Source organism: Macaca fascicularis, chromosome 8 (assembly GCF_037993035.2).
Source record: "Macaca fascicularis isolate 582-1 chromosome 8, T2T-MFA8v1.1".
Taxonomy (NCBI): Eukaryota; Metazoa; Chordata; class Mammalia; order Primates; family Cercopithecidae; genus Macaca; species Macaca fascicularis.
The window spans coordinates 106,111,690-107,265,122 of record NC_088382.1 but is presented as its reverse complement, the minus strand read 5'-3'; the positions used below and the strand labels follow the sequence as shown (position 1 = coordinate 107,265,122).

Genomic DNA, 1,153,433 nt, shown 5'->3' with positions numbered 1-1,153,433 from the left:
GTCATGTTAATGCCCATCAATTTTAGTAAAGTTACCATCTCTCTTTGTACAGAAATTTGTATAATTTTTTGAATGTTTTATTGCTCCTTGCCTTAAATACTCTGTAACAATTAGTGAAAATGAAATAGCAATTAGTAACAAAAACATGAATTCTAAATGTGACATTGAAATTGCAAGATATTTCAATTAGGATACAGATTTAGCTGTTTTAACAAAGACAGCAAAAATTTAAATAGGATAGAATATTATTTCTCTAATCTGTCACTCAGGGGTAGAGTAAAAATAATAAAAAATGATTTTATTTCTCATTTAATAGTCTGATTCCTTTCTCAAATAATGCTGATATGTTGGCTCTTCCATGCTGCCATTCAAGCGTCCGTAAAATATTAGCCTCATCTGCTTGGTCCTAGATGGTTTGTTGCCATGTCCAAGTTCCAGGCAGCAAGATGGGAGAAGACAAAGTAGAATAAAAAGATACGTTATCCATTTAAGGGGGCACAACCCAGAAGTTGCATGTCACTTCTGCTTTCTTCTTCTTCTTCTCCTCCTCCTCCTCCACCTCCTCTTCCTCCTCCTCCTCCTTCTTCTTCTTCTCTTCTTCTTCTTCTTCTTCTTCTTCTTCTTCTTCTTCTTCTTCTTCTTCTTCTTCTTCTTCTTCTCTCCTCCTCCCCCTTCTTCTTCTGCTGCTGCTGCTGCTTCTGCTTCTTCTTCTCTTCTTCTTCTTCTTCTTCTCTTCTTCTTCTTCTTCTTCTTCTTCTTCTTCTTCTTCTTCTTCTTCTTCTTCTTCTTCTTCTTCTTCTTCTTCTTCTCCTCCTCCTCCTTATTCCTCCTCCTCCTCCATCTCCTCCTCCTCCTTCTTCTTCTCCTTCTCCCTCTTCTCCTTCTTCTCTTTCCTTCTTCTTCTTCTCCTTCTCCCTCTTCTCCTTCCTCCTTCCTCCTCTTCTTCTTCTTCTACTTCTCCCTCTTCTCCTTCTTCTCTCTCCTTCTTCCTCTTCTTCTTCTCCTTCTCCCTCTTCTCCTTCTTCCTTCCTCCTCCTCCTCCTCCTCTTCTTCTTCTTCTTCCTTCTTCTTCTTCTTTCTTCTTTCCTCCTCCTCCTTCTCCTCCTTCTTTTCTTCTTCTTCTGCCTGACAACAGTGACTTCCCTGCGCTCAACGTACTTTCTAAGGCTCGACAGAGATACCCTATTTAGAAAGTATTGAAATCCACTACATTCTACACTTAACTGAAACGCTGGCCACTCAAAGCCTCTAGCTTTCTCAGAAATGCTGATTCAACCATAAAATTTCAGAACAACAAATAAGCCAGAAATTTCCATACAAATAGGTTGTTCATTACTTTCATGTAAAGTTATGTGACTCTTAAGTGAATTCAAAGGCCAAATCTTTGAAAGTCAAGATCCATAAAATAAATAAAAGAGTTAATTATACTTCATCGTTTACACTTAGTTTTTGACAAAATATTTTCAGCATTTGCTGATGATGCATAAGGTTGCTTTTGTTTTCTTCTTCACAATTGAACATGCAGTCGAGCAGCTTAGTTTTAAATAACTAGCTTCTTCTTCTTCTTCTTTTTGAGACAGGGTCTCACTCTGTCATATAGACTGGAGTGCAGTGGTACAATCATAACTCACTGCAACCTCCAATTCCTGGGCTCAAAGGATCCTCTTGTCTCAGCCCCCCAGGTAGCTGAGGCTACAGGCACTCCCCAGTGGGCCCAGCTAATTATTATTATTTTTTTTTGTAGAGACCAGGTCTTGCTTTGTTGCCCAGGCTAGTTCTTGAACCCCTGGCCTCAAGCAGTCCTCCTGCCTTGACCTCCCAAAGTGTTGGGATTACAGGTGTGAGCCACCACACCCAGCCTGGCTCTGTTTATTTATTTTATTTTATTTATTTATATTTTTGAGACAGGGTCTTGCTCTGTTGCCCAGGCTGGAGTGCAGTGGCAGGATCGTGGCTCACTGCAGCCTCAACCTCTTGGGTTCAAGCCATCTTCCCACCTCAGCCTCTTGAGTAGCTGGGACTATAGGTGCACACCACCATGCCTGGCTATGAATTATATTTCTTAAGGGAATACGTGAACTATGAATTTGGCATGCCAAAAGTTATGACTCTTTAGTCTCAAATTACTGCTTGTTTGACTAAGCTGCTCGACTGCATGTTCAATTGTGAAGAAGAAAACAAAAGCAACCTTATGCATCATCAGCAAATGCTGAAAATATTTTGTCAAAAACTAAGTGTAAGCGATGAAGTATAATTAACTCTTTTATTTATTTTATGGATCTTGACTTTCAAAGATTTGGCCTTTGAATTCACTTAAGAGTCACATAACTTTACATGAAAGTAATGAACAACCTATTTGTGTGGAAATTTCTGGCTTATTTGTTGTTCTGAAATTTTATGGTTGAATCAGCATTTCTGAGAAAGCTAGAGGCTTTGAGTGGCCAGCGTTTCAGTTAAGTGTAGAATGTAGTGGATTTCAATACTTTCTAAATAGGGTATCTCTGTCGAGCCTTAGAAAGTACGTTGAGCTCAGGGAAGTCACTGTTGTCAGGCAGTGCCAATGCTCACCTTAGTCAGAGCATTCTCCAGTCTCCTGGTCAATGCTCAGTTGCAGCATTGTCACCCCTGACTGGAAAGGGGAAGAAGAGTGCAGCCTGTGAGCAAGTGAAGGGCCAAGAAGCATGGAGTCCCAGCCTGGGTCCAAGTGGCCCAGAGAAAAGGATGATCAGAAAGGTCAGGGGTCCTAGCATAGCAGGAAAATGAAATCACATAATACTTCTCTGCTGTAGTCCATTTGGGAGCAGCAGAACCTCAGCAGGCGGTAAGGGAGTACCTGCGGGTGGCCATCTCCTGCAATACTAGAGGTACTGTGGCTTTGGATGTTTGATGACAGACCAGGACTAAGTAACCATATGTTTGGGCTTCTTTGAGGAGTACTCCAAATTTCACCCAGACATATTCTATATATATATATATGTGTGTGTATATATATATATATTTTTTTTTTGAAACAGGGTCTCACTTTGTCACCCAGGCTGGAGTGCAGTGGTGCTGTCACAGATCACTGCAACCTCGACCTCCTAGGCTTAAGCAATCCTCCCACCTCAGCCTCCCGAGTAACTGGGACCGCAGATGCGTGCCACCATACCTGGCTAATTTTTTAATTTTGTAGAGACAAGGTCTCACCATGTTGCCCAGAATGGTCTTGAACTCCTGGCCTCAAGGGTACCTCCCACCATGGCCTCTCAAAGTGCTGGGGTTACAGACATGAGCCACCATGCCCTGCCCATGTTTATTGTAGTAGTCTACTATAGCCCTCAGTTACCTCTAACAAATATGAGATGCCATGGCTTTCTTCTGCCTCCTGTAGCAAGAATTTTTTTTTTTTCTTAACCACTGAAGGCATTTCTTTAGGTTAAGCAATAAAGGTGAAGACACCATATCTGAAAGCGTCAGTCTTACTCATATATATTTCCAGAGAGGGGAAGGGAGTGGGATGTTGTATGTCTAGTCTCCTTTATCTGTCTCTCTCTCTCTTTTTTTTTTTTTTTAGATGAAGTTTCACTCTTGTCACCCAGGCTGGAGTACGAATGGTGTGATCTTGGCTCACCACAACCTCCGCCTCCTGGGTTCAAGTGATTCTCCTGCCCCAGCCTCCTGAGTAGCTGGGATTACAGGCACCCGCCACCACACCCAGCTAATTTTTATATTTTTAGTAGAGATGGGGTTTCGCCATGTTGGCCAGGCTGGCCTTGAACTCCTGACTCAGGGGATCCACCTGCCTCAGCCTCCCAAAGTGTTGGGATTACAGGTGTGAGCCATCGCACCTGGCCTTAGTTTCCTTTATCTCTTAACCATTTAAAGCTGACCTGTTTATCTGGTTAACTGGTTGTCACATTAGGAGTAAGACAAATTTGAATTAATGGCATCTATATTTCATGCTGGAATAGTGAGACAAGAATATCAGCAACAATACAATCTGAACAACCAGGGGCCATTTTTAGGGTGTGAGCTGAGGAGGGCAGGGTCTGAGTGTCGTGTTGCACGAAGAAGAGCACCTGGTGGCTGTGCGCCAAAGAGGCTTGAGTGGCACAGGAGCTTTATGTAGTGAAATGTATTCCCCAAGGCTGCTCCTTCTCTGACATCTTTTAGGCTAAGAACATCTGGGTTGGAGGTAATGTACATTATTAGGATGGTGCAAGTCACCGTGGTCTAATATATTAAATATTTTTTTCCTCTAAGGATTCATTACTTTTTTTGAGCTAATTACATTACATTTTTAGTTCTGTGACCTTTAAATGAATATCTTATGATGAATTATAAATTTGTGTTAAAACTTTTATACTAGTGGGTATGGACAAAGGTAAGACTTTCATTAGCTTAGTGTATCTTTATATATCTATATCTATATCTATATCTATATCTATATCTTTTCCTTCTTTTTAGTAGCTAAGCCTTCACAAGCTTAGTGTATCTCTGTGAGAGTCCTGTATCTTTTGAATAGTTTGGATATTTAATGATATGTCTCCTTATCCACTTTAACATACTTTTAAAAACCCCAATAAAATTTCTTTATTTCTTTTTATAAAAATTATTTATTTATTTATTTATTTATTTTTGAGGCAGGGTATTTGCTCTGTTGCCCAGGCTGGAGGGCATCAGCATGATCTCTGCTCACTGCAACCTCTGCCTCCCCGGCTTAGGCATGTTTCTGCCGGGGCACCACCACGCTCAGCTAAGTTTTGTTTTTAAGGTGTTTTTTTGTTTGTTTGTTTTTTTAGTGATGACAAGATCTTGCTGTATTATCCAGGCTGGTCTTGAACACCCAGGCTCAAGCAGTCCTCCTGGGCTCAAGCAGTCCTCCCACCTCAGCCTTCCAAACTGCTGGGATTACAGGTAATGAGCCACTGTACCTGGCTATTTATTTATTTATTTAAGACTGGGTCTCGCTCTGTTGCCCAGGCTAGAGTGCAGTGGCACGATCTCGTCTCACTACAACCTCCGTTTCCCAGGTTTAAACAATTCTCTTGCCTCAGCCTCCTGAGTAGCTGGGACTACAGGCACACGCGACCATGCCTGGTTAATTTTTGTATTTTTAGTAGAGATGGGGTTTCACCATGTTGGCCAGGCTGGTCTCGAACTCCTGACCTCAGGTGATCTGCCTGCCTCAGCCTCCCAAAATGCTGAGATTACAGACGTGAGCCACTGCACCTGGCCTAATTCTTTATTTTTAAAATTTTACACTTCTTTATATAAATATTTTTGTCATCCTTCATGGGATTGAAGATAGTTCCTTTAATAATATAAGTGAAGCTGTCAATTAGTGGAGAGTACACTGGACCTAGATTCAGAGGTCTCAGGTTGTTGTCACAGGTCCTGTTGAAATGATTTGGTTGTGTTTTTAATAAATTGGACATCTAGTTAATAATTTACAACGAGAAACGCCCCTTCACAAGGATCAGAATGTTCATGTCCATTGATCAAGAATCTAATTCCAGTGTCACGGTATTGAGGAGTAGGTATAATATATCTGATGCAATTTCTCATGATCTTAATTCTTTTTTTGTGATGTGAGAGGCTTGGATAAGATAACCTTTAAGGTTCCTTTAATTCAAAACATTTCTTTTCCATGGCCTGCGTCACGGAAAGGGGAAGCAGCATGCAAAACCTAGAAAATAGGTGGGTTCCGTGCCAGGCACCGTGGCAAGCATTTAGTGTGCATTATTTCATTTAATCCTCACAACTGATGAGGTAGGTATTATTATCATCCCCTTTTTAATATTAGGTTGGTGCAAAAGTAATTGTGGCTTTGCCATTAAAAGTAACTGAGCATTAGGTAACTTGGTCAGTTATCCCACAACTAGCAAGTGGCAGAATTGGGATCTTAAACACAGGTCCGTCAGGGTCCGGAGTTTGGGGGCTGAGGTCTATGCTGGCTCTTTAACTGTCACACAGTAGCAGTTCTGAGGAACGTTTATTTAAGAGCAATAAACAGAATGGAGATTTTTTGCTTTTAAAAAAGTTATGTATTGGTAATAGTTCTCTAGGTATTTTGTATCCTTACATTATGTAAGTATATAAAATTTGACAGTATAAAAAGCAAAGAAATCTCTGAATGCAAGTGGCAAAATAAAGTCAGATTAAATCATCTGCCTCCAAATTTAATGAAATAAACAGAAGTAGTGAAAAAACAAAAAACAAAGGAGAACAACTTTACACCATAAACTCCAAAAAGTGAGAGCCAAGGAAAGTGATATTGTTGGGGTAGCTTTTTTTTCACACCCACCCCTCAGGAATAATGCTGAGAACTCTGATAATTTTTATGAATGTCTTCCAATTTAGAAAGAAACAGTTGGAAGGAGTGAGTAGGTGGCCCTGGGAAAAGTAAAGGAAATGCCTCAAGTGTGGCAGACCCTGCTTACCCCTCCGGGCCTGACAGAGGCAGGAAGGGCCTCCCTGGCTTCCCATCTTTCCAGGTCTCTGTGATGAGTTAGAAGAACAAGACGGATATACCCACAGCTAGCTGGGCGGGGGCGGGGGGGGGGGGGCGGGGGGCGGCAGGGGGCACTGGTACAGGATGTTTAACTGGACTTGAGAAATCAGAGCTCCTCTTGACCTACTGTGGGTCTCCCTTCACATGACCCTCACCATGTCCTCAGGCTAAAGATAAGTGGATTGAAAGCAACACCAACAACTTAAATAGCTCCAAATGAAGCAGACAGACTGGCTCTGAATATTAATGTGGAAACATTATATCAGACCCAATGAGAAGTCAAATCAGTACAGAGCTATGCAATTTTTCTTTTTTTTTTTTTTTCCATGTGAGACAGAGTCTCATTCTGTCACCCAGGCTGGAGTGCAGTGGCACAATCTCGGCTCGCTGCAACTGACACCTCCCAGGTGTAAGCAATTCTCCTGCCTCAGCCTCCTGAGTAGATGGGATTACAGGAGTGTGCCACCATGCCCAGCTAATTTTTGTAGTTTTAGTAGAGACGGAGTTTCACCATGTTGGCCAAGCTGGTCTTGAACTCTGGACATCAGGTGATCCACCTGCCTTGGCCTCCCACAGTGCTGGGATTACAGGTGTGAGCCACTGAGCCCGGCCAGAGCTATGTAATTTAAAAGAAGAATGGAAGAAATAAAGGCAAGGCAAGTAAGCAAACACATTAGAGCAGGAAGAAAAAGAAGGAGAAGGAAAAGAAGAAGAATGAGAAAAATAAAAAGAGGAAGAAAAGAAGAAAGAAAGAAGACAAAACATGGTGTAAAAAGACAAGTGTTTAAAGGTGAAAAATAGCTTTTAAAATAATGAAAATACACCTCCTCCAAACAAACAGAAAAGATCCTCTGGAAGTACTTTAAGATATAGGATAACGACGGGGCACGGTGGCTCACGTCCGTAATCCCAGCACTTTGGGAAGCTGAGGTGGGCGGATCACCTGAGGTCGGGAGTTTGAGACCAGCCTGACCCACACGGAGAAACCCCATCTCTACTAAAAACACAAAATTAGCTGGGCTTGGTGGCACATGCCTATAATCCCAGCTACTTGGGAAGGCTGAGGCAGGAGAATCGCTTGAACCTGGGAGGTGGAGGTTGCGGTGAGTCGAGATCATGCCATTGCGCTCCAGCCTGGGCAACAAGAGCAAAACTCCATCTCAAAACAAACAAACAAACAAAAAAGATATAGGATAATTTTATGGTACTATTATTCTAGAAAACTAAGGCCCCAAAATGAGGTAATAAAATAACAGAATGAAAAGAATGGAGAAATTTTCAGAGCTAAGGAAACTAATTGAGACCCCAAAGACAGCCACCATAGATCTAATAAATAATTTAGGAAGAGCAGGGAACAGGATAGACATGACTGAAAATAGAATTAGTGTCATGGAGGAAATGCTGACAATAATCAGCGAATGCAGGGCCAGGCACAGTGGCTCATGCCTGTAATCCCAGCACTTTGGGAGACCGAGGTGGGAGGATCACTTGAGCCCCGGAGTTTGAGACCAGCCTGGCCAACATAGTGAGACCCTGCCTCTGCAAAACATTAGCTCGGTGGGGTGGCGCATGCCTGTAGTTCTAGCTACTCTGGAGGCTGAGGCAGGAGGATTGCTTGAGCCCAGGGGTTTGAGGTTGCAGTGAATTATGATCACACCACTGCACTCCAGCCTGAGTGACAGAGTGAGACCACACTGTCTCTGGAAAAAAAAAAAAAGATAAAAACAACAACAATAATAATCAGTAAATGCAGAGAAAATGGACAAGGAGATTAAAATAAGTGGAAGGCAATCAATATGGAGGTCATAGACTGTAAAATAATAAGAAATATGTATATTATATAGAGTCTCATAAATATATATATTATATATAGAATACTCATATATTATGCATGTTAATACACTTATTCCTATAAGGAGGGAAAGTGGGCTGGGCTTGTAGTACAGAAGGGAATGGAGCAATATCCACTAACTTCTGAGGACAAGAAAGTGTAGCCCGCTTCTTCTCCGAGAAAACACCAAATGGTAGATGGCTCGGGGGCAGCGGAGAGAGAAAGGGGCCCTGGGATGGGGAACCGCGGCGTCTTCTGCGGAGGCTGCGGCAGTGGCATCCTCGGCCGGGGTTGCTGCCATGATTGGGGATGGATGTGGCCGAGGCCGCAGAGCTTGCGGAGGCAAGGCCAAGGCCAAGGAGTAGATGCCCATCACCAAGCTGGGCCAGCCTGGTCAAGGGCATGAAGATCAAGTCCCTGGAGGAGATCTATTTCTTCTCCCTGCCCATCGAGGAGTCTGAGATCATTGACTTTTTCCTGGGGGCCTCTCTCAAGCATGAGGTTTTGAAGATTATGCTGGTGCCAAAGCAGATCCATGCTGGCCAGCACAACAGGTTCAAGGCGCTGGTGGCCATAGGGGATTACAATGGCCACGTTGGTCTGGGTGTTAAGTGCTCCAAGGAGGTAGCCACTGCCACCTGAGGGGCCATTATCCTGGCCAACCTCTCCATTGTCCCCGTGCGCAGAGGCTACTGGGGACACAAGTTGGGCAAGCCCCACACCGTCCCTTGCAAGTTGACAGGCCGCTGCGGCTCTGTGCTGGTGCACCTCATCCCTGCGCCCGGGACACTGGCATCGTCTCGACCCTGGTAGCTAAGAAGCTGCTGATGATGGCCAGTATCCATGACTGCACGCCTCAGCTGAGGGCTGCACTGCCACCCTGGGCAACTTTGCCAAGGCCACCTTTGATGCCATCTCCAAGACCTACAGCTACTTGACCCCTGACCTCTGGAAGGAGACTGGATTCAACAAGTCTCCCTATCCTGAATTCACTGACCACCTTGTCAAGACCCACCCCAGAGTCTACGTGCAGAGGACCCAGGCTCCAGCTGTGGCTACAACATAAGGTTTTTATACAAGTAAAATAAAATGAATTAAGCCGGTTAAAAAAAAAAGTGTAGTCCAACAAAACTGTTCAGTTATAAAGTCAACAAGCAGGCATTCTCAAATATGAAAAGACAGAGGGAAAGTATTACTTAGAATCTAGTGTGTAAAAGATATAGAAGTAAGCCTCTAACGAACAAAACCATTGGACGTTGAAATCCAGCCAAAGAAATGAATCAAAATCAAGAATGTAGGAGTGGTAAAAGAACTGGAAATGAGCATTAGACCCTTTTAAAAATGGAACAAAAACTAAGTAACTAGGGGTATCATAATTACAGAACATGATGTGATGGTTTATAACCTGGCAAAGTAAAATATATTATAATTAATGAGAAGAGAAATGGAGAAAAATGTAGGTAGGAGAAATTGTTTTGAGTGTAATCACCTCATCTTTCACAGCAGGGAGTCAACCCGTGCTGTCTAAAATTAAACCACGTAGTTAAGAAAGAAACAAAAATGTTTCCAGATCTTTGATTATTTTAATAATCTCTTTGCTTAACCTGAGAGCCAGAGAGGAAAGCCGGCATCTGTGTGCCAGATTTGCATACAGCTATGTTTTGGTTTTGTATGACCAGATCAATGTTTTCAAATATCTTAAAATCTGAATGCCTTTAGGTGGGGGTGCACTCACCTGTTAACTTCTATTTTACACATTTGTACTTCACACATTTAAGGCCTGCCTGGCCTTATCTTCAGAGGACTCTTTGGCAACAAATATCTTCCACGATGAAGAATCATTTATCTGAAGTTCAGTAATTCCTGGAGTAAGATGAAATAACTGACCAATAGATCCATTCCTCTTATTTGTTGTGTGAAATATCTTTTTCTCTGGCATAACAAATGGAATGTTTCCCATACATTATAACGACAGTAATCTGTCTCCCAGCAAAGCCAGACACTGCTGCCTCCACTGTTTTCCTAAACTGGCTGCGCCCTGGCCTTTGACTCCCGTGCACGCGTGAATGATGCACAGACAGTGACTTTCCTGAGATCCCTTTCATCGGGTAGGCTCCTCCAGGGAGGCTTCTCCTTACACGGCTCACTCTATTTAAAGCCGTGGGGACTTAGCTGTTGTCACCTTCTAGCTATTTCTTTGGCTCAAATTTAACTTTCAGTCCTTTAAACAGACTACAGATTGGGACTGAAAGGGAGCCAGAAGAAACAGCTGATTGGCTGTGAAGGTCTTGTTGGGGTGTTCTGACCCTGGCTGGAGAGGCTGAGCTGGTCATTCTGAGAGCAACTGTGAGGGCAGCCTGAGTCTTCTGCTCTGACGCTTTAGAAGGGACAGTGGATGGACATTGGAAGGACCGGTGTCCCAGCAGGAGACCAAAGATTGGGCGTTGCAAAGAGAACTGCAGAACTCTTAAGATAGTGTTTCCACATACAGGTACTGTATTAGTTCTTTAGGGATCTGCTGAAGACAAAATAGATAACGCCTTAAAAAAGCAAAACAAACCTTTTATTTAAATTAAATTTTGTAATAATCGAGAGAGATGCCCGTCACACTTAGATTTTGAACTTTTAAATGTTTCCATAATTAGAAGGCATTTCATAGGAAGGAATAAAGGCTGGATTGTGTCATGGTGGCTGTGAGAATGGGGTGGGAAGGGTAGAGACAAGCTCTGTGAAACAAAGAACCAAAATTTGGCTGTTGATTGGATATGAGAACAGAGAAGGACTCAAGCTTGATAACCTGTATGGCAGGTAATATTATCATTATTATTATTATTGAGACAGAGTTTCGCTCTTGTTGTCCAGGCTAGAGTGCAATGGTGCAATCTTGGCTCACTGCAACCTCTATCTCCTGGGTTCAAGCGATTCTCCTGCTTCAGCCTCCCAAGTAGCTGGGATTACAGGTATGCACCACCACGCCTGGCTAATTTTGTATTTCTAGTAGAGACAGGATTTCACCATGTTGATCAGGCTGGTTTTGAACTCCTGAACTGAAGTTATCCACCCGCCTCAGTCTCACAAAGTGCTGGGATTACAGGTGTGAGCCACTGTGCTCGGCCCCGGTAATATTATTAACTACAGGCAAGCCAAGGGGTTCACACCAAGGTGTTCTCATTGGCTTGCTTCTTGCTTTTGTAGGTAATACCATTACAGTCAGAGAATTTCCTCTAGTAAGGTGATTTTCTTCTGTCTTTGTAGTGCTTACAATGAGTGTTCCCCTAGGATAACCTTTGTAAACTCACCACATATTATCCAGGGCAGTTGGACTCCTTGTATATAACATTTTTGTTATGGAAAAAAAGTCCAAAAGTTTGTGTAAGGCCTATATATATATTATATATACACACACACACACACACACACACACACACACACACACACACACACACATTTTTAAAGACAGGGGCTTTCTCTATTGCCCAGACTGGAGTGCAATGGCACAATCGTAGCTCACTTGAACTTCTGGGCTCAAGTGATCCTTCTGCCTCAGCCTCCTGAGTAGCTGGGATTACTGGTGTGCCTTACCACACCCAGCTAATTTATTATTACTATTTTTGAGATGGAGTCGCACTCCATCGCCCAGGCTGGAGTGCAGTGGCATGATCTCAGCTCACTGCAACCTTTACCTCCTGGGTTCAAGTGATCCTCCCACCTCAGCCTCCCCAGTAGCTGGGATTACAAACATGTGCCACCACACCCAGCTAACTTTTGTATTTTTGGTAGAGATGAGGTTTCACCATGTTGGCCAGGCTGGGCTCGAACTCCTGACCTCAAGTGATCCGCCCACCTTGGCTTCCCAAAGTGCTGGGATTACAGACATGAGCCATGGCACCCAGCCAATAATATATTTCTTAACCCATTGGTACTAAGAACTCTCAATGCAGATTGTTACCCCATTCTGCATGCCATTCTATGACATCTTTTGAGTTTTTAGCTGAGGGTGAAATTATGCATGGAAAGGGCTGCCTATATTTGCTTATATTTAATGAATGTCCAATTAATTAGAATTATAAATTGGAGACTTTTGTTTCTCTTATGCCTCTTAGTTAAATTTACAACTTGTTATTTTATTAATAAATGTTACACATTTTTGTAAAAATTAAGAAAAATTGCTTTCATTAAAAAATCCATGTTTCATCAATTTATAAATTTAACAAGTTAAAGTTCCCTAAATAAAAGTAGTTTATTGAGTTTTCTTAAACATTTTAAACTACTTTTACAAGTTTCATACTATAGCATCAAATCTAAACTGCCACTAGTTGTAAAATGCACCATTATTTTATGTACTACCAGAAAGGGAAACTGCCACCAGTACAATCGTATATTGATTGTAAGACATGCAGATCCATTTTGCACATTTGCTAAAATGAGGAAGAAATGTGCATCTAGAATTGATAAAACACTATGTATCTGATATCTCAAATAGTGCAAATGTTAGGTTTGAAACAAGCAAAATCTTTGTAAGCATTTACACAGCTCTTGTGAATCTAAACACATTTAAATTAATATACAGATTTCTAAATGTAGTATATATTAAATATTTAAGTACTGTTTATAAATGTAACCAAACTCTGTTACACATTCTGCAATAAGTTAAAAAAAGGGAAAATTTCTATAATATGTCAGATTCTCTTGAACATTCCAAACACCTTCAATTGCAAACTCACGAGGATATTCTTGATGTTTATGAAACTTATTACTAAGCACAAAATAATTAATGCATGGGTTTGGTTACTTCACCATCCTTTCACCATTCTTCTTCTTCTTTTTTTTTTTTTTAGATGGAGTCTCGTGCTGTCGCTCAAGGTTGGAGTGGCGCAACTGCAGCCTTGGCTCCCTATAGTCTCTGCCTCCCAGTTCAAATGATTCTCACACTTCAGCCTCCCAAGTAGCTGGGATTACAGGTGGCTGTCACCAATCCCGGCTAATTCCTGTATTTTTATATAGTAGAGATGGGGTTTCACCATGTTGGCCAGGCTGGTCTCGAACTCCTTATCTCAGGTGATCCTGTGCCTCAGCCTTCCAAAGTGCTGGGATTAGAGGTGTGAGCCACTGCACCTGGCCTTCACCATCCTTATTCTTATTTTAATGTTGTAGAGTCACTTACCCAATAAGTAGATTTACCGTCTTAGGCCGGCATTACTAGTTCTCAAAATCCCCCTTTGGATTCTGAATTAGATTAGTGGTTCTCAAAATTTTGGGCATCAGGACCCCATTTACCCTAAAAAATTATTGAGAACCCTAAAGAGCTTTTATTTATATGGATTATAACTATTGATATTTACTACAATAGAAATTAAATCTGAGAAAATTTTTAAAATTTTTTATTGATTCATTTAAAAATAACATTAATAGGCCTGTGGCAGTGGCTCACACCTAAAATCACAGTGCTTTGGGTGGCCAAGGTGAGAGCATTGCTTGAGCCCAGGAGTTTGAGAGTAGGCTGGGCAACATAGTGAGACCCCATCTTCAAAAAACTAAGAAAATTAGTTGGGTGTGGTGGCACATGCCTGTAGTCCCAGCTACAGGAGAGGCTGACCTGGGAGGATTGCTTGAGCCTGGGAGGTGAAGGCTGCAGTGAGCTGTGATTGCACCACTGCACTTCAGCCTGAGTAACAGAGCAAGGCCTTGTCTCAGGAAAAAAACCAAAAACACATCAATGTTAGTATTAATGATACAGTTTTATGGAACAAACAATTAAAAATTTTGGGGGGAAGTTTTTTTTTTAGCAATGAATTGAGTAAGGATAAAAATCTGAAAGATGTAGAGGAGACGTATGACAAAAGGGATGGACTTGCCCCCATTGACACAATAGAAAAATGTGACCCGAACACTTTGACCCTAAATCCTGTTCTCCTGCATATAATAGCCAAGCATCCAGACATTGCCACTTTATCTGTATTCAGCAGAAGCTGGGTGATCATTGTTAGAGAAGTTGAAGGAGTAATTCCTTCATTAGGCAAGAAATTGGACTAGACCAATGATCACAAAGTTCCATTTTCATCCTATGATTCTATGCTCCTTTGAACCCTGAAAAACTCCAGGCTTTTCTGAGTATCTATGCAAGGGTATGCCCTGTTGCTTGCTTTTCCTGTATGTGGTCTCCATTTCCCTTTGTAACAGAGTCTCAATTGTGCTTAGAGAATTAGAGTGTCCAGTTAAGGAGACATAATTTTCTCTGGGTCCCCTGCAACTAGGAGCGGCTTTGTGACCTAGTTCCAGCCCATGAGATATAAGCAAGATCCACAAGATGAAAATTCTGGGAGATTGATGATTTCCCTTATTAAAAAAAAAAGGATATTTAGGAATAGATGTGTTTTTCCTTCTTTGTGCCTGGAACATGGATGTAATACCTGGAGATGGGGTAGCTCTCTATGACCATGAAGAAGAAAGCCACACACAAACAATGGATGATCAGGAAGTGAAAGGAGCCTCCTTCTGGACTTCTTGTTACATAAGAAGAATTTTCCTTAAGACACTGTAATTGAATTTCTGTTACATGCAGGCTAACTCAAACTTAACTAGAATAATGGGCAAAAATGCTTCAATTTAATCTGGACTTAATTGTCCAAGACCTTCGCTAGCCTGGCCAGTATGGCAGGCAGCCAGTGCATTCTTCAATTGCTTTAGCCTGTCATCTCACCACCTGGGTATTCTTACTGAGGTTAGTGCCATGGCACACTGCCAAGAGTGTCTTTGGGATCAGCCAGAAGAGTCCTGGGTTTCTATCACCAGCTGTGTGACCTCAGGCAAGTGACTTAATTTCTTTGAGCTTTAGTTTTCTCATCCATAGAAATGAGACAAATATTTAATATCTCCTGGTTGTTATGAGGATTACCTGAGATAACAGGGAAAATCTCTAGCACAAGGCCTTGTGGGCCACAAAGTAGGTACTCAACAAATGGCAGGCTCTGTTTCTCTCTTCCTGTTACAGAAGTAAATTAGTCTCATTCATGGTCAGTGGCAAATATTCCAGACCTATGTCCTACTAGTTTAAAGTTGAGTAACAAAAATAAAACAGGATTTTTGGGCGCTAATGTTTATGCAAATATTATACAATAAACCAGATGAAGTATGGATGCCTGTGACCCCTAGCAAGCCATGCAGATGAGCAGGTGATATCTATGGATCTGAGTAAGCGCTGAATGGTGACCTCAGAGGGTAGGGGTTAATAAAGATGACGATGACGATGATAGTAGTTAATATTTCTTTTTTTAAAATCTGCCTTCTGAACATGAAATAGCTAATATTTCTTAAGCACCTACTATGTGCTAGCCACTGTGGTAAGCACTTGATATGCCTTCTCTCATTTAATACTTATGAACTAAGGTAGCTATTATTATCTCCAGTTTATGAATAAGGAAATGGATGCTTGGAGACATTAAACAAGTTGCCCAGCATCACACAGTAGTAGAGTTGGGACTAGATTTTAGCTTTGTCCAACTTCAAGGTCATGCTGGTAACCACTGTCTATTGATACGATGAAAATCAATGGTGAGCTAAAGTAGGGTTGTGAGAGTCTGTTATGTTCATCTCTTCTCAAATATGCATTTAATGAAGTCACACTAGTAGCTTGAAATCAGCCCTCATTAAAGCATATCTATGCCACTGAAACTGGCAAGTGCTACCTACCAATCGGGTCTCTCGCCCATGCCACTGCCTAAGAGCTGGTTGTTAAACATTTACCAGCATACCACTGGATGGGATATAGCTGTGTTAGAGAAGGTATCAATCAAGAAACAGTGAATCTAGCTGACAGGGGAGATTAATGAATAAGTGAGGACAGAAAGCCTCTTAAACATTTGTCCTGAGTTATTTGCTAGGTGAGATAGATTCCTGTGAACGGTGGAAAAGGATAATTTTTCTTGGTGCTATGGACAGAAGGGAATCAAGCTAGACTGAGGGTCTGAGGATCTTAAACACAAAGAACAGATACAAATATATATTGCCTCACTTATTTCAAGGTCCTCTTTGTGAGTTCCTTCTCTGTGCCGGGTGCTTCTATGTGTCACATCTAGAAACATACATAGCATAGAATCCCTCTGGATTAGTCAGCCTCAGCTGCTATAACAAAATACCATAGACTAGGGGGCTTAAACAATAGAAACCTATTTCTCACAGTTCTGGGGCCTGAGAAGTCCAGATCAGGGTGTGGGCTGATTTGGGTCCTGGAGAGGGCCCTCTTCCTGGCTTGCAGACAGCTGCCTTCTCAATTTTGTAGCATGCTGGAGAGAGATCGAGCGAGCCCTCTGGTTTCTCCTATCAAATTAGGGCCCCACTCTTATGACCTCATTTAACCTTAATTATTTCTTTACTCCAAATACAACCAACATATTAGGGGTTAGGGCTTCAACATACAAATTTTTGGGAGACACAATTTATTATTATTTATTTATTTATTTTGAGACAGAGTTTTCCTCTTGTTGCCCAGGCTGGAGTGCAATGGCGTGATCTTGGCTCACTGCAACCTCCACCTCCCAGGTTCAAGTGATTCTCCTGCCTCAGCCTCCAGAGTAACTGGTATTACAGGCGCTGGCCACCATACCCAGTTAATTTTCTGTATTTTTAGTAGAGATGAGGTTGCACCATTTTGGCAAGGCTGGTCTTGAATTCCTGACCTCAGGTGATCTGCCTTCCTTGGCCTCCCAAAGTACTGGGGTTACAGGCATGAGCCACCGTGCCCGGCCCAAGACACAATTTAGAAGAGAAGTTTACTTCTCTTTGGGGAAGGCAAACATATACACAAATAATTACAACGTAATGTTTTAAAAAGTAATTTAAACATTACATACTTTTTTAGTAAGATGAAAGTTTGTCTTAACTACTGCAGGGAGTCCTTTTAGTGATTCATGAACTTTTTTTCTCTCTTTTTTTTTTTTTTTTTGGAGATGGGTCTCACTCTTTCTTCCGGGATAAAATGCAGTGGCATGATCATAGCAGCTCACTGCAGCCTTGAACTCCTGGGCTCAACTGATCCTCATCCTCAGCTTCCCGAATAGCTGGGACTACAGGCGTGAGCTACCACTCCCAGCAGAGAAGGAGACTCCTTTATTTTGCTGGATTATGTTAAAACACAAAGTGCTGGGTTATGGAGATGTTGCTGTGTTGTCTCAAGCCATGATATTGATTGATTGATTGATTGGGACGAGCCTCACTCTGTTGCCCAGGCTGGAGTGCAGTGCAGCAATCTTGGCTCGCTACAACCTCTGCCTCTTGGGCTCAAGTGATTCTCCTGCGTCAGCCTCCCAAGTAACTGGGACTATAGGTGCATGTCACCACGCCCAGCTATTTTTTGTATTTTTAGTAGAGGCGGGGTTTCGCTTTGTCAGCCAGGCTGTTCTCAAACTCCTGACCTCAGGTGATCCACCGGCCTTGGCCTTCCAAAGTGTTGGGATTACAGATGTGAGCTACTGAGCCCGGCCACAAGCGACGATATTTAAAGGTATCCCCATTAACATCTTCTGTTTGGTCCAAGTAAGTTGGTAAACAGTAGCAACTTTAGCTCTCTGAGTTGGCTTCCTACCCTACTCAGTAGTCTTTGTATTTCCCAGTATTCTCATCAGGCTATCAAACAGGAAAGGATCTCATGCATCACTATTTACTGATGGACTGTGAGCCTATCCCTTACTATGGACTATTCGCATGACTGTGTTACTTAAAAACACATTTTTTAGTCTTTTAAATTCAATTTTATTTTAATTAATTAATTAATTAATTAATTATTTTGAGATAGGGTCTTGCTCTGTTGCCCGGGTTGGAGTGCAATGGTGCCATATTGGCTCACTGCAACTTCTACCTCCCAGATTCAAGCGATTCTCATGCTTCAGCCTCCCTGAGTAGTCACCACACCTGGCACATGCATTTTTGTATTTTTAGTAGAGATAGGATTTTGCCATGTTGGCCAGGCTGGTCTCCAACTTCTGACCTCAAGTGATCCACCTGCCTTGGCCTCCCAAAGTGCTGGGCTTACAGGTGTGAGCCACCGTGCCCAGCCTATTTATTTATTTATTTATTGAGACAGGATCTTGCTCTGTTGCCCAGGCTGGAGTGCAGTGGCATGATCATAGCTCACTGAAGCCTTGACTTCCTGGCCTCACGCAATCCTCCCTGCTCAGCCTCCTGAGTAGCTGGGACCACAGGTGTGTGCCACCATGCCTGGCTAGTGTTTTTATTTTTTGCAAAGATATGGTCTCACTCTGTAGCCCAGGCTGGTCTCAAACTCCTAGGCTCAGGTGACCCTCCTGCCTCAGCCTCCAAAAGTGCTGGGATTACAGGTGTGAGCCACTATGCCCACCCACCCAGCCTAAATTAAACTTTGGAATAAAATAATTTTTGTGCTGTTAAAGGGATTTCAACAAGCTGATAGAGAGATGTTGGAGGTAAGAGAAGTAAAATCTGAAATATACTCCATGTTAAAAAATCCAGCAGCCGTTTTAAGGAGAATAAAGAGATAATGAGAAGGGACTAAAGAGGGAATGATTTTATTTATGTATCTATTTATTTATTTTTGAGACAAGCTGTCTGTCTGTCACCTGGGCTGGAGTGCAGTGGCATGATCATGGCTCACTGCAGCTTCGACCTCCCAGGCTCAGGTGATTTTCTTGCCTCAGCCTCCCGGGTAGCTATGACTACAGGCCTGCCACCATGCCTGACTAATTTTTCCATTTTTTATAGAGATGGGATTTCACCATGTTCCCAGACTGGTCTCAAACTCCTGGGCTCAAGCAGCTTGGCCTCCCAAAGTGTTGGGACTACAGGCATGAGCCACTGTGGCTGGCCAGGAATGATTTTAGAAATATTTTGTTGTTCTGGTGAGGTTTGGGCTTCTGGTAAGAAAAAAAAAAAAAAAAAGAAAGAAAAGAAAAAGAAGTATTTTTTTTGTTTGCCTGCATAGCCTGTTCTCTGCTCTGGAGGATTTTCTCTACTCTGGAGGAGAAGCCAGAGAGAAGTTCACTTGGCTATTGGTATTGATGGAGAATAATTTCTGGGAGCTACACTTGGCATCAGTGGGCTTGGGTCCCACTGTCACCAATGTCTTCCATGATATCCAGCCCTCCCTGTCCTAGGACACATAAGAGCAGCGCTTCTCCCTAAAGATCCTCCCCCATTTTCAGTTTACTCTTTCTCAAATCTTGTGGGGTTTAGGCAGGGTGTGTTCTAAAGAACCTATTGTTAAAATTTCAAGAATTTTGTAGGGCAGTTGTCAAACGCAACCATAATTAAGAATTAAATTATATACCCCTTCCCAGTTTGGGCAACATGGCAAAACTCTGTCTTTACAAAAAAATTAGCTGGGTGTGGTGGCACACACCTGTAGTCCCAGCTACTTAGGAGGATCACTTGAACCCGGGAGGTCGAGGCTGCAGTGAGCAAAGATCACACTACTCCACTCCAGCCTGGGCAACAGAGTGAGATCCCTGTCTCCACAAATAAATAATAAATAAATACATAATAAATAAATTATATACACCTTACAATCAAATAAGTTATATTCAAAACAAAGATCAATACTAAAAGTTCTTCATGCCCCAATTATTTTACAATGTGTTACTATTATTTGAGATCTTGAGGTTATTTGTATTTATTCCATCTGTATGATGGAAACATTATGTAATGATGTGCTACTGCAAAGAAAGCTCTTCCCAACCCTGTGTTCCCGTGTCCTGTGATGCCACCTTGGTGGCTGAAATCAGCTACTGTGTTCCCATGGACATTTCCACCAGAGAAATCTGCAAATGTCGCAGGAATGTGATTTGTTGTTTTACTGGTTGTTTATACTTAAAAAACTGATAGAGAAAATGTTAGTAATGCAGATTAAACTTAAAAGTGTTTCATGGCTAAAACAGTTCCTTTGTGACTAGCACAAAAATTGAGAAATTGAGAAAATATTCTTCAAGTATTTGAAGCTATTAATCTGATTCTGCAAAGTCACTCACTTAATTGACAATTGAGTCAAGTTCTGACAGAAATATTGTTTCTCTTTCATCTTACTCTTCAACATAAATGAAAGTATCCACCAACACTTATGTTAGAATGAAATCTTTCCTTAGTTGCAACCATATATTGGCTACAGATAAAAGAATTCATAAAAAACCTGTGAAAACATTCCATGAGAATCAATGGTGTACACTGAATTTAAAATAGAGTATTGTATGTTTTATTGTTATTTTAAAATTGTGTACTATATATCCTTTATGTCAGTAAAATTTATAACAAACACATGTATCTAGATATGCGAAAAGTTTTTTTCTTGGAGCTCCGGTTGTCAATCATTTACTAGCACACTGCTGCATTTGAGGTCTTCTTCTCTTCCTTACACTCACTACAATCATAGCTCAATAACTAAACGTGTATTAAAAAAATCTCATGTCTGTCTTCCTTGCTTAGAATATAAGCTCCATAAGGGCAGAACACATTTCTGTTTTATACATAGCCATTTTCTCAGACCCTGGCTCAGTATTTGGCACCTGGCAGATGCTCAATAAATGTTTTTTTTTGGATGAATGGATGGATGAATGAGTGAATCCAAATCCTGACTTTTGTTTTCCTGCTGCCAATGATTCATTTAATGTTTTCTTATAAATATATATATATATTTAATTAAAAAAAAATAAAGACAGGGTTTTGCCATGTTGCTCAGGCTGGTCTCGAACTCCTGAGCTCAGGCAATTCACCTGCCTTGGCCTCCCAAAGTGCTGGGATTACAGGTGTGAGCCACCATGCCTGGCCACTTAACATTTTCTTACATTTAATATCAATTATGAAACATTTAACTTTAATTTTACACATTTAACTTTAATTATGTAATAACATTTTTTGGTGACATCTTAGAATGAATCTATAATTATGCTGTACTATGTTTTCCCCGATAACAAAGCTTCTTGTAAAATGGTATAAAAACAATGCATTCACTTCATAAATACTATTTTCTTTTCTTTTTCTTTTTTTCTAGGACAGAGGCTCACTTTGTCTCCCAGGCTGGAGTGTAGTGGCACGATCTTAGCTCACTACAACCTCCACCTCCTGGGTTCAAACGATTCTCCTGCCTCAGGCTCCTGAGTAGCTGGAACTACAGGCACCCACCACCATGTCAGGCTAATTTTTGTATTTTTAGTAGAGAGGGAGCTTCGCCATGTTGGCAGGCTGGTCTCAAACTCCTGCCCTTAAGTGATCCTTCCGCCTCGGCCTCCCAAAATGCTGGGATTACAGACGTGAGCCACTGTGCCCAGCCACTTCATTAATATTCTTATACTGCTTCATCTAAATGGCTCTCATTAAACAATTATTGTGCAGTCTAATGTAATATTTTTCAAATCTATTTGTCCATGACACAGTAAGAAATGCATTTTACATGACAGGTCTCTGATGCATACATATGTGTATGTATGTGTAATGTAATAAAATGTTTATATGTATATATGTTTTTTTTTTTTTTTTTTTTTTTTTTTTTTTTTTTTTTGAGACGGAGTCTGGCTCTGTCGCCCGGGCTGGAGTGCAGTGGCCGGATCTCAGCTCACTGCAAGCTCCGCCCCCTGGGTTTACGCCATTCTCCTGCCTCAGCCTCCCGAGTAGCTGGGACTACAGGCGCCCGCCGCCTCGCCCGGCTAGTTTTTTGTATTTTTTAGTAGAGACGGGGTTTCACTGTGTTAGCCAGGATGGTCTCGATCTCCTGACCTCGTGATCCGCCCGTCTCGGCCTCCCAAAGTGCTGGGATTACAGGCTTGAGCCACCGCGCCCGGCCGTATATATGTTTTTAACAAAAGTTTCCTAAAGCAAAACACTTAATGGAGTGCACCTTGGTGTTTTTTACCCAAGGTTAGTGTGTCCTAATTTATTTTTTAAAAACTTCTGATGGTGAACTTAAATAAATCAACAAGAAAAAACAAAATAACTCCATTAAAAAGTGGGCAAAGGACATGAACAGACATTCCTCAAAAGAAGGCATACAAGCAGCCAACAAACACATGAAAAAATCCTCAATATCACTAATCATCAAAGGGATGCAAATTAAAACCAAAATGAGATACCATCTCATACCAGACAGAATGGCTATGGTTTTTTTTTGTTGTTGTTGTTCTGAGACAGAGTCTCACTCTGGGGTGCAGTGGCACAGTCTTGGCTCACTGCAACCTCCACCTCCTGGTTCAAGTGATTCTCCTGCCTCAGCTTCTGGAGTAGCTGGGATTACAGGTATGCGCCACCATGCCTACCTAATTTTTGTATTTTTAGTAGAGACAGAGTTTCACCATACTGGCCAGGCTGGTCTCGAACTCCTGAACTCAAGTGATTCACTTGCCTGGGTCTCCCAAAGTGCTGGGATTACAGGCATGAGCCACTGCTCCCGACCTGAATGGCTATGATTAAAAAGTAAAAAATAACAGATGCTAGGGAGGATTCGGAGAAAAGGCAATGGTTACACACTGTTGGTGGGAATGTAAGTTAGTTCAACCACTGTGGAAAACAGTATGGACATTTCTCAAAGAACTAAAAATAGAATTACCATTTAACTCAGCAATCACACTGCTGGGTATCTACCCAAAGGAAAATAAATTATTTTATCAAAAAGATACCTGCACTTGTATGTTTATCACTGTTCATAATAGTAAGGTCATGAAATCAACCTAAGCACCCATCAACAGTTGTTTGGATAAAGAAAATGTGGTACACATATACCTGGGAATACTATGCAGCCATAAAAAAGAATGAAATTATGTCCCTTACATCAACATGGGTAAAGCTGGAGGTTATTATCTTAAGTGAAGTAACTCAGAAGTAGAAAATTAAGAACTACTCATTCTCCCTTGTAAGTGGAAGCTAAACGATAGGTACACATGGGCACAAAGATGGAAAAAATAGACACTGGGGACTCCAAAATGGGGGAGGAAGGGAAGAGGTATAAGGCTGAAAAATGACCTATTGGGTACTGTGTTCGCTATTCAAGTGATGAGTTCACTAGAAGCCCAAGCCTCAGCCTTACACAATATAACCAAGTAACAGACCTGCACATGTACCCCCTGAACCTAAATTAATAATAAAAATATCCACAAAACCCCTGTGGAATAGCAAACATAAATAAATAAAATAAAAATTCCTAACTGTGACTTAAATTGATTGATTTTAAAGTTAGTATGTCTCCATCTGGTTTCGAAAAATACTGATCTTTTGACTACAGCTCTTACGTGGAAGGCAGGATGTTGTATTTCACTACTGACTAATTTTAGGCAACTCTCTAAATGTTTCTGTCTTCATTTCTGCATTGGCAAAATGGAGAGATGTCATAAGAATGAATGTGACTCCTTTGAGAGTATGGGCAAGGAAGAATAGGCCATGTTGTGGTAATAACTTCTAAATCTCAGTGGTTTGGCACAACAAAGTTGTGGACATTTGATGAATGTCAGCAACTTTCCAGGGTACCTGTCCTTGTTGTGACCTAGCAACGTAGGCTACCTCCATCTTTTGAAACTTCATCTCAATACGTGGCCTCCATGACTGTAGTGGCTGGAGAGGAAAGAGCTAGAGAGTAGCTCTGTCTCTTAAATGGTGCCTGCTTGGCAAGGTGCAGTGGCTCACCCCTGTAATCCCAGCATTTTAGGAGGCCGAGGCAGGTGGATCACTTGAGGTGAGGAATTCGAGACCAGCCTCGCCAACATGGCGAAACTCCATCTCTACAAAAAAATACAAAAATTAGCTGGTGTGCGCCTGTAGTCCCAGCTACTCGGGATGCTGAGGCAGGAGAATTACTTGTACCCAAGAGGCAGATGTTGCAGTGAGCCAAGATCGCACCACTGCAGTCTAGCCTGGGAGACAGAGTGAGACTCTGTCTCAAAAAAAAAAGGAAAAAAAATGCTTCCTCCTAGAAATGATACACTTCTCCACCCAACCCATTGGCCAAAACTAATCACATGACTGCCTATTTGGAAGGAAGTTTGGGAAATTTGAGGGATCATAAGGATATTCTAACAACATTAAGTATTTCTGAGGTTCCTGGTACAATAAACATTCAAATTTAGACTCCACTTATATTCTCTCATAGCACGCTGTATTTCCCTTTCTAGTCATCACCATAGTTGAGATTACATTAATTCCTAATATCTTCTTACTCTCTATTGTAATGATCTGTTCAGTTATTTGTCCCTCCCAGAGCTTCATATAGGCAGGGACCATGTCTGTTTTATTCAGAGTTGTATTCCGAGTTCTGAGCACAGTGTCTGGCATATAATACAGTAGTTTGTCAAACTTACTGCTGCATTTGTTAAATGAATGAATATGTATACAATCTATATTGCTTTGACCTATAGAAGGGAAGAGAGTTACGTAAGTGAATGATAAATAAGTGCTTTCCAAAACTGAAAATGAGGATGACAGCATCTACATTATCAGTAATCTGAGTGTGATGGTGGACTTGATTTGCAGTTATGTCTTTTCAACAATTGGGCACCTATTATTTCTCTGATTGCATACAAAATGTTGACATATTCTCTTCAGTGGAAAAAACTGATAAAATAGGAAATCTATAATATTTTAGATTTTTCTAATTATAGTGATTGATTCTGCATTTTCTCTACTTTTTTTTTTTTTTTTTTTTTTTAACAGACAGGGTCTTGTTCTGTCACTCAGGCTGGAGTGCAGTAGTGTGATCAAAGCTCACTGTGATCTCAAACTCCTGGGTTCAAGCGATCCTCCTGCCTCAGCCTTCAGAGTAGCTAGGACTACAGGTATACACCACCACAGTCAGTTAATTTTTAAATTTTTTGTAGAGACAGAGTCTGGCTATGTTACCCAGGCTGGTCTCGAATTCCTGGCCTCAAGCAATCCTCCTGACTCAGCCTTCCAAAGTGCTGGGATTACAGGCATAAACCACCATGCCTGCCTCTACTCTTTCTTTTAATTTCTCACCTCTTATTACCATGTGAAAGCCTTTAGAATCATAAATTTGTGGTGAAACAACTCTGGTTGTATATGGTTCAAATTCATCTTGTTTTACTTATGAATCTAGTAAAATTTTTTAAAAATCACGTTTTTATGATCCAGTATTTTATCTCTGGTGTTTGAAGAATCCTTGTGAATATTTATCTCTGTTTCTTAGAAAAGAATAAAGAATTAGTCTGGTCTCTTATGACATAAAAAGCATTCTCCTCCCACAACAGAATGTGTTGGGTAGATAACAGTTTTCAACCTCAAAGCTATATATTAAAGTCAGAGACTTAATGTCTGGGTCGTTAGATACAAGCAGAATAATGAAGATAGCTATCCTGACTTATATTTAGGAGAAAAGATAATAGTGGTCTTAATTAGACCGGGGATGAACTCCAGACCAATTTTTTAAAAACTTGGTATTAAGTTATTCTAAGCTTGTTCATTACGTTTCTGAAAAGTCTTCTTTATTTATTTATATTTTTCTTTTCTTTTCTTTTCTTTTTGGAGACAGGGTCTCTGTCACCCTGGCTGAAGTGCAGTGGCGTGCATGGCTCACTGCAGGCTTGACCTCTCAGGCTCAAGTCATCTTCCCACCTTGGCTTCCTGAGTAGCTGGGACTACAGGTGTGTGCCACCATGCCTAGCTAGTTTTTGTATTTTTGTAGAGAGGAGATCTCCCTATATGCCTGGGCTGATCTAAAACTCTTGGGTTCAAGTAATCCTTCTGCCTCGGCCTCCCAAAGTGCTGGGATTACGGGCATGAGCCACCTCACATGACCCTTTTAGTTTTTTTTTTTAAATTTTATTAAAAAAAAAATTGAGACAAGGTCTTGCTATGTTGCCCAGGCTGGTCTCAAATTCATGGGCTCAAGCAATCCTCCTGCCTCGGCCTTCCGAAGTGCTGGGATTGCAGGTCTGAGCCACCGTGCCTGACCAAAAGTCCCCTTTAATATCTTGATCAGACAAGTTAATTTCTTTGGAGTTGTGAATGGTTTAGAGTTGATGTCACTCCTCCAACCTTACATAGCAGCTCCGCAGGCACTGCAGGAATGAACAAACAGTTCAGTGCTGGTGTCAGCCTGACCAGTGTGTGGCAGACACTTCCCTTTCTCCCAGATGGTCTTACAGGCAGGCCAGCTGGGCCACTGCCAGAAGCTTCTGATTGCTATTGGAAATGGACCAAACTTCATACATCAGGGGATGTAAGAGGCAGGCTGTTCTCCATTGTTCAAATTTTTCCATTCAAATTCATATTCCCTTGAGGACCATATGTCTCTTTGCCTGTCTACAAGTATTATGCCTGCTTTTTCATTCCTTGAAAGGCTCGGTAATACTTTTTTTGATAACGTGTTGGTCTAAATAGGCTTTTTACTATGATTAGAAGTAGTGATACATTTTCCTTGGCACGGCTTGGACATGCCATTGTTTTCCCAATTATTTTTGTTATGTATTTTGGAGAGTTATTTATTTATTTATTTATTTATTTTTTTTTTTTTTTGAGAGAGAGTTTTGCTCTGTCCACTGCCCAGGCTGGAGTGCAGTGGCATGATCTTGGCTCACTGCAACCTCCACCTCCCGGCTTCAAGCGATTCTCCTGTGTCAGTCTCCTGAGTAGCTGGGATTAAGGTGTGCACCACCACGTAAGGCTAATTTTTTGTATTTTTAGTAGAGATAGGGTTTTACCATGTCGGCCAGGCTGGTTGCGAACTCCTGACCTCAGGTAATCCGTCCGCCTTGGCCTCTCAAAGTGCTGGGATTACACGCGTGAGCCACTGTGCCCAGCCAAAGTTTTTGAATGGCTGAAACCCAGATGCCAACTGTCCCCAAGGACAGCTTCTGTTCTCATTTCATGCAAACCTAGACACATGGCTTGGCATCATTATGCAGTCTCCAGAAAACCCACTGATGAGACAACGGTTACTTAGTACGTGGATTTGAGTCTTTTGCTATGTGATCTTTGATACATTAATTAACCTCTGCAAGCCTCAGTTTCCTTACCTCTAAAATGGAGATTATGGTAATAGTACCTACCTCACAGTAGGTACTACTGTGTTGCTAAGATTTAAAAAATGATGATTTATGTTAATTGTTCAATACATTGTAGCTGTTTTTTAATTGGTAATATAGATTTTAAAAAATATTTGATTAAGGAAAGTTTCTAGTGTATATAAAAGTAAAGAGAAAAGTACAATAAACTCCCATGTACTGGTCTTCCAGCCTCAATGATAATTAGTTCATGGACTATCTTATTTCATCTTATTTCTCACTCTTTACCCATCTGAAGCAAATTTCAGATTTCATATAATTTTACTCATAAATATTTCAGTATTTATTTATTTATTTATCTATTATTTATTTATTTATTTTTTGAGACTGAGTCTCACTCTGTCACTCAGGCTGGAGTGCAATGGTGCGCTCTCGGCTCACTGCAACCTCTGCCTCCTGGCTTCAAGCCGTTCTCCTGCCTCAGCCTCCTGAGTAGCTGAGATTACAGGTGCCCGCCACCATGCCCGGCTAATTTTTGTGCTTTTAGTAGAGACAGGGTTTCACTCTGTTCGTCAGGCTCGTCTTGAACTCCTGACCTCAACAATATGTCCACCTCGGCCTCCCAAAGTGCTGGGATTACAGGAGTGAGCCTCTGAGCCCAGCCCTAGTATATGTTTTTGAAAGATAAAAAAGCCTCATGTTGTAAAATAACCATAATGCCATTATCACATATTAACATTAATAAAAATTCCTACAGGCCAGGCACCGTGGCTCACACCTGTAATCCCAGCACTTTGGGAGGCCAACGTGGACAGATTACTTGAGCTCAGGAGTTTGAGACCAGCCTGGGCAACATGATGAAACCCTGTCTCTAACAAAAATACAAAAAAAATTAGCTGGTATTGGTGATGCACACTTGCATTCCCAGCTACTTGGGAGGCTGAGTTGGGAGGACCGCTTGAGTCTGGGATGTGGAGGTTGCAGTAAGCTGAGGTCTCACCATTGCACTTTGGCCCGAGTGACAGAGACAGACCCTGTCTCGAGAAAAAAAATTAAAAATTTTTTTAAAGCCACTGTTCAAATTTCTAATTGAAAGATCATAATTAAAAAAAAAATTGATTTACTTATTTGACTCAGGAGGCAATTAATGTCCACATATTGTGACTGTTGATATGTCTCCTAAGTCTGGCTTAATCCATAGTTGTTCTCACCCTTTCTTTGTTTTTTCCCCTTGCAATTTAATTGTCGAAGATAGTAGGTCATGTGGATTTTGCTAATTGCACCCCCATAGTGTGTAGCATGTTCCTTTGTCTGCTAAGGTTCTTATGACCTGGTAGTTAGATCTTGAAGCTTTGTCAGCTTCAAGTTTGAGTTTTCAGCGAGACCACTTCATAGGTTATATAGTCCTTCCATCTGTAGGTCTGATTGTCTCTGTGATACTAGCAGCCATTGATGGTTAATGCCTACGTCCATTAATTCATTAGTGATTGCAGAATGGTGACATTCTAATTCTGTCACTCATTCTTCATTTTCCAGCTGAATACAATTTGGTTACACAATGGCATAGTTTGTATAGGAAAGACAGGATAAATGCTTGATTCTTTCTCTATCAGCTTTCAAAATAATAAGCTGGCTCATGAGTATCCTGCAACAGTGACCAATTAGGCTATATTTTGCTTTACTGCCTTTGCAAACTCATAAACACGTTGGATGGATTTCAAGCCCTTGCTATTATGATTCATATTTACGCTTGAATTGTTTCATCTCTTGCCAGTAGGAGTCTCTTTAGGTTGGCACCTGAGCCCTTTTGACATGATACTGTGGTCTGCGGTAGCCGCTTCGTTGTCTGACATGACAAGATGTTCCAAGGTCATGTATTTCTCTGGCCCCTAGAATTAGTTCTTTCTAAAGAATCTTGTTTCTTTAGTGGAAATAGTATTTAAGGTCACAACTGGGGCACTAGAGTGCTCATTGCTACCTTTTTTGTTATTATTTCTAGGACTTCTTGTCAAATGGAACTAGGAAATATTTTTGGTTTGGTTTTAAAGATAAAATGCCGCATTTGTTCATATTGGTACTCCATATTGCAATTCATGACTACAGGATTTTTAGTTAACCTCGTCCACCTAAGTTATTTATTTCCTTCCTCCCATGCCAAGAATCTGGTCTCAGTAACACTGGGTATGAGAGAATGAACATCAGATAATTACTCATTTGCTTTGTCCCAAGTTATATATATGTCAGTCTCTGATACCAACATCACAAACTCTAAAAATTTTACGATTTTTTAAATTATTATTTTTTTTTACAGTTCATTTTATCCTTACAGTATATACCATTGGGAATGCCCATGAAATTACTGTGTTTTTAAGTCATTTAAAGTGGTTCCTCTTTGGTGTTATGCCACCAACTGGTTGTACATGTTCATTTGCTTCCTTTTATTTTTTGATTTTGAGGATTGCTTTTTCATAATTTAATGATACATTATTTAAATAATTACATGATCCCAAAGTTATATCTACCCAATGAGGCACATTTTAAGAAGTCTAGCCAGGCATGGCGGTGTACACCTGTTCTCCCAGCACTTTGGGAGCCCAAGGTGGGTGGATTGCTTGAGCCCAGGAGTTTGAGACCAGCCTGGGCAACACGGCAAAACCCCTTCCCTATAAAAAATACAAAAATTAGCCAGGCATCGTGGCGTGCGCCTGTGGTCCCAGCTACTCAAGAGGCTGAGGTGGGAGGATCACTTGAGCCCAGGGAGGTCCAGGCTGCAGTGGGCTGATATTGCACTACTGCACTCCAGGCTTAGCTATAGAGCAAGATTGTCTCACCAAAAAAAAAAAAAAAAAGTCCTCCCTCCCTCCCTCCCTCCCTCCCTTCCTTCCTCCCTCCCTCCCTTCCTTCCTCCCTCCCTCCCTCCCTTTCTTTCTTTCTATTTGACAGAGTCTTGCTCTGTCACCTAGGCTGGAGTGTAGTGGCACAATCTTGGCTCACTGCAACCTCTGCCTCCCAGGTTCAAGTGATTCTCCTGCCTCAGCCTCCTGAGTAGCTGGGATTACAGGCACCTGCCACCACGCCTGGCTAATTCTGGTATTTTTAGCAGAGGTGGCGTTTCACCATGTTGCTCAGGCTGGTCTCGAACTCCTGACCTCAGGTGATCTTCCCACCTTGGTCTCCCAAAGTACTGGGATTACAGGCATAAGCCACCATGCCCAGCCTTCTGTCTCTTTTTTCTCTACCCTATTTCCCCCCTCCCCCAGAGGTAGGCATTAGGATTTTTTGTTTTATAATTATCCTTTAGTTTTGTTTTAAAAATATAATCATATAAATGTGTGAAATATAAACAAATCTGTAGACTCAGTTCTTTTTTTTTTCTTTTTATGAGATGGAGTTTCTCTCTTGTCACCCAGGCTGGAGTGTAATGGCATGATCTCTGCTCACTGCAACCTCCACCTCATTGTTCAAGTGATTCTCCTGCATCAGCCTCCTGAGTAGCTGGGATTACAGGTGCCCACCACAATGCCCAGCTAATTTTTGTGTTTTTAGTAGAGATGGGGTTTCACCACATTGGCCAGGCTGGTTTTGAACTCCTGACCTCAGGTCATCTGCCTGCCTTGGCCTCCCAAAGTGCTGGGATTATAGGTGTGACCCACTGCACCCGGCCTAGACTCAGTCCTTATATGTAGCTAGAGCATGCTATACACAGTCCTAGATCTGGCTTTCTTCACTTAACAATGTATCCTCTCCCCCTTTTTTTTCCTTTCTCCCCGCCCCCTCCTCTCCCTTTGACAGCTGTGAAGTCCTCCACTGTTTGGATGCCCTATGTTTTACTCACCTGGTCCCTCATTTATGGACATCTAGGTTTTTCCCAGTTTGTTGTTGCAAATAGTGCTACAATGAGTAGCTTTGTGCATATATCTAATTTTAATTTTGCCAGCGTATGTTTTTGATCAATTTCTAGAAACAGGGCTATTAGACATGGAAAATTTGAAAGCAGAAGGACAAAAAGTTTAATTTCATTATTTCTGTAATTATTTCACTTCTCCCAAGAACCTTTCTCTACACCATCAGGAACAATCTTCAGACTACAAGCTCCTCCCTCTCATGCTTGCTCTTTTCATTGTACAGAGCTTGTAAGGTCTTACTCTTTCTCTTCCCTCCAACCCTGCTGAGCACCATGCCACAAAGACCTGCCAGATACCAGAAACCTACTGTTGGAAGCCACTTGGAATAGCCCTCTCTGTCTCTTTCTCTGAAAGACTTTTTTTTTCTTTCCCAGAGGTACCCATCTCAAAGACATTTTTGATCTTTAAGATGTGTACCTCCAAAACTCAAGTTCTAATGCCCATGTACATACCTTAGAGATAAATGCCTCTACACTTTATTTATTTTTTTGAGACAGAGCCTTGCTCTGTTGCCCAGGCTGGAATGCAGTGGCATGATCTCAGCTCACTACAACCTCCACCTCCTGGGTTCAAGCTATTCTCCGCCTCAGCCTCCTGAGTAGTTGGGATTACAGGCACGCAACACCACACCTGGCTAATTTTGTGTGTGGGTGTGTATATATATGTGTGTGTGTGTGTATATATATATACATATATATATACACACACATATATATATATATATATATATATATATTTTTTTTTTTTTTGTAGAGACAGGGTTTTACCATGTTGGCCAGGCTGGTCTCGACCTCCTGACCTCAGGTGATCTGCCCACCTCGGCCTCCCAAAGTGTTGGGATTACAGGCGTGAACCACCACACCCAGCCCCTCTACACTTTAAATCCTGTGAGTCCAAACCATTAAAGCTTGTGGTCCTTGCTTATATGGAGGAAATAGTGAAGAATAAGTTATCATTGATTGGAAAATAGCTATATTAGCCTTTAAACAAACTCCACAGAAATAAATCCAGTGATGACTGATCACTCCCATTGCTGGTTTTCAGTTCTTTTGTCCATCTGTCTCCCTCCAGCAAAGCTGATCCAGTTGTTGTCCTGGCCAGGAATTACTTGCTCATCTCGGTTTCAGAGCCATTGACATGCATTGGCCACATGTGGAATGTCTTCTGTTTCCAGCCACTGCTTTCCTCAGCAGTTGGCTGAAAACTCACATTCTCCAGGAAGCTCATTTGATGAACTCCACTCTGTCAAGATCCTTTTTGTAACCCACATGCCTCAAATTTAGAGCTGCTGAATTTAGCAAAGAATAATACAAGATGTCCAGTTAAACTGGAATTTCAGATACATGATGAATGCTTTTTTTTTTTTTAGCCTGAGGCATGCTATACATAACCTAAAAATTATTTGTTGTTTATGAAATTCAAGTTTAACTGGGGGTTCTATATTTCACCTGACAACTCAAGTCGTAAAGGTCATGAAAAACACATAATCCCCATTGTTATACTTGTTTATTATGTTATTTTCAAAATTTTCTTTTCTTTTCTTTTTTTTTTCTTGTTTTTGTTTCTGGTAGAGATGGGGTTTCACCATGTTGGCCAGGCTGGTCTCGAACTCCTGAGCTCAAGCGATCTGCCTACCTCAGCATCCCGAAGTGCTGGGATTACAGGCGTGAGCCAGCAGGCCTGGCCTCAAAATTTTCTTTAAAACATTTTTTTTCTTTTTTATTTATCTTATTTTGTTTTTCTCCCCCTGTCTTATGGTGGTGATCAAAATTTCCTATGAGTGATTTTATGTATATGCTTTGTTCTCTAAGTAGATCATAAACTTGAAAGTGGAAACTGTCTTTTGCTTTTTGTAACCCCTCCCCCACCACACTCCCAACAGTATGCTAGTTATCAATTCCAAGCTATTGTTTGATGAATGAATAAATCCTCAAAATAAGCTTTGTTTTTCATTAACGAGAAAACAACCTCTATCCTTGTGAGAACTTTGTGATTTAAATATAAAACAATATAAAGCTAATTAAAATTTTTTTTTTTAATTTATATTTTTTGAGACAGGGTCTCGCTTTGTCACCAAGGCTCACTGAGGCCTCAAACTCCTGGGCTCAAACGATCCTCCTGCCTTAGCCTCCCCAGTGGCTGGGACCACAGGTGTACACCACCACACCAGGCTAATTTTTAGAAGTTTTAGTAAAGATGAGGTCTCGCTATATTGCCCAGGCTGGTCTGGAACTCCTGGGCTCAAGTGATCCTTTTGCCTTGGCCTATCGAAGTGCTGGGATTATAGGTGTGAGCCACACCCGAGTTAAAAATTACTTTTGAACCAATCTAAATGTGTAAGACTGATGGGAGTAAAATCAGAAGTTACTTTCATTTACTGTATTTTATCCTTACAAAATCATACCATTATCCTACCTGCAGTATACATTTACATTAATAAAATGTAGTAGCTACTTCTTGCTTCAATTAAAAAATAAGATAAAATTGTAGTAGCAGTTGCTTCTAATTGCATTAATCGCTAAATGCAAAAAAATTGTGTTATGCCAGAGTCAGTTATCTGTGAATTCCAGTGTCAGCAGAGCTCCAGCCCTTTTAAATCGGCAGAGGGGGTCAACTTCAGTTTTGGTTTCTTTTTACTACTGAGAATTAATTTGCTGGCTTCTACTTCCAAAGTTTCAAAAGTAGAGGCTAATATTTGAAGGCCATTCATTAGGTGAAATAGTTAATGGAGAAAACTCAATAACCAGCATCAAGTTTGCGTTAGCAATTGAGTGGAGCGCAATTAAGGCAGACACCATGAATTGCAGTGATAGAAGCAGTTTAAATAGCTGTTAATTTTCTAAACAAAACGTTCTGGTGTAGGTCGGGATTTTGAAACTTTCATCTTGGTTTCTGAAGGAACTGGCAAGGTTGAAAAGGGAAGCAGCTGGAGGGTGTTTCATCGCTGGGACGTTGTACACAAGGCGACTAGACAATGAAAAAGGAAGGGGGTTGGACAGGGTGGGTGGAGTGCGCGCAGTAGGCGAGGAGCTGTTGTCTGTTTAAAGGGAAGAAAAAGGGAAACGGTGGTTCAGAGGCTGAGACGAGGTCTGACTGGAGGGAACTTAACTGGAGGAATTAGTTTTTCTTAAACAGGGAATGGTTTGGGGTCCCTGTGGTAGGAAGAAAGGAAGTAGGAGTAGAATGGGAGGATCCCATTTTAGCCCGCCAGGGCTCTGGGAAGGGGACCCGCGCTGCGGGGCTGGGGCAGTTCTGGGTTGGGCGGAGGGCCCCGCTCCAAGCTCCAATTAGGGTGCGGTGTAAAGAAGCTTTCCAAACAGGCTCTGCTGAGATGAGAGATGGAATCAAACATTGTTTTAAAAAGGAAAATTATTAGAAGGGAGAAACACTAGAACTTATTTTAAAACTGATTTTTTTTTGTTATTAAATAAAATTTTTCTGAATAAAAATCTTTAATTTGGGGCTGGGTGTGGATGGCTCATGCCTGTAATCTCAGCGCTTTGGAAGGTTGAGGTGGGAGGATATCTTGAGCCTGGGAGATCAAGGCTGTAGTGAGTCATGATTGCGCAACTGCACTACAGCCTGGGTAAGAGTGAGACCATCTCTTAAAAAAAAAAAAGAAAAAAAAATATATATATATATTACAGATGCATACATATTTAATTTTTTTAGAAAGATGGTATGGAAGTCATAGTTACAGATCTCTGTATTTGAGTATATAGAGCCATCGTCAGAATTTTTTTCACCAAATTATTAAGAGCTTTAATCAAAATATTATCTGCAATCTCGCCACTGGGATATAACAATTATAACATTTTGATATGTGTCTTTCTAGAAAATGCATGTGTCTAAATATAGATATAGTGGATGTTTAAGAAGACAATGAGATCGCACGTTACATTATAATGGTAGCTATAGTTGCTGAGAGCTTATTGTATGTCAGACGCTATTCTTGGAGCTTTACCTGTAATACTCGGTTTAATTTCCACAACAATGTGGTGAGGCAGTGTATCACTTTCATTTCATAGTAATATCATTTTCATTTAACCTAGAGAGGTTAAGAAAATTCCCCAAGGTCACAGCTAATAGTAGGACTATGAACCCAGACCATTTGGCTCTAGATTGTGTACTTTTAGCTCTTATAGCAAATTACCTTCTATATTAGTGTTCTGTAATCTGCTTTCTATTCACTTAACAACAGTGTATAATGGACATCTTCCCATGTCAATATAGAGCTTGGTCATTAGTTAGGTATCATATTGTATGTATTCAATCCACCATTGATGGGCATTTAAGTTGTTTTACATTTTTTGCTATTGTATACTGTGATGGTTAATTTTATGTGTCAACTTGATTGGGCCATGGGGTGTACAGATATTTGGTTAAACATTATTCTGGGGAGGCTGAGGCGGGCAGATCACCCAAGGTCAGTTCAAGACCAGCCCGGCCAACATGGTTAAACCCTGTCTCTGCTAAAAATACAAAGGTTAGCCAGGCGTGGTGGCATGCTCTTGTAATCCCAGCTACTCGGGAGGCTGAAGTAGGAGAATCGCTTGAATTCGGGAGGTGGAGGTTGCAGTGAGCTGAGATTGTGCCACTGCACTCCAGCCTGGGCAACAGAGCAAGACTCTGTCAGAAGAAGGAGAAGGAGAAGGAGAAGAACCATTATTCTGAAAAAAAAGTTTTAAAGAGTAAAAAGATAAATAAAGGGCTGGGGGTGATGGCTCACGCCAGTAATCCTAGCACTTTGAAGGCTGAGGTGGGAAGATCACTTGAGTCCAGGAGTTTGAGAACAGCCTGGGCAACGTTGTGAAACCCCATCTCTACAAAAAACAAGAATAAAATTTTAAAAATAACAACAAAAACATTCTGGGAGTGTGGTGAGTGCTTTTGGATGAGATGAACATTTGAACTGGTAGGCTGAGTAAAGCCAATTGCCTTCCCCAGTGTAGGTGGGCATCCTCCAACCTGTCATAGGCCCAAATAGAACAAAAAGGCTTCATGAGGAAGAATTTGCTCTTTCTGTGTTTGAGCCAGGACATCGGTCTTCTGCCTTCAGACTCAGGCTGGAGCATAACTTCAGCTCTCCTAGTTCTTGGGCCTTTGGACTTGGACTGGAACTACACCATTTGCTCTCCTGGGCACTTCTCAGCCTCTGTAATCATGTGAGCTGACACTTTATGGTAAGTCTGTTTGTAGCTATCTATCTATCTATCTGTATATCATATTGGTTCTGTTTTTGCAGACTAATACACATACATACATCTTGTTCACTTAGTGTTGTTATTTTCTGTAGTTTATCTCTAACAATCTGGTTTCTTGGTTAAAGGTTAACCAAGGTTAAAGGTTTGTGGTTCTTTTGGGTAACATTTTGAGATCACTTTGATAAAGATTTTCAATGAATTTTCCATCAGGCTGGGCTCTGAAAAGTTTGCAAGCTAACCTTGAAGTTGGACTCTCATGGCAGAGACTCTCTATTGCCACCTAGTGGCACCATCTCCAAATTGTAGTAGCAACATTTTGAGGTCATTCAAAAACAATTCAGGGAATTGCCTTGAGCAAAATGGTCTCAATTTTCCATTATTATAAATAATCCTACAATCATCAAATACATTTATGTTTCAAATTATTTCCTTAGGGGAGAGATTCTTAGAAATGCTATCACGTTGTCAAAAGGTATAAACATTTAAAATTATTGTCTCGTAAGTATAATACATATAACAAATGTGATACAGAATAAAATTACATTAACGTACAAGAAAAATAAAATGAATTATAATTTCATTAGCCAGAAAAACTATGTTTAAAGGTACAATTTAAGTACATTTATTTTAATTTTTTTAAAAAATAAAATTTTGAGACGGAGTCTCAAAAAAGAATCCATTGAGTCCAGTAGGTTGAGGCTGCAGTGAGCCGTGTTCATGTCACTGCACTCCAGTCTAAGTGAGAAAGTGAGACCCTGTCTCAAAAAAAAAAAAAAAAAAAAAAAAAGGTTAGTAAATTGATCTCTTTAGCAAGAGGAGTTCGATTTCATAAATAATAGTTTAATTAAAAATAGCTTACGTTTGAGCCCAGGAGTTCCAGGTTGCAGTGAGCCCTAACTGCACCATTGCACTCCAGCCTGGGTGACAGAGAGTGACTCTAAAAAAGAAAAAACCAACAAAAACAATAAGAAAAAACCCATAGCTTATGGCAGACATTTCTAAATCATTTTTCTATTATCTGTGGAAGATTTAGCTGTGTACACCCAAATAGGCTTATACCAGAGACTGTTCATAGGGATACTGAGGAAATAAGGGAAAGAAATGAAGAAGTTTTTACCAGAGGCCCAGAGCTGCAAAGATCCTCATTTTTTATTTCTAGCCACCAAAAGATCAGCCAACAAATATCATAGCACCTGGTGTAACACTTTCGGCAGATGATCAACTCTTAATTATTTCCTGGATGAATGAATGAGCAAGTTTGAGGACTAAGTTAGACACAGATGTAAATATGTTTTACAAACAAAAAAACTAAGTGACACTATACAATTTAAGAGCAGGTTGCTTTTTTCTCCAAGTTCTTTCACTTATATTACATCCTTCGATCCTGACACCTATTTAGTGAGTGGCCGAATGAATATCGTCATTTTATAGAAGAGGCAATTGAAACTCAGTCATATCTCAGGATGGTGAGTCTCCTGACCCCTAGTGTAATGTCCTTCCCACCACCACAGAGCTGATTTGTGAAAACCGGACACCAACACTTGGATTCTGAAATTCCAACCTCACTTGAACGAAGTTTACAAAGCGTTTGGTGGTCTATCTTCCTGAGATCAGGTGTGGCCCATGTCTTTTTCTCTTTCTGCCATAAGCCCTTTACCCCCCTTCACCCCTTTCCCAGTATCTTGGCCTCTCTGCCTACCCTGAGCCTGATCCTCACCTGGCAAGTATGGACAAGAACTCAGCATCAAGTCATCTTGCTGCTGAATATTCCCTCACCTTGGTGGCCCAGTGTTTGAGAGCAGGTTTCTGTCCTAAGTAATCGAGTCTTAAATGCTTCCTTGGAACACAGCTTTTTAGCAACCCAGCTAATGGGTTCATCTCCCATTAGTGACCCACCTGCTTTGTGGCTGGTTTCTGATCTCGATTTATTGGTCTGTCTGGGTTTCGGCATTGCCTGTGCTTCCCACTGCCTTGCTTTCCAGAGCAGTTGCTCAGGGTCTCTGGGGTCTGTGGACACCTCACATCTGCTTCACAAATGCGTGCGACCCCTGACACTAACCATGGCTCCTCCACTGCTCTGCACTTTGTGGCTCAGCCTGTTCAAACAACAGGCTGCTCACAGTCTTGGGAAACCCTCCTCACCTCTCTGAGGCCAGGCTGGTTCTCCCTGGGCCCTTTATCACTCTGGCACACAGAGATTTGGGCTAAAGTTAGGACATCTGAGCTTGGTCAGATGTCCTAACTTGCATAGGGAAACCTGAGGCAAAAAGAGAAATGTGGACCTCTATGTACATTTATCAAAATTTCCTCCAATATTTTGAACAGTCTGTAAACATAACTGTATATAAAGCCCTGTGTTGCTCAATCTGTCCACGTGCCACTGTCAACTCTTAAGGGATGCAACAGTCTGGAAGGGCTAGACCTGAGAACAGTGGGCTGACTGGAAATGACGGTTCCCATTGTACAATAACACCAGGTAGTAAGACACACAGCTTGTCTTTGTTTAAAATTTTGATATTTGGTTCATCACGAATTTTTTTTGGCGTTACTTTTGATTCTTAAATATTTATGTTAAACTATACATATATATACATATTTTTTATATATATATATATATATTTTTTTTTTTTGAGACAGAGTTTTGCTCTTTTGCCCAGGCTGGAGTGCAGTGGAGTGATCTCAGCTCACTGCAACCTCCGCCCCCCAGGTTCAAGCGATTCTCCTGCCTCAGTCTCTCGAGTAACTGGGATTACAGGCACGTTCCAGCCAGGCTGGTCCCGAACTCTTGACCTGAGGTGATCCACCTGCCTAGGCCTCCCAAAGTGCTAGGATTACAGGCGTGAGTCACTGCACCCGGCCCTATGTTAAACTATTTATTTTGGTTAATGAGTTTTTTTTTTTTTTTTGGCGCTTTTAAATTTTGTGCCCCAGGTAAGTGCCTCCCTTGTCTCATCCTAATCCCAGCTCTGTCAGTCACTTCCAACCGGTCCTCTCCTTTCTGTGATCACTGGAAAAGCCAAGTCCACCCCCAAACCCCCGCCCCGGTTTCTGCTCCCTCGTCCTCTCTGTACTTTTCCTATCTTCCTGGTCTGCACTTTCTCAGCCTCCTTCCCCTGCACAGCCTGCAGCATTTATTCCATTGTTAGCAAACTCCTCCACATCTCCTGTACTTTCAGACTCCTATCTCCCGCTCCTGGCCTGAACTAAAACCTGGCTCAATCCCCAAAAACATTCTTCTGTAGCTCTTTTATTCTTCCCCTCCAAGGACCGTTGGTGGACGAAAGGAAGGAGGAGGTGTTGGCTTCCTCCTGGCTCGTCTCAGCCTCTTCTTGGCTGTGGATCATTAGTTCTCATGTCCAAGAACATCCTCCTTTGAGGGCCTGGTGTTCAGGTAGATTTTCCCCACGTTCTGCTGGGGGTCACCCACTAGCAAGTTGGAGCTTATCCCCCTCATTCACTGAAAACCTGGGGGTTGAGCTTATTCTTCCTGTTGAAGAAGTCTGCCACAAACTAGGATATTTTGACGGCCTGTAAGTCTCCCAACCCAGAACTTGGCCTTGCAGTTCTTGACCTTCCCATGAGTTTCACTTCTAATCCTTGGTAACTACCTGCTTCCTGGGCCTCATCAATTGTGTTAAAATTGGAAGCAACTACCAAAAGTCTGGCTGGATGCGGTGGCTCACGCCTGTAATCCCAGCACTTTGGGAGGCTGAGGTGGGTGGATCACGAGGTCAGGAGTTTGAGACCAGCCAGCCGTCTCTACTGAAAATACAAAAATTGCTGGGCATGGTGGTGCATGCCTGTAGTCCCTACTTGGGAGGCTGAGGCAGGAGAATTGGTTGAACTGGGGAGGCGGAGGTTGTGGTGAGCCAAGATTGTGCCACTGCACTCTAGCCTGGGCAACAGAGCAAGACTCATCTCAAAAAAAAAAAAAAAAAAAAAAAAAAAAATTAGCTGGGCAGAGTGGTGCATGCCTGTGGTCCCAGCTACTTGGGAGGCTGAGGTGGGAGGATCGTTTGAACCTGGGAGGGAGAGGTTGCAGTGAGCTGAGATTGTGCCACTGCACTCCAGCCTGGGCAACAGAGTGAGACTCTGTCTCAAAAAAAAAGAAAAAAAAAAAAAGAAAAAAAGTTTCACCTTAATTTTCTATTTTTCTCCACCAATCAGCTGTCTTTCTGTCTTTCCTATGGCCTAACTCCCACCTTACCTTCCTCTTAACCTCCTTTCCACCATCTCTAATGCTAAATCCCTCAGTTTTCTTCCCGTCTTTTCAGCCTCCTAGGCTTTCTTCATTTTCTACCCGGCCATTTCATGGTTATTCACATAATCTACCACTTCCTTTGCACCTTTACCCTTCTGTCACACTCATCCATATAATTCAAAACCTAAATAAATCTGTTTTCTCTTTTCCTATAGACATAAGGTTAGGCATTACTGGAGAAAGACCAGATGCAGTCTTTTGCCCCATCATTAGCTGGTCCTCTGCTGGGATTGTTTTTCTCACAGTATAATCACAGCCTCCCCTGGGTCCCAGGGCAGTGAAATGAGATCAGGCAGAAGTTTGCCTTGCAGACCTCCAGGCCGCATCACTGACCATGTGGGGTCCACTGGAAATGTGCCCATGGGGAATGTGCTGTCTCAAAGCTGGCTCAGGGTAGTAAATGCTGACAGGACCTATACTGTAAATTGCATGTTACAAATCTTTCAAAAAGCACCTCCCACTTCAGCCTACTCCCCATCACCATAACAATCCACAACTCACAAACACAGCAGAGGGGAAGGAGTGTCTGGGTGGACTCAGAGGGCTTGTGAATGGTGCGTTTGCCACCATTCACAAGGTCTTGTCATCCGTGGGACGCTTAGTGATCTTCTCTTCTTTATGCTTCTGTATGTCTTGTGGTATAATTTTTTCAGAGGGATCTTGTGACCAAAAACATCACTTTGAACTTTACGAATGTTGTTTAAGTTAAAAAATCAGGAAATTTCATGTCTTAAGCCTCTTACCTGGGAATACCTAATTATATGCCAAATAAAAAAGGAGGACTATAGCACCTTTTAGGCTAAAAAGATGTGTTGAACATTATGAAATAGTGAATTACCATCACAAAACTGCCATGCAAAAACAAAAACAAAAACAAACAAAAAATCCAGGCCAAGTGTGAAATAACTACTCACTGAATGTAAGCCTCTTGAGCTGAGGGCTCAGTATTAGTCCCTTCTGTTCCCCTTTGTAGCCCCATCTTCACATTGTCTGCTGAAGCGAGAGCCAGGAGTTTCCCTGGAGCCTGCCACAGCAAAATGCAAGGGGACCCTGAATCCTGGGCCCAGAGTCATTGGGGAGATGTAGGGAAGACTCAGAGGGATCTGCAGGACAAGTGAAGGCCAAGACCAGGCTGAAGCAGCCAAGGAGTCTCACCTGAGAGGCCAGCCTAGCTACTGTATCGTGGAAGTGGGAATTGGTGATGTGCTGGTAAATTAGCCCTCCAGGAAAAACAAAACCAAAACAGCCCAGTATAAAAGATTCATGGTTTTTGCTAATGTCTGTGGTGTAACTACTCCTAATGTAGTTGATTTCAAGCTATCAACATGTTATCGGACACAGAGGTGAGAAAAGATGTATACAGTTAGCTCTTGATGGCTGGGATGAACTCCTCTAGAATCATTATCAGGAGGCAAGCAGTGACGAGGGATCCCATCCCCACAGAGGCCAGGGAGAATCCAAAAGTAGCAAAGAGATCTAGATGTCGCTCTGACACCTTCTTTCCCTGCCACTGTGACATTACATAAGTCATGGTTAAAAGAAGCCTACGTTTTCTTTGCATTCTGAGTTGAACTGAGAGTTAATCTGGGGCCCTCCTACATATGGGATGAAACCTAAACTCATTTACATGGCATATAAGCCTGAATGATCTACTTCTGCCTGAATTTCTAGATTCACTTTTTATTCTTTGTCATGTTCATTTTCTCTTTTTGGACTAATATTCATCCCACTTTTTTTTTTTTTGCTTTTTGCTTGCCTAAATTCTATGCATTTAAAAAAAAATGGATGAACCCTAGTCTCACAGTTATGTAGTTGAAGGAAGTAGGAGTATTTTAAGAGTCTTTTAAAGTAATTGGGGGATATTCTTTGCTATTATGATAAAACAAATGGTAGCTTCTTAAAAGTTAGTTGCAATATAAAATGTGAAACCATAATAAACAGAGTAACAAGCTCTATTACATAAAACCCATTGGCCTGTCTTGTACTTTGAATTTGTCTTTTACCTATGTGTGATTTAGTGACATCTTGCACTGGTTCACATGTATTTAAAAAATTATTATTTTTTTTCCGTAGAAATGGGTCTTGTCATGTTGCCCAGGCTGGTCTTGAACTCTTGGGCTCAAGCAGTCCTCCCATTTTGGCCTTCTAAAGTGCTCAGATTACAGACATGAGCCATGATAAGCATTTTTTAGAGTCAATTTAGGCATTAGAAAGCCTTCTCTGAATTCACTAGAATTGAAGTGCTGTCTAATACAACTTTTTGCCATAACAAAATATTCTATATCTGTGTTGTTCTATATGGCAGCCATTAGGCACATGTGATTTTGAGAACTTCCAATGTGACTAGCATGACTAAGGAACTGAATTTTTAATTTTAATTAATTTAAATAGCCACACGTGGTTAATGGCTAGCATAATGGATAGTGCAGCTCTAGAATGAGGTGGGTTCTCCTTTTCATGCTCATAAAATACGTTTTGCATTACTCTAATTTTTTGTTTCTCTTAACATTTGCTCTTGTCTTTGCCTGTTTCCCCACCAGATGGCGCCCACTTTGAGGGAAAGGAATGGGTTTGCAATTTGGTCGCCCTCCGTAAATGTCAACTGAATGAATGATTAGTACTGGGCCTTCCAACACTGGCAACTGCCTCATATACCAGTGGAGCCTCTGCTGACAGACTAGGCCTTTACTTTTAGGCCACCGACTAGACCTGACTCTCCGCTAGACTAGCTTCATTCCTAGAAAAGTTGAGTAAAATACAAAAATCATCTATTTGAAGGCATCAGAAAGCCACCCAAACAGCTAGGAATTGAGAAGGCACACATTTCTGGGAATGCACTTTCCACCTGCTCCATCTCTACTTAGACTGACATTTAAGGGTTTACTTGGATCATGACTTAAGGTATCCATCTCTCCATTTCTGGACCCATATGTTGGTTTCCTTCATCTGCTAGACTGAAGCTTCTATGTGCTGGTCCCTACAATCATAGCTATACTATAAATTACCTGTATATTTGGCCTGGGTCTTGCCCTCTCTAAGTCTTTTCCAATGTGTCACCTCTTGAGAATTGGTTTTAATTCACTGGTTCATAAGATATACACATTTTCTTTTATTGTCATTGTCATTATTCTTAATGTAGATCTGCCCATTCAAGAAGTCCCCCCCCCAAGTCTTTTATTTATTTATTTATTTTGAGACAGGATCTCGCTCTGTCATCCAGGCTGGAGTGCAGTGGCATGATCTTGGCTCACTGCAGCCTTGACCTCCCTGGGCTCAAATGATCTCCCACCTCAGGCTCCCGAGTAGCTGGGATTACAGGTACCCACCATGATGCCTGGATAATTTTTGTATTTTTTGTAAAGATGAGGTTTTCCATGTTGCCCAGGCTGGTCTTGAACTCCTGAGCTTACAGGTTTGTGTGAGCCACCACACCTGGCCACCCAAGCCCCTTAAGACTTGATTTTATAATTAATGTATGTTACTTATGTACCCTGGTCATTTTACCTATTATATTTAAAATAAGCCATGCAATTAGCTGAGTGGGAATGAACATGTATTGTTCTTTTAAAAAATAAAAATAACTAGGTGTGGTGGCATGTGCCCGTAGTCCCAGCTGTTCAGGAGGCTGAAACGGGAGGATCTCTTGAGCCTGAAGGGTCCTGGCTGCAATGAGCCGAGATCACACCACTGTACCCCAGCCTGGGTGACAGAGTGAGACCCTGTCTCAAAAGAAGAGAGAAATATTTAATAAATATCCAAACCAAATATTAAATACCATCTTATGTAGATGATCATATAATTTTCTTCTTTATTTTAGTCATATGGTAAAATCACATTGATTGATTTTCAGTATAAATTAGCCTTTTGCTCTGCTTTTGTTTCTTTAAAAATATTTTTTTAAATTAAATTTTACTTTATTTTAGTTTTTGAGACAGAGTCTCGCTCTGTTGCCCAGACTGGAGTGCAGTGGTGCAATCTCGGCTCACTGCAGCCTGTGCTTCCCGGGCTCAAACCATCCTCCTACCTTAGCATCCTGAGTAGCTGGGACTACAGGCACGTACCACCACGCCTGCCTGATTTTTGTATTATTTGTAGAGACAGAGTATCGCTATGTTGCCCAGGCTAGTCTTGAACTCCTGGGCTCAAGTGATCCACCCACCTCGGCCTCTCAAATTGTTGGGATTACAGGCATCAGCCACCTCGCCTGGTCAGTCTTGTATTCTTGGAATAAGCCCAATCTGAATGGGATATATAGCATATAGCCACATTTGATTGGCTCATATTTTGTTTCAGATTTTTGCATCTATGTTCATAAGAGAGAATGGCCTACAGGTTTTCTTTTTTGTAGTATCATTATCTAGTTTTGCTCTCATGGTCAAGAAGACCCAATAAAATGCAGTTGGATCGTAAATGCTGCAGATCCCCTTGCCCTTTGGGTGAGATAACTCTGAAGAAAGAGGTCTCGATTTCCCCAGTGGACTCAAGCTCCAGTTACCCACAGTGTCAGTTTGTTTAACAACCAGCTCTTTTTGGCTGTCTTCCCTTTCTTGTTTCTCTTCCTCACTTCCCTACTAATGCTTCCTGAAATCTCCTCCTTATGTTCAAATCCTTCCTTTGGGATCTGCTTCAGGGGAAACTCAAAGTCAGGATCTTGAGCTCTTAATTCCTGGCTAGTTTGGTAGTTTTCTGATGCTTTTAAACAAATGACTTCTGTATTTTATCCAACTTTTCTAGTTGTTCCTGGTGGAAGAATTGGTTGGGTGTAATCTAGTCTATCATGGCTGAAAGCAGAAATTTAAACATACATCTAGCATAAAAAAAAAGAAACACCGTAGTATAATTTGGTAACTTTCCTAATAGTTGGATTCAGCCTTTAATATTTTATCAGTTCTGATGTAAAGTAACCCTGGTAAAATAGCTAGTCCTATTCTTTATTTATTTATTATTATTTTTTTGAGACAGAGTCTCACTCTATCACCCAGGCTGGAGTGCAATGGCACAATCTCGGCTCACTGCAACCTCTGCCTCCGGGGTTCAAGCCATCTTCCCATCTCAGCCTCCTGAGTAGCTGGGACTACAGGCACATACCACCGTGCCTGGCTAATTTTTGTATTTTTTGTAGAGACGGGGTATTGCCATGTTGCCCAGACCGGTGTTGAACTCTTGAGTTCAGGTGATTTGCCCATCTTGGCTTCCCAAAGTTCTGGGATTACAGGCATGAGCCACCATACCCAGCCTACCAGTCCTAATCTTTATAATTCACTCCAAAGGCTTATCTTGGAGTCAGGACTCTCCTGAAGAAGGAACACACTTTGGGACTTCAGGCCAGTTTGGGGCCCCTCCACTTCTCCCAGCGGCCTGGATGCCTCATTTGCATGTGGCGTTAGCCAAGCTAATCAAAGGTAAGCCTAAGTGTATCCTCCTAGCCTCCTTACTGTCTTGGGAGGCTGCCACCTCCCCTGATTCCCGTGTATTCTCTTCAAAGCAGAAAGAGAGACTGCAGATGATCAACCCCACGTTCTCTCTGATGACAACAAAACCTCCTTTCTCCTGAACAAAAAGAATCCAATTTCTACATAACTTAAAAAAGGAAACATTTCTGTTCTCTATTGCATTTTGAGTTTCTTACATATTGCTTCCGTGTTCCTAAATTTAAATGATAGCATTTCATTTGTTTGAGTTGTCCCTAAATAATACGCAACTTTTATAAACAGCTTTACTTAAAAGGGACATACCACTTTTTACAGAATATTTTTCAAAAACAGCTTTGAAATCATAGTTAGCATTTAAAGAAGAATGTTGTCCTATTCTTTTTTCTTATCTGTCCTCCCTTCTGTTTCCTTCCAGAACAATCCATTTCTAAAGCCATTAGATGGGGTTGGGCAGGTCAGTGACGAAAGGTAGGGTATCAGTGTCTGAACAAGTTCAGGTGGAGAGGCATGCAGGGAGGAAGACCAGGGTGGGTGTTGGAGGGCATGCAGCGTGAGGAGGGCATGCACATGAGGGGGTGATGGGGGCCTGGCATGGATATCAGATACCAAGTAAGGTGGGGTGCACGTTCCTATGGTAGCCCAGCATGTGCTGTCAGAGGCCAGGTGGGGTGAGGAGGGCCTTAGGTGAGGGGAATCAGTAGCCTGGTGCTGGGTGTGGGAGTCCGAATAGGGTGAGAGGGACCTGCCTAGGGGAGGGCAACCTGGCAGGTGGTGTGAGGGCCTAGCAGGTGGGATGTTACATATAGCAGTGCTCCAATATGTCAAGGTATGGAGGAGAGTAAGAGCAAAGTTTCTGACTGTCAGAGAAGGGAGTTAAAATATGGAAAGGGAGAAAACTGATGAGCTCTCTGCTGTTAGAGTTTGGAATTGGAGAGATTACTGTGAGTTCATAGTTTTCAATATACACAGATGGGTAGATATGGGAATCAATACAGATGAGTGCATGTGTGTGTGAGTACATGTGTGTGTATGCACGTGTGTGTGTATGCACGTGTGTGTGTATGCACGTGTGTGTGTATGCACGTGTGTGTGTATGCATGTGCGTGTGCATACGCATACGTACGCTCCCTAGCTTTGCCCCTTTTGAGGGCCTGGACGTAGTACACATCAATAGCAATGAGCAAATCTAGCACTGAGGTCTTGATTTTTAAGTACCATTCTCCACTAAAAGGATCCAGGGCCCCTTGGAGAAGTGGCTGATACAGGGTTGGGGTAGGGAAGCACAGGATGAGCCTGAAATATCTTGTGCCAAAGGATGCAGAATCCAGCTTGATAGGAATGGATTAAAATCCATTGAATAAAATAGAACCATGATTCAATATGACGTAAAGAAGTAAATGACTAACTTGAAAGATTGATGAGGAACAGGATGTCTATATGTTCTCAAAGTACTTCCCTACAAAATATATATTAATTACAGAGGGGAGAAGTGTAAATTTACATGGGAGAAGTCTGGTAGATACCACCTTAATCAAGTGATAGAAGTTAACATCACCAATAATAGATTCTGACAGAATGCATTGAGAAGAACGCAGCATCACTTCCATGATATTCCTGACAAAGATGACACAGAACCTGGATTTAATCACAGGGGAACATCAGACACACATGTTCTCTGTCTCTTTCTCTCTCTCTCACTCAGGCACACATTGGGAAACTTGTTGTAATTGACTTCTTCTGATGTGCTAAAACTTTCAAATTCTAGAATCCAATCTTAGAGGAGGTTTGAAAAGATGAGGCTCCAAATATCTGTTATAATTATCCAGGAAGGTTACTTATAGAATGTGATTTCAAAAAAATTTGCTGAGTGTAAAATGCATTCATGAAAGAAATGTTCAGACATTTAGTTTTTCAAAAGTGAGACAAATTACAAAAATATTGACTCCACTTGTAAGAAACTGAAGAGTCATGAGGAAAGGAAGTCAGTATCTGCCCAATATAAATGTTCATGATACATATTAAAATAATATGCAACGCAATAAAGTGGCCCTAAAAATGCCAAATGATTTATTCATACTCTGCACTGTCTGAACAAAACTCTCCAACTGGTTAGGATCTGTTGTGGAGAAGTGTGTACCTTTTCCTTTTTTAAGCTTAGTAGACTCTAACTCTCCGACCTCTTTCACTAATCAGACATCATGAATCTGAATCGGTGACTGAAAATAAGTTCTTCGTTTTGTAGAATTCCTTGATAGACAATTTTCACCTGAAAACTTTTTTTTTATTTCCTCTGGGCTTCTGAGACACCCACTCTCCTGACTTCCTTCCTTCTTCATTGGTCACTAGGTCTCCATTTATTTTGCTGACGTCTCCTCCCCGAGCTGACCATTAAAAGCAAAAATGGTCTAGGGCTCCATCCTCCTTCTGCTCTGTCCGTGCCCTCCTGCTAGGTGAGTTCTCCAGTCCTCGGCTTTCTATTCCATTGATGTGCTCGTGGCATTCACATTTTGTTTGCCAGCCTAGGTCTCGCCTCTTGTCTCTAAACTCGTATATCCACATTTTGAAGTAATGTCTCCACTGGGGTGTCTAATAGGAATAGCAAAATTAGCACGACAAATACAGAATTATTGATTTCCCTTTCACCGCATACCCATATTCTTCCTCCACAAAGCCTTCCTCATTTGGGTTAGAAGTACCAACATCTATTATTTCTAGTTTGGTAGCTCTGGCTAAAAACCTTGGAGTCCTTTTTGATTTTTCTTTTTTTTTCCCCTTAAAATCCACAATCATCAGTAAAGTGTTCTCATCTTTGCCTTTAAGAAAGAGCCTAAAGCCGACCATTTTTCTCTCTTTCCACTGCTGCAAACCTGGCTCAAGACACCTGGATGATTGCAACAGCCTCCTGACTGGTCTTCTGGCCTCTACCCTTTCTTCTACACAATACCAAGTAATCTTTTTGAAGCATGGGTTTGGGAAAGGTCATACCTCTCCTTAAAACACCCTGTGGCTTCTTTCCCATAGCAACCAGAATAAAACCTTTTTCAAATTCTTTTTAAAAATTGCATTTATTTATTCTTTTTAGAGACAGGATCTCACTCTGTTGCCCAATCTAGAGTGCAGCTATAATAGCTCACTGCAGCTTTGAACTCTCGAGTTCAAGTGATCTTCCTGTCTCAGCCTTCTGGGACTACAGGTGTGTGCCGTGACACCTAGCCCAAACTATCACAGCCTACAAGGGCAACATAATCTGGCCATTAACAGCTTCTTGAATCTCATCTTTTCTACTCTCTTCTTTATTTGTGTGTGTGTGTGTGTATATATATGTTTTTTTTTTTTTTTTTTTTTTTTTTAGATAGTGTCTTACTTTCTTGCACAGGCTAGAGTGCAGCAACATGATCACAGCTCACTGCAGCCTCAACCTCCCCAGACTCAGGTGAGCCTCCCACTCCAGCTTTTGTATTTTTTTGTGGAGACAGGGTTTCACCGTGTCGCCCAGGCTGGTCTTGAACTCCTGGGCTCAAGTGATCTGCCTGCCTTGGCCTCCCAATGTTCTTGGATTACACGTGTGAGCCACCACATCTGGCTTTCCACTCTCTTCTTGTTCACTTGGCTTGTATTAGTTTTTTGTTTGTTTGTTTGTTTGGTTTTTTTGTTTTTTTGAGACGGAGTCTTGCTCTGTAGCCCAGGCTGGAGTGCAGTGGCATGATCTTGGCTCACTGCAAGCTCCGCTTCCCGGGTTCACGCCATTCTCCTGCCTCAGCTTCCTGAGTAACTGGGACTACAAACAATATAAATCTATTCTCTTGCAGTTCCGGAAGTGAGAAGTCCCAAAATTAAGGTGCTGTTAGGTTTCTATTCTTGCTGGAGGCTCTAGATGGGAATCTGTTTCTTTGCCTTTTCCAGCTTTCAAAGGCCATCTGTAGTTTGTGGCTTGTGATCTCATCTTCCATCTTCAAAGCCAGCAGGGGTGACATCTTCCGTTCTCTCTCTCTGACTCTCCTGCCTCCCTCTTATAAGGACCCCTGTGATTAATTATATTGGGTCTAGCAGATAATTCAGGATAATTTTCTCATCTCAAGATGCTTAATCACGTCTGCAAAGTTCCTTTTGCCATAAAAGTAACATGTTCACAATTCTCAGGGATTAGGATATGGACATATTTGGGGCAGGACATTATTCAGCCTACTGCGCTGCTGTACCCCCACTGGCCTTCTTTCTGTTCTCAGTGACATCAGATTTATTCCCACCTCAGAACCTTTGCCCTAAGCATTCATTATGCTTAGAATGGCCTTCTCCTAAGGCACTGGGGAGCTGACTCCAGCTCGAATACCTCTCCTCTGAGAGGCCTTCCATGAACATCCCAGTCAAGGAAGATTCTCCCCCTACCCCACATTCTCATACTACTTTATATTATGTTCTTCATAGCTCTATTTATTCCTAAAATATCTGATTCTTTGTTAGAGGGGAACATTTTCTCCCCACTCCCCTAATTTCCATGAGGAGGGCATTTTCCTCAACACTTTTGATATTTTGTTCTACTTAATTCTCCTCCCTACAGCGGGTTATCTGAGTAGTGAGTTTGAGGAGTGTCTTAGTCTGTTTTATGTTGCTATAACAGAATACCACAAACTGGGTAGTTTATATTTAAAAAAAGTAATTTATTTCTCACAGTTCTGGGGACTGGGAAGTCCAGTGTCAAGGTGCCAGCATCTGATGAAGACCTTCTTGCTGCATCATCCCATGGTGGAAAAGTGGAAAGGCAAGAGAGCATAAGAGCATAAGAGATCAAACTTGCAGCTTCTAGACTTTATAATTGGCATTAATCCATTCATTAGGGTGGAACTCTCATGACCTAAACCCCTCCCATTAGGCCCTACTTCCCAACACTGTTACTTTAAGTTTCCAACACATGCTTTTTGGAGAATACATTGAAGCCATAGCAAGAAGGAACTGGATATGAGTAGCAAAGTTCTTTTTGCTGCCTTCTCTTTCAGGATCTGCCTGCCTGCAGAGAACACTCATTCCCAATTGTTTTCAGTCATATATATAAGTGGGAGAGGTCTAGTCCTGTGGGGAGAACTGCCTGTGGTGATTCAGAATCTTCTACGGCTGGGTTGATGGGTCTGCCCAATTTAGGGGAACTGGGAGTTGAATGCTCACATGGCTCCCACACCTAAAGCCAGATTGCCAGATTGTCCATATCAGCCTTGTCAGTTATGAGGGTAATATTTTGGTCTCCTATGCTGACTCTTTTGTCTTAATTCCTAATTGGTTCAGAACTTGGGCAGGGAAATGTGAATCTATTTGTTGGTGTTTCCCTCAAGTCCTCCAACATTTATGTATTTGAATTTTTGATGTTTCCTTTGCCTTTTGAATGTGAGTCCTTGAAGGAAGAAAGAGCATTGGCCGTTTTCTCTGCCTAGGCTATTCATACAGCCAAGGATAATGTTTGGCACAAGAATGTATGCAATAAATATTTATTTAATAAATAAATTTTATGTCAAAATACAATAGCTGCTGAAGTTTTGGTTGTGAATTCATTGGAGACTTACTGTTCTATAGGTCAAATTAACCATAAGGGCAAAGGCAATCTTTTGTCTGAAATTGCCCCCATTAACCTATAACTTATTTAAAGGAATATTACTGATATGGTTTGGCTGTGTCCCCACCAAATCTCATCTTGAATTTTAGTTCCCATGATTATGTCACGGAAGAGACCTGGTGGGAGGTAATAAAATCCTGGGGTTGGTTATCCCCATGCTGTTCTCATGCTAGTGAGTGAGTTCTCAGGAGATCTGCTGGTTTTCTAAGGAGCTTTTCCCCCTTTGTCTCAGCACTTCTCCTTGCTGCCGCCATGTAAAGAAAGATGTGTTTGCTTCCCTTCCTGTCATGATTGTAAGTTTCCTGAGGCCTTCCCAGCCATGCTGAACTGTGAGTCAGTTAAACCTCTTTCTTTTATAAATTATCCATTCCAGGGTATCTCTATTATTAGCAGTGTGAGAATGAACTAATACAGTTACTTATTTTTTTTATTTTTTTGAGATGGAATCTCGCTCTGACACCCAGGCTGGAGAGCGGTGGCATGATCTCGGCTCACTACAACCTCTGCCTCCCGGGTTCAAGCGATTCTCCTGCTTCAGCCTCCTGAGTAGCTGGGACTACAGGCATGTGCCACCACGCCTGGCTAGTTTTTTATTTTTAGTAGAGACAGGGTTTCGCCATGTTGGCCAGGCTGGTCTCGAACTCCTGACCTCAAGTGACCCACCCACCTTGGCCTACCAAAGTGCTGACATTACAGGCATAAGCCACTGTGCCTGGCCCCAGGAATATTACTTTTTATGGAGTATAGTTTAAAAACAAGCCTTTGGACATTATTAAATCTTTTTTTTTTAAAGCAGGATATAAAATGATTTTCTTTCCCACACAACTCATGTTAACTTGACAGCTTTCACAATTAGCATTAACATTGTAATTTACTTGTTAAGCCTAAAATGAGTCAGTATTTAAGATTTCTATCACTAAAGCACTTAGAGTAACCTAGAATGTAAAATAGCACATGTGATATTTCAAAATCTTCAGATATTTGACAAACAACTATTTAGTGAACATTTATCATGCAACTACTTTGTGCAATACATTGTTTGGACATGAGCTTATGAGATGGATAACACACAACCTCAAGCAACAAGTTATTGGGAGACAGTCATCAAATCATATCAGGGCTTACTATTTGCCTAACACTATTCTAAAGATTTTCATTTATTAACTCATTTAATACTCACAACCTGGTGAGTTAGCTACTATATAATTTTCCTCATTTTATTGTGCATTTTGTGAGCTAGGCACTGATTGTCCTTTGTTCCAGTCTATCATTTCAAGACATCTGTGTAGCAAAACAGCCTTGAAAAATAGATTGTCTCCCTTTGGGCAAACAGCAGTTCCTCTAAGCTCAGGATTTCTTTCCAGTAACCACACTGCATGTGTGGGTGCCATCTGGCCCTTTTTGCATTATCCTGTGGAAGTTAGGGTGCAGGGAACCACAGCAAAATGTATCGATACTCTGGTTACTGCAGTTGTTGTCAGTAACAAACCGTTCTTTGCTTCTAACCCAGGAGTTTTGTGTCTTCTGCCAGCATCCATGAAACAGTGGCAGACTACCTTCTAGTTAGTAAGATAGCATTGCAAACACTTTGCAGTGCTTGATGCTCACCAAAGAGGAAATTGAAACACAAAAAGTTTCCCAACTTTTTCACAGTCACTTGGCCTATAAGTGCTAGAGATGGGATCCAAACTGTGATAGCTTGGGGAAATCGATGAGTTCAATTTCAGGCATATGAAGTTTTAAGGGTCTTGGGCCATTGACTTGGTGATGTATCCAGTATGGGTTTGATCACATAGTGAGGAATCCAGGACAGAGATTTGATTTATATTTAGAAACCATTTAGATAGAGGTTGATGCTGAGATAATAAAGTGAGGATAGAAAGTATAGATTTTCCTTTCTGGAACTTGGCTATGGTGAGACACAGATAAGTTGGATGCTAGAGAAAGACTTAGGAAAGCAGCCATTTTTTTTGAGATGGGATCTCACTCTGTTGCCCAGTCTGGACTGCAATGGTGCAATCACTACAGCCTAAACCTCCTGGGCTCAAGTGAGCCTCCCACCTCGCAAGTAGCTGGGACTAGAGGTGCACTCCACCATGCCTAGCTAATTTTTAAATTTTTTTGTAGAGATGAGGTCTCACTACATTGTCATACAATCACGTGAGCCCAGTGGTCTCGAACTTCCAGGCTTAAGTGATCCTCCTCCCTTGGCCTCCCAAAGTGTTTGGATCACAGGCATGAGCCACCACGCCTAGCCACAGAAACCATTTATTTATGAGTTTCTAATTTGGGATAGACCTGAACATTTAAATATTGCTGGGAGAGAACAATTAACAAGAAAGGTTGAGGGTAGAGAAGAGAGAGGGGGGAAATTAATGGAGTGAAACCCCTGAGAAAATAAGTGATGGGACCCAAGTCATACCTTTTCCATGGAAGTGAGGCAAGAGGAATAAAGTGCTGATATGTGTGTAGGTGTGAGGATGGTATAAAAGATTGAGGGAGTCAGTGGGCACGGTGGTTCATGCCTGTAATCCCAGCAATTTGGGAGGCCGAGGCAGGCGGATCATGAGGTCAGGAGATCGAGACTATCCTGGCTAACATGGTGAAACCCCATCTCTACTAAAAATACAACACCAAAAAATTAGCCGGGTATGGTGGTGGGTGCCTGTCGTCCCAGCTACTCGGGAGGCTGAGGTGGGAGAATGGCATGAACCCAGGAGGCAGAGCTTGCAGTGAGCTGAGCTCATGCCACCGGACCACTCCAGCCTGGGAAACAGAGTGAGACTCCGTCTCAAACAAACAAACAAAAAAGGGGGTTGAAGGAGTCTTTCTCTAAAATAGGCTAGGTCATTGTTAAGAGAAATAAAGGAGGTGTTGGAGTTGGGGGCTTCAGAACAGCTGGGTTAGAAACAGGTGTAGGAGGAATAGGAGATGGAGCTATTTGCAGACCATGAACCCTCTATGTCTGACACAATGCCTTACATGGAGTAGCTGCTCAGTAAAATGAATTGAATTAATTAGTAGTGTATTAGTCCATTTTCATGCTGCTATGAGAAATACCTGAGACTGGGTGATTTATAAGGAAAGAGAGGTTTAATGGAATCACAGTTTCACATGACTGGGGAGGCCTCACAATCATAGTGGAAGGTGAAGGAGGAGCAAAAGCATGTCTTACATGGCAACAGGCAAGAGAGCATGTGCAGGCTTTATAAAACCATCAGATCTTGTGAGACTTAGTTACTATCCCAAGAACAGCATGGGAAAAACCAACCCCCATGATTCAATTACCTCCCACTGGGTCCTTCCCATGACACCTGGGGATTATGGGAGCTACAGTTCAAGATGAGATTTGGGTGGGGACACAGCCAAACCATATCAAGTAGGGACATGTGGAAGGATTCGTGGGTAGCACTAAGATGTCATTGAAGGTTGGAGACTACCTTTCTGCAAAGACCAGTTTCTGAGATGTTGAGTTAGATGGTGTCATGGGCAGGAAGCAGTATCATACTTGGTCATTACTTGTTATCCAGTCCAACTGCAGAGAGATGGCAGGACAATCTATCCTAGAAAACAGGTAGGGCCAAAGCAGCAATCAGCTGGGATGGGGGAAGGAGTAGTACAGCTTAAGAGCTCTACTTTGACCACTATGGAAACCAAGAGTTTGAAGCTTGGCCACACTTGAATTCTAATCATATCATAGAGTGAACAAGAATTGTTTCAATCATGATGTAATCTAAGAATAAATTAACCAACATGACCTCATTGCAAATGGGGTCAGTTTTTATTTTTAACATGTTTATGAAATTGAGGTTCAGGCTTCCAACAGAATGAGATAAAGGGACAGAGGTCAATAAAGAGGGTGAGAAAAATAGCTCAAAATGAGCCATAGGCCATTCCATTTTAAAAGAAATGTGTTTGTGGCCAGCCAGAAAATGGTCATTTAAAATGTAAATAGGGAACAGTTATAAGAGAAAGGTTTAAATAACTTTCCATTACTTGGCAGTGTTTTTAATTTGGCTACATCTGACATAACAGGCGAGGGAGAAAGCCAGCCCATAATTCTAAAACCAAATTAAAACAGCTCTTGAGGCATCTGAAGATTTTGATCTTAGAGAGTAATTGGTTTTTGTTTCAGCTTACCAAGTCAGCAGGCAGGGTAAAAAGAAAAAAAAAGAAATCACTGACAGCAGCAAAGCATTAGCCCTTCAAGTGGTGCGTCTTGGTTTCCGTAAGTGTGGTTTAGGAAAAAACTCTTCCAACCTTCTGCCTCTAAACTGAATGGCGCTGTACAATTTAAATGTACACAATCCCCCACCCATGTGCATTTGGCTGGTGTCCAGGGATACCATGGCTCATAGTCCTGACATACAGTGAAGGGCACAGCATGATAGGACATCCCAAGAGAGCTATGTATAGGACACTAGTGCATGCCATTTTCCTTAACTATCCTCTAATTGGTCTTGATGTTTTTGAACTCTGCCATTTATTTCAACATTAAATTATAGGTTTTTAAAATCAAACCATTATGTCTGGTGAACCAGCAGTTTCCTATTCCTCACCTGCCACTGCTTGGGAAAGTCATCTGAGGAAATGTAATGGGATCACTGGGGAAACCCCTTTTCAAGGCTAATTATTCAGGTACACTCTGTATTGCATTGTTATTTTTAACCTACTAATGTTAGCTTTTTTCTTTCCAAGGCGACTTTGTTCCACTCAATTTCTTTGACTGTCAAAAACGCAAATTGCAATTTACTTTTTTTTTTTCCTTTTTTCCTTGGAAACTGTAACCGTTATGTCTAGCCCCATTTTCTCTTTTCTATTTTTTTATTTTCTTGCAGAGCAGGGATTAAATATGATCGCTGTGAGATGACATTGCAAGAGCAGGCTGGATACATTTTCAAGTGGCCCAACCTTTGGAGGTGAATGCTGTTGGGAGAGGTGGCTTCTACTCCTGGAGGGCAACAAAAGCTTCCTGACTCATCTTCCTGCCTGGCCCCTCTCTAGTCTATTCTCAGTCCAGTGGGTTAGATGGTTCTGCTAAGATACCAATGGATCATGTAAGTCCTTTACCCCAAACCCTCCATGGCTTCCGTCTCAGTACAATAACTTGCAGGCACCACCCAATCTGTCCTCCCCTACCTCTCTGACCTCATCTCTTAGCACGCCCTCCCCTCTTTCCACTTCCACTCAGGAATTCCTTATTACGTTCCTTAAACACACCAGGCTTGCTCCTGCCCCCAACATGGTCCTTGCTGATTCTGTAACAGTGAAACAGCCAAAGAACTAACTAACAAAGCCTTTTATTTTTTTCGTTTTTATTTTTGAGACAGTCCCACTCTATCACCCAGGATGGAGTGCAGTGGCACGATCTCGGCTCACTGCAGCCTTGCCTCCTGGGTTTAAGCGATTCTCCTGCCTCAGCCTCCTAAGTAGCTAGGATTACAGGTGCCCACCACCACGCCCAGCTAATTTTTGTAGTTTTAGTACAGATGGGGTTTCACCATGTTGGCCACGTTGGTCTTAAACTCCTGACCTCCAGTGATCTGCCTGCCTTGGCCTCCCAAAGTGCTGGGATTACATGCATGAGCCACCATGCCTGGCAATGAGGGACTTTAGTTAGCTGCACGGTTTAGTTTGAGGAGCTATTCCTGCATATACGCTAGGATAATTTTAGAGCACTGAGGTAATATGCTAAAACAGTAATCATGTAGTTTTAAAAACTAATTCTGGGATGAAGGGGGAAGTATGTAAACAACTATGTTTTGTTAAAGATTTATAGGAGCATTGTGACCTGACTAAGGACAAGGAGGTTCTCAGACGCATGCTGGTGCCCAGATGTCTGCGGCTGTGGATCAGCCCTGCGGTCATTGATCCCAGCCTCTCTCTCTTCTCCCTGCCCTGAACATAAAAAGAACCTGAAATTTGTACTGACTTAAGATGGTACCTTGGGATGCTAATCTACCATCTTCTTTGTTTGTTATTATTTAAGAAACCTTAAGTTATTTGAGGGAAGAGATAGGATTTCCAAACTCTCATACAACTTAGTTCTGGTTACACAGCAGGCACTTAAAAATACATGAAATAATGATGTAAATTTATTTGAAAAATGTAAAAAAAGCTGTAAGTGATAGGAATCCTATGGTGAACTACCTTATCAAGTGATAATTATTTTCTGTTTGGATTTTGGTCCAGGTCTAGGTGGTCTACACCGGTGGTTTGTAAACTTGGGTGTGGGTCAGAATCACTCCAGGAATTTGGTAAATAGACAGAGGCCAGGGCCCTATCCTACTTGAATGAGCCCTGGGGTCTGTGTTCTTTATTGGTGCTCCAGGTGGTTCTGATACAGGGGCCCATACATTAGGCATTCTTAAAATGTGTTCACCTGTAGGTAATTCTTTGCGTGTTCCAGAGATGAAGAGATACAGGCATGAAAACTGGGGAAGAGCCCCATGACTGTGAGGAAGGAAGGGATTTCTTGGGACCCTCTTAGTTGAGTTTGTTTTTCTCCCCATTTCTTTGGCTTATCTGTGGGAACTTCATCACATAACTGCTTTCTCACTTTTTCTTCATTCTCCTTGCCCCACCCTACCCTAGGTGTTCTCACTGTTACCCTTTCCACAAATGGATACAGAAATAGCCAGAACCACCCTAAAAGAGAAACAGAGAAGAGTAAAATGGGTTTTTAAACTATGCCTCCATTTTTGAACACTTGAAAAACAGGCCATTCATAGTCTTTCTTGTATGATTAAGAACTCCATTAGTACCATTAGCACGTTATAAGTAGTGACTTGGAACAAAGTAGGTGTATCATAATCCTTCCTCGAATAAGGAAATAACTTTAACAGCCCCGAAAGATGCCTTCGATTGAATAGGATCAACTTGGTTTTATTCTTTGCAGAAGTGATTTCTCTATATTGGGAGGCACTTTGTTGATTCATTCAATATTTATTAAGCACTTTCTGTATTCCAAGCAACAATAAATAAAACAAATTATTTCATTGATTAAGTTCTAGTATTAGCAGTCTATTAGCAATCTTGTGTTTGGGTACTTGGTTCTTATTGGCTCACACCTATGGTAAATGTGTTAATTATTTTCTCTTGTAAGAATTCCCTGTTTTTGTAGTGGGAAGTGAAAAAAAATTCCCGGGAGGTTACACCCTTTGAAGGACACACAGTTTCCCCTCCTAGGGGCTGCCTGGCTCTTTGGTAAGTCCCAATCTTGGTCTTCAAGGTCTGTCTCGCTTCCTGTCTAACTCTCAAAGCAACCAGCAGACAGGAAGCTTCTGCTGTTCTGTGCCTTTGTGGGGAGTTAATGTATAGATAAATCTCCCTTCCCCTTCCCCTTTCCTCTTCCTCTTCCCTTCCCTTCCTTTCTTTTTGACAGAGTCTTGCCGTGTTACCCAGGCTGCAGTGCAGTGGCTTGATAACGGTTCACTGCAGCCTCCATATCCTGGATTCAAGTGATTCTTGAGCCTCAGCCTCTCGAGTAGCTGGTGCCACAGGAGTGCACCACCACACCCAGCCAATTTTTAAATTTTTTATAGAGATGGAGTTTCACCATGTTGCCCAGGCTAATCTCAAACTCCTGGCTTCAAGTGATCCACCTATCTCGGCCTCCCAAAGTGCTGAAATTACAGGCATGGATAAACAATTATTTTTTGCACAATTTACTCATAACTTTTTAGAGACTGGTGGGTTTCAGTTGTGGTTTGCACTCCCTTCTTAGACATGATCAACACATATTTTCTGATTCAACACTCATCCATTCATTCATTGTAGTACAGTGGTTAAGCATGTGGGTTTTAGTGTGCCAAATAAAACATTTAAAACGTTAAAAATATACTGCTGTCAGCTGGGCATGGTGGCTCATGCCTGTAACCCCAGCACTTTGGGTAGCTAAGATGGATGTATCACTTGAGCTCAGGAGTTTGAGACCAGCTGGGCAACAAAGTGAGACTCTTGTCTCTACAAACAATAAAATAATTAGCCTGGCATGGTGACATGGGCCCATAGTCCCAGCTACTTGGGAGGCTGAGGCAGCAAGATCACTTGAGCATGGAGATCGAGGCTGCAGTCAGGTGTGATTGTGCCACTGCACTCCAACCTGGACCACAGAGTGAGAACCTGTATCTAAAAAACAAAACAAAACAACAAAACAAAGCAAAACAAAAGATTGTTCCGGCAGCTGGTTAGTCTGGGAAGCCCACAGAAGTGTGGCAGTGGAGCTTATGAATACGTTAGGAGAGCTATAGGGATTGGTGAGTGTGACGGGTTGAATTGTGTCCCCCAAGAGTTTCTTTTTTCATTTATTTCATTTCATTTTATTTATTTATTTTTCTTTTTTCTTTTACAAACCCTTGTGTCAAGGGCTGACTTTCTACACATCTCAGCAGGGAGCTTCTCTGCTATGTACGAACCCCCCACCCAGAAGCAGGTGGGCTACGAATGGTTTAGCGCCAGGTTCCCCATATGAGGGTCGAGGGTGCGGCTGCCTTTCCAGTGGCACCCAGTTTCCCAGGATGCGGGGCTCTCTGCGCCGCACCTCTGTCCCAGCCATGTGAGGACAGAATAACGGCATGTGAGGACAGAGGCAAACATTCTGCTGCCACAAGCCAAGGAAGGCCAGAGGCTGCCAGAAACTGGAAGAGGCTAGGAAGGGCTTTCCATGAGAGGCTCTGGAGGGAGCATGACCCTGCTGACGCCTTGGATGAGGGCTGGGAAAGAGCCTGGTGGCTGTAGCCAGACTTCTAGCCCCAAGAACTGGGGCAGAAGAAATTTCTGTTGTTCTAAGCCAAGTTTGTGGTACTTTGTTATGGCAGCCACAAGAAACTAGGGGATTTAGTTCTTTAGAACCTGAGATGTAAAGGTAGCTTTTCTTGAAAGGGATATTATTTATACTTATTTCAAAGTTTGTATTAAAAACATTTGCAGTCTGGGCACAGTGGCTCAAACCTATAATTCCAGCACTTTGGGAGGCTGAGGCAGGCAGATTGCTTGAGTGCCGGAGTTCAAGACCAGCCTGGGAAACGTGGCGAAACCCCGTCTCTAAAAATTACAAAAATTCACAGGGTGTGGTGGCAGGCACCTGTAGTCTCAGGTACTCAGGAGGTTTAGGTGGGAGGGTCACCTGAGCCCAGGAGGTTGAGGCTGCAGTGAGCTGTGACTGTGCCACTGCACTCTAGCCTTGGTGACAAAGTGGGATCCTGTCTCAAAAACCATTTTGCAGAATAGGGAAACACTGATAGAAGATTTACAAAGCAGAGTGGACAGTGGACATGGTTCAATTCTGGAATGGTCTGGTCAAAGAGGAAGACCTATGAGGCCACGTGAGGAAAGAACACTGGGTAACATTCACTGAAGGCTGAAGCGAATATTCAGGAGATGGTCTACACTATCCCAAGTGATTTCTATGAAAGAATGTATTTAACCCTTTTAAACAATCCTTAGTTATGTATTATTATTCTCTCCATGTTACAGATGAAGAAATGAGCTATGGACAGGTTAAGCAACTTGCCCAAGGTTACTGTTAATAAGTAATAGGATGGGGATTTAAAATCAGGCAGTCTGGTTCCAGAGCTTCTGCTCCAAACCATGCCAGTGCTGGAGTCCTTTACCTGCACTTCAGCGTGGGGAGAGGGGCAGAACGTCTCCCGCAGCGTCCTCCCCTTCCACTACACTTGTACCTGCAGTCGCTCTTTCCACAGCCACGGCCCCCAAACACTCTCTCTGCAAACATTCCCTGGTGCCATCTCTGTTTCTTTTTGCTCAACTGATTTTTAAAAAATTGAGATCAAATTCACAAAACCTAAAATTAACCATTTTAAAGTGAAAAATTCAGTGTCATTTAATACATTCTTAGTATTGTACAACCATCACCTTTATCTAGTTCTAAAACATTTTATTCTCCCCAAATACAACCCCATGCCCACTAAGCAGTTACACCTCATTCTCCCCTCCCCGAGCCCTTGGCAACCGCCAATTTGCTGCCTGTCTCTTTGGATTTAACTGTTCTGGACATTTCCTATAAATGGAACCATACGATATGTGGCCTTTCGTGTCTTGTTTCTTTCAAGCAGTTTAATGTTTTTGAGGCTCATCCAGCATGTATCAGTATTTCCTTCCTTTTGATGACTGAATAATATTCCACGGTATGTAAAATATCACAATTCGTTTATCCACTCATCCGTCGGTGGGCTTTTGGGTTGTTTCTTGTTTTTGGCTATCATGGATAGCGCTGCTATAAACATGTGTGTACAAGTGTTTGTTTGAGTCTCTGTTTCCTGTTCTTTTTGGTGTTTATGTGGGTATGGAATTGCTAAGTCACGCATTATTTTTCTGCTTAATTTTTGAGCTGGTGACTCTTGTGTTTCTCATCTTTCCACACTGATTCCTTATCACACACACAGAAAACCCTGCTTGGAGGGTGGGGAAGCTGAAGGGCTTGAAGTAGCCCTGATAGTAGGATCAGGGTCAAAAAAAGGCTGCAACACACCCACATTAATCATCATTAACTTCACCTGTCACACTTTGTATGCGTGACTGTTCTCGAGTCCGGGAATTAGGCCGTGTTTGCTCCTTAACACTGAATTGTAGAACTTTCAAGCTAGAAGAGACCGCAGAGATTTCCCAGTTTGGTGAGTTTTCAAACTTTCCTTGGCAGACTTCTCTCAGGCCTCTGGGGGAGGACCCTGGGGTCCTCTCATCTCCCATTCTTTCCACCCCTTAACCATACTCTGGTTTTTATGTTTTACATTTTGGGTTTCTGGGTAATATTTCACATGAAGAGCAGAGGAATGATACTTTAAAATCTCTTTTTCTCTTTTTTCTTTTCTTTTTCTAGGCAGGGTCTCACCCTGTTGCCTAGGCTGGAGTGCAGAGGTGTGATCACAGCTCACTGCAGCCTCAACCTCCCCAGGCTCAGGTGATCATCCTACATCAGCTCCTGAGTGACTGTCACTACTGGTGTGTGCCACCACGCCTGGCTAATTTTTGTATTTTTTTGTAGAGATGTGGTTTCACTATGTTGCCCAGGGTGGTCTTGAACTCCTGGGCTCAGGTGATCTGCTTGCCTCGGCCTCCCAAAGTGCTAGGATTACAGGTGAGAGCCATCAAGCTGCCACTGGCCTAAATCTAATTTGTTGTTGTTGTTGATCCTGTAACTTCCTTATACCTCTGGTTCCTTTATGCATTCAGTGAGCATGGCATTCTGTGTTCATTGCCTTAGAGAAAGGTGACAGAGAAAACAGAGGGACAAAGAAAGAAGGGTATTCTTGGGTTCTATGTTTCAGAAGCTCAGACTTCAGAAAGCAGATTCCTGTGCGCAGACTAGAGGTTTGGGAAGTGAGGAAGGGCAAAGGACTCTCAGAGCTGGAGGAGAGGCCAAGATGGAGAGGAAGAGAATAGGGAGGGAGGTGAGAGGGGCTGGGATGAGGGACCAGACTCCAGCAGTGCAGAATTGGCACCTAGAGGGTGCAACGCTCCGCTGGCTCAGCAGCCATTGATGAATGGCTCACCAATGCAGGCTGTCAAAGGAAGTCAAGACTCCCTTGCAGTGAGTGCTGCGTCCACCATAAGGAGGAGGTTGGTTAGCAGATTTCTTGTTGCTGTCTGGTGAGGACTTCCTCGTAGACAGCCATCTGCTGCATGCCCTAGCATGAGGACCTCCGAATCTGCGTCCTAATACTTTTCTCCTTCTTTTGACATATGCAGCCAGTGGCCTTGTCAATTTCCATTCGCCTCGTTTCCCTTGCTTGTTATAGCTCCAATTTGCTTCAGGATGGCGTTGGGCCCATCAGCAATTCAAGGTCATGTGGATAGTCTGGCCAATGACATGTGAATGAAAGATGTATCTTCCACTTCATGAGGCTCCAGGAAAGCTACTGTTTTCCTAGGAAAATTGGGCAGACTCAGCTGGCGTGAACCCTTTGCCTTCCCCTTTCTCCTCCTTCCTGCCTGAAATGGTGACATGATGCCTAAGGATGCCCCAGCCGTCTTGTGACCACTTGCAAAGATGACAGGAGGTAGCAGGAGCCTGTTCCGTGAGCAGTCCCATTAGGGCTGGCTTATCCAGTACTTGGTTTCCTGGTTACATGAGAGAAATAAACCCCTCACTTAATCCAATATTTTTGCTTCTGAAACATGTACCTGAGCACAATTATGTAGGCCCCATGTCTCCTTTATTTTTTTGGTACAGGGTCTTGCTCTTGTCTCCCAGGCTGGAGGGCAGTGGCACGATCTTGACTTGCTGCAACCTCTGCCTCCTGGGTTCAAGCGATTCTCCTGCCTCAGCCTCTCAGGTAGCCACACCATACCCAGCTAATTTTTGTATATATATATATATATTTTTTTTAATAAAAATAAAAATAAAAAATATATTTTTAGAAGAGACAGGGTTTCACCCCGTTGCCCAGGTGGTCTTCAGCTCTTGACCTCAGGTGATCCGCCTGCCTTGACCTCCCAAAGTGCTGGGATTATAGGCGTGAACCACCACGCCCAACTCCATGACTCTTACTTTGTGTAGACAACCCGCATTGGGATGTCTGTCCTGCACTTATGAGCCCCGTCCATGTGATTTTGGGAGCTAGCCTCTAGAGACCTGGAGAGGTGGTGTAGAATGAAAGGCAAAACATTAGAAACTTGAGTGAAGCCAAATGTAACCTGTTTACCATCTCTTTAGAGCCAGGACATTGGTGGAATATACCCCTTCCATTACAGAAGAAGGGGTTCACTTGAAAAGGTAAAAGCCTCTGCTCTAGTCCAACCCTCTCTCTGAGGTCGAGAAGTACAGAGTGCCTGTGACCTCATGGTCCCACAGGTAATTGGTGGCTAATGTGATGGGAGAGCAGGTATCTCTCCACCCACGCCCCCTTCGCTTTCTTCATGACCACATTGATTCAAGTGTTGAGCTTATGCGTATTTTGTTTTCTGCTAAGATGATTAGCTGAGTATCTGGTATGTCAAATTAGTGAAATCTGAGGGCTTTTCAATGAGAATAAACAAGGCTTAAACAAATCAAATAATCGACAAGAAATCCAGATGGCATTTAAGAGGATGAATCCTGGTGTTCCTAAATGACAAATAGGTCTCTTAATCTTAGTTATTAATTATGAAATTAAATGTAACAGTCTCATAGGTTCTCATATTGTCCTGATTTATTAATCACCAGTGTACTTAAGGGAAGTGGCAGACATAAATTAACCATATGTAAATTACTATATTCATGAGCAGATGCAAGAATAGAAAAGGGACTGTTAGTGTAAGGGCTGTAGGTGATAGAGCTGGGTTGTAGGTGATAGAGCTCTCCCAGTGAGGGCAGTGTTGGTCCCATGTGGCTCTGCTTCTAAGAAGGGGTGTTCTGCTCTGGAAGTCTAGAGCAGAAGTCAGGGTGCTTTTCCAGGAAGCACAGTTTATGGAGAACTGATTGGGAAAACACCAGGAAAGCTTTGAGACTGGCCCATGGTAGGTCTTCAACATGCGAGCACTCTGTAAGGGATTTGCAGGAACTCCATTGGATTTTGGTACAGCACCCTCTGGTGGCCAATTTTTTTCATGCATGTTTTTCCCAAGGAAAATTGAAACAAGCCCTTCAGAATAAAGCAATTTTGGAACCGCAGTGTGTGCCATTTTTGTGGTGATTCCATATCTCTTAGGAAAGCATTTTCCTGCTTCATATATTTTATGTTCAACACAGTTTTCCCGAGGCTTAACCTGGATTCCTTTCAATGCTGTTTAACTTCTCTACTTCTTGGTTTTCCTACAGTTGAAGAAGGTAGTCATGTTTCTCCTGGCATTTGAAATGCATATTTTCAAATCTTGCCATTAAAGGATTTGAATGAAGGAAGAACCCATTGAAAGGAAAAAGACAACTCCTCCTAACTTCATTCAGTGTAAAAGGAATACTTGCTACCACTCCCATGGTCGAGGCATATTTTCTAGGTTAATTTATTTTTAAATTATTAAAAAATGTATGTGAAAAGCTCTTAGAAAATTTTGAAGTCCTGCACACACAAAAGCGTCATCCTCATCTCTGTCATCTGTCTCAAGAGAACAGGAAACAGTCACTAAGCTCAGTTTTAAAGGCAGGGAGTCCTCAACCAGAAGGTTGAAAGATCATTCTTTTATTCCCTCATGGAACATTTATTAAGTGCCTGCAGTTAGCAAACACAAAGTTCTTAAGGAGTTATAGTCTATTTATTGGAGGAGAGAAACATAAACAAATATAACAATGGATGGGTGCTTTTATAAGATGTAAATTCCCTTTACATTAGTAACGTACAAAACAACTTTAAGCCATACCACTTGGGAAGAGATACCATTCAAAGACATATACTACTTGCTAACAGTTACATATGTGTGCCATGTAAAGGAAAGTCAACTCACATAATTAATCATGGAATAATTGAATGGTTTAGATGATACTCTTCTATCCCACTGTTTTCTGAAATGACAACAACAACAAAAAGACACATCAAAAGAAAAAAAAAGAAAAAGAAAAAAAGAAAGAGAGGGTTGCAGTGGCAAGCACAGTGTCTGGAACACAGGAGAGGCTCACAAATATTTGAAAAATGAACAAAAACATTAATAGTGAGACAGGGAAGAGGTTTTCCATTTTTTTCTGGTGAGCCTTGTTCACAATGTTCATTTTGGAACTCAATTAGAGGATCTCATATCCTAGCTATGAGCATGCTAGCATCTACACGCGCTTCTGTGGTTCTGTGGGAAAAAAATGGGAAGGGTTTATGAGCAGGGTGCTGTGGAAGACTAAATCTCCATTTTCCCCGTAGGTAGGGGTGGCCAATGAGTTGGAAATGGAGGTTTTAGAGTGGGAGTTCCAGGTCATGTTCTTAAAGAGAATTGACTTGGATAAAAGGTAGATTTTTTTTTGCTTCCTTTTTCACTGTTTATCTGGAACACAGATGTAATTACGGGAGCTCCAGCAGCTATACTGGGCCATGAGACAAACTGGAGGAAGGAAAACTCCTGCTAAGAATGACAGGGAGCAGAAAGATAAAAGGAATTTGGGTCCCTGGTGACCACGAAGCCACCAAACCCAAACTTAGGCTGTCCACCTCTTGACCTCTTTCACGTAGGAGACATAAAACCTTTATTTTGTTTAAGCCTAGAATTGAGTTTTCTGTTACGCACAGCTGAGCCAAATGCCAACTTATACACTGTCATTTTATCGTTCTTCCAGGGGGCTCAACTGTCAGGAATTTCTTTCCTTTTACCTTCTTTCATAGCTTTCCCTGCCACCAGCCCTCTACCTATCCTTCAGTCCGGGAGTCGACAAATTTTTCCATACAGGAACTATTTTAGGCTTTGGGAGCTGTATGATCTCTATTGCGTACTCAGAGCAAACCCGACTCGCTACTGTAGTACAAAAGCAGCTACATATTGTAGTGCAAAAGCAGCTACAGACAATACATAAACAAATGTGTGTGGTTATGTTCCAGCAAAACCTTATTTATAAGAACATGCAGCCGGGCACGGTGACTTATGCCTGTAATTCCAGCACTTTGGGAGCCCGAAGTGGGCAGATCACGAGGTCAGGAGTTCGAGACCATCCTGGCCAACATAGTGAAACCCCATCTCTACTAAAAATACAAAAATTAGCCCCATGTGGTGGCGCATACCTATAATCCCAGATACTCAGTTGGCTGAGGCAGAAGAATCACTTGAACCTGGGAGGCAGAGGTTGCAGTGAGCCAAGACCATGCCATGCCACTGGACTCCAACCTGGGTGACAGAGTAAGACTCTGTCCAAAAAAAAAAAAAAGAACATCCAGCTGGCTTGCAGGCCCGTTTGCTGACCTTTGTTTTTTTTTTTTTTTTGACAGAGTCTTGCTCTGTTGTCCAGGCTGGAGTGTGGTGACGTGATCTCCATTCACTGCAACCTCCGCCTCTTGGGTTCAAGTGATTCTCCTGCCTCAGCCTCCCAAGTAGCTGGGATTACAGGCACGAGCCACCACACCTGGCTAATTTTTTTGAAGTTTTAGTAGAGACGGGGTTTCGTCATGTTGGCCAGGCCAGTCTTGAACTCCTGGACTCAAGTAATCCACCTGCCTCGGTGTTCCAAAATGCTGCGATTACAGGTGTGAGCCACTGCACCCTGCCCTGACCTCTGCTTTTAGCCACAAACTTAGTGTAAAAGAAAAGTAGCTTTTGCTCATAAAGTGATTGGAGACAGCCTCTTGTCCAACAGTGTCTCCCTTATTGGACCATGACTTTTCCCAGGCAGGGGCCATGTCTTATTCGTGTGTATATTTCCATCACCCAGCAAAGCATTTGGCATGTGATACAGGTTCAGTATATACTTTCAAACAAATAAACTGAAGTGAAGAATTGAGTCAGGGAGACAACAAGACCTTTAAAGGCCAAAAGATTGAAGTTGGTGGTAATGAGAGATTGAGCTCTGGTTTGAGCTAAAATCCTTTGAAGTGAAATCCTCTTGAGTGGTTGTGAAACTCGAACTTACCATAAATATCTCTTCTTATTTTTTTGGGCCGATTAATCCATGGCTCCTGTAAAATCTTCTGCATATTAAACAACAGGGCAAGAGCACCACCCCTTCCTCTCCCTCCACTGCCAACTTGGCGGAGACCTAGACCCAAGGATGCAGGAGCTGTTCTTCTCCGTCTGAGCCTGCTGGGCTGAATGGGCATTAAGAAAGTTGGAGAACAGAACAGGCAAACTGGGTGAGCTGAAGTGGGTCCCTGCTCGCTGGAACTGGAGAGAAGTGTCATTTCCAGCAGGAGGGCTGCTTCCGGTACCTGGGGCTACAGAGGGGCCACATCTGTGATTAAGTTTTGCTCCTTTCCTTTCTGGGAGATGGATGTGAACAGTAACTGGTTTCTTTGGACAGAGGCTACCTGTGCTGTTGAAGGACAAAATCCACATGCCCTACATGCAAACTCACACTCCCATCTTTCCCTATTTACCTCGTGAGCTCACGGTTTGCTGGGCACGGTACAAGATGCAAATGAGGAATAATGAATACTTATAGTGTGAAGGTGTTAGCTCCAGTTTTGCTCAGTTCCCTGAGATTTTACATATTCTGGTCCACGATACCTTATCCAAAACCCTCAGGGCCATATATGTTTTGGAATTCAGATTATTTTGGGTTTCAGAAAGGCAAAACAGGGCACATGTTATATATTATGTAACACCCCCAGCACAGTCTGAGCAAGCACCCTTTGACCAAACACATTCATATTTGTTAGAAAAGCAGGAATATTCACACTCAGCAGGACCAATGAAGTAATGAAGACTGTCAGTGGTGTCATTCACTTCAGGTCAGGTTTTGCCACCAAATAAATTTTGATGGCAAATACATGAAAAGAAAAAAGGTTTTCAGAATTTTTTGGATTTCAGAAATGTGAATGAGAGGTTCTGGGCCTGTATTCACTCTTCCTTTCTGTTTTTTTGAAGACAGAGTTTTGTTCCGTCACCTAGGCTGGAGTGCAGTGGCCCTCATAGCTCACTGCAACCTTGACCTTCTGGGCTCAAGTGATCCTTTCACCTCAGCCTCCCAAAGTGCTGGGATTACCGGTGTGAGCCACTGTACCTGGTCAATATTGTCTTTCTTAAAGTGCTATCTTCCAATGATTCATTATTAATTTTCCTATAGAAGCACGTCTGTATAGTGCATCAGGCTCTGCGTAGTCATATTTTCAAACTTGAAACTGTTCCTCATGGAATCATCAGCACACTGCCTTACACATAGTAGGTGCTTAGTAAGTGTTTGTTAACTAAACACAGAACAGTCTTTCAAAATAAAAGTAATGATATATATATATATAGGTATACATATTTGAAGTTGATGAAACCAAGGCCAGGAGGCTCCGGGATGTGGCACAGGGAAACACAGGGTCTTTAACTTCTTTTTTTGGGGGGGAGACGGAGTTTCGTTCTTGTCACCCAGGTTGGAGTGCAATGGTGCCATCTCGGCTCACTGCAACCTTTACCTCCTGGGTTCAAGCGATTCTCTTTCCTCAGCCTCCCAAGTAGCTGGGATTACAGGCGTGCGCCACCATGCCCGTCTAAGTTTTGTATATTTAGTAGAGACTGGGTTTCACCATGTTGGTCAGGCTGGTCTCAAACTACTGACCTCAGGTGATCTGCCCACCTCAGTCTCCTAAAGTGCTGGGATTACAGGTGTGAGCCACCATGCCCGGTCAGGGTCTTTAATGTCTAGTTATTTGTCCTTGTCATTGCTGCTTGTTTACATACAATGAGAGTGATAGTTTGTATATATGCCAGGGCTTAAAAGGAAGAGAAGCTGGATCTCAAGAAGTGATTCTCAGCGGGGGGGCCATTCCCCCTACCCAGCTTTCCCCATCCTCCCTCCAGGTAGGAAGGAGGGGAAGTTGACAATGTCTCGAGATATTTTTGGTTGTCACAACCGAGGGCAGGGTGCCATGGCATGTAGTGGGTAGAAGCCAGGGATGCTGCCAAACATCCTCTAATGCACAGGACAGCCCCCACTGTCCTCTATGTAATAACCAAGAATGAGCCTGTCCTGCAAGTCAATAGTGTTGAGGCTGAGAATGTAGCCTAATTCAGAAAAAACCCCACTCAAAGGTGTTGAGTTAGGAGAAACAGCTGATTCCTTTCTGCATCGTGACTGTCCGTGTCACTTTAGGCAGACCCTCCAGCCAACCCCAAGCACTGGGGTACTGAGCCCAACCCCTACCCCTACCCCCTACCCCCTACAAACCAGAGAATACCTGCCCTCTGCCAACTGAAACCATGTGCCTCTGACTCAGATGGTGGTCTGGAGTCCCAGACAAGGGTGGGCTGTGCTACCGGCCTCTGAGGGAACGAGAACAAAGGGCTTTCCTCTCTGATGTGGGAGTATGCTTATAGAAATGGGAAACCTGGTCAAAGTAATAAAACGAATGCCGTCAAGATTAGAATGGTGATTTTACCTTTCTTGTCTCTTGATCACTTTGTCTTGCCACATGGGAAAGGCAAAGTGTTGTCTTTGGTAACTTTTAAATGCCCAGCAGAGGGCAGACATTGCTTACCTAAAGGAAAACATCCAAGTTCTACTCTGCCTTCAAGTGGAGGCTAAAATGCCTGTATGTGCAGGAACCAGCTGATTGATCAGCTAGCTCTCATGGCCGTTTCCTTCCTCTGTGTCATAATGGACATGATGATAGTTGTCTCACTCAGTAAACATTCTGTGTCTGGAAAGATTCAATTTGTCCTTTTTTTGAGTCAAAAATTTTGAGATGATTTGAAAAATCTGTCTTGAAAAATTAAAAAAATTTTCTAATTAAAAATAAAGCAAGCTCATTAGAAAAAATTTGAAAAATAAATAAAAGCACAATTTTTCCTAACCACTCAAAGATGACCATTGTTAGTTTTTTTTTTTTTTTTGGTGCTTTTTTTCCCCTTCCAATCTCTTTTCTATTAAAACTTCTGAAATGAAATGTGTTTGTAGCAATGACGCATAAGGGGCCCTTGACACATTGAGAAATTTATAAATACACTGGTTTCTCATCTCTATGCTTTTGCTCCCAGCTTAACTGGGAACTCTTTTTCTCTATCTCTGAAACTCCAAATCCTAGATAATTCTTCAAGGTCAAGCTCCAATGTCTTGCTGGATTCTTCTCAGCAGGAATTGATCTATTTCTCTGTATTTTTGTGCCACAGTATCTGGGACTCTCTTATGCCAACTACCACCTTCTGCCTTATATTATGACTTTTGAATCTTCTAACAAAGTCTCTTTTTTTTTTCAGATGAGGTCTCTCTGTGTTGCCCAGGTTGGAGTGGCTATTCACAGGTACCTTCATAGCGCACTGCAGCTTCAAACTCCCGGGCTCAAGCGATCTTCCTGCCTCCACCTCCCAAGTAGCTGGGACTAGGGCTACTGTCACCGCACCCAGCCCTAATTCTGAATTTTCAATGTGGGACTGTCACTTCATCTTTCTATCTTCCAAAGCAGAAATACTGGGTTATCTTATAGTAAATACAAGTATTTGTGAAAAGGAAGGAAAGAAAGGAAGAAGAAAGGAAGGAAAAGAAGAAGGAGAGAGGAAAAGGAGGAAATAAAGGAAGGAAAGAGTGAAGGAAAGAAGGAGGAAGGAAGGAAATTGTTTCATTATAACTTGTGACAAACTTTTGAAGAAGATGAGAAGGATTATTCCAGTTTCTCAGAGAAGGCCCAGAAAGTCCAAGTGCTACGTCATGTTTATAATGCTATTTGGTGGAATTTTCTCAGATTAGAAGGCTCACAGTTTGGGCATTGTCATGAGTTGAACTGTGTCCTCCTAAATAAGCTGAAGTCCTAAGCCCTGGTACCTGTGAATGTGACCTTATTTGGAAACAGGTTCTTTGCAGACGCAATCCAGTTAAGATGAGGTCGTAGTGGATTAAAATGGGTCCTAAAGCCAGTGACTGATGTCTGTATAAGAAGAGGGAGATTTGGGCCGGGCGCGGTGGCTCAAGCCTGTAATCCCAGCACTTTGGGAGGCCGAGGCGGGTGGATCACGAGGTCAGGAGATCGAGACTATCCTGGCTAACATGGTGAAACCCCGTCTCTACTAAAAATACAAAAAACTAGCCGGGCGTGGTGGCGGGCGCCTGTAGTCTCAGCTACTTGGGAGGCTGAGGCGGGAGAATGGCGTGAACCCGGGAGGCGGAGCTTGCAGTGAGCCGAGATCATGCCACTGCACTCCAGCCTGGGAGACACAGCGAGACTCCGTCTCAAAAACAAAAAAAAAAAAAAAAAAAAGAAGAGGGAGATTTGGACAGAAAGACACATACAGGGCTGGGCGTGGTGGCTTATGCTTGGAATCCCAGCACTTCGGGAGGCCGAGGCGGGCAGATCACTTGAGCCCGAGTTTGAGACCAGCCTGGGGCAACATAGTGAAACCCCATCTCTTCAAAAAATACAAAAATTAGCGGGGTGTGGTGGTGCACTGGAGTCTCAGCTACTCGGTGGGGCTGAGGCAGGAGGATCGCTTGAGCCCAGGAAGTCAAGGCTGCAGTGATCTGTGATTGTGCCACTTGCCCTCCAGTCTGGGTGACAGAGCGAGACCCTGTTTCAAAAGAAAAAACAAATAAAGACACACATAGGGGGAGGATGGCCATGTGAAGACAGATGCAGAAATTGAAGTGATGCAGTTACAAACCAGGAAATGCCAAAGATTGCTCTGGCAACCTGGAATGGAAGAAGCCGGAAAAGGCAAGGAAGGTTTTTTTCCTGGAGCCTTCAGAGAGAGGATGGCCCTGCTGACACCTTGATTTCATACTTCTAGACTTTGGAACTGTAAGAGAATAAATTTCTGCTGGTTTAAGCCACCCAGTTTGGGGTAATTTGTTACAGCAGCCCAAAAAGATTAATGCATCATGTTAAAAACTCTTAGTGACAACAGGCCCACCGGGGGAATGCAGAGAAGTCCTATCTATATTGGAAGGAAGTCAATATTCCAAGGAGATAAAGAGAGCTCTTGGTAAGGGTCAGACAGAAGAGGATTGTTTGATGGGTTCGAAGATAGGTTTCTGTTGTTTCTTTGCCAAAATTTTAGGACAGGCAAATCTTTCTCTCCCCTAATTCATATTTCAAGGTATTAAGCCTTACTGGAGGTCTTTGAAAAATGTTGCAGAAGTTTAACCATCTGATTTCTCTTCTGGTCAACTGACCATTTCTAAATGCACGCGACAGCAGTTAGCATCTTACTTGCTTCTAAATAGTTTCTGTTGTATCATGATATGTTGCAATAGATGATTGAAGAGCTGAAAAATGGTAACCACCAAGATCAAGCTCTTAGGATGAAAATAAGGATTTAATGTACTGCAGCCATTCATTTATTCATTACCATCCTAAGGGTCTTACAGGATTCTGAGGATTAAATTACTACTGGGAAAATATTGTCAAAGTAGGGGAACGGAATTTCGCTTCTGAAATAAGATCAAACGCTTCTCCTCATCCTTACGACTCAGGTAACTTAGATAATATGGTCCCAAGATAGAGACATAAGTTCTTAGGATACAACAACTTGTTGGTGAGACTGCTTGATAAATGTCATCATCACTCCCCACGGTAGGAAAAATAAGTAAAGGACACCAAGATGCCTTTCTTTAGTTTCCCGTGGTAACCTTTATATGCCTCCAGCTGTGCATGAATAAGATGATGGTGGCAGAGATAAGACTGCAACAAAAACAATAGCAAACACTATTCCAGATAGGATTTTAGTCTTTGCACCTAGTTGTGTTACACACATAGTATCCACTCAATGAAAGTTTGCTGAATGAATAGAATAAATGAATATATAAGTTAGTGGAATTGGATCCTTCACAGCAGTGTCCTTTATTGCTTTGTAACTGAGTTTGTTTCTATAATTTCCTGGCAGGATGTCTAGAAGTGAGAAAGGCTCAGTGGATATTGACAATATATGGCCAAAGTCATTAATTTAGGGTAGTAGTAAGTTTTGATTTTGCCATATTACCTCCTGTCGTATCAGTGTCACTTGCTTCTGAGCATATTAATAGGCTGGTATTTGATCCTAGACACAGATTTCAGAGGTACTGTGACTGTCATTGTCTTTTAAAATTTATTTTAGATGGAGTCTCAGTCTGTCACCCAGGCTGGCATGCAGTGGCCCGATCTTGGCTCACTGCAACCCCCACCTCCTGGGTTCAAACAATTCTCTGCCTCAGCCTCCCAAGTAGCTGGGATTACAGGCGTGTGCCATTATGCCCAGGTGACTTTTGTATTTTTAGTAAAGACCGGGTTTCACTATGTTGGCCAGGCTGGTCTTGAACCCCTGACCTCAATTGATCCACTTGCCTCGGCCTCCCAAAGTGCTGGGATTACAGGTGTGAGCCACTACGCCCGGGCTCATTGTTTTTAAAATCAAAGGCAACTACATGGCCTATAGCAATGACTGTGACATTTCTGCTTTCAGTTTCTGGTAAGTCCCTACATTAAGTTCCCATTTAACTAAAAATAATATTGCCATAAGTGTTTCCTGACCACAGGATTTAATACTAATGGATTCATTCAACATATATTTTTTGGGCGCCTACTATGTGCCAGCCACTTTTAAAGCAGTGAAGAGTTTTCTCCGAACAAAATGGCACCATGGTTACATTTCGGTGGTTAAGGAGCAATAAATAAGCAGATAAAAATCTAAAACAACATCAGATATTGGTAAATGCTATGATGGTGAGAGAGAGAGCCATCAAGAAAGGTTTCTGGGTGTGGGTGAGTGTACCCTTTATAGTTATAGGGGAGGTGAGGAGAGATCTATTTTCAGGAACAACATCAAGAGATCTGTTTTAGCTATGTTAAATTGGAGATGCCTATTAAACTACTGAACATCAGTTTCTCCTGATATTAGATTTATACGTGTGTGTGTGTGTGTGTGTGTGTGTGTAAAATCATGTGAAGAAATGTGAATGAGTTAAAAAGAGTTCTGGACAAGAAGCAGTGAGCCAGAAAGCCAGGACCCAATCATAGCAAAAAAAAAAAAAAACAAAAAACAAACAAAAAAAACCCTTGAGCAAATAGTTTAATATTACTGGAGCTTCTTTTATCTTTAAGAAGATTCATCAAGATTATCTCTTCTTATGATTTTTGAATCCTGTGATTATCGGTTTGGGACTTCCTGACCTATAACCCTAGAACCATAGAGTAGCTACTAAGCAATATGCCCTAAGAAATTCATCAATAACCTAAGCTTTTCATGAAGGCAAAGTTGTTTGCTTGGGAAGAAGAAATGGTTCTTTCTCTGACCCATTCATGCTCCATCTGCAATAGACAGCGCATAATAGACCCATGATAAAAGGAGTTTTCCATTGCTGTATGGACTAGTTCTTACATCATGGGTGGGCTGTGGTTGTTCTGTACTCAAGGTGTTATACTGTGGGCCTGTTTTGAGGGAAGCCACCTCTATTGCATGAAAGGAAGAGTTTAATCTCAACGGTGAAATTATGAATTTAGGTGAGCAATACCATCCCACCTCCACTGAGATACTTACATATGGCCACCCACTGTATCTCTAAAATCCAGTGGGCTTGTCTCAGTTTTCACATTGCTTGACTGCTTTATGTCATGTGACATTGCTGCTGAAACTCACAGAACTGTCCACCATAGTCTCTCGATCCAGACAATACCCATCCTCTGATTACTTCCCTGAGTCCTGCTGCCCTGTGCCATTTACTGACTTTTCCTCTTTCCCCCTTTCCTTAAAAATATACGAATCTCTTCATAAGGATCCATTCCTGGTGTTTTGTTTCGTTTCTTCCCTCTTTTTTCTGTATACACTTCCTGGGCCATATTATTTTCTGCCTTTGATCCTCCCACCACTTAGATAATATTAATTCCTAAGTTATCAGCCCTCTCTTAGGAGCTGCTTATTTAACAATTAGGCATCTCTGTTTGCATGTCTTCAAGGCTCCTCCCCATGGCAGTTCCAAAATAGAACTAATGATCTGCTGTCTCCCTTCCCAAACTGGTCCTCCCACCCCCTTTCTGTATCTTGCTTAATCTCACCATTGAATCGTTTAAGCTAGAAGTCTCAGAGTCAGCTTCTTTATTTCCACCTTGTGCATTGTGGTAGTCAGGCTTCAAGCTGGCCCTTCATGATCCTCACCTCGTATATTCACCTCTTTTTAGGGACCCTTCGTACAGTGCATCATGTTTGGTCAGTGTGGCCAAAGCATACGCAAGCAGTCATGTTATGTGACTTCTAAGGCTAAGCCATAAGAGAAATTGCCACTGCACCATATTCTCTTTTGGGTCACTCACTCTGGGGAAAGCCAGCTGCCACATCATGAGGACATTTAAGCAACCTTATGGAAAGATCCATATGATAAGAAACAGAAGCCTCTTGCCAACAGTTAGCATCAACTTCCCAGCTATAGAAGTGAACCATTTTGGAAATGGATCCTCCAGCCCCAGTCAAACCTTCAGATGACTGCAGCCCTGGCCAACATCTTGACTGCAACCTCATGAGAAATCCTGAGCCAGGACCACCAGCTAAGCTGTTCTTGAACTTTCTGACCCACAGAAACTGTGAGATAATATACATTTATCATTGTTTTAAGTTGATAAGTTTTGGGGTAATTTGTTACATAGGAATAGATGACAAAAAACATCTATAAAGCACATTTTGAGAATCACTATAGTCTTTGATATTGCAATGTAATATTGTTGATATTGCAATGTAAATATTTCTTAAGTATAACTCATTTTCTTCACCTCCATTGTCATGGCTCTCATTTTAGGCCTCTATAATCTCTTTTCTGGACTATTGCAATATCTCTGTATTGGTTTTGTGCCTGTAATTAACTTCCTCTCCTACTTCTAATCCATCCTCCATGTTGTTGTCAATTATGTTTTAAAAATATAAATCTCATCATGCTGCTCTCCTGCTCTATCAGTCAAGATAGCCTGCAGTTTTTGTGCAGTAATAAGAAAGCTCCTGCAAGTCAAAGTGGCTAAGACAACAAAGTCTTAATTCTTACTCCCACTACAAATCCACTGTCATTCAGCAGGAAGGCTGTGCTCACTGCAGTGCAGGGCCAGTGAGCCCTAACACTGGGGCTTAGCCCAGGACAGTTCTTGGCTTTGCTCAGGAAAGAATTCAAGAGCAAGCTGGTGGTAGAAGAAAACAGCTTTATTGAGGAGGTGGTGTTACAGCTTGGTCACTGCTCCTGCAGAGCAGGGCTACCTCATAGGCGGTGTGCTGTGAGTAGCAACTCAGGGAAGTTCTGCAGTCATATTTATACCAACTTTTAATTACATGCAAATTAAGCAGTAGGTTATTCAGAAATTTCCCGAGAAAGGGTGACAAATTCCTGCTAGTTGCCATGGGAAGAGGTGGTAACTTCTGGGTGTGGCCATGGTGATTGTAAACTGTCATGGTGCTGGTGCGCACATCTTATGGAGAGGTGCTTTCAGTGCCACTTCCCTGTTTCAGTCCATCTTCAATCTGGTCTGGAGTTGAGTCCTGCCTCCTACCTCAATTGTAATCACTCTGGAACCCAGGCAGACAGAAAAGTCACTATCTTAAAATTGTTGGTCACTGGCTAGAAAAAAAAAGAATGTGGCATGACTTTTTTTTTTTTTTTTCCTGAGACGGAGTTTTGCTCTTGTTGCCCAGGCTGCAGTGTAATGGCATGATCTCAGCTCACTGCAACTTCTGCCTCATGGGTTCAAGCGCTTCTCCTGCCTCAGCCTCCTGAGTAGCTGGGAATACAGGTGTGCACCACCACGCCTGGCTAATTTTGTATTTTTAGTAGAGATGGGGTTTCACTATGTTGGCCAGGCTGGTCTTGAACTCCTGAACTCAGGTGATCCACCCACGTTGGCCTCCCAAAGTGCTGAAATTACAGGTGTGAGCCACTGTGCCCGGCCAGAATGTGGCATCATGTCTATTCACATTTCATTGGCCCAAATAAGTCACATGATCACTTCTGGCTTCCTGTGGGCAAAGAAATTCTCTCCTATCATGTATCTGCTTAGAACTTTGGGATGGATCCACCTTGACTTTAGGCTAAAGTCCAAATCCCTGTGCAGAGCATTGTAAGGTCCTTTGTGATTTGGACTTAGTCTGCTTTTTCAATATCATCTCCTGCTACTCTCCACTTTTCATGCAGTGCTGTGCTCCACTTACACTGCATTACTCTCCTTTCTAGAACATTCTATATGTATTTTCTTTCCTCTGTCTTTGCACATGTTATTAAACCTACTGATCTGTCAAGGTCTTATTTTCTCTTCCTTTATGAAGCTATCCTGAAACTTCCTAAACTGTCCCTCCTTCCTCTTTGAACTCATTCCTCTTTGCAAATATCTCCCTTATAGCATAGCTTTCATCACATCATAAGGTAGGAAGCTGTTTATTTTTCATGCCTGTTTGTTCTCAAGTCTAGAGCTCCTTTAGGATAGGAATGATGTCTTACATTTGTGTGGCTTCTGCCAAGCACAGAGCCTGGCACATAGCAGTTTAAGAAATATTTTTTGAACGAGTGTGTAAATATCCTCCCCCACAATCCCTGAAGATTAGTCATAAATGCTCTGCTCTCTGATCCATGGACTTTAAGGGACTTTTGCCATTTTATTTCTTTCCCATTATGTCATTTTGTTTTTTCCACTTTCTAATAAAATACTGACTCTTTGATTTAAAAACCCAAGAACTCCATTAGTCATTCCTCATGAATATCTTTTCCTTGCTGGGTAACCTTAACTAGCTCTGATGGAACTCTCACTTGTGTTTCTCAACTAGCTTTAATGACATATAATACCAAAATTTATTGTGCTCTCTTCATGCCAGACACAGTGCTTGGCACTGGGGACATGAAGACAGATGATAATTTCTGTATTCAGTGAGTCCTGGACCAAAATACTATATTTCACCCACATCTTTGGGTGTGCCAGGGACATTCTGAAGTGCCTTCATTGAAGTTCTTAGTCACATTTTTTTCCAATATAGGATATGTATAAAGCCTTTAATGGGAAGAAAGTGTCTTCCTTCCTAAAACATGTTAAAAACCAGACTGTTACTTGGGAATATTAGCTACTTAAACTGATTGGCACTTAATAACACCAAACTAAGTGGCATTTTAGGGCAGGAATCTGGGAGATGGGATGCTACATTTTGTAAGTCAGGGTGAATTAGGAGTGTTTTTAACCTGGATAGTTAAGTGGCTAGTCGGGAAGAGCTGGACACCTTTAAGTAGGTGGAGCTCCAGTTGGGGAAGGCAGGGCTTCTGAAATGGAAAAGACACTGAGAAGGTATGTAGAGTCTAGAGCTGCACTGTTCAGTATGGAAGCCTCTGGCCCCATGTGGCTGTCAAATACTTAAAGTATGTTCAGTCCAAATTGAGATGTTCAATGAGTGTAAAATATACAGCAGATTTGGAAGACTTAATACAAAAATTTTAAAATCTCACAATAATTTTTTATATTGATTACACATTGATATGATAATATTTTGGATACATTTTGTAAGGTAAAATATATTATTAAATATTAATCTAATTAGTTTATTTTTACTTTTTAATATGGCTATTAGAAAATATAAAATTACACACATGGTTCACACTTAGGGTTTGCATTACATTTATACCAGACAGCAATGGTCTAGAAGCTAAGCATTGCCCATTCTGTTGTTTGTTGCCTCCATCTTCCTTCTTTCCATTCCTTTCTCCCTTCCTTGCTGAGCATCTTCTATGTTCAGGTTCTGTGTGAGGCTCTTGGTTACAGAAAGGAATTCCCTCTAGCAATTTCCAGTCTAGTAGTAAAGAATGTCATATAAATGTCTACACTATCGTGTTGTTATGGGATCTTTGGGGTGTCAATTTTCTTCCTGGAAACCTCTGTAGCTGGTGGTGTCTTTGCTGAGTTCTTGTCCTGTGTCCAGGAAGGACGAAGTATGCAGGCAAGTAAAAGGTGAAGAAGAGGAAGATAAACTTTATTTAGCGTTAGAACAGCTCAGAGGAGACCCGCAATGGGTAGCTCCTCTCTGTGGGCAGGCCATCCCGTCAAGTGTGCAGCTCTCAGCAGAGAGGGTAGCTCCTCTCTGCAGCTGGTCCACCTGTTGTCTCTCTGTCCTCTGCCCTCTGCCCTGCTCTGGCTGAGCCTGGGGCTTTTATGGACCTCAGAGGGGAGGAAGTGCCTGCTGAATGGTCGATGGGCAGCTATGGGTGGGCCCAGAGGAGACCCAGAAGTCCTCACTCCTCTTGACAGGACTGACAGCCTGGCCCCCAGCCTTCAGGCCTTCCCTGGCCTGAAGGTGGGGCCTTTCTGGGGGACCCACTGTTTATGCCCAGGGCTCTGCCTCCCACTGTCATTCAAGGCCCTGGGCTTGGCCCCAGCCCTACTCTGAGGCCAGGCAGCGGGAGCAGACACCCCCAAGCCAGCAGGGACTGTGGGGAGGGGCTTCCTGGCCCCCCTAGGATGCAGGCTGCAGAGATGCCCAGCTCCTGGGCCTGGGAGTGTGGGCTGTAGCTGTACCCAGGGAGCTCCTGCCCTGCCAACTTGGAAGGGATGGGGTTCCTGCTTGTCCCCGGCTCCTGCCTGCTCCGTGGAGCTAGAGGCCAAGGTCTGCAGCCATGGATCCTGCAGCTGTAGCTGCACCCAGGAGGTCAGATTTTGCCTGCTCCTGTTCCCCTCCATGAGTACAGGCTTGGATCCACAGCCGCAGTTTGGGTGGCTGTCGACCCACCCAGAAGGGCTGAGACTCCCACCAGCTCCATGGAGTGTGCAGCCCGTCACGCCTCCCTCCTGTAGCCAGTTTGATGGAATAAGTACTTTATTAGGCCATACAATGGTAATTCTTTGGGGGAACACTTGACTTGACTCTGAGTCAAATGAGCTGGTGAGACTGGAGCTGAATTGCAATTCTGCCTATGGTCATCTGTGGGAAGTGGCTGAGTCCAGGAGGCAGCCCCAAATCAAATAGCTCTCTATCCTTATGCCTGTAATTACTCATTAGAAGGCAGACTTCACATATACTCCAAGGGAGCAATGACCCTTTCAGTTGTGTCAGGAGTGGGAGGACAAAGGAAAGGGAACTTAAATATTTGAGACCTTACAGTGTATAAAACACTTGCTCAGTGCTTCACATATATCATCTTTTTCATTCTCTTCACAGACCTTTGAATTAGGTATTGTCTCTAATTACAGGTAAGGTACCTGAAACTTAGAGACAATAAAAAACTTGCACATCTCTCTTTGGTCAACTATCTTCAAAGAGGCACTGGATAATTAGGTGAAGCTGGCTCAGTGCCAATCCTCTGCCATACTGAAAGAGTAGCTTGAAAAATCATCTTGATGATTATGATGCAATAATATCATCTCATACACAAAGGACAGCTCATGGCTTTTAATATCCATGATCAGTGAATGCTTATAGTAATTTTTGTCCAATTTTCTTATTTGTACAATTCTACCATTTGGTCAAATGTTAATGACAGCTACATGTGCTATTCTTTGGATTTCAGTTGGTTCTATCATGTCTGCTATCCATCTTTCTTATGCAAGTTTACTTCTGTTCCGCCACTAGGGTTTTTCCATTGTAGTGTATGTTTCCAATGACAGAATTCTCCTACTAATGAGAGAGAAGAACTCTCAAAGTTCTTTACTTGTTGTACTTCTCCTTTTCACTGTTAGCTCCTATTTTCCTTTTGTCTTTATCAATGATATTATTACTTCCTTTCCCATTTTTCCTTTTAAATATCTTATTACTACCAATAATGAATATTGTCTAAGAATATCAGAATAAACCATGACTTTAGCTGCTGCAAATTAGTGAAAATAATTTTTGGATTAGTACTAAATTAGTTAAGTGGAATTAGTTCCAAGAAATAAGTCTAGGGCATTTCCTCACTACCTGCAACACCCAAAACTCATCCTTCAGGAAAGTGTCTAGGAGGAGTATTGTAGGATAAAAGCCCTCATCAGAAGCTTGTGATCTGCTATCTGGTTCTTTCTGCCTCTGTTCTGTCATCCTCAGTGTTGACTACATCTGGCTGGCAGCAACATGCCTGCAACAATTTCAGGCAGGGTTAACATCTATAAAGACAACCCATCTGGTCTTCCAGTGGCTTTTCATTAAGAAGGAGAGAAGCTCCAGCCTCTTGCATCTCATTGGCCATCCCTGGGTTATATCCCTGTGCCTGAGCCGATCACTCCACAGGAGTAGTATCACCCTTAGAAGGGTTGCCTTTAGCTGGAATGAGTCATCTTCCCTTGAGGCACTTGGCTGTGTGGCACCTGAACAATACTGTGGTTCTGTTAGGGAAGAAGAAGGGGGAATAGGATTTTGTAGGCAACCAACAATGTCCCCTATGCAAAGCCAGCACAGTTCAGTGTGGTGCAAATGATGGGGAAATATTTTGGAATCTGGTGACACAAAGAAACACAAGTGGAAGTTCCTTGGTTATCAGGGTAGTCAAGGAAGCTATAGTGAGTAGAAGGCCTTGACATACACATTGAAGTATCATAGCCAAGAATACTGTTATATATAGGACTGCTGTGTTGTTCTGCTGATGAACTCTTGCTTCCACAGGGGAAAACAGATGTTTACAGTGAAGAGTTAGAAAAGAAGAGAGACAAAATGAATCCAAGTTCTGCTGCATAACAGTCAGGTGTTTCATCAACTTAGCTGCTTGAGTCCCTGGAGAGAAGGCGAGATGCTCTGAGTCAGATGTTTATACATCAGTGGTAGATCAAAAATAAATTAGCCCTTTGCTATATCAAGCAGCCCATGGTGGTGTTTGGTCACATCAGATTGCTTATTTATTCACATTAACAGTAGGAATGAACAGGATGAGTGTGATAGATAGGACCAGATCCAGACCACACTCACCCTTGGGAATAGTGGGAAGTTCTGCAAATTTCTGATTATTTCCGGCAAAGGATGAGAGTCAGAGCACAGCTCATCTAAACTGGCATTCAAAAGGGTTTCTTTTCAGCAGCTATTACTTGTACATTAACACAAGCGTATCTGCTATTTTGTTACTGAAACATCTGTCTTCAAAATTAGAAATCTCTTGATTTCCTCTCTTCAGCCCTCCTGATGTTCTTTGGACTTCTGTTTCACTCGGTCAGAATAACCTCCATACCTTTGCAGATGCTGTTCCTTCTTAGAGTGCCATTTCCTGCTTGTTCACTGCCAGATTTTTGTGAATTTATGTAAGGCTCTGGAAATTCTCCTCCATAATAATTTCCTGCCATTGAGGTGACTGAAGTGTCCCATTGTTTCCAGAGTTTATCCAGCTGGAAAAGAAGCTGTTTACCAGAAGGGTGACGAGCCTTTCTAGTTTGCCAGGATTGGGCTGGGGAGGAAAAGTATCCAGGGATGTGGATTTTCAATGCTAAAACCACAAACATTCTGGAAAGTTAGGAAGAGCTAGTAATTCTAGAACGCCAGCCACTTAAGAATGAGGAGGAAGGGGAGTCAGAGGGGGTTGAGGAGCAAGAGGCAATGGATGAAGAAAAGAGTAAAATGGTGGCAAGGCTCTCATCACACATTCCAGGCTTTGAAAAACAAGCGATGAGGACAGTTAGGAGATGGAGACAATTAGTAAAGTGTTTATCTTTTCTCTTAAAACACGTATGTTAAAAGCATCACTTTTTTTTGTTTTGTTTTAAGAGATGGGATCTCTCTCTGTCACCCAGGCCAGAGTGCAGTGGCATGATCATAGCTCACTGCAGCCTCTAACTCCTGGGCTCAGGTAATTCTCCCACCTTAGCCTCTTGACTAACTGGGACTACAGGTGTGTGCCACCGTATCTAGCTAATTTTTAAATGTTTTGTAGAGACAGGGTCTCCCCATGTTGCCCAAGCTTTCCTCAAAACTCCTGGGCTCAAGCTTGTCTCAAAACTCCTGTCTTGGCCTCCCAAAGTGCTGAGATTACAGGTGTGAGCCACTGTGCCTGGCCAAAGTGTCACTCTGAAATGGAAGCAGTGACTATTGAATTGTTGTGATCACTGAGTCAAGTATTTGTGAGGCACTCACTGAGAGCATCATCTTAAAAACTGTCACTGTCACTTATTACCATTCATTCCTCCATTCATGTATTCATTCAACAGATTTTCACTGACTGCTTGTGGTGCTAGGCTCCATGCTGGAGCCATCAGCCTGGCGAGGCCCGGTCCCCCTGGAGCCAACTGTCAGCGCTTGCTGCGTATCTTCTTCATAGCTGTTGGGTTTACCATGCGGGGGGATCTTAGCAGACCTCCAGAGCAGTCGTGGGAGTCAAATGCTCAGCAGAACCTTGGCAAGCTTGAATATAGCTTGTGACCACGAGTACTCTAAGATACCCAGGAATGAAAAGAGCCAACTACAGTTCATTCTCAGCTTAGATGCAACTGTGAGATGGAAAAAGCAGTTCATTCTTCGGCTTAACACCACAGCTTCTTTCTCATCACTTCGCTCTGTCCACCCCCAAGGAACTCCTTGTAGCTCCCTGAACTTGCCTGCTTCTCTTTGGCTTCTAGGCCTTTCTGTAGGCTGTTTACTGTGCTTGTACCTTCCCCATACCACACCTGTCCCCACCCCTATTAACGTGACTTATGTAGGCTTGCCCCTGAAGTTTCATGTTTGCCGTCGCTTCCTCCTGTAAACCTGCATAAGGCCTCTCCTCTGAGCTATCATAGCACACTATACCTGCTTCCTTGTAGCCTTCTCACACAGGATTGAAATTTACTTAGTTACCTCTCTTTGTTACTGGATTGTAAGCATCCAGGACTGTGGCCTGCTCACCACCGAGCGGGTGCCTAATAAATATTTGTTGAAAAATTGAAGGTGAGAATAAAATAACACTCCACTAAAACTATAGTAAACTCGTATTCCATGATTTTTTTTGAGGCTAGCTGACACAAGAGTCCCATTCAAGAAGATATTCAAAATATTTATTACTCCTCAACTAGATCATCAATCAAAATGGACCCTGACCCAGCGCTGCTAGATTAAGGAGCTAGAGGCTCCTTCTGTGCCAGATGCTAACTCTTTACCAGTTGCTGGATCATGGGGAGGTAGGGGTCTAGGGAGGGGTCTAGGGAGGGGCCTGATGTCCGGGGCCAGGTATGCTGGAAACAGTTATTGGTACTGTAAGCAGACAGTACCAATCAGTAAATATTTCAATATTTTAACAACAACCATGGTTATCCAGGTACATTTGGGTCAAATTTTAGCCCTGATCAGGTTCATTTTCTCAATAAAATGAATGCTGTGGAGTTTACAGCAGGACGAGAAAGGCTGCATTTTAAATAGCTTCAATCTCCCCCAGTGGAATGATCTATGTAATCTTATGAGATATGTTTATTCATGGGGGAAGTCTCTTTATGCAGGTTCATAGCAGGGCAGAGAAGCATTGATTTTGTCTAAAACTCTGCTGAACAGGGTTCATAGCAGGGCAGAGAAGCATTGATTTTGTCTAAAACTCTGCTGAACAGGGTTCATAGCAGGGCAGAGAAACATTGATTTTGTCTAAAACTCTGCTGAATGCCAGGCTGATGGGACTGATTGGGGACCACGCTGGACCTCTGTCCCTGTAGTGGCATTTACTAAGCCCTCTTGCAGAATGGATGGGGAAGCTGTGATGGAAATGGTGGCAGCCATGTAGTGTTGGGGGCTGAATGCCCCCTGGAGCTTTCTAACGAACACTGACCCTTAAATCACAGCGTTTTAAAACAAGCAAACGACCTTTGAACTTTTTTATTTTCAGATCCTGAAAATGCCAAAGTGTGAAAGAAATGAAATCCCTTGGATATGTTTGAAATCTTTTTGTGTTTTCAAACACTTTAAAATTTGGCTTCATTTAATGTAGCCATAGGGAGATAGCTGGTATAGATCTGTGGGCCTGTTTTGCTCAAGCCCTGAATATAGAAAGGTGTTTAACTACAACTTGGATGCGAATAAGTGCACATTTCAGTAACTCTGCTATGTTTCCCAGTGAAACTCTGATCTAAAAGAATTATACAAGGTTGTATTTTCTCTCTAAGCATAAGGTATTTCCCATGGACAAAGACTTCAGAAAGTGCAGGTTTGTGTTATAAAGGCTGTTTTCTACCCATTTTAATATATGCTTTAAAAAGGCAAGGGTATTAGAAGAAGAGGAAAATGTAAGATCCAAGTTATGTATTGAAAGATCCTGGGGAATGACTTGTAAAGTATAATAGGATATAAGATAATAAGAGATTGCATCAGCTCCAAGAGAATGCTGTTCTCGACTAAGAGCTCAAATCAAACGGCCAGGACAACTGAAATGACTCAGTGAAAATAGAATCCCCAGAAGAATCTTTCAAAATAAGGTAAGACAGAAGCCCAAAAGCATATTGAGAAATTGCTAAAGTCACCCAGTAAAAAAAGGTCACAAAGAATGAAAGGACATGGAATGTCAAAAAAAGGGGGAGAATAGAAAGGGGTATCTCATTAAAACATGGTGTGAAAAACTGTATTATTGTACTTTTTCTTACTTATCCAAATAAAATAATCTCATGGGCAGGCCAAGATTTATGCTCAAAAGTGTTCATCACATTGTTATTTATCATAACTCAAATGTGGAAACAATCTTTTTTAAAAATTATATTTTAAGTTCTGGGATACATGTGCAGAATGTGCAGGTTTGTTACATAGGTATACATGTGCCATGGTGGTTTGCTGCACCCATCAACCTGTCATCTACATTAGGTATTTCTCCCAATGCTATCTCTCCCCTTTCCCCCTACTCCCCAACAGGTTCTGGTGTGTGATGTTCCCCTCCCTGTGCCCATATGTTCTCATTGTTCAACTCCCACTTGTGAGTGAGAATATGCGGTGTTTGGTTTTCTGTTCCTGTGTTAGTTTGCTGAGAATGATGGTTTCCAGCTTCATCCATGTCCCTGCAAAGGACATGGACTCATTGTTTTTTATGGCTGCATAGTTTTCTATGGTGTATATTTGCCACATTTTCTTTATCCAGTCTAACATTCATGGGCATTTGGGTTGGTTCCAACTCTTTGCTATTGTGAATAGTGCTGCAATAAACATACGTGTGCAAGTGTCTTTATAATAGAATGATTTATAATCCTTTGGGCATATACCCAGTAATGCGATTGCTGGGTCAAATGGTATTTCTAGTTCTAGATCCTTGAGGAATCGCCACACTGTCTTGCACAATGGTTGAACTAATTTACACTCCCACCAACAGTGTAAAAGCACTCCTATTTCTCCACATCCTCTCCAGTATCTGTGGCTTCCTGACTTTTTAACGATTGCCATTGTAACTGGCGTGAGGTGGTATCTCATTGTGGTTTTGATTTGCATTTCTCTAACGACCAGTGATGATGAGCTTTTCTTCATATGTTTGTTGACCACATAAATGTCTTCTTTTAAGAAGTGTTTGTTTATATCCTTTGCCCACTTTTTGATAGGGTTGTTTGTTTTCTTCTCATACATTTTTTAAAGTTCTTTGTAGATTCTGGATATTAGCCCTTTGTCAGATGGAAAGATTGCAAAAATTTTCTCCCATTCTGTAGGTTGCCTGTTCACTTTGATGATAGTTTCTTTTGCTGTGCAGAAGCTCTTTAATTTAATTAGATCCCATTTGTCAATTTTGGCTTTTGTTGCAATTGCTTTTGGTGTTTTAGTCATGAAGTCTTTGCCCATGCCTATGTCCTGAATGGTATTGCCTAGGTTTTCTTCTAGGATTTTTATGGTTTTAGGTCTTACATTTAAATCTTTAATCCATCTTAAGTTAACTTTTGTATAAGGTGTAAGGAAGGGGTCCAGTTTAAGTTTTCTGCATGTGGCTAGCCAGTTTTCCCAGCACCATTTATTAAATAGGGAATCCCTTCCCCATTTCTTGTTTTTGTCGGGTTTGTCAAAGATCAGATGGTTGTAGATGTGTGGTATTATTTCTGAGGTCTGTGTTCTGTTCCATTGGTCTATATCTCTGTTTTGGTACCAGTACCATGTTGTTTTGGTTACTGTAGCCTTGTAGTATAGTTTGAAGTCAGGTAGTGTGATGCCTCTAGCTTTGTTCTTTTTGCTTAGGATTGTCTTGGCTATACGAGCTCTTTTTTTTGTTCCATATGAAATCTAAAGTAGTTTTTTCTAATTCTGTGAAGAAAGTCAATGGTATCTTGATGGGGATAGCATTGAATCTATAAATTACTTTGGGCGGTATGGCCATTTTCACTATATTGATGCTTCGTATTCATGAGCATGGAATGTTTTTCCATTTGTTTGTGTCGTCTCTTATTTCCTTGAGCAGTGGCTTGTAGTTCTGCCTGAAGAGGTCCTTCACATGCCTTGTAAGTTGTATTCCTAGGTATTTTATTCTTTTTGTAGCAATTGTGAATGGGTTTGCTCATGATTTGGCTCTCTCTTTGTCTATTATTGATGTATGGAATGCTTGTGATTTTTGCACATTGATTTTGTATCCTGAGACTTTGCTGAAGTTGCTTGTCAGCTTAAGGAGTTTTTGGGCTGAGATGATGGGGTTTTCTTTTCTTTTCTTTCTTTTTTTTTGAGACAGAATCTTGCACTGTCACTTGGGCTGGAGTGCAATGGTGCGATCTCGGCTCACTGCGACCTCTGCTTCCTGGGTTCAAGCAATTCTCCTGCCTCAGCCTCCCAGGTAGCTGGGACTACTGGTGTCTGCCACCACACCCAGCTAAACTTTTTGTATTCTTAGTAGAGATAGGGTTTCACTATGTTGGCCAGGCTGGTCTTGAATTCTTGACCTCGTGATCCGCCCACGTTGGCCTCCCAAAGTACTGGGGTTACAGGCGTGAGCCACTGTGCCCAGTCTGACGATGGGGTTTTCTACATATGTAACAAACCTGCACGTTGTGCACATGTACCCTAGAACTTAAAGTATAATTTTAAAATAAGATTAAAAAAAAAAAAAGATTATGGCCTGTTGCCTCATCCATGTTGCTGCAAAGGCCATGATCTCATTTCTTAAAACAGCTGCATAGTATTCCATAGTGTATATGTACCACATTTTCTTTCTCCAGTCCACTATTTATAGGCATCTAGGTTGATTCCATGTCTTTGCTATTGTGAATAGTACAGTGATGAACATATGTGTGCATGTGTCTTTATGATAGAATGAGTGATATTCCTTTGGGTGTACACCCAATAATTGAATTGCTGGGTCAAATGGTAGTTCTATTTTAAGTTCTGTGAGAAATCTCCAGATGACTTTCCAAAATGGTTGAACTAATTTACACTCCCAGCAGCAGTGTATGAGCATTCCCTTTTCTTTGCAACTTTGCCAGCATCTGTTGTTTTTTGCTTTTTTTAAATAATAGCCATTGTGACTGGCATGAGATGGTATCTCATTGTGGTTTTGATTTGCATTTCCCTAATGATTAGTGATATTGGACATTTTTTCATATGCTTGTTGGCCATGTGTACGTCTTCTTTGGAGAAGTGTCTATTCATGTTCTTTGCCTATTTTTTAAATGGGGTTGTTTGTTTTTGGCTTGTTGATTTGTTGAGTTTCTTAAAGATTCTGGATATTAGACCTTTTAACCAATTAAAAAAATATATTTTTTTGTAGAAGCAGAGTCTCACTATGCTGCCCAGGCTGGTCTGGAACTCTTGGGCTCAAGCGATCCTCCCCACTCAGCCTCTCAGCCTCCCAAAGTGGTGCAATTATAGGCATGAGCCACTGTACCCCAGCCTCTCCTTGTTTTTTTTTTTTTTTTTTTTTGAGACAGGGTCTCACTCCCGTTGCCCAGGCTGGAGTGCAGTGGTGTGATCTTGGCTTGCAGCCTTGACCTCCCAGACCTAGGTGATTCTCCCACTTCAGTCTCCGGAGTAGCTGGAACTACAGGCACACACCACCACACCCAGCTAATTTTTTGTATTGTTAATAGAGACAGGGTTTGGCTGTGTTGCCCAGGTTCATCTTGACCTCCTGGACTCAAGTAATCGGCCTGCCCGGGCCTACCAGAGTGCTGGAATTATAGGCGTGAGCCACTGTGCCTGGCCTCCCTATTTTAAATAAGAAGGCAGGCCTTATAATTCTTGGCCTCAGAGATCTGAGCAGCAAGCAGAAGAGAATGAAGGCAGTTACCTATCACAATATTACTTTTGTAATCAGAAAATGACAGAGACGTTATTGTTACTTTTTATCTTTTATTTTAGGTTGGAGGGTACATGTGCAGGTTGTTACATAGGTAAACTTGTGTCATGGGGATTGTTGTACAGATTATTTTGTCACCCAGGTACTAAGCCGCTTACCCAGTAACTTTTTTCTGCTCCTCTTTCTCCTCCCACTCTGCACCCTCAGGTAGGTCCCAGTGTCTGTTGTTTCCTTCTTTATGTTCATGAGTTCTCATAATTTAGCTCCCACTTATAAGTGAGAATGTGCAGTATTTGGTTTTCTGTTCCTGTGTTAGTTTGCTAAGGATGATAGCCTCCAGTTCCATTCATGTTCCTGCAAAAGACATGGTCTTGTTCTTTTTTTATGGCTGTACAGTATTCCATGGTGCATATGTACCTTTTCTTTATCCAATCTGTCATTGATGGGCATTTAGGTTGATTCCATGTCTTTGCTATTGTGAATAGTGCTGCAATGAACATACATGTGCATATGTCTTTATGGTAAAATAATTTATTTTCCTCTGGGTATATACCCAGTAATGGGATTGCTAGGTTGATGGTAGTTCTATTTTTAGCTCTTTGAGGAATCTCTATACTACTTTCCACAACACAATGGTTGAACTAATTGACACTCCCACCAACATTGTATAAGTGTTCCCTTTTGTCTACAACCTCGCCAGCATCTGTTATTTTTTGACTTTAAAAATGATAGCCATTCTGACTGGTGCGAGATGGTATCTCTTTGTGGTTTTGATTTGCGTTTCTCTAATGATCAGTGATATTGAGCTTTTTCTCACATGCTTGTTAGCTGTATGTATGTCTTCTTTAGAAAAGGGTCTGTTCATGTCTTTTGCCCACTTTTTAATGGGGTTGTTTGATTTTTGCTTGTAAATTTGTTTAAGTTTATTATAGATGCTGGATATTAGACCTTTGTCACATGCATGGTTTGCAAATATTTTCTCACATTCTGTAGGCTGTCTGTTTACCCTGTTGATAGTTTCTTTTGCTGGGCAGAAGCTCTTAAGTTTAATTAGATCCCATTTGTAAATTTTTGCTTTTGTTCAATTGCTTTTGGCATCTTTGTGATGAAATCTTTGCCCGTTCCTACGTCCAGGATGGTATTGCCTAGGTTGTCTTCCAGGGTTTTTATAGTTTTGGGTTTTACATTAAAAAATACAATTAAAATCCCCACTTTAAACGTCATTGAAAAAAATTCTGCAATGCCATTTGGCAAAACCATGCTACTGACTCCAAAGAGCTGTGGCTTGTGCTGCTGCTGCTGCTGCTACTGCTGCTGCTTCTGTAGAGGATGGGGAGGCTGGACAAGATTTCTGCACACTGTGGAGAGATTAGGAGACATCCATCCTTTCCGACGGGTCTGTAAGCCGCTCCTTAACATCTACTAAGAGCAATTTTGAGGGTTTATTTTGTGTACATATGATATATTGGGAGAGCCAAACATGGCATGTGCTGTTACCATCATTCTACTAATCAGAACATCTTATTAACCACTACTTTTATAGTAAGATCTTGAGGTGCTTTCTGAATCATCCGGATTGGCTCAGTACAAGTTAAGGATTAAGAGCTTTTTATTGTGATTCTATTCTTTGAAAATTAGTAATTCATGTAGGGTCTGAATCACAACTTACTAACTAGAACTGTGGTTTCCAAACATTTGCTTTTCACCAGAGGAGCAGCCCATTCTTAAAACTGAAACTTACGTGATGTTTACGAGGTTAAGGGAACGAATAAAAGCTGAGTGGCTCTGGGGTAGCGCGGTCGCCTCCAGCAGCCCAACTCAGTCCAACTTCCTCTCCTCCATGGGGGACACCCCTGGAACCCTCAGGGCTCTGCCAGCACCATTAGAAAACCGCAGAACTTACCCGTTTTCATAAGAATGAGCTCTGTTCTAAATAAACACAGAAGGCAGAGATTCTATTGCTTGTGGATGGTCTAAGCTTATTACACATATTGCTGTGACTTGCAGGAAGGTGGAGAAGGGGGAAAGAAACGGGTGTCTCTCTTAGCTGGGAAAGATTTGGAAGTCCCCAATCCCTTTCCCTCCACTAAACCTCATCATTTATGCTTTCATGTGGACTATGAAATCTGAGAGCGAGATAACGCTGCTTTATGGAATGCAATATAAAATTGAATTTAACCTCAAATTTTAATATATTCCAGGGTCAGTCAGACATTTGAAATATAAGAGAGAAAAATGCTCTAACCATGCTGGCTCAGAAGGCTTTTGAGTTTTAAGATTCATTTTGCATGACAAATTTCTTCACCTTCCCTCTTTTTCTCAATTACAATCAGATTTCTCAGTGTTCCTCCATATTCATTTACCGGTGATGTGGCTTCAAGTGTCCTGGTTGGACACAGTCGAGTCCAAATCCTTACCCCATCATTTAGTAGCTGTGTGTCAGGAAGTAAGGTATCTAAGCTCTGTGAACCTCAGTTTCTCTCTGCAAAGGGGGAGAAAAAAGGCACTTAGTTCAATGGGTGGCTGTGAGGATCAAATAATGTATTTAAATATTTATCATAGTGCCTGGTACATTGTAAATGTCCAAGAAAAATTTATTATTATTGCGATTTTAGTTTGTAAGCTTCAAAACAGTGATTTTTTTTTTTTTTTTTTGGGATGGAGTCTTGCTCTGTTGTCCAGGATGGAGTGCAATGATGTGATCTCAGCTCACTGCAATCTCTGCTGCCCAGGTTCAAGCAATTCTGCTATCTTGGCCTCCCGAGTAGCTGGGACTGCAGGTGCATGCCACCATGCCTGGCTAATTTTTGTATTGAAAACTGTGATATTTAAAAAAAAGAAAAACCAGCCACTCATGGCCCACAAGAATCACTAGGAGTGCTTTAAAAATTGTGAATTACTGATAGCCCAGACCAATTGAATGAAATATTTTGGGCTGGGGCCCAGGCACTCGTAATTTAAAAAATTACCTCTAATGGCCAGGTGCGGTGGCTCACGCCTGTAATCCCAGCACTTTGGGAGGCCAAGGCGGGCGGATCACCTGAGATCGGAGTTTGAAACCAGCCTGACCAACATGGTAAAACCCCGTCTCTACCGAAAATACAAAAATCAGTTAAGTGTGGTGGTGCATGCCTGTAATGTCAGCCACGAGGGAGGCTGAGGCAGGAGAATCACTTGAATCTGGGAAGTGGAGGTTGCGGTGAACCGAGATTGCACCACTGTACTCCAGCCTGGGCAACAAGAGCGAAACCCTGTCTCAAAAAAAAAAAAAAAAAAAAAAGAAATTGCCTGTAATATACAGCCAGGTTGACAGCCATTGGGATGAAATATGCAGCTGTGGGCAAGAATGCCTGAGAGGGAGTGGGGGGCACCCACGGGGATGCTTTGCCTATGACTGGGCAACTAGAGGAGCACAGAGTGATGGTGACAGTGAGGAGTGAGGACAGAGAGGAACTGATTTTAGAGAGAGGCTTGGAGATAAGGGAATTGATCATCAGACCTCTAATATTCTTTTTTTTTTTTTTTAAATTCTAGAGACAGGGTCTCACTCTGTTGCCCAGGCTGGAGTGCAGCTGTGTGATCATGGCTCACTGTAACCTCAAACTCCTCGGTTCAAGGGATCCTCCCACCTTGGCCTCCTACAGTGCTAAGATTACAGACATGAGCCACCGCACCTGGGCTCATGGCCCTTTATCGTTTTCAAAGTGTTTTCCCATAATTAACTCATTCAGTCCTCTCGATGACCCTGTGAGGTATATGGGTCACATGGTATGCCCAATTAAAGAAAGGGGCAGTGAGCTGCAAACAAATCATTTGCTCCAGCCAAATAGTACCTTGTAGGCAGGATCACATTGAAATCCACATCTGATTCCAGATGTTTTTCCAGGATACCATTAAGCCTCTTACATAGCTCCTCTACCTGGTAGCTGTTCCCTACTGGCTTCTTAACTAGTGAGGGGCAGTTCTGGAGAAACTTTCTGCTTAGTATGCAAGGAGCCAGAAGTGGCTTTTTTGCCTTTTTCACAAATGATACGAGTAGGATAAGAGAAGGTTTGAGTGGAAGTAAATGGCATAATGTGACTCTGTGTATTGCATTAGCCAGGCTTGCTCTGAGAACTTTGAACTACAAGCAAGCTGACAGAGTCAGGAGGAATTTGGTTTTGAATTTTCATATCAGCAACAGGCCTTGATGTTGCTGCTTTGGTGCCCAGGTTCATGGATGTTGAATAAAGTTTGTGAATGGCAGACAAATATATTACATGATGAATTTCAAGCTACTTGTGTTGTATGCCAGGAAAAGCTGACCTGAGAATACGTGATGTTCTCAGTGTCCCATGTAACTTCTTAGAAGAACCTGTTCCAAAGTAAACTGTGGTCTGGATAACAGCAAAATGTGTACACACATACGCACCCACCTCACTCTCCCAAGGGACAGTAGCCAAAAATTGGATCCAACTCTTAGGTACTCTGTGGTCCACTGTTTCTTTGACCCTAGCACTGTTGGGTTAGTCCAGCATGAAGTATCTCGTTTCCCTACCCTGTGGGATCTGTTGCAACTTTAAATGTTGGAAGCAGATGAAGGGTTTACAGGAATTGTCTAACTAGGCATTGCATCTTGATTTGTGGTCTCACAACTGGTTATGGTGTTGATCTGAATTCAAAGAAGCAAATGACCACAGCATCAGGATGTGGGTTGGTTTTGAAAACAAGGGTGGATGCTCATTCAGATGCAACCTTCTGGGAACTAAACTTGTTTTGTACCATGAAAGAGACCATCAAGGTGTTTTTCTTTGTTTTTGTTTTTAATGAGGCTTGGTTTGTAATTTATTCAGAGACTTCAGACTACATGCAGAATCCCCCAGGATCTGAAGGAGTGAAGGACAAACTATTTTAAATCATATTGCAGTCATGGTTACTAAGAGACATAATGTCCAGGAAAGCTCTGTGTTCCATCTTTAGGGATTTACCCATGAGGATGTCAGAAACAGAGTCAGAGAAATGGTAGGCTCATGGCGTTCTTTCTGATTCTGATCAAGGTAACTATATGAAGATAGTTTTGGCTGGGTGTGGTGGCTCACGTCTGTAATCCTAGCACTTTGGGAGGCTGAAATGGGCAGATCACTTGATGTCAGTAGTTGGAGACTAGCCTGGCGAACATGGTGAAACAACTCTCTACTAAAAATACAAAAATTAGCTGGGCATGGTGGTGCATGCCTGTAATCCCAGCTACTTGGGAGGCTGAGGCATGAGAATCGCTTGAACCCAGAAGGCAGAGGTTGCAGTGAGCCGAGATCATGCCATTGCATTCCAGCCTGGAGGACAAGAGTGAAACTCTGTCTTTAAAAAAAAAAAAAAAAGATAGTTTTGATAAATTGTCATGAGGAAAGATAGGCACAACAGGATAAACTGAGAAGAAGCAAGATCACAGATTGCCAGTCACCCTGCCTTGCCTCTGTTCCTCAAATGTGCCATGCTCCTGCCTACCACAGGGCCTTGCTGGGGCCTTCCCTCTGCCCCACCTGTCTTTTCCAAATTAGCTCCTAACCCTCTGTTATGGTTTGAATTGTGCCCCCCTAAAATATATGTTGAAGTCCTGATCCCTAGTACCTCAGAATATCACCTTGTTTGGAAATAGGGTTGGTGCAGATGTTATTAGTTAAGACGAAGCCATTCTGGAGTAGGGTGAGCCCTTAATCTAACATGACTGGTGTCCCTATAAGAAGGCCATGAAAGACTCCCAGGGAGAATACTGTCTGGCAGGAGTCAGACCTTGGAGGGATGTAGCTGCAAGCCAAGGAAGGCCTAGGATTGACGACCACCACCAGAAGCAAGGAAGAGGCAAGGAAAGATTCTGTTCAGGGTCTCAGGGGGAACATCACCCTGCTGACAGCTTAATTTTGGACTTCCAGCCTCCAGAATGGTGAGAGAATGAACGTTGGCTTTAAGTCACCTAGTTTGTGATGGTTTCTTATGACAGCCCTTGGAAACTCATGTACCATTCCTCTGCTCTGAGTTCAGATGTCATCTTTTGGAGAAGCCTTCCAGATCCTCCCACAGCCTAGGGTATATCCTCCTGTTATATAATCACCTACCACCTCAATGTTTCCTTCATCGCCCTTATGACATTTAGCACTTACTGCTGAGTTCCCTATTAGATTGGAAACTCTCTGAAATGAGAGACTATGTTTCTAGGACTCATCATTGCATTCCCAGCAATCAGGGTGGTTTCTGCCAACAGCATCCACTCTTTAAATATTTGTTCAAAGTACCAATGAATAATAAGTAAATAATATTTTAAAACTTTATTTCTAGCATTTCACAATTATCTGGGGGCTAACAATTCATGAACAGAAATTTTCTCATTAAAGCTTATTTTACTTGAAAGAAGGGATTACTTTCTTGAAGCTTAAAATCCAGCATTTTCATACTTAGTCATAATATTTTTCTTCAAAGTAATGAAAAAATATTTAGGCTTTCTTTTATAGAAATAGATTTCAAGATGGAAACAGTAAGAAAAGAAATATTGCTTAAATTGTTTGAAGTCTCCCTCTCCTCTTTCCTCCCTAAAATGCAATTTAGAATATATTTTGAATATCATTTTCTTGATAGAGTCATCACTTAAGGGAATAACAGGACTATTCATTGAATATGAAATGAGTCAACAAGTTGTTGAAAGTATCTTCCTGACCTTTTACTTGGTGCCTTGAGCCTTTCTTTGAAGCTGCTGGTGTGGATTGTGAAGTGTCTTTCCAAAGCTTCCTATTCCCTTTTGGCCAGGCATAATAGTTAAAGGGAACACTCAGAAGATGGGAAATGTACCAAGTAATGCACTGAAATAAGTATTTATCTTCACCTTTAGGTATTTATTCCAAAGTTATTAGAAACATTGTTGTACCTCTTATTTTGGAAGAATTTCTAAAGCTTGGGAGAAAATCAGTTTTATTACTATATTCTCATGCCTGGTTTTGGAGAAAAGAAATAGATGTGTTCTTTGTTCATCTGTATGATCTCCATATGATTTCTGACCTTTCTGAAGGATGAAAATTTGTTCATGATGGGGATATTTGAAGGGTTGGGCTCTGAAAGAGGGGGACAAGAGGGCTCAGCAATGTCTGCTGTAGTGCAATAGGAAATGCTGTGCATGTGGGTGAATTTCAGCCCCACTAGTGATGTTGAGCTAGTCTTTAACTTACCTGAGTCTCAGTTTCTTCACTTGTAAAATGAAAATAGTATTTCCTAATGTTGCTAAGAGGATGACTTTTGACAGTATGTCAGATGCTTATGAAAATGCTTTACCACACGTTAAGTGCTCTGTGGCTATGAATCAAATTTGAAGTTAATTAGCTATAATTATACTGTATGCTTCAGAAACACATTACCACTTACAAAATACTTTGTATACATTCTATTATTTGAGATTTAAAATAACTAAGCAAACTGGGCTAGGCACTAATCTGTTCAGATGAACAAGATATGGTTCCTATTATCAAGGTACTTATGGTCTAGTGGAAGAGACAGGCACATAAACAGATAATTTCAATGGTAAGTACAGTAATAAAGGCATATATGAAGAATAATCAAAGCAGACAGACATTCAGTGACTGTGTCATGTACTCTGCATTGTACTTTATGTGTGTTATCCCATTAAATGCTTATAAACAACCACGAAACAGTAATAATTACCTGGCGGACTTGTCTGCAGTCATACAGCTGGTAAAGGATGAAATTAAGACTGAAATCTAGATGTGTCTCCAGAGTCTGAGGTTTGAGTTCTGCCCTTGACAGATACTTCATAGGTGTTCAGTTTTTATAACTGAGTAATAAGCCACCTCAAACTTAGTGACATAATACAATAATAATTTTATTATACTCATGGGTTTTGGTGGGCTATGTATCCATAAAATGGAACATCTTGTTCCATGATGTCTGGATCTCAGCTGGGCACACTGAAAGGCTGGGGTGACTCAACAGCTGAGGACTGGAGGGCTAACTTACTCACATGTCTGATGGTGATAATGGCTGTCAGCTGGGACCTTAGTTTGGGCCATTAAACAAAACACCCACATGTGGCCTCTCCATGTGACTTATTGAATTTCCTTACTGCATGGTGTCTGAGTTTTTTTTTTTTTTTTTTCTCTTTTGACTGAGTTTTAAGAGTGAGAATCCCAAAATGAACCAGGCAGAAGCTGTATAGCTTTTGAAAATCTAATCACACAGGTTGGAAGTCAAACAGTATCATTGCTGCCAGAATTCCAAGCCAGACTTCCACCCCAGACTCAAGGGGAGGGGATGTAAACCCTACTTCTCATGTGATGAGTCCCAAAGTCATATTATAAGAAGATCATATGGGATTAGAAAATACAATCTGCCACAGTCTACCCTTTGGCCACAATAATTCACATACCTCTCACATGCAAAATACACACATCCCCTTCTCCAAGAGCCCCAAGACTCATCTCAAAATGGCATCAGTTTGAAATCCAGGATCTTATCACTTACATCAAGTTCAATGTGATGAAACTCTTTTCACGTAGCTCCTCTGATGCAGTTTCTTTAAAGACCAGTGAACTAAAGAGACAAGTTATCTGCCTTCCCCCTTCCCCATCAAATATACAACTGTGGGACAGGCATTGACTAACTGTAATAGTGCTCCCATTTAGAAAGAGAAAAAATAGGAAACACACTGATTTCCCAGCTATTATCACTGGTCCATAGCAATTTTGAAATTGAGCTGGACATATGTTGTCAGTTCCTTAATTAGGGCTCAGTCCTACTTCCTGGGAGTTTTCTCTTGGCTTTTGCTTCTATTCTCTCAGTTATCTTTCTTTTTCTATAAGAAGATGCTAGTATTTGCCACTGAGTAGTTTTCTCAGCCTGTTTCTTTACTTGTAGTACTTTGAAGATCAAAGAACTCCTGTCTCTGTTCTGCTCTTTGTCTTTTAAAATCAAGGCTGATACAATTTAAACATATCTTTGCAGATTTCCTATGTATCTATTTATAAACCCCTCCATTGCTTAAAACCCATGCCACAAAACTCTTAGCAGTAAGTCTTTTCTACCTCAGGCTCTCTGTGAGACTACTGTGGGACAATGCCTTTATAGTTGTTAGAAACCACATTGTTTAATGGAGAATGTCTGTGAAGTATGCCCTTCAGATCTTCAGAACTTTTGCTCATTGGAAAGGTGCTATAAGGTTTAAACAAAGGTTATTAGTGTCCCAGCCTAGATTTGACTTTTGGCCTGAAATCCTTTGTTAATTTAGTAGTTGTTTGCCACTCAAGAGTCTGAGAATGGAAAACAGTTTCATGTTTGAACCCACTAAGTGCTGTCTTCTTTATATTCAGCATTCCATTCCTTAATTTCTTTCCTCACTTTTTTATAGGATACAAGAAGAAGCCAGCTGTCATTTTCAATATTGTGACTAGAAATCTCCTAATCTAGCTTATCGAGTTTATGAGATACAACCCTACTTTCTACGTTACTGCAAGTGACAGTGTTGCTAAACTTTCTGCCTGTACTAGCAAGGGTGTCCTCTTCTCCAGCTTTCAACAACATTAAAAAAAATATATTCCTTTAATCCTTCACCAACAGCCTTCTCAAAGCCTTATAGGTTTCCACCAATCAACCAATACCAAGTCAATGCTAAATGTTTTAGGTTTTATTATGACAGCTCACTTCCAGGTATCAAAACTTATTTCAGATACTATTGATGTACCACAAACCACCCCAAACTTAGTGGCATATGAGAGCAAATATTTTGTTAGCTTATGGATTCTGTGCATCAGGAATTCCAGACATGCCAGTAGAGATGTCTTGTTTTGGTTCCATGATGTCTGGGACCTCAGTTGGGGATACTTGAAGACTGAGGATGAATTGATGTCTCAGGTATAGACTCATCTGAAGACATGTTTACTTGTATGTCTGGTAGTTGATGCTGGCTGCTGTCTGGGACCTTAGCTGGGAATGTCAGTCTGACCACTTACATGCAGCCTCTTCCTTTGGCTGCTTGGGCTTTGTGGCTGGGTTCCAAGAATAAACTCCAAAGAGAATCAGGGAGAAACTATAACACCTGTTAAGATATAACTCTACAAATAATGGAGCCATAACATATCTCTGATATGGTCACAAACTTGCCCATATTTAAGGAGAGGGAATATAGACCTTCTCTTGTTGGAAGAAGTATCAAAGTTATTGAAGAATAGCCTGTGGATGGGAGATGCTATTGTAGCCATTTTGGAAAAGATAATCTGCCGTGATCAGAAACTATTGGATCATAAAGAATGAATATCTGAAGATTTCAGAAAGGCTGTCAGAGGGAGAGGATCCCTAATCTGAGTCTTAAAGGATGAACTTGGCAAGAGTAAGTGTTAGCATGTTTTTCAGTTAATGGCAAGGAAACAGTTATGATTCCCCTAAATTGTTAGGGGAATAACATCCTGAAGTGACTACTTTGGAATGAAAACACTCATTTATATATGCAAGTTATATTGTATTAGAAATGTTCACTTTATTTTGTAGTCAAACCTCACACTAAATAAATGCTTAACAATGATCTGTAAATGGTAAAAACAGTCACTGATTCAAGAGATATAATTCAAATGGAATTGGTAACAGGGAACCTGTAAGTAGTAGAAACTGATAAATAATAATGAAGACAATTCAAGCAGTGACATCCAGTAAAAAGAATTTCATGGTAGGGAGAAAAGGATTTTAGGATCTGTCACATTGAGATACAAAGGGATTGCAGGCAGCAAATCACATAGTAGCACAACATGGGACTAAATGCAGCCAGGACTGATTAACATCTAGTACAGAGGAATAACTGTTTTTCCCATTAATAGCTCTGAGTCACTGTCCTGGTAGCACTATTCTGGATGAGACCGTCTTTGCCAATACCTTTTCCTGTTCAGATAATAGTCTGGTAGTGTATAGATGGACACTGGATCTCTAAATCCCACCTTCCCCTACAAACCGCTGCTCTTTTTAATGGAGCTTTGTAGATACTAAACTCCTCAAAGCCTTAGCTCATTTCTCTGTCCTACCCTAGTTTGGTCCAGTATTAATTTATTTATCTTTACATTTAATTCTATGGATAGCTCTATCATTCACATTGTTAAAAAAATCAGGAAGTATCAATAGATACGCCATGATATTCTCCCTCCTATCCTTGTCCTCATTCCACTTCCTCATATGTAATCACGGTCCTTAGTTTCTTATGTACTGTTCTAGAGTTTCTTCATGCATAGACAAGCAAAGACAAACACAAATTTTAATTTTCTTCCTGCCTATCCTTGCCCCCGGCTTTTTAAACCCCAAAGATAGTATATTATACTAAATGTTCTTTATCTTGCTTTTGTTATTTTACTACATCTCTTGCATATTTTGTGTGTGTATGTACATATTACAGGCATCAAGAGGATTCTTAAACCTTATTTCATGGGAGGTATTGGAGAGAATATAGATACTGCGATTAGGACAAACATGGGTTTGAAACTTACCTTTTGCATTTAAAAATCATGTAATATTGGGCAGGTGTCTTAATCTTTTAGAGCCTATTTCCTCCTTTGAAAGTAGTGATAATAATACCTTGCAGGTTTGTAGTGAGATTATCAATAAAAGAGTATATATCAGTGTCCTAGAACATATTAGATACTCAGTAAAAACTGCCTATCATTATTACTTCATCACCTGAGTTTAAAATGACACTAGTTACTTTTTAGTGCTTCCACCGTCATCCTGATCTGGTTCTGGAGGGGTTTAAAGCTTCTTTCTTAAACAGGCTCTATCTCTATTCTGCTAGGGAAATCGGGTTCTAGAAGCCCTTCAAGGACTCACAATCTCTGGTGAGCATCAGCAATACTGCTAAAAATACCAATAATGTAGCTATGGTACTTAAAGAGAACAATGAAAAATACCATGTCTTAGAAAGATGCTTGTGTGATGGTTCACATGCATTGGCTACTATGGTAGATTGCATTTCTAGCCCCAGCTCTTCACTATGTCCTGTATCCATGCCACTTGCCATGTGACTTTGTAGTTCCCCCTATGAAAGGGATGGAAGTATACTTCCCCGTCCCTTGATTTGGGTTGGGTCATGTGATTTGAATTGGCCAATAGAAAGAGTTGGAAGTAATAGTGCATCATTTTTGAGCCTCGTTTTTAAGAGGGCTGTATGTTTCCATTTTCCTTTTTATATTCTGCCATTGCTATGAGGAGAACACATCTAGGCCTCTGATGCTAGGAGGGCGACAAGAGGTACATAGAACAGACCCAGCCCAGTTGAACCCTTCCAGTCAGACCACCCTACCTGAGCCCAGCCTAGATCAGCTGACTCCCAGCCAACCCACAGATATAAATGTTAAATGCTTACCTTTAAACACTAAGATATTGTGCTTGTTTGTTACACAGAAATAGCAAACCAATGCAAGTACATTTCACCAAGTGCTAGGAAACTGTTGAAAAATACTAGAATATTTAGGAAAAGCCACAACTAGTTATGTCTAATGTATCAGGGGAAGAGCAGGAGTCAGGACAAATAAGAAATGAGATGGTTAGATGTGTTTAACAATACAGCCAACCAGGGTTGAGGAGGGAGTATCCAAATCATCTGCAAGTACCTGAAGCATGAATGTTAGGGATGGAGTAAATAGCTTACTGGGCTCCAAGAGGAAACACATAGGAAAAAAAATGCATCAATGCTGAAGGCAAAAATAACTTCTTAAGTTGGTACAAGAAAATGTCTTCATGAAAAGATATGCCTCATTCTTGCTCCTGAGGAAGCAATGGGGGTCCCTCGCTCCAATACTTTTAAATTTGACTGAACAAGAAAATAGAAACACACTGTGGAAGTAACCTCTGGCCAACTGGATGGCAGCTAGAATCAACAGGCCGGTAAAATAGAGCATCCAAATCTCATTAGACAGATGGGCATCTATTCTATCCCCAGTGATCTTCCTGGTGTCTAACTATATCAGCCTGTGAATTTTAGACAATTTAAAAGAGGATTGGAAATAATCTCTTGACCCAGAACACACTCCTTTAAAATTAGACATAAAGCACGAATGGGCTTCACCGGGAGTCTAGGTTAATGGGCTTTGGGTCAGAAAGCAATTGGGGTAAAGTCGGGTTGGTCTTTTTAAAGATGGCTCACAGCCTGAGACTATCGTCGGATTATGGATGGCCATTCTGGGGAGAGGCCTCATTACTGTCATCACTAAATGCTCAGGAAGGCTGGCAAATACTGGTCTGGCTGAGAGCTGTTGTTTTTCATGTAACAGCAAGACAACATTTCAGGGCAAAGTAACTCCAAAAGAAGTTCCTGTTCCCTGGATAAATACAGGCTTTCAGTGCTCCAAACAGCCATTCCAATTTCTTCTTCAGGAAACACATTTTATTCTAAAAGACCCATTTAGAAGTCTTTCTTGCAATTTGGAGAGTTGAATAGTCTGTTGGTTATAAAGGAATGAATTTTATGGTAGCATTGCCAGGGTTCTCTTGGTGGGAAGGAATTCACAAGGGGACAGAGCAACACAATGTACCTTCTTGCTCTTAGCAGAGAAGGAAATGTTCTGCCTTTGGTTTTAACAGGGGCTTGGGCTGTGCGAGTAGTTTTTCCTGGTATTAGTAATAATCTACCTCACCTCATAATGCTTTTAAAATAATTTGAATTGGCTTTTGCTGATTTCTTACAGATGAATTTCTTCCAGTGTCTGGAAATAGACACTTATGAAGCTTGCCACAGACTCTTTCCTAAGGTTGATTTAATAAGAGCAGGTGATTTCTGCTTTGTGTGATCTTGTTCTGGCTCATAATGTCTTGACTTCCATGGGTTAATACAAACAAATAGAACTCATAGAAAGTAGATAGGGCACTATCATTCTTAGGGGTAAATATTTCAGTAACAGCATGGAAAGATCAGGTTCTAGGCCAATTGGTGATGATTCTGGAATGTAGATTTACATGCATGTGAAAGCTTTTCCTATTTAAGTGATAGAACTCTCTCCTATATTTGTATATAGAGGAAATACTTTAACCTTCCATTTACATTTTTAATAAATAGTTGGATACACTCTCTAAATTTTTTAAATGACTAATTCACAGTCACATAGTAGCTAGAAGAATTGGAAAGTTCTGGGATTAGGTAAAATATTCTTATCACAAAAGGGGTATGCTTTCATGATATAAATTGTAGAATCCGAGAAGCAAAAGAAAATCAAAATTGTCTATAATCTCCCCATCCAATGAATGATGAAAAGCTCCAGAAATCTACACGTGGCAGGTCAGCCCTCTCTCCCTGCATCTTCATCTGCTGGCAGGAAAGCAGAGGGACCCTGCAAACTTGTCTTCTACTGCCCCCCTCTGCAACATGGATGGCGTTAAAACCATTGCTGACTTGAAACAGTAAGCATGAATCATCCAGGAGTCAGTGTACCTCCATCTTCCTGGTCACCCTTATTCCCCAGGATGCTAGTGCCCATAAGGCTCTGTGCATCCCCTTTTCTGACCTATTCTCCCTGCCCCTCACACCCAGAATTCTTAAATTTGTTATACTGTGCCCTCTTGAACCACAGTCAGCTATTGACCTTGTATCTCCAGCCTCTTCTCAGAAATTCTTCTTCACCTTCTTGCTCTAACAACTGAACCCTGGGCCGCCTCTGCCTCCCTTTGATACAGTGGCTGCTTTCTCTCCTATATTCCTTCATGAAGCCTAGAGATGGGTTTGGTGTCCTCCTTACTCTTCATTGACACTTTCAGATCATTCTCCTTGTCTTCTTCCTGAAAACCCTAGCTTTGAACTTCAATTAGATGGTAGCTCCTACGATTTCTTCTGTTGCAAATGTCTTCCAACCTCTACCTTCCCCTACCTCTCATTCCTCGAAGGGTGGTGCTCTGTGTCATGCTTTCTATAGGGATAAAACCTCTCTTGATATGAGTCTGGGAGGTTTTTAATATCCACATACATGACTGTGCTAGCACCCTTGCTTCTCAGTTCTTTTACTTTCTCTCTTCCAATGTTCTTTTGCTCCACCATATCTCAGCCTCCACTTCAAGGTCATACCCTAGACCTCACCATCACTGATAACCATGACATGTCCACAATATCAGCTGGAAGCATACCACTCTTTGCAGCTTACTCCCTCTAGTCTCCTAATGATGAAACTTTAGCACCACTGACAGGTACAATCCATCAAGCCCTTCCTCTTTTGCTTTACTTGGATTCCATGGTCCAAATTCTATCACTCCCTCGTGTATACTCTTAATTTCCTTTCTTTTTTCTCCCTTTATTATATTCTCTTGGCAAATTCCTGTTTAAATCCAACTGTGCTGATTCTGTGTCTGTTCAATGAGTAAAGCTGGAGAAAAACTCTCATGGTCATGCTGACTGGAGCCCTTTTAAATTCATGGCCATTAACCTCAAGTGGGCCTTTATTGCTCCCAGGCAACCTCATTACATTTTCCTAGTCCACTTACACTCCTGCCACTCTGGTTAACTATTCCACATCTTTTTCTCTCTTCTCAAGCCCCCTCCACCATCCTTACTATGAGATAGGCTTGCTGCCTATGTCACTGAGAAAATAGAAGCCGTTAGAAAACATCCACATGGCCGAGCGCAGTGGCTCACGCCTGTAATCCCAGCACTTTGGGAGGCCGAGGTGGGCGGATCACGAGGTCAGGAGATGGAGACCATCCTGGCTAACGCAGTGAAACCCTGTCTCTACTAAAAATGCAAAAAATTAGCTGGGTGTGGTGGTGGGTGACTGTAGTCCCAGCTACTTGGGAGGCTGAGGCAGGAGAATGGTGTAAACCTGGGAGGCGGAGCTTGCAGTGAGCTGAGATAGCACCACTGCGCTGCAGCCTGGGAGACAGAGTGAGACTGTGTCTAAATAAAAACAAAAAAAACCAAACAAAACAGAAAACATCCACATGTGACCATCACCACATCTACCCAACTAACTGCATCTGGGTCTTTATACTCAGCCTGCTGTCCTTTATAGATGAATTGTCTATGCTCCGTTTATGGGCAGCACCTCCAGGTTTTCACAAGTTCCCCTTCTCTCTCATCTACTCAGGAACATTACAAATTTTGCATGTATGTGTGTGGGTCCTGTCCATATACAGTTTTTGATTAAAAGATGTATTGCAAAATTCATGTGAAGTCTAATGATTTACTGATGAAGACTTAATAATGGAAGGAGAGGAAGTTCTATGTATTTAGTTATTATCCCATCAGTGGAAGTGAAGATTCATCATTGTGTCCAGGCAACAACTCTCTTTTCCTGTTCAGATCCAGGGACAATGCCTTTGTGTTCCTTATTGCCCAATGTGACGTTTCCAACTAATTTCACATTTCCGATCACAAGAAAAGGTAGTGAGGCTACAATTACTTTGCAGTGGTGCTTCAGAACCTGTTTGTATTAAAACAATATTGATCTTCTTGCCTCTGCATTTCCCTGATATCATTATTTAATGCTAGTTATCTTATCATTCATTGTGCTGCATCATTTATTATGCTGCTTGTGAATGCCAGCTTCCAATGACTCTCTCAAATAAACTTTGAGCTTCATTGCTCACTACCACAAATGGAGTTCTCACCTAGAGCATGCAGGAAAATGTGAAAAATGCTTAATTTTCTGGTCATGTTAGATGAACCATTCAGAAGTTTATTGTATGAGTGTAGAACAACAGTGTCTAGGCTGTAATCTCTGCATTCCTAGTTCTAACTTGCACACACTGCCACCAAGAAGGAAGGATAAGACAGGGAACCATGAATGGAATGAAGAGAGTGGTTCCATTCACCCCAGGAACACTCATTGTCCTTTGAACATGATTTAAGATCAACTTGGGAGAGCATGACATCACCACATCAAGTGGACACAAGAGAGGACATCAGTTGGAAGGGCCCAGGGTATTGCAGAACGATGGTCTTAAAAAGTTCTTAGAGGAGATAGGCATGCCCCTTCTGGAGTACTACCTGACACATGGAATGGAGCCTGTAGAGGGGGTGGGTGACTGCCTTGGGTGCTAGGAGCAGGGGCACACAGGATAAAGGATTCTTGGCACCACCTTCTACTGTGGACCAGAGGTGGTATTGTAGTCAAAATACAGCTGAGTGAGAATTGTCATACAGGTGCATTCACACCTAAGAGATGGTGGCAGACTATTGGTCACCCCAATCCCTGAATTCATCCAATGTCCTATGAATCACCAAAAATCAGTAGGTCAGCACCATTCTAGTGGCCTGGTCTTGTACAGTCCTACAAAAGAAATACTGTTCTGGTGGTGAGCGGGAAGGATACATTGACTAGGATGCCCTCTTGGAACTCCAGCCAGGCAGCCTCAAAATTCCTCCATACACATGGGTTCTGGAGCATCTTGGGGCAGCTGGTTGACCCCACATATGGGATAGAGTGATGGAGAGTGTCTTGGAGGGCAGAAATGGATCCCAGAGTCTATGCTTGTAACTGTCTAGGCTTGTGACTTCCCACTCAGATGGTATTGCTGTTCCCAGCCAGTCCCAGGCATTGAAAGGAGACTTAGACAATTTCAAGGGAGGTACTTCTGGTGACTACCAGGGTACCAGGAACAGACTTGAGTCACCTTTCCTAGATGGCCTTAATGGCTGTGTCTGGACTCAAGCACTGGAAGGGGGTTTAGAAAAAGTTGAGGAAAGCACTCCAAAGCAAGGGGTCTGGGGCGGGGACTATACTTACTCGCATCTAATAGAAGTAATTGCAAGGAACAATTTCTGCCTTCACCTTCTTTGACCTTTCAGAAGAATTTGCTAAAATTGATTAGTTCCTTTTTCCGGAAACATTTTCTTCATGTACCTTCTGGGACCCCACAGTCTGCTGGTTCCCCTTCTACCTTAATAACTACTTTCTCTTAGACTTTGCTAATTCCAACTTACCTCTTTGGTTTCTAAATATTGGAGACTCTTAAAGCTTAGTCACTTTCTAGGTGATTTTATCTAGGGCCATCACTTAAGGAATCATTGTATGTTCACCATGTATGCTTACTGTCTCATTCCAGGGGACAGTATTCGTAAAAACTACAATACAGGCCAAACTGTATCCTGTGAAACCTGAGCAATTGAATGCAGTGGTTCTGATCTAATCTTGCAGCTTTAAATATTTTTCATACTTCATGGCAATGGACTCCTCTGAACTTCAGACTCATATTCAACGGCCTTTTCAACATCTCCACTTGGATGTTAAATCTAACATCTAACACCACATTCTACCAATCAGATTCTCCCCTAGATCTGTTCCTCTTCTAATCTCCTCACCTCACTCAATGGCCACTCTCTCATTCTAGTCCAGTCTAAAAACTTGTGATTTATCCTTGACTCTTCTTTTCTTCTTACCCCTATTCCCATTTGTCAGCAAATCCTATTAGTTCTACCTTCAAAATATACCTAGAATCTGACTATTTCTCACTACTCTATTACCACCACCTTCTAACTTACTATGATCTCTGTCTTGTAGTACTGCAATATTTTTCTAACTGGTATCAATACGTCTATCTTTTTGCTTCATTCAGGCTATTCTTAACACAGAAACCAGTATGAATGAGTTTAAATATGTCAGCTCATACCACTACTCCGCCCAGAACATCCAGTGGCTTATGATATCACCTGGAGTTAAATCCAAAGCTATCAATATGGCTCCCAAGGCCCTACATGATCTGACCTCTGCTACCTCTCCCACCCCTTCTCCCACTTCTCACCCTTTGTTCATGCCACTTCATCCATAATTATTTGGTTGCTGGTCCTTGAACATGGCAAGCCTGCTCCCAGTCCACAGCCTTAGCACTTGTTTTCTTAATCTGGTCTGCTCTTCTCTCAAGGGTCTTCTGGCTTGCCCCCTCCCCATCTTGGTGTCACCAATCAGCTGCCATCTTGTCACTGAAGACTTCCCTGATCACCTTAATTGAAATAGTAAACATCTTCCCTCCAACAACTGATACTCTCTACCCTCCTGTTTCTTGCTTATTTTACCCACAGCACCATTACCTTCAGATACGCTATATACAATCATATGTTTCATAATGACTGTTTGGTCAATGACAATGGTCCCAAAAGATTATAGTGGAGCTGAAAAATTTCTGTCAACTGGTTACCATAATGTCATAGCACAACAGATTACTCATGTATTTGTGGTGATGCTGGTGTAAACACACCCACCACACTGTTAGTCACATAAAAGTATAGCACATACAACTGTGTATAGTATGTAATACTTGATAATGATAATAATAACTATGTTACTGGTTTATGTATTTACTATATCATATTTTTATCATTATTTTAGATTGTACTTCTCCTTATTAAAAAAAGTTAACTGTAACAAAGATAAATAGATGGGACTTAATTAAAGTAAAAAGCTTCTGTACAGCAAAAGAAATAATCAGCAGAGTAAACAGAAAACCCAAAGAGTAGGGGAAAATCTTTGCAATGTATACGTCCAACAAAGGACTAATCTCCAGAATCTACAGTGAACTCAAACAAATCAGCAAGAACAAAACAAATAATCCCATCAAAAAGTGGGCTAAGGACATGAAGAGACAATTCTCAAAAGAAGATACACAAATGGCCAACAAACATGAAAAAATGCTCAACATCGCTAATGATCAGGGAAATGCAGATCAAAACCACAATGTGATATCACCTCACTTCTGCACGAATGGCCATAATCAAAAAAGTTTTAAAAAATAGATGTTGGCATGGATGTGGTGAAAAGGGAACACTTTTACTCTGTTGGTGGGAATGTAAACTAGTACAACCACTATGAAAAACATATGATATGTGGAGAGTCCTTAAAGAAATAAATCAAAGAGTAAAACTAAAAGTAGACCTACTGTTTTGTCCTGCAACTCCACTACTAGGTATCTACCCAGAGGAAAAGGAGTCATTATACAAAAAAGATACCAGCACACACATGTTTACAGCAGCACAACTTGGAATTGCAAAAATATAGAACCAGCCCAAATGCCCGTCAATAAATGAGTGAATAACAGAAGTGTGGTATATGTATATATATACACACACCCCCCCCCATGGAATGCTACTCAGCCATAAAAAGGAATAAAATAATGGCATTTGCAGAAACCTGGATGGAATTGGAGACCATTATTCTAGATGAAGTAACTCAGGAATGGAAAACCAAACATTGTATGTTATTCATAAGTGGGAGCTAAGCTATGAAGACACAAAGGCATAAGAATGATACAATGGACTTTGGGGACTCAGGGGGAAGGATGGGGGTGGCAAAGGATAAAAGACTGTGCATTGGGTACAGTGCACACTGCTCAGCTGATGGGTGCACCAAAATCTCAGAAATCACCACTAAAGAACTTATTCATGTAACCAAATACCACGTGTTCCCCCAAAACCTATTGAAACAAACAAACCAAAACATTTAAAAAAGAGAGAGAAAAAAGTTAACCATAAAACAGCCTCGGGCAGTCCTTCAGGAGGTGTTCCAGAACATTGTTATCAGAGGAGGTGACAGCTCCATGTGTGTCACTGCCTCTGAAGACCTTCCGCTGGGACAAGATGCGGAGGTGGAAGACAGTGACATTGATGATCCTGATCCTTTATAGCCCTAGGCTGATGTGTGTGTTTGTGTCTTAGTTTTTAACAAAAAAGTTTTAAAAGCAAGAAATAATAATAAATTTTAAAAATAGGAAAAAACTTACAGAATAAGGACATAAAGAAAATATTTTTCGGCTGGGTGCAGTGGCTCACGCCTGTAATCCCAGCACTTTGGGAGGCTGAGGTGGGCGGATCACGAGGTCAAGAGATCGAGACCAGTCTGGCCAACATGGCGAAACCCCGTTTCTACTAAAAATTCAAAAATTAGCTGGGCGTGGTGGTGCGAGCCTGTAATCCCAGGACTTGGGAAGCTGAGGCAGGAGAATTACTTGAGGCTGAGGTTGCAGTGAGCTGAGATCACGCCACTGCACTCCAGCCCAGGGACAATGCGAGACTCCGACTCAAAAAAAAAAAAAAAAAAAAAATTTTCTATAGTTGTACAACGCATTTGTGTTTTAAGCTAAGTGTTATTACAACAGAATCAAAAAGTTAAAAAATTAAAGTTTATAGAGTAAAAAAGTTACAGTAGCTAAGTTTAATTTATTGAAAAAAGAAAACTTTTTTTGAAGAAAGAAACTTAAAAACTATATTTAGTGTAGGCTTAGGGTACAGTGTTTATAAGGTCTACAGTTGTGCACAGTAATGGCCTCAGTCTTCACATTCACCCACTGCTTACTCACTGACTCACCCAGAGCAACTTCCAGCCCTGCAAGCTCCATTCACGGTAAGTGCCCTATAGAAGTGTATCATTTTAGGCTGGGCAGGGTGGCTCACGCTTGTAATCCCAGCACTTTGGGAGGCCGAGGCGGGCGGATCACGAGGTCAGGAGATGGAGACCATCCTGGCTAAAACCCCATCTCTACTGAAAAATACAAAAAATTAGCCAGACGTGGTGGCGGGCGCCTCTAGTCCCAACTACTTGGGAGGCTGAGGCAGGAGAACGGCGTGAACCCGGGAGGCGGAGCTTGCAGTGAGCCGAGATCGCGCCACTGCACTCCAGCCTGGGCGACAGAGCCAGACTCCGTCTCAAAAAAAAAAAAAAAAAAAAAAGTGACATTTTAAATCTTTCATATCCTATTTTTACTGTACCTTTTCTGTGTTTAGATATACAAGTACCACTGTGTTACAATTGCCTGCAGTATTCAGGACAGTAACATGTTGTACAGGTTTGTAGCTTAGGAGCAATAGGCTATACCATCTACCCTAGGTGTGTAGTAGGCTGTACCATCTAGGTTTGTGTAAGTTCACTCTGTGATGTTTGAGTAATGAAGAAACTGCCTAACACCACATTTCTCAGAATGTATCCCCATCATTAAGTGAAGCATAATTGTATTTTCTTTAGTGTAAGTTGTGGGCAAAGAACTTTACATATGTTATCTCAATCTTCTTAACAGGCCAATGGGGTAGGTATTGGAGGCAGGAATTAGTAGAAACAACGTTAAGTAATTTGCTTAGGGTCACACAGGTAGAATGTGGCAGAGCTAGGTTTTAAATCCAGGTCTCATTCTAGAACCCACATTCCATATCGATATGCTTTACTACCTCTGCAGAATAATTTTCTAGAAATGGAATTGCTGCTTGATGCCCAATTCTTCTTCTTTTTTTTAATAGGGAGCAATGGGAGTGTTATGAACGGAGGTGTGACATAGACATTAGTGTTTATTATCAGGGTGAAAGATCACCTTAGTTTTATAATTACAGTGAAGTGAAGTGGGAGCAGGGATGGAAATAGAAGGCAGGGTTTGGTCAGGAGGCTTGTACAGTCTTGATGCTCAATTCTTAAATAGTCATGGGTTTTTGAAGGATTTGATTCATATATTTTTAGCTTAGGAGAAAATGCTAGTGATAGTACATTCTGTCATAGGACCACAGAAAGAAGAACACATAAAAATTTGTTAATATTATTTGTGATATAAAAATAGTACACACATATGATAAAAATTCAAAGCATATCAGGATATTTAAGGAAAAATGGGTCTTTTTTCTACCTTGTATCTTTAAATTCCACTACCATTAATAGTTACTTACATCTTACCATCAATTAGAGAATTTCTTAACTCAAATATGTTTGATAGAAATTGTGTTGTGATGTGGAAGAGTCCACTGGAGGCTACTGAAAGAAAGTTAAAAAAGGGAAGATCTTTGAGCTCCCTAAGGAGATAAGCAAGCATCATATTTGAAGAAAAGGCAAGCCATCCCCCAAATTTGTCTTCTTCTCTCCAGGACCTCTTGCTGCTCAAGGTGTCTACCTTGAGCCATGATTCCATTGGTTTTTCTCTTTTAAAATTAAATTATTATTATCATTATTCATTAGGGCAGGAATTTTGTCTGTTTTGTCATTGTTTCTCTGATTGCTGGCATACAGTCAGCACTCAATAAATGTCTAGCCAAATATCTAAAATTATGCTAAGAACAGCATTGATTGCTCAGCCTCCAGGCACTCCTCTTTGAGGGAACTGAGAAGCCCAGGGAACTGTGAAGACACTGTGTTTACCTCAATGAAGCCAGGGAGGAAGGTCTCCCCTTGACCTTGCAGGTGCTGGAAGAGAGGAGGCTAGATCCTGGGAGTGGAGATGGGACAAGAGAGAAGAGATTTCCAGGAATCCATTCAACATGGGCCCCATAGGGCCCAAAAGGTGACTCAGTGGGATAAATCATACTGTGTGTTTTCTCATCGTCTGACCTCTAGGTGCGTATATCATTGATTTCTGTTATTTTTGCAAAACTCTCAGATAACCAACTTTCCCAGCCTTTCCCAAGGATCAATGGGTGGGAATATTTCATAGTTTGTTTAATCATTTAGTAAAAAACATTTTGTTTCCAGGTTGAGGCTATTATAAACAGACCATTATAAATATTTGCAACTAAGTTCTTGGGTGAACATAAGTTTTAATTTCTCTTGGGTAAATACCTAGAAGCAGGATCCTTGAGTCATATAGTATGTAATTTATCAGAAACTGCCAACTGTTTTCCCAAATCACTATCATTTTGTATTCCCACCAGCAATGCATGAGAGATGCAGCTGCCTCACATTCTCAAACCAGCACTTGGTATTGCTAGTTTTTTTTTTTTTTTAATTTTAACTATTCTAATAGGTATGTAGTGGTATCTCATTGTGGTTTTAATGTTTATTTCCTTAATGATTGATCATGTTAAGTATCTTTTCATTGGCTTCTTTTGACACATCTTTAATGAGTATCTGTTCAAATATTTTGCTCACATTTTTAATTGAATTTCCTCTAGACTATTTAGGTGAGTATCAGAGCAATGGAATGGTCTGTGAATCAAATTAGAAAAGAAATGCAAAATACTAGGAGAAATATTTAGCACTATTGATTTATACAAGCTGTCATTTTGAAGAAATATAAATATAGATTAGTCATTAATCTTTCCCTTTTTCTGTTTTACTCTAAGTATTGTATATTAAATATTTAAATATTTCTTTACTAGGCCAGGTGCAGTGGCTCATGCCTGTAATCCCAGCACTGTGGGAGGCCAAGGTGGGTGGATCACTTGAGGCCAGGAGTTCAAGACCAGCCTGGCCAACATGGTGAAACCCAATCTTTACTAAAAATACAAAAATTAGCCAGGTGTTGTGGGGCATGCCTGTAATCCCAGGTACTCAGGAGGCTGAGGCATGAGAATCACTTGAATCCAGGAGGCAGAGGTTGCAGTGAGCCGAGATTATGCCACTGCACTCCAGCCTGGAAGACACAGCAAGACTCTGTCTTAAAAAAAATATTTCTGGGCCAGGTGCGGTGGTTCACGCCTGTAATCCCGGCACTTTGGGAGGCTGAGGTGGGCAGATCACGAGGTCAGGAGATCGAGACCATCCTGGCTAACATGGTGAAACCCCACCTCTACTAAAAATACAAAAAATTAGCTAGACCTGGTGGCAGGCAGCTGTAGTCTCAGCTACTTGGGAGGCTGAGGCAGGAGAACAGTGTGAACCTGGGAGGCGGAGCTTGCAGTGAGCTGAGATCGCGCCACTGCACTCCAGCCTGGGCAACAGAGTGAGACTCCATTTCAAAAAAAAAAAAAAAAAATTTCTGGATCGTTGGCAAGATGGCAGAATAGGAACAGCTCCAGTATGCAGCTCGCGGCAAACTGACGCAGAAGATGGGTGATTTCTGCACTTCCAACTAAGGTACATGGTTCATCTCATTGGGACTGGTTGGACAGTGGGTGCAGCCCATGGAGGGTGAGCTGAAGCAAGGCAGGACATCGCCTCACCTGGGAAGTACAAAGGGTCAGGGGATTTCCCTTTCCTAGCCAAGGGAAGCCATGACAGACTGTACTGGGAAAATCGGGACACTGCCAGATAAATACCGTGTTTGTCCAATGGTCTGAGCAAACGGCACACCAGGAGATTATATCCCGCGCCTGGCTCAGTGGGTCCCATGCCCACGGAACCTTGCTCACTGCAAGCGCAGCAGTCCGAGATCGAACTGCGAGGCAGCAGCCTGGCTGGGGGAGGGGTGTCCGCCATTGCTGAGGCTTGAGTAGGTAAACAAAGTGACTGGGAAGTTCAAACTGGGTGGAGCCCACCACAGCTCAGCGAGGCCTGCCTGCCTCTGTAGACTCCACCTTGAATCCAGGAGAATCAAGGGCGGGGCATAGCTGAACAAAAGGCAGCAGAAACTTCTGCAGACTTAAACGCCCCTGTCTGACAGCTCTGAAGAGAGCAGTGGTTCTCCCAGCATGATGTTTGAGCTCTGAGAATGGACAGACTGCCTCTTCAAATGGGTCCCTGACCCCTGTGTAGCCCAACTGGGAGACACCTCCCAGTAGGGGCCGACTGACACCTCACACAGCCAGGTGCCCCTCTGAGACAAAGCTTCCAGAAGAAGGATCAGGCAGCAATATTTGTTGTTCTGCAATATTTGCTGTTCTGCAACCTCCACTATTAATACCCAAGCAAATAGGGTCTGGAGTAGACCTCCAACAAACTCCAACATACCTTCAGCTGAGGGACTTGACTGTTAGAAGGAAAACTAACAAACAGAAAGGAATAGCATCAACATCAACAAAAAGGACATCCACACCAAAACCTCATCTGTAGGTTACCAACATCAAAGACCAAAGGTAGATAAAACCACAAAGATGGGGAGAAAGCAGAGCAGAAAAGCTGAAAATTCTAAAAACCAGAGTGCCTCTTCTCCTCCAAAGGATCACAGCTCCTCACCAGCAATGGAACAAAGCTGGACAGAGAATGACTTTGACAAGTTGACAGAAGTAGGCTTCAGAAGGTCGATAATAACAAACTTCTCCAAGCTAAAGGAGGATGTTCGAACCCATTGCAAGGAAGCTAAAAACCTTGAAAAAAGATTAAATGAATGGCTGACTGGAATAAACAGTGTGGACAACACCTTAAATGACCTGATGGAGCTGAAAACCATGGCACGAGAACTGCATGACACATGCACAAGCTTCAGTAGCTGATTTGATGAAGTGGAGGAAAGGGTATCAGTGATTGAAGAACAAATGAATGAAATGAAGTGAGAAGAGAAATGTAGAGAAAAAAGAGTAAAAAGTAAAAAGAAACGAACAAAGCCTCCAAAAAATATGGGACTATGTGAAAAGACCAAATCTACGTCTGATTGGTGTACCTGAAAGTGACGGGGAGAATATTTCCAACCAAGTTGGAAAACACTCTTCAGGATATTATCCAGGAGAACTTCCCCAACCTAGTAAGGCAGGCCAACATTCAAATTCCGGAAATATGGAGCATAATAAAGATACTCCTCAAGAAGAGCAACCCCAAGACACATAATTGTCAGATTCACCAAGGTTGAAATGAAGGAAAAAATGTTAAGGGCAGCCAGAGAGAAAGGTCAGGTTACCCACAAAGGGAAGCCCATCAGACTAACAGTCGATCTCTCAGCAGAAACTCTAGAAGCCAGAAGAGAGTGGGGGCCAATATTCAACATTCTTAAAGAAAAGAATTTTTCAACCCAGAATTCCATATCCAGCAATATATGAATGAGACATAAAATCTTTTACAGACAAGCAAATGCTGAGAGATTTTGTTGCTACCAGGCCTGCCTTACAAGACCTCCTGAAGGAAGTAGTAAACATGGAAAGGAACAATCAGTACCAGCCACTGCAAAAACATGCCAAATTGTAAAAACCATCGATGCTAGGAAGAAACTGCATCAACTAATGGGCAAAATAACCAGCTAACATCATAATGACAAGATCAAATTCATACATAACAATATTAACCTTAAATGTAAATGGGCTAAATGTCCCATTTAAAAGACACACACTGGCAAATTGGATAAAGAGCCAAGACCCATCAGTGTGCTGTGTTCAGGAGACCCATCTCATGTGCAGAGACACATATAGGCTCAAAATAAAGGGATGGAAGAAGATTTACCAAGCAAATGGAAAGCAAAAAAAAAAAAAAAAAAAGAAAAAAAACAAAACAACAAAACAAAAACAAAAAACAGGAGTTGCAGTCCTAGTCTCTGAAAAAACAGACTTTAAATCAACAAAGATCAAAAGAGACAAAGAAGACCCAATAAATTCAGTATTGATGGAACGTATCTCAAAATAATAAGAACTATTTAGGACAAACTCACAGCCAATATCATACTGAATGGGAAAAAACTGAAAGGATTTCCTTTGAAAACTGGCACAAGACAGGGATACTCTCTCTTACCACTCGTATTTAACATAGTGTTGGAAGTTCTGGCCAGGGCAATCAGGCAGGAGAAAGAAAGAAAGGTTATTCGGTTAGGAAAACAGGAAGTCAAATTGTCCCTGTTTACAGATAACATGATTGTATATTTAGAAAACCCCATCATCTCAGTCCAAAATCTCCTTAAGCTGATAAGCAACTTCAGCAAAGTCTCAGGATACAAAATCAATGCGAAAATCACAAGCATTCCTATACACCAATAACAGACAAACACAGAGTCAAATCATGAGTGAACTCCCATTCACAATTGCTACAAAGAGAATAAAATACCTAGGAATACAACTTAAAAGGATGTGAAGGACCTCTTCAAGGAGAACTACAAACAACTGCTCAATGCAATAAAAGAGCACATAAACAAATGGAAGAACATTCCATACTCATGGATAGGAAGAATCAATATCGTGAAGATGGTCATACTGCCTAAGGTAATTTATAGATTCAATGCCATCCCCATCAAGCTCCCAATGACTTTCTTCTCAGAATTGGAAAAAACTATTTTAAAGTTCATATGGAATCAGAAAGAACCCCCATTTCTAAGACAATCCTAAGCAAAAAGAACAAAGCTGGAGGCATCATGCTACCTGACTTCGAACTATACTACAAGGCTACAGTAACTGAAACAGCATGGTATTGGTACCAAAACAGAGATATAGACCGATGGAACAGAACAGAGGTCTCAGAAATATCACCATACATCTACAACCATCTGATCTTGGACAAACCCGACAAAAACAAGAAATGGGGAAAGGATTCCCTATTTAATAAATGGTGCTGGGAAAACTGGCTAGCCATTTGTAGAAAGTTGAAACTGGATCCCTTCCTTACACCTTATACAAAAATTAATTCAAGATGGATTAAAGACTTAAACGTTAGACCTAAAACCATAAAAACCCTAGAAGAAAATCTAGGCAATACCATTCAGGACATAGGCATGGGCAAGGACTTCATGACTAAAACACCAAAAGCAACGGCAACAAAAGCCAAAATAGACAAATGGGATCTAATTAAACTAAAGAGCTTCTGCACAGCGAAAGAAACTATCATCAGAGTGAATAGGCAACCTACAGAAAATTTTTGCAATCTACTCATCTGACAAAGGGCTAATATCCAGAATCTACAAAGAACTTAAAGAAATTTACAAGAAAAAATCAACCCCATCAAAAAGGGGGCAAAGGATATGAATGGACACTTTTCAAAAGAAGACATTTATGCAGCCAACAGACACATGAAAAAATGCTCATCATCATTGGTCATCAGAGACATGCAAGTCAAAACCACAATGAGATACCATCTCACACCAGTTAGAATGGCAATCATTAGGGCTGGGCATGGTGGCTCAAGCCTGTAATCCCAGCACTTTGGGAGGCCGAGACGGGCAGATCACAAGGTCATGAGATCGAGACTATCCTGGCTAACACAGTGAAACCCCATCTCTACTAAAAAATACAAAAAACTAGCCGGGCGAGGTGGTGGGCACCTGTAGTCCCAGCTACTCGGGAGGCTGAGGCGGGAGAATGGCATAAACCCAGGAGGCAGAGCTTGCAGTGAGCTGAGATCTGGCCACTGCACTCCAGCCTGGATGACAGGGCAAGACTCCGTCTCAAAAAAAAAAAAAAAAAAAAAGAATGGCGATCATTAAAAAGTCAGGAAGCAAAAGTGCTGGAGAGGATGTGGAGAAATAGGAATGCTTTTACACTATTGGTGGGAGTGTAAACTAGTCCAACCATTGTGGAAGACAGTGTGGCGATTCCTCAAGGATCTAGAACTAGAAATACCATTTGACCCAGCCATCCTATTACTGGGTATATACCCAAAGGATTATAAATTATGCTACTATAAAGACACATGCACACGTACATTTATTGTGGCAGTATTCACAATAGTGAAGACTTGGAACCAACCCAAATGTCCATCAATGATAGACCAGATTAAGAAAATGTGGCACATATGGAATACTATGCAGCTATAAAAAAGGATGAGTTCCTGTCCTTTGTAGGGACATGGATGAAGCTGGAAACCATCATTCTGAGCAAACTGTTGCAAGGACAGAAAACCAAACATTGCATGTTCTCACTTATAGGTGGGAACTGAACAATGAGAACACTTGGACACAGGGCAGGGGAACATCACACACTGGGGCCTATTGTGAGATAGGGGGTTGGGGAAGGGATAGCATTAGGAGAAATACCTAATGTAAATGACGAGTTAATAGGTGCAGCACACCAACATGGCACATGTATACGTATGTAACAAACCTGCACGTTGCACACATATACCCTAGAACTGAAAGTATAATACATAAAAAAAAAATTTCTTTGCTTAATAGAATTTGGTTGGTAGGTTTGTTATTATTGATTCAATTTCAAAACTCAATATTGGTCTGTTCAGTGTTTCAACTTCTTCCTGATTCAGTGTTGGAAGATTGTATGTATCCACACATTTATCCATATTCTCTGGATTTTCTAGTTTGTGTGCATAGAGGTGTTCATAGTAGTCTCTGAGGATCTTTTGTATTTCTGTGGGACTAACTGTGATCTTTGTCATTTCGATTGTGCTTATTTGGCTCCTCTCCTTTTCTTTGCTAATCTAGATAGTGGTCTATTTATCTTGATTATTATTTCAAATAATCATCTTTTGGTTTCGTTGATTCTTTGTATGAATTTTTGGGTCTCAATTTCATTCAGTTCTGCTTTGATTTTAATTATTTCTTCTGCTAACTTTAGGGTTAGTTTATTCTTGTTTTTCTAGTTTCTCTAGGTGTGATGTTAGGTCATGAATTTGAGATTTTTCTAACTTTTTTGAGGTAGGCATTTAGCATTATAAACTTTCCTTTTAACACTGCTTTTGCTGCATCCCAGAGATTTGTTATATTGTGTCTCTGTTTTCATTTATTTCAAAGAATTTTTTGATTTCCACCTTGATTTCATTATTTATTCAAGTCATTTAGGAGCAAGTTGTTTAATTTTTATGTACTTGCATAGTTTTGGGAGATCTTCTTGGTATTAATTCCTATTTTTATTTCACTGTGGCCTGAGAGTATGGTTGGTATGATTTCAATTTTTAAAAATGTATTGAGACTTGCTTTATGGCCAAGCATGTGGTCAGTCTTGGAGTATGTTTCCTGCGCAGATGAAAAGAGTATGGTTGGTATGATTTTGATTTTTAAAAATTTACTGAGACTTGCTTATGGCCAAGCATGTGGTCAATCTTGGAGTATGTTTTGTGTGCAGACAAAAAGAATGTATATTCTGTGGTTGATGGGTGGAATGATCTGTAGATGTCTATTAGGTTCAATTGGTCAAGGGCTGAGTTTAAGTCCAAAATTTATTTGTTAGTTTTCTACCTTGATGATCTATCTAACGCTGTCAGTGGGGTGTTGAAGTCCCTCACTATTATTGTGTGGCTAAGTCTTTTTGTAGGCTTGGAAGTACTTGTTTTATTAGCATATATATTTAAAATTGTTAAGTATTCTTATTGAATTGAGCCCTTTATTGTTATGTAATGTCTTCTTTGTCCTTTTTTTCTTTAAACTATTGTTGGTTTAAAGTCTGTTTTATCTGATATAATAATAGTGACCCCTGCTGTTTTTTGTTTTCCATTTGCATAGTAGAACTTTCTCCAACTCTTTACTTTGAGCTTTTGGGTATCACTTTGTGTGAGAGGGATCTCTTGAAGACAACAGATGGATAGGTTTTGTTTTTTTATTCAACTTGCACTCTGCCTTTTAAGTGGGGGCATCTGGACCCCTTACATTTGAATGTAAGTTAATATTGCTATGTGAGGTTTTGATCGTGTCATAAAGTTGTCAGCTGGTTGCTTTGTAGTTTTTGTTGTTTTTGCTTTATAGGGTCTGAGGGCTATGTACTTAAATGTGTTTTTGTGATGGCAGGTATTATTCTTTTGTTCCATGTTTAGAACTTCCTTAAGGATCTCTTGTAAAGCTAATCTAGTGCTAACAACTTCCCATAGTGCTTGCTTGTCTGGAAAATTTTTATTTTTCTTTTGCTTATGAGGCTTAGCTCAGCAGGATATAAAATCTTGGTTGGAAGTTCTTTCCTTTAAGGATGCTGAAAATAGGCCCCTACCATCTCCTGGCTTGTAAGGTTTCTACTGAGAAGTCCACTGTTAGCCTGCTGGGGTTCCCTTTGTATGTGATCTGTCCTTTTTCTGTAGCTTCCTTTAAGATTTTTTCTTTAGCATTGATTTTGGACAGTCGGATGACTCTATGCATTGGTGATGTTTGTTTTGTACATTATCTTGCAGGTGTCCTCTGGATTTTTTATATCTGGATGTCTACCTCTCCAGCAAGATTAGGAAAGTTTTCTTGAATTATTCCCTAAAATATACTTTCCAGGTTGTTTGCCTTTTCTCTTTTTCTCTCAGGAATGCCAATAATTTGTATGTTTGGTTGCTTTATATAATCCCATATTTCTCAAAGGCTTTATTCATTTTCTAAAATTAATTTTTATTTTTGTTAGACTGGGTTAGTTCAAAGGACTGGTCTTCAAGCTCTGAAAATCTTTCTTTTGCATGGTCTGGTTTAGTGATAAAGCTTTTAATTGTATTTTGAAATTCCTTAAGTGAGTTTTTCAATTCCAGAAGCTCTGATTGATTTCTTTTTAAGATGTTTATCTCTTCGTTCATTTCCTGGATTGCTTTAGAGGTTTCTTTGTGTTGATTTTCAACCTTGTCTTCAATTTCATTGAGTTTCCTTGCAATTCATACTTTGAATTATTTATGTGTCATTTCTGAGTTTCCATTTTGGTTAGAGACCATTGCTGGAGAGCTAGTGCAATTGTTTGGTGGAGTCACTACCTTCAGATTTTTCAGGTTGCCAGTATTCTTGCTCTGGGTCCTTCTCATCTCTGGAGATACTGGCACTTCTAATTTTTGTAATTATTTTTATGCAGATATGATTTTTTTTCCTTTTCTTTTTTCCCCCAAAATTTTGTTATTTAAAAAATAATTTTTTTCTTTCCCCTGTCCCTTTCCCTCCCCCTTCTTAGGGGATGTGACTGTAGAGAATGCTGGGAAGGGTCTTTTGGTTCTTTCTATAGCTCTATGCACTTCTTTTGGCAGGTTTTATGTGGGCCTATGCAGTTCATCCTACAAGCCTGGCAGTTTTAGGTAAGAGCCAGATGCAGCCAATGTGGCTGGGTATATACTTGATTCTTTTTTTTTTTTTTTTTTGAGACGGAGTCTCGCTCTGTCGCCCAGGCTGGAGTGCAGTGGCGCGATCTCGGCTCACTGCAAGCTCCACCTCCCGGGTTCACGCCATTCTCCTGCCTCAGCCTCCCGAGTAGCTGGGACTACAGGCGCCCACAACCGCGCCCGGCTAATTTTTTGTATTTTTAGTAGAGACGGGGTTTCACCGTGGTCTCGATCTCCTGACCTTGTGATCCGCCCGCCTCGGCCTCCCAAAGTGCTGGGATTACAGGCGTGAGCCACCGCGCCCGGCTATACTTGATTCTTGTTACTGGCAGAAGCTGTCTGTTGCCTCAAGTCGTGGGCTGATTCATAGAATGCATAGTTATCTGAGCTCCCTGTACATCCCAGGGCAAGGAGAGACACAAAGGGTGAGGCTGGACTGGGCAGGTCCATGTGCAGGTCCCCTGACGGCAGGCACAAGCTCCACTACCAAGGGAGAATCCAGTGGGTAGCCATCAGTTGCCCAGAGGTGTGCCTAGGCATGGAGCTGAAAAACTTCCCTGGCTCTGAGTTCTCTGCACGGAGATCTGGGGCAGCCTAAGCTTTTAATCCAGGAGAGTCAGGGCTTCAGATACCTGGAGATCTGCCTGTGTGTGAAGCATAGAGGGTCTTACTGCACTATGATCTATGTCCAGGAAGACTGGGGCAGCTCCAGTTGCTGAACCGGATGACTGGGTGCTCTGAATGCCTAATGATCTATCTGTCTCGGTGTGAAGCAGCGAGGATCTTTCTGTAACAGGACCTCTAAACAAGAAGGGTAGGGTGTCTCAGACTGCTAATCTAATGAGTGATGCTCTGATTGCCTAGAGATCTGCTTAGGTGTGGAGCAGAGAAGGTCACCACCTGCACCAAAATCTCTGCTCAGGAGGAGTGGGGTGACTCAGGCTGCTGGACCAAGCAAGCAGGTGCTCTGAATGTCTGGAGATCTACCTGGGTAGCAGAGAGGGTCTCCCTACACCCAGATCTCTGCACAGGAAGGGTGGGGTGGGCCAGGCTGCTGATCCAGATGAGCAGGTTCTCTCAATGCCTGGAGATTTACATGAGCATGGAGCAAAGAGAGCCCTACTGCACCAAGATTTATGTCCAGAAGGGGTGGGGTGGCTCAGGCTGCTGGTCCAGGCAAGTGAGTGCTCCAAATGTCTGGATTTCTGCCTGGGGTGGGGACGATAGGTCCCCACTGCACTAAAATCTCAGGGAAGCAGGGTGGGGCAACCAGCACTGGCACATGCAGATCAGTTCCAGGTTGCCAGGCTGGCCCTGACTTCAAGTCTCACTGCCCAGGAAAAACCGCAGCTGTAGCCTGTGAATCCCAGCACTTACTGCTGAGGTGCTTTCCACAGTTCCTGCTGTGGAGGCCCCTACTCCACTCCCCAGCAGGCACTCCAGTCTTTGGCCTGAGATTAAATTGCCTATGCAGCCGTGCTGCTGGGTTACCAAAGAATGACTGACTTTGTATGTGCCCCCATTACAAATGGTGTCCTGCTTCGAGTCCTGGATCTGGGAAAATGCCTGCAGGTTTTCCCGGTATCTTTCCTTCATGGTGTCTCCAAGTATGTCCCCAAATTAACTCCAGGGCTCAGGAGAAACAAAGTGCTCTCCCTTGGCCTGGGTTGCTCAGATCCCCAGTGGAAAGGTGAGTCACAGAGAATGGCTCTCTGCCTCTCTCATGTACTAGGGCCTCATTCACTTTTATTAGCTGAACGCCATCATGGGGGCTGTTTGCCAATGTTCTCCTCTCTGGGATCTGGGGTATCCTTCATGATTCCCATGAATTCCCATTTTCTTTCTTGAATAAATCTCACAGAGTTGATCTTTATGTACTATCTTGCTATTTCCAAGTGGCTGAGGTATGCTGAAAGCCTCTAATCTGCCATCTTTGAAAATGGGTTTAAAATTTTTTTTAATTAAAAAAAATTTTTTTAAATTATTTTATTTTCTTGAAACAGGGTCTTTCCCTGTTACCCAGGCTGGAATGCAGTGGCACAATTTTGGCTCACTGCAGCCTCCACCTCCTAGGCTCAAGCAATCCTCCTGCCTCAGCCTCCCAAGCAGCTGGGACTACAGGCATGTGCCACCACACCTGGCTAACTTTTTGTTTTTTGTAAAGATGGAGTCCCCTACATTGCCCAGGCTGGTCTTGAACTCCTGGGCTCAAGTAATCCTCCCATGTTTGCCTCTCAAGGAGTTGAGATTACATTTGTGAGTCACTGTGCCTAGCTGGAACTCTTCATTATTATTATTTTTTTAGCACAGATGAAATTGTGCTTAACTTTGTAGCATGTTTTAGTCACTTTAAATGTTTTGGAGCTCATACCTGATTGCATACAGGGTGGTTGTATGTCTTTGAAAAGTTCATTCTGATTATGAAATTCTTGAATCTATCCCCTTTCCTCTGGTGATTCCTCAGTGAAACCTGAGGTCACTTGTCACCCAGGCACTGGGGAGAAGTAGAAAAGTCTAGACTCCTCTTTCCCTTTGGGTAATAAATTGTATTTCAGTATTTGAAAATTCCCATTAAAAAAGCATGAGGTTTATTTCAGTTCCAAATCACATCTTGGTATAATTTATAGTTTAATATCTAAGCTATTTCACTATTTTCTTTTTTTGTTGTTGTTGAGACAGAGTCTCGCTTTGTCGCCCAGACTGGAGTGCAGTGGCCGGATCTCAGCTCACTGCAAGCTCCGCCTCCTGGGTTCACGCCATTCTCCTGCCTCAGCCTCCCGAGTAGCTGGGACTACAGGTGTCCGCCACCTTGCCCGGCTAGTTTTTGTATTGTTTAGTAGAGACGGGGTTTCACCGTGTTAGCCAGGATGGTCTCGATCTCCTGACCTTGTGATCCGCCCGTCTCGGCCTCCCAAAGTGCTGGGATTACAGGCTTGAGCCACCGCGCCCGGCCTATTTCACTATTTTCTTCAAAAAAACATAAAAAGGAGGAGGGTGGCACCAAAAGCTAGTAGATGGTAACAAGAAAACTAGCATGCAAAATGTCATTTTCAATGCCTCTATCATTCAGGAGAACTTTAAAAGGAGGAAGGATATCAATGCAATATAAAAGCAGAGAAATGGATTTGTTTCTGATTTAAAAAACAGTTTCCTGGGACAATGCATCATCTCTATGTGGCAGTTTTCTGCCTGAGGTGACACATTGAATCCTAAAAGGTTTATACCAAAAAAAAAAAAAATCTAATAACTCCAAGTCACATGTTAGCAGTGGGATTGTAACATACCAGTGAAACATAATCATTGCAGGGAGTGAAAAGAACTTAAGCTTTAAATCTGACAGACCTGAGTTTGAATTTACTAGTTGTGGTATCATAAGAAAGTATTTTAAACCCTTAAGGTTTCAGTTTTCTCATCTGTGAAAGGGAATTAAAATTTGTCATGTAGAGTTGTTGCAGGAGTTGAATTAGATAATATATGGAAATTAGCTGTGTGTCTGGCACATAGCAAGTGCTCAGTTAAAAATAATTTAAGAATTGTATCTAATGAAGTTCTGGGAATTTGGGCAATTCTTTGACTTCATCATATGACTTCTGTCATATCATCAACTTCCAAGGCACATGTGATTAAAGAAAAATATAAATTGGAGTTCCACTGCTAAAGCTTCTGCATTTTATTCTTAGATGATAGTCTAGATATAATGTTGTGTGTGACTGCTCCCCATTTCTTGGTTTGTCTACAACCATCAACCCATGAAGAGTGTGGGCACAGGATAAACGTATGTCATAAGTGAAGAGTAAGAGAGGGCAGGGAAGATTGGGGTGCAAATAGCTCTTGGACTGTAACTTGTAAAATGCTGCACCTGTGAAGGCTGCTTGATATAGAGGAAGGGGCATGGGCTTGGTGTTTGACGAGTGTGATTTCAAATCCTGACCCTGACACATATAACCAGTTGTGCAAACTGAACAAATTTCATTACTCTGAGCAGCAATAAAACATTAAGTATAAACATTAAATATAGGGTTGTCGTGAAGATTAAATGAATTACTCTGTATAAGTTCCTGGTGTATTGCATGTTCACAGTAAACAGCATAGAAATTAGCAACTCTTGAAAACAGCTTGGAATACTGTTGGGTCTGTACATTTAGGCCACGATTAACTGGCCTAAGGCAGAGAACAATGAAAAAGAATACAAAGGAGGGAGAATAAAAGCAGATGGATAAGGAGAGGGAAAGAAGTGGAGGAAAAAAATGAGAACTATAAAGGAAAAAGATAAAGAAATTATTAAGGAAAGCTTTCTATTGGAGGGGAATAGAGAAATAGAACTTTGAGCTATCGATGTCAAAATGTAAGCACTATGATTTATATGTACAAAAAAATTAGCTGAGCTCATTGTTTCAACTGTTGTAGGAAAGAAGTCACCTTAAATTTGCTTAAATCGAGTAACTGGGGTTTTCGGTATAATATAGTCCTTTGTGAGTAAATACGTAGTTAACTGAAAGCACAAGCTTCCCAGAGGGCCTCTTTCAGCTTCTCAAGGTGTTTCCCCTTTTTCCTTCTCAAGATGGTGAGGCTGATGTCTCATGGGCTGCAAGAACCGGGCCCCCTGGCTCCTGAGACCCTCGCCTTCTAGTGTCGAGAATCCTCCTGGCCCTGTTGGATCATAGGACATCTGATACTGATGCTGCTGAAAGGTGGCTCCTGCCTGTTGGTGGAAGTAGATGGTCCCTGCCCAAGCCTCTGGGGGATTAGCACCACAGTCTGCAGTCTTCCTGCCTTGCTTCCACGCCGATTCCAGCTCTTTGAGTTACCACTTCCGCCGGACCCCACTGGGCTTCTGAATCCCTTCACACCAAGCGCAGCCATGGGTAACCGTAAGTGGAACTGCATACCCAGGCCCTTCTATCCTTGCCGCCGCCTACTGTACTGCTCCGGAGCTTGTTAATGGTGGTGCCAGGGTGAGTGTGGAACTTCTCCCGGAGGCTTCGTCCGGCAAACCGGATATTCTTTAATCCTTTCCAGCCCATCTTCTGCTGAGGTTCTGACTCCTTTCTCAGGGACTTCAGTAACGTAGTTATCTTAGTCTCATCTCTTGTGACTGGTCCTCAAGATTTTTGGTTTGAAGGTCTCTTTATACTCTTAAAAATTATTGAAACTGCAAAGAATTTCTGCTTAAATGGGTTATTTCTATTAATATTAACCACATTAGAAATTAAAACAAAAGTTATTGATTTATTTAAAAATAAAAATCTCACTACTTATTAACATAAATTGCACTTTTAATGAACAACCGTATTTCTGAAATGAAACAATTAGTAGGAAAAGTAGCATCATTTTACATTTTTTGGAAACCTCTTTTATGTTTGGCTTCCTAGAAGACAGTGTCTATTTCAGCATATATCTAATGGAAGATACATGCTTTAGCATTTAAACTGTTCATGATAATCATATGTTATGCAGCCTCTGGAAAACTCCACTGTACCTTCCTGAAATAGTGAAAGTGTAAAAAGCAAACAACGTCTTAGTAGAATCATGAAAATAGTTTTGGCCTTTTGCAGCCCCTGAAAGGATCTTGAAACCCACAGGAGAATCCAGACCACTTTGAGAGCTGCTGCCCTAACACTTTCTCCCTGCCCTACCAAAAGGGTTTTCCATATTCCTTTCCTGTCTGACAAAAACTGCTCTTTAGTCATATCCCCCTTCTTCCCTGCTGGCATGCTCCGTTGCCTTCCCTGGGCTGTAGGGAAGGAAGTTGGTGAGGAAGATTAATTGAAAGGAGAGGATGGCTGAAAGTGAAATGTTTTTAGGGCAGGGAATAGCAGAATGTTCCCCATTAATTAATGGGTGGGGCATCTGAATGTTCCACTATGCCTAGCCTGCCCAGCGAATACTATGTTCTTTCAGCCACACTTATCATGTCTCTTTAATTCATGAGACCAGCTCACTTTCTTGTTGGTCAGTTCACTAGTTTGTCGTCATCTTGCTTTGGGGAACCAAGGCAGAAAAAGGTCTGTGTTTCCTTTTGCATAATAATACACATGTGTCACATACTGTGTCTAATAACCAAGATCTATAAACTCAGTCCAGGGTGATAAAGCTATATGATTTTTTTTCAGTGTCTTTCATGCCAGTCCTCTTTCCCCACAACATCATTAATCAATCAAATTGCTCTTGTAGTTTGTTATGTTGCCATGGCAACATCTTCCTGCACAGTTAAAAATAAAACTTCTGTGCTCCTGCTGAAATTTGGAGAGAGCAAGAATCTAATTGCCTGGCAGGCCTCACCATGGGAAAACTGATACCTTGGCAAAGACTATCCAGCCACTTTGTACTGGAGAGTGGAGATGAAAAGCAGCCACTGAGTTCTGTCTCTGTCTCTTGGGATAGTACCCATGAAAAAGTGAGGCTACCTTTTGCAGAGCTGCGTTGGTATTTTTCATCACAGACCAACTAGAGGCTTCCCAGTTCTTAGGCTCGGCATCTTGACAGACATCTCTGCAGTTTGGCAAATCTATGGGGAAGAAAGCAAAAAAAAAAAAAAAAAAAAAAAAAAAATCAATGCAGAAGGCTGTTTGGGAGTTTTAACTGCTCTCATGGACACTTTAGATTGCTTAATAAGAAAAAGACGTCTGCAGAGATTTGAGTTGTCTCACAGACAGACCCTGAGACAAAGATTCAAGGCCAGTAGTTTATTTAAGAGGTGCAGGGAACATTAGGGGTGGGAGTGGAAAAGTAATATTGAGAAGAGAAGACAGCCAGTAAGGGTATATTATTAACTCAGCAACTACTGTGGGTGACTAGGGCTTAATTCTGCAGGAAATCTCCGAGAAGTCGGGTAAAATACTTGTGTTTGAATTCTATATGAAGAGTGAGGGAGCTGGGGTATTTATACACTGACTCCCAAAAGTCTTTGGTTGAAGACTATTCCCAAGGGTATTTCTTCCTAGCACTTTTGTTCTGCCACTTGGCAGGGAGCAGCACTTTGATTCTATAAAAAACCTGCAGGAACAGAGATGCAGATACCTGCAATGAGAAGGCCGTGGATAAAGAATAAGGGTGGGACATTGATAGTGTCAACTACAGGTGCTCAGATTGGGGATTTTATTTTGGGAAGGTAAAGAAATTGTGTTGACACAAGCTTTTAAGAACCTACCAGCAACAATAGTGAGTGTGAAAATAATAAAAGAACAGAAGGTGTTTAAAAATAGTTTTATTGTTATTTTAGTTAATTTGTATTTGTATTTATTTATTTTAAGACATGGTCTCACTCTGTTGCCCAGGCTAGAGTGCAGTGGCATGATCATGGCTCACTGCACCCTCAACCTTCCGGGCTCAAGTGATCCTCCCACCTCAGTTTCCCTAGTAGTTGGGGCTACAAGTGTGTGCCACCATGCCCAGCTAATTTTTATGTTTCTTTTGTAGAGATGGAGTCTTGCCATGTTGTCCAGGCTGGTCTCAAATTCCTGGGCTCAGGTGATCCTCCTGTCTCGGCCTCCCGAAGTGCTGGGATTACAGGTGTGAGCCACCGTGCCCACCCAATTTGTATTTTTAAAATAGGTATTTTCCTCCAGGATACTAGATCTTTGAATGGATGTTTACATCTTCACTATCATAAAGTGGCTTCTTCATCCTCCACTGAGTCCTTGGAACTCTAGTTCTTCAAATCCATGCACTTCATTCCCAAATAGCTTCATGTTACCATATTAATGCAAACTACCTTCTGTATGTTTTGCTTTTTGATTTTGCTTCTTTAAAACTCTTCTAAAGATGACTCCTGAGTACAGTGTCTTTGAATAAAGTAACTGGAGTAACTGAAAGAAGATTACCCAGAAGGAGTGCTGGTAATAACTCACAGTTATTGAGTGTCTGCTATATGCTAGGCACTGTACTAACTGATCTCCATAAATCATTTTGTTTGAAACTCATAATCACTCACTGAGAAAGGTACTGTAACCACCCCCATTTTACAGATGAAGAAGTGAAGATGCAGAAACTTGTTCAAGATTTCACATCTAGCAGATTCAGGAGCCAGGATTTAAATCCAGGCTGTCTGTTCCCAGAAAATGTCTTCAGTCAACTTTATTATCTTTTATTTTTCATTCATTAGTACTTTGAAATCAACATTTTAACTTGGGATTGACATTTTTCAATATTTAGATGGACTATAACACAAAATATGTTGGATAATCTAGGACTAACCCATCTGCAGTTAACCAACCCTGGTCCTGGCCAGGAAGCAATACTGCTTAAAATCAGGTATTCAAGAGACATATACTATCATTCTTTTTCCCCATAAAGACAGAAAACTGGTAATATTTGTCCTTAAATATTTGTCTCAGGTTAAAGCTGTTTTGTACTTCATGATAAAAACTCAGGGGCTTCAATTGATTTCAGTTTTTCCAGGCTCCTAAGAGGATGCTGCTGGAGAACAATTTTGCCTCTGGCTAAACAGGGCCCCAAAAGATTGGTTTAGCTAATCTCTGGTAAAGGCGAAAGGCTCTTTCCATAGATAAAATAATATATTTTAATTTATCCGCTTTGGGTGCAAAAAAAAGTGACTTAGACAAATTACTTTAGGTAATCCACCGTTTACTTGCAGGGTACATACACACAGGAAGCCAGGAAACACTGAAGAACCAGACAGGAAAGAGCAGGACCCATAGAGTAGAGATAAGCAGAATGATCTGAATTCTAGAGCTTGGAAATGGACATGGCTCAGCCTCCTCTGGAAACCACCCTTGGATCCTTTCTGCTCAGATTTCTCATCTTTATCTCCATGCACTCCTCTGCCTCCAATCTTCTACTTCTCATAGCTTTCTCTTGTTTCTAGCTTTGTTTTACACATGGAGCAACACGAATCCTGACTTTCATCTATCTCACAATGTTTCAGCTGTTGTTCGCACAGTTAACTGTCCCAATCTCAGTGTTTTTTGTTTGTTTGTTTAAATGATGAAGAGAGCCAATCAGAATGGACAAGTTTATGTTTTCAAGTCAAGCCCTGTGATGGAACTCAAGACAAGTTACCCCAAAATATGGCAGCTTGTCATTTGAGGAACAAAAGAAGCAGGGAGGTCACTCTCACTTTCTCCTTGTTCCTCTTCCCCTGAATCAGGCCTTAAAACCCAGTCAACCTTTCCCTGAAAGAGGTCATAAAACTATCACTCCAGAGTTGCCTGTCCTATACCTAGAGGAAAGCAATATCCTTATCTCCGAAGACACAGACACAGAGAAGTATCTGAACAGCCTTGATAAGTTTCCCCCAGTTTATTCCTATTAGATCATATCCTATTATCCTTCGATCTTACTTCTCCGCAACCATCTACTCTTCATCAAATGTAAGCATACAAATACACATTTCCATATTTCTTTGGGTCTTCATTTCTGAAGGTGCTGGAGTAACATAAAACATATATTAGATAAATGTGTGTGCTTTTCTCTTGTTAGTCTGTCTTTTATGATAGGAGCCTCAGCCATGAACCTTGTAATGGATGAGTAAAAGATGCTACTTTTTCTCCCCTACACATATCATGGGCCTAATTGGCCTATGGCTTATTGGTCTTTAAGTTAGGTGACTGCCCCTGTCCAGTTTTCTTTGGCCAGGTACATGTGGTAAGCAAAGATGTCTGCAAGGGCTCTGGGCAGGGCAGGTATCATGACTGATATCTACTGTGCTGCTTTTTGATTATCTTAACCAAGTGGCATCTTCCTCTTTGCACTTCTGTTATCAAAAGCATGCGGGTCTGATTTTAGGCATCGACCAGACATAATAGACACACCCTGGGGAGCTCAGTCTTTAATTGTCTGTTAAAGACACAGCCACAGTGTTTCATACTTGACTAAGGTTATCTAACAGAACTTCTAATAATCTAATCTTTTAGATTTTCCGGGCTATATCTCCTCATCAAATTACAGCTCTAGAAAAATCACATACCTGGACTACATTGGTTTATTTCTCTGGAGAACAACCTTCATAAAATGATGATTTAATATTATCCCCTTGAGGTTATATGAAATGTTCATAAATGTTCATGAAAAAAATGTTTGCTTCTTTAAAATTGCTTTAAAAGTTGCCTATTATTGTTTAGTGTTCTTTATATAAGGATTCATACAATAATTTTCTCTTAGATTTTAGTACAAAGGAAAAAGGTTTGTTTCTATTTTAATCAGTGAGAGTTATAATGTTCACCAAGTTTCCTGTTTGCCACTGAAAAATATAAAACAAAATTTAAGACTCAGTTATAATAACTCCCCTTAGCCTGGGTTTCTAGTATAATAATCTTCTTCCTCTCAAGTACATACTTATGATATTTTATTCTTATTTTATTTATTTATTTGTGAGACAGGATCTTGCTGTGTTGTCCAGGCTGGAGTACAGTAGGGCAAACACGGCTTACCACAGCCTCTACTTCGTGGACTCAAGCGATCTTCCTGCCTCAGTCTCCTGAGTAGCTGGGAGTATAGGCTGGCACCACTATGCCTGGCTAATTTTTAATTTTTTGCTGCCCAGGCTGATCTTGAACTCCTGGGCTCTAGTGATCCTCCCTCCTCAGCCTTCCAAAGTGTTGGGATTACAGGCATGAGCCACCAAGCCTGGCTGATATTTTATCCTTATTTTAATGATTGAGAAGTATATATGTTTATTGTCTCAACTACCTCAGGTACTTTTTTGGAGTATCTAGAATACAAATCACAAATATGGTTCAATATATAATATTGTCATTTCATAGGGAAAATGCTAGTGATTTTAGAAAAATATTTGGTGTTTTAGGGGGCCTCCAGGCCAGTGACTTTTTATACTCTAGTAAGTGAGATATTAGTTACCACTGTGCTTGTGCTACTGAGAAAATGTCTGCAAGGGCCCTTGGAGCAATCTGTTGATGTATTTATGTTGTAGAAAATTTGAATTCAATAGAGTTTGCACAGAGATTTTTGTTGAAAGGGGAAGGGCTGAGGTTGGTAGCCACTAGTGAAGAATTATTCATTTTGATAAAGAAATCAAAGAAAACTTGGCTTTTTATAATTGATGTTTTAGGATGCTAGAGGCTTTTGCTAGTTACTTTAAAGTATTTTTCTTGTTTTGTAATTCTTTTTTTTTTTTTTTTTTTTTTTTGAGACAGAGTCTCGCTCTGTCGCCCAGGCTGGAGTGCAGTGGCGCAATCTCGGCTCACTGCAAGCTCCGCCTCCCGGGTTCACGCCATTCTCCTGCCTCAGCCTCCCGAGTAGCTGGGACTACAGGCGCCCGCCCCTGCGCCCGGCTAATTTTTTCTATTTTTAGTAGAGACGGGGTTTCACCATGGTCTTGATCTCCTGACCTTGTGATCCGCCCACCTCGGCCTCCCAAAGTGCTGGGATTACAGGCGTGAGCCACCACGCCCGGCCTGTAATTCTTATGTTTGTTCTGCAGTGGGTCTTTTTTTCCTCTTTTTCATCTTTATTGAGGTTTCATTGACAAATAAAATGGTATATATTTAAGGTGTACAACGTTTTGACATATGTATACATTGTGAAATAATCGCCGCATCAAGCTAATTAATATTCATTACCTCACACAGTTACCATTTCCTTTCTCTTTCTTTCTCACTTTCTTTTGAAGTGGTGTCTTCATTCTAGGTGCTTTAGGCAGCCAGTTAAACCTTTAGCGAATCAACTGTTTTTCTACACAATTTTAATAATGGGTTGACAGGTTATTTTTTCTATCTAAAATAATCACACAGGCTGGTTATTTTTTTGGCATTGTTTGACATGGCTTCAGCAGTCAATTTTGAATAATCATATGGAAACATTAGCTTCCAGAAAGTAAGTCTCTTTTCTGGAAGTCGGCAAGCCATGTTGTCTACCAGGGTTACAAACCTGTTTTCTACTAAGTGTCTTTTGAGGTTTGCATTAAAAAATTGAGGTTTAGCTGTAGCACAAATGAAAGTGGTTGTTAGATTGACTTGCATTTTTGTGGAGTGATATTTTCTGGGTCATGGCATTTTCTGCTATTGGATTTAGTAGTATGTCATTGAATTTTTATTTTGAAAATTGCCAACTTAAAAAATCTGCAGACGTTTTAGCCCCTCTCCAGACCTCCAGTGGGCTTGAATGGTCCTTGGTCAACCTCTGCTGTAGAGCGAATTTTTTTTTTCTTGTTTTCCTTGAGGCTGGAGTGCAATGGCGTGGTCTCGGCTCACTGCAAGCTCCACCTCCTGGGTTCAAGTGATTCTCTCATGTCAGCCTCTGGAGTAACTGGGATTACAGGTGTGCTACCACACCCGGCTAATTTTTGTATTTTTAGTAGGGACGAGGTTTCACCAAGTTGGCCAGGCCGGTCTCGAACTCCTGACCTCAGGTGATCTGCCTGCCTCGGACTCCCAAAGTGCTGGCATTACAGGCGTGAGCCACCGCATGCGACCAACCTCTGCTGTAGAGTGAATTTGGTTTGTTACCTTGGAACGTTTTCCTACAGACGTTTTTTCTTTGCTCTCACTCTGGAAGAGCTGTGCAGTTGCTTTTGGCACCTGAGTTTGTAACCTTTCCTGAATTTCTCCTTCACAACCTCTCGCCACAGACCCAAATCCCAAAGGCACATGCTAGCTCAGCCCAGATGCTAGGAAGCTCTGTCCCCAGCTGGGCCATCTGACCCTAATGAGTGAGCAGCCATATGTACAGTTAATTAAAACTGAAGTCAAAATAATAAAATGAGTTTTCAGGGTGCACTTAGCAATGGCAAGATTTCCTTTTATAAAATCTGAAAACCACTGTACAGCCACCAGGAAAAAGGGACAAGCTACTTACGTTAATTCTGTGTCCTTCAGAATCTCAGTTTAATGGTTATACTGTGTATCTATGTCATACACTGAAAAATCCCCTGAAAGACATTACCAGAAAGATATAGTAAGAAAGAAACTGCAGTCTCTGTCCTCCCTCAGCTCACAGTCTTGTGGGGCACTGTAAAAATGCATTTCTCTCCTTCAATGGCTGGAGATCATGATCTCTCTCTCTTCTGTTTCCCTTGACTCTCTGTAGATAGACTTTGTCTCTTACCTTCGTGGTTCCATAGCCCTTGCCTGCCTCTGTATTCTGATGGCTACCCCCTCTTCCTTGCTTGACTATGTTTGTACTGATAGCAGCACTATCAGCGGGGGAGAGTTGATTGTTACACATTCTGGAGTGATGTGAGCCAGTTGCTAAACTGTGGGTAACTTGAGATGGGCCATAGTGAGGATATTTACACCATGGCATCTGGCAAATGCTCCAAACCTGCAGTTTTAAAAAAATTATTAAGACTTTTTTTTTTCAATTTTTAATTTTAATTTTTTATTTTAGGTTCAGGGGTACCTTTGCAGATTTGCTATATAAATTAGTGTCATGGAGTTTGTTGTACAGATTATTTCATCACCCAGGTGTTAAGCCTAGTCCTCATCAGTTATTTTTCCTGATCCTCTCCTTCCTGTGACCCTCCACCCTGAGGTAGGCCCCAGTGTCTTTTGTTTGCCTCTGTGTGTCCATGTGTTCTCATCACTTAGCTCCCACTTCTAAGTGAGAATATGCAGTATTTGCTTTTTTGTTCCTGTGTTAGCTTGCTAAGGACAATGGCCTCCAGCTCCATCCATGTTCCTGCAAAGGACATGATTTCATTCTTTTTTATGGCTGCATAGTATTCCATGTTGTATATGTACCACAGTTTCTTTGTCCAGTCTACTGTTGATGGACATTTAGGTTGATTCTATGGCTTTGTTATTTTGAATAGTGCTGCAGTGAACATATGTGTGCAAATGTCTTTATGGTAGAACAATTTATTTTCCTTTGGTGTATACCCAGTAGTGGGATTCTTGGGTCAAATGGTAGTTCTGTTTTTAGTTCTTTGAGGAATCGCCACACTGCTTTCCACAATGGTTGAACTAATTTACACTCCCACCAGCAGTGTATAAGCATTCCTTTTCCTCTGCAACCTCTTTATTTTCTGACTTTTTAGTAATAAACCATTTTGACTGGCTCAAGATGGTATGTCATTGTGGCTTTTTGACTTGTGTTTCTCTAATGATCAGTGATGTTGAGCTTTTTTTGGGTGGGGGGAGCTGGTTGGCCAGCACATGAGTTTCCTGAAGTCAGGAATAGGGCTTTCATTTTGGATTTCTGGAGCCTAACAGTGCCTGGCATATGGTGGGTACTCAGTACGTGTTTGATGAAGGAATGAATGAAGAGACTGTAGCTAGGCTCTATAGGATACAAATGGAATAAAACCATCCAACCCCGTTTTATGTATAATGAAACAAACTGTCACAAAAATGTAGTGATTTGAGAGGCCTGTTGAAAAGTCCTTACCTCCCACCAAATTGTGCCCCTTGCTGTTTGGTCGCAGTACCTTATTCCCGTATTGATGTGATTTTTAAAGTAAAGTGCACATTCTGATTGGTTCCAGGCAGAAGTTTTCTGGGTAGAGCAGAAGGAGAAGCTGATGAGAGAAGCAAGACAGTGGGAGGTAACACATTAGCAGATGACACAGTGAAAGGAGGGTTAGTTTTTCCAATTATTATTCCGCTTCAGATCCACCACTGCTGGAGCCGAGCAGAACCAGAAGCAGGTGAGATTTATTCCCAATTCTTTTTAACCTTCCTTTTTTTTTTTTTTGGCCCCTTCTCTGTAACCCAGGGCCTTTATGCCATGCCTTGTTTACCCAACGACCTTACCTATTCCTTTTTTTTTTTTTTGAGATGGAGTCTTGCTCTGTCACCCAGGCTGGAGTGCAGTGGCACAATCTCAGTTCACTGCAACCTCTGCGTCCCAGGTTCAAGTGAGTCTTCTGCCTCAGCCTCCCGAGTAGCTGGGACTACAGGTGCGCGCCACCAAGCCTAGCTAATTTTTGTACTTGTAGTAGAGACAGGGTTTCACCATGTGGCCAGGATAGTCTCGATCTCCTGACTTCATGATCTGCCCACCTCAGCCTCCTAGAGTGCTGGGATTACAGGAGTGAGCTACCACACCCAGCTGATCTTATCTATTCTTTCTAAATAAAATAATCCCTATGTTCTAGACTGACTTTTCCCTCCCTACTTTTCTATCACAACTGCCTTGTCTTTTGTTTCCTCTTGCATGAACTCTGTATTCCTGGTTATGACTTCATGTGTTGTTCTAACCCATGTGCTATTGTAATTCAACAGAGGACTTGTGGGAACAGTAAAGTTTGAACCCAAAGCAGAAAAACTCCTAAGGATGGTATCCAAGGCACTGTGGGAGAGGGATGGGGAAAATATTAGTATGGGAGCAGAGAATATTCTAGGTGGTGTGCTTTAAATCATATCATATAAGCAATTGCCTTTCCTGCCTTCATGTAAGGTAAGTTAAACTCATTTTCAGTAGAAGAGAGCAGAGACCTGCTGACTTAGGATTTGGCATGGGAAAATTTGATGAAGGAAGGGAAGAGAACCAGGCCTAGGATAGGGCAGATGTTCACTACCATAGGTCCTGGACATTTGGAGGGTATTAGGGATATGGAGTGTGGGTCTATGCTGGGGGTTGGAGGCTGAGGGCTGGGGTGTGGTGGGAGGTGAGGTCTCCGAAAGGCACTGGGGGAGAGTGACAGAAGAGCAGAGGGAATCAGAGACAAATGTGGCCTCAAGCTGGCTGTGTTATGAGTTTGGTCTTTTGAAACATTTCTACTTTTTGTCATTGCTGCAAACTTGTAACAAGACAAGCTGCTCAGACCAGACTTGAGGTTCTGCACTGATGGCTAGGTTCATCAGATTCACTTTTTTGGAAGCTTATCTAGCCCCTGCCCTGACCTCCAAGCCTTCATGGAGAAGCCAGCTCCAACTGAAAGGGAATCCCAAAGAAGGCTTCTTTACAGCCTGCTAGAGGGTTCTGGAAAAGAATTTTTGTTTATGTCAAAAAACAAAAGAGACAGAATCATTGTATTAAAAATCTTTCATTTACCTAACTGTATGTCTTTGTTTCTAAGACAAGCTGTGAGGAGCTGGCAGGTGGGAAAAAGCCAAATCCTCAAAAATATTTTACAGTGTCGATAAGGTTTAAATGAAGATGTTATCAAGGCTTTGGGAAATTACATCTCTTCTCTTGACTACAGGTTTCTGTCTGGGGAAGAGCATGAGCTAAAGTACAGTTTGAGAAGGTGACTTTATGTTTTTCGCCACTGGAATTGCATTCTAAAAATGCAAGCAGCATTTTTAGAAATCATTTGAATAGGGAGATGGTGCCAAGGTGGGAGTGAGTTGCACAGAGGAGCTTGTGTCAGTGTGTTGGTTTGTAACATATTGTACGAAGCTCAAATGGAAGCGACTTCCTCTTTAAAGGTGTCAGTCAGAAGTAATAACAGTAATAATAACGCTGCATGCAAACTTATCTAGCACTTACTGTATGTTAGGTGCTCTATGCTAAGCACTTTCCATGGATTGTCCTATTTCGTCTTTTCGTACCTTGTGGGTAGTTACTCTTATAATCACCCCTATTTTACAGGCAAGAAAACTGAGGCACAGAGAAGTTGAATAGCTTGCCATTGAGTAGCAGTGGAGATAGGGTTACAAACCGAGGCAGTCTGAAGCCTTAACTCATGCTTCTAACCATTATGCTGCCCTGCCTCTTAGCAGTAGAAGACAGGACAAAAACTGCAGCAGCAACAACAGCAAACATTTACTGAGCATCTATTATATGCTATGCACTGTGCTATGTTTCCTAAATGCATTATTCACTTATTTTCTTAACCACACAATGAGTTTGGTACCATTGTATTCCCTTTTGACAGCAGAAGCAATTGAGGCGTATGTCACATAATTCGTGGAATGGATCTGGGGGTGGTGCTGAAGCATCGGCTTGCCCTGAGCTGCTATAACTGACTACCAGAGTGAGTAAAAACACTAGCAGGGGACACATGCAAGTTTTCATACAGGCCAACCCTGGGGTCTCACATAACTGGTTACGAGCATGTCCAGACTGTGCAAAAACATGTGATTTCTCTTAGCCATAGTGCCACCCAGAGATAACACTGAGGTTGGGACTTGCCTTCCATAGCAACTGATACCCATGTTACCTTTGGCAAGGTCCTGCCTGTTGCTGCTCTGGGCACCTCACTGCCCAGAGCCCAGCCCTCCAGGGCTATGGAGCGGAAAGCCTTTTGGTTGTTGGTGTGGGTAAAGGTGGATGGACAGACAGTGTCATTGGTTGGTTGGTTTGTTGCAATAAAGACATAGCAGAAGGCAATTTCAGATTTTTCTGTGTCATTCAGTTTCTGCTGCCAATATAATTCTTCATCTTTTTCAGGTAAGAAAAGAGGAGCAACAACCAATAGAATATAGAAGTTGCTAAAAGTAGAGTTTCAAGGCTACAGAGATGCTCATACCTTGGACTCAGGCCTGGACTCATACATGTGGCCAGGTTCAGGCTGAGAAGTTTATGGAACATGTCTTTGGCTTAGCAAGGAAGAATGAGGGCAGATTTTGATTTATCCCTTATTGGACTTCTCTTGAAAGCTCCCCAAGTTTGATGCTATAGATATTGAGAGGATGGTTCCTCCCTACTTCCCCTATTTAAAAATTCCTATATAATACTTAGCTATTGTGCTTTGGGATTGGCCACCTCACTGACTTATGAAATGAGAGAGGTCTGTGACCTTACTACCCGAAGATTTACTATCTATGTTGGAGTTACTTTCCTGGTCATAGAGATAGACTTGCAACGACTCATCCTTGTTTCATTGCCCTAAGCCCCCAATGACTAGAGAGAAGTGTAATCCAAATTTCCTTAAGCCTCCTGTGTTTATATGCATGGGGAAGTCAAGTTTCTCTGCTCACTCCTGCAGCTGTGTAACGAGTGATCTCCAGCCCCATTCAGATCTCCAAGTTATTGCTGGGAGTCTCTGGGACTGCCTCTGTTTCTGTTTTGGATTCTTGTCAATGTCTGTGGTTTGAGAGCAGCACCTCGTTGCTGCTACTGTATAGTCTCCCGATGCTTCCCACATTGCAAACCCTAACGGTGGCGTTGGTCTTGGCCCCTCTGCATTTTTTCCAGTTCCTAAGCCAGCTACGCTCAATGGCTCTCCTCTGCATGGGTCTCTGAGTCTCCCAGAGTCCCAACTGCGCACAGCTCTTCCAGCTTGTCTGTACTCTTCCTTCTCCGAAGGCCTCAGACATGAGTCCATGGGGCTGGCTCGTTTCAGAATCAGATGTGGGCTCTCAATCACCCCTCCATCATGCCCAGACAATGGTGAATTCCAGGAGGGGTACAAATTAGTGGGATCCAAGACTCTTGTGTAATATCCAGATTGTTATTCCGACAAAGCCAGCTCAAGGATTGGAGTGAAGCTCTTGTTTCCAGTCAGGCCTGGAACATGCTGCTTTGGTCTTTTAAGCTCTATCCGCTGGCTACTCAGGGTGTTGTTCCTGACAGCAGCAGTGTCACCAGGGGGTTTGTTAGCAATGCAGAGGCTCAGGCTCCCCGCTACCCCACCTACTGAATGCAGATCTGCACTTTATCCAGATCGCCAGGTGATTTCCACGCACAGCAGAGCCTGAGAAGCGCTGCTTCATACCGTAGCTGACAGATCAGAGTGTACTTAGGAAATGGTGCTGGGGAGGTTTTTCAGATCTGGGGAGCCATGCAGCAGAGCATGTTTGAAGTAAATCCAATGATTGCTTGCTATTAAACCTACAGAGATTTTTTTTTTCCTGGTTTTACTTATCACTTTCATTTAGATTTGGATTTTATTTTGGGATTTTTGATTTTCATGTTAGTCCATAATGGATCTTGATATTGTATATTAGCTTGAATTTTCTTTCCCCTTCATTCTTCTTGAGTTAAGAACTCTGATAATAGAAAGAATCTATAGAGCTGACATTCAAGGAAAATCCAGAAAATGAATTCCTTTTTATCTTTGGGCAGAGCAGCTCCAATGAATAGAGCACCGTAATAAAGCCTTTTTATATGCCTGTCATAGAAAGACAAACCTTTTCCAAAGGAAATAGATTTGAGTATTTGTAAGATATGATAAACAGCCTGACAAAACCCCCAAATTTCCCTTTTAAATGTTCAGTAGGGGGAGGTTTTAACTTCCCGTGTCAGGTAAAAAAAGAAATCATTATGAAAGCCATTCCAGCTGAAACTCAGAAATGAAAACTAGACAGGATCAGAGTGGAAAGCAATGATTTAGAAATGTGTTAAAGGGAGTAGTTTAATGAATAAAGTGTCAACTTTCTATAGGAGTGAAAATAAATCACACATGGGCTTAACCAGTTTTGTCACCTTGAATTAGCTGGGTGTAGCCAGCACCGGCGCTCAGTGTAAGGAAACATTAAAATCTAATTCTCTCTGAGATTTGTATAAGTGAGTTGTTAATAATGATGTTAATAATGGCATTGTATTCACTTTCTCACTTCTCTATTCCAGCCTAATGCTAAAGGGAAAAAAGAAAATGAGGAGCATTTGAATGAAAATAGCCCTCATTTTCAAAGTTTCTGCATTCAGCAGATGGCCTCGAGCCCTAGAATCCATCCATCAAGAAACGACCTGAAGTCCTGCTGCAAGCTGTCTAGACTCTTTGTGTTGCTGTCCTGGCTCTTGCTATCCAGATATATTAGTTTGCCAGGGCTGTTTTAACAAAGCACCACAAACTGGGTGACTTTTTAAAGAGTAGAAGGTTATTCACTCACAGTTTCTGGAGGCTGGAAGTTCAAGATCAAGGTGTCAGCAGCACTGGTTCCTCCCAAGGGCTGTGAGAGAGAATCTGTGTCGTACCTCTCTCATAGCTTCTGGTGGGTTTGTGTTCTTTGGCTTGTAAACGTATCATCCTGATCTCTGCCTTCATCTTCAAATGACATTCTTCCTGTGTGCATGCTAGTGTCAAAGTTTCCCCTTTGCTTTTTTTCAGTTTGCGTTTTATTTTTTATTTCAATAGTTTTTGGGGAGCAGGTGGTGTTCGGTTACATGTAGAGGTTCTTTAATAGTGATTTCTGAGATTTTGGTGCATCCATCACCTGAGCAGTGTACATTGTACCCAATGTATATTCTTTTATCCCTTATCCGCTCTCACCCTTCCCCTTGAATCCCCAGAGTCCATTATATCATTCTTGTGCCTTTGCGTCCTCATAGCTTAGCTCCCATATACAAGTGAGAACATACGATGTTTGATTTTTCATTCCTGAGTTATTTCACTTAGAATAATGGTCTCCAACTCCATCCAGGTTGCTGCAAATGCCATTATTTCATTTCTTTTTATGGTTGGGTAGTGTTCCATGATATGTGTGTGTGTGTGTGTGTGTGTGTATGTGTATGTGTGTGTGTATATATGTGTGTGTGTGTGTGTGTATATATATATATATATATATATAGCATTTTCTTTATCCACTCATTGATTGATGGGCATTTAGGCTGCTTCCATATTTTTGCAATTGCAAATTGTGCTGCTATAAACATGGATGTGCAAGTATCTTTTTCGTATAATGACTTCTTTTCCTCTGGGTAGATACCCAGTAGTGGGATCACTGAATCCAATGGTCATTCCCCTTTTAGTCCTTTAAGAAATCTTCATACTGTTTTCCATAGTGGTTGTACTAGTTTACATTCCCACCAGCAGTGTAAAAGTGTTCCCTTTTCACCACATCCATACCAACATCTATTCTTTTGTGATTTTTAAATTATGTCCATTCTTGCAGGAGTAAGATGCTATCACATTGTGGGTTTGATTTGCATTTCCCTGATAATTAGTAATGTTGAGTTTTTTTTATATGTTTGTTGGCCATTTGTATATCTTCTTTTGAGAATTGTCTATGCATGTCCTTAGCCCAAAAGTTTCCTCTGATCATAAGGACACCTGTTATATTGGACTACGGTCTGCCCTAATGACCTTATCTTAACTTGACTACATCTGCAAAGGCCCTATTTCTAAGTACGATCCTATTCTGAGGTGCCTGGGATTGAGGCTTCAACAGATCTTTTCTGGGAGATACAATTCAATCCCTAACACCAGGGGAGGCTGCTTCATAACAAGATTGTTTAATTTGTTAATAACTAAACTCCATGGTCCTGGAACACTCCTGGGCATGGGGTCAGAATTTAGCAAATCATAGCTGAAGAAGTAAAGTAATTCCTTACCTAGGTATAGACACTTAAAAGCACCCTCACATGCCTTTGAGGTATAGATTATACAATAATAGTTTTATAAGTGAGAAAATGGAGGCTATGATGGTTAATACTGAGTGTCAACTTGACTGGATTGAAGGATACAAAATATTGATCCTGGGTGTGTCTGTGAGGATGTTACCAAAGGAGATTACCATTTGAGTCAGGGTGGAATTCTGTCTTGGACTCCACTGAGTAGGGGAAATACACTTAAGGGTTAAGGGTGGGAAAGGCAGACCCACACTTAATCTGGGTGGGCACCATGTAATCAACTGCCAGCCCAGCTAGAATATAAGCAGGCAGAAAAATGTGAAAAGAGATACTAGCCTAGCCTCCCCATCTACACCTTTCTCCTGTGCTGGATGCTTCCTGCCCTTGAACATCAGACCTCAAGTTCTTCAGTTTTGGGACTCCAACTGGCTCTCTTTGCTCCTCAGCCTACAGGCAGCCTATTGTGGGACCTTGTGATCATGTGAGTTAGTACTTAATAAACTCCCCTTTGTATCCGTATCCGTATCCGTATCTGTATGTGTATCTGTATCTGTATCTGTATCTGTATCTGTATCTGTATCTGTATCTGTATGTCTGTGTCTGTATCTCTACCTCTATCTATCTCTATCTCTATCTCTATATCATCTCTATATCTATTCCATTAGTTCTGTCCTTCTAGAGAACCCTGACTAATACAGAGGCCCTAAGAGGTGAACAGAATATGCCCCTCATAATCTGTAGTTATCTGGTTTGTTTCCTTGTTTGTTGTTTGTCTCTCCAAAGAAAAGCGAGGTCAGGGACCTTGACTATTTGCTGAATGCTTTATCTCCAGCATCCAGCATGGTGACTAACACATGGTGGGTACTCAATACGTATTTGTGAAGGGGATGAATATATGAAGTAGCCTAACAGCAGGGGTCTGAATCCAGGTTTTCCAACTCCATATCTAGTTCTGGTTTGTTATGAATCAGTAGATGAATAAAGGAACATATTTCCCCCACTCAGTGCTGTCCAAGACAGAATCTCACCCTCTAGTGAATAATGCATAGTGTTAGTTTGTTGTTCAATGAGACATATTGTAATAGTAGGCTGAGGGAAGAAAAAACTCCCACATTTTTCTGGGATTTTTTAATTTTTATTTTTCCTAGATTTTTAAATAACAAACTTAAGAAGAGATGGAGACTAAGTGATCTGTCCCCACCCAAATCTCATCTTGAATTGCACCTTCCACAATCCCCACGTGTTGTGGGAGGAACCCAGTGGGAGGTGATTGATTGATGGGGGTGGGTCGTTCCTGTGCTGTTCTCATGATAGTGAATGAGTCTCACAAGATCTGATGGTTTTAAACAGGAGAGTTTCCCTTCACAAGCTCTCTTCTCTTGTCTGCTGCCGTGTGTGACGTGTCTTTCACCTTCCACCATGATTGTGAGACCTCCCCAGCCACGTGGAACTGTAAGTCCAATAAACCTCTTTTTTTTCTTTTGTAAATTGCCCAGTCTCAGGTATGTCTTTATCGGCAGTGTGAAAATGGATTAATACATTACATTAAGCAAGTGGCATTCAAACATTTCTGACTGTGACCCACAGGAGGAAATTCATTTTGCCTTATAACTTATTAACACACACAAAACTGATACACACATTTCATTAAATAGTACTTACCCATACACATGCGATACTCTCTGATCCCTCCCCGCTCAGGCCCTCGCTGTCTTATCCTTCTGTTCCTCCCCTTCCATCCTCCCCATTCCATTCAGTTCTGTTCTCTTCCCTTCTCTGCTCTTTTCCACTCCATCTTAAAAGTGCTAATTCTACTTCCTGGATTGATTTTATGATGCACTGAGTTGTGACCTGTAATTGAAAAATGCTGTGGTAAATACCACTAGGCATTCATTCATCAAAATTCATTTGCCCTTTCTCTGGTCACAGTGAAATTACGTTTCCTAGCCTTCTATACATTGAGATTTAACCAGGTGCCGAAGTGCTGTCTAGCAGAATGTGAGTGGAAGTAATACATACAGCTGTCAGGCCTGGCCCGTAAAAACCTCCCTGGTGAGTTCCTTTATGCTCCTTTCCTCTCATGGCTAACTGGATGGCAATTCCCAGAGAGGCCTTGGCAGCAGCTTTCTGAAGATGGCAGCGCCATTGTCAGCCTAGGTACCTGGACTGTTACAGGAAAAAGGATAAACTCCTTGTTCTTTAGACACCTGAATCTTTGTGGCAATCTGTAAGGACAACTTAGCTTTACTTATTCAATGACCGAGTAGAGGTTTGACTTTTTATTAATACTTTAAGTTCTGGGATACATGTGCAGAACGTCCAGGTTTGTTCCATAGGTATACACGTGCCATGGTGGTTTGCTGACCCATCAACCCCTCGTCTACATTAGGTGTTTCTCCTAATGCTATCCCTCCCCTAGCCTAGAGGTTTGACTTTTGAGAGGCAACAGATCTCTGCTTAACACTGTCCTTTGTAGCTGTGGGCCACATTTAGGTATACAGTGCTGGTGTAAATACGTCTAAGAAGACAGGAGCTTGCCCCAACACCTTATGAACACAAAAGTCCTGAAAGATGACCTCATCACCAAGTCTCCATTGAACAACTTTTGGTACTTGTAAGATGGCCAGATTCACACAATTACTACTGCCTTTTTATGTGTGATGTGAGACAGCACATGTAGAATGAAAGTACAAATCTGTAAGAACGAGAAGACCAGAGCTTTAATGAGAAAAGATACATCAGATCTAAGTTACTGTGAGAAATCCAATCTAAGGCTCGCATACATTCAGAGGCCTCCCCAGCAGACAGCAAGGAAGGCTGGTCATTATGTGCCAGCTCTCCTCACGTGCCAAGGACAGGACAGCAAATCATGGGCATGTCAAACAAGGCTTACATTTCCTTCTTCTCCTTTTCCTTTTATTTTTTAAATGTATTTATTTATTTTGAGATGGAGTCTCACTCTGTTGGCCCAGGCTGGAGTGCAGTGGTGTGATCTTGGTTCATTGCAGCCTCCGTCTCCAGGTTTGAAACAATTCTCCTGCCTTAGCCTCCCTATTTAGCTGGGATTACAGGTGTGCACCACCACACCCAGCTAATTTTGTATTTTCAGTAGAGACAGAATTTCACCATGTTGTCCAGGCTGGTCTTGAACTCCTGACCTCAAGTCATCCACCTGCCTTGGCCTCCCAAAGTGCTGGGATTACAGGCATGAGCCACTGCACCCGGCCTTCCTTTTCCTCTTTGATGTATTAAGTCCCCACTGGTACCTACTGGCATATTGTTGCTCAATATTTGCTCTTTACCAAGTAAGGAAAATGAAATGATTGCATTTTAGCTCCTTCTCTCTCTCTCTCTTTTTTTTTCCTGCTGTTCATCTTATAGTAACTTCACTGAACACAATGACGGCTACAAGTAGCAGAATCAGAAAAGGAGAAAGCAGAGGTCTGCATAATTTCTAATCTGAGTTCTTTTGCATCAATAATTTAGAAATGACTAGAGACTTATATAAAGTCATTTCTTACAAGAAACCAAATTGATTTTAGGTAGTCATTTTCCCCTAATTATCTTCATCATTGACTAGAAGGAAGGATTGCGGAACTGGAAGGGGCCTTTTGATTTTCTAGTCCAATACTGTCATTTTACAGGAGGCCACTGAAGCCCAGAGATGATATGGGACTTGTCCAAGGTCATAAACATTAGTTTTTGCCAGAGTCTGCACTGAATTCTGCTTTCATCATACTTGAATCTATTATTTTCAGTATACTGTATTTCCTCCCAGAAGTGAATCCTGTTTTCTTCCTTCTCTTCCTCGTTCCCTCTATCCCTTCCTCCTCCTCCTCTTCCTTCTCCTTCTTCTTTCTTCTTCCTTCTTCTTTCCAATGCTGCTGAGAGCTGTATTCTTTGTGGAGCAAACTGCTTGCCTGGACACCCCACTCTGGACTCTGGGATGATGACTATATCAGTCTAGTGGGGCATATCCAGATTAGGTCTATATTTATATTAATACCTGGAAGGGTATTACTATGCCATGCCACACCATGCCATGCCATGCCATGTAAAGGTAACAAACAGTACCTGCTGGGTATGATGTAACTCCCACCATGGGATTAGAACATTATGTAGATTGCTCTAGGGGTTACCCAAGCTTGATTATTTACAACAATCACGAATACTATCCAGTGGTGTTGTGAGATTCATTTCCACTTCCTAACCTCCTGGGGAAACCCTCAGCAAACTGTAGCCAAGAAATCATCTCAGTCCTGGTCTGATCCAGGCATCTTTTCTTACGCCATCCTCATCCTGCTGCCCATTTCCATGTGGGCAGCACTGTTTTTGTCCCCAACCACTCTGAGGGGCCATTGATTGGTTGTATCTGGCCCTTATTAGCATTTGTAGAGAATTCTAAATCCCTCTCTGCCACTGGTCCAAGTTCATTTGCAGCATGAATCTATGTGAATAGTATTTAAAGGAGACTGATGTTTCTCAACATGCTCTGCAAAAACATCTGCATAGTTGTCAGAAGTGTCCTTTTCCCAAGGCTGCAGGGCTTGCTCATCTCTGTTCTGAGCAGTTGCCCTGTGTGCCACTACCCCTGGGTTCTGCCTCCACGTTTTCTGCTACACCGCGGCATTGGGAAGGGATTTCTGCTTTGACTTAATTTGGTAAAAAGAGTGACTTCTGTATTGGAGCCAAGCAGAGGGTGGGCTCTGTTTTGGCTTAAAACACAGGCCATTGTATGTCCCAGCCAATGGAGCTCTACCAAGCATTCCCCCTGGCTGCTAAAAATCTTGATGTGACTGCTTATCGTTCCATGTCTTTCCTCTCAGCATGGAGTATGCAGGTGTATCGAAGTACCAGCTATCCCCAAAGCAATGGTCCTTATTTGGTAGGGAGATAAATTGATCCTATATGGTCATATAATTTGATATTGATTCATCAGGGTCCCTCAACTGAGTTGGGGAGATGAGAATACCTCCCAGTGTTTTGCTTTTGATTTGATCTCAATTTCAGAAAAAGTGATTTGGCGGTCACTGACATTGTGCTTTTAAAAAACCACAAACCCAAATCAAAACACTGGTGAAGTGGTGTGTCCAGGGTGGAAGATGGGGCAGAGGGTGGCACTTGTATTCCCAGGTGAGCAACGGCACCAGATGGAGTGAGGGGCCAAGTGACATTGACTTTCCAACTGCTGTGGTTCTCTCCTCTTCTGTCTCTCTACTCCTAACCCTTACCTCCTTTCTCCTTTCTGATTTCTGCTTCTGTTTAGCCCCTCTCATATGCTCACCACTTTATCAAGATATTCAGGTGTCCACCAAAAATGTGTACTCTCCCTTCTGTGTTGTGGGAAGGTTACCAGGAGAGGGCAGTCCAAGCAGAGACTACCTTTTCTGTCCCTGCTTGCATACACATTTGCCGTGATGGAATGTGAGCAGAGTAACATCTCATCTCTGGGTCAGGGCTTTAGAGAGTGGGGTGCCTTCTCTGCTGCCTCTCTCCTCTTCCACCAGCCCAGTGTGAAGGACTCTGGGGCTTTGGCATGGTGGTTGCAACCTTGGCAGTCATTGGAATCACCTGGGGATCCTTAAAGTCCTAGTGCTCAGAGTCCACCCCTAGGGATGCTAATTAATTGGGCTGGGCTGTAGTCCCAGCAGCAGGAAAAGCTCCCTAGGTGATTCTAGGAGACAGCTAAGTAGGAGGACTATTGCTGTAGAGGAGGGTTTGTAGCCGTGACATGGAAAGCATCACGGGGAAGAACGCTGCCCATAGACCAGGAGCACTCACATTGGAAAATTACTTAAGTGAGAAACCTTTATTTTATTAAGGCCCTGGAAAGTTGGGATTTATTTGTGATAGCAACTCAGTTGCCCCGATTATTATATCTTTTTAATGAGCACAGAGAGAATGCGTCCTGAGCATGCTGAGATTTCATCCCGACACCTGCCATCTGCTTTGTTCTGTCGGATTAAACTGTCCTACTGGTGGGCAACTAAGGTGCTGGTGGGATGCAGAGACGCCCCTCCGCCCTGGCACGCCCACGTGCTAGTCCTGCCACAGTAAGATCCTTGAATCAGGTAGCAGCTCCCCTGTCAGCGAAAAGCTCACACGTGGAGATAATCGTTTTATTTTAAAGATGGTGATTCCCTCAGGTTTGCATTTGTTCTGTGATTCTATTAGGCTTTGCAATTCTGTTTACTGATATCAGTGCTCAGGATGACATTTTCTACTTGTGGGTTAGTGATGATACCATATTTAATTTTTTCTAAGCTTTCTGATACCACTCAGTGAGAGAAATAATTGTTGGTGTTCGATTGCAGAATGTTTCTCACCTAATTGTCTCAAAACTGCGGGGTATGTATTTGATTTCTTTGATTGATCTGTTTTGTGTATGTATTTTTCCAACATCTTGAATAATTTAGGAGCAATCCTAAATTTTGGTTTGTGGCTAATTTGTTGCGTGGCAATTATACATGCTCCTGAAGCAGCATATTTCACTAAGTGTCTGAAAGCAGAAAAGAATTGCTTTATAAGAAAACATTGCTCTGTGAATTTGGGCACGCCGTGTAGCCCGTCAGGTTCCTGGAAACCTGGTGCTTCTCTGAAAGTAAAGTTGCATTTTGAAAGGCAGAGGTCAGTCCTACCTCTTGACATTAGCCTTGATGGGTTGGTAAGTTTTCTGTTTGTTCTAAGCTCTTTCCCTTGTGTTAGTTGAAAGCAATCATGAAAGGGAAAATGTCTGTCGGAGCTCCTGCACCAAGCTTGAAAACCTAGCCGCAGGGAGGAAGAAGGAGCATGCTTGTTCACCTGTTTTTGTCCCATTTTCTTGCACCTATGATCCAGCTCTGTGGGAAGGGAGGTCAGTTCTGGAGTGGAAGTGACTGTGGCAGGGAGGTAAGCAGCAATAATTCCAGGTGCCCTGGAACTATTTAAGGACATAGAGAGAGCTGCCCAAGTGGGCAATAATCCACCCTCAAGCAGGGCAGACAAAAGGATTCATCTTTACCAAACTGTGTACTTTTCTCCTGGTGCCTTAACGGGCTCCCCAGGTAAGAGGCTGGGATTTCACCTGCTAGAACTAAGAGCCATCATGTTCTTCTTCTTGTCACTGGAGACTGCCCTGTTTGTCATGCTCCTTTCTTGGAAGTTTTTCAGGATCAAAACTCCAGAAGAGGGAGAAGGTGGGGAATGGGTCCCCCTTTTCTTTTCCTCACAGGGGAACTTAATTAGCTGTCCTCATTGAAGGCTCAGGTCCTCCTTGCCACAAATCCCCTCCTCAAAGGGATCTTAAGCCTTTGGGCAGGGTATGAATTCATATTTCCTCAATGACCTTGCAGCCAAAGACCACTGGGCACACACCTGTGGTTGAACAAGTTGAGTTTATTGTTGGTTGCTATGAGGGAGACCATACCACAGGGAACTGTGGGGAGCCTCAGCACACATATATACCATGGAATACTACACAGCTGTAAAAAGTAATGAAATCATGTCCTTTGCAGCAACGTGGGTGGAGCTGGAGGCCATCATCCTAAGCAAATTAACACAGGAACAGAAAACCAAATACCCCATGTTCTCACAAATAAGTAAGAGCTAATAATTGTCCATGACATATGGGCATAAAGATGGTAACAATGAACACTGGGGATTTCAAATAGGAAGGGAAGGAAGGATTAAAAACTACCTATCAGGTACTGTGTTCCTACTTGGCGATGGGATCATTAGAGGCTCAAACCTCTGCATCACACAACATACCCAAATAATAACCTGCAGATGTATCCCCTGAATCTAAAATGAAATTTTTTAAAAAAGGAAAAAAATCAGGATTAGATGCGTTTAAGACCTGGATGCTTTCAGGAAGCAGGGGGATTTTATTGTTGGGTATCTTAAACAGGCCTCTATGAGGTAGGAGTAAGGAATCAGACCAGAGCTCTGATTGGTAAAGAAGCAGCTGTCTGGCCAGGCGCGATGGCTCATGCCTGTAATCCCAGCACTTTGGGAGCCCGAGACAGGCGGATCACCTGAGGTCGGGAGTTCGAGACCAGCCTGACCAACATGGAGAAACCCTGTCTCTACTAAAAATACAAAATTAGCTGGGCTTGGTGGCACATGCCTGTAATCCCAGCTACTCGGGGGATGAGGCAGGAGAATCGCTTGAACCCGGGAGGCGGAGGTTGTGGTAAGCCGAGATCATGCCATTGCACTCTAGGCAACAAGAGCAAAACTCCATCTCAAAAAAAAAAAAAAAAAAAAAAAAAAAAATTCAAAAAAGAAAAAGCAGCAGTTGTCACTTATTAGCATAACAGGGGAATGTTTGGTCATTTTTGTGCATTCAACAATGTTTCTAGTTTTGTCCATGCTCAGGCATGTTTATGGAGTGTTCTTGTTTTGCTTTGATTTGTTACAGTTGTGGAGTGGACTGGTGTGATATTGGGGTTCTGTGAAATTGTCTGTGTTCAACAAGACTATGAGTGCCAACACCAGCTCCTAGCAGCACCGAGTCCTGGCTGACAGAACCAGGCTTTTTCTGGGATGTTGGGACCTGTTTTTCTTGTACTCAATTTGGTACACTCTTGTACAGCTGTATTGACTGTTAAAAGATAGAAATACTTCTGTACTGTGTAGTAATTAGCCATGGCCATGAGGCTTCTGAGGGCTTTCTCATCTCCCTGCCTCGTGCCTGCTTCCGCTAGACCTCCCCACAACCCACTGGTTAGTGGTAGAGCAGGAAACCTTCTAGACCTTGCTGCACCTCAGCCGCTAGTGTCTGTTCTGATGAGTCAGTGCAGTGTGGTCCCTTTTGGTAACATTTTCAACATCACCTGGTTTTGAGTTTGTAGCTTCTCTCTACATTAAGATTGAGAAGGGACAAGAAGACAGAAGAAAGTTAGAAGAGAGAAACAAAAGGCAAAAGAGAGTGAAGTGTAAATAAGTGAGGGTGAAGATAGGAAAGGGTGAAAGACATCTAGAAAATGAAGAAGAAGGCTGGACATGGTGGCTCATATCTGTAATCCCAGCACTTTGGGAGGCCAAGACGGGTGGATCACCGGAGGTCAGGAGTTCGAGACCAGCCTGGCCAATGTGGTGAAGCGCCTTCTCTACTAAAAATACAAAACTCAGCTGGGCATGGTGGCACACACATGTAATCCCAGCTACTCAGGAGGCTGAGGCAGGAGATTTGCTTGAACCTGGGAGGCAGAGGTTGCAGTGAGCCGAGATTGTGCCACTGCACTACACCCTGGGTGACAGGGTGAGACTCCATCTCAAAAAAAAAGAAAAAAAAAAAAAAAAGAAAATGAAGCAGAAATGAGGCCTGAAAAGTGAACTTAACAAAGGGTTAAAAAAAAAAAACCTGAAAAGAAATCGGTGAGAATGAAGGGAGGAAGAGAAGAAGGGGATTGAGAACCAGAGGAAGGAGAGGAAAATTCAGGCCAAGGCACCCCCTTATGTTACACTGCAGTTCAGTTATATTGAATATGTCTCAAAATGAGTTTGCTACCAGCTGGAGCTTAGAAAACAATCATTTCGTTCAACAGAAGTTTGGGTTGGAGTTGGATCAAATCTGACAGAGTTTAACCTATAAAGAAAAGAAGGAAATGGAACTCTACAGTCTGACGGCCACTTGTGGCCCAGCATTCTGGAAGCTGTTAGAATCCGCAGCTTGGCGCCTTCACCGCTTTTCTTTCTGTTTGCATCCCATGATGCTCTTTTCAATCACAACTTGCATGGTTCCTGTGCAGGTATGAAGAATCTCACTGTCTTTGAGTTAGGATGAAAAACAGTGAGTGTTTCCCTGCCAAGTCTCCGAGAGAAGGAAGTGTGAACAGATGGTGGAGGAAACTGCACAGAGAACCTTGGTTCACCCCACCGTGAGGTGAGCAGGTAATCACACACGAATGCTCTTTCTCTTCCTCCTGTGAGTAACTTTTACAAATAGCCAGTGGGAACCGGGGAGTGGGGGGGTGGGGGCACGCGTGAGGTTCCTTCCCTCTGAAGCCTTGGTTCTTTAAATTGGCAGCATAACCACTTTTCCCGTGCACACACAGGGATATTTGAAGGCATCAGTGAAAAGGATGCAGAAGGGAAACAGGAAGCAGAGGACACGGTGGGTTGGCAGATGTGGGCTGGGTCCTGGAAACCCACATGGACCTGGAAGTTTACTCCATCCTGAGTTCTCGTCGTGGCTCTGTGTGTTCTGCTTCTCTGGGAATCTCGGGCAGTTGGAGTCTTTCTGGACACTTCTCAGTGCCTGGCTGTGTGGGGTAGAAGCAAGTATTTGTGAAACTCGGGCCAGGGTAAAGTAGGATACTCATGGTGGGAATTTTCCATTAAAGTTTTCTTTAGAGATTGTTTTTCCTGAGAGAGAAATTCATGCGCTGTTACACATAGGACTTTAAAAAGCCCGCACCAGGCCGGGCGCGGTGGCTCACGCCGGTACTCCCAGCACTTTGGGAGGCTGAGGCGGGCGGATCACGAGCTCAGGAGTTTGAGAATGGCCTGACCAATATGATGAAACCTCATCTGTACTAAAAATACAAAAATTAGCCGGAGGTGGTGGCGGGTGCCTAAAGTCCCAGCTACTCTGGAGACTGAGGTAGAAGAATGGCTTGAACCTGGGAGGTGGACGTTGCAGTGAACGGAGATCGCGCCACTGCACTCGAGCTTGGGTAACAGAGCGAGACTCAAAAAAAAAAAAAAAAAAAAAAAAAAAAAAAAAAAGCCCCCACCAGCTCTGGGTCTTCTTTGTGTGTGCGCTATGTTTTGTGTTAAGAAAATCACGGTTGAAGTTGAAGTTGTTCTTCCAGGGCTTGCGCGGGTCGGGGTTGGGGGAGGTCTTTTATCTAGGCACTAGATGTGTAGTGTGTCTACATTTCTTTTTCTCTGCTTTACAATTTTGGCTGGATGAATATTCCTGGAGAGATGGATTTCCTGTCTGGTCATGTAGGATTCGGACATTTTCATAGAAGAGAGTTGCTTTGAGACCCCCAATACCTTATGTCTACTTCCATGGGAACACCTCATATGTATTGGAGATAACAGTGTGTATCATATGAAGTGGCAACATTTTATCCAGCAGTCCCAAACCTGATCGTATTTTTTCATTCCTAATCCCTTCAACAGGCCCCAGAACCTCATGAGAAAGCCCAGATCCCTGTAGGATTTGCTTCCTCCGCACTTCTCTTGCCTCATGTCTCCCCACTCCCCCTGCAAGTTGCCTCCATCCTCTCTCACAAAAATCCTGGACATCGCTCAGAATCAGCCCTTCTGGGTCTTGCTTTTCTGCTAATGCATGGGCTGTTTCTCTGTTCCATAAGAGAGCACTTATGGAACATGGGCGTTCACACTGGGGAAAAGGGAACCAGGCTGGTGGAATAAGGGGAAAGCAAAAAGAGAAAGGAGGTGAGCAACAAGTCCACCTTTCTGCATGGTCCAGGACACACAGCCCTCCTGTGAAAGTAACTCACAATTCTCCTGCGCCCAACTCTCACCAGACACCTGCATGTCAGCTTGCTGCAGCCCAACCTTGGCGTTACCAGTGCTGCACAAAGCCTCCTTCAACAGACAGCGTAAACACCATCCCATAAACTCTCCAGCCAGCCTTTGTTTCTTCGCAGTAAGCTTCTGCTGACTTGCCTGTTGTCTCTCTGGCCATGTATTTTCCTACTTTCTCAAATAAATCTGCCTTCCTTTACCTACAACTGTCTTGGTAAATTCTTTCACCCCCACACCACTGGCCATCATTCCCCCACGACAGAACACACTTAATCGAGCAGAAAGAACACGTGGCAAGGAGAAGGGATGTGCTCAGGGAGTTTTGGGGTTTATTATGAGGATGCTCATGAAATCATGAGAAACAGAAAATTGTCTTAGTCAGTGGCACTGCCCGAACTCACAAAAAACAGGAATGATAGGAATGATCTTTGGGAATGAGGCCGCAGTTCAGTGTATACCATGGCTTATCTCGTTCTGGGATCCCTCGGCCAGTGTTCTGCCTCACAGAGTCTTAGCGGCTTCTGCCCATGCTGTCACTGTTCTGACATGACTGGCTCGCTCTGTTCACCACCTCTAGGCTCAGCTTGTCATGGCTTCTGCTTACTGCTTTCTTCCAAGTGAGTTTTTCCACCTCTGTTGCCCCTGTGTCTGTTTTCCTCTCTGTGTCTCACATTGAAGTTCCCCGAGAGAGGTACTCTGTCTAGGCAGTCAGCATGCAGGATAGAATGGCATCAATGAGTTGGGCTTTGTTCTGGCCACCTCCTGTAGGGCACTGGCCAACCACAGGGTAGCTGCCCTTAGGTCAGATGCCAATCCCTGGTCCAGTCACCTGTGACCAAGGTAGCAGAGTTACTTGGTAGGAAACATGTCAACCTGGGATAAGAAGCCTCAGAGAGGGGCTGCTGGTGGGTTGGTATAGTAAAGCTTTTCAGAAATAATAATAGAAGGTAGCAACTAAGAGTGGCATTAGTAAAATATGCAATTAGTGCTCTAGATGAGGCCAGAAGAGGCTGAGATCATGATGGTCTGGGGTGGGCTTTCCTCTGCTTACAGTCTCAGGGACAACCTTCTCTGAAAGACATAAGGTTCTTTATGAGATCAGGCTCCTGCTTGCCTTGCCAGCTTCACTTCCAGCCCCACAAATGCCATGTTCCAGTCACTGGGGCTCCTGGCAACCTCTGGATGATACCTCTGGAGGATAGTGACATGTCCATGCTGGGACACTAGGAAGAACTCCAACTGTTCTTTAATTTTGAGATGACACTTTTTTTTTTTTTTTCTGAAACCTTACCTACTCCAGACACTTAATATCTCTTCTGTTCCCTGAAGCCCTCTGTACCTGCGTTTATTACAGCATGTAGAGCACTGGGCTATGATTATTGGTTGACATGTCCACTTTGCTCACTAGATGGCTAGGAAAGGGACTGATTGTGATTATTATTATTTTTATTCAGGCAGAGCCTTGCTGTGTCATCCAGGCTGGAGTGCAGTGGCATGATCTTGGCTCACTGCAACCTCTGCCTCCCAGGCTCAAGTAATTCTCCTGCCTCAGCCTCCTAAGTAGCTGGGATTACGGGTGCATGCCACTACCGCCTGGCTAATTTTTGTATTTTTAGTAGAGATGGGATTTTGTCATCTTGGCCAGGTGAGCCACTGCGCTTGGCTGGGACTGACTGATTTACTCATCTCTGGATCCCAGCAATGAGGCCAGTGCTTGGTACCTACCACTACTGCTAGGACTAGCTCATGGTTTTGGAGCTATTAGTCTGCTCCTTGCACAATTCCAAAAGTGTTGTATGTATTAACTACTTTAATCCTTCCAAGAACCTCATAAATAGGAGCTGTAAATATTGTCGTTTTATGTTTTGGGAAGTTGAAGCACGGACAGGTTGAGAAACTTGCCCAAGGTCGCATGGTTAACAAGTGGTGGAATCAGGATTCAAATCTGGCAAATTGTTCTGGAGTCTGTGGCTTGCCCACTGAGCAATACTGCCTCTTGGCAATGAATGTTGTAGAAGAGTTAGTAGGTATTCCGTTAGTATTGAGGAAATAAAGAAGCCGCTACTGGGACTTTGAGGGAGAAGGAAAAGGCAGGAGAAAACATCCTAGGGGAGGGAAACGAGGCATCCGAGAACATCCAAAGGACAATGTGTGAGCCTTGGGAGGCAGAGCAGAGCTTGTCAGTCAGAGCACATCAAAGGACAAGACAAGGGGCTGGGCTTTTGAGGAAGGTAGTGTCACGATTAAAAGGAAATTTAAAAAAGGTCAATCTGGCTTCAGGATACAAGGTAGTTTAAAATGGGAAGGGAATGAACACAATTAGGAGGCCATGGACATAGTCTCCTGAGGCAATAGAGTGATGGGTTATTAACGTGGACCTGGGCTCAGATGAATGAGGGGTCTGAGTCTAGATTCTGTCACTTGTCATTGTGTAGCCTCTCTCAATCTCCAAGCTCCTGTTCCTTCATCTACAAAACAGGAATTATTACTCACCTCTTAGGTTGTGGTAAGGATTAAAGGCATGTTTGCCAAGGGCTTAGCACAGAACCCTGACCTTATTCTCCTTTTGTCTTGGTCAAGATGATAAGGGCTTGTGCTTGTGTAGTAGCACTGGCAAGAAAATGGATGGGAAAATGAGACTCACTAGAACTTGCTGATTGATGGCTGCTGAAAAGTTGAGGCAAGGAAGGGTCAGTGAGTGAATGGTCAGTGCAGGGGGTGAACTCAGAGGGCCTGGGTTCTGGGTCTGGTTTTGTCACTGCTTTAGCCGCATCATTCATCTACGTTGCTGGATCTCAGTTCCTCCTCTAGAATGTAAAAATGGTAGACTGACAGTTGCTCATTTTTCTTCCCACTTGGAATGCTATGACAACATGGCTGGGGGGTTGGAGTCTGGACAACTGGGAGAATATAAAAGATGCCGAGCTCTGCCTTCCTCTTTAAAGAGGTCCCCAACCCCCTTTTATTAATCCTGTCTTTGTACTGTCTTTGATTTGGAAATATTATTGTTTTGTTCTGGGAAAATGACTCTGAAATCTCAGCCACTGATATGAGACTTGGTTATTGCAGCAGAAGGTGGATCAGAGAGAAGTTTTTTTTTTTTTTTTACCTGGAGTCCTCTGGTCTCCCGATCCAGACTTGAGCTTCCTTATTTCTCTGAGGGGTGGAAGAAGCTGACTTCTCTAGTAATTTACCCTGTGCTTTCCTCCCTGCAGGCAGGACCCATGATCTTCTTGGTCAACCTCACAGCGGGTTTGTGGCGATGCTTTTTGGATGTCTTTCCCCTTGGACATTCAAGCTCAGCATCCTCAAAGAGAAAAAAAGTGGGGCCTGTACCCAGCAAGGTACACATGCAGTCCCCTGCTAATCAGTGTTTTCATATTGTGAGCACTTCTCGGCCTGGATTACATTCACTGTGGGTGAAATTAAATATTGGAGCAGTTGCTGAAGCCTTTAGTGAGCTTGTTTCCATGGCAGCTTCAGAGGCCTTCTCCAAAAAAAGGAGTAGTTTATTTTCAATTAACAAAGGGCAAAGAGGTCTTTACTGCAGTTTTGCTTATGGGAATTTCAGATAAAATTTCCCAGCCCTACAGGTGCCATACAATCTCTCACCCACTTATCTTTATGGAGCCGTGAGGAGGATTGTTGATTTCTGTAACAGTGCAGCACCCCAGACACAGCATGTTGTGATATGGACCAACAAAAGAATGTTAGTTCTTAATAAAAAAGGAAACATTTTGAAATTGAGCTACTGGGCATTCATAAAGTACCTACTGATAATTCCACCTGCTAAAGGTGACAAATTTTCATTCTTTCTGACTTCTGGGTTGGGTATCAAGGCTGGATGTCTACTTCATAGAAGAGTGAATTGTGGCATTCTTTGAGCTGCTGACGAAAGGCATAAGTCCAATCAACCACCACATTAGACATTCCAAGAATCACAGCCTCTCTGAGGAAGAAAAAGTAATTATTACCCAGGTATGCTCCATGAAAGAGCAGCTCACCATGTGGAAATTTACCAAAATGCAAATAAGAGAATAGGAAATCATTTTGCCCTAGAGCCTCAGACAGTGAGGCTTATGATCTGAGGGGATTTGGCTTACCTTTCTGGTTATGGGTTTTCATCCAAAAATTAGCCTGGGAAGTTCCTCTTGTCTTTTCAGCTCTTCAGCATTTTAAGTTGCACGCTTCCTGTTTTTGGTAGAGATGGGCTCTTGCTATGTTGTCCAGGCTGGTCTTGAACTCCTGGCCTCAAACAATCCTCCCTTCCTTGGCCTCCCAAAGTGCTGGGATGACAGGTGTAAGCCACTACACCTGGCCTGAAGTTGTTATTTCTACAACATTTCATTTTTCTTTGATTTCAGCTGGAAGATTGATCTTGAGTAACCTAGCTGTTTTTTTCCAGACACTGGAAGTCTTGAGTGGTCTTTCAAAATGCAAGTCTGTGCAGGTTTCTTATAGTCGCTTAGCAGCCAGTTTGGTTATCAGATTCACTGTGACGATACCACAGTGTTTGTGTTCAAGTGACCCTTAGTTTACTTAATAATGGCCCCGAAGCACAAGAGTAGTGATGTTGGCAATGTTGTTATAATTGTTCTATTTTATTATCAGTTATTGCTGTTAATCTGTTATTGTGCCTACGTTATAAATTAAACTTTATCACAGGCATATATGTATGTATGTATAGGAAGAAACACAGTGTATACAGGGGTTGGTCCTATCCGTGGTTTCAGGCATCCATTGGGAGTCTTGGGATATGTCCTCCAAGGATAAGGAGGGATGACTGTACCTGAATACAGTGCACCTTTTCACACCACTGTGCCTTTGAACATGCAATCCCTGCTGAATATAATGCCCCTTCTCTTTGCCCATGAGGCAAATGCTTATTCATCTTTCAAAAGCCAGCTCAGAGGCCACCTTTTTTGGGAAGTCCCCTGGAGTGCCCTCTCCCCACACCTTATAATTGATCTTCACTTTGACTCTAGCAAACTTCACACACAATTCTGTGAATATTTACGATACTGTTGTAATTTCCTTTTGTACAAGATTTCAAACTGTTTGAGGGCAGGGATTAGAATTATCTTATCTATGTTTTATCCAACTCTGAATTTAGTACCTAGCACGTTGGTTGATGCTCAATATAGGTTTGCTAGGTGATTGAATGAATGAAGCAGATAATTAGGTAATCCAGATACTCAGCCCCAGCAGGAAGAACGCTGCCATGACTTCTGACACTACCCAGAGTGAAGCCAAACAGCAGATTAGAGGCTCAGCCCTCCATAAGACGACTCTCACTTCAGATACTGGCTGCAAATCTGGAGGTCTCTAGGCTACATTTACACCTGACAAACTGGCTACAAATTTGGAAGTTTATACCCCTCAGTTTTGGTAATTTGCTAGAAGGAATCATAGAACTCAGGAAATTCCACAGTTATGACTATGGGTTTTATTATAGCAAAAAGGACACAATTTAGAACCAGCCCAGAGAAGATACACATAGGTGAGGTCTGAGGGAAGCCTCCCTGTCCTCTCCCTGTGGAGTCAGGAAGTATTATCTTGCTATTATAAACTGTCTAGGGGGTCTACCGTGAGTCACCTCGTTAGCCTAAACAACTATCAGGGGACCCACCATGAATAACAAAGGCACTCTTATCATTTGGGAAATTTTAAGGATTTAGACACTGCCTTCCAGGACCTGGAGACAGAGGCCACGTTCTGTATTACATGGGAAATGCTTTCAGCAATGATTTGGATAGAGTTGGCGCCCAGGGATATAATCTGGTGGGTAGGGCCCATAGCAGGGAGTCCAGATGGACACCTGACTTTAGAGAGATAGGTGAGTTGCATGTAACAGCTGACATTTAGAAATAGCTGCCCTTAGATTATAGGCAGAAATCATTCAGTGTTGGACACATAGTAGGTGCTAAATATTAAAGAGTTTGTTGAATTAGTGAAAAGAGTGTGAATTGGATGTCGATGGATGTGTAAACTTGGACAGACGAAAAACAGGCAAGGAGGATAGGAGGATGTTCCCAGAACCAACTTGTCAAAGGCCAGAGCAAGGACGCAGGTGGTAAGTTCAGGAGCATGACTGTGGGTTCCTGCAGGACTAGAAGGGGAAGTAGGATGACTAGGAGCAGAACTCACAGATCCTTGAGTACTGGTATTACTACATCGGTTTGGTCACTTTAATAGAAACCAAGGTAGAAGATTTAGTTCTAAGTCCTGAAAATGTCCAAGCTTGTAGGTGACCCAGTAAGGTGATTTGTTCTGCTTCACAGAGGTATCCAGGGTCCCACATGCCTTCATTTTATTGTGCTTCTGTCCCCTGAGGTAGCTTCTGCTTGGTTGAATCTGGTTCACCCCTCCCCATCTCTCTTCTAGTGCATGGAAAGGAAGAAAGAGGACATAGGTCAAGCACAGCAGCTCATACCTGTAATCCCAGCACTTTGGGAGGCTGAGGAGGGAGGATTGCTTGAGGTCAGGAGTTTGAAATCAGTCTGGGAAACATATTGAGACCCTGTCTCTATAAATATTATGTATAAAAAATTAGCTGGGTGTGATGGCTCGTGTCTGTAGTCCCAGCCACTCGGGAGACTGAGACTGTAGTCCCTCCACCTTGGGAGGTGGGAGGATCTCTTGAGTCCAGGAATTTAAGGCTGCAGTGAATTATGATCATGCTACTGCACTCCAGCCTGGGTGACAGAGCAAGACCCAGTTACTGTTTAAAAAAAAAACAACAAAAAAGAAAAACACATAGAGGGCTAGCAATTTTCTTTTAAGAAGATCATCTAGACATTGCTCACAGTATTTTTCCTCACGTCTCATTAGCTAGAAAGTAGTCATGTGGAAACGTAGAAAATGTAGACTCTAGCTGAAAAGCCTTGTGCCCAGTTAAAACATAGGTGTGTGGGGGGGGAGGGCAAGGGTGGTATTTAAAAAAGTAAGGAGAGAGTGGATATTGGGGAAAAGTTAGCAGACTATGTCATTCCAGCCTAAAGTGTTTAGACTTCAAATCACAGGATATTGAGACCTGGAGAGAGTTTGGAGAAGAAATGATCGTGCTGAGTTCTAAATGCCTTCTAGAGCCACCTTACAATTTCGATTGTAATATGATAATGTAAATAAGATACTCATATTATGAAAGCAAGCAACGTATATGATTGTGTGTGTGGTTGACAAAGTCAGAGACATAAGGGAAGTATTCTCGAAGGAACTGATCATTTATTTTCTTTCTCTTTTCTTTTCTTTTTTGAGACAGGGTCTCACTCTGTCACTCAGGCTGGAGTGCAGTGGTGCAATCATTGTTCATGCAGCCTCAATCTCCTGGGCTCAAGTGATCCTCCACCTCAGACTCCCGAGTAGCTGGGACCACAGGCGTGTGCTACCACGCCCAGCTAATTTTTAATCTTTCTCTCTCTCTCTCTTTTTTTTTTTTTTGTAGGAACAGGGTCTTGCCATGATACCAAGGCTGGTCTTGAACTCATGGGCTCAAGCAATTCTCCTGCCTTGGCATCCCAAAGTGCTGAGATTACAGGCATGGGGCATTGTGCCCAGCCGACAGTGCACTTTAGATCTAAACTCTGATAATATTAAATAAGCAAGAGGAGAGGGAACAGTGTTTCATGCAAAAGGACCTGTATGTACAAGTGCCCTGAGGCAGAATAGAACATCGTGACTAAGAATAATTAAGCCTAGTGTAAGTGAAATGGGGTGAGCACTAAGTAATATGGTACAAAATGATTATCGAAGGCCGGGTGTGGTGGCTCGTGCCTGTAATCCCAGCACTTTGGGAGGCTAAGGCAAACAGATCACTTGAGGTCAAGAGTTTGAGACCAGCCTGGCCAACATGGCAAAACCCCATCTGTACCAAAAATACAAAAACTACCTGGGCATGGTGGTGTGTACCTGTATTCCCAGCCACTTGGGAGGCTGAGTCAGGAGAATCACTTGAACCCAGGAGGTGGAGGTTGCAGTGAGCTGAGACTGTGCCACTGCACTCCAGCTTGGGTGACAGAGACTCCATCTCAAAAAATAAAATAAAATAAAATAAAACAAAACAAAATGATTATCGAAAGGCAATAAAGGGTCTTTTAAGGATGTCAGTCTTAGATCTAAGGCTAGTGGGAATCCTTTGAAGTATTTTAAACAGGTAAGTATTTCAAATATATTCATCTTGTTGAGTGTAGAGAAACACTGGAAGGGAGCAAAGGTAGATGAGGTGTCAGTAAGCACTGTAATCTACTTTAATTGAGTGATGGGTACCCTAACAGTCCTGACTTGACCACTAAGCAGTCTATGCATGTAACAAAATTGAATGTGTACCACATACATTTGTATCAAAAATTGAAAATTTATTCTTATGAGTAGGCCTATAGTACAAAATTATACCCAATTGTTACTATTATTGTATTTTTAAAAACATGTCAGTTAAAAATTGTAAAAGTTTATGTCCTTTCTTATGAGTACTACATAAATAATGGCCTTGATTTTGGCTTGTGAAGCCTAAAATATTTATGGTCTGACCCCACTCTCAATGGTTCCTTCTGTGTGGAGGATCCTTTCTAGAGAAACACTCTGCTCTCCCTCTGCTCCCGCGTCATGTGTGACTCTTCTCCAGACTAGGAGTGTTTGACCTGATTGATGAGTGTGGGAGAAGGAACTAACTCTACCTGCCTTTAGTAGAGATGACATTTCTTTTGTCCTTTGTTATGAGGAAAGCCCCACAGGGTTGGTCTCCAAGGAGGAGCCTGTCATTTTCCAACTGCACCTGTCATTGGTGAGTAATGAGAACTAAGTCATGGCCTCCGATAGAGCTTTTCATCTGTATTGAGAGTGCTATCTCCACCTTCAGCCTCCAGGTTCCCATGTCTACCTCTGAACTGTTTCAGAACTCCAGTGGGGAATAGGGATGTTGTTTATCAGCCCCTCCAAAGTCAACAGGGTGCACACAGGCTGCTCCTGGAGGGGCATCTGAGCAGTGGTGCTCACCTTTCCTGCCACTGAGATGCAGAGAATCTGACATAAGAGGGGAGTATACAATTGGCTCATCAGCAAATACTTGAAAACTAATTGAGTCCATAAACCAAGGCTCTCCCAGAGAAATCAAACTGATACAAGAGAGCAGGAAGGAAGGGGAAAGCAGGAGAGAAGAGGGTCTTAGAAGCAGGGGAGCTGGCCAGGCTTGGTGGCTCATGGCTGTAATCCCAGCACTCTGGGAGGCTGAGGCAGGTGGATCATGAGATCCTGTTGCAGAAAGTTAGGGACCCCAAATGGAGGGACCGGCTGGAACCATGGTGGAAGAACATAAATTGTGAAGATTTCATGGACATTTATCAGTTCCCCAAATTAATACTTTTATAGTTTCTTACGCCTGTCTTTACTGCAATCTCTGAACATAAATTGTGACAATTTCATGGGCATTTATCACTTCCCTAATAATACTCTTATAATTTCTTATGCCTGTCTTTACTTAAATCTCTTATTACCATTGTCTTCATAAGCTGAGAATGTACAGCACCTCAGGACCTCTATTGTACAAATTGATTGTAAAATGTGTGTTTGAACAATATGAAATCAGTGCACCTTGAAACAGAACAGAATAACAGCGATTTTTAGGGAACAAGGGAAGATAACCATAGGTCTGACTACCTGTGGGGTCACGCAGAATAGAGCCATAGTTTTCTTCTTGTAGAGAGCCTATAAACAGATGTGCAAGTAAGAGAATGTTGCTGAATTCTTTTCTCAGCAAGGAATACCCTGGGGAAGGAATGCATTCCTGGGGAGAGGTCTATAAATGGCCACTCTGGGAGTGTCTGTCTTATGTGGTTGAGATAAGGACTAAAATACGCCTTGGTCTCCTGCAGTACCCTCAGGCTTACTAGGATTGGCAAATGCCAGCCTGGTAAATTTTGGTCAGACTGGTTCTCTGCTCTTGAACCCTGTTTTCTGTTAAGATGTTTATCAAGACAATATGTGCACAGTGGAATATAGACCGTCGTTGGGAATTCTAGTTTTGCTTTTGCCTTGTGATCTTTATTGCCCTTTGAAGCCTGTGATCTTTGTGACCTACTCCCTTTTCATACACCCCCTTCCCTTTTAGAATCCCTAATAAAAACTTGCTGGTTTTGCAGCTCAGGGGACATCATGGACCTACCAATATGTGATGTCACCCCCAGAGGCCCAGCTGTAAAATTCCTCTCTTTGTACTCTTTCTCTTTATTTCTCAGACCAGCTGACACTTAGGGAAAATAGAAAGAACCTATGTTGAAATATTGGGGGCTTGTTACTCCGATAAGGTCTGGAGATCGAGACCATCCTGGCTAACACGGTGAAACCCTGTGTTGACTAAAAATACAAAAAATGAGCCGGGCATGGTGACATGCGACCGAGGCAGGAGAATTGCTTGTACCCAGGAGGCAGAGGTTGCAGTGAGCCAAGATCGTGCCACTGCACTCCAGCCTGGGTGACAAAGTGAGACTCCATTAAAAAAAAAAAAAAAAAAAAAAAAAGAGGGGAGCTGAATTAGGGAACCAGGGTAGGCTTAGTGGAATAGCTAAGGGTGTGGTAGGTTTTATGTTCTCCTTTAACAAATTTTCCTTGCTTTCAGCTTCCAGGTTTATGTTTTCCCTCTTCTGCGAGCCCAGACTTTTCCACAACATATACTGGTCAGTTTCATAAACTTTCTTTAAAAGGGGTGACTGTGAGTGTAATTTTCCATTCTGCTTTCCAGTGCACTCGGCTGCCTTTAGGAGGTTTGACAGGCTGTGGCAGCGTCCAGCTGCAGGGCGTCCTGCATCTCTGATGGCGAGTGATGACTCACTTCCTGCTGCCTGACTCGAGAAGCTCCTAAATACACTCCTGGGTCAAGCCCCTGCAGTGTAGCCTTAATCTGCTGCTGACCCAGGATCCAACCCAGCTGTTAGGTGGAGGACCCACATTTCCAATTCTGCAGCAGTGGGAGGCTTTCTGGGTAGCTGTCCAGCTCAGATGCTTTGAAGGAGGGATGAGAGGAAAGCTGTGAGTGAGAGGGCAGGAATGTGCAGGCAGGGCCAGCATCCCAGAGGGTTTTGTTTATTATACTGGGAACATCTCATAGGCCTTGGGATAATGACTGCTCAAGATTCAGGAATGATTTAGCTTTCCATGCCCTATTCAGGTCAGACTGATTATACTTTAATAGACACAATAAGATAATTCTTAATCCTGGCTGCACATAATAGCAATCTCCATTCGATGACTAATAGGTACCTTGAAATTTAAACATTCAAAATAGGACTCTTGATCTTACCCCTCTTCCACCAAACATGCCCTTTTCCAACCTTCCCCTCTTGTTGAGTGACACCCTTTGCCACATATGCAGCCTCAATTCTCATCCTCTGAATGGCTGATATGGTTTGGATGCCTTGTTCCCTCCAAATCTCATGTTGAAATGTGACCTCCAATGTTGAAGGTGAGCCTCCTGGGAGGTGTTTGGGTGATGAAGAAGAGCCCTCATGAATGTCTTGTGGTAAGAGTGAGTTCTCACTCTGAGTTCACTCAAGATCTGGTTTGAAAGAGCCTGCCACCTCCTCCCTTTCTCTCTTGCTCCCACTCTTGCTATGTAATACACCTGCTCCCTCTTTGTCTTTTGCTCTGATTACATGACTCCTGGGGACCTCACCAGAAGCAGATGCTGGCACCACACTTCTTGTACAGTCTGCAGAATGGTGAGTCAAATAAACTTCCTTTCTTCTTCTTCTTCTTCTTTTTTTTTTTTTTGAGATGGAGTTTTGCTCTTATTGCCCAGGCTGGAATGCAATAGCATGATCTTGGCTCACTGCAACCTCCACCTCCTAGGTTCAAGCGATTCTCCTGCCTCAGCCTCCTGAGCAGCTGGGATTACAGGCACTTGATACCACATCCAGCTGTTTTTTTTTTTTTTTTTTTTTTTTTTTTTTTTGTACTTTTAGTTGAGCCACGGTTTCACCGTGTTGGCCAGGCTGGTCTCAAACTCCTGACCTCAGGTATTCCTCTCGCCTTGGCCTCCCAAAGTGCTAGGATTACAGGCATGAGCCACCGCGCCCAGCCAATAAACTTATTTTCTTTATAAATTACTCAGTCCCAGGAATTCCTTTATAGCAACATATAAGGGATTAATGCAACATCCTATGCGCATGAGCTATCCATCACCAAGCCCTGTAATCCTCCTCTGAAAATCTACCCCCAGTTCTATCACTCCTCACCATCTCTATGGCTTTTACCTAGTCAAGTTCCCTCCATCCATCGTTTGGACTATTGTAGAACCTCCTAACTCATCTTCCTGCTTCTCCTTTTGTCATTAAGGGTAAATCATGTCAAACATCTCTCCTAGTGACTAGACTCACTCAATGGCTTAAATTGCAGTCAGAATAAAATCCAAATTTCTTATGAGAACTTGCAAGACCCCAAATGCATGGGCCTTTCCTTACCTACCTCTCTGATGATTTTTCTACTATTTCCCCCACACCATGATCCTCCAGCCACAATGTCCTTTCCTCTGTTTCTTGAACTTCCAAACTCATTCCCACCTCAAGTATGATGCTCCCTATATTTGGAAGTCTCTTCCCCAGATCTTTGCTTAGCTCCCTTACATCCTTCTGGAATCAGCAAAAATGTCATCTCCTTAGAACAACATTCCTTTATCAGCAAACTTCCCCATGCCCTGTTATTCTCCATCCCACTTAATGTGTTCTGTTTTCCTCATCACTCTATCTGAAATAATTTTTATTTGTTTCTGTGTTTATTCTATGTCTCCTTTTGCTAGAATGAAAGGCAAAGATTTTGTCATTTTTATTACATGGTGTCTGGAACAGTGAGCCTGGATATAGTAGATGCTCACTAAAGTTTTATGGCATGGCCAGATGCAGTGGCTCACACCTGTAATCCCAGCACATTGTGGGACCAAGATGGGAAGACCGCTTGAGGCCAGGAGTTAGAGACCAGTCTAGTCAACATAGTGAGACCCCATCTCATTAAAAACAATGTATGGAATGGATAAATGACTATTAGCAGTTGTCTAACAAGCACCTGTTATGCACCTGGCACTGAGCTAGGTGTGCATCTCCACTACTGGCCAAGCATCAGGGGATCCAGACCCACCTAGAGGTATCTCCAGCTACATGAGTTCCCTGAATGGACAAGATGTTTGAACTCACCATGAGGCCGGTGTCACTTTGAAGGCAAAGGGCACTTAGAGAAAAGATTTGAATCTGTACAATTATAACACAGCTTCCTCAACTGTTGATGACACCCCATTGTTGACAAAATAAAAGTAGATTTCTCCACCAGATTGCCATCACTCTCTGCAGACTGGCCACAGTCTCTTCTGCAACCACTCCCTCCTTGTCCCTGCACCCCATCTCTAGCCACGCTGGACTTCCCCGAACGTACCATCAATCTGCCTCCACTTATGCTGTTTCCCTGGCCTCAAGGATTCCTTCTCCATTTCCCCACCTCATGAAACCATAGACTCATCCTTTCAGAGCTGCCTCAAATGTCACCTGCCTTATAAAAACTCCTTTGCTTTTTTCCCTCTGTAGTCAAAATAAATCACTTTTGTAAGCTATTCCTACACTTTGTTCATCCTGCTGGTGTAACAGGACAGTATATTACAACCCGTTAGAGCTCTTATTTTGCATCTATCTCCCATAGTGCCTAGCAGAGAACTTGGCATGGAGTATTGTGTTAGTTTGCTAGGTCTGTGATAACTATGTGGCTTAAACAACAGAAATTTGTATCTCACTGTTTCTGGAGGCTAGAAGGCTGAGATGAAGGTGTCGGCAGGGTTGGTTCCTCTGGAGGACTATTAGACGGAACCTGTCCTGCTCCCCTTTCCTGGCTTCTGGTGGTTTACTGCAACCTTTGGCATCCTTGGCTTCTGGAAATATCACCTCAATTTCCGCCTTCCTCTCCACTTGGTGCTTTCCCTGTGTGTGTGTCTGTCTCTGTTCAAATGTTTCCTTTTTATAAGGACCAGGCCGGGTGCAGTGGCTCACGCCTGTATTCTTAGCACTTTGTGGGGCCAAGGCAGGTGGATCACCTGAGGTCAGGAGTTGGAGACCAGTCTGGCCAACATGGTGAAAACCTGTCTCTACTAAAAATACAAAAAAATTAGCCGAGTGTGGTGGTGCACATCTATAATCCCAGCTACTTGGGAGGCTGAGGCAGGAGAATCACTTGAACCCAGGGGGCAGAGGTTGCAGTGAGCCGAGATCACACCATTCCATTGCAATTCAGCCTGGACAACAAGAGCGAAACTCTGACTCAAATATATATATATATATATATATATATAGACACCAGTCATGGATTAGGGCCTGCCATAATGACTCCATTTTAACTCGATTACCTCCATAAAGACCTTATCTCCAAATAAGGGCACATTCTGAGGGTATTGGGAGGTTAACACACCAATATATCATTTGTTTGGGGGCACAGTTCAAATGATAATGAATATTTTCCCAAAAGGGATTCATTAATGAGTTAATATGAACTGGAGTCCTTTCGGGAAGAAAAGCATCCATCTGTCTTCTGTCTTCTCTGGGTCACATTTTCTGAGGCAAGACTTGTGTCTCCTGAAGAAAAGTGGAACAGCCTGTAGTTGCTCAGCAAGTGAACAATTGACTGTAAATACTTATTCAGATACCACTTTTCTTCAAGAGAAACCTGGCATGGCAGGGAAGCTCCAAAGGCTCTATAAGGATGGAATTCACATGGTTGTAAGTAAGTTCATGCAAAGCAATCTCATGTTTTGTGTCACATTTTTCAGCATGGTGACAGTAAGATAAATTTTGTTTTGAATCCAATGAAACACCTACATCAGTCAGGTATTGGGGTAAGGCAAAGGTAATAATAGCTAACATACATTCTCTCAGTTAATTCTCATGAGAGCCCTCTGAAGTAGTTACAGGTATCAGTCCCATTTTATTGGGTAAAGAAGCAAGATAGGTACAAGAGAGATAGATATTGGGTGGCCCAAGGTCAGACAGCTGGTAGGTGGTGGAGCCAGGATTTGGCTCAGTTCTGATACCAAAGCCAATCTTCTTTTTATTATTATTATTATTATACTTTAAGTTCTAGGGTACATATGTACAACGTGCAGGTTTGTTACATATGTATACATGTGCCATGTTGGTGTGCTGCACCCATTAACTCATCATTTACATTAGGTATATCTCCTAATGCTATTCCTCCCCACTCCTCCCATCCCACCACAGGCCCTGGTGTGTGATGTTCCCCATCCTGTGTCCAAGTGTTCTCATTGTTCAATTCCCCCCTATGTGTGAGAACATGCAGTGTTTGGTTTTCTGTCCTTGTGATAGTTTGCTCAGAATGATGGTTTCCAGCTTCATCCATGTCCCTACAAAGGACATGAACTCATCCTTTTCTATGGTTGCATAGTATTCCATGGTGTATATGTGCCACATTTTTTTAATCCAGTCTATCGTTGATGGACATTTGGGTTGCTTCCAAGTCTTTGCTTTTGTGAATAGTGCTGCAATAAACATACGTGTGCATGTGTCTTTATAGCAGCATGATTTATAATCCTTTGGGTATATACCCAGTAATGGGATGGCTGGGTCAAATGTTATTTCTGGTTCTAGATCCTTGAGGAATCGCCACACTGTCTTCCACAATGGTTGAACTAGTTTATAGTCCCACCAGCAGTGTAAAAGCATTCCTATTTCTCCACATCCTCTCTAGCACCTGTTGTTTCCTGACTTTTTAATGATTGCCATTCTAACTGGTGTGAGATGGTATCTCACTGTGGTTTTGATTTGCATTTCTCTGATGGCCAGTGATGATGAACATTTTTTCATGTGTCTGTTGGCTGCATAAATGTCTTCTTTTGAGAGGTGTCTGTTCATATCCTTTGCCCACTTTTTGATGGGATTGTTTGATTTTTTCTTGTAAATTTCTTTAAGTTCTTTGTAGATTCTGGATATTAGCCCTTTGTCAGATGGGTAGATTGTGAAAATTTTCTCCCATTCTGTAGGTTGCCTGTTTACTCTGATGGTAGTTTCTTTTGCTGTGCAAGAGTTCTTTAGTTTAATTAGATCCCATTTGTCAATTTTAAGCCAATGTTCTTAGTCCCCATTATACTCTGCCTTTCTGCTTGTATTATGAGCTAGGTTTTGGGAACCTGGGCTTACAAGCTGGAATAGGCTTTGAAGGTCATCTCAATACCCTCTTCAATGCAGGAGACCCTACTCTAACCTCCAGAACAAATGGTGTGCCTGCAGTATTTTCAGGCTTAAATTTTACTTCCTAAAAAATGAAGAAATTGGGCTCTATAGCTCCTACCTACTTAATAACTCTGTGATCATGCAAAAATCCCAGGAAATGCATTCCTCCAAGAGGTGTGGTTGCAAATTCTAATTATAAGAAAAAGTCTTTCTTATAATGGATCAATATGTACCCCCCTGCAGCTTCTATCCTTTTCTCCTTGTTCGGCCCCTCTGAAGCAACAGAGAGAATAGTCTACTCCATTCACATGATAGCTCTTTATAGACAACAACCTTTCTTCTTTTGACACCATCTCCAAGCATTTTCCCACATTGGTTTTCTTCCTCTGGGCAAACTCCATGTTGTCAAATAAATTTATCTTAAAAAAATGAACTAGAAGGTCTGAAACAATTGAGTAGCTTAGTGTCTGCTACATGCAAGATCAAAGCAGTGGATTCCATTCTTTCTCCTGTTTGGATGCTGTTTCTTCTGCAGAGCATCATGGAGGGAAATGAAGCCAGCCAGCTATACTAGGGCTGTGAGAAGAGTGAGTCAACCACAGGTGTTTTGGCATGCAGGAACTCTGCCACTTTTCAGGTGCCTGCTAGAGCTCAGCCCACCAGAACTCTTTAAACCCACTGCAATGGACTGAATGTACGTGTCCTGCTGCCAAATCCTATGTTGAGATCCTAATCCCCAGTGTGATGGTTTTAGGAGATGGGGCCTTTGGGAAGTAATTAGATCATGAGGGTGAAGCACTCATGAATGGGATTAGCACCCTTATGAGGGCCTCTTCTTATAAAAGAGACCATTTGCAAGCTGGAAAAGATCCTCACCAGATCCCTGCCATGCTGGCACCCTGATCTCAGACTTCTAGCCTCCAGAACTGTGAGAAATACATTTATGTTGTTTATAAGCTACCCAGTCTATGGCACTTTGTTATAGCAGCTGGAACAGACCAAGACACCCGCCCACTTCCTCATCCATTTCTAGCATTGACTCAAGCTTGCTCATAGGTTCACCTGTATCTCATCACTTACCTAGTTAAGTCCCAATCATTATATTTATTTAGAATGTCTGGGGTCGGGGAGGTGTTTACCTTCCTACTGCCACTTCTCCTGGCCCGTCCCTGACACAGAGGTGCCTGGCTTTCCACTGCAGGACCCATCCTCTCCCATTCCTATCCGCCCCATTTACTGTTGCCACAGTAACTCTTCTGCAACACAGCCTCCTCTTGCAACTCCTTAATCACCTGCCACATTCTTTCTCTGCCCGTTGGCCTATGGCCAAGGCCTCTGTCCAACAGAGCCACCTTCCCAGTGGACTCCACACTTACAGGTCTCATCTCAGTCTCTGTCATGATGAGAATGACGCCTTTTTCTTAGTTTATATCTAAAGAACCGACACAGAGAATTTCCTAAAAAAAAGTTTGTTATTAAATTGATATGAACTCTTCCTTTTGTGAGCAGTAAATACCCATCTGGTTCCTGACACTGAGGGAAGGAGTTATTTGTGTTCTTCTCCAGAAGTCAAAAGGACCAAGTCTGGCTGGACTGCTCTGGTTTTGAACACAATTCCCTTGCTCATTAAAACATTTTGAGAAGTTTGAGTTTGTAATTAAAGAAAGCACCTCCTCCCAAATTAATCCCAAAGAAATTCATCCAATTTTAGCGACTCAGAGGAAGATATTATGGATCCTAACATCTGACAAATACCAATTCCAGATGGTAAGAATGAAAGAATATTAAAAGTAAAAAAGCCTGGTAATTAAATGGACAAGTGGCTGACATGATGGCTGTGGGTTTCTGGATGAGTCCCAGATGGAGGATAAGGATCTACTCCAGCTGTGTAGCAGGGCGAGGCATCCCCAGGAATGACACTTACAGTTTCCACTTATCTGCAAGTCAGTTCTGTGAGAAAGATATTAGATTCACTTCTCTTTCCAAGAGCAGATGTAGTTTTAAAATGACATTGGTTGGATCCAGTTCCTTATTTCCTCACTGAGAATTTATTCCACAATGATATCCCATGACTGCCAGGAGCATCGGAGATTAGGACTCCCAAAAGCATACTCCTGAATTACTTCCTGCCATTGCAAGCCATTCTCAAGGCCTGGGCCCCGGGTCCCCTTTTCGGGGCCCAGCTTGGAAAGGAATGAAGGCTTATAGCTGGGGACTGTGGACAACAACTTAGTCCATAAGGCCATGGATTTCCTGGAAGTAAGAGCGTTGGCTTGTGCTTCTCAGCACTTCAGGCAGCACTGCACCCTCCCTTTTCCTTCTGTGGATGACACACATTCCCATCTCTTGCAAAAACTTTAGCAAGCTCTTGAGGGTAAGGGTGAAGCTTGGCGTGGATGGATGACATAGAGAAACTGCTACAGGAAGCACCATCTCATCTGAATGGTATTTTGGGCTTGAACAAAGCCTAACTGTTAAGACTTTTAATTAGCAAAACAAAGTCTTAAATACAGATACTGAATAAGTGGGATCATAGGGTCGTGCAAGGACCATTACAGAGTGTGATTTCAGTGGAGTATTTATAATTCATAGATTCATCTGATGAGTCATATGTGCCAGGCATGTGGCTGAGTGCTGGAAATATGCAAATGGAAAGAATTCAGTAATTGTTGAATTGCACGGGTGCGTGCATACACACACACACACACACACACACACACACACACACACACACAAGCATTCCCATTCACATAATCTTCTTTCAATACCTGGAGATTGTTGGTTTGAAGCACCAGCTGTAGCTGCTTGCATTTGCTTTGGATACCTGATTTCCTCATTTACTTTTTACCCCTGTTTAATTTGATGTAGCCACTATGTAAGAGAAGCTTAGATATTGGGAGAGAGGTGGAAAGAGAAATATGTATTTGGTGTAAGACGTTTGTGTGCACATCTGAGCTGTTGATTTAATGAGATGACATCCAGGTCTGCAAATTGAATGAGAAAGGGGAGAGAAGGGATTTACACACTGGCTGGATAATTACAGATTTGTTTAACTGTCACTAGGATTCCATTTCATGGTTTTGTTTTTATAATTGAAATTATTTCACCACTGGGTTAAAACCTTATATCTTAAGTGTCACCCAGCAGCATAGTTTTGTGATTGAGCTGCTCTGGAAAGCTTTTGAAACATAAGGTTTACCAAGGAAATAATAAAATACAGGCACAATACATATGGGGTGCAAAGTCAAGGTGGTTGATTAACATGTAAAGATTATTGAAGTGTGCAGTGAAATATGGGGTAATCTGTTACACATGGTTTATTGGTAAAAATTTTAAAACACAGGGTATTTGAAAATAAATAAAACCCAACTTTGATTAGTGTGTGCACTTTCAGTAATAGAATACATAATCTTGAAAAAACATTGGAATCCCTTTTGAGGTACAATGGTTTAGCACCGATTTTTCATTTGAAATTAGTGTTTACTCTTAGCCAGGGAAAACTCCCAGATGTGTTTTTCATTAGACCATGTATTTAATTAGAAGCCGTAATTATAGAGCACTTTGCAATGTGCAATGTGTTATTCCTCATAGATGAACCTATACCAATATTAAGAACTATCATTCATTAAGGGTTTGTCTTGTCCCTGGCCCTGTGGTAAGTACTTCACAAACTCATTTAATTCTCAGAAAAACCCTGTGGCTATTTTTATGTGCATTTTACAGAGTAGAAGCCTGCTACCAAGTGAAGTTAATAAGTACCTTGCCCAGGGTTATGGAGAGGCAGAGCTGGAATCTTTGCCTCTTGGTCTGTTCTGTCTGACTCCAAAGCCTAAGCCCTTAATCACTACACTGACCCTGGATGTCTTTGAGTGGGGAAGTATTTGTACAGGGCTCCATCTACTTAGCTTTGTCCTGCATATTAACAGGGTGTGTGGTTGGAAAGAATACCTGGTCACTTTGTCTTCTCTAGCAACCAGCACCTCAGTTTCGTGCTCTGTAAAATGGGGATCATAATTCTTATTACTTACGGGGTTGTTGTGAGTTTTCAATGAGATAACACGTAAGAAAAATGTTATAACTTGCTAGGAGTCATGTAAATATAAATACCCATTATGTTAATTTTACTATGACAATGTTTATCTGTCAATCCTCACAAATTCTGTGGATATAGTTACTCCCATATTGGAGGCAGAGTGTCTAGCTGGCTTTTTAAAGTTTACAAAACGGAAATGTGCTGAGGAGTAAAATCCTTTTGCTAATCCTCCACTTTCCCCTGCAGATCAAATGGGAACACCCGTGTCTCCCTGGAGATGGAGAGTTTTGTTTCACTGACAAATGACTTGGCTTCTGAAAAGCGTTCTTTCCTTCTCCATAAATATTTAAAAGCTCTATTGCCATTGGAAGAACTTTCTTTGCACGTTCACCACTGCATCCACTCCCATATTTTTCCTTTCCTTTCTTCTTCCCTCCTAGTAACCCCAAAGCTTTTAAAGAGAAACTTTGGGATTTTTTCTTTCCTAAAAGGGATATTTATTTTATTCCGAAATGTCAGATGAGTCACTGCAGTTGGAAGAGGACCATTTAAGATAGTGTATGCTGAACTGCTAAATAAATAATAGTTGACATGCCCAGAGCAATTTCTCTTAGCATGTGTAGACCTAAGAAGAGCCTTCATTCAAAGAGAGAGTTGCTCAGGCTTTCATGGTTCAGAAGCAGCAGATAAGGTATAAAGTACATATACTAGGATCCAATCCACTACATGAAAGAACCATCTGGAGAAGTTTCTGAAAATTCATTTCCACTTAGTAAATATTTGCTGAGGGCCAAACACACAGAAGGAGCTATGTTAGGGACTAAAGGGGTACCAACATGAGTAAGATGCGCAGCTTGTTTGCAAGATGTTTTTATATTATTGGGAAGGAAAGACTGGAACACAAGTAAGCGCAACATAAACAGAATAACACACATGTCTAACAAAGACACAACATGTTGGATTAAGAAGGGGGGCTAGATCACCTCCTGTTGGGGAAAAGAAAAGAGACTTCATGAAGAAGTTGGGACACTGGGAACAAACAGTGGTCCAACTTGGCTAGAGTGGTGGGTGACTGTAGGAAAATAATGCGAAATAGGATGAAAAGGTGAGTCATTCAGGTGACATTGCAGGCGGTCTTCGATATTAGGCCCATGAAGGAGACTCAAGGAGGAGCTGGTCCCTGGAATTATCCCATTTTTCACATCTACTGCAGGTCCTTTTGTAGGGTTATAATAAACCTACGTCTTTTGTGGGAGACCTTGGGTGGATTTCTTGTACAAAATGAACATGACCAAAGCTAACCTCCTTCCTTTGTTATTTTTCTCTTCATTTATTATATCTGCTCTTCCCCAGGGCTTGATATCAGAGCTGTGGGTGTGTGATAATTGGCTACAGCTACTGATGGCAAAGGGATTCCTTGCTCAACCCATTTGAAATCTTTTAATCTTGATTGCAAAATCCTGTAATGATTGGAATGGATCAGGGCAGGGAGGAGGGTCCTTTAGTTGTTGGTTCTCAACCCTGGCTGCATATTAGAATCACTTAGGAAGGTTTTAAAAATTCTGACCCTTTGGCCCCCATCTCAGGATAACTGAATTAGAATCCTTGAAGTTGGGATTAGATATTAGCTTTGATTAGTTTTTAATTTTTAGGAAATTCCTCTGGTGATTCTAATGTACTATGAGAGTTAAGAACCACTGCTTTGATAATTTCTTTCAGGAAACACAGAAAGTCCAGCTGTCAGGTAGCCTAACATTTCCCTTTTTGATATCTTTTTCCTGAAGTCAGGGTGAAACTCAAAGTGTGATTTCTCAGTGTAGGTTCCCATTCAAGCATTTTATCTATAAGTAACAGCCAGGACCCTTGCTAGAGAGAATGACAGAGATTGCATATTTCCCTAACATAGGAGCCAAGGCTGGCTAATATCGGGATTGTGATTTTTCACAAATTGACCACTGCCTTTTGTTCTGCAACATTGTCTTACGAGACAATGACTTCAGAATCCACAGTGTAACCAGCACTTCCTTCTCCCGACACATAATGTTGATATGGCAAGTGGGATTGCTGATCCCACCTGTTACAGGAAAGGGGTCCTGATCCACACACTACGAGAGGGTTCCTGGATCTTACACAAGAAAGAATTCAGGGAGAGTCTGCAGTGCAAAGCAAAAGCAAGTTTATTAAGAAAGTAAAGTGGTGAAAGAACAGCTACTCCATAGACAGAGTACGGTGTTCCTGAAAGTAAGAGGAAGAACACGTCCACCCTAGGTACAATGCTTGTGTATATAGGATAAAAAAAGATCATGGGGAGATGTACTCTGCTACAAGGGTTTGTGATAAAAGATTCGTTTTCTTAATTACTATATTTTGCAAGAATCAATATTATCTTTACAGGAAAATTAGGAATGCCTTTGCTTGGGTCTGTTTAGTAAACATTATCAATTTGTTCCTTTAACCGTAAACATCTAGAGGCTAAGAATACCTTTCTGGGAATGCAACCCAGCCAGCCCCAGCCTCATTTTCCTAACCCTCACTCAAGATGGAGTCACTTTGTTTCGAACACCTCTGACACAGCTACTTGAAATATATTTTTCTGCCAAAGAGACTTTTACTTAGCACCCTTCAAGATAATGTCAGACTCCTTGCATAGGGTCCTTCTGGTTCAAGTCCCTCAAAACAAGAAGTCTGGTTTCTAAGAGCTTTATTTTTTGCCTTGAATTATCTGGATAATTCCTTCAAGCACTTCATTCCGTATATAGACTTTTCCCTGGTTTAAGAAATCCAGATTCAAAAATATGGAGCACCGTATTTTATGTCTATGCTGCTCCCCAGAGTTGTAAATTGAAGGGAGTAACCTTCATGAATACCAGCCCAAAGTCAATACCAATCTGGTCCAAAGTCACAGATTGTTTTGACTTCACAGTTGTCATGTGGGAAATTACCTTGATAAACTAGTAGCCTGAAAGTAATTTATCAGCCAAGCGATAGTAGCCTGAAAAGTACATTATCAGGCAAGCTAGAGTAAAAACTACATTTCCCAGACGTCCTTGCAGCTGGGTCTGGCTATGTCACTAAGTATTGGCCAATGGGATATAAGTAGAAATGAAATGTAACGTTTCACCAATCTCAGAAGGAAGGAATATATTTTCTCTTTCCCCTTCCTGCTGGCTGGAATAAGGACTTCATGAAAAGTCATCTGGGGCTATGTGGTTGAGGGCAACTCTCATGTGAGAGAGAAATATATTTCTCTCTTGTTTATACCAGTGTTATTTTGGGTTGCTGTCACATACAACTGAACTCATATTGAACTCATACACCATCCCTCAGAGTCTTAAGTATCATTACAAAAATATTCGGTAGGCACTTGTCCCCAGGAAGGGAAGTTGGGAATAAAACTTAATTTGCAACACAATGATTTAATCAACAACATTTTGTTGAAAGTAGCCTGATTTGAGTTTATCATATGGCCAAGGAGAAATGGATCACACGAAAACCAAATATTCCAGAGGGGTCACTGAACCATAGGTGTACCCTATGTCCAGCCTCTGACATATTGGAAAACTCGGCTAAGTGGAAGAAAGAAACAGCAGAAACAAACTCCATTCCAATGAGAAGAACAAAATGTTAATCACACTCTAAAAGGAGACATCCCCATGTTTCATGCACAATTCACTGGGCATCATTTATTTAAAATAAGTCTACATGTTCACCCTGTCTACCAGGACAAAAAAAAAAAGGTTGAATTTCTGAATTACGTGCATCAGTTGCTTTGCTAAAGTCATAAATTCAAAGGAAAGAGCAAAATGTGAAAGATGTTAAAATCTAGGGAGCAGTTTTGGCTGAGACAGTGAGCCCCATACCATTCCTTATCGAGTCTGGCCACCATTTGTCTCTGTATGAGCTCCCTAAGCAATGATACTTCTGGATATCTGTGGAGAGGAGGGCTCAGCTCTATATTTCATAAGGTTCACTTCATTTTTCCTCAGCCCCAGAGAAGGCAGTCTAGCATATAGCATGCTTAGGAAAGAAAGTAATGAGCTGTCAGGAAGGGCAGATTAGAAGCAATTCACTGAGTAGTCAGTATCTTAAGCCATGCTCTTGTCAAGTTGGCGAACTTTTCTCCCTCTCAGTTCTTCCTAGGAACTCATGTATTACCCTCAGGGCATTGCATCCTGTCAACCCACTTGGGTCATCTAATCCATTCACACTGGTTCCAGTTTTCTTGGCACATAAGAACTGTAGACACACTTGATGTGTGTACATATTTCTTCCTACTGAGTCACCCTTCTTGCCTCAGTTCCAGTGCAGATGCAGACATTTCAAGAGCACAAGGTGTAACAAAACATATGGCACCAAGTTACATGAAATGTGGTGTTTAATTCCACCCATAACTGTTTTTGGTGATATAGTGTGCAGTTTTAAAACAATATTTTAGCACAAAAAATGTAAATGTTCTTGTAAATGTCACATCTTTCCCAAGTGCTTTGGTTGATTCATCGTTAAGTGAAAAGGCTTAATTATATTGCTGTTACTCATTAATAGCTGAAGTGCAGGATAAGTGGGGATATACAGTCTCAGAGCTTTCTGAGTGCTGACTTGATGAGACGACTCATAGACATCAGGGAAAAACATGTCCCACAAGGAGATAGGATGATGGATTTGCTGATTTATTTGGTGCTATAACCAATATTCAGGAAAGGATGTAGCACATTTTAGGGAAAATAATTGCTGAGGTTGAAGTGTCGTGTTCTTACAGGTCACTGAGTTTCTTTCAGATCTGCCAGGATTCTCTAGGCATTCTCATAGGCTTCTGATATCAGCTTCTCCCTGAAACTGTGAACCTCTATCCAGGATATATTGTTATGGTCCTTTCCTCTGAATACCATAAGGAAAGAGGGGGCTGCAGGTTCTGAGAGGGAAAAATGAGAACCAGTTGGCTGTGAAGGCAAGGAGGACAAGGTCTGAGGGCCAAAGGAAGAATGAATCAAGAGAAAAAGCAACTTAACATATGGGTACACAGTAGGCTGGTGGAGGTGAGAGCAATTTGTAGCTTAAAAGCCAGACAAATCACCCCAAGGCAATTGTGGGTACCAGGGCCTACAAGGGAAGGACCCTAATGGGCAGAGGCAAAAAGCTGAGTTTTGTCCCTTTAGCTAATTTAGTCTCCCTGGGATGGCCTGCTTAGAGTGGGTAGGGAGAAGTGGTCTAAAAAGTTAACATTGATTGACAAAGCTAACATTGCCTCATTCAATCCTCACAAATTAGTTTTCAAGGTAGATATTATTATCTGTACTCTTCCCAGAAAAACTGGAAAGTTAAGTAACTTGACAGAAGTTTCTCAGTCAGAAGTGATAAGATATGGATTCATTTCTTCATTCATTCATTCATTCATTCATTCATTCATTCATTCATCCTGTAGTTAGGGTCTATAAGTTTACAAGCGATTACTTGTATGTGCAGAGGAATATGTAGGTTCTTTGTTTTCTATAATTCAGGCCCCCTCACTGATGTCCTGTGGCACAGGGGGGCAATTGAGTTGCAGGGGTGCAGAGACTTTGATGTCCTCTGCCTCTCGGAACCTAGGCAGGGTTGGGAGTCCCTAGCCAGTTGTCTTGACTGCTTTCCTTTATGTTCTATGCAGGTATTATCATTTTCCATCTGTGCTACCATGTGAAAAATGTTGGGAAACTCTACTGGAAACTGACCTCGCTCTTGGGACCCACCCTGCCAGGCAAAAGAGGTATGTACATCTGCTTCCAAGTTGATGAGGTGACGACTTCTCAGTCTTTTCCAGTTTAAACTGCCTTTTTCAAGTTAGCTCATTGCCTTCCACAAAAATGCTTGAATTTTCAAAATTTCTTTCCTTCCCCCTTTTTCATTCCAGGCTGGCTCCCAGTGTATGGGCGTGTAGTTCTTTGGCTTGTGTTTTCTAGATCCTTGCTGGCTTTGATGTGATGGAAGGGTCACATCAAAGCCTGCTTGACTGAGTGTACTAGCTCTGTCCTTCTTGAATTCATTGCTGGTGTCACTGGTCCTGTCTGGCTTTGGGTCCCATGCTGGGATCAGCAGTCGCTGACCTTGGACCTTGCTTTTGTCTCCAGTCTCAATGTTCCTGCTCTTGATGGGCTTGCCTTCCTCACCTCAGGCCTCCTTAGTCCTTCATTCCTTCCTCCACTTCTGTGTCCCCCACCAGGGCACATGGGAACTTCTGGACTATCTGAATATAGTGCACCCGTCATGAGAAACCGCCAGTGCAAGCTCAGGCTGTCTGTCTAGACTTTTCTCTGTATTGCCCCGAGGCCCAGCCAACTGAGTGCAGCCCTGGGCCCTGCACATTGGAGGCCATCCCTTATCTGTTCCTCTGGCTGCACCCCTTCCTTCTAGTGAGGAGTCCACGAGGCCAAGAGGTTTTGGTCTTTTCTTAGACCACACTTCGGGTATGCAGGATTCTGAAAATCCTGTGTAAGCATCCCTGAGGCTGTGTCCAGGACCTTGCATGCCACCTCCCAGGCCACTACTGTATATATATCTGGGCCCAAGGATGGCCAGGGAGCAACAGTTTGGGGGGTCTGTGGACATTTGGGTGGCCCCCATTGTGGTGCAGAATGGAACCAAGAGTGGGAAGAAAACTGGAGTTAGGGCCAGGCACGGTGACTCATGCCTGTAATCCCAGCACTCTGGGAGGCTGAGGTGGTGGATCACTTGAGACCAGGAGTTCGAAACCAGCCTGGCCAACATGGTGAAACCCTGTCTCTGCTAAAAATACAAAAATTAGCTGGGCGTAGTGGTGTGCGCCTGTAATCCCAGCTACTCAGATGGCTGAGGTAGGAGAATCCCTTGAACACAGGAGGCAGAGGTTGCAGTAAGCCGAGATTGCGCCACTGCACTCCAGCCTGGGCAACAGAGTGAGATTCTGTGTCAAAAAAGAAAACAAAACCAAAACAAAACTGGAGTCAGGTCAGAAGGTCAGAGAAGTTGACCTCTTTTCCAGGCGCCACACCTGCTCCTCCCTCTGCCAAGGTGCACCTCTGCAAGTGTGCCAAGCTGGCTGTGATGCTGTGCAGGGCCTGGGGCTTCTGGAGAAGCTTGTAGCAGCCCCCACCCAACTGTGTCATGAAATCTGGCCTCTGGTCCTGGTGCCCTCTGGTTTTTCTACGTGTGTCTGGATGTTTCTACTACAGTCAGCCAGGCCCTCTCCCTGCCCTGAGATTTTGGCCTGGTGGTTTTGGGTGTGGTGATGATAGGGGTGCTGGGAGTGGGGAAGTGACTAAGATGTGTCTGACTTCTTGTTTCTCCTTGTTCTTTTTTTCTCTCTGCACACTAAAAACCTCCCTAACAGAGCTAGAAATTCTTCTCAGAGTGATTTCTAGCTTCCTGTGGCTCGAAGTGAAACTCCCCAGAGTTCAAAATTTCATTTCTGGTATCTAAAGGAAGTTGTGTGGAATCTTGCTTTCTTCAAAACCTGACATCTAGCAGTTCTGCTGTAGCAATTTGGCAAAGATACAATATCCAAGTACATGATTAGCTGGTTCATTTTATTGAACAAGGTATAGATTTGTTTGGTTGCCTTCAAATTCATGTGTTAAATCACCTGTAAGGCTGGGAGCAGGGGCTCATACCTGTAATCCCAGCATTTTGGGAGGCCAAGGTGGGCAAATTGCTTGACTTCAGGAGTTCGAGACCAGCCTGGACAACTGGCGAAACCCAGTCTGTACAAAAAATACAAAAATCAGCTCGGTGTGGCAGTGAGTGCCTGTAGTCCCAGTTACTTGGGAGGCTGACGTGGGAGGATCACTTGATCCTGGGAGGTGGAGCCTGCAGTGAGCTGAGATCAAGCCACTGCACTCCAGGCTGGGCGACAGAGCAAGACCCTATCTCAAAAAAAAAAAAAAAAAAAAAATCACCTGTAGATCCTCATCATGTGCAGTGGATTCACATGTGGATTTAGAATGATAGGAAACAACAGCAACAAAAGAAACCCCACAGGTCCTCCTCCATAGATAGTTTGAGGAGCATTGATCAAGAGGACCCATAGCTTAGAGCCCAAAAGCTTATCAAAGACCCTCTTTTCTAGATGGTATCTACTACCTCCCTAAAGGGTAGGTACATTGTTCTCCCAAGGCCACTGAATTCATAAGATATGAAAATACTTTCATATACCAATTAATCCAACAACCATCACTGTGCACTAACTATATTCTAGTTACTTCTGCTATTTAAACTCAGATCTATGCTATTTCAAAGGCTATGCTTATTCTCCTAAACTGTATCCCCTCTGCATATCAGGTCTTCTGAAATTCCCACCATTTGTCTCACAACTTTGGCTTTATTGGTATTTCCTTCTAATCTTCCACTTTTTATTTCCCTTGACCAATTTCTCCCCCGATTGCCTCATCTGTTCTTGATCTAATTGCTGGTTTATTCCCTGGCTTGGTGGTCAGGTTCTGTATGGACCACGGGCCCTTGGGATGCTGGAGGGCACAAAACACCCATGAGTAGCTCAATCTCCTTTGTTGTTTCTGGGGCCTGTCATGGCACAATCAGCATTGGACTTCAGCTTTCTTAAAGGCTGGTGAAGCATGCACTCCAATATTCCAAGTCATTCTAATGATAATGATCCCTATGCCCAGACCACTTGACTGAACACCTGGCCCAAAAGCCACTCCGGGCTTGCCTAATCCGTACGTATCCTTTAGGATCCTGTGCAGGTTTGTGTACTCCAGGAAATATTCTCTAGCCCCTGAATAATTTGGGTGTGGACCCACAGTCCTGTAGAGGTAAAAATCTGTAGCACCGTAGACTCCCAGACATTCTGTGCTTGCTCGGAGCACAGTGAAGCAGCAGGTCTGACTGTGGTTTTCATCCCAACAACATCACCCTTTCCTGGAAGCTGTCAGAAATGCAAATTCTCCGCACCAAGACCTGCTGAATCAGAAAGGGTGAGGCTGGAGCCCTGCAATCTGTAACTTAACAAGACCTCCGGGGGATTCTGGTTTTCATTAACATTTGAGAACCACTCTGCAGAGAAATAATCTTCCCTGTTAGACTATCAGCTCCCCAAAGTCAGGGATGATGAGTCTGATTTGTCTTTGTGCCCCCAGTATCTGAAAGAGTTCCTGTGTGTGTGCCTAGCTCATGACAGATAAAGGTGTGGATTTGCTGCTTTATTGATAATTTTATGACCAGATTCCCATGAAGGCCCCCATTCTGGCTCCCAGTAACAACACTTTTCCTGTCATCTGGAGAGTGTCTGGGAAAACAATAGCAGAATGAGAATAAAGGACCTCTTTATAATAAGTGTGCCAGCCAAAGCCCAGCAGGAAACTGGTAAAATCTGGGTTAGATCATGCAGTTTTGGCTTACAGTCTACATGGGGGGTATCTCTTAGTGACCCCCATTTTAGACTGTGGATCACACTACCCTCTGCCTGCGGTGTGGAGGAAGGACATTTAGGAGAGAAAGAGGCTGCCAGTTGGTCTGCAAACAGGCCCTGATTTAACCTGTCACCAGGTGAAATCTGCATGTAAGACTGCTATAGAAAAGGAAGGTGGGGGATGCTGCTCTTCTGGGGCCCTGAGCCAACTTTCCTGCCCAGCCACATGGGCTCAAAAAGAATGATAGGAGGCTGGGTGCAGTGACTCATGCCTGTAATCCCAGCACTTTGGGAGGCTGAGGTGGGGGATCACTTGAGGCCAGAAGTTCAAGACCAGCCTGGGCAATAGAGTGAGAGCCCATCTTTTCTTCCCTTCCCTTCCCTTCCCTTCCCTTCCCTTCCCTCCCCTCCCCTCCCCTCCCCTCCCCTCCCCTCCCCTCCCCTCCCCTCCCCTCCCCTCCCCTCCCCTCCCCTCCCCTCCCCTCCCCTCCCCTCCCTCCCTTCCCTTCCCTTCCCTTCCCTTCCTATGATAGGAGTGGTGCTGATGAGAATAGGAGCTAACATGGACTATTATGTGCCAGACATTGTTCTAAATGGAACAGAAATAATGACCCAGGTGTCAGTTTTCCAGATGAGAAAACCGAGGCACAAGGAATATATTGCCAAGGTCATAAAACTGATAAGTGGTAGAGCCAGAAGCAGGAGTCTCATTATGTTGCTCAGGCTGGTCTCAAACTCCTGGGTTTAAGTGGTCCACCCATCTTGGCCTCCCAAAATGCTGGGATTACAGGCATGAGTCAAGTCAAGTCCCAGCCCAAAGCCTGATCTCAAACTACTTTGCTAATCTGCTTCTCCATAGACAGAGAAGTGCAGAAGGGCCCTAGGGGATGTTTAGGGGCGAGTAGGTGGGAGTGTGGCAGGGACAGAGAAGGACAGGTGGGGACACACACAGTGAGAGAATAACTCCTGGGCCTTGTTGGGCCCCAGAGCCTCCTTGTCTACCCAGCCTCTTGGTCTCTAAGAGAGTGAGGCTGGCTAGTGTGTCCTGCAGGGCCAGGCCCTCCTAGGCTTCATGGGCACATGAAGGCCAGAAGTAGGATGTAACAGAGAAGGGAACAAGGGAGGCTAAGGGCTCCTGCTTTCAAGGCATTGAATGCCCCCTTCCCTCATCCAAATAATAAACATGGTCCAATGAATTTCTTCTGGCCAAACTAATCAGGCTAGAAAATCCACCTTCCCTTTGGAGTGTGGTGAGGGGAGCTGGGAGGGAGGAGGTGGGCAGAGGTGGGCATGGCTTGATGGAGCTGTGTTGCATGGCACCCTAGCCCTCCCTAAACCACAGAGAGGTGGGGAAGGAGAGGGCAGGAGAGAAGGAAGGCTCTTGGCATAAGAGGTATTTCAGCAGTGGGAGTGGGCTGGGAAGTGAGGCCCATGCCTGAGTCAATTGGGAAGTAAATTGAGAAGAAAAGATAGAAAAGGGGTTGTTTACCCAATTCACATTTGGGCAGCCTCAGAACTTCCTTTAAAAAGGGAGATGACAGTGAATTGGGTAGAGATGCTAAGTCAACAAACAAGAAAGTTAAGCCATCATCACTGTTTTCTTGCAAAGGTTTTTCAATATCGTAAAAAAGTTTGTTTTCCTTTTCAATAAAACCACCAGCTTTGGTGTTTCTTTTTGCATTAAAGGTACATCATTTTTCCCAGAGTGATTAATTGGAAAAGAATTAATTTAGTTCACTTACTGATGTCCCATCTGAAATGTGGGAGGTTATAGAAAACAGAGTTGGCTTATGATATATTTATTTCCCCCCACATCAAGCATCTCAAAGACACTGAAATTGACAGAGATTCTTCTTATGTTACAAATGAAGAAACAGACTCAAGGAGACTGAGCGCCTGCCCATAGGTGATCAGTCAGCTGTCAGAGGCAGGATTAGGTCTCAGTTCTCTTCTTGCTGTTCTGGCCAGTGTGCATGCTCTTGGGTATTCCAGTGCAGCACAGTTCTCACCCGTGCTTTTGAGGCAAGTGACCTGTTTCTAAGTAGGCTCTTCACAGAGATGCTTTTAATGGATTTACCTCATTTTTAAAGGGAAGAGTTCATTTCTTCTCCTCCCAAGATACATGTGATGGATGAAATTATTATCTCATCAGCTTAATTATCTTTTCACTTTGGAGTGCAGGGAACTAGCCACACAGGATTTTACTGAAAAAACAACAACAACAACAAAAAACCTTGCAGTGGTGAGGACCTCTCACTATCCCTGGAGAGGGCGCAATGGAGCCCTGCAGAAGTGGCATTTACAGGTTGCCAATTTCCATTGTAACTCTGGGAGTCCAGACTGTACACTCATAGAAACATTCCGTAGATATTAGGCAGCTGTATTAATTCAGGGAGTCTATTTTCTTCATCACTTCCTTCACAAACTGTATAAAGCACAGGAAAGCCCATTCTGGGTTTAGTGACTGAATGGCAATCAGGACAAGGTAAACCAGATTAAATGGGACTTATCTGAAGGGAGAGAAAATGGAGGCAGGAATTCCTGTTCAGTCATAGAAGTAAATGATGAAAAATCAGTAGTAGTCCTCTTGTTAGATGGGCGGCCCTAGACTGAGAACAGAGCTAGATTTAGGGAGTGGCTGGGTAGGAAGCTTCCTAGATGTCAATTTGTAAACTAGAACCTCTTAGAAATATAGTACAGACTAACTCAGGTTTCCATGTGATGCCTTCCATACTGGCCAAATGTAAATCGATTCTGCTCCCACTAAAGTAGGCCATGCTCTACAGTAGAAATTAAAGATTTACCCTTGACTGCCATCTTTGAGTATCTTTCAACATGCATGTACGTACAAGTTACATGTTCTGTCTGTCCCATTAACCCTGAGACCAGCTCCTGCTGACAGTTGTGAGAAGCTGGTGTTTGCAACTTATTTTGAAACTCAGTAATATATGACATGTTACTGTTCAGTGGGTCTCAGTAATTTATTTTAGAGTGATTTATTGTCTACATCTTTACATGGTTCAATTTGCTTACAAAACATACAAAACATTGTTTTTCATTCTGAAGACCTTAGTAATGAATCCCACATTATTGAAAATAGAAAAGAATACAATTTTATTAATATAAAATCAGTTTCTCTTTGCTTTCATGAAATAAATGTTGAGCAAATCTTTAAAGATTTGAAGGGTCTGAAGGGTCACCCAATTATTGCTCAGGCCTCTCGCATGTCTAGGTAAGTACAGGTCTACCTACCTTACCAGCTGGAGCTGGAGCTGTACAATGGAATGTGGAAACAAGGACAGATTTTACTGGTGTTACAAAGGAAGAAATGACAAAAACCAAACAGGTGAAAGCAATGAAAGTGATGCTGCGTTGGTCTGCATTCGGCTACACCAGATTGCCTGAGAGATGGGGCCATTTAGAGTAAATGAAAGAATTGGCACTTTGGGGACCTAATGGCTCTCAGAATCTTAAAGGGGTCAGAATCAGGCCTAACAATGAGATCTTTGGCTCATTTCTGGTTCCAAAGTCACTGTATGAATTCAATCAGAGATTATTCTGAGATTTTCACTGACAGTAATGACAGTCAATGCATATTTGCTACATGAAAGAAATAAATTAGGGAAAGAAAGTGGAAATAAAACAATGCCATCCTTGCCAAATTTAGCTGGCATTGGGGCCTAACAGCCAATGTCTAGAAAAATAGGAAAAGAGAAAAGTGAGCAAACAGTCGGAGGAGGGGTGTGTAAGCATACACAGAGAAATCCCCCACCTCTCCCACATTTTTTTTTTTTTTTTTTTTTTTTGAGACGGAGTCTCGCTCTGTAGCCCAGGCTGGAGTGCAGTGGCCACATTTGCTCAGAGTTAACTTAGAGAGCCACTGTGTTTTCCACATGCTTCTCTACTTTGTTGCAGATTCATACACCCTCCTTGGAGAGAATCTAGATAAACACAAAGCCTAATGATTACCAATACATTGTTACTTCCCCATGTTGAACACGGGAATTATTATTTGCAGTGGTTTTCTGCATTTTTCTCCTGCCCTTTGTAGATTGTTAAATGCATTTTGAAATCAAGAGAGTTCTCGAAGGTCTTCATAAGCTGGGATTGTTTACCGAGCAAAACTCAGCTCTCAACAAATATTTGCAACTTAATGATACATATGTATAAAGCCCCAGAATTTTTGTATGAAGCAGGTGTGAGTCAGTGTATATTTCACTGCTCTGTTAAGCATCTACCTTTGCCTTGAAATTACTCCCCATCTTACATGCGCAAAGATACTGAAGTGGTCATTTATTTTAAATTAACTTAGTGCTGGACTGGAAAACATGGAAAAGATAATGGCAAAATTATTTCAACAAGGTCACCTGGAGCTTGCAGTGAGCTGAGATCATGCCACTGCACTCCAGCCTGGGCGACAGAGCGAGACTCCGTCTCGGGGGAAAAAAAAAGTCATCTTTATAGGCCAATGTTTTTCTTTTTCTTTTTCTTTTTTTTTTTTTTTGAGACGGAGTCTCGCTCTGCCGCCCAGGCTGGAGTGCAGTGGCCGGATCTCAGCTCACTGCAAGCTCCGCCTCCCGGGTTCACGCCATTCTCCTGCCTCAGCCTCCCGAGTAGCTGGGACTACAGGCGCCCGCCACCTCACCCGGCTAGTTTTTTGTATTTTTTAGTAGAGACGGGGTTTCACCGTGTCAGCCAGGATGGTCTCGATCTCCTGACCTCGTGATCCGCCCGTCTCGGCCTCCCAAAGTGCTGGGATTACAGGCTTGAGCCACCGCGCCTGGCCTCTAGGCCAATGTTTTTCATGCCAAACTGCTATGACTACATGAAAGGTAAATGTCTGGCACCAGGCAAAGGGGATGTTTGACCAATAGGCTTTGTGGCCCAAAAAAAACCCTCCATTTTGTTTTTTCTTTTTCCCTTTATTCACTATTGGGACATGTGGAAAACAGACGCTCTGAGCAGAGGAGACATTCAAAGGTCTCCCTGTTCCAGGGGCAAAATACAAACAAACACGCTGGTCATCAGTTTCCAGAATTTCCCATTTATTGCTTTCATTGCAACCGCCTGATCTCACTACAGGAATCCATTCTGTCTCCCATGTGGGCTCCTCTGGAGCAGAGTGAGCAAGCCGATGAGCAGAGTTCTTGCCCTTTAAGGGCTTCTGACCCTCCTGAATCCATACATTGCATCCCCGGGAGCTTAGTTCCCAGGCCCTCTAATTGAGCACCTTTGCTTCCTGCCAGGGCAGTCCCAACAAAGTGCTGGCCTCTGGGCTGTGGTGCTGGCTCTTCTGGCTTTGGTTCATTGTTTCTGGATTTGTTCCTTGTTTATCGATTTCACTTCCAGACTTTCCTACCTCCTTGTTCCCCTTAGTTCAGCCAAAAAGCAGTGGGCATGAATAGCTAGTGACACGGGATGAATTGTACGTCTTTGTTTATGTAGCTCTCCCCTTGGCTTCATGTGGATGGTGTTTTCTGAGGCCGTGGTGCTTGACTTTAGGAGCACAGCAGGGTTGGTGGTGGAGTCTTTAAAACTCTTGATGCCCAGGCTGCCCTCAAGACCAACTACACAGAATCTCTAGGGTGGGACCTGAGCATCAGGGATTCTCAGAGTTTCTCCAATAACTCTGAGGTGCAGCCAAAGTTAAGAACCACTGTCTTAAAACTATTGGCGTGATTTTAAACCTTCCCTAGTGTACGCTGCTGGGAAGGTATTGACTAATTCTGTTTTTATTTCCCTGAAATAAATCAAACCTGGAAAATACTGGGTCTAAAGTTACTACCTAAGGTGTTTCTGATGCCTGGACATTGAGCATCTCTGCTCTTGAAGAAACTTTCTGTCTTAGAAAGACTGCAGACTTTTTGAATGAGAGATCCAACAGTTTTTCATCATCCGATTAACAATTTAAAGCTGTAGTTATAGGTTATAGGGTATTGCTTAGAAATTGCTTCAGTAAGTACCATTTATTAACTAACTTGTATACATGGAATTATATTGTTTATTATAATTTATTGTTATGGGTGTACTTTCTTCATATTTATACCCTGGGAATGGTGAAAGATAAAGTGTGATGCTGAAACTGAAGGTAAAACCTTTTCCCTATTCATTTGCTTAGTTGTAAATTCGTTTACAATCCATAGCCCTCCCCACCAAAAACAAAATAAGGAAAGTAAAAAAATTCCAGGAAATGGTATTGCAAGTTTAGAAAGTTTGTATTAGGTACTTCAAATGTATTTAGATGCAGCCATGTTGTTAATTACTAATTTCTTCTGTTGTGATTGGATTAGATTTTTCACCATTCAGATAGCCAATTTCTGTATTATTACTGTAAGAGGCTTGTAATAGATTTAATCACAATGGATGAAGATGGCGGATAGGAGGTAGGACTAGCTTGCAGCTCCTACTTGGATGGACAGAGCAGCATGTGAAGACTCACATCATAGACTTTTGCTTGAAGAACTACTGCAGGAACATACCAGGAAAGCCGAGATAATCCACAGACCCTTTGAAGGAACTGGATCACCACTGCAGGCTCCCTGAGATGTGAAAAACTGTGAGTCTGCTTGCTTTCTCAATGTGGAGGTTCATGGTCCAGAGCAAGTTCTTAGCCCTGTTCACTGGCTGCCTGGAAATGGACTCAGTACTGTTGTGGGGGCATGGTGGGAGTGAGACCTGGCCTTTGGGACTGTAGGCTGTATGAGAGTGTGGTGAGGTATGTGACTGCCATCTTTCCCCTACTTCCCTGGTGACCTGTATGACTCAGCACAGGCAGCCATAATCACCCTGGGAATATAACTCCATTGGCCTGGGAACCACAACCCTATGCCCGACAGCAGCCTCAGCAAACCCCACCCAAGGAGAGGCTGAACTATATATAGACCAATAACAAGCAGTGAGATTAAAACAGTAATAAAACAATCACACACACAAAAAATCTAGGACCAGACAGATTCACAGCTGAATTCTATCAGACATTCAAAGAAGAATTGGTACCAATCCTACTGACACTATTCCAAAAGATAGAGAAAGAGGAAAGCCTCCCTAAATCATTCAATGAAGCCAGTATCACCTTAATACCAAAACCAGGGAAGGACACAACAAAAAATGAAAACTGCAATATCCCTGATGGACACAGATGCAAAAATACTCAAACAAAATACTAGTGAACTGAATCCAACAGCATATCCAAAAGATAATTCAACATGATCAAGTGGGTTTCATGCCAAGGATGCAGGAATGGTTTAACATACACAAGTCAATAAATGTGTTACACCACATAAACAGAATTAAAAACAAAAATCACATGATCATCTCAAGAGATGCAGAAAAAGCATTTGACAAAATCCAGCATCAGTTTATTATTAAAACCCTCAGCAAAATTGGCATAGAAGAGACATACCTTAAGGTAATAAAAGCCATCTGTGATAGACCCATAGCCAACATTATACTGAATGGGGAAAAGTTGAAAACATTCCCCTGAGAACTGGAACAACAAAAAGACGCCCACTTTCACCACTTCTATTCAACATGGTACTGGAAGTCCTAGCAGAGCAATCAGACGAGAGAAAGAAATTAAAAGCATCCAAATCTGTAAAGAGGAAGTCAAGTTGCTGCTGTTTGCTGATGATATGATTGTATACCTAGAAAACCATAAAGACTCATCCAAAAAGCTCCTTGAACTGATAAGTGAATTCAGTAAAGTTTCGGGATACAAAATTAATGTACACAAATCAGTAGCTCTGCTATATACAGTGACCAAGCTGAGAATCAAATCAAGGACTCATCCCCTTTCACAATAGCTACAACAAAACAAAACAAAAAACTTAGGAATATACCTAACCAAGGACATGAAAAACCTCTACGAGGAAAACTACAAAAGACTGCTGAAAGAAATCATAGATGACACAAACAAATGGAAACACATTCCATGCTGATGGATGGGTAGAATCAATGTTGTGAAAATGACCATACTGCCCAAAACAATCTAAAATTCAATGCAATTCCCATAAAAATACTACCATCATTCTTCACAGAACTAGAAAAAACTCCCTAAAATTCATATGGAACCAAAAAAGAGCCCACATAGCCAAAGCAAGAGTAAGCAAAAATAACAAATCTGGAGGCATCATATCACCTGACTTCAAACTATACTGTAAGGCCAGAGTCACCAAAAAAGCATGATACTGGTAGAAAAATTGGCACATAGACCAATGGAACAGAATGGAGAACCCAGAAATAAACCCAAATACTTAACAGCCAACTGATCTTCAACAAAGTAAACAAAAACATAAAGGGAAAGGACACCCTATTCAACAAATGATGCTGGGAGAATTGGCGAGCCACATGTAGAAGAATGAAACCAGATCCTTGTTTTTTGTTGCAATTGCAACAAAAACAAAGACAAATAGTTCTGCACAGTAAAAGAGATAATCAGCAGAGTAAACAGACAACTCACAGAGTGGGAGAAAATCTTCACAATCTATACACCTGACAAAGGACTACTATCCAGAATTTACAAAGAACCCAAACAAATCAGCAAGAACAAAACAATCCCCTCAAAAAGTGGGCAAAGGACATGAATAAACAATTCTCAAAAGAAGATATACAAATGGCCAACAAACATATGAAAAAATGCTCAACATCACTAATTATCAGGGAAATGCAAATCAAAACCGTAATGTGATACCACCTAACTCCTGCAAGAATGGCCATATTCAAAAAATCAAAAAATAATAGATGTTGGTGTGGGTGCGGTGAAAAGAGAATACTTTAACACTGTTGGTGGGAATGTAAACTAGTACAACCACCATGGAAAACAGTGTGGAGATTCATTCCTTAAAGACCTGAAAGTAGACCTACCATTTGATCCAGCGATCCCACTTCTGGTTATCTGCCCAGAGGAAAAGGAGCCATTATATGAAAAAGATACTAACACAATTTGCAATTGCAAAAATATGAAACCAGCCCAAATGCCCATCAGTCAATGAGTGGATAAAAAAATGTGGTATATATGTATACAATGGAATACTATTCAGCCATAAAAAGGAATGAAATAATGGCATTCACAGCAACCTGGATGGAATTAGAAACTATTATTCTAAGTGAAATAACTCAGAAATAAAACGAAACATTGTGTGTTCTTACTTGTAGGTGGGAGCTAAGCTATGAGGATGCAAGGGGAATAAGAATGATACATTGGACTCTGGGAACTTGGAGGAAAGGGTTGGGATGGGGAGGGATAAAATTGAGTACAATGTACACTGCTAGGGTGGGGGGTGCATCACAAGCTCACAAATCACCACCAATGAGCTTATTCATGTAACAAAACACCACCTGTTCTCCAAAAACCTATTGAAATAAAACAAACAAACAAACAAAAGATTTAATTACAGTGTTTGAGACCTTGATGTCCAGAATATAGAACACAATGTTTTGGCCAAGTGTCTGGAGAAGTACATACTGGTTATCTCTCTGTGGGTTAACTCAGCACTCGTCAGCATTATCACTGCAGAATGTGTGAGCATCAGCAAGGAAATAGGAAAAAAAAATAGCTCTGAGTCGCATCAAATATTTCATGAGTTAACCTGTGAACTTCATTATCATTTCTCACTTCTCAGTACTAGAGGAAATCTCAGACTCAGAATTTTAGAGATGGATCCCAAGACTTATCTAGTCCTGGAATGGCAACATGATCTCATTCCTTGTGCCAGTGTTGAACTATTGGTAGCTGTTGGGTAGGTTCTTGTGTTGAGAAGGATAGCGAAACAATATCTATCTGAGCTCAGCAGATTGGGCACTGCTATCAATAGTGATGTCCACAATGGGTGTGTGAGAAGAGGGCTAGGGCAGAAGATGGGTCAGTAATTGTGTCTTATCTAGTCCCTTATAACAGTGGTTGTCAACATGGGTGTATACTGCAACCATCTGGGGGAGCATAAAAAATCCCAATGTCAGGCCACACTCAGAACAATTAAACCAGAATATCTGGGTGTAGGACCAAAGTGATTCCCACGTGCACTCAGAGGTGAGAATCCTACAGAAAAGAAAACAAAGGCTTTGAGAGATAATGCAAATCACCAAATGTTATATAGTTATAGGCATAGAATGTTTACCAGCTCTCATGATTCTCATCTACTCTTTTCCAGCCAGATTGTTTCCATCATGACTGTATGAAAACACAAGAATAATGACACATTATTGATGACTTGGTTCATTGATTTTTAGACCAGTGGTTCCTAGCCTAAGAGCAATTATCACCTCTCTCAACTAAATGAATTATAAATATTCATATTTTAAAATGACTGACTGAAAATATATGTAGAGCTTGTTTTAATGAGTAAAACACAAATTTATTTAGAAGTGTTATTGGATTCAGAATACTTTTTGACTCTTGTGTTTTCTCAGTGGATTATGCCCTCTCAGTTGCTATGACGTTGGAGTTGGGCACCACTGATTGAGACCTCAGGGGTTCAGGAAGCAGTGCAACTGCGAAGAGCCCAGACTTTCACCAGGACTAATTCAAAGGCTCAGTGATTGCTTGCAGACAAACTTTGACACCAGCGTGGCTGGCCTGTCTGCTGTTGTTGATGTACATAGGAATGAGAAGGTTCTTTCAGGACACATGTGGCTCAATATAACCTGGCTGGCTGGATACTAGAAAATGTCACTTCTGAGCCTGATTGAGTGAGGATGCCAGTGGTACTTCAGCCTGGAGGTATTTTAGCCTCTTTCAGGTCAGCAGCAAGCCACCCAATAGAAAAGTGTGGCAGAGTTTGTGATTATGTGGGTTGCCATCATATTTCTTGTGTTTGTATAAATGCTCATTTAGACAACTCCATGTGATTCTAACTAGAAAATCCGTGTCAGTCACTTTCCCTCTCTGTGCCCCAATTTTCTAATAGCTAAAAAGGAGAGCAGTCCTGTCATTTGCAACAACATGGATGGAACTGGAGGTCATGATGTTAAGTGAAATAAGCCAGGCACAGAAAGACAAACTTCATATATTCTCGTGTACTTGTGGGAGCTAAAATTTAAAACAATTGAACTCATGGAGATAGAGGGTAGAATGATGACTGCCAGAGGCTGCAAATGGTAGTGGGGTGGGGATGGGATGGAAGAGGGGATGGTTAATGGGTACACAAAATATAGTTAGAAAGAATAAATAAAATCTAGGATTGGATAGCACAACAGGGTGACTATAGTCAATAATAAAAGGTTTCTTTTTTAAACTAGCTATGTGAAATCTACTACAAAAGCCAATAATTTATAATTATACATTTAAAAATAACTAAAAGAGTATAATTGAATTGCTGGTAACACAAAGGATTAACGGCCTGAGGTGATGGATACCTCATTTACTCCGATCAAAATACCCATATACCCCATACATATATACCCCTACTATATACCCACAAAAACTAAAAAGTAAAAAATGGCGAATAAAAACTTAGAAGGAGAGATGAATGTTTATTCCAATTCTAAGAAACTATTTTCATAGTTGAATGGTTATTACTTTGCAGGTGAGGACACTGGGGCAAAGAGGTGTGTGAAGCAACTTTCTTAAGGCCATACTTACTTATGAGAAAATATTGGGCTAAAATTAGGGCCCTTGACTTAGATACCTGTGTTCTTTCTATTAACAAGGTTAAATAATGATCCTTGGGCTGCACTAAAATTTCTAAGTCTCCCCTTTAATTTCTCACACCCTTTGTCCTTCCGTCCACACCAGGATTTCTAGAGGATGCTCTGAAGCCTGAATATGAGTCTGGAAGCCTACACACTATCGACAGTCCTAGATATGACTTCTTCTCATGGCCAGCAGGGCTGCAGACTGGGTACAGCGCCATCCAGAAGACATTATAATTTCTTCCCTAAGGTTCAGCATTGGAGCAGGACCTGGGGAATGGAGCATTAATTCTGTAGAACATCTACGTATTAAACTCTCACTAAGTGCCAAGAACTTTGGAGATGCAAACATGAGTAAGAAGGGATTTCTACCTTTGCCTGATATGTGAGGGAGACAGACACATGCGCAGACAATGACTGCAAGACAGACTGATCATCTAGGTGGTTGTGGTAGATGTGACTGATTGGCTAATTTAGTGCTCATACTCAGACCCGTCGCCTGCCACCCCCATACAGGTTCAAAAAGCTAAATACTTCGTCTCCTGGTTTCCTGTGCAGGAAGGTGATTGTACGAACAGTCTTGCCAATGAGATGTAAAAGGAAGATAATATGGTTTCTTAGAAAGCTTTTATTTGTTTATTTTGATGGAAAGAGAAGGAAGGCAAGCACTAATGCAATTTTTCCCCATTCTTCTTGACTTGAAATGGGTGTGGTATCTAGAGGGTCAACTGCCATTTTGTAACCTGAAGCAATAAACATGTGGTAAAGGCCAAGACATTTGCAGAGATGCTAGACATAACATAATCCATCCACTGAACCAATACCAGTGGCAGGCTACCCCCACATATTTTATAATATGAGAAAGTTAAATCTTGACTTGTTTGAGCCACTGTAAGTTGGAATGCCTGTTACTTACAGCTGGATGCATTCCCAATGGACATAAAAGTATATGCAAAGTATTCTGACAGGAAGTTGCTATCTTCAAATATGGGCAGTGTAAGATAGTGTTTAAAGGCATGGACTTGGGAATCAGAGATTTGCTGCTCATGAGCTGTATGGCCTCAGGCAAGTCACTAACCTTTCTGAGCTTCATCTTCTGCATTTATAAAATGGGGTGCTATGATTTGAATGTATCTCCTCAAAAGCATGTATTGGAAACTTACACTTCAGTGCAACAGTGATGGGAGGTGGGGCCTAACGAGAGGTGATTAGGCCATGAAGGTAGAATGAATGCATTAATGCCATTATTGTTAGAGTGGCTTCTTTTATAAAAGGGGGAGTTTAGTCCCATTTTACTCTCTCTGTCTCTTGCCCTTCCACATTTTGCCATGGTATGACATAACAAGAAGGCTTTCACCGGATGCTGGCCCTTTGGTCTTGTATTTTCCAGCCTCCAGAACCATGATTCAATAAAGTTCATTATGAGTTACCCAGTCTGTAGTATTCTGTTGCAGAAGCACAAAATGGACTAAGACATGGGGATAGTAATATCAATCTCAGACTGATGCAAGGATTAAATGAGCCTGCAAAGTACTTACTATAGTGCCTGGCACATGAAAAGTGTTGACCTGGTAGCTGTTATTATTAATATCCTTCTTAAACCTTCTAGTGACACATTTTTGGAAAATCTATATATTTCTTTCAGACATTACAAAACTCAGTGCTTGCTATATTAAAGGTGCTCAAGGAAATCTTCTTGGATAAGTGACCTAACATTTAATGAATAAGATCTCTAAGCAGAGACCATGACCATGTATGACTCAGGAAGCAGGTGACAAATGGGTGCTTGTAATGGATGCTATTGTCCACCACCCAGATCCCCCTTCCTCTCCCAGGGCTGAGACACTCATTCCCCAGCTGCTGGGAGTGTTGGCAGCTCTCAGCTGAATCCTTCTCTGAGAATTGTCCTCAGAATAAGAGAGACACCTCACTCAAGATCATAGCTCCTTCCCAAGAGAAGCCTGCTTCCAGTGACTCGTCAATACAGTGGGGCTACAAAGGCCAGACCCCCTGACTTGGCTCAAAAAATCTCTGAAAGGCTGTTCAGCTTCAGAGCTTGCATCGGTTCCACCAAGGCCTTTCTTAGGACTTTCAGTTGCTCTCTATGCTGAGTCCTGCTTCTTTCACTTCCCCAGGGGTGTTGATCCTAAGAGCATTCCCCAACAATCTTTCTGTAGGCAAGTATTCACCTCCGAGGCTATTTCCCAGGGAAAGACTGCAACTTTCTCTCTGGTCCCATTCATGCATGCAGAAATGTGTAGTTCTGTCTGTGGAATCTCTGGCTTGTGTGTGTGTGTGTGTGTGTGTGAATGTATGTTGTTAATTCTCTTCAAAATATATTTATTCATTCATGCATTCCATTCAGTGAGTATCAAATGCCTACTATGTGTCAAGAACTGTGCCAGCCTGTGCCCTCATGAAGCTTATGGGCTAGTAGGGAAGATAGACATTATTTAATCAATCACATACACCTAATAAGATTTCAACCGCGACGAGTTCTATGAATGAGAGAGACACAGCAGACTGATCTTGGGTGGGAATGGAGGGGGGCTGGAAAGTCTTTCCAAATAACATGATGTTGCAGCTGAGAGCTGAGGGATCAGAAGTTAACTGGGCCTGAGGGGAGGGAAGCACATTCCAGCAGAGGAACACTATGTTCAGTGACCCTGTGGTGGAAGGAGGTGATTATGAGGAGCTGAGAGGAGGCAATGTGGCCAGAGTGAAGAAGTGAGGGAGGGCTGTGTAAGGGCCCTTATTCCCCTCTCCTGAGTTTTCTCCCATGTGGAGGTAACTTCATTAGCGCATTCTTGGCCTCTTTCCACCCCTCACTGACTCACCTCTCTTGGGGTGTAGTAGGAATGATGTCTGTAGTGGACAGAAGCAGCTCAGTGCCTTCCTTTCTTCTCAGAGAGGGAGCTTGAGATCCCTTTGGTCCTCCAGGGAGGGGCTCTGCCCATAGGAGGGTGGCCAGCCTTGGATCAGTACTATCTTGCCCATGGGCATCCTAATTTTGAGGTTCTGAGTGTGATGTACACCAGTGCACAGATTCAAGCTACATTCCTCCAACCTGCCTTTATCACTGACAAAGATGCTTACCCCTTTGTCCTATTTCTCTGATGGTCAGAACTTGGGTGGGAAAAAAGGGTGCTAATTATGGGACCCTCAAAGACCCCAGGAGGTTGATGTTGATGCCATAGAGATGATCAAGACTCAAATCCTTCAGAGTTTCACAGGTCGGTCAAGAGGTTTAGATTTCATCCTATGAGCACTGGATGTCTTTGAAGGGGTTTATAGGCAGAAGTAGGATCTGATCAGATTGTCCCTTTGAGAAGATCATTCTGGCTGCTCCATAGAGTTCCAAATGGGGGAATTTAAATTCTGATTGAAACTCTTCTTCCCTCCTCTGACTCCAAACAAATCTCAGATCTTGGCTTTAGGAGGTCCCAGATCAAGCAGAGCTGCCACCAGTGGTCCTGGCCCAGAGAGGGAGAGAGGAGAAGCAGCTCTTTCTTCTCCAGCCTCTGCTCTGGCTGAAGTAGGAAGCCGTGGTTCCCTCCACCCACCCAATCTCCATTGTGTGCTAAGTTATCTTAAGCAACACAGGGCTTACTTTGAACAGTGAGGAATTACCTGATGTTTTTAGTTGTTGATGATGAAAAGAGAAAAGGTAAAACTCAGTTCCATGTTAGGAAAAAATGCAGTTAAGGTGACATAAGATAGGTTGGCAACGATTGTTTTCATTTCTAGGTGCTGTCTATTGCTAGATTTAATGGAGAAACATTTGCAGAAGATGGGGAGGGAAGCGGGAGATGGCTGCAGCTGGATTATGTGCTTGTCTGGAAGAGGGAGCTGGAAACAATGGCCAATTGTGATTAGAGCCTGAAGTACACAAACAGTGGACTGAGAAAAAATAACAGGAAGGACCTACCCCTAAAAAAAGGGGTCAGGGAAGCCTCTTCAAATAAATGAAGCAAAACTGGAGGATAAGAAGACATGAACCATTGAGCAGAGAGTGGTGATGAGTGGAAGAGGTGAAGGATGAGGTGACTCTTAGCCCCAGGAAGGAGCTGGAGTGTTGCAAGATGAGTTGGACCCAAAGGGACAAATTATAACAAACTAACATGGGAATAGAGTGAAGGAACATAGCTAGAGAAGTGAGAAGCTGATCTAGGAATTTGAAGGAGAGATAGCATTTGAACTGGGTCTTGAAGACTGAGTAGGAATTCTACATGTAGACAAAGGCAAGAAGCACGACCAAGGGGCAAGAATAGCTTGTTTAAGGACAGAGAGGTGTGAAAAGACATGACCTGGGATTGTCACATTCTACAGGAAGAAAATAAAAAGATAATTAATACCATGGTCTCTGGCTGCAGTTATATTCGTTCATTTCATGCTTTCTCTCCCATGTGTTTGTCTACCAGGAAGGGGCGTCTGAGTGTTTTCACTGAAAACAAAACTCAGTTAGTTTTATTTACTGTTCGTGTTATGAAAAGCCCTTAGTGTTGGGCCAGGTTAGACAGAATGCAACCAGAGCAGTCCCCAAATATTTACTTTCATAGCCTATTTATTGAAGGTGGAATTAAAGAAACATATTCACTAGTGCAGAGATGAGCTCAGGTTTAGATGCTGATGCAAGTAGCAGAATGCTCAAAGGCTTGCACGGGCTTAATCGGGCCAGGAAATCAGGACCCAGCCAGCAAAGAGAAATCAGGAATAAGGAAACCTGAATAAGTTAGATCGGAAGTAAAACGCTTTGGTGTCCATTAGTGCTTCTGAAATGACCCTCAATTTCTCTCTCTCAACACTCAGCACTCCCAGGCTAGTCCCTAAAGAGGCAGCATCTAGCAATAATCACCCACTAGGTCTCATTTCCCATTGTGCCCTACCCAAGAATGGCCCTTTCACCTGGAAACTGTGAGTGACCCAGCGTCTAAGGCCAACCCCTGTTGTTCTCTCTCTTGCTGCCTTTACAGCCCCTTCTCTGACTCAAGCTTTGACTCTTCCCAGTCCCCAAACCTGTCCACTAAACTTTCTGGGCTCCCAGACTGTCGTCAGCAAAATCCCTGTTAGTCTCTAATTGTTTTCTGAACACTTTCTTCATCTTTTTGCAGCCCACTCAAGGGGTATTTCCTTCCTTTTCTTTTCTCTCCTGCCCTCTTCACATCTTAAGCCTGGAGACAGGTGAGACATCCCTGATTCTCCCTGCTGTTCCCAGGCCTCTGTTGCCCCTACTCTAAAGAATTGCAGCGCATCCGAAGCACATGCCACGGGCCTCTGCCACATCCCACACCCTCCTTTTTTGTCACCTACCCTCCTCCGCATGTCCCTCATTTATTGAGAATTTTAGCACCTGGATTTCAGTCTTTCCACTGCCACTTATGTCATTATTTTCAGTATTCTGAATATCCACATAGATAATTCATCCAACACTTGGCCTCTCGTTTGCAAGGATTTTATCCTTGGACCATGTCAGTCTTTTATTCCAGGGCCATACCCTGGCCTTTGTATTACCCATTCCCTCACCACCTCAAAGTCTCCACTTCACTTCATGTGCTCTCTGATCATCCTCTCTTTCTATTCTAGCCTGTTCCCTTTGGTATCCCAATGCCAGCAATTCTTTGGGACCTCTGAGACCGCCAATCCACCTTATTCCTTTTCTCTGTCAATCTCTTTCCCCATTATCCAGCTGATATTTCATAAACTGGCTTGCATACATTTTCTTGTGTGCCACTCAACTCTCTCGTTCATCTTGTCTTTCTTTGTACTTATTGGCAAAGCTTCAATCCTGGTTAAATCCAACTTGGACTATTCTCCTCCCTCACCCAAGCAGCTCCCTATAGCTTGTGAAGAGCACACACCCTTGTCAACTGGCCTCACTTTAAACTGTTGACCTTGGATTGAAGTAGGCACTCAGCCCTTCCCGGCAGAGGGGCTTCACTCACCTTGTCAATCCAGCCCCACTCTCCCAAAGAGTGATTTCACTCCTGTCTCCTCTTTCCTCAGACCACCAATGCTCTCTCTGTTCCACTCATAACCTTGCTTCTTATGTCACTGATAAAATGAAAGCAATTGGAAGAGAACTTTTGTAGGCTTCAACTACAAGATCTATGATCCTTCCTGCATCCTACTTCTGTTGCTTGAATGAGAAGTTCTTGTTCTTACCTAGGGCTGACTTTCCACCCGCATGCTGGATCCCTTCTGTTCTCGCCTACTCAAGCACTTTATTCTTGCTTTTCTTGCTTCCTTCTGCATCACCTGTCTCACTCTACTGTGTCATTCCAGTGAAATTTAAACACACTGCAGTATCACTTACCTTTAACCTCACATCCTGCTTGGCCCAATTTCCCCCGTTTATTTCTAATATTATTCTAAACTATGGGAGTTGTCTCTGGTAGCTGCCTCCGTTTCCTCACTTTTTGTTCTCTCTTTAATCCACTCCATCAGATTTGGGTCCTCACTACTCCACCTAAACTCCAGGTCTGCAATGACCATCTATCTATTGGAAACCTCTGAGTTTTTATCTCAACTGATGAGTAGCATCCCACCCATCTCCTTCCTTTTTGAGGCGTCCTTCACTTGGCTTGTAGGATACCACACTCTCCTGATTCCCTCCCTGCCCATTCTGTCCCGGTTTCGCTAGCTGGATTCTTCTCTTCTGGACTATGCCTGGGTTCTTTCTTGAGTTTTTCTTCTTTTTCTGTGCACAATGGCAGGGGCACAATGCCGGGCAGTTTTCTGGCAGTTGAAATAAGGTGTTTAGGGAAAGCAATATCTTTTTCAAGTTTTCACAGAGTCATCTTGTGGGCTATTGAACAGGGCTGCAGCTTGACAACTCTTTCCCTCCATCAGGCTGAACTCCGGCCATCCCCTTCTTGGCTGCTCTTTAGGGGAGCCTCGTACACACCTGCCTGTGCCGGTGCACCACCCTCCCGCTGCCTCCCACTGCCATCCAGGCATGTGCTTGGCTTTCCTTCCTGCACATGTCATCCTGGGCTCTGCTCGAATATGAGCACCCTAGATAGAGTAATAACCCTCATTTCCCTCCTACTTCACTATTTTTAATAACACGTATTTTTCCCTTGCATTATACCGTAAATATATTTTCGTATCTGTTTTTCTGCCTTCTCCACTAGTCTTAAAACTCCATGTGGGCAGAGATTGTCTTGGTCATTGTTCAATTCCTGGAACCCAGAACAGTATTTGGAATTTAGCAGGTGCTCAGTAAATAAATACTTGTTGAATGGATGAATGAGTAGGTAGCTTGGTTATGTTTCTTCATACCACTGAGCTGTCCTGGTACTCCATACGTAGTAGGTACTCACCAAAGGGGATGACAGTAACTCTAAACTCATGGGGCTGTTGTTAGGCTTGAATCAGGTAACGGATGTGCATGTGCTTGGTGAGCTATATACAAAAACCTTTACTGTTGCTCCTGTTGCTAAGAAATTAATGGTTAGAGGTAGCCAGGTGGGGTAGCTCCCGCCTGTAATCCCAGCACTTTGGGAGGCCGAGGTGGGCGGATCATGAGGTCAGGAGGTTGAGACCATCCTGGCTAACATGGTGAAACTCCGTCTCTACTAAAAATACAAAAAAATTAGCCAGGTATGGTGGCGGGCGCCTGTAGTCCCAGCTACTCGGGAGGCTGAGGCAGAAGAATGGCATGAACTTGGGAGCTGGAGTTTGCAGTGAGCCAAGATCGCACCACTGCACTCCAGCCTGGGCGACAGAGCGAGACTCTGTCTCAAAAAAAAAAAAAAAAAAAAAAAAAAAAAAGAAAAGAAATTAATGATAGAGATAGAATTTGAATTTGAAACTCCATTCATTTATTTACTCTGAAATTAATTCTGAGCCACTCATCTATTCTGTGTTCAGTGGTCAGAGTTCTGGGGATACAGCACTATATTAGTCCACTCTTGAAATGCTATAAAGAAATGCCTGAGACTGAGTAATTTGTAAAGAAAAAAGATTTAAGTGGCTCATGGTTCCACAGGCCATACGGAAGCAGAGTGGCTTCTACTTCTAGGGAGGCCTCGGGGAGCTTTCAATCATGGTAGAAGGTGAAGGGGGAGCCAGGCATCTTCACATAGTCAGCACAGGAGGAAGAGAGTGGGGAGGTGCTACACACTTTTAAACAAGCAGATCTCATGAGAACTCATTATCATGAGAACAGCGACGAGGAGAATGGTGTGAAACCATTCATGAGAAACTGCTCCCATGATTCAATCACCTCCCACCAGGCCCCACCTCCTACATTGGGGATAAGATTTGGTTGGGGACACAGATCCAAATCATATCAAGCAGTGAGCAAACAAAGCCCTTCCTTCCTGTAGTTCAGGAATTCTCAGAAGATAAGGCGTCCTTTTCTGCTTTTCCCTGCTTTGCTCTAATTTCATTAGAGTGTGGTCTGAGTGCACAAAGTGATTTTTAACACAGGAGAGAGGTGGATGGAGTAGTGAGCCTAGGCTGTCACACCAGGGTGGTGGTATTTTCAAATCCCAGCTGCCCCACTTAATGCTGAATGAATGGGAAAATTACCTTTTCTCTGTAAACCTCAGTTGTCTCTCCAATAAAATGCAGGAACTAACTGAATCTACCAAGCTGGGCTGCTGTGGGGATAATTTATGCAAAGCACTCTGCATAGTACCCAGGAGAGTTAAGTGCTCAGGAAGTGTTACTTGCAGAGCCATTCTGGGAGAGGCCGAGGAAGGAACAACTCCCACACGAGAATTTCAGATCTCAGCGGGCGAAGGAAAGAGATCACTCAGAATGGTCCTGGCTGTAGACAGATTTTTTTCACAAGAGACTGACAATTACAAAAGGAAGTTGTGGCAGGGGCTGGAGCAAGAAAGATGAGTCAGGGAGGCCTGAGAATACTGGAAGAGGTGGTCTCAAGAAGATTTATGTTTGAGGAGAGACTTTCTGAATCCTAAGGGTGAAGGAAGGTGGGATGGGTAGATAGGTTTGGGGCCTGAGAAGGTAAAGGAGGAGAGGTCTGCTAGAGGGAAATGGGCCTAAGTTTATTTAGTGGACACTTTGAGTGGCTTTGGATAGGTGGACGTGAAGCTGGCTGAGGAGAGTTGAAATATTGTGTTTAATAGAGTGAAACAAACTTGGAATTTCTTGGGGGACCTGGGGAGGTGGGTTTTGGGGTGGTGAGAGGAAGGGGTAGAAAACAGAAGAGAGGAGCCAGCACACAGCAGGAGGCTGAGGTCCCAAAGGGATCCATGATGGCTGACATGACTTAAGAACAAGGACAACTGAATTGTAATTTTGGCTGGGTAATCCCAGCACTTTAGGAAGCTGAAGAGGAATGATTGCTTAAGCCCAGGAGGTTTAGACCATAGGGAGCCATGATCGCACCACTGCGTTCTAGCCTGGGCAACAGAGCAAGATCCTATCTCCAATAAATAAATAAATAAATAAAATTTAAAACATAAACTGCAACTTTAAGTTGATAGCTACATGTTATGGCCATGTAATCCCTCTGTTATGCAGACCCTGGGCCTGTTTGGATGTTGGCAACATCCTTGTTTTCATGAGTTTTAGGGTAAGGTGGAGAGGACTGATTCAGGTAATCTTGTTGGGATGAATTTTCATTAAACCCAGAATGAGTATATGCACACCTGTACACACATACGCACACACACACATGTCCACAAAACAATTCTTGTCCCTATTTTGTGTGATAAAGTAAACACATAAGTTAAATATCAAATATGGTATTATTAATCCCTAAATGCAACATAGACGTAGTTCAAATAAATAAGAACTGTATGATTTCAAATAAATAAAGATGATATGATGAGATAGTTGTGCTTGCCTGTTCATAATTTCATCCTTTCTAAGTCACATGTGGACAAGGCTTCTAGCACATCTGGTGAATTGTTGATGACATTTTTTCTTTGTTTTTAAAGCAGTCGTAGTTGAAGATTTAGTTAACCTAAATGGGCTTCTGTGAATGATAATAGCAATATACTTTTTCTATTTAATTATATAAATTCTTATTCAATCTTAATAAAAAATGATGGACATAAAAAGTCTTGTGATCACTGTGATCATTCTTCAGCATGAATGACTTAACTGCAATAATTTGTTCTGTTCTTTGGACAACACCGATGAAGCTCAATTATTGAATCAGGGTTTGGAAAAGGAAATGGATTTGTAATCCAAGCGTTTTTCTTTAATGTTTCAATTTCTCTTTTGGAAAGTTAAAGATGAAAAATTTGGTTAGGAAGGAAGTTGTAACAATATCTCTAATTCTATTTCAATTGGGCGATGTTCATTAGTAATGTTCTCTTTGATATGTTGTAACAATACTGGGAACACTTAATAGATAGAGTGATTACTAAAGTTTTAGTAGGCAAATAAATCTTTTGAAATCCCTATGTTGAGTATCTTGTGGATTTTTCTCTGTGGTTTCAAATTTAGTTCATTAAGAATGCTGAAAATATCAGCTGAATATGCCAATTTTATTAACAAACACCATTTTTGAAACAATTGCCAAATGATACTGCAGCTTAACTAGAAAAATCATTCCAGAATTCGTATACAAGGTTCAACACTCTCCCTGTAACAACCAATATACTTCGGGATGATATAGTAAGTAGATATGATTAACTCTAGTCTCTCAATAAAATATTCCAAAAAGTTAGCTATTCAGTGAGATTCCTTCAGTAAAATTAACAATCTAGAATGAAGTTTTCTATTTGTCCATGAAATTTGGTAGAATATCTTTAGATGCCCATATCAAGACACATAAAATGTTCCAAATGCACTGTTATTAGCAGCATTTAACTCCACCAAATTTTCCAGGTGTATTTACTCTCCTATGCTTTTTAATTGTCCTCTAGTTTAATTCATACTGATCAATAATGTACTCTTCTCATTTTGTAACTGTATGTAATACAGTTATGTGAGATTAACTTTAAATTATGGCCAGGCACGGTGGCTCACGCCTGTAATCCCAGCACTTTGGGAGGCCAAGGTGGGTGGATCACTTGAGGTCGGGAGTTCGAGACCAGCCTGACCAACATGGAGAAACCCCATTTCTAGTAAAAATACAAAAATTAGCTGGGCGTGGTGGTGTACACCTGTAATCCTAGCTACTCGGGAGGCTGAGACAGGATAATTGCTTGAACCTGGGAGGTGGAGGTTGCAGTGAGCCGAGATCATGCCATTGCAACCCAGCCTGGGCAACAAGAGTGAAACTCCATCTCAAAATAAATAAATAAATAAAATAAAATACATTTAAATTATATAGCAAATTCTCCATGAATTATCTAACCACACATATCTGACATAAAAATATTGCTTCTCTTAGAAAACTAGTGCCCTCAAGTCAGATCTTGAAATCTATAGTAGCCTGTGCATTCTGTACAGTGGTATTGTGTTTTCACTAAGACGAAGAGATTGAATTTGATCTGCTGGTTTATTATTTAAAATTACACCCATATATTCATATGTACTAAAAGAATAATACATTTTAGGAGCCATGTGTTGCATTTTCTCTTTTACCACCCAAGATACAACTATGTATTAGAATAAGGCTTTCTTCTTAGCCACTGTAACATGACTAAAACTACAAACAGCAAACACCTGTATACAGTAGTATAGGTAGCATAAATCCTCAACCTGTTTGGCACCAGGGACCAGTTTCATGGAAGACAATTTTTCCATGGACTGGAGGCTGTGATCAAGGGGGATGGTTTTGGGATGAAACTGTTCCACTGCAGATCATCAGACATTACAAGCATTAGATTTTTGAAATTTCTTCTGCCAGACATAAGGAACGCACAACCTAGATCCCTTCCACGCACAGTTCGCTATAGGGTTCGCACTCCTGTGGGAATCTAATGGCACTGCTGATCTGGCAGGAGGTGGAGCTCAGGTGATAATGCTTGCTGGCCTGCTGCTCACCTCATGCTGTGTGGCCTGGTTCCTAACAGGCCACGGGCCAGTATCAATCCATGGCCTGGGGTTTGGAGACCCCAGAATAGCAGTCCCTATCTGCAAGTTCTTTTCTATGGGCTTTGCATGTATTATTATTTTTTTTTTTACAATGCCCTAAACTGATTACCATTGTTATTTTTGTTTTATATTAACGGAGCCATGGAGAGTAACTTGCCCAAGAGGGCAAGAGGAAGTTCTGGAATCCAAACCCAAGCAACTAACTTCGAAGTCTGGTACTTAACCAATATATTGAATTCCTCTCAAATTAGAAATTATGTCAGTAATTCATGTCTTTTCTTTTCCTTACTTGAAAAGTCTTGAAGAACTTAGTGAAAATATATACTTAACAAAGATGCATTGGTTTCTGTCATTTTCAAAGAAGTTTGCATATAAGATAAAATGCATTTAAAAATAATCTTCATTATAAAAGCTTACATTGACTTTTTACTTTTTAAAAATAAAACTCAATTAAGTCCACGTTTATTGATTAGAGTGAACATTTTGCTCAATATCATTAGTTTTGAACTTCCAGATTCAGCTGTTGAAGCTGCACACATGCCTCTGGGTTTTCCCCTGTTCAATCTTTTGTCTTCCAATAATAAAGTAATACAGTTGAAAGACAAGTTACACTGTTTCAATAAAAAGATAACAATTATTGAGAAACTAAAAGAAGTCCTGCTTGAAAGTATCCTTTCTGAAAACGACCTTGCAAATTGGTCACCAAACCTCAGTAGAAAGCCTCTATAATTTTGCTGACAGAGGAAATGCAAATTATGATAATAGAAAATAAAAGTGCACCAAATTAACTCTACCATTATAGTCATAAGCCAAGGAATAGAATAAAATGTCATTGAGTGAAAGAATAAATGATCCATTCCTAGCCACTGTGTGTATTCATTATATACCTACCACGGTTTCTCTCACATGTGAGGAGCAGTTGGCCACAATATTTGTGTCAGCATTTACATTGCCACAATTCCTCCTATGAACTTTTATGTTTCTAGTTAATTAAAAAAAATTCTGGTTCGACTTTCTACATCGATTATATGATCCACCAAAGGGTGGGACCTGCAGTTTGAAAAACATTCAATTAAGGGAAGACATGGAATTTCCCCATTGGGTCAATGCCAGGGTAGAGATAAATTAACACTCGTGAGGTGTAGACTTAAGAATGGGAATCATGAGACGTTTAGTGGAGCTACACAATTGGTGCCAGAGGTGACCATGAGACCCTTGACCCCTCGAGATGTCTCAAGAACCTTTAGCAGGGGACTGGCATTTCCCCAGGATGTGAATGGAAGTTTGAGCTGAGCTGATCTTAAGAAACCCAGTGATCCTGATTGCCACTCACTTGAGCACAGCAACAGTGAAGGGAAGTGGTCAAATGTAGGAGCTTTGGGTCATAATTGCTGGGTTTGAATCTTGGCTCTACCTCTTACCAGCTTTGTGCAGGTTACTTAACCTTTTTCTGGCTCAGGTTTTTCATTTGTAAAATGGGGATGATACTAGTATTTGTAAAATGGGGATGATAATAGTACTGGGCTCAGGGGATTATTGTGAGGATTAAATGAATTACTATATACTATACATGTGATAACACTTAGAATAGTGTTTGAAGTGTGATATGCAGTTACTGAAAATCAGCTTTAAAATATTGTCAAGGGAAGTTGTGCCCAGAGACTATAGAAATTGAAGGAGTTTCTTAGGGTCATTGCAATCTCTATCCAAAAGTGGTCTCTGTGGATGAATGGTGCTTCCTAGCATTAGGTTACTTGGAAACACTATAATTCCCCATCAGGCCTATCCCTGGAGTCTACCCACTGCTGTAGAAATCTGTGTTCAGGGACTGCACATCAATATCCAGGAGTTGGGGTAGTACCATTTTATCAAAGAGCTTGCTTGGGTCAAACCAGAGAATGTCAATCAGCACTCCTTCATGAGTAGCAGGTGGAATCATTGGAGGGTCTTTATGAACTTGGTCTGCATTAAGGAAAAGCAAATTGTTTTTCTCTATATTCAATATTACCCTCAATACTTCACTTCTGACACCAGATGTGCTGGTGTGGGTCTGGTTTCCCACCCTGACCAATTCTCTGACACCAGCTGGGTGTCCTACAATTCAATTCAATTCTGATACCATCTACCTGGAGTTAGTGTCAGATCCCACAAGTTAAGAACTCAGTCCCACAAGACTGCCCCCCAATTCAGATGTTGATAGAGTTTGGATATTTGTCTCCACCCATATCTCATACAGAATTGTAATCCCCAGTGCTGGAGGTGGAGCCTGGTGGGAGGTGTCTGGATCATGGGGGTGAATCCCTCATGATTTGCTCTTTGTGATAGTGAGTTCTTACAAGATCTATTCATTTAAAAGTTTGTGGCACTTCCCCTTCTCCCCAACGTTTTTTGGCTCTTGCTTTCACCACGTGATGTGCCTGCTCCTGCTTCACTTTTCACCATCCATAAAAGCTTCCTGAGGCTTCCTCAGAAGCAGATGCCAGCCTATACAGACTGTGGAACCATAAGCCAATTAAATCCCTTTTCTTATAAATTACCTAGTCTTGGGTATTTCTTTATAGCTATGCGAGAATGGCCTAACACAGAAAATTGGTGCCAGAAGTGGGATATTACTATAAAGATACCTGGAAATGTAAAAGTAACTTTGAAACTGGGTAACGGGCAGATTTTGGAAGAGTTTGGAAGCCTTGGAAGAAGACAGAAAGATGATGGAAAGTTTGAAACTTCTTATAGACTGGTTAAATGGTTGTTACCAAACTGCTAATATGGACAGTAAAGTCCCAGCTGCCAAAGCCTCAGAGGAAATGAGGAACTTATTGGGAACTGGAGCAAAGGTCATGCATTTTATACCTCAGCAAAGAGCTTGGCTGCATCCTGTTCATGTCCTGGGGATCTATGGAAGATTGAATTTGAGAGTGATGATGTAGGGGTATCTGGCAGAAGAAATTTCTAAGCAGTAAAGCATTCAAGATGTTGCCTGGTTGCTTCTAATAGCCTATGCACAGATGTGGGGGCAAACAAATAACTTAAAGTTGGAATTTATATTTAAAAAGGAAGCAGAGCATAAAAGTTTGGAAAATTTGCAGCCTGGCCATGTGGCAGAGAAAGAAGAAAGTGTTTTCAAGAAAAGAATTCAAGCAGGTTGTGGGGCAACCACTTGCCAGACATATTTGCATAATTAAAAAGGAGCCAAGTGCTAATAACCAAGACAATGGGGAGAAGACCTCAGAAACATTTTGGGGACCTTTGTGGCAGCCCCTCCCATCATAGGCCTGGAGGCCTAAAAGAACAAAATGGTTTTGTAGGAAAGGCCCAGGGTGCTGCCCTGCACACCCTTGGGATACTTCTTCCAGCTCCAGCTGTGGCTCAAAGGGGCCAAGGTATACTTTGGGCTGCCATTTTGAAGAATGAAAGCCATAAGCCTTGGCAGCTTTCATGTAGTGTTAAGCCTGTAGGTGCACAGAATGCAAGACTGAAGAATACCTGGCAGCCTCCACCTAGATTTCAGAGGATGTATGAGAAGGCCTGGGTGCTCAGGCAGAAGCCTGCTGCAGGGGCAGAAGTCCCACAGAAAACCTCTAATAGAGCAGTACAAAGGGGAAATATGAAGTTGGAGCTCCCACACAGAATTCGCAGTGGGGCACTGCTTCATGGAGCTGTGGGAAGGGGGCAGCTACCCTCCAAACTCCGGAATAATAGATCAACCAGCAGCTTGCACCCTGCATTTGGAAAAACCTCAGGCACTGAACAACCTGTGAGAGCAGCTGTAGAGGCTGAACCCCATAAAGTCAGAGAGGCGGAGCTGTCCAAGGCCTTGGGAGTCCACCCCTTGCACCTGTGTGCTCTGGATGCAGGATACCGAGTCAAATGAGATTATTTTGGAGTTTTAAGAATTAATGACTTCCCTGTTGGCTTTCAGACTTGCATGAGGCGTGTAGCCTCTTTCTTTTGGCTAATTTCTCCCTTTTGAAATGGCAATGCTTACCCAATGCCTATACAGATATAGGAGGTGAGAGGGTGGTGGGGGTGGGGGTGGGTGAAGTTTAAAGTACTAACCCTCTAGTAATCACCTGTCTAGTTTCCATGGCAATCAGTCCCCATCCTGAGGCTATCCAGGATCCCAGCCACCAGCCACCACATTAGCATACAAAAGACAACATCACTTGGGAGATTTTAAGGATTTTAGAAGCTGTGTCCAGAAAATGAGCAGTGGGGTGGGTGTAGGGACCAAATATATATAATTCTTATGCTATAGTCTTCTGAAGGGTAGCTAGATGCCTGGAATTTCCCTTGAAGGAACTCAAGGTTTTCTTTTATTTCCATGCTTGGGGGCCTGCAGGCTCTTAAAAAGGACTGATTGCCATGGAAACCAGACAGGTGATTACTAGAGGGTTAGTACTTTAAACTTCACCCACCCCCACCCCCATCTTATGGGGGCACCTATCGATACTGGACATCAGTGGGAGGAAGCCACACATCACTGACTTAGACTAGTAGGGTAATTGCAAAGTTGGGAGTATTTACAGAAGAAAGGGAGTTAATCTAAAATAAATCAAAGGATTGACAGCAGTACCAAAGGGCTAGCTGAGAACTACACATTGTAGTAACCCTGGAACTGGCCCAGTTGTTTCACAGAACTGATATTCATGGGTTTTTCTGAATACAAACAGAAGTTGACCCTCCCATCTTAAAACCTGAAACTTACATTTGTCTCATCTGAGTTCTTTCCTCAGGAAACCAACCCTCAGGCAAGGGAGTGAAACTCACCAGATCATGGCACCAAGAAAATGAGCCACCAGACCCCTCATCCATCATGATTGCTTCCATACTTCTCCCTAGTTCCTGTTTTCCCACCTCTCCCACTATATAAGCCCTCAATTTTAGCCGGTCAGGAAGACAGATCTGAGATTTCTCTCCCATTCTCCTTGGCTGCAGTACCCAATTAAAACCTTCTTCCCTGGAAATACGCATTGTCTCAGTGATTGGCATTTTGTGTGAGGAGCTATGGGACCTAGACCAAAATCCTGGCATTTTGGTAACACCCCCAGCCAGAGAAGTTGTGAGATATTCTGCAGCTGCACCAAGTTGTTTTAGTATCAGAGTGGGTAGAAGGCTGATTGTTGGGTTGATCCAGGGTTGAGTCTGTAGGCTGGGTGAGGTGGAAGGACAGGGGATATGAGTGTTGCAAGTGCACATAAGGTTAATGTTTAAGGAGGCTCAGTGGAAAGAGGAGAGAAGCAAGACCAGGGAAAGTCTTTATTCATTGACAGAAAAAAGAAAAGGGAGTGCAACAGAGCTGAGGTACAAGGAGGTTAAGGATGGAGTTAAAAATATTTGCAGGAAAGACTTTCAGATTGTAAATGCTGGGGTTTCAGATAGAAGAGAATTGGCTAGGTGCAGTGGCTCACACCTGTAATCGCAGCATTTTGGGAGGCCGAGGCGGGTGGATTACCTGAGGTCAGGAGTTTGAGACCAGCCTGGCAAACATGGCAAAACCCCGTCTCTACTAAAAGTACAAAAATTAGCCCGGTGTGGGGGCGTGTGTCTATAATCCCAGCTACTCGGGAGGCTGAGGCAGGAGAATCACTTGAACCCAGGAGGCGGATATTGCAGTTAGCTGAGATTGTGCCACTTCTCTCCAGACTGGGTGACAAGAGCGAGACTCAGTATCAAAAAAAAAAAAAAAAGGTAGAGAATTGACTATGGGTAGAGTCAGGGTATGCTCAGAGGTGGAGGTAGTTGAAATCGAGGTAACTGAGGAAGGTGAGGCTTGGAACTCAGAAGTATTGTTTCAGGAAGCTGAGGTCACTAGGAGAGATGGACAGGCTATGGATGGAGAGTGAAGATGCTACACCAGATGCCAGAGTAAGTGACTGAGGGGAGAAAGTGACAGGTGAGTGAAGGGGGAAAGTACAGATGAACAAGGCTTAGAAGCAACATGGGGAATACTGTGTCCCTCCTGGCCTGGGGATGTCCTGGGCTAAGGGGAAAAGAGCCACACTTATTTGAGAAGGTACATAGGGAATTGATGTGTGTTGGAGGGCTGGGCCTTGCTGAGGCATCCTGTGGAGGGATGAATTCTGTTAATAAGAGAGGGCAGGTTCAAAAGGAGGGGAAGAAAAGGTAGAGGGAGGCAGTAGAGAGCACATGTGATGGTGAGAGGACAGGCACCTGGGGTGATAAGGGCCGCAATTTAGGAGGTGCCAAGAATGACAGAAATTGGGGACAATACCAATGTGACCCAAGGAAACCAACTCTGGTGGGGACATGCCTAGCACCATGCCTACCATGGCGGAGCCTTTAAATAAACCCGATTCCCTTCTTCTGTTTCTCTTTTCCTTTCACCAAGTCTCAGTTTCCTACCTTGTATACTGGATAGGTGACTGATTTTTGTACATTACCGACAAGCACAAAAAGGGGCGGTGGACTTCGTGTCATTCTTTTCCTCGGTACCTACCCCCTTCAAGGACCCTCCTTTGTGATATTCCCTGGAGATGAGCCCCAAATGGTTTTTCATTCCAGTCATGGGAGCCTGATGAATTGTGTTTACTGGGCACGGTGAGGGGGCTCCTCACTGGCTGGGGTTGCGGCTTTTGCTTTTACACCACTGTGGCTCCCCCAGGGCGAAGGCCATCACCTTCTATTTCAGGGACATTAGAGCATTTTGGGCCATTGATAAGGGAGGGGTCCATAAGAGGAAGCTCTGATGGGGGTTTGGCAAAGTCCTGTAGCCCAGGTAGCCAGATGAGCTGGGAGATGTGCAGGCTGCTGCCAAAGACCCTGCAGCACAGCCTCCGCAAGGGAGCTGCTCCCTCCAAGGATTGGGATGATCCACAGGCACTAGACTGACTCATTAGGAGGGGCTACGATGCCTCTCCACTCAGACTTACCTCCCTCTCTGAGAGTAGTTTCTGCACTCCATGCCATGTCTAGTCTTCTTGTCAACAGAACTCCCAAGGTCATGACCCCACCACGCTAGTGCCCTCACCCATCCTGGTGCCCTTTGTTTTGTCTTCCAGGGAGGGTTGCTCCGTTGCCCCCTCTCACTCCATTTTCTTTCTAGTCTTGATTCCATCATAAACTCTGTCTGTGTTCTCTTCCACTCAGGGCTTTCTCTTTGGATTTCCAAAAGTCTAGTTTGGAGGTAAAAAGAGTTTGACTATTACCTGTTTCCTTTCTTCAGTGTCCGTGTGGCTTGAGGACCTGTAGATGCCCAGGACCGATTAGGGAAAGGGGTGCAATCTGATCTTGTGGTACAGACTGCAAGTTCTGCTCCACTCAGGGACTTCTGCTCCTGCGCAGTTGGCAAGTGAGGCAAGAAAGAGGAAGCTTCAATATTCATATTTCAGGATCTTATTTCAATATATGTACTGTCTTTCAAGAACCGACTTCAAAGGGCTGCACTGGAGTAGGCCGTCATCAGTCACAGACCCTCTGCGTGATGGGACCTTACTGGTCAGCTGCTATCTTAATTAAGATTCTTCTAATCACTGGTGTCAAAGTTTCCCTGGGGAATATTTAGAAAATGATACAAGGGTATCTTCCTCTACTCAGGGGCAGAGGAGCTGCCCTCAGATAGGGCCTAGTCCAAGGAATTGGAAGGTTCTTATTGTGTGTCCTTTTTGTTCTGCAGACTGCTTCCTTTGCTCCTGTGGCTACTTGGCAGAGCATAGCTACCATAAAGCCCTCAAATTGACATACTACGGGGTCAGCCACTTGGAGCCGCTCACTCCTATCCATTCCCAAGTCCCAATTCCCAGGGTGAAGTATCTGATGGCTTTGTTTGGATCAGGCATCTGTCCCTGCTTGATCATCTGTGACTGGGGCAGGAATGAGGGGTGAGAGAGGGTTTGGACAATACAGAATGGTTTTAAAACCATGCCCCAAAGAGTTAAAAAGCCAATGACTCCGTTCTTGGGTTTACAGGAGAGCATATAAGAAAATAAACAACTTGCTGAAACTCTGAAACTCCCTCCACTTGTGAGGTTAAAAAATGGGCTTAATAAAGAAACAATAGAGGTTGGTGAGGCTGCAGAGAAATAGGAACACTTTTATTCTGTCGGTGGGAGTGTAAATGAGTTTAACCATTGTGGAAGATAGTGTGGTGATTCCTGAAAGATCTGGAACCAGAAATACCATTTGACCCAGCAATCGCATTACTGAGTATATACCCAAAGGAATATAAATCATTCTATCATAAAGATGCATGCATGTGTATGTTCATTGCAGCACTATTCATAATAGTAAAGACATGGAATCAACCCAAATGCCCGTCGATGATAGACTGGATAAAGCAAATGTGGTACGTACACACCATGGAATACTATGCAACCATAAAAAGAAATGAGTTCATGTCCTTTGCAGGGACATGGATGGAGCTGGAAGCTATTATCCTCAGCAAATTAACATGGGAACAGAAAACCAAACACTGCTTGTTCTCACTCATAAGTGAGAACTGAACAATGATAACTCATAGACACAGGGAGGGGAAGAACACACTAGGGCCTGTCCGGGGGTGCAGAGCTGTGGGGAGGGAGAACATCAGGAAAAATAGCTAATGCATGCTGGGCTTAAAACCTAGGTAATGGGTTGGTAGGTGCAGCAAACCACCACGGCACATGTTTACCTGTGTAACAAACCTGTACATCCTACACATGTACCCTAAACTTAAAATTTTAAAAAATTGGCTTAAATTGGTTGGAACCAATATGGCTAACTGGAGTCAGCACAGAAGGAGCTTGCTGATGTCACAGACTGGATTTCCACCATATGCTTCATACTAGCTCCTTCCAAATTTACACATGGGGCCCATGAGACAGCATGAGAAGGTAACTGTGCATGGCTGAGGACTTCCCAGACCCCCTTTCCTTCCACCAATCAATTGCTAATCCCAGAATCCATTCCCTATGCCTTTTCTAATAAAATTACTGCTTTAAAGCCCGCACAGGGAGATGGATTTGAGCTGTACTCCTGTCTTCTTGGGAGTTGACTTACAACAAAAAGCTTTTCTTTTCTCAGAAACCTGGTGTCTTAGTATTGACTTCTAGCAGGAGCCCCTTTGTTTGGTAACAGTTACAGGCAGGGTGTCTCTGCGAGTTGAGAGGTGTTGGGCAGAGCATCCTCAAAGATGGGAGAATCATTGCGCACACGGTCTGCTACTGTCATCTTGCCAGCTACATGCTGCTGCTTGGAGCCCCCATGACAACACTGCCATGTGGTGGCCTGGCTTGTGAAAGCCAGTGAAGGGCCATCTCTGTCCCTCCCATGTTTGCCAGTGCTGCTAGACTGCTGAGTGGAAGGCTGTCTCCTTGTTACTTCCAACCTCTGGTCCTAGCTCCACTCCTAAGGCCATCTAAAATAAATACAGTCCCTTTCGCACCAGCAAGCCTTCCCAGTGTACTGAAAGAATTTGAAGAAGTATCTTCTTCAAGGAAGTATGGTCAATTCCTTTAACTTTCCTTGTGGGATGTAGTTCAGGCTCCTTTGCTGTCCTGAATGCTTCAGACTTGATCATCTTTATTTAAAGCATGGCTTCCCGGGTTGGATGCAGCGATACCCTATCTGTGGCTTGGTGTGGCACGGGGAAGTGTGGAATGCACTTCTCTCATTCTAGAAACTGCAGCGCATGCAGTCTATGATGGCACCAGGTTGTTGAGTGGAACTGCGTACAGCTCAGAGGGTACCAGAGCATAATTTTAAATCTGAATGCATGGGTTCTAATCCTGACTCCAGTATTTACTGATGAGGGACTGTGGGAAATCATTTTAAGAACTTTTGGAATCTCGGTTTCCTCCTCTGTAAATGAGGAATACAAAAGACCCTACCATTATAAGGTTATATATTTGTTTTAAGTGGGGATCAAGTTACTAATTCAAGGAAAGCACATCGCACAGTGCTGGTATTATAATTATTAGTAATGTTTCAAGTACCGGTGTTGTCTAAACCCTTTCATGTTTCTCACATGATGTTCTGCCAGGCATCTGGATTTACCCATGTGGAGTCCAGGGTAGGACTCTTTCCTTGTTCAATTCTATCTTGTTGGAGTCTTTCTCTTATCCTAACCCTATCCTACTAATTTTAGTCTCTGGCTCATTGAGGCAGTCTATTCTATGTCTTTCCAAAATTCTCACCCTGCCCAAAGTTCAGGGAATTTCAGCACCTATAGTTGGGTAGCTTATGTTTTCCCCTTTCCTCTCTGAGAGTTGGTGAGTGGAATGGAGAATCTGAATGGAGAAACACACAGCTCCACAAACTCAGATGTGTAGAGTGGCAATTACGAGGTCCAGGGCTGGAGTCAGCAGTCCTGGGCTCAAGCTGCTGCTTTCCAGTTGTGCAATGTTGCCCAGCTAATGTATCTCTCTAAGCCTCAGTTTCCTCATCTATAGCATGTGAATGCTAGGGAAATTGACCTTGGGGGTTGTGGTGAGGATGACGTAAGAAGACACATGTGTGGCACATACACAGGAAGCGTTCGGTCAATAGGAGCTGTTATATTTCCATTGCTACTGTTGTTGCTGTTCTTGGTGGCCCTGGGTATGATCAAGCAGCCCTGACACTGAGAACCGCAGGGGTCTGGAAGAGGCAGTCATTTCTGGAGCAACATTAAAGCAGTCCCAAGGAAGAAAAGAGAAGGGGATGGAACAAGAGCTGGAGGATCTGATGGCTGGGGGAGCCAGGTCACAGTAACAGCAGCAGACCCCGTCCAGCTCATACAAGTGATCCTTTGTTCAGCCCTCTGCTGCCTGGCGTGTTCTCCTTAGACACTGAGGCTATTATGACACAGGCTTCCCTAGCAGCCCACACCATCCCCAGCTGCCAGGGTGAGGCATATGGAGTCAAGCTCCCCAGCTGTGCTCTGGCCAGCTCCCTGCTCATCTGGGGGTTCGGTGCTCAGCAGAGGGAGGGCCAGAGGGCCAGGTTGTGGGGGATTATGGAGTGAATCTTGGTGTGGCAAGAAATAGAAAACAGTCACTTACTTTTAAAATGTTGGTGTTTGGGAGGCCCCCAAAGTGAGTGGTTATAAAATGATGGTGGTGAATCGCAAAGGTAGTGGCAGGCTGTTCAGGCTTCTGAAAAGTATTTTTGCTCCATGGAAATAAAGTTTGTTGTAGCCTTCTATGCACATTAAAAATTAATCAAGTTGATTGAGATCTTTGTATAATTAAAGTCGTTTATAGGGATCAAAGAAGCCTCAACCGGGAAGGCTTTAAAATAGAAAGGATTTTGGCAGCACATTCTAGAGATCTTGGAGATAATTAAATGAAGCTTGCTTCCTCCAGACTTAACAACAATGAAACTGAAGAAACATCAGGGAGGAACAAACCAGGTTGTTTGTGTCTGTCTGGTCCCTGATTATCCCAGTGTGGCTGGCCTCGGTCCTTCCCCTTGCTCCGATGTGGCTCTGGAGGAGAGGCTCACCCCCAAACCCCACTGTGCCCCTGCTTCAGGTCGTGCTCATGCCCCCTGTCTAGGAAGCAGGAGCCTGACAGACCAACTGAGGCCTTGGGGGACAGATGAGAAACCCCATCCCAGGGCCACAGCACCAGAGTCCCTCTGTTTAAAAAGGAAAAGAATTACAAGCAGGATCTATTCCGCTCCTGGGGTCCAGGACCACTTTGCAGCTTCCCTGAGGTTTCACTTTGCTCTGTGGTGACATCTTTTCAGCCTGTTCCAGAAACTGGGTTTCCTGTTGGCTGCTGGGTTCCTGGCACTGCCTCCTGCTCTTGGGTGGCCAGCCTGCACCTGGAGAGGGCTCTCTTCCTTCCTTCCCCTCAAAGTCTCTTGCTGGAGCCTGAAACAGTTCTCTTTCCCCACATCTAACATGTTTCATGAAGTCTGCCTTTGCTCTTACTTTCCTTTATGTTTAACGGTGCGAATGCTTGCAGCTCAGACCCTTTGTGTCACTTCCAGGGACCAGTATTGCAGTAAATTCCTAACTGGATGCTCTCTCTTTTTTTCTCCAATCCATTCTTCACACCAGAATTATTTTTCTAGAGCACAGATCTTATCGTGTCATGCCATACACAAAAATCCACAATGGTTTCTCACTGCCTACAGCATAACATTAAATTCTTGAGCCCAATGTTCATCAGCTTCCTTCATCTAACTGTATTCCCCCTTTCCCATTTTCTCTTCCTCTCTGGCCCTCTTCCATTCTAATGTGTCTCAACTGCGGCATGCAATTCAGAGTTCTACAAACTCAGAATGTGTAGAATTTTGCTTTGTGCTTTTGCTTGACTATTCTTTCTGCCCTTGTTTCATGATTACAATTTCACTCATTCTTCTAGTGATCTCAGATGCCTTCTCTTTTTTGATGTCTGCTCGGATTCTCCCAAAGTAGAATTAACTGACCAGTCTCTTTGTTCCCCCAGAGCTTTGATTTTCCCTCTATTTGAGCATTTGTTTTCCTTCTGCTCTGCATAGAGTTTGTGGTTTGCTTCCTTCCACCTTTCCCCACTGTAATGTCGTCTAAGGTTGGGCTTTGTCTTTTTCATCGACTATCTATCAAAAGCAGTGCTTTGCTTGCAATATAGCAGGTAATTAATATCTCTGTGTTGAACTGAATGGAATCTAAGACAAATTGTTTCTTTTCAATACTAATAACTTTGGTTTTCTATATTTTGAAATCATACTATGGGTGCAGACTCTCCAAGTTAGTACATAAGTACCTTTTCATTGCTGGAGTTTTGAAGTGGCCAATTATTCCTATCAATCTCTGGTTCAATTGCTGAACTTACTGAGAAAAAGACAGAGAAGTTAGATTGAAATCAAAATATGAAATTTGTCTCTGACAGAACAGGATTAGAAAATGCTATTTAGACCCAAGGCCAAAATAGGCAACATGCTTCTTCCCCATCTTGAATTGAACTTGTCCATCCAGGCGGGAATGGAGCAGCTGGGCACTGGCAGGCTCATGGCCCTGTGCCCTGTGCAAAGTAGAGTCTATCCTGGTGCTTGTTGCCTGGAGGAGGGAAGAACAAATGTGTCCTGCAGATAGCTTGATCTAAACTTGACAGCAAAAAAGAGCCCAGCATGAGCCACATATGTTCCTTTCTCATTTTCATGTCTCAGTAATCAGATAAATTGCTTCCCCTCAAAGGTAATCATTGTTTACTATTTAATGGATCTTTCCAGGTGGTTTCCTTTCATATATTTATAGAACATAGGCCCATATGTGTAATCGATATTTTGCACACATTGAGTTATACTGTATTTTCTGCAATATATTTTCCCCCATGATTATATATCTTAGAAATTGTTTCCTTTTCAGCACATGTAGATCTACCCCATTCTTTTAGATATCACCTGCTATATGCAAGCAAGGCACTACTTTTGATAGATACTTGATGAATAAGACAAAGTCCATCCTTAAAGAACGTTACAGTGGGGAAAAGGGAAATGCAGCAAACAACAAACTCTAATGCAAAGCAGAAGAAAAACATAATCCACGGTGTGAATTTATCAGATGCTATTGTGATTTTTTTTCTGGGTATAAAATTTTGGAATGATGATTATTTTTTCTCATTTTGTTGATGATATCATTAAACTGACTTCTGGTTTCCATTGTGGTTGTTGGGATTTTAGCTGTTAGTCCACTGATAGAAAGTAATCTATCTTTTCTCTCTCTCTCTTTTTTTTTTTAAGACAGAGTCTCGCTCTGTCACCCAGGCTGGAGTGTGCAGTGGTGTGATCTCAGCTCACTGCAACCTCTGCTTCCCGCATTCAAGTGATTCTCCTGCCTCAGCCTCCCGAGTAGCTGGGATTACAGGTGTAGGCCACCATGCCAGGCTAATTTTTATATTTTTAGTAGAGACAGGGTTTCTCCATGTTGGCCAGGTTGGTCTTAAACTCTTGACCTCAAGTGATTTGCCCACCTTGGCCTCCAAAAGTGCTGGGCTTTCAGGCGTGAGCCCTCTCTCTCTATTTTTAACATAGCTTTTCTTTGTGTTCCACTGTGTGCCTTGGTATAGATAGGTATGAATCTATTTTTATTCATGCTGCTTTAGAAACTTTGTGTATCTTGAATCTATGAATTAGTGTCTTTCAATATTATTGGGAAATTCTTAGCCATTATCTTTTCAAATATTTCTCCTGACATCTTTTCTCTCTTCTCTTGAAATACCAATTAGATATATGTTAAATCTGTTCTCCAGCTTTAATTTGTTCATATTTTCTATATGTTTTTTCTTTAATTCTTCGTTCTGGATAATTTTGGGGGGAATCTATCTTCTAATTCATTAATTGTCTCTTTTGTTGAATCCATTTTGCTGTTAAATCTATCTATTGAGCTTAAATGCTAATTATAATGTTTTTCATGCTTAGAAATTTTGTTTGTGTCTGTACAGATTTTCTTGATCTTTTAATAGTTTCTTGTTTATTACACATATTTTTCAAGCTTGTATTTTCTTTTTTGGTATGGTAAGCATAGCTATTTTATACTTTTTGACTGATAATTCCTATGTCTAAATTCTTTTGGGGTCTGTTTTTGCTGTCTATTGTTTCAGCTACTTCTCATCTTGCTGACAGATTTTCTTGTGGCTCAGTGAATTTCTATTGAGAAAAGCTTAGATACCTCAATTTGAGTGTGTGTCTCTGTGTGTGTACAGTTTCTTGAGGCAGAAATGAAAGTGAATTCTTCCAGTGAATTTTGCCATTGCAATGCATCTGAGGTATTGTCAGTTTGGAAACTTTTAAAATTAAAAACTTGTCTTAGGATTTCTTTTAAAAGTTATGTATTTTTATTTATGTATTTTTAATTGATAAAAATTGTATATATTTATCATGCACATCATGTTATTTTGAAATATGTATACATGGAGCAATGGTTGATAGTTTTTAAAGACCACATCAGACTGTGAATCTTGGCAATAAATTACTGTGAGGCTTGTGGGTATAACTTACAAGTTCTTTTCCTCCTTCTGAGAATATAGTCCTCTGGGGCCTTAGCTTTATGGGATGACAATTTTCTATTAGTCTGCCCACTCTTGGTGGGTCTTGGCATTCCTCAGACTGTCAGAATGAAATACAAGTGCTCTAGGTTTGGCAGATGCCCTCGGAGGGAGAGCCCGCTTCTGCACTCTGCTGCCCAGTCTAGATTCTCACCTTCATTCGTCATCTTTCCTTAGTATTTCTTAATTATTTTGCAGCTCTTTCTGCCTCCAAGATGTTTTCGATATTTTTTTCTGGCATTTTAGTAGTTATAGCAGAAGAGCTTCTTTAGAATCCTAGCCATCTATATTATTCTTCTACAAAAGATTCAACCATTTCCTTTCTACAGGAAATTTAGTTTTATCCCCTAATGGTTTACTATTGCAAATCATGCTGTGGTGAGTATGTGTCTTTAAGTGCACATATGAGCACGTCTCTCAGGTAGATACCTATAATTGGAAGTGCTGGGTGAAAGGGTACATGTATTTTAATTTTGGTACAAAGAGGCATTACTAATTTGTCACCCAAAAGCAGTGTACGAGCATGCTCTTTTTCATAACCTATCACCAGTACCATATTTTCTTTTAAAATTTTAATAGGTTTTGGGATACAGGTTTTGGGTTACATGGATAAGTTCTTTAGTGCTGATTTCTGAGACTTTGGTGCAACTGTCACCCAAACAGTATATAGTGTACCCAATATGTAGACGTTTATCCCTCACTCCCTTCCCCACCTTCTTCCCCTACTGAGTCCCCAAACTCCATTATGCCTTTGCATCCTCATAGCTTAGGTCCCACTTACCACTGAGAAAATACAACATTTGGTTTTCCATTCCTGAGTGAGTTGACTTAGAATAATGGCCTCCAGCTCCATCCAAGTTGCTGCAAAATACATTATTTCATTCCTTTTTATGGCTAAGTAGTATTCCATGGTGTATGTATACCACTTTTTCTTTATCCACTTGTTGATTGATGGACACTTAGGTTGGTTCCATATCTTTGCAATCAGCACTACATTTTCGAACTTAAGAATGTATGCCAATGTGATGGATAAGAGTATATCTCATAGTTGTTTTAATTTGGTAGTTTCTGTTCATTAGTGAGTTTTATCATCTTTTAGTATATTTATTGGCCATTTGTATTTTTTCTTCTGTGAAATACTTATTTATATCCCCTGTACTATTTTTTAAAGAACCAGATTGTTGTTATCTTACTGATTTGCACCATCTCTTTGCATAGTCTGGATATCAATCCTTTGTCTCCATATTTGTTGCATTTTTTTTTCTCCAAAATTTCACATTAGGTTTTAACTTAAGAAAAATTCCAATAGACCCATTTTAATCTTTTTATAACATCTTTTACCCCACAGCAATTCAAAAGTTTTATGTACTTAATATTTCAATTTCTTACTTTATGGCTTTTGAGTTTTCTACTATTTTTCTCTAATAATTTTATGGTTGTATTTTTTATGTTTAACTCTTTAGTATATCTAGATTGAATTTGTATGTATAGTGTGACATAAGGGTAAAGGTTTTTTGCTGAATTGTTATGTAGAATTTTTATTTTACTGAAGATAAGAAAAAACAACAGCCCTTTATTGTATACTAAATGTCCATGTGTACATTAGATAGTGTCTGGACCCTCTCTTCTCTTTATTTGATCTATTTGTCTATTCTTGTTCCAACACCCTATTTTATATTATTTTATCTTTACATCATGTTTAGAAAGCTCTCAGAGTATGTCTCCCTTCATAGGTCTTCTTCAAAATTTATTTGGTCATTCTAATGTGTTCTTTATTCGAGAGGAAATTTTAGAATCAGCTTGTAAAATAGCATAAAAATCCTTTCATAATTTTGATTGCAATTACATTAATTTATATTTACTTTAGAGGGAATTGGGGTTTCTATAATAATAAACATATCAATTCAGGAATATAGATATCTCTTTATTTCGTCTAATCTTTAAAAATTTCCCATAACTTTTAAAAAACCTTTCTCTATATTGCTTTATGCATATTTCCTGTTACGTTTTTCCCTAGATATTTTATATACTGCCTTAGTGAATGGAAATTTTATGAAGTTTTAAAATTGATTAGTTCCAGAAAAAGATTGATTGTATTGATCATGTATCTAGCTCCTTTGATTAATCCATTATTAGTTTTCATTAAAAAATTATTTTGGTTGCTTCACATTTTCCTATAAAAATAAAAAAACTGGCCGGGTGTGGTGGCTCACGCCTGTAATCCCAGCACTTTAGGAGGCTGAAGTGGGAAGATTACCTGAGGTTAGGAGTTCGAGACCAGCCCGGCCAACATGGTGAAACCCCGTCTCTACCAAAAATACAAAAATTATCTAGGTGTGGTGGCACACGCCTGTAATCCCAGCTACTCAGGAGGCTGAGGCAGGAGAATTGCTTGAGCCTGGGAGACGGGAGTTGCAGTGAGCCGAGATCATGCCACTCCACTCCAGCCTGGCCGACAGAGCAAGACTCTGTCTTAAAAAAAAAGAAAAAAATATTTTGCGATTTCTTAGAAGATACATCCACTGTAAATAATGACATTTTTGTGTATATGAATAAGTTTGCATGCATGATAAATGTTCTCCCAAACCCCACACTTGGATTATATAAACAGGTAAAAGAAGGTGGACAACCTAAGACTCTGATACACTAATTTGCCTGATCTAGAAACAACTAACCTGACCTTATCTAGCATCCCCCAAATAAGCCTGAAACTTCATGTCTTGACCTGTTTCTGGCTCTTCGCCTTATCTTCTGCCTATTTCTTTGTAAGCTTTCCATAGATGCGAGGTCGAATGCAGATCCTTTGGTCTTTTAACTTTTTCAAATTATGCTTGTTGGTTTCCTTTTCTTGTCTTACTACATTGGTTAGAATCTGCAATACAATAATGTTAGTAGACATCTTTGTCTTCTATCAGATTTTAATGAGAATGCTTTTAATATAAGGTTTGTTAGAGATTTCTGATAGTTTATCATGTTAAATAAGTTTGTTTGTTTCCGGTTCTAGCTTGCTATGATGTCCCCTGCCCCCCCAACTCAAATCAGAATAGGAGGTTGTTTTATCCAATATTCTTTGGAATCTGTTGGTTTGTGTGGCTTTTCTTCTTTAACCTGATTATGTGTTGAATTAAATTAATAGACATCTTAATACTTACTACAAAGATGTCTATCTTTGAATAATTAGCATAAACTCAATTTATCATGATGTATATTTAAAACATTTGCTACCATATTCTATTTGCTGTTATTGTATGACTTTTACATTTATTTTCCTAAGTGAGGTTCGTAGTTTTCTTTCTTTATTATTTTTTTCATCTTGGTGTCAAGGGTATGCCAGCCTCACATAATGAGATGAACAGCTCACCTATTCCACCCTGCTATGCTCTGTATTACTTTAAATAACACAGAGCTTGTGCGCTTAGCAGAACTTGTCATTAAAATTATCTGAGCTTACTATAATTTTCAGGATAACTCTCTGACAATCTAAACAATTTATTAAGTGATTATGGGTTCATTAAGTTTTTCCTACTTCTTCGTAAGTCATACACATTCATAGAAAAGCATACAATTCATGTGAACTTTCACATTTATTAATGTGAAGTTGTACAAAATATTTCTCATATTTTAAAAGGTATTATGATGCATACATTTTAAAAATTTTCATGAAGTTCAATTTATTGTTTTCTTTTGTTGCTTGTGCCTTTGATGTCATGTCCAAGAAATCATTGCCAGATCTGTCATGAAGATTTGTCCTATGTTTTCTTCTAAGAGTTTTATTATTTTAGATTTTACATTTAGGTCTTTGATCCATTTTAAGCTAATTTTTGTATATGGTGTTAAGTAAGGGTCTAACTTCATTCTTTTGCATGTGGATATGCAATTTTCCCAGTATCATTTGTTGAAAAAATTGTCTTTTAACCATTGAATGATCTTGATACCCTTGGCACCCTATATTCATGAGGGCTTATTTCTGGGCTCTATTTTATTCTATTCATCTATTTGTCTGTCTTTATGCCAGTATCACAGTGTTTTGATTACTGTGGCTTTGTAATAAGTTTTGAAATTGGGAGATGTGAGCCATCCAGCTTTGTTATTCCTTTTCAAGATTGTTTTGGCTATTCAGGGTTGTTTGAGACTCTATATGGATATTAGGATGGGGTTTTCTATTCCCGTTGAAGACATCATTGGAATTTTAATAGGGATTGCATTGAATTTGTAGATTGCTTTGAGTAGTATTGACATCTTAACAATATTAAGTCTTCCAATCCATGAACATGAGATGTGTTTTCATTTACTTTGTCTTTTAAAATTTCTTTAGCAATTTTTTAATAGTTTTCATTGTACAAGTCTTTCATTTCCTTGGTCAAGTTAATTTCTAAGCATTTTATTCTTTTTGATGCTATTGTAAATAAAATTGCTTTTTAAATTTCCTCTCAGATTGTTCATTGTTGCTATATAGAAATGCAACTGATTTGTGTGTGTTGGCTTTGCATCCTGCTACTTTGCTAAATTAATTTACTAGTTCTAACAGTTTTTGTGTGTGAAATATTTAGGGCTTTCTACATAAGATCAAATCATATGTGAACAGAGATAATTCTACTTCTTCCTTTATAATTTGGTTGTCTTTTATTTCTTTTACTAGACTAATTGCTCTGCCTAGAACTTCTGGTTCTAAACCGAACAGAAGTGGTGAAAGTGGGCATTGTTGCCTTGTTCTTCATCTTAAAGAAAAAGCTTTCAGTATTTCACTGTTAATTATAATCTTCCTTGTGAGTTTTTCATATATGGTTTTATTAGTGAGGTAGTTTCCTTCTTTTCCTAGTTTGCTAATTGTTCTTATTATGAGAAGGTGTTCAATTTTGTCTAATGCCTTTTCAGTATCAATTGAGGTGATTATGTAAATTTTTACCTTCTGTTAATGTGATGTGTTACACTGATTGATTTTTGTATGTTGAACCATCCTCAAATTCCAGGAATAAATCCTACTCGGTGATGGTGTATTATCCTTTTAATGTGCTGTCAGATTTGGTTTGCTAGTATTTTGTTGAGGATTTTTGTATCTGGGTTCATCAAGGATATTGACCTGCAGTTTTCTTTTTTTCTTGTGATGTCTTTGTTTGGCTTTGGTATCAGGGTAATGCTGACCTCATAGAGTGAGTTAGAAAGTGTTCTTTCCTCGACAACTTTTTGGAAAAGTTTGAGAAGGATTGGTAATAATTCTCTACAAATATTTGATAGAATTCACCCATGAAGCCACAAGGTCCAGGGCTTTTCTTTTTTTGGGAGTTTTTTTCTTTTAAATTTCAATAGGTTTTTGGGGAACAAGGGGTGTTTGATTATGTGAATAAGTTCTTTAGTGGAGACTCCTGAGGTTTTGGTGTACCCATCACCCCAGTAGTGTAAACTGTACCCAGTGTGTAGTCTTTTAACCCTTGCTACACCCACTATTTTCCCTGAGTCCCCAAAGTCCAATGTATTATTCTTATGCCTTTGCATCCTCATAGCTGAGCTCCCACATATGAATGAGAACATATGATGTTTGGTTTTCCATTCCTGAGTTACTTCATTTAGAATAATGGTCTCCAGTTCCAACCCGGTTGCTACAAATGCCATTATTTTGTTCCTTTTTATGGCTGAGTAGTATTCCATTGTGTGTGTGTGTGTGTGTGTATGTATATGTGTATATATACATATATATACACATTTATCACATTTGCTTTATCCACTCATTGATGGACATTTGGGCTGGTTCCATATTTTTGCAATTGCAAATTGTGCTGCTATAAACATACATGTGCAAGTATCTTTTTTGTATAATGACTTATTTTCCTCTGGGTAGAAACCCAGTAGTGGGATTGCTGAATCAAATGGTAGATCTACTTTTAGTTCTTTAAGGAATCTCCATAGTTTTCCATAGTGGTTGTACCAGTTTACATTCCCACCAAGAATGTAAAAGTGTTCCCTTTTCACCACATCCACACCAACATCTATTATTTTTTGATTTTTTGATTATGGCCATTTTTGAAGGAGTGAGGTGTCATTGCATTGTGGTTTTGATTTGCATTTCCCAGATAATTAGTGATGTTGAACATTTTTCCATGTGCTTGTTGGTCATTTGTGTATCTTCTTTTGAGAACTGTCTATTCAATGTCCTTAGCCCACTTTTTTTTTTTTTTATATGACTGTTGGTAACACACTTTATTAATTTAAAAACGCCCTTCCCCATAGTGCATGGAGTATGTGCACATTTTCCTACAAAGACAGAAATAGTGATGTGGAAGTACGGTGGAGGTCATGCATCTATAGGTTCATTCAAGGAGGAACAGATTTGAGCTTTTGGATGATCAGTGTTTTGTAAATAGCAGCAACATTAGATCTAAGACAACACTGGACCTAACAGGACCTTTTCTTTGGGTGGCATTAATTATTCCAGATTCAGACCAGGCCTTCCTCTCTGGGCCCAGGCTCTGCCTCTCCCTGCTCTGTCCCCACACTTAGACATGAAAGCCATAATCCTTGGGCACCTCAGAGGAAAAAAAGGGTGTTGGGCGAGATAGGAGGCATTGTTGAGCAGCCCTCCCACCGCTGGGAGCCTCTGTTGTTTCCAGTTAACTGCCTTTCTGGAAAGCAATTCTGTTCTGTGATGGAGGCAGCGGAATGAAACATCAAATTACATGGCACAGGAACCAAACTTGTTGTTCTCATCCCCAGGGCATCAGAGTTTAAGAAGTTTAGCTTGAGGCTGCTTCTTTTAAAAGCAAGATGTAGGTTGTGCCATTAAAAAAAAAAGATGGCTGAAAACATGAAAGCAGAAAGTTCAGACATCCTAAAACTTGAAGCAAAGATAGTGCTGGTCAAATCTTCTCCCTCAGCCCTCCTAGGTGTCTAAACCCGCTTTTTAACCGAATGCTTCCCGCAGCAAGGCTCTGCCCTGGCTTTGCCTTCTTGCCTCCTCAAAGCAGACTGCAGTTTCTTTCTACCCACCAGAGGTGCGAAACACCACGTTCCTCATTTGTTGTAAGGAATCCACAGGCATGCAACAATTTCAGTATTCAGTGGACGTTTTCCCAGGCACACTCCACTAGCAGAGGACAAGGAAGACTGCATATCCTGATGTGACGTGGATGACATGGATGGGGTAAGGCCACAATTACCATGATGATGTGGCTGGCCCTGGGCTTAGCCGACTTTTTAATGGGATTTTTGTTTGTTTTTCTTGCTGATTTGTTTGAGTTTTCCCTGAGCACGGCTTGCTTTCCCCATATCCTATAAATTTTGGTGTGGTTTTTTTTTTTCTGTTTGTTCGCTTTTTTGTTTTTAATTTTTGTTTTCTTTCATCTCTGAATATTTTCTAATTTCCTACATGACTTCTTCTTTGATTCATTAGTTGTTTAAGAGTGTGTTGTTTAATTTGCACAATTTTGCAAATTTTCCAGTTTTACTTGTTATTGATTTCTAACTCCATCCATTGTGGTAAAAAAATAAACTTCGTATGATGTCTACGTTTTAAAATTAATTGAGATTTAATCTGTGGCCTAACGTATAGTTTATCCTTAAAAAGTCCTGTGTGCACTTGAGGAGAATGTATATCCTGTTGTCCTGTTGTTCTTGGGTAAAGTGTTCTGTACATGCTTGTTAGATGTAGTTGGTTTACATCTACATCTGTTTACATCTGTGTTGTGTAAGTCCTCTACTTACTAATCTTCTGTCTGGTTGTTCTATCCATTGAGAGGGGAGTATTGAGGTTTCAACTATTTTTAAACAACTGTTGATTTCTCCCTTAATTTCTATTAGTTTTTGCTTTGTGTATTTTGATGGTGTGTCATTATATGTGTAAATGTTTATAATTATTATATATTATTGTTTATAATTATTATATATAATATATTCTTTAATTAATACATAATGTTTTTCTTTGTCTCTCATAAACTTTTTTGACTTAAAATCTGTTATGCCTGATATTAGTATAGCCACCCATGATCTCTTTTGGTTACTATGTGCATTGATTATCTTTTTCCATCGTTTTACTTTCAATCTGTGTCTTTAGATTTAATGTGAGTCTTTCATAGATGGCATATAGCTGGGTCATATGGTTTAATACATTCTGCAATCTCTGTCCTTTGATTGGAAAATGTAATCAATTTACTTTTTTTATTTTGAAATGGAGCCTCACTCATTCTGTCACCCAGGCAGGAGGGCAGTGGCACAATCTTGGCTCACTGAAACCTCTGCCTCCTGGGTTCAAGCAATTCCCCTGCCTCAGCCTCCCAAGTAGCTGGAATTACAGGCATGCAGCACCACTCCTGGCTAATTTCTTTTGTATTTTTAGTAGAGATGAGGTTTCACCACATTGGCCAGGCTGGTATTGAACCCCTGACGTCAAGTGATCTGCCCACCTCGGCCTCCCAAAATAGTAGGATTACAGGCGTGAAGTAACGCACTAAGTCCCACTTACATTTAAAGTAATTATTGATAAGGAGACATCTTTGTCATTTTACTATTTGTTTTGTATATGTCTTATAGCTTTTTAATCCCTTATATTCTTCCTTATTGTCTCTTGTGTTTTGTCAGTTTTTTGTAGTTAAAATATTTAAATTTTTCTCTTGTTTCTTTTTGTGTATATTCTGTAACTATTTTGTGGTTAACATGGGTATTACATTTAACATTATAAAGTTATAACACTCTTGGCTGGGTCTGTAGTCCCAGCACTTTGGGAGGGCAACACAGGCAGATCACTTGAGACCAGGAGTTTGAGACCAGCCTGGCCAACATGGCAAAACCCCATCTCTACTAAAAATACAAAAATTATCTAGGTGCAGTGGCACACGTTGGCGGTCCCAGCTACTTTGGAGGCTAAGGCACAAGAATTGTTTGAACTGGGAGGTGTCGGCTATAGTGAGCTGAGATTGTGTCATTGCACTCTAGCCTGGGTAACAGAGTGAGACTCTATCTCAAAGAAAAAAAAGTTGTAACACTCTACTTTGAACTCATTCCAGCTTAACTTCAATAACATACAAAGACTGTTCCGTTGCTTTACAGTCCTTTCATTTGTTGAGATCACAAAATTATATCTTTATACATTGTGTGCCCCAAGAAATAAACTATTAGTCTCTTAAATCATGGAGAAAGCAAAATGTGAAGTTACAAATCAAAGTTATTATTATACTGGCTTTAAGACTAATCTTTTAGAAAATGTATTAGTCACAAATCAGGTAGAAAACAAAAGGTATAGTTACACTTTTGTAGAAAATAAAAACTATTATTACAAAATACTAGCTTTTATAATTGTCCAACTATTTTTTACCTTTATTAAGATCTTTATTTCTTCATATGGCTTCAAGTTACTGTCTAGTGTCCTTTTATTTCACCTTGCAGGACTCCCTCATGATTTTCTTTTAGGGAAGTTGTAGTGGTAATAAACTCCCATAACTTCTGTTTATCTGGGAATGTCTTAATTTCTCCCTCGTTTTCGAAGAACAGTTATGCCTGATATAGAATTCTTTTTTTTTTAATTTTTTTAAATTTTTTTTATTATTTATTATTATTATACTTTAAGTTCTAGGGTACATGTCCATAACGTGCAGGTTTGTTACATATGTATACTTGTGCCATGTTGGTGTGCTGCACCCATCAACTCGTCAGCACCCATCAACTCGTCATTTACATCAGGTATAACTCCCAGTGCAATCCCTCACCCCTCCCCGCTCCCCATGATAGGCCCCGGTGTGTGATGTTCCCCTTCCTGAGTCCAAGTGATCTCATTGTTCAGTTCCCACCTATGAGTGAGAACATGCGGTGTTTGGTTTTCTGTTCTTGTGATAGTTTGCTAAGAATGATGGTTTCCAGCTGCATCCATGTCCCTACAAAGGAAACAAACTCATCCTTTTTTATGGCTGCATAGTATTCCATGGTGTATATGTGCCACATTTTCTGAATCCAATCTGTCACTGATGGACATTTGGGTTGGTTCCAAGTCTTTGCTATTGTGAATAGTGCTGCAATAAACGTACGTGTGCATGTGTCTTTATAGCAGCATAATTTATAATCCTTTGGGTATATACCCAGTAATGGGATGGCTGGGTCATATGGTACATCTAGTTCTAGATCCTTGAGGAATCGCCATACTGTTTTCCATAATGGTTGAACTAGTTTACAATCCCACCAACAGTGTAAAAGTGTTCCTATTTCTCCACATCCTCTCCAGCACCTGTTGTTTCCTGACTTTTTAATGTTCGCCATTCTAACTGGTGTGAGATGGTATCTCATTGTGGTTTTGATTTGCATTTCTCTGATGGCCAGTGATGATGAGCATTTTTTCATGTGTCTGTTGGCTGTATGAATGTCTTCTTTTGAGAAATGTCTGTTCATATCCTTTGCCCACTTTTTGATGGGGTTGTTTGTTTTTTTCTTGTAAATTTGTTTGAGTTCTTTGTAGGTTCTGGATATTAGTCCTTTGTCAGCTGAGTAGATTGCAAAAATTTTCTCCCATTCTGTAGGTTGCCTGTTCACTCTGATGGTAGTTTCTTTTGCTGTGCAGAAGCTCTTTAGTTTAATGAGATCCCATTTGTCAATTTTGGCTTTTGCTGCCGTTGCTTTTGGTGTTTTAGACATGAAGTCTTTGCCCATGCCTATGTCCTGAATGGTACTACCTAGGTTTTCCTCTAGGATTTTTATGGTATTAGGTCTAACATTTAAGTCTCTAATCCATCTTGAATTAATTTTCGTATAAGGAGTAAGGAAAGGATCCAGTTTCAGCTTTCTACTTATGGCTAGCCAATTTTCCCAGCACCATTTATTAAATAGGGAATCCTTTCCCCATTTCTTGTTTCTCTCAGGTTTGTCAAAGATCAGATGGCTGTAGATGTGTGGTATTATTTCTGAGGCCTCTGTTCTGTTCCATTGGTCTATATCTCTGTTTTCGTACCAGTACCATGCTGTTTTGGTTACTGTAGCCTTGTAGTATAGTTTGAAGTCAGGTAGCGTGATGCCTCCAGTTTTGTTCTTTTGACTTAGAATTGTCTTGGAGATGCGGGCTCTTTTTTGGTTCCATATGAATTTTAAAGCAGTTTTTTCCAATTCTGTGAAGAAACTCATTGGTAGCTTGATGGGGATGGCATTGAATCTGTAAATTACCTTGGGCAGTATGGCCATTTTCACGATATTGATTCTTCCTATCCATGAGCATGGTATGTTCTTCCATTTGTTTGTGTCCTCTTTTATTTCACTGAGCAGTGGTTTGTAGTTCTCCTTGAAGAGGTCCTTTACATCCCTTGTAAGTTGGATTCCTAGGTATTTTATTCTCTTTGAAGCAATTGTGAATGGAAGTTCATTCATGATTTGGCTCTGTGTTTGTCTGTTACTGGTGTATAAGAATGCTTGTGATTTTTGCACCTTAATTTTGTATCCTGAGACTTTGCTGAAGTTGCTTATCAGCTTAAGGAGATTTTGGGCTGAGACAATGGGGTTTTCTAAATATACAATCATGTCATCTGCAAACAGGGACAATTTGACTTCTTCTTTTCCTAACTGAATACCCTTGATTTCTTTCTCTTGCCTGATTGCCCTAGCCAGAACTTCCAACACTATGTTGAATAGGAGTGGTGAGAGAGGGCATCCCTGTCTTGTGCCAGTTTTCAAAGGGAATTTTTCCAGTTTTTGCCCATTCAGTATGATATTGGCTGTGGGTTTGTCATAAATAGCTGTTATTATTTTGAGGTACGTTCCATCAATACCGAATTTATTGAGCGTTTTTAGCATGAAGGGCTGTTGAATTTTGTCAAAAGCCTTTTCTGCATCTATTGAGATAATCATGTGGTTCTTGTCTTTGGTTCTGTTTATATGCTGGATTATGTTTATTGATTTGCGAATGTTGAACCAGCCTTGCATCCCAGGGATGAAGCCCACTTGATCATGGTGGATAAGCTTTTTGATGTGTTGCTGAATCCGGTTTGCCAGTATTTTATTGAGGATTTTTGCATCGATGTTCATCAGGGATATTGGTCTAAAATTCTCTTTTTTTGTTGTGTCTCTGCCAGGCTTTGGTATCAGGATGATGTTGGCCTCATAAAATGAGTTAGGGAGGATTCCCTCTTTTTCTATTGATTGGAATAGTTTCAGAAGGAATGGTACCAACTCCTCCTTGTACCTCTGGTAGAATTCAGCTGTGAATCCATCTGGTCCTGGACTTTTTTTGGTTGGTAGGCTATTAATTATTGCCTCAATTTCAGAGCCTGCTATTCGTCTATTCAGGGATTCAACTTCTTCCTGGTTTAGTCTTGGAAGAGTGTAAGTGTCCAGGAAATTATCCATTTCTTCTAGATTTTCCAGTTTATTTGCGTAGAGGTGTTTATAGTATTCTCTGATGGTAGTTTGTATTTCTGTGGGGTCGGTGGTGATATCCCCTTGATCATTTTTAATTGCGTCGATTTGATTCTTCTCTCTTTTCTTCTTTATTAGTCTTGCTAGCGGTCTGTCAATTTTGTTGATCTTTTCAAAAAACCAACTCCTGGATTCATTGATTTTTTGGAGGGTTTTTTGTGTCTCTATCTCCTTCAGTTCTGCTCTGATCTTAGTTATTTCTTGCCTTCTGCTAGCTTTCGAATGTGTTTGCTCTTGCTTCTCTAGTTCTTTTAATTGCGATGTTAGCGTGTCAATTTTAGATCTTTCCTGCTTTCTCTTGTGGGCATTTAGTGCTATATATTTCCCTCTACACACTGCTTTAAATGTGTCCCAGAGATTCTGGTATGTTGTATCTTTGTTCTCATTGGTTTCAAAGAACATCTTTATTTCTGCCTTCATTTCGTTATGTACCTAGTAGTCATTCAGGAGCAGGTTGTTCAGTTTCCATGTAGTTGAGCGGTTTTGATTGAGTTTCTTAGTCCTGAGTTCTAGTTTGATTGCACTGTGGTCTGAGAGTTTCTTATAATTTCTGTTCTTTTCCATTTGCTGAGGAGTGCTTTACTTCCAACTCTGTGGAATAATTCAATTTTGGAATAAGTGCAATGTGGTGCTGAGAAGAATGTATATTCTGTTGATTTGGGGTGGAGAGTTCTTTAGATGTCTATTAGGTCCACTTGGTGCAGAGTTGAGTTCAATTCCTGGATATCTTTGTTGACTTTCTGTCTTGCTGATCTGTCTAATGTTGACAATGGGGTGTTAAAGTCTCCCATTATTTTTGTATGGAAGTCTAAGTCTCTTTGTAAGTCTCTAAGGACTTGCTTTATGAATCTGGGTGCTCCTGTATTGGGTGCATATATATTTAGGATAGTTAGCTCTTCCTGTTGAATTGATCCCTTTACCATTATGTAATGGCCTTCTTTGTCTCTTTTGATCTTTGATGGTTTAAAGTCTGTTTTATCAGAGACTAGTATTGCAACCCCTGCTTTTTTTTGTTCTCTATTTGCTTAGTAAATCTTCCTCCATCCCTTTATTTTGAGCCTATGTATGTCTCTGCGTGTGAGATGGGTCTCCTGAATACAGCAGACTGATGGGTCTTGACTCTTTATCCAGTTTGCCAGTCTGTGTCTTTTAATTGGAGCATTTAGTCCATTTACATTTAAGGTTAATATTGTTATGTGTGAACTTGATCCTGCCATTATGATATTAAGTGGTTATTTTGCTCGTTAGTTGATGCAGTTTCTTCCTAGCCTCAATGGTCTTTACATTTTGGCATGTTTTTGCAATGGCTGGTACCGGTTGTTCCTTTCCATGTTTAGTGCTTCCTTGAGGGTCTCTTGTAAGGCAGGCCTAGTGGTGACAAAATCTCTAAGCATTTGCTTATCTGTAAAGGATTTTATTTCTCCTTCACTTATGAAACTTAGTTTGGCTGGATATGAAATTCTGGGTTTAAAATTGTTTTCTTTAAGAATGTTGAATATTGGCCCCCACTCTCTTCTGGCTTGTAGAGTTTCTGCCGAGAGATCTGCTGTTAGTCTGATGGGCTTCCCTTTGTGGGTAACCCGACCTTTCTCTCTGGCTGCCTTTAACATTTTTTCCTTCATTTCAACTTTGGTGAATCTGGCAATTATGTGTCTTGGAGTTGCTCTTCTCGAGGAGTATCTTTGTGGCGTTCTCTGTATTTCCTGGATTTGAATGTTGGCCTGCCCTACTAGGTTGGGGAAGTTCTCCTGGATGATATCCTGAAGAGTGTTTTCCAACTTGGTTCCATTTTCCCCCTCACTTTCAGGCACCCCAATCAGACGTAGGGATTTTACATAATCCCATACTTCTTGCAGGCTTTGTTCATTTCTTTTTCTTCTTTATTCTTTTGGTTTCTCTTCTCACTTCATTTCATTCATTTGATCCTCAATTGCTGATACTCTTTCTTCCAGTTGATCGAGTCGGTTACTGAAGCTTGTGCATTTGTCACGTATTTCTCGTGTCATGGTTTTCATCTCTTTCATTTCGTTTATGACCTTCTCTGCATTAATTACTCTAGCCATCAATTCTTCCACTTTTTTTTCAAGATTTTTAGTTTCTTTGCGCTGGGTACATAATTCCTCCTTTAGCTCTGAGAAGTTTGATGGACTGAAGCCTTCTTCTCTCATCTCGTCAAAGTCATTCTCCGTCCAGCTTTGATCCATTGCTGGCGATGAGCTGCGCTCCTTTGCCAGGGGAGATGCGCTCTTATTTTTTGAATTTCCAGCTTTTCTGCCCTGCTTTTTCCCCATCTTTTGGTTTTATCTGCCTCTGGTCTTTGATGATGGTGATGTACTGATGGGGTTTTGGTGTAGGTGTCCTTCCTGTTTGATAGTTTTCCTTCTAACAGTCAGGACCCTCAGCTGTAGGTCTGTTGGAGATTGCTTGAGGTCCACTCCAGTCCCTGTTTGCCTGGGTATCAGCAGCAGAGGCTGCAGAAGATAGAATATTTCTGAACAGCGAGTGTACCTGTCTGATTCTTGCTTTGGAAGCTTCCTCTCAGGGGTGTACTCCACCCTGTGAGGTGTGGGGTGTCAGACTGCCCCTAGTGGGGGATGTCTCCCAGTTAGGCTACTCAGGGGTCAGGGACCCACTTGAGCAGGGAGTCTGTCCCTTCTCAGATCTCAACCTCCGTGTTGGGAGATCCACTGCTCTCTTCAAAGCTGTCAGACAGAGTCGTTTGCGTCTGCAGAGGTTTCTGCTGCTTTTTTGTTGTTGTTGTTGTTGTTGTTGTTGTTTAGCTGTGCCCTGTCCCCAGAGGTGGAGTCTACCGAGACAGGCAGGTTTCCTTGAGCTGCTATGAGCTCCACCCAGTTCGAGCTTCCCAGCGGCTTTGTTTACCTACTTAAGCCTCAGCAATGGCAGGCGCCCCTCCCCCAGCCTCGCTGCTGCCTTGCTGGTAGATCGCAGACTGCTGTGCTAGCAATGAGGGAGGCTCCGTGGGCGTGGGACCCTCCTGGCCAGGTGTGGGATATAATCTCCTGGTGTGCCCGTTTCCTTAAAGCGCAGTATTGGGGTGGGAGTTACCCGATTTTCCAGGTGTTGTGTGTCTCAGTTCCCCTGGCTAGGAAAAGGGATTCCCTTTCCCCTTGCGCTTCCCAGGTGAGGCGATGCCTCGCCCTGCTTCAGCTCTCGCTGGTCGGGCTGCAGCAGCTGACCAGCACCAATCGTCCGGCACTCCCCAGTGAGATGAACCCAGTACCTCAGTTGAAAATGCAGAAATCACTGGTTTTCTGTGTCGCTCGCGCTGGGAGTTGGAGACTGGAGCTGTTCCTATTCGTGATATAGAATTCTTGGTTGGCTTTTTTTTTTTTTTTAATTTTAGCACTTTGAATATACTAGCCCATTACCTTTCATCCTCCAAAATTTCTAATGAGAAATTGGCTGATAATCCTACTGAGGATTTCTTGTATGTGACTAGGTGCTTCTCTCTTGCTGCTCTCCGGAGCTCTCCTGCTGCTCTCTTTTTGTCTTTTCAAAGTTTGATCATACCTTGGTGTTGGTCTCTGAGTTCATTTTACTTGGAGTTTATTGAGCTTCTGGGATATTTATGTTCATGTCTTTCATCAAATTTTCAAAGTTTTCAACCATTATTTATTCAAACATTCTCTGTGTCCTTATGTCTTTCTCTTCTACTGAGATTCCCACAATGCATGTGTTGGTCCACTTGATGGTATCCCAGAAGTGTCTTATATTCTGTTCACTTTCTTGTAATCTTTTTCTTTCAGCTCCTCAGACTCAATAATGTCCATTGTCCTATCTTCAAGTTTTTGCAGATTCTTTCTTCTGCCTATTCAAATCTGACTTGAAATCCCTCTAGTAAATTCTTCATTTCAGTTATTGTATTTTTCAGCACCAGCATTTCTTTTTGATTTCACTTCAGGTTTTTCTCTTTATTGATATTTCCATTTTGTTCATACATCATTTTCTTGACTTTCTTCACATCTTCCTTTAGTTCTTTGGGCATCTTTAAAAGAGTGGTTTTAAAGTCTTTGATGAGAAGATCTGCCATCAGATCTTGTTGAGGGGCAGTTCTGTTTTTTTTTTTTTTCTCCCTTTGAATGGGCCTTTCTTTGCTGTTCATTTGAGTTTTGTGAATTTTTGTTAAAAATTAGACATTTAAATCTAATAATGTGGTAACTTTGGAAATCAAATTCTCCCCTTCTCCCAGGGTTTGCTGGGTTTTGTTATTTTTAATTGTTTTGGATTTGATTGTTATGGGTTGTCTCTGTGCCAAGGATCAGCCTGAAGTGTAAACTCAACATCTTCTCAAGTTTTTTCTGAGCCTGTGCCTTTCCCTGGGCATGTTTGGTCACTTTCTAATTCTCCCTGCATATGCAGTTATTTTTAAATATTCCAGTGTCTAATATCTGGCTCCAAAAAGTGAAAAAATAGAAAAAAGAAGGTGGAAAGGGCACTTTAAATTCCTTGGAGTCAAGCGCAGTGGCTCATGCCTGTAATCGCAGCACTTTGGGAGGCCAAGGCAGGGTGGTCACGAGGTCAGGAGTTTGAGACCAGCCTGGCCAACATTAGTGAAGCCCTGTCTCTACTAAAAGTACAAAAAAAAATTAGTTGGGCGTGGTGGCACCTGTTGTGCCTGTAATCCCAGTTATTTGGGAGGCTGAGGCGGGAGAATCGCTTGAACTCAGGAGGCGGAGGTTGCAGTGAGCCAAGATCATGCCACTGCACTCCAGCCTGGGTGACAGAGTGAGACTCCATCTCCAAATAAATAAATAAATAAATAAATAAATCACTTGGACATCATTTCAGGCAGAGAAGGAAGAGCTTGCCAACACTTTTTTGCACCTCTTTGGTCAGAAGCAGAAATTAGCAATCAAAGCACAGAGCACAGATCTCTGATATCTGGAGGACAGAATGTTTTTTGCTCACTTTGGTTCCTGCAAGTTGTGTGCGGATTGCTCTAGGAACCCATGCACAACCACCTGCCATGGGGCTGAGGGGTGGGGGATGGGTAGCTGCTACTGGGCTAAGAGCTGAAATTGATCAAAATTAATGCAATTTACCATTCATGCCTTTCCCTGGAAGTTGCAAACCTTAATAGACTCCAGTGTTTGAAAATAGTTAAATCAGACAGATCCTGCCAGTGCAATTTTTGTCTAGATAGGGGGACATATTACTGGTGCTTCCTACTCTGCTGTCTTCTCAGAATCTTCTCTACATTTTTTTTTCTTACTACAGCGGCCAAATTCCTTAACCTCCAATAGGTAGTACACCCTTTCCTTTCTAAATAGTTTGTAATTACTCTTTAATTAACTAGTTTTTTTGAAAAGCGTTTTTGAATTTCCAAATAAATTAGGTGGTTGTGTGTGTGTGTGTGTGTGTGGGTGGTTATATTAGTTTCCTACTGAAGCTATGATAAACTACCACAAATTCAGTGATGTAAAACAACACATTTTTTTTTTCTCCTATAGTTCCAAAGGTCATAAGTATGGAATCAGTTCTCACTGGGCTAAAGTCAAGGTATTGGCAAGTCTAGTTTATTTTGAAGGCTCTGAGGGGAGAATCTGTTTCTTTGCCTTTTTCCCCTTCTAGTGGCTGCCCGACTCCTTGGCTTGTGGACCCTTTTTTCACCTTCAAAGCACGCCATTCCAATCTCTGCTTTTGTCGCCACGTTGCCCTTTCTTCCATAGTAGTATTTTCTTCTGCTTTCCTCTTATAAGAACACTTGTGATTTCATCGTTCATCCTACCTAGATAATCCAGCATACTCTCCCCATCTCAAGATCATTAACTTAATTACATCTGCAAAGTTCTTCTATCCATAGAGTAACATATTCACAGGTTGTGGTAACTAGGATGTGGACACTTTATGGGGCCATTATTCAGCCTACCTCAGAGGTGCCCTTCTCTAGTTGTGAGTTTTTGTTTTTGTTTTTTTTTTCTGAAATGGAGTCTTGCTCATTGCCCAGGCTGGAGTGCAGTGGCGCGATCTTGGCTCACTGCAACCTTCGCCTCCCGGGTTCACGCCATTCTCCTGTCTCAGCCTCCCAAGTAGCTGGGACTACAGGTGCTGACACCACACCCGGCTAATTTTTTGTATGTTTAGCAGAGACGGGGTTTCACCGTGTTAGCCAAGATGGTATCGATCTCCTGACCTTGTGATCCGCCTGCCTAGGCCTCCCAAAGTGCTGAGATTACAGGCATGAGCCACTGAGTTGTGAGTTTTTAATGTGTTTTATTTCTGCCTCAGTGAATTTGTTGTTTTTTTTTTGTGGAAAAATTAAGATTTTTAAAGTTTTGAAGAATATTATAATTTAAACACCTGGTGACAACATATAGTAAGAGTGTATTAAAATTGCTAAGAACAATTATACAGAAAACAGGAGAAAAGGTGGTCTCTTGGAAAAAAATGAATCAGTAAATGATTACATAAAATCAGACAAGAAAAGATAAAATTAGAGTTAAATTGAAATATCATATGAGTTTATAATATTAAAATAGCTTCCACTGTGTCACTAATGTAGCATAGAAAGGTTTTGGTGTAACTATTCTTATAGCCAGTAACAAAACAAAATCCTGGAATAAACAGTGGATGCTAATGGTGACCATTGTTTTTCAGCAGCGTGTCCAAGGGCTCTACAACCCTATCCTGCAAGATCTGGGAAATGGAGAAAAACTATCTGCGAGGCCCCACTTGAAGTCTTTTGTTTGGGACTCTTGATTGCTTGCTCTTTCATTATGTGCCTTTGTATCAGAAGGAAGTTGTAATGGAATTTTGCCATGGCTGGAGTTCACAGTGGATTTCGCCCTGGGTGGTGGTTTTAAGTAAATTTAACCACAGGTCTATAATTGGCTTGCTGGAATTATAACCTGAAAGTTCCCTGCAGGGCTTGGCATCAGACTCCTGGCATTCTTTGTATACTCTACCCTTAAGCACTATGCAAGCAACCCCAGCTCTGGATCCTGGGACTCTTTACATAATTGGTGTTTCCAATGTTTGGGCAGAGGGCTGAAATCAATATGGGCAATATCTAAATATTATTTAAGCATTGCATGTGATAGTGAATAAAGGGTGGTGAAACCCTTTGATCAGCCTGTCTTTTGGTGTTCTGAAATTCATCCCATTGTGATTCAAAGAATCAAAGTATAATCTATCCCAGAGATAGCAGAATTCTAAAATCTAGTCAGCTGCAAAACATGCACGAACTTATTTAGATTTAACTATAAGTGATCCTGGTTTCTTTGCTTACAAGTCATGGTAAAATAACATTTTTAATTTTGCTCTAATCTGTCAGAGGTGACTTGACTTTCTAGAATTGTATGAGGCTAATTAAAATACTGGCATAGTTTATGCCGTAGACAATTCGTTTAGAGAGGTGGGTTTTATGTATATTTGAAAATATTTTCTTTTTGCCTTCTATTAGTCAGTTTGGATGAAAATGGGATTCTAGATTTAAAATTGTTTTCTGTTAGTAGATTCAATATATTTCTCCCTGGTGTTTAGGCATCTGATGAGAAATTTTATTAGGATATGCCTGAGCATGGGTCTTTTTTTGTTAATAGTCTAGGGCACTTGGAAATTCCTTTCTAGAACTTTGGAATATTTTCTTATGTTAAAAATTACTTCCCAGTCCCACATTTGAAAAATCATAGGTGATACTGGGCCTCATGAAGTAATCCTCCACGTCTCTTACTTTTTCCTTCATCTTTTTTTTTTTTTTTTTTTAATCTTTTTGCCCTAGTTATGGATGATTTTCTTGGCTTCACTCTTCAGAAAGGTAACGTGGTCTCTAGTCATATTACTCTATTCTATTCCCCTCAAGGAGAGTGATTTTTTATCTTAGGAGTGATATTTTGACTGCAGCTGGGAGAATGAACTGGAGGATGTACCACTGGAGAGAAGGAGACCAGTAAGGAGCTTTTGCAGTAACGTGGATGAGAGATGATGGTGACTTGTGCTGCAGAAATTGAGGGAAGTAGAAGGATTAGAGGAAATTAGGAGTTGGAATGGATAGTATGTGGGGATTTGATTTAGCATCGAAGAAGAGGAAGAAGCCAGGATGAGGCTCTGGTTTAGACTTTGGCAGCTGGATAACTATTACACCATAGAGGTCTCAGGAGTAAGAGCAGCTATAGGGGTAGATAATGAGTTCAAGTTTGGATATGTTGAGTTTTAGGTGCCTCTGAGTCATATGGATGGAGACATCTATCGGACAGCTGGATTTATTGGTTTGGAACTCAGCAAAGATATCTGATAAAGAGTTATGGCTTATGGATTTAGTAGCATATAGATAGAAATGGAAGCATAGAGCTAATAATATTACTCAGTGAGAATTAGTAGAACGGAAAATGATGTTTAAGGGACAGATAGAGGAAGAGAGGTCTACAAAGAGGCAGAGAGGGAGCAGATAGAGAATGTATTAGTTTTTGAAAGTGGCCATAACAAATGAACACAAATTCATCATTTAAAAATAATATCCGTTTGTTATCTCAGTTCTGTAGGTCAGGAGTCTAGGCACAGCATGACTCAGCTGGTTTTTAGTTTGTTCTTAGCTTAGAGTTTCAGCAGGCTGAAATCAAAGAGTTAGCAGAGCTGCAGTCCTTGCTGGAAGTCCCAGCAGGGAGCATCCATTTCCAGGCGCTCTCAGGTTATTGGCAAAGTTCCTTGCTGAATGGAAGATGTCCTCAGCTTCTAGAGGCTACTCACACTCCCTGGCTCATGACTCCCTTCAAAGCTGGCAATGGCAGCACAGTCCTTTTCACATTTTGACTCTCTATTGCCACATCTCTCTGACCGACTCTTCTGCCTTCCTCTTCCGCTTTTCAGGGCAGATGTGGTTACATTGGTCCCACTTGAATAATCCAGGTCACTCTCCCTATTGAAAGGTCAGCTGATTAGTAACCAGAGCTCCATCTGTAAAGTCTCCTCACAGCAAAAACTAGATTAGTGTTTAATTGAATAATTGGGCGATGAGAATTTTGAGAGGACATATTTAGAATTCTGCTTATCACAGAGAGACAGAAGACAAACCAGAAGAGTGTAGTGTTATGGAAACTAAAGGAGTAGTGTTTCAAAAAGTGGGGAGTAATCAACAGTGTCAAATCCTATACAGATGTCAGGAAAGATGGAGCCTGGGAGCGGAGCATATGCCAAATTATAGTGGGTGTTTGGGGGACTGGGAAGCAAGAAGCAGAGAATAGGGATGCAGACAACTCTTTAAAGGAGTTCACCTGTAAATAGGAGAAAAATAAGACAGCAGCTTGGGAGAGTAATTATATATATATTTTTAGATGGAAAAGACCTAAGGCCTTTTAAACACTGGTGGTGAAAAGACATTGGAAAGAGAAAGAAAGGGCAGCAATTCAAGATAGAGGGATAACTTAGAGAACAAGGAGTTCAGGGAGTGGGGATGTGAGGGACCTTGGAGCATTGGCCAAGAGACTGGTTGTTGACAAGAGAAACATGATTTTCTTTGTACAAAAAAGGAGGATAGAAGGAAGGTGTAATGACATGAGTCTGGGGACAGGAAGGTGGAAATAATCCTCAGATAGCTTCTGTGTCCCCTCTCACAGAAAGGTGGTCTGCTGAGAGAGTATTTTCTGGTAGCTTGTTAAGTCCTGTTAGAGCAGCGGCAATGTCTGTCTTTTCACTGTGTTTTGCTTATGCTTAGTGCAGTGTCTGGCACATGGTTGACACCCAACCAATATTTGTTGAAAGAAACAATGAATGAATAAATAAATGCACAAGGCTGAGAGTGTAAAGAAGTCATAGGGGCTTTGGTAAGAGTGGAGAAGGTTTGATATAGCCACTGCGGAGAAAGCTAACTAGAAAAATGCAAAGACTGTCTTAAGGATCCAGGTAAGGCCAGAGACCATGATTAGCTAGAGTTTTGATGGATATTTTGATTTTCTTCACCACTGCTCAGAAGCTTAGGTAGAGACGAGGGATGCCAGAAGCCCAGGTAGAGATGAGGAAGGCCAGATGTTTACATTGGTTTGGGTGTGGGATTTTGCCAGGCAGTTGCAACAGGAGGACAGATGGAGTAAGGGAGTTGAAGATATTGGCAAAGGAGCGGCTGAAGTAATGAGCTGTGGGATCTGGACCGTGTGGGCAAGGAAGTGAAGAGAGGAGGGATTGATCCATAGAAGGGATGGATGGCTTGGGGTTCTCAATGTGATAGGCAAAACCCAGATGGAGTGAGAGCAGTAAAGCCCTGGGGAAAAGATTGAAGATATAGCAAGGTGCTTTAAATTGGGTAGCATTCCTGAATGGCCTGGTGGAAGGTTTGGAACCAGTGGGAGTTCAGGACTAAGGAGATAAAATCCAAGGAGGTACAGGGATGAGAATGAAGGTGAGGATAGCATCCATTAGAACTTACATTTAATAATAAAGAGAAGCCCGTGATTGTGGTGGGTTTAACTGGCTGGAAAGCCACACAGAGTTATTTTTTGCAGGACTTTGGTGGATAGTGGAGTGGTCATTTTAGAAATAATCATCCTCCATCTGAACTGATAGAATGTCCAAAGAAGCATGGGTTCTTGGTGGTGGGGGATAGCCTGGTTTCCCTGGAATGTGGTAGCCAAGGTTTTGAGCTGTTTAGGACTGGAGAGGTGCTGAGTACTGTGCCTAAATTATTACTTGTCGTTTGTGTCATTCACTTCTATCTCCTTGCACTAAAGTTCTTACTAGTGTATTAATTCTTGATAGCTGCTCTAACAAATTACCACAAATTGGAAGTCTGAAATCAGTATCACTGGGCTGAAACCAGAGTCAGCAGGGCCATACTCCCTCCAAAGGCTCTAGAGGAGCATAGGTTCTTTGCCTCTTCCATCTCCTGGTGGCTCCCAGCATTCCTTGGCTTGTGGCCACTTTCCTCCAGTCTTGGGCCCTGTGGTTACATTGCTTCCTCTTCTGTGTCAAATATCCCTCTGCCTCTCCCTTATCAGGATACATATGATGGCATTTAGGCCCCATCCAGATAACCCAGGAGAATTTTCTTATCTCAAGATCTTTGACTTAGTCAACATCTGCAAGGAATTTACTACAATCATGTCACTTAGTGATCAGATACATTCTCAGAAGGCCCAAGACATTACTGTACATTACTATATACTTTATAAACACTGTGCCTTGAACTACACTAACTTTATAAAAATATTTTTCTTTCTTCAATAATAAATTAACCTTAGATTATTGTAACTTTTTAACTTTATGAACTTTTAAATTTTCTTAACTTTTTGACCCTTTTGTAATAATACTTAATTCAAAATACAAACACACTGTATAGTTATACAAAATATTTTATTCTTTATATCCTTATATAATAAACTGTTTTCTATTTTCAAAATTATCAATTATTTTAAACATCCCCCCATGTCCTCAGGCATGTTCCAGCATCTGGATGGCCACCTGGACCTCTGTCATCTTTCAGGAGATGTTGCCAGCACTCTTGCTTATGATAGACAGTTTTCAAGGGTAGCCTGCAGCTTATTAAAAATTATCTTTTAGGAGATAGCAAGAGGTGGTGGTCTCTTCCACCTTTCTCAGTTTCCTGTCCATATTTTTTGAATGTAGTGTTGGCAAGCCAATAGGTACAAAAGCTCTAGAGATGGAGACAGCACTGTGAATCGACATTTCTTTGCAATCATTCTTCCTATAGGGTTCAATTTAACATTTATAAACATACTTTTGATATGTAGGTACTGGCTACCAGAGAATTGAGTGAAACGTATTTTCTTGTCTTCAGTTACCTCACAGAGCATTGAAGGAAAGAGGTATTGAAGTTGCTATTTAAGCCAAGGCAAAATGACTAAAGCTAAAGTGAAGTGAAAGTAACAAGTAATGAGAAGAATAGATCCACTTGCATGGCAAAACAAAGAATATGGGATCTACAGCAGACAAACATGGGTTGGAACCATCCCTACTGTTTGCTAACTAAGTGACATTAGGCAAGCTACTTCACCTTTCCAAGGCTTTGTTTTCTTAGTTCCAATCTAAAGATGATAACATATATTCACGGGGCTAGTTGAAGATGTCATAAGAGAATATATATAGAGTGCAGTTTCTGTCATGGGAAGCCAAGGCATGAAGGAAAACTTAGTGCGCTGGAAAGAACATGGCCACTGGGATGTTATGAGTTCAAATTCTGCTCCTATCAGTCACTAGGTGTATGGGTTAATTACACAATATCCAAGAGACTTTTCTTTTTCTTTTTTAAAACGGGAATCACTCAGACTGCATCCTGTACCCTCTTACTCTCTCAGAGGAAGAGAAGAACGATCATCAATGGCAAATGGCAGTTGCAGAGAAGGAACACCAAGGGCTCACTTCATGCTGAGAGGAGAACACAGCTCCTCCTCTTGGTTACCGGTGCTCTACACATTCAGAGAAATTTCTCTAGTAAAAAACTATAGAAATGATTCCTGAGAGTATAGTCTTTCTGACTAGAAAAGAACCTTTTCTGATCTGCAAATACTTAATAATACTTTGCAGGGATATTGGGAAGATTAGAAAGGATAATTTTGGTTAATATTATGGAAGAAAGCGATTCATTCTATTTGAGAAGGGATCTAGGTTAATTATAGGGTAGAGCTAGAATCTGAACTGGGTCTTGAAAGTTGAAAATTTTGATAGCTGGAGAAAGAAGGAAAGGCATTTGGTATGAAGGAACGACATGAACAAAAAAATGCAGAGTACATTGTGCGTGCAGGAAATGGTGTGTATGCTGTCATGGTGGATAGTGGAGTATGGGTGGAGAGCACCAGCAGGGACAGCTGGGGAGATGGGCTGGGGCTGGATGATGAAAAGCTTGCTGGAAGTGCCAAGAGGTGGTTTAGAGGAGGCCCAGCTTCTTAAATTAAGACAGCATTCTCTAAAGAGTAGTGTGCAGGATGATACAAAGAACTGTGGTAAGAAAATAGTAGAACTTCCAGAGAACTTCTCTCTGTATTCATTTTATATTTCATTCCTCCCAATCTTTATTTTAATGAATGTTTTGTATTGCTTATAAAATACTGTACAGTAACTGATACTTATAATCTACTATATATATGTATGTGTAAAATGGTTACTGATGGAGTGTAGGATCAAAAGTTAAGAGACCACACAGTCCTTTAAGGCACAGCAGCACAGCCTGCCCCACACTCCCACTAAGAGTGTAGTCATATGGTTCAGCTCTGTGTCCCCACCCAAATCTCATTTTGAATTGTAATCCCCGTAATCCCCATGCGTTGAGGGAGGGACCTGGTGGGAGGTGATTGAATCATGGGGGTCATTTCCCCCATGCTGTTCTCGTGATAGTGAGGGAATTCTCATGAGATCTGATGTTTTTATAAGTGTTTGACAGTTCTTCCTTCACATCTGCTCTCTCCTGCCGCCATGTAAGACATGCCTGCTTCCCCTTCTGCCATGATTGTAAGTTTCCTGAGGCTTTCCCAGCCATGTGGAACTGTGAGTCAATTAAACCTCTTTCCTTTGTTTACAAATTACCCAGTCTCATGTAGTATCTTTACAGCAGTGTGAAAATGGACTAATACATGTAGGCAGACTCCTGGTTGGGCCCAGGGATGATGATGTACTGTTTAGGTGGACAAATTGGTTCTATGGCTCTAGGATACCATGTCTGGACTCTGGCAGTTGCCTTTAAAGCAGGTGCGAAGAAACAGTTGTTCCAGATGCTGAGGCTGAGTCCCATTGGCCATATCGACAACATCTTCCAACATCTAACTTGTCCTAACAACCCTCTACAAGTCCATGTATTTTGTTACTGGTTTACCTTGGAGGCCCCCACAGGATGTGACACTGCTTAGTGTTATATATTCAAAATACACTTTAATCCATGTATCGATCGATTGATTGATTTTTACATGACTGTGCCTAGAGTTTAGTAACAACTGACTAAACATTTTGCCAGGTTGAAATGATTGTAGCCATGCTCTATGGAGTAAGGTTTTGAGAATGCATCACCCACATCACCCTGTGCCACCAGAATCCTCTTCTGAGGGGATCTGAGCCCTGCCAGTGTCTGGGTCTGCATAAAGGTGGGGCTGAGGCACAGACATCAGATGCTTGTCCTCTATGAGTTCCTTGCTCTTCACTGGAAGGTGTCAATACCTGTACACTTTATGGAAGGACATAGGCCTGCCTCTGGCTGGTGCTGTGGAATTCCTGCACCCCAGACTGGTGTCAGGAAATCACCAGACTTGGTGTAAGAAAATGTGTTTTTGGAGCTCTGCTTCTTGGGATTCAGCCAAGCCATTGGAAAGCCGTAAAATCTGAGGTTTGCCCTTTTAACCTAGGCTTTGATGTTTCACTACACTGAGATGTGTTATAAATGGATCTGTGAAACAATCTCACAGAATGGTTGCTGACTTTGCTGTAGGGATGCTCTAAAGTTCAACAGTTTATTCTTATGTTACACAGTAATTTTTAAGAGGCTCAAGTGAGAAGTTTTCTGTAAGTCTCAGTATCAAGATAGACAGTTTTTTCCCTTGAGCACCTAGTTTGTTTTCGATTTTATGAATATGGTACAACATGTAAATGAATACATTTCTCTCTTTGAAAAATATAGAATCAAATTTGCTGCGTTATTCTACAAAGTGCACAGGACTCTGTGGGTATATATGTAGTACATTAAGTCTAACTTCATCTTATTTGTTCCTACCTGAAGTTTCCTCTTTATCTGTTTGCTTCACTGATTTGTCTTCTTGTGTACTGAATGTGTTTTTGTAAGCCACCTCATATTTCTGGAATTAAGGGAATTGAGAAGAGTGCAGTGGTTAAAAATGTGAATTCTCATGTTAGGCTGTCCTGAGGTCAAATTCCTGTGCTACCACTTAATCCTTGTGTGACCCTGGGTGACTTACCTGACCTTGTCAAATCTCAGCATCCTCATCATTATCTATGAAATGGGGATAACAAGAGTACTGACTTTTTTTTTTAAGGCTGTTTTGGGTAATAAATGGAAAACATTTAATGTGGTGGCTAGCATACAGTACTGAGTATGATACAGTACTGAGTCAATGCTACATAATTATGACTATTATAAATATTAGAACTAGTGAGAGAATAAATAAATACACGAATAAATAAATGTACCTATTTATTTGTAGGTACATTTAATAACATAAATATTTGTCTTGGAGGAGAAAAAACTCAGGTTCATCCTGCTGGAGTGTTCCTCTCCTCTCATTGACTAGAGCAGCCTGGAGTATGAACTGTGCAGACTCTAATGATGATGGCTTCAAATCCTATAGAAGCTTACAACCCCCTAAGCCTCTCAGAAGGATTTTTATTTTTTAACTAGAAAGGAATGAAGAAAGGGCTATAAAATGTTAAAGTATATGGTTGACTATATTGCTGACCTATATTGCTTTTCACCAGTAACTCCTAAAATAATTACTGTCTCAGAAACAATTCCAAACAATAAAGCTTCATCTGGTGTGTGTGCTGTCATCAATGCAGAGAAGGTCTGAGCCCTGCCACATTGCTAGCCACTGGCCGCATAACCCCAAAACTTAAAAAGTGAAACAAAAATATAACAGTGGACAGAATAGGCTGAACATGAGCAGAATAGGCTGATAATGATACAGTGAGTAAAAATCAGACATATTTGAGAGAGGATGGTAATACCAAGGTAGTGTCTTTATTAGGTACTTTATAAAGATGAGCCTATGATTTCTCTGAGGAACTCTGAAATTACATAAGCTCCAGACACCAGACTAAGAACTCATTTTGGACTGGACTCTTATGTTTCTTATTCATCTTCAACTCTATTTCAGTACCCAGCACATGCCTGGCACAAATGTTTGCTGACAAAACAAATGTATGAATAGGTTGCCGCAAGCTCTGGGGGCCCCCACCAATGACTGGACAACCCCACTGGAGTCATCAGGACTAAAGGAAGTTCGGTGACCCGTGGGTGGGTGAGTAAGCAAATGGAAGCCTTTAATCCCAGGAACATGGGGATGGAGATTGCTTTCATTCACTCATTCGTTCAACAAGTTTGCTAAGTTACTCCCATGGCCCTGATACTATCCGGCCATGGTGGATATCACTGACAAGGCAAACTCAGGCTCGCTCCTTCTGGTGCTGATCATACAATAACAACACAGTGTGACAGGCACAACAAGGCATTCTATGGGATGACAAAGAAAAGATGCTAAATATAGATGAGGAATTAGTTGGAGGTCTTGATCAGGTTAAGAATAACAGGGGTTGGGAGGCAGCAGGGACAGCCAGAAAATGAGAAAGAGGAGGGCACATGGGAGACACTGGCCATGCCAGGTCAGTGTGTCTGAAGTAGAAGTGATCATGGGAGAATGATGAGAGCAAAGGCTGGCAGAGAAAGGAGGGGGCCAGATGGGCAGGGCCTTGGCACTGTGATAAGGAATATCAGCCTTATGCTGGGAGCAATGAGGAGCCACCGAAGGTTTTAAGTAGGAGAGTTCCAAGATCAGATCAAAGTTTGGAAAGCTCACTCTGGGTGCCGTGGAGATTGGATTTCAGGGTGGAGACTAGAGGCATGAAAACGACTCAGTAAGGAGGCTGCTGCATGAGTAGGCAGCAGAGGGTGAGTGTAAAGGAGATTTGGGAGTTCTCAGTGATTGGTTGTGACTGGAGAGAGAAGAAGAGTTGCCAGAGCTACCTGCAAAAGAATGAAAGTACGATTGATGCTTTTTGAGTACTGGATGACACATTTTCCCACTTCTAACTCTGTAAAAGTCACCTTGTGATCCCCAGGAAGGGAAGTGAGATCTGTCTTCAACACGCAGGGGACAATCCCAAAATTCTCAGAGCTCCTCTTTTCGCTTGATTCCCAATCTGCTCGTCATGGTGACTTCAGAGCTGCAGTCACACTGGAAAGTCATGGGAGCCCGAGGTGCCCTCTGATGGGCTTTAGGTGGCTTTAGGATCTGACACTGCTACCTACAGACAGATGGGGGTTAGGAGCTGTATGGAAGGGCTTTGTGGAAAATAGGTGGAAGTCAATGGAAGATACAGTTGCAGCATTGAACTTCTTGGAATTTGGAGGCAGAAAACCTGCGTCCAGGCTCCATCTGGTGTGAACTTGGGCATATCATTTAGGTTCCAAAACTAAAAAGTCATTTAACTTCAACACTAAAAATTACCATGACCTACAGAAGTCCATGAGTCATTTACACTCCATGAGTTTCAGGATTTTTCCTTTATAAAATGAGAATTAAGATATCTACCCATGTGTACCTTGAATGAAACAAATCACACATGTAATAATGCCTTGGAAATGTAATACAATTAACTCTGCAAATATTGGAGACCTGTGAGACTGTCATTTGGTGGACGTGGCACAGCTACTGTAAGTCAGACAGACTTGGATTTGGGTTTTGAATACACTACCAATTAGCTGTTGGCAAGAGTGGCAGGATGGCTTCCAGTGATCCCACCTCCTGATGTTTGCTCCCTGCATGACCCTCTCCTTCTGTGTGTATGTGGACTGGGCCTAGTGATTCCAATTAATAGACTATGGCAGAAGTGATGTTCTGTCATTTTGGAGATCAGCTTGTAAAAGACTACCTTGTTTGCATTCTGTCTCTGTGACTCTGATGTGATGAGTTGCCCTAAGGAGAGGCCCATGTGACAAGGGACTGAGGATGGCCTCCACTAAGCGGTATGGCACTGAGCCCCCAGTCCAACAGCCCCAAGGAAATGAATCCTGCCAGCTCCCACTTGAGTGAGACTGAAAGTGGATCCTTCTGAGGCTGAGCCTTGACATGACTGTTATTACTATTATATAAAAGGCTGCAAAGCCCAGGGACAGTTGAATGCTATAGACAATGGGTACATTGAGTTTAGGCCAGTGACTACTGTGACTGCCCTGTCATAGTACAACCACACTCCATTATTATTGCTTGCTTCATTGTGTGTCTTCTCCAGCTAACTATGAACTGGAGAAGGATGGGGGTACCTACATTCTGCCACCATGGTGTCTCCTGTGCCTATCAACACTCAGTGAGGGCTTGTTAAATGAATGAATACGTATTTGAATTAATAAGAGGGTGAGGAAACTCCTTGTCCTTTTGGGATGTCTGGCACTTAAAGCAGCTGGCACCTGTCCCAGGAGAGAACACAGGGGAGTGGAAGGACCACTCTGGGGTGAGAGTGTCAGGGCCAAGTCTGATGCTCATTACACTCTCTCGGGCAGATGTTACCCAAGCCTCAGTTTTCTCATGTGTGAAATGGGTGCAAGCGTTGTCCTAACTTCCTAACAGGATTGCTGTGAACATTATTTGAGATCACAGACACAAGAGTACTTTGTAAATTGCAAACACAGAAGAACTATTAGCCACTAGGAATGTTGGTGGAATCTGGTCCCAAGATGGTCATTCTTCTCAAGTGGCCTGTTACTCATCAGGCAGGTTTTGAATTTTATGAATTCTGTTTACAAAATGTGTTAGGATTATACACAAAATTCATGAACTCATTTCATAGAAAAAACAATATTCTGACAAACTTTACTTTTTATTTTCTGAAGCGTATTCTCTTTTCAATGGGTACAATGCTTTGTGTTTTTTAAATTCATCTTTGTAATTAGCATGTTTTGGGTTTGCAAATGGTAAACATCATTTTACAGATGTGCAAATAGGGGTACTCTGGTTTTGCCTTTACAATGTGTTGTTGGTTCATTTAATTTTAGCTCTGAACATTTGTTTTGTGCCCATTGACTGGGGGTAAACATGCTGAGTGACTAGAGGAAGCAAAGGCTCTGGAGAGGGGCCCTCACTATGTCTTCAGGCTAGATTCATCCGGAGGAACAAGTTCCGCCTCAAGTGAAACACACCAGCATGTGAAACTGACTGGACAACCATTCTGGCCTCAGAGAAACACAAATGCAGCAAAGAAGGCTGAGCCAGTTTCCTCTGAGCAGGAAATTTTGAGGCCTCTTTCCATCACACCCCAACCTCGCTTTCCAAACACATATTCCTCTGCACAATAGATGCCTTTCTCCAGCATTTTCCAAATTGAGTTCAGTGAGAGGGTCACCAGTTTGCCATAAATGAAGGCATCCTGTGCCATGAACATGAGTTTGGGAAACAAGACGTCCTTTATCTTCTTCTTGGAAATCATAATGCCCCATTAGACAACTAACTTTAACATGACTGAAATGAAAATAAACATTATCTACTCAGAGCAAATTGCCTCCTCTGTTCTTTCTTATGTCTCTTTCATAACATGATAACCTTCTCTTCTGACTTTTAATTTTTTATTTACTTGTATATATCCATCGTTACTCTAATGTCATTGACAGTACAGAATAACTTTTTCATCTTTGTATTTCTTCTGGGCCCAGCACAGTGCTATGAATGGAATAGGTGCTCAATAGATGTTTTTGGGATAAACTGGTTGAACAATGAGTGTTGAACCATCCAGAGTGGGCCAAAAAAGCAGAACTTAGAAGATGAGGGAACAAGGAGGCAAAACAAGTCAGTTTTTTTTTTTTTTTCTTTTGAGACAGAGTCTCACTTTGCCATCCAGGCTGGAGTGCAGTGGCACGATCTCAGCTCACTGCAACCTCCACCTCCCGAGTTCAAGCTACTCTCCTGCCTCAGCCTCCCAAGTAGCTGGGATTACAGGCACCCACCCTGACACTCGGCTAATTTTTTTGTGTTTTTAGTAGAGACAGGGTTTTACCATGTTGGCCAGGCTGGTCTCGAACTCCTGACTTCAGGTGATCCGCCCGCCTCAGCCTCCCAAAGTGCTGGGATTACAGATGTGAGCCACCATGCCTGGCCCCAAGTCAGCTTTTTAATGGATTGTAATCAAACAGTTACTGGTGAAAATCCTACTTCGTTTAGCTGCATCAGGCAGCTCTGACTATTTAGTCATTGCTCTGAACCATTTATTCTAACCATTATTCAGTGTCATATAAGCATGGTCTGTTTGTACTTCCCTGCCCGGGGGACATTTCTTCACCCACAAACATCCTCTTCCTTTTTTTTTTTTTTTTTTTTTTTTTTTCCTGGAGACAGAGCTTTTTTTTACCAGGGAAAGCAATTTTGAAACTGCCCATCTTGATTTGGAGTTAATGGAACCAAATAACCTTGATAGCCTCTGGACAGATACCAACTTAGGCCATGCTTAAATATCTGTGTCACCAGTCACCTGTCATGTGATGGGTGGAAAGTAATTATTGGAAGCTTTGAATATACTCTCAGATTCTACATGACTCATCAGGCCTTCTTTTGCTTTAAGGACAAATTTAAGTGGAAGAAAGAACTTAGACTGGCTAAAGAGTCAGAAGAATGTGTGATGGTATCTCATGCTAATTCTCCTGTATAAATTTTATCAATAAAGATTTTGTCTTTCAGTTAGCCCAGCTATGTGTTTCTGGGGGTCTGAGTGTAAGAGAAAAAAATAACTTTTCAGACAATAATTCTGATGCCCAACACATGACAATTGCTAAAGGAAAGGAGGCAGGACTGTGTTGGGGTGTTTTCATGGCTAGCAAGATGAAACGCCAGAGTGAGCTCAGGCTAAAGGTCTGCATTCTGTAGTGCGAGCCCCAGTGAAAGTGGAAGTAGTCGGGGGAATCCTTCCTGCTGTTTCCTAGGACCTGAGCAGCTCCGGGCCACATCTGGTCTGTTTCATCATTCATGACTGAGTAAAGAAAAGAAGTCCCCAAGAGGAACAACATGGTCTTGCACGCATTTATCAAGGGCCATTCAAGGAACCCAGCTGGGGGAAGCGGAATTGGCCAACAATACCTTCACTAAAAGTAACACCTGTTAAATTTCTAGTTATTGACAGGGATTTGCAAGACATGCCAAAGACAGAGGAATCAGACTTTCTTTTTATTATTGCCAGTCTTTTTTGACTCCAGGGTAGAGGGGCAAGTGGAGCAGCAACATGGGCAGGGCTGGAGGCCAGGAGACTCAGAAATAGTAACTGTCAGAGAAGAAGAGAGGGAAACTGTAGCTAAGGACAAAGGGAGGTTTCAGTGGGCCAAACAGATAAACGAGGCAGTGAATTCCTTAGGAAGCAAGGGAAGTGCTGAATCATTTAATGCTGAAATTGTGGTTGGAGTTACTGAAAGGAGTCTAGGAGACAAGGCAGAAAATCATTAGCAGAAATTAATTATCTACTGCTTTTAACACTAAGGATTATGCTGATCTATGCAAACCAAAAAAGCCAGAAAACCTGAGGGGTCTTGACAGGAGACTGCTGTTCTGGCAGGTAGAAGGGGGCAGCAACTGGGGTGGGGGTTGTTCTGTGACGCCCTGGAGGAAATAGTATCACAGACCTTGGTGCAGTTGAGAGAGGGGAGGATTCCTATAGACAAACGGAAAGAGAAGGCCAACACAGATGGGGGCCTAGCAGCCGCTTGTGAAGGAAGTTAACTGCTGATGAGCTCAGCTTCTGGCTAAGGGAGCTGTTTGGTTTGGTTCTCCTGCAGAACCCCGTGCATAGAGAGAAGGCACATACTGTACAGTATGGGAGATAGGCTGACTGTGCCAGACGGCACCATGACCCCAGGAGGTGGACAGGACATGACGACACTGTCTCAACTAGGTTGGAGCCTGAAGCTGCCTTGCCCTCTCCAGTGTATGCAACCCCAGATTTCTGGATGTAGCTTTTCCAGTGGGTGTCTAGGCAGTACCCCTGCCATAAAGAACTGTCCAATAAACCCTCTTTCTCTTCCAGGGGCTGGGGAGGTGGGGTGGGAGGCTGATTGGGATCCTGGCTGTCGTCCTGGACATGGTCATGATTGGGATTAGGGCCAGTACGAAGGTAAATTGAGTGAGGTACTTAACGTGCAAAATGGAAGGAAGCAATACTCTCAGGGTCACCTGAGTGCACCGTCGGCACCTCCTTCCATTCTGCACCCTAGGCATCTCACTCACCTTACCCTACTGCTGGCCCCGGTTGGGGTCAAGTATTCTTGCACTTCATTTCACAGTAACCAAGGCAGTCTGGAGCCTCTGTTTCTTTCTGGTGTCTAGAGAGCCTGTGGCCAAATCTGGAATGCATCAGGGCAGGAGAAAGGTGTTTTGTTCTCTGCAGCTCTCAGATTCCTAGGAAGCGCGGCTACCTTTAAAGGGCGGCTGTGGGTGCTTGCAAACTACATAACTGTTCCTTCTTTGGGCAGGGAGAGGCAAGAAATAGAAAGAGAGCTTTCACCAGTGTAAGATAAAGGGAATCCCACAAGGACACTGGTCAACTTTTAAAAATAACTTATCTTTTATTTTCTGATTAGAAAAGCAAATAAATGTTCATATTAATTAGAGTTAGAAAATAAAAATGACCTGTAATTCCAGCCTCCAAAGTTATGTCTTTGCTGGTGGTCCATTTAGATTTTCATCTTTAATCACATGGTCCTGGCGATGACAGTAACAAAAATGAGGGTGGTGACCATACAACAAACTTGTATTGAATGCTAATTTCTCCATGTCAGTCACTGTGCTAATTGCTTTATTTGCATTGTTCAACATGACCGAATTTATTTCTCAACAGTACCATGAGGCCAGCAATATTATTCCTATTTTGAAGATGAAGATCTGGTGCTTAGAGAGGTAAAGCAACTTGCTAAGGTTAAACAACTGGTATGGGGCACAGTTGGGATTCAATCCCAGGTCTACCTGACCCTGCAGCTTGAGAGCAAGAAGACGGATTAGAAAGGGTTTTGCCTTTCATTCTGTCTCAGCTCCCCACTCCAGTTCCTTCCCTATCCTCTCACAAAGGAAGCACAGAGTGAAAGCCGAACAGCAGATCTCGTTTTGAAGGTTTTCCACCCTCGTAAAAGGAATCAAATAGGAGTCCTCCAAACAAGAGGTGGAATGTTGGTCTCTTCTGCCCATTCCACTCTGATTTAGTTTTGTCCCCTCTAAATCTCATGTTGAAATGTGATCCCCAATTTTGGAGGTGGGGCCTGGTAGGAGGTGATTGGGTCATGGGGGCAGATCCTTCATGAATGGCTTAGTGCCATTCCCTTGGTGATGACTGAGTTCTCACTCTGAGTTCATGTGAGAGCTGGTGGTTTAAAAGGAGCCTGGGTCAGGCACGGTGGCCCATGGCTATAATCCCAGCACTTTGGGACCCCAAGGTGGGTGGATCACCTGAGGTTAGGAGTTTGAGACCAGCCTGACCAACTTGGCGAAACCCCATCTCTATTAAAAATACAAAAATTAGCCGGGCGCAGTGGCTCACGCCTGTAATCCCAGCACTTTGGGAGGCCGAGGCTGGCGGATCACAAGGTAAGGAGATAGAGACCATCCTGGCTAACATGGTGAAACCCTGTCTCTACTAAAAATACAAAAAATTAGCTGAGCGTGGTGGCGGGTGCCTGTAGTCCCAGCTACTTGGGAGGCTGAGGCAGGAGAATGGCATGAACCCTGGAGGCGGAGCTTGCAGTGGGCCAAGATCGTGCCATTGCACTCCAGCCTGGGCAACAAGTGAAACTCCATCTCAAAAAAATAAAAAACAAAAAAACCCCCATACATATATTTAAATTTATATATTTATTACATATTTATATATTTATTCTATATAAAAATATTTATATATAATGTTTATTATATATATATACATAAAATAAATAAAAGGAGCCTGGATCCTCCTCCTTCTCCCTCTCTTGCTCCAACTCTTGCCATGTGACACCATCTTTTCCCCCTTTACCTTCCACTATGATTATAAGCTTCCTGAGGCCTCCCCAAAAGCAGATACTGATATCATGCTTCTTGTACAGCCTGCAGAACCCATGAGCCAAAAGAAACTTCTCTTCCTTATAAACTACCCAGTCTCGGGTATTTCTTTACAGCAATGCAAGAATGAACTAACACATACTCCCACTTCTGCAAATGTTTATTGAGCTTACTCACATTATATAATTCACAGCTTTGAAAGAAAACACTTTCTTTTTTGTATTTGTACTTAGATTTTCTAGATTGTCTTGAATCTTTCTGATGCTTGTGTGAGGTTTGGAGCAGTGGAAAAGGTAGGGTGCATTAGAGAGGATGTGTCCCACTCCGATCCAATGCTTCTCCATGTCAGATGAAAACTGAATCCAAGATGATATTAATACCTGAATGATACTAACACCTGAATAGAAAACACAGAAGAAAAGATTAGTGAACTTGAAGCCATAGCAATAGAGAATATACAAAATGAAACACACAAAGAAAAAAGAATGTAAAAAACAAAAGAATATTGCATCTGAGCTGTGGGACAACTTTAGGTGGCTGAATGTATGTGTAATTGCAGTTCCTGATGGAGGAACAGGGGAACAGAAAGATTATTTAAGAAATAATAACTTAAAAATTCCCAAATTTATTGAAAACTATAAACCCAAGGATCAAAGAATCTCAACAAACCTCAAGTACAGGAAGCATAAACGACACCAAAGGACATTATTATCAAACTTCTGAAAACTAGTGATAAAAAGAAAATTATAAAAGCAGCCAGAGAAAAAGACATATTTTGTGCAAAAATAAGAATGACAACAGATTAATTGTCACAAGCAATGCATGTAAGTAGACAGTTGGGTAACATATTTAAAGTATAGTACTGAAAAAACCCAGCCTGTCCACCTGGAATTCTATACCAATGAAAATTATTTTTTAGATAATGATGGTGAAACAAAGATGTTTTCAGATATACAAAAGCTAAAAGATTTCATCATTATCAATTATCTTCCACTCTGTGCAAAGCACTGTACTAGGGACACAAACAGATATAAGTAATTTCCTTACCTCAAGAACCCTGTTGTATAAACAGGGAATGTAAGAAAGATGTGACTGAAACCCTCATGTCAGGAGTGGCTACCAATGAAGGCCAGCAGCACAGCTGGGTGGGCTAACCACCATGTGCCCAATAACCTTTTAAAAAAAGACTAACCAAGGCAAGAATGAAAAACTGAGGGGTTAGTATCTGGGAGAAGTTTAAGGTTATTTTCTCCTCTTGGGAAGTTTGGACGAATTGGCCTCCTCTTTTTCTCTTTCTGTCTCCTTGGCAAGGTCTTAAGACCAGGATACATACCCAGGAAAAGAAGTTTTGACCTGCTTTGGTGAGATTTGAGAAAAAACTAATTGAGTGAAATCTATAGGAGGTTGAGATTCTTATTTCTGCTCAATGTTTTAAAAAATGGAATTACGTCCCAATAGCCAAACATTGGAAGATTTTACATAAAACTACATTTTTGGCATATCTTGAAATATCAGACCCAGTAACACTGAGCCTGCAACCCTTTTCCTGGAAATGGGCTGGAACTGTGTGGTGGCTGCCATCTTTTAAGCAGCAGGCAGGCCCAGATTTGCTGCAATGTAATTTATTCAATTATACCATCCTGCTGGCACCCATGGGCATTTGAGTTTGTATGCTGTGCTACAAGGCCAGTGCACGTGATGTGGCCCTGTTGAGATATTCTCTTGCTAGGGTTGACAGATTTAGCAAAGAAACATACAGGATGCCCAGTTACATTTGAATATCAGATAAACAATGAGTAATTTTTTTTAGCATAAGTATATCCCATGCAATATTTGAGACATACTTACACTAACAAATTATTTATTGTTATGTGAAATTCAAATTTATCCAGTGATCTTATCCCTTGGAACCACAATAGGCTCAGACTGCTCCCTTGGGAGAAGGCCTATTGCCTCTTCTCTTCCCCTGTGGAAGTGCTGTTCTCTACTTTGACACCAAACCAAGGTCCCTCTGGGATGACAGCCTAGGTCAGCTTCATTCTTGATTTTGGAAGGCATTTGCTGTCTCCCTTTCTCTTTAGTATCTTTTCCTTGGTGGTGTAGCTTGAATCAATTTTTCCTTGCACTGCAATGGTAACATGAGAATCTCAAATATGAGCTTTGGGGAAAATAGTCAAGGACATGCATTTGTTCAACGTAGGAACAGACTCCTCCCTATAACCTCATTTGTTCATCTAAGTTCTTCACTCAGTTTTGGACTCAAATTTTCAGCCAAGAGTGAAGTGCTATTTAGCCTTATTTTGCTTTTTGTCATCTGGAGGCTTAGATTTCCCCTGGGGACCTTAAGAAAATTATGCAAAACCTGGAAACAAAGCAAAAGGATTACTGTATGACTTTTCAATGTCATCTAAGGCCATGTTACTGCAAGTGTGGCTTGCTGACTAATGATGTCACCTGAGAACTTGTTAAAATGCAAATTCCCAGGCCCTGCCCAAGACCTTCTGAATCAGAATTTCTGGGGGCAGGGCCCAGGAGTCTGTATTTTCAGTTTGAAAAGCACTGATCTTGAGAAGCTTGCCTAAGGGTCTTCTCACTCTCCAGGGGAATACAACATAGTTTGTACATTGATTTGGGCTTGGTTGTTTATAATTGTAGAAAGGTGGTGATAATTTTAATTTTCTGTCCTGTAGAGAAGACAACTGCAAATATTATGGCTTTACTACTCTCTTGGACATTAACTAATTTTGTGTCTGACTTTGCAATTTTACTTTGGAATCCTTTTCTTCCCTCTGACCACAGAAGTCCTATTTTCTCATCTTCTCTTTTGCACCGGCTTTGTCATCCTACTGCCTCTCTCATTAATGTGCTGAATAAAACTTTGACATGTGCTCACTTATCTATCTACATGAAAATTTAGGTTTTTAATATTTTGAAAATTGTACTTTGACAGAAGGATAACTGAGAGAAGACAGGATTCATGTCTTCTTTAGACTCCTGGCTAAATACTGTCATAACACTGTCTGCCTCAATCAGGGTCTATTTTGTTACGAACGACAAAAGTAAACTCAAATTAGCTCAAGGGGAAAGGGGCTTATTGGAAGCTTACAGGGAAGTCTGATGGGATCCATGTTCAGGAAGTATAGCCAAGCCTCAAAGTGAGGCAGAAAACTGCTAGGTGGTCTCTCTCATTCTTTCTCTCCAAATGCTTGGATGCTCCTGCTTTTCTCCAGACAGGAGCACTACTCTCTGGCTTCTCTTTGTAGACTGGTTTCCTTGCTTTCTTATTGGTATGAATGTGGCTTAAAATGGGTATGAATGACTTTCCAGTCCCAGAAGAAAGACCCTTTTTTGTTTGGTGAACCCATAAGTCACTGGTTTTGGGTCACACCCCACCTGGCTGTGGGGTGGGAGAGGATCACATGATCATCTGCCCGGAAGCTAAGGATTAGAGCAGATATTCTAAAGGACCAGTAGGCAAAGGAGGCAGATTTGTCTCTGATACTCTGCCCTTTAATAAAACTGTATAAGAGATTAAGGAAAGAAAGATGATGAAAGTGGTGTTCCTCCCAGGGTTTCTTCCCTTGGTCATGAGAATGGGCTTGGGACCAATTTGGCTCAACTTATCCTTGAAACTGAACAAATAGGAAAGCCTCTTGGCTTGTGGAAATGAGTAGAGTGAAAGCTGAAGAAAAAGACTGATTTTTAATTAAAACTCTTTAAAATGAAATCTAATAAAAGCCTCATTTGAGGGGCTAAACAAATAATTGATCTCTGAGAAAATAATGTCATATTGGATTGCATTTTTAGCTAAAACATTTGTGATTTTAATAGATGTATGTAGTCTAACACCACATGTAACAAATAAATCCCTAGATTTCACTAGCTTAGCACAATTGAAGTTTATTTTCTACTCACAGAAATATAAAGTGGTATTCTTGGCCAGTGAATGCAATCCTTTTGTTTGCTTAGGTCTTTTGAAATTGCAAGCAGCAATATTTGATGTTCTGCAGCCTCTGCTGGTGATACCCCAGAAAACAGGGTGTGGAGTGGACCTCCAGCAAACTCCAGCAGACCTGCAGAAGAGGGGCCTGACTGTTAGAGGGAAAACTAACAGTCAGAAAGCAATAGCATCAACATCAACAAAAAGGGCAACCACACAAAAACCCCATCCCAAGATCACCAACATCAAAGATCAAAGGTATATAAATCCATGAAGATGAGGAAAAACCAGCGCAAAAAGGCTGAAAATTCCAAAAACCAGAATGCCTCTTATCCTCCAATGGATCACAACTCCTTGCCAGCAAGGAAACAAAACGGGACAGAAAATGAGTTTGACAAATTGACGGAAGTAGACTTCAGAATGTGGTTAATAACAAACTCCTCTGAGCTAGAGGAGCATGTTCTAACCCAATGCAAGGAAGCTAAGAATCTTGATAAAAGGTTACAGAAAGTGCTATCTAGAATAAACAGTTTAGAGAAGACCTGATGGAGCTGAAAAACACAGCATGAGAACTTCATGAAGCATACACAAGTATCAGTAGCCGAATTAATCAAGTGGAAGCAAGGATATCAGAGATTGAAGATCAACTTAATGAAACAAAGCATGAAGAAAAGATTACAGAGAAAAGAATGAAAAGGAATGAACAAAGCCTCCAAGAAATATGGGACTATGTGAAAAGACCAAACCTACATTTGACTGGTGTACCTGAAAGTGATGGAGAGAATGGAACCAAGTTGGAAAACACACTTCAGGATATTATCTGGGAGAACTTCCCCAATCTAGCAAGATAGGCTGACATTCAAATTCAGGAAATACAGAGAACACCAAAAAGATACTCCTCGAGAAGAGTAACCCTAAGACACATAACTGTCAGATTCACTAAGGTTGAAATGAAGGAAAAAATGTTAAGGGCAGCCAGAGAGAAAGATCCGGATACCCACAAAGGGAAGTCCATCAGACTAACAGTGGATCTCTGTGCAGAAACCCTACAAGCCAGAAGAGAGTGGGGGCCAATATTCAACATTCTTAAAGAAAAGAATTTCAACTCAGAATTTCATATTCAGCCAAACTAAGCTTCATAAGTGAAGGAGAAATAAAATCCTTTACAGACAAGCAAATGCTGAGAGATTTTGTGATCACCAGGCCTGCCTTACAAGAGCTCCTGAAGGAAGCACTAAATATGGAAAGGAAAAACTGGTACCAGCCACTGCAAAAACATACCAAAATGTAAAGACCATTGACACTATGAAGAAACTGCATCAACTAATAGGCAAAATAACCAACAAGCATCATAATGACAGGATCAAATTCACACATAACAATATTAACCTTAAATGTAAACGGGCTAACACCCCAATATAAAGACCCAGACTGGCAAATTGAATAAAGAGTAAAGACCCATCAGTGTGCTGTATTCAAGAGACCCATCTCACATGCAAAGACACACATAGGCTCAAAATAAAGTGATAGAGAAATATTTACCAAGCAAATGGAAAGCCAAAAAAAGGCAGGAGTTGCAATCTTAGTCTCTGATAAACCGACTTTAAACCAACAAAGATGAAAAAAGACAAAGAAAAGCATTACATAATGGTAAAGGGATCAATGCAACAAGAAGAGCTAACTATCCTAAATATATACGGACCTAATACAGATTCATAAAGCACATTCTTAGAGAATTACAAAGAGACTTAGACTCCCGCACAATAATAGTGGGAGACTTTAACACCCCACTGTCAATATTAGACAGATCAATAAGACAGAAAATTAACAAGGATATTCAGGAATTGAGCTCAGCTCTGGACCAAGGGGACCTAATAGACATCTACAGAACTCTCCTGCCCAAATCAACAGAATATACATTCCTCTCAGCACGACTTTGAACTTATTCTAAAATTGACCACATAATTGGAAGTAAAACACTCCTTAGCAAATGCAAAAGAACAGAAATCATAACAGTCTCTCAGACCACAGTACAATCAAATTAGAACTCAGGGCTTAAGAAACTCACTCAAAACTGCACAACTACATAAAAACTGAACAACCTGCTCCTGAATGACTACTGGGTACAAAATGAAATTAAGGCAGAAATAAATAAGTTATTTTCAACCAATGACAACAAAGACACAACGTACCAGAATCTCTGGGACACAGCTATAGCAGCATTTAGAGGGAAATTTATAGCACTGAATGCCCACAAGAGAAAGCAGGAAAGATCTAAAATTGACACCCTAACTTCAAAATTAAAAGAACTAGAGAAGCAAGAGCAAACACATTCAAAAGCTAGCAGAAGGCAAGACATAACTAAGATCAGAGCAGAACTGAAGGAGAGAGAGACATGAAAAACCCTTCAAAAAAGTCAATGAATCCAGGAGCTGGTTTTTTGAAAAGATTAACAGAATAGATAGACTGCTAGCCAGACTAATAAAGAAGAAAAGAGAAAATCAAATAGATGCAATACAAAATGACAAATGGGAGATCACCACTGATCCCACAGAAATACAAACTACCATCAGATAATACTATAAACACCTCTATGCAAATAAACTAGGAAATCTAGAAGAAATTGATAAATTCCTGGACACATACACCCTCCCAAGACTAAACCAGGAAGAAGTTGAATCCCTGAATAGACCAATAACAAGTTCTGAAATTGAAGCAGTAATTAATAGCCTACCAATGAAAAAAAGCCCAGGACCAGACGGATTCACAGCTGAATTCTACCAGAGGTACAAAGAGGAGCTGGTACCATTCTTTCTGAAACTATTCCAAACAATAGAAAAAGAGGGACTCCTCCCTAACTCATTTTATGAGGCCAGCATCATCATGATACCAAAATCTGGCAGAGACACAATAAAAAAAGGAAAATTTCAGGCCAATGTCCCTGGTGAACGTTGATGTGAAAATCCTCAATAAAATACTAGCAAACTGAATCTGGCAGCACATTAAAAAGCTTATTGACCATGGCCAAGTTGGCTTCATCCTTGGGATTCAAGGCTGGTTCAACATACACAAATCAATAAACGCAATCCATCACATAAACAGAACTAATAACAAAAACCACATGATTATCTCAATAGATGCAGAAAAGGCCTCCAATAAAATTCAACATCCCTTCATGCTAAAAACACTCAATAAACTAGGTATTGATGGAACACATCTCAAAAAAATAAGAGCTATTTATGACAAACCCACAGCCAATATCACACTGAATGGGCAAAAGCTGGAAGAATTCCCTTTGAAAACTGGCACCAGACAAGGATGCCCTTTCTCACCACTCCTATTCAAATTAGTATTAGAAGTTCTGGCCAGGGCAATCAGGCAAGAGAAAGAAATAAAAGGTGTTCAAATAGGAAGAGAGGAAGTCAAATTAACTCTGTTTGCAGATGACATGATTGTATATTTAGAAAACCCCACCATCTCAGCCCCAAAACTACTTAAATTGATAAGCAACTCCAGCAAAGTCTCAGGATACAAAATCAATGTGCAAAAATCACAAGCATTCCTATACACCAATAATAGACAGAGAGCCTAATCATGAGTAAACTCCCATTCACAATTTCTACAAAGAAAATAAAATACCCAGGAATACAATTTACAAGGGATGTGAAGGACCTCTTCAAGGAGAACTACAAACCACTGCTCGGGGAAATAAGAGAGGACACAAACAAATGGAAAAACATTCCATGCTCATGGATAGAAAGAATCAACATCGTGTAAATGGCCATACTGCCCAAAGTAATGTATAGATTCAGTGCTATCCCCATCAAGCTGTCATTGACTTCCTTCACAGAATTGGAAAAAAACTACTTTAAGTTTCATCTGGTACCAAAAAAGAGCCTGTATAGCCAAGACAATCCTAAGTAAAAAGAACAAAGCTGGAAGCATCGTGCTACCTGACTTCAAACTATACTACAAGGCAACAATAACCAAAACAGCATGGTACTGGTCCCAAAACAGATACATAGACCAATGGAACAGAACAGAGGCCTCAGAGATAACATGACACATCTGCAACTGTCTGATCTTTGACAAACCTGAGAAAAACAAGCAATGGGGAAAGGATTCCCTATTTAATAAATAGTGTTGGGAAAACTGGCTAGCCATATGTGGAAAACTGAAACTGGACTCCTTCCTTACACCTTATACAAAAATTAACTCAAGAAGGATTAAAGATTTAAATGTAAGACCTAAAACCATAAAAACCCTAGAAGAAAACCTAGGCAATACCATTCAGGACATAGGTGTGGGCAAAACTTTATGACTAAAATACCAAAAGCAATGGCAACAAAAGCCAGCATTGACAAATGTAATTTAATTAAACTAAAGAGCTTCTGTACAGTAAAAGAAACTATCATCAGAGTGAACAAGCAACCTACAGAATGGGAGAAAATTTTTGCAATCTGTCCATCTGACAAAGGGTTAATATCCAGACTCTACAAGGAACTTAAACAAATTTACTAGAAAAAAACAAACAACCCCATTAAAAAGTGGGCAAAGGATAAGAACAGACACTTCTCAAAAGAAGACATTCAAGTGGCCAACAGACATATGAAAAAAAGCTCATCATCACTGGTCATTAGAGAAATACAAATCAAAACCACATTAAGATACCATCTCACACCAGTTAGAACGACGATCATTAAAAAGTTAGGAAAGCACCAATGCTGGAGACAATGTAGAGAAATAGGAACTCTTTTACACTGTTGGTGGGAGTGTAAATTAGTTCAACCATTGCGGAAGACAGTGTGGTGATTTCTCGAGGATCTAAAAGTAGAAATACCACTTGACTCAGGAATCCCATTACTGGGTATATACCCAAAGGATTATAAATCCTTCTATTATAAAGTCATATGCACATATTCACAATAGCGAAGACTTGGAATCAACCCAAATGCCCATCAATGATAGACTGGATAAAGAAAATGTGGCACATATACACCATGGAACACTGTGCTATGTAGTCATAAAGAAGAATGAGTTCATGTCCTTTGCAGGGACATGGATGAAGCTGGAAACCATCATTCTCAGCAAACTAACACAGGAACAGAAAACCAAATGCCGCATGTTCTCACTCATAAGTGGAAGTTGAACAACGAGAACATATGGGCACAGGGAGGGGAACATCACACACCAGGGCCTGTCAGGGGATGGGGAGCAAGGGGAGGAATAGCACTAAGAGAAATACCTAATGTAGATGACAGGTTGATGGGTGCAGCAAACCACCATGGCACGTATATACCTATGTAACAAACCTGCACGTTCTGTACATGTATCCCAGAACTTCAAGTATAATAAAAAATAAAATAAAACCACTAATTAAAAAGAAATTTAAAAAAAGATGTCACTAAAACAACAATAACAAAAAAAGAGCAGGCAAGCAAATCTGAAATAGAATAAAACAGAATTGCATAAAATGATAAGTATTACAATTGAATTAATATATGAATTGCTTTTAACAATTTATTAGTTACTGCTAAACAGAATTAACTGGAAGATAAGAGAAGAAATTATTCAGAATGTAGAAACAGAAAAAGAGATGGAAAAGATAAAAGAGAGGTTAAGAGGTATGGTAGATAGATTTAAAATGACTAGAAATAAATCCAAATATATCAGTAGTTATAATCCATGAGAATGAACTAAACATTCCAATGAAAAGGCAAATATGGCCATTTCGGATAGGAAACAAAATGTAGTTTATTCATTTACTGCTTAGGTAAAAGGAACAATGAGCAAATGCTAACTAAAAGATAACTGGTTTCATTTTATTAATATCAAAATAAACCATAAGGGAAAAATATTTCTAGTGGAAGAATATCTTCATTTTAAGATGGTTAAGTTCAATAGAAAGATATAATAATAAAGTTTATATGGACCTTAAAAATGCTGCCTCAAAATAAAGTAAAAATTTACAGAACTTCAATGAAAAAGAGGCAAATCCACCATCACAGTGAGAGGTTTTTTAAATTTTTAAACATTTTTTGTAGAGATGGGGTTTCGTTTTGGCATACCAGGTTGGTCTCAAACTCCTGGCCTTAAGCTATCCTCTGCCTCAGCCTCCCAAAGTTCTGGGATTAGAGGTGTGAGCCACTGTGCCCAGCTGAGATTTTAACATATCTCCTCAGTAAGAAGACAAGCGGGCTAAGAAAATAACCGCTAAGGATAGATAAAATTTGCATAACACAATTAACAAGTTTCATATAATCATAGATCAGTTCCATACTGCAATCAGTTTCAAGAAACCCATGCTTCAGAGGCACACAAGAAACATTTATGAAAATCAACCACATATGACACCACAAGGCAAGGCTCAACACATTAAAAGATTTTAATCATATGGGTCATATTCTCTAATCATAGTTTAATTAAGCTAAAAATAAAAAAGGAAAATATGACAAAAATTTTATTTATTTAGAAACCTGAAAACATAATTCTAAACATTCCAAGGCCAAAGGAGAAATAACAAGGAGAATTACAGCCTATTTAGAATGAAATAGAATTGAAAATACTACTTATGAAAAGTTTTAGGTTTTCACTGAAGCTATATTTGGGGAAAAATTTATAGTCTAAGGAATAGTCAGATGAGAATTATGGTGGAAAATTAATGAACTAGGTATTCTTCTTAAGAAGTTAGAAAAAGAATAGTAAAATAAACCCAAAGGAAGTAGAAGGAATTAAATAACAAAGATAGAAGCAGAAAATGAACATGTAATAAAGATCAGCAAAGCCAAAGTGTTTTTAAAAGACTAATAAAATTGACACACTGAAAACTTAATGACAGAGAGAGGAGGTACAAATTAATATTATAAATGTGAAGATATGAATACAGATGCTGCAATTATTAGGATGGAAATAATGTCTTTGGAACAACTTAATGCCAATCAATTTAAAACTTTAGATGAAACTGACAATTTCTAGGAAAATATAACTCAACAAACTGATTCAAGAAAAAATAGAAACTATGAATAATTTTATAATCAATAAAGATATTCAATGAGTAATATGAAGTATTCCCATCAAAACTAATCAGGTCCAGACAATTTTACTGTTAAATGCTATTAAACATTCAATGAACAAATAATCTCAATTTTATAAAATTTTTTGTAGAATATATGAGTCTAGCATACTCTTAATACCAAAACTTGACAAAGACAGTACAAAAAATACAAATGACAGTTCAATGGCATTTACGAACGTAGAGGCAATCATTCTACACAAAATATCAGCAAGCTGAATTGAGCAATGCATGAAAAGAATAATACCCCATGCATGAGTTGGATTTATCCCAAAGACGTAAGATTAGTTTAACATTAGGAAGTCAATTAATAAATTAAAGGGGAAAACTACAAAGTCATCTCAGAAGTAACAGAAAAATGTATTGCTAAAATTCACCATATAAACACTGAGCAACTAGACATAGGAAGAAACTTTATTAACCTCAAAAATCAAGCTAAAGTACCCCAACAGCAAACATGATAAGCAATGGAGAGCTATTGGCTGGGTGTGGTGGCTCATGCCTGTAATCCCAGCACTTTGGGAGGCCAAAGTGGTGGATCACCTGAGGTTAGGAGTTTGAGACCAGCCTGGCCAACATGGTGAAACACCATCTCTACCAAAAACACAAAAAATTAGCTGGGTATGGTGGCACATGCCTGTAATCCAGCCACTCAGGAGGCTGAGACAGAAAAATTACTTGAACCGGGATCGGGAGGTTGCATTAGCCAAGATCGTGCCACTACACCCCAGCCTGGGTGACAGCGTGAGACTGTCTCAACAACAACAGCAACAACAACAACAAAAACAAAAAAGGAGAACTATTGAAAATTTTTTAAAATATCAGAATAAGACTAAAGTGTTTATTATCTTTACTTCTACTTCATATACTTCTATTTCATGTGATCCTGACCTGTTCAGTAAGGGAAAAAATAAGATGGAAAAGGAAGGATCTTAAGAGTTATTAGTAACAGAATATAAAATTGTCTACATAGGAAATCTAAAAGAATCTACAGACAAATTATTAAGATTAATAAGAAAGTTTAGCAAATGGTTGGATAAACAACCAATAAAAACAAGAATAACAGCAAAAAATACATTTTTATATACCGGCAATCATTTTAATAATGAAGTAAAATATCAAAATAGCATTCAAAAATAAGAGGTACCTAGTAAAACATTTTAAAAATACAAAAATTAGGTGGAAAATATAATGAAAATGTACTGAAAGAATTAAGACTTAAAAATGAACATGGATATGAATACACACACACACACACACACACACACACACACAAGCTTCGGTGTGGGTGTCATACTGGCAATGATGGGTGATAGGATCCCTAACCATTGCCACCACATGCATTAAAAGGTTGCTGTTAGGTTCAAGTTCAGGTTCCAGCTCATGCTGAGGTCCAAAAGGAGTGGGTGGATGAATGGCAGATAGCTGAAAGAACACTTGATGGAGGGGCCGTAGGTAGCTGAAATACAGCTATATTCAGCAGCTTTCTTAGCAGCAGCTCTCTTACACTGTCTGCTCTGTCTCCGCTGCTTGAGCTGGCCACTCCCATGCACAGCTGCATGGTCAGCTCTCCCTTGCCTTCAGGGTCAGTAGCTTAACTCTTTCTCTCTCTGGGCATGAGCACACCTGTACAGTGCCAGCAGGGCAATTATATATTTTACAGACAATAGTGGCTTAGGGCCAAATGATAAGAGTTCCCATGTTATGGCTACACGGCTGTGATAACAAGTGGAGTTATACACCTGCGCTCTAAACTCGCTGAGTCATTTTGGATGTTTACCTTGGCCTATCCTTGACCAAAGCACAGCCATGTTCCTTACAGTTACAAGTGACTCTGAAGACTGGTAGGAAAGACCACTGAGTTCCTGACTTTCTACTAAGGAGAGACTTGCACAGCAGCGAGGTTCAGTGGCTTTTGAGGGGATACCTGAAGAAGTTAAGCACTTAATGTACATTGTGTTTCAGCCTGTGAACTCTTCAAATTCCAAGGCTTTACAGAATATTAGGCAGCATCCAGGCTTTAGATCTGGCTGCAGTAAAGTGGATCTCTTGAAGCTTGGTCTTGGACAAACAGAAAATGATTTTGCAAGAGACACTTTGTGATGAAAGGAGACATATCAGATTTATGGCTTGCTGGAACAAGGCTGAATTACATGTGGCGAGCTTCAAACCTTGAGGACTTAGCCTTTATCTTTGATTACTGTCAGACGAGGCTTCATCAGGCTCTAGGTACTTTGCTTTAAGGCATCCCATGGAAAGAAATCATGCTGCTGGAATGAAAAGGGGACTTGCACAAGTACCAATTTAGTGAGATGCAGCCATTGTCAGGGTAAACACAAGCCTGGTTAAGGTGGGCGTGGAAGTCCTCTCGTGCCCTTGTGTCCTCTTCCTATGTGGAAGTTATCACCGTATTATTACCCATTGAAAATCATCAGGAAAAAACCAGGAGCCCAAAGCCCATTCAGACCCATTCAGACTAATCATCTCAGTGTATTTAATCACGCAACTGTCAGCTTTTGTGTAATCACAGTCAGCTCAGGCGGTAAATGGAATTTCAGAAATGTTACTGTCAGGTCCTGCCTTTTCCCAGCCTGTGTGGCTCACTTCCTCCCACAGCTGAGATAATTTGACCCCCACCAGCAGGGTCAGCCCCACAATAGTTTCTAGGAAAATAATTGCAAATGTGCCTGTGACACTTTCTACTTTCCTACTCAAGGTAGGCATCATTAATAGATCACCATTCTCATTTCTGCTAAGCCCGGATAAATGCAATCTTAGAATCCCCCTCAATTCGGTGCTCCATGCAGCTGTATCCAACAGCCTAGGATTAGCATGCAGGAGAGAACCTATTTGGCTTTTTTTGCTCTTGGATGAATTAGATGTAGGAAAACCATAAAGAGAGCCAGTCTAGGACTATAGCTCCCACATAAGGTCACCCATGCTGCCCAAAAGGTACAGTATTCACATTCTAATGAAACATATTCTAATGGAAAATACAGGTTATAAACAAACAAACAAATAAATCAGGTAGTAATAAATGCTAAGAAGAAAATTAAATCAGGGCAAGATATGCACCCATGGAAAAACTAATTAAATTCACGGTTTGAATATGTGCATTTTACTGTATTCCAATTATATGTCAATAAAATCGAGAGGGAGATAAATTTAGAAGAAAAATGATGGTGGATGCTGCAAGAGAAGAGTGGTGTTTTAGAGAGAATGGCCAAAGAATTCCTTTCTCAAATAGCAGCAATGTAAGAACAGAGCCTGCATGAAGTAAAGTAATGGAACAGGAAACTATCTGGGAAAGAGAATCCTAGGTTGCTGAAGAATGATAGGAAATCATTTGATTAATATTCCTCTCAATTTTCAGATGAGCTTTAGCAAGGTTATGTAACTTGTCTAAGTTATTGTATGAGTTAAGGTAATAGTAACTACAGTAACAGTAACCCCCCAAATCTCAGTTCCAACACAATAGAAATGCATTTATTTTTCACCTGAAATCCAGAGCAAGTGCTTCTGAGTGGCCAGGGCTTTCCTCCAAGCAGTGATTATTCAGAGGCCAAGCCCCATCTATCTTATAGTTTTACCTCTCAACTCCAAGGTCAACCCAATGGTGCAGCAGAATGAAGAATTGAGTGGAGGACCAGCCCCAATTGCTTCCACTTACAATGCATTGGCTAAAATGCAGCCATGTGTAGTTAATGGCCACAACTAACAGCAAGGGATGTGTGCTCATGAAGAAGAGGATTCAGGTGTGAAATCTGCCAGTGGGGCGGCATCATACTACCTAACTTCAAACTATACTACAAGGCTACAGTAACCAAAACTGCATGGTACTGGTTCCAAAACAGAGATATAGACAAATGGAACAGAATAGAGGCCTCAGAAATAACACCACACATCTACAACCGTCTGATCTTTGACAAACCTGACAAAAACAAGACATGGGGAAAGGATTCCCTATGTAATAAATGGTGCTGGGAAAACTGGCTAGCCATATGTAGAAAGCTGAAACTGGATCCCTTCCTTACACCTTATACAAAAATTAATTCAAGATGGATTAAAGACTTAAACATTAGACCTAAAACCATAAAAACCCTAGAAGAAAACCTAGACAATACCATTCAGGACATAGGCATGGGCAAGGACTTCATGACTAAAACACCAAAAGCAATGGCAACAAAAGTCAAAATACACAAATGGGATCTAATTAAACTAAAGAGCTTCTGCACAGCAAAAGAAACTACCATCAGAGTGAACAGGCAACCTACAGAATGGGAGAAAATTTTTGCAATCTATCCATCTGACAAAGGGCTAATATCCAGAATCTACAAAGAACTTAAACAAATTTACAAGAAAAAAAAACAACCCCATCAAAAACTGGGCAAAGGATGTGAACAGACACTTCTCAAAAGATGACATTTATGCAGCCAACAGACACATGAAAAAATGCTCATCATCACTGGTCATTAGAGAAATGCAAATCAAAACCACAATGAGATACCATCTCACACCAGTTAGAATGGCGATCATTAAAAAGTCAGGAAACAACAGGTGCTGGAGAGGATGTGGAGAAATAGGAACGCTTTTACACTGTTGGTGGGAGTGTAAACTAGTTCAACCATTGTGGAAGACAGTGTGGTGATTTGTCAATGATCTAGAACTAGAAATGCCATTTGACCCAGTGATCCCATTACTGAGTATATACACAAAGGATTATAAACCATGCTACTATAGACACATGCACACATATGTTTATTGAGGCACTATTCACAATAGCAAAGACTTGGAACCAACCCAAATGTCTATCAATGATAGTCTGGGTTAAGAAAATGTGGCACATATATACCATGGAATACTATGCAGCCATAAAAAAGGATGAGTTCATGTCCTTTGCAGGGACATGGATGAAGCTAGAAATCATCATTCTGAGCAAACTATCACAAGCATAGAAAACCAAACACCGCATTTTCTCACTCATAGGTGGGAATTGAACAATGAAAACACTTGGACACAGGGCAGGGAACATCACACACGGAGGCCTGTCATGGGGTGGGGAGGGGGGAGGGATAGCATTAGGAGATATATTTAATGTAAATGAGGAATTAATGGGTGCAACAAACCAACAATGTGGCACATGTGTACCTGTATAACAAACCTGCATGTTGTGCACATGTACCCTGGAACTTAAAGTATAATTAAAAAAAAAAAAGAAGAAGAAATCTGCCAGTGGTTTCCTCCATAGTTACACAGTAGCTGGACCAGGATTCACACCTACGTCTGTCTGCCTCTGGAGTCAACTCTATCATTGCCCTCTTCTGTCTTCCTGAGGGGAGCTTCTTTTGTACTCATCTGATGCCTGCCCCCTGCCACAGCAGCTGAGCCCGGTCTCTGTGTCTGCTGACACACGTTGCTTGGCCTTGCTGCCTGCCCGTGTGTTTCTGAGTACTGTCTGTTTCTAAACTCCCTTTCCCTGTATTTTGGTCATGCATCAGCATGCTGGCTCCCCTGTTGTATGGGGTTAGTCCTTCATGTGCCGAGAGTCTGCCTGCCGCAATGAACTTGCAGCCAGAGCTCATCTCTCTGCCCCAGCATCAGCTCCACCTCAATGGGCAGGCTTCTCTCAATCTTGTTTGGCTTTGTAGCAACTAAGAGGAATTTACTGTCATTGCTAAATGCAGGCACTATATTTGGAGAATCAATGGTTTTAGCACACACAACCAATTTGACCATTGTGGTTAAAGGAAAGGTAGTTTAGGTACTTTTTGTAGGATAAAAGCAGATATCCCTAACTTTTAAATGAGTTGAGAATCTTCAGCACCTCTGTATGTGGAGACCCAGGTCTGGAGTGTATGAGTAAATGGAGTCTCAGAATACAACCATTGCACATATCTAGGATCACAAAGGGCCTGGGGTATGCAAGGGATGGTTTAGGGCACCCCATGCTATGACCAGCTAAGATAGAAGTCCTGCTGATGGCAGACTGTAGGGATAATCTTTGCACATCAAAGAGAAAACAGTCATACATAACACTTTTATATAGGGCATAAGCATCTCAATGAATTTCTCACTATATTCACATTTTTAATCATTTTATGGTATGGTTTTATCCTCATAACTTAGCATAGCACATAGTAGTTTCTTAATACACATTTGTAAAATGAAGAACGACTGATGGATGCATGCATGAATGAAAAAGTAGGGTGGAACATAAAGTTCCTCAATCCTTAACATGTGTGAGTAAATGTATCGATAAGCAACAAATGTAAATGGCTGAGGATTTGTGAAGTTAATTTATTATCACAATTTAATAAACCTTTTAATAGAGTTAATCTGATGCAAGCAATGGTGTGCCTATGAGAATATAAAATTAATATAGTATATATGTTAAGCAATTCACCTACATGGCATTTCTGGAGGTGGGATCAGGGGAAGACCCACTGCATTCCCTGAGGGCTTCTCTGCCTTATGAGGCCTGAGGAGCCTGACTTTTCATGCTCAAGCTCTGGTGTCTGGGAAGATACTCACAAGTAATACAAATGATCTCATAAAGATAAATTTATGCTAACAATTTCTTTAGTCCTCCGTCACATTTGTTTTTACTTTAAAATACCAAACATGGGGCATGGGATCACACCTCTAATCCCAGCACTTTGGGAAGCTGAGGTGGGAGGATTGCTCGAAGCTAGGAGTTCAAAACCAGCCTGGGTAACATAGCAAGACTTCATCTCTACAAAAAAATTTAACAATTAGCCAAGCATGAGTGGGCACACCTGTAGTCTCAGCTACTCATGAGGCTGAGTTGGGAGGATCGCTTGAGCCCAGGAGTTCGAGGCTGCAGTGAGTTGTGATTACACCACTGCCCTCCAAAGTGGGTGGCAGAGAGAGACTCTGTCTCTGTGAAAACAAAACAAACAAAAAATAAAGTACCAAACATAAGTTGAGTGAATCTATAAATGTCTAAATATTAAGCAGGTTAATATTTATACTGGATTAGATTTAACAAGGAACTCAGAATCAACCACCACTACACTTAAACTCCATATATAGAGAGAGCTGGGAAATAGAAGTAGGGAAGAATTTAACAACAAAAGAAAACAAAAAAAAAAAAAAAACCACCACCTCTGTCATCTTGCCCTTATATAAGCTAAATCACATTAAAGTGGCAGAGATAAGACTACAAAAGTTAAAGCAAGCATTGTAGTTATTTTTAAGGTAGTGGGATAAATTTGAAGAGCAATATGTCAACCAAATAAGAGATTTCATGGAATAATTGTGTTTGTTTTTTGCAAGGGGTTCGAGTCTTTTAGAGATACCCCAGAAAGGAATAGATCCAAGAAAGGAAAAGAGAAGCATGGAAAAGAAAATGAAGACAAGGAAAAGACAAGAAAAGAAATAGAAAGAAAGGCAGGGAAAAATAAAAACACAAGAAAAACCAAGAGAAAAAAGAAGCCTTGGCTCTACCCTGGCTCACATGTGGATACACACACACACACACACACACACACACACACACACACACACACACACATATGCTGTCTCTCTCTCTCTGTCGCACGCGTGTGCACAAACACACACACACACACATCCTCCACACACTTTCTTGTGTCTGAGGCACTAGATCAATTCCTGCCCTTATTCTCCCTCCCCGAAATCCTGAAATTTTCCTTTTCCCTGGCTGATCCCTGGGATGATTTTAGCTTTATTACAGTGTGAAGACTCCAGAAAAAGAGGCCAAAGTGACAAAAACAAAGCTCTTTTCCGTGGCAATGCTCAGGCGACCCTGTGCGTTTCATCCCCTCAAGGTGTTCTGTCATAGTGGTCATCACTCGACCTGAGGCTGTGGGAATATTAATGAGGCCTGTTTTCCCCACATGACAGATGAAGAAACAGGCCCAATGAGGCCATCTCTCTTGCCCTCCATACCTCCATGGATGGGAATTTAGTCTGAGCATTCTTTGCGTCCATCCTCTCCTCCTTATCATGCTGCTTCTTGCCTTAGGTCAGGCTCCGATGGCCTCTTCCATGGACTACTGCCATGCCTTGAGCTAATCGACTGAGTAGCCAATAGCTGGCTGATTATGAACTGTGGGTATTTTCCCCTACTCCGTGCCCCAGTTCTCACAGCTTTCAAGTGTATCTGAAAGGGTCGTTGAAGAGGTTAAAGAAGACAACCTGTGTGAACCTGCCTAGCCCTATGAGGGTGTCAGAGAGAGAGACCATTTTGCTCTCCTTTTCCATCTCATCCACCTTTCACGCTGATGCCACAGCAATCTTTCTGAAATGCAAACCCAGTCAAGTTATTTTCCTTTTGGTACCCATCCCCCTTATTAGATAACGACCAGACTTCTTATCATGGTTTATAAGCTCTTCGTCACCTGAGTCCCCCTATTTTTCTGGCCTAATCTGCCATGTCAAATGCCACTTCACTTCCAATCACACAAAATAACACAAAATCTCCTCAAATGCATAATTTTCCATTAATCCAAGCCTTTTCATGCATTATTACTCCCATCTGGAATTTTCTGCCTTCCATTGTCTATTTGGTGAACATCTAGTCATTCTTAAAGACTCTGTTCAAATAGACCACGTTTTGCAGAGCCCCTCAAACCCTCATGCTCGCAGGCTCTGTTCTTAGTGGGCCTGTCTCACTGTATGCACATGCCTCCAATTTAGCAACCACCACTCTGCATTGCATTGCTAGTTTCCTTGTCTCTCTCCCAGGCTGGGAGCTCTCTAAGAGTGGCTGCCTGATCATACTCTTCTCCGTATCCCCAGCACACACTTAGTGCTAACTGATGTTTGTTGAATGACAAATTTGAGCTGCTTAGGATCATACAGATGACCAATGCATAGTGAAGACAACATTGTTTCCTTTCTGTTATCAGATGAATTGTGTCACTCAAAAAAGATATGTTGAAATCCTAACTCCAATATCTCAGAATGTCACCTTATTTGAAAATAGAGTTTTTGTAGATGTAATTAGTTAAGATGAGGTCATATTGGATTAGAGTGGGCCCCCAAGCTAGTATTACTAGTGTCCTTATGGGAAGAGGAGAAGGGACACAGACTCACTCAGACAGGACCATGTAACGATGGAGGCAGAAACTGGAGCCAAGGAATTGCATGTACAAGACAAGGAATGCCAGGGATTGTTAGGAACCACCAGAAGGTGGAAGAGGCAAGGAAGCATGCTTCCCTAGAGCCTTCAGAGAGAACGTGGCTCTGCCAACACCTTGATTTCAGACTTCTAGCCTTCAGAGCTATGAGGCAACCCATTGTCGTTGCCTTAAGTCAGTTAGTTCATGGTACTTTGTAATGGCAGCCCTACAAAAGGAACACATGTTCCAGCAGTCTGTATGCTCAGTCCTTCACATTTAAATATGATACTGCTGATTGTCTTCCTGTCTTTGCTCAGGAGTCATAGAAAGGCCATTACATAGGAACAGAAGGACCACAAACCTCATGAAGCAAAAGCTGCAGGGCCCCTCACTGAGGAGGCCCATTCCAAGGACTTGGGCGGGTTTCCAGCTGTATGTCCACTTGATGATACATTTTTGTAAAATTTGCAAAGTGGTATTTTAACGATGATCAGTTCAGAGCACTATCTTTCTCTTGGGTCAGGTGACTATCATGACCAGGAACTTTCTGGGATCCTGCCAAGGGAATGTAAAGCTGGAGAGACAATTTAACTTAGTGGGAGATATTTACATAGTTTGCAGTTACTTGCATGTATTGTTCCATGACTGCTGGCTCTCCTGGTGCAGATGACTTTCTGAAATCCTTCTCCCACTCACTGTACTGACTCCCTGGGTGAAGTGACACAACAGTGCGAGGCTGGAGACAATACCACAGTATGACCATAGTGTGCTCGTATCCTTCAGTGCCCAGTCCCAAAATAGTGGGGGACAAACAAGGTTTGAAGTATATTCGCACTAACCTGTGAAAATTTCTTTTAATCACCAGATGTGTAAAATTATAATTAGAAAATTGGGTGCTCATCAACTCGTAGTCAAAATGAAGTTCTCTTCTGTTAGAAATGTACTTTAGGCCAGGCACTGTGGCTCACATCTTTAATCCCAGCACTTTGAGAGGCCGAGGTGGGAGGATGGCTTGAGGCCGGGGTATTAGACCAGCCTGGGCAACATAGTGAGACCCCATTTCTACAAAAAAAATATATATTTTTAAAAATTAGCAACCAAGGGTGGTGCATGCCTGTAGTCCCAGCTACTTGGGAGGCCGAGGTGGGAGGATTGCTTGAGCCCAGAAATTTGAGGCTGCAGTGAGCTATGATTGTGCCACTGCACTCCAGTCTGGGAGACACAGCAAGACACTGTTTCTTCAATAAGTAAATAAATAAATAAACTTTAGTAATGTAGTGTGTACACTGATCATACATCTTATAGTTTTTCCTATTATAATGGGAGTCTCATAAGATATAATTTATCTGAATTCTTGTATCTGTAGGATACAAACCTGTGACAGTACTTTAAGCAGTGACTCCATTCAAAATATAAAGTTGCATGTTTTTGCATGCATATCACATTATAATTTTGTGAATCTAATATATCTTGCCCTGATGAAATCTGGTGGTTCCAGATGAAACAGCATGCAAGAAACAGCCTGAAAAACAAATGTTCTACTGAACGAAACTCCTACACGCACTCATCTTTGAATCATTGTGTACCATAAGAGTAATTTGTTGTACAAATTAGGTAGCACATTATAATATAGTGGACTTTTAAATTACATTTTCTCTGGTGAATGTGTGTCATGAATTCTAAAAACACCTAAAATTGCCCAAGAAATGCTCTGAAATCCTACAGCTCATTAAAAAAGCAACCAGATACAAGTTTCCCCAAATTTGATAACCACCCCAAAAATTTATGTAAGATCATCAATGACAAATTGTGAAGTAGAAAGTAACTTTTCTGTGCGATTAATAATACAAAATAACCTTTTATTTTTGCTAGAAAACTGAACTCTCTGTTTTCACTCTAGAAAAGATTATACAGTTGTTCTGATATGAAGAGTGAAGCCAAGAACTGAAGGAAGGAAGCATTGTAGAGGCATATCAGCAGTTATTCAATAGATATATTATGTTTCTGGATTTTGTGATACTTAATAGTCAACTTTGTTATATTTCTAATTTGTTATGCTTTCTTCTCACAGTCTAAATAAATATTCACTTTTCTACCTACTTTTATTTTATTTATTTATATACTTTATTTTGAGACAAGGTCTCGCTCTGCCACCCAGGCTAGAGTACAGTGGCATGATCTTGGCTTGCTGCAACTTCTGTCTCCCAGGTTCAAGCGATTCTCCAACCTCATCCTCCCAGGTAGATGGAACTACAGGTGTTACCATGCCTGGCTAATTTTTGTATTTGTAGTAGAGACGGGGATTCACCATGTTGGCCAGGCTGGTCTTGAACTCCTGACCTGAAGTGATCCGCCCACCTCAGCCTCCCAGAGTGCTGGAATTATAGGCATGAGCCACTGCGTTCAGTCTGCATCCTTTTTCTTAAAGAAGGCCATCCCCCTGAATTATAGGCCCCATATAACCGGGATCTGACCATGCTCATACATAATGAAGATTGACATGATTTATTCATCAAGTTGTATTGAAAGCCAGCTGCAGGCAGGGCAATGTGGTAGGGACTTTATGGCATAAAGTGGGAAGAGCCCTGGGTAGGAGTCAGGGGCCCAGGGGTCCAGTCTTAACTGGACCTCAGAGAGGTCCACATGAGATTGGTCGTGTCCCTTTCCCTCTTTAAAACTTGATTTCTTCTTCAGTTAGAAGAGGAATTTGGATTAACTATGTTCTAAAGCTCATCTTCACTCAACAATTTTATGAACGTGCATTTCAGAGTCAGCTCAAGCCTTATTATTTACAAATAATATCATCATCTAGCTGTTTCTGTCCTCTAGGAGTTTATGACTGGGTGAGCCAAGATTGGCCTTTGGTTTGTAGCGATGGGCAATGCTTGCTGGCAGTTCTGTTCCCTTGTTTCGTGGATTGGTTTACATCTTGGGCCAAATGAGTCGTGTTTCCTGATTGCTGAGTTGTAGCTGTGCTTCTGTGCCACCAGGGTTCGCCAATCCTGATGACCAGGCTGCCACTTCCATCTCCACTGATCCTCTGACAAGTCCTGCTTGGGGGAGCTGCACCAAGAGGTATTCCTATCTGGCTGTCTGGGGCAGGATTCTATTACTTTGTTTTCACGGACCTTAATTTCTAATAGAACATTCTATTTGACGTTTCTCCTGTGCTGAGGGGATCCTCGAGGATCCTGGCTGTGATTTCTGCCATGGGATAGTCCTCACTGTCACACAGGATATTGCCATGACAGTACTCTGGAGTGCTTTGGTTTGCTAAGGAGACATCTTCTGTATAAATGTCAAAAACAAATTTTTAATTAACCAGCTAATGTTTATCTTGTAATAGAAAATTAGCAGAGGGTGCTTCAGTTGACACTTCTATTTTTATTTTCATGACTAAGTTAATCATCGACTGTTCTATTTATTATTCATTTATTGATTCAATTTACATTCCTCTTTTTCCAACAAGGATTTGCATTGGATTTCTGAATTCAATAGGGAATTCTGGTCACATCAAAATGGCAGTCTTTCAAACTGGCAAGATCATAAATTGTATTTGGGTTTGATTTTGATGTCCAAAGATAACTTAAGAAGGGGACAACAGCCCTTAATAAGGTCAGTTATATAAGCAGATAATTAGTTTGAGGACAGAATGCCAACATTGATAAAAGCTGCTGGTTTGGTTATTTTGAAAGGTGTTTTAGCTGAGGCACATACCTTTTAAATGAGAACTCTTGTCTGCTTATGCCTGTTTTTGCAGATTACACACAAGTCAGTCAAATGATCCATTCAGTAATTCCCTCAATAAATATTTGTTAAGGCACTGACTGGATGAGAAGCTTGTAACCACTTTGCAGAGCTTATACAGTTATACAAACTGAGAGTTAGTATGAGGAAGATGGAAGTTACAGGTCAACTTGACCCAGGAAAAGAAACCCTGCCTTTGAAGTTCTACCCTAAAGATGGAAGGATGGTAGATGATGTTGATCCAGGCTGGCTTGGCAGAGCACTGATGGACCAAGAGAAAAAAAAAAAGATGTCTCAATAACCCCGGGATGGTCATTTGCAGGACCAGAAAACATTGAGTCTGTTTAAAAAAGAACATGGTCCTTTGGTTGCTGCTGCAGTGGGTAACAAATCACAGGACTGAGTCACAAAAGCAGTAAGACAATAGAAATTGCATGGAGCAAATAGCACAAAGTGGCCATATATCAATTGGGTCAAATTACTAGCATTAATGCACTACAATTCCAGACTATGTGGAAAGTGTCCTGGACAATTTACTAATTAATTAGTTCAGCAATACAATCATTCAATCAATGCTTTTTATGGATTGATTTTTATTGAGCACCTGTTACACACTAGGCCTTAGGCCTTAGCTAGGTCTCAAGCCTTAGGTCTTCCAAGGAATGGTGATGTGTAAAACAGTACCCACCTTTGCAGAGGTTAGTGTAAGGAAGTAGATAAGTAAATCAATAACTAAACTATACTTTGGAAAGCACAATAACAGAGTACTTGAAAAGCATCTAACTCACTCTGGTAAGGGAGCCATGAGCAAGGGACACTGGGTGAAGAAGCCGTGGCCAAAACTGTTGGTAGCCTCCCCCCACAATCACTGTCTCTGCCTCTGTCTTTGCCAAAAGAACACTAATTTTATTCTATATGAGGCAGAGTGTACTCAAAGAAGGTACCTTTCTTCCCGCAGTCACAGATAAGCCACAACAACTCTTCTCCCTTTGTCAGTGGTCTGAATATGGTAAACGGGAGACCCAGATCTTAAGGGAACCAGACTCAAAGTCTGCTGGGAAAGTTTTTCTCTCTGATAAAAAGGAGAGGTGTCTAAGGGGAATTCCTCACTTCTTTTCTTGTTTTGAGCATGGCTTTGTGTGGATCTGATGTTTAGAGTTAAGGTATGTATTTTGAGTCCATACGGGGAAAACCAAGACCAAAAAAAGGCAGCCCAGAGTTCAGACATCCTCTAGCTGCTAAATTAACCAGCTGTGAAAATGCTGCTGCATATCTTTCTGGGGAGATAATAAACCTCTTCGTTATACTATTAAATATCTAGTTGGATATTTTGTTAGCTGAGCTGAAAACATCCAAACTGATACAGAAGTCTCCCTGAAGGAAGTTCTGAGCTGAGGCTTGAACAGTACGTAAGACTTAGCCAGACAAAGATATGGATAAAGGACCTTCCTGGAAGACAGGTACATAGGCACCGAGCCTGGAGAGAGGAGCACCTTTGGGAACCACAAGTACTTCAGCGTGGTTATAGCAAGAGGTGGGGCTTGAGAGAAATGCAGGACCTTGTGTGCTTAGAAGAACTTTAGAGTTTATCCTAAAATAATCTGTAGTCATCGAAGGCTTCTCTTGGATTTGCACTTTTTAGACACGACTCTGGTGGCCATAGAGAGGACAGAGCAGGGGGTCTGGGATAAAAACAGAGAGCATAGGTAGGAGAATCCCGATATGAACAGACAAGGGTGGTGGTGAAGGGGATGCAGAGGATGCAGGTTTGGGAGATATTCAGGAGGCAGAATACACAGGACTTGAAGTCCTATTGAATATCGCGGGGAAGACATAGGGAGGTGGAAGAGCCAACTCTAGGATTTCTGTTTGGGTATCTAGGGGGATAGCAGTTCTCTCACTGAGACAGAAAATTAACAAGGAAGGGCAGGTTGAAGTGGTTCAAAGTGGGAGACATTGCTGGTAAGCATATGATAGTTCAGGAGACATGGGGGTGATAAATTCAACTTGAACATATTGTTTAGGAATCCTGAGGGACAAATTGAGGGTTTCCAGGAAGAGTTAGATAAGTAGGATTGAAACCAAGTGCTACAAAGGGGCCTTATTAGGAGAGACAAAAGATCCAGAGATGCTGTTGAACTCTTGCGATTGGATACATACTGCAGAGACTGAGATGAGAAGCCTGACTCTGGAAATACTCAAACTTTAGAAGCAAAAGGGAGGAGAAAGTAAAAAAAAGAAGGCGTTTCGGAGGAGGTTCTTCTTGAGTAGGTAGAAGGGAGGACATACAGGTTGGCAGGCATGGATGATCAGGGAAAGAGATAAGCATGGTGCTGGTGTGAGGGGAGGCATATAGGCACAAAGATCATGAACCTTGTAAAACAGGTGACTTGAGGACGTGTGGGTGCATTCAGGGCTGGAATGTCTGTACAGCATGGTAAATAAATCAGTGATTGATTATAACCAGAACCTGGCACTCAGACTTAACTATGGCCGCTGAAGGTAGACAGAGTAGAGTGCTTTCTTTCTCTTGCCTGGAGGGATCTCAGTCCCAGGGCACAGGGACTGAGGTCCCAATAAATAAGATCTCCACAGTTAAGCTTGGGCTCTATTTTCTCCATTCTTTGCAATTAATTACTGTGGTCATTACAATCTCATCTTTCTCCACTCTAAATCCTGCATTTGGTGTCTGATACTGATCTATGTGATTACACTCTTCTCTTAATATTGACCTGGTTTTATGGCATGAGATATACTTTCGAATGATGAAGCTTGTTTTCTTTGAGATGAAAAGGGTTGGAAAAGAAATTGACTACAGTGTCTGCAGAAGGAGAAAGGAAATAAACATTTTGGGATAAACATGGATGTTTTAAGCCTCAAACTGTGATCTATTAGGAACATTTATATCCAAAAGGCAGCCCTGTAGACAGCCATGAGCAGAAAATGTTTGGGTTGCAAATACTAAATACTTCAGGGAAAACATTCCTCTTTTAAAATAATCCAATTCAAAAGAAAGAGAATTGAAACTAAATCCCATCTTTAATTTGTGCTAAAAACCATGAGGTCAAAGTATACAATTTATGAACGAAATTATCCTTGGCTTCTTGAACTGGTGCGATTACCTTCCTCAATGAAAGGAGAAAAGAGACAAAATAACCATTCTCTCAGAACATATTTCCTCTCTGAGTGGGGCTCTTGTTTAATTGGTTTTGCTCTGAGCAGAAATGGGAAGAAAATGTTGTAGGGTGAACCCATCAAGGCACAGCTCCCAGACACCTGTGTCTTCATATGGATGAGACAGAATAGAAGATATATTGACATTTTGTTTTATTTCTCTAACTTGGCTCAAGTCACTTACTTTTCTTCTCTGTCTGCACCAGAGAAAGAGATATCCCACAATTCTTGTCAGGGACCCAAACCCCCGAAAAACCAAAAGCCTACAACTGCTTGACAATGCAGTGGGCTGGAAGCATGTAGACACACGTGGTATGAATTGAAGGGCTCCATGAAACTTTCTTTATAACCCATAATACAAACAGATTTCCTAATTCCTCCATGGTGCCTAGAATTCCTGTTTGATTCATTCCTTTATGGGAGGATATGTCAGTGTTTTGGATTACTCTAATTAAGTGAGGACACCCTGCCAGCTTATTAGCTGCTGGATGGCAGGGGCTGTCCTGTCTTCCTTGGTGTGCCCCCTTGACAGCAAGTACAATCCATAAACATGGTAGGTGTTCAAAAGTACAAGTGGAGAGACAAAAGTAAGCATAGCCAACCATTACGATCATGGTGTGATGGTTCATTTATTAAATAATTCTCCAACTAAGAACACCAAACTTTTATGCTCATACAGAAGAAGGAAAGTTAGGTTGGTTTGGGTGCCTCAGCACACCAGGAGTAGGGGAGGATGGAGTGAGATGGCTGGGGCCTGGGGCACCAGACTCATAATAGAAATATAGTGTGAACATCCGGGTGTGGTGGCTCACGCTTGTAATCCCAGCACTTGGAGGCTGAGATGGGTGGATCACTTGAGGTCAGGAGTTTGAGACCAGCCTAGCCAACATGGCGAAACCCTATCTCTAACAAAAATACAAAAATTAGCTCGGCATGGTGGCACACGCCTGTAATCCCAGTTACTTAGGAGAGTGATGTATGAGCATCACTTGAACCCAGGAAGCGGAGGTTGCAGTGAGCTGAGATAGTGCCACTGCACTCTAGCTTGGGCAACAGAATAAAACTGTGTCCAAAAAAAAAAGAATAAAAAAAAAAAAAAAGGAAAGGAAGGAAGGAAGGAAATGTGAACCACATAGGTAATTTTAAATTTTTTAACTTAGAAAAGGTATTATGTTGGTACAAAAGTTATTGCAGCCTTTGGCATTACTTTCAGCAGCAAAAACTGCAATTATTTTTGCACCAACTTAATAAAAGAGAAACAATGGTAAAAGAAATAAATAAAATTAATTTTAGTATGTTATGTTTAGCCCCCAAAATTATCATTTAAGCAGCTAATTACTACAAAAACTATTAATGAGATATTTTATTTCTTTTCATACCAAGTCCTCAAAATCCAGCATGTATTTTAATCTTACAGCACATTTGAATTTTGAAGAGCTGCATTTCAAGAGTGGCTATCATAGAAGACAGCATGGATCTAGAAGGCTAATTGTCAGAGAGGGAACAAGAGGGAGGGAGCGGGGCATGGCAGTTGGGGAGATGGGAGTCAGGGGCAGGAGAAGGAGATGCTGGAAGACAGCTGGGGTGAGAAAGGCATCAAGGATGTGATTTGTAAGTTTGCTGGGGCATCTTTGGTCTGATGGTTGGAACCATTCTCAGGCATGTTTGGCTCAGGCTGGACCAGGAGGATTCTCAGGGCCTGAGTGTACAGTTCCTTTGAGTGGAAAATGTGTGTTTCCTTTGGTGCCTTTGAAGTGAATTAATTCAGCACAAAGTCTCTTACTTTAATAAGTCCAAATAATTAATAGGATACCCAAAATTATCAATTACTTTCTTCTAGAACAAATTACCACTTCCTAGAAGACTATAAGCAAATTATCGTCTTCTAGTGCAGCGGTCCCCAACCTTTTTGGCACCAGGGACTGGTTTCATGGAAGACAATTTTTCCACGGATGGTGGTGGTGGGGAATGGTTTCAAGGGAAACTGTTCACCTTAGATCAAGCATTAGATTATCATAAGGAGTGCGCAACCTAGATCCCTCACATGCACAGTTCACAATAGAGTTCACACTCCTATGACAATCTAATGCCACCACTGATCTGACAGGAGGCGGAGCTCAGTCAGTAATACTCACCAAACCATCATGCCACTCACCTCTGCTCTGCAGCCAGGTTACTCACAGGCCAGCACCATGGGGTTGGGGACCCCTATACTAGAGCAGGTATATCTGGCCAAACTATATCCCCATAAGTCTAGATTTAATGCCATGGAGACCGTAGTAATGAGAAAGAGGAATTTTCAGTTTCATCTTTATCAAAATGCCAACCATTCTACCTAAGGTACTTGTCCATAGCCTATAACCTTTTAATTTAAACTCAGCTGGGAGACATCTTCCATAAAGAGGTGACTTATGGCACTGGTTAACCATATTGGAGGTGGGTGTGGAAAACACACGTGGAAACCATTTTCTTCATTAGGGACTGAATGTTGATATGTTCCTGCTTTCTTGCCAAGTTTAGAAATTCACAGCCGGGTGTGCGATGGCTCACGCCTGTAATCCCATCACTTTGGGAGGCCAAGGGGGGCGGATCACCTGAGGTTGGGAGTTCAAGACCAGCCTAACCAACATGGAAAAACCCCATCTCTACTAAAAATACAAAAATTAGCTGGGCGTGGTGGTGCATGCCTGTAATCCCAGCTACTCAGGAGGCTGAGGCAGGAGAATTACTTGAACCTAGGAGGCAGAGTTTGCGGTGAGCCAAGATCGCACCACTGTACTCCAGCCTGGACAACGAGAGCAAAACTCCGACTCAAAAAAAAGGAAGAAAGAAATTCACAACAGTGGCAGCTCTAGTCACCAAGCCTAATTCAGGGTCTTATTTTTCTCCTGTAAAGCAAACCAAATCTTTAAAATGTTATTTTATTTTACTTTTTTTAGGCAGAGTCTTGCTCTGTAGCCCAGGCTGGAGTGCAGTGGTGCAATCACAGCGCATTATAACCTCGACCTCCCAGACTAAAACGATCCTCTCACCTCAGCCTCCCAGTTAGCTGGGACTACAGATATGCACCACCACACCCAGCTATTTTTTTTTTTTTCCTTTTAGAGACAGGGTCTCACTATGTTGCCCATGCTGGTCTCAGACTCCTAAGCTCGAGTAATCCTCCTGCTTTGGCCTCCCAAAGTGCTGGGATTACAGGCTTGAGCCACCATTCCCTGGCCATAACTTTGAAATTTTAGGATTGTGTTTGTCTTTTTTTACCCCTCTAGATTTTTGTCTTTGGGGTTCTTCATGCTGAGAGCTAAGGAGTCAAAGATTTCTGGATCTTCCCAGCATTCATTGTTCAAACACGAGTTTTCCACCTTCACTTCCATATATGGGATACTCCAGCCTAGGAGGTATAGTCCCATCAGACCAATATGTAAGCTGAGGCCTGCAACTGTTTTCTTCCTGCTTTGCTTCCTTTCAGAAGGTCTCATCTTCATTGGGGTTTTCTTTGTCCAAATTTCATGGATTTCTTGGTATCTTCCTTTAGATCAGAGACAATACTTCACCTTTACTTATAATAATGGTTCTACCTTGAAACTCACCCAGTAATTCTTTTGAATATTTTAGTTGGATCTTTCCCTCTTCAATCTGTCTAAAACTTCTGTGATCACCTGGCAGAGCAGTGCAGTCTCCCGTGTGTGATTTCTGCAATTGCTCTCATGATGAACTCTCTTCCTATAGCTGCAAGAGCATGCCTCCCCATGGGGTCCAGAACTGGAGATGCCTTGAGGGTGAGGGCAGAGGAGGGGTTGTTGCAGCTGGCTGTGTTAGATTCGTGGCTGTTCTTCTTAATCTTCTCTTTATGAGCAGTTAGAGCTGGGTGTGCCTCTTTATCCCCTCTATACCCATTTATCTTGTCTTTAAAAGTCCAATCTTTCTTCTAAGGAATTTTTTTCTCTTCCCCTGGCTTACTCAGCCCATCTGCTTTTATTTGTCTTTAATTTTCTCTCTGCCCTTGTTTAGATAGTGAGACAGAAGCATATTTGGACAATCATTCCAGTTCCTCCCTGAATTTCCGAACAGATCTGCTTTCAGAAACTCGTTCAGGATCATACCGCCTAAATTGCTCTCTTCACTTTTGAGTTTGTACTAATTTCACTGAGCTTTTTGAGGGTATTTTTTCTGTGGTCTATTTTTCTTTATTTAAACCAAAAGAATTGGAATATTCTCTATAAATTGATTGCCTGCTCCTATTGATACATTTGTTGGTGAAATCTATCACCCTTTTGGAATGTCACCAAAGTCAGGGACCCTGGAATGTAAAGTGAGGGCCAGAGTGTATGTAGTTAGCAAGTTCAGAATGAATTGGAGACTGAAGCTTGTGGGTGATTTGAGTCTGTAGATCTGCCACCTATTTCCACATTTTCCTCCGCTTGTGCCTGAACACAGTTCTAAACAACAGAGGGAGAACTGCGTGCTGCGTAGCTGACTTAGCACTGTCTACGAATGACTGGCATAAAATGAACGTTTGTGCTCTGCATCCAGGAATAACGTAGCTGCCTTTGTAGTTTAAACGCCTTGCATCTAGAAATGTCTAGGAAACATAACACAAGCAGAAAGCAATTGTTTCATACCCTAGTGTCCAAAAATCTTGTATACTATAGCTCTGCTGATTTTAGGATTACTTAAATCCAAAAGTTTCTATTTTCCGTAAAATCAAATTCTTGCTGCAGCCATGCCTGCTCAGGTGTGAAGTGCTCTCACAAGGTCACATCAAGGACAACCTCAAAGGACATCACAGTCATTATTTATTGTGGTAGGCAGAATTCTAAGATTCTGGCCCCCAAATTCCTGCCCCCTAGTATACAGGTCCCTCCCTGAAGTGTGGGAGGGACCTGTGAATGAGATGTCATGTCATATCTGTGACTGGGTTCTCGCTCAGTTGACTTTGAACTAAGCAAAAAGGAGATGATCCTGGATGGGCTTGACTTAATCAAGTGAAAGCTTTAAAAGCAAGAGTCTCCTGTTAGTCTAGGAAAAGCAAACAGCCCTGCTATGTACTGCCTATAGAAACGGGCAGCCTCTAGGAGCATGGGCCTCAGTCCTATGCCTACAAGGAACTGAATATTGCCAGCAACCATGTGAGCATGGAAGAGGACTCTAAGCCTCTGATGAGACCATAGCCCTGGCCAATGCTTTGATTGTGGTTCTGTGAGGCCTTGAACAAAAGACCAAGTATAGCTATGACAGGACTTCTGAACCACGGGAAGGGTGAGATAATAAACGTTTGCTGTTTTAAGCCACTAAGTTTGTGTTAATTTTTTATGCAGCAATAGAAAGTGAATATACTTACATGAGGCAGTCCCCTAGCTACAGCAAAGGCTGCTGTTAACTTCCAAGTTAAAAAACTTGCACGTTCTCTTTTTACTTGAACACTTACAAAGCTGCTATGGTCTGAATGTTTGTGACCCTCCAAATTCATTGGTTGAAATCCTGATCCCAAGGTGACAGTATTAGAAGGTGGAGCCATCATGAATGGGATTAGTGCCCTTGTAAAATAGGCCCCAGAGAGCTCTCTCATTCTTCATGATGTAAAGATGCAGCAAGAAGATGGCTATCTGTGAACAATACACCGAGCTCTCACCAGACACTGAATCTGTCAGCACCTTGATCTAGGACTTCCCATCTCTAGAACTGTGAGAAATAAATTTCTGTTGTTTATAAGCCACCCAGTTTATGGTATCTTATTATAGCAGCCTGAATGGACTAAGTCAAAAACCCCAAAGCTTCCAGTCTTGAATCAAGACTTCTTGGCTTCAGTAAGTGAATTATTTTCTACCCAAGCAGCAATTCTTGTCAACCAAAGTAGCAATCCTCATCAATATAGCAGGGAAGACCCTGGGACCAGACTCTCTGGGGTTAAGTCACAGTTCTCACAGGTCCAGACTACAAAACCTCAGACAAGTTTTTAAATCTTTCCCTGCTAAAGTTTCCTCATCTGTAAAAAGTCATGATAATAACAGGGTGTTTCTCAGAGAATTGTGGGGACACATTGAATCACTACATGGAGAAGGCTTAGAAAATAGGCATATAGCAAACCATGTTAACTGTTATTATTTCTCCCGGGTTTTTTTATTCAGACAACAATACGTTGGGGTTTTAGAGATTTGATAAAGAGCATCCTTTTTCACCTTCCAAATTTGGGATCCTCTGAGAAATAACACACAGGAAACAAACAGATGGAGATCACATATCAGCTTTATCATGGATAATGTTCCCTGGAGAAGTGAACATTATCCACAGTGGGTCTCCTGACACTTTTCTTAGAATTAAACTTCTACACCCTGTCTCAGGTACAGTTGGACAGACACAGGCCTCCCCTACTGGGGCAGACCACCTCCACTATGACTGGAAGCAAGCAGAGTGGATCCTCCCTGGAGAAAGGAAGATCAGAATCAGAGATACCAGGAGGTGCCAAACTTAGAACGTCTAATTTCTCCTTGCACACTCAGCAATTAGACATAGATCTTCTCTTTATGGTGGGGAAAAATTATCAGGAGGGTTGCTTAGCTGAAATTCCTCCATCAGGAAACCCAAGTTGAGGGCAATAGTTCTCTAACTTGATCAGCAGGAGGGCTTGTTAAAACACAGAGGGCTGGCCTGGCGCGGTGGCTCACGCCTGTAATCCCAGCACTTTGGGAGGCCGAGGCGGGCGGATCACGAGGTCAGGAGATCGAGACCATCCCATCCTGGCTCACACAGTGAAACCCTGTCTCTACTAAAAATACAAAAAACTAGCCGGGCGTGGTGGCGGGCGCCTGTAGTCCCAGCTACTCGGGAGGCTGAGGCGGGAGAATGGCGTGAACCCGGGAGGTGGAGCTTGCAGTGAGCCGAGATCGCGCCACTGCACTCCAGCCTGGGCGGCAAAGCGAGACCCCGTCTCAAAAAAAAAAAAAAAAAAAAAAAAAATTGCTGGGCCCATCCTGGAATCACTGATCCAATAGGGCTGAAGTTCAGGCAGAGAATTTGCATTTCTCCCAAGTCCCCAGGTAATGCTAATGTTGCTGGTGCAGGACCTCACTTTGAGAACCTCTGATCTGGGAAAATGAGAGTCCCTGAGGTGGATCAGTCACTCTGTGCCTGAACAAGCAAACCGTTTGTGATTTGAGTGACTTAGAGAAGTGTGAGTGACAGAGAACAGGTGATGCAGCCCCAGTGACTTTGTTTCCACATCAGACCAGGGAGAGGAAGAAGAGTTGACTGAGAAAAGGACTTTAGGCATTTGGACACTCGGTCCTTCTCTACAAGGGGCATTAGGTTAACCTGTCAGTGCTACCAGAGAACCACAGTGACAGATTTTTATTTTTAATTGACCCATTATTTTATTGAACTGAAAAATTCATCTGAAATTGTTAAATTGTGTAGCAAAACCCAAACCAAGGTAGATAAACTTAGGGTTGTTATTCTCTACCCGCAAACAAAAACCAAGCATTTAAAATCTTCTGGGCACGTTTTCAATAATTTAATTTCTCTCCATTTTTTGATTGTCAGCAGTTGACATCAGCATTGTCAGAAAGCAATTATTAAGCATGTTAACTATATTGAACACTATACTAGGAGTTGTACAGGACAGGATATGGGCAACTGTCCTAAATCAGAACATGGACTATCAGAGCTTGTATTAGTCGATGGTTTGGCTTCCTTGGAACGCAAGTGCACCCCATGGACCAGCAGCATTGATTAGAAGTGCAGCATTCCAGGCTCTCCCACAAGCCTACTGCAAATGAGGATTTGCATTTTTACAGTGACTGGATGCATGTTAATGTTCCATCAGCACTGAGATAGATGAGCCCTCCCTCTCTACTCTTTATACACCCCCAGAATGATCTTTTGAGGATCTAAGTCTAAATGCTCTTTGCTTAAAATTCTTCAGTGATATCTATTCACCTGAGGAATTAAATTTGAATTTCATAGATATAGGAGAGGAAGGAGTAGAAAACAAAAACAATTCCAATAGAGGAGTTGTAAGCAGATAGGAAAATTGGAAGGATTAACTGCTAGGTCGTTTTATGGGCTAAATGGTGTTTTTCTGGGCTTTCATGATTCAGAAAGGCATCAGAGAAGTACGGCTCAGCCTAACCCTTCACCCCAAAAACAATGACTTTAAAAGGAGATTAAAAGGGAAAAACCTTATGTGCCTATGACACTGCCCTTTTTCATAACAGTGGGTTTGTAGAACTGAGGTCTGTTTGAGACAGGAAAATGTAACCAAAAGTGATTAGCAAATCTAAACAACAAAAGAGGAAAATTCTGTCTGTTCCTACGTGTTGCAACCATGCAATGGAAGGTAGAAGGTGTGCTGAATCTGAAGGAATTAAGAGGGAGGGAAGCCACCAAGAGACTCACTGTTAGAGACTAGATACCATTTATTGAGGGCCCACTGTGTTACCCACTGTGCTAAGAGCTTTATGCTATTACTTCATTTACTTTCCACAACAGCCATTGAGGTAGGTATTAATAGAGAAGAAGGTTAAGCAACTGGCCCATGTTACACAGCTAACATAAGGCAGAAGATTCAGATTTGATTCTAAAGTCAATGCTGTCAGCCAGTATGCTGATCATCTGCCCATCCGAAGGTGGGTCACTGTCCATCCCTGCCTTTTCATTTAAACCTATATTCCCTGGACGTGAATCTCAGGGAGTTACTGCCTGCCTGTTCCCACCATGCTTCCAGAATGCATTTCCTTGCAAATGATGAAGTGGAAATAGCACCAATGAATAAGAATGAATGGATGGATGGGGAGTTCCATATGGAGGTGGGAAATGCTGAAATGATGGGCTGTGCCCATAAATCTGCAGATGTACCACAGCTTTTGGTAACAGACACCCATTTGCCCCATGGCCAAACGATGTGCCTTGGCTTCGCTGAGCTGTAGTGGAAGCCAAACCATCTACTGCTGAATCAGTGACCCAGCAAGAAGGGCTGCAATGATGAAATCAAGCAAAACAAAAATTAAACCCTGTGCTGCAGTGGAAGGAGAGATGTCACATGCTTGTTCTAAATATTTCAGAGCTTGCCGTTGCCTGAGAATGGATTTCCAATGACTAGAAAGGCAGAGGGATGATTGCCTTAATGTGTCCACTGTAAACTCTGTCCTTTTGCTAAGGAATGAATGAAGCCATGGTGGAAGGAATCGTTATTGGACAACCTTACATCTACTGTTTAAGCTAAATTAAGTAAAGTGGAAAAGGAAAGCCCAAAGTCATAAATGAGAATAGTTTAAGCCAGAAAGGAAAATCTAAGGCAGGTTCTTGTAAACAATTTTCTACTGTTACTGATAGAGATGGGCATGGGGATCTGTTGAAATTAATGCTTTTTCATGCAAATTTCACTATGCAAATTTGAAACCCTGTAATATGAAAATAATAATAAAGCCTTCTTTTAGGTCCAAAACTTAAAATAATGTGAAATCCCCTGTATCTTTCATGGCTCCAGCAGGAAATGGATGGCACACTTTAATTGGACAAAATGACTGCTTATAAAGGTGTGAGGAGGATGTAGGGAAACTACAGGGAATAGTACTTGTACCCCCTTTGGTTCTGAAAGGACAAGGGAAATGAGTCATTAATGAGCCCCTGGGAGAGTGGTTGTGAAGAGGGCCACCTGACAGAAGCTGGGGACTTTGGGAGAAGATGCAACTGACCCACAGTGACTTGGCAGAGAGGGAGCCCTGGGCTTAGATAGACTGACCTCTCTCCTCCATCTCCCTGATTTCTTACAAGTGCCAGCCATTGGTGAAATGTGCCTGGAAGCCAGAAGGCTAAAGAACCTGTTGATGCAGTCCATATAGATGGACTTCCTGGCAATACAGGGCAGAGTAGAGATGGATCTGGAGGAACAAACAGAAAAATCCAGCTTACCCCCAAACTTACCAAACAATTGAGCCCCAAGTCATATAAATTAAAACAGACAGGCAGGATCTATTATAAATGGTGTTTATGCTCTAGCCACATGACAATGCCATTTTAGCTGGTAAACAGCACCTAAACTATCTCACCTTGGTCAGAATTGCTCTTGAATTGTGTGGATTTTGAATATGGAGATACTTTTAGAAGACATTATATTCAACCATTATTTTCAACCTCCCCAATTCTTCCACAAAATATCACTTTGGTTGGAGTCTCCTGCAGCAGATTTTAAGGTGCAAATTAATAACCAGGCTACAGAAATAATTTTGGCTTATCTCTCTTTATGTAGTTTCTGTGCTCTTGAAATGCCACAAAATTAAGATTTTCTAAATATAGTTCTATTTTTATTTTGAGGATGGAATATTTGCAGATCTATGCAGCCTTCTTTTGCCCTCGAATTCACTGGTGCTCCAGAAAATTAACTTGAACAGAATTAACAGCTGTGTTTTCACCGTTACGATGGTTGCAGAAACTCTGGTGGCCAGATTACAAGCTCCTTGAGAGCAGGGGCTCTGTCTCATTCAGCAGTGTACCCATCAGCTTCCAGCATAATGCCAGGCTCTTAGAAGACTCAGTCAATATTTCCTGAATGAACAAAGCTTTTAAAATTATGCACAGATCTAAAACTGAATCATACCAAGTTCTAATCATATTCCCTAATTACGTTTTATTAAAAGATTTCAGAGTCACAAGGCATATGACATTGGGAAGATTGACTGGTTTCTCCCCTCCACTAGAATGCTGAGAACCTACAAACTAAGGATTAGTGTTTGAGACTAGTGTTATGGTTTGATCATTTTGAGGGTTCTTTAAAGTACAATCACCACCAATTGGAAACTGTTTCTAACCAAGACCCAAAGAAAGCCATTTATTCTTTTAGATTCCCTGCACAAGTAGAAAACCTGGAATCTCAGTGTAAAAGTTGCCATGGTGGTAGGTCCATTTTGTTGAGTCATCTGCTTTTATTTAAACAATGATAAGCTTACATTTTACCACCATCAAAGTTCAGTCCCAAGTCAGTTGGAGCCTCTCTTACGAGCCAGCCTGTATTACCTGTCACGAAATGCAGACTCAGTGAAAGGGGGCTGGAAGAAATGCCCTGTGCTGCTGTGTTTTGCTTGGAAAGCCTGCATTCTGGCTTCTCTTAATGACGGCTTAATTTGGAATATTTTTATGCCAGGAGATTAAATCAGGCCATCCATTAAGAAGGTAATCCATACACTTGAATTCCATTGAGAGGGAAAGAAAAGGATATTTTTTTCTCTCTTCTTTTTGTCCTAATTTCCTCTTTACTTAGACTTCTGTCCTCTGTGTGGTGATGTCACTGTAGCTTTCAGTTGCTTGCTGGGGGCATGGGTATGAGCAGTTCCCTCTGCAGCCATTCCTGATTCATCTAGGTGAATCATCTGCTTGGGTCTCTGGCTGGGAGGAAGTGGTGTCACTGCACATCCCCCTCCTCCCAGGCCTCCTCTTTAATGCTCTGTATATTCACAACAGGCATGTTAAGCGGAGGCTGCCCAGGAACCTGGGAACTCATTAAGCCTCCCAAGTGCTGGGTGATCCTGGGCAGGGAGGCCTAGGATTCTCATCCACACAGGGCTGAACTCCTTCACCCTGCTCACCGTGAAGCCATTTATAGATTCAAATAGCTAGGGGGGAACCATCCCTTCTAGCTACATCCCAAGCAATCAGACGTCCAGGATTCCAGCTGCTTGGTCCTGCTCAGCCTCTCTGCATTGAGGTCAATTATTATAAACTATCATTTTTATAGGAATGCTCTTAATTCAGCTGTTATATAAACCATGGTTCTGTTTCTTAGCAATTTTAATTCAGATCCTTCCGGACAACAGTAATTCCTAGTTTGATCTTTCCCCCCAACCTTTCTTCTCTCTTTTTCTACTACATCCTACTCCCTGCTTACTCCTAACTTAACTGTTTCCAGATGTGTATCCTTTGGCTCTGTTTCCACCCAGCTTCTTCTATAATATGCAGTTGGACCCCGTCCACATCCCAGATGTGTTATTTATTTATGCTGAGGCATCTGGGCCTCAACACAGTCCTGTCACTGCAACGTGGCAAACTTGTGAAAAATCCAACTGGTAGCCAGCTAACAGGCTGCCCCAAACTGGCAAGCAGGAGAGGCCTTTCAAAGGTCCATAAGAGGAGGCCAAGAGAACAGATGTGATGAGACAATGGGAACCCAGGTGAAGCCAGGAGGTCACATTCTCCTGTGCTGTGGCTCTTATGGGTACAGATGAGCCCAGTAACTCTGGGAGATGAGGGTTTGGTTGCTTTCAAAGCCGAGTGGTGCTGCTGCAGAATCCAAATAAATAACTCATCCTGCCTGCACAAGTTACCCAGGGAAAGCAAAGGGTTGCCACCTGTCACTTAGTAGGCTGTGGGCACCAACAACGGGAACCCAGGAGCTGAGGGATATATGACTGTAGGGGAGGGAGCACTGGACTGGGAGCCCCAAGTCTTGGTTGTGGCTTCAACTTTCTACCCATTTTTTTCCTGACCTTAGATTAGTCTTTTAATCTGGGCTCCCATTTCCTTTTCCATGAGATAAGCACACTGGATTAAATTGTGGCATTTCACGCTTTTGTTTTTAAACATTCAAAAAAATCTTAAGTGGAAGCCTTTTATGTTTGTGCACTCAATGCTTTTGTGACAGAAAGAAAATATAGTAAGTGTTTTTAACTAGCCTTGTTGGTGGCCATTTCAGCTCACACGTCCATCCCAAGGAATTCAAAAGGAGGTAGGGGCATCAGAGGTGTGAGTTTCCTCCATGCAACCTTCTGCACGGAGCTCACCCACAGAGCCCTTCTCGGAGTCACAGAGAACAAACCTCCCCTTTTGACCCTCTCTCTTCCTCGTTTCTCCCCTGGAACCAGGCCTTGAGCTTCCTTCACCACCCTGCCTCCCCATCCCCGCCATCCCCCTGCCCTTTATGATCACCCTCTTCTTCTTTGCTTCCTGCCTGATAGGGTTTGGCTGTGTCCCCACCCAAATCTCATCTTGAATTGTAGCTCCCATAATCCCCATGTGCCATGGGAGGGACCCAGTGGGAGGTAATTGTATTATGGGGGTGGTTTTTCCCCCATGCTGTTCTCATGATAGCGAATAAGTCTCACGAGATCTGATGTTTTTATAAAGGGTAGTTCCCCTGCACATGGTCTCTTGCCTGCCACCATGTAAGATAAGCCTTTGTTCCTCCTTCACTTTCTGCCATGATTGTGAGACCTCCCCAGCCACATGGAACTGTGAGTACATTAAACCGCTTTTTCTTTATAAATTACCCAGTCTGGGGTGTGTCTTTATTAGCAGTGGGAGGACAGACTAATACACTGCCAGATGGTCATTCAGCTCCATCCTCTATGGGTGGGCCATGCAGAGCCATTAGAACCACAGGTATCTACTTGACAGACAGATCTTCTAGACCCCAAGATGGAGCCACTCTTAGCAGACAGTCTTGTGTTTTTATAACAAAAGGAATACTTCTCTCTGTTAATCTACTTTAAATCTCAGTCCTGAAAGCTCCATTTCTTGTTTTTTAAAAAATAAATTTTATTGTGTATATTTGAGGTTTGCAACATGATGATACGAGATACGTGTAGATAGTAAAATGGTTACAATAGTGAAGCAGATTAATGTCTATCCTCTCACATGTTACTTTTTTGGCAATAAGAGCAGCTAAAATCTACTCGTTTAACAAAAATCCCTAATACAATACAATTTTATTAATTTCAGTCCTCATGTTGTACATCAGATCTGTATACTTGTTCATCCTACGTGTTTGCCATATTGTATCCGTTGACCTACATTACCCCATTTCCTCTCCCCACTCCCACCTATGATAACTACTGTTTCATTTTCTCTGTGTCTTAGAGCTTTTAAAAAAATAGATTCCACAATATGTAAAATCATGCAATATTTATTTTTCTATGTCTGACTAATTTCACTTAGCAAGCATAATATCCTCCAAGTCCATCCATGTTGTGGCAAATGGCAGGGTCTCTTTTTCCAAGACTGAATAATATTTCATTGTGTACATATACCACATTTTCTTTATCCATTTGTTTGCTGATGGACTGAAAGCCCCCTTTCTTATCCTAGCCCTAGCTTCTGTGTATGTCAAGTCCCCAGGGCATAAGGGCGTGTAGTGGTTATGTGTATCTCTCTTGCTATTTCTGAGACACGTTTATAGCACACCAAGGGCTCTTTGAATCACAGTTTCAGAAACACTGGACAAGATGTAATCATCATTCCCAATCTTTGAGTCCTAAGAACTGTCCTCAGACAAGAGTGTTCTTCATCTGGATTAGAATTCTACAAAGCCTTCAGACTAAAGAGGACCTTAGAATGCCCTTACTCTTTCTCATCTGCTGCTTTGAGGGAGCTCCATAACAAGAGTCCTACCAGCTGGGAGAAAGCCTCCTTGAAGAACACGTCATAACTGCTAGTAGCACACAGCTATCCTCAGGCAGCACAACTTTATCTCTACTGGAGGAGTGTCAGACACTTTGGGTATCTGGATGAAGGAAAATTTCAGGTTCTCAGAATCTCCCTTTATACAGGTGGCCTCTTCTACATAGACCCAGGAGTCCATCTGGCCTGGAGGTGAGTGCTGTGCCACTAAGGAAAGTCCAAAGTCATCTTGACTCTCTGTGATAATAATAGTTTATTGTTTTTCCTCTCATCTCAGTGAGCACAGAGCTAAGAGTCATAGCAGAGTGTATTATCATTTCCAAATATTTGCTGCCCTGCATGGTGACAGAATGATTCATCCCAGCTACATGGATATCAGGCTTGGTCACTGAGTTTGTTTTGGCCAATGAGATGTGAACAGAAATGGGGCACATCACTTCCAAATTAACACCCTAAAAGCCTCCAAGAAGTCCCACTCCATCCCTGTCTTTCCCCACTGCTAACGAAGAGCAGCATCTGAGAAGGACAATCTCCCAGGCAGGGGCTGCCTCTTCAGTCAGAGTCTCAGAATGATCATGATGCGCAGGCTGCAGCAGGCCCCAGATGAACACGTAGTGTCCAATATGGAGCACGAGCAAGAAGAGACCTTTGTTTGTTGTAAGCCTCAATATATTCTGTTTTTTTTTTCTTATTGTTTATGAGCCCTAGCTCAATTCAAACAGACCTAGGTTTGAATTTCAGCTGTAAAATCTCAGACAAATGACTTACCTTCTGTAAGCCTCAGTTTTCCCATTCACAACACGGGGATGAGGATGGCACTTACCTCATTGGATTGTTGAGACAATTAAATATGAAAATACAAGTAAGTTGCCTAGCACAGTAGCTGACACTTACAAACACCCAACAAATTCTAGCCATTTCTAATATAAAATAGAGATAGGGCACAGGAATAAAAAGGTTTGGGGGTGTATGAGAGGGAGATGAACAATTATAAAACATGACAATTGATCATTCATTTTCTTCTGACACTTCTCTGTTAGAAATGAAACTCAATAGTTTATGGCCTTGTATTAGGCAGAATAATGACCTCCAAACATCCCCAAATCCGAATCCCCAGAAACCTGTCAATGTGTTACCTTATATAGAGAAAGGAACTTTCCAGATGTGAGTTAAGTTTCTTGTGATGGTGAGATGATACTGGGTTACAAGAGTGGGCCCAGTGTTATCATGAGGGTCCTTATTAGTGAAAATGGGAGGCAGGAGGGTCTGAGTGAGAGAAGGAATTGTGATGATGGAAGCAGAAGTAGGAGCGAAGTAACTGCTGGCTGGAAGAGCCAAGGAAGGCGGACAGCCTCTAGAAGAGAGAGGAGCCAAGGGAACAGATTCTCCTCTAGAGCTTCCATCAGGAACAGAGCTGCCGACAACTTGATTTTAGTCCAGTGTGACCATTTTGGACTTCTTACCTCCAGAACTGTAAAATAATAAGTTTATGTTGTTGTAAGCCACAAAATTTGTAGTGATTTGTTAAACCAGCAATAGGAAACAAATTCAGGCCCCAATTCCCTTTTCTCTTATTTCAGCATTGTTGCTTCTTGTCAGCAGGTAGCTGCGTTTTTCTGAGTTCAAAAATTATAAAAACCTGGATTAGATTTCTTTAGATCCTCATGCACACTGACTCATAAATTAGCACCCTGCCTGTGGCCACTCTTTCCTGCTAACCCCCTCCTCCATCCCACATGGTCCCACCTATCCCATTCAGCAAATATCATCTCAAAAAATCAACAAATTTTCTATCTTAATTTTAAAATGACATTTTACTTTGTTAATTGTGTGTAATTTTGGGGGTGGTTTGTCATGCATAATATTTTCCAGTTACTATTGAATAGTAAAATCAAGGCCAGAAGGCCAGACTGAATTATGCTTGCAGGATTTTTTTTTTTAAGTTTTAATTTTTTAAAATTTCCAACTTTTATTTTAAGTTCAGGGGTACATGTGCCAGATGTGCAGGTTTGTTACATAGGTAATCTTTGTGTGCCATAGTGGTTTGCTGCACAGATCAACACGTTACCTAGGTATTGAGCCCTGAATCCATTAGCTATTCTCCACCTGCAGGATTCTTAACATGACTTTTTCCAGAATTCTCTTCTCATAAGTGAATCCTTTCATCATCAAGAGAATATCATATAAACTCTCTTGATGATGAATGAGTTTATTTACTATAGAAATATGCAAGGCCTATGGTAATAATTTTTTTTTTGCAACATTCTTGGTTGCTGAAATCTCTTTTGATTATAAACTGGGAGAAGTGATTGTTGTCATTGGCTATGTTTGTTTTACTTTTTAATTGGTATGAGTGATGGAAGGCAAGACACAGGAGGAATATTTGCTATCTCCTTCCCAGAGGCACTTCTGTTATTTTTCAGTTCTCCTCTGTGTGGCGGGTAGGGTGCCCAGGTATTTCGGAGTCGCTCTCATGTTTATAAATCTTCTGCAGCAGCCTGCTTGGTGTTCAGTGTCATTTCTAGGATGATCCCTGCTACAGTGGGGTCCCTCCACTACAGCCGAGTCCCTCTACTACTCTTGCAATGGAACACCGGGGCTTGGAGTTAAGAGAACATGTCACAGAGGGAAGCATAAATCCCCTGGCCTCTTGAAATACAAGTCCTATGTTTAGCTACAGAACGGTAAATATTCTTTGGTTCTGAATAAAATGACCATTCCCTGTTCAAACTGCGACTTGTTTTGCATATTCTTTCCTATTGAAATAGCATGTGGCATGGGAGGAGTACCCTCTGTAAGTCTAGGTTCCAGAAATAGATCTTTAATCTTTCCTTACACCTCGCCTTGTGTTTCTAGGTCTTTTTGTTCCCCCCAGTCATTTCAGAGCTCATAGCTGTGTGGCTCCCCCGGTCTCAGAGCTCTTCGTCTCTCTGAGATTTGGTCCTAGAGAAGGGAGTCTAGTTACTTTTCACAATCAGCCTCTTTCTCTTAGAGTGTCTGCAAAATGTTGGTACACACAGTGTTCTCAGTATTCTATTAGGTTTTTACTATGATATTTCTATCCAGATTCTGTGGTGGGAGCTCTTACAAACTTACTGACACATAATTCCCTTTTATATCGTATTTTGTCTAAATATGGTTGTACCAATTTTTAGCTAGATAGCGTATGAATTAGTACTGATTCATGTCCAAGACCAGCTGGAGCTTGCCTTTTTCCGAGGAAGATAAAGTGTTAGGTTTTTCTTGTCTTAGTTATGAAAAATGTCAGCTTGAACACCTGTCTGGTGTCCTAATTGTCTTAATCTGTGAAGCGGAAGGGCCATCTGGTTCACCTGATCAGTTATGTAGGTATTGATTAAGATGGGGGAAAAAATCATCCAAAGAGGCAGAGTTAGTCACTCAGTCTGCCGTTCCCATCAGGAGTGTGTTAGTTGCTCAGTAAAGATCTGCAGATCCCACTGCTGAGGGCCGCAAGCAGCAAGAATGTGTCTGAGTTGGTCTTGAAAAGCCTTTGTATTGTACGGAGAAGAACATGTTTGGGGAGTCTAAACTACATATTTAAGAAAACAGGCCAGGTGTGGTGGCTCACGCCTGTAATCCCAGCACTTTGGGAGGCCAAGGCAGGCGGATTACCTGAGGTCAGGTGTTTAAGACCAGCCTGGCCAACATGGTGAAACCCTCTCTCTACAAAAAAATACAAAAAATTAGCTGGGCATGTTGGTGGGCGCATGTAATCCCAGTTACTCAGGAGGCTGAGACACAAAGATCGCTTGAACTTGGGAAGCAGAGGTCGCAGTGAGCCAAGATCGTGCCATCACACTCCAGCCTGGGCGACAGCAAGACCCCATCTCACAAAAAAAAAAAAAAAAAAAAAAAAAGCAAGCAAGAAAAAGAAAACAGAGGTAGCATAATCACGGGTAAGCATGGGCTCATTTCTGCAATCTCTGCAGTTTGGGAGGATGAGGCAGGAGGATTGCTTGAACCTGGGAGTTAGAGACCAGCCTGGGCAACAAAGCAAGACTCTGTCTCTATAAAAGTAAAAAATAAGGCCAGACACGGTGGCTCACGCCTGTAATCCCAGCACTCTGAGAGGCCAAGGCAGGTGGATCACTTGAGGTCAGGAGTTCAAGACCAGCCTGGCCAACATAGTGAAACTCTATGTCTACTGAAAACACACACACAAAAAATTAGCAGGGCGTGGTGGGGGGGCACCTGTAATCCCAGCTACTTGGGAGGCTGAGGCAGGAGAATCGCTTGAACCTGGGAGGCAGAGGTTGCAGTGAACTGACATCATGCCACTGCACTCCAGCCTGGGCAACAGAACAAAACCTCATCTCAAAAAAAAAAAAAAAAAAAAAAGGAAAAAATAAAAATAAAAAACCCCACACAATCATCATCTTTGATGTTTAAAATGAAAACGAATAAAAATCTTGCTTGACAAAAATATCCCTTACTTGTAAAAGCTGTCTTTCAGTTGCCATCAATTCCTTCCTTGCTTTAACAACACAAGGCGGAGTCCTACCTTGAATCATATTACCGCTATTTATTTTCAAAAGCTTCTCTGGAGTGACAGGAACAAAAATCTCTGTTCTTTAGGGGAATTCAAATAATTTCCAGACATTTGTTCATGTTTTCACTGAAAAACTTAGTTTTTAAAGAATGTGAGAATGGAACAGGCGTTGCACCGTGGAGCCCACAAGCAGAATTGTTTCATTTGGCTCTCATGGGATTTTAAAAAGTAAGAAATTTCACATAAAAATGCAGAGTTCTTCATGGCAACAATCAGTTGGAGTTGAGTGGCAACTGTCAGCCTAAGATGAGGCATAACCCGCACTCCCTCCCACCCCCCGTGACTTCCCGAGGACTGCACTGGGGGGTCACTTTATTTATTCCACCACCTGCATGACCCTGTACCTGAACCCTGACCTGAACAACCACCTCTGACATTATGGAGAAACCAAGGGGCAGAGTCACTCTGAGAGGAAAAACGTTCTACTCCACTGAGACCTAGCTTAGTCTGAATGTGAGATGGGGAGGACTTGAAGTGGGAAAACATTTGTAAAAGCAACGGACGGCATGGCTCTCAGGAGAACTCTGTACCCATTTGGTGCAGGAAACAGACTGAAATTCAGCACAGTTCATTCCTCATGTGATGTTGTCTACCACAGACAATACCCAGGCTCCAGGCACTTGTCAGGGAGAGTAATGTCAATCGAAGAAGGCAGTGTTTGCAGAGGCTGACTTTGAGATATATGTCCACTGTCTCCTCTAAATTATACAAACTATTTCCTTGGATTGAGTCATTTTAGTTTTGGACCTAAACCACCATGGAACTGCTTTTATGAAGTGGCTCTCGGTCCTGCTCACCAGCCTAAGGCAAGTGCCACAGGACGGGCCCACGGTGCTGGATGCAGTGTCAGGATTCTACTGGGACTTTCAATCTTGACATTCCTCTCTGGGTTAAGCATTGTAAATAAATGTGTTTTCCCTGAGAATCTGTCTTTTCCTTTCTTTCTTAATATTACAAACATTATAAATGTTATACCACATCTGATTTCTGTCTTTGCACTGCTGGATAAAAGGTCAAAGTCCAATCTGTGGCCTGCTTTTAGCAAGTATATCAAACACAATAGAATTGAATGCATTTGGCACTTTACTTTGTTTTGTTCTTTTCTGGATTTCCCAGCCCTTAATTTTCCTTTGTCCTTCTTCTTGAATATTCATTTTTAAGTGCTTTTAAAAATGTCTTATTGCTACCAAGTGTTATACAAATACAGAATAAATAACTAAAGTGGGCATTCCAGAAACCAAGGGGTATCTTCAATTAAATTAGCCCAGGTAAAATAAATTGGAACCATGAAACCCCATATGTATGGACACTAATTGATTACACATATGATTGAACACAATGCTTGCCCATTCATTTTAAATTCAACTTTATTTTATCTTTGTTCATTTCTCTTATGTCCTAGGTACAAACTCCTAGCTCCATGGAAACGATGACTTGTTTGATAAAGTCGGGGGAGGGTCTTCTAATTGGTTTCTCTCGCCACCGAAGCTGCTTGGCTGGTGTCTGGGATGTCGCAGGTTATCTAACTCCCCGACCTTACCCCAGGACCCTAACTCCATGCAGGTCCTGGCCATTCTCTGAAGCAGTTTGCCTTCATCACTCTCAAAACCATCCAGGACCTTAGAGTACATGAGGTGGGTATGATTCCAGTTTGTGTTTTCCATCTTGCTGTTTCTCAACGACATCTGGCGTATTCAGGTCCTGTCGGGATCTTTACCCCTCAATTAATCTTCCAAGTGAAAAATTTGCAACTTCACTTTTTTCTTTAGTATATTTCTACACTAGTAATTGATGTGTTGTATTTGGAGAAAAAAAGAGGGGTAAGAGTGTATCTGTATGTATGTATAACAGTAAAGATATAAACAAATATGGTATCAGCATTATTGAGTGGCATAAAAAGAGATGGTAGGGAAGAGAAAGACCTTGCATCCCTGCTGTTTTCTGCACTAGAAAACACGTGGTGGTGTTGACTGGGAACAACTTGTTTTTGGTTTGGAAATTGATGAGGTTTGTTTGGTGCAGGAATGGCTTTGGAGTAATTCAGGAAGAAGGCACTGTGCAGCTTACATATAAAGCAAGTTCAGTTTCTGCAACCTGAAGCTTCTGGTCTGGTTGGAGGTAAAAGGCTTGCATATGTAACCCAATTGGAGAAGAATGTAAGTGTATGATAAATTACTAAATTATGTACTAAAAGTAGTAACTGCAATAAATGGAGTGTACCCACAGTTCTAAATTTAACTCATAAGCAATGAAAGAAAGACTTTCTTGGAGAGCACTCAGTTTTGCTTTTGAAGTTACTCTTAACTGTAGTAAAAAATGCTCATATTTCGAGTATCATGGATTTCTTGATTTTTTGCAATCATATTCTATGAAGTCTTCTTTTAATACATTTTGCTATTCTCTAAAATTATTAATATGACTTATTTTCTAGGGAGTTTTAAAGTCACTTGTTTCTTGAGTTTCTTTAGCTTTAGTGTTATATGGTTACATCCATCAGATACTGGGTCTGGTCCAGAAAATACTATTGTAGTGAATATAATTTTTTATAGTTATCACAATTTATAACATCCAGATGAATTTAACCATGGCAATTCAGGTAACTTGGTAACTTACTACTTGAAATTCTAGTTTCTTTGAGGCAAATATATACTCATTTAGGGTGTTCCCCATTTCTTTTCTCCATCTTCTTAGGGGCCAAGGGTTATCCATCTCATAACTGGTGAAAAGGTTTCTGGTGTGCATCTCATCTTCTGTCTTTGCTGACCTCTGCTGAAGCTTAGCTGGTCTTGCCTAATCTTTGGGATCTGCCTCTACTTTTATTGTGTCTGTTGATGTGGCACATCACCATGGTATCTGATGACCAAGACTTTTACTCTGCAACTTCTGTACCTACCTTGCAAGACCCAGTTGAACTCCATCTGCTCTTAGCCAACCTCTGGACCTCTCTTAGCAAGCCTGAGGAACATATGGCTGCCCTTCCACTTCATTCTGGTACTGCAAAAGATTGGGAGTGGGGTGCTTAGAGGATGAGAGAGGCCATTTCAGAACTTTGTTACCCTGTACATACTTTTATACTGCCTTGGCTGCCCTTTGATGGTGTGGAGCCCTCTGAGAAAAGCCCTTTCTTGTCTGAGTTTCAATTGTCAAGCTGGGAACTAATTCTCCCTATTCTCATACCTCTGTCTTGTCCAGAGAAGGTGGTCTTTACTGATGCTCCAAGGGTATTGACCCATGTGGCGGTCACTGTGGTCACTGTGAGAAGCATTTCTCAAGACTCTACACCAACTATTCACTCTCTGAATCTTTTCCAAGTTCCTTGACTCCAGACCCGAAAAGGTTCTTATCTCTTCTTTGTGTAGCAGAGAAATGGCTTGTATATCATCACGTTTTTCCTCTTCTATGGTTAATGTTATAAACTCTATGCTGTTAGTGCTCCAGGACTTACTTATCTTTGGAGAGCTAAATACACACACACACACACACACACACACACACACACACACTCACACACAGCGACAGTAGAGGCAGTGTGTGTGTGTGTGCATGCGCACATTTAGCTCTTCAAATATATATCAAATATATATTTTTCTCTTTCCATGCTATCGTGTCTTACCCTGTCAAGAGCCAATTTTGAAATTCAAAGTGAAGAATCTGACTTGCTGAAATTCTGCTTGCTGGGTTCTTTGTCTTTTTTCCCTTTTCTAGAACAAAAGCCTTAACCTAAGATCTTTTTTAATGGTTAAGATGTTGCAGGATAAAAACGAAATGCTAAGAAGAAAGAATACATCAGGAAATATTTTAAAATATTTTATAGCTACATACAGGATATGAACTGAAATAACTTAGGTGGTCTACCATAAAATTTTGCTCTTTGGCGAGGAACTGGGAAGAAGCTAGGCAAATTTCTCAAGACGTTAAGCTCAAATAGTCTTGAAATTTATCATAAGAGGCAGATTTTTCTCTCCCTCCCTCCTTGACTATGAAAATATTTCTTAGGACACTGCCTTCTTTTCCATGCCCTTTAGTGACCTGGGAGGGTTGGTTGGCAAAATCCCACACAGTAAGCAATACTCACTGCTATCTAATAGACTTAAACTATCTCCTTGGGGAAGAATAGAAAAGTCCTGTGGCTAAAAATGTCAAGTCTGGATCCTAAAGCTCTACAAGAGAAATGATGGGGAATGTTTTTCCCTTCGCTGGGGAATAGGCTGGATGACGAATGTCTTTTTCCCAGCTTGTAAATTTCTATGATTCAAAGAAAACAGATATCAAAAGGAATGGAGAAAGCACAATATGCAGAGAACAAAAGTGAAGACTCTTTGTTCTAATACTTTGAATTACATACACACAAACACATATGCATATACATACATATAGACATAATACACATAAATGTTTGAAAAATATTTCACAAATTTCTAATAAATATTTGCTAATAAAGAAATATTACACTAGAAATAATCAACTAAATGCTTATATTACCATGAACTTAAGCCTGCAGATATTGGAAGAAGTTCACAACACTCCCGGATCTCTGAGTTCGTGACAGTAAACTTGCATTTCTTTCATAATATTAACAGGATGCTTATGATAAATGCAGTGCAAATAGAGATGCTTCGTTCTCATCATGGGCTGTTGAAACTAAATTTATGTTGAGTATTGCTATGCCAGGTATATTGTATACCCCATAAATAAATGACTCATAACCAATTGATGTATGTATTATGTGTATATGTATATCTACATATGTGTGTGTATATATATTTAATATACATAATTTTTTAACATTAAAAGGTATTTTTACCCACTAGAGAGAGAGTTTTAATCTATTAAGCCATAATTTTACGTCATGTATTATTAATTAAGAGCATGGTGCTGAAGTCAGATCGCTTTGGCAAAAAACATTTATTAGCTGTGTGACCTTGGGCAAGTTACTGAACCATTTTGTGTGGCAGTAACTTCCTCTCCAAGACGAGAACAATAATTGCACCTGCCCTATGGGGTGACTGCAGAGATTAAATGAGTTAAGGCATAGCACTATATAAAGTATGAAATAAATGTAAACTTTCATTATAATTACTGGTATGTGCAAGGCCCCATGCTAGGTGCTCTGAGAGATAAAAGTAAAAAGAGACACGGTCTCCACACTTACATAGTTTACTATCCAATTAGGAACACAAACTACAGTTCCACATAGTTAAATATTAATACCCAAGAAGAAAACACACAGTCCAGTTCAGCAGCACAGACGAAACTTTCAAATACAAAAGCCATGGGGAACTGGTGACTTAGAGCAGAGGGGCATTTTTATAAAAAGTGTCGGTCTCACATTTATTTCCCTTCATCTGATGCTTATCTCTTTGACATGATGAAAAAAGGTTCAAGGCAGATTGTATAATAAACACATTGCAATGGCCCAGCCCTGTGTTAATCCTGCAGTGGTTTAGCCATTGGTGACTGCCACATGACGCAGATGCTGACGCTGGATTAAGACTCTTGACAACAGAGATGGGGTGATCTGTGAGTGTTCTAAGAAGTGGGCCAACCCATCAATGTCAAGTCTACAGAGGGATGGCAAATGCATCAGCTGATTTTTTAATTTTTTTCTGAGATTTATGGAGAGTTTCAGGCTGTGATTATCCAGCTTTAAAAGTAATTTTATAAAATAACTGGTACAAAACAGGGTGTGCCCCACTGCCAAATGAATACTACAGTTAACAAGTGCTCTGTGAGATCAAGGACAAGGCTGCTTATTGTGGTCTGGGGTGATTACAGAAGGCCTTGGGAAGAAATTATTATGAAAAGGCTTTCAATAAGAATTTAAGATAATCCTTAAACTAATTAATCCCTTTTAAGTCAAATATTAATTCTCCCAACTTAATTTTTAAATTTATCACTCTAAATTTTTACTTACAGACTGTCCCCGAATGGTGCTCTGTAACAAAATATTATTTTTTGGCTAAATTATGAGTTTAGTAGGTTTCCATGAGTTCATCTGAGACTACAGCATCCATAGCATTGCTTCTGTGGGAAAACGGGAGCTATTCTAAACTTCAGACAATCATTGACAAATCCATTTTTGATAACTCTGCTGATTGGTTCTTTCTTTCAACAGGTATTTATTAAGTGCTCTTCATATGTCAGACACTGTTGCAGGCACCGAGGATACATCAGTGAACAAAACAAAAATCTCTTCCCTTATGGAGCTGACATTCTAGAGAGAAGAGAGAGTTAAGAAGCATAATAAATAATTGGTATAGTGTGTTGGAATAAAGAAAAAGTAGAGAAGGGTAAAAGGGATGGGGAGGGTGGCAATTCTAAATAGGATGGTCATTGAGAAGGTGACATTTAAGCAAAGTGTGAAGGCAGCAGGCCAAGGCCACCGACCACATTAGGAAAGAGCATTTAAGGCAGAAGGAAGAGCCCGTGCGAAGGCTCTGAGGCCGGAGTTTACCTAGTGAGTTTAAGAACAGCAAGGCCGCTGTAGCTAGAGGTGGGAGAGAGGAGAGAGAAGATGAGGTCAGAGAGGTAACTCATGTAGTGGCAGGTAGGGGACTTGCCAGATCATACAGCGCCTTGCAGGCTATTCTGGAGCTTTTGAGAAAATGAGAGATCACTTGTATTAGGCTGGATTAAAATAGGGCCATCTGTATAAAAATAATTCCTCTTTAAATTGTCTCCTTAAACTTAGGGGTATATACAAATAACCCAGGATCTTGTTAAATTCAAATTCTGACTTAGTAGGTCCGGGGAAAGACCTGAGATTCTGCATCTTTAACAAGCTTTCAGGTTATATCAGGCTGCTGGTCCACAACCACACTTTGAGTAATGAAGTCCCAGGGGCTTTTTGGCTTATCTCTCCACCAGCTGGTTACAAGGGCCTTTTTGTTCCCTTTGAGCCTGAAAAGACCACCTCAAAAGGTTTTTCTTTATATTTTTACATTAGCCATGCGTCCCCTCACTATTCATGGTCCTATTACCTCGCTAGTAAGAGCGTGGTCCAGAGCTGCCTCCGGGACTATGAGGGAGGTTGTCTGGCTGTTTCCATGCACAGTGTAAGAAGTTCCTAGGGCTTCTGCAGTGCCACGTGGAGGCTCTGCTTCTGAACCTCGATCTGCTCCCTGAATAATAATTTCACCTCTGACCACATTCTTGTCTTACTCCAATGACAGGAGCTCTAATACAGGTCTTCACTCCTGATCCTATACCTAGTGATAGGTACCTATACCTCAGTTCTGTAAACTGAGGCAGCTGGGGGACTTGGGTGATGTTCCCAGGCAGAAGAGGTGGTCAGGTGGTCCATGGAAGCCTGTCTGTTAAGGAGCAAGGCTGACTTCTTAAGATCCAGCCCAGTAACTGACAGTGGAACAAATCTGGAAGGACTTGCCATTTCCTAGTATAAAGCATAGGATACAGAGTCCCATGGGCTTGAGTTTGAATTGTGCTTCCATCCCTTACTGTGTAACCTGGGGAATGCGCCTGGGTGTCTCTGAGCTGCAGTTTTCTTATCTGGAAAATGGGAATGATACCAACACCTCCTTTGTAAATTGAGATAATGCATTTAAAGCACCTAGTAAAGTGCCTGGCACAAATGATACAAAATACTAGTTGCTATTATTTTTGTAATTTCTACTACCATCCCACTACCTACCAAATCGCTTTGACGCCCGGCATTAGAGCATCCACCTTTACGTTCTCTGGAGTTAAGGTACCAGAGCAAATCCCTCAGCAAAGGTGTTCAAAGAGAGACACACAGGCCTGAGCACTTTCTTCATGACAGATGTCACAAGAGATAACTGGAGGAGCTGAAGATGTTTAGTTTAGAAAACAGGTGATGGGGGACAGGTGGTGATGGCTCTTAGCGTTGCCTTGTTCAGCGAGACCCTGAGGGCACGATGAGACCGCGGGGAAGAAATGAAAGGGCAGCATCCCCCGGACGCGTATCAGAGAAACTCGCTAAGACCGAAAGCGAGTCCGCGCGAGATGGGGGTGGGAGCGCCCGCGGGGGTCGTCTCCTGCGCAGCCGCAGCGGCGGCGCCAATCACGGGGCGCATCCCGTCCTCTCGCGACGGTACAGTTGTACGGTCGTGACGTCGGCAGTTGCCGTGGAGAGACCCGCTCCGACCGTGAGCTGGCGTTAGGAGCCGCAGGGTCACAGCGTGGCTTTGAAGCCGCCTCTGCCACCACCATGAGCGGCCGAAGTCGGGGTCGAAAGTCCTCCCGCGCGAAAAACCGGGGCAAAGGCCGCGCCAAAGCCCGAGTCCGCCCTGCTCCGGACGACGCCCCGCGCGACCCGGACCCTTCACAGTACCAGAGTCTCGGGGAAGACACCCAGGCGGCACAGGTGCAGGCTGGCGCGGGGTGGGGTGGCCTGGAAACCGCTGCGTCCGCGCAGCTCCTCCGGCTGGGGGAGGAGGCCGCCTGCCGGCTCCCCCTGGACTGTGGCCTCGCGCTGCGGGCCCGAGCTGCGGGGGACCGCGGGCAGGCCGCGGCCAGGCCCGGCCCGGGAAAGGCCGCATCTCTCTCGGAGCGCCTGGCCGCAGACACTGTCTTCGTGGGAACAGCGGGAACCGTGGGAAGGCCGAAAAATGCCCCCCGCGTTGGAAACCGGCGTGGCCCTGCCGGGAAGAAGGCCCCAGAAACCTGTAGCACCGCGGGGAGGGGGCCTCAGGTCATAGCTGGTGGCAGGCAGAAGAAAGGGTCGGCAGGGGAGAATACCTCGGTCTCAGCTGGGGAGGAAAAGAAGGAAGAGAGGGATGCAGGGTCGGGGCCCCCAGCGACGGAAGGCAGCATGGATACGCTGGAGAACGTGCAGCTGAAGCTGGAGAACATGAACGCCCAGGCGGACAGGGCCTACCTTCGGCTCTCCAGGAAGTTTGGGCAGTTGCGACTGCAGCACTTGGAGCGCAGGAACCACCTCATCCAAAATATCCCGGGCTTCTGGGGGCAAGCATTTCAGAACCACCCCCAGCTAGCATCGTTTCTGAACAGCCAAGAGAAAGAGGTACTGAGCTACTTAAACAGCTTGGAAGTGGAAGAGCTCGGCCTTGCCAGATTGGGCTACAAAATCAAGTTCTACTTCGATCGCAACCCATATTTCCAAAATAAGGTGCTCATCAAGGAATATGGCTGTGGTCCTTCTGGCCAGGTGGTGTCTCGTTCTACTCCAATCCAGTGGCTCCCAGGGCATGATCTCCAGTCCGTAAGCCAGGGAAACCCAGAAAACAACCGTAGCTTCTTTGGTTGGTTTTCAAACCACAGCTCCATTGAGTCTGACAAGATTGTGGAGATAATCAACGAAGAATTGTGGCCCAATCCCCTGCAGTTCTACCTTTTGAGTGAAGGGGCTCGTGTAGAGAAAGGAAAGGAAAAAGAAGGCAGGCAAGGTCCAGGAAAGCAGCCAGTGGAGACTACTCAGCCTGGGGTGAGCCAGTCCAACTGATCCTGCACAAGTGTCCCTGCTACCTCCTGCTGGGCTGTTCCTGGTTGACTACATATTTGGCGCTCTGCCTTCTCTTCATGTTGGTCTCTGTGTACTATAGACCCTTTGGACTTTAGTTACAAGAATATGGCGTTTATGATCATGTTCTTTTGCCTCCCATAGCCTCTTGCTTTTCTACGTTAGTGTCACATGTTATGTGATCGCACCTGGACTGTTCATATGTTAAGCACGCGTACTTTAGATGTGTGCTGCCTTTTATCTACATTGCCTGGACCTTGTTCTTGGCTCTGGCCTTTCCTACTTGTCTTTAACATGGACACTCATGAGTCATCCTCCAGGACCACCAGTGCATCCTCAAGCTCTGCTCCTTCAGGGCCGGTGACTTGCTGGGCTTCGTGTTCATGCTGGCCGTGCATGTCATCTATGCAAGCGTTTCCATTGCCACTGCAGAATGAAGCCAGTGCACATGGTATTAGTCATCACCTAGAACTTACTGTTCTGTGGGTCTGGGGTCACCAGCTAAGATGTCACCTACTTTATTTCTGGCTTTGGCCTGTGGTCCGTGAGACCCATCCTGCTTGATGTTCTGCAGAATGGCACTTAACTGCTGGGCATGCATGAAGTTAAGGGCAAGAAGCAGTATGCCATGTATTCTGTACCATCATGTGTCTCTTCTTGCTTCTGGGCCCTTCTACTGGTGAACTTTAATCTCATCAGGATCTTCCCATGCCGTGTCACTATCAAGCCATTAAGTTTTGTCTGGGTTGCTGTCAGCCCCAGTTGGCTTCCTGGTCAACAAGGACCTCAAGAACTGCCTGTGGACTGAGGCCCCCTACCAGTGCATGAGACACACACCTACCCTCCCCAGCTTTCCAGGAACCCTACTGGCTGCCAGACTGATGGGCGGGCTGGTATGTGTGGACATGTGTTCACCGTCATTATGCTGTGGCTGCAGGTGAGGGTGAGGACTGGGCCTATATAGAATCCAGATACCGCTGTCAACTTCCCTTATTCCCTTCTAAGACATGAGCAGAGTGCTATAGTAGGGGTTCTGGGGAAGAGGTATTTCTGATTTGTGGGCCTCTGCTTGCTTGACTTCAGGTCACTCACACTTCTTACTTCACTTGCCTGCCTTCCTCCATCCCTCATTTCCTCCCTCATTATTCTTTCCTCCCTCCCTTTCTTGGTAGCCTGCTTTCCTCTCCTTGCACCTTCCCCTTACTTTTTTCCTTATTCCTTTTTATTTTGTTTAAATAGTACCACAGAGAGAACAACTGAAAAACCACATTTTTCTACATACAGCTAGGGAGATATCTGAGAACTTGGCACTGCGCACATATACTAGATTGAAAGAGAGTTGAGGAAACCAGAAGGCCAAATGGATCTGCTGGCAGACCCTGAACCTGTCTCCCGGGCTTGCTCTACAGTTCTGAAGTTGAAAAACTGTTTCATGCCTAGCGTCTGCTCGAGTGATAAACCCCAAGGCAGCCATATCATAGACTAGTGTTTACTCTTGTTTTGACTTTGTTTTAATACTCCCTAAGACTCAAGTGCCTCCTGCTGTTTCCTCCTTTGTGGTAGCCTCTGGCCATCTGGACCTCAACCCCCAGCTTTCCCACTTTCAGCAGGCCTTTGCTCTCTTTGCTTCTACCTCAAATAGCCCCGGGAGTGGGTTTTAGTCTCCATTATGGAGTATCTCAAGCTTCTCCTGGGGGATGGGGATGGGGATGGGCAGAATCTGTTTTGGATCTCCAGATTATTTCCAGTGGGTTTAAAAGCGGAGCTGGGCCTTTCCCTCTCTTATCCCTGAGGGTGGGGAAGAAGGACTGTATCTACGCCCGTTCTTCCCTACCTTCTCTTTTGTTAGGGAGACCTCATTCTAAGTTCCTCAGGAGAGACCTTGACTTAAAGTTGTAGCAAGGGTGTGCTAGGCTGGGGATTTGGAGCAAAACCATCGAGTAGGCATGATACTGGTACGGTGTGGGCCTGGCAAATCAGACAGAAATGGCTTGAAAAGCTGCAGGGGGAGCATGCCTGTCTGTCAGTGATAGAGTATGGGAGGGACCTCCTTAGCTTGGAAAAGGAGAGTTGAAGAGGTTATGGACAAATAGGATGCCTAGTTGAGGGTGTTTCCAAGGTGTTGTCCAATCTTATCATCAGTAGATTTTATAAGCCACAGAGACAAACCAGGAACAGAATGATGTTACTTTGGTTACTTTCTTTTTTGTTCTAGGTGTGGCTTTGTACATGCAGAAGAGTGCTATATGCTGTACATCTTACCTTTAAAGTCTTACCACTTTCCCCATTTTAGTCTAATGGGAAGATAGAGCTGTGCAAGTCTGCTTTTTTTTTTTGTTGTTGTTAATTTTTTTTTCTCTTTGTTACGGACATTTTCAGACATGCATAGAAGTGGAGAGGATGGTCCTTGGACCCCATGTGTCCATCACCTAGCTGCATCATTTATCAGTTATGGTCAACCTGGTTTCATCTGTATCTGCCTCTTTTTCATCTGTATTGTTTATTGAAAATCCAAGACACTAAGCCAATGCAACCGTGACTACTTTGGGAGATTGGTAGTCTCTTTTGATGGTGATAGTGATGGGGTGCACTATCATAATCACATCAGGTCTGCTTTTCGCTTCTAATGTTAACTAACGAAGTTCCAGAGATGGGCCTTAGAAATGTGTTTTAAGAATTAACAAGGAGTCTCAAAAAGAAATGAGAGGGATGCTTCCTTTCCCTTTGTATCCACAAAACAAGAGAGAGACTGTTCTGTTGTAAAACTCTTTCAAAAATTCTGATATGATAAGGTACTTGAGACCCTTCAGCAGAATGTCAATCTTTTTTTTCTGTGTAACATGGAAACTTGTGTGACCGTTAGCATTGTTACCAGCTTGTACTGGTCTCATAACTCTGGTTTTGGAAGAATAATTTAGAAATTGTTGCTGTGTTCTGTGAAAATAACCTCCCCCAAAATAATTAGTAACTGGTTGTTGTACTTGGTAATTTGACACCCTGTTAATAACGCAATTATTTCTGTGTTCCTAAACAGTATAAATAGTTGTAAGTTTGCATGCGTGGTGGAAAAATAAAAACCTGTATCTCTGTTATATTTCTGATTTTCAAAAAAGAATTGGAAAGTTGTTAAACAGAGGCTGGGCAGTTGAAAGGGTATATACATTGCCCTAGGTAAGTGATTCCCAAGCCGCAGACCCTTGTGTGGCTAGCTACACAAAAACACATAAAATTTTGATTTCTAGGCCTTTTTCCCAAAGATTGAGATTCTATGATTCTGAGAGGAAGCCAGGTAGCTTAGTTTTTAACATGCGTTCTAGTCGATTCAGAAGCAGTGAACTCCCATTAGAATAATCTAGATTCTGTGAATCATCTAGATTCTAGTAGGAATACGTTGCTTCTTAAATTTTAGGGTGCATCTGAATTGTGTGGGGAGTCCTGTTAAAATATATATTCCGATATAGTAGTTTGGGGTGGAACCTGAGATTCTGCATTTCTAAGGAGCTTCCAGATGATGACAGTGCTGGTGATTTGTGAACTGCACTTTGAATTGAAAGGGGGGGTGACCTTGAAGGCCCTTTTAAACTTGAGTAATGGTGCTCAACTTTTGTTGCACACTAGAATTGTCTGGGAAGCTTACAGAAACACTGCCAGAGCTCCACACAAAGAGCAACTAAATCAGAACGGGGTAAGGGTAGGTCTGGGTGTGGATATTTTTATAACTTCCCAGGTGATTCTAGTGTTTAGCCAGAGTTGAGAACTACATCCTCTGATGCTGTTCATTTCAGATCCATAACAAGGATCATTTCCCATTAATCAGGAGAAGCAGTGGCAGACAACCAAGTGGCACACTAAGCTGCCCAGCAGAAAATGGACAAAATTAGAAGTGGGTTGTTACAAGAAAATAAAATGGGCTTATATGATGAAGGGTTTTAATAAATAAACATGCAGTGTTCAGGGCATAGTAGGTGCTCCAGTGTTGAATGAATGAATGAATTTAAAGCACCGTTTATATTCAGATGCCTCAGGGCATTTGAATTTGGTAATTTTTAAAGTGGGCCACATTTGTTTCATAAGAAAATCTGTATCAGTTTTCTGGGGCTGCCATAACAAAGTACCACAGACTGAGTAGCTTAAACAACAGAAATTTATTTTCTCAGTTCTGGAGGCTAGAAATTCAAGATCAGGGTATCAGCAGGGTTGATTTCTTCTGAGGACCTCACTCAGCTTATATATAGCTTTCTTCTCTGTCTTCACATGGGGGTGTGTGTGTGTGTGTGTGTGTGTCCGTGTCCTAGTATCTTATAAGGATACTAGTCATCTTGAACTGGGGCCCCTCTAATGACCTCATTTAACTTTACCCTTTAAAGACCCTGTCTCTAAATTCAGCTACATTATGAAGTATTGGGGATTACAATTTCAACATACGAATTTGGTGTGAGGGCAGGGGCAATTTAACCCCTAACAACATCTTAACTTGTATTCTTTTGACACATACGTGCCTCATGTTATGGTAGTTAATTGTATTGAGGCATATCATGTGCCAGGCACCATTGCAGGTGTTATACAAGGATTAATATATTGAGTCTTTATGACAAGTGATAATTATCTCTTAATTATCTCTTAATTATCTCTTAATGGGTTGAGGAAATGGAGTAAAAAGAGGTTGAGTAAATTGTTCAGGATCATGCTGGTAATGAATGAGCCAGGCTTTAAATTCAGGCAGTCTGGTTCAAGAATGCACACACATAGCACTTGACTCAAGTAGGAATAATCTTCAGTTTATCAATAGTATCTTTATGTAGAATCTCCTAATTTTTCATGTTAAACAAAATTTAAACCCCTGGAGTTTTTCTGATATGTGGAATGCAGAAGGGATGGAGAGCAGCCTCTCTAGGCCTGATCTTCCTCTCAGGATTCACTCAGTCTGCTTTGATTATGAATTGGGAGGGGCTGTCTGCCCAGTTCAATTCCGTTTACGCACTTGCTTCCCTGTGGGTGCAGAGCCTCTGTTGTCCAGGCCCTCTTTCAAACACCTCTCTTCAGTTCCTTGGACAACCCATTCAATCTGGGATTTACTACTTCTCCATCAGCTCATTCATTCATTGCCTCTTATATGAACTAATCCTTGGTGTAGACATTGGAAATATAGCTGTGGACAAACACAACTTTGAATTTTTCTTCCCCCACCTGCACCCCACCCCGCCACCCACCCACCATAGGTTTCAATCTCTTCTTAGCTTTCACCTTTTCACCGTCAAGAGATTGATAGTCAATCTCCTTTTTTCCATTTTCCTGCATGGGGCTGGTGAATGCTTTAGGTCCATGTGGGTTGAAGAGGGGGCTAAAGGAAGCCTCCCTCACCTTTGGCCTTTAGGTAAGACTTCACAAGGGACTCAGGCCTTCCATAACCTGGAGAGGGAGGGCCTCTTGGGTCATTCTAGTTATCTTAAGAACCCTTGGACCCCTTTTAGCGTTGACTTTTATTATAAAAAGGCCTCTTCTGATTTTTTAACTGTTACCTCCTGGGCTTTTTTTGAAATGTGGTAGGTTTGTGCTAGGCCATAGGTGAGCGGGGAGAGAAAAATAAAATGGTCCTGCCGCCCTGAGCTTACCAAAGATCTCTACCAGCTTTGGACTGTCTATTCTTGCACTTTGGGCTTCTTTATTCTAGTCTACTATAGTGGTTTGCAACAGAGGAAAGAGACACACTGCCCTAGGGAGGCATGTTAGAACCACCTAGGGTGGGAAATTTGGCAAATTTGCTTGCCCCTCTGAAGATTCAGAGAAGTCCTTAGTCACGGGGAGCCACTGTAACTGATGAGTAGGGTCATATCCGTCAGGTGTTGGGACAATAAAAAAGTGGAGTGTAGGCTATCCAGTCCATGGTTTCTATCTTTATTTGCCCTTAGCGTCTTCACTTCTGCTTTTGGAATCTTCTCCAACTATATTTCACTGTTCAGGATCACAACTCACTACTGCTCATTCACTTTCACCTGAAACTCTGGACTTAGACCCTCCTGTCAGGTGTTCAGCTACTGGTCATCCAGGGCTCGAGCCTTGAATTCCTTCTCTCCCTCCGTCCTGTCAACCTGGTCCTCAGCTGAGGTTTGACAAATCTAAGACAAAGTAACTACCATCTGTGTGACACTTCATGGTTAATAAAGCACATTTACTTATATTATCTTGATTATAACAACTATCCCATAAGAAGGCTCAAAGAGGTTAAATGACCAAAATCACAAAAGTAGTAGAGCCAGGACTTATAAACTTGGGTCTTCTGATTCCAAATTCCATCCATCCATGGGACGGTAAGCATGTGGCCCAGGGCAGATGTCTGACACTATGAATCTAGACACTTTCCACAGAACCTGTATTTAACTTTCTGCACAGCAGATTATCCAGTTGTTGCCAATTAATCTGAGTTGGCATATGAATGTGAAACTTCTTTACCATCCCTAACTACAGCGTGCGTGTGGTCATAACTAGGGGCAGGACCGACTTGACTCGGTGGGTGAGTCTTCCTTCAACTGCATTGTTCAAAGGTTAGGATTGGCTGTAGACATAGTATGCTTGCTGATGAGGACTGAGTGCGGTTTTGGGCCGTATATATCAACAACTGCATATAAATGAGTTGGAAAGGGGGAAATTTTGCTTCTTTAAGAAGAAGTCTGGTAACGGGAGGTTGTCAGGTTGTAGGCTTCAGAGGCTTAATGATATTAGGGATCTGAGTCTGCCATCTTTTCTTTCTTTCCCTTGGCTTTCCCCTCACGATTCTCCAGCTGCAAGCATCGCAACCTCACCCAACTGCACTCAGAGGTGGGAAGAAAGGAGGAGGAGGAGGGGGCCTTCTTACATGTCTGTTTTTATCAGGAAAGAAGATCTTTGTCAGTAGTCCCTGGTAGATTTCAGGAGACCTAAGTCAGGTCCCTTGGGTCAGAAATGGGTCACATTCCTACACCCTACCTCAAGGAAAACTTGCATTTTCCAGTATCTCTCATGGGGTTAGAGTTCTGCCATCTAGAAATAAGGAAAGTTCAAGGGGCTAGAGCTGACAGGTGATTTTCAGTCACTTGTAGTTTTATGCTTTCTGAGATAATTTTGTGGACGTTGAATACCAGATAACACCTGGAGGCGCCGTGCATCTGCCTTTTCCCCCCAGGTCTCCCAGTTACCCCTTGTGACAAGAAAGCTATACTTTGTGCTTAGTGTTTTGTGTCTCATTTCCTCTATTACATGGTAAATGCTTTTCTGCCAGATGATGCCTTTTTGGTTTTCGTATCTCCCACAGCACTTACCTCAGGGTTCACTCAACATTTGATATGGGTGATCAATAAATACTGGTTGAGTAAATGCAATACATCAATAAGCTTTCTAAAATGTAAATTTGATCATATCAACCACTGGTTGAAACCTTCAGCAGTAGGATCCAGAATCCCAAGGAGCTCATAACAAGCCCTCCATTATGTGCCCTTTCCTTTTGTTTCTTTCAAACTTCCTTATTATGAAAACTTTCAAATATTCAGAAAAGTACAATGACCACCTGTATACCTACAACTTAAGTTCAGTTATTGTGAACTTTCAGACATATTTAGTTTGTCTATTTATGTGTGTGTATATATATTTTGCTGGACCATTTGAATTAGTTGCATGATGCTTCATCCCTAAATACTCAGCGTGCATCTCATTAAAAATAAGGATACTAGCTGGGCATGGTGGCAGACGCCTGTAATCCCAGCTACTTGGGAGGCTGAGGCAGGAGAATCACTTGAACCTGAGAGGCAGAGGTTGCAGTGGGCTGAGATCGTGCCACTGCACTCCAGCCTGGGTGACAGAGTGGGACTCTGTCTCAAAAAAAAAAAAAAAAAAGATACTTTCCCACATAATCACAAGATCATTATAAGACTAGAAATTGGTTCCCAAATACCATCTAGTATCCAGTCCATATTTAAATATCTTTAAATGTCTCTATTGTTCCCAAGGTTATCTTATCGTGTTAGTTTCACAATCAGGATTTAATAATATTCAGGCATTCCATTTGACCGTTACATCTCTTTAGTCTTTTTAAAATCAAGATAATCCCCCCCCACCTTTTAAAATTTTCCCACTCGTGACATTGACTTTCTGAAGAAGTTAGGGCAGTTGTCTTGTAGGATGCCCCATACTCTAGATTTGTCCAATTGCTGCTTCTTGGTTTTAACTTTTTCCTCTATCTCCTTTTTTTCTTTTTTTAAACTAAAGATGCCGTTGAAACTACCTAAGATACTACCTAATGAAGCTGTGTACTTCATATGTGTCACATCAGAAGGTGCACAGTGAGAGGCTGTCCCACGTTTGTACCATTAGTTTGATCTTTTGGTTAAGATGGTGATCACCATGTCTCTCTTTTGTAAAGATGCATTTTCCCTTTCCAGTTAGCAGGTAATTTCTAGATGGTTCTCTGTTACTGGGAGAATATTATGTTTCCTAAAACTTTTCATCCCAAGGTTTTAGCAGCCATTGATGGTTTTTGCCCACGTCAGATATTTCACTGTCAGTTGCAAAATGGTGATTTTATAATCCTGTCATTCTTACTACGTGCTTTAGCTGGTATTCTGGTATAAGGGAGGTCTTTCCCTCATCGTCTGGCAAGGAACTACATTTTCTCCTAAAAAGGCAGTGTAAAGACTTAATTCCTTCCCTTTAATCACCAATTTTCAGCATCGGAAGTTGGTATAATAATAACCTCCAGTGGTCTCAAAAAGGGCATGATTTCTTTACTGTCACTACAAGCGTGTGGATTTTCATTTATTTAATATTTATAGTCAGTTACAGTCAACTGTTCAGTTGACCTGTATTTTGGCCCTAACCAACCTTTACCAAACTCCTCTCATCTTTGTCTCTAACTATCTCCCCTTGCCACCCTGTACTGTGCTCTAGCCAGTATGAACCATATCTCATTCTCTGAACACTCATATTTACACAAGCTGTTTGCTCAGCAAGAAAGCCCTTTCACATACAGCTCAGATATGCTTGTTCTGTGATGTTATTTTTAATCTTTCAAGGCTGAATTAATCCTTCCCTTTTCTTTATTTCCACAATATTCTGTCCACTCTTCAATCTGCGGTAACTAATGTAGCGACTTGTACTTACCTGTTTACCTGCCTGCTCCCACCAGAGACTATGTGATCCTTAGATCACAGAAGAATAACAAACAGTAGGTGGTAATCATTTTTGTATTCCCACAGCCCAGTGGCCTGCACATAGTAGGTGCTCATTAAGCACTGAATGAATGCAAATGAATGGTTCTTAGAAATTGATGAAGGCATCAGTGACCAACTACAAAGAGGTTAGAAGAGCCCAGGAGCAGAGATTGGGAATAACTTCAAGTGAAGGAGAAGCATGAACCTAATAGAAATGGATTTAAAGAGATGGGGGAGGGAAGCTATTACCTGCACAAAGCTTTGGGCAAAAAACACAGTGGCACCACATCACTCTCACATTGGAAATCAAGTAGGGAAATGGAAGACAGCAGGAAAGCAAATGAAAAATGTTGGAAATGTGCCATGCACACTGTGCTTTAGTAATGTTCCACAGCACATGAGTCTGTAATTGAAAACAAGGAAAAGCAAAGCCAATGTGATTCTGGACAATGACTTTCACAGGGATCTTTCTCTGTCTTTATACGTAGGTATGTATATATAATCTGCGATCTTCTAAGAGGTCCCTTGAATTTAAATGACTCCAGAAAATTGGGGTGGAACAAAAACAATCTCTAAAAGTGGTTTCACTGAAAAGCAACCTGGACAGGAGTTTAACCTGCAGAGTGGAACAGTGTGAGTAAATCTAGCGGAAAATTATTTTGAGCTTCAATACTAAGTAGCCTGAATTCCAAGACTACGTGGAAAATACGGTCATCAAACCCCAGTGCTACTTTGCCAAGTGCTGTGGGACTAGATGATTTATGAGACAATTCAGGGCACTTAGAGGGGGACAAGGGTGCAAGGTGAGGCATTTGAGCCCAGGCACATTCTGGAGGTGGTTATAATTTCAGGGCATATTGTCCCTAAGGAAGCAAGGTTGGTGGGGCCCCACCATACCAGGAGATCTCTTCATCTTGTGCTTTGAGAACCTGTCTTGCTACTAGTGCCACCTCTGGCCCGAGGACAATATATTTTCCTTCTAGCATTTATGTGAGGGACACTGAGTCCCTACAAGTTACATGCCATTCTCTCAGCAGGAGGTCTTATCTGACTTTCAGTAAAATGATACTCCCACTCCTGCTGCTCACTTTGTACTCCTTCTCACAGCTCCCTCTTTTTCTTGATGGGATTTACAATTCATGACTATGATTTTGTCTCTGAGTTTGTTTCTTTCCTTAGACTGTAACCTCTCAAAGATCCTTGCTGCTGGATCCCAAATGCCCACACATAGGAAATATCTGACAAATATTTTGGACTAGTGTAAATGTTGATCTTATGAGCCATAGCCAATTAAGATGGCAGGTTGGGTGGGCCATGCCTTAGGATTGTCCTTCGGCAGGAGGAGATGATCCCTTCCTAATATACAAGTGGCCTGGGAGAGTCCATTTTATTGATTGGGTACCACATGCTAAGGACAGTGCTAAGCACATTATACACATTATCACAACAAATCTATTTTCATACTCATTTTCCAGATGAGATAAAAGAGCCCAAGAGGGTTTAGGTGACTTGCCAAGGTTACATAAGTTGTAATTCCTGGAGCTATGGGTAGAGGCTCTTAACCATTATTCTGCACTGCCTCTGTGGTGGGGGTTTACAGTATGAGTTTGTGAGTTAGGCTAACATCGTCCTCATGCCTTCAGGAAGGAGGAAGGACAGTGTGTGACTATAGATAGGTTCTCAGCTCTCCAGGGGTTGACGATCACTGTGCCTAATCACCAGGGAGGAAAGTGTGTCACACATGTGTGTGGGGGCCATATCTAGGTGTGTGTCCAGAAAGGCCATGAGAGTGGCCAGCAAGCCAGCTTTGACTGCCTGCTGCTTGTCCTCAGGCCCACACCATCCTGAAGCTGCCAGGGCAGATGCACACTCACTCAGGGATCACTGCCCACTGAGGTAGTTGGGTCCACATTTTAAAGGCTTCTAGCTGTGGGCAGGTTGTGGGAAATAGAGACCCTCCTGGCTCAAAGAAGCCCAGCACGTGGGGGCCTTTCTGAATAGAGGTATTAAGCAGATGGTTTGATCAGGCTGAGTCAAAGATAGCATCAGGCTCAACAAAAGGCAAGAACAGCTCCTAAATGAGGGATTTGTCTGTATACAGGCCACGCAGGCAGGCCTGCTGATTAGAAGCTGTTCTTTGAGCTCCAGCCTCCCACATGGACAGCAATCCCTATCATTTGTCTTGTCTTGGAATAAGAAAGATGATGAAAAATCAAATCAAGGTTTCTTGATACTACCATGGGAGTGTGCTTTCCCCTTCACACAATTTGACCCTTCTACTCCACACAGGGATTATATGGAAAGTAAAAAAGTAAGGAGTTAACATTGAGCACCTACTGCATGCGTAAGTGACTTATATACAGTCATTATTTTATTTTTTTACGATAGCAAGCTTATGAAGTCTTCATTGTTACCTACATTTTATAGTTAATTACACTGAAGCTTTGAAAATTAAGAAACTTGCTCAGGGTTACTCAGCCAGAACTCTGTCTGACTGGCATCTGTTTGGCTCCTGAACCTCTGTTCTCTCAATTATAACGTACCTAGAAGAGATGAGATACAACGCCCTCCTAGAAGAGGGGAGACACAATTACTCCTGTTTTTAACATGGGTGATATGAATCAGTTAGAATGCTTTCAGTTGCAAGTAACAGAAACCCTCACTTAGGCCCAGAAATAAGGACAGACGCTATTTTTGTAGTAAGGAATCTGGAGGTAGGTGATCCTATGCTTAGTTTTAGCTGCTAACTTATCAAGCTCCCAGATTCTTTCCATCCTTCTGGTCCTTCCCCTCCAGCATCTTTGGATTTGGCAAAGACTTTTTGTCTTCAAATCTGTCCCATGGACCTGAGATGACTGCTTCTGTTCCAGGCATCATATCCACAAATACAGTGTTTAAAACAGGAAAGTTAGGAAAGGAAGCAAACAAGGACTTTTCCCCTAGAACCCCGTCTCTTTTACTGGGGAGGAAAATATTTCCTGAAGCCTCCCAATGGACTTTCTATCTTTTTGGGCAGAAATGAGTCTTCACCCTTAGACAAATTGCTGGCAAAGGAAACTGTTACTGCCATGACTGGCTTGGGCTGACCAGGACTATTTCCCTGGGAACTGCAAGGAAGAAGGAGCATCGCTGTTAGATAGGCACTCGCCACACAATTCTAAGGCCAGGGACTCATCAGACTCCATGACCACCATTGCTAGAATACCTTGGAGAAGGGAGAATAGTCAACATTTTTTCATCGATTCAGACAGCTTGCTTGTGTTTAGTACCTTCTGTGATCTCAGGCATGAGTTAGGCACCATAGGGTCAAAGGACCTGTAGAATACAGGCTTGCGCTTTCTGTTTCATCTAAATAGGAAGAGTAAAGATAGATAGATTAAAATATAGATATGTATATATATGTGTGTGTGTATATATATGAACAGTTCAATGAAAACATGAAACAAAAATTTAACAAAAGCCAGCATATGACCAAGTGGTCATAGGGCAATACAGCAAATTCTTGGAAGATTTTGGGAGTTTCTTTGTCCTACTCATGATTCAGTGGAGGCACTTTAAATTCTTTTTAATCAATGGGATTAATTTTATATTTTCTGTTATTTCTTTCCAAATAAAATACATACATTAATATTTCTCAATGATTTAGAGGCTACTTTTGGTCAAGGAAATTATTTTTAGGTGTTAAATCTATATTGTTGGCCTCCTAGAAAAAGTATTTGGTGCTTTGGCAAGAGATGTGAACCAGCTATGAATTTAAGTATCAGCCCTGGTAGCTTTACCATATATGGTTGACTTTTTTGATGGATTTCCTGTGGATCTAAGCAGCATGAAAATCAAGTGGTGTCACCTTGCATTCCAATTAAGCATGAACATTTATTTCAACAGTTACATTTGAGGCATCTGAATAATGCAAAATGCTACAGCAGCAGCCAAAACTTTAGTTTGGCCTCTGATTAAAGACAGTTTTCTCAATCTGGCCCCAGTTTCTAGAGTAATCCTGTGAGCAGATTAAACATAAGCCCGTACTTTGCTGATGATTGTGTGTTGATTCTATAACAATTTGGCTAGGAGTAGTTATCATTTGAAACCCAAAATCCCCCAAATAATGATTGCTCTAGACCTCCAGATGGAGAACTTTCCCCATAGCCCAGTAACTTTGCTAAAGATCACCATTTGGGGGGCCATTCTTTTTGTTGTTGGACTTTTGTTATATTATCCTTCCAGAAAAGCTTATCTTATTTATCTCAGCCTCTTCTTAGTTGCGGGCTAGGGGAAAACAGGGAGAGTCATTCCCAACATGGTATGGCCCGCGCATTTCTCAGGCTCTCTTTTCATGGGATTGTTCTAATTGGAGTTGGATGTAAGGGTTTTGAAGTCTCACCTCACCTTGTTCAGTAATTTTAAATGCTCCTCAGCCCTAGTTGAGCTGGAACCATGGTGCCCCAAGCCAGCTTTGAAAGAGACAGTTCTGCCAAACAGTCATCCATGGGTAGTTCTTATTGTCTGAGTGCTCCAGTAGCTTCTGGGTCAACATGCAATTGGTGGAAAATGATGTGAATTTCTTGGCTAAAGAAAAATGGTAAAATGCAGTTTGCAGAACATGCTTACCTTGTAGCTGGCTTGAAGTCTGTGTTTGAAAGCCCTGGCCTTCACAACCCAAACTGAAACTCCAGTTGGAACCAAGAAAGCGCAGTGGATATGGACGGTGGTACAAGTAAGCCTGGCTGGAGTCACTGGCTTTGGGTACCTGATGGCAACACCACATGTTCCAGAATGGTTGTCTGTTAAATGTTTACTAGAGTTAGGTCTGGAGCATAGAGTGAAGGGAAGGAATATAATGGAAGGTTGTAGAGTATGACAACTAAGACTTGGAATCAGGCCGGGTGTGGTGGTTCACACCTGTAATCCCAGCATTCTGGGAGACCGAGGTGGGCAAATCATGAGGTCAGAAGTTTGAGACCAGCCTGGCTAACACGGTGAAACCCCGTCTGTACTGAAAATACAAAAATATTTAGCTGGGTGTAGTGGCAGGTGCCTGTAATCCCAGCTACTCAGGAGGCTGAGTCAGGAGAATTGCTTGAACCCAGGAGGCGGAGGGTGCAATGAGCCGAGATTGCACCACTGCACTCCAGCCGGGGCGACAGAGTGAGACTCCATCTCAAAAAAAAAAAAAAAAAAAAAAGGGTTGGACTGTGTTCATATCAAAACTCTGAGAGCTACTAGCTAGCGTACCTGGAAGGTACCTGGAACCTGGAAGGTTACTTACCTTCTCTAAGTGATTTTTTTTTTAATCTGTAAAAGAGGAATAAAAGTTTGGAGTTAGATGGAAGTTATAAAAAAAAACAAGGCTCAAATTATGTATAGAACTGAAAAGTCCAGGGGCAGTCTGGGTTTCAGATATGACTTGATCCAGGGGCAGACACTTTCCTCCCTGTGGCAAGATGGCTTCTCGATGCTCTAGGCCTGCAAAGCTTACCCTTTCAGTAACCCTAATAAAGCATGAAAGTATTTCTTCCTTGCCAGTACCAAAGGAAAAAAAAAAAATAAATCCTGAGATTGACTCTTAGCTTATTAGGTCATTATAAACACTTGAGTCAATTGCTAAGAACTGGGTCACTGCCCAGCCCTGGAGCCAGGAAAGGGGTCAGCCCCACCCGAGCTACAAGAACGGACAATAGGAAAGGGGTGATTTTTTTTCCAAATGAAAATAAATCATGGTGCTAATACCAGAGGAATGGGGGATGGATGCTGGGCAGGCCAAAACAATAGATGCCCACTGAAGAAGCACTCCATTCCCGGGTCATCCTTGTTAATAAGGAAGTGGGAGGGACAGGAATCAAAAACACTGATTTATGAGGATCCGGGCCAGGGTCAGGCATCGAGCATCAGCAACTCCCTACACTGCCTTTCTACACAGTAGCACAGTCTTTATATGATAGAAATTTGGTTGCTGCTTTAGTGTGACATACATATGCTTTCAACTCTCAAGGCATCAAACCTTGTTTAATTACTATTATACTTTTCTTAAGGTTTTGGTATTTTCCCTCTGTATTTCTGATGTGCCTCTTGGCTACAGATAATCCAGATAGTGGTTGCTGTCTGTGGGCATGTGAGGCTGCGAAGTCCAAAAAGTGAGGCTAACGGCCACTACTGACAGATGAAGGGGCTTCCTCAGGGGCAGACGCACAGGGTCCAGTGATACAGGCTGGCACCTTGAGAATCAGGGATAGGATTTTCTTGGGAACCAAGGGTTCATATTTGAGGGAGGCTTGGGAGTTTTTCACTCTCTGCATAATGGCTCTGTTCCCCTGGGGATAACCCATCACAGGATATGCCTCGTGAACGTGGGTGGCAGAGGGACACACAGGTGCAGGGGTGTCTTCCAGCCCTGGACGGTGCCATATGAGGGATGGATGTAAGACTGGCCGTATAGGTAAAGTGTCCGAGGCTCAGAGAGATGGCAGGGTTCACCTCTGGACAGAGCAGGACAGAACTAGAATGAATGTGTAACACCGGGGAAAAGATTGTTAGTGAGAAATGCTCCACACAAACGCATTCCAAGAACATGAGTCAGAGAAAGACATGGACTGTGCTTGTGGTGGTGGTTCGGTGCACATCCCTCTGGGTTGGGCTGGACTGTGGTGACAGAGGAGATGGGTACAAGGGAATTAAGAGAATTTTAGATGCATTGCTCAAAATGTAGGGGCTTGGGGTGTCCAGACTTTGATGTGGGATAACAGAAAAGGAAAGCCGTCATGGCAGGACATAAATGGGTTAATCAGGTTGGGAGAAGTGGGTGTCCAGATGATTCCATCCCCAAGTCCAAGTGGGGAGCCTGGGTCCAAGCAGAAAAGACAGTTTCCTCCTTTAGCAATCAAAGGAGTCCAGAGTGGGTGCCCAGCCTTGGGGCAAAGGGAGAAAGGAAGAGGGAAAGCTTTGCTCTGAGGATGAGGTGAAGAGCAGAAGGAAACAGAGACCCCCCAGAAAAGGGAGACTTTTCCTGTGCCAAGGCAGAGCCCAGGGGACTGTGCACAGTTATCTCAGCCCTTTGAGTGCCTCAGTTTCCCTCGTCTGTGGTCAAGCCTAGCTCTGTATTCCAGCCAGCTGTGGGAGGACAGGGTGAAGAAGTGATGCTCAAAGAGAATGTGAGGCCAGCCGGGGCAGCCCAGGACTTTGGGCCGACACCTTCAACAGGGGAGTCTCCCTCTCCCCCTCCTCCTCCTCCCCTCCTTTTCCTCCTCCTCCTACTGCTGGGAGTTAGCTGGAGAACCAACAAGCAGCATTACAGGAAACTCCTATAGGCCCCTTCACCTGTAAACAATGGAGAACTCCAGTCTCCAGCCCTACCTAGAGGAGCGATTTGTTCTCTGATTTCCATAGCAGGAAAAGAAAAAGAAAAAAAAAAATCCAAAACAAAAAGTAAAACCACTTTAAACAACTAGGAGTTTTGTTTGGTTATTTGGCGAAGGGTGTGTGCTGGGGGAGTGGGTAGTGAGGAAGTTCTTTATCCCTGGAGAATCTAAATGAAGGAAAAGTCAGTTTGAAACCGGCTCCCAAGATGATGCAGGGGTCTCAACCCAGACTAAACTCCGAAAGCTGTATTTTCAGCACAGAAAAGGGGGGCTTCCTAATGGAAACTTTGGCAGCCCTTGTGCTGTGGCCCTGGCCCTGGGCAGTGCTGCGCTGCTGTTTATTTGAGAGGAAGTGGTGGAGAGTGGTCCCTCTTGTGGCGTGTGGTCTTGGCAGCGCCTGGGCTGTCCGTCTTCTGTTTGGGAGTCTGGCCCACCATGGAGCCCTTGCTCTTGGTTCCATTGTTAAAGGGTTCCTGCTGCAGTGCATCCCGGGTGCCCACCATGAGCTCCCTTTGCCTGTGAAAGACGGTGCCACCCTTTCCACCTGCCTCTTTTCCCGGGGGATTTCCTGCCTGCTTGCGTGGGAGAGGCATGTGGCTGTAGGTGGGGAGGGCAAGAGGCTGGCTAGAAGTGGAGGTGAATGGTGAAGCCACAGGAGGTGCCGTGGCACTTGCCTTCTTGGCCTTCCTGTCTCCGTACCCCAGTGACGGTCTCTTGCGGGCTGGTGGCTCCACCTTTTGGTCTGTGCTGGGACCTGGCAGGAAAACCATGCTTGGCTGTGTGAGAATGGCAGAGTATGATGGGCTTGGGGCAGAGTGGTGGTGGTGGCAGAGAAACGAAAATGATGGTTTTGGGGTAGCCATGGGAACACCAGCTTTGTAACAAGACAGATACGGGTTTGAATCTTGGCCCCAGCACTGACCGCTGATGACTTTGGGTAAATAGCTTGACCTTTCTGAGGGCCAGTTTCTTGATCTTTAATACAGCCATAATCATACCTACCCCAGACAAAGGCTCAGGACCTCTTGTGCCACACAAAATATTGTGTGATTTTGAAAGCAATGCCTCGGACTCAGACTTACAGGCCATAGTTTAGGGAAACCCAAATCCTTCTCCAGAAATAGGGCTTATGCCCATGTGGAGTCCTCTGTCCCGGCTATCAATCGGTGCTGTGGCCTGTTTTGCCTCCATCAGCCCATACTCAAAACTCAGCTCCTGCCTCGGTTTCCACAAAACCCACTCATAGCAAGCACTTTGCAAGCTTAATATACCTTATAGACAATCTGGAGATACTGAACAAGCAGCTTATTATCTCATTCACGGTTCTTTCACCTCATCTTTCTTTACTCCTGTCCTCCTAGATTTCTCAGCATGCCAAATTCTTCTCCCTCTATGCACAGTGCAATTCAGCTCTCCCCATGTCCTACTCCCAGTATTGCAAACCCAAACTTCTAGAATTGCTTAACAGATTTCACCAGATCTAAATGTCTCTAAAAACAGTGGAATAGAAAAATAACAAATCTACCACCAATAGTGGCTATTTCATAGCATTTTTATGAGTAATACTATCACCACAGTGACTAGCGCACGGTAATACTATCACCACAGTGACTAGCGCACGGTAATACTATCACCGCCACGGTGACTAGCGCACGGTAATACTATCACCGCCACGGTGACTAGCGCACGGTAATACTGTCACCGCCACGGTGACTAGCGCACGGTAATACTGTCACCGCCACGGTGACTAGCGCACGGTAATACTGTCACCGCCACGGTGACTAGCGCACGGTAATACTGTCACCGCCACGGTGACTAGCGCACGGTAATACTGTCACCGCCACGGTGACTAGCGCACGGTAATACTATCACCACAGTGACTAGCGCACGGTAATACTATCACCACCACGGCGACTGGCGCACGGTAATACTATCACCACCACGGCGACTGGTAATACTGTCACCACCACGGTGACTGGCGCACGGTAATACTGTCACCACCACGGTGACTGGCGCACGGTAATACTGTCACCACCACGGTGACGGGCGCACGGTAATACTGTCACCACCACGGTGACGGGCGCACGGTAATACTGTCACCACAGTGACTGGTGCACGGTAATGCTATCATCACAGTGAATAGCTATCACCATTTGAAGAAACCAGGGGTGAGCGTATCCAAGAATCCAAGAAAGGATATTGACATGTTGGTGGATCAAAGAGCAGATATTGCGGTCAGCATATTTTGCGTTAATCTCACCACCATTTCTACATCTTGTTGACACTTTGTGAAGTGGGCAGGACAGCCTCCACCACACCCTTTATACAGGAAGACAAAGCAACTTGCCCAGATTCACTTACTGGCAAGTGGCAAGTGTTTGTTATGGATCAACATGTGTGAACTGTAGGGGGAGGGGCTAGAATGGGGCAGAGTCTATTGGGAGCTCCGGAGAATATGCAGCCCACAGAGGTGTCCTGTCATGGGTCTTTGTACCCCTGCCACTGTTAGCTATTGCACTTGGGCTACCCGGAAAGGAAAGAGATGCCCTTGGGCAAAGCAGCTCTCTACAGCAAGCATACCCTGAAGGAGCTGACAGCTGGAGGCAAGTCCTTCCCTCCAGAAAGTGCATTTGGGGAGTGCATCTCCTGTCCTACCACGTTTTTCATCTGCAAAATGGGGACCATGATAGTACCAACTCGCAGGTTTAAAGTAAGGTAGTGGGTGCGGCTGTCTTTCATAAACAACAGTTATCTTTAAGGGCATTGTAGGTACTCTGTCTACCAGGCAGCCCTGGCTGTGGAAGCCCCTCCCAATAGAGCTGCCACCAGCCCTTTCTGATAGGACTGACTCCCCAGGAATGTCAGGGTGGTGACTCCGGAGCACTTACAGTTGGACACTGTGAAGATGGTCATCGTGTTGCATCGCCACTGCCCTTCATTCAGCTGTTTCACATTAAATTGATCATAACAAGAGGTCTCTGATCAAAAACATTGAACTTAAATACAGGGGGATCTCTGGAAAAAAAGGAATGCTGAAAGAAGCTGAGTTTCCTTTCATTCTGAGGATTCTGAATACATTTGAGACTTGCATCTTACTCTTCTAAAGCCATGCAGCCCAAGCTTTCTTTTCTGTGTTAGGATGTAAGAGTCATTTCAGACCAAGTCAAGTTGGGGTAGATGATTAGAATGATGCTTATAGAGATTATCACAATAATGGCCCCCAGTGAATCATACTTCCTGATATCATGCCCTTGTGTAGTCTTCTCCCACATTGACTCTGGGCTTAGCTATGTGTCCTGTTTTGGTCAATGTGACATCAGCTAATGTGACCCAAGCAGAGACTTGGTAAGTGGTTGCTCATGGAGATTTGCTTGAAGCTCCAACTGGCCTCCTTTTGGATGAGAGACCAGGTGAAAGAGAGAACCCGCCCTCCCTGTCAACCGTCCTGCTGAATGGAGCCTAGGTGAAGCCAGCAGAGCCTCCCAGCTATGCTACAGAGTCACGAGAAATAATAAATTGCTGTTATGATGATTTTAAAAATTGAGATGAAATACATCATAACAGAAAATTCATGATTTTAAGGTATACAATTCATGGCATTTAGTATCTTTATAATGTTGTGCAACCACCACCTCTTTCTAGTTCTAAAACATTTTCATCACTCCAGAAGCAAACCCTGTACCCATTAAGCAGTCACTTCTCATTCCCCGCCCCCTCTAACTCCTGGCAACCACCCATCTGCTTCCTGTCTCTATGGAGACACTTTTGTGACTGGCTTCCTTCACTTAGCATAATGTCTTCAATGTTCATCCATGTTGTAGCATATATCACTACTACATTTTTTTTTGCACTCAAATATGTGTATGCAATGGTCATAGAAGCACTATTCACTATAGCCAAAAGGTAAAAACAATCTAAATGTCCATTAACTGATGAATGGATAAGCAAAATGTGTTGTACCCATACAATTAAATATTACTGAGTGATAAATTGCTGTTATTTTAAGCCATCAGGTTTTGGGCTGGTTTGTTAACTGTAGTAATAGATAACAGAGAATTTTTAAGGTGGTTGGAGTAATAAGAGCTATCACATCTTACATTGTGTCTCCATGCAGTGTACTATGTGAAGCACTTCGTGTGAATTCTGCTTTAATCCTCACAAGAACCTTGTGGTTTAGGTACTAATAATGACCCCAGTTCACAAATGGGAAAACTGAGAAATTAAATATTTGCCCCGTTTAACCCAGACAGTTCAACTCCAGAGCTCATGCCTTATTCACTCACTGTACTGCCATCCAGCCATAAAGGAAAGGCCCGCTCTGGAAGATCTGACTAAGGACATGAGTGTGTGGCTTTGCTGGGAAAGAGACACCATTCTCAGCTTTTTTATATGGTTCATAATGAATATCACTGGTAGAAATGATCAACAGAATTTAAAGCCTTTAGTGGTTAAAATCTAATCTGTGCAGTCTGACTCGGGAATATTGAACTTTGTATAACAATGTCTATATAGTAAGTTTTCAAGGGCAAAAGTTACAACCATAATATTTGATATAAACAAACCAATTGAGTAATGGGTCAAAGCTTTATATAAAGTTGACATAGGAAAAAATTAAAATCCCAATCAAATAACTTCTGTGAAATAAAATTTGAATGAAAATGGGAAACATTAAAGAGGATTTAACTAGGCTATTTTAAGAAGGTTGATCAAGGAGTCAAATGGATTTAATGGAGTTTTCTCCAGAAAATCCTTTCAGTACAAAAATGTGTCCATGATGACATAATTTTGGTTTTAATGGTATTATTCTTAGGAGTCAAAATATCCTTAGGAGAGAACATCTTTCTGAGTCGAAGGTCTTTTATCTTGCATAAAGATTCTTTGGAGGGTGTAAAGTGTTATCAGAAGGTGAGTATGGGGTCACTCTGGGATGCCAAGACAGATTTGTAAGATTCCAGACTCTTTGGAGAATAAGTGCATTGGTATTTAGAGTCAGACCACGAGATGCCGGGCTTGACTTATGATGCAAGATGAGGAGGTGAAGGCTGCATGAGGGAGTCAGGAATTAACCCCAATGTAGGGGAGAGTCAGGTTCTGGCATCCCTTTTGAGACACATGTTCTATGGCAAGGGGTAAAATGGCACATGGAGAAGCCACAAGAGTAATCTTGTGGCCTAATGGTTAGGAAACCCGATAGAAACTCCTTAAGAGGGAGCCTTACTCCTTAAGAGAATAAAGAGCTCACTGGGAGGTGTGGTCATCTCAGGTAACCATGGAACCCAGTGCAACAGAAATAGGAACCCAGTAGCAATGTCTAGCTAGTTGCAAGGATATGGGAGCAGGAAGTTTTTGGGATCCATTACAAAGGGAATTTGGGACTGGCTGAGGTAGTGCTGGGAGTAGAGGGAGAAGAACAGAGTTGTTTATTTGTAGGTGAACATATCAGACACCTATAAACCTTTCAGGTATTGTAAAAATATTTATTAACTATTAATACATAAAGAAAATTTCAAAGCCAAAATTAATAAATGAATAATTAGGTGTTTTCAAAATGTAACATTAGGCCATTCATGTAATAATGGATTACGTATAGGTCTCATATACTATAGGTAAATATGAAATGTTTGGATCATAAAAATAAAATAATTTATTCTTAACAAACTCAAATGTATAAAAATTGAACATCCTTTCAAAAATTTATAGCAAAACAATGTAGAATAATATATAATATAGATAACTATGTATAGAACTCTGTGACTCTCTCCATCTGCCTATGTGTCTTTAAATGAAGGCTGTGGGCGTATTTAAATATGGTTGACATGATATAGGAGTGGTTTAGGGCCTACAGAGGTTTTCGTGTGACACAAAGTAGATGTGGGGTATGTAACATGAATGTGAGGTAAGGGGTAGTTAACCTGTTAACAAAATTGGGTGGAGTCCAAAGCCAGCAACTTATTAATTATCCCAGAGCTTTATTTTTCTTGAGGCTTGTGTGGCCTAGGAAACAAGACTGCATAAGATATCAGAATTAGAGCAGAAAAAATGCTAAGGAGTACACAGATAAAAGAGATATAGGCTTTAAAATTAAGAATGCAGATTGTGGCTTCGTGATATGCTAGGTGCCAAATTAGGTTAAAAATAAGATCCCTAAACCACACCCTGGGACCTTTGTGTGAATGGATGTTGTTAGGGGCCCCGTTGTCCTTAGGGTCCCACCACTCAAGGACAGGGACTGGTCACTGAGCCCTCTATTTCCCAGACAAAATACAGCACCTGGTTCACAATAGGTACACAAATTCAGTGCAATTGGAACATCACATACAATTGGAACATCCATGGTGCCCAGGCCACATCCCTTGTAATCATAGAAACATGGAAAACAGGGCAGAATCATAGGCATAGTCCATCCAACATTCCATTCAGTGGGATCCAACTCAAGATAGAATAAGTGTGGTAAGAGAGACGTGGGAGAAAGGTGTAGAAATACACAGTGACTTGAAGCTGGAATTCTTTGATGCTCAAGTCAAGAGCCTTCTTGGCAAGAGTTCTGATCAAGCTTTCACTCTGCAAGGAAATGTCTTCCCAGCTTTCTGCCAGCACTTTTTCTGAAGGTGAACTCAGGCCTTCATATCCCTCCCTTTGGCTCCCACAATGCCAGTAACCCTGACAGGTGGCACCTGGCCATGGCAACAGTCTAATTTTCTAGAAAAGCCAATCTGGAAAGCTTACCATGCTTAAAGGAGCACTGACAGATAAGCAGCCTTCAGGATGCCACTTCCTAAAATCCATCTCTAACGAGGCGTAGCTAACAAAATGTGTATGGTGATTATTTATTCTGCCAGTGTCCCAGGGTGATGGAATCAGTTGCATGTGAAATTTGCTTTGACAAACCATCCCTGGTTAGGTAAGTCCTCTGCTGTGCTCCAGACTGGCAGATTCTGCTATCAACTGAAGCTTCTCATCAACTATTCCTGAAAATGGCAGGAAATAGATTGAAGACCTTGTCAGGCTTTCAGTCATGCACTGTTTCCTGGGACTGCAGTTAGAAAAGTCACTGAATAGTGGGACACTTAAAGGGCTGCAAGATACAGAGCAAAATGCCATTGCTTCCCAGGTGAGAAGCCAGGCGCAGCTCCTATGAGGAATGTGTGGGAGGCATGTATGTCAAAGTGCCAGTGGTAGTAATTCCAGGGTCTCAGAGAACACTGTCAGATCAGGGCTTTGTCTCTCAGCATATGTCCAAGTTTCTTCAGTTTCAAAAGGTAAGAAATCATACCTGCCCTGGAAATTCTGAAACCCCAGACCACTCACAGTTTATTATTGTTATTATCTGTTGATGTTTACAAAGCAACATGTTGGGACTTTATGGGTTCAATTTTGTAGCATGGAGATACATCAACATGTTTCCAGGACAGCGGGCCTGGGGCAAGTGGGTAATTTACTTTGATTCAAGATAGTAAAGTCCTTAAAGGAGATCATAAATATCATGTGATCTGTGTCTGTTAGGATTAGGTCCAGCTGCTAGAAACAGAAACCGGAAATAACAGCAGCTTAAGTAATATAAAGGTGTGTTTTCTTTCATATAAATAAGTCTTAGATAAATTCAGAGCTCATCCATAGGTCTGTAGCTTCCATGGCCCATGATGGCTTTTGGTGCACCAGCCATCACATCTGTCTTCTAAGCAGGAGAAGGATGGGGAAGAACAAAAAGAATGCCTCCTGATGGAATCCATTTTATTTAAAGGAGCCCCACCAGATGACTTTACTTTCTTTTATTGGCCATCCTTAATTGCAAGGGAAGCTGATGTGTGTGTTATTGGAGCTAGGCACATTGCTGTTCAGAATATGCTGGGCAGGGAACAGCAGGCTGTGCCATATCATCTTTTAGGGGCAGCCTCTGAAGCTTATGTGGAAGGACTCTTGCTTTAGAACCTAGACATAACTGCATTTGAATCCTGGCTCTATTGCTTTTTAGCTGTGTGACAATGGGCAATTTATTTTGATTTTCTGGATGAGTTTCTTTAGCTATAAAAATAAAAATAATTCCATCTTATGGGGCTGTTATAAGGATTAGGTAAGACAGCTTTTGTAAAGTGCTCAGCACAGTGCCTGACATTTGAACAGTAAGTGTTCAATAAATGTTAGTGCCCCTTCTTTGCTGTCCATTAGAGTGTGCGATCTACCCACGTGGAGGCTTTCAATGCTAATTCCCTGGCTGCGGCCCATAGTACAGATTCCCTGATGCAGAGGGCCTAGAAGGATGCCGATCATATTGTTAATAATTCCAGCAGCAATAAGAGCTGGCATGGCTCACGTGCCATGCCTCCTCCTCACTAGGCACTGTGCTGGGTGGTTTACCATTATGTCATTTAACCAGTGCTGTAGCAGACACTATTTCTGCTCTGCCCAGATCCTTGGGTCTTTTTTACCATAATAATGCTCCTAATGGTTCACACCTGTGATTCTGCCTGAGCGCTTCTTGGGCCTCTTTGCCCACCGTGCAGACAGCCAGAGTATCTGGGTGCACCTAGCCCTCGGCCAATAAGTGACCAGTGCAGGAGTTTGGAAGCCCAGCTCACTCACATAAGTCAGGACAAACTCTGAGGAATAACATCCTCCAGAGTGCCCCGTGGCATCAGGCTGGGAAGCTGTATTGTGCTTGGTTTCACTTGTTCCCTGCCCACTTCCCTGACTCCCTTAGTGGGAGCATGTCCTAAATAAACCCCATGCATTTGAATCCTCATCTCAGGATCTTCTTCTGAGGTATCGGACCTAGGACACACCCCAAGCTCCATGAGGTAGACCTATAGTGAACCCTTTTCCATTTTATAAAAGGGAAAACAAGCTTAGACAGTTTGGGTAACTTACCTGAGGTTGCACAACAAGTAAGGTGGCAAAATTATGATTTGAACCCAGGTCTGCCTAGCAGCCCCCTGCAATCTTATCTTCCAGCCGCACATTTTCTCTGGATGGTGGCCCAGGTCCTGGAGGGACAGAGTACAAAGGACTTTGGCATGTTGAATTCCTCGAGCAACCTGCTGGTAAGGTGGGCCCTATTGTTTCTAAGGGCAATGACAACAGTGTCTGTGTTCTCTGTGAAGGTTCTATCAAGGGCATCCTGAAACTTCAACTCTTTTGATTAAGGTTTGATCCCCCTCAGTTTTGGGGAGGGAGAAATGGAGCCATTGGAGAGGATGGGGATGTGCGTTGTGCCTGGCAAGTCGGAGCGGCCTAGTCCAGCCTGTGGTCGGTGGGGTACAGAGGCCCTGGCAGTCCAGTCTCTGCCACGCTCCTCTCCCAGAACACCCTGCACTGGCCTGGCATGCCAACGTCAGACATTTCTAGAAAATTAGGCTCATTTTTCACTGTATGGTTTCCAAGCCATGTTGGCTTTCTCTCTGAAAGAGCAGCTCTTGGACCTTCGCATTTCCAAAAGGCTTGGGAGTTCATTCCTTTCCCTCTCTTGGGCTTAAGGAGACTGTCAACACCATTTCCACTGAAGAGTACTGGGAAATAATAAAATCAGCAATAATACTTAAATAACTATAAAGGTTCCTTATTATCTGAGACTAGTTCATGTCATAAGAAATAAAAGTCACTTGAAAGTGACTCCACCTAAAACACTGACCAAAAAGATTGTGGGAAATAGCAAAAACAACAACAACAAAACCCAAAAGCAAAAAATAAACAAACAAAAAAGCACAACAAATGTTTTGTTTATGATTTTGCCTAGAAAATAAAACTAAAAGCTATAAAATAAGCTTATTTTATGTTGAACAAAATTTAAGTTGTAATATCAACTATCAGCTAATTCTTAAAGAATGAATACAATAAACTTTATATGTGAAAATTTTCCAACAAAACTATGATTGTCTATACCAAATTCTTCACATTTAACTTTTGTAGCACAATCCCCAAAAGAAAATTTTTTATAAAATTCAAGTATTTTGAATTTTTATTATTTTCTGCAAGAGCTTCTTTTAAGTCTTTGATATTAAAATCTTATTTTGAAGCATCACTAACCTTACTATTTTTCTTTCATTATTTGGGAATTGGCTACCTCTGCCCATACTTCTTGGTCAGTGGCTTAGCTGCCTGAATTAACGCAGCCTCCAACATCACTTTCACTGACCTCATGAAATCCCTCCATTTATTACCATATTTGCAATTTCATTTTGCCATATATTTGCACAGCATTTGCAAATAAGGTCAGATATTGTGGGTATCAGACCATCGGGAAGGAACAGACCTGTGCTTCTGGCAAGAATGAGTGCTTGTGTTAATTGTAAGGAGGTCTGGAGTAGGGACAGATCTGTGAGTATTTTTGAGATATGAAACCTTTCACCATCTTGTGCCATACCGTATTTCAGGTGCTTGCATAATGAACGCTCCAGTGACAGGGCCCTCCTTTTATATTTATACAGTGTTTCTAAGTTTACAAAGGACTTTGACATTTCATTTGATTCTTTCCGCTGCCTATTGAGGAACCACCATTTTCTGAATGACTTTTCTGAGAGCCAGGAAGGTTAAGTGACTTGCCCAGGGTCCCAGAGCTGCTTGAGATGCAGAACCAGCGTTGGAACTCAGGCGTGTTGGTTATTGGTCCTGCCTCTTTCTCTGACTCATCACCGTTTACCCAAGAGGAGCCCTGAAATATGCTTAAGATGTGCCCCAGACCTTTAAAAGAAAGAATTAGATATTTCTAAAAAACACATCAAAGTCCTCATGGTGGAAAAAAATCAGTACGTCTTAGCATTCCTTGAATTAATTTTGAGGTTTGCTACTATATTTTAAATTATGTATTGTGGGCAGGTTATATTTTTTTATGCAAACTTTCTCTGAAAGTCTCCACCTGGCCCTGTTCACCCGGACCCTCAGAAGAGCAACTGCAGACCCTGAGTGGAGGCCTGGGATGGGCAGGCACCTGGATTCTATCTTGGTCCCTTCCTCTTAGCCAGGAGGCTTATATAAGGTAGAATCTGGCACTTGGCACTCGTCAGATCTAGCTCCGTATCCAGGTTTAAAAGCCCCCTTAACAAAGCTCATTTCTTAACGTTACCAGAATCAAAGTTAGCTGCTCTGCTTGTAGAAGAGTCTGCCCTGGGCAGAAAACTCCCTCTCTGGTCCAGAAGTGCTATTTGACTTACCTTGGCAACATCATTTCAATTAGGGTCAACAGTCCTCTTAATTATGCACTATTCCTTAAGCAACAAGGTATTACTTCATTCATCAGAATTTTATCTCCTAGTTATACTGCTGAGAGTCCCTATGGCCTACTCCACTGAAATTATCAACAAGAATAAATCTGAGTGTTCACTGTTACTGCAGTGCCATCCATTCGTTAGGGCTTGTTTTATTAGTCTCCTGCAGTTTGGAGCTGCCAGGAAGTGGGCAGTCAGCTGCCAGCGAAGACTGAAATGTTACTACCAGCTAGGCAGGCTCAGTGGCTGGGCCTGCTCTGAGGCCAGGGAGGGAGGGCCCTGGGGGAGGCCCGGGAGGAAATCTGTTGTTCTTCATGCAATCACTTCTAGCAGGTGAAGCATTCTGTCCCCCATTCCTTTCCAAGGATGTAACCAGAGAGGCCAAGGACTCCTAACAATCACCTGGTTTATTCCTGTTCCTCTAACACACTGCCTCCCATGTGCTGGCCTTGGACCCTGGGAGGGCTGAAGGGTTACTGCAGTAGGTCTAGGAAGCCACAAGCACATCCAGCACCACAATTTTTCAAATGTTTCCAGATGCTTCTGGGATGAATAAAATAAAAATCCAAGAGCTATTGATTCACGGTCGTTGTATCAACAGCTTTGTGGGAGGCTTCTCTTCAACTTTCAAAGACTTCTTTTCTGTAAGAACTAAGCTCCTTCCCCCAATAGAAACTGGCCCCTGGTTTCCGGCCCGTGTTTGTGCCACATGAGCCCCTTCTCCCCAGTCTCAGTGAATTGGATCCAGGGCAGACACCTTGCCTAAGCTCAGCCAACTTCAAGTTTCTCCCTTTTAGAAACTTGAAATTGGAATTCAAAGATAGCTTTTTGGTGCAGGTGAGTGGCCCTGTGATAATATGTAACCAGGAACTGCGGGATGGTACCACCTCCTCTTCACCCCAATTTCAGCATGGGAAGCAGGGATGCAGGGGGGAAAGAGTGTTGCGAGTACATGAAATAGAAACTGAGGCAATGCACAGTCAGACCCTGACTGCTCTCCGGCTCTGGCTTTTACCTCCCAGCATTGCCTCTGAGTATCCTAGAAGTCTTTCCAATACGTTAAAAATTGATCATGGTAGCTCATGCTGGTTTCCATAATTTCAAAAAAAGAAAACTTTGACAAAAGTCACTTCTTGATATTATATATTTTCTGAATAATGGATATTAAAATAAAATGGTTATTATGGGAGATCTTGATTTTTATACATGATAAGGGTGTCAATGCTTAATAAGAATGATTTAGAAGGTTGAGAGTCCCTGCTTTAGCTAAAAATCCTCCAGAGAAAGAAATGCATCAGTTACAGAAGATAATTCATGCAAAGCACTCAGCTCAGCATCCTTCACAGATTAAGTACTCAATAAGGATTAGCAACTATTTTCTTCACCACTTACAGACTCATGACCAATACTCACAATGACCAAGTCTGAAAAGACCTTCCTAAAATCTTGTTTAGACTGAACTGCCATGATTAGAGCATACCCTCCTCACCCCGAAGATCTTTGCAGCCACAGTGTACCTGCCCTGCTTTTAGGAGTAGAAGGAGCACGCACTGGAATTGGTTGTGGATGGGACTGGTCTCATAAGCATCACCTAGAGAATGTTTCGAATTAAAAATTTCCCAGGCCCTCTCCGAGACCCATCGAATAGAAGCTCCACGGGAGGAACCTAAGAAGCTATGGCTTTAACAAATGCTCCAAGTGATTCTCATCATCAGGGAAGGGTGGGAAACACTGACATATGAGGATTATAAAACCCATCTCTAAGTGGACAAGCCACAGGTCTGGGGAGATGTCTTACATGCAAAACAAATCATACCATGCTTTTCAACCTTAGGTGCATTTCTGTTTGCACAACTACCAAGTATTCAATTGTCCATCTTACCCATCCCCTTTGCAACAGTACCAAGATTTCAATTCCTTTTCGTCTTCTTTCCCACTAAGCCCAAGTGCTGCTGGAAAGCTGACCCCCTATTACCAGGTCCGGGGTGAACCCTGATTAAATCAAACCGGTCAAGTATATTACATTTCCTGGGTCAAATGTGGATACATACCCCAAGCAAGTCTGATTGGGGAAAGTTTAGAACCTGTTGCTTAGAAGGTGTCTTAGTTCATTTGTGTTGTGATAACAGAATATTTGAGGCTAGGTAATTTATACAGAAAAAAAAAAAAAAAAGGTTTATTTGGCTCATGATTCTGATGGCTGAAAAGTTAAAGATTGGGCATGGGCATATGATGAGGACCTCAGGCTGCTTCTACTCATGGCGGAAGGCAAAGGGGACCTGGCCTGTGCAGAGATCTCATAATGAGAGAGGAAATAAGAGAAAATATGGGGAAGTGCTGGGTCCTTTTTAAACAACCAGCTCTTGAGGGAACGAATAGAGTAAGAACACACTCGCCCTTGAGGGAGGGCATTCATCTATTCATGAGGGATCTGCCCCCATGATTGCAACACCTCCTATTAGCCCCCACCTCTAGCATTGTGGATCAAATGTCAACATGAGGCTTGGAGGGGACAAACATCCAAACTATAGCAGAAGGGAAGGTGTGGTATAAGCCTGTGAGGTGCGGAACTACTGCAGCTATTTTGCCACCATGAGGGAAATAGTTTCAGGATGACTCTGACACTGTGGTAAGCAGAGCAGATAATAGGAAATAAACCAGGCCCTTATTGACATTATTAATATGCCAAGACTCAGCTTACTTCTGTACTTTTCACTTATGGGGATCAAGTAATTTCTTTTATGGTTTTAGTTACTGTAAGTTGGGTATTTATTTGCAACCAAGAGTTCTAATAGGTGTACTTTACACATCTTAAAAAACCAATAAGTTTATTGCATGTATTGACGCAAATTGATCAAGGCATTAAATGCTTGGCTGATCCTCAAACAAGAAAGAATGGATTTGAATTTCAGCAAGAAGGATTTGGGTTAGAAAGAAGGAAAACTTTTCTTCCCATAAAGATTGTGAGGTATTTAAAAGGCTCATCCAGGAAAGTTTTAAGAAATTCCTATTCTAGAGATTTTTTAAAAGATAGTAAATTTTCTAGGATGATTTCAGTCTTGTCCTGAAGAGCAGGGGAGGGACAGAATAATTGTCTTCATGTAGGATCTCATCTACTTCACAATTTTATAAAATTGTCCAAACTTTATTCTGGACCTGATTCCTGATTTTAGTTATGAAATTCACCATCCTCGCTCTGCTAGAGTTTCTCAAATGACACTTCACAAACATTCTCATGGGCAGACCCACCCAGATGTCTTCTCCTGAGCTGCTGAGAAATGAAAGACTTTGTTCTCTTCCTCGTCCTTGACTAACCAGATGTGTCACTTGGCTAGCCAGGAATATTTTTACTGCAAACTATGCTGTTTCCACTGACCACAATTCCAAAACCGTTAAGACAAAAACAGAAAAAGAAGACTATATTCTGGTTTGTTTGATTTTCTGATGTGGACTTGATGAGGCAGATATTATTCCAGGGCCTTAAATCTTTCCCACTAAAATGCCCCACAGCACCTAAAGCCTGCTCCTTTATTCAAGGAACACAACAATGGTACAGTGGGGATGACTGTGTCAAAAAATGATTTTTTTTTTTTCTGTACAGAGTGCCACAAGGACTAGAGTATTCTTCTTATGTTGGCGTGACAGCAGTAAGGGTCTAGCCCCGAGTTCATTCCTTCATTTGACATTCATGGTGGTAGGCATGTGGTAGTTGGAGTTGAATCAGACATTGTCCCTGCCATTGACAGACTCACAGCCTAGGAACAGTCACATCCACAGCCGCCTAGAATGGAAGAGGTGTGAGCGAAGCACTGGGGGAGTGAAGGAAAGGGGACCGAGCATCTGCTAGCGGGAGGCTTCTGAGAAGAGGCCAACCTGCTTGGCTCTCCACAGACACATTCGCTGAAGAGAACTGAAAATAACTCTTGTCTTGGAGTGAGAGCTATGACCTGTTAGTCCCAGCTCTGCTTTCTCATTTTTTGTAAATCTTATACAAGCCACTAAATTTTCCTGAGCTCGTTTCCTCAGCAGGCATGCAGAGGTCATAAACCTACCTGGCGGAGCACGTGAAAGGGGTTTGTGAGCCATCACGTCTGCGAATCACTGCACATGATTTCCCTCTGTGAGGCTGGAGGGGACTGGATCAGGAGCCTCCTCCAAGAAGAGACTGTGGGCAGAGGGGAAACCCCATGTGTGAGGGGGGGGAATGTCATGGAGGAGCCAAACAGATTCTTTAGGAATATGGACCATTGCTGGTCTCTCTTTTCAGCTTGAAAGAGCAGAAAGCTCAGGCTATCCTAGATGATGAGGTCAACCATTTCTAACAGTTGGGGGCGGGGGCAAGAAAATAAAAATTCCAATTCTGCCTCCCTGGTCTAGCAGAAAGGCTCAAATTTTCTGCTTGGCTGTTTTTTCCACCCTTTGAAAGCTCAGTAATATTTGACAGAATGGGCTGCATCACCATGGAGACATGCACCTGCCAGGTGCTTTGCTGGGCAGGACAAGCAGACATGTGGATGCCGACTGCACGGCCACTTCAGAGACACCAGGAAGGCCCCAGCTTCTTACTGTCTCCAAAGCCCTCAAGTCTTGCTTTTCACCCTCCCTCCCCATTCTTTTTTTTGTTTGTTTTTTCTTTGAGATGGAGTCTCACTCTGTCACCCAGGCTGGAGTGCAGTGGCATGATCTTGGTTCACTGCAACCTCCACCTCCTGGGTTCAAGCAATTCTCCTGCCTCAGCCTCCTGAGTAGCTGGGACTACAGGCGCCTGTCATCACGCCCGGCTAATTTTTTGTATTTTTAATAGAGATGGGGTTTCACCATGTTGGCCAGGATGGTCTCGATCTCTTGACCTTGTGATCTGCCCGTCTCAGCCTCCCAAAGTGCTGGGATTACAGGCTTGAGCCACCGCGCCTAGCCCCTCCCCCTTCTCCAAACCTATTCAACAGTGTATACAGTTCCTCTAATGGGGATGAAGCCCTTCACTTCCTAATTTGCTATAAGGGCTAAGATGCCATTCCCCCTGGGGGAGAAAAGAGTGACATCCACACAAAGCTATAATGAATGCCTGTGACATCCTTTGAGAAGAGGGTTGGTAGCTAGAAGTGGGTGAAAAGAGGGCCCAGAAGTACTCAGTGTTCGGGAACCCAGAGCAAAGCCCCACTTGCACAAGAGATGGCGCTGTCAAAACGCTGCTCCCTCCACAGTTTTCTCTAGGATTGGTCCTATTAATGGTACCTGAAATTTGTGACTGCTACATGCTTTCTGTCAGAAGACTAGAATGATGGGGCTAATATATTGGTTTTTTAAACAGGAAAGAATGTAAATTTTGGAAAATATTGGGTTTACTGTTGATCTTCATCTAATTCTGGAAGAAGTTATTTGGTAGAGATTTGTAGGGCCATTTCAAAAGAAAATAGTTTTCATGAGTTATAAGCAAAGGCTCAGTTAGGAATTTATAGCTTGCAGCTTACCTTCTTTCAGGCAAGTATGGTATGCAAAGGAGGCAATGAATAAGCATTTGTGAAATAAATGAAGGCAGATTTGAAATAGTCAGTTATAATAAAAATGTATCTTAAAATGGAAACGTAGAGACAAGAAAAAAAACTGTTGGAGAAAAAGAAAAAATGGATTTTAAAAAAGAAAAAAATCAGAAATAAATATTTTAGTATCTGGAATGATTGAATGACCACAAATAAACATGAGATTTAACTCCAAGATTCCTAGAAACCAAAGCAAAAAAGTAACTGTTAAGCTCTCTTATTCTCTTGATATTTGACAAAAATGAAAACAAACAAACAAAGAATTATGCCTGAATAGATATTGAAAAATTTTTTTTTCTGGCATTAAATTCAGTGTGAAATTTATTGCATGAAAATTCTCTTTTACAAGGAACAACGAACAACCCAGTAAGTTTGAAAAGCTATAGACAAATAGACCTTTTCATACTGATGCTCTATAAAAGTGAGCGCTTCATACTGAATCATAACTCACTTAAGACATTTTTGCAGGGAACTAATACAGACTAGAAACATTTCTTTAGCAACCCCAAAGGAAACGAGTAAATAAATAATGTGTGGTTTGGTGCAGATCTCTCAAATATCAGATCTAGGGATGGAGTTTTAGATCCTATAACATTGACAGCAGAAATGTCTCGTTCTGTACTTTTGGTGAGGGAGAAGGCTAAATGCTTTAGATAGCAGACATGCAGAAGCAAATTTAATATTATACTACGAAACCTTAGGAATTTGATAAAAAGGATTACCCAGAGAAGTAATGTAGTGTAGAAAAATAAGAGCCCAGGATACCATTCGCATAGACTGGGTTTCAAAATCTGACTCAGTGATTACTATGTGACCACCTTGACCAAGTGCTCCTCTCAGCTTCAGGATTCTATTTGCCAAAATGTGAATAATGTGCCTTTCAAGGTTAACTGAGAATTAGAAGATGTCGTGTAGTAGGTACTATTAGCTGCAGCTGCAAGTAGCAGAAAAAAACAAAAATAACAGTGACTTCAATAAGGTAGAAGTTTATTTTTCACTCATCTTCTAGACCAGGGACCAGACTCCTTCTAGCGTGTTGTTGTACCACGAATGGCTTCCATTCCCAAGATCCCTTCATGGTCCAAAATGGCTGCTGGAGTTCCCGAATTACCTTCACATCGCAGCATGCAGGCAGGAAGAAGAAAGGGAGAGGGCATATTATTTTCTTTTAAGAACACTTCTATCTACATCCCTTTGGCCAGAATTTTGTCACAAGGTCTCACCTAGCCTCAGGGAAAGGTGAGAAATGTCATCTTTGTTCAGTACAACCCAGTTAAATATGGGACACCCAGTTACATCAGAATTTTAGATAAACAATAATTTTTTGAGCATAGGTATGTCTCATGCAATATTTGAAACATACATTTTTTTCATTGTTCATTTGGGATTCAAATTTAACTGGATGTCCTATATTTTATCTGGCAACTCTAGTTAAAAATCAAGGATCCTATTACTAATTGAGGGTGAAGGGGCACAGGGAGGAAGGGTGAACACTGAAGGACAATCAGAAGTCTCTGCCACAAAGTGAGACCCCTCAAAGTGGGTGGCAATAAATGGTTGGTCCTCTCTTCCCTTTCCCTGTGAGGCAAGGTAAAACCAGAGGGTGGCTGCAGGGATAACTGCTGGTAGAGCCAACATCTGTTTTTGAAATAGAATCAGTGTTCTATTTCAATGGCTAGTTTTATCACACAAAACATGTATATTTGGTTAAGACCTCAGAGATATCTGCTCTATGCATGAAATAGACAACTGTGGCCTGAAAAGCAACATTAATAAAAGCACTGCTTCTTTTTAATCACAAAAATGCTCAGTCTCATCTCTGCAGAAAGTCTATTTCTGGACTCATCCGTAAGCTAATGGACCCATCAACTGAGTTGGTTGCAAGGAAACCTTCATGTCATGAAAGAAAGGCCTGCGGGGCATGGCTGGGGGTGCAATGGACTATTTGTGTTCCTCCAAAATTCATGTATTGAAACCCTAATCCCAATATGATTATATTAGGAGGTGGAACCTCTGGGAGGTAATTAAGTCTTGAGGATGGAGCCCTCATGAATGAGATTAATGCCCTTATAAGAAGAGTCCAGGGAACTAGCTTGCTGTCTTTCCTCCATGTGAGAATACAAAAGGAAGACGGCCATCTGCAACCCAGAATAGGGCCGTCACCAGAGCCCAACCATGTTGGCACCCTGATCTATCTCAGACCTCCAGCCTCCAAAACTGTAAAAAATAAGTTTATGTTCTTGATGAGTCACGCAATCTACAGTACTTTGTTATGGCACCTGACCAGCCTGAGACAGGAAGGATTCAGTCTATTACTTACCCACTTGCTCCCTGCTGCCAATATTTTCACTTTTGTGTGGCTCACCTGAGATTGTTCTTTCTGATTGTTGTTACCAAATGTTTTAGCTTCTTCTCAAGGCCACTCTGAGTTCCTGACTCTTAAAACCATGTCATCAGTATAATGGAGGAAGTCCCCAAATGCTGTGGAAAACAGAGCATGAATTCATTTTAGTTAATAGCAGAAGTAAATTATTTGGATTAAAGGTAAAATAAAGTGGGGCCAGGACATAGACCTGTTTTGTAGGATTTAGAATGAGAAGTTGCTTTATCAAAAAAATTGTTCTTATGAGCAATATTGTGTTGCAAGCTTTGATGAAGGATTATTTGGCTGTAATCTACATGGAGAATATCAGATCTGCCCATACTCAAGTTTTCAGATTGGCAATGGCCTGTGAACTGGTCTTTCTACTTCTACTCTCCCTCCAAATCCGTTCTTCACAAAGCAGCAAGAGTGATCAGTGATCATCATAAGACATATCTCAGTATAGGCTGGGCACAGTGGTTCACACCCGTAATCCCAGGACTTTGAGATGCCAAGGCAGGAGGATTACTTGAGGCCGGCAGTTTGAGACCAGCCTGGACAACATATAGAGACACCGATTCTATTAAAAATGTAAAAATTAGCTATCAGTGGTGTGTGCTTGTAGTTTCAGGTACAGGAGGATTGCTTGAACCCAGGGTTTCAAGGTTACAGTGAGCTAGGATTGCACCACTGCACTCCAGCCTGGGTTACAGAGCAAGATGCTGCCTCTAAAAGAAAAAATTAAAAAAAACCACACACACACACACACACACACACACACACACACACACACACACATCTCAGTATAAACTGCCTGAGATCTCTAATGACTTCTCGTTGCTAGTAATACTGTACCCCTTACCAGGCTGAAAAGGCCCCATCCAGTCTGATTTTCTTTTTATATTTTGACCACACTGCAGTGGGTTGAATGGTGGCCCCCAAAATATATGTCCACCTACAAATCCCTGGAACCTGTGAATATTACCCTACATAGCAAAAATATGTGATTCAACTAAGAATCTTGACAAGAGGCACTTATCCTGGATTATTCAGGTAGGCTCTAAATGCAATCACATGCATCCTTGTAAGACAGACACACAGAGAAGAAGACACACAGAGAAGAAGACACACAGAGAAGAGGACACACAGGGAAGAGGACACACAGGGAAGAAGACACACAGGGAAGAAGACACACAGGGAAGAAGACACACAGAGAAGAGGACACACAGGGAAGAGGACACACAGGGAAGAGGACACACAGAGAAGAGGACACACAGGGAAGAAGACACACAGGGAAGAGGACACACAGGGAAGAGGACACACAGGGAAGAGGACACACAGGGAAGAAGACACACAGAGAAGAGGACACACAGGGAAGAGGACACACAGGGAAGAAGACACACAGGGAAGAGGACACACAGGGAAGAGGACACACAGAGAAGAAGACACACAGGGAAGAAGACACACAGGGAAGAAGACACACAGGGAAGAGGACACACAGGGAAGAAGACACACAGGGAAGAAGACACACAGGGAAGAAGACACACAGGGAAGAAGACACACAGGGAAGAGGACACACAGGGAAGAGGACACACAGGGAAGAGGACACACAGGGAAGAAGACACACAGGGAAGAAGACACACAGGGAAGAGGACACACAGGGAAGAGGACACACAGGGAAGAGGACACACAGGGAAGAAGACACACAGGGAAGAAGACACACAGGGAAGAGGACACACAGGGAAGAGGACACACAGGGAAGAAGACACACAGGGAAGAAGACACACAGGGAAGAAGACACACAGGGAAGAGGACACACAGGGAAGAGGACACACAGGGAAGAGGACACACAGGGAAGAAGACACACAGGGAAGAAGACACACAGGGAAGAGGACACACAGGGAAGAGGACACACAGGGAAGAAGACACACAGGGAAGAAGACACACAGGGAAGAGGACACACAGGGAAGAGGACACACAGGGAAGAGGACACACAGGGAAGAGGACACACAGAGAAGAGGACACACAGGGAAGAGGACACACAGGGAAGAGGACACACAGGGAAGAGGACACACAGGGAAGAGGACACACAGAGAAGAGGACACACAGGGAAGAGGACACACAGGGAAGAGGACACACAGGGAAGAGGACACACAGGGAAGAGGACACACAGGGAAGAGGACACACAGGGAAGAGGACACACAGGGAAGAGGAGGAGGCAATGTGACCACAGAGGTAGAGACTGGAGAGATGTGGTCACAGCTAAAAAACTTCTGAGCCACCAGAAGAGGCAAGGAACAGGTTCTCCCCTGGAACCTTTGGAGGGAGGGCAGCCTTGTCACCTTAATTTCAGATTTCTGGCTTCCGAATCTATGGGCGAATACATTTCTGTTGTTTTAAGCTGCCCAGTTTGTGGTAATTTGTTACAGCAGCTGCAGGAAACTAATATACCTGCCATGACTGTTACAAGTCTGCTGGGTTATTCTTGTCATTCAAGGCTCAGGTTAAATGCCACCTCCTCAGACGTGCTCACCTGATTGCCCAGTGTTAAGTCAGCTCTCCCTGACTCTTCAGTCACTCTGGGTGTTTTCAGAAGGAGGGAGTGATTGGGTAATTACATGCGACTAACAGGAGAAACGGGATGAGTATTGAGAACTGAGGAAATAAGGCACAAAGAGGCTTAGCTTAATAACTTGTCCATTGTTGCACCTTAAATGGAAGGGCCAGGAACCAGATACAAGCTCCCTGACTCCAGAGCTCGTGCCCATTCTCTCCAAGCTATACTGGCTCTTGGCAAGGTGAGAGATACTGCCAAATGATCATTTGAGCAGGGGCGTGTATATTCTCTGTCATAGTTATAAAATTGCAGAGGCCCTTGGTGCATTCCATTCCTCCTCTCCTCTTCCCTAACAGCCTCCTCCCGCCTGTCATGCTTGTTGACAGAGGTAGAGGAAGCACAAGTGGAGAATGACCACTCACTTTCACCCACATCAGATAGCCATTCTGAAGGATGAAGATAGCAAAAGGGGGCTGACGGCTTATTACACGAACAAAAGCAATGGCCCATAAGGTGTGTAATTGGACATAGACTTACACTTTGGTCTGCCACTTAGCAGTGGTAATTAATTGAAGGTTATAAACATGTTTGATCCGGGTGTTTTCTTTTTTTTTTTTTTTTTTTACATTTATTTATTATTATTATACTTTAAGTTGTAGGGTACATGTGCATAACGTGCCGGGTGTTTTCTTCTTTGTTTCAGGCAGCTAATTGCTCATGAAGAAACTGTCTAAAGAGAGTCTTTTTTTTTTTTTTTGGTTTTCAGCCAAGCTTTTAATGAAAAGATTATAAAATAACAGTTTCTCATCACTGTACATGAAGACTGCATCCTTCCAAATGGAGAGAGCAGTCATCCGTGAATTACTTTTCTATGACACTGGACGGCTGTGTAGCTGCAGCTCTGACCTGAATTTATACAAACTCTCGAGGGACATCCACTCAATGTGATGAGTGGCAGTGGTGGTGGCCAGTGCAGAAGTGAGATCCTGATATCCTTTCCCGTTTCTGTCCTAAAATAGGACATGATCCCTGTTCTAGTTCCAGTTAAACAAAACAGCAATGACCTCCTCCATTTCCACTCCCCCTTAAAGTATTTGTGAGAGTGAGCCAGTGCCCAGTTTAGGGGCCCCCCCAGGGGGCAGGGGGAAGCTAGTGATGGGTGGGGTACAGAGAGGGGAGTCCCCTCAGTACCTGGCCCCATGGGGCCCCATCAAGTGGAGTGAGAGAGCTCTGGGGATTGAGAGGCAATATTCTTGATCTAGGTTCTCCATGGATGGCTGTTTGACAGAGCCATTGTCAATTTTAGCTTTCATGTGTCCTAAGGAGAAGAGAAGGCTGGGCGTGGTGGCTCATGCCTGTAATCCCAGCACTTTGGGAGGCTGAGGTGGGAGGATCACTAAAAGTTAACATATTTTCAAATATAAAGCTCAGAAGAATATCAGATTAAGTCTATATATTTGTAGGATATGTGCATTTTTTTTTTTTATGGTAAGAGACAAGATGGCCTTGGGAGCAGGATCAGCATCAATATTTAAAGGAAGGAGTTACCAGATATGCAGAGCTGACCCATAATTTGTGTAGAATAGTATGAAAGGAGAGGACACCGACTTGCTTCTCGTTAAGAGATGGATTCTTAACGAGAGGCAAGTCTCTATGTCTTCTCCTTTCCTTAATTCCTCCCTTTTTGAATCTAAGCTGGCCATAGTGACTTGCTTGACTAATAAAATACAGTGAAAATGATGTTCTGGGACTTCTGTGGTTAGGTCATAGGAAGTGTTGTAGTTTCTGCCTGGGTCTCCTGGAACGTTCCCTCTCAGAGCGGTCCCTCTTGGAACCAGGTGGCATACTGTAAGAAGCCCAGGCCACATGGAGAGGCCCGAAGTAGGTGCTCCAACTGAGCTTCCCTCCCACAGCCAGTATCAGCTGCCAGCTATCTGAGTGTGCCATCATAGACACGGATCCCAATCAAGCCTTCAGCTGAGCGCAGTCCCAGCTAACATCTGACTGCAACTGTAAGAGAAAGCCCAAATAAGAATCATCCAGCTGAACCAAGTCAACCCATAAAATCATGATAAATAATAAATTGCAGTTTTAAACAACTATGTTTTGGGTGGCATTCTATGGAACGATGGATACTTAGAACAGAATTTGGTACCTGGAGTGCTGCCATAATGAAAACTTAAAATGTGGGACGTTGGCTTTGGGAACGTCCAAGCATCAGGAAGAAGCTGTGAGGTCCCTGAGGAAACTATTAATGAGAACTAGAGGGAAAATGAGGACATTGTTATGGAAGCTGGAAAAAGGCATCCTTTGTTTTGTAATGATGGGTAATTTGGTATACCGTTGCTTTTGGTAACATGAAAAACAGAAAATATATCTAGGAAATGGCAGATTTGGCTAAGGAGACTTCCAGGCAGAATGCTAAACATGCTTAATGGTTTCTCTTAGGCAAGTATGGTAAGGTATGAATATAGGGAAGTGAACTCCCTGCTACCATAATGAACTATTCAGTTTCAAGCAAAACTTAGAATATAAGAAGCCAGACTTACTGGGTTTAGAAAGAAAGCTATTTTCCATTCTAAGCCTCTCCAGCTGGAAAAAAAATTCTCAAAGTAAGACATGATATAAGGTAATGATCATCTCAGAGATATGGCTCTAAGACGCTCGCTAAGATTTTAAAAACCTTGAAGGTGACATACCGTAAGAAGCCCAGGCCACACGGAGAGGCGAAAGTCTATTTCACAGACTTTGAAGGATTCTGAAGGGCATTGTTCCATAGCACCTGTTAGCCCAAGCAGAAAGTGGCATATCTTGAAGAGATTTGTAGGTATGTATTTTGACTAATGGAGTGAACCTGAAAGAGTCTTTAGGAAACTTACAAAAAATTTAAGAGAATTGTACATGCAAAAGCACCATCAGCCTGAACTAAATAGGAAAGAGACAGTTCAAACTGTAGAGAGCCTTCTATGGGTAGGAAGCAGGACAAGTAGGCTACTAAGCTGCAAACATGGCCATTTCTTATGGAAAAGGAAGAATGATTCAGAGAGCAGAATCAAAATCCCAGTAGGAGTGGGGAGCCAAGAGCTACAATCATTCCCAGGGAGGCACGACTGGGAACTCACTAATCAAGGATCTGGCAACATGCACCTGGCTGGAGTTTAGAATTGCTATGGATCAGTGACTGTGATGTGCCTCCCATTTCTTTCCCTGTTGAATAAAAGCTTTAGTGAAGTTATCCTATCTCTGTATCACCACTGTATTTATGTGTGTGGGACAGATAACTTGTCTCTTCATCTCACAGGTCTTCAGACTGAGAAGAGCTGTACTCAGGGACCTGCACCCCAAGGAGGCTCATCTGCATCAAGATCTGACTTAGGTGATAAAATCCTGGACCTCAAGCTTGAGTGGATGCCATAATGGGATGAGACTTTTGGGTCTTAGGAGGAGATACGTGTATTTACCATGTGGGAGGAATGAAAATAATATGCAATCAGCGAGCAGACTGTGACAAAGATGACTGCAAATTCTTTGACCCTCTTACTGTTAAGAGTTATTGTCTTATCTCCCTTCTCTTGAATCCAAGCTGGCCCTGGGAAATTGCTTGACCAATAGAATACACAAGAAGTGAAGTTTGGGACTTGTGAATGTAGGGCATTAGAAGCCTTGCAGTTCCTGCCTGGATCTCTTGAAAAGCTTTCTCATAGAATACTCCTTTTTAGAATCCCACCATTCTGTGGATTCTAAATTCTGTGAGAAGCCCAAATCACACAAACTACATATAGATGCTCAATCAGTAACCCCAGAAGAACTCCCAGTCCTCAGTGAACATTGACTGGTGGCCATAGGAGTTGTCATCTTGGACATCCAGCCCAGTTCAGCGTTCAGATGACTGCAGCCCCAGCTGCCATCTGACTGCATCTGCGTGAGACTATAGGTGAAAACTTCCCACCTGACCCAGTCAACCCACAGAACCATGAGAGATCATAGTAAATTGTTTTAAGCCATTAAATTTTGATGATGGTTTGTTATGTAACAAGAGAAAACCAGATGAGGTTAAATATTAGAGGTCAACAGTCATGGTTTCAAATCTTAAGTTCATCGTTTATCAACTATGTGATTGTGGGCAAGTCGCCTAAAATATCTAAGCTTCATTTTCCTCATCTATAAAATGGGAATCAAAACAGAATCCACCTAATGGGTTTGTTATGGGAATTAAAAGAGAGAATGTATGAAAAGCAACAGTACAGTGACAGAGAGAAAGTGGGTCAGTAGGTAGTTACTATGGTTAGTAAATCAGTGTGAGTCATCTGTTTTTGTTGAAAGGTAGATGAGATGCTTGTGGCCATGTGGGAAGAATTAATTTAAGAACCTGGTCATTTTACTAAGGACCTGAGAGTAAGGCTAGGTCATTAGCATCTTTGTATTTGCTGTCCATTTTTCTATAATGGACTATAGGGGATTTTGATTCATGGGGGAAGTGTTCTGAAAAAAATCCCGGGCTCAAAAGAAATAGAAACACTTGGCCTTTTAAAATGGGGCTGTTAGGGTTCCATAGACAGCACTTACCACCTCCACATGTGCTGAGCAGGCCTAGCTCATTAAGGTCACAGTGAGCAGCTGAGCAGACCCAGTCCTTGTTACAGTGAAACCAGAGGCACTAGCCTAGAGAGAAGGAGATGGGGCTCTAAAGCCCCCTGGAGGCCTAGGATGCTGCTGCTGTCCACTGTGTGTGCATGTGGATGGGTGAGTGGGTGCTAGGATTCCACATGGGGTGAGGGCAAACTTAAAGAGGCTGGACCCAAGCCGAGAGGTTTAAAGGAATGTCTTGATGTTCAGCACATCACCGTACTGATGTGTTCAGTGAGCTTTGCCACCCATTCATTTATTTATATAGGCATTCACTCATTCAACAACCATTTATGGCATACCTCTATGCACCAGGCCCTGTGCTATGCTCTGGGGATGCACGACACATAAAAGACAATTTCTCCCCTGTGATCATGAGGGGCTCATGAACCAGCAGAGGAGACAGACAGGTGAACAGGAAGTATGGCCAGGGGGTAAGTACCACAGTAGAGGGCAACATGGGAGTGCAGAGGAGGGGCTCCAATTCTGGCATCAACCTACTCCACCTTGGGATAAAGTTCTAAACGGGGAAGCAAGTGAGGCATGAGCTGCGTCTGGAAAAAGGGACAGGCTTGGGATTGACTGAGTGAGCTGTAGGCAGAAGCCACAGACCAGAGACACTGAAGGACAGGGCCACACTGGCCTCTAGGGGCCATAGACTGGCGCGCTCTAAGGCAGCCCTGGAATCTGGTGGGACTGTTCCACAACTCCCGTGGGGCCTGCAGAGAGCAAGTGTCTCTCACAGGCACAGATTAAAGCAAAGCATCTCAACTATGTCTTGGTTTTGGCTCCACAGATGACTTCTGTGTGGGCGAATCTTCTTAACGCGTTCTCTTACTTTTTATTGTCCATGCTGTAAAACATTTTTTTTTTTTTAAAAAGCTAAAATAAACTTCCAGAGTTCAAAATGGCAGACTGTGACTAGAGCCAATGTCCTTTTCCTTTCAATATTGGTTTGTCTGCCAAGTGATCTCATACTTACTTGGTGAGCCTCTGCCTCCTCGACTCCTGTCTTTTCTTTCCTCCACCTCCCCATTCCTGGCCACATGAGGTTCTCATCAGCATCATTGTGGTCAAAGGACTAGGCCCTGGGGTGCAGTCTGCCCTGACTCTGTTTGGGGTTTGGCTGAGGGAATTTACTTGTATCCCTATTTAGAAGCTGAATTGCCTACAGAGGATTGGGACTCAACATGACATTTTCTGTTAGTGACAGTGTAGAGCTCTCTATTTCCTTACCCAACTGATTGTCTAGGACTAAGTTAGGAATTGCTTTCTCCCTGGAGTAATTGTACAACATGGGCCAGCCATGGTCAAGTACAATCTGAGTGTAATGTTCATCAGCATCAGTCGGTGAGGACCCTAATTCTACACTGAGAACTCCTTCAGGGCAGGAAGCCAATTTCCCAACACTGGCCAGCTCTGTGACATCTGGAAGGGGCTCTGTAGTATTTGTTGAATTTAATCTGGATACCACCCAGGCAGGCAACAGCTCTCCGGTTCACCTTGTTATGAGAGAGGCCGTCTCTTCAAATACTAATAATGATAATGGTAACAAAACACTGTTACTGTTTATTGAGCCTTGATGCTTTGTCAGGTACTAGGATAAGGACTTTATATCCTTTACCTGCTTTGAGAGTCAGAATCTCTGGGTGCATAGGTTTCACCGTCCTCATTTTACTGATGAAGAAATGAAATCTCAGAGAGTAGGCAGCTTGCAACAGCCTGGTTGTTGGGGCTCAGAATCTTGGACAGTCCATTATGAAGACCCTGACTCTTTTTTATTTTTGTTTTTTTGAGACAGAATTTTACTCTTGTTGCCCAGGTTGGAGTGCAATGGCACGATCTTGGCTCACTGCAACCTCCGCCTCCCGGGTTCAAGTGATTCACCTGCTTCAACCTTCCGAGTAGCTGGGATTACAGGCATGCGCCACCACACCTGGCTAATTTTGTATTTTTACTAGAGATGGGGTTTCTCCAGGTTGGTCAGGCTGGTCTCAAACTCCAGACCTCAGGTGATCCACCCGCCTCAGCCTCCCAAAGTGCTGGGATTACGGGACCTTGACTCTTATGTGTGATGTTTTCCGAATGACTGCTCTAACACTGGTGGAGACCTAACCCTACAGAATTCCCCAGGTACCAGGAAGCTGGGGGACAGATTTATACTCAGTGTTCCTCTTAGGCATCACCTTTGTCTAGAGCAGACATCTAACTCTCTTTCCTTATGGAGGACTGAGGGAGAAGCAGGAATCAAGCTTACACAGTCGAAGGCTCAGTTTTAGCGCCCAAGCAGCAAAGAGATAAATGCCATCCTAATTCCCACATAAAGTAAGCAAACCAGCCCCGGGGCTCACATGGACAGGAAGAACCTGAGGGATTCTGTAGGTCTGTTTATTTTGCTTTGTATTTGACCTTGCATTACATTCACCAAGCAACTCCCAGTGAATGCAGAAACCTTTCCTCTGCCTTGGGAACATTTTCATACAAACAGAAACACAGCACAGATGACAAAAATTAAGATGTACTCTCCAGCTTGCCTTGCTGTATTATTTAAAACAATTACTGTATGATTTTCCTTTCACATAGCCATGGAAACCCTGCTGAAAGGATTTAATACAATTTATTGTGTGAAGCTTAAGAAGAAATCTGTTTCCCCAGTGCTGAAAAACAAAGCAAGCCAATTTCTCCCCACTTCCTACAAGGTGTGATGGATGCAAATTGTGAACTGGTGACCTCACCCAGCAGGGACTGAGCTTTCTGGGAAAGCATTCTGGAGATAAGTGGACCTGTTTCTTTTAGAGGCAGCAGAAAACAAAGCTGGTGCCAGAGGAATGATAATCTCCTTTGATGTGCCCGGAACTGCTTGACTGTTTCAGAAAGGGAAGCACAGCTCTGAGTGGCAGTACTACAATGCCTTTCAGTAAACACAATAGACAAATTTCCCTGCCAGGTTACCCCAGGAGCCTCTCCACTCACAGGATCCTCTTATAGGTATCTTGGTGTCAGCCATGGGATCCTAGGAAGGAGAGTTGCTTGACACCACGCTCTGAATAGAGGGTGGCCTCACTTTGGAGCCTATTAGTACCAATGGCACAGGTCAACCCTATCTGCCTGTTAGAAACTCCTAAGGAGCTTCAGAAGACATGGAAGCTTAACTCCCAGAACTAATAGATTATATGAGAACCTATATTTTAAACAGCTCTCCAGATGATGATTATGTGCAACTAGGGCTGAGATCCACTGCTCTGGGACTTGAACTTCTTTAGGTTGAACTCTTTTGTCTTCTTACTTTCTGATTCTCAGCTAGAGACCCAGGGCCTGATGATCTGTAAACCTAAAAAGGCTGCTATAGCACAAAACTCATCCCTGCAGCTCAGCTCTTCATCCCTAAATTCAGTGGGTGAAGGGAAGAATATTAAATTGCAGAAGAATTCCCAAAAATTGGGGAAACTGGGTAAAGGGTTCACTGGACCTCTCTGCATTGTTTTTGCAACTTCCTGTAAGTCTATAAAAATTTCTAAACAAAACATTTTTTAAAATTGCAGCTGAAGACTTGAATTCAAATTCTGGATTTTTAAATTATTAGGTATGGGACTTAGGGAAATAAAAGACCCTCTGGGACTTTTCCTTTGGAAGATAGGACAATTATTTTTATTTATTACATGATCAAATGAGAAAATAAAATTCTAGGCCTAGATTTAGCTGGGGTCTCTTTGCCCCTTAAGGGGTAAAAGAGATTGTTCAAACCCTCTGAGTCCATTTTCTGCTGCTATAACAGAATTCCTGAGAATGGGTAATTTGTAAAGAAAAGAAATTCAGTTCCCACAGTTCTGGAAGCGGAGAAGTCCAAAATCAAGGGACCGGTAGGGTTGGTATCTGCTAAGGACCTGGTCTCCATTTCCAACATGGTGCCTGGAATTCTGCATCCTTCAGGAGGGACAAACGCTCTTCCTCACGTGGTAGAAGAGTGGAAGAGAGCCAACCCACTTTCTCAACTCCCTCAAGACCTCCTGGCCACTGCCTTTTTAAAATGGTAGCTATGATTTATTGAGTGCTGATTACATGGCAGCAGCTGTGTTAGGTTCCTTACATGTATCATATTAATCTTGCAAGGAAGAAAGTGTTAGATCCGTGATGGAAACTGAGGCTCAGAGAGGTTGAGGAATTTTCCCAAATTAACACAGCAAGTGTCAGAGGTAGGCTCCAAAACCTATGTTCTTTCCGTACTTCAGGCTACAGATGGCAGAACTCATAAACAGGTTTTGTTATCAGAAGAACAGACTACCCAAAAGGTAAGTTTATGAGAATTGTTGAGTGATCTCTATATATGGTTATGTCTGCTCTCTAAGCACCCATGTGTTCATGTAAGAATAACTACCTCAAAGTAGTGGATATCTGCATATTGCCTGGAATGGTGCTGGGTACACAACACAGTTGGTGCTTGGCGAATGGAGGTGTTGGTTGTAGTGCTGGCAGTCTTTGTTTTGTATGGTGGGAGTGGTGGTAAGCTAGTCCCATTATGTGATGTGGACATATTGTGCAAACCCTTTTTATGGTGGGATTAATCCATCCACAAAGACAGAGCTTTCATGGCCTAAACATCTCCCAAAAGGCCTCACCTCCCAACACTATTCCGTTGGGGATGAAGTTTCAACATGAGTTTGGGAGGGGACAAAAACATTCAAACTATTGCACCCTTGAACTACAGATTATGGAACTTCTAGTTACTTCCTCCAGAGTCACAGGAGTTTTGGGGTAAATTACATGTTTGTGGTTGGTCACCTTGGGTTTTGAGCTCCTCCTTCCACTAAATTAATCAATTAGGTATTGTCTCACCCAAATATGGTGCCCAAGCAGCAAAGAGATAAATGCCATCCTAATTCCCACTTAAAGTAAACAAACCAGCCCTGGGGCTCACATGGACAGAGGAGGAGACTGAGGGATTCGGTAGGTCTGTTTATTTCAGTCTGTGTTTGACCTTGTACTGCATTCGCCAAGTAAGTCAATTGCTAACTTTCCCCAAACAAACCTCTTCCATAGGCATTTTTTTTTGTGTGTAGGTGACCTTACTGAAGGCTTGGAAAGATGAAAGGAATTATACCACAGCCTTAGAAACTGACTCAAACACAGGGTCATCCAATTCTGCTTCCAAAAGTTCCTTGGACCCCTTCATGTTTCCTGGTCCTCACCTCTTCTGTTCCCATCTTCCCTCCTGTCTTTTCCTTTCACTCCCCTGCCCCCAGGTTTCTGCCCATTTATTTCTTTCTATTTTTTTAATGTTGGCTTTTATTTTAGATATAGGGGGTACATGTGCAGGTTTGTTATATAGGTATAATGCACCCAGGTAGGGAGCATAGTACTCAATAAGTAGTTTTTCAACCTATACCCCCGTCCCTCCCTCCCATCTCTACTAGTCTGCAGTGTCTATTGTTCCCACGTTTATGTCTATGTGTGCTCAGTGTTTAGCTCCCACTTATAAGTGAGAACATGCAGTATTTTGTTTTCTGCTCCTGCATTAATTAGCTTAGGATTATGGCCTCCAGCTTCATCCATGTTGCTGAAAGGACATGATTTCATCCTTTTTTTATGGCTGCATAGTATTTCATGGTATACATGTACCACATTTTCTTTATCCAGTCCACCACTGATGGGCACCTAGGTTGATTTCATGTCTTTGCTATTGTGAATAGCTAGGTGATAGACATAAGAGTGCATGTGTCTTTTGGTAGAATTATCTATTTTGGGGGGTATGTCTACCCAGAAATGTGATTGCTCAATCAAATAGTAGCTCTGTTTTAAGTTTTTTTGAGAAATTTCTAAACTGTTTTCCATAGTGACTGAACTAGTTTACATTTCCACCAACAGTGTGTAAGTGTTCCTTCTTCTCCATAGCCTCGCCAGCATCTGTTGTTTTTTGACTTTGTAGTAATAGCCATTCTAACTGGTGTGAGATGGTATCTCATTGTGGTTTTGATTTGCATTTCTCTGATTAGTGATGATGAGCATTTTAAAATATGTTTATTAGTCACTTATGTTTCTGATGTGGGCAACTTTAGCTATTCCCTTTGTTTCCTTGACTCTCATCTTTCCTCCAGGAAACCTATCAAAATATTTTCTGATCTATCCTACCCTTCTAAAGCTCCATGGAACTTCAGTTGGTCAACAAAAGCCAGCCCCCAACTCCAACCTAGATGTGATGGTCACAGCCAGCTCAAGCTTGCTGTCCACTGAACTTAATGCCCTATACCGTGTCACCACTAGCCCTGTGGAAGTCCCAAAGAGTCAGAGATGGGAGCGCTTGTAACTCAAACTTCCACTGACTTTCCAGGCTTAAATCAGGAGACTACATTCTGGACTTTGGGAATTTAAAAATTTAACATTTTTGGAAAGAAAGGATGTGTAGAGGCTTCTTACACCTTGAATAAAAAATGGCATTTTGGAATGTAAGCAAGTGAGACTACTAAGAATTAAATTTCATCAGAAATACATAAATTTACAAAAAGAAGAAGAAAAAGAAGAAGGAGGAGGAGGAGGAGGAGAATGCACTAGGCAGAGTGCCCTCTGCCAAACCTCATTCAAGAGGAATTTGGAGTGATGTTGTTGCCCACAAACCTCCTGCCAACAAGCCTACCTGGAGAGGACCGGGGCTGGTATTCTGCAAACAGTTCCTTGTTTGTTCTCCTTCCTGTGGGTCTGTGTGCACTCAGATGATGCGAATCAGATGATGGGGAGTCTTGAAATGGATAACTAGAAGTTGGAAGGAATCTGATTGGTTCTTTCTGTCCAGGAGTAGCTCCATGATAGGGTTTGCTGTGTTCCCACCCAAATCTCATCTTGAATTATAGCTGCCATAATTCCCACATGTTGTGGGAAAGACCTGGTGTGAGACAATTGAATCATGGGGGTGGTTTCCCCCATACTGTTCTCATGGTAGTGAATAAGTCTGAGGAGATATGATGGTTCTATAAGGGGTTTTCCCTTTCAGTTAGCTCTCATTCTCTCTTGACTGCTGCCATGTAAGACGTACCTTTTGCTTTCTGCCGTGATTGTGGGGCCTTCCCAGCCACATGGAACTGTGAGTTCATTAAACCTCTTTTTCTTTATAAACTACCCAGTCTCAGGTATGTCTTTATCAGCAGCCTGAAAATGGACTAATACACTCCAAAAAGCCTTCCCACCTTCTTCTCCCTTGAGTATCTGCATGAGACCTAGAGTAGCTTTGTCTAAGATGGTGTCCTTGAGAATTGTCTTCTCGCCCAGGCAGAGTTGATTAGCTTCCCTGCTGTGCTGCTGTGAGATGCTGTCCATACCTCCATCAGAACAGACTGGACCTTCTACTTGCAACTGTTTGCTTGCACGTTGGGTCACTCTTTCCCCTCACCCCCTGCACTAGCTGGTGAGGTTCTTAAAGCAGGAAACACATATTTTCCAACACATAACACAACCCCTGGTGCAGAGAAGACATTTGATAAATGTTTGCTCTAAGAATCAATGAATGAGGTCTCACCAAAAAAGAGTACTGAGTTTGCTAGGGTTATTTATTTTAATATTATGCAAAACACAGAGCAGGCATCACCTTCTGTTTCTAAATCCTTTGTGATTGATTAATCAACAAGTTATTACTGAAGCTAGACACAGCTAAGACCCAGGTGAGAGGGAAGCAATGGCAACCACATACTTTGAGAGGTTTATTAATCGACTGTAAAATAACAATGCTGCATCACATTATTAGAGTCATTCTGCCTTAGAGCTCAGGCTTCTACTTACAAAGTGCCTTGTTTAATTAAAAAATATCCTAGCAAGGATAAAGGATAGAACATTTTATAATTACTTGCCAATAATCATCAGCTCACCCATTATAGGGCAAGATTAAAATTCAGATCTACAGAACTTGAGAGTCTGCTCTTACACATTTTTCCTTGGAGTAGTTCATTTCTGGAGAGAGACACTAAATACTTCTAGTGGGCAGGGATGTGTCTCTTAGCAGCAGAAGGCAGGACTCAGTTCCCAGTGACCCCTTGTCCTTCTTCCTCTGAGGTCCTCTACACCTGGCCTGTGGTATATGAGGACTTCTTAGCTTCCAGGTCAATGCTAGCTCTGAGAATGGAGACAGACAACGGGAAGCTGCTGAGATACTTGCCAAGCCTCAATGCTTATGCCTATTTTGTGACATTGTGTTGAGACAGCATGATATGTACTCATCTTTACTTCATGGAAAGTCAGTCCATACACATTTACTGAGTACCTTCTGTTGTAGGTGCTGAGGATTCTAGGTGAACAGGGAAGTCATGATCCCTACCCTGATGGACTAGTGGAGAAGATAGACATTTAACAAATAAATGATTATGAATGTGTAAATTGCTGTGAAGGAGAAGTGTGTAAGTCAAGAGTATAGCAGGGGCCGGGCGCGGTGGCTCACGCCTGTAATCCCAGCACTTTGGGAGGCCGAGACGGGCGGATCACGAGGTCAGGAGATCGAGACCATCCTGGCTAACACGGTGAAACCCCGTCTCTACTAAAAAAAAAAAAATACAAAAAACTAGCCGGGCGAAGTGGCGGGCGCCTATAGTCCCAGCTACTCGGGAGGCTGAGGCAGGAGAATGGCGTGAACCCGGGAGGCGGAGCTTGCAGTGAGCTGAGATCCGGCCACCGCACTCCAGCCTGGGTGACAGAGCGAGACTCCGTCTCAAAAAAAAAAAAAAAAAAAAAAAGAGTATAGCAGGAGTGGTGGTGGAGGCTGAGAACAGGGCCACCATTTGCTGTTGTGCAGACTGTAGTCTATGTGAATGGCACCCCCTGGAAATGTATATTACATAACAGGTCTGGCCAATATGGCAGTTCTGACTGAGAGGGAGCAAATGACATGCAAATTGCAAAGGAGGAAGAGGTTCGGCCGGGTTAAGGCATATGCAAAGGCCCCAAAACAGAAAGAAATTGAGCATGGCCCAATAACCAGAAGAACCAGTATGACCAAGTAGAGAAGCAGGCACTGGGGAGAGAGGAGGCAGTCAGGTAGAGTCTCATAAATCCATGGCAAGGAGCTTGGATACTATTATAATTGCAATGGGAGACAGGAGGATTTTAGAGCTGAAAATGATTTCTGTCATTTTGGCTGACATTAGGGGATGGATTGGGGTGAGCATGGTAAGACTGGAGATATGGAGAGGGCTTAGGAGGCTATTGCGAGAGTCAGTTTGCAAAAGACTTGGTACACATTGGGTGCACAATAAACCGTGACTTCATTTTCCTTCCCTCTCTTATAATTGTGATGTGCTTTGTACTTCCCAAAGCACTTTCAATTTGTTATTTTATTTGATCTGCATTATAGCACTTTCAATTCATTATTTCATTTGATCTTCATAATAGCTGAAGGGGGTCAGGTGGGTATATCACCCCCCTTCACACCTGTGGTAACTGAGGCTTTGAAGGGAAAAGTGGCTTTCAGGAGATCCATCAGCCAGTAACTCCTGGAACTGGTTCTCAAATCAAATCAAGGAACTTGACCAATCCCTAATTCTACCATATTATGCAATGTCCAAATGAAATCATCTAATTAGTTAATTCGTTAAGCACAAAGAAGTAATTTAAAATTTCCAGGGGTTATGATTTGCAAGCAGAAAAAGAAAAACAGAAAAAGAAAAATACCGGTGAAGGAGCTGATGTTTCCCTAGGAACAGCCTGGATCCAAACTTCAGAGTAGTTGCGTGAAGAACACTGCATTTCACTGGAGTCACAATGATGCTTTTCTTTCCATCTTTACTGACCCCAGTGTGGCCCACTAAAAAGGATCCAGTGTGCTCCATGTCTGAGAAGATACATTTTTGCTCATTAAACACCAAACAGAGGTTAAGACATCCACAAATCAACATTATTTAGACTGAAGGAGGCAAACATTCCTTTCAAAGACTTTCATTTCCTCTGGAAACATGTGCTACCTGAGCCGTAGCCACCAAAATATGTATTTTCTTTTCCTTTTAAGGAAATGACACCTCATTCCAAAACCTCACATGCAACACCCCAAATGGAAGGAGAGGTTTCTCAGGTACGGCAGGGAGAAAACTGAGATTCAAAAGCCGCTGTGTTCTTGTTAGCTAGGGACTGCATCTGAAACCGTCTGTGGATAGTGTTTAATGTTCTGCAAATCTACTGAAAAGAGATTTTCGTTACAATTGCATTATAATGTTTTTCCCCAAGATCGCTCCTTGTTTAGGAGCCAACAGCTCAAACCTTGAACAAATTGTTCCCAGACGTTCCTTATTTCCAATGTCCTCGTGAAGAAAGAGGCAGGCATGAGGGAGGATCAGTCCTATCTCGCCTTTGTCCTTGACACCAGGGAACACCAGATAAGTTGCCGTAACCCCTCGTTTTGACTTTGAGGACTATAATAAGCAATTGGCCCTCTTTTCTTTTTTTTGTTTTTTCTTTGGCAGAGTTTTGTCAGAATTAATTCACTTGGATTTGCTGTTTTGCTTGAATCTCTGTGGAAATGACTAATGCAGAGCATTATAAGCATAGTCTCCACGCTTATGGAGCATGGGCCATTATGGCCCAGTGGGAAATGCAGAATTGTAAACACGAAGAGGGAACTTATCCAGTAAGCTAGGGGAGGGAGCGGCAGAGAGGGGGAGAAGTTACTAGAACACAATGCTGCAGTGGCCCCCAGGTGTGCTCAGAGGAAGCTCTGGGCTTGGGCATTCAGGAAAGACACTTATGAGGATGCAAGGTTGCCACAGATGCCTCCTTGGCTTGGCTTTGTTGTCACCACTGAGAAACCCCAGCCCCTTTCCCCTTGGCCCCTGCCCAGAGGTGGAAGGAAGGGGTGGGTGCCAGTGTTTGTGTGGCTGCATTTGCATCTCAGTTCTGGGGAGAAGGTGCAGTGGGGGGGACCCAGCTGTGGCTGTCCTGCAGAAGCAGCAGCAGAGGGGGCACCTGGGACATGCTCTGCTTTCTCCTCTCCCTGCAGCTGCTCCATCTGTGCACAAGCGTCCCTGTCGGCACTTACCTAAGTGTTTAGGCCACTTCCTGACCCTGTAGGGGATCTTTCTAATCCCTAGACATCTCCTCCTTTTCGAAGGCTTCCTGGATTTCTTCCCCTGCCATTCCCACTTCTCCCCAAACATTTTCCTCTTTCTGGCACTTGGTGAGAGTTTAAGTATTTACTACATCTGATGAGGATTATCAGTGCACAAATTTTGTATCCTTAGGGTTCTTTGATTGCAAGCAACACAAAGTGACTCTGGTTGGCCAGGGGAATGGGGTTATGGGGAGGTAGATCAGGTGCTTACAGAATCAGAGGGAATGTTGGAAAACTAGGCTAGGAGACAAGCAAGAGGTGAGAAAGCCCTAGAGTATGAGGCAGCAAAGCCCCAGGAGTGGAATTCTAGCAGGACTGCATGCCCAGGGTGCCACCACAGGGATGTAGGACTCTGGACATATCACCATTCCTAGGGACACCCACTCAAGATGCAGAGATGGGAAAGCCCCTGCTACTGAGTGTGGTCCCATACCTGTCCCCTGTGACACTGGGGTACTGAGGGAGGCTCTGGGGGAAGGAGATTTTGATTGCTTTATTTGGAGGGCAGGTGCCTGGGTTTACCATCCCACTACAATTCAAACCAGGAGGAAATCAGGGATCGGGGTGCTCTTCGAGAAGGTGAATGGACGCTGAGTGGGGTGTGAAGGGGAGAACAAAGCCATCACACTTTCTCTCTTCCCCTTCTGTCCCTGATGCTGTGTCCCCTGGAGGACTGAGTCGGCAGGTGTGGGAGGTGCTCAGCTGGGCTTGCTGCTGCAGGTTTAACACAGGGAAGAGAGATGCCCTCAGAGAGGAGGCCGGGTGCCTGTCTCTCCTTGGAATTGTTAGCCATAAATGTTCAGGAAACTGGGGCGGAATCTCCCGGGGAACCTGAGGAGGATTCCTTCCCAGATCCCCTGTGGTTGCCTGGAAGTGAGCAAAACGTGGGAATAAGTGCAGCTGAGAACTGGAGGAGACAAATCACACCTGCATCACCCACAGCGAGGTCTAGGGCTGTTAGGAAACCTAAGATAGTTGCGCACAGGGCTGAGAGTTTTAAATAGAGGGGTATTGTTGGCTGGGGGAGTGAAGTAGGGGGGATGTTGTTGGTGATAAGGAATCCTGTGATTATGCTGCCTATTGTGAGGCGTTTAATTGGGTTTAGTAGAGCGGGGTTATTTTCGTTAATGTTTGTTAGAGCTGGGAAGCGAGGTTGTCCTGTTAGGGTGAGGAGAATAGTTCGAGTACTGTAGGCGCTTGTTAGGGAGGTAGCGATGAGAGTAATAAATAGGGCTCAGGCGTTGGTATACGACGTGTTTGTGGCTTCGATAATGAGGTCTTTGGAATAGAAGCCTGTGAGGAAGGGTATTCCTGTGAGTGCTAGGTTGCCAATGATTAGGGAAGTTGAGGTGAGGGGTATTGTTTTAAATAGGCCTCCTATTTTTCGAATATCTTGTTCGTTGTTTAGGTTGTGGATAATGGATCCGGAGCATATAAAGAGTATGGCTTTAAAGAAGGCATGGGTACAGATGTGTAGGAATGCTAGGTATGGTTGGTTGATGCCAATGGTGACTATTATTAGACCTAGTTGGCTTGAGGTAGAGAAGGCTACAATTTTTTTAATGTCGTTTTGTGTGAGGGCGCAGATGGCTATGAATAGGGTAGTAATAGCTCCCAGGCATAGTGTAAGATTTTGAATTAATGTATTGTTTTCTATTAAAGGGTGGAAGCAAATGAGTAAGAATACCCCGGCAACGACTATGGTGCTAGAGTGAAGTAGGGCTGAGACCGGAGTTGGGCCTTCTATAGCAGAGGGTAGTCAGGGGTGAAGGCCAAATTGAGCTGATTTTCCTGTTGCTGCTAGGAGAAGGCCTATCAGTGGAAGGAGGTTTAAGTTGGAATTTAGGGCTAATATTTGTTGAAAGTCTCATGAGTTGTAGTGTAGGAGAAATCATGCTATGGCTAGGATAAGACCAATGTCACCAATGCGGTTGTATAGGATTGCCTGGATGGCTGCTGTATTGGCATCCGTTCGAGCGTGTCATCAGCTAATTAGGAGGAAGGATATAATTCCAACGCCTTCCCAGCCGATGAAGAGTTGAAAAAGGTTGTTAGCAGTAACTAGAATTAGTATGGCAGTGAGGAAAATAAGGAGGTATTTGAAGAATTGATTGATGTTTGGGTCTGAGCTTATGTACCATAGCGAGAATTCTATAATAGACCAGGTAATGAATAGTGCGATTGGAATAAATATTACGGAGAAGTAATCTAGTTTAAAGCTTAATGTCAGATCTAATGTTTGGGTTATTACTCAATGTCAACTCCAAATAGTTGTTTCTTGATTTAAGAAGATGTATAAAGTTGTTGAAGGAAGACTAAGATACCAAATGCATGGAGAGGTCCCGTGACTGGTTAATAGGGTGATAGACCCGTGATCCATCGAGATGTCTTATTTAAGGGGAGTGTGGGCGACCTTAGTTGTTATGGCCCTGAGGTAAGAACCAGATGCCGGATACAGTTCAGGTATAGCTACCCCCACGAGTTATGGGCCCGGAGCGAGGAGAGTAGCACTCTTGTGCGGGATATTGATTTCACGGAGGATGGTGAACAAGGGATTCCTAAGTGAGGGGGGGCATAGGGGGAGGGATCGGGATTAGTTTGGGGCGATACTATTGGTGCGGGTGCCTTGTATGATTATGGGCGTTGATTAGTAGTGGTTGCTGGTTGAACGTTATTTGTTGGTGTATACATCGTGATTGAGATTGCTCGGGGCAATAGATTATACCATTAGAAGTAGGGTTAGGATGAAGGGAATAAGGAAGGAGAGGGAGTAGAGTTTAATTATGCCTTTTTGAGTGGTTATAGTTATGGAAGCGGTGATATGTGTTGGGAGAGGAAAAGTGGTAAAATGGCTGAGTAAGTATTAGGCTGTAAACCTAAAGATGGGGGTCTAGTCCTCCTTTTACCAGCCCCGAGGTGATTTTCATGTTGAATTGCAAATTCAAAGGAGCAGCTTTAGAGTTTCTGCCGGGGCTTCTCCCGCCTTTTTTTCCTGCGGCGGGAGAAGTGGATCAAAGCCAGTCGATTAGGGTGTTTAGCTGTTAACTAAGTTTTTGTGGGTTCGAATCCCATTGATCTAGTAAGGGCTTAGCTTAATTAAAGTGGTTGATTTGCGTTCAATTGATGCAGAGCAGGTATTTGCAGTCCTTATGTGTTTCAGAAACTAAGTATTTTTACTTACTAAGAGCTTTGAAGGCTCTTGGTCTTGTTTAACCTAAATTTCTAGTGGATACCTGAGATTAGGGGGGAGATTGGTAGTAAGAGGGTAGAGGTGATGATGAGTGGGGGGATGAGGAGTATGGGTTTTGTATTTTCGAACTGTCATGTTATTTTTATGTTGTTGGATGTGGGGAATAGTGTTAGTGAGACGGTGTAGATTAGACGTATGTAGAAGTATAGATTGAGTAGGGTCATGGTAATTATAATAGAGGGAATGAGAAAGTTATTGTTCATTGTGAGTTCTTGAATGATAATTCATTTGGGTAGGAAGCCAGTTAAAGGGGGTATGCCCCCTAGAGATATGAGGGTAGATGCTATTAGTGGTACCAGGTGGGTTGATTTGTTTCAGGTACGGGATAGTATGAGAGTTGTGGTGCTTGAGCTCAGGTTGAGAGTCAGGAATATGGTAGTTGTTAGGGTAATATATATAGTTAAATAAAGAATTGTAGTAGTTGGGCTGTACACCAGTGTTATTATTATTCAGCCCATGTGAGTGATCGAAGAGTATCCTATGATTTTGCGTAATTGTGTTTGGTTGAGACCTCCTCAACTACCCACTACAATGGATAGAGTGGAGAGAGTTAGGAGGATGTAGATGTTGATTGATGGGTGAATTTGGTATATGATTGAGATAGGAGCTAGTTTTTGCCATGTGAGGAGGAGTAGGCCGGAAGTTAGGGGTGTTCCTTGGGTGTTCCTAGGAATCTCTTGCTATCCTAATGGCTAACGATGGCTTTCTTTGTCTTCTGGCCTTCCCACTATGCCCACACTAGGACCCCAGACTGCATATATTTATTTCTGGAGCAAGTTTTAAAAATGCAGCACCTCATACAGGTTGGTGGTTGAGTTACAGTTTTAACCGGTTGAGAGTTACATTTGACAAGACAAGCATTGGCTCTGTGATGCTGTGGAAGCCGTGTCACTTCTTTGGGCTCCACTTTCTTCCTCTCTAACATACTGGAGGCTCAAAGTGTTTCCGTTCTCAACAGTCCCCATGTTCAAGGAGCATTCCGCTCAGCTAGCACATCGGAGTCTCATTTATTTGGGGCTGCACTCCGAATTAAGAGGCACAGCTGGTCTCCTAGTGACTGCCACGCAACACTGTGGTACTCTATTTCCTCTGCCTATTTTCCCCCTTAAAGCGCTCTGGCAAAAGAGCCCAGAGGCGCTGTGGACTGGGAAGAAGCCAAAGATTTTAATATACGTGTGGTGACATTTAGGGCCATGTCAACATCTCCAAACTGAGCAGGTAGACTTACAGCTCACAAGAGGATGACTTTGGCTCATATTCTGCTTAAAAACAAAACAGAAATTCACTAGAAATCCAAATATCCATCAGCAGAAAAGAAGGGACACCTGGTGCAAGTCAGGTGTTATGCAGAGGAAGAATGATTCCTATTGATACTCATCTTGGAGAGTTGCATATTAGCATATTGAAGACCCCTCTAGGTCCCATAGTAAAGACAGAGGTTTAACTCTTTATGACATAGCCCTCCCAAAACTTATTTGCACATGCAATATTCTCTTTTTGTGGAATACTTGTTAACTGCTGGTAACTCTGCCTGATCTCTTTGCACATATTGTCTTTCATGGGTGGGAACTTCCCATGTGAACTGACCCTGGGGCCCTTCCAGTCTCTCTCCATAGGGCTGAGGCATGTTACACAGCTTGTAAAGAAATGACTCAATCGATAACGTCATTCAGTATTCTTGAGAGCTCACCATGGATCAGGTATTGTGCTGGGTATAAAAAAGAAAGATTTGTAAAAGTAAGTGGTCTCTTTCCTCAAGGAGCTTATAGTCTAGTGGGAAGAGATTCATGAAAATGATGTGGACTTGCCTCTAGTGTAATAAATGTTTGGGTCTAGGAGCTGCAGAGATCCCCCAGGGTCAGCTCATGAGATGACTTGGAGAGTCCAGTGGCTGTACTTGGCAGCAGGGATGGGTCAGGCTCAGGCTCAGGCAGGTGTTGAGTCAGATCCCCAGAGCTGACTCTAGCTGGGTCCTGGGTGGGCAGACAGTTTGCAAACTGGATGATCAGGGAGAGGGGACTGAGGGCGGCTTGGGTAGGGGATGAGAAGAAGGGTCTGGTTAGGCAAAGAACTGAGGGTCTGAAGTCAAATGCAGGCAACAAGGAAGTGTCAGAAACTACAACCAGAGTAAATGGTCCCTGTTTCCCCAAGTATACCTTCCTTATCTACAGGACTTGCCATGAATCCTCTGGGTACTTTGGGAATCCGTGTCACATCTCTGGGCCTCAGCTTTCTCGTTTGATGATGGAGATGGTTCTAATGTTCTGTAATTATTTGGCCCTGTGTTCATTTCCTAGGGATGCTGTAATAAATCACTACAAACTTGGTGACTTAAAAAAAACAGTAATGTTCTCATCATTCTGGAAATCAAAGTATCAGCAGGGCCACGTTGCCTCTGAGACTCCAGAAAGAATCCTTCCTCATCTTTCCTGGCTTTTATTGGTTGCCAGCAATCCTTGGAATTCTTTGACTTATAGCTGCATCTTTACAATGTCCGCTTCTCTCCTCACACAGCCTTCTTCATTGTGTGTCTTCAAACCTCCCCTGTCCTTAAAAGGACACCAGTCACTGGATTTAGGGCCCACCCTAATCCATCATGACCTTAATTTCAATACATCTGCAAATACCTTATTTTCAACTATGGTCACAGGCACAGGTACCAGGGGTTAGGATTTCAGTATACCTCTGAGGGGGATGTAATTCAACCCACTACAGCCTTCCATAGACAGAAAGGACCGACTCACCCAAGTCATGTTGAATCACCTTCTAAATTATGTCATAAGCAAAAAGAGTGATCATGATTGGCCATGTTTGCAGAAAATATGCAAGTGGAAAAGCATGGCATTTGGCCCCTTATTAGTCTCCCTGCTGCTAGTCTCATATTCTCCTGTCCATTCTCTACTGTGTTCTAAGAAGGATTGTAATAAAATACACATCTAATCATATCACTCCCTTGTTCAAAATTCTTTGGTGGCTCCAGCTGGCTTAAAGCATAAATGCTTCACTCCATTACCAGCCCTTCATGGCCTGGTCCCTGCCCAATCCAGCCTGGGTTCATGATTTGCTCCTCCAACTCATCAGAGGACTGGGAAAAGAAGTCAGAGGGCACAGTCATGTGGAAAGGGAAACCCCAGTCACCCTGCAGAGGATTGATGGGATGAGGCTGCTTCACTGTGGAGTCTGCTCCAGAATGGGCCAAAAAGATTTATGCATTAGAGGAAGGCAGTGAGAGTTCTGCCAAAAAAAAGAAAAAAGGAAAAAAAGGAAAGTGACCATTGAGGAATAAGGAGTCACATGAGATGAAGGCCTGTCAGTAGAGTGTGTGAGACCACCATCATTACTTCCCAAGTCTGGAGACCATGAGTTGGATTGGAGTTGGATGAACATTAAAATAGGACAACAACCTCAGCGTGGGCACTCACATAAGAAGGTGCCTTGCCCCTTTCTTCTCCCTGCCCAACACCAGAAGGTAAATCCCTGGAAGAGACAGCAGAGGGGAGGTGGTAAAAATACAAATCCTAACCCACCCCTGCCCATGACCTGGGACTAGAGGAGCTATAAATCCAGTCAGTGCAGGATGGTCGGAGGAGAACCTTGAAACAAATAGAAGCTTGCAGTTTTAAAATAGATGGCACAGAGTCCTGAGTGAGAAGACAAACACTCTCTAATAGCTAAAATGACAGAGTATAGCCACTTGCAGGTCCTAAAAAAATAAAATCATGTTAGATTCATGCCTGTCAACTTGAGACTCTTCCACAGTCTTTGAGAAGAGAAACTAAGGCAAAAAGATGTTAAATAGCTATTCTGTTCAGTTAAGGAAAAATAAATTGTACATGGTTGTTGACATATTACTAAGTGCTCTTTAGATCTTAGCTATTATAATTTCAAACAAGGAGAATAACGTGTACAAAAACACTGGCATGAAAGAGCAGATACTCTACTTAACCTTGTATTGTCTCCATTTCGGCAGTTTTTCAGTTGCTTTACATCTCTGCTTCCCTGCTTGACCATGTATACTGAGCTTCGTACAGAAATGAATGAGTGAATGAATAAATGAAGAATGGAGTTAATACATTGAATGGTATCTCTTTTTTCCACATTGCAGAATTTAAGAGAGGGCATGGTGGGTAGCTTTAGCTACAATTGTTGGGAGGCTGAATAAAGATAGTGATAAACTCAGGATATGGAATACTTCCTCTGAGATGTGGGCTGTAATAAACTCAGATTTGTGAAAGAATGAATGAGAATGGTCTGACACCTTGAACTCAAGTTTTGACCAGTGGTGGGGGGTGCAATGGGTTGATGTTTCCAAGGTTTCTGGTTTCCAAGGAGGCTTAGGCAGCCTGGATGAGATGACCAGTGACAGCAGGAATGCAAAGCTCTCCATTTATTTTCTGTGCTTCTCCTGTGGTCATTATGTCAAGTGGTTGCACATTAGATTCGGTCTTTAAGAGATCAATGTTACATGGAAGAAAGTGCTCCATGTGAACCAGTTCTGCTGCAATAATGAAAAAGAACCAGCAGGAATCCAGCTTAGTAAGGCAAAATCCTCACTAAAAAGGCAGTACAGGCTCCATTTGCTGAAATTCAGCAAAGCATGGTGCTTACTTGGAATTTTAGAGAGACAGTCTCCCAGTCCAAAACAACAACTTATTCCCAAGAAATTATTCTTGGGAGAAAAACACTGTTCTTACTGCTAGAACCCAGGTTTCTCAGTCCTCACCAATATGAAAGGGGAGGAATGTGGGTAGCTGTTCTGTCCCCAGCACTGCAGAATCTGGCACATGGTAGCTGCTCAATAAGTATGTGAGGATTAGAATGAAGTTGGATTTGTGGTTCTGAGGGAGAACATAACTGACGTTCACAGGGCAGAGCTCATGGCGCAGTCTTCTTAAATGGCTAAATGAGGGGCAGTCTTCTTAAATGGCTAAATGAGGGGCAGACTGAGATTATGACTGAGAGAGTTGAGAGGAGACATTTCCCTCTGTAGGAGATGCAGGCCACAGGACTCAAGATCAGCTTGGTTTTAGGAGATTTTAACAATCAGTCCTTTCTTTTTTTTTTTTTTTTTTTTTAAATTTATTTATTATTATTATACTTTATTTTTTTTTTATTTTTTTTTATTTTTTTTTTTTTTGGAAGTATATTTTTCTTTTACTCTGAAGTAAACAGTTGAAATCCATACATTCATAGCCTGCTACAAAATACTTCTCAACTTCAGTGAGTTGGTGGTCTCTGTTGGATCCCACTAGACTAGTGTCCATTAGAGCAATTAGTTCTTTTTTTTTTTTTTTTTTTTTTTTTTTTTTAATTTATTTATTATTATTATACTTTAAGTTGTAGGGTACATGTGCATAACGTGCAGTTTTGTTACATATGTATACTTGTGCCATGTTGCTGTGCTGCACCCATCAACTCGTCATTTACATCAGGTATAACTCCCAATGCAATCCCTCCCCCCTCCCCCCTCCCCATGATAGGCCCCGGTGTGTGATGTTCCCCTTCCTGAGTCCGAGTGATCTCATTGTTCAGTTCCCACCTATGAGTGAGAACATGCGGTGTTTGGTTTTCTGTTCTTGTGATAGTTTGCTAAGAATGATGGATTCCAGCTGCATCCAAGTCCCTACAAAGGAGTCAAACTCATCCTTTTTTATGGCTGCATAGTATTCCATGGTGTATATGTGCCACATTTTCTTAATCCAATCTGTCACTGATGGACATTTGGGTTGATTCCAAGTCTTTGCTATTGTGAATAGTGCTGCAATAAACATACGTGTGCATGTGTCTTTATAGCAGCATAATTTATAATCCTTTGGGTATATACCCAGTAATGGGATGGCTGGGTCATATGGTACATCTAGTTCTAGATCCTTGAGGAATCGCCATACTGTTTTCCATAATGGTTGAACTAGCTTACAATCCCACCAACAGTGTAAAAGTGTTCCTATTTCTCCACATCCTCTCCAGCACCTGTTGTTTCCTGACTTTTTAATGATTGCCATTCTAACTGGTGTGAGATGGTATCTCATTGTGGTTTTGATTTGCATTTCTCTGATGGCCAGTGATGATGAGCATTTTTTCATGTGTCTGTTGGCTGTATGAATGTCTTCTTTTGAGAAATATCTGTTCATGTCCTTTGCCCACTTTTTGATGGGGTTGTTTGTTTTTTTCTTGTAAATTTGTTTGAGTTCTTTGTAGGTTCTGGATATTAGCCCTTTGTCAGATGAGTAGATTGCAAAAATTTTCTCCCATTCTGTAGGTTGCCTGTTCACTCTGATGGTAGTGTCTTTTGCTGTGCAGAAGCTCTTTAGTTTAATGAGATCCCATTTGTCAATTTTGGCTTTTGCTGCCGTTGCTTTTGGTGTTTTAGACATGAAATCTTTGCCCATGCCTATGTCCTGAATGGTACTACCTAGGTTTTCCTCTAGGATTTTTATGGTATTAGGTCTAACATTTAAGTCTCTAATCCATCTTGAATTAATTTTCGTATAAGGAGTAAGGAAAGGATCCAGTTTCAGCTTTCTACTTATGGCTAGCCAATTTTCCCAGCACCATTTATTAAATAGGGAATCCTTTCCCCATTTCTTGTTTCTCTCAGGTTTGTCAAAGATCAGATGGCTGTAGATGTGTGGTATTATTTCTGAGGACTCTGTTCTGTTCCATTGGTCTATATCTCTGTTTTGGTACCAGTACCATGCTGTTTTGGTTACTGTAGCCTTGTAGTATAGTTTGAAGTCAGGTAGCGTGATGCCTCCAGCTTTGTTCTTTTGACTTAGGATTGTCTTGGAGATGCGGGCTCTTTTTTGGTTCCATATGAACTTTAAAGCAGTTTTTTCCAATTCTGTGAAGAAACTCATTGGTAGCTTGATGGGGATGGCATTGAATCTATAAATTACCTTGGGCAGTATGGCCATTTTCACGATATTGATTCTTCCTATCCATGAGCATGGTATGTTCTTCCATTTGTTTGTGTCCTCTTTGATTTCACTGAGCAGTGGTTTGTAGTTCTCCTTGAAGAGGTCCTTTACATCCCTTGTAAGTTGGATTCCTAGGTATTTTATTCTCTTTGAAGCAATTGTGAATGGAAGTTCATTCCTGATTTGGCTCTCTGTTTGTCTGTTACTGGTGTATAAGAATGCTTGTGATTTTTGCACATTAATTTTGTATCCTGAGACTTTGCTGAAGTTGCTTATCAGCTTAAGGAGATTTTGGGCTGAGACAATGGGGTTTTCTAAATATACAATCATGTCATCTGCAAACAGGGACAATTTGACTTCTTCTTTTCCTAACTGAATACCCTTGATTTCTTTATCTTGCCTGATTGCCCCAGCCAGAACTTCCAACACTATGTTGAATAGGAGTGGTGAGAGAGGGCATCCCTGTCTTGTGCCAGTTTTCAAAGGGAATTTTTCCAGTTTTTGCCCATTCAGTATGATATTGGCTGTGGGTTTGTCATAAATAGCTCTTATTATTTTGAGGTACGTTCCATCAATACCAAATTTATTGAGCGTTTTTAGCATGAAGGGCTGTTGAATTTTGTCAAAAGCCTTTTCTGCATCTATTGAGATAATCATGTGGTTCTTGTCTTTGGTTCTGTTTATATGCTGGATTATGTTTATTGATTTGCGAATGTTGAACCAGCCTTGCATCCCAGGGATGAAGCCCACTTGATCATGGTGGATAAGCTTTTTGATGTGTTGCTGAATCCGGTTTGCCAGTATTTTATTGAGGATTTTTGCATCGATGTTCATCAGAGATATTGGTCTAAAATTCTCTTTTTTTGTTGTGTCCTTGCCAGGCTTTGGTATCAGGATGATATTGGCCTCATAAAAAGAGTTAGGGAGGATTCCCTCTTTTTCTATTGATTGGAATAGTTTCAGAAGGAATGGTACCAACTCCTCCTTGTACCTCTGGTAGAATTCAGCTGTGAATCCATCTGGTCCTGGACTTTTTTTGGTTGGTAGGCTATTAATTGTTGCCTCAATTTCAGAGCCTGCTATTGGTCTATTCAGGGATTCAACTTCTTCCTGGTTTAGTCTTGGAAGAGTGTAAGTGTCCAGGAAATTATCCATTTCTTCTAGATTTTCCAGTTTATTTGCGTAGAGGTGTTTATAGTATTCTCTGATGGTAGTTTGTATTTCTGTGGGGTCAGTGGTGATATCCCCTTTATCATTTTTAATTGCGTCGATTTGATTCTTCTCTCTTTTCTTCTTTATTAGTCTGGCTAGTGGTCTGTCAATTTTGTTGATCTTTTCAAAAAACCAACTCCTGGATTCATTGATTTTTTGGAGGGTTTTTTGTGTCTCTATCTCCTTCAGTTCTGCTCTGATCTTAGTTATTTCTTGCCTTCTGCTAGCTTTCGAATGTGTTTGCTCTTGCTTCTCTAGTTCTTTTAATTGCGATGTTAGAGTGTCAATTTTGCATCTTTCCTGCTTTCTCTTGTGGGCATTTAGTGCTATAAATTTCCCTCTACACACTGCTTTAAATGTGTCCCAGAGATTCTGGTATGTTGTATCTTTGTTCTCATTGGTTTCAAAGAACATCTTTATTTCTGCCTTCATTTCGTTATGTACCCAGTAGTCATTCAGGAGCAGGTTGTTCAGTTTCCATGTAGTTGAGCGGTTTTGAGTGAGTTTCTTAGTCCTGAGTTCTAGTTTGATTGCACTGTGGTCTGAGAGACAGTTTGTTATAATTTCTGTTCTTGTACATTTGCTGAGGAGTGCTTTACTTCCAATTACATGGTCAATTTTGGAGTAAGTATGATGTGGTGCTGAGAAGAATGTATATTCTGTTGATTTGGGGTGGAGAGTTCTATAGATGTCTATTAGGTCTGCTTGCTGCAGAGATGAGTTCAATTCCTGGATATCCTTGTTAACTTTCTGTCTCGTTGATCTGTCTAATGTTGACAGTGGAGTGTTGAAGTCTCCCATTATTATTGTATGGGAGTCTAAGTCTCTTTGTAAGTCTCTAAGGACTTGCTTTATGAATCTGGGTGCTCCTGTATTGGGTGCATATATATTTAGGATAGTTAGCTCTTCCTGTTGAATTGATCCCTTTACCATTATGTAATGGCCTTCTTTGTCTCTTTTGATCTTTGATGGTTTAAAGTCTGTTTTATCAGAGACTAGTATTGCAACCCCTGCTTTTTTTTGTTCTCCATTTGCTTGGTAAATCTTCCTCCATCCCTTTATTTTGAGCCTATGTATGTCTCTGCGTGTGAGATGGGTCTCCTGAATACAGCAGACTGATGGGTCTTGACTCTTTATCCAGTTTGCCAGTCTGTGTCTTTTAATTGGAGCATTTAGTCCATTTACATTTAAGGTTAATATTGTTATGTGTGAACTTGATCCTGCCATTATGATATTAACTGGTTATTTTGCTCATTAGTTGATGCAGTTTCTTCCTAGCCTCGATGGTCTTTACATTTTGGCATGTTTTTGCAATGGCTGGTACCGGTTGTTCCTTTCCATGTTTAGTGCTTCCTTCAGGGTCTCTTGTAAGGCAGGCCTAGTGGTGACAAAATCTCTAAGCATTTGCTTATCTGTAAAGGATTTTATTTCTCCTTCACTTATGAAACTTAGTTTGGCTGGATATGAAATTCTGGGTTTAAAATTCTTTTCTTTAAGAATGTTGAATATTGGCCCCCACTCTCTTCTGGCTTGTAGAGTTTCTGCTGAGAGATCTGCTGTTAGTCTGATGGGCTTCCCTTTGTGGGTAACCCGACCTTTCTCTCTGGCTGCCCTTAAGATTTTTTCCTTCATTTCAACTTTGGTGAATCTGGCAATTATATGTCTTGGAGTTGCTCTTCTCGAGGAGTATCTTTGTGGCGTTCTCTGTATTTCCTGGATTTGAATGTTGGCCTGCCCTACTAGGTTGGGGAAGTTCTCCTGGATGATATCCTGAAGAGTGTTTTCCAACTTGGTTCCATTTTCCCCCTCACTTTCAGGCACCCCAATCAGACGTAGATTTGGTCTTTTTACATAATCCCATACTTCTTGCAGGCTTTGTTCATTTCTTTTTCTTCTTTTTTCTTTTGGTTTCTCTTCTCGCTTCATTTCATTCATTTGATCCTCAATCGCTGATACTCTTTCTTCCAGTTGATCGAGTCGGTTACTGAAGCTTGTGCATTTGTCACGTATTTCTCGTGTCATGGTTTTCATCTCTTTCATTTCGTTTAGGACCTTCTCTGCATTAATTACTCTAGCCATCAATTCTTCCACTTTTTTTTCAAGATTTTTAGTTTCTTTGCGCTGGGTACGTAATTCCTCCTTCAGCTCTGAGAAATTTGATGGACTGAAGCCTTCTTCTCTCATCTCGTCAAAGTCATTCTCCGTCCAGCTTTGATCCGTTGCTGGCGATGAGCTGCGCTCCTTTGCCGGGGGAGATGCGCTCTTATTTTTGGAATTTCCAGCTTTTCTGCCCTGCTTTTTCCCCATCTTTGTGGTTTTATCTGCCTCTGGTCTTTGATGATGGTGATGTACTGATGGGGTTTTGGTGTAGGTGTCCTTCCTGTTTGATAGTTTTCCTTCTAACAGTCAGGACCCTCAGCTGTAGGTCTGTTGGAGATTGCTTGAGGTCCACTCCAGACCCTGTTTGCCTGGGTATCAGCAGCAGAGGCTGCAGAAGATAGAATATTTCTGAACAGCGAGTGTACCTGTCTGATTCTTGCTTTGGAAGCTTCCTCTCAGGGGTATACTCCTCCCTGTGAGGTGTGGGGTGTCAGACTGCCCCTAGTGGGGGATGTCTCCCAGTTAGGCTACTCAGGGGTCAGGGACCCACTTGAGCAGGGAGTCTGTCCCTTCTCAGATCTCAACCTCCGTGTTGGGAGATCCACTGCTCTCTTCAAAGCTGTCAGACAGAGTCGTTTGCGTCTGTGCAGAGGTGTCTGTGTGTCTTAGTTTACTGTGCCCTGTCCCCAGAGGTGGAGTCTACAGAGACAGGCAGGTTTCCTTGAGCTGCTGTGAGCTCCACCCAGTTCGAGCTTCCCAGCAGCTTTGTTTACCTACTTAAGCCTCAGCAATGGCGGGCGCCCCTCCCCCAGCCTCGCTGCTGCCTTGCCGGTAGATCACAGACTGCTGTGCTAGCAATGAGGGAGGCTCCGTGGGTGTGGGACCCTCCCGGCCAGGTGTGGGATATGATCTCCTGGTGTGCCTGTTTCCTAAAGCGCAGTATTGGGGTGGGAGTTACCCGATTTTCCAGGTGTTGTGTGTCTCAGTTCCCCTGGCTGGGAAAAGGGACTCCCTTCCCCCTTGCGCTTCCCAGGTGAGGCAATGCCTCGCCCTGCTTCAGCTCTCGCTGGTCGGGCTGCAGCAGCTAGCTGACCAGCACCGATCGTCCGGCACTCCCCAGTGAGATGAACCCAGTACCTCAGTTGAAAATGCAGAAATCACGGGTCTTCTGTGTCGCTCGCGCTGGGAGTTGGAGACTGGAGCTGCTCCTATTCGGCCATCTTGCTCCGCCCCTCTATTATTATACTTTAAGTTGTAGGGTACATGTGCATAACGTGCAGGTTTGTTACATATGTATACTTGTGCCATGTTGGTGTGCTGCACCCATCAACTCGTCATTTACATCAGGTATAACTCCCAATGCAATCCCTCCCCCCTCCCCCCTCCCCATGATAGGCCCCTGTGTGTGATGTTCCCCTTCCTGAGTCCAAGTGATCTCATTGTTCAGTTCCCACCTGTGAGTGAGAACATGCAGTGTTTGGTTTTCTGTTCTTGTGATAGTTTGCTAAGAATGATGGTTTCCAGCTGCATCCATGTCCCTACAAAGTACACAAACTCATCCTTTTTGATGGCTGCATAGTATTCCATGGTGTATATGTGCCAAGTTTTCTTAATCCAATCTGTCACTGATGGACATTTGGGTTGATTCCAAGTCTTTGCTATTGTGAATAGTGCCGCAATAAACATACGTGTGCATGTGTCTTTATAGCAGCATAATTTATAATCCTTTGGGTATATACCCAGTAATGGGATGGCTGGGTCATATGGTACATCTAGTTCTAGATCCTTGAGGAATCGCCATACTGTTTTCCATAATGGTTGAACTAGTTTACAATCCCACCAACAGTGTAAAAGTGTTCCTATTTCTCCACATCCTCTCCAGCACCTGTTGTTTCCTGACTTTTTAATGATCGCCATTCTAACTGGTGTGAGATGGTATCTCATTGTGGTTTTGATTTGCATTTCTCTGATGGCCAGTGATGATGAGCATTTTTTCATGTGTCTGTTGGCTGTATGAATGTCTTCTTTTGAGAAATGTCTGTTCATATCCTTTGCCCACTTTTTGATGGGGTTGTTTGTTTTTTTCTTGTAAATTTGTTTGAGTTCTTTGTAGGTTCTGGATATTAGCCCTTTGTCAGATGAGTAGATTGCAAAAATTTTCTCCCATTCTGTAGGTTGCCTGTTCACTCTGATGGTAGTTTCTTTTGCTGTGCAGAAGCTCTTTAGTTTAATGAGATCCCATTTGTCAATTTTGGCTTTTGCTGCCGTTGCTTTTGGTGTTTTAGACATGAAGTCTTTGCCCATGCCTATGTCCTGAATGGTACTACCTAGGTTTTCCTCTAGGATTTTTATGGTATTAGGTCTAACATTTAAGTCTCTAATCCATCTTGAATTAATTTTCGTATAAGGAGTAAGGAAAGGATCCAGTTTCAGCTTTCTACTTATGGCTAGCCAATTTTCCCAGCACCATTTATTAAATAGGGAATCCTTTCCCCATTTCTTGTTTCTCTCAGGTTTGTCAAAGATCAGATGGCTGTAGATGTGTGGTATTATTTCTGAGGCCTCTGTTCTGTTCCATTGGTCTATATCTCTGTTTTGGTACCAGTACCATGCTGTTTTGGTTACTGTAGCCTTGTAGTATAGTTTGAAGTTGGTAGCGTGATGCCTCCAGCTTTGTTCTTTTGAATAGGATTGTCTTGGAGATGCGGGCTCTTTTTTGGTTCCATATGAACTTTAAAGCAGTTTTTTCCAATTCTGTGAAGAAACTCATTGGTAGCTTGATGGGGATGGCATTGAATCTATAAATTACCTTGGGCAGTATGGCCATTTTCACGATATTGATTCTTCCTATCCATGAGCATGGTATGTTCTTCCATTTGTTTGTGTCCTCTTTTATTTCACTGAGCAGTGGTTTGTAGTTCTCCTTGAAGAGGTCCTTTACATCCCTTGTAAGTTGGATTCCTAGGTATTTTATTCTCTTTGAAGCAATTGTGAATGGAAGTTCATTCCTGATTTGGTTCTCTGTTTGTCTGTTACTGATGTATAAGAATGCTTGTGATTTTTGCACATTAATTTTGTATCCTGAGACTTTGCTGAAGTTGCTTATCAGCTTAAGGAGATTTTGGGCTGAGACAATGGGGTTTTCTAAATATACAATCATGTCATCTGCAAACAGGGACAATTTGACTTCTTCTTTTCCTAACTGAATACCCTTGATTTCTTTCTCTTGCCTAATTGCCCTAGCCAGAACTTCCAGCACTATGTTGAATAGGAGTGGTGAGAGAGGGCATCCCTGTCTTTTGCCAGTTTTCAAAGGGAATTTTTCCAGTTTTTGCCCATTCAGTATGATATTGGCTGTGGGTTTGTCATAAATAGCTCTTATTATTTTGAGGTACGTTCCATCAATACCGAATTTATTGAGCGTTTTTAGCATGAAGGGCTGTTGAATTTTGTCAAAAGCCTTTTCTGCATCTATTGAGATAATCATGTGGTTCTTGTCTTTGGTTCTGTTTATATGCTGGATTATGTTTATTGATTTGCGAATGTTGAACCAGCCTTGCATCCCAGGGATGAAGCCCACTTGATCATGGTGGATAAGCTTTTTACAATCAGTCCTTTCTTAAGGTGAAGGCCTACATCTGGCGATCTCTCTGCCTCTTCAGAAGTTATCATTTTATTTTGATTTCAAAAAGCACCAAATATATTTATGTAGTAACTCCATATACCAGGCTTTGTGGTAGGTACTGTGCAGAGCACGGTTCCTGTGTTTGTTGAGCTTGCTTTCTAGCCTACGAGACAGATACATAAACAAAAATGGGGCGATAAAGGATGCACAAAGAACTGTGGCTGTTTTCCTTTTTAACATCCAGGGACAAGAGCCTCGGCCGCTCAGAACACTGACAGCATCCCTGCAGTGATGCTTTCCTCCTGCCCACTTCAACACTTTACTCCATGGCCATGCTGCTGTGTATGATACTGTATAAAACAACTGCATGAAAGTGGAAATCTTGTTTGCAAGTGTCTTACTTTCTCCTGATGGTCCTCAATAACGCTTTGGCTCCATGGAGACTGCTGACCCATGGACCTGGCCAAGAGCATTTAAAGCACTGACCCTGACTGAAATCATCCAGGCGGTGACTATAGTACAGAGAAGAGTTTTGATCACTAAACCCTGGGACACTCTAACAGAATTCAGGGAGATGAAGAGGAACCAGCAAAGGATACCAAGAATAAGTAGCTCATAAAGGAAGGAAGACCCAAGAGTGGGACGTTCTGGAAGTCACACTCTCAGGTTTTCCTTCCCAAGAAATGGAAGAAAACAAAAGTGCTTTAGAGGAGACCATGATCAACTGGGTGAGGTGCTGTTGAAAGAGTCAAGCAGGATGAGGATTGAAATTGACCTTGGATTTAGTGACTTGGGTGTCATTGGGAAACAGTTTCAATGGGATGGTGGGAGAGAAATTATGACCAGAATGGGTTCAGGAATGGATGAGAAGAGAGGAATTGGAGATAGCTAGTAAAGACAACCCTTTTAACAAATTTTGATTTAAAAGAGAGAATACAGACATGGGGCAATAGAGAGGGATGTGGGGTAAATATATTTTTTTTTAAGTGGGAGAAATACTGTATTATTTTGCTAGTAGGAAATTTTCAGTAAAGAGTGAAACACGAATGATGCAGGAGAGAGTGAAGGGGCAAGTGGAGAATGTAGGAGCCAGTGGGATGCCCAGCAGGGCAGGTGGCAGGAGCAGGAGAGTTCACTCCTGGTAACAGAGTGGTGAGGGAGGGAAGCCAGAGCATCTGACAGTAGATGCACTAGGGTAGACTGGGTGAGGGGTGAAGGTACAGGTTCTTCTTGGATTGTTTCCATTTTCCCCATGGATGAGGAAGCTGTGAGTGAGGCCAGGGAAGAGGCGTTTGAGGAGGACAGTGTGAGGAATTCATCTATGAGATGAATGGTGTGAGTGTATCAGAGGAATGATTTTGAACCCCAGCTCTGGGAAGCTTCTAACAACACATCAATGCCTGAGCAGGAAAGAGGGAGGGGGACTGGAGGAGGCAGTGGGAACATGAAGAACCCTTTCCCCAGCACCAGGGCTGGTTGTGCTGTGAGGGGCATGGGAGGGAAACTGCCGTCATATGAGAGGCCCTCTGATATGGTTTGGATTTGTGTCCCCGTCTAAATTCCATGTGGAATTGTAGTCCCCAGTGTTGCAGGAGGGGCCTGGTGGGAGGTGATTGGATCACGAGGGTGGACTTCTCTCTTACTATTCTTGTGATAGTGAGTTTTCATGAGTTCTGGTTGCTTAAAAGTGTGTGGCATCTCCCCTTTTGCTCTTCCTCCTGCTCCAGCCATGTAGGACGTGCCTGCTTCCCCTTCACCTTCCACCATGACTGTAAGTCTCCTGAGGCCTCCCCACCCATGCTTCCTGTATAGCCTGCAGAACTGTGAGCCAATTAAATCTCTTTTTAGCAGTGTGAGAACGGACTAATATGCCCTCAGAGGATGGATGCCCTTGGGGACTGTGGCATTCAGTGAAAGCAAGAGAAGAGGTGTGGGACCAGGGCTTTGCTACCTGCAAGCAAAGACAGCAAGGTGAGCCTGACTCACTGCTCTTCACCCATTACCCTGCTCTTTGCTGTTCACTGTTTATTTATGGACCTAGAATGAGGGCCCCCACAGGGCAGGGACTGACTGAGGCCTGTTCGCTGCTTTACTAGAATGAGAGACCCCACAGGGCAGGGACTGACTGAGGCCTGTTCACTGCTTTACTCCTAGTGTCCTGGACAGTACCCAGTATGTACTATACCTGTGGCTCTCAAACTTTTTGTTTCAGAAACCCTTTTTACACTCTTCAATTTTTTTATTGGTGGATTATATCTATCAAGATTTTCATATTAGAAATTAAAGCATAATGTCTAAAAATACTTATTTAAAAATACATAAACATTTATTATACTCTCAAATAGTTCATTAAAATAACCACACCAATTACATGTTAACATAAAGAACCTGTTTTTATGAAAAAATGACTATATTTTTGAAAACCAAAAACATGTATTAAGAAGAGTGGCCTTGTTTTACATTTTTGCAAATCTCTTTAACTGTTTGACTTAAAATAAAAGGCTAGGGATTCTTCTATCTGCTCCTGCCTTCAATATGTTCTTTTATTTGTGGTTGTGCAGCCTCTGGGAATCTCCACAGGACACTTGTGAGAGAATGAGAGTAACAGAGGCAGATAATGTCTTAGTAGTATTGGAACATAGTTTTGACCTCTTTGATACCCCTGAAAGGGTCTTCAGGACTCCGAAGGGTCCCCATGTCATAATTTGAGAATTGCTGTAAGACAATCTTCAAATATTTGCCTATTACCTGGCTAATAGACTGCATGAATGAATGAATGAATGAATGAATGAAGCTCTCATTGAATTATGTCAATACTTCTTTAATTGAGCTTCCAGCTGCCACCCAGGTCTCCCGCTGTGACCACCTTCCATCTTGTTGCATGTTGTTGCAGAGTGATCTTTCCACTGCCCCGCTGTCACCTTTGGTCAGATGTAACCTGGTAGCACAACATTCATGGTCTCTTGACCTGTGGCCTGTCCGCCTTTTTGGCCTCTTCTTTTTATGCCCCCTGCCCAGCCCTGAGATAGGCTCCAGCCATATCTAATTGCTTCTACTCATGTCATTTCCATGCCTACAGTATCCTTTCTTGTGTCCTCTCTTCTCTGTTCTCTACAACACATTGTCTGGCAAACTCATACAGCTCCTTCGAAATCTTATTTAAGGTCACCTCCTTGATGCTTTCCTTGCCTGCCCACCTATCACCAGAACTACAGCTAGATGCAGAATCATGTGTCCAGACTTCTATAGAAAACACAAAGACCTTCAAGTTCATGGCTAGATGACTAGAGTGGGTGACAACACCTCACATGCATTTTGCCTTTAGTCCTCACTGCAACCTGTGCTATGGCTGCTAAGTGACCAGGCTAGGATCAAACCCAGGCCCCTTTAGATCGTAGCTCTGGAGCCAAATAGCTCTAAACCAAAGCCTGAGGAGCTTGGTTTTAAATGCCCCAGCTATAGATGCTAGGCAAGTTATTTAATATTGCTAAGGCTTGATACCCTCATCTGTAAAATGGGATGATAATTGAATCTGTCCTAAAGGGTTTGTAAATTTTCAACACATTAGTACACAGCGAAGGTTTAGTAAGCCTCTGATGTATAGTAGGTGCTCAATAACTACTAGCTCTTGTTATTTATTGCCATGCCACCATTAGTTCTTATATTCCTCATTCTAAGTGTAGACAGACATTTGTGTCATTTTTTTATTTGACTTTGAAATCATAAAAGGCATATCTATCTATGTATCCACAGCATCTACCATAGTGCATGGCATCTACCCAGTAGATGTTCAGTAAATATCCCATAGGTGAAAGGATGAATTAAGGGCAGGGTGCGGTCTGAATCAAGGAGGCATAGTCCCTGTTTACTGCAATCTATTTTGGCTAACTTGCATTTTTCATGTTGTCAGCTGAGCTACACATTCAAGTCAGCATTTTGTGAAGGACCTTTATGGAACTTCCCTTTTCAGGGTGACCAGAGGCTTTTTCTCAGACATTATCTCCTCTGAGGGAACCTGCAAGGAAATATAATTTGAAGAAAAATGTTTGGTGATGGCAGGCACTGAAACCTCCTTTGAGATGTGCCCTTTGAAAGCATACACATTTTCAGATGCAAAAGCAAACCCATGGAACCTGGTAGCTTCCAGGCGTAGACCTTTCTAGATCACATCTGTGTGTAGCATGTCTGTGTATAGCCCTCCCATCGTGGACTCCCCTGCCAGCCCCCTCTGTCGGTGCTCTGTAGGAAGAGAGGCTGGGGTGTGAGGGTCTTTTACCAGCCTCCTTCCACGTCTCTTGAATAGCATCTCACACTGAACCTCTCACACCTTCCCTGTAAAGAATGGTGGAGAACTGACTTCTAGTCCTTCCACACACTCACTTAGTGGCCTTGCACATACCATTGTTTGTTATTGCTGTTATAATTGTTCCTTTGAGGAGGAGGAGTGTCATTAAAAGTCCATCCTCAACTGGGGAAGAAAATAACCTCTGGTCTAGGATTGTGCATCTCATACCAGAAGACTGCCAATCACAATGATTAAAGGTGCCAGTTTGGGGTTCAAACAAACCCAGACATAAATCCCGGCTCTGCTTCTTTCTGGCTGGGTGAGATTTCACACAATCTCCTCAAGCCTCCGCTTCCTCATTGGCAAAATACAGATAATGCTATTTTCCTCATAGTATAATCATGAGAGTTAAGTGAGTTAGGATAGGTAAAGCTCTTAGGATGTTCCCAAGTGTTTAATAAGTGCTCCAGAAATTCTAGCTATTATAAGTACATAAGATCACAGGATAAATAGGGTACATTTTGGGAAATCATTTTGATTTGGGGAAGAGTTTTGAAGTTTGATTATCTTAATAAAGCGAGAACATTATGCATTTTAAAAAATACAATTTAAAAACAAAACGAGAGCTTTCAGAGAAAATAAAATTGTGCTTTTAATGTCTGCTTTGCCCTTTCTGAACATGGCTGAAAGCCCGCTCTCCTCTAATTGCGGGGGGAGGGAGGGCTTTATGTCTGCACGCCGGGCCCCAGTACCAGGGAGCTTTAACACATACAGATTCCTAGGTCCGTAATCTCAAGTTACCAGAGGAAGGCAGCCACTCAGAAGGCTGTCCTCAGGGAAGGCTTAGAAAAAGGGAGGGGGCAGGGGCTTGTCCTCTCTGGAACTCCTACACCTGTACAGATGAGTCAGCAATTAATCTACTGCCTCAGGCCAGACCAGGGTTGATAGGGCAGGGGAGGATGTGGGCAGTCACAGACATTACTCTGAAGTCTGTTAGTGCTCTGAAGTATTTCCACCCCAGAGTCCATGCGCTTACCATTTCCTCCACACTGCCCTGGCTGTCGGAAGGGTGGACAGAACCCCTGAGAATGTGACCATGGCCTCACCGGCCCCATGGCTTTTTTGCTTGCATTTGTGGCAAGGCTTGAACCTATGGTTTTTGGTAGAACTTTCAGGGTAATTAGGTACTAAAAGGCAAGTCAAATCTGTGGGTGCTGGCTGGATGGCTGCTCCGTCACACCCTCTGCAGGGCCGCGTGGGCAGCATGTCCCTTTAATGTCTAGGGCATATGATGGCTCTTGGTCTCTAGTCGCCTGGGTCAGCATAGGTCTATTTAAGGTCAATTAGGACAAGGTCTGAACAAAGGATTAATATAAATCTGACAAATCAGGTTAGAAAACGTATTTATATTGTCAGATTTCTTGAGTAGTAGCCTTTCTCAGTTCAGGCTGAATGATGGCATTCAATGTGCGTACTTACTCATTTTGACAGCTAACAAGATAAATATGTCAGCATGTGATTTGCTAAATACTTTCCCATGAATTTCAGTTAGAAGTTGCCAATGAGGTGCACACTTTGGAAAAGGGATGTGTGTTGGATTCAAGGTAGTGACTGTAAAGCAATTTGTTTCTGCCTGCTCTGCCCAGGCACTTGCCTCTGATGGCTAGGTGATCATGTCTGCGCCTGCTGGCGAACTCAGGATGAAGCATTGTAGTGTTAGAGGGCCACTGGCAGGGTCTGGGCCTGGTCAAAGGTGCTCTGTGGGTACAGGCAAAAGGCACAGCTTATCTGCACCTTGGGCTTTGCTTTGGGTATGGCATTTATGCAGCCATAGGAGCGCCAGGAGCCGTAGCACAGGCAGGGGACTGGCACTGTCAGACTGCCTGAGGATTGTCAGAATCTGGCCCTGGAGGGAACCTCATGCACCTCAGAGGAACCTAGAGGATGGCTAGGGGCTGGCAATATGGCAGATGGGACCCCATGGTGGGTGGCTCCCTGTGATTCCTTGCCTTGTCTGCCACACATTGGCTTATTGAGGGCCCCTGCATGAACATTCTCCATGTCTTTGGGGGCCACGTTGGTAATAGAGGACACTTCAGGGTTAATGTTCTCCTTTTGCCTGGGCCGTAGCTCCTGTGGACAAGTATCTAGGTACATGGGATGCTTCCACGTTCGTGACACAGTGGACCTGCGTTTGGAGCACGTGCTTTCACAAATGGGTCATGCCGGTTCTACAGGGGATTCCCATCCCCACCCCACACTGTGTCCTGTTCTCTGATCCTTTCCCTGACTCTGTCCTGTCTCCCCCGCGAGAGGGCAAACTCTTGGACAGGGAGGCCTCTGTTTTCCCTTTAGTAGCACCCACAATACTCAGGTAGGCACTCAACACATTCTTGTTGGTTGACCAAGTGACTAAAGAGACTTCTCATCTTGCCGAAATAGGAGACAAGCTAGAAGTTAAGGCAGTCTTCATTTCCTCAATAAGATTTTTCCCAAAGTGTTTTTTTTTCCTTGTCAATCTGATTGTACAAAGTCTAGCATATGCGAGTGGCTTTCAAAAAGTTCATGGAAAATGTATCTTATGAAAAAAATTTTGCACCAAGATAAACTTGTACTACCATGTTATAACATATCTGAGGAGGATCTAGTTTGAGGCACTAAGAAGGATAAGACATCAGTTTAAAAAGAGATCCTATCAAAGCAACATGAATTCTACTAAAATTGAAACAAGAACAAACATTAAGTTTATGGTGAAGTTTGATGGAATCACTGATACTTTATGAAAAGTTTATGGGGACAAGGCCCCCAAAGAAATCAGCAGTTTACAAGTGGATAACTTGTTTTAAGAAGGGAGAAGATGGTGGTGAAGATAAAGCCTGCAGGAGCAGATCATCCTGTTTGTGTCCTAATTGAGAAGGACTGACAATTAACAGTAGGAACAATAGCCAACACCACAGACACCTCAATTGGTTCAGCTTACACAATTCTGACTGAAAAGTTGAAGTTGAGCAAACTTTCCACTTGATGGGTGCCAAACCATTGCACCCAGATCAGCTACAGACCAGAGGAAAGATTTCAATGGAAAATTTAAACAAGTGGAATCAAGAGTCTGAAGCATTTCTTTGAAGAATTGTAATAGGAGATGAAACATGGCTTTACCAATACGATCCTGAAGACAAAGTACAATCAAAGCAATGACTACAAAGAGGTTGAAGGAGTCCAGTCAATGCAAAAGCAGACTGGTCAAGAGCAAAGTCACGGCAACAGTTTTGTGGGATGCTCAAGGCATTTTGTTTATTGACCTTCTGGAGGACCAAAGAACAATAACATCTACTTATTATAAAAGTGTCTTAAGAAAGCTAGCCAAAGCTCTAGCAGAAAAACACCCAGGACATCTTCAACAGAGGGTTCTTCTTCACCATGACAATGTTTCTGCTCATTACTCTCATCAAACAAGGGCAACTTTCTAAGAGTTTAGATGAGAAGTCATTGGGCAACCACTTTACAGTCCTGAGTTGGCTCCTCTGACTTCTTTTAGTTTTCTAATCTTAAAAACATCTGTAAAGGGCATCCATTTCTCTTCAGTTAAAATGTAAGAAAGTCTGCATGGACATGGGTAAATTCCAGGACCCTAAGTTCTCTAGGGATGGAATAAATGACTGGCATCATTGCTTACAAAAGTGTCTTAAACTTCCTGACTTTTTAATGATCGCCATTCTAACTGGTGTGAGATGGTATCTCATTGTGGTTTTGATTTGCATTTCTCTGATGGCCAGTGATGATGAGCATTTTTTCATGTGTCTGTTGGCTGTATGAATGTCTTCTTTTGAGAAATGTCTGTTCATATCCTTTGCCCACTTTTTGATGGGGTTGTTTGTTTTTTTCTTGTAAATTTGTTTGAGTTCTTTGTAGGTTCTGGATATTAGCCCTTTGTCAGATGAGTAGATTGCAAAATTTTTCTCCCATTCTGTAGGTTGCCTGTTCACTCTGATGGTAGTTTCTTTTGCTGTGCAGAAGCTCTTTAGTTTAATGAGATCCCATTTGTCAATTTTGGCTTTTGCTGCCATTGCTTTTGGTGTTTTAGACATGAAGTCTTTGCCCATGCCTATGTCCTGAATGGTACTACCTAGGTTTTCTTTTAGGATTTCTATGGTATCAGGAAACAACAGGTGCTGGAGAGGATGTGGAGAAATAGGAACACTTTTACACTGTTGGTGGGATTGTAAACTAGTTCAACCATTATGGAAAACAGTATGGTGATTCCTCAAGGATCTAGAACTAGATGTACCATATGACCCAGCCATCCCATTACTGGGTATATACCCAAAGGATTATAAATTATGCTGCTATAAAGACACATGCACACGTATGTTTATTGTGGCACTATTCACAATAGCAAAGACTTGGAATCAACCCAAATGTCCATCAGTGACAGACTGGATTAAGAAAATGTGGCACATATACACCATGGAATACTATGCAGCCATCAAAAAGGATGAGTTTGTGTCCTTTGTAGGGACATGGATGCAGCTGGAAACCATCATTCTTAGCAAACTATCGCAAGAACAGAAAACCAAACACCGCATGTTCTCACTCATAGGTGGGAACTGAACAATGAGATCACGTGGACTCGGGAAGGGGAACATCACCCACCGGGGCCTATCATGGGGAGGGAGGAGGGGGGAGGGGGGAGGGATTGCATTGGGAGTTATACCTGATGTAAATGACGAGTTGATGGGTGCTGACGAGTTGATGGGTGCAGCACACCAACATGGCACAAGTATACATATGTAACAAACCTGCACGTTATGCACATGTACCCTAGAACTTAAAGTATAATAATAATAATAATAAATTTAAAAAAAACAAACAAAAACAAAAACAAACAAACAAACAAAAAGACAGAATTAAAAATGTCAATTAAAAAAAAAAGTGCCTTAAACTTGATGGAGCGTATGTTGAGAAACAAAGTTTACGTTTTTAATTCCATTTTCCCATGCACTTTTTGAAGTCTCTTCGTAGGTCGACTAGTCAAATGTCTACTTAAGTACTTAATCTATTAATTTAGGAATACACATGTATTTAAAAATCACATAGTACATAAAGCATTTTATTTTGGAGTACACTTTACTAAAATACTTCATTACACTGCAGGTGTCTTTGACATCACTGTCTTTTTCTTAGCAGAGCTGCATTTGCAGTGGTTTTTCAGAGCACTGTTGAGCTAGAGCCCTTTTTGAATCCATATATGACACTGATAGCAAACTACCATTGCATATGCTATGGTCTGAATGTTTGTGTTCACCCTCAAATTCACAGGTTGAAATTGCAGCCCCCAAGGTGATGGTATTAGGAGGTGGGGTCTTTGGGAGGTGATTAGGTCATGAGGATGGAGTCTGCATGAATGGGATTAGTGCCATTATAAAATAAGAGGACTGAAAGAGCTTGTTTACCTCTTCTACCGTGTGAGGACAAGCAAGAAGGTACCATTTATGAACCAGAAAGCCCTTAACAGACACTGAGTCTGCCAGCACCTTGACTTTGGACTTCCAAGCCTTTAAAACTACGAGGACCAAGTTTCTGCTCTCTATAAGCTACTCAGCCTGTGATGTTTCGTTATAGCAGCCCCAAAAGACGAAGACAGCATGCATGAAAATATTTCAAGGAAATCACTTATCACTATATCATAAGTGTCTTTGTCATGCTTGCTCACAATATCTAACATAACTGTGAAGGCACAGCTGCAAGAATAATCACTACAGTTGTGTTATGCTCTTTTGCCTTCTTTATTTGTAGCCAAATTTCTATGGTCATCTGTATAAACATCCCAAACTAATATCGACTGAGGTCATGTAGCCTAACACACCTCCTCCTACTAGAACTTTGTTAGTGTAGGTAAAATCTTAGAGAGACGTTCTTTGCTATGAAAAATGTGACTATAAAAACTCAGATAAAGGCAACTCCTCTCTCCTTTTTCTTTAAAAAGATAATTTTTTGGGAAAAAAAGAGCTCACTTTATTTGGGGGTATATATAGTATTTCATATTTAAGAATGAGGGAATATTATAATCACTAAGCATAATGGAAGTGCCTCTTCCTCCAGGAAGCCTCTCTGGCTCAGCCTAGGTAAGCTGCCCTGCTGTGTTCCCATGGCACCTGCTTTTGCTCCATTATAGCATTCATCATGCTTTACTGTACTTGTTCATTTAGTTGGGCCTCTCCTAACAGATTGTAAATTCCAAGGGGCTTTTTATTTTCACTCTGTCTGGTACAGGAGCTGGCATAGGTAGTAATTTAGTAATTATTTTTGAATGGACAAATAAAGGCGTGAGTAAGAAATAAGTGATTTGGATGGTGTGACAATTTTCCCTGCTTCCATACCTCAGCAGATGGGAGTGACTGATTCCTTCAGCCATGTGATCAGGGCTGTGGCAAAGGTCCCCAGAACCCCCTGGGGTCAGGACCACAGAGTAGCCCAGAATCTCAGCTAAAGCAGTGATGTCTCCCATGGCACCTTAGTCTAGTTCACTTCCTGAGCCAGCCTGACCCAACCTGGGTGTAGGGCCCTGCTGAGCTTCACGGTGCATGGTGCACCAGCAGGGGTCTGGAATGAGTCTGGTGTTGAGGAATGAGGACCGGGAGGCACATCAACCAACAACAGGTTTCCCTGTTTCCCTCTTCGGACTGAAGCCCTGACATGCATATCAAAGGACAGGGCCTGGCTCGCTAACTTCCATCCCCTCACTGAGAGGGAGTTGGGGGAAACTGGATCTTCTCCTGTTCACTAGAACATAACCTGGGCACCTAACAGGAATGGACTAATGGCCCAGAACTATAGCAGGCCACTTCTGAGTCTCACCCACCATTCGAATTCATGCCCTTTGTCCCCTTGTATGATTCAGATCTCTAGGATCAGAGGCAAGTCACAACTTTGGACAGTATAATGGTTATCTATTGAGTACTTACTAGGAGCCAAATACTGCCTATACACACACACACACACACACACACACACACACACACACACGTGTATACATACATATATATATATCTCACATATAAATCACACACACACACGTATATCCTCCACAATAATCCTATGAAGAATACGAAGAAGGTCATTTTATTATCGCCATTCATCTATCAATTTATAGAGTGTCTCCTATGTGCTGGCACCTCTCCACAGATAAGGAAGCTGAAGCTCAGAGCTGTTAAGTAATGCGTGCATGGCAAACGAGCTAATTAATGGCAGAGCATGCTATGAACTGGGCTGCCTGACTCAGGCATCTGATGCTTAACCACTGTGCCTAGTCACCTTTTATGCCTAGGAATCAGCTCCAGAACCCCTGAAGTGGATATAACTCAAAGGCCTGTGACCAGGGGTGCTCTGGTCTGCACCCCCCCGGAATTGCTGGGTATAGTTGGATTATTCATAGAGTCTCAAGAACCATGTGGAGGAGAGGAAAAAAAGCACACATAGCCCTTTAACCTGGATTTATTTATTTATTATTATTATTTTTGAGACAGAGTTTTGCTCTTGTCACCCAGGCTGGAGTGCAATGGCGCGATCTTGGCTCACCGCAACCTCCGCCTTCCTGGTTCAAGTGATTCTCCTGCTTCAGCCTTCAGAGTAACTGGGATTACAGGCATGCACCACCACGCCTGGCTCATGTTTTGTATTTTTACTAGAGATGGGGTTTCTCCATGTTGGTCAGGCTGGTCTCGAACTTCCGACCTCAGGTGATCCTCCCACCTCGGCCTCCCAAAGTGCTGGCATTACAGGTGTGAGCCACCATGCCCGGCCCAAGGCCTGGATTATTTAGACAAAGCTTCATAGTCCCCTTCTCTAGCCCGTACTGGCTACATTTCAGAACCATCACAATTCATTATTTGGAGTTAAGTTTTGAAGGCATGAGTAACCCTGAGTAACTCTGGGTGTGGTGGGCAGCAGTCATCATCAACCTTGGTTGGTTGAGTTGATGTGTTTCATTCATCAATGTTCTTTGTTTCAGATGGAAGTGAAGGCAGAAACACGAAGAGCATGTGTATTGAACAATGGAGGTGGGAAGAAGACAATGGGGAATACACATGTTTGGGCAAGGGGATCACCCAACAAAGAGAGGTGCTCTGTTCATTTTGGGGGAGAAACACTGAATGCCAAGCAGGAGACAACCAAAAATAAACTTCACTGCCTTCTCAGTTTTACCAAAGACTAATAAGGCTTCTGGGAATCTTCAGAGATATTGGGGAAAAGATCCCTCTGGATTATATTCAATCCCCCGAGTATGAATCCCCACTCATACTTCCTTGCTGGGCTGCTTTGTGCTAGTTACTTAACGTCTCTGAGCCTTAATTCTCATTTGTAGATGGAGATGGTCATATCTCACAGGATCCCTACGTGGATGAAGTGGTGTGGTCCTGGATAAGCTCTCAGTGAACAGCAGTTCTTATTTCACATGGTGGGAGAAGAGGGTCTATATGCTGCACCCTCCTGAAGCGACCCTGGGCTTGGCTGCTGCTTTTGAAGGACACGAATGGTTACTTGTCATTTGATAGCCACATGGAGCTCCCCACAACTGTGCTTATGTTAGTTAGGACACAACGCTGGCCTGCTGGCCTTGGAAATGGGTGTGTCAGTGAGTGTCTGCCACCTCCCCATAGTGTCAGAGGTGGGAAGGGAGTTGGCAGGTGAAGGGTTACATAAGCAAAAGTGGGCAGTGCCCAACTACGTGTGTTGGCACCGGCATCGGTTCTCTTGGAGGTGGTTCCCTCTGCCCTAGAATGACCCTGTTGGAGTCAGATCAACTGATAATCAAAGCCCTTTACAAAAACAAGATCAGCCCCCTGCAAAGAAAGCTCCATTTCCAGTGGGGTCAAGGTCCTGTTTATTTCATCTGTGCCTTTCTCAGTTTAGAAGGATGCCTTTGATAAGCTGCAGGCAGCACCCCCGGTGACCCTTAATGACAGCCTGACTCAGCCAGATGCTTCTGGTCTCAGGTTAGGGATGAATACTCACTGAGCTCTGGACACAGATCTCTGAGGCTGTGCAGATTTCACATCACTCTTGAAAAATGAAGTGACAAAGTCCCTGTTTAATTCGGGCCCTTGCCGCTTCCCCGTGTCATACATTCTAGTCTTCAATTATGGCTTTTGGAGAAATGCTTCCACAATGATGGTTCTGGTGCTTGCTAATAAATTTCCATGATCTGTTCATCTTCTTAAGAGGCTCAGTTGAGTCAGGCTCGGCTAACCAGGGGAGCTGGGATAAGCCCTCTCTACATTCTCAGACATGGTAGAGGAAAGCTGTGCCCTCCAAGAAAGTTGTTAATTGATGGTCATCCTCTTAGCTTCTTTCAGAATTCTTTCATTAGATCTGGTCCACATGAAAAGTATTATTTCTGTATCTCAAACTGGAAGCAGGAGAATAGCTTTGGCTAATGTTTGCATGTTTTTTCAAAGTCAGGTGCTGGTCTAAGTACTTCTCATGAATGAATTCACTAATCCTCATCTACCCAGAGGTAGCTGATATGATTATATTTGCTTTGCAGATGGAGGAATGAGGCACAGAGCAGCTGAGTGACATGACTTGTAAATGGTGCCACCAGGTCCCAAAGCCAGGTGCTCAAACACCAGAACTCACGCTTTTACCTGGAGCACTGAGCTGCCAATCATTATTGCTTGGGATTTAACAATGACCAAGCAATATAAAGCCCTCCCTGTCAGGAGTAGGGCCAGAATTTCCACTTAAGCAGAGCTAAAGGCAACTGTGGGGTAAAGAGGATGACTAAGAGGCTTGCCCTAAAGCTGCTTTTTCACAATTTACATAAAACTCAGAACATGTTCATGACCCACATTGCTATGGTTTGAATGTGTTCCTCAAAGCTCATATGTTGGACACTTGATCCCTAGTGCAAAAGTATTGAGAGCTGGGGCCTTTAAAAGGAAGGTGATTAGGTCATAAGGGTTCTGCCTCCATGAATGAATTGATGCTGTTGTTACATGAGTAGGTTAGCTATTGTGAGAGGGTTCCTGATAAAAGGATGAGATTGACCTCATTTTATCTCATGTGGACACATGCTCTCTAGCCCTTCTGCCTTTGCCATGGGCTGACACAGCAAGAAGGCCCTCACCAAATGCAGCCCCTCTATCTTGGACTTCCCAGCCTCCAGAACCATGAGCCAAATAAATTTCTTTTCTTTAACGTATTATCCAATCTCAGGTAGTCTGTTACAGCAGCAGAAAACAGATTAAGACACATTTCAATGAATGGGGGTACGTGTCTGATGTGCTAAAGCCCTTCCAATCCATGTTTTTATAATACCACCATTTTCCCTCCTAATGTGAAAGAAAATGAAGCATGGGGTCAGGAGGCTTTGAGGGTAACAGTGAAGTTAGGGTTAAGGGTCTGGAGGTCTCAGTATATCAGTGAGATATTGCTAAGGTGATATGAAAAGAAATCCTAGTTCACGTCCTTGGCAGAGGAAGTCCATGTTGGGAAATTGTCCAGCAAGGATGAAGTCAGTCATGACTAGGTGGTAGGGAAGGTGCAGAGGATGCTTGAGAGGACACACCCTGCATTGCTTTTCTCTTCTGGGAGTGGCTATGAGGGAAATATACACTCGTATGGTAGGAATTTCCCATGCTTTAGGCATTGACCTCTGCTTTCCAAGGGATATTTTCATTAGGCAACCAACTGGGAGAAGGGTAAGGGTATGGATGTGGGTGAAGGACACTACCTAGAAGTAATAAACTGACCATTGAGTAAATTAATTATCAGTCTTAACAGCCAGCCTTCCCTGTATATACTCCCAATCTTCACATGAGTATCTGTGTTAGTTAGCCTGCTCATTGCAAATGCATTTCAAGTTCACTGCAAAGAGAAATCTCAAATCTTGCAAAAGATGTATTGTTTTGTGAAGCTCATTAAAGTGAGTTGGAGAACTGCAGAAAACACATACCAAGTCATCAACAAACATTGTTTGGCGGGGTTGCGACAGTTAACAATGAAGAGAAACAGCACAGCACGGAAGATGGTTTAAAAGAGTTGAATATTAAAGGATGCAAAAGGCCTTTGGGAAAACTGATGAAGATTTCTATGCAACGCTTTTGCAGAGGTCCTCAGTATGATCATGCTGTGATTCAAATGAGAATGCTATGATGTCATGCTATCGTGTCAGTCACCCACCTCTGATGGCCAGATTCATGTGCTCGTGCTCTTTGCTCTCATCACAGCCAAGGCTGCAGGATGGGAGGCAGTTCGCTGTGGGCTTCCACACTCAGGTCTCCTGCTCTTCACTTCCCTCCTGGGCTTCTCTATGCTGTAGACACCAGCACTGCTTCCCAAACAGACACAAGTAGCCCAGAAGTGCTGGGAGCAATAATGGCCTCGGGAACAACCCATAAGCAACGTGGACAAAGAGCTGATGCAGAAATAGTCCTCCAGTCAGTCACCAGGTGGATAACTCTGAGACGCATTCTATGCCCTCCTCAGAGGTTACTGGGGAGGCTACACCCTAGCTGTCAACAGGAGTGACCTTGATAATAATGCACCCTGCATTGCATTTCTTCCTCTCCTCCCTCTCCTTGGTTCCTCAGCCATGCTACTTGGATCTCCTGCTGAGTCAACCAGCAGCACACAAGTCCTTGACTCAGGATTCACTTTGTGGGGTACTCAGGTCACTATATAGTTTCTCAGAAAGCTCAAATCTAAGCCTCCTTTCAGTCTGGGTTCCAAGAATTAGCTCAAAGTTTTAATAGTAATCTATATAGTGTTAAATGTAAGACAAAATAAAAATTTTCATAATTTTAGCTTAATTTTAAAGACATAACCCTAATCAAATCTTTTCTTGCTTATTCATTATAACACTTTTTTATATTTTAAGTGGATTTACTTTAAGTGATCTTTTCCTATCAGAAAATGGGAGCCTTATATATATATATTCCCATCTGGAATTTTTCTTTTTTTTTTTTTGAGATGGAGTTTTGTTCTCATGGCCCAGGCTGGAGTGCAATGTCAAGATCTTGGCTCACCACAAACTCTGCCTCCCGGGTTCAAGTGATTCTCCTGCCTCTGCCTGCTGAAGGCTGAAATTACAGCTGAAATTACAGGCATGCACCACTACGCCTGGCTAATTTTGTATTTTCAGTAGAATGGGGTTTCTCCATGTTGGTCAGGCTGGTCTCAAACTCCTGACCTCAGCTGATCCGCCTGCCTTGGCATCCCAAAGTGCTGAAATCTCGGCTCACTGTAGCCTCTGCCTCTCAGGTTCAAGCGATTCTCCTTGCCTCAGCCTCCCAAGTAGCTGGGATTACAGGCACCCACCACCATGCCCGGCTAATTTTTTTTGTATTTAGTAGAGATGGGTTTTCACTATGTTGGCCAGGCTGGTCTTGAACTTCTGACCTCGTGATCTGCCTGCCTTGGCCTCCCAAAGTGCTGGGATTACAGGTGTGAGCCATCGCAACCAGCCACCCCCACCTGGAATTCTATAACTCACCTTTTAACTTATGGTCTATGTCTTTCTCCATTTATTAAATGTTCTTCTAAAACATGCACTCCATCATGTGACTGGGCCACCATTTATATAATCAATATACTACTGTGGTATTTTGAAGTTGTTTCCATTTTCAACAATATCATAAACAAAGGTGAAGAGAATAATGCCAATGTATGAACGTTGGGCAAGTTTTTAATTCTTGTGTCTCGGTTTCCTTATCTGTCAGGTGGGGACAAGAATGGACCAACCTCATAGGGCTACTGTGAGAACTGAACACATGAATACATTTATTTATTTATTTATTTATTTATTTATTTATTTATTTATTTTTGAGACGGAGTCTTGCTCTGTCACCCAGGCTGGAGTGCAGTGGCCGGATCTCAGCTCACTGCAAGCTCCGCCTCCCGGGTTTACGCCGTTCTCCTGCCTCAGCCTCCCGAGTAGCTGGGACTACAGGCGCCCGCCACCTCGCCCGGCTAGTTTTTTTTTTTTTGTATTTTTTTAGTAGAGACGGGGTTTCACCGTGTTAGCCGGGATCGTCTCTCGATCTCCTGGCCTCGTGATCCGCCCGTCTCGGCCTCCCAAAGTGCTGGGATTACAGGCTTGAGCCACCGCGCCCGGCCATGAATACATTTATTTATGTATTTTTAGTTTACTTTAAGTTCCAGGATACATGTGCAGGATGTGCAGGTTTGTTACATAGGTATACAAGTGCCATGGTGGTTTGCTGCACCTATCAACTTGTCATCTAGGTTTTAAGCCCTGCATGCATTAGGTATTTGCCCTACACATTAATACTTTTAAAGTGTTCAAAACAGTGCTTCCCCCTACTCAGCAGTCTATAAAGATTTGCACTGATGGTTATGGTGGTGATGATGTCTCCTCTTTCAGTGAATGGCCATTGTCCACCCAGGTACTCAATCCAATCAATTCCCAAGACTTGTGAGTTATACTTCTTGATTTTGTTCACGTCCTTCGTCCCTCTGCCACTGCCCTATTCAGGCTACCCTCCCCTCTGCTTTTGTCCTATCTTCTAAGTGGTCTCCTTGCCTTGAGTTTTGAGCCCTTCCAATCCATTCTCCACCCTTTAGTCAAAGTGCTTTTTCTGAAACAAAACTCTAAATAGTTCAACCAAAGTATATTCTTACCAGCATTGTATGAGAATGCCTATTTCCCAAAACTTCACTAATATTATCTATAATTATTTTAAAAACATTTTTGAAAAATGATATTATTTTATATTTTGCTTCTTTGCAAATATTCAGCTTTAAAACACATACATTTGCCATTTTTATCATTCCTTTTGTATAGTGTCTGTTTGCATCTTTTGCCCTAAAAGGCCTTTAATATTCTGACGTAGTAAATGCTATCTATGTCGTGGAGCGTACATTTGAAGTTGGGTGAAATTCGCCCTGGCCAGCCTTGGTTCTGGCCCTAGGACCCTGCAGATAAGCCCTTTTTGTGGTTGCTTCTGAATGTCATGTGCCCATCTGTTTTAATTTGGCACAGTCCATGAAGACTTGAGAACAGGACTCCTTGAAGCACATAATAATCATTGCCTCAAAGTGGCCCGTTCTTCATGCCTGGATGGCTTCCCATAATCCAGCTCCTTCCGGATGGCCATTTTTAGCTGAGACAACCATGCCATTTCGAAGCCTGCTGCTTTTGGAGGCTAAATATAATTTCTCTGGGAAAGGGGCCAACTGCGACAGTTTATTTCCATTTGGCCTGTGTCTTGAGGCAAGACTGAATGTGAGAGGAAACCTGGAGCCAGTGCGAAAAACAGCATGGCAGCACCAGGCACCAGCCACCACTGTCCACACACAGCCTGGCGTGGGGGATCCAGAGTCCAGCCACACCCCCATGTTGGAACCCCCAGAGGGGATAGGCACCTTAGTCACAGCACGCTGCAGGACAGGTTCTTTCAGGTTGAAATGATAGGGCTGGCTGAGTGTGTGCCTACCCAAATCTGACAGGAAGGTTTTGCCTAAATTCAATTTCTCCTCATCCAGTGAATAACCATAGTCCACCCAATCCAATCAATTGAGTTGCTAGTTCTTAAAAAATGAAATCATTCATGTAAAAATGAGCAGCATATTTTAATGTTATAAAACTCATCAAACATTAAAAGGTGAAGTATATATTCAGATATTAACGATGGGCTTAATCATTTATTTACTTATTTATTTATTTTGAGACAGAGTTTTGCTTTTGTTGCCCAGGCTGGAGTGCAATGGCGCGATCTTGGCTCACCGCAACCTCCGCCTCCTGGGTTCAAGTGATTCTTCTGCTTCAGCCTCCTGAGTAGCTGGGATTACAGGCATGCACCACCATGCCCAGATAATTTTGTATTTTTAGTAGAGACAGGGTTTATCCATGTTGGTCAGGCTGGTCTCGAAATCCTGACCTCAGGTGATCCTCCCACCTCGGACTCCCAAAGTGCTGGGATTACAGGCATGAGCCACGGCGACCGGCCAATCTGTTTTTTAAAGTAGCATGAAATATATGTTAAACACAAATACTAAAAAAGATGCCAAAAACCCTATAAAACAAATAACTAAAGTGAATGGTCACAGGATGCTGATGTATGCATCCCATACAGGATGGTATTTCATACTTCTTGGGATAACACGTCAAGCCTTCTATGATTCAATTCCTGACCTTTTCAGTCGTGATCCTCCCCTCATCCCGAGTACTATACTTACCTCTCCAGCCATATTGAACAGCTCCAGCTCCCCAAGTGTGTCATACTTTTGCATATTCTATTTTATACTTTTGCATATACTAGCCTCTGTACTTTTGCATATAGTATTTTCTCTGCCTGGGTTGCAACTGGAAAACTTCTATTCTTCTTTCAAAACCCAGACTCAGTCCTCTTTGACCCACCCAAATAGAAGTAATTAGTCACCCCTGTGTTCTGGTATGGTTTCCAGTTCACACCTTTGTTGTTTTAGCACTACATTTTCCATGCTTGTGTCTATTCTATTGGAATGTGAAAACTTTGAGAGCAGAGACTGTCTTTAGTTATTCATTCATTCATTATCCATTCAACAAATATTTGCTAAGTGCCTGTTAATGTGCTGTGTGACTTGTCTTTGCTTTCATTATATGTACTCTGCTGAGCACAGTGCTGGGAAATGGCAAGTGCTAAAGCATGGGTGATGGGTGGGATGGAGTTATTGAAGATGGCTACATGGCCTGTCCTTAGCATTGGAGACTCGCCCTCTGCTGCTGCAGTGTTACTGAATCATCCTGGGCTTTCTCTCACTACTCACAGGTGGTATTCCTTCATGCCATGTCACTGCTTGGAAGAGAGGTGATAGCTTCCCGTTCTACCCCACCTCAGAACTCCTCATCACTTCCTGGCCTCCCAGCCTCACTCTGGGTCCTGAGATTCCAGATGCAGTCAGAACGATCAGCTGAATAGTCAACTTCTTCCCCCACAACTGACTTGCTTTCCCAGTAAAGATGATGTCTTGTCACACCCAGAGGGCCAAAGTGTGCCCACTTCCTGGCACCACTATGGACAGAATCCTGGGAACTGTGCTAGGACAGCATGTCACCAAGAAACGGCAGATCATAGGAAGTGGGGGTTGGCAATATCTCTTTTTAAATCAAAGAGAGAGGATTGTAAGAACAAGATCCACAAAATGGTTTTGGTGACTCAAATCCTGATACTATTTGGAGAAGTTGTTACTGGGGACAGGGGAAGGGGACAGGGAGGGAATGGGAGGGGAGAACAGAGAAATGCATGATTCAGTCTGCCACCTACCATTGACAGGAGGATGGGAGGTGCTTTTTCTTCTCTGCCATTTATGCTTTCATTCTTGATTTTCCAGACTCTAGATCCCCAGGGCCTTCCTTCCATAGAGTCGTTTGCCCTCTGTCAGCTTGATCTGTTTCCCAGACACCCAAAGCAGCCTCACTGACATAAACTGTTTGTCCCCAACCTGATCTGTGATTGCACCTCACATTAGCCCCTGGGCATAGATCAGCATCCCGTAACCGTTTGTGCTAGTTACTTAGTTATTTTAGAGGGTTTTGGAGGGTCTATTTCTGATACTTGTGTTTGACATATATTGTATTCTACTTTAAAAAATAGATTAGGCCGATTGCTAATACTGGTCATATACTTCATCTTTTTTATGTTTGATGAGTTTTATAACGTTAATATAAATGAGCATACATATGCCACTCATATTTTACACTTGAAACTTAAAAAAATATTGGTTGGAGAATGTCTGCCAAAAGACGGCTTTTAGGATTTTAAGACAGAATCCTTATCAGGATCTCCAAGGGATGCAAAATTAAGTTTTAGTCGCTACCTGAAAACAATCGTTATTTATAAAACTCAATGTCTCCTTTCAGGTCTTTTGAGGGATGTTGGGAAGATCCCTCTGCCCTCTCCCTGGGGCCCATCATATGTTCTGCAACAGGCTAAGTTCCTGAGTTCTCAGGGAGGCTGCACAGGAGTCTGCACCAAGTGGACATCCAGGACACCCCTGCATCCTAGACTGTGTTTCTTACACAACCCAAATGGGCTGTATTCCCACATGGAGATTGAGTCTTACTGATGCTTTTCACAATGGTGGTGGCATCTCCAGGGGAAAAGTCACATCATAGTCCAGTTTGGAGGGTTGCCGAGCCACTCACTCTCACATTTAAGTTTCCAAATCCCAAGTGTGTGAGAAATTAATCACTGGACATCTTGGGAGATAGGGTGCACACTGGTGGTTATGAAATGAAGCTTCACTTAAGCAAGTTATTACACCTTTCAGGTGTAATCAACCAACTGCATCTGGGATCCCACAGTGATGGATTTGTACCCCACTCCACAGCCCTAATAAAGTGAAAAACAGATAAGAGTTCAGACTTTATTTTAAAATGTATACGCTTTTGCTTTCCATTTCTTAGAAAAAAAATCATAGATGAGGTAGTAGAGTAAAATGAGTAGAACCAGGGCTCTTGAAGTCAGAAAAATCCAGTTTAAAACCTCAAATCCACACCTTGTAGGTGGGTGACCTTGGGCATTGTCTTAGTTTGTTTAGTGTTGCCGTAATAGAACACTTGAGACTAGGTAGTTTATACAGAAAAGATTTATTTGGCTTATAATTTTGGTGGCTGGAAGGTTCAAGATTGGGCAGCTGCATCTGCTGAGGGCCTTAGGCTGCTTCAACTCATGGAGGAAAGTGGAAGGGGAGTGGGTCTGTGCAGAGATCACATGGAGAGAGACGAAGCAAGAGCGCTGACTGAAGAAGCCAGATTCTTTTTAGCAACCTGCTCCATTCCTGAGAGCGAGAACTCACTCAGCCCAGAAGAAGGGCCCTAATCTATTCATGAGAAATCAGCCCCCATGATCCAAACATCTCCACTAGCCCCCACCGCCCAGTACTGCCACACTGAGGATCAAACTTCAACACGAGTTTTGGAGGGGACAAACCAAAGCAGACATATTGTTTAATTTCTCTCAGTCTCAGATTATTCAGCCATCAAATGGAGATAATCACACTGACCTCACAGAGCTCTTAAGAAGAGTCAAGGACACAATGGATGTAAGTGTTCAGCACAGCACCTGGTAGCTAGAACTCAGTCAACAGTAGGAAGATAAGGAAATGAAAACTGACTTGGCTTTTGAAAGGTTTGAAATATCGAAGAGAGATTTTCCCAGTCTAACTGAGATCTCCAGATTTCTTCTCTTGCCTGGTGCCTGTACAGGTTGCTGTCTCTAAGTCAGTGGCTGGAGCAACTGCAGCATGGCTGGAACTCCATCGCTGTCAGTGAGGCCTCCGCTCAAGGACGACAGCCTACTGCATGCCAGCACCTTGCTCTAGGATTGTCCCAGCTCTTTCTGTGGAAACCTGGAGCCTGATGATAAATCCCCCTTACTCGAGGTAACTTGGAGGCAGTTTTTTAGAGCTAAAACAGTTTAAATAAACCATTGATCTAGAATCTAGATCAGAAGCTGGAAAACTTTTTATATAAAGGGCCAGGTAGAAAATATTTTAGGCTTTGTGGCCCATATGGTCTCTGCTGCAACTATTCGATTCTCGTAGTGTGAAGGCAGTCAAAGATAATACATAAATGAATAGATGTGGCTGAGTTCCCATAAAACTTTATTTATGGCACAGAAATGTGAATTTCGTATCATTTTCATGTGTTGTAAAATATTATTCTTCTTTTAATTTTTCTAAAAGGACATTTTAAAATGTAAAATATGGACCATACAAAAATAGGCAGTAGACTAGATTTAGCCCACGGGCCATATAGTTTGCTGACCCTGATCTAGAATGATGTTTTGTTAAAAATGAAATTTATTTTTCACAGCTCTAATGATTTACTGAGAATAGTGACAAAGTAGAGATATGTTGCCATTTTATTTCAGAGAAATTCTGACCTAAGCCTGAAGGAAACTGCTTTCTAACAAAATAAAATACATTTATTGAATCTTAGGAGATAAGGTTCACATCTTTTATATGTGGCTTAATCCCCACCTGGGGCATTACTACACAGGACAGTGAGAACTTTAGATTTTACCTTTTTGTTAACTAAGCATGGTCTCAGGCTTTGCCATATTTTATTTGTTTTTAATTGGGAAGTTTAACATTAGAAGACATGGGGCAAAATCATAACAAAGCAACAACAAATGACAAACACATTTTGCCCTAATCGATTATACTGAGTCCACACTATTAACTACCTCAAATTTGAAGTAGTTGAAAAGAAATACAGGAAAAATAGGAAATACTGAATGCCCATCATATAGCTAGAATTGTTACTGCCATTCTACAAATGAAGAACTAGTACTCATTTAAGGTTTTTTGTTTTTTCAAAGCTCACACAGCTAATAGATGCATAAGCTGGAATTCAAACATAGCACATATGGCTTTTTTTCAGCTTTTATTTTAGATTCACAAGGTACATGTGCTGGTTTGTTACATGGGTGTATTGCATGATGCTGAGGTTTGAAGTACAAATGATCTATCACCTTGGTACTGAGCATAGTACCCTGCAGTTAGTTTTTCTGCCTTTCCCTCCTTCCACCTCTTCCCCCTAGTAGTCTGCACTGTCTACTGTTGCCAACTTTATGTCCACGAGTACCCAGCGTTGAGCTCCCACTTATAAGTGAGAATATGCAATATTTGGTTTTCTGTTCCTGTGTTAATTCGCTTAGGATAATGGCCTCCAGCTGCATCCATGTTTCTGCAAAGGACATGATTTCATTCTTTTTTATGGCTGCGAAAAATAAAATATTGTATCTATCACCCTACTTTAGCTTTCTGCCTGTTAAATGTGTGTGTTTATTTAGTGCCGACCATGCCTGCCCTGTGCTAAGTTCTCTGTGTACATTATCAGAACTTCAAGAAGAAATCAACTAATCCACAATCATAGTGAAATATTTCAACACTCCTCTCCATAATTGACCCATGAATTAGATACACTGTGTCTCTTTTAATGTGCAGGTAGATTTTATCATTCCTATTTTACACTTGAGGAAACTGAGGCTTAGAGTGGTGGTTAATTGGTTTAGAAGCCACATGCCAAGCAAATGGTAGAACTGAGATATAACCCGGGATGTCAGGATTTCAAAGCCCAGGAGCTTTGCATTGACCTTCATGGCTTCCCTGCACCCACCAACCTCACAGTCATTTAGAAACTTATGGGATAGGCAGAAAGGAAGACCTGGAGAGGTAGGGACAGAGTTGAACACTGACCTCTCTCTCTTCCAAATCCCAATCAAGGGTTTCTCCAGAGAGTTGGGTTCTGTTAGGGATAACATTGAGGAAGTTTGATCCAATTACCAGCAACAGGAATAGTTATTTGTATTAGGTTTTGTTTCTTAAATCACACTGAACAAGCATTACTATCAGCCAGGAATTAATGGCCACACACAGCGAGAGACACCCAGGAATGGAGCAATAATTACCGAGGTCATTGACCTCACTTTGGGGCAAAGCTGACTTAGGGGTCTTGTCACTGCTGGAAATGACAGGATGCGAGTCAATGGATGCCGAGCCACCCTGGGTATAGTTCAAGCCTGTCTGCACTAAAATGATGTCAATTAGATTGAGGGAATTCGGAGACCAGAAAGATAAATAATAACAGCTTTGAAAGGGCTGATTCAGGAAGGTCAGTTTCTGATTTGACAGAGTTGCAATGAGGACAAGTGATGACTGAAGATGCCTTAGGAGAGCCATTTGCCTGCACTTGGCTTGGGAGAAGAAGGAGGTCATGTGATGAGTTTGAATTGTTCCAGAGGTCGTGAACCAATCTCTTTTAAAAAGAGAGAGAGAGAGAGAGAGAGAGAGAGAGAAAGAGAGGTTAAAAAATGAAAAACAAGCAAAATACCAAGAAAAACTTGAGGCTTACCATAAGCCAACCTTGGAATATCTTCTAGAAGGAAGCCTGTGTGTGTTTATTGTGGGAGAAGCTAAAGTAAGGTGTAAAAATGAGATAATAAGCAAACAGGAGCGAACAATCTCGGCTGACAACAAACAGCAAGGAAATGCTGGGCCCTATCTGCTTTCTCCCACTATTACCAAAGTGAGCAGATTTCAGGATATGAAGCCATAACAGTAGATAGGAAAGTTTGCTCCAAGGCTCATGCCCATGGGTGTGTGGGGAATACAGGCAGTACCAGAGATGACAGGAGGATGTTCCAGCTCACATTTCTCCCAGAAGCAGACCCCGAGGCAAGAATTCAAGTGCAAATATGGTAGCCCCCTTATCTAGGGGGGGATACTTTCCCCGGTGGATGCCTGAAACCTGCAGAGAGTACAGAATCCTATACATATATATCATTTTTTTCTATACATACCTATATATGATAAAGGTTAATTTATAAATTAGGCACAGTAAGAGATTAACAATAATAACATAATAAAATAGAACAAGTAAAAAAATATACTATAATAAAAGGTCATGTGAATATGGTCTTTCTCTCTCTTAAATATCTTATTGCACAGTATTCACCTTTCTTATGATGATGTGAGGTGATAAAATGCCTACGTGATGAGATGAAGTGAAGTGAGTGATGTAGGCATTGTGATGTAAATGTCAAATTCCAGAAACAGACAATGCATACGTTTTGAATAGGGCTCAGTTCTGAGTACTGTGACAAAATATCGCACCATCCCACCCAGGACATGAATCCTCCATGTGTCCAGCATCTCCACATTGTGGCACTGCCCACCTTGAGTCACCTAGTAGCCCTCTGATATGGTTAGGCTTTATGTGTCCCCACCCAAATCTCATCTTGAATTGTAACCTCCATAATCCCCCACATGTCAAGGGAGAGACCAGGCAGAGGTAACTGGATCATGAGGGCAGTTTCCCCCATGCTGTTCTCCTCATAGTGAGTGAGTTCTCATGAGATCTGATGGTTTTCTAAGGGGGCTCTTACCCCTTCACTTGGTGCTTCTCCTCCTTGCTGCCTTATGAAGGTGTCTTGCTTCCCCTTTGCCTTCTGCCATGATTGTAAGTTTCCTGAGGCCTCCCCTGGCATGCTGAACTGTGAGTCAATTAAACCTCTTTCCTTTATAAATTACCCAGCCACAAGCAGTTCTTTATAGCAGTGTGAAAACAGACTAATACACCCTCTCAGTTATCAGACTGTCATGGTATTGCTTGTGTCCAAGTCCCCCTTATTTTACTTCAGAATGGCCCCAAAGCAAAAGAATAGTGACGTGATAGTTTTGGACTGGGTTGACTGTGGGTAACTGAAACTCTGGTAAGCAAAACTGTGGATACAAGGGGACTACTGTAGTTTTCGGGAGGTGATTGCAGGAAGCACTGGTGAGGAGTGGGGCAGTAAGACTGAGATGGGAAGGCAGCCAAGTAAAGTCCCTCATCAGGCAAGTTGTCGCTGTGGACACTGAGGAACGCTGGGAGTCAGCGTAAAGCACAGGCCTTGGAGTCATCCTATCTGAGGGCAGAGGAAGCTGGGTGGGCCCCAGTGGGCACCGTGGGTAGAGGGGGCTCTAACAGAGCGAGGCTGTGGGCAAAGCGCAAAGGATCATGGGTGCTGATTGGCAGGTGAGAGTTGGGCTACATTTACAGTGATGGTAAATGCAGAGGGGATAGAGTTGGGCATTGCCAGCATCTGTGCAGGGCACCTCTCAGAAGAATCACCAGGGAAGTAAAGATTGAAGAGTAATGGTTTTATATCTGCACACACTGGGCTAAATAAGCAGGGACTGTGGGAGAAAAGGAGAGACTAAAGCTGTAGACCAAGAGTAGAGCAGCTACAGAGAAGAAAGCAGGTTCGGTGAGGGGCCAATTATGTCAGAGTGAGGACCAGAGAGCGAGAGAGCTAAAGTTGAGAATTTTCCTGCCTACTGCCCCCGTTCCCCATGCAAAAGGAAAACTGGACTTGCCTGTCAGGCTCAATCATTTCAGTCCTCCATATTTTCATACTGCGCAGCCTGCTAGCACAGATGAAGATAGATGGTTTTCTCCTCCTTGAGAGTGGAGCTGGACATGGGAGAAAAAGTTTGCTATGTCAAAAAAATTAAGCTGCTTTTCTTGGCACAGAAAGTTCCACAGATTAGGGAAAAAAGGATCTGTGAGTCCTCCTTTTAATTGGTCTATTAGTCAGACTGTTTTTCCCAAATGAATTCCTGGGCCAGTATAAACTTCTGCTGGGGCTGACTCTGCCATTCCTCCCCCTACCCATTCCCCCCAGAAGAATGAGCCCAGCCAAGGCCTCTTCTGATTTAAGCTAAGTTTCTGGAAGGCAGCCAAGGAGTCAGTCTTTGGAAAGATTACGGGGTCCCCCCTTCAGCAAACAAGCCTCATTCATTTCTTGGGTCTGGAAGTGGGCTGTGTCAGGAGCTCATGGTATGACCTCTCTTCCTGTCAGTGAGGCTTTGATTTTTGCTGTTACTCAGGGCATAGTGTAAATGCCTGTGAACTCAGGGCATCAGCCCAGCCCAGGGAACCAAGTTGTAGGAGGTTGAGTAACGGCCTCGGAAGTTATCAGGCTTCCATGTTTGGTAATATAGGAATGATTACTCCTTATAGTAGTTCTTCAGGGAGGGGAGAGAGGAAGAGAGAAAGAAAGAGAGAGAGAGAAAGAGAGAGAGAGAGAGAGAGAGATTAATTTAGATTAATTTCAAGAATTGGAATTGGCTTCTGCAATTGGAGGAGGCCTGGTAAGTTCAAAGTCCGCAGGACAGGCTGGAAACCCAAGGAAGAATTGATGAAGCCACTCAAGTCTGAAGGCTAAGAACTCCCTCTTCCTCAAGAGAGGTCAGTCTTTTTCTCAAGGCCTTCAATTGCTTGGATGAGACTCACCATTTTATGGAGATAAACTGCTTTATTCAAAATCTACTGATTTAAACATTAACCTCAAATGAAAAATAATTACCTTCATAGCAACATCCAGATGTGTTTGGCCAAACATTTAGATGCCATGGTCCAGCTAAATTGATACCTAAAATTGACCATCACGTTCCCCCCATTCTACTATTTTTTTGTTAAACAGATGAAAAAACTGAGGCTCAGAAAAATATAACAACCTGCTCAAAATCATGTAGCTAGTGTGTGATTTGACACACAAGCCATGCCTTAACCACCATGTTTGAGAGAGTTTGCAGATATAAATCCAGCTTTAGACTGAAATTGGCTGTGCAGAAATATCCCAATTCCCTGAACAGACTGGGAGCTCATTCCTCCTTTATGACACCCAGTCTGGCCAACAGGCTGAGGTGGCCTTGACCAACTTGAATTCTGCTTCTTCCTACTTCCTGCTCACTCTTAACCTACTGAGTCCTCTCTGTAGGCTGCCTTCTGTCATTCGCATTTCTCTGTTCCCTGGCTAAGTTTCCTTCAGCACATGCTTTCCACTGGTTTCTATTTTCTCCAGTTACTTCCAGCAATTCACAAAGCTTTGGGGTACCTACATTTAGTGAGAGAAAGCTCTTAGTCCCAGCAACGAGTCAAGCTAGGACACATTTAGTTGGGGATAGTGAAGGGGTTTCTCTTCTTTACCCCATCGCTCTCAGAGAAGTGAGAAGAGAACTCAAATGTTACTGCTGGGAAGGCCGAGGGCTTGTCCTCAGCAGAGCATGAAGGCAGGGCCACCTCTTACACATCTTTGCACCCTGTGTCTGTCAGTGTCCAGTCAGGAAAACTGAAACATGCCAGAGATTTCAATCAGAGAGAAATCTATTTGGGGAATTGACTGAAAAATCTAGATGGCATAAGGAGAAGAGTAAGGGAAACCACAGATTAGTAACTGCACAGGGTTGATACTGCTCCTCAGGCCATGGAGACAAAGGCAAAATGATGCACCCAGGGAGTTCAGTTCACCACAGAGGCTGCTGCCATTAGAACCACATTGCTGCTGCTGTAGCACCAGAGTCTTCTTGCTGTGAGTCCTGCCTTGACCACCATGATGGACCCAACCACCACTGCTGCCAGCACTGCTTCTAGGAGCTGAAAAACATGGCTTATCCCTAGACTTGGGAGTGCATTTTTAGGGAAATGCCTGAAATTGATGCAGAGAGGGAGTGATGCTAAGGGTGCAGCTACGGCTACAAAGCTCTGTGGATATTCACACATCAGTGAGTGCGTGTGAACTTTCACCACATAGTACCCAGACCTGGTTGGTCCTCATGTGGAGCTCCCATTGCCCACTGTCCTCCCTCACAGCACTTGACACTTAGCCATTTTTTCATTTGTTATTGGTAGTTATTTATTTCAGTCGTCTTTCCATCTAAACTGCTAGGACCATGAAATAAGACCCATGCCCTCCCCACCCCTTGTATTCACTTGCATCCCCTGAGCCTGGCACTCAGTGGCCACTCCATGCATTTACTTGACTGACTACCCAGCTGGATACCTCAGGAGATACCATTTTCTCTTCTCACAGAGAATCAAAGAACCTCATGGGAGTGCCCAGTTTTGAGAAGAAAGCTAGATTTGCTGGCTGTGTTTTCACTCAGCTATGGTTGTATCATTCAACTTTTAACAAACAGAAGTTGGCAGGAACAGGAAAGCAAAGTGCAGCAGAAATAAAATCCAGGAGGACACACACTCCCTTCGGGAAGTGTCTCTGAGTTGGGCGTGTTGGTAACTGAAGCAGGCGGACCTGGAATGCAGCAGCAGCCAGGAGCCTGCCCAGATGCTCTCGTCCTCCATTTGTCCCTGCAACCATTATTTACAGCTTGTTGCTATGATCCCACAAGCTCATCTTCACTCCCAAAGGAGAGAGAAGTAAACTAGATTGATAGGGTACTTTCATCTGTATAATGTTTTGTCTGTGAGCCCTGTGGGAGCCAGCATGCTGAGTGAGACTAGCTACTGTCTTCCCAGAGAGGGAGCCCCATGGTCTGCAGTGTGGACTCTCCCCGAGAAGCTTCTCTTTCTCTCCTGGCTGAAAGTGGATACATCAGTTTCTATCCCAGAGGTGTTAGGCTGTAATACTGAGAGTTTATGAATGTCACTGTCAAAGCCAACCAATGACCACAGCTTGGACTGTGGTCATTAGACTACCTCATTTCCAGATGCATTTTAACCTTGTCCTTGGCAACTGCATTTAGCAGGCCTTGCACTTGTCCAACGGGCTGTTACCCATTCACCATTTGACCACTACACTATAACCGTGAGATGTCTGTAAGGCATATGCTTTTTTAAAACCAAGATATACTTTAGTAGGAAGGATATAAAACGCATTTTATCTTGCAAGCCCACTTTGATCATTTATTGGTGGCTGCCTGGGGCCCTGTGTTGAGAAGGATTCTGAAGTACAGAAATCACTTACTTATGGGCACCAGAGGTCTTTTAAAACTTTTATAAGAAATATACTAACAACAAAAAGGCCTAATAGGATGCATTTTAAGAGTCCCCTGGGAGGAATTCTGCTGCTTCTCTGGAATTCAGAAGTAGCTATGTTTATTCCTGTCTTCCTTTCTTTTTTTTTTTTTTTTTAATAGCAAAATTTCCCTTCCCAACACACTTGCCTATTACCATACATGATATATTTTATGGTATCATCAAATGTTAGAGCTGAATGATGCTTTAGAGAGCATTCAGTCTAAGCGTCTCGTTTTGCAGAAGACAAGGCTGGGGGTATACTGATTTTCCAAAGGGCAAATGGCTAGTTAGTATAGGTTCTCTTTCATTTGTCTTCTTTTGGACCCCTTGCTACAAGGCAGAAAGTTTGTCATACCTTAGCTCTGCTAGTAAAGAACATGAAGTTGTGTAGGACTGAACTAGAAGCGTATCTTGAGCCACGAGGATACCACCTTTAAACCACACAGCCTGGCTCTCTCATTTGCTAGTTGAGTAACCATCATAAATTGCTTAACATTGTTAAGCCTCAGTTTCCTGACCAGCAAACTGGGGGTGAGGATTAAATGAGATAATGAATGTAAAATGTGTAGCACTGGGTCTGGCTTAACAAATGTTGGCTATTGTTATCATCTGTAGAATGATCCAGCTGGACTCAATGAGTCGCTCTTGTTCTGAGAGCCGATGCTTCGGGACATCCGTTGATAATGCATGGGATTGTTTCTGAACTGCCTGTGATGAGCTCCACATTTTCATCAGGACTGTTCTATCAAATGAGATAATACATGGAGAGTGAGTTCTTGGCTAACAATAAAGTATTAGTCATTGTTTATTTCAGATAACATATTTATCATCATTATTGTTACTACTACTATTCATAACTATATCTATCATAAGGTATATCTATCAATATGGCAATATTTATAATTCCAATGGCAAGTTTCAAATCCATGAAGGACTCTGGAATTTTTAATTCACTAAGGACAAGGTGCCAGCCTTTGTATTCTGACTTGTATCTTTAAACAGACTCTTCTCAACAAGGTGATATTTTCAGGGTGAACTTTATATCTTGCTATAGTTTTAATTAGTATCATATTTATATTTGTTTTTTACTGGTATATAATTTCTAGGCTTTCATCCATAGTCATTTCCTAAAGGGTACAGTTTTAAAACACCCAATAAATAAATTATAAATGTGTGTGTGTGTGTGTGTGTGTCTAGGCTGAAGTCAGCACTGGCTTCTCAACAGTGAGCATTAGGTATTGGTGAAGGGGAAATGGTGTCTTGTACCTTGGGATGTTGTCTGGGCACAAGTTCTAAAATATGTCATTTATCTGCTGAACTCTACCAGGATGGATTTCCATCACACTCTTGTGTTTCAGTCCACACCATCTGTACCAGGAAATGGGCTGCAAAGATGTCACTGACATGAACTCAACTAATCACTCATCATAAAGTATCTGGAAGCTCCAGCAAGCACCCATGGCCCGAGTATCATCCTGTTGGAGACTTGCTCCATTTACAAAATCCAACAGTGGGACGCAGAAACATTCCTGCAAGGTCCAGGGAATCTCAAGTGTTCTTTATGGCTTGAGTCTATAAATTCATTAGGGAAAACTCACTGGATCTTAGGTCTATTCTTTTTCTCTTGAGAAGGAGACATAAAGGCAAAATGAAAAAGCAAAGGCTATGTGATTAGAGGGCCTGGGTGAGAATCCAGGTCAGACCCTGCTGCATACGAGTCATCTGACCCCAGGACTGGAGCCTTTATCTCCTCGAGTGTCCATTTTCTCATCAATGAACTGGACGAGGATTACATGTCCACTGCTGATTTATGGGTCCTTGAAAGGATCAAATGAGGTAATAAATACAAAACGATTTGCAAATTCTTAAGTCATTTCAAAAATAAGTTTCTTACAATAATCATAACAATCATAGCCATGCCTTGAAAGCCCTGCCCTATATTAAAGACCCCCAAAAGCAGGAGGTTGGAAAAGGAGAGATACAGGAAACACGAAAAGGCATCAAGTCTGCTCTGAAAAAGCTGTCACCCAGCCTGAGTGTGTGATCCTGACAGGGAAGCACCGTGAAGCCTGGCAGGTCTCAGTGAGCGATGGAGACCCCAGTCAGTACAGCTTCAGCAGAAAGGAATTTATTGCCTCTCATCCCCAAGGAAATCACAGCAGGCTCCAGAAGTTTAGTGTCATTGGGTCCATCTTTCTCACTCAATCTCTTGGCTCCATTTTTCTCTCTGTTGACTTTATTCTCAGGCAAAAATCACCCCGCTGTTTTTTTAATCCATGCCAGCAATAAAAGAATGGCTCTCATTCCCAACAAGAGCCCTCGAACTGGGTCTTCTTCTGTCATACTGATTGTGTGGTCAAGTGAATGTAATATGTGAATTCACTCATTTATTCAGTACATAATTATTGAGCATCTACCATGCTCAATACTTTTCTAGGAGCTTAAGATATAGCAGTGAACAAAACAGATAAACAAGTAAGTACATAAATAAATAAATGTTAGACACTGATTCAAAGTCAGAAGTTTTGGGTGGAGGCCAGGACCCTGCTTCTTTAGCAAGCTCTCTGTGAGTCATGCCTGCAATTAATCTATGGTCCATGCTGTGGAGAAGCACAGTGTAAAGAACCCGCTCCAAAGAGCCAGGGAGCAGTGTCCAGCTGCAAGTCCCCCTTTCTTCTGTCATGGAAGTTTGCAGAAGTGAACACAGTGGGTAGACACCCCAGTGATAGCTTCAGGGTGGATGGGAAGGCAGTCTGCTTGGATGAAGGGCAGGAGCAGGCACCTTAATTGTTCAAGACATTTCCCACCCTAGAGCACCCCATTGCCTCCCAAGCTGAAACATATATTTCCTACAAATATCAAAATGAGGATTTGTTTCTTTTCTCTCTTTCCAACTTAAATATTTGTAAAGACTAAGTCTATGTGGGAACTAATTGTTTTGTGCTCTAAATGCAGGTCTGAATCTTTAGGGCTCAATGTTAGTTTATGATGATTGGTTATTATTCCACTAGCTGTCCCCCTCTTTCCTGCTACCCTTTCCTTCCAAATGGCCTATTGTATTTCATTTCTCTTCTGAACCCCAAAAAGCAAAGCCTTGTGGAAAGTGTTTCCGTGTATGGAGGACTAGAGGCTTGTTTCTTGGAGGAAGGGAGAGAGATATGCTTTGAAATCTGGTTTTACAAGCCTCTCACTTTTACCAGAGTTACCTATTATGAAACCAAAGCTGGAACTGAGCAGCACAGATAGGCTGCGAGAGCCTTTCATGTGCAAATGTCCTGAGGCTATTTCTGTCAGCTTCCTTTCCTCCTGCTTCTGTTTGTTTCCCCAGGAAATCTTTGCTGTGTGACCTCCTTTTCCTCTGAACTTTCTATCTTGCATTTCCGCCTTTGGTCACTAACTTTCCCTTCTCTGATGGTCAGAAACTGGGGCCTTGTTGTTCTTTGTACCTAGAGGTGCTCTAGGGACATCTACCCAGCAAATGGCAATTGCTACAATTGGGTGTGGGGGCTGGGAGGAAAAGATAATTGTAATGGAAGGCACAAGAGGAAGGTAGGGAAGGAAACATGCAAGTAAGCAAACACTTCCTACTTAAAAGAGGCAACTGGTGTGATACCTTCAGGAGAACAGGGCAGGGCAGGGTTAGAACCACTCCTTTAGAATGTTGCTTCTGAATCACTCACAGATCACTCACTTAATTGGAAACGTAGATTCAAAGTGGAGACTTAGAACTATGAGGAGGCAGATAGAAATGCCTCAGAGATCATACTGTCTGGGCTCATGGTACAAAAGAGGCAAAGTGAGGCCAGCAAGGTGGGTGACTTGACCAAGGTTAGCCAGGACCTTTCAATGACAAAGCATAACAAGTCACAGGCAGAAACCAGGGTGGCCAAGGGAGCTAAGTTGCATCCAAGATCACAGTTCTTAGCCTAAGTCATATCATAAAGAAACAGTTGATATCCTCTGGTCATTTATGGAGAAAGAATGTTATAAACTGAATTTTGACTTTTCTCACAAATTCTTCCTTGTGTGGCAAGACCAATGAGTACGCTGGTATTGTGTGGGTAGTTCCACTTGTAGAGGAGAATATTTGAAAATAATATGGCAGCTCCTGACTGGTGATTTCTGGTTCTCTCGGGTCTTGCATTTTTTCTTTTTAAAATAGCATCCTAAATAGAATTTGAATCCTAACTTTATAAATATAAAATAAAATAAAATAAAAAGAGGAAGTATTAATTCAAATCATATCATTTCCTGCTTTCAACCCTCCAATCCAAAGTGCTTAGCAAGGCTTATAAAGGCCTACCTGGTCTGCCCTGCCCACTTCTGACTTCCTCTCACTATTACTGGCTTTATTCTTTCTAAGACGAAGTTATGCATTTAAATTCATCAAATCTGGGGAAGTGGGTTATCTGTTTCTGTATGTAAGAAATTATCTCTCTTTTTTGTTAAACAGTCAGATGAATTGTCAGTATTAATGCCTGGACTATGAGATTTGAATCCAAATGAAGAGTCTGGGGAAGGCAGGGAAAGAAATACAGTGAGGCATTCATTTAAAAAATATTCATTTGACCTTATGTACTAAGGTGAATGGGGGTAGAAGTTCCTGAAGCCAAGTTCAGATGTGACTTCCTTTCCTAAAGCGGCCCAATTAAGATCATATGTCAGGTTGGCTCCCTCATTTGCATGTGAAAAGGCACAGTTACGGATGTAGCGAATTGTTTGCATGGCAAATTATAAGGAAATGTTTCTTCCTTCTGCCATCAAGACACTGTTTCAGCCATTTCCATATTAATTTTGTAGGCTGGAAAGCTCTTGTTGCCATTATATCTGGGCAAAACTGGATTGAGTGAAGATAGGCTGGTAATAAAATAGGATGAGGCAGAAAATCTTACAGAGTATCTCACCAGTTGAAAGAGCAGGGAAAGGACAAGTTTGAAATTATCTGTACAATGAATCCAGCTCCTTGCCGAATCTCCACTTTCTCCACGTCTTGCAGGTGATGTGTGGTTCCTAAAGGACTTCTGTCACTGTGCCTGCCCGAGGTGCAGTTAGAAAACCAGCTCTCTTGCTTTGTGCTTCATTTAGCCCAGCCAGGTTGGCAAAAGTTGGTAAAAGCGACCACATTTTGTTCTCTCTCCCTTCAGATTTCAGTTTTGGCATAATTTTTGGTTGGCAAATTGCATTCTACAATAAAAACGTTTTCTTACATTTAACCCTAAGTTGGCCTAAGATGGGCATCACCAGTCCTGATGCAGAAGGAAATAGGATATTAGGTCCCAGATTGCAAGCAAACTCAGTCCCACATCAGAGCCCAAGGAATGAAGCATCATACCTCAAAAGGCGCCCTAGACTTGAGCCCTCTGGCCTAGCAGAGCAGATGCTCATGACTCTTGGAAACTTCTGTGTTGAAAAAGAAAATTCCAATTCTTGGAAGCAACCCTCCCCCTGCTTTCTCACAACAAATCCCTGACATAAACACAAAAGACATAAACATCTACTTAGCTATAGAAGAGTGGAGTTGTTATATAAGAGTAGCTGTATGAGTTAAAAAATACAAGATCAGCTAATAAATTTGAAGGACAAAATTGAAGTCAGATGAACTAGAAAGATGCAGATTACATTTTTTTCTGAAATGTAGCATAGGGTAAAAAACAAAATAAGACAAGGGTTTTGGACTGAAATATGCTAAGGACTTGCTGAACCCAAGCTCTGCATAAAAGCAGTTCAAGATGCTTATGTATGTGAATGTGTACATCGCTCTTTTTTTCTTTCTCTAAACCTGCTGCTGGAATCCATCGTCCTGTCCTTTTTCATAACCTTCTCAGCAGGACAGATAATCTCTCCCAACTGAGGCTCTATTTGCCTTGCCAAATCCCATTCTGAAAATTCAGCTTTCCAAACAGCAGCTTTACGGGGACACAAACAAGGCTGAAAACTAGAGAGCAACCTAAAAGAACAGTTTGAGTTAGGAAGTTAAAGAGAATCTGAGAAGCCCTGTGGAGTGAGTTCATATTTCCTGAGGATCCTGCTGGTTTGTGCCAGTTGAGGTGACCGGTCTCTCCAGATGGGACGTGTGACTTTGCACACTGGGCTGTAATTGCCCATGACAACTGCAGCCTAGTTACTGCACCAAGAAAAAGAGATATACCAACAATAGCAGCACCCAGAAACTCACACTGCTCGAAGCAGATGTCCTATTAAAACTGTAATTGTCTCCATTAGAGAAATTCCACCTCACGTTCTCATTCTTTGTTTCATATACCTTTTTTCAATGGCCTTTCTCTACCATTTCCCCCAAATATCCTGGTGTCTCTTTTTGTGGAAGAGAAGCAAAGTTTCTTTAACCTTGACTGACTTAACCTAACCTTGACTCCTCTTACTGTTTGGATGCATAAGAAGTATTTTTCTTATGCATTTCTCATCACAAAGACCCTTGTCTTGGGCATTACATTTTGCATTCATTTACCCATATACCCTTCTGTCTATCCATCCATCCATCCATCCATCCATCCATCCATCCACTCTCCCACCCATCCATCCATCCATTCATCCATCTTCCAATATTCATATATTTTCTGAACCCAATAAGAGCATTGATTATTTTTGCCTGCCTGGAGCTGTTTCCTCTTCCTTTGGGGCAATGCTCTCTTTTATGTTTAATCCATGTGGTTCAAGTGGGATCACAGCACCCAACACCAAGAATGGACACATCACCCACACCAGGCCACTGCTCTACTCCAGTGACTGGAGTGATTAGGGAAACCAAAGCCACTCCAACTCCTTGGTTTGTGGTTAGAATTCTTGAGGAAAAGAATGTCTCTCATACAGCTGGGATTGCCAAACTTTGGGAATGTCAGCCTTAAGTTGCCAACAGCCATGAGAGAAAAGTGAGACCAACAGAGAAGAAACAGAACTGAGAGATGGCAAGAGGGCAGTCAAATCCTAACTTCCTAATCGAGCTCCTGGATCCAACTGCTTCAGTTCTAGTTCTGGAAATTTTCAAGCTTGTGGAGTAAGTATTCCTTTTCAATTAAGTCATTTTGAGTTGAGTTTCTGCCACTCATAGTTAAAAGAGTTATGTCTACTCTATGCCAGGTAGCTGAGACAAACCAATGAGAGAGCCCAAACAACCTAGCAGAGTGGTTAAGAGTGTGAACTCTATTGCCAGCCTTTGAATTCTGGCTCCACTATTGACAAAGCACACAAGCTCAAAGTTCCTTTGTGCCTCCATTTACCCATCTATAAAATGGCGAAGATACAAATAATACCTACTTCATAGGTTTTTGTGAGGATAAGCTAATTCATCTATAGTGGTTAGCATGGTGCCTGGTCTGTAGTGAGCACTCACTAAATGTGACTTGTAGGCAAATAGTGGTCAGCAGTGCCCAGAAGCAATGAACAAGACCACACCTATAATAATACTCTCACAAATCTGCTTTTTTATCTTTCTCCTCCTCTCTATCCCACTGTAGTAGGTTGTATAGATTCCTAATTTATAACCATAGTCACTGTAAGCATTGGTATTGTTTGCCTCCATGGCATAGCTCAGGAAAAGCACACTAATATACCACCTCTCTTTACCCACCTAATGATGTGTGGGTAAAGCAAATGATGAAGGCTGGACATGTCTGGTGAGAAGTTAGCTCCAAGTACATGAAATGATAAGTCTGAAATGATAGTCTACAAATACACCATCAAACAAGCTACCCCAGAAAGGCTCATTAAAAGGCAAATTAAAATTTGCAAATAACAAGGTTATTAAGTCAATTTAAAACACTTAAGTAAGACGCAAGAGGCGAGAGACGGCGTAAGTTAATGCAGTTAGGATCAGACACAAGTAGAGTGGAAGGACCCCACTGTACAGAAAAGGGTTAACTCAGTGGGTCTGGGGTGTTCAAACCTGTACATCCCAAAGAAAGGACTGGCCCTTGGACTAGTTCAGGGAGATAATTCCTGAGCCTTTGGAATATCCTTACTGATAATGAGAGGTGACAACATGCTAGCAGCCCTCGCTCTCAGTTCCTCCTCGGCTTTAGCATCCACTCTGGCAGCGCTTGAGGAGCCCTTCAGCCCGCCACGGCACTGTGGGAGCTCCTCTCTGGGCTGGCCGAGGCCGGAGTCAGCTCCCTCTGCTTGCGGGGAGGTGTGGAGGGAGAAGCACAGGCGGGAACCAGGGCTGTGCGTGGCGCTCACGGGCCAGGGAGAGTTCGGGTCTGGGCGCGGGCTCGGTAGGCCTTGCACTCTGAGCAGCCGGCCGGGGCGCAGGCCGGGGGCGGGTAGGGAGGGACTTAGCACCCAGGCCAGCAGCTGCAGAGGGTGCACTGGCAGCAGTGCTGCCCGCTGGTGCTGCCCTCGAATTCTCACACCGCCTCAGCTGCCTCCCCGCCGGGCAGGGCCGGGGACCTGCAGCCAGCCATGCCCAAGCTTTCCCCCACACCGGCCCTGCTCTGGGCTCCTGCGGGGCCTCAACGAGCACCGTCCCCTCTGCCACCGGCGACCGGTCCCATTTACCACCCAAGGGCTGAGGAGTGCGGGTGTGCGGGTACATGGCGCCAGACAGGTGGGCAGCTCCGCCTGCCTCCCTGGTGCGGGATCCAGAAGGTGAAGCCAGCTGGGCTTCTGGATCTGGTGGGGACTTGGAGAACTTTTCTGTCTAGCACTCCGTGTCTAGCTAAGGGATTGTAAACGCACCAATCAGCACTCTGTGTCTAGCTCAGTTTGTAAATACACCAATCAGTATTTTGTATCTAGCTAACCTAGTGGGGACTTGGAGAACTTTTCTGTCTAGCACTCTGTGTCTAGCTAAAGGATCCTAAATACCAGTCAGCACTCTGTCAAAATAGACCAATCAGCTCTCTGTAAAACGGACCAATCCGCAGGATGTGAGTGGGGCCAGATAAGGGAATAAAAGCAGGCTGCTGGAGCCAGCCAGGGACAGCTCGCTGGGGTCCACTTCCACATTGTGGAAGCTTTGTTCTTTCGCTCTTTACAATCAGTCTTGCTGCTGCTCGGTCTCTGGGTCCACGCTGCCTTCATGAGCTGTAACACTCATCTCGAAGGTCTGCAGCTTCACTCTTGAATCAGCCAGCGACACCACGAACCCACCAGAAGGAATGACTAACTCTGGACAGGAGGAACGAACAACTCCAGAGGCGCCGCCTTCAGAGCTGTAACACTCACCTAGAAGGTCTGCAGCTTCACTCCTGAAGCCAGCGAGACCACGAACCCACCAGAAGGAAGAAACTCCCAACACATGTGAACATTTGAAGGAACAGACTCCGGACACACCATCTTTAAGAACTGTAACACTCACCACGAGGGTCCACGGCTTCATTCTTGAAGACAGTGAGACCGAGAACCCACCAATTCTGGACACAGTAAGAGTGCTATTGTTTGCCCAGAGCCCTGGGCCATACCAGATAGTTTATGCTAAAAATGTGATTTAGGTGGTAGACTTGGGCCATATGCTATCAGTTTGACCTCTAGGGGGCGGCAGGGGGCTAGGGTTTGAGCGGCTAAGATAAGTTACATGGGCACTCCATGCCTACGTGGTTAAACTCCAGTAAGAACCCAGGACACCAACTTTAAAGCACGGTTAAACTTCCCGGTTGGCAGTACTTCGCATGTAGTATCACACATCATTTCTGGGAGAATTAAGTGTTGTTCATACAACCCCATTAGGAGAAGACAGCTAGGAGCTTGGACCTCCTCTCTCCTGGACTCCACCCTTTGCATATTTTTCCTTTGCCAAGTTTCATCCATAGCCTTTGCTATAATAAGCTGTAACCATGAGTATAACTGCTTTTCTGATTTTTGTGAGTCCTTCCAGAAAATCATTGAACATGAGGGTGGTCTTGGGAATCCCTGATATAGATAGGGCCCACAGATGGATTATGCTGGATTGATGTCACATACCTGTTCTACTAGAGATATAAGGACAAGTATGCCTGATGACAGCTATGGCTTGCCAATTAGCCAGATGAGCAGCTATAAGTTCTATTTGTTTTTGGGGGCAGAGGACACATGGGACCAGAAAGATATAGCCAATAGGTTGCCAAATTAGGAGATCATGTATCTAAAATGCTCGTGTCTATTTGGTACCTCTTAGTGTTTAGCTTTATGTCTAAATGTCTATGTAGTACATTACAAATATTTAATACTCAGCTGCATCATAAATATTAGCTATTTCTCAGTCCTTTCGTCCTACTCTATCTGGGTATAACACACACGTTCTGCTTGCTGTTTATCTTAAGCTTAACACATCCCATAAATTCTGCCTATGAGAATCATACTTTTTGCTAAGTGGCTACTTATTTATACTTTCACATCTTAAGATTGTTTGCCTATATTTTGTGAACTACGAGCTGATTTATTGAATAGACTGAATGTTCTCAAAAAAGCATGAACATTACAGGCCTGAGAGGTGAGTTGGGGGAGAAGAGTCATGACTATATTACTGCTATGGTTTGAATGGTTGTGTCCCCTCCAAAATTCGTATGTTGAAACTTCATCAATGTGACAGTGTTAAGAGGGGGTCTTTAGGAGGTGATTAAGTCATGAGGGTGGAGATCTAATGAATGAGATTAGGGTCCTTGTAAAAGAGGCTTCATACAGTGTTCAGCCCTCTTGCCCTTCCATCTGCTATGTGAAGACACAGCAACAAGGCACTGCCTTGAAAGCAGAGGGCAGCCCTCACTAGACGCCAATGCCAGGAAGCTTGGTTTTGGATTCGCTAGCCTCCAGAACTGCAAGAAATAAAGTTGTGTTCTTGATCAGTTACCCGGTCTGTGGCATTCTGTGATAGCAGCACAGATGGACTAAGATAATCATTAAGTGCTTTAGTACTGCAAGATCTTCAGTTCTGGAAGGTCGTGGTGGTGAGGCCCAGCATACACAAGTCCTGATTCCTGATGTCCTGGTAGCTGCCTTCCAAATTTTTTAGGTCCTATTCATTGTTTTTCCTACGTAATGATAAAAGCAGTAATTAGTTATATAGAGTTACTCTATTCCAGGCATCGTTCTAAACACTTTCCATAAATAATGGTTTTGCAGGAACCAAACGGGGCAGGGGCATGTTTAATCTTATTTTTACAGAGAACATAAGATGGAGCTGGGTGCAGTAACTTGCCCAAGATCAACAGCAGAAGTGTTGGTATACCAGGAACCAAACTCAGGCAAGCTGGCTCCAGAAACCAGACTGTTAGCCACCGCATTCTGCTGACTTACAGAACAGTGTCAGCTCCTCATTTGCATTCTGCCTTGGCTGAACTCAAGTGGAAATGTCTTATAGACATTGCCATATGTACAATATTTAAAAGCTAAAAATGCTTCAGCTGAATGCTGATAAGAAACTAAAGAGTGAAGAATAGAAATACATTAATTTTTATTAACCTGTGACAAGATCATCATTCAGTAAGAATGTTATATAATTACCTTAATTGTCACATGGACATGAAGAGCAGAAGTTCAAAATGGTAGAATTTCATCCAGTGCCAGCACAGCGAAGTAGATATTCTTAAAATATAATTCAATTTGAAGATATAAGAAAAATTTACTTATTGAAAATTTTCACAGATATGGAAAACATGTAAAAATGAAACATCAACATAAACAGCCACTTCAGATTTACCTGATATTTGTCACACGGTTTATCTGCATACTTATTCACTCAAAAGTTGGGAAGACAAACAACAACACACAACAGGGCTCCTGGCCCCAACATGTAGAGGGTGGGTGAGGTCAGGGGGTGTCACACTCAGTAACCCACAGGGAGAGACATTTTAACGTTTCTTCCCTTAAGCTAAATACTTGTTACAATGGTTCTAATCTCCATTACCGGTTACTATTTAGGTTATTCTGTTGAGGCAGGGCAGAAGACGGAAAAATGACAAAAGTTAAAGAACTGGAAGACAGAGGCTGGCTCTGCCCTCATTGTGTGGCCTTTTGTGAGTCTGGGAACCTCAGTGTCACCATCTGCAGAGCTGATGATCATATCCCTGTCCTGTGGAGTAATAAGCATTGTGGGAATCGTGGAGCAAAGCAAAGTGCTCTGCACAGTGTCAAGCATATAGTAGGTGCTCAGTTAGTAACTGTGAAATCTGATGCTTATATACATTTTGCCAAAATATCTCTCGGAGAAAAGTTCCTAAATTTTGCACATCCTGGATTTCTATTTGCCCTCAGAATGTTGGTGGAGGGTTGTGAATGGGTTGGAAATTGTGTTGCTGGCTCTAAACAAACTTTTCTTAACAAAATACAAACTTTGTTTTCAAGGGCTTCTAAAGTAAATCTCATGCAGTTTCTTGGAAATCAAGAGTAGCTTTCATGAGCATGTTTTAAGGCACAGCTGATTGCAGAATCATCTGGAATAGATGACATGGGGTATAAGATCCTGTAAAACGTTGTCTATACCTATTTGCCAATCCAGATAGACCAAGGAGCCAGTAGTGGACAAAGTCTGGGGTTTCATTGAGGTCTTAATTTTATAGAATAAGAGGTCTTGCTGAATCTCTCAAGCTCATCTTGCCTCTTCCCCCCTTCCCCTGCTACTTGTTAGTGAATCCCCAGAGGCAATAATCTCTGAAGCTAATGAACCCAAACACAACAGGACTCCTGGTCCCCACATAAACCCAAACACTGCAAATGGTATTAGACACTCCCATTAAGCCCTTGCCCAGGACAGGGCTGTTGCCACCCAACGTGGCCTCCTGATTAGCCTCTCACTGGGAATCACTGTAACTGCCTCCGCTTAGGCCAGGGAGTTCTCCTCATAATTAACCTCTCTTTAGAACTAATGGTTTTCACTGCTAGGCCTCTAATGTAGGGCAGCCAGCAATTCACCCCGAGGGCTTCTTTCCATGTATGAAACCAAAGCATTTTAAAAAAGTCTTTCTGCGGCACAGCAGCAGCCTAAAAGTTGCTTAGAAAGCTAATGGGAAAGGCTCTTATTACACTGAGGATGGTCCCACTGGACCCGTATTTGATTTCCTTGTCCTTCTTCCCTTTTATTTACTTTAACCAAAACAACAAACCATTTGAGTTTATCTCCATGTATATGTGTTCCGTGACTGTGAACAAAGCCCTCTCATATCCCTAGGAATACCTAACTGGGTTGCTGGAAGCTGGGATTTCATAGAATTTCCAACCTGAGAGTGATGTTGTCCTTAGGAAGGCTTCGAAGATTGAGAAGCTATATTGCTCCCCTCTGCATACAGGGACACACTTATGAGGCTAGTGAAGAAGCCTTGCACCTTCCAACAAAAATCCTGCTAACAAATTATCTCCACCAGAACTCTAAATAAATAAATAAAGACAAAAACAAATGCATAAATGGACAAACAGAAATTCCCAAGATCCTGAAACAAGAATGAAAATGACATGGTGTCTATCCACTCTGTTTGTAAAAAAAAAAAAAAAAAAAAAAAAGTGGCTTTGGTGATCATCACACCAAGAGAAGCTGATATTTCTTGCCGGTTGAGTACATGTCAGACACTGTTCTAAGCTTTTGAAAACTGTTTCCTCACAAAGTCCTAACATCAGCCTTGTGAGGTAGATGCCATTAGTCCTGTTTTACAGACGAGGACACTAAGGCAAACACACAGAAGACCAGAAAGTGGTGGCATGTGGCCATGGGCTGGCTCCTGGCCATGCTCTGAGCCGAGCTCACCTGTCGGTGTGAGGATGTCCTCCTGGGTCTGCCACAGGTGACCTGCTGACCCACCTAGTTGTATAAGGAAGTTGATGCTGTATATTTCTATTGCATGGCATTAAAGCTTCAGGAAATCTCTCCTTTCTAAGCCTACATCTCCAATCTGTCCCTATTTGAGTCTGTCCTCAACCCAGTCAGTTTCCATATGCAAATCCTGCAGCCATGTCAAACCAGAGGGTAAGTGGGAAACAGCATCATCCAATGACCATGCTCTGGGCACTTGCAAGGTGTGGGGCTCTGGGATGAAAATGCCAAGGTCCTTAGACTTGAGGATGTCTTAGTCTGATGGTGGAGACACACAAGTAAACACAATTTCATTACATACAACGAACGTTATTTTTATAGGCACAAATAGAATTTGATGGCAGGTACTATTATTAGCACTTCTCATAGATTTTTCTTATTGAACCCTCACACCAATCCACTGAGTAGTTGTGGTTAATAATACTTTGCAGGCAAGGAAGTGGGGGCCCCGAGAGGTTATGTGACTCATCTGTAAATGGCAGAGCCAGAGTTGTGAGTCCAGACAGTCTGGTCCCAGAGACTATACATTTAACCAAGGTGTCTTGTGGCCTCTGTTCTGATAAAGGCAGGCACTGAGGACCTCGGGAGCACAAAGGAGCAACAACCAGCCCAGCCTGGAGGCAACAGGCAGGGAAGGGCCTTTCCAGACAAGAGGGCACCCAAGCTGCGTGAAATGGAGGAGAAACACTTGACCGTGTGATGCAATGCTGTGAGTAGAGGGGGAAGCTACATGAAAAGGAAGATCTTTTCAGTTCTGCCAGCCCATAGACCACACTAGTACATGACTTAACAGGACATGGGTTGGATAAAGCAAAACGTGTTGCTGGCACATCATAGAGTCCATGCTGTGGTCAGAAGCAATGGGCTGGACATGCACACAGCAACATGGATAGATTTTATGAACATAACACTGGGTGACAAAAGGAAGACACACAGCAGGACCTGTAGCCCAATGTCATGTATGTAAATGAATAATGCATGCACACAAAACAATATATATTGACACATTATGTAAGAACACATAAAAAGAAAATGATTCCTATGAAACAAAGTAGGATGATTGCCTTTGGGGTTGGGAGGAGAATGGGAGTGGAGAACAGAAATAGGATGAAATAAAGCAAGAGATGCAATGGAATGACAGCTTGCTGTGAACAGAAAGAATGATTAAGTCAACCTTAGTCCCTGAGGGACTCAGGGAGGGAGAGAAGGAAGAGGATCCTTATGAGTGACTGTTGAGCACTCTTTTGCTAGGACTTGCCCCTACCCACTTCCACAGGGCTTAGCAGGAGCACCTAGTTGCTGTCTACAGTGTGAGTCCATCCCCTTCTCATGGCTGATTGGTCAAGGAGTGGGCACCTAACTCAAGCTCAGCCAGTCAATTCCCTCCTTGTTATAGAAAGCTTTACTACCTTCCAACGTTGGGGCACTGAAACTGAGGGTTAAGGGGAAACAGGAGCCAAACTGATTCAAACTCAGTCTCCATCACTAGTCCCACGACCTTGGGCACATTGCTTAGCTCCTAAGTAATGAAGTTTCTTATCTATAAAATGGGAAAATATAATAGCTGACTTAAAGGATTGTGTGAGGATTTGATGAGTGATGAAATGCAGGTATAGTGCTTAGAATAGTCCTTGCCACACAACAGGGTCTCCATAAATATCTGCCATGGCTTTCCTGAGAGCTTGGGAACTGGGAGAGTAAAGGGCTTTATCTGGAATCTGGATGGCTGATCAGTATGACAAAGAGTAAGTCACTTTCGATTGCATTGGAGCAGTCTCATTATTTTATCCCCATGGGCCATAGACATATCATCATTTTATGTAATATTTGTGAGGTGAAGGTTGAAAAGCACTGCTTAGCAGGCAGCAGTCTCCCGTTCAATTCCTGAAGCCTCAACCTCACTATATCTGAGACCTTGAGTTCACGTGATACCTCAGTATCTCCTCTTTTTCTATGCAGTTAGTTTAAATGTATTTTGTCTCTTATCTATAGAGTCCTGATTATGAGGGTCATAACGACAGAGAAAACCCTGAAGTATCAGCCTCTTAGCTCATCTCTGCACATGGTAATTTTCATGGTGTTTTCTACCTGGTGAGAGTCATCCTCAAGAGCTGATTACTTAGTTAACAATTGTTGAAAAACAAGTACAAACCACATAGTCTTCCTACTGCCAGGACCATGACCAAGGCCCGGTTCACATAGATGGTGACATAACAACCTCAGCACACTGGAGTGTACACAGAATATTCTGGTGAAATGACAGTAACACATTTGTCATTTCATGAGCTTTAAATATGTTGGTAAAACAATCAGTTTCTCCTCTTAATTATTTACCTCCATGCTGATAAGTTCTGTTTAGATTTCCTAATAGAATGTTTGTACAACTGTTTTGAAAATAATCATGTTCAGTCTTTAGAAAAAACAGCCAAGTCTTCATGTGGAATTTAAAGTTGTATATCAAACAGATCAGTTATGGATTTAAATTTCCCAGAACAAAGGTACCTAGAAGAGAATGTGAACGTGTCTTTGGAAAGATGAACAAACGGAAAGCCTTCCTGACCTTTGGAAGTCAAAGAATAGTCAACAGACTGATTAGGCAATTTCACCGCTTTGAAGGGTTTCAAAGAAGACTGATTTCTGTTTGTTCAGCCACCATCTGGAGGTGCAAAGATCAGGGACATCAAAGATTTATCTGAGCATTCGAATGTGTTTGTGAAATCACTGATGTGTCATGGAGGCACTTCTCAGAGATCTGCTTTGTGGCAGGTTTTATCTATGTCAGTTTGGCAGGTGCCATCTGATCGAATAGCCCTCCCGGCATGGCAAACACCTTCCAAATGCATTCTGGAGAGAAAGAGAACCCAGCCATTTCCTGTGATTGGGAGTCAGAGGCAACTGTAATGACTTTCTGAGGATGTTTAATTTATCACTACTGTGAGTGAAAGCTTGTGCATGATGCTTATTCCCTACATTTCACAAGTGGCAGCGTTAAATCTTCAGAAGGATGAAGAAGTCCAGTCGTCTTGCAGTAGGAAGCACTCTTTTAATAAAGTTTATCTGAGGTAGTCAGTCCAGAGCTGGTGTGGTATTTCAGAGTATCAGGGACCTACACGTCTTTCTGTTTGTTTCTGCTATGTGTGACTCCCATTCCCAAGTTCACTTCATGGTCTAAATCTGCTGCTGATGCTACAACTTTCTAGCAAGAAGGAAGATGGGGAGGAGGAGAGCACTCCCATTCCCTTAGCTCTTCTTAAGGAAACCTCCTGGAAGTTTTTCATACCACTTCCAGGAATGACCCACATCGCTACACCTGATTACAAAGTGGGGCAGCAAAATATAGTATCTTTACTCCAGCTAAAATTTAGGGCCTCTATTTCCATAAAAGGGTAATTTTTTGAAAAACAATCATCTCTCTCTACCTCATCATCCTTGAGGACTCAGCTCAAATGACCCCTATTTAGAGAGACCACCTGAATCTTTTCTGTCAATAGTAAGTTTCCCCTACTTACTCTCTATCACAGAACCTGTCCAGTTGCACCATGGGAATATCTTGTCTGTTTATTTGCTTATTTTTACTTTTTGTGGTCTTTCTTCCCCCACTAGAACAAAGTTCCTTGAGTGCAGGGACCTTATCTACTTTGCTGCTCAACACCACACTCCCAGTGCCTCAGAGTGCCTGCACATGGTAGAAACTTAATGAACATTTGGGATGAATGGCCAAATTATGAATGAGGACCCTTGCTAGAGAAAACCAATATGGCACTGTGACTAAGTATATAAACTCGGGAGTTAGACAGTCTTAGTTAAAATCTTGGCCCCACCTCTAATTAACAATGTGACCCTGGGCAAGTGACCTAACTTAGGTCTAAGTCTTAACTTACTTATTTATAAAATTGGAGGGGAGACTCTTGCGAGAATTAAAAGAGTTAATACACATGAAGTGCTTACTACTTCATTGTACAGCAAACAGTCAGTGTTAGCTTTTACACATGACCAGCATAATAATTATTTTTGCTATAATTGATATCTATCTAGTTGAAAGATTCAAAGGAGGCCTCCCAGAGGGAGAGACCTTGGAGCTGAGTTCCATGGATAGGCAGGAGTAGGCTAGGCAAAGGAAGGGGTAAAGGGACAGCATTATGGGGAGAGGGAACCACATGGTCAAAGGTCTTGGTACAGAAGGGGTAATGATGGAAGAACTGGTAAAAAGCCAACATGGCCTGAGTTGGCTGAAGAGAGGAGGAGCAGTACAAAGTGAGTCTAGGAAGGAAAAAGCTGATATCATGAACTCATCCCAAGTGGGAAGGGGAGCTACCAAAGGGCTCCAAGTAGGGGAGTGCATGGACAGATTTGTAACACATAAACACCATCCTGGCTGCAATGTTGAAGGGCAGTTATCCCATCAGAATAACTTCTGTAAATGAGAAACCTACTGTAAGAGTGTACTTCCAAACCCAAGTCCTTAATGTTGGTGGGACTCTGGCAAGGAGAGCATTGAGCTACAGATCAGCCCAAACTGGCTATTTCTGGGATTCATGCCTGTGACAGAAAAACTTTTAAATATACTTAAATATTTAAAAGTTATACATGAAGACTAACAAACTGTTAAACTAAGTACTTTGACAAATATACACTCATAATGACTAAAAGTCAAAAAAATACCAAAGATAGTTGAATTTAATCATTATTGCCCATGTCTGATATGCTATTGATGGGCTAGTAATATTTGGATGAATAATAAAGACACACATAATTCACAAATTATTACATATGTATTCTATAAAATTTATTTTTCTTGCCTTCTTTTCAGCAAAATCATGGATTGTGTTCTTATAATCCAGAACACAATTATAATCTATGTGATTACAAATTTGTAATTATATAGTTGTAGTCTGTTTAAAATAATGTTCTAAAAGATTAAAAAGTATTTGAATTCTAATGTAGAAAAATTTGAATGCATTTAACAGAAATATAAATTAAAGTGAATGTAAACAATTAAAAACATTTTTGTTCATTTTTTATGTTTTCCAAAGTTTATTTTTCTTCTAAAATATTCAGAATTATTGAAACCAGATGAATTAGTCAAGAAAAGGAAATAAAAGGCATCCAAATTAGATAGGAAGAAGTAAAATGATCTCTATTTACAGATGACGTGGGTCTTACATGTAGAAAAGTTTGAAGATTCCACCAAAAAACTATTAGAACTAATAAACAAATTTAGCAAAGTTGAAGGATTCAAAACCAACATACAAAAAAAAGTTGCATTTATATATACTAACAGTTAATATCTGAAAAGGAAATTAAGAAAGCAATTACATTTACAATAGCATAAAAAAAATACTTAGGGATAAATTAACCAAGGAGGAAAAAGACTACTTATACACTGAAAACTATGAAACATTAATGAAAGAAACTAAAGAAGACACAAATAAATAAAAAGATCCCTTATTCATGGATTGAAGGCTTAACAGTAATTAAGATGTCAATGCTACTCAAAGTGATCTGCAGAGTCAATGCAATTCCTATCAAAACTGAAAGAGAAAAATTCATCCTGAAATTCATATGAAATCTCAAGAAACTCCAAACATCCAAAAGAATCTTGAAAAAGAACAGATATCTGACATTTCCTGTTTTCAAAACTTCTTACAAAGCCCCAGTAATCAAACAGTATAGTACTGGCATAAAGACATACAGACCAATGGAATAGAATACAGAACCCAGAATAAAATAAACCCTTGCATATATGGTCAAATGATTTTTGACAAGGGTGTCAAGACCATTCAATGGGAAAAGAACAATCTTTTCAATAAATATTATTAGGCAAACTGGATATCCACATGCAAAAGAATGAAGTTGGACCCTAACCTTATGCCATATACAAAAATTAACTCAAAATGTATCAAAGACCTAATGTAAGAGTTAAAACTATAAAACCCTTAGAAGAAAATATATGGGAAAAGCTTCATGACATTAGAGTTGTCAAAGATTTCTTAGATATGACATCAAAAGCATAGTCAAAAAAAAAAAAACTAAATTTGACTAGACCAAGATTACAAATATCTGTGAATCAAAGGACACAATCAACATAATAAAAAGGCAACTTATGAAATGGGAGGATATATTTACAAAGCATATCTCTGATAAGGGGTTAGTATCCAGAATCTGTAAAAACTCCTACAGCTCAATAACATAACTACCAAACTCAATTAAAAATTGGGCAAAGGACTTGAACAGACATTTCTCCAAAGAAGATATACAACTAGCCAATAAGCACACCTGAAAGATGCTCAGCATCACTAATCATTAGGGAAATGTACATCAAAACCACAATGAGACACCACTTCACACACCTCATACCCATTAGGATGGCGACTATGAAAAAAACAACGACAACAGAAAATAAGTGTTGGCTAGGAGGTGTAGAAATTAGAAGCTTTGTGCACTATTGGTGGGAGTGTAAAATGGTGAATCTGCTATGAAAAACAGTATAAAAGTTCCTCAGAGAATTAACAATAGAATTATGATGTGATCCAGAAATCCTACTTGTGAGTATACACCCAAAGGAATTGAAAGCAGGGTCTCAAAAAGAAGCTTGTACACCCATATACCAGCATTGTACCAGAATAATAACCAAAAGCTAAAAAGTGAAAGCAACCCAGGTGTCCGTCAGTAGATGAATGGATAAGCACACGTGGTATATATAGACAATAGAATATTATTAAGCCTTAAAAAGAAGGAAACTCTGACACATGCTATTACATGGTTGCAACTTGAGGACATTATGCTAAGTGAAATAAGTCAGTTGGAAAAAAGACAAATACTGTATGATTCTACTTATATGAAGTACCTAGAAGAGTCAAATTCATAGAGACATAAGGTAGAATGGTAGTTGTTAGGAGCTGGGTGGAGTCAGGAATGAGGAGTTATGTTGAAGGAGTAGAATTTCGATTTTGCAAGATGAAAAGAGTTTTAGAGATGGATGGTGGTGATGGCTGCATAACAATGTGAATGTACAATGTGATGCACCCCTGAACTGTACATTGAAAATGGTTAAGATAGTAAATTTTGTGTTATACTAAATTTTATGTAAGCTTTTTAATTGCAAAAATATAATAATTTGACCATATATGTAAGGGTTTATATCTGGGTTCTTTGTTCTACTCCATTGGTCTATATGTCTATGTTTATATCAGTACTATATTGTTTTGATTACTGTAACTTTGTAATAAAAAGCTTACATAAATTTAACACAAAATTTTTAACACAATAATTTAAAGTTAACTATTGAATGAAGGGGAATTATTATTATTATTGTTATTATCATTTTCTTTTTGTTTTTGAGATGGAGTCTCGTTCTGTCGCCCAGGCTGGAGTGCAGTGGCGCGATCTTGGCTCACTGCAACCTCCGCCCCTCCTGGTTTAAGCAATTCTCTGCCTCAGCCTCCGGAGTGGCTGGGATTACAGGCGTGTGCCACCACACCAGGCTAATTGTTTTATATTTTTAGTAGAGACAGGGTTTCACCATCTTGGCCAGGCTGATCTTGAACTCCTGACCTCGTGATCCACCTGCCTCAGCCTCCCAAAGTGCTGGGATTACAGGCATGAGCCACCGTGCCCGGCCATGAAGGGGAATTATTAACTATAATTAACACAGATCAAATTTTTAAATTAAGATATTTAAATAAAGCAACCCTTTTCTACTTGGATTTTAAAATGTTTGCTGAATATTATTAATTTCACAAAGTAAAACTTTGCAATTCCAGTGGGAAAATGCCCATCTTGTTGCCAGTGTAAATTATGGATATCGCATTTCAGAAGTGTTACACCTAGCCGAACACATCAAATTTATAAGTAAAAATTATTTAACATTGCAAATATTAAACAATGCAAAATGCCACCGTGTACAACTATTGCAAATGCCATGCTAATTCACGAGTTCCCTTGGAACCACAAATTGGAGCATAACAAGAATCCAAAGAATAGATGCTCTTCACTTCTGGGACACAATACTCCCTTATGTGAGAACCTATTGATTTTGTGCTCTCTGAGAGGAAAGATTTGACAAGTTGATGAATTTGTCTATTCTTCTTGAATACTTTTGTTCCTCAAATATTCATGCTCTAAAGCAGTGTCTGTCTTCACAGCATTCAGACAGTCTTCTCTCCAAGGCAGGACCTGAGAGCCACCTTTCTTTGGAGCCTAAATGGCATTAGCCTGGAGGTGAACACTTTGATTCATGCAGAGTCATGCTGTGCCAGCCCTGAGTGTCAGATCCCTGGTGATAGAAGCATCCTTGTATCCTTCAGTAAATTTACTGTTGGTGTGTTTTTCTGATACATGGGACCGTCTAAAGCACAGGGCTCAGGGCAGGGTCCCCTCTTTCCTGGACTGAAGTGTGGCACTGCTGAAACCCCACTTTCTATTCCTTAAAATGAAAATGCACCAGTTAGATTGGATATATTCACACTGGGAATATTAGAAAGCTCACTATGCAGAGAAGTATGTTTGAGGAAGATATTCAGTTTTGAATTGTCTAGAGTTTAGTCAAATTTGGTTAGTTCTGTGATCTTACTTACAAACTCTGTACCCAGGATTTTTCATCTCTAAAATGGGGATTAAAATAGGACTTACCTCACTGCATTGGGTCAGGATTAACTGAGAAAATGTGCATTAAGTTTTTAGCAGCATAATTGGCCCAGGATAAGTATTAGTGATAATGATGATGATGATTTGGATGGCAAGGCAGAATCTCAGAGACAAGCTTAGCTTGGGGAAAATTCATGTTCCATTGCAATCTCTGGGATAGACTGGCTGGTACTTAGAATTAAGATAACTATTGGACCAGGGCGTGACTTTATTGTCAAAATCTAAGTCACAGCTCAATGTTCTTTAAATCTGGAAAATAAAGCAAGGCTTTCTGAGGTACCATCCAACTCCTAGATAGTTGCGTGGCTGCTTGAGCAGGCCCAGGATGATCACCAATAATATAAAGACCGTCAGGTTCTCTGAAGAACCTGGAGACTCTTAGGATATGCTGCAAACATAAGAATATTTATCAGTCAAGTTTCAAGGCTACAGGGAGGCTCTCATATCCAGGGAAAGAGTCACTGCCTGCAGTTGAATAGCTGAGTCATGGATTGATAGCAAGACTTGATTTGATAAGGGCTGAGTACATCTGTCTCATTTATGCATGGAACTTCATTAGCCATTGCCTTCCACAATTCCTTTGGTTAACTGTGGATCATCTAAGGGAGAGGAAGAAACCCCACAAAACTTCAAAGGTAATTTCTTTCTTCTCCAAAAACAGTCTTGAGTTTTCTAGTTTAACAGAGAATTGAGAAGTAAGCATGCATCATTAATTTCTATGCAGAAAACATTCTTCACTTCAAACAGCAATTAGTGATAACATTTCTATCTCATGTTGTGATGAGATTTTTATGCTAATCATCACATAGCTGTAAGTTAATCATTTGGGCACAGTTAGAGAGGATGTATATTTCATGAGACAGATATAGATATCAAAATCTGTTTGATATTTACTCAAGGTAAATGGGAAGCATCTCAAATTTTTATGAAAGGAGCACACTGAGCAAATAGGACTGCGTGCGGCAATGTAATGTATGCAGTGTAGATGCGTGAGAATTTTTAAGACACTCTTGGTGTCATTACTGTAATTATTGTGAGGAGGGTGGAATACTCTGGGGAACGTAAACTCCAAATTATCCACAGACACAGCAGAACCCTCAAAACACATCTTCACAATGTCAAGGGCAAAATCAGCAATCGACCTTCTTTCCCTCTAGCTTCCTCCTTTTTTTTCGGTGACAGATTTCACCCTTCTCACATTATACAATATTTAAATGGGTTTCTCTTCTCAATTTGCACTTAAGTCTACTCAGCTAAATGAATCAGAAAAGCAACTTGACCCTAAAGTCAAATTGGAAAGCGGCTGCATGCATAGAAAATAGGCCACCACGCAAATGATACACCATTTCTCAGCAGATAAACAGTTCTTTTTAAATTTATGGAAAAGAAGAGAATCATACTTAAAAATGCCTATAGCTATAGTTAGTGAGTAGCTTGTTCCAGACTCCAAGATTGCCTGGTACACCTTAGCAATTAAGATGTGCAGGTGGAGTTTTCATGAGAGGAAAATAACTCTAGAGACCACTCTTGTATTAGGCTTTTTGTGTTGCTACAAAGGAATACCTAGGACTGGGTAATTTATAAAGAAAAGAGGTTTAATTGGCTCATGGTTCTGCAGACTGTACAAGAAGCTTGGCACTAGAATCTGCTTCTAGTGAGGACCTCAGGAAGCTTATAATCATGGTGGGAGGGGAAAGGGGAGCAGATGTCTCACATGGCAAGTGTGGGAGCAGGAGAGAGATGGGATAACTGCTGCACACCTTTAAACAACCAGATATTGTGAGAACTCATTATTGTGAGGATAGCACCAAGCCATTCATGAGGGCTCTGCTGCCATGACCTGAATACCTCGTGCCAGACCCCACCTCCAGCATTGGGGATTACATCTCGACATGAGGTCTGGAGGGGACGAACATCCAAACTGTATCATGTTTCTTCCACCCTCTCTTCTTCTAACTCCCACGTACTTCTTCATACCTCCCCTACTCTTATTGCTATTAATAACCACACTCATCAGCATGCTCCCCTACCTGCACACAGTCACATTGTCGCCCTTACCCAGACCCTCCATACTCCTGTAATAAGGCAGCAGTAAAGGGGCCTAGCTAGCAAATGGACCATTATGTTATCATTTGGCCCCATATAATTTTGTTTTGTTGCTAAGGAAACAGACTATTTTACGGAGAGAATGAATAAGATCCATTTCTTCAGAGCCACTTGTAGGATAAGGCAATGGGGGTACAATCCCTAACCCTATGCCAAAGGTGGAGGTGGAGAAAGGGTCTAGCTCCCCGGAGGAACTAGAAGGGTACAGTGACTCAGGAGGCAGTGGGTGAGGAAATGACGATCTTGCCAGCTGGTGGAACTATGAGACTATAATACAACTTTGTGAATTTCTCTCTTCTAAAGTTGCTCTGAAACCTAAAATTCTGGAGTGACTGGGGTAGGTGGTGGTAGCAGTGAGTGGAGAATACAGAATTTAACTTACTCTGGGCTCCACCGTCTATGGGGATAATCTAATATGTTGCTCAGAGCTGATAAGCAGAAAGCACAGCAGCCCCAAGTCAAAGGGAGGTGGAGCTCGTTGGTGTGGCAGTGTTCCTATAGAAGTTACTCTTTGCTACTCCTGAAGGAAAGGGAAGAAATGTAGTCCAATAGGATATAAATGTCCATCTTAGAAAGCAAAAAAGAGGCAATCAGTCAGCCTGTGAATTTTTAATGCTAATTATAAAACTGGATATAACTTTTCTAGAAAATAACCCTTGAAATCCAATAATGATGACCAGATGAACCACAGATTATCCTTGAACTGTGGTAATTCATAGATACCAAGAACATCCAAGTACTATCAAATAGAAGTAGTTACTGTGAACACCCTTAGCTTTTTTCTTACCTTAAAAGAAATGTTTTCAGAATTTCATGTTAATTATTGTATTTCTTTAGTTTTTTTTTTTTTTTTGTAGATGCTTTTTATCTGTTAAGGATGTCTTCTTTAATTTTGGCCATAAATGGATTTTAGGTTTTATGTGACTCTTTTTCTTCATCTAGAGATGATTGGGTAATTTTGCCCTTTTAAATTTCTTAATGTGATGGATTAAATTAACTCATATTCTAATGATAAACCAGTTTGGCATATTTGAGCATTTCAGCTCAGACTTTGGACAGTTCACAAAATTTCTGTGAATCTGCATACCCAGATTGGAATCAAGTTGTGAAGAAAATGAATCAAAATGCATTAAATGTAAAAGGAATATAAGTACATTCGTCAGACAAAAATTAGTGGTCTGACACCCACTTCCAACCAAGTAGGAGTAACAGGGACCAGACTTACCTTTATGCATGAAACAATAAAAAAATTCCAAATACAATGTTTTAAATAACAGTGTTGAAGACATCAGACATCAGGAAATGAGGAGCAATGATGCCCAAGAGACAGAAAATGAATGAGGTGAGCACTATGATGACCCTAGCTTACTTCCTTATAGAGTTTCCAGTTGCAATGTGGGGAAGGGAAACCCAGGCAGAGCCCAGGAACCATCATGAGTTGAAGAGAGGAATGTGAATGTCCAGAGAGGCTGAGGCAGCTAGAATTCACAGGACATAGTGTCACAGAGGACAGTTCCACATGCAGAGAGAATGCCAGAGAGCTGCAGAGAGTCCCACCTTTCCACAACTTCAGCTGAGTACTGATCAGTGCATGCATTTGTGGAAATGATCAGAGACTAGGGAAAGACCCATCTGGAAGGAATACAGAAAATAATACTAGGAGCTCCTGTTCCTTCAGTCATAGAGAAACAACATAATTCATGGAGCATCAAGAGTACTTAGAAGGGTTGAGCTTTAGTAGTGGGGCAAGATTAGCCCTCATCTTGCTCTGATTTCACCTCATTGAGCTTGGTTAAAGAATCAGGACATGCTACATTTCTGAATCCAGCATGAACCTGGGAGTGACTGACTGTGTTTTGGATTGAGTTGGAAGACACCATCTTGTAAGCTACATGACCAATATTAATCACTCAAAATATATGCTTGTATCATCAAGGGCCACCGCGGTAGAAATTATTACTCATGTGAGTTACTGAGTGGTGTCTCCAATACAAGTTTCCGTTTCTGACCACTTGTTTTCCTTTCATGAAGATAGGATATGAATGATACCACCTAAAGTATAATTGTGATAATGACCTGCCTCTTTGGTAGTTTCCATATTTCCTTCCTAAGCCTTTCTCCTCACTTAAGAGAATTCCAGGACTTTCCTGGAAAGGCACTCAGCCTACCTCTCTCTTGACAGGGCTTCTTGATGGGAATTTTCACTTTGTTTCCATCATTACTTCAAAAATGGGAATGAAGGAGGAATGGAACTGAGAAATGAATTTGCCGTAAAATAGAAGCAGCTAACATTCCTCAATCAGGGGACGTATATTGTGGACTGACTATGTACTGGGCACTGTTCTTGGTGCCCTTCAATTAGGTAAACAACCAATTGTTTTCCACCTGTTCTTAACAAAAAGACTGCAGAGGAGATATGAGGTAGCAGTCCAATTTAATCGTTTACTTATAGATAACTGTTGTAACATTTATTGAAAAGTCCACCTTTTTTTTTTTTTTTTTAACAGATCATCTGTACCAACCTGTCATAAATCAAGTTTTTGCACACGTGGTTCTGGATCTGAACTCTACTCTGTCCCACTGGTCTACTCATTTATCCTTGTGCCAATGCTATGCCGTCTTAAAGACATTAAGTTGTTAAGTCTTGATATCTGGCAAGACAAGATAAAAAATCAGAATAGGCTACATTATGTTGTGGCAACAAAACCTCCACAAAATGAGACTAGTACAATCTTAACACCAAAATCTAATTAAGGACAGTTTGGAAAAATCACAAGCCAATTTCACTAATGATTATAAATGAAAAAAATTGAGCAAAATATTAACAACCTCATCTATTAGTGAAAGAAAAAGAGAATAAATGATGACAAAGTTGAGTTTCTGCCAGATATGCAAGATTGGTTTCTTGCACAACAGAAATTTATTTCTTAGTCATGCTTCACTTCCATTGTGAGTAAACTGGAAGCTCTGTCATTCCTTATTATTGCTCTGGATCCAAGCTTGTGGAGCAGGCATTATCTGAAACATTGCCATTTGCCTTGGAGAAAGAGACAATATGGCAAATCATACAGGGAATTTTACAATTTCCACTCAGATGTGTATGATCTGTTTGAAACATGAGTTTTAGTTGCTTAATATTTGGGCTTTGCTCTTTTTCTGTAAGTCTTGTGTAGAAGCTCTTCTCATTGAACACCAAATAGTTAAGTCCAAAACAAAACAAAACACCTGCAGATTTCTGTTTATATTAATTTGCCAAAAGTACATAGTAATACCAAATTACAAGAAATCAGGAAAGTACAATCTTGCCTTGAATGAAAGTGGAATTAAGGGGCTACAATCCCCTACTTTTTCTTTTTCAGAAATAGTTGGCTATTAATTGTCCTTAGTAGTCCAACTACACTTTAGATTCTGCTTGACACATTAAATAAATGAACAAACCAACAAACCAAAATCAAGAACTCAAAGCCACAACACTCCATTGTAAAATTTTGATAGAGACTGTGTTGATTCCATAGATAAATTTGGGGAGAATGAACATCTTTACTACTGAGTCTTCAAAAACATGAATGGCATATGTCTCCAATTATTTAGCTCTACTTTAATATATTTTAATAAAGTTTGATAATTTTATCCATAAAAGAATCTCACATCTTATCATAAAAATTTTTTCTAGACTCTTTACATTATTATTATGTTTAGAGACAGGGGTCTTCCTATGTTGCACAGCCTGGCCTCGAACTCTTAGACTCAAGTGATTGTCTTGCTTCATCCCTCCCTAGTAGCTGGAACTACAGGAATGTTTGTGTGTGCCAATGAGCCCAGCTAACATTTTATATTTGATGCCAACGTAAATGATATCTTTTTGGTTGCATTTTCTAAGTATTTGTCTAGAAATAGTTTTCATTTTTTAAAATTTCTTTTCTTGAGCAAACTTCTTAATCCTCATTTTTAATTATGATACTTTTTTTGTAGATTCTTTTGAATTTTCAATGTAGGCAATCATATTTGTCTACAAATAGAAACAGTTTTCTTTCCTTTTTTCCTTTGCTTATACATTTTCTCTTCTGTCTGTGGAAGCTAGAATAGCCAAGTACTACCAAATAGAAGTAGTTACTTTGAACACCATTAGTTTATTTCCTACCTTAAAAGAAATATTTTCAGCATTTCATGTTAATTATGATATTTCTTTAGCTTGTTTTGTAGATGCTTTTTATCTGGTTAAGGATGTCTTCTTTTATCTTTACCATAAATGGATTTTAGGTTTTATGTGACTCTTTTTCTGCATCTAGAGATGATTGGATAACTTTTCCCTTTTAAACTTGTTAATGTGATGAATTAAATTAACTGATATTCTAATGAGAAACCAATCTTGCATATCTGGCAGAAACTCAACTTTGTCATCATTTATTCTCTTTTTCTTCCACTAATAGATGCGGTTGTTAATATTTTGTTCAATTTTTTTCATTTATAATCATTAGTGAAATTGGCTTGTGATTTTTCCAAACTGTCCTTAATTAGATTTTGGTGTTAAGATTATACTAGTCTCATAAAATGAGCTTAGAATTAATTAGTCCCTCTTCTGTACTCTAAAATAATTTTGTAAAACTGAAATTATTTAAAGTTTGGGAGAACTTACTTATAAAACTAAAGAATTTGTGGTGGAAGGTACATTTTAAAATAGTGATTCAATTTATTTAATGTTTCTAGAGCTATTAAAATACTAAGTTTATTCATCAACTCATTTAAGTAATCACATTTTTTTTTTCTAAAAAATGGTGCATTTATTCAAGGTTCCAAATTATTGGCATAAAGCTTTTAATCAGTAATTTTCAGTATTTTCAAAGAGCCAACTCTTTGGCTTTGTTGATCCTTTCTACTGAAGGCTTGTGATCTATTTCATGCACTTCTACTCATATTTATTGTTTATTCCTTAATTGTTTATTTGGGTTTATTCTGCTATTTCTTAATTGGAGGAAAAAAGGATAGCAGAATAAACCCAAATAATTAGGGAGTAAATAGTAATCCCTAATTATTTCTTTGGGTTTATTAGCTTATTTTAAAATTTTTATCATTTTGAACTGTAACTTTGCCTCTAAGAAACTGCCTACCTACATCCTACAAGTTTTGATATGAAAGTGTTGTCTGTGTGTGTGCTATTATTCAGTTGTACATATGTTTTAATTTTAATTATAATTCTTTCTGTGACTCCGTATTAGTCTGTTCTCACACTGCAAATAAACACACACCCAAGATTGGGTAATTTATAAAGGAAAGAGGTTTAATTGACTCACAGTTTCACATGGCTGGGGAGGCCTCACAATCAGGGCTGAAGGTGAATGAGGAGCAAAGTCATGTCTTGCATGGTGGCAGGCAAGAGAGCTTGTGCAAGGGAACTCCCCTTTATAAAACCATCAGCTCTCATGAGCCTTATTCACTATCATGAGAGCAGCACGGGAAAGACCTGTCCCCATGATTCAATTACCTTCCACTGGGTCCCTCCCATGACATGTGGGAATTACGGGAGCTACAGTTCAAGGTGAGATTTGGGTAGGAACATAGCCAAACCATATCAGACTCATAAACCACTAAATAATTTATTTATTTACTAAGTCATTTATTTATTTCATTGAGTTATATTTCTAATTTTCCAAACTTATATATGTTTTTAGTTGATTAGTGGCATTGTGGTCACAGAATATGATATCAAATTTGTTAAGCCTTTTTTTCTCATTCCATTTGGTAGGGGAGGTTGTTTTGTTGTTATGCACTTTACCTCTGTTTTTTGTGGTTACCTTAGAAAATTTAACTTTCTTTCTTTCGTTTCTTTCTTTTGAGATGGAGTCTCCCACTGTCACCCAGGCTGGAGTGCAGTGGCACGATCTCAGCTCACTGCAACCTTCACCTCCTGGGTTCAAATGATTTGCGTGCTTCAGACTCCTGAGTAGCTGGGACTACCGGTGCACACCACCATGCCTGAATAATGTTTTAAATTTAACTTTCAAATTTAACTTAGCAAAGCCTAAATTTAGACAATATCTTTATCCTCTTGTACAGCAATACAAGTGAACCCACAGAGAAAGGCTAACTGGAACCCACAAAAGGGGCCAACTAGGTCAGGAGAAGGAAGGAGATGTTGGTTGCACTTAGAATACTCACCAGACCAGTTTAAAGATGACTTCCAGAAACTTTCTACATGACAGTTAGGCCTGGGCAGGAAGGGTCGACAGTGCCTCACTGGCAGGACAGTTGCAAGGGGACATTGGCAGAGACCCTCAGTTCCAGAGAAATAAGTGGCTGTCAGAGCTCACCTCCAGGTCAGTCGGACCTATGGGGGACCAATGAACTGCAAGCAGGCACCCAGAAGGGCGGATCCCATATGAGCTCCTAAATTTATTCTTTCTGCCCACTGCACAAAATCAATTGCCTGAGACTGTGGCATTGCAGTAAAGAAAGAGTTTAACTGACATGAGGCCAGCTATGCAGAAGAACTGGAGTTATCACTCAAATCAGTCTCCCTGAAGGGTTGGAGGTTAGGGTTTTTATGGACAGTTTGATGAGCAGGGGACTAGGGAATGGGTGCAGCTGATTGGTTGGGGATGCCATCACAGGGGTGTTGGAAGATGGTCCTTGTGCAGTGAGGCCACCTCTGGGCAGAGCCACAGGACCAGCTGAGTCATGAGTCCAGGTGGGATCAGTCTGAAAAACATCTTAAAAAACCTCCCCAGTCTTAAGTGTTACAGTAGTGATACCTATAGAAGCAATTGGGGAAGTTTTAAATCTTGGGACTGCTGGCTATATGACTCCTAAGCAGTAAGGAATTATAGAAACTATGCCTACATTTTAGCAGAACTTGGGTCTCTCCTATAATCCTAATCTTGCAGTCTTTCATTAGTCTTACAAAGGCAGTTTCATCTCTTGAACAGGGAGAGAGTTGGTTTCAGGAAGGGACTATTATAATTCTTGCTTCTAAGTTAAACTATAAACTAAATTCCTCTCAAACTTATCTTGGCCTATGTCCAGGAATGACCAAGGACAGCTTGGAGGTTAGAAGCAAGATGGAGTCAATTAGGTCAGGTTTTTCTTACTGTTATAATTTTGCAAAGGCAGTTTCACAAGGACCTTAGAACACTAATTCCAGTAACTTCACTTATTCACATGCTATTCCAGTGAAATATATTCTTTCCATCTTGTTTTCTTTTCAAATACCACCTTATTATTGTGGTTTTTATTTATTCCATGTTTGTTTAAAATGGTTATCACTTTCTTTGCTCTTAATTTCTGTCCAGCGGCCAGGGTTAGGTGGTTAGTCAGAACAATGAGCCAAACTGAAAGTAACAATCAAGCCTTAATCACTTACAGAGATAGTGTAAACAAGAGGCAAAAATAAGCACCAGCTTCCCAACGTTCCATTTTTTCCCCCAGGGAATGGCAGTAGGCAAGGGTCAGATGAATCGGTTCAGACAGGGAAAATCATCTCACTAACAAAGAGCCCTAACCAAATGACTCCTAACATTTTATGGTCCAGGGAACTGACAGAAGGGAGCAGGGGAAGTCTAGAACTAGAAAAGTACTGGGTCAGAGTGGATGAAAGTATCTTGGTCATAAGATAAGGAGACCTTGAATGGAGGTGTTTGAGTGAGGAATGGGTGGCTGCCCTAGGGGGCCTGAGTTCTTGACTGCAACTCCTTCTGGAAAACTGTAGCCCACTGGCAGAGCACTAAATCTGCTGTGGGGAGGTGTATTAGTCTGTTTTCATGCTGCTGATAAAGACGTACCTGAGACTGGGTAATGTATAAGGAAAAACAGGTTTAACACACTCACAGTTCCATGTAGCTGGGGAGGCCTCACAATCATGGCAGAAGGTGAAAGGCGCATCTCACACATGGTGGCAGACAAATGAGAGCTTGTGCAGGGAAGCTCCCCTTTATAAAACCATCAGATCTCATGAGACTTATTCACTATCATGAGAACAGTACAGGAAAGACCTGCCCCCATGACTCAGCTACCTCCCACTGGGTCCCTCCCATAACACACGGGAATTAAGGATGACATTTGGGTGGGGACACAATCAAACCACATCAAGAGGGCAGCTTTCTCCCAGTAGGCCTGCCAGGTAAAGCCTTTGTAATGCTTAAAGTCAGGCCTGGAAAGTCACACATAGATTTTGATTTGGCCTGGAGCCCATCTCTTCACTTCTTGTATGTGTCTGTTCTACAATCATTTAATTTTGCTTAGAGGACACTTTTTCTAATTTCCTTTAGCGAAGACCTGCTGGTAGTAAACTAGTTCACTTTTTTTTTTTTTTTTTGAGACAGAGTCTCACTCTGTTGCCCAGGCTGGAGTGCAGTGGCACAATCCTGGCTCACTGCAACCTCCGCTTCCCAGGTTCAAGTGATTCTCCTGCCTCAGCCCCCCAGTATCTGGGATTACAGGCATGCGCCACTATGCCTGGCTAATTTTTGTATTTTTTAAGTAGAGACAGGGTTTTGTCATGTTGGCCTGGCTGGTCTCGAATTCCTGACCTCAGGTGATCCAACCGCCTCACCCTCCAAAGTGCTGGGATTACAGGCATGAGCCACCATGCCTGGCCAACTCTTTCACTTTTTAGTCTGAAAAATATCCTTACTTTGTCCTTGTTTTCAAAAGATATTTTCCCTGAGCACAGAGTTGTTAGGTTGATAATTATTCTCTCTCAGCATGTGGAAGATCTTATTCCATTGTCTTCTGGCTTGCATTATTGCTGTTAAGAAGTTAGCTAAAAGTCCAATTGTTGGTTTTTTTAAGATAGCCATCTCTTCTCTCTTACTTCAAAGAGCTTCTTTTGTCTCTTATGGTCTGTAGTTTCTCTAAAATATGTCTTTTTGTTTATTCTGTTTGGGATTCACTGGGTTTCTTAATTTTGTGTATCTCATTATTTCTGGAAAATTTTGATTTATTATATCTTCAGATAATTCTTTGTCCCATTTTCTTTTTTCGGAAACCCTGATTAAACACATTAGACAATATAACTCTATCTTTCATATTTCTTAACCTTTCATTTATATTTTACATTCTTTGTCGTTCTGTGCTAAATTCTCATAAATTCCATCACTATTGTCTTGCAGTTTATAAACTCTCTCATTAAATTAGTTAAATTTGTCCCCTAATTTTAAAATTTTACTTAGTATAATTTATATTCCCTAAAGTTCTATTTGGTTCTTTCTACAGTATGCTTGGTCACTTTTTTTTTAATGGTACCATGCTCTCTATTTTACTTTCAAACTCTTCTTTGACTTCCTTGAAATAATGGACATAGCTTAAATACTTTTAACCTAAAAATTCCAATATCAGAGGACACTATGGGTTAATTCTTTATATTTTTGTTTGTTCTCGCTCAGAATGCTATGATTTTCCCCACTTTTGGTTGTGAGTTAATATTTTCTGTAACTTTATAAGTGGGAATTTCTTCACACTCTCTACTTAGCTTTTACTCAATCATGGTAACTTTCCTTGCAGACCTGAGAGTTATTTTTGTTCACCACTGTATTGAGGTATAATATTTTGGGGTCTCATTTTTGTTGGAGTTCTATAGTATCCTTAATGTGGCAGAATCTGGAATTTGTCTACAATCTCCTGATCTCTGAATGGAATTTAAGTTTACCACATTCTTTAAACTTTCTCAAAGAGAAAGCTTGTTCAATGTTCTATGTATCTCCAAATGACCAACAAACTTATTAAAAAATGCTCAACATCACTAACCATCAAGGAAATGCAAATTGAAACCACAGTGAAATACCACCTTACTCCAGTCAGAATGGCCATTATTATTATTTTTGAGACAGGGTCTTGCTGTCACTGAGGCTGGAATGCGGTGGCATGATCACAGGTCACTGCAACCTTGACCTCCTGGGCTCAAGAGATCCTCCCACCTCAGCTTCCCAAGTCGCTGGGACCACAGATGCATGCCACCATGCCAGCTAATTTATTCTTTATGTTTATTTTTTGTACAAAAAAAGATCTCACAATATTGTCCAGGCTGGTCTTGAACTCCTGAACTGAAGCAATCCTCCTGCCTTGCCTTCCGAAAGTTCTGGGATTATAGGCACGAGCTACCATCCCTGGCCCCAGAATGCCCATTATTATAAAGTCAAAAAACAACAGACATTGACTGGATGTGGTAAGAAGGGACTGCTTATACACTACTGGTGAGAATGTAAATTAGTACAACCTCTATGGAAAACAGTATAGGGATTTCCCAAAGAACCAAAAGTATATCTACCATTTTATCCAACAACCCCATTACTGGGTATCTACCCCAAGGAAAATAAGTCATTATATCAAAAGACACTGGCATGCATATGTTTATTGCAGCACAATTCACAGTTGAATAGGTATAGAACCAACCTAACTGCCCATCAACTGATGAGTGGATGATGAAAATGTGGTATATATACACCATGGAACACTGCTGAGTAAGCTACAAACAAGAATGAAATGTTTTTTGCAGCAACTTGGATGGCGCTGGAGGCCATTATTCTAAGTGAAATAACTCAGGAATGGAAAACTGAATACTGTATATTCTCACTTATAAGTGGGAGCTAAGCTATGGGTATACAAAGGTATACAGAGTGGTGTAATGGACATTGGAGACTCAGAAGCGGGGAGGGTAAGAGGGAGGTGAGGGATAAAAAACTACATATTGGATACAATGCACACTAGTTGGGTGAGGGGCGCACTAAAATCTCAGGCATTACGACTATACAATTCATCTGTGTAACAAAAACCATTTGTACCTCAAAAGCTACTGGAATTAAAATATATATATATATATTTAAAGCTGAGCACAGTGGCTCATGCATGTAATCCCAGCACTTTGGGAGGCTGAGGCAGGCTGATCACTTGAGTCCAGGAGTTCAAGACCAGCCTGGGCAATGTGGCGAAACCCTGTCTCTACAAACAAACTAAACAAAACACACACACACAAATTAGCACCCTTTAGTTCAACTACTCAGGAGGCTGAAGTGGGAGGATCACCTGAGCCTAGGAGGTGGAGGTTGCAGTGAACCGAGATTGCACCACTGCACTCCAGCCTGGGCAACAGAGTTAGATACTGTCTCAAACAAAACAAAACAAAAACAACACGCATGCACACACACATATGTATATATATATTTTAAAGTTTCAAAACCCTTAAAAAGCAAAAAATATTCTATGTATCTCTTGGTATATAGTCTTTTGATACTTAGTCTTTTGTCTAATATTCTTGTTAATCAGTTCATTCATATATTTAATAAGGTGTTTCTCAAATATTATCTAGCATTTTTAGTCATCTTCAGTGTAAGGGCCAGTTAGAGTACTGGTGTGCTACTTCATCAGAAACGAAAGATCCTACTCTGTCTTTCAATCGTTTTATTATCATTAATACAACTGATGCTTTGTACTCTCCTTCTGAAAATCCAATTACACACATACTAGAACAACTTGATATTGTATCACAATTCTTGGATGATTCACTCTGGCTTTTTTTTTTTTTTCTGGATGATTCACTCTGGCATTTTTTTTTTCTTTTCTCTTTTTGGATAATTTCTATTGGCATATATTCAAGTCCACTGATGCTCTCTGCAGCCTTGTGCAGTTGGCTGATGAGTCTGACAAAAAAATTTTATATCTCTGACATTGCATTTTTTAACATATTTGACTCCATTTTATGATTTCCAACACTGCTGAAATTCCCCTTCTGTTCATGTGTGCGGTTTATTTTTCTTACTAGATCTTTAACATAATTATCATAGTTAGGTTAAACTCCTCTGATCATTCAAACTTCTAGGTCATCTCTTAGTCTTGTTCTCTTAATTGCTTTATCTCTTGACAATAAGTTCATTTTTTCTTGTTTTTCTTTTTTTTGGTGTGTCTTGTAATTTTTTATTGAATATTGGATGTTGTGTGAGGAAAAATAGTAGAAATTGGCTCCAGAGAGGATGGGGATTACTGTGTTTGCTCTAGACGGCTCTGAAAATATTATTGAGCCTCTCTGAGCTTCAATCATGTCATCAGCAAATTGTGAATAAGCACCAACTTCATGGAAATGTTGTGTAAAATATACAAAACATAAATGCAAAATTGCATTGCTATTTATCTAGTGACGGACCCTAGTACTTATCTTTAATAAGGCAATTGAATTATATATTCTTGATTTTTTCCCCAAATGATAATATCCTTTTTTCCTGCAAATTAAAAAATTCCTAAGTTCATTTTTAAAATTCACATAATATGAAAATATACAAATTAGAAAGTCAAATGCCTCCATATATTCAATTAAGATCATACTAAAATTGAGTAATTCTTCTACTCCTTCAATAAATAATATAAACCATATTTTCATATTTAATGTTTATGTTCATAAATGAACACATAAAAATCAGAGATCTTCCAAAAATTTATTGTGTTTAGTTTTAAAGTGGAAACGATGTTTTTAAGAGGTGATATAAAGAAATGCCCTCGCTGTGATCCCTATCATATGTTGATTCTATGTGGTGGAAGGGAGGGGAGAATGATTCCTTTTTCTAGAATCAGAGAATTTGGAAAGTATCAAGAAAGATAATAACAGAAAACATGAAATAGAGTTGCGCTTTGAAGATGAATTAGATGAAATTGTTATGTGAAGAGGGGTTTTCCAAAGTTGCAGAGCCAGGATTCCTGGCCAGAAGCATGAAAATGTTTCTTTCTTGCTGTTTCTAGGACCTAGGCAGCATTTCTTCCATGTCTGCAACAACATAGGAAACAACAGCCCAAACAGCAGCAGCAACATTCATCTGCTTTGGATCCATGACAGTCATGGTGTCTCCGTGGGAGTGATGGAAGAAGAAATACTTGTATAAGTCATCAAGTAGACTGGCTCCTGCAGATAAAAGAGGAAGAATTCTTAGTGGAGTATTTTGACAGACACTGCTGAATACACACACCTCTCCCTCTTCACTTTTGCCTGCTCCTATTGTACACTCTGCAATAGCAAAATAATTACTTTTCCAGGCTCTCTTGCAGCAAGAAATGTCCATGTGTCACCATTCTGATGACTATAATGTGAGTACCCAGCTGTGGGTGAGTTCTAGAAAAATCTTTAACTTCGTTGACGAAGAGTTGGGAAAATACCCCTAATGCTGCATTAAAGGCAGATGAGAACTTTGGAGCTTCATGGGGCAAAAAACCCCTAAACTGAAAATGGCAGAGTGGAAGTAGCCTGCATTTAGAAAATATTGCTAACTCTCTCAAGAAGCTCTGCACCGCCTTCTTCTGGATTTCCAGTGATATAAGGGAAAATAAACTTTTATTTGTATAAGTAACTGAGACAAATGCCTCATATTTATAAAAAGACAGTATCTTCTTTGTATCTGCATGTTTGCAAATCATGTACCTTCCTGGATACAAAAGAAAGTCAATACCCCTTTGTTCAAGTTTTCCTTCTCAAATCATCCATTTACTACCTAGAGTCATAATGTCCCCAGCAACCTCCAAGGGCACCAGCAGGAGTCTCTGCCCCACTTCAAAGCTTCCTTCTCATTCAAGTGGGAAGCCTTTTGCTAGTTTCAGTCATGGATCATAGCCTCAGGGAAACTTCACTGTCTCTTATATATCCTTGAAAACCTACTAGGCTCATCTTACGGATTCTAGTTGCAGTTCTTTAGCCTCTAGCTAGCTTGATTGATTGGTTGGTTGACTGTTTTATTGTGAAATATACCAAACACACATAAGATTGTAGAGAACATAAATGTATATTATAAAGGGTGACAATAATAAGTATATATATGTGTCCATAATTCAATTCAAGAATGATATTACTAGTATCTTGGAAACCCATTTATGACACCCCTGCCCATTGCGGATCTTTTCCTCCCTCCAGAGGTACCCACTAGCCTGCCTTGCCTCTTAATCACTCCTTGCTTTTCTACAGTTTTACCACTTCATACTTTACCACATATATGTATTTGACTATATATAACAAATATACATGTACAGATAACACAGTTAATATTGCTTACTTTTGAACCATATCCTCCAGATATATTTCTTCAGCTTGCTTTTTCCATCCAAACATAGATAAGATTTATCTATGCTGTTGTGTATAGCTGTAGTATTTGCATGTTTTATTGCAGTACATTACCTCTTTGTATTTATTTTTTATCCATTTTACCAACAATGGTCATTTAGGTTGTTTCCAGTTTTCTGTTACGTGTTGCTACCAACACTCTCAAGGCTTTGAATGTAGGAGTGGTTTGCTGGGCTATAGAGTATGTGTGTGTTCAATTTTACCATGCAATTCCAAAATGTTTTCCTTTTCAATTTACACTTACACTGTTAGTGTATGAGTCATTCTCTTGCTTCACATAGTCTACAGCACTTGATATTGTCAAACTAATTTTTGTAAATTTGGTGAGTGTGAAATGTTAGCTCATTCTCAGTTTTAAAAGTGAGACTAATTGTGAGATTAAGTATGTTTTTAACTATGGATTTTTTTTGTCATTTATGTGTGTTTTCTCTTTTGTGAAGTTCTTGTTCATGCATTTTGTCCATTTTTCAATGGATTTGTCTTTTTCTTATTGACTTGTAAGAGTTCTTGGCATAATTTAGACACTACTCTTCTGTTAGTAAGTTTGTATATATCATTTCCCAGTTTGTGGCTCATCTTTTTACCCTGTTTAGTGTGTGTTTTGATGAGTAAGTGTTCTTACTTGCAACGTAGTTGGATTTATGAATCTTTTCCTGTAAGATTTGTACTGTTTATGTCTTAAGAAGTCCTTCCTTACCCTAATGTTATAAAGATATTCTCTGATATTCCAATCTGAATTTTAAAAAGATTTTATTTTTGTTTTTAAGTTCTCACCCACCCAGAATAGGAAATGATTTTTGTGTTGGGTGTGAGGTAGGATTCTATTTTCAGTTTTCCATTGTCTAGAAATATTTATTGATTAGTAGTACATCCTCTTTCCCCACTGATCTGTGGTACCGATTGTGCCATATTAAGTTTCCTTATATGTTTATTTTTGTGCTAATTGTTTCAATGATCTATTTGTCTATCTCTGCAACAATGCCACACTATCTTAATTGCTATTACTTTAGAATCCTTGATATCCCTTAGGACAAATTCCCTCACTTTCTCTTCCTGCTTCTTCAGGAGTGTTTTGATTATTCAGAACCATTTGCTCTTTCAGATAAATTTTAGAACCATCTAAATATACTCCAAAAGTATTTTTGGATTTTGATCAGAATTGTGGTAATATCTATTTTAAACTGGGGGAAAACCTAACATCTTTTTTTTAGAATATTGTGTTCTTATCCATGAAAATGGTGTGTTGATATATGTTTCTATTTGTCTTCTGTAATGTCTTTAAAGTTTTATAACAGTTTTACATATCTTTTGTTAGTTTTCTTTCTTTGATGGCTTATATATTTTGTTGCTATTGTAAATTTTCATTTTGAAAAACCTACATTTTCTATTTGTGACTCTCCAGTTTTAGTATCAAGGATGTGTCTGATTCATAACATGGTTTTCGTTCTTTTTTATATACATTCTGGGATAGTTTGTGTAAGATTAGAATTATTTATTTCCTGGTTATTTTGTAGAACTTTTAACAAAGCCGTCAAAGTCTGATGTTTTCTTTATGATAACAATTTTAATGATTCAATTTCTTTCATGGTTATTGGGCTATTCAGGTTTTCTACTTATTCTTGAATTAACTATGGAAATTACATTTGTCTAGGAATTTGTGAGTTTTGCCCAAATGCTCAAAATAATTGGCATGAAGTTGTCAGTAATATCCTATTTTTAATTTTCGTTGATGTCTGCAGCACCTATAGTGATGCCCTCTTTTTCATTCTTGATGTTGATTATCAGTGTTTTCTCGTTTTTTTTTTAAATCTTGCTTGCAGTTTGTCAGTTTTATTAGTATTTTGAAGAAAAAGAAAAGATGATGACTTTCATTTTTTGGATACTTTCTATTATTTAGTAGTTATTCTTCCATTGATTCCTGCTCCTAAGTTTATATTATGCTTATATTATTTTACTTCTCCTTTCTTTGAATTTACTTGCTTTTTTCCCCTAATTTTTGGAGTTAAACACTCACTATTACTCTGCAGACGTACTTTGTCTCTAGTATCTGCAGTAAGGCTATAATCTTCCCTCGATACTGCTTTAGCTGTATCTTACCAGTTCCCATTAGTAGTTTCATGACAATTCAGTTCTAAATATTTATTAATTTGTAGTTTGACTTTTTTCCTTGACTCATGAGTTAGAATGCATTTTTTAATTTTCAAAAGTATGAAGTTTTCTAAGTTATTTTTTCATTATTGATTTCTAATTTAACTGTTAGAGGACATTGACTATATGATACAGATTCTTTGAATTTTGTTGATGTTTGCTCTATAGCCTATTATATGATACATTTTTGTAAATGTTCCACATGTATTTGAAGAGAATGTGCTTTCAGTGCTCATGTAAGTCCATTAGATCAAGCTTCTTAATTGTGTTCTTCAAACCTTTTAACTCCTTACTGATTTATTGTGTATTCGACCCATCAGTTTTGAGAGAGATGTGTGAAAATGTCCCTTCGTGATTTTGAATATATTGTAGTTCCAGTAATTTTAAAAATATATTTCAAAGTTATGTTGTTAGGGGTATACAAATTTAAAATTAGGTATCCCTGGAAAATTGAAAATTCATCTGTAGCATTGCTTTTTGTTCTGGAAGTCTAGTTTTTCCTAATATTTAAGATAGACACACCTGCTTCTTTTTGCAGAGTATTACCCTGGTATGTCCTTTCCTATCGTTTTACTGGCAGCCTTTCTCTGTCTCATACTTTTAGGAGTTTCTCTTATGAATAGTTTAGAATTGAATTTGTTTTTGCTTCTATCTGTTTATTGTGTTTTCTAGGTTTCTTTTTTCTTTCTTTCTTTCTTGCCTTCGTTTGGGTTGATTTTTTTCCCTCCTCTCATTCATTTTCTCCCCAACTCTATAGTTTGGAAGTTACATGCTTTATTTCAATTCTGGCAGTGGGGACCTTGGAAATTATAGGTTACATATTCATCTTAATAAGTCTAAAGTTAATCAATATCTTATAAAGCACATTAGTGGCCCCAAGTTTTGTACTTGTCCTAGAGGCACTCACTGCTCAGTAAAACCCAATGATCTAGGCAAACAGGGATTAGCAGACAAATGCCAGGCCCCAGGGTTTTCCTACTTCTATAGATTTTCGTTATTTCTATTATTTCTCACCTCTGAGGAATTCGCTTATTTTGCCTCCTGCTAAGTCATGTATTATAAAAAGACAATTATTATTATATCCAATAACTATATTAGGGAAGGGGACGGATGTTTCTATGTTTCTGGTAACCACATTGCTAGGATTTCCCTCTTTGAATCCCCTACTTCCTGTCTTGTGGACTGGACATTGCTATTGTTCTTGAGCCATCCATTGCCCCAGGATGCCATCTAGGTTTTCTCCAAGCCCAACCCAAGTTCTTACAACTTGGTACCAGAGTTTTCCCCTATCTACTCCCATAAACCCCTTGTTCTGGGGTGGAATACTTAGGATGTCAACACACAGATATAGGCACAGGTTTCCAGATGAACAGAACATGTGAGCATTCCAGTTTGGTTGATATTGGGGGGTAACTTGGGCTAATTATTGGCAGATAAAGTTGGCAACCACTTGTGAAGGTCCTAAATGTAAGGCTGAAAATAGACTGAATGTAGTTCACAAATGTGGAGCCATGGTGGCCGGGAGATGAATAGGAAGGTGGGGTGACTAGAGCTGCACCTTAGGGAGATGCTCCAAAAAACTTGAAGGAGAAATTGTGTGAACAACCACGAAGGTGAGTATACAGCTGGAGAAGAGGTCCAGTCTGGGGAGAAGTGAGAGGGACCAGGGCCATGTGATGACATCTTGACCTCCAGAAGGCACAGATAACCACACTTCCCAGCAGAAAAGCTCAAAGTCTTTTTTTTTTTTTTTTGAGACAGAGTCTTGCTCTGTCGCCCAGGCTGGAGTGCAGTGGCACGATCTTGGCTCACTGCAAGCTCGGCCTCCTGGGACTACAGGCACCTGCCGCCATGCCCGTGGCTAATTTTTTGTGTTTTTAGTAGAGACAGGGTTTCACCGCATTAGCCAGGGTGGTCTCGATCTCCTGACCTCGTGATCCACCCACCTTGGCCTCCCAAAGTGCTGGGATTACAGGCCAGAAGTCCATTTTAAAACCGGAAAATACTTTATGCCATGAACTCACAGCACACCCAGGGGAGACAAATCTGTATGTTTATTCTGGTAGTAGCTAGAAAGCACTTTAACAGAAACTGTGACATTTTAGAATTAGTTGAAGCTGGTGGGGAGTACATGCTCTCTGGACCCCACAGAGCATCAGGTGAATGTCAAATTCATATACAAGGACAGAGTAAAAACCTTCAAAGAAAAGAAGTCACTGAGGGTGAATGGAGGATGAATTAGGATTGTGGATATCAGGAAACAGGAAGGGACATTTTATTACAGCAGACAGCTTGGAACACTTGGGGCTGTTTCCTTCCCAGTCAGGGCTTCTTAAAGATACTGCATGGTGGTTGACAGACAAAGGCTCCAAATTCCGTATTTCAAAAAGAGAGGCAAGAAATATTTGTCCATGCCCTCTTCAGAGCTCCAAAATTCTCAGACTGAAGGAATTTGGCTGCCTTCCTTTAGAACTAGTGACTTGAAGAAGGCATTTCCTCAGATATCATCTAAGTTCCCATGAACGTTCTACAAAACTAAAACAACTCCAAAACATCTTCTATCACTAGTGAGAATGCTGGTAACTGCAGGATATCCCAGGGTGGGCCCACCGGCTGGCTTGCAACTTTGTCTCTTTAGTTCCAAGGACATTTTATCAGTGACAGCTACTGATCTAAAAGACAGGCACTGAGGGAGATCCTGCACTTCCATTTCTGAGAGCACCTGACATCGCAAGGTGGGTGGGTCGGGGGGAATGTTAACTATCCCCAGGGATAAATTGCACAGGATCTTCTGACAGGTATATGAGCTCTGAAGAGGGAGTCATAAAATGCATTTATGAAATAGAAAGCTGGTAGAAGGAGCTTGCTCTGAAGGCAAATATTCTCCCTTGGAAACAAACTACAGCATTATTAGGGCAGTTTCACCATTAGGAAATTATTTCCAAGGGAGGTCTGGAGTTTAAGAATGTGAAGACATATCCTTCTGCATGTCAGCCAAGGAGCCGTTGCACCTAGGCAGGGAGATACAGCTGAGAGAATATGGGGTTTAGAGGCAGGTAGGGCTGGGTTCAAATTCAAATTCTTCTGCTTAAAAACTGAGTGACTTTGAAAGAATGATGTAAAGCCATTCAACTTAGTTTCCTCAATTATGAAATAGGGCTAATGATATCCAGCTTCCAAGAAGCTTGTGAGGATTAGTAGGTGCTCAATTAATTCTTTATTATAGTTGTTATACAGCCACAAAGATGAACCAGTCCATATCAACAGCATCATGATCAATTCATTACAACTTGGAGGATTTAAATTCCAATTTAATAAATCAAGGTTGTGACGATCGCTGTTAAAGATGGAACAGCTGGTCTGTGATTCTAGTCTGTATCACAGACCTGACCCTGGTTTGGATTATTTTCCCTCTTCCCCCTTCCCTTGCTCCTTCTTATTCTCTATGAATCTTTCTTTTTTTTTTCTGTAAACATTCATCTCACAGAAAATATTTTCCAGCTACGTGACTGGGTGAAGACCATCTGATGAATATTATAAAAAATACCCGAGGTGCCCCACACTGTTCACAGCAGATTCCAGCCTTCACAGGGTGCTCTCACTAATGACTGCGGCTTGTGCAGAATGTTGGAACAAGACTGAATACCTGCTAATTCCTGAAGAGATGGGTGGGCACATACACAAAGATTCTCAAAGTCCCCATTATTGTAGGTTGACTCTCATTCATATGTAATCAGTGAGTTTTCATGTACACAAATTAAGCAATTTGTGTTATGAGAAGTTTTTGAAAGACATTCGAAAGCACTGAAAGTTTAAATTCAAGTCTGTTATTTTAGTGCATACACTGGCTACTGTGGTTCTGTGTGAAGGATGCATTCACAGGCGAGCAGCTGTGGGAAATCCATTTCTCCTTTTATAAACACATCTTGAACAGTCTGGGGTATGCAATTTAATTGCCATGGAATGTATTATAGACATTCCCTGATCATAATAATTATGGGTTAGGGAAGAATGTTATGGTCTTAACATATTCCCTGCAAGAAAACTTAGTCCCTCTAGAATCCTTAAAATACTAAAAATACATTTAAAATTTAATCAAAACTATTATTATTTTCAGCAACATTAGCAAATGAAAAAAAACACACATTATTACCAAAACAATTAGAAAATCAATTCATGGGATTTGCAGACACTTAATCTCTCTTTTCAAGGGGGCAGTTTAATCCCTACTGTATTAAATCTTACTGAAAATTAGACTCAAAAGCAGTTCATTAACAGTTTCCTAACACATAGCTCCCTAGAAGAAAAAGCAACTCAACTCATAAGAGGGGGCAAAAAGGAAAGGAAAACAAAGGACAAGACAGGACCAGAAAGTAAAAAAAAAAAAAAAAAAAAAGGAATCCTCAAAAATCCATTAAAAGTGTTCTAGTTTTAGTTTCTAAACTCTCAAGCTACCCAAGAATCTGCAAACTTGGGTGAAAAAGTTTTAGGTGTGCCACTAAGCCTATGTACCTTCGGTCTCTTTGGAAACCTTGGCTTGGCTATGGGGATAATTTTGACCACATAGTTTAGGTCAACACCAACACCTCTGGTGGACTTGCAGGTCCCAGGGTATCCGAACTGTGTGATAATGAGTCATCTTTCTGTAAGGTTGTAAAACTGTGTGGCAGCAGTAACTAGGACTAGTTAATCAGTACTACATGAGGATGATACTACAGACTCCCCATATAGGGGAATTGCAAGAATAATAGTCACTACTTGTTGAGTGCTTTCTGTGTACTGAGGACTTTCTGGAGATGATTTCATTGAATTGGCCCCATGAGGGAGGGATCTTCATGTGTCTTTAACAGATGGAAAATAGATCTCTGTAACTTGTCTAATGTCATACAGTAATAAGTGGTAGAAATAGGATTCAAACCCATGTGTCTCTGATCTGAAATCCATGCTCTGTACCTTCTCTCACTGCCCTATCCCAGTAAATGTGTCTTTTCTGCAGTGGGAAACCATTTGTATGAATTGCTTTGTTTGCAGCTCTGATCTTCCACCCCTATTCTACTTGATGACAAGGAGATGGAAACTTGGGTTGGAGGTATCCTGGACCATGAAATACAGTAAAGACTTGAATTACATTCACACAGTGGGCAGAAGATGAATGGCAGCCCTACTTGATGTTGAGCCCGTCGCTCTGGCCAGGCCACACTCTGCAGGCCTGAAAGTCCTCCTGGGACTTCCTGACCATTCAATCTAAAGTCCACCCCTCCATGTGGTCACTCATTTTCTCCCTTACCTTGATGCTGCTTCTTGTTTTCTTTTTCATAGCACTATTTAGCAGCTGAAACAATATTATCATGGTTTTTTTATTTGTTGTCTGTCTTTTCTGCTAGAATGTAAGCTCCTTAAGAGCAGGGGCTTTTTCATCCCAATCCTCAATGCCTGGCACATAGTGGGTGCTTAACAAATATTTGTTGAATCACTAAATGGGTAAATGAAAAAAATTATTAACGTGTAATGGGACAAAAGCAGAAATAAAGATTGACTCCATCCTTCTTTTCTGCAGCAACTTACGGTAAGTCAGTCCCACTTTCTGGGGCTTCTACTCTCAGCTTCTGCCTTGGAGAATGACAAGCCAGTACTCCTTACCAAAACCATGTAAACATATAGCAGTATACAAGTTGAGATCCAAACACTATTATGTACTACTCAGAATGTTCTTATACCTTTCTCCACTCTTACAAAAATTATTCATGACTTAAAAATAAAGCAAAAAGGTAGGCAGTACATTCTTTCAATGTCATTCCAGGGCCAAGTTCACTCAAAGATTATTTATTAGAATCTACTTATTTTGACTCACTGCTTACTGTTGATTAAAGGCTCCAGATTTAGTGAAGTTACATGTTAACTTACAGATGTCTAAAAGAGATGAAAATGAATTTTGTCCCATAGAACAGATATCTCAAAAGTTACTGTTTATTGGCTTCTAAGACATTAACCAGTTTTTATCTAACCCAGCAATTTTATCCTAATATATATTTATTAAGTTGCATAGACTTGGTTTTTCAAATGCTCTTTAAATTTGTTTAACATCTTACTGATATTCTCATTAATTAATGATTGAATAAAATTTTTGAAATGTATGAGATTCATGATTTTATCATCTAGAAAACTGTATTACTTTACCACCACCCACCTAACAAACTCTAAAAGAACAATCACATTCATATGTTTCTTGCAAAAGTTAAATGGCTCACAAAGTTCCCATCCGTGATTTTATACACATACTCTAATGATCAAGAGCACTGAACAAACTGATCACCAATGTAAGCGCTGGCCTTCAGGTAGAAAGTGTGCCTTCCCTCTGTATGTAGTTCATGGTCTCTAGGTATGAGGAGTATTGGGGGAAAATAAATATACATTACATATATGTATTTACATGTGCAAAAATATAAATATATATGTATATATGGAGAGACAGAAAGAGTATATATAGGTATATATGTGTGCATGTGTCTGTATGTGTATAAAATGCAGCTCTTCTTCAATACCTACCTATACTCCTTAATATCCTCTATTTCTCTTTTGACCCACCTCACACCCTCCACATGACTCTAGGTTCATTATCTTTGAGTTTATAATTTTCTGTGTGTGCAGGTGTGTCAAAAACATTTATAGTGATAAAGAAACATCCACACCTCCTTACCATTCTATTTTGAATTGTACTCATGTTTATATATCAGGCTCAGTTGATTGTTTTCACCTTTGTCTATATAGAATTTACTGCCCACTCTCTTTTCATGGTCTGACGTCAATAAAGTTCTTCCTTCACCTATCTGAGCCAGCGTGACTCCTTGTAAATGCCTTTCTGCAGTTCTCTCCACACCTGGGGAATGATGCTCACTGAGAAAACATCATTAAAAATTGTTTCTGACAGAGCACACCATGAGAACATTCAGTGCATATGGGTTTTCAAACCTGAAAACACTCTAAAGATTATTTCCAGTGTAGAGTTTATAATGAAAGCTTTAAAATAATCATGCTTTAGTATAATCATGTTCAAATGGACAGATTTTTGATAGCTGGCTACAAACACAAGGAGGTTATAAAGCCACAGTGCAGTGGAAGTCAGGTTTTAGCAGAGACGACATTTGAACTTAAACATCTTCCCCACCTCTTCATGCCCACCGCTCATTATGTTGGCAAAGCAGAAACAAGGGAATTAGACAAGTGGGAAGCATTACATGAAAATGCTGTTTCTGATCAAATTCCCATCTGAAATTGGAATAGTTTAGCAGGACTGTTTGGCAGGACTGCTGCACGGATGCCCAGGTGACACAATGGAGCTGGAGTCCCAATTTTGTCAGCCATTGTTAATGCTTATGGTATTGGAGGCCAACTGGTTCACAGTAATATGAGAGAGGTCACAAGGGAGAATCCACACACCCCTGACCAGTGGTTTTCACTTCCACATGGCCAAGCTGAGGAATTTATAACATCTACATGTTATCATAGAGCACTTAAGCACGAAGAGTCTAGGAAAAAAGAAACCCTGGCTTTATAAGAAGTCTTGACTACCTAATTCTTTACAACCTTTAAAAAGGTTTAAAAATTATAGGCAAGAAAAAGAGGATATTTTACCTATTCAAACTTGGATGAAACTATACTAATAATCAAAAAGGTTGAGTTTCCTTGAGATTGAAGGGAATGTTTTGCTGTGAATGGGAAACTAACTGGATATGAGACAAAAAACAGAAGCAACAGGTGTTTCTCTATAAGCAGGTCCACTTGTGGACTGGTATTATTATTTGGAATTGGAATCAGTCTTGGGAACCTATAAAGGTCCTTCCAGTTATAAGATGCTGTTAATTTCCCCTCTTCTTCCCAACAAGTAGGGCAGGCTAAAATTGTTCTTTTAAAGGACTCTAGTATAAATTCATAGTGATTAAGTGATATTGAGAAATAAAATTATTTTAGAGAGGGTGTGCCCAACAATTTTAGGGGTGATGTCAAAGTGGCAGCGGCCCTCCACAAAATGCCTCTAGGGGCCGCTGTCAGCAGTAGAATTATAGCTAGAGGGACCAAGAATCTGAACCAAAATGGGCTTTTTTCATTTCCAGATATCATAGTGTCAAGGGCACAAGAAACTCTACCATGGATAATAGTAGGTAAACATATAAAAAAGTCTCACTACTAGAAAAATCCTATCTGAAAATGTGTATTAAATATAAGCTTAAATGCTAATGAATAATATGTATCATGTTCAGAAAAATGAAGACGGTGTCAAATGAATTTCTTTAGAGGCAGCTCTGGCCAATGAAGAAAATTGATCTGAGTGTGAGAGCCTTTGGATTCCTTTATATTTTCCATATTTGCTTATTTGTCAGACAGTATGGATTTATCCAAAATAAGTGTGCCTATGCTTTTGTGTAAGGCAATTGGTTACAAAAAAGATGACAACTACTTGGCTGATGCTACAAAATATTAGTGAGGTTTTTCCCAAACCAGGTTCTAAGGGAAGAACCACAAGGAAGACAAAAACAAGGCGAATTATCCTTGCTTCAAACCATAATCCTTGAAGATGAAACACAGTTAGAAGTTGACAACAGTGAAAAATCAGGTGAATGTTACCTAAATGTTCTAATATGCTTTCATTTTATTTATGCAAGTAGGCTTTTCTTTCCTGGTCACCTGGCAGTGTCCCATTTGGCAGCTCAATACAGCCTCTTTAACTGACTACCTGATGAAGAGATGCAAATATTTTTTTTTTTTTGACACAAAACCGTCTAAAATATAACCTACTGAAAATCATTATGCAGTAAGGGAATGAATGAGCAAACCATGAAAAGCTTTGTGAATTCCAAAACAAAGGGAAACAAATGTGTAAGCAGCAGCCTGGGAAATGAATATGCTCTTCATGCAAATACACTTCACTTAAAGTACAAGGTTGATTCAAGGAATATCCACTAAATGCCAACGCTCAGGGAAACATCCTGACCCAAAGAAATTCATTTATAGGGAATCTACAAAGCTGAGGGGCAAATTTAGCATTTAAAGTTAGCTAAATTCCCACTGCTGTTTGTGGTTGACCCTCATTAATGTAATTTTTTAGGACACTCCTTATGATGAAGAAACAGTGATTATTCTCAGTAGCCACACAAAATATAATTAAAGTACATTTGACCAATGCTTCTCTGGTGAGATAAACTGCAATTTACACATTTTTGTGAAAAAAACAGCTGATGATGATAAAGGAAGCTAATGCTACTTTGTGGGGTAACATGCCATTAGCTGTTTCATCATTTATACTCAAACTCCAGAATTATGGGCAAGGTAAACGATGCTTGAGATTTGCTGCTGCAGATCCTGAAATAGTTTCCAGTGACAAGTTTATAAATCACACCAGGAGTCCTGCTGTTTCACCTCCTGAGTCATTTTTCTCTAAAGCCTTTAGAATTCTTGACAAAAGGTGGGGAGGAAAGTGTGCTGTCCTTTACTAATTAAACCGGTAAAAAGGCCTCATGATGGAGGACATGGAACATGAAACATGAATTATTTCTTATTTAATAATTTCATATAGCTGAGAAATAGTCACCCAGCTGCTGTAAAGAGGTTAAATGACTACTCGATGATCACAGTTAGGTTTACAGTGTATCAACCTTTCACTCATTTTTGTATACATAGCAGGGCAGAGGCTAATGTAGTGAGACTTGCGTAGAAGGATTTTGGAAAGGGCATCATATTCATTCATCTTATATCTACTCAGCTCCCACAAAGTGCCAAGTATCTTGCTAGGCCCTGGAGAAACAGTGGTGGGCATAATTTCCGTGCCTGCTTTCACAGAACTTTCAATCTAGGGGAGTACATCTGTGGAAATGAGGTTGACTGGAATATAAAAGAGCACAGCTAAAAACTACTTGAGATTCTGCAGATAAAGCTTAACAAGAAAAAAGCCTCATTTTCCCTAAGTTCCTGATTGGAATGCAGTGGAGATTGTTTATGGATATGTTAGTGGATGGCACAGGCTGTTTCGCTGTGAGCATGGTACAGAGATTGGGAAATAGCATTCCTACTTTTTGTCTCTGGAGGAAATGATATATGGTTTAATGATGAAACATGTAACAAAATCATAACCACAATCATAGCCAGGATTTACTAAGTACTTTCTATGAGCCTGTACTAAACACTTACAGGTATGATCTTATCAGAGCCTCACAATGATTCTATAATTATTATTATCCTCATTTTACAGATGAGTAAACTTTGGCTTTAAGGTAATGATGATGATTATAAGCAAAAGAGTCTGGTGAGAGGATGTGTAGGCCGTTTTACTTGGTTCTGAATTCGTATTTACTCATCTTAGGGAGAAGACCACAGGAGTGGGGAGTCGTGGCCCCAGAGTGGAGTGAGAGGGCAATTCCGTGAAGCTGCCATCCTCAGATGGCCCCTGCCCGCACCAGCACCCATCTCTTCTTTCCAGGGAACTTCTCATATGAATATGTGCTTTTTGAAATCCCTTTTATTAGATTTCCTGTCTCATTTGTAAATTTCCAAAATGATATCTTTCTCTTTCTTCTGATTCAGCCCCACGTGCCTGGTGACAGACATCTAACCACTCTGCTGGTTTAGTAGTGAATCCCACTCTGTCTGTGGTGGGTAGGTTGTCAGAATAGCTACTGACCTTCCTAATATTTAGACTCACGTCCCCCTGGAGAAATGTCTCCTCCCCTTGGAAGTTTTCTTTTCGCATAATCAGGACTGGGAGAGAACTTCTCTAGTCCAACCATCATCTAATGTTTAAATCACTTCATAATATCCCTAATATGTGGCTGTTGAGCCTTTTCTTGAATATCTCTACTAATAGGAAAAGCAGCGCTTTCCACAGTCGTCCATCTCAATTGCTCTCCAGGCATGCATTCATTCAACTTATAACTACGTTCGTAAAAGGAGCTAAGGAGAAAGTTTTAAGCAAAGGACTGTGATAGTTGGGCTAAGCACCCAACCTTAAGGAGGCCCAAATAGGACAGCTAGGACTTACACACCAGGAACAAATCATGAGATCCAAAGTGAGAGCTCAGAAGACAGAGAGGTCAGCTCCTATTGTGATGCCCAATCAGATCAAAACAACCCATGCCAATTTCCTAATTCTCTGAGTGACTGAAGGAATTCATAGTGCTGCAACACCTTGGAAAAGAGCTGGATAACAGTAAGTGCTAATATTGCTTCTATCATGAACAACAAAATACTTAGCTGCTTTTTATGCAAAATTTGAATAGAATAGAAAATACTCATTCTAAGTGTACATTTGACAAGTTTTGACAAACGAACACACTTGTGTAACTACCACAGCAATAAGATGCGAAACATTTCCATCACTCCTAAAAGTTCACTCATGGCCCTTTTCAGTCCATTCTTTCCCATCCCCGTCTCAGGCAACCGTTGGTTTGATTCCTGTCACTATGGATTAGGCTTGCCTTTCCTGTACTTTTACATGAGAGGAATCATACAGTGTGATCTCTTGTGTCTAGCTTCCTTTGCTCAGCATAATGATTTGGGAATTCATCCACATTGTTGCATAGTTTGTTTATTTTGGACATTTTAGTGAGTGTTAGCAATGTCTTGTCTTGGTTTTAATTTGTATTTCTTTTTCTTTTCTTTTTTTTTTTTTGGGACGGAGTCTCGCTCTGTCATCCAGGCTGGAGTGCAGTGGCGCAATCTCGGCTCACTGCAGCCTTCACTTCCCAGGTTCAAGTGATTCCTGTGCCTCAGCCTCCTGAGTAGCTGGGACTACAGGTGCGTGCCACCACGCCTGGCTAATTTTTGTATTTTTTGTAGAGTGCCACCACACCTGGCTAATTTTTGTATTTTTTGTAGGGTTGGGGTTTCACCATGTTGGCCAGGCTGGTCTCAAACTCCTGACCTCAAGTGATCTGCTGGCCTTGGCCTCCCAAAGTGCTGGGATTACAGGTGTGAGCCACCACACCTAGACTTAATTTGTATTTCAGTGATGACTAATGATCTCAAACACCTTTTCATGTACTTATTGGGGATTGGTGTATCTTCTTTGTGAAATGTTTGTTAAAATATTTTGCTCATTTTTTCTTAAGTTGTTAGTCTCCTTTTAATTGAGTTGTAATAATTACAAGTTCTTTGTCAGATGTATGCACTGTATTTTCTCCTCTGTGGTTTGCCTTTCATTTTCTTAATGGTGTCTTCCAAAGAGTGGAAATTTTACTTTTGACGCTGTCCAATTTATCAATTTCTTTAAGTGGTTAGTTCCTTTAGTAATCTAAGAAATGTTTGTCTAACCTGAGGTCAAAAGATTTTTCTCCTATATTTTCTTCTATAATTATCATAGTTTAAGATTTTACATTTAGGTTTATGATCCATTTTGAGTTAATTTTTGTGCAGGGTATGAAGTAAGGGCTAAGGTTCATTTTTTTCCCCTTAAGGATATCTGTTTTAACACTATTTGTTGTAAAGACTATCCTTTTCCCATTGAATAACCTTGTACTTTTGTAAAAAATTAGGTGACCATATATGCACATACCTATGCTATTCCACTGATCTGTCTATTCTTATGCCAATATGCCAATACCACATGACTTTGATTATTGTAGGTGAATGGAAAGTTTTTGAAATCAGAGTAAGCCCTCAAACTTTTTTTCTCCTTTTTCAAAATTTGTCTTTCATTTATTTAAGTCTGCTTAAAAATCTCCTAATTTTACTTTACTTTAATTTTACTTTACTCCTAAGTGTACTTTACTAAAATTATTATTGAGTAGTTCATGTTCTTTGATGTTATTTTAAAAATATTATTTGCTAGTTGTTATTATACATACATAAACTTTAGTTTTATATATTGTGAAGTTTGCCAAGTTTACTTCTTACTTCTAGTAGCATATGTTTGTAGTTTTCTTAGGATTTTCTATGTACTGTGAAAGTTATCAGAATAAAAATGAAGCCATAAATGTTATGAAAACCCTAACAAATACAGCTAGGGAAGGTCATGAAGAGAAGGTTCTCATGCTTGCATGCCTGATAACAAAAAAGACTGCTAAAACCACAACTTTGCACAAGGACCATCGACTTTGCATAAAACTTACTTCTGTAAGTACACCTGCCCAGCAGCTACCTGTCCAACCTCAGAAGGTGTCACTCTTGTTATTTTTTCTTAATTTTTTTTTAAATTATAGGTTTAGTGGGTACAAGTGCAGAAGATGTGTATATATTGTGCAGTTATGAGGTCTGGGCTTTTAGTGCACCCATCACACCCTTCTTATTTATCTCTGTAGTCAAGGGTAATTATTGCAAAACAATTATGTAATCTTCCTCATTTTTTCCTTGAAAAAGCTTTGTCTTCTTTATCTCCCTGAATACACACATAGTTTACTATGGCATACATATTTCCATTGTAATGCTCTATTCCCAGATAAACATCTTTGTTTCACAGAGCCTCTCTCTTTTAGTTATTTAGGTTGACAGTATACAATCCTGTTGTTTATTCATAATAATAATTTCACTACTTCCTTTGCAATCTGTAATCTTTCATTTCTTTGTCTTGTCTAATTATACTAGTTGGGACTTGCAATATGATATTTAAATAGAAGTGGTGAGAATGAGAATCTTTGTCTTATTCCTCATCGTAGGAGGAAAGCATTCAATCTTTCATAATTAAGCTGAAGATTTGGCATCACTGCCTTTTAACAGTTTGAGGAAGCTGTTACTATTCCTAATTTTCCAAAAGTCATTATTATGAATGGCTGTTGAATTTTGTGCAATGCTTTTTATGCACCTCCTGAAATGATCATATGCTTTCCTTTATTATGTTAATGTGGTAAATTATATTGATTGATTTAAAAATATTAAACCAACCTTAAATTCCTAAGATAAATGCCACTCGAACATAGTATATTATCCAGTTTACATATTGCTGAATTTAATTTGCTTATATTTTGTTAAGAATTTTTGTGTCTACATTCATGAAGGATATTGGTCTACAGTTTTCTTACAAATATCTTTGGTTTTGATATCAGTGTCATATACAGCTTATACAATGAGTTGGGAAGTATTTACCTCTTTGTTTTCTTAAAGTTTGTATAGTCGTGTTATTATTTATCCTTTAAATGTTTGACAGAATTAATTAGGGAACTACATGGGCCTGGGGTTTTCTTTGAGTAAAGGCTTTTGCTTATGAATTCAATTCATTTAATGTATAGGGGTATTTAGGTTTTTTATTTCTTCTTGAATCAGTATTAGTAATTAGTCTTTTAAGGAATTTATGCATGTCATCTGCGTTGTTGAATTTTTTGGTATATGTTTGTTCATTAGAGTCCTTTTGTGTCCTTTTAACAACGTGTATGTAGTCATGTGTCCTGTTTCACACCTGAGATTGCCAATTTGCATCTTCTCTTTTTTCTTGACCAGTCTGATAGTTCATCAGTTTTATAGTTTTGTTTCATAAAGTCAGTTTTAAAATTCATTGATTTTTCTTTATTATTTATTATTTTCTATTTCATTGATTTCTAGTTTTTTCTACTTAAGGTTAATATTTTTGTTGTTGTTAGCTTCTTAATGTGGAAGCTAGATCACTGATTTTAGAACTTTCTTCTTTTCTAACATAAGCATTTAGTCTACACATTTCCATCTAAGCATTGCTTTAGCTTCATCCCATACACTTGGATATATTGTGTTTTTATTATCAATAAGGTTCAAATAACTTCTAGTTTCCTGGTGATTTCTTCTTTGATCTATGGCTTATTTAGAAGTGTGATATTTAATTTCCAAGTATTTGGGAATTTTCTTGATATCTTAATGCTTTTGACTTCTTACCCAATTCCATGGTGGTCAACAAACAGACCTCATATAATTTTAATCCTTTTAAATTTGTTGAGATGCTTTTATGACCCAGCATATAGTCTATCATGGTGAATATCCCATGTGAAAAGAATGTACACCATGTTGTTGTTGAATGCAGTATTCTGTAATATCAATTTGATCAATTTAATTGATAGTATTGTTTGAATCTTCCATATCCAGACTTTCCAGCTACTTGTTCTAACAACTGCTGAGAAGTGTTGAAATTTCCAGCCACAACTATAGATGTGTGTATTCTTTGAATTCTGTCAGTTTTTTCTTCATGTAGTTTTCAAAGCTTGTAATTGAGTGGATTTACTTTGTATTTATTTATTTATTTATTTATTTATTTATTTATTTATTTGAGACAGAGTCTTGCTCTGTCGCCCAGGCTGGAGTGCAATGGTGCAATCTTGGCTCCCTACAACCTCCACCTCCCCGGCTCAAACGATTCTCCTGCCTCAGTCTCCAGAGCACCTGGGATTACAAGTACCTGCCACCACGCCCAGCTAATTTTTGTTTTTTTGGTAGAGATGGGGTTTCACCATGTTGGCCAGCTGGTCTTAAACTCCTGACCTTGTGATCCGCCCACTTTGGCAAGTGAATTTACTTTTAAGATCACTGTGTCTTATTGATGAATAGATTATTTTACCATTATAAAATGTCTCTCCTCCTCTCTAATAATGTTCTCTATTTTGAGCCAACTTTTTCAGATAGTACAATTATGATAGCCTTCACGTATACAGAATTTGCTGTATCTCTTTTTCTATCCATTTATATCTAACCTAGCTATTTTTATATTTAAAATGTGTTTTTTTGTGAATAGCATATAACTGAATCTTGCTTTTTAAATTCAGTTTGATGATTTCTGTCTTTTAATGGGGTGTGGTTAGTCTATTTATGCCTAATGTAATTACTGGTACATTGAGTTTGTCTATTATATCATCTTGATTTTTTTGTACTTTATTCTTTATTCCTTTGTTCTTTCACTGTTCCTTTCTTCCTTTCATTTCATATGAGGTTTTTCATTTCAAATTCCATCTCATCTTTTCTATGGCTTATTGGCTATACCATTTTTAAAAAATGGTTGCTCTAGCATTTACAATATGCATTTTAATTTATCACAGTCTTCATTCGATATGTATTTCATATATTTAAGGATTCTACAATAGTATACTTCCACTTACTCTCTTTTTTCTTTTATGGTGTTATCGTACATTTTTTCCTAATATATCATTGTATCTTTATTATTTTTTATTTGAACAGTCCATTTACTTTTAAAGATATTTTAAAAACAAAAATGCCTTTTATATTTACTCACTATGCTATGTTATGTTATGTCATGTTATGTTACGTTACGTTATGTTATTGAGACAGAGTTTCACTCTGTTGCCCAGGCTGGAGTGCAGTGGCAAGTGCAGTGGCTTGATATCGGCTCACTGAAACTTCTGCCTCCTGGGTTCAAGGGATTCTCCTGCCTCAGGCTCTTGAGAAGCTGGGATTACAGGGGCACACCACCATGCCCAGCTAATTTATGTATCTTTAGTAGAGATGGGGTTTCAGCACGTTGGTCAGGTTGTTCTCAAACTCCTGACCTCAATGATCTGCCTGCCTTGGCCTCCCAAAGTGCTGGGATTACAGGCATAAGCCACCACGTCCAACTTACTTATTTATTAATTTAGAAACTTTCTCTTTTGTGCAAATCTGAGTTCTCATTATTTTATTTTGACTTGATAAATTCCTTTTGACATTTCTTATAGTGGTGAAAAATTTGCTCATCAAATTTTGTCTAAAAAATTCTTAATTTCATCCTCATTTTTGAGGAATATTTTTGTTGATTATAGAATTCTAGGTAGGCAGATTTTTGTTTATGCACTTTAAAGATGTCACCCATTGTCTTCTACAAGACATTGCATTTTCTCACAAAAACATCAGTAATTATTCTTTTTTTTTTTTTTTTTTGAGACAGAGTCTCGCTCAGTCGCCCAGGCTGGAGTGCAGTGGCCGGATCTCGGCTCACTGCAAGCTCCGCCTCCCGGGTTTACGCCATTTTCCTGCCTCAGCCTCCCGAGTAGCTGGGACTACAGGCGCCCGCCACCTTGCCCGGATAGTTTTTTTTTTTGTATTTTTTAGTAGAGACGGGGTTTCACCGTGTTAGCCAGGATGGTCTCGATCTCCTGACCTCATGATCCACCCGTCTCGGCCTCCCAAAGTGCTGGGATTACAGGCTTGAGCCACCGCGCCCGGCCAGTAATTATTCTTATCTTTTTCTTTTTTATATAATGTGTTTCGACTCTCTGGAGGCTTTAAATTTTTTTGTATTGCTGCTTTCTGCCTAGTTGATTGTAATGATTTTTTTGTCATTTATCATGCCTGAGTTTTATTGAATTTCTTGGATATGTCAGTTTATAGTTGTTATTACATTTGGAAAAATTGTAGTCATTAATTCCTCAGGTTTTTTTTGCCATTACCCTGACATTTTCTGGGACTTTATTTACATATATGTTAGTCTGCTTGATGTCCCACAGGTCATGGAGACTCTGTTCATTTTTATTTAAAAATGAGACTATTCTTAATTTTATAAGAGCCTTTTTATCTTCAGCCTCATTTTATCTTCAGTTTGAATTGCTTCTATTACTATCTTTTTGAGTTCATGTATCTTTTATTTGGCAGTATCTAATCTACTATGAGCCCATAAGGTGAATTTTTTATTTCATATATTGTATTTTTCAGTTATAGAATTACATTTGATTCCTTTTCTACAGTTTCCATTTCTCTTTTCATTATGTTTTTGATTTCTCTTAAATCTTTGAATATGTGTATAATAGTTGCTTATAGTCCCTGTCTACAAATGTCATCATCACCATCATTTCTGGGTCTGCTTCTCTCCAGTGGGTATTTTAGTTGTGGGTCATATTTTCTTGCTTCTTCACATGTCTAGTAATTGTTGATTGAATGGTAGATATAATAAATTTTACATGTTGAGTGTCTAGATTTTCTTGTTTTCCTTTAAACAGTGTTGGCTATTATTTTGGCAGCTCTAGAGGTACTTGATCCTTATCACGTTTTGTTTTTAAGTTTTACCAGAGTGTGTCTAAAGTAATTTTGATTCTAGGGCTAGTTTCACCTTACTATTAAACCAAGGCCTTTCTAGGGTCTCTGTTGAATTTACTACATACCCAACAAGTTCTTTCCACTTTGGCTCATCAGAACTGAAATTTTTCCCAGCCCTGTGGGCTCCGGGAGGTGTTAAGCCTCCAGCTCCCAGATAGCTGAGTCTTGTGAAATTTTACCAAGTGCATGCTCAGTGTGATATCTGGCTAAGGACTGAAGGGGAGCCTTATGCAGATATTTGGAGTTATTTTTCTGTTTAATTCCTTCCTCTCTGGCTCTCTATCTATTATACAAAACACAGCTGCCTCAGACTCTCTGAACTCTAATCTTGTCTCTGAAATTTAATGAGACCACTATGCTATGATGGGTTTCTCCATCCTGTTCCATGGCCCCCAATATGCCTCCAGACAGAAAACTGATAGTAGGGGTCATATTTTGTTTTCTTTATCTCAGGGATCACAGCCCTCACCTTCCTGTTGTCCAAGGTATGAAATTAGTTGTTTGATATATTTTGTCCGGATTTCCTTTTTTCTTTCATTTTATGGCAAAGGACAAGTCCCAAACCAGTTTTTCTTTAATGGCCTGAGGCAGAAATTCTTATTAGTTTCTTGAAGGTAGAACACATGTTATGTATTGCTCTTGCTCCTACATTTCAGCACCTGACAGTTGCTTTACTTGTCAATATGGCACTGTGACTAGTAGCAAATTTGTAAAGCCAGTGTCACTGAGTTTGACTATTGACTCTGAATATAGCAGCTTGTGACATGGAGTAGGATATTTTACTTCTCTGTGCCTTAATCTTTTCATCTGTAATACAGAAATGAAAATAATTGTACCTGCCTTTTAGGTTTTAGCTTCAATGAGTTAGTGCCTGAGATGGTAATGCTCAATATGGTACATACTGTCAATATCATTATTACTCATCATCAAAAGGCCAGTTAGCTTATTTCTGTATGACTGATCCTTTTATTAAAAATCTCATGCAGATAATTAGAGCAAGTTAGTTAATAAAATCTCATATTGTTTCATTGTTATTTTAAAGAATCTTGTATCCTGTCTTTCCCTGTCAATCATAAGTACCAAGGAACATTAAGCTCCTAAACTGAGAACAGAAGACTTTGACCAAAGCCACATCGTAAGATCTAAGGGGATTATAAGCGCACTCTATTCTTCATCTTTCCATCCAGGTTAGCAGTGAAAAAGTATATGTGTACTGGATTTCTAACAATGAGATTTTACTGGAACTGTATTGTGGCAATAGATCAGTAAAGGAATGTGGCAGTGAATAAGCTTGTAAAGTGAAGAATCATTTTATAGAGCAAATGATTGCCCACTAATTTATCTACGCCATAAATCTGGAGTTGGGTATAGAGGGTCTACAAATGGACTGCACCTGGGCCGAGGTAACTTTCAGAGGCCGGCCTTAGCCTCCTTATGTGGCTGCTTTCAGCCACGTGAAGAGCTGCTCCTTTAGGGAGATCCTCCCTGGAGGTTTGAGGGGATTCTTGGGGAAAAAGGAGGTCCCATTATTTATACGTGTTAGACAAAGTTTTGTTGATTACTTGTATATGTGCTTAATCAGCCTGGATATCAGTCATGTGTCCAAGAATCAAATATAAATTCAAGTTTTAATGAAAACAAGTATCTTTGGTATTTGCTCTGTAAACCAGCTCATGTGCTACCACCACGACTGTTCTGTCTCGTCCCTCCTCATGTGCCCAGAAGGCCCCTCTGTCTTGATCATGGACTAAAATGGCCAGCTGCCAGGTGACCTCAGCAGAGATGTTGGCATGATCTGAAGTTCATGTCTTGTAAATGTTAATGACAGTCTTCAGAGGATAAAGGGATAAAGAAACAATTAAAACTCACTCCTGACTGGGTACTGTGATTAAATTAGATTCTGGTGCAGTATCCTAGCTTTTGATGTAGTGTCACGACGTAGGGGTCTGCATGCTATCACTGATCTAAGTAATCCCCCACTGATGTACATGAGGGAACTAATTTCAGAGAATAATAATAACACATCAGTCATCATTTCTGAGTCATCTAACAGTATCCACTTTATGAGTAATACTTTGAATTTAAATCATCTTTCCTCTAGAAGAGATCAATGCTTTTGTTTTCTTATCTATCTTAACGACATTTCTGTGAGGAAAGAAGGGGCTGGATTTGTTTCTCTATTTTTTTTTTTTTCAGTGTGAGAAACAGAATCAGAAACAGTAAATCCTTAACCTGAGATCACATAGTGACACAGAACCTAAAAGAATCGTGGATCTTGGATTATAATTTTTTTTTTTTTGAGATGGAGTCTCACTCTTGTCATCCATTCTGGAGTGCAGTGGCGCCATCTCAGCTCACTGTAAACTCCGTCTCCTGGGTTCAAGTGATTCTCCTGTCTCAGCCTCCAGAGTAGCTGGGATTACAGACACCTATCACCATGCCCAGCTAATTTCTGTATTTTTAGTAGAATCAGGGTTTCACCATGTTGGTCAGGCTGGTCTTTAACTCCTGACCTCAGGTGATCCACCCTCCTTGGCCTGCCAAAGTGCTGAGATTACAGGTGTGAGCTACCACGTCTGGTCTGGGGCTACCAATCTTACATTTCAGGGTCAGAGACTAAATATTTTAGGTTTAGTGAACCATACAGTCTCTGTTGCAAAACAATCACTCAACTCTGCATTGTTGCATGAAAGCAATCATAGAGTATGCAAATGTAAATGAACAAGCATGGCTGGTCATGAGGACTGGAGATATTATACACATATATATTATGTTATATATGTACATGTTGTTATGTGTGTATATATGCTATATATAGCACATATGTATGTGTACCTATATATAACATATATACACACATGTACAATTTTTTTCCTTGAAAAACAGGCAATGAGCCAGATTTAATCCAAAAGCAACAGTTTGCCAACCCTTGTACTAAATCAGACACATGCTAAATGCTACCTCAAGCTGTGAGGTCCATTACATGACAGCAGGATGTGACATTTGTACATGCTTCCTACATTATCACTTGATCTTCACAAGAACCCTGCTATGTAGGTTTTTAATGACTTTCCATTTTATATATAAGGAAGCTAAAGGGTTAACTCACTTGTCCTAAACAACATTGTTGTAATGAAGTATGAAAACTATAGCATGAGTCTCTTGGCTTTTAATATTTCTCCTCTGCTAGCTGTTCCATGGGAAATTCCTACCTATGCTTTCATTTTCACAGAAAGAAATCCAAGGACCTAGGGAGGCTGAATTGATTTCTCTGGGGTTAGTGACCTATTACGGACTGAGCCAGGACTAGAATCACCATCTGGTGGCTGCCAGGCTGGTCTTAGATCCTTTCACATCATTGTGAACATTTTCCAGAAAAAAAGGCATAAGTAGATAAAATAATAGTATTCCACTGTAGTTCATTCTTTCAACTTCCTTACATTATACTATTTTATAAATGATCTCTTTGATGGTACCAAAAAGGTACCTCAATACTAAATAAATGATTTGTGATTCACTTTATCTTTTTGACTCCCTAATTTTCAAATTCCAACCTGGCTTATAAAATTCTTATTGGCATACTGCATGACCTTTTCTGTAATTTTATTCTTTAATGCAGTCTGAAGATAACAACTTCAACCATAGAACTGAATTATCTTTTCCAATCCAGGGAATGTGTGAATCAGAAGGAAAACAAATTGATAAAGAGGTCTCCTTGGCTTTAACTGGCACTTTAAAATGAGTATACAGAAATCATCATGGGCTGGGCACGGTGGCTCATGCCTGTAATCCTAGCACTTTGGGAAGCTAGGTTTCTTTGAATTTAAATCATCAAGACAGGATAATTGCTTGAGACTGGAAGTTTGAGACCAGCCTGGGCAACATGACGAGACCTCGTCTCTACAAAAAATAAAAATAAAACATTAGCCAGGTGTGATGTTGCATGCCAGTAGTCCAAGATACTTAGGAGGCTGAGGCAGGGGTATTGCTTAAGCCTGGGAGGTGGAGGCTTCAATGAGCTGTGGTTGCACCACTGTACTCAAGTGTGGGTACAGGGCAAGATCCTATCAAAAAAAAAAAAAAAAAAGAAGCATATTAAAAAGTAATAATAATGATTTCTAGGGTCTCTTCTAGCTCTACTTGAACGTGGTAGATGATAAGGTAACTAACTGTCTTGGCTGGCCTGAGATTGAGGAGTTCCCTAGAATACAGAACTTTTCAGTGCTGAGCCAGAAAAGTCTCAGGGAAACTGAGATGAGATAGTCACTGTAACTGCTGAATAAATGTTTGTTGAATGAATTGACAACTAACTCCGCATTCCCTCATCTGGAATAGGGACTGGGGAACTGGGGAGAAGAATAGGAGGGCTGTCCAACTTCTTGGCAGCACTGGAGCATAAAGAGAATCTCATGATTTAAAAAAAATCAGATCCAACTATGTTAAAATATCTAAAAGTACATATGAAAAACCAGCCCAAAGACAAATGTAAATCAGTCTGAATAATTATCACTACATTTCCCACTCATCGGTGAAAATCTTGTAATCCATCATTTAGCCTGAAACACACATAAACAAAGGGCATTCAGCTCCAACCATAACAAAAGGCAACTGAAAGCGCTTAGCTGAAGGCAGTGCTCAACATGGAGACCTACCGACAAACTACTAGTTATCATCAATTCCTGGACTCAACAGAGCGTTCAGTTGCCAGCAGAGGATTTACAGCAAGCCCAAAGGCCACAGGCTGAAGGACACCTGAGATTTCTCTTAGGCCTCCTATCATATCTACCTTTCTGTGATGATTCTGGTTTTGCAAATTTGGACTGGTTGAGAAGACCTGCTCTGGATTTCCCAACTTTGGGAGAAGGAGCTTCTATTATTTTCATTAGAATCCAAATCTCTACATGTTCCTTTGTTGTAGATGGACATAATATTCCTGCCAAGGGGTTTCATTTACATCACAGGTCAGCCACTCTCTCCACCTTGCAGAAAGTTAAAAGAAAATACTAGAGGGATCCACACAGTCCTGCACTGGAGCAGTAGATAACATACTAAGCATCCTTGAGAACCACACATTTCTAAAAATTTGGAAAAAACAATGTTAATGGTTTTCAGACTCTCCCTGTAGAAACAGTAACCACTGAAAGTCTTATTCTAATGTTCAGTTATAGCTGGTGTCTGTTTATTTAAGACCTTGGTTAGAAAAATTCAGTTTAATATGCATCAGTGAATTCTGTTGCCATTACAAGCTGGCCAACTACAGTAATGAATCTGGCTGGCTCTTATTTCAGAGTCTGAATTAGCATATTCAGGGGACATTCTCCCTGACTGTCACATTGTCCTGAGGAATTCAGACATCTAACTTCATGAGGGATATGGCTAGCCCCTCTTCACTACCTTCCGGGTCACCAATAACCTGTAATTCTTGAAACCTGGATGTCTTTGACTTTTTTCTCCATAACTCTTACTTTGGCCTTCACTTTTCCTATTTCCTTTTCTGAGTCCATTACTCAAGGCCATATCATTTCTTTTTCTGTCTCTTTTCTTTCTGTCTGCATTTTCCTTGACCTCTTCTCTCATTTCAATTTATAGCCTGTCAGTCTCACCCATGTTGCTTTGTTATTTTACTCTCTCCTTATAAGGGTCCTTGTCTTTGTTACCAAACGTTTCTTACTCTTTTGCAGCTTATTTCTTGTTTTCCACTTGGAATTTCTTTAAATTTTTTAAAAAGCAATTATAACCATTTTTTCTTCTTAATAAATCTGATTTTTAAAGTAGAAACTCCATTTCTTTAGTGTGTGAGGCACAGAGGTAAAGACATAAATTAACCAGAGCTGGCTGAGATGGGAAACAGAAAGCCAATGTGTAACCTTGTGCCAGAATGCATAAGAAGCAGGGGGTGAGGGTATGAACACACCTACATCCAGCTTAGCACACGCTGTACCCGTCAAATACATACAGCCATGCCCAAAGGAAATCAGTTTCTCCTTCACTGAATGCCAAATGAAGGCTAAGTCAGGTACTGATCAACTATTTCGACAACAGATTTAAAAATGGTACAGATGTTTTCAAATTGCCACGAAGTCCGGTTTCAACAACATGAATATTAGAGTCAGCTGAGGATATTCCTACCTGGTGACTAATGTCTATGCGTTGGCTGAAGTGCTCTGGGGTATTCTTCTGATACCCAAACATTCTGCTAACTGAGCAACACAGGCCCACTAACTAGAGTAAAATTGCTTTGGGTCGATAAGCCTTCAACAGCTTCCCTGAGTTTTCAGCAGGCTCACACTCACCCCCTGCCAATATACCTTTTGATTACAAAACACAACAGTTGGGCAGTGCAGGTAACAATAATTATCTTGGTAATCAGATTCTGTCATGCACTGTATACTCTGGACCTTGAGCGTTGTGCAATAGAAGAGGCACCCAGGGCATCTTTAGGGCACTTGGTCTCTTCTAGGGAGCAGGACACGAACAAGCTCTTGCTGAAACAATGAGAAGGCATATTGCTTCTCCTTTCACACCTCCTTCCTCCCCTTTCTGATTCAGCAAATTTCAGTTGTGTTGTAGGAAAGAAAAGAAGGGAAAAAACTGGAAATGAGGATTGTGGAAGGAAACTGTACAGGAGGAAATTCAGTTTCTGCCTCGTGCTCTGTACATTTCAAAATGGAAATGCTATATTCATTAAACTGCCCATTAAGCAAACAATTCAGGGAAACAAGATGGATTTTAGGAAAGCAGGAGGGAGGAGAAGAGGCTGGCCAGAGAGAGGAGACAAAATGAGGGCATTGTTTTTAAAGGAGACTATAAAATGTTTAACCAGAGAAAGGAAAATGCCTGTACAGATTTCACTGAAGAATGGAGTGCATCATTTCAATACTGACAACTGGCAGTAACATCTCTATTGCAGCCACACAAAACTCTGTTGGTGTCTGACAAGAGAGTAGTGAGTCTAGGTAATGGTACAACTTCCAGGCAGTGAGTTTAATGCATTAGGATGAGGGATGAAATGCTTGCTATATACTTGATGTGAAGAAATATGTCAGATCTCTGAGGGTAAACATAGTTAACTGGTAGTCAAAAAAAGGACACAGAGAATGGAAAATAAAAAAATACTGAATACCTACTGTGTGCCAGGCACTGCCACATATTGTCTCACTTAATTCTGAAAACATGCCAGTGCGATGGTATCAGGCTTCATTCACAGAGGAGCAAAAAAGTTCAAGAAGATATGCAAATAGCTCAAGTTCATACAGCTGCCAACAGCAGAGCTGAAATTTGAGGGCAAATCCCATATGGCTTTCACCCTGCCATGCTGCCTTATGAGAACACAGTCCTGGTACCTTCCGGAAAGGAAACTGGGACTAGGGATCACCAACCATGTGCCAACTGCTTTGAAACATACCCTTGCGTTCCTCATCTCCTACAATTTCAACTGCACCAACATGCAGACAATTTGCCAAACAGTATGGGGCCTCTTCAAAGGACAATTAAATCTCCACCACTGCAATTACACAAATCTGGTGCCTGGGGTTGGAAGCATTATGAAATCCCCAGCATTTGGCATCCCTCCTTCACAGGGAAATCTCATTTCAAATCCAGAGGGATGGCTCTGGAAAGAAACAGGTAGGAACCCAAAAGAGTTTTCTTGGCTGTGCACGCATGGCCTTCATGATGGACACTCTGCTGCCCATGTTGCAGCCAAACAATACAAACACTAAGTGTTTCCACAGTTGGAACAGGCCCAGCTCTTGAGGACTGGTCTGAGTTTCAGCAGTTTAGACATCAACAGCACGTGAACATGTTTTTCTGTACCTTTAGCAGACTGGGTGAGTACCCACCGGATACGTTTTCTTCCCTTAATGTTAGCTTTCAGTAGCAGATTAGAGACGACATTTGTTGAGCTCTAACTGAGCTCAGTTGTTGTTGCCTGAGAGATGGGTGTGATTATCTCCATTTCCCGTAGAGAGATTAGGTCACTTGCCCTTAGCCACCCTCAGCTGGGAATGGACCACAGAGGTTTGCTCCAGAACCTGCCCACTATGCTGCCTCCACCACGTGGAACTGAATTCTCTAATCCTTTTGCAAACTGAGGATTCAGTCCACTATCATAGAATTTTGTTGCTATTAAGTGTTTAAGTCAGTAAATACTGTGCCTATATTCTAATAATTTGCTTTATATCCTATAATTGCTTCTCATCAAACATTCATTCATTCATCCTCTTACTTCATTCTAAAACACATCAAAGTCCTGTTTATGTTCCTCCTGTCTTAAAGAAACCCAGTCTTTTACCCCACACCCCTCTCCTGCTACTGCTCTCTGTCTCCTCCTTCAGAGCCAAGCCTCTTGAGGTTCCAGCCTGGGTGACAGTGCAGGACTTGTCTCAAAAACAAAAAAAGGTCTTTCTGGGACACTGGACCTGCTTGATCATCTGCCTTCCTTGCCAAACTCTTCCCTGTGCCCTGTCATGGTAGCCTCTCTCCTGGTTGCCCCCACTCGCTAACTGCCCCTCAGTCTTCTCCATGGGCTTCTCTTTACCTGCCTGCTCCTTAGAGTCCCCCCTCTTCTCCTGGGCTGCCTAACCCACTCCGTGGGCAGCATGACCAGCAAAGTTTTGATGATTTGTGACCCCAGTGGTCCAGGCCTCTCCTGAGGCCCAGATACACAGCAAACTTCCCCGAAATGGCTTCCCTCTGTCCCTAGATCTGCAGCTTCTAGTCTTCCCAACTTCTGTGTGGGCTACGATTATCCCAGAGGCCCAAGCCTGAAACCGGAGCCCCATCCTTTACTCCTTGCTCTCCATGATATCGCTAGTGCCTCCATCTATGCCATCAGCACTGCCCTTCCCCTCGTGGAGGCCATCATCATCTCTCGTCTGTCTTCCCGTCTGTCCAGTGTTGCCCTCTGATCCATGCTGTCAGTGCTACTGCAGCACAGCCTTTGCAAACACAAAAGCGATGCCCTCATTTCCCTGTGTGAGCTTTTAAATGGCTTCCCTTTGTTATGAGAAGTCCCTACTCTTTCTCAGAATGTACAGGAAAGGCCTGTGATGGGAATACCTTTGCTGCCCTTTTCAGCTTTGTCCTCACCACTCCCTCTCGTCCCCGCCACTGCTTCCTTGTTGTGCCATGCTCTCAGTTGCTGGATGCTGCCACCCATGTCCTTTGCGCTACGCCACCCTCATGGCTTCCAGCTGACTTCTGGGTAACTCTCACCAGCTTATGGGTCAGTTCTTCTTTGAGGCCTTCCCAGATGTCCCAAGCTTGGCCTCGGTGCCCCTCTCATATACCCACAGTCCTTGTACTTTTACTAAGATGGCAGTCAGGGCACTCTTTTGTAGATGACTTGTTGGGCGTCTGTATCTCCTAGTAAAATATAAGCCCCAGAAGTAGACACTGTTTTCATCTTGTCTGTTGTTGGACTTCTAATTCTTACCACAGTGTCTTAAAAAATAATAATAAAAAAATAAGGCATTAAATACTTTTTAATGAATAAATATATTTTACAGGAAATGGGAGATGAGGACAGAGTGGAGTACCAAAACTGGAAAGGGAAAATAAGGAAGCCTGGGAGGGTGGTATTCCTTGGTTCTCCAGCTGCCATTTTCCAGGGTTAAAGATGAAGGATTTCCTGGAGTCCAGTGTGGACAATGGCAAGAGAAGACTCTGCTTTTCAGGCTGTTCTTCAGGAAGATATCCCAGAGCATATGAAGAAACAGACCAGGCGCTGGTTTGTTTTGAGAGAGAGTGAGAGAGAACAAAAGAAAAGAAAACCTGGAGGGTTGTTAGACTCCTCTTGTTTTGTTCAAGATATTTACCAAATGTAAGCTGAATGTTTCTTGTCCCCCTTGGAAATCAGCATCCTGCACTGACGACATGAGGCAGGGCCATGTTGCTCTGTGCCTTCCCATACACTCAGCAGACAGAATGCTCTAACATGTGCTCTTGAATGCAACCCAAGCTTTGACTGACTGGTAAGTGATGAAACACGGTCTGAAGCAATTTATTGCTTCAAGATGGTAGTAGGAGGCAGATAGTCCTGACTAGAAGTGGAATGGCTCGTTGTGAGCAAGGGACATCAAAAGAGAGTTCCTGCATTACAGCTGGCCCTCTGGGACATGGCCACAGACATCTGGGGTACACTTGTCATTTAGGGAGCTCTCTTCTGTCCTCAGATGCCTCTTTCTATTTAGAAGTCCTGGAAGCTATGATGGATGCCATCATCTCATCCTGGGAAGGTTGTAATAATTCATGGGAGAGAAGAGTTACTACAGGATGATGCAGCTGGGAAGGCTTCATAGACATACTGGCATTTGTGCCAGGTCTTGAAGATAGCTTCTAGGAGACGAAAAAGGGAGGACATTTCCACTAAGAATGTTCCCTACACTGTGGGAAAAGGTATGGAGGAGGATACAGATGAGGCACACCCAGGGAATAATAATTAGACCAGCCTGGCTGGAGGGGTGGGCTCCTGTCATAGAATATTGGAAGTTAGGACGGACAAAAATACCCTGTGGTGTTCCACAGGTAAGATCAATGGCTCATTTATGCAGCTTCAAAAGGCTGCAAATAGCTATTTTTTATGTTGGAAAAGAAATCCAATAATTTGTATCACTTGCCGCTATGAATGTGATAAAAAGCCTTTCCTGAAGACTGTGACAAATGGCCGCGGGAGCCCCACATTCAAGCTGCAATACTGTAATACACTGCTGGGTGAGTGGGATCATATTGATTTGGTTGGGCCACTTGGCTGTCTGTACAGAACTCCCAAATCCCTGGCTCCTTCGCTGGGTTCCATATTATCCTATTCTGTACAGATTTAGAGCTTTAAGGAAGGCTAGAATGTGGGGGTGCAGAGATAATGAAGGCACAACTGCAGTCCCTCAGAAGCTCAAGTAGAGGGGAGATAAGATAAGATGCTCTAAGAATACAGGCAATGATGCCAAAAACAGCCAAGAAGGAGGACACAGAAGTAGGGGATGGACGTGGAGTAACCAGACTCCATGCACACTGCTGGTGGGATGTGAAGAATGAAAAGGGGTAAAAACCACTTTGGAAAATAGTTTGACAGCTTCTTAGAAAGTTAAACATATATTTAACCTGTGACCCAGCAATCCCACTCCTAGATATTTTCCAAAGAAAGAAAATAAAACTTGTACACTTGGATAAGTATGTACATAGTAGCTCTACTTATAAATGCCAAAAACTGAAAAAAAAGTTAAATGTGCATTTAACAGGAAAATGGATAAACAAACTGGTGTATCTATATATTGGAATAGTACTCAGCAATCAAAAAGAATAAATTACTGATAAATCCAACAGCATGGGTGAAACTCAGAAACAGTATGCAGTGCTAAATATGATACAATACCGGCGTGTGAGTCCATTTATATGCAGTTCAAGCACAGGAAAAACTAATCTCTGGTGATAGAAATCAGAATAGTGTTGTCTCTTGGTGAAGTTGGCATTTGACTGGAAAGTAGAATCGGGAAATGTCTGGGGTGCTGGAAATGTTCTTTCTTGATTTGGGTGGTGGTCACCCGGGTTACATAATTATCCAAACTCATCAAGCTGGGTGCATTTTACCATACGTCAACTGTATCTCAGTAAAAATAGAAAAAAAAATAAGAAAGACAGCATGGCTTTGTAGAAGTTCTGCCTCAAGAAGACTCCATGGAGAATGATCCTTAAAGAATTGTTGGGGGGAAAGGCAAAGGAGGAGGAAGAAATGGAGATAGAAGGTAGGGAGCTGGGGACGTGTACTGGCCTGAGGACGCGTCATGTGGGGAATGGAGGTAAAGTCAGAAAGGGAGGCAGAGGTCATAAAACAGTGAGTAAGGCAGTAGGAGCCAAAAGCACTGACTACATATTCCATAGGATTCACTAAGAAAGAGAAGGGGAATAATCATTCAAGGAGTCTGAAAAGCCTAGGTAACTGAAAAAAAAAAAAAATCATTTGTGTGTAGCATGTTTGTAGGCCAAAGGGGGAATCACTGAGGAAGAGACATTGAAGAGAGATCATTCACAGAGCACGGTTCTGGTAGACCTGGATGGCTCACTCTTAGAAAGAGGGGAACCTTCTGGGTCAGGAAGGAAGATGGAGGGCTGGGAAAAGCTGTGAAGGGTGAGGGGAAGAAAAGAATGAGAGCCCCTGACAGATGTCCTCCAATGTCAGCATAGTGGAGAAAGGATCTTCAGTGAAAGTGACATGGAGGTAGAACTGTGGTCTGAAGAGCATGTTAAGGGTTCAGAACACAGCACTATAGAGAATCTGAAACGGGGTGTGCCTGAGATGAATGAAAAAATTCTGAGTTGTATGGCATAGACCAATAGTAGAGATCATTGCCAATGCTGGAAACTAGCAGAGCATGGAGAATGAAAGTGCACTGTAGCTATTAAGAACACCTTTGATATGGATCATGGCTAGAAGCAGGAACGGGATGGAGCAGGGCCAGTGAAGGGTAGGGAAGGATCAAGGGTCTGGAAGTCAGGAAGAAGAGAAGTAGGTTCAGGAGGTACAAGAAAGTTGGTAAGTATGAGGCAATGTGGATCAGCTGAGGTAATTTTAATGCTCAAGATGTTTGAAGGAGAGCATGTCTGAATGCTGATGAGTTACAAGCTACGCTGATGGATAAGCTGAACGATGATGACATTTGGTGTTGGAAGCTGGAGTCACTAAGGATCATGGCAGAATATGGGTATGGAGGAAGAGTGAGCCAAAGGTTGAAATCCTTGAGAAAATGTGGAGAATCCCTACTCAACAAGCTTCTCCTTCTCTTATGTTATTGGCTATAATTAACCACTTTAATTCTATGAAGCTGAAAATTCTTCAAAATATGTTTTAAAGTTGATTTCAATTCAGTCTCTATGAGTAACACAAAAGTGGTTTTCATTCACATTTTACAAACGAGGAGCTTTACTTTAGTGCCTCATCTCACCATCCCCTCCCCGGTGCTTTCCTTCCAACCAGGCAGGATTTGGGTGCTCAGAGGTAATCGTTGAAATCGCTTGACTATTCAGAAAGCGATTGCAGTAGGCAAAGGGCACAAAATATCATAGGTTTCACTATCTGAAAAGAAATTGTGTGTTTCGACACTTAAAAAATAAAATTTATGAGAAGAAAGGAGTTGTATTCTTCTTATTCATCTTTCTAGTTCTTTTATTGATTTTTAAAATTGACATAATCCCATCAAGCCTTTAAAAATAAAATTTCTTATTTGGAACCCCCCAGACTCCTAAATCAAGAAAAAACATTCAAAAGGCCAGTGGGAGCTGCCTGTTATATCATGAGTCAGAAGAAAATGGCAGCAGCGTTGTTATGCGTCCCTTGACAGATGATTGTCTCTCTGTGCCTCAGTTTCCTCATGGAGAAACTGTGCAGGTGAAAGAGCTATATAACGTGGAGTATTATTACTTAATATACTTAAAAACAGTGCGTTATTAATGAGACTTACATAGAAATTAAGTTAACAAAAATAGTCAACTTTGACCTGAAACAGCATGGGCAAGGCACTCTTAATCAGAAATCTTCCGGAAACACGTGCTGATTAATCAGAAGGGAACTTCTACATCATCCCACCAACACATCCACTTCCTCACCTGCATCAGCACCCACATGCTCTGCCTTCTCGTTTGCTGCTGTAGAGGAACTGTTCAAGCTTCTATCCAAAGCCCATTTCCACACCTGCACACCACAGCCTCTTCCCTTTGGCTGCACAAATAATGGCTTTGGCTATCCTTTTCTTCTCCACACCATCTATTTCCCACTCTACTGGATTGTTCTCATGAGCAAACGTGTTATTTCTCTTATCTTAAAAATCTTTTTCTTTGCCCCACTTCCCCACCAACTCAGAGGGCTGCCCTTGGCTCTGTGCCTTAAAGGTCTCTGTGCCTTCTCCAGCCATACATCTCTCTCTGGGTGAGCAATTGCTAGGCCAAGGAGAAGTGCTTAGTCAGAGCTGATGCTTCCTGCCATCTAGATCGTGGGTACTCTGCACCTCAGAATTCTCTGCCCACATGGTCCTTAGCCCTTTACAGGGTGTTCATAGTCCTCTTCTCTGGGTCTGTCTTCCTTAGGGTGGACCTGCTAATTTACACACTCCTAGACTCAAGAGATACTCAGGGGATCATTGTTTGAAGAAGTGTGGACAGGGCTGGGATATGCAGGCCAGGGCACGCAGGCCCCTCACAAGTACACCCTTCAGAGTATGGGATGGAGCTGGGGTTTGAAAGCCAAGGCATGTAGGCCACAGGCTCTTTCCCTGTGCCACCAAGTTATAGAACAGAACTCCAAAGTCCAAGAATTCTAAATTGGAATCTGCTTTTCCAGATTCTTACGAAGTTATATTTGTCAATATAATGCAAAGCACATATTTGTATAATAGTTAGTTAGCTTGAAAAATAACTTTTACCTATTTACAAATATTGCATGTAGGCCTCCATTTGGCTTGGATCCCATAAATGTTAGGGGTACACTACCTATTAAGCCTTTTTGAAAAAAGATCCTTTGTAGCAAATTTCTGCTACTAGAGTCAGTAGCTCCCATTCCTCCCCTTCTGTTATTTCCTGTTTGGCTTTTGCTCTTCACCTTCTAAAAGAATTGTTCTTGTCAAGGTCACCAAAATACTAAACCCAATGATTGGTTTTCTATCCTCATTTTAGTTTATATTCCTGCAGCATGTGACACGAGAATCACTCCCTCTATCTCAATACACTTTTTCACTGGCTTCTAGTATTCCACACTCTTTCATTTTCTTCCTATACTGGCTTCTCTTTCTCAGCTCTTTGCTGATTCTCTCTTTTTTATCCCCAAGCTCTTCATGATGGAACTGCCAGGAACTTTTTTATCCCCAAGCTCTTCATGATGGAACTGCCAGGAACTTTTTTATCCCCAAGCTCTTCATGATGGAACTCAGTCCTTGTACATCTTCTCTTCTGTATGCTCACTCACTTGTGATCCATCTGGCCCAAGGTCTCCTGCTGATGATTCGCAAATGATTTCTGCAGCCTTCTTCTCTTTCTTAGCATCATACTCTCTACCCGACATCTCCATTTGGATGTCTAGTCCTTGAAATGTGGCTAGTGCAACTGAAGAATTTAATTTTAAGTTTTACCTAATTTTCATTCATCTAAACTTAAACATATTTTAATTTAGACAGTCACATGTGGCTATTGGCTCCCAAGGAGCAGCTCTAGACTCAATGCTGCAAGAACAGGGAACACTGTTTCCTCAGAGTACCTGACACATAGTAGGTGCTCAATAAAAATGTGTTAATAGATGTATGATCAAGGTCCAAGGTCAACTTACCCAAGAATTGCAGTCTATCACTTGCAGAGATAGGGTCAGAACCCAGGAACTCATCACTCAGGAAACACACTTCTTTCCTAGCATGTTAAGGAAAGATCTAGAAGTCTGGGCAGGGGCTTTCTGACAGCATACTTGTAGGTAAGAACAGTGCCTGGTCCTGGGTTTTCCTGATTTTACAAACACATTCATTCACACATATAAATTAAGGAAATAAACAATCCACCCTGCACAAAATCCAAACCCTCCAATCTCTACTGATATGTAATCCACCTGATTCATTTGTGTCCATCATCAGGATTCAGAGCAGACGCTATCCACTTTCATGGTCTTACAGAGGGAAGTTATTAAAATTCTGTCAAGTATTGGGACCTCCCAATGGAGAGGAAGATGAAGGCCCATTTCAGTGTTCACAGATGAAGAGGTTGAGGTCACAGAATATAATGTTTTATGCAACTGCATCCTAGAAACCAAGCAGAATTACCAAATAGCTGTAGAAATTTAACTGATTTTTGCAGAATGAAAATACTATATAGGAAATTAAATGACTATAAGGTCAATAATATTTTTAAAAGCTATTTGGGGAATGAAATATGAAATCAGGCTTATGATAACAAATAAAGAGTTTCAAATTGTTTCCTGATAAAATCTTATTTTGAAGATCCACGTGGCCATTGCTTTTAGATATACTAAGGTACTAAGAAGCTACAAGTGTTTTACTGGACTGCAATAATACTAAGGATTAAGCAACATTTTGCATATTCCTTAGTTTCCTAGTAAAAGGAGCAGATTGTTATATCTGTAATGTATGTACTTTTGGCATTTATTTGTATATCAATGTTTATAGCAACATTATTCACAAAAACCAAAAGGTAGAAACAATTCAAATGTCCACTGATGAATAAAAAAACCAGACAAAACGTGGTATACACATACAATGGAATATTATTTAGCCTTAAAAAAGAAATGAAATTCTGACACATGCTACAACCTGGATAAACCCTGAAGACATTATGCTAAGTGAAATAAGCCAGTCACAAAAGGACACATATTGTACGATTCCACTTAGATGAGGTATCCAGAGTTGTCATATTCAGAGGCAGAAAGTAGAATGGTGGTTGTCAAGGGCTGGGTGGAATTTTATGTCTATTTTACTATAATCTAAAAAATCCCCAAACTTCAGCATGTGCTGTGTGATACCATGTGGCCATTACTTAGGTTAAGCTATAACCTGAGAGCTGTCTGCATGCTAATCAAGAAAGCACAGTGGGGGGATGGTCTTTTCAATTAGTTACCACAAGTTTTTGTTACCTGTATCTCAACCCACAAGCAATGCTTTGCTAATTAACATACTGAAAGTCAGAAACGGGTTTTCTGTTGATGAAATTGGTAGTTTGTTATGTAGACTGGTGAATGTTAGAAAAAGGCTCTCATTAGTGAAATTAAAAGTATTCATTACATGTGGATTGGCAGAAATATTTTAGAAACACTCCCCACACCTGCTTCGCAAGGGCACAAGAATCCAATTAGTCCTGTAGCCTTTACCCTTAGGGATGATGGCCTAGGCTAAATCTCTAAAAAGTCCTATGCCCAGCCAGGAACACTGAGGGATTCTAGATCCCTGATGCTAGCCAAAGAGTGATGAATCCCTGACCCTGGAATCTTTGTGACGGCCTTCAGGGAATATTTTGTGCAAGATGGGGGTCAGAGCACCTAAAAATACATAGCTGACACATGCTCAGGTTTACAAAACAAGTCATATAAATTGTGTGTGTGTAACTCAGTGTTTACTTGCTAATAAATGTTTACTTGATGGATGTTTTATATGTGACAGTATTTGTCTGGGATTTCTGTTCATTATAATCTAGTAGTGAAGTTGTCAGTTGAGTAGGCAACTCTTACCTCGAAACTTCATCAGGGGCTACTATGATTTACCAAAAAGATCCTAATAGTCACACATGACCAAATCAGCTGAGGTCAGTTCACAATCATCAGCATAGAAGCCAGAGGGAAATTATAGTGCCAGAGGACATGAGAAACTAAGCCATGACGACTCAGATTATTAGTCCTAAGAATATGCTTTGGGATGGTTTAGTTTACTCTCCTCCCTGATTTTAGAGATTAAAAAATGACTGGGGCACAAAAATGTCAAGTGATCTTCTCATATGCAAACTAATTTCATAAGCAGAAACCAAAGGGAAACCTTTGATATGATCATTATTTAGAAGCTACCAGTTATTGAGCGATTATTATGTGCCATGCATACTAGTAGGTGCTTTAGTACGTGATCACTAATTCTCAGAAAATCCCTGCAAGTTGAGTCCTATCATCCTTGAAGTTCAGAGAGGCCTTTCTAGTAACCCATTTGCAACCAATGTAGCACTCAGCGTTTCTCACAAATCTAGGCCATCCTATGCAGTCTTCCCAGAGCTTCCTCAGCTTGCTTCAGGAGCAGCCTGGAAGTGCCGAAGATAATGTGCCAGCGATCAGTCCTCAGCCAATGGTGAAAGCTTCTTTTCCATAGGTAAGATACCTCTGATGTTCTACACTGTCTCCCTGTGACCTCCCACAGGTCACTCAGTGGTCCACAGGAGTAACCTGCTTGATAATATACTGTTTATTAGCTTCTTTCCATTCTCTGACTCATTTCCTCACTTTCCATCCATCTTTCCTCGGGTCATCTTTCAGATAAACTCCTGTCTCAAATCTTTGTCTCAGGGAATGCTTTTGAGGAATGCACCCAATACAATCATGTAATTTTCCCACGGTAACCCAGCCAGCCATCAGGTTGCAGAGTTGGAATATGAACTCAGGTCTATCTGAGTTTTAGGATTATGCTCTTTTATTCTGCTTTATCAAATTTCATCTTTCTTCCTGAGCAAGTAGAGATAAGATAGGAGTGGAAGGAAAGATGGGTGTTACAGAAATAACCCTAGAGTTTAAAAAATGCTAGTTTTCTAAAGTGATTTGTTGGATTAGCATCTGAAACCCTCATGGCCTCAAGGTTCGCAGTCACCACTCTGTGTTATAGCACTATGAAGCAGATTGTCTCAATGATGTTGAATCCTCTGATTATTCAATGTGGTAAGCTGAATAATGTTCCTCAAAGATGGCCGGCCACATCCTAATTCCTAGGGCCCATGAGTGTTAGCTTTTCCTCATATGGCAAAAAGGAACTTTGCAGGTGTGCTTAAATTAAGGATTTTAAGATGGGTGATTATCCGGAGTTATCTGGGTGGGTCCAATGTAATCATAATGGTCCTTACAAAAGGAACCTAGGAGGCAGCTGGAGAAGAAGACAATGCAATGATGGAAGCAGAGATGATTGGAGTGATACACTTTGAAGATGGAAGAAGGGGCCACAAGGCACTAGAAGGCAAGGAAATAGATTCTCCCCTAAGACACTCCATAAGGAACCATCTCTACTAACACCTTAACTTTAGCCCAGTGAAGCAGATTTCTGACTTTTGACCTCTAGAACATAAAAAAGACACATTTTTTTGTTGTTGTTGTTTTAAGTCATCAACTTTGTGGTGATTTCTTACAGTGGCAAAAGGAAACTAATAGTCAACTAAGCATCACCAGTGATAATACTAGACAATATTTTTTCAGCCCACCTATGCAAAGTCTGGGCATAGTGCTGGATGCTTTAGTGCACCATAATTCCCGCAGTGACACTGTTTTTAATCTCTTCATTTTACAGATGAGAAATGTCAGTAATGTCATTTTACTGACATGTAGATAGGTTAAGAACTTGGCTAAAATTACACAGCTAATACCTGAACTCAGGGCTTTTGGACCATGTTGCTAATCAAAACACCAGATCTGAATCCTTGAAACCGTGAGTAAAAGAAGCTAAGTGAAAAGGCACTATTGCCAAAGTTGCAAATCAGCCGCCTTCAATTGCCTGTTGAATAGCGAGAAACAGCAACATATACAATCACTCTGATCCTCACTCTTTTCCCATCACAGATCCTCTCCCCTATTCCTCTCTCTACTTCTGGAAAAGGGCAGTGTAACCCAAACAGTAGTGATGGTTGGATGAGGGTGACTTAGTAATTAGGTACTTTGGTTTCTAAGAGCTTCTTTCAGAATTGAGCCCATAAGAAATTACTGAGCAGCTTTCTTTGAAATGAGAAGTGACTTTGCAAACCCAGGAAGAAATACATCCATTTTCCTTTTTTTCAGTTTGAGTGCATTTTTATTTCCAAAACAAACAAAAAACTAAGTAATCACATTCATTTTAAAAAGAAGCAGGATTTGACTGGTTCTCACAGCTAGATCTTATCTCCCTAACTGTACCATATTGCATGCTCTTTCAAAGCAGCAGGCAGGTTTTATATATTTTCTCTTTAGCACTTAACATAAGGTGAGCTATCAGGAGAGAGAGAGAGAGAGAGAGAGATAGACATAGAGATAGAGAGAGAGAGAGAGAGAGAGAGAGAGAGAGAGAGCCACCAATCTAAAGAATAAAAACGAAGGGCCAAATAAATGAAGAAAGCAACACGTGGGAAGGGAGACTGAGACATTATTGTCATTTAAGTCCTGCATTTTTGTATTGTTAATTATATGCACTTATATATTTGCAGTCATTAATGATAAGGGAGGCTCTTTGAAACTTTCGTAGAACCATCCTTGATTCTAGGATAGTAAGTAGGTTCCATTTTGCCTATGCCAACTCTGATCTACTGGTATTGGCTACTTACAGCCCTATATCTCAAAGAGACATAATGGCCAAATCAAAACTCAGTTGGATTCCTTTTCCTGGTCAAAAGGCAAAAAAAAAAAAAAAAAAAAAAGAAAGAAAGAAAGAAAGAAAGAAAAAGACTCAGTTGGAAAGAATGTGTGATTGATTAGTGATGTCTGTTTTAAACTCAGAGTAGGAAAGCTATCAGGAAAGAGAGAGAGGGAGAGAGAGAGAGTATATCTTCTACATATATAGTATATCTTCTCTTTAGATATATATATAGTACTGTAGAAGTACTATATATTTGCTGAATCTGTCTGTACAATTGACCATAATTTGATCAATCGTGGGCAGAACATACTACCGAATTTGTTTTAAGTCGACACCATCATCTCCCAAACTATCATTACTCTATGAATATGCAGTTTCCACTTCTGCTTCTTCAACAGTTTTTTTTAAATATGAGAACCAGCAAATGTTACTTTATCTTTCATGGCATGCTCAGAAACAATGACTTTAGTTTTGGAATATATTTGAAAAGAGGTTTAAATCAATGTTTGTCAAGTTCTTTAAGGATGAGTAGGATATATGCCAAGAGTCATTAACAACAATAAAGCTTTCTCTAACATTTCCTGACAATACAAACGTGGTTGAATATTATTCTAATCAAGTGCCTTTGCTAACTCAGTGACTGAATAGATCTTTACTTCCCACATAACAATTTTGTGAAACGACTGTATATAATATATAATAATTTAAATTAATCATACAAATTTAACTGTAAAATCATTTCTAATACTTAGGAATACTAAAATAATTTTTTCACTAGTACCATTTTGAAATTATCCAATAAACAATCAATCACTAGATTTCATTTTTTAACCTATTTCTTCCCAGGCATACATGTGGGGGCCATTATATCAGCTATTTTCCCACGAAGAACACCACACTCAAAAGGCCAACCAGAACACTGTTGTCATAAATAATAACAATGATAATACCATTTTTAAAAAAGTTCCTCAAGTTTACCATTTTAACCTATAATTTCTTCTTGAATTTTAAAAAAAATATATGTTCTATGTATTATTCTCAAATTTAGATGTTAAATGAGACTAAAAGAGATGATTTATTCAGCTATTGAATAAATGACGAAGCTAGGACACACACCCAGATGGATATCTAAGTCCTTACCCCTATCCCTGACCTGCCTGGATTCTATTAATCCACTGCATGATTCCTCTGACCAGAGCCAAGCCCACTTTCCCACTGCAACATGTTCATAACCTCCTCTGTTACTTCTCTCATCCCTCTTTGCCTGGTTTGCCCACTCCTCTCTCCTCCACCTATTGGAAGTCTACAGTTCCATGGCTCTGCTCAACTCCACTGTCTTCATAAAGTCTTCCCTTTTCTCAGTGAACTCCTGCCATGCTTACAGTTTTAATACTTGGTATATTGCTCTATGCTGTTGGATCTCCATTCATTTAACAAATAATTCTGGAGAACTGTATCATATTCCAGATACTACTCAAGGCACTAGAGATTCAGCAGTGAATAAGGCTGCCTCTCATGGAAATTTATCTCCAGTTGGGGTTCCCACTTTTAGTGTTCGCATCTAGATTTTAATCTCCTTGACAACAGTAGCTATGCTTCTGCTTTCTCTGTGTCTATGAAGAAACAATGTGATTTCACTGCTGTACAGCTTATCATTAAATCAATAACGTGGTTGCCTTGGTGTTAGAGGTACATAACTAGTTAATGTCAGGGGACTAGACAAGTAAACACACTTGAGATAGCTGTTTACTCTATTTCCCATAATTTTCTAACTCTAGAAAAATCTATGTTACTGTTGAGGAAGGTACGTTAGGAATTTTTAAAGAGGAAATTATATGTATAAAGAAATTATATGGAAGAACTCCCTGGAGATTGGTTTCCTGTGTATGCTAAAAGCAAGATCCAAAATATCCATTTCTCAGAGACATGCCCAGAAAGTCCCAGCACACTTAGGAACAGCATTTTCAGAAGTTTTGAATTATTGTGCTCATCAATATATTTTCCCTTCTTTGATCCTTTTCTTGAGCATAACTAGAGCTGCTTTGCTCTACAACATTCCGAGCATGGTGAGAATTTAGCACTAGGAGAAACCACGTAGTCAGAAAAAAACAAAAAACAAAAAACAAAAACGTGTTTTAAGAATTTTTACTATGATCAAAATAAACAAAGATGGAGTTGAACCCACCAAAAGAAAATACCTGCCCCTTCTAAGCCTGATAGGATGTGATCAGAAAGGGAGTTTTGGGGCCATGATTATATCACGCCTGTAATCTCAGCATTTTGGGAGGCCAAGGTAGATGGATCACCTGAGGTTAGGAGTTCGAGACCAGCCTGGCCAACATGGTGAAACCCTGTTTCTACTAAAAATACAAAAATTAGCCAGGTTTGGTGGTGTGCACCTGCAGTTCCAGCTACTCAGGAGGCTGAGGCAAGAGAATCCCTTGAACCTGGGAGGCGGAGGTTGCAGTGAGCTGAGATCGCGCCACTGCACTCCAGCCTGGGTGGTGGGTGACAGAGTGAGACTTCATGCACCCCCCTCTTCAAAAAAAGAGAGAAAGGAGTTTGGGACTTCTTCCAGAAAATTCATCTTGGAAAATTTAGCATCTTGAATGCTTTAAAAACTTGGTTAAAAAAATACCGGGTTGCTCTGTTAAATTAAACTTTTATTTTACAGGCCTAAATCAGTCTCTTCCACAAAATGGCTTTCTAAATTTAATTTTATACACATGTCTGTGTATATATGTGTGTGTGGGGGGGTGTGTGTGTGAACACACACACATACAATGTCAGGTTATTATAGAATTCCATTTGCATGTCTCTCTTGGAGAATCATGGGATACCAATGGCTGTTTCCAGGACCCAATTGAATAAATTCCCCTGTGAAGGGGAATTTGATCCTACTACTAATTTTTCTCATTGCTGGAGAACAGACTTCCTCCAGAGGTGTATAATGACCTGCACTGTGACCCTTAAGACAACCAATCCACTTGGAGAGGATGAGAGTTCACCTTGCACCACAGAACATCAGTGAATTTGTGCCATGCCTGAGGACATAATCTAAAGAGGACCTTAATAATAAGCAGAAATATGGCCCTGGGTTATGTTTTCTAGACTTATCCCTCAAAATTAATTCTAGGGTGTTCAAAGAAGGTTTTTGGAAAGACAGAGTATTCCTGTAAGGACCAGTAGGGCTTCTGCTGAGAGTTGCTGTCTGGAGTTGGTGTGGAAAGGGGAATATGATCTCTCTCTCTGAAGAACCCGGGAGAAATTTGGGAGGGAGAAAAGCACTGGAGAAAGCCTTTAGGAGTCAATGAAAGAACATGCCACAGTAGGAGAGGACCCCACTAGACTCAGCAACTTGAGGGCAGAGACTGTCTTGTGCATCATTGACTCCCCAGATCCTACAACAGTGCTTGGTTCATGGTAGGACTTCAATCAATGTTTTTGAACTGAACTAAATGAGAAGCAGCTGCAGAAAGCCATGATCCAGGAAAAAGAGGGTAGTGTAAAGTTGGGAAGACCACATTATTTATGTATCCCCAACTCTCTCCATCAATCTACTAGGAGGCCCTCTTGACATCTGAGGGTTGGGGGAGACCTTGAAACTTTCAAAATACTAGAAATAAGTGGAATAATGAAGGGGATAAAGGCTGTGATAGAGACAATGCTGTACGTTCAACAAATCATTTTATTTTTCTCCTGGATACATAGGAAAGCAATATTTCCTGGCTCCCCTTGCACTTAGTTAGGGCCACATAACACGTAACTTGTTCTAGCCAATGGAATTTGGACAGAAGTCTTGTGTGGTACTTTCAGAAACCTCTCTTGTATACTTCCATGTTTTCTCTGTTTCTCTCTCTCTCTCTCTCTCACTCTGCTTGTCTGGCCAACCAGTTGCAGAGGTTGCATTGGAGAACTTCAAGGCTCTGAGACCTTGAGCACAGCCATGTCAGTAGATAGAAGTCTGGATACCTGAATACCTGGGCAGCACACAATATTCCTCCCCAAACCCCTCCCACAAACTGTTCCCCACAGGCCTATAAAATGAGCAAGAACTAAATGTTTATTTTGTTAAGCCACTGAGATGGGATTGCTTGTTGTAGCTGCTAGCATTCCTTACACTATACAGGCCATTGAATTTTGTGTTAGTTATAGGGGCCTTTAAGCTTCTTATTCTTGATAGAGAGTAGGACTAAAAAATGGGGGTTACAATCACATACATATTTGCATTGTATATACTGAATCACATATACTAAATCACAAATGTAATTTATTAAGCGTATTCCATATAGAAGGCATCAAAAACTAGCAAGTCAGGCATTTCAAAATGGTTTTTGTGTACTCATAAACAAAAAGAAGAGAGCCTAAGGTTGATATATTTATCAAGTAGCAATGTCACAGAGTTGGCCACTACCAACTTCATGTTGTCTATTGTCATTAGGAATTTGCCCTAAGAAAATATATCCACAAAATAGTTACCCACTTGACTGAACAAAAAAAGGGGGAATAGACTCATGGAATAAAAGTATCTGCAATCTTCTGAGAAGTTCATACAGCAGAGGGGTCAAGGTCAAGTTCACTGAGATGCTTTCTAGACAGGAGCAGCACAACTCCATAGTTTTGGAAAAGGACACTGGCAACCTTTTCAAGAATAGAACCATACTGTGTTCATATATGAAGCCTCAGTATACCTCAGTTCTCTCCCGGGCTGTTAAGCTACCACTCAAAAGACTCAACACATTGCACACAGAAATGGGTATGGACAGAAGGCACCGACTAATATGGAAATAGACTGAATTCTGGGAGGGAAGCATATGTTAGTTTAAAGTTTCCTGGGCCTCACTTTTGTGATTCCATAGATGCCTGCATGGCAGCAACCAAGGGATTCTGAGTCATGAGGGACTATACTCTTCCCCTCTGTGTAGGGAGAAAGCACTATCAAGGCCTCTTGCCTTCGACTTACTCCTTTGCCATAAAGCAGAGTAATAAGAGGTGGTTGTTCCATTCCTTACAAGTACCCTTCAAATCTCATGTACTCTTCAATCCCTCTAGCATCTTCATGCATTGGTACTCAACTGTTCAGGCACATATCAAATGCTGCCTCCTCCAAGATGACTTTCCTGAGTTTTCCTCAACCAGTTTAAACTTTCTCTTTTTCCATTTTTATAGAAGTTGTACATTTTAGCATTTATAATATTTTGCCTAGCTATTTAGGGATGTTCACATCTTATTTCCCTTTGTAGGAGATAAAGTTCAGAGAAGAGCTATGTTTTATTCAAAGACCTAATTCAATCCAACATAAAGTAGATATGTAACAAATATTTTGAATTGACTTTCCAGGCTCTCTATCTCACAGAGTAATAGGAATAAGGTTAGTATCAGGACATAGATAATAATTTCTCTATTTTTTGGTCTCTGGAATACTACTCTATGTGCTTAAATCCTGGCTCCACCACTCATAACTTATAGGAATTGGCCAAGGTACTTACCTCTCTCAGTGTTAGTTTCCTTACCCATTAAATGAGATCAGTAATAAGATTATAATGGAAAATATTTAAAAATATTTAGCAAGTGCCTAGGACATAGAATTCAATAAATGTAGCTATCATCATCATCATCATCATCATCCCCACCACAACTGTAGTTTCATTGGAAATTTGTTGATGGTCTTTGTTATTTTAAACAGAAATAGCAAACCTGAATGCTTTTAGGGTCCAGGAAGGTAATGTAAGTGAGAAAAGTAAAATGCAGAATTTGGTGACGAGAAAAACAAGTAGCCAACTATGATATAGTATGATTAAGGCTATGTTACAAGTTTACTATGAAAACAGAGGAGGAGTACCAAACAGCCTTAGACCCTGAAGGGAGACATGACAACAAAAATAACAATAGTGATTGCTAACATTTCCTGAGTAATATGTGTTAGGAAGCTCTCTGTGCTAAGCCTTAAAAGATAAGTAGCAAAGGGAATAGCATATGAAATAAGGAACTGTGAAATAATTTGGTGTTTTTAAGGAACTTCTAGCAGGATGCTATGACCACAGTTAAGTCCACATGGAAAACCCATGAGAGACCAGGCTGGAGAGTTTGGCAAGTGTCAAATCATGTAGGCCTTTATATACCAATATGCCATGCTCAAGAGTTGGCCTTGAAATAATGGGAAGCTAGATTTTGGGAAAACAACTGGGAGCAATGCAGTAATGAGGAATTTTGAGTGCCTTAACTAAGGCAGCAGTACAATGAATAAAGGAGAGGCCACATTTAAAGGGTAGAAATGGCATTATCTTAAGGATTGACTGAATGAGGGAGAGTGAATGAGGAAAATAAGTCTAAGTCAATGCCAAGTTTTCAGGTTTAAGTGACTTGGACCATAATTTCTATTCCTAGAGATGGGTTGTGGTAAGGGTGAGATAGAAGTTTGGCTTTGGACATGTTGAATTTAAATACCTACAGGATATCCAAGTGGTAACATCAGCCACATGGCTTCCAAAATCTATAGATATAGATTTGAGAATCTATAGAGTTATCTTCCAGGAGCAGTGACCTGAATAAATAGAGTCCAAGGATGAGATCCTAGCATATACTAACAATTAAAGGACTGGCACAAGGAAGGGAAGCATAAAAGGAATGAGGGTAGAGAAGCTAAGGACATACAGAGTTTCAAGATGTAGGTGGTGGTTAACTGTATCAATGCTTCAGAAAAATCAAACAAGAAAAGGACTAGAATGTGCCAGTTCAATTTGGCCAAAAGGAGGACCTTTGTGTCCTTGGGAAGGTAGTCCTGGTGGACAGTTCCAAGTGGAATTCAGGATGCACCGGAAGGAGGAATGAGTGAAAGGACAAAAAGCCTGGCTGCAAAGAAAAGAAAAAGCTGGAGGTTCATAAAGTTGGGTAAAGCTGTGTGTGTGTGTGTGTGTGTGTGTGTGTGTGTGTGTGTGTGTGTGTGTATAAATATATATAAATAATGGAGAAGACTTGAAATATTTATATTCTGATGGGAAAACTTTAGAGAAGAGAGAGAATTGAAGCAATAGGATATAAATAGGATATAAATAATTGCCGGTTTGAGGTGCTTGAGGGCATAGAGGGGGACCAAATTCTAAACATAGCCCTGGATAAGAAGAGGAACACATCCTACAGGATCAGAAAATGAAGAATGAAAATGGATGGAGAGTGGGCTGCTTTGCTGAGCAGGGAAGGACATGGGGGTAGGAGAATAACCTCAGTGGTGACAGGTGTGTGTGACTTTCTCAAGCAGCCCTGGGCTGTCTGGCATGGATGGGGCAATGAAGGTAGAGGAGTGAATTGATCTAAGACATCCAGACCTCAGAGGGAAAAACTCATACCATGAACTGTTTAGTGATTTCCTCAGCCTGAAATTTCATTATGAGTTTGAACAATTTGCAAACCTGCAAATCATCTGAGATTTTCCCAAAGCTATGCTGAATACTAATTCATCCAGATAGACAGTGTAACCTGCAAGGGAATTGGAGCCTTTAAACTCAATTCTCTCTTGACACTTGAGAAATGAATGGAGAATTGTGTGCCCAATTCTTAGCTGTTGGAGAATCAAGCACAAAAGCATTTTATAAGAGTTGTCAGAAAAGAGTTTTGTTCTTTCTCAGAACACTCATTCTGCAAAGAGAAAAAAAGAAAAGAAAAAATGTGCAAGGAGGTTTTCGCATCCCCTTGACAGGAGAAGGAGGAACTTATTTGCCCTTACGAATAAAGGGCATTCCCTACCTTTATTTGTAAAGACTCACACCTTATGGGAGTCCTACAATAAATACTAATTCAGTGAATTTAGGATACCACAAAACAGATTCTAGTATCTCCATTCTGATCCCAGTGATGTCAGAGACTCTAAATATTGACTGTGACAAAACTTTAGATTTAAAGTAGAAGGCAAATGAATAGCAGATTTCAAATCCTGATTGGTGGTTTAACCTCTCACAAGGCCTACTCCCTTTATAAAGAATACAGAAAGGAAGAGGGGCCATTGTCCTCCTTGTCTAGGTAATAAGCATCAACTGTGAGTGAATCTCCACTGTTATCTAGGCCACGTATGTGTCACAATGGGGTCTTTTCCCACACCTCTTTCTTTTTCCTATCCAACTTCTATTTTTGGTTTAGGGGGTACATGTGCAAGTTTGTTACATGGGCAAATTGTGTGTCATTGGAGTTTTGTGTACAGATTATTTTGTCATCCAGGTAATGAACGTATTTTCTTTATTTACTCTACCATTGAAGGGCATTTGGGTTAATTCCATGTTTTTGCTATTGTGAATAGTGCTGTGATGAAAATACATAAGCATGTGTCTTTATGGTAGAACAATTTACATTCCTCTGAGTATACATACAGCATTTGCTGGGTCAAATGGTGGGTCCTGTTTTAAGTTCTTTGAAAAATCTCCAAAATTACTTTCCACAGTGGTTGAACTAATTTACATTCCCACCAACAGTGTGTAAGTGTTCTTTTTCCTCTGCAACTTCGCCAGCATCTGTTATTTTTTGACATTTTGATAGTAGCCACTCTGACTGGTATGAGATGGTATTTCATTGTGGTTTTGATTTGCATTTCTCTGATGATTAATGATGTTGAGCATTTTTTCATATGTTTATTGGCTGCTTGTCTGTCTTCGTTTGAGAAGTGTCTGTTCATGTCTTTTGCCCACTTTTTAATGGGATTGTTTGTTTTTTGCTTGTTGAATTGCTTAAGTTCCTTATAGATTCTAGATATTAGACCTTTGTCAGATGCATAGTTTGCAAATATTCTCTCCCATTCTGTAGGTTGTCTATTTACTCTGTTGATAGTTTCTTTTGCTGTGCAGAAATTCTTTAATTAGGTCCCACTTGTCGATTTTTATTTTTGTTGCGATTGCTTTTGGAGTCTTTATCATGAAGTCTTTGCCAGGGCCAATGTCCAGAATGTTATTTCCAAGGTTTTCTTGTAGGATTTTTATAATTTTAGGTTTTACACTTAAGTCTTTAATCAATCTTGGGTTGATTTTTATGGATGGTGAAAGGAAGGAGTCCAGTTTCAATCTTCCACGTATGGCTAGTCAGTTATTCCAGCAGCATTTATTGAATTGGGAGTCCTTTCTCCATTGTTTTTTATTGTTGGCTTTGCCAAAGATCAGATGGTTGTAGGTGTGTGGCTTTATTTCTGGGTTCTCTGACCTGTGCCATTGGCCTATGTGTCTGTTTTTATACCAGTAACATGCCATTTTGGTTACTGTAGCCTTGTGGTATAAATTTCCCACACCTCTTGTGAAAGGATCCTTCTCTACTGGGTAGTTATGCAGAAGTACCTATTGGAAAAGGAATGCATCACCTCAAATCCTGAATCCATTCTATGTTTATATGAAAATTAACATTTTATAGCCTTTAAACCTTATGATTCTGAGGCTAACCACAGCTGACAATGGATTTTTGACAGATTTCAAAGGTAGTGGGTGTTAAAACTAAATGCTACACACAGTTATCTACTGGAGTTTTCATCCCATATATTTTCCCCTTAGCTATGAAGCAAGAAAAGCCTACTGGAACATTAGCTGCTCTTTACCATAATTTTAGCAGTCTACAATTTCAGTATTATGTGTCAAACAGATGCAATGCCTATGTACATATGCACATACATACAAACAGACAAATAACTAAATAGTAGGAATCATGTGTTTTGTCAGTTATTGGTACCAGAGGCATTCAGGATAACTGCAGTTTCCCTGGGGTGATAAGAATGAGGTTCAGATGAGCATGACATTTCCATCCTTTCTCTCTCTCTCTCTCTCTCTCTCATCCATCCATCCATCCAACCATGTTTGTATCTCTCACATCAGTACACTTTGGTAACCATTTCATTCTCTTTGGTCTTCCTTATAATTTGCCTACTGACCCACTGCTTCATGGGAGAAACTTTTCTTTACTCTTCCCATTTTTCCTAAATCCTAAATGTTCCCAATGTATAAGTTCCTAAATGCTAGGGACATGCATTTTGAGATCAGATCAACTGATCATAAATGGACAATGGCAAAACTAAAGATTAATTTAAAAACCAGCACCTACAAAGAGAACCTAAAATGTTCACCATGAAAAATCATACTGCCCTAAAACTGATTTTATGCTACAAAGGTATCTGATATAAAAAAGAAGCAGCCTCTGACATCTGGGAACTGGCCTGACATTTACAAGTAGGTGTCAGTACTGTTAAAGAAACCATGCCATCTGGTCTCCTCATGAACAAATAACTAATCTCATGGAACACCAGCAACAGACAAGGTCACTCTGTGACTGTGCTGAAGTAAGTCAAAACTAGCCAGTTCATAATTTCAGTGAAGCCCAGAAAAAACAAAGTCACTGGCAAACCACAAAATACCAGACATCCCCTTTTCTGAGAAATATAAGTGATGACTGCATCTTTGCTAATTAAAGCTTTAGTCTCCTTCTGGTCTTCTCACCCTACAGACACAGTTTATTAAGATACACAGTCATAGGATTGTCCCCACTTCCCAATAGCGCCCAATCTAGAGCAAACTCCACTTTCTTGGACTCTTACCAAACCCTCCTCTACACCAAATCTCACTCCTCATCCAAGCCCTTTCTAACACCCTTTTACTGAGATGCATCATGGTCCCCACGACATGAGTTCTCCCCCACTGCAATAAATGATAAACCCAACTTGTTCAGCCATAGATGTGTTCTTGGTTTTAGACAAAGCAGAAGTTAAAGGGGCATGGACTCTTGCAGCATCCTGTCCTGACGTGAAGTTGCATCATAATGTTTGCAGAGGATGAGGTAGGTAAAACAATGAGAGCGGTTTCTCCAGTGGGGGTGGGTAAGAAAGCTTCCTTGCAAAAATGCTAATTCCAAAGAACCGCTTGAGAACTGTCCCCCACTCCGCTCCTGCTGCACTTCAATGAGGTCTTACACAGAGGCACTCACACACTGACTCATTATTGGGAAGAGTTTTGTGGTTTAACCTGATTTTTTTCCCATGCCATATCCCAGACTGGTTATTATTTTCAGCAAGTCAAATATGGTTGATCTCCTAGGTTTGGAGTGTGGGAAATACGGGGGTTTCCAAGGACACCAGTTAAAGAGTGGTTTAGAAACGTGACATGTAATCCGGTATCTCAATGTCTTTACAGAAATGAATTAGGATAGGATGAAGGTAAAGTAGAAAGTTACGGGGAAAGTCTCTGAGGAAGTAGTTTTACAAGCTATCATCTAAAATGGGGGGAAATTATAAAACATTAAAAAATGCTAGGTTTTCAATTGGTGTTTTGTTCTGGAAAACTTTTACTTACATAACTACACCATCATGTAGAAATTAGATTATTTTTACAAGTAGTGCCTCGACATTTGTCAGAGCATTGGAATTATGTGGGTAGGAAGCAAAGATGATTATCTCCACTCACACACTAGAAAACTGAGTCATATAAGTTGCACAATGCCAGAGCATCAGCATCAGGGCCCTGGAACTCACCCAGGTCTTCCTACTCCAGAGAACTCTCAGAATCCATCAAACATCCGTTCGTGTGAAGTGACCTCAGTGTTATCCTTTTGCTTCTGCAACTGTTAACATTAGTAAACCTGGGAAAACACTGCCTAGATAACATAATTCTTAGGTGGTTACAATAGGTAGTTTCTGTGTAAACAGATAAACAAGGACTCAGAGACCATCTTGCTCCTCAAAGGATGGTTCCCAGATGCCCTTCATGTTAGCCAGCAGGGGAACTTAAGAAAAACGAAGATTCTGAGTCTCACCCCACACTTACTACATTAGTATTTTGGGGTACTGGGCTCAGGAGTCTTTGCACTTGTAATAAGCTGTACAGGAGATTCTTAACCACATTGAGTACTACTGGTCCAGGGGTAAGTGTTTCCAAAAGGCCACTGAACATTAAAGAAAGGATCAGCACTCCCTACCCCATCCTAGGTTGAGTTCAATACACATAAAGGGTAAAAAGGAAAAAATGGTAAATTTTTCCTTTATCATTGGTAAGGGTAAAAGGGTAAATTTCCTTAAAAAGGAAAAAATGACAAATGTTTAAATTATGAGTTACCAAGCAAAATTTTCAGAAGGGGTCCTGTAAGTTTGTATTGACTGCAAAATAAACATATCTCCAGCAGAAAGGGACCTCAAGAGTAAGTTTTTAAAAAAGATCCTCTTGTAACAAAGCTGCTGCTTTTAAGCCCATGGAGGGATTCCTGTTCTAATAGCAAATGAAGAAGAACTAGCAGACTATTCTGATGTTAGCAAAATCTGCAGCTGTAGCTCTGGTCTCGAAGGGGAGACTATGGACTACCCCCTGGATCATTAGAAATGCTTCTGGGCCTGTGCTTTTAGGAAAGATGCAAACACATTGTAAGGTAAATAGAGGCAATGCAGCTTTCTTAGTAACAATGGCTGCCTAGACATTTTAGAGATAGTAATATTTAATTTTCTTTTCTTTTTCTTTCTTTCTTTTTTTTTGAGATGGAGTTTTGCTCTTGTTGCCCAGGCTGGAGTGCAATGGCACGATCTAGGCTCACCACAACCTCCGCCTCCCACGTTCAAGTGATTCTCCTGCCTCAGCCTCCCAAGTAGCTGGCATTACAGGCATGTGCTACCACGCCTGGCTAATTTTGTATTTTTGGTAGAGACGGGGTTTCTCCATGTTGGTCAGGTTCGTCTCGAACTCGTGACCTCAGGTGATCCGCCCACCTCGGCCTTCCGAAGTGCTGGGATTACAGGTGTGAGCCACCGCACCCAGCCTATAATTGTCTTAAAAATAGAAGGGACACCTGTAAAAGTTATTTTGAGTATAGATTGAACTTCCTATTTTAGAGCTAAGCTACAGGCAATCTATTTCTTTTCTTACTGTATATGTGGTGGTTTTAACTGAGCTGTTCTTTTGAGCTACCTATGTTTAAAATTAATCAAGTTTGATGGAAAATAATGCAACACTCCAGTCTATGACCTTAAAGTAGCATTTCTTAAAAGCCAGGCTATAGGTTCTAAGTACAAAAATCTCCTAGAAACTAATAAAGAGAACATAGAGAGTGAGGGTCCTTTGGTAACAGAGCTTCTAAGAGAAACATTAGCCTCAGCTACTGTAGCATTTAAATGTCAATTATTCTCATTTTCACTGTTGAAACAGATACATTTTCATTCTTCAACAATTGTATAACCTTTGAAAACTCATGGTGAAATCACCCATGCTGGTTTTTAAAAAGCCATTTTAGGTTATGCAGTCTGTAATAAACTAAGCAATTTGTGTAAAATTTCTTTTTAGAAAAGTCTCATTTAGGACTTGAATGTAGTGTATAGAACCAAACAACATGAACTAAGTGAAGTCAATGAATCTTTTCCCAAATGGTCATCTTGAACACAGATGTTTAAAATGTGCTACAGATGTATACATCAAGGCACACAGCTATTCACAACATTAAAATTCCATTGATCAAAGATGAACATTTACATTTTTACCCACTACCAGCTTGGCAACTAGTTTGGTGAAAATTAACGATGCTTTCATGAAATTTACGACACTGCTTTCATCACTACCATTTCTATTTCACCATTAATATTTTCAGGGCAAACACAAAGGATGAAATATTCAAAACAAGTCCTTTCTTTTTTGACATCATACTATGAAGTAAAAGGGTGAAAAAGCCCATTCTCTTTCTTGTTTCTCTTTATTTTTAACTTCTCTTTGGATATAATAATTGAAAGTCAAATATCTTTTGATAAAAAAGCATTTCCAATATTATCATATAACATTGGATATCTACACTTCTCTATCATCAAAACAATATACCTAGAAATATTCCAATTTGATCAAGTACTCTAAATGTATCATTTCTTTTTAAACCAGATAACTGTAAATAGGCATTTTAAAACTAGGTACAGACTGATTATAAAATATTCCGTGTTAGCAATAACCTTTTGTGTTTTTTAGTGAGATCTTTTCAAATTAATCTTTCAACATTCATATTGCGAAATCCCAGTTCTTGTCAGTTCTCAAATCTAATGACAGCCTTTTGCATTTGTGATGCTGAGGATTAGAACGAGGTAATGAATGCACAAACTTGGCTAATTTAGCTTACCTTCCGTCCACAAAATTAATGCAACTGGATTCCTAACAGAAAAGCTTTTTAAATTTAAAATTCTGTTTTGGGTTTCTTAATTTACTATTCAAGATGTAATGCTAATTACCATTATAACAAAAAATTCAAATACAGATAAGAGCCCACCACTCTGTGGTGGTGATGACTTGCTGTGGAAGAACTGCTCATTAGGCAGAGGGGAAAGCCCTTGACCCCCCAGGTCGGCACCTGGGAGAGGTATACTGGGCAAGGCTGCCTGCCTGAGCTGGGAGCCACAGGCTGTATTGATTCCCCTTCGGTTTTTCACAGTGCAAGGCCATTCCTTCTGTCCCGCGTAATTTGTATCCATTATCATAGATATTAGATGTGGAAAGATTTGGCAGGTCACCTAATTCCCCAGCCTTTTGCACAGAATGCTCCTGTTGAATATTTATGAGGCGGTTGTTAGCAGGCACCTGTGGAAGCCAGCCTATTAGCCATCATGGTCATTTACCACCACTGGAGGGGCGAACAACATCAAAGGAGCCTGAAAGCATAAGCACAAGTGGAAAAATAAAGAAAGAAGGAATGCCAGACACTTGACTAATTGTCAAATAATGAGGTTTATTAAAAACTTCCATTGAAACTGGATTCCTCTGTTTGGGGATCAGCTGAAAGGACTCTAAAGGGTACCTGGAGGTGGCTTTCTTTTCTTTTGTGTGTGAAAACCTCAAAATTGGCTCTTCCCATGGCAGAGATAGAGCACACTTCAAAAGCCAATCTGAAGGATTCTTGATTTAGGTACCATAAATTTAATTAAGATGAGACAGCACAGTACATACTTAATTAACATAAGATGACATTCTTGGTATTCCTCTGGGACAATGTGAGTTTTGAGATATTTTAAGCTAACTACAAAGCAGAAACTGAAGAGGAGATCTAGTATTATTTCATATATGGGATAATTTAGACACAAATCCAGATAAGTCAGCCCCCAAGTGGTTTTCTGTGTGTGAGGCTGGGTGCGTAGCTTTGGTGAATCAGGCTGCACTGACTGTAAAGCCTATATGAGCTAATAAGCTGGCACTCTTTGCTGTTTTCAACATCATCCTGAGAATGTAAAGACAACAGAGAAGGAAAACAGACTCTGCAATCAAACAGCAGATTTCAGATCTGCCCTGCACCTCATACCATTTAGGTAACCCCCTCAGCTGGTTTTAGCCCCAATTCTTATTCATAAAACAGAAACAGTAATATCCATTCATATGAATGTTAACAAGAGCAAATAAAATAGTGAATGTACTGTATTTGGCACGTTGTAGGTCTTCAATAAGTATTAGCTTCCTTTTCCCCTCTGAGCATTCTATAGTTCATTTAAATGTTCATTTCTAGAAGACATTATTTAAGCGTGCAGCAAAAATTTTATTACAGGTAAATTTGTGTGGCTCTAAATGCAATCAAATTTTCAAAATATTTCTAACTCATTGAACAGTGGAGGAGGCTTTTTAAGTGCCAAGCAATTAAAATTGCTCCCTTCACATATCCTTGAGTTTAATAGGAAACTGATGCAAAATTTAATGCTGGAGAAGAGACATGCTCAGGCATTTTGCTTTTCCCATTTGAAGGACACGGTAGCCTAGAATTTAACAGCTTCCTCTCTTCTGTAGAATTGTCAAAGCCTCCAAATATGCTACTTTTCAATAAACAGTAAAGAATTTGTAGGTCACTTCCTTTACGTATTAAGGATAATTAAGCATTACAACACATTTGATATTTAAGGATTAAGAAACACCACTAACCACCATGGATGAAACCACAATTGGCTTTAGCCTCAGTCTCAACTTCTGTTTCACCTAATTCTTCTTTCAGTCGTTAAACAACTCCTCTAGGTGGCTTCTATACTAGAATTTATTTAACTATTCATAGTATTCACAAGAGATGCTCACAATGTCCAAAGGCAGTATCTCTCTTTTAAATGAAAAAAATTAATGTTACTATGGTTATGTATACCCAATATTAAATATTTGGATGAAACTAGGAAAAATGGCCAATATTCTGGATATTGCCAAATATCTGAGGTGTTAAGATGAGCGAGGTGAAGTTCCTGGATAGATGACGTGTAGACTCAGCTTCCGTTTTCTAGGTACTAGATACTTCCTGGAGAATATGGCTTGCTTATGGGTCTGGAAGAGATCCAAAAGAAAGAGGGCAGAGCTCCAGAGAGGGTCCGGGGACTTGTTTTTGCTTTTGCTTTTGTTTTAGAGCCAGGGTTTCACTTTTTCACCCAGGCTGGAGTGCAGTGGCATGATCATGGCTCACTGTAGCCTTCACCTCCTGGGCTCAAGTAATCCTCCTCCCTCAGCCTCTCAAGTAGGTAGAACTACAGGAGTGCACCACTGCACCTCGCTAATTTTTAAATTTTATGTAGAGACAGGGTCTTGCTATGTTGCCCAGGCTGGTCTTGAACTCCTAGGCTCAGGCAGTCTTCCCACATCAGCCTCTCAAATTGCTGGTATTACAGGTGTGGGCCAGCACATCCGGCCCCAGTGCCTTTTATTATAACAATTACACATATCATATAAAGAAGGCTGACCCCAATCTTGACTGAAGAACATGAGGATATGAAATCAGAACTAAATAGTGTTTAGAAACAGAAAAAAAAAGATCCAGCAGAAGCCAAGAAATATACTATTAACAAAAGAATAAATAAAAAATAAAAGCAGCAACTTACAAGAAAGGTTTATAGATGGGTAACAGAAAGCCTTTATGCCCAATTCCTGGTGTGGTTCTTCTTTGGTGTATGTATACACACAGAGACACACACACACATGGACACAGACACACACAGACACAGTGTACACATGTCATAATAAAGGAAGGCAAAAGGGAACGACTAGCTCCTTTACAAGGCACATAAACACATTCTCAGGCAAAATTAAACTCCTTAGTTCTAGGGCAGTTAAAAAAGCACACACTTTTAAATGTCCCCAAGGGCCTGTGAACCAAGGCATAGGGAGACACATGCCATTCTATGAATGGCAATGTATGTGCCTCTATAATTGTCAACAGATGTGGCATGCCAAAAGACGGGAAGCAACTTCCACTTAACACATGCTTTCTAGCGACTGACAGGATTGAAGTCTTACAAAAATGAAGATTTGATGAATGTGGCATTCTGCTTAATTATGCTAAACTGTTTAGTTCTAATTTTCATAAATAGATTCAACGGTTGAGAAATAGGACACTTTTTCCTGATTCCCTCAAGAAAAAGATAGGGGAGGGGTAGGAAGAAAATAAAAGAGAGAAGCAAAAGATCACGTTGCCATGGGATATATAAACTGTATAAATCAGATATTTACACATTTATATTAGAAAAAAATGAAATAAAACTGGTTCCAAGACTACGTGTTGAAAATTAAGAAAATATGTTCCCTCACTTCCAAGATACTCTCATCAGTTTGTCTCGAGTATTTTAGTAGGTTGAAGTACCAATCTTTTGAACAACTTAAAACCCACATCTGAACTTTATTCATGTTTATTCGATATAGGCAGTTTTGTGCTATTTCATCTCTTGCTCCTAAAAGTTTATGAGTAGACTGCTCCTTCATTCAAAATGTTCCTCGTTTACATAGTAAGCTATTTTCACTTCTGGAAAAATGTGGGGTTTGGGTTCTAGAGTTTTAATGCTAAAAGAGACTTACATCATGGCAGTGTGAGAAAAATAAAATAAAAGAGGCTTACAGAGGTACTTGTCCCATTTCCAGGTCACAGAAAATGCATACCCTATGTGTATTTTGGGATACATACTATCTTAACATCACTGTTAGGGATGAGGCTCCTTGACGGTGAATAATATCCAGTCAGTCCATAGCAGACAAGCTAGAACGTGATGTTGCCTGTGAGAGTCAGTCCAAGCACTATTCTGTGCCTTGGCCGGGTGCTTTTATACCTTCACTCATATAATCTTCCACTGACTCTTACCAACCTATAATCAATTTACTTTGGCTGAATAGGAACTATAAAGAGACCTCAAAATCCCTAGAGGCATTCTTTGAAATAGAAGAGCTAGTAATGTTATTAATATTTGACATTTTTCTTCTTGGCATCATGCTCTGCAGTGTTGTACCATGTTACAGCAAAATGAATCAGGCTGCTTTCCTAAATCAGGACACTGAACCAGTATAGTAGCAGGGAGGTTATAGTGTATGCTAGCAGCTCCATCACTCTTTTTTGTAACCACAAAGTAAGTATGCTAAGAACCCAATGGCTGGTGAGTGCCAATAGTACTTGTGCCTCTTTCGCAATGTTTCTTAGGATAGTCGAGTACATGCCCAGTCATCCTCTCTACTGCGTCCAAATACATGAGGACATGTTCATAGCAAAGCTTTTTCAATAATGCTTTAAATATAAAATTATCCAACCCCCCCTAAAAAACCACTTCCTTAATATCAACTGTACAGAGTGTAACTGACATTCAAATACATTATCACTTATCAAATACATTCAATTCTCCCCATAGTCCTTTGAAATATTATTGCCTTCATTTTATAGATCAGGAAATTGAAGTTCCAAGAAGTTAAGTAACTTGTCAAAAGCACACTGCTGTAAAGTGATGAATTTTGTTCCTCTTTCATGACACTTGCTGCCTCTCCATCTCAAGTGTCAGATAAGTGGTTAGAACAATCCAAATGTTAAAGGATGTTTCTGGGCCTTTTGTGGTTGTTTTACCTCACTACCTTATTCTTGGATAACATACACGTTAGAGTAGCTGTAGAGAGTGTTCCTATAAATAACACTTACATAAATAAACAACTCTGCCTAGTATTCTCACTTGTATGGGTAAGGAAATACTGTGGGGTGGGAGTGGGAGGACAGAACACTTCAGGTATTCAATAATGCAGATTGCTGGGAGCTTGGTATGAAGTGATTCAACTCCTCATTTGCCTGTCAGTCTGAGCGTCTCAAGTAAACTGGACCAGAGGGGATAAGGCATACTTCTGTGATCTTAAATTCACCTTAAGGGGCGATTATTGTGCACAGGTCATGGAGAGTGGAGAGACTAGGTGTTTTAATTTCAGGGAAGTTCCTGCTCCTGGGATCTTACTGCTGTCTTTCCTTGTCGGCCAATAGATCCTAGAATGGCAAGGGTTTTGTGTATTTTATTTATTTTGAATCAGGTCTCAACAATGAAACAAAGCTGGTTATTGTATTTATCTTCACAGCTCTCCTTCTCCACCATTTTAATGACTACAGCTCTTGACCACAGGGATGGAGCCAGGCTGGGTCACTGTAACTTTTTCAACTGGGTCGGATAGGAGGAATTTTTTGCCTGTTCTGTGCTGAAGAGGCTGTAAAGATATGTCTTGAGCTGCCCATAGTCATGGTTTAGCCCAAGGGGGAAGTTGGGCTGAGAGAATGAAAGTACCATGAAAAGAGAAGCTGGAATAAGCTCCAGAGAGAGAGAGAGGTATGTGTCCTAATAGCATTCAAATGCCAAAATCTGAGGCCAGATCAAACTCTACCCTTCCGTGGCTTGCTTAATTTCCCCATTTTTGTTTCAGATCATTTGAGATAGACCTCTATAACTTAGTACTGAGGAATCTAGACTAATATAGAAATCTCGCTTCAATAGCTAAAATAATAAAAGTGGCTTATTAAGTGTTAACTTTGTGCCAAGCATTTCACTTTGAACATCTTATTTTTTCTTTTATATAATCTCATGAGATAGGTATTAGTATCACTCTTTTATTTAGGAAGAAATTGAGGTTCCAAGGAGTGAAGTGACTTTCCTAAGTTCACACAGCTAAAAAGTAGTAGAACTGCATCTTGAATCTATTTCTACACAGCTCCTTAATCCATACACCTAATGTCTAAGTTACATTACATGCCAGTGGTTCTCAATTCTGGCTGCATATTAGAACACCTGGGGGTCTTCTGAAAACATGGGTGCTCAGGCACTATCGCTAGGGCTTCCAAGTTTGCACAAGTACAGTGGTGCCATTCACATGGAATACAGTGGAGCTGTGCTCCAGGAAGTTGAGGGCCAGGGAGATGACGAGGTTGTCGGTAAGCAGTACCCCCTGCACTTGTGCAGCTGTTGTGGCCTTGCAGCCAGACCAATTAACTCTGACTCTCTGGGAGTGGGGCCCCAGCGCTGAGACAACTTTAAAAGCTCCCCAGGTGATTTTAAAGTACAGTCAAGAATGTGAAGCACAACTCTAACCTTAACATATATCTTGGGTTTATGTGGGTTTTTACTTGGTCTACACTAGCACAAAACGAAAAATTTAAGCATATTGTGGGGGCAAGTGAAGCTCACAAGCCAAGTGACTACAATGGTCAGGGTATCTTAGATAAAATCTTGTATGAGGAGTAGTGAGTCTGGAATCACTGACCCATCTAAATAAACAATGGCTTTATTTCTGCATTGCACTTTGCAGTTTAGTGCTAAAGGTATTAAACAGTATCTGTGTGTAACTTCATTTTTAAAACAATTTCAAACATGATATTTATAATAATCAATGAACTATTTCTGTAAAAATGTAGATTTTATAAAGATGTATCCAGCAATCATTTTTCTCTTAGGTTTAAACTTCCAAAAATGGGATAGTTTTGGGTATTGGTGAAGTCCATGCCATGTTTCTTATGTAGATACTACATAAGATACTATTCACTTACATGACAGTAAACTAGTCAAGCTATTACAAAAAATACATGTGTAGAAGGAAGGAAGAAAGGAAGGAAGAAAGGAAGGAAGGAAGAAAGGAAGGAAGGAAGGAAGGAAGGAAGGAAGGAAGGAAAGAAGGCAGGAAAGGTGGATACTAAGAATACTGAGGACACACTTCATATCTAGTCCTATGATAGGCAACAGATCACTCAGGTCTCAAAAGATGCATAACTAATAGATTTTACAGAGCTCAATCGTATTTGATTTACAGATTATGAACTGGAAATAATTAAGACAGCAAATGTCATATTTTAAAAGTAAGTTTAGTTACCATGAATTATGCAATCTCATACATTCTTATAAAAAATAGAATAAAGGGGACATTTAATTCACTGTGTTAAAAATCCCCATGAGGGGGATATGTAAGAATGTTAGGTTAGATGGTCACTTCTGAATTTTAATACTGAGCAAAGGAAGAGTTTAAGCTAATGAAATTATCCAAACTAGGCAGTTTATTGTATAACGTTTAGATATAACCCATTTTTATAGTAAAAGGTATAGTATAGAAAAAGTCCTATGCAATTTGAACTTAATTTTACCAAAATCTTTTAATCGTGATTTTTTTCCTGTGATTTCTATAATTTTGTAATTATTGATTAGATTGATAAGTATATTTTTCAGCAAAGCTCTTATAAGAAATCAGTGAAATGTCACACTACTCTAAGACTTATTTGACTCTAAGGTTCACTGAGCAGATTAAGTATGTCTAATTAGAGTCAGACTTTATTTCTGAGACTTCAGAAAACCACTGCCAATCGCAGTGCAATGCTTTGTGGGACTACTCCATCTCTCTCCAACTGAAAGCCTTAATTTGGCAAAACTTCCAGAAGCAAAACATCAAAGAAAATGCAACTTTTCCAGGAAATTGCTAGAAGACATGCAGTCAATCAGCAAGACTTGTGGAACTATGAAGGTGGGTTTTGTCTGAGTCCCTCCAAGGAGAAGGATCTGGGTTAGCTGGAGCCTGCCCGGTGGCTAGGATTGTGCTCTATCATATTTCACTCCTGCTCAAACCTTCAAAAGTTTCTAGCTGTACTGAATCCTCAGAATGACCTTCTGATCCCAACTGAGGTTCCAGGCAACCCGTTTAGTTCTCTCTCTATTTCCCTATATTAACCTAAACTTTGGTCCAACTAGACTGCTTATCGTTTTAAGTACCCCTTACACTTTCTTACCTACCGAATGTTGCTCATCTCCAATTTTTGACATGGAATGCACTCCCTCTACATCCAGCACATTTTATCGTTTCCTGAAAATCAGGTGAAATGCCACCTCTTTGTGATGCCACCTCTTTGTGATGCATTTCTTTTGGCCTGAACTCCTATTGTACTCTGTTCTTCCTGGGTCTCAACCCTCCATTAACTCCTTAAGGACGGAGACTGCATCTTATATATGACATTGGAGTAAAACAGACTGTATGTGTTAATTCTAGCTTGTCTACTTAATATCTTTGTGACTTTGGGCAAAGGAAACTCCCTGAGTCCCAACTGTCTCATCCAAAAATTGGTTACATAATAATAATTTATACTTCAAAATGTTCTTATGAAATTATGAGATAAGTAAAGCACCTATCATAATTTTGACACATAGTAGACAACCAATATATGTTAAATTCTCTCCTTAAGCCTCTTTTCTAATTGCTTCATAGCATTTACTTGGGTTTCTTAAATGAATGAGTGAATGAAATTGTGAAATTGAGTCAGGTCTAAGAAGAAAGAACAAGCAATGGTATCCTGAGGATCTAACTATGACACTCCATGGTAATTCATAAACCATATAATGACTCCTACTCATAATCTCTTTCCCACACTATAAAGAAAAATTAGAAAATAAGCACTTAAACATTTTAGAAATCAATAGTGGAGGTTTTAAAAAAAAATAAGAAAAATGGCCAGGTGCAGTGGCTCCTGCCTATAATCTCAGCACTTTGGGCAGCCGAGGTGGGAGGACTGCTTGAGCCCAGGAATTCAAGATCAGCCTAAGCAGCATAGTGAGACCTCATCTCTAAAAATAAAAATTTTCAAAAATTAGCTGGGCACGATGGCGCCAGCCTGTAGTCCTAGCTACTCGGGAGGCTGAGGTGGGAAGATTGCTTGAGCACAGGAGTTTCAGGTTGCAGTGAGCTATGAATGTACTATTGCACTCCAGCCTGGGTGAGATCCCATCTCTAAAAAAGGAGAGGGAGGGAGGGGGAGAGAGAGAGAGAGAGAGAGAAATGGAAATGATATCATATTGAGAGTAATATGCATCATAGGTTAACAGAAATTTGTACATCTCTAGTAGAATATACATACTAAAAACAAAAAGAATTACAGAAAACTCTTTTCAATAGTTATACTGTTGGTGATTGTGTTGATACTGTTTTTCTGAGACCACTGGGTGTGTGGTCTTGTGGGATATTGTGTATTGTGGGATAAAGCAAATGAGTGATTATGTCGTTCCACTGAGAGCCAGGATTGTAGGCAGGGGAAAAGAAGATGCAGATATAACATCAGCGAGGTTAAGTGCAACTTTATAGTCCTGAACTTAAATTGGAAATATCATATAATTAGTAATATAATTTCTCTTTGGAGAAAAAAAGTGTTTCCTAATCCTGTCTGCTGAAAAGACCTAGAAACAATGAACAATCCAGTAGCAACTCAGATACTTACTGCTTAGACTGTGGCCTCTAAATACTATGACCTAGGAAAATAAATTGGATTCTTTGAAGAGATAGCTGATTTCAGATCTAGGGCAGGACATGTACAAGATGGTCTGAAACAATTTGTCCTATCCAAAAACCAGGATGCTGTCAACAACTAGGAGGGTCATGTCAAAAGGACTCAGAACCCGCTTAAAGAGGTTTCAATTGGCCAAAGGTGGGACAATTTGAGCATCAATAAAATAGCTACTACAATGGAATGAAACACATCAAATATTTTTAAATCCATCAGTTAATAATGACACTAAAAATAAATCAATTGTCTTTGGGTGATACTAGTAAACAAACTGATTGGTTTAAAAATAGGTAAATAGAAAGAATGAGGCATTTATCCTACCTTCTTATACAAAAGTATCTCAGAGTAACTGAATAGCTGATAAGGGGAAAGTTCTGTTTGTATAGATTTATTTAAATTAATAAAGAAGGAATGATATGATTAGACTATACCATTCAGAATATACTGAAATTAAATCTAGTTGGCCCTTGAACAACATGAGTTTTAATTGTGTGGATCCACTTTTACAAATATTTTTTTCCATAAATTTTTTGGAGATTTGTGACAATTTAAAAAAATTCTACAATGAACCACATAGTCTGGAAATATCAAAATAATTAAGAAAAAGTTAGGTATGTTATGAATGCATAAATATATGTGGATGCTAGTTTATTTTAGCATTTACTACCATAAAGTATACACAGATCTATTGTAAAAAGTTAAAATGTGTCAAAACATATGCACGTAAACACAGATTGTACATGGCTCCCTTTGCAGATGAGAGAAATGTAAACAAATATAAAGATGCAGTATTAAATCATAACTGCAGAACATTATCTGTAGTACATACTGTACTATTGCAGTAATTTCACAGCTACCTCCCGTTGCTATTGTGGTGAGCTCAAGTGTTGCCAGTATCTGGAAAAATGCTGCGGATGCTAATCACCTCTATGTGAGCAGTTTATCTCTCCAGTAAATTGCATATCGCAGGAAAAAGTGATATCTCATGGCTCTCACATAACTTTTCATCACATTTAGTGTAATACTGTAGACTTTGACTAACACCATAGGACTCATACAATGCGCAACTAGTGATGTTGGAAGTGCTCCCAAGAAGCAGAGAAAAGTCGTGACTTTACAAGAAAAAGTGGAATTACTTGATACGTACCACAGATTGAGGTGTGCCACTGTGGTTGCCATTTCAGAAAATTCATCTTGTAAACAGATGGTATTGACAAATAGAGTACAGTACTATAAATGTATCTCTTCCTTATGCTTTTCTTAATAGTTTTCTCTTCTCTAGCTTACTTTATTAGAAGAATACAGTATATAATACATTTACAAAATATGTGTTAATTGACCATGTTATCATAAAGACTTCTGATCAACAGTAGGTCATTAGTAGTTAAGTTTTTGGGGAGTCAAAAGTTATATGCAGATTTTTGTGTGCAGGGCTCAGTACCCCTAAACTCCCTGTTGTTCAAGGGTCAACTTAATGTATCTAGGCTGCTAATGTCATAAAAAGGGAGATAATTAGACATTATTCCTAATGAAAACAAGCAGCAACATCTATAAAGCATTTTAGCCCACTCCCTGTCCCCTGCCTAAAAAAAAAAAATCAAACTTAAATCAGGGAAAGCCTCTAGATTTAACTCAATTCACAGGATATACAAGGGATAGGGGAACATGACAAATGATGCCGTGGAAATGGAGTCAGGACAAATACTTGGCATCTGTAACATATAAGTGATAAGAAGCAAAAAGATGTAAGTAGAACCTATGGATTACAAGAAACTTGGGATATATCAGCCAACTGCATTGTTTGAACCTTATTGGAATCCTGGTTTATATTACAAAACTATTTTTAAAGAAGTATGAAGACAATTGGGAATATTTGAAAACTGGCCATATATTAGATATTATATTAAGAAATCACTGTGAAATATTTTAGGTAGAATAATAGTATTATAGTTATATAAATAAAAATGAGTCCTTGGCTGGGCTCAGTGGCTTATGCCTATAATCCCAGCACTTTGGGAGACTGAGGCAGGTGGATCACTTGAGGTCAGGAGTTCAAGACCAGCCTGACCAACATGGTAAAAACCCATCTCTACTAAAAATATAAAAATTAGCTTGGCACGGTGGCACGCACCTGTAATCCCAGGTACTCAGGAGGCTGAGGCAGGAGGATCACTTGAACCTGGGAGGCAGAGGTTGCAGTGAGCCGAGATTGCACCACTGCACTCCAGCCTGGGTGACAGAGCAACTCTCCATCTCAAAAAAACAAAACAAAACAAAACAACAAAAACAAAAACAAAACCCAAACAAACAAAAACAAAACGAGTCCTTACCTTTTAGAAATACAAATTAAAATATTTATAAATGAAATGATGTGATTTTGGAGATCTGCTTCAAAATAAACTGGGTGTAGGAGAGTAGCTGGGGTGTAGCCAAAATAGGACTGACTATGAGTGAAAAACTTCTTAAGCTGAGTGGTGGGTGTATGGGGGTTCATTATATTATTTTACTTTTGTATATGTTTGGAAGTTTTGGTAATAGCATTTTTAAAAATCACATTTTAAAATCACTTGATATATTAAAACATGTCAAAATAAATTCTACATTCCCTAATTATTTAAAGCAGGGAGAGAAAAACCTTACATGGCTGACAAGGAGAAAACATATTTTGAAATCCTTGTTCCTTATACTCCACTGACTTTCAAGTAATTTTAGATATTTTTCTTAGAAATTTTAATGTAGCTTTATTTAGTTTTCTATGATGAAGTCTTTATTCTTATATTCATGAGTATTAAGCTAACCAAAATCAGTTTTCAATTGTGAGCTTCAGGAGAGAAGGGGCCATATCTCATTTTTGTATGCTCCATAATTTACATACACTATAGCTACCCATTGATCAAAGTGTAATGTAAGAAACAAATTTGAGAACTGGTAAAGCGAAACTGATGGAAAGTCCAATGAATAAGAAGGGGAACTCAGAAGAGCTCATCTTGAGATCCTAAAAGGGGAAGATAGAGAAGGAAAACTTCTAGGCTGTGTCATTAGAAGGCATGGGAAATGGTACAGAGACTTAAGTAATAGTGTTTTATGGGTCATTATCGTACATAAAATGGAGCAATATCACTATCTGATTTTCTAAAGCAATTGTTTTGAACCCTATGCTACCTCCTCAAGCTCCTGGGTTCCCTTTAAGGGTTCTCACTTTGAGCCTTCTACTTGAGTGTGACCTGGATGCTCCAGGCACGAGCTTTAGGGATTTACATCCTAAAACACTACTTTTATTAATCCCTCTCCTTATAAGGCGTTCTGGTAACTTTGCATCAGCTATGAGACTTTTCACCTGATATTTATGACTCTTTTTCATCTGGCCCAGAGGTACTCACCTATTCTCATCGCCCACTGCCCTGCAAGATGAATTAGAAAGTGGCGTCACTTTCCTTTCTGGCCCCACAGGGACACCTGCCTTGTTCATATTATTATCTCATCAGGAATGGTTTTCTCTACCCTCTTCTGTCCTTTTTTTTTTTTTTTTGAGACAGAGTCTCACTCTCACTCTTGTCGCCCAGGCTGGAGTGCAGTGGTGCAATCTTGGCTCACTGCAACCTCTGCCTCCCGGGTTCAAGCGATTCTCCTGCTTCAGCCTCCTGAGTAGCTGGGATTACAGGCACCCACCACTACATCTGGCTAATTTTGTATTTTTAGTAGAGAGGGGGTTTCACCTTGTTGGTCATGCTGGTCTTGAACTCCTGACCTCAGGTGATCTGCCCACCTTGACGTCCCAAAGTCCTGGGATTACAGGCATGGGCTACCGTGCCTGGCCTGTCCATTCTGACACTACATATCTTTCAATGTCCAGCTCAAGCTCCTCTCTTCCAGGTCTTTCCTGTCTTCTGACCTGTGAGCCCCTGCAGTTATTCTGCATGTGTTATTTATCTTGGTACTATACCAAAAACTTCCTTTGATTGTTCCTTTGCTTATTTTCATCTTTAAATCAATACATCTAATCAGTAAACATTTACTGGATACATTTTATGTGCCAAGTAATAATGGTTGTCGTGGGTATATAAACAAGAAGAAAATAGTCTCTTCATCCTCAATCCAGTTAAGGAGATAAAGTACAAAGCATATTAACTTTAAAGTTAAAGTGTGTGCTTTAAAAAACAGTTCAAGGCACAATAGAAGAGACTTCATAAAGTAGTGCGTGACTGACTGCCCAATGGTGTAACAATTTGCTCTTCTCCTACTTGGTAATTATCCTAGAAGGCATGAGCCAGGTCTGCTTTGGGCAAGATACCCAGTGGTTTTTGTTTGAGCGGGAGCAGATCTACTGCAAGGGGGAAGAGCAGAAGAAGCTTATAAGCCGTTCTGATGAACAATTTCCAGGAACTCAATATTGATGAGGATGTCATACACAGCTGTCTAACAAATAGCAGTCAGTGAATAGCAAGAGCTCTGACTCACCTGAATTAAGGAGGTAAGAGGTAACTACCTACTATAATTCTCTGCATAGCCATTATCAATGTCTAATGTTTTTCTCTATTCTTAATCTATTTCTTTGTTATAGTCTGTATCCTCCCAATGTCCCACCCCTCCATCACAATGTAAACTCCACAAGAGCAGAGACCTGGTGAGTCTTTTTCGTCCTCTATCCTCCGTGTCTAAACAGCACTTGGTTTAGAGTAGGCACTCAGCACATGCTTGCCGATTGAATGAAACTGCCCTGGCTATTTAAATGAAGGCTTGAGGGCTACAGCCACAAATCAGAGAAGTTCCTTTTCATGTTCCCCGTAGGGCGAAGTCTGCTTACCATGGAGCATCAATGCCTTCAAACATCACTGCACAGAGTGTTTTCACCATAAGGGAGGCACCCTTTAATTAGGGACAACAGGGGACATAGAACTGCTGGGCTGCACTATTCCACCTGGTGACTGGAAAACGCAGGAGTCCTGGATCCAGAGGCTGAACCTTCAGTTTACTTTACAGTACCATTCCTACTTGTGTTCTGATGTCTCCTTTCATAGAACATTTTAGAGGAAAGGCCTTTGGAAATGTAGAAATGGAAAGTTTTAATTTAGTTCTGCTTAATGCCATATGAGGTATTGGGCAGAAATAAGCAAGATGGAAAATACATTAAATTCTGAGTAATCTGTGTATTTGGTACTTCAACGTGGAGTCTGAACTATTATAGAAAATATGAAATAAATTAAAATATGATTTTTAAAACAACACAATATGCAAAGAAAGAGGACAGCTCAATGAGTGACGTTATTACCAAAGTAATCATAACTTACAATTGTGTCTTGCATTACAGTTAATAAACCTCATTGGCATTATCTTACTCTTCCTACAAACATGGATCCCACTTATTCAGCATTTGAGTCATGGACATTTTGTTGAGGGCCAGGCAGTTGTAGGCACTGAGAATTCTGAGGAATTCACAACTGATCACAATTAGGAGAACAAGGTAAGTACTAAGAGGAGAGGTGAACACAGGGCATTGCAGGAGCATACCCAGGGGACATTTACTCAGACTGGAGCACATTGCAGAAGGCTTGAGAAGGAGGAGAACAAGGAGCTGCATCATGAGTGAGTGGAAATTAACTGGTGAAAAAAGACAGAATAGGGCAGGTCCAGTGGCAAGGAAGTATGAGAGCAGCAGGTGTGCCCGGAATTTCAATTAGACTTGTATGACTGAGAGACGGATAGAAAGGACTGGAGGAGTCTTTAGGGTTTTCTAGGTATATGGTCATATCATCAGCAAATAGCGACAGTTTGACTTCCTCTTTACTGATTTGGATGCCCTTGATTTCTTTTTTTTAAAATTACCATTTTCATTTGTTTGTTTCCATAGGTTATTGAGGAACAGGTGGTGTTTGACTACGTAAGTTATTTAGAGGCGATTTCTGAGATTTTGGGCCTCGAGTGCAATACTTGTGAGCACTTTAGTCATACATAACACTCTGGAGACAGCAGGGAGACGCTGGAGGATTGGAAGCAAGGAGCAGAGACGATCAGATATTGCAGCTACTTTTAATTATTTACCCAATAGACATCATCGGCTTTTCCCTGAAGAATCCCAATTTTTCTCAAACAGCTTCTCAGGAAGTTGTTTTTCAGTGAATACTGGGCCCCACCCTATGCCTAGGAAGTAAAATTTGATCAGTATAAGCCAATCTAGGTAATTCCACTTTCTATCGCCACTGCATGATTTAGCCACAGACATACGTCACAATTTTGGCCAATAATATGGAGTTTAAGAAACTTGTTTTAGGGCTTCTAGAAAACATTTCCTCACTCTTCAAAAGGGATATCTGTTACAGACATTCTCTCTTCCACTACTGCACAACGTATGAGAGTGTGCTGCTTAGAGCAACTGCAGTCATCCTGGGACCACAAAGGGACAGGCCTGACAAAACTCTACATGCTGAGAATGTCAACATGGAAAGATGCAAAGAACCAAGGTCCCCGATGTGGTGGAATGGCCAAATTATGCACTCTGTAACACCTGCTGCAAAGTTCTTTTTAAGCGAGTTTAAAACCATTATCCCCTTACTGCCATTCTGACTGGGTCTTCTGTTTTATTTTGCAGCCAAAAGCATCCAGGTTGATATACTGATTTTCACTTTAGAAAGTTCACTCTGGAAGCAGTGAGCCAATTAGGTGAAAGAGGATTAAAAATACAGGTTGGGACATTACTAAGAGGCTGCTGTAGGAATCAGTGAGTTTTGGTGAGACAAGTTCTGTGGGGGTGGGGAGGAGGGAATGGGTTTAAGAAATAGGAGGGATTTGGAGTAAACAGGACTTGTGAATGTTTGGCTTTATGTTCTGGATGCTTTTGAGGTTTCTGGATTATGGTGCCTGCTAATGAGATAGGGGACAAAGGAGGAGGAGAACACAAGTGGAGGCTTGGTAGAAATAATGACTCATAGGTTACCAGACCTATTTTGCAGATGAAATAACCAAGTATCATTACTAGTCTGTGTTGTCTGTGAGGGTATGTATGAATCTTATCTGTATTTTTTTTTTTAACTACTGATTCTCCAGTACCATACAATAGTTGATTAATAAGGATGCTTAATAACAAATAAATGAGGCTTAGAAAAATTACATCGTTTGCCTATATAGTTAGAAGTTTTGAAGCCAGAATACATACTCAAGTCCTCTAACTCCTTCCAATATACCATCTACCACAAGCCACCACACTAAAAACAACAACAACAAAAAGCTGAATTTCAGGTTCTGAAGCAGAGGAGTAAATTCTTCTTGGAAGATATAGAGTAAGAGTGGGCTCATTCTCTCAGGTCACAGTAAGAGGGTATTTAATTTTTTTCATTAATGTATATTTTGTGAATACGTTTCTAAAGAAGAAATATATTCAAGAAGGATGCACTTAGAGACATCTAAGAACCATGGATTATACCTCATTGGTGACATACTCAGAATGAAATAGACTCCTTTCATTCTAACCTGGAGCTCAGAATTGGAGAATCAGGCAAAAACTTAAGATTTAAAGCCTCTCTATTATCTGGAGTGAATAGAGACTAGCTAAAATCCCTCTTGGGTCACTTTAAGTCATTTCTTGTATTGTCTTTCAAATTGTCAGGGAATAGCAGTTCACCATTTTATGTGTGCGAATCACTAACGTTTGAAAGATATATCTTCTCTTAGTCTTTGCTCCTTTAAGAGAAATAATCCTTATTGCTCTAGGCTTCCCAATTTGTATCATTCTCCCAATATTTTTTATACTTTTTTGGCTCTTTTCTTAGTATTCTTTATTTTCTTCACATTCTTAAACTGAAGTATCTAAAAGCTTGTCTAGACAATAATTATTTCAATGTTTTTGTTTCTGCTAAGTCAGATTTATAAGAATTTAAATGTTTCCCAAAATTAAACCGACAGCTATGGAATAGGCAAAGAATTAGAAATTATTGACCTTAACCTCAAAGGACTGATCACTGCGTATAGGCAGCAGGATGCACATAAACCCCTAATGTTCCAAGAATAATATCACAGTTTGTAATTCACACTCCAGGTTGTGGGACGGAGTCTTGAAGCACATTAGAAATTTGGGAAAGCAATAGAGCACTACAGACTCAGGAGGGACTCACGAACACTAATGAATACAGAATGAGCCTTAAAGAGGACTGAGGATTTGGAGGGAAAGAATAGGAATATGGAAGGAGGCGGACATGGGAGAAGGCTGGAATCTGAAGATCTAGAACAAAGGTTTATGCAGAAAGTATATCCAAGATGCTTTTTAAAGAAAATCTTTTTCCCCCCAAAGCCTTATATTTATGTTGACAGTTATTCCGTCCATCATAGATATCATCTAGATGGGTAAAAGATACCATCTTTTCTCTCCCAAAGATGACCATATTATAAATTGATCCTTTTGTCTTCTATAATTAATGAAAACAATGTTGAATTTTAATTCTATTTGTGTGATAGATATTTAATTCTATCAGTATTTTGGTAAATAGTATACATGGGACATTGGGGCCTAGTCATCATACAGTCACCTCAAATTATAGAAATTTAATAGGCCTAGAACATGGTAGGGACTCAATAAATGTTTATTGAATCAATGAAAGAAAAAAAGAAAGAAAAAAGGATGGAGTTTAGAAATATTATTTATCATTAATTTTTTAGAAGTTAGGTGAGCAGTTATTTAAATGATAACTTAATTAGTATTTAGAATCCTACCCTGAGCTTTAAGTTATAATTTATCAGGCCTTCACAAATATAGGGTACACAACTGATATATTTTTACTTTCTTTTTTCTTTTTCAGACGAATTCATCTTCATCTTTTAGAAAAAACATGAAGAACCCAAGTATGGTTCTTCATCTTTTTCTTTCTTTTTTTTTTAGAATCAGAGTTGTTTTTTTTTTTTTTTTCACAGATAGGGGTCTTGCTGTGTTGCCCAGGCTGGTCTTAAACTCCTGGCCTCAAGCAGTTCTCCCACCTTGCAGCCTCTCAAAGTGCTAGGATTACAGGGGTAAGCCACTGCGCACAGTGAAGTTCCTGAAATTTTCAATAGGTAACAGGAGTTATAAGTAGTACCATTGTTTCTTCCAGGAATAGCCCAAATTTGAAATATCAAAGGATAACTCAAAAGTAATAAAAGGAAGACAGCAGTAATTTGGTTCTCTCTTATAATGCTCTAAAGGAAATAAAACAGAATTCCAGGAAACATTTATAATCATCTAAATGAGCTACTGACTTTATGCAAACCTTTCTGATCTTTCAGAGGTAAAGAAGGGAGTAGAACAAAGAATGTGAGAAGATATAAGTAGTTATTTACAATAACAAACTCCTTTCTCTCAGTGGTAAATCACTGTGGAGCAGGAATGGACTGAAATCCTTTGCATAAGCAAGAGCTGGGTAAGATAAACATTTTAGACACTGCCAGAGATTTGGAGACTTCTCAGCATTCCAGACTCCTCAGTGTTGTTGCATATTGTGAGAAAAGGGCCACCAGCCTTGAAGCCAAAATGGCCTGTTCTCAGGGTGACTCCTGCCCTAAGGGCGGTATAGTCTTGGGCGAGTCACTTAACCCTTATGAGTCTTTCTTCATCTGCAAAATAGGAATAATGATAATTGTATCTCCTTCATAGGATGGTTGTATGGATAAAACAGTATCTGCAAAAAGCCTGAGTACTTCCTACATATTAGTAGTTCAATACATTTTAACTCTTATTAATTCTTTTTTGTTTGTTTGTTTTGAGATGGAGTTTCACTCTTGTTGCCCAGGCTGGAGTGCAGTGGCATGATCTCAGCTCACTGCAACCTCCGCCTCCTGGGTTCAAGTGATTCTCCTGCCTCCGCCTCCCAGTTAGCTGGGATTATAGGCTTGCACCACCACACCCGGCTAATTTTGTATTGTTTTAGTAGAGACGGGGTTTCACCATGTTGGTCAGGCTGGTCTCGAACCCCTGACCTCAAGTGATTTACCCACCTCAGCCTCCCAAAGTGCTGGGATTACAGGCATGAGCCACCGCACCCGGCCTCTTATTAATTCTTATGCAACTATAATGGGCTCAGTCTCCCCACTCCATTCTGTTAGGTAGAAATCAAATCTGACCTCACCTTACCATGGCAGAGACAGAAAACGCTTTCTTATTTTAGGTGAAAAGAATCAAATTAGTCTGATCACTCCAAACAGAACCATTCTTATGTAACATGTACATGTGAAGGAATTAAGCTAGAGCCAAGTCTCAGTGATCAAATACAACAAAATAAGAAATCCCTGGGATGGGGAGGGACAAGTTTTTGTTCCCAATTCTGTCTTAGGTTTCAGCTCCTCACCTCACCTTTGGGCACCCCCAGTCTGCACTCTCATTCTCCCACAGTCTACCAGTCTTTTCTTCACAGCTACCACACAGCAGCTTATTCAGGGTTTCTCAGTTTTTAAGAAGTTCCTGTTGAAATATTTCAGAATCAGGAAATATCTAGAATTTCATACAAATGATTCTATATAACTTAAAGGGCAGACTCTCTCCCCTACACTTAGATCATGTCTATCAATGACACATATGTAGATAGTATTGGATCTGTCCGGAGAAGTACAGCATTGTAAATGGAAATGTTGCTTTAAGAAATTTCAAAATACGTTAACATATACACAGAACAAAGAACAAAGGGAAAGAATTTTGGTCTTTGTGTTAGAATAAGAAAAGCTCCTTTTATTTTTAGTTATGAAAGATTATTATAAACCTTAAAACTTAAAATATGCCTTAAAAATCTGCAGTATTGCAAGAATAAGCTTTTTAAAAATCTTAAATCTATGTAGTATGTAACTATTGGTAAAATCTACTTTGCAGCCTGGAAAAAAAAAATCTGGAGTGGAGTAAGTCCAGAGACACTGTTTTAGTACCTCTGAAATGTTTGTAGCCACAGAAATAGTTCTGAATACAGCAATGTTAAAACTGTTCAAAGGTTGGGCTTCCTATTTGTATAGTACAAATACAGAACAATTTGCAGATGGATCCTTTAACTTTTTTGGATTGTGGATGTAATGGTATTGAGGGAGAAACCTTGAGTCACAAACACTTAAAATCAATAACCTTTTTCAATGGCCAGGCTTAGGTAACTTAGTGAAGTAGTATAAATTTGTCTCTTTAAGACTGTTCTAGAGGCCAGGCATGGTGGCTTATGCCTGTAATCCCAGCACTTTGGGAGGCCAAGGCAGGCAGATCACTTGAACCCAGGAGTTGGGAGACCAGCCTGGGCAACATGGCGAAACTCTGTCTCTATAAAAAATACAAAAGTTAGCCAGGCATAGTGGTGCACACTCATAGTCCCAGCTACTTGGGAGGCTGAGACAGGAAGATTGCTTGAGGCCGGGCGGTGGAGGTCACAGCGAGCTGTGATCGTGTCACTGGACCCCAGGCCAGGCGACAGAGTGAGACCCTGTCTCAAAAAAAACCCAAAAAAACAAAAAACAAAAAACAAAAACCAGTTCCAGCTTGTATTCCTGTAAGTAACCTCCTCATGTCCACTCCCATTTCGTAATTTTATCCCTGACCCCAGGGACTTACGACTTCTCTTCGGGATATTCACATGATAAATCACTGACCAGGGTAAATTAGCTTGTGCTCAACCTCTTGCACAGGAGTCTTTGCATTAAGATAAAATATGATTAAAAGGAAGTACCCCACCCTCAAGAAATCCATCTCTAATGGTAAAATTTCAGATACCACAGTGTTTTAATAGGGAATTATTTGGATCAGGGAAGTTTTTCTAGTACAGGACTAGAACTAGAAGGATATTAGTAGTAATATTTGCCTTCTACTCTATTTCTCAAATTTTGGTTATGAGATCATTTGTGCTATAATCACCAAAGATACCTCCTTAAAAAACAAAACAAAACAATGGATTTTTAGGCCCAATTCCAGAATGACTAAATCAGCATCTCTGGGAGTGAGGAGCTTATAATTTAGAAAGAGTAGGGGGATACAGATGGGTAAACAAATACAAGGTGAGGACTATTATCCCAGTTTTGGAAATCATCAGATTATACCTTGAACAAAAGCTTAAGGTTTCCATGCACAACCTGGCCTACCAGTATTCCTTGTGCTCTATTAAAGTAGAAATTTTATTTTAAATTGTTGGTAACATATAAGGAACATAACTTCATCTTTTGGTCTTACCAGGCACTCCAGCTTGGATCCAAAAGTTGATGTCTGTCCCTTCTCCATGGCTCAGGACCTGAGTGATATTGAGGGGCTGCAGCAGGCTCATAACCTCCTCCATGATGGCCCTGGCCTTTTCACTGCCAGTGAATTGCAGCCCAGTGGGTAAGAAGGTTCCCGTGTCAGACTCCATCACTAGGCTGTAGTTGGAAATATTTACCTAAACACAAGAGAAAGTTGTTTGATTTTTATCTGTTGCTTCTGTGTTTTCTCCTTGGGAACTATCTAACAACAATTACCAAATACTTTACCTCCTCACGGCTGTGCCAAAACACATGTTGCTGTGCCTGACTTAGGGTCTGGTCTGCATATTATCTAACCATTCTGAGATGCACAATTACTCAGCCTAGGATTTGCCAAACTCAAGAGTTGGCTGGAAAGGATTAAAAAAATATAATGAAGGGAAATATAAAGTCCCATATCAAAGATGTTCAGTTATTTCTACTAGCAATAATATTCTTTCAACTAATTTTCTTAAGTATTCACTGTGTTCTGGTATACAATTCCTCCTATGTGGCAGGGATCTCCAGATAGTATTAGCCATGCTCAGAAAAAAGAAGGTATGCTCTGTGAACTTATTTCTTTGCACCTCTTCCCTCTAAATAGATATTCTATCTTATCTTAATTGTGAGTTCTGCCAAAGCTTAAAGACATCAAGCTGACAGGTTTGTCTTGGGGTTCTGATTTTGTTGTTGTTCCATATGTTAAATCCCCAGGGAGGGAGGCAATAGAACAAGGCATGAAACACTGCTATCCCTGGTGTAAAACCGCAGTACTCTAATTCCAGGCAACTCTGCCAGGCCACTAGTTCATAAACTCTTTCCAAATAAAGTCTGGTAAGAAAGCACACAGTTATTTCATGTAGCCAATATTGTCACAGCATGAACTTAGAATATAATAGGCTCTTGACAGGTTGCACAGTTAAATTGCTACCCAGCCCTAAAACTTGGAACTTTAAAATCCTTCAAACTGGCCAGCTCATCTATTTCTCAGGAGCCATCCACATCTTTAAGACTTACCAACTGCCACCTTGGTTGACTTATTCCCAAGCTATCCTTGGACAAACACTGCTACTCATTCCTCATTACTCACCTAGTAAAAAATCAATAACAACATTTGTACATTGCGTCCAGAGAGCTTTCACATTTGCAGTCTCCTTTGGTGTTCTTTGGCCACTCATAAAATAGACAAAGCAGTATTATTAATGTTGCTGTTTTATAGGAAAGGATCTGACAATCAGAGAGGTCAAGTGATTTGCTCAATGTTATACAGCTGGCAAATGGAAGCGCTGGCTCTGAAACTCCCTGCTTTCTAAGACTCCACACTACCTAGCATGGCACTGAAGGGTAAGCAATACTTATTCTGCATTTAGAATGATTTTCCACTTACATAACAATTTGGGGATTGCGTAGCATTTTTTTTCTAAAACAGATTCCATTTTACAATGATTGCCTAACCTTTTGCTCTTGAAGTGTATTGTAGTTACAAGGGCAAGAGCAGTGACAGGTTCTAGAGAAAGATGTTGCTGGCATTTACAGCCCTGAGACACCAACAGTTTTTGTTATTGTTAATGATGAGAAGGTTAATGATGCAGAAGTCTGTTCATATTTCTGTATATGAACAAGTCTAAGGGACTTGTCTTCATGGTGATTTTTAGTGAAAGACCCAAAGCATTTATAATAAAAAGTGCCACCTCAGCTTTCAGCTGAGGTTACTGCATTATGGTAGCATCATTAGAGTTAATGATATGCAAAATATTTGCATTAATGTCTTACATTCAGGGCTCGTTTAACTAGTATATTGATGCTAAGTCAGCAGGTTGACATGTAATTTGGCAGTCCTAAGCCTCTTCCCTTGTATGCCCTGCCATACCCACAACCCTAAACTGTTTCCCTCTCCTGCAAAAAGGAGAAAAGAAAGTTCATAATATATCTTGCAAATGAAAACAGAATTGAGCAATCTTGTTTGTAAGAGTTTCCCTATTGCAGGCAGATCCCATTTTTCCAACAAGAAAATCAGGCAAAGTGCTTCTAATCATGTACTATGTATGTTAAAATTGGAGCTACATGATAGGAAGAATCAATATCCTTAAAATGGCCATACTGCCCAAAACAATTTACAGATTCAATGCTGTTCCTATCAAACTACCTATGACATTCTTCATGGAACTAGAAAAAACTATTTTAAATTCATATGGAATCCCAAAATAGCCCAAATAGCCAAGGCAATCATAAGCAAAAAGAACAAAGCTGGAGGCAACTTCAAATTATACTACAGGATTATGGTAACCAAAACAGCATGGTACTGGTACAAAAAATAGACACAAAGACCAATGGAACAGAGTAGAGAGCCCAGAAATAAGGCTGAACACCTACAAGTATTTGATCTTTGACAAAGCTGACAATAAAAGCAATGGGGAAATGGTTCTCCATTTAATAAAGAATGCTGGGATAACTGACTAGCCATACGCAGAAGTTGAAACTGGACCCCTTCTCTACACCATATACAAAAATCAACTAAAGATTGATTAAAGACTTAAATGTAAAGCCCAAAACTATAGAAACCCAGAAGACAACCTAGGCATACCATTCTGGACATAGGAACTAGCAAAGATTTCATGACAAAGATGCCAAAAGCAATCGCAACGAAAGCAAAAATTGACAGATGGAACCTAATTAAGAGTTTCTGTACTGCAAAAAAAACTATCAACAGAGTAAACAGACAACCTACAGAACGGGAGAAAAGTTTTGCAAACTATGCATCTGACAAAGGTCTAATATCCAGCATCTGTAAGGAACTTAACAATTTACAAGAGAAAAACAACCCCATTAAAAAGTGACATGAACAGAGGCTTCTCAGTAGAAGACATACAAGCGGCCAATAAGCATATGAAAAAAAGCTCAATATCACTGACCATTAGAGAAATGCAAATCAAAACCACAATGAGATACCATCTCACACCAGTCGGAATGGCTATTATTAAAAACTAAAAAAATACACGCTGGTGAGGCTGAGGAGAAGAGGGAACACTTATACAATGTTGATGGGAGCGTAGATTAGTTCAACCATTGTGGAAAGTAGTGTGGCGACTCCTCAAAGACCTAGAGACAGAATTACCACTCAACCCAGCAACCCCATTACTGTGTATATACCAGTAAAGGGGGAATAGAAATCATTCTGTATTATAAAGACACATGCATGTGTATGTTCACTGAAGCACTATTCACAATAGCAAAGACATGGAATCAACCTAAATGCCCATCAATGATAGACTGGGTAAAGGAAATGTGGTATATACACACCATGGAATACTATGCAACCACAAAAATAATGAGATCATCTCCTTTGCGGGGACGTGGATGGAGATGGAGGCCATTATCCTTAGCAAACTAACACAGAAATGGAAAACCGAACACTGCATGTTCTCACTTATAAGTGGGAGTTAAATGGTGAGAACACATGGACAGACAGAGGGAAACAACACACACTTGGACCTACCAGAGGGTGGACAGTGGAAGGAGGGAGAGGATCAGGAAAAATAACTAATGGGTACTAGGTTTAATACCTGGGAGAGAAAATAATCTGTACAACAAACTCTCATGACGCAAGTTTCCCTGTGTAACAAACCTGCACATGTACCCCTGAACTTAAAATAAAAGTTTGTAAACAGTGGAGCTAGTTAGCAGTTTGGCTATTAGACCCAACATTAATGAGCAGCCTGGTGAGTTGGACACCACCCTGGGCTCAGTCTATTGTATTCCTGACTCAGCAACTGATACACTGGGCTTCCAAGGCGGGTGAATGTCCCCAAGTCATGTTACCTTGGTCCTTGGCTTCTGCATCTGTAGGTTGGGACAAAAGCTTGAATAATGAGCCTGTCCATATGAAGCTTCAAGCACCTTTAAAGAAAGGCCTTTAAAGCAAAGAGAAAGTGGATGCATGAATGGAAAACTAGGGCTTCTAATAATGTGTTCATTAAGTGCTTCCTGGTCCTCTTTAACTACAAATGTACAGATGTCCTAGGGACAGGGGGCTTCACAGTTTGTGAATGCCATTGTGCAGTGTCACAGGTTGTTGACAGGAACGTAGAGAATAGTGTAAATAAAGAAGGTTTCAAAGGTGCCCTCGGCTATATATGTGGCAGCCATTTTAGCGGAGAGATCAAGAGTGTAAGCTTCTGAATGATCCAGACTAGGTTTGACCCTCACATCAACCCATTTTTAGCTGTAATGGGGATGATAATGGTACCCAGCTCATGGAATTGTCAAAACAGTACATTGTAAAGGTTAGGGCATAACTAGCACTTGGTAAACAGTAGCATTACTGTTGTTACTGTTCTTGGCACTGAGCATCAACACTTCTCAGATTTTCAAGGATGGTCCCAATATAAGCCCTTTTGTTAGCTGATTACAACAATGGTAGACAGCATTTCTGCGATGTTTCCTATGAGCCAGACACTATGTGTAACGTCTTACAGCTCATCCCATGAGTGTGCACAATCATTCCATCAGTGCTCTCATATTTCTCATCTCACAGATGAAGGAACAGGTTTAGTCAGGTTGACTAACTTTCCCACGGTTACCTTGCTAGTTAAGTGGTGCAGCCAGAATTCCAACCCAGAGGAATTCCTTCCACCTCCTCAGCAGTGCTCACAACCTCTCTACTGCTGGGTCTCCTGAAAGACACTTCTGTCAGGCCACAAGTCCTCATTTTTAATTCAGAAATACAAAGACTTAGTTAAATGCATAGATTAAAAACTTTTTTTTCATGATTGTAACACAAGGTATACTTGGACAGAAGTTATTCCTGCTAACAAAGTAATTTGTTTAAGCCAAGAAAGAAATGAAAACAGAAACAAAAATCTCCTGCTCCACAATTTGCTTCCAACTAGAAATAAAAAGAGTAAAATAATAAAACACCTTTTCAAGCCAAATAAGACAGGATGTGTAGATATCAGTAAACCAGAATTCTGGCATAGGTATAGAAATGTTTGATTTCTATTCGTGTAGAACGTTTTTAGTTGCTGCTTACATGACGGCAGCGTTCTATTGTTTTCTATTTATATATAAACATCTCCATATGTTTTCAATAAAGAACTAAGAAAACAAACCACCCACCATCCATGACACTGCTTTTTCTCTACATTTATGTAGTCATTATCTAATTGTTAGCACATGGTGAAGGAGTTGGGACAATGTCTCTGCACAAAGAAACTGGAATGAATAGCTGTGTCACTGGGCTGTTAGAACTGCTGCTTCTCAGGAATATGTTGTCACAAACATCTTTCTTCCTTAGTGTGCTATGTGTGGGGACATACTCAATGTAGATTTGAAAAGCTGATTATAGCTAGTGACAGGGAGCACAGTAATGCTCATTTCACCCAACCCATTTTAGCACACGTAACAAGATATTCATCCTCTTGTTTATAGGGTGTAGGAAGAAACCAACTTCTAGAGGCTGAATGCTTTATTGCTGAGATAACCAGCACTGATTGAGACAAGCTGAGGCACATAGATGAGGAGGCTGAGCAGCTCAGTGATAAACTCAGATATTATCTGTAAACCCCCGACTTTGTTCTCTAAATAAAGAGAAGCAGCTCTTTATTAGGAGCCATGAAAACTGTCATTCATTACCATGTAATATACATAATGTAATGTAGAGGAATACTTCAAGGTAACCTCTTAAGGTCAGATCATAGGATTAGTTAATATCTGCTCAGGGTTGAGGATTCATAATTTTGTCCTGTGCTATAATCACATGCTATAATACTTCTGTTCCTTTTTTTAAGGGTCAGGCTACTCTGCCAAAGAACAATTTGGTAACCAGTAGCATTCTTTGGGTGCAACGCAAGATTCAAAACAAGAGAAGTGTTTAAAATATATATTGCATGTTTTAAAATACTTACTTCCTGATATAAACACAAGGATAATGTTTGTGTTTTTTGCTTTTATAAAATTCTAGGCTACTTTTCAGAAATATAGACCCAAGTCCAATAATATCTCCTCTTTCTCCAAATTTGGCTTCTTCTTTGTTTAAAAGTTTTTTATTTTCTCATAACCTAGAAAAAATAACCTATGAGACCACCATGAAAAAATAAAAAAAATAAACATATTTTCTCATGTTTCTCAACATGTCTTTGATTTTGACTTAAAGTGACATTGAAGTCTCAAGATCAAGTGAAAAGAAAAGAGACTCCTATTTGAATTAATCATGTAGCCTCCTCGATTTATTCTTCAAAGAAGTAAACTCCACACTGACACAGGGCAATTTTAGTACCTCTTTCTTGCCCTGTAAAAGTAAATATTTTATAGATAACGGTGGTGATGCGTTTGGTCAGGTGGTAGCTCAAAACAAGCTCTCAGAAGCAAATCATCTTACAATGTGTGTGCTGAGTTGCTGCAATCCTGTTTTGCAGTTCTGCCAGTGACCCTGAATTCCTAGTTTTGGTGGATGAAGGTGATTTCTTTACAGAGCTTCAGCTCAAACAATTAACATGATTGGATGATATGTAAAGAAGGTTCTCCTGCCGTGCAAAGTAAAAAGATAGCCTTAACTTTCTGGTCAGATCTACCTGAAGTTCAGACTTTTCCTTTTGACCGTGACTTTCAGTCTCCAGCACTCAGTTTTGAACAGCTTTGGGCAACCAAGGGAGAGCCAGGAAAGGGATGATAACATAAATTATTTTATTTGATGGCTCAACTGGCTGCAGCTTGGGGAAATGGGCAGTCTTGGCTAAGTTACATTAGTACCAAAATTGCAGACAGAGTGGGAAACCTAACAGGTGCAGGAGCCTCTGAGGATCTAACCATCTTCTCACTCCACTTGTATTGTGGTTTAGCCACCATCGTACCTGGAGACAGGAACAGAATGAGTAGCTACTAGAGATCCCTTTCCAGACCTATCATTCTGTGTGTATGCACAGAGGTATTCTGTTCTGAGACACACCTCTGTTTTCAGGCAGTCCAATGTTTACAATGTCATTTGAAGCACTCTAGATCTTAGTGAATTCACCTCTTGTGCTTGTTAAGGTCCGTGGATAACCCTTAAACTTACCAAAAACACACGATCCCTGCATAAATGACACTATGGTAATAACAGTGAGCCAGAAGGCTAAAAATGTGGCATAAACATTAGCTAAAAAGAGTAATTTTATTTGTATTATATAGCAAATCTGACTGCATTTGATGTATTTTTTTTAAAAAATGCAATATCCAGGATATTCGGTAGATAGACTTAAAAAAAGGCTTACATAGCAAATTAATATCTATCTCAGCTTCTAATTTTATTCTTTCATGTTGAAGCAATATAATAATAATAGAAGTAGTGGGACTCAAGAGCTCACAATTAAATTGCGATTCATTTAATGCTATATATTGGTCAAGTGTTTCATGCTACTGGTTTCATATTCATTTCAGTATGCTGTTGTAGAAGAGAAAGTGCCAACACAGCTGGTTTTGTAGGAGCAGACTTCCCTGCCTTTTTCATTCTCTATCCTTCTCAGTCCCCTCTTCTAACAGGTTATCTGTCAGTCTTTCCTGTTATACCCACCACACTACAATTCTTCTCCAGGTTCAAAAGGCAACAACTAAATTGCTTGCATGAAGAACCTTTCCTTCATTTGACCATTTTCCTTCAACACTGTGACATGCTAAATAAGCTCACACATAAAGATGTGTTTCTTGTTTTTGATGACATTGTTGTACCAGCCAAGATAGTGCTTTCTGGTTGACCTCTAATGCCCTTCTCTTGGCTGGGAAGACTACAGCAGCTTGTTCAAGTCCCTTTCTAAGGTTATAACTGACAGCTAAGTTCATCTATCTATAAGTAGACAGGTTCTTTTAAAAAATATAGTACTCATCATTTTCTTGTCCTGCAAAAATAGACTATACTATACTCTAGAAACCAAATATTTACTCAATCCTAGGGTGTATTAGGGTGTATCATATTAAAACCCAATTTGTGAGTTTTTCTTTCTCTGTAGCCTAGAGACAAGTACTTTCAGCATTTCTGGATTTTGACAATATCCCCTATGCCTTATTTGATCAAGTACTCTTTACCAATATTAGTAAAGATGATAAATACAGCTTTAGAAATAATTATGTTTTCTTAGGCGGGCCTTTCCTTCTTTTTCAAAAGAAAATTAGCAGGTTTGAAACCTTATGAAAAACAAAAGTACCAAAATAGGAACTTCAGGGCTCTTGGTCTGCTCAAATGACTTCATGCCCTACTTCTGCCCAAGCCTTTTGTGACTACCATCCATACCCCTCTCTAATTTGTTGGCCTATTGCACTTCATTCAATTTTTCTTAATATCTGCCTTGCTCCTACAAAAATGTAAGGCTTTCTACAAGAAAATATCCTAATGCTGTACTAAAAGAGTAGGTAAATGCACTAGAACTAAGAAAATGCCATGAACACAGGAATCACATGTGTGTGGATCTCTGCCATCTCTCTAGATTAAATAACAGAACTAAGCACATAGTAGGTGCACAATAAATGTTTAAGGCAAAGGAAAAGTCAAAATTTGGAACATTTTGACACAGCGTCAATTGCAACTTGAGGATGTAATTTAGCTCTAGCTTGTGGCTGCCAATATAAGAGGGTGATTGATGTATTACTGAGCTCTCATTATCTAGGAAGAGAAAGTGCACCACCAGCTCCTTGAAAAAAGCAATATTTTTTTCTAGCACTCAATTCTAAGAGTAATTACATGGTTCTTTATATGAGGAACACTGGACAAAATAATGGACACAGTCTCCAATAACAGTTTTACAAAAGATGCAGAAACACTTTTCCTAACACTATTTCCTACATATTGATCCTCGATTAAAGCCAAAAGCAAAATATTAAGTCACATTTCAGAAAATGTGTTTTTTCAGGAAGCAAAATGTATTTATTCAACAGTTATTTTGACATAAACTGAGTGATAGGGTGACTATACATTTTTGTTTGTCCTAGGAAGTCCCAGTTTACATCCCCTGTCTTGGTGTCAATTGAGCCTCCTTTCTCTTGCAAACATTTCCTGGTTTTAATAATAAATCATATTTCCAACCTACATATGAGGGTATCTGTATATGAAGATGACTAAGATAGGGTTGTTTTCCTAAAGGAGGGGAGGGTTTACTAGCAGAGGCAATAACTGGCTAATATATTAAATGTGATGAGTTCTATGAATATGTACAAAGAAGGAAAAACAACTACTGAAAAGTGTTGGCAAAAGCTTGGTAAAAGAGGTGATGTTTGGCCTCAGCAAGTACCCTAGATTGAAAGTTTTCCCATGAGAGCAGGGATCTTGTTAGTTCATCAGCATGTTCTCAGAACCTAGCTAACAGGCACTCGAAAATACTTGTCAAATGAACAAATGACTTTATTTTAAGCATCCAACTAATGTTGTCCAGAAGGTAGCTTTCCAAGAGAGGATCAGAGCTTAGGCAATCTCTAAAAGGATAAATATAAGCATGTTCTGTAGAGCATCTCACTCTCAAACATTAGTTGCCCCTCCTAGAATTTTTGTAGCATTAGTGAAAAATGTAAAGTGGAAACCATTAGTGAGCATCAAATTTCAAATCTGTGATGGAGCTGCACTTGACATTTGTTTACTCCTGGAAATGCTTTCTTCCCTTGGCTTCTGGAACCTCAGACTCTTGGCTCTTTTTATGCTTTACTGGATGATCCTTCCCATTTTTCTTGGAAAATGAATGGAAAATAATAGTTACCCTCTCACAACACCCCTGTCTCCTGTCCAGTGGAAGTTCAGCTTCTGTATTTTCAATGCTGTGATCGTTGGTTTTGCTCTCCAGGGAATATAGTGCCTTAGAGGCCCTGTCTCTTCACCTTGAAGATCCCCTGGTCCTAGGGTCTGTATTATCCACAAGCCTCCTTTATTACATCGTCATGACCCTCACTGGAATCAGTCTCTCTGAACTGTTTTCTTCCTCCTCCCGATGTCTCAATCCCCTCTCTATATAATAGAATAATAAAAATAATAATAAGAAAATTATTATTTTCTTTCTCATTTTTCTCATCATTCTGACCAATAGACATTGGGGTGCTCAGAAACAGACTAAAGGCCTCTTCTTTTCTCTATCACACTTTCTCTGTTGGAACCCTTATTTAGGCTCATGGTTTTAAATAAATCTGTATGGTGATGAGTTCCAAATTCATATTTTCATGTATCTCCTGAATTCTAGACTCATGTCCAACAGCTACTCAGTATCTCTACTTAGATGTCTAATTGCGTATTAGTTTCCTATTGCTGCTGTCACAAATTACCACAAAGTCACGGACTTGTAACAACACAATTTGTGTGTGTGTATGTGTTTGTGTGTTTTGAGACAGGGTCTCAGTCTGTCACCAAGCCTGGAGTGCACTGGCATGATCTTGGCTCCCGGCAGCTTTGGCCTTCCAGGCTCCAGAAATCCTCCCCACCTCAGTCTCCTGAGTAGCTGTGACTACAGGTGCACCACCACGCCCAGCTAATTTTTTTGTGTTTTTGTAGAGACAAAGTCTCGCCATGTTGCCCAGGCTGGTCTCGAACTTTTGGGCTCAGGCGATCTGCCCACTTTAGCCTCCTAAAGTGCTAGGATTATAGGCATGAGCCACTGTGCCTGGCATAAAAATTTATTCTCTAATAGTTCTGGAGGCTGTAAGTCCGAAATAAGCCTTGTAGGGCTAAAATCAAGGTGCTGGTAGAGCTGGTTCCTTCTGGAACTCCTCTCTTGCTTATACACCCAAAATACAATCTATCAACAAATCTTGTTGGCTCTGTTTTCAACATAGACCTACTCTCTGACAACTTCCCATCAGTTCCACTGTTCTGACTCAGTCCAAGCGACCACCAGCTTTCACCTGGAGCACTGCAGTAGCATCCTGTCTCCCTATTTCAGCCCTTGCCATCCTTCAGCCTATTTAAAAAAATGGGAGAAATGATTTTGGTCAGGTAGAATCTGAGGGCAAGAGTTGAGTTATTATTTATTTGGCTTTATGACTAAAGAAGCCTCAAATTGTCTACAGAAAATGGAATTGAACCTCAAAAAAGGCTGAACAAGTTAGCCACAAAACTGTCTCTATCCAATTACATCAGCTGACTTATTGAAGGAAAGGTGGTGCATTCAATGGCTTTAGGAACTGGTGGCAACAATAGCCCTGGAGAAAGGAGAGAGGGGATTGAGACATCGGGAGGAGGAAGAAAACAGTTCAGAGAGACTGATTCCAGTGAGGGTCATGACGATGTGATAAAGGAGGCTTGTGGATAACACAGACCCTAGGACCAGGGGATCTTCAAGATGAAGAGACAGAGCCTCTATGGGCACTATATTCCCTGGAGAGCAAAACCAACAATCACAGCACTGAAAGCATAGAAGCTGAACTTCCACTGGACAGGAGACAGGGGTGTTGTGAGAGGGTAACTATTATTTTCCATTCAGATGGAGCATTTATATGAAGAAAACTCCATGCCTATGGCTGTCTGTAGACTTCTCCCCTGAACTCTACACTTAAAACATTTTGTTATTTCAATAAATTTAGGGGTACAGTGTTTTTTTGGTTACATGGATGCATTGTATAGCAGTGAAGCCTGGGATTTTGGTGCACCCATAACCTGAGTAGTATACATTATACCCAATAGGTAGTTTTTCATCCTTCATTCACCTGCCACTCTCCCCCTTTCTAAGTCTCCAATATCCATTATACCACCCTGCATATCTTTGCATACCCATGACTTAGCTCCAACTTATAAGTGAGGACAGGTGGTATTTGGTTTTCCATTCCTGAATTACTTCACTTAGAATAATGGCATCCAGTTCCATCCAAGTTGCTGCAGAAGATATGATTTCACTCTTTTATGGCTGAGTAGTATTCCATGGTGTATATGTACCACATTTTCTTTATCCACTCATCTATTGATAGACATTTAGGTTTATTCCATATCTTTGCAATTGTGAAACATGCTGTGATAAATGTACATGTGCAGGTGTCTTTTTGATATAATGACTTCTTTTCCTTTGGGCAGATACCTAGTAGTGGGATTGCTGGATAGAATGGTAGATATGCTTTTAGTTCTTGGAGAAATCTCCACACTGTTTTCCATAGAGGCTATACTAATTTACATTCCCACCAGCAGTGTATGAGTTCCCTTTTTACCACATCCATGACAACATCTATTGTTTTTTGATTTTTTAATAATGGCCATTCTCGCAGGGGTAAGGTGGTATCTCACTGTGGTTTTTATTTGCATTTCTCTGATGACTAGTGATGTTGGACATTTTTTCATATGTTTGTTGTTGGCCATTTGTATATCTTCTTTTGAGAAATGTCAATTCATTGAACTCTATACTTTTTGCCAAGCTGCCTACTAGACCTCGCCACATGAAAGTCTGATATCTTAAACTTAACATGTTCAAACCTGTACTCCTTACCTCCCCCTTTCCCCCCTGCCTAACTCCCCTCATTTCAGTTGTTTGGGCCCCAAACTGTCAGGTTACACTTGACTCCTCTATTTCTCTCATACTCCATATGCAATCCACCATCAGATCCCGTTGGCTCCTTCCTTAAAATATTATCTGCAGCCTGACAACGTGCTACGTCTTCCACAGCTATCATCTTGTTCCAAACTACCCTCTTGTCTTGCCTAGACTATTATTTTTCTTCCATTCTGGTTCCCCTTTAGTCTATTCTCAACGAAACAGCCAGAATGATTATTTTAGAAAGTTAATTCAGCTCATGTTTCTCCTATGCTCAAAAGCCTCCCATAGTTCCAATCTCACTCAGAGAAAATGGTCCACGGGGCTTGACTCTGCCTGGGCTTCTTTACATTGACTTCTTGTCCTACTGCTTTCCTTTCACTGCTCCATTTCAAGCACATTGGCTTCCTCCCTATCCCCTGAACGTCAAGCATGGTCTCCAGCAGCACCTTTGGAACAACTCTCCACCTTCCCTAGAATGCCCTCCTCCAGATATCCTCTCCTCTTCATCCTTTCTGGTCTTAACCAAATATTACCACCTCCATAAAGTCTGTCTCGTTCCTCTCTATCAAAAATTAAAACAGCCCCCTCCTCATGTACCCTGTCTCTGCTCTGTCTTATTTTTCTCCTTAGCAGTTATTTTCATCTAACATACAATTTTACTTATTTATCCAATTTATTATCAGTCTTGATTCACTAGAATGAAAGCAAGATGTGGGCAGACCTCAAAACACTGCCTGACACTTAGTAGGCTCTCAGTAAACATGTGCTGAGTGAATGAATAAATATATGCATGTATGTGTGTGTTTAAACACATATGTGTGTATATTTGTATATGTGAACCCATGCGAGCATGTAACTAGATGCCATTTTGGATGATGGTGGTGGTGGTGAAGATAATGATGATGTTGATGATGATGCTGCTCGTGTTGGTGATAAAATAACATCAGTTTTTCAGAATCTGTTTTCCTGTTTTGCTTTTTAAAAAAATTTTCTCAAGAAAACCTACCGTTCCACAATTAAAGTTATTAGCTGAATCTTTACTGTGTATGTTATGAAGCACTTAATAATATACAAAAGTTTACAACATCCATTATAAGTGCTAAAAACAAATACTTTCCAGAAGGATACATAGAGTGATAGTGATTTCTTTTTAAGTGGCCATAAATTATCAAAATACAAGTGAAACTTCAAAGGTCCCTTCAATAATGGAATGAGATGCTCTTATTTTGGAAGCGAGGTGGTAAAAGTCTGCTCCTTCTTAGGTGAAAACAGGGCTGAATATATTCATCATAATTTCGCTATCAAAGATGAGACTCTGCCATATGTCAGATTCACCAAAATAACATGGCCATCACTCAGGAGGAAAAGGGGATGAGCAACAGTAACTGAACTGACAACATAGAATTTTAAAAATATTAAATATATAATATTTAAAACTGTATCTTTGTTGTGCTAAAGTTAGCACATCATGAGGCTTACAATGCATGTGTAATCAGTAAGACTCAATTACAGTAACTAATAAATGTGTCCTGGGACTACTTAGACCTTTAACAATTGCTTCACATACTTTGTAAGTTTTAAAGTATTCAGGCAAGATGAGGAAAATAATAAACAGATGAGGCAATTTAGCCTTGAGAAGAGTTAACATAATTTAATGGGTATAGTTTAGATAAAAAGAGGCTAAGGAATTACAGCAATTACTGAAAAAATCCAAATAGGTACCTGTATTGAACTAAGGGAGGCGAAGAAAAACAATTTCCTTCATCTGAGAATAGTAATAAGTAGCAGCAATAATCACCCAAAGGTAGAAGAGGAAAATAGCTATGGTAGAAAATAGCATCAAATATGTCGGGAATAATGATCATTCTGAGGAGCCATGTAAGGACCACTGATGGGATACTGAACACTAGAAATCCTCAAGATGTGTTGAATAAAAAGCATTAATAAGGCACTCAGACCTCTCCTCCAGTTTCTCTTTGGATATCTGTGTTCTCCTTCAAGGGCATTATTGGTGTTTAAAGGATGTGCAAGTGACTAGGGTAACCATGCTGAAAAGGTCGCCAGTCTCAGAGCGGGGTGGACACTACGATCCCCACCTCTATCGTGATTGCCACTGGGGAGCAAAAGGAGGTGATGTACAAGTGCCAATGCCATTTGATGCACTTCTCAGCCATAAGGTAAATAATATTAGGCAAATTACTTAATTACTCTGAGCCTCAGTTTACTCATTTGTAAAATGGGAATAATAGTTGTTTTGCAGGTTTATTCTAAGGCAGGAAGTCCTACTCTGGGGTCCTCTGAGGGTTGATACACTTGGAGGAGTTCTGTAAATTTGAATGGGAAAAAATTACATCTTTATTTTTTACTAACCTCTAAGTAAAATTTAGAATTTCCTTTAATTATGAATGTAAGCGACAAACTTCAGTCGTATTAGCAGAACCTGTCACTTTGTTGCCGGTAGAAATCATTGATCTTTTCATGTCACATTAGACTTGTGGCAGAAATCTCAAAGTATTCTTTATGTTCATCATTGCTTTGATATCATAGTCATAATTAAATAATCCTTCAAGATCTTGTTTAATTCATTTGGAAAACCACATATATAACTATATCATGAATTTAGCTTAAAATTTTTGCTAACTATATTTTAATAAAATTCATATCCTTGTAGTACTATGCATTTTATTTTATGCATTCAAAAATATTATTTGAAAAGAGGTCCATAGGTTTTACCAGATTGCCAAAATAGTCCGTGGCACAGCAATGGTCAAGAACCTCTGTTGGGCAAATGGTAGCTTTATTATTAAGGTAATAATGGTGATGATGATCATCATTCATAGTGTTATTATTGTTAAACTCAATGAAATTAATTTGCCCTGGACATGTGGGTTGGAGTACTGGTTCTGTCACATAATAGCTAAATGACCCTGGCAACCATTAATCTCACTGAGCTTCATATCCTCATCAAAAAGAAAGACCTATTTAATAGGGTTGTTCTGAGGATTATATAAATTTAATATATTTATTCAAAGGGCTATAATATACCAAGCTATTCTGTTCTCTTGAGACATTGTTATTACCAACAAAAGTGACTAATAAGTAGAGTAACCATTACTTAAGTTGCTATGTAGGCCAGGACATGTTTAAGAGTGAAAGGGGATTCTATTAATGATTATGTCAGGACAACGGGTAGAAGCTGGACTCTCAAGCAAATCAGGAAGAAAAGCCTACTTAAGCACAATTTTTCTGATGTTTTTGAAATGGGGCCTTGCTATGTTGCTCAGGCCGATCACAAATCCTGGGCTCATGCAATCCTTCTTCCTCAGCCTCCCAGGTAGCTGGGATTACAGGTGTGCGCCACCACGTCTGGCTTATTTTTCTGATTTTTTGCATCTCCTATTTCTGCCACTATAAAATTCAAAAGATAAACTACCATACTTCCCTAAATGTAAGAATCACAGTCTTCTCCTTTATTAACATTTTGGAAATTGGAATGTATCTTGTTATTGATGCATTCTATAAGAAACTTTCCAAATTCTAGGCAAAGAAACAAACATATTCATTGTATTGTATTCATATATTCATTGTCATTGTTTGTCCACATGCAAACTTCATCACACAGAAAGGGCCCTGGATAATGTATTTTATACTTCACTTATTTACACTGGTATCAACACAGATCATTAAATTTTAAATTACAGTACATAATTATTGATTAAAATTCTTCATTATATTTTGATGTACACAGAAAATTGATTTTCATGTGTGAGGCAAAACAATGAAAAACAATAGAAATCGTCCAGTCTTCAGAACAGACTCTAGAGTGTTCAAGGACTGGTGTAGCCAGCCATGAATCATGGAGACCTCCCACTCAGGTACTGAGCAATTTGCCAAAAGCTCCCTTAGAGTTTCAGGAGAAGCTATATGGCTTATAGAAATATTAAAATTAAAAATAAAGTGTAAAAAACTTAGCCAAATTGAAAGTACAGAGGACACATGTGTCCAATATGCCTTGTAATAGGCTGTCAACCACAAGGTACGGGTGACACAGAGTGGCCTGGCACCCTAATGCCAATGCTTCACTGCTAATGACCAAAGGGTTCAGAGACATCTGCAGACTCTGGATTGAAGGTATTTTAGACATAGATTGATTCTAAAAACAAAAGTGTTGGGCATTATATGATAATGTCAGTTTAAAAAACACTGTGTATTTAATGTAGTTTTATTTTTCCCAAAAATTTGTTTTAGCTTTAATCGCACTGCTAACAGTTGACGATCCTGAAATTGAAATGGAGAAATGAATACCTTCTAACACATCTCAATGTGTCACTATTGAGTTTCCACTCCTCTTCCTCAAGTTCTACTATTTTCTAGTTTAAATTTGAGAATACAATTATTTGACATTCGGTTGTCCTAACTGGGGAGCTGTCAATGGTGGTGGTATTTTAAAAACAAAAGTAAGTTTATTTCACTGTTATTCATACTCTGATTGCTTTGAACCACGTTTGAGAAGAGCAGTACAAGCCAGACTGTCGCAGCTGCTGGCAGCTCTGCCCTTTGACATCCTTTGAGTCTCCTTGTCAGTAATAATATACTCACATAAATATCGCTGTCCTATTTTAATGGTAAAATATCTGCTAAAAGAAGGAGGTGTATTATACACACAAATTTAAAAGGCATTTTTCACCTAATCAGAGTAGTCATAAGAAAAAAGCACTTCACTCCACTTGAAAATTTCAATATTAAAGTCCAGAATTGCTGGTTCTTATAGAGACGATGCTAATTTACGACTTCACACATGTCACTTCCATATAATGAAATAATTAGCTGGGAAATTATATTTGCATTCTCAACACTTTTGTACAATAGGAATGTCAGTATAATTAGGCATTAACTACAATTTCAGAGAACTGAAGGTAGCAGCTTTGTGTACAAGTGAATATCTTTTTCCTTTCATTTGCTCCATTCTTATCTTGGTGATTCAGAAAAAGATGTTTAAACAGAGCCTTTCAATGAAAGCCATCACAAAAGTGTGCCATATTAAGGTAATTGCCTACAAGATGAGAAGACAGACATCTTTCTGCCAAATTCTTTGGAAACCAATGGGCTTCATGCCTTAGGCACCAACAATTTGTTAAATTCTGAATATGCCCTTCATTCTAATTTTCCGTTCCACCTCTGCTGTATTAGGCTTTGGCGGCTTGAGCTCTCTAAGGGCAGCTCCTGATCACAGCCACCTTTCATTGAAGAAGAACAAACACCAATCCGTTCTGGCAGGTGCGGTTTTCCAATACACTCAGAAAACAGTTTGGGAAAGAAAGTATTAACAAACTGAGCTCTCAACTGTGAAGAAAAGAACATGCTAAAGGTTACAAATAATTTTATCTCCTGAATAAGGGCAGAATGAATTAGAGTCCACTTTTTTAGAAACTAAAACATAAAGCGTTAAATTATTTGTGCTTTGAGTTTAGTTTGCAAGTAATATTTAAATTTCTCTTTTGCAATTCAGAACTCTTCCCATCTCCCAATCATTTATCCTTCTTTAGTGCTTTATGCAAGAACTACCAAGGCAAGTGGGATTAAGGGACTTTAACGTTTGGAGACCTACAGCTACTTTCTTTTATAATTGCTCCCCCAATCTTCTAAATTGTATCCTTCAATGAAGAAATCACTAAGTGGACCCGGCCAGGGATATTCTCATTGTCTGATAGTGTTAAAAAATACTGACACACGTAAAATCTCTATCCTTGGAGATCTTTAAATATAGCACAGGTAGGGGTCCATTCTGCTGTATCCCTGTCCTTGGTTCGTTGGGAATGGGTATCCTGAAAGAAGAAAGCCAGACTTGATTTTTGGAGGGTCTTCACATACAGAGCGTCTAAGCTCTATACACACGGGAAAGATACATGAACAGACATATATACACATTATTTCCATCTCTCAAAGGTTACGGTTCTATTCTCACTTTTATTTGAAGATGAAGGCAGTGGGAAATGTCCTAGGGTGGTATCTTTGGGTGCCTCTGCTCTGAATGCAGTCTTTCAAATAGTGAAATGATTTTAACATTTATTATTATTAGAAAGAGGTTTTCGTATCATTAAAAGATCTCTTTGAACTTTTTAATTTTTCTGTATTGTTTTAGCTAAAACTTTACCTAGAAAATGCCCCAAACTAAAGGAAAATTACACGGATGACTGAAGTGTTGTTGGTTATTTTTTTAAAACTCATGGTAGCAGGATTTATAGTTAACTTCATGAACAAATACAAATATTTATTTTTATACCAAGAAAGTATGAATACAAACCATTGAGAATTACTAGTGACAACTGATGTCTGCATGGTTACACAATATCCTTTGGCCATTGTATAGAATTGATACCATGCTATATGTGTTTTAAACTAAGCACCTTGAAGCAACTTCTCCTTTCATCTATTTATATGTTACTGATTATCCAGTATTCCTAAATATACTGCTGTGTATGTCCTTCATTTTATGACAAGTTAGTAGGTATCTACATTTACGAAGATGACAGAGAAGTACGTGGTTATAGAAGTCATGGCTGAAGTCCAAGTTCAGACTCTGTGCCTTATGGGCTATGCTATGCAACCTTGGGTACATTCTTCACTTCTTTGAGCTTCTGTTTCTTCATGTGTGAAATAAGGAAAACAGTACATGGTCTGGCAACCACCAGGGTCATTACTGTCATCAATGACTTGATGTCCATGAAAGCGTAATTTATAAATGATCACATAGATGCAAGAGATTATAATGCCATCTTTTAAATGCTAAGAACTTGTTACATATTTATTTGGGAAATGGGACCTTTCAAAATTCTTGACGCTTTCTTTTCTCTCTGTAAATCTATCTAAAAAAGTCTCTAGTACTGAATTTTCAGATCTAATAAAAGGAACGAATTACTTTCCCTTATGTGAAAAAAACGGGCAATTTTCACAAAGCACTTTTCTGTCTGTCTACTATTATGTTCCTTTCCCTTTGACCTTTCCTAATTCAAATGACAAAACAGTTTGATTGCCTCTCATTTGGCTCTGTGAGGTATAATAAAGTATTTTCCAGAGCTTTGGAGGGGAAAAAACGTCCAGCTATGGCAGTGAGGGCGAACGGATGCCGTACATTCTTCCAGTCCTCAGTTACTACCTGGAGAGTTGCCTGAAACACATCTATAAATACGGCACTGCCTCTGATTTCATGGGGGAGGGAGTGCATCTGATTGGATGAGTTTTATTAAATGAAACTATAGGAATCTGTAAAAGCAAGTTACACTCCCGTTTTAACTAGTAACAGAAATTCTGTTTAATCTTAAATAAATCATGTGATGAAACCACTTTAAACCTTTGTTGAAAGGCCTTGTTAAGCTCCCTAAATTTGAATTGTTGTTTATACATGTTTTGCTGTGTAGGGTATAAAACTCTTTAGAAATGGATTTTGAGAAACTCTCCTTTAAGACAACCCTGAAACCAAAACAGTTTAGACAAACTGCTGGTTGCTAGGGGCAACCTCAGCTTCTAGAATGAATAATTACAAATGTAGGACAAGCATTTGATGAGAGAACACAAGAGAGAGGTCTTCTGAAAATAAAAAAACAAGTTCTGATCTTCTGCTTAGGAAATAATAAAGTATATCTTTGTGTTTTTTACACACATAAGTGAGTCAGCAGGAAATATGGATGTGACCCAATTGGATAAGTAAATCAGAAAGCTAGACCAAGACCAGCCTCTCAGGGCACACATGGTATCTTTCAGACACCACAGGATTTGGTTAAAACACTCAGGAATGATCAAGTAAGATAAGTAGCAGAAAGAAAGACAAAAGCACACAGTTTGCACTCACAACTATGTCTAACAATTCTGGGGCTCAGTTCCCTGCCTGATCTTCAGCCCTTAAAGTAACATAGTTTGGGTACCACCCACCCTGGCTTCTGGACACTGCTTCTCAAAGTACAAAGTGGATGCACCAGCCAGGAGCTGCTTTCCGGCATTGGCCTTGCAAACAGCCCTGCCAGTGTTTCTGCCCATGCACTCCTCAAGCTGTCTTAGAGAGACCATTCTTTGATGTTTACGTGTTATTGTCATGGAAGCACAGAAAACCACAGTAACCAGAAGTAGAAGATGAACTTTCAGAAGGACTACTGAATACCCAAAGACCTAATGATCTTTGGGTCACTTGGGAAGAGCCTCTCTCCCAGAAAATAATTCAGGTTTAAAAAAGAAATAACTGTAAGCAAACCAATGGACAAAACTAGGATGTGGTTAAACTGAAATTCCCAAAACGTATTGGAATGTTCATTTCTCTAAAAGACCCTTCTATATGTGTAAACATTTAAAATAGATACCCTTTAAAATATATTTTCCAGTACACATTTAGCTATCTTTATAAAGGGTTCTGTTCTTGCTTTTAGAAATACTGGGGAAGTATGTTAACCTCTTCCTCCAACAAGGTAATTATGCCTGTTGTGTGGCTGAGTGGGATATAACTAAGGCACCAGACTGATCTGGTGATGGTGTGTTCTGTTGGCCAAATACCTACAGGGAAACAACTGCAACCTCGTAAATGCTAAGCTTTCAAACAGTCCTATTATTAGCCTTCCAAGACACAATCTCTAAACATTAGAATTCCACTATGTGCTACAAATCTCTTTCACTAAAAGCTGCGATCATGATATAAGAAAAGGCTTCAGAAGAAAGTTTTCTAAACTTCTGCCTTGTAATAGTGTAGAACAGGTGTCAGTAAACTATCTGACCTGCCTTCATTCTTTTTTTTTTTTTTTGTAAATACGGCTTCGTTGGAACACAGCCATGCTCATTTGTCTAGTATTGCTCATGACTGCCTACAATGACAGAGTTGAGTAGAGAAACCATATGACCTGCAGTCCTAAAATCTTTACTATCCGGACCTTAAAAAGAAAAAGTTTGCCAACCCCTGATTTAGAAAACAAAAGGGCAGAAGACAACTTCCAGCAAATTAAAATAGTGCTGGTGATTGAAAAGTGGTCTGCTGACTCTGTAACTTAGTAAGGCTCCAGTACATGTAATGAGGTAATTTAGTCCCAAAGACTCTGACCCATGCAGTTCACTTGTGAGCCCAAGGCATGCTGCCTCAGTTCAGATTTGTGCATCCTGTGTGCCAAGTTGATTTCCTCAGGAAGTTCATGCACTAGATATGCTATGGGTCCTTCTGGGTCAGGTCATGACCTAGTTAGGAGTAGGGAGGCACTGAGGCAGAAACTATTTCTGCCAGAAGGCACTCTCCTGTAAGCTGGTAAAACAGAATGGACACAAGCTGAAGCCATTCTTCACGGTTTCAGGAGGTGAGAATAAATGCCGGCCAAATAATTGACAAGAAACCTTAGCGTTCTGGCACAACATTCTTAGGAGTAACTTTAAAAGGCAATTGTTTTACTTGAGTTACTAATGGGAGCAGAGAAGTTGGGATATTTTTCTTTTCTTTAGAGGTACTGGGCTAAAACCAACACTCAAGTCAAACTTTACTATAATCTGAAACCGTAAGGCATTAAATTAAAAAAAATTATCTCAGAATGGTAGACAAGGTCTTGCTCTCCCAGAAACATGAAAAAATTCCATTCTAGTTCTCATAGTCTTTTTACTTTAAACTATTTTCTCTTATATAGAAAAATATAATAAAAGGCAGTTAAGAAGGACTCCTTCTAAACAGGGATAAAGGAGAGATGAGTTGAAACCTACTCATGTTTATTCTCAAGGTGGTATATGATTCTCCTAGTATCAAAGGGGATATTTTGATAGCTATGCCTAGACTGGCATACACTGATACATAATTACCATATGTATATAAGATTCAGAAGTCCCATAGTCATAATGGAATTCTACACAGGAGAAAGCAAACTCAAAAGACAATCCTTTCCTTTTTTTTCAAAAATAAAATCCACAAATTCTAATAAGACCCTTAAGAGCTCCCAGGTGTGCAGTATAAATTATGTGAATATAGGAATTATAAGGGCTCCAGACCAAGAATACACTGAGACAAATGAAATTTAAACCAATTTTTTGATGTGCTTGACAGACTAATGCAATATCTAGGCACTGAAAGAAAAACACAGAATGCATAAAGGCCCAGCAGTAATGATTGAGACAATAACCTCTGATTAGTAGGTCTATACTGCACGGAATATTAAAGATATAAGAAAGGCTGTGCTGGAGACATAGTCCAGACACAATTATGCTGAATGAGTACATCAGCTCTATTATTTTTATAACCAGAGCTCAACATAAGTACAATACCCTTACTCTAGCAGTGGCACTCTATCTAAATTAGCATCATATAGAGGAAATAGAGTTGGTAAAATAAAAATGCCAAAGAAATGCATTTGCCCAGATAGCACGAAGAAGTCTCAAAAGCATTTCTAACATATTCTTTTATTTTAGAGTGAAACATGAAACCTAATGCAGGTTGGGAAGCTGGCAAGAACTTCACTGCTAAAAGAAGCTAACACTTTTGTATATTTCTATACATAAAGAGGAATTTTTGTTCCTCAGTATGACAAAACAGGAAATTCTGAGGAAGTATTCAATTTTGCTTTTTCTATTTTAGAGTTGGCTAGAGTTCAGATAAATTCATGTATTTAGAATGACCATATATCCCATCCCTCATTTAATAAAGCCTATTTAAAATATTGCCCTTATTAATGACTACCAGAACACAACAGTGTTCCTATCCCTGTAATTCAATTGCCAGAAGTTTGTGCAATAAATCAGGAAAAGGTTAAAATATTTTTCATGCCAGAATAAGACATATCAATCTATTTTATTTGATTACCTTGTGTAATGAGGCTTTCTCAAGGCCAGATTACCTTACTCATTATAATTATGCCAGATCATATTTTTGCTTAAAATGGAAAAGATTAAAAAATGCCAGAAATCCAGTTGAAGCTAGGTATGTTTTTTCTCTTTTGTCCATTTCAGGATATGAGAAATGACATCCTGTTCTCTTTCCAAGAGAAGAGAAGAGAAGAGAAAAGAGAAGAGGAGCAACATTACTCTCATGAAGAGCAGATTAGGCAAATGGTATCTGGACAACCCTCACTTTATTCACTGATTTGAAAATTCAGTAAAATCATCTATAATATTTTCAAATTTCAAAGTCAAATTCCACTCCCATAAAGAAACTCTTATTCACTAGAGTGCAATAATATGCTTCCCTATGTGGTAAAGTTTCCTTTTAAGTGAATACCAGCTGAATTTAACCAATAGAGTTCGTATTTTTTAAAAATATAATTTATCAATAAAGAATAACATAAAGGCATTTTCTGGACTTTTCCCCTCTCCCTAGAATAACCTCTTTTCTGGGCATAAAAGACAAATCTTCCTCCTCATGCCCTTTGAGGGAATTGTCCTCCCCTTTGGGCTCCAGTTGAGTTTCAACAGCCCCCATGTGTTCCCGGGAGTCGGCAGTGGTTACGAGCAGGACAGTATTTCTATGTCCTCCTCTTGCCAAGATGTTTCTCTAAATTGAAATAAGGTCCCTCCAACCATTAACAGCCCCACAAACCTCATGCGGGGTAAAAAGGCCTTTGGTCTCCCTTAAATCATAAAGCAGAACACCGGAACGAAGATAATCTTAAGAGGCCACGCGGTGGCTCACGCCTGTAATCTCAGCACTTTGGGAGGCTGAGGCGGGCGGATAATGAGGTCGGGAGATCGAGACCATCCTAGCTAACACAGTGAAATCCCGTCTCTACTAAAAATACAAAAAATTAGCTGGGCGTGGTGGTGGGCGCCTGTAGTCCCAGCTACTCGGGAGGCTGAGTCAGGAGAATGGTGTGAACCCGGGAGGCGGAGCTTGCAGTGGGCGGCGATCCCGCCACTGTACTCCAGCCTGGGCGACAGAGCAAGAGTCCATCTCAAAAACAAAACAAATCAAATAAACAAACAAACAAAAGTCTTAAAGCAAGAAGAAGCAGGGAGGGCAAAAGAATAGTGGCCATGAGAAGTGGAGTCAGGACTTTTCTTGTAACTCTTCAGAACTGTACTTTGAAAAATATAAACACATGACACCTATAAGAATGGCTAAAAATATAAAGGCTAATGATACCACAAACTGGGAAAGATGGGGAGCAACTAGGACTCCCACATGTTGTTGGTGGAAATGAAAAATGGTACAACTTCCCACCTCTTCAGCAGTTTCTGGTAAAGTTAAACATCACCTATCATATGACCCAGCAATTATACTCCTAGAAAATAAAATAAATGCATAGGTCCACTGAGAGATTTGTACATAAATGTTCATGGTAACTTTATAATAGCTAAAACTGGAAACAACTCAAATGTCCATCAACAGAATATTCTTGCTTTATTCGTGCTGGATAATAAAGAGACTGTGGTATATTCACACAATAGAAAACTACTCAGTAATAGAAAGGGATGGCTGGGGGCGGTGGGTCACACCTGGAATCCCAGCACTTTGGGAGGCCGAGGCAGGTGAATCACGAGGTCAAGAGATCGAGACCATCTTGACCAACATGGTGAAACCTTGTCTCTACTAAAAATTAGCTGGGCATGGTGGCACATGCCTGTAGTCTCAGCTACTTGGGAGGCTGAAGCAGGAGAATTGCTTGAACCCGGGAAGTGGAGGTTGCAGTGAGCCGAGATCGTGCCACTGCACTACTCGAGCCTGGGGGACACAGCAAGACTCCATCTCAAAAAAAAAAAAAAAAAAAAAGGGACAAACTACTGTTAATGCAACAACATGGATAAACTGCAAAACCATACTGTTTAGTGAAAGATATCAGCCTCAGGATTACATACTGTGTGGTGTGGTTCCATTTATATGAAGTTTAAGAATAGACATAACCAATCTGGAGTTACAAAGGAGCCTAGTAGTTGTCTTTGGTAGCGTCGGAGGTTGATTTGAAGGGGATATAAGGAAACTTACTAGGATAATAGCAGTGCTATGTACCTTGATCTGGGGGATGATTCCATAGGGGTATACATTTTCCAAATATATTTTGCTGTGTACTTAAGATATATGCATTTACCAAATGCTAATTAAACTTCAATAAAACAGCAAGAAAAATGAGTTACTTCTAAAAGAAGCTTCTAATAAAGCACAAACAATATACAGTCCATATAAGTAATTTTCAAGCTTATGTGCTAATATCAAGACAATCAAAGAGATGGTGAAAGGATTTTAAAACAAGGAGAGAAAATTTAACAACGTATTGAAACATGTGAACTTGCATTTTCTTAGGAAGAGAAATCTTTTATGGGACTTTCCGCTATGACTGTTAGAGGCATATGCTGAATGGATCTCAGGAATGATTTCTATTCTAGTGAATAGTACTATAGTGAAATATTCAACACTTCCTGTTTGAGTTATTTACTTAGTAACTGCTACTAAAATGCTTATAGACCATTTTTGAGCCAAAGTTTGTTTCCTTGAAGTGTTTTAGACATTATAATAAAGTTGTATATGAATTTCAAAATGTATACACGAGCTACAAATAGCCTCACATATTTTATAATTTAATAAATTGTTTAGTAAATTCTAGTGCTTATTATAATAATTGAGCTGATATGTCATAAGAAAGCATAATTATGAAGTAAAGGTAGCTATTAATTCAAATACAACTTTGAAAATTAGTTCTACAATAAATTTTACTACATAACTTAAAATAACTATTTTATATTTTCTGCATATATTAATTAAAGTACAGTGTAAACAAAGATATATTTACTAAGGAAAGGATAATGAATATTAATAATTCATTATTCCACAAACTGATTTATTATTAAAATAGCCTTTGTAGAACTTTCGCTGTTGAAAAGATTTTGTGAGAGGGAAGAAAGAATACATTCAGAAAAACAAAAAGAAGAAATAATAATCTACATATTGTTTTTCTCCATAGCTAGTGCCATGTAGGTTTAGCCAACTTTATTATTAAAGACTGCCAGATAAGAATGCCAAAAAAAAAAAAAGATTGTGCACGCAAGCTTCTATCATTACAATAATATCTTTCTACAATATACTTACATTGGATAATATTAGGCTCCAAACAAAATTTACAGAATTATATTTTAGGTCATACAAACAATAAAGAGATTATTGCATACAAATAATGTGAAGATATTTTATGACTTTTGTTATTATAGACCAGAAGTAGGTAAACTTTTTCTGTAAAGACCCAGACAGTTAAGTTTTGTGGGCCACAATTTCTGTAGTATAATCAGCTAACCATATGAAAAAACTTCTTAGCTTGAAGTCTGTACATAAACAAGTGACAGGCTGGATTTGGTCCATCAGTCATAATTTTCTGATTCCTGACATAGATCACTAATAACCATAATTGTATCATAAAAATGCTAGCAGAGTCATTTAAAAAGTTCACACCGTTTATTTCGACAATCACTAAAATAGATCTCCCCACCCCACCCCCCCAATAAAAGTTCCATTCCTATTTGGTATCACCCACACCAATGCCAAAGGCAGACCTCGAGACTCCATTATCATCCAACTGAAGGGGAGCAGCTGTCCCTTCTCTCCCTTCTTGATCACTGGCTGAAATCCACTTGCTCTGCAAGGATTAGGTGTTGCCTCCTTCCTCACGACTAACATGCCATAGTGATTTTTCCCTCTTCTAAATCCTTTCCATTTACTCTGTTCAGACTTTACACCATTTGGCACTTTGTCAATGATAGCATCCTCCATAAAAATAATATGCTTTTAGCACGTTATTTAAAACTTCATTATATATGGTTTGTAATACTAACTTTCTTATGTGTGTGTTTAAAGTTATTTTTGAAGTAAAATGTAAGGTCCTTCTGGTCAAAGACTGTGACTCCTTTTCTTTTTGTGTGTTGCTAGACAAAGGCATTCTGGTAGTGGTGAAGATGAGTACTTTTAGGCAGCTCACAGAGCTGATCTCACTTTGAGCACCATGGGAGGTAAAGACCTCAGGGTAGCTGCCCTCTTGTGCAGCTAAAGTGTTTGGAAAGCCAGAACAAAGTGAAAGGAAGACCCTAGAGTGGGTCAGTTTTCTGCCAAAGATAGAGAACATAGCTATAGAATGCTCCTACCCTACAGTGTAGAGCTGTTGTTGGGAAGTGGCTGCTCAGCCAGTGCCTGTATGCCCTAGTCTCTCATGCAGTTGGACTACATGACTAGTTCTTGCCAATGGAGTGTGAGTAGAAATGATGTCAGCCACTTCCATAACTATCCCATAAAAACTTCCTACTATCCCCCTGCCTGCCAGCTGGATGTCAATACTCGAAGGCATATTAAAAGCCATGTTGTTAAAGGGTGTGTCAGCTTGGATCCCTGAATACCTATATAAAGCAGAGCCCTACTATAGATTGGATATTAAGCGAGCAAGGAATATGTTTCTGGGTTATGTTAGGTCATTGAAATTTAACCAAGTATTTGTTTCACCAGTTAGCATAACCTTATTTGGAACAGATGACCTCTCTATTGTGACTGGAGTGAACTGGATATTATTGGACTGTTTGCTGGCATTCAGTAATGCCACAGAGAAAGAAGTCTAAGGACAATCTAATTTACCCCTGTGGTATGTGACTTGCTTATTATATTAACTTTTAAGTTAAACTCAGCCACCTTTGAAATGATGATAGTCTTGATAATGTCAATATCAATATGGTAATCATAAGAATCCAGAATAAGTCCTTTGAAATTGGCTGTATCATGTAAAGCATGCACAATGTCTTTTTAAAGGTGAGATAAAGAGTTACTGTAAAACAAAATGCCAGAATAGGAACAGCTCCGGCCTCCAGTTCCCAGCATGAGTGACACAGAAGACGGGCGATTTCTGCATTTTCAACTGAGGTACCAGGTTCATCTCACTGGGGTGTGTCAGACAGTTGGCGCTGGTCTGTGGGTGCAGCCCGATCAGCCAGAGCTGAAGCAGGGCGAGGCATCACCTCACCTGGGAAGCACAAGGGGGAAGGGAATTCCATTTCCTAGCCAAAGGAAATTGAGACACACAACACCTGGAAAATTCGGTAACTCCCACCCTAATACTGCGCTTTACCAAGGGTCTTAGCAAATGGCACACCAGGAGATTATATCCCACACCTGGCCCAGAGGGTCCCATGCCCATGGAGCCTCCCTCATTGGCAGCACAGCAGTCTGACATCTAACTGTAAGGCGGCAGTGAGGCTGGGGGAGGGGCGCCTGCCATTGCTGAGGCTTAAGTAGGTAAACAAAGCCTCCATGAAGCTTGAATTGGGTGGAAACCACCACAGCTCAAGGAGGCTGGCCTGCCTCTGTAGACTCCTCCTCTGGGGACAGGGCATAGCTAAACAAAAAGCAGCAGAAACCTTGGCAGAGGTAAATGCCCCTGTCTGACAGCTTTGAAGACAGCAGTGGATCTCCCAGCACAGAGGCTAAGATTTGAGAACAGACAGACTGCCTGCTCAAGTGGGTCCCTGACTCCTGAGTAGCCTAACTGGGAGACATCCCCCACTAGGTGCAGACTGACACTTCACACCTCACACAGCAGGGTACACTCCTGAGATGAAGCTTCCAGAGCAATAATCAGACAGCAACACTCGCTGTTCAGCAATATTCTATCTTCTGCAGCCTCCACTGCTGATACCCAGGCAAACAGGGTCTGGAGTGGACCTCAAGCAAACTCCAACAGACCTGCAGCTGAGGGTCCTGACTGTTAGAAGGAAAACTAACAAACAGAAAGGACATCCACACCAAAACCCCATCAGTAAGTCACCATCATCAAAGACCAAAGGCAGATAAAACCACAAAGATGGTGAAAAAGCAGTGCAGAAAAGCTGGAAATTCAAAAAATCAGAGTGCATCTCCCACTCCAAAGGAATGCAGCTCATCGCCAGCAACGGAACAAAGCTGGACGGAAAATGACTTTGATGAGTTGAGAGAAAAAGGCTTCAGTCAATCAAACTTAACAGAGCTAAAGGAGGAACTACGTAACCAGCGCAAAGAAACTAAAAACCTTAAAAAAAGAATGGATGAATGGATAACTAGAATAATCAATGAAGAGAAGACCTTAAAAGAACTGATAGAGATGAAAACCATAACACGAGAACTACATGACAAACGCACAAGCTTCAGTAACCGACTCAATCAACTGGAAGAAAGAGTATCAGCGATTGAAGATCAAATGAATGAAATGAAGCGAGAAGAGAAGCGTAGAGAAAAAAGAGTAAAAAGAAATGAACAAAGCCTCCAAGAAATATGGGATTATGTGAAAAGACCAAATCTATGTCTGATTGATGTGCCTGAAAGTGATGGGGAAAATGGAACCAAGTTAGAAAACACTCTGCAGGATATCATCCAGGAGAACTTCCCCAACCTAGTAAGGCAGGCCAACATTCAAATTCAGGAAATACAGAGAATGCCACAAAGATACTCCTTGAGAAGAGCAACTCCAAGACACATAATTGTCAGATTCACCAAAGTTGAAATGAAGGAAAACATGTTAAAGGCAGCCAGAGAGAAAGGTCAGGTTATACACAAAGGGAAGCCCATCAGACTAACAGCAGATCTCTCAGCAGAAATTCTCCAAGCCAGAAGAGAGTGGGGGCCAATATTCAACATTCTTAAAGAAAAGAATTTTAAACCCAGAATTTCATATCCAGCCAAACTAAGTTTCATAAGTGAAAGAGAAATAAAATCCTTTACAGACAAGCAAATGCTTAGAGATTTTGTCACCACCAGGCCTGCCCTACAAGAGATCCTGAAGGAAGCACTAAACATGGAAAGGAACAACAGGTACTAGCCATTGCAAAAACATGTCAAAATGTAAAGTCTATCGATGCTAGGAAGAAACTGCATCAACTAGCGAGCAACATAACCAGCTAAGATCATAATGACAGGATCAAGTTCACACATAACAATATTAACCTTAAATGTAAATGGACTAAAAGGTCCAATTAAAAGACACAGACTGGCAAATTGGATAAAGAGTCAAGACCCATCAGTTTGCTGTATTCAGGAAACCCATCTCACATGCAGAGACACATATACGCTCAAAATAAAGGGATGGAGGAAGATCTACCAAGCAAATGGAAAACAAAAAAAAAAGCAGAGGTTGCAATCCTAGTCTCTGATAAAACAGACTTTAAACCATCAAAGATCAAAAGAGACAAAGAAGGTCATTACATAATGGTAAAGGGATCAATTCATCAGGAAGAGCTAACTATCCTAAATACATATGCACCTAATAGAGGAGCACCCAGATTCATAAAGCAAGTCCTTAGAGACTTACAAAGAGACTTAGATTCCCATACAATAATAATGGGAGACTTTAACACCCCGCTGTCAACATTAGACAGATCAATGAGACAGAAAGTTAACAAGGATATCCAGGAGTTGAACTCAACTCTGCACCAAGCGGACCTAATAGACGTCTACAGAACTCTCCACCCCAAATCAACAGAATATACATTCTTCTCAGCATCACATCGCACTTATTCCAAAATTGACCACATAATTGGAAGTAAAGCACTCCTCAGCAAATGTAAAAGAATAGAAATTACAACAAACTGTCTCTCAGACCACAGTGCAATCAAACCAGAGCTCAGGACTAAGAAACTCAATCAAACTGCTCAACTACATGGAAACTGAACAACCTGCTCCTGAATGACTACTGGATACATAACGAAATGAAGGCAGAAATAAAGATGTTCTTTGAAACCAATGAGAACAAAGATACAGCATACCAGAATCTCTGGGACACATTTAAAGCAGGGTGTTGAGGGAAATTTATAGCACTAAATAAATGCCCACAAGAGAAAGGAGGAAAGATCTAAAATTGACACCCTAACATCAAAATTAAAAGAACTAGAGAAGCAAGAGCAAACACATTCAAAAGCTAGTAGAAGGCAAGAAATAACTAAGATCAGAGCAGAACTGAAGGAGATAGAGACACAAAAAACCCTCCAAAAAATCAGTGAATCCTGGAGCTGGTTTTTTGAAAAGATCAACAAAATTGATAGACTGCTAGCAAGACTAATAAAGAAGAAAAGAGAGAAGAATCAAATAGATGCAATAAAAAATGATAAAGGGGATATCATCACTGACCCTACAGCAATACAAACTACCATCAGAGAATACTATAAACATCTCTATGCAAATAAACTAGAAAACCTAGAAGAAATGGATAATTTCCTGGACACTTACACTTTCCCAAGACTAAACCAGGAAGAAGTTGAATCCCTGAATAGACCAATAGCAGGCTCTGAAATTGAGGCAATAATTAACAGCCTACCAACCAAAAAAGTCCAGGACCAGACGGATTCACAGTCGAATTCTACCAGAGGTACAAGGAGGAGTTTATACCATTCCTTCTGAAACTATTCCAATCAATAGAAAAAGAGGGAATCCTCCCTAACTTGTTTTATGAGGCCAACATCATCCTGATACCAAAGCCTGACAGAGATACAACAAAAAAAGAGAATTTTAGACCAACATCCCTGATGAACATCAATGCAAAAGTCCTCAATAAAATACTGGCAAACCAAATCCAGTAGCACATCAAAAAACTTATCCACCATGATCAAGTGGGCTTCATCTATGGGATGCAAGGCTGGTTCAACATACGCAAATCAATAAATGTAATCCAGCATATAAACAGAACCAAAGACAAAAACCACATGATTATCTCAATAGATGCAGAAAAGGCCTTTGACAAAATTCAACAGCCCTTCATGCTAAAAACTCTCAATAAATTTGGTATTGATGGAACGTATCTCAAAATAATAAGAGCTATTTATGACAAACCCACAGCCAATATCATACTGAATGGGCAAAAACTGGAAGCATTCCCTTTGAAAACTGGCACAAGACAGAGATGCCCTCTCTCACCACTCCTATTCAACATAGTGTTGGAAGTTCTGGCTAGGGCAATCAGGCAAGAGAAAGAAATCAAGGGTATTCAGTTAGGAAAAGAAGTCAAATTGTCCCTGTTTGCAGATGACATGATTGTGTATTTAGAAAACCCCACTGACTCAGCCAAAAATCTCCTTAAGCTGATAAGCAACTTCAGCAAAATCTCAGGATACAAAATCAATGTGCAAAAATCACAAGCATTCTTATACACCAGTAACAGACAAACAGAGAGCCAAATCATGAATGAACTCCCATTCACAATAGCTTCAAAGAGAATAAAATATCTAGGAATCCAACTTACAAGGGATTTAAAGGACCTCTTCAAGGAGAACTACAAACCACTGCTCAGTGAAATAAAAGAGGACACAAACAAATGGAAGAACATACCATGCTCATGGATAGGAAGAATCAATATCGTGAAAATGGCCATACTGCCCAAGGTAATTTATAGATTCAACGCCATCTCCATTAAGCTACCAATGACTTTCTTCATAGAAGTGGAAAAAACTTCTTTAAAGTTCATATGGAACCAAAAAAGACCCCGCATTGCCAAGACAATCCTAAGTCAAAAGAACAAAGCTGGAGGCATCATGCTACCTGACTTCAAACTATACTACAAGGCTACAATAACCAAAACAGCATGGTACTGGTACCAAAACAGAGATATAGACCAATGGAACAGAACAGAGTCCTCAGAAATAATACCACACATCTACAGCCATCTGATCTTTGACAAACCTGAGAGAAGCAAGAAATGGGGAAAGGATTCCCTATTTAATAAATGGTGCTGGGAAAATTGGCTAGCCATAAGTAGAAAGCTGAAACTGGATCCTTTCCTTACTCCTTGTACGAAAATTAATTCAAGATGGATTAGAGACTTAAATGTTAGACCTAATACCATAAAAACCCTAGAAGAAAACCTAGGTAATACCATTCAGGACATAGGCATGGGCAAGGACTTCATGTCTAAAACACCAAAGTGGGAGCTAAGCTATGAGGATGCAAAGGCATAAGAATGATACATTGAACTTTGGGGACTTAGGAGAAAGGATGGGAGGTTAGTGAGCAATAAAAGATTACTCACTGGGTACAGTGTATACTGCTCAGGTGATGGGTGCACCAAAATCTCACAAATCACCACTAAAGAACTTACTCATGTAACAAAATGCCACCTCTGCCCTAAAAACCTACGAAAATAAAATAAAATAATATCACTATCAGAAAAAAAAAAAAAAAGCCAATGTTTTCCCTTTCTGGAATTTCTTCTTTTTATTTCTGAAAATGCAATGCAGACTAGCCACCAACATGAAGCTACATTTGTATGGAGGCAGCCTGGATGCTGTCAAGATAAACTAGTTCTGTTTATATGATTGCATGTCCTTTGAGTGTGTGTATTTCTGCCAACCTCAGAATTTTAGGTATTTCTGATTTCATCCATGTGCTTTAACAGGCTACAGTGAAACTCACATTATAGAGAAATAAACCGTCTTTTTTCACATTCTAGGAATTTCAGTGATGATAAAAATTTTTAGCCAGATCAATTGCAATTTAAATCCAATTTTTTTCTTGGAGTAGAGTGTATTATAGAGAATAAAAGAGAGCGTGGTGGCTCACACCTGTAATCCCAGCACTTTGGGAGGCTGAGGCGGGCAGATCACAAAGTCAGGAGATCGAGACCGTCTTGGCTAACACGGTGAAACCCCGACTCCACTAAAAATACAAAAAATTAGCCAGGTGTGGTGGCACATGCCTGTAGTCCCAGCTACTTCGGAGGATAAGGAAGGAGAATTGCTTGAACCCGGAGGCAGAAGTTGCAGTAAGCCAAGATCGTGCCACTGCACTCCAGCCTGGGCAACAGAGTGAGACTCCGTTTCCAAAAAAAAAAAAAAAAAAAAAAAGAACAGTTCTTTTAACTATTCTGTTTTTTTTTTTTTTTTAAATAAAGTCCAATATGTATAGAATTTTAAATCTCCTTCTTAAAAATAAGTTACTTTCTTGCCTTGAGGATGAAGTCTGCACTTCTAAACATGATTCATATGTTCTTCTTGTCCAGGCTCTTGTTTACCTCAGTGTTCCACCCTCCTACCACTGTGCATCTTGCATTCTATGCAGCAGCCACTCTGAATTCCTTTCCATTTCTCCGGTGTGCTTTGCTTTGTCTCATCTCCTGCCTTTGCACACACAGGTCCCTCTGCCAAGGTGCAGTACCCACCTCCTCCCTACCTCTCCATTCTCCTTAGCTTACTTCCACTCAGTCTTCAGGTCCCAGCTTAGATGTAATTTCTTTCCCAGAAAGAAATTATAAGGTGTTAAGTCTTGAAAGACTTAAGTTAATGATGAGTTATTAAGTTAATGATTAAGTTAATGATCAATTTAAGTTAATGATCAGTGTCCTTTAAAATGTAGGCTTTGTAAGGTCATGGTAGATCTTTTTGATGCTAACATTAATGCATATCATAGTGTACAGAACACAGTACATGCTCAGAAAATATTAATTGAATGTTGCTGAATCTAGAACAATCCTCATATGATGTTGTGGTCTACAACATCACATAGAAAATGATGTTACTGACCTACTAACTAAAGGACACTTGTCTTGAATTATGTTATCCCCAGGATCACCTGAGGCCAAAAGAACTAAAGTATTGAAAGAGTAGGGCATAGGACATAAGTTGTCCTTTGTATAGTAAATAATTGTATTCAGTGACCAAATTCATGACTTTAAACTCATTATACACTAACTGACTGAAATAGGGCAATACAGACTGACTTTGAAAAAAAAAAAAGGTCAAAAATAACATACACACAATTTACAAAAGAAACCCTTCTCTGATTTGGATAATTTAAGCTTGCAAGATTTGCTTCTTCTAGTCTAGACGTTCAGGGGAAACCATCCGGCAGCAGCAGACCAGATGCTCTTCTCTGGGCAACCATCACTGCTTGCCAGCATATGCTCATTGATTTTGGAGTTCTTCTTTGAACTAACATTTGACTTGATCTAGAGTACTTCTGAGCTTGTATATTTTGCTGTCTCAAAATTTGCTCTTGATATTAATCTCTCCATCCTCCCTCTTCCATGTGGCCTTGTATTTCTAATCACAACCATCCACAACAATCTTCCTGCTTCAAGCTTCACACTTGTATAATGACAGCTGGTGTCAAACCAAGCTGTCCTCCACATTCCCGGGACAGAGGCCTGTGGCTGCTGCCATTTCCACCACCATCATGGCAATGCTCTTGGCAGACTCAAGGCCTCGGAACCTGGCACTCAAATGCCAAGGCTTCTGGGAGTATGGCAGGCATTGAGGTATGGGGATAGGCCCGGTGGGGAGAGGGAATGTTTGCCTATAACTATTTCTCTGACATACATAAAATACAGCAGAGCTAGGGAGACTTTAAAAAAATGGCAGCATGGCAATCAGAATTTTTCTTTGGCCACAGACTGTGATGTAGAAGAAGAAAAGCTCTCAGCTCTACACCACAGCATCATCGGTTTACCAGTGCATTCTCATTCACAGGGCTGGAGGGAGAAGGCTCATACAAGGGTGTTTGCTAGGGCCAGTTGACCAGAAAGTATTATTGAAAGTCTTAAATGGATAATGAGAGATATTTTTGTATATTACATGTACAAATGCTTAGCAATCCATGGCTGGGTTTTTACCTTGTGTAACTGATAATACTGGAAGGCACCAACTCCACCTTGTTCTTCTGCAGTCCAGAGCACCAGCCGCAGAGTCCTCTTTGGACGCAGCCCTGGGAAAATAATAAAATAAAAAAAGCGATACTTTAGTTGATTTTGAATTTTATAAAAAAATGGCAGGGTCCCTCATCTGCCACGTGGAGACAGGAGGAAATCAGAGGCACTCATCTCTCACTGGTGTGGTTACCTCCTTCAGGGTATGGCTGGCACAACAAAAGAGCAACTTCAGGGCTGATCTCCAGCCCAGGTTAATGGAGAAAGGGGTTGTGACAAATGTAGTTTGCAGGCCAGAAAGTGAGAGCCTCTCATCACATCCTTAACTGGATATCCTGCCCAGAAGAACCCAATGGATGGCCAAGATCAGTGAGATATTAGATCATATCTGGAAGATGCAGTTAGGACGACCCCAAGCTGATTGTGGGGTCTTTCAATGATCTTAATTGAAATTAAATCGTTTGGGTCTACTTAAGGATAAGCCGTATAGGGCATGACTTTTTAGTCTAAACATACAAGCATAGCTAGATGCCCATGCTATCTTCAGTAATGTAATAACTGAAAAGCAGATTCAATAGTTATGCTTCCCCATGGCCAATTTCTTCTCCTACTTGGAAATAGAAGGTCATTCCCTTAAGGTCAATGAAAATTAATTGAATGAAGATGATATTTATTGACCTTATTACTGCACAAACAGCTTGGTGGCAATTTTATTGACTTGTGATACACAAATTTGTATCCTGGACTTGTTAAAGTTTATGGCAGATGTGGTGGATCCAGAACTATTTTTGGCTGACAATGTCTGCTCAGTGAAAGTTACCTACAAGGAATCTGTTTCTGAAGTTTAAAAAAACGGCAAAAGAGTGTGCTAAAAGTGCTACTTTGTGACCAAGAATTAACACCTGTTCTGATTCAGACTGATAATGGCATTTCTGAGAAATAACAAAGGCAGAAAAATGTGAAGCTGTGCTTAAATCTTATTAAGAGCATTTTCCCACCTCCTCATGGGGAACCATAGGAAGGGTTAAAATGGACTTTGAGTGGCTCTGAGATGGACACACCACATATCTCAAGTATAACCACATATGCGCTGCCACCCAGGTACATGGCCCTTGAAGGAGCCAGCTGGCTAGCTGCAGCCTGGATGACAAATGCTCCTGGGACACAGAGCTCTCTCCTGTCTCTTACAGGCTTCAAAAGGCATTCTCCTTTCCTAAGCCTAGTGCTAAGGAGCTGAAAAGGAGGAGCTACACTTTTTTATGAAATTGAATATAGTTGTGAAATCACTTTATACTTCAGCATGTTAACATAATTTAAAAAGCATAGGTTTAGGATGCAGGTTGACCATAGTTGCAGTTAAAACATGGACAAGCAATTTCTACATTCAGTTCCTCAGCAATCCTATTGGTGTTTCCATCGAAGTCCATATAGAATCCAACTTCTCATCTTGGCCACTACTGTGGTCTAAACCCCCACCCTCTGTTGTCTGGATTGCTGCAGTGGCCTCCTAACTGGGCTTGTTGCTGAAGCCCTCACCTCTCTTCAGGTGATGCTCCACACTGTAACCAGGAGCGTGTTGGCAAAACCTAAGCCAGATAATGTCATTTCTTGGCTCGAAACCTCCAATAACCAGAAGTAAGCTTCTGGAAGACAGGGATCTATGCTTTTTATTCATTGTAATGTCGCCAATTCCTAGATTGTTTGACACACATTAGGTGCCCAATAAATGGTACTGAAGGAACAAATAAATGCAAACCTTAGTGTCTTGATTAGAATGAAATTTGAAGCCACTTATCCAGTCTCATCTTCTAAAAGTCTTCTGCTAGCTCATTCCCAGGCAAGGTGTTATATTTGAAAAAGGCAGACAGATCTGGTGAATCTTGCTATCATTCGGCACTAGCTGTGTAACTACTGGGAAATTTATCTACCTGAAATTATGCCTCTTTATCTGAAAGATGAAGATAACATTATGTGCCTATGCCATAACCCCTTTTCAAATTGAATGAGATGTGATAACACATTAAGACAAACCTGGGGCTGGCATGTAATTGGCATTCAAGAAGTGAACAATAAAACCACATAACACACTTTCACCTCACAGAGTAGAAGGAATATCTAAATGCCCAGAGAGGAAATTCTTCCAAAGGACTTTGAATACTTGGAGAACAAGAATTCTAGAGTGCCCACTGTTTGCTCTACCGAGTCAAACCACCTACCCACATTCCTAGCATAAACTTATTAAACTGTTGTCTGAGGAAGAAATCTAATCAGGATTGCTAAAAATAACAATCTATGGTTTCTTTCAAAGGAATGTGCTTAAAGTCAATTTAAATGAAATAACTTGCTTGTAACAGGTAAAAATAAGAAAGGATAAAGTACTATTATTGTTTATATGCTGCAAATAAAAATTCTAAACACTTTTTAAATCCACAAGAAAAGGAAAAAATACACTTTCTTTTTACATATCTGTGCACCTACCAGTAAAATACTACCAAATTATTAAAATGACAAAATTCTCTAAATAAGAATAAACAGGCAGCACAGGCTGTAGAATATTCATTTTTAAAAAGCAAACGCTCTGAATATCCCCATAGATTTTGTGTGCCACATGAAAGTTATTATCCTATAGGGTTAGTCTCCTTTACATTCCAAATCAGTCACATGGCCAGTGATGTATTAAGGTAATAAAGAGGTAATTGATTTGAAGTGAGGAATGCTAAGGCCTCAGCACAACAACAGCATAGTTGGTGCATAGCTCGCCCTGAAAAGACTAACAAGCCTGCTCAAGCCCTTGAGAAGTTTAGCATCCATTAGCAGGGAACCCTAGCACCTACTTGACAGCGTGAAGGCCTTAGGAAGAAGTTAGGAAGCCAGTAGATTAGCAAATATTGAGTCCAAAGTCTCTTTCTACTCTGACAGTCTGATTGTCCCTGAACCTGAGAGAAATGCGTGAGGCTTCATTCAAGAACTAGACCTTAAACCTAGTGGGGAGTTCAGGTCCCCCGTCTACCCAAATCCATGATGGACAGTGTGGGGTACAGAAAGGCATTGGCTGTGGAGTCTGAATGAGCCGTGTTTCACTCCTGGCTCTGCTGCTTCTGGCTCTGTGAGATTAGATTAATTATAATACCTAATCTCTTCATCTATATAATAAGGAAAATGGTAATTGCCTGATGGGATTGTTATGAAAGTTAAATGAAACAAGGCAAATGTATATCAAGCATAGTCCCTTGCACATAGTAGGTTTTCAAGAATTGTGTATTAGCTTTTCTCTCCATCACTCTAGACCTTTCTGGTCAGTGCCAACAGTCACCAGGGAGAGCGTGTGGTAGAACTAGGTGAGATGCATGGTCCTCAGGCCGCTTCTTTAGGAGCCCCAGAACACTTTTGTTTATACAGAATGCATAAGCCCAGTCAAGGGAAAAAACAGATTTCATCTAACCTGTAGGAAAACACATAACTTCTTTCAGTACAGAAAGCTCCCTCATCCCAATATAGAGCATATCCAAATCTAAATAAATAGAAACAAGTTCTTCCCTTTTAAAATGAGGGCCAATCAGAATGTTTAGTTTTTGGATAAAGTCAAAAGGCTAAATATATCTGAAATCTGAAGACAACTGATATAAGGACATCTATATTTATCATTTTCAAATGATAGAATTTATTGTGTATCTTAAATCCAAACTAGTTTGAAAAACCATAAGTCTTAAATATATACAAGAAAGCAACAACAACAACAATAATAAAGCAATAACAATGGTAGCAACAAAACAAGTGATATGAGGTCAAATGTATGGAATTAATTCTGTGGCAGATTTGGGGTAAGTGGAAGCTCTGTTGTAAGCCTGGCCCCTATTCTGTCATGGCTTGGTAGCATGCAGCTCCATTTCCAAGGCAAGCACGTGAGAGAAAGTCCTAGAATTAGAAGAGGCAGGGAGGACCCTGCTGAGTCTTAGCTGGTTAGGAGTCAGGTCTCATTGAGGTTTTGTTAGGGGAGAGGCAATCAGTTCTCCTATAAATGTATAGAAGGTACCAGAGATGCCTTGACCTCCTGGAATCTACAGTACGACTTCCAGATAATACAACAGTTTATAGCCATCATGGTTTTCCTTTAAAACAACATCAACTACCAATAATGTGTCAGAACTTGGTTTTGGTTTATGAAATAGGATATACATGCATTTCATTTTCATTTCATTGAGGAGAATACTAATACTAGGGGGAAGAGAAATTATGAAAAAAATTTCTTTGGACTTTTTTTTTCATTATTCTTAAATTTAAAGAATTCTGAGAGAAAAATTATGATTAAGCTGATAATTTGAAAGGTCAGTTGACTGTCTTACACTTGCACAAAGAGAGGGGCAGAGCAAAGTAAACTTGACTCTCAGCAGGAAAAGATTAATCCAGCCTTGTAGACAACTTTCCTAAATCATGAAATCTACAGAACACTGTTAACAATATGTGTTGACCCCAACACTAATTTACTATTCGGTTTCAACCCTCCAGAACTATAGATAAGTATTGTTCTCCCTTCTGTGATCTAACTTTGCAGAGAAAACACAACTTCCTTCTGCAGTAAATATACTCATTTTCTACTAGTTCACAAATACAACTGTTGTCCCACTCTGTTTCAGCAACAGCTCAGAAGAGAGTGCCTACACTTATATTCCTGCAATAAACTTAACTAATAAGAGTACAGTATCTGAGACACAAAAGTAAATAATGATATGGTAGCATGTGAATTGAATGACAATAGGTAGTAAAGCAGAGTGGTTAAATGCATGGGTTTGGGGGTTGAGACCTCTTTCTGCTTTGGGCAAATTACATAATCTGTCGTATAATTTATGAGCACATTATCACTGATAAAATAGGGGCATGGTTAGACAAAGATAAATTATTTTAGTGAAGTAAACTGCAACTACTTCTCTTTAAAGGCAGGAACAGAAGATCACCTTGAAGATCTTTGTTCTTGGAAGAATCCCTTGGTGTCTCTCTTAGTTATGTAAATATAAAGCAATTAGGCACTTTGGGGAAGCATTAGGGCAGGGCAAAAAAATGTTTTTTAAACTCCATCTTGCAAACTGCTACCTTTTCAGCCACCCCAAGAAACAATCTGCACACTTGTCAGGAGGAGAATCAGTGTAGGAAAAGGAGCCCAGGGCCTTCTGGGGGGAAGCCCTAGTGTCCTCATCCCGTTTCTGTGACTGGAGGCCAGGAATGAGAGACCTATTGGCTCACGGTGACACTGACTAAGGTCCCAGAGCAGGGAAGTTCCTGGAAGCCATGGAAATAAAGTGATCCTAATGAAAGGAGGAATCTGGGCTGTTGATCTGGGCTCAACAAAATGGCCTCAGGTTCTAGCGGAAGGACTAACTTCAGACTAGCATGAGGCCAACTCCAGAAGCGCCTCCAGACCAGCCAGCCTGGCACAGTGGTTACAATTTAGGGAACAATGGCTGAGGATGGAAATGTAAACAAAGGGAGTTGTAACCCTGTCACCCAAAATGGTTACCCTGTGACATGGATGTGCAAATGGTGCCATATAGCAGACACCAGGGACGGCAGAAGTCACAGACAGATACAGCTACGGGCTTCTGCAGGAGGACTGACCCATTTGGCCCGAGTAAAGTCAGGATTCATGGACAATTCGGGGGCAGTGGGAGGGATCTCAAGAGGAGATAATAGACTTCCTGCTAATAAGCCCTGTGGAGACTTGGGTGATTAACTGTAAAGAAGATTAAAGAGATGTGATAATATTTATAACCTGTGTTTGTGGAACAGGTCTTAACAGCTATAATTTCCATGATTCAAAGGCAACAGTCCTACCTCATTATAATGATTAAGATTCTATTAGCCAGGAAAATCACTATTAATCACTGGTGAAGCAGAAACATTATGACTCCAAGTGCATAAAGGCCATTTCTGGCCTAGCCCAGTTTTCTACTCTCATCCTCTGCTTCTGCTTATTTTTTAAAAATTATTTTTATTTCCACAGGTTATTGGGGAACAGGTGGTGTTTGGTTACATGAGTAAGTTCTTTAGTGATGATTTGTGAGATTTTGGTGCACCCATCACCTGAACAGTATACACTGCACTCAATTTGTGGTCTTTTATCCCTCAACCCCTTCCTACCTTTCCCCGAGTCCCCAAAGTCCATCGTGTCTTTCTTATGCCTTTGCATCATCATGGTTTGGCTCCCACATATAAGCGAGAACATACAACGTTTGTTTTTCCATTCCTGAATTACTTCACTTAGAATAATAGTCTCTAATCTCATCCAGGTCACTGCGAATGCCATTAATTAATTCCTTTATATGGTTGAGTAGTATATATACACTATATATATAGTATATATACACACACACTACAGTTTCTATATATATAGTAGTATATATATGTGTGTATATATGTGTGTGTGTATATATATGTGTGTATACATATATACATAGATATACATAGTGGTTGGTTCCACGCTTTTGGAATTGCAAATTGTGCTGCTATAAACATGTGTGTGCAAGTATCTTCTTCATTTAATGACTTCTTTTCCTCTGGGTAGATATACCCAGTAGTGGGATTGCTGGATCAAATGGTAGTTCTACTTTTAGTTCTTTAAGGAATCTCCCCCACTGTTTTCCATAGTGGTTGTACTAGTTTATATTCCCACCAGCAGTGTAGAAGTGTTCCCTATTCACTGCATCGAAGCCAACATCAATTATTTTTTGATTTTTTGATTATGGCCATTCTTGCAGGAATAAGGTAGTATCGCATTGTGGTTTTGATCTGCATTTCCCTAATCATTAGCGATGTTGAACATTTTTTCCCATGTTTGTTGGCCATTTGTATATCTTCTTTTGAGAATTGTCTATTTGTGTCCTTAGCCCACTTTTTGATGGGATTGTTATTTTCTTGCTGATTTGTTTGAGTTCACTGTAGATTCTGGATATTAGTCCTTTGTCAGATGTATAGATGGTGAAGATTTTCTCCCACTCTGGGTTGCCTGTTAACTCTGCTGACTGTTCCTTTTGCCATGCAAAAGCTCTTAAGTTTAATTAGATCCCAGTATTTATCTTTGTTTTTATTGCATTTGCTTTTGGGTTGTTGATCATGAAATCTTTGCCTAAGCCAATGTCTAGAAGAGTTTTTCCAATGTTATCTCCTGGAATTTTTATAGTTTCAGGTCTTAGATTTAAATCCTTGATCCATCTTGAGTTGATTTTTGTATAAGGTGAGAGATGAGGATCCAGTTTCATTCTCCTACGTGTGGCTTGCCAATTATCCCAGCACCATTTGTTGAATAGGGTGTCCTTTCCCAACTTTATGTTTTTGTTTGCTTTGTCAAAGATCGATTGGCTGTAAGTATTTGGGTTTATTTCTGGGTTCTCTATTCTGTTCCATTGGTCTATGTGCCTATTTTTATGCCAGTACCATGCTGTTTTGGTGACTATGGCCTTATAGTATGGTTTGAAATCAGGTAATGTGACACTTTCAGATTTGTTCTTCTTGCTTAGTCTCACTTTAGCTATGTGGGCTTTTTTTTGGTTCTGTATGAATTTTAGGACTTTTTTTTTTTAAATTCTGTGAAGAATGATGGTGGTATTTTGATAGGAATTGCACTGAATTTTTAGATTGCTTTTGGGAGTATGGTCATTTTCACAATATTGATTCTACCTATCCATGAGCATGGGATGTGTTTCCATTTGTTTGTGTTGTCTATGATTTCTTTCAGCAGTGTTTTGTATCCTTGTAGAGGTCTTTGACATCCTTAGTTAGGTATAATCCGAAGTATTTTATTATTATTATTATTATTATTTGCTGCTATTTTAAAAGGGATTGAGTTCTTGATTTTATTCTCAGCTTGGTTGCTGTTGGTGTATAGAAGATCTACTGATTTCTATGTATTAATTTTGTATCCAGAAACTTTTCTGAATTTTTTTTTATCAGTCTAGGAGCTTTCTGGAGGAGTCTTTAGGGTTTTCTAGGTAAACAATCATATCATAAGGAGACAGTGACAGTTTGACTTTCTCTTTACCAATTTGGATGCCCTTTATTTCTTTCTCTTGTCTGACTGGTCTGGCTAGGACTTCCAGTTCTGTGTTGAAGAGGAGTGGTGAGAGTGGGCATCCTTGCCTTGTCTCAGTTCTTGGAGGGAATGCTTTCAACTTTTCTCCATTCAGTATTATGTTGGCTGTGGGTTTGTCATAGATGGCTTTTATTACATTGAGGTATGCCCCATATATGCCGATTTTGCTGAGAGTTTTAATCATAAAGGGAAGCTGGATTTTGTCAAATGCTTTTTCTGCATCGATTGAGATGATTATCTAATTTTTGTTTTTGATTCTGCTTATGTGGTGTATCACACTTATTGACTTGTGTATGTTAAACCATTCCTGCATCCCTGGTATGAAACCCACTTGATCATGGTGGATTATCTTCTTGATACGTTGTTGGATTTGTTTACCTAGTATTTTATTAAGGATTTTAGCATCTATGTTCACCAGGGATATTGGTCTGTAGTTTTCTTTTTTAGCTATGTCCTTTCCTGGTTTTGGTATTAGGGTGATATTGGATTCATAGAATGATTTAGGGACTGTTCCCTCTTTCTCTATCTTGTGGAATAGTGTCAATAGAATTGGTACCAATTCTTCTTTGAATGTCTGGTAGAATTCTGGGTGAATCCATCTGGTCCTGGGCTTTTATTGTTGGTAATTTTTTAAATTATCATTTCAATCTTGCTGCTTGTTACTGGTCTGTTCAGAGTATCTAATTCTTTCTGATCTAAGCTAGGAAGGTTGTATGTTTTCTTGAATTTATCTATCTCCTCTAGGTTTTCTAGTTTATGCACATAAAGGTGTTCATAGTACCCTTGAATGACTTTTTGTATTTCTGTGGTGTCACTTGTAGTATCTCCCCTTTCATTTCTAATTGAGCTTATGTCGATTTTCTCTCTTCTTTCCTTGTTTAAACTTGCTAATAGTCTATCAATTTTATTTATCTTTCCAAAAAACCAGCTTTTTGTTTCATTTATCTTTTGTATTTTGTTTCAATTTCACTTAATTCTGCTCTGATTTTAGTTATTTCCTTTCTTCTTCTGGGTTTGGGTTTGGTTTGTTTTTGTTTCTCTAGTTCCTTGAGATGGGACCTTAGAATGTCAATTTGTGCTCTTTCAGACTTTTTGATGTAGGCATTTAATGCTATGAACTTTCTTCCTAGCACCGCCTTTGTTGTATACCAGAGGTTTTGATAGGTTATGTTACTATTGTCATTCAGTTCAAAGAATTTTTTAATTTTCATCTTGATTTCAGTTTTGACCCAATGATCATTCAGGAACAGTTTATTTAATTTCCATGTATTTGCCTGGTTTTGAAGGCTCTTTTTGGAGTTGATTTCCAGTTTTATTCCACTGTGGTCTGAGAGAGTACTTAATATAATTTCAATTTTCTTGAATTTATCAAGACTTGTTTTGTGGCCTATCATATGGTCTATCTTGGAGAAAGTTCCATGTGCTGTTGAATAGAATGCCTATTCTATGGTTGTTGGGTAGAATGTTCTGTAAATATCTGTTAAGTCCATTTGTTCCAGGGTATAGTTTAAATCCATTGTTTCTTTGTTGACTTTCTGTCTTGATGAACTGTCTAGTGCTGTCAGTAGAGTACTGAAGTCCCCCACTATTATTGTGGTGTTGTCTATCTTACTTCTCAGGTCGATTACTAATTGTTTTATAAATTTGGGAGCTCCAGTGTTAGGTGCATATATATTTAGAATTGTGATATTTTCCTGTTGGACAAGGCCTTTTATCATTATATAATGATCCTCTGTCTTTTTTTAACTGCTATGGCTTTAGAGTTTATTTTGTCTGACATAGGAATAGCTACTCCTGCTCACTTTGGTATCTATTTGCATGGAATCTCCTTTTCTATCCCTTTACCTTAAGTTTATGTGAGCCCTTGTGTGTTAGGTGTGTCTCTGAAGGCAGCAGATAGTTGGTTGGTGAATTCTTATTCATTTTGCAATTCTGTATCTTTTAAGTGGAGCATTTAAGCCATTTACATTGAACATTAGTATTGAGGTGTGAGGTACCATCCCATTCATCATGCTATTTGTTGCCTGTATACCTTGGTTTTTTGTTTTTTGTTTTTAAATTGTATTTTTGTTTTATAGGTCCTGTGTGATTTATGCTTTAAAGAGGTTCTGTTTTGATGTGTTTCCAGAATTAGTTTCAAGATTTAGAGCTCCTTTTAGTGGTTCTTGTAGTGGTGGCTTGGTAGTGGCAAATTCTCTCAGCATTTGTTTGTCTGAAAAAGGCTGTGTCTTTCCTTCATTTATGAAGCTTAATTTCTCTAGGTACAAAATTCTTGGCTGATAATTGTTTTGAGGAGGCTGAAGATAGGGCCCCAATCCCTTCTAGCTTATAGGGTTTCTGCTCAGAAATCTGCTGTTAATCTGATAGGTTTTCCTTTATAATTTACCTGGTGATTTGCCTCACAGCTGTTAAGATTCTTTCCTTCATCTTAACTTTAGATAACCTGAGGACAACGTGCCTAGGTGGTGATCTTTTTGTGATGAATTTCCCAGGTGTTCTTTGAGTTTCTTGTATTTGGATGACTAGTTCTCTACCAAGGCTGGGGAAGTTTTCCTCGATTATTCCTCTAAATATATTTTCCAAACTTTTAGATTTCTCTTCTTCCTCAGCAATGCCAATTATTCTTAGGTTTTGTAGTTTAACATAATCCCAGACTTCTTGGAGGTTTTGTTTATATTTTCTTATTCTTTTTTCTTTGTCTTTGATTAATTGGAAAACTTTGTCTTCAAGCTCTGAAGTTCTTTCTTCCGCTTGTTCAATTCTATTGCTGGGACTTTCCAGAGCATTTGCATTTCTCTAAGTGTGTCCATTGTTTCCTGAAGTTTTGATTGTTTTTTATTTATGCTATCTGTTTCATTGAATATTTCTCCCTTCACTTCTTGTATCTTTTTTTTTTTTTTTTGAATTTCCTTACATTGGGCTTTGTTTCTCTCTGGTGCCTCCCTGATTAGCTTAATAACTAACCTGAATTCTTTCTCAGGTAGATTAGGGATTTCCTCTTGGTTTGGATCCATTGTTGGTGAACTAGTGTGATTTTGCGGGGGGCTGTTAAAGAACCCTGTTTTGTCGTATTACCAGAGTTGGTTTTCTGGTTCCTTCTCATTTGGGTCAGCTCTGTCAGAGGGAAGGTCTAAGGCTCAAGGCTGGTGTTCAGTTTCTTTTGTCCCATGGGATGTTTCCTTGGTGTAGTACTCTCCCCCTTTTCCTAGGGATGTCGCTTCCTAAGAACTGAGCTGTAGTGATTGTTATCTCTCTTCTGGATCTAGCCTCCCAGCGAAGTCTACCAGGCTCTGGGCTGCTACTGGGATCGTCTGCAAAGAGTCCTGTGATGAACTGTCTGTGGGTCTCTCAGTCACGGATATCAGCTCCTGCTCCGGTGGAGGCGGCAAGTAGGTGAAATGGACTCTGTGAGGATTCCTTAGCTTTGATTGACTAGTGCACTATTTTTGTGCCGGTTATCCTCCTGCTGGGAGGTGGCACATTCAAGAGAGCATCATCTGTGGTAATATGGGGAGGAACAGGTGGTGGGTGGGGCCCTAGAACTGCCAAGAGTGTATGCCCTTTGTCTTCGGCCACCAGGATATGTAGGGAAGGACCATCAGGTGGGGGCAGGGCTAGGCATATCAGATTCTTCTTGGGCAGGTCTTGCTGTGGCTGCTGTGGAGGATGGGGTTGAAGTTTCTAGGTCAATGGAGTTATATTCCTAGGAGGATTATGGCTCCCTCTGCTGTGTTAATGCAGGTTGTCAAGGAAGTAGGGGAAAGCCAGCAGTCACAGGCCTCATCCAGGTCCCAGGCAACCCAAAGGGCTGATCTCACTCCCACCGTGCCCCTCCCAACAGCACCAACTCTGTTTCCATGCAGTGGGTAAGCAGGGCTGAGAACTTGCCCTAGGCTACTCGCCTCCCAGCTGCGAAAGTAAGTAGCGCTTTCCTTCTTCCCCTGCCTGTGGAGTCAGCACACAGGATTCATGCCCTCCCCCCAGTTCTGGCCAGGAGACTTTTTGATCAGCTGAAATTGTTACGAAGTTCAGCTGGAGGTTTCCTTATCCCTGTGGCCTTTTCCCAGTGCCTCTGGCAGTCCTCCTCAAGGACCCCTGTGAGGCAAGGCAGAAATGGCTTGTTACGGGAGCCAGCGAGCCCACAGGAATTTTCCTGCTGCTTCCTCTAACCCCATATTTCGCTTGGTCCTCTACATTGACTCAGCTGCGTGTAAGGTCAGAATCTTCTCCTGTACTCTAGAACTTCAGGTTCCCTCTCCAGTGGGGATATGTGTTCAGGGGCAGAGGATCTCCCTTTCCCACTTCTACAGTTTGGGTACTCACAGTATTTGGGGTGTCTCCCGGGTCCTGCAGGAGTAATCTGCTTCCTTCAGAGGATCTATGGGTTCTCTTGACGTTCCTAATGTATTCCTGCAGTCATTCTTGAGTAAAAGTTCACAATGCAAGTCTCCACACACTGTTCTGTCTGTCTGAGTGGGAGCTGCAATCTAGTCTTGCTTCCTGTCTGCCATCATGATCTGCTTCTGCTTTTCATCCTAAGCTCTAGTTATACCATATTTCCTACCGGTTCCTGAACAGGCTACGTTTTCTTAGAGTTTTGGCATTTTGTATATGCTCTTCTTCCTATCTAGAATACCTGTTCACCTTTTCCATCTAGGAAACTCCTATTCATTGAACAAGCCTATCTCTATAATACCTTCTCTGGGAAGGCTCCCCTAACTCAAAGGCAGAGTTGGTTGCCCCTTTCGCGATGTTCCTCTAGAACTTCATACGTAACTCTATTTTCATTTTCAACCACCCTTAAATGTTGATCTTCCCATTAGACCATTAATTTTCTGATACTCATTTCCCTTTTTCATAATCTGGCCCAGTACCTGACATTTAACAATTGCTGAATAAATGTTTGTTTTATTGACTGAATGAATATGTTTGTATAAATGTAAATAAAAGGGACCACCCCTTCATTTAATCTAAAGCATGCATTCCCTACTCAGGTCAGAAAGTTGGTAAAAGATGCTATTTTTGTGAGATCAAAGCACAAGTAACACAAGTTAAAACACCCCAGTAGCCAAGATAATTAAATGTGCTTCAGCTTTGACATTTGCTTTAGTTGCCATTACATTACCTACTTTTGTAGCACAGCTGGGTCTAGTCAAAATTTAATACATCAACAGCTCTTGTTGATCAAGTCATTAAATAAATATCTAATGGTCACCAAAATTTTCCATCAGCTAACCGAATTAAATGATAGGTATTTACATTTTAAACTCTGGGAGCTCTCTTTAATTATTTTTAAAATTATTTTGATAATTTTTCTGAATATAAACACAATATATAGCAACATATCTTTTTTAAAATTTAAAATTGAGAGAAACAAAAATTAGAAACCAAAACAACTTGTAAGAATATTGTTATACTTCTTTACAATTGTTTGTAAATAAATGTATGTATACAAATATGTATGTATAAAAATTATAAATGTATGTAAACAATAGTAGTTTTCTACTGCCCTTTCCACTTAAAATCATGCCACATATGGTCCTTATTATAATCAATAATCTTAAAAAAATGGTTCTTCACTTGTTTTAGCTACTCCCTTATTATTGGGCATTTAAGGATTTTATTCTTGGGACAAGTTCTTAAAAATAGAAATACAGAACTGAGTCTAAACAGTATAAACATTCTTACGGCTCTTGACACATGCCACCAATGCCCTAAAGAAAGGTTACCAATTTATATTCCTACCAGCAATGCCTGAGAATATTTACTTTTGCTTGATGTAGAACTTTTAAATCTTATCTTTTTAAGTGTCATGTTATATCTATTTTTCTATACTATATTCTGTTTATTTTCACACACATGCACAATCTATAGTGTATTTTACCTTGATTGAGATAAATGTTAAGTTTACATCCGATGCCTGACAAGAGTTAAAATATATGAATTTGTTTTTTTTCAATTAAATTGCCTGATAGTAGGGCTCTTTTATCGATATATTTCTAAGACAATGCTAGTATCATGTAGGAATCACAAGCCTGATCTAGTTGGCATTTTAACACATGCTATTTCTTTTTCTCTATGATTATTTATAGTGTTTTTATGTGCAATGAGAAATTGTGAAGCCTGGATAATAATAGATTTGAACTCTGAATCACACTTTTGTTAAGAGTTCTACCTTACAAAAACATCAACTGGTGAGAAGTTAAACAACAGTACAATTTTAAAGAAAATGATGGTAAATCAAGTACAAGTACCAAAACCTCCTTTTACAAATTTATATTTACAAAAATGGTTTTTCAAATTTTATATTTTTGTGAAGATCAAACTGTGTGAGGAAAAACAACTGTTTGTACTTGAATCATGTATTATAAAAAAGTAATGCATCTCCAACAAGCAACTGAGATGAGAAAATTTCTGGGATCCCTTTTCAATACCAAACAGCAAATATGAAGCATAAGTTTTTCTTTTTTTAATATAATGCAGGAACCATCATTAAGCTACTTCTGTTAACCCTTTTAAATGCTCCTTTTATGATTATGGTGGAGAAGATGTTATTTACATTTTCAAAGATTTTCCTTTTGTATAAAATTAGTTATGAAGTTATCTGTACTCAATTAAAGGATTAATCCTTTATTGTTTTTGACCAGTAATTAATGTAATTTTAAATTCTTGGTCCCATTTAAGTTTAGGTTTTCAGACCATAGTACATTTGGGGTAGTATTAATCCTTTTTTTTTTTTTTTTGAGATGGAGTCTCCCTCTGCCACCCAGGTTGGAGTATAGTGGTGCAATCTCAGCTCACTGCAACCTCCGACTCCTGGGTTCAAGTGATTTTCATGCCTCTGCTTCCAGAGATTACAGGCATTTGTCACCATGCCCAGCTAGTTTTCCATTTTTAGTAGAGATGGGGTTTTGCCATGTTGGGCAGGCTGGTCTTGAACTCTTGACCTCAAGTGATCTGCCTGCCTCAGCCTCCCAAAGTGCTGGGATTACAGGTGTGAGCCACCGCAACTGGCTACTAATCCATTTTTGAAATCAATCTTGAACAAAAACTCAACCTTCTTGAACACTGCTGTATTCTCAGGCCCTAAAGTGACTGCTGAATACTCTTGCTAAAGGAAAATCTCACCATGCAAATATTAAGATCATCTGAACGTCCCTGGAACTCTCCCCTTCCTTTACATTCCTACTGTGGCTATCATAATTTAAGCCCTTTGAATTGTTGCAATCGCCAACTAACTGCTTCCACCAATCCTCTCTGTATAACTCTGCCAGATTCATCTTCTTATAATACTGCTTTGAACATGTCACTGGCTGCATGAAAATCTTTTATCATCCTTTATCATCTGTAGCAGTCATCTGCCTCCAACCTCTTTTGAACATGTATCTCTATCAATAAAACAATTTTGAGTGTGGATCACCACATATGCATATTTACATATAAATGACACATATACAACATTGTCAATACAAGAAATTATTAGTAAAATTTATTTCTTTTTCTATATAAAGAATACATCTTTTTCTGTATACAAATGTATTTTCCTACACACTCCCTAACTTTGGAGGCCACTGATTTATGGGATAGACCATCCTCTTTAGTATAGCGTTCAAGGCTCTATATAGATAGATAGATTCTGATCTGCCTCCCAGATTTACTCCAACTACTCCTTTTCCAAAAGCCTCATTTCCATGTAAATTGGCCTCCTCACTTTCTTTCCATTTCTGTGCTTTTCCTCACACCATTTATGCCGTCTGGTTTGTCCTTTCTTTTTCTCTCAAGTTATGCATATCTCAACTATCTTACAAGATCCAGCTCCAGTTCCTCCTGCTCCACTCTCTCCTTCCTCTAGACTTCAAAGCTGTTATTTTCTATTCTAACCATTTGGCAGTTAATTATGATTAATGTAGTTTTTACATACAGCCCCTGGTAAATCAAAGCACCCTATACATATTTGTTAATGTATGTATTACCACATGCAATAGAATTTTAAGCTGCAACAATAATGATATGGATCAGATTTATAAAAAGAACTTTTGGACATAGGATATTTTTGAACATTAAATCATTATAATAATAATAATTATTATTATTATTGAGACAGAGTCTTGCTCTGTTGCCCAGCCTGGAGTGCTGTGGCACAGTCTCAGCTCGCTGCAACCTCTGCCCCACCCCGGGTTCAAGTGATTCTCCTGCCTCAGCCTCCTGAGTAGCTGGGATTACAGGTGACTGCCACCACATTTGCCTAAGGGAGAGTACAGCCTGGAAATAAAGTCTTGGGCAGGTGGGCTAGGTGGAAATAGGCTGTAATTCTTGAGTTCCTATTAGATCTGGGCTCTTATAATTGGCGACTCAACAAATACTGAACCCTACCCACAGGGACATACATAGGACTGGCATTTCTTCAAGGAAAGTATTTGGCCTCTCAGGGGAAGGGCTATTTATCTCAAACATTTTCATTCTTCATTTATGGGAAGCATGAGACACATTTGCATCCTTGAGATAAAAGAACATTTAGAGCAAACTGCGAGGTGTTTACATAAAATTCCAATGCTTCACATTTTATGCACCTTACATTGCTAAGGTAATGGATTAGCTGACCTTATGAGCTTTTGCTTTTTGGGGTCATTTTGATGTATCTTCTAAGTAAAAACTGTTAAGGTAAGGGAGAAATTTTATATAGACTCTTAAAAGTATTTCTAGGAGCTTGTAAAAATTTACTTAAAACCTCAGGGGAATATCGTCTCAAAAAGACTCCCCAAGTTTATCTGCTGCCCTCCTAGGGTCAAGTGTACAGAGGTGTATTCAGGCTGTGAACACTCCACTTTTGAAATGAAACCAAATCCATGCAGAGTTATGTGCTGAGTGTGGGAAGGAATGCTATGCCTCCATTCTCAGCACTTTCCCAGGACCCCCGTCCTCAAACCTTAAAACCAATCTATTAGATTGTTTTCCCCTGTGTAGACACCATTTCAAGAACATGCCCCAACACTTAAATTTCAACATTTAACACACTGAAACACATCATCACTGTCCCTCTTGGATGCACAAGCACGCATTTAAGAATTCTATTTCATAAAAGAAGAAACTAAAATTTTGCAATAGAAGTAGTAAATACACAAATCAATAAATACTCATTTGGACTAACTGTGCAGAAATAAAAAAGATTAAATGTCACAATCATTGCGACTCCAAATATCAGACTCATCCATTCACCAACTATTCCTGGTCCAGGAACCAAGGAATTTGGTGCTGAAGAAATCATTATCTTTGAACTCATGAAACTTAAAATCCAGAGGACAAAAAGGGTAAGAAGTTCCCACATTGTTCTTATCATCATCACCATCACCAGCATCATTGTAGTAGGTGTTTTGCATTCATGTGAAGAATGATTTTTTAAAAATTAAGTTATTGTTCTGGACAGAGAGTAAGGTTATGCCAGAGAGAGAGAGAGAGAGAGAGAGAGAGAGAGCAAGAGAGCGAGTCGAGCACACTGGGTTCAAAAGAAGAAGTGAGGGCTAGGGAAGAAAGTTAATAAAGGAAAGGATGGAAGGAGAGTAATAGCATAGTGGGGAAAACATCTGCAGCAAAGGTGGCCAACATTCAGGGCAAGATTGGGGAGAAGGGACCAAGATTGGGCACTCTATACTGTGCCAGTCACTGTGCTAAGATGTTTTTAGACAATAGCTCATATAATTTTCAAAAGATTACCTCATTTAATTCTGCAAAGCAAGTAATATTGTCTTCCTATTTCACAAATAACAAAACTGAGAGGTAGAGAAATTAAGTCACTTGCCCAGTATTATACAGCTAACAAGTGTCAGAGCTAGGATTCAAACCTAGGACTACCTAATGCCCAATTAATGCTCTTAACTGCTTTATACTGTTGCCCTTCCATATGATAAACTACATGGAAAGATCTGACCAGTACTGTGCAACCTCTATCTTCTGTCTTTTTTCAGGTGAAAATCTCAACTTAGAGAATGTAATCTAACAATGCTACTGTATCTATCCCTGTTACCCAGTGGTCCATGTTAGCACCTGCAAATTCCACCTAAAACTATCTAACTTTAAAGAGATAAAGTGGCAAGAATGTGACCTATAGACATTAGATTGCACATATGTGTTTGGTTGGTGTAGGTGAGAGATGGGACCAATGCAAAGGGCATTTTCTTGACTGATAGAGATAAGCAATCAGTCCCTAAGACAGTCAGAAGTTGAACAACATTGGAATGTCCAGATTTATATCAACAGGAATGTCAAAATCTTAAACTGCTGGATCTAAAAGTTATCACTAACTTTGAACAGTAGGAGACAGGAAAGAAGAATAATTTATCTTCTGGATGAGCTGCTCAAGACTCATTTGCATTTTAGGGGACTGAGCTCCAGAAAAATAAAAAATCAACCTAAAACATTAGAAGCCTAGCAGCCACTTAGACAAATTAACAAAATGCATTCTCTGCACAGAAAAATCGTGGGGTTTTTCAAATATCAGAAAAATATTACTGTCAAGATGATTGTAAAAGATAAGCTCCAAATATTAAATATAAATATATTAATTTTGTTGTCGAAAATAAACCCTGCTGGAAGACAAACACTCAAAATAATGTTTTAGGGCCTTTAAGTTCTAAGAAGAAATGATTTTTTTAAACATTAAGGTCTTATTGTTCTCTGCAGAGAGAGGGAGACTATACCAGAGGGAGACTCAAAATTGAGTTTAGGAACAGATCTGGAGGGAGGGCAGAAAGGTAATCGAAGAGTGAATTGGTGGAGAGCCATTACATAACTGTGAAAGTATTTACAGTTCCACTGATGCTGTGTTTACAGACAGCTGGCCAGCTGGTGAGGCAGTGAGGCTGGGGGAGAGAAAGAATCAGGATTTACTGGGTACTTAACACTATGCCAGACGCTGTGCTAAGTTCTTTCCAGACATTATCTCATTTAATTTTCACAATAATTCTATAATACCTGACAGTATTATTATATCTGGATCCCCAAGTAACAGATAAGGAAACAAAAGTTAAAAGAATGGAAGCGATTTGCACAATGTCACAGAACTAGTCAGTGCTAGAGGCTGGATATGAATCCAGATTTTTTATTTTTTTACTGCAATGCCCATGCCTTTTCAACTAGATCACCCTGACTCAGACTTTCTTACATTGAGACTATTCTCTGACATATGAAAGCAAAAATAACCTAGGACAAATACTAATGGCATAGGTAGACCACAGAGGCTGGACTTCAGTAACAATCTGGAAGTAACTGAATTGCTTTCTAATATAAGTTTCACTAAATCTTCCATGTAAGGTCATCAGTATTAAGTGACAAGGCATCACCACAGCAGGGGACAGGGTCTGTTCTGAATTCTTCCCACTGGTATCTGCCAGGGCCCCACCTTCTAACCCCTCCTCTAGTTTTCCGGTGCGATCTTCTCAAGGAAAACAGGGAATGAGATAAAGGCAGCGTGGGAGGGAAAAAACGAGACAGTACAAAGGTAGATACAAACCACAACACAGCAAATCCAACACTGTCAGCCTGTCACTTGTACAAATCCCAGAAAATGTACAAATCACACTGTGAGCTGAGGCCATGAGGCATCACCGTCTCCATTCTTCCGCTGTACCCTATGCACAGACCTCGGATACAATTGTCACCTTCTAATTTACCACTCCTTATTCCCTCACTAGACTGTCTGACTGAATACAAATTACTTGAGAATTAAGAAAATCCACTGAGCAAAGTGACTCAAGATGTGGATGATATAGCTATACTATATGTATAAGTATATAGTATAGCTTAAGACCCATTTCCAGAGGGCAACCTGCATGTCTTTTTAAAGGATATAGAGAATACAAAACATATTTTTTTTGCATAAATGGATAATTCCTCAAATAAAAACTGGTGACCATAAAGAGCACTGTCGCAAACTCAAGAAAAGATGTAGAAATCTTATTCTATCAGTTCCTGCACCTCCTGCCAATGCTGCCCCATTTGGGGCAGCTGACAGCAAACCACACTCTTTAGGCCTCGCACCCACCTTCTACAATAAGGACAAATCAGATGTGACATGCAGGAGATGAGGGGGAAAGTGTCTGGGACCAAGAAGAAAGAATGCCGAAACTGGTCAAGCATAGAATTAAAGAATACAGAGAGGAAAATGTCAGTCTGGCCTGGCTCTCTGAGGCATCAGCAGGTGCACTATATTTGCTAGAGGCCAGCACAGAGCTAGTTCAGATGGAGAACAAGTGCTCAGCGCCTGACAGGCTGAAGACCAAGCAGCTGGCTGTGGAGATGCTGCTGTGCAGAGTGTCTGGCCGGATTCTGACATGCACGTAAAGAAACGGCTTTGCCCCTGACATTGTGGTTAGGACAATGGGATCCAAAGCCAGGGGGCACAGACAGGGTGGCGCATGGCCAAAACCTCAGCCAACCAGGTCAGCAAGTGAAGCAACAGTTATGTGAGCAGCAGACACAAATACAAGCTAGACAGACTTCCATGGTGTCATGCTGACCTTGACATGGACAGGAGAACATTAACTAAAGGGCAAAGACGTTTTTCTTTGTATAAAGAAAGCTGGCATTTATGGAGTCCCTATCCTGTGCCAGGCAGTATGCTAAATACTTCATATGCATTAGTTCCTTTTCTTTTCCTCAACTGAACCTCACAGTAACACAGGATGCAGGTACTAGTACTTTTCCTATTTAATGGATCAGGAAGCTGAGGCTTAGAGAGGTTAAGCAACTCACTTATGGTCACATATATAATAACTGGCAGAAACAGGACTTGAAGCCAGGTTCTCCTGATAGCAAAGCTCATGGCTTAAGCCTCCATTGTACATGTGAGCCCCTTCAGTGTGCCCAGTAGACTGGGGATGACTTCCTTGGGGATTAGTCCTATGAGAACCTGGCACGGATGAAGGTGAGAACAATTTATTGCATGTACACAAGGCTCCAATAAGGAAAATACATCCTAGGCCAGTCACAAAACTGAAAAAATGAGAAACCCAGTCTGAGAGAAGAGCTATTATTTTGGCACTGGGTTCACCCTGGCTACAAGTCAAAGGTACATTTGTTCACATTTGTATAAATAGACATCCTAAAATGTCCAGGCATAAATTGACACATTATTACAGAGAATACTGAGCTGTCGATTCCGGCTTCCCAGCTCTCCTTGGCTTGACTCACCACCATGTTGCTTAAATCTATTTCTGTGTACTGGGGGATTAATAGCACAAAGCATCAAATTGTTCCGAGCAAATAATTCTGTCTTTAAGTTCTTCAAGTGATAACTGATATTAAAGAGATTTTTTTTTTTTTAAATAAAGAGGTCAGGTCATGTCCTCAATCCTTGACTTCACAAGAGACCCAAACAGGAGAGGATGGTTCAGTAAACCACCATCCCAGCACACATATGTTCAAGGGCTCTGAACAGTAACAATGTTGATTTATTCATTTTTGAGCCTTGAACCTGGAGTACTTTGAGTCAACTACTTAATCTAATCTTAGCAGATGATTTTCTGTGCAGTATTAAATAATTGTACCACAGTGAGTTTGTTTGTTTCCTAATAGACTATGGCATTAAATGCTAAATAAATAAGATTTATCCCAGTGTTCCACAGTCTGCTTCCTTACTTCATCCCCCTGAAGTTCCCAAATAAGAAAAACATTTCGTCCTTTATTATGAGCAATAATAACAGTTTCTCCTCTCATCTAGATATGCATGCTATAGACCAGAATAAAGTTTTATTTCAAGAATTAGATCACCATATACACTAAAGCATAACTGTGTTCTGGCTGCCTGTGTTTTTTTGGGTGAAATCACAATCCACTTTGAAAATTTACACACATTTGTCATTTTAGAAATAGTTCTTTGCTTTGGCTTTTGAGTAAGTAAGGGATTTTTCTAAGGACAGTGTCAAATAGCCCTGTGATTACTCCCATTTTGGTGTGCTAATCATTATCTTCCATTACCAGCCTACAGACACTGTCAGTTTTGAAAACAGACACTTCATAGAAACTAAAATATGAGTCAGGAGGCAAGCACGTTCTCAGTGGCATTTGCAGGTTATTTTATTCTAGGCATTTCTGCAGGGTGGGCCTGCTTTGATAGCTCCTAGGGGCATCGTGGGAGGACGCTAGAACTCAAAGATAAAGATCTAACTGAAAAGCGCAGCTTCTGTTAAAACAGTTTGATGCCAAAAATTAAGCCACACAGAAAACTGTTGTGTAAAATTCCACATGAAATAGAGGAGTATGTCTCTCTTAATAGATGCTCCTCTCATTCCAGAATGCTGTTAAAGACGTTGGTGTATTTGAGACCTGTTTAGACTTCTGTAGAAGAAACTTCAAACAAACAAACTTTTGAAGAAGGCAAGACTGGGAACAGTAGTACGCTTTTTAATAACTGAGGCTGAATATGCTTTCCTCTGATTTTCTTTTATGTTTCTTCATAAAGCATTTTTCATGCTTTCCTGCTATTTTGCAGTGCCCATTTTTTCCTAATATACTTGGGTTGCCAAACTAAAAAAGAATCTCTGCCCTCATGTACTCCATTTAGTTGAAAGACAAGTTTCAACTCTTCCATGTAGGAGAATGAGCCAGCAACCTGCCACAGAAGTCAAGTAACAAAAGGCCCCCTTCAGAGGCTGTCAGTTTCCAGCCCCCGATATTCTGTGACCAGATAAGTCGGTTCCCGGTGCACCTGGGTCCTCCTGGGTTGCCAGCAAGGGTTGTCAGCATAACGCCTCAGGGAACCAGCCACTGCTTTTACATTTTAATAAGTATTTTGTTTTCCTTACTTTTTCTTGTTTGTTCCCAGGGGTTCTAAGAAAGGAAAAGACAGTAATAACCAACTCATATAGGATAGAATCAGCTACGTTTGGCTGATTTGCAATTTGGACTAAGAAATCAAAGCTGGAATTTTTCATATAGGTCAAATATTTAGAAGGCTACAAATGTGATTTGCATAGCTTTTATTTTCTTTGCACTTCTTTGTATCCTGAGTAATTCCCCGTGTCCTGTCTACTGACTATAAAAGGTGGAGTGGTGTAACAGACCTGTATGACAGTGCCTGCTGGATTCAAGCCCCTGACACCCTTTTTTGGGTCGAGTTTGTATACATCTAAGAAATGGCAGGACATAGACATGGGAAGAGACTCTTAAAAAAAGCAACTCAACTTTCAGATTCTTTCGCCACATCGCAATCACACTTCTATTCCTCTTAGGCAGTGTTAACAGTCTTCTCAGTTTCAAAACTGTTTTCACTCTTGTATTGAAATTCTGAGAACCTTCTACAAGAGCAAATAAGCCCTCAAAAAAACCACAGGTCCAAGGACTTCAGTTCAGTCAGCAGACTCGCTGGCTGAAACTGTATGGTCTCTGTTAGCAGCACTGTCCAGCTTGCTTAAATTGCTTCCCTCATCAGACATTTCTGGGGAAAATATTCAGGATTCTAAACTGCAGAGGATACCTGGGATGTTGGTGGTTAATGTCAGTGAATTTTATGGAGTATATAAAATAGGCAATGATCTTTTTTATTTTAGGTTCCCATTATTCAGTGCAGCAATGTATGCATTTATGAGAAAAAAATTCCTCTGGAGTGGGAAGATTAGCCCTGAATGACCACAAACTGATATTATCACAACTATATATACTCACACTCACATAGTCAGATTTCACTGCATTAAACTGATAACGTTTTCAGTGAATAAATGAGGTTTATTTGTAATTAGTGTTACGTATATGCTGTTAACATGTTAGAACCCATCAAAAACCTACGTAGCACAGTTTAGGATCTAAGCTATGATAGAACTTTTCTTGCCACCTTTCACACTCTTAAATGTTACTGTAGAAGAAGCTGTTTTTGCTGGCTATTCAAAACAGATTTTATTTTATTTTTTACAGAAACAGAATTTCCCTATGTTGTCCTAGGTGGTCTTGAACTCCTGGGTTCAAGCAATTATCTCACCTCAGTCTCCCAAAGTGCTGGGATTACAGGCATGAGCCACTGCACCTGGCTTCAAAACAGATTTTAAATCAGTCCATATAAAATGATCGTAGGCTAGGAGCAGTGGCTCACGCCTGTAATCCCAACATTTTGGGAGGCTGAGGTGGGTGGATCACGAAGTCAGGAGATTGAGACCATCCTGGCCAATATGGCGAAACCCTGTCTCTACTAAAAGTACAAAAATTAGCCATGTGTGGTGGCGCACACCTGTAGTCCCAGCTACTTGGGAGGCTGAGGCAGAAGAACCACTTGAACCCGGGAGGCAGAGGTTGCAGTGAGCCGAGATCACACCACTGCACTCCAGCCTAGACAATAGGGTGAGACTCCATCTCAAAAAAAAAAAAAAATCATAAATATTCAATTGCTACAGAAAAAATTCACAAGCTTCCCAATCAAGTCACATTTATAGAGGCCCTTTCTTCAGTCCCATAAAAATTTATTTTAATTCATTTTTTCTTTATAATAAAACAAATGTTCTTTCCCTCTTAAAACAGAATAAATCACATTCATCATTAAAAATTTGGAAAACACAGAAAAGAAATAGTCAAAACCCAATTAACAAGAGATAGTCTTTGTTAATATTTTGGTATTTTTGTTTAATCTTTATTTTTTCATCATATTTTTAAGTTTCTTATCGTTGATCCATTTCACATGTATATTTTTCATCTCACATTAAAGCTTAGACATTTATCTGTGCTATTTAAAAGTCTCTCTAAATTTCTATTTGTATTCTCTGTGAAATATTCCATTTAAGGATGAAGTGAACTTCAACTGCTTTTCAACTGTTGTACTTTTCATTTATTTCTGATATTTAACATTACAAATAACTTTGTAATGATTAGCTTTGAACTGAAGCTTTTTCAGATATTTGAATTTTTTCAGGATAATTTATGAGAAGTAAAATAAGTCAAAGGGTAATTTTGTAGCTCTTCATGTATATACAGTATTGCCAAATTGCTTTTTAAATAGTTGGTACCAAATTATTTTCCCACAGTGTATGAAAATGCATTTTTTGTTGCTCTCATACCAATATTCTGTTTTTTGTTTTGTTTTGTTCTTTTTAAATCACTAATTTAAAAGACTACAAGTGTCATTTCAGTGTTTTGAACTGAATTATATGTATTTGATTGCTACTGGGATTTAACATTTTAAACTTTTTTTTTTCTTTTTTTTTTTTTTTTTACAAATTATGTATTTTGGACCTTTACTTATTTATTTATTGCAGTCATGGGGATTCTTTATTATTGATTAGTATGAATATTTTATGTATTACGGATATTATTGGTTATAATTTCATTGGAATTCTTTCATGTCCTTTAAGTTAAATTCTGTGAATTTTCTATCTAAGCTTTTCAATCCTCAGTCTCCCACTAACATTTCAAAGGATGGCCTTGGATTTCAACATAATGGAAATCAATTAGGAGAGTTAAAGAAAAAGATGTCAGGATAGTTAAATCCAAAATGTAATTCCATCTCTAAGGTTATATGTTTAATATTACTGTTTCTCAACACATACCAAAATGTCTGACTGGTTAGTAAAGACAGATGATATATCCTAGATGTCAGTGATAATGATAGTCAACAAGATAACTAATAATAGTACTTAGCAGAATTATGAGGTTCAAAGTAGATGCTGTAACCATCCTGCCTCACCTATCACAAGCAATGACAATTATCCCTGCTTCCTTGGTGTAGCATAGTGAGGAATGGTGTCATTTTAAAGGCCCCTTCCAAGCAGAGGATACCAATATGCACCTATGCTTATCTTAGACCCTTATGGTACTCTTCAGTCATCAAATTCACTTGGCAAAGCATGCATACTACTCCAGATTGAGTCAGATAGCACCAGGCCACTGGAGAAATGTAGCATAGGTAACCTCACAGTGCAAACCTAGTGATGGGTCCCCAAAGTACATCACAGCTGATTACAGCTGAAGAATAAGTCAAGACTTTCAGGCTTCAAGAGAAATATAGCATGTGGGGTCCTAGGAAATAAAGTTTTTGTTTTTTCCACTAAAAAAAATATAGAATAGTCATTAGGAATTTGGGTTTACAAAACCAAAAACTACAAAAACTACAAAGTTTACAAAACTACAAAAACACACTGATGTACACAGACCAGTGACACTATAAAGCAACCACATAAACAAGTCTGCAAAATAATCAGCTAACATGATGACAGGATCAAATCCACAGATATCAATACTAAGCTTAAATGTAAATGGGTTAAATGCCCCAAATAGAAGACACAGAGTGACAAGCTGGATAAAGAACCAAGACCCATTGTTATGCTGTCTTTAAGAGACCAATGTCACATGCAATGACACGCATAGGCTCAGAATAAAGGGATGGAGGAAAATCTACCAAATGGAAACAGAGAAAAGCAGAGGTTGCAATTCTAGCTTCTGACAAAAGAGACTTTAAACCAACAAAGATAAAAAAAAAAAAAAAAAAAAGACACAGAAGGCCATTATATAATAGTACAGGGTTCAGTACAACAAGAAAATATATCCTAAATATACATGCACCCAACACAGGAGTACCCAGATTCATAAGGCAAGTTCCTAGAGAACTTCAAGGAGATTTAGCCCCACAATAATAGCTGGAGACTTTAACACCCCACTGACAATATTAGACAGATCACTAAGACATAAAATTAACAAAGATATTCAGGACCTGAACTCAGCCCTGGATCAAATAGACCTGGATCAAATAGATATCTACAGAACTCTCCAACCAAAAATAACAGAATATACATTTCTTTTCATCTCCATATGGCACTTTCTTTAAAATAAATCACATAAAGTAAAACACTCCTCAGCAAATGTAAAAGAGCGGAAATAATAACAAACAGACTCTTGGACCACAACACAATCAAAATTGAAATAAAGACTATGAAATTCACTCAAAACCATACAATTACATGGAAATTGAATAACCTTCTCCTGAATGACCTTTGGGTAACAATGAAATTAAGGCAGAAATCAAGCGTTCTTTGAAACTAATATGAACAAAGATGCAATGTACCAGAATCTCTGGTACACAGATAAGGCAGTGTTAAGAGGGAAATCTATCGCACTAAATGCCCACATCCAAAAGATAGAAAGATCTCAAGTTAACAACCTAACATTACCACTAAAACAACTAGGGAACCAAGAGCAAGCAAATCCCAAACGTAGCAGAAGACAAGAAATAACCAAAAGCTGAGCTGAATTGAAGGAGATAGAGACACAAAAAGCCATTAAAAAAGATCAACAAGTGCAAGAGTTGATGCTTTGAAGAAATTAATAAAATAGATCATTAGCTAGACTAACAAAGGAGAAAAGAGAGAAGATTCAAATAAACATAATCAAAAATGATAAGGGGGATATTACCCTGACTCCACAGAAATATAAACCACCATCAGAGAATATTATGAACACTTCTATGCACATAAACTAAAAAATCTAGAAGAAATGGATAAATTCCTGGATACATACACCCTCCCAAGACTGAACCAGGAAGAAACTGGATCCGTGAATAGACCAATAATGAGTTCTGAAATTGAGGTAGTAATAAATAGCCTACCAACCAAAAAAAGCTCAAGGCCAGATGGATTCACAGCTGAATTCTACCAGATTTACAAAGAGCTGGTACCATTCTTACTGAAGCTATTCCAAAAAACTGAAGAGGGACCGCTCCCTAACTCATTCTATAGGCCAGCATTATCCGGATACCATAGCCTGGCAGAAATATAAAAAAGAAAACAGAAAACTTCAGGCCAATATCCTTGATAAACATTAATGCAAAAATATCAGCAAAAGACTATCAAACTGAATCCACTAGCACATCAAAAAGTTTATCCACCACAATCAAGTAGGCTTCAACTCCAAGATGCAAGTTTGGTTCAGCATATGCAAATCAAGAAATGTGATTCATCACATAAACAGAACTAATGTCAAAAACCACATGATAATCTCAACAGACGCAGAAAGGGCTTTCAATAAAATTCAACAACCATTCATGTTAAAAACTCTCAATAAACTAGATATTGAAGGAACATACCTCAAAATAATAAGAGCCATATATGACAAACCCACAGCCAACATCATACTGAATAAGCAAAAGCTGGAAGCCTTCCCCTTGAAAATCATCACTGGACAAGGATTCCCTCTCTCACCACTTCTATTCAACATAATATTGGAAGTTCAGGCCAGGGCAATCAGGCAATAGAAAGAAATAAAGTGTATACAGTAGAAAGAGAGGAAGACAAATTATCTTTGTTTGCAGATAACATGATCCTACGTCTAGAAAACCCCATTGTCTCAGCCCAAAATCTTCTTAAGCTGATAAGCAACTTCAGCAAAGTCTCAGGATACAAAATCAATGTGTAAAAATCACTAACCTTCCTATACACCACCAACAAGCAAGCAGAGAACCAAATCATAAATAAACTTCCATTCACAATTGCCACAAAAAGAATAAAATACCTAGGAATACAGCTAGCTAGGGAAGTGAAATATCTCTACAAGGAGAACTACAAACCACTGCTCAAAGAGATCAGAGATGATACAAACAAATGAAAAAACATTCCATGCTCATGGATAGAAATAATTAATATCTTTAAAATGGCCATACTGCCCAAAGTAATTTTTAGATTCAATACTATGCCTATTAAACTACCATTGACATTCTTCACAGAACTAAAACAATTTATTTTAAAATTCACATGGAACCAAAAAAGAGCCCAAATAGCCAAGGCAATCCTAAGTGAAAAGAACAAAGCTGGAGGCATCGTGCTACCTGACTTCAAGCTACACTACAGGCTACAGTAACCAAAATAGCATGGTACTGGTACAAAAACAGACACATAGACCAATGGAACAGAATAGAGAGTCCAGAAATAAGGCCATGCACCTACAATTATCTGATCTTCAACAAAGCTGACAAAAACAAGCAATGGGGAAAGGTTTCCCTATTTAATAATTGGTGCTGGAATAACTGGCTAGCCATATGCAGAAGACTGAAACTGGACCCCTTCCTTATACCATATATGAAAATTAACTCAAGATGGATAAAACTTCAATGTAAAACCCAAAACTATAAAAACCTTGGAAGACAACCTGGGCAATACCAGGTTGTAGTAGGGCAATAGGCATGGGCAAAGATTTCATGATGAAGATTCATGAAAAGCAACTGCCACAGAAGCAAAATTTGACAAATGGGATCTAATTAAGCTTAAGAGCTTCTGCACAGCCAAAGAAACTATCAACAGAGTAAACAGATAACCTGCAGAATGGGAGAAAGCTTTTGCAAACTTGGATCTGACAAAGGTCTAATATCCAGCATCTATAAGGAACTTAAATTTACCAGAAAGAAAACAAAAAACCCTATTAAAAAGTGGGCAAAGGACATGAACAGATACTTCTTAAAAGAAGACATACATGAGACGAACAATCAAACCTCAGCAGCACTGATCATTAGAGAAATGCAAATCAAAACCACAATGAGATACCATCTCACACCAGTCAGAATAGCTATCATTAAAAAGTCAAAAAATAACAGATGCTTGTTGGGTTGTGGAGAAATAGGAACACTTATACACCGTTGGTGGGCGTGTAAATTAGTTCAGCCATTGTGGAAGACAGCATGGCAATTCCTCAAAGACCTAAAGACAAAAATATCATTCAACCAAGCAATGTCATTACTGGGTATACAGCCAAAAGGATATACACACATATGTTCACTGCAGCACTATTCACAATAGCAAAGACATGGAATCAACTTAAATGCCCATCAGTGATAGGCTCGATAAAGAAAATGTGGTACATATCCACCATGGAATACTATGCAGCCATAAAAAAGAATGAGATCATGTTCTTTGCAGGGACATGGATGGAGCTGAAGGCCATTATCCTTAGCAAATTAGCACAGGAACAGAAAAACAAATACCACATCTTTTCACTTATAAGTGGGAGCTAAATGATGATAACACATGAACACATAGAGGGGAACAAAATGCACTAGGGATTTTCGGAGGATGAGGGTTGGGAAGAGGAAAAATAACTAATGGGTTCTAGGCTTAATAGCTGTGTGATGAAATAATCTGTACAACAAACCCCATGACAGAGGTTTACCTATGTAACAAACCTGCACTTGTACCACTGACCTTAAAATAAAAGTTAAAAAAAACAAAAAGGTAAGAAAAAGGAGTATTTAAAAATTTTGGGCTTAGAATTTGACTTTGTTAAAATCTAGGAGGCACCACTTAACAAACTTGCTAAAGCCACATGATCTTGGGCAACTGAATCAGTTTCTCTAACTAAGCCTCAGGTTCCTCATCTGTAAAATGGGGCTAATAGAGAAATACCAGCCTCATGGGGACATCGTGGGGGTTAAGTGAGAAAATCTTGTAAAAATGTCTAGTAGATAGTAAACACCTGATAAATGTTGGCTTTTGCTACGCTAGTATCATGTACCTTCTTTAAAGCCAATTCTTTGTTTAATAAGCTATTCTTGTTTATTATGAGTCTTTTAACAAAGGCAGTTTTTTGGTTTGTCCAGAAAATAGCACAGAACGGCAGTAAACAAAAGTGAGCTGGAGGCCAGTACATTGACTGCATGAGAAGTTACAGCAGGCAACTAACTAAATCAACACAGAAGAAAATGTTATCACAACAGAATGCAGGAATAAACCTCTAGTAATCAAGGAAAGCTTCAATGATATTTCATATCTCCCCACTCAAAAAGGCAAACATTTTGCCCTTGATATTCTTTAGCTTCATTATAATGTAAATATAGAAAGAGGTTTTAAAAATTTCATCTTGCTTGGCATGATTTGTCCTTTTTGGAATATGAATACTCACATCTTGCCTTAATTCTAGAAACTGTTCAGCAATTTTCTCTGTTTTCTCCCACTGGAACTATTTACTGATATAGAATAGAACTTCTTACATTACAAAATCTTTTACATTTTCAGTTCTCTTTTCTCTGTTTTGCACAGTTTGGTAATGTCTAATTTCTGTGATCCAATTTATAAAGTCTCCCTTTGATAGCATTCTCTTTATTTATTCCTTCTATTTAGATTTTTTCTAGAAAATCTAAATGACTACACATTTTTATTTCTAATCTTTAAAATCAGTTGTCTTTTGCATCTGCATGTTCTAATTTGATTACCACTTAGTTGTTATTTCATAAATTCCTGTTTTTATTTTTTAATGGATGCTATTCACTTTTTATTTTCTGAAGATTTTAAGCATACTTATTTTCAAGTCTTTTCTGTGGAAATCATGCCACCGTATGATGATGAGAGTAGCATGGCATGGTATGACAGCTAGAAACTCAGGTTGCTGTACAGTGTAGAGAAATGTGAGACCGAGGAGACAGGATAAGCAGAAGAATAAAGGTGATTAAAATTATCTTAATTATTAAAAGTTGAAAAAGCCACCGGGTGATTTTAATTTTTCTCAAGTTAGATTTCAAACTATTTAGAGAAAAATGCTGAATCTTTTAAAAGGTTAAGACATACAACAAATGGCTCATTTTACAAATTCAGATGCTAACTATCACCAGGTAGTCTTCATTGTCCGTTGCTTAGCAAAAGAGCTTAAGACTTAACATTGTTCTCAATAACTATGAGCTGAGTGGATAAATAAAGATTAGATGGATGCATATGAAGTAATGATGAATTCCACACATGGGAAGCCTCAAGTCAAGTGAAATGACCATTAATGCCATATCTTTTCAATTCCAAAAGTATGCTTTTTCACATTTAATGTTTCTAGAATTAGAATGGTCTTATGATCAATGTATACACACTCATTGACAAACTTTTACAAGAAGTTTTTCTCTTGAAAATTTTTTTTATGTCAAAGGTGCATCTCTCAACTAATGTTATTTGGAATTTAAAAACAGAATATTTAAATATCATAATTATAAAAGGCTTTAAATACATATATGAAAACACATAAAATGATAGCAATAATTTGTTAATTTCTAATTAAATGGAAACAAAAGAGAACAATTTATAGCTGAAATGAATAGGCTATGTTACACAGTAAAGTCAGCAAAAATCTGAACTTGGCCAAAATCAGATGAAAATTAAATAATAGGACTTGAATTCTTTGGAGAAAAATAAGCTTTTCCTAGCTCTCTAGGGTCTGTCTATATCAAAACTTTGACTCTTCTAGCTAAAGTGAGTTTTCTAATAAACCAGTGGAACCAATTTTATGAGCTTTAATCTACCAAGCTAAGAGGACTTTAATTGGTAGAAAAAAAACTAAAAGTGGACTTGTGAATGCTTTTGATCAAAATTGAGGTATCTCTGGGAGAAATTTTTCCCTTGAGGCTAAGAAAACATTTGAAGAGACTTTCCAAACAGAAGATCCCAGATGAAAGGCCGTAGTACAGAATTATGATGCAGTTATAAATTCTAATTCTTTCATGCCCTAGCAAGACTGGAGGGAGTGATGGGAGACCTGGGACTTTTCAAAAACAAGGCCACTGGCTCCTCCTGGTAGAACATTTCCAGATGCTTTGCCTACCTTATTCCACTAATAGCAAACTAACTGCTTTGCTCTAGTCGGTTAACCAACCAAGGCTCTAGGGGGAAATGGTAAAGTCTTTGAAAAGAATGATCATTCAGTAAACCTCCCCCAATGTTAGGACCTAATGATAATTCTTTGAGAGAGGCTGAAAACAGATATGAAAAAAATATATACAAATTGCATATATAAGCACAAGCAACTGGTTGAAAAGAGGAACCAATTATAAAATAATTTGTAAAGGTACTGAATTAAAAATTAAGAACACTATTCATAGATATACTATGTACAGATTCACATTTTGAGCCCTAAAATATATTTCCCTAAAGACTTGTAAGATCAAACTAAATTCTAACTTAAATTTGTTATGATAAAACAGATTTTGTACCCTCTTAACAACCTGTGAAAATAAAAGCTGAACCTTGGTACATATTAAGTAGAGAATCATGAAATAATAAACACTTTGAAATGGGAAAGACTTTGACGGTCAGGTAACCCAAACCTTTCCTGGTCTGCAAATCCTTTGTGCAACTCTAGGACCAAAGGATCTTGTAGGCTCTGCTTTTAAAAAGTCTCTAGCCACTAGCTGACCCTTTCCTTTCCTTCACAGCCAAGCACCCTGAACATTAATAGTTCATGATCTATATGTCCTCTCTTCTCATTTTCACCTCTACCCTTGGTGATCTGAGACTTCCATCTTCCCTACTCAACTGAATCTATTCTTACTAAAACCACAAAAAGCCCCCAGTTGCTGAATCTGTGGAAATAATTTCTGTTCTCATCTTCTTGATTTGTGCTTGGCACTTCACACCATTGTCCACCCTGTTCTTTCTGGCTTTCTCTCCTTCCTCGCCTTCCTTCACATCACTTGCCTGCTTCTCTTCTATTTTTCCAGCAATTCCTTCTTATCTTTCTCATGTGCTTCTTTTCCTCTGCCCTTTAAATTCTGGTCTACTCTGAATACCTTCTCTGATTAATCTCCCAAATGTCCTTGGCTTCAACTACCATCTAGAAAATCACAAATCTTTTGACTTTTTAGTAATGGCCATTCTGACTGGTGTGAGATGGTGGAAAGAGGGAGAGGATCCGGAAATATAACTAACGGGTACTAGGCTTAATATCTGGGTGATGAAATAATCTGTTTAATAAACCTCCATGACATAAGTTTACCTATGTAACAAACCTGTACTTGTACCCCTAAACTTAAAATAGAAGTTTTTTTTTTTTTTAAAAAGCCTCACAAGTCTAAATTGCAGCTCAGATCTTTATTTGAGCCCCAAATCTAACTATTCAGCTGCTATCAGACATTGCCATTTGGATTTCTCACCAGTCCCTCAAATTCAGCATAATCAAACCAAATGCATTATTTCCCCCACTTAAATTAGAATGCCAATTCCTCTGTTTACTCTTCTAGCAATCCATTCAAAGTGTATGCATGATTTTGCCCCACATAAATCAGCTTCTTCTGCATTTGTTATTTTATGTAACCATCCATCAAGATATTCAAGTCAGAAACCTAGGATTTTCTTAACAGTTCTCTCATATTCAGCCATTATAAAACATTATAAAACTTCATTTTAATGATAAATATTTGTTGAGCATTTACTATATTTTAGGCCCTCTTATAAACTTTATAAATTTTATCTCATTTAATTTTCACAACAATCTTATAAGTATTATTATAATTCCCATTTAACAGAGTCATAAGTTGAGGCAGATATTAGTTGGTAAATTCCCAAGTTAAAATACCCAACAAGTGGTGGAGCTGGCGTTCAAACCTAGATAGTCTGACTTAAGAGCCTACGGGTCTTAACCAGTATGCTAGTTATCAAGACCCATATGATTTAATTCTTCAACCTCTCTCAAGTATGCCCCCTCTGCTCCATCCTCATAGCTATTGCCTTGTTTAGGTTCCCATCGTTCACTAGATTCAACTCAAAGTTTCATGAATGCCAAGATCACAAGTGCCTTTGTTGACCAATGTCCCACACAATGATTAGCACTTAGCATATCCTGAATAAGTGTTTTTTGATGAAATAAAGTATTTTTATCATGTTAATAATAGGTCGACGGACATATAATGTAGTGTCCAAGCAGGGAACATGTTGAGATTGAAACGGGGTACTATAAAAAATTACTCTAGGTCAACAGGAATAAATTGGGACTGTCCCAGACAAACTGGGACATGTCATCACCTTAATAATTGGGCTACTTTCATATGCCAGGTTCTTTTTTTGGCAATTTGATACCATTTTCTCCTTCTATGCTCTCTCTAGTATTATAGGGATTGGAAGCATGAGAACTACATTTCTTAGAATCTCTGCCAGCAGGGTTATGGTTTAAATTAAGACAATTAGACTCATTCATGTAAAGTTTCAAAGACAAAAGATAAATAGAACTATTATTACTCTTTTGAGACGGGCAGTCACATGGACTTGAGTAGACCCCAGATGTGAGCTTTTGCTAACAGCTTCCAAGTATCTTCCTATTAACCACTCACTTTGGTGCTGTAGACAGCTGAGATCATTGGTGACAGTTTCCTGTAGTTCCTATGCTTCATGATTTTCTGCATACTAGTAGTTGCAACCTGATCTTCCCTCTCTGAAGCCTTCCAACATTTTTCCAGGCCCTGGTATTTTTACAGTAATTAACCCTAGCTGTCTGAATAGACAAAATGCTGAAATCTCTGTGGCTTATCCCAGTAAAAGGCGACTTTTTGCTCATGCAAAATCCAATGCAGATTGGCAAGAGATCTCCTCTATCTGGTGACTCAGATGACCAGGATTCATCCATATTTTTATTTTCTATTTCAACATATAGCTCCAAGGTTTCTTCCAGGGAAAGTGAGAATTGAAAGAGGCACACAAGCTCTTAACCAGTTAGGCCCTGGAATATTAAAACTTCCCTCCCCTTCACAGTCCTTCGGCCAAGACTATCACAGGGTCCCAACTAACAGCAAGGGAGAATGGGAGAACAATAGTGTTTGGTAAACATTAATTCTTTCTGTTACAGAATCTATTTCCTAAATTAAATTACTTCCTGCTTGAAATAACTAGTTTCTCTTTTCCTTGTTGATACACTATGAAATAATACATAATTATAAAACCTGAATATATTAACTTGATGAAGAAGCACTAATCATTTTTATACACCAATATATTGTTTCTATACCAATGTATTGTAAATATTGGTTTTGCTATGTATGCATCTAAGCATAATATTGTGTATAAAATTTGACATACAGGCTTAGTGTTTAGCTCATCTACCTACTGATAGATATTATTTGAATTAGCAGATTCAATAGTAAAGACATTAGGATTCATATTCTTAACAAAGAAAATAAAACAAAACTTTCTGATATGAAGCCTATTCATACATATATCTAATCACTTTAAAATGATCCATATTTTAGTGAGTAATAATGCTTTTAAAATTTACAGAAATATGGAACTATCACCCATTAGACTTATAAAGACCAGGATACATATTATTTTTGTATACAACATGTCTGATGATGCATAAGCTTGTACTAAAAGTGAGCAAGAGTGAATGTGAAACAGGACATTGACTCTTGAATTTGGTAATCATTATATTTTATATAAAGCTATTAGCTTCTGTTCAGCTCTTATTCAAGAAGCAAATAATGCATACACAAACCCATTCATGTAACACAATAACTTAAAAACAGTTTCCAAGTGGCAGAGTTAGACTAATGCAAATTAAACATGATTATAGATATTAATGCACCATATATACTGTGCTAGACCTTCATCCTTTCTGTTTGAAGGTGTTTTCAACGAACACAAGCACTTCTTTCCATTTCAATGGCTATGGTGAAGATGGGTTAATTTCCAGGGATGATGTATTGTCAGTGCAGGTGGCAGAGCCAGCCTACCCCACAGGCAACATTCAATTCCTGTCTGAATTGAGACATTCATCATCGTGTTCTGCCCATTTGTGTCTCTGTCAACAAATGAAAATAATGATACTCCCTCCAATTTGTGTTAACAGAAAATATGGGTACAACCAGCAACCTGAAAGATGGATATGAATTGAGAGGAAGCATTTCAGGTGCACCATTACAGGACTGAAGCCTAATTCCCCCACTTTTATCTCTGGTTAATTTATGGAAAAGAGAGTGAAAGGAAAGAAAGTGGGTGGAGACTCTCCTTTATTGAATATTTATTAATAGTATTACTACTAATTAATACTATGGCCAGACTCTTTGCTAATTAACTTCACATACATTTTCTTACTGATTCATCACAACATCCCTTGAAGATGGCTTTATTATTGTCCCTATTATACAATAAGGAGAGACACCTCCACTGTGTCACTGTCTCAAAAACTTGGAGCAAAGCTTCTTGCTTCTCTCAGATTTGGTTTTTCTCATGTTAAATGAGAATAATAATATCTTCCCTACATCTAGGCATTCTTCACACATATAATTATTTCTTTAACATTTTATTCCCTGTAGCTATATTGTCCCACGTAGCTAGATTATCAACTACATGGGTTTCCAAAAGTAGACCTGTCTGATGCCAAAGACCCTGCTTTTTCCTCATTCCTTCAGAGCCAACGTGTAAGAGGGGTTTTAAAATAAAAGCTGCCTTGGACAGTCTAGATCCTCCTCAGACACAAGTGCATCCTCAGGCAGAAGCCACATTTAGTACAGTATCGTTGGAAGCTTATCTTTGTCACTAAAAATACTCATACATCAAAAACCAAAGAGGAACATTATAAAAGAAAAGGGGCCAGTCTTGATAAGCAGAGAAGGTCACCTTGCTGTTGATGATTGCTGCCACACACCCATCAAGGGATATAGAATCGATCTGTGTAAGATCAAAGCCATCCACTTTGTTTGCCAAGTACCGAGACTAGGGAAGAATCTACAGAGAGATACCATGAACTCTGAAATTACTTATGATCATGGTGAGTGGTTGGTCTCTGCTGATCCACTACGGGTCTTTTGATTCAGTTCCTTCTCAATGATGGAGAGTGGAAAATGGAAATCCAAACCAGAACACAGCAAACTCTAGGGAGCCATAACAGCAACATCAAACATAATAAGGACCATAATAATAGCTTGCACTTGCTCTAAACTTCTCCCTATTGCTCAGTCAACCAACCAGTTAATACAGCACATGTCCTTCTAGGGTTCTGGAAATACAGTGGTAAACAAGATACACCTAGACCCTGCCCTTATGCAGCTGACAATGTAGCAGGGAAGGAAATGTTAAAGAAATGATTATAGCTAGACGTAAGGAAAGCATTATTATTATTATTATTATTATGAGACAGAAACTTGTTCTGTTGCCCAGGGTGTAGTGCAGTGGTGCATTCTCGGCTTACTGCAAGCTCTGCCTCCCAGATTCAGGTAACTCTTGTGCCTCTGCCTCCCGAGTAGCCAGGACTACAGGCACCTGCCACCATGCCCAGCTAATTTGTGTATGTTTAGTAGGATGGGGTTTCGCCATGTTGGCCACGCTAGTCTTGAACTCCTGGCCTCAAGTGATTGGCCCATCTCAGTCTCCTAAAGTAGGGGGGATTAGGGGCGTGAGCCACAGTGACCGGCAGGGAAGGCATTATTATTATTCGCATTTAACAAAGGAGTAGACTGAAGCTAGAATTGGTAAGAGACTTTATATTATTGCAGTTTTTGAGACAGCAGGTGGCAGAGTCAGGCCTCAAACCTGGGTCTTTACACTTCTAGTCTAGGGCTCTTTCTACATTGCTACATTGCCTGGTTGCCTGTCTCTAAGAACCACTTTCTACCAGGGCACTCTGCCTCAAGTCAGCTGAGGGTTGAATATGGTGCATACAAACTAGGATGGGAAAAGACTGAATGCATTCTAACTGATTCCAGAGGTGACCTTGAGTCCTTTCCTTTCTTGGCTGTTGTTTCAGGAAGGGTTTAAAAAAGGAGCTAACAAGCATATCTATGGATTACACTATGACTCACAGAAGCTCCTTTGCTTAGAATAACTGGCCCTTATTAGGACCTTATAGGATATGTGAGGCTTTCCTAGGGGCCACCTGCCACCCAGTCCATAGATATCTATGCTGAGCATTTACCAGAATGCCCATCCTGTGGTTTCTGTCCCTCCTAAAGGGCAAGTTTCAGAGGAAACTGTGAACCTCAAAACTATAATATTGGTAAGGGCTTTGAGAGACTTCTGTCCCAACAATGATAGGAATTATCTCTTGTTTGTACTGTCTCCAGGGAGAAGGGATAAATGGAAATGGCTGCTGGTGCAGGTGCTAAAAACATTTGACCAGTGGAGGCTAATTTAGAAGAAGACCCAAATAGCTGCATTTGAGTTCTGTGTGCCTAGGCATCCCTCTCCCTTCTTTTCCCGCCCAAAAGCTCAAAATTCCAGAACATAAGACTATTCAACATGCCCATCAACAAGCTGGGGGTCCACTAGGCTTAGATTTAGAGCAGGTATTATTATTCACATTTAACAGATGAGAAGACTGAAATGGAGAAAAACACTCGATCTGGCAGTAGGTGCTGGAAGGACTGCTGTGAAGAAGACAAAAACACAGGCTTGGGAGAGTATCATTTGGTTGAGAAGTTAAAATCAAACATGAAACAGGGAACGAAAAAGGACCTGAAGGGGTCTAGGGAGAGGAGACATCAATTTGGGCTGGAAGAGTAGCAGAGCCTTAACTCTGGAAATGAGATCGGGCTGAGCATTAGGGGATGTGATGTGCTGAGCAGAGGAGCTGGAGGAGAAGGGCACTCTGTGCAGGGCATGAACATCAGCAAAGGTTCAGAGGTGGAAGTGAGGGTGGTTTGAGGAGGACACAGCAAGGAGGCCCATTTGGTGCAAGAGAAGATGTGCCTGGAGAGAAACAGGATTTTGCTGGCCTGGAATACTACAGAGAGCCCTGGGCCACAAGTCAGAAAACCTGGATTCTGACAGTCTATGGGCCAGGTCCTTGCATAGACCACATTCTCTCTGGGTTTCAGTTTATTCACATGAACAATCAAATTGTTCCACTAGGCAATCTTTGAGATTCCCCTTCCAGCTCTGGCAACTAAGTTTCTTTGATCCTCAAAGCTACTGAAGAAGAAAGAGTGCATCTCTATTTCTGGCTAAACGTTCAGTGGGAGACAGAGAACCAATAACACAAAGAACAAATAGGAATATGTCCTTTTAATTTTATCACAGCTGAGAGCCTTTGGAATTTCTTAAACCAGAAGGAAGTCTGGGTGTTTGATGTTAGATGCTGAGGCTTGCCATTATTTTGATCCCAGGACTCACTGTCCAGGTTGTTGGGGTTTGAAGAAATCCAGCTCACATGCCCCTTTCTCTCCTCTCCTCTCCTTTCTGCTCCCCTCCTCTCCCCTTCCCTCCTGTCCCCTCTCCTTCCTTTCATTCTTTCTTCCATTATTCAGAACTGACCTGAAACATGCCCATTTCTTTTCCCTTTTCTGTACAAGCCTTTGATGGAAAGGCAAGCTCCACCAGTCTTATGACATCACATCCTGTAGAACTGGTCATGCATATTTCTGTCTGTAGAATAATTTCCTCTTAAAGATGCTTCCTCACAATTAAGGAACTTAATGTTCACTGTGGTGGCCTTCATTTAGTTCCTCAGTTCTAGAGACTGCAGAAGGCCTGCCTTCTATAGGAAGCTCTCAGAATGATAGGAATCACCTCTGCCTCCTGGCAGATGAGTGGAATCAATGTGCAGAAGGCATGGTGAGAGGCCACTCTTGCAGACATCACTCACTCCGCAGACAATCTTGTCAGAGTCTCAACATAGCCACAGCAAATATGACATTTTAAGCTGGCTTTAATATACAACAAGTATTTGGCAAAAAATATTTTGGTCAATATGTATTTCCTTCGAAGAGAATAAATACATAAGAAAAGTCATCTTTGAAGACTAAATAAAAATAAGCACATATACACACTAAACAAGGGAAAGCTTCTAAGAGTCTGATTTTATTACTACTATGCAGCATGCTCACTTAACTAAAGGAGGAGGCATTTCTGTTTGAACTTCTTTATCTCCTTCCCCCTTAGCAAGTGTCTGCTTTTTAAATTGCCAGCTGTTCTTAACAAGAAGCAGAATGACCAAAGTTTCCTTTTCCTGATTGTGTCTTAGAAAATTTTAACTGCTAATATTATTACTTCCACCATTGAATCACAGGAGATAAATCTTTCTAAGTTTGTGAGGTCAACAAGCAATGTTTTGTCAGAGCTGGAAAACAGCATCTGCACTTGGATGTTTCTCATGGTTTCCAAGCAATAAATCAAAGGGAGAGAGAAATAAAAAGACATTTATTGAAATTAAATCATCTGCTTGCAAATAGTACATTTTTTCCCAGTCTGGAATATACGAAAAGAAAACAAAATAAAAACCCTGGATATGTATGTAGTAGAAAGGGGAAGATGTTGATCAGTCTTAAGTCATATATATTACATTTTTTAGAAATAAGGTTTCTGTAAATTAGTAGGCATATGATTTATTAAAAAATTAGATGCAAGGAAGTTAATATAACTGAGGAAAGATAAAAGGTTATTTTTCTTCTATAACCCTCCTTCATTAAGTTAAGGGAAAGAAAAAAGAGCATGTAAAAACTCCCTCTGAATATAAAATTTCAGGACAGATAAACATAAGAAAACTACCCCACAACTGAACTAGAGGACAGTGACCAGATCCAAAAACAACAAAAAGTGTCTGAATTCCTTGGATATAGATCAACTAATCTCACACATTTTTGAATCTAAAACAAACCCCACATAGTTGCTGACAGACAGTGTGGAAAGATATATCACTTCAAAGATGTTCACAGCAATTCACAGTGACAGGATGACTCTCATCATGGGAATTCACTTTATGCCATCAAGTTACTTTTTATAGTGCTTGGAGAACTATGAAAAATTTTCTACTGTGACCACAACTAATCTCTTGAAAAAATTATTAAATAAAATCTATCTTCCATAAGAGGAAATAACTGTCACTTTAAATACGGGTATATCAAAAGGAACTGAAAGGAGCTCACATGAAGATTGCCTAGGTTAAAAGTTCTCTGAGTTATCAGTAATGTGATGTGTAAGATGGAGTCAAGGAAGGACAAAAGAAAAATGATTCCATATTTAAACTAAGACTGTATGATTAACAAAGGTTGAAACTCAGAGACAGTATAATTATGGTGACCAGACAAAACAGACAAATGTGGACTTTCCATCTGATTTTCTGATGTGCACCCCAATGGCCCTCCTTAAACCCATCTATGCTTTTCTGAGCAGCCTCTGCTTCTACTTGGCTGTTTCTTAACTTTCTCTCTCTCTTCTTTCCTTTCTCTCTAGTCACAGTTATACTTCCTTATCATTTCTGTGTTCCTGTGGGAGACCAAGGGCCTCTGTAGATTGGTTCTTTTACTCCCAAAGCGAAGCTTCCCTCTGGCCCTCTCACTTTCCTGTCCTAAAGTACTTGACTGTGGTGAGTTCTAAATCTGAAAGACACTATTGGTTTCACCTTGCACTGGGTGTGGGCATGCACAGATTAAAAATCATGCTTCAAGAGCTTAAATCTGACAATAGAAGTATACATAACATATGGACATATGTTGAATGAGGAGAGGTGAAAGTATAGCATATTTAGGCATCTTCAAGTAGATGCAACATAAAATGTCTTTTAATACAAGCAGTAGGCAGCAGCCCCATGGAGGGATTTGAAGGATGCACATGTGCCAGTTTCCCATATGATTCCTACCTATGCCCATTCAGGAACCTACTCCCTGCTCCACTAACCAATAATGATCAACATCACTCCCCATTTTGGTCTCTGTATCCATATTCCCCAGATTTCAATGTAGTAACTCTAAGTATATTCATTAATATACTTATCCTTTACTTAATGCCCTTTTTTCCTTATGGAAAAAGAAGAGTACATAGGGGTATATCAGATAAGTTAAAGAGCTAGATGTGTGATTCAAAAGTCCAAATAATAGAACTGTATTGTTTATCCTCCTAGCAAAGTCCATTCTAAAAATATGCTCTCTCACTAACTACATAAAGCAGCAAGAGGGCTGCATCTCCTGATGCCTTCCTGATTCACCCTCCCACTGTCTCCCCAGGACCTCCAGTGACTAGTGTTCTGCCCACTGTCCTTCAATGGCAGTCCAATTTCAGAGTAAGCCCAGCCGGGTGTGTCATGAGTGGCTTAGATTTAGAAAGAGATTTGTTTCTTCTTCATGCTGAGCATTGGGGTTTGAGAGAGTGGGAATAGGGGAGAATGCTTAATAATTGCCAAAAAGAAAAATCCATAAAAAATTTTCTAAGGCACTATTCTACAAGAATAAATAAAAACTCATAGTGAAAATCTTTGAGAGCTAATTATATAAATTGCATTTACCAAACCTGGGAAGAATCACTAATAAACCATAAAAGAACACATCTGCTTTGATGGTCCAATTGAATTTTCTAATCTGATATGAAAATTAGGGTCATTTGTCAAGGGTGGCAACAAGAGTTTTGTATGATACTCCTTGTGCTAGTCCAAGCAACATCCTCTAAAAGCTAATCAACACTCACTCCTGGACCACTTACGAACTGCATCTCCATCTTCTGTAGATGCTGCAACTTGCATCAGGAAGGGAATGAACAGTGGCTGTAGATGCAATTCTGGATCAGCCAGCAGTAGCTAAATGCTGAATAAAAGGTGGTAGGAAGGAATGACTTCCCGCTTTCTAGAGCTTCAATCAGTAATATTATGCCAGTGTTTACAAACAAACCTATGATCATGAAAGGGACTCTATGAACCCGTTTCAAGTATTCTAAAAAACATAGAAAAATTATATCTTTATGGGTGAGATGGTACCCCAAGTAAACTAAATGGGCAAATTTAATTTCTTTTCTCTTAGTTGAAAGAATACCAATTTGATACAGTAACACTGGTCATTTAAATTAAAGTATGGTTGTTATAAATTTTTATGATAAGCAAAATCTGGAGATATATCATTATTATTTAACAAATTTATATGTTGTTTTGTTTTTTACAACACCTTTGAAAACACACACAAAAGGTTAAAATACAAAGAAAACTTGATGGTAAACTGATTGAGGATCACTGAACATGTCATTCATGCTTTTCATAGTTCTCCTCACCCCCTTCCTCATTATTTCATGCCAATGGGTGCCACAGTCAGGTCACTGTCCTGATTTTCCAATTCTTGTCTTCTCCAGATGTCAAGCACCAGGCTAAAAAAAACTAAATTGAAAGATTAAATAGAATTAAAAACACAACTGAAGAGAAATAAACTGAAAGGATGAATCCTGAGAAAATCACCCAGAAAGTTGTTAAGCAAGTTGAAGAGATGGAAAACCTGAGAGTGAGATTGAGAGATGTGAGAGAAAAAATAATAGATTTATCCTGCACGGATTACAGAAAGACAGAATAGAATGCAGGAAGGCAATATTTGAGGCAATAATAGCTTATGACATTACTGAATAAAAAAAACCAAAAACATAAGAGCTCCCAGTTCTCAGATTGAAGAAGAAAAAAAAGTAAGAGCAAAGAAATATATATATTTTTTAAGTGTCCCCAAACAAATCGTGGTGAAAATGCAGATCATCACTGATACAATTAGATGCCTCAAGAACAACTATAGGAGCCAGAAAAAAATAAAATAATATCTTTCAAATTCTAGGAAAAAAATAACTGCTATCTACAATTTCACATTCAACTAACATCATTCAAAGATGGAACAAAGTAAAGGTGTTTTCAAATAAAACTGAGGGTTTATTACTCAGAACTCTATTAAAGGAACTACTATGAGTCCTACTTCAGGAAGAAGGTAATTGAAGCAGGAGAAAGAAATAATAGTTCATAAACATATCAGTGAACATGTTGACAATCTAATAAGTACTAACTAAATCATAACAGCTAAAATTCACTGAGCAGTTATGTGCCAGGAACTGATGTAGCTCATCTAATTATCACAATAAACCTATAATTAGATGCTATTATGATCCTCAGTATATACATGAGGAAACTAGGCATCACACATCTAAAAAACTCAGAAGGTAATACAGCTAGTAAGTGGCAAAACCAAACAAAAAATGTCTTAGTCCATTTTGTGTTACCATAACATAATTCCTGAGACTGGGTAATTTATAAAGAATAGGAATTTATTTTCTCACAGTTCTGAAGGCTGACACGTTCAAGATCAAGGCACTGTAAGTTAAGGACCAGTCTCTGCTTCCAAAATGGCACATTGAACAATTCATCTTCCAGACGGGAGAAACTGTCCTCACATGGCAGAAGGCAGAAGGGAAAAATGGGGTGAACTCCCTCCTTCCAGCCCTTTTATAATGGCATCAATCCATTCATGTGGGCAGATCCATCATGACCTAAACAGCTCCCAGAAGCTTCACCTCCCCACACTGTTGCATTGAGGATTACATTTCCAACATAGAAACTTGGGGGACACATTCACACCACAGCAGATAATAATGACCATGTTATAACAAATCTGGGGACAGTTTATAAACGAGGCATAACTAAAACACTAATCAACAATAGTATATATCATGGAAGAGGATATATTGAAGCAATCTATGGTTACTATATTATTCAATTAAGACAAATATTCATGTGATATTTAATAGTAACCACTAAAAAAAAGAAAGGGAATGTATAAGTTTCTAAATAGTGGAGAGAAAATGAGGAGAGAGGGTAAGAAAAACCACTGAATCCAATAGAAACCAAACAAGGAGAAAAAAAAGGAACAAAATAGCAACTTTAATAGAAAATGTTAGAAAATCACAAACTGTAAGTAATCACAATGAAGATAAACATGACAAACTTCCCTGTTAACTGCTATTGCCAGATTGGATATTTAAACTTATACCAGAATCAACTAAAACACAACAACCGTGGTAAGTCAGAAAAGGAATAGTAAAAAAAAAAAAAAAAAAAGTAACCAAAAAAGAATTGGTTCTATGATATTAATATTTGATAAAATAGACTTGCAGAGAAAATTCATTATTAAGGATAAAGAAGGTCTTTTGGCTAAACAGTATAAAGCAATAAAACCCCAAACTACATAGAGCTAAGCTGATAGAAATTCAAGGAGAAATTTATAAAATCACAATCCTAGTGGGGCCTTTTAACAGACTTCTTTCAAAAACTGACAGATGAAGCAGATTAAAATGCTGGTAATCACACAGTACTTTTGAATAGTTAATGAGTTTGCTCTAATGAACTATGTAGAACTCTGTTCCCAGCAAAGGGAGGCTATATCTTCTTTTCAAGTCAACATGATCATTTAAAAAATATTGACCAGGTAATGAGCCAAAGTTAACTCTCAATAAATAACAAAAAGTTGATATTCTATGGACCGCACTACAATTCATATGCAACAAAACTGGAGCTCAGTAACTCAATAATAACTCTCTATTTTGGAAACTTGAAGGCACTATTTCAAACTTGCAAAATGCGGCTAAAGTAGTACTTAGAGGGTGACGCATGGCCTTAAGTGTAGACATTAGAAAATAAGAAAGACTGAGAATAGACTAAACATTTACCTCAAAAAGATAGAAGAAATAAACAAAAGGATAAACTTGAATATGGAAGAAAATAATACCACTTATGTAAATTCAAAATCAAAAATGATATGATACCATTTTTTATATACATACTCTAGAGTAAGTTTAAAACAATCTCAGAACACTGGTTACATCTGCAGAGGGAGAAGGAAATGGATTGTGGAGCGGTAGAAAACAGGTTTCAACTGTATTGGTCACTTTTAATTTCTTTTAAACTAAGGATCTGAAACAAATATCCAAATTCGTTAACATTTATGAAATCTAGGTGGAGGATATTCTATGTTATTTTTCAAAATTTGAAATATTTCTCAGTTTAAAAAAAAAGGCAAAGAAAAAATAAACAACCTTATGACAATTATGAGATTTTCTAGTTTTGCAAGTTGTGAGTGCATCAATCTTAGTCCCTTCATCTGTCAAAGGAGTAATAGTGGTTCCTACCTCCTGGACTCAATGAGAATCACATATCCAGCATTTAGCTCAGAACTAGGTACAGCCTGTTCCAGCATGCTAACTGCTATTATTAGTTCATCCTAAAATTGGAAACAATCTACTCCCATCTTCACATCAATTTAAGAAGACTGGGATGAGGCCAGGTACAGTAGCTCACACCTGTAATCCCAGCACTTTGGGAGGTCAAGGCAGGAGGGTTGCTTGAGTCCAGGAGTTTGAGGCCAGCCTGGGCAATACAGTGAGACCCTGTCTCTATAAAAAAGAATTTAAAAAATTAGCCAGGTATGGTGCTGCGTGCCTGTAGTAGTACCAGCTACTCAGGAGGCTGAAGTGGGAGGATCACCTGAGCCAAGGAATTTGAGGCAGCAGTGAGCTGACTGTGCCCTTGCACTATAGCTTGGGAGACAAGACTGTATATCAAATAAAAACATAAAAGACGTGGATGAGAAATCTTATTTGACTCTACTTCATTTAAGTCCTAAAGCAAGAGTATTCACTGCCAATTCTTTTATTTAAAAAAATCAGGAAATGTTATATATTTATGATTAGTAAAATGATGCTTCTGTTATAAAATGCTGTAGGACATTATTGAAGTTCTTCCTTATTACAACCACTATGAACATTGCTTTGTCACTCTATATCCCACATCACTGCTCCACGAAAGTGCTCTGTTTCAATTCATGCCATGAGATGATCACCATTAGTAGCAGCACTGCCAGTACAGTTTTCTTTAACATTATATGCCATGTATTTTCCATCTCTGCAACTCTAATAGGGATGTGTTTTGCCTAGATTATGTTTGATCTATATAACAGTCCTGCAAGCATGTTACCATCTAGTTTACTGATAAGAAACTGAGTCCCAGATAGGTCCAATGACCTGCCAGTGGTAATAATACATGCCTTACAGGGTGGCTTTGAGGATTTAAAAAGATCATAGTAAGTAACTGTCACATAGGAGATAAACATTGGTTCTCTCCTCCATTCTCCCAGGTGTTCAATTAATGTTTATAGATCATAAAAATGAAAATACAGGACATGGGGCTTTCTTAGGTAGATGTTTTGCATCTTCACCAAAAATCTCTGCTTTATAAGTTTAACCATTGTTTTTTGCAACAACATATTGTAAGGTTTCAGAAAGGTAATTAGTTCAAAGATTCCTCTACCAAACTCTTCATTTATGACCAAAAATGACATTGAAATGACTCACATAAAATTATTTTACTATAAAAGATAAATTTAAACTTCCCTCTTTCAGAAAAGGAGTAATTCTAGTATGAAGCACTTCATAAAATATTTCTTTATTCTAACATACTGCCTAAGACAAGTGAATATGGGATGGCTAAATGGATCTAGGGTCTATGGTGATTGCTGATGAGAACAGAAATATAGCCTTTGAAAACTTCCTGACTTATATTTTCCCACATATATCAATCAGAGCAACAACTCAATAATTTCAATGATATTTTAAATATATTCCTTTTATTTTATTTATTTATTTATTTTTATGAATGAGACCCATTCCCACCCACCAAGGGCTCATCTGCTTGGTGAGAAGAGGCAAGAACTTGTAGGCATTTTGTTGCTGTAGCCCACATGACAGTAGCAAAAAGGATTGGTTATGCCTGGGATTGTCCCTGTTTGCAGATGACATGATTTTATATTTAGAAAACCCCATCATCTCAGCCCAAAATCTCCTTAAGCTGATAAGCAACTTCAGCAAAGTCTCAGTATATAAAATTAACGTGCAAAAATCACAAGCATTCTTATACACCAGTAACAGACAAACAGAGAGCCAAATCATGAATGAACTTCCATTCACAATTGCTTCAAAGAGAATCAAATACCTAGGAATCCAACTTAGAAGGGATGTAAAGGACCTCTTCAAGGAGAACTACAAACCACTGCTCAGTGAAATAAAAGAGGACACAAACAAATGGAAGAACATACCATGCTCATGGATAGGAAGAATCAATATCGTGAAAATGGCCATACTGCCCAAGGTAATTTATAGATTCAATGCCATCCCCATCAAGCTACCAATGAGTTTCTTCACAGAATTGGAATATATTCCTTTTAAAAGATGCAATTATTTCAGAGAAAAGACAATAATACAAGCATCAGTGGTCACCATTCTTGGTTTTTTATGCATGAGGATCTTCTGAAAATGCTTGAAAATTGTGGGGTTTTGAATATATTAAAAAACAGAAAGATTTCTTGAGAATTCAGGCACCAGGGTAAATTGTAAATAGCAAGCACTAGATTTGATTCTGTGTTTTCTCTGCCTTGATTTTTTTCTGTATCTCCGGCAACTTATTTTGTAGTTATATTGACCTTAACAGTTATTTACTGTTTCTACTATTCTTCTCCTCAGGAATATTATAAATTTTTCTCTGTACACTGTTACTTAGGTTAAGGACATCACACAGAGATCAAAAGGGACGGGAAAAATGATCTGTGCATCCCCACGTCCTCAGAGTGTTAAGTCTGCATAATATTTATGACACATCTATTAAGTGCTCTTCACTACAACAGTGAGGAGAGAATCAGCCTTATACACTAGCCTCATGTATACTCATGGATGGTGGCTACACTGGTGTGAAGGTTTGTGAGTTTAGCTTACCCAGGCCAAACTCACATTTGGGCTTTATTATGAGGGCCTCCTCACTGTGGGGATTCCCCTGACCAAGCTGAACTTTGCAATGGGATACAGACATGAAGACTCGAGAGCTGAGAGTTGATACTGGGATTATAACCTCTCCTGGAACATCCAACCTGCTGTTTTGGCAATTAGAATCTGATAATAATGGTTACTATTATTGATGGCTTAGCAGGGACCAGCTACTATCTATATTATTTCAAATTATCCTATCAAGCACTCAAGGTAAATTGTTTCCATTGTAAAGAAGAGAAAACTGAGATTTAAAATGTTAAATAATTCAGGCTGGGCACAGTGGCTCATGCCTGTAATCCCAGCACTTTGGGAGGCCGAGGTGGGCGGATCACTTGAGACCAGGAGTTTGAGACCAGCCCGGCCAACATGGTGAAACCTCGTCTCTACCAAAAATACAAAAATTAGTTGGGCATGGTGGTGTGTGCCTGAAATCCCAGCTATTCCGGAGGCTGAGGTACAAGAATCACTTGAGCCCAGGAGGCAGAGGTGGCAATGAGCCAAGATTGTGCCACTGCACTCCAGCCTGAGCAACAGAGCAAGACTCTGTTTCAAAATACATATATAAAATAATGATAAAATGTTAAATAATTTGTCCAGGAAAATACAACTACTAGATAGCATAGAAGGATTGGAATCCAAGATGTTCTAACATACAGCATATACTTATTCTACTATTCACGCTGCCTCTCACTTACCTAGAGATTTTGAATTATTTAAGGATTAAGAAACGAGGACTTAAAGGTTGAAAAATCAGTGAGATCTGGGTCACATGTACTCTGAAAATGCTAGTGTCATGCAAGAACATGAGCCAAGCATCAGCTCATCAATAATGATTATCTAATATGAGGAGGGCACTGGCAGGATTACAAATAAGTACTCTTACAATAGTCAACTTCCTTCAATACTTTCTTTATCCTGTCACATACCCAGTAGAAACATTCTTTTCCTAGTGCTTATTTTTGAGAATGTTTGCAGGAGTTGAGGAGCCTAAGAATAGACTGAACTAAACCCTTATGTTCCATGGCAATTAAAAAAAACCCAGTTAACCATAAAGGTCTGATCAGATGTTCATAGCATATTTTCTCATTTTTTGCAGACTTCTGTTTTTAGGCAAGTTTACTGGAACAAAATTCATTCAGAGCTGGGTAAACCACAGCTTTTACAAAATGCAGCATTAGCATGATGCAGAGAAGTGTGTAGGCAAAGAACACAGCATCCCTGGAAACCCCATCACTTCCTCTTTGGTATATTTAACATAGAGAGGTAGAAGCTGGCTCATCCACCACAGCAAATAAGATTTGCTAAGCAACTCCAAAGCTGTAGTTCTCCAGGCTCATTATAATTGAGATCTCCCTACTCTGTTTTTCTATATCTCTATTCTATTTATCACAGTACTTTAGCAATTAAAATAGTCAACACGATATCTCTATTTTAGAAAGAAGTCCTATCACGCTTAAAATCATTAACGGTGCCTGCTGCCTACAGCACCAACTCCAATCTTTAGCTTTGCATCCAGTTCCCTTCACAAACTCTTGCCCTTCACTTGACTCATTTCCCACCCCTCCTCACTCACCCATTGCTCTAGATTTATGAAGACATCTTCTACTCCTCAAACTATGTACTTTCATGAATTCTAATTTGTTCTTTCTTTTCCCAATTCCTAGCTTTTCAAGGCATAGTTTAAATGCCTCTATCCATGTGAAGCCATTGTCACCTGACTATGAGCTCCTTGATGCAAGGAACTGTGTCCTGTCCACATTATTTGCTTGACATGAAGTGGGCAGTCAAAGCTTCTTACTGAAATAAGACATCTCCTTGTAAGCCAAGTGTGTGTAACAGCGATGATGCCATTGCAATAAGGTAGCTGAGGTTTTCCAGACAGCCCTACCATGGACTTGTATGTATTCCATTCTTGGGTGGGAGGAAATCCACTGGGGCACTAAGGATACTATTAGTAAGATTTTCCATGGCCCTTATTCTCCAGGATAAATGATACCAATTTCTTAAGCTTCCGTTTCCTTTACAACCACATGTCTTCACTTTCTAAGGCCAAATCAAAGCATATGTCGGGGAGGAAGCTGAGTATGCTGTAGAAAAGGGGGCCCTCTCATAGCATTAATCTGCCACCCCTCTAGACTCTCTATCAGACAGAAAAGAACTGGTCATCATGTTGTATACCCTGGGTGGTATCTACTTTTGCACAGAAATTATATATTCTAAATAAATGATACAATAACAACAGCAATATTCATGCAGGCTAAGGCTCTACAATGACTATGGAACCTCTCATACCAAATCCAGACTAAAAGGTAGACCACATTCTAAGTGACTCATTGTAAACAAATCTTTATCTCACAGATGTATTTTGCAAATCAATTTACACACAATTTGTCTTTTTACATATGCTAGTAGAAATGTCTGTGTAAGCTGAATGAGACATAAGGTTGTTGAGTGTGTTAGTGAAGCTTGTAAATGTGTTCAAACCTCAGGAAAAGCTCTCAGCAATTCCCAGCAGAAAAAAAAATATGTATCTGCCATGGGTCTTACGAAAAAGCCAGACACTAACATAAGTTGCCTCTAGAGGAAATAACATATCTGAATAAAAAATGAGAAGATCATCCTCTAAAGAAAATGAGGAGGAGTCACAGATGCCCCATGGCCATAAACCTAGTTTTACACATAATTAAAAAAAGGAAAGGAACAAATTGTTAAAAAATTTTTTTTTTATTTCAATAGGTTTTTGGGGAACAGTTGGTGTTTGGTTACATGAATAAGTTCTTTAGTGGTGATTTCTGAGATTCTGGTGCACCCATCAACCGAGAAATATATACACTGTATCCAATGTGCAGTCTTTTATTCTTTGCCACCCCCCATCCTTTCCCTTGAGTCCCCAAAGTCCAATGTATCATTTTTATGCATTTGCGTCCTCATAGCTTAGCTCCCACATGTGGATGAGAACATACGATGTTTGGTTTTCCATTCCTGAGTTAATTCATTTAGAATGATGGTCTGCAATTACATCCAGGTTGCTTTGAATGCCATTATTTGTTCCTTTTTGTGGCTAAGTAATATTCCATTTTTTATATATATATATAAAAATATATATATATATGTAAATCACACTTTCTTTATCCATCATTGATTGACAGGCATTTGGACTGGTTCCACAGTTTTGCAATTGCAAATCATGCTGCTATAAACATGAGTGTGCAAGTATCTTTTTCATATAATGACTTCTTTTCCTCTGGGTAGATACCTAGTAGTGAGATTGCTGGATTAAATGGTAGATCTGCTTTTAGTTCTTTAAAGATTCTCCACACTGTTTTCTGCAGTGCTTGTATTAGTTTACATTCCCACCAACAGTGTAAAAGTGTTCCCTTTTACTGCATCCCTGCCAACATCTTTTTTTTTTTTTTTTTTTGAGTATAGCCATTCTTGCAGGCATGAGGTGGTACCACATTGTGCTTTTTATTTGCATTTCCCTCGTTATTAGTGATGTTGAGCATTTTTCCATACGCTTGTTGGCCATCTGTATATCTTCTTTTGAAAATTGTCTATTCATTTCCTTAGCCCCCTTTTTGATGGGACTGTTTGTAATTTTCTTGCTGATTTATTTGAGTTCTTAGAGTCTGGATATTAGTCCTTTGTCAGATGTATAGATTGTAAAGATTTTCTCCCACTCTGTGGGTTGTCTGTTAACTCTGCTGATGATTTCTTTTGTTGTGCAGAAGCTTTTTAGTTTAATTAAGTCCCATCTGTTTATCTTTGTTTTTGTTGCATTTGCTTTTGGGTTCTTGGTCATGAAGTCTTTGCCTAAGCCAATGTCTAGAAGACTTTTTCCAATTTTATCTTCTAGAATCTGTGTGGTTTCAGCTCTTAAAGTTTTTGTTCCATCTTGAGTTAATTTTTATGTAAGGTAAGAGATGAGGATCCAGTTTCATTCTATATGTGACTTGCCAATTATCCCAGCACCATTTATTGAAATTACCACTTATTGAATGGGCGTCTTTTCTCCACTTTATGTTTTTGTTTGCTTTGTCAAAGATCAGTTTGTAAGTATTTGGGTTTATTTCTGGGTTATCTCTTCTGTTCCATTGGTCTATATGCCTATTTTTATACCAGTACCATGCTGTTTTGGTGTCTAAGGCCTTATAGTGTAGTTTGAAGTAGGGTAATGTGATGCTTCCAGATTTGTTCTTTTTGCTTGGTCTTGCTTTGGCTATGTGGGCTCTTTTTTAGTATGATATGAATTTTAGGATTTTTTTTTCTACTTCTGTGAAGAATGATGGTGATATTTTGATAGGAATTGCAATGAATTTATAGATTGTTTTTGGCAGTATGGTCATTTTCACAATATTGATGCTACCTATCCATGAGCATGGGATGTGTCTCCATTTGCTGGTGTCGTCTATGATTTCTTTCAGCCGTGCTTTTTAGTTTTACTTGTAGAGGTCTTTTACATCCTTGGTTAGGTATAATCCTAAGTTTTTTTCTTTTCCTTTTTTTTTGGCAGCTATTGTGAAAGGGGTTGAGTTCTTAATTTGATTCTCAGCTTGGTTGCTGTTGGTATATAGAAGATCTACTGATTTGTGTACATTAATTTTGTATCCTGAACCTTTGCTGAATTCATTTAACAGTTCTAGAAGCTTTTTGGATGAGTCTTTAGGATTTTCTATGTATAAAATCATATCATCAGCAAACAGTGACAACAGTGACAGTTTAATTTCCTCTTTACTGACTGGGATGCCCTTGATATCTTTTTCTTGTCTGATGACTCTGGCTAGGACTTCCAATTCTATGTTGAATAGAAGTGGTGAAAATGGGAATCCTTGTCTTGTTCCAGTTCTCAGGGGGAATGCTTTCAACTTTCCCTATTCAGTATAATGTTGGCTATTGGTTTGTTGTAGATGGCTATTATTACCTTAAGGTATGTCCCTTCTATTCCAATTTTGCTGAGGGTTTTAATCAAAGATGCTGGATTTTGTCAAATGCTTCTTCTGCATCTATTGAGATGATCATGTGATTTTTGTTTTTAATTCTGTTTATGTGATGTATCATATTTATTGACTTACATCTCTTAAATCATCCCTTCATCCATAGTATGAAACCCACCTGATCATGGTGAAGTATCTTTTTGATATGCTGTTGGATTCAGTTTGCCAGTATTTTGTTGAGGATTTTAGCATCTATATTCATCAGGGATATTGGTCTGTAGTTTTCTCTCTCTCTCTCTCTCTTTTTTTGTTATGTCCTCCCTTGGTTTTGGTATTAGGGTGATACTGGCTTCATAGAATGATTTAGGGATGATTCTCTATTTCTTTATCCTTTGATAGTAGAATTGGTACCAATTCTTTTTTGAATGTCTGATAGAATTCAGCCATGAATCTGTCTGGTCTTGGACTTTTTTTTGTTTGGAATTTTTTTTTTATTACCATTTCAATCTCACTGCCTGTTACTGGTCTGTTCAGAGATTCTATATCTTCTTGGTTTAATCTAGGAGGGTTGTATACTTCCATCTATATATTATCCATCTCCTCTAGGTTTTCTAGTTTATGTATGTAAAGGTGTTCACAGTATCCTTGAATAATCTTTTGTATTTCTGTGGTACCAGTTGTAATATCTCCCATTTCATTTCTAATTGAGCTTATTTGGATCTTCTCTTTTCTTTTCTTGGTTAATCTCATTAATGGTCTATCTGTTTTATTTATCTTTTCAAAGAACCAGCTTTTGTTTCATTTATTTTTTTCTTTTTTAATTTCATTTAATTCTGCTCTGATCTTCGTCATTTCTTTTCTTCTGCTGCGTTTAGGTTTCGATTGTTCTTGTTTCTCCAGTTCCATGAGGCATGACCTTAGGTTGTCTATTGGTTCTCTTTCGGATTTTTGGTTTAGGCATTTAATGCTATGACCTTTCCTCTTAGCACCCCTTTTGCTGTATCCCAGAGGTTTTGATAGGCTGTGTCACTATTATTATTCAGTTCAAAAAATTTTTAAATTTCCATCTTGATTTCATTGTTGACCCAATGATCATTCAAGAACAGGCTAATTAATTTCCATGTATTTGCATGGGTTTAAGGGTTCCTGTTGGAGTTGATTATCAATTTTATTCCACTGTGGTCTGAGAGAATACTTGATATAATTTTGATTTTCTTAAATTTACTGAGACTTGTTTTGTGGCCTATCATATGGTCTGTCTCAGAGAATGTTCCATGTGCTGATGAATAGAATGTATATTCTGCAGTTGTTGGGTAGAATGTCATGTAAATATCTGTTAAGTTCACTTGTAGGGTATCATTTAGGTCCAGTTTTATTTTGTTGACTTTCTATCTTGATGATCTGTTTAGTGCTATCGGTGGTGTATTCAAGTCCCCCATATCATTGTGTTGCTGTCTATCTCACTATTTAGGTCTAATAGTAATTGTTTTATAAATTTGGGATCTCCAGTGTTAGGTGCATATATATTTAGAATTGTGATATTTTCCTGTTGGACTAGTCCTTTTATTATTATATAATGTCCCTCTTCATCTTTTAAAACTGCTATTGCTTTAAAGTTTGTTTTTTCTGATATAAGAATAGCTATGCCTGCTCACTTTTGGTATCCATTTGTATGGAGTATCTTTTTCTACTCCTTTGTCTTAAGTTTATGTGAGTCCTTATGTGTGAGGGTAGTCTCCTGAAGACATCAGACACTTGGTTGCATTCTTATCCATTCTGTCATTCTGTATCTTTTAAGTGGAGCATTTAAGCCATTTACAATCAATGTTAGTATTGACATGTGAGGTACTATTTTATTCATCATGCTATTTGTTGCCTGATTACCTTTTTTAAAATTGTGTTATTGTTATGTGGGTTCTGTAAGATTTATGCTTTAAGGATATTCTATTTTGGTATAGTTCAAGGATTTTTTTCAAGACTTAGAGCTCCTTTTAGCAGTTTTTGTAGTACTGGCTCAGTAGTGGTGAATTCTCTCAGCATTTGTTTGTCTGGAAAAGACTGTATCTTTCCTTCATTTATGAAGCTTAGTTTTGCTGGATACAAAATTCTTGGCTGATAATTGTTTTATTTAAAGAGGCTAAAAATAGGATTCCAATCCCATCTAGCTTGTAGGGTTTCTGCTGAGAAATCTGCTGTTAATCTGATGGGTTTTTCCTTTATAGGTTACCTGATGCTTTTGCCCCAGAGCTCTTAAGATTCTTTCCTTTATCTTGACTTTAGTTAACCTGATGACTATGTGCCTAGGTGATGATCTTTTGGCAATGAATTTCCCAGGAGTTCTTTGAGTTTCTTGTATCTGGATGTCTAGATCTCTAGGAAGGCCAGGGAAATTTTCCTTGATTATTCTATCAAATATGTTTTTTAGACATTTAGATTTCTCTTCTTCCTTGAGAACACCACTTGTTTTTAGGTTTGGATGTTTAACATAGTCCCAAATTTCTTGGAGGCTTTGTTCAATTTTTTCATTCTTCTTTTTTTGTCTTTGACAGATTGGGTTAATTTGAAATCTTTGTCTTTGAACTCTGAAGTTCTCTCTTCTGCTTGTTCCATTCCATTGCTGAGACTTTCCAGTGCAGTTTGCATTTCTTGCCTTCCAGAAGTTGTGATTGTTTTATATTTATGCTGTTTATTTCACTGAAGATTTTTTGTTTCATATCCCATATCATATTTTTTATTTCTTTTAGTTGGACTTCACCTTTCCCTGGTGCCTCCTTGATTAACTTAATAATCAACCTTCTGAATTCTATTTCTAGCAATTTGGAGATTTCATCTTGGTTTGGATCCATTGCTGGTGAACTGGTATCATCTTTTGGGGGTGTAAAAGAATCTTGTTTTCTCATATTACCCAGATGTTTTTCTGGTTCCGTCTCATTTGGGTAGACTATGTCAGAGGGAAGGTCTGGGATTCAGGGCTGCTAATCAGATTCTTTTGTCCCACAGGGTGCTCCCTTGATGTGATGTTCTCCCTCTTCCCCTAGAAATGGGGCTTCCTGAGAGCTGAAATGTAGTGATTGCTTTTGCTCTTCTGGGTCTAGCCACCCAGAGGAGCTGCTGGGCTTCATGCTGATACTGGGGAGTGTCTGCAAAGAGTCCTGTGATGTGATCTGTCTTCAGGTCTTGCAGCCATGGATGCCAAGCACCTGCTCTGATAGAATTAGCAGGGGAGTGAAGTGGTCTGTGTGAGGATCCTTGGTTGGGTTTTTGTTTAGAGTGTTGGTTGGCCTCCAGCCAGGAGGTGGCACTGACAAGAGTGTATCAGCTGTGTTCCTAGTTGCCCTAGGGACACTTGGTTAAGTGGTTTCTCAGGTAATGGGCAGGGCCATAGAGCTCCCAAAAGATTATGACCTTTGTCTTTGGCTACCAGGGCAGGTAGAGAAAGACTACCAGGTGGGGGCAGAGGTAGGCATGTCTGAGTTCAGCCTCTGCTTGGGCAGGGTTTGCTGCTGCTGCTGTGGGCTGTGAGGGTGTGGATCCCAGTCCAATGGAGTTATATTCCCAGGGGGATTATGGCCCTCTCTGCTGAGTCATACAAGTTGCCAGGGAGGTGGAGGAAAGCTGGCAGTCACAGGCCTTACCCTGCTCCCATGCAGCCTGCAATCCTGAAGGCCGGTCTCACTCCCATAGTGCCCCCATAACAGCACCAAATCTATTTCCATGCAGCAGGTGACTAGGGCTGAGAACTTGCCCCAGACCATGAACCTCTCCTTTGAGAAAGCAAACAGACTCAGTTTTTTTGGCATCTCAGGGAGCCTGCAGCAGTGATCCAGTTCCTTCAAAGGGTGTGAGGATTCTCCTGGCTTTCCTGGTATGTTCCTGAGGTAGTTCTTGGAGCAAAAGTTCACTATGTGACTCTCCACACACTGCTCTCTCTGTTAGAATGGGAGCTGCAAGCTAGTCCTGCCTCCTATCTGCCACTTTAATCCTTCTTCACAATTTCTTCAAGTTTCTAATTCTTCTACTGTTTTAGGTATTTTCCTCAATAAGTACAATTATAAAACATCAAGACCAAAATTCAGAACCAAAGAAGCAAGCAGCATCTACACATTAACATTTAAATTAATAAAAATAAAATTTAATGTTGGGGAAAATATTTAAGATTTAGAACAAGTTAATTTCCTGGACAGTTTCACAAGCAGATGTATTTTTTGCCAAACATATTGAGGACCAGTGATTTTAACAGGATATCTTTCCAGGGGCCATTAGTCTCCCTTCCTTTGTTCCCAAATAATTGTGCAGAAAGACTATCCAACATGGCAATAGGGAGAGTTCATGGAATGTTTTAAAATAAAAATTCCTTTTAGAAAATAAAAAAAACTTACCAAATTCAGGTTCATCTGGGGCCATAGAAAAACCTGGTAGAAAGAGTCCTTAGCATATTTCAAATGTTTCCAATAATACTACATTCATTTTGAATAAAATAGACTCAGATAAAAAGTTAGTTGTCAGCTAGAATTTGCACTTGGGTGGATACAAGTGTTCTTCAGGGAGAAACACAAGAATAGGCTCTATCATGCCAATTAAGGAATCATCATATGGTTCTAGTTTGTCAATATTCTGGTAATCTCAAGCTCCCAATGTAGCCTAGAAAATCTAGAATGAAAACAAATCCAAGGGTATTTGTACTCACTTCCAGAAGCACATCCGTGTAAGGATTCTTGTATTCTTACTCAGTTCTGCCACCTCAAAAAATACCGCAGGGTACTGTGTTCCAAAGTACACTATACCCACGGAATACTCTCCCAACAAATGTTATTTACTAATACAGAAATTACCAAGAGGGATTTCCCAAACTTATTTGACCATAGGACACTGTCCCCCCCTTTCTTTATATCTCTTGTTATCCTGAGGATAAGTGTTCCTAGAAACAGACTGGGAAAGTTGTTCCATTAAAACAATATTATAAAGTACTTAAGAGTATTGGGCATGGCATCAGGCTGCCTAGATTTAAATTTTTCACGTAACAGCTGCTGACCTTGGGCAAGGTACTTAGCTTTTCTCTGCTTTGGTGTCCTCTTCTGTAAAATGAATATAACACAATTTACCTACTGCTTGGGTTTATTTTCAGGAATAAAGGAGAATATGTATTTAGTGGAGTGCTTAGCACAATGCTTACAATAGTAATCTTCAGTCAGTGCTAGATCTCAACACTTTTATTATACCCAGCAGTATGGCTAAACCCAGTGGGGAGGTCCTTTCCAAAGGAGATATCTTTTGTAGGTCTGGGCTAGTCCCAGATTCGTTTCAGGACTCCAGCCATCTCTAGTTCTACCCTTTAGGCTTCCATTTCACTGGAGGCTGTTCATTTTCTTCTCTGTTACTCTGAATTGCATTTCCTGGGGCTTTTCCAAGAAAGACTTGACCAGAGCCTTAGGGAAGAAAACCTTCTTCCCAGATGGGTCCCCACTTCTAAAAGAGAACCCACTGCATTGGAAATGGCTGCATAAAGCTCTAGCTACAGTGGAACTTGAATCAAAGCCCTGGCAAGCCTTTGGCTGTCTTCATGGTTGTATTCTGGGCCAGAGAGGCTTGGTGACTCCTGGACAACTCTTCCAACTCCTTACCTCTGCCCTGTTGTTTCTGTTAACAGGGTGTTTATGATAATGACAATACCAAAACTCTTTTCTTTTTCATTTCTTTTTTGGAACTGGGGGTAGGGGAGTATTTGATGGCTTTTGCTTGATTATTGAAGTAACACACACTTATTACACAAAAATATAACATTATATAAATATATCAGGTAAAAAGTGAATCTCTCCTGTAATTCCACAACCCCTGCCTCCCCTCATAATCCCAAGACTGCTACTGTCAACAATTTTCTTCTCATTTTTAATGACGGGCAGAACTAGAAGCTCTGTACTCTGCTGGGAATACTTCATTCTGCACCGTTCGCCTCAGGAATTTCTATTTATCTTTATAAAAGAAAGTTCAAATAACATCTTAGTGAAGTTGCTCTGACCCAGTCAAGCCATGTTGGTCCGTCTCTTTACCAAGTGTCCAAAGTAATTCGTACATGCTACATTCAGAGAACTTAACCACAATTTCACTGCAATTTTTGAATTAAATGTCTCTCCTGCTTCAAGGACTGAAAGGGCCATTTCTCTTTCCTCTTGGGTGCAAGGCATCTGATACATGAACAAGCAGTCAATGCACAAGTATTTGTTGAGTGAATGAATGAAGAAACATACCAATAAAATATTTTTCTAAAACATAGACTTTCAAGCTCTATAGTAATCATGGTCAGGAGGCTCAACATTTACATTTTTTCTGGAAAAATGTTTCTTATATGTCCCACATTCCAACAACCAGGTAATACTGTTAATTCTCATATCTTTCATTTCTTTAGACCTGAAAACTCAAAATTCTAACTTCACAGCAAATGATACAGTTGGAAGAATTTGGGATGGATGGTAGTTTATTTTCTAAGTGCCAAATGCGGATTTTGGAGCATCATTGGCCATAGGCTTTGGGCACTGACACCAGAACATTCCAGGAAATAACATTTCAAATAAACAGTTTCAAGTCCAGTAAACCACAAACACAGAAAAGTACTCAACAACACTTCACAGCAAATAGCCTTCTGTAGACGGTTACTCGGGAATGGCTGATTATATTTACAAAGCACAAATAACTCTTCTGTTAGATTAATTGAATATAATTTAAGCTGAAGGCTTGAGTGAAAAAGTGAATCTATAAGAGTGATGAGAGGGGAAGACAAAGAAGAAGATACCAGAAGGATGAATCTTAGAAAAATATTTCCAAATATCAGAGATCTCCACTGGACCAACTCTTCAAATTAACAAGCTCCACTGAGGGACTCTGACATGCTGCATGACACATCATCCAAGGAATAACATCCAAAAGGAGTCTCATTTTTCTTGGAAAAAGAGATTGCCACAGAGCTTTCACATTTTACCAATTAAACAGATTGGATTCCATGTAATTAAGTAATATAATTATGAACTTATTTCTTGGCCTCAAGCCCAAAGCTGTATTTCTAGTTCAAGTATATCAGCAATTTTCATCCAGAATTCATACATCACATGCTGAACCTAGCTCTTCATATTAAAATACGTAGGCAACCTACAAATAGAAATCCACAATTTCAAAATTAAAGAGTAAGACTCAATGGGCGCAATCACAGAAAGTGAGGTGCAGAGGTAGATACTGGGCATTAAACATAAGCAGGATATAGAAGTGACCAGGAGAAATTTAAGACTTCTAAAAATTTAGTATGAAATGAAAAAAAGTGGAGAGGTCAGTAGGTTTCTATCGTACAAGGGATGGTGACTTAAGTAGAAAAGGGAAAGGATATTTTAGGGATACATAGGAACTGGCCCTAAAGTTACATTAATATAGCAAATATACAAAGTTAGGAGGCAAAGTAATCACTAATCGGGAGGGAGGTAAACTAAATTATAATCTTCTCTTACATTAAAAAAATGGTACTGTCAGAATCATGCTTATTAAGTTATAAAAGTTAACATTTATTGATAACTTGGGTTGGCCCAGCCCACGTTCTAAGTATATTCTGTGAATAGCTTATTTAATTTTCAAAGCAACTGTATGAGATAGGAACCATTATTATCCCATTACACAGATGAGAAAATTGAGGCACAGAGAGGTAAAGTAACTTGCCTAAGGCCACACACCTAAGAAATTGTAGAGCTGAGATTTAAACCCTGGCAGTCTGGCTCCAGAATCCTATGTTTTTAACAATATACTATGGTGCCTCATAACGCCTACTCAAAAGAAATATTACTCTTTATTTTAGAGGTCTATTCACATCTTTATATAGACGTTCAGAAATCTTTTGGAGATTTAAGTCCTGAATTAAAGAGACTGGTCACTAGCTATCAAAAGCAACTGAAGTCAATGTACTTTGAGAACCAGTAAAAGATGCTCAATTCACTTTTGCGCGGTATTTGACACTTGTCCATGCAATTGAATTCAATTCAATTAACAGTGATTTAGGGTCCCATGCTGAATACCAAAGAAGTAAGATTCAAAGCTTAAAGAAGATACAATTTTTATTCCAATCTAGTGCAAATGAAATACTCTGAAGCTTACAGTTAAAGAGAAATGAGGAAAATGAATCCAGAGCATTCAAATGACTTGCTTAAGGCCTAAAATGTAGTTTGTAGCACAAAGTGACCTAAAGTCCAATTCAAATGGGTCTAAAGAAAGTTTTTCTTTTTACTCCACCACTGTGCTTCCAATCAAGCTGGTCGAACATACTGAAATAAAATTAATGTCCAAAATCATTATCGGTGCTTTTTGAAGAGGAAAAATGTTTGACTTTCTCCTGCTTTCCTCTAGAACTCACTTCATTCTGGACTGATATGAGAAACAGAAAGAAGAGATAGCCAAGGGAATATTTTTAAGAGAAGAGGAGGAGAGAATTAACACAGCATCTCCCAGAGCTTCTCTGAAGGAATGTGTGATTTTCAGGTTTATTTGCTGGATAACTTCTCTCTCAAACCTTCCCCAATTCTAAAATTAGATATTGAAATTACGTCTATATTGATAACTATGTGTATATGTATGTGTGAAGGTTACCCACTCCATTCTAAGAGCCTTAAGAACAAAGGAGATGCTTTAAACCTACATGCCCAGGTTTTACAAAATGCTTTATAAAAAACAAAGTAGGTGGTCAAAATCTTTTCTGTCATAGTGTATATACAGTGTAAGATTTCCAATTAGTTTGTTTTCTTTAACAAAATGACCCTGTATTCAGGTTACCTAGATAATTTTATTAGTTTATATTAGTGGTTCTCAAACTGGGGCAACTGCTTCCCCTGGCCCCCCAGGGGACATCTGGCAATGTCTGGAGTCATTTTTGGTTATCATAACTTGAGGTTAGGGGAGGGTGCTACTGGCTTCTAGTGGGAAGAGGTCAGGGATGCTGCAAAACATCCTGTCATGCATGGGACAGACCTTGCAACAAAGAATTATCTGTCTGGATTCCTTATTGTGGCAATGGAAATCATTCTTTCTATCCTAGGTTACTCTTTTATTTCTATGATGGAAAAATGCCTGGCCTTTATCCATTGTCCTAATAGTCTGATAATGTGTTAAGATGAATAAGGGCAAGGAAGTAGGAGGTGCTGCTGATTTTTCTTTGCATTTTGTCATATTCTCCTTGCATATTTTTAGCTGGTGTGGTTATGTTTGCTTCAGTTTTATTTGCTTGTTCATTTTCCCCAGTGGCAGATAACAACATTTGACACTTTAGATGTCTGGAGTACACATGAATAAAAATTTCTTTAAGCAGATAAGTTGTTTCTTTTCTGGGAATCAACTGACCTCAAGAGGATCTTTGAACATACCATGGTAACTAATCTGTTAAGCATTTTGTGTTTTGAGTTAAATATGTCACTACTGAGATTCTCACACGTTAGTTAACAATTTTCTAAATATTTACCAAGATCTTTAATAAGTGAGAGTGCTTCCCATGATATAAAGGCTCCACCGCCATCATCCATGGCACCCTGCCCAACATCCCAGCTGTCCAGATGTCCACTGACCAGTACAACCTAGAACAAATAATAAAAAGACAAAAAATAAAACTAAGCAAAAATGACATCAAAGAGCAAACATTTATAGGTATTCAAAATATAAAAATGGAACTTTTATATTTTCTTTTCTATTTTTATGTCTTTAAAGATATGTGTCATTATTAGTGGAAAACTTGGTAAGGAGGAATTATATAAGGGGTCTAAGGCTATCCTAATAGTAATAAAAATCCTCACTTTGTACCTTTATTTATTAATATAATTTGACTACTAAAGAAATTGGCTTATTACTGACAGATATTTGATAAATTTATTATATGGCTTAAAACCTAAATGACACAAAAATGAAGCTCGAAACTTCAACCACATTCTTAACTGTCCTAAATTCTAGAAGAAACATAATAAACATGTATTGAATTGATTTAAATGAGAAAATGAGAACAATATTTTTTAAAAATTGTTTTATGCATTATAGATTGATGTTGAATAAATAAATAGCTGGATTTCAAAACTAGATCCAATTGAACAGGAGAACTTTTAAGGGAAATTTCAACTGACATTAGTATTAAATAAATCTAGAAATTATATTACACATTTTAAATCATCACAGGTTTGAAATTTTTGTCAGGAAGTATTAGTAATTCTAAGACAATATAAAAAAAATTCACTGAAACTAAATTTTGTGGACACATTTCAAACAAGTTAAAAACCAAGCATAGTGATGCTGGGGTATATAGAATATTGGTTTGAAAAACAACGTATCTTGATCATTATAAAACATACAAATATGGAGTCAGATGAATTACATATCTAAAGAGATTTTAGAGGAAGGCATAGAATAACTTTGCCAATTTAGAGTAGGCAAAGATATCTTAAACTGGATACAAAAAGTATAAACCATAAAAGAAAAAATAATAAATTATAGTTTGAGTTAAACATGTCACTACTGAGATCCTCACACATTGGTTAACAATTTTATAAATATTTACTAAGATCTTTAATATGTGAGAGTGTTTTTTTAAAATTAGGAATCTCTAGTCATCAAAAGACTGCATTAAGAGAGTGAAAAGGTAACCCACAGAAAAACAGAAAATATTCAGCATATATATACATATGAACAGACAGTTCACACAGAAAGATATGCAAATTACTAATAATCATATAAAAAGATACTCAGTTTCATTATCATCAGGGAAATATCAATTAAACCACATTCCATACATATCGACCAGAATGGCTAAAATGAAAAAGACAAAATATGCCAAATATTTGTGAGGCGGTAGAGCAACTGGAATTCTTGTACATTGCTAGTGTAAGTACATTCAACCACGCTGGCAAACCTGGCTTATCTATTAAATCTGAACATACACAAAACTATGACCCAGTAATTCTACTCCTCATTACATATTCAACAGGACTTGTGTGTGTGTGTGTGTGTGTATACTTTAACCAAAAAAGATGTATTGGAATGTTCATAACAGAGTATTCATAATAGGCCTAACCCTCCTAAAAAAAAAAAGAAAAAGAAAACTCATCAAATGTCTGCTGACAACAGAATGAACACTGAATACATTGTGTTGTATTTATCAACGGGACACTCCATAGCAATAAGGTAGAAATGGAAAATGAACAAACACAACTCATGAAAAAATTTATATGAGTCTCATAAACATAATGAAGAATGAAAGAAGCCAAGTAACACATGATGTATAATTCCATTTATATAAAGTATAAAAACACACAAAACAGGAGAGTGATTACCCTTGGTGAGGAGGGTTAGTGACAAAAATGGGGTATGGGAAACCTTTTGGGGTGCTGGTCATGTTGTGCTTTCTGATCTGGGTAGCAGTTACACAGGTGTACTCAGTTTGTGAAAGTTCACCATATACACTTAGGATTCATGCACTTTCTCTGAGAATATTATACTTCAATAGAATTTTTAAAAAAGTTTTACAGATTGATGTGTATGCACAACATGTACTAAGTAAACCAAAGTTGAACCAATCTTCTTGATGATTAAAATAAAAATTGCCCATTACTTTGGGAAAGCAGGACTTTGGGGTTAAAATATTAGGGTGACCCTTTGCACTGAATGATTCACTGAGCAGCTGCGGGATCTCCCATTGACTTACATACAGACCCAGTCTAGTATGACTTCATTGTAGTTACAAACAAGCACAATCCCCCAAACTAACAAATGGCTATGTAATGAACCCAAATGGATTGTTTCTAAGGGGGAAAAATAAAGAATAAAGAAAAATTCATGTTGCAATAGCAGGAACTTCTGATTCAGAAAGAAGTGGTGTAATCCCATGTGGGACAAACAGCCCAATTAGTCAACATTCTCATGACTCTCAGAACATTTTCCTAATGACGTTCCAGTGGATTAAAAGTGTCAAAATGTGCTTCAATAAACTTTTTCTCAGATAATACATAGGAGCAACTAAGTTAAGGAAGCTATTATTTTATCCTTCAGATTTCTTTCAGAATAACTGAGATTGTTTACAATCATACTTCTTTATGTTTTCTCCATTCTGTAATCTACTTAATGTTACTTAAACTAGTAGTTAAAAAATTGGAAAGATGGTTTTTGAATGATAGGAAACTAAACAATATTCCATAGGATAAGGTCTTTGGTATAGTGCTATAGAAGAATGATTACATATTCTTTGGATTATCAGAGCTTATTTCAGTATATATTTTTTAATCAGAAAAAAAAACAGGGGCAACAATGAAATAGTAGTAGTAATTTTAATATCTAGTGATTTAAAACTAGGTAATAATAATAAGCTATTGCTAATTCAGTAGCAATGTGAATGAACTTGAATTTTCCAAATATAAGAGCTTCTGCATACACTTAGAAAATAGCAGTACAGGAGGTTTCACTCAAAATGGAATGTGGCTAGCATTCCTTAATGTTGCCTCACAAAAGATAACCCAGAAAAATATACCAACGCGCAAGGCTACTGAAAATCTCCCTTATGTCAGGGTCAGGCGTGTTATAATAAACTTGGATCTGATTTAGACAAACAAAACAAAACCAGACTACCCAGAAATGCTGTAAACTGCAGTTTCATGAAAAATATCACCTGATAAATGCTAGGAAAATCATAGTCCCTTCACTGCCTCTGTTGCCAGATCCGGATTCCTTTGAGCAAAAACATGGCCTAGAATCAACAGAGAAGTGGGCACTTGCCCATCTGCCCCTTGTGTTGTGAGTCCTGAGGCACTCAAGGTACTGACCAATTCTTTTACCCCAACTTCCTTTTCACTACCATCTCTTCCAAATGCAGTAAAGAGTAAAAAACTACTCTGAAAACAGCAATAGCAGCCGAAACAAAACAACTAGAAAGGCAGAATGGGAACTCTAGTTCTTTGAAAGGTAGGGTTTGTTATTTGTGAGGTAGGCATTAGCCCTGACTACCTTGGGAAGAGGGCCTTGGGAATAGGGGAAGAATACACCACAGTCGAACAGAAATGCACTGGATGAAAGCCTGCTAGCAGAAGGAACCAGAATGGCAACAGCATACATCCACCCACAGGCCAGCTGTAGGTCTGAGAGTGGAGAAGGACGAAATCAAAGATGTGCAGAGAGCAGCCTGAGGACAAGCCCCTCTGTTACTGGTACATATGAAGACACCGAGTCCAAATGGATCCACCTGATTATGAGATGAAAATGAGACATATGAAAAATATGGCAGTACTAGGGAGAGGAAACAGCCTCAGAGGACTTGCATTCTTATGAAAATGAGCTAATGCAAGATACTGAAGAACATTTCACGCTCTCTGGCATTCAGTCATGGTTTCCTTCAACAATTTTTATTGAGTTCCCACTATGTGCTAGAGATACCGAAATAAATAAAACAAGCAAATATTCTGCCTTAATTGAATTTAGATTCTAGTGGGAAGATGGAAAATAAATAAATACAATATAATGATAGTTTTAAGTGCAATAGAGAAAAATATCTTTATATCTACAGTGTGGAGTAGATTTTTAAAAGAGAATAAAAATTCAAAGCATGAATAGTAGATGTATAAATTTAACTATCATAAAATGAAGCCTTTATGTTCATCAAGAGAAATCACAGAATGAAAGGAGTTGCTAGAAATTGGAAGACATTTCCAATATATATAACTCAAAATGATTTATATTCAAAATGGATAAAGAATTCTTATAAATCAATAAGAAAAAGATAAGCGACCCAAAAAGCAAATAAGCAAAACACATAAAGAGGTATTTCACAGAAAGAAATTATGAATGGACAGCAAACATTTGAAAAGATGACCAATTTCATTACCGATCAGGGAAATGTAAATTAAATCCTTAATAAGATACCACTTTGCAACTATCTGGCAAAAAATTTAAAATCACACAAATGAGATCTTGGCAAGGAGGCCGAGCAATAGGAATTCTTATCCACTCCTGGTAGGAGCAGGAAATTGTTAAAATCATTAAGGGAAAACAATTGGACATATCCTTATAAAGTTGAACATATGTACATTCCACAATCCAACAATTCCACTTTTGGTGTAAACATTAGAGGACTTCTCATAGCAGGAGACATGGACCAAAATGGTCATATAGACACATTCAGAAGTTCTCAAACTGAAAAAACGCAAATGTCCATCATCAGTAGAATAGATAAATAAATTGTGGAATAGTCATACAATGGACTATTACAAAGTAGTAAAGTGAACGGAAAATGACCTAGTGATGCATTATTAAATATAAATGAATCTCAAAACAAAAATAGGCAAAAAAACAAAAAAAGACAAAAGAAATAGAAGAGTACAATTCTATAATATAAATTTCAACTAAACTAAATAATATAATCTTCAGTAATACATACAAAGATAAAGATAGTATAACTATGAAAAAAAGCAAAGCAATAGCATACTGAAGTTAGGATTGTGTTTATGTCTAACGGGGGTTAGGGCAGACAGGAGGAGGTGATCAGGTACGGGAACACAGTGACCTTCAAAGACACTGATAGTGTTCTGTTTCTGCAACTCAGTGGTGAGAACATGTGTAATCCTTCCATTACTATTCTCTAGATTGAACATAGATAAATAAAGTCTTCCATATGTGTGATATGTTAAACTATAGCAAGAATTATCAGAGACCTACCTTTGAAAGTCAAGGGGCTCAGATAGTTTTAGAAGTGAGTTCAACCATACATTAGATGTCAGATTGATCTTATTCTATTTCAACTGTTCTAAAGCAAACAGAAAGCATAGAAAATGTCTATATTTACTTACAAAGCTATCACAATCTTGATATTAAAACCTGACAAAGATAGTGTCCCCTTATAAACTAACTAGAGATCAAATATAATTGTAAAAATCTGCAATAATTGAATCCAGAAGCATATTAAAAAGTATTGCAATAATGGCCCAGTCATCTTCAAAGGCCGTTGGTAACTAGAAGCTGTAATACTTCTAATATACTAAGAAAGCGCCACTTTTGAGTCATACTTATTTTCTTGGCATGCTTAGCTTTTAACTTTCTTCATTAAAAATTACGTGAGTTGTACAGATATTCATCTAAACCTGACCACATTCATGTTGATCAATTGTCAGTAGACAACAGGCCTATCTGACAATAACGTATGTTTCATTTCACAAATGTCTTCTTAATCAAAAACCAGAAAGACAGCTACTCGGTGGGTTTTTTTTTGGGGGGGGGCTTCTGTGATTTTTTTAAAAAAATTGCAGCAGCTTTCTTCTCCTAGTCTTAATTTTATTTGGTGTATTTTAAAAGGTAGCAGGAAAAGTCTTAGGGCTACAAAGTTTGAGGCTTAATGCATTTCCAGACACAGGAAGTCCCCAAATTTTCAACAACAAAAATGATTAAATGTTTGAAAAAATATGACGTACTGAAAAAGGAGAAAAAAAAATAACTCATTATTTAGCCTTAGAGAAGAGGCCAAGGAATGACCTAATAATGGGCTTCAGCTAAGACAGGTCTCACTGTGAAGAATATGAACAGCAGAAGAAAGTGCAAGGGAAGCCAGGCTTGGACTGCAGCAGTGAGCATTAGGGTCATATAAGCAAGCAAGAATCTTCTGATGCAGACTTTTGTTGAAGTTAAAAAAAATGACTAACAGGGTAAAGGTTACGAAAAATTTCCTTCCTTAGAGAGTTTCTAAAATAGACTACATTCTGAGGCCTTAGACAGAAAGCTAAAAGAGAAGAGATAAATAAAACCTTTCAAGGTTCCATCCAATACAATATTCCATGACAGTTTTCAAGAATTCCTCTTCTATTCTAATAATTTTGAAGGAGGAAATGGTCTTTTAAAAAGTCTCTATAACCTCAACAGACTTTTCCCTGAGCATCTCTTTTCTGGCTGTCAAGCATCTTCCCACAATTTAAAATCTAAACACAGGTGGGCAGGCACTTCTCAAGAAATCCATGTTTTCATAATCCCCACTGGAGACAAAGACTTGACTTTCAGAGGGCAGTTGCTGAATGTATTGTGCTATTGCCCAGCACAGACAAAAGGGACTATGTTTGAACAAATATTTTCCTCCCCAATGATTCAGACTAGGTGGTCTACAGAATAAAGCTAAGCTCTTGACATACAGGGTGTGTTCAGAGGCAACACAGCAAACACGTGAGCTCCTCTTGAATTGATTTCTTATCTTCAAGTTTTTTTTTTTTTTTTTTTCCCCAGTGAAGCTATTGGGTGTTAGTTTGTAGGATACAGAATCCTTTCACACAAAAATGGGCCATCTGTTCAAATGCTCATGGATCACCCAGCTGGTCCTGAAAAGAGCTGTTTCCACTCCCAGACTATCCCCTCTTACTTGTAAAGGACACTCAGATTAGATTCACAAAAAGGAGATCATGCCTAGTCCTGGTTGCATGCTGTGAGCATGTTACTAGACTGATAGCTCAGGATAAAATAAGAAAGACCTAATTTATCTGTGGCACATGAAAACCAAGCACTTGGTAGATTTATAAAATGTGATTGCAGTGTATTTGCAAGAAATGGCTGGAATTGACTAAACATTGACTTGACAGTAGGAGAACAGCAGAGAATGTCTATGGAAGGAAATCATTCTCATGAAATGGAGGCAACTGGGTTTCATGATTAGATGCAACTGGAGATGATCTTCTCTTAAGTAGAAGAATCATGTATTTGAATTCCTCCTCTATTTAGCCTCAGCAACCACAGTATAAGTTGTCTCATTTGAGAGGACAGGAAGAGTAGAAGAGCTGAATTACAACACTGTATTTGAACTTCCTGAGGTAAGGGAAGAGACATAGAGAATTTAAGTAACTTCTGTGTTAATATTGATCATCTTTCCCATAATCAAATCCAAGCATGGTACAGCACACAGTTAGAACTTCTCATTCCTTACAACTATTCACTTACCATTACGTCCTAGGCCTTTGTCATGCCAAGTGGGTAGGATTTAAAAAAAGAAGAAGGCCGAGCATAGTGGCTCACACATGTAATCTGAGCACTTTGGGAGGCCAAGGAGAGAGGATCGTTTGAGGCCAGGTTCAAGACCAGCCTGTGCAATGTAGTGAGACCTCATCTCTATGGAAAAAAAAAAAAATTAGCTGGGTGTAGTGGTACATGCCTATAGTCCCAGCTACTGGAGAGGGGAAAGTGGACTGAGGTAGGATGATTGCTTGAGTCCAGAAGACTGTGGCTACAGTGAGCCATGAACATACCAGTATATACCACAGAGCCAGATCCTGTCTCCAGAAAAAAAAAGCATTTGGTACCCTACGGACTTTTTTTTTTTGACAGTGTCACCCAGGCTGCAGTGCAGAGGTGTGATCTTGGCTCACAGCAACCTCTGCCTCCCAGATTCAAGTGATTCTCATGCCTCATCCTCCTGAGTAGCTGGGATTACAGGCACGTGCCACCACACCAGGCTAATTTTTGTACTTTTAGTAGAGACAGGTTTTTGCCATGTTGGCCTAGTCTCAAACTCCCAACCTCAAGTGATCCACCCACCTCAGCCTCCCAGAGTGCTGAGATTAAAGGCATGAGCCACTGCACCTGGTCTCCTACAGACTCTTCTATGGTTCAATTTAAACAAGCTAATAGATATATCATCAATTTTTCATTATAAAAAAATGGGAGTCAAGGTGCTTCCTACCAAAAGAAACAGGCTTTAACTTAAATTTTGAACATTTAGATCTATAAGCTGACCGATTCTTCTTGGCCCCTAATAGTTTCTAAAATTCCAGAACCCTACGTAGCTTTGAAAAATACCCAGCCATGATAGCCTGTGCAGTTCAAATGAAACTTACTCAAAGCATTTCTACCTTAAGCAGTTGGCTCCTGCCTGCCGTATCTCTGGACCACACTGACAATGGGAAGTCAGAAGTCAATCATCTCAAGTTCCAGGACTTTTTAGTGAACTTTAGGGTAGCTGGATGGCTTCCTATGATGATGATGACACCTGAGAACAACTTTTATTTGGATGCTTAAATTCTAGCTTAAAAATAAGGCAGTCAAGGAATGTTACAGACATCCCTAAAAGAAGACTTCTCAATGACCTGATTTTTAATGATGTTAAAAATCAGCACAAGCTTCAGGACAGAGTGTCAAGGAGCCAACTTTACTTTGAAAGGCTCCATGCCTGCACAGGCATCCAGCTTGCTATCCAAGCACAGTATCTGCTAGCTTTTAATCCTTTTATCATACTCCACCTCATAGTATTAGCCCAGTTATTGCAGTTAATAACCCCTGTGTTCAGACTCTAGGAAACAAGCCAAATTTCCATCAGTATATTCTGTTTTACAAAGGAGATGTAACAAAAATTAAACATTTCATTTTCTTGCATCCTGGTTTAAAAGAATACTATTATCCCCATTCCACCAATCTGGTCTTATTTTTTATTAGAATTTACATATCTTGGAGGAAAAACGCCAGAATAGACATGTTAACTAGTTTTGTACCTAATATAAACATAATGAGAGCCAAGGAAAAGAATACATGTATTATGTACATATACCTAAAATGAAAAACTCTTCTTTTCCATTTACAATATAATGGATTGAAGCTTAACTTCAATATTCATAGTCAAATATCACATCTGCAGAAAAAAGAGAAGTAATTATCTTAGTTTCGTAAGAATCAAGGGCCACTAATAAGCTAAAATGCTGATTAACCTTACAATGTTTGTGTATCACAACTCAAAAATAATGGTCCAAAAATTATTTCTTCTAATTCCAAAGCTAACATGAAGCATCATCATGCTTCGCAAAGCATAGAAAACTCATCTTTTGTCCCCATAAACGTGAACTCCAAAGATAAGGAGTAGGGGGAGCTCAAATGTTATAAAGATAGACCTGTTGGAGAGAACAAATAAAAATTAGCTTAGACTGAGAATCCGTAAGGAATAATTATTTTAAAAAGAACATAACAGAAAGACAAGGTAATTTTTAAACGTAATAGATACCACAAAGGAGAATAAATAGTTTAATTGTCCTCTCTCTAAATGCAATTAACTGAAATAAAAGAACATCATTAAAAAAAGACTGTTCACTTTCTTCATCAATGGACATTGTGACATTATTGTCATGTTGTGGATTTAGATTCTTAAAGTCAACCCTCATGAGGTTGTCCCTATCCCCCTAATTATTTTGACTTGTCATTAGATTATATTCTCATACATTAAATCAGTTAAATCTCATCAGTCGATTGTAGCCATGTGTTGAATAATCACAACCTGTGGAAAACCTTAAAAAAAAAGAAAAGTGGGCTTTTTTCCCTCAATTGTGCATTTTTTGAAAAACAACAATACAAACAAAAACACGTGTTTTAAAATTTAAGTTGTATTTATTAGCATAAACAGTACATTTCAATAGGCTATAAATTAGAGCAAGATTAAAGGAAATACAAGCATCAAAGTACCATTCTTATTAAATTATATTTCTCATTAAATTTTGAATGTTCGTATTGCTTAATTCAGCCCTTGATATAGTCTTGTTTAACATTTCCATCAATACCTTGGAGATATTCTTATGAATTTTAAGATGATAAAAACATAAGATGAATCATTCATATGTTGGACCAAATAATCAAGATTGTAAAATATCCTGAAGCAGAAATAATAGCTTAAAACTGACAAGATAATTCAGTGGGGATAAATCTGAAGTGCACACTGCACTTTGAGAGGGTGAGTTGATAGCAGTCTGTCTGGCAACAATCAGGAAACTCAGGTGGTGGCCACAAGCATACAAGCATATTGAGCTAACAGTATCTCAGTCATGGGAAAATGTTTTTAAAGATTTTAAGGTTCATTGATAAAAATAAAATAAAGCTGTTGATTATGTGAAGTAATACTCGCTTTTTACTCTAAATAAATCAAATGCTTTTTCACTCCCTTTTGTTTCCTTCCAGGACACTTGAGGAAAGAGTTTGGAAAAGAGACGGTGGTCAGAAAAGAGCTGTCAGGATTTTCCAGTGTCTAGAAGTGCATTGCTTGAAGAGCAGCAGAATATGTTACACTGGAGAAGAGAAGACTGTAAGGGGCTAGATGCTTCATCTGCAAGAAGAGTAGACTTGCCCTGAAGGTATAATCAGGCCAGTGAGAAGACAGCATATGCACATAGATTTGAGCTCAGTAAAGAATAAACCTGAGCAGTCTCACAAGGGAACAGTACTCCCCAGAAGATAAGCTGCCAAATATTGGCATTGTTCAAACAGAGGTGCAAGGAACACCTGCCAGGTAAAGAATGGACACCTGCCCTGAGGGGGCCATGAGATAGATCATCTCCAAACCCACTGTCAACCTCTGTGATTCTAAAAGGAAGGGTGGGCTCATTGTGATCACTATTCAGAAAGAAGAAACTCTTAATGTTTTCCTATGATATTAGTATTTTTTTTTTCTAGTAAAAATTCCTATAATCATGCTGCTCTTCAACTGGAACCAAAACAAAAATTTAACATTATATTATACTACTAGTAAAATTAATGATTAAGGAAATCTGCCATCCTAAACAGAACCTTTTATAACTTAAAATTTGCCTTCCTGAATTGGAGCTATGCTGTATTGATAACTTCCATTGGAACCCTGGGACATACGGTAGAAGGGCATAATAACTATGATCCCTGGCAATACCAACTTTTAGGGGAGAACTCCATACTTTACAGTGTCCTTTGATAGTCTATGATGGACTGTTATTTCTACATTTGACTGTTTTCACATTTATTTTTTACTTTTTGATTCTACAGATGGAAAGTTCCACAAAATTATCATCCACTGTGTAAAACAGTACTTCATTTTATCTGAGCTAAAATTACTTTCTCAAGTATGAAATACATAACAATCATAATTTTGCAGACATTTCTAAATAAGACTTTTTTCTCTATTTGCAGGCTGAAGATTGCTATACCCCTTATAATAGTCTCATCACGCCATTTTGGTGGTTCCTTCTGAAACTTTCTTGAATTTCACTAGATTTTGGAGATGTAGCAACCAAAACTATGATGTATCCTATAATTTTTTTTGTATGTTATATATAAACTGTAAGAACCTTCTTGACAGCTCCTAAGATTTACTTAATCTTTTTAATTGCCTAGAGCTACATACATTAGGAAACCTACAATGACTCTAGATACCTTTGCAGGCTCCTACAATCACACCCTATCAAAGCTAGAATGACTTTAGGAGATTGTGGCCAACATTGTACTTTTACACAGAGAAGGAATATTTGCCCAAGTGGCAGGGCCTGAAAATAGAAGCCAGAGCTTTTGACCCAGAGCCGAGGGTTATTTCAGTCATATCCCTCTGTCTGCTTCACTAAAGATGGGGCAGTACCTATTTTGACTGCTTTTCTCTAATGCATGACCTTTTATTTGAGTATGCTAAAAATTAATCTGCCAGTTTTTGCTTGCACACATGGCATAATGAGTGCTTTCAATAATTTCTCCCTACCACCTTGACGTGAGCAAGTTACTTAATCTCTCTAACCTTTGTTTCCCTATCTGTAAAGTGGGAATAATAATACAAACCTACCCTTAAAAAGTGTGTTGTGAGAAATAAATGAGATGACATGTTTATCACTATCATATTCCTGGCACATATTGTAAACTCTTTAAATTGTTGCCATTACTGATTGTGTCATAATTATTGTAAGATGACCTCAAACATTCAATAAAAAACAATTCTCTCTAGGAAAGATTCACTTGGGAAGCTGAAAAGCATAAGCATGTTTTATACAGACTGCTTATGCAGGCCCTGATTTAGGGTATTATGCACTGCCAGTTTGAATTAGAGGGAGTATCAATCAAAAGCACTTTATTTAGAAAGGTGAAAATATTCTAGAAATGTTGTTTGGTGAACCTAATTTAAAACAGCATGAACTTATTCCACTTAAAAACATCCATATGCCTGTGAAATAGCTAAGTTACATTTTTATTTCAATAATAGGTTGCAAAGGGGGAAGAAGCTGTAGCTTAAGCAATCATATACAAAACCTCTCTAAATAACTCTGGAGTTACAAGCTAACCAGGTAGCGCTGGGTGAAAATGAATTCAGGTGTTTGAACTGAAGCTTCCCAAAATGCACCAGGGGCTAGTTTTGACCTGGTGATAGCGAATTTTAAGAATGATTCCACTGTCAATTGCATTTACCGAGCTGCCAAGACTGGCCATAGACTGGCTCTCTCCCTAAAAGGGCCTTGAACGCAAGGAGAACATCCAGAGCAGGACCTTAGAGAAAGCATCAAAAGTCTGCCATATTTCACATAGAAATGAAGCTTAAGCTGGGGACTAAAAGCATTTCTTGATATCACATTTGAGCATAATCTCTGCAACGATTGACAAGCATGGGGAATGGAGAAGAAAAGGCAAATATCAGTTTTTTTTGTTTTGTTTTGTTTTGTTTTGTTTTTGAGACGGAGTCTCACTCTGTCGCCCAGGCTGGAGTGCAGTGGCCGGAACTCAGCTCACTGCAAGCTCCGCCTCCCGGGTTTACGCCATTCTCCTGCCTCAGCCTCCCGAGTAGCTGGGACTACAGGCGCCCACCACCTTGCCCGGCTAGTTTTTTGTATATTTTTTTAGTAGAGACGGGTTTCACCGGGTTAGCCAGGATGGTCTCGATCTCCTGACCTCGTGATCCGCCCGTCTCGACCTCCCAAAGTGCTGGGATTACAGGCTTGAGCCACTGCGCCCGGCCCAAATATCAGTTTTTTTATGCCATTACAGACAAATTTTAGTGCGGCATTGCTTAAAGATGAAAGAAAAAACTAAATGGTGTGTCCAAGAAGCATTATTTCATCTGTTTTAACTCTATAACAATTTACGAATTTTAATCTCCATAAGTTCCTTCAGGAAACAGCAATACAGTAGGACATATTTTAACCTTGCCTTTGGCCCTCTTATTACAACACAGTCATTAAGACCTGCGTTTCAGAGGCAAGCAGGCCGGGATTTGAAGTCCACCTCTGCCACTTACTAGGAATCTCAGCAAGCTGCTTGAGCTCTCTGTGCTCCCTCTTTTGTGTATCTAAAAATGGATGTTAACATCTGTCCACAGAGTTGATGTAACAGCAATTGCAAGGAAGGTCCTAATGCATTGCCTAGTATCCAGGGTATGCTCAATCCATCTAGCGTCCTAATCCATTTTAGAATTTATTTACATATTTTATTGTTTTCATAATGCCCAATTGCTATGGTGTATGTTCTTGGTAAAAGTGGCTCTGATAGTAGTTCTGAAGCAGTTGAGAGGCAAGAGACACACTCCCCTGGTGGTAGGGGGCTGGGAAATGGAGATGGGGTACATAGTTTGAAAATAAAAAAGCCTCCCATTTCAGATTCTCACAGATTTCTACTGGGGAGAGGGGAAGAGGAGACCCTCCAACTTCAGCCTTCAGCTGAGAAACACTGGCCTTTCTAATGGCAGAGACCTTTTTATTTCCTTCCCATGTATTCCTCACAAGGCCTGGCATACAGCAGAGTCAATAAATCAATCTGAGTTTGTTTCTGTTTCATAATAAAATATGATTCAGAATCCAGTTAGTTCAGTTCCTTAAAGAAAACAATATTATGTTTTGTGATCAATGCATAATTAAAACAAATTTCCCATTAGTTCCCCTGACCTTTACAATTTTAGTCACATAAACCCATTAAAGAAGTTTATTCTCGACTACTGTGTAATGTAATGTATTTTCTCTCAGTGATAAGTATAAACAATAAGTACATTAAAAAATGATGAACCTTTATTATAGTCTTCAAAGGTCAGAATCATACAGAGGTATGGACAAGAAATTAGGATATAAATATGCTTAAAATGCTTCAAAAGTAATGGTGAGACTTCTGGTCAACATGAAGCAGCAAATTCACACCATTATAAGCCTCCCCCTGTTCCAAACATGTGATAATTAGAGATGAAACATAAAAAGTCAACACAGAAAGGTTATAGTTTGTCTCCAAGAACCAGATAAACATATCTGTGGACTAGAAATGCATTAGAATCACAAGCAGTGAGTAAGTCTGAAGCTAGGGAACCTGCAAGGCTCCAGATTTAGAAGCCAGCACTGACCGCTGGGCATTCTGCTCCTACAGGATAAGAGAATCTAAAACTGGCTCACTGGAGATAAGGAGACCTAAGCCAGGTTAACTGTAAAGCCAAACAAGGAGGTTGGGCTAATAAGAAGCAGCTAAAAACAAAACTGCAACAACAACAACAAAAAACATGACACACTAAGAGGAAGAGTTTTATAAAAATTTGAGTCTGTGGGGGAAAAGTTGACAAAGATGTTATTCAGAACCAGGCACAGAATCAAACCACCTGCTGGCTTGGTAACAGAGTATGTGATATCCCCAATATCACCATTGGCAAGGATGGCTGATAGAACATAATAAAACCTGGGTCTGTCCTTGAAGTCTTTCAGACCAGACAAAAGTGATCACAAAACCTCAAGGAAAACAAGAGTAAGCCCAGAGAAAGGGGAAAAAAAGGTAATAAAAAGTGAATGTAAAATCATCCCACTCAAAATGAGTCAGCAAACAAAAATTCCAAAACCCCTGAAAAGGTGTAATACTAAAAATGTCAACAAGAATTAAAGCATATGAATACCAAAAAAAAAAAAAAAAAAAATCAAGAAAACACAAAGGAAGACAGTAAGACAGGAAAAGACAGACAAAAGAACTATAGGACTAAAAGAAAACAACTAATGAAATGGCAATAATAAATCCTCCCCTTCCCAATCATTACACTAAATTTTAATGAATTGATTTCCAATCAAAAGACATAGAGTAGCTCAATGGAAAACAATTACAAAATACCCAACTACATGCACTCCACCAGGAAATTCACTTTAGACTTAGTGACACATACAGGGTGAAAGTGAAGGGCTAGTAAAAAGTATTCTAAGCAAATGGTAACCAAAAGAATGCATGGGTGGCTATCCTTAGACAAAACATACTTTGAGTCAAAAACTATCACAAGAGACAAAGAAGGACATATATAAAGATTAAAAAGGTCAATCCATCAGGAAGATATAGGAATTATAAATATATATGCATGCAACATCAGAGCACCTAGATATGTAAAGCAAACACTGACAGAACTGAAGGAAGAAACAGATAGCAATACAATAATAGTAGGAAACTTCAATACCACACTTTCAGTAATGGAGAGGACATCAATACGGAAGATAAGTAAGAAAACAGAGGACGTGAATAATACTATAGATCAAACAGACCTAACAGATACATATGGAACATTTCACCCAGCAGTAGCAGAATACACATTCTTCTTAAGTGCCCCCAATCTTTCTCCAAGGTAGGTAACTTGCTAGGTTACAAAAAAAGTCCTAACCAACTTAAGAAGATAGAAATCATACTAAGTATTTTTTTCTGACCACAATGGAATGACACTAGAAATTAACAGCAAAAGAAAAACTGAAAAATCTACAGATATATGGAAATTAAAGAACAGACTTTTAAATAGCCATTGTGTCAAAAAAGAAATCAAAAAGGAAATTAGACAATATCTCAATATAAACAAATGGAAACACAATATATCAAAACTTATGGGCTGCAGTTCACAAATTGGAAAAATTAATACTGTTAAAATGTTCATACTATCCAAAGCAACCTAAAGATTCAGTGTCATCTTGTAACTGAACACAGGTCTGGCCACTCACTGCTTGCAGACTCCAATTAACAAGGAAGAGGTCCAGTAGAAAGAAAGTTACTTTATTAACCAGAACTAGTAATGGGGAAGTGGCCAGATTCCCTATCTAAAGTAACCACTTTGAGTTTCCAGGAAGAAGGTAAGTATTTAAAAAGGGGGGACTTGATGTGGAAGGCAAGCAGGAGTTGTGCTAAGTACTAGATCTGCGTATCTTTTTTTTGGTGGCTATATTGGGTCTTGGTCCACCTGGAGCATGGGCTGGCATCATCTCAACAATGGCCAGGTTGTTGACTAGCTACCTGAGGTTATCTGAAATTTCGCAGCAGGGTTTCCGGGTTTGGTCTGCCTGTCTCAAGATTAAGTCCCAGAACTTTAAGTAAGCACATAATTAGATACTAGCATACAGTTAGATAATGATGGGAAAGAAAGGGACATGAAGTCTTATTTTAAGGTTAAGGGGAAAAGCTTCTGCAGTTGGCTTCAAGGTTACATCTTGTGATTAGGGAGAAAAGAGAAAGGAGAAAAAAAGTTTTAAAATGCATTTTTGAAGCCAAGCTGCTTGGTTACAATCCCTATCAAAATCCCAATGGCAGTTTTGTTGTTGTTGTTGTTGTTGTTTTTACAGGCATAGAAAACACAATTCTAAAATGTATATGGAACCACAAAAGGCCACGAATAGCCAAATCAATTATAAGAAAAAACAACAAAGCTGGAAACATCACACTTCCTGATTTCAACATATATTACAAAGCTACAGTAATCAAAACAATGTGGTACTGACATAACAACAGTCATATAGACCAATGGGAGGAGACAATGGGGATACATTTGAAAAATGTGTCATTTAGGCAATTTCGTTGTTGTGCAAGCACCATAGAGTGTACTTAACAAACCTAGATGATATAGCCCACTCCATTATAATTTTGTGAGACCACTTTCACACATGTGGCCTGTCATTGATCAAAACAGCATTATGTGGCACATGGCATATATACATGTTCTTAGTCAAATATATTTGGAAAATGCTGTACCGATATATCTCATTGTAGAGAAACCGTTGAATGATATTTTATGCAGCATTTCTCAAATGTTATATCCATGCATTCACCAAGAATTTACCAAACCACTGTGTGCTGGCCACCATACTATGTACTGGGGATACAGCAATTAACTGACAGACAATGGCTCTGTTCTTCTCAGTTTCTAATTGGAGGACCGTCAATGTACAAGTTAACAAAAATAATTCCAGAGACTGACACATGCTGTGAAAAAATAAAATCAAGTGATATGACAGATAGTGGCAGAGAAATCAGTGGCCAGAAAAAGGCCTTTCCAAGAAAGTAAGGTTTGAGTTGAGACTTGATTGATAAGAGTTGGCCACATGAAGCTCTGAGAAAGAGATCTACAGCCAAAGGGAGCAGCTGAAGCAAAGTCCACAGGGTCAGAATGAATTTGAGTGCTGACATCTTTCTTCACAAGTTAGATTAAGTGGCATAGTGACCCAGAAAGCTCCATTTAGGGAATCTTGAGGTACCAGAAATACTAGTTTAATTTGGATTTCAGAATTATGGATAGGCATGTTAATTTAGAAAAATCAAAGAAATAAGAAAACACTACCAAACAGATTCATCTTGCTGATAATAATTTTCTTTCAATTAGTGAAATGTGATATATTAAATTCAGAAGTCCCAAGAAATATTCAATATAGCAAACTAAAATGACAATTATTTTCTAGAATTATTTTTCTAATTATCAAATAATTTTGCTTAGGAAATGAAAGCAATGCAAGTATCTGTTATAGAAGTCCTCTGGAATGGAACTAAAAGGGAAGAGTCGTTTTTGAAAAAAGTCTTTCTGCTATGAAAAACTGGCAGACGAGTGCTGAAGATGAAATCAAATGGAATAGGAGCTGGATAACCAGGGAGACATAAGCAGGGATATATCTTTTCACAAAGTTAATTGGAAAACCAGCATCATAGAAAGCGGGCCTGATATGTGCAGTCTGTGGTGCTGGTATCATCAACAGGTCAGCATGACCCAGGGATTCTGCAGTGCATGAAATGAGCAGCCACTGCTGAAGGCAAGTCACCTGGAAGTCACTTGAGCTGACTACAATTCACAGCATCACCCGTGTTGAACAGAGAGCAAACACAGGCGAACCTGAAAGCAAGCTAATAGTGTGGAGAACTTGCTTAAGAAAGAGGACATGGTTTAGGAGCAAGAAGAAACCAGTTAATGGAGACTTCGCCCTAGGCATATAGGATAAAATGGGGACAAGAGAACAAGTTAATAGGAAGGGTTTTATTTTAGTGAGAAATGAAACATCGTATCATTAAACAGATTATCTTACAGAAATATATTGTAATACTTCCAACTTCAAACCTAACTTGAAAGAGGTGCCAAATTGGATATAGGTGCAAACATAACCAGGCTCCTAGGCACTCTTTCATCTTGGAAAAAAAAAAAATCAAGCTCAATCAAATCTTGTATGGAATGGAATGCTTTGTTTAAATCAATTTCCTGATTAGATAGATTAGATTTTTAAAATACAGTTGTCAATCCTTCTTAAAGATATCAGCTAAGATCAATGGAACACAACAGACAGCGCTGAAGCACATCTGTGTATGTGTATACAAAATAATTAAGTTTGTTGTAAAAGATGTACCATAATACCAACATACCATCTGCATTATGAAACATCCACAACAATGGAAATTCAAAATGAGATAACCCTCAGTTTTATATTTGCTCCCAACATCCTCATGGATCTCCCCATACCCACTTTTGAGACTACTGTGCTCTCTGCCCCCGCTGACCCTGGCTGAACAGCAACCATGATCTCTAGGAGAGCAGGGCCCATGGCCATCCTGCTTATCATCCAATCTCTGGTTCCTTAGAGCACTCAACAAGCATTAGTTCCCCCAGAGGTCTTTTCTTCCTAGGGGGCTGACACTGGACATAGGAGATACAAGCTTTTCGATGAGCTTTAAGCAGTCCAATTCTGCAGTCTAATTCTACAACTTCTGGGAACACTGAACAAAACTTCACCCGGAGACATGATGACGAGTGCTGGGGTGTAAAATGAGTCCTGTAGCTTCAGCTACTGCTAAAAGTGAAGGGAAGTTTTTTTTTTTTATATACCCTCTAGGAACTATAATCCATAAAAAAAAAAAAAAAAAAAAAAAGGAATTCGAGGTATTTTCCCACTACTTAGGCCACTGGAAGAATTTTTTAGATTGAAAGGAATAAATATGCAAACACTGTAACCTTTTAGAAGTACAACTGTTTAAAAAGAGTATACTAGCAAGCTGCTCAAATATTCTAAAACAATGAGCAGCTTGACATTTTTCAATCCAATATTTTAAAACTCAGATCCACATGTGCACTGGAAATTAATGCCATTTGTTCAACAATGATAGACTTGATTCATATCCACGCTCGTACAGTGGATTATATTTGCTGATTTCATTAAACCTTCAAAAGGTTACAGCTGGTTGACATATGAAAAACTCCACACCTCCAGAACAGGAAATTTTGTATGAGTCCTTTTTTTAGATTATTTTTTTAAATAACAAAACTACACTTCAGAAAGAAATGGTAAAGCATAGGACTCTGTTCCTTACTAGCATTGATTATATTTTCAAATTTTTATTATATCAGGATATACTAACAAGATGACAGAAGCAGGGGGTCATGAACAAATGGACTGAGCACACTAGAGACACCTCAGAACTCCCAGAACTGCCTGGAGGGGACTTTGGAGGGAGGCTGCAGCTCTTGACCCAAGGCTGTAGGATGCAAAACTAGGTATGAACCATAATGAGACTACTTTTGGAATCTTGGTTGGTGGGCCAGAGGATATTTTGATCATAGACAGGACTCAGGTTTCAGTACTAAATAATATCAATTGTCATACTGTGTTTTTGATAACACTAAAAAAAGAAAAATTCTCAAGAGGAATTGTAGCAGGACTAACAGAAGGCTGTATAACTCCAGAGAGATCGAAGCCAGCCTTTAAATATGCTTTTTAAAGTACTTGAATCAGGAAAAAAGAACTTCTTGACCATGCCAGAGACATATTATGATCAATGTGGGTTAAATTAGGGCTTCCAAAATCATGACAGTAATTTCTGCAGTAAGATCTTTAACATCTATTAATGTACAAAACCTTCCAGCCTAAAAGGTTTAGTAACACAAATAACTATTACATTGTCAAACCCTGAGTGACAGTAAGAGTCCTGGAATTAACCCCAATACGCATTAGAAGCTTCAACTACTGTACCTAGAAACATTTTTGAAAAATTTCACAAACATACAAAAAGCTACAACACTTCTCACAGTGGTTATGTTATGACCCTACAATGCCCTTCAGGTATCTATTTTTCTACTCTTTTGAAAATGGAGGTTTCTTCAGATTCCTAATTTCCTCAATTATTTCATTTTAACTTAAATAAACCAAGAGGGCCAGCCTGCTACTTTCTTGCTGTGCAACATTATACCCGTTACTTAGCATCCCTGTGCCTTGGTTTCTTAACTATAAAAGGAGAAGAGTAATAATACTTAAAGTGCTGGTTATTATGAGTATTAGCAGGATATGCAGAAATCGTGTGGAACAAGGCCTGACCCATGGTAGTCAGTTATCAATGATTTGTATTATTTCAACTGTATCTATGGATTGTAAGGAAATAGGTCCCACCGTGATATACAGAGAAAATAATACATAGGATCTTTATAACAAACTTAATTATTGTGTACACACATCCATGGATGCACCTCAGGGCTGTCTGTTCTGTTCCACCGATCTTAGCTGATATTCAAATTGTTAATAATTTACTTCCAGGTCATTCAGCTTTTCTAATTAAAATTCTGGCCTGGGATTATCTGTTATTTTACAGTGAAGTGCTAGAGGTTTTCCAAAGAAAGAGGATTTGCATAGGTTTGGAAGGCCAGCTGCTGACTCCAGCTTTCTATCATTCAAGCCACTGGACATTACCAGGATCCAATGGGAGCCTTCTAGAAAGCCAGGTCTCTAGTAAATAATATATCTAGAGTCCTCTCAAATGGAGCTCAACTAGATTAGCTATACGTACATCATAGGAAGGTCTGGATGCAGCTCCAAGAGGTGACATTAAGAGTCATATTCAAAGTTATTTCCTGAAGTAAAGGCAAAGAGCCAAAGGGAAGAATGACAAAGAGGCACTAGACTGAATTTTTCCCAGTGTGGCTCTTAGAGCACCAGCATTGGAATTGTTGTGGCATCTGCATCAGTGCAGACTCCTGGGTCCCACCCCGGATCTAGTGAATCAGAATCTGAGCCTGGGTCCCAGGAATCTACATGTTTTTGTTGTTGTTGTTTGTTTGTGTTTAAAGGAATATACATTTTAATCAAGCACTCAGATTATTGTAATAGATGCTGCATTTCCAGAACTGCTCCAGATATTCCATCCAGGTCATGGGACTGAGCCATAAACATATGTTGTTGGTGACGGATCTTCTGTATCAGCTAGAGGAGCCATAGGTTGTTTGGCCTATGTGTCACCTCTTTTATACCCCAAGGGTCTCTTTATTCATTTGCTTGGTCCCTGAACCCAACCCAGCCTCAAACAGAGAAACGAACACTACAAATCTCGCTGGGACCAAAGAAGGCAACCGGGCAGAGCGGGCCACTCTGAAAACTTCGCTCCAAGTACCCTGCCTCTATAGGATTCCTTCCTTAACATGCATCTGGCAAGATGATCAAATTCCCATTTAAAAAACAATTGTAGGGGCTTAGGCTAAGACAGTAAAGTTTGCAAATCCAAACTCAGCCCCCTGCTTTATGGGGATGAAAGAAGGGAATGGGATATGGTAAAATATCAAATAATTGCATTTTATGGTTTACTTGTGAAATCAAGTTAAACAGTCTTTGGAAGGGCAATGCTATTTGAGATTCTGCCAACAAAAGTAGCCAAATTGTTTCTCTAAATTATGAATGAGGAATATACCATTTTCAGTTATTTAGATATTGCCAAATAAATTAATATTCTTCAGAGGAAAGGATAAGGTTAACATTCCAGCTCATATATCACCATTAAAAAGATTCAGTATTTCAGCAGTAGCTTAAATGGCTAAACACCTTCCTCTTTGGCTTATTTGCCTTATTATCACTCTTTATCAGTTCAGTTTTCTTGCATTTCTATATTTAAAAATATAAAAATGATTAAATTTAATTCATGGGTATGAGAATAGGACTTAGAAATGCATTATGTATGTAAAGATACAAAAAATGAGGTGCTTACCTCATCGAATAAAATTACAAGGTTTCATTCTAATTGTTTTAGAATCATGGTTCTCAGTTATATTCATGACATCCCTAGCAGGAAAGAAAAACATAATCTCTGGCAGGATGGACTAGGAGACCTAGAGGGGCCTGGCAAATTTTCCAGGGTTCCACAGCATGTTAGCTGGGAAACCCTCAGTTCTAAGCCGCCTTGGTTGCTCCATCTACCCAACCTCATACTGACACTCAATAACAACTCATTACTACTAATAGTAACCATATTGTACAGTTTTAAGACACACTGCCATGCTTTGGACAGGAGCCTACAAAGAAAGAACTCTTTATAGAGTGCAAACTAGGGCAATATATGGGCAGCTGAAAGTCTCAAGCTGATTTACATGCAAGCCAGTCAGGACGAAAGATTAAAAGAAACTAGGAACCCAGGCAAATTCAGCTGAGCTCTGGCATGCAAATAAAGTTTACAAATGAGAAAGACATCAAGTTTATAATAGTAAGAGTGCAAGGCCAGCACAAGTTCAGCCAATCCCAGCAGCTTGTTAAAAGCAGTTCTCCCCTGCCCTACTGAAACTGTTTTCTGATTTCAAAGTTACATAAGCCTATCAGCAGCAGCAGCAGCAGCACCAGGGCACTCCATGTATTACCCACATTCCATCCAGCTAATTACCAAGTGCCAGACAGGCTTCTATGGGAGAGGGCTGAAAGCAATTTTGTAAGTCCCTGTGTTTTCATTTATGTGAATTTCTCAGCTTTTCTAGGTCAGAGAAACACTGGGTGATTACAAGCTCTTACTTATATGGAAGGGTGAAAAAGCATGCTGGCTCATTTTAAGGAGCTGACACCACTTCCCAAGATATGGGGAAAGAAGATGAAGTGTTTGAATGAATCCAAAAGGTATTCTTTTTAAGTAGAATTAATTGATAGGAGATTTAATGTCTCCTGAAGGAATCAATAAAGAGATCATATGAGGTACTCTGAGTATTAAATTACCAAAGAAGACCAACTGTAGTAATAAAAGATGGGCTAGTTGATAGAAATTCAACTCCATGTAGCTCTTCCTACACTACAATGAGTAAAGAGCTGAAAACATTTTATAGTATTGATTTTTTCATTCATTTAGCAAATACTCAGTAGAGCCTACTTTATCTTAGGAAGTGAAGTGAACTCAAGAAATACAGAAGTCAAGCTTCCTTCTCTCACTCCAGAAGCCATCTGTCCATTCTTCATCATCCCATTTGCAGGCTACACAGTAATAATTCATTTGTCTTCTCCACTAGGTTTTAGCTAATCAGTGAATGAATACATAAAAGAAGCAAAGAAAGAACAAAACTAAGGAGGTCTTGAAAGACTTCAAGACAAATTGTGTGAAGAAAAGAGAGGGAGAGCAAGATGGAGCACTATTCCTTTCAAGAGGACACACCATCCGGTTTGCTGTGAAAGTCAAATTTGTAAAAAGAAATATTTGGAGAACTGATGGTTTTCTCTTTCTGTGTGTGAGCTAACTTCTCCATATGGCGCCAATGCTAACCATCAGTTTTATGAAGCATGATTTGCATGTGGATTTCTATTAGAATCACATTTATTTTAGAGTTGGAAAGAATTGAAAGGTCCATTTAGCAGACTTGTTATAATGTCTTAACTATTTTTAAATACGATTTATTAGTAGACAACATAAACTTACGGAACAATGAGGCAAAAAAAATAGGGCAAGAGAGGTCATTTTTACAGAGAAAAGTAGAAAAATATTTATTATGATAACAGAGTCAGACTCTCATTAAGTTTTTGCTTGGTATCCCTGAAAAGAGTATTGGTGGCAAAAAGTTAAGACTTCTGCAAATACCATGCACTAAGGAGGAAAAGGAAGAACCAGAATTCTTATATACTTCTAATAGGAATGTAGATTGGCATAATCTCATTAAAAACAATTTGACATTACCCAGCAAAGCCAAGTATGTGTAAACCTCGTGACCCAGAAATTCCACTCCTAGGTATATATCCTAGAGCAACTCTTGTATGTATGTGCCAAGATATATGGACAAAAATGTTCATAAGCAGCACTGTTTGAAACAACAAAAACTGGAAATGACCCAAAAGTCCATCAACAGTAGTATGGCGAGGTGAGTTGTGGCATATTCACACAATGGAGTGTTATAAGCTGTGAAAATAAATGAAGCACAGCTGCACGCTGCAATATGAATGCTGTTAAAAAAAAGCAAACTGTAAAAGACTATGTACAACTAAAACAGCAACTTTATAAAGCTTTATAAAAAGTAACTATACAATACACCATTTCAACATACTCATAGTATGGAAAAACTAATTTTAAAAAATATAAGAGAATTAACACAAAAAAATTCAGACTAGCATTGGCAGGGTGAAGGGACACAGGAAGACCATATAGCAGGGGACCCCAACCCCCAGCTAGCATACTGGTACCAGTCTGTGGCCTGTTAGGAATATAGCCGCACAACAAGAAGTGAGCATTACCGCCTGAGCTCCGCCTCCTGCCACTCAGATTAGTGGCAGCATTAGATTCTCATAGAAACCCAAACCCTATTGTGAACTGCACATGTGTGCTCCTTAGGTAATTCTAACTAATGCCTGATTGCCTGATGATCTGAGGTCGAATAGTTTCATCGACTAAGGTCAATGGTATTAGTGATCTTAGGTTGAGAGATAAATTTACAGATGACTGTTTTATTGCTAGGCTTCGTAACTTACATAGATGGTACATATTCTGTTGTATATACCAACTATTACATATAAAGAATTTTTAAAAGTTCAGATACCTTGTATGATGAAATACTAAGCAGCCAATAAATAGAATAATTAAATTAGATCCACACATACTAATGCAAAAAGACTTCAAGACAAATTGTGTGAAGAAAAAGTCCCAGAATAGTACTATAGCACAATCTCATTTCTGTAACAAGGAAGCACAGAAAGTAAAAGCTCCTAAAACTATATGCTATGTATGTATCTGTACAGGAGACCTTCTGTTTGTCCCTCCAATCCACTCTCCAGCCTTCTCCACTCAGCTCTCTGGCTAAGGGGGCTGACCTGTATGGACTACATCAATAGGTTTTCGTGTTCCCTTGGCTTCCTATAGGGTTCAGTCAATGGGGGCGCTTAGAAGCAGAGAGTGCATTTATTCCCAGCCCCTTTCCTGTGGTTGATAAGAACTGGCTGCATCTCTCCATCAAAGGTCTCAGTGCCCATTAGAGGGTCCTTTCTGCAGGACCCTTTCTGTGTGCGGGTTTCCATGACCACTTCCTCTCTGTGCCCCTTCAGATTTAGCGTTGATAAACACGATCCCCGGTGCTTTCCCTATACCCTCTCTATGTCATATAAATACTCCCTTTATTAAATTAAACCTCAATTATCCTAATCTGGTTTTGTTGTTGTTGTTGTTTAGAGACCAAGGTCCTGCTCTGTCACCTAGGCTGGAGTGTAATGGCACCATGCTACTTCATTGCAGCCTCAAACTCCTAGCCTCAAGCAATTCTCCCATCTTGGCCTTCCAAAGTGCTGGAATTACAGGCATAAGCCACCACACCGGTCTAAATTATTCTAATTTGAATGTACCGTCTGTTTCCTACTGGAATCTCAACTGATACAATCATATATGGATATGCAAGCATAGAAAATGGACTAAAAAGATACACAAGAAAAGGTTATCAGTTGTTAACGCTGGTGAAAGAAGCTAGAATTTAAAGAAGAAGGAAAACATTAATGTTTTGGCCTTTGCATTTCTGTATTGTATAACTAACTTATTTCTAAGAGGAAAGTGTCATGTAGTTTTTTGGGCAAAACAAAATTTTAAGAGTTCAAAAAAATAATGATTTTTAAAAATGCACAAGCTGGGTAGTTTAAACAACAAACTGGGTTCATCTCAACATTCCCTGTAACTAGCACAGTGCCTGACTAGCACAGCATGACAGGAGCTTCTAAGGAATGCAGACACTGTAATCCTGTGAATATTAAACCTAAAAGATATCTTAGAAGCAAGCTTAGCTTCTGTAAGGTTTAGTAATAAGAGGGAAGGGAGAAACACCTCTAGAGTCGCTCAACAGAGGCTTCCTAGAAAATGTGGCAATTGACTACAGGTATAGGCAACAACTGGACTGTTGGCTGGATCCTGGACTGCACTGTGTATACAAAGCTGAGGTCCCAAGCCCTGTGCAGGCTGAACTGTGTCATGGTCCCTGGACATTAGAATTTTACTTGACCATATTCATACAAGTGTCTCTTCTAAGGTCTAAGGTCTGGCAGACTTCTAGTACTACTATCTCCTCTCTTGCTCCCCAGGGCTTGGAGGCATCTCTTGATTATGAACTCCAAGGCAAAATCCTTTGGCCACCATGCTATGACTACTGGACTGGACTCTTTCTGAGCACCTGAAGCTGGGGGTGGCCACCAACACCTGCCTTACCCCAGCAGGGAGATTAAATTCAGGTCCAGGCTCCTCCCATCTGGCCCACTCGGCCATAGAAAACTAGCTCTGGCTAACTTGACCTGTCCTTCAAAACTCAGATTAGATGGCACTCCCCCTGACAAGCCTTTTCTGATTCCCTGAGTTTAAGTGCTCTCCTTAAATGACCCAAAGGCACTGCATACTTCCTCTATCATAATATTTATTATACTATATTGAAATTGCCCATTTACTTGTGCGTAACCTCTCAAAAAACTGTAAACTTTTTGAGGGCAAGACTAAGCCTTATGCATCTCTCAGTCATAAGAGACAATGACATAAAGTAGGAGTCATTAAATACTGGAAAGAAAAAGGGAGGAAGGAAAGGAGGGAATGCCCAGAGAGGGAGGAGAGAGGGAGGAAGGAAGGAAGGAAAGATACCACATGCTGCTAGATCCACACATATGACAATACAAAATAAATGACCCTGCTTTATCTGCTCTAATGACCTTTAAAGCTTTGGGTATGGAGAAATCAAAGTAAAGATAAACTAATACATACATCATATGCTTACTGAGAACCTTCTCTCCACCAATAACTGCCAGGGTGATATAATTGTGAGAAGAAAACAGACCATACTCCCTTCCCCAGTCTCATTCATACATGTGGGAAAACTTTGTTTTTCAAACTTCTTAGGTTTCTAAATGTTTTCAGATATTTTCCAAATATCTCCCCAATATCTTTGGGATACTTAGATATTTCTGTATGTTTCTACTAATGTTGACAGGCAAGAGGTTTTGTGAGGCTGAGTTAATCAGCACTTGGTACAACTATCAGAGACCTGTACTGGTTCCTCTGTGCTGAATTATCTCAAGAATTCTTTGCCAAAGTAATACAAATTAAATTAATGTTTAATGTTTAATGTTGGCCTCTCTGTCTCTCTGATGGCCTTACTGAATTCTGTGGTATTTAAAGCATCACGGAAAGTAAATAATGAAGGTTTGGTGTTGCTTTTTTAAACACAAATTAAACCATTAAGCAAATGAGTCAGAAATTATATAAAAGAACATTAGGAATTGAAATGGACCTAAAAATGATTTCTAAAAGATGTTAGGCAAAACTTCCATCCCATTCAGTCCAGAAATACTGCATTAGACCCATAGTAAATAGAGCTACCTTTTAACTACCTGCCGCCACCCTTACCTCCTTCCAATGTGGGCCCACTGTACCCCATTGCCGCACTGCATCTGGGTGAGGGAATGCAGCACTTCATTCTTAACACACAAACCCTAAGTGTTCTCCAGGCACAAGAGATCTACACAAAAAGGCCACAAAAATGGGAGAAAGAATATACACAGAATTACAATTTCCTATCTGATGTTCACTACTTGGGCTCATAACACATTGGTTATGTTCATGAGAAAGATAGGCAATGCATTGTTTAAAAAAAAAAAAAAAAAGAGGTAGACAAATTTGGAAAGCCCAGATGGGAGGATAATGAATTCGCATCAACTTTCAATTGTCTACATGTGGTTCACTAATGGAAACCTTTTCATCTCAGGCTTAGTTCCTGGCCATCATCAGGACAGAACTTACAAGTAAAGTACCTTTAAGCTATGCCACAAAGTAGATAACTATTTTGTGCTATAATTTGAGGGGGCCTAAAAAATCCTGAAATGCAAAATCTCTACCTTATCTAACCCCCTTACTGGCCTTTCCATGATACCTCAAATTTCCATGTTATACTCAACTAAAACACGTACAGTCCTTCACAAAAGGCTAATGCTATCAGGAATACAATACCTTAAACTGTTATCAGCTTGTGGTGGGTTGTGTGAGGGTGATATGTGGGTTAGTGAACACATACTAGCTTAACATCCATTTCCCTCTCTTTTGGAAACAGAACCTGTTAACCTCTTGGGAACCTCCTCTTCCCCACTCTCATCCATGGTTTGGGTGAGACTGACCTTGAGTTCTGGTTTCAGTGGTGGGTATGTGACCTAGTTGAAGACTATCACAGTTCTATAACCCCATCACAATGAAAAAAGGCACATCTCAAGCCAAACTAATGAAAGCCCTATCTAGGACCTATGTCAGAGACATTTCTCTATTTTTCTTGGGATGCCAAGATGGTAGGATATAAGCCTGTTGCCATTAAGGCCTTTTGGACACTATGTGTAGGATATAAGCCTGTTGCCATTAAGGCCTTTTGGACACTGTGTAGGCAGCTTGCCTGAGAATGAAGCCACACTGAGAAAAGTTAAGCCTTGTGAAGGAGAGGCAAACACCTGCCATCTTCTGGAAACCTGGATTCAGCCCTAACAAAACTCTTCAGTTACACAAGCCAATAACTTCCCTGCTTGTCAAACAAGTTTCTCTAGGTGTTTGACGTTTAAAATCCCAAGAGTCCTGATTAATACATAGGTATTGATGCCCTAGGTTAAGGAATCAAAATGTATGGTAGAGAGAAATGTAGGCTGCATAGTGGAAGAAAGAACACAACTGGAAGATCGCGATGATCTGTCTCTGTTCCTTTTCTGCCCATAAGTGCTTATCCTTGGGTATGGTCCTTCATAATAAAATAAGGGGGCTTAAAATAATGAACTCCAAGCTCTCTCTAAGCTTTGACATACTGTGCTTCTAGGTATGCTTTGGAGGGTGGAAAGAAGAATCAAAAAGGAGCTGCTCTACAGGGCATATTTTGTAGGCTTGCAAAGTAGGTTGGGAGTCGGGGGCTTGTTTAGCCCAGCTGGCAGCAATGTTCAGGCAAGAAAGGTGGGTTGCTCACAATAAGATGAATGGTCACACAGATTAACTTCAATGACTTGACAATTTTGCCAGAACCAGTCCTGACTATCAAAGAAACAAACTTCTGAGCTGAAGTCAAGACCTTCCTATTATCCATTCTTCTCCATGAGTAAGGCTGCCCCAGAGGTGAGGAGATGAGGGAAGCGACTGACATACCTAATGTATGACTTGGCCCCTTTTGCTCAATCATGCCCCTGCCTGGAATGCCCTCTTCACTTAGGTCCCCGTGTCTAACACCTACTTAGCCTTCAGCATCGAGCCAGAGGGCTTTCTCCTCCACAAAGCCTTCCCATGCCATAGCACCACACAGTAATCTCTCTACCGTCTTTAATCCTAGGTTGCTTGTTGTGTGTTCCTCTCACTTAAAAATTACCTGATTCATTCATGGGCCTCACTGCACTGATGGGAGACTTCAGAGAATGCCAGACATGACGTGCCCAAGGGCACCCAGCTTCTCAGGGATAGTCAAATGAGAATCTAGGTCCCTAGACTCCACACGCAGAGCTCTTCCCTCCATATCCACTGATGGCTCCTACTACTACCTTCTCTTCATGCTCCTGTTGCATTTTCACTTCTTATGGAATGCCGTCCAGGTGCTAGGCACTGTTAGGTTCCTTATGAACATTTTCTGCAACCATTACAGTTGCGGTAGAGGTACATATCACTATTCCCATTTTATAGATGAGGCACAGAGAAGCCAAGTTATTTGCTTGAGACCACAGAGCTAAGGACAGGAAAAGCTAGGATTTGAAACCAGGGCTATGTGGTTGTGAAGCCATTTTATTTTTCTTCTCTATCACCATTATCACCATCAATACCACATGGTCATCAGTGCTATTACTAAGCAAGCAGCAGGAAACTTAAAGACATTACCTTACATTGGCTCCACCTTGCAACACAGGTGTTAATCCCATTTCATTTTACAGATAAGGTCACTTCCCCCAGGAAGCCTTTGCTGACCACCACACCCTGGAATAGGATGGTGCTCCTCCTAAGTGTTCCTCTGCCCTGTGTGCTTCCTCTCCCGATTTTAGAATTAATTTAGTGCCTCGGAAATACCAGTGTTTAGTCTCCTCCTGTGAATTAAACACAACTTGTGGGTGTTAGCATGTCTTGTCAATTACTTGTTCGGTAAACAATTGTTGAATGAATGAGGTTGACAAAGTCCACGAGAAGCTACTGCTGATGATATAGGACCACTTTCCATTTCACCCTGGACCTTCCAACCATTTACTACAGGAGGGAGCATCCACTTCCACACAGAGCAAGAACAAATGGGCCTGGGCTGCTGAGAAGAGCAGCATAAGGGAAAAGCTGTCTGCCTTTGACTGGAGCTACACACTTGGCATTTTCTCACCAAATCTGGTATTCATGACCTTGCTGGGGCCTACTGAAAGCCAAACCGAAGCTACTTTCAAGAGACAGATGGCAAAAGAGCATAACATCTGCCAGGCCTTTCAAATCACCAATTCCCCAGGTGAGGGCTTGTGGTAGCTCTTTGCAAACATTCAGTGGTCCTATCTGAGGCACGCAAGGATTCTACCATCTGAAAGAGTTGACAAACACCATCTCTTTAATCTATTTTGGCAATTCTTAGAGAATAAATCAACTAGCGAGAAGCCAATGGTTGCTAGAGTGTGGTGTGAGTATTTTAGGAAAGAACTTAATTCCTTATTACATGCATTGGAATCACAGCATTAAACCCAATTCCACAGCTGTCTACTCACTCATGCAGACATTTGTCCAACAAATATTTATTGCACACCTATTAAGAATCAAGCACTCTCCTAGATGCTGGAAAGATATTGGTGAACAAACAAAATCTGATATCTCAAACAAACTCTCTTACCTGAAAGAGGCTGTTCATGAAGCTATTTGTACTCACTGGGGTCAAAGCACAGACAATTCATAACATAACGTAGCACATCTTTTGAAAGGCAGGAGGACCAAGGGGGAAAGGGTCCAAGAACATGTAATTCATGATGACTGGAAAGGCAGGTTAGGGCTGGGTTGTTATGAGTAGGGAAGAAACATAATCAGCTTTGTGTAGTAAAGTGGCATTTGGAGCAACGATGCCATTTAACGAACTCCAGTTCATATAATTAGAATGGATGAACTAGAGCTAGCTATATCAATGCGGGTGAATCTTTAAAAATGTAATAATAATACTGTTGAATAAAAATCAAGTTGAAAATGGATACACACTTTATGATGCTGCTTGTTTAAAGTTATAATACTAAAAATCAATAACTATGTGGTTTATGAGAACATGCATATATAATAAAAATAATCAAAATATATATGGGACTAATATATACAAAGTTTTAATAAATTCTATAGGGAAGAAAGGGAAGAGACCAGGAAATACTGGGTAAAATTCCAACTATACTTGCACTATTTCCCTTCCTTCCTTCCTTCCTTCCTTCCTTCCTTCCTTCCTTCCTTCCTTCCTTCCTTCCTTCCTTCCTCCCTCCCTCCCTTCCTTCCTTTCTTCCTTCCTTCCTTCCCAAGTTATCTGATGAAAACATAGCAAAGTGTTAACCATTCACTCTGGGTAGTGAATGTATACATGCTGGCCTTTTTCTGATTTTCTGTATTTAAAAAAAATATGTTTGAAAAAATTTTAAATTAAAAACCAAAAATTATTTTAAAAAGAAAGGAACATGGAACAAGCTAGGGATCCAGAAATCTAGAATAAAAGATCTCAAATTTCTCCCTGGGGAAGTTGCTGATTGGCTAAAGGGAAATAGTCCAGAGGGATCTGTAACTATGATTCAAGGCAACAGGGCTAAACTAGCACCAGATAGATCTTTGTCTGTTCAAATCTTTCACCAAATCAAGATGCTATGTGATGCCTCTTTTCCCAGCCCTACCAAATGAAGTACCTTCTTTTTGGGCAATTATTCTCATAGAACTCTTTTTGGAGATTGGGACAGAGAAGAAAGCAATAGTCTCAAAGTTTGAGATACTCAGGCCACTGTCGTGTTAGTCCCTGGGCTCCACTATGCAAAGTCACAGGATGGCTGCAGGTGTTTAGGGAAGGGACTCCAGCTGAAGAAAGGGAAGTCATACTAAAGGAAGCTAAGACTGTAGTGGCATCCTTCCTGCTCTGTCTACTCTGAAGGCAAAGCTTCACCCAGCCTAGGTGATCCTAGAAGTGTATCAGGCCGAGGAGAGTTAGCATTCCAAGTTAGCAAATGAAACAGGAGCAAGAGGAAGTGTGGGACTATAAAAAAACAAACAAACAAACAAACAAACAAGCAATAGTGTTGTGGAAATAGTAAGGCAATTTTTTCTGGGGCCACTATAAACTATAGGACCAAAACTTCATTTTTTGCCAAAACTTCTTTTTATAAGGAAAACACATACTTGTCCTTTGTGGCATAATAGAAAAGTTAAAGGGAAGTAAACAGAAAGAAAATTGAAAGCAAAACCATTTTACCTATTTCATGTTTGAACCTAGCATGGCTGTAAGGCAAAAAGGCTTTCATCCCTAGGATACTCTGTAAGTGGAGGCTTGTTACCTAGTATCTAATAGCATGATCTTTGCTTCAACCAGTCCCTTATGGGGAAGAAGGAAGGGCAGCCTGAATCCTGTATGTATGTTTGATGAAAGGTCAATGTGGCCTTCAGTGTGTCGTAGCCATCGACAGAAGAGGGGTGAAGAACACTCTTGGGTCTCCTCCCATCCTTCTGTTTTGGATGTTCAGCACACTCCTGGAGACCATCTGTCAAGGTGGATGATGCAAAGGAATTTTATAAGACTTAGCACACTGATGTCTGTCTTTGCCCTATAAATGTCTCTCTGTGGGAAAAAACATCTTCATTCTCATGGCAGTGTTCACAGACCTAAGTTCAAGGAGATAAAATCTGCTGACATTCCAATTGCCCATCAAAAGTTTTTCCTTATCTTGGAGTCCAACCAGATGATACATCTCCATTCCTATCCTTTTCCCAGGCATTCAAATGACAGGTGTCTGTATGATCCTGTGAAGGGAGTTGTCATTGTCCTCTGAATTCTGCAGTGACTGAAAAGTCATTACTGGGAGAACCAGAAGAAGAACGAAGTCTTTCCATCTAACCACTGGGAAACGGGTGCATGCAAATTATTATCTCCAATAACATATGTGGCTTAAAATTAAACATCTCCAAAAAAATCATCCCCACTGCCAGATATATATTTATTTATTACTTTTGGTAATCATGTTTGTGAAGGACTGACTTATACTCTGGAAACAGCTAACCAAAGAATGAAACTTCTGAGACAGCAAATCTGTGGAGTTCAATTCCACTGGGGGAGCTATCAAGTGAGACAAATGCTCTATCTCAACCAACTCTTTACAAATAAATGGATTAACTTTTCAATCTTTCCAAAAAATCACCTAGAAAAAAGGAAATTCAACAGTTCTCTCAGTTCCTCAACCAGTGAAGGTCTTCTAAGGAGTTCTTGTTGCTAGCCATCTGCTGGGCTAAAAGAAACATGGCTCCCTCTTTGCTCTGTGACTTTCTCTGTATTTGACTCCTTGATCTTGGGCTCATGTGAAACTGAGGGATCTTAACAAGAGAAGATGAGATTGTATTTTCATTTTTCATTTCTGTTGCCATAGAAACCCCTATAGTTTCTGAATATGTCTCAGGGAACCTATATCTCCCTCTTAATCTTCTAACTGAGAAGTTCAGAAAGGAGAAAATTCTCGCCTCTTGGTTTTTTCACTGCTCCAGCTGGGAGTCTTACCTCACCCAAGCTTTGACCTGAACACAGCTCTCCCTTGAGTTCTCAGTACACAGAAAATGCTGTTTCCAAAGCATAGCAATTACTGTTAAGGAAACTTTTGCCTACTGAGATGCTCTAACACTCAGAGCTACCGAATTCTCTATCCACATTTTTCAGTGGATGCTTTCAGTTGGAAGCATACATGGGTAATTGTATCTCAGAGTATAATTCATTTGGGTGCTTATGTACACATTTCTGAAAATAAGACACTACAGTAAAATTACATTTGCAACCTAAACTCTGCAGTGTAAGGATAGATATAGAAAAATATTAAGCATGTTTCAGAGAGACAGTCAGAATTGGTGAGAAGCCATGTTTTGAGCTATGCTGAACAAAACTGTGAGAATATCTAAATGGATTTCTGAAATTCAGCCAAATGGGAGTAACAGGAGGAGGGAATCACACTCCAGCATGCAGCATTGGAGCTGAGAGACTTGCATTGAGGAAAGCATATTAGAAAGCCTAGAAAGATGAGCATCTTTGTTTAATCTGATAAAGCAAGTCAAAAGATCATGGGCAATAACTTCTTTACAATAGGACACAGCTAAAAATACACATTCAAACAGAGCAAAACATCTTATCTTCCAACATTCCTCCTCACCAATACAATGGATCACATCTGTTCACAGAGTCTTAAATAAGACCTTCCTTATGCTGACAAAATGCAATGTTATACATTCTATTCCTTTGCCTTTGAAAGGGCCTTTGTAGGCAGTTTTAGTCCTTCCCCTGTCCCACCCCAATAACCAGAAATAAAGCACCTGGAATTTTAAACTATCACTCATGTAAATCAGAATCATCTTCCATCATTCAAAAGCCTGAGCAAGCTCTTAATATAAATGCTTGTTAACAGTTCATTACAAAGTCATGTGCAAAATTGAGGTTGGCTGGGGAGAGGATCCTCTCATTGGGAATAAATTATAATTTTTTAAAAATATAGGTTTTAAATAATTTACAATTCCTTAAAAGCAACCTGAGTTGAGAAGTTTGGGGTTTGTGTTCAGACTCAGCAGAAAGCTTTCAGGCCCCAGACTCCTGAAATTAAAATCAGACCCAAATCCAAACAAATTGTTTCTTCTTATTTGCCACCCTCAGACTCAGAGTATAATTTTCCTTCATCAGGGTCTGAACTTCGGAAGTCAATCCTGCAATCATCTTTCAGTCTGTGAACAAAGTGAAGAGGAAACCTCTGCTTTTCACTGGGAGAATCAGTGATGTGGAGAAATCTGGCGGCTCTACAGAGCACAGCCCAGTGGCTGCAGCCTAAACACACAAGGCTGTTTACTTTCAGTTCTGGAACTGTTGAGTACAGAGGTAAACTGCTTAACTGTGTTTGCCTGCTTAGCATACCATGGGAAGAAGAACCTGATTAAGAGGCAAAGAGACAAGCATCTGATAAACATATTTTGCCCACAAATCACAAGTCTGCCTATCTGCTGCTAAACACAAGGTCAGCATCTCTCTCTGTCTCTCTCTCATGCAGTCCCCTCTTTTATATCAGGACCAAATTTTTGGCTTATTCTTACTTCGGAGTAGGCAGATACTAGATAGCTCATAAGAAAGGAACGATAACCCCTTAATAATGAATTTCCTGACATTTGATTTATGCTACCATGCCAGTGTTAACTCCATTTAATTTAATTGCTTTGGTTTACATTCTTTGGAGAAGCACAAAGGAGGAAGGTTATTAGTGCATAAATGCCCCAGGGTTTGGAACCGAAAGAGCACTTTTCCCTCGCTCTCTGTCTTATGATATTAGAAAATGCTTCTTGAGAGCAAAAGATGGGCACAGTCAACCCATAAAATGAATTGAGTAATTGGTTGGTTGTAAAACACCACGATGAACTTCAGCTGTACGGGACCTGCTGGTCTGGCCCTGCATATTTTCAGTGCTTGTGTCTGCTTTAACGTTGATGCAACTGGGGAGGTCACAACTGCGTTGTGGCATCACATATGCCACAGTAGATAAAGCAGGGCAAGGTGGAGGAATAAATCAGAATTAAATCCCAGAGAGAAAATTTCACACTCTGAGATTAGAAGGAACCCAGGTCATCTCTGGGCTGGGTATATTAGAAAGAAAAAAGGATCTGAAATCTAAGCAGGCAAGAAACGGTGGCGGAAACATCTTACTTAGCTTGGTTCCTGGAGTATAAAATTCCTCACTGGTGGGTTTCTAGGTTGGAGTAAGTGGAACCATGTTCTAATTCCTAGGAGAGAGTCCCCGAGACCCCTTACCTTCCCTCCAATGAGACAGCATAGAGTTTTCAACACTTCTCTAGCACCAATTGTTTCACAAGGTGCCTATCTCCACTGTGCTATACACCCAGGACTACCTCATTAAATGACTGAGGGAGGTATCATTTCCCGTGACATCGATGAAGTCTAGGAGCACAACCCCTCAGGAGCACAATAATGTGAATGGAGCCCCTGGAGCTTGGCCTTTCCTTGCCTTGGAAAGGTATGAAGTCCAGAGTGACCTAGACCCACCCTTAATGTGCTTTGTTTCCCAGCAAAGCTTTCAGCATCAGGGAACTGGCACAGCCAAGCATTGCTGGACCAAGATTTTCCTTGGAGACCTCATCTGGATGCATGCACGATGGGGGAACGCCAGCCAGCAGGGGAAGCAACCTTGTTTATCTTTCCCCTAAAAACATCATCAGGAAGTATCTTAATCATTCACTCTTGCTTCCTCAGGGCTACCTCATCTAGAGACTTAGAATGACTCAGAAGGAACCCTCAGAAGGAACACAGGGCATTGCCCTCTGCACTCAAGGCAGTATATAAATAGAGTCACATGAAAGCATGTCATATTTAAAGCATCAAGGAAAGATTTCACAACGTTAATCAGAAAACTGTTCTCAAAATTTAATAATCATTGCTCTGCTACCTAAATTTCTCATGTTGTAGCTTAAGCCCATTTGCTCTTTTACTATTGCAGCCAAAGATGTTCTTTTATGTCAGAAACGTGGTAACTTAATAACAAAATAACAAACAGAATGCATGTTCTCACTCATAAGTGGGAGTTGAACAATGAGAACACATGGACACAGGGAGGGGAACATCACACAATGGGGCCTCTCAGGGGGTTAGGGGCTAGGGGAGGGAGAGCATTAGGAGAAACACCTAATGTAGATGACGGGTTGATGGGTGCAACGAACCACCATGGCATGTGTATACCTATGTAACAAACCTGGATGTTCTGCACATGTACCCCAGAACTTAAAGTACAAAAGAAGAAGAAGAAGAAGGAGAAGAAGAAGGAGAAGGAGGAGAGGAAGAAGAAGAAGAAGAAGAAGAAGAAGAAGAAGAAGAAGAAGAAGAAGAAGAAGAAGGAGGAGGAGGAGGAGGAGGAGGAGGAGGAGGAGGAGGAGGAGGAGGAGGAGGAGGAGGAGGAGGAGGAGGAGGAGGAGGAAGAAGAAGAAGAAGAAGAAGAAGAAGAAGAAGAAGAAGAAGAAGAAGAAGAAGAAGAAGAAGAAGAAGAAGAAGAAGAAGAAGGAGAAAGGAGGATTGGCTTGCAAATCCTCCTAGGAATCTGTACATTGCTTTTCAATGAGGTAGCCCAGTGTCTAATACATAGGAGGCATTACATAAACATTTATTGAACAAACAGATTGTTTGGACATTTAAAACACTTGTTAGAAAGATTCCCTCACTCCCAGCCCCATCCCAAAGTGATAGAGACAGAAAGAATAGCTTGAAGCTACAAAGAGACAGACTTATATCTGGACTGGTCAGAGCTGCCCAAACATGGGCAAGGCTGCAATGGGAATAAGTTCCATGTCAGTGTTAAGTATTTGAACTGGACAACCAGAAGGCTGTCAGAGGTATCTGGGAGTTGGAAGGGTGGTTAGGCTAGTTGACCTTCAGAGTAACTTAAGCCAGAATACTAGGCCAATTACAACCGTCTTGAAGAGGTGGCTATTTAATATCGAGGTTTCCTAGGTTTTCAAAGAAGACAGCAATCACATCCAGGTATAGTGGTGTTCTCAACCTTGGCTGCACATCGTAATCACTTGAGCTTTTAAAAATGCAGAGGCCAGCCAGGCGCGGTGGCTCACGCCTCTAATACCAGCACTTTGGGAGGCCGAGGTGGGCAGATCACGAAGTCAGGAGATCGAGACCATCCTGGCTAACATGGTGAAACCCCGTCTCTACTAAAACACAAAAAGTTAGTTGTGCGTGGTGGTGCACACCTGTAGTCCCAGCTACTCAGGAGGCTGAAGCAGGGGAATCATTTGAACCCGAGAGGCGGAGGTTGCAGTGAGCTGAGATCGTGCTACTGCACTCCAGTCAGGTGACAGAGCAAGACTCCATCAAAAAAAAAAAAAAAAAAAAAAAAAAATTGCAGAGGCCTTGCCAGGCACAGTGGTTCATGCCTGAAATCCTAGCACTTTGGGAAGCCAAGGCAGGCAGATCACTTGAGGTCAGGAGTTTGAAACCAGCCTGGCTAAACTGGCAAAACCCTGTTTCTACTAAAAATACAAGTATTAGCTGGGTGTGGTGGCAGGCACCTGTAATCCCAGCTACTCAGGAGGCTGAGACAGGAGAATTGCTTGAGCCCAGCAGGTTGCAGTGAGCCGAGATCACACCACTGTACTCCAGCCTGAGGGATGGAGTGAGATTGTGTCTCAAAAAAAAAAAAAAAAAAAAAGGCAGAGGCCTGAATTCCACACCCAAAGGCTCTGGTTTAAATCATCTAGGGTTCTAGGGTGTAGCCTAGTCAAAAGGATTTTTTTACAGCTCCCCAACTGCAGCCAAGTATATGAAGCACTGAACTGGAAGAAACTGAAGCAGCTTCATTAAAGAAGGAGAAATTATGCCAAGGCCTTAAATGACAGATTTGGATAAATGGAGAGAAAAGAGAGGCATCATTGTCATAACCTGATATGTGTTTGATAAACACATAGAAAGCATCTACATATGAACCTCAAAAGAAGGATACTTTACTAAATTTTATTACAACTTAAGAGCATTTGTTATTGGGTATAAATCCCAAGTGGATTTCTTTCACTCATTCAATAAATATTTCCCAGATATTAGTCACTCACAGTTACTTTTGGCCCCAGCCCAGTGATATGTACAGCAGAAGGGGTTACACAAAAGGGTAGATTGCTTGTTAAAACAAAACAGAACAAAAAATTAAAAAGTCAATTAAATTATAAATCAATTAAATTATAAAGGGTTAGTGAAAATATTTTTAACGGATCCAAATGTCAAAGACATTTAAACTTTGACACTTGAAAGTATTAATATCCACAGAAGTTTATTTTTCAATTAATTTAATGGTAGCTGGTAAATTAAGCCCACCAAGCCAAGTACTCAACAATCAGTTACAGTATCTAGCCTGGTTTAAATCCATCTCCTTTTCTCTGAAAGATGGGTGAATCAAATATTTCTCTCCCAACTTTCCAGGGATAGTGTCTGCTTTCGAAAACACCACAATTAGGGAGTGAATGGGTGATAAAGCAAATTGCATTAGCCATTAGAAGAGTTATGCTGCATGGATGTAATCATTCTTGGTAAAAAAAAAAAAAATTCAATGCACAAGAGTTGCAAAATATTCTTTTCAAATGATAGATAATAAATCAAATGGGCATGATTAATTTCAGCACAGTGAAATTTGCAGTGGCGCTTTGGGTTACAATATTTTCTTGTCTGCATAAATCTGCTGAAAAGAGGTTGTAGAGAAAGAGAAGCTATATATATATTCAGGAAATGAGTAAGTCCAATTCTAAACACAGTGCTGTGTTTCTGCACATTAAATAGAGTGAATGTCCACCCTGGTACTCTTTACCAGAAAATGAAAAACTCTGACATACTTCCATTTAAGATATTTGGGGGTGGTCACACAGAGGTTGAAGCAGATGCTATGGAATCACTACCACCGCCCCCACCCCCACCCCCAACCAAAAACTCTGCGTCCACCATTGAGTTCACCTGCAGCCTAGGTGAACAGAAACTATGCATGCCCTTGCCTTCCACTTTTCTGCCTGAAGGCTCTCTCCAGTACTAAGGCTTGCAAAGCCGACTGGGAGGGCATCCTGAAAATGCCAGAGATTTAATGCCCCCAAGATAACTCTTAGTCAGTGAGGACTGAAGTAAATGATGCCTCAGCTTTCCCATCCTTCAGTGGGACAATTCTGAGGCATGTTCTACAAAGTTTCTCAAAAAACCCTCAGCAGGACTAAAGCCAGTTACCTATAAGCAGTTTCCCACATCTTAACGCACCTTTCATTATTTTATTGTTTTTTTCCCCCTTTCCCCTCCTTCTTTACCTCACTGTTGCTTCCTGGAATCACCTATCAAATAAACCACTTGCTCCCAATTCCTTATTATAGGGTCTGCTTTGAATAACCAAACTGAAACAGAGCATCCTATCTCTCATTATCATCCTAGCTTGGCCAGGGAAATGGTGCTTTGAGAATATGCTTCACATGCATGTAATTGGGGCTCAATAATAGTTGATTGGATGAATAGATAGGTGGACTGATGGATGACTAGATGGACAAAGAAGAGGGTGTTATTGGGGACAATGGATAAAATAAGAGGAGAATTGAGACTGGAGCCATGGGAAAAAATGACATTTCAGAGGGAAAAAAGATAAAAAGAAGTCAAAGAAGGTGACTAAATTATTCCCAATGGATGGGTTCTAGAATCTGGTTAAAGGCTTCTGGTGAAAGATATGCCAGTGTAGGAATGGAAAGGAGGCATTTCATCAGCTAATGGGGGTTGAACACATTTTTAAAAGGCACTGTCTTTGAATACCCAGACTATATGTTTAACTATCTATCCACTGACAATTCAATGTCATATTTTATACTGTTTCTTTATACTCCTTTTCTACATCCAGTGGCAAGAGATCATAGAGGTATAGTCAAATGGTTTGTAGCCTACTATCTTCTACTGACTCCTGACTCAAGGGAAGATGAGGCTTTTCTGGCAGAGGCAGCTCCTACAACTCTTCTATGCCTGCAGGAAATTAATTCCCAATGGAACATACGGAATTGGACTGAGGGGATGGGTCAATGTTGAGGAGTCGTCTCCATTGCACAGTCCTCCTATTACTTTTATTTTAAAAGTCAGCTGATCTTATGGGCTATGCCACCCAATCAAGCCCCAGAGGACTATTCTGACACAGCTGTGGACACAGGAAGCCCACTGCACACCACCGTGGTCAAATCAAAACCAATCATGTATGTACTCATATTAAAGAAACTGGCTCATCAAGTATATTATAACCTGTGTATGTATTCACTTGAGCGGAGTTTCTGCATTGGAAATGGAGGTAACTAGAAGGAATTTGTTTAAAATTGCTACAGATACATAGCATCATTCCATTCTATTGGAAAAGGGTACAATATTGAAATGCTTTTAGGTTGTGGGAGACATTGGTTTGAAAACTGTAATATATATTTACTTCTTTTAAACAAAACAAAACTTATTATATGGGGTTGTGAAGAGCAGGAAAATGATGAATGGTCCCTGCCTCACGTTTTGGCCACCAGTCAGTCAAATAGTTTTCAATCATGTTTGGCAGCTCAGGCTGAGTACATGGAATTCACAGCAGTCTGTCCTCTTCCAAAAGAGAGAAACAAATTAGGGGGTTAATCCTTGCTGTCTGATGAACTCCCACTGTCTGAATCACATGCTGCTGAACAAACAGCTTTATAGGCTCTGTTTGCAAAAAGCGTTTATCATCCAAATATTTTTTTTCTTTTTTCCAAACCCTCTACTTATGTCATCTTGCAAAACAGACAGTTGGGAAAGTATGAGGGGTTGAGCATGGTTGGGAGGAATGGGTTGTCATAGTTACTGTTTATAAATATGGGTCTGAACCAATTCCAATGCTGGTCATACTTTGGAAACATCTTTTTAATTAGACGGTCAGTAACTTAAAGCTGCATACTCTTTATTGTCACACAAGAACAACACAGGTCTCTGGAATTAAGTAATTTAATCCAATTTAAAGGATAATTTAAAAAATTATTGCTACTCTTGGGGGGAAATGGAACATTCTCCATATCTTAAAGTAACATTTTTGGTGAAATAATGTAATACACATGAACTTATTTAAATTATAATCTAAAAATAATAGAGCAGACATCCAAAATCAAAGTTATTACTAAAATGTCCCCCCACCTCATCTATTCACTTTCTCCTCCACATAGTCAGAGTTATAACTTTAATTATGAATAAGAGAGTGCACTAAGATTATATAAAACCAGTAATATTAGGTTGTTTACTATATTATTTTGGGACACACATCTTAGAATTTTTATAAATGTTTTTCACAGAAGGAAGAAGAACACTGAAAGCTTAATTAGGGAATGTGGGAAAGGTGTACTGTATTTTCATTCAGCAAACAAGCTGCAATATAGTATCATGGGAAGACCTCCCTGGCGCATGAAGCAGCAGTTTTCTGTGCAGCCGCATCTCTTCCTGCTGAGCACATTAACTCCTGCCTCAAAAACATGACATCCAAATACAGGGCTCAAAACAGGTGCTCAGTAAATATTTGTGGAATGAATGAACACCTAAAAGGTGATCTAACCACATGGAGTGGCATAAAAACAGAAAAAAAAAAAAAAGAGGTATATCAACATTCCATTTTTCACTTTCAGTGGAACAATGACAGAAAATTGAAAGGCATTAGGTTCTGGAAGCTGAGCAATAAATAAAAATGCTCTCTTTTCAGATTGGCAAATTTGTTGTTTTCTTCAGCTCAGTATTAGGCAGCAATCCACAGTCACCAGTGGTAACCTGTCAGTTGCACAAATGGATGAGTTGCAGTAGAAAAGAACAGGTGCATGTTCTACACTCACAGTAAAGGGAGAGAGAAACGAGAAACATAAAAAGAAAGGGGGATTGAAATCAAGTAGCCTGGGTTCAATTTCCACTTGCCCCCTGATCAGCTATGTGTTTGTATAGACTCTCGGAGCCTCAATGGCTTCATCTGTAAAATGGGAGTTAATAATAACACTTACTTTATAGGATTGGGTGAAGTTCAAATGGCGTGTGTGATAAGTGCTTTGTAAGCCATACAGAATAAAATAAATCAGAAATTCCAGTCTAAATTTTGCTCCTCAATGCCAACTGCATTAGTTTGCTTAGCTGCTGTAACAAAATCCCACAGACAGGCTGGCTTAAACAACAGAAATATATTTCTCACAGTTTGGAGGCTTCAAGTTGAAGATCAAAGCGCTGGCAGGGTTGGTTTCTTCTGAGGTCTCTCTCTGTGGCTTGCAGGTGGCCGCCTGTTCTCTGTCTTTCCACAAGGTGGTCTCTCTCTGCATGCCCCTAGTGTCCCTTTGTGTGTCCAAATTTCTTCTTCTGATAAGTCACACTGAAGCAGACCCCACCCTAATAGCTTAATGGCCTAATTTTAATCTTTTCAAGATGAAATATCTCTAAATATGATCACCTTCTGAGGTACTAGGGGTTAGGGTATGTGTGAATTTGGGGGGAACAGAATTCAGCCCACACCACCAATTAAGTACTAGCTTTAATATAAAAACGTGGTGGGTGGGATATTGAAACAATGCTGAAGGCTGATCGGCTGACTAATTAGCAGAATGGCAGAATTAAATTATAGCATTTGGAAAGAACAATATATTATAATTGTTAAGAAAACAAGTCCATTACCAAATAACACATTTATTTCCACCAATGGCCTCACAACATTAACAGCTAAATGGAGTAGCTAATGGAGTTTAGATCATAAGAAATGATTCGTATAGCTACTCTTCCTTGGTGCTAGAACACAATCTTTCAATTTAATAGGGCTCAGTGAAGAAAGTACCACTGCTTCCTTAGATTGCTGAATTTTCTATGCCCAGTTCCCAACCCCTCCATCCCCCAATTTTTGCACTAAACTTTTTCAAGTTATTTCAGACAATCATCAAATATTAGCTCAGCATTATATTAACTGTCATGATATATAATAACAAATGAAGGTAACATTTATTGAAAGCTTACCACATACCAGGCATTATGCTGTATTATATACATTATATTGTTTAATCTTCATACAGACCAATAATGTTTGTATTGTTATTATCCCAATTTTAACGTAGATGGATTGAGGCTGAAAGAAGTTAATGACTTATCGATTTGGTAAGTGAAGGAGCTAAAGTTCAAACTCAGATCTGTATAACTCCAGAGTACATATTCTTGTTTGTTACCTTTTTATCTTAACCCTAATTGGACTTCTAAGTTAAATTTCACTGCTAAAGTGATTACTTCTAAAGATTAGGCCACACCAAAGTCACAGCAAATCTGCACGGAAATAAAATTTTAAATATGAAAGATGTCTCTATCTAATTAGAAAAATCAAGTTGTTTGGGGAACCTCCCAAATTGAAGTATCCTCAATTTCCTCCAATCTTTTCTAGGTCACACAAGAACACTTTTAGGGGCCGCATAGCTATGGGACATAAAACCGGGTTAATACTTTAAAATGTGAAATTCTAGTTTCAGTCCAACATTGACACTTAACTTCTCAGATGGTACTTGAGCAACATAATATATCTCAGAGGTTTTAGTTTACAATTAGTAAACTAAATTAGTAGTAAATTCTTAGATTTCAGTAAGCACATACTGAGGACATATAGTAGAGTCAGCCAGCACAGAGTTCACAGTACACATGCGTTAGTGAGTTAGATATGATCCCTGCCCTAGATGGGTTTATTGTTTAGTGAGGAAAATGACAAGAGTGTGGCCTGTGCCACAGATTGAATGCTGTGGATGCCAAGGACAAAGAAACTTACTTTGGAAGATTCAGGAGTACCTTCTCCAAAGAGGTAACATGAGCTGAGTTTAGTGTGGTCATAGAAGTGTAGACTAGGTATGGGACTTCAGGTTTAAGTTGGCACACCCTTTTCTCTCCACAGTCACCTCTCACAACAACCAACAGCACAAAAAACATGAAAGACATCTGTAACACTGAACCACACAAAGTGAAGATGTCAAGCAGATATAGGAATTCTTACTGACAGCACAGTAAAGCCAGAGTAACTTATGTACCCATGGGGTAATCTTAGGGTATACCTAAGAGAAACAAATGCATTACTGCAAAGAACCTAAGGAAGGTGCAGGAATTAGAGGTACCAGGTACCACTAAAGCAGAGTAAGTCATAGGGTTGAAAGCAGAAAGTTTTTTAGAAAGCATGTATGAAAACCTTATATACCCTTAGGTCTCTAAGTCCTTCATGTCCAAAGAGGCAACTGCAACCCACATCCTTCCAATGTCAGGAGATAGTATAAGTCTCATAGTAAGTGACTCAGAAAGGCTTGGGACTTAGTGACCTGGGCACAGTGGAAGGTGAGATGAGGTGAGACACCAATCTAAGAACAAGGAGGTGAAGTGAAAGCCTACATAGAAGACAATGAGAGCCGCCCCCGCAGACCCCCCAGTCTCCTTCCCCATTCAGTTTCCAGACACCAGCAGCCCAATTCCTAGCTATGCATAAATACAGCCCATGAAGTAGCCTGAGTAAACAGAGGGTCCTGGGAAGTAAGAATCAGGAGCAAGAAGAAACTGGATACCATCTGGTAAATTTGATCATGTGGGGAAAAGTCTTATAGGGTGAGAAATGGGTACAAATAAAGAGTCAATTATTGGTCCCAGGATTTAAAAAAATAAATAGGAAAGCAATGTAAACACTAAATGTCGATTTAACAAAAAATGTGAATAACTATGTTGCAAAGAAATGGATCAGGGAAAGGAGGTGCAATAAAGCTAAATCCGTATCCACAATAATAGGAAATCATTGTATAATGTTTAAAATTGATATCTCAAGCTGTAAAGTACATTATTTAGATTTTAGACAAATTGACATGAACAGCTACCAGAGTTGAAAGTGTTATTCTTGGGGAACAGGTAAGGGTGGAGAAGGAGTGAGAGAAACGGGCTGCTAGTTTTTATTATAAGCCTGTCAGCACGAATTGTCATCTTTAGCTATGCATTATCCCCTGGATAAATTTAAAACATAATTTTAAAGAGAATAGTATGAAACAATGTCACTGCAGGGGGTTGGAATAAGGTGCACTAAGAGTATACTCTATAAGGCTAAAGGTAACAGTAACTGCACTGTAAGCACTGTACTCTAGTTGATAAAGCTGTTCTCCACAGGAGTATGAGTTAACAATTCTGAAACAATACATCTATGCTGGAACTGGACAATGAATGGTGGGTGAAGGGAACCAGGTTCTTCACTGTTGGGATCTGAGCTTACAGAAAAGCAAGAGGACAAAGTTAGAATGTATTGAAAGATTAGAGTTGGAGATATCAGTATGCATTCATGTTTATCTTAATAGGTACAAATGATTACACAGAGAAATATTTATAGATATGTGTATACAGATAGGTTAGTATACACGCATACATCTTCTTGCTCTTTCAGCTGAGAAGACCTAGAAGCAATGACACTCTAGACGTAATGAGCATAACTAACACCAGGTCTGTATTTTTAATGCCACTCTCCACTAAAAAGAACCAGGGTTCCTTGGAGAAATGGCTGATTCTAGCACCGGAGCAGTAAGTATGAGAGATAAGCTGAGAGCATTTTGTATTGCCAGAAAGTAGGAAGGGTTAAAAAAAGACCAAAAATCAGAAAACCCCAGAACAATGGGAGTATGCCAAAGGGACACAAGAGCCACTGAAAGAGCTCCCAATGGCCAAGGCTATAACAACATGAGCAACATAATAAATAAACTAGTACTAGATTATAACCAGTACTTATAGAATAAGTATTCATGCATCCACAGTAATACAAATAAGCTATAAAAGAAAGAAGGAAAATAGATAAATCTCCTGTGTAGAAGAATTACGAATAATATGTATACAAACTACACACTTAAGAAGGTGGAGTATAACACCATCTTGTTTTTTAAAATCCTGGAATTAATAACTGCCTCTTTCTTTGTACCTGTCTGTCTCTCACCTTACAACTCTTTAGTGTGGGCTACGCATAGTGTAGTGATTTCCTTCCAAAGAGTGCAATGTGTAAAAGGAGAAAAGAAAGAAAGAGAACCCTGATCAACACTACCTCAGCCAGGTGATCAAAGTTACCATCAACAGCAATAAGCATTTTGATAGTTTGCACCCTTGATGTGATGATGAGAATGGCAATTTACTTCTGTGGTCTTCCTCTCTAAAACACGTCACCCCAGTCTAAACTTTTGAAAAACATCAGATAAATCTCAATTGGAAGCATGGTACAAAATATCTGACCATGCTCTTCCAAATTGTAAAGGCTATCAAAAACAAGAAAAGTCTGAGAAGCTATCCCACCAAAAGGGGTCTACAGGATGTGACTTCAAATGTAGTGTGGTACTCTGGATAAGATCCTGGAACAGGAAAAGGACATTAGGGAAAAACAGAGGAATCTAAATAACCTATGGACTTCAGTTGAAAATATTCAATATTTGTTCATTAATTGTGACAAATCTACCATACTGAGGTAAAATGTTAATAGTGGGAGAACTGGGTGTGGGCTATATGGAAACTCTGTACTATTTAAATTCAGTAAATTTAAAACTATTCTAAAGTTTTTTAAAAATCATTTTTAAAAGATAATGATCATGAATTTCTAGTTATTTCCTGCTCGAACCCATTTTAAACTCACATGTTTCTAAAACTCTGGGAAGAAATAAAGTTGTATAATAAAGAATATTATTTGGTTTAATTCATATCTATGATCCCATTGAAAACTGGAACTCTCTGAATCTTATGCAATAACCTTCACTATTCTTTCAAAACGCTTCAGATCATCATGACACATAAATAGGAACTGGAAGATGGAGGCTGTATTAGGATGCTTTGTCAGCAAACACCAACCAATCTGGGCCAATAGGGACAAAATTAAAAGATGTATTGGCAAGATATGAGTCAACTCGCATACTCTAAAGTGAAGCTGCTTAAGCGCACCTCATAAAGGAAGGAAAGTAGGCAAGTCAAAGGCAAGCAGTAGGATATCCTGCCTTCTCTTCAGAAAACTCTCCTAAGAGGAATCAGATCTCTCTTTTATCCATTCTTACAGGGATTCTACCCAAAGCTCAAATTCTAGGAGCAGAGATAGTCTGGATAGCCTCAACTGAATCATGTGATCACCTCCAGGCAGAAAAGAGAAGAAAATCTTAATTGGGATGCCACTTGGCCTATATGCAAAGTGGGAGAGTAGGTTCTCTTGAGTAATTAAGGTACTATTTCCAGAAAAAGAGAAGGCAGATTCTGGGGGTGCTGAAACATCAGCTGCCTAAGTTCCTTTAAGGAACTTTCAATCCAAAGGGAAGGTTGAGGCAAGCAGTGCATTCAGAGCCGAGCATCCTGAAATAGAGGACAGAGGAGGTGAATTACAAAGTAGGGATGCGTGACCCTCAAGAAAGGAATCCTAAGATCTGTCCTCAATACTGGGAGGACTGTGATGGAGGACACAGTCAGACACCTGTGAGGTCTTCTGGAAAAGGAGCATTCAATGAGAAATACGTATGGAAAAACCCAAATGACTTAAAATTCATCAATAAAGAGATGTAGCTCATTTGGTCTACATGGATGGGTAGTATGTTTTCTCTTATTTCCTTTTATGCAAATATTATTTTCAGAGTGAATTTTTTTAGAATATGTACAAATCCATGAATGAAAATGAAAAATTATGTTCAGTCTTAGGCATGTCTCCAGTGATCAACTGTAGTTATTTTGGTGTTCAGCAATTTCAGCTGTAGGCTTCTAGTTACAGAATGTGTACACTCCTGGAATAGGAAGTTACAGATGCTTCAGGAGCTTTGAACACAGGAGAGGCACCGAAAAAAATCTTCCCAAAGCCCCAACTCTTAAAAACATTGGCCCCCCAAGTAGCAGGACAGGAAGGGTAGTTGTAGGCATCAGTTATCACTGGGCAAGTCAGTGTCAAGGACTGCTCAACAGTTCTCTGGCTCTTTGGTTCTTTTCTTAAACAAAAAGCTTTCCAGTCATGTGAGGCAGGTAAAACGGATAACCCTGGAAACTGACATCCTGTGTCACAATCCATCTTTTATGATAACTTAGAAGATTTCCCTCTGATTATTCCATCAGTGATTTCAATGCCAAAAAGCCAGCAGCAGTAAGTAATTTTTCCCATTTTTGACTGTACAATGGACCATAATTGGCAGAAATGTATCCCACAAGTCAGTCTCTAACCTACAATTTCAGCTTACATCAACAAATTTTTGCAAACTGCCAAGTGTTATTCCATTTGAGCAGTCGCCTTGTTCCTGGCATCTGAGTATGCCACTTCCTGTTCGGTGTGCTGGAGGTGGGGACGATTATGGCGAGTTGGAGTCAGCAGACTGGGTTTGAAATTAGTCTAGTGGAATTCTGACCAAAGTCCCTTACTATAATTTTAAAATAAATCGTCCCAAAATGACAAAGTAGGACCAAGGGTGTATTCCCCTCACTGGAAACTGAGACATTTAATGGAAAAAGAATGCCAAAACTGCAGGGAAAATTACTACTACACACAAAAAAATTTGTATTTCAGATTTGTGGACACAAGTCCATTATATTTCCTAAACCTGTTCAAGGGATAGATAAAATGCCAGCCAACCTCACAGTGTTTATTATATCTATTAATTTTCTACCATCAATACTTGCTAAAAGTACCACAAAAGGATTCCTGGAGCTCGGTAAAGGGCCCTGTTCTTTTCCTTTCACAATCTTACTTCCATTGCTAAAAACTGCTCTGTGATGGAGGCATTCAAGGAAGGAATCAAAACTGTTTTTTTCTCATATTTAGGTTGTAGTAACCACCCTTGCCATTTTATAGCTATAAAGTCCTTGGGTTGCTGTCTCCTTTTACAAAACTAATCAAAGCAAAACACAAACAAAAAATTCATACCCAAAGAGAGGTGAAGTTGTCTGATGACATATTGAAAGTACTCAATAAATGTTTTTCAGAATAATTTTAAAATGACAGTATCTCCACCACTAATATAATTTTGTCTACTGAAAAATGACAAAATTTGTTTTGTCTACATATCTCAACTTACCACCACAATCCTCCAACACACACAGCAAAATTAAGTAGAGAAGCTTGAACACAATGAAGAGAACAGGAATTACTTTCTTTAAAAGCCATTTATAATCACTTTGTAAACCCAAAGTGTGTTTAGGAAATATTATTCTGCAATTTCTTTTCTGTGGTGTTCAAGGCAATTAGTGGGTGTGTAAACAGCAAAGCAATGGCTAAGAAATAAATGACCACAATATCTTGTTTTGTGTAACGTTTTCAGCAATAGGCAAGACTTTAGACTGAATAATGATGATAATATAAATAGCTAGACAACCAAAACAGCTTACCATAAATTAACTCTTTGAAAACTTTAGTTGATGAGCAATTTTTCTGAGAGATGGGAAATAGAAAGAATTTATTCTCCATCCTGAAATCATACCTTGGAGCCTTGGCTAGAAGAGGAATTAGAAACTATCATCCAATAAAGCTTGAAAGCTTATAATGGGTGGAGGGCCAAAACACTGAAAAGACAGAGGAGAGTCCAATCCATTTAATTTCCTCCTACACCTAACATGCTTCTTCTCTTTGCAAAGATCCCTGTCCCTCACTTTCATTTAAGAACTAATTTACCCACAACCTTGAGCCAGGGAAGCACATGGCATTCATAACTTGAGAGCAGATAGCTATTTACTGTGCTGGGAGTACCGCAACGATGATGTGTTTGGATTAGCAAGACTTCAGATGCCAGAGCAAAAAGCAAAGGACCATATGTGTTATAACCAGTTTTTAAAATGCTGCCAGCCCCACCAGCAGTGTGGACAATGGTCCATACGTACGGGACATCTGCAGCTATATACATGGTTGCCTGATTGCTTGCTCAATGCTTTTGCACGTTTAGTAGAATTAAAGGATTTAATACAGATTCCTCTTCTTATCAGAGAGTCATGGGGCCTTTCCCCTAGAATATTATGTTTGAAGCTGCTCCTTTCTAAGAGAAGAAGGGGTATGAGGATGTTGGTTGACAGGTGCTCGTGTATGTGTGTGGTGGGAGGAGAAGAGCAGGAGAAAGAGGATAACACAGTTGGTCCTGGCCTCTCCAGAGTGAGGATGTCATTATCGGAGGAGATGTCGGCATGTGGCATGGCTTCCGCTCAGCAGAACATTTTTCTTCCACTGCGCCTCCTCATGTGTGGCTCCAAACGGCCCCGTTTAGAGATAAAGAGAGGAAGTTTCAGAAGAGAGCATATGGAATCATTCTATGTAGCTGAGGGAGATTTGATCTCTGAGACTATTTAAAGATTCTAAGCCTGCAGCAATATAACCAGGTTATTTCTCTTAATACTCCTTCGAGGTAGGTCAGATTCTACCATTTCCTTCAAAGAACTGGCAAAGGAATTCACATTCCTTTATTTTAGTGTTATTTCTGTAAAACTCTGGAAAAAACCTATATAAGGTCACACATTTGGTTAGCACATGTCTGATTTAATACATTTATGAAAAAAAAATAACCTGTTTATATGCCCCTGAGTCCTCAAAATAGCCTTATCTTTAAATGTGCTCTTTAACAAGCATTTTAATCATTATTATTATACTAGAACTTTGAGACTTTTTTCTGACATTAAAAGGCTAGATTAAAACAAACAATATGCTCACAAAGTTGTATTTGGCACATAAAGGATATTTTCACGTTCGCATGCAAGACAATAGAAAGAATGCCTTTCTCACCACCTTGCTTGCAGTGAAAGGATAAAACATGAAAGTAACCTGAAGTGAAAACCTACTAATGATATAAGACTTGACTTCTAAAGTAAGGTATAAAACTTTCAAAATAATATTTCTAATCTCTTTCAATAAAACAAATGCATTTCATGTGTTAAAAGAATCCTGAATGACCGTTGTCCAGCTAAAGCTTCCTAATGAGAGAAAAATATCACAAATGAATCATTCATCTGGTTCTAGGGGGGTGAGAAAGGCAAAACATTGTCCTATAATTAAGCACTTTGCATGCGGTAGCTCATCTGATCCTCACAGCACCAGCTAGTGGGTAGGTACCATTATCGTCACTTTACAGATGGGGCGAGTGAGGCTCTGAGAACTTACATGACATCACACAGTCAAGCTGCACAGCCAGAACTCAACCAAAGGTCTGGCCGATGCTATAGCCTGTGCCCTTACCTTATGAACGATGCTGCTCCTGGGCTGCTGTATAAAACCTGGCTTCAGTAAAATGCCCACAGAAATGGCAGAAATAATAGGGAAATCAGACTAAATCAGGTTACATGGGAAAACCTCAGAACGTCAATATTTACATTCTTTAAATTTGCATGGTTTTCTATACATGGTCAGTAGTAGGGTTTCTGAGATTAAAAGATTTAGTTTTGTTGCCAGGAAGGCCTGATTTTCAGGAAGCTGGCTTATTATAGAGTGGGCCCTGATGGCTCAGGACAGCATGACAGGAGGAGCATGGGCATTATACAAGAGAAACAGGATGTAAGTAAAACTCACTGTGATGTCATTATCACCAGGAATCATTGAATCACCCTGTAAGAGACAGACATAACATATGGCCTAGAAGCTGGGAAAGTGCAAAGGGGACTCCTCATTTGGATGAGGGCATTGGCATGAAAAGGCAAGTGCAAGGCCCAAAGACTCTTTTCACACCTGCCACTGTGCTCTCAGACCCCTGTGTGAGAACGTGCACCAACCTGACCCTTCTTGGACTAAACATAAACTTGGCAGGAACAAATGATCAAATGATCCCTTCATTGATGAGGTGAATTTTTGAGGTAGCAAATGAGTCATTTGCATTTTGGAGCAAGGGCCTCTTGTGGTTGATGTCTTATATGTTTTGTTTTGTTTTGTTTTATAACTACTTTCGGTGCAAACCTGCTGTCTCCCGCTCCATCTTTTTACTTACCCAGGGGAACCTTCTGGTGGGTAAAAAGCACATGGATTGCTAAAATACTGATATAATTCAAGAAAATGGTTTTGGTCTTATAGTATCCACATCATAAAGTGTCCTAACTACAACTATTAAATTATAGATAATAATATTGATTTCTTTTTACTTCATCTTTCAGTCCTCTCCTACATGTACTGGTATAACAGTAAGAGTCCACCTAGTATAGAGTGAAGCCCATACATGGAAAGCCTCAAAAACCTGGGTTCAAGTCCTGACTCAGCCTTCTGTGTGACTTCAACAAGATACTTGACCTTTCAGAATTTCCAACTTAAAATAAGAGGAAGGATTAGATTATAATACTACTTCACCTACTTCATGTTAAATGGGAATATATATTTTAAAAGGTATGCTACAAATTTAAAAAGTATCATACACATGATAATCATTGTGGTTATTTATTGTGCAATAGTACAATGGTGACAAGGATGGAGAAAGGTAGTGAAGGGTCTAGATATGACATAGTAAGCAAAAGCCTTGAAATAGAGTCTTAAAACAGTACTTCTATTTCAGGTCCACCCTGAACTAGATGTATCATCTTGGGCAATGCATTTAACCTCTCTGGACCAATATTTCTTCATCTGTCATAAATGTGAATGGAAAGAAGGGGAAAATAAAACCCCACAGGTCGGCCACACAATGGCTAGGATTTACTTGTTCTCCCTCATTTAATCCAAACATGGGCTTCATAAGAAGCATCATGTCTCTGTCATGGATGAAGAGAACTGACACTAAAAACTCAATGAAGAGGACTCGAAGTCCATGGCGGTGACTTCAGATTCAAACCTGTTCTACTGACTCCAAATCCCATGCTCAGCCTGGTCAAGCACCACACAAAGGAAAGAATAGTCACTATGGCTTTGATCAAGGTGATTCATAAGGGTTTCTTTTAACACTAAAATTCCCTGAGTCTGAAATTTGATTAGTTTTTCCACTTAATGAAAAATAAAAGCCTGAGTAATCTGGGTTAAATATGTCTTCAGCTTTTATATTACCTCCCTCTAGAAATGTTCCCATATATTCACAGACAGGCAGGCTGGCTACCAGAGTTTCTTAGATGTCCACTCCCAGCTTTCCTCTGAGGGATGACATGACTCATGTCATTGGGCTATTATAACTCATCTCTTTTCACAAAAACAGAGGCCAATAACAGCAGGACAATCACATCACTGGTTTCCAATACTGTGAGAAAGAGCTGCCCACACATCCCCAGCTCCATGGACAGAAAATAAACACAGCTCTCCCTCTCACTAAAAGGAAATTGCTGAATTGATAGCATGACATTCTCATGGTAAGTATATTGAAGAGAGGGAAAAGAAAACCGCTGAAAAAGTCTCCTCTCTGACCAATACCTGCAACAGAAGAAAAGTATCAGAGGAAGGCTGCCTTGTGTTAAGTAGAAAGCCTCTAACTCCCTTTTATTTCCACCGTTACTGATGTAATTGTGAATTCCTGCTGCATTTATAATTAAGAAAGAAACAGATGGTAATGCTTAGCATGAAGCAATAAGGAGTGGCCATTAAAACAATCTAGAATGCCAGCGGCTGCATATGATATCAGAGGTTTAGTTTACCATAACAAAGTTTTATATCCATGGGAAAAGAGAAGAGAAATTAAGGTCCTTTCTCTCCCCCAAGATCCATTCACATCACAGCTGCCCCTTCATTGAAGGCACATTGCACATCACAGGCAGATTCCAACTTGTTTCATTGCTGGACACAAAACAGGTCATATCTTGGTTTTACTATAAATTGCCATCACAAGTGGCAAAACATGAAATCCAAGATGGAACATTGACCAAGCTATAGAAATACAGTTGGTGAGACTCTAGAGAAACACAAGAATCACAAAAAGCATACTTGGGTGATGGGGCAGGCTGAGGGTAGAGGGAAAAATTCCAGAATCCTGTGGGAACGTGGCTGAAAGCCCAGATCTCTTAGAGAATATAAGGGTCTATTAAATCATGATACAAAAGGAAAATAAAACACCTCTTCCCCAGAATACATATATATATAGTGTGTGTGTGTATGTGTGTGTGTGCGCATGTGCATGTATATAAAACTGAAAAGCTGTATAATTTTTCCAGTAAGGCAAACTTCAATGACAATGCCAACTAGCTATTTAAAAAGTAACCTATCTCCCATTCTCCCACTATACACATGAATGTTTTTGTCTTTGGTAATCAGCTTCCTAAGCAATGTCCCAGTCCTCAAATGTGCCTTCAGATTTTTCTCTGAGGTAATTTCATTTCATTGTAGTTCATGCCACAGTTTCATAGGGATCCAGTTCCCATGGTGGGGAGGTCACTCTCTAAATCCATGAACCTATCCAAGCAGCAGCTCTCACTGTTATCAATCTGCTTTTGTCCTTAACAGTCTCTGTCACATCCCAACCTCCAGTCTACATCACTAATCTCTCTTGCATGATGCATGGCAGGAGAGTGACTTCACCTTTAGAACATCCCAAGGCAGCTAATTATCAGACCTTTCTGTTATGAATAGTACCGCACATCACAGAATAATGAGGAACAAACCTTAAGAATTCTGAAATACATTGTCAATCTTTCCTCTCTCTTCTCTCTCTCTCTCTCACACACACACACACACACACACACACACACACACACACACACACACGTTGCAGTGGGGGAGAAATCCAATAAAGAGGCAGTATAGAATAGAGTGCAGGGACAGGTGGAGCCTTGGGGACCATTAGTAAAAATGTTAAAAACCTGTGAACTCATTTTCTGCCTGGATGATCCTTAAGAAAATGTTCTTAATGTTCAGAGCCTCTAATTATATGACAATAGTCACACTTGAGATTCATTATGTCACAACTGTCAGAAAGGCAACTAGAAGACTATTCATACTGGCACTTCTGCCAACATTTTCCAATCAACAACACGTTTATTAACAGTAGGATAGGACTCAACAAGTCTTTTCTCATGACCTGTACAGGATACAGGAGGAGAACCCTAAAATTAAGAAAAGGGAATAGCAGCATCCACATTGCCCAGGATAACTCTCCGGTTTACCTGGGATACTAGATATAAGCTCGTAGAGAGGCTAGGAACAGCACATCAAAGGAAACACTGATACTCCACAGCACAGTAGTAGCTCTGGCCAATTAGTGAAGCCATGAAAAGTAGTAATTGGCTCCATTTTCAAAGTTCCGTATACGTTCCTATGGCAGAGACTGCTAGTTAGTCACTAACTCTGTTCTCGCCTTCTTCAACAGCAGTAATAATAGAGTTATGGTTGGATATGGCTATTCTGCTAGGCTACATTCCCCAGCCTCCCTTTCACTTAGGCATCCTGGTGTTTTGAAGCTCACTAGTGGTTTGTGAATGGAAGTTCTATGTGCCACTTCCAGGTCTGAGCTTTATGATGCTCCATGTTCTCTGTCCCTTTTCCAGGTGACAAGCCAGCTTCTGCAAAGTAAATGATGGCAGTGTCCTACGTGATAGCAGGGCAACAAGATAGAAGGAACCTCTCACCGAATGACCACGCAGAGCAATGCTATTCATCAGGCAATGACTACTCATACCAGGATTGCTACATGAGCAGTAAATAAACTTCTTTGTTATTTGAGTCACTAGATTGTTGGTTCTCTGTTACAGCAGCTATACTTTACCCTAATTAGTACATTCTCTAAATAAGAACAAAATATATTACAAATACAAAATATATTATAAATATAATTCACTGGTCAATATTTGTTTTCCTTATCTACTGAGTTCCCTTTATCAATCTGCCTTGATAAATGCTCCTCCTACATTACTTTGGCAGATTCTATTTTCTAATAAGCACTAACTAATAGCTTATTAGAAAATAGACTTCTTAAAAAGCTATTGTTTGACTTCCTAGAAATCTTTCCAAATTCTCCTATGGTCTGAGCATTTGTGTCCTCCCAAAATTCATATGTGATGTGACAGGAGGCAGAATGTTTGGAAGGTGATTAGGTCATGAGGGCAGAGTCCTCATGAATGGAATTAGTGTCGTTATAAAAGAGGCCCCAGGGAGCTGCCTTGCCCCTTCCACCACATGAGGACACATAGCAAAAAAGCCCCATCCATGAGAAAGTGAGCCTTCATCAGACACTGAGTCAGCTAGCTCCTTGGTTTTGGACTTCCCAGCCACCAAAACTGTGAGAAATAAATTTCTGTTGAATATAAGCTACGTAGTTGGTGGCATTTTATTATAATTTTGTTGTAGCAGCACCAATGGACTAAGACATATTTATACACATATATGCATACATACTTCCTGCTATTTCCATATTCCTGTGCTGTGTGCTGGGTTGAGAGGTGAATTTACAGAAGGCCATGACATAGACTTCTATTCATGTAAATTCCTATTCTAAGTAACTAGCATTACCTCTTTTATCCACAGTTTATTTTAAAATACTTTTCTAAGACCACTGATTTTGGAAAGGGTAAGTATCCTTCTCTGTATCACATGAGGGAACACTAAGGCTGAGAGGAGTTAATATAATTTCCAAGGAACACAGGATGTATTCTGGAACAAAGTTCCCTGTCTTTCCACCAGTTGTCTAGGACAGCATTCTCAAAGCATGATTTTTGGACGCTCATGTAAAATGCACAGCCCAGGTGCCCCCTCCATACCCAGTGACTCAGAATTGCCTAGGACTGTGGCAGGACTCTGCATTTTTGACAAATGCTTCAACTGATTCTCATAAAAATTAAGCAGAGTATTATTCTAGACAAGGGAATACCTCAAGTCAGCTCAGTAGCATCTCACTAGCTTCTGATAAAAATTCATTTATAACATTTAGTCTAATCACAACTGCATGCCAACACTCTTTCCCCAGATTTTCAACTTCCTGTCTGCCCAGGTACCCAAACTTATCCAAATTTTACTAACATAACCTGGCTTCTAGGAACTCCAGTAATGTCTCCATACACGTTTACCAAGTCTTATCTTTTTTTTTGGATTTGGTTAAGACAGGGGTAAATTTATTTTCAAAAGGAGTTTCACCATGTGTAAAGGGAAAACAAAGTCAAAGAAACCCCAAAGCACAGAAATTAGTAGGCAACTAAAAGCTTTTCTTAGCTGGGATAAAGCCTTGTTTCTTTTCCTCAATTCAACCCTATTGGGGAAACCCTGACCCAAGGTCCTGCTGTTTGGCTCACGCTGCTCTCAACATCCCGCTTTCTTCACACACCTCTCCCTCTTGTCAGACAGGCACCAGCTGGAATGCTGGAATGTGGGAGACAATCTGATAGTCAGCTTCCTATGGGGTGGTGTTCATTAGCTGTTCTTAAGCCATCCACTTTCCTATCCTATTGGTCACAGCTATTGTGCCTTCATCCGTAACCACATGCTTACGGGTCTGATATGGTGTGGCTCTGTGTCCCCACTCAAATCTCATCTCAAACTGTAATCCCCACATGTTAGAGGAGGGGCCTGGTGGGAGGTGATTGGATCATGGGAGTAGATTTCTCCCTTGTTATTCTCATGATAGTGAATGAGGTCTCACAAGATCTGATGGTTTTTAAGTGTAGCACTTCCCCCACTCACTCTCTCTCTCTGCTGTCGCCATGTAAGACATGCCTTGCTTCCCCTTGGCCTTCCACCATGACTGTGTGTTTCCTGAGGGCTCCCTAGCCATGCAGAACTATGAGTCCATTAAATCTCTTTTCTTTATAAATTACCCAGTCTCGGGTAGTTCTTTATAGCAGTGTGAAAATGAACTAATACAGGGCCACTGTCTACTGAGGACCTCAGAGCACTCTATCATCCAATCAAAGAATATCCATGCTTGCAAATGACACTCTACAGTAATCAGCTCATACAGGGCTGCTGTATTTCACAATTCCATGAGGTGCTGTTCAGATTCTATTCCATGTGAACTGTGTCCAAGGAGTCTGTAGAATGCAGGTGGCACCCCCTGGAGTTGTGTAACTGGCAGTATTACATAAAGTTATCCTAAACTGTGCATCAGAATGCCGTAGACAACTTGTTGCAATTATGGATTCTGGACCTTTGCTCCTCTCCCCAATCTCCTTTCTCCTCCCTTCACCTGAAGTGTGATTCAGGACTCTGAGATGGGCCCTTTTTAAACAGCATCTGTGGTGATTCTGATAATCAGTGTGGTTTAAGAATAAATAATCTCTCCCAACTCTCCCATTTTGCAGGTGAATGAACTGAATCCTCAGAGGACCAGGTGACAGATCAAAGTCACATTCAGATGATAAGTCAGAGCTGCAATAGATCCCAGATCTCACGACTCTTAACAAGGGTTTTTTGCCATTATCATTTAAACAACAACAAAAAACAAAAACAAAACACAACAAAAACATTACTGGGAGGATAAAAAGTAGTATAAGGCATCCCAAAGGCAAATGTCAAATGCTATTTGTATTCTCCATCTGTGGATCACCAGCACTGTGACATCATTCAGCGGCAAACGTGGCCCTATTTATGTCATGAACACAAAACTCGGGGTTATACTGAGGAGGAAATGTTGGGAGAGGAGAGCGTTAGAGTCAAAGGAAAGATGTTAAAGAAAAGTTGGCTCCCCTAAAGACACCTATCAAAGAAAGTATCAAGTAGGAAGCCTGCTGGCTGCCTTGAGCTAGGTGACCCTGTGAGGTCACCATGTTCAGGGTTTGGTTCTGCTAGGCAGACTTAGGGAATTGATTTACGCCAACTCAACACATTAAAGGTTTATCAAGGAGCTGGAGGCCTGTTTATCATTTTATAATATGAGGTATTTTGGTCTTGAGAAGTATCAACAGTGTGGTACCTAGGAAAGAGTATTTCCTCCTAGAAGGCAAAGACACTCCAAATACCAGAAGCTGGCTCCACCAGAAGTTGCTTTTGGAGCAAATAAGAACAAAAGGAATAAGATGCTCCCATGCCGTATTTTTTCCTCCATGTGGCTTTCCTCTGCTCTAGATAACTTCCTTTGATAAGGAACTTTGCAGAAGAGAGCAGAATAAATCCATTTTTAGTATGGGCTTCGGAGTTAGGCAGTCCTGGTTTGAAATCTGGTGCTAGCACTCATTAGCTACTTGACAGCCACTTCTCTTCTCTGAGTCTCAATTTTCTACCTCAAAGGAATAAATGAGAAAATATACATAAAGCACTTAGCATGGTCTCAGGCATATATTTAAGTGTTCAGAAAAAAATGACTATTTTTGCTATTAGCAACATGAAGAGGAAGAGGAGACAGGCATAACAGGCAGTAAGTAGATCTGACTTACAATCAGCCTGATCAGGGAGTTCTTCCCTTCTCCTCCTTCTTCATAAATACTCACCTTACAACAACTTCTTATTAAGTACTGGAACTTACACATTAGTCATAATATCAATATCTAACTTGTTCTACACTTACTTTTCAAAGAATCTATGCCCTTTCTTGTCTCTGGACAATGAAGTGCTGTTAAGAACTATGCCTACTACTCTGTTTCCACTTTTTAGTTCAGACCCACTTTCTTAGCTTGGCCTTTAATGCTTTCTTTGAAAGGGGTAAACCCAGGGCACGAGGATTAGAAAGAAGGAAAGTGAGGCAAGAAAAGATGCCAAGCAACGCCAACTGAAGTATTACTATGCTGCCTATCACTTCACACTAAGCCACAAAGTGACACAACAGGTCCTTTGCTGGTGCATCCACTTGACAAGGGAAAGAATGAGCTAGAAGAAAAACTCACGCCTCAGAGAAGTCGATTGGACAGTGCGAGATGAGGGAATTTAGCCACTACCCTCCTGTCCATTGTGCTCCTCTGGTTAAATTTCACCATACAGGGAATTAACTCTCCTTCGTGTCCAGGGTGTAACATCTGGCTTCTTCCAACACATGTGGGGCCACATTGCATGCCCCACATTGCATGGCTTAGTATCTCATCCAAGTTCTGAAGTGGCAAGAAGAGCCAAAAACTCCAAGTGGGAACTTGCTGACCAAGCTACATAGTAGCAGACAAGGGCAAGGGGGCAGTTCCCTGGGTGGTGCAGCGCAAGATGCAATGGGCCCAGATGAAGGGAAGGAGTTCTATAAAATGTGTACCTGTTAGACCCCTTTTCCCCAACACACACATTCTGAACCAGTCCTGGTCTTTCACCAAGGAAATTTATAATACATAAGAACCTCTGCCTCAGAAACAGGTACATGAGAAATAAATAATATTCAGAAGAGCATGAACTTTGGGAAAAGTCTACCAAGGTTTGAAGCCAGGCTCAGCCACTTACTACCTATGCAACATTGGACAATTTATTTGGCCCCTTTGTGCCTCAGTTACTTCATCTGCCAAATAGGTTTGCTAATAATATTGGCACATTCTTCACAATATTTTTGATAATTAAATTATAACTTGTATATATAAAATTATATATAATTTTATATATAGGGCTCTCTGGCTTGGGGCCCCTTCGCTTCCTTTCTTCTCAGTCTCCTAACTAGATTCCTGGTTCTGGGATAAGCCTCCTGAACTGATCCAAGTCTACCCCTTCTTGCCTTAACTGACCCTCATCCTTCCATGCTTTGGATATCTCATCTTATTGATGTGCAGCTCTCAGTAGCTCCTTCCTTTGCCACCAACCTCTCAGTCCTGGTCTGTGCAGTCTTATTAAGCCAAATTCCTGGAGTGACAAATAGGAAATTTTTGACATGTTTTGTTAGACAGTTGGAAATACTACCAGAAAAAATCTCATGCAGGTCTCAGGACTCAGAGCTCTCCCAAAGTAAATAAAAATGTTAATTGGCTGTCTGACTACATTGCTCAGATCTCGTGAAGAAAGCACACAGCAACGCCACTTGGCATCCCAAAGATGAGCTCACTAGGAAAGTGTTGATGAAAAACTATGACTATGAAATAACAGAGATCATTGTGATCAATCATTTCTAGGCTCCCACTTATGTTCCTCGGGATAATTTCCTCAAATAAACTACTCACATGTAAGTCTTTGTTTCACACTCTGCTTTTGAGGTGGAACCTAAGCTAAGAGATCCCCACTGAAAACTTTCTACTGTATGAGATTTACACATTAGATTTGTGGAATCTTACTTAATTTAAAATATTCTTCAAAGCAAAATGTATTATGATTACACAGAAGATTACACCTAGGTATCCATCCACTTCAGAAGCTCTGCCAACATGTCTAAGTCCATAAACAAATTGGAATGGTTTCATAAGAAGACTTGCAGTCATACATTGCAGGCTTGGTTCCTCAGGAGGCAGACTCTGCATCAGAATTGGCAGGCAGAATGTTTATGCCCTTGGGATGAACACCTGAGAAAGGGAGGGGAAGGACTCAAGAAGGAACAGAAAACAAGTCAAGTTGCAATGCAGCCCAATGACAGACTCAGCTGACCCCATGAGCAGCTCTGAAACTAAAATGTCTTTTCAGAGTTGTCACATATTGGACTGAAATAACTGAGCTTTTATACCCCCATCTGAATCAGTCACTAGATGGGGACCACACCGGCAAAGGGTATGGCCATGGATGAGTGGCTCTCTGCCAGTGAGACAATACCTGCAGGGGATGACACTGGAGCCCTCACTGAGGTGTACTCCCAGAACCTGGGCTAAAGAGTCCTGCCCTCAAGGAATATATCTACCCAAGGAGCCACTGAAAAGATGGAGAAAAAGCTCAGCCCAGGAAAGAGAAAACTGGCAGAGACATGGGGCCTATTTCTAAATGTGCAAGGAGCTCTCATGAAGTAGGGATATTGGGATTTGTCCTTCATGGGTAAAACAGGAATAATCTGCCTAAAGGAAGGAAGATGTTATCTCAAAACCGAGACTTTTCAGATAGGGAGCACTATCTAAATGAGTAGTATGTGTCAGTCAGGACCTCGTGAAGGTGTAAAGCAGTCTGAATATAGAACAAACCCAACTATTAAGTTCCTGTCCAACCTTGAGTTTCTGCGGTTCCAAGAGTCAGAGTAATGCTCATAGTATAAAAGTGTTACTTATACATCATTTATAAGCAGCACTATGTACCCTTAGGCATAAAAAATAAATATGAAAGTTCCATTTGTTATGGCTACATGAGGAAATAGAGTTGCTAAGCAATAGAAATACTGACTAGTGACTGCAGACATTTCTCAACTTTCAAACAACCAATGTACAAGCAACTATTTATCTAGCAGTCTCTGCCTATATATCCCATCTATATTCTGCAGCAAATGACACGCTCTAAGTTTACCCATGTCTAACACTTGGCAACAAACCAAGATTTCTTCTGTGACCAGAAAACGGCTTTTCCAAGGTAGCTCAAAATCAACATACCTAAAACCAAGCTCATCTTTCCTTTGTCCAAACCCCATCTCAACCCACTCCTTCTGAATTCCTTCATTTTGTTAGTGGGGGCACTGTTAACTCAGACATTCCAAGGCAAAAATGTTGGACTTCATGAGTTTTAGAGTCAGACATGCTTGATTATGAAACTGGCTTTTCCTATTTATTTATTATATTGGCATGAGCAAGTTAACAAAACCTTTCTGAGCCCTATTTTCTCAACTGTAACATTGGAATAATAGCTATTTCACTTGGCTGTTTTACAACAAGAGAGTTCTGTTAGTCAGAAAGAAAAGGTACCAGGAATTTGAAGAAGAGGATCAAAACAACAACAAAAGGACCATCAAAGACAACATTATCTATTTTTTCCCCCCAAGAATTGGCTCAAAGTCCCTAGATGATAGAAGAAACTGTCTTCCTCCATTATCTTGTGCCCTTCATACGGACTTTCTCTTACCCTGATACTAGTTCTGGTGTAGCTAAAGCTAGAATATGAATTGAATAATAATTTGTAGTTTCATGTCTAATATAGTTTGGATATTTATCCCTACTCAAATCTCATGTTGAATTGTAATCCCTAGTGCTGGAGGTGGGACCTGGTGGGAGGTGTTTGGATCATGGAGGAAGATCTCTCATGGTTTGGTGCTATCTTTGCAATAGTGAGTGAGTTTTCACGAGATCTGGTTGTTTAAAAGTGTATGGTATCTCTCCTCCCACTCTCTCTCTGTTGCTCCACTCCCGCCATGTGAGTCGACTGCTTCTCCTTCACCTTCACCATGATTGTAAGCCTGAGGCCTCCCCAGAAGCCGAGCAGATGTCAGCACCATGCTTCCTGTAAAGCCTCCAGAGTCATGAGCCAATTAAACCTCTTCTTTATAAATTACACAATCTGAGGTATTTCTTAATAGCAATGTAAGAATGGTCTAATACAATGTATATGTGAAAATGCATTCCAAATTCACAATGACTTACTTTTTGTACAGCTGCTGGTAAGTTGGTAATTGCTCAAATGTGAAATAATATAACAAAAAGTCACATTTTAAGAATGTATATGGCTGTACCTATGGCTTCTAATATGCTCTATGCATCCCCATATTAAATACCAAAGATACAGGCTTGATCAAAACTCCCCCATCACTTCATATCAGTGTTCCTCCTGCCAGTAGGATCCTTTCTTTTTCCACCTCAGCAAGCTAATTTTACCCACAACTTTTTATCAACTAGAATATAAAGTCTTGATCTTAGGTGTCCTTACTTAGATGCCTCCTGGATATCTCATTTAAAATTCTCTGTATTTTTATTACCAAATCCAATATGCTCTGTTTCACATTTGCAGTTCTCACCACCCATAGTGGGGCACTTGTTAATATGCTGGAGTCTCTCCATAACTGTATTAATTAAAAGAGAGACTAGGTCTCTGGATGGCTGGATGGCTAGTTCCTTTATAGACTACCACCCTTTTTACTCCCTTTACATTCTGCCACTCCCTGACCCAACAAGAAGCCTGAGTTTCTTCAGCACTATTGATTTTTTAAGAATGAAGTAATGTGGGTTTTAACAGCAGTATTATAACAAAGCAGCAGCAACGCACAGTTCACAATCACCTGATTATCTTTTGCTAATTCATAATTTGAATAGTTGAATATTCTTTGCAAGCACTTTCAATGATTCTGCATTTGCTGCCTCCTCAGTAGACAGTTTCCTTTCCCTTTCCTTCTTTAGGCGGGGAAAAGAATTGTCCCCAGGACTACTAACCTCAAAGAGTGGTAGCTAACATTCACTTGAATAACAACTCTGTGCCAAAGCCTGCAGAGACATCATCTCACTGAATCCTCAAATAATTCAGTGAGACAGAATCCCATTATGGGGGGAAGAAAAACTGAGGCTCAGAGGTTCTGGACTGCCCAGGTCACCATCACGGATGACTCAGCCCCAATCTCTTCTATCCCTCTGTGTCTTCCTCAAGATTCCAGTTCTTAGGAGTGCAAGTTACCAGTCCACCAGAAGCACAAATGTTGGGAGAGGTGCTGTTTCCAAAAGAAGGGGTCTTGGGGAGACAAAAACAATTTTCTCAAGCCCTGATACCTTAATTAACTGTTCCCTATGTTTTTCCCCTACTCTGCCCTAGAAGTCTATTTTTAAAAAGCAGAATTCACAGTAATTCATTTTGAAAGAATGTTCATCTCCAGAAGGAGAATCACACCTCCTCTTCTTCGGCATGGTGTGCAAATTAAAAGGGAAGTTCTAACTGCCGAATGCGCCCCTTCTATGACTTCAACAATTCCCTGCAAAAACCAACCAACCAAACAAACAAACAAAAATTCACCTCCAGAGTCTCACATGTTGAGTATTCCTTGTCTGAAATGCTTGGGACAAGAAATGTTTGGATTTGGGATTTTTCAGATTTTGGAATATTTGTATATACATAATGAAATATCATGAGGATGGGATCGAGTGTAAACACAAAATTAACTTACGTTTCTTATACATCTTATACACACGGTCTGAAGATAATTTCATGCAACATTTTAAATTATTTTGTGCATGAAACAATTTTTTTTACTACCTTTTGACTGTGACCCAACATGTGAGGTCAGGATTTTCCACTTGTGGAGTCATGTTGGTACTCAAAAAGTTTCAAATTGTGCAGCATTCCAGAGTTTGTATTTTTCGATTGGAAGTGCTCAACATGTGTTCTTCTTTCATACAGTTAGTAAGGAAACAATGAGGCAAGTAAAAACCATTTAGGTGTCACCGTCAAAGTCCACAGATATTCTAATATCATGACTAGAAAAAGAAGAGCATAGAGGTTGAGTTTGTGGCCTACTTTTCTTAGGAACTAATGAGGTCCCTAGCCCCTACTCATGTTCAAAATAAATCAACTTTCAAAATTAGTTAATCTGCTACATTTTTCTCACCACTCAGGTTTATACATTTGCCCTCTTGAATGCTAAAATAGGTTACGGCACTCTGAAAAAAACAATCTTCCTATTCAACACTGTCCTTAACACATTACGTCTAATAATGAAAAGCAATAACAAAGTGTAATAACACTGCCTCACTTTTGATAGAGCAGCCTGTGATAACATGGTACAGAAAGAGTAATGGTCTGGGAATCAGAAGATGGAGATTCCATATCTTTCTCCATTGGGATAATCCAATATGGAAACCACACTGAGGGTGTTTCCTAGACTAGAAACCCATAACACTCTTAAATTTCTAGTCCAGTTTAACCATTTTATTTTAGTCATTAGCTTCTGCTGGTGCAGAAGGCATAACTTTTCTTTCATTCATTAGCTCATTCATGTTCATTCATTCATTTATGTTCTTTGAAGCAATTTTGAGTTCCCACTAGATGCTCCTATATGCACATAAATGAGGTATGGGATTTGTGACAAATTTTATGGAAAGCATAAAAAAGAGACCTATGGAAGTTCTGAAGAGAGAAACATTGTATATGGATGAGTAAGTAAGAGAGGCTTCTCAGGGAAGGTGCCATTTTAGTAGGCTCTTGAATGGTGTCTGATGAGCAATCAGTGCTCAGTAAATACTTATTAAGTAAATTAATTTTATTGAAATAATCAACAAATAAATGAAAAAAGACTGAGTAGGTAAGATTCCAACAGTCAGATATAGAAAAGGGGGTCAGTATGAGGAAGGCACAGAAACAGGAAAGTGACACCAAATACATGGAACAGAGTCTTCTGGAAAAAGACTCTAGAAAATAGGCAGGAAAAGGTATGACCAGTATATCATCTTGTAGATTCAAAGCTTTGAATGCCAGATTCAACGACTATTGGCTATTATTTTACAGGAAGTGTGAAGCCATTGCCTTTTTAAAATAGAGTGTTGATAGGGACATACTAACACAGAGGCATACTTAAGGAGTATTAACAAGACAGGTGGAGAGGGAAAAATCTCAAACAGAGATGTTAAGATAGCATCTCTATTGTCTGTACAATATTCCCTGAAGGATGGAGAAAGCACTGGGTCCAGCTCCCTCATTTGCTTTGATTCTAGTGCCCTCATAACCAGTCAAGGTTCTCAGAGTATTATTATGAACATACACAAATGAAGATTTACAGTATAAACTCAAAACCCTTCTGATGTAAACACTGAGGGAAAAGAGAAGAAACAGCTACTTCCAAATCTGGTCAGAATAAATTTGGAGTGAAATATTGTAATTTTGTAAAGAGATGAGGCATAACTAAGGAAGAACATGCAAAGAGATGAGGCATAACTAAGGAAGAACTGTCCATAATTGCTGCTAAAAATTCACATAACATTAAGTTAGTTTAACCTTAAATTAAGAATCAAGAATGTGCAGAGAATAATAATGTTCTCCGTCCAATCATTCATGCTTAATTTAACTGACAGTGTAACTGTGACAGCACACTGGGCACATGGCCACAGTGGTCATCTCAGAATCTTACAAAGGCAGTTCTCTTGGGAGAGAAACGATGTTAACCTCTTCCTAAGCTTCCCACTGATTATCATTTAAAATTACCCAATTATCACAAAGCCCATAAACAGTTCAAAAGGCACATTCAAAATTTGCTAGCTACATATTTATTTAACTATGACATCATTTTTCCTGAAAGATTCAAGTATAATCAAAACATCTAATAACAGGTTAAGTAAATTGCAGGATATCCATTTGTTAGAATAACTTAAATACATTAAAAATTCTGTTTCAAGGGATATTTTGCCTGATGTTGAACAACAACTAGATTTAACAGTATCTATAAAATATTACAACTTTATAAAGATACTCATAGAAGAAAATAGAGTGAAGGAAGTGCATCAAGATCCTAACAGCAACTGTCTTTGAGTTAATGTATTTCCAAGTAAAATTTCTTTTCACTTTTCTCTTTATTTCAAATGAGTAGGTATTAATTTTATATTAAAACCCAAAGTTAAACACTAGGCATAGTCTTTTTCACCAGGAACTTCTGATAACTCTAGAAAACAGTAGAACTGTAACTGGGATGCAAAGTGGTTTTTGCGACCATAAAGGTTTGTTTTATGGGCCTATCACAGTGGGTAACACATGGATGGCACTCAATAAATAGTCAATGAATGAAGTATGGTGTAGAATAACAAGTCAATTTGGGCAATTCTCTTTTGTAAAAATTCAGTTGGTTAGCATGATGCCAAGTAAAACATATAATTGGTTATAAAATGTTAATTTCTACCTGATCGTTGTAGCAGAATTGGTGCAGTGAAATCTTGAAGAAAATCCAGGTGTTCTTCATTACTTCTTGGCTCTACATTTAAGCTAAAGTTTTCAAAACATGGAACCAGACAGTCTAGTGAAGTAACAACACAGGGAAGTGGCTTTTCTGGATAGCTTAGACTCTAACTAAAAATTTATACAGTACTTTAAAAAAATTTTTGAAGTTAATATTTCAAACAATGTTTTAATTGCTTTCCTATCTTTTTAAATAGTCCATATGGAACTTAACTTCTTGCAGACTCAAAGTCACTCTTAAGAACATTAGCTGTTATATTATGACACATTACATTTCTTGGTGTGATTTTTGTCTTGCTCTGTACTGTGAAGTTTCCTGAATGTACCTTGCTGTGGCACACTTCCACACTTTTTTGCTCACACTCGTCTCTTTGCCCAGAACACCTCCCAATAAATTCCTTGTCCACCTATAAGTTCCAACTCATATTTGTCACCTTTCAGTACCCATCTTTTGTGACAGCTTAGACACAGTTATTCCTTTCTGTATATCATGTGTCCTTTGATTGCTGTATTAGTTTACCCCAAAACTTAGTGGCTTAAAACAATAAACAGTTATTATCTCACACTGTTCTTGTGAGTCAAGAATCTGGGAGTGGCATAGCTGGATGGTTCTGGCTTAGGGTCTCTGATAAGGTTGTGGTCAAAATATCGGCCAGGGTTGAAGTCATCTGAAGCCTAGACTGGACCTGTTGGCTTTACTTGTTAGCTAGTTTGTACTGGTTAATAGCAGTGTCTTACCACCTGGACCTCTCCAAGTGCACCTCACAGCATGGCAGCTGGCTTCTCCCAGAGCAAGCGATGCAAGAGAAAGAGCAAGGAGGAAGCTATACTGCATTTTACGTTCTAATCTTGGCTGCCATAACCCAGCACTTCTGCAATATTCTATTCACTAGAAATCAGACACTAAGTACAGTACACATGCAGGGGAAGGGAATTCGGCTCTACCTTTTAGATAGAAATAAAAAAAAAAATGTGGACATATTTCAAAACCACTAAAATTACTCTCATTACATCACTATATTGTAATTATTATTATTATTATTTAAAGGCTTTCATTTTTTAAGGTTGTGTTTCAGGTAATCCTTAGAACATTTATTTTACGCTATATAAAATTGCAGGGCTCTAGGTAATGACTACAGCAAGTTATAGAGGAATCACATTTTGAATCGTATTTTCCACTTATTTTGGTGTGTGCCTGACCTTAGTCCAATTATTTTGTCCCTCTGAATCTCAGCTTCCTCATCTTGAAAGTGGGAATTGTAATTACCAGCCCTATTGTTGGGATTATGTGGGACAATATCGGTGAGGGCACATTACAAATTGTAAAGTAGTATATGCAGACATTAGTAATGGGCCAGCGAGGACACAGTGCGGCAGGCCCTGCACTAGTGCTGCACAGTCTGAGCTCCAGAACTTGCTGCCTATTTTCCTCACCAGCCACGGGGCAAGGACCCTTTTATCTTCTTTCTTCTCAGTCCTGGAATATTTCCCAAGCTTATAACGTAGTGTTCTGCACACAGTAGGTGTTCAACAAGCATTAGTTGCTATTGAAGCTGATGGTTGTCCTGGTTTTCTTTTTCATTTAAAGTAAAATGGGAAACTCTTTGGTAGCAGCACTTCACAAACTAGAATAAAAAGACACCATTAAGAAGTACAGGATAATGAATTTTTCTCGGATAGGACAGATGAATTTAAATCCCGGCTCAGCCACTCAGAAGCTTTGCAAATTATGTGACCTCTCTAAGCCTTCATTTTTTCATCTGTGGTATGGGTATAACAGCATTGCTTGTTTGACACGGTTGTGGTGAACATTAAAGGAGATAATGTATGAGAAACACCTACACTGCTATGTGTCATATAAACTTGCCAAATAATAAGTATTCTATAAATGTATATTATTCCTCGTCTTCTGATTAGGATTAAATGGCTCCATCATTTAAAAAGGCAAGGTGTTCAGACCTATGAAAGATCATATCCTCCTCCTTGAAAATCCCATTTTGGCACATTAATATGACTTGAGTCCAGGAAAGAGTAACCTCCAAGGTTTGCCTTGCCTACCTGGGTGGCTATCTATCTGAAACAGTCTGTCTGGCTTCAGCTATTTCCATTTGCTGTCTTTATGAGCCCAGAGGCATGCACAGCTATGCGCACATTTCAGAAATTTGAAAAACAAACAATGAAATGTCTCATGCTTGCTGCACATGTATTTTCCCTTCCATGATTTAGGTTGGCTGGTTCTAAGCCATAAAAAGTTTATAATAAGAAAGAAAAAAAGAATGAATTTGCCAGCTTAAAACTCTTTAACCCCACCCCGCTAAAACTTTCCAACTCAAGGTTAAAATGTGAACAAACGTTCCAACCGATATGTTCATGAAACATTTAATAATTACTTTGCTTATGAAAGTTTAAACAGCTGCTTAAGTTAGTAAAAAGGCTCCCACCCAGGCAGAATAACCTGCTGTTCCTACTAAGAAGGTTTTCACAAATCATCAGACTACATATTCGGATGAAGGGCAAAACTGCATTTACTGTACAGTCTCTAACTATTCAATTATGTATGGAATGAGTTTATCCACCAGGTCAATCAGGTTTGGTTTATTCTTTCGACAAGGGTCTTGACAGCATCAACGCTAAAGCCGTTCTCCAAAGGGATTACTGAACTTTTCAATGATTTATTTGTAAAAACACATATACATTAAAAAATGCCATGTCTTTGTCTTTCGGTTATTTTACAGGATAACTCCATGAAAACAGGATTCATTAGCAAATGAATTCAGAAGTTATAGGAAGTCACATCACATTTCTTAAAAAAAAGAATAACACTATTCTTCAGGCTTTCATATGTACTTCCTCACCTTGTAATATACCTCATCCCAATCCCATCCTTATAATCTCTAGCACGCAAGTAATCTCCTCTTTAGTAGGAATAAACTGAATCTCTCCAGAAAGCCATCCTTGGCCTCCTAGACCAGGGTGGTTGCCCTCAAATGAGCCACTATAGAACCATGTAGCTGCCATACTGTGGCACTTACTATCTTCTATCACTGTTGCTTGTTTAATTGCCCATCTTACCACGCAGCTATGGTGTTATGAGGGCAATTTGATAATATTTGATAATAGGATAATATGCACATACAAAGTTTTAAGGATGGACCTCTCTGAGTGGTAGAAAACTGAAAATATTTCTATCCAATGTGAGTGCTCACCAAAGGGTGACCTCAGCAGAGGGGGATTTTAATAATCAAGTGGACGGGATGACTCATTCTGTGGACAACACTCAGCCTCTTTCCCCAGCCACCCCCATCATCGGTCAATGGGCCCATGAACAAAGTGGCCATGGTGGCAGGGATGGAGGTTACACACGGGCTCAGCAACATTGGCTTCCACTCACCAAGCTGACCTGGCTACAGCCACGGCTGAGTGCCTAATTTGCCAGTAGCCGAGACCAACACTGAGCCCGCAATATGGCACCATTCCTCAAGGTGATCAGCCAGCTACTTAGTGGCAGGTCGATTATATTAAACCTTTTCCATCATGGAAAGGGCAGCAGTTTGTCCACACTGGAATAGACACTTACTCTGGATATGGGTTTGCCCATCCTGCACGCAATGCTTCTGCCAAGACTACCATCCATGGATTCATGGAATGCCTTATCCACCGTCATGGTATACCACACAGCATTGCCTCTGACAAAGACACTCACTTTACAGCTAAAGAAGTGCGGCAATGGGTGCATGCTCATGGAATTCACTGGTCTTACTATGTTCCCATCATTGTGAAGCAGCTGGATTGATAGAATGGTAGAATGACTTTTGAAGTCATAAATACAATGTCAACTAGGTGACAATACTTTGCATGGCTTTGCAGGGCTCGAGTGAAGTTCTTCAGATGGCTGTGTATGCTCTGAATCAGCGTCCAATACATGGTACTGTTTCTCCCATAGCCAGGATTCACAGGTCCAAGAAACAAGGGGTGGAAGTGGAAGTGGCATCACTCACCATCACCCCTAGTAACCCACCAGTAAAATTCTTGCTTTCTGTTCCCGCGACATTACATTCTGCTGGCTTAGAAATCTTAGTTTCAGAGGGAGGAATGTTGCCAGGAGACACAACAATGATTCTATTAAACTGGAAGTTAAGATTGCCATCTGGACACTCTGGGCTCTGCCTATGTCTAAGTCAACAGGCTAAGAAGGGAGTTATAGTGTTGGCCAAGGTGATTGATCCGGATTATCAAGATAAAATTAGTCTACTATCCCACAATGGAGGTAAAGAAGAGTATGTATGGAATATAGGAGATCCCTTATGGCATCTCTTAGTATTACCATGCCTTGTGATTATGGTCAATGGGAAACTACAACAACCCAATCCAGGCATGACTACAAATGGCCCAGACCCTTCAGGAGTGAAGGTTTGGGTCACTACACCAGGTAAAAAACTACGACCCACTGAGGTGCTTGCTGAAGGCAAAGGGAATATAAAATAGGCAGTAGAAAAAGGTAGTCATCGATACCAGCTACAACCACATGGCCAGTTACAGAAAGAGGACTATAATTGTTGTGAATATTTCCTCCTAATTTTGTTAAGAATATGTGCATGTATACACTTGTACTAAGAAAATACCTTCATTTTCTTTTTCCTTTATCATGTGACATAAGATGTATTGATTTCATATCAGTATTTAAGTATTGTTAACTTTATGTAATAGCATTTAAGTTAAGGATTAGTGTGCCCCTGTTGTACAAGGGATAGCTCTGTTATGTTAGGCATAATTATTGTCTTTATTTGGAGATTATATATGATTTCAGGAGATGTGTATGGGTTCAAGTTGACAAGGGTTTAACTTGCCATGGTTAATATTAAGTGTCAACTTGATTGTATTGAAGGATGCAAAGTATTGTTCTTGGATATATCTTTGAGGGTGTTGCCAAAGGAGATTAACATTTGAGTCAGTGGATGGGAAGAGGCAGACCCACCCTCAATCCGGGGGGCACCATCTAAGCAATGGCCAGTGAGGCTAGAATAAAGCAGACTTGCTAAGTATTCTGACCTCCATTTTTCTCCCGAGCTGGATGCTTCCTGCCCTCGAACATCAGACTCCATGTTCTGCAGCTTTTGGACTCTTGGACTCAGAGTAGGGGTTTGCCAAGGGCTCTTGGGCCTTCGGCCACAGACTGAAGGCTGCACTGTCAGTTTCCCTACTTTTGAGGTTTTGGGACTCGGGTTGATCCACCACCAGCTTCCTTGCTCCTCAACTTGCAGATGGCCTATCATGGGACTTCACCTTGTGATCGTGTGAGTCAATCTCCTTAATAAACTCCTGTTCATATACACATATATCCTATTAGTTCTGTCCCTCTATAGAGAACCCTAATACATCCAGCAAAGTAGGAGCTCAATAAATTCCTGTAGAATTAATGGATGAATTCTCCTACTCACCCAAACTGCACTTCTACTTCTTTTTCTCTCATATATCCAAACTTCAACAACTCCTGCCAACTTTATTTCCAAACATTTTCTGAATCCTTCTCCTCTTTTCCAACACTATTTAAACTGTCTTGGTACAAACTCTATTATCTCCTGGCTGAATTTCAATCTTTGCCTACTCAAAAGTACGCAGTGGCCAGAGTGAGCTAAAATGCAAATCTACTGCTAAAACTCTGCAGTGACTCCCCACTGCCTACAGGACAAAGCCCCAGCCCTTCACATGGCATGCCAGACCCACCGTGGGCTGTCCCTCCTAATGGGCCTCTCCTATTTCTCAACTTCTGCGTAAGTTCTCCCATCTTCAGGAAAGGGTGATATTTATATCCAGAAAGGCAAAATAGTCTACCAACAAAATATAAGAGACAGGATGCAAATTTTACAGGCTATGTACAGAGCATACTGCCCACCCCAAGCTATTGCTTAACATTTGTGCCTCACATATACCAGATACTCAATAAATAAATAGATGCCAAATTAATGTAAGAGCAATTGAAGAGAAGAATATAATACAAAAACACTAAAACATAATCTACCCAGCAAAACTCATGCCTCTGTCTTACTGTTTCACAAAATGTTTCACGTGAGGATACTCTGAAAAAAGTGTTCCATGATCAAAAATGTGCAGAATACTGCAAAGCTACCTCTTAAAGATTCCCAATGCACATCAGCACATTAAAGGCTTAAGAAGTACCACAGAAGAAGTGAGCCTGTTTAACTTTTTGAATAGGAATGTTCCCAACTGTATTTGAACACAATTTAAAAACAAAACAAAACAGCAACACACTTACTTTGTAAATAATGCTCTTCTCCAGCACTAGCTTTGGAAAGGGCTCCCACAATGTCTTGTTGCTATTTAATAGTACACAGAGTTTACCATTATTCTGATGATAAATTTCATCTTTAAGTATTTTTTTTCATCTTTCAGTATTTTTTTAATAATGGAATTTTAGGGCTGGCAATGACCTTCAAGCTTTTTCAGACAAAGTACCTCCTTCTATAGATGAAGGATTAAGCCACTCAGCTTATTTGTGGCAGAAATAAAACCAGAACCAAAGCCTCACAACACCCATCTAGTCTTCTTTCCATTACTTCACATCAGCGATTTTCAACTTGGGGTGGCTTTTGTCTCCCAAGGGACATTTGGCAATGTCTGGAGACATTTCTGATGCTCAACACTGTGGGAAGTGTGGTGTGGGGTAGGAAGTGATACTAGTGGTTAGTGATCAAGGATGTTGCTAAATACCCCACAATGCACAGGACAGCCCATCAAGACAGAAGTATCTGGCCCAAAGGGCCAATAGAGATGATGTTGAGAAATCCTGCCCCACAGTAAAAAAAGAAAGAGTGAAGTGTTCAGTTAACAAACTAGAGTTTTCATTTCAACGTTCCCCACTAGCCTTCACAGTACTGCACCATATTTAAAATAATACTGGCATATAAAACTGAATTTGTTCTTTGAATTCATGAAAATAACTCTTGGAAGAAAAAGGCATGTTAAACAAACAAAAAAATTCGCTGCATCAAGACCTTATCGAAATGGGTTTGAATACCATCAACCGTCAATGACTCCAAAATCCCACTTTTCTTTCCATACAATAACTTCAGAATAATTCATGAATATATTAACATTTTAAAAAGATTGCCTTTACTAAGCAAACCTCAAAATAAAACCTAAGAAATTGCTAGAGATCAAAAGAAATGGGCCAGCCCCAAGAGTCAACACTAGAGAATCCATTATTGGTGAGAGAGTCCAGTTTAGGATCAGTTTGTCCTCCGGTCAAGTCAATTCAAGCACAGCCTTCCTTCTGTGTTTATTTGTTCGTTTGTTTGTGGAAAATCATGAAAGCATCATAAATTAAAACTGGAAAAATACTAAGGGGGCTAAAGTCAGAGCAGGTCCACCCCGTACTGGGTGCTACACAGAGACGCCCACAAGGCAGCCCTCGCTTTCCAAGAAAGCAGCTCACCCTCAGGAGTATCCTCTCACCAGTTTCCTCAGTAGGTTAATGTACTATGGTTTTGTAAGATGTTATCACTGATCATGTTAGCCTGGTCAAAGTGTACATTTGAACTTTCTGCACTATTTTCATAATAGCTGTGAGTCTAAAATTATTTCTAAAAAAAGTTTATTTTACAATATAATGTGATTGGTAGTGCATCTATTTTGACTTTTTCTGTTGCCCTCTGATAAAGATGGACCTGAGTAGCTGATTGATGAAGGGTTGTGAAAAGAGGCACAGGGGAATAAGGCATCATAGAGTCATTAACACCCCAGAAGTGATGCATTCATCAGATCCTCTTCCAAAGTGACAAGGAGCTAAAAAGAAATGACCCAAGGAGGATTTGGAGGGAGGATACATAAAATCAATGGATCAAGCACAGGAGACTTTCCCAGGTGAAACTCCTTCATGGGTGCTCTAAGGAAACTCCAAGACAACAAAGGACAGTGGATATGAGAGCTCTTTGTGCTTAGGGAAAAGATGTCAGGAGAAAAAGCATGAGAGAAAGGTACAATTTCTCCTATAAAAATGACCTGGTAAGGATGGCACTGCCTATATCCTGAATCAATGTATAGCCCTCAAATTCAGACACCAACTAAGGAATGCCCATGCATAATGGGATCTCTTAGAGGTTAAAAGAAAGGGGAGTCTGGAAATCTAGAGTCATGTTCCAGATGTGTTTGTACCACACATTTGCTGTGTCCTCTTGGACAAGTTCTCTTTGGTCCATTTTCCTAATCTGGAAGTCATGGAGTTTGTACTAAATCTCTATGATCCCTATTCTCTGTCTCTGCCTCTAAGACTATTTTAATTGTTAGGATAACCTCTACAGAGTTAATATAAAATAAAACCTGTTCACAGATGGCAAGAAGTTTCCTCTGAATTTTCAAATGCAAAGTAGTTCCTTAATAAGTGGGGGTAGAAATAATATTGCTATTTTAGTACCATGAAGTATCAGCTCAGAAATCAAAAAGCATTCATTTTCACCTACTCGGATTTATTCTCAACCATAGATGGGTCTTAAAGATACCATGATTTCCCAGGAATAAAGCTGTCTGAGAGAATGGAGTTCAGAGGCTAATGTCAGAGCTTCCAGAGGACTGCTTTAGCCCCAGAGAAGTGCACTCATGCACACTGTCCAAGATCTTCTGGGTCCTGCACAACATGTCCAAATCACAGGAGAGCACAGTTTCTGAGGAAGTCAGAGTGGAGAGAAAATTCTGGGCTTAGAGGAACCAGAATGTGCCACCATGGGTTTTTTGGAAAGAGGATAGATTTTAGGTATATAATACCCCTATTCTGCTATTTTCACAAAGCGAAACCCAATAAAGTATTTGTATTATTGGTATCTTTATTGTTTATTTATTTATTTATTTTTGAAACGGAGTCTCACTCTGTCACCCGGGTTGGAGTGCAGTGGCGCAATCTCAGCTCACTGCAAGCTCTGCCTCCTGGGTTCACGACATTCTCCTGCCTCAGCCTCCAGAGTAGCTGGGACTACAGGCGCCCGCAGCACGCCTGGCTAATTTTTTTTTTGTATTTTTTAGTAGAGACGGGGTTTCACCGTGTTAGCCAGGATGGTCTCAAACTCCTGACCTCGTGATCCGCCTGCCTCGGCCTCCCTGGGATTATAGGCGTGAGCCACCATGCCAGGCCTATTGGCATCTTTTTTATGCCTATGGTTAATTCAGTCCAGGCTTATGGATGAATTATGCAACAGGGTTTTGAAATGTACTAATACTTTATCAATCACATATACACTCTTCTAAAGCTGAAATTTACCACATATTGTCCATGGGTTTGGGGCCAAAATAGAAGGATTATTTACATGCTAACTGCTTTACTTTTATTAAGGTTCTGTGCATGATTGATGAGATGTAAGGAACTATGCTGGGTGTTATCACTGACCAGTATCTATTAGCCACTACCCAGTGTTAGTTCATGCAATGGTTTGCATATGTCACCCAAAAATTCATGTGTTGAGAACTGAATCCCCAGTGCAACATGGCTGGAAGGTGGGGCCTAATATTAGGTAATTAAATCATGAGGGTTCTGCCCTCAGGAATGGATTAATATCATTATCACAGGAATGGGTTAATTATCTCAAAAATTAGTTTGTTATAAAAGGGAGTTTGGTCCCCTCCTGCTCTCTTGCTCTCACCATCTCTTGCCCTTCCACCTTCTGCCATGGGATGATGCAGCATGAAGGCCCTTGCAAGATGCTGGTGCCACGCTCTTGAATTTCCCTGTCTCCAGAACTCTGATCTCATTTCTGTTCTTATAAATTACCCATTCTATGATATTCTGCAATAGCATCATAAAACAGACTAAGATACCCACCTTCCTCCCCTTTGCCTACCTTCAAGTCTCCAAAGATGTTTGCATTATTCTGCAGGCAGAATAATGGTAATTTCAACAGACGTTCTCCTTTTACAGAGATAATTTCCACTGCAGCTAATTTTATAAGTTATTTAGCACCACTATTCTTTAGTATACTATGGAGCAAAGTAACAAGGGTGTGTCAGGCAGAAGTTAGTCAACCTAAATTATAAAACCAACTTTTAAATTACTGATAACTTAAAAATGAATGATTTCAGGAAAATCTGCCAGACTTTAGAGCAGAACTCCTTCCCTGGCCTATGAAAGATCAGTTCTCAGTTGACCTTGATCTCCACCAGACATTGCCTTTCACCATCATACATTTCCTTTTCGCCTTTCTTCATTCTCATTTTCTGTTCATTTATGAACAGCACCATATAATTTCTTCTTACTATAACTGCCTCGTTTCTAACCCTGACTCCCCTCTCTGTCTTTTTTCCTCTGTCTTCTGCTCACCTCTGATCACTCACCTCAGCATTTATCTTCATCACAACCTTTATCTTATAAGAAACAGGAGGGAGGGACCTGAAAGCAGGGAATCACCATGTTGAGATCAAATGTTTTAAAATAATTTTGAACTTCATTGCAAAGAAGTATGGAAAAGACCAGAAGAAAAACAATCAGGGGGGAAATAGTGAGGGCCTGAATTAAGGCAGTAGTAGCAGTAAAGGCAAGGTAGGAACAGAATTTTCTTTTAATATGCTGAAAATAGACTGAATAGGATGTGATACCTGACTATAGGACAGTGATAAAGGAGAGGGAATGAAAAATAACTTGAAGTTTTATAACTTTGCTGATAGATAAATGTGGTTCATTTAATAGAAACAAGAAACTAAGACAAAAAATCAGGTTATGAGGGAACCAGTGTGTTCATATCCGGACATGTCGAGCTACATTCAGTGGTGAGGTTCAATGTGCCAATGAACAATCGGTATTCTAAAAGGGCAGTAAAACTTCTAGATTTAAAGACAATCAAGATTAGTAACACCCTCCAACTATTTTTTTCTTTACTTACTCCTTCACTTTACCAAAATAAAATATGTATTGAGAAGCCACTGCATGCCAAGTCCTGAAATAGCCATTAGAGGTGGGAAAAAGGAAAAGGAAGGAAATAAAGTGAACAGAGTGCCTGCTCTCAGGGCATTTGCAAGTTGTGCTGGGAGATGACACCATAACAGTGGCATGAAGTGCTGGGATGAGGGGAATGTTACCAAAGCAGTCTTCATGGAAGAAGTGGCATTTATTGGGGATAAGGCAGTTCTTTTTCAGGCTCATTAGCCAACCTAATACCTGAAGAGGGATTTCATGCTTTTTGCTTTGCCTTCACAGTCTGTATGTCCCCTGTGGTTCCAGGCCAGGTAGAATGCAGATTCCCTCCACAAAACACAACCACAGATTTGACTTTACTGTGCTCATTTTCATTTTTTTCTGTGGAAGTAATGCTGTTACTTCTTTGTGGAAGAACTTTTGTTAAACTTCTACCTTTTACATATTGGTAACAAAGTATTTATGATTGACTCTTGGAATTCTAGGCAACATCCTAAATCTCATGATTGCCCTGAAATTGTCCATCTACCTTCTGGGAGAAGGTGCTACCCCGACAAAACATAGAGTGAAGCATCTTGACAGATAGAAAGCCAGTCTAGCAATTCCTAAATTTAGGCCAGTCCAGCAATTCCACTCCAAGATATTTACTCAGAAGAAATGAAAACATTAAGTCCATGGAAAGACTAGTACAAGAATGTTCACAAAAGCTTTATACACAATAATAAAAAAACTAGAAACCACCCACATGTCCATCAATTGCTGAATGGATAAACGAATTGTCATATATCTGTACAATGAAATATTACTCAGGGATATAAAGGAAGAAACAACTGAATCAACAACATGGATAAATCTCAAAAGCATTATGCTGAGTGAAATAAGCCTGACAGAAAACAACTACAAATTGTATGATTTCACTTACGTATGAAATTAAAAAACAAAGACAAAAACAACTATAGCTCTAGAAAGGAGATCACTGGCTGCCAGGGCAGGGTGGTAGAGTCGGAGATGGACTACAAAGGAACTTGAGGGAAACTTTGGGTGGTGGAAATATTATATATTATAATTGTGGTAGTAGTTACATTATACATTTTCCAAACTCATCAAATTGTACATTAGATTGGTTGTTTTATTTTATATAAGTTATACCTCAATTCAGCCAATTTTAAAAAAATAAAAGAATGAGCCAGGCTGAGCTGACAAATAGGCCCAAGCTCTCCCAGCCAGAAGATGTTTATGGCCCTCGGGAAGCTGTCAGATATCTTAGCCCTCTGGCTCTCAAGAATTCCTCTGCCTAAATACTTCGGCCTCAGATTCTGAGACTCCCTAGCTGCTACGGACTAAGGATCTCAATAACTCACTCTCATCCTGCCACCCACCTGCCTACAACCTCAGGCCAGCTCACCCAGCCTGCTCACCCAGACAGCAATAATATTATAATCCTAAACCCTTCAAGCCCTAGGCTAGCTACCTGATGATGACAAAACTTTACCCTAGAACTATTGACTGGGGAAAATACCTGAAAAGGATTACACTTTAAGGCATCTGACTATTTAGCGTCTGAAATATAGACTCTTGGCTCTTCTGTTGTTATGAGTTTCCTAAAGGGACGAGAGGCTGGGCTTGTCTGTTTGAAACCACAGTTTCTCTACAGCTGTCTGACTCCCTGTGATTCTACTGAGTTCTTGTTTTCCATCATCCCTGTGGCAAAAACCATGGTTGATGCCCAGGCCCCTGAAGCAGATGATTTTGGAAGAGGGAAAGGAGTCCTGAGCTTAAAATGAATCTTTACTGCAATATAGCCCTCAAATCTGGGAGAAGTCCTGAGTCCTGAGTTTCCCAGTCCTTAGTCTGGGAGAAGTCATATGCAGAAGACTTGTTTCTCCATCACCAAATGCCATCACTCTTCACCCTTTCCTTCATCCCACTGATGCTGTCAAACAAAATACAAGTCTGAAATTTCTAAATAACATTTCTAAGTTCCATTTTTAGAATTTCAGTAACTAATGTATGAAATTTGCACCAGAAACCTTATAAAAAGTGTTTATTGCACACTTGATGCCATACGAAGGAAACTTACATTCAGTGAGCTGTGATGTGCCAAACACTCCATGTCTATGATGTGCCAAACACTCGACAAAGCTATTTGATGTGACTTACCTAATCTAGTCCTCACAATAATTCTGTTAATTACTTGCATACGATCCCATTATTTGCAGATAAATTCATAAACTCTGGAAACTGCATATAAACTGGTTTAAAGCTTGATTTAATATTCACAAGATCCTGGGTTTGAATTCCTTCTTAGCTGCCTACTAGCTGTGTGGACCTTGGGTAACTGAGTTTCCTTCTAGGTTTGTTTTCTCACCTATAAAATGAAGAAATTTCATGATTTAGATCAGTGTCCCTGCCCAAATCTCAGGTAGAATTTTAATTCCGAATGTTGGAGGTGAGGCCTGGTGAGAGATGATTGGATTATATGGGCTGTTTCTCATGAATGATTTAGCACCATCCCCTTGGTGCTGTTCTTGTTTAGTAAGTTCTCATGAGATCTGGTTGTTTAAAAGTGTGTGGCATCTCCCCTCCCCTTTGCTCCTGCTCCTGCCATGTAAGACACCTCACTCCCCTCTTTGCCTTCTGCCATGACTGAAAGCTCCCTGAAGCCTTCCTAGAAGCAGATGCCACCATGCTTCCTGTACAGCCTGCAGAACTGTGAACCAATTAAACCTCTTTTCTTATAAATTATCCAGTCTTAGGTATTTCTTTATAGCAATGTGAGAATGGACTAATACAGAAAATATATCCAAATTCACTAAGCTTTGAAAGGATTAAATAACATAATTAACACAATAGGCACAATAAGTATTAACTATTGGTTTTATCTCAAATGCCAGGCTAGCTTCAAATGGAATAAATACAACACATATGGACAAATACCACTCTCAACTGTTCTGAGGTTGAACTTGCACACCACAAATACCATTTTGTCCTGCAATTACTCCTGCCCTTCTTCAGTCAATGTGGTAAAACTTTTATTTTTTATTACTTAACCTTTAGATTCAGGGGGTATATGGACATATGGTGTGAGGCTAAGGTTTTGGCTTCAATTGAACCTGTCACCCAAAGAGTAATGTAGTACCCAACAGGTAGTTTTTTAAATTTTGGTTCCCTCTCTCCCTCCCCCATTTTGGAGCCCCCACTGCCTATTCTTCCGATCTGTTTTTGTTTTTGTTTTTTTTTTTTGAGACAGAGTCTCGCTCTGTCTCCCAGGTTGGAGTGCAGTGGTGCCGGCTCACTGAATGCTCTGCCTCCCGGGTTCACACCATTCTCCTGCCTCAGCCTGCCAAGTAGCTGAGACTACAGGTGCTCACCACCATGCCCGGCTAATTTTTTATATTTTTATTAGAGACGGGGTTTCACTGTGTTAGCCCGGATGGTCTCGATCTCCTAACCTCGTGATCCGCCCACCTCGGCCTCCCATAGTGCTGAGATTACAGGCGTGAGCCACCGTGTCCAGCCTATTCTTCCAATCTTTATGTACATGTGTACCCAATGATTAGCTCCCACTTGTGAGAACATGCTTTTTGTTTTTGTTTCTTTGTTAATTCACTTGGGATAATGGCCTTCAATTGTGCCCATCTTGCTGCAAAGGACCTGATTTCATTCTTTTCTATGGCTGGGTAGTATTCCATGGTATATATAAGACCATATATATATTTTTTATCCAGGTTGATTCTATGTCTTTGCTATTGTGAATAGTGCTGCAATAAACATGTGAGTGCAGGTATCATCTTAGTAGAACAATTTACTTTCCTTTGGTTACACACACAGTAGTGAGATGGCTGGGTCAAATGCTAATTCTATTTTCAGTTATTTGAGAAATCTCCAAACTGCTTTCCACAGGCGTTGAAGTAATTTATAGTCCCTCCAACAACATATAAGTATTCCTTTTTCTCCACAACCTCACCAACATCTATTATTCTTTGACTTTTTAGTAATACCCATTCTGACTGGTATGAGATGGTAAACATGGTAAAATTTTGATGAGAAAAAATATATATAAAGCTTCTGCCTTCGATGAATATATGAGGACCATCTAGGTGGTTTCATGTTCTCTCTTTCCCAAACTATCTCTAATAACTCAAACTAGAAGAGGAAACTGTATTCTTAGGCCAGCCTTCTCCTTCACTCACCTGTTCTGGATATTTGCTCCCAGTGATCTCTGCTACAGTGTTGAAGGAATCAGTATCTGGATAGGTCTTTGCCCCCATCTTTAGCTGAATGACAATTTTGATCCCACGAGAAGCCATTCTTGACATCATTTCTGCATCTTCCACCGTAATACAGGCTGTTGGAATCTTGGGCACGCCATCCTGGTATTCCTGAATACCTGTGTGAGGACTTGAGAGAAGAAGCCACCAGGTTACCTTGAAAGTAGAAACAGACCAAAAGACTTTTTTGAAAGCACCTGTATATTGATATTTGACTTCCACTTATCTTTGTTTGCATCTGGGAAACAGGAAAGGTGGGTAGTATTGATTTATCTGCTTTTGATGTGAACGTAATTTTTATTTTTTGTTAAGAGTAAATTAGAAACTTCAATTTAATAATCATCATATGTAAATTATTTGATAATTTGAATGATCCTTCAAAGTTGCAAATTGCCACAAACTCTGAAGGACATTAACAGTGCCTTCATGATCAAAAGGTACACACATCCGTACAAGGAGACAAGCGAACTCTGAAGTTTGTCAAGGCTGCAGACCAGAAGATCCACATGTCTGGAATAAAAGTGGCCCAGATACATGTAGCTCTGTGGTTACTGCCTGCCAGTGGGCCTACTCTCTTCCCACCCAAACACAGAGGTCTAAATATATAACTTCACATTGGTGGTAGAACACCACGCAGGAAAAGTGTAGAATAATGTCTGGGAATATATTCGTATTCTCACGAAGTTGCTGAATAAATCCAGGCCCTTAATTTTACTGCCACAAGAGAAAAAAAACCTGTTATACTTTTGGCACTAAAGGAGAAATACCATCCCAACTGGTCAGATTTTTTCCTGCTAATTTCTAGATGTTTCTTACATTCATAGAAACTTACAATTGAAGCCTATATTAATCTGTTGATTCCAACTCTGTATCTACTAATGAAGCTTATCAAAGTCATTTTCTAAAATTGCCCTTTCGAACGGTTCCTTTTTACCCCTGAGATATGGCTCCAAACCCTCCCAAGCCACAGAGCTCTCAGGACCAAACTGTCACAGCTTCCAAGCGCATGCCACAGTCTATTCCTATCTTCTATTAAAGCACAGGCTAAAAACTTCCCTTTTGAAAATTAGTTTTTTCTTTTCATATTTCTATATTTGTTTCAGCTTGTCTCATATTTACAGAACAGCTTTCCTCCTCCTTTTACTCACAACACATTTCTCTCCGACAGATGATAGCTTGGTGCTGATCTCCTATAGAAGCAGCTGCAGTCTCCACATGCACAAACACAATGATGCAATCTTATCTCTAACTATATTCTTGGTGTGATTGTATTGTTGTAACCATATTTTAGGTGACTATTTACTTAGAGAAACTGCAATGTAGAATGGTTAAAAACAGAAGGTCTGGAGCAAGACTGCTTGGGTTCAAATCTGGGCTTATTGCTAATTGGCCTGGGGCAAGTTATCCACATCTTTGTTTCAGGGGCATCATCTATAAATGGAAGTGATAATAATACCATTTCACAGAGTTATTTTGCAGAAATAATGAATATGTACAAGTAAATCAGTTACCCTCCAACACATTAATCAACCAAGGCATTTTAAATATTTATTTTATTAACTTGCCTATTCAATTATCCCTGCAGAAACTGTCTAATCTCAAGTGATTAGTGCCATCTGAGTATACCCTCTATGAACATTTCTAAAAAGTAGACTGCAGGCTGGGCGCGGTGGCCCACGCTTGTAGTCCCAGCACATTGGGAGGCTGAGACGGGTGGATCACGAGGTCAAGAGATCGCGACCATCCTGGCCAAAATGGTGAAACCCCGTCTCTACTAAAAATACAGAAAAATTAGCTGGGTGTGGTGGCCGGCACCTGTAATCCCAGGAGATTACAGGGTTAGTGAGGAAGGAGAATCACTTGAACCCGGGAGGCAGAGGTTGCAGTGAGCTGAGATCACACCACTGCACTGTAGCCTGGGTGACAGAGCAAGGCTCCATAGAAAGGAAAGAAAGAAAGAAAAGAAAGAAAAGAAAAGAAAAGAAAAGAAAAGAAAAGAAAAGAAAAGAAAAGAAAAGAAAAGAAAAGAAAAGAAAGAAAGGAAGAAAGAAAGAAAGAAAGAAAGAAAGAGAAAGAAAGAAAGAAAGAAAGAAAGAAAGAAAGAAAGAAAGAAAGAAAGAAAGAAAGAAAGAAAGAAAGAGAAAGAGAAAGAGAAAGAAAGAAAGAAAGAAAGAAAGAAAGAAAGAAAGAAAGAAAGAAAGAAGGAAAGAAGGAAGGAAGGAAGGAAGGAAGGAAGGAAGGAAGGAAGGAAGGAAGGAAGGAAGGAAAGAGAGAGAGAGAGAGAGAGGGAGGGAGGGAGGGAGGGTGGAGGAAAGAAAGCAAGGAAGGAAGGAAGGAAGGAAAGAAAGAAAGAAGGAAAGAAGGAAGGAAGGAAGGAAGGAAGGAAAGAAGGAAGGAAGGAAGGAAGGAAAGAAGGAAAGAAGGAAGGAAGGAAGGAAAGAAGGAAAGAAAGAAGGAAGGAAGGAAGGAAGGAAAGAAAGAGAAAGAAAGAAAGAAAGAAAGAAAAAAGAAAGAAAAGGAAGGAAGGAAGGAAGGAAAGAAAGAAAGACAGAAAGAAAAGAGTATACTGCAAATTTTATTATTCATCAAAAGGAGTACAAAGATTTATCTTCCAAACCCAGAACTTGGAATACAGAGACCCTGAGTCTAAATCCCTGGGATGCATATAATTTACTCCAAATTCTGGTTCAGGTTCTGGGGTCACCTAACCTAGGTCAGACCCCAGCTCCAGCATTATTTGCAACTAAGATTACCTCTTTGTTTCTAAATGTCCTCATTTGTAAAGTGGAGAATAATGTTAGCATTGACCTCATAATATTGCTATGAAAAATAAAAGAGATAGTATACATAAAGGATTTAAGACAGTGTTTGGCACATAGTAATTACTTAGTAAACATTAGTTGTTATTACTTCTTCAGTGCTAATTTTTCCCACTGAGCTAGTGGAGTGATTAATGACCAAAAATTACCTTGCAACATGTAGGAAGACAATCTAAATATTTATTATTCATATTACCTTACGTGATGTCTGGGATTCAACAAACTCTCCTTGTTCTCAGACTCTTACTCAAGAGAAGGTCAGTATAACACTTCTTAACAGGCTCTTTTAAGTAATGTTTCTGGACAGATTTGTACTTACAGGTTTCTGGTAAGATTTCTTCAAGTGGGGACAGTAAGCCGGGCATGCACCCATGGCTCAGCTGAGGAGATGGCACTGAAAGGCATCTTCTAATTTTAATTTAAGATCTAAAAACCTTTGAATTTGTTTCTGAAACAAAGCATGTCTTCCAGTGGTGGAGCATCTATCATTGTTTCATAGAAGGAGGCAAAATGAAGACTCAGTTTTATTTAAAATCCTCTACTTTCACTGTAGTAAAATTATTCTAAAGGGATCAATCAGCATAAACACCACCTTCCTGTCTTCATTTACAAGCCCCTTCTGCAGTTTATAAAAGCAAAGGGCAAGCTACCAAGGATGCCATAACAAATCTAAATAAGATTTAAAGATGAATAACAATCCTCTATAAACTCTTCCAAAAAACAGAAGAGGAGGGAACCCTTCTCAACTCATTCTACAAGGCCACCATTACTGTCATCAAAACCAGACAAAGATATCACAAGAAAACTACAGACCAAAAATCCCTTATAAATATAAATGCAAAATATCCTTAACAAAATACCAGCAAACAGAACCAGCAACATATAAAAAGCATTATATACCATAAACAAATGGAATTTATCCCAGGAATACAAAGTTGATTTAACATCCAAAAATCAATTGATGTAATATACTATATTAATATAATAAAGGACAATGCCACATGATTATCTCAGTAAATGCTGAAAAAGTATTTCACAAAAATCTAGCACTTTTTTTATGATAAAAATCACTAATCAAACTAATGAAAGAGTACTTCCTCAATCTGATAAAAAGCATCTACAAATATCCCACAGCTAACATCATATGTAATGGATAAAGACTGAATGCTTTTCCCCTGAGATCAGAAATAAGACAAGGATGTTTGTCTCCCCACTCCTATTAAACATTTTACTGGAGATTCTAATCAGGGGAATCAAGTAAGAAAAAAGAAATTTAAAAAATTCCATATTGGAAAAGAAGTAAAAATATATCTTTTCACAGATGACATGATCTTTTTTTGAGTAAGTTAATATTTTTAAGAAAATCTTATTCTAACTAATTATTTAGTTTTGTATTAATGCATTTTTAATATCAAAGCCAAATTTCTAGAGTGACATGATCTTATATACAGAAAATCCTAAGGAACACACACACACACACACAACTATTAGAACTAATTAAGAAGTTCATCAAGGTTATCAGATAAAAGACCAGTATACAAAAATCAACTGTACAGCAGCAATGAATAATGCAAAAGCAAAACAATAGCAAAGAGTAATCTGAAAATTAAATTAACTAAGCAATCCATGTAATCATAATAAAAACAATAAAATAGTACAAATAAATTTATCCAACAAATGAGACCTGTACACTTAAAACTATAAAATATTGTTAAAATAAATTAAAGATCTAAATAACATGGTAATGCCCCCCCAAGTTGATTTACAGATTTAATGCAATCCCTATCAAACTTCCAGCTGCTTTTTTAAAAAAAAGAAATTGACAAGCTGATTATAAAATTCATATGGAAAATCATTCAAAATAACCAAAACAAGTTAGAATAATAATAAAAAAAAAAAGTTGGAGAACTCATGCTTCCATATTTAAAAACTTACCATAAAACTATAGTAACCAAGATAGCATGGTACTGGTATAAGGATAGATATATAAACCAATAGAGTAGAATTGAGAGTCCAGAAATAAACCCTTATAGGAATGGCCAAATCATTTTCAACAAAGATACCCAGACAGTTCAATAAGAATAGAAGAGGATTTTCAACAAATGGTTCTGGGCAAAGCAGACATCCACATGCAAAAGAATAAAGTTACATTCTTAAATCATGCCATATACAAAATAATTTCAAAATGAATCATAGCCTTATATGTAACAGCTAAAACTATAAAACTTCATGACTTTGGGAAAGGAAATTGTTCCTTAGAGACAACACCAAAATCACAAGCAACAAAATAAAAAACAGATAAACTGAGCCATCGAAATGTTAAACTGTTGTGCTTTAGAGGACACCATCAAAGAGTAAAAAAGGCAACCCATAGAATGGGAGAAAACTTTTACAAATCATATATCTGATAAGGCACTTGTATCTAAAATATATAAAGATTTTTTACAATTCAATAATTTTAAAATTCAATTATAAAAATGGGAAAATAATTTGAATAGACATTTCTCCAAAGAAGATATATAAATGGATTATAATTACATGAAAAGATGCTGAACATGATTAGCCATAAGGGAAATGCAAATCAAAACCTCAATGAGATGTCACTTTCCATCTAGTAGAATGGCTATTATCAAAAAGAAATAAAAACAAGCATTGGGGAGGATGTGGAGAAATTTGGATCCTTGTACATTGCATGTGAAATGGCAGCGTTACTCTGGAAAACAATTTGACAGTTCTTCAAAAAGTTAAACATGTACTTATTACATGGCCCAGCAATTCTACTCCTTGGTACATACTATAGAGAAATGAAAATATATGCCCACATGAAGAAACATTACACACAAATATTCATAGCAGCAATATTTTTAAGAGTCAAAAGGTAGAAACAACCTTAATATCTATCAAATGATAAATATGTAAACAAAATGCAGTATAGCCATATAATGAAATATTACCAGCAATACAAAATGACATTCGGTACATGCTACAACATGGATGAACCTTGAAAACATTATTCTAAGTGAAAGAAGCTAGTCACAAAAGACCATATATTGCAAGATTCCATTCATATGAAATGCCCAGAACAGGCAGATCTAGACAGAGTGTAAATTCAATAACGTAAATTTCAGGTTTTAGATAGAAAGTAAATTTTAGGTTTCCCAGGACTGGTAGGGGAGAGTGGAATGTTAATAGGTATGAGGTTTCTTTTTGGGAATTTGAAATGTCCTAAAATTAGATAGTGATGGTGGTTGCACAACTCTGTGAATATACTAAAAACCATAGAGTTATGCATGTTAAAGGAGTAAGTTTTATTGTGTCTGAATTATATCCCAAATAAAACTTCTATTATAAAAATCAAAATAAGAATGCTAAGTTTCCAATTTTTCTTTAAGGAGAGAATCCTAGTATCTATCTCATTAAAAAATTATACTTCCATGGACCAAGCTGATGATATATGTAAAAGCAAAGCCTGCTGGTGTTTGTGCTTGCAAGATAGTATACCCCAAATATAAAATGAACATGAACAAATGTAAGTCTTAAATCAGTTTTTCAAATTTCATTAAATTTCTTGTGTATCTTATGAAAAGTGACATCATTTGAAGCCAGCAGAATATTTTCTCTTGATCTACATGAAATAAATGCAATGCTTAAATAAATAAGTTTGGAATTTCCTACCTGATTATCACACATCAATCAAACTCCCTTCATGTTAGGCAGTTCTGACTAGCTTCTTATAAAAGATACCAAGCCCTTTATGTTTCTGAGCATTTCAAAATTTGCAAAGCTCAAATCAATCCTTGAAAGTGAGTGTCAGCTTATAGGTTAAATACCCAACAAGAGGACACTTATGTATCTCAGTGAGGAATATGTAAGTCTGTGCAGGGGCATATAACACATTGACTAAAATAAAAATTATTCACAAATAGTTTAAAGCCTTGGAATATTTCCTAAAAAAAGATCTGGAGGTGGGAATCATAAAGATTGTGAGCTTTTGAAGCTATAATCTTTGGTTTCCATAGAAGTTTTTTTAAGCTTCTAATTAAAAGAGCACTTATTTTTCTTATTAGAAAAGCTTATTTGATTTAAAAATCAACTTTAAAATAACTCTTGGAAAATGTTCAATTGACTTTATTAATTTTTTTTTATATCTAGCACCTTAAGAGTAAATTTACCTAAGACTTTTAAACTGTCATTAACAACACAAAAGCAAAAGTTTCATTTACACCATAATTCACAAAGGGAGAGCACTAAAATATTCTCAACTCCCATGGGTTTAAAAAAAAGAGAGAGAGAGAAGGAAAGGAAATCTGCTCAAGAGAGAGGAGATGGGACTAAATGTCCTTTCTAATTTTTATGATTCATTTGAGATGGCAGAAGAGAGGCAAGAAAAAGTCAAATTCTTGAATTCTATTCCATATTGATGACAGACTCCATATGAACAAAACTCAACAGACATGTTTATTATCTTATGTTCATCTGCAAATCTCACAAGAACACGATTACAGTGTCAGAAAAACGTAGCTTCTTCCAAAGTAGAGGCAAGCAGCCAATTCCACAAGAATGCAAGAAAGAAAGAAGATGGTCAAAATGTTAAGGGGAATAAAATTGTTTGGTATTTAACATCCACACCATACATGAAGGACTTCTGGCTTTTTCTCTTAAACATAAAAACATAAAAAAGATTCAAAGATATAGGAGGTAAGTTCCTGTGAAATAAAGATAAAAGAAAATTTAAAATAGCTAAAATTTTACACTTAATATTTTGTGAGCTAGAAGGTATTGAATAAATGTTAGCTTTTGTGTTTACTGTACATTCTGTAACCCATAATAAACATCACAAAATATATGAGTTTCCTTGTTTCCTTTCTGATTTAATTCTACTGTATGTTACAATTTCTGCTTCCTTGCACATCCTGTTGGTTTTGTTTCTCTGGATAATCTTGACTAATACAACCACCATTAGTCGAATTTTCTTCTATTTGCAGACAAATATATCCCAATGTTTGCCATGACCAAAATGATAAATCAGTGCGTTATATATTTCCAAATTATAAATATTAAGCCTTTTCTCTCACAGATATATAACTTCCTGCCAAGTAAATCTGAATTAAAATTACTGTAAGAAGTTATTACACACCTAAATTATAATAAAATCTGGTACTGTGTAAGCTATGGGAAAATTATACATACAGGTTAAGCATCCCTAATCCAAAAATCCCAAATCCGAAATGCTCTGAAACTTTTTGAGCACCAACATGATGCCAGAAATGGAAAATTCCACACGACTTCTGTGGCCAGTGGCAGTCAAAATGCAGTTAAAATTTCGTCTCATGCACAGAAGTATTAAAATATTTCATAAAATTACATTTACATTATGTGTATAAGGTGTATCTCAAACACAAGTTAACTGCACGTTTAAGACTCGAGTCCTATCCCTATGATATCTCATTATGTACATGTAAGTATTCCAAAATCTGAAAAAATTCAAAATCCAAAACATTTCTGTTCCCAAGTATTTTGGATAAGGGATGGTCAATCTGTACATCCAATGCTGGTGGCACTTAAATTAGTTTGATCTTTCTAGAGTGTGATCTCCCACAATGCAGCAAACCTATAAAAATTCTGATTTTGTCTTGGTTATTTTGCTTTGGAGAACAAACTCCTCGGCAATATCGTAAAAAAAGAAAAAATAATTTGTATTAAGATGTTCTCTGCATCTGTATATGTATGTTGAATTCTGGAAGAAACCCAGGAGAGAAACTTCAGGAGAGGAAGTGGCAAAAGAGAAGATGTCTATGACATGTAAATGGGTTGAAAGCAGTGCATAGAAACGTAGATGAAATAATGTTAAGTTAAAAGAAAATAACTGAACACAGTACACACAGGATAGAGATTGAACATGAGTTTGCAATGATGTAAACTGAGTTCATATTCACTAGGTTCTTTGAGAAACTACAGTCACCCTCTGTAATCAAGCAAACTGCAGCATTAACAATAAATAGACTTAAATTCTTAGAAACATGTGCCACAGCCTGCTTAAAAAAAAAAAAAAAAAAAAAAAACCTAGAAGCTAAGCCTGAAGCTATCACAGCAGCAATTTGAATCCTTGAAATTCTAGCTCCCAGGCATCTGAGCACCTGTGGCAAATTATTAGAAAGATATCTATTGAAATGTTCTTTCCTTACACCATCAGTTACATGAAATACTTGCAGCTGAATCTCTCCATAGTGCCAGCCCATCAGTGGTTCCATCTAGGCAGAATTACAAAGTTAATATTTTCTTGATGTCAATCGCATGTGTGTTCAAGGACTCTTCCAATACATCTGTTAATGTTTTAACTGTTTATTCACATTTGTGTACATCTTCTCTGCCTTTGAGGCAACAGACACATATTTTAGTCTTCTAATCTTTAGAAAAATTGTATATGAGGTATTTGTCCCACACAATGATATAGAAGAGGACAGAATTAATTCTGAAGACTGCTGGCGCCAATAAGAAATCAGTACTTAGTGAATTCAAAGGAGGAAAGTAACGTATACAAACAGCATCTGTGCATCATTATCAGTATAACTGCTTAAATAACGTATTTCCATGAAATAAGAATGGGTGACTTTTGGTATAAAATTTTCTTCCCCTTGGCCTTTTTTAAACCTTAGTTTGGTATCAGCGTTTTTTTCTTCCTGTTAGACATCACAGAAAGGCCTTTATTCAAATATGTAGTCATCTCTGAACGCCACAGATTTAAGGAAGGGTGATATTTTTGTTCCATAGATGCCTAAAGCATACACCATTGTGTCAAAAATCACAAAATACCACAAAGAGATGTTAGGCTTTTTGACAGAACACTCCAAGTTAGCACTTACTGAGCATTTGCCCTGTGCCTGCCAGTGTGCTATGTGCTTTTCACACATTAATTCATTTACCAGTTATTACACACCTGTGAAGGACTCTTACTGTCCCCATTGTACAGATGACAAAATTGAAACAGAGAGTCTAAGCCTATGGTCTCACAGCTAGAAGTTGTGTTATATTCTAGAATCTATAGAATCTATCTTATATTGCCCCTCATCCTTTTGGGATGATGACGATTACTGTTAGTAGCAATAAAAATGATTACTATCTAATGAATATTGATGATATATACTGAGATAAATAATTTCATACATGACCTTATTTAATCTGTATATCAATTCTGAGATAGGTGCCGATATACTCATTTCTGAAGTGAACTAACAAACACAGAGTCCATGAATGGGTCAAGTACTCTGGGCAAGAAATAAACTTTGTGACCAGGCTTTTATTCTTTCCAGGTTTAAGGGAACTTATTTAAGTAACGCAGTACCTTTTAATCTTTATATTCCTTCTGATAATCATACCAGAAAAAACAATATATATAAAGCACTGTACTGTGCCTGATAGACATGTGGTTTATAAATGGTAGTTATGATCATCACCACCCATATTTTGCATGTTCTTCTATACCGAAGTATCACTCATCTTTGTATTTATTTTATACCCATTTACACACATTTACGTCTTCTGTATAGACACTATCTATTTTGCTTTTGTGTACCTAGTGTCTATAAGCTCAATTTCTGGACCAAAGTAGGTGCTCTGAAGATGTTTATTGAATTTTGCTAGTCTGTGGCTTCTAACACCAACTTTCTTTCATTATAGAATCATCTCTTTGATCTTTATTTGCAGTTTTTCTTCAGGCTAACTTTAGCATTTAGTTATTATGTGTCAGAATAACATGGAAGTCTTGCTAAAACAGATTTCTGGCCCAACCTCTAGAATTTCTGATTTAGTAGGTCCAGGGTGAGGCCAGAGAACTTTCATTTCTAACAAATTCCCACATGATGCTAATGCTGTAAGTCTAGAGTGCTGGAGACTTCAAGACTTCACCAGCGGAAAGAATTTATTCAAAGATAGGTCCTTGTCAATGAAAAAAGTGTGATCTCAACAGGCGTCACGTTCACAGACTCGATCACAAATACACCTAAGTACTTACCATGTGCAGGACACTAATGCAGATGCCGTGAAAGAATCAGTCCCTGCTATCAAGCAAATGGCATTTATTTTGAACAATATTAGATCCATGCCCAGTGTGACTATAGAGTTATGGATTTAATGATTACAGTAACAAATCTGCTCAAACTCACATTTAAAAAGGAGTGTTTTTTTCTCCAAAACCATCATCACGATGGTAGGCTGCACAGTTATTGTGTCAATTGCCCATTGCTGTTAACAGTTTTGGGATTTTTCCTCTGAAATTGCCTTCCGAGCATTTGGCAGCCTTCCAAATGGTCTAAATGAAGGCAAAAGTTGGTGCTTTAAAATTAGAATTAATTTTTGAAAACAGCCAAAATATGATTAACAAAATGAATGAATGATTTGGGGTTCAAATCAAGATATATTATAAAATAATGAGACTTATTTGTAACTTGTAGCTCATCAATTGGCCATAAAGACCATTTTAAAAGAGATTAGAAATGTTTACATCAATGGCACCTGCACTAGAATATGCGTTTAGACTTAGAAGTTATTTATATGATAATACTGAGTAGATGTATACATTCTAGTATATTTGTTTCCAAATGCTCTAAAAATTATTTATTCCAACAGAATTTCAAAAAAAAAATTGCAGCAAACTAAAAAACCAGTAATAAGGAAATTGTAGTATAAATTACGGTGTTCAATTTCAGTGGAATATTTTGCAGTCATTAAAATGTTAATTATGCAGTGTAGGAAAAAGATGAAAAATTTGATATATATAGAAAATGTCAAGTTGTATGTAAACTATGATAAGCAATATAAAGTTTTATACACAGGGAATAGAGGAAATATGGGATAATAAAAATAGGTTTGAATGGCAGGGGAAATGACAGGATTTTTTCCTTGTGAATTTTCTCATTTTCATATAACTACAAAATTTATACTTTAAAAAAATCAGTCTTTACTTTAAAATTTCTATCGACATTTTCCTAGGCAACAGAAAAGTATGAACAAGGCTAATCATAAACATTGTGAGAATGAAGGTATGAGCGTTTATGTATGTATATAATATGAGTTATTGAATACGTCTGAAGTCAGCTAAAGAAACTCCCTGAAAACAGATGCATAGGGGCAAAGATTCCCCAATTGTTTGAGAAAGTGTATACAATGACCTGCCACATAATTTATAGATGTGAAGGTGAACATGAGTCTATAAGATGACCACAAGGTCTAAATCAGATTCCCAATCTAGATACAAATGATCGGTGTATCAGTTAAGACAGGCAAACTTATTCACTGATAACAAACAGCCCCTAAGATTTCATTCACTAAAACAAAGTTTCCTTTTCTTCTCACATTACCTATACATCCCAGGCCAGTTGGGTGTTCACGTTGGCCTCAACCTCACTCTGGGATCCATGCTAATGGAGCAGCCACTCTCTGGAAAGCTGCCAGTCACTGTGGCAAAGAGGACAGCACTCGGAAAGGTCTCTCTCATCAGTAATTAAATGCTCTACTCACATCTCATTGGTTAGAAAAAGTCACATGTCCTCACCCAAACTCCAAGGGATGGAGACATACAGCTCTGTTTTATGCAGGCGAAGAGCCAGAAATATCTAGAAACCAGTGCTAACGATTACCATAGGGAGCCAAGAGTGACTCAGTGAAGACAAAGGGTGGAAGGAAATCAACATGAGACTGAAACTGGGCACCATAAAAACACACTAAAGACCAAATAAAGGAAGGGAAAGTCATATAACTCTGCAACCACTAAAAATATAGTTTGAAGAATATTTAATGCCACAAGAAAGTGATTAAAACATGTTTCAAAATTGTGCATATACCATTACCTCAATTTTGTATTTATGCAAATTGATTAATTATATAGCAAAAAATGACTTAAAAAATAGGGGAAAAGGTAAAAGTGATTTTGTCTGAGTGGTGGGATCATGGATGAGTTCTATGTTCTTCTTAACTTTTCTACATTTTCCAAGTTTGCAAAAAGAGTAAATATTACATTTATAATAATAAAAATAACATCAACCTATATAACATTCTTAATTTTTTAAAAAAAGCTGTAAGTTCAACTGCTTTTTTACTCTACCAACCTGACTATAAAGTGTCAGCTTAATATTGCTTTATTCGACCATTTTTATTCATTTCTTTCTCTCAGCACCTTTTCTAAATAGTCTTAAACTGATTAATAGTGATGAGTGAAGCAGACAGATCTTCAAAGGATTTGATTCTGTTGCTGAGCTTTGAAGAATTAGTGGGTGTTCCTTCATTTTGCTGTTTTAATTAATAATCTGGTTTAAGAAATTGAGAAATTAATTTTTTCTTTCAAAAAGAAAATACTTTTTAGGGAAAAAAGAAGAGCTAGGGAAGGTATAAGAAACATTGCCAAGAACTTAGCATTCACAAAAAATGCCACAATACAGGCTGTATTCTTCTCACATGTCTTGGAGAAAATAGGTGATGCTAGAAAATAAATGCCTTTAAGGCAGAAGGAGTCAGGGTTAGGGACTGTTGGGCAGCTCAAATGCAGTATTCAGTTGATGTAAAATACTTTCATCTGGTACTTTGAAGTAGGCAAATGTATTCTTTTTTAAACCACAAAGTCAAAGTATAAACAGGACACTGGAAAAATGGCATTTTATAAACATCTGGATAGTGTGTTCCTAAGGCCTAGGCCTAAGGATTCAGGAATCAGCTGGCAATAATTCCAAATCCATCACTGATTAAAACACTTTTCAGACATAAATCTCAAGTAGTTGCTGTAGTTTCAGATTGCACTGGAACATTCTTTAAGATTTAATTCACTTCATAAACACTATGGTGACATATAGCTTTAAATTTAGAGTTTGAATTTTAAAAAGGAGGGGTAAGTCAAATCATCCAAAAATAGATGAAGGTTAACACCAAAAAACTGTAATCAAAGGGAAACTATGAATTCTACACTTAGAGCTATAACTTAAATTTTGTGAGAAATTAACACCTATAAATATGTTAAATCATACAAAAATGCTATCAAATATTTAATCAATTCTCCATAATAAGATATTTTCTGCTTTTAAATATAGCAAAATAGACATAATTTTAAAAACCATTTTTCCTAGTCACCTTACAAGAATATTATATAATCTAAAGGGTCTCATTTGCCAAGAAATTTCCCTAAACTACCTGGTATAATGTCTTAAAACCACCAACAGATTCGCTGAGCTTGTCATGAACCTCTTGCTTTTATGAAAAAAAATCATTCAACAAACCTGTGATGAGGCATATTTACCAATTACCAGAATGTAAATGTTTGGTTACCAGGTTGACTGGCAACAAAAAGTTTCTAGCTCTGTAAAAGGAGTGAAAAGGACTCACGGGTTAAATTAACTCATTCTGGCCACTTAATCATGCAATTAGAAATATTAAGCCAATTCAAAAAACATCTATTGGGTACTTAGCTGAGCCAGCTTCTGTGGCAGGCAATGGAGATAGGCTACATCTGTGACCAAAACAAATGAAATTCCTGCCTCTAAGGAAAACAATTTCATCTTTCCAAAAGCTTGTTGAGATTATATGCCAGACTAACCTATATGCCGCCCTCAGGCTCTCCACCTTACTCCCTAAGACAGGCATGGTTTATCTATTTATCTATATATGTCTAGCATTTAGTATACACCCTAGTACAGAGGCACTTAATAAATATTTCATGAATAAATGAGTAAATGGAGTGAAAAAGTTATACATTATTATTTTCATTATTATTCCTGTTAATGGGGGATAATGAATTTAGCATCGACAACTTGAGTTTAGAAAAAATTTAACCTCTCCTTCTCATCGTGCTCTCCCTAACTGTTCTCAAACCCCATGGGTCTATTTTAAATCAATATCATCTGAATTTCTAACTAAGTCTGTCAAAGAACCAGTCACACAGCAATTCCAAAGAAAGTTCAGCTTAAGAGGCAAGGCCGTGTTGCAACCCCTCCAAAGTCAGATAAACTGAAGGTGAGTGGAATAGGAATTCAATAAATAGCCACCCTCCACAGGGTAGCATATCGACCATACACACCAGGAGGGTCCCACTGGGCATAAGGCATGAGATACCTGGGTACACGTCTATGTGCTGCTCAGCGCTAAGTCAGACAGGTGTGCAGAACCTCCTTCTCTGTTATTCTTCCCCAAGACAGAGACAGCCCACTGTGGTGGTTTAATCTCAATACCCACCTCTCTACTCCAGACAGACTCACAGGCTCTCATTGAGTGAGAGAACTAGTTCAAGTGTTCAAACTGGATAGAGCTCAGCTGTTGTTCGGGGAGCTGTTGATTCTAAGTTAAATCCTGGAGAGGCAGAGTTACCATATGATCCAGAGAAACTAACATTCAAATCCAGCTTTCACACCAATGGTATGACCCCTCACCACTCCCTGGCCATGTTCCAATTTTTATTATTTTATTATTATTATTGTTATAAATATCAGTAATAACACCTAACATTTTGTCACTTAGAATTTACTAAGCCTGTTCTCATAAATTTTACCTACTTTACACAATAATCTCATAAAGTAGAAAGTGTTACTTAGTTTAACTGTTGAGACACTCTGGCTCAAATTTAAGTAATTTGCCCAATATCACACAACTAGGAATGAAAGGAACTGGAATTTGAATCAATACCTACAAGAAATGTTTTCTGGGAGAGACATACTCTCACTCCTCTCCTCATGCTGTGCCCCATCCCCATCCTATTCCTCCAATTAGCTATTGGTGCTTATTTCCCTATGTTTGAAAATACAGAGGACAAGTAGATTTAGGAAGCATTTTTAAATATTACTGAAATAAAGATATTTATTCAAAACTCATTCAACAAACATTTATTGAGGCACTCTTTTAGTTTTGGAAAATATGGCAGTGAATGGGATATTTTCTTACCATGGTTTGTGACCCTTTTGGGTTTCCTATAATCTTGCACTCTGCATTGTTTTATCTGTGTATACTGCTTCTTGGGCCAATTGGCTCTTTGAGGTTCCTGTACCCTTTAAGAACACAGACATGTCCCTTTAGACTTCTGATGAGCCCACATAAATCATCATCTCTGAAGTTTCTGTGGTCTGCAGCCTCCTTCTCTCCTGTTGGGGTGAAGGAAAAGTTTTGGGTGGGGCCATGCATAAAGTCTCAAAGAACTTATAGGAAATCAGAGAACTCCAGATGGCAATATCTTCCATCATCTCCAACTGAGAGAATGTGGCCAAATCTGGAGAGTGGGGACTGGAACAGCTAAATATACTAGTTGCCTAGGTCAGTTTGACAGGGTGAGGCACTTCAGGCCTCCAGTTCCAGAATAAGCTGGTTAGGAAGTGAGAGAGGAATAGTGTCCACCTCCCCTAAACCTTCCTTTTGGCACAAAACACCCTCTCTCTCAATTCTCAATATCATTCTTCCTCAAGCTATTTCCATAAATGTCTGGTGTATGTCCAGACAAAAGTAATACTGGCTATTACTAGTGATAGCAGTTACTATGTAGCCGATAATCATAAAGACCAATAATAATTATACATACCATTAAAATATGTCAGATCTAATTTGTTAGTAATTGTATTTGATGCCAACATCAAAACCATTCATGAGGTCTCAGACTTCATAGTCTGTCACTTATGCAGTATGATCATCTGCTCACAACTTTAAAAGCCATTAAGTGACTTTCTAATCAAGACCATCCATTCTCCACAAAACTCCTTGGCAATGCTGTCACTGAGACACTTTGGCGTGTAGCTACTCACTTGAGAAGAGCCTAGCAAAGCTGTTAGCACACCAACATGGCACATGTATACATATGTAACAAACCTGTACGTTGTGCACATGTACCCTAGAACTTAAAGTATAACAAAAAAGAAAAAAGAAAAAAAAGAGGAAAACAATGCTGCAATCAAAGCATTTCCTGAAACACTAAATAAAATAGTACTGTATTCATTAATGCAGCAAAAGCATATAATCAGTACATTCTTGACTACGAGAAACCTAGGAATCCTTTTCCTCTCCTACATGCCATATGCAAAAGAAATAACCTCATTATTTCAGCCTCAACTGTTCTTCCCTTTTCCCTCACCTTCACCACACTTCTCCTCCTGCCCAATTTCACTATCTCTATTGCCTCCTCCACCTGTATAAGCAGATACTTAGTCCAGGGTCAGCCTTCAGGTTTTTGCACTCTTTTTATACTTTTATTACTTGAAAATTTCTTCCCCTGTCATACATTCAACTATCGGAGCTATTTAAAGTCCTGCTTCCCACTCCAAGTCTAAACCTCCAACTCTGGCCTCGCTTCTAAGCTCCTGACATTTGTTTCCAATTACCTGACATTTCCACCTGGATTGAATCCCAAACCAAAACCATCATCCTTCCCTTCCCCTGCTCCAAACACATTTCCTTGTATTCCTACAATGGCTACCGGCTTGAAATCCTAGAAACTTAAGTTCCTATTCATTTTTTTTCTCCATATCTGAATTGGTTAGAATCAGATTGTAAGATCAACTGCATGTAACAGAATCTCGAAATCTCAGAGGCTTCAACAAGGTAGTTTATTCTTTTCTCATGTAGAAGGCTAGTGAAATTTAGTCAAGGTATGGTGTGACAGAATTCTGTTCCATGAAGTTCTTTGGGACTCAGTCTCCTGCCAGCTCATCCCTCCAATATTGCTAGGGTCCAAATTAGCAGCTGCACCTAGACCATGATGGCAGGTAATCTAAGAAGCAGGATGGAGGAAGTATCTGATAAAGAAGAAAGAGGTAAAACATGGGTCAGCCATCTTTTAGGCATGCTACTGCATGATACTTCTGGCCAGAACATCATCACACAGGCACACTTAGCCACAAGCAAAACAGATAAATAGGGTCTTCATTTTAGATAGCCATGTTTCCAGCTAAAAATCAGGGTTTTTATAACTGTAAGAGAGTAAAGAACAGATATGTATGTGTCTGACACCATGGTTCATATCTAATTGTTCTAATCCTTTATGTCGTAGCTCTACAATATATCTAGAATCAGCACTGCAATTCTAAGCCCTAATCACATCATTCTCTAGTCAAAAATCTTCAATGGCTTTCCAATGCTTATCAAAGTAAATCCATATTCCTAAACTAGCTCCTTAAGATCACCCAAAATTTGATTACAAATTATTTTTTTGATTTTATCTAACACATTGTTCAAAATTGAGACAGCCTAACTACTTGCCGTAATAATTACTACCACTTACTGAGCACGAGAAGGTTTACATAGATTATAACCAGTCTTTCTCTCCTCTCTGTCTCTCTCTCTCTCTCTCTCTCTCTCAGACAAACGCGCACACACACACACACAAATGCAAAAATCAATATTATTGTCCCCAAATTAAAGATGAGTAATCTGAGATTTAGAAAGGTTAAGCAACCAGGCATGGTCCCATATGTATAAGTGGAAGGGCTGGGATTTAAAGGCATAGTTGTGTGGTCTCAAAATACATTGCTTCTCTGCATCCTCCACCCCATCGCCTGTAATACACGCTGCTAGTCATCAAACAAGCTGTCCTCCTTCATGGCTTTGCTTATGCCACTGCCTCACCCATGACACCCGTATCCTTCATCCTTGTTGAGATCCCATCACTTGTTGACATTCAAACCATTTTCCATGGCCAGTTAGCATACTTCATGAAAGTTTCTCTGAGTTGTTTGTGCTTTCGCCCTCTACCTGTATCCACAACAACCAAAAGTGCTTTTCTTCCTGAGTGCCCACATATTTTTTTTGTATTTCCTTTAAAGTCCTAATCATACTCTATCTTATGTCGGGGTTGGCACTATCCCAGCCTGGCCTCTCTCTAGGCTTCTCATTCTCAGAGTGCTGGCCCTTTGTGTTTGTCATGTATATGACCCCTGTGGGTAGCAATAAGTACCAGATAATTAGAGTAATTATCTAATTTTTGTTTAATAAATAAATATGGATTTAAACATGCCATGTTTGTTTAACAATAGGCACATCTGTTTTAGATGTATCTCCACAGACGGTTGAGTATGTTCTCTGCAATAACTTCTGATGCCAGAATTAGCAAAGGGAAGTGAGAATGTGAAGAATTTGTCACAATCCATTGACATCCTCATCATGTACTTACACGTCTTCAGGGTCAGAATGTACTAATTGGGAAATAGAAGATCTCGTAAGCTTAGTGACCTAAACAACCTTCCTCAATCCTTATTGCTTTTCTCCATTCCATTTAGATTTTGTCCTCTCAGCTCTGACCCCACTCCATTAACTTCTTGCCCTTTTCACTGTTCTTCCCAATTTTCTGCTTAGTCTTAGTCATAAAATTCTAAATTACTGGTAAAAAGCAAAGCCCTTTCTTAGACAACTGGGCATATAATTTTGCTCTAAACTAGAGTTTCTTGGTTTGGTTTCTATTTTTTATATTCTAAAATGCTCATGCTGGCTTAGAAGTACAATCTAGACAATTTATATGATGTAGTACCAAAAAAGATATCACAGTCTTATTCATTTTTCTATCACTAGTGCAAAGCCCAGTGTCAAATGCATAAGAGAGATTTAACAACTGCTTAAAGAAGAGTGAATAAATGAATGAATCCAGAAGAAAGATTGCTTTATTTCTGACCCTTCCTCCATTATATTTCAAAGAGTTAAAATGTCCATAAAAAAATCAAAATACATTTTAAAATTCAAAATAAACCAGCATTTATTACCAAGACACTCACATTGAAAATCCATTTACTAATTTTGAAAATAGGTACTACAGTTTCTTGCTTCAGTACAACAGGCAGTATATTAATGCTGCTTAAAGGTAAGCCATTGAGAAGGAAAAAAGGAATAAGGAATTTTTGTTTAGAATTTTAGGTTAAGTGTCCAGAGGCTAAGACTTATCCTGCTTCCTCCCTATTGAGCCAGGAGCTTAACTCCACCCTGAAGTGAAAGGAGAACCAAGGCAACTATTCCAGCATACCCACCCTATGAACTGGAAGAGCTCCTGTTGGCTGAACACATTGGCACACCCCATGTTCACCAGCTCCAATCTTTCCCTCTGCTCAATACCAATCAATGCCTACTTAGAAAAAGCTACTTTCCCACTCCTCATGGTCTGCCAAGGAAAGAAACTGTTACTGGACCAAGGAGCTTCAGAGAATTGGAAAAGGTATTCAAACACATTGAGTAAACCATTCAAAGGACTGATTTTTATAAGCACATGGGAAAATTGCCAATATAAATAAAAAGCGAACCTCACAGCTTTGAAACCATGGCCATAGCAATAATAGCTAAGCTTTTCAACTGAGAAATTGCCTGTATTGAAAATAAGCTACTATTAGTGATTTGGTTTTTTCTACTGAATATCTCCTCAGTATCTACATTACTCACTTGGTGTCTTAGAAAATGTGTTAAACTCTTGTAATCCATGGCATGATCACTGCACACATTGTAAAGGTACTAAATGTACCCACAGGAGAGCACTGAGGTAAGAGTGGCAAGGACAACATGGCAGGTAAGCTTTCAGTGTGCTCAGAGTCACTAAAAGAGTTAATAGAACTCTCAACATTCCTAGTAGAACTGTTTGGTACTAGGGCCAACCTATAAGGTCAGAGATAGACCTAGTTTATTTAATGAGAAGCCTCAGCCCCTGAGATTTAAATTTAAGTCTTTTTGGAGAATAATTTGGCAATCTCTGTTAAAATTAAAAATCCATATTTTAAATCCAGAAATTCCAGATATTAGTAATTGCTATAAATAAGTACACAAACTGTATGTACTTCATTTTAAATTATAAGACTGTAACAGTGACAAATAAAAATCAGCATGTCTATCAACAGGGAAATGGCCAAATATACCACAGACATCATGCAATGAAAGAATCCGAAGGAGTTAAAAGCAACGAGGGAGAAGTTCTACTTCTAAGTATAATGTAGTTTTTCATGGCAGGCCAACATGCCCACTAAAAACAACTAGAAAAGTTAAATAAATTACAAAAATCACATATTTAAGGACATTAGAAAGTTAATGAAGCCAAAAGTTCTAACAACAGTAAAATTCTAGAAAGGAAAGATTTCAGAGGTGATCTGAGGACATGCAGCCAACTTCAGGGACATTTGCCACCCTGAGCTGGCTCATTCTAGAGAAAGGAATCTAGGGTAGGTTCAGGCAGAGGGAAGCTACTGGGACAAAGAAACCAGCAGATCCTCTGGAAACCACGTAGAGCTTCGATGGTAAAATTGAAGATTTGAGGAGCCTTGAACACAGAGGCGGTCTCCCTGTCAAGTTATTTGTCATGTTCAGAAGCTGCACGGGGCAGAAGACTAAAGAGCTAAGCCCAAATCTCTCAAAAGCAGACCAGATATTCTGCAGTCTCTTAGTGCTGAGGAGACAAAGAATTACAATCAAAAGCCCTGGAGGGCCATGCTTCTGAAATAGGGAGAACAAAAAATAATTTAACAAAATTGCAACCTGTTCTCATGCAACTTAGTCAGTCATTGGATTAAGGCAATCAGTCTTTCAACCTGATCTGCCTAGTAGAGGAAAGGTAAACGTATGGAGCATCAACAGCTTTTTAAAACAATGCCTGGCATTCGAACAAAAAATATTAGGCATACAAAGAGTTAGAAATACATGAATGACAGTCAAGAGAATAAAAACAATGAAGTAGTGCTATATGCACTGATCATTTGGCAGCTGAGTTGTTAGAAAAAAACACAAAACTACACACAAACACACATACACACGCATATACATATGTCAGTGCATAGGAACAAAGTCTGGAAGAGTATAGATCAAACTCACCTTGTTCGTTATATCTAAGAATACTGACCTCAGTAGGGTGGTGGGAGTAGTCAAGTAAAACGTTAATCTATATTATTCAAATCTTTGTATTTTTTAAAGCAATGAATTATCAAAACTACCTAAATAGTTCAGTCACCTCAGGAGTGAGGAAATACACATAGCTTTCTGCATCACAGGAAAAGATTGTAACATGTGGGAAATTAGTGAGCCAGCAACCCATCTGCCTTGAAAGGGCAAGAGAGAGACTGGTGGGTGGGGAGCAAATGGGAGACCTCTGCTCATTAACTACCCCAGCAGAGGTGATTCTGGTTATGCCCATTTTGCTAATATAATTTTGCATTAGTAATTTTCAGTTGGGTAGGGAAAACAAAGAACTAACATGTAGGATATCACATGCTGCTGTGCAAGGAACACAGAAGTTAAGCAAGGAATTAGAAACAGAAGGTAAACTCAAAGTAGGTAGAAGATTATCTGATAAAAGCAAACACAGATGCACATACCAGTCTTCATGAGGCCTGCCACAAGATAGAGAAGATGAATAATCCAAAAGAAACACTCAAAGTGAGGAGCTGAGGGACAGTGTGCAGAAGGTTCTCTAGTAAGGCCTGGATTCCCCCCAAGAAGTATTAATATCTCCTTCTCCTGTGTACCTACCAGACTTCACATTTCCCTTAGTACACTCTCCCTTAAGACACAGTCTTCATAAACACATCTTCTCCACACTCATTTAACACTGAGTCCCCAGAAGCCAGACACCACACTGGGGGTACCTCAATATCCTGCCTCACTCTTAGGAGGGTGGCCATACATGGTAGGTACTCCAAACTTGTTTATGATTTAAGCCAAATCTTAAATCACCAAAGAGATCTCTCATCATGGTGTTTATCAGCAAGAAAACAATCAGACAATGACTTTGCAGGGCCCCATTCACTGGGACACTCAGTTTTGAATTATGAATTGAATACTGCCTGCTTAGCATGATGCTAAACTCAGTTTTTGACAGCATAAGAATTATCACGACTTGTCTCTTCCCAGTCTGCTTTCTGATCAATCTTGCTTTCCCATACCTCCTAAATGGGTCAGCAGTTTTGAGTTATGAGGAACACAGGGACAAGAAAAGTAACAAGAAAACAAACCTTTAGGAACAGTTCCCAGTGGAGGACCAGTATACAGGAAGCATGTAATAAATATTTATTGACTACCTGACAACTAAAATGTCTTTTCTGGATGCAATGTGTATAGCAGTTGTAAAAGAATGACTAAAAGCTGCTGCACTATTCAAGCATTCCACACTTACTCCAGTTAGGGAAGATTTTTCATTTTTCATTTTGATAGCTGACCAACAACCCTGTGAAATTTTCCTCTGATCGTTTATCCTTATCTGAGGATAAGACTGCTTAAGGGCAAACAAAGCTCTTTTGAAAATCTTCTGTTCAAAGCAGAAGCCGTGGGAGAAATGACTTCATAAGAGGAGATCTAACTGTGTTCCTTAAGTAGAGGAGGAGGTGGTTTGTTTGTTTGTTTGTTTGTTTATTAATAAACATGCAGATGCTCCTCAGATCCCTCTGGGCTCTACTTTCTGGCACTCCATGCTTATTGGCCTTAGCTTATTCACCTTAGATTCATTTCTTCCCTAGCGACCTTGAGGCACTATCTGCTGCTACATTTGCAGCAAGGCTGGTTGTGGCTGTGCAAATCCATAGGTGGCTACCCATGCCTATTAGCAATCAGAGTCAGGCAGGTGAGACTCATGGGTCTAGGCATTGTTGACCTACACAACAAAGGAGAGACTTGGACAATTTCCCTAGCAGATCACATCACACAGATAACAAAACAGGTACTGAGGGTGCTCCAGGAACTGAGCATGGCTTCCGGGCTTGAGAAGCCCACTTTTATTTCCCGGGCACATACTATCTTCTTAGTACTACATGAAGAATATAAGGCCTAGTCCTTGCGTTCACAGAAGTTAGAGTTTAATGGATACATGTAGAATAACAGAACAACTAGAGAAGAGGTTTTTCCTTAACCACTCTCTTCATCCTTTTGTCAACACGGCATTTATGAAAACCTGAAACAACTCAGTTTATGTGTTTATTGTTTATCTCCTCTGCCAGAATGCAGGCTCCATGATCGTATGGGTCATTTTCTGTCTTGTTCTCCTCTGAATCTCAGCCTTAGCACAGGCCTGGTCCATACTAAGTACTCAATCAATATTTATATACACATACATTCAAGGAACAGGCACTCTTCTGGATACTGAGGCTGAGGCAGTGAACAAGATAAGCAAGATTCCTTCTCACGGTACCTACAGCCTGATGAGGGAGATCAACAGTAAAGAAGTACACAAATAAACAAGATAATTTCAAATAAAAATATGTGCCATTAAGAAAATAAAACCTAGCAGTCACACTTGAGTCTTTTATTTTTCCCACCCCTTATATCCAAACCACCAGCAATTCCTGAAGACTTTTTCACAGAACAGCCAAGCCTGCCCACTGCCCACTGTCCCCACAGCTACCACCCTAGCCCAGCTATCGTAATTTCTCACCTGGACTATTGGAACAGCCTCCTACATGTCTGTACTTCTTACTACATTCCTGCTCCACACAATCTGTGTCCCACTGGGCAGTCAGTGATCTTCCCAAAGCACAAATTAGATCATATCACTCCTCTGCTTAAAACCTATTTCCAATTAGGATAAAATGCAAGTTCTAAATAAGGGCCTATATGACCTTCCATGAAGATCTTGCCCTGCCAGCCTCTCCACTCACCTCTCTGACCTTTCTCTCCTTTGCTCAGTATATTCCAGTCACACTGGCTTTCTTTCAGTCCCAGAACTGGCCAAATGGTTCTCTCCGTTGAGCTGTTGCACCAGCTGTTTTTTGCCTCAGAGGCTCTTTCCCCAGAGCTCTGAATGGAGCTTTTCCTTTTCATCCTTCAATCCAAGCTGACCGGTCTTCTGGAAAAGTCTTCCCTACCCAGTATACCTAGTGTAACTTCCCCCTGTTCTCAAATCAACACTCCAATGTATTATCCTATTTTATTTTTTATGGCATTTATCACTATCTGAAATTACCTTATTTGCTTACTTAGTTTCTGTCTGTTCCCACTAGTAGGTAAGATGTGTGAGGGAAGAGACCTTGCTTGTTCTTCAGTCACTATTGGATTCCCAGTGCCTTTCATAGGGTAGGCCCTGATACATTTTTGTGAATGAATAAATGAGAGCAGCTGAAAGGACTTCTGTAGACAATGTAACAGAAAGGCCTCCCTGGGGAAGTGATATTTGAATTAAGACCTGAATTTTAAAATGAATGAATGGATGGATGAATGAATTCTCTCCATAGTTTGGAAGCTAATGCCCCTATTTCTAAAAACCAGGCATTCTCCTATCAGGGCTGGATCTATGTCTTTGTGCTGGACCCTTGGGTTCGTGATCTGATACCATCAATCTGCTGTTCCCAGCCCTCCTCAGCAGCTGCCTGTTGTCTAGATGCAGGAAGGCTTCTTTCTGTGACTAACCAGTTTGACCAAATGGTCAAACTTTATTCTGGATGTTTCTGCAAGGGTATTTTTGGACGAGATTATCATTTAAACTTGTAGACTGAGCAAAGCACATTGCCTTTCCTAATGGGAGTGGACCCTATTCAAGCAGCTGAAGGCCCAAATAGAACAAAAAGGCTGACCCTCCCCAAGGAAGAGAGAATTCCTCCTGCCCTGCTGCCCTCAAACTGGGACATCAAGCCTTGAATTTCAGAATGTTTCATATGGACCCCCAAAATCGCATTTTCCACTAAATACCTTCCCATGACATTTGTGGCCATGGTTCCCTTTCTGGAAAATGAGAGCCGACAAAATCAGTCAGACTGTGTGGCAATTGAGGAAGAATGTTTCCTGCCTTTGCATTTGATGTAAAACATCAACTTTTCCTTGGTCTCCAGTCTGCTAGGCTTTTGGATTGGAATTACACAATCAGTTCTCCTGTCCCAGGCCTTCAAACTCAGATCGTTACTAAAGCATTGACTCACTTGGGTCTCCAGCTTGCTGACTCACCCGAAGATCTTGGGACTTGTCAGCCTCTGTAATCATATGAACTGATTCTTTATAATAAATTTCTTCATATTCACATACACACACACACCCTATTGGATTAATATAACAAAGCCTTTCCTTTCATGTTACACTTTTACTGGGCTTTTAGTTCCACCACATTGTTTCTTAAAAGGAAGACACAATACAACTTTTCTGGGTGACTCAATGTTATCCTTACGAATTTACCACTCCATAGGATGTGGCAACCCAGCTTTGTGGCTACACTTCAGTTTTCTTGTTTCCTCTCTGCATGTCAAAATATCCTCTATCATTCCTACATCTGCTAATGTGATGTGTCCACAAAACCCAGATATTTAAACATGTTAAAAATAATGTGCTAAAATCCCAGAAGCTCTTGGTGAGAAGAGCAAAAAAACAATACACTAACTTGCTGTGTGGGGTTAGAACAGCTATTAGGCTGGCTCAGAGGCCTTCTTCTCTGATTTCCACCTTAAACTGTTAATGAAACTTTAACCTCCAGATAAGTATGGCACTGCCATCATTGTTTTTGTCATGACTATGGGAATCCTAATACCAAGACATGTATAATTTAGTAGAAAATTAAAATGATAAAAGTATGTGGAGTGTACATTACACTACCAAATAATGTAGGCTACACTTTAGCCTATACTATGTATTTATTCAATCACAATAAGCCTTTTCCATGAGTGAGTTTCATCACTAAATTATCAACAACATCAACAACATCAAACCTTTCAAAACATGTAAATTCAGAGCCAAAGTATACAGGCTAGAAAAAGTTGATCTTCTCATGTGAACCCAAATATTGACCAAAAAAAAAAAAAAAAAATTATGCCCAGTATTATAAACATCTGCTTTGTTTGTATACCTAAAATATAAATGTGTATTGCTCTTTCAGAAGGTCTGTTAAGTGACCAGTAACAGCACAGTGCAAGGTTGAGAGAAAAAATTTGACTGCAAACAAAAGCAAACAGCAAATGTCACATGAATTACCAGTCTTCACAGGAGAAATTCCATCTGTGTCTATAGAGGTTGAGCTTTCTCTTCCTGTTCTCAGTATATGTTAAGAATATAATGATTCATAGATTAGAGTCTGCCACAGCGCCCTGGCCTTGAATTTTAGAATGTTTTATATGCACCCCCAAAAATCACACCTTCTACTAAATACCTTCCCATGACATTTAGGTCCATGGTTCCCTTTCCGGAAAGTGAGAGCCAACAAAATCAGTCAAACTGTGTGGCAACTGAGGAAGAATGTTTAAGAACACTTCCATTCACATCCTGACAAGAACATCAAATATTTTGCAGCTTAGGTAACAGTCCTGTTTAGCAAACAACTGGAATTACACAATCAGTTTAGGGCTCACAATTAAGACTTCTTCAAATATGTGTCCACAGGGGTCTGGGAAGCATCAGTAGAAATAAGCATAAGTAACAAGTACTGACTCTTCTTTTGGGGGCATGTAAGCATCCTACGCTGAGTCACTATCACCTATTTTACTTGGAAACTTCCAAGAAGAAATACATTTGCATTTCAAGGTTTCCATTTGGGTCAACCATGAACAAATAAGAATAGAGGAGAGAGACAGAGAGGCCGCCTGGAACGTGAGCTGGGAGCCTGATAAGAATTTCTCCAGCCGTGCCATCTGGTATGTCCTGGCACTTGTCATCCAAATTGCTATTCTCCTGAACAAATTTAGTTTCCCCCAGACAGTTCAGCTTAAATGAGCTCATACTGTCTATCTGACACCTGTCGAAAGAAGAGTGAAAGACTTCTCTAAGCTCTAAACTGAAGGAGGTAAGGAGACAGAAAGAGAGAGAGGTAAGCAGGAGCAAGAAAGAGGGCAAGATGGGATGTGTGCAGAGCAGAAAGAGCTCTTTCTTGGAGTGTCAGTGTATTTTTACGTTAACCTATAAACCTAATGCTGGAAGGTGGGGAAGAAAGGAAAAGCACCACTTCCAATGATATTTGCTGAAATATGATTGAACACATGAAAAATGAAAATAGTACAAACTACCTTCACTCTCACCTAGTGTCTTTTTTTTTTTTTTTGACTATTTGTTGTCTGTGGTGTTTTGTTTTGTTTTTAGTTAAGAAGGAAGGAAATAGCAGTGGAGAAATGTGATCTGCTTTTGACAGCATGACCAATGCGCTTTTTCCATCCCAGCTGGAACAGGATTCAGTAACAGGCAAGGGCAAGTGGAGGAGTGATTTCATTAACCAAGACTTGATTTTGAGGTTTGCGTATCTGCAGATCTGCTTTTTCCTCCCAAAGTCTTGGGAAGCTGCCAATATGGGCAAAAAAAAAAAAAAAAAAAAAAAAGTGATGATAATGGATTGAGGCTGCCATAGGGCAAATTTCTGGAAGGAGAAATATCATAAATAATTACCAGGAGGGTACTGCCTGTGTCTTTGCCTTTCAAGTTGGAAGATAACAGAGAACTAAATTTAGTAACTGCTATTTGCCACAGGAAGATACTGAATAAAGAGAAGGAAGAGGGGGGACAAGAGAAAAGGGTATGAAACAAATGGGCCTCACAGGAATACAATAAAAGGTAACTTTCAAAATCCTTCTTCGAAAACAAAAGGCCCAAGACTGTTGAGTCCCCTTCAAACCCATCTAATCTCATTAACGCTGGTGTTAGCACATTTGTTTGCAGTTTTCCCCCTTTCATTTTCTTTATTCTATGGTTTGAAAGTGTCCCCTCCAAAATTCAGGTGTTGACACTTATAATGGCCAATGTGATGATATTAAGAGGTGGGGCCTTTAAGAGGGCTCCTCCCCTCATAAATGGGATTAAGGCTTTTATAAAAGAGGTTTCACACAAAGAAATTTGGTTCACTTGTCCCTCTGTTCTTCTGCATTCCTCCCCTCTGGAGGATGAAGCAATAAGGTGCCATATTGGAAGCAGAGAACAGCCCTCGCCAGACAACAGAAGCTGCCAATGCCTTGTTTTTGGACTTCCCAGGATCCAGAGCTGTGAGAAATAAATTTCTATTCTTTATAAATTACCAAGTCTGTGGTATTCTGTTACAGCAACACAAATGAACCAAATACTCTACCTGGACTTCTCAATTGGAATACATTGTTTGGTCTCTTGCAACCTTTACGAATATGACCTTATGAAGAGACTTATCTACATTTTTTTCATTTGTAGTTTAGTTATCTCATGACTCTCTTAAGTTGAAAAAGAGATAATCAAAAACCTTTTTTCCAAAATGTCCTGATCAAGTTACTCAGATGTAAAATGTGTCTAAAGCTCCCTGCCTCCCAAAGCTCTTATAAGGGTCCAACTGAGGTGATATTTATGAAGCATCCAAAACATAAAAGCTATTGAGTATATATTAGCTCTTTTCTCTTCCCCTCTCTGAATTAAAAGGTTCCTAGAACTTACAGCAGAAAAAGTTAGATCAGTAAAGGGCGGTATTTGGACATGAATCCACAAACTCAAGTTTTCTAAAGGGAATAAATCCAATTAAAGACAAAAATCGGCCAGGCGTAGTGGCTCACACCTGTAATCACAGCACTTTGGGAGGCTGAGTGGATGACCTGAGGTCAGGAGTTCGAGACCAGCCTGACCAACATGGAGCAACCCTCTAAAACTCTACTAAAAACACAAAACTAGCCACGTGTGGTGGCGCATGCCTGTAATCCCAGCTACTAGGGAGGTTGAGGCAGGAGAATCACTTGAACCCTAGAGACAGAGGTTGCAGTGAGCCGAGATCTTGCCATTGCACTCCAGCCTGGGCAACAAGAGCAAAACTCTATCTCAAAAAATAAACAAATAAATAAAATAAAAATAAAAATCAGTGTAACACCACAATGCCTTTTTGGAGTATTTACGAGCATCGGAATCCCTTTTCAAAAGGATTGCAATGAGCAGTATTTTAAATACACCATGATGTTATGGATACAACCGGAACTACGCGACTTGAGGCGCATAAGCGATGAAGACCTCTTTCACAGCTTCTTTCCTTAGTAGGCAAATAGATGACAGTTTGTCAGCCTTGCCTCCTGGAGATTAAAAACCAAGCCCCAGAGGAAGTCCAGGCAGCTAACACTAACACATATAGGCCCTTCCCCTGCTGAGGAAAGGAAACTCAAAGCCCATGGAAAGCTTGCCTTTTCACAAGGTGAGTTTCCACTTCCTGTGACAATGTCCATGAAACAGTTCACTCTGCTAAAAGCCCTATCAAAATGAGCAAAATACACTATTACGCAGCATTTGGGGAGCACATTGAATATTCTAACTCCTAAAAATATCAATTTGGGGGGGACGTACAGAGATTAAATCAATGCATGCCTAATTAACTTACTTTAATCCTGGAAGGCTGGGTGTAGTCTGATGGAGACTTGAGAGAAAAGAAAGATGGCATAAAGAGCTAAAAAAAAAAATGTGTCCTTGTTCTTCTACTTAGCTGAATGACCTTCAGCCCTAAGCTCCTCGTTTATAAAATGAAAGAATAGAGCAAATGTATAAGGGTTCATCCAGCTTGAACATTTTAAAAATCTGGGTTCTAAAAATGATAGGAAGTCAATATAGAAAGAAAGTGCTTGTAAAGAATTCCAAGTGCCAAACCACCAAAAACTGGATCAGGCCAGTAAAACATATAGAAGTGATGGTGGGGAGGGTGAGGATGAGGATGTTATCAGCTAACATCTGTGGATGCCTCACTAGGAGGGCTGCACCAATTCATGCATTTCACAGGTGTGGAATCTTTTAATCCACTCTGACTTCCTTTCTGTCGTACTTCCCAACATACGAAGCAGCATTGGATTGACTATAGGCATTGAGTATCCAGCTAGGAGAAAGCTGACTTGGAGATATATTGGCTTGGGTTTACAGGGATGTGCTTAGGTGATTCACAGTTGTTTCCATCCTGGTACAGGAATGCATCCCGGGACTACTAGTGTCACCATACAAAGACACAGGGTCAGAGGTCATATTGTAACAAGAATGCATCCTGCAACATCTGGCAGTGAAAGCATGGAGACAGTGGTGGAGATCCAGAAGCCAGTCACTGGAAAATGCTTCCAGTTATCAGATATGCAGAACTGCAGTCGAGGCATCCAATCCTCATTAATTCCTGCTTAAAATGGAAGTTCTCTCCTATCAAGAATAGGTTCAGTATTTCAGAGTATGCTATTGCAAACACAACCTCTAATTTTATATTTTTAAGGAAGTCATGCAAAATAGAATTTATCAGAATTCCTGTGTTTGTAGAGCTTAAAGAGCAAATGCATCTATGTATGAAGTCACAGTTTTATTTGTGTCAACATATTGGATTACATGTTAAAATATACACCACATCTTATTCTGACCAAGTATGGCATTCCCAGACAAAAGTCATACAAAACTACAATTTATTGACAGAAAGAGACATACTTTGGGTATTTATGATGAATAGTCTCATAGATCACTCAATAAGCCAAATAATGAAAAAGTAAATCAGCTTGGGAAAAGATTGAAATTTCTTGTTGGTTTGACACAAAATGCTGACAAATACAAAGATAACAAAAATTCATAAAATGCCACTAAAAAAGAGGATCTAGACAATAAACTAAATGGAATGATGTTCACTCATTGTCACTATACAAGAAAACATAAAATGTCCTGAAATCTTACAGCCCATACATGAACAAAACTTGATGACATTTTCCCAAAATTTGACAACAATCCTAAAAATGTATATGATGCTACCAATAAAAAAGCTGTAAAGCTGAAATAAACTTTTCCAAACTATCAATAATAAAAACTAAATTATGATCTACTATACTAGAGGAAAGACTGAATTCCTTTTTTATTCTTCTTTTAGAAACTATAACACAAAAGCACTGTCATACAAAGAGCAATCAAAGAATGTGCAAATAAAAAATGCAGACCAAGTACAGCAGCTTGACAGGTAGTTATTTAATCAAAACAAGATATTTTTCTGAATTTTGTCATGTTTGTAGTATTTGGTGGCTCTCTTAAATTTATAAATTGTTATAATTTCTTCCCTATTGTAAATAAATGTTGATTTTATATCTAAATTTGTATAAGTAACTTTGTATTATTTTTCTTAAAGAGGCCCCCAAATTATGTCAGTTCCTGCCCCTACAAAACTTGGGTATTCTCCTGGCTTGAAATATAGAAGACACATAATAAATGTTTACTGAATAAAATTACATTGAAAAAGTTAAAAATTAAATTCTTGTCCTTAATGTCAAATATTTACTCTATGGAGCAGTAACCAGTGAGGCAATAGGCATTCACTGAGCTATTAAGCTGTTACTGTTGACAGCCAGACAGAGGCTAGTTACCCCTTCACAACCACTGATGACATGGGGAGGTTGGAGAGGGTGGATAATTTATAGATTTATAGTTCTCTGTAATACACAGATATGAGGTAAACTCATCCTAAAGATACATCCTTTTTGGCCTTGCAAACCCATATTGAGATCCTTATTTCTCTCACAAAAAAAAAAAAAAAAAAGAGCTCTTTGCATACTCCTCAACATCAGAGCATAGTTAAAAAAAAAAAAATGGAAAATGAGTATCAGTCTGCAGAAACTCAGAAGCAATTGCTGGACATGAGATTTTGCTCACTTATTCAACAATTAACAGCAATTATGGATGGGATGAAGGATCTTTATTTGCATATTCTATACATTTGCAATGGTAAACTAAAAATGACTTCAGGATTATTACCCCAAAGCTCATGCTGTTAATGAAAAAGTTCAGAGGAAATGATATTGATTACACACTCCTAATTAGTTGACTTATATGTGGTATTCTGGGTAACTTTGGATGCATAAAAAGAGTATTCCTTCCAGTGCTTCAAATATTCAAGCTTATCATATAATGCTAACTTTTACATTAATTACTTTGAAATTTTTGATGCTTTATCAAAAAGAGTGATGACAGTAATGAATTTTATCACATACATTTTTAAAAAACCCATGAAGTGATCATCAGAAACAAAAAGAAGGAAAAGGAGGCAGATGCTCTTTATTACAAAAGCACACAGCAAATAAATGTAATAGAAATAATTGAATTAGAAAAATATTTGCAACTTCCAATACAATGATTGATTCAGGCAGGGGTCATCAACGAATGTTAAAATCTCACTGGGTGAAATTTTGTTAAAGAACTTAAGATTCACAAAGTCTCAAAAGCATCCCACCATAATTACTATGTATTTCCTCTACAAAGGTGGAATGCTGCCTTTCAGTAAAGAAATCCAGAGATAATGCCTTAGACAAGCGATCAAATTTGGCCTCACCAATAAGGAAAAGTGACATTATGTGTTTCCTTATGCGATGCAATGAGGGGCATGACATTATCCATATAGAACCCTTGCCAAATATATTTATCCTGAAGCTAACAATGAGGAACAACTCCAAACTGAGAGGCATTGTGCAAAATAGCTCCCCTATATTCTTCAAAAATGTTAGTGTCATAAAATACTAAAAAGACTAGGGAGCAATTTTAGATATAAGGAGACTAAAGCTTTATGACAACTAGATGTAATGCATGTCCCTGATTGGATTATGGAATTCAGAAAGAAAAGATCAGCAATGTTACTGAGGGAAACAATTGGGAAAATTTGAATATGAATGAATTTTAAATTTCATAACATTTCTATAGCAATACTAAATTTCTTAGGCATGACAATGATACTACAGTTATGTTAGAGGTGGTCCTTGCTTTTATGAAATACATGCTTATATATTTATGGATGAAATGTTTTCAGGGTTATAACAACCTTACCTTTAAATGAGCCAGAAAGAGAGAGAGAGAGAAAGCAAATGTGGCAAAATATTGAGTAATGAATGTAGATGAAATATAAAAGAAAGCAACTAAAAGTGGATAAATTAGACTTCAAAATTTAAAACTTCTACTCATCAAAGGGCACTATTAAGCAAAGACTCTATGACACAAAAGAATGGGCAAGACATCAGCTGGGAGAAAATATTTGCAAAACATATGTCTGACTACAGACCTGTATCTAAATTATACAAAGAACTCCTACCACTCAATTATTTTTTTAAAAAAATTATAAATGGGCAAAAGCCTAGAGTAGACTTTTCACAAAGACAGATTCAGAAATCAGGGAGATATAAATCAAAACTTCAGTGATATGCCAATATGTATCTGCTAGAAAGGCTAAAGTTAAATTTTGGCGAGAAAGTGGAGCAGCCTGAAGCGTCACACATGAGTGCTGAAAGTATAAAATGGTACAACTTCCTTAAAAATAGTTAGGAGGCTGGGCGCGATGGCTCACACCTGTAATCCCAGCACTTTGGGAGGCCGAGGTGGGCGGATCACTTGAGGTCGGGAGTTTGAGACCAGCCTGTCTCTGAGACCAAACCCTGTCTCTACTAAAAATACAAAATTAGCCAAGTGTGATGGTGCATGCCTGTAATCCCAGCTACTCGGGAGGCTAAAGCAGGAGAATTGCTTGAATCCATGAGGTGGTGAGCCGAGATCATGCCATACTCCAGCCCAGGCAACAAGAATGAAACTCCATCTCAAAAAATAAATATAAAAATTAAAAGTTAGGCAATTTTTTATAAAGAGTATATGAGTCACATCGATGGCCATACCACACTGAGATCTGGTCCAATCTCAGGAAAGTATATGAGTCATTTACTATTCTTTCAGCCTTACTATAGATTTATATTTTTCCATAAAAATCTCTACTAAAAATTTTTTTTTAAATAGCCAGGCATTTTGGCTTGTGCCTGTGGTCCCAGGAGGTGAAGAATGCAGTGAGCCATGATCATGCCACTGTACTCCAACCTGGGCAACAGAGCAAGACCCTGTCTCAAAACTAAACAAAACAAAAAGTTGAGAAAAAAAATCTGTGGTGCTTTAGAATGTGGCTTCAGAAAAATAGCTAGGATACAATATGTATCTGTTTAATTGGTTCTCGATTGTCTTAGATGATTTTTAAAATAGTTATCTATTCACTCAATATCTCTTAAGTACCTGCCCTGTGCCAGCAATCTCCTAGGTACTGAGAATACAATGAGGTACACAAAAGACACACTTCTAGTCCTCATGCAATTTATATTTTTCTTTTTTTCTTTTGTCTTTTTTTTTTCCTTTGAGACGGAGTCTCGCTCTGTCACCCAGGCTGGAGTGCAGTGGCGCGATCTCGGCTCACTGCAAGCTCCACCTCCCAGGTTTAAGCCATTCTCCTGCCTCACCCTCCCAAGTAGCTGGGATTACAGGCGACTGCCACCATGCCCAGCTAATTTTTGTATTTTTAGTAGAGATGGGGTTTCACCATGTTAGCCACAATGGTCTCGATCTCCTGACCTCATGATCTGCCTGCCTTGGCCTCCCAAAGTGCTGGGATTACAGGCGTGAGCCACCACGCCCGGCTGCAATTTATATTTTTATGCAGAAGTACCTGCTGAAAAACTAGATGGGTAGTTAGGTAGATAGACAGAAATTACCAAATATAATTAGGATTCTGAGCATACAGAGGAGATTATGTATGAGAGAGTTTGAGGGAGAGTGCTACTCAGTCTAGTCAGGAAAGGCTTTTCACAAAAATAACCTTTCAGTTGAAATGTAAAGACTGAAACAGATTCAATCATACACAAAGCAGGGAAACAGCCTTCCAGACAAAGGGGACAGTGAGTGCAAAGGCCCTGAGGTGGAAAATATCTTGGGTATTATTTGAAACAGAACATTTGCTGCATTTTGGGTAAGCTGGCCACTGATACTGATTTGGGCCACCACAACTTTGGTACTGCTTGCAAGAACAACATCCAGCATTTAATATGAGGACAGAGAGAATGGAAAAGACAAGGGCATAATTTTTAGTCAATGACTGAGGGAGACTAAGGAGAGTGGGCTCCCGAAATCAGGAGATAAACAGAACCCAAGTCTCTGGAGTCTTTGAACACTGAGGAGAGCTTTATCTAGAGCTGGTGCCTTTTAAGATAAATCAGCTCATATCAACCTACCTAGCTTAGTCCCATCATTATCTTAATGATGACAATGATAATAATGACCATGGCCAAGATAAGAGGTCAGTTACATTTCATCGATCACTTCCCATGTTTCAGTCTGTGTCAAGGGCTTGATTTCATTTAATTCTCTCAACAACTCTATGAGGTAAACATTGTTCTCCACGTTACAGATGAGAAAACAGGCTTACACTGGTTGTTTAATGTGCGTAAGGTCACGCAGCATCTAAATGGCAGAGCCCAGCCTGTCTGATATTTGAATCCCACTCTGTGTATTGTTACCTTTGAGAGACTCCAACAAATACCTTTTGGCTGTTACTTTCTCCAGGCACCTAAAGAGGCCTGGGTCATTTGAATGGATGCAAGAGGACTTTAAGAGTCATCTTGAACTGATAACAGAGGGAGCAAGGAACATGGAGGGAGAAAAAAGACATAAGTAATAGTAAAAGACCAGCTGGAAAAAGTTTCTCAGGATTCTTTTGGCTCATATGCTATATTACACATTTTTCAAAGGGCACTGCATAAGCAAACAACATTGCCCTAATCCTGAAGCCTGAATTCAAAATGCATTCATTTCTTTTAGCCACCAGAGATTCAGAAAAACATGCCACAATGATGTGATTCTTGAGCTGTGCTTTTGATAAATAAAAAAGGTGGAAAACAGAAGGTTAACATTTATATATATTTTATAATTACGAATGCAAAACAGCAGCCAAGAATAAATGTTTATATCAAGGTTATAAGCAGATGAAAAACGACAGTCTGTACTAGAAATGTAAACAGACCATTAATTATAGTAGCCCCACAAAGCACCGTAGTAATATGGAGTTTGCAATACTTTGCTGAAATTTACATAACTATATAGTCTCCTCTCAGATTCCAAAGATTCCATTTTTGATAAGTAGCAATTCAAAAGGTCAGTCATCTCATCTACATTATTATTCAACATCTATGAATGTGAAATGGTGACACCTTGAATTTACATGTTAGAGAAAGGGATCTGCTGCTTCCAGCTCTTTATTTATTCCAGCACTACTGTGTGCCAGGCATAGAGTACAGCCCTGGGGATACCCAGATGAGTAAGACACACAGTCTGTCTCCAGAACTGCCCATCTAGAAAGGGAGACAGACTAGTAAATACATAACCCCAGCAGAGTTTGGACAAACTGAACAGACAGAGATCTAAACGGCATAGGGTTTGTCTCCCAACCAGACAGCTTCAATTGGATTATAATTGGATTATAATCCACCAATTACAACAGTGACATTAACTAAATTAAGCTCTTCTTTCCTCTTCCTTCCTTCTTTTCTTTCTTTCCTTCCTTCTCTTTCTTCTTTCCCTCCATCCCTCCCTGATTACCTGCTTCCCTCCCTGCCTCCTTTTCATTCAATAACTACATCCAGTCAATAGTTAACAAGATTGTATAATAATAGCAACTTTACATGTACTTAAAACTTACTATGTGTCAGGCATTAATAACATTACTGCCTTTAAACCCCACAAAAGGCCAGGCTCAGTGGCTCATGCCTGTAATCTCAGCACTTTGGGAGCTGAGGTGGGCAGATCACCTGAGGTCGAGAGTTCAAGACCTGCCTGGCCAACATGGTGAATCCCGGTCTCTACTAAAAATACAAAAAATTAGCTGGACATGGTGGCGGATGCCTGTAATCCCAGTCACTCAGGAGGCTGAGGCAGGAGAATTGCTTGAACACAGGAGGCAGAGGTTGCAGTGAGCCAAGATCACGCCATTTGCACAGCAGCCTGGGCAACAAGAGCAAAACTCTGCCTAAAAAAAAAAAAAGAAAAGAAAAAGAAAACCCTAAAAACTCCAGGAAGAAAAACAAAGGAAGATATTTCCCCCATTTTACAGATGAAACTGAGGCATCAATGTCGCACATCTGGCAAGTGGCTGAACAAAGACGCAGGCATGGAGACTCCAGAATGCGGGCTCCAAAGTACATTGCCTGGCTCTATCGGTTATGAGGAAGTATGCCTGTCACACTACCTGATGCAATAATAAGCATCCAGTGATTAAAGAACATTTTGGAATTCCTAACAAAGGCTTTCCAAACAAAGAATCTGCCTTTCAAAAATCAGAACGGGGGAAAAGGAAAGGATGATGAGAGGAAAAGATGCAGTATTCGTTGTGGGCCTTCTCTGGTTTCCCCCGTGGGAGCACAGTGGCCCTCCACCTGCACGAATGATGAGAATTGGCATTCTGCTTGATTACTGTACATCTGTTATGAGCCTCAGAGTGAGTTAAGCAAAAACAAAATAAGCCTCCTAATCGAGGTGAGTCACTTGTACTGTTTTTGAGTCCCAGTGGTATTTTCCTTGTTTTTCACCAGCAGGCACATATGCCCCCCAAATTGCAATGATATTTCAAAACAATTTAAATCAAGCTTGATAGCTAATTATCCTAAGGTCATGCTTAAGAACCAAACACCAGGACATCAAAAATCTAAGACTGTCTAAAGGTGAAGAATGCAACATTAATTTTTTCCCATTAAAAAACAAAGGGGGTGGGGAAAGCAAGCTTTTTTATTCCCTGAGAATAACTGGTTTTCAAAAATCATCCAAAATAGACCTCTTAAGACATTTTACCTCTGCTCTGAGTGTTTTAAGCTGGCCCTCTGATTACAAAATGTTCATGTGAAATCTCATCAAGATGCTTTCTTAAGATGAAGAATGTTTTATAAATTGTAATGGCTTTAATCAGCGCCCTCTTAGAAGCTATTTAACTCTATGATGTAGCCCAACCATTGCTTCAATTATGTCATTTATCAACTCTGTATTAATTAAGTATCATTATAGAGATTGATTTATATACTTTTTCACGTCTCTCTCACCAGATGGTATAGCACTCTCCCTCTCTGACACTCCGTAAACATCACCTGGATTCACTCGTCTCTCTCCCCAGCTGAATGTTTAATCAGCTCTTAGTCATCTTCAAACCAAATTACTCCTCTTCCTCCTCCTCTTCACTACACTCTGTCAATACAGTACACAAAGGCCAAGTGATATAAAACATCAGCCAGTAGTATTTCCAAAGCCAAGCTCTATCAACAACTCATTCCCACCTCAATGAGTTCATACCCAGTGTGGTGATGCAATTTTCACAGTAAAGTGAAGAGAAAGTCTTCTGCTTCCTTAGCTGATTAAAAGTTGCAGTCTGTGTTCAACTATCTGGGGCAATGGTGAAAATAGCTAGGAAAAAATATATGTGTGGCAATGGGAATACAACAAACAATTTGGCCTCCGTAGAGTTACCTTTTGAATTATATTTTACTTGGGCTAATATAAAACTAACTTTGCATTCTTGAGCTTGCATACTGAGAAAGCAGGAGGCAGAAGTCCTAAGGTATACCGCATTGCAAGAAGGCCAGCCTAGAATTTTAAACTGCCTTGGGTGATCTAAAAAGTGGACAACAGAGAAATGGAAATGCTGAACTGTTTTTCTTGCAAAATATAAAGACCAGATTAATGGGACTATCTTACAGTCGCCTCAGACTCAAAATGTCTAGAAACCAAACTGGCCAGTTTTCCTCCAAGCAAGCTCCCTCTCCTGACCCCTACATTTCCTATTCTCCTGTCCCCAAGCTGGGATCCTTAGAGCAAGGATCATCAGCTCAAATATCTATAGGACTCGAATAGGCAACATAAATGAATAAAGTATATAAAAAAGAGGGGGAAACTTGGCAGATAAGAGGGGGGACATCCCATCAATAAGAAGGACTTGGTGGCTAATCTGCTCAGCTGACGTTTGCCCAATGGAACATGCAAGATATATCACTAAATGTGGTTTTTCTCTAAAACCACAAATCCTTATTGTTATTTGAAACTTACGATTTTTAAATTTTGGGCTGAACTAAACACAGATTCATCCCATAGATTTTTATCCTTGCCTATCAGCTTGGACCCCTAGTCCTTCCCCCTTTGAATCCAATCAATCCCCAAGTTCTAATGTTTTCATACTATGCCTCCTGCTGATTTCTTTCCATTCCAATTGCCATCATCTATGCCCTCATTACTTCATATCTGCATTATTAGAGGAGTATCCTGTCCTTCCCTCTCCAATGCATGCTATGCACAACGGCCAAATTGATCTTTCTAAAACAATAGTTCTTAAACTTTAATGAGTATCAGAATCACCTGGAGGGCTTGTTAAACCAGATTACTGGACCCCACCGCTAGCTTTTCTGATACAACAGGTATTAGGTGGGGCCTTATAATTTGCACATCAATAAGCTCCTAGGTAGGTTGATGATGCTATTCCAGGGACCATACTTCAAGAACCACTGCTGTAAAATTCACCCCATATCTTTAACACATTCCATGGTTCCCCATTTCCTCCACATTAAACTTAAAGCTGCCTCATCTGCTGCCCTGAATCTTCAAGCCTAGTCTCTTCCTCTCACCCCAAAATTGCATTTCTCTGATCCCCTAGGAGGCCTGGCTCCAGCTAAACTGATCTGCTTGTGTTTTACCCAAATATATCATGCACTCCTGCCTTGCTTTAATATTTACAGAGAGTCTTTCCACCTCCTTTCTCTTGTTCAATTCTGCCTTTTTATTGAACATACCCCAAATCCACATTGTCAGTGCAACCAACCCCAATCAGACTTCTGTTATCTCCTCTAGATTCCTATAGCATTAGCGCTCCAGGTTGCTTGGTACAATCTAACAGCATGGAAGTTAGAGCCAGAGACTCTGAGTTTGAATCCTGGTTCTTTCAATAGATGTGTAGCATGATAAGCCATTAATCATTCTGAACCTGTCTCTCCTTCAGTAAAAGAGATACCAATACAGTTATCTACTTCTATTGGGTTATATAAAGAATTAATTGAGACAAACTCTTTAACCCTTTAGAATAGTACAAAGTCAGTGCTTAATAAATAGTAATTTCCTTTCTTTATCCCTTTCCCCCAATCATTCCCTTAGCACTAAATATAAAATAAATAATACTAATCGCTTATATGTTCTTACCCCCTTCTCTTTTGGCTACATAAAAATATTTCTTGAGGACAAAAAATATATGGAATTCACCTTAGTAATCCTAGTATTTGGAAATTTCTGAGCAACTGGGAAGCTCTCAAGAAATATGTAGTAAACAATAAGATAAATTTGAGAAATAATGTAAGACAAATAATTCCATAGAGAAGCTTTCCTCTGTGGGACTTAAATATCTAATTAATTGCATTTATTCTTAAACTATATTTCCCATGACAAAAGCAAAGAAAGGTATTTTACTGTCAGAAAACCTAAAAAAGCTCTAATGGGGGGCATCTCAGCTGATAATGGTGATGGAAAGGAGTGTCATTAGAAAAGCATTAATAAAGGGAAGATCTCCTAAAAGTAAAGTTGAGCCCAAGAACACTAATAACAGTAACAATAATGAACCTGGAGACGATGCTGACAACAAGCAATGGACATTTTTTCAGGACATCTGTCATGTAACCATGTGACTGTTGCAGATCCAAAACGGCTGATGATATTAATGATTGCACCAAAAAGTGTCCAATCAAACTGGTCACATCAAACTACCCTCCAGGGGATTCTCAAATTTTGAATCCAAGCAGCAACAAATTATTTTATATATATATATATACACACACACATATATATATAAAATATATATAGTCTCATATATATATATTATATTCTCTAGTGTTGCTGACTTCTATAATATTTTTAGATGAAATCCAGTATCACCCACTCCCATAGAAGTGAAATGCTTTTCAGAGAGAAGGGAGCTATTTTCCTTAATCAACAACTCAAAACATCTTTGTTCATAAGTGTTGTGGCAGAAGAAAATATATAATCTGGCATATCAGGCATCTGAATATTTTCCTCCAAATACAGAGCAAAGTACCCTAAAAGTTCAAGTTGTTTTAAACTTACTACACATAGGTTACACAGTTTGGACAAAGAGCACCAGGAACTGGGTCAGCTGGTTTGTTGTGAGAGCCCTGCCATGATTTGCTCTACATCCTCAGACAAGTTCATTCCTTCAGTAGACATTTCCTAAGTTATTACCATGTATCAAACATTATATTAGATGATAGGAACCCAGAGGTTAAAAAATACAAGTAACCAATGTCTTTCTGGAATTTAAGAGTCTAATATGGAGACAGGCAATTGGGCAGTATTTCACCAAATTCACTTTCCTTTCACCCTGGACATAAAGATAGGCCAAACTTCCTAGCCTCCATGTAATAGCATTCTGCCCAGTAAAATGTCAGCAGAAGTGAAGTGTGCCATATCCAGGCCTAGATATGGATAACCATGGAAAATCTCCCTCGAGGTTATCGACTTTCTCTCTCTATCCCTTTATGTGCCAGATGAATGCAGAAGACTCTGCAGAGAACTCGGATCTCAAAAATGACAGAGCCACAGATGGAAAGGAGCAGAAGGCCACATTCTGACCACCCCCTTGAAACTATTATGTGAACATGCAAGAGACTCCTATTGTGTGAAGTGACTGAGATTTGAAGCTATTTGTTACAACAGTTAGTCTACCAAAGCACGAACCACAACTATTAATACTTCCAAGACATTATGATGCAGAGCATGCAAAGGATGATGTATGTGGAAATACCAAATAAGAGGTAACTAGCCCGAGCTGCAAGTGGATATCAGGGAGGGCTCCCCAGAGGAAAAAACTCGTAAGTATGTGGCAGTGAGAAGGAAAATGGAGGGTTGCAGAGGAGAAAGCATATGCAAAGTCACAAAACTTTGAGGAAATGTGGTGCATGGGAAAAGTGTTAGCGATTCCTGACTGCTGGAATATGGAGTCGCTCTGGGAAATGGAGCTGCTCCATGTGTAACTGTTGAAATGATTGATAAAGAGCAGAACCTAAGAGACTCAGTAACTATTAGAAATGACGGACATGGGAAGAGGAGAAAGCAATAAAGGACCTTTGACTTAGAAGATGAAGAATGAGGTCAATTTTGAAAAAAAAATTGAAACTGGAATAGCTATGGAACATCCCAAAGAAGAATCCACAGGCAGGTGAATATATAGGCCTAGAGTTCACAGCAGTGGTGTGGATGGGAGAGGGGGGTTTGGAAAAGGCCACAATGTCAATTGTGGTTGAAGTCACATCTTCACAAGCATGAACCACATTCATAGGAGCATGATGAAGATACTCAGGTCAAACAGTCACAGTGAGAAGTCAGAGATATAGGGAAGGAACAGAGAAGAGAGTGAAAAGGTATAAGCGTGAGAGTGACAGCAAACAAGAAAGAGAGAGAAAACATGAGAAAGAAGTCATGGAAGCCAAAGAGAAGAAATACTGAAAACGGAGTTGATGGAGGCGAGTGCTTCAGAAAAGCGAAGTAAGATGATGACCTGAAAAATGTCCATTAAATTTGACAAGTCGGCAGCTATGTGTGACCTTAACAAGTCCTGTTTCAGTATTGGCAAAAGCCTGGCTATAATAGTCTGAAGAATGAATGAAAGATGAGGAATGAGAGGTAGGAATATAGAATACTCATAAAAAAAACTTAGTTCTGAAAATGATAAGCTAGAAGTAGACAAACATAGTTTATCTCGCTTTATTTTAGTTTTTCTCGGGATGCAAGACTTAAATATGTTAATATGTCTAATTGTCTGAACTTTTATTTTCCCTATCAATAAAATAGGGCAATAATGACTACATGAGCCACTGAATTGTTGTCGGAGCAAATAAAGTAACATGTGAAAGAATCTAAAGTACTATGTAAAGTCCAATGTTGTTATGTATTTATAAATGTTGAAAGAATAGAGTTATACAAGTTAAGAGTCCAGTGAAATATGGATTGGCTATAAAATCAGCAAAACATTATAATCAGTCTTAGAGGCTAGAAACAGATTCTGAAGTCCCTTGCTGGACAATTCTTCTGGTATGCCTAATTTGTAGCTTGGGTTTCCAGATGTCTTCATTATGCCAGGAAAAAAAAAATGCCAATGAATCCTGGCAAATGACTGGGCATTAAGTCATTTGGGAATTTATTAGTCTTATGAGTAGCAGTTCTTAAATAAAGGTTTCTGGCCATCACCCAGTTTCACAAAGCAACAGACCAGCTCCATAATTTAAGTCTCATGACCAGTGAAATCACGGTGAATGGCCACAGCTTGCTGAGTATGTTATTCCAAGGGGTGATGGAGGTATTATGGGAAGTAAGCTAGCCATTTTAGGACTTCCCTCCTGGGAAGTTTAATCATCCAAAAGAATATGGTCCAATCATTATTTCACTAGTCTTGAAACCTCGAAGACCCCGCAAAGAACATTATTTTTAGCACTATGACATCAGTATAACTAGTCATATAACTTCTAACAAGTAGTTTTAACATGCCCCATCCTCCTCCCCTGGGAAGATATCTTACCCTTGTATAAGGAAAATGTCTCTTTCCTTTTCTCTGCACTTTTGTACAACTACCCTATGACAGGATTTCCTAGCTGCTGACATATGTTCCCCAGTTATTTTTATTTTCAGGGGTGTAGGGTGCTAATTAAGGTCAAGCAGCTGTGTCTCCAGTTCCAAACAGCAATTGTGCAGAATAAGTAAACTTCCCTTTCCAATAGATTTCAGAAATCCAATCTTGAGATCCAAATAAACCCCATCTGCTATTATTTTTGCATTTTAAAAAAATCTTAGACCAGGCTATAACACTTAAGTTATGCTTCTTTTCCCCACATTTCCCAAATATTTTATCCTTAACGTTTGACACTGCCACAATAGCTATTAAACTAGGTTGAACATCTACATCTCAGTTTTTAGACTTTTTATCCACTCGAATAATACTGAATTTCATCTTAGGACTAAGGGCCAGTGAAGTTCTTTGGCATTACCTCAATCAAGACTACAAAGAAAAAGATAACTCCTATGTTACACTCAAACAATATTACCAAATATTTATATGGACCTTTGTAGATAATCATTTACAGATAGTTAAGTATCTTTTTCAAGTTGACCTCATTTAATCTTAAAATTATTTTGTACATTTATTATTATTCTTTATCCCTGATTAATAGAAGACACTTATGAGGCCTAGAGAAGTTTAAGAAACATTCCTAAGACCACATAGTTGTTCAGGAGCAGAGCCAAGTCTGTATCCAAGGTACTCTAATTCCCTAACTCTTCACTATACCATAGATGGCCCCCATCATGTCACCCACTTTCTTTTTACTCTACTTCTCTAGCAACATGGAAAACAGCCTGGCTCCCTCTGAAGTCATTAGGAATCTCTGATGAAATGCAGACATGAACTCAGTTCTTCCTCCAACGAAAATACATAATATATTAGTTATATAAGGAATGTAATGGGATCACTGTGGATGTGGAAAGCTTTAAAGCTTTTTAAAGGAATGCACAAATGATGCTTGGAATCCAGAAAAGCCCAAGAAGACATTACAAACAAATGACCAAACATGGAATGGGTGGTGGGGATCGGGGGGCGGGGGGAAACTCCATGAATAATAAGTATTTTCATTTGAATGGTTTGTTTTTATTTCATAAGGACTTTTCCTTCAAGGAAAACCCTTGTTTTTGAAAGGAGTTCAAATGATCATTATGACAAACCTGTAGATGGAGAGGGAGGCCACGGATCGAATGAGAGATGCCACAGCCCCGACCTTGGCAGCTTCCACCGCTCCCTGCGTTCGGTATTGCACCGTCCTCGAGTAGTTGATGTAAGGTTGGTTATAAACAACAATCTTCCCTCTTGCTTCTGAGGCCCTTCTCTGCAGTTCATCAAAAGAGGTCACCACCAGAACTTCTGCTGTAATGCCTAGAAATAAAAGTCATGCAAGATTAACTTACAGTTTCCCATCAGCCAGGCTCAATTGGCACATGAAAGGTCACACACATGCTCTTTCTGCTACATCTGGCAAACTGGCATGAGAAGATCAAAGTTTTAGAGCCATTTAGCATGGGAAAGAGATTGTGGGGTTAGCCAACTTCCCAAGAGAGTGAAAATGCATTTAAAATAATACAACATACAAATCGTATGGTTTTTCAACTCACTAGACCAACTGGTATTAAATCACAAACTGCTTGAAACGATAGCTTCTTTTTTAATTCTTTCCCACCCTGAGAAGTCACACATTTCACAGAATGATGCTAATCATATATTTTTAAAAATGCATTTCAGAAAGCTCTCCTTAGGATTAATGAAACACATATTAATCTTTTTATAAAACTATTTTGATATGTTGCTAAACAACCTACAACAACATCACACAAATGATGCCAGTGTGTGAAGAATACTCTTAGAAGCCAATGTTCTTCATAAATCAAACTTTTAACAAATGGTTAATGTAACCTCTCTCAAGAACCACAAAAAGTAAGCTTTCCCTCCTCCTTTGTATAAAAACATGTTTGAAGAGTGGAAACTTCCTATGCCTCCCAATTTACGGTACTTGTTCATCACCAAACACATCATTATTTTTCAAATAAAAATTTTGAAGATGTTGTGTAATGGCGCTATAATCCTGTTGTCTTGGTTAGAAGAGATGTCCCTTCGTTTCTTATACCATAACACTTGCCCACATCTTCCTGATTACGGAACAGGGTTTCACATCTTCCAAGAAATCATTCAAAATGTGCCAGACCATTGAAGATCCAAATTGATGGAGTAGTTAGAGTAACAAGGAAAAAATACTTGGCAACAAAGGCCAGAGGCAGTGGCTAAATATATCTAAAAGAAAGTAGTGGTAGGCGCCTAATGTTTTGTGACTTTAGCCATGCAATCATGAAGTATGTCAGTAAAAAACAAAGTATCAACATATATTTCCATATTTCCTTAATATTAAAAGCTAGAGAACTAAGTTTTTCTGAAAGCTTAACAAATGTTAACTGTTACTTGGAAAATCCTTTTAAAATGCACTACAGGTATGCAAGAATTTTTGCTTTCAATATAGGCCTCATCATAATGGGCCCTTTGGGCTGGCTACTCCCCTGGTACCATGATCCAGACTGAATTTCTATTTTCACTTTAAAGTGATTGGCTACAGATCTATAGGTATGTCTTCACCAACACTGAGAACTCAATTTATAGTCTAAAAGAAGCAATGTATAATTATGGAAACCACTAGCTTTTTCATATAATATGCATGCATAAAAATACAAATAAGAGTTTGGCTAGACAGATTTTGAGATTCATACATTTCTGAAACCTGCAGTTACCTTGAAATTTGACTGGTGTTATTGTTGGCATAGTATGGGAACTTGGCTGATGGTTTTCAGCTGTTCCTAATGAATAACAGGTTCGATGGTCCACTCAAGGGATGTGGCAACAATGGGGTAATTTTGGCATCTGGATTGGAGCCAATAGAAATGAAGCCAAATTTCTATAAATTTTCATAGGCCACTGTGAAATTAAAGTCATATGAGGGTGGTACTTCATTATGGTCTATGCTTCCATTCAAGTTTTTTTTTTTTTTTTTAAACAAACAAGAGCGTGGAGTCCTAAAGTGCTAACCTAGACACCACAGTTGCCAATGCAAATCACTAGCAGCAGCTATAGGTCAAAACCTATCACTGTGAACTTGGAAGAAGAGTTTAAATTAATCTGTTTTGCTGAAAACTCACAGTCATCTCTGATTCCTCTGTCTCCTTTATCCCCCACATCTAATCAATCCCCCAATACTGATAATTTTGCTCCTTAGAAATCAATACCAATTGAAATCATGAACTCTGTTCAACCCCCTTACGCTCTCACAGCAGGCCCTCATTACCTCTCTTTTGAACTGTAACAGGTCTCTACTCTCTGGCCCTCCCATACCACTGGTGTCCCAGCCTTCAGCCTGGCTCCCTTTTACCTTCACAGAGCTGCCAGAGTGAACAAGTCAAACTACTGAAGAGTCAGATCTGCCCCTGGCACCATCACCGATCCCTCTTCCCCATTTCCACCTCTGCTGAAAACCCATCATTTCCACATCCAAAGTCTGCCTACCTGTAACACTGGCTCCCATCTATTTTACTTTTATTTTTTGTGAGTCCTTTCTATTTTATTTTATTTATTTTATGCTATTTTATTTTATTTATTGAAACAGAGCCTTGCTCTGTCATCCAGGCTGGCATGCAGTGGTGCAATCTTGGCTCATTGCAACCTCCGCCTCCCAGGTTCAAACGGTTCTCTGGTCTCAGACTCCTGAGTAGCTGGGATTACAGGTGCCCGCCACCATACCCAGCTATTTTTTGTATTTTTAGTAGAAATGGGGTTTCACTATGTTGGCCAGGCTGGTCTTGAACTCCTGATTTCAGGTGATCTGCCCACCTCGACCTCCCAAAGTGCTAGGATTACAGGTGTGAGCCACCATGCCTGGCCTACTCCCTTCTATTTTAGACTTTATCAATAATAAACTTGAAAGTTCCCACTCTCACGCCATGCCATTTCACTCTTCAGTGTCTGTGTTCATGCTGTAGTACACCATATTTTGTTGACCTCCTTTTCCCATCTTCATCATGTGACCAGTGCCTATGTATCCCTCAAGATTCCATTCAAGAATCACTTCTTTAGGGAGCATTCCCTGGCCTCTTGTCTCCTGTAACATCAGGGAAGCCTGGATCAGGTACTGCCCTCCTCTGGATTTTCAGGGTACCTGGGACATATCTGGGAACTGAATTAATGAAACTCTCTCTACCCCTTAAACTGTAATTTCCTCAATTTGGGTCCATGTTCATTTTTGTTTGTGTGTCAAGGGACTAACCCAGTGCCTGGAGTACATGTAGCCAGTTGGTCGTTAAGCACCCCTTGAGTTGTGCTGCTCTGAATAAGAGACTGATGACTGGATCTAAAGCATTTCCATGAATGTTCAATTTTACCTTTAAAGTTTGATAGCCCTTCTCCCATAGGAACCCAGCAGTCTGATTCCCTTACACCTACAGTACAGCTGCAGAACAATAACCAAGCAAAAGAGGCCTTGGGGCACTCAGAATAGAAATAAAAATTCCAAGTACAAAAATTTGAACACAAGAAAGTGCTTCTGATCTCTTAAAGCATGGTTACCCTTACTTTACACAAAATCCTACATCTGGCATTTAAACCTATCAGCTATGAGAAATAACAAATCAAAAAGAGGAAATAAGGTCTGAAAACTGACAACAGTACCACAAAAAACAATGTTGGAGTCAGAAACATATAAAATAACTAACACTGAAAGAGCTTTCTGCAGTGATAGAAATGTTTGATATCTGTGCTAACACAGTAGCCATTAGCCACATGTGGCTATTGACCACTTGAAATGTGACTAGAGTGACTAAGAATCTGAATTTTTAATGTCATTTAATTTCAATTAATTTGTATGTACATTTAAATAGCCACATGTGGGTAGAACTCACAATGACTGCAGGCTCAGGCCATTGCATAGGACAAATAGATGACAGCATCTCTTTTGGCCCTGAGGGACTTGCTTCATGAAAGTCCCATAACAAATTGAGTCATGGTGATGACTTCCTCCAGCAGTCACAGACAAGGTGGGCTACTGTATTCAGTAGCCATTGTTTGGGAAGGCAGGTGTGTACAAAATACTTAAAGAAGATTTTTGCTCAAATGGAGTAAAATAAAACTAGACCACCTAGAAAATTTTACTCTTCTATATCAGTTTGTGTTTTGACACCTTACACCAAAGGGAATATTCATGCTTGCCTACAAATCAGCAAGTTCTTACTCTTACCTCTCATCACCCTTTTTCCCATCCTCCCGTTCCAAAAGATAGTTCAGGAAAACCTCTAAGAACACAAAACCAGTGTCATAGTCACAATAAGGCCCACTCTAACTTTCCTATTAATAATTGCAACTCACTCCCAACATCCTATCCCTCTTAGCTTGTTTAATTTTTTTACAGCATTTATCAGTTTCCAGTTGTACCCCTACAATAATGTAAGTTCCAAGTGCCTGAAATAGTGCCTAGCACACAATATGTGAAACACACACACACAAACACATACCCACAACCCACTGAATGAACGAAGAGAAACCGAAAAAATAAAGTATAATACCCCATCCCTGTTCACTCTCCAGAAATGTATACTTCCAAGGAAGTATTTCTATAGGTCAGAATAATTAATGATAATAATAATAATAGCTATATTTGAATGTCCATTGTTTACACTAATATTCGCAGCAACTCTGCAAAGTAGTTATCATGAGGAGACTGAGGTGCAAAGAAGAAATTTCACATAACTGCTAGATGCTGAAGCTGAGATTTGTAACTATTGGATATCTGAATCCAGGGGTCATGTTCTTCCCATTAACTGCATTGTTATCTTCTTTCACAAATGTAACATATATCAAAAGAAAATCTCGGCATTTTCATTTTAAGAGGAATTAGGAAGGAAAACAAATAGGTATATAAAAGTCTGCCTAGGTATATAAAAGTCTGCCTAAGTTGTCAGCAATTCTTTTCCTTAATCTACAAGAATCTTGCTCATCGATCAGGGTGCTGTTATCACACTAGGTCCCAATCTCTTAATAAGGGAGTTGGGAGGGGTGTTTCCCTCTAGAATAGGAGTCATCAGACTCTGTTAGAGTAATGAAAAGGATTGTAATAGCTAATTTCTGAAGAGAATGTGGGACTGAAGCTAAAAATACTCATTATAAAGTAACTCTTTTGGCTACAGTCTATTATATCACAAAAATATTATAAAAATCCTCAGGTTCCTTTCTATCTTCCACACCCAATTTTCAAAACCAATCAAGTTTTTTAAGCCACTTAACCTGTGTGTAATTACTACTGTGGTCTCCTAGCACAGACAACAGACATTGACTGCTGTGGTATTGGCGCGGATCATCTATTCTATAGAGAATTTGATAAACAGACTCCAATCTCAGTCTCTTCTGATTTGATTCTTCCCCCAAACAGTTAAGAATAAGAAGATAATGAAATAATCTTACAACATTTTCTACCATTAAAATAAAAAGACTTACAGACAGAAAAAGGTGTCTATGGGTTCAATTTAATGCGGTATGTTTTAGAAAATTGATTCTGATTTCAGAAGTCTTAATCCCTGAACAGGAAATAGTCTAGCCCTACCCAAAAGGAAACCTAGCTTTCTACTCTTATCACATAATCTTCTATTGTATGCACTATGCAAGATAAATAGGTCCATGGAATGGCTGATTTTTCCAGAACTCAGAGTCATGGAGAAGAGAAAACAGTTGTTCTGGGAAACTCAGTGTGTTGGCCTGAAGTGGTAAGGAAACTGCAAATTCATAGAAGGCAGATAAAGGAACATCACAACAGTTCATTCTGAGTGTCAATTTGTTTATGGAGAATATTGTTATTGTGCAATGTCCTTTTTGTGGAAGAATATGCCTTACAGATCCAAATTAATTCAACAAATGTATGGACTTCCTACTAGACCAAAACTTCATGCTGGGCAATGTGGACAATAGGAAGATGAGGAAATGCCAGTACTATCCTTAAGGATTGTATAATCTGGAGGAGAAAAAAAATAGGTAAACAATAACTTTAAAAAGAACACAGTCACAGCACTAAATGAAAGTACAAAGTATAATTCCATGAAATAACATAAATCAGCATTAATTCTGACTAAGGGAAGAAACTAGGAAGTTTCCTATAAAGAAGAAACTTTAAGGCAGCTTTAGAAGATTTCAGTAGCCTGAAAATGAGGGAAGGACATTCTCAGGTAGAGAACAAAGAAGAGAAGACAAAAATAGATGAAACATCTGTTCGTTTACAATGACTAGGAGGCTTCCTGCCAGGACCCAAAACAGACAGCGGGACACTCTATGATCTTCCAACTTTTAACCAAGGTATGTATGGGCCTCCATCTTCATTCTGTGAATTCCAGGAAGAAAAGGAAAACAGTGTCTTAGAATAAATTTTCAGGGAAAAAAATTAAAACTCAGCTACTAGTTGAGAGAAAGAGGAACAAGGGGCAAAGTGCAACTCCAAGTGATAACTGAAGGCACATGACCCATCCTCTCCGGACTGTGTCTCCTGAGATCTGGCTCAAATTAAACCTTCTCTGTTGGCCTTGTGAGAGAGCCCAGACCCCACTGCATCAAAATCCACGGGCACAATAAATTATCATGATCTCTAGAGAGCAAGCTGCCTGCCCTGTTGGGTGGTGTGCTGAGAGCCACTTGCTGTACTGAAACCTGAGGACAAGCCACAAGCAAAGTGTCCTGTCTACTTTGACTTCTAAAATACTGAGTTTATACAGAAACTTTTGTTGTTTAGTGGAGAGGTGGCTATCACAGGCCCATTATGTTCAATTCAACATGAAATGTAGGACACTCCAGTTGTATAAGAACCCAACTAGCAATAAGCAGCCATAAGCATAGACCGCTTCTGGTCCTTAGAAATTGGATTGCCTTAAAATCCAAACTGTTCCCATTGTTTTTGCAGCAGCATGAACAGGCACTCAGACTTGAGTACCTTGATTTCTTTTAGTAATTATCACAGAGAACATTTATACTCCAAAACATGAAGTATACTCTTTTCCAGAAACAACTTGTTTTGAATATGGTTGCTTTGATGCATGGTTGACATGGTGGTTGCTTTCTCTCTAATCACTGGGTGTTTCCTTGTGAAGGTGACTAATGTGAGTGAGTGAGGGAGGACTTTCATGAAAACCACTGTCATCTAACCTGGTAAAGTCAGCGGCAGGAAGAAACAATGCACCTCAGTCAGCTTCAAGCGGTATTTTCAGGGGAAAATCCAGGCGTGGCAATGGGTGGGATACAGAGGTGAGTTGCCAGCTACAGTAGACTAAAATGGGCTAGTTATCATGGTCTGGGGTTCACAGCTGGCTTCCCTGGGAAGCTAGGATGGGAAAAATGGGTGCCAACTTGTATTAAGACTCGTATTAAGGACTTTGGGTGAGGATAGGGAAGTCAGACAAAGTCACATTCACAGTTGAAAATGTCACTAGGCTCAGCTTGAGGAAAGGCTTGGAGGAGGTCAGAAAAGGTACAGAGGACTGTTGAAAGGACTACTGCCACATTCTGGGCAAGAGGTGACAGTGGCTTAGACTGGGACAGGGCAGTGGAGATAAAGCATAGTAGGCCACTTTGAGTAACCACATAACACACTGTTTACTGCAGTGGGGTTTTATACTCCAGTAAGCATAGTGCCCAAACTGTGTAATGATTGTTTTATGAGGGAAAGTTTTATATAAACTGAAATTTAGTCATCAGATCATTCAAAACTAAGAAGACATTTCCAAAAATTTTAAGCTGAATATTTTCAGTGAAACAAGTCAACATCTTATTCTGTAATTATTTAAAAAAAAAAACCAGGGTATTTATTACATTATGCATTATTCAATATATGCTTAAAGCAGGTGATTTATTTGTCAATAACAAGAAGTGGCTATCATTGCATACCCTGGCTTGAATGCTGGCTATAAAGCTCACCAGCCTTTTGATCCTGAATAAGCTACTTCATATTTTTGTCCTGTAAAATGGGAATCACAATAATATTGGCATCACCAGGCTTCTTGTAACCATCATATGAGATAATGGTGGTAAAATTGCTCTATGTTCCATAAAGCACTATAAGACAAAGGTAGTTATTTAAGGGCTCTGGACATATATTTAGTGGGCATAAACAATAAGTATCTGGTTTATTTAATATTTCACTTCAAGCCAAATTACCAGGAATAAAACAAAGTGGATATGACTTCAGTAAATATCAAGCCTACTTGGCTCAGAGCAGAGCTATTCCTTATAACATCAGACAGCTCCAGTTTTTAGTAAAGCAATAATTTAGGTCCTATATCATAAAGATCCTACATCAGGCTGGACAGAAAAGTAGAGTAGGCTCCATGGGTCTACTTGGCAGCCAAGAGTACAGAGGAAATAATGGAGGCGTGGATGAGAGAAGCAAGGAAGGGAGTTTTTGGAGGAAAAAACAGCAAAAGAATATGGCATAAGAGAAAAATATACCAGTACCCCTGTCCAAAACAGACCTATGACATATGTTCCATTACTTCCTCTCAAAACTTATGCCCACCCATTGCCTGGTAAACTGCAATATCTCAGTCAAAGACACTGACCCTGGACTTGGCCAAGAGACTTTCTCTGGCCAACGGAATGGGAATATGCATGATATACAGTCACAATTGAGCAGGAGCTTTAAGGACCATTGCAAGATTTGGCGTTGTCTCTAAGAAAATGTGGTACATATACACCATGGAATACTATGCAGCTATAAAAAGGAACGAGATCATGTCCTTTGCAGGGTCATGGATGGAGCTGGAAGTCATTATCCTCAGCAAACTAATGCAGAAACAGTAAATCAAATACTACATATTCTCACTTATGAGTGGGAACTGAACAATGAGAACACATGGACACAGGGAGGGGAATAACACACACTAGGGCCTATTGTGGGATGGAGTACAGGGAGTGAGAGCATTGGGAAAAATAGCTAATGCATGCTGGACTTAATACCTAGGTAATGGGTTGATAGGTGCAACAAACCACCATGGCACACATTCACCTATATTAATAAACCTGCATGTCCTACACATGTACCCCAGAACTTAAAAAGAAAAAAGAAGCCTCCTAGTTGCTTCACTCTCCTGCCCTCAGTGAGGAGAATGGCACGTCCCAGATGAAAGCTGCTCCTTCTGTCTGCATTCTGGGGTAAAAAAAGATACCTGAGACAGGAGCAAAGGCACTATTAACTGGCAGATATATATATGTATATATATATGGAACAAGAATTAAAGCTTGGTTTTTGTGAAACACCGAGATTTTGGAGGTCTTTTGTTACCACAGCATTACTGAGTGAAAACTGACTAATTCAGGGGCTCTGAATTTAAAGTTTCTATCAAAGGTTTTCGCAATCTATGGCTGACTGATAGAAGATATAGAATGAATATATGTGATACCTTAGGGAAGACTGTTCAGTGAAAATTAGATAACTACTTCTTCCTCCTATCACACATCAAAATGATCAATACCAAACAGCAGGAAACAAACAAATCTGTACACCTATAGACTAAATGACAAAGAATTTTAAATAGGAGATAAACTCAAAATCATTAAAATACAGTATTGGCACCCAATGTCATTTCTAAATAAAACAAGCAGCAATGACTAATGGCTAAATAAAACAAACATCTTTAATAATTCTATACACACTCCATAGATTTCACTATTTCATCCCTAAATGCATTTGCTTTCTAAATTCCATCTTTACAAACTAAGGGCAAAAATGATAGAAACTAGTGTGCTTATGTTTGTAGCAAGTACAAAATGTTATTACAGTGCTATATTAGAGGGCTAAAATAACTATGAAAACGGTATAATGAACTGGGCTTTTTTATGTAGCTATGCTTAAAATGTTAAGTGTGTCTTATGTTCTTCTTAGAGAAGTAAAACTTGGGTAAAACTACTGTAACAAAACAGAATTTCTACCCTAAGTAATGATAAACTTGGCTCAGTTTCACATGATTCAATACGACATAATTTGTCACTAGAAGATTCTAGAGACATGGGTTAAATATCGGAACCATATGAATTACATGAACATTTTCTGGATTTCATTTTATGAAAGTGCATTGGCTAGATGGGCACAAATCCAATTATTGATGTTAATTCTGTTACAATTAAAAGCCAGTACCATATAGCTTTAAGGAGGAGAGAGTAAGGGCATTAGTCACATTTTATAGGTGAGAAAATGGAGGCACAAACAGGCTCAAATATCTTACCAAACTAGAAAGTGACAGAGCTTGGATTTGAATCCAAGTCAGACCAACTCCAAACCCATGGTGTCAGCTTCATCTTCAAAATCTGTGTGGCGTTCTCCCCCAAAACATCTGCAGGCTCTCCTAGACCTTACATCCTAACTACAGGCCCAGGGAAAGAGAAAGTGTCTTTTCCAGAAGTTCCCACAGCAAAGACAGAGGAGACTTCATTTTTTTTCAGAAGCCCGTTCAAGATTCATGAGTTACATGCCCACTCATAAATCTAATACCATGGCCGTAGGAAAGGGCTCTGCTGACTACCTTAAGCCAAGCAAAGCCATTCCACCCCCAGACCTGGGTAAGGGGCCAATTCTACCCAAATCACATAGCTTGGAGTGGGCCAACGCTGTAGTTCCCCAAAGAGAATAAAAATGGATCCTGGGTACCGAACAACAGATGGCCACCACAGGGGATGTCCCTTGATATTGCCACAATTTGTAGCACAATGCTTTTTGCATATTTTGAATGCAATGTGCTTGCTGAACTCAATTGAATTAAATATCCCATATTGTTCATGATCCACTTTAGCAGGGCAAAGAGCCTCCTGGGCCATTTATCCCCAACCACTGAAATCAACAAAATGAATAGGAAGTTTTTAATAAGCTTTTGATGAGCTACCAATTAAGAAAACCAGGCATCCATTTAACAACAATAATAATTTATTAATCCACACACCAGAAACCTAGGCACAAATGCTATGGTAATAGAAATATTATTGCTATAGGAGTTCGGAGCTTGATTCATTCCCAAGAATCCATGTGGACCATTTGTAATCCCCAAGCCATATTTAAAACCACTATTCTATCTATACGATTTTGTCATGGAGTCCAAAACTTTAAACATTTGCAGAATTTCCATTGGATTGTAGAGTAAGGATTTCAAATATTTCAATAAAAAACATGATGTATGTATAGATTCAATATAAATTTAAGAGGTAAAAGGTGATAATTCTTCAGTTTAAAAGACTTGTGTGAAACTAATGATAACAGAAATAGCTATTCTATGTGTACTCTGGCCAGGAACCATGAAAAGGTCTTAACATGAATTATTTCACGTAATCCTTATGTCCCTATGTCGTAGGTATTACTGCCACCCATCAGTAAAAATATTGACATGAAAACTTAGACCTGACCTAGGTCACATAGTGTGGTTGGTAGTACATCTAAAATTCAAACACAGACCTATCTGATGGAGACCTATTTCTAACAGAAAGAGATGGAGAGACAGCAACAGTACTTCTGATCATTGAATCCTCATCTGATTATTCATCCATACATTTTATCTACAAGGTGCCTAAATACTAGACACATAAAATGTTTTAGAGGCCATCTCCACTAAGAATTTTAGCATATTATCTTACACAGCACAATGCATTTACTAGCTGCCACATAGATGATAATTGTTGCTGAGTGGTCCTTAAATGTATATTTTAATCTTCCCCTCTTTGTTTAACCTAGTATAAAAGTTATAGTAAAACTGTCTCATCGAGCAGGTTTATCTGATGGTCACTTCAGGGAAGATTTAATTAAATAATAATAGTAAGGAACTACCATTTACATAGGTCTTACAATATGCCAGGCACTGTTCTAAATATTTTACTTACATTAACTCAGTGGATTCTCTCGACAGCCCTATAACGTAGGCACTTTTTAAAATCACCTTCATTAAGTATAAAATACTTTATTTATAACTGTGTTTTACTTATTTCCTGACTTATTACCAAAGGAATTTGAAGACACTTGCAAAATTACATTGAAGAAAATAAAAAGAAAGGAAGAAGGTAAAGAAAGAAAGGAAGAAGGTACAGTAAAATAAAATAATGCTACAGATAATATTATCAGAAAAAATATCCATCAAAAGATTTGTATCGTTGCTGGAGAGGACCATAAATTTAGCTACAAACTGCCTAGCAAACAAAGCAAAAAGCAAAACATAATCAGGCAGAAGATTCACAATGTCCATAATAGGAAAACAAGCCAGTTGCTTCAGAGTAGCACAAATTTCCCATAAGAAAGTTATTTTCCTACAAGAAAATTATATAATAAAAAATGCCATGTGATACAATAATGTACAAAAGTCCATTTCTACCATGAGTATAAAATGTGGAATATAACTCCTCTTCATCCTTCCATTTCCATTTTCTCCCTCTCCCTCAGTAATAACAGTTTTAATTTTGCTGGGAAGATGACTGTCTAGAGTTTTAAAAAGACCCCATTTTCCAGCTTCTCTGTAGCTAGATGTGGCCATGGTATTTAAAGGGGGAGGCATGTCTTTATCCTGGTCACTCAAATGCAGATGTAAGAAGCTATCCTGGATGATGAGGTAGGCTTGGAAAGGAACATCTGGACAGCAGAATCTGGGTTGCTAACACTCTGGTGCATAGTTATCTATAATTTCATATGACAGAGAAAGAAACTTCTATGGTGTGTAAGCTACTATTGTTTTGAGTTTTCTATCATTTCTAGGTAACTGAAGAATGAGGGGGACAGAAAACTTCTTTGTATCAGGTGATCAGGGAAGACTTCTCTGAGGAGATATTTAAGCCAAAAAATTGAAGGATTTTATGCTAACGAGCTATGTACAAGAAGAATGGAGACAAGAATACTCATTGCAGAGGTCACTGTACCTATAAAAGCCTCTAGGCAGGAAAACTTTCACAAGAAGCTGAAGGAAGATTTTTGTGGCTGGAGTGCAGTAAGAAAGGGCAAAGAGAAACATGAGACAAAATCTGACAAAAAAGCAGGAACCACATCATGCAGGGCCTCCTGGGCCAAGGTGAAGAGTTAGAATTTGTGTTGGCAGGAATAAGTAGAAAAGGGAATCCTTGTACACTGTTGAAGGGAATGTAAATTACAAATGCCATTATGAAAAACAGTGTGGAGGCTCCTCAAAAAATTAAAAATAGAGCTACCATACAATCTAGCAATCCCACTACTGGGTACACATATCCAAAGAATATGAAATCAGTATGTCAAAGAGATATCTGCACTCCTATGTTCATTACAACATTATTGACAATACCCAAGATACAGAATCAACCCAAATGTCCATCAGTGAATGAATGGATAAAGGAAATGTGGTATACAGGCACAATGGAATTACTATTCGGCCTTACAAAAAAAAGAAATATTGTCATTTGCAACAACTTGGATGAACTTGAAGGCCATTATGTTAAGTAAAATAGGCCAAGCACACAAAGACAAATGCCATCTGAGCTTACTTATACATGGAATATAGAAAACTCAAATTCATAGAAACAGAGAGTAAAATAATGGTTACCAGAGATGAGGGAGTGTAGAGATTGGGAAGAAGTTGGCCAAAGGACACAAAATTTCAGTTAGAAAAAGTTTAAGAGATGTGTTGTACATCATGCTGACTATAGATAATAACAATAGATTGTACACTTGAAAATTGCTAAGAGATAGATTTTAAGTATTATCACCACAAAAAAATGTTAAGTGTGTAAGGTAATGGATATGCCTGACTTGGCCATCCCACAGTGTACACACATATCAAAACATCACACTTGTACACTACAAATCATATAATTTTTACTTGTCTAATTAAAAAATAATTTTTAAAATTGTAAAACCCAAGAGCTAAAGAATTAAAAAAGAAAGGAGAGAGAATTTATTCTATAGTCAATGGAAGAATAGTGTCTGGCAAATAGGAGGGGTCTTCAAAAAGTCCATGAAAAAATGTGTATTATAAAAAAAACCATAGATTTCAACTTTTTTACATCAAAATAAACTCATACTAACTTATTACAATGTATCTGAACAGAATTTAGTTTGAGGCACTAAAAAGGATAAGACATCAGTTTTAAAAGAGCCCCTATCAAAAACTGGATAACTATATACAAAAGAATGAAATTGGACCTGTTTCCCACTATACAAAAAATCAAATCAAAGTGGATAAAAGATTTCTATAGAAGACCTAAAACACTGAAACTACTAGAATAACGCTTTGGGGAAATGTTCCAGAACATTAGTCTGGGCAAATGTTTTTTTTGTGTAAGACCTGAAAAGCACAGGCAACCAAAGCAAAAATATATGATTGGGATTATATCAACCTAAAAAGCTTCTGCACAGCAAAGAAAACAATCAACAAAGTGAAGAGACAACACACAGAATGACAGGAAATACTTGCAAACTATCCATCTGACAAGGGATTAATAACCAGAACATATAAGGAGTTCAAACAACTCAATAGCAAAAAAAAAAAAAAAAAAAAAAAAAAAAAAAAAAAAAATCAGATTAAAAATTGGGCAAAAGGTTTGAACAGACATTTCTCAAAAGACATACAAATGGCCAAGAAGTATATGAAAAAATGCTCAACATACCTAATCATCAGAGAATGCAAATGAAAACCCCAATGAGACATCATCTCACCACAGGCAATAACAGATGCTGGTGAGGATGTGGAGAAAGGGGAACCTTCACACACTGTTGGTGGAAATGCAAATTAGTACAGCCTAATGTACAGTATGAAGGTTCCTCACAAAACTAAAAGTAGAACCATATGATCCAGTAATTCCACTACTTGGTATATATCAAAAAGAAAGGAAATCAATACATCAAAGAGGTATCTGCACTCCCAAGTTTATTTCAGCACTACTAACAATAGTGAAAATACCAAATCAAGCTAAGTACCCATAAACAGATGAAGAAAGAAAATGCCATATATATATACACAGTGAAATATCATTCAGTCATAAAAATGAATGAAATGCTGTCACTTGCAGCAACATAGATGGAATTGGAGACCATTATGTTAAGTGAAAAAGTCCAAGTATAGAAAGACAAATATCATATGGTCTCACTCATATGTAGGAGCTAAGAAAGTAGATCTCATGAAGATAGAGATTGGTAGTTATCAGAGGCCAGGAAGGGGAGAGGGAAGAGGGGAAGAAACAAATAGAATATAAATGTATTTGTTACCACTGAACTACACACTTAAAAAGGGTAAAGATGGTAAATTATATATGTATATTTTAGAACAATAAAAGATATTTTTTTGAAAAAGAGCCCCCATCAGCGCAACATGAATTCTGCTAAAATTGAAACAAGAACAAACATCAAATTTAGGGTGAAGCTTGGGAAGAAGAATGGTGAAATCATTGCTACTTTATGAAAAGTTTACAGGGACAATGCCTCAAAGCAATCAGCAGCTTACGAATCAATAACTAATTTTAAGAAGTGACAAGACAAAGTTGAAAATGAAGCTTGCAGTGGCAGACCATCCACATCAATCTGTGAGGAAAAAATTCACTTTGTTCATGTCCTAATTGAAGAAGAGTGACAATTAACAGCAGAAACAATAACCACACCATAGATATCCTGATTTGTCAGCTTATGCAATTCTGACTAAAATATTAAAGTTGGACAAACTTTCTACTTGATGGGTGCCAAAACTATTGTGCCCAGATCAGCTGCAGACAAGAGCAGAGGTTTCAATGAAAATTTTAAACAAGTGGAATCAAGATCTTATTGCATTTCTTTAAAGAACTGTAACAGAAGATGAAACACAGCTTTCCAGTATGATCCTGAAGACAAAGCACAAGCAAAGCCATGGCTACCAAGAGGTGGAAGTGGTCCTGTGAAAGCAAAAGCTGACCAATGAAGAGCAAAGGTCATGGCAACAGTTTTTTGGGATGATCAAGGCATTTTGCCTATTGTCTTTCTACAGGTGAAAGAACAATAATATCTGCTTATTAAAAGAGTGTTTTGAGAAATGTAGCCAAAGCTTTAGCAGAAAAATGCCCAGGAGGGCTTCACCAGAAAATCCTTCTCCACCACAACAATGCTCCTGCTCGTTCAGCTCATCAAACAAGGGCAATTTTACAAAAGTTTCAATGGAAAATTATTAGGCATCCACCTGAAAGTCCTGATTTAGTGCCTTTTGATTTTTTTGTTTCCTAATCTTAAAAATGTGTAAAGGGCACCCATTTTTCTTTAGTTAATAATGTAAAAAAGACTGCAATGATATGGTTATATACCTAGGGTGCCCAGTTATTTAGGGATAAACTAAATGGCTGGTATCATCACTTACAAAAATGTTTTGAACTTGATGGAGTGTATGTTGAGAAATAAAATTTATATTTTTCATTTTTATTTTTAATTCACTTTTTCCACAAACTTTTTGAAGCTCCTTCATAGTAGCCCCTCAAACATTTGCTGAATGGGTTTTTAAGAGGTGTCCTAAAAGGTAATTGTGTGATGATAATTTTTCTAGGCAGGAGGACCTTCAGGGAGCCATGTGATGGAATTTCCATAGAAAAAAAATATAGTTTTCCAGTTATGGAGTAGAGGAGAGACAGACTTGAAAGTAGTGTAACCAGCTGAAAAGAAAGACCTAAACAAAGATGATGGAGATGGCCAGCCCTGATTTCACAGAAGAGAAAAAGAAGTGGCTGAATCTGCAAAATATTTTAGAAATAGAATCAACAGTTTACATTGAATGATTTGATAAGGGAGTATAAGAGGAGTGCAATTAGAAAAAGGAAAGAAGGAGTTGATGAGGATTGAGTAACAAAGCGTTAAAGGACAGAATCTCTGCCAAAAACCTGAAGTGAATATGTGTTCCATGTTATCAGTTCATGGCAGGGTAATACATATTGACACCACAGGTGATACTCTCTTACAAAATAATAACAACTAACAAGGACATATGTCTGTATCTGTGGCCACCCTACTTCTACTGATTGGTTGCCAATGAGCTCAGATTTTTCCCAGAATACAGTTGCCCAAAACAGGCAAATGGGTAGTCAAGTCCCCAAACATTCAAGCATACCTCATCTTATTTGCTTTGCCTTATTGTGCTTCACAGATGAACACGTTTTTTACAAATCAAGTTTGTTGCAACCCCACATCAAGCAAGTCTATCCATACCATTTTTCCAAGAGCAGTTGTCCACTTCATGTCTCTGTGCCATAGTTAGGTAATTTTTGTGATATTTCCAGAATTTTCATTTTTGCTATATCTGTTATGATGATCTGTGGTCAGTGAGCTCTGATATTGCTATTGTAATTGTTTTGGAGCACCATGAACTGCACCCATATAAGAAGAGAAACCTAATCAATAAATGTTGTTTGTGTTCTGACTGGTCTGGAAGGTTGATGGAGCAGTCAGAACACAAACAAAGTTTATTGATTAGGTTTCTCTTCTTATATCGGTGCAGTACATGGTGCTCTCTCCCTCTCCTCAGGCTTCCCTATTCCCTAAGATACAACAACATTGAAGTTAGGCCAATTAATAACCTACAATGGCCTCTTAGTGTTCATGTGAAAGGAGTCACACATTTCTCACTTTAAATCAAAAACAAGAAATGGTTAAGCTTAGTGAGGAAGGCATGTCAATAGCTAAGATAGGGCAAAAGCTAGGCCTTTTGTGCCAAACAGTTAGCTAAGTTGTGAATGCAAAGGAAAAGTTCTTGAAGGAAATTATGAGTGCTGGCTGGGTGTGGTGGCCCGTTGCTGTAATCCCAGCAATCTGGGAAGCCGAAGTGGGAGGACTGCTTGAACCCAGGAGTTGGAGACCAGCCTGGGCAACATAGTGAGACCCAGTCTCTACAAAAAATTTAAAAATTAACTGGGCATAGTGGCATGTGCCTGTAGTCCCAGCTGCTCAGGAGGCTGAGGTGAGAGGATTGCTTGAGCTTGGGAGATCAAGGCTGCAGTGAGCCAGGACTGCACCAAAGCAGTGCAGCCTGGGTGACAGAGCAAGACCCTGTCTCAAAAAAAAAAAAAAAAAAAAAAAAAGTGCTAGTACAGTGAACATGTGAATGATAAGAAAGCAAAACAGTCTTATTGCTGATAGGGTGAAAGTTCTGATTGTCTGGACAGAAGATCAAACCCCCTACAACATTCCCTTAAGTCAAAGCCTAAACCAGAGGAAGGCCCTAACTCTCTTCAATTCTATGAAGGCTGAAAGAAGGAAGGAAGCTACAAAAGAAAAGTTATTGCAATCTTTCAAGCTTTTTCATTTTTACTATATCTGTTATGATAATCTGTGATCAGTGAGTTCTGATATTACTATCATAATTGTTTTGGGGCACCATAAACTGCACCGTATAAGCTAGCAGAGGTTGGTTCATTTAAGGAAAGAGGCCATCCCATAACGTGAAAGTGCAAGGTGAAGCAGCAACTGCTTATGTAGAAGCAATAGCTAGTTATCCAGAAAACCCAGTTAAGACCATTGAGGTATGTCACTACACTGAACAACAGATTTTCCATGTGAACAAAACAGTCTTCTATTAGAAGATCTAGAACTTTCATAGCTAGAGGAAAGTCAATGCCTGGATTCAAAGCTTCAAATGGACAGGCTGACCTTCTTGTTGGAAACTAATGCAGTTATGACTTTGTTGCAGCCAACATTCATTTACCTTTCCAAAAATCATAGGGCTTTTAAGAGTTATGCTAACTCTACTCTAACAGTGCTCTATAAATGAAACAACAAAGCCTGGATGACAGCGTATCTGTTTAGAACAGATATGGTTTATTAAACAGTATGGTTTAGTAAATATTTTAAGCCCACTCTTGAGATGTAGTGCTCAGAAAAAAAAATCCTTTCAAAATATTACTGCTAATTGACAAGGCACCTGTTCACTCAGGAGTTCTGATGAAGATGTACAAGAAAATTAATGTTGTTTTCATGCCTGCTAATACAACATCCAGTCTGAAGCCCATGGATCAAATAGTAATTTCAACCTTCAAGTCTTATTATTTAAGAAATATATTTCATAAGGCTATGGCTGCCATAGATTGTGATTCCTCTGAGGTATCTAAGCAAAGTAAATCAATAAGCTTCTGGAAAAGATTCACCATTCTAGATTCCATTAAGAATATTCATGATTTATGGAAGGAGGTAAAAATATCAACATTTACAGGAGTTTGGAAGAAGTTGATTCCAAGCCTCGTGGATGACTTTGAGGGGTTTAAGACTTCAGAGGAGGAAGTAACTGCAGATGTAGTAGAAATAACAAAAGAACTGGAATCAGAAGTGGAGCCTGAAGATGGGACTAAATTACTGCAATCTCATGATAAAGCTTTATCGGATAAGGAATTGCTTTTTATGGATGAGAAAATAAATGAGTTTCCTGAGATGGAATCTACTCCTGGTGAAGGTGTGTGAACATTGTTGAAATGACAACAAAGGATTTAGAATATTCCATAAACTTAGTTGATAAGGCAATGGCAGGGTTTGAAAGAACTGGCTCCAATTTTGGAAGTTCTACTGTGGGAAAAATGCTACCAAACAGCATCACATACTACAGTAGAATCTTTCATGAAAGAAATATCATTCATTGCAGCAAACTTCATTGTTGTCTTATTTTAAGAAATTGCCACAGCCACCCTAACCTTTAGCAACCACCACCCTCATCAGTCAGCAGCCATCAACATGAAGGCAAGACCGCCACCAGCAAAAAGATTAAAACTTGCTGAAGGCACAGATGACAGTTAGCATTTTTAGCAATATATTAATAGTATTTATAAATTAAAGTATGTTCATTCTTTTAGCCATAATGCTATTACACACTTAATAGATTACATAACTTTTATATGTACTAGGAAGCCAAAAAATTTTATTGTGATACTTTACTGTGGTGCTCCGGAATCAAAACCCACAATATCTCTGAGGGATGCCTGTACCTAGAAGAATCTAAATGATAGAGACATTGCCTAGTCCTCAAGGAATTTAAAATGTAAATACTTAATTAGTATATTAGCCTACAAAAGAATAAAAGTGAACAGTGCTAAAACTGTGATTTAGCCAATGAGAGCTTCTGGGATCAGAGAATTCAAAATCCCGATATCTTCATCTTGTCTTTCTCTCTCTCTTTCTTTCTTTCTTTTTTTCCTCCAATCCCCTCAACTGTGATCTGCTTTCCTGAGGTCCGACCTTAATAACCCATTCTGCTTGTTAAGTTGTATGTCTTTTGGCAAGTCGCTTAAGCTCTCCAAGCTTCCATTTCCTTATCTAAATAACAGCAAAATCACAGGAATGTTGTTTGGATGAAATGAGAATGCGTACTTAAAACAGTTGTGTACATTTGATAACCAATGTAGAAATAAAACATCTTCTTTTAATACCTTCCCATTTCCCTACTTCCCCTAATTCACAATTTTTTGAAAGATCTATCCTTCCATTTCTCTCTCTCTTTTTATAATACTTTTGTTGAGGTTAAATTCACATGTCATACAATTCACTCATTTGAAGTGTTCATTTAAAGGTTCTTAGTATTTCATAGAGTTATGCAGCCATCACCACAATAAATTTTGAAAGGTTTTAATCACCTCTACAACAAACACAGTAATCACTCCGCATCTGCACCCTCCACTGGCAAAGTGGGGTTGCCAAACCCCTGGTAACTACCAAAGTACTTTCTATTTCCATGTATTTGCCTATTCTATACATTTTATATAAATGGAATCATATAAAATGTGGTCTTTTGTAATTGGCATTTTTCATTTATCCTAATGTTTCTGAGGTTTTATCATGCACCAGTACTTCATTCATTTTTATAGCCAAAGACTATTCTGTTGTATGGCTATACCACTTTTTAAAAATCTATGCATCGGTTGCTTGAGGACCTGTCTTTGTATTCCATGCAGTGCCTCACCTGATGCCAGTGAGGACTGTGAGCCCCTGATGTCAGCACCTGTGCCTTACTCATTTCTATATCAACACCACCTGCACAGCAACTGGCATATAGAATGAATGAAAAAATTATGGCTCAAAACCATTTATTGAAAATGATATATATGTTGAGGGCAAGATTTAGAGAAATGCAAACATATAGATTCAGATTGTATATTTCACATATTAACTCTTAGCACTAACAAATTTTTCCAAGGCAAATAGATTACTTTCTTCAATGCAGCCTGGACATCTTAATTTGGAATTAAGCTCTCCTGGAGCCTCCATCCATCCAGAGTCCCCTCACAGTTTTGTGGCCAAAGCCTTTCGCTTTCCAGCTTCTGGTCTTTCCAGTGAAAAATGTGTTGTTTGCAAAATAATTAGAAGAAGAAAGGCAGTTACTCACCTTCACAGCATTCGTAATCTCCAATCTAAGTGATAAAGAGTCGCTGTGATTTTGTATTCCATTGACAGGAGGAAACAGTAGAGCTTCAGGAAACCAATCAATTGGCTTTCTGTTCATTAAAAAAATTAAAATCTAATTTATATGAAATTGGATTTATTGTTTATATCATCCTTGATTTAGGTAAATGGACAGAATAATGTCCTCCAAAATATGTTATTTGTTCAAAAAGTATTTAATACTTTGGTAAGACCTAAAGAAACTATATATATATGTGTGTGTGTGTATATATGTGTGTGTATATATATGTATGTGTGTGTGTATATATATGTATATATATGACAGTCCTTAGTCTAAAGTGGCATAAATTAATTGGACAAGATAAGATAATTTATCATATGTACCACAATTTATCATATGTACCACCTATTATAGTGCTGGAGTGTCCATCGCTGAAAGAACTTGTCCTGCCCAGGTGTCAAAATTAAAAGCCTATAGGCTCTGCCCTACCCAGGGCCCTATTAGTAAGAGAGATTCTCTGGAATAGTATAATACGTGTTTTCTGGGATCTGAAATGCCAGGGGTTATGTGTCCTAGGCAGCAGAGTGAGCTGCCATTTTCCCACCCATTCCCACCTCCCGCCCTCTCTTTCTGAGGCCAGTTTAACTGCAAGACCCAGGCCCTGGTTTTCATCGACATTTCCTCAGGAAAGCAAGCCCAGCTCTGAACACCAAACTGATAGTTGGCTATCCTGAGTTCCCCATTTAACTCCTACCTGTCTTTTGGGATTGGCTTCTCCTTCCAAAATCTAATATATCAGCTCACAGAATATGTTCTGATCTATAAGTAAAGTAACAGCAGGGCATCAAGAATTGTCACATTATCCCTGAACCATCACAGTCACTAGGGAAGCACTGTCTTCTCATCTTGGAAAGGTACCTTAGAAAGACTGTCAATGCGAACAGTACCAGAGTTCTTTGCCTCACCCTCCAACCCCAAATTTAGTGATCTGGGTACTAATCTCTGTTAGTACCCCAGGCCTCACCCCTCCCAGCCTTGGCTTATTCTCTACTTCCCACCAGAAGAGCCTAGAATATCTCTTGATTACATAGAAGAATGGTTGAGCTGGAGTTGAGGCTTGAGTTAGGAAGTGGTAAAAGTTATGCTGAGATTGGAGCCAGGTTCTAGAAGGCCTCCACCTGCCATGCTGAAGCTTTCGGGCCTTTTCCTGTTGTCACTATGGAAAAGGAGGAACACTGAAAGTTTCCGAGTAGGAGATAAACAAAATGAAATCACTTTATTTTATAACCACATCCTTCTGACCTAACTCCACAGGACCAATATCACAGGAAGAAGTCTCACTCTATTTGAGTGAGGACCCATATCACTGTCAGGCTTGATGACAAACATTTTGGCTTTAAAAAAAAAAACAAAACAGGAATGCTATTTCATTCTTATAAAGAGAAGAAACAACATGTGGTCAGAAAATCAGACACTAGCTCAGCTTGAGGGAAAAACCTTCGGAGAGACTCAGCATTTTCTGCACCAGCCTCTTATTTGCTTGTCTCTTAGCTGATCTAGTGGCAATCCCTGCTTTCCTCCCATGTGAAGCCTGCTGCACCAGGTGCTGTAAGGATTTTAAGAAAGATCATGAAGGCCCTATCCCTGTTGCCAAAGACAAAGACATTGTTATCTAAAGATCTCTTCTAGCCACTCTATCATTCCCTTACCTCACCTACCTTTGTCCAGCTTTATATTTGCAACTAAGTCACTCAAAACAATCTGCCTAAGATCAGAGATCCTACCTCCCAATCATACTAACATTTTGATCCCTCAATGAATATTTTACAGCAATTACTTTCAAAAAGAAAAGTTCTTTATTATGCATGGGGTGAGAGACATAGAATAACGGCATTTTTTTTCCATAAATAGCCCCTATAAATTAATACATGCTTCATTTTTTAAGGTGCTTTTAATCCTTTTAAAAATTAATGTAAACTTAAATGTATTTAAACATGAATGGCTGGGAAACATTTTTGGTATGGCATATAACCCAGTGCAGGTGCCAAAGAATCTTGAAAGCAGACAGAGCTCTGAGAAGTTATGATGCTGGTTTTATTTGAGGGGAGGTGGGCAGAACAATAACCTGTGCAAAAAAGCTATCCTGGAATAAAGTCGTTTTCTTAAATGCGTATTTGCTAGATTAGAATATTAAAAAGAACCTATCTGGTAAAAATGTAATAATTCTCTATGGGTACTCCAAAGAGAATTGCCTCATAAGAATGTACAATTGTGTATGAAAACAATCCACAAAGAAAGGAAATACTGGATTAATATCCCAATATCAGAATCACTAATGTGGATTTCTAAATAAAGCCCATAAACAAACATTTGGCTTATATTCCAGTTCCTCTCTCCATTTCCTCCAATTTTTATAGTCACTCATGGGAAACTCTGCTTTATGTACCATAAATAAGCATAAGTATTGGATTTATTCCCCAGATATTTTCATATCCTTACCAAAAACACATTCAGATAAATATCTATACATGTTGCAAGAAGTTAGTGGCCCTTGGCCTATTATCTGAAAGGCTAGATCAACAAGTCAGCAAATTATTTTGAATATAGGTATAAATTACCTGGAAATAAAAATTCATTTATTAAAAATGATTATACCATAGAGATTTTTTGGTTTTCTAATTCTATCTCATAAATGCAAATATCTGCATAATATACTATACCAGCAAAATATTTCAGTATCTCTCACACTTTCTTCTGCATTTTCATTTATTTTAGTCCTTTTTTGCTTATGAAAACAACCAAATTGTCTATAATATCACTTTGATGAATTCTTAATGACCATCAACATTTATATACCCAATTAGGTTTTCTTCCATTTTGTTCCAAATAATACAGTAAAGGTTAGTAGAAACTAAAAATAATGATGAACAGAGACAGTGAGAGTGGGTCAAGGGCCTGGTGCTTGCTCTGTCACCTAAAATTAAGGTATAGACTCCATTCTTCTATAATCAAGAGAAAATAATTATTTTTTAAAGAAGAATAGGTTTATGAAATTCTAGAAAGAATATCACACAGATAATGTGCTGTAGTTCAGATTTTAAGACTTGAGGAAAACGAATTTTAGATGCAGTGAAATGCTTGAGTCTTACAAAGTTCCAAATGAAGACATTAGTAGATTTCCAAAGATCCAGGACATTAATATTTCATTAGCTTAAACTTGAAATATTTCTGTGGTAACCCAAAATTACTTTATCAGATTCTAAAAATAAGATTAAATTACAACACTATTTTGATATTTAGCCTTCTCCAGAAAACTGAATAACATTTCTCTAGATGTCTATGTTAACCTCTACTTGGCTTGCCATTTTAACATTTCTAGATGCAATGAACTCTAGTGTACTGTAGAGGACCCAAAGCCAGATAAAACAAGATCCATGTTTTCAAAAATTTTATACACTGGTTAGCAATTGCTTCAATGAGAACTAACAGAGTGAAAGGACTGACAAGACTATAGCTGTCTCTCATGAGCAGAGGAAGTTCTAACTAGATGCTGTAAGGAGTCAGGTGAACATACCAATGCAATGCTGACACTATCTTTAAAGTTGAAGGTGAATATATTTTATCCATTTGGTTTGGTTTACATTGCTATATTCAAGAGCTGAGAAACAACACTCTTCCAATGACATAATAATAACTTATGTGTGTGAACTGCTTTACTAGGTACAGAGTGCTTTCACATCATAGTTTTATGTGTGTCTCATGGTTATCCTATCCAGTAGATGGATCTAGGTCTCCATTTTCTATCTGAGACACATTAACCAACTTGTCCAAAGTTACTCTAACCACTATGTGAGAGACTGGGATTCAAATAGTCTTTCTTCCCTTGCATTCTTTCCACAATCTCACATGTCCTCAACACTCCCTTTGGCACTCCCAATCACTGATTTTACAAACATTTATTGACCATCAGCAACATGCTGGGCACCAGGGTATAAAAGTGTGCAAGAGATGGTCCCTAACCTCTTTTGGGGAAGACAAACCCATAAAGAACTACTTATTGTGAAATCTGGTGAGAGTATACTGACAAAGTTAATAGCCAGGGATACCTAAAGGAGCCCCAATGTGAAAGGGATGGGGAGAAATCAGGGAAAGGCTCTTGGAGAAGGTGAATTCCAAACTGAATCTTCAGTGGTAAATAGGAGTTAACCAAATGAATGAGGGAGGAAATGGGAGTCCCAGGGAAGCCTGGGGTAGGGAGCTACTCCAGGCAAGTGCTCAGCATAAGGAAATGATAATAAAGAGAGAAACAGTAAGGTGTGTACGGGGGACGACTTAGCAAGTTGGGTGTTTACTAGAGTGTAATGCTCAATGCAAGAGATGAAGCCATAAAATTCATTACTTGAAGCTGAAACTGAAATATATAGCCTATAAAGAAGAAACATTGCATTGGGAGTTATACCTGATGTAAATGACGAGTTGATGGGTGCTGACGAGTTGATGGGTGCAGCACAGCAACATGGCACAAGTATACATATGTAACAAACCTGCACGTTATGCACATGTACCCTAGAACTTAAAGTATAATAATAATAAAAAATAAATAAAAAATAAAAAAATAAATAAAACCACCCTTAAGACCAAAAAAAAAAAAAAAAAAAGAAACATTTTGTTTTGTAAAGAATATTCCTCCTTTCTCTTTCAAAATTGCATTTTCTAATTTTTTCATGAGGGAACTATTTTTACCCAGTTCCGTTTTTTTGCAGTATAATTTATGTATAATGAAACTGATTGATTTTTCAGTGTATGATTCCATAGGTTTTGACAAATATATATAGAATCATGTAACCACCACCACAATTAAGAGATAGAATATTTCCATTACTTCAGAAAGTTTCCTCATACCTCTTACAGCCAATCTCTCCCCTGATCCCTGAAAACCACTATCTGATTTCTGTCCCTAAAGTTTTGCCTTTGATAGAATTTCATAGAAATAGAATCATATGGTATGTACTGTTTTGTGTCTGTCTTCTTTCAGTTAGCATAATGCACTTGAGACTTGTCTGCATTACTGTGTCCATCAGGCATGTGTTCCATTTCATTGCTGGGTAGTGTTCCATTGTATGGAGGTATCACAGCGTGTTTACTAATTCAGCAGGTGATCAACATAAGAAACTTGCCAGTTTTTACCTATGATGAATAAAACTGCGGCGAATATTCACCTATAAGCTTTTGGGTAGACTTGCGTTTTCATTTTTCTTAGGTAAATACCTAAGCGTTCAGTTGCTGAGTTCAATATATGTGTAATACATGTATATTATATATATGTATAATATATGCTTCAGTATATCCATAATAAGCATATATTTGAATACATTGACATCACGGGGCAATAATTCCTTATTCTCATTAAAGAACCTTTTGATCAAACAGCTCAAAGCACTTCTTAAACTTCCTGCCCATCGCATGTATTTTGCATTAATAGTACAAATTTATGTATCCCCTTGCAGTTTTCAAAGCACATTCATGTGCATGATCTTATCTTACCCATATAGCAACTCCATAAAACAGTCCTAGTTGACATTCACCAGGCACAACCTTACAGCACCAGGCACAACCTTATGGGATGCATATCCCATCTGTCTGATAAGAGCCATGTCCCACTCCCATCAGATATTTTGAATATCACTTCTGGAAGTAGATACTATTGACCTTATTTGAGGGTGAGGAAACAGAGGCTAAAAGATGTTAACAATTTTGGTCACCATGAGACCCTGGAAAAACATAAGAACAAAGGACTCCTACCTAAACCTTCTGGAGTTCCTGCCTTTCCACATCTTATGGCCACCATGAAGGAGTAAACAGGTGAGTTTACAGCATATTTGAGCTACAATTTGATTGAAAAAGAGGATACCTTTCCTCCTACATGCCTTAACATGAGGAGTTTTATCCCCTGATGTTCCCAAATTCAACACTAGAGAATTTCAGCAAAAATAAATTGAATTTCTCTCTCTAAGGAGCGACAGGAAAACAATATCAGAAATGCCAGAAGCCTCCATCTTTGAGAGGAGAGGTCTGTAAGCCAAATTCTGTGATGACAAGGATCAGGGACTTTCCATGCTCTGTGTAGCCAGGCTCACTGTGATCTCATAATAATCTCTCCCAAGAGCAAACCTAGACACCTGGTGGCTGCAGCTAAACTACCAAGCTTCACGTCACTATTTCATGAATTTTATTTTTCTTTCTTTAACTCAAAAAAAATTTAGGTATTTTAAAGGGAACTTTTCCTCCATTTTTCATGAAATATAGCTATATAATCAAAACTTATCAACCTTCCTAAATATCACCAACTAATAAACATTTAGTTTGGTAAAACTAAATAGAATATGAATGAGGACAAACTTAACATTATCTGGATTCAACAGCAACTCTAAGATGCAGTCATGATCTCAGTAGAGGGACTTGTAAAAATAACAACAGCATGGAATCCCAGCTTTGTCCGAGGCCACAAAAAGTGTGCTTTTCTTTGAGAGGTGTGAATCCCTCACATATGTTCACCTTGACATTGTCTCTAGTCTCAGGCTTAACATATTCAACTGTTTGACAAACTGAAGTGGGAAAAGAGCCTTTCAAATATGAATACAGATATACAGTACTTTGTTTTCAAGGTTGGTTTGAGTCTGAGTGCAATCTGTCTCGACAACTTACTATCTAAAACTGACCCTATGTATTTTATATCACTGATTTCAAACCTGAGCTTTAGAGAAACTAGTTGTACTTACCTTCATGAAGCAAAAGTTTCTTTAGAATAAGAAAGGGTCAGAAGTTGCAGGATAAATGACCTCCAAGGTGTATATAGTTTAGTGAAAAGAGCAAAGAGCATTTACCACACAGGTGTAAAAGGAATGTGCATACAATATGCTTCTATATCACTGGCTATCATGAGGATTCATGGGTGGCTATTAAGAGTAGTTTTCTCTGGCCACAGGAACAAGGGATCAGGGATCAGTAGTGTGATAAAGGCTTACTTTCCCTTGCACTGCTCGAATTTATTATGGTCATATGTTAATTTCCTGTCCTTATTTCCCCATTTAAGAAAATGGTGAAATGTGTCAATCATATAACAAATAGAGATAATATAAAACATACTTCAATTCCCTTAAAACTTAATATTTTGTCCTTTTAAATTTTTTACCTTTAATGCTTGTGGGTACATAATAGGTGTATACATTTATAGGGCATATGAGATATTTGATGTAGGCATGTAACGTATAATAATCACATCATGGAAAATGTGGTATCCATCCCCTCAAATATTTGTTTTTGCTTTCATTTGTTTTTTTACTTAAATACATATCCATAGAATACAAATCTCTGATGCTTTTTCTCCCCCTATCTCATTCTCTTCCTTCTCTAGACATAGCACTTGTTACCTAAATACACTATTCAACATGTGAATGAATGCATTTATACTTTCACTATACATAATTGCATAAATATAGTATCATTTGCATGTTCTTTAATGTCATCTAAATTGTATGACACGGTACCTGTAATTCTCAACACACCTATTAAATTCAATGTTGTTTAAGTCAGGCTGACATACATAACTACAGTTCATCCATTTTAACTGCTTTCTAGTATTTCCTTGTGTAAATCTAACCTGGTTTACACTCTCCCTTAATAATAATTTCTTATTTTTACAAACAACACTGCAATAAACATGCTTGTACAAGTCTGTCTCGGTACTGTGGGAGAGATTTTTTAGGGTGTAAGCCTAGAATCAGGACAAGCTTATTTGCATTTAGTAGTTCTCTAAAGTGGCTGCAGGAGCAACTCATACCCTCAGTAGCACTTAAGAGTTTCTGCTTTGCCAAATATTTTGTTAGAGCCAAACTTTTATATTAAAGGTAAATATTATCTCAATTTTATTATATTTTCCAATAAATAAGTTGAGGGAGTAGTGTGAGGCTCTAAGATGTCACCAAGACACAAGAAGACAAACACACAGCCAAACCTATATTGCCTGCCAAAACAGCAGCAAAATTCACGAATGTTGTGCTAGCCTCATTCTAGAAATAATTTCTGTCCTCAGAAGTGTAAGAGCACATAGAGCTTTAGCAAGGTTTTCTATAGTCCACCTGCGTACATTTCCAGTCCCAGCACCATCCACTTATTTCGCTTCTCTGTGAATCTGCTCCTCCAGTCATTGAGCAAACACATCTTATACTCTCACAACTGCATGCCTTGGCTTTTCTAGTTTCCTGTCCTAAGAATACCTTTTTTCCCTCCTCAGCCCCAGTAAATCCTTCATCCTTCAATGTCACATCTCTTTGAAGGCTCGTTCAACCCACAAACAGAATTATTATTCCCCCTCTTCTCCATGTTCCCACGTTACACCAGTGCTATCTCCTCATTTGACTCATCTGTGTATCATCACCACCTTGACCTGGGCACACAGTGGATGCCAATGCAACAACCAATTACTGATCACCTACCAAGTGGCAGGTGCTATCTTCAGGACATGGGAGACAGTACAGGCAGCCCTTGCCATAATCAAGCTCACAGTATGTTGACCTGATAGATAACTAAGCAGGGATCACTGTTGTGGCAGTATTAATAGAAGATACTGATAAGTTTGTAGAATTTAACTGAAGAAAATAAGAAATGCCACAAGGGTGGGACCAGTGACTACACTGGTCCATTGTTATCACTCTGTGACACTTGTAAGCATTGCATATGAGGACATGACTACTTTTTATGGAATCAACCTCAAAAGGTTCAGTGTATTGAAAACCAAACTCAATATTGGCTTCAGCCAACTTACCTCCCCAACTCTCTTCTTTTTCTCTGTAATACCATTATGGTTTTCTCACCAATCCAAACTTGAGAGCTTTATACTCTTTGATTCCTCCAATTCCTTCATCTCTCATATCCAAAAGGTATAAATAGTTCTTTAACATATTTGCTTCTCCACTTCTGAGGCCATTAAATCAAACCACTAGTCCCTCAAATCTGGACTCTGTCTTCAGTCTTTCTCTTATTCCACCCAGCGTTTGAATTGGTGGACTGAATAAAGCAGATGGCCCTCCCCAATGTGGGTTAACATCATACAACCATTAAGAGACTGAATAGAGCAGAAAGGCAAAAGAAGGCTGGAATAACTCTGCCTGATCATTTGAACTGGGGCATCAATCTTGTCCTGCCCTCAGCATTTTTTAGTTCTCAGGCCCCCTCACACCCAGACTGGAATGTATACTATTGGTTCTCCAGCTCTCAGGCCTTCAAACTACACCACTGGCTTTCCTGGGTTTCCATCTGGCAGATGGTAAATCATGAGACTTCTTGGCTTCCAAAACTACATGAGCCAATACCTTATAATAAATTGCTTCATATATATATATGTGTTTGTGTGTGTGTGTATACATACATATGTGTGTGTGTGTGTGTGTGTGTGTGTGTATGCTTCTGTTTCTTTGGAGAACCTTGATTAATACAAGGATGATATAAAGAGATAATAATCACCAACAAAATGTACTTCTTAAGTCTTCGTAGGATAATTCTTATGAAAGGAGAGCTGAAAAAAAATGTGACAGTTCTTGGGTTCAGTGCCAACTAACAAGGGTTAAAGATAATTGAACCAAGTTTTGGCAACATTATCTTCTACTTTCTTCAAAAATACTGGTTGATGTCATCTGATCCCAGTGGTTTATTTATTACCCACTTTGACAATCAAGCTTTGAACATCCAATGCATTTACCAATAGCAGATCTAAAATCTTTAAGCCATCTACTACTAAAGAAGAAAAATCTTAATGTTTTTCTAAGAAGAAAAGTTTCAATTTGATGACATAAAGTTCTGAAACTTCCTGGAAATTGCCATGACATTTTTCAAGGCAAAGAAAATCAGGACTGTAAGGAGTCTCATAAGGCCTTAGTCTATTCAGCTCTCCTGGAGAAATCAAAGTGATTCAGCTAATTGATATTACTGATGCATTTTCCCAAGTGCCATCAAAATGGCACTGACTCTTTGGGAGGCACTTTCAATGTGAAATGCATCACAAAATGTTTCTTTTTTTTTTTTTTTTTTTTTTTTTTTTTTTTTTTTTTTTACAAAATGTTTCTTTACTGTTATAAAGATATCAAATATGTACTCACCAGCTTGATTCAAGTGAATATAATTCTAAGACTACAATGAGCCTGTCAAAGAAAACTTTTACAGACTCAAAAAAAAAAAAAAAAAAAAAAAAGATGGAAGCTCTAATTAATTCTAGAGCACTAAGCTGACATAACTGCAAATGCATCAGCCTTGGACTACACTGTTGGTGAGCCCATGAACCAGAAACTAGGAGAGGGGGAAAAAAAGAGATAAAACCAAAGAGAGAGAGTCAAAAATAAAGAAAGAGACAAAGAGAAAGAAAGGGAGAGGGAGACAAAGAGAAAGAGAGAGGTGATAAGTAGAGAGATATAGAAAAAAACATAGAGAGAAGCTGAAAAAATAAACACAAAGAGAAATAAAGAGATGGAATCATAACTATCAAGAAGAAATATCTAAATGTACTACTTCTACTTAATTAAGCTCAATACTTATTATAACCTATTAATTATTGACTACAATTTTAAGATTCATTCACAATAACAATTATCAAAAATCTATAGTTATTAACCAATGATATTTTCTATCAGGAAAAAAGGCAGAGAGATTTGCTAAAGAGAAGGCAGAGAGGAAATGTTAAGATGGAATGGGATGTTTATTAAAAAGGATACCTGATGCTATCAGCCCACATTATTTCATCATCTCGTCTCCTGGGAACATTATCCACACTTTTAGAATTTCAAAAGGAAAAACTCCTCCTATTAGATTTTCCATAAAATTAAACACTGGGATCATCACCATGCTAGGGACTATACAATAGCAACTGAAAAGAAATATCATCCCTGCCCTCAAAAGCTGAGAAATGAAGAAGAAAACAATGGCAAAGATATATGACATGAAAACAAAGAAACATATTTTTAAAAAGTAAAGAATTTACATTGTATTTATATTATATGAGATCAGAAGCAAAAATCTAATTGAATGTCATAAAATAGTGAGTGAAAAGGCAACTGGATAAGCATTGAAAGAGTAAAAGAGAAGTGGCCTCTTTTATTATTGAAGTAAGTAATAAATTATCCAAATATCTATCTTAACCTCATGCCTCACAGGCAAGTGGATTTTTGTTTTTAAGATCAGATTCAGGCCAGCATGGTGGCTTATGTCTGTAATCCCAGCACTTTGGAAGGCCGAGGTGAGTGGATCACCTGATGTCGGGAGTTCAAGACCAGCCTGGCCAACATGGCAAAACCCCATCTCTACCAAAAAATACAAAAAATAGCTGGGCATTGTGGTGTATGGCTGTAATTCCAGCTACTCAGGAGGCTGAGGCATGAGAATTGCTTTAACCCGTGAGTCAGAGATTGCAGTGAGCCAAGATCATGCCACTGCACTCTGGCCAGGGTGACAGAGTGAGACCCTGTCTCAAAAAAAAAAAAAAAAAAAAATCCAATTCAGAGTGTTCACGTAATTATGTGCCTCAATTCATGGTACAAAATCATTAGCCTATTCATCACAAGTCTCTTTGTCTTATTTGCTTTCAAAAAACTATTTATTCTCTTTTATTACCATTTCTGACTCCCTCCCACCATGTCCTAAGTAGAAAACTCTTCTAAGATGTTTTTTGATTGTATATCTTCTTACAAAATATAAAATAGTATTCTGTGTGCATGTAAAATTGTATGTATACATATGCAATTGTATTATATATATATCATTCTATTTTTTACTTTTTTAAAACCCAGCTTTATGTTTATAAGAGCCATTCATGTTGCAATACATACATTAGTCTATTGCTTCCAACTGTTGTGTAATAGTCCCTGGGGTCATCCACCAAATTTTATATGTCCACTCTCCCACATAGATCTTGCCCCCATAAATACTGCTATAATATTCATCCTTGAATATGTGTACCTTTAGGGGTCTATACAATAATTTCTCTGGGAAATATACCAGAAAAGTGAATTACTGGGTCATAGAATATGAAAATATATTTAATTTGGCTAGAGATTGTTCTCCAGAATGGCAGCACCATGCTTCACACCCACCAATTGGTGCATGAGGGTGCCTACGTCTTCACAGCCCTGCCAACACATTTTATTAATACATCACTGCTACAAAGTGATCTCATTGTTTTTAAAATTTGCATTGCACTTATTACTGATGAGTTGAACATTTCTTTACATACTTGCTAGCTTTTAGGCTTCCTCTTCTTTAAGTTGCCAGTTCAGAACTTTCGCCCATTTTTCTATTAGGTCTACTGCATTTTTCATGTTGATTTCTAGCATTCTCTAGGCCCACATATTAATTCCTTAACATTTTAGACAGTGCTAATATTTTCTCTCATTTTGCCTTCTAATGACTTTGTTCATGGTATCCTTCACAGAACAGAAATTCTAAGTTCTGACTCAATCAAATTCAGCAATATTTTTGTCTTTTAATTTATGCTTCTTAAGTCATGTTATATGTGCATAGGAGATAGATGTGCTTATTCTTACAGAAACAGCCAAGAAGAAAGTGGAAATACTTAAAAGATATGGGCAAAAAGATCTACCATGAGGAAAGCTGAAGAGGGCAGGCTACTGGGAAGGCATGATGTTGGGGCAAGACCCTGCCATGTATTAGCCGTGTGACCTTGGACAAGATGCTGAACCCTCCGAGAGCCTATCATTTGTAAAGTGAGAACAACCCCTATAGCCACAGACAAAATACATAAAAGAATCTGCACAATGACTAGACTAGAATATAATAAACATTCAATAAATGTAAATTCCTTGGCCTCCTACTTCCTCATTTCCAACCCTAACTTGATACAGAGAGAAGGAATTTGCAACCTCTGACACTTTGTAGTCAGATCCATCAACTGATCCCATACCACCAATTTCAAAGTATCATCTGTGGACACAGGCTATCTAGAGTACTTCTGCTCATTCTACAATTAGATATCAGACAAAGATTTAGCCCTAAAAAAAAATACTGAAAATGCCGTTTCCTTGATGAGATCAAAAGAGGAGACAAGGACAGGTGCAAATAATTACTTACCTGATGATGGGACTTTGCAGGTAAATTAGCATCTCAGGAACAAATGGACTGAACTTATTGGCTATAGAATGCCTTCTTTTGCTGGATGTGCTAGAAGTATGGAAGAAGGCTATTTTTAGTTTCCTATGAGACAGCAGTTTGGAAATAAGTTTAGGCTATAGCTTCCCAGGCTTTCTTATCCGTGCTGCTTAAGTTTCCAGAAAGAATAGGCCATGATGAACAACCTAATCATTATTTGATTGATGTTTATTTATCCTTCTCTCTCCCATCTGCCTTCACTGAGATGCCAACCAAAATTTCTTGTTATTTGGATATGACATGAACATAAAAGACCTATGAGAATCACACAGTGCTAAAAAGCAGCTTGTTTTAGTATGAATGAGTTTTCAAATATCCTTTTTAAATTTGTGAGCTTTTCACAATCCACTTATGATTTAACATGCAGATATCTAATATGCATCTATTACATACCAGGCCCTGGGCCTAGTGCTACGGGAGATAGAAAGATAAATAAGGTGTGGCTTTTACCCTGGAGGAGGTCACCATTTTTCAGAGGAGATAACCATGTGAACACTCAACTATAATAAAGTCTGATCATTGTATAAAACAGACAAGTGCTACAAAAGTAGAGATGAAGAAAACAAATAAATTTATTTATGTTTAAGTTCCAGAAAGACTTCAAGGAAAAAAATGAGTCTTTAAAAATGAGTATAAATTCTCCAAGCAGAGAGGGGTTGAGTTGGGTTAAGGTTAGGGTTATGGTTAGGTTAGCCAGAGGTCCAAGAAGCAGCTTTTAAGGCAAGGGGTATTCACAAGTTGAGGGAAAAGCAGATCCATGTGGCTGAAGCACAAGGTGGTACTTAACGCCATGAAATTGCATCATATCATTTAAGGAGAATGTTTATAAACAAAAGATAGAAACCTTTGAAATGCCAGCCTTTAAGATGAGGTCTAGGGGCCGGACATGGTGGCTTATGCTTCTATCCTAGCACTTTGGGAGGCCAAGGTAGGAAGATCACTTAAGCCAGGAGTTCAAGTTCAAGACCAGCCTGGGCAGCATAGTGAGACCTCATCTCTACAAAAAATCAAAAAATTAGCCAGGTGTGGTGGCATGCGCCTGTGGGCCCAGGTACTTGAGAGATTGAGATGGGAGGATTACTTGAACCTGGGAGGCTGAAGCTGCAGTGAACCATGATTGTACTGCTGCACTCCAGCCTGGGCAACAGAGCAAGACCAAAAACAATATATATATATAGCCTAGGAAAGAGAAGAGTACAAAACAGATAAAGGGAAAGGGTATAAAAAATGAAGGAGAACCTACTTTAACTTTTTTTTTTTTTTTTTTTGAGATGGACTCTCGCTCTGCCATCCAGGCTGGAGTGCAGGGGCACGATCTAGGCTCACTGCAACCTCCACCTCCCAGGTTCATGCCATTCTCCTGTCTCAGCCTCCCAAGTAGCTGGGACTACAGGCGCCTGCCACCACGCCCGGCTAATTTTTTGTATTTCTAGTAGAGACGGGGTTTCACCATGTTTGCCAGAATGGTCTCAATCTCCTGACCTCGTGATCTGTCCGCCTCGGCCTTCCAAAGTGCTGGGATTACAGGCATAAGCCACTGCATCTGGCAATTTTTGTAGTTTTTAGTAGAGAGGGGGTTTCACTATGTTGGTCAGGCTGGTCTCAAACTCCTAACCTCAGGTGATCCACTTGCCTCGGCCTCCCAAAGCACTGGGATTATAAGCGTGAGCCACGGTGCCCAGCTGAACCTACTTTAACTTATATGGCAAACGTGACAAACAGCCTAGAACAATTTCCCTTCAATCCATCAGAATGCCCCTGGAGATACCCTCTTTCATGATTATGCTCTATATTCCTTTTTGTCCTATTAAATTCATTCTAATTCTATAACCACAGAGGACCACAATGCTATTGGTAGTGTTACTTGTACTATATAACCAATGGCAATCTGTTCTTGTTTATTAATGCAAAAAAGTCCATATCATATTGTTGATTAAGGGACATAATGAGATGAGTATTGCATTAGATATGGAGAGTTGGCATTCAACATCCATTCAAGTTTCTTCAAATGTGCTTTTCTGAGCCACAAAGACTGAAAACCTAAGAACTACATTCCTGGGATTTTCTACAGTTAGGGTTCCAGAAGTAATTTAAGTGTCACCAATTATTCACACTTGAACAAGATCTGGAAAGCAGGAATTAGACAGAGACTGTTTTCTGCTGTTTCAGAGACAAGCACCATTGTGAAAATCTCTAGATTTTCTGTGGCAGTTTTCTGACAAAGGCCATTGCTTAAGCTAGGAAAGGCAACAGCAATCTTGGTAGCCTGGTTCTACAGAATTATTCTCAAATTCATTTCCAAGAAGCTCAATTTAAAGTCTGCACTATTAACTTACCCAGTGATTCTGTAAACCATTTAAAATCCTGTAAGATATTAAGAGCTGGTTAAACCAGTTAGAGGAGATGCTCATCTCCACAGCTGAACATTAACTATCCAGTCAACTCTGCACATTGAGCTCAATCTTGTGCTCTCTACCTGTCCTTCCTCTCACGCTTACATTATTCCCAAAAGGAGAAGTCATGAAGTACACACAGTTTGACATAAACCAGCAGAAGTACCAATCTGTATATGCAGCTCAAAATCCAAGTCTAGCTAGACTGAGACCTTAAGTTTGCAAGTACATATTCAAGGGCATGTCATTCACCAATCTTCGAACAATGACACTGATGTTTCAAAGTGTGTGTAAGCTGACCTAAAGAACTGTTTCTTAGAGCACATTGATGGGGAGAAGGAGTGGAAATTAGTCAACTTTGCTATTTTGTAGTCTATTAACTACATTCCAGTCATCCTCAAAAAACAGAAATATGCTTTTAAGAAAAAATGAAAAAGAAAATGATATATCAATGCAAACCATCTTAATATATTTTAAACACTCAATTTGAATAAAATGGGACAATCAATTAAAATTGATTTATTAAAATAATTCATTAATGAATTATTATTCATCAATTAGAATATCATTAAAGTACCAGTAGAAAAATGGGCAAGGGATATGCTCAAATAATTTAAAGTAGAAAAATACATTTCCAATAAACATATGAAAATATTAAACTGAACAAGAAGCAAAGGTATGCAAAGTAAAATAATAGGGAAATATCACTTTTGGTTCATCAAATTGGCAAAGATTAGGAAAAAATATCCATGCATGTGAAGGTGCAGGGTTTTGAAGATACACTGCTAATAAGAGAATAGGTATGTACAATCTGGAAAACAATTTAACAAAATATATCAAGAATATAAATGTATCACTATGTACATTAATAATTTAAAGTAATTAAAAAATATATATTTACATTATATCATTAAAATGTACATTATATATAATGTTTACATATCTATTGTTAACATTTTTAAACAACTAAAACCACTAAAAAATAAAACAGCTTCTAAGAATTTTATTGGTATTTTTTACATCTATACGAGTAGTTTCAAACTAATTGTTTCTACTCTCCTACAACTTCCTAGCATATACCCATGATTCCTCCTTTATATGTTATTTATTAAAAACATAAAAAATTCCTTTAAAAGTCTATACTTCTTTCTACATTAAAAGATTTTATAGCCATCCTATTTAAAGAAGAGAAAAGAAAATAATCTAGTCTCCAATAACAAGGTATTATATTAATTATTGCATATTTAAATTTGGTAGCAATTAAAACTTATTTAAAAAGATGTTTGCTAGTATGAGGTAAATGTTCATGACATATAAGATAAAAGGACACAAACTATATGTAGTGTGAATACAAGTTTATAAAATAAAATGCATATGCATATAGAAATATCAAAAGGAAAAACAGAAATGATAGCAATGACTCTCTAGAGGAAAATATCATAGATGATTATATGGTTTGGCTGTGTCCCCACCCAAATCTCATCTTGATTTTCCAGGTGTTGTGGGAGGGATCTGATGAGAGGTAATTGAATCATGGGGGCAGGCCTTCCTGTGGTGTTCTGGTGATACTGAATAAGTCTCACAAGATCTCATGGTTTTAAAAAAGGGAATTTCCTGCACAAGTTCTCTTCTTTTGTCTGCCATCATGTGAGAAATGCCTTTCACCTTCCACCACGATTGTGAGACTTCCCCAGCCATGTGGAACTGTAAGTCTAGCAAACCTCTTTATTTTGTAAATTGCCCAGTCTTAGGTATGTCTTTATCAGCAGCATGAAAATGGACTAATACAGTAAATTGGTACCAGTAGAGTGGGACGCTGCTGAAAATATACCCAAAAATGTGAAAGCAACTTTGGAACTGGGTAACAGGCAGAGGTTGGAACAGTATGGAGGGCTCAGAAGAAGACAGGAAAATGTGGGAAAGTGTGTAACTCCCCGGAGACTTGTTGAATGGCTTTGACCAAAATGCTCATAATAATATGGGCAATGAAGTGCAGGCTAAGGTGGTCATGAGATGGAGATGAGAAACTTGTTGGGAAATGGAACAAAGGTGATTCTTGCTGTGTTTTGGCAAAGAGAGTGGTGGCATTTTACTCCCGCCCTAGTGTTTGTGGAACTTTGAACTTGAGAGAGATGATTTAGGGTATCCGGCAGAAGAAATTTCTAAGCAGCAAAGCATTCAAGAGGTGACTTGGGTGCTATTAAAGGCATTCAGTTTTATAACAGAAGCAGAGCATAAAAGTTTGGAAAATTTGCAGCCTGATAATATGATAGGAAAGAAAATCCCATTGTCTGAGAAGAAATCCAAGCTGGCTGAAGAAATTTGCATAAATAATGAGGAGCTGAATGTTATTCCCAAGACAATGGGGAAAATGTCTCCAGGGCATGTCAGAGGTCTTCAGGGCAGCTCCTCCCATCACAGGCCTGAAGCCCTAGGAGGAAAAAGTAGTTTCATGGGCTGGGCCCAGGATCCTTATCTTCATGCTGTGTACCATCTAGGGACTTGGTGCCCTGCATCCCAGTCACTCTAGTTGTGGCTGAAAGGGGCCAATGTAGTGTTTGAACCATGGCTTCAGAGGGTGCAAGCCTCACACCTTGGCATCTTCCATGTGATGTTGAGCCTGTCAGTGCACAGGAGTCAAGAATTGGGGTTTGGGAACCTCCACCTAGATTTCAGAGGATGTATGGAAACACCTGGACGTCCAGGCAGAAGTTTGCTGCAGGGGCAGTGCTCTCATGGAGAACCTCCACTAGGGCAGTGCAGAAGGGAAATGTGGGATCAGAGCCCCCACACAGAGTCCCTACTGTGGCACCTCCTAGTGGAGCTGTGAGAAGAGGGCCACTGTCCTCAAGACCCCAAAATGATAGATCCACCAACAGCTTGCACCATGCACCTGGAAAAACTGCAGACACTCAACACCAGCCCATGAAAGCAGCCTAGAGGGATGGAGCTGCCCAAGACCATGGCAACCCACATTTTGCATCGGCATGACCTAGATGTGAGACATGGAGTCAAAGGAGATAATTTTGAAGCTTTAAGATTTGGCTGCCCTGCTGGATTTCGGACTTGCATGAGGCCTGTAGCCCCTTTGTTTTGGCCAATTTCTCCCATTTTGAATGGCTGTATTTACCCAGTGTCTGTACCCCCATTGTATCTAAGAAGTAACTAACTTGCTTTTGATTTTGCAGGCTTATAAGCGGACAGGATTTGCTTTGTCTTGGATGAGACTTTGGACTGTGGACTTTTGAGTTAATGCTGAAATGAGTTAAGATTTTGGCAGACTGTTGGGAAAGCATGATTGGTTTTGAAATGTGAGGACATGAGATTTTGGAGGGGCCAAGTCAGAATTATATGGTTTGACTATGTCCCGACCCAACTTTGATCCTGAAATTCCAGGTATTGTGGGAAGGACCTAGGGGAGGTAATTGAATCATGGGGGCAGGTCTTTCCCATGCTGTTCTCATGATAGTGAATAAGTCTCACAAGATCTCACGGTTTTAAAAAGGGGAGCTCCCTGCACAAGTTCTCTTCTCTTGTCTGCCACCATGTGAGATGTGCCTTTCACCTTCTGCCATGATTGTGAGGCCTCCCAAGCCACGTGAAACTGTAAATCTAATAAACCTCTTTCTTTTGTAAATTGCCCAGTCTTGGGTATATCTTTATAAGGAGTGTGAAAATGGATTAATATAGATGATTTTTATTATTTTTATATTTATGTACATGCTTTCTATAATAAGCAAGTATTAACTTTACAATCAGGGAAATTCTGAGTAAATGATGATGGCTCAACATCATCATCATTCATTATGTATATGGCTTGGCTGTGTCCCCACCCAAATCTCATCGAGGGACTCAGTGGGAGGTAATTGAATCATGGGCAGTAACCCCCATGCTGTTCTTGTGATAGTGAGCAAATTCTCACAAGATCTGATAGTTTTATAAGGGCCGTTTTCCCCTTTGCTTGCCACTCATTCTCTTTCCTTCCACTCTGTGAAGGAGTGCCTTCTGCCATGATTGTAACTTTCCTGAGGTCTCCCCAGCCATGTGGAACTGTGATTCAATTAAACCTCTTTTGTCTATAAATTATCCAGTCTCAGTATTTCTTCATAGCAGCATGAGATAGACTAATACAATGTAGAAGAAGGCTTTATTTTAGTACAGGTGAATAATACCCCAAGGAAAGAACTACCTTAAAAATCCACTGTTTCTCAAACACTGAATGAGTAACTACTATTTACTGAGTATGATGCTAGATGCTGAGAATACAGAAATTGATAAGACTCAGTCCAGGCCTCCAGGAGCCCCCTAACTAATATAAAACATATAATAAAACGTAATATAATATGACATACAAACATAATAAAACATACACTAAACATAATAAAAACATACAATCCTAAAATTTTAAGAAAGCCCTGTATCTCGGTAGAGATGTCAGTCTCCACTGAGGATTAATAAATACTCAATGACCTGCTATATTGGGCTCACAGACCATAAACCATGAAGACCCAGAGTTATGTCTGCTGGGAAATAATCACATAGTCTGCCCAAGTTCCTCTTTCTTGCACATATGTCAGCCTAACCCGGATGTGACGGTTGATTCTCATTCTTTCACTTGGTCCATTCAAATCTGACATCTCTATGCTATCTCAGGACTGATTAGAGATTGTGCTTTCTCCTGTCTTGTAAGTTTGTCCTTCATCTCTTTGGACTTGGCCTGCTTGTTTATCTGCCTTCTTCAAACTCTCCACAGATAACTCGCAGAGCTCTCAATCCTGTCATGTGAATAAACTAACACACCTACTGTAATACTAAAGTCTACAAGAGTGGATAAACTAACATACTTACTGTAATACTCAAGTTTAGAACTGAGAAGTTTAAAAATCTGGTTAAACAAAGAATCTACTCCATCACACACACTTGGCAGAATCCAGCTCTTGTGAATTCTAACTTCAGTGATCCCTTATGGATTGCCATAAAAATTACCCTTTCCAATCTAGAGGAGACCTTACAGATTCAGAATTCCAATGATCTCTCATTTCACAGGTCACAAAATCAAGGCCATGATGATTAAATGGCAACCAAGGTCACACAACTAGTTAGTGGTAAGCCAAAGTGAGAAGACAGGTTTCCTGAGAGAGAGGCTAGAAGATAAGCTCTGCACCACTCTGCCTGGGTTAGAGATCCTGTTATGCCAACTTTACACTATCTCTTGTGGGAATTTTCCACACCTGGTGCATTCCAACCCTCCAGTCTCTTCAGAGCTTAAAATAGTCCAGTTGCCAGACAACTGTTTATCTACTTTGAGCCCCATGGAACGAGGAGTGGGGTGAAAGTGAGTCTTGGAAAACTAGAATAGATTTCGGTGAGTAAAATTCACATCCCCTGGGTTTTGAAGGTCTCAGGAGCAATCAGTAACTTGGCTTAGTTTTCAATACCAGGCAGATAGCCAGGAAAGAGGAGGCCCAGCTTATAGAATGAGAAATGATGATGAGAAAGAAATGGGAATAAGAAAACTTTCTTTTAAAAAACACGCAGAAACCAATATGTTCTGCCATCATAGTACAGGTATCAATGGCTTTTGGAACAGATCTGCTTCAGCTAGATGGCTAAAAATAGTAATCTTATAAATGGAAACAACATTAAAATATTTGTATGAGAAGCAATATAGTCTAATGACTAAAAGCACAAACTCTGGAGTTTGACAGTTGTTCATGTCCAAACAAGGCCTCTCACCAGTTGTGCAACTCTTGGTAAATTACATAACCTCTTGGAGTCTGGTTCTCTCATCTGGGGAAAAAAAAGTGCTAATCTTTTTCAGATAACTGGACAATTGAGAGAGCTTAAAAAGGAGGATTTAAGTTGGTATCTAACATAGATTAGCATTTAACAGAAGGCAACTGAAGGAAACTCCTGACTAACACTATAGAACCCAAGCTGAGGAGCTCCCTAACACCTTGGAGAATTCTACCACCCATTCATGCAGCCTTAGAGAGATCAAAACTAGCTATCCCAGTGATTCTTCCAGCATGGCAGCATGAGTAACTCAGCAGATCTTCACCCCACAAGATATTTAGTGGGAAGAATTATTTTAAAAAAATAGTTTAATGTCTTTCAAAACTGTCCTAATGGCATACAGCAAAGGATAACATTCATACAAGAAAATTTACCAAGTCTTGATGAGAACAGTAAGATTCTGTGGCATCTGGGTCATGATCTGCTTTCCTCTCCTACCCCCAGCTCCATGTTACAGAAACTCTACTACAGGTACTCTATTCTGACCAAGTGCAGACAAGAACATGAGAGCTTCCTCTCCACCCAATTCTCAGTTTAGGGCAATAGTTTCACCTTTGGAAGGACAGGCTACCAGTGTTTCTCATTCCCCAACCCCATTACCTTGTGGCAGAACCTCTGTTCTAGTCAAGCAATGCCAAGAGAACTGAGGCGCCATTCCTCTACCCAAGTCCTACTCATAGGATAGAAACTCCACCCTAAGTAGCCATCAAGAATACTAAGACTCTGATCACCCCTTTCTCAGCTCAGTCATAGGATGTGGTCCCACACTGGAAGCTGCAAGCCAACAAGGCTGAGAACTACCTCCTTCTCCCTTCTTATCATCTTATCATCCACTAGGGATATCACTCTGGGTGCCACTGGGTGGTGCCACTATCACTGCTAGCTCCCATGGAGTAGCACGAATGTTCTCCCAGGGGAAGAGAAGTCATAAGGATGAAGAGCTCCATAGTTCTTATTGATGTTAGTGACTTCGTTTAGTGCAGAGAATGGAGAATTCCCTGCCTAAGGGTGTTGCTGAAAATAATGGAGAGCTTGGCGAAGAACAATTAAGGGGGTGCTGGTAGCTTCATGATACTGCCAGCAACAAGCAAAATGGCAGAACCACCATAGCTTTAACAGAACGAAAGAAAGAAACAACCAAGAAGGGCCTTCCTGGGATCTCAGTAAACCCTGGGGGTTGAAAAGCTACACACATGTCCTAGGTTATACCTACTCAGGAACAATCAAAACAACACGTGAGTCAGATTTGAAAACATTTCCCAAGCTGCACACAGATTCGTCAACAAAGGGCAGAAGCCTCACTCAAAGTGTTTAAGTACAACCTCTGAGCAAACACTGGCTAAAAAATAAGCTATTCTGACCCTGGAGAAAATACTACTAAGCCATGCTTAAAAATAATATTACTTGCATTATGGTAATCTGGAAGACTGTGTGCATGCCCAAGGCCGCACCCTCGCAGAAGTGATTAGACAAGGAACTTCCAAGGCATTTGGCCTTGGCCAAAGTTGGGAGAAAAAATAAACTTCTTAAGTTGTAATAACAGACTCCAAGTCACAAAAACATCCAATGGCAAAGAGTAAAAACATAACTGGCTAAAGGAACCTAAGCATAACCTTTGACCAATAAGTGGTTTATGCAGACCTATGGGTGACTCATAGGGAACCCAACTAAAAGAAAAAAAAAAACAATCTAAACAGGAACATCAGAAGCTGAACAGTGTAAGAGAAATAGATGTCACAGAGTTAATACATTCAAGCGATTAAACAAATGAACAACCAAGTAAATGGAGGGGGGAAAGGAAGGAAGATGAGTCAGTATCCAGAGTTGCCATAAAACATTAGTTTAAATATTCAGGCTTTCTGTTTTTAAAACTATGGCATAAAAAGATACAATAAAGTATAACCCATACACAAGAAAAAAAGAAGTAGGCAGTAGAAACTGTCTTTTAGGGGGTCCAGATGTGGGATATAGCAAACACTTCAAAGCAGCTATTATTGAAATATTCAAGGAACTAAAAGAAACCATACTTAAAGAACTAAAGGCAGATATGATGACAACATCTCATCAAATAAAAAAATATCAATAAAGTCACAGAAATTATTTTTTAAAAAGGCCAAAGAGAAGTTATGGAGTTTAAAAGTATAGTAACTAAAGAGACAAATTCAGTATAGAGGCTCAATAGTAGCTTTAAGCTAATAGAAGAAAGAATCAGTAAGTTTGATGATAGATTGATAGAGGTCATACAATTTGAAGAACAAAGAAAAAAAAGAGTAAAGAAAAATGAGCAGAGCCTAAGAGAAATATGGGACATCATTAAATCACCAACACACAATAAATGGAAGTATAAGGAGAGGAAAAAGAAAAAAGGGAAGAAAAAAAAATTGTGGCAATAATAGCTGAAAACACCTCAAATTTGATGAAAAACTTCAATCTACACACCCAAGAAAATCAACAACCTCCAAGTAAGATGAGAATAAAGATATACATACCTAGATACATTAGAATCAAAATAACAAAAATCTAAAAGGAAAAGAAAATCTTGAAAGCAATAAAGAAGACATGATTCATCACATACAAGGAAACCTCCAAAACAGTAACAGCTGACATCTCATCAAAAACAAAGTAGTCCAGGACAGGAATCGTGGCTCCAGCCTGTAATCCCATCACTTTGGGAAGCCTAGGCAGGTAGATCACCTGAGTCCAGGAGTTCGAGACAAGCCTCTCCAAAATGGTGAAACCCTGTCTCTATTGAAAATACAAAAAAATTAGCTGGGCATGGTGGTGTGCACCTGTAATCCCAGCTACTTGGGAGGCTGAGGCAGGAGAATCACTTGAACCAGCAAAGTGGAGGTTGCAGTGAGCTGAGATTGTGCCATTGCACTCCAGCCTAGAAAACAAGAGGGAAACTCCATCTCAAAAAAAAAAAAAAAAAAAAAAAAGAAACAATGGAGTCCAGAAGGCAATGGGATGGATAATGTATTCAGAGTGCTGAAAGTAAAAAAAAAAGAAAAAAAGAAAAGAAAAACAAACCTTTCAACTAAGAATCTCATGTCCAGTAAAACTATCTTTCAAAACTGAAGTTTAAATAAAGAGATAAAGATGAAAAAAGGCTTAGAGAATTTGCTGCCAGAAAAATCTAAACAAAGTTTTTCTGCCCAAAAGCAAGTGACAGCAGTGATTTAGACCCTTATCCTTACAAACATGAAAAATTATAAGATACTATAAATAACTGTACACCAACAAATTACATGACTTAGATAAAACAGATACATTTCTCTAAAGACACAAGCTACTAAAACTGACTCAAGAAACTGAAAATCTGATTAGACAAGTAAAGAAATTGAATTAATAATTAAAAGTCTTCCCACAAAGAAAACCCTGAATGAGATTGCCTCACTGAATTCTACCAGAAATTTAAAGAATTAATAGCAGTCATTTGTAATCTCTTCCAAAGGATGGAAGATGAGGTGACACTTTGCCACTGATTTCATGAAGCCAGTCTTACTCTGATACAAAAAAAAAAGACATTACAAGAAAATGAAACTACAATCCAATATCCCTATGGATATAAATGCAATATTAAGCAAAATACTACCAAACTGAATTCAGCACCATATAAAAAATATTATGTATTATAATCAAGTGGGGTTTATACCAGTAATGCAAGGTTTTTTAACATCTGAAAATAAATTGATGTAATGCACTGAATTAAAGGAGAAAGAATAGCCTTTTCAACAAATGAAGTTGAGACAACTGAATGACCACATTCAAAAGAAGAAAGCTGAAGCCTTATCATTTACCATATACAAAAATTAATGCAATTAATTCACAGATATAAATGTAAGGATAGCAGCCACAAAATTCTTAGAAGAAAATATGAGATGAGAGTAAAGATATACAGACCTAAATACATTACAATAGTAGTAGTAAATGTTTGTGACTATGGTATAGGCAATGGTTTGATATGACACCAAAAGCACAGGCAACATAGAAATAAAATAAATTAGCTGGACTAAATCAAAGATTAAATATTTCTGTAGCAAATATTACCATCAAGAAAAAAAAAACACAATCCTCAGAATGGAGAGAACATTAGTAAATCAAATATATGAAAAGGGACTTGTATACACAATACATAAAAAAGCTTTTAAAACTCTATAATAAAAATCTCATTGTCCAATTAAAACCTGGGCAATGAATTTGGATACACATTTCTCCAAAGAAGGTAAACAAATGGGTGAGTGAGAACATAGAAGGATGCTCAACATCACTTGTCATTAGGGAAATGCAAATCAAAAGCACAATGAGATACCACTCCACACCCACTAGAATAGCTATAACCAAGAAGTCAGATAATAACAAGTGTTGACAAGCATATGGAAAAATTAATACATTGTCAGTGGGTACATAAAACTGTGCAGCCACTTCAGAAAACAGTTTGGCAATACCTCATAAAGTTAAACACAGAGCTGGTATATGACCCAACAATTCTACTTCTTGCTTTATACCCAAGAGAAATGAAAACAAATGTTCACATGAAAAACTTGTACATGAATGTTCACAGCAGCTCTATTCATAATATCTAAAAGGTGAAAATAATCTCAATGTCCATCAACTGATGCATGGACAAATAAAAATGTGATACATTCATAAAATGGAATATTACTGAGCAATAAAAAGAATGAAATACTGAAACATGCGACAACATATGAACCTGGAAAACAGTATGCTACATGAAAAAAAGCATTCACGAAAGATCATATAATGTATTATTCCATTCAAATAAAATGCCCAGAATAAGCAAATCCATAAAGACAGAAAGCAGATTAGTGGTTTCCTAGGGCTGGGATATAGGTAGACTGGAGAATGACAGCTAATAGTCACAGTTTCTTTTTGTGGTGATGAAAATGTTCTACAATTAGATTGTGGTGGTTGTACAACTCTGTGAATATACTAAAAGTCGCTTGTACATTCTAAATGGGTGAACATCATAGTATGTGAATTATATCTGGATAAATAATGTTTTAAACTGACAATGTATTTCTTCACTGGGCCTTTCTCTTGGCATCCAAAAAAGTCAAAAGAATAGAAACTCATTCTTCTGCCACTGGAAATTAGCCCATGGATATATTCAAGGCTAACTGATAGCTCCCTGATGACTGGCTATATATCTCCGATCTGGGCCTTTACTGTATACTATCTGATAAAGCTGATCCAGGGTGCTTATAAGTAAAGGTAGAACTCAACCTTGGATAATTCCTTAAAGTAGAAACCTCAGTTCTGTAAAAATAATTAAATCAATTCAGAGTGCAATGTTCTATTCTCTATTTCATTAATTCTAAAAAATAATTCACACTGAGGTCACTTGGAAGAAGTCATAGTTTTTGTATCCTGTTTATATATATTTCAATTATCCATAGAATGATGCTAATGTTTAACTAGATAGCAATTACAAAATCATAGGGCTGGAAAGTATCATGGACCAGTAGCTACAGATTCTACATTTAAAAAGCGATCCAACATGATCAGTTCTCTTTCACAAAAGAAACAGAAGTAAAAAAAAATGGGAGGACAAAAAAGGGTAGAGAACTCATTAAGCCAATGGAATAAGAAATTATACAAATTATAATATGAATCATGCATATTGTACTCAATTACACCAAGGGACATTAGTTTTATAAAATGCAAATCAAACTGAAAACACAAACAATACCTTCTGGAGGAGTCCCAATGCTGCTGCCAAGACCCAGAATGGCTATCTTATGAATTCTTGGCTCCAGCATCACAGCCGATTCTTCTCCCCTCTCCCAGTGGGGTATTCTCACTGGCTCCAGGTGAACATTCTCCAGCCCATCTTGCTGCAGGTTTTGGTACATAATTTGGATGGCTTTTTCTAGGTTCTTGGAGCCACTCAGTCTGGGTCCAACAGTATCAACCAGAAGTGCCAGTCGCTCATAGGATCTGTTCTGGGCTTTACCATAAACAGCTAGGTTGATAATTGCTTTAGCAACATCTCCATAGCTGGCTATTTCTTCTTTTATTTCTTGAAAAGTTCTCTTAGAGATGCCATTCTTGTATATAGCTTTCCCAGAGCACAGGGATAAAAGGTGAGCACCACCAAAAAATGCGAAGATAAGGAATTTCATTTTTTTCCAGTTGGTTTTCTTGTTAAGATAATCTACATAAATAAGAAACATTATGTTTTAAGGGAAAAGAATCTCACAGCTACCTGTCCATAACCCAGGGACTGCTTTTCAAGCAGCATTCCCCTTCCCTTCCCAACCACTGCCCAACATCCACCATCAAATTCGGGCACTGTTACTCTGAGGAATGAACAAGAGGCAATGATTGACCTCCCTTAAAACTGTAGAATCACGTGTTACCTATTAATCCTGTTTAAAATATGCTAAAAGGATAAATCAAGAAAAGAGCTGGGAAGGAGAGAAAGAAGTGGTGGTAGCAGTGATAGGGCTAAGGCAGTGTTACCTGCTGTATAGTCTCCTAAATAGAGTATAATCCAAATGGGTATCCTTGCTCCCTCTGCCAGGTGTGTCCTCTCCTCTTTGCCTGTCAGACTTATCCACTGAGACCCTCTCAACTGTCATCTGTTCTCCATACTTTTACCAATCCTCCCTTCAGAAAAATAATTGCTTCTTCATCTGTGCTTGAAAAGTACTTTATACTTATGTTCAAAAGGTATTTATTGGAAGCCACTAGATGCCACAAACTGTGGTATATTTTTAAAAGGAAAAAGTCTAAGCTACTGCAAAAAGCAGAGAATTAATAAAAAGACTGGGCTTTGTTACCACTTAACTGTTTGATATCCGCCACCTACATAATAAAAATAATAATGATAATAACAATAACAGGAAGCATTTATGTAGAGCATGCTGTGTGTCAGACCTTGGGCTAAGTATGCTACATTCATTAATGCATTTAATCCTCACAACAACTCTATTAGGTAGTTTATTATTACCTTTATTTTACAAATGAGGAAACTGGGGCACCAAGAGATTAAGCAGTTTGCCAAAGACATACAAAGGCTTTCTAGCACTACAGTCCATGCTTTAAATAGTGCTACTCAAAGCATGGTTTGTGGGCCATGCCAGTGCACAAACTGTTTTTTACTAATGCACAATAGGTAAATACAGAGATTAAGAGTAAATGTATTCAATGCTGTCCAATATAGTAATCAATTGTCTCATATGGTCACTTCAATTTAAATTAACTAAAATTAAATTAAACTAAGAATTCATTTTCTCAGTCACACTAGCCACATTTCAAGTACTCAATAGCTACCTGTGGCTAGTGGCTATTACATTAAGCAGCACAGACAGAACATTCCTATCATGACAGAAAGTTCTATTGGATATCACTGGTTTAGACACTTTTATATAAACTGTATGTCTGCTACCGTTTGAACATCTTTCCCCTTCAAAACTCATGTTGAAATGTAATTGCGCTTGTGATGGTATTATAAGGTTGGACTTTCAAAAGGTATTCAGGACACAAGGGCTTCACCTTCATGAATAAACTAATGTTATTGCAGGTTTGTGCCTCCTTTGATCTCTCTTATCCCCTCTTTGCCCTCCTTCTGTGCGATGCCTTCTGCCATGTTATGATGTGGCAAGAAACCCTAAAGCCAATAAATTTTCATTATTTGTGAATTACTCTGTCTGTGGTATTCTGTTAAAGCAGCACGCGCGTGCACACACACACACACACACACACACAACTAAGACAAAAATTGGTACCAGAGAGGTGGGTTGTTATAACAAATACCTGAAAAATGTGGAAGCGGCTTTGAAATTGGATAATGCGGCGAGGCCGGAAGAATTTGGAAGAGCAACCTAGAAAAAGCCTAGAGTACAATGAATAGAGAATTAAGGGCAATTCTGGGAAGGGCTCAGAAGATGAGATGAGCAAGAGAGAAAGTCTGGAACTTCTTAGAGATTACTTGAGTGATTCTTCTTAGAGATTCACGACCAGAATGCTGACAGAAATATGGACAGTACAGGCAATTCTGACCAAGTCTCAGATGGAAATGAAGAACAATGTATTGGAAACTGTAGTAAAGGCCATCCTTGTTATTAAGTGGCAAAGAACTTGGCTGAAGTGTGTCCATGCCTGAGGGCTTTAACAGAAGGCAGAATTTAACAGTGACAAACTAGAATATCTGATGGAAGAAATTTCCTTTTTGTTTTGTTTTGTTTTGAGATGGAGTCTCGCTCTGTCTCCCAGGCTGGAGTGCAGTGGCACAGTCTTGGCTCACTGCAAACTCCGCCTCCCGGGTTCACAACATTCTCCTGCCTCAGCCTCCTGAGGAGCTGGGACCACAGGTGCCCACCACCACGCCTGGCTAATTTTTTGTGTTTTTAGTAGAGACGGGGTTTCACCGCGTTAGCCAGGGTGGTCTCGATCTCCTGACCTTGTGATCCGTTCACCACGGCCTCCCAAAGTGCTGGGATTAAAAGTGTGAGCCACCATGCCAGCCAGAAATTTCTAAGCAAAATACTGAAGGAGCTGTGTGGCTTCTTTTAAATGTATATAATAGAATGTGAGAGGAAAGAAATAATTTAAAGACAGTACTTATAATTTAAGGGAAGATAGAACATAAAAATTGTGAAAATTCAGAGCCTGGCCATGTAAAGAATAAAAATATGTGCTTAGGCATGCAAACAAAGGGTGTGGCCAAGTAACCATTTGCTAAAAAGGTTTGTATGGCTAGAAAAGAGCCAGGTGCTATTCATCAACACAATGAGAAAATGACCCCAAAGGCACTTTAGGGATCTCTGAGACAAGCTAGAATCTTGAGGGCAAAGTTTCTGAAGAGGCATCCAAGGGACCTTAGAATTCACTGCCCTGCACCTCACCTCCTCAAATGTCTGTTCCCCACATTCTGGTGCAGCGCCCTTAAACTGCTACAGCCATGACTTGACCAGGCACACGTGCAGCTAAGGCCTCTGCTCCAGAGTGCACAAGCAGTAAATATTGGTGGTATCTACACGGTGCCAAGTCTGCAGGCACACAGAGTTCACAAGCTGTGGAGGCATGGCTACCTTCACCTAGATTTTAAAGAAGGTATCAGACAGCCTGGGGATCCAGGTAGAAAACTGCTGCAGGAGCAGAGCTGCCACAAAGAGTCCCCCCTAAAGCAATGTCTAGTGAAGCTGCAGGGGCAGAACCACACCTGAGACTCCTGAACTGTAGACACCAGCACGCAAAGCCAGCACGCAAAGACAGCCTGGGAGAGCTGTAAGCATAAGACTCCAACCATCCAGCAAAGCCTTAGGTGCAGGGCTCTCCAAGTCCTTCGGGGCTCAACCCCTGCCCCAGTGTGTCCAGGAAGCAGGGCAGCATGGAGTCAAAGAAAATTATTTCTGAGCCTTAAGATTTACTGTTGTTGTCCCCATTGGGTTTTGGACTTACTTGGAACCAGCTACCCCTTCCTTGCCTATTTATCCATTTTGGAATGGGAATGTCTATCCTATACCTGTCCCACCATTGTATTGTGAAAATAGATAACTTGTATAATTTCACAGGCTCACAGCTAGAGGGGAATTTGCCTCAGAATGGATTGTGTTATGTCTCACCCATATCTGATTTAGATAAGACTTTGGACTTTTGCGTTGGTGCTGGAAAGAATTAAGAATTTGGAGCTATTGGGATGAAATAAGTGCATTTTGTATGTAAGAAAAACATGCAGGGAGTAATACTATGTCCCTCCAAATCCATGTGGAAATTTAATTGCCTTCGTAATGGTCTTGGAAGGTGGGACCTTTAAGATGTGTTTAAATCATGATGGTTTTGCCCTCACGAAAGGACAAATGCCTTTATTGAGGGAACGGGTTCTTTATCATGGGAGTGAGTTTACCCTCTCTTGCTTTTTCTCTCTCCCTCTCTTGCCCTTCCACCATGTGATGCCTTTTGCAAAGTTTTGATGCAGCTAAAAGGCCCTCACCAGATGTGGCCCCTCAATCTTGTACTTTTTAGGCTCTAGAATTGTAAACCAATTAATTTCTGTTAGTTATAAACTATCCAGTCTGTGGTATTCCGTTATAGCAGCACAAACTAGACTAAGACAACATCTGTCAAATTTAATGATTTAAAAATGATGCCTCTCTTTGTATGTCTTTTTACTTTCACCTTTCTAATTTATTGTTATTTTGCAAAAGCATTAGTCTATAACAAATTCAAAATTTTCAAAACTGTTCCTTCACTACTAAATTTTAAGAAAAAATTCTAAAATAAGCCAGCATGCAAAGCCTTTAAAAATATGACTCCAACAACTACTTCAACCTTATCTATCCTCCTCCCCCTCTAGAGCACACAGATTTTCATTCTCATTCTCTTTCTCTCTCTGACACACACATACATACACATGCATTGCTAAGTTTCTATACATTGAGCCCTTGAAATGTGTTTAGTCCAAACTGAGATGTCTTAGGCTGAGGGCAGTGGCTCATGCCTGTAATCCCAACACTTTGGGAGACTGAGGCAGGAAGACCAGTCTGGGCAATATAGCGAGATCCAGTCCCTAAAAAAAAAGAAAAGAAAAGAAAAAGAGAGGAAGAAAGAAAAGAAAAGAAAGGAAGGAAGACAAACTGAAATGTTTTGTGTTAAATATTCACCTGATTTGATTTTAATGACTTAAGTTAAAAAAAAATAAATATTTCAGATATATTGGGTTAAATAAAATGTGTTATTATTGATTTTACCTGTCTCTTTTTACTCTGTAGTATGGCTATTAGAAAAATTTAAATTGCACATTTGTGTTCATATTTATATTGGACAATAATGCTCTAGCTGCATTGAACTTCACGCTGTTCTTCAAATGCACAGGCTCTTTCGTAACTCTGGGTCTTGACATATGTTCATTCTCTTTTATTGAAAGACCCTTCTCCTCACCTCCTCCCCTTCATCTGGCCAGTGCCTACACTTACTCTTTAGTGAAAATGCTTTAAAAACTACCTCTTCTGTAAAGGCTCACTAAACAACACCCCGGAGTTACTTGCACCATCTTCTGTGTTTCTACCATAATTAACTATGTTATCAGCTAATATGTTTGTTTATAAACCTGTCTCCCTTACTATCAAAGTCAAGTAGGGTAAATTATTCAACACTGCACCTTCAATTGTTATACCCAAATATAGGCACTCAATACATTTTTATTTAAGAAATAAATGAGCCTTTAATCTCTCTAGGTCTTAGCTTCCCTAGACTATAAAAGTACTGGCCTTGCCTCCTTCACAACTAAGCTGTAAGAGTAAAAAGTTGCTATCATATTTAAAATGTTTTGAAAAATTATGAAAACTATACACTGCTGTTGCTTCCCTTTTTATTACAACTATTTACTTGCATAGGGTCCTGGTTTCTAAAGCCACTAAAGCCACTATACTGATACTTGTTTTTAAAAGCTACATTTTGTTAGTTAATAACAAAATTTCACCAGATTGCAATTTATTCTTGAAAGCACATTTTTCCAATGTGGTGTTGGTGTAAAAAAAAAAAGGTTCATAAGACATCTATTCATTAGCACTAACCACAAATATCTACTTCTCATTAAAAGTTCTCTAAGCATTCTGCAAACATTAATTAACTATTTCACAATACATTTCTAGTGATGGATTAGAATCACATAATGACACCATTGTAGAGATATATAGGAGAGCTTAGTGATCCCTAGTCCATATCCTTGCTTTGTAGAAAGTTAATTAAGACCTGTGTTTTGATTCCCAGGCAGCAGATAAACCAGAAACTATAATCAACCAGGTAATTTGACTGACTGACACAGACTTCCTGGAGGATTACAAATTGTATTTTTTTTATAGGAAACCATATGCATTTACACAAAATAGAAAATCAATGAGGAAAACCCAAATGCAGTTTGAGGGGCAAATAACTATAATAATATATATATATACTCAAACATTCTCATGCATAGAGTACCATGAGAGCAAAAAGAAGAACAAAAGGAATGCTGAAAAGCTCTAGAGAAGACATAACATCTGAAGACAGTCTTAGGAAATGGCTCAGCAAGCAGAGAAGAGGGAATGGTACCCTTTCTAGAGGGACTGCCGGAACTTAGGTCATAGTCTAGTTAAAAAAATACATCCAGAAAATAACATTGCCTAAGTCAGATATCCTTTCGCATGTATGTCACTCGTATTAATAAATAACATGCCTTTTGTTTGTTTGTTTTTGGTTTTGGTTTTGGAGATGGAGTTTCACTCTTGTTATCCAGGCTGGAATGCAGTGGCGCAATCTCGGCTCACTGCAATCTCCGCCTTCTGATTTCAAGCAATTCTCCTGCCTCAGCCTCCCGAGAAGCTGAGATTACAGGTGCCTGCCACCATGCCCAGCTAATTTTTGTATTTTTAGTAGAGACGGGGTTTCACCATATTGACCAGGCTGATCTCCATCTCCTGACCTCGTGATCCACCCACCTTGGCCTCCCAAAGTATTGGGATTATGGGCGTGAGCCACCACACTTGGCCATAACATGCCATTTTTGTAATAATACTTAATGTCTCCTTATACGGTCAATTAAATTAATTTTGACACTAAAATGATATAATCACTTTAAAACAGAAACTGAGTGTTATTCTAAATACCTTAACTAGACTGTATTTTCAAATTCCACAAACATAATAATGCTTATTTTTAAAAGGAGGTTAATTTAAAAGATAATCTTTTAAAAAAAATTAGTTTTCCCTGAGTATATCAGCAGCACTTTGGAAGATTTACTAAGATTGAAGGCACAAAACAATGAGCTACATGAGAAATCACCTAGAACCCTCAACATAAGTGAACAATAAATGGGTGTTAGTTGACTCAAAACCCGGTTTTCCCTGGAATATAATCTAAAAATAATTGATGTAATCCCCAGCTGGAATGCATAATTATATATCTCTCTAACAGCACTATAGAATTTTATTATTATTGTCTTTAGATAGTTACATTAGCCCAACTAAGGTAGTTTTCCATTAATAAATAGTAGAAAATAATATTACTAGTGATCTATACTTGCAGAAGTCACAAAAATGGAACAAGATATTGATATATTGCATTCCACTTAAGAAAATCACTATAAGATATAATAGGTATTTTTAAAACACAGAAATCATAATCTGATACATAATTTATAAATTCTAAGCAAGAAACAGAAATGTATTATAAAATTAAAATAATGAAATATATAGACAGAATAAAACTTAATCATGATCGGTATTCTAGGGCAACCTTAAAAAGTTATTTCCTGGCCAGGCTGGTGGCTCACGCCTGTAATCCCAGCACTTTGGGAGGCTGAGGTGGGCGGATCACGAAGTCAGGAGATCAAGACTAACATGGTGAAACCCCACCTCTACTAAAAGTACAAAAAATTAGCCAGGTGTGGTGGTGGGCACCTGTAGTCCCAGCTACTCGGAAGGCTGAGACAGGAGAATGGCGTGAACCTGGGAGGCAGAGCTTGCAGTGAGCCCAGAAAAAAAAAAAAGTTCTTTCCTAAGACACAGACTTAGGGTCACTATACATTGGAAAATTCATTCTAGATCTGGAGTCAGTTCAAAGGATGATGATCAAGGGCCATCAGTTTGTTGGCATGAAATGACCAAAAACACTTGTTTACTTCAGTGTGAAACTTTTAGGGAATAACCATATAGGTAATAATGGCTTATCTGGAAATTTTGAGGAACTTCATATGTTGTCCTTGTCTTGATGTGGCAATGGATGAATTATCTATGCTAAAGAGACAGCAGGTAGTGAAGATCAGAGGAATGGTGGCGGGCGCCTGTAGTCCCAGCTACTTGGGAGACTGAGGCAGGAGAATAGTGTGAACCCGGGAGGCAGAGCTTGCAGTGAGCCGAGATCGCGTCACTGCACACTAGACTGGGCAACACAGCGAGACCCTGTCTCAAAAAAAATAAAAAACCAAAGTAGATGTTTTCAAGCAAATCTTGGGGAGTACTTCCTTCCTATTGCTTCTGTACCTTCCACGATTTTCCCCAACTCATCATCTACCTACTTGTCATTTTCTCCATAGGCCACATACTGTAAAGTTGCCATGGGGATGAAAAAAATGCTGTGAAAGTCATCTGTGCCTATAAAAGATGCAATTCATTTACAAAGACACTCAAGATTTTCTTCCATTTAAAATCTTTAAAATACTAATAAACTAATTGAAAAAAAAACTCTACTGCTCTCTCAAGAAATTATAGGACTACTTGAAATGTCTAAACTTAAACTACACAACATTTTTTAGTATTCTTTATTCTTATAAACAAAAGGTTGAAGTTATTGTTTCTTCACTTGAATTCAAAGTATGGAACTATCAAATGTTATACCCTTCAAAATGTTAAACAACTACTCTTTTAAAAAATCCATGCTGTATCATGCTTTTGAATTCAGAAGTTATATATTCAAAGGCAACTTTGGAGCACTGTTTGAAAAAGATTTGCTTTTCATATATTGTCTTCACAGCCCATAGTTACAGATTATCTTTTTCACAAAAAAGAGATAAAATTCTTTATAATGTCATTTTCTTTCTTTTCTACTTAAATCTGGAAGCAAACTCAAGCAAAATCTACATTTCTCATACTGTGAATTATATTCTAATAATAGGTTTATATTTTGAGGAAACAAAACAAAGCCCTTTGATTCTATTTCTAAATATTTCTCCTAAAAATTATCATTTGAAAATGTCTCAGACTATGATAAAAATACCAGAGTGAATAGACAAACAGAAGTGGAAAAGAACACAGTGGAAAGAGAATGTGCTAAAAGACAGAGGAAGATTTAAAGCCTGAGATTTATTGATCTTTTATCGTGCCAGTTACTTTTTCTTCTATACTCCTTACATGAAAACTTAAATATTTCCCCTAAACCCTCCATTCCTGAACAGGATTCACTGATATAAACTTAACCCTCAGTCTTCAGTCTAGAATGTGTAACAGACAGAAAGTCCAGAAGTGCTAAATCCTAGCACAGACACTGGCACACCAAAGTTCACTTCCCAACTTCTGATAACATTCCTGGATTTATGGTAGTTAGCCCTTTAAGTATCTTAAGGAAGATTTTTGCCTTTATTAAATTCAAAGCTCACATAATACTGAGTTTCCATTTCCCATAGCTTACATTCCAATTATTTATTCAGTCACTCAAGAAAGCTTATTGAGAACTCACTATATGCAAGGAATTCTGCAAGAATTTAGGAAAAGATATAAACATAAGGAAAACCCAGTTCCTACTATTGGTAGACACTTCATTCCCTATTCAATATCCATTCCCCCTTTTCCTTGCTAACCAACTTCCACTTGGTTTGGAGTACAAAGTGTCCAGTCCCATTAATCTAAGCCAGTTGTTTTTAATACGGATGATGGTGCCCCTAGGGGCCATTTTGAATATGTGGGGGGAGCACTTTTACTTGTCACCATGGTATGGGGATTCTACTGGTAACTAGTTGGCAGAGGCCGGGGACACTAGACATACAGCTATGTGGGGGACAATCTATGTATTAAGAACTCTCCTATATTCCAAATAGCTTTCTAAATGTGAAAAACCTATTACCTTGGCCTTGAACATAACTCTATTGTATATACGAATACACAATTGTTGTTGTGCAGTTTTGATGCAAGTTGACTCTTTCAAGAAACAACTATCTTGTATATCAAGAGAAGACTATGCTGTGTTTTGTGCCGAACTTGACCCAAAATTGGTCATCTTTTCAGTAAAACACAAATGCATATGCTGCCTATGGTACTGGAAACACCATTACTATACCCTTGTATCATCTGCATATGTTGCTGTCACATTCACCATGCAAGAATCTGACTTCTTCACTATGCCTTCTAGTGCAGTCATGCCTTAGAATTCACATTTTGAAATAATTATAAATTACTTTCCTTTAATTGTTCCTTTATATTACAGTTAGGATAATATATTTATTTAAAAATATACATAAGCAGATTGTCTATTATGTTTATTTCAGAATAAAGGAGGCATTACAAATTATTTTTTTAAAAAAAGAGGAATTATGTCTAATAGGATGGGAAAGTACATATTTAAGTGAATTCAACAATTTTCCTCCCACTCTTCCAGCCAACCTTCCAGCCAGAGGAGGCCTCGTGACCCAGTTTTACCCAAACAGACCCAAACAGAAGCACCTGAGAAGAAAGTGGTCATGTTTCTAGAGCTGTATCAGCTATTTATAACCATGATGGCGGGTCCCAGAGAACTGGTCTTGCCATCACTGAGCAGCTGAACCAACACTAGCATCACCAACTTTCCCGTATGTGAGAAAAATAAACTCTTTGTTTTAGCTGCTAAGTCAGATTTTCTGTTCCGTGTATCTGAATACATTTCCAACTTATATACTACTTTTAAGTGCTTCTTGGGGATCCATAATTAAACATATTGTTACACTACTTAACACCACAAGCAAGGCCTATGACTATGCTGTGTTTAGGATCTCATGTATGGTCCACCTAGATTTCCCAAAGTACTTGAAATTCTAAATATCCAACACCAAACTCAGAATCTTCCTTTCCAAACTTGCTCTCCCTTTATTCCCCACCCTAGTCAATAAGTTAGAAATGACTGAGGGGTTTTTTTGGATTCTTCTTTTTCCCTCAGGAAGAACAGGTGAACACTTGGCAAACTCTGCCTGTAATTCTGCCTTCAAATTCTTTCTTGACTAACTTCCCTCCTCTTCACTCCTACCATCACTTCCCTAGCTCACAACCTCATTATCACTCATGTGACACATTTCTGCACACATCTCACTGCCTTAAACAGAGGTCCTTTTCCAACTCATCTGCCATATTGCCACCAGATTTATCTTAAGCACAGATCAAAGGACACCTTGGCTTAAAACATCTGTCCCCACTATTTACTGTTTAGTATTATGGTTATCAATTGTACTATGGTTTGAGATGGTGTCCCCTCCAAAATTCATGTTGAAACTTTTCTTTTTTTGTTGTTCTTGAGACTGAGTCTCACTCTGTTACCCAGGCTGCAGTGCAATGGCACAGTCTCGGCGCACTGCAATCTCTGCCTCATGGGTTCAAGTGATTCCCCTGTCTCAGTCTCCTGAGTAGCTGGGATTACAGGCATGTACCACTGTGCCCAGCTAATTTTTCTATTTTTAGTAGAGACAGGGTTACACCATGTGGGTCAGGCTGGTCTCAAACTCCTGACCTCAGAGGATCTGCCCACCTCAGCCTCCCAAAGTGCTGGGATTAGAGGTGTGAGCCATCATGCCTGGCCCATGTTGAAATTTAATCCCCTGCAACAGTATTAAGAGGTGTGGCCTTTGGGAGGTGATTCATGCGGCTTTGCCCTCATGCATGGGATTAATACCTTTATGAAAAGGCTAGAAGTTGAAGGAAGCACTCTCTTGCTCTCCTGTCCCTTCCATGTGTGAGGATGTAGCATTCATCCCCTCCAAAGGATGCAGTCACAGGGTTGCCATCCTGGAGGCTGAAAGCAGCCCTCATCAGACACCTAATGCTGGTGCCTTGATCTTAAACTTCCCAGACTCCAGAACTGTGAGAAAACAAATTTCTGTTCTTTTTAAATTATCCAGTCTCAGGTATTTTGTTACAGCAGCACAAACAAACTAATACTTTTCTAGTCTTCACAATAATTCTTTGTTGTTTCCCTACCTTTATATCGTATCCCCACCAGGCTGTTTAACAGTCTGTGAAGTTACAGACATTCTTTATACTGGTCTGATTTTGCTCATACTGTTCCCTTTGTTGAAAGTTCCCTTTAATCCTTTCTCCATTTGGAGAAATCACAATCATGATGCAAGATCCAGCTCACTAGTCTCCAACTACCAGGCAGAACTATTTCCCGCCTTTCCAATTGCACATTGTATGCTACCATTTTTGTGTCTGTCACCCTGCTAGACTACATCACTTAATGGCAATAATATTTTACTTTTATAAAATTCACCAAGCATGTTCTCTACAACGAATGTGTTTGTCTTTGCATATTAAACAAATAGCACAATATCTATTAATATTTATAGAATAAATGAATAAATTCATCAAACAAGTAGTTATATTTCACAATAGAATTATACAGCTCTGATTCATCATTTTAACAATCACTTTTTCTGCACCAGACATTTATTTGCTCCTTTAAACTACAGTCTATCCAGAAGTTTCTTTTATAAAGGGAGTAAACAGACCTGGGACCTGGTCCTGGCTGTTCCTCTTTAGACGCTTGACCTTGAACAATGTACTTGAAATCTCTCTTTATATTTAAAAATGGGGTTGCATTTCTGCTGTAACATTCTATTATGGATTTTCTTAAATAATTAATATCAATTACACTTTTCTTTACACTCCATGTTAGCACTTAACTAAATCGCCTTATACCAAACTCTTAACTGTTTCATAGTTAAAAATCACCACTTGATCTACTGTTTTGCTGTCTCCTGCAACCAGCCAGCTGAAATTGAACTCACACAGATCAATAAGGGTGTCCTTTGTCCCTAACTCCAATGAAAACATTTCCATTTTGATCATATCTGACAAGTAAAACATTTTATATTGTTGACTGCCTCTCCTTCCAAATACTCTTTTTCCTCTCGCCCTGCTCTGCTTCTCACTCTCTTTTGTAGGGTCACTTTCCCCATCTGTCCTTTAAGTTTTAGTAATTCCTAAGGCTTTCTCCTTGATCTTCTTGTCCTACTACATACTTTAACTGGCAAAGTCATTCACACCAAGGCACCATCTATCATTTGAACTCATCTATAAGTGAATGAGCTCTCTCAAGTTGGACATCCCACAGACACCCCAAACTCAATACGTCCACACCCCTGTCATGAGTTTTCCTCCAGAGTCTGCTCTTCTCCCAGACTCTCCCTTTTGGTGCATGGCACTTCCACCACCCCATCATCTGGGACCATTTTGGACACCTCACTCTCTTTACAACTCTATAGTCAGTTAATCAGTAAGTGCTCTTAAATTTAACTCCTAAGTAGCCCCCAAACCCATCCCTTCCCATGGGCCTTCCTCTCCACCTTTGTTTCAGTCATCTTGCTTCAACCTGAACTACCACAATAATCTCCTAACTGATCTCCCTGCCTCCAGCCTCCTCTTCTCATATGTTCTCTTTGTTACAACAGTTATCTCTCTTCAAAAGAAATTCATTTTTTTCCTCCTTTGTTCAAACGCCACAGCATTCAAGATATACCCTACTCATACCTCTACTTATACCTCTGATAACACTCTACTGCATTTTCCTCCTTAAATGTCTCTGTCTCCCACTAAACTGTGAACTCATTGTGGGTAGAGAATGTGTAGAATCCATGTTTGAACTCCTGGGATTTAGTATGGAACCGACAGTTAGTAGGTACTCATGCCTACTAAAAATGTGGTAGTAAGTGAACATAGGTAGGCAATATAGGAGGTGATACCTGAATTAGTTTTGAAAGGCTCTAGCACAGCCATCAGGCATATGATTAGGGAGGAGAAGTGGATGTACATTCTACACTGAAGAATAGTTCCCTCTTTATAACCCAAAGAACAGTACTGAATACATCTCACATGCTTTGTAAATAGGTACTGTCTTGAGCTGAATCTTTCTGTGTAAACAAATGGTTGCAAAATACAGAACCATTTCTTCTTATAGTCATTCATGTCCTCCTGGGCACCTAACATACTACCTTGCAAAGTAAGCATCCAGACTGTACTTTTTGATATGAGTTTTCCAGTATCTATTTTTCACATGATGAGGGATAGGAGGGCAATACAGAAAGAAAGGAAGAGACCAGACATAAGCCTTTGCTCCCACTGCACCCTCAATTCTATCTGCTTAAAAAGTCATGGGGTTTGCAATCCTTAGAAAGTCCCACCTAGAAACAGCTGCTGAAACCTAAATAAAGTCTATAGATTATACCAATGGCAATTTCCTGGTTTTGACATTCTACTAGAGTTGTAGAGATGTTCCATTGGGGAAGCTAGGTAAAGATCACAATAGAATCTCTCTGTATTATTTCTGCACTTCCATAGTTATTATTTAAAAAAGAAAAAGGAAGTCCTACCTACTTGATTTTTTAAAAGTTTAAACATTTATATATATATATATGTGTGTGTGTGTGTGTGTGTGTATACATATGTGTGTGTGTGTGTGTATATATATATAATGACACTCATTTATATTTCTGGAAATAACCACAGAGTAGTGTACCAGAACTGTGTCTACTTTTATTAGAATCAGACTGCAGGATATGTAAAAAGGACCATTCCAAACTCACCTCTCCTACCATACTGGACTAGAATTCACCTGTGTCCAATAGTTTTGCCATTACTTTTCCTAAGAGCCATGATAAGGAAGCTTTATTTTAAATGTCTCTGCTACTGAACATGACATCCTGAATAAAGTATGGGCATTAGAGAAACATGGGAGAAGGAGTACCGAAGAAAGAAAATTGAATTCAACAGTTGTGCAGAGGCAGCTCATGACAGTCCTCCTTCTTGTCTCACTGGTTCTTGGAGTTACTACAGTGATAGAAGTTTAGTGAGATGATGGGAGCAGGGCAAATGGTATAATGATTCTTTCCTAAAGGGAATCCCAGGAGCTCTGGATGAGAAAGTGTGGAGGTGATAACCCGCTGAGAGAAGTCCACCAGTAGACCCCTCTCCTCCCACTGGCCACACTCTCAGACATCATATGGCCATTTCTCTGCTATCCCTCCTCATCCTGGCAACGTGGGCTAACTCATTTTGTGTCCCCGACATCTTACTATTTACATGTGAGGTTTTAGTTTGCCTTCTTAGAAAATTAATCAAGCTCACTTTACTATTCTTTTCTCCACCTTTCTTTTATCCCTTTCAAGTTGCCTGAATGTATAAAACAACAAAGCCTAAATTCTTACTGTTCAAAAGGAGGCATCTTTGCCATACAGCTAGCTGAATGTAACTTGCTTTTGACCTACATCACGATGGGACTGAGACGAACAAATATGAAGCTCCCTTCATGCTGCTTAAGAAACAATGGTGAAACCCCATCTCTATCCACCCACCACAAAAATGCAAAAATTAGGCAGGCATGGTGGCACGTGCCTGTAGTCCCCACTCTTCTGGAGGCTGAGGCGTGAGAATCGTTTGAGCCCAGGAGGTGAAGGCTGCACAGAGTCAAGATCACGTCACTGCATTCCAGCATGGGCAACAGAGCCAGATCCTGTCTAAAAAAAACAAACAAACAAAAAAAAAAAACAAAAAAAAAATTCCAATAAACAGAACCAACTACGAACTCTAGACAAATTTTGTATTCATGGCTTGCAAAATCTATACTGAAATCCAAAGAGGTTATGAAACAGCTCTTGCTCCTTTTGTTAGCTGAGGATGCTAGGCTGACCATGAGGGTGGCTGCCCTGGAGAACAGGGGTCTATGATCTGTGATTCTGTCACACATGCACACACCCACAATCAGCAGTTATAACTAAGCACATGCAATCAATAAAAGTACAGATAAATCATGAAAAACGCACTTAGGAGCCAAACACAGAGTGGGTAGCCCTAGGAATGAGTGATTCTGAGATCCTACGATCTGAGAGAACTGAAAAATGGGAAGAAAGGAAATGGGATTCTAACCTCATAAAGTGCTAGTTTCCCAAGACTTGGATACCCCCAACATAAGAGTAATAGGAAGTACTTTATTTCTCCCAATAAAACCAGTGAAGCATTTGTCTTCGATCTGGCAACATTAAAAAGCTATTACAAGGCACAGCAGCCTTTCCAGAGACAGGGGAGAGAATATAGGCCTCCTTGAATCAGATGAAGTGCAGAAGTCTTTCAGAGATTCTGCTGCAGAAAACTATAAAGTTGGAGATATATAGATTCAATTACCATTCAAGCAATAATGGGTTGCAGTAAGCTGACTGTACTCATGTGTTTTAATTGCTAAACAGTATGTTTTCCCCATGTTATCTTCCCCTAAACTCGTTAATAACAAGTTCTGGGGAACAGTCTGGTAGAGATACTAGTAATTTCCTTTGGATCATGCCTTTCAGTTTTCCTAACTTTAGCCAGGCTTCCCCATCCCATAAACACTAAAGCAGAAAGCCCCTCAATGAATCTTGCTGCAAATACAGTTCTTGTTACAGCCCAAGCCAGAAGGCTTGTTCAGCAAGTCACTTACTGCAAAATTTGCTATTAAACCTGTCAAACAGGCATATATGAAAATACTGCTTCACTAAACAGCTGTTAAGTTTCATGAGCTTAGAAAGAAAACACCGTCTAGCTACACACTGTTAACAAAAATTCACCATTCCGTTTTAAAATCTGATATGCTGGTACAATTTTCCCTAAATCCTAACATTTGCTCTCTGCTATGAAATGGCTGCCACACAGAACCATTCGCAAACACTGACTGAGAACACAAACTTATTTGCAACAGTGTGTGCTCTCCCCTGCAATAGGAACACAGAGCATCTGTTGCTTCAGGCTCTTGCACAGGAAAAAGAGCAGCTCTCCATAGTGTCAAGGGGAAATTAATGCGCCAATTCCTCTCTGTCCCAATGGTCAGACATTAATCAAAGGTTGCAAAAAAAAAAAAAGCTGTTAAGCCAAATAGATTAGCCATAATGGAGCTAAAACAATTATTCAAAGTGCTTAATCAGTCAATGTAAAATAAAACTATTGTAGCACTACATCAGGGCACAGCCAGGAAAATTATACTGAGGAGAAAGAACATTCATAAAACAAGTTTTCTAGGAAGTGGCAGAAGCAAGATGATACAGCAGGTGTTTCACAGCAGGAAATTAAAAAGGTAACTTTAAAAAAGGGAATTAGGAAGACACTTGGAGAGAGACGAATTTGGAGTCTGGAATAAAAAGACCATGGTGGAAACTACATCCCAGGCTGGAGGTGAGAAGGGAGGAAAGAACTAGTATAAAGAAATATGGGGCTGCTCACGGTGGCTCACACCTGTAATCCCAGGACTCTGGGAGGCTGAGGTGGGTGGATCACCTGAGGTTAGGAGTTCGAGACCAGCCCGGCCAACATGTGAAACCCTGTCTCTACTAAAAATACCAAAAATTAGCCGGGCGTGGTGGCGCGTGCCTGTAATCCCAGCTACTTGGGAAGCTGAGGCAGGACAATCACTTGAACCCGGGAAGCATCGGCAGAAGTAAGCTGAGATCACATCACTGCACTCCAGCCTGGGCAACAGTGAGAGTCCGTCTCAAAAAAAAAAAAAAAAAAAAAAAAGCATAGGTAACCAGCTGAAAGGGATTTTTCTTCACCAGCAACTTCTATATCCAAAGACTAATTGTTGAAAAGAGAATCATATTTATCAGGAGAGTCAGTGTATAATTTAAAGGATGATGAGGATGGACTTAAAAAACAAAAGATACTTGGAGCCCAGGTGCCCACTGCCAAAGTGAAAGAGGAAAGGAGAACTGGTTTCCTCTAGGGAGTGCCAAAAACGGCTTGGGAGGAGGACAGAGGGGAATCAAAGGTACCACAGCTTATCTTGATTTTTGTGATTTATTTCCCGAGGTCTCACTGGAAAGACAAAAAGCCCATCTTCAGGTCACTCCAGTCGCTGTTACGGGAAATGAGGTGAGGAAACACTAAGCTGGGAATAGTCAGCCCATAATTGCCTTGAGGTCTACTAAATCTGTGAAGGACCGTCCTACTTCCTAAATGTAGTGCGTTTGATTTCCCTCCAGAGAACGCAGGAAATTGTCCCCTTTGAAACAGATGAGAAGCTTTGGATAACATCAGATTCTATTGGAAAGCCCTCGGGTAATGAGTCGGCAGCTCACAGACTGAACAACAGTGTCTGATACATTTAGTAGCGGATGAGGGGAAGTTTGTTGTGACAGCTGTGCAGGAAAAAAAAAATCTGAAGGTTAGGTGGATTTGCAACATAAGAAGGTGATTTCAGTTTGGAAAGAGCACAGTCTTCTTAGGAGCGGAGAGTACACAGAAAAATAAACCAAAGGATACACAGAGCGAGAGAAAGCAAAGTGTACCCAGCTTGCCTTGGAGTTTTCTGCATTGCTTCCCTGCACCAGAAATGCCTGCTGGCCAGTCAGAACGCCCCCTAAAGTCTGTTACACCATTTGCTTTCACGGCAGTTAGGGCCCAGCCAAGAGTGGGAATACTGTACTATTTGTAGGATACACAGCTCCAGAGTAAACCTGAGTTATACTTGAAGATGATTTTATTCTCCACTTAGCATTCAGCTCTCTCTCCTCTCCACTTGGTTACTAATGCATTCTTTTCTCACCGGTCCCCACAGGCAGGGCATGAGGACAGATGATGGCTGCTGCCTGCCCCTGACACACGCACAGGGCCACACTGCTGTTCTGTTCCACACCGCCCTACAGAGGCTGTATTTGATTCCCATCTTCCCTCTGCCTCCAGCGGTTGCTCAGAGGACCAGCCACTTCCACTGATGAAGTGTCACAGAAGCACACGAAAGACATAAACACAGCCCAAGCCAGCATCAGAAGAAAAAGGCCCTAACGAACTAGAAGCAGGAAATAAACACTGAGTGACAGATATGACAACTAAAAGCCCTCCAAAAGTCACCTCTGTGTAATGTGCCACGGAAGTCACACTCGCCACTTGATGGAGGTAGGAGGGGAGGAAAAAAGAAAGGAAAGATGAAAACCAATATTGACCTTTCCCCTAGCAAGCACTGGGCTAAGGACTTTAATATATCTCATCTGATGTAATCCTCAAAAGCAACCGGTAAAGATGTCATTTCTTCCAAAAGAGAGATTCAGAGAATTTAAGTGATTTGCTCATTGTCATACAGTAGTAAGAGACAATTTCCCCCACTTCTTTGAAGAGGTAACTCTTATTCACCTTTTGGGAAGCCTTGCCTGACCCTCATGGTTTGGACTGGGAGGGCCTCCTACAGGTTCTCATATTACTGTTCAGGTCTTTCTCCATCTTACACAACACTCTGCATTAGAATTGCCTGTTTATTTCTCAGCCTCCATCTCTAGACCAAAAGTTCATTGAAGGCAGAGGCAATCCCTTACTTCAGTATCTCCAGGGCTAAATGCATTGCCTGGCCTGTGTGTACTTGATGAATGGGGGGCCCCAACTGAGAATCCACTGTTCCATGCTGTCTCTGGAATTTTAATTTAACCAAGTGCTTAGCAAAATGGAAAAGAGTGGGTAAGAAGACTTTCAGGATCCTACTGGATAGTCTCCATGGTACTATTATACTACTACTATGTGGAACATGGGTTTGGACCTGTGAAATAGGATGTTTAAATGCAAGTAACTATACAGCATCATGGTATTAACTATTCCCTGGTTGAAAATAAATAAGGCTGAAATGTTTATGTTTGACTATAGGGTTGTTTTTTTTTCCCCAGGCTCTTCTCTGTTAAATAATAAGAAGCAGTAGTAAGCCCTGCTTTCACCTTTAGAGTCCCACAGACACCAATTATTCACACTCAATGTCACAACTTCAAAATGTTTAAGATGCTCTGAACTTTGGTGGGTTCTTTCTTTTAGAGATGGGAATGAAAAGAGAGCCAAATCGCCTTGGCCCATGTGTTTGAAAGTCATTATAGCTTCTCCACCATAGAACCCTGCAATCCTGCTCCAGCAGTCTTGTTCCAATGTGTGTTTCCAAACTAGAAAATACATGACTTGACCACCAGGAATGCTTGTACCAAGTCCAAGTCCAGAGCAGAGTGGCTCTGTCTGGGCTATCGCCCCTAATGCTCTGTCAATTAGCAAAGTCTAATCAACCCAGAAAACCAGCAAAAAGAGGTCACCCAAACAACTAAGTCCAGACTGCAATAAATCTGCTTCTAGTTACTGTTCTTTCTTGTTCCAGACAATTTAGGTATAGATTTTAACAAAGGCACGTGCAAAGGCTGGTTTTACTGAATTTCACAACCAGTTGGGGAAGCCAATTGTGGACTTGAAAAAAGTAGCCTCTAGCAACTAACTAGAACCAAAGCTGGTGGTTTCATGCTATATTTTGGGGCTATCAGTAAGCACTGTGAAGAGTCTCTTTTTAGTCCCCTGTCTGAATTGGCTACTTCCTAAAGTATACAAGAAAAATAGTTGTCCAAGTGCCATTGGGATAGGGGAAATTTTAATAGGCCTGAACGTTGATCAGTAACAGTCTTGTAATTTTTCACTTTAGTCTTGGGTTTTTCATATTTGGCCCAAATTTTTTTAATCACTATTTTAGCAGCTGTATTGAAATATAATTAACATATAACAGACCGTGCATATTTAAAATATATAATTTGATAAGTTTTGACATATGTTTACATCCGTAAGACCATTATCACAGTTAAAATAATGAACATATGTTCCTTAACTGAATGAATATATGTTAAGATAATGAACATATGGTAAGGAACACTCCCAGAAGGTTCTTCATGCCCCTTGGTATTCATTTCCTCCTACCCTTCTACCACTGGCACAAGGAAACCACTGATCTGCTTTCTGTTATTATACATTAGTTTGCATGTTCTAGAATTTGATACAAATGGAATCATTTAGCATGTTTGCATCTTATATCCGGCTTCTATCATCCAGCATATTTATTTTGGAATTCACTCATGTGGTAACATTCATTAATAGTTCATTCTTTTTTATTGCAGAATAACATAGATATAACACAGTTCATTTATCCAATCACTTATTGATGGAGATTTGGGTTGCTTCCAGTTTGGGGCTATAACAGATTAAACTCCTATAAACATTTATTTGTACTTTTTGTATGGGCATATGCTTTCATTTCTAGTAATAGAATGGCTGGACCATGTAAGTATATGTTTAACTTTTTAAAACTGCCAAGCTGTTTTTCAAAGTGGTTGTACTGGTTTACATTCCCACCAAAAGTGTATGAGAGTTCTAGTTCCTCTATATGTTCACAACACTTGATATGGTCAGTCTTTTTCTATTCCTAATAGGTGTGTATTAGTGTCTCATTGTGGTTCTACTTTACATTTCTCTAATGACTAATAATATTGAGTATATTTTCATGTGCTTATTTGCTAGTCACATATCTTTTTTGGTGGAGTATCTGTTCAAATCTTTTGTCCTTTTTTATTACGTTACTTTCTTATTATTTATATCTTAGAGTTTTTTATATATTCTGGATATAAGTAGTCCCATATCAGCTCTACTTTTTGCAAATGTGTGTGTGCGTGTGTGTGCATATATATATATATATATATATATTCTCCCTGTCTGTGGCTTGTCCTTTCATTCCCTTAACAGTATCTTTTGAAGAACAGAAATGTTTCATTTTGGAGAAGTCCAGTTTGTCAATTCTAAAATGTATTATAAAACAGAATTAATCAAGACAGTATGATATTAGAGCAAAGATAGACAAATAGTTCAGTGGAACGAAACAGAGACTCCAGAAATCAACCCATATTCATATGGACAGCTATTTCTTGAGAAAGGTATAAAGGCAATTCAGTGAAAAAGGAGCTTCTTTGCAGCAAACCGCACTAATACAATTGAATATCCATATGGGAAAAAACACTTTCATCCATGAATTATGAGCTCAGTTATGTAACCCCCAAATTCATATGTTAAAGTCCTGACTTCCAGTACCTCAGAATATGACTGCATTTGGAAATAGTCTTTAAGAAGTAATTAAGTTAAAATGAGTTCATTTGGGTAGGTCCTAACCCAATATGGCTGGTTACTTTATAAGAAGAGGAAAGTTGGACAGGGACAGGCAGAGAGGAGAGACTACACGAAGACACAGGGAGAAGAAGGCCATCTATAAGGCAAGGAAAGAGACCTCAAAAGAAACCAACCCTGCTGACACCTAGATCTCAGACTTCCAGCCTCAAGAATTGTGAAAAAATATATTTCTATTTTTTAAGCCACTTAGTCTGTGGTGCTTTGTGGCAGTCCTAGCAAACTAATACACCACACTTCTTACCATAAACAAAAATGGACTAAAAAATTGATCATACACCTAAATTTAAAACTCTAAATCATCAAAACTTCTAGAAGAAAACCTTTGTGACCTTGGGATATACAAAGATTTCTTAGATACAACACTAAAAGTATGGTTCATTGAGGGAAAAATTAATAAATTGAACTGAAAGCACTTATAAAGCCTTTTTTCTCCCCCGTGAAACAATCTCAGATGCCCAGATATAAAACAGACATAAGCAGAGCTTCTTGGGAAGGGGGGCAGAGAGCATGGATACTATTTCCTTAGTCCCTCCATCACCGTCCTCTGTAGCCCCTAAGATATCTCTACAGAATTTGCCACCCCAAAGAATGAAATGTGGAAGTCATTGAAGTTTATTAACATAATGTTTGGATCTGCCCAAAATAGTAACCACTAACTGTTATTGAGAGGCTACTATGTGTTACATAATATGATAGATGCTTTCTTATATTATTTTCTCTTTCAATCCCATGAGGTAGGTATTATTTATGTTCACACAGGAAGACATTAAGGCTCTCACAGGTGGTCCATATCACAACTGCAATCTGGACCCAGTTTTGACTTCCAAATCCATGCTCTTTAGACTTCCAGTGTTCAGGGACACCTCATACACAGTGCCTTAATTCAAACATAAAAGATAAGAACATGAACTTTCTGTGTACATAAACCACTTGTACAAAATAATTGCCTATTCTTAAAAAATGAAACTTTTATTTCTCTAGGAAACTAAGCTCCAGCTAAAAATAATATGTAATGACCATCCAGGATATACTTCCTATAAAGCCACAGCGGCACGTGCTGGTATAATAGCATAGCTGTTGAGCAAATATTCTTGACAAGCCCCCAATGCCAGACACACATACTCCTTCCCTGCTATAGAGCAAGTGGCTCACAGAGATCTGTGGCTGATGAATTCTATTAAAGGCCAAAGCAAGCTAGTTACATTTGCTACGTTCAGAAGGGAGACAGAATGGCAAAATGGTTAGGAAGGTCACACAAATAGTAAAGAGACTGAGCCCTGATTAGACCCAAGGTTTGATGCTGTTAGCAGAGGTAACAGTTATAATACTATCTCAACTTTATAAAGTCCTAAGGACTTAATACCACATTGTCTCATTTAATTCCCACAACAATCCTGTGAACCAGGCATTATGAATGAAGCATTAAAAGATGAGAAAGAGCCTTAGAGATGATAAGTGATGTGCTCAAGGTCACACAGAAAATGAGGGACAGAACCCTGATTGGTACCCAGATCTGTGACTGCAGAGCCAGTTCTTTGAACTACCACTATAGTCTACCTCTCTCAGGCAGAGGAATAACAAAGAAAACAGGCAAGCTCTTCATCCTCCCCCTTAAATCCCCTACTCCCATTCCTGAGAGTAGGGCAATCAATCTACCAGTCACCTTGTAGACCTTACAGAGGAGGCTCCCCATTAGAGAAATCACTCCAGGACCACTGGGAGAGGAAAACTAAGGGTGCTTAGAGCATAGGTGCAGAAAGCCCTGCTCTTGAAGGCAGCAAAGTCATATCTGCAAGACAGCTTCTCTGTCTGGCAGTTTATCTGCATCTGATGGTCATCACAGAGTTCAGGCTAGCTCGTGTGTATCAGGAGCTGATGTGCAGCTTTCTTCCCACGAGCCAAAAGCCTAACAAGCACAGCCTTCTGTGCTCAAAACTACCTTGGATCAGGAAGGCCTTAGAAGGAACAAGAAAATGCTTGTCACCCACCACTTCCACACTTTGACAATATTGCATTAAAGATTTAGAAGGAAGGTTTTTACCTGAAAGTCATTAACAGCTGCTTATTCCCTATGAAGTTTCAGGCAAAATGCTCAGCCACACCACAGTTTAATCAACACACATCCTAACTGAGACTTTTACAGCTTTAAAGCTGTAAAATCTAGAAGGTTTTGCCTCTCTCCGACATAATTACAAGTTCCATATTTTTGCCTAAGGCTAAAATGTAAATCATTTCCTGGTACACCACAACTTCCCAGCACTGACTGTATAAGGCAAGGCTCCATAGAATTTGAAATTAAAAACATCATTTTCCTAAATGTGTGTGTCATTATGATGTTTACCAATGTATTTTTGCTGGTTTTTAAGTCCCAGTTCCTATGTATTTCAGTTGAAGGCTGCTGGCATTGTGATATAAGCTAGGCAATGTAGCCTAAAACTTGCCACAGTTTTTCTTCTCCTTGGGTTCTCTTATGAGTTCCTTTATAGGGCTCCAGAGTACTGGTTATAATGCCTTATAATCACCAGGGTCTAAATTCATCTCTGTTCCTTAAAATCCTCCTTAAGCCCTTTAGAAATACTGCTCCTTCTCATTAGCCCTTAAAACATCAACATTAGCCCTTGAAACATCACCACTGAGCCCACTCCTACTTAAGCACAGAGGAGAAAACATGGGCTATGAAGTCTGACAGACCTGGCTAAAAATCCTGACTCTTCCACTTAGAATCTTGCATACAGTTCTTTACCTCTCTGAACCTGCGTTTCCTCCTCCATAAAGTGGAAATGATAATACCAGACTTACAAGGTTCCTGTGATATGGGTTTCTAATGGCCACTGGGCATATAGTAAGCATTCAGTAAATATTAGTCCCCTTCACTTTCCCTGCCTTTCTTACCCATACAGCTCCGAATTTTACCCTTGACAATATGCCCCAGAGCCATAAGAATCACAAGGAGAGCTTGTAATCACAGCTCTGGGAATCATGAGAAATGGAACAGCCTTTCTGAGCTATGCTATGTTGAATATCTTCATAGGCTCAGTCCAATAAAACCACGAGGGACCCACATGGCTAGGGCTGAGGTCTGAAAGCAGGGAAACTTGAGTTCCAACTGCAGTATAGTCCTAGGTATACTAGGACTAGCTGTGTGACTTGGACCAAATTACTTAACCTCTCTAAATTGCAGTTCCCCTCTATGTAACTGGGGGAATAATAACAATTCCTACTTTGCAGGGTTATGAGGAGTATTAACTGAGAAAATATATACAGAGAGCCTAATATAGTAGCTGGCATGATGCAAATACTCAGTGGTAGTGATCATTTGCTATTACTAGCAGTGACAGGGAGCATGCCCTTGCCATACTAGCTGAGGACCTGGTTCCTAGTCAGCATTCCACTCCCTTACTCACTGCATGACTTTGGACAAGTCGCTTAAATGTTCTGCACCTCAGTCTCCTCATCTATAAAACAGAAATGTTAAGAGAATCTCAACATTCTTCACGGTGTTGTTGGGAGTATCAAATAAAATAATGGCATAAAAGCACTCTGTGAAAGATACAGCATAGAAATTTTAGAGGGTATTATTATAATACAGATGTAATGGAAATGCTAATGGATGCTAATCATAAGGTCCTTAAGTTCACCAAAAAATAAGTTGGTCTGAGTAGGGCTTAACTGAGTACAAAAAATATATAACAATCATCCCAGAAGCATCCATTAGCCAGAAAATCACACTTCAAAGAAGGGTTTTAATGCTTCATACATATTTATGTGGTCTATTTCTGATTTTGGAATTCAACAGCCCATTTTCCTAATAATAAAATCTCTTCTCTCACTGGAGGTTTGGGGGAAAGGGAAAGAAGGAAACAAGAGAACAAGTTGAGCCTCCTGAAAGCAGACGAAAGGTAGGGCAGGGATGGAGCAAGGTGAGCAGGTGAACAAGCCCATCCTACAGAACCCCTTGGGCAGCAAGCACAGTTACTGGCAAGGTCCCAGGAGACGAGACAGGTGGCATATTCTTTCCCTCACCAAAAGACAAGGGAGCAAGAAGATGAGGACTCCGTAGGAGGCGTCTGAGTTCCAAGTTCTCCATAGACAATATTACTCGAACTTTGTCCTTTTCCAGGGTTTACCTTTGATGGAAAAAACAGGAGTAGGAGTTCACTTCTATCCCCATCATGAAGCTGATCAGCTTATCAGTAGGTATGTATGAAGCATGTATTATATGGAGATATAAAGAGTGAGACTTGGCTCCACCTTCAAGAAATTGGCTCACAATCTGGAGGCAATAAGAAGACTGGTGAAGGACTTTTGGCATAAAAAGACTGGGAGAGAAGATGAGATGAATTAAGTGAAAGACAATTTAATTCAACCACCTAAGATAAATTAAAAACACAAAAAAAGAAAAAAGAAAAAAAGAAGAAGAAGAAGAACTAAAGAAAAATCAATAGGGCTACTTGAGATGCCTAGCTTATCAAAATTCAGTAACAGACTAATGGTTGGACTTCTTAACATGGCAGCAGGCAGCAAGCTATTATGTACGATAGGGCCTCTCCCCATGTCCCATTATAAAAAATCATGCATGCATACATACACGCACACATGCACACACCTTCATTGACTGGCAAAGTATAGAAAGCCAAAGATCAGAATTACTATGAGTGTAAAAATTCCGTTTAATGTATCATCAGGAATGGGTTGGCAGGTGCAGTTTTAGACCATACATCACATATTTTATTTTTACAACCACATAAAATGGATGATCCCATCCATTCTGGTCTCAAAAAATATAAGAAAAGATGTTGATTACCCATAGAGTCTACACCGTGTTTCAGAAGACAGGGGCTACATTGGTGAGAAATATAGTGAGCAGCAACCAGTCTTAGGGGAACTTTCTTTACTGTAGTCATGGACTCCTACATAAACCAGTTTTCCCATTCCATGAGCTCTACTTATTCTACTTTTGCTAAAAGACCTCAGATCTCCTAACTTAGCAAAATAATCAGCGTGAGTAGAAGCACAGTTATTTAGAAAAAGCTATATAAATAGGAACAAAGAGCTCATATTCTGGAAGGGCATGTGAAAGAGTATTAATTAATGTTTTACACTATTTAAACAACTTCAAATTACATGCAACCTTATAGTTTAAAAAATGCAAGAGTTGTATTAATTCACCTAAATCCATGACAGATGAATGCCTGTTAGACATTAAAAAAAAAATCAAATTAAAATTTTAGTTTAAATCTGAGCAAAACATGTGAAGCAAAAAATAATTCACCTATTATTTTTGTTAATAAAGACAAAGTCTGGATAAATCTCATACAATTCAAGAATGAAAAAGTAGAAAAAGAGTCAACAATGGGATTATGGAAAAAAAGATACTTCAACAACAGAGAAAATAGATAACACTCTAAAACCTCAAAGAAAGAGAAACTTCTCAAAAGAGTTTTCTCAGTGAAAATTTAAACCAGTTTTGCTGTCTTCATAAATATGTAAAAGGTCATCATCTCTATGAAACAAGGTCAGAACACAATAAATAGAGAACAAGCTGAAAATAAATTGTCTAAAATATGAAAATACAAGGAAACCCAAAACACGATTGAGAGTTTAAAAGCATATTAACAACAATGAAGAACAGAATGAAACTGAAGAAAATATAATTTGTGACAGAGCATTCAGGTTACCTAGAAAGTAAAGAGAATCAACTTGGCATCAGGCTTTTTATCAGGAACGGTTAATGCTGAAAGACAAAGAAGCAATGCCTTCAAATTAGTAATAAGAGATTATTATTGTTATTATTACTATTATTATTGAGACGGAGACTTGCTCTGTTGCCCATGCTGGAGCGCAGTGGCATGATTTCGGCTCACTGCAACCTCTGCCTCACAGGTTCAAGTGATTCTTGTGCCTCGGCCTCCCGAGTAGCTTGGATTACAGGCAAGTGCCATGACGCCCAGCTAAATATTTTTGTATTTCTAGTAGAGACGGGGTTTCACCATGGTGGCCAGTCTGGTCTCAAACTCCTGACCTCAAGTGATCTGCCCACCACGGCCTCCCAAAGTGCTAGGATTACAGCCATGAGTCACCACGCTCAGCTGGAAATTATTTTAAATCTAGAATTCTGTACCTACCAAAACTATCAGTCAATCATTAGGACAAAATAAATACATTTTCAGAAAAACAATGACCCAGGAAGTTTACCCCCCATGTACCCTTTATGGAAAAAAAATCACTTGAATAACTGTACTGAAGGGGAGGAAAAAGAAATGTTCTTAAAAGGGAATACACAGGATCTAAGAAACAGTGAAACTAATCTAGAAGTGAAATGAAGAAAAATATCAGGGTGACAGCTTTGAAACAGACCTAGAAATAGAGTAATACTTACTAAAGCATTAAACAATTGCAAGATATTGGCAATATGGTAAAAAGATACGTGTGTCTTTTCTCAAGAAAAAAGGCAATTAAACTCAAAACATTTCCCAAGAATGGTCCAAGTATGAAACAAGTTAAATCATGACAACAGTCTGAATAATGGATGAAATATTAAAATAGAAAGAGAAAATCCATTTAATCTTGACCTTTAGAGCATTCTCCTTAAAGGGGCATAGATGTTGAGATGCATCGCTTTCTCTACATACCCAATATTCCTCAAACAGGAAATGAATATTTATATAACCATTATATCAAAATTCTACCAGTTTTTGACTTTCAGAATTAACCTACAGACAAAGCAGAGAAGATGTAATTAGAATTAGAGAACAGAATGCTCTAAACATTCCCCACATAAAAGTGATAACATAGCTAACACGAGTCAGACGGTAGAGAAAGGAAGACATAGAGGATGCTAAATTGGGAAATTCATTCCCCAAGAGTCAAAAAATAACCAAGAGTCCAAAAAATGTTTCAAGTTGATGAATCAAGAAGTTGGAGGTTAAGTATTTTTAAGAATTACAAAAGTTTCTCATCTAAGAAAACAATTACAATTGGGAAGAATTTGAAAAGGAAAGGTAAGGGTAGTATAAATAACTTGAGCCTTACTCTTTCATATCGAAGAATCAATAGATAAAGTCTATAGTTACTAATTAAGAATGAAAGATCCAAACACATTATTTAGAGTTATGGAGGTAACTATTAGAAGAAATAAAAAGCATTCAAAAGTAATTACAACTGAAATGTGAGATTAGAAATGGGGAGTCTGAACACAAATTTCACTTTTAATTTGATATCCTGCTGCACTAATTGAATTTTTATATCTTGGCATAGGTGTTACTTTCAGGACTTATTTCTTTACTAAAATTTACAAGCCAGAGTTTACTTTTATGTTTGTGTTTATTCTCATAGAATCATAATTTATGCCAAATATTATGGCATAAAAAATTTTAAGTTATTATAAGGATAAATAAAATGATAAAATTTAGATTTGAGAAGGAAACAAATTTATTGCTGTCTATAATAGATCAAATAAACCACAATAAATAAAAATTACTTTGAATTAATAATTATATACTTTGTGCCCTTTGAAGATTATAAATTTTAAAATCCATATGAAATATTTATAAGACTTGACCTTGCAATTGTTCACATGATTAACCTCAGGACTTTCAAAGTAGCAGAAATTATAGACTACATTCTTTAATCACAATGCAGCAAAACTAGAAATTAATAACAAAATAATTTAATGTCCTATGAATAAGTATTTTAATTTGACTTCCTAATTATTGTATCAAGTGAGAAATTTAAATTGATAAATTTTACTTTAAAATAATGAAAGTAATAATTAAGTAAAAATATACACATTTCTGACAAAGCTGTACTCAAAAGCCAAATCCACTTAGAATAACTCTGGAAGGAAACACAAGAACATCATAATTGTGGTTACCTCCTGGTGAGGGACAAGAATACTAAGGCAGGAGAATGAAGAAAATTCGCTATTATCTGTAAGTCCTTTTGTATGCTTTGAGTTTTGTACAATGTGCATAAAGGACCACAAAATATAGAACTATTTTTAAATCAAATTGATAGACTTGAATATTTTCATTACTAACCAAGAATTTTGTTTTAAAAGAATTATTCAATCAATTCAAGAAGCTAGCTAGAAAAGAAAGAAAAAACAACTACAAAAAAACAGGAAGAATAAAATACAAATCTAAGGCTAACAGTGATGAATTTTTACACAATCAAATAAATAGATGGAAGAGATAAGTAGATTCAAAGATAAGCAGAAGAGGTGATTATCTGGGAAACAAAGTTTTTAAATCAACAAAGTTCTGACAAATCTAAATTTTTTGAAAAAGAAAGATACAAAATAAGAAAACGGGGGAGGAAATAAAAACATTTACCACTTACTATGTGCCACGCACTGTTTCAAGTATTTGGCACAGATCATTTAATTTCATTTTATTTACCAACAGATAAATAAAACATATTTTAAGAATTAAAAGAGAACTCCACTCACAATCACATTTTAACAAATTTAGAAATTTCAACAAAGTGAACCATTTTCTAGAAATAATTATTAATAACATTGATTCAATATTATAAGAAAGCTGAATATCCATGGAAAATTTAGCAAATGTTATTAAGGGATAATTTGCAAAACTGGTTCTAGGCCTTTCACGTTTTCAAGAAACTTATGAGACCCATATTATATAATCCATTCCAGGGTACATTAAAGTAGGAAAAGCTATCCTAACTCACTTTATGAGGTTAACATAACCCTGATAACAAAATATGACAATGATTAATATTCCAAAGAGGGTTCTGTGGAAATTAGTGTCACTTTCTGAGGGGGGAACGGAGTCCATTGTGGGTTTGCTTGAAAAGCACTCCCTTAGAGATTACAGCATGTATTAGCATATTAAAGTCTCTGAGAAATCTGAAGCAAAGAAATTTGTTAAAATGTTTTAATCTGCCTTTCTCAAGTGTATTTGACCATGGAACCATTTCTTCCTCATAACATTCCTTCTTAAAATGCATTTCAAGAAATATCCTTCCAAACAAGTTTTATTTATGAATATAGTTGTGAAAATTCTAAATAAAAAATCTGTAAAATTAAGTCAAAGTATATTAAAGCAATAACCCAGCATAATCAAGTAGGGATTACCTCAGAAGTGCAAGAATTGTTTAATATTAGAAATATATTAATATAACACATTGCATCACTAGGTCAAATAAGAGGACATAATTATAAAAAAAGAACAGATGATTTGATAAAATTCAACACTGTTTTTTTTTTTTTACTTTTAAGCCTCACTAGGAAGCTAAGTGTATTTCCTAATTTCTTTTAGGCCAATTGCCTCTTAGCTGCAAATTATTAAAGGTGCTCTCATTAAAATTAGGAGGAAGGTAAGGATGTCCAAAATCATACTAACATGCAAGAAAAGAAACAAGATACAACTATGTCGAAAGGGAATAGAAGTTAGAATTATTTGCAGAAGGCATGATTGCTTTTCTAGAAGATACAAAAGAACCAAAATCAATAATAATACTCAAGAAAATCACTAATTATAAAATATATATTCGAGATTCAATTTTCTCTATACTAACAACAATTAGAAAACATAATGAGGGAAAGGTCAGTACACAATACTTACAAACTATAAATTTCTTAAGCAAAACCTTGAGGGATGCAAGATAGAAGAAAACTTAAACAAATGGAAAGATAAAATATGTTCCTGAAGAGGTAGACTAAATAATAAAATATGCTAATTATTCCAAAATTAATTTATATTTTTGACATAATGTCAAGCATTTTATTTGGCAAATATCGTGTATGAAAATAGTTCATTTGTTTAAAAAAGCAAAATCAGTGGAAATGTACCCAAATTCAATATTAAACTGCATTGTAACACATACAAAATAGTATAATGGTGGTATAAGAATCAATGGACAAATTAACGCAACAAAACAAACAGGCCTGAAAGAGAGCCTTGTACACATTATAACTTAATACGTAACAGAACATACATCATAAACCAATATGGAAAAAATGGACTACTCTATAAATGGTTTGTGTAAAACTGGTTATGTATTTCAAAAGAAAAATATCAACTTGTGGTCTCACGTCACATCATATAAAAAATTAATTTCAAATACATTTTAGAATTAAATGAAAATATATTTTAAAAGCTAAGCAGATAAATATTTACCACATTTTAGAGAGGAAGAATTTTCTAAATGTAATAGCACCAAAAGAAGTCACAGAATAAAATGGTGGAATGACACTGGTTAATGGAACCTGACTCCCAGTACCCTTAATGAAATGAACAGAAACAACTAATGACCAGTCAGAAATATATCATCAACACTCAGACACAAGAAGGGGCACAAACTCATACCAAGGAAGGGATATAACCTCATATCATGATATAATCAGAGCCATATATGACAAACCCACAGGCAATATTATACTGAATGGGCAAAAGCTGAAAACATTCCCCTTGAAAACTGGCACAAGACAAGGATGCCCTCTCTCACCACTCCTATTCAACATAGTGTTGGAAGTTCTGGCCAGGGCAATCAGGCAGGAGAAAGAAATAAAGAGTACTGAAATAGGAGAGGAAGTCAAATTATCTTTGTTTGCATATGACATGATCCTATACCTAGAAAACCCCATCGTCTCAGCCCAAAAGCATCTTAAACTGATAAGCAACTTCAGCAAAGTCTCAGGATACAAAATCAATGTGCAAAAATCACTAGCATTACTATACGCCAACAACAGGCAAGCAGAGCCAAATCATGAATGAACTCTCATTCACAATTGCTACAAAAAGAATAAAATGCCTAGGAATACAGCTAACAAGAGAAGAGAAGGACCTCTTCAAGGAGAATTACAAACCACTGATCAAACAAATCAGAGAGGACACAAACAAATGGAGAAACATTCCATGCTCATGGATAGGAGGAATCAATATCGTCAAAATGGCCATACTGCCCAAACTAATTTAAAGATTCAATGCTATTTCCATTAAACTACCACCAACATTCTTCACAAAATTAGAAAAAAAAATTTTAAGTTTGTATGGAACAAAGAGGCTGAATAGTCAAGATAATCCTAAGCAAAAAGAACAAAGTTGGAGTCATCATGCTACCCAAATTAAAACTATACTACAAGTCTAAAGTAACCAAAACAGCATGGTACTGGTACAAAAACAGACACATAGAATGGAACAGAATAGAGAACTCAAAAATAAGACCACACACCTACAACCATCTGATCTTCAACAAACCTGACAAAAACGAACAACGGGGAAATGATTCCCTTTATAATAAATGGTGCTGGGAGAACTGGCTAGCCACATGCAGAAAATTGAAACTGGACCCCTTCCTTAAACCTTACACAAAAATTAACTCAAGATAGATTAAAGATGTAAATATAAAATCCAAAACTATAACAAACCTAGAACAAAATCTAGGCAATACGATTAAGAACACAGGCATGGTCAAAGATTTCATTATGAAAACACTAAAAGCTTTCTTCTTTTGACTTAGGATTGTCTTGGAGATGCGGGCTCTTTTTTGGTTCCATATGAACTTTAAAGCAGTTTTTTCCAATTCTGTGAAGAAACTCATTGGTAGCTTGATGGGGATGGCATTGAATCTATAAATTACCTTGGGCAGTATGGCCATTTTCACGATATTGATTCTTCCTATCCATGAGCATGGTATGTTCTTCCATTTGTTTGTGTCCTCTTTTATTTCACTGAGCAGTGGTTTGTAGTTCTCCTTGAAGAGGTCCTTTACATCCCTTGTAAGTTGGATTCCTAGGTATTTTATTCTCTTTGAAGCAATTGTGAATGGAAGTTCATTCCTGATTTGGCTCTCTGTCACGCTACCTGACTTCAAACTATACTACAAGGCTACAGTAACCAAAACAGCATGGTACTGGTACCAAAACAGAGATATAGACCAATGGAACAGAACAGAGCCCTCAGAAATGATACCACACATCTACAGCCATCTGATCTTTGACAAACCTGAGAAAAACAAGAAATGGGGAAAGGATTCCCTATTTAATAAATGGTGCTGGGAAAATTGGCTAGCCATAAGTAGAAAGCTGAAACTGGATCCTTTCCTTACTCCTTATACGAAAATTAATTCAAGATGGATTAGAGACTTAAATGTTAGACCTAATACCATAAAAATCCTAGAGGAAAACCTAGGTAGTACCATTCAGGACATAGGCATGGGCAAAGACTTCATGTCTAAAACACCAAAAGCAACGGCAGCAAAAGCCAAAATTGACAAATGGGATCTCATTAAACTAAAGAGCTTCTGCACAGCAAAAGAAACTACCATCAGAGTGAACAGGCAACCTACAGAATGGGAGAAAATTTTTGCAATCTACTCATCTGACAAAGGGCTAATATCCAGAACCTACAAAGAACTCAAACAAATTTACAAGAAAAAAACAAACAACCCCATCAAAAAGTGGGCAAAGGATATGAACAGACATTTCTCAAAAGAAGACATTCATACAGCCAACAGACACATGAAAAAATGCTCATCATCACTGGCCATCAGAGAAATGCAAATCAAAACCACAATGAGATACCATCTCACACCAGTTAGAATGGCGATCATTCAAAAGTCAGGAAACAACAGGTGCTGGAGAGGATGTGGAGAAATAGGAACACTTTTACACTGTTGGTGGGATTGTAAACTAGTTCAACCATTATGGAAAACAGTATGGCGATTCCTCAAGGATCTAGAACTAGATGTACCATATGACCCAGCCATCCCATTACTGGGTATATACCCAAAGGATTATAAATCATGCTGCTATAAAGACACATGCACATGTATGTTTATTGCAGCACTATTCACAATAGCAAAGACTTGGAATCAACCCAAATGTCCATCAGTGACAGATTGGATTAAGAAAATGTGGCACATATACACCATGGAATACTATGCAGCCATAAAAAAGGATGAGTTTGTGTCCTTTGTAGGGACATGGATGCAGCTGGAAACCATCATTCTTAGCAAACTATCACAAGAACAGAAAACCAAACACCGCATGTTCTCACTCATAGGTGGGAACTGAACAATGAGATCACTTGGACTCAAGAAGGGGAACATCACACACCGGGGCCTATCATGGGGAGGGAGGAGGGGGGAGGGGGGAGGGATTGCATTGGGAGTTATACCTGATGTAAATGACGAGTTGATGGGTGCAGCACACCAACATGGCACAAGTATACATATGTAACAAACCTGCACGTTATGCACATGTACTCTACAACTTAAAGTATAATAATAATAAATAAATTAAAAAAAAAAAAAGAAAACACTAAAAGCAAAACTTGACAAATGGGATCTAATTAAACTAAAGAGCTTCTGCACAGCAAAAGAAACTATCATCAGAGTGAACAGACAACCTACAGAATGGGAGAAAATTTTTGCAATCTAATAATCTGAAAAAGGTCTAATATCTAGAATCTACAAGGAACTTGAACAAATTTACAAGAAAAAATTAAACAACCCCATTAAAAAGTGGGCAAGGGACATGAACAGACACTTCTCAAAAGAAGAGATTCATGCAGCCAACAAGCATAAAAGCTCGTCATCACTGGTCATTAGAGAAATGCAAATCAAAACCACAATGAAATACCATCTTATGCCAGTCAGAATGGTGGTTCATTGAAAAGTCAAGAAACAACAGATGCTGGCAGGTTTGTGAAGAAAAAGGAATGCTGTTACACTGTTGGTGGGAGTGTAAATTAGTTCAACCATTGTGGAAGACAGTGTGGAAATTCCTCAAAGATCTAGAAGCAGAAATGCCATTTGATCCAGCAATCCCATTACCGGGCATATACCTAAAGGAATATAAATCATTCCATTGTAAAGATACATGCACACATACGTTCATTGCAGCATTATTCACAATAGCAAAGACATGGAATCAACCCAAATGACCACCCAGGATAGACTGGATAAAGAAAATATGATTCATATACACAATGGAATACTATGCAACCATTAAAAGGAATGAGATCATGTCCTTTGCAGGGACATGGATGGAGCTGGAAGCCATTATCCTCAGCAAACTAATGCAGGAACAGAAAACCAAATACCACATGCTCTCACTTATAAGTGGGACCTGAATTATGAGAGCACATGGACACATTGGGGGAAACAACACACAGTGAGGCCTGTTAGGAGAACAGTTCAGGGAAGGAAGAGCATCAGGAAGAACAGCTAATGGATGCTGGACTTAATACCTAGGTGACGGGATGATCTGTGCAGCAAACCACCATGGCACATGTTTACCTATGTAACAAACCTGCACATCCTGCACTTGTAACCCAGAACTTAAAATAAAAGTTGAAGAAAAAAAAAGAAAAGTGAAAACCAGGAAAAAAAAGAAAAGATCTCAGGAATCAAAAAGCAGCTATCCTACAGTCAGTTCCAGTGGAAGAAGATGAATGGATAAAATTTAGAAAATTCTCACCAGTATAACCTATACTACCAAGTTGGAAGTAAAGTGGTTCACCTATTCACTCAGTCATTGAATTTGCTAATACATATGACACATCTGTTCCAAGCACTATTCAGTCAACCTGGAGAATATCAATAAAGAAAAAATTATTTCTTTAAAATTTGAGTATTATATGTTATCTGTAGAAAATTTGTAACATCAAGGTAAACAAAAAAAAAATCTCTCAGTGACAACTTCCAGTAATTGTGTAGCATATGTGTGTGTATATATAATATATATACATGTATATACCTGTTTTACAAAAATTAATCATAATCTACCTATTATTTCATAAATGGATTTTTAAATCTGACAATACATCATATACCCCTTTGCTTTTCTATAAATATATCTCTACATCATTATTTGAATGCCTGTGTAATATTCCCTTGTATAGATTAATCAATTTGTTTAATCAGTTCCCTATTTTGGGACCTTTATAGTTGTTCTAAATAAATCTCTTTATACAAACATCCTGGTATACTTATTAGAGTACGTCATTAGGAAAAATTCTTAGAAGTAGAGTTGGTGGGAAAAACAGTATAAATACCTTTAACATTTTTAATACACCTTGCAAAACTGCACTCCAGAAAGGCTGTACCAATTTCTACTTCAGTCCTCCTCGCCAACAGTGTAAGGCACCTTTTTCCTCACATCCGAGCCAACACCCAGTACTAATCACTTTCTTGACTACTGTTCCCTTGCATTTCACTTATTCTCAAATTCTTCACCAGACCTGAACTAAGCCTTTTTCCCATCCAGAGTCCCCAGCTGATAGAAGAGCTCCTCTTCCAAGCTCTTCTATCCAGCCCTAGAAGGTCTTTGTTGTTTATTGACAAATGATTTCAGAGCATGATGAAAGATTGTGAATTCTTGACTTCTGATCTTTGCTGACTGGGATATCAAAGCATTGGCCCTAATCCAGATTTGAGACAGAAACAAGCCTATTTAATCTAAAAAGGTAGTTCCAAGCTTTTCAAACAGCCATCATCACATCACTCTCAATATATGAACTTTTCTTGACTGCTCTTTGACAGAGTTGAACCATTTCCCAGAGCGTGGAGAAAAGCCAGATCACTTGGTCAGTCTGTCATCGCAAATGGGTGCACATAAGATCCTGTGTTCTTGGTCCTACAGAATAAAGGTAAGAGGGATAAGGTTCTTAAGGAACAAAAATCTTAGTCAAAACAAGACATTCATTTAACATCAATTATTGAACATAAACTTTGTGCCATGACCCATAGAGGCAAGAGAGGAAGAGAGGGTATAAACAATAATTATTATTATTATAATGGTGTTAGATATTAGTTTTTTAAGTAGAGATAAACATACCAAGCAACCTGGGAAATATAGAGGAGAGAGTTGATGGTTGTTTCTATAAGGGTCAGAAAAGGCTTTGCAATAATGGTGACAAATCTACTGGGTCTTGAAAAATGAGCAGGAATTGTTTAAGAGGAAACTTCAGAAAGGCATTCCAGAAAGAGAACCACAGGGACACAGATCTTGTTACCCAACGGTGTTCACAAAAAAACCCACTGGTGCTCCATAAATGGAATCAAAGTAATTTATTATTTAAACCATATAAAAGCAATTTTGATTTTTTTAATTGATATATGGAATAGTCTTAATTTTAGGTTATTCTTACAAAAATACTTCTTTGGCATTTTTCTTCACTTTTCTAACAGAAAGAGGTAGCAAACAGTTAAAACAGATAGAAAAGAATATTAGGTAGAAAACTCAGAGAGCCAAACTAAATCCAGTGCTTGGTTTTTTTTATTATTAATAAATGCTTCTGGTCTAAAATGTTATCATATAGTAATATTTTCTATGAATAAAATTCTCAGATCATACAATGAAGTAAACTATAAAACTATTTCATATTTAAAAAGAAAGAAAGAAACAAGGTGACTCTAGGTAATCAGCTACCTAAACTAGTTTGAGAATTAAAGTATTCCTGGCTGCATGAGGGTAAAAATTTGGGAGATAAAACTACAAAGATAAATAATACTTGGAAAGGTCTAGTAAGCCATGCTGAGAAATTAAGGGATTTTATTGCCAAAAAAAAGCAACATATTAATCATGTGAAGGACTTTTTTGTGTTTGTTGTTTTATGGACAAAAACACACCAAAAATCTCTGATGACGATATAAAGGATGGAAGTGAATAAGAAGAGACTGATTACCGTAGTAATGCACAAAAGAAATAGAAACAATGCTGATAATAAGCTGGAGGAGGCAGACATAAAAAACGAAAACAGTATATTGTCATCACATGCTAATTAGGTGATTTCTGGCAAATTTAAAATTACTAACGGCTCTGACATTAAAGAATAGTGAAGAAATCTGAAATGAAATCCATAATTGCTGTCTGTCTTTGTCTTTCTCATTCAAAGGATCATAGAGCTGGAAGGAACCTTAGAATCTCCCTCATCCAGAGGTGCTCAAACTTTAGTTTGCATATTTGGTCAACTTGTCAAAAGGCAGATAAACAAGTGCCACTCCAGAGATTCCAATTCAGTACCCTGGATGGAGTCCAGGCATCTCAACTTTTAACAAGTCCCCTGGTGATTCTGGTCCATGTACTCCAAAGACTATGGTCTGAGAACCACTGACCTTATTGCAAACCCTTCACTTGCCATAAGAGAGAGCTGAGGCCAGGAAAGTAAAAAAGATAATAATCTAATCTTAAGACACTCTATAATTAGAACCTGTGGCTCCTCAGTAGTCCCCAATAATCTTTACACTACACATCTCTGACTGCGCAAGACAACCCTCTGTCATTTTGGGGCTAGCTGGATGAAACCAGAATATCCAATCTATAGAGTCACATAGATGAATTCTGAAAGCAAAAATTTTTCTCAAGTGTTTTTTTGGTCTCACATGCTCAGGTTACAGCACACTCACCTCAATGGTAGGCCTTTCTCAAAATCTGTTCACATTCTAGTAGGGATTCCATAACCATACTTTTCTCTATGAATTGGTCAGCACTTGCATGACCCATTCAAATAATGAGTCAAACAATTTTTTTTTTGAGACAAAGATTCGCTTTGTCACCCAGGCTGGAATGCAGTGAGACAATATCTGCTCACTGCACCTCCACCTCCTGGGTTCAAGTGATTTTCCTGCCTCAGCTTCTGGAGTAACTGGAATTACAGGTGTGCATGCCTGGCTAATGTTTGTATTTTTAGTAGAGACAGGGTTTCAATATGTTGGCCAGGCTGGTCTCGTACTCCCAACCTCAGGTGATCCACCTGCCTCAGCCTCCCAAAGTGCTGGGATTACAGGCATGAGCCACTGCACCTAGCCCAAACAAATTTTAAATACATCAAATCCCAGGTACCAACCATAGCATACCACTTAAAATCCAAGAATCAGAAACCTGTGGGAAATATTTTGGAACACACAATTGGCTAGTAGAGCTGTGGAGCTGAAAGACGCTAAAACTCTACCACTAGTTGGCAATTCTCGGCCTCCTTATGTCTCAGTTTCTTCATGTCCAAAGGCTATAATGAGATCTTTCCTATCCACATCAGAGCAACGTTATAGGAAGCACTTGTGAAATTGCTTTCACAAGGTTTAAAAGAACTACCCAAAACAAAAGTAAAGAATGTATAAAATCCTTCTTCATATACTTCAACTACCACTACTGGATACCTCGAGAGGTACAGTGCAGGGAGAGGCACAGGTCAATGAAAGCTCCGGGAAGAAATAATGCTTGTGGCTGTGCTTTAAAAGAAGGGGAAATGGTTACTTGATGAATTAGCAGTAAGGATAAAGAAAATAAGTGAACAGAGCGGAGTCTACAGAGGGACCAGCTTGATGAGGCTGCTGCTGACAGGTTTTTCTATTCTTACGGGCTCTTGGCCTTCATGTGGTAGAATGTGTCAACAAAGCAAGGCACAAAGGACAATGAATTCCCCACTTCCCAGTGAATACTGGCTATTTACTAAATACCATCTGTAAAATAATATTACATTGTAGAAATATTGGTATTTTAAATATTATGAATGTATTATTAAGCGTTTTAATATATTAACATGCTATTAAATGGAGTCTCTCAGCTTTTGCATTGCTTGGCTCCAATATTTCAAATTAAAGAAACTTACACTGCACTTAAACACACATGACTTGTTTTTCTCCTATCTAAACAGGCCAAATAGACTTTCATCAAGTCATCATCAAATAGGGTTTTATTAAAGTCCCCACCTGTACACATCACATAACACTGCAGTGAGTTAAGGAGGCGAAGTGAAGAAAGGACAAGTTCACATTGCGGCTAGTTTCAGAAGGTAGGGAGAGTTTTGAAAAGCATACATTTGTTAAGCTCTGGCACAGTTTCAATAACCTCATGGAAATTGAAATAGACCATAATTAATGGTCATCTAATCCAAGCATCTGTTCTAAAGTACAATATTCCACTCAAAGTAAAACTCTCACTATAATAGTCCTGACACATGATCACATTATCTCTGTTTAGAAATGCCCAGTGATGGGATGCTCACCACTTCAAATGATAGTTCATTACTTTTTTTTTTTTTTTTTACCAATTTTAATTATAAAAAGTATTCTTCCTCCATTTGGTATTTAACAGTTCACCTCTCTGTGATATAATTCAGTAAAAAGAACAAGGGTTTTAGAGTCATACAAAATTGAGTATGAGTCCCAATTCTGCCAGTTACTAGTTGTTTGACTTCAAGTAACTTCTTTAATCTCTCTGAGCCTCATTTTTCTCACCTATAAAATAAGGATGATGAGCCCTTCCCTCAGTGGTTTGTTTCATGAATTAAGTTATATGTGAAAAGTATTTAGCAATTTTCCTGGCACATAACAGCTGCTCAAGGAATAAGATATTCTTCTACTCATTTGCTCTAGTTCTGTCATTTGTTGCTCAAGTTTTAATCCCTCTTTTATATACATATCATAGTCCCTTAAATATAGGATGATGGTGAACTTCTTTCCTGAAACTGCTCTTCACCCCACTAACCATCTCCAGTTCCTGATACTGTTTTTTTTTTTTTTTTTGAGATGGAGTCTTGCTCTGTTGCCCAGGCTGGAGTGCAGTGGCACAATCTCAGCTCACTGCAGCACCTGCCTCCTGGGTTCAAGCGATTCTCCTTTCTCAGCCTCCTAAGTAGCTGGGATTACAGGCATGCACCACCACGCCCAGTTAATTTTTGTATTTTCAGTAGAGATGGGGTTTCACCAGGTTGGTCAGGCTGGTCTTGAACTCCTGACCTTGTGATCCGCCCATCTCGGCTTCCCAAAGTGCTGGGATTACAGGTGTGAGCCACCACACCTGGCCTCCTGTATCCTTTTACACTGCCATTTAACCCTAAGTCACTATGCTATTGGGGGCCATAAGGATAGTTCAAAATAATAGGATGTGGATCAGTGATTGGGTGATTCAGTGGTTGGAACATCGTTCAACCAACGGATGTGGAACAATCTAGATCAACACTTCAGTCCAAACCATTATGAGATGATAGAAATGAATCCAAATATAATATTAATCATGATCAATGTAAATTGCCTAGATTACCTGGTTAAAAGACAAATATTGTCAGACTGGATTAAAAAGAAAATACAACTCTAAGTTATTTGCAAGAGACACCATCTAAAGCTTAATATACAAAAATTTAAAACAAAACAAGAATTTAATGTCAAATTTATAGAACAATCAAGAAAACACCAATTTAAAAAACTGGTAAAGTCTTATTATCAGACAAAATAGACTTAAAGGCAAAAGGATTACTGATAAAAAAGATCACTACATAAAATCTCCATTCATCGAGAAGATATAACAATTTACATATGTATGCACTTAATGACACAGATTTCAAAGTATAAGGCAAAAAATGTCTGGACTACAGAGAAATGGACGAATCCACATAAATGGAAGATTTTAACATACCTCCTCACTAACTGATATGTCAAACAACAACAAATCAATAATGAAATAAAAATTTGAACAGCACAAGGTTAATTGAATGTGTATCTATGAAACAATGCATCTAACAACTTGAAAATACACATTCTTTTCAAGCACACATGGTTTATAAAAATTAACCACATTTCAGGCCATAAAATAGATATTGACAAATTTCAGAGAATCTATATCTCATACATTGCAATATCTGACAAAAAAGTTAAATCAACAATCAGCAGCAAAAAGAACTATCAAAGAAAATTACACATTAGAAAATTCAAAAACATACTTCTAAATTACTCATGGGCTATAGAAGAACAAAAATTAGAAAATACTAAAAAATAGAAAATACATACAACTGAAAGAACAAAAGTTCTACAAATCAAGAATTGTGAGATGCAGAGGGAGACAGATTTAGAGCCATTTATAACTTAAATATACATAATATTAAAATCCAAAGTAAAAAGATTTATAACCTTAAATACTTGTAATAAGAAACAAGAAAGGGTGAAAAATTAATGAGTTAAACCTCTGTGATGGTTTATAATGAGTGTCAACTTGATTGGATTGAGGGATACAAAGTATTAATCCTGAGTGTGTCTGTGTGGCTGTTGCCAAAAGCGATTAACATTTGAGTCAGTGGGCTGGGGAAGGCAGATCCACCCTTAATCTGGTGGGCACAAAATAATCAGCTTCCAGTGAATACAAAGCAGGCAGAAAAACATGAAAGAGGTGAGACATGGCTAGTCTCCCAGCCCACATCTTTTTCTCGTGCCGGATGCTTCCTGCCCTCAAACAGTGGACTACACATTCTTCAGTTTTGGGACTTGGACAGGCTCTCCTTGCTCCTCAGCTTGCAGACAGCATATTGTGGGGCCTTGTAATCATGTAAGTTAATACTTAATAAACTCATATATATATATGTGTGTGTATATATATATCCTATTAGTTCTGTGTGTGTGTATGTGTATATATATATCCTATTTGTTCTGTGTGTGTGTGTGTGTGTATATATATATATATCCTATTAGTTCTATCCCTCTAAGAGAACCCTAATACAACAACCAACTTTAAAAAGTTAAGAAAAGAGCAAACAGGAATAATATAAAAATTGAGAAGATAAAGACAAGAGGAAGAAATTAATAAAACAGAAAGCAAAGATAGAAGGAAACAACAGAGTCAAATATTGGTTCTTTGCAAAAACTAATAAAATTGGCATACCTCTGGCAAAAGTGAATGAGAAAAACAGAAAGAGGGCACAAATAATATTATGAATAAAAAAGGGACACAACTACAGATGTAGCAGATATTAAAAAGGTAATAAGAGAAATTTACTGAATCCCTTAGGTGAAATAGACATATTCCTAGAAAAGTATGAACTACCAATATGGGCTCAGAGAGATTTAGAAAGTCTCTAATGTCTATTAATTATTAAAGAAATAAAATCTACAACATTCTATAATAACCAAGTAGTAGCCACAATTGCAATTGCTGGCCAGATATGATAGCTTCATTAGAGCAGATTAACACAATATCTGACATGTAGTATGCAGCCATTTATCTGACAAATGCATTCTTTTCCATCCCTATCAATAAGGAAGCAGTATCCATTTACATAGGTTAGGCAACAATACACATTTCCCAGCTGTGAGTGGAGCTCAAAACACCAAAGGGCTCTCCAGCAGGTTCAGGTTGTCATAAAAGTGACCCTGTGACTTATGCAATATGATATGACAAAACTTTTGGTTCTTGGGGTTTCTGTGGTTTGAAAAGACACCATGTGGATTTTACAGAAAGAAAGAGTAGAATCATAACATAAGCGGTTCCCCAGGGTTCTAAAACAAAGCATGCCATCTTTAGCAAGGAACTACATAACATTCAAAAAGCAGCTCTTGGAACACTACTGAGCCCTGGTAGAGACTGAGCATCTGACCATAGAACCTCAAGCTACCCCACAATAAGAAATAACCACATTAAGCTGAGTTCTAACAAACCCACAAATTCATATGATTAGGCAGGTCTGGTAGTACTCCATCATAAGATGGAAATTATACATCCAGGATTGGACAAAGGCAGGGCCAGGGGGCACAAGCAAATTGCATGACTCTCAAACCCATATCATCCATTTCTCTTCAAACGATACCTGTAGCCCTGTGTTGAGTCCCTAATGGCCAACTGAAAAAGGGAAAACTAGTTCATAAATGAATCGGCTCAGTATCTCAGTGTGACCCAAAAATGGACTGCCGTTGCACAACAACCCTCCCTGAGGGATGGCCTCAAAAGACAGCAAAGAGGGGAAAATCTTTCCAATGAACGAAGGCATACACTAAGTCATCCTCTTTGTGCGGACAGGAAGTGTCTTGCTGTTAGAAGATATGAGGATTAATAAATAGTGAAGAATACCCTGGCTAATTGAGCAGGCACCTGAAAGAAAAGATTGAAAGATCTGGAAGAAGAAGATCTGAGTAAAGGCCTGTCTGCAGATGGGTCTATGGAAGCGGCCACAATGTGGATTTTTATGGAGTATGTTATGACTCACCAGAAGGAATACCCCCACCCCCACAAAGAAACACCCAATAACCAAGAAGACAGAATAACACATCTGACATGACCCAGCTTTTGTTTGGGGACACAGTCCAAAGAAGTTACACCAATTTACATTTTTCCTATTAGTGTAGAAATTACTTTGTTCCACATCCTCTCCCAAATTTATTTTCCGATTTTTTTTTTTGTTTTTGGAAGGATTGTAGTATGCCTCTTAAAGGCTACACTTCTAAAATCTTCACAATGAAACAGAAGCTGGAACACTTAGTCATACCCACAAGGGTTTCTGCAACCTTGAGAAGCCTCTTAAAGCTACCAAGCTGCTACAGACAATGGGCTGAGCACATGCCTTTGCAGATTCAGCTGGAAGTTATTGAAGGCTTAATATATGCCAGGCCCTAGGCTAGTACTACAGGCATAAAGGGAATAAACAAGGGAGATTTGGTTCTCTATTCATATGAAGCTTACATTAGTGGAGACAGATAATATACTAAAATTACACAAATAATCATATAGATAAACTTATGATAAGTGTTCTGAAAAAAGCATAGTGGTACTATTTAATATGAAAACATACAGGATGGGGCCCAAGAGTCAAGGAAGTTAAAGAACGTGTTCCTGAAAAGTCACATTTAAGCAGAACAGCAAAAAGAGTTTAGCCAGGCAGAGAGAGAGAGAGAAAGAGAGAGCGCGCAAACAAGCACTGCAGATAAAAGTAAGAGAGTATGTGAAAATCCTCACACAGGAAGAGAGAGAAACATAGCAAAATAAAGAAGGAATGAGTAGTAGATAAATGGAGCCAGATCACAAAGGCCTTGTAGGTCACCACAGGATTTTGGACTCAAGTATAAAAGCCTGGGAAGTGGTCAGAGGAATTTTTTTTTCTTTCTTTTTTTTTGAGATGGAGTCTTGTTCTGTCACCCAGGCTGGAATGCAGTGGTGCGATCTCAGCTCACTGCAACCTCCACCTCCCAGGTTCATGCCATTCTCCTGCCTCAGCCTCCCGAGTAGCTGGGACTACAGGCACCCGCCACCACGCCCGTCTAATTTTTTGTATTTTTAGTAGAGACGGGGTTTCACCATTTTAGCCAGGATGGTCTCGATCTCCTGACCTCGTGATCTGCCTGCCTGGGCCTCCCAAAGTGCTGGGATTACAGGCGTGACCCACCATGCCCGGCCTATCAGAGGATTTTAAGTGGGAGTGTGGCATGCTGAGATTTGCCTTTGACAAAACAGGCTGCAACATGGAGAATGGACTGGAGAATATCCAAAGAGGATTTGGGAAGCCTGTTAGAGACTATTGCAGCCATCTAGGAGGTAGCAGCCTACTTAAAGAGATGACCTTAGAGATGGAATAATGTAATCCGGACCTAGATGTACTCTGGAGGTAGAACTGACAGGACTTAGTGAAAGACAATTTTGGAAGATGGGGTGTAGAAATGAGGAAGATGACGTGTCTCAAATAACTCTTTTTCTGGCAAGGACAACTAAGTCGTGTGATTGAGCCCATACTGCTACATACAGATGTGCACACTGTAATTAATGCCTCTTAGAGGTGTACTATGTTCTGCCTTTAAAACCACATATGACAGGCATGTCAGGGCCAATTACTGAATTGGAGAGCACTAGCAGAGAAGCATATTTTGGGAGAAAAATTAGTTTAGATTTAAACGTTTCCATAAAGAAGATAGTCTAATTGAAACTAAGTGCAGGTTCACAACTTATATTCATCTTACTCAAAATTTTCCAAGGCTGTGAATATGGTAGCCACACTTAGCTACTGAGTACTTCAATATGGTCACTCCAAATTGAGATAGGCTGTAATTGTAAAATACCTCCCAGATTTCAAAGAAATCCTAGATTTCAAAGATTTTTTCAGGGAAAAAAATGAGATACCTCATTATTTACACTGATTACATGTTAAAATGATAATATTTTTGACATATTGAATTAAATGTGTTATTAAAATTTTACTTTACTTGTTTCTTTTCTTAATGTGATTACTGGAAAATAATATAATCATATATGGGGTTTACACTGTATTTCTATTGGCAGAGCTGTTAAAAGAAATACCTGAACCATGTATTCACTATTAACCGTCTTCACTAAGTAATGATAGATTGAAAAAGTTCATTGTTAAAACTGGAAAAAGGAAAATAAAGATGTGCTAAAAATCAAGACCATAATACATAAAGTCATGTATTAATTAAATACAAAGTGTAGGATTAAAATTCCTCATCTACAAATTTCATCTCTTCACCAACACTGAGAATAGTCACAAGTTAGGCAGGAGATGACATGTCATCAATGTCTTATCTTTGGTAGGAATGGAGGAGGCTTTTAAACGTCCTGGCAACGTGAAGGTATAAAGGAAAGTAAATTTAGTCATGTTAGGGTAAAATTTAAATAGATTTGAAATAGAAGTCATGTGTGGAGATTTGAGGAGGGTCTATATGAAAAACTCTATATACCACTCTGTTCCAGTCATCAAAATGTATACCTGTAATCCTGAAAATGCCTTTGTGTTTGTTTAGCTGGAGTTTATAGGAGACTCTTTTCGAAATGAATATACTCATATCAGGATAAAACATTGAGTCCTACCACTGATTAGTCTCTCATATATACCTTGATCGGAACTACCTTAATCACATTCTTTTCTCAGACAACTCACTAACATAGAAATATTTTTAAAAAACAGAAATTTTCTTCAGAATACAAAATTCTAAAGGGCGTAGTCTTTCAATGGGGAAGTTGTGGACAAGTGAACTCTGATTACCTCAGAGCCATGTAGGGCCCCTGTTCAGGACCTGGATGTGAGTATAGGTATGCCAGATAGCAGGAAGATAACGTGTGAACGAGGCAGCAGTTTAGACAGTATCCCAATGTGGCAAGAAATTGTGTGGTCTCCGCTTCAAATTGCAAATTGCTAAAAGAGATCCTATGATCCCAAATAAGCATCTTTAACATTTTACTTCTTAGGAAATTTTTCTTCTCATCTATTAAGCATGGAAATCTTTAAAGAAAAAAAAAAGAAGAATGGAAAGTAAAAATACATCTACTACATTAAAGTGCAGTAGCAACCAAAACCACAATCATGGTATTTTGGATAATAATACGTGAATAAGATAATTACAAAAAAATGTTTTAAAGACTAAGGGTCATCCCCACTGAGCCCACAAACATCTTAATTGGCCTAAGCACCTACCCCTTCGTGCCATTCCTCCATTTATCCAGATGCCAGAAAGAAAAGAAAGTTTCTCTGGAAGGTTCTACATTGTGAATGCTGAGGAAACTAAAAGGCATTTTTCATTCTGTAGAGGTTGGAGATGTGCAGAGAACATAATGTGGAAATTGTCGCCAGCTTTGTGAAAGATAAACAGGAAATACCACCGCTGGCCATGTTTAGACTGCAATCACTAGTTCAATGACTGTGACAGGGTCAGACTCAAATGAGTTTTTCCTGTAATAGATTTTACACCACTTTTGATTTGTGTATTCTACTCAGTATTATTCAATTACAGATCATCTGACGTTGTAATTCCCCAAGCCTCAGACTTCTCTTTTGTCATCTCCCTGACCACTTACAACCATTTCACTATTTACTAATGTCTGGGTGGGAAGAGGAGGAAGGAGGAAGTTAAATTCATATCAATCAATTTCACTTCTTAGCAATACATTAAAATATTTTTATATTTTATTACTTACTTCTTATATTTACTTCTTAGTATATTATATATAGTATATTATATAGTATATATAGCATATTTACTTCTTAGTAAAATATTCATAAGGGGAATAAGCAGGGTTTCTATATTATCTGGGAATTTTGTTTAACCATATTGGAACAAAAAAATAGGGATGAATATGTTCATGTTTCTTCATTCCTGCTTAAAAATCTATTGTTTACCAAAAAAATCAAAAACTCCTCCCTCAGTCATGAACCTGCTCCTCTGGTCCACAGAGAACTCCTTCCCACCTCAACACTCCCAGCCCTTCCACTATGCCTATTATGGATCTTAATACCTTTTTCATATGGTCGTTTCCATTAAAATGGACTTTGCCTGGTTCCCTTCCCGTTGATTAATAGTTCATCTGAATTATAGAGCATTTCCTGAGTCAATTCATGGAAGCTCCTGGCTTCTCCCTTAGCACTCAGCAGTGAACAAACTCTCACTCCCACCCCACCTCCATTTATTCCTATGATGCTGCAAGTCAATCAGGAATTTTAGATCCATCATGGGTAAAGGGAATCTGTGTACACCCTAAAATATGAGCATAATATGAAGGTAACTGAAGTTCCCAGATTAAACCAAACCATCAATCCCATCCCAGGACAGACCTGAAAGCTTGCAGTAGCCTGGAGGAAAGCCTGAACTACTGAAGGAGCTAATCTCTACTGAGAGTACACTAGCATATATCCAACTTTAGTCTTCATTACAACCTGTGAGATAGGTATCATCTCTAATTAAGATATAAGAGAACTGAGGATCAGACAGTTTAGGTATAGTTGTACAAAGTCATACAGTTAATAAGTTAATTGAAAGAACCAGAGTTCTAGATGTAGATGGTTAAAACCCTGTAAACTCTGGACCAGTCATTTTTCAAATAGTCCTACTCTTCAGACCCTAATTCTTTGAAGACACTGCTTTAGGAAGATGAGAGGGTTTGAAAGAAACGGGGAGTGGGTGTAGCAAATGGTGCCTACTCAGCCAGGCTTCAAGAGCACCTTACATAAAGCACCTCCACTTTTATCTGTTTTATGCATTGGGTTTCCATAAGGTTTATTGGATGCAGGGAGGTGTTGAATGTATCTTTTTTAAACCAAAGGCATATATATGTATATACACACACACACACACACACACATACATACACACACATATATATACACACATATATATACACACACACACATACATACATACACACACATATATATACACACACACATACACACACACACACATACACACACATACATATACACACATATATATACACACACACACATACACATACACACACACACACACACACACACGGTTAATTGATCTAGATCAGTGGTCTCAAACTTAGATACTCATTAGAATTACCTGGAAAGTCTTTTAAAAAGCCTATTGCCCTAGCCACACCTGAGACAAATTGTATCAGAATTTCTGAGGGTGTTACCCAGACATCAGTGTGTTTGAGAGTTCCCAGGTGATGCCAATGTGCATTCAAGTTTCAGAACCCCTGCTCCAGGTTAAGAATGCTAAAGATTGACTTAGTCTTCCAAAATACTTTTAAGATCAGAAAAGGTTTTATAGACCCTCTGACAACCACCAGTCTTTGGGGAAAAGGAGAAAAGAGATGAGCTGGCCCCTCCCACTGTTTGCCTCCCTGTACTTTCCTTCTGTGGCTGTCTTCTTCCCAAGTCTTACATCTGAATGCCTGTCATCAGCTTCTCCCAAGACTCTTGGTCCTCTGCAGTTGTTTATCTCAAATATGAGTTCTCTCTACTCCCAAGAGAGATGAGTGAACTTAACCAAAGAAGAACAAACTCAAAATGTCAGACCACTAAGAATTTTCTATGACTTTCTCATAGCTTTAATTTCTATTCGTTTTTCTGCCTCTTGGTTTATCTTGTTTTATTCAGGATACACTATTCAAAATATACAGCTAATAGGATTATCATATCCTCAAGCTCTGTGCTATCTATGGCCTGGCAAAGAGAAAAACATTACCTGATTCTTTTATAAATGACTATGTCCCTGTGTGTTCACATGAGTTTGTCTGTCAACGCTGGTGGGAAGCAGGACACAAAAATATGAAACATACCTGCTGCCTTTGGTTTACCTCCCTCATTATCGAATGTCCTCTCTGTACAGGGTCTCCTGGCCACTGCCAATCTCCAGACCCAAGTCCATTTTCAACACCAAATACAAATCATCAAAACTCATCCTGAAAACTCAGACAAATCTAAAAGATGAGACATTGTACAGACCAACTGGCTTGTCTCTTCCACAACTCCATTTCACATGCTCACACAAACACACACACACACACACGAAATTCACTATCCTTGATTAGATTCTGACTGAACAAACTGGCTGCAAAAGACAATTTGGGGACAATTGAGCAATTTGAATTTGCAATATTAGAGGACATTAAGCAATTATATAGTTCATTTTAATGGGAGTGATAATAGTATTACAGTTATGCAGAAAATTGTCATTTTTAAGAAAAATATGTAAAGGTGAGATAACACTAGCAAAAAAAAAAAACCACAAAATAATGAAGCAAATATGGCAAAATGTTGACAATTGTTAAATCCAGATAATGTGTATATGGACATTCATTATTCTATTCTGATCATTTGAAATTTTTCATTGAGAAAAACAATTTTTAAATAGATCATCCTTGAAAAATGCATATGGCTAGAAAATACTGTCCTTCTTATAATGAAGATAGGAAAACCTCTTTCCACAGGAAAACACTCAGATAATGTGAAACCAGGGTGTGCAAATATACAGAGTGAATAAGGCAGCCTTAGGACAAGTGGCTACAATCCTAGGCCCTCACACAATCCTCTCTGCCCTTTTATCCATCCTCCAGGAGAAGACAACATTGTCTTAGGGTATATGTGCATAGCTTCACGTCCAACAAGGAATTAATTGCACAAGAGCTCTCTAGCATAGTCACAGAGTTCTACCGTGGCCATGGAGGTTCCACCCCATCTCAGTTAACTATAAGACTTCACCTTTCTTGTAAGAGTTTTTGGATGCCACTATAGTTCCCGTTGGTTATTTAACCTCATGTGCCCTATATTATATATTATGGGAGATTTAATGGCATGCAGATCTTCTCCCTACATATAAGTAATATAGGCACTGACTATAACTGCAGATGATATCACTTGCTACATCCAATAGGACATGTGCTTTGAGGGTTTGTTTTTTTTTTTTTTTCCTCTTGATGATGAAGGATTTTTCTCACTCTCTAACCTAATCTTCCTTAGGCCTGTGACCACATATTTGCCAGGGTGGATGAGCCAGGAGTCCCTTTATGGTTTAAGCTAATCGACTTGTATGGGGATCAAGCCCATGACCCTGTGCTCATTAGTATCTTGCTCTAACAAACTCCACTCAATCTCAGACCTTATCCATAATCTCCCACCTGACAGAACAGCAGGTTTGACTCAGAAAATATCTGTGTCTGATACTGACTCAGCAACAGAAAAAGTTGTGTGATTTATGAAGCACTTTCTTTATTTCCCAACTTGATACTGACCATATCCACCCTTAGAATGTGCCAAATAATTGCAAGGAAAGCAAAGGTTTTCTGTTTTGAGAAGGTTATTCTCAAATGCTCAAAAGCCTAGAATCCCAATCAAAATATTGTGACCGTTTCTAAGATGGGAGAAAGTCAAAGACCTTATTTTCCTACATCAAAAAACTGCTGTTTTAGTTCACCAATCCATTAGGACAAGAGTAGGGACAAATCTAGCATCTAGTCAAGTCAGGGCCACCTGATTAACGCCAGAGCAAGATCAAGCAGAGAAGCCCTAAAACTGCAACTAAGTTTGAGAGCCATTAAATAATAAAATCCTGGCCTCTTGTCATACTATTTCAAGTTAAAAAATATATAATTCCATATAACATTTCTCTTCTAAAAATTACCAAAACAAGTCAGGCCTCCAAGCACCAGCATTTGATAGAAGCATTTAAGGCAAGCAGTGAGACAAAGACTAAGTAATCAGACATTGCCCTGCCTGCTCTCAGTATCAGGTCACTTGGAAGTCAAGGTTAACTTGAGAGATGTCATAATGAAGCGTCCTCCAGAGAGAGGGACACACCGTGGCAGGAACAGGCAGATGAGGCAATGGCCAAAGCAAAAGGCAGATAAGCCAAAGTTTGAGGCAAAGTTCACCAACGGGCGACCTACAGGCTGAAGTCAGAACAGAAATATTTCATTTGGCCCGTACAGTGTTTCTAAATATTAAATCTATTGTTGACACTCAAAGGTCAAGAGATTTCACTTAAAAATCTAGATAACTATTTTTTCTCTGGAAAAATCAGAAGATCTGGAAACAACCCCATAAGGGGAAGCTACCCCCATCATCAGGCCACCACAGTCCCACTGCTCCTGATAGTGTTATATTAATCCTGGAATCCTGGCTCACTCATTAGTGCTCCCATCCTGGCCTATATAAGCATTTGAGTATGTCACCCATGGTTTAAGGAGCTCTCAGCTGCCAAAGGCAAGAAAAAAAATATCAGGAATCTGGAAGTCAGTGAGGCCTAAGAGTTATCTTTCCTCAACATGTAGGTGCAAGCTAGGGATCTTAAAGCCAGAAAGCTAGGTGAGATGTAAAAGAATTATAAGGACTAAAGCAGCTAGGAAAATCAAGGTGGTACTGCCACAGAACATAGCAGTGAGATGAGATAAAACCTGAAGTGGTCCTGAGAGTATTTTTATACCTTACGTCAGGAGCAAGAACTGCTAACTCGACTGAGGATGGCCTAAGGTGAAGGTAGATGATTGAACACACCTGTTTTCAAAGTGAGACACCCTCAGATGTGTTTTAATGTAGGTCCCAGTGAAAACGAAATGGGAATTGCAGGGACAGGACTAAATAATTGCTTGCTCTTTCATAAAAAAAGAAAAACATGCTGTTGTTTCCATTATATATTGGCTAAAGGGATAGAAAACAATTTGGTATTACTCCCTAAAGTGTAAAACTCACATACTCTATGACGCAGCAATTTAGTCACTAAGTGCATACCCAGAAGAACCTCTTGCACATGTACAAAAAGAGATATGCACAAGAATATTCATGGCCATCACTGTACTCAACAGCAATAACCTAGAAATAACCCAATTTCCCATCAACAGAAAAGAGGATGAATAAACTATGTACTAGTCCATTTGCTGATGCTTAGAACAGAAAATCTGAAACCGGGTAATTTATAAAGAAAATAAAGGTACTTCTTACAGTTCTGGAGGCTGAGAAGTCCAAGGTCAAGAGGTCACATCTGGTGAGAGCCTTCTTGCTGGTGTAGACTCTCTGGGGGTCAAAAGTGTTTGCTCAGGTCTCCCTTCCTCTTCTTAAAAAGCCACCAGTCCCACTCCCATGATGATGTGGTTTGGATCTGTGTCCACATCCAATCTCATGTTCAATTGTAATCACTAGTGTTGGAGGTGGGGCCTGGTGGAAGGTGATTGGATCATGGAGGCGGATTTCTTGTGAATGGTTTAGCACCATCTCCCTTGGTACTGTCCTTGAGACAGTGAGTGAGTTCTCATGGGTCATTTAAAAGTGTGTAGCACCTACCCCTCACTCTCTTGCTCCTGTTCCTGCCATGTAAGATGTCTGCTTGCTGTTTGCCTTCCACCATGATTGTAAGTTTCCTGAGGCCTCCTCAGAAGCCAAGCAGATGTCAGCATCGTACTTCCTGTAGAACCTTCAGAACCATAAGCAAATTAAACCTCTTTTCTTTATAAATTACCCAGTTTCAGTTATTTCTTTATAGCAATGCAAGAATAGACTAATACACATGATAAGCAATTAATCTGTTATACCATTAATCCATTAATTCATGAATGAGTTAATCCATTAATGAGCACAGACCCCTCATGACCCAATCACTTCTTTTTTTATAATTTCTTCTTTTATTTAGATTCAAAGGGCACATGTGTGGGTTTGTTACATGGGTTTGGGGTATGAATGATCCCATTACCCAGGTAGGGAGAAGAATACCCAACAGACAATTTTTCACCCCTTGACCCCCTCCCTCTTTACCCACTTTACTAGTCCCCAGCATCTATTGTTCCCATCTTTATGTCCATGTGTACCAAATGTTTAGTTCCTACTTATAAGTGAGAACATGTGGTATTTGGTTTTCTGTTCCTGTGTCAATTCACTTAGGATAATGGCCTCCAGCTGCATCCATGTTGCTCCAAATGACATAATTTCATTCTTGTTTATGGCTGTGTAGTATTCCATGATGTTCATGTACCACATTTTCTTTATCCAATCCACCATTGATGGGCATCTAGGTTGATTCCATGTCTTTGCTATTGTGAATAGTGCTATGGTGAACATATGAGTGTATGTGTCTTTTTGGTAAAATCATTTATTTTCTTTTGGGTATATACCAAATAATGGGATTGCTGGGTTGAATGGCAGTTCTGTTTTTAAGTTCTTTGGGAAATTTCCAAACTGCTTTCCACAGTGGCTGAACTAATTTACATTTCCACCACCAGCATATAAGCATTCCCTTTTCTCCTCAGCCTCACCATCATCTGTTATTTTTTGACTTTCAATAATGGCCATTCTGACAGGTGTGAGATGGTGTCTCATTGTGGTTTTGATTTGCATTTCTCTGATGATTAATTATGTTGAGCAGTTCTTTCATATGTTTATTGGCCACTTGTCTGTCTTCTTTCGATAAGTGTCTGTTCATGTCCTTTGCCCACATTTTAATGAGGTGATTAGTTTTTGGCTTGTTGAATTGTTTAAGTTCCTTATAGAATCTGGATATCAGACTTCTGTTGGATACATAGTTTATAAATATTTTCTCCCTTTCTGTAGGTTTTCTATTTAACCTGTTGATAATTTCTTTGGCTATGCAGAAGCTCTTTAGTTTAGCTAGGTACCACTTGTCAATTTTTGTTTTTGTTGCGATTGTTTTTGAGGACTTAGCCATAAATTATTTGCCAAAGCCAATGTCCAAAATGGTACATCCTAGGTTTTCTTCTAAGATTTTTATAGCTTGAGGCCTTATATTTAAGTCTTTAATCCATTTTTGGTTAATTTTTGTATGTGGTGAAAGGCAGGGGTCCAGTTTCATTCTCTGCATATGGCTAACCAGTTATCCCAGCACCATTTCTCGAATAGAAAGTTCTTTCCCCATTGCTTATTTTTGTTGACTTTCTCAAAGATCAGATGGTTGTAGTTGTGCAGCTTTATTTCTGGGATCTCTACTCTGTTTCATTGGTGTATGTGTCTGTTTTTGTACCACTACCTGTAGCCTTACAGTATAAACAAGTTGGATAATGCAATGCCTCTGGCTTCATTCTTTTTACTTAAGATTGCTTTGTTCATTCAGGCTCCTTTCTGGTTCCATATGAATTTTAGGATTGTTTTTTCTAATTCTGTGAGAAATGACACAGGTAGTTTGATAGGAATAATGTTGAATCCATAGGTTTCTTGAGGCCAGTATGGACATTTTAATGATACTGATTCTTCCAATTCATGAGTATGGAATGCTTTTTCATTTGCTTATGTCATCTATGATTTCTTTCAGCAGTGTTTTGTGGTTCTCCTTATAGAAATCTTTTACCTCCTTTGTTAGATGTATTCCTAGAGGTGTGTGTGTGTGTGTATGTGTGTGTGTGTCTACTCTAAATGGGACTGCATTCTTGACTTGGCTCTCAGCTTGAATGTTATGCATAGAAATACTACTGCAAATCACTTCTTAAAGGCCCCATCTCTAAATACCGTGACATTGGGGATTAAATTTCAATATGAGTTTTGGAAAGAACAAATATTCAAGCCATAGCAAGCTGTTATATTCACACATCTAATATTACAGAGCAGTCAAAAGGTATGAATGACTATAATATGCAACAATATGGATGATTCTGAGCAGTATAATACTGAATTTTAAAAATGAACTTCAAAAGATTATAAACAACATGATCCCCTATTTTTTAGTTAAAAACAGCAAGGGGGTGGGGGGAGAGAGAGAGAGAGAGAGAGAGAGAGAGAGAATGCATACAGATGCAATAAAACTATATAAAAAGAAAAGCAAGCAAATAGAAACATAGGGTTCAGAATGATGCTTAGTTCAAATAGGGGTAGGCAGAGAGATAGGTTAGTAAAGTATAAAGGTAGATCACTGTCAAGATCCCAGATTTTGTTTAGGATAGGTTCTTGGGTACTTATATATTACAAATTATATTATATTAAAATGAAAAGTACAGATCCTGAAAATGCCCTTTGGAATCTAGTTTGATGTAAATTGATAGTCTTCCAATAAAAGAAGTCTCTTGGGAATAAATAGTCGCTTTAGAGTTAGCTTTGTTTGAGATGCCCCTAGTTTTTTAGAAAATCTGGCACACAAGTTGGTTGTTGTCCTGCAGCACCAGAGTTGCTAACCAATATTTACTAAATCATAGTAAAATTAGAGTACATGGTCTCTAAACTCCCTTTGAGTTCTAAAATCTGTGGTTCTATAGGTCGAAATTCTGTCCTATAGATGCTTAAAGCAGTGGTTTTCAGTTCTCAAGGATACTAAAAAGGTAGCCATTTAGGGAGGGAAAGATGAGGGTAATAAAAGAGAGACTGAGTAGACAGAATCCAAAGAAAGCCTTCTTCAGACACAATAGCTCCTTTTTGTGTGTTTTATAAATTGGGCTCCCTCCTAAGATTTCATTTGTTGAAAGGGTTCTATCACATAAAACAAACCAAACGGGTGGAGGGAGTAGTGAAAAACCACCACTCCAAATAATAATACTCCATTAGTAGGATAAATTTTCAGTCTCCATGTAAGTGTTTATGAAAGGATCCCCTTGTGTCAGGGAGATCCTTCAGGCCATTTCAACCATTACTGTATTTTATTTAATTGGCTTGACAGATATATTCTTAGAAAATTGTGTCAGTGAATATTTTTTAAATAAAATCCAATATTTAAAAACCAGTAGATCCAATTTTTTAAGAAAAAAATCCTTGTCCTATTTACTTTTGATAATATTTTACTATTCAGGGTATGCTATATGTAAAATAAAAACATAATTATAATGTGTTACTTGGAAGGATTGCATTTTCAAGATAACTAAAGTTGAAAATGTTAAGTTGAAAAACTTTCCCCCAAAAACAAGCATTTACTCATTTTAAGGCAATCTTTCTATGGCAGAGATGCTCATTGCTCATTAAATATCTATATGTCCTTCCTTACTTTCCAACCCACTTTCACTAGGCAGGGCCATATGACTACTTCTGGCCAATGAGCTGTGAGAAGAAGTGCTATGTGTTACTTTCAGTCCCAAGAATTGCAGGCCCTCTAGCTTCTTCTTCCTGTGCCAGGGCAATCAAGAAAACAGATGCTTTGATGGAACACAAAATGGAAGCTGCCTGGACTCTAAGTCACTATATGGAGAGGAGTACCCTGGAAAATTGTCCAAGCATCAAAGACATTTGCATGAGAGAGAAATAAATCTGTGTTGTGTTAAGCCACTAAGATTTTAAGGTTAGTTGCTGACCTCAGACTAGCTTAGTATATCACCTACAACATATACTCTAGCATACTTTCCTATGCTTCTTCACTTAAATAAATTGAGGACGCATGGGAAACTTCACGTAGACCAGTGGTCAGCAAACTTTTTCTGTAAAGGACCAGAAAGTAAATATTTTAGGCTTCACAGGTCATATGTCTCTGTCCTAACTATGTAATTCTGCCATGGTAGTTCAAAAGCAGCCATAGATAGATAATATGTGGAAAAAAAAAAAAAACTGGCATGGTTATATTTCCATAAAACCTTATCTACAAAAGCAGAGAGCAGGCCAGATCTGGTTCCAGGGTCATAGTTTGCCCACTCCTGCTATCAATATTTAAACCTTTCCTTTATGATCTCTGAATGTGTAGCCTCAAAAATAAAGACTTCCGGAATCCACAAGAATTATCCTGTATATTTAAAGAGCAATCATATGAAAAAGGGAATAAACACTATATCTCTTTATTCATTCAATAAATAAATATTAATGGAATACCTACTTGTGAACCATGCATTGTACTAACCACATGGATACAGCACTGGACAAGACAGATAAAATCCCTGCCTTTACAGAGCTTATTTCTTGTGGAAGTAAGGAAAAGAAAAAAAGAACTGTTAATAATGACACCAGGGTAGTGTATGAAACATAAAACAGGGGCTGTCTCCTGGTATAGGCCTACCAGAAAAAGTTAAATCTGTGCTGCAACCTAAAGGATTAGCAAGAGTTAGCCAAGTAAAGTGGGGAGACAGAGTAGGAATTCCAGAAAAAGAAAAATAAATATGCAAAGGCAAGGAGGCAAGTAAAACCACTGCACATATGACAAACTGGAAAAGATTAGCATGACATGCACAAAGGTTCAAGGTGGAGAGGGAAAGCCAAGGCTGGAGAGGGAGCTAGAAGAAAGATCACAGAGGGAGGCCTGTGAGCTACTTTAAAGAGACTGAACTTTATCCTAAGGATTAAGGAGTGCCTAATAAGGGTTTCAAACAGGAGAATGACAAGAGGAGATTTGTGTTTTTCTATTGATTGGAATAGTATCAGAAGGAGTGGTACCAGCTCCTCTTTGCGCCTCTGGTAGAATTCGGCTGTGAATCTGTCTGGTCCTGGACTTTTTTGGTTGGTAGGTTATTAATTATTGCCTCAATTTCAGAGCCTGTTATTGGTCTCTTCAGAGATTCAACTTCTTCCTGGTTTAGTCTCTGCCTGATTGTCCTGGCCAGAACTTCCAACACTATTTGAATAGGAGTGGTGAGAGAGGGCATCCCTGTCTTGTGCCAGTTTTCAAGGGGAATGCTTCCAGTTTTTGCTCATTCAGCATGATATTGGCTGTGGGTTTGTCATAAATAGCTCTTATTATTTTGAGATACATTCCATCAATACCAAATTTATTGAGAGTTTTTAGCCTGAAGGGCTGTTGAATTTTCTCAAAGGCCTTTTCTGCATCTATTGAGATAATCATGTGGTTTTTGTCTTTGGTTCTGTTTATATGCTGGATTACCTTTATTGATTTGCATATGTTGAACCAGCCTTGCATCCCAGGGATGAAGCCCACTTGATCATGGTGAATAAGCTTTTTGATGTGCTGTTGGATTCGGTTTGCCAGTCTTTTATTGAGGATTTTTGCATTGATGTTCATCAGGGATATTGGTCTAAAATTCTCTTTTTTTGTTGTGTCTCTGCCAGGCTTTCCTATCAGGATGATGCTGGCCTCATAAAATGAGTTAGGGAGGATTCCCTCTTTTTCTATTGATTGGAATAGTTTCAGAAGGAATGGTACCAGCTCGTCCTTGTACCTCTGGTAGAATTCGGCTGTAAATCTGTCTGGTCCTGGACTTTTTTTGGTTAGTAGGCTATTAATTATTGCCTCAATTTCAGAGCCTGTTATTGGTCTATTCAGAGATTCAACTTCTTCCTGGTTTAGTCTTCGGAGACAGTACGTGTCCAGGAATTTATCCATTTCTTCTAGGCTTTCTAGTTTATTTGCATAGAGGTGTTTATAGTATTCTCTGATGGTAGTTTGTATTTCTGTGGGTCCGACTTACAAGGGATGTGAAGGACCTCTTCAAGGAGAACTATAAACCACTGATCAATGAAATAAAAGAGGATGCAAACAAATGGACGAACATTCCATCCTCATGGATACGAAGAATCGATATCGTGAAAATGGCCATACCGCCCAAGGTAATTTATAGATTCAATGCCATCCCCATCAAGCTACCAATGACTTTCTTCACAGAATTGGAAAAACTACTTTAAAGTTCATATGGAACTAAAAAAGAGCCCGCATTGCCAAGACAATCCTAAGCCAAAAGAACAAAGCTGGAGGCATCACGCTACCTGACTTCAAACTATACTACAAGGCTACAGTAATCAAAACAGCATGGTACTGGTACCAAAACAGAGATATAGACCAATGGAACAGAACAGAGCCCTCAGAAATAATACCACACATCTACAACATCTGATCTTTGACAAACCTGACAAAAAAACAAGAACTGGGGAAAGGATTCCCTATTTAATAAATGGTGCTGGGAAAACTGGCTAGCCATAAGTAGAAAGCTGAAACTGGATCCCTTCCTCACACCTTATACAAAAATTAATTCAAGATGAATTAGAGACTTAAATGTTAGATCTAAACCCATAAAAACCCTAGAAGAAAACCTAGGCAATACCATTCAGGACATAGGCATGGGCAAGGACTTCATGTCTAAAACACCAAAAACAATGGCGACAAAAGCCAAAATTGACAAATGGGATCTCATTAAACTAAAGAGCTTCTGCACAGCAAAAGAAACTACCATCAGAGTGAACAGGCAATCTACAGAATGGGAGAACATTTTTGCAATCTATTCATCTGACAAAGGGCTAATATCCAGAACCTACAAAGAACTCAAACAAATTTACAAGAAAAAAACAAACAACCCCATCAAAAAGTGGGCAAAGGATATGAACAGACACTTCTCAAAAGAAGACATTTATGCAGCCAACAGACACATGAAAATATGCTCATCATCACTCGCCATCAGAGAAATGCAAATCAAAACCACAATGAGATACCATCTCACACCAGTTAGAATGGCGATCATTCAAAAGTCAGGAAACAACAGGTGCTGGAGAGGATGTGGAGAAATAGGAACACTTTTACACTGTTGGTGGGACTGTAAACTAGCTCAACCATTGTGGAAGACAGTGTGGTGATTCCTCAAGGATCTAGAACTAGAAATACCATTTGACCCAGCTATCCCATTCCTGGGTACATACCCAAAGGATTATAAATCATGCTGCTATAAAGACACATGCACATGTATTATTTATTGCAGCACTATTCACAATAGCAAAGACTTGGAACCAACCCAAATGTCCATCAATGACAGACTGGATTAAGAAAATGTGGCACATATACACCATGGAATACTATGCAACTATAAAAAAAGATGAGTTCATGTCCTTTGTAGGGACATGGATGCAGCTGGAAACCATAATTCTCAGCAAACTATTGCAAGAATAGAAAACCAAACGCCACATGTTCTCACTCATAGGTGGGAATTGAACCATGAGAACACTTGGACACAGGAAGGGGAACATCACACACCGGGGCCTTTTGTGGGGTAGGGGGAGGGAGGAGGGATAGCATTAGGAGATATACCTAAAGTAAATGACGAGTTAATGGGTGCAGCACACCAATGTGGCACATGTATACATATGTAACAAACCTGCATGTTGTGCACATGTACCCTAGAACATAAAGTATAATAAAAAATAATAATAATAAAATATAAACAAATAAATAAAAAAGATTCACAATATAATCTCAAGTAGGGATAAACTCCCTTGGCCAGAACTGAGGGGTGAGTGAGAAGTGGGCTGCAGCCACAAGCACAGAAGCAGTGTGCCCCTGCTTCTAGGGCAGGCTGGGAGGGGCATGGCCTGGGCACAGTGCTTTCTGTCTCCATGGAGAAAGCTTATTGCCTGGGGCAGTTTCGAGTTCTGAGTGCAGACTGCCTGGAAACTAGCTAGCTGCTGCTAGTGGAACACTGCGAGTGTGAGAACAGCCTTGCCAAGTGCATAGGAGCTAAGTGGGGCTTACTGCCACCTGCTACTCCCCACTCCCCATGAAGACTCTTCTGTACAACAGAGGCAGCTGTGCTCCTCCCTGGAACATTACCCCAGCAGCTAGAGAACTGCCCTACAATCCCCTCTAGAGCCACTGCTTGTGCCCACATGTGGAGAACCAGAACACATACTTGCCTGACCCAGCGCCCCTGACTTGGCTTTGCCCTTCCATGTGTCCTAGTAACTTAACACAAATAATGGAACTTTTTGGGAGCTCTATGGCCCAATCCATTGTCTGAGTACCTCCCCTGGGTAACACAAGGCAAAGAAAAATACTATCATCATTCTTCACAAAACTAGAAAAAAAAATTCTAAAATTTATATGAGACCAAAATAGAGCCCACAAAGCAAGGCTAAGCAAAAAGAACATATCACACTGTTCTTGAGGCATCACATTACCCAGCTTCAGACTATACTATAAGACCATAGTCACCAAAACAGCATGGTACTGGTGTAAAAACAGGCACATAGACCAGTGGAACATAATAGAGAACCCAGAAATAAAGCCAAATACTTACAGCTAAGTGATCTTTGACAAAGCAAACGAAAACATAAAGGGGGGAAAGGATGCCCTATTCAACAAATGATGCTGTGATAATTGGCTAGCCACATGTAGAAGAATGAAACTGGATCCTCATCTCTCACCTTATACAAAAATCAACTCAAGATGGATCAAAGACTTAAATCTAAGACCTGAAACTATAAAAATTCTAGAAGATAACACTGCAAAAACCCTTCTAGACATTGGCCTAGGCAAAAACTTCACAACCAAGAACGCAAATTCAACAAAAACAAAGATAAATAGATGAGACTTAATTAAACTAAAAAGCTTCTGCACAACAAAAGAAATACTCAGCAGAGTAAACAAACATCCCACAGAATGGGAGAAAATTTTCACAATCTATACTTCCAACAAAGGAAAATATCTGGAATCTACAAGGAACTCAAACAAATCAGCAAGAAAACAACAACAACAACAAAACAAAACAAAAAGCAGAAAATCCTATCAAAAAGTGGGCTAAGGACATGAATAGACAATTCTCAAAAGAAGATATACAAATGGCCAGCAAACACATGAAAAAAATGCTCAACATCACTAATGATCAGAGAAATGTAAATCAAAACCACAATGCCATTACAGCTTACTCCTGCAAGAATGGTCATAATCAAAAAATAATAGATGCTGACATGGATGTGTTGAAAAAGGAGCAATTTTATACTGCTGATGGGAATGTAAACTAGTACAACCACTATGGAAAACAGTGTGGAGATTCCTTAAAGAACTAAAAGTAGATCTAGCATTTGATCCAGCAATCCCACTACTGGCTCAAAGTCATTATATGAAAAAGATACATGCACACACATGTTTATGGCAGCACAATTCACAACTGCAAAAATATGGAACAGCCCCAATGCCCATTAATCAATGAGTGGATAAAGAAAATGTGATATATATATATATATATATATATTCCATGATATGGATATATATCATGGAATTCTGCTCAGCCATAAAAAGGAACGGAATAATGACATTCACAGCAATATGGATGGAATTGAAGATCATTATTCTTTTGTGTGTGTGTGTGTGTGTGTGTGTGCGTGCACGCGCATGCATGTGACGGAGTTTTGCTCTTTTTTGCCCAGGCTGGAGTACAATGGCGTGATCTTGGCTCACTGCAACTTCTGCCTCCTCGGTTCAAGCAATTATCCTGCCTCAGCGTCCCGAGTAGCTGGGATTGCAGGTGCATGCCAACACACCTAGCTAATTTCGTATTTTTAGTAGAGACAGGGTTTCACCATGTTGGCCAAGCTGGTCTCAAACTCCTGACCTCATGTGATCCACCCATCTCAGCCTCCCAAAGTGCTGGGATTACAAGCATGAGCCACTGCACCTGGCTGGAGACCATTATTCTAAGTGAAGTAACTCAGGAATAAAAAAGCAAACACCGTATGTTCTCACTTATAAGTGGGAGCAAAACTATGAGGATGCAAAGTCCTAAGAATGATATAGTGGACTTTGGGAACTCCAAGGAAAGGGTGGAAGTGGGATGAGAAACAAGAATACACATTCAGTGTAGTAGTGTATACTGCTTGGGTGTTGGATGCACCGAAATCTCAGACATCACCACTGAAGAACGTATCCATGTAACCAAACACCACCTGTTCCCTAAATACCTATTAAAATAAAAATTTAAAATTTAAAAATAAATAAAAAATAAATCTGTATATTTCCTCATGGAAACAAACAAAAAAAATGCCACTGCTACCACCACAGCTGGCACTCTTTTGCAAGTGCCACCACCTACTAGAGGCCAACCAACACAGCCCATTACACCATCTGCAGTTAAAATGACACAGCGCCCAGGTCAGAGAAAACTTGTGCATGACCTCAGCTTTCACCATTGCCCGCATCACCCTAGCTAATGAGAAGGTCCTGGTCTGTCCATATGACCAGTTCATTACTACTACAGCCAACATTTGAGAAAGCCAACATACTAAGGCTATGTATACCCAAAGAATCTCACAGTCTATGTCACTCCCCTGCCACCTGCATCAGAGCTAGTGCTGGTACCTGCTGCTGGGAGACTTGAGGACAGTTCACATCACCGGAATCCTTGCAGACATTCCCTAGCACCAGCTTGGAGTGTGGCAGCCCCACTGGGTGGCTAAACTAAGAGGAGCAGCATCGTTCACAGTAGTCTTGCCCTCAGGGACTCCTACTCCTGCAGAAAGGGGGACTGTACCACATCAAGGGAGCACCCCATGGGACAAAAGAATCCAGATGGCATGTCTTGAGTCCCAGAACTTTCTGCTTGTGGGAAGTTTCTTTCAGCAGAGGCACAGGTGAAGTGCTGTGCTCCACAGGGAAAGTCTGCAGTTTTACCCAATAATCGGGCAGCCCTGTAACTCATGAAGGGACTTGGAGAAGGGGACTTCTTCTCCCCCTCATCCACCACTGCAGATACAGCTGGGGCTTCTTTCATGGGAGCTTTGTGTGGGTACACCTGTAGACAGGCTTTCTGAAATGCTTCAGAGTAACTCCTTCCTCACAGGAGGAGTGCCCTCTAGGTTCAGGCTTGCATAAGGAGTAGAGTCACAATCCCTATCTACTTAGAGAATCAACATTCTTGGAGAGGGAAACAGGCACCTGTCTGATGTGAATAGCTAGAACACCGGGTCAGGAGTATGACTGGGAGGTAGACTGCTTCCCTGCTGGCCTGGCTGGGGAGCTAATGTGGCTCCCTAAATTTCCCCTGCAGAGACCTGTGTTTCACTGAGAGCTCCCCCAGCCTCCTCTATCAAGGCTAGGACCTCTGCCCACCATTGGGTATTGCATTTACCCACCTGCTTTGGCCACACTGGTTTTTTACTCACAGACACCTCCCCTACTGGCCTGAAGCCTGAACTCTTCAACCCAGTAAGCAAAATACTGGGGAAAAAATAAATTAAAAAGTGCACATCACTGGGGAATAAGATAAGCTTCAAGAGACCTCGGCCATTTCAACCCCACAAGAGACTGTGAACCTACTCACACACTGAACACATTGCTACTACAATCAGCATCTGAGAAAGTCATAATACAAAGACTATCTATAACCAAAGAATTTCATACAGAATCTTCACCCCTGAAAGCACCAAGAGCTTAATTAGGCTAGAATAAACTGTAAATACTAACGTCACATCATCAAGAGGGGAAAAAAAAAAAAAGAAAACACAGTAGAATCAAAAATAAATTCAAGAATAATTAGAAAAATAATCTATCCAAAAGAGAAGAAACCAGAAAATGATTCTGGAAATGTGAAACGGGGTTCTACAACAACCTCCAAAAGGTCACAGTAGCTCTCCAGCAATGAATCCAAACCAAGAAGTAATCTTTGAAATACCAGATAAAGAAATCAAAAGGTTGATTATTAAGCTACTTGTGGAGATATAAGAGAAATATAAAAACCAACAAATTTTTTATTTAAAAAATCAGGATGTGAATGAAAAATTCTCTAAAGAAATAGATATTTTAAATGAAAACCAATCAAAACTTCTGGAAATTAAAGACACATTTTGGGAATTACAAAATGCAGAGAAAAATTTAAAACGTAGAATAGACCAAGTAGAAGAATTTTAGAGCTTGAAGACAAGGCTTTTGAATTAACCCAATCAGACAAAAATAGAAATAAAAAAGAATTAAAAGAAATAAACCAAGTCTCCAGGAAGTATGGGATTATGTAAAATGGCCAAACCTAAGAATCACTGGTGTTCCTAAGGGAGAAGAGAAAGCAAAAAGTTTGGAAAACTTATTTGATGGAATAATTGAGGAAAAGTTCCTTGGCCTTGCTAGAGATTTGGGTATCCAAATACAAGAATCTCAAAGAACTCCTAAGAGAGTCACTGAAAAAAGGGCATGACCAAGGCATATGGTCAACAGACTTCAGAAGTAGACATGAAGGAAAGAATTCTAAGAGCAGTGAGACAACAGTATCAGAAAACTTATAAAGGAAAATCTATCAGACTAAGAAGAGACTTCTCAGCAGAAACCTTACAAGCCAGAAGGAGTTGGTGTCCTATCTTTAGCCTCTTAAAAAGAATAACTATCAACCAAGAATTTTGTATCCAGCAAAACTAAGTTTCATAAATTAAGGAGAAATAGTTTTTTTCAAACAACCACATGCAGAAGGAGTTTGTCACTACCACACCAGCCCTACAACAAATGATAAAAGGAGTTCTAAATCTTGAAACAATAGGTCAATATGCTCCAGAATAGACCCCTTGAAAGCATAAAACCTTGGTATGACTTGGCTGTGTCCCCACCCAAATCTCATCTTGAGTCGTCATTCTCATAATCCCCACGCATTGTGGAAGGGACCTGGTGGGAGGTATTTGAATCATGGGGGCAGTTACCCCCATGCTTCTGTTCTCATGATAGTGAGTGAGTTCTCACAAGATCTGATGGTTTTATAAGGTACTTTTCCCCACTTCACCCTGCACTTCTCCTTGCTGCTACCATGTGAAGAAGGATGTGTTTTCTTCCCCTTTTGCCTTGACTATAAGTTTCCTGAGGCCTCCCCAGCCACACTGAACTGTGACTCAATTAAATTTCTTTCCTTTATAAATTACCCAGTCTTGGGTATGTCTTTATTAGCAGTGCGAGAATAGACTAATTCAGTAAATTGGTAACCGAGTGAGGCACTGCTGTAAAGATACCTGAAAATGTGGAAGCGACTTTGGAACTAGGTAACAGGCAGAGGTTGAAACAGTTTAGAGAGCTCAGAAGAAGGCAGGAAAATGTGGAAAAGTTTAAAACTTCCTAGAGATTTGGAGGGCTTAGAAGACAGGAAGATGTGGAAAAGTTTGGAACCTCTTAGAGTCTTATTGAATGGCTTTGACCAAAATGCTGATATAAACAATGAAGTGCAGGCTGAGGTGGTCTCAGATGAAGATGAAGAACTTGTTGGGAACTGGAGTAATGGTGACTCTTGGTACAGAAAGAGACTGGTGGCATTTTGCCCCTGCCCCAGAGATCTTTGTAACTTTGAATTTGAGAGAGATGATCTAGGGTATCTGGCAGAAAAAATTTCTAAGGGGCAAAGCAATCAAGAGGAAGCAGAGCATAAAAGTTTGGAAAATTTACAGCCTGATGATGAAATGGTAAAAAAAAAAAAAGAAAAAAAGAAAAAAAAATTATGGGAGAAATTCAAGCCAGCTACAGAAACTTGCATAAGTAACAAGGAGCCAAATGTCAATCATCAAGACAATGGGAAAAATGTCTTCAGGGCATGTCAGAGACCTTCATGGCAGCCCCTACCATTACAGGCTCAGAGGCCTAGGAGGGTAAAATGATTCTGTGGGCCATGCGCAGGGCCCCCACACTCTATGCAGCCTCAAGCCATGATGCCCTGCATCCCAGCTGCTTCGGCTCCAGCTATGGCTAAAAGGAGCCTAAGTACAGCCAGGCTGTTGCTTCAGAGGGTGCAAGGACCAAGCCCTGGTGGCTTACACATGGTGTTGGGCCTGCAGGTGCACAGAAGTCAAGAATTGAGGTTTGGGAACTTCTGTCTAGATTTCAGAGGGTGTATGGAAACACCTGGCTATCCAGGCAGAAGTTTGCTACATGAATGGAGCCCTCATGAAGAACCTCTGCTAGGGTGACATGGAAGGGAAATGTGGTGTCGGATCCCCCACACAGAGGCCCCGCTGGAGCACTGACTGCTGGAGCTGTGAGAAGAGGGCCACCATCCTCCAGATACCAGAATGCTAGATCCACCAACAGCTTACATCATGCACCTAGAAAAGCCAAAGACACTCATCACCAGCTGTGGAAGCAGCTGGGAGAGGGGCTGTACCCTGCAAAGCCACAGGGGTGGAGCTGCCCAAGACCATGACCTGGATATGAGACATGGAGTCAAAGGAGATCATTTTGGAACTTTAAGGTTTAATGACTGCCCTTTTAGATTTCAGACTGACTTGCATGGCTTTTTATCCCCTTTGTTTTGGTAAATTTCTCCCATCTAGAATAGTTGTATTTACCCAATGTCTGTATCCCCATCGTATCTAGTACGTAATTAACTTGCTTTCAATTTTACAGGCTAATAGACAGAAGGGACTTGCATTGCCAGATGAGACTTTGGACTTGGACTTTTGAGTTAATGTTGGAATGAGTTAAGACTTTGGGGGACTGTTAAGATGGCATGATTGTGTTTTGAAATATGTGGACATGATATTTGGGAGAGGCCAGAGGCAGAATGTTATGGTTTGGCTGTGTCTCCACACAAATCTCATCTTGAATTATAGTTCCCATAATCCCTATGTGTCATGGGAGGGACCCAGTGGGAGGTAATTGAATCATGGGGGCAGTTACCCCCATGCTGCTGTTCTCATGAGAGTGAGTCAGTTCTTAACAGACCTGATGGTTTTATAAGGTGCTTTCCCCTATTATCCTCAGCACTTCTCCTTGTTGCCACCATGTGAAGGACATGTTTGCTTTTCCTTCTCCCATGACTATAAGCTTCCTGAGGCCTCCCCAGCCATGCTGAACTGTGAGTCAAACCTCTTTCTTTTATAAACTACCCAGTCACAGATATGTCTTTATTAGCAGCATGAGAGCAGACTAATACAGACCTATAAAACAACCACACAATAGAGAAAGCAAAGCATCTAGGTAACAACCAACATGATGACTGAACATTACATACATCTCAGTATTAATGTTGAATGTAAATTGTCTAAACGCTCCACTTAAAAGATACAGATTGGCAGAATGGATTTAAAAACAAAAATCACAACCAAATATCTGCTGTCTTCAAGAGATCATCTTAAATGTAAGGATTCTAATAAACTCAAGGTAAAGGGGTGGAAAAAGTTAATCCATGCAAATGGAAGACAAACGCAAGCAGGAGTAGCTATTCTGATGTCAGATAAAACAGAGTAAAGCAACAATAGAAAAAAAAAAAAGAAAGAAAGAAAGAAAGAAAGAAAGAAAGAAAGAAAGAAAGAAAGAAAGAAAGAAAGAAAGAAAGAAAGAAAAGAAAAGAAAAGAAAAGAAAAGAAAAGAAAAGAAAAGAAAAGAAAAGAAAAGAAAAGAAGAAAAAAAAGAAAAGAAAAGAAAAGAAAAGAAAAGAAAAAAGGGGGGGAGCAAAAAAGGTCACATGAAGACATTATAATCCTAAATATATATGCACTTAACTCTGGAGCTCTCACATTCATAAAACAGTTACCATTAGACCTAAGAAAAGAGATGGATAGCAACACAATAATAGTGGGGAACTTCAATGCTCCACGGACAGCACTAGACAGATCATAGAGGCAGAAAGTCAACAAAGAAACACCGAACTTAATCTACACTATCAAAAAATTGACCTAACAGATATTTACAGAATATTCTACCCAAGAAGTGCAGAATATACATCCTTCTCACTAGCACATGGAACATTCTCCAAGATAGACTATATGACATGCCACAAAACAAATCTCACTAAGTTTTTTAAAATTGAAATCATATCAAGTATCTTCCCAGGCCACAATGGAATAAAACTAGAAATTAGCGCCAAATGGAACCCTCAAAACTACACAAATACATGGAAATTAAGCAATCAGCTCCCAAATGATTTTGAGGTAGCAATAACATCAAAATGGAAATATAAAAATTCCTCAAAATGAATGATAAGAGTGACACAAGCTTTCAAGACTTTGGAATACAGCAAAAGCAGTGCTAAGAGGAAAATTTATAGGTATAAATGCTTGCATCAAAGAGCCTGAAAGATTACAAATTAACAACCTAATGTCACATCTGAAGGAACTAGAGAAATAAGAACAAACCAAATCCAAAGATAACAGAAGAAAAGAAATAACAAAGATCAGAGCATAGCTAAATGAAATTGAAACCAAAAAACCAGTAAACCAAGAAGTTGGTTCTTTAAAAATATAAACAAAACAGAAGAGGGAAGATTCAAATAAGCTCAATTAGAAATAAAAATGGAGACATTATAGCCAACAGCACAGAAATACAAAAAATCATTCCAGACTGCTATGAGCACTTCTATGCACACAAACTAGAAAATCTAGAGGAAATGGATAAGTTCTTAGAAACATACAATGCTCCTAGCTTGAATAAGTAAGAAATAGAAACCCTGAATAAACAAATAACAAGCGATAACATTGAATCAGTAATTTTTTTAAATTGCCAACAACAACAGAAAAAGCCCAGGGCCAGAGAGATTTATAGGGGAATTCCACAAGACATTCTAAGAAAAATTGGTACCAATCCTACTGAAACTATTCCAAAAGATTGAGAAAGAGGGAATCCTCCCTAACTCATTCTATGAAGCCAGTATCACCATGATACCCAAACCAGGAAAGAACACAACAAAAAAAGAAAACTACAGACCAATATTCCTGATGAACATTAATGCAAAAATCCTCAACACAGTACTAGCAAACTGAATCCAAAAGCACATCAAAAAGATAACTCACCATGATCAAGTGGGTTTTATCCCAAGGATGCAGAGATGGTTTTGCATTCACAAGTCAATACATAATCACATTTGTTGTGTACTCAGAATAAATTAGTATGCAATAAAGTAGATACCCAGCAATCCCACTACTAGGTATCTTCCCAAAGGAAAAGAAGTCATTATATCAAAAAGACACTTGCGTGCATATGTTTATCACAGCACAATTCAAAATTGTAAAGGTATAAAACCAACCTAAGTGCTCACCAACAGATAAGTGGATAAAGAAAATGTGATATTTATACACCATGGAATACAACTCAGCCATAAAAAGGAATGAAATAATGTATTTTGAAGCAACTTGGGCAGAGCTGGAGGCCATTATTCTAAGTGAAGTAACTCAGGAATAGAAAACCAAATACTGTGTGATCTCACTTATAAGTGGGAGCTAAGCTGTGGGTATGTAAAGGCACACAGCTTGGTATAATGGATTTTGGAGACTCAGAAGTGGGGAGGGTGGGAGAAGGGTGAGGGATAAAAAAACCACATATTGGGTACAATGTCCAGGGACAGGTACACTAGAATCTTAGGTTTTACTACTGTACAATTTATTCATGTAAACAAAACCACTTGTACCTCAAAAGCTATGGAAATGAGTTAAATATAGATAAATTTTAAAACTGAAAAATGAACATACATAAAGAACAATGACAGAAAAAGAAAATATGGTCTTGATTCATAAACAAATGAGAATCTCAGCAAATAAACTGACACTATAAAAAATTTAAATTCTAAAACTTAAAACTAAAATACTTAAAAGAAGTAGGCAGATCTGAAAGATATTTTAGGAGTTATATATTAAGAATATTCAACAGTGGTGAATGGTGGGTGATAAGGAAGAATTCCCAAGATTTTGCTAAGACAACTATGTAGGTAGTAATTCCATTTATTGAGACAGGCAACTCTGCAAAAAAGCAGGTTGACATTGTTCCAAAAGTCAGAAACCAAAGCGCTACTCTGTGGTGATTGTAAAGGCTAGGTGATAGGATGACCTAGAACAATCATAGCTATACAACAATGCAGCTGATTTTGTTGTTAAGTAGGGAGTATCCTTCATAGGAAACTAATGACAGAAACTTAATAAACTAGAGATTCTATTATAGAAGAGAATAAAACTACAAAGGATAGAAGATTAGACCAGATATCATATCAGTCCTCTTTCAAAATTAAGTTTCTAGTATTCTTAAATTATTTTGAGACCCTATACTGTGTTGGATGAAATATAGGTATAGGCCCAAAAAACATGTGAAATATATATATCTTTCCTAAATCCTCCAGAAAAGAAAGCAGCCCTGAGGACACCTTTATTTTAGCCCACTGAGAACACTGCTAGATTTCTAATGTGAGTGTCAGAGTGACACAATATGACAAATACATATATACACATGTATATGTATATATATATACACACACATGTATATTTGTGTATATATACACACATGTATATGTATATATATGGCTTACCTTGTCTTTTCACTAAATGGCTCCAAATTTAGAATAATGGCCCACGCAAAAATATCCAGTCATAATTCTTGGAACCGGATTGTCAGCTGACTTTAAAATAAGGAGACTATCTGGGATTATCAAAGTGTGCCCAGTGTAATCACAAGAATCCTTATAAGTGTAAAGGAGAGACAGAGGAAGAGAGGCAAAGGAAGATGGAACTATGGAAGAAGGGGACAGAGAGAAGCAACACGGATGGCTTTGAAGATGGAGGAAGGGGGCCACGAACTAAGGAATATGGGCAGCCATTAAATGCTAGAAAGGAAAAGAAAATGGACTCTCTCCTAAATCCTCCAGAAAAGAAAGCAGCCCTGAGGGCACCTTTATTTTAGCCCACTGAGAACAGTGCTAGATTTCTAATGTGAGTATCAGAGTGACACAATATGACAATACTTGACTGGTCATTGCTGCCTTTAAATATGGAGGAAGGAGCCATAAGCCAAAAATGCAGACAGCATTCAGAAGCTGGAAGGGACAAGGGAACAGATTCTCCCCTAGAGCCTCCAGAAGGAATGCAGTGCTACTGGCACTTAATTTTTTGCCGAGTAAAACCCATTTTGGACTTCTGACTCCCAGAACTAGAAAATAATAAATTTGCATTGTCCTGAGCCAAAAAAAATCATTCATTCATTCATTCATTAATATGACATTGTGTTGTTTAAGCCAGTAAGTCCATGGTAATTTTTTTGTTAATGCCAGTAGAAAGTTAATACAATGATTTAGCTCAGGGGTGCCTCATCTTTCAGCTTCCCTGGGCCACATTGGAAGAAGAAGAATTGTCTTGGGCCACACATAAAATACGCTAACGCTAAGGATAGCTGATGAGTTAGGAAAAACAATCTCATAATATTTTAAGAAAGTTTATGAATTTGTGTTGGCATTCAAAACTGTCCTGGCCCACAGTTTGGACAAGCTTGAAGTAGATACTGCACTAGGCCGCTATTAATATAGTAGCTACTACCCACATGTGATTTAGTTAGTTAAATTAAAATTAAAATTAAATTTCAGTTTCTCAGGTTCAATAGCCACATTTCCAGTGTTCATCAGCTACTTGTGGCTAGTGACCACTGTACTGGGCAGTGCAGAGAAAAACTTCTATCATTGCAGAAATTCCTACTGAGCAACAGTGATCTGTTTCTTCATTGTCTCTGCACAGTTATACTTTAGGGTCTATTACTCTGTACAGGGCTATTTTTACAGCTATAAGCCTCCTTTTTTTCCCCCTAGATCAAAAGTGAAAACTGTATGTTGCCAGGAGAAAATAAATAAAATGCCATAGATATAACTAAATCAAACAGATTCTGGGCCTATCATAAGAAAAGAGACATCAATCTGGGTTTTACCGAATCAAGCTGTGGGTTTTATGAAAGGCTTTTACACTGACCTACAGGCTTTTTACTTCAGCTTACTCCTACCTTTGTGGCTATTCTACAAGATTATGGTTGTAAGAAATAGAAAATTTGAATAGCAATATCATTACTGAAATTTAAAATTTGCAAAAAATGTGGAAAGATGTAAGTAATGACTATTGAATAAAAATTCAAAGTCATTTCCTCCTCTATAGCTTTTCTGGATTTTGTTCTCAGTACTAATATAATGAAACCAGAAAATGTAAAGCAGTTAGTGTCAATGAATAAAGTCATGTTATTCAAAATTTTACTACTGCGTATGAATCATAACTTCCCATTTTAACATTAAGCTGTCACTTTAAATGTGTGCCTTCAAATCTTTTAAAAATTGGTGTTCACTCATGTAGACAAGAACTTCAAATTCAGCTTGATTTGAAATCAGTGAAATTCACTGAAAGTTTCTCTCCAACTTAGCACTATCTTCCCACCCTTAATACCCTTTACGCATTCACCCTCAACCCTCAAGGGCTAACCCCACTCTTCTCTAGCCATATGCAGGTCATGTTGATGCTTTTCCTCCCCACAGTTAACAAAATGTCCAGTCAGTCAAGTCACTTAGAGATAGGGAATATAAGAGGCAAGACACAGTATAATAGATACAGGCTAAAAAAAACAATACACCTGGCTTAAAATAATAGAGTCATTGGTTCAAAACCAGGGGCTTGAGATAAATTTCCACAAATCAAGCAATCATAAAATTCCACAAGTCAAGAAAAATCAGGTAGTCTAGAAAAAAGAAAATTCAGGCAGCAAAGATCATGTATTAAAACACAGTCCAGGCAACAATATTACAACTATTTGCCTCAGCCTAGGAAAAAGAACCAGTCCTCAAACATGGGAACAGCAGGCTAAGCTATTAGTAACAGAGGCATCTAGCCAGAATGTGGAGTAACTGGGCGAGAGGAAGACCCACTGACCTTCACACACTGGTCACATTATCATTAGATCCATTATCAAAGAGAATATATACATTTCATCATCAAAGGTAAAAATTATATGAGATAAAAAATGTATTTCATAATGGAAAAATGGGGAAAGATGATAACTGTACAAAATGTTAATAAATCCTGAGTAAAATAATGCCTATAATTACGAAACATGCTCCTGGGATTCTTTGGACAACGAGGAATTGGGATAAAGTTGGAGGAAATGGGCAACAGATAGTCGAGGGAGAGGGAATATAAGGAAAGGGACTATTGGGAGACCTGGGCAGGCCAACCTCCAAATTGATGAAGTAGATACCACACTCTTGGCTGCAACAGCTTCTGGAAATAACTTTTAGCAGCCACAGGTCTAGGGGTAGGAGCAAATCCATGCAAAGAAACCACAGATGCAGAATTTAGACTCTTCTACCCCTCAAAAAGTTTCCCATCTGCTTCCTGATACCTAAATCACCATTTTACAGTTATAGACAAAAGGCTTAAAATAAAATGCTTATGGTCTCCCACATAGAAGAGGCTGTGAGGAAAAATCTCCTTTCTGCTCTTGCTCATCTTTCCTAAGAAAGTTCTGTATTCCCACTCAATAACAGATATATTTCATGCCTATTAAGCAGGAAGCATGCTAGACACTAGGGTTTCAAGCATGATTTTAAAGAACAAAATCTCTCCTCTCAAGGACAATAGAAGAAAAAGACAAGAAAATAAGTGATTAAAATATGGTAAATTAAATAGGGTCTTATTAGAGAGATATGCTTGGGCAATTGACAATAAAACCACTCAAAGAGGCCATATAAATAAGCATAGATAGTTTAGTTTAAACTTTTTTGCTTTTAAGATTCTTTCCTATTTACCCTTCTTTATCATCTTTAAAAGATGAAGCTCCTCAAAGATTAGCCTGAATGAAGCCCTCTGTTTTTCTTACTCTATGCTCTCCCCCTAGACAATTTCATCAGTCCTCTTGACTTCAAACACCATTTACAGTACTGTCACTCGATGAGTATATTCATTTCAGACCCCCTTCTCTGAACCCAAAAATATGTATAGCCAATTGGCTACTTAATACCTCCAACTGGATGTTTCACAGGTACTTTGAATCAAAGATTTCCAAAACTGAGCACCTAATCTTCAAGACCATGAATGGTTGCACCATCCACTCAGTAGTCTCTCTCCCATCACAGAACAACAGATTGATTTCCTGTTTGTAGTTCTTTAATAGCTTCCCAATGCTTTTAGGATAAAACTCCAAATCCCTATATAGCCTCCTAATCCCTGACTATCCTACCCTCTCCTACCTTTCTATGCTCATCTAATAAACTCTCCTACTCTTGAACTCCAGAGATATCAATTTTATATCACACATTCTAATGTTCCATTCGTTGACCTGATCCCTCTGCCTAGAATATATACTCTTTGCTCCATTTAGTTGCTGCTTACTTCTTCAAAGTTCAACTCAATCCATATTTCTTTAAAGGAGCATTCCTGATTATCCATACTAATTCAAAATCTCCAGAAATATACTTCCTAGCATTACCATAACTATAATTAAATAAGAACAAACATTTATTAAGCATCTACTATTGGATCAAACACTATTCTCAGTGATGGATATTCAGCAACAGGAAAGACATAGTTTCTGCTCTTTTAGAACTACATACTTGTCATGAGGGAAGACAGACAATAAGCAAAAAGGCAAGATAATTTCACATAATATGAAGATAATAAATAGAGAGCGGCTGAATCAGAATCAGGGCCAAAGGGGAGAGTATTACCTCAAATGGGTTGTTCAGTGCCTGCTCTTCCTGAAGGAATATAAGTTTCAAAGGGCAGGGGCTTTGTCTTACTGCTATATCCCCAGCACCTGGGACATAATAGGTGCTTGATGAATATTTAAGAACTGAAAGTATGAAAGATGTTGCTTTCTACATAGGACTATTTTCCAAGATGCCAAAGAACAATCTCAGGGACATCATATTTTTGTATTCCAAATTATATCACCAGCACATCTTCAAAATATTTGTTGAATAGATGAATAAATGAAACAAAACTTCACTTCCATGGTCCCTAGGCATACATAATATCCTCATGGATAAGAATCCCCTTACAGATTCTCGACCTTTTAACCCCATTATAGCCAAACAGAGTATAGGGTACCCACAAAAGTGACTGATAACCTCTTCGTTTATCAAAGCACTCTTGGTAAGTAAATATCTTACCACATAAGATACCACATAAGATACTGGTAAGCACTCTTGGTAAGCGGACTCTTATACAAAACAGATGGACCTTAATTTTATTAGGCAGGATTGAGGGGAAAAAACTATGCAAAATTCCATTTTGTAAATTCCAGTAGCTAGTACTCAACAAATAGTATGTAATCAACCAGAAGGCAATTAGAACAATTTGCTTGCCTCATAGTTGTATTAAGGGAGGAGACCATCCCTCATATCATCTTATGCCCAATTTCTGCCTCCAAAGAAAGAAGAAGTAAAAACTAAAAGGCAGAAATGAAATCCACAGGCAGACAGCCCAGAGCCGCACTCTGGGCCTGGTAGTTAAAGATCCACCCCTGACCTAATCAGTTATGTTATCTATAGAGTACAGACATTGTATAAAAATGCACTGTGAAAATGCCTATCCTGTTTTGTTCTGATGTAATTACTGGTGCATGCAGCCCCCAGTCACGTACCCCCTGCTTGCTCAATCAATCACGACCCTCTCACATGCACCCCCTTAGAGTTGTGAGCTCTTAAAAGGGACAGGAATTGCTCACTCGGGGAGCTTGGCTCTTGAGACAGGAGTCTTGCCGATGCCCCCAGCCAAATAAACCCCTTCCTTCTTTAACTTGGTGTCTGAGGATTTTTGTCTGTGGCTGGTTCTGCTACAGTATGACTTACTTAAAAAGAAAAAATACACACACATTGGTTCCAGGTCTATTCATGTACTTCTTAAAATGTAAAGTACTAGACTGGATTATCTTATAAATTTTGAGTATTACTTTCTTCATTCATTTAATCATTCATTCACTCATTCAATAAGCATTTACAGAGCACTGACTATTTTTCAGGCACCACATAAGATATTATGCATGAGATTTATGAACTGAAGAAACAAAACCTATGTAGTGGTACTGCTTAGCAAATGGCCACAGAGCTTGGAAAGAAGCCTGTGCATCTAGCTAAACTTAGGTGGCAGGATATATTTATTATAATCTTTGCCAAAAAAAATATATGGCAAAGTCTCATTATTCATGGAGTTATGTTCTATAAAGTTGCCACAAACACTGAATTAGAGATTATTGAATCATGGCTTCATGGGAAATACAGAGTTAGGTTCTTGCGATCCTCTGGTCATAACACTTTCATCAACTGATGAAGACATAACCTTGTTTTATGTATGCTTCTTTTAAATACCATATTTCATATCTATCGATTGATTCATTAACATTGTACTCACAGCCAACAGCACTGCAACTAAAGCCTGAATGAAGCTTATCTAACACACACATTTTCTCTATAAGGCACATCACAATCTTCCTGCACATAGAAGCACTAGACAACACTTCAGCACTACACTTGGGGGCCATTTTAAACAGCAAAATCACAACCCTCTGACCCCCGCCAAAAAAAAAGGCACAAAAATGCAAAATATGTGACACTAAATACACCTCAAAGAAGACACTTGTTTACAGAAGGAGAAAGGGGAGAGGAGGGACAGGAAGGAAAGGGAAGAGAAAATGTAAATCTTGCATTTGAAACCTGGCTCTACCACTTACTAGCTGTGTGATCTTAGAAAAGTTACTTAATGGCTCCATGTCTCAGTTTACCATCTTGAAATAAACATAGTACCACTGCCCACCTCATGAGTTTGTAGTGAAGCTTAAAAATCATAATATATATAGTGCTAATGCAGTGCCTCATAAGTAGTAAGCACTATTTAATGTTAACTCTCAAAATAAATAAACATAAGGCAATGGGACGTTATCAAAAACTTTCAGTAAAAATATGTGATGGATACAGAAGGGGATTCAGCAGCTGTAGCTTTCATTCACCTTTCTCTCTCTTATTTTCCCGTTTCCTACCCACCCCTTTTCTTCCTCACCTTCCTTGCTTCCTTGTTGCCTATGCCTCAGGTCTTCAGGAGGCCCACAGGGTATATTGGAAGATCCCCCTCCTTCAAAGAGTTTGCTCTAGATGCAAGCTGCTGTCATTTCAAAATTAAGATGGCACTTCCTTCAAGTGAAGACTAGACAGCTTCTGGAATGAGCATGCCTCCCTGCTGTACTCCAACTGGCTACTGCCAAGGACAAACCAACAGTCCACAGGCAGAAGGAGCCTTCTTGTTAACCCTGCAGCTCTGCAAACAGCCTCTTTCCATGACAGCAATGCACCATCTTGCCAGCACAACTTCAGTTTTTAGTGGGTCACCAAAGAAGGGAAGCTTGAGACAAAGTGAAATAGATTAGGAGCCAGATGAGAAACTGACAATGCCAAAGCTGGGACCTTCTCAAAGCAAATCTCCCACATGCATCTCCAAGCCGGAGAATATGGAAAGTTAGGGTCAGAGCCAATTAGTAGAAGGGATGAGATACAATGGCTATTGCACAAACAAAAGTTCCTTCAGCTGGGGATGGGGACAGGGTTGGGAACAGAGACACTGAGGCCAGCTCTGAGTGTCAGGGCTTTAGCTGGCAACCTGAAAATCCCCTCCTGCCAACTTTGCAGGGCCAGGGTTGCCAAGGAACGCACTCACATGGCCAAGAGTATGTTATTCAGAGCATCTTCCCAGTGAAATGTGTGTGGCACATTTTGAGGCTGGCAGAAGTCCTGCCTCAGATCTCTTTGGAGCCTCCTCATCTTTCTGATCAGGACAAGAAGCCCTTTCTCATGCTTTTCATAGTATGTGCTTCCAGTTAGATACATTTAAACTTCCAAATTAAGCAGAAAATGCTTTGAAAATGCATTGACTTCATTGAAAAAGACATTTGATAGCTACATCAGCCATTAGTACTTGATTTACCAGATTTGTCTCCAGCTGTAATAATCAATCCCCATTTCAGAGGTCTATATGTCTCAGGCATCACACTAGACACTTCCTAGAAGTTATTTCACTTAATCTTCTCCCAAATCCTTGGAAGAATGATGTTACTGCCTATCCCCATTTCACAGTTAAGAAAACTACTGAAAGTAATTTGCCAAAAATCATGTGGAAAGTGAGTTGCTGAGCAAGGATTCAAACCCAGGTCAGTTTGACTTTAATATCTATCTTCTTTCTACTATATTTTATATAACCAGGTTATTTTACAGTCTGTATTCAATGTAATATAAACTTAAAATGGTTTCATTTTCCCCAATCCTTGCTGACAGCTGTCCTACATTGAATCATATTTCACTATCCCTTAGTAACATCTGGGAATATTCCACAAAATTCCAATCACTTTCAGTTATTAGAAGAGTCTAATTCCAGTATTTAAGACTCAAACATATTTTAAATTCCAGTTTCATGTCTAGTATAAAGCTCTTCTTTGCTCTCCCTGGGGCCAGCCAGGCTTCAGGTCAGGCCTGGAGCGGGCAGGGGGAAAGTTCTGCTCTCTCCATCCTTCAGGAGGGAAAGAGATGTTCTCTGTGTCCTCTGTACCTCCTCCTTCCTCCATCTTCCAGGCTTTAAGTCTACCAATGCGTTAGAGCAGTGGGAGAGAAATTTAAGATGCGGCAGAGGTCGACATATGAGACTGGTTGTCTGGAAGAAGTGGGCAGCTGTTTTGAGTTCCCTTCTAGCTAGGTCTGGTTCTTCCCAATGCTGGTGGTCTTTAATAATGTGGTGCTTTCTACCCACAAGGTGCATGCAGTTTACTTGGAGAGATGTTTGCTTCAAGTCAGCACTCTACATGACTAAGAATGCCCTCAAAATAAGAGACAACTGCATCTCCATTTTGTGTCTCGGTCACTGGTCCACACCCTCAACCCTCTCACCAAATGCGATATCTCATAACTAGATGCCACTTGATCAGTTCCCAAAGTCATGCCTTGCATTCTACCTGCTAGACTTATTCTGACGAGCCATAGGAACCATGAAAATCCTCCTCCAGACCTTCTAAGTGAGCTGGGGGATTGTCTCTGTCGTCTTCTTAGACGTCTTACCTGCGGTCCATTGTCTATCTGCCTTGGCAGAGTAGTGCAGCCAGGCAAGCAGAAGGCATCAATTTCCAAGTACATATATGCCCCCACACATCAAGGACCCATGGTAGGTCCTTTTCTTCCTTCACCATACTTCACTTCATGCTAACGACAGCACCAAGCTAAGCCTCTGCTGCCTCACCTCATGCAACATCTAGCCAGGAGTGAGAAGCCAGTCTCCTGTTGACATTCCCAGGCTCATGTCTAGTAGTCCACTTTTCACAGGGCTTTGAAGTAGGCAGGAAGCCCCCATGGGAAACAGAGGGAAACGCAACATTTGGCAAGAAACTCACAACTGTAACAATGTCATCTTCTTTCTCCTCTCTACCCCACATCTTCTTTTATCAATTGGGAAATGACAGGAAAGGCCTTGGGTGACAGTTTAGAGTGATAAGGACAGTTTGGCCACCTCTTACTGATCTCTGGGGGAGGTGTCTGACCCCAGTTATTTATAGCTCACTTTAGAATAGGTGTGCTTGATGTCTCTTTGTCCTCAGCTTGGGCCCTCAGTACCATATGTTTCTAAATTTGTTTGAATATAGTGAAGCACCAATATGACACTCTGGTTTATATTATTTGGGGGTTTTTAGTTTTAATTTTTGTGGGTACATAGTAGGTGCATATATATATGGGTTACATAAAATATTTTGATAAAGGCATACAATGTGTATAATCACTTCAGGGTAAGTAGAGTGTCTATCACCTCAAGCATTTATCCTTTGTGTAACAAGCAATCCAATTATACTGTTTTAGTTATTTTTAAATGTATAATTAAACTATTACTGACTTTAGTCACCCTGTTATACTATTCAATGCTAGATCTTATTCATGCCTTCTAAATATATTTTTGTACCAATTAACCATCCTCACTTTCCACCAGCCCCCTACTACCTTTCTCAGCCTCTGGTAACCTTCCTCCCACTCTCTATGTCTATGAGTTCAATTGTCTTACTTTTTAACTCCCACAAATAAATGAAAACATGTGATATTTGTCTTTCTGTACCTGGCTCACTTCACTCAACATAATGACTTCCACTTCCATCCATGTTGCAAACGAGAGGATCTCATTCGTTTTGTGACTGAATAGTACTCCATTGTGTACATGTACCACATTTTCTTTATCCATTTATCTGTTGATGGACACTTAGTTTGCTTCAAAATATTGGTTGTTGTGAAAAACTCCTGCAACAAACATGGGAGCATAGCTATCTCTTCAATATACCGAGTTCCTTCCTTTTGGGTATATAGCTGGCAGTGAGATTGCTGGATCTCATGGTAGCTCTATTTTTAGTTTTCTGAGAAAACTCCAAACTCTTGTCCATAGTGGTTGTAACAATTTACATTCCCACAAATAGTGTACAAGGGTTCCCTTTTCTCCACATCCTTGCCAGCATTTGTTATTGCCTGTCTTTTGGATAAAAGCCACTGTAACTGGGGTGAGATGATATCTCACTGTAGTTTTTATTTGCATTGTTCTGATGAGCAATGATGTTGAGCACCTTTGCATATACTTGTTTGCCTTTTTTGAGAAACATCTACTCGTTTTTTACCCATTCTTTGATCATATTATTATATTTTTTCCTATAGAGCTGTTTGAGCTGCTTACATATTATGGCTATTAATCCCTTGTCAGATGGATAGTTTCCAAATATCTTCTCCCATTCTGTGGACTGTCTCTTCACTTTGCTGCTTCCTTTGCTATGCACAAGCATTTTAACTTACTGTGATCCCATCTGTCAATTTTTGCTGCGGTTGCCTGTGCTTGTGGGGTATTACTGAAGAAATCTTTGCCAAATCCAATGTCCTAGAGAGTTTCCTCCAATATTGTCTTATAGTAGTTTCATGGTTTTGGGTCTTAGATTTAAGTCTTTAATACATTTTGATTTGATTTTTATATGTCAGGAAAGATGGGGGTCTAGTTTCATTCTTTTGCATATGGACATCCAGTTTTCCCAACACCACTTATTGGAGAAACTGTCCTTTCCCCAATATATGTTCTTGGTTCCTCTGCTAAAAATAAATTCACCATAGATGTATAGATTTATTTCTAGGTTCTCTATTCTGTTCCATCAGTCTGCATTAATTCTGCAGATTGCTTTGGATAGTATGAAAATTTTAACAATATTGATTCTTCCAATCCATGAACATGGAATATCTTTCCTTTTATGTGTCCTCCTCAATTTCCTTCATCAGCATTTTATCATTTTCATTGTAGAGATCTTTCACTTGTTTGGTTAAGTTAATTCCTAGGTATTTCATTTTATTTGTAGCTATTGTAAGTGGGATTACTTTTTAAATTTCTTTTTCAGATTGTTTGTTGTTGGCATATAGAAATACTACAGATTTTTATATGTTGATTTTTTATCCTGCCACCTTACTGAATTTGTTGAACAGTTCTCATACTTTTTTGGTGGAGTCTTTAGGTTTTTCCAAATATAAGATCACATCATTTGCAAACAAAGATAATTTGACATCTTCCATTCCAATCGGGATGCCCTTTATTTCTCTCTCTTGTCTAATTGCTCTTGCCAGGACTGTTGAATAACAGTAGTGAAGATGGGCATCCTTGTCATGTTCTAGATCTTAGAGGAAAGGCTTTCAGATTTTCCTCATAAGATACTAGCTATAGATCTGTCATATATGGCTTTTATTACATTGAACTATATTCATTCTATATTCAGTTTTTCAGAGTTTTTATCATGAAGGGATGCTGAATTTTATCAAATACGTTTTCAGCATCAGTTGAAATAACCATATGATTTTTTGTTTCTCAATCTGTTTATATGAAGTATCACATGAATTGGTTTGCATATGTTGAGGATATTCGCATCCCTGGGATAAATTCCCCTTGGTCATGATGAATGATCTTTTTAGTGCATCACAGAATTTAATTTACTAATATTTTGTTAAGAATTTTGGCATCAGTGTTCTTCAGGGATATTGGCCTGTAATTTTTTGTTTTTGTCTTTCAATGTGTCATTGTTAGGTTTTTGTATCAGGGTAATACTGGTCTCATAGAAGGCCACTTTGGAAGTATTCTTTCCTCCTCTATTTTTTGGACTAGTTTGAGTAGCACTGGTATTAGTTTTTCATTAAACATTTGCTAGAATTCAGCCATGGATCCATCAAGTCCCAGGCTTTGGTTTGCTGGGAGACTTTCCATTATGGCTTCCATCTCCTTACTTGTTATTGATCTGATCAAGTTTTGGATTCCTCCATAGTTTAATCTTGTGGTTGTTTGTATCTAGAATGAGATCCATTTCTTCTAGGTTTTCCAATTTATTGGCACATAGTTGCTCCTCATAGCCTCTAATGATCCTTAGAATTTCTGTGGTATTGGTTATAATGTCTCCTTTTCATCTCTTATTTTGTTTATTTGGGTAGTCTCTCTTTTCTTCTTAGCCTGACTAAAGATTTGTAAATTTTATTTTTCTTTTCACAAAACCAACTGTTCATTTCATTGATCTTTTGTACTATTTTTAATTTTAATTTTATTTATTTATGCTCTTATCTTTATTATTTATTTTCTTCCAATTTTGGGTTTACTTTGCTCTTGCTTTTCTAGTTCTTTAAGATACATCATTAGTTTGTTAATCTGAAGTTTTTCCTCTTTTTTACGTAGGTGCTTATAGCTATAAATTTCTCTCGTAGTACTGCTTTCACTGTATCCCATAGGTTTTGGTATGTTGTGTTTCCATTATTATTTGTTGCACATTTTTTTCAAATTTCCTAAGTTCTTCAATGACCCATTGGTCATTCAGGAGCACATTGTTTAACTTCTGTGTGTTTGTAGTTTCCAAAATTCCTCTTGTTATTGACTTCTAGTTTTATTCCACTGTAGTCAGAGAAGATATTTGATATAATTTATGTTCTTTCAAAGGTTTTAAGACTTGTCTTGTGGCCTAACATACAGTCTATCCTTAAGAATAAGCCATATGTGGCCGGGCGCGATGGCTCATGCCTGTAATCCCAGCACTTTGGGAGGCCGAGGTGGGTGGATCACGAGGTCAGGAGATTGAGACCATCCTGGTTAACATGGTGAAATCCCATCTCTACTAAAAATACAAAAAATTAGTCAGGCGTGGTGGTGGGCACCTGTAGTCCCAGCTACTCAGGAGGCTGAGGCAGGAGAATGGCGTGAACCCAGGAGGCGGAGCTTGCAGTGAGCCACTGCACTCTAGCCTGGGCGACAGAGTGAGACTCCATCTCAAAAAAAATTAATAAAAAATAAAAAATAAGAATGAGTCACATGCTGAGGAGAAGAATGTGTCTTATCCAGCCATTGGATAAAATGTTCTGTAAATATCTATTAGGTCCATTTGACCTACAGTGCAGATTAAGTCTGATATTTCTTTATTGTGCTTCCAGCAGGTAACAGATGATTGGGTCTTTTTTTTTTTTTTTAAACCATTCAGTTACTCCATGTCCTTTGATTGGAAAGTTCCATCCATTTACATTCAATGTTATTACTGATAAGTAAGGTCTTACACCTGCCTTTTTGTTGTTTGTTTTCTGGTTGTTTTGTGGTCTTCTCTTCCTTCCTCCCTGCTTTCCTTTCTGTCTTCCTTTTTGTGAAGTTAACTTTCTGTGGTGCTACGTTTTAATTTTTTGCTTTTTAATTTTAGTGTTTTTTTTTATGTTTCTTGATTTGAGGTTACTATGAGGCTTGCAAATACCATCTTATAACCCATTATTTTAAACTGGTGACTTAACACTGATTGCATTAACAAACTAACAAGCAAGCAAAGAGAGAACTCTACACTTTTACTTCATCTCCCTGCTTCTTAACTTTTTGTTGTTCTATTTATATCTTACTGTATTGTCTGCATCTTAAAGAGTTGCAGTTATTATTTTTCATCAGCTCATGTTTTCATCTTTGTACTTAAGATATGGGTAATTTACAAACCACAATTACAGTGTTACAATATTCCATTTTTTTTCTGTGTACTTACTGTAACCAGTGAGTCCTGTGCCTTCAGATGATTTCTTACTCCTCATTAATACCCTTTTCTTTCTGATTGGAGAATTCCATTTGACATTTCTTGTAGGTCAGGTCTGGTGTTGATGAAATCCCTCAGCCTTTATTTGTCTGGAAAAGTCTTTATGTCTCCTTCATGATTGAAGAATATTTTTGCTGGATATACTATTCCATGGTAAAAGATTTTTTCTTTCAGCACTTTTAATATGTCATGCCACTGTCTCCTGGCCTGTAAAGTTTCCACTGAAGTCTGCTGCCAGATGTATTGGAGATCCATTGTATGTTATTTGTTTCTTTTTTTCTTGCTGCTTTTAGGATCCTTTCTTTATACTCAACCTTTGGGAGTCTGACTATTAAATGCCTTGAGGTAGTCTTCTTTGGGTTAAATCTTGGTGTTCGATAACCTTGGACTTGAATATTGATATCTTTCTCTAGGTTTGGAAAATTCTCTGTTATTATCTCTTTCAATAAACTCTCTACCCTTCTCTCTCTCTCCACCCCCCCGCCCGCTACATCCTCCATCCTTTCTAAGGCTAATAACTCTTGGATTTGCCCTTCTGAGGTCATTTTCTAGATCTTGTACGCATGCTTCAATCTTTTTTTATTCTTTCTTCTTTTGTCTACTTTGATTGCATATTTTCAAAAAGTCTGTCTGCAAGCTTACTAATTCTTTCTTCTGCTTGATCAATTCTGCTGTTAAGATACTCTAATAGATTCTTCAGAGTGTCAATTACCTTTTTCAACTCTGGAATTTCTACTTGATTCTTTTTAAGTATTTCAATATCTTTGTTAAGTTTATCTGAGAGGATTCTGAATTCCTTCTCTATGAATTTCTTTGAGCTTCCTCAACACAGCTATTTTGAATTTTCTGAAAGGTCATCTATCTCTGTATCTCCAGAATTGGTCCCTGGCACCTTATTTAGTTCATTTGGTGAAGTCATGTTTTCTGGATGGTCTTGATCCTTGTGAATGTTCATTAGTCTCTGGCTGTTGAAGAATTAAATATTTATTGTAGTCTTTGCAGCCTGGACTTATTTGTACCTGTCCTTCTTGGGAAGGCTTTCCAGACATTTGAAAGGACTTGGGTGTTGTGGTCTAAGTTTTTGGTCATTGCAGCTGTATCTGCATTAGGGGACACCTAAAGCTCAGTAAAACTGTGGCTCTTGTGGACTTGTAGAGGTATCACCTTGGTGGTCTTGGATAAGATCTGGAAGAATTCTCTGGATTACCAGAAAGAGTCTTGTTCTCTTTCCTTACTTTCTCTCAAACAAACAGAGTCTCTCTATGCTGAGCTGCCTGGAGGTGGGAGAGGGGTGACAAAAGCACCCCTGTGGTCACCAACACTGGGACTATGCTGGATCAGACCTGAAGCCAGCATAGCATTGGGTCTCACCCAAGGTCCACTATAACTACCTGTCCACTGCCTATGTTTGCTTGAGGCCCTAGGGTTCAATAATTATTACGAACCACAACTTTATTCACAATAGTTCTATTACACACCTACAAGCAAGGTACAATCTTGCACTTCTACTGAAAGCCTACTGCAATTCAGCAGGATCACACCACTCACTTGGGGTCTCAAGCTTGTCTTAGGTACACTCCTGCACTTACCAATATCATTCTCTTTGCTAGAATATCCTTTCTCAACCATATTCCACCCAATTTTAACATTCAACTCAAGATTCATTTTCCAGAGACAACTGCAACCACAGAGACCTTACTGTTTTCCAGAACTGTATGACTTATTAATAGTATTATTGTCTTATTTAATTATATGTAATTGTATATTTTGATAAAGCCCAGCTTCTTCAGTGATTTCCAAAAGAAATACACTCAACCTATTTTCACTGTTATTTTTATGGTTTTGAAGATGTTTTAGAGTAATGAGGAAGGGTCAGCGTGCACAGAACAGCATTTTACATGGAAATCCCCATTTGGCTTGCCTCTAAAAAGCCACCTCTCATACCAGTATCATAGAAACCTGAGTACTAGCTGGGCTTTGGAGGCTAACTTCTACTTGTTGGGAGCAAGCCCCCCAAAATCTGGCTATAAACTGGCCCCAAGACTGGCCGTAAACAAAATTTCCACAGCACTGTAACATGTTTATAATGGCCCTAATACCCGGGCTGGAAGGTTGTGGGTTTACAGGAATGAGGGCAAGGAACACCTGGCCCACCCAGGGCAGAAAACCGCTTAAAGTCATTCTTAAGCCACAGACAATAGCATGAGTGATTTTTGCCTTAAGGGCATGTTCCTGCTGCAGTTAACTAGCTCAACCTATTCCTTTAATTCGGCCCATCCCTTCGTTTCCCATAAGGGATACTTTTAGTTAATTTAATATCTATAAAAACAATGCTACTGGCTGTTTGCTGTTAATAAATACATGGGTAAATCTCTGTTCGGGGCTTTCAGCTCTGAAGGCTGTAAGACCCCTGATTTCCCACTTCACACGTCTATATTTCTGTGAGTGTGTCTTTAATTCCTCTAGTGCCACTGGGTTAGGGTCTCCCTGACCGAGCTGGTCTTGGCATCTACTCAAGCTTATCAAAGCATCATATTAAGAACATCTTTCCCAGCAGTGGAATTCTCACACTAGTTACCAAAATGACTCCACTTTATTTTTTGTTTTAACTTATATTATTGTTCAAATGTAGATCTTGAGTCCTCAAGTAAATTATAAACATTTTAAGGAAAAGATAGTCAATACTCTGAAACCCCCAGAACAGTGTTATTCACAAAGACATTGCTATATAAACAGCTGTTAAATGTATGAAGGGAAATGACACAGAAACACTAGTGGAGTGGGTTGAGTAATGGTCCCCCGAAATATACATCCATATCGTAACCCCTAGTACTTTTGATGAGTATAACCTTATTCGAAAAAAGGGACTTTACAGATACAATTAAGTTAAAGATCTTGAGATGAGATCATCCTGGATGGGCCCTAAATTCAATGATAAGTATCCTTATAAGAGACAGAAGAGAAGACAGAACATAAGGAAGAAAGTCATATAAAGACTGAAGCAGAGATTAGAGTTATGCAGCAACAAGCCAAGGAACATCTGGAGCCACCAGAACCTGGAAGAGACAAGGAAGAATTCTTCCCCTAGAGCCTCTGAAGGGACAGCATCCCTGCTGTTACCTTCATTTAGAACTTCAGCTTTTCGGAACTGTGAAAGAATAAATATCTGTTAAGTCACTGGTTTTATGGTAAATTGTTAAAGCAGCCCTAGGAAACTAATACAACCAACTTCTGTACATTTATTCTTCCATTCAGAAAATATCCCCCCGGAGGCTCTGTGTCTAGGCATTTCAAATATATGAAAATATCTCACACATGGATATGGCCTTGGAAAAACTTATATTCCAAAAGAAAATCTGGTTACCTCTTGGATTTGGGTTGTCAGTTGATAGCAGGGCATTTTACTTTGTTTTTCACAAAAGACCATAGATGTAGTCATATTTTCATAAAATGGGAACAGGAAGTCATAATGTGGCCCTAAAGTCATAGGTGGAAGAAAGGACTCTAGGCCAGCCTTTTCTAATTCCTGCAATTATCAGGACAGACTATGAGAATCTAAAGAAGTCAACAACCACAGCACTCAAAAGCAGCAGACACACATCATTTCCCCTGCATTGGGCATGTAAACTTTGTATCACAGCTCAAATTGAGTGGCAAGAAGATGTCAAAAGAAACTACCTGTGGCTATAGTAGAAAATAATCCTCCAAAGTAAGCATCACATCCTAACAGAAAAACTAACAATCTCTTGTTAGGAATAATGATACTAGTTGCATAAACTTGACAATAGATTTCCTGGACAAAAGCTGGCACAAAAGAAAGCAAGTAACTGAGACTGAACAACAAATCACATGCATAAACTATATTTTCAGAAATCTGTCTGAAGACAAGGCAATGGGGAAGACAGTGAAAGCTAAATTTTAAAAAACTTATTAAATCATAAGGACAATTGTTATTAGCCTAGAACACAATGGGGTGCCCCCTCACACAAACATTTTACAAGTAGCTGATCCAGAAATAATGTGCCTCAGTTATAGATAATTATTTTCTGAAAGGAATAACTTGCTTAAGAGCCACAAAAGGAGAAAATAGGGAACAGAGGAAAGTGGCATCCAAAAACTATTGCCACAGAACAGATAACAATTATGACCAAATATAATGCTATAAAAAAAATAAGCATATACCTCTATAAATTAAAAATGCAAAGTAAGTATACAAGAGCCCAAGTAAAATAAGGCAAGGCAATACAGGGAGATGATACATGGACTAGCAGAGTCCATAAACAGGAGAGAAAAATAAAGCCATCAGAGAAATGAAGATCATATTGGAGACAATCCAAACAGAGTAAATGCTGCTGAAAACAAAGAATTATGAAGGACACAAATTTAAAATGTGATCAGAATAAAATATACATAACCAAGTTAAAAAGGATTATAGCAAAAGTAAAATTTTTAAATGATTATAGAAAAAAGAATATATATATATATAGAAAATGGAAATCAATTACATTTTATCTTAGCCAAAAGGCCATGAAGAGAGAGAAAATGGAAATCAAGCACATGTATAACTAGTGTCCCCAAAAAGCATAATCAAAAAAATGGAAGGAACAGGTTTCAATACATAATTTTTTCCCATCTAGAGAAAAGTCCTCAAGGAAACATGATCAAAAATTTTATATCCAATCAAACTGTTGCTGAAGTACAAAGACTGCTGACAAACTTTTTTTGAAATGCAATAATCCACAGAATTTGGTTCCCTTCTTCCCTTTATCTATTTCTGGAAGAAATTGCTAGTGCATTAACTTCACTCAGTCAAGAAATGCATGATAAATCTCTGGCAAAATGACTAATAGTTGTACTGAATTCTCTGTAACTAAGACCAAAACAAATATATTATGGTTACAGGATAGAATTAATAGGTTAGAAGCCTTAACATGTAACAATGTGTAATTAACAAAACTTGAGACAGCAAAGGGGCAAGAAAATTGGTGGCAGTGTATTTCTGCTGATTTCTTCATTTTATAGAGACAGAGGTAGCAGACACCATTGCAGAACTACACAAACCTGTCCTTTTCTGCTTCTGTATTTTATAACTAGGAGGTTCTCCCCAGCTCCACAGAATGATCTGTGATTAGCGTAAGCTAGTCTTGGGAAATCTATTTCTATTAACATTGACTGGTTTTAGCATGAACATGTGATTCAGTTCTGTCTAATGAGTCATAAGCAGACATTTGTTTCTCTGTTCTTATGAAGAAATTTGAGAAGATTAAACAGCATTTTTCTCTGTCTCTTACCCTGCTATATGATAAATTCATGCCTATAAATGTAACCAAGAAGATAGAATGGTGAAGTTAAGAGCCTACATGCTGAGAATGGTCAAGAAAAATATGGAAAAACTGGATTCTAAAAACATTGTTGAGATACTAAAACTATCCTACTTCTGGACTTATTAACATTATTATTAAGGTAGCAATTGTCTTAATTGATTAAGCAACAACTACATGGCTTTTCAGTTACTTATCAATGAAAATATTCTAATTGATATACTAACAATCAAAAGAGATCATTTAAAAGTGATAAGTCAAGCAACAGAATTACAGTACATTGAAATATAAAGAGGCATACATGAAGAAATATAGTACCACCAATTTTGCAGTAGGAGTAGAAGGAAGAAAATGGAAATTGCTAAGTTCATATATGCTAATATTAGGGAATAGAGAGTCACATAAAGATATAATTATAAAATAACTGGTAGCATAAAATTACAAATCTTCCAAATCAGAAAATACACACACACCCCACAAAGTAGAAATAGTCCATACCGTGAACAAAATGTGATAAGATATAATGACATAACTAAAAGTAAACACTTATTTCTATAACTACACATGGCCTAAACATACTCATTAAAAGAAAAAGGAGGTGGGCCTCAAAGCAAAATCCAAATATCTGCTGCACACAAGAAGAATACCACAAATTCAATAAGTAACCAAGAAGGGTTGAAAATAAAGGGAAAGGCAAAGACTATAACAGGCAAGAGCAAGTAAAAAGAAAATAAGGTTCATGGTATTAATATCAGATGGGTTTTAATGCAGCATAATATATGTTCAATGAAAAAAGATAAACACCTTGTAATGCTAAAGGACACAATCTAAAATGTAGATTAAATGTTATGTCTATCTAATTACCCAATAATACAGAAGCAATATCAATAAAGAAAAACCTACAGAAAACAGAAGTCTTAAATTAGAAAACAATATCTCGCAATAGGAAACTTTCCTTTCTTTCAGTACATGATAGAATAAGCAAAATAAAATTTCAGAATATAGAAAACCTAAATAAAATTAAGTGATATACATTCTCTAAAAATAGAGAATACACCTTCTTTCTAAGCATCCATGGAACATTCACAAATCTGACCTTTGCAAAAAAAAAAAAAAAAAAAAAACTTCAATAGTTTTCAAAAAGGAGAAACAATGTATACATCTGTGCTCATAATGCAATAAAACTTAAAATAACAAACTCAGAAAATGAAAATAATCCACTATCAGGATATTTTAAAATTCTGTAAGTTTTGCATAGAAGATAAAATCAAAACTGAAATTGTAGGATATCTGGGAAATAACAATCAAAGAAACAACAATATACAACTATCTAGGTGATATAGCTGAAATATTAATAAACAAGGAAGAATGAAAGAAATAATATAAGCACTCAAGAAGTTAGAATAAAACGAAAAACAGGAAAATAGAAAAAAGAAATTAATAAACATAAAAAGTGAAATAACAAATTAGAAAAATGGCTTTTTGCCAGGTGCGGTGGCTCATGCCTGCAATCTAAGCACTTTGGGAGGCCAAGACAGGCAGATCACGAGGTCAAGTTTGAGACCAGCCTGGTCAATATGGTGAAACTCCATTTCTACTGAAAAAACAAAAATTAGCCAGGAGTGGTGGCGTGCACCTGTAATCCCAGCTACTCAGAAGACTGAGGCAGGAGAATCGCTTTAATCTGGGAGGCAGAGGTTGTGGTAAGCCAAGATTGCACCATTGCACTCCAGCCTGGGTGACAAAGTGAAACTCTGTTGCAAAAAAAAAAAAAAGAAAAGAAAAGAAAAGAAAAGAAAAGAAAAGAAAAATGGAATGTGAAAGAACTAATAAGTAAACCCAACAGATGTTCCATGGGTGGAGGAGGAAGAATAACATGAAACAAAACCTTTAACTTGCCAAAACATTTTTAATTATAAGGATAGAAAAATACAAATACAAAGAACAAGAAACAATGAGGAAGATCCCAGAAACAAAAAAAATTAAAAGACTCCTATAACACCAATTTCATCAATTCAGTGTAAGTGAATTTGAGAATTAAGATTATTTTCTAAGAAATCACACCCCAGATAAATCTGAAAATTTATCGTACCAATATCCATTTTAAAAGGAGGACAAATTGTCAATTTACTCCCAACCAAATAGTTCAACACATAGTTGGTTTCACTAGGAGAATACTGACAAATCTTTAAGAAACACCTAACTTTAATGCCATTCAAAGTGTTGTAGAGCAAAGGAAAAAAAAGAAAACCTTCAAATGCATATTTATAACATATAAATCCACAATAAAAAGCACAGGAAAAAAAAACTATAGCCTAAAACTCACTTGTTAATATCATGAAAAAAAACCCTAAGTGAGTATTTGCAAATAGAATCCAGGATCGCATTAAAGTGGATCACATTACTAAGTGGTGTTTATGCCCCAAATAAAAGAATGATATAACAATAAATCTGTTAATATAATTTACCACATTAATAATAAAAAGAGAAAACTAAAATACCATCTCAATAAATTGTGAAAAGGTTTTTGATAAAATTCAACATTCTTTTTAACAAATATCCTTATTGTGTACTATCCTAAGAATAGAGGGTTTCCTCCCTTAATATGACAAAATATCTCTGTTGCATCTCAAAAGCCAGCATGTCATGCTTAATGAAAATTCTATTAGTATTCCCATTAACAATAAGTTGAAGACAAGTGTGTCTACTATGACCACCATTAATTTTTTGGAGGTCCTGGATAACACAACTAGATAGTAAAATGCAGGTATAAAATTTTAAGAGATAAAGTTAAAATATTATTATTTGCAAACAATCTGATTATTTACCTGGACAACACAAGAGAATCAACTGGAAAACTATAAATAATGACAGAATTCAGTTAAGTGAATGAATACAAAAATAATATTGTGACACCACTACTTTTCATACATATGAACAACACAAATAGGAGATCCACAGGAAGAGTAGATTGCATTAAAAGTAGCAACCAAAATTATAGAGTAACCAGAAAAATGTATAACAAAAAATATGTGAAGAAAACTTTTAATGTTACTGATGGACCCACAAGAATTAAATAAATGGAAAAGTGAGGCATATTGATGGATAAGAAAACTCAAAATGTTAAAGGTGTCAGTTCTACCAGACTTATTCTATAAATTTAATATGTTTACACATACTCACACACACACACAATTACACTATTTGAAACTAAAGAAATTGATTTGATTCTGAAGTTCACAGGAAAAATAAGAATAACCAGAAACATTCTGAAAAAGAACACAAATGATCAGGGATTAACAATGCAAGAGATAAAAACCTATTGTAAAGCTAATATTTAAAATGATGAGCTGCTGGTTTGTAAACAGAAAAATAGATCAATGAAACAGAAGAGAGAACCCAGAAATAGACCCAAATATAGTTAGAAATTTTTAATGTGATAAGTAAATTTAAATCCCATGGGAAAAAATGAACTTTAAAAAGTGATATAAAAACAAAAAACCTTGCTAACTAAATGAAGAAAAATTAAGCTAGATATATGCAACACACCTTACACCAAAATAAATCTGAGACAGATTAAAGATTTAAACATAAGAACCCTTAAAGTACTATTAAAATATGAGATGGTTTATAAAAAAGATCTTAGAGCAATGAAGATTTTCTAATTCTGTCAAAAAACTCAGAACCCATTAAAATTGATAAATTTGACTAATAAAAATAGAAATAAAAAGCTTTTCATAACAAAAAATCAAAACACAAATGCCTAGAAAATTAAGAAAATACTTATAAATCATAAAACACTGAACTAACTCTGTTTTTTAGGGTTTTTTTGTTTTTTGTTTGTTTGTTTTTGAGATGGAGTTTCACTTTATCACCCAGGCTGGAGTGCAGCAACACGATCTCGGCTCACTGCAACCTCTGCCTCCCTAGTTCAAGTGATTCTTCTGCCTCAGCCTCCCAAGTAGCTAGGATTACAGGTAAGCACCACCAAGCCTGGCTAATTTTTGTATTTTTTTTTTAGTAGAGATGGACTTTCACCATGTTGACCAGGCTGTTCTTGAACTCCAGATCTCTTGAAACACCCACCTCAGCCTCCCACAGTGCTGGGATACCGGCATGTGCCACCATGCCTGGCCAACACTGAACTAACTCTTAAATCAATCTGCCCCACCTGCTGATGCTGGTACTTCCCCACACTATCAGGGGGCCTGAGGACAGGCTCACTTTACCTGGTGCTGGTACCTGTGCACATAATCCAAGAACCTGGAAATCAACACATCCATCTTGCTGCCACTGGCACCCACATGTTCCATCCAGGGGCCTGAAAGCAGGGCCACCCCATCCACTGCCACCACTGATGGCACCCAAGTACCTCATCTGGGGCCTGAGGACAAGCTGACCCCACCCACCACCATGATTGCCTGCACCAGATCGTACTGCCTGGGGGTCTAAGGATCAGTCCCCACCCTACCTACCACAGTTAATACCTGCATCCACCACCTGGGACTTGAGGACAGGCATGCTTCACCTGCCACTGACACCACTGGTACCCAAGGACCAGCCTGCATGGCATGCCCATCTCCAGCAAAGCCTCACCACAACTTCCATTAACAACTGCAGTCTAAGCCACTGAGGAACTTGGAGACAACACTGATGCTAATTACAGCCAAAGAAATCATACAGACTATACTACCGTGCCCAACCAGAATCAAAACCAAAGCACTTTACCCTACCAACACTATAGATTATCGATAGGAAAAAGTCTTTCTCCATGAAAGCTAATGCATAAAATCAGAAGCAATTGTTATGTCAGATACACTGAAATCAAAGTAAGCACACAAAAAATACAAAAAAGCAAAGAAACATGACACCTCAAAAGAAACACAATAATTACCCAGTAAGACATCCCAAAGTAAAGGACATTTATAAAATGCCTAAAAAATAATTCCAGACAATAATATTACAGAAACACAGTGAGATACAAGAGAACACAGATAAATAATACAGAGAAATCAAAAATAATTCATGAGCTGAATGATAAATACCAGAGACAGATATCCAAAGAGAACAAAACCAAAGGCCTGGAACTGATGAATTCAATAAATGAAATAAAAAATACAATCAAGAGCTTCTACAACACAGTACACCAAGCAGAGAAAAGAACTGCTGAACATGAAGACAGGCTTTTTTTTTTTTAATAGACAAAAGAGAAAAGAAAAAACTAGAAAAATGGATTTAAAATAATTAAGAAAGCCTAGATAATATATGGGACATCATAAAATGAACAAAATTCTAATTCTGGGAGTTCCAGAAGGGCAACAGATAGGTAACAGCATAGAAAACCTGTTTAACAGAATAATATTTTAAAACTCCCCAAATCTTGCAAGAGATTTAGGCTTCCAGATACAAGAAGCACAAAAATTCACAAATAGACATGACCCAAAAAGGTTTTCTCTAAATTACATTATAATCAAACTGTCAAAAGCCAAAGATAAAGAGAGAATTCTAAAAACAGAAAGAGAAAAGTGCCAAGTCATATATAAGGGGATCCTAATCAGACTAATAGTAAATTTCTCAGCAAAAAATTACAGTCCAGAAGAGAATGGGATGATATATTCAAAGTGCCAAAAGAAAAAACCCTACCATCTAAGAATACTATACCTAGCAAATTTGTCCTTCAGAAATGAAAGAAATAAAGTATTTCCCAGACAACCAAAATAGGGAATTCATCACCACTAGATCAGCCTTGCAGGAAATACTTAACAGAATCCTACATCTGAAAGTAAACAGATTATCTCTACCATCATAAAAACACATGAAAGTATAAAAGTAAGATGCACAAATGAGAAAGAAAAGGAGTGAAACATTACCACTAAAGAAAACCACTAAACCACAATGGTAAAAAAAAAATAACAAAGGAACAAAGGGACAAATGATATATAAAACAATCAAAAATCATATTACAAAGTGACAGAAATATTTCCTTATTTATCAAGAATAACCTTGAATGTAAACAGATTAAAGTCTTCACTTAAAAGATATAATCAAGCTGAATGGATAAAAAAGCCTAACCCCACTTTATGCTGTCTCCAAGAAATTCATCTCATCTGTAAGGACACATATAGAATGAAAGTAAAGGGATGGAAAAATATATTCCATGCAAACGAAACCAAAAGCAAGCAGGAATGGCAATATTTATATCAGATAAAACAGACTTTAAGTTAAAACCTGTAAAAAGAGACAAAGAAAGTCATTATATAATGATGAAGGGATCAATTCAGAAAGAGAATATAACAATTCCAAACATACATGCACCCAACAGCAGAGCACCTAGATATATAAAACAAGTGTTATCAGATATAAAGGGAGAGACAGACTCCAGTACAACAATAGTTGGTGTATTAGTCCATTTTTGTGCTGCTGATAAAGACATACCCAAGACCAGGCAACTTACAAAAGAAAGATGCTTAAAGACCTTACAGTTCCACATGGCTGGGAAGCCTCACAATCATGGCGGAAGGCAAGGAGAAGCAAATCATGTTTTACATGGATGGCAGCAGGCAAAGAAAGATAGCTTGTATAGGGAAACTTCTCTTTTTAAAACCATCAGATCTTACTCACTATCATGAATGAGTAAGTGAGACTTACTCACTATCATGAGAATGGCACAAGAAAGATCCACTCCCATGATTCAATTACCTCCCACTGGGTCCCCCCAAACAACACATGGGAGTTCAACATGAGATTTTGGTGGGGAACACAGCCAAACCATATCATTCTGCCGTGGCCCCTCCCAAATCTCATGTCCTCATATTTCAAAACAAATCACGCCTTCCCAACAGTTCCCCAAAATCTTAACTCATTTCAGCATTTACCCAAAATTTCATAGTCCAAAGTCTCATCTTAGTGAAGGCAAATCCCTTTCACCTATGAGCCTGTAAAATCAAAAGCAAGTTAGTTACTTCCTAGGTACAATGGGGGTACAAGCATTGGGTAAATACAGTCATTCCAAATGGGAGACACTGGCCAAAACAAAGAAGCTGCAAGCCCCATGCAAGTCCGAAATCCAGCAGGGCTTTCCAAAATGGTCCCCTTTGACTCCATATCTCACATCCATGTCTCACGCCAATGTAAGAAGTGGGCTCCCACAGCCTTGGAAAGCTCCACCCCTGTGGCTTTGCAGGGTATAGCCCCACTCCTGGCTGCTTTCATGGGTTGGCATTGAGTATCTGCAGCTTTTCCAGGTGCATGGTGCAAGCTGTCAGTGGATCTATCATTCTGGAGGACAGTGGTCTTCTTCTCACAGCTCCACTAGGCAATGCTGCAGTATGGTTTTTGTGTTGGGGCTCCGACCCCACATTTCTCTTCTGCACTGCCATGGCAGGAGTTTTCCGTGAGAGCCTCACCCCTGCATCAAACTTCTGCCTGGGCAGCCAGGCATTTCCATACATCCTCTGAAATCTAGGCAGAAGGTTCTCAAACCTCAGTTCTTGACTTCTGTGTACCTACAGACCCAACACTATGTGGAAGCTGCCAAGGCTTGGGGCTCCCAACCTCTGAAGCAACAGTCCAAGCTGTACCTTGGCCCGTTTTAGCCATGGTTGGAGCCACTGGAATGGAGGGTACCAAGTCCCTAGGCTGCACAGAGCAGGGGACCCTGGGCCTGGCCAAAAAAAAACATCTTTTCCACCTAGGACTGTGGTCCTGTGATGGGAGGGGCTGCCATGAAGACCTCTGACATGCCCTGGAGTCATTTTCTCCATTGTATTGGGGATTAACAATAGAATCCTCATTACTCATGTAAATTTCTACAACCAGCTTGAATTTCTTCTCAGAAAATGAGATTTTCTTTCCTATTGCATTGTCAGGCTGCAAAATTTCCAAACTTTTATGCTGTTTCCCTTTTAAAACTGAATGCCTTTAACAGCACTCAAGTCACTTCTTGAATGTTTTGCTGATTAGAAATTTCTTCTGCCAGATACCCTAAGTCATCTCTCTCAAGTTCAAAGTTCTACAACTCTCTAGGGCAGGGGCAAAATGCCACCAGTGTCTTTTCTAAAACATAACAAGAGTCACCTTTGCTTCAGTTCCCAACAAGTTCCTCATCTCCATCCAAGACCACCTCAGTCTGGATTTCATTGTCCATATCATTCTCAGCATTTTGGTCAAGGCTATTCAACAAGTCTCTAGGGAGTTCCACACTTTCCCACATTTTCCTATCTTCTTCTGAGCCCTCTAAACTGTTCCAACCTCCGCATGTTACCCAGTCCCAAAGTCGCTTCCACATCTTGGTGTATCTTTTCAGCAGCACCCCACTCCCAGTACCAATTTACTGTATTAGTCCATTTTCATGTTGCTGATAAGGATATACCCAAGACTGGAAAATTTACAAAAGAAAGAATTTTAATGGACTTACAGTTACACAGGGCTGGGAGGCCTCATAATAATGGTAGAAGGGAAGGAGGAGCAAGTCATGTCTTACACAGATGGCAGCAGGCAAAGAGAGAGAGCTTGTGTAGGGAAACTCCTGTTTTTAAAAACATAAGATCCCATGAGACTTATTCACTATCATGAGAATAGCATGCGAAAGACAAGCCCCCATGATTCAATTACCTCCCACTGAGTCCCACAACACATGTGAATTCAAGATGATGTTTGGGTGTGGACACAGCCAAACCATATCAGTTGGGAATTTCAGCAATGAACTAAAACTGTAAATCAGTAACAAGAGGAACTTTGGAAACTGTACAAATACATGAAGGTTAAACCACATGCCCCTGAATGAGTATTGCATCAATGAGGAAATAAAGAAGGAAATTAAAATATTTCTTGAAACAAGTGAAAATATGAATACAACATACCAGAACCTATGGGATACAGCAAAAGCAGTGCTAACAGGGAATTTTATAGCAATAAATGCCTACCTCAAAAAAGTAGCAAGATTTCAAATAAATAACTTAATGATGTATGTCAGGGAACTAGAAAAGCAAGAACACATCAAACCTAATATTAACAGAAGGAAAGACATAATAACATTAGAGCCAAACTAAAGGAAATTGAAACTTGAAAAAGTACAAAGGATCAATGAAATGAAAAGTTGGTTTTTGAAAATATAAGTAAAATTGACAAACTGCTAGCTATAGTAACCAAGAACAAGAAAGAAAAGATTCAAGTAAATAAAATCAGAAACAAAAAAAAAAAAAGAAGAAGACATTACAACCGATACCACAGAAATACAAAGAGTCACTAGAGACTATTATAAACAGCTATACTTTAACAAATTGAAAAACTTAGAGAAAATGGATAAACTCCTGGTCACATAAAACCTACCAAGAATGAGCCAGGAAGAAACAGAAAGTCTGAGCAGAATAAAAATTAGTAATAATTAATCATTAATAAAATGTCCCAAGCTAAGAAAAGACGAGGAGCAGATGGCTATACTGCTGAATTCTACTAAACTCATGAAGAAGAACTAACAAAAATTATTCTCAAACTATTCAAAAAATTTGAAGAAGAGGGAATTATTTCTAATTCATTCTACGAGGCCAAAATTACCCTGAAACCAAAACAAGACAAGGACACACTAAAAAATAAAAAGAAAACTAAAAGCCAATATCCCCGATGAACACAGATGCAAAAATTCTCAACAAAATACTAGCAAACCAAATTCAACAACACATTAAAAAGACAATACGCCATAATCAAGTGGAATTTATCCCAGGGATACAAGGATGGTTCAACACTAACAATACATATGATACATCACATCAACAGAATGAGAGACAAAAACCATATGATCATCTCAGTAGACACAGAAAAAGCATTCAGTTCTTCAACAAATGGGAAAACTGAATATCCATGCAGAAGAATGAGACTAGACCCCTATTACATATACAAAAATCAACTCAAAATGGATTAAATGCTAAAACATAAGACCCAAAAGTATAAACCTACTAGAAGAATACATAGGAGAAACAATTCAGGACATTAGATTTTTATGGCTAAGACTTCAAAAACAGGCAACAAAAACAAAAATAGACAAATGGGGTCATAGTAAACTAAACATCTTCTGTAGAACAAAGAAAACAATCAACAGAGTGAAGAGACAACCTGTAGTATGAGAAAAAATACTCGCAGACTATTTATCCAACAAGGAACTAATACCCAGAATATACCAGAAAATCAAACAACTCAACAGCTAAGAAAAAAAAAAAAAAAAAAAAAAAGCCCAAATAATCCCATTAAAAAGTGGGCAAAGGGTCTGAAAATACATTTCTTAAAATAAGATATAGAAGTAGAAAACACGTATATGAAAAAATGCTTCACATCACTAATCATGAGAGAAATGCAAATAAAAGCCACAATGAGATAGCTCACCCTAGTTGCAATGGCTATTTTCAAAATGACATAAAATAACAAATGCTGGCAAGGATGCAAAGAAAAGGAAACTCTTATATACTGTTGGTGGGAATCTAAATTAGTGCAGCCATGATAAAAGACATTACAGAGCTTTCTCGAAAAGCTAAAATTATAACTACTATACACTCCAGCAATCCACTATTGGTGTTTATCCAAAGGAAAGGAAATCAGTATATCAACAAAAGAGGTAAAAGATCTCTGCAAGGCAAACTGCAAAACACTGATGAAAGAAATCATAGATGACACAAGCAAATAAAAACACATCCCATGCTCATGGATAGGTGGAACCAATATTGTGAAAACGACCATACTGCCCAAAGCAAATATGGATTCAATGCAATTCCCATCAACATACCATCATCATTCTTCAAAGAATTAGAAAAAAAAATACTCCTAAAATACACATGGAACCAAAAAAGGGGTCGCATAGCTAACGTAATTAAGCAAAAAGAACAAATCTGGAAGCATCATATTACCCAACTTCAAATTATCCTACAAGGCTATATTTACCAAAACAGCAGGGTAGCGGTATAAAAATAGGCATGTAGACCAATGGAAGAGAATAGAGAACCCAGAAAGAAAGCCAAATATAGTAAGTAAGTACTGATCCTCAACAAAGCATACAAAAATATAAATTGGGGAAAGGGCACCCTATTCAACAAATGGTGCTGAGAAAACTGGCAAGTCACATGTAGAAGAAAGAAACTGGATTCTCATCTCTCATATTATATAAAAATCACCTCAAATGGATCAAAAACTTAAACCTAAGACCTGAAACCATAAAAATTATAGAAGATAACATTGGAAAACTTATTCTAGACATTGGCTTAGGCAAAGAGTTCATGACTAAGACTGCAAAAGCAAATATAACAAAAACAAAAATAAATAAATTAAACTAAAAAAATAAATTAATTAAACTAAAAAGCTTCTGCACAGCAAAAGAAATAATCAGCAGAGTAAACAGACAATCCACAGAATGGGAGAAAATATTCACAAACTATGCATCTGACAAAGGACTAATATACAGAATCTAAAAGGAACTCAAATCATCAAGAAAAAAACAAATCCCATCAAAAAGTGGGCAAAGGACATATAGACAATTTTCAAAAGAAGGTATACAAACAGCCACCAAGCATATGAAAAAATGCTCAACATCACTAATGCTCAGGGAAATGCAAATCAAAACCACAATGAGATACCACCTTACTCCTGCAAGAATGGCCATAATTAAAGTCAAAGGACAATAAATGTTGGTGTACATGTGGTGAAAAGGCAACATTTTTACAACTGCTGGTGGGAATGTAAACCGGTACCACCACTATGGAAAAGAGTATGGAGATTCCTTAAAGAACAAAAAGTAGAAATACCATTTGATCCAGCAATCCCACTACTGAATATCTACCAACAGGAAAAGAAGTCTTTATAGGAAAAAGACACATGCATATGCATGTTTACAGCAGTACAATTTGCAATTGCAAAGATATGGAACCAACCTAAGTGCCCATCAAACAATGAGTAAATAAAGAAAATGTGGTAGATATCGACCATGGAATACTACTCAGCCATAAAAATGAACAAAATCATGTCTTTTGCAGCAACTTAGATGGAGATGGAGGCCATTATTCTAAGTGAAATAACTCAGGAATGGAAAACCAGTATTGTTGTCCTCACTTATAAGTGGGAGTTAAGCTATGAGGATGCAAAGGCATAAGAATGATATATTGGACTTTGGGGACTCAGTGGGAAAGGTTGGAAAGGGAATGAGGGATAAAAGACTACATATTGGGTACAGTGTACACTGCTTGGGTGATGGGTGCACCAAAATCTCAGAAACTACCACTAAACAGTCTATCCATGTAACTAAACACCACCTGCACCCCAAAAACTATTGAAATAAAAATTAATTATTTTTCAATAAGCAAATACAAAAAAAAAAGAAATCAGTATATCGAAGGGATACTTACATTTTCATGTTTATTTAGCACTATTCACAATAACCAAGATAAGCAATCAACCTAAGTGTCTATCAACAGAAGAATCGATAAAGAAAATTTCAAAATTGCTAAAAGAGTTGAAATGTTCCCTAAGCAAAGAAATGATAAATGTTTGAGATGATAGATATCCTAAATATCCCAATTTGATTGTCACACATTGTATGCATGTATCAAAATATCACATGTACTCCATAAGTATGTACAATTATTATTAATCAATAATAGGAAAAAAGTAAACATTTTTGGTATGATAAAAAGCCAACTGGAACTTACATACACCAAAAATGCACAGTGTATGTTGTTGAGAAAACATTTATTTTGAAAAAGAGTTTTCACAAATCAATAAGGACCAATAATACTTTCTAAAAGGAGCAAAATATATAAAGAGTTCATAGAAAATACAAATGATTCTTAAACTTATAAAAAGATGCTCAACATCACTCATGATAAAAACACAAACTAAAACAGGGTGCCCTTCCCCTCAGTCAGACTGCTAAGTGTTTGATATACATTGTGGTGGAAAGGGAATGGAGAAATAGGCACACTTCCATATTGCCGCTGGGAGTGTACAATTTCTATGGAGAACAGTCTACATACATGCATACACTTCTAACATAAATATTCCTCTTCTAGAAATTATCCTGCAGATACACTCACACAAAATGATCTGTGTACAAGGATGTTGTGTTATACTGTTTGTAATAGGAAAAGTTAGGAATAATCTAAATGTTTATGTATAGTAAACTAAGTAAATCATGGTACATCTATGTGTATTGGTACATGTAACATACCAATTAGAACATGAAGCTAATTAAAAAGAATGAAGTAGAAGTAGCTCTCTACATACAAATATTGAACAACTCCAAAATGAAATGTCAAGAGAACAAAGCAAGGTGCAGAACAAAATGTAAAGCTACCAATTAACTAAAAAGAAAAAAGAATATGCTCTCTTAAACAATACATAAGACACTGATAACAGTGGTTGTCTCTGTGGAGGGTAACCCAGTGGCGGCTTAGAGCAAGGAGGAAGAAGGAAACTTACATTTCACCACATACTCTTTTTGAGTTGTGTTCCACTTGTATATATTACCTCAAAAACTAAAATTTGTAAAGCTTTTTTAAATATAACTTCTTTTCTCTGACTTATGCATCTTCTCAATTCTTAACAAATATGCACTTAGTGTCTATTCTTCCAAAGAGGATGTCATGTTTGTGGATATTCTTGCTTTGTTCCAGGGACAGGCAAGATAAATTTAGCCCTTAAGGGTATCAGTGTTTCAGTTTTCATTGTGATTATGGTCTGCCTGAGAAAATAAAAATAGATAACACTAACTCTTTCTAAAAAGTCCTTCAAATCATTTTTGTTCTTAAGCAAATCTGTTGCCAAACATCAAAAGGTTTTTATTTACCTTCGTGTCCAAAGATAAACTGTTTTTCAAAGGTGCTTCTTATTTTACCAAAAACAAAACGAAAATAAGATTCCTCAAAGTTTTATGGGATGTAGCTGCATCAGGGTATGAAAGAATGTCTTCTTCAAACAAAAGAAACATTTTGTTCACGTTTTGTTTGAATCTCTTTCCTCTTTAGAACTGCTATGCCAAGTTTCAACCTGAAAAGATGTGCCTGTAATGGATGTGCTGACAGACCTTTATCTAAAGAAACAGGAATGTAATACAATCATTCTTAGCCAGGTGTGTTGAATATTTTTCATTATTTTAAAGTCTCTACAAGCATTTCTTTAAAAAACCTATGCCCTTGTTGACACTAATTCAGAGTAATAGAAAAGTTTACTTAAGTCATGAAGTCTCACATATTAGAGACTACCAAACTATACTATTGAGCCACATCAATTTGACATTAATGAGATGTAAATGAGTGTATTTATCAGTCTCAATAAACCCACAAAAGTGTTTCAACCAGAACATCATTAAGGACAGGGGGGAAAATGTTCAGGAAATACATGCATCTCAGTTCTTTCTATTTCTCAGACTCCTTTCTTCTTCAGAACTTTGTGTCCAACTTGGTTTTCCACTGGGAAGAATCCAAGCTGTAATGTCAGCTTTGGGTATCTTGCCAACGTTGAAAATTTTGAGATACCCTAAAAATGGTTGACACACTGCATTACCTACTAAAACAGATTCCCTATGATTAGTTTTGCTGCTTCTAGTTGAATAATTACTTTTTAGAAATAAGACTAAGTTTTTATTACAAGACAATATCCCCCACTCCTCCACCTCCACTTTCTTAAAAGCAATAGAAAAGTCTTGTCATGGGTTTGTTTTTTATTTCTCTTTTCTAACCATCATTTTCCTCAGTTACAGCTCTAACTTTAGCATTTTATTGGGATTTATTCGATATGATATTTGAGCCACCTCCCAACTAGCCAGACAATATAGTATTCATACCACCCACAGCTATCTAGTCAGCTAATGTCACCTCCCAGCTTAGAGCCCTCAAATTGCACCCTATCTTGCTCAGAGTAAAAGCTGAAGTCTTATGGATGTCCCACAAGTACCGTCTTATGTTCAGACCTCATCTCTACTGAGGCAGGAGAATAGGGTCAGGAGGCAGGGACCCTAAGGCCAATTCACGCTGACTTCCTAGAACTAAATCAGAAGGGAAACCCCAACTTTCCACCGCCATGTAACAAAAGTATCAAAGGCTACTACTCCCTTTGCAACACCCCCCTTCTGCCCTCAGATGAAAAATGGAAAGTACCTCTGATTTGTCCCCTCCCACCACCAATCAGGCTGGTCACGGGCCTAGTCTTCATTTGCATAGGGGTGTAACTTTGTAAACACTTCAGCCTCTGATTGATCATGAATGGTGACCAATCAGACTGGTCACGGGCCACTACTTCATTTATGTAGGATGTAACTGAGTAACCAATGGGAAACCTCCAGATGGCATTTAAACCCCAGAAAATTCTGTAACCACTTCTCTTGAGCTGCTTGCTGAAGTCTGCTGTCATTCTGTGGAGTGTACTTTCATGTCAATAAATCTGTGCTTCTGTTGCTGCATTCTTTCATTGCTTTGTGTGTGTTTTTTCCAATTCTTTGTTCAAAATGCCAAGAACCTGGATAACTCCTAGTCAAGACTCTCCACTGGCAACATGTACCACTCCCCTCCTCTGCTCCAGTCATTCTGGCCTCTTTGCTGAAGGGCAATATTCTGATCTTAGTACCTTGGTACTAACTGTTCCTTCTGCCCCGCACACTCTTACCCAGAGTGAAAGTACACCTTCATCTTTGTTGAAAATCTTCGCTATTTGGGTGATGGTTATGCTTGAAGCTCAAACCTCACCGTTAAACACTATATGTATGTAACAAACCCACACATGTACCCCCCGAATCTAATATTTAAAAAAATTTTTTAAAGAAACAACATTGACTTCTCAAAGAAGCACTCCTTGATCACCACCCTCCCCCCACCACCCTCTTTTTTTTAAAATTGAGACAGAGTCTTGCTCTGTCTTCCAGGCTGGAGTAAAGTGATGTGATCTCGGCTCACTGCAGCCTCCGCCTCCCAAGTTCAAGGAATTTTCATGCCTCAGCCTCCAGAGTATCTAGGATTACAGTCACGCACCACCAAGCCCAGCTAATTTTTGTATTTTTAGTAGAGATGGGGTTTTGCCATCTTGGCCAGGCTGGTCTCGAACTCCTGCACTCAAGTGATCTGACCAACCTATTTAAAACTGAAACAACTCCCCAATCCTAGCAATCATTTTCCAACTCCTTTGCTTTATTTTTTGCATAGAATATGCCACCTCCAAGCATGCTATAAAATTAATTTATCCATTTGGCTCATTGTCTCAATTTCCACTCTAGAATGGAAATTCCATCACAGCAGGAATATTTCTCTTCTGTTCTGTTCACTGTTATATCCCCAGTACCTAGAATAGTGTTGAGTATATGGCAGGTCCCAGGGCTGCTGCACAGAACCTGGCTGACTGTGTACTATACAACATCACAGGACACCATTCCCATGGTTTTGGAGTGGTACAATGGGGTAGCCCTGTCAAGGAACAAAGTATTTGCTTACTACCTACTTTATGATCTCTAAAATAACAACTTTCACAGATGGTTTAAGAACCCCATGAAGCTTTTTTTATTTTTGCCTCCTTTATGTTTTCATAGTTTACTTTTATTACATAGAAAGCTGGTGTTGGACATTGCACAGAGAGATAATTATCTGATTCTATCAAAGGAGAAATACTTCTCTATTTCACCTAAATCTTTAATAATCCTCTAAATCATGAGACCTGATAGGATCTAATTGTTTCTGCCAGGCCCCTAAAAATCATATTAATGAACTATCACTCAGGCTAAACACTTTTTTTTAGTTGCCCCAAGTTTTCAACTTTCTCATCAAAATGAAAGAAATGTAAAAGTAGTTCTTCAAAGAGATTCTACAGGTAAATTAACTGAGAATTAGGAAAGAATCTAAAATGCTAAACCTTCATATATTCCATAAATACAAACCAAGGAGAAGTTGGCAACTATGTTCTTTTCTCTTTTTTCCTAATCTTTTAGAAATGAGTTGCAGATTCTTCAAATGATCCTTCATTCATTCAAAGCACTAGAATTACTTGGAAGAATATTCGTTCAAATTTAATGTATTACAATAAACCTCAAATTGATATTTCCTTGTTGTAGCTGCCAAACTTTAGGTAGGCCATTTGTTTTTCTTTTGTTTTGCATAATTCACATGGATTTGACAACACAATGGTTGGTACTGTAGTGAAGCAACACATCCTGAGAGGATATTCTTGGCAAGTTAAGAGCTGAATAGGATTACAAAGGCTACTTTACACTATAGCTTTTACAATTTACAGTGGAACACTAAAATTTTGAAAGATGAGAATTATGTTTACTCTCTCAGACATACTTGCATATGCTTTACACACACGCACACTTTTTTATAAGTACTCTAAATCTTAAGCTTCTGTAATTGTATTCCTAATAGTTCCAGCCACAATGCTGAGAACAAAGCAGGAATTCAAAATAAGTATTTGTAGACCAGTGTATCACTGGTTGACAAAAAGATGTAAGATTATCAAGTACAAGGAAAGGAGCTACAGTAAAATACCCTAAGTTTTTTAAATTACAGTTTTTATGTTGGGATCATTGTAGATTCACATTGAGTTATAAGAAAGAATACAGAGAGATTCTATGTAACCTTTCCCCAGTTTCCCCAATGCAGCATCCTACAAAACTACAGTACTTTATCAGAAGCAGGATACTGCCATTGAGACAGTCAAGACATAGAGCATGTCTATCACCACAAGGATCCATTCTGCTGTTCTTTCACACGCATCCCTCTACTCCCACCCCCACCCAAACTCCTTAAATCCTGGCAACCACTAATTTGTTATTCATTTCTATAATTCCATCATTTAAAGAATGTTATATAAATAGAAACGTGTATATAACCGTTATGATTTTTTTCTCAGCAGAATTTCCTAAAGATTCTTCCAGGTCATTGCCTATATAAATAGTCTTTTCCTCTTTACTGCTGAGTAGTATTCCATAGTATGGATATATCACAGTTTGTTTAACCATTCATCAATTTAAGGACAACTGGATTCTTTCCATTTTGGCTATAACAAATACAGCTATTATAAACATTAGTGGAAGGCTTTTATCATTAGATAATGTCTACTGTCTCTGGTAATTTTCTTTCATCTGAAGTCTACTTTATCTGATATTAATATATCTGCTTTCCTTTGATTGATCTTTGCATGACACCATCTATCCTCATTATCTGTGGATTCCATATTTGCTAATTTGCCTACTCACTAAAATGTATTTGTAACCCCAAAATCATACTTGCATTGCTTTTGCAGTCATTTGTGCACAAGGACAGTGCAGCTAAAAAAATAAAAAATAAAAAAATTGAGTCACTCCATATACATGTTCCTAGCCAAGGTCAAACAAGTAAATATTTTGCCTTCTTGTTTTAGCTCTCAGGCTGTAAACAACGGTTCTCACAGTTTATTTAGTGCCACAGTTTTGATATGTTTGTACTTTTTGTTGGCGATTTTACTGTTTAAAATGGCCTCAAGCATAGTACTAAAGGCCTATTGTTCCTAAGCAAATGAAAGCTGTGATGTACCTTACAGAGAAATCATGTGTGTGCGATAAGCGTTCAGATATGAGTTCTAGTGTTCTTGGCAATGTTCAAAGTTAATGAATCAATAATATATACTCAGTAAGGTGTCTAAACAGAACACACAAAATAAAATTATTCATTGGCCAGTGGAGAAAAATGTGGCCAGAGGCTTGCAGGAATCTAGCTCTGTATCTCCCCTAGGAACAGCAGTTTAGTATTTGCTAATTCAGCATTCACAGCAGTTATACAGAACTACCATGATTAACAAGAATCAACTACATATGTTTTTCTCTCCTTTCCAAATTGCCTATATGTTTATATATGAAGTAAGTTTCTTGTACATAGCATAGAGTTGGATCATGTTTTTCAATCAATTCTGGCAATCTGTTTTAAATTGTTACATTTACACCATTAACACTTAATGTAATTGTTGATATATTAGAACTTGTCCACCATTTTATTTCTTATTTTCTATTTTTCTTCTCTGTTTTTTGTTTCTCTAGGTTTTTTTCATCCTATCTTTCTGTGGGTTACTTGAGCATCTTTTAGAAATTTGCTTTATCTACAGAGTTTTTAGATATATCTCTGTGCATGGCTTTTTTAGTGGTCACTAAGTATTATACAAATGTAACATACATAACATCACAGTCTACTAGACATACATACATAACAGCAAAGTCTACTAATGTCATCATTTTACCATTTTACTATATTTGAAATATAGAGACCTTACCTCCTATTACATCCCATTGCCCTTCTACATTTACAATATAATTTTCTCTATATACATTTATAATCACATTAGACAGTTGATATGGTTTGGCTCTGTGTCCCCACCCAAATCTCTTGTCGAATTGTAATCTCTAAGTGTCAGTGGAGGGGCCTAGTGGGAGGTGACTGGATCATGGGGGTGGATTTCTCCCTTGCTATTCTCGTGACATTAAGTTAGTTCTCACAAGATCTGATGGTTTAAATGTGTGTGGCACTTCCTTCTTCACTCTCTCTCTCCCGCTCTGCCATGATGAAGATGTGCTTGCTTCTTCTTCACCTTCCACCATGATTGTAAGTTTCCTGCAGCCTCCCAGTCTTGCTTCTGTATAGCCCGTGAAACAGAGTCAATTAAACCTCTTTTCTTCATAAATTACCCAGTCTCTGGTAATTCTTCATAGCAGTATGAGAACAAACTAATACAAAAGTGTAATTATTTTCACCTTACCTGTCAAACATAATTAAGAAAACTCAAGAGGAAAGAAAAGCCAATGTATTTACCAATATATTTGTTTGCCATGTTCTTTCTTTCCTTCCTAATGTTTGTTCCATAGTTTTTTTGTTTGTTTGTTTTGACAGAGTTTTGCTCTTGTTGCCCAGGCTGGAGTGCAATGGCATAATCTCAACTCACCACAATCTCTGCCTCCTGGGTTCAAGCAATTCTCCTGCCTCAGCCTCCCAAGTAGCTGGGACTACAGGCATGCACTACCATGCCCGGCTAACTTTTGTATTTTTAGCAGAGATGGGGTTTCTCCATGTTGGTCAGGCTGGTCTCAAACTCCCGACCTCAGGTGATCCACCCACCTCGGCCTCCCAAAGTGCTGGGATTACAGACGTGAGTCACCGTGCCCAGCCATAGTTCCTTTTTTTATCATTTCATTTCTCTTTAGAGAACTTATTTTAGCCATTCTTTTAGGGTAGGTCTGCTTGAGCATGTTTTCTTTTATCTGAGAATGTCTTGATTTCTCCTTCTTTCCTGCAGAATATGTTTTCTGGATACAAGGTTCTGGGCTGACAGCTATTTTCTTTCAGCACCTAAAAAATATTGTGCCATTCCTCAGAGCTTGCAGTGAGCCAAGATCACGCCACTGCACTCCAGCCTGGGCAACAGAGTTATACTATACGTCTCAAAAAAAAATTTATATATATATATATATATACGCGCATGTGCACACGCGCACACACACACACACATATTGTGCCATTCCTTTCTGGACTTCATAATTTCTGATGAGAAATACACTTTCATTCAAATTGGTTTTTCCTTCCAGGTAAGGTGTTCATTTTCTCTGGCTGAGTTCAAGATTTTGTTCTTTGTCTTTAGTTTTAAGAAGTTTAATTATAATGCCTGTTGGTGGGAACCTCTTTGGGTTCATCCTATTGGAGGTTCACTCAGCTTCATGAATCTACAGGTTTATGTCTTACCAAATTTGGAATGTTTTCAGCTACTATTTCTTTGTGTGCTTTTTTCAACCATGATCTCTTTTTGCTTCCCTTTTGTGACAATGATGACATGAATGTTAGATATTTTCTTATGAAGGTTGAGTATCCCTTATCCAAAAATGTTTGGGACCAGAAATATTTCAGGTTTTGGACTGTTTCTGATTTGGGAATATTTTCATTATACTTACTGGTTCAGTATCTCTAACCTGAAAATCCAAAGTCTGAAATGCTCCAATGAGCATTTCCTAAAAGTTTCGAACGTGGAAGCATTTCAGAGTTCAGATTTTCAGATGAGGGATAATCAACTCATAGTACCACAGCTCCCCAAGGGTCTGATCATTTTATTTTTCAGTGTATTTTTTCTGTGTTTCAAATGGAGCTATTTCTATTGCTCTATCATCCAGTCCACTTATTCTTTTCATCTCTTCCTTCATTCTGCTGTTGAGCCCATTCACTGAGATGTTTATTTTGCTTATAGTATTTTTCAGTTATAAAATTTGCATTTGATTCTTCTTTGCATCTTCTATTTCTTTGCTGAGACCTTCTATTTCTTTTCTGGGGCTTTCTACATTATCAGTTGTTTCAAGCATGCTTGTAATTGCTTGTTAAAGCATTTTTATCTGGCTGCTTTAAAATCTGTTTCAGATAATTCTAAAATCTCTGTGATCGTGGTGTTGGCATCTATTACTTGTTTTTTTCATTGAGTTTGAGATTTTCTAGTTCTTCTTATGACAAGTAATTTTCAATTGAAACCCGGACATTTATATTATGTTATGAGACTCCACATCCATTTTAGTTGGCTTTCTCTGACGCTACTGCAGGGGCAATGGAGGGTGGGAGGTGTCACCGCCTCATCAATACCAGATAGAGGGACAAGTCCAGGTTCTCTAGTTGGCCTTCATTGACACTCAAGGAGGGGGAGAGTCTCCTCATACATTCTGAGTGAGAGTGAGAGTCGTAGATCCTCCATGTGGTATCCACTGATGCTGTGGTAAGATGGCCTCATTACTTCTGGAAAATAGTAAAAGTCCACTAGATCTCCTCTGACATCATGCCAGCAGGGCAAAGGAGAGGTGCATTTTTGTCAATTAGGCCACAAGTCCAAGATCCCCGCATGGTCTCTAATGACACCACAAGTGGGGATGTGGTGGGGGTGGCAGGAGGCTCATCACCGGCTGATGGGAAGGAAAGACCTCTACTTGGTCTTCTCTGACCCTACCCTGGCAGGGATGTTCAAATACCTCATCACAGCCTTATAAGAGTAGACATCTAAGATACTCACTCAGTCTTTGCTGAATACATAAGGGTGGGGCCACAATTTTTTCTGTGTTTGTTTGGAAGAGAGTGGTTACTTTCTAAAAGTTTTGTCTTGCTAGATTATCCCTTTATGGGTCCTTTGTTAGAGAAAACAGGCTTTTGTTGGAGTTTTGTTTTTTTTTTTTTTTTTGTCTGCACCATTGGCATCTCCAAGTTGCGCACTTGTTCAGCTCTAAGTCTGAGATATACAAAGCAAAAAGAAAAACCCAGAGAACTCAGTAATGTGTCATTCCTCAGGTCCCGAGGTCTCTAGCTGGTTTGCCTTATTCTTTCCACCTTTCAGAGTTTTCTTACATTTGTTTCATATATATACTGTCAAGGGTTTTTAGTTGTACTTAGAAGACAAACAGGAAAAACTACATTTACTCCATCTTCCTAGAAATGGAAACTCTCCAACATGTTAATTTTTAACAACACACTATGTAAAATGCAAAATTTTCACAAAGCAAACATGAGTGTTAATATTTCCTTTCTACATGTTTCATTTTTTCCTGAATATGGTCTCCTCTGTGAATCCTTTTCTGAGCTACCCAAGTCAGAATAAATTACTGCCTTCTTCAAATGTCCACAAGCATATCATTTACTTTTCTGTAATGCTTTATAATACCCAATGATCTCATCCTTGGTCATGTAATAAAGCAAATTGAAGATGAGAGCCATGTCAGATTCATGTTTAGATTCTCAATATCTAAATGTCTGATTGCAGACGTATATTATGGTAACTTGCACAGTGTGGGGCAAACAATGGATATCCAATAAATATTTGTTGACTGAATAAATGAACAAATGAATATTTATTCAGCAGTTACCCATATGTTCTAGAACTCAATAAGGATTTGTCTAACTGAACTAAATTGTTTTAACATCTGTCAGTCCAATCAATCCAAACTTATTTCTTCCCATGAGGAAAAGGGAAGCTCACAAACTATATCCAAAGTGTGATTATTGCAAATTAGTACTTTTCCCCAATTAATAATTAATCATCAGCAACTATTTTTTTATTTATACCCAGAACTGTCCATGCTACAAAAGAAGTAAAAGTCAGGATCCCTGCCCTCAGAAGCATCAAACATACTGTGGAGAATAAAAGATACATAATAATTAAAGGTAAATAATCATTAGTGAAATTGAAGTGTAAGAAAAATAGAGAACATAGGTGATCTGGATAATTAGAAAAGACTTCATATAAAAGACAGGACTTCAGACACACTTTGAAGGATAGCTAATATTTAGTTGGCAGAGAGGAGAGCAAAAAGAAGGGGATTTGGGGGTTGGGAACAATATAGAAAGATACAAAGATAGAAAGAAACATGGCCTAAGTGTGGGGACAGAGAGGTTCATTTAGACAAAGGAGATAAGGCCAGGTGTGGTGGCTCATGCCTGTAATCCCAGCACTTTGGGAAGCCGAGGTGGGAAGATCACAAGGTCAGGAGTTTGAGATCAGCCTGGCCAACATAGTGAAACCCTGTCTCTACTAAAAACACAAAAAAATTAGCCGGACGTGGTGGCACACACCTGTAATCCCAGCTACATGGGAGGCTGAGGCAGGAGCATCACTTGAACCCGGGAGGCGGAGGTTGCAGTGAGCCGAGATCGTGCCACTGCACTTCAGCCCGGGTGACAGTGTGAGACTGAAAATTAGAGTTTCAAAATTAGAGAAATCAAAAAATCACCATCATCTGAACTACATTACAATTTATAAGAAGTTTTAAACATGCATTTTCTCATGTAAGCCACCAAATATCTTTAATAAAATGCAGAGGACGAACGTGAAGTGACTTTAATCTAGGTCTTCCGGCACTCACCCATGTAATACGCACACACCATTTACTCTCTGTAATGTTCAAATGGCGGGGGTAGATTTTTTTTTAGGAGAAGTGGGGGTGATGTTTCCCCAGTGAGATAACTCTGGCAATATTTAGAAAGCTAGATCAAAAAAGAGAGACTAGAAAGGCAGCAGTAAGGAAGAAGTAAATCTGGGAGGTATTTCAGAAGAAGATAGATGATTTGATAGAAGAGAAAGGAGGGCAGTCAAAGCTAAAGTTTCTGACGTAGGCATTGAGGAAAACACTGATACCTCATCAAGGGAATCAGAAAACCTAAATGATGCCTAAAACTCCAGTTTGCTTTTTAACACTGAGTTCAGGAACTATATAGGCTTTAGAAAAGCAGGACAGAAGAGGAGCATCACGCCCGGGAGGCTCTTTTACTCACTCCTTCTGCTTCCTAACACATGGTGTACAATGAGAGCTGCTAAAACAAAAATAAAAACCTTTAGCCTCTTCAAAGTCTAGAGAACAAAAGCCATATTTGAAAGGCCACCTGGTCATCTCACCCAAGATGGCTCTAGCCACCTTGTGATATATAAGTAGATATAGTTTTTGATTTACCAGCATACTTTCCCATGTTCTGGCTTTATTTTCTTTAGGATAGTCCTCTCTGATCCCCACACTCTGGTCTAGGTTGACTGTCAATCACAATACCATTCCTCACCCTGTACTCTGCACCTAAACTACAGAGCTGGGATGACTCAAGTAAGGCAAATCAGAATCTTTCCTGACATTGGTATACAGTGTATTAACTATATTCTCTTATTTTCTGTATTCTTAATGTTCTGGCATCCAGGGACTTAATGGACCAGGAGGGACTGTCCCTCACAGCATTAGCTAATTTCTAGTGATAGCAAATAACACCCCTGTAACTGTGCCTTTCATACAGAAACTAGCCAATCCAAAGCCCATCCCACCACCATGACCTCCCTTATCAAATCTTCACACACTAAGTCAATATTCTCCTGCCTTTATAACCACAGGGCTAGATACCAGACGTCCTGCTAAAGAACTCTACACCCCAGAGCCCACGAAAATCATTCAAACTAGCCAAACCTGAGCCTGCTTGCCTGGACTCATCCATTCCTTTCCACAAACCCCAAAATAAAGGCTCTTTTACTCACTCCTTCTGCTTCCTAACTGACCCTGGTGCTTCCCTGTGTGGTCTGCATGGCATTGTGTGCTCCCATATCATAGGAGGTATGAGTAACAAATATATATTCACTGGCAATTTTCTCCTGATCTCCTGGCCTCACTATACCTGAATAAAAATAAAATCTACATTTAAAATATATAGATGTTGGAAATAAAAGTTATTTCCACTGGGATTGCTGAAATGCGAACCTGGAGGTACCCATTTGCCTACCATATACTGAGAGCCTGTCTTTGGAATGAAAATAAGCAAGACAAGCTAATCCAAGAGATAGAGATCATAGGGAAAGAGATGAGCCCATATCATATTTGAACCCTGGAGAACCAGGCATGCCTAAATCCAGATGCACCTATGAACTTACTAATTATGAACGTTACAAATTCTCTCATTTGGTTTAGTCCCATCTTAGTTGCATTACTTTCACTTGAAACTATATGTTCTGATTCAACATCTCCAAATTCATCACCTTCCCCTAAATCTTCCCTAACTCAGGATTTCCCTCTTTCTGTTAATGAAACCATAATTGTTCCTACAATTCAGGCTCGAGAGTGTAAAATCACCTATTCATTCCACACGTATTCAATCAGTCATTAAATCTCATCATTCTATTCTCCTGACATCTCTTTCTTCTGTTCCTACCAATACAATATTTATCACTTCCATTCATGTCTTCCTTATTTCTCTCACTTGGCAATAGCATCATATGTAGCTCATCTCAATTATCTCTTCTCTGAAATCTTTTATCTGCCCTAGCCAAACTACTCCCTTGCTCTGCTTTTTCCTTGCTTTTTCTCCCTTGCTTTTGCCTCTCCCTTTTCTGCCATTCTTTACCTCAGCTCTCCTACAATAATCTTGATTCAGCTCAAGCAAGATATTTTCCAGGATACTTTTCCTGACCTGCCCTTTCTTCTCACAGGTCATGTTGAATGTCCTCTTCTATGGTTTCCTAGGACCCTCTGCTTACCTCCTTCAAAGTACCCCACGGTCTGAGTTTAAATAATCCAGAGCATATCACTAGACTGAAAGATTTTCAAGGGAAGCATTGCTGTCATATGGATGATCTAGCCAGTATATACTGAGAGCTTAAATAATGCTGTTGAGCTGCCCAAGTGAATTGTGTTTCCTTCATTCCTATATCATCATCATTCAGCATGTGTGTGGTACAGCGGCAGCTAGATTCATGCTGCCTGTCCAGTGAAGGGCCTCCCCATCTCCAGTCTGTTTGTACTTCTATCCACACAAATGACCACTTCAGATTAATCTTGGCTCACAACCTTACTTGGTGGTTAATGATTTCAACAGCATTTTCATTAGCACCTTAGGATGCCTTTACCCTTACTCCTCACCTCCTTTCTTATTCCTCAAAGCTAATTTTGAATTTTCTCTGTGTTGGCTCCAGGGTATATAATGCCGTCATCTACATTCCCAAAATCATGCCACTATAAACTAAGGCTGTCTGACCTCAGTCATATCCTCTGCATTGCTGCACAACCCTTATATTTATCTTCAGTTGACACCTATCAAATTCTCCACAGCAGCTGTTATGAAATTTTTCCATTCTCTTTAAGCCTCAAATTTCACTCCTACACCCCCTCATGCTCAGAAAAAGCTCTCCTCTTCTACATAACTGAAGAAACAATAGTATGACCATGACATGCTTTGTCTTTCTTCATCCTCACCTTAAAGTTCTTCTATCCCTTTACCTGTACAGTCATTCTGAGCTCCCGTCCCAGTGAAAAAATTGCCCATCCTCCTTTCCAAAGCCAAATTCTCTGTTTGTACTGTACCAATTATCTAATTTTTCTCTTGTTCCTTTGCTCCTTCTCTTTACCAGATAGGAATGCTTAACAACTTTGGACCAAACAAGTATTATTTCATATTTCATTATTAGCTACCATTTCTTGAGCATTTACAATGTGGCAAGTGTTCCTGTATTTTACACAGATCATTTCATTTAATTTTAACAATAACTTTCGATGTTCTTGACATTATATTCCCTATTTTATGGATTAGGAAACTGACACTAGTAAAAATAGAAATTTGCTCAAGGTCATACAGTTTTTTTTAATTTATAAACTCCAACTTTCCAAAGAATAATTTAAACTCTTTTGATTCTTCTCCAATATTGCCTTCCTCGCTTCCTTTATGTTTCTACAGCGTGTATCCGAGTCCTTCACTGCTTTTCCAGTCACAGAGACTTATAATTGAGCATTTCTGTCAACAGAGATGGTGAGACACACACACACAGAGACACACACACACACCATACCCCCCCACACACAATTAATATTTGTTCAATATAAATTTGTTAAGATGTTGAAAAATGAAGTCAGCCCTTAGAAGTATATAAACACATATCAGCACTGCTCTTTTCTCTTTATCTCAACTGCAATCACTTTTATAATTTTTTAAGCACAAATGGTTTACAACTGTGCAAAAGAAACTAAAGATTTTCTTAAGTTTCAAAAATGCTCAGAGCCTGTGTATTTTCTTTAGTTACCTAATCTAATCCCATGGTCCACAGCTTGGCACAGTCTCCACAGTTCTCAAGAGGGACAAGATTAGGCCCAGAAAGGAAGAGCATACAACACTATCAGCTGAAACTGTTTCCGCATCAGGAGGGCCAAGGCTGACAACAGGTCAGCTGAGGAAACAAACATTTCTTCCATTGACAAGTGTTTAATTGGACATTTGGAGAATCTAATGTCATGTATGCAGATGCAAATGTTTGAGGAGTTGTTTACAGTGTAGTTTGTGCCAGACAGGCTCCATTGCCAAGCCAGCACACAGCCTCCCATTATTCTGCTGGGCTCCACTTCTAAAGATGTTTCAGGGCTCTCTGAGCCTTGTAAATTTCCACATCCAAAGGCTCATCTGTGTTTTCAACGCAGAGTCCTTTTTCCCTTGTGAGTAGACATCAGTCCTTCCCCTGCCAATCTCTGTTATTGCCTGTCCTGGTTCAGAAATGGGTTTGGAAAAATGACTTGAAAGGTGATAATCCATTCTCTAGAAAGTTTAACATTGAGATTTTGTTTTGTTTGAGACAGGGCTTTGCTCTGTAGCCCAGGCTGGAGTGCTGGTGCAATCTTGGCTCACTGCAGCCTCACCTCACCCTTACAGGGCTCAGGTGATCCTACCACCTCAGCCTCTCAAGTAGCTGGGACTACAGGAGTGCCACACCACACCCAACTAATTCTTGTATTTTTTGTACAGTCGAGGTTTTGCCATGTTGCCCAGGTTAGTGTTGAACTCCCAGGCTCAAGCGATCTGCCTGCCTCTCAAAGTGCTGGGATTATAGGCATGAGCCACCACACCTGGCCAAGCATTGAAGTTTTAATATTTTTTGAAAAACTAACAAAAAGGAAATGCCAGACCCCAGCTCCTTACCCCAAAATTGGGTCTTAACTGATTTAATTATTTTGCGGATTGTTTCTGTTATTCATTGACCCAGGAAAATAAAGCTTAGTAGCTCAGCTAATAGACAAGTCCACCTAATTATGCCAGCTTTAAGGATGCAGTTCTTCATTAGGAAGATAAACAAGGATATACTACAAATAAACATTGAGGAATCCATTTATCTTCAAGAACTGGACCATTAATACTCTGCCCTGAAAAATGCAATGTAGAAGAAGATGCAATTACCAAAAGTTGTTATAATGCCTTCACTTTGCCCCCCTCCTATTATCACATATCTTCATCAAGAGAAATTTTTAAATATTAAAAGTTCCAAATTGAAAATACACATTAAAAATACCGTTTATGTGTAATGTTAAGGATATTTAATTCAAGAAAAGAATACTGAACAAAAATTCTGCCACTCTTGCAAAAGATATATCATTTAATGAGGACTATTATCCAAAATATACAAAGAACTCTTAAAAACTCAGCAACAAGAAAGCAAACAACCCAATTAAAAAATGACCCAAAAACCTTAACAGACACCTCACCAAAGAAGATACAAAGTGGAAAATAAATATGTGAAAAAATACTTCACATCATATGTAAACAGGGAAATGGAAAAGAAAACAAGATACCACTACAGACCTAGTAGAATGGCCAAAAACCATAACATTGACAACACCAAATGCTGGTGAGGATGTGGAGCAACAGGAATGCTCACTCATTGCTGGTGAGAATGTAAAATGGTGGACCCACTCTGGAAAATAGTTTAACAGTTTCTTAAAAAACTAAACATACTCTTAACATACAATCCAGCAATGGTGTTCTTTAATATTTTCCCAAAAGAGTTGAAAACATGTCAACACAAATACCTGCACATTGATGTAAAGAGCAGCTTTATTCATAATTGCCAAAATTTGGAAGCAACCAAGATGACCTTTAGTAGGTGAATGGATAAATAAACTGTAGTACATCCAGACAATGGAATATTATTCAGAGCTAAAAAAAAGAAATGTGCTATCAAGTCATAAAGAGACAGGGAGGAGATGTAAATGTATATTACTCAGTGAAAGAAGCGAATCTGAAAAGACTACATACTGTATGATTCCAACTATATGACATCTTGGAAAGGGCAAAATATGAACACAGTGAAAAGATCAGTAGTTGCCAAAAGTGAGGGGAAGGGAGGGATGAACAAGTAGGGTACAGCAGATTTTTAGGGCAATCCAAACCCATAGAAAGCACACCACTAAGAGTGAACGCTAATATAAACCATGGGCTTTGGGAGATTATGGTATGTCTGTATGGGTTAATCAATTGCAACGAATGTACCACTCTGGTGGGGAATGTACATGTGAGGGGAAGGTAATACATGGGATATTTATATACCTTCCTCTCAATTTTGCTATAAATCTAAAACTGCTTTTCGAAAAAAGTAAAGTATTTTTCTTTAAAAAAAGGCTGCCACTTGTTTTGCATTTGATATGTTCATTTTTTGCCCAATGGTCTCCATTGTACAAAAAGTCACACTAAAAATATTAGCATTTATTAACTAGTTCATTTTTCACACTGCAAAGATGGATTAATTATCTACTATGTTCAGAACAACTTCCATAGTTTCATATATACAGAAATAAAGAATATGTCCTCTTTGGTCTCAGAAAGCTAGTGAAAGAAGAAGGCAAATGACTATAATATAAAACAAAATAAATTCTTCAGTACTTATATAAACTAAAATAAAATCACAATAAAGTATTGCAGGATTATCTCTGGAGAGAATGAGAAAAAGATAACAGAAAAGATGATATTCCAGCTTAGCCTAGAAGGCTAAATTAATTTTCATAGATGTATGGTAGGAAGAGAATTTCCAGTTAAAAAACAAATATGAGCAAAGGTATGAACATTTATAGTATGTTCACCAATAATGTTAAAGAGTCTAGGAAACCTGGGAAAGCACTAGGGAGAAATGTAAACATACACACACACACACACACACCCCACACACACACCCCAAATGTATTTTCAGCCCCATTTCAGACCTACTGATTCAGAACCTACAAGAAGTTGGGTGAGACCCCAAAATCAGTATTTTCTAAATCTTTGTAGGTGATTCATTATACATTCACAAGTACAGAATACATAGAGGGATACAGTCGGTGTTATGGGCTAAATTGTGTTCCCCAAAATTCATACGTTAAAGCCCTAACTCCCAGGACTTTAGAATGTGACTATTTGAAAATGGGGCTTTGAAAGAGGTGTTAAGGTAATGAGACCATCAGGGTGGGCCCTAAAACAATCTGACTGGTGTCCATATAAGAAGAGGAAACTGGAATACACAGAGAGATACCAGGGGTGTGCATGCACAGAGAGAAGACTATGTAAATACCTCGAGAAAAGATGGCCACATGCAAGCCAAAAAGAGAGGCCTCAGAAGAAACCAAACATGCAGACACTTTGATCTTGGACTTCCAGCCTCTACAACCATGAGAAAATTCATTTCTGTTGTTTCACCTACCCAGTCTGCAGGACTTTGTTATGGTAGCACTAGCAAATACAGTAGTAACATGATCCAACCTATGATCCAACTCTGAGGCAGTATAGATGATAAAGTGGTTTAAAATATTCTGCTTGGCCGAGTCAAGGGTTAGGACTAGCGCAATGACAGCAAGGATGTGGGCGAAATGCATAGGTAGACACAACAGCCCTTGGTGACTTATTAATTCTGAAGAAAAGGATTCAGGAAAGTTGGAGAATTAAGGGTAATCTCCCTGATTATGAGCCTGTTTTGTACCCTGTATTTCATACACATCAAATTACCTACTATCCCTTAGATTGAGAAGCCACTAACCTAAATAGAAAATACAGAAAAAGCATGTTTGGAAATGAAATCAATGAAGTGGAAACCAGATAATGGAAATCAGAAAGAAGTCACGTGTAGAGATGAAGATCTTATGTGTATAGAAAGATTATTAAAGCCATAGGGTAAAGAGCACTGCCCACACTTCCAATTTCAGTACCAACATGTAAAGAACTTGGAAGTCAGCACTCATGTCCTTATAATAATGAAACAAAACAGAGTAAAAACCAGTGACTTTCCTTGGACCCCCTCCCCCAACAGAACTGAACTTGCAGGGCAAACTACCACCCTAAAATCTGGAGAGACAGGCAAATCCAGAGAGTCACAGCCAAGATCTACTTACCTGGAACAGAAGCTGCTGGAACCATAAAATGGTAGGAACTCTGAAATGGGAATTTTGACAAATTACTGGAGGCTGAGTATAGACTAAAATGAGAGTGAAAAACACCTAGGGCCATAGTCTTGGTAGGGAAGATACCCACAAATTTGGGTAATTACAAGACAACTACCACAAAAGAACAAAGACAGAAGGGAAACTGAAGTACCAATGGATAGTAATAGTGGCTAATACTAACTGAGCATTTACCATGTGGCAGGTCTGTCCTAAAGGTTTCCATTTCCTAACCCTTACAACAAACCCATATGGCAGTGCATTTGTTTTCTATTTCTGCTATAACAAAATACCACAACTTTGGTATCAGAATACAAATTTATTATTTTGCAGTTTTGTAGGTCGGAAGTCTGACACTGTATGCATCATGTAAAAGCAAGGTATTGGCAGGGCTGCATCCCTTTCTGGAAGCTCTAGGAAAGAATCTATTCCCTTGCTTTCCTCAGTTTCTAGTGGCCACCCACATTCCTTGGCTCATGGCCCCCTTCCTCCATCTTCAAAGCCAGTGGCACTGTCTCTCTTTGAACATTCTTCCACAATCACATCTTCCGAACTCTCTGACTTCCTCTTCTGCTTCACGCTTCCACTTTTAAAGACCCTTGTGATTACATTGGGCCCACCAGGATAATCCAGCACAATTTCCTATTTTAAGGCCAGATGATTAATAATGTTAATTCCATCTGCAACCTTAATTTCCCTTTGCAATGTAACCTAACATGCACAGGTTTCAGGGATTAAGATATGGACACCATAGGTGGTGGTAGGGAAGACAGTATTCTGCCCACTGCAGACAGTTATAATTTGTATCTCAATTTTATGGATGAAGAAATGGAGGTATAAAGAGTATATGTGTTTGGCCCAAAGTCACATAGGTGATGGTGGTAGACCTCAGATTTGAACTCAGGACAATGACTTCAAAGCCCATGTTCTTAACCATTAAGCCACAGGAAATGCAAGGTGCCAGTGAGTTATTAGTTTAAGTTGTAAACACTAAAATTTGGACTGAGTAGGCAATGAAATGAATTCAGAATAATGCTGACTTCCATGATGTACCTTCTGCTTCTCAAAGAACTTAATTGATGTTTATGATACCTCCAGTCACTTTCTAGCCTTTCTTTGGTCCCTGATTTTCTTTAAGCTTTAGCTCAAAAAAGCTAATGAAAAGAAAAACCCTACAAAAGAATAGCCAGGTGTTTTAGATGGTAAATGTTGGTATACAATACAAATGGAATTAATGATTTAAAATACTCAAATGTGACAAATACAGGCTCAGATAAGTTATGATTAGCATAGATCCATTTGATTTTGATAATGAAAAAAGAATCTCAAAATTATGCTCTGGCACAAAAGAGATATATGTATATAAACATGGAAGATGAATTATATGCGCTACTTCACAGTATTATGAAAGGAGAGAGGTATATTTTCTTTTCATCATCACAACCTGTTAAAAGCTAGCTGGAAACAGGGGCTAAACCAGAGGTCTAAGGCACAAGGCCAGTAAGAGTAAGAAAGACTCTGGAATTCACTAAAGTCTTCATTTAAGGCTTTTGGGTTTTTTGTTGTTGTTGTCATTGTTGTTTTGTTTTTTACAATCTCTCATAAATGTTACAAGCAGGATGTGAATTTTCTGTAAATATGTAGGTGTGACATCAGCAAGATGGCAGAATAGGAAATCCCAGGCTTCACTTGGCTTCACTTCCCTCTACAGAAAGTCCAACAAGCAACAATCCAAAGACAAGAACACTTTTGTGAAAACTTACAAACTTGAGAAAGAAATGGAGACAGCTGAAAGAATAGGCCGCTGAATCAAAAACCACATTAGAAGAGGAACAATCTCACGTTGACCATATTGCCCTTCCTGCTTTCCCAAATCAGCATGGTGATGCAGAGAGACGATTTTTTTCCTTTTTTTTTTTTTTTTTTTTTGAGACAGAGTCCCTCTCTGTTACCCTAGCTGAAGTGCAGTGGCACAATCTCGGCTCACTGCAACCTCCACCTCCCAGGTTCAAGCAATTCTCCTGCCTCAGCCTCTTGAGTAGCTGGGATTACAGGCACACACCACCATGCCCAGCTAATTTTTGTATTTTTAGTAGAGACAGGGTTTCACCATGTTTACCAGGATGGTCTTGATCTCCTGACCTCATGATCCACCCACCTCGGTCCCCCAAAGTGCTGGAATTACAGGCTTGAGTCACTGTGCCCAGCCAAGAGGATCTTTTTAACTGGGCCCATACAGTAAAAAAACAGAGTTTCTAGACATCTGGCTCCCCAGCATTCTGAGACACTTCCCAGAAAGTCCACTCCTGTCTGTCTGACCTCATGGGGAATACTGGCAGTAATGACATGGCTAGACCTCCTGGGGTTAGGTATAAACAAAGAAAGGAGGCAGAGCTCACAGGGACCAGTGTGCAAATTTTGGTGATGGCTCTATGTTCCTCCCAGTGGTGGTGCAAAATCAGAGACACCAGCCAATGGTACAGCTCACTTGCGAAGCCAAGCACACTGTTCACAGAAACATGATGAGAAGGTCAGCCTGGTTTGAGTCTTTAGATGGACAGCCTCCATATCTAGCCTCAGAGACCACCCCAATGCCTTACCCAGGAGGGAGATGTGGAGATGACCAACACAGGGCACTTCTGTGGATCATAGGGGTTCACAGGGTTTGGACCCAGAAGTCCAAAGAGTGACTCGATCCAGACTCAGAGCCCACTCCAAGGCCCTACCCAGGAAGAGGCAATCCTCAACGGTGCAGTTCTATGCCGCATAGCCTCCAGACCCCATCCATCCTGAGCAGCAACTCCACCTAAACTCAGAGTCCAGCCTGCAGCCCTGCATAACTGTTGAACCCAAAAAGTAGTACCACCCAGCCAGGAAATATACCCTACAACCTTGTCCAATGAGAAATTATAGCAGAGCCCAGTCAGTGGTCTCCCCCAGGCAGGGGAGCCTAGACAGCAGCCCCATCAGACCTCAGAGCAAAGGCAGCAGCCCAGCCAACTATAGCAAGCTCTTCCTGCATGGGGTCATTACCACCTGAACCAATAAGAATCACACCCTAGACTAAGAAGTAAAGGCCAATCCCTGCCAAAGAATACCTGTAAAGACCAGAAGAACAAACTGTTGGGGCCAGATGCAGTGGCTTATGCTTGTTATTCCAGCACTTTGGGAAGCCAAGGTAAGTAGATCACTTGAGCCCACAAGTTCAAGACCAGCCTGGACAACATGGTGAAACCCCATATTTACAAAAAATACAAAAAGTAGCCAGGCATGGTGGCACATACCTGTTGTCCCAACTACTCAGGAGGCTGAGGTGGGAGAATCTTATGAGCCCAGGAGGTGAAGGCTGCAGTGGACTGTCATTATACCACTGCACTCAGAAGGAAGCTGTCTCTTCAAATGTGCAGACACCCATGAAAGAACACAAGGATTACAAATATAGACGGTCCCCAATTTATGATGGTTCAACTTACAACTATACAACCTTAGAATGTACTTATCAGGATATAACCCCATTGTAAATCAAGGAGCATCAGCACTTATGTGGTTCAACTTATAATTTTTTGACATTACAATTGGTTTATTGGGGTATTAAACACATTTCTTACAAAGTTTTCAAATTACTATGGGTTTAACAGGACATAAGCCCGTCGTAAGTCAAAGAGCATCTGTAATCATCAAAAGAAGCTAACAAAGTTCCAATAACAGAATAAAAAATGAAGATCTATAAAGTGGCAGAAAAAAAATCCAGAAGAATCCTTGTAAAGCAGTTCAGTGAACTATAAGAATATATGGATATAAAATTAAGTGAAATTTGAAAAATAATACACAAAATTAGAATGTAGAAAAAGAAGTAGAAACAATAAAAAACCCTAGAGATAAAGATTACAATGACTTAATTGAAAAATACAATAGAAATCTTCAACAGCAGACTCAATTAAGCAGAAAAATCAGTGAGCTAAAGACAGAATATTTGAAATTATTCACCAGAGGAGAAAAAAGAAAAAAGAATGAAAAAGACGAAGAAAGCCTACAAGAATTATGTGACACAATCACAATCAAGGGAACTAACCTTCACATAATAGAAATTTCAGAAGATGAAGAGAGAGAAAAATGGCCAGAAAGTATATTTTAAAAGGAAATAGAAAAAAAATCCTAAAATTCATAGGGAATAAAAATAAAAATCACCAAGATCTTATACAAAACAAACAAAGCTGGAGGCATCATACTACCTGATATCAAACTATATTGCAAAGCCATTAAAAAATCATCGAAGAGAAAGGATGCCTGCCTAAACAGGGTTTTAATGCAGATGAACATGCTGTATTCTGGAAAAAAAAAAAAAAAGCCACAAAGGACATTTACTAGTAAGGAAGAGAAGTGAGCACCAAGATTTAAGGTAGGAAGGGATAGGCTAACTCTACTGTTTTGTGCAAATTCAGTCAGGTTTATGGTCAGGATTGTTATCTATAAAGTTGCTAACCTCCAAGTCTTGATGGGAAAAGATAAACATCAGCTGCCAGTCTTTTGGCTTAAACAAGAACAATTTTTCTGGATTGGTTCCACTGATGCTTTTTCCCTGAAGTCAGAGAGTATCTTGCCAGTAAGGGAATGCCTTTTAAAATTATTTTCATATTAGACAATGCCCCTGGCCACCTAGAACCCTATGAGTTCAACATCAACGACATCAAAGTGTTCTACTTGCCCCCAAGCACAACATCTCTAACTATCCTCTACATCAGGGGATCATAAGGACCTTGAAGGCTCATTATACACAGTACTCTGTGGAAAGGATGTCAACGCTATGTTAGAGAACCCTGATAGAACATCATGAAAGTCTAGAAGGATTACACCATTGAAGACACCATCACTGTTATAGAAAAAGCTGTGAGCCATCAAGCCAACAATAAGTTCCCGCAGGAGAAAACTGTGCCCAGCTGTTGTGTATGACTTCACAAGATTTATGACAAAGCCAATCAAGGAAATCATGAAAGTGATTGTGAATACAGTGGGAAAAAAGGTGGTGAGTGAAGATATCAAGATATGAATCTTGGAGAAATTCAAGAGCTAATAGACGCTACACACCAGAGGAATTGACAGAAGACAACTTGACGGAATGCTTCTGAACCAGTGCCTTATGATGAGGAGGAGGATATAAAAGTACCAAAAAGCAAATTAACAACAGACAATCTGGCAGAACCGTTCTGATTATTTAAGATCACTTTGACTTCTTTTATGACATGAACGCTTCTATGATATGGGCACTGAAGCTAAAGCAAATAGCAGAAGAAAGACTGATACTGTATAGAAACATTTTAAGATAAACTTTACAACATTTTCCAAAAAAGAAAAGTAGCCATACAGAAATTATGATGTATTTCCAGAAAGTTACACCAAGTGGGCCTGCCTCTCCTCCCTCCCCTTCTACCTCCTCCACTTCTTCCACCTCAGCCACCCCTAAGACAGCAAGACCAACCCCTTCTCTTCCTCCTCCTCCTCCGCCTACTCAACATAAAGATGACAAGAATGAAGACCTTTATGATTATTCACTTCCACTTAATAAATAGTAAATATATTTTCTCTCCCTTATGATTTTCTCAATAAAATTTTCTTTTCTCTATCTTACTCTATTGTAAGCATATAGTATATATATTACATGTAACATATAAAATATGTGTTAATTGGCTGTTTATGTTACTGGTAAGACTTCCAGTCAACAGTTGGCTATTAGTAGTTAAGTTTTGGGGGAATCAAAAGTTATAATAGAATTTTCAAATGTAGAGGGAGTCAGCACACCTAAACCCCGCATTGCTCAAAGATGAACTGTATAAGGAACTCAAACAACTCAATAGCAAGAAAACAAGCAACCCAATTAAAAAATGGACAAATAACCTGAATAGACAATTCTCAAAAGAAGACATAAAAATGACCAACAGATATATTTAAAAATGCTCAACATCATTAATTATCAAAGAAAAGCAAATCAAAACTGCAATGAGATAATATCTCACCCCAGTTAGAATGGCTACTATGAAAAAGACAGAAAATAACAAGTGCACTAGGCACTGTGGCTCACTCTTGTAATCCAGCACTTTGGGAGGCCAAGGGGAATAGATTGCTTGAGCTCAGGAGTTTGAGACCAGTCTGGGCAACATGGCAAAACCCCATCTCTTCAAATATACAAAAATTAGCCAGGCACAGTGGCACACTTGTAGTCCCAGTTACCTAGGAGGCTGAGGAGGGAGGATGGCTTGATCTTGGGAGGCAGAGGTTGCAGTGAGCCGAGATCACACCCCTGTACTCCAGCCTGGACAAAAGAACCAGATCCTGCCACAAAAACAAAATTCTGGTGACAACGTGAAGTAAAGGAAACTCTTACACATTGTTGATGGGAATGTAAATTTGTATAGCCATTACTGAAAACTTTATGGAGAGTCCTCAAAAAAACTAAAGATAGAACTATCATATGATCCAGCAGTCCCACTTCTAAGTACATATCCAAAGATTTGAAATAATTATATTAAAAAGATATATGCAATCCCATGTTCACTGCAGCACTATCCCACGTTGACTGCAGCACTATTCACAATAGCCAAATTATAGAATCAACCTAAGTGTCCATCAACAGATAAATGGATAAAGAAAAGGTGGTATATATGCACAATGAAATACTATTCTGCCTTTAAAAATGAGGAAATTCTGTCATTTGTGACAACGTGGATGAAGCTGCAGGAAATTATGCTAAATGAAATAAGCCAGACATAGGCACAGAAAGACAAATACCACATGATCTCACTTCTATGTGGAATCTAAAACAACAGAACTAAGAAGCGTAGAGTAGAATGGTGCTGACTAAAGTCTGAGGGGTTGGGAAAAATGGGGAATACCAAAGGGTTCAAAGTTTTAACTAAACAAGAGGAATATGTTTTTTGAGATTACGTTGTCACCATGATGACTATAGTTAATTATACTGTGTTGTATATTTCAAAATCGCTAAGAGAGCAAATTTCAAATATTTTCACCACAAAAATAAGTATTTAAGGTGATGGGTAGGCTTATTAGCTTGATTTAATCATTCCACATTGTATGAAATGTTGTGTTATGACATATATCAACATTACTTTGTACCTCATAAATATATACAATCATAATTTGTCAATTTACAATAAAATAAAAAAGAACTTATTAATGCAAAAAAGGAAATATATATACACACATATACCCCATATATATTCCAATATATATCATGTACATGTATATTCATACATAATATAATTATTTTTGATTAATAAAATATACTATTAAATGTTCCATATCCCTATTCACTCATAAATTATATTATTTAACCTCATTAGTTATACTATTCAAATCTTGCATATTACCATTTGACTTTGTCTATTTAATTTGTCATGTAAAACAACAGATCTAAGGTGTCCTACAAGTAGCTTTGCTTATTTTCTCATACTTCGGATCATTAGTTTTACATATTTTGAAGATATGCATTGTTAGATGTGTGATGCAAAAAAGAGTCACAACTACCTCTTCTTCCTTACAGAGGTTATCTTTCATCAGTACAAAATAACTCTGGGTCTAATATAATGGTCTTTGCTTTGAAATATACTTGGTTTCATTTTAATACTGATGTAGAATTCCAGGACCATAAGAGTTTCTGGTTTTCTTACCCTGGCTCACTATATTGGTGAATTTACATTTATGACTCTCTTGTGGTCTAACTGTCAGACTGAAGGCAGTGCCAGTGCTGGGCTTGTTTTCCATTTCCCAGCTGAGTTTTGCCCCATCCAATGGCCTACCTGTTAGGTACTTGGTAAACAGTAAAGGTAGCTGGATGGATTTAACTACGAGTCATGATGTCCATTATATTTTAAATGGTCTCTAACAATTAGAGGATCCAGCAGCAGATCCCCATCTTCCTATTCAATACCCAAGTCAGAAAAATCTTCACATATGATAAATATAGATGTAGGCTACTATCTTAAGTCAACCCCGTATTTGAAAGTCTGGATTTATTCAGATAATAAAACAAGGAGTGACTGTTCATTTTATAAAGGGATTATTTGCCTCATAAAAAATTTAATCATAACACTTTGATATTGTGGACTCCCCTACCGCATTGAAAGTGTCATTTGATTTACATAGATAGGCTCTATGCACCACCCTTCATGAACATCCCCATTGTATATAGCATAATCGGTGCTAAGGATCCTTTCACGTCACTGTCTGTCTCCGCAGAGATCTTGGCTCTTTTGGTGTTCAAATACCACCTGCTTTACTTTTACATTTCCGTGATATGATACGGTAAGGGAAGGAGGGGACACACTGCAGCAGGCCAAGGTTCCAAGGTAAGACAAGGCTTCGATACAATGGACAAAGCAATGGACCCAAAGTCAGAAGGCTCTGAGTCCCTGCCAGCCACGGGATCTGAGCCATCTGAGCCATGAGACAAACTGTAGCCTCCTTCATGCCAGATTTTTAGTTTATAAAAGAAAGATAATAAGGCCTGGGTGCACCTACTTCCTAGGTTCTTATAACAAACAAATATAAAATTGCTTTTTAAATATAAGGTGCTATGCGAATCTTTTCTCCAAGGAAGTCTAATACCACTGCATCAAGAGAACACTGCATTGATCTGCCTTTTTCTTTGTTAACACCGGTTTGTCATAGAATTACTTAAATTTTCTGGAAAATTTCTCCAAATCATTATCCTTTTCATTTTTATCTTACTTTCCCTGTTACTCTTTGCTTAGTTCAAAGTCTCCAAACACTTTCTCTGCAAAATGAGATCAAGCCCTCTGCCCAGCACCCACACCTCTGAACAATCTCCTGTTTGTCTCTTCCTGACAAACTGAATAAGATGAGAAATCAAAGCTTGTGATATCTTACCATTAAAGAAGTACAATTATTTGGAAGCGCCAGCTCAAATTTCTTTTCCGTATTTCATATCTGCCTATACCTGTGTCTTTGGAAACCACCGCTCTCTGCAACACTCCTGCCATTTCCTTATCTTTGTTCCTTTGAACCACTCTGGTCTGTATTTCTCTTTTTCAGTTTCTTCTGGCAGCTTATAATAACGCCCCATTGTTTGAGTCTCCAATCTTCTTTCCTTTACTGGCACTTACACAAGAATCAGAGTTCTCTAAGAACTCACCTGAAATATAATGTAATGGTCATTAGATAAGTATGATGTATTTTTTAAGTGAGTTATTAAACTGATGTGTCTTTTTAGACCGAGACCCTATTGTAATGTTTGGCTGAGGTCTTGACTGTGTGACATCACAGCACAGCTACAGAAAAGGCTATATCCTGGGATCTCCACCTGTATGTTCCACAGCTACCTCCGCTCACTCACCGTCTTTCTCCCGAAACTTCTTCCTCACCTTACATTTCTTACCCTCATTAGTGGCATCTCCACTCACCCAGTTAAGCAATTCCAAAACCTCAGATTATTTTTAAACATATCTCCCATATCCAGCTAGTCATTAATCCTGCTGTTTTCAAAAAGCCTCTCAAACCTATCTTAGTTTAGATCCTTATCCTATTTCATGAGAACTATGGCAATAGCATCTTCATTTTCCTGTGGCCTTCTGGCTCTTCATTCCCCAGTTCTTCTGAAACATTACTGTAGCTATTTTCTAAAGAAAATCCAATCATATCACTCCTCTGCTTAAAATTCAGCTTAAATATGCTGAAAACAGCCAGGTACAGTGGCTCATGCCTGTAATCCCTACACTGTGGGAGGCCAAGGCAGGCAGATAGCTTGCAGCCAGAAGGTCGAGATCAACCTGGCCCACATGGCAAAGCCCCGTCTCTACTAAAAATACAAAAATTAGCCAGGCTGTAGTGGCATGCGCCTGTAGTTCCAGCTATTTGGGAGGCGGAGGCAGGAGAATCACTCGAACCAGGAAGCGAAAGTTGCAGTGAGCTGAGATCTTGCCATGGCACTCCAGCCTGGGTGACAGAGAGAGGCCTTGTCTCAAAACAAAACAAAACAAAAATAATGCTGAAAAGGATTATCTAGACTGTGATAAAGTTTAAATAACATGACATTCAAGGACCATCAATGTCTGGCCCTAGCCTTACCAGACCTCCCTACAGCCACACTGAAGTCCCATCTCCCGAAGAATGCCATGTTCCTACTTGCGTCCTTTTCCTTGCTCTTGTTGTTCTCCATTCTTGGAATACCCTTCTCCCTCTGCTTGGTCTTCAGGCTTTGAAATACAGTTTGAAATTTACCTTCTCTGCAAAGTCTTTCTGAGCTCCAATCACACCTCTTTCCTGGAAGAGTGAGTGACCACTACTTCCACATTACCCTGTGGTGCAATTGTTTGCAGATGGGTCACTCTCCTATTTAAATTTGTTCTCATTCATCTTTATCCGGCACATAGTACACACTCAATAAACGGTTATTGAAATTAATATTTTCTGAATAAAATAACTAAAGGAAAATTCCAGAGATCCAGAGGTACACCCCTCCAGATACTTCACTGCATTAAAGAAAAGGGCCCAGGAATAAAGAGAAAGAACTAATAATGTGACTATAACAAACACATGAATGGGTTGTTTGTTTTTAAAAGTTAAGTGGTTCAGGGAGGGTAGGAGGATAAAGTACATTTTAAAGCTCTAGCTTCAGGGCAAGTAATAAAAATTGTTGCTTTAATGTTTTTTTCATAATATTGTGAGCAATGGGAAGGTCTATTCCATCACACCAGCCTTCGGGGCAGAAAGTTTCAGCCTCCTGAGCTAAATCAAACTGGCATCAGCTCTTAGTTTTTCAGGCGGCCACAACTGGTCTCTGCTTTCCATGGGGCTAAACTTGGCTGACAAAAAAGAAACAAAATAATTTCCCACTTATTTTATGGGCCTCTCTTTTCCTCTTCTGCTCTCATCAATTAATTATAAGAGTTCTGGAAACCCATCCTGCATTCTTGTCTCTGGATTACACAGATGCAGGCATTGTTCTTTGTCTATACTAGGGATTGTTGGTCTTATAAAGAAGGAGGTTGGAAGGCAGTGTCTTACCAAGGGCACAAAGCTAGTCCAAGAAACAACACTGCTTGGCACTCATGGTTCAAAGCCCTTAAGTGCCATTCACTGATGACAACTCTTGATGCCACTCATTTTATATTCCCTAAATTGGTAAGTCTGAATACGTTTAAAATTAAGATGCATGGGCACCTAGGTCAAAGTATCAGAGTCTCCTAGAATCTCAATGGAATTCAATAATTTTCAAAATGATAAAACAACCAACTCCCTTATAATTCAGTCTTAATCATTTCATCCTGTACTCTCATTCTAAATTCAGTTACCCAAATAACGCAGGGTTTGTATATATGCTTGAACACACACAGAGACCACATTCTTCAAAGTCACACAGTCTTTCCTGGCAAGATTGTCTTGTTTCTGGGAGAAACCCTGTTTCCATCTGCTTGAGTTCTAAGTCCTAACTGTCCCATTTTCCAAGTGCTGTTTCTAGTTAAGAAGGTCAAATAGGAATTACCATAGTATCTAGCTCTTAGGTATATAGTGACGATTAAATGGGGCAATATAAGTAAAAAGATTAAATATAACAGTGCCTGGTGTATGGTCAGTGCCCCATAAATATCAGCTTTGTAACATTCCATGCCTGTATGACACATGACCTCATAACTGGCTCTTTGGGTTGGCCCTTTTCACCAAGCAACACGTGTATTCCACTTCTCCTTATAAACTTGAATTAACTGAAGTAGGTAACATTAATTTCATTTTACTTAACACATTTGGAACTTTGTGTTTGTTAAATGTAGCATGCAAAAATATTTAAATACGTATGTATAATGACTTTTGAAGTGCCTTTAAAAAATCTCCAAGGTCCTTCCAGCTCCAAAATGTGATCCATGATAACTAATCTCAAATGCATGCAAAGAAATAGGGATGCAGTTCCCCGGATACACTGGGAATATATAGCATTGTCAGACTAGGTTGCACTGGAAACAAGTCAGACCCAGGACCAGGAGCCTGTGACAATGTAGAAGAAAATCTTGCCCTCCTTTCTCCCCACCAGCCTAGGGTTTATTATACTTATCTTGAGCTCCCAGGCTTTCTTATTGCAGATGTGGAGAAGAAAGGAAATGAGTTGTAAATAGCAGAGAAGACAGCAGAGGCAAAATGCTATGGAATCTCAAACAGAGGAGGTGAAGTAAGCAGAACTTCAGGAAATCATCGGTAATTTCACCTTCTAACCCTGATAAAAAAGAATCCCAAAGGTTTAACTCAGGAAGGGTCCCTAGCTAAACACCTTCATTTTGGAGATTAAGAAATTAAAACCTACAGAGATCAAGTGGCAAGTCCAAGGTCATCCGGCTCTTCTGGAACCTGGGCCTGGAAACTAAGAACTGCTGCAGTGACCAACTGTATTAAAGCTGTGTGCTAAGCCTATGTGTTTACAAACAGATAATGTCTCTCTGGGCCCTATGTAGCCTTCTCCAGTCACCTGCAAATCAGCCAGCACCTGTCTCAGGAAAACAGACAAGATTCTTAATAACTCTGAATTCAAAAGAAACGCCTGGTTTTACGAACAAGTCAGAATCATATGGTTCTGCCTTTACAGTCACCCTTATCTTTAAGAAATGAATGAAATATTATAGTGACAATGATTCTTTAAACGTCCAAAGTAGAAGTGAACAAAACACAAGCAAGAAAAAACCTAGGCATATTTTGTTGTAAGCAAACACATAAAGCCAAGTCCACCAAAAATGGAAATACCAGGGGGCGTTTCTGGAGATTATTTTAACAGCATAGAATAGAACTCTTTTTAAGTGGTCCCAATCAGAATGCCTCCATTTGCAAAAGTGCAACATTTACACAACTTTTTGGAAAGCTATCAAAACCTAGGAGTTGTAAGCCTGCATCTTCACTGCTTCCACTTCATATATCTTTATTTTCACTCATGCACTGATTCATTCAGTTCGATCTCATATGCACTCACTGACTTACTCATTTGTTAATTCACTCAGTTCTGCGGCATAGGTACTCATCCAATTACTTATCGAGTAGCTCTGAGTCCTAAGTCAGATGGGACTTTGCCCTCATGGAACTTAGATTCCAGGAGAGTCTAGTAGCAGAAACTAGACGCATCAAAAGCGAAAGTACACGGTAAAATGCGAAAGGAACCCCAAAAGAACTGCATAAAGCATACTGGAGGCTCAGGGGGACCAGGAATGTTTGCAGATGGGGGGTGAAGCGGGGGCTTGGGGCTGAGCCCTGTTGGTGACGGGAAGTAAAACCGTCTTGGGAAGGACGGCTGAGGGCCGTGCTCGCTGCTGTCCCGCAGCATCCTCCACCACCCCCACGTCACAGCTTCCCCATTTCTAGGCTCGGTGCCTCCAGTGTCACGAAGGGGCAGCCACAGGCTGCCAACCCGCCGCTCCCCAGCCAGCTCCTCCCGTCACTCCCCCGAATGAGCGGTGTTGGAAGTCTGTCCCCGTCTGCCCCCGCCCCTGGCCTGCTGCAGCCTCAGCCCGCCCGACCGCCACGGGTAGGAGCCAAGGCCTCGGTCCAGCCGCCCGCGGGCACTGCCAGGTCTGCTGCAAACGCACCTGATGGGGCGGCTCCTACGGCGGCGACGGAGGCGGCTCCCAGGACCGGGCTCGCGGCCTAGCCTTACGGTGGCGGCGGCCACACCCCTGACCAGGCTGGGGCCCTCCGCGCCGCCCCGTGACTGCAGCCCTGCCTGCCGGCAAGGCCGCGGACCGAGAGGCGGGGCAAAGACCTGACTCGGGGGCCGGGCACCACCTCCGGAACGCCTCGGGGGGTCTCACTCGCCCTCCGAGGGCGACCTTAGGGACACAGATCGGCCGGAAGGCTGCTCAGCTTCTGGGCTGTGGCTTCTGTTAGAAAATTGAGTGTCGCCCTGGGTCCGGAGCCCCTAGGCCTGACTCCTTCGTGCAGGGGCGTCTCCCTCAGACTGGGTGGTGCGCAGGCCAGGGCCGCGTGCTTTTCAGAAGCACAGCCTCAGAGGCAAGGCGGGCGGCAGGGGCCTGAGAAGGCGCATGGCTTGGCAGAAGGGTCCTGTGCTTCGATGGGTGCCCGTGCAGGTAGAGAAGGACCGGGCTGCGAAGCTGAAAGGAAAACGTGAAAGGTTTTTGTGTTTCTCTGAGCCTGAGTAAAGGCCATGCTTTCTGAGCTGTCAAACGCCTCCCAGAGGGAAGCGATTATTAAACCGTTTTCCCATCCTGCCAGGTGTAGGATTGTTAGGCGGTGATGATGGAAGGCAGAAGAGATGACCTGAACTGAGAAATCAGAAAGAGTCTTTTCTCTTTCGCTTGTGCCTTAGTTATATGAGGGTGCCCAAGAAGAAAGGAGACTCATCTGATTACCTGGTGTGGCTTATCTCAACAAGTCACACGCGTTCTGGTCACAGAGTATGTGCTCATTGTTTTCAATGCTTTATGTTTTGATAAGTGCAAATTCCTTTGTTTAAGGAAACTCTTATCAAATACAAACAGTTATCTTTGTGAAACACTGAGCAGTTCCAGTCTCTCCTCTTAACTAAAAAAACAAAACAGAACTTTTAATTTAAAAAGAAAAGAAAGAAAAAGCACATGCTCGCTGGGGGAAAAAAAAACCAAAAAACACAAAATGTGGAAAGTCCACTCACCTTCGGTTAACAATCCCTCTAAACCTTACTAGCCCTGTTGCCCATCGAAAAAAGTGTGAACTCTGTGAAGCATTGGAGGGTCCTCATAAACATGGCCCTGACCCACCTTTCCAGAATTATCTCTCGGATGCCATATCAAACCCCACTGAATTACTTTTTTCTCCAACCATCAACAGTAAAGGAAAAGTTTTTATTATTTCCAATCTGACATGGACCATTATTTCTGTAAAACACAATTCAAAACCAGCTAACAGATAAGAGACAAAAACTACAAGCACAGTTTTTATTACAAGTGTACAACGAGTATCCCAAAAAGCATAAAATTAGTTTTTCAATTTTTGGCTGTTGTTTTTTTTATTTCTAAATGTTTACTCACAATTTCTATACTTACCTGTTCATGGACCAGTAAAAAGCTGTTCATTGACTGGCGGTGGTGACTACAGTTTAAGTGGTGCTGACTTGCTGTTCGTTATGTCAAATGCTTTTCAACTTCTGGGCCTTTTCTCATGTTTAATGCCAACAAAGTTCTTTCCCACTCAAGTTTCAACTCGTAATAATAATAAAAGCTTCACATTTATTGAGTGCCTTGTGCTAAGATTTTCAATGCATTAACTGTGAATTCTTATTTGTCCTATGAGCTACAAATTATGATCATTATTATTTATCCCCACTTTACAGATAAGGAGATGGAGGATTAGAGATGTCAAGTCAGAAAACCAGTGAGGTACAAAGTCAGCATTAAACTGAGCTGGCCTGATTCTGGAGCCCAAGCAATCAACCAATATGCTGGGCCCCTCTCTGTGAAACCTCCCCCATTTGCTTTCAAGTTGAAATTAATCACTCTTGCTTATACCTCTACTCTAACATTTTTTCCCATTGGTTTTCATTCATGTCAGCTTCCCTCACTAGGCTTTAAGCTTCTGAGTACAGTGACATTTGTCTGCTCACACTAATCACAGAAAGCAGAGCTCATTCTCATCTTTGCGTTACCACTACCTTTTATGCTTACTTCATAATATGTTTTAATTATTTATTCTTGTCAGCATCCTCTACTAAACCATACAATGTTCAGAGTTATCTTACCAAAGATGATTTTATTTATTTAATTGAATAAGCACTTCTGTAGCATGTATAATAAGCCAAGTACTATTCCAAGAATTTTAAAACCTCGCAAATAGACCTATAAAGTAGATATTATTTTATCCCTGTTTAAACTGTGAGGAAACTAAGGCACAGAGAGGTTACCGGTAAGTTGCAGGACCAGAATTCCAAACCAAACAACCTGCCTGGCTGCAGAGTCTTATTTCTGAGCCACGATGCTATGCTGATTTTCCACGATACCACGTATTCTTCCTCTTAAAACACTTCACTGCGGGAAGATCAATCCATTATGGTCAATTAGAAGCCTCTGCCCGCAGCATTCACAGAGAGGAATGAAAAGGGGCAAGGGAATTCAGTATCTTCAACTGAAATATCCAAGTTCTCGCATTGGGACTGACTAGGAAAACCACTGGCCCATGCAAAATGAAGAAAAGTTGGGCAGGGTGGGGAGCCCACCCTGGAGCAGCACAGAATCAAAGGCACCTCCACCCTCAGCCAAGGGAAGTGGTGAGTGATTGTGCAACCCAGGAAACCATGCATCTCCCATGAATCTTTGCAACCTGCGGATCAAGAGACCCCCTCATGAGTCCACACCACCAGAGCCTTGAGTCTGATACACAGAGCTGTGTGTTGTCTTGGCAGAGCAGCCACTCAGGCACATACAAAGAGGCCCAGAAGTTTTACATACTCCGGCCACAATCACCAGCAAGGCAGGAAATCCATCTCTAGGAAGGTGGCTGAATCCAGGGAGCCAAGCAATGCCATTCTTCAGGCCCTACTTACATGATGCCCCACAAGTTAAGACCACCAGCTTGGAATCCCAGACAGCCAATGGCAGCGGGTGGGAGTTTGCCTGAGACAGGTTTGAGTTCCCAGGGGGAGGGGCAGCCGCCATCTCTGTGGTTCAGTCGACTCAGCTGCTGCAGCCTCCTGGCTGTGCAGAATACAGACGGTCAGAACTAGGAAGGGTTCCCTCTGCTACAATGAACCACACCTGCCCTACCAAAAAGCAGCCAGACTCCTTCTGTAAGTGGGACCCCAAGTCACTCCTCCTCACTGGAGAGGACCCCCTTAAGCCCCTCCAGCAATTGTTTTATGAACAGAACTCTGTTCTCTCCCTGGCACAGAGCTCCTGGAGGGAGGGGAAGCCATTATCTCTGCAGTTCAGTTGACTCAGCCATTCCAGCCTGCCAGCTGTGGATAATACAGATGGACCACACAAGGAAGGGTCCCCCACAATGTAGCACAGCTGCCTTGCCAAATTGCAGCCAGACTGCTTCTTTAAGTGGGACCCCAATCCATTCCTCATGGGTGGGTCCTCCCTGCAGGGGCTTCAGTCACTCCAATGAGGGCTCTACGGATAGAGCTTTGATATCTCCTGGGACAGGTTGCCTTGAAGAGGGACAACCACCATCTTTATGGTTCAGTGGACTCAGATGCTCCAGCCTGCCAGCTGTGGAGAATACAGGTGGTCCAGAGTATAAGGGCCCTGCTCACCCCGACTCCCAGTGTAGCACACCTGCTCTACAAAAAGCAGCCAGACTACTTCTTTGGGTGGGTCCCTAATCCCGTTCCTCCTGACTGGGTGAAACCTACCAGTAGGAGTCTCTAGCCACCTCCTACAGGTGTATGAGGGCTGGCAACAGATCAGAAACCACCTGAGATGAAGCTTCCAGAGGAAGAAGCTGGCTGCCATCTTTGCTGTTTCGTGGCCTTCACTAGTTATACCTCCAGATACAGGAAGAAGTGAGGCAACTGGGGTCTGGAGCAGATCTCCAGCAAACTGCAGCAGTCAAGTGGCCTGACTGTTAAGAGAAAAACAAAGAAACAGTCAGGAAAACAAAGAAAAACAAAGAAACAACAACATCAACAAAAAAGACCCCACAAAAACCTCAAAGTCAACAACCTCAAAGATTAAAGGTAGATAAGCCCACAAAGATGAGAAAGAATTAACGCAAACATGCCGAAAACTCAAAAAGCCAGAGTGCCTTTTCTCCTGCAAATGACCATAAGACCTCCCCAGCAAGGGCACAGAACTGGACTGAGACTGACATGGCTGAACTGACAGAAGTATGCTTCAGAAGGTGGGTAACAACGAACTTTGTTGAGCTAAAGGAGTATGTTGTAACCCAATGCAAAGAAGCTAAGAATCATAATAAAACAATACTGGAGCTGATAGCCAGATAGCCAGAATAGGTGAAAAAGGAATATAACTGACCTGATGAAACTGAAAAACACAAGAACTTCACAATGCAATCACAAATATCAATAGCAGAATAGACCAAGTGGAGGAAAGAATCTCAGAGCTTGAAGACTATCTTTCTGAAATAGGACCAGCAGACAAGAATAGAGCAAAAAATAATAAAAAAGAATGAACAAAATGTCATGTGCGTCCATGTGAAGAGACCACCAAACAGGCTTTGTGTGAGCAATAAAGCTTTTTAATCACCTGGGTGCAGGCGGGCTGAGTCTGAAAAGAGAGTCAGCGAAGGGAGATAAGGGTGGGGCCGTTTTATAGGATTTGGGTAGGTAAAGGAAAATTACAGTCAAAGAGGGGTTGTTCTCTGGCGGGCAGGAGTAGGGGTCACCAGGTGCTCAGTGGGGGAGCTTTTTGAGCCAGGATGAGCCAGGAAAAGGAATTTCACAAGATAATATTATCGCTTAAGGCAAGGACCAGCCATTTTCACTTCTGTTGTGGTGAAATGTCATCAGTTAAGGCGAGGCAGGGCATTTGCACTTCATTTGTGATTCTTCAGTTACTTCAGGCCATCTGGGCGTATACAGGCAAGTCACAGGGGATGTGACGGTTTGGCTTGGGCTCAGAGGCCTGACACAAAACATCCAAGAATATGGAATGATGTAAAAAGACTGAACCTACAACTGATTGGGGTACCTGAAAGAGACAAGGGGGATGAAACCAAGTTGAAAAACATACTTCAGGATATCATCCAGGAGAACTTCTCCAACCTAGCAAGACAGGCCAACATTCAAATTCAGGAAATCCAGAGAACCCCAGTAAGATACTCCACAAGAAGATCAATCCAAAGACACCTAATCATCAGATTTTCCAAGGCCTAAATGAAAGAAAAAATGTTAAGGGCACTCAGAAAGAAAGGCCAAGTTACTTACAAAGCAAAACCCATCAGACTAATAGTGGACCTGTCAGTGGAAACCCTACAAGCCAGAAGAGATTGGGGGCCAATATTCAACATTCTTAAAGAAAAGAATTCTCAGCACAGAATTTTATATCCAGCCAAACTAAGCTTCATAAGTGAAGGAGAAATAAGTTCCTTTTCAGACAAACATATGCTAAGGGAATTCATCACCACCAGGCCTGCCTTTCAAGAGCTCCTAAAGGAAGCTTTTATATATGTACCACATATTCTTTATCTGGTCTATCATTGATGGACATTTGGGTTGATTCCATGTCTTTGCTATTGTGAATAGTGCTGCAATGAACATATGTGTGCATGTGTCTTTATAATAGAATGGTTTATATTCTTTGGGGTATATACCCAGTAATGGGTACCCCTGAACTTAAAGGTTGAAGAAAAGAAAAAAAAAAATAACACTTCACTGCTTTTAGGATAGGACAAAACTCCTTAGTAGGGCCTACAAAACTCTGCATGGCCTACTTCCTGGTTAACTCTTCAGTTGCATCTCACACCAAACTCTCTGACTCCCTTCTCACCAAACTTGTCTTATTTCCTTGCTCCTAGGAGGCATGCTCCCTCCAACCATAGCACATGTAGTTCCCTCAGCCTGGAATGCTGTTCCTTCACCTTGTTCCTTCCTCAACTCAAAATTATCCTTCAGATTTTAGTTCAGGAAAACCTTCCTAGACAGGTCAAATACCCTATTATACATTTTGAAAGCATTTTTAGTTCTTAACATAATTATCACTGAATATTTTATTTATTTATTTATTTACTTACTTGACTAAGGGCAGTCTCCCCCTTTTAACTCTAAGCTCCATTATGGCAAGAGCGATATTATTTGCCCACATTTATATCCTCAGTACAGAGGGCAGTGCCTGGCACATAATACACAGTAAATATTCACTGAACAAATGAAGAAATATACAGTGCTCAGAGCATTATGAAAATATAAAAGGGGCATGGTGGTGTGCTAGTAAATGCTTATCAACAAGTTGTTGGTTTTTTAAATAAAACTCTCATTTGTACCATTTGTTGATTTCCATGCTATCAATACTTCCATCATGGCCAATTTCAAGATGCCAAAGTGATGTCATGCAACACTGGAGCTGGGAAGTGATATGCACAGTCGGCTTCGAGAGCCCGTACCAGCTGGCTCCAGCACACCACTGGAAGGGCATCAAAGTTAGCAGGGCAGAGAGTGGTGCACAAAACCCAGGCAACTTTTCAGAGATCTGAGATCTGAAGCATGAATCAAAAATGATTCTGAAAGGTGGAGACGTGTGTAGGGCAACAATAGGTAAGATGAGAGAAGTTGCAGTGTGGACAAGGAAGGAGAAGAAAGTTTAGTAGGGCTGAATTGTGCATTTGAAAACAGGGCTGTATCAATTTTGTTTCGAGGTTAGGGCTTTATCCGTATAGAAAACATTGGACTGGCTTACATCCAGTGCATTTAATTTAGTGTTTGGAGAAATCGCTCTGGCTGCCATCACTGAATAGACTGGCACTGTGCAGTCACCCAGGAAAGAGATGCTGGTGAACAGAACCAGGATTATTAGAAAGTACAAACAGCTGTTAAAGGGACCCTGATAGGCAAAAGAGCAGTCTGGCAGTGAGGAGGCCTGAGCCACAACCCAAGTTTCATGAGGTGGGACCTCCTGCCCCAGGAAAGGACACCAATGCAAGGCAGTACCTGCCCTGGAGGCCCAGGGACTAGATCTAGATTTCAAGAAAAGCCTATTCCTGAAATTCAGGTCTAGTCCTGGGTCTCCAGGGCACCACAGTGGTGCATGCCTGTAATCCCAGCTACTTGGAAGGCTGAGGTGGGAGGATTACCTGAGCCCAGGAAGTCAAGGCTGCAGTGACCTGAGATCACACCACTGCACTCCAGCCTGGATGACAGAGTGAGATCCTGTCTCAAAAAAAAAAAAAGGGCCAGGTGCAATGGCTCACACATGTAATCCTAGCGCTGTGGGAGGCCAAGGCAGGTGGATCATGAGGTCAAGAGATTGAGACCATCCTGGCCAACATGGTGAAACCCCATCTCTACTAAAAATACAAAAAAAAAAAATTAGCTGGGCTTGGTGGTGCACGCCTGTAGTCCCAGCTGCTCGGGAGGCTGAGGCAGGAGAATTGCTTGAACCCGGGAGGCAGAGGTTGATGTGAGCCAAGATTACACCATGCACTCTAGCCTGGGCGACAGAGCACTCCATCTAGAAAAAATAAATTAGGCCAGGTGGCTCACGCCTGTAATCCCAGCACTTTGGGAGGCCGAGGTGGGCTGATCATGAGGTCAGAAGATGGAGACCATCCTGGCAAACACGGTGAAACCCCATCTCTACTAAAAAATACAAAAAACTAGCCGGGCGTGGTAGTCCCAGCTACTTGAGAGGCTGAGGCAGGAGAATAGTGTGAACCTGGAAGGCAGAGCTTGCAGTGAGCTGAGATCGCGCCACTGCACTCCAGCCTGGAAGACAGAGCAAGACTCCATCTCAAAACAAACAAACAAACAAAAAAAGGCTTTAGAAACAGGGAGACCCAGGTTTGGGCTCTGGTTCAGCCACTTATTAGCCATCGCTAGTCAATTAAACCTTCTAGGTTTTCAGGATTTTTAAAAATGTTTTAAAAGGGGGAGGATATAATAAATATCTCACGTGATAATTTTGATAATGAGATATATATCAAAGTACCTAATATAGTGTGTGGTGCATAGTGGGTATGCAATGAATATTTTAAAATCTTAATAGGAAAAAAAGAAATAGGACATAGGCACTCCTTGGTTTTCAAGAGTCATCTTCAAATCTGAATATATTTCACCTGGGGAATGAGAAGGGGAATGACAAGGAGTACTCACTGGGATGACCAATAATTTACCATTGAAACTGAAATAGAGAATAACAGGGAGATGAGAGGCATTAAAGAGGGATGTTGGTCATCATAGTGCTCAAGAACTTTCCAAGGGGCAGCCAGACAGAGACAGTTGTAAAGAACCAGTTTCAGGATCCAGAACCTCAAATGCCGTATTACCTCTTTCCAAAATAAATTTGCCTAAAAGGTACCTTTCATGATTACCTTTCTTCCACTTCTCAAAAGAAAGAATTCTTCTCACACATCCTCTCTCTCTCTGAGGTGCATTGTCTGGAGGAAGAAAAGATGTGTCAAGCCAAGGGACACTTCGATAATTCCTTTAATCTAAGTTCCATCAGGTCCCGTGACCCTCATCTACCTCAGGAAGACTCACCTTCAATATATTACTTTTTGCATTCAATACTTACTTATTAAATATGTAATATATTTGTAGTGTTATAATAAATCATATAATACTAGTAACGGTAATGATAATTCAATTCAGCAAAAAATTTTACCATTCAGGACCCGGACAAAAATTTTTTTAATTAAATTTTAATGTGTATTTTTTTGTTGTGGAGAACTGTGATGGGGCAATCAACAAAATATTGTGAAGCATAAAAACTGGGGAGCTAAAACCCAGAATGGAGAGCACTGGAATAGAAAAACAACATTTATGGAAGAAAAGGAACAGCATAAAATTTCTGACAATTAAAGAGTTTTTTTCAGGTATTTTTTAAGCGTACCATGGGGAATATCTGGTTATTGCAGAATCTAAATTCCATTAGATACATTTAGAAGAGAGATGTAACAGTTTTATGTTGAAATGTCAATATTTATAAGATGTTGGAAATTTTATTGGTTTTTTTTTTAACGTTACAAGAATGTGCGAAGAAGTATATTAGCCAAAACATTTGAAAACCAGGGGTTTACAGTAGACAACTTAGAAGTTAAACTCTGGCTCTGCCATTTATTAGCTGTGTCACCATGGGCAAATCACATAACCTCTCTGAACATTCATTTCCTTATCTATAAAATGGGAAATAACAAAACCTACTTCAAGGATTAGATTTAATTAACCTTATAAAAGTTACTAGCAAGCTTGGCATATGGTAGCTACTCAATAAATGTTAATAATAGCTAACATTTTTTGACCCATGCGGGGTCAGGATCATCCATATCACTGCCTTCTACCTCTACGTCTTGTCCCACTGGAAAGTCCTCAGGGGCAATAATATGCATGGAACTGTCATCTCCTATGATAACAATGCCTTCTTCTGTAATACCTCCTGAAGGACTTGCCTGAGGCTGTTTTTTTTTTTTTTTATAAGTAGAAGGAGTGCACTCTAAAATAATGATAAAAAGTTTAGTATAGTAAATACATAAACCGGTAACATAGTCTTTTACTATTACTATCAAAATTATGTATTACACATAATTGTGTGTGCCATGCTTTTATATGACTGGCAGTGCAATAGGTTTGCTTACACCTGGGTCACCACAAACATTTGAGTAATATGATGACTGCAGTGTCACTAGGCATTAGGAATTTTCCAGCTCCATTATAATCTTAGAGGTTGACCATCCATATGTGGTCTGTTGTTGACTGAAACATCATTATGTAGTACATGACTATATCTGTGTATTTTCATGAAGTTAACACACTCATATAATTAGCATGCAGATCAAGAAACAGAATAGTACAAGTGCCCCCCAAAGTCCCCCTCATACTGCCTTTTAGTCACCACCTACACCCACAAGGCTATCCCTCAGCCTAATTTCTAATACCATCGGTTAGATTTAAATATTTTTAAATTTTACATAAATTGAATCATACAGTGTCATTTAGTGTCTGGATTCATTTATTCAAAAATACGTTCGATGGCATAATGACAGAAATATAGACCAACAGAATAAAATAGAGAGCTCTGAAATAAACCCTCACATATATGGTCAAATGATCTTCGACAAGGATACCAAGACTACTCAGTGGGGAAAGGACAATGTCTTCAACAAATGACATGAGAAAACTAGATGTCCACATGTAAGAAATGAGGTCAGACTCTGACATTATTATACCATATAGGAAAATTAACTCAAAATGGATTAAAGACCTAAATATAAGGCCTAAAACTATTAAACTCCTAGGATAAAAAAGCACTAGAGAAAAGCTTCATGACACTGGGTTTGGCAATAATTTCTTGAATATTACACTAAAAGCATAGGCAACAAAAGCAATAATAGACCTACGGGACCATATCAAACTTAAAAACTTCTATACATCAAAGGACACAACCAACAGAGTAAAAATTTCTCCCTGCAGAATAAGAGAAGGTATGTGTAAATTCTGTATCCAATAAGTGGTTAATGTCCAGAATATATAAAGAACTCCTACAACTCAACAGCAAAAAACAAACAAACAAAAAAACAAATAACACAAAAACTAGCTCACATTGCTATCCCCAGCTACTTGAGAAAGGCTGAGGTAGGAGAATCACTTGAGTCTAGGAGTTTGTGTCCACCCTAGGAAAAACAGCAAGACCCTATCTTTTTAAAATTAAAATGTTTTTAAATTAAAAACAAAAAAATGGGCAAAAGACTGGAATAGACATTTTTCCAAAAACGATATGCAAATAGATAACAAGCATATGAAAAGATGTTCAACATCACTAATCATTAGAGAAATGCAAATCAAAACCACAATAAGATGTACCTCACACTCATGATGATGGCTTCATTGAAAAAAAAAAACAACAGAAAATAACAAGTGTCGGCAAGGAAATGGTATAGCACTATGGAAAACAGTATGGCAATTCCTCATAATGTGAAAAATATAATTACCATATGATCCAGCAACCCCATTTCTGGGTGTATATGCAAAATAATTGAAAGCAGAATCTCAGAGACATTTTCACACCTGTGTTCATAATAACACTGTTCACAATAGCCAGCAGAAGGAAGCAACCCAAATGGACATTTCACCTATGGATGAATGAACAAATTGTAGCATATACATATTATACCTCAATATTATGCAAACTTGAAAAGGAAGGAAATCCTATCATGTGCTACATATATTAGTTTGTTCTCACATTGCTATAAATAAAAATACCTGAGATTGGGTAATTTACAAAGAAAAGGGTTTAATTGGCTCATGGTTCTGTAGGCTGTACAGAAAGCATAGCGGCTTCTGCTTCTGGGGAGGCCTCAGGAAGGTTCCAATCAAGGCAGAAGTCAAAGGGGGAGCAGGCACATCACGTGGCAAAATCAGGAGCAAGAGACTGGGAGAAAGGTACCACACACTTTTACATGACCAGATCTCATGAGAACTCACTCACTATCAAGAGGACACTATCAAGGTGATGGCACTAAACATTGAAGACATTATGGAAAGTAAAATAAGCCAGTCACAAAAAGACAAATACTGTATGATTTCACTTATATGAGCTATCTAAAGTAATTAAATTCATAGAAACAAAATGAGGGTGCCTAGGGTTGGAGGAAGTAGTAAATGAAGAGTTCTTATATAATGGGTATAGAGTTTCAGTTTTACAAGATGAAAAAGATTTGGAGTTCCACTGCACAACAATAGAATATGCTTTACTACACTACACACTTCAAAATGGTTAAGATGGTAAATTTTGTTACATGTTTTTTACTACAATTTTAAAAAATTAAGCCAAGCATAGTAGCTCATGCCTATAATTTCAGCACTTTGGGGGGCCAAAGTAGGAGGATCATTTGAAGTCAGGAGTTTGAGACCAGCCTGGGCAACACAGTGAAATCCCATCTCTACCAAAAAGAAAAAGAAAAAAAGTTAGCTGTGTATGGTGGTGCACACCTGTAGTCCCAGCTACTTAGGAGGCTAAGACAGGAGGAGCCCTTGATCCCAGGAGTTGGAGGCTGCAGTGAGCTATGATCACGCCGCTGTATTCTAGCCTTGGCATCAGAGAAAGGCTCTGTCTCTTAAAAAAAAAAAAAGAAAAAAAAAGTTAAAAAAATTTTTTTGAGACAGGGTCTCACTCTGTTGCCCAGGTTGGTTTCAAACTTCTGGACTAAAGTGATCCTGCTACTTCAGCCTCCAAGTAGCTGGAATTACAGTCTGATGCCGCTGTGATTGGCTGTAAAAAATTTATTATTTTAAAAATATGTTTGAGAGATTCACTCATATTATCGTGCATACCTGTGGTTCATTCCTTCTCATTGCTACACAGTATTACTACATTGTACACATATACCACCATTTATTTATCCATTCTACCGTTGATTGGCATTTGGGAAGTATCTAGTTTGCATTTTAAAATGAGGAAAATAAAAATCCACCAGATTTTTAGGGCTTGCAAGCCATTCACAGAGCATTTATGATGTATTAATACCTTGAACGAGTTCATGTATTCTTCTCCATGCTATCTCTAGGCTTGTATATCCAACTGCTGACTTCATTTCTCCACTTGGATATTGTTATGGTTTGAATATAGTTTGTCTCCTCTGAAACTCATGTTGAAATTTGATCCCCAACATGGCAGTGTTGGCAGGTGGAAACTAGTGGGAGGTGTTTTGGTCATGGGGGCAGATCTCCCATGGATAGATTAACACCCTCTGGGGTGAGTGAGTTCTTGCTCTTAGGAATGGACTCGTTCCTGAGAGAGCCAGTTATTAAAAAGAGCTTCCTCAGTTCAGCACTTTCGCTTCTTCTCTCACAATGTGATCTTTTTGCATACATTTGCTCCTCTTACGCTTTCTGCCCTGAGTTGGAACAGCCTGAGGCCCTCACCAGATGCAGTTGTGCAATCTTGCATCTTCCAACCACCAGAATTATGAGCCAAGTAAACCTCTTGGTAAGTTAACAAGCCTCAGGTATTCTGTGATAGTAACAATAAACAAATTAAAACAGATATCTAATAGGCATCTCCTCCAACTTAACATGTCCAAATATGTCTCACCTGCAGCCTTCTTCATATCTGTTGGCAACTCCAACCTTCTAGATGCCCAGACCAAAAACTATGGTAACATTTTGACTCCTCTCTCTCTCATACCTACATCCAAGGCATCAACCAATAATGCTGGCTGTACCTTCAAAATAAATCCAGAATTTCAAGTACTTGGTTTTAATATGGTGTGATAAGGGCTAGAGTCTAGGGAAGCACATCTAAGGGGACATCTAAGTCACAATGGAGGGTAGAGAAAGTTTCCTGGAGGAGATGTTTCAGCTTCATCTTGAGGAATGATTAGAATTAATTAGACAGAGAAGGTGACAAGACATTCTAGGAAGACAGAACTGAGTACAAAAAGACCTGGAGGTGTAAAACAGCATGACCCATGTAGGGCTTAAAGTAATGGATATGCGGAGGAGAAGATGAAGTGGACTATCAGGCAGGTTTCAGGTCCAAGAAAGTTTAGAGATCATTTAGGGTACAGACTATCACAAAGAAGTCTTATAGGGAGCCACTTAAGAATTATAAGCAGAATAGTATTATCTCTCCTCCAATTTCAGGACAGTGCAATATATTTCCACAGTGGCAAAAATTTTTCAGAGATGATCTCAACCAGCTGTTGGTATATAACAAACCACCCCAAAAACTCAGTGTCTTAAAACAATACTTATTTATTCTTGCTTACATGTCTGCATGTTGGCCAGGATTTATCTAGACTGGACTTGGCTGGGCTGTTCTGCTTCAGTCTTCAGGTCTGTCTGGTCTCAGTTCCTTCCTGTAGGCTGGGCTTGGGTCTTTTCCATGTATGTTCATTCTGGGGCCCAAGCTAAAGGGAAAGCAGATACCTAAGGGGCCTTCTCATCCTTTTTGAGCAAGTGACTATCCAGGGCATGCTTTTCTCATGGCAATGGCAGAAGCCCCAGAGGGCAGCAGAAATTGGGGTTCCCCTTAAGTCCTAAAAAATAAGTCTTTAAAAAATATGACCTGGGAGTTGCATGCATTACTTCTGCTTACTCCCAATTGGCCAAAACATAATTTCTTAGTCAAACCTAGTCACAAAGCATACTCAGAGTAGGTACATAGTAACTTCCACCCACATTCATTGGCTAAAGCAAGTCATGTAGCTGAGTCCACAGTCAATAGGCAGGGAAGTCCATTGTGCCTTTAGTGGGACAAACTACAAACTCACTTGTAAAGAGTGTGGATTAGAGGGAGTGGTGAAAACTCAGGGACAAGAGTTTAATCTACCATAGAGACCATTTTTATCCAGTACTTAGAGACTGCATGGTGTAATAGAAAGAGTATTAGCTGTGGAGTCACACAGACTATCACTTAATAGCACTGTGCCTTTCTCCAAGTTATTTAAAATGTTCTGGCCATCACTTTTCTCATTCATAAAAATCTATTTTGGTACCTCTCCATCTTATAAGAGATTATAAGAATTGTATGTGATGTAGGGGCTTTGTACGTCAGGCACCAATGCTAATTAAGACCCTCTGACTGCTAGCTACATCTAGTGTGTCCTGTCTCTATTAGTAAGAACTATGGAAGGGAGATCAGTGGTTGGATTGTGATGCTGCAAAATTACCCTATTGGAGAGAAACAAAAATCCAATAGGTCTCAGAAGTAGCATTTCCCCAAGATATCTATTAACACCCACTCTGCTGGCAGCTACAGCTATTTGCCTTTGGGGAAAAGATGTGTCTCCCATAAGAAAGACCAGCCATTTGCTAATATGTATTTGATCTGGCAGTTCTTTTCCACAAGCATTTGATTCCATGGCAGTCTGAATTTTTGGTTCATGGATAAGAAGGATATTTAACTCAAAAGGGTCAGGGACAACACTGGGCAGGAGGCACATGGGAGAAGCGCCCCCTGGCATCGCTTAAGAGTTTGTTCTCCCCGGGTCTGCAGCTGCTGCTCTGTCCAAATGGCCCGTCTTAGCCGAAAAGTTGTGCCAGAGACAATAACCAGAGCGCTCTTATTTATCTTTTCAGATTGAACCCAACCTGCCTTTTGAGTCCCACGTTACTGCACAATTCCACTTTCCTCCTATCTTCCTGCTCCTACGTTCTCAATAAGCCTTTTCCAGTGTAATTTTCTTGAAAGAATTAAGCTTTAATGCTTTAAGGCCTCCATTATAATTATAAATTAACTTTTCCTCTATGCATCTAGAATAGTATAACTTTATACCATCCTTGGAATCGTGTAGATAAGAATTACTTAAATCACTTTCTGGAAGGTTTAATTCTCTTACAGGAACCCCAGTTGAGACAGGCTGCTAGAGTGTGGTTCTTATCACATGGTGGAAGATGGACCCCAGCACCATATCTCCACATTCCAATATATGGTATGGGGGACAGAAGAAGTGAAAGCAGGGAGATTCTTTAAAAAATATGACCTGGGAGTTGCATGCATTACTTCTGCTTACTCCTGATTGGACAAAACATAATTTCATAGCCAAACCTAGTCACAAAGCATACTTGAAAAAGTCATTTCTATTAGGGGGCGGAGCAAGATGGCCGAATAGGAACAGCTCCAGTCTCCAACTCCCAGCGCAAGTGACACAGAAGACCGGTGATTTCTGCATTTTCAACTGCGGTACTGGGTTCATCTCACTAGGGAGTGCCAGACAATCGGTGCTGGTCAGCTGCTGCAGCCTGACCAGAGAGAGCTGAAGCAGGGCGAGGCATCGCCTCACCTGGGAAGTGCAAGGGGGAAGGGAATCCCTTTTCCTAGCCAGGGGAACTGAGACACACAACACCTGGAAAATCGGGTAACTCCCACCCCAATACTGTGCTTTAAGCAAACGGGCACGCAGGAGATTATATCCCACACCTGGCCGGGAGGGTCCCACGCCCACAGAGCCTCCTTCATTGCTAGCACAGCAGTCTGCGATATCGCAGCAAGGCAGCAACGAGGCTGGGGGAGGGGCGCCCGCCATTGCTGAGGCTTAAGTAGGTAAACAAAGCCGCTGGGAAGCTCGAACTGGGTGGAGCTCACAGCAGCTCAAGGAAACCTGCCTGTCTCTGTAGACTCCACCTCTGGGGACAGGGCACAGCGAAACTACAACAACAACAACAAAAAAGCAGCAGAAACCTCTGCAGACGCAAACGACTCTGACAGCTTTTAAGAGAGCAGTGGATCTCCCAACACGGAGGTTGAGATCTGAGAAGGGACAGACTGCCTGCTCAAGGGGGTGCCTGACCCCTGAGTAGCCTAACTGGGAGACATTCCCCACTAGGGGCAGTCTGACACCCCACACCTCACAGGGTAGAGTACACCCCTGAGAGGAAGCTTCCAAAGTAAGAATCAGACAGGTACACTCGCTGTTCAGCAATATTCTATCTTCTGCAGCCTCTGCCGCTGACACCCAGGCAAACAGGGTCTGGAGTGGACCTCAAGCAATCTCCAACAGACCTACAGCTGAGGGTCCTGACTGTTAGAAGGAAAACTATCAAACAGGAAGGACACCTACACCAAAACCCCATCAGTACATCACCATCATCAAAGACCAGAGGCAGATAAAACCACAAAGATGGGGAAAAAGCAGGGCAGAAAAGCTGGAAATTCAAAAAATAAGAGCGCATCTCCCCCGGCAAAGGAGCGCAGCTCATCGCCAGCAACGGATCAAAGCTGGACGGAGAATGACTTTGACGAGATGAGAGAAGAAGGCTTCAGTCCATCAAACTTCTCAGAGCTAAAGGAGGAATTACGTACCCAGCGCAAAGAAACTAAAAATCTTGAAAAAAGAGTGGAAGAATTGATAGCTAGAGTAATTAATGCAGAGAAGGTCATAAACGAAATGACAGAGATGAAAACCATGACACGTGAAATACGTGACAAATGCACAAGCTTCAGTAACCGACTCGATCAACTGGAAGAAAGAGTATCAGCGATTGAGGATCAAATGAATGAAATGAAGCGAGAAGAGAAACCAAAAGAAAAAAGAAGAAAAAGAAATGAACAAAGCCTGCAAGAAGTATTGGATTATGTAAAAAGACCAAATCTACGTCTGATTGGGGTGCCTGAAAGTGAGGGGGAAAATGGAACCAAGTTGGAAAACACTCTTCAGGATATCATCCAGGAGAACTTCCCCAACCTAGTAGGGCAGGCCAACATTCAAATCCAGGAAATACAGAGAACACCACAAAGATACTCCTCGAGAAGAACAACTCCAAGACACATAATTGCCAGATTCACCAAAGTTGAAATGAAGGAAAAAATCTTAAGGGCAGCCAGAGAGAAAGGTCGGGTTACCCACAAAGGGAAGCCCATCAGACTAATAGCAGATCTCTCGGCAGAAACTCTACAAGCCAGAAGAGAGTGGGGGCCAATATTCAACAATCTTAAAGAAAAGAATTTTAAACCCAGAATTTCATATCATGCCAAACTAAGTTTCATAAGTGAAGGAGAAATAAAATCCTTTACAGATAAGCAAATGCTTAGAGATTTTGTCACCACCAGGCCTGCCTTACAAGAGACCCTGAAGGAAGCACTAAACATAGAAAGGAACAACCGGTACCAGCCATTGCAAAAACATGCCAAATTGTAAAGGCCATCGAGGCTAGGAAGAAACTGCATCAACTAATGAGCAAAATAACCAGTTAATCATAATGGCAGGATCAAGTTCACACATAACAATATTAACCTTAAATGTAAATGGACTAAATGCTCCAATTAAAAGACAAGACTGGCAAACTGGATAAAGAGTCAAGACCCATCAGTCTGCTGTATTCAGGAGACCCATCTCACATGCAGAGACATACATAGGCTCAAAATAAAGGGATGGAGGAAGATCTACCAAGCAAATGGAGAACAAAAAAAAGCAGGGGTTGCAATACTAGTCTCTGATAAAACAGACTTTAAACCATCAAATCAAAAGAGACAAAGAAGGCCATTACATAATGGTAAAGGGATCAATTCAACAGGAAGAGCTAACTATCCTAAATATATATGCACCCAATACAGGAGCACCCAGATTCATAAAGCAAGTCCTTAGAGACTTACAAAGAGACTTAGACTCCCATACAATAATAATGGGAGACTTCAACACTCCACTGTCAACATTAGACAGATCAACGAGACAGAAAGTTAACAAGGATATCCAGGAATTGAACTCATCTCTGCAGCAAACAGACCTAATAGACGTCTATAGAACTCTCCACCCCAAATCAACAGAATATACATTCTTCTCAGCACCACATTGCACTTATTCCAAAATTGACCACATAATTGGAAATAAAGCACTCCTCAGCAAATGTACAAAAACAGAAATTATAACAAACTGTCTCTCAGACCACAGTGCAATCAAACTAGAACTCAGGACTAAGAAACTCAATCAAAACCATTCAACTACATGGAAACTGAACAACCTGCTCCTGAATGACTACTGGGTACATAACGAAATGAAGGCAGAAATAAAGATGTTCTTTGAAACCAATGAGAACAAAGATACAACATACCAGAATCTCTGGGACACATTTAAAGCAGTGTGTAGAGGGAAATTTATAGCACTAAATGCCCACAAGAGAAAGCTGGAAAGATCTAAAATCGACACTCTAACATCACAATTAAAAGAACTAGAGAAGCAAGAGCAAACACATTCAAAAGCTAGCAGAAGGCAAGAAATAACTAAGATCAGAGCAGAACTGAAGGAGATAGAGACACAAAAAACCCTCCAAAAAATCAATGAATCCAGGAGTTGGTTTTTTGAAAAGATCAACAAAATTGACAGACCGCTAGCAAGACTAATAAAGAAGAAAAGAGAGAAGAATCAAATAGACGCAATAAAAAATGATAAAGGGGATATCACCACCGACCCCACAGAAATACAAACTACCATCAGAGAATACTATAAACACCTCTACGCAAATAAACTAGAAAATCTAGAAGAAATGGATAATTTCCTGGACACTTACACTCTTCCAAGACTAAACCAGGAAGAAGTTGAATCCCTGAATAGACCAATAGCAGGCTCTGAAATTGAGGCAATAATTAATAGCCTACCAACGAAAAAAAGTCCAGGACCAGATGGATTCACAGCTGAATTCTACCAGAGGTACAAGGAGGAGCTGGTACCATTCCTTCTGAAACTATTCCAATCAATAGAAAAAGAGGGAATCCTTCCTAACTCATTTTATGAGGCCAACATAATCCTGATACCAAAGCCTGGCAGAGACACAACAAAAAAAGAGAATTTTATACCAATATCCTGGATTCAGCAGCACATCAAAAAGCTTATCCACCATGATCAAGTGGGCTTCATCCCTGGGATGCAAGGCTGGTTCAACATTCGCAAATCAATAAACATAATCCAGCATATAAACAGAACCAAAGACAAGAACCACATGATTATCTCAATAGATGCAGAAAAGGCTTTTGACAAAATTCAACAGCCCTTCATGCTAAAAACACTCAATAAATTCGGTATTGATGGAACGTACCTCAAAATAATAACAGCTATTTATGACAAACCCACAGCCAATATCATACTGAATGGGCAAAAACTGGAAAAATTCCCTTTGAAAACTGGCATAAGACAGGGATGCCCTCTCTCACCACTCCTATTCAACATAGTGTTGGAAGTTCTGGCTAGGGCAATCAGGCAAGAGAAAGAAATCAAGGGTATTCAGTTAGGAAAAGAAGAAGTCAAATTGTCCCTCTTTGCAGATGACATGATTGTATATTTAGAAAACCCCATTGTCTCAGCCCAAAATCTCCTTAGGCTGATAAGCAACTTCAGCAAAGTCTCAGGATACAAAATTAATGTGCAAAAATCACAAGCATTCTTATACACCAGTAACAGACAAACAGAGAGCCAAATCATGAATGAACTTCCATTCACAATTGCTTCAAAGAGAATAAAATACCTAGGAATCCAACTTACAAGGGATGTAAAGGACCTCTTCAAGGAGAACTACAAACCACTGCTCAGTGAAATAAAAGAGGACACAAACAAATGGAAGAACATACCATGCTCATGGATAGGAAGAATCAATATCGTGAAAATGGCCATACTGCCCAAGGTAATTTATAGATTCAATGCCATCCCCATCAAGCTACCAATGAGTTTGTTCACAGAATTGGAAAAAACTGCTTTAAAGTTCATATGGAACCAAAAAAGAGCCCGCATTGCCAAGACAATCCTAAGTCAAAAGAACAAAGCTGGAGGCATCACACTACCTGACTTCAAACTATACTACAAGGCTACAGTAACCAAAACAGCATGGTACTGGTACCAAAACAGAGATATAGACCAATGGAACAGAACAGAGTCCTCAGAAATAATACCACACATCTACAGCCATCTGATCTTTGACAAACCTGAGAGAAACAAGAAATGGGGAAAGGATTCCCTATTTAATAAATGGTGCTGGGAAAATTGGCTAGCCATAAGTAGAAAGCTGAAACTGGATCCTTTCCTTACTCGTTTTACGAAAATTAATTCAAGATGGATTAGAGACTTAAATGTTAGACCTAATACCATAAAAACCCTAGAAGAAAACCTAGGTAGTACCATTCAGGACATAGGCATGGGCAAGGATTTCATGTCTAAAACACCAAAAGCAACGGCAGCAAAAGCCAAAACTGACAAATGGGATCTAATTAAACTAAAGAGCTTCTGCACAGCAAAAGAAACTACCATCAGAGTGAACAGGCAACCTACAGAATGGGAGAAAATTTTTGCAATCTACTCATCTGACAAAGGGCTAATATCCAGAACCTACAAAGAACTCAAACAAATTTACAAGAAAAAAACAAACAACCCCATCAAAAAGTGGGCAAAGGATATGAACAGACATTTCTCAAAAGAAGACATTCATACAACCAACAGACACATGAAAAAATGCTCATCATCACTGGCCATCAGAGAAATGCAAATCAAAACCACAATGAGATACCATCTCACACCAGTTAGAACGGCGATCATTAAAAAGTCAGGAAACAGCAGGTGCTGGAGAGGATGTGGAGAAATAGGAACACTTTTACACTGTTGGTGGGATTGTAAACTAGTTCAACCATTATGGAAAACAGTATGGCGATTCCTCAAGGATCTAGAACTAGATGTACCATATGACCCAGCCATCCCATTACTGGGTATATACCCAAAGGATTATAAATCATGCGCTATAAAGACACATGCACACGTATGTTTATTGCAGCACTATTCACAATAGCAAAGACTTGGAATCAACTCAAATATCCATCAGTGACAGACTGGATTAAGAAAATGTGGCACATATATACCATGGAATACTATGCAGCCATAAAAATGGATGAGTTTGTGTCCTTTGTAGGGACATGGATGCAGCTGGAAACCATCATTCTTAGCAAACTATCACAAAAACAGAAAACCAAATACCGCATGTTCTCACTCATAGGTGGGAACTGAACAATGAGATCACTTGGACTCGGGAAGGGGGACATCACACACCGGGGCCTATCATGGGGAGGGGGGAGGGGGGAGGGATTGCATTGGGAGTTATACCTGATGTAAATGATGAGTTGATGGGTGCTGACGAGTTGATGGGTGCAGCACACCAATATGGCACAAGTATACATATGTAACAAACCTGCGCGTTATGCACATGTACCCTAGAACTTAAAGTATAATAATAATAATAAATAAAATAAAATAAAATAAAAAAGAAAAAGTCATTTCTATCTTGGCAGCCATATACACAGTTAAAACTTGTAGATATTTTGTTACTAATAGGAAGAAGGATGGAATAAACAGGAAGATATTTATCAGTCTGTCATGTTTGACTATTATTCACCAGGCAGTACCGTTTTTTTCTTTTTGAGACAGGGTCTCACTCTGTTGCCTAGGCTAGAGTACAGTGGTGCAATTATGTCTCATTGCAGCCTCTGCCTCCTGGGCTCAAATCATCCTCCCACCTCAGCTCCCTGAGTAGCTGGGACTTCAGGCATGCACCAGCACATCTGGCTATTTTTATCATTGTTGTTATTATTATTTGTAACAATGAGGTCTCATTATGTGGCCCAGGTTCATCTTGAACTTCTGGGCCCAAGCAATCCTCCTGCCTCGGCCTCCCAAAGTGCTGGGATTATAGGCATGAGCCACCATGCCCAGCCTCACTAGACAGTATATTTTGTAATAGCAGGAACTGTATCATTCACTAAGCACAAATAAGTTGGGTATACTTTTAGCACAGTGTTTATCACATAGAAGACCCTTAATAACATTGATTGAATTCAATCTATTTATAACCAATTCAGGTAATCCAGAAGAGTGTCTTCAATTATGGTTTTCAAAAGACTCAGAGGCTAAACACTTCAGTGAGTATGTATGTAATATTTTCTCTTTTTCCTCTTTGCCTCCACCTCCTTCTTCCCCCCAACCCCTTCTTCTTCTAAGGTAGCCTTGATTTTTTCTAAGCTAAGTTTCTCCTTGTTAGTTTTAATTGTTGATTACGTTGACTCTTCAAATCTTCAAGATCAACCTGTGGACTTTCATAAACCTGCAGAACAAAACTCCTGTCCTCAACTGGGACACAAAGGGAACTGTTAGGATATCAAGGTTATGTAGAAAAAATAGTTGATATTTGTAAAAAAATAATAATAATAATTTTTTTGAGACAGGGTCTTGCTCTGTCGCCCAGGCTGGAGTGCAGCAGTATGATCTTGGCTCACTGCAACCTCTGCCTCCCGGGTTCAAGCGATTCTCATGCCTTAGCCTCCCTAGTAGCTGGGATTACAGGTGCCCACCACCACACTCGACTAATTTTTGTATTCTTAGTAGAGACAAGTTTTCACCATATTGGCCAGGCTGGTCTCAAACTCCTGACCTCAAGTGATCTGCCTGCCTTAATCTCCCAAAATGCTGGGATTACAGGCATGAGCCACTGCACCTGGCAAAAATAATTTTTTTAAAAAAGCACTTAGAATGGTGCCTGGCACACAGTTAATGCTATATAAGTGTCAAAGATTTTAGAAGATAGATAGATGGGTAGATAGATATGCATGAATGGATGGGTAGTTTGAAGGGAGGAGGGAGGAGGGAGGAAGGCAGGGAGGGAGGGAAGGAAGGGGTAAGGAAAGAAGGAAAGAAGGAAAAAAGGAAGGAAGGAAGGAAGGAAGTAAGGAAGGAAGGAAGGAAGGAAGGAAGGAAGGAAGGAAGGAAGGAAGGAAGGAAGGAAGAATGAAAGACAATTTGACGTTTTCTCCCCTTATTCATGAGTAGATTATAACACTTTCTACCAGAGGCAAAAACAGTCAGTAGGCCTGTATGGCAGGAGCCATCTCACCAGAGACCCAAATATTTATTTCTTTGTGTGGCTGAGCTTGGATGCACTTTGCCTACTACATGTGTGACAGTCAAGCTAACCGCTCATTGGTTTCTTAAGGTATACTAAAATGACAAGCAAAAGTGAATCAGAGGGGACATTGGTGTAGCAGGTAGAGACAGGGCCTGACTTAGAAGGATGCCAGTGCCTTAGCAAGAAATTCCAGGATGTCTTATGGAGCAAAGCTTGAGAGTTATTCTTTTAGGGTCATTCTCCTACATGTTAGGGATGAGGTAGCACACAAAATAAGTCAGGATAGGAGGTGTCCTGGGCATGGAAAATGTGTGTACTCCCTGGTTTGGATATAGTTGCCTGTGATGGATAATGCATTTGCCTACCATGAACTCATTCTCCATTTTTCTAGTAACAGTACTTTGGTATCCTTCTAGAGCTCCTCTGCTGTCTTTCCATATGATTCTGATACCATCCCTCCCCAGCCCCAGACCCAGAATGACCACTCAGAATAGCCCATCTTCCAGACCATGTGATTAGTTTAAAATAGGTATGTGACCCAAACTGGGCCAGATTCTTCCTTAAAATTTAATACACGGCCAAAAGCAGTGGCTCACGCCTGTAATCCCAGGACTCTGGGAGGCCAAGGTGGGTGGATCGCTTGAGTCCAGGAGTTGGAGACCAGCCTTGGCAACATGGCTAAAAACCTCTCTCTGCAAAAAATACACACGCAGAAAAATAGCTGGGCATGGTGGTGTGCATTTGTATCCCCAGCTACTCAGGAGGCTGAGGTAGGAGGATCACCTGGGCCTGGAAGGTGGAGGTTGCAGTGAGCAGTGATCAGGCCACTGCACTCCAAACTAGTTGATACAGTAAGACTTTGTCTCAAAAAAAAAATTAATACAGATGCTGGAAAAGTGAGGGTATATTCTTCTAGACAGGTGAGGAAAGTGAAGTTGTTGTATTTGCAAACATCTTTCTCAACCCCAGAAAACCCATACGTAGTGAAAAAATGTGGCCAAACCAAGGAGGGAAGTAGAGATAAGCAGAGAGCTGATCTAAAGTGCTGCTACCATCTGAACCCCAAGATCCAGCTACGCCTGAAGCTAAATTCGCTCCTTTTCAGCTACATGCACCAATAAATTCATTTTATATTTAGGCTTATTTGAGTTAGCATTTCTGTCATTTGCTTTCAAAAGCAAATGTATTGTTGTATTAGTCTGTTCTCATGCTGCTATAAAGAGCTTCCCAAGACTGGATAATTTATAAAGGAAAGAGGTTTAATTGACTCACAGTTCCGCATGGCTGGGGAGGCCTCAGGAAACTTACAATCATGGCAGAAGGGGGAGCAAACACATCCTTCTTCACATGGAGGCAGGAAGAAGTGCTGAGCAAAGAGGGAAAAGCCCCTTATGAAATCACCAGATCTCATGAGAACTCACTATCATGAGAACAGCATGGGGGTAACCACCTCCATGATTCAATCATATTGCACAAGGTCTCTCCCACGATATGTGGGGATTATGGGAACTGCAGTTCAGGATAAGATTTGTTGGGGGGACAAAGCCAAATCATATCAATTAGAATTGGTTTGGTCACTCTAACAACTCCCTCATCACCCATGGCTAAAGCTGCTGACGTCCTGTAAACAGCTCCTACAGTTATGTCCCATTGGTTTAGAAAATTGGTCCAGGTTCCACTTCGTACTTTCCATGCTAAACCTCTTGCTCTGGTGCCTTACCTCTACTTCTGTCTTGTGTCCTGGTAATTGGATCTCTTTAGATTGATACTTCATGGTACCTTGAGCCTGGCCTTCTCTTTCAGTCTCACCCTGATTGTAGTGTTTCCAAGAACCCTGGGCAGCACACTTGCTATTCTACTAGGCAGCGTCTCTGACTTCTGCACACAGCCAAGGATCCCTGAGTCAGATGTTTTACCACAAGGAAGAACAAGTGAGTCATTTTGTCTCCTCAAGCAGGCTCTGTAGCAAACCTTCCAGGTCCTCTTAATAGATACAGGCCTTCTTTTGATGTCATCTTTCTTAGCTTTAATGCATATGATTTGGAAACCCAATGATAAAAACCTCCTATGTATCCCTATAAACTATTCAGGACTTTTCCCATGTTTGGTAATAGGAATTTTTGCTAGGAAAGGATAAGAAAGAATAAGATTTTATGAGAAGATTAATCATTCAAATAAGGAAGTCCTAAAAATATACAGTGAATAAGGCACTCTTGCCACACAAAAAAGAATGTAAAACGTGTCCTCGGGGAGGATGTCCATTCTCTGGGCTGAATTATGTTCCCACTACGGATTGCATCATTGAAGTCCTAACCCCTAGTATCTCAGCATGTGACTGTATTTGGAGATAGTCTTTAAGGAAGTAACTAAGTTAAACTGAAGTAGTTAGGGTGGACCCTAATCCAATTTGACTAGTGTCCTTACTAGAAGAGAAGATCCGGCCACAGACATACACGGAGGGAAGACTGTGTGGAGACACAGGTAGAAAACAGCCATCTACAAGCCGATGAGAGAGGCCTCAGAGGAAACCAACCCTGCTGATGCCTTGATCTCAGAATTCTAACATCCATAACTCTAAGGAAATAAATTTCTGTTTTCAGGCCACCCAGTCTATGGCACTTCTTTATGGTATCCCTAGAAAATTAATAATGTCTTCCACTAATTATTAACAAACTGGCGTCTCTTCTCACCAGATCCTTTGGGAAAGAATAATAGAAATCTTTTTCTGGCTCCCTTCCTCTCACCTCCCCCTACTCAAATACCCACAGAAAGCAAACCCATGGTATTTGTGGAGTAATCACTAAGCATCATCTTATTCGGCCAATGGCTAAGGGAAGGGTCTGGGGTTTCAGTCATTGAAAAGGAGAGGGGGCCTAGTGGTAAAAAGCCAGTGTTTCCTTCCTCAAGAGCCAATACTGGTCTCTTCTCTTCTTCTTTCCTTTCCTCTCTTCTTCCTGAATAATTTGTGCAAAAGTCATTAGATGAAGCTAATGATGGGATGAGGAAGGCTGTGTGTGTGTGTGTGTGTGTGTGTGTGTGTGTGTGTGTGTGTGTGTGTGTTGGGCTGGGAGTGGGTAGTAAGCCATGATGGCCCAGGGCAGGGACCAAGAGGGTGTCCACAGGGGGTGGCCTGGCATGAGGTAGCCTCATCCAGAAATAGTGAGAAGGACATTTATGTGGATGGACTGCCTCTTGTGAGGTATTGAAGGCTGAGTGGGGTGAGACGGGTCTCTGTGAGGGATGGGGGCTCTGTGTGGGGTGTCAGAGCCAGAGTGGGTTGAGGAGGGTGTCCCTTCCCCGACAGGAGTGCAGCCCAGTATAGGGTGTGGCAGCCTGAGCAGGGTGAGGAAGACACCCACACAGCAGGCAGAGTGGCTCAGCATGCTGTCAGAGGACAAGAGGGGTGAGGAAGGCATTCACACTGGGGTGGGCTGGGGCTGGCATGGAGCATCAGAGCCTCAATCATCAGTTGAGGAGGATATCCATGCAGACAGGCCTGCCTGGTATGAGATGGCAGGGCTTGGGCAGAGTGAATAGGGCATCTACATGGTAGGTTGGCCCAGTATGGCATGTTAGAGCCCAAGTGATGTAAAGAGAGAAGATGAGAGATTTGTTACATACAGGTGGGTTTGTTACATACAAGTAACTAAATATATTAAGGTCAAGGAGAGCTAGGTATCCTATTGTTGGAGAGGAGGTTACAAATATGACAAAAGGAAAACTAGAATGAATCCCGTGGTGTTGCATTAGAATTGGAGTTAAGGATGTGAATGCATAGTTTTCAAGATTTAAATAGATAAATAGATATAGATAAAAAATAAATATAAAAGTACACACAGACAGACATATACACATTTCCCAGGTCTATGCACTAAGAGGGTCTGGAAGCAGTGACACTCCAATACTAAGGAACATATTGAGTGTGTAGATTTTGGTTTCTACACACCATTCCGAAAGACACCAGGGATCTTTGGATAAATGGCTGATTCCAAAGCTGGGCTAGGGAATTTGCAATACAAGCCTGAAAGTTCTATTTGTACCAGAAAGTAAGAAAGTGCTCAAAGAATTTAGAGACATGTTATATCAAAAGGACGTAGAAACCAGACTGAAGGGACTCCCACTAGCCAAATATGGACTAATATAAGCATGAAAATAAATAATGTTAGTAATCAGTGATGACCCATGAAATAGAGTAGTTTACATATGAGTCCAAACTGATACAAATAAATAACAAACTGAAAGTATGATAAGAAATAGGTTATGGACATAGGCTCAAAGTACCTTCCCACAAGATACCAACTATTAAGGGCAAGATGCCTGACAAATGCCGCCTTAATGAATGATCAGTGTTAACATAATCAGTAATGGGACAAATCTAAATCCTATACCACCTAATGGGATGCAATGGGAATATAGCATCAGTTCTATGACATTTCTGACGGATGCATAGCCTGTTTCTAATCATGAAGATGCATTAGACAAACCTATATTGAAGGACGTGTTTTTAGCCCTCTTTAGCCTTTTATCTCTACAGGTGTCAAGACCACGAAAGTCAAGGAAAGACTGAAGAATGTTTCATACTGAAGGAGACTAAAGAAACATGACAACAATACTCAACACATTATTCCAGACTGGATTCTTCTCCTAAAAGACATTACTGGGGTGACTTAAGAAACTTGAACAGGCTGGGAGCGGTGGCTCACATCTGTAATCCCAGCATGTTGGGAGGCCGAGGAGGGCAGATCATGAGGTCAGGAGTTCGAGACCAGCCTGACCAACATGATGAAACCCCGTCTCTACTAAAAACACAAAAATTAGCTGGGCATAGTGGCATGTACCTGTAGTTCCAGCTACTCGAGAGGCTGAGGCAGGAGAATTGCTTGAACTCGGGCGGCAGAGCTTGCAGTGAGCCAAGATTGCACCACTGAACTCTAGCCTGGGCAACAGAGTGAGACTCTGTCTCAAAAAAAAAAAAAAAAGAAAAAAGAAAGAAATAAATAAACTTAAACAAAGTCTAAAGAGTAGATGGTAGTGATGTACCAATGTTAATTTCCTGATTTGATGCTTGTATTGTGGTGGTATAGGAGAATGTCCTTTTCGTAGGAAATATATACTTAAAAATCTAGGAGTGATGGGGCATCATGACAGTAACACACTCTTGCTCACATGCTTCAGGAAATAAAAATTATTATTTGTACTGCAACTTTTCTGTAAATTTGGGACTGTTTCCAATTTTCTTTAAAAAGTCAAGAATGAAGGACAACTGGTCCAGTCTCTTCAACACATCTGTGTCATGTAAAAGGGACAGATTAAAAGAGGCATTTGGGGCATCCCAAGCAGATGCAAATGTGGTCCTGGGTGGGATTCAATTTGCATAAACCAATTATAACGCACAGTTTATAGATAACTGGGAAATGCATATATGGCTTATTATTACACAGATGAAATGTGTTGAAATGGAAAAATGTGGATCAGTGACTAAAAACAAAAGTGGGGAATAGAACAGCAGTAGGATCATGTGCTCTCATTTTGTGGAAAAAAGAGAAACACAAATAATGTACTAGCGTAGTAACCTAGTGCTAGTCCTCACTGAGCAGTGGGAATACTTTTTTATTCTCTTATTTTTGCTTGTTCTTATTTTCAAATATGTAACAATGTACGTGCCCTGTTTCTATACTAGTAAAAGATGTCTTTTAATGTAAAATTTAAATAACACAATTAGGGAAAAAGAGTCCATAGCATGGGTATTCACAACCTTTAGTAACTTACATTGTTATCAACTGAGACACGTGGACGTTACTGAAGACATTCAGGCAAAGTCCCTGAAAAGTATCTCCTTGCCTCTGACATAGGGTTGCCATTTTTAATACCATGTAGAAATGCCTCAGTAATCTCACTTGTAAAATGAGGATGAATATCCTGCCTCAAAAGGCAATTGGGAGGATTAAATGAGTTAATATAGCTGAAAAGTATGGAATAAATGATTTAATAGATGCCAATAGCATGTATGTTCTACAAATACAAAATTTCTGATCATCTCCGTTTTTCTTGTTTCATAAAGAAGATGAAAACAGATATAGCCTCACATTCACATTAGAATTTGGTTTTTTTATTCACAACTTCTTATATCACAATATAAGAATATATATATGAGGTCAAAAAATAAGCTGCTAAATTCTGGGTTTAAAAAGAATAATACATATAAGAAACTTCTGACTGGGCACGGTGGCTCATGCCTGTAATCCCAGCATTTTAGGAGGCTGAGGTGGGTGGATCGCCTGAGGTCAGGAGTTCAAGACCTGCCTGACCAACATGGTGAAACCCCATCTCTACTAAAAGTACAAAAAATAGCCAGGCATGGTTGTAGGCCCAGCTACTCAGGAGGCTGAGGCAGGTGAATTCCTTGAAGCTGGGAGGCGGAGGATGCAGTGAGCCAAGATCATACCACTGCACTCTAGCCTTGAAAACAGAGCAAGACTCTTTTTTTTTAAAAAAAAAAAAGAACCTTCTGTGTGCCAGGCATTGTTCTAAGTGCTTTACAAACAATGTATTTTTAATCATCACAGTAATCCTATGAGGAGGATGATCCTATTAACATCTCTATTTTATAGATGAAAGAAGTAAGCCACAGAGACGTTAGTTAACTTGCCCAGTCAGACAGCCAGTTAAGAGGCAGGGCCAGAATTACAACCAAGCAGTCCGTGCTCTCAGCCTCTACCCATGTGCCACTCTTATCATGCCATAACCAAGTACAGGTGAACTCTGATGTAGGTGCCAGTGGCTTTCTAAAAGCTCCCTTCTAAGCTAATGTTTCAAGTTCCAAATGTGTTTCCCCCCAGAACAGTGTTACAGTATTACAGGTTAGATTTGGTTCCTTAGGCCAACCTATTTAAGTAGACCAATCCTATTTAACTCACAACATGGCTGATTCAGAACCACTGTGGCCCTAAGACCAGTGTCACTCTAGACAGAGGATAGTGGATAAGTTTAATCTCCCAAACCAATTCCAATTGATTACTTGTGGCTGCATGGATCCTTGTCTGGAGAAGAATTCCGAGGCTGGCCTTAGCAGGAGAGCATACTAGAATCAATTAATGATGTCTGAAGAAATGGGAAAAGAAAACCAAAAACCAGATATTTGTCATCTCTGCTCCAGTGACCTTGTCTCTGAGTACTCCTCAATCTCGAGCCCTGAGGAGTCTAGGGAGTAGGGGAAGTGGACAGGAGAACGATACAGAGAGCAGACAGGAGAAGTAGATACTAGAGATGCTTCAGTGACAGTTTGGGAGACCCTGACGAAATCAATGGCTGGGGCAGCTCTGATGTGGGGATAACAGCTGTTCAGAAGTGTGGGTAATTTATAAGTCAAGTATTCCCACATCATCAATGCCTGCCAAGCCCCTCCTCAAACCCCAGTGATCCACTCACTAGCAAGGGGAGGTAAGGTATTGATATCTTCTATTCCACTGACATTTAAAAAGTCAGGCGCAGAATGGTTAAACGACTTGTCACACAGTGAGGCCCAGGACATCAGTCACAAGTTATATATAAATGCAATGTCAGAGTGAACTGAAAATGAGCACATATAACCCAGCAAGATGATTCCACAAACCACCAGCTTGCGTGCAGAACTGTTAAACCCAAGTTTGGGATGGGTGGAGCCTTGATTCATAGTGCTGAGGTTTTCAGAGTGGACATTAGGATGCAAAAGAGACTTCGCATGTGGTTTGCTGAGAACTTGTTTCTCAACATAAACTGGGGAGAAAAAAAGCATTTGATGCTAAAAGTGAGTCCCAAGCTAGGTCCCATTTAGGAGAGTACTGTAGCCCAGCAGGCCTCCAAAATGTCATGTCAGCTTTCGAAGGCATTTCACAGTTGCTGCAACAGCACTGCTGGAACAAAGCCAGGTGACTTTAGAAGAAGCCCAGTCCCTTAGACACAGATGACACTGCCAAGAGCAAAATAAAAAAGGGCCATTGCCTGGCTTGGCATCTGGATCCTGCAGCTGCCAAATCATATCCATTAGCCATGCCAAAGTAATCCATGGAGAAATTCCCAATGAGAGGCCCACCAAGCCAGAAAATTGTCTATGATCCAGGCAAGCAGTGGGTTCTAGCTCACCAGCGTCTGCTGAGATTGACGGACAACTTTAAGAAAGTCAGCAGAAAGATTTCAGTTCCTACCTCTTATTTATAGATGGGCACTTTTGTGAGTGTATGTTCACACACATGTGCACAAACACATGGGAGAGAGACAGAAACACAGAGTCAGGGAAGAGAGAGAGGGAACTGGGAAGGACAGAGAGACAAAAGCCATTTTCTAACCCCACTGTATAACGAGAAACTGAGACACAGGGACTGAACTACTACCCTGAAGGGAGAAAAGTCATGCCTACCCTGCTAGGGAGGAAAAACAAAAACAAAGTAAAAACTCCCAAAAGTTGGCCAAGCCGGGCAGCAGCTCTTCTCCCACCCGCACATCTGCCTTGGGCTTTTCTTCTTTTCAGATTGTTGTGAGAAAACAGATGGCTACAGAAGCCTGAATTTTAAATTTATGAATGGAAATTTGAACAGATGTTAGCAATCAAGATGGCATATAAGAATTTTTTTCATACCATGTTTACAGCCCAGCCTCCTTCACATAAATGGGAGAACGGGTCATAAAAAGGGTAGTTTTTGATCTCAGGGACAGCCTGGATCCAGTGTGGTGATTATGTGGCACAATGGCGGAAATATTGAAAGAACAAAGGGAAAAAACACTAATCAGTTCCCTGTTTAAATGCTGAATATTTATCCGCAAAAATGCTAAAATGTATCTGGAAGAAAACTATAAATTCATCAGAGCACTTGCTGTGCCTTAAGGAGGTAAAGTACAAGTCCAGGGTTTAACAAGTATCTGTGGACACCTAGTTACTTCAGATGTTTTTAGACTTTTGACAGGACATCAGTCATTTGTTTGTTTTGTTTTGCTTGGCTGAACGTCCCAAATATATGGGATCCCACCAAATTTCACAGAGAAATGGAGAAGATCTGCTGATACACGCAATGTTTGGAACCGGGCTGGTACTAAGAATGGTAGTGGTAGTGGGGATGGGAAGGAGAAGGGGGTGGGGAGGTGTGGGGGTGTGTGGGGTGGGGATGGCAAAGTGAATCAAACATAATCTAGGTCCTCAGCATAATTAGAACTGAAGGCAAAAGCAGATTATCTATATCATCTATATCTATGTATATCTATATCAACACAAAGCCAGACAAGGTATAATGTTAAAGGCTAAAGGAGTGGAGGAAAAGGAGTGAGGTTGATTGAGGGAATGGATAATGACAGTAGTTCCTGATATCCTGAGAAGAGGAGAGGATTATGGAGTGTGCGGCCATCTGGAAGAAGAAGAGAGGGTCACCCAGGATTTGTTAGCAAATCCGGTTGGTTAGATCTTCAACAACTCGGATGACCTAAAGTTTGAAAACACAGATTATATTATGTTATCAGATATTGTAATGTAACATCAACACACCATTTATTATATATTCACTTGGATTTCCTGACTTTGAGGCTACCCTGGCTCTCTAGAATCTGACCACTTCCATCACCATGATTGTCTCTCTCCTTGAGTCCCGCGATAGCTTCACTAGTCTCCCTGTTGTGTTTCTGCCCATCTCTGCCACCTCCAATTAGCCTATTGTCAACATGGTAATCCAAGTAAAATCACAGTAATCCCTTTGACGCACTGCTTCTCAAAAAGAAGTTCCTGCTGGAGCAGCAGCCGCTGCACCTGAGAAACTTGTTGGAAATGCACATTCTCAGGTTCCACCCACGAGTTTCTCAGAATCAGAAACTCCAGGGCTGGGGCCAAGAAATCTGTGCTTTAACAAGACCTACCGATGATTCTGATCCCTGCCGAGGTTTGAGAACCAATTTTAAGCATAGGTCAGATCACGTCACGTTTTGGCTCAAAATCCTGCTCCCCAAAGTCATCACAATGAGTACAAGGCCATAACTATGCGGTCTGGCCCAGGGATACCGCCCTGACTACCCACCAGTCTACTCTCTAGCTCACTGGCTCCTTGGCTACACTCTAAGCCTTGGCACTTGCTGTTCCTTCTGCCTGTAAGGCTTCCCAGATCCCCCAAGGCCCTGGTTCCCCTTCCCCACACACCATGGCTCAATCCCTTACCACCTTCAACTCTGCTCAAATGTCACCTTTCCACTGACACACAGTCACTCATGCATTACTTAATGATGAGGATATGCTTCGAGAAATGCATCATTGGGCAATTCTGTTGTTGTACAAACAGCATAGAATGAACTTAAATAAACCTAGATGGCATCACCCGCTACATGCCTAGGCTATATGGTATAACCTATGACTCCTAGGTTACAAACCTGTACAGCATGTTACCATACTGAATACTGCAGGCAACTGTAACACAACATTAAGTGTTAATATATGTAAAGATATATAAACTTAGAAAGAGTACAGCAAAAATACGGTAATATAATCTTATAAGACCACCATCATATATGCAGTCTATCATTGACACAAACAATGTTATATAGCCCATGACTATTTAACTTATTTTTGTCTGTCTCTTCCCAGGGACTGGAATTGTGCCCGGCAAAGTGCTCAGGAAGCATTTGGTAGAAGAATAAATTAACTATCTTTTTTTTTTTTTTAAGACATAATCTCGCTCTCTTGCCCAGGCTGGAGTCCAGTGGTACCATCATGGCTCACTGAAGCCTCCATCTCCTGAGCTTCAGTGATCCTCCCACCTCAGCCTCCCAAGTAGCTGGGACAATAGGCTCATGACACCATGCCCAACTAATGTTTTTTGAAAGTTTTTTGTAGAGACAGTGTCTCACTCTGTTGCCAGGCTGGTCTCAACTCTGGACTCAAGCAGTCTTCCCACCTCGGTCTCCCAGAGTGCTAGGATTACAGGTGTGAATATTGAGGATCTCCCAGAGGCCAGATATAGTACTAAGTGCATCACTTCCATTGCCTCACTGAATTCCCACAAGTCAATGTGGTAGATATTATTATCTTTATTTTACACATGAAAAAACTGAGCTAAGTGAAAAAAACGGGTAACAGATACTAAAAGCATAAAGGACTAAAATGTGGGGTTATCAGAAAAGGAAACTTCATGATCTCTAAGTCCTGGATCTGACACAGAGTTAAGTTGTCTACATTTTTACCTTCTTTACTGCTCATCCCTGCAATTGATCTCTACAGAGGAATTGAAGCATACTCTGGTATTTACTGAAGCAGAATGTAATTAAGCTTGGCAAAAATCATGCTTTCAATGACTAGGACAAAGCTACAAGTGGGAGAATTACTCACTGCTTTATTTGCTATCTTCCCATTGTAAACACAGATAATAGTGGCACTTCCTGATATTCAAATAATTCTTACTCCTTCACCCAACTACTATGTTCTATGTTAAAAACAGTTCAGATTTTATGTTATTAATGACCAGGTAGAAGAGGATACTTTACCTAACTATTAATTTTCTCAAAAATGTGTCAGTGGTGCATTGTGGGGACTTTCCTCCCTTGCAATGAAAGATTGTGCTATCTGCTAAGCATCTGCCAACATGGCAAACCAGTGCTCAATAGTGAATCAGGTACTGGTTCACCTAAAAAGATAGTCAGAATGCCAGAAGGCAGACCCAGGACCATCCTTCTCTATTTGCAGTAGTCCCCCACCTGCAATTTCACTTTCCACAGTTTCAGTTACCTGAGGCCAACTGCTGTCCAAAAATATTAAATAGGCCAGGCGTGGTGGCTCATGCCTGTAATCCCAGCACTCTGGGAGGCCATGGTGGGTGGATCACCTGAAGTCAGGAGTTCAACACCAGCCTGACCAACGTGGTGAAACATCATCTCTACTAAAAAATACAAAAATTAGCTCGGCATGGTGGCGGATTCCTGAAATCCCAGCTACTCGGGAGGCTGAGACAGGAGAATCGCTTGAACCTGGTGGGGGCAGAGGATGCAGTGAGCTGAGATTGCACCACTGCACTCTAGCCTGGGTGACAGAGCAGGACTCTGTTTCAAAAAAAGAAAAAAAAAATTAAATGGAAGATTCTGGAAATAAACAATTTGTAAGTTTTGAATTCTATGTAGTTCTGAGTAGTGTCATTAAATGTCCTGCCATTTTGCTGTATCCCACCCGGGACATGAATCCTCCCTTTGTCCCATGTCCCTATTCTGTAGACGCTCTCCACTGCTTAGTCACTGAGTAGCCATCTTGGTTATCAGATCAATGGTCACAGTACCACAGTGCTTGAGCTCAAGTAACTCTTATTTTGGTTAATAATGGTCCTAAAGTGCAGGAGTAGTGATGCTGATAATTTAGATATTCTAAGAAAAGCCGTAAAGTGCTTCCTTTAAGTGAAAAGGTAAAAGTTGTCAACTTTATAAGGAAAGAAAAATATTGTATACTGAGGCTGCTAAGATCTAAGGTCAAAATGAGTCTTCTGTCTGTGAAATCGTGAACACTATATTGTTATAATTGTTCTGTTTTATTATTGTTGTTGCTCATATCTTACTGTGTCTAATTTATAAATCAAACTTTATCATTGGTATGTAAGTGTAGGAAAAAACATAGTTTATACAATTGTCAAAGTCAAATAAGATATAGAGATGAATCTCTAAATTTAAAATGTTTTAGTCCAGGCTTGGTGGCTCATGCCTGTAATCCCAGCATTTTGGAGGTCGAGGCAGGTGGATTACTTGAGGTCAGGAGTTTGAGACCAGCCTGGGCAGCATGGTAAAACCTTGTCTCTACTAAAAATACAAAAAATAGCCAGGACTGGTGCTGCATGTCTGTAGTCCCAGCTACTTGAGAGGCTGAGGCAGGAGAATCACTTGAACACAGGAGGCGAAGGTTGCAGTGAGCCAAGATCTCGCCATGGCACTCCAGCCTGGGTGACAGTGAGACTCCATCTCAAATAAATAAAATAAAATAAAATAAAATAAAATGTTTTATATGGGAAGCAAGAATTGAAATTCAAGGAATGCACACAGACTGGGTGGTCTTCAGTATGTCCAAAGAACAAGAGAAGGTTGGAGGTTTTATAAAAAGGAGAAATGTTACCTACTGCTTTTCAGTTCATTGGCACCATTTTCAAGAAAGTTCACTGGAGAGCTGGCAGGCTCTGATTGGTGAGTGACTGCAGTAGGTAAAACTAGTCTGAGAGACACAGCAGCTTGTTTCAGTAGCTGTTGATAAAACTAGTTTCAGGTTACAACAGGCAGCTTCAGCAGCCAGGCTTGCAGAGAATTACATTCTCAGAGCAATGTTATATACCATACGTTCTTCTTCTCTTAGGCTCCTTGACTGTGAATTGGTTGGATATGAAAAAAATGACCCAATTTGTATGAGCAACTTTCACACAGTATAGGGCTAGATATCTCCATGGTTTTAGGCACCCACTAGGGGTCTTGGAATGTATCTTCTTTGGATAAGGGGGGGGGGGGTGCTACTGTACTTACATCTGCAAATAATCTCATCTAGTCCCACGGCTTTTAATACCATCTACATGCTGTTCACTCGTGTGTCATCACCAGGGGTCCAGGAAGGAAAACAGAACCCACACCTGGTAGCGCAATAGAGAGAATTTAATACCAGTTGGTTGCAAAGATGTTGGAAAAGTTGTAAGGGCAAACTGGAGAGAGAATACCAACATCAGGAAGTTGATGCCTCCCTAGGGGTAGAGAAACCAAGAAGGAAAGTGGAGTTATGAGAGTTTAGGAATAGTGGGAGCTAGGGACATGGAGGAGGGCTTGCCTGGTGGGGATTTAACTACAGAGGAAGTGCATTCATGCTAGAGATGTTGCCTAGAGCAAAGAGAGGGGAAAGTACTCTGGCTTTTCCTCTCCTACTGACTGCAGTCTTTCGCCAGTGTCTTCCATTGGCCAAACTTTCCCAGAGGCCAGTTGGCAAGGAAGCTTGGGAAATGTAGCTTGCGTGGGTCAACCTTGCACACCCCACTCTCCTGGTATCCACTCATCCTCAAGCCATGCAGAGTAGAGCATGAAAGAGCAGGAAATGAATCAGAGTGCCAACAGGCAAATGAACACTAACACTTCCCCTAAATTAACATCTCCAGCTCCAAGAGAGGACCTCTTCTCTGAGTTCGATTCTGACATGTAATTTGTTCACCTGACACTTCCACTTGGTTATCTAATAGTCCTCTCTAATTTAACATGGCCCAATACAAACCCTTGGTTTAGCAGCCAATTCCCCTTGGTATTCCTTCTCAGAACGATTCATCCACTGCTCAGTAAAAATAGCAATGCCCTCTTTGATTCTTTTCTTTACTTCCTACTTCTTCCAACCTTTTAGAAAGACCTATTGATTGTTCCTCCCTAAACAGTTCCTCTCCATCTCCACTATGACCACCTTAGGCCAAGCCACCACCATTCCTTCCCTAGGTGGCTATAATGACCTCCCACTGTGTCCACTTATAATGCATTGTTCAGGGGGCAGTTCCTGCAGACCTTGAGGGCAAGGGTAAGAAGCAGGGGCTTTATTCTAAGTGCTATAGGAGCCATTGGAGAAAGCAACATAAACTAATTTCTACCTTAATGAGATCAGTTTAGCTTCCTCGTGGGAAATAAAATACAAAGGAACAAAAGAGAAAGAAGACAAGTTAAGAGGGGATTGCACTTCTCAGCCCCCTTCTTCCACCTCTTCTACCTCTGTCTCCCCCGTCACCAGCTACTGGTCTTCTCCCTGTTACTCCAACATGCCAAGCTTGTTCCCTCTTCAGGATCTTTTCACAGCTAAAATCATGCTTGTCCTGATTTTAGCACAACTGGCTACACATCACTCAGGGCTTTTCTTCTCAGAGATCTTTGCTGACTCAGCTGTAGTAGTAATGATGGCTGCTCACAAATATCCCATCTCTCTCCTTCCGGGCACAAAGTAAGATTGCACTTCTCTGCACCCTGGACATGAGATGTGGCCATATGACTTGCTTTGGCAAATTAAGTATGGGTGGAATCTTTAAGATCCCACTGTGTGCTTCACCCTTTTTCCTTCTACCAGAGTGACCACCAGTGTTTCAGATAATGGCTACTCCATCAGCCTGAGCCCTGGAGAGGGGATGACAATTATCCAGAGCACAGCTCCCCATCAACCAGTAGGACACAGAGTGGAGCAAGAAAGAAATCTTTGCTGTTTTAAGTTGCTGAGACTTTCAGATTGTGACCATAGCATACCTAGCCTCTCCGGACTGTTACAGCCCTTCAGTCCCACATGTCAGCTTATGTTGTATTGTGTCCATTGTGGAAATTACCAACTGATAACTTCCATTTGTTAGTTTCATTTATTGATTTTATTTCCACTCTGCAACCCACACCAAGTTCATGAAAGCTCCACGTGAGCCGGGTCCTTGTCTATGTGGTTCACCACCATACCTTCTAATGCTTGAAGTTTCCAGTGCATAGTCAGTAGGCAAATACCTGTTGAACTTCTGATGGATTGCACATACAAGCATTTGTTTTTTGAATGCTATTGTGCCAACAAAACTGGAATAAATGCATCTTGCACTCAGCATCTCTGAAGCACCAAAGCCTAACATTTCACTCTGCTATTTGTGGGTTGGACTGACAGCTTGGGTTACACCCTTCCAGCTAATTCGCAGGAAACCAAGTTGCTCTCAAAGTTGTCACGATTCCATGCTGAGAAAAGGCCCTGCTAAAGATCATGTGCAGCAGATAAACAAAAATAAATGAAACCTTACAACCATAAACCGTAAGAGTGAAGTCACCCAGAGTTTGGAGATAGAGTGGGACAGAAGTGATTCTGGAAACTGTTTTTACCACTAAAAGATGTTGTTTTACCCTTTTAAAGTTTTTTGTGCTGACTTAATGTAACTCCCCAGAAATGGCCAAGTCTCAAATTTCACTATTGTCATAAAATACTAGACCTGAAAAAAACCTTAGGGATCACTCAATTCAGATTACTCCATTTATCATCTGGCTTAATTTTAATTGGAAACCTCTTAGGGTCTCACCGATGTCTGCTGCGAGCTTAGAATTTAGAAATTCACATTAGAGATAGCGTTGCTCGAAGTTGTTCCCTTTTTTGGTACTATCAAATATGTTTAAAAATATTTTTTTCTCTACCACCCCCTTATGTAATCGAAATAACACTATAAAGATCACACTTATAAAATTAACCCCACAATATTTCTAGGTTTTATATTTTTGCTTACCTAACATCTTTCCTTGATGTTTCAAAATGTCTAACATATTGAAGAAATAAAGCTCCTTAAAACTATGAAGTAGGACACAGTAGTTTCTTTAGGGACACTTGAAGAAGGTAATTGTATTCTATATTTAATTAGCTTACTCTCCTAGACCTAACAGACTATATCCATAAGTACATTTTGTCTAACTTGCAAAAAAGTGCATTAACAAAAATTCACTAAACATTTGATGTGAAACTATCAATCCTTAAGAGATGGCAATTTTTATAATGTTGTTCACTTTTATTAAACAGGTCCTAATCCTGAAATTCAGGTACTACGCACCCACCTGCAGCTGAACATGAAAAACAAAAATAAAACCCAAGTGCTTCCTATTCCCCCTACGGGCTGCAAATGGGACAGTGTGAATATTTCAAGTCTCTCAAACACAAAGCCGTATTCACTCAAGGGAAATCATTTACATGTGGTTAAGGAAACAGGAAATTTTCACATTGGCTTTAATATTTACATTTTACCAAAATTTTCCTGAACTCAGTAATCATTACTAACACTTTTTATAGTATTATTTACTGCATCTTAAAAATAAAAACTAAGCAGAAAGTGTACAGTTGAAGAAAACTGGATGTCAGTCTATACAATGATTTACTTTTGGCATGACAGACTTTATTTTGGCACTTTCACAAATATTTTGCTTTACAGCAGTGACAAAATATTTGCCAGAAATTTTTCTTTTCCTGGCATGGATATTCCAAGCAGTTGTTATTCTATGAATTGAATTTCACTCTGCTTTGCACAGTTAGAGGTATAACCGTTCCTACCCTCTGTAATTGAGGGACACTGCGTGGCTTTAGAAAGCACTGTTTCCTTTTAGTCACTCTGAAGTGAATTGACTCTGTACGTGATGGGGCAGGAATTTGAGAATTAATTAAGGCCATTAAGGATTTAAGTAAACACTGTTCCAAGTGTTGCTTAAAAAATGTTTCTAATGAATTCTGTGGCAATTCCAGGGAATGCTCTCAAAATGAAGTATTCATACTTTATTAAAAGTAAATTGTATGTTGGAAAAGTTGCTTTTTTTGCTGTCTTCCTACTTGGATGGCTCACAGTTTAAAACAAAATTAATGGTAAAATAGAAAAAGGAAATGTTTAGTACAGAAAGTACCAGCCAGGGTACCCTCATACCTCCATCTCCTTCCCCAGGCATCACTCTTTCCAGCCACTCAATCCTAAAGCAGTGAGGCCCTCATTTTAACACACAGAGCCTCCTTGCCTACCCTCCTTCCCTGTAACGTGAGCTATTGTAGTCCATTTATTAGTTCTTCGGTTAAGCTTCAGTAGACACTTGGAGCACAGTTGCAAAGGTAAATCAATCTATAGGCCTAAGCCTTAGATACCAACATCAGGAAAGCCCCCTTCAGATCTTTGGAATTTAGAGTCTTAGAAGTTATTTGCAAAAGCAGGCATCTGTCTTAATATTGCCATCAGCTATTCAATAAAGGTTGCAAACTTCGAAATTCCCTGGCAGCCTTCCAATATCTCTACCTAGACACACACAGGATAATACATTCAGATTTCCTCTGGCCAATTCAGTAATAAACAGTCTCATCGACAGGCTCTTTGGTCTTGATTTACAGACACTGTGGAACACTTAGAAATCAAACCCACGTCATCCTTGAGAGCAGACGGCCGTTAGCAAAGGGGAGATGTACATTTGATCAAAAATGTACAAAATTTATAACAGTGACATTTTCAATATTAGGCCACATGATTTATTCAGTAGTTTTTATGTTCCCAAATTACAATTTATGTCTATTCATAAGACTACAAAAGTTACCATTAGAATTGTCTGTGCTTATAAAATACCAACTTTTTTTTAAACTGTTATATATACTCATTAACACCAGTCTGCAACAAGTTACATAGAATCAGAGGCACTTCAAAGGCTTAAAAAGACGTTTACAACTTAAATGCATTTTTAAGAACAAAAACTTATTTTTCTTTAAACCTCTACTCGTACCTTCAAATTGCAAGAAATTAACAAATACAGTGGCCAAAGGAATCTGCAGCAACTTCTTAAAATACTGTTAGCATCTTTGGGTTTGCTGAGGCTTGTCAGTAACTTACATCAAATCCTCCCAAAAGAAGATCTGATTAGATAGATATGACTAAACAGTTTTGTAGTAATAATCCAATTTTACACATTAATTTGCTGTTGCAAATCTGCCCAAAGCTACAGGTAATGAAAAATAAAGCAAGTGTAAAATGGATAGTCTGACACTTAAAAATTTATACAAAGTGGAAGTTAAAGTTTACATATTTGAAAATCACATATACACTAAATTACCATTATCTGAATTTTCCAAAGACAAATTGCACCATGACAGCTACAAAAGGCATAGGGTTTGGTTTTAAGGGCACAAGAAGGGAGGGCAGAGGAGAGGAGGGCGACAACAGATAAATTAACAAAGTAAGACCAACTTGGTAAGGTCAATCTGAGACATGCTGACACAAATGAAACAGCTTTCATCATTGAGTCATAGGAAAAAGACAATCATTTTGTATTTGCGCATAAAAGTTTAAACCAATTCCATGAACATCGAGGGTTTTCATAACATAATATTTTGCCACTGCTATTCACAGAACACTGCAGATGTTAAATTTTATGTTGTTCTAAAGAAATACATGAAATGTTTTAAATACAATGGGATTTTATCATTAAAGTGCCAGAATGGCTCTTTAATGAAAAAAACAAAAAACAAAGATCTTCATTATTCTATGCAAAAGCTTTATTTTGAAAAGTTCAGTGATCTCATAAATAGAGACACTAAGTTGGAGTTTTAAGCATAAAACTCCTTAGTAGGTGCCTTCTGGTAAGCAGCACTGGATGGTTTGCGTTCTCCAAGGTCATAGCTTCCTTCATCCTTCTTTCTCATGCGATACACCAACAGCAGGATAAGAAAAATTGCAAAGAGAAAGCCAATAACTCCACCAGCAATGACAGCTGAAACAATCAAAAGGAAAATGACTTTAGAAGAGATTCAAGGGTTGCAGACGTTAGCTTTATTGTCAAGCCCAATCTGCTTACATTTTTCTAAAAGGCTTAATTTGAAAACCCCAATAAAAAAAAAAACTAGATTCAATGAAGCAACCTGGTAACTATGCAAATCTCAAACTCCTCAGGAAGGTACAGTAATTTCTTTGGTTAGTGTTAACAATACCACCCAAAAACCTCAATAAGAAAAAGCTGGCCTTGATCTTCACTCATTCCATACTTGAAAACTACTTTTGTCTTTTCAGAACTCACATTTCATATTCTAATTTTCTAATTGCTTTTTTCAACACAAAACAGTGTAATTGACTTAAAATTTTAAAGAGTATATATGAAAAAAGCATGCAAATTTATTTCTATTCTTGGACTTGAGACTATCAAGTGTTCCTAAATCTTGAAAATTTTCCCCTTTAAAATATGTGCACTTCCATCCAATTAAGTTAAAATAGAAATAACGTTCTTAACACCTTGGGCAGTACATATGTGAACTGCCTTCCCCCTAAAGAACTTTTCCTTCTCTTTATTTTGAAATGTGGAACGCCTTCGAGCAAGACTGATGGATCTTCACACTCTGCCATCTCTCTACATCCAGTTGTTCTGGATCAATTCAGATGTTAACTTTCCCTCTTTTAGGCTACCTCCCATCCCCTGCACGATGGCTGGTGAAGGGGTAGGTTGAGGGAGCTGGTGGACAATAAAGACAATGTTTGCTGAGCCTCTTGCTTCTCGCTGTAGAAGCAAGCATCCGCAAGACTGCTTTCAGCAGAAAGGTGACAGCAAGCTTTGCTGCACTTCTGAATATCACTTAGACTAACAGAAGCCTATACAGGCACCCTCCCACCTGACACCCACCAGGATACTCACCTGCTAGGACTTCTGTCCGTTTAAACAGACTGTCTGAGTGTTTCTCAGTATACACATTTGTATCTTCTTCAGATGGGTCCATTTTCCTTTCTGAGTCAGAGAGGTGAACTTTCTCTTTATCAGTTTCTTCAGGTGACTGGTATAGGAAACAGGGAAAGATTACACTGATTTAAGAAAATGTGCTGGAAGGAAGAAATAATGAGTATACTCCAAAATTCCTTTTTTTTCCCCAAAGAATGAGTTTAGGAAATAGTTGGAATAATCACTTGTGTGATGTTTATAGCAATGGGTGAGTGTCATGATGGACCCATGTAGTTCATGGTTTTGCGTAACACCCATCACATGATCAGGCAAGTCAGAGAGCTAGTGAGTTCATAATAATGCTAAGGACATGGTGAGGTTGTTTTAGTGGACATTTCCTAAGATCTCTACTTTCTCACCACTCTTCTAACTTCGGGTCACCATCTCCCTCCGACTGCTCTAACCCAACAGCACTGCCCCAGTTCTCCTTACTCCTTCACTTCTCAACTACACAGGGCACGATGACAACAGCTCCCTTTCAGATATTCTCTCATGCCTGACTGGGCTTTTCCTGTCCCCACTCTGCAGGGAGCAACCCCCAAGCCTTACTCCTAATGCTTCCCCCTAGTCATATCACCTTCAGCAAACCCTGGACCAGGACTTCCGGGGACTTGGGTTGTGCAAGTAGCTCCTCCCTGATCATATCATACTTCTTTTCTCCACCTGGATTTCCTCACCTGTCTAATGAACAACACTCACAGGGTCTCAGACACTGCACAATGCTCAAGTAGAAATCTACCTCTCACAGCCGCCATCTCTAGTCAGCATTATTCCCAAGAAGTCAGCAGCCTGCAGGACATTAACTGTTGGCTGTACCACCTTTAACTCTACTCGTCAAGTCTAAGTAGTAATTAATTCACTGCTGAATCGGATCAGCCTTCTTTTCTATTCCCATTAATGGCGCTGTATTTTGGGGTGTTCCCAAGTTATCTATTTCGACGCATTTCTTATCATATGTTATCCATGTCACAGCACTGTCAATTTGCCTCCATCTTGCTCTCACATTAACTTCTTCCCTTGGGGTCTCATTTCCACAGCTTTGTTAAGGTGGCCAGCACATCACACCCCAGCTCCCATCCTGCTTCGACCTCAGAACTGTACGTGTTGGGTAGCTTCCAGTCCTCACCCAATCCACCACTTACTCCCAGCAGAAAACCCTGTGAGGCCATTTCCACCACCTCTTCATCATCAAAAATGATTCTTAACATCTGTGCTGTAGTTCAGTGGTCCCCAATCTTTCTATGAAAAAAATACAGGCCTCCTACCAGAGGTTCCATTTCAATTGGTCTGACTTCAGGTCACCATCTCCCTCTGACTGCTCCAATCCAACAGCACTGTCCCAATTCTCCTTACTCCTTCACTTCTGAGCTGTACAGGGCACTATGTAGCTGGCACTGATTTTTATTGCTATTTAAGTTCTCCAGACAATTCTATAGTTTGAGAACCAGTGGGTTAGAGAAGTCCCATTCAAAGGAGTTGTTCATTCTCTAACAGTCTGAAGTTCTTGTTGGCCAACATCACTGATGAAAACACTGTCAACTTCATTGAGGTTTAAGACTAAATGTGGCTGGGTAGGGAGCCTGAGGTGAGAGGATCATTCAAGACCAACCTGGGCAACATGCTTAGACCTCATCTCTACAAAAACATTTTTTAAATTAGCCAGGCATGGTGCTGTGTACCTGTGGAGGATCTCTTGATCCCAGGAGTTGGAGGCTGGGGTGAGCTATAATTGTGCCACTGCATTCTAGCCTGAGTGACAGAGTGAGACCCTGTCTCAAAAAAAAAGACTGCAGACAATAATCCTCAGCTCTACTACTCTTCATAAGTTCCTGAGAGCTTCCTACCATCTTCATTAGGATCCACAGAGTCTAACATACCATGGCTCAGCAAAGCAACTGATTGCTTTCTGAAGGCTAGAGTTCATCCAAAATGGCGGCCTGCTAGTTAAGTCTAGAGGCTTAAAGAGTGTAAGAAGAAAAGACCTCACCTTCTTGGGCTGTGCAAGTAGCTCCTGTGGGACCCTGACGACATCACACTTCTTTTCTGCACCTTAAGGCCACCCTCATTGCTAGGAAGGACCATAAGCTAGACCAGGTGGATTCATTTGTACTCTAGGGTATGTAAGATCAGTAGGTCCCTGTCTCAGTGAGCAGAAAGCTAGGCTTCCACTGAAGGTGGTATGTAATAAAGTACAATAAAGAGTAATTGTCGTTCTCAAGTTGCAAGAAACTCTGTACTATCTAAACCTCAACCTCCTATGCTTTACAAAAAGCAGAGGCCATAGAAAAATGTTCATTGCACTGGTGCACAATATGCACTGAAAAGGTCACGGTCCTCTCTATTACTATGAGAGAAGAAAATTATGATAGGCCTTCCCAGGCCTTCGGGTACCAAAGTAAAGCAGAAGAGAGCAGCACATTGGCAGTATTTTTCCTGATTTTTTTCTATTCTTCTCATGAAAAGCCCATCATTAATTGGCTGCCTGGTGGAAGGACGGACAACAGATCAGAGAATGGATTATCTGGGTTCTAGTCTAGAAACCTTTTCACTGCTCATTAGTACTGCTTTACTATCACAGGTTAGAAAAGGGAAGAGAAATATCAAATAGGTGAATACTCAGGTTTGTGACTAAGGAGAGAGGTAAACAAGTTCTGGTGAGAAATGAAATGGACATAAGCAGTCACTGTAATATGAGAGACTGAGTTTAATTTATCCATATCCACATCATCTTTGTTCCATTGTTATTACAAATCATATGGTTTCACCATGGGATTTTTGGGTCCCTAAAGTCATTTAAGAGAGTTGATCTTTTCAGTTTCCTCTGACTCAGCTTCTGATCCGGCAGGCTGAACAAAGCGTGCAATCCAGGGATCTGAGAGTATGGGGACTGAAGGACTCCACATAACTGGAGCCGCCCTGCAGCTGGAAGTGCACAAGCCTCAAGCAGCTCTGGGTGGAAAATTCATTTTTCAAGTCGAAATGTTTTATCGTATAGAGGCAGAGGCTTGACTAAGAAGAAACCATTTTGTAATATGGAACTAATCTGAAATACCTTAACTCTTGTATGAATATATGTGCAAAATCAATCTGCAAAAAGGCAGCAGGGATGATTAAATGAGGCCAAGTAAAGATCTGCCACATCCATGTCTGGTTGTTTGGATGCCATGGAAATGGAACAGAAGTAAAAGCTTATGAGTGATGCTCTGCTCAAACAAATAATGAGATGGCTTTTTTTGCATTTTAGTCACTTAAATTTATAACAAACTAGAGAGGATATCTGTAACAGTGACATTAATGCCACTGTGAGACCGATTCAAAAGCAAAATCTACACTAATGGTATCCTAGAGGCAATGTTCAATTCGGCTGTACCACATAAAGACCAAAATGAAAAATTTAATCATCATTATTCATGTTATTCATGATCAATATTATCATTATCAGTGCTGTGAACAGTGTTCGACACATAATGATAGCACTCAATAAATCTTCCATAAATGGATGAATTTTTATTATTACTACATAGAACACAAATGATAGTAAGAATATAAAAGTATTAAAATAGTTTGGGCTCCTTAATTTTTAAGTTCACCTGCCAAAGTTCTATATTTTTTATCTCGATCTGATGCAATTACTTTCTTAAAACCAATTTTTAAAAACTTAAATTAGTGGTCAATTCATTCTTGTTAACAAACCAGAACTCTATGTCAAATTAAGTCTTGCTTAGGATACAACTCTCTATCACTACAAGCCAAAACTCACCCAGGAGAGTGTCTTCCCTCAAGCTAGTGAGTCCTAATTGTCTCTGACTTCAACAGATTTAGTCAAGAGAAGTGGTCAAATAAAAATGTGGTAAGAGCCAAATGCATATTTAGTAGATAGCAGATAACTGTGCCACACACACTCTGAGGCATTCAGTCATCCTAACACCAACTGCACCTACACTTTTCATTTCTCCCTTTCTTTTTTTGTTTCATTCACTCAACTATACATTGATACAGTAGCTTCTATGCAGGGATCCAGCATATGCCAGGTGAGTCGCTCTCAGTTCTCATAGGGCTCTCTCCCTGCCTTCCTACCGCCTGGCCTGTGAAGTCTACCACTAACAGTAATTGACTCTTCTTGGTCCTACAGAGAGTACTTCAATTTGGACAGGGCTGGCTTCCTGGCTGTTCCACATTTGTGGAGACCTGTCCAGCTGTGTCATTCACCATTCCAGTCACATGCACTGGGAGGATGGAGGAAGAGGAGGAAGAACAAAGGTACTCTGGGGCAAGGGTAAGAAAAGCCCACATGCATTCCTGCCTGAAGAGGGGATGATTCTTACTCTAAGGAAGGCCTGTCGCCACCTTCATCAAACAGCCTTCCATATCCATATCCTGTCTGCTGCTAAAGCTTGGCAGCATCTCATTTCTAATCAACAGATGGGTGAGCTCCAAAAGGGGATGCTTGTGCTTCTGAGTTTTCATAAGCCGTCTGTTACCCCTGCACTGACTGCGAAGTCTACCACTACAGTTATTACACATGCTCATTTGGTGAACTGGCTTGGTCTCTTCTGCTCCACCAAATTCAGTTAATGCTTACAGAATGGTGACTATGTCTCAGGTGCCATGCTACCTGCACTCGCATTTCATCTTCTTCACAGCCCACAGGAAATGGGTTCAGAAGCTAAGAAACATGACTGGACCCAGGATTTGAAACGTAGGTCTTTGCCAGACTTTAATATGCATGTTCTAACTTCAGTGGGTTACCTATTAGTGGATGGTCAGCTAACTACAATATTAACAAGGTCAAAATCACAAGCTCCAAGTTTTCATTAGCTGGTCACTTTACTCAGGTCTAACGCCAAAGTTCTTATTCTGAATAAGTCAGCTCTCAAAATGAATATATACAGATGTACCCAGGTTCATCAACATCGAGAGAGGTCAAGGATTACATACTACTGATGACAGGCCTAAGAAGACTGAGAAATGACTTAGTGAGACTAGGACCATCTCAAGATGTGACCTGGAGTCTTCTAATTACGTACCTACAAACCAGGAAACCAAAGAAACAGGGCTTTACTTCTTAACTGGGCTTCAGATGTTCCTTAAGAAGGAGGGCCATGTGAAAAATAGTTGTATATAATTTGAGCCAGGATGACAGAAATCATACGTGGGTAAATGCCAAAGTGATCAAAAAGCGTAAGGAAGAGCCATTTATAACACCACCATTAAGACCATTTGTCCTTATACAATTTTAAGTGGGGCCTTTTAAAAGAACTGTTGTGTACATAGTTCATGATGGGCAGCTCCAAAAAAGAAGAAAATAATAAAAAAGGGACTGTGTGTACAGTCAGTAAAGTGGAGCATTTATAATAACCTGTTAATGCAATGCAATGGAAAATGGAACACACCTTCGTCTGAGCAGGTATCTTGTTCTGTATATTCAGCGTCGTGGTTTCCACGTTTGGAGCAGCACTAGTGAACGGTATCTTTGGAAGTGGTCGAGATGTTGTCAGCTCTGGACTCTCTACATCCTCATCAGCTCCTGGAAAAGTAAGTGAAGATGAACTGAGTATGGCGAATATGACACAGATGTCTCCATTATCAGGCACTATTGCCTGAGGTTGACACTGACAGAATCACGTTCTTTCAAAATGCTGGCTCCTTAAGACTTCAGCACAAAGCTTCCTGTGGTCTTCACCACGATGAAGAAGTGATTTCAAAGGTGTCTGTGGGTAGCCTAGCAAGTTTTTCCTTAATATGATTATCCTCAACACTCAAGCAGCAGTTCTTTCACTTGCATGTTCCTTCTCTCCCTGCTTGACAAGATTTTTTCCCATCTCCACTGAAACATGCTCCAAATATCAATACAAGAGGCTGGGCGCAGTGGCTCATGCCTGTAATTTCAGCACTTTGGGAGGTGGAGGAGAGCGGATCATGAGGTCAGGAGATCAAGACCAGCCCAGCCTACATGGTGAAACCCCATCTCTACTAAAAATTCAAAAATTTAGCTGGGCGTGGTGGCGCACGCCTGTAATCCCAGCTACTCGGGGGGCTGAGGCAGGAGAATCGCTTGAACACGGGAGGCAGAGGTTGCAGTGTGCAGAGGTCACGCCACTGCATTCCAGCCTGGGGGACAGGGTGAGACTCTGCCTCAAAAGGAAAAAAAAAACCTCACAACAAAACAAAATACAAAACAGGAAAACTCTCCTATGCTTGACTCTTTATTTCATGTGAGTTCCTGCCCACTCTCCTGGGTTTTTGTTTTGTTCTGTTTTTGTTTGTTTGTTTGTTTGTTTTTTGAGACAGAATCTCGCCCTGTCGTCAGGCTCGATAGAGTGCAGTGGCACAATCTCGGCTCACTGCAACCTCTGCCTCCCAGGTTCAAACGGTTCTCCTGCCTCAGCCTCCCGAGTAGCTGGGACTACAGGCACATGCTATCACACTCAGTTAATTTTTTGTATTTTTAGAGAGACAGGGTTTCACCATGTTGGCCAGGATGGTCTCGGTCTCTTGACCTTGTAATCCACCCGCTTCAACCTCCTAAAGTTCTGGGATTACAGGCGTAAGCCACCGTGCCCAGCTCTCTCCTGGTTTCACAGGCAGATTTTTTCCAATGGGGGTGGATACTCACTAGCTCTCGTCCTCACCATCTTCTCCACTCTGCATTCTACTCCCTCCAGGAGCATTTTCCCTGTCATCACTATTAATACTGTTTTGTTAAGGTCACCAGTATCCACAGCACCCAATGGCAGTTCTCAGACTCGCCTTCCTCTAGTAGAACTTCCTAGCACTACTGCACACTGTCAGGTGCCATCTGCTTCCTGACAAACCCTATTTCTTTGGGTTCCTACGAGTTCCTGGCTTCCCCCTCAGCTCTCTGGCTATTCTAAGTCTCCTTTGCTGGTTTATCCTCCTCTACCTGAACATCAAATATCAAAGAGTATCTGAAGGGCTGTCCCTAGGCCTCTTCTTACTCTATACTTTCTCCCTCATCCATGTCCACAATGTCAATAAACGTCAACAAATGAGCTAAGCACAGATGATACCTAAATTTACATCATCGGCTTTTACCACCCCTCTCAAAGTCAGACTCATATCCAGTGGCCTTCCTGGCATTTTCACTTGAATGACTCAAAGGTACAACACACCTCTGAACATGTCCAAACCAGAACTTACAGTCCCTATGTCTTCTCCCCGTGTGACCTTGTGGTGACTGAAACCCTCTGTTCCTACACACCAAAACTCTGACTTCCTCTTCCTTACCTTGTTTTTGAATCCATTACCCAGTCCTATCAATCTTATCTTCTTATTATCCCTCCACTCTTAACACCTTTCTACAGTTCCAGGGCCACCAGTGCAATCCAAGCCACTACGACCTTTCCATGAACCGCTGTACCTGCCTTCTCCCTAATAGGCCCCTGAGTGCCTAACACAGTGTCTAAGACATAACGCACTCTGATCTGGTATTTGTTCAACAAGTGACTTTCTACCTACCTGAGCATGATTTTTGTTTGTTGTTGTTGCCTTTTCACTAGAATAGCATTTGAGAATTTCTGACATTCAAATACAAATTCCTTTCAAGTGGATCATTTGTCAAATTTGTAACAACTCAAACGAACTCCAACTCTGTAACTCAAACTAACCAGGCTTCCTCAAACAATGAATGACAAATACCTCTAAATTCCTCAAACAAAAGAAAATGGGTATTTTCCACAGAATCGTATCAATGCAATAAGCAGGTGGGAAAACAACAGGTAACATGCTGAAAACACGTGCGATGGCTATGGTTCATTTCTTTCATTTTCTTTTCTTGCTCTGTCACCCAGGCCAGAGTGCAGGGGTGCGACCATGGCTCACTGTGGCTTCAAACTTGTGGGCTCAAGCAATGCTCTCACCTCAGCCTCCTGAGTAGCTGGAATCAAATATATGTGCCACTGTGCCCAGCTAATATTAAAAAAAATTATTACTTTTTTTTTTTTTGTAGAGATGGGGTCTCAACTATGTTGCCAGGTTGGTCTCGAGCTCCTGAGCTCAAGGGATCCTCCTGCCTGGGTCTCCCAAAGTGTTGAGATTTTAGGTATGAGGCACTGTGCCTGGCTCCTGGCTGGTTCATTTCTTAATTAATCAACTGTCTCCTTTAATTTCAAAACATATATATTCATTACTATACAGAAGAAATGGCAGGGCATGTTGGAATAAATACAGGGTTTGGTATTAAAAAAGCAAACAAACCTAGTACTCGTTCTGGCATTTACTAGCTCTGTACTCTTAGGCAAGTAATACTTGAGTCTTGGTTTCTTCATCTGTAAAATGGGGCTAATAATAACTAACCCATGAAGGTACATATATATCACAAATACATATCTCACAGACACGATACACATTTAAAGCACTCTACATAAACTGTTATGTAAATAGAGGTCATTAATAATGATGGGTCCAGAAATATAATGCTGTTTTATCAGCTGACCTAATTATCTATCAACATTTTATATATAGTATGCTTAATTCATTCCTATAATGAATCATTTTCTTACAAAGAATAAAACATCAATGAGAAATGAAAAATTTCAATCTAGGGCTTTTAAAGACCCCCTTGTTTCACAGGAATTACCAAGATGAGTCATCAATCTAGAAGTGGGATGAATCTGTATGAGGGAAGAGATTTGTAAAATAGTAAATCCCCCTAAAGCTGGCACTTTCAAAGTTAGAGGCAGGGCCAGGCACAGTGACTCACGCCTGTAATCCCAGCACTTTGGGAGGCCGAGGCCAGCAGATCATGAGGTCAGGAGATCGAGACCATCCTGGCTAACACGGTGAAACCCCGTCTCTACTAAAAATACAAAGAATTAGCCAGGTGTGGTGGCGGGCACCTGTAGTCCCAGCTATGGGAGGCTGAGGCAGGATAATTGCTTGAATCCGGGAGGAGGAGGCTGCAGTGAGCTGGGATCCCACCACTGCACTCCAGCCTGGGGGACAGAGTGAGGCTCCGTCTCAAAAAAAAAAAAAAAAAAGGTAGAGACAGATGGGCAATCTGTCTCAGATGGCTCTTCTGCTTTCGGTATCTTTATTAAAAACATTAACTCTTTCGTTTGAACCAGAAATCTGGGAGCCCCACTGAATACCTCCTCCTTCAGGTCCCACTGTTCTCCCTGTCTGAAGTAGACTACTCCAAGGCCTATTTCCACCTGGGAAACTCCAGATCACACTATCAAGTACAGCATCAATATCATCCCCTCTCTGAAGCCTTCCTTGATCTCTCCATCAGGGCACTGTTTCTGTCTCTATGTTCCTATGCTCACTCTCTTATTTTATTTTATTTTATTTTTGTTATTTTTTATTTATTTTGAGAAGGAATTTCGCTCTTGTCGCCCAGACTGGAGTGCAATGGCGCAATCACAGCTCACTACAACCTCCGCCTCCTGGGTTCAAGTGATTCTCCTGACTCAGCCTCCCAAGTAGCTGGGATTATAGGCATGCGCCACCACGCCTGGCTGATTTTTGTATTTTTAGTAGAGATGGGGTTTCGCAATGTCAGGCTGGTCTCGAACTCCTGACCTCAAGTGATCCACCCACCTCAGCCTCCCAAAGTGCTAGGATTACAGGAGTGACCCACCAAACCCAGCCTTATTTTCTTTTTTAAAACAACATTTTCTTTTACTTATGGTATGAATGTGTCTCCCCAAAATCCATGTGTCAAAACCTAATCTCCAATGCAGCAGTATTAAGAAGAGGGGCTTTAGGAGGTGAGCAGGTCATGGCGGCAGGGCCCTCATGGCCCTTTTGAAAGAGGCTTGAGGGACACTGTTCCCTTTGCCATGTGAGAACGCAGCAAGAAGGCACCACCTAAAAAGTAGAGAGAAAGCCCTCGCCAGACACCAAATCTGCTGTGCCTTGATCTTTGACTTCCCAGCCTCCAGAACTGAGACCAATAAATTTATAAATTACTCAAAGTATTTTGCTATAGCAACCTGAATGGACTAAGACAACTTACAAAAATAATACTTTTTCAAATACATTTGCAAATATGAATTTGGAAACACAGAAATACATAAAGGAATAAATACAATTATCCTATCACCAGAGAAAACATTGTTAGATTTTATTTACTGAAGTGTCCCTAGAACCTAGAATGGTGCCTGTTCCCCCATGTACTGAGTGACTAAGAAATACTTCCTCAATGAATGAATACCCTCTGTGTCTTCTCACCTTCTAAATGAGCTTTTCATTTTTGACATGACAGTCCCACACTCTAAGAACTCTTGTGTCTCAGAACGTTCCTGTTTTATAGTATCCCCTGTTTTTGGGCCATTGTTCGAACATCTGCTTTTCTCTCTGAATTTACTATGTTTTTCTGTAAATTTTCTTCTTCCTGGAAGTGGCTGCCCTCTCCCAATTTGGGGGTTTCTCTTTCTCTCATGCTACAAGTTTTTCCTAAATATCTTGGGAGCCTTGGTTGCCTGTTTATATTGAAGAGGCAAACACTGAAAAGCAGACTAGAAGCTTTGAGCACACAGGAGAGGTGTGTCAAATGTGGGCATCATCCCCTTGACTGAAATTTTTCACTTCTCATTGCAGTTTTATTCGTTGTAATATAGAGCTGTATGTTTCACTGGAGAGCTCCCAGGCCACTCTCTCTGAATTGGTCCAGCTTCCCAGAGGGGAGCCTCTCAGTCCCCTACCCAGAGGGTAAAAGGACAGACTGCCAGTGTTCTGGAAACTGACTGGGAGAAGACAAGACAACTGGGGATCACACCACATTAAATTATTCTTAATCTAAGAACTTATTCTCTCTGTTTTACATAAGGTACCCCCAGCCCCATCTGTTCCTGAAATACCCCCGGGTCCTGTTTCATCCTCTCCAGATAATGAATCCCCAGGTTTCCCTCTGAGGTCAGGGAACATGAGCCCCATGTGACAGAGGAAAAGAATCAGGGGATCTACTTGCTTCTTAAATAGACTTCCAGCCAATCATCTGAGTTGAACACCACTCTCACCCTCCACTGAATGCCACCGATTCCTAGATCCCAAGAGAGTCTGCTGTGTTAACTGGGTTGCTTCTTAGCTCTCCCCACTGCTAATGAACTCGGCCTTCTGAAGCCTGCCAAGTCTGTCCCCACTAGCTCATCTTCTTCCCAGCTTTCAAAACTTCACGGCTTTTGTTCCCTTTACTGTTTTGTTTGTCCTTATCAGTTCACGCCCAATTCTTTTACTGTCAATTTAGTTGCATACTGACAGGTAGTAGTGTTCAATCTGCCATCTTTAACCAAAGGTCTATATTTTAACTCTTACATTTCTGTTATACAGCCCTTTCCTATATTATGTCACCCCTCACTGGGTATCACAATGATTATTTCTCATGTTTGTATTTCTTTCCTTAGACTCTTGGTCCCCCACGGACAGAGACCAAGTCTTTCTTATCTCTGTGCCCCAAGAGCATGGCACAGCGTGTGGCACACAGCAAATGCCTATGAAGCGTTTCCTGTTTGCTAATGCCCATACTTGAGCCCACATATAGAACGTAGTCCTATCTCCTTGCCCAGGAAGTCCCCTCTGAGCCTTCAGTCATCTCTTCCAATCCACTTGCTTTTCTACCGGATGGTTGGATGGGAGAAGGGACAGATGGTACACTGGCCAAACCCCGGGGTATTTTTAAGCTGGAACCGGATAATTCTAGAAGGGGTTTATGACACAAGGAGGCAGCACAGCAAAGGAATGAAAGAAAACACACTCTCACGCCCAACTCCCTCACTGTCTCACTATCCCGGCTCCGTTACCTTCTAACAGTGTGACCTGAGGCAAGTGAATCTCTCTGTGCCTCAGGTTTTCTTGTGGGAATAATGGAAATACTAATAGAATCTATCCTTTCAGAGATGTTATAGGGGTGAGAGCAGTTCCTGACACACAGTTAAGAGCCTCACAAATTTTAGTTACAAGTACTGCTGCTTCATGCTGAAAAACACCACTCCCAGTTCAGTGTAATGTGGTTTCCAAAGTCAAGAGCGAAGCTCTTTCATTTCTTCGCAGCAGTGATCTGCCTAAGGCTAGGGCCACAGCACAAGCAGTGTGGGCCCATGTTTAGGCCTCAGCTTGATCTAACTCATCAGTGGGTTCAGGATTTCAAATGACCCACCCTAACTCTCTTTTACCTGGATGGGGCTGGGGGTCTGTAGAGGTTGGCAAAGTTATTTTGTTGATTTGCGAAGACTGTCCTTAAGTTTAATTTAAAGAAAATTTACTTTAAGTGTACTGTTTTCTTTAAATTAAACTTAAGGTCAACCTTAGCGAATCAGCAAAATGACTTCGCCAACCTGTACACCCACCTAACAACTCATGGATTCTAAGATCTGTGAAGTAGGAACAAAAAAGGTCCATAGTTATTATTTCCTGGGACATATTGAAGATGACAGTTACAAAGCACTTTTAAGGTGCTAAAAAAAAGAGGTGCCATGAGTGAAAGGTATTTATAGAGTTGTGGGCTATGAAGAACAACTCTTTTCACACTCATTCTGCGTGTGTGATATATATCACTCTCCCAAGAAAAACTAGAGTTATTTTTACATTAAGATTGCATTGTAAGCTCATTGTTACTAGGTCAGCAACCACCTCTCTTGTCTTTCTCAGACTTTCTGCTTTTCAACTTAAAACATTCACTCTTACATGGCTAGATTTCTACCAAAGACACAACTGATTTTAATTTGTTCTGGGTAGCCCAGCTCAATCTGATCGCAAAAGTTATACTGAACACAGATGTCTAACCATCTGTTGAATCTGTTATAAAAACCCTAAAGCAAAAAAGGTCTGGATAAGTCTTGCCTACCATGCTACTGACCACAAATTTCTGACTTGACTATTAATTAAGTATGTGGAAAGCTCTTCCTTTTGTTGAGCTTCTTGGGGGTTGATATGACTTTGCTGTGTCCCCACCCAAATCTCATCTTAAACTGTAGTTCCCATAATCCCCCCATGTTATGGGAGGGAGCTGGTGGGAGATCACTGACTCATGGGAGCAGTTACCCTCATGCTGTTCTCATGACAGTGAGTTCTCACTACATCTGATGGTTTCATAAGGGGCTTATCCCCTCTTCGCTCATACTTCTTCTCTCTGCTGCCACCATGTGAAGATGTACATGTTTGTTTCCCCTTCTGTCATGACTGTAAGTTTCCTGAGACCTCCCCAGGCTGAACTATGAGTCAATTAAACCTCTTTTCTTTTATAAATTACCCAGTCCCTGTGTTGTTAGCAGGGTGAGAATGAACTCATACAGGGGCCATACCGAGAACAGGGGAAACATTCATCGATTATTGTAGATTGCAAATGTAACCAGAATCCCTTAATCCTCCTTGTGCATAAATATCCTCTGCAAATGTGACTTTGTGAATCCTTTCACTAAGAGGTAGAGTCTGCTCTGGCCTTCTGACTTGCTTCAACCAGTAAAATGTAGTAAAAGTGATGCTAGGCCAAGTTCTAAGGCCTGGCTGCAAGAGGCTTTGCACACTTCTACTTGCTGTTCCTGTGAAAAAATGGCTTGCCTACTAGAGAATGAGAGACCACACGAACTGGACCCAAGTCTGCTCAGCTGCCCCAGAGATATGAGTACCCAAAAGCTGCAAACCTAATCTAAAGCTGTACACTCAACCCGCAGCTGACCACTGACATGTGAGGGAGCCCAGCCCGCCCAGCCTACATCACCAACCTACAGAATAATGAGTTAAATGAATGACTGTTACTTTAAGCCACCAAGTTTTGGGGTGGTTTATTATATAGCCTTAGAGTAGTAATAGATTACTATTAATAATATTCTAAGGAATCTGAGGATGTCAGTACATAATCATTTTACTTGACTGCTGCATTTTCCTCCTACAATACCCTAGGAATAAAAAAGTGTAACTCTTGGTCTCATCTACAATTTTTAACATAGGGTAGGTGGGTTTATGAAACCAGTGTTTGAGGGATTTCTTGAAGGGTGGTTTCCATGACATCACTCTGAAAGTCTGAATAATAAGATTAAAAGCTAATGTTGACAGAGCACTATGTGCCAAGCCCCCAAATCTTAAGAGCTTTAGATGTGTCAACTCCCTTTTAATCCTCACAATTCTATAGTAAGGACCATTGTTACTTTCCATTTTATAAAGGAGGAAACTGAGGCTCAGCAAATAAATTCTCAAGATCTCACAGCGTAAGTGGCAGAGAGAGCCAGAATTAGCATCCTTTGATTCCAAAGCCCATGCCCTTAACAACTGTGCATCCCACCTGTCTCCTTGAAGTAAGCGCAGTAAAATGTGTGTGCATGCATGCCTGGAGAATGAGGTCCGGTGTTTAGAAGCAGCCACCTTACCCGAGCCAGATGCAGAAGCATAGTCGTCGTCATCAATAGGATACACTCCTGAAGCTTCTTCAATGGAGCTGTTGTCAAGGTACATGTCTTTATCGGATGTCAGCTCTGCTCTCTGAGAAAGGAAAGATAAGGGAGTCAGGATGGTGAGAGATTAAGAAACACACTTGTATATTTGATTGTTCAGGTACATACTGCAGTGACTACCCCCTCCCACTCCCATGGTCCTCTGAATCCACATCTCCGGCCACAGTTTTCCTCAGGCACCCTGACAACTTACAGCAATTCGAGGGGTGAGCACGGATTAATGCCTGCAAGGGAAACCTACACAGCTTAAACCAGTAGAATGAAAACAGTTCAGAGATCTAAACTCCTATCTTGGGCTTATTTTATTGTATTCCACTTAACTTACCTGACTTTCAGCCATCCCAATGCTAGTTATAAGCCATCTTGGGCATTCTCTTTGTCACTCCGTTACTGGAAAGGGAACGAAACACTTAGGGCTTTCTTGGGGATGTATGCAAAGGTATTACGGCTTAGCTTAGGCTAAATAATCACCCAGGGATCCATCAAATCCTACCAGTGCTTGCAGGCCTGGCAATGCTCAGAACTTCACCACTACAGATGAGAGATCCCCAGTCACACGGGTCCTTGGGCCAGGCAGGCCTTTCTACCCCAGCCCAGACCTGTGCTGAGGCCAGGCACAGTGCCCGGGGAGGAGCAGCGCCTGGGAGGCTCACCCGACAGGGAGAAAGCCCACTGCACGCCTGCTTCTAGGGCTCATTGGCTTAGCACAGCCTTAATGACAAATACAGATAAACCCACACGAGCACATTCTTCTTCTGTTACTGGCAACTGGTAGTAGCAAATCACACGCTTAATATGGAGAGGGATCAGTCACTAAGTATACCAGTTCCACAGCTTCTTAACTCTTCAGTAAGAGTTTAGTATTAAAATTCAACCTAATCCTGCCAAAAGAAGAAATTGCATGAACTGGATACAGAGTAGAGGTATAAGATTTAAAAAATGGTTTTAGTAAATTGGTATTTTACTACCATTATCTCACAAAAGCCCAGAAAAAAAAATAAAGCAGACAGGCAGCTTTTAAACAACTCTTGTTTGGAAACAGGCAACATTCATTATTGTTGTATTTTTAAAAATCACATAGAATGTTTGTTCTTAACAGAAATTATAAAATAATGTTTCCCTTACTACATTGGCTTTCATCACATTTAATCTTAAAACTTTCTCTTCTAGCAGTCCCCATGATTGGAACCTTCTTAAGAGGACAGGTCCAGCCCTCTGTAACAGTACCACTTTATTTTCTCAGGTTTCAGCGGTTGGCTAGCAAGGCTAAAGTGTTTTAAACCTGAGCCCACATTCTCCACCAGGCCTCAGTGCCAACTGACAGCAAAGTACGGGAATCTTTTTTGTTTGAGCTGTCACACTGGTGGATTCTGAGAACTGAAACCTTAGGGACTGGTGTTCTAGTGGCCTGGACCACCCTGAGCCAAGAGTGTGCTGCAACTTTTCTACTAGAATGGTCAGAGCTTAACTCTGCAATCTGACACCACCCTGTGTTACACTGGTTTCCAAGGCTATCACCATTCCAGATTGTAATTCCCAAAGCTTGTGAACTGTGTCAGGAGCCCTGTGTTCTACAGCTCTATCATCAACTGCCTCTTCTTAGGTTCTCAGCTCCTTTAAAGGCAAGGCTTCCCTCTCTGTCACAGTGCCTGGCATATAGTAGGTGCTCAGTAAACACTGCTTGGGTTGAACCACTTTTTGTGCTCCCATGAAAAAGCCATTCTTAGTCCTGCTTGTCTTAAACTTTGTCCCATTTACTTCCCCTGGAGAACCTCCTGGTTTCTTCTCTCAAATCCTGTCTACTATGAAACAGGCTGTGACTTCTCCACTCCTTATACAACTCCTAATTATAAAGTACTGTTTTAGGATTTTGTAGCCTATGAACAGTTTAAGACATAAACCCTCACTGTTACTTTTCATTGTTTCATGTGTATTTTTCTTGCCTCTCAGCAGAGCACAACTCATTGAAGGCAGGTTTTGAATGACCTGTGTGTGTTCTCTGTCCCTCTCAAAATGCATGGACACAAAACAAATATTTGACTGAGATTACTTAAATCAAATTGGCCTTGGACTGAGGTTTCAGAGTTACATGTCACAAGACCTCCAGGATCCTTGCAGTTTAAAATCTCTCCATTTTAAGCCTAGGAGACCATCTGCCCCAAAACTCCCATAGCTTGCATTGCATCTATTTAAGTAACCTAGAGTCTTAAAAGTAAGCAAAATATTCCCTCTCCGTATTAGAAACTTGCTTCCCTTTTCTTAACATCGAATGACTTTCATTTTCCTCTTGGCTCTGTCAGTGAAGTTTGATGTGGCAAGGAGAATATTGAGATACTTAATCCCTATGTGTAAATTGAATTTCAATTCACTAGACGACCCAGTTGTCTGGACTAACACATCTGTCACGCTACCAGGCAGATGGGCCAAAAATGCCTCCCAGAGAATTCTAGCCACCTCACCGTTCAACCACACTGGCAGCCCGACAAGCCAACTGACTTCCTGGGACAGCCGTCAGGCCTGTATTTCAACAAGACTTGGGGTGGAAGTCAGGGTGTGACTAGAGAAGCTGGCTTGCCCTCAGCCACTCAGTGACTTGGGGTCTACAGGGCTCCAGGGTGGTCTCTGGGCTGACCAGATGTTTAATGTGCTTAAAGGCAGCCAAAAGTGTGTTTCTCTGTGATCCAGGGTGGTGAAAATAATTCTGACATCAAAGGTCTCTCCCACTCTGATTTCAGGAGCACCAAGAACACAGGAGAAATTACCAATATCTTTCCATAAAGTCCAATTTACTATAAAGCAGGGCCCTTTTCACTCTGTAGCAGATAATGAATACCTCAATTGTCTTTCCCTTTAAAAAATAAAAAATAAAAACCCCTGCGCTCATGACAAATTCCTTTTATGAAGACTCCACGCTCTGTTCTGAAAGTGTTTCTGGAATGAACATGCCTAGGACGGGAAATGATTTATGCACCAATATTCCCTTGGGACAAGAAGACAAGCATCTCCTCAAGGCCATGAAAAGGGGTGATTCAAAACTATCGATTTTACACCTGGCAAAATGTGGTCTGCTTCACTGAGGAGAAAACCTCGGGACATACTCTGTACTCACTCCCTTACTCAATGGGACCCTGACGCTGGACAAAAGCAACTGGAAAGGAAACGCACAGAAGCACAGAAGTCCAGAGCTGCAGCCTGGCTGTAGGGTGTCATAACGAGGCTGTTTAATTTGGGACCGACCATCGCTGTGAGGCAGTGCCAATACTGTTGGCTAACAGGGTCCAGAGTACGAGCTGGGAGAAAAACAAAGCTGGTCTTTCAGACCTTTCCCTTTTGGCTGATGCAAGATGTGAGTACAGGAGAGCAAAGGGAGGCTGTGGAAAGCAACAAGGTACAACCAAGAGAAAAATGTGCAGCAGACAGAGGGTTCTGCGTAATGCCACGTTCAGCCAGGGAAGCTGAAGCACTACACTGCCTCCACAGATGAAATTCCCAGAGGAGAATGCACATCCAACTCAGTTGTGTAAACCCACAACGCCGAGAAGGAAGGCAAGATACATACTTGTCTCCTATCTTCACCTCTCTGCCTCGGGCCCCCACAGCTCCGGCTAACTCATCATGTTGGGCCTGGACCTGGACTAAGGCCTCCTGACCTGGTCACTGCCTGCATCTGTGTCTTTGAAGCCATTCTATGCAGAGGGACTGTTCTGGAACTCAAACATCATCGTATCACTCTCCTGCCTTTATTGGCTCCCTGCCACATAGAGGATGACATAAAAACTCCTTAGCTGGGCCTGGCACAGTGGCTCATGCCTCCAATCCCAGCACTTTGGGAGGCAAGCTGTGTGGATCACCTGAGGTCAGGAGTTTGAGACCAGCCTGGCCAACATGGCGAAACTTCTTCTCTACCAAAAATTACAAAAATTAGCTGGGTGTGGTGGTGGGTGCCTGTAATCCCAGCTACTTGGGAGGCTGAGGCAGGAGAATTACTTGAACCTGGGAGGCAGAGACTGCAGTGAGCCGAGACTGCACCACTGTACTCCAGGCTGGGAGACAGAGCAAGGAGACTCTGTCTCAAAAAACAACAAACAAACAAAAAACCGAAAGTCCTTAGCCTGGAAGAAAGTTCTTTACCAAGTGGCCTCAGCTGCAGTTCTAGTGTCAGCAGCTGCTGCTTCCTCTGTCTAAACCCCAGGTACCAATATAAAAACACCAAGAAGAGATCTGGTGACACCAATTTCCTTCATATTATACCCCTAAGAGGAAATAAACTCCTTTAGGATGGAAAATTGAGGAAAGCGATGGTGATCTAGGCCTTCCACGTTTGATGATAAAAATTTAGAGTTTAATAAAATGATTCAGCCCAAACTTATATGGTAGTTGTAATAAAAATGACAAGAACAAGTGTTAATTCAATACACAAAAGATCAAGTGTCCTGGAGTCTTGATTTAGTCAGAAACATCACAAACCTGTCCATTTTCTCAGCAAAGATAATTTGTAGGATAGCAACTGAACAAATCTATTTGTTTGATTTTTCTCATGTAGATTTCTCAACCTACACTGAACAAATACCATGTTTCAAACTGCCAGTGTGGAAAACTGTTATTCAGAAATTCAAGGCCTTGTTTGAAAAACACAACGCCTTACCCACTAAGCAGAGGTTCTCCACATGCTTTCAACCAGTGCGACCAACACAGTGGTCAAAATAATTAAAGTTCAAATTAGTAAATGTCAAATTTACTTTATGGTTTTAACTCGGGTTAACAACGAAAGCAGAAGGTGGAAAACTTAATTATGGACAACTCAGACTCCCAGACCCAACTTTCAGAAAATTAGCCTGTGAACATAAAAATAAAATATCCACGTGGCCTAATAATAATACATTTCCGTGTCACATCACAGACAACAAACACCTAGATGATGCCTCGGTTTTACGGTAAAGGCACATCCAACCCCAATTACGATTCAAATGTATATTAACTTTTATGATGATTACAAAGTGCCAAAAAGGCTATAACTGTGGCTTATCTTTCCATAGGTGACTCAGTAAACTATTTTATTACTAGCAACACACATTGTAAAGGAAATAATAATTACCTAAAAATTTCTTTCACCCACACAGTCACTCAGAGACGATATACCTGTCCTTAAGCTAAACTTGCCAATTCTGGCTTAGGTCTAGCCCAAAGGAACATATAATTTTAGAGCTTGACTGGATACTACAGTCGCCAAGATTACTGATTTATTTCAAAAATGAAGAAACAGAACACCAGAGTGGCAAAATAGCTCAAAAGTCCTCCGATCCAGCTGGTGGCCAAACTGGAGCCTGAAGCTCTTGACACCTAAGTGTGGGATCCTTCTGCTGCACTGTAATGCCCCACAACATGAGTGACACCAGACCATTCAGCCTCGGGTTCAAAAGGATTAGGTGAGGCTGTTAGGTGTTTATTATGTGCCAGACATTTTGTGCTTAGCATTTTATAAGCATTGGCTCATCTAATCATCTCAACAATCTCCAGGGCCTACCCAGGAGATCGCTGCCTCAAGTCATACAGCCCCAGAAGTAGGGACTTGGGACCTCAAAATGTGTGTCACTGAGCGTGTTCAACATGCTCCCTACCTCGTCCCTCCCTTTACCTGTGATTCACACATAATAATAATAAAGGACTGGGGAAGAACTACAATAAGGAGCAGTGTTGAACTTGGCTTAATCCAGCATTTTCAAACTTTGATCATGGAAATTCTCCCCCGAGAATACCGATTTAACATCTTTCAGAATTAGCATTCTTGACATCATAGATGGGGAAAAACATTGCACTGAGAGTTCTGAGTTCTGGCTTAACAGTTACTTCTCTGCCTAATGCCCCTCAAATTTCCTACATGGAAGATGCCTGGAGCCACGTACACCAATGTCATTCATTAATTTTTAGTAACACCATTTCTAACAAGCAGGTGCTCCATGCAAACTAAACATGTAACAGAAGGAAAGGCCCCTTTGTTTACTGTGGGAAAAAGATACTCTTGTCCTTGAATATGTTAGATATGGCTGACTTACAAGCACACACTGTTGTCTTTACTAGCACTTACTTTAAGCGTTTGTTTACAGAGAACTTATCTAGTATGTAGCAATTTCCTAGGCTTACCTTATTATCCTGTATATACAAACAAACCATCCATGGAAAAAACCCAAAATCAAGAGTGAGGTCACACATGAAAGAAAATTCTTAACTCCCCCTACATAAGAAATTCTTAAGAAAGGTCTTTAGGCTGAGCGCAGTGGCTCACACCTATAACCTCAGCACTTTGGGAGGCCAAGGCGGGCAGATCACCTGAGGTCAGGAGTTTGAGACCAGCCTGGCCAAGACGGTGAAATCCCGTCTCTACCTAAAATACAAAAAATTAGCCAGGCATGGTAGCAGGTGCCTGTTATCCCAGCTACTTGGGAAGCTGGGGCAGGAGAATCGCTTGAACCCAGGAGACGGAGGTTGCAGTGAGCTGAGATTGCGCCACAGCACTCTAGCCTAGGTGACAGAGCCAGACTCCATCTCGAAAACAAAAAAGAAAAAAAGAAGGGTCTTTAGTTCCAAACTGCTTCAAACATCTTAAATAGTTCTTAATTCATTATATAGAAAGCTAAAGTCTCTTTAAGAAACACTTCGACATCCCTTCCACAGAGTGGGAATGAATTTAAATGATTTACTCATGCATGTTACAAAAACAAACCCAAAGCCAAAAAAATAATCAGGTTACATGAAGGTAGAGCCATGTAAGTCAGCCATATCTAACATATTCAAGAACAAGAATATCTTTTTCCCACAGTAAACAAGGGGACCTTTCCTTCTGTTACATGTTTAGTTCACATGGAGCACCTGCTTGTTAGAAATGGTGTTACTAAAAGTTAATGAATGACAATTGGTGTACGAGGCTCCTGGCGTCTTCCATGTAGCTTCACATTTGAGTGGAAAGTGAGAGGCACAAGGATGACTGGGCTAGTCATAAAGACGTCAAGTCACAGGCAACTTTGGAGAAATTCCTCTAGTTCCATGAAGCTTCTGAAACGACCCAAGGTCTGGGAGGTGACAGAATTCCTAGTAATTATTCACAGCCCTTGAAGTCTGAACCACTCACTTGGAATGTGCCACTGATGTTGGCTGCTCCTGTTGGATGCCTCTTACAGAGTGGGGCTCTTCTCACACCACGGAGAAAGTAAGTTCCTTGAAGATGCCCAAGACCCAGGCCTGAGCCTGATGCTTTCTGCGTCCTCTCCCTTCACTGCCATTGTGTTCTAGGAACCAACATATGGTAAAGGCTCAACAGAGAGGAGAAGAAGTCCTTTCTTCTAAGGGGCTGAATCCAAGCTTTACGCCATTTGGTGAAAGGAAATAACCAGGCCCTTTAAAGAAATTACCTGGTTACCCCCAACTGGGAAAAACAGATCAATGTTCTCTTACATGGTCTCTTTTTTAAAAAGCTGGAATTCGGCCTTATTCTGTGAGGGGAGCTGCCAGAAAAGGTAAATGTGACCTTGGAAGAAACACTGGGCTCATGAAGAAGGTCTCCAATGAGCCAGGCATGGCTCTGGTCTTTGGAAAACATTTACATGGCTGAAAAGTGTATTAAAAAGTAACACCAAGTTAGGGTACTTAACTGTAGAAATTCTCCTCTTTGTTTAAAAGAACTAAACTTGGTTCAGAGCAGTTAGATTTCCTAAGCCAATGAAGCTCCAAATAAAATCTCTGTTTCGTAAAATGCTCAGCGCAATAATCAGTATTAACCTCCCTCACCCTGCCCCGCAAAAAACCTATTGCCAGAGGATTACTTGGCACATCTAAACTTGTAGTCATGATTCAATATAATCAATATCATTTTCAGGAAGAGGCCTTGCTGTATGTACACTGGGGCACCTGGTGCTGTAAAACGATTTTTCTTCCTACAGTGCTTGTTTATTGATTCTACAGAACAGTACCTGGCGCAATAAGCGGTTTGTTGGGTAAATTTAAAACAGCATCTCAGATATGATGATCCAGAAAGATCTCATATGCTTATTTAACTGAATGATGTCCCCTTCCCCTGCCAAGCATCACGACACATAAAACAGGATGCACCCGCCCCCATCCTTCTCACTTCTCTTCAATCTCAAGCTTGGTAACAATGCGCAGCCCTGGGTACACACACTCACTGAGTCTCTGCTCGCCTCCCAGTCATCACATCACTGGCATATCGTTCTACAAACTCATGTCATCCAAACCCCTCAGGTGTTCCAAGCCATCATCTCATGATGAACCCTTAACTGAATAAAACCAGCTAAAAGGAATCTAAACCTTTGCACCCAAACTCTTGACACATTTCATACTTTTGAACCAAAATAATTACAGAGACAACTAATTAAAAGCCAAATATCCCACCTGGAGAAAATGGTCACATTATGCCCTTTTGTTGCTTTTGAATTTCAAAACACTTGCAATACAAAATCCCATCAATACGTTTTTTAAAAATATGCTTCATGAAACTGGTGTATTGCTTACACTAAAAACAAATAAACAAACAAGAAATCTTCCTCCTCAGCCACAAGGATAAAAGGCAACTGGGGGAAAAAGGAAAACAAAAGCAAAGCAGAACACACTGACAATTCTTCCTTCTGTTTGTGGTGATGGGTTCAGATTCCTGACCAGAGAGAGAAGGGAAGCAACCTTTGTCTTGAATTACATTTTCTGGCAACAACAGTAGGGATGTATGAGGCAATGTATACTAAAGCAACGCCTGGGACTTTGAGTGGAATTATGTTGAATATGCATGACACACAAAAGGAAAATGTTCATGACTTACAGATGTGCTCCGCATTGAGCTTTCTTCCTTTTTTGGAATATCAAATAGAGGGAAGCAAGAGGTTTGCAGCCATGTTATTATAGGCATTGCCGCCTCTCCCCCTCCCAAACTAGAATATTCCAGTATTTATTTTGCTATCCATATGACCACAGTTTAGACTAGAGTAAAAATAGAAGCTGTGTGAGCCTAACCTGAAAAGCTCCAAGTGCTGGAGAGGGTCAGCATTAATAAATTCTAACTGAAGTAATGAGATTCTGTTTCCTGGTGGAGTTTGGCAAAGGAAGGGGGGAAAAAGATATTTGGAATTTATTTCATATTCAGAAGTGTTTTGTAAAAACTACCATAATGGAACAGAGTCCAAGTTAAGCACAGGAAGCCAACAGGCTCTGGTTTAGATTTAATAATTCACTTTAAGGGTTTTTCAACTGCTACAATTCTAGGCCCCAAGGCATAACCACATATACTCTCCTCCCTATACAGGGGCTGACAGAATGCCACAGAAAGTTTATAGGACAGAAAAATGAGAAAGACCTTGGGGCAAAGGGCAGACCACACCTTTCCAGGCTTCAGCTCAGGTTGGAGAAAGCATCTGAGTTCTGAGACTTGCCACAGTCAATGGATAGAATTTCCAAGCAAGCCTGCGTTTCAGAGGTCTGAGCTAGAACTGAGTCTGAATGTCAATAGGAATATGGAACACACTGCTGCTGGCCTGTAAAAAGAAGCCTTGACTATTTAAAAGATGCCAAGTAACAGAAATTGGCACAGACACTTTGGAAATCACATTGGCAATGTGTTTTAAGAAGCTATGAAATCTTTTATACTATTTGACCAGATGTTTCTTCTCCCAGGAATGATCCTAATGAAATAAAAGTTAGGGTGTTTACTACTGCATTAAAGACAAATCAGGGAGACAATCTCAATGCCCACTATAGGGCAGTACTATATCTAGTATATTATTATGCATGATATATTAGTTTTTTCAACACGGACATTAAAAATCATACACCACATAGTAATAACAACAAATTAAATTTAAAAAGCATACATTAATTTTTTCTAATATTATAACTATATTGCAATTTCATATACATTTGGCAAAGCACTGAAAAGGGAATGGAAAATGAAGAAGAAAGATAACTGATTAGGGTGGTGGATTTGTGTGTAATTTTTTCCGAATTGATATTACAGCTATATTTTTGGCACTATAATGTTGCTAAAAGCACAGAAAGCACAAGACCGATAAAGTCATAGACACGAATGACTTGGAACCAGCTTTCAGACATCAACTATGCAAATAAACTTTTGAAAATTAATTAACAGCAAATATATCCAAACACAAGACACACACACACACACAATATACATATATATTTTATATATATATATATATATATAAAAATCTAAAGCAAGTGTCATGAGCTGAGTGCAGTGACTCATGCTTGTAATCCCAGCACTTTGGGAGGCCAAGGCTGGAGGATTGCTTGAGGTCAGGAGTTCAAGACCAGCCAGGGCAATATAGTGAGACCTCATCTCTACAAAATATTTCTTTAAGAAAAGAAGCAAATATTATGGAAGTATATAAGTACTTAAAAAAAAAAATCACACTTCAGAAAAATGCCAACTCACAGAACAGTGCTTCGGCCACTCCTGATCCATTTCATCTGTGGTCACAAAGGCAAAAGGTCTAATAAAATGGATATGCAGTTGTAAGATTTCAGGTTTTAAAAATTCCTGGGTCTAATAACCTGTCTTGTTAGCGCCTCCTTGCTCCTGGGTTATTTCAAGTGGAGAAAGCCAATCCAAGTCAAGGAGTGCTTGCTCCGTTTCCCAGCCATGCAAGCTCCCTTCCAGCTTAGCCCCAGCCAGAGGAGGCAGATGCCTGCACTTGAGCCCTGTGCCTCCAACACACCTGCAGGGCTGACATGCCAGTGAGCTGGGCAGATGTTCCATACTGCTCCTGGTTTTCAGCGCCCACTCTATTACACCTACCTTGCCTGTTTGTAATGGGAGCCTCTCCTTCTGCTGATTACAGGAAAGCCTATAAGTGGACACAGTGACCCGATCTAGGAGGACTTTTGAAATGAAGAAAATGACACTTGCAGCTGGTTCCTTATACTGGGAGCCTAAAAATGTGTCAGCACTTTCAAAGAATCTCTTAACAATTTAAAAATCTAAACAAAAGCAAGAAAGCTAAAACAGAAGGAATAAATCTAAAGGTGATGAGACCACCGATTTCAAAGCTGAAATTAAAAGAAACTGTTCTGAATGGTAGGATTTTTAATACCTAGCATCACCAGGGCGGCTGCACTGTGTGCCAAAGAGATTATTCATATTCCTGATATCTACTGGGAAAACAGCCTGATTCTGCCCAAGACTCCTAGCCCCAGGTTCTGTATTTATTTTTGTATATAAAGGAACTGTTCCTGGCCAAACTTTTTAACCAAGTAAAATAAATGTTAACAGCCAACTAAGCAACTTTTAAAGAAATGGTTTCCTTGACAGAAGAACCAGGAAAATATTCAAAGGTATTAGAGTCTATTATGAAATCCATCACAGAAACTGCATGAAATTCCCCAGGAAATGAAGCCTTCCCCGAGCTGCACCATGACAGTTGGGGCAAAAGCATTAGGTCCTGGTCAAATTGACACACTTCACGCAGAGTATACTGATGACCACATGACCTGTGTCATCTCAAAGCAAACGTATTTTAGAAAGGACTCCTGCTGGTGTGCTGAAGTGCTGTATATGAGTACTTTATCTGAAGAAGACATTCTTGCCAAATGAGGGGGAAAGGAAACCTGTGGACAGTAATAGTTTTTTTCACAACGACAAATACTTTATCAGCTGTACAAACTGACACGTGGCCAAAGCCCTCAAACATCCAAAAGGTAACCTAATCCACTCCCGTGCTGCCTTCTGTCTTTCTAATCTACCTCCATCAGAATCTGTACATGAAGACATTCCAGCGTTCTGCTGACAGAATCATACAGTACTCTTTTACCTTTTTTTTTTTTTTTTTTTTTTTAAAGAGAGACGGAGTCTCGTTCTGTTGCCCAGGCTGGAGGGCAGTGGTGCAATCTCAGCTCACTGCAAATTCTGCCTCCCAGGTTCAAGCGATTCTCCTGTCTCAGCCTCCCGAGTAGCTGGGATTACAGGTGTGTGCAACTATGTCCAGCTAATTTTTGTATTTTTAGTAGAAACGGGGTTTCACCATGTTGGCTAGGCTGGTCTCGAACTCCTGACCTCAAGGGATCTGCCCGCCTTAGCCTCCCGTAGTGCTGGGATTACAGGCGTGAGCCACCACACCCAGCGCTCATATAGTACTCTTATCCTTATGATATCAGGGTCAAACAGGATGAAAGGTAAAAGCGAACTTGCAAAATGATAAAATTACATGCTTAATTAAAAAATAATACTTAAGAAGGACTTTTGAGTATACGCTTAAAACAAGAACACACATTATTATTTTTTGCCCCCGAATGAGGCTGATTTATAGTAATTCACTACTGACAATTAAAAGTCTCAGCTGGAACACACATGTGTAAGTACCATTTCATAAGAGATATAACATTTCATTTTCTAAAAATATGGAAGATGAAGAAAAGCAAAACAGGAATTAAAAATAGGTCATCTCCGGAATTTTTTTTCTCCAAGTTAGTCCAGGAATAAAAAAAGCTGATTCTACTGGTTGTGAGGCAAGCCGTACTACAGAGGCCCCTGTGGGATCTGGCACCCACGGGTGCTAAGTGAAAAGTGATGCTAAATTCAACACTATTTTATAAAACTCCCCATTCTCTCTAGGATCTTCAATTCTTCCCAAATTCATGGGGCACCCCATTCCTGCAAATGCCTTCTGTAAAGCAGCCGATGGCAATGTGCGCACCGCTCCCTCTTGTAGAATGAAAGCCCCCGGACTATCTGTTACATCTGAATTTTCTAGAGCATACAGATTCTTACTGAGTTAAACTCCAGGAGCCCAGTCCACATGAATGGTCTCTTGCTTGGGCCCTGTCCCATGCCCTGTGAGGATGGCACCAATGTTTCTAATATTTAATAGATTTAACTGCTCCAGGCACACTCCCTTCCAGCAGGGGCTCTGCCCACAGAGTGGAGTTTATGATTTAATTGGTATGAGATGAGCCTATAGTCATGACGCTCACATGTAAGATGCCAAATGAAGACATGTCCACTCCTCAGTGGCAACAGGCAACAGCTGAGGATATGGAGGCTTGGGAGCTATCAGTTGCATTATCCCTTTGACTGGACATACCTGGCTTTGGTCAATGCTCTGGAACAAAGACATCCTCTGACTCTCCCTTCCTGCTGCTCAACCTTACACTCTGCCCATAGAAAAATGACACGCTTCTTGCCCCTCCTGCTTTGGAGGCTGAAGAATGCGGCTGAATGATTGCAGCTGCCACGGTAACCTCTTTGGCATGCGTGCCAGCAATGCCTCACCTAAGAGCCTTTCCCCTGCCTCGCTGCCCTGGCCCACCGGTGATGACCACAATCCGTTCAAGTGGTCACATTGCAGGGCAGCCCCCATGGTAACCCATTTGGAGCTGTTCAAGCTCATACCAAAGAATGATGTTTTTAATACAGATTGTTCTTTTTAAATCCTCTACAAAAGCAGCTGTAATCAATCGTGCTGGGGGCTCTGTAAAAAGCTGCCATTGGGAAAGCCCTAATATTGATTCTTTTCCCTTTCACGGCTTTTAAGAAAATAATCCCATGCTAAGAAACTATAATCAATTTTTCTAGACTTTGCTAACATGAAACATTACCTAAATCAAAACGTTATCTTCAAAAATTACAGAGAAATTGTAGCCGATAAAAGAAAGCCATACATTATCCTGCCTTTCATGTAAGAGACAACATGTTTGTTTAAAATAAATGCCAGTCGAACAAGTTCAATAATTGTTAAATACTGATTAAAACTCTGCAACTCTTATAAGAGTTCTTTAGCAGATGACAATAGCTTAAAGATTGAGGAAAAATCTATCTTCATTTGAGATCTGGCAGTTCCAATTTTTAATTTGCAAGATAATACACTATTTTCTCTGTGCCTATTCTTAGAGAAAACTATCAATTTTAAGCCTGTGTTTATAGACAGTCATGATTCCAAGTGGTCACATCCTGACTGAACTTCCAAAAACCAGAATATTTTAAGTCTTTTCACAGGAATTATGGTAGATATATTATTCTGTCAAGTTTGCCTTTTCACACTAGGCCTCTTAGAAACTCAAGCATTTCAAAAGGCACAAAGTCAATATTTAAAAAGCTACAATGCGCAGACAAAGCAATTTGGCATTTTCATTTAAAACTTATATTAAAAACCCTCACTAGCATCAACAGCCAATTTCCAGATTAGACATTAAAGGAAAGCACAATGTAATCTAGTCTGTTATCTGTTTAGAAGAAAAAAAATTAAGACTTTATTAAAATGCCATACATAAAACGAATACAGAACTGAAATCTAAGTAGACTGACAGCCCATAATGCTTTATTGTCAGCGTGGCACCTACCACGTGAATGAAATTAGATCTGGTCAAATCCAAAGTGCTGGCAAAGAAACAAAACACAAAAAAACTTCACTGCTATTTGCTTTGCTCCCCAATAACAGCAACTGCAGTTTCAAGGGAGTGAGCTACAATTTCTGTGGCAAGTGTCTGATATGCATTCAGGTTTCACATTCCTGGTATCCAACAACCACAGGAGTTTACTGAGGAAATGGGTGTAGAATTTCCAAATTTATTAGTTGGGAAGTTTAACTCCCTTTCCACACCCACCCCATCAACCCCTCAAATTAGAGAGGGCCCCTGCTTTTTCTTTTTCTTTCTTTCTTTTTAACACCAAACTAAATAAGCAAGAGCTGAGAGTTCTGTAAAACTCCTTAACACTAGCTGATCAAGGGCCTAAACCATTGTCAAGCCATGCCGCCTGGGGCTGTCACACAGGGCGCATTTCACAGCTTCACTGGCCTGCCAGCCTTTTTATCCCTGAAGTCATCTTAAGCAACTGTTCTTCAGCAAACAGACCTCTGAGCTTCATCTCTTCCATTGTAAAACTGTGGCACAAAAGAGCCAAGCATTAGAGGCAAACTAGAATCAGCCTGGTCAACTAATTTCAATCCCGTCCTTCTCTCTGAATGTTTTTATTTGCATTAGGGCTGTCTAATAAAATCTGTGATGATGGAAATGTTCTACATCTGCACTGTCCAAAATAATAGCAAATAGCCACATATGGCTACTGAGTAGCTGATACGTGGCTAGTACAACCAAGGCACTGAATTTTTCATCTCATTTACTTTTCAATCAATTTAAGTTCAAACAGACACATGTGGCTATTTTCCCACACTTTTCTAGTGGCTACCATACTGGACAGTGCAGCTCTAAAGAGAATTTAAGAAACTCCTGTGGGAAGCCTGGACGCATCAAAGCCACCTACCTTTGCTGGGCTAAGCCACTTAAACATTAACTGCACATTAGCAGAAGTCAGTGCCTAACAACATAATTGCCTTTTCCGTCACAACTGTCCCTTGGCACTATACACCTGGCAGGAAAATTAAGAAGTCCATCTAACTAGGTCATGTAATGACTATGTATCAAACAACTGCTATGTGCTGACATGTCTATCATTTGTGTAAAACAGTAAGCTTCATGAATGGTAGACAAACTATAGTACAGCCGTACAATGGAATATTATTAACAATAAAAAGATATGAGCTATCAAGCCATCAAGACATGAAGGAACTTAAAAGGTACATTGCTAAGTGAAAGAAGCCAATCTGAAGAGGCTCCACACTGTATGATTCCAAGTTACAACATGTTGGAAAGGCATAACTATGGAGACAGTACAAAGAAGAGTAGCTGCCAGGCGTTCAGGGGAAGAGGGGGTGGGTAAATAGGTGGAGCACAGGGAATTCGTAGGGCAGTAAAACTATTCTATATAATAATAGTAGATACATGACATTATGCATTTGTCAAAACTCATGTAAGTGTATAACACAAGATGCAAATCTTAATGTAAACTATGGACTACGGCTAATAATAATGTATGAATGTTGGTTCATTAATTCCAGTAAATGTGCCACACTAATACAAGATATGTTAGTATACAGTAAGAGGTGAAATAGGGGAATGGATGGGGGGTATATGGAACACAATGTTCTATCTGCTCCATTATTCTATAAACCTAAGACTCTACCAAAAAAACAGTCTATTCATTATCAAAAATACAAATACCTGGAGAACTCCTGAGGCCTGCCCATATATTCTGCACTGACCAACCGTCCCTTCTACAGTGAAACCAGGTTTTAGACACATCACACAAGAGATGGTTCTTGTTTGCTAACGACGTATGTATCTAGCTGCCTCATCTCTCTGGCATCAGACTCAATTAGCTTTGCCAAATAAACGACACATTCCTGGACTTCTAGAAGTTATAAGTAGCCCATTTACAGTTGTAATGAGTATTATACATTCATTCTCATTCATTCATTCTTGCCTACACTGTTACATCAAGCAAGAAAGTAAAATGCCAGCAACAGATATGGAAAGTGTAGTCTTCTCTAGGAAAACGGCTCATTTTTGTACCAGTATTAAATAACGAGTTGCATGTTCCATCCACTCAGCCATCACAATCACTGGGATTTCTCTGATGTATTAATAAACTGCAGAGGAGTAAAAGTCTACTACATCTCAAGACATTCTTGGGACAACTGAGAAATGTAAATATGGACTGGATATTAGAAATGTATTTATCATTAACTTTCGTAGGGGAGATTGTGTTTTCTCCTTAATCCCAGGGGATAAATGCTGAATCCTCAAGGGTCAAGTATCCTGATGACTGAAACTTACTATCAATGGCACAACAAAACAACAAAAATCTGTATATAAAGAGACTAATAAAGCAAATCTGGTTAAAAAACCTACCAATTATTGAACTTAGGTGGAGAATACTGTCCTGTGCTTTCAACGTCTCTGTATATCTGAGAATTCATAATTTAAAAGTTGGAAGGCAGTAGGGTAACTCCAGCTGAAAAAACTTCGGGTGACACCAGAGCTGGTATTAATCACTAATGGGACCAGAAAGTGCTGCCTTCCTACCAGGTACAAGAATGAGCTGAACTTTGCTAAAAAATCATACCAGCCTGTATAAACAAATTGGGCCCACAAAAGACTGCATGATGTGTTTGCGTGTGGTGATGGGGGAGGGTGGTAATCAGGTCATCTTCTAGGAGAAAAGACGGCTATGAACTTGACGGATAAGCTAGGGCCCTAAAGGGAAAAGGTTTCTTTGACAACGGAGAGGGGGAAGACAGAAAAGCAGGTAAGAGACGCATCTTTTATAAGGGCAGAAAACAAGTCCAGTCACAGTAGGAACTTTCCCACCAGAGCTACTTGCAAACTCTTTGGTGCCCTTTCGTTGGGCGAACAAGTATCTGACATGCAGAACAGAAATCATTTTTCTATGTGCGTGGTTTTAATGGAATTCACGTATTCAAATAGTTAAAGAAACAGACTTAGAGGTAAACATTTCAGGCTGGGAGTGGCTTAGATATGACCCCCAGGAAACAAAACCTTGCCTCCTTGAACAAGTGAGTGAGGGGAAGTGATTAAACAGTTATGTCAACAGAACAGAACTCAGCACTTGGCTCCTATCGCCATCCTCACCATCCCCTTAATTTAAGAAGAAACTGTTGGTGGCATCAATACATAAATTATTCATGTATTGTATATTAATATACTAAAAGGATGACTTGAAAATTCAAGCTGTACACTTATGATCTGTGTACTTTTCTGATTGTGTTATACTTTAGTGGAAAGTTGACTAAAACCAACACAAAGAGAGTAACCTGAATCTCAGAAACCCTCCCCGCAATCCCACCACTCAGGTTTGCAATTACAGGTATTTACAAGACACCCACCAGGTGGATCTTATGGTTCTTTCAGGATTTTTCATTTGTTGCTTATGTATCTGAGCACTGAAGTCAAAGAGATGCCAATGCTCACTCAGGAAACATATTTAGAAGGCTCTGCATCTCCACAGTTTTCATGAAGGCGAAAGGCTTAGATTTCTGGTTGTCTAGAACAGGAGTTCCCAACTCCCAGGCCATGGACCAATACCGACCTGTAGCCTGCTAGGAACCTCGCTGCACAGCAGAGGTGAGCCGCCACTGCGCATGATCGCCTGAGCTCCGCCTCCTGTCGGATCAGTGGCAGCATTAGATTTTCATAGGAGCGCCAACCCCACTGTGAAGCGCACCTGTGAGGGATCTAGGTTGCTCGCTCCTTATGAGAATCTCATGATAAATGTACTGCGCTTGAATCATCCCAAAGCATCCCCCACCCCTGCCCTCAGTCCGTAGAAAAACTGTCTTCCACAAAACCAGTTCCTAGTGCCAGGAAGGTTGGGGACCACTGGTCTAGAACCTACAGGTAATGCAATACATTTTCCATAGTTCTTCCGTTTTCCAAAGACATAAAATATAAAGATAGGAGGCATTAAATGTCTTTCACAGAACAACAGTAAGACAAGCCTATCACCTCAACACCTTCAGTAGAAAGCAGTCAAATGACTGTGAACAGGTGTAATTCCTACCACAGAGAACAAGGTCCTGCAGACCACATAGACAGCAGGCCTGGCTGTTACTTTTCAGCTAATGGAGATTCTGCACCTGGTAACCACAGATAACCAATCTTGCCTGGTTGCTGCTTGGTGGGGAAGGGCAGTTACTTCCGTAAAAAATATTTGGGAAGCAACTGTGTTTAAAATTCTAAATAGCCAAATGGCTGCTCTAGATAAATTTCTGATGAGACAGCTGCTGCTGGCATATATTTGAATTCAGATCAAGCACAGGTAGGCTTTTTTGCTGCTGATAAAGCAGATGTTTTGGTGACTGTGATCTCACTTCTCTTCCCCTCAGGTCCCAGGTGCAGACTCCAGGTCTTCGGGTGGCTCTGCTGCCATCTCAGGGTCTCCCCATGAAGATATGGTCTGTGTCCAGCCTTGCCAACCCCTTGGAAAGGCTAGAGACTTGCAAGACCCCCTAGGTTAAAGATGCTGGCTACTGTATCCACTTATACCAAGAGTTAATTCATTTATTCACTGAGCACTATGCAGGGTGTGTGCATGGTGCAAAGATCCCAAAGCTGAAGGTGAGCTGGTGCTAGCTAAGGAGAGGGGAGCAGGTGTGGAGGGCAGGGGGAGAATGGGGTCAAATGAGGCACAGGGAATGCAGGCATTCAGGGGACCAAGACAGGATGAGAAAAGAGAGGAGTTTTAGTTCTGCATGATGGAAGGGTAGGGTGTGTGTTCAGAATAGGTAAAATAAGGCTAAGAAGAGGGTCAGATCATAAAGACTCTTTGGTGAAAAACTAGGAGATTTATATTTCTTCTGTAAGCAAACGAGGGATGTTCAAGGAGAAGGTCAAAATTGTGTGTTTGGAAAGATCAGGCTGGACGTAATGCAGATGACAGATTAGAGGGGCTTGACTGGAGGCAGCGTGATCCATCCAATTACGGCAAGAATTGTGTAAGAAGTGCCAAACCAGAAGGGATTAGAAAGCCAGGGCAGAGTCAATAGTATTAAAGTAAGTAAAACCTACAGGTTTCATCAACTGATTGAATGAAGGGTGAGTGAGAGGATATGATGATTTATTTTTTAAAATGACAATAGTCGCTGCTGTTCTCATAGAGCAATTCTGTGTCAGGTGCTGTTATCACTTTACATGGCTAAGACCTCAAAATCCTCCCAGAATCCAACACTGCAGGTATTAGCCCCATTCTGCAGCTGCGGAACCTGAACCTTAGTGATCCCATGGTTTTCCCTTCATCACCTACACATGAAGTGTAAGCACAGCACCCAGGTTTCTAATTTTGGGGTCCTCGCTGAGAGATAGAGTCCTTCACTGTCAACCGCCATACAGGAAGCACGTGTGGGCTCAGACAGCAACTTGTGTCTGAGACACGACGGGAGGGGAGGGGAGGGGAGGGGGGAGGGGGGAGAGGAGAGGAGGGGAGGAAGGGAGGATGGGGGAGGAAGGGAGGAAGGGAGGGAAGGGGGAAGGAAGGAAGAAGGAAAGAGGGAAGGAGGGAAGGAAGGAAAGAGGGAAGGAGGGAAGGACTGGGGAGTTCAACTGTGGTACAGAACTCCTCCACAAAAGGAAGGAGGGAAAGACAGAGGGAGGCAGGGAGGGAGGGAAAGAAGGAAGGAGGCAGGGAGGGAGGGAGGGAAGGAAGGAGGTAGGGAGGGAGGGAGGGAGGGAGAGAAGGAAGGAGAGAAAGAAGGAAGGAAGGAAAGAAGGAAGGAAGGAAGGAAGGGAGGGAGGAAGGGAGGGAGGGAGGGAGGGAGGGAGGGAGGGAGGGAGACCTTTGATAAAGGACCGTTTCCTCAACTCGTGTGGAATGACTGGCTATTTGTGGTGCCCTTGGAAACCTGCCAGAAGGTCAGGCAACATTGTTGTTGGGAGGTCTAAGAAGAGGATCCATCCTGAAGTCAGACACCTGGACTTCTCTGAGGTTGAGTTTTTCTGTCTATAAAGTGAGATAATAACTATGCTCGTCTCTCAAATTTCACATGAAGATTAAAGAGAAAAAAAAGTGAAATAGTTCATGTAAACTGTAAACAACAAAACAAAAAACAAGAATACAAGTAATTATTTATATTTATGCAGATGCATCTGCTCTTTTAGGTAGGCAAGGCACCACATTAAGAAAGTGCCTATTCCTGGAGCTCAAGCCACCTCCGGACAGATCACACTGCTTTCCTAGTCCGCGTCATAACTAAGCTGCTGGTCACAACAATCTGGCCAATCCTGACCTGCTGGTCACAACAATCTGGCCAATCATGAACAAAACAAAATAAACAAAGCTGATTAGGACTGAAAAATAAATGAAGACCCTGCAGCTAAGCCTAAAGCTAACCCCACCTTCATATAAACCTACTGCAGTAAGGAATTCCTTGAGGTAAGAAAGTATTCAACTAATGTAGTTAATGACTCATAGCAGTTGAAAATTGGACGGTAAATAAACAAAGATGACACCAACAGTGATTCTACAGAAATGGACCATGATATGTGCAGGGGTGGAAATCTAGAAATTGTGGGATGGTTTCTGGGCACAGATTTCTGGTTTGTGGTTCAGATATCAATAATTACATAACATGGGGTCTTTGTTGTTTTTAGCAAATTAGCTTACACAGCACCTAGGTTATGATGAAATATCTAGCCATCCCAAGGGAGCACAAAGTTCCCAGTCAACTTTGACACTTGGGCCAGCCTGGAGAACCGAATGCAGGCACCTCTCTGCTTCATACCACCTGAGATGCCACTAGAACCATTTGACTGGGAAGTTCAAATGTGGCACAGAACTCCTCCACAAAAGTCCAGTGCACAGGCAGTGGGCATCACTGCTGGCCAGACTCACTGGTCCTCAGCAGGTGGCCAGAGATGTTTCAAAGCCCAAAAAATGCTTCCATAAAATGAAAGATTTTAGGTATTAACCATCTTCCCCTTTAATATGAACAAACATTTTCCACCAGGGGTTGTGGAGTCAAAAACCATTAAGAAAAAGATTCATTCTGCAGCACCTCCTGTAGGGTTGCCTCTCATTGTCCCAGACCCCGTGCTCCAGGAAAAGCAGTAGTAACACACAATGAGGCCACCAAGGTGGACTCGGGGAACAAAATGGGGTGGCAGCAGTCTCCACAGACTGCTTGAGCCAGCACTGATGGCCTTTAACAGAAGGATAAACAAACCCCAATTTACCTTCCTAACAACCCTTCCCTACTGAGAAAGCCAACCCTTCCATTTACTTGTCCTGAGCCAAGACCTTTCCAAAAAGAAAAGTCTACCTGTGCAGTAATAATAAATGCTCCCAGTGACTTGATACTGCCAGGATCCAAAGGTGCTAATGATACTATTATTGCTCCCTCTCGGTTCCAAAAGCCACCAAACTGACAAAGATGAAGTTTATGAAATAGAAAATGTTCAAGGTACTGTCTTCGGGATTTTTTTATTACTTGTGACAGTTTTAGTTTGTGAGCAGCTAGGTTTCCTTCCGTTTCAACACAAATTTGTTGTCAGGCAAAGTAATATGTAAGCCAGCAAGAGGGGTGCTGTCTTTTGGGTACCCACCAATTAGCAAATAATTAGAAAGCAAGGCAGTGCCTTCTCTGCTAGCCAACCAAGTACATCACTAGGGAAAGAATCAAACCCCAGAACCACAAACACAAGATTAGGCTGAATCATATAAATAGGTCAGAATACTAGCAATTTCACATGGTTTAATCCGTATGGAAATTTGAGTTTTTTATTGCTTTGTTTCTATTTTCAAGTTTTATGCAGAGCAGTAGTATTCAAACTGTTCGCTATGGCCCATAAGACCCTGGTGATCGGGGCCCTGCCTCTTTCCATCCTAATTTCATCTCACCTCCCCAATCATACAAACTTTCCGCACCCCACGGCCTTTGCAGCTGCTCTACCTCTGCCTGAAACGCTTCCCTCAAGCCTTTTGTGTGGTTAGTTCCCTCTCATTTCATAGGACACAAATGTGACCTTCTCCAAAGAGACCTTTCCTGACCATCTTACCCATTACTCTCTACCCAGCACAGTCCAACAGAAGTATAATGCAAGCCACATGTGCAATTTAAAATTTTCTAGTAGTCACATTTTTTGAAAGCGAGACACATATTTTTTGGCTTTTTAAAGTTATAGTAAAATATACCTAAGATTTACCATTTGAACTAGTTTCAAGTGTATAGTTCAGTGGCATTCAGTATCGTCACACTGTTGTGCAACCATTACCACATCCATCTCTAGACCTTTCATCATTCCAAAATGACACTCTACCCATTAAACGGTAACTCCCTATTCTCCCTTCCCCCTGGTAACCACCGTTCTAATTTCTGCCTCCATGAACTTGACTATTCCAGTTACCTCATAAGTACAATAATAGTTTCCTTTTATGCCTAGCTTATTTCACTTAGCATTCATTTTAATCATATACTCTAACCCAATGTATGAACATTTAAAATATAATCAATGTAAACATTATTAATGAGATACTTTATACATATTTTTCATACTAAGTTTGAATTCCAGTGTGTACTTCACCCTTACAGCATTTCTCAATTTGGACTGACCATATTTCAAGTAAGTACTCAGTGGACACATGCACCTCGTGGCTATCACAGTGGAATGCACAGGTCTCTTTCATTGGCTTGTTTTACTTTCTTCATTTGCCTTTCTCCACTGAAATTATTTTTTCTTTGTAAGTCTACATACTTCTCTATCTCCCCTTGGCAGAGTATGAGTTCCCCAAGGCCAGGACCTGTGTCTCTGGGTTTTTTGTTTTCTGTTTTTGCCTGCTCTAAGCCAAGCATATATTAAATGTAATACAGTCACATAAATATTTCTAGACAAATGTCTTTAAGGCAGATGCTTTTGAAAATGGAAGGATCTGTCTCCAAAATATCACTTTGATCCTGTACTATCTGGCACGAAAACATCACTAGAGACTACTAGTTATCGTTCCCTTTGTACAGGAAGACTTAAGCAGAGCTTGGGATAGTCGTTGAAACCCTGGCACCAGACTTGCCTGGCTCTGCCACTTACCAGCTGTGGGATCTCTCTGAACCTCAGGCTCATCATCTATAAAATGGAGAAGATAGTGATAATGCCTGCCTCATGCAGCTGCCAAAGGCATTCAATCCGTTCACATTTGTAAGGCACCTTCAACAATGCCTAGCACTTAGTGAGTGTCCTGTGTGTTGGATCAACAAATCACACAAATATATTTTGCATTGCCATTTCAGGGGTGACTCTGGAGTGAGTGCTTCAGGCGACTCCCCTTCCTGTAGTCCATCTACACACAATGTCAGGACTCCTTTCCCAGAGAGCACATGTGCTCACACCTCCGGGCCCCTTAGAGCACTAACAGTCCCCACCGCCTCCAGGAGCCACTCTAAATTTCCCAGCAGTTCCAGAGCCAGAAGCAGGGGGCAAAGTGAACCACCTTTGAGAAGACACCCAACCTCCCGTGCCTCAGGTTCTTCATCTAGAAAATGGAATAATAATAGTACCTACTTTACAGGTTATTGAAAAGTTAAATGAGTTAATACATGCCAAGTACCTTTACAGTGCCTAAAACATAGTAAGCACTCAATGAATATCATCTAGTATTATTACAAGGCTCTCCACAACTGGACTCCAACTTTTACAGCTTCATTTTAATTCATTTAGCAAATATTTAAGTACCTACTATGTACTGGGCACTGTCTCTACAAGGCTCTTGCTCTTATAGAAGCTTAGAATCAGGTAGGAGAGAGGGAAGAGTTGTGGTAATCCAGGAGGTAGATACTCTGCTAAGTGTGGTGTGCTGTACTCTACACTGGCCCAGTAAGGGAACCTAACCCAGAACTGGGGTGAATGGGTCAGGGAAGGCATTTCATGGAGGAAAGGATATCCAGGCTGAGAGTGTAAGAAAAAGGAAGAAGCCAGGAGCGGTGGCTCATGCCTGTAATGAGCCAACACTTTGGAAGGCCAAGGCGGAAGGATGGCTTGAGGACGGGAGTTCAACACCAGCCTGAGCAACACAGTGAGACCCCGTCTCTACAAAACGTTTTAAAAATTATCCAGACATGTTGGCGTGCACCTGCAGTCCTAGCTACTAGGGACGCTGAGAGGAGGATCACTTGAGCCTAGGAGTTCAAGGCTGCAGTGAGCCATAATTGCGCCACTGTACTCTAGCCTGGGGGAAAGAGCAAGACCTTGTCTCAAAAACAAACAAACAAAAAAACAAGGAGGAGGAAGCAGTGAGCATTCTACCCTTCTTATCCAAGCAGCAGCCATGTGAAATGTCCCTTCCCTGACACCCAGTGACTCTTCCTTACTCTTCACACTGCTCACCTGCATTGCACTCTGGCTTACATCTGCCTATCCCAAATAGATGAACAGTTCCCCTACCGTAAAGGAATACATTTGAATGAATTCACTTCTCTCCTAGTTTCTCTTAGGACTAAAGACCCATGCTTCTAAAATGGTGGCCTGAGTTATGTCCCAGACAGGGCTGCACCAACCAGCTTTGGGTTCGGCACACCCATGCTCAATTTACAGTAGTTAATCAGTTCACATTCTCCAAACCAGCGGATATAAGAAAGGGTGGCACTGTTTCTGGGGTATTTATTTCTACCTATAAATCAAGAACTCCAACCAAGAGCTCCACTTCCAGGTTTTCACTTTGGCAAGTTTTTGTACCTCTTTGACCACATACATCATTCCAACCACCATGCCTGTCTGGCAAATACAGACAGAGGTTTGGCGCTCCACCACCAGACACTAAAACAATCATGTTAGCAACTGACAGTCGATTGGTATGTCTGACAGGTTATGGTTATGTGTTTAAAGTACCTATGAAAAGCAGATTCATTCAAGCTGTTCCCTACTTTTGTTTAAATCAACTCTTTGGGTTGGCCAACGATCTTACTCATTACAGTTAACATTTCATTTTCCACCCCCACAAGGTATATTCTTTCACCACAAGATGTGCCAACAGTAATTAAGAACTTCTGAGGAAGAGAGGAAACCCTGCAGGATTTGCTAGAGAGAAAGGGTGTACCTAGCTTAACCCTCCTGTAACTTTTTAACAGAAGGCAAAGAAAATTGAGGTAATTCTCCTTTAAGTTTACTGATGCTAAAACACAAGAATTTGTTTTACTGCCATGCATTAGGGTAAAGAGCCAGTAATTATGACTCTATATGAAAGCATGGGAGAAAATATGGACCTTCTAGTGTACAGCAGACCTGGGTTCAAATGACAGCAACACTTTGAAGGAGTTTCCTCTTCTAAAAAGTGAGGATAAAACCACTGCATTCTACGGGAGTTATAATAACTGCCTGCACATTGTCTAACAGTACCTGGCACATAACAGGTGCTCAACGGAGGTTTTACTCCACTTCCTCTCTCAGACTATGGGTGAGTAACTAGGTGTTTATGATAAAAATAAGTTTAGGAAAACATATCTAAGACAACTAAATTATTCCTATGATTCTTAATCAGATTAAAAATGGCAGAACAAGAGCAAAGTAATGTCTTTTCCAGCAACTTGGATGGAACTGGGGGCCACTATTCTAAGTGAACTAATTCAGGAATCAAAAACCAAATACCACATGTTCTTACTCTTAAGCACAAGCTAAGCTACGGGTGTGCAAAGGCATACTGAATGGTAAGGTGGACACTGGAGACTCAGAGTGGGGAGGGAGAAAGGAGGGTGAGGGATGAAAAACTACCTACTGGGTACAATGGACACTATTCAGGTGACAAATGCACCAAAATCCTAGACTTCATCACATACAATTAATCCATATAAGCAAAAACCACGTATCCCTAAAGCTATTGAAACTTTAAAAAGTTTTAATGGCAAAACATGCCAAAATTAAGACTTGTATAAGATGCCACTTTCTGTTGAAATTGCAGTTGAGAGGTACAAAATCTTCCCTTTTTGCTACGAGAAGTTTTGAAGTCAGGCTTTGACTACATTTGAATAGACACTGTTATTGGTATGAAAGCTTACTATCACCTTGTAAACTTTAAAAACTAAAGATATAGGCCAGACACAGTGGCTTACGCCCGTAATCCTAACACTTTGGGAAGTCGAGGCAGGTGGATCACTTGAGGTTAGGAGTTCCATACCAGCCTGGCCAACATGGCAAAAACCCATCTCCACTAAAAATACAAAAATTAGCCAGGCGTGGTCATGGCCGCCTGTAATCCCAGCTACTTGGGAGGCTGAGGAAAGAGAATCGTTTGAACCTGAGAGGCAAAGGTTGCAACGAGCCGAGATCGTGCCAATGCACTCCAGCCTGGGCAACAGAGTGTGACTGTTTCTCAAAAATAAAATAAAAATAAAGATATACTTGAACATACATATATAAACACATAACCACACCCTTCCCTAAATATAGATGCTTACAATAAAATTAAAGTATGAAAACAGGGCACATGCTTCTCAAATTATAAGGTCAGAATGACTTAATTATAACTAAAAAAAGAAAAAGATAATAAAACAAATATAAAAATAAAATAAAAATAATTTATTAAAATAGATCAATCTCAGAGAAACTAAATATAATCAGCAAAAATTTTTTGTTATGTATATATGCTTGCTAGTTGTATTTCACATAAAAATAAGTATGAGAGTTATAAGCTCCTCTTTAGACATGAAAACATACCCAAATAAATTTGTTATGATCCACATTTCGATAGTTATGAATAGAATGCCTGAAAACCCCTGCACGATATGCTTTATCATTCTAATGAATTCAAATGAATTAATGTTTGTTTCCAGAGCTATCATACCATTAATGGTTTTATAACTCCACAGCATTAGGACAAATCAAATGCTCTGAAACAATCAAGAAATATTTAGAGGTCCTGAGAGAGTTTAAAGGGTTTCAGTTCATGAATTCTCAAAGTCGACTCCAATATTCTTACATTATATGCATTTTTAAATTAAAATTCTGCCTTTAAGAGAAGCCCATGAGAAAGTCGGCCCACGAGTATAATAATCATGATAAACCACTGAACTTTCAGTTTGCTGCTTTACATCTATGATGGGCTTTCACACCATCCCAGTGAGTGCTCACTGTGCCCATGTGAGGAAGACCAGGCAGTGGTCATTACCAACATTTTACAGATGGGAAAAGGACTCGTCTAAGGTCCTCCCCAAGATCACACAGCTGGTGCATGGTGTACAGGGCAGGAAAGAAGTGGGACTCAAGCCCAGGTCTTCTGGGTGGCCTATTTTTCACTAACAATATGAATCTTCTGTGGGGTAACAAGGCAGCTATGTCAACTGGCTGCAGAACTCTGAACTCTACAACTTCATCGTCCTTGATCACTCCACTGCCTATCCCTGAATCCTTCACCTCCCATCCCCAGGAGGAACACCATTACATTCAAACTGTATTCAATTTCTTCATTGCAGTTATCTACCCAGCCTTTCCAATCAGATGGACTTTGCAGAGGGAAGGCAGTCTTTCCCAAACTATGTGTAATGCAGGTATGACTGGAGTCGGGGAAAACTGAGACACAGACGTAAAGGCCACACATTCAGTACTATGGTTATTGAAGCAGCTGCTGCTAGGGTCCCAGATTTTCAATTCTCTGTCTCCCAACACCACACTTCCTATTATGTCTCTACCCTAATACATATACATATAGATTTATTTATGTTAAACTCTATTCAAAACCCTATTAAATTAAAACTCAAACTAAATTCATTTCAGCATGGAGAAAAAAATGAAGACTCTTCTCAGTACATGGATCATATAAGACTCTGAGATATCTTCTGAATCAAAGATTACATCAGATTTAGGGGTTGGGTGCGGTGGCTCACGCCTGCAATCTCAGCACTTTGGGAGGGTGAGGTGGGTGGATCACAAGGTTGGGAGATCGAGACCATCCTGGCCAACATGGTGAAACCCCATGCCTACTAAAATACAAAAAAAATCAGCCGGGTGTGGTAGCACATGCCTGTAGTCCCAGCTACTTGGGAAGCTGAGGCAGGGGAATCACTTGAACCCAGGAGGCGGAGGTTGCAGTGAGCCAAGATCGCACACCGCACTCCAGCCTGACGACAGAGCAAGACTCCCCATCTCAAAAAAAAAAAAAAAAAAAAAAAAAAAAAAAAAAATTCAGATTTAGGATGGTCTCAGTGATCAGAATGCTTACCACACTGTAATTTTCCTAAAAATTACTTTCCCTTCCTCAATGTACATTTTTTAAAGAATAAATATACCTAGGCAGAACATGAAAATATACCCAAATAAAACGTATCATAGGTACATTCGCCAATCCGAAAGCACTCTGCACACTTTTACTTTAGAATCCTTCACAAAGGTCCATTAAATTAAAGGCCCTTTACCTCTCTGTGTGAGGCTAATCCACGTGCAACCGACACAGCTCTACGGTCAAGGAACTGCAGTCTATACCACCAAAATGCAAGTGCAATGAGAAGTGAAAAATCTATATGGTAAAAAATCTATTAGGTACTGATTCTCTTCTATAAAGTTTCCGATGCCCTACTCAAATCACACTCACCCTTGGACATCCCATCCCCCTGCAAAGTTGAAAGTACTCAAATCAAGGGCCTCTAATAGGCTATAAGCCTGGACAGATGACATGTATCCACAGCCACAGTGACTCCTCACCCCTCCTTTCCCCGCCACCACTAATGGTACAGGTGGCTGACAATTACACTGTGAATGAGACAAAGGAATGATTCCTACATTTTTAAAAAATTCCTACCTTTAACCATAACACTAAAATGCAAAACCTTTTACCAGTACAACTGGGGACAACTGAGTCTTTAGAAGGGTGGAGTTACCAAGCTACAAGACAACACCTAGGCCTGGTAACAGCAGGAACAACAGAGATGCTGGCATCCCTTGGCTAAACTGCCTGCAGAATACAAACCTGTAGTTTGTTAATTGGCAGTTGACTGGCTGTAGGGCCTGTTGGTCTGTAATGACAGAGTGTAGCCGCCAGTGGCTCACAGCTAAATATGTAAGTGTCCTCAACCAACATGCAGAGAGGAAACAGAAGTATAACCCTTAATTCATCAGTAGTTTTATGGACAAAGGGCCTGTCAGCTAGCACCAAGCAGGAGCTCAAAACGTATTTATGTTCACAACACAATTTTAGCATTGTTGGATGTAAAATCCAATGCACAGATCTGAATAACCAATGGCCTCCTAATGAATTAGATGTTTCTTTTAACCAAAACATATTAGAGTTAGAGAACTGCTGAGAAGAGTGGTTCTCAAGGTGCAGTCCCTGAGGCAAGCAGCATCTCCTGGACGCTTGTTAGGAATACAAATTCTCAGGCCCCACCCCAGACCTAATGAATCAGAAACTCTGGGAGTTGGGCCCAGTGTTCCCTGCTGTAACAAGGCCTCCATGTAGAGTCCGATACATTCCTAAGTTTGAGGACCACTGGCTTAGAAGTCTGAGAACAAAGACATAAAAGTGGAAAAGTACAAGATATTTATAGGAAATGGAGGGAAAGGAGAGCACTCAGCTTAGTTAGGTAGCAAAGAGCATGAGAGGATGCGCTAGAATTAAAGATGACAGTTACGTAAAAGCCAGGAAACTGAAGACACTGAGTCCTAGCCTAGGAAACCCGCACTCTCCCTGAAAATTGGGAGATCTTGAAAATTTTAGAGGCGGGAAGTGAGGCTGTTAGAACGGTGGGCTAGGAAGGGCTAGGAAGGCCAGATGGAAGGCTGTCAAGACAGCTGATCCGAGCAAGGCTGACTACAGGCAAGGGAGAGATTTATAAGGTTTCAAAACTGGAACCTTTGACAAGACTTGGCAACACAGTCACCTCGCTGAGGTGTCTGACACGGACAGCATGTGTCAAGGGAAAATGTCTTTCAGGTAGCTGGAAAAATGGGACAGTAATTGGAGAGAAAGGAGTACAGAGCCACGAAAACAAATTAGGGGTGATGTGCGTGAAAATGATAGTCTGAAGCCAAAAAGTTCGGAAATACTGTCAGGAAAGTAAAAAAAAAGAGTGGAGCTCTACTGCAAACATGTCCCCCACCAGTCACTAACCTGTCACCAAATTCACCTTGGTCTCCACAGGAGAACCATCCAAGACCCCAAATGGGAAATTTGGAATGGAGGTCAGCCTAAAGACGTGGAAGAGAAATGGGGTAATTTAAGCGCAAAAGCTCTGCTTGAAAGCAGTGCTAATTTTATTTTAGGTTTCACTAGAATGAAGATTTGAAGGTAAGGATTACCAATTCTAATTGTGTCGACGGAATTCCTGGTTCTAGTAGCTACACAAAATTTTGCTCTAATTATCTCATCAGTTAGAATGAGTGCATTAGGAATGAGAAGCCTGCACAAGAGGAGAAAATGAGGAAAGGTCTCATTAATCCACGAATGCAGAGCTTCTGACGTTCACTCCAGTAACAATGAGTCGCTTCCTCAGAAGCCCCCCAGAGCTACCAAGTCCCACAGGGACTCCACGCCAACTCCCTGGAATCCTGAATTCCCAGGCTGACTGAGGCCTTCAGAAATCTTGCCATGGGCGAGCAGGTGAGGCAGCCCCAGGGAAAGATGCCACCTCTTTTCATCATTAAGTCACTGAAAGGTTGTGTACCTGAAAAGACCCACATAAATACAGGAAACTGATCTTTGACAAAGGAGCAAAGGCAATACAATGGAGAAAATGCTGTCTTTTCAACAAATAGTGCTGGAACAATGGGACATTCACATGCAAAAACAAAATGAATCTAGACACAGATCTTAAAAACTCTTCACAAAAATTAACTCAAAATGGATCACAGACCTAACGTAACAGGCAAAACTACAAAATGCCTAGAAGATCAACAGTGGGGGGAAATCAAAATGACCTTGGGTATGGCAATGACTTTTGAAATGCAACACCAAACACATGATCCACAGGAGAAATAACTGATAAGCTAGAATGCATTAAAATTTAAAACTTCTCTGTGAAAGACACTGTGAAGAGGATGAGAAGACAAGTCACAGACTAGGAAAAAAAATATTTTTTTGCAAAAAAAAAAAAACATGCCTGACAAAGGACTGTTATCCAAAGGTTGTGTGGCAAGTGGTCTGCCCTCTTACTTGATAGGACCATCCGGCCATTCCATTAACTAGTATTTCTTTTCTCCCCTTTTCAGCCCCTCTTGAGTTTTGTTCTCAGCTGGATTCTTTCACTACTGGTACCCAAATACTTCCACAATAATACATCTCAAATTAAGGGAAGTAACTGGGGAACAGACTTGGTAAGGAAGAAATTTGCTTTTTAGACATGGTAAGAACATTTCTGTTACATGGATTGAGGGATGCTGTACTGTTGGGCCATCTAACAACAATGAAATAAACAACAGTGGTTATTAAGTGGCCTGTGAGTAACAGCTATCTGGAGAATAAACTCAATCGGGCCGCCTGTACAGCATTCCCACTTCCCCCCGGGCCTTTGGGAATCCAATGCTTGTTTGTACAAGCGCTCTAAAATGGGCAGCCCAAAGGGTATTGCTACAGTATGAAAGGCACTCTGGCTGCCTATTCTTCCTCCCCTCGCTCTGTCTTCAACAGCTGTCTTCATGTCTTCTCCATGTATGATGTATTTACAATCTCATAGCTAGAAGAAAATCCCCCTTGCTTGAGCAAGCATATACTGGGTATACTTTTATATGGACACCAGAACATATTGAAAATTGGACAGTAAATAAACATACCTTGGGTTGACTAGCTGTGTCTGCCCCCCAATGTGTGGAATCACTTGGTCCAGCTTTGAAGAATTATTTTATCTCTCTTTTTATGATGATGATGATGATGAATATTATTATTTTGAGACAGCGTCTCGCTTTGTGGTCCAGGCTGGAGTGCAGTGGCGCCATCTCGGCTCACTGCAACCTCTGCCTCCTGGTTCAAGTGATTCTCATGCCTCAGCCTCCTGAGCAGCTGGGATTACAGGCATGCTACTATGCCCAGCTAATTTTTGTAGTAGAGATGGGGTTTCACCATGTTGGCCAGGTTGGTCTCGAACTGCTGACCTCAAGTGACCCGCCCACCTCAGCCTCCAAAAGTGTTGGGATTACGAGCGTGAGCCACCACGCCCAGCCTCTCTCTTTTTAGATAAATGGGCTCTTAACTTGGTATTAGGGACTGTGTAAATAGTTTTAAAAGATCCATGAACCTGTTGATTTTTTTCTGGAAAATCAAGTGTATGTACATAGAGCTTTCCTGAGATTCTCAAAGGGTTTTATGATCCAAAAATAATGTAAGTACGACTATACTAAGTTCTCCAGGGAAATTCAGAAAAACTCCTTCTATCTTAAAAGTCAAACCATAAAATCACATGATAAAACCGTGGCGTTAAAAACATAAACTCCATCCTTTCCTATCCAAACATTTATTATGTGTTTTATTATGTTCCACCAACTATTTAAAAAGATTAAAATGAGACCACTTAATAAAATAATTCAGTTACATATCTTTGGTAGAACAGTTAACTCATATAGCGCGTAATACATTTTCACATAAATATCCTTTCATCGTCAAAATAATATGTGAAGATACAACTATTCATGCTTTACAGATATGGAGACAGATTTCACAAAGTTAAGAAATTTTCTCAAGGTCACAGTGCTAGCAAGCTGAGGCTGAAACCATCTTCTGATAACAAAATCCATAGTAACATTTTGTAAAATACTAGTTTAGAAAGATACCAATTGAACTATAGAGACAAAAATTAGATTAGTGATGGCCTAGGACTGGGAAGGGTTGAGAATGACAGGGTAGGGGTAGGGGCGACTGCTAATGGATACAGGTTTTTCAGGGAGGTGACGAAAAAGTTCTAAAATTGATTGTAGTGATGGCTCTGCAACTCCAAATATACTAAAAACCATTGAATTGGATACTTTTTAAATGGATGAATGATATGATATGTAAATTACATTTTATAGCTGTTAAAAAAATCAGTTGGAAATTAAGGGGGCAAAAGAATTATTGATATTTTCTCACTTTAAGACCAAATTATCAAGAATACAAACTCAAAATGAAAATTTAGCCTATGTGTTTTGTTCCAAAACAGACAATTCATTTCTCATGAGGAAGTTCAGTAGTAAGTGGAAGAGAAAAGCCCGCTTACTACTCCTGGATGGATTCCAACGTGGTTAGAATTCTGCTGAAGAGTTCTCGAGTTCCATTTCTCCTTAGAGAATGGAGATTACAATACCTACTCGCACTCTGTAACTCACAGACGTATAAAACTCAAGACAAAACTTGATATTTAGAAAGGTTTAATCACCAAATCATCACTGGTCATCCACTAAAAAGGGAGGAAGGCAAAGCCTACTGGAGGCAGCATCTGGTATATGGCTACATAAGTAGCAAATTACACCAGTGTCATGAGAAGTACTCACGAACATAGCAAGTCTTCTCTTCAGAAATCTGCAGTGGTTTCCTATTACTACTTATTTTAGTAAATCCCAATTCCTCTGCCTGGCCCCACAACATCATGTCATTTCCCACCTTTTAACAACAGACAACCTCCAACAAGGTGGGTCACCCTCTTCACTATTCAATCTCCAAGTTAGTGAAGATTCTCTAGCAATTCCTTCCTTTCTCCTTCTCTCACTGTTAAAATCTGAAATCCTTCAAGCCTCACTTCAAGTTTCACCTCCTTGGACATTCAAGCCTTGACACTCTTGTCTCGTGTCATCATACCCCACACAGCCACCATTGGCCCTTGTGTCAAATAGGGTAACCTCATTTCCACCAGCACTCCTTGGGGAGATCCCAGATAGCAAGCACCCAGCCCAGACCAAGCATAAGTAGATGACTTACTCATTAAATTACTGTGCAGAAAATTACTCACCAATTACACTAAGTCATGTAAAAACAGTCTAAAAATAAGCCAGCTCCTCCACTGGCAATCCATGAAATAATCTGGAGATTAAATGTGACTTTTAAAACAATATTTGCATTAAGACTTTTCATTGAGGTTCTTTACTACTGTGTATCACTTAGTTTACTATTACATTCACAACGGAATGAACTGGTGCTCCAAAGCTTTGATTCATTAAGATGCTTCAGAAACAGATATCAATTTATAGGGACTGATTTCATTTAAAAATCACTTCCATTCATTTATTCAACAAATATTTCTAAGCACTTACTAGGTATAGAAAAATTCACTTATGAGAACCTTAAGACTATCTCAGTAGGTGAAATTCAGAAATTCTGTCTTGTATGTTTACCTTAAAAAGATTTCCTCCATGGCAAGGCTGTAACTGAAGACCACCATCTACACAGGCAACATAATAATCCATGAAGGCCTATCAGCTGCATGCCACAAAACACCATGAGCCAACTCCTCTGCTTAATCATTGCTCCCAATGCCAAACTCTGAGCCAGAACCCCCAACCCTGAGTTAGAATCCCCAACCCCCTCTCCTTTCCTAAGAATAAGGGCAAATCCAGCTCCTTTCCTCTCACTCTATATCTACTCACCAGAAAAGCAGCGTGTCTGAACCCTAGCAAACCATTTCTAAATGACACACAGCTCTACTCTACACTTATAATCTTCTCAACCACCAAGAACAGAACGAATCCTTCTCTGAGACAGGTTTCATGCAATTAGAACTGCTCTAACTACTCATATGTACCAATTATGGGCTTTATTTACAAAGTACCCTAAATGTAGACATGGGTTAGACACACCCTAACATCTATCCTCAGGATACATTTAACACACTGTGTTCCTCCAGTACTTACGTATCTTCCTTTGAAAAACAAAAATACTCAGCATAGGGTTCTAGGATCTTCCTGCTACAAAATAGTGTGTTCCCGGTTCAGGGCAAGTCATCAAAGAGATAAAAATACTGTTCAGCAAGAAATGGTGCCATTCTTATACAAAGACACTAACTGACCAGACATGTGGCAAAGTATTTAATTAATAAAATCCTAAAACTGGTTAAAAGTGTGTGTGCGGGGGAGGGGAGTACCTAAAGAGGAGGAATAATTTGTTTCTTTCTCTGATAAACATAACACAGTTTCTTACTAAGGCTAATATATAGTTAACTTCTCAAATTATAAGCCCTGAAAACGTGAACATAAGGGTGGGAAATACAAAATAACATTACAAAAATAATCCAAACCATAAACTTTCTAGTCAACTGACTTATCTATTGACTTTCCAGTAGATAAGCACATTTGAATGTGTGTGTATGTGTGTCTGTGTGTGTGTGTGTGTGTGTGTGTGTGTGTGTGAGAGAGATATTCTAATAATTCATTCCAAACAAACTACATTTTGGCAACCAAACTTACGAAGTTGAAAGGTGTAGCTTTCACTGAGTTTAACAAGGTATTATAGCTCAGGCTGGAAACAGCCTATTCTTGGACTAAAAGAAAATTTACACTATCTCAAATCTTCCCTGCAACAAACAAAGAAGTTTAAAATGTGGGTTTGTACGGCTGCTCCAACTTGCACTCATCTTGCACCTGGGGTCAATACAGGGATTTTGAAAAATGAGCTAAGAAAATACATTGGTGAAGAAAATGCTATCATATTTGAAGGGTAAGTTTTATCTGGAGTAACTGAGAAGTGGCCCCATTTTCTGAAAACGTTCAAAACCATGAAGTATTACACATCAAAGGGAAAGATTTTAAATCTAGCCTAGTTTATTAAAGTTTACAGATGACATAGCTTATGTTTCATATGTGTGCATATGTTTATGTAGCTCCCCTCACATGCTATTTGCTCTCTGCACACTTTGACCTGGCGGCTTCCAGCAACTACTTGAATCATGCTTGATGCTCTGTAAACATGAAAAAATGCTAAGATAGAGAAACAGAGAAGACAACAGAGATACAGCACTTCACATTCTGCCTCCCTCTCGATAAATATTGGTTAATTGATTGGAGTTGGAACTAAACAGAACACAGGATTCCTAATTTGTTCAAATTTAGCCACGTGCTATTTGACCAGCTGATTCCAATGGTCTAAGAAAGGAAACAAAGTCCATATAATGAAAGAATCTACATCATTCATTCATTCATCGATCCATCCACCTAAATATGTGGGTACCTCTTAAGTATGAGGCATCCTGCTAACGGCTGAGAATACAATGGGTGAAAAACTGGCCAAAGATCCCATCCTCCCAGAACTTAGTCTAAGGACAAAGACACTCAAGCACTACAAAATACACTGCAGAAAAAGAGTTCCAAGGAGAGGGAATTGGAGTTTGAAGAGTATACAGTGGGAAAGGCGGGAGCAAGCGCTGACGTGGAGGGTAATTAGGCTTAAATTCGGAGAAAGAAAGGAAGGAAGAGAAACAAGGAAAGGGAATAGAGTTCCATGCACAAAGAGCAGCTTCTGCAAAGAAAGGCCCCTGGAGGGAGGAGCTGGGCCCACAGGAAGAGCTGTACAGCAACCTGTGCTGAAGGCAGGACGTCAGGGAACACAGGGTTTGAAGACCAACCCGGAACAAGCAGCCGCCAGACCTGCAGCCCTAGTCAGTTACCCCTGTCTTAATATAAAAAAAGAAGAAAAACAAAATCAAAAGGCTTCTGTGACCTAGGAGAAAGCAGACTGGATCCCAAATCAGATAACCTGGACCAAGTCCTAACTGCCAGTTCAATCACCCCTGGATGACCAACATCCTTGTCCTAACTTCCAGTTCAACCACCCCTGAGTGCCCAACATCCTTGAGCCATCTGTCCCATCAGTGTCAATTGATAAGAACACCTCACTTCAGCGCATGGCTGTGAATAATGAACTAGATAAAAGTATGTGAACTTGCTCTGTAAAGATAAAGTGTTCAACAAATTAACAGTATTATAAGATTAGAGGTCTTTTCTTTTTTTTTAACTAAATGCTGGAATATAAACCATGACCTGCTTAAAACCTACTTTTTTTCTTTTAAAATCATATTAAGAAACACGTGCCCAAAGATATAATAGTTTTACATGAACAGCCTAATACTTGAGCTTTGCTGAAGAAAACGGTATTCACAAAACTGAAAATTTTATTAAAATTTAGAAGTTAACTTGTATTATAACTTTACAAATGGCAGGCTACTCAAATACTTACATATTTCAGTACACCAGAATCTTATATTTTAAGTAATTACCATGTAAAATTCCTTATAAAACATATATCTGGCATAAATCCAGAACTGCATATCATCTTATCAATTACTTTATTATATAGAGAACTTAAGTGCAAACCAGACAGACAGATTAGGAATCTTTATATAAAATTAGGCCAGGCACAGTAGCTTACACCTGTAATCCCAACACTTTGGGAGGCTGAAGAAGGCAGATTGTTTGACTCCAGGAGTTCGAGACTAGCCTGGGCAACATGGCGAAACCCCGTCTCTACTAAAAACACCAAAAATACCAAACAAAAAGCAAACAACAACAACAACAAAACTGGCTGGGCATGGTAGCTTGCGCCTACAGTCCTAGTTACTTGGGAGGCTGAGGTGGGAGAATCACCTGAGCCCAGGAGGTCAAGGCTGCAGTGAGCCGAGATTGTGCCAGTGTACTCCAGCCTGGACAACTGGAGTGAGATCTTTAAATAAAAATCATAAATAAACAGGGGTACAGTTTCACAGTCTAAAGGCAATATTCTGAAGTGAAGTAATCAAGCATAAAGAATAACACTTGTGGTTCTGTAAGAGCGATAAATGGCTGTATTACCTACTCTGCTACTGGTGTGTGCGGTGTTTGTTGCCAAAAAACAGCAAGAAAAAATAATTGAGTGGCTCTCAAACTGGTGTTGGTATAAATTTAGCTTATCTCTACAACTTCCCATTACCCTTATCTCTTCCTAAGAGGAAGATATTAAAGCAATCAAACTTAGTTGTGGACTAAAAAAAAAAAAACCCTGTAATTTTCTGAAAATGTATCTTAAAATATATTAACTCCTGAGCCATTTATACTTGTAGTATGCTGTAGGTATCTTCAAAATTATTTTTAAAATCAAAATAAAACAGTATTAAAATCCAATAAGAATGCATTTTCACATACAGCCTGCATAAACAGAATATATATTTTACAGATCAGCATCAAAATTGAAAACTTGTAATTAATCTTTTCTAAAATTAATATCAACAGAAATAATGGTTTGTGGGGGTTGAGTCTTTTAAAAAGTTATACCTCACAGACACATCTCTACTTTAAATATTTATGAGATAAAACTTACTTTATGCCTTTCAGTAATTTCTCCCTCAATGTAAAAACAGCATTTTCTAAAATAAATGTCAGATTTCTGCGTCATTTTTAAAATTTGAAACTTTTATTACATATAACCCCACATCTAAAACAGCTTTCTTTTCATCAGTCTGGTTATAAAACAGCTATTCAGGAATTCCTGAAATACCTACAATTCTTTTTCATTCAATACCAGAAAACTCTTAGTAGCTTAATGAATTAGAGAAACATTACTTTCTAAAAAGATGCTTCAAGATACCAGAGGAATTTCATCATTCACAGTCTCCTAACCTGGGGAAGGGAAAGTAGATACCATTTTCTATGAAACATTAACAAAATACACTCAACAATTGTAAAGTATTCCTTCGAAAAGAACAACATAACCAAGAAACAAAATGGAGCTTCAAAATAGTACAAAATGACTTTAATTATATGCTATAAATCAGTGACAAAAATCTAAAAACTTGTTTGTCCTCTTCCACCCTAAATTTAGAGGAAGACAGCTTGTAAGTTAAAAAATTTTGTTTAAGTAAAATTTAGGACCTTACAACAATACTGAATCAGAGTAAATCCTTACCTGCGGCACATATTAAATGTATTGAAGTGATCAATTTTTTAGAATGGCAAAGTGTAAACTGATTTTATGTTAAAAGACTGCAGCATGATATATTTCCATTCCTTTAGAGGTTGAACAGAATTCAGCCAAATGCACAGTAACAACTCAGCACCATTTACTTCTGTCTCAATTTTGAAACCCACATTTGCCAAGATCAATAACATGGGATATAATTCAGAACTTTAATAAATGAAAACAAAGGAGGGAGAGAAGTTCCTCAGGGCCTCTGGATAGAATATAGTCCCAAGATGGAGCTCAGAGTAAAAACAAGTTATGGTTTTATATTAGATACTAAAATCTGTATTTCATTCCTCATTTCACCTGGAGGCTGAGATATTAACCCAAACAAGATTTGAGTAAAGCAGGAGTTTTGTCCAAGCCTCGTGAGAAAAGAGCAACATCAAATCAGAGCAAGCCAAACACATACCAATGTGCGGCTGGTTCTGTTACAGAACTAAGTGATGTGTTACTTGCCCAAATTGGGGGACATTCAAGATGTCTAGGGATGCAGCATGAACACTCAGCTCCCCTACCAATCAAGCCCCTGACTCATGGGGATACATACCCTGCCCCCAGCAGTAACCAGGTTCATCTTGTTTAAGAAAAAGGAAGAAAGAGGAGGAGATTGGGAGAAAGATGGAGATTATCTGAGAAAATCTATTCCAAGAAAAGGGTAATGGGAACAAGAAGATTTGGCACCCAAGTTCATTGGAATCACAGGGGGAAGCAAGGAAAGACCCAGAATATGGAGGCCTGCCAAACTTATTGAGTAAGGTCTCTTTCTTGGCATATCCTACCTGCCTACTCTCATAAATGATTAAATTCAATCACCTGTAAAGCTCATCAGCTCCAAAATTAACCACGCTGAAACTAGCTTGCATTTGGTGATGAGAGGCATGAGAGGTGAGGAGGTGGACCTTGGAGCTGGATGAGTTATTCCAGGTTCCACTGGACCGGAGATCTTGGACAAGTTACTGAACTGCTCCATCTCTGGTTTCCTCACCTGTAAACTAGGGCTAATAATAGGATACCTGTCTCATGAGATTGCTGGGAGGATTCAGTGACTTAAAATACATAGTAAACAGGTAGTATATTGGTGTTAGTTATTAGTAATTATTTACTGAGAAAGTAGCCTGTTTTGTACTGTCCTACTGAAAAGGAGTGAGTTTCGATTAGGAAAATTGTAACTATGGGCAGGTTTTCTCTCAATCCCACTTAGTGAGTGAGAAGTGAACTTCTTGGAGCTTTCAGGAGAAGTGCGATGCAACCCATGGCAAGGGTGTGACAGGTGTCTCTGCATGTGCACCACCTGCCTAGGCTAGGTGTGGGCCAAAGAAATCCTCCCCATGGTAATGGTGCTTGAACCAGGCAGAGCTCCCCAGGGAGAGCCACCTACTATTCTGGCAGCCCTGCTGGCCAGTGGGGACTTGCATGAACATGCTATCATTGGCTGGGCAGGAGGCAAGTTTCAAGTCCTCGCCAATAGTAACTTGTGAGCTGTGGACACCTGGAGACCTTGCCAGACAGAAGATCACAAAGATTGCAGATCACAAAGATTGCAGAAAGGAACCCACAGCTGATACCATTAAACCTAGAAAAAAGATCAGGACACTCATCAGCCGAAAGCATTCTGACTCCTGTCACCCCACGGGTGAGACCTCCACAGGAGGTTCCTAGAGGCTCCTGAGGCTGATGAAAAACAATCACAAAAGGGCACTGGTCTGTCTTGATTTGTGAGTTAATCTACGATGAATCACTGTAACATACTTTAAATAGAACATTTCTTATTTGCTAATGAAATCTGCCTATACAGCAGAGGTCAGGGGTCTTGTTTGGGCTGCCTAAGTTATTTCTCCACGGTCCTGAGGTCTGTGTGTCGAGCGGGAACCAGCTCAAGTCAATGGACATGCTGGAGAGAGCAAAACTCCCTATGTCACAAGCACCTTTGACACAAGTGTGAGTTAACAATAACAATAATACCATCGGTCACTAAACTCGCCAGTGGAATTTGTCTACCTCTGAAAGTGACTGTCAACATTCTCCACCAAGTGCTTGGATTAAATGGGTTGAGTGTCCCTTATCCAAAATGCCTGGGACCGGAAGTGTGTTGGATTTCGTATTTTTTTCACATTTTCCAATATTTGCATTATCCTTACCAGCTGAGAATCCCAAATCTGAAAATCCAAGACCCAAAATGCTCCCGTGAGCATTTCCTTTGTGTGTCATGTCAGTGCTCAAAAACTCTTTAATTTTGGAGCATTTCAGAGTTTTGGATTTGGGATCCCCAACCTCTAACTGTATTTTAATCAAAGTCCTAGTGAGAGGCTAGAAAAACCATCCTGTTTTCCATTTTGATTTTCATTTTTGCATTTTACATTATACTTATTCATTTGTAAATATGAGATCTTTGAAAAACTTCTGAGCTTCCATTTTCAGATGAGCTAAGAGACCCATCTATGTTGTCTCTATTTGGAAGTACTATACCCTACCAAGGAGACCCCAAAATTCCAAGTTTAAAATTCCAAACCTAGAAGTTAGAGCAGTCTCAAAGGTGAGCTGGATTTCAGGTTCAACACTCAAAATGGATGAACTAGAAAGTAGATACTAACTCTACTCATTTAGCTAAAAAATAAGTGTATATGCCACTACATTATAACAGTTTCTAGGCTCTGAGTCAAAATTAGGAAATAATTTTTGTTTAAAACATGTTTATTCAACTAAAAAATCAAATGTAATAGTAAATACTTATTGAGTCCCTAAACAAAGGCATTTGGAAGTATGCAAACATATATGAATTATTACTCCTACTCTCAGAAGAGAAAGTGATACGAACACTTGCAGAACCACATTTTCCTTGATGCGAGGTACCATGATAACATAGCCTGATGAACTTACTCTAAATGAAGACAAACACAAGTCAAATTAACAAACATCCCCCCAAACTATTGGTTCCAATTAGCCGACTAGGTGCCAAACTGGTATTAGTCCAGCTGTATCAGAGACTGTCCATTTCCAAAACAGCTGCCCAGTTTGCTGCAGTCACTGGACAGTTCTCAAACATAAAGACTCCAGTCCCATTTCAGGGCTATCTACATGATAAAGCTTTTGTTATTCGCCCTCCACCTATCCTGTACTTCACAGGGGAGGCTTTAAGCCACCAGGCTGCTCAAGGGGGTTCTCATTCAAGAGTAGGAAACAAGAAAAGAAAAAAATATTTTATCAGTTTGTTTTCTCTAAGCCAAGGCCTCTGGTTGGAGAAAAAAACGCAAAGGAGAAAGTTTAGAAATATCCAAAATTGTTTTTAAATAACATGTTTTCCTAAGTTTTCCTGAGAAACTGGTGTCTCAATTTTAGTACAAGAGTACTCAGTTTTTAGATTCCTATACTCAGATTATCTAAGAAATGTTTCTGACAGATATAATTTGCTATACAAGAGATAAAAGGTACACAGGCACATTAGAGCTCAATTTACCGGGGCACTGTGCTAAGAGGGAATTTTACACAACACAACATTACGCTGCAAAATCCCATTTAATATGGCATTGACTCCACGTGCACACTGTTTTCTAGGATGCTCTAGGAAGTTCTGCCCCTGCGGAATTGGGGTCAAATCTTTTTCATTGCCATAGGCCTACTTACCAACAACACTGACCTCAAGTCAGTGAAGCGTACAACCCTCAATGCTGCAAATTCCTTGTTTCGTGTTCATTGCAAAGCAGATGCTCAATATTAAAATTGGGAGTTTAAACAGAAGACTTGGACCAGGAAGTTCATTGGCCCATTTCTGGAGACAGCTACTTCTAGGAGCTCCTCACCTTTCCCTAAGATTCATGCTACTTCAAGAAGAGAAAAAGGAGATACTGAAGTGATGGAGTAAAGTACAGGTTAAAAACAAGTGAAAAGGTGGCACTTTGCTTACTCCTGTCTGCAGATTACCTGAAGAAGAGAAGAATCCCTCTGTCAAGATGAATCACATCATGTATCTGCAACAAAGAGCATCTGTGACTCTTAGAATGAACTTTCTCTTTGACCCTTCGTGTCTGGAGAAACATTTTGAAATGTATGCATTATCTTTACCAGTTGAGAATCCCAAATCTGAAAATCCAAGATCCAAAATGCTCCCACGAGCATTTCCTTTGTGCATCATGTCAGTGCTCAAAAAGTTTGGAATTTTGGAGCGTTTCAGATTTTTGGATTTGGGATGCCCAACCTGCAACTGTACCTTAATCAAAATCATACAGAGAGGCTGGGAAAACCATCCTGTTTTTCATTTTGATTTTAATTTCTGCATTTTACAAAAATCAGCTGCTTCAGTTGAGACCACTGAAATTGCTCCACCTAGCAAATAGTAGATATTTCAACTATGTTTATTATTTACCATTATTATTGTTGGAAGTAACCAACATCTACAAGAGCTGCCACCAAGGGGTTAAGAAAATCAAACAAGGACTGGGCATGGTGGCTCACACCTATAATACCAGCACTTTGGAAAGCCGAGGCAGGCAGGATGGCCTGAGCCCAGGGGTTTGTGACCAGCCTGGGCAACACAGCAAAACCCTCTCTCTACAAAAAATTAAATAAAATTAGCCAGGTATGGTGGTGTGCGCCTGTAGTTCCAGCTACTTGGGAGGCTCAGGTGGGAGGATCACTTGAGCAGTGGGAGGTTGAGGAGGCTGCAGTGAATTGTGATCATGCCACTACACTCCAGCCTGGGCAACAGAGCAAGACCCTGTCTCAAAAGTAAATACATACATACATAAATTAAAAAAAAAAAAAAAAGAAACAAGGATCCATACCAAGTCAACCCAGATATTAACACAAAGAATCCTTTAAACCTATACCCTCATGCTTCTGCATACGAGCTACCCTAGTATCCTATATCAGCAGGCAAAAACATACACCCCCCAGGTATACCCAGACACCTTTCGTTCCCATCTGTAACTCTTAGGAAGCGTGCACACTAGCATCAAGACTGAATGCGGTGATGAGGCTAATGAATAAAGACCCTGTTAGCCAGACACATGGAGCCACCTAACAGTTCCTGGCGGCTTCTTCCATCAATAGCCCAGTGGACAGCATTGGTGCGAAGGTGGTCCCCAAGTTTATGGGTGAGCTTGAGTCATAATTAGGACTTCTAGATCCATATTTACTGACTGTGACTCACACTGTAAGTGGAGCTGTAGAACTCTTCTATAGTGTAAGCTAATGAACCAGATTTTTACATCTATTGTCAAAGCATGAGATGCAAGTAGACCTTTCAACAGCAGGTAAACATCATGACCAAAACATTGTCAACTCACATCTTTAAGATACAATAACAATAAATTAAAAATAGCCTGCATCTTTTTCCCTCAACTCAGATATGAAACTATTCAATCCAACACAAAAAGGTTTTGCAAATCAACAGGCCATTTAGAAGTGGCTCATTTTCATTCTAGCATGATGGCTTTTTAAAAATTGTCACACCCAATATAGCAGCCTATAGGCTGCGTGGAAAATGCCAGTTCAGAAAAGCTTTGCTCATCAGCAGACGGAATTCACAGCAGGATGCTCTGCTGGGTCCATTAATCAATATATGGAAATCCAGACAAAAGGCTTGTTTAGCCCTTCTTCCCAAAAGCATTTTTAATTCCACAAAGGAATCAGAAGCCAGAGATGGAAGCATGGTTAGAGGGCTAACCGTTCTGATGGATCTTTAATGAAACACTTGAGAAATCCATTCACACATCGTCCTGTTTCACACACCAGCTTTCTCCCCAGCTCCAAACTTGAGAGCAATAACTAGTCATTCACTTCCTTACTGTTAACATAGCCCACTCTCTGTCTACTTCAGCTGAAACCACTGAAACTGCTCCACAAGGAACAGAAAATTTCACTACACTTTCTGCAAAGAGCTCCTCAATCCCCTTTTCCCCCCATTTATTATTAATAATGGCACACCCACCCAAGCAAAAATAAAGGAGGGTCGTCTGTTGGAAAATCTAGGGCTCTTCTATCATGCTATCTTACGGTCTGAGGTCTTCTTTGTTCTTCAAGCTATTGTTTCTTTTTCACTCATAGGAATTTGTTGTGGGTCTTTTAAAAAGAGAGGAGAGAGAAAGCTCCTCCTCTGTCAGCAGTCTATACTTTCTTCTGAGGGTAAGTTCTACCCTGTAGAGCCTGATCACTGCCACCTCACTGCACGCAACACCTCACTGGATTATCGAGCATCCCTGGACCTGATTTCCCAGCTAGAGCTCTAGTGTCCCCATCTTAACTCCGAAACGTCATCTAACATGGTAAGGACTGCCAAAATGCAGTCCCTGCTGCCTTGTCAGCACACTGTCTTTTATTCCATAAAGCAGGGATTCCATCACTCCAAGTTCAGCTGGATGTCTGTTAGAAATGCAGATGCCCAGGCCACCACCCTAAGCCCACAGAACGCCCAAACAAGGAATTTCGGCGTCGGGGTGGAAGGCAGGAATGTGGCTACTTAACAAGCCCATGGAACACTTCTAATGCACCCACAGTTTGAGAACATTGCTGGAAAATAATCTTCCACTGAAAGCTGGGTAGGGTCCTCCTTGCCTGCCTTCCCTCCTAATATTATGTGCTCATTCTCCCTGTAGACTTTGCTCTATTTCTTACCTTCACAAGGAAATCATCTCCTCTCCATCCACCTAAATCTTATTCATTTTGAAAGGCTGATCTCAAAGTCCTCATTCCCCAGTACTGATCTATCACGGTGTCTCTCGAGGTGAATTTTCCCGTCTCCCTGACATCACAAGTACCTTGCTGGGGGAAGGGGAAGTGAAAAGGTTATTTAAAATGCCAGATCCTAGGCCAGTCCAAGATCTACAGGATTAGAAAAAAATGGAGTGAAATGTAAACAGTTTTAAAAACCAAAGGTTACATAAAACAAAGAGAACCTTCAAAACTATCAAAGTCTCATCCACTGAATTTTGGCTTTCTAAAACCCTCTAAAATATTTCTGAAACCCAGGCTAGGCAGAGAAGAGTTAAAAATCTTAAAACCTGTTCTCTCAGCTAATGCAATGTAAGAGCCACAGGAGGAAAGCTAGTCAGGTGGGACAGCTGTGCTGCGGCTTAGCCTAACAGGATAATACAGACAGCCAAAGAGGCCAACTCGCTGAGCTTCTAAAAAAGACCTCAACTCTGCACTACTTCACAGTAGCATTCTAAAAAGCATCTATGCAATTTAACTAAATGGTAGGCCCATAAAAAACTGTACACACTTAAAACAGTACATGATAACCTACTGCATAAAAATATACAATTACATTTTTAATTATGTACAAACCGGGTGATAATTATACCAATATAAGGTTCTCTGTAATCTCCATGTGCTGTAAAAATCTACAATCACCTCATATCTTATGAGTGGGTGTAACCATGTTTAAACCCATTCATTTATTTAAAACAAAATGAACTGCAGAGTTTCCAAGGGATGTGGCACTGTGCAAAGTGCTGTGGGGACACCAAGATGAATGAGAAATGGCCAGTGCCCTTGAGGAGCTCACCACGATCTTGTAGGGAGGAATATAATAAAGACAAATGGCTACGGTGTAAAACAGGGTGTGATAAGGACCAGAAGAGAAATTCAAGGCACTTTAGGAACTCAAGAGAGAAAAGAGCGATCACTAGAAAAAATAGAGAAAACATCATTGAGGCAGCAGCATTTCAGGTGGTTCTTGAAGGATGAGCATAAGTCTTTTAAGTGGAGGTTAGAATAGAAAAGACAGTCAGCAAGCAGGAAGGACAAGAGGTAAAGAATACAGACAGAAAAGCTCCTATGCTACAAACGTATTGAGATGGCAACTGAGGCAGAGTTGTCAAAAGGATGTTTGAACTGAGACCACCAGCAAGGTATACCAGTAGGATAGTGATAATTTTGCATCAGTAAGTACACTCTGCAGATAGGTAACTACACATCCAATTAGCCCAAAGGCACCCAGGTTATTATTTTTTTTCCTAACAAGGAATACTGTAGGACAACATCAAATTAAACAAAAATAAAAAAGCAACTGTAAAAGAAAAATTCTTTCTGAAATATACTGGGCAAGACATTTACGAGTCATTATCATGGCTAGGGCGATGGACATAGAGTCAGAAGACCTGGGTTTGAGTCTAAGTTCATTCTGACAGCTTTAGCACCTCGATTAAGTTACTAACATGCAAAATACAATCAATAATTTCTCCATCCAGTAAAATTGTTTGCTGATCCAATAACATAAATAGTCACTTCTAAAACTGTAATGCTCTTTCAAAATGTAAAGCAACACCACCAGGTAACTTTGAAAAATTATAAATTTATGTTTAAGTACACAAGGAACACACACATATAATATACACTCATACACACATACTGTTATGAGTTTTAAAAACTCAAATATGATGGCTCTCCCAGAGCAAGGGGAGCATTTGGCTCAGGCTGAAGCAGACAATAGAGATGCCAGAGAAGAGAAATGGAAAGACACAGGATGCGGCTGAGACTGCTGGGCTGCTGGATACAGCAACCCTAGAGCACCCTACATCTAGACTTTCCATTGATTTACAGTGATATTGATACAACCCTTCACTGAAAACCAGCTAAAACTGATTTAAACAAAAACTTTGAATATAAAAATTCCAAAATGATACCTGATTATAAAACACTTATTTTGTTCAGATTACATGATGTTCCCTTAACAAATATGAAGGAATTAATATGGTCCTATCTAATTTCCTTCATTACCAATGTGGCTTTTCCTCATACCTAAGGTTAATCAATATTGAATATCCACTATACCATTAAGTTAAATACATATGCAAATAAAAACAGGATTTTAAACAGAGTAAATTCATTTTCATAGTTACAGAAACAAATGTGATATATACACACATTTGTACAGTATAGTCTTTTGCCATTAGCCATAAAATACCTGAAGCTCCGAGTATACACATTAACCTGTTAATCTGCACTACAAGATCCTATACTATGACTGATTAAATAAAATCTCCCTTTGATCAAGACTTTCAAACCCTAACTTACTAGACTAGCTTGTTTATCATTTAAAAGCCAAATAATTTTTTCCATCCAAAAAACATCTAAATGTTTGACTACACAGCTATTTCTCACATTCCTTATCTTCTGAATCTCCAGCAGCCCGCTTAAGTTTCCCTCCCTCTTTCTCCCCACCTTCCCCTTTATAACTGTCCTCTCTATATGTTCCCCCTTATAACAAGGATAGCAATAACATTTATCATCCAAACCAGGGCACTCTTAAAGGGGGAGCTATTAATAATTAATCCAGGCAAATAGGTATTAAAACTGGGACATATGGTCGCCCTACTTACAACTATCACGCTGGACAGAAGGCAAAGTCTATTCACTGAGGAAGAGATGGGAAATCTCATATTTAATAAGCTGAACTAGAACATAAATATTGTGACTTACCCCCACCCTGAATTCCCACCTTGGAATCATGCACCCAGAGGAGAAGATGCTTGTCTTCTCAGGGGGAACGCTGCCCCACTGCCCCGACTGTCCCTTTCATTCTCTGGGATGCTAAGTTCAGGTCAGTGTGTACTAGGGCAACACCTGACAAGAGAATTCTTTGAGACCACTGGAAAAAGCCTGAGGGCTTGTTCCTTCTCTGCTGTAAAGAGAAGACTATCTAGTCTTCACGGCTAAAGAGGCGTTAATAACCTTCAATTAAATAGGCATTAGCTATGTCAGCTTCCAACTTCAGAGCCTCATCCTCATCCAAAACATTCATTATGGTTTACTGTGCTGGGTGCTGTGAAGGTCAAAGTGCATAGCCCACACCTTCTCTGAATTTATAGTCCAAGATGAAAAATGATGTGGGCTATAAAATGGGAGATACACGCACATCAAATAAAGGCCTTACAAGTGCAGGCCAAGGAGGAAGAGCAGAGCTGGATTTAGGAAACGAGCAGAAGACAAACCAGTTAAAGCAGCAGCCAGTATAAAATGATCCACGGCATTAGCTTTGGGATGCCGCAGTGGGGCAGCACTACACGTTGGGAGGGGAAGCTGGGGAGAAGTGAAAATTACAAAAAGAACCATTTCTGGTCCTTTTTCACGGCTAGGTTCAGGTTCACCTGCACTGAGGACCACAGCATCCTTAACCGTGACAATGACCTCGTGCTCCCTATTCCAGGGGCATCACGCTCTCACCTCTCACTCACCTGTCAGCTCCCTCAAGGCTGAGGGCCTTTGTTTCAGTCACTGGAGCTCAACTGGAACCAAAGAACAGGTGCTCCATAAACAGTTTTTTAAATTGTGGTAAAATACACACAATATAAAATTTACCCTCTTAACCATTTTTTTTTTTTTTTGAGGCGGAGTCTCGCTCTGTCGCCCAGGCTGGAGTGCAGTGGCGCGATCTCGGCTCACTGCAAGCTCCGCCTCCCGTGTTCCCGCCATTCTCCTGCCTCAGCCTCCAGAGTAGCTGGGACTACAGGCGCCGCCACCACGCCCGGCTGATTTTTTTGTATTTTTAGTGGAGACGGGGTTTCATTGTGTTAGCCAGGATGGTCTCGATCTCCTGACCTCGTGATCCGCCCGTCTCGGCCTCCCAAAGTGCTGGGATTACAGGCTTGAGCCACCGCTCCCGGCCCCTCTTAACCATTTTTAAGTCTACAGTTCAATAGCATTAAATATACTCACATTGTTCTGCAATCATCGCCACATCCATCTCTAGAACTGTTTTCATCTCAAAAAACTAAAACTCTGTATCCATCACACACTAACTCCCTATTGCCCCCTCCCTCAGCCCCTGGCAGTCACCATTGTACTTTCTGCCTCTATGAATTTGACTACTCTAGGTACCTCATATAAATGGAATCATGAAATATTTGTCTTTTTGTTTCTGGCTGGCTTCTTTCACTTAGCATAACGTCCTCAAAGTTCATCCATGTTGTAGCATTATTTCCTCCTGTTTTTCTTTTTTTTTTTTTTTTTTGAGATGGAGTCTCGCTCTGTCACCAGGCTGGAGTGCAGTGGCGCAATCTCGGCTCACTGCAACCTCTGCCTCCCAGGTTCAAGCAATTCTCCTGCCTCAGCCTCCTGAGTAGCTGGAACTACAGGCGCAAGCCACCATGCCCAGCTAATTTTTGTATTTTTAGTAGAGATGGAGTACAGCCTCCCAAGTAGCTGGGACTACAGGTGTGTGCCACCACGCCCAGCTAAATTTTGTAATTTTAGTAGAGACGGGGTTTCACCACATTGGCCAGGATGGTCTCAATCTCCTGACCTCGTGATATGCCCGCCTCAGCCTCCCAAAGTGCTGGGATTACAGGTGTGAACCACTGTGCCCAGTCCATAATTTCCTTCTTTAAGGCTGAATAATATTCCACTGTATATATACACATATCTAGAAAAATACTTTTTTGTTTATCTATAATAAATACCTTTTAATCAATTAAATAACTATACTTCAGAGATTGAAACACCATCTCCTTAAATTTAAGAGAATTTCAAATCTCTTAGACAGGAATATTTGAAAATTCTTAGATAAACAAAGATGAACTAGTAACTTTTCAAAAAATCAGGTAAGAAAATGCTTCTCCAAGGCTCTCTTCTATTTCCTACCACTCAAGAAGAATGCACCACTCAATAACCTACTTGGCCTATGTGAACTGAAATGTTTATGGTAAACTTCCTTGCTCTTATCAGCTTATATTTTAATACTTCACTTTCAATGCTGTGGTAACACCTACTTCATGAAGGCCAAGAGGATAGCCTCTTCAACGGAAAGAGAAAGCCACTACAGAATGAAAAAAACATTGCTAAATCTCTTTTCAAATCCTGACTTCCAACCACAAAAGTTTGAAAAAGGAGTGTGGGGGGAAAGGAGTGTGGGGGGAAAGGAGTGTGGGGGAAGGAGGCCTCTGGCCAGCCACTGTCTTTCTAAGACTGGCTTCCTAAAGATGGGTGGGTGAGCAGAGGCAGGCCCAGTTGAAGCTACAGTACAAATATTTTTTTTTTTTTGGAGGCGGGATCTCACTGTCACCCAGGCTGGAGTGCAGTGGTGCGATCTTGGCTCACTGCAACCTCCACTTCCCAGGCTCAAGCGATCCTCCCATCTCAGCCTTCTGAATAGCTGGGACCACAGGCACACACATTGCCACACCTGACTAATTTATATCTATATATATATATAGATATATATATATATATTTTTTTTTTTTTTTTTTGTAGAGACAGGGTTTTGCTGTGTTGCCCAAGCTGGTCTTGAACTCTCAAGCTAAAGCAATCCACCCACCTCGGCCTCCCAAAGTGCTGGGATTACACGCCTGGCCTCCTGTGCAATTCTGATAGTTGTCAAGGCTGTACCTGGGGGGTGCTATTTTTTTCTTTCCTCTCCCCTTCTTGAGATTCTGAACAAACATCAGAAAGGCATAATCACAGATGATTTTCATGATTTCATATAATGAACACACTACATTTTTCTTCCTATTCCTTGAAACTTACTGGAGGCTTGACTGGTTTTAAAAGGATTTCTTCCGTCAATATGTTCCCATTTTCCCAACCAAGTTAACTGGTCAAAACTAGCCTAGGTGACAGTGAGACCCCGCTCCCAAGTAGGCTCCGTTCTGTGGTTATGGAAGTCAGGATAAGTTAATTTATATCATATGGTGTCCTAAGGGTAGGTAAGGGTTAAATTATACCTTGCTCCAGAGATGACACCTTAGAAACTTGGAAAACCTGGGTAGGGGAATGACCAAAGACTATAAATATGAGAAATGCCATCTAACACGAGAAAACTGAATGAAAAAAACAGAGTAGACTGCCTCGTTAAGTGAAAACCTGATTAAATTCATGTCATATTGCTTTTCAACCATGAATAAGAGGTTATAAAATCAGACCGAACAACTTAAACGATGCAGGCATCATTTCCTACATTTCCTTTTGATCCCTATGGCATAGTGCTAGGCAAGCAAATATGTACTATACTTAACACACAATGATTTAGAGATTGATGTTTACTTGACTATTAGCAATAATGCAAGATGATTGTTTCTCTTCCTTTAACATAATTTAATCGTTTTTAAAAATACAAATTCAACCAGAAAATAAGAGTCGTCATATCATAAAATCCATAAACACTTCAGTACTTTTATATGTACACAACCTTATAAAGCACAAAATTTAGTCGAGAAGATCAGTAAGAAAATATAAGTACCCAAAAATGTTTGAAGAAAATACTTTTATATCATCTCATTCACAGGTAGATGGGTTTCATCTTTGAAAACATGGGAGATAAAAGATCTCCCTTTCAGGTCATGTCTGCAGGATCTGACAATTCATGAAGGCATAGACATGGACACATAAAATTCTATGCTCAGTACTGGTTATTGCAAGATAATGCCAGTCCCTGGTTTGTCCCCTTATTTAAAAGGAAAACCAGAAATTATTACAGCATAAATGTGGTCTTTTAGCCAAAATTTATGTTGTTTACTTTCTTCAGACACACAAATCATTTCTCAACACATACAGATTAAAGGAATACATCCTAATGATATTGTCATCAATCTAACTCAACCAAAGACAGCTCAACCTGTTACTGCCTTTCCTAAGATTTTCACAGGGATGACCAAAACCAGACGGCTATCAGACTCACCAAAGACTATGTCCAGAAGGCAACGCCTTTACTAGTGGACTGGTAAGGCTGACTCAATAGCGGACAGCACAGACCCAGCCAGCAGTCTGGTCTAACTGTGCACAGGGCAAATGATTTTCTTTAGCAATTGCTCTTCACATTCTGAAGATTTGATTGAATTCTTAATACTGCATTCACAGCTCAGCAAAGAATATCCTTCTGAAATATCAGAGCATGGGTTACTGAAGAAGTTGCCATGGAAACTGCCCCCCTTCAACTTTTAGCAATTAACAAACTTTCCAGCATTTCTACACTTTTCATATGCAATAGAATTGAAAGCAGATAACTCTATTTTTTTAACACAATTTGAAAGTCCTTGAAACACTGGGGAAAAAATACCCCTATATGCTTTAGAAAGACTTGACATTGGACTTTAAAAGGTTCAGTCAACTCAACCTCAGCAGAAAAAATTCCCTGAAAGTAACATTTACAGTATAACTTTTTTTTATCTTCAGTACCTTTGTTTGAAATAGTTAATAAATATGTGTATTTAAGAGGTACATTCATATTTTTGACACATTTTCATATTGACTTTATTTTTATAGTATAAAACCGGCTTTCAGGAATGGAAGCCCAATATATAACATAAGCTTTGGCTGGGCAAGGTGGTTCACGCTTTCAATCCCAGCACTTCGGGAGGCCGAGGAGGATGGACCACAAGGTCAGGAGTTCAAGACCAGCCTGACCAACATGGTGAAACCCCATCTCTACTAAAAATACAAATATTAGCCGGGCCTGGTGATGGCGCCTGTAATCCCAGCTACTCAGGAGGCTGAGGCAGAAGAATAGCTTGAACCTGGGAGGCGGAGCTTGCAGTGAGCTGAGACTGCGCCACTGCACTCCAGCCTGGCGACAGAGCAAGACTCCATCTCAAAAACAAACAAACAAAAAACATAAGCTTTACAGATAACACAGCCTGCAGGAAGTAAGAGTTTGTGTTATGACCACGCCTCAAGACTAAACATTCAGGAACCAATTAGGCCTGAAGTCAGGAGTCACCTGTCAATAAAAAGATTTTAAAGGCACAACTGACAGGTATTTTTAAGGTGCATCAGTCCTTGAGCAACAGAAGAAAGATCTTTTAAAATCTAAGTTATCCTTCATATTCATGGGCCTACAAAATACTCATTAAAATAGCATCTGAAACCAGTAAAAAATAACCAAAATATCCCAAAGCAAAAATCATACAGAAGAAAAGTTATTAATTTCTTTTAATTTCTCTGAACACCTAGTCATTGATTTCTATGCAGGTTTTCTGACCTAACACCTCATTACTGCCTGAGATTTGCTATTTCCCCCAACAGAAAATGCTGCCATCGAAGAATACTCCATTGCATACGTGTGTCCCTGAAGTATATGGTTTTCAGAATTTTCGGAGAACTTTATGACTATTCTCAGATACCTGGACACCATGAGACCCTATAAACTTCAGGCTTGGGATCCCAAGCAATTCAAGACACTTTTAGAACACAGGCAAGAGTTCAAATTCCAAAGGGTTTTAGAATCAGAGTGGGTTTTTTTTCCTTCTCTAGAAAAAGAAAAAAAAAATCAGAACTGCTAAAACCACTAGCCATCTTTCATTTTCTGTACCATTTATAAATTCTTCTGATAAAGAGGAAAAATCTTATTGTCACAGTACAATCTTTTTAGCCCCCTAAAATTGATCAAAATGTCATTAGGATGAATCAAGCTCTACTATTTTTCATTACAGCAGACCCCATACACACAAAGGTACTGATAATGCACCAATATTAGAAGGTACTCTATCTGATGCCGGATGGAGCATGCCTTCATCATTTTATAATACAGATAAATTGATTGGCTGATTTTACTGAAGCCCGCCATTAGTCAGTTTAGACCAGCTGCTGAAGATTATGATGTAAAACTCCTCAACAGGGGACCTAAAGTCTGATGAGCCTTCCTAACAATGCAGTTACCTGCCAGTTATCCAGTATTCTGGCCAACAGCAGACTGAGTCTCCAATTGCCACGGAAGGAAAAGCACAGGTGATCAACACTAAGGAAGCTCCTAGAGGCCAGAATTCCCTACCCTACCTGGTCTATCTTTGCATTTCTCAAAGTACCTATGATGACAGCACACAAGCTCTACAGAGCCGAGACTCCGCCCTTGCTAATTGCTGCTACATCCCCAGCACCTAACACCATACTAGGCACTCAAATTTGATGACAACCCACCTAAAAGGTACTCAGCTCAGTGGTTCATGCCTGTAAGCCCAGCACTTTGGGAGGCCAAGGCAGGGGGATTGCCTGAGTCCAGGAGTTGGAGATTGGCCTGGGCAACATGGCAAAACCTCGTATCTGCAAAAAATACAAAAATTAGCCAGACGTGGTAGCACACATCTGTAGTTTCAGCTACTTGCTGAGGCTGAGGTGGGAGGATCCTTTGGGCCATAGAGGTTGAGGCTATAGTGAGCAAAGGTCACACTACTGCACTCCAGCCTGGCAGACCCTGTCTCAAAATAATAAAATAAAATTAAATTGGCCGGGCGCGGTGGCTCAAGCCTGTAATCCCAGCACTTTGGGAGGCCGAGGCAGGTGGATCACGAGGTCAGGAGATCGAGACCATCCTGGCTAACATGGTGAAACCCCGTCTCCACTAAAAATACAAAAAAAACTAGCCGGGCGTGGTGGCGGGCGCCTGTAGTCCCAGCTACTCGGAGGCTGAGGCAGGAGAATGGCGTGAACCTGGGAGGCGGAGCTTGCAGTGAGCCGAGATCGCGCCACTGCACTCCAGCCTGGGTGACACAGCGCGAGACTCCATCTAAAAAATAAATAAATAAATAAAATAAAATAAAATTAAATTAAATTAAATTAAATTAAGTTAAAGGTACTCAAGAAATATTCCTGAATCATCACAGTGCAGCCTCTATGTGGAAGTACCCACGTCACTGCCTCCCTTCACTTGATTATTCCTGTCCATAGCTGTGGCAGACCCATTTCTGTCTCTTGGGAGAAAATTTTTGAAAGAAACGAAAGGAAAAAAAGAAAAGAAAAGAAAAGAAAAGCTAGGATAAGCCACTTTCTTTTCAAATTTCTCACCCAGAAATTAAATTCCTTGAGGGGCAAGTCCATGTCATCTGATTACTTCGGTAGTCCCCAGGGACATTCCCATAAATGTTAGTGGGCTGACATACACAATCATTCCTTTCTGGTCTTTCCCTTTCTACATCCGTGCCTTTGAGCTGCATGAAAAAGCCATTTCTACGTTTCATAAAACTGCCTCTTGTCATACTTAACTGGTCTGACCATCTTTTTATATTGTGTCTCAAGTCTCCACCCCCAAAACCCATTCACGACATCCTCTAAGGCAGGCTTCTTTGTTCTGTTCAGTTAATACCTGATCATTAGGACTGTGAATTAGGTATGGAAGACAGCACTTTTCTAAGTTTTGAACGGAGCTGGAATGGCATGTGGATATAAAACTTAACTTTCACCTACTTCCAGAGTTGACACTCAGCCCAAAATACAGACACCTCACATTTACCAAGTGATCTCCCAAATCGAAGTCGATATACATCTCAACCCCTAAAATCACAGGATTTCCTCTCCGTTGTCATCATCTCCTTCCATTAACCTGTTGGCATTTTCTCTTTAAGTTCTCCAAAACAGAGCCTTAGGAAATACCTGAGAAGCAAGCCTCTTTTATTCCTCTTGGCCAAAACTTGCTGCCGTGTGGGCAAAACGTTATAACGGGAGAATTGGTACAGATATTTTGTAGAGTGTCCAGACTTAAAAATACAGGATGCTCTGTTAAATTTGAATTCCAGATAAACAAATGATTTTTAGTGTAAGTATGCCCCAAATAGTGGATGGACCACACTTAGGCTAAAAAATTATTTGGGGCTGAGCGCAGTGGCTCACCCCATAATCCCAGCACTTTGGGAGGCCAAGGCGGGCGGATCACAATGTAAGGAGTTCAAGACCAGCCTGGCCAACATGATGAAACCCCATCTCTACTAAAAATACAAAAATTAGCTGGGCACGGTGGCACATGCCTGTAATCCCAGCTACTCGGGAGGCTGAGGCAGGAGAACTGCTTGAACTGGGACCCAGGGGAGCGGAGGTTGCAGTAAGCTGAGATGGTGCCATTATACTCCAGCCTGGCCTACAGAGGGAGACTCTATCTCAAAAAAAAAAAAAAAATTATTTGGCATTTATCTGAAATTCCATCTTAATTGGGTGCCCAATATTTTATCAAGCAACCCTATTTGTGATAGAAGAAAAAAAGACTAACCCATCAGTAAGAAGGCAAGAACAGTGAGGCTTTGAATTGTGATAGTGAGCAAGGGTAGCAAAGACACGAGCAACAAAACTAAAGGAGCTGAAATAGCTTAAAATGCTGCTAAAATATTCCTGGGGGAGAAAGGCAGCAGGAGATGAGCCTGAGAACCATTAATAGAAAGTGAAAACGCCAGCCAGGCACAGTGGCTCGCGCCTGGAATCCCAGCACTCTTGGAGGCCGAGGTAGGAAGACTGCTTGAGTCCAGGAGTCTGAGATCAGCCCGGGCGACATGACGAGCCCTCATCTCTACAAAAAATAAAAAAAAATAGCCAGGTATGGTGGTATGGGCCTATAGTCTTGGCTACTCAGGACGCTGAGGTGGGAGGATCGCTTGAGCCCAGGAGTTTTAAGTTGCAGTGAGCTATGATTGCACCACTGCACTCCAGCCTGGGCAACAGGGCAAGAGTCTCGAAAAGAGAAAAGAAAATGAAAAGCCACTGCCATGAAACAATCTCAAATGTGCCACCGCAAGAAATTGCCCAAAGTATGCACTTAAGAAAAAAAAATCCCTTTAACAAAGATGAACTCAGAAAAATGTGGGCAATTTAGGGCACAGGGCCTATGCTGCTGGCACTTTGCTAGTCTCTTACACCAGCTTACAGCACCTCTAGAAGATGACTCCAAACCTAGAAGACCTACCAGAGAAGGTGAACGCACAGCCCAGATGTACTCAGCCATTAAGTGGGGCTAGGGGCTGCACTCAGCCTGTCTGAGTTCCCAGCTCCTGCTCTTTCCCTAACAGTGTGTTTTTTCGGGGGGATGGGGGTGGCAGTGATAACTGAAAAAGTGTCATGCTGTCTGGGTACCCACCACATGCATTCTTAGTCTAATGTCTAAAGTTGGAATCTTTACCCCTCCCTCCTGTTCCACAACATTTCTGCAAAAGAATGACTGGAATTTAATGTTAACTAAGGGAAAAATATTTTACCCATGTCCCTGGAGGCAGACTTTCTTTTTTTTCCCCCAAATAAAGCCCTACCAAAAAAAAGACACCTCAATAAGCAGAGACTCAGGGGCATCTGGTAATAATAATCCCACTCCTTGGTGCCCCAAGAACTCAGGAGACGACTATTTTTATAAAACCTGAGACTGACAAAGCAGGGTGGGTCTTGTTTATACCTGGAGGCCCCCTTACTGCTCCCTATTCAATGACAACTCATGGCAGCTATTACTAATAATGGAGAAGAAAACAGCCCACATTCACTGTAGTTATTTATCATATTTATTTCTGCATGCACTGGGTGTTGTTCTTAAGACTTTGCATTAACTAATGCATTTAATCCATACAACAATCCTAGCAGGTAGGTAGTCTGTCCTCCACTTCACAGATGAAAAAACGGAGGCAAAAAAAGAGATTATAGAACTTCTCTAAGATCAACCAGCTATCAATGGAAGGTGTTGCTAGTCTACAACTACCATCTTGAGGTCATGGTGGAACCAGTCAATCTGATGTTACAAACCTAGCGCCATAAACTGTCCTGAATTGGCACATAAATGTTGTGATTCAAAGAACTGAAGATGAGATGCCATGTTCCCACGTGTATCTTGGCTGGCACACACATAAATGTATATAGGGCTGAACCAAGTCCCCATTACACGAGAATCTGAATCACCATGGGGTTGAAGGAGAATTTAGAGATAACCAGAACAGAATTATAAAACCATGCCAAGTAACCATGGTTTCCTAATATTCTTAAAGGGTTTAAATAGTTGACAGCTAAGAGATCTAAGGATGGAGGTAGTGGTGAGTCATTAAAATGCTTACAATTTTAATTTTCTTTTCCATCTTACTTTTCTCTCTTGACTTTTTTAAAGTGAGGCAACCGCCAGCATAAAAGTTTCATAGCCTGAGTACATTCTTTGTGCAAATAAAATATTTTTAAATCATTTTATTGTTTTTACATATGTTAGACTAGTTTTAGCTTCATAACTTTAATTTTTAACTTGAAAAATTAAGGGGTTTAAAAGAGACTTTTATTCTTTAGGTTATCCAAAAGATATGTATCTATAATTTAGTAATATTAGTCATACTTCTCCATATACAATATGGCAGAGGTAAACCTTTTGGGAAAACATGCCCTATAAAAGTGTTATGGTTTAACGTGCTATAAGAATAACATAATAGGCTTGCAATGTAAAAGAGAAGTTACGTTAAACTCCAGTTTCTGAAATGCTCAAATTATATTTATCATAATGTCACTAATTCGCTGTGTAACCTTGAACAATCTATTTTGCCTCTCTGGGTCTCGATATGTAAATACAGATGTGTCTCATCTGTAAAATGGCAGGGTTGGGTTAGATGACAGTTCCCAACTGGAATGCCCTAGGATAGCTGTGCCAAGATTCTGATGCCCATCAGCCATCAGGGGAGCTGGACACAGCCTAGGCTGGAGGCCTCAGATCCACCACCTCCAGCCAAGAGCAGTCATTTGTTTCCCCAGGGTATGCTGTGCACCTTTTCAATGTGTGCCATAATGTGAAAATGGCTGGGAAACACTCAATTAGATGACCCTGAGGTCCGTCTTAGCTCTGCCATTCTGTCAGTCTTCCTGAGATTGTAAGGCTTCCTCAGATACTGCCCATGGCCAACTGTTATGTGGTTCTATAAACTGCAATGTAGAGCACAGTGCTTTATAAATAATATAAAACAGTATTTCTTATTATCTTCATTTGTTATCTATGCTCAGAAAGTTAAGGTACACTGTAAGGCCCTAAAATGTTATATACACAAAATAACCTATATTTAGCACAGTTTTGTTTTGTTTTGTTTCGTTTTAGACGGAGTCTCGCTCTGTCTCCCAGGCCAGAGTGCAATGGTATGATCTCAGCTCACTGCAACCTCCGCCCTCTAGGTTCCAGAAATTCTCCTGCCTCAGCCTCCCAACTAGCTGGGATTACAGGCACCCACTAACACGCCCAGCTAATTTTTATATTTTCAGTAGAGACGGGGTTTCACCATGTTGGCCAGGCTGGTCTCGAACTCCTGATCTCAGGTGATGTACCCGCCTCGGCCTCCCAAAGTGCTGGGATTACAGGTGTGAGCCACTGCGCCCAGTCTAGCACAGTTTTAATACTAACAAGGTGGTGGTATATTCTGATTTTTATAAGTAATTATGTTATAGCATATTAACATAGCTATTAATCATTCCAAAATACTGCTCAAAGGTTATAATGACAATTAGTTTTCTAATTCCCCATATGCACTCCACCCCATGATTTAGACAAAATAATCACAATTCAGAGAATTAAAATGTTAGGAGTCAATGAAAAGTAACCCCTTTAGGAAGTCAGAGAAAACGTCATTTAAACACCTTTAACGTATATAGTGTTTATCTCGAAGTAAAGCACAACCAAAGGGCAGAGAAAGTCTCCTTCCCCCCACCGCCACTAAACCTGGTTTAAACTAATAGATTGGAAAGTTTGAGGTACGTCATTCCCAGAAAGATGTAAATAAGCAGAATAAAGCTGGGAGGGGGAAGGCAGTAATGCCTAAGGAATTAGACGGGCTGGCATATGAGGTACAAGTTAAAAATGGAATCTCTGTGACTCAGCTAAGTGGGCACCAGGGATTTCTAACCATATACACCCCGGGGATTGAGAAGAACAAAGGAGGAAAGGAATTATCAGCAATTCAGGGGTCACAGGGAAGGGGAAAAATAAGGGAAGAAAGTATTGAAGGAGGGAGATGGAGAGAAGACTTTTGGGATCAGCACCCCCAAGGAAGAAGGCTACTCACTCACTCTACAAACAGGCTTTCTGCTCAAAGGTTCTTCCTCACACCTGAAACCAGCCTTGAAAGTAAGCACTGAGCAAGAAACCTGGGAATGAAAATGTCCCAGGATAGTTCCATAATATGAAATGGGCCCATGTTTGATGTTTTATTTTCGTTAGAGTCTTAACTCTGATAGCCACAGCCATCACTTGTACTCAGGGAGTTTTGAAATATAAAAATGGGTACAGGTTGGGATTTGTTTTAAACCACTTTTCCTATTTAAACTTAAATTCTTAACAGTAAATTTGAATGAGGCAGAATATTATAAATAAGGAAATAAAAATTACCTGTAAGTCAATCACCAGAGATAATTACTAATAACATTTTGATGTGTTTTCTTCCATTCATTTGTTAACATACCTATTGAATACTGAGTGGCAAGGATGAGTGGTTCACTGTGATGTCCAAAATTATCTCCTCTTTCACATAGCTCTCACCTCTTGAATTTAAGAGTAAGACAACTCATTATCTAAGAGTGCATCGGGAGTGATTTGTGGTACTATTTTCCTTGGGGAAAACAAATGGCTGCCCTCGGGTGGAAGTAACTGACCTAGGGCCTCCACCCCAGCTCTGTCCAGCTGTCTTGGGGGCCAAGGAGCATCAGAATTTTGGCACAGCTGTGCCACGGCATCTCAGTTGGGAAACTGATTTAACCCAACCCTCCTATTTCACAGATGAATACACTGAGACCAAGAGAGGTAGAGTAGCCTGTTCAAAGTCACACTATGAATTACAATTTAAGCACTTCAGAAACTGAAACCCTATACGACTTCTCTGTTACCTAAAATGCCTCATTATAATCTTCTTCTGGGCTATTAAGGATCATAAATCCCCTTCATAAGGCACATTTTTCCAGTTTATCTCTTTGTCATTTTTTATGTGGAGAACTGTATGATTAACAATAGTAAATTATAGACATATAATTCATAATTTTGGACAGCCCAAAGGCTAAAAGGTGGTTTAAAATCAAACAAATATTAAAAACCAACATTATGAAACTAAAGTTAAAAAGACTTTTTATTTTGAAATAATTAACTCTAGTATTTAAATAGTAAGTTTCCCCAGCATATGTAAAAACCAAACCATTTACAAAATTTTTTCTTTGGAATTTATTTTAACATTTTTCCTTCCAGAAAGTGTCTAGCCACATTCTTATGAGCACTGAGTATTTACATTTTCTAAATCTTTCTTAATTTTATGAGAGGACAGTGAATACCGTGTGTTTTCATTTTCTTTTGACATTTTTCTATTCTAGTGAGCATTATTAGTTATTTGTAATTCTTCAGTAAAATGAATACTGTTATGTACTTAAGTTGAGCAATCACTTAGAGTTTCTGGCTTTTAGGCTTAAAAAAAATCCTCTTTCTCAGAGATCAAATTTTCTCCACTTTTTTTTTCTAGTTTAGAGCTTTAAATATATATATTTAAATCCAATCCATATGAAAGATATTTTCGTGTGTTACAAAAGCAAAGATATAAATAGATTTTTTTAAATACCCAATTTCACAACCCCCTTTATCAAATAATCTGTTCCTTCCCCAATGACTTAAGTTATTCCATACACTAAAAAAAGTTTTGAAAAGTGCTATTTTGTTGGATTATTTGCCTGTTTTTATGCCCACATCATCATCTTTTATCATCACTTTATAATGTGTTTTAATATCTGGCAGAAGTTTCTGCTTCATTTTTTTATTCTAAATTAACATATCACACATGTAGATGCATGATATACATGTAATATACATAGTCTTCCAAATGAACTATAGAATCAGTTAAAAAACAGGCTTTTGTTTAATTGATTTTTGAAAACTATATGCACAGATCCCTTAATACCTCAATTTTCTCTGGTGACTTAACATTAATTGTTGTACTCCATTCCAAACATTCAGTGCCTTTTTAAAAAATGTACCCTACAGATCCATCCCAAATATGTTGATTCCCAGTTCATTTGAAGACCCAACTCCAACAAGTCTAATTTGGACTGGTAGGTCATGAGACCCCCTTGAACAGTCTGCACACAGAGGCCCTGGGACTTGCCACTGCAGAGCACACAGGACCATATCACGTAGGGTTCTGTGTGCCACAGCAGTAAGGCACTGGGGAGCCACTGACGGGCATGTAACTAGGAGAGTGACGTGATCACATTCTGTTTTAGGGAGAGAGAAAGAGAACTGTGCAAGTGGAAACTAGATCAGTGTCACACACCCACCAGAGGCAGGGAGACGATTAGGAGTCTCCTAGGATATCTGTCTTACAAGAGCAGTGATAAGGGCAGGGGCGATGGAAGATAGAATGATTCGAGTGGGATTTGTGTTATTGCAGTGTTTCCCCTATAGCAAAATAGGGTGCATTCAAACACTCCCAAGGTGGAAATAATGAAGCTCCCAAACCTGTCCCTAAGCACGGTCTCTCTTCCCACCACGTCAATAGGCAGAACGTGCCTGCCCTCTTCCCCCCTGTGGCGTGCAGTATTTACTAAGCACCTACTATGGATAGGTCAGGCACCATGCCTGCTGCTGAAATAAATCCTGGATGGGTCAATGCCAAAAATCAGCAGGAGACATGGAGAATGAAGAATATGACTCTGACATCCAAAAAGAGAGCCAAGTATTGGGAACGAGAGTCACCCAGACATCGGGAACAGACTGCTGTACAGAGCTACCACCTCCCTAGAGGCTACCTGCCTGTCTGCTCACACCAGTGGCCAGGCTTCGTAACTCCCCTGCAGGTCCAAGCCTTCTCTGCACCAGAAAGCAGCATCACTGGCCCAGTTCTACCAGTGGATGGTCAGGCGAAAATCAGGAGCCCTGGCCACAGCTACACAGGGGTCAACACAGAATCCAACTTTTAGTTCCCTGACTTGACCCTTCAATGCTTGGTCTTTGAGGAGTACACCAAGTACTTATGAAGGCCCTTAAAAACTGTCCAACAACAACAAAAAAGGCCTCTTTTCACTTTTACTAGCTTGATTCTTTAATCTGCACTCAATTCCTTCCTCCTCAACAGTGGTTTCCATAGTTCCCTGGGTACAACCTGTGTTGGCCTTCCTGCAATCTGGAAAAGATCTTCTATCTCCTTGCCTCCTTGAAAATAGGCAGATGCTTCATCTACTTTTTTAAACTTCAAGGAAGAAGAGAAGAAGTTTCTGTAACTATAAAATATTTGGTCACTCCGCTTACTGGAAATATGCTACATAACAAGAAACAAGAAACAAACAATCGTATAACAACTGGGTGGTTTTTACAACCGCTTTAAGGAGATCAGCTTGGTATGTCAAGCATGTAAAATTATCATTTTTTCCTTTTTCCTATGTGAAACTATTTTGGATGCTTCATTACAATAAAACTTTAAGTATTATTTATACTTTTATTTATAAATTATTTATAAAGGGGTATATTATTTATACCCCTTTATAGAGGGCTATGTTTAAATTCAGAATCACACAAAATCAGTACATATTCACAGAATTCTAACTTCCTTACATCCATAACAAAAATAGGTACAAAGCCACTTTGGGGAGGCCCACAGGACTGAAATATCAGGAAAAGAACCACAAGGCGAAAACATGCCTGCCCCACACATCCAAAAGCCATGACTAACTCTACCATCTGATGGTTAAACTTCAAGCCGAATGCTTAGCTTTAATAAGCCTCCATTCAAGGTCATTGGGACTGACTTTGTTCATCTTTGAAACAGGTCAATGATGCCTACCCCACAAGGTTCCTGTGCGGCCCCACCCTGACAATGTGTGGAAAGTACTCTGTAAATAATGTCATCCCAGACCCTTTTCCAGAGGCTTTCATTATCTTAGTTTTCTTCCTGAAACCTCCCCTTTCAATTACATGAATTTATCATCTTATTCTGATTTTATATGTGGAGAAACTGAGACCCAAGCAGTGTTTTTTCCAGGAAAAGAAAACTCCAACAAACTAAGAGATGCCCTCGGAGATCAATAAAGACTTGGGAATGCAGTTCGCCAGTAAGGTAACATCTTGGACACGTCCTTTAACCTTTCTGAGCACCAGTGTGAGTTCAACTCACCTGCCTGGAGGGTAGACCAGATGAGGAAGGTTTTGTCACCAGAGAGCTCTAAAGGAGATGGCAAACACTGGAGGAACTGGACCTCACTTAAAGCACCAAGGGCAAGAGGCTTCTCCATGCCCCCGAGCAACTCACAAAGTAAGCCCAGGCAGGATGGGGTGTGGCCTCACTCCAACGGGAAGGGGGCTCTGATGAGGAACTTGTCCAGTGACTTCAGCATGGTATTCCAGTGCCACTGAAAACAAGGCCTGCAGGTGGAAGTGAGCACAGGTGGGAGGCAGCTGTTAGAAGAGGAACAGAAAGGAGACTAAGCAGCAACAAGGGCGATGGTTTCCCAAGGCCAGGCACAGAAGCTTCTCCAGGAGAGCTAGGATCAAGACAGTGCAGTTCCTGCCCTAAGTGGGGTCACACATCGACCGGAAGCCTCACCACAGAGGGGGAACGGACAGCCTTGAACATTTCAAGAACACTTAGGCACAGGTCGAAATCATGCCTGAGGTTTGCACGCAGAAGAGAGGGAGAGCAGGGCTTCCAATCATTCCTCTGGAATGAGCTGAAGTACAGACTACGATTTTACATTATTGTGGCCCAATTACTCCAGTATCTTCATAGCTCATATGGAGATCCATGTAACCTGATAAATAATGGCCAAAGTCTTGTCTCACTCAAACTGGTTCCACAAAAAACTGTAACTGATAAACCCTCAAACCCCACATCTTCCCAAGATTGAGCAGTAAACTACACAAAACTATAAATAGGAACCACCCACTAAAGTGCACAAATGATACTATATGAGGTCTCATTAAACAGCCCAATGAAGCCAGCAGTATTTATTAGGTGGAACCACAGCAGTGCTCTGACTTGTATTGGAAAGGAGAAAAAAGGAGGAGGAATGATTTCTAAACATGACTTGAGCAGGTTGATAATAAGCTTTCCGGCACTGGTTCATTATTCCAGCCACCGTGCAATCATTAACCCCAGGTAGCAGTAGGGGAGCTAAGACAAAGAAACCCACTGCCTTGCCCAAGGAGATTTCTCATGCTGCCTTCAACAACAACTTTTAGGAAGTCATAACTTCCACTTTGAAACCAGAAGAGTTGATACCCTAAACTGGAATATATAACTGAAATTAGTTCTGACCGGTTTTAATTAAATCTTTCTAGCCAGTTGTCAGTGTGCTTGAGATTTTTCAAAATCTCTCTCTCACATGCTCAACAGATGTGGGCGGTAATCAGAGCCGAGCTGATTGGAGCTGCACAGACAGCGAGCAGCAGCTCCCCCAAACAAAAGGTCAGCCACGATAATGACATCCCCAGAGTGATGTATGTGCACATTAAGAAGTTAAATCTCATGAAAAGAATGTACAATAAAGTCATCAATTTTATTTTAGGTTCATCTGGCTGCAATTTCTACCTACAGTCATCTTACTCCAGGAAAAGTTAGCACCGTGCAGGCACCTGGATTCACTTCGGGGTCTCTGGTATATGAACTATGACATTCCACACATAGTTTCCCAACGCAAGTACTGAAATGTCTGCGCCCTACTTCTTAGCTCACTGTCTGTAAAACATTCCTTGCCCTTTGATGTGAAAGAAAAATACTCCACTTTACAAGATTACCCTGGGCTGGACTTCTTTTTTGAAAGAAGCCTAAAACACCACCACCATTGTGGCCACCCTGAGTGTCTGTGGCAACAACCACACAAGAAATAATCTTAAAGTTACCAACACGTTGAGCAAATTTACACCTACCTAAATCCTATTCCCCTGTATGACATTTTAAAGGAAAAATCATTAGTAGAATTTCCCATAATTATCTTTGAAAAAAAATCCACATCTTTTTTTGAATGGATTCTTGCACCAAATACTTAAGCATCCCTCTGTCTTTAAAGCACCAGGGCAATCTGTTATTAAATGCACGCTGAAACCAACATTTTACAACCTTGCTGCTGTTTTCAATGAGTCTCCGCCTCTTCCTACCAGGCATTTTGGGCTATAATAGCAGTCCTACAGCCACCTCCTACTGAATAATTATAATAGTGGGCCAATTAAACTAATCACCTTTCCACATATTTTTATCCGGCTTACAGATGTAAATCTCCCCCAGAATGCTGAGAATGAAAGGTTTCCTCTCCAATAGCACCTAGGACTCCAAGGGCTACCCCTGGCAGAGACTCCATCCATTAGAGGCAACCTTAACACTCAACCAAAACTAGTAAGTAACACATTCGAATATGTGATATTCACAGATATTCACCAGACACTCATCTTTCCTCTTCCAGGAAATCTAAAGGATTCATGAGCTACTTTCACAGTACAAAAGTTTAAACTTCGTATTAACGTGGTTTAGCTTAAGCAGCAAAACAACACCAAATCCTCTAAAAAAGTAATTCACCAAGAATGACAGTGCTGAACAGTGTGGGATTTTAGATGCTCAGCAATCCATTGTATGCATTTTTTGAAGGGAAAAAAGATTTTAAAGAAAGATTTCAAATTCAGAAGTTTATCACTGTTGCATGAGCCATTTACTATGGAGCAACTAACTGAATTAATAACTCCTTGGAGAAATTTTTCTTGATGACTCACACAGAAATCTTCTGGCTCTGAAAGGGAGGATACATTTCCATCCAACGCCAAGTAACAAGCAGTGAAAAGGAAAAATTCCAACCCCAGGCAAAAGCAGCAGGTGGGATTATACACTCATTTGTGTAAAGCTAATCCAGAAATAGACATTTCCCCTTCCTAGATAAAGCCACCACCTGAGGAATGTTACTTCTTCTGGTCAGGGTGACAGTTTGGAAGCAGTTCATGTACCAGATTTATCTTATACCTTACATCCTGAACTGCTCTATCTTGTTCTCTAAAAATCTAATTATATAACTTAATAACTATTTCAAATACGGATCATAGATCCTTAAGCTATTTCCCTTACCTTAGTAGTTCGGCAATTTTCCCCAACAGTTTTATAATACATCCCATAAACTAGAATAACTGTCTACAGAGAAAATCGCTTTTAGTTGACTCTTCTGATATCATCACAGTACTGAGATAGCTTTGAGAAAGTGCTTCTCAGTAGGCTGAAGAGACACTGCTCTCATGAAGAGACACTGCAACTGGGGACAAAATGGAGGAAAGGATTAACCACCGTTTGATACCTTCCTTCTTTTTCCAAAGCAGCCAAGACTGTGTCTTTAGTGAAGAACAACAAAAATAATACACAGCGTTCCCTTCTGTTCTAACTTTTCTCCAGCCAGAGGAGAAAAAAAAATTAGGTAACCACTTGAAAAATTCTCTTTCAAGCAATAAGTACTTCAAAAGCTCATCCAACAACAGACAGACACAAGCGTGTCCTCATTAGGTTACTAAATAAAAAGCATTTCCCAAGGCATAGCTCTAAGGCAAGACATTTTTTTTTCTACTTGGGACTTCTTGTCCTACCATGCACTCCAAGCCTTCCTTTACCCCTTTATTACAGCTATAGATATAACCAAAATCCTAGAAAAAGAATAAATGCAAACAAAGATATTCCACTATATCTCAATAGGGCATCCTAAATGAATAATTTTCACTTGAGTTTTGCAAAAAGGATGGTGGGACTACAGAAAAAGACACACACTCAGCTCACACTCAACCTTTAAAATTAAAGCAATTTAAAATCTCATGATGAAAAAGTATAAAAATACATCCCAAATCTACTTAGAATTTTAGTGAATTAGGCCATCCTGATTTTTCTCTTGGTTACTCAAAATGCTTTAGGTTGGCAACACTCAGTAAGCACTCCCATATCAAACAAAACGTGAACAGCTCAATCTTTTAATTGAGCAAAAAGAGAAGGCGCACATGTTTTAGTGACATGCTTGGATTTAATGTGTTATTTCCTACAAGAAATTAGCTCCCCAACCTTTAAAAGGAAGAAAGCTGAGGATCTTGTTACAACCACAAAGCAAGGAAAATGCTCACTACCCAACACAGATGTGAAATAAATAGCAACATATACTCTCAAAGAACTCTAAATAGACATATTTTTTTGACAGAGTCCTTTGTTACCTTGACAGCCTTAGGCTCAAAGACCCCACACACTTTCTTCCAACACAGATAATGTGAGCCCACCTACCTTCTCCAGACTGGAGGCTATAAATCCTCCAAGGCTGCCCTGATCCAGACATCGCCATGGTTGAACAAAAGAGTTCGTTCCATAAACATCCTTCCTTGTTTTCAGAGCAGTCTCCCTAGATCCAAGCTTTCCCTCCTAACACCTTCCCAGGATGCCTGTTACGCCTTTAAGAATCATACATGGTATGTACTAGAATGATCTATTTACCTGTCACTTATTAAGATTTACACACTGATAAAATGCTATTTGAAAGAAAAATCTGAATATCCCTAGACAGTCTATAAAAAGTGATTAACACATAATTCAAAAATGCTTTTGGTTTCCTCTCAGCGCAGTTTTCAAAAATGCACAACATATTATTTATAGGAATGTGAAAATCATCCCATTAGGGATATGGTGCTGCATGAAACAGCTTAGCTGGGAATGAAGACACCCAGACTTCAGTTTTGACTGATTCTCCTTGGGTAAGTCACTTCTCTGAGCCTCTGCTTCTTGATCAATAAAATCAAAGGGTCTTAAAAGGCACTTGCAGTTCCGATATTCTACAATCAGTTTCTTTCCTAGATTGTTCTCTCAAATCCAGTCTCCCAGAGCTCTGCCTTCTCTTAACCTCCATATTGTTTTGGCTTTTGCCCCTGGGTGTCCAGGGGAAGAGTCCTTTGTTTAGAAGACAGCCCTGAGGTTCCCCAGGGGCCCAAGGGTTAATGCAGGTCTCAGGATGTGCATAATCAAACTCAGACAGCAGCTGCTGAGTTGTAGCTAATCCTTAGAGAACCGCATCAGACCTCCTCTTTCTCTCTCAGTGAAATTGCCTGGCACCAGGCCTGTTCCGGCTGTTTGGACCTTATGTTTTGTGCACGCTGCAAACAACATCTTCTTGTGGATTCAACTCTCAAAACGCCAATGGGTTTTTCTGTTTTGCTTTTTCTAGCTAGCTCTCCAGAAGCAAATACTTAAAACATAAGCACACACCCTGTCCACAAGCTGAACATCACATATAAACAGCTTGGGAGGTGAGGAGGGGCTCTGGAAGGGAAAAGGCAGTAAGACTCCCTATTAATGAATTATTACTGCTCCTCTAATCACTTTGACAAGCAATACTTCAGGAAACAGAGTAAGTGAAGCAGCAGAAATCACCTTTAGAAACTGCTAAATGTATAGATCTCACGCTAATTTCTAACACTAATCTGGTGTTTCCATAAAGTCACCACCTTTCTCTACTTTCAATGGCCCTCGAAAGTGACAATTATACTGTGTTTTCTTGGAAATATAATGTGACTAACACCCTAGCTTTAGTAAAATGGATTCTATTTGTAGATACAAGAGAGCTTTTCACAATATCTACTTTTAAAAGTAAAAAGTTGTCACTACAAAGTTTTACTGGCTGGATTCTTATATCAGCTCTACCCAGCAAAAGTCATCTTGTTCCAGGAAGTTCCGCGGGAAAGGTGAAGAAGACATGTTATGAGAAATCATTTAGTTACAGGTAACAACTATTTACTAAATTAGTGGGCAGCATAAATTATAAGAAGCTATCAACTTGTTGATATCAATTTTATACTACTACTTCTAAGGCCGAGCGTGGTGGCTCGCGCCTGTAATCCCAGCACTCTGGGAGGCTGAGGTGGGCGGATCACTTGAGGTCAGGAGTTCGAGACCAGCTTCGCCAACAAACCCTGTCTCTACTAAAATACAAAAACTGAGCCGGGCATAGAGGTGCGCACCTGTAATCCCAGCTACGGGAGGTTGAGGCGCGAGAATTGCTTGAACCCAGGAGGTGGAGAGATTGCGCCACTACACTCCAGCCTGGGTGACAGAGCTAGACTCTGTCTCAAAAGAAAAAAAAAAAAACTTTATACTACTTCGAAATAACTAATTAAATTGGGATTTAATTTTTCTTTACCCCTTAAGTGTAAATTTAGGATTTTTTTCTCCCCAGATTATCTAAAAGAGGTTTCACTAAATAATCTGATATTATGATGTGTTCTCCTAAGACATCTATTTTGTTAAACTTTCCCAGAAAACAACCTCCAACCAGATCACTCTTCAAGAACACATTCCTTTTTTAATCCTTATTCTCTACTAAATATTTCTGAAACATTTTGAAACATTTTGTAAAATTGCTGTATCATGAAATATTAAGAAATGATGAAAAGTAACATCACTAATAAATTGTACTAGTAGTTTGAAATTTGAGGATTTTACAAAAAATAATGTGGGGGGAGGGGCAGGGAATAAATAACTTTCTAAATCAGCTTTATGATTTCCAAGACTACTCTCTGGGGAATTAGAGCTAGCACCGCACTCTGGACACTCTGGGTAGGCCTCCATTCACAAGAGACTTAGAGCAAACTCCCTCTCTCCCCTAGCAAGGCTCCTCCCACTGCAGAGGGCTGCAGGAGAGGCTGCAAGCTCCCTCTAACTTAGATACAGGAAACTGTCACTCAAGGGCTCTGTAGTGGGAGTGTCTGGATGGATTTTGTTGAGTGTGGGCTGGATTTGCATGTGTGTTTTTAGATGGAAAACATTAAAATCAAACCATAGAAATCATTGTAACAAATTAGCAGGACAAGACAGACATGCACACTTCTTGACTGAAACCTAGGATGACCCTCCTCCAAATGGTCTCACTTGAAGACTGTGCCAGACTTCTGATCAAAAAAATTCAATGGATTAAAACTAACAGCTTAGGAGGTGAACCATATTATTCCTAATTATTATAGCCGCTCTATTCATGCACCAGCTGTGAACAATTAAAAGCCTATATTTCTAAATTCCCACGGACCCAAGAATAAAATTAAGACATTTTCACAAGAAGTTTCAGCTCTTTATCTGTAGCTAAAAGCTCTCAACGTAGGCCAGGCACGGTGGTTCATGCCTGTAATCCCAGCACTTTGGGAGGCCGAGGCGGGTGGATCACGAGGGTCAAGAGATCAAGACCATCTGGCCAACATGGTGAAACCTGTCTCTACAAAAAATACAAAAATTACCCAGGCGTGGTGGCAGGCACCTATATGTAGTCCCACCTACTTAGGAGGCTGAGGCAGGAGAATGGCATGAACCCGGGAGGCAGAGCTTGCAATGAGCCGAGATCGCGCCACTGCACTCCAGCCTGGGCGACAGAGTAAGACTTCGTCGCAAAAAAAAAAAAAAAAAACTCTCAAGGTAAGGCAGTCTCTCCAACTAGGTCCACAAGGCAGAAGCGCACTGTGTCACAGCAAAGTCTTGGGTTTTTTTTTTTTTTCTGTCAGGCATTTTTGCCCATTAAAAATTAAAATAACCAAGAAACATTATGAAGATCACATGACTAGGCTTTTTATACCATGAAGCGAAACAACTTAGAAAAATCAGCTGCTTAAGAGTGAGGAGTGGGGCATTCAGAACTCATTACGTGTCTTAGCCAAGACCTCACTGTCAGGGCTAAGCCAGGGACCAGAGATATGTAAAATGCACCCCACTCCAAAACACTCTGAAAAGCATTCCATTTCAGGGAGGGAGAGAAAAAGAATAAAACCCCACAGCAAACCAATCGTTCTGTGGCTTACCCTTTGTATCCCTGACAAATGGGCTCAGTTGACGCAGGAGGGACTTCACAGTCAAGTCTCCTGGTGTAGTTCACGTCTTTAATTCCTACCTATCAACTTGCCCATTTCCCTAATCACCTAAATTGAGGACAAAGGAAAAGCAATTTTAAGATTCATGTGTGCATATACACACACACACACACACGTATTTATACACACACATATATACATACAAAAATATGTACATATAGTACTTCATATAAATCATGCAGATAAAAGGAATAGAATTAAGAGTACAGAAATAAACCCTTACATTTATGGTCAATATATTTTCAACAAGTGTGCCAAGAATTCAATGGGGAAAGAATAAGACTTTTTAAGAAAAAGTGTTGGGACAACTGGATACCACATGCATAAAGAAGAAAATAAACTGTACCCCAACACCACAACATATGCAAAAACTAATTCAAAATGGATTGTAATGCTAAATGTCTAAGAACTAAAATCATAAAACTCTTGGAAGAAAATAGGAATAGATGTTCACAATATTCAGTTAGGCAATGTTTCTTATGTGAGACACCAAAAACGCAAGCAACAAAAGAAACAAATTGATAAATTTGACTTCATAAACATCTAAAACTTTTGTGCTTCAAAGGACACTATTAAGAGAATGAAAAGACAACCCAGAGAATAGACATTTGAATAGACATTTCTTCACGGAGTAAATACAAATGACTAAGAACACAAAAAGACATCTTGCTCAACGTCATCAGTCAGTAAGAAAATGAAAACCAGAACCACAGTAAGATACCACTTCACACCCAATAGTGACCGTAATCAAAAGGACAGAGAGTAAGCAGTATTGATGAGGATGTGGAAACTGGTAGTCTGTGCATTGCTGGTGGGAATGTAAAGTGGTACAGCTACCTTGCAAAACGGTGTGGCAGTTTCTTGAAATGTTATACAGAGTTACCATATCACCCAAAAATTCCACTCCTAGGTATATATAGTCAAGAGAAATGGAAATGTGTGAACATATAGCCCCATAAAACTTGTACACTTGTACACAAATGCTTATGGCAGCATTACTCCTAATAGCCAAAAGGTTAAAACAACCCTAATGTCCACCAACTAACAAATGGAAAAGGGGGTATGGCTATATACAATGTACAATAAATATTTATTTGGCAATAAAGAGAAATGAAGTACTAGTGCTGCAACATGGATGAATCTTGAAAACATGCTAACTGAAAGAAGTTCATCGCAAAAGGCCATATGTTACATGATTCCACTTACACAAAATGTCCAGAATAGGCAAATCTATAGAAATAGAAGGCAGATCAGTGGTTGCCTAGGCCTTGAAGTGAGTGGAATGAAAAGTGACTGCCAATGGATACAGGTTTTTTTTGAGGTGGGGGGGGGTAATTAAGATATTCTAAAGTTAGATTGTGGTCACTGTTGCACAATTGTGTGAATACACTAAAAACTATGCTTTAAATGGGTGAATTTTTGTGGTAGGTACATTATACTTCAACAAACCTATTCAATGTTACACACCTATCTGTACAACTCTAAGTAGCATAAAATATTGTTTGACAGTTATCCTATTGCATGGCTAAATAAACTCTTTTTAAAGGAATAAATAATTTCTAGATAACGCTTGCTATGTTTTGATCTTTAGCTCAGTGTCAAATTTTGCATTTTAGAGAGGGGAAGGCCTTAGATCTAGAACTAAAAACCCCAAAAAGGTTAAGCAGAGAGGTGGGGTCCACAGAAAGTCATTACAAGTTTTCTAGGTTTTCAGCCAAAAGCAATGATTCTGTAACTTCAGTATGTTTCAGCTACATTCAAATGCAGGGTCTGAGGTGGGATGCAAGAATGTGCATTTTTAACAAATAACCCCAATCCCCAAGACGATTCAAACACCGGCAGTGTGAGAACAGCACTTAGGGCAAAGAGATCCATCAGCCCGGAAGGGCTTCCCTTTCAGCCCAACACTGGGTTCTTCTGCCAGTCCCAGAGCTAAGGAGCCATAAGTTGGTGAAAGTGTCATGATCACAGTTGAGCAGCATTTTCTACTTGCCTCTAATAACTCTTGCCATCAAAATCATACGCATTTTGGAGATTTTCAAATTTGAAGTTTTCTAGGTAGCTCATGCTGGTAAAATATTCGCCTTCGGAAGAGAAGATTCGTCAACTTCTTGGGACCTCAGAATACAATACCTGTGGCCTCACGATCTCTTTGGAATATATTCACTTGTCCAGTGTTTAAGAGAACTATCAGATTCCAGGACAAGACTCTATGTTCAGTGTATAATATTCAGAGCCAAAAATACAGAAAAAATCTGCCGGGAATTTTCACCCAGAGAACGTGGACAGCTGGCCCTTTGCACCCCAGTTGTTGTCTGTCTCTAACAGGTGGACATTTTCCCCCTACAGTGGAACTTTACCTCCTACTCCGACTTCTGTTTCCTGTATCAAGAGCAACCTCCATCCATCCTCTTATCTGTGAGGAAGAAATCCGAGCTACAGCAGCTAGATGAAGTGGCATCTCTGAGAGAGGAAATGGTTAGTCACGAAAGATTACCGCATTCTAAATGACAACTGTAACCAATTTACTTGGCTGCCAAAGGAGAAGAGAGGAAAACAGAACACAGTGTTAAAGTCTGGACTGGAATTTTAAAAACTGTATTGCAAGGCAGCAGGTAGAAAGTAGGGGGAAAAAAATGACTCCTTAAGAAAAGCATAGCCATTATAGAACAATTGAAGGTTTAGACTGCAGAGACTAGTTGGTTTTACAGAAAGGGAAACTGAGGTAAAAGAGGTTGAGTGATTTGCCAGAGGTCACAGCTGGTTACTGGCAGAGAAAGGCCAGCCTATACGAACTCAAGTCTTCTAGCTACCTGTCCAGCATTCTCTTGCTTTACCTAGAATAAAGAAGGAAACATGGAAGCGAGTGCTAGTACAGGAAAAATCAAGAGGGAGAGAAATGGTTCATGACCTAGAGCAGGGGTACCTGACCCCCGGGCCGCAGACCAGTACTGGTCCATGGCCTGTTAGGAACCCAGCCCCATAGCAGGAGGTGAGTAGCCATCCAACCTCATTACCGCCTACACTCCACCTCCTGTCAGATCAGTGGCAGCATTAGATTCCTCTAGGAACACAAACCCCTGTGAATTACACAGGCAAGGAATCTAGTTTGCACGCTCCTTATGAAAGGAGTCTGCTGCCTGATGATCCAAGATAGAACAGTTTCATCCCAAAACCATCCCCGCTAACACATGTGGAAAAACTGTCTCCCATGAAACCGGTCCCTGGTGCCAGAAAGGTTGGGGACCATGGACCTAGAGTCCTTCTGTGCATTAGGTGTTTCAGGGTTCTTGTCACACTGGTCAGTTAAGCCTCAGAAGGAAAGCTCTGCACTATGACACTTGGGTCATGGGTGATCAAGATCCAGCATGAGTGGCCCTGTCTAGCCTAAGAAGGGTTGCCAGGTCTAGGCAGCAAAGTGTGGATAAGTGAATGCTTGGCAAACTAAGAGTGCTTCCCAAACCCCTGGCAGGTTGGGACGGTGGCCACTTTCCCTTTATTTTGTTTTTATTTTTATTTTTTATTATACTTTAAGTTCTAGGGTACATGTGCACAACGTGCAGGTTTGTTACATATGTATACATGTGCCGTGTTGGTGTGCTGCACCCATTAACTCGTCATTTACATTAGGTATATCCCCTAATGCTATCCCTCCCCCTAACCCCCACCCCACAACAGGTCCTGGTGTGTCATGTTACCCTTCCTGTGTCCAAGTGTTCTCATTGTTAAATTCCCACCTATGAATGAGAACATGCAGTGTTTGGTTTTTTGTCCTTGTGATAGTTTGCTGAGAATGATGGTTTCCAGCTTCATCCATGTCCCTACAAAGGACATGAACTCATCCATTTTTATGGCTGCACAGTATTCCATTGTGTATATGTGCCACATTTTCTTAATCCAGTCTGTCATTGATGGACATTTGGGTTGGTTCCAAGTCTTTGCTATTGTGAATAGTGCCACAATAAACATATGTGTGCATGTGTCTTTATAGCAGCATGATTTATAATCCTTTGGGTATATACCCAGTAATGAAATGACTCGGTCAAATGGTATTTCTAGTTCTAGATCCTTGAGGAATTGCCACACTGTCTTCCACAATGGTTGAACTAGTTTACATTCCCACCAACAGTGTAAAAGTGTTCCTATTTCTCCACATCCTCTCCAGCACCTGTTGTTTCCTGACTTTTTAATGATCGCCATTCTAACTAGTGTGAGATGGTATCTCATTGTGGTTTTGATTTGCATTTCTCTGATAGCCAGTGATGATGAGCATTTTTTCATGTGTCTCTTGGCTGCATAAATGTCTTCTTTTGAGAAGTGTCTGTCCAAATACTTTGCCCACTTTTTGTTGGGGTTATTTTTTTCTTGTAAATTTGTTTGAGTTCTTTGTAGATGAGTAGATCCACTGTTAGTCTGATGGGCTTCCCTTTGTGGGTAACCTGACCTTTCTCTTTGGCTGCCCTTAACATTTTTTCCTTCATTTCAACTTTGGTGAATCTGACAATTATGTGTCTTGGAGTTGCTCTTCTCAAGGAGTGTCTTTGTGGCATTCTGTGTATTTCTTGAATTTAAATGTTGGCCTGCCTTGCTAGGTTGGGGAAGTTCTCCTGGATAATATCCTGCAGAGTGTTTTCCAACTTGGTTCCATTCTTGTCACTTTCAGGTACAACAATCAGATGTAGATTTGGTCTTTTCACATCATCCCATGTTTTTTGGAGGCTTTGTTCATTTCTTTTCACTCTTTTTTCTCTAAATGTCTCTTCTCGCTTCATTTCATTCATTTGATCTTCAATCACTGATACCCTTTCTTCCAGCTGATTGAATCGGTTACTGAAGCTTGTGCATTCGTCACATAGTTCTCGTGCCATGGTTTTCAGCTCCATCAGGTCATTTAAGGACTTCTCTACACTGGTTATTCTAGTTAGCCATTCATCTAATCTTTTTTTCAAGGTTTTTAGCTTCTTTGCGATGGGTTCGAACTTCCTCCTTTAGCTCAGAGAAGTTTGATCATCGGAAGCCTTCTTCTCTCAACTCGTCAAAGTCATTCTCTGTCCAGCTTTGTTCCATTGCTGGTGAGGAGCTGTGTTCCTTTGGAGAGGGAGAGGTGCTCTGATTTTCAGAATTTTCAGCTTTTCTGCTCTGTTTTTTCCCCATCTTTGTGGTTTTATCTACCTTTGGTCTTTGATGATGGTGACGTACAGATGGGGTTTTGGTGTGGATGTCCTTTCTGTTTGTTAGTTTTCCTTCTAGCAGTCAGGACCCTCAGCTACAGGTCTGTTGGAGTTTGCTGGAGGTCCACTCCAGACCCTGGTTTGCCTGGGTATCAGCAGCGGAGGCTGCAGAACAGTGAATATTGCTGAACAGCAAATGTTGCTGCCTGATCGTTCCTCTGGCTCAGAGGGGTACCCAGCCAAGTGAGGTGTCAGTCTGCCCCTACTGGGGGGTGCCTCCCAGTTAGTCTACTCAGGGGTCAGGGACTCACTTGAGGAGGCAGTCTGTCCATTCTCAGATCTCAATCTCCATGCTGGGAAAGCCACTACTCTTCAAAGCTGTCAGACAGGGACATTTAAGTCTACAGAGGTTTCTGCTGCCTTTTGTTCGGCTATGCCCTGCCCCCCAGGCAGGCCTCCTTGAACTGGAGTGGGTTCCACCCAGTTTAAGCCTCCTGGCCACTTTGTTTACCTACTCAAGCCTCAGCAATGGTGGGCGCCCCTCCCCCAGCCTCGCTGCCGCCTTGCAGTTCAATCTCCAACTGCTGTGCTAGCAATGAGGAGGCTCTGTGGGTGTGGGACCCTCCGAGCCAGGCCCAGGATATAATCTCCTAGTGTGCCGTTTGCTAAGACCGTTGGAAAAGCGCACTATTAGGGTGGAAGTGACCTGATTTTCCAGGTGCCTCTGTCACAGCTTCCCTCGGCTAGGAAAGGGAATTCCCTGACCTCTTGCGCTTCCCAGGTGAGACAATGCTTCGCCCTGCTTCAGCTCACACTCGGTGGGCTGCACCCACTGTCCTGCACTCACGGTCCGACAAGCCCCAGTGAGATGAAGCTGGTACCTCAGTTGGAAATGCAGAAATCACCCGTCTTTGCATCGCTCACGCTGGAAACTATAGACTGGAGCTGTTCCTATTTGGCTGTCATGGAACCACCCCCCCAACTTTCCCTTTATACTCTTCATGCTGGCCTGTGAGACTTCTGCCTCTCTTCCCTCTCCCTAAAGGCCACTCATGGTGTCTTGAGTTTGCGTTTTCTCCCAGGCACTCACTGCTCTGACTCAAACCAGATAGTCAAGTGTGCCATTCTGCCTGGTTAAAGTACCTGTCAGAGTCCCTTGAAGTTTGAGATAATGTCAGATCTCAATGGTTACATACACAGTCCCCTAATTTTGGCAAACAGAGATTTTGCCATCAGTTTAACAGGAAGTTGGTCCTAGAATGCCAGACTCCTTCAACTACGGGCAACAAAAGATGTCTAGTGTCAGTCAGACCTAGTTATCAGGAAAGGAAATAAAATATAGTTTAAGTTGCTCAGCACTCACCTTTAAAATGTTGTACAGAATTCTCTAAGGTTAGAAAGAAGCTATAAAGGTCAGCAACTCTCCCCAGCCAGTTGATGGCTTGAATCTCCTCTAAAGATCCTCAATAAACAGCCATCCAAACACACATCAGTTTAGCTCCAGGTATGGGTCCTGCCTCCTGCTGAAGGAGCCTGTTCCATCTTTAACCACGTCTTAGAAAGGCTTTCCTTTCACTCAATTGAGATCAGAAGTTTCCGCCCTTTTCACTCTTGGTTGTCCAAAAGTATGTAAGATCCAAGAAGACAAAGGGTCAGATGCAAGTCATTACATTGCATCTTTCTGGTGCTTATTAGATGATGATACTACCAAAAGATGATTTCGTTGTTTTTAAAATTTCCAATAAAAGAAAAAACAGAACCCCTTGCACATGTAGAATGCTAAAGTTGGTTTATATTCAATAAACTAAAAGATTCTATCGAATGAATACTAAACATATCTGTAAATAGTTTATAGTATTAAATCTGTTTGCATCTTCTGGGTTTTCTGCCTCTATTTATACCTCAAGGCACAAAACAACAAAAGCAGCCTGGTGAAGGCTCAGACGGGTAGTTAATGCTCAAAGGAGAGAAACAACAAACGCCAGGAGGCACATCCCAAATGCTCTCTTAATATTTATTAAACCAACAATAGTGTTTTGGGTAAATCTTATTAATGGAATACACAAAGTTCTGGGCAAATGAAATTTTAATTCATTTATAGCAGATGTGCCTACAATCCACATTTTGATTAAAAGGACAATAAGCAGTTGAGAGCCTTGGAAATACCATGTTATTTTGAAAATGATATATTATTTTTCTATCATGTAAGACTGTCAAAACTTTTTTTAAAAGCAGGATGTAGTATGCTTTTAGAATTTTCTTCTAAAGCTTGTGAGAAAGGCCTCAGTCTTGGAAATTACCTCAAATCCTTTGTGTAATGAATAAAGTATAAAAAACGTACTAACTATAAAGTATAAAAAAAATACTAAGAAAACAAAATATTGAGAAGGAGACGGTAAACACAGGTTCAATTCATCATCTCCCCAACACTCATCGTTGTTTGATGCACTAAAGCCTTCTATTTATATAATCTTTAGCAATTAAAGTTTAAATCATTTAATTTAAAACATTTTCAAAAGCATTTACCAAAGTTTATCTTTTCTTTTACTCTTATTTACCAACGACTAAAGAGATCAGAAGATCAAAAGTACATTGTTACAGTCTCCTATGTTTATTAAACTCAGCAAACACATTTATTCCTAAATACCATTTATGTCACATGCTAAGAATCTTCAAATATTCCATACTTGACTAACTCGACAGTAAATAACCCCCAATGCCCCACACCTGGCTTGAGCACCCCCATGTTCTCCACTGTCCTTTCTCATCTGGGTCCAAATGCCAATTCACAAAGGAGTGAGGTAAAGGTCTCTCTGTTCTATGCTTGCTATTAAACAGTTCTCTTTGGGGAAACAATCCTTTTCTATCACAGTCCAAGGGATTCTGGGGACACTTCTTCATGTGTAGTTCCCAGAAATTAAGGAACTAGGAAGCAATTCTTGGATTCTTACTGGAAGAACTAGGAAAGAGTAGCGCTTTATACTGCAATTGCTAAGAGGACGGGCTGTTAACCTGAAGTTGCCAGACTCCATCTTGCCACCACCAGAGGAGAAGTCGCTCCTGGTTGTTATCAATACCTAAAGTCTTCCCTTTTTAGTAACATAACATCCCCAGATTTTAGTTGGGCACATGGCCACCCATGTAGAGACTACATTTCCCAGCCTGCATAGCACCTTGTGTGACCATGTGACTATGCTGCAAACAGTGGGATACAAGTGTAAGTGATGTGTTACCCTTCCAGGCTGTGGCATTAAAAGGAATAGGTATGTTCTCCCCCTTCACTCTCTTTCCTGGCTGGGAAACAGTATGGATGGACTGGCCACCTTGGACCAGCAGGTAAGAACTGCGTGTGAGCACAGCAGAGCTAGCCCACCAGACCTGTCTTGGGACTGTTGTGTCAAACAGAAATAAATCTACTTTAAGCCACTATGTTTAGGAATCTCTTTTTAACAACAGCTTAGCTGTTACTCAAATTCTATAAAATCTGGAAGTGAATCTAACAAAGGAGGGTTGAGCTGAGAGTTATATAAGACCTGAGGCTGATTAAAAAAAAAAAAAAAAAAAAAAAATCCCGTAAGCTTCTTGATGCAGCCAGACCTGAAAACAGAACCACTCCTGAACTTTTCCATTATCTGAGCCAAAAAGTTTCCACTGCTTAAACCAATCTGAGTTGGGATTTTCATTCCTTGCACCAGCACTCACTTGATGAAATGGTCCTGGGTCCTTCGCAGCTTTCATAGCTTTCCCTTGCCCCCAGTGATTGCTTCCCTGACTCACTGCCAGGCAGAAGCCAAAACAGCTGTTCTACCTCCTCGCAAAACTTTTAAATTAAGGGTGTTCTAAGGGCTGGCTTCTACAAAGGAAACTCACTGTTTCTATAAATCAGGGTTTCACAAACTTTAATGTGCTTATGAGTCACTGGGAATCTTGTTAAACTTCAAATACGATTCAGTAAGACTCAGGTGGGGTTTGATAGCCTGGATTTCTAGAGAGCTCCCAGGTGATGCCCACGCTGCTGGTCTGGGACCCCCATTTTGGGTAACAAGGTCCTAGAGCGGCAGCCTCTAATCCTGACTAAACATTGGAATCACCAAGGCAGCTTAAGAAACAAAAACACTGACACCCGTGCCCCAAAACCTGGGACTCTCAATAGTGTCTGTGCTGTCAAGGATGAGAACTGTGGCTCAGAGGTTCTCCAACGTTGGCGTGCAAAATAATCCCCTGAAGGGCTTTTTAAAGCTCAAGACTCCTGGGCCCTACCTGCAAAGTTTGATTGTTTGGTCTGCGGAGAGGCCCAGAATCTCCATTTCTTTTTTTTTTTTTTTTTTTTTTTTTTTTTTGAGACGGAGTCTGGCTCTGTCGCCCGGGCTGGAGTGCAGTAGCCGGATCTCGGCTCACTGCAAGCTCCGCCCCCCGGGTTTACGCCATTCTCCTGCCTCAGCCTCCCGAGTAGCTGGGACTACAGGCGCCCGCCGCCTCGCCCGGCTAGTTTTTTGTATTTTTTAGTAGAGACGGAGTTTCACCGTGTTCGCCAGGATGGTCTCGATCTCCTGACCTAGTGATCCGCCCGTCTCGGCCTCCCAAAGTGCTGGGATTACAGGCTTGAGCCACCGCGCCCGGCCCAGAATCTCCATTTCTAACAAGGTCGGAGGAGCTGTAGATGCTGCTCATCAGTCCCTACTTCGAGAACCACTGGCTAATCTGTTACTCTTTGTAACAGACCTCAATTTCCACTGAGAAAAAGCACGTATATCTACTAATTGTATTACATGAATGCTCTGGAACATTTATCTATCAGGCATACACTCCTAACAGGGAGAATGGAGAGAATTCACATTTGCAATTTCTCTGTGCATGCTTAATACTTTGTAAAGGCACATTTAACCCTATCATCCCCAAAACAATAAACTGATGTTGAATTTTACTCTAGGTATTACAGACTTACTGGGTTTAAAAGCCTATGAATCATAGTAAATGGTTCATTTTAATAGGCTTCTCAGAATAATCCCTCTTCCAACTCCATTGTAGGACAGATACATGTTGAGTGGCAGTTTCTAAAGGGTCAGCATTGTAATGTTATCCTGCAGAGCAATTTTTAAAAGCTTTGAGAAATCCAGAATTCTTCAACAAGGTTTTGTTCCAAGTTAATTAAAGATAGACCCTTTTATTCAATGGATGGAAAATTCTGTGTTTTAGAAGTGAGTGAGGGCAAGCATGCTCCCAAATTAGACACCCGAACAAAGTAAACTATGAATAGATTAGATGATGGGCTGCTGCTTTTGTGCTTAAGCATGAACTAAAGACAACTCAGATAGTCTTGTTCACAAGAAAGCCTAAAGCACTCTCTCTTCCAACTTCAGCCACAAACAATACAGCTCCATGGAATTGATGCGACTTGAACCAGGTTCAAATTGCTGAACTTAAGTGCAGGTATGGTAAGAAGGCCATTCTTAAGACACCTATGTAGGACCTATACATGATCAGTATATTCAGTCAAGTCAGAGAATGTATTTCCAATCAGTAAAACAGAGAATTTTTCTGTTCAAAGTATGAACTCGGGCAAATCTAATAAGCTGGCCAAACATGCTTCTCTGCAACCAGACCAAGAGGACAAGTGTCCTTTGTTCCACTAGGAAAAGTTCTCCTTCAGGAAAGGCAATGTTTGCATTTCTTTTAAAAGACATCCTCAGATAAACCTACTTTATAGCTATACAGTCTTCTGTCTAAAGACCTCTCAAATGTTTCCAAATCCACCAAAATAATTGTCAAAAGAAAAAAGTATGATCCAGCAGAAAAGACGTTGGAGAAAAAGAAGAAGCTGGAAGGGAGCAAGGATTTCCCAGTTCCACACTGCTTAGACTGACAGGCAGCAGATGAGTCCTGGAAAGCCACCTCATTCCATGGGGCTTAATCACAGCAGTAGAAAGCATCCGTTACGAATACAAAATCTTACCTGCTAGACTGCCCTCTAAACTGGAGACTAAGAAGTCCTCTAGAGCAGGGTTCTCAAGCCTTCTGGAAGTGAGAATTAGCTTTAACAGGGAGCTGGACCCCCACCACAAAGATTTGGATTTAACTGTCTGGAGTGGGACCAAGGCATGAATAGTTTTTAAAAGCTCCCCAAGTTTATGTAATCGGCAACAAGGGTTGAGAACCCGTGATGGAGAACACGCCCTCCACTACCCAGATGGAAAACCTAGAGAAACCAAAATGCCTCCTCCTTTCACCAGAACACAAGAGCCACAAAAAGAAGAGGAAAAAAATCAGTCTGTCCTTCTGATCTAGTCAGTGGCACCATCATTCTTCTCTGCCTCATGTTCAAAACCTCAAAAGACTATGGATACCGTCTTCTTTGATCAGTACATCTCATGAGCTGTCCATTTCGCTCATCGCCAACACTGAGAGTCTAGCACAGGCTCTATACTGTGCACTCTTATTAGTGCTGGACACCCATTAATTAAGGCATTAGACCCACAACACCTCTACGAGGTGGCTACTATGACTCCTCTCCTTTTTACAGATGGGAAAATCGCAGCATAGAGACATTAAATCACCTGCCTAAGTCCAGAAATTGGCAGAGCTGAGATTTAGAGAGGTTCCATTAATTCTACCTCTTAGTTCTCCCATTACCAGGCTGAAGTTTGCAGAGAGAAGCCATTAAAGCAATATGCTAAAAGTTGGTAAAGAAATCAGAATATCAGTGACCTGGAAGATTAGGCCAACCAATGAAAAGGAAGAGTCTGACGCTTCATGATTCGGGGCTGCAACCATTCGTTAGATACTTCATGATTTGAGGCTGCAATCGTTAGACACTTCACGATTCAGGGTTGCACCCATTAGACTACATTAAAGAGTGGTGATACATTTAGACACCTTCGCTGCTCTCTTGAACGATTACAGTATCATAGCAAGACTATTTAAAGCTAGAAAAACTAAGGCTCTAACTTGTGCTGGGCCACATAAAATGCAGCCCTGGCAAGTAATACCACCTAGCAGTTGAGAGACAGTTATAGACAATGAATGGAAAATGCCTATGTATAGCAAAAGGCTGTAGTAATTTTTAATGTTACTGCCTTTTAATAAAATCCTTTTCTTAAAAATATCTCACAGACTTATTTTTCTGAAAAAGCTTGAGTCAAATACATTTGTGTTATAATAATAAAATTTATAAAACTCACATTCTTTTTTTTGAGATGGAGTCTTGCTCTGTCACCCAGGCTGGAGTGCGGTGGCTCAATCTCGGCTCACTGCAAGCTCCAACTTCTGTGTTCAAGCAGTTCTCCTGCCTCAGCCTCCTAAGGAGCTGCGTTTACAGGTATCTACCACCACACCCAGCTCCTTTTTTTTTTTTTTTTTTTTTTTTTGATATGGAGTCTCACTCTGTCTCCCAGGCTGGAGTGCAGTGGCGCAATCTTGGCTCACTGCAAGCTCCGCCTCCCGGGTTCATACCATTCTCCTGCCTCAGCCTCCCAACTAGCTGGGACCACAGGCACCCACCACCACACCCGGCTATTTTTTTGTATTTTTAGTAGAGACAGGGTTTCACCATGTTAACCAAGATGGTCTCGATCTCCTGACCTTGTGATCTGTCCACCTCGGCCACCCAAAGTGCTGGGATTACAGGTGTGAGCCACCGCACCTAGCCTATTTTTGTATTTTTAGTAGAGACAGGGTTTCACCATGTTGGCCAGGCTGGTCTTGAACTCCTGACCTCGTGATCCACCCACCTTGGCCTCCCAAAGTGCTGGGATTACAGGCATGAGCCACTGCACCTGGCCAGTATTCAAAAGGAAACTCTTGGGAGAAAAGAGGAGCCTACATCTAAGACTGGCAAAAAGAAATAGGTAAAAAAGCACTTCTACCTGGGCTGTAGGTGTATCACACTCTCTCCTGGAAGGCACTGACATATTTTTAGTATAAAAATCCAAGGAATGCTCTTTTTCTCTTAACTACAATAGCAGCCTTTTTCCCCCCAGAAAATGCAGTATTAATTCATTTAATTTTGCTTCTGGTCCCGATTCTTATCTCCAGGAAGCTTTTATCTCCTTTTCTATCTATAAGTCTCCACAATCTTCCTAAGACTTACAAATCAACTCTATTTCAGTCTCTGGGTCTTCCAAATCTCAGTGCTCTCAACTCTTCTCCTATAATTAGCCCGAAGTTTTACCAGCAGGTAAAGGAATTAGTTGGAGCACAGTTTAGATGGAAATTGAAAAAGTATCTAAACACCAAAGGATTCTGCACAAAACCCACTAACCACATTGATGCTGAATGTATAACATAAAATGTATGTTCTGTGGTATTTCATTTATTTATTGAACATGTGCCAGAAATAAGTGCATTAGGTGCTAATCATTAATGTGGGAAACAGAAAAGGAATGTTTTATAAGAAAATATACTACTAATAAAACAGCCTAGGCTAAATTTACAACTCTGCCGCTAATTAGCTATGTAATCTTGGATAAATCACTTAACCTATCTGGATGTTGTTTCTTTTTAAAAGTCTATTCCAGCTCTAAAATCCATTGTTAAAAAATTTAAAAAGCAAAATCCAAAAGAATACAGTGAGAATTATCCCAATACTGCTATACTTCTTGGATTACTTAGCTAAGGCTATTCGATCTTTTTTTTTTTTGAGACGGAGTCTCGCTTTATTGCCCAGGCTGGAGTGTGGTGGCGTGATCTCGGCTCACCACAATCTCTGCCTCCTGGGTTCACACCATACTTCCACCTCAGCCTCCCGAGTAGCTGGGACTACAGGCGCCCGCCACCATGCCCGGCTAATTTTTTGTATTTTTAGTAGAGACAGAATTTCACCATGTTAGCCAGGATGGTCTTGATCTCCTGACCTCATGATCTGCCCGCCTCGACCTCCCAAAGTGCTGGGATTATAGGCGTGAGGCACCGCGCCCAGCCAGCTATGGCTATTTGATCTTAACTGAACACCTAATATAAGGTCCACAGCCTGGGCCACATAGTGAGACCCCATGTGAACAACAACAAAAACTTAGCCAGAACTGGTGCCTGTAGTCCTAGCTACTCAGGAGGCTGAGGCAGTAAAATGCCTTGAGCCCAGGAGATCGAGCCTGCAGTGAGCCATAATCACACCACTGCACTGCGGCCTGGGCAACAGAGTGAGACTCCGTCTCTTATAAGCTTTCACCGGACACATATAATATATGTAATGTATATAATAATATGATGTGGATAATATGTAAGTATATATTATAAATATATATTTTTTACCTGATTACATATAATATATACAAAGACCCAGCTCTCACTCTGAAGAGTCCAAAGTTTATAGAATATGGAGAATCAGACTGGTTGAAACATAAGATTACTTTGTCCCCTGATAGAACTATCAACAGATCATTCAGGTTCTAAACAATTTCTTACTCTCTCTACCTTTTGCGCATTTTACCATTTGGAAGTCTTTCTTTGAAGAGAAGATTGGGAAAAAGAGAAACATATGAAAATCAAGTGTCTCCAAGTCATCAATAGAATTCTCATTTTTCTCCAACGTACTGTGCCACTTCAAGGAAGGTTTTAGGAAGGTTTTGCTTTTCCAGGAGACCAGTGACTTATCTTCTACAAGGGGCTCTTCTTATTCTCCATTGTGGTTTTTTGGCAATTTTGATTGTATAAATGCCCAACCAGATTCAACGAAAACTGATGCATATTTTACATATAACACATATGTTAAGTATTGGCCCAACTCATTTTCAATTCTCTAGATAATCATAAGGTAGATAGTAGTTACTACAAGGTGGGTACCATGTCATAATTTCTTTTTAACTTGCAGGACCAACAAAGAGTTTTGTTCTTCATTGGCTTACAGTAATGTGTGTCCATTGTTAAACTGATTCATCAAGTACAAAACTTAATAACTAATCAGCATAATCACAAAATCTAATCAAATCTAATAATCAAATCAAAACACCACTCCTAATTAAGCGAGTTCAGAAGTGGGATATAAATGAAGTTAAGATTTTAATTCAATAGTAAATTTATATAAAACAGTGTTTAAAAATTAGGGTTCCAGGCTGGGTGCAGTGGTTCATGCCTGTAATCCCAGCACTTTGGGAGGCCAAGGCAGGCAGATCATGAGGTCAGGAGATGGAGACCATCCTGGCCAACATGGTGAAACCCTGTCTCTACTAAAAATACAAAAATTAGCCGGGCATGGTGGTGCGCGCCTCTGTAGTCCCAGCTACTCAGGAGGCTGAGGCAGGAGAATCGCTTGAACCTGGGAGGCAGAGGCTGCAGTGAGCTGAGATCACACCACTGCACTCCAGCCTGGGCAACAGAGAGAGACACTGTCTCAAAGAAAATAAAATAAAAATAATAAAAATAATTAGGGTTCCGATGCTGACCTTCTTTAAGTATTTTAATTATAATCACAAGTACTACCAAAGATTTTCCCGTCTTAACTAAATTTCCAACTTGTATGCAAGTTTAGGTAAGTATTATTCAGGAAATATGTGTGATGGAGGAAATACAAAATATAATTAAGCACTGTAACTTTCCTGATTAAAAATAAACCAGTTCTAAATTTGTGAAAATATATGTCCCATATTGTCAAGTCAGGATGCAAGTGAGAAACACAAAACACATGCATATATATTCATACATAAACATGTAACGCAGAATCACAAAACTTAAAGATGGAAGAAAAGAGAAACCAACAGGTTTAAATCACCTACTATAGGTCAGGCTTTGTGTTAGAAGATTTTAGTCACTATTGAGGCTAATCTTCAAAATAAACAAAAAGCAAAATATTCTAATCCCAGTTTCACACTGAAGAAACAAGCTTGGAGATGATAAGAGACTTCTCATGGCTTTTAAGGCCACATGGCTTTTAAGTGGTAATACCAGAAACTGAACCCCGATTTATCTGATTCTAAAACATTCAAAACCATCTCCTGCATTGTCTTAATTTGGTAGAGTATACAGTGAACCTGGCCAATGCTAGAACAACTCCATATGAATTAGAATCTATATATGTCACAGCCCATCCTTTACTGGTTGTCACACACCTGTCACTCATGCAACTAGAGACTGTTGCCTAACGACTTTGTAAACACAGGCCTTTTGGTTCCTAAACATGTCAAGTGAATTGAGTCCTAAGCACAGATGTACTAGCCAAATATAATATGCCTTCAGTTAACCAGAATTTGGGGACCTTTATATTAATACTTTCACACGTACTTTCATCAGATGCTTTTTCTGCATCTGTTGAGATGATCATATTGTTATCTGCCTTAAACTGTTAATACCTGCATTGCTTTTCTGATGCTGAAACTGTCCTTGGAAAAATCCCACTTGGGCTCATCATTATTCTTTTAATAAACTGCTCTATTCAATTTGATAATACTCTATTTAAAATTCTGACATCTAATATAAATGACACTGGCTATAGGTTTGTTTTTTCTGCTTTTCTTGTCTGGTTTTGACATAGAGTGATGATAACCTCCTAAAATGAGAAGGAACAGCCTTCTGTCATTCTCTGAGCTTTATAACATATCTTTCTCTGAAGGATCAGTAGAACTTACTTGAACAACAATCTAGCTCTGGTGCCATTTTTTAATTGAAACTTTTGTTGAGATAACTGTAGACGCAAACGCAGTGTAAGAATAATAGAAAGCTCTCTTGTGCCCCTTCCTAGTTTCCCCCAACGGTAACGTTTATAAAACTACAGTAAACATCACAACAAGGATATTGATATTGATACGATCTACCAATCTTATTCTGATTTTCCTAGTTTTACTTGTATTCATGCTGTGTGTGTTTGTGTATGTGTATCTACACAGTTCTATGACATGTATGGATTTGTATATATACATTATCTTTATACACACACGCACACCTTTTAAAATATAACCAAGGTCTCACTGTACATAGTTTTATATCCAACTTTTTGTGTACTATAGTTGCTAAGTTATAAATACCCTTCAAATAAATCTTTAATGGCCACATGATATTCACTGTCTAAATTAGAATCTTATTTAACAATTACTCTATTATTGTACACTCGGGTTGTTTCCTTTTTTTTTCCAGCTATTATAAGTAAGGCTTTAACAAACACATTAAACACTATTTACCTGGTATGATTTCCTTTGGACAGATTTGTGGAGGTAAAATTACTGGAAAAGATGAGTTTTCCACATCTTAACATGGATTTGTCCTGTCCCTATAAGGAACCTTTCATCAGCCACAAATAATAAATGGCGTATTTTCTCACATCATCCACTTTTAGAGAAAAGCTGACTACAAACATATTCCCAATATCTCAGCATATAACTAGTCTACCCCAAGACAAGAAGAAAGCCCCAGTTATGAAAAAGTAGGCTCTACCATGCATATGCTGAGCGACTCTCTGGGCTAGAGCTTATCAGATGAACCAAGTAATGTGTGTGCCAAGCCCTTACTCTTCAGAGAAGCAGAAAGCCAAAAATTATAACTAGCATGTGACACGAAGCAAGGACATTCCCCTTATGCTAAAAAGTCCCTACATATTGTGTCTCACATAATCCTAAAAACTTATCTTAGGATATTCAATTTTACAGATGAGAAAACTGAGCCCAGAAAGGTTAAGAAACTTGCCCAAGGTTACATAGTAAGTGTATCCAAACCTAGGCAACACTACCATAGTCTGCTCATTTAGATTCTTGCTTGTGGACTGCACAGTACTCAGACCAGGCTCAAGTGCTCTAGAGAGGAACCAAATGGAAGGCACCAGTTAAAAGCCCCACTCTGGAAATGGAGATCCAGGCCAGAAACCATATGAGGAGCCTAAAACACTTTATGAGACTTATGGTTTAAAAAGCCCCCCAGTATATCAAGTCATGTTGTCTTCTATCTAGAATGAAAGTTATTTTTACCACTCAGCTGTTCTTTATGTTACACTGGCTTGTATCAGAAAACATATACAAAAAACAATACTAGTGATATGGTTTGGCTGTGTGCCCACCCAAATCTCACCTTGAACGGTAATAATCCCCATGTTTCAAGGGTGGGGCCAGGTGGAGATAACTGAGACACGGTTTCCCCTATACTTTTCTTGTGGTAGTTAAGTCTCACAAGATCTGGTGGTTTTATAAAGGGGAGTTCCCCTGCACAAGCTCTCTTGACTGCCACCATGTAAGACATGCCTTTGCTTCTCCTTTGCCTTCTGCCATGATTGTAAGGTCTCCCCAGCCATTTGGCAACTGTGTGAGTCCATTAAACATCTTTCCTTTATAAATACCTAGTCTCAGGTATGTCTTTACTAGCAGAGTGAGAACAGACTAATACAAATAGATCAAGAATACTCAGGACAATGTATACACTCCTAATAAACAATGAATACTCAGTTCAAGGTAACAGGTTACTATGAGCTATTAGAAATTACTTGCCTTTCTGTAAGAGAAATAAATTCCATGTTTCAATAATAAAATTAGAAGCATTTGACAGGGGATTAATAATTACTTATTAAGTTAATCTTAACATTTCTCCTACCACACCCTAAAATGCAGAAAAAGTAAATACTAAAGACAGATAATTCTTCTAATTCAACTCCATCATTTTAGAGATGGGAAAACTGAGGTCCCATACGGATTAAGATAGTTAATTACATGTGTATAAAACCTGCTTTTGCCTCGACTTAAAATATTGTACTTAGTCTACTGTATTATATTTAACAACAAATCACACATAAATACATACTTAACTTGGCTGGGTGCAGTGGCTCACGTCTGCAATCCCAGCACTTTGGGAGGCTGAGGTAAGCAGATCAGTTGAGGTTAGGAGTTTGAGATCAGCCTGGCCAACATGGTGAAACCCTGTCTCTACTAAAAATACAAAAAAAAAAAAAAAATAGCCAGGCGTGGTGGTGTGCGCTGTAATCCCAGCTGCTCGGGAGGCTGAGACAGGAGAATCACTTGAACAGTGGGAGGAGGTTGCAGTGAGCCTCATTTATGCCACTGCACTCCAGCCTGGGTGACAGAGTAAGACTCTGTCTCAAACAAACAAACAAAAAAAAACATATTTAACTTTTCCCTTAAAAAAATAATTTTCCTTTAACAATTGTGTATCTTGTCCCATGTGTCATTCTTACCATGAGACTACATTATATTAATTGCACATACTCCTTAAATATTACGGTTACTTGTATTGAATATACCTGTGTAATCATAAAAAAAAAAAAAAACACCAAAATGCTTTGTAGAGAGCATATTTACTGAGTCTTTGTGACATTTTTCACAAAATAGATTGAATGGTGCAGAAAAAAAACTATGAGAACGTCTTTAATAACATTTTTCCATTTTTCTGAAACTATGCATTGACTATCACACCACAAGCTGCATACTCGTTGGCTTCATTCTGCTGATGTGAAATGCAAATGGAAAATCTCCAAAGATTTCAAGGCTTCTCCCTTCTCCCACTCCTACCAATTCTTTGAGATACTCGAGAAAAACAGACATTCACAATTCTATTTCAACAGTGTCCTCTCCTATTCAGAGGCATTCACCCCTCCCTCTATCCCTGTTGCTAAAGCTAATGCTGCCCTAGAAACAGACTTATCACAATGCAATCGAGATTTTTAATAGTAAGACCTAAAGCCCAAGTGGCTAAAAGAAGAAATTTCATGCATTTCCACTCTTTTTTTTTTTTTTTTTTGAGATGGAGTCTCACTCTGTCACCCAGGCTGGAGTGCAATGGCATGATCTCGGCTCACTGCATCCTCCGTCTCCTGTGTTCAAGCAATTCTCCTGCCTCAGCCTCCCAAGTAGCTGGGATTACAGGTGCCCACCACCACGCCCGACTAATTTTTATATTTTTAGTAGAGATGGGGTTTCATCATGTTGGCCAGGCTGGTCTCGAACTCCTGACCTCAGGTGATCGGCCCACCTCAGCCTCCCAAAGTGCTGGGATTACAGGCATGAGACACCTCGCCAGGCTACATTTCCACTCTTAAAAAATAGAAATACTCCCTTTTTCTGCCCCCAGATCCCCAAAATATACTCACTACCCCTGCCACCGCATTCTAAATGACCAACAGCATACCAACACATGATACAGATTAAATTTTAACTCTCTCCTTCCCATGTGCTGGAATCTCAGCACAGCCACAGGAAAGAGGAGGAGGTGTGATTGTGCACAGCTGATGTGTCAGGACGTTACATCAATGTCTTCTTCATTCTTGACACCAACCCTGCAATGTTGATGACATTGAGTGCAGAGGCATCAAAACTGGACAACCAGCCCAGGTCCACTGGGGGCTGGTGTATTCAGTTGACGCCTGAACCATAATGCCTTCAGTGGTCAGCATGAAACTTCTGCAGGAGTGCCAACCAACCCCAAGATGCCCTGGCCCATGGGTACCTGCACTTCAACGTGCAGCATCAACAGGTGTTTACCCAGCTCCTGACCTGAGCTCAGCACCGCACAGGCGTAGGAGGTTTGGAAACATGGTTTCTTCCCATAGCACTGATCTTGATGGGAAAGAAAATTCACCTCTTTAGAATGTCAGAGAGGTAAGAACATCTGACATGGCTCCCTCATTTCATTCATTTCATTGCCAAAAAAAAAAAGAGGCCAAGACAGGAAGAAAAAAAATTTTCCTATCTTCTGTGCCTCAAGCACCATTCATATGCTCCCTTCATTTCATCTTCACAACAGTCAAGTTATAAAGGCATTCTTAGGTCCAATTTACACACACACACACACACACACACACACACTTTTTTAAGTGACTCAGAGCTTTAATATACTGTCCAAGTTCTGACACATTAAGTGGCAAGGTACCAGCATCTGAACCCATACTTGTCCACCTCCCAAGCCCAAGCCCTTTGCAGACTAAGCCCAGCTACTGCTGAAAACCCTAGTAGTAACACAGAATAGCACATAATTAAGGGGTGATGCTGTCATCTAGACCAGCAATTTCCAAATTAGTCTGATTCATTAGAATCATCTCAGTTGCTTTATAAAAAATACAGATTCCCCCAGACTCCCACCCCCATTCAGGCTTCTGATTGTGTAAGTCTGAGAGAAGGCCTGAAATCTGCATTTTCACGTACTTCCAATGATTCTGATCATCAGTATGCCTTGCTACTTACAGAAGGATTAAAAGCAACAGGGCTGGATCAGCCATGAAAAGGTATTTGGAGCTTGCACTGAATCAGTAGCACTTAAAAGCAGAAACACTGAAAAGGTAGCAATGTCCAGGGAGCGTTCATGATAGTGATACCAATGGGCCAGGGCTGAGAGACGTGATGGAAAGCGATCAAGGGGGTAACTAGAAAGGAAAGCTATTATGGAGCCGCTTATAAATCCAGCAGAGGCATACAGACTATATGCCATGATAACAAGGACAGAGGTGTCTAGACCATGGGCAACATGATCAAAGTGGTGGAGGACAAACCAAACTGCATGCAAGTGTCTGGGCCAGGACTGGCAACTACAAGGCTACTGACATAGAAGCACAAGCTGGCAAGCCCCCAAGGAAGAAAAAAAGAAGGGAAAGCTCTTCATTTGAAAGAAATTTTCTCCCCCATCAAAATTAGTGCTGCAGGAAGAGACCAATGGCCAAGCATGGTGGCTCACGCCTGTAATCCCAGCACTTTGGGTGGCCGAGGCGGGTGGATCAGCTGAGGTCAGGAGTTGGAGACCAGCCTGACCAGCTAAAACCCCATCTCTACTAAAAATACAAAAATTAGCCAGGTGCGGTGGCACGTGCTGGTAGTGCTACTCGGGAGGCTGAGACAGGAGACCTGCTTGAACCTGGGAGGTGGCAGTTGCAGTGAGCCAAGATCATGCCATTGCACTCCAGCCTGGGTGACAGAGCGAGACTCCATCTCAAGAGGAAAAAAAAAAAAAAAAAAAAGATTAGCGCTGCGGGAAGAGACCACGTTTCCAAACCCCTGACCCCTTTGCAGTGCTGAGCTCAGGTCTGGAGCTGGGTAAACAACTGTTGACGCTGCATATTTAAGTGCAGGTTCCCATGGTCCAGGGCATTCTGGGGTCGGTTGGATCTCCTGCGGAAGTTTCATGCTGGCCACTGAAGGCATGAAAAAATGAACGGAAAGATCACTAGAACGCAAGCTCCAAGAAGGCAAGGGGATATTTGTCTGGTTTGCTCACTGCTTTACCTCAAGCTCCTAGTAGGAACGAAATAAATATTTGCAGAATGAATGCACAGCTGGACTTACAGGCAGACTGGACAAGGAAACCAACAAAGATGAATGAGTCCAGGGTTTCTTCAAGATTTAAATCCAAATGACTAGGATGAAAATGATAGCACTGGCACAGTTGACTAAAAAAGTTAAATAAGAGTACATCGGTTTTACCAAAGATTCTTCTTCATTACTTCTGGCTTTTCTCTAAGACTTTATTTTGGCCTCTAGTCCTTGAAAAGAATTCAGTGGTTTTGAGATTCTGCAATGCACCCTTGGGCCTTGGGAAGAAGAAAAGGATGGGCAAAATCTTCTAGTTTGATTTTTGGCAATGGAAGAAGGGCAATCTAGTGAGAATCTAAACTCGGATGGCATTCCTCACAGGACAACTGGATCCCCACCAGCAGGTATGCCAACAGCACAGTGGCTTGACTGGACTCGCTCTAAACCTTAATGACAGGGCTGGTGGGGCTCTGTGTGACTGGGTCAGCTTCAGGGGCCTTGCCAACCAGTGGAGACTCCAAGCCACCTCTAGCTGGCCAGTCAGGTCTCCGGGGGCTTTTGGAGACTTGAAAACTAGTTCCACCCAGGGAACAAACTAGTTTACCTTTTGAAATCCTTTCCAAACTAATGACTATCCAAGGCGCCATTTAAGTCATCATATTACACAGTCTCTGGTAGGCTACCCGTCGAAGGGTGGTTACCATCAAAACTAGACATATCAGGTCCTAGAGGCAGGAGCTGAAGGGCATGCCCAAATTGCTTCTCAGACATCCGTTTTCTACAAGCCTGATCTTTTAAGATCTTTCCTTCTTAAATGACATCCTCCTTCTGCTAACACCCAACTAAGAAAGAGCCCTCGTTTTTATAAAATTTCCTAGCAAAAGCAATTTGTTTCACTCATAAAACAGCCAAACTATATTTTCTAAAGAACTGCAAACAGTTACATGATTTCGATTTTAGTTACCCTTCTAATGTAAACTTTCCAGAGCCTGCCTTTCATAATACACCAGGAGATAATGCATGAGTCCAAATGACTTGACAGTTTCTTTTAATTTACAGACATCTAAGAATGTTTATAAAATTCCTCCAGTTCAAAACATTTCCTTTTCTTAAACATATTTCCAGTTCAAATTATGTGTTTATAGCAGTCTGCAATATATTATTTCTAAAGATAAACAGTCATGTACAAAATGGACAGAAAACCAGCAGCATATCACTACTGCCACACTCAGTCAGATTTTCCCCTTGCCTGGTGTTCCACAGTGAAAGTCCTAACCTGCCAGTGGAAAGTATGAATGGATCACTAGGAACAGGATTTCCCAGCTGTCTCCAGGATCCATAAAGGAACAGCTACCAGTTCCTTTTCATAGGCAGTTTTGAGCCTTAGTTCCTGAGAACCTCTTTTTTCCCCCCAGAGCTAAGTATAAAACTCAATAATTCACTAACTGTAGGCAGTTTTCCTTTCTTCCTTTTAAAGGGAGGCTTTAAACCCAAATCACTACTTCTAAATCCCAGGAAACAGTTGCAGTTTTCAAAATAAAATGCAAAGTGCTGGAAATAATATTCTGTAATTGCTAAATTTTTTTAAATTCAGTCTTTTGACTTCATTTATATCTTTGTTGCTATACATGAAACAAACAGAGACCGAAAAGTAATTTAAATGGACTGTTAGCCATTCTGGGCCTTGAAACGGCTTCTATTTAGAAAGACTGACTCACTGCCTAACAAAGATTCTCTGCTAGTCTCCAAGTTGACATTTTATAAATATCTAATCACCATTTTTGGATGATTTTCCAATTACTGAAAACAGTGTCTATCACAATGAAGCAGTTCACTCGGAAAGCATCCAGTTCTGGTTCTAACTGAGAAATATTAGAACCCCAAACACACACAGTTCAGGGGAAAGCTGTCACCGGGGAGAACCGATATATAGTTCGGCCAAAAAACTTCCTTAAGGAGCACTGCTAGATTTACGCAAAAACCCAGAGTAGCAGAAGACAGAAACATTCTTTCTCCAGAATCCCAAAACAGTAAGATTTCCTAGCAAATCCCTGAATAAGACTCAGCAAAAAAAAGGTCCTCCTTAACCATGTGCATTTTTTTTAGGAAGGCTCTTAAAATTTATTACATGAAGTCCCTTTGCCCTGTTTTGCAACAACATGAGCAACAACGTTTATCTGAAATAAACAAGAGAACTGCTGCCTTTTGGTGTACAAAGAGCCAAAGTTCACCATAACTGGTTGGAAGATACCTAATACCAATGGATTAAACCATCATCTGCCAAAGGGAAACACTGATAAGGCTCGGAGTTCTATTTTACAACCTGAGCACCCAAAATACTCATGTAATCTGTACAGTTTCCAATTCTACATGCTCTCCAACCACAAAGAATGTATGGGGATCTGCTAGCACACACACAGGCTCCCACACTGATTAAAAATGTCCATCTGCTGCTCGATGCCAAAGAGGTTTCCCAGTCCTAAATTAGCCTCAGCACAAAAAAAGGGGAGGGGGGAGACTCAAACTTGTAAAATCACCTAAAAGACCTTAAGATGATATAAATTGTCTTTGAAGAGACAATTCAGTTAATTAGAAATTGACACGTTATTAAACGGCAAAGGGGCGAGGACGTGGGGAACCAGAAGGGCCAGAAACAGCGGCACTCCTGAGACCCCAGAGAGCACTGAGGCTGCAGACGAAATCTGGGGTGCTCAAGCTTCCACCTGGCCCGACAGAGCAGCTCCTGGCGCCCAGGTAGAGGCAGCCGAAGACTAGAGGAGGCCAAGGAGGCAGTTCCCTTTAGAGGGCGCTCATTGGGCGACGTGGGAAAACAAGCTCCAGCCCCCGAAGCGCGACCAAAAGGAGAAATCAAGTTCCCACTGCCAGAGCGGGGGAGGGAAGCTGGGTGCCCGCAGGCGCCCCGCCGGAGACGAGACTCCTCCCGGCCCCAGAAGCGCCCCGCCAGGGCCAGAAAGGGCTAGCGTGGCGGAAGGGAAGCCTCTGTCCCCGAGCGGCCAGGCGACCCGAAGCCAAGAGCCGTGTCACACGTACCCCGCCTCGCCCTGCTTGCCGCACTCCCATGCAACTCCTATGAAAATGTCCTCCTGCCCCTGACGCCCCGCGGTCTAACCTCCGCCCCTCAACGAGGAGGGGGTCGCTGCAGGACTGGGAATCCAGTGGCCGGCGTCCCAGCATTTTCGGACGCGTTCCGTGCATCCTCCAGTGTCCCCATGCGGGACCGCGGACTGCGATTCCACGTAGTGTGGGTTACCTCGCCCTAGCCGCAGGGAGCATCAAACAAAAGAACTTTTGCAAACTTTTATCTCTGGACACTCGCGGGTCTCTTAAATCTGGCCCCCATCTCCCCAGAACTTGCACGCAGTCAAGCAGGAAAGCTGGCGTGGAGGGATGGTGTACGGAGGAAGGGACCCCAAAGTTTCCAGGTCATCCCTGGTCTCGACGAGCGCGCGAAGCAGAGCCGTTCCCTCGCGGGCCCGACCCAGGCTCCCCCCTCCTGCCACCCTTTCCCCTCCGTCCTTCCCGGACCACGCAGCAAGACCAGCCGAGGGCGAAGAAGTTGGGAGTGACTTCGGGGGCCTCTGCGGTTAGAACAAACTGCAATTCTCGTGCCCCCATTCCCGCGGACCGTGGGGCAACGCCAGCGAGCAGCGCTTTTCTGCGGAAGGGAAGAGGGGGGAAAGGGTGACCCGGCGAGCGCATTTGTCCCAGCGTTATCTCCGGTGTACAGTGGGGGCTGGGGGTTCCCCAGGTGGCGCTCCCCTATTCCCCGCAGGCTCCTCTTGTAGGTTCGAACACCCTAAACGGCGCGCGCGTGCCCCGCCTGGCCCACTCACCGACTCCGCCGACACGCAGGCCACCAAGCCCAAGGTGAGCAGGATCCACGCGCGCCGCATATTCCCGAGGGACCGGCTGCTCGCAGCAGCCGCTTGCAACCAGGGCGAAACGAAGCCTCCTGCCCAGCGCTTGGCGCAGCCCGCGCACAGGAATCGGCAGCAGAGTAGCCGCAGCGACTGCGGCTCGGGCTCGGGGACCGGGGGCGCTCGCTTCCTCCTCCTGCGCCTGCTCCCGCCGCCCGCAGCTGCGCCCGGGAACGCGGCGCCCTCTCACTTGTTGGTTTCTGCACTCCCGACACGGAGTTGGTGCTCCGGCAGGCTGCTCTCTGAAGCTCTTCTTGCTCTGCTGTGGTTTTGCTCCTCCGCGGACTCCTTTCCCGTGCCGAGGTTCAGTTTCTGGTTTTAAGGAATAAATTCGCTGGCTTGAAAGGGAGCTGCGGCATAAGTTTGGGGGCAGAGCGACGGGGGCGCGCGATCCGCGCGGCTGGAGCTCCGGGAGTATCTGGAGAGCAGCGCGTCCGAGCGGGGCCACTGGCTCAGCGGCTGCGCCCCTCCTCCTCCCGCGCCGCGCCTCCCTCCCCGGGTCCTCCTCCTTCTCCTCTTCTTTTCCTCCGGCTCCGTCCCTCCCTCCCTCCCTCCCTCCCGAGCCTGCTTCTCCGGGCTCCCCTGGGCTATTGGGGAGAGGAGGCGGCAGTGTGACTCCCAGATAAACCCGGGAGAAATTCCTACAGGATTACACGCCGATTGGCAGCTCCGAGGACCAGTGGGCGCCGCAGCTCCGCGCTGTGGCTGCGCCGGGTCTGCTCATCGGCAAACCAGGGCTCCTGCGTTTTCTCGCTCCCTTTCTTCCCTTCTCTCCCCACTTTTCCTCTCTCCTTCTCTATGCTCTTTTCTTCCCTGTTTTCTTTTCTCGTTCTCTTCTTCACTTTCCCTTTTCTAGAGAACAATTAGTGAAGAAACGAAAGACATATGTAGCTTTTCTGCCTTGAGAATTCGACCAGTAGAAAGAAACTGCCTTGTGAGTTGAGAGGGAAAAAAAAAGTGTAAGATGCCTTCAAGCAATGTGAAGTTTTCATAAATCGCCAGTTCGTGAAAATTGCATTTTAAAAGAGAAGATAATAAATGTAATAAATATGTAGTGAGAGTATTCCCCACTCTCCCAAATCCTCCCGCACCCCCCAAAAAAAGGGACATGGAAGAAGGATCCTGTAAACCCAAAGTGCAACAGTTTGAAAGCTCTTAACTTCATTAAGGGCTTAAATACCATTTCTGCCTCACACACAGTTTATGCCCCTAAGGCTTTTTATAGGCTCCATTTCAGCAGAGAGATGTTAACGTTTGGAAGCTACAAATAGGGTAATTTGATAAGAAGTTGGATAGAGACCCTGAATAATAACAGATTTAAGATAACTTCAAAGAAAAGAGGGATAAAGTAATTCCTAGTTTGAAAAAAATAATGAACATGTATTTCCTAAATGGAAGTAACTGACATGAAATATTTTGTTACAAGGTTATGTTTTCCTTTCAATTCAATGTCTGTGGCATATTATAGAACATGGCAAATGCGTATTCCCTTCCAGTTTCTTTTCTTTTTCTTACTGTCACAAGTTTTACACACAATCCCTTCCAGTTTGTACCATCATTTTTCTCCGACTTACGGAGTAAATGAATTATGAAGCCATTCTGCTCCTAGCATGCCCACTACAGGAAACCAGAGACTTTTCTGTCTGTTCACCACTGTATTCTCATTCCTGGTACATAAAGACACATGATAAATATTATCTTGAATAAATTTTGCTCTAAAGCTCAATTTGTACAGTATAAGAGTTGTGAGCCTTTAAAATACACAGATGTAGATATATAGATATGAGGCCATGATAATTTTTCAACTCAGTATTAGAAAAAAATACAGTCATACCCTAAGTGAGAATTATAATGTCTTAGTAACCTATTACTGTAATAAATCTCAAAGAAAGAAATTTAACTGGAGAATTACAACTCAAACTTGGAGACACTTAGTCCTTTGGTTTTGTGTGCCAACTACCAAACTACAAACGCTCATGAGCAAATCTAAGGCATTGGCAACCAAAAAGGTAATATGGAGAAATAGAAGAGTAGGCAAAGGAGAAAGAAGAAAAAGAGCAAGAGGCCAGAAGTTGTAACATCAGATGATGCTTCTGATTCCACACTGTAGCTGGCACCTGTGCCAATGTGGGCTCCACCTAGCTTGTGAAAGAATGAACCACGGCCTTTTTTTTTTTTTTTTTTTTTTTTTTTTTTTTTTTTTTTTGAGACAGGGTCTCACTTTTGCCCAGGCTGGAGTGCAGGGGTGATCACAGCTCACTGTAACCTCGACCTCCCAGGCTCAAGCAATCCTCCCACCTCAGCCTACCAAGTAGCTGGGACTACAGGCATAGGCCACCACACCAGCTAATTTTTGTGTTCTTTTATAGAGACAGGGTTTTCCATTGTTGCCCAGGCTGGTCTCAAACTCTTGGGCTCAAATGATCCGCCTGCCTTAGCCTCCCAAAGTGCTGGGATTACAGACATGAGCCACCAGCCTAGTGCCCTTATTTTTAAGATGGAGTCTTTGTGAGGTGAAGAGTTTCGCAAGATGGGGAGACTTCTAAAAGAAGGCTCCAAAGGAAAATGAGCAATGCAAAATACATGCAAAGAGCCATAAAATATCAGCTCTGTCCGCATGAGAGACTTAGTCTACTCGCCAGCCTTCAGGCAAGGCCACACCTCCACTGTCCCCAACAGTTAAGTATCCATCAAATAAATTGGAATTCCAGTAAAACAGGAAATGCACCCCACTGGTTTGCTGGTTCTCACAGTTACTGCTGTTTACTGGGGCACCCATGTAACAAGAAGCATGGTGATTCAGCTTGGGCAGTGATAAAAAATGAATGTAAGTGAATACACGTGTTGAAGGGATGTATCTGTCTGCTGCCCTGAAGGCACACCCCAAGGCTCTTGGTGTTTATGAGATGCTCAGTGACTTGTTTCTTTAAAGATGATAAATACTCCATTGAGAGTATATATAATAAGGGAATTGGTACCATTTTGAGAGTGACACAATATTAAGTAGATGAAAACAAATATTCAAGATCTTGTGTTCAGATTTATTAACAGCTGTGGCAAGAAGGATAATCTGACAGTATAAAAAGCACTTACATAAGAGCTGACTACAAAGAGGTAACCCATGCTGAGTGGGGATGGGGACAGAGGTCAGGGGAGGTCCACGGGTATTAGTCAGGATTTGTCTAAATTTGCAAACGACCTAGGCCTGTTTGTGTGTTTTGCTAATTAGAAATGTTTAAAAAAACTGATGGACGCTAAAATTTGGCAGAATTTTGTGGAGTGTATCTAATTCACTAAGTATAGCTCGTGACTAGAACCAAGGTTCTTTGCTAATATATTTCAAGTCCTCAGGTTTGAGGGCTGTACTTTGAGGGGCACAGCTTAACCAATCACTTCCCAAATAGCTTCATTGATTGCTAAAAGAATAATTACCACACCTCAAGAATCTCAGGAGAAAATATTAAAAATAAACAACATAGAGATTAAGATGCAAGCATGTAAAAAAAAATGGAAAATAAAGAGTGCCAGACAAGTGAAAAAATAGAAACGAAAGCTACTAAAGACAGTTTTTAACCTAAACTGACACATTGGACTCTGTCACTATGGTATCAGATGATACCACATTACAACCATGGATGAACAGGTGTTCTGTCCTGAGGTGAGTTGTCAGAGTAGGGGATAGCAGGAAAAAAAAGATGCCATTTTGTTGTTCTCGGTTGTTCTTCCACTTAGCACCCCCTGGACTGTTACCAGGAGTCCAGGCTAGAAATCAATTTGGTAGGATCAGCTCTTATGAAATTCACTTGAAAGATGATAGAAGCTGAGAGGAAGAGGAAATCCAGCCAGCCAACCATTAAATGAGCCATCGCTAATACTGGCAAGTGAGCTGAAGCCATGACCCAAATCTACAGGCAATCTAAAAAAATCTATTTTCAGGCCCAGCGCGGTGCCTCACACCTGTAATCCTAGCACTTTGGGAGGCCGAGGCAGGTAGATTGCCTGAGCTCAGGAGTTGGAGACCAGCCTGGGCAACATGGTGAAACCCCGTCTCTACTAACAACAACAACAACAAACAAACAAACAAAAAATTAGCCAAGTGTGGTGGTGGGCACCTGTAGTTGCAGCTACTCGGGAGGCTGAGGCAGGAGAATCGATTGAACCCAGGAGGTAGAAGTTGCAGTGAGCTGAGATCACGCCACCGCACACCAGCCTGAGCAACAGAGCAAGACTCTGTCTCCCCTCCACCCAAAAAAAAAAATATATATATATACACACACACACACATATATACACACACACACACACATATATACACACACACACACACACATATATATATATATATATATATATATTTTCAGCCTCAAACTTTCCACTGTTCTCTTTATTCACCTCCATCAACCCCTTTCCAGGAAAGTTGGCTGATTTGAGTTTTATAAAATGATATGGTGCTAATGTTGAACAAAATTGTTACAGTTTTGAATAGTAGGACACAGGAAAATCAAGGAAGTGCATAATACATTAAATAAGACAAGAGATAAAACACTTGTGTCCGTTTTTCTTTCTTTCTTTTTTTTTTCGAGATGGGGTCTCACTGTATTGTCCAGGCTGGCATCAAACTCCTGGACTCAAGTGATCCTCCCCCTTGGCCTCCCAAGGTTCTGAGATTACAGGTGTCAGCCATCACACTTGGTCCTTCATGTCAGTTTTTCTAACAGTGTGGTGTGATTCTTTAAAGGCTGGCAAAACTTGACATTCAGTCAACAAATATGTAGGGATCACCTGCTGCAACTCAGGTACTCACTGGGTAGGCATGTGAATTTTCTTGAACCTTGTTAGAGTTAACACATTTTTAAACTAAGAGTTGTTCTCAAGTCATGAATCTGTGACTAAAGTACATGATGAATTTCATTCTAAAATCAGATATAGTTTAAAGAAAACATGATTTAGGGACTAAAATACATATCCAAAGAGCCATACTTGAGTTTTATAGATTTGGATGTGTGAATCTAGGAAGGTACCACAGAGGTATGTTCGAGTTATTTTGCATTGCATTTGTACATATCCAGTTGAACAGGAAAGTCTAACCTTGATTAATTTTATGTCAAATGGTACTTTTTTAAATTGACAAATAAAAATTGTATATATTTATGGTGTACAGCATGCTGTTTAAAAATATGTAGCCAGGTGCAGCAGTGGCACACACCTGTAGTCCCAGTTACTTGGATGGCTGAGGTAAGAGAGTCACTTGAGCCTAGGAGTTCAAGGTTACAGTGAGCTATGATCGAACCACTGCACTCCAGCCAGGGTGACAGAGCAAGACCCTGTCTATTAAATAATTGATTAAGAATGTATACATTAGAGAATGATTAAATCAATCCAATTAACATATGCATTGCCTCACAAACTAATTTTTTGTGGTAAGAGCACTTAAAATCTCTTTTCTCAGCAGTTTTCAAGGATACAATATATAGTCGCTATGACATACAACAGATCTCTTGAACTTACCATGAATTCAACTTTTTAATATTCCACGTAAGTGGAATCATGTGGTATTTTCCATTCTATACCTGGCTTAACATGATGTCCTCCAGGTTCACCTATGTCATCACAAATGACAGGATTTTTTTTTTTTGAGACAGGGTCTGGCTATGTTGCCCAGGCTGAACTCCAACTTCTGGGCTCAAGCAATCCTTCCATGTAGCTGGAAGAGTCCCACTCCCTTCTTTTATAAGGCTAAACGGTATTCCATTGTGTAGATGCACCACACATTTTCTTCACCTGTTGGTGGACAGTCCTACCTTTTTTTTTTCTTTTTCTTTTTAGAAAGGGGGTCTTACTCTGTGGCCCAGGCTGGAGTGCAGTAGTATGATCATAACTCACTGCAGCCTCAAACTCCCGGATTCAAGTGAGCCTCCCTCCTAAGCCTCCCAAGTACCTGGGACTACAGGTACTTGCCACCATGCCCAGCTGGGACTAGTCTTACTACTACTCTTGGCAGTTGATTTCTTTAATGGCAGCTAGCTCTAACCTCATTGACTGTTCTTAGAAATCCATCCTCTCCAAGGCCCTGGAAAGGGGCCTACGTGTTACATACTAAATGGTTCCACACCTCCTTAATCACAATTATGTAGACCAGGGCTGGAAGTAGGGGAAGGCAATTTATTAGTGGGCCAGTGGCCAATCAGATTCACCTTTCAGATCATTTGAGCCAAGGAACTCAAAGTCTAACTAAATTTTACGTTGTTGACCTGGGAGTCATCCAGAATTGATAAGTGGTCCTTGTGTGGTGAGAGAGAAAAGGTTGATGTAAAATGGAAAGAATGAAGCAGATGAACAGAGAGAAGCAGCAACAGAGGACATATGGCTCCAGAATAATGTAGGTTTCTGGTTTTTTTTTTTTTCCAGTCACTTTTCTAGCCTCTTTTGAAACCCAAATACACCTTCTTCCTTTAGGATATACAAGATACTATGGCATCCTTAAGGTAAATTCCTCATTTTTCTTTAGCTAAAAAGCTAAATTTACTAGTAATTAATTTATTACTAGTTCTTGGTAAAGAAATGAACCCAGTCCAAGACAGAGATGAAAATGAAGCAAAGAGCTTTGACTACCTTAGCTTTACTCTGGATAGAATGGAAATCTTGCCATTTAGTGTTTTATGAGCCGTGTATAGTTAAGAACAGTTTTAGTGAAGATAAACTACTACGAACATTATTTAGATTTTCAGGAAAAACGACACACTTTTAAAGAAAAACAAGTTTTACTTATTGAATTACCTTGGGAGAAATGTTTTCCATGTAGAATTTGGTATCTTTAGAAGCTGAGTAGAATGCATAGATTCTGTGCTGAATTAAATAGTATTAGTACTGGGAACACCTACAAGTTAATGCCAGGAATTGCCTCACTGAACACTTCTCTAAAAGATCTAGAGGTCAAGGCACACAGATGTCCAGGTGTGAAAATGTTACTAAATTCTTTCAGCTAGTGAAATGAGAAACAGGTAGGATAGCCATGCCTGACTGAGTTGTTAAGTAACCCAATACATTAAGGATACCTAACACAGGCTCTTACACCTGCTGTTAGCGTAGGCCGTGCCCTGCAGTGGTTAAAACCTCAGGCTTTGGAAATACACGGACTGGGGTTTGAATCCCAGTTCCACCTCTTACCGTGTTCTTAGAGGCCTTGACACCTGAAGGAGCCACTAAATTTAAACCTGTTTCTTCAGCTGTAGTTTGGAGATAATAGGGTTGATGTGTGGAGCCAATGAGTTAATAATGCACGTAAAGTATTTAGCAAGCTACCTTGCACATAGTGAACTTTCAATAAATGCCAATTGTCTCAATAAATGCCAGTTGTGGTTATTAGTATTTTCTCTCAATAAATGCCAGTTGTTATAAATGCCATTTGTGACTAGTATTTTCTCTGCCTGGAATAACCCATCTGTTCTCTCAACTCTCTTTGCCTGCCTAACTCCTACTTGCCCGTTAAGGGTCAGTTTAGAAGTGTCCTCATTAGCAAATATCTGTATGCCTACTATGTGTTGCATACCTCCTCCAGGAAGCCTTCGCTGCTCCACCAGATTAGATAACAGACCTGTAAGATAATTAATTCTAAACTAGCATGGAATATTGGAGTTGCTGTAAAATTTGCTCTTAGATACATGTTCTGCTGTGGCTAAAAGTATAAATATAAAACTGAATCCACTCAGAAAGGTGTAGGAAACAAGAACACACACCATTCTATCTTTTTTTTTTTTTTAAGTACCATAACAAGTTTAAATCCAACTAAAAACCCAGGAAAAGAGTATAAAATTCAAAACTTGCAAGTTCTGAAATAGCAGTAAATAGTTTTGAATTGTTAAAATGAAAATCAAATGCTTCTATGAGCTCAGATAGAAGAAAAATGCTTCAGGGAAAGAAAAAAATACAATTTATCATGAAATGGGAACTCAGAATGTCTACTTTTTACTCTTGTTCTTGTAGCTGTTAATAATACAAATGACAAAGGTTGACGGTTTCTCTGCAGATTTCATTCCAGTGTCACACCACAAAAGTTAGTGTCTCCTCCTATCCCCCAACCCCTACTCACCACAGGCACACCCCAACACCCCAACACCCCAAGGTGACCCATGTGAATAGCCTGGTATGAATTGTCCTCTCTTTCTCTATTTGTATAATCCTACAGGGATACACTCACAGATCCATGACACACACGAGTTTTTTTGTTGATTGTTTGTTTTGTTTTGTTTTGAGACAGAGTTTCATTCGTTGGCCAGACTGGAGTGCAATGGCACGATCTCGGCTCACTGCAACCTCCGCCTCCTGGATTCAAGCCATTCTCCCTCCTCAGCCTCCTGAGTAGCTGGGATTACAGGTGCTCGCCACCACGCCCAGCTGATTTTTGTATTTTTAGTAGAGACGGGGGTTTCGCTATGTTGGCCAGGCTGATCTTGAACTCGTGACCTCAGGTGATCGGCCCGCCTTGGCCTCCCAAAGTGCTGGGATTACAGGCGTGAGCCACCGAGCCCAGCCCCACGCATGAGTTTTTAATGCTTGTTTTGTTCTTAGTTGTTTTTAAAAATGGAATCCTATTAAACACACTTTCATCTTGTAGAAATCCCTCCAAGTTACCTGACAGAACCTTCGTTCATGTATATAATGTGGATCTTTTACCCCTTGGTACCAGTATTTCATACTTGATCTAGCCATTTCCCTGTAATAAGCATCTCTTTTGTTTCTAGTCGAGTATTTTCCCCTACCGCAAATAATATGACAGGAAATACCTTTTACATAGTTCCTTAATTACTGGTGATTTTCTTTCTGTGGGCTAGATTCCCTAGAGTAGGATTGTTGGATTGGAAGGTATAAATGTCTGTAGTTTTATGGGATGTTGCTTGACAATTTTACAACAACAACAAAAAGTTCTCCCACTCTCACCAGTGATGTTGAGAGTATCTTTTTTTTTCCTTTCTCCACATCCCCGCCAGCAAAAAGTGTTAGCTTTCTTCTCAGCCAGTTTGATAAGTATGAAGTGACAGCTCATTGCTCTTGTTATGTGCAATTTCCTGACTACTAGTGCTTTAGAGCATCTTTCCATGTGTTTGCTGTATTTGGAGTTGGTCTTCTGTGAACTGTCCATTCATATCTTTTCCCCACCTTTCTACATGGTAATATGCTTTTTTATGGAAGAGTTCTGATATGATTGCTATTAACATTACTATGTTACTAATGCATCTTGCATATATTGTTATATATACTGTGACCATTTCCAATTCTCTATTCTACCCACTGATCTGTCTATTCCCATGTCATAACATATTCATTTGATTACCACGACTTTATAGAAGCCTCTTATATTCCCAAAGTCAGTCCCCCTGCTCTCCCTGACCAGACACTGGTGGTTGTTTTTCCCATGCCTTTCTTGGATATTTTTGGGCATTTTCTTCATCCACATAAATTCTAAAGATATTTTAGACAATTAAAATAAACCATTTTAGGATTCCATTTGGAATTGAACTAAATTTATGCAGTGGTTTTGGTACAAGTAACATTTTTATGATATTAAGTCATCTCAAACCAGAAAATGTTCTACTCAGCTTTGTTCGGATTTTTTTGAAATGTCTGCTCATAAGATTTTATAGTTTTCCTATAGATCCTGTGAACCTCTTGTTAAATATATTCCCATTATTTACTTACATTGTGTCACTATTATAAATAGAAATTCCCCTATTTTCATTTAAGAACTTACTGCTAGAGCAGAGAAAAACTGTTTATCTTTTAATATTTATTTTGTATACTACCATCTTACCAATAATTTTTAAGTGAATCTGGTACATATTTTACTAGAATCTCATGGATTTCTAGGTATGCAATTAGGTCATCAACAAAAAATGTGGTTTTAATATCTTTTTTAATGTCGATGCCAGTTGTTTAGTAACTAGTTTTAACAACTGGTTCCTGGTTTTAATGGAAATGGTTTAGTGTATTGTGTGTTATAATTTGGAATGACAGTTGTGGTTTGTTTGTGAATTGTCTTTAGTAGATCAAAAAGTTTCATTACTTATCTTGAGTTTTTGTTAGAGATGGTTGTTTAGTTTTATTCAAGCTTTTTCAGAATCTACTGATATAATCCTATGGATTTTATCCTTTAGTCTGTTGATGGAATAGATTGTGCTGATGGTCACTGAGAGTGATTTTCAGAAAGCAAGTCACTCCCACATTCCTTGAAAAAAACTTGCTTGATCTTAGTGCACCAGTTTTTGAGAACTTGCTGATGTCTGTCCATATTTTGTTTAGAAGTTTTTGCATCTTATTTGAAAGTGATATAGGTCTATAAATTTTTATTCTGTGCTCTACTAGATCAGGCTGTGGCATTAAAGTCGTGCTGGCTATGTAAAATGAGTTGGAGACTTTTCTGTCTTTCCTCTCTACCCTGGACTAACTTGAATAGCATTGAAATGATCAGTTCTTTAGAAATTAGATAGCATCCAGCACAAACGCCCATTTGGTCTTCGTGCTTAATTTAAGTGGTAGCTCTCTTACTACCCTTTCTTCTGTCATAATTGGTCTATTCAGATTTATGATTTCTTCCTGGATCTATTTTAGTCATTTGTATTTTTGCTGGAAAACTATTATTATCCTCTAGGTTTTAAAATTTGTTGTCAGATTTGCCTTTAGAGAGATAAATATTTCCTTATCATTAAAAATTTCTCTTACATTTTTTTTCTCGTTTTTTTACCTTGTCTCTTTGGCTTTCTCTTCTTTCTCATCAGGCTCCTGAGGGATTTATTTCTATTATTAATCTTTTTCAAAAGACACTTTTACGTAAACTTATCCTTACTCTTTTTGTGTTTGTTTGCCGTTTTATCTTTGTTAATTGTTATTCCTTTTCCTCTTTTAAAAATTGATCTCTTTATAATTTCTTAAATGAAATTCTAAGTTCTTTTATTTTTAATTTCTTTAATGATATAAAAGCATTTGACGCTATGCACTTTCTGTGGATAATTTGTCCTTTCTACTTAGGATCTTATAAGATTTTCCAGTTGTCCCTAGAATTTAGGGGGTTTACTATGCTATGCCTGTGTACTTGTGATTTCTCTTCAATGGATCATTTAGTTTACTGACTCAAGTCTTTCTCCTCAAAGTGAAAAGTTTCGTTTGTTTAGTTTTTTGTTTTTGACACAGTCTGTCATGCGCCCCCCACCCCCCAATGCCCCCCCGCCCCCGCCCCCGCCCCCGCCCCCGCCCTCGCCCTCGCCCTGGCTGGAGTGAAACGCCGCGATCTCGGCTCACTGTAATCTCTGCCTCCGTGGTTCACGCAATTCTCCTGCCTCAGCCTACCTAGTAGCTGGGACTACTGGCGCACACCACCATATTGGGCTAATTTTTTTCTATTTTTAGTAGAGACAGGGTTTCACTATGTTAGCCAGACTGGTCTCTAACTTCTGACTTCGTGATTCACCCGCCTCGGCCTCCCAAAGTGCTGGGATTACAGGCGTGAGCCACTGCGCCTGGCCTTGTTTAGTTTTTTAAAAATTGTTTTCTCTTTCGGTATATTGTTTTCTCTTTCTGAAATTTCTATTATTTGTCTTTTAAATATCCTGAATAGATAGCCTCCAAATCCCTTACAGTTGCTGTCATGATTTCCAACTTCTTACATTTTTGTGTCCATGAATTTCCAGACCACTAATTCAGACCAGTGACCATTCTCTCCTTTAATTTACCTGTGAAATTTCTAATGAGAAATCATGCGTTTTTATTATTAATGAATTATTATTATCATTTGCAGATGCACTTGGGCTTTTTAAGTGCTTGCTTTTGTTGGTTTGTTTTGTTTTCAGCTTATGTTTTCATCTGTCTCCTGTAGCAGTTGTATTTCCTTGGGCGTGTGCTTGTTCTCTTGGTTTTTCCTCTCTCTGGCTGCTGGGTGCCATCATATGCAGTGTCATGTTTCTTTGTTGGCTGGTTCGGTCTCAGATCTGGTTGGTGGAGAATCCTTACAGTGGGGACCCACAGGTGGTGGAAGACAAAGGGCTTCTCAGGTGTCCCTACGCCTGTGGGCCAGTCTGCTGCCAGTTCTCTTGCTTCCCTGCCAGGTTACCTGCAGGAAGCTTCCCTCTTCCTTGGTCCTCAGTCTCAAGGGCAGGGAAGAATTGCCCCCTTTTGGCCTTTGCAGAGGTGGCCAGGAAGGCTTAGCATACCCACGTAGAGCAGGCAGTGTCTCCTACCTCACAGACGCTGCATGGCCCATTTCTCTTCTGGATCCTCTTTGGGAAAATCAATGGTATACATGAGGGCAAGTGGGGATGTGCTCAGGACTACCACTACTGTGAACTCCCCGAGTTATATTTTCTTTTTTGTTTGTTTGTTTGTTTTAGAGACGGAGTCGTGCTCTGTTGCCAGGCTGCAGTGCAGTGGTGCAATCTCGGCTCACTGCAACCTCCATCTCCCAGGTTCAAGCAATTTGCCTGCCTCAGCCTCCCAAGTAGCTGGGACTACAGGCGCAAGCCACCACACCCAGCTAATTTTTTGTATTTTTAGTAGAGATGGGGTTTCACCATGTTGGCCAGGATGGTCTTGATCACTTGACCTAGTGATCCCCCAGCCTCAGCCTCCCAAAGCTGAGATTACAGGTGCAAGCGCACCGCACCCGGCCACCAAGTTATATTTTCTAAAAGGAAATAAACTAACAAAATTATAACAGGGTAAAGGGAAAAGGATATGGAGTCAAACAGATCCGGGTTAGAAGCCGATTTAGTGAGAATAGAGGAAGTTTAAATAACAAGAGTACTTTGCTGCTGGGTGTGGTGGCTCACGCATGTAATCCAGGTACTTTTCAAGCTGGCCAAGCTGTTTTATACCTGTAATCCCAGCACTTTGGGAGGCTAAGGTGAGAGGATCACTTGAGCCTAGGAGTTGAAGACCATCCTGGGAAACATAGTGAAATCCCATCTGTAAAAATAAAGATAAAAATAAATTGTCTGGACATAATGGCATGTGTCTGTAGTCCCATCTACTCTGGAAGCTGAGGTGGGAGGATTGCTTGAGCCCAGGAGGTAGAGGCTGCAGTGAGCAGTGATTGTGCCACTGCACTCCAGTTTGGGCAACAGAGCAAGACCCTGTCTCAAAAAAAAAAAAAAAAAAAAAGAATATTTTGCAAGGTGACTATTTCAGGGAAAAAGCTTCTTGCAGACCGAGGAATGTTTGCATTTAAAGACCAGAAACTATAGCTGAAGGAGTGGTCCAAATTGACTCAGCCAGTGAATTTGAGAGCCAGGATTCCCAGCCCAATGTATCTGGAGCTTTTAAAAGCCTTCCGAAATCTTTCCATAAATTCTTCTTAGCCAGGAATTGGAAGCATTAGCTACCTGTTAGCTTTTTAAAGGCTCAAGCAAAATTTATAAATATCTCACCAAGGGTGTTTTCAGTTTTGTTTTTAAATGTGATTTTTAGTTTCCCCATTTGTAGATTTTAAAAATCTTTTTACTATCTAGTACTAAATGACTTGTACTGCCATCAGAGAATGTAATTTGGGTATTTCTATGTTTTGAGCAAAAGGGGACCTTAAGAGAAGCAATGGTGCGTGTCTGTAATCCCTAGCTCATCGGGAGGCTGAGGCACGAGAATTGCTTGAACCCGGGAGGCGGAGGTTGCAGTGAGCCGAGATCATGCCACTGCACTCCAGCCTGGGCAACAGAGTGAGACTCTGTCAAAAATAATAATAATAATAATAATAATAAAAAGAGAAGCAAAAGAGAGTCTTTGCTAAGTGATCTTTCTTCTTAGGGGATATCTATAGTGGATACTCACCTGGAATACCAGATGCAGCTGGGCTTAATGTGCTTCAGAAAGAGGCATAAAGGAAGTTTGAAGGTCCTACAGAAAAGCAGCAAAGAAGCTCACAGTGTTCATTCTTGATATTATACATTCTACCCCAACACACAGCATCTTATGGGTTTGGACAAATTTGTAATGACATGTGTCTGCCATTATAATATCACACAGAATAGTCTCGCTGCCCTAAAAATCCTCTGTGCTCTGTGTATTCATCCCTCCTTCCCCCTAACCCCTGGCAGCCACTGATCTTTTTACTGTCTACAAACTTCGGCTTTCCCAGAATGTCATACAGTTGAAATAACATAGTATGCAGCCTTTTAAGATGAGCTTTTTTTCACTTAGTAATATGCATTTAAGTTTCTTTCATGTCTTTTCATGGCTTGATAGCTCATTTCAGTGCTAAGTGATATTCCATTGTCTGGATGTACCACTGTTTATTCATTCACCTACTGAAGGGCATCTTCATTGCTTCCAAGTTTGGGCAATTGTGAATAAAGCTGCTATCAGCATCTATGTGTGGGTTTTGTGTGGACATAAGTTTTCAACTCCTTTGGGTAAATATCAAGGAATGTGATTCCTGGATCATATGGTAAGAGTATTGTAAGAAACAGTACAATTGTCTTCCACAGTGGCTGTATAATTTTGCATTCCCACTAGCAATAAATGAGAGCTCCTGTTGCTCTACATCCTCACTAGCATTTGGTGTGGTGAATGTTTTGGAGTTTGGCCATTCTCGTAGGTGTACAGTGGTATCTAACTGTTGTTTCTATTTGTATTTCCCTGATGACAGATGACAAGGAATACCTTTTACATGCTATATATCTAAAAGAAAAAGCAAAGGAACCATTATGAGACCAGTGTAATCCTAATAACAAAACCTACCAAAGATACTACAAAGAAAGAAAACTGCAAATCAATATCACTTATGAACATCAATACAAAAATCTTAACAAAAGATTACAAAATCAAATCCAGCAATATATTAAAATAATGAGGAATGCAAGGATGGCCTTATATTTAAAAATGATCTATACATTTTACCATATTACAAAAAAGGGGAAACATTTTATTAATAGATGCAGCAAAAATATTTGATAAAAATTATGAATTTATCATAAAACTCTCAGCACATGAACAATAGAAAGTAACTTTCTCAGTCTAATGAGCATCTGCTCCAGTTATTTGTTACTACAAAACAAACCACCCCAACATGCAGCAGCTTTAACAACAAGCAATTTTTTGAGACAGAGTCTTGCAGTGTTGCTCAGGGTGGAGTGCAGTGGTGTGATCTCAGCTCACTGTCTGAGTTCAAGTGATTCTCGTGTCTCGGTCTCCCAAGTAGCTGGGACTACAGGCACCTACCACCACGCCTGGCTGATTTTTGTATTTTTAGTAGAGGTGGGGTTTCACCATGTTGGCCAGGTTGGTTTGGAACTCCTGACCTCAAGTGATCCGCCCACCTTGGCCTCCCAAAGTGCTGGGATTATAGGAGTGAGCCACTGCACCAGGCCCCAATTTTTAAAACATATATTTATTTTTAAATTTTTATTTTAGGTTTAGGGGTACACGTGAAGGTCTGTTACACAGATAAACATGTGTCACGGTAGTGGGTTGTACATATTATTACATCACCCAGGTATTAAGCTCAGTACCCAGTAGTTACCTTTTGTGGTCCTCTCCCTTCTCCCACCCTCCACCGTCAAGTAGACCCGTGTCTTTTGTTTCCTTTTTTGGGTTAATATGTTCTTAACATATACCTTCTACTTATAAATGAGAAATGCAGTACTTGGTTTTCTGTTCCTGAGTTAGTTTGCTAAAGATGATAGCCTCCAGCTCCATGCATGTTCCCGCAAAAGAGATGATCTCATTCTTTTTTATGGATGCATAATATTCCATGGTGAATATGTGCCACATTTTCTTTATCCAGTCTGTCATTGATGGGCATTTAGAGCAACCAATTTTTTTTTTTTTTCACTCACAAGTCTGCAATTTGAGTAAGACTCAGGGAGTATAGGTCAGCTTGTTTCATGCAATGTTGACTGGGACAGTTTGACCCGAGGCTGGGGGCTCTGTTTTCGAGCTGATTCAGTCACATGGTTCACAAGTTGGTACTGGCTGTCAGATAGGAACTAAGCTGAGCTGTGAGCTAGGAGCCTTGGTTCCTTTCCATGTGGAACCCTGCTCTGGCTTCTTGGGCTTCCTCACAGCATGGCAGTGGGGTTCTGAGAATGATTATCTCAAAAGTGCCAGGGAGAAGAGCATGGCATCTTTCATGACCAACCCTTAGAGGTCACATACTTCCCTTCCATCATACTCTATTACTTGAGACAGTCACAAATGCCTGCCCATGTTCAAGAGGAGGGAAAAATAAACTCCACCTCCTACTGGTATTGTGACAAGGTTCTAGAAAAACATGTAGGATAAGAAATTTTGTTGAGTCCATCTTTGGAAAATATCTGCCATAATAACTTTGAAAGACCTTAAGCTAACACCAATGTTAATTATGAAATATTGAGCACTTTCCCTCTAAAATTGGTGCTATACACTGAATGTTTACGCCCCTCCAAAATCCATATGTTAAAGTCTAATCCTCAATGTCATGGTATTTGGAGGTAAATGTTAGTGAAGATGTGAAGAGATTGGAACCCTGATACACTGCTGTTGGGAATATTGCAGATGTTAGCCAAAATGCTTACCGTGGATTATCTGCCTTGTGAATACTGACAGTCTATCTTCCTAGGAAAAAATAAATATATGTCACAAAGTATCCCTTGACAACATAATATTTGGATGAACCATTGGCATGAACCCATATGACGTTTCCTGTTTTTCTGTTGTTTCCTGATTAACCTCCTTCCATCATAGAATCTGCCCTCCCCTTTTAATATACAATTGCCTCTGCTCAGAAGTATTTGAAGATGAAAAACTAGCTGCTAATCAAGGTCTGAATTATGTTGGCAGACATTCATGGAAAAGAGACCTAATAATTCAGTTAAACTAAAACAGTGGGGGTTTTGTTAATATCAGCCCCAATACTGTGCCTTTAAACTAAACTGAACTAAACCAACTCATTCTCACAGTTTAGGGTACTTTAATCGTTTTCCTTGTGATAGCCCAAGACTATTTATAACCGGAATTCCACTGGTTCCTGTCCTATTGGCTTGGTCCTCCTTTTCTTTTGGCTCCATTCACCCTTTGGATTTGGTAGCTGAACTTGGATTTTCCCGTTTGGACTGCACAGGACACTTGAAAACGTGGATCCTACTCAACTCTTGCTGCACTTACTCAGACTGCTTCAGGTAAAATACCTACCTACCTTTGGAGTCTCAGTCTGGTGCCAGACTGGGTCCCATTCCAATTGCCCAGTGGGTAGAGGGTTGGGAGAAGGTGGATTAGCCACTAGAGTTCAAAAGATAACAGTCTTCTTGTCTCTACAAGTCTTAGTAAATGGCCTCTTCAAGTCCCGATAGCTCCTTGGTTACCAATAGCGTTCAAAGCCCATTTTGATTTCTAGTGGTAATGTAAATCTTAGAGCCTGGAGGAAGCAAGATAAAATCCAAGTAGCCCCACAGGCAAAAAATGAAAAACTCAAAGAACTGTGTGTGTCACTTGCTGCTATTAGGGTGAAATATGCACTGATGAATTGTTGGGTACGGCGATAAAAGCCCAGGAAGTCATTTTTCTAGGCTCACCATTGATATTTGAGAATAACATTTAAGCATTTTCTCTTTCTCCAACTGTAACATTTAAGCATTGCCTCTTTCTCCGACTGTAAACCAAAAAGGAAAAACAGATAAAGTGGGAGGGAGGGGCAAGAAGACTTGAAGTGGCAAAGACTCTTTGAATTGAAACTTGTAAAATACTTTATAATCCTTGAATTATTATAAGAGAACAAATAAACCAATTGTGAAGTCACTAGTTTTCTTCTGATTTACCTTTGGGGATACAGGAGAATCTCACACATACAAAATTGGGTTAACTGTAATTGATCCTTGCTTCACAAACACTATTATCTTTGGTCCATATAAGCTGTCTTTTCTTTTTCATTTATTTATGTTCTCATTTGTTTTTGCTTAATGACTAAATGAAAACCTATGAACCTGCCATTCAGTCTAAGAGCTACAATTATCCCAAAACTTAAAACTTTGCCAGGTATGGTGGTGCATACCTGCAGTCCCAGCTACTTGGGAGGCTGAAGCAGGAGCATCACTTGAGCCCAGGAGGTCGAGGCTGCAGTGAGCTGTGATCATGCCACTGAACTCCAGTTTAAAAATTAAAATTTAAAAATAAAAAACTTGGCTGGGCGCGGTGGCTCACGCCTATAATCCCAGCACTTTGGGAGGCCAAGGCGGGTGGATCACGAGGTCAAGAGATCGAGACTATCCTGGCCAACATGGTGAAACCCCGTCTCTACTAAAAATACAAAAAATTAGCCTGGCATGGTGGTGGGCACCTGTAGTCCTAGCTACTCGGGAGGCTGAGGCAGGAGAATCGCTTGAGCCCGGGAGGCAGAGGTTGCAGTGAGCTGAGATTGTGCCACTGCACTCCAGCCTGGTGACAGAGTGAGACTCACTCCGTCTCAAAAAAAACAAAAACAAAAACAAAAAACTTGCCTGTGTGCTGTCTTCAATTCCAGAAACACCCCCATTTTGAGTTTTGTGTTTATCATGTTTTGTATATACATAAACAATATGTTGCTTAGTTTTCCTTATTTTATATCTCAAACTTGCTGTTCTCACTCATTATTATGTTACGCAAATTCACTTATGTCCTGGTGGGTAGCTATGGTTCACTTGTTCTATTGGGTGACTATGTCACAGAATATCTATTCTGCTAGTATGAGTATCAGTTTGTGCTGTTCCTAGAAATAGCGATGTTGAGGTTGGACACAAGAATATACCTAGGAGTAGCTGGGTATGAGATATGGGAATGTTCAACTTTACAAGATAATGCCAAATTGTTTTTCCAATATGGATGTAGCAATTTACATTCCTGCCTGCAATCCTGTTGAGTCCCATCCTTCTGAAACTAAGTGTCAAATTAGTTAATTTTTGCCAATTGAAAGGGTATAAAATGGTATCTCATTGTGGTCTTGATTTGCATTTCCCTTTTAACTAATAAACTTGAGCATCTCTTCACATGTTGCTTTGGCCATGTCTATTATCTCTTCAGTGAAGTGCCTCTCTGTTACTTTTGGGTAGGCCTCTATTAGGTTGTCTTTTCCTTATTAACTCTTATTAGCTTTATATACTCTAAAACTGTTATTATCTATTATATGTGTTACAAATACCTTATCTCAATATGTAGTTTATCTTTTCACTTTTGAAAGCTCTCTTTGATGAGCAGAAGTTCTTTATTTTAATCTAGCCAAAGATATCAAGCTCTTATTTTATGATGAGTGCATTTGGATGTACTCTTTCAAAGCTCCATGGTCAGAAAGGTTTAAAGTTTTACATTTGACACATAAATCCTTAAACCATTTAGAATTAATTTTTGTGTTTGGTATGAGGTAGGGATCCAATTTACTGTTGTTTTTCTCTTTATAAATCACGTATCTGTATTCTCCATTTACAGGTAGAAAGAGTGTCAGAGTGCCTAAGAAGAAAACCTCTCAATATATATTTTTCTCATTAGAGTAAAAGATGAAAAGACCATGTCACCCATTTATGAGAACACAAATGTAATGTACTGCCCAGAGAGTTATCATCGGATTATAGGAATGGGAAGGGCTTTCAGAGTTGTAGAATTCATCACTCCATCTCCAGAGACACTTCAACTAAATCTCTCAGGGCAAACAAATATTTGACTCATTTTAAGATTTCTCTGAGAAAAGATTTCTCATTCCAACATGTCATTGTTTTGTTAAAAAGTTTCCCCAGAGATTCTAACCCCAAATTAATTTAAGTTAGTGTTGCAGATAAAGGTTTTGAACCTGACTCCATAAAGACTTTTACTGGCCTATAGAACATTTACCTCTCTTCTGGACTATGTCATCACATTGATGAGCTGATGGTAGTTATCATTAATGGCATAAAGAATATTGAGGTTCTTTTTTTTCAACTGAAAGACATTGCATGCAGTTTAATTTTATCTAAGCCTAATCCAATTTATTTTTAGCTCTAATGAACCTAGGAGAGAGAATAAATATACGGCTGAAACTAGAAGCAATAATTGTTCTAAACAATAACAACAACCACCACCAAAAACTAAATTACAAACTGAATTTAAATCTGATTCTCAGGTTTTTAGATAACAGGAAAACAAGGGGGAAAATAATTAAATAGGCAGCAGTTCCGTTTTAGTCAATTATGCACTGAAAACAGAACAAGAAAGCCCTTCGTACAATTCAAATACAAGATCACACTCTTGGTCAGATTTTTTGTCGGATAATAAATGTAAGTATCTTCTTATTTATAAAGTATTAAGACAAAAATAAGCCAAAAAACCTACCCAAACCTGATAATTTTAAGAAAGGCCATACATTCCTTTTATCTCTTCCCACTATGTATGTTCTGATGCTCTTCTTCCCTGTAAGATTTTCTTCTTGGTACTTTTCAATTTGCTCGCCTTTAACATTCTCACTGTAGACCCTTTGTTATAGGCTAAAGGATACTATTTTTTAAAGTGCAGGGCTTGACTTAGAGTTCTTCTGTACCTCTTTCGTGGTCTCAGTACTGTTATCCAAGAGGTAACTCATAAAGGCAGTTACCAGTTTGTTACCGGTAGGGTCTTGACTACGTGTCGTCCAGATTCTTGGCATTTTGAATGAAGCAACAAAAGCATAGATTTATTGAAACGAAAGTACCTGCCACAGAGTGGGAGCAGGCTGGAGCAAGGGGCTCAAGAGCCCTGGTTACAGAATTTTCTGGGGTTTAAATACCCTCTACCGATTTCCCATTGGTTACTTGATTATACCCTATGTAAATGAAGACTTGGCTGGCAACCAGTCTGATTGGTTGCAGGAGGGGACCAATTAGAGGTACTTTCCATTTTTCATCTGCAGTAGTGGAGATGGGTGGGTAGCAAAGGGAGTGGCTTTATTCTGGCTAACAGTGAAACCCCGTCTCTATTAAAAAACACACACACACAAAAAGTTAGCTGGGCGTGGTGGCGGGCGCCTGTAGTCCCAGTTACTCGGGAGGCTGAGGCAGGAGAATGGCGTGAACCCGGCGGGCAGAGCTTGCAGTGAGCCGAGATCGCGCCACTACACTCCAGCCTGGGCGAAAATGCGAGACTCCCTCTCAATAAAAAAAAAAAGGAGTGGTCTCTGATCCTTTTGTTACTTGGGCGTGGAGAGGTGGGGTTTTCCTTTTGGTTCAGTTCTAGGACGTAAGTGTGAGTCGGCCTTAGGTTCTCTGCCTCCAGACTCTATTCTCCGGCCTCAAGTTTAGGTGGAAATTGTTGACAATGGCTTTATTGCTTTTATGTACAATAGAAAACAGTAATGCACATTTAGGGGTGGGGACAAGAAGATATATAAGCATTTATTTATTTTTGTTAGAAAATCTCTTACGTAGTAATGTTGCTAATAATCTAAATGAAGGCTCAATTGAGGCCATCATAAAGCTATTCAAATATTGAAATACACTTTTAAACTCAAAAACTGAAAGCTACATTCTCTCATAATTAGTAAATGAACTAGAAGTTATATTTCTGTTTTCATTTTATGTTCAAACATGTGTACTCACAACTTTTCCCCCAAATTAGAAGTTATACAAGCTCTTTTGGGTTCCCATCAAAGAGCTCTTAATTTCCTGCTTTGCCTATGCCATGGATGTGATGAGTTTTTAACAAATCATTCTATTTTTCATTCGTTTAGTTAATATGCTAAATGGAGATTACCAACACATTTTGCAAGTCTTTGTCAGAAATAAAAATAGTTGAGAATGATTAAGTACTATGTGCTATGTTTACTAGCACAATTCCTTATTTTCCCTTATAGTAATTTGTAAGGCATGTGGGTTCTGGTCTATCACTATTCTTGGTTTAGAACTAAAAAGAATAATATAAAGAATCCTAGAAAAGACTGTAAACAAACAAAGGTCCCAAAGCATATATTACTGGATATTTTTAAGAGAAGAATGGGAAGAAGGAGTAAAAGTATCTTTTCTGTCCTTTCCTTCCAAGTTTTAAGTTTACACCCTAAAAATACAAAAATCAACTAATTACATTGGAGACTCAATGACTAAGTGTCAACACAAATGCCAGTGTGTTTCTAAGTTGGAAATTAACAGAGGGGCAGGTCAGGAGTAGCTTCTCTTCCATTCCTCTCAAGTTCCACTTTGATGCCTAAGCACCTCTGTCCCAGGGAGGACCTGCAGCCTTTCATCGGGCCATGGTTGGGGCAACCTCCCCAGGCCAAGCTGTCCCTGGTCACCCTGTAGGGCTGGAGAAGCCTGGTTCCCTCACTGAGTCAGCTCAAGGCAGGTCCCACAGTTCAGTTTGGTCTGTATTTAGTTCTTGGCAACTGCTCAGAAAAAAATAGGAAGGTGGTGGATAAGATGGAAGGGGCTAGAGAAGCAAATGGATGGTGGAGAGTCACTAATTGTCATTTTCTTGTCCTCTTCAATGGCAAATGATTGGTCATCATCAGTTGCTCCTTTCATGGAACACTTTCATGTCCTGGGGAGAACACTGTCCTTTAGATTTGTTGTCTGGACCTCCACTGGAGTATATAGTCAGTGTCTTTCAGTGAATTTGTCCAACTTTTTAGTGAACCCAAGAAACAATGCTCTTTCAGCTTCCAGGGTAGCTTGCCAGTGGCCATTAGTTATTTTGTCTTAAAGAAAATAAAAAGCAATATATGGGGACGAGGAGAGGCAACATTTATATGGATGATATGAAAGAGAAGAGTGTAAACTGAGGTAGGAGATGTCTTGGATAGTAGGGGAAGTCAGGAAGAAACATAAATATGTAAATGACAGAAAATGCAATGACAAAAACTCATAAAGTACTGAGACACTATGGCAATAAATGTTTCCATATTAAACAATATATCACCTAAAGGAAAAATAAAAAGATAATAGTATGAATTGCTGAGATGTCTCAAAATTTAATGGTTTATTTAGTCTTTTTTCTGTTTTGCTCTCTCTCTTCAGGAAAAACTACAAATATAATTTTGCTTGTCTCAGAAACTTTTTATTGGGTTTCTAGTAGCACCAAAAATTTGAGCTTTTAAGTTTTACTTTTAAGATCTAGGACACAGGGAGGCCTTAAGGGTTAGAAGTGATTGTGCCTTTTTTTTTTTTTTTTTTTTTTTTTTGCAGAAAATGAGTTGGTTTTGTGGCAATTAAGGCTGGGTTGAAAACAGCATTACACATTCTGTGTGCACAGGACACAGTGACATCTGAAGGTGACCGATAGAACAAAGCCTGGGCTAAAAGTGTGCTATTTACATTAGGTGCATGCAGGCTGAATGTTGGCTAGCCCATTCTGTGAGGCCTTCCCTGCTCCTCTAGCCCAACCCTCTTCTTCCTCCTCAGCCTCATAGCTCCTTAGTGTTTCCTGGGCTGCCTGTTACCTGCCTACACAGCTGCCAGTGTCTGGAGGCCTCAGACCACATTTTAGGTCACATTCCCTTAAAAAAAAACCCAGGACAAAACTTTATGCGCATGTGTGTGCATATGACAATTGAGAGAGCTCTCTCAGGAGATATCCACAGGGGAGGGAGGCAGCAGTATACGGAAGGGAAAGGACATGGCTCCCAACAGGTCCTTGTGAGATCGGGGGCATAAATTATACTGCAGAGTCTGTCCTGCCTTGAGACTGGGAGCAGGACTTTCATACCCTCCTCCAGGGGTTCCTGGCCATGCACGAAGGCATCTCAGCTCTGAGCAAGTTGGCTTCCATTGCCCAAAGGCAATTCTCTGGACACGTTTCCAGGGGCCTTCAGCCAAGCATCCACAGAAGCTGGGGGGACAAGCGTACCAACCAACAGTAAAAGGGATTCAAGGGATCCGACTGGAGCACCAGCATCTTCTGCCCCAGAGTCTGGCGGTGTGGACTACTCAAGACCTAGGACCAGATGATGATAATAAGAGTAATCAATATAGGGCTAGGAGCGGTGGCTCACACCTGTAATCCCAGCACTTTGGGAGGCCAAGATGGTGGATCACTTGAGGTCAGGAGTTCAAGACCAACCTGGCCAATACAGTGAAACCTCATCTCTATTAACAATACAAACATTGGCTGGGTGCAGTGGTTCATGCCTGTAATCCCAGCACTTTGGGAGGCCAAGGCAGGCAGATCACTCGAGGCCAAGAGTTCGAGACTAGCATGGCCAACATGGTGGAACCCCATCTCTACTAAAAATACAAAAAATTAGCCAAGCATGGTAGTGGGTGCCAGTAATCCCAGCTACTCAGGAGGCTGCGGCAGGAGAATTGCTTGAACCCAGGAGGCGGAGGTTGCACTGAGCCAAGATTACACCACCACACTCCAGTCTGGGCGACTGAGTGAAACTCCATCTTGGAAAAATATAAATAAATACATAAAAATACAAAAATCAGCGGGGTGTAGTGGCGGGCACCTTTCATCCCAGCTACTTGAGAAGCTGAGACAGGAGAATTGTTTGAACCCCGGAGGCGGAAGTTGCAGTGAGCTGAGATTGCACCACTGCAGCACAGTAGCTTCCCTTAAGGCCTCCCTATGTCCTCCAGGCTGGGCAACAGAGCAAGAGTCCATCCCAAAATATATATATATATATATAAAATAAAAGAAGAGTAATCACCATAATAGCTAATACTTATATACTGTTTGCTACATGCTAGGCACTGTACTAATTTTTGTTAAATGAACATATTTAATCCTCACAGTAACCTGATGAGGTAGGTACTGTTCTTCCCAATTTACAGATGAGGAAATTAACACTCAGAGACGCTGCATCCCTTCACTAAGGGTAACTGCAGGCAGGTGATTGAGCTGGGTTTTAAATCCAGGTGGTTTCTGCTCCGAGTCCCTGTACTATGTGGCCTCTCTGTAGCCCCATTTCCTTTCCAATCCAGAATTCAGCCACCACTTCCAGGACAGTGGCAGTGGGGTGTGTATGAGTCTCCTATGACTGCTGTAACAAATTACCACACTTGGTGGAGTAAAACAACACAGATGTATTATCTTACAGTTCCAGAGGTCAGAAGTCTCAAACGGGTTCCATTGGACTAATCTCAAGGTGTCAGCAAAGCAGTGTTTCTTCTGGAAGCTCTGAGGGAGAATACAGTTTTGCTCTGGTGGGGTTTTTTTGTTTTTATTTTTGATATATATATATATTTTTTTCATTTTCCAACTTCTAGAAGCCACCTGCATTTCTTAGCTTATGGCCCTTCCTCCTTCTTCAAGGCCAGCAGTGTAGCATCTGCAAATCCCTCTCTCTCTAACCCTGACCCCCGTTTCTGTTGCCATATCTTCTTTGACTCTCCTGCCTCCCCCTTTCACTTACAAGGACTCTTTCTATTACACTGGGCCCACCCAGGTAATCCAGGATATTTTCCTTATCTCTCTATCTTTAAATTAATCATATCTTCAAAATCTCCTTTGCCATGTAAGGTAACATATTCATAGCTTCTAGGAATTAGGACCCAAGCATCCCTGGGGGCCATTATTCTGCCTAGTATAGAGTGGTAAGGAGTTGTCTCAGATTTCATTTTTGCCACTTAACCCAGCAGAAGGAAAGTTCAAGATATATTTTAAATTTAATTATGGAAGAATAAAGCTACATTTCTCTCACATCTGAATTGGTAACCTGAGATTCATATCAGGTAATATGGTTTGTACATATCTTATAAGCCACATCCATTAACTTATTTATTTATTTATTTATTCATTCATTCATTCACTTAACAAGCATTTATTTACCGCATGCATGGACCGTTTCATGAGATAAATTATCTTCTAGAGGTTTTAGCCATTTTATATCTGGGGAACACTTTGCTACTGGGATCTAGGCTACCCCAAATAATACATTTAAATTTGATAATGTAATTTTAAATGTGAGCACACAAAGGTTAGTTACTCTAAGTCAGATTCCTGGTTACTCCAGCATATTCCTTACTATTTGGGTTAGATTGTTTGTAATTTTTTTTTTTTTTTTTTGAGACAGAGTCTCATTCTGTCACCCAGGCTGGAGTGCCGTGGCACAATCTCAGCTCACTGCAACCTCCGCCTCCTGGATTCAAGCAATTCTCCTGCCTCAGCCTCCTGAGTAGCTGAGATTACAGGCACACACCACCAAGACGAGCTAATTTTTTATTTTTAGTAGAGACAGGGTTTCACCATGTTAGTCAGGCTGGTCTCCAACTCCTGACCTTGTGATCCACCCGCCTTGGCCTCCCGAGCTTATGCTCGGCCTCCAAGCATAAGCATGGGAGGCTTATGCTTACAGGCATAAGCCACCGTACCCAGCCAGCCAGATTGCTTGTAATTTTTAAAAATTGTAATAACATACATAAAACATAAAATTTACCATCGTAACCATTTTTAAGTATACAGTAGTGTTAAGCATATTCATATTGTGGTGCACCAATCTCCAGAACATTTTCATCTTGCTAAATGAAAACTCTACACCCATTAGGAAACAACTTTTCATTTCCCTCTCTTCCCAGTCCCTGACAACCACACTTCTACTCTCTGTTTCTATGAGTTTGACTACTGTAGGTACCTCATATAAATGGATTTGTACAGTATATGTCTGGGTTTGTTTTGTTTTGTTTTGTTGAGACGGAGTCTCGCTCTGTCGCCCAGGCTGGAGTGCAGTGGCATGATCTCAGCTCACTGCAAACTCTGCCTCCCAAGTTCAAGAGATTCTCCTGTCCCAGCCTCCCAAACAGCTGGGATTACAGGCACGCACCAGCATGCCTGGCTAATTTTTGTATTTTTAGTAGAGATGGGGTTTCACCAGACTGGTCTTGAATTCCTGACCTCAAGTGATCCACCCGCCTTGGCCTCCCAAAATGTTGGGATTACAGGCATGAGCCACTGCGCCCAGCCAGGTTGTGACTGGATTATTTCACTTAGCATTATGCCCTCAAGATTCACCCATGTTGTAGCAGGTGTCAGATATTCTTCATTTTTAAGACTGAACATTATTTCATTGTATGCATATGCCACAGTTTGTTTATCCATTCATCCATCGGTGGACATGCGGTCTACCTATCTGTAATTCTTTCAGAGACTAAGAGGCTTCACTGCAAGAGAAAGGTTCTACAGGTCATATTTTAGAACAACTCTATTTCTCTACCTCCAACAGATCCTCCTTACCAACCACATTCTAATTCTGAAATAACACACTCAGGTATTTAGATGACAGTTGAATCAATGCATGAACAGATACAATGTAAGGGTTTTTTGTTGTTGTTGTTTTGTTTTTAAAAAAAGCACTTGAGTATTCACTAGTACATTTTCCACACATTTTGGTGTGCCATGTAGAAAAACAAATCTACACAAGAAATCAATTGAAAATATGACTAATGAAGAGCATTACTATAAGATATAAAGCCTGAAGTTGACATCAGAACATCCAAAATTATATTCATTACTCTGAAATTTTGTATATGCCTCATGCTGAAGAACAGAATACAATTTTATAGCTCTATTATGATTATTCATAGCTTTTTGGTCTATTATCTCAAAGAGAAGGCCTGTAATTTATACCTCCTATCCTTAAAAAGATGTTTTTCAGCTTTACATTAAAAGAGAAAAAGAACGTTTCAAATGCTGATTTAGGTCAGAAGTTAAAGTTGTTTCATCAACTCAACAATTAATGAAACTTGGATTTTGATTCTTTATAAAAGAATAGTGCCACTTCATTTTTGATGTCCATCCTACAGAAATATTGGTAAATGTATACAAGGTTGCATGAACAAAGATATCCATTGGATTATTGTTTATGTTAAGAAAATAGAAGTGTCCAAAACATCCAACAATAAGAGAATGGTTATATGGATCATGGTACATTGATACTACAGACTAATATGTCACCATTTATAAGGATATAGCAGTCACTATATCCTTACCTGAAAATAGCTCCAAATGTATTTTTATGTTAAATAAAAAGCAAGCTACAGATTAATACATACGATACTCATTTATTCAACCTATCTGTTGAAAGTCAACTACCTAGTAGCTAATTGTGAGGATTTAATGAACTATAATTCATGTAAAGCTTCCGTAGAACACAGCCCACACATATATCAAGTGCTCCACAATGTTAGCTATTTTACTAGATAACATTTTGCTTATAAAATAGCAGAATAATAATATAAGCAGAATAACCTCCAACAATAAGTCTCTAAGATACAATGTTTCCACTTCTTTACACAACAAAGTGAAATCGTGTACTTCATCATTCCCTTTTCTGCTTTGTGGACCTGCTTCTCTTCGGACTTCCAGGGTCCTTGGGCTATGATACCTGCATCCTTTCATGGGTCATAACCCTATTTACCCAGGATGCCTCATGAGGCCCTTATTCAGGTCTCTCATCTTTGAGCAGAAGATAAAATATTTATATTTCCTGTGTTCGAGCCCCATTAAGATTCTGACTGAATTACTAGCTAACCAGAAAAGTTAATCTATATCAGATCTATGAGTCTTTGCTAAGGATTCTCATTTTTCACAAAGATGTCTCCATTTAACAGCATATTTTGAAGACACTGTCATCTTATGGCATCATTGTCTGCCATTCTGGGTTCAGAGTGCAGAGAGAATGGGTTGTACAGTCTGGGTTCTGCAATCACATGGTCTGGCTTGGAAGCCCAAATTCACCATGTATTCTTAGTTCTGCGATTTAAGGCAAATTACTTACTTTTCCTAATTCCATTTTCTCCATTTGTAAATATAGAATAATACACACTTTTTAAATGTCCTTCGAAGGATTATTAAGATAATAGATGTGAGGCACTTAGCATAGTGTGGGGCATACAGAGTATATTCACCAACTCGTAAAGATATCACTGTCTACATAAATCAGTGAATATCTAGACAGTTTCATATTCCCTCTCTCTCTAATGTGTGTGCTAGTCTCATCTGCTTATTACAGCTATAAATTCCTTGAATATGGCACTCTGCCTTCTATTTAAGATTTACTCCCATAGCTAAGGTGATTTGGTGCCGAGATTTTCCAGGGTATCTTTCTTGTCCCCTTTGAAAGATCAAGGTGTGGACCATGTATCAGCTTTTTGGACTGGACAGTATGGCCAGAAGAATAACATAGAAGTTAAGACTGTGCTTTCTGGAGTCCAACAGACAGAATTCTGCCACATATTCACTGTTTGATCTTAGGCAGATTATTTAATTCCAATAAATCTGAATTTCCTAATATGTGTATATGACTAGTAAAAATTCCTACCTCATAAGCGTTAGTATGAGAGTTCAATATGATTGTGTATGTAAAAAACTGTAGTATAGTTGCTGGCATGTAATACGTGCTGATAAATGTTAACTGATAACATCCTCCTCTTCCTTACCTGAATGCTAGAAAACCTAGCTCTAATGCTTAGTGTATAGTTTTCATTCCTTCATTTGGACAATGGCTTAATGAGTGCCAACTATGCCAGGAACTGTAATAGGCACTTTAGAATATAAAGATGAATGAGTGTGTTCCTATAATCATGTTGCTCACTAAATGATGAAGGAGACTGACAGACAACGTGGTAAATTAAACGATGAGAGTGGTAATGCAGGAGGAAGGGTAGAAGGAAATCAATACATTTTCCTGATGAATTCAATGGGCATAAATGTGCTCATTGCAAAGACTGACCCACCATCTCCATTTACTTCCAGAACATAAAAGTCTATTTTGTCCAGACTCAGGGAAAACACTCTACTCCACTATCTGACTGTTAGTAGAGGTTTCCTGGCAGGGCTTTCAGGGCAAGTGAGATTATGACACAGAAAGACATATTCTGAAAATGACGGAACCTTGTGGTTGCCCTCTCAGCCCCTATGCTGGACGTGGCTGCTTTGCTCAGGTCTGGGGCAGGCCCTCCATTCATTCATTCATTTTTTCATTCATTCATTCATTCAGGGAGGGAACGGTCTCTGGGACACTCTCTTATTAACGTGGGTGGTTGGGCTCCTACATAAACATGTGTATGCCTAGTATGTTCCATGTTCACAAACACTCAAAACCTCTGTCAATGATTTCCTTTTTTAACGGTTTGTATATCTTCTATGTTTACATATTACGATGCTGTATACAGGCTTTTGTGTGTAGAGAAGAGGGCACATGATTCAAGCCTTGGATGTCCCACTAGCTTTCTGGGCAATACTGCTCTCATCTGTAAAAAGGGGGGTGATAAGACTGGCCCTGCCTCCCTCCCATACTATATCAGGATTCAGAGAAGGAAGCACACTCTGGAGTAAAGAAAACTGTATACATTTAAGTCAATGTTATTGTTATTACTAAAATGGATACCTTTTAAATTTATCACTGTTTCTTTCCTTAAAGAACAGAAAAATGAGTGAAAAAAAATCAATGAAGAAATGTTCTCAATTTGCCAGCTGCTTGCCAGTATACATGTTTAGGACGCACTAAAAACATCTTGTACAAAGGGATGCCTGAGAATGTTCAAAGGGGATGCGCCTACGGTATCAGGGTGCAGGGAAACAATTGTCAGTCAGTGATAGGCTTTGCAGAGGCCTCATCTATGCAATGATATAGCACTTTATTACAGATGCTAAATGGGATCATTGCTTATAGAGATCCTGAATGTGGTATTTTAATAAAGCAGAAGACAGCTGGCCTCTGTTAACCAGACAGGAGGACATGAGTGGATGATGACTTTGATCTCTGAAGAAATTTATAGAGTGGGATAAGAAAGGAAGAAGGGGAAAGAGCAATAGTATTAAAGCAAAAAACATCCATTAACAAGGAGCTAGGGCAAGAAAAAGATTCCAAGCCCAGTTCTCTGTCTCTGTCCAGGGAAATGAATCTAAATTCCATCACAAAAACACTATATTGAGTGACAGTGGTTCCAGAATCCCCCACGGATACCAAAATCTATGCATGCACAAATCTCTTATATAAAATGATAAAGCAGTATTTGCATATAACCTATGCATACCCTTCCATATACTTTAAATCACCTCTAGATTACGTATAAAATATAATACAATGTAAATGCTATGTAAATAGTTGTTACACTAGATTGTTTTCTATTTTTATCATTTTTATTGTTGCTTTTCTTCCCAAATTTGTTCAACCCCCAGTTTGTTTAATCTGCAGATGTAAAACTCATATATACGGGGGGCTGACTGCATATGAATATTTGGGTCTTGCCAGAGCAGAAAACTGCTGTAAAACTTGTCACTCTGTAAATCTTGACATATTCATTTTTGAGCACGGAAGGATTCAAATTATATACGTGTTTGTTATAGTATAGTTAAATCTAATCATGAGGTGAAATTTGCATTTGGGGAAATAATAGTTAGAGTCACTATTTTAATTCCTGTGCAGCGTTCACACTAAGGGCACACTTTTCCCAGACTGCTCCCAGCCAATGACTAAGCACAATGGAGTACAAGAGCCTGGTGATTTCTGCCCAAAATGGGACACCTCTACTGGGAAACTTTTGCTCTGGAATTCCCCCATAACCTTATCTGGGACTTTCTCAGAGCTAAACTACAGACTAAGTCTCCTCTTACTCAAGCCTCTCTCCTTCCCTTCTCCTTTTGCTGGGGTCAGACCAGCCTCACATCTGAAATCTTTCCCTGCTAGTCCAGCTCCCTCTTTTCTTTATCCTCCACAGTCATTCCTCCCAATAAATCAATCTCACTTCTAAATCCACCTGCTTTCTGGTGAGCCTGAACTGACACATATCCTCAAAGGTTTGTTGTGAAGATTAAATGAGATCATGCCTGTAAAGTGCTTGTCATGACGTTGGACTCATAGCAAAAGCTCATTGAAAATGAGTTGAATTTTGAGAAAGAAGACTACAGTTGGAAGAATCACACAATTTGATTTTAAAACTTACCATTAAGCTATAGTAACCAAGAAGTGAGGGTATTGATGAAGGAATATAGATGCACAAATCAATGGAACAGAATAGAGAGTCCAGAAATAGAGCCACATCAATATATCCAATTGATTTTTTACACAGGTGCAAAAGCAATTCAATGGAGAAAGGATGATCTTTTCCAACAAATGGTGTTAGAACAATTGGACATTCATAGCAAAAAATAAATAAATAAGCCTTAACTTTATATCTTACACAAAGCTTATCTTACACAAAGATCTTTCAAAGATCTATATGAAAAATCTGAAACTATAAAACTTTTTAAAAAAGAACACAGGCAAAACTGTAACATGGGGTTAGTTCTTAGACATAAAGGAATGACTCATAAAAGAAGACAATCATACATTAGACTTCATCAAAACTTTTGCCTGTGAAATGTACTGTTAAGAGAATGAAAAGACAAGCTGTAGACTGGGATAAAATATTGGTAAATTAAATATCCTGCAAATGACTTATATCTAGAATATATAAGAATCCTCAAAATCAACAGTAAGAAAACAAACAAATCAATTAAAAGCCAGCAAAAGACAAACAGATACTTCACTAAAGAGGACATATGGATGGCAAATAAGCAAATGAAAAGATGTCCAACATCTTTAACCATTAGGGAAATGCAAATCAAAATCACAATAAGGTATTGCTACACACCTAGTAGAATGGTCAAAATAAAAAGTACTGACAATACCAAGTGCTGGGAAGGATACAGAGCAACTAGAACTCTCAGACATAGCTGACGAGAATGCAAAATAGTCAAGCTATGCTGATACTTCCATATAAAGTTAAACTTAGGTTTATCATATGACCCAGCAATTCCACTCCTAGGTATTTACCCTATGGAAATGAAAATGTGTTCATAAAAAAAAAGTCTGTACACAAATATTTATAGGAGCTCTACTCTCAGTTGTCTAAAAACAACACGAATATCTTTCAACAAGTGAACGCATAAACTGTGGTGCATACATACAATGGAATACTACTCAGTAATGAAAAGGAGAAAACAATTAATACATGCAACAACTTGGATGCATCTCAAAAGCACTATGCAGAGTGAAGGAAGTCATTCTCAAAAGGTTATGCATTGTATGATCCATTTATGTGACTTTCTCTAAAAGACAAAGCTATAGCGATAGAGAACTGATCAGTGGCCCAAGGATATGGGTGAGGGGAGGGTGTGACTACAAATGCGCAGCCTAAGGGAATTTTTCTGGAGTGATAGAATTATTCTGCATCCTGACTGTGGTAGTGTTATCGAGAAATCAATAGGCTTGCTGCCTGAGGTACATAGAGCTCAATACCATGGCACTCACTTTTGAGCAAAAATTCTTTATTTGGCAGGGAGGCAGGAGGAAATGCCCCAGTGTGTCTCCTCAAGCTGGGTTTGGGTCAGGTTTTATAATCATAGGGTAATGAGGTGTGCTCTGGTTGGATCTTGCAATGAAATGATGCTGGGAGGCATGATCTGACTGGATCCTGCTCTCAACCTTGGGGCAATGCCAGAGCTCAATCTGATTGGATCCTGGATTCTGCCATGCAGTGTCTGCTTCTTAATTCAGTCTCTGCTCCTCAGTCCGGGCACTTAGGTTCCCCCCTGTGATTGCATACTTGGTTCATCTGGGCAAGCTCAGGTTACATGACCTTCATCCTGGGGGTCTATGGCAAATGAAAAACAACTCACAACATTGTTGCATAAAAGTTGAGCCAGTGGCTGGGCACGATGACTCAAGCTTGTAATCCCAGCACTTTGGGAGGCCAAGGCGAGCGGATCACCTGAGGTCAGGAGTTCGAGACCAGCCTGGCCAACATGGCGAAACCCCATCTCTATTAAAATATGAAAAAAAAAAAAAATTAGCCAGGCATGGTGGCAGGCACCTACTGTAATCCCAGCTGCTCGGGAGGCTGAGGCAAGAGAATCGCTTGAACCCGGGAGGCGAAGGTTGCAGTGAGCCAAGATTGCACCACCATACTCCAGCCTGGGCGACAGAATGGGACTCTTGTCTCAAAAAAAAAAAAAAAAAAGGTTGAGCCAGATTGATCTAGTGTGGTTACAGTAGTGGTTACATGAATCCATACTGTATTAAACTTCATACCACTATGTACCAAAGACGTCAATTTTACCATATAATTTTTAAAAATAAAGTTAAAAAAATGTAGTCATTGATATAAATATTGATATTATTGAGTGTTTATTATATAAATAATAGTTGTCATTGATTGTTGTCTACTTGTTTTACATATTCCTAGTTTTTACTTCCCCCACCCTGCTAAACCTCCCATCAAGCTCATGCCAACTCTCTCTTGCTGTTGGCATACTAAAACCTCATTCAATCCTATAGTAAATCTAGGAATATTTTCTTCAGATAATTGGTTCAGCAAAGGATAGCTAAAAATGCTGTTAACTTACCCGAGTTAATAATGATGACAATGATGATGATGATGCAGATTATGATAACAGCATTCTGAAACTCTGAAGTGTTTTCCCAATGGTTCATATGTGTAGAACAAGTTATTAACACTAACTCTTCCTCCTGGCATGAAAGTCAGCAAGTCATGGCTCAAAATGGGGTGAGAACTTCCAGAGGGATGCCCTTAGTGACACATCAGTGTAACTTTAAAGTGTGACTTTACAGGACCGAAAGATTCTTTTTGCTTCCTGGGAAGACTCTCGATGGGTCTGCATGGCAGGGTGGACTTATAGAAATAACTCTAAGGCTTGATTCATCTCTTTTTCTTTCTTTTTTTTCTTTTGCGACGGACTTTCGCTCTTATTGCCCAGGCCGGAGTACAATGGCGCGATCTCAGCTCACCACAACCTCTGCCTCCTGAGTTCAAGCGATTCTCCTGCCTCAGCGTCCTGAGTAGCTGGGATTACAGGCATGCGCCACCATACCTGGCTAATTTTGTATTTTTAGTAGAGATGGGGTTTCTCCATGTTGGTCAGGCTGGTCTCAAACTCCTAACCTCAGGTGATCCGCCCACCTCACCCTCCCAAACTGCTGGGATTACAGGCATGAGCCACCATGGCTGGCCAATTCATCTCTTTTTCACTTATTTTCTGATCATGCTTACTCTCCATCAATTGCTGACTTGCTTCTGAAAACTGGGCAATCCTGTCTACCAGGTACCTGCTGGATTGCAGATGGTTTGCCTTGGTTGAGTGATGGAACACTCATCCAGTGATGAAGACTCACATGGGACCTCCCAGGGTACCAAGTGCATGAGTCAAATGTAGCCAATTAACTGTCTTTTCATCCTTTGGATAGACCCATTATTTTTCTCGAAAGCACATCCACCTCATCTAACTACCAACCACAGAACCTCTCTGAGTTCGGAGTTCCTATACAAAGGTAACAATTCTCTGGTTGAATTCAGAAGTCCACAAACCTTATTTACGTACTCACTGGAAGTTCATCCACAGTTTTTAAGGAAAATTCACCAAGGATAGCAAGTGTGACTTTTGTGAGTACAGAGATCATTGTGGGTGTCCCACTTGATGGTATTTTCCATGGCAGATACCTGAAATGCTTTCTCAGTGTTTTTTCCAAAGACTGTGTTCAACAACAATGGTTATTCAAATTAACAAAGCTTAAACAACACTGAGTTACTATTCTTTTTATTTGTCAAGTTGGCAAAGCATGACCTTGGCCATGCCCTCACTCTGCAAGTACACAGCTTGACTGGACCCAGGACTCCAGGTCCAGCCAAAGCCCTCTTCGTAGGCACATATCCTCATGTTTTAACTTACTGCTTTCTATTTACTATTATTTAATAAAGTTTACTGCTTTTCTATTATACAAGCAATGTGTGCTTAGTATAGAAAAATATATAAAACACCAAAATATGTAATCAAGCAAAAGTATTCCCTGTAATCTCAAGTCTCATAGAAATCACTGTCAAAATGTTGATAACATTCCTAACAGTGTTTTTTTATAAGCAGTATTTTTTCCTGCTTTGAAGTAGAGTTAGGATGACATTAAATACAGTATTTTCTGGTTTTTATTTTCACAGAACCTCCTATCAGGCATAGTCTATTTGTACTTATGCTTTCATTTTATTTAAGTAGGGAAGTACTCAACTCAACAATTCTTGTCCCAAATGATACTTTTGATGTCTCATCATTAAAAATTCATACCACCTACACCTGCCCCACTGCCAGCTTCAGTTCCGTGTTTTGTTAAAACTTGCACGCACGTTCTCTCTGTTCTCTGCCATAGGGGACTCCAGGGAGAGGGAAAAATCAACATTTATGTGGAGTTTTCACTTCTGGTTAAGAGCTTTATGGCGAACAAACTTCTCTCGCCTGTAAAGGGCCTCTTGGGATCAAATTCTGTGTTTCTTAGAGAGCTTCAGATGTGTCCATGCAACACCCTGGCGTCCTTCCAGCAACTTCCCAACACGGAGAGAAGATACACATCTGATTCTAGTGTTACCATCCTTATTAATGCCTAATTTCTTCGCTGGAATAACACCACCTGCCACAGCTTAGAGTTAAAGCCTTCCTCAGTGTTTCTTGTAGTACCCAAGAAACACAAACACCCATTTGCTACAATCTTTCAAATCTGCTTCCTGAGAAATAATGACCACAGGGGATTCCAGCTGCTTCACAGGCTCTGAAATGGCATAAACTTTAAAAATCTCTGAGATCTGTGCTCCAGAATTAGGAAAGAATGTGAAACTTTACTGTACACCCAAAGACAGTGCAGAAAAATACTAAGTGTTCTGAACTGACAAACAGGGTAAGGGATCATCAAGGCTCATCATGTGATCTCCTTCAGGGAAGGCTTCCCGCAAGAGGCAATATCTGAGGAGAGGCATGAGGAATGAGTAGGAGTTAACCAGGGAGGAGTGGGGGCAAAGAGTGGGAACATCTTGGCAAATGTGTATGATATGATCAAAGGCACTGAAGCAAGAAGGGGAAAGGAGAAGTGCAGAGGGAGAGCAGCAAGACCCAAAACCAGGGAACAAATCTCTGAGAAAAACCCCCAACCAGTCTAGGCTGAGTGTAACTACTCTGTTGGGATTCACTGATGTGGGATTGTTACTGCTTGCTACAATTTGCACCATATTAAAATCCCAATATGTAAACTAAGATATAAACAAATGTATTTTTTGCAATTCTCACTTTTGAAATTTCCTTCTTTTCACATTTTCTCCTCAATAAGAACTTAGCTCCAAATAGTTTCCATCCTTTTTTGCTGTAGAGTTTTATGTAAGTTTAGATTAGTAGCAATGGTCTCACCCAACAGTAGGAGATGACCTGCTTATATTTGAATAGATATGAGTGTTTGTATATGTATGAGTGTGTGTATGTGTAAGGTGACACAAAAGGTATGCTTTATCCATTGAACTTTATTCCCTAAGTACTTTTTCATTGTTCTGTGGCTTGGCCCATGCTGTTCCCTATGCCTAGAATGCCTTTCCTCCTATGCCTTCCCCACCTGATGAATCTTTGCTAATCTTTCAAACCTAGTACCCACTCCTTGATGCCATTCACCATAGCCCAGGCAGCGTTCATTGTTCCAGCTGTCTTCCCAGAACATTTTCTATCAGTTTTGAACACTTAAGATGCTCAACTGTGGCTGGGCATTAAAATCATTCGGGTTGGGCCGGGCGCGGTGGCTCAAGCCTGTAATCCCAGCACTTTGGGAGGCTGAGACGGGTGGATCACAAGGTCAGGAGATCGAGACCATCCTGGCTAACACGGTGAAACTCCATCTCTACTAAAAAATACAAAAAAACTAGCCGGGCGAGGTGGCGGGCACCTGTAGTCCCAGCTACTCGGGAGGCTGAGGCAGGAGAATGGCGTAAACCCGGGAGGCGGAGTTTGCAGTGAGCCGAGATTGCGCCACTGCACTCCAGCCTGGGCAACAGCGCGAGATGCGTCTCAAAAAAAAAAAAAAAAAATCATTCGGGTTTTTTTGTAAAAAATACCTTTTCTTGGCTTTACCCCTAGAGATTCTGATGTCATTGGTCTGGAGTAGAGCCTAGGAATCAGTATTTTTAAAAAGCTCTCCAGATATTTCTAATGTGAATCAATACGGAGAACCAATACTTATCCTAAGAATCTATCTGTTGACCTGTCTTCCTACCCTATTAGACTTTGTGATGGTTAATTTTATATGTCAATTTGGCTAGGCCATGGTACCCAGATCGTCAAAACTAGTCTAGATGTTACTGTGGATGGACTTTTTAGTGAGATTAACATTTAAATCAGTAGACTTTTAGTAAAAGTCTACTTGGTAGACTTCGACTTTCTTTGTTACAACCAAGAACCCTGACCAGCTGCAAACCCACACAGAAAGAGAAAAGGAAGCCTAGGGTAGGCATTCAGATCTTGCAGAAGAGAAAGCAAAAGCAAAACAACAGCTAGATTTGCTCAGAGAACAATTCAGACACCACATGGCACCAATTACGACATTTTTCAGGATTAGTAAATCAATACGAATTAAGCACAGATCACCTCCCATAATATGGGTGGGCCTCACCTAATCAGTTTAAGGCTAAGAGAAAAAGACTGACACTCCTTCCCTCCACCCTCCAAGGAAGAGAGAATTCCGCCTCTAGACCATCTTTGGACTCAAGCTGCAACATCAATTCTTCCTTGGGGCTCCAGCCTTCAGGCCAACCCTGCAGATTTTGGATTTACCAGCCTCCATAATTGCATGAGCCAATTCCTTAAAATAACTCAGTCTCTCTCTCTCTGTCTCTGACTCTCTCTCTATCTACATATACATATGTATACGTACACACACACACACACACGGAACTTATTGTTTCTGTTTTTCTGGAGAACGCTGACTAGTACAAACTGTGAGCCATTCCTGGAAGGCAGCTGTGGCTGATTCCTCTCCATTTCCCCAGGGCCCAGCACAGTATTGGGCACAGAGATGGTACAGCACTTCTATTAGCCAGGGCTTTCTGGTTGCATGTAACAGAAACCAATTCAATTAGCTTGAATAAAAGGGGGAAATAAATAATGAGAACAGCAGGGTGTCTTCCATGATCAGAGGGTGATATGGTTTGGCTCTGTGTCCCCACCCAAATCTCATCTTGAATTGTAATCCCCATGCATCAAGGGACGGAGGTGATTGGATCATAGGGGTGGTTTCCCCCATGCTGTTCACGTGATAGTGAGTGAATTCACACGAGATCTGATGGTGTTATAAGTGCTTGACAGTTTTTCCTTCACACTCCTCTTACCTGCTGCCATGTAAGACATGCCTGCTTCCCTTTCTGTCATAACTGTACGTTTCCTGAGGCCTCCCCAGCCATGCGGAACTGTGAGTTAATTAAACCTTTTTTTTTTTTTTCTTTTTAATAATTACCCAGTCTTGGTCAGTTCTTTATAGCAGTGTGAAAACAGACTAATACAGAGAGCAAGGAAGTTCTTAGGTCTTAGTAAAAACCGCTGAGAGCTCATTAGCACTCTGGCCCCATCTCTTATTCTTACTTCTCTTTATTTCTCTTTCCCCTGCTCTCAGCTTTTCTCAACATGGCTTTATCTTTCTTCAGTAGCTCAAGATAAAAATCTTGGCATCCTTCTTGATTCTTCTCTTTTTCTCACACTCCTCACCAATCAGTCAGCAAGTCCTATCAGCCTGACCTTCAAAATATTTCCGAGTCCAAATACTTCATCCTGTCATTATCAATACTAAGCCATTATCGTCTCCTACGTGGAGTACGGCAATAGCTCTTCTGAGCCCCTGGGCCTACAGCTTATTTACTGCCCACATGACTGATCCTCAGAAACGTCAGTGAATAATCAGATAGTATACCAATGTTTCAGGTAAGGAATTCGAGAGGCAAAATAAGAAGTGGCTAGCCTGAGATAACACAGCTTGAAGAAATTAAAATTGAGACCCAAACCTATTAATTATAGATTATACATCATAGGATTTTTTAAAAAGTACCAGTGGGCTTACAAACTAATTTTAGAATTTGGGATCTGTTTCCAAACAACATGTTAATAGAATTCCAATATATATGTTAGAGATGAACAGAGTTGCTGGGGTCGAAATGTGGAATTGGCCTCCAGAACACGATGGCTCTACGTGACAGTGTGGAAGTCAGCATCCTGCATTGCACTTTGGCATTGAAGGATGGAGGAATGACCAGTGAGAACGCAGCTTCCTCTAATCGTAAGTGGAGTCCATATGATGTGTGTTCTTTATTTCAACAAGTTTTATCACAGTTCAATCCCAGTTTCTTCTGCACACTGAAGTTGAACCCATTTCTCCCATTATTTCTACTCTAATATAGGAAAGAGGGGAATCTTGCATCTTGACGGATCACCACCTGCTAGACTACTTTGCAATATTCTTACCTGGGTTTACTAGAGAACAAAGACAAGATGAATCTTGGGCAATGTCTATGGAAATCCTAGAGTTCTCCTTTTATTCAGCCATTCTTTACAATCCTCTAAAGGGATGGTTTAGCCAGGAGGCACGGTGAGAAGCAGAAAGGCTATGGGCAAGGGTCGCAGGCCGGCCACTGATGTGGAGCTCCTTTGCCTCATCTCCAGTGACTCATTGACAAACCAAGTTGCAGTGAAGTGTGTATGACCTCTGGGGCTTTCTGCCACATTGCCATGTCAGTGGCATCTCAACGGAATAATGTTAAAGAGTAAACTTAAAAAAAAATTTCTCTTGTGATTACTTTTAAGTTTCAGGCTTGAGATTTAATCTCTACTATTTCCTGGAGAAGAAAAAACAAGTGGCTTCCACAGTCCCAGCTCCTGGTGTCACTACCCACTGTCCCTCCCCCACCACACACACACCTTGGGGTATAAGGAGGTGACCATGTATAAAATCCAACAGCCCACACTTTAGGAAATATATCAATGCCAGTCTGTTTTATTTCTGTGACTACTGGCAGCCAGAGGGGTTAAATAGTGGTTATTGCAGCATCAGACAGGACGGCAATAGCTTCATGGAGTGTCTAACCACTTCCAATTGTACAAGGTCAAATCCTTCAATGATATGACCTATTTGATTTTTCTGGAACTTTAAACTTTTATTTCTATGTCTTATCTTTCATAATTTCTATCTCTGCTCAGTTTTGCAGTAGGTAATTTGATCATATCAGTCTTCCAATTTTCTAATTCCTCCTTCAGGGACAAACTCTTTCTAATCCAGTCTAGTTTTTAAAAGCATTTACTGTGGGATTACCCCCAAAACAATCATGACTAACTACTATCTAATCTAACAAAATAAAGCATACAGGAGTCTTTACTAAACATTTGATTAGTTTCAAAACAAAAAACAAAACTTTTTTGTTTTGAGATAACCAGATAAAATCAATAACAACCTAACAATCAAATGAAATGAATTAAAATACTATGTAGTACTTTTTTTCCTTTGTTTTTGGGAGACTAGTCAATGCTAGCAAGGATGTGTGTGAGATAGATATTTTCATATATTTCAGGTGTCAATATAAATTAGCACAATGATTTTAAGAAGCAATTTAAAATATGTATATTAAGAAACTTTCTTCACTAGTTAAAGATTATGAAACTTATGTAACAAAGACGATGCTCTGAAAATAACATTACATTTTGTTTGTTTGTTTTGAGATGGAGTCTCGGAGTCTCCCTCTGTCTTCCAGGCTGGGGTGCAGTGGCGCTATCTCAGCTCACTGCAACCTCTGCCTCCTGGGTTCAAGAGATTCTCCTGCCTCAGCCTCCCAAGTAACTGGGATTACAGGCACCCACCACCAAGTCTGGCTAATTTTTCTTTTTTGTGTTTTTAGTAGAGACAGGGTTTTTGTATTTTTAGTAGAGACAGGGTTTCACCACGTTGGACAGGCTGGTCTTAAACTCCTGACCTCTGGTGATCTGCCTGCCTCAGTCTCCCAAGTGCTGGGATTACAGGCGTGAGCCACTGTTCCCATCCTGGAAATAACATTAAGTTTTAAAACAAAGTATAAATTATATGTGCAGTATGAATTATTACTATGGAACATACATGGAATAAATTGGCAACAGTATTTAGTTTGGGGTGGCAGAATTATAGGGTAATGTTTTTCTTTCTGCTTTTTCTTATTTTAAAATAATAAATTTCATTGTACTGCTTTTTATGAATGTAAAATTTACATAAAATAGAATTAAGATTTTTAAAATGTACAATCCAGTGGCATTAAGTGCATCCACAATGTTATACAACCATTACCTCTATGTTGTTCTAAAACATTTGATCACTCCGAAAGGAAACCTCATATCCATTAAGAAGTCTCTTCATACTTCCTCTTCTCCAATCCCTGGAAACCATTGATTTGCTTTCCGTTTGTACTAATTTACCTATTCGGAATATGTACGTAAATGGAATCACACCATATATGACTTTTTGTGTCCAGCTTGATTCACTTACTTAGTATGTTTCCAAGTTTCACCCATGTAGTAGCAGGTATCAGCCCTTCATTCCTTTTTATGGCCAAATACTATTTCATTGTATAGTATACCACATTTTATTTATCCATTCATCCATCCATGGACATTTAGCTTGTTTCCAACCCTTGGCTAGGGAAGTAAATAGTGCTGCTATGAACCTTCATGTACAAGTTGTTGTTTGACACCTATTTTCAGTTCTTTTGGGAATATACCTAGGAGTGTTGGTACAGAAAAAGAGCTAGTTGCTCAGTGAAGGCATATTTATCAATTTTTGTCTCTCAATTTGTGTGCAGCATCTTGGATGTGATGGAAAGCAGAACCATATAGTAGATCTCGCATCAGCACAGTCCCAAGGGAAAGTGACAGGAAGCGCGTGAGCTCTGGTGAGCCGCCACGGTTGTCCTGAGGACACCCTAGACTAGTGTTACTGAAGTGCAGTCCAGGAAGCATCCTGTGAATAATAGAGTGCCAATCAGTGGACTGACATTTTGAGGAGCATGGCTTAGGGCTGGTAAGGTGCTAAGCACTGATAAGAACCTGAGGAGGTTTTGTAATAAGACTAATGGAGATCCAAGAATCCTTGAATTAGGGTTAAGGTAAGAGGGGTCTTTTAGGTCTGTAGGGACACAACAGTAGGCTTCTATTAACCTTGCATGGCAGCCTCAGGCCACATCTAGAGGTGGGAAGGAACAAGAAGTGTCTGTACACCTCTTTTTCCTGGCAGCCCTTCTCCCCTCACTGTTTGTGACTCAAGGCTGACTTGATGGATTGATGGTTACCCAGGCAACAGATGTTGCATGGCTCTCATCAAAGGTTCTGCTTTGTGTGTGACAACTTAGGAACACTGGGCTTTGCAATGCTTTTCTGGAACAATTGGGGCTCTCATCTGGAATTTGCTTCCAGTTGCATCACAGAGAGCTGATTTCAATGTTATGGGTATGGTCTGAATGTACCTCTTACTTCTTTTGTTTCCTGCAGGAAGAATAAAATCATAAAACCAGATTACAAATGGAGAAAACAACCCCCTTGATAAAATGGATGGAAACTCATTTACATATTATTTTTTGAATGTCATATGTTTAAGCCCACAGGAGCCCCTGCAAGGATATTACAAAGATATTGCAGGCAGCACACACACACCCACACAACTACCTGAGAAATAGTTGTTCCTCTTAATGGGAAATGGAGATTAATCCCAACTGGGCATCAAACATCAGCCAAGTGCTCAAAAACTGTAGAGGCAGAAAATGTTGCAGGTTTTTAATCAAAGTTCTGGCTGGGTCAAAGTGATGTTCCAAGTTGGTGCAGCCACGTATAAACATTTCAACCAAAGGTGAGTAGCCTTTAATGCTTCTCCATAACTACAGTAAGAGTGCTTTAATTAAATAGGAGACCAAAGCAAATAGCTGATATGAATCTGTTCTTACATATTCAATGCAAAGCCCAAGTTTGAGCACTTTTTACCAAGCTTTCAGTGCCATTCTAGAGTCTGGATTTGGGCTAGTCAACAAGTGTCTCCTGGTAGCTAATACTGGGATGACAACATCAAAGAAAGGCACCTTAACCTTGAACTCAAGTCCTGTTCCTCAGCTAAGCGTTAGCCTCAGCATCTGAGTGGTAGAATTTCCAGGGATAACGTTCTTCCCTCTGTGGCAACTGAGAACTTGGAAAAAAGTGTCCTTCCCGAGCCTTTGGCTCAGAGAGTTTCCTTTAGAAACGCCACGGCCCTTCCAGATGTATCTAGTTATTCCATTTAGCAAACAGGTTTCAAAACTGATTCACAGTAATCCTGCAGGAGTGAATTGAGAAGGAGTCTAAGGCCATTTCGGGGCTCAGTAACAGAGTGTGCTACGTGCTGCCGCAGGCCTGGGAAAGGATTTCTACACTTGCCATTTCTGTTTGGCTTAGAGTCCACAGTTGTTTCCCATTACTGGGGCTGTTTCCCTGGCCTGAGATCCTATCTTCCCACCCATTGTCCCAGGCCTGCCTAGTTTCTCAGCAGTGGGATGGAGTGGAATGGGTTTTGGTTCAAACTGCCCTAGATTCAAACCCTAGCTCTGTTGCTTATTAGCTGTGTGTCTTTGGTGAGAGAATGAATTGAAATAGCACAAGTAAAATATACAGGAGAGGACCTAGGCATGGTAGGTGCTCAATTAATTATATTCTTTTTTATAACTCAAGTTGAGCTACTTTTAGGAAGCTATTTCTGGCTCACTTAGTTCCCATGGCCTCCCACACACCCTCTCCTATGGACTTGTCCCACTTGACTGTGATCTCCATTTTCATCTCTCTCCCTAACTAGTCTGAGCTATTTGTCTTGTTTGTCTTCCTGTATCTCCAGCAACTAACACCATGTCTGACACATCTTAATTGTTCCAGAAATGCTGCTTGTTGACAGCTTGCTTCTAAGCTACTAGTTCTTACCTATCTGCCTTAACAAATTAAGATATTGTGGCTTGAATGATGAAAAACATCAGTTCATAAGGCTTGCATCAGCAGTGTCAAAGGCAAAGTCAGCCCCAGAAGCAGCCGCTCTTCTCCAATAGAAATGAGCCAGCAGCACAGAATGTGAAGACAGCCCCAGTCATTTCCAGACCATCAAACTACAAAAGAGCTTTTCCAAACCACCATATGGCCGGTGAAGCCAGATGCATCCACTGACAAGCATCATGGTGACACACAGCCAGGCTGCTCACTGAGTCACTGGTGGTCAGGAGATAAGACTTTTGATGCTGCTGGAATCAGGATCTTGATGGGGTTTAGGGAATGATGCATCTAACCAGCTGCTCTTAGAATTCTCTATTGAGTTCTTAACCCTCCTAAATTAGACCTCTGGGGCTTAAGCTTGGCATTGGATGACCTTGTAAAGAAAGCCATGAAATGGTCTCTATGCCAGACCTCTGTGTGGGGAGTTAAGTAGAAAATTTCTTAACATATTTCCTGTCGGTTCAATGCTGTGTCCACCCCTATTGTTTTTCTTTGTTGTGCCTTAGTGCAGAGGGCTCTTTTAACATAAAATAGGTACATAGTTTTCTATGGGAGATGATTGGTTTTAGCATGAAAGAGGCTGGCTTATGTGGTGGGTACTCTACCTAAAGAATTTGAAAACACAGGCAAACAGGACCCCGGTCAGGAAGCAATGGAGAGCCCTGAGAGATGGCACTCACCAGCTCCACCCCAGGGCAATGACAGCATGAGGCTGAGACCTGGGGAGATCAGTGTTGAGGAGGTGGGATGCCAGGAGGCCAAGGGGAAGTGGCTTCTGTGTGCCACATAATATTGAATCAGTGCTTGCTGAAAAGTGGCCCAAAGGGAGACTGAAGACATATTTATGTATTATATGCATGTAACATATATAGTAGATAATATATATAGTATATACTAGAAATATATTAGGGGCCACATGTGTTTCTGATAAGCCATAGCTAAGATCAAGCTTGTCTTGCGATCAACTAAGAGGGTTCATCTTTCTGGACTTTGAGGACCACAGTGGCAGGATTACGTGGGCATATCTTACTTAGAAAGGAAAAAAGCAAGCTCCTGATCACTAACCTGCCTGGAGAATTCTCCCATTTTCTTATCCACGCCATAACAATCACTTTTACTACAAGTCAGGCACAGTTCAGTGCTTCCCATGTTTTAACTCACTAATTCTGCAAGTATTATCATTTTATCATTTGTTCCTGAGAGGAACTGAGGCACTGAGAAATAAAGTAGCTTAACCAAGTCACAGGAGCTCATGGTGGCAGAGCTGGAATTGTGAGTGTAGGCCATACAGCCTTTTCTCAGCCATCGAGAGCCTCTTCCACACACCGCCTTTGGTCCTCACCTGCCTCCTGCTTCCTGTGGCTTCTCCCTTCTGTGATCCCAAACTGTGCATAGGGGGCTGTGCAGTGGCCCTCCTGTTACTTGAAGTATCTATTACTCACTTCTGGGCTAGTCTATGAGACAGTTAGGAGCATGAACCTCATCTCTTCATCATTTTTTAATTCCTTGGTGTCCCATTTGATAAAAAACACAAAGCTAGTACTGACAAATATTTGACAGATGAAATGAATGAGTAAGTGAATAAACTTAGGAATACAGGAGAAAACTGGGGTCATATGTGCATCACTGGACCTAGTAATAATAGCCATTAATATTTATTGATGGCTTGCTATGTTCCAGGCATTATACTTCTATCCAGACAGGTTCTGCTTCTATCCCCATTTTACATTTGAGGAAAGCAAGGCTCCAATACATGGGCTTAGTCAAGTTCGCATCGCTAGTGATCTACAGAGCTAGGATCCCAACTCACATCTATCTGACATCAAAACCTATGATCTTAATCTCCACAACCTTTCACTGTGTTCAGATCCCTGCCCTGATAGTCTAACCTTGCATACTTGGTCATGGGAATCTAGCAGGGGCTTTCAAAGTTACATTTTTAAAGTCCCACCATGTTTGCTGTGTATCTCCCTAAAACAATGCTGCATGTGGTTGTCTTGAAAATCCCTGTTTTTCTTATTGGTGTTAAACCTAGCTACTGGTCATCACATTGCTATTACCACTGCCTAATTTGTAATGGACCCTTGCTATGTAAAGGGCTAGATCCTCATAGTATTTTAATGGGTTTAATTCTGTCAACAGCCATACGAGGAAAGTACTTTTATTAAACTCATTTTATGAAAGAGGAGGACATTGAGGCCCAGAGAGTCAAATTAACTTGCCCAAGGTTCCACTATAAGTAAGGGAAAGGCTGGTATTTAGTTCCAAGCAGCCTGTGTGCAGAGCCTGCATTCTCAGCTGCTGTGCTAACCTGACTCACCAGCAGGGTTGGGTGGTTTCACGTCCCAGCCTGTGGTTGCAGTTCTTTAATTCGCTTGGGATCTTCAAAGGCCAAGGTTATAGGCTTGATCTCTGATAGCACTAGTCTGTGCCTTAATCCTGGCCAGATGTCCTGCAAATATCTCATAGATCTAGGCCCTTGGTTACCAAGGAGACCAGGTGGGAGAGTGGGGATGAATAGTGCCAGTCAACCAGTTCTGTGGAGAAAACTGTGCTGCTGACAATAGATCAGAACTAGCTTCCCCATGTCATTAAAATACTCACTGAAAACATGTTAGTCAACAAATCTGCCTTACTTACATGCCCAAATGCTAAACTTGTCCCCAACTGGCTTTACGTGCACAGAATGTTGGCTCTCACATCCACGATTCATGGAAAAGGTCAAATTCCACTCTGGCTGTTTCATCAGAAGGGTAAATACTGTGTGTTTAGTTATTTGATGTGCATAGACTTATTTGCATTTTCCAGTGAAAGCTTCAGAGGTTTGTGGGCAGAGCCAGAGTCACAGGGGATGTTAGAGCTGCCAGGGGCTTTAGGGAATCAAAGTCCAGCCCCCAAAACCCCTGTTTTACAGATAAGGGAGGCCAGATTGCCCCTGCATGCATGCAGCTAGTGATGGCAGAACCAGGACTAGACCTCCCACCTGCCATGAACTGGCTTACGGAGATTGTCAAATTATGTTATCAAAACTCTTCAGAGATTTATTTGGCTTCATTGGCAAAGCTTGGGAATTGAAAGTGGATATTCCATCATTTGGGAAGGGGGAAGGATGTGCTTTTAGGGCATTAGCATCTCTCTATAGTCCAACTGAAATGAAAAATTAATCAACTTTCTGGTCAATTTGATCAATCAAGGTAGTCAATGGGAAGTTATTTCCTCAAATACCCAGGTTCTATGTTTGAATTAACTGCTGTCTGTATGTTAATTCTATGTAACTGCTCTATGTATTTCACTGTGTTTCCATTGATAAAAATAATATTGAAGTCTTTTTTAAAAATCTTGACTAATAGGAAAATTGTCATACTGTCTAAAAGATCTGATAAATCCTTTGCCTTTCACAAATCTTTGCATGAAAAACATGTCTGTCACTTCAAAAATAATTTGTCATATGGGGTTTCCATTTGGAATGATGAAAACTTCTGGAACAAGACAGGAATGATGGTGGCACAACATCACAACTGTACTTAATGGCACCAAATTGTATACTTTACAATGGATAAAATGGTAAATTTTATGTGTATTATTCCACAATAAAATAATTTATAAAGAAACCCTACTATTGGGAATAGAAAAAAATCAATTCAGTGACAAATAATATATTTCATTGATCTGTCCAATAAATAAATATATATGGAGTACCTGCTATTGGTTAAGCACTTATTTGAAAAATGTTTGAAAGTCGAGTACTTGCTAACTGTAAGGTGTTATGAAAACATGTTTGTGGATAACTGTGAGTGTGCTTGTAGGGCAGGTGCTGGTCATTTACCCTTCACACCCTTCACTCTTGTGGATTCACTCTTTACTCTTTTCCACCTTGCTTTGTGTTTTGGAAGTCTCTCCTGAATGGACTGCAGCAACAGTTTCCCTTACCAACCTGGCCTCCTGTTAGGTTTGGCCAATGGTGGGGTGGCAGGGGGTGGGGGGATGCCAGGAGAAGAAGAGGGAGAGGGAGGAGTGTGAGGTTTGCATATATTCCTTCAACTCCCTTCCTGCTGGTTCATTGTAAATTGGTTGCATCCCTTTACCAAAGGGCCCCTGTCCCAGAAATCCAGAAGTATTCAAAATAGAGAGAACTAAGTTTCAAGATCTTCTACCAGTTCTGAAGTATTCAAAATAGAGAGAACTAAGTTTCAAGATCTTCTACTTAAGGTTGCTTCTAAGTTTTCTTTTTCTTTTTTTTTGCATTATGGCTCATGGTTTAAAAGATGACCACATTTTCAAATGGGTTAACATTTTTGAAAAACTCCATTTTAGAAAAAAATGGAGTTCCAATTAACAGAGTTTTGAATTATCCAATATATTTTATTATAAAACAAGAAATCACCATTTCAACTAGGGAGCACTGATTGCTTAAAACTACACTCTTTTGAATAAACCCATATTAGTTTAATGAAGTTTTCCTGTGATTAGTATAATCTACTGCAATTGTATTCAAACCCCAAATTATGGGTATTATACACACGAAATACAGCACTGGTTAAAGGCAATTAGTTTAATCACTTTCCTGATGGAAAATGAGACAGGGACACCACAGAGCAGGGCTGCCTATTAGCACGTGATGTGAAGAAGCCAGCCCTCCTTTTTGGTTCTTGCAGGGCACAGACATACTCTCTCACGCCTGCCACTGCCCTCTCCTCCTACAGCACATGGCATTTTACAAAACACTACGCTATGTAGTGGTGGCTTTTTTCTGTTAATCAGTATCCTCAAGCCATGTAGTTCAGGCCTTCCTCATCACTCACCTGGACAATCGCCACCATGCTGCCTTGTAAGTTCACACAGCGTGCTTAAATCCAGCCTGACTCCGCTCATCATGCATTTGGTGCTTCTACCCAGAAGAGGTACCTTTTTCTAACTTGCTCAAATGTGGCAGTAGCAGCCCTGTTGCCACCATCTCTTGACTCATCTCTTTTCCTCTGGTCTTGCCCTCTTCTTATTCATCCTCCCACTTACAAACTTATAAAATGTGGGTTTGACCATGCTGCTCCTGCTTAAGCCTTTCAATGGCTCCTGATTCTAGAAAGCAGTGCTTCTCAAACTTCCACATTCACGTGAATCACCTGCAGTGAAGGTGGGGATGGATCTTGTTAAAAGGCAGACTCTAATTTAGTAGGTCTCAGGTGGAGCCTGAGACCTTGCATTTCTAACTAGCTCCCAGGTGAAGCCAATGCTGCTCGTCTGCAGATCACTTTGAGTAGCAAGGTTCTAGGGCAGCCCTGTCCAAGGGAAGTCTCTGTGATGGTGCCTGTCCAATATAGTGGCCACTAACTGTATGCAACTACTGAGTACTTGAAATGTAGCTAGTGTGACTGAGGAACTGAATTTTAAATTCAATTTAATTTTAGTTAAGTTAAATATAAATCGCCACAGGCAGCCAGTGGCTACTGTATTGGACAGCACAGCTACAGAGAATAACATCCATGCTCCTCACTGTGACTTACAAAGTCCTCTGCAGATCTTTTGCCTACTTCTTGTTCCTTGTTTTCTGCCCTTCCCTATCTCTCCTTTTATGATACACCACGAAATTTCCATAATTTTCCAAACAGGTCACATGTTTTCACGTCCCCACTTTGCAAGTGCTGTTCCCCTTGCTTGGAATTCCTTTCTCTGCCTTTTGTGCCCAATGATGCAATATCTTCTGATCCCGTTCCAGCCCCTCCTCGTCTAAGAATCCATCCCTGACCATACCCTGCTAACAGCAACCATTTACCGAGTGTCTCCATGTAGTGTAACAGGGCCCTACACACACCTTATTTCATTTGATGTGCACATTAAGTTTGATATATGAAAACAAGCGTCAAGTGGCTTGCCTAGGGTTACAGAACTAGGAAGTTGAAAATCATAAATTCATACCTAGGTCTGCCTGATTCTGAAGCTCATTCTTTCTCCGCCACACCATGGTGCCCTCCACTTGCACAGGACTGTAATATACATAGCACTAACCACATGATGGTGAAATTGTTTGTCTATGGTCTCTCTTCTCCATGAAATCATAAGCTGCTAGAGGTCACAGGCTAGGTATTTTTTTATTTCTGGATTCTGGGGGCCTGCTACATCATGAGTGCTTTATCACTGTTGTTGAAATGTGTATGTTTCTTTTCTTCAGCTCCATTGTAAAATCCTTGAGTGTGACAACTGTGTGTTTTTTGTTTTGTTTTGTTTTGGTTTGGTTTTGAGATGAAGTCTCGCTCTGTCACCCAGGCTGGAGTGCGGTGGCGCCATCTCAGCTTACTGCAACCTCCACCTCCCAAGTTCAAGCGATTCTCCCGCCTCAGCCTCCTGAGTAGCTGGGATTATGGGAGTACAACACCACGCCTGGCTAATTTTTGTATTTTTAGTAGAGACGGGGTTTCACCATGTTGGTCAGCTGGTCTCGATCTCCTGACCTCATGATCTGCCCGCCTCAGCCTCCCAAAGTACTGGGATTACAGGTGTGAGCCACCGCGCCTGGCCCTGTGTTTTATTTCACAGATGTGCTCCGTGTTCGGTAGGCCCCTGATAAGTATTGG

At 40.2% G+C, this 1,153,433-nt stretch overlaps 3 protein-coding genes, 1 long non-coding RNA gene, 1 other non-coding gene and 1 pseudogene across 26 annotated transcripts; 3 read left to right on the top strand and 3 right to left on the bottom strand.

Moving 5' to 3' along the window:
* The first annotated feature begins 8,556 nt into the window (after positions 1-8,556).
* On the top strand, positions 8,557-9,390 carry LOC135964510 (small ribosomal subunit protein uS5 pseudogene; annotated as a pseudogene).
* A 1,265-nt stretch (positions 9,391-10,655) lies between these two features.
* LOC135964548 (uncharacterized) lies at positions 10,656-14,773 on the top strand. The gene is made up of 3 exons (XR_010577034.1): positions 10,656-10,815; positions 11,187-11,284; positions 13,163-14,773. It is a non-coding gene; the product is annotated as an uncharacterized lncRNA (long non-coding RNA).
* Positions 14,774-248,006: 233,233 nt separating this feature from the next.
* LOC123575437 (small nucleolar RNA U3) lies at positions 248,007-248,220 on the bottom strand. The gene has a single exon (XR_006700718.1). It is a non-coding gene; the product is annotated as a small nucleolar RNA U3 (small nucleolar RNA).
* A 65,349-nt stretch (positions 248,221-313,569) lies between these two features.
* On the top strand, positions 313,570-642,894 carry TSPYL5 (TSPY like 5). 5 transcript variants are annotated; one of them, XM_045399174.3, is made up of 2 exons: positions 313,570-315,846; positions 641,121-642,894. In XM_045399174.3, exon 1 carries the CDS (start codon positions 313,638-313,640, stop codon positions 314,889-314,891), a length of 1,254 nt encoding a protein of 417 aa, XP_045255109.2. In that variant the 5' UTR covers positions 313,570-313,637; the 3' UTR covers positions 314,892-315,846; positions 641,121-642,894. The 5 variants fall into 5 exon arrangements, with proteins under 5 accessions (XP_045255109.2, XP_065375535.1, XP_015310543.3 ...); XM_065519463.2 differs by lacking the exon at positions 641,121-642,894 and adding an exon at positions 462,241-464,033; XM_015455057.4 differs by lacking the exon at positions 641,121-642,894 and adding an exon at positions 356,399-358,636.
* On the bottom strand, positions 453,376-945,345 carry CPQ (carboxypeptidase Q). Of its 18 annotated transcripts, none has more exons than XM_073999146.1 (10): positions 945,184-945,345; positions 908,327-908,437; positions 823,658-823,779; positions 808,300-808,764; positions 759,982-760,189; positions 714,695-714,902; positions 630,658-630,769; positions 566,908-566,999; positions 530,875-531,076; positions 453,376-453,855 (listed from the first exon to the last, which is right to left on the bottom strand). In XM_073999146.1, exons 3-10 carry the CDS (start codon positions 823,755-823,757, stop codon positions 453,692-453,694), a joined length of 1,551 nt encoding a protein of 516 aa, XP_073855247.1. In that variant the 5' UTR covers positions 823,758-823,779; positions 908,327-908,437; positions 945,184-945,345; the 3' UTR covers positions 453,376-453,691. The 18 variants fall into 18 exon arrangements, with proteins under 18 accessions (XP_073855247.1, XP_073855253.1, XP_073855251.1 ...); XM_073999155.1 differs by lacking the exon at positions 453,376-453,855 and adding an exon at positions 508,879-509,829; XM_073999152.1 differs by lacking the exons at positions 823,658-823,779; positions 908,327-908,437 and adding an exon at positions 940,493-940,757.
* A 40,074-nt stretch (positions 945,346-985,419) lies between these two features.
* SDC2 (syndecan 2) lies at positions 985,420-1,102,575 on the bottom strand. Its single transcript, XM_015455054.4, has 5 exons — positions 1,102,072-1,102,575; positions 1,003,097-1,003,208; positions 994,166-994,299; positions 988,692-988,827; positions 985,420-987,779 (listed from the first exon to the last, which is right to left on the bottom strand). The coding sequence occupies exons 1-5, from the start codon at positions 1,102,129-1,102,131 to the stop codon at positions 987,616-987,618; spliced, it is 606 nt and encodes a 201-aa protein (XP_015310540.1). The 5' UTR covers positions 1,102,132-1,102,575; the 3' UTR covers positions 985,420-987,615.
* Positions 1,102,576-1,153,433: the final 50,858 nt, after the last annotated feature.

What these genes read in the sequence shown, in the direction of transcription:
- TSPYL5 (XM_045399174.3), top strand. Translation starts at nt 313,638, where the DNA reads ATGAGCGGCCGAAGTCGGGGTCGAAAGTCCTCCCGCGCGAAAAACCGG.
- CPQ (XM_073999146.1), bottom strand. Translation starts at nt 823,757, where the DNA reads ATGCTGGAATGCAGTGACGTGATCTTGACTCTGTGCAGCCTTCACCTC. An exon ending in CAGAAGAGTGGGGACTACAG is followed by an intron (nt 808,765 to 823,657) that starts GCACGTGCCACC and finishes TTATTTATGTAG; the next exon opens with ATTATCTTAACAAGAAAACC. An exon ending in GGAGCAAATATCCAGAACAG is followed by an intron (nt 630,770 to 714,694) that starts GTGAGTGAAGGA and finishes TATTTGTTCTAG; the next exon opens with GTTGTACTGGTCAGTGGACA.
- SDC2 (XM_015455054.4), bottom strand. Translation starts at nt 1,102,131, where the DNA reads ATGCGGCGCGCGTGGATCCTGCTCACCTTGGGCTTGGTGGCCTGCGTG. An exon ending in CCTGCGTGTCGGCGGAGTCG is followed by an intron (nt 1,003,209 to 1,102,071) that starts GTGAGTGGGCCA and finishes TTCCTTTCTCAG; the next exon opens with AGAGCAGAGCTGACATCCGA. An exon ending in TGCTTCTGCATCTGGCTCGG is followed by an intron (nt 994,300 to 1,003,096) that starts GTAAGGTGGCTG and finishes TTACTTTTCCAG; the next exon opens with GAGCTGATGAGGATGTAGAG.